Raw genomic sequence first — 1153433 nt, forward strand, 5'->3', positions numbered from 1 at the left:
GGTCATTGAGGGAGAGAGAGGAATCGATAGTGATACCAAGGACCTTGCATGAGAACTCGAGCTGTAGTGTATCGCCTGTGGGTAGTGTGAAAAGTGTGGGCAGGTGTTCGAATTTTGGGCCGAGCCAGAGTAGTTTTGTTTTAGATTCGTTTAGTTTCATCTGTACCGAGAGGGACCAGGCACGGAGTCTCATTATGCAAGCTGTAATGTTTTCGTGGAGTTTGGTGAGGTTCTGGTCAGTCTCAAGGAGGACAAGGTAAGTAAGTACCTACAAATCCAAAATGTGGATTATCTGACATCTGAAATTATCAGAAGCAAGTGTATTTCCTTAATTGATTCTGATAATTTCACATATACACAGCTGAAAGCAGTGCAATATGCAGAAAGTGAAAAACTATCAAAGTATCAACTGCAAGAAACAAGATTTTGGACCAACTATTTTGAGGCCCTCGGTATTATAAAGAATGATTCTTTATGGAAAAGTTGTGCCTTAAGTGTCCGGTGGTTGAGTCTGCAACCGCCTTCAGCTCTCACCTCCAGCACCGGACACACACACAAGCTGCACTGCCTCCAATGGTTAACTTACATTCTGGAACATTGCCTGCGTCACTGCTGTAACCTCACGCAAGCGCTTTCCTGCGTTTGTATGCGATTTGTGAGGTGGAGTGGAGAGGACAATCACGTACAGACGCAGGAAAGCACTTTCGTGAGATTACAGCAGTGAGGCGGACAATTTTCCAGAACGCGACCACCGGCCACGACCACTGGACAGTTAAGGCACAAGTTTTTCATAAATAATTATTCTTTATAATACCGAGGGCCTCAAAACAGTACCCCTGATCTAAGCTGTATCCTTTAATGTGGATTTATTCTTTCACTGTTTGGTGTAGTTCTTCCAGTTGTGACTACCTGTTGGGCTTTTTGGCATGTTGGGTCCTGTACATGTAGGTTAAAGTCTCCGCATACCCAGAATGAGGAGAATATTAGGTTAGTTTCTGCGATGAGGTTCACAATGTTTTGCCACTCTTCTTTGCCCAGGTTGGTAATGGCATATAACATCATTATGCCCATTGTGTTTGAGTTTCCTACTCGAAGAAGTAGACATTATGCTCCTGTTGGTTGGGTGATTTTCATTTGTTGGAAGCCCAAGTTGGATTTGTGTTTAACTGCTACCCCCACAATCACCACAACCACCACCTCTCTTATCTTTTCTATTTTGGAGCATGATGTGATCATCTGGTGGGCAAGCCTCACTTATGACGACCCCACTGTTTTCTAATTGCTTGGAAACATTGTGAAATCTAGTCATGGTCATCATCTGTTGTTCATTTGATCTTTGTAAAATTAGGATCGAGGTACTTTAGCAAATCTGTGTGGTGCAAGGTTGGACTTTTACTAAGTAGAGGCATTCAGTTTCCAATACTGTTCACGTACCGCTTTTCATAAGAACTAAGGACTCTGAAAAGTGTAATGTAAAGAGAAATGCCTTTCTTTGAGGTCTCTTTTAATAAATGTTTTTTTTGCTATGTCTACGTGAAACTTCCTAAACCTTGTACTTTCCAGTTCATCTTTATTGCATATGAAAATAGCAAAAACTGATATACTGTATTTCAAGACCCACAAAAGCAGCACATGTAGAGTAATGAAATACACTGTTATCAAGTTACCACTAAATAGTATTTCAAGGAGGACTTTCAGACAAGAGCTATGGGGTTCATAATAAAAAAAAAAGTCTAAAAAGTGTCCTAAATGGCTACTTGGACGATCAAAAAGCCTGATCGTCCAAGTACCCATAACCAAAGCTGGTTTTTAGACGTATCTAAAACCAGCTTAGGCCTTTCCCCTGCCTCTAGATGCACAGAGAGAAAAGAGGCATGTTTAGAGGAGGGGAAAGGGCGGGCGGTGGGCGGGAGGTAGGCCGACCTACACCTAGGCGTACAATACATATAACCAAAACAGTTGACAGGTTGCCTAGTCGGCACTTAGACCTTTTTGACTTAGACGAAGTCAAACCAGGTCTAAGTGCCGAAAAAGGGGCCACTGAGCTGATGGCCGCTGGCGCGATCAGTTCAGCAGCCTGGCAACTTACCCACAGCAACCATTGCGATAGGAGAGATGCCTCATCTCCCCTACCACAATGCGATCACCCCTCTACCCGAACTGCCGCGACCCACGGCAGGAGAGATGCCCAATCTCTCCTGCCGCGGGTTGTGGCAGTTCGAGTACAGGAGTGATCGCATCGCGGCAGGGGAGATGACCAATCTCTCCTGCCGCGATACATCATCCCCCCACGACGATATCGGGGCAAGAGGGAGCCCAAGCACTCTTGCCCCGCGGCAGCCGCAACGATATCGGGGCAAGAGGGAGCCCAAACATCTTGCCCCGGCGATCATGCCCCCCCTACTCGACATGGCCAGGAGGGAGCCCAAACCCTCCTGTCCCTGGCGAACCCCCCCTCCGACACAATAAGCCAGGAGAGAGCCCAAGCTCTCCTGGCCCCGGCGACCCCCTACCCCCCACTACCCACTACAATACGGGCAGGAGGGATCCCAGGCCCTCCTGCCCTCGACACAACCCCCCTCCCCCCAACAACCGCCCCCCCTAGAACCCCCGTTCGGACTGACCCGCGACCCCCCTGGCCGACCCCACGACCCCTCTACCTGCACCCCTTCCCCATACCTTTAAGTTGGCCAGACGGACGGGTGCCAAGCCCGCCTGTCCGACAGGCCTGCCGGGTCCAGAATGGGGCCGGATTGGCCCAAGCAGCAGAAACCCCACCCACAGGTGGGGCCTGAGGCCCCTGGGCTAATCAGAATAGGCCCGGGAGCCTTAGGCCCCGGGTTGGGCCCATGTGCCTAAGGCCCCACCCACAGGAGCGGCCTAAGGCTCCCGGGCCTATTCTGATTGGCCCAGGGGCCTCAGGCCCCACCTGTGGGCGGGATTTATGCCGCCTGGGCCAATCCAGCCCCATTTTGGAACCTGCTGGCCTGCCGGACGGGTGGGCTTGGCACCCGTCCGTTTGGCCAATGTTAAAGATACGGGGTGGGGGTGGGGGGGTCGTGGGGTCGGCCGGGGGGTTGCAGGTCAGCGGGGGGTGTCCGATCGGGGGTTCTGGGGGGGCGGTCGTTGGGGGGTGGGGAGTTGTGTCGAGGGCAGGAGGGCCTGGGATACCTCCTGCCCGTATTTTAGTGGGGGGTAGGGGGTCGCCAGGGCCAGGAGGGCTTGGGCTCCCTCCTGGCCCAATCCAGTCAGGGGGGTCACCGGGGCCAGGAGAGCTTGGGCTCCCTCCTGGCCATATCGAGTCGGGGGGGGGGGCACGATCGCCGGGGCAAGAGGGCTTGAGCTCCCTCTTGCCCCGATGTCATCGGGGGGTCGCGGTTCGACAGTGCATGAGGGCTTGGGCTCCTTCTTGCCCCGATGTTGTTGGGGGGGGGTTCGCGGTTCGACAGGGCAGGAGGGCTTGGGCACCCTCCTGCCTGGATCATTGGGGGGGGGGGAATTCTGTAACCGGTGTTGTTTTTGACAGATACCGGTTACAGAATCCAGCTTTTAGGCGAAGGACTGGCTACTCCTTTTTCTAAAAGTCCTTGTGTTGGACGTTTGGGGCTTAGGCGTTTTTTTGGTTCATTATGGGCAAAAAGTGTAGACATCGTGGGGGTGTACTTGTAGACATAGTGGTGATCTGGGTGTTTAGTAGAGGCAGGTCATAATCAAAACAAGGACATTTGTTTTGGTTATGGACACTTTCCCTGCTTCTGCTTTGAACATTTAAGGACTTAGGCCAAAAGGGGACTTAGACAGTGTTTTTGATTATGCCCCTCCACGTTTTTAGGCCAACATTGTGATTTACTGATAAACCAGTCTCTTGCAAAGCTGCAGGAAATACTGCAAAATCTTTCTCTTTCCAATGAGTTCCACAATCCCTATGGAATTGTTGAGTGAAAATGAGAGCTGATCTAACTGCAGAAGCAGAATGTGTCCTGTGCTGTTTCTCACTCCCTCTTTCTGACAGATTTATGCCTCCTGCAGCAGAAAAGGGAGCATGGCAGTCCACATTCTTTCTCTCTGCATCTCAGGCATAACTGATGCTTTGGACAGTGTTCTGCACAATTAGAAGCAGCAATCAGGTCCTATGTGACACCTGTGGAAGATGTGGTCTGCTGCTTCATCCTTCCACTATCAGTATATCACTATATTGTAATAAAGGGATCGGTGTATGTGTGGGAAAGGGAGTGGCAGACGAAGGTTTGAACCGTTTCCCTGAAAATAAGACCTTCCCTGAAAATAAGCCCTAGCATGATTTTCGGAGTAGGTCCTAATATAAGCTCTACCCCAAAAATAAGCCCTAGTTGGATCGGCCCCGAAGCCCCTCCGAATGTCCCCAACACTCCCCGATTTGCTTCCCCCCCTGCAGCATCTTTCCTCCCCGTGGGAGGGAGGGATAGAAAGATGCTATCAAGGGGATGGGTGATAGATGATAGTGGTACACAAAAAAAAAATTAAGACATCCCCTGAAAATAAGCCCTAGTGCATTTTTTGGACCCAAAATTAATATGACAGTGTCTTATTTTCAGGGACACATGGTATACTGTATAGACATCTGGGATGGGGATAGGAAGAGACTGAAAGAGAACAGGAGGTGGAATAGACTTTATAACGCTAGCCATCTCAAAGTCCTGCATTTCAATAATGGCGCTGGCTGTGATAAGAATGCCGTGGTAAAAGAGAAGAGCCCTCCCATTATAGAGATGTCTGCGGAGACCAATCCTCCCACTCACATCATCAGTCGCGTCAAAAAGAACACTCCCACTGAGGGATCTCCCAATCATTAAAAGCGTACCGCTAATTGTGCAATTACCAAAAATCGCTGTATCGGGTCTCATTTAAAAAGTTGTTCAACCCCTCGACATTCACGTACCCAAAGTAGAACTGCTAGTACTACCACACGTACCAATCATCAAATACGTGCAGCCAAAAGAACAACTGCAAAGATCACATCATCGGATCACATTCAAAAGAATGGTAACCGCTCAATATTCACATACCTATGAACAACTAGAAAAATGGCTTTATTGAGTCCCATTTAAAAAAAAAATTTCCGTCAACGTTCACATGAACATAATCGTAACAGAATAGCAGATGTTAACTCTCAAACCAATCCTCCAATCAGCATTCATACATTCATATGGAAGGGAACTGAAAGTAGTTGCTAACATAAGGGGCCCTTTACAGACAAATATGCATACCATCCAACAAAAACAACTTCATCCACAAGATGTTTCAAACAAAAAAACCTTCAAAAAATATTTCCATTCTTTGGCCCGATTCAAACCAATGGGTTCTAGGGAATGCAAACGATAGATCCAACGCTGTTCACACTGGACCAAATATTTGTCTAGATCCCCCTCTTTTCTTCTCACTGTGTCCAGTGTCCTGACAATGCTGGACCAAGGGGGCACCTGCTTTCTTGGTAAAAATTGCTGACCTGTGTTCATTAACCCTTATACTTAAAGTTCTAGTTGTGTTGCCTACATATAGTTTGTTACAATGACAGATTAGAATGTAGACTATGTTAGAAGACTTGCAGGCAGTGGAATGAGGTAACCTGTATTCCTTATTGTCAAATGTGTTAAAAAAAAAAGAGTCACATTCTAATGTGCTATCACAGGTCTTACATGAACCACATCTTCTGTGTCCTCCTAATGTCATAGGGGCTCGTATTACTGGGAGCATGGTGGGGCTTAAAAGTTCTTTTAAGTTCCTACCCCTGGAAAATGCTACTCGAAGGTTCACTCCCCTTAACGCTGGATGAATCTGCATAATTTCCCAATTTTTCCTCACTATATTAGCCACCTCTTCCCCTCCCGACATATATCACATAACCAGTGTGAGAGTGTTGTCAGATGTTCTATCCCTATCATGTGCCTGTAGTAATAGTGTATGATTTTGATATTTAGTCCGTTTTTATGCTCTTTTAAGTGTATATCTCGAGTATCTTCTGTGTTCTATGTCTGTCATAAATTGTTTAGCCTGGTGTGTAAAAGATCTATTATCCTGACATATTTGTCGAATCTTAAAAACTGGGAGGATGGTAAACTGCTTTTAAGAGCCCATGGTGGTCTTTCCACACTCCCATTTATATGAGAACATTTGCACATTTGTTCAGCCTATATATTTTAATTTGAAAAAATTTAAGGTTGAAGTTTCTGAGATGATATATATTTCCTCCACAATTTTGTAGATTGTCTTTAATATGATCTTTAACATATAAAGCCACTCCCCCTCCTTTTCTTCCTACTATGTCTTTCCGGAACAGATTATAGCCCAGTATAACTATATCCCAGTCATGGCTCTCCGTAAACCATGTCTCTGTAATCACCACTAAATCCAGCTCAGCCTCTTCTATCACAGACTCGTCTAGATCAAGAACCTTGCTTCCCATATTTTGAGCATTAGTATATACTGCTTTCCAGACATTGCCCCTTTTTCTCATTTGTGTAAAGGAATTTAATGATTCACTTACTTGAGAGCTTATACTTACCTGGGGGCTTTGATCATCCTGCCTCACTGATTCTAATTTAAAGACCTTTTCAGTAGTTTAGCCAGTCTCCTGCTGAAGATATGTTTTCCCTTTGATAGAGATATACCATCCTGCTCAGCAGCCCTTGGAAAATCATCCCATTGTCCAGGAAGCCAAAATGCTCTCAACGAGATGGCAATATTGTCACAGCCATGCATTCATCTTGAGGATGTGAGCTTTTCTGCCCTGGCCTTTAACCTTGACAGGGAGGATGGATGAGAATACAACCTGTGCAACTGACTGCTTCTTTCCCAGAGCCATGAAGTCACTTTTGATATATTCGGAGGGGTATCTCGCAGTATCATTAGTGCCAACATTGATGATCAATATTGGATAATAGTCATTAGGCTTGATGAACCTTGGCAGGTTCTCCATAACATCTTGAATTTTGGCACCAGGCAGACAGCATACCTCCCAGGACATCATGTCTGGTGTGCAAATGGACGCTTCTGTACCCCTCAGAAGGGAATCACCAACCACCACTACCTTATGCCTCCTAGTGGTCACAGATACAGCACCTTTGGAGATTTCAAGCTTTGGTCTTCCTTTCCTTGGGATGCTCTCATATCCTCCACTTCCGGGACTGCATGCTGGTTCTTCAGTTCAAGGGTAGCTAGAACACAGTATTGATCCTGCAGGGTCTCGTGACCTGAGTCCAGCTGTTCTGCATAAGCAAGGCCTCTTCTTCCCCACTGCGGGAAATCTTTGGTGCCTCATAAAGCATTTCATCAATGTAGCTCTCATTCTCATAAATATTTCTTAGCCTTGCCACCTCCTCTCCCAGTTCTTCACTTCCTTGGTTATCAGATAGAAAACAGAGGGTAGGGTTAAATGGTCATTTTTCTCAATGGAGGAGAGTAAACAGTGGGTCTGTACTGGGACCAGTGCTATTTAACTTATTTATAAATGATCTGGAAATTGGAACGATGAGTGATGTGATTAAATTTGCAGATGACTCTAAACTGTTGTTGTTAAAACGCATGTGGATTGTGAAAATTGCAGGCAGACCTTAGGAAATGAGAAGACTGGGCATCCAAATGGCAGATGAAATTTAATGTGGCGAAATGCAAAGTGATGCACATTGGAAAGAATAACCTGAATTACAGTTACCGGATGTTAGGGTTCACCTTGGGGATTAGCACCCAAGAAAAGGATCTGAGTGTCATCGTAGACAATACGATGAAATCTTCCGCCCAATGTGCAGCGGCGGTCAAAAAAGCAAATAGGATGCTAGGAATCATTTAAAAAGGGATGGTTACCAAGACTAAGAATGTTATAATGCCCCTCTATTGCTCCATGGTGCGACCTCATCTGGAGTATTGCATTCAATTCTGGTCTCCTTATCTCAAGAAAGATATAGTGGCGCTAGAAAAGGTTCAAAGAAGAGCGACCAAGATGGTAAAGGGGATGGAACTCCTCTCATATGAGGAAAGACTAAAATGGTTAGGGCTATTCAGCTTGGAAAAGAGACGGCTGAGGGGAGATAGGATTGAAGTCTACAAAATCCTGAGTGGAGTAGAACGGGAACAAGTGGATCGATTTTTCACTCTATTGAAAATTACAAAGACTAGGGGGACACTCGAAGTTACAGGGAAATACTTTTAAAACCAATTGGAGGAAAAAAAATTTCACTCAGAGAATAGTTAAGCTCGAACGCGTTGCCAGAGGATGTGTAAGAGTGGATAGCGTAGCTGATTTTAAGAAAGGTTTGGACAAATTCCTGGAGGAAAAGTCCATAGTCTGTTATTGTGAAAGATACGGGGGAAGCACTGCTTGCCCTGGATCTGTAGCATGGAATATTGCTACACCTTGGGTTTTGGCCAGGTACTAGTGACCTGGATTTGCCACTGTGAGAACAGGCTATTAGGCTTGATGGGCCATTGGCCTGACCCAGTAAGGCTGTTCTTATGTTCATGAGGAATTAAAGCTGAAGATAGCTTGCACTTGGAACCACCCCTCTGCTTCAGTAACATTTTCTGTCTACACAGAGACAGAATCTGTAATCTGGGCAACAGCCATACTGTTTTTGCAGAAGTACTCACATCTGATAAAATTAAAAAAAAAAAGATAAAGCAGAAACAAAAATCCTACCAAAGCAACATCCTCTTCCTGATTGGTTGAAGAGTTTATAAATCAAAAGACCAGCCTTGGGATGGGTGAGAACTGGGGAGGGTGGGAGGGAATTATCGTAGCAGCTAAAAGCAGACAATAATGCTGTCTGTGCATGGCCATGGAAGTGCCAACGTAAAGGAATCCAAAGAATAACTTCTTAGCATGCATTTGTTTAAAGTTACATAAACCAAATTTACTATTGGTATATCCCACGTGTACATTTTTAAACGTATAAACAAAGTAACAATAAAATCATTGTCCTGTGCAACCAGTCACTGCAAATGGTGAAATGTTAATTTGTAGTGACCTAATATATTCTTCTGTTCCTACCTACCATATTTTTCTTTCAACGTATGTGTGCATATAGAGATATATACACACACCTCCATCCACACTAAATTGGATTATCATAATATTTACAAAAACTTGTCGCTGTTTATAAGTGTTCATAGTGTTTGTTGAGTTTGCATGATCAAGATGGGAGTACTTGAGCTACTTTTGTTGTTTGATACCCCTGCCCTATTAAACCATGCTGAGTAGGCTGGCTGGCAATATTCAGCAGCATTTAATTGGATAATGCCACTGAATATCAGCTTATACCAGTGGTTCCCAAACCTGTCCTGGGGGACCCCCAGCCAGTCAGGTCTTCAAGATATCCCTAATGAATATGCATGAAAGAGATTTGCATATAATGGAAGTGACAGGTATGCAAATCTCTCTCATGCATATTCATTAGGGATATCTTGAAAACCTGACTGGCTGGGGGTCCCCCAGGACAGGTTTGGGAACCACTAGCTTCTACTGTACAGATCCAGTCAGGGCAGTGGCAGGGTGGTCTGGGACAGAATTTTGAAGGAGTTGGCACATTGTGGGCATGGGCCATAGTGTCAGTGTCCACATAGCTAAGCATCCAGATAGGACTACACAAAAGGCTATCTTATCATTCGTGGCTTAGCTATGTGGATGGTGGCGCTTGACTAACTTCTGGGTTGCTGAACCAATGTCTCAGCAACCCATCACTCAACTCAACCCTCCCCCCACCCCGGTTCTTCCCACATTTGTACCCTCAGCCACCCCTGGTAATCTCTGGTGTCTAGAGGGTCTGAGCAAGAGCAGTCTCTCTCCATTCTCACCCGGTTTGGTTTGGGGTTTCAAAAAATAGCAGCACTGACTGCTAGCAATAATCTCATGAAACTTGCACTAGGATTCAACTTTCCATATAAAGGCAATTGTTCCTAGGAAGCAAGAAGAACCCAGCTGGCAAGATTTATTGCAAGTTGTATTCTTCATCTCTCATCTGTTATTCTGAGATACCAAAGGTTAATGACGGTAATTTAAGATGTGGCAAAAAAGCAAAGTAAATAGTGCATTTTTTTAAATGAGTATCACTTATGGGCAGACTGGATGGACTGTTCAGGTCTTTATCTGCCGTCATTTACTACGTTATGTTATAATTGCAACTTGGTAATTACCCCTCTTAGTCTGTCTTGCAGTTATTTTCTATGTTTTTGTGTTGGATTTTTCATTTCGCAATACAATATCCATAATGATTTGGTAGAGAGATATTTTGCATTTGGTTAAATTTTGCAGCTTCTGTTTAGCAGGTCAGCAAATAATTTTAACAATTAGTCTAAGCAAAATAACTGTAGTCTTCAGTCCTGTTCCAGGCACCATATCAGAAGTCTTTTTATTGGTGCTTACTGTCAGATTTCTAGACTTTTTTGAATTCTGCTGTACACAATGTCACAGGTTTGTGAAAAGAACACATACAAGGGCCATTTTCGATAGTGGATCCAAGTCCAACTTTGGATGTTTCCCATAAGACATCCAAAGTTGGGGATGGAAAATGGCCATTTTTAAACCGCTGAATGAGCAATTTTTTTTGGGGGGAAAATTGTTTATTTGGACATCTTGGCCACCAGAAGATCCAATCTTAGGAGACCTAACTTTGTTCACCATTTTTGACCACAAAAACATCCAAATTGAAAATGTCCACATCCAGACATGGGAAGGGCTAGCATTGAAATGGATTGGCCACACAACATGCCAATAGAGCAGTGGGGCACCTTAGAGAATACTGCTGTGAACTTCATATAAAGGGTACCATAAATACATCTCACCGTAACCCCCTTTTAATGTACTGTATGGTGAGCCCTCCAAAACTCCCTCAAAGCCTACTATACCTACCTGTCTACCACCCAAAAGCCCTTATGGCTGCAGGTGGCACCTATATGGCAGTATAATTAGATTTTGGTGGTTTTAGTGACCTTACACTTTTCACCATAAATGTGGTTAGAGTGGCTTATGGGCCCAGGTCCTTCTCACTATGGCTCACTAGCCCACTCACCAGACTACTTAAAACACCCATGTGATGCTCTACTAGGATTTCCCATACCAGATGCTGCTGTTTTAGAGATAGGTTTCATTCAGATTTTTATGGGGTGGGAGGGAGGTCAGTAACCACTGGGGGAATGTGGGAGGGTCATTACTTAAACATTAGTTTGGGTATTTTTGTGACCCTTAGATGCTTCTAAAACGGCTGTTTTCAAAGGTGGGCTTTCTAGTTCACTGACGGTGTTTTTACCTTGTAACACTTCTCTGAGCACAATACAAGTGTGACTTAGTAAATGCTGTGAATATTTTGATATATGCCCAGAGTGCATTGATTTGATCTATTTAAAGCACTATACACGATTTGGATTTACAGTGTTTGATTTATCCCCGTTTTGTCTTGGTAAGTTTCATCTAGGACATCCTGGGAAAGTTTCAATTGTCACTGCAAGACGTCCCAAGTCTAAACCGCCCAAAGCCCACCCATAACATGCCTTCAAACACATACCCTGGAACTCTGGATGCACAGCAGGCAAAACGCCTCACTAGACGTCCAGTTTGGGTACCATTGTGGTAAGTAGACACTTCTAAATCAGGTCTAGCTCAGAACGTCTGAGTTCTGTCCAGGACATGGCCTGAGTTCCGTTCTAAGTCTAAGCCCATGCCACCAACATGCTCCCTTTACTCTTAGATGCACAGCAAGTAGAACATCTTGCAAGAAATTCAGAAAGATGGTTTTGAAAATTGGCACTTGAATGGCCTAGTGATTAGGATATCCAAGTACCAGTTTATGCCTTTTTTTGGACGTCTGCATTTTTCAACTGGGGGCACAACAATTTCATTTGCTTTTTTTAATATATATTAAAAGGACAGTTATCTATATATTTGGAATGGAAATAGTTAAGGATATAAATGGATAGAAGCTTGGAAATCTAGAAGAATTCAAAAATTTCATGGTTGCTTAATTGTCCCCTTTGGTCTAATATTATGGAACACGGTAGCAGCTTAAATTGTATAAAACTAAACTCTGAAATATTCAACAGTACAATCACTCCCTATCCACAAAAGAAAGCAATAACTGAAAGGTTTTTTAAAGTGTTTGTAATGGAGATTGTGCTGGTAATGATTTTAAATAGTTCTGAGCATTTGTGGTGGATAAAATATTAATTATTTTTTTAAATTTATATATCAGTGACAAACTTTCCTCTAACAAATTGGGGATGTGTCCTCATGGCCAATTATGTCATCTGGTTTAAAACTACTTATCTTTTCTGGCATCTATAGTTTAGACAACGCATGAAGATAAAATGTGTTTGTTGAAGTGATGAGAGGCCCACAGTCTGACATTCATTTAGAGGGATTCAATAAGGAAAGTGTCAGATATCTGCTACCATTGTACCTGGAAATGTGTGTAAATGGTGATAGCATTTTGACAACACAGAAGAGATTACTGGACAAAACTGAAAGAAGTGAAGAGAGAAATACAGCTGATAAAGGCTCTGGCAGAAGAACAAATGGCTAAAAATATTTTTTTAAAGGGTGGCAAGACTTTTTCAGGTATATTGGTGAAGAGGAAGGCTAGAAATGGAATTGTGAGAATGAACCGCTATGAGGACAGCGACGAGGAAAAAGAAGAGATGCTTAACAAATACTTCTCTCTTTGCCCATAAAAATCCTGAAGTAGGACCTCAGTTGGCTGATTTTATTTATTAAAAAATTTCTATTTGCTAAAACTGCACAAACAGAACTAAGCAGTTTATAGTCTAAAAATAAAAGTGAGGAAAAGAACTCCAGTTATTGAAAAAAAAGAGACACACTGCACGCATATAACACAGAAGAGTTGCTCATAAGTAAAAGGTGCATTTGAAAATGAAGTAGATATTACACTGTTTATGGAAGAAAGAGCATTTATGAAGAAATTGGAAAACTGAAAGTTGACAAAGCTATGGGGCTGGATGGGATCCATCTCAGAATCGTGAAAGAGCTCAAAGAGGTTCTGGCAGGTCCTCTAAAAGATTTATATGATAAATTTTTGGAGATGGGGGAGGTTCTGTGGGATTAGAGAACGGATGTGGTCCCTTCACAAAAGTGAAGACAGAGAAGAGGTGGGAAACTATGGACCGGTAATCCTTAATTCGGTGATATGAGTCTAAATTTTCCGAACCTTAAATTGGTGCCTTCATTTCTCTGTTGTGTTGTTGCCATACACTTTTGAATTAAATTTGCATAATTCAACAACATATGCTCCTCTAATGCTATATTATCATGCCAATTATTAACAAGTTTTTCAAAGCAATTGTTATAAGGATATCTAATAAGTACACATCAAATTTCTTTAATGGACTTTGGATTATTATTGATTTTTAAAAAATAATTTTATAGGAATATGGCTCTGTAATATTTAATATTATTGAGATCTTACCTCAAATAGACCAAAATCTTTGATAAATAAGGCAATAATAGAGCATATATGAATAGGTATCATGTCTTGCAAATATAAACCAAAACTTACTGTGATGAACAGCTGATACTTTGGTTAATTTGAAAGGTGTTCATAATGAATGTATAGTAGTGGTTGGTTTTAAAAGAAAACATAGACTGAGTAATGTATGAAGATCATGATATACAAGAAAGCTTAAACCATAGTTTCTCCTAGGGCTCCTTTTACAAAGGTGCGTTAGCAGTTTAACGCGCATAATATCGTGCGCTAAACCGCCGACCGCGCTAGATGCTATCGCTTCTTGATCAGATGGTAGTTTTTCGACTTGCGCGGGGGTTAGCACGTGATTAAAAGTTGTGCACGTGAAAGCCGCTTCCGCAGCTTCGTAAAAGGAGGCCCTAGTCTTTAAAAGCAGCATCCACCACTAACGGAGGAAACACAATATATTACCCTTAAAGATTTGTGGTTAGGTATTTCTAGAGTTGAAGGGCTTCTCAGGTCTACTGTGAAACAATCAGTGGATTTTTCACAGTCTGTTTCTCAAAAGTTTGATAATGTGGATATCAATTTAGGTTGTTTAGATAAACGATTAAATGTGGTGGAAGCTCAATGTAATACACTTCAAGCTGTCTCAGTATTTGCTGTTATGGATTTTATGGTGTTATATTCTAAAATGGAATTAATGGAAAATATGCATAGAGGGAGGAATCTTCGCTTGGTTAACTTCCCAGTAACTCATTTATTATCTTTGGAAATTTTGTTAAGAAAATTTTTTAAAGAAATACTGGGGCTACCCAATGCAGATAATTTTCCAATTAATAACTATTATTATGTTCCCCAAAAGAAAAAAGAACCCGCCCAGGGGATGGACCACTTGGTGATTAATGAAATTAATTTAACAGAGTTTCTGGAAGATACTCAGGATGTGATCCAGAGTAGGTCCACTCTGGTGATAACATGCATGAGTGAGATAGATAAAATGTTGATTACGAAATTGTATTTTAAAAATAGGTTAACAAAATTTTGTGGAGATTTGGTCAGAATTTTTCCAGATGTCTCCACAGCTACGCAATTGAGAAGGAAAGAATTTTTGAAATTAAAAGTTAGAGTTTTAGCTCTGGAGGCATCTTTTTACTTAAAATTTCCATATAAATGTCTTGTCAAGTTACAAGTTGTCAAGTTTTTTGTTTCGATCACATATTTAGTTGTTTAGTTCAATGTCACCAATGAGAAGTAACACCTGAGGCAGTTCTCCGAGATAGAACAACAATAATTATTAGATATATCAAGCAGAAAAGTATAGGGAGGGCCGGGGACTTGTGAAGGCTATGATGGTCCCCTTGAAAACCTCATTGTAGTGACATCACTATTGTATGGGTTTCTTGGTCTGAGCACTTCACAAACAATTTATAAAATAATCAACAATAATATAAATAAAAGTATAGTTAATGAAGAATAATTCTATTTGAACATAGCTGTGATTATAAGAATATATTGTCAAGTTACAAGACATTGAATATGTTTTTTGGGATCCCGTTCAATTACAACAATTTTTGTGTGCTAGAGAACAGAAATGAGTTAATAATAAACTGGTTATTTGTTTCACTACGGAGGAATAAGAGGATATAATAAAGATCCAATATAGAGTAAGAAATGGCTTGGATTCACGAGGATGAATCGTGAGTCGTGAATCATTTCTTTAGTTCTTTCTTCATAATTTTGTCTTATGTGAAATTGTATCACATCTCTCTTTTGTTGTGGGCTTGGAAAGGATTTTTGTATGAAGGTTTGAATATTGTAAATTTGTGGAGGATTCTTTTTTTTTCTCCTGATATCGCCTTTATTTCTTTTCTGAATATCTTGTAGATTGGAGATTTGGTTGTCTAGTTTTGCTGCTTGAGTGGCTAGGAGGCCATCATATAATTTTTTCCGTTTAACTTCTTTGATTGGAGGGTATGTGAATGGAGTGTGAGTTTTCCTATGCCTGGTTGAGGTAGTTTGGATGAAGCGGTTATTCAGATAGGTTGGGCTGTCTCCGTTTATAGTTTTAAATAGTAAACAGTAGAATTGAAATAGTATTCTTTCTGGAATTGGAAGCCAGTATGTAACCTACATAAGATTTTAGACAGTGCTGGGGAGAAGCCTGCTGTCTTGGTACATGTGGGTACTAATAACATAGGGAAATGTGGTAGGAAGGTTCTGGAAGCCAAATTTAGGATATTAGGTAGGAAGCTAGAATCAAGAACCTCCAGGATAGTATTTTCAGAAGTGCTCCCCATTCCATGTGCAGGACCCAAGGGACAGGCAGGGTTCCAGAGTCTCAATGTTTGGATGAGGCAATGGTCCAGAGAGGAGGATTTTAGATTTGTTAAGAATGGGCAACATTCTGGGGAAGGGGGAACCTATTCTGTAAAGATGGACTCCACCTTAACAAAAGTAGAACCAGACTGCTGGCGTCAACATTTGAAAAGGAGATAGAGTAGTTTTTAAACTGGAAACTGGGAGAAGGCCAATAGTCATTCAAAAGAGCATGGTTAGAAACAAGGTATCTTTAAAAGATATCACCATAATAGGGAAGACGAGGCATTCTGATAGCAAGGCCACAGTAGATCAGGTTTTCTTAAATACAGAGCAGACTGATTTTAAAGATTGCAAATTAACCACACCAACTGCTGAGCAAATTATAAATAGGAATGTCAAACATTATTTGAAATATTTGTGTGCAAATGCCAGAAACCTAAGAAACAAGATAAATATAATAGATGGAAGGAAGATAACCAATGGGACACTGTCATACCGGGGTACAAAGGTGGCAGAGTTAAAAAAAGTATGGGATGAGCACAAAGAATCTCTAATTCGAAAATCATGGGTATATATTGAAGAAATAAGTCCAGTACTGGGCATACTTGTACGGTCTGTGTCCTGTATATGGCCATTCAGTTGAGGATGGACTGGGGAGGACTTTGATGTCTGAAATGGTTTAGATGGCTTAGAATGAGCTTTGATGGAAACTCCAGTAGATGAAACCTAATCATAGTCCCGGGCAGAGCTCTGGGTTTCTGGCCCAGAAATATCTAAGAAAAAGGACAATTTAATTTAAATCATGAATTTATAGAGTGTGTACGATTGGGCAGACTGGATGGACCATTTGGGTCTTTACTGTGTTACTATGTTACAAATTATATCACAGTGATAAGATGGATTGAATTTGTAGAGGCAAAGCATTATATGTTGGGAGGGCCTTGAATTGAATAGATTAAAAATTCTATAGGAGCTGAAACATATCTTGTAAGCCCTATGGATAGAAATTCCATGTGTAAAGGGAAATAGAAAAGTGATAGGAGTTTACTACCATCCACCTGACCAGGATAAACAGACAGATGCTGAAATGTTATCAGAAATTAGGGAGGCCCTCTTTTTCTTTAAACGTTGGAAAAAGTGAAACAGGAATTTTTGATTAAGAACATAAGAACATAAGAAATGCCTCTGCTGGGTCAGACCCTAGGTCCATCGTGCCCAGCAGTCCGCTCACGCGGTGGCCCAGCAGGTCCAGGACCTGTGCAGTAATCTATCTATACCCCTCTATCCTCTTTTCCAGTAGGAATTTGTCTAATCCTTTCTTGAACCCCTGTACCGTACTCTGCCCAATCACGTCCTCTGGAAGCGCATTCCAGGTGTCCACCACACGTTGGGTAAAAAAGAACTTCCTAGTATTTGTTTTGAATCTGTCTCCTATCAACTTTTCCGAGTGCCCTCTTGTTCTTTTATTATTCGAAAGTTTGAAGAATCTGTCCCTCTCTACTCTATGCCCTTCATGATCTTATAAGTCTCTATCATATCCCCTCTAAGTCTCCTCTTCTCCAGGGAAAAGAGACCCAGCTTCTCCAATCTCTCAGCATATGACAGGTTTTCCATCCCTTTTATCAGACGCGTCGCTCTCCTCTGAACCCTCTCGACTAACGCCATATCCTTCTTAAGATACGGCGACCAATATTGGACGCAGTACTCCAAATGCGGGCGCACCATTGCCCGATACAACGGCAGGATAACCTCTTTCGTTCTGGCTGTAATACCCTTTTTGATTATACCAAGCATTCTATTCGCTCTCTTAGCGGCCGCTGCACACTGTGCCGTCGGCTTCATTGTCATGTCCACCAATACCCCCAAGTCCCTTTCCTGGGTACTCTTATTCAATAATATCCCTCCCATTGTATAGTTGTACCTCGAGTTTCTGCTCCCCACATGTAATACCTTACATTTCTCAACGTTGAACTTCATCTGCCATCTCGTCGCCCAATCTTCTAGTTTGTTCAAGTCCCTTTGCAATTCTTCACATTCCTCTGTAGTCCGAGCTCCATTAAATAGTTTAGTGTCGTCCGCAAATTTTATTATCTCGCACATCGTCCCTGTTTCTAGATCATTTATGAAGATATTAAATAGTAGCGGCCCGAGCTTCGAGCCCTGCGGGACACCACTCGTGACCCTCCTCCAGTCGGAGTAGTGGCCCTTCACTCCTACCCTTTGTTTTATACCTTCCAACCAGTTTCTGATCCATCTATGTACGTCTCCTTCCACCCCATGGTTCTTTAGTTTCCGGAGTAGGCGTTCATGGGGCACCTTGTCAAAGGCTTTTTGGAAATCTAGATATATGATGTCAATGGGGTCTCCTTTGTCCATCTGTTTGTTAATCCCTTCAAAGAAGTGCAATAAGTTTGTTTGGCACGATCGTCCCTTGCAGAAACCATGCTGGCTGGCTATCAGAAGTTCGTGCTTTTCAAAATGTTGATCAATGCTTTCTTTTATCAGTGCTTCTGCCATTTTCCCAGGAACTGAAGTCAGGCTCACTGACCTGTAGTTTCCCGGATCACCTCTTGATCCCTTTTTAAAGATGGGCGTAACGTTGGCTATCTTCCAATCCTCCGGGATCTCGCCTGTTTTCAGGGATAAGTTGCAAATTTGCTTTAGTAGTTCCGCTATCTCCTCCTTTAATTCCTTCAGAACCCTTGAATGTATGCCATCCGGACCCGGGGATTTGTCAGTTTTTAGTTTTTCTATCTGCCTGTGAACGTCCTCAATGCTCACTTCTATGAATGTTAATTTTTCTGCTTGACTTCCGTTGAAGAATTGCTCAGGTTCCGGCATGTTGGACGTGTTTTCGTTAGTAAATACAGACGAGAAGAACATATTAAGCCTTTCTGCCACTACCTTCTCCTCCTTCACCACTCCCTTCCTGTCTCCGTCGTCTAGCGGTCCCACTTCCTCTCTAGCTGGCTGCTTCCCTTTAACATATCTGAAGAACGGTTTGAAATTTTTTGCTTCCCTGGCTAGCCTTTCTTCATACTCTCTTTTAGCTTTCCGAACCTCACGGTGACATTCTTTTTGATACTTCTTGTGCTCTTTCCAGTTCCCCTCAGATTTGTCCTTTTTCCATTTCTTGAATGAATTTTTCTTATTGCCTATCGCTTCCTTCACTGTTTTGGTTATCCACGCCGGGTCTTTTGTTCGATTCTTTTTGCACCCCTTCCTGAATCTGGGGATATACAGATTTTGCACCTCGTTCACCATGGCCCTGAAGAAGGACCAGGCATGATTTACCGTTAGCCATGTTTTGGAAGTGTTCCTAAGTTTCTTCCTTACCAATTCCCTCATTGCTTCGTAGTTTCCTTTCTTGAAGTTAAAGGTTGTCGTTATGGATCTCTTGCCTTTTGATACTCCTACCTCAACCTTGAACTTGATCATATTATGATCGCTGTTTCCCAACGTCCCCACTACTTCAACGTCCTTTGCAGGTCCTCTTAACCCATTTAGGATTAGATCCAGAGTGGCATTTCCTCTCGTCGGTTCTCTAACAAGCTGCTCCATGAAGCAATCTTGTGTGGCTTCCAGGAATTTTGTCTCCCTAGCGCATTTTGAGCTTCCAAGCCTCCAGTCTATCCCGGGGTAGTTGAAGTCTCCCATAATAACCGTGTTGCCACTTTTGCATTCTCGCTTCATCTCAGCTTCCATTTCCTCATCGATATCTCCGGTTTGCCCGGGTGGGCGATAATATAGGCCCATCTTTATTTCAGGCCCTTTCCTTCCCGGTATTTTAACACATAGAGATTCCAGCTTGTTGGTCATCTCTGCTGTGTCCATTCTTGTGGATTGTATGCTTTCTTTTATGTACAGGGCTATTCCACCTCCTTTTTGTCCTGCCCTGTCCTGGCGATAGAGCTTGTATCCCGGCAGTGCTGTATCCCATTTGCTTTCCTCATTCCACCATGTTTCAGAGATTCCAATGATGTCGATGTCTTCTGCATCGACCACGGCTTCTAGTTCCCCCATTTTGTTTCTTAGGCTCCTTGCATTAGCATATATGCAATTTAGATCTTGATATTTTGTTGTCCTCCTTTCTTTTCCCTGTGCTTCGGTCCTTAATTTCTTTTCTTTTGCTGTAAACATTCTAACCTCTTCTGGGTTAGTCGATTCCTGCAATTTATCCATTGTTTCTTCCCAGCCATTTTTCCCCTCAGTATCTTCACAGGATACCGTCTTCTGAATCGTCGACCCTAGGTCAACTGTCGGCTTTCCCCTTCTTCTTAGTTTAAAGCCAGGTCTATTCCTCTCTTGACGTTGTTTGCTAGGAGTTTAGTTCCCGCTGCGCTCAGGTGGAGTCCATCTTTCCTGTAGAGCTTGCTCTTGCCCCAAAACGCCGTCCAGTTCCTCACGAAGTGGAATCCTTCTTCCTCGTACCATCTTCTCATCCACGCATTTATTGATTGTAGTTCCTCCTGCCTTTTCACATCTGCCCTCGGTACTGGTAGGATCTATGAGAACATTATCTTCTGGGCCCTCATCCTCAGCTTCCTTCCCAGAATCTTGAACTGTTCTAGTAGCGTGCTTCTTTTGTAGTCTCTCCTGCTGACATCATTCGTCCCGATGTGGATCACTACAGCGGTCTCTTCTGTCTCCGCCCCTTACAGTATCATTTCAATTTTGTCCGCGATGTCCTTGGTTCTTGCTCCTGGAAGGCAGGTCACCAGTCGGTCCTCTCTCCCTCCTGCTATGTGGCTGTCCACATGCCTAAGGATTGAGTCTCCCACTAGGATCGCTGACTTTCCCTTCTTCAGGTTTCGCTTCGGTCTCAGGTCAATGTCCTCAATGTGCTTCGCTCTTTCCACTTCTGGGCCTCGACTAGCCAAAATCTCCCCCTCTTGCAGTAGTCCTCTGTGGGTGTCATCTTTGAGGTAATCTTCTTCTTGCTCTCCCTTGCATGTTGGTATCCGTGTAGCTTCTTTCATCTGAAGTTCGTTCTCTTCCACCTTCGTCCTGTATGCCTCTTCAATGAATCTCTCGAGTTCCCTGACTTCCTCCTCAATGTGTCTCTCCGTGATGTGAAAACCTTCTAGCTCCTGTATCCTGTCCTCTAGTCGCTTGACCTCCTTCTTCAAGCTTTTCAGCTCCTGACACCGACTGCATACATATGACTGTCTCCCCGAGGGGAGATAGTCATACATATGACAGTCTGTGCAGAACACTGGAAAACTCATCTTCTAGCTTCTCTCTGCTTCCATTGTTGTTCCTAATTTAAGATACCAGTTGAGATTACTTGTGACTTGTGATTACTTGTGACTTGTGTCTGCCCTGTGTCCTTTCTCTCTCCCTATCTGCTGCTGGTGTCTTCCCTGACTCTCTCTCTGTGCTGGTGTCCTCTCTCTCTGTGTTGGTGTTCTGTGCTGGTATCTCTCTTTACCTGCTGCTGGTGTCCTCTCGTTCTCTACCAGCCGCTGGTGTCCTCTCTCCCTCTGCCTGCTTGCTGCCTCCTTGGTATACTTGTGTGAATGGCTTGGCCCTTTGTGTCTGTCTCTTTCTTACCTTCTGTGCTTTCCTTTTGTGCTTGTCGCTTCTTTACCCCTCTGACTTACTCAGTTTGTTCTTGATAGTAGTGCCTTGTCTCTCCGCAAATTGAATCTGAGACTATCTCTTTGAAAAACTCTATTGCTACAATTATTAGAGAACAATTTTTAACCTCAAGGAAGATTGAGATGATTGAAAATCATAATCGTCACCTGAATTTGAGAGTATTGAACTTTCCAAAAATTCCTACTAGGCCGCCGATTGACCTCTTTAAAAAATTTCTTATAGAAAATTTGAAGTTTCCACCAGATACCACCAATAAATAAATTGTTCTATTTGCCTGCCTCAAGGAAAAACTTTGAGACAAATGAATTACCTGCAATTGGATTACCTAGGTCTGATAGTTTACCTGTTGACACTTATTTACAAAACTTAAGGGCAGTTTTGGAAAGCTCGTATTCTGATATTAAAGGGAGAGCTACACTGATTGTTAGTTTTATATTTCAGCAAGATCTTTAATTCTATAATGAGATTATTTTTCAAAAGCTGTGTTTCACAATTTTGTGGCCAAAAAATTGGTTATATCATGATGTAACAAAATTATCCCAAGAAAGGCGCAAGGTATTTCTTGCAATGAGAGATGAGACAAAAATTGGCTGCTACCTTTATGTTAACCTACCCCTGCAAATGTATTATTAAATATATGGGTTTGAAATATATATTTTATGCGCCCGATCAGCTAAGATCCTTTTTGGACCTCAAGGGGTTTATCAGAGATGGAGTGTCCGGTTCAAATAATTATTAACTGGGGGGTTTGATGTATTAAGCCTTTTCCTAAATAGTTTGCTGTAATTTATCTCTCGGTAATTATGATTCTTCCTTTCCTTCTGTTTGTGATCTAAGAAAGAGCTATTTCCATAAGATTGTTATTACTTCTTAGTCTGTTCTTAGATTTATTTTCATGTTGGATTATGGCTCTGTATTTCCTTAAACAAGTTATTATACTTGTGAAAACGTTATAATTAATAAAAAAGAAAATTTTTAAAAAAGAAAAAAATTAGGGAGGCCAACAAACTGGGTAATGTAATAATAATGGGCGAGTTCAAATATGTCAATATTGACTAGGTAAATGTAGTATCAGGGCATGCTAGGGAGATAAAATTCCTTGATGAAATGAAGGACTGCTTTATGGAACAGCTGGTTCAAGAACTGACAAGAGGCAAAGCAATTCTAGACCTAGTTCTTAGTGGAGCACATGAATTGATGCAGGAGGTAATAGTGCTGTAACTGCTTGATAACAGTGATAATAGCATAAGTAAATTCACACAGGAAATCCAATACAATAGTATTTAATTTTTAAAAAACTGATAACCTTAGAAGAGCAACTGTAAAGGTAAAAAATGTAGATCAGGCATGGACTTTTACAAAAAAATGATGAAAATGTTATTATGTCGTATCATTCTAAGGTGAGGCTAAATCTCAAATACTATGGGGCTCATAATCGAAACTTAAACACATCTAAAAACCCGCCCAAGTCGGCACTTGGACGACCTAAAGACAGGTCGTCTAAGTGCCAATAAACTGAATTTCTGGATGTATCCAGGGACATTTTAGGCCAGAGCTGAAAGGGGCATATCTGGAGGAGTGGTTGGGGTGGGATGTGGGCCGAACTAGACTAGTCATCGTGTAGGGATAATTGAAGGTTTCATGAGACTTTCTAGGCGAAACTTATACATTGTGATTTAGATGATGTAAAAGCAGGTATAAGTGCCAAAAAGGTATCCAAAGTGACCAGATAACCACTATAGAGACAAAGTAAAGACTCACACATACTCCCCCAGTGATCACTGACCCCCTCACACTGCCACAAATATCAGAATAAAAAAGTACATACCTGTCTCTGGAACATCAGCATCTGCTATAGGAAAGCCTAGTAGAACTGCACACAGATGTCTTAAGTAGCCTGGGGGATGGGGTAGTGAACCATAGAGAGGAGGACCCAGACCCATAAGCCACTCTAACCACTACATTCATGGTGGAAAATGTGAGCCCACCAAAACCCTACTGTTCTGCCATATAGATGCCACCTGCAGGCTATTGGAATTATAGACAGATGGGCATAGTGGGTTTTGGGGGCCTCACCATATCCTATAAGGGAGTTGTGGTGAGATGTATATGTGGCACCCTTATTGTGAAATTTAAAGCAGTGCCATATAAGGTGCCCCTTCTAAGTTGCCATGTCTGAGTGGCCAGTCCATCACAATCCTGGCACCTCCCACATCCAAATGGTCTTGTGCTGGGCATTTGGGACTTAGATGAATTTTTGGTTGAAAATGTAATATAAAGATAGACATACTGGTCTGAACAATCAATGGCCTGGACGTACAGATAGACGATTTATGAAAAATAATTATTCTAGACGTATTTTTCAAGAACGGACATTTTTCCACTGCCGACTTTGGGTATCTAATGCCATACGTCTGAATTAGACCTAGACGTTTCTTTTGATTATGCCCCTCCATATGCAGATTTGGTTGCTGTTTTCAAAAATGATGTAGCAGAATTCAAAAAGGTACAGAGAAAGGCAACAAAAATGATAAAAGGGATGGAATGACTTCCCTATGAGCAAAGGCTAAAGCAGCCTGGAGAAGAGACAGCTCAGGGGAAATATGATAGAGGTTTATAAAATACTGTCTGGAGTAGAACGAATAGATGGGAATCACTTGTTTACTCTTTCCCAAAATACTAGGACTACGGTGCATGCAATAAAAGTACTAAGTAGTAGATTTAAAAGAAACCAGAAGAAATATTTTTGCACTCAATGGGTAATTAAACTCTGGAATTCATTGCCACCCAGACATGGCAACAGAGCAGTGGGGCACCTTGCAGGGCACTGCAGTGAACTTCACAAAAAGGGTGCCACAAACATCTCACCAGAACTCCCTTCTAGAATATGATGAGCCCCCCCCCCCAAAACCAATTATATCCACCTGTCTACAACCCCAATAGCTCTTATGGCTGCAGTGGCACCTATATGGCAGTAAGAGTAGGGGGTTTTTTGGGTGTGTATGTGCTCACATTTTCCACCATGAATGTAGTGGTTAGAGTGGCTTATGGGCCTGGGTCCTCCACTCTATGGTTCACTAGCCCACCCCTCTAGGCTATTTAAAACACCTGTATGTAGCTCTACTAGGCTTTCCTATACCAGGTGTCGATGTACATTTTTATTCTGATATTTGTGGCATTGTGAGGAGGTCAGTGATCACTGGGGGAGAGTGTGTGAGTCTTTACGTTGCTTCTGCAGTGCCACTTATACCTGCTTTTACTCATCTAACTCATAATGTATATGTTTTGTCCAGGAACATAAGAACATAAGCATTGCCTCTGCCGGGTCAGACCAGAGGTCCATCGTGCCCAGCAGTCCATTCCCGCAGCGGCTCCCCAGGTCCATGACCTGTAAGTTCACCACCTAAATTGTTTATACCCTAATCATTAAATAACCTTTATAGTAACCCTCTATCTATACCCTGCAATCCCTTTCTCCTTCAGGAAGTCATCCAATCCCTTTTTGAAACCCAATATTGTCCTCTCTCCTGGAAGCGCATTCCAGATGTCCACCACCCTCTGAGTGAGGAAAAACTTCCTAGCATTCGTTTTGAATCTATCTTCTTTCAGTTTTTCTGAATGCCCTCTTGCTTTTGATGTCCCTGTTAGTCTGAAGAATCTGTCCCTCTCCACTTTCTCTATGCCCTTTATGATCTTGTAAGTCTCTATCATGTCCCTTCTAAGTCTCCGCTTTTCCAGGGTAAAGAGCCCCAGCTTCTCTAGCCTTTCAGCATATGAAAGGTTTTCCATGCCCTTTATCATCTTTGTTGCTCTTCTCTGGACCCTTTCGAGTATCGCCATCCCTTCTTAAGGTACGGCGACCAGTATTGGACGCAGTACTTCAGATGCAGGCGCATCATCGCTCGATACAGCGGCAGCATAACTTCCTTCGTTCTGGTAGTGATACCTTTTTTGATAATGCCTAATATTCTGTTCGGTTTCTTTGAGGCCGCTGCACATTGTGCCGCTGGCTTCATCGTTTTATCCACCAATACCCCCAAGTCTTTTTCTAGGTTGCCTTCCCCCAGGGTTGCAGGGATAAACATTTGATTATCCCTGCAGGATAACTTAAGTTTAGGTCAGCCTACATCCTGCCCAAATACCACCCTAACCATTCCTCCAGAAACACCCCTTTTAGCTCTGGGTGCACAGCGGCATTCAGAGGCCTAAAATGTCCCTGGATACGTCCAGAAATTCGGTTTGATTATCGTCACTTGGACGACCTGTCTTTTAGGTCGTCCAAGAGCCAACTTGGGGGTGTTTTTAGATGTGTTTAAGTTTTGATTATGAGCCCCATACTGTATTATGGAAGCAGTTCTGTAACTGGGTGGCTCCCTATTTCAGCGCAATATATCAACACCTGAGTACTCGGATGTCATTATGGAATACTAGTAAATCTGATATCTGCCCACCCACAGTTATAGCAGCCATAGACCTAGTGTAGCTGTGGCAGGAACACATATAACTGGGAGCCCAGACAATGCTCCATTCATGTATATGTTCCACATGCCCTTATAGAATAGTTTTTAGGGGCTTACACTCATAAATGTGAATTTTTGGTACATATACACACACAATGGGTGGGTGACCATGGGCCCCTAGTTAAAGAATTGTCCTTATAGGGGTAATTTTATAAACATTTTCACCTATATGCATTTAGATTTTAAAATAGGCTAATTTATGCACATAAATAATGTAGGTATGATTTCTGCTGTTCAAGTGGGGGAGGGGGGATTTCATCACGCTGTATTAGGGTTTAAACACTAATTGGAGAATTCTATAAAGTTCACCTAAAGTTAGGTAATGATATTAGCACGCCAGCCGACATAAGTACCTAACTTAATTGTTCAGTAGGCTTAATCGGCACCAATAAATGACAATTAGCACTTTGTAATTGATATAAATTGCACTCAAGGGGATGTTAGTTGCCTACCACTTTGAGATAGGCATTTAGTCCAATGCACCTACCACAAAGTAAGTGTGGTTAGGGGATGGATCATGGGAGTGTTTTACATATAAGCAAAGAAAGTATAGAAATATGATGGCAGATAAAGGCCAAATGGCCCATCCACAGCATCCACAGCATCCACTATCTCCATTCTCCCTATGCCTGTCCCATGCCTTCTTGAACTCAGGCACAGTTTCTGTCTCTACTACCTCTACCGGGAGACTATTCCATGCATCTGCTACCCTTTCTGTAAAACAAATTTTTTAGCATGGTAGATTAATTTAACGGCAGTATTTTGTAGAATTTGTAGTCTGCAAATCTCTTTTTGCTTTATACCATAGTAAAGTGTGTTACAGTAATCAATGTTAGAGATGATAAGGGAGTGGATAAGAATATTTAGGGAGGAAGAGTCCAGCAATGAAGAAAGAGATCAAATACGTTTTAGTTTATAGAAACATTTGCTAACTACTGAGCTGATTTGTTGGTGATAAGAAAGGTTTTAGAATCAGGCCTAGACTGTAGAGGTTTGCCCACCAGCATTGAGCTGCATCTCCATTATTTTTCCAGCTACTGAAGTGAGGCACACCGTCTTGCTCCACTCACCTCTCTGTATTCTTTTGCCTAAAGTTTAAGTAGCAAGTACACCTGTAAATACCAGTATTTCAGTCATCCGTGTGCATGAATAGTCCAACAATAAGTCAGCTATGCGCTATTCTGTAAATATGCAAACATCTTCCATAGGGCAAACTAAGCAGGTGGGTGTTTACCTGGGTGGAGTACAGGCTGGTGTTAGCTCTTATGCCTAAACATATGCATGTATATATATTCTGGATTACACTAGTAATCTATAAAGGAAAATATTCAGCTACTTTCCATAATAGAATAGACTCCAAATAGGCATTCTTTAGGTGCCTAAATATGGACACCCCTTTACAGAACTGCCCTCGCAGTGCATTATCCCTTTGATTGTATATATTGCATCCAAGATTGTATGCTTAAATTTGTGCACACAGCTTAATTGATTAATGAGTCCTTAATTAGCAATAATTGGGTACTAAGTACCAATTGTTGAAGTTAATTGATGCCCATTAGACGTTGTGCCTGCTGCATGCTATTCTATAAAGATAGGCACCCAATTTTACTAGCGTGTATCTGAAAAGAGGGTGTGGCTATCCAAACCATTGATTACAGATTTTGGTCTAAGGGCTCCTTTTATGAAGGTGCGCTAAGCGTTTTAGTGCATGCACTGGATTAGCGCACGCTATAGCGCGCGCTAGCTGAAAATCTACTGTCTGCTCCAAAGGAGGCGGTAGCAGCTAGCGTGCGTGGCAATTTAGCGTGCACTATTCCGTGCGTTAAGGCCCCAATGCGCTTTCGTAAAAGGAGCCCTAAGTGTACCTAACTTGGGTGCTGCATTTACACCTGGTCTCTGCAGGTGTTAATTCCAATGCCTAAAAGTTAGACATAGGATCCACGCCTACGTGCTATTTTCTATAAGGCACACACCCTTTATAGAATAGCTCATAGTGCCACATTTTTTTTCAGTACCTAAGTTTTGACATTGTTTATTGAATTCCCTCTTACATGTGTAAAACTTGCATTCCCATGGAGAAAACTAAGTAAAATTATCTTTTTTACACTTCCAGGGTATAATGTAAAAAAGGGGACTTTCTATAGCTACTGTATGTATGGTAGAAAACCTTTTTTGTCTTTACCCAATTTTTTTCATGCACAGTGTGTGCAATTTCCCTCTCCCCAGCAACTCATGATACCTCCTGAAAGTGATACCCTCCAGAGTGCTTGTGTGCTAACAGAAAAGCAGTGAGGAGCAGTGTTCTGATATGAGAAAAGGAAGGGAGTATTGGACAAGGGGCTTCTGGAAATTTACCTATTTCCTCTTAGCTTTTCTTTAAACGGCAACAATGCTCTACATCAGGGGTGCCCAATAGCTCGATCAAGGCAAAGTGAGTCGATCATCCAGGACTCACTTTGCCTTGGCGATCTATCGGGCCGATCAATCTTCCTCTCCCCGACGTCAATTCTGCCGTCGGAGAGGAAGTTCGGGCCAGCCAATCGTTGCCTGGCTGGGCGGAACTTCTTCTCCGATGGCAGAATTGACGTCGGGGAGAGGAAGATTGATCGGCCCGAAGCAGAGAGAGCATGGGGCGGCGGCGGCTTTGGGGCCTGTTATCCATTGGTGGCGTTTGGGTCCTGTTCCCCGATGGCAGCGGCAGTGGCAGTGGCTTAGGGAAGGGCAGGGAGAAAGAAAGAAAGAGGGCAGGCAGGGAAACAGAAGGAAAGAAGAGAAACAGAAAAAAAGAAAGAAAGGTCAGGGAGAGAGGAAGAAAAAGTTGGGGGAGGGAATGAGGTGTGGAGGAAAGGAAGCATACAGGCTGAAAGAAAGATTGGATGCACAGTCAGAAGAAGAAAGTGCAACCAGAGACTCATGAAATCACCAGACAAGGTAGGAAAAATGATTTTATTTTAAATTTAGTGATCAAAATGTATCTGAATTTATATCTGCTGTCTATATTTTACAATATGGTCCCCTTTTACTAAACCACAATAGTGGAGCCTATGAGCCTAGGGAGCCTATGAGCGTCGAGAGCAGCGCTGGGCATTCAGCGCAGCTCCCTGCGCTAAAAACTGCTATTGTGGTTTAGTAAAAAGGGAGGGGGTGGGTATTTGTCTATTTTTGTATGGTTGTTACTGAGGTGACAGTGCATAGAGTCATCTGCTTTGACCTCTTTGAAAAAACCCCGGAATAGGAATGATAATTAACAATTCTATGCGTACAGTGTGCGTTGTGTTTTTTTAAAAATTTTAATGTTGGTAGATCATTTTGACTTGGTCATTTTAAAAGTAGCTCGTGAGTCCAAAAAGTGTGGGCACCCCTGCTCTACATCTATACTTGATATTTACCCCACACTTGGCACATTTCGCCTACCAGATTCTTTCCCTGTTTGTTTCATTGTCCACTTCTACTGAATGACTTGTCTTTTTTTTCCTATTCTAATTGGCATTCTTTTCTGTTTAATTTTCTATTTTATTTTATTGTAACCCACTTAGACCTTTTTTTAAGCATTTGCGGGATATCACTTTATTTAATAAACATGAACATATTGATTCAGCATAAGAATTGTGTTGAACTAATCTAATGTTCATGGTCTTTGGAACCTGCATATATTCTTCAGATAATGTGACTCTTCAACAAGGCAAACAAGACAAAGGGACTTTTTTGGTCTCTGAAAGTATCATACATCTTTGATTTTTTTTTTTTTGCAAGTTGTGGCAATATTTGTTGGGCTAACATAAAACTTATCTACTTTTCTTCAAGACCAAGGAAAGTAGAAGAATGTATTTCCTTGCATGAGTAAAGCAGACTTAATATTCTTTCTCCAGCTTTATCTTTCAAACAAAACAAGAGCTAAACAATTTTGATCAATCCTATAACAATTCAAGTGTACAGCGTTTGTATGTTAATTAGATATCCCTTAATTAAAACCAAAGTGAAGTGAAAAGTTCAGATTCCACTAGCTTTCAAATTACCTCATTTAGATTTTCAATGTTTCCTAATGGATATTTAAGTCAATACCCTCCTCATTCTATAAAATGAGCACCTCAGTGTACCCGTCATTTGCCCGATTAGATTACAGAATACTAGCAAGGATGTCAATGTTACATATTTGCATATAAGTGCTAGTTGGGTACAAAGTGGTATTCTATAATTTCAGCAAGCAACTTACATAGCACACAAGTTAAAGCAGGACATTCACACGAGTGGAGCATGGCCATCTCCCATATTTATGCAAACATGTTCTAGAACAGTGTCATTTATCCACCAAAATGCAGCATTTAGGGGTGTGATTTATACCTGCTATAGACGTGGCATAAGTGAGTCTGCATAAATGTTGGCATTATAAATGCCAACTTATGCTAATATTCTTTAACGAAATCTGGGCACCAGATCCCATTACAAGATTCATGCCTAGCACCCGGAAGCTTGGTAACTAACTTGTGGTGCATTTTATAGACTTCCCTCTTCTATGTCCTGCTTATTCTACTCATCCCAAGAATAAGGGGGGGAAATGACTTGACTCATTTGTCTAAAATAGCTGATATATTTCCTGGCTATAGTTAGGTATTATTTTCTCCTTACAACTGCAGCACACGAAACCAAGAATCTATGTTCTCTAAAGGCAAGCATATACTAGGATATTCAGAGTTGTTTCTGAGGGCTTCATTTCTCGAAGTCTCCATTTTATCGTAGTTCTTTTTTTTCCTGGTTCCTTTTGCCTCTAAAGTGTTACAGTTACAGAGCAAAGTTTTGAGGAAAATACATTAGTCTTCAAAGAAAATATTCCGTGAACTCTTAGGTCTGAATTGAGTCCCAAATGGATATTAAAGCTTGTTTGTTTTTTCCTTTATTTCTGTATTTTCTTGATCTTTAATATTTCTCTTCATTTCTTGTTCCTCCTCTTCTTTCCCTTTCCTTAGCCCAGACATGCTAAGGAAGCTCTAGGTTCCTCACCAGCCTGAAATCTGGAGCAATAACTCCGCCATGTACACTCTCAACATTGCTTTTTGATCACCGAGTGGCAAATGTGCTCTTTCCTCCCTGAGCTCAGGTAGTTCACTTCTGCGATTCACTCAGTTCCATGTTTGTTAGAATTGTATCTTCTATCCTAGAGCATCCTTTCAGTGCAGTTCACAATAATCCTAATGACGGCAAGATAAGTAGCAAGGAGCTGCAGTAGGAAAGGGAAAGAAGGCAACAGAAAAATAAGCCATGAGTGTGGAGAAAAAAAGGGGAATAAGTTAGGAGAGTGTGGCCGCACTTGAATACTGTGTGTAATTCAGGTCACCACAAATGAAAAAAGATATAGCATAATCAGAAAAAGTACAAAGAAGGTTGATAAAAAGGATGCGACGGCTTCCTGAAGAGGAAAGGCTAAATGGGTTAGGGCTCTTCAGCCGGGAGAAGAGATGGCTCAGGCGAGATATGATAGAGATCTATAAAATACTGAGTGGAGTGGAACGGGTAGATGTGAATCACTTGTTTACTCTTTCCAACAATACCAGTGTTAGGGAAGGGGGCAAACAGGGCAACTACCTGGGTCCCCACAGCTTCAGGGGGCCCCATAGTATGGGCAACTCTCCACATTATCTGTCCATCTTCCTCCCTTCCTCTCACCTTTGAATATTCTTTCAAAATCAAAATTTTCCTTTTATAGAGGTGCAGCAACCATTCTTACAAGCTGCCAGCAGCAGTCTCAAAGCTTTCCCTCTGCTGCAATCTGCTCAGGAAGAAACGGGAAGTTGCTTTGGAGGGGAAAGATTGCAACAGAGGGAAAGTTTCGGGGCCACTTCCAGCAGCTTGTAAGAATGGCTGTTGTGCCATTGCCCTCTGAAAAAGGGGAATTTTGAATTCTGAAAGAAGATTTAAAGATGAAAGGAAGGGAAGACCAAGAAGGAGGAGAGTTGCCAGGACCGCACTGAAGCAGTTAGTCTACGAGTGGGGGGTGAGGAGGAATGAAAGAGAAGGAGAAACACAGGATCAGAGTTAGGGGAGATACTAGAAAAAGGAATTATGAAAGGGAAGGGAGAGAGATGGTGAACAATGGAATGGAGACAGGGAAGAGAATGGCAGAGATTCTGGACCCATGGGAGATAGGCAGGCAGACCTGAGGAGGGGAGGATGCTGGATGGAACAGCAGTTGGGAAGAGCGAGAAATGTGCTGAAGCATGGGATGAGACTATGCCAAAAACTATCAAATACCGTGACCTGAGCAGACTTATTCTTGAAATAATATCATCAAATTTTGTCCTTGACTTTCTAGATCATAATCCCTCTAAGCTAAACGATAAAGTAGACCAATGGAAAGCTGCAACCAACGCCTTATGAATAATCTCGCCTCAAAAAATTGCTAATCCTTGGTTTATGGCAGAGCTAGCCCATATTAAAAAACAAGGGCACTAGAGCGTAGATGAAGAAAGGAAAAAACCCTGGCTAATTTAGATAAATGTAAGGAACAGTCAATATTTTACAAATCAAAAATTAATCTCACAAAAACTAAATACTACTCTGCTCAAATAGATAAAGCTAAAAATACTTCAGCTCTCTACTCCATATTGAAATCAATAAACTGTCTGTCTCAAAAACAAACAAATCCAAAGGCCAATTTACCTACTGCTCAAGAACTTGCATTCTACTTTGTAGAGAAAGTGGAAAACATCAGGAAAACTTTGCCTCACATCAAACCATCGATTCTGGATACGCAGCCTGAAGACTCTAATATATTTTCAGCAAGATACATGCGTTTCAGTCTTCCTAGGGCTCCTTTTACTAAGGTGCACTAGTGTTTTTAGCACGCGCTTAATTTTAGCGTGTGCAAACTACACACTAAACGAAAAATACTAATGCAAGCTCTATGGAGGCGTTAGCGTTTAGCACGAGCAACATTGTAACGCGTGCTAAGCACACGCTAAAACCGCTAGCGCACTTTAGTAAAAGGAGCCCTAGTCTTAAAGAAATTGAACGCCACATTCAAAATATTAACATTAAAGGATCTCAAGTAGAGTCAATTCCACCATTGATTCTTAAGCGCTTTTTTACAGTTTTTGGTCCTTTTATTCATTCCTTAGTTAAGGAAAGTATACAACAAGGTATTCTGCCTACACCTTGGAAAGAAGCAATTATCTGGCCAATTATTAAAAATTACAAAATTAGTCCTAGTGAAGTAATAAATTACAGACCCATTGCTACTATTCCATTTTTAGCAAAGCTAACAGAAAAGGTAATATTTATTCAGATCTCTGAATTCGTAGAAAAAAAAACATCCTTCATCCAAACCAGACAGGTTTTAGACAATATCATTCCACAGAATATTCGCTAAAAGGCATTACCATCTTCTAGATCATCATAAGTCTGTGCTTCTAATTTCCCTCGATCTTTCATTTGCATTTGATACCGTGGATCATGATTTCCTACTCGGATGCCTAGAAGCTATTGGTATCACTGATCATGTTCTTACATGGTTTTGCTCATATTTTGAGAATCGTTCTGCCACTATCTCATTTAATAACACAATTTCAAATAATATTTCTTCAAGCTATGGAATTCCTCAAGGGTCTATTCTTTCTCCACTCCTGTTTAATATTTTTCTCGCACATTTAATGACTCTTTGTCAATCTATTGGATTCAATGTGTTTGCTTACGCAGACGATATTCAACTTCTATATCCAATAGATACCGAGAATCCTTCAGAATCAATATCAGTTACCAAGAAACTTGAGCAAATACATCAATGGCTACTAATAGACTTGTTCTTAACATTTCCAAATCAAATGTAATGCTTTTTCCCTGGAAAGAAGGCCTAAAATTCAACCACCCCATTACACTTACAGGCGCTACTCTTCAGACAGTCACTACCATCAAAATTCTAGGGATCATATTCAATCAGAAACTGTTCAATCATTATCATATTAGCATGTTACGGCAAGTTCACTCAATTTCTAAATGGTTAGAACCAAAATCCTTAAACATATTAATCCATTCAGTGATCATTTCTAAAATCGATTACTGTAACGCCTTATTCAAGGGTATTACTCAAAAAAAGATCAGGCGTTTACAGCTAATTCAAAACTCCTATTAAAATTATCATGAATGCAAAAAAGTTTGACCATGTCTCGCCACTTCTTAAAAAATTGCATTGGCTCCCAGTATCGCATATAATAATTTATAAAATATGTCTGTTTTCATTTAAGGCCCAACTCCATAAGTCTCCAGCTTTTATCAACAGGATTCTAATTCCCTACGCTTCCACTAGAACTCTTCGATGTAATGGCCAACATTTGCTAACTGTTCCATCACTTAAAACCATTAATACACGAAGACAAAACATTTTTTCTGTTGTGGCCCCCAATTGTGGAATTCCTTGCCTCCTTAAGGGAGGAAAGAAACGTTGGTAGATTTAAGAGTCGGTTAAAATGTTTTCTTTTTAAAGATGCATTTGACTGCTAGACATTGTAAAAACACCAAAACTAAAGCAAAATCCATCCTTTAAAAACACAAAACAAAAAAACAAACCCTCCTCTTGTAATTTTCCTTGATTGTCTCATCTGCCTTCAATTATTGTAATTCTATCCTATTTACCCTACTAGTCCCGTCTGTTTTGAAAGTCATGTATTTGTTATATGAACCTTTTGTTCCCCTGTGTACTGTTATAAAATATTTTTAGAATTGTACATTGCTCTGAATATATGATAGGGCGATTAAACAAATTATAAAGAAACTTGAAACTTCAAATGCTGCTGGGAGCTGTCCACTCACCCTGAGTGAGCTGTGGTGCTGAAAAGGACAGTTGCCAGGCAGAGAGCTAAAAAAGGCAGGAGCTCTTTCGGGAGTGGGGCAACCATCAGAATGCTGGCCTCCAAATCCTGAAGTCAATATGCACTTTGCAAGCATATTGACTTCAGGATTTCCCCAATGAATATGCATTGAAAGCAGTGTATGCAAATAGATCTCATGCATATTCATTGGGGAAATCTTGAAAACCCGATTGGATTCCGGCCCTCGAGAACCGGAGTTGCCCACCCCTTTTCTATACCCTGTTTTAGAATTATTATTATTATTACATCTTCTATAGACCAGTGGTTCTCAACCCTGTCCTAGGGGACCCCAGCCAGTTGGGTTTTCAAGTATTCCTAATGAATATGCATGAGAGAGATTTGCATATAATGGAGGAGACAGGCATGCAAATATGTCTTATGTATATTCATTAGGGATATCTTGAAAACCCAACTGGCTGGGGGTCCCCTAGGATAGGGTTGAGAACTACTATAGGCCCAATATAATGCAGATTTACTTATAATGTAGTCAAATATTTAGGACCCCCAGTGTCTACATAACATGATGTCTACAGTGAAGAATCAAAGCATTAGTTGAGGTTTAGGCGCTCTAGTATTTAGCACACGCTAATCGTTAGCACGTGCCAAATCAATTAGCATGCACTAAATTGATTAGCATGTCTTAGGCTCAGGCATTTAGGCTTGGTTTAACTGCCCTAAAAGCCTGTGCCTAAATTATGAATCGCATATCGTCACTAAGCGCAATTCTGTAAAAGGTACATGCACCTTGCAGAATCACGCGTAGCACCACACTAGTTGGCGCCAATTTTTTTAGACTTTAGCCCTTTGCCTGTTTATTGCCCAAAGAGGAAGCTGAGGTCAGAAGCTGAGACTATATCTGCAGCCTTTTTGGTGGCAGGATTTCCACTGTGCAATGCTTTGCCTGATCAACAGTATTTATGCGATTTTAAGAATTCTTAAAAACTCATCTTTTTGTTCAAGCATTTTTCAATGTTTGAATATAAGATTGTGTGGTGAATAAAATAATGGAACAGCAGCAGTACCGTATTTTCGCGGATATAACGCGCACCATTGTAAAACGCGCACAGGGGTATAGCGCGCAGAAATCACGATGATATGTACAAAAACTTTTCTATACCGCGCTCAGGCATATAACGCGCATGCTGCCCGACTCTCCTTTCGCCCGCCCTGACTTTCCGTGCGCTGTCCCGACTCTCCGTTCACCCCCCTGACTTCCGTGCACTGTCCTCCCTTGAAGTCCTGTCCCCCCTTGAAGGTCTGTCCCCATCCTGAAAGCCTGATGCCCCCCCCGACGTCCGATACATCCCCCCCCCCGGCAGGACCACTCGCACCCTCACCCCGAAGGACCGCCGACTCCCCAACAATATCGGGCCAGGAGGGAGCCCAAACCCTCCTGGCCACGGCGACCCCCTAACCCCACCCCGCACTACATTACGGGCAGGAGGGATCCCAGGCCCTCCTGCCCTCGACGCAAACCCCCTCCCCCCAACGACCGCCCCCCCCCAAGAACCTCCGCCCGTCCCCCAGCCGACCCGCGACCCCCCTGGCCGACCCCCACGACACCCCCACCCGCCTTCCCCGTACCTTTGTGTAGTTGGGCCAGAAGGGAGCCCAAACCCTCCTGGCCACGGCGACCCCCTAACCCCACCCCGCACCACACTACGGGCAGGAGGGATCCCAGGCCCCCCTGCCCTCGACGCAAACCCCCCCCCCCCCCCAGCCGACCCGCGCCCCCCCTGGCCGACCCCCACGGCCCCCCCACCCCCCTTCCCCGTACCTTTGGAAGTTGGCCGGACAGACGGGAGCCAAACCCGCCTGTCCGGCAGGCAGCCAACGAAGGAATGAGGCCGGATTGGCCCATCCGTCCTAAAGCTCCGCCTACTGGTGGGGCTTAAGGCGCGTGGGCCAATCAGAATAGGCCCTGGAGCCTTAGGTCCCACCTGGGGGCGGGGCCTGAGACACATGGTCGGGTTTGGCCCATGTGCCTCAGGCCGCGCCCCCAGGTGGGACCTAAGGCTCCAGGGCCTATTCTGATTGGCCCACGCGCCTTAGGCCCCACCAGTAGGCGGAGCTTTAGGACGGATGGGCCAATCCGGCCTCATTCCTTCGTTGGCTGCCTGCCGGACAGGCGGGTTTGGCTCCCGTCTGTCCGGCCAACTTCCAAAGGTACGGGGAAGGGGGGTGGGGGGGTCGTGGGGGTCGGCCAGGGGGGTCGCGGGTCGGCTGGGGGGGAGGGGGGTTTGCGTCGAGGGCAGGAGGGCCTGGGATCCCTCCTGCCCGTAATGTAGTGCGGGGTGGGGTTAGGGGGTCGCCGTGGCCAGGAGGGTTTGGGCTCCCTTCTGGCCCAACTACACAAAGGTACGGGGAAGGCGGGTGGGGGTGTCGTGGGGGTCGGCCAGGGGGGTCGCGGGTCGGCTGGGGGACGGGCGGAGGTTCTTGGGGGGGGGGCGGTCGTTGGAGGGAGGGGGGTTTGCGTCGAGGGCAGGAGGGCCTGGGATCCCTCCTGCCCGTAATGTAGTGCGGGGTGGGGTTAGGGGGTCGCCGTGGCCAGGAGGGTTTGGGCTCCCTCCTGGCCCGATATTGTTGGGGAGTCGGCGGTCCTTCGGGGTGAGGGTGCGAGTGGTCCTGCCGGGGGGGGGATGTATCGGACGTCGGGGAGTCGGCCGGGCAAGAGGGCTTGGGCTCCCTCTTGCTCCGATCGTGGATGCGGGTGGGAGCGCGTGCGAGCGGTCGTTCGGGGTGGGGGTGCGAGCGGTCCTGCTGGGGGGGTGAATCGGGCGTCGGGCGGGGTGGGAACTATGTTTAAAAACTTTTGTATACCGCGCTCAGGCATATAACGCGCGAGGGGTATGCGCGGTACGTAAAATCACGTATAACGCGCGCGTTATATCCGCGAAAATACGGTAATTGGCCTGTTTTGTAATGATAACTTTGTAGATGTTTTAATTTTCTGTTTTTATTGTGTATGATTTTTGTACCCCATTGAAGTTGTAAGTGGGATATTAACTCCCCCCCCCACACACACACACTTTTACGAAGTCACGTTAGTAACATAGTAATATAGTAGATGACGGCAGATAAAGACCCGAATGGTCCATCTAGTCTGCCCAACCTGATTCAATCTAAAAAATTTTATTTTGGTGGAGGGTTGTTCTTCTTCTTAGCTATTTCTGGGCAATAATCCAAAGCTCTGCCCGATACTGTTCTTAGGTTCCAACTACTGAAGTCTCCATCAAAGCTCACTCCAGCCCATCTACACCTTCCCAGCAATTGAAGCCCTCCCCATCCCTTCCTCCACCAAACGACCACATGCAGACACAGACCGTGCAAGTCTGCCCAGTACTGGCCTTAGTTCTTCAAAATTTACTATTATTTTCTGATTCTAGATCCTCTGTGTTCATCCCACGCTTTTTTGAACTCCATCACCGTTTTTCTCTCCACCACCTCCCTTGGGAGCGCATTCCAGATATCCACCACCCTCTCCGTAAAGAAGAATTTCCTTACATTGCTCTTGAGTCTCCCACCCCTCAAATTATGTCCTCTGCTTTTTCCATTTTCCTTTCGCTGGAAAAGATTTTGTTCTACGTTAATACCTGTCAAGTATTTGAACGTCTGAATCATATCCCCCCTGTCCTTCCTTTCCTCTATGTTAATACCTTTTTTTTTTTATCACCAGCCGCCAGTGCAAGCAGCTGCTCCAACCTGCTGCTCGCGCCAGCATCGGCTCTACTTCTGATCTCATTTCCGGGTCCCACGCCTAGGATGTGGCGAGCCGAAGCTGCCGCGGGCAGCAGGTTGGTGATGCTGCCTGCACCAGGGAAATTAAGGGGGAAGGAAAGGGGCGCACGTGTGCGGTGGAGGGGGGACAGAAAAAGGGCGGGGTGCCTCTCACCTTCACTATGCCAATAGGCGTTGATATAAATAGAATTAAAAGATATAAATATTGTCGTAGAAAACCAGAAACGTTTATTTTCATGCTGCATGAACTTGATGTAAGTACTGCCATATTTCCCTCAGCTTCCAACATCCTAAGAATAATATCTTTTAAGCACAATTCACATTTTAAAGCATTTCTTTAAATCTTTACCCTTGTGACACTAACTTCTGAGAAATTTTTTCTGCTTGGGGGTGACAGGAAGGGATGAAATGCCTTTCAATAAAAATCAACTCAGACTCATATTTTCCAAAGGACATTAAATGAATGAATTCTAAATCCATAACTAGGGCTGGCTCTGCAGATAAATCATTTGCAGGTGTTTCTGAGGATAGAAAAAAAAAATCAATGATTTTTCTACATATCAATTTGAAAAAGAACAGTGAATGCTCAATTTATGACCTCTCTTTTCCATTAGTCTGTGTGAGTTGTATTAGCAATGTGTAAAATTAGTGAACACTGCAGAACTGTAATTTCGGAGGGGACTGAGGCAGCGGCAAAGATCCAGAGATCGTACAGCTGAACTGACTGGTCTTACTTTCTGGGGGAACCACTTCTTTTCATAAACTAGAGACAGAACTGATCCCTGTGGCACTCCACTGATGACTTTCCTTTCCTTCAAATTGCTTCTCAGGCAATCAGTTTCAAAGCCGGCTTGGAAGGGACCCCCCCACAAGGCTGCTCAGCTCATTTAAGAGCCTTCTTTAAGAAGTGGTGTCAAAGGCTTCACTGAAATGTAAATATTCCACAGCCAGAACACTCTGTCTGTGGAATATTTATTCGATAAATTTGACATAATCTCCCTCTGGTTAAAACCATGCTGCCATGAATTCCGTAATCTGCAGGATTTTAGATAGTCAATTGTCTTATTTAGTAGTAATAAAAAATAACAATATACAAGTGGAATATCAAACAGTTATATAACCACCTAAAGATATTCACATAATAAATTCCATTATCAGAGACTAACTAGAATAGGTTCCTAAAAAATTCAGAGAAAAGACCTCAGTGTTTCCTGAGAGTAAACTCAGGAAACTACTATGACAAGTAGTACAAAGTTGTCATAGAAAACACATTATAGAAACATAGAAGATGACGGCAGAAAAGGGCTACAGCCCATCAAGTCTGCCCACTCTGCTTACCCACCCCTGTCTATGCCCTAATGACCCAATTTCCTTATCTTGACCCTCGTAGGGATCCCACATGGGTATCCCATTTATTCTTAAAGTCTGGCACGCTGTCTGCCTCGATCACCTGCACTTGAAGCTTGTTCCAATGATCAACCACTCTCTCTGTGAAGAAATACTTTCTGGTGTCGCCCCTGAGTTTGAGCAGGTGCCCTCTTGTGGCCGAGGGTCCCTTGAGAAAGAAAATATCATCTTCCACTTCGACACGTCCCGTGAGGTACTTAAATGTTTCGATCATGTCTCCCCTCTCCCTACGTTCCTCGAGAGTGTTGAGCACCACTTCAGATCGCAGAGCATAGGGCAGGGGTGGCAAAGTCCCTCCTCGAGGACCGCAATCCAGTCAGGTTTTCAGGATTTCCCCAATGAATATGCATGAGATCTATTAGTATACAATGAAAGCAGTGAAGAGTGAAGAGATCATGTAGTGAACCTATGGAATTTGTTTCACAGGTTCATAATATGATGGAGCGTTTTGAACAAGGGTATCCCCCAAAAAATCATTAAAAAGACCTACAAAAGAGCAAAATGTTCAGATAGGAGGTGGCTAATGTTGAAGAATAAGAGGGAAAATAGTGACAGTAGGGTAACGTGCATGTTTCCGTACTCTGCTGAAGCGGGTCAATTGAGACAGGTCATACGCCAGCACTGGCACATTTTGGGACTGCATGCAGGGCTCCGAGAAACCCCCAGATTCGCCTACGATCAATAAAATTTCACTTGATTGCCCCACACTTGTGCTTTTTCTCCTTTGCTTATTTCATATACTTTGTGTGGTTTAGACTGTGTGATCAAACCACTGCAGTGATTACAATACAGTTACAAAGAGGGGAATGGTAAGATACCTCAACCTTTTGTGTATTTTCTGGATTTTGGAATGGTAATATTAAGTTAAGATAGGGAAGTTTTAAGCACCTAGTGTTAACTGCCTTGATCCAACAATAATTGTAAGGAAAAGCGGTATATCGAATAAACTGAACAAACATACATACGATAAATTACATGCATATCTCTAACTGTATAAGCATACATATACCTGGTTAAACTGGTATTCTGTAAGGGAAAGTAGGTGTCTATATAGAAACACAGAAACATAGAAGATGACGGCAGAAAAGGGCTACAGCCCATCAAGTCTGCCCACTCTGCTTACCCACCCCCTGTCTATGCCCTAATGACCCAATTTTCTTATCTTGACCCTCGTAGGGATCCCACATGGGTATCCCATTTATTCTTAAAGTCTGGCACGCTGTCTGCCTCGATCACCTGCACTGGAAGCTTGTTCCAATGATCAACCACTCTCTCTGTGAAGAAATACTTTCTGGTGTCGCCATGAAATTTTCCGCCCCTGAGTTTGAGCGGGTGCCCTCTTGTGGCCAAGGGTCCCTTGAGAAAGAAAATATCATCTTCCACTTCGACACGTCCCGTGAGGTACTTAAATGTTTCGATCATATCTCCCCTCTCCCTACTTTCCTCAAGAGTGTAGAGCTGCAATTTGTTCAGTCTCTCTTCGTACGAGAGACCCTTGAGCCCCGAGATCATCCTGGTGGCCGTCCGCTGAACCGATTCAATTCTGCGCACATCTTTACTGTAATGTGGCCTCCAGAATTGCACACAGTACTCCAGATGAGGTCTCACCATGGCCCTGTACAATGGCATTATGACTTCAGGCTTTCGGCTGACGAAACTTCTATTGATACAACCCAATATCTGCCTTGCCTTAGATGAAGCCTTCTCCACTTGATTGGTAGTTTTCATGTCTGCACTGATGATTACTCCTAAATCTCGTTCTGCTGAAGTCCTAGTTAAAGTTTCTCCGTTCAAGAAGTACGTCCTGCATGGATTTCCGCTTCCGAGGTGCATGACCTTACATTTCGTAGCATTGAAGCCTAGCTGCCAGGTTGAGGTCAGAGAAAAACTCCGTTAAAGTTCAATCAGTGGTGTCACATCAAAATAAATCTTTTCAAAAAATCTTTAGATAGAAATTCTTTAGATAATATAAGGAGCCTGCACTTATCTTGATTATATCCTCTGATACGGGAAAGATCACCATAGCCTAGTTGAATACACTCTCCCAGTGCAGTTTTCAGTTTAACATAGCATAGAAGATCATTTTATAATTCCCGACAGGTCCTATTTTGCAATCATGCTGCATCAGGGGAATTTATTTGAAAACGAGCTACTGCTTCAAAAATCTTCTTCGAGAAAATTGATTGATTGAACTTTAATGGAGTTTTTCTCTGACCGAGGATGTATTTTCTATGACAACTTTGTACTTGTCATTGTAGTTTCCTGAGTTTACTCTCAGGAAACACTGAGGTCTTTTCTCTGTATTTTTTAGGAACCTGTTCTAGTTAGTTTCTGATAACAGAATTTATTTAGTAGTAATGTCATGAAGTTATCCATCACCAAGTTTGGACCAATTGGCTTGAATTTTCCAGCTGCCTCTTTACTTGCTTTTGTGACCAGTGAACTGGAGCTACTTCTGTCTCTAAAGAATGATTGAAGAGAACTCTTGAGTTCATTCATTCAATTTTACTTTATTGGCAGAATTAGACTATAGGTATATAAAATGCTAAAGCTATGATAAATCTGACACCATGGAAAATGAAATTTTGTAGTGTATAACATTATGCACACTTAGGAAGCCTAGAAACCATTTTTCTCACATTACATAAATTAGGAGAGAGAAAATATATTACTTTTTTAAGTGGCATTTAGAGAAATGCAGATATTACTAACACCATTTTCAAGCTAATACAATTATTAAAAAAGTAAAATTTAATTGTCTTCAAATTTCCTTATGACTTGTTAATGCAGAAACTTCCTCTTTCTGCTCTTTCATTTTTCGAGCTATCGACTCTTAACTTCTTCCTCTTTCCATTCATTCTCAATTTTATAAACCATTATTTGTGAACACAATGCTGGTTTTCATGCTTAAATGGGCTCTTATAAAATTAGGCCATGCTTAAAGGGATGCAAAGTGCTATCTTTCCGGAAAGCAATAAAAACTATAGTTCTCAAACAAATGCACACCCACCCTGAGATCCTAACAACCCAGCTGTAACAATATGCAACCAAAACTGCTCTCTAAGCCACAGTGCTGACTACGGGACACAATTCTCTACGGGTACCTTCCCAACAGCTCAAGGTCCCACTAACTCCAAGAGTGAGAATATACCGCTGTTGACTTAATCCGTGTTAGAGAGTTGCGCGGGGACAGAAATCCCACCCATCCCCACCTGTCCCCATCAGGATCCTCTCCATCCCCAGCCGTCCCCGTCAGGATCCTCTCCGTCCCCACCTGTCCCCGTCAGAATCCTTTCTGTCCCCACCCGTCCCCACCAGGATCCTCTCCGTCCCCACCCGTCCCTGTCAGGATCCTCTCCATCCCCACCCGTCCCCGTCAGGATCCTCTCCGTGCCCACCCGTCCCCGTCAGGATCCTCTCTGTCCCCACCCGTCCCCACCAGGATCCTCTCTGTCCCCACCCATCCCCATCAGGATCCTCTCCGTCCCCACCCAACCCCACCAGAATCCTCTCCGTCCCCACCCATCCCTGTCAGGATCCTCTCCGTCCCCACCTGTCCCCGTCAGAATCCTTTCTGTCCCCACCCGTCCCCACCAGGATCCTCTCCGTCCCCACCCGTCCCTGTCAGGATCCTCTCCATCCCCACTCGTCCTCGTCAGGATCCTCTCCGTGCCCACCCGTCCCCGTCAGGATCCTCTCTGTCCCCACCCGTCCCCACCAGGATCCTCTCTGTCCCCACCCATCCCCATCAGGATCCTCTCCGTCCCCACCCAACCCCACCAGAATCCTCTCCGTCCCCACCCATCCCTGTCAGGATCCTCTCCGTCCCCACCCGTCCCCGCCAGAATCCTCTCCATCCCCACCCGTCCCCGCAAGGAATTACCTCCATCCCTGCCCGTCCCCATTAAAAGCAGCAGTTACTTCTGACAGGATCATCAATTCCAGTTTCTTTTGTGTTTGCGCTGCAGTTTTCCTTGTGGAATCTCTTTGGTCGAACCTTTTTTTGTTTTCTGTTCAGGTAATTAACTTATAAACCCCCTCTTTTACTAAGGCTGACGTGTCCATTATATTATATGGACAAACCCTGCTTCCAAAGCCTTCCATCCCCGTGGGAGTCCTGTGGGCCAGAGGGGGGTCCCTGTGGGAGTCCCGTGGGTTAGGGGGGAATTCCTGCGGGACCCCCACGAAACCCGCGGGATTCCCACGATCCCCGTTCCTATGCAGACCTCTAATCCGTGTCTCCAATATGGGGAGATGGTAGTCTAACCAAATACCTCCAATTCACTTTGATGGCATCTCTCTATGCCTAGATTGAGCACATGTCGAGTACAGCAAGTTGTGCCATCAATATATTTGAATAAGCTACTATTTCCCTTACCTTTATCTCTAGTAAAATGTGATTGTACCTTTATTCGTATGCCTCAGTCCTATGGCTAGGATTACCAGACACCCGGATTTCCCCAAACATGTTCTCCTTTTCGATGAGAGCAGACAGCGGGGTGCACAAGTTATAAAACAGTACCTGCTTAAGTGACATTAAGGGCTCCTTTTACTCTTGAGCAGGCGGTAGTTTTTCAGGTAGCGTACACTAATCCGGTGTGTGTGCTAAAAACGCTCGCACACATTTGTAAAAGGAGCCCCAAGTGTCACTGATTTGTAGTTATGTGCAGAACTCAGGCGCCATTCTATAAACGTTGGCCCGGATTCTCTATAGGGCGCCAATATCAGCAGCCGCCTAAAAAGTGGCGGCTGATCACCTGGCAATCTCGCGCTGGCACCCTATAGAGAATTGCGCCTCCTCAAAAGAAAGGCACCAGAAATGTAGGCCAGGGTTTTCTGGGCCTACATTTCCGTGAATTGCGGTGCCTAATGCCACGTCCGGTGTTAAGAACCATCAAGCGCCTATGTAGTCGCAAATCTGGCGCCTGTAGGCACTTTAATTTTGACTATTTTCTACCGTTTTCAACGGTGTTTCTCAATTAACTTAGGTGCCAGTAGGTCACCTACAGGGGCTTGAGTTTCGGGGCTGTTTTTAGAATATCCCTCTTTGTGCCTAGGGGACCAGCCCATGGGTGTGTCTTGCAGTTGTGCCTATAAGTTACGGAATTCTATCACTTACATGCACAGCTTCCTCTCTTAGGCACTAGCCTATGACATGGCATAAGTGCTCATGCTTAAATTTGAGCACACATGTTATCTTATGCTCTATCCTGTTATAATAATAATAATAACAGGATATACCGCAATACCGTTAAGTTCTATGCGGTTTACAATAGATTAAGCGAGGTACAAATTGATTGAATTTAAGAGGGGGGGAAGAGGAGAGTTAATAGGACCGGAAATGCGTTGTTGAGGAGAAAGAGATTAATAGGACAGAGGAATCACTATGGAGGAGGAAGAAGATGAGTGAATCAGTTGTCTAGATACTTTAGGAACAGTTGAGTTTTTAGACGTTTTCTGAATTCCTCATAAGTAGTGGGCGAAAGCAGTTGATCTAGGTCTTTACCCCACAATGCTGCTTGATGTGAAAGAAGGTGTTCATGGTGTTTTTTCAGTTTGCACCCAGCATCCAGAAAGTTCAAATTTTATATCTTCTTAGGACCACCGGATTTATTTATTTCTAAAATTTCTTAACCGCCTATAACTAAGTGGTTTACAATTTGAAACATCCACAATGGTTCAGAGGATAACAGACATAACAATACTTTCAATACACTATTGCTTGGGTATACTGTATATATTCTCCTTGATCCAATCACAGAGTCTTGTGGATCATATCATACCTTGCCATCGATCCAAACAGGCGGTTTTTAAAAAAAATATATATATATATAATATTTTTCATTCTAGTATCAGCATATGTCTCTTCAAATAATCATCCATTTTACATACCGTATTTTCTCGCATATAACGCGGGCGTTATACATGGTTTTTACGAACCGCGCATACCCTTGCGTGTTATACGCATGAGCGCATTGTACAAATTTTTTTTTACATAGTTCCCCCCCCTGATGCCCGATTCATTAACCGGAAGGAGCGCTTGCACTCCCACCCCAAAGGACCGCTCGCACCCCCACCCGAAGGACCTCTCGCACCCCCACAGCCTTCACCCCTCCCCCATGGAGAAGCTGTCTACCTTGTTTCCGGATGCCAGTCCAGCTGCTTCCTCTGCCGGCGGTCCTGCCCCTTCTCAGAGCCCTGTGCTGCGTTGCTTTCTCTTCCGGCGGTCCCGCCCTTTCTCTGACATCAGAGAAAGGGCGAGACCACCGGAAGAGGAAGCAGCGCAGCAGGGCTCAGAGAAGGGGCGGGACCGCCGGCAGAGGAAACAGCTGGGCTCGCTGGCATCCAAAAACAAGGTAGACAGCTTCTCCATGGGGGAGGGGGGAGGCTGTGGGGGTGCGAGCGGTCCTTCGGGTGGGGGTGCGAGCGGTCCTTCGGGTGGGGGTGCAAGCGTTCCTTCCGGGTGATGAATCGGGCTTCGGGGGGGGGCATCAGGCTTTCAGAATGGGGACAGGACTTAAAGGGGGACAGGCAGACCTTCAAGGGGGGACAGGACTTAAAGGGGGACAGGCAGACCTTCAAGGGGGACAGGCAGACCGAAGGGGGTGAAAAAGCTATAAAATAAACCCACTAGCGTGTCAATGTGTTGAGAAGAAGAGGTGGTCTGGGAAATTCTGCTGAGAAAACTCCGGGTCCATTTCCACCCCCCAGTTACCCTAGTCCACTCCACTCAACTGGTTCACACACTGAGTGGGTCTTTGGGTGTTGTTCCTGGGATCTCTTTCAGTGGTTTGTCAGTATCTCCTTGTGGTCCAAGGAAGGAAACTTTGTTAACCTTAGCATTGACCTTCAGAATATATTTGTAACAGCGCTGCTTGTGTGGCATTACCGTAGGCTATGTAGTGATGGAAAGAAAAAAACAGACCTTTGCACATTTTTGCAGTAGGTATATGGTATAGGTATATAGGTATAGGTATTCCTGCACAGCTAAGTCCTTGTGAAGTTACGGTACCTTGTTCTTTCTGTATTTGGCATCTAGCAAGGTCTCTGTTTGGAATGAAAGATTTATGTTATGGTAAAAGCAGATAGCGTTGCTGGTTTTAAAAAGGTTTGGACAAATTCCTGGAGGAAAAGTCCATAGTCTGTTATTAAGACATGGGGGAAGCGTCTGCTTGCCCTGGATCGGTAGCATGGAATGTTGTTATTCTTTGGGTTTTGACCAGGTATTTAGTGACCTGGATTGGCTACCATGAGAATGGGCTACTGGGCATGATGGACCATTGGACTGACCCAGTTAGGCTATTCTTATGTTCTCATCTGTAGGGGCCTTTGTTTTCACTTCTTATTTTAATGTATCTTTTTCTGGGAACTTATCAGTGTTTTTTAGAATGGGAACAAAAATGGACATAGGAGAACTCACGCACCATTCACACACCCTCCAACCAAAAACGTCAAAAGAAAAAAACTGTTCATTCTTATAAACAACCGTATAAATTTTAACCTAGAGTTAGTGAGTATGAATTCAGCAACAAGAACAGAAATCACATGTTCATTCTTATAAACTATAACATTAACCGGTAGATCAAACGAAGTATCGAGGACAAAATAATCTAAATACAGTTACCGTAGTTAAGGTAAAGTTGTACGGTAAATAAACAAAGTTTACAGGTTTATTCAGTCATCATCATCACAGTCATCTGAATCCTTGAATCCATCAAAATCTGAATTGTCATCATCATCATTAAATAAAGTGAGCACAGCCTGCAGACGATCCTTGTTTATTTCTGAAGTGATATCGTCATCGTCGTCGTCATCATCGCTGATATCCGTGTTGTTGCCTCCTTCGGCTGCACTGGTAGTAGCCGTAGTGTCATTGGTTTCATAAACAATGCCCGCTTTTCTAAATCCGTTTCGAATGGTATCTGGTGTTATTTTGTCCCATGCTGAAGCCACCCACTTGCAGACTTCTGTGAAAGTTGCCCGCTTCAGCCGCCCCGCAGGTGTGTACTCGTGCGTGCCGCTCTGCATCCACTGCTCCCACTCCTTTCTAACAAAAGTCTTGAATGGATGATTCACTGCGATGTCAAGTGGCTGCAGCTTACACGTCAGGCCTCCAGGTATCACAGCGATGTGGGCACGAGTAGAATTAATGTAGGCCTGAACATTTTTTTCTTTGTGGGCAGCCATGGCATCAAAAATTAACAAGGATTTTTTTGCAAAGAATCCACCCTGTCTTGCCCTAAAGCACTTATCTACCCACAATCTCATTACGTCGCAGTCCATCCATCCCTTCTTGTTGCAGTGCACAACCACACTGGTGGGCAGCTTTTCACGGGGCATAGTGACCCTTTTGAAAATGAGCATGGGCTTTAACTTAACCCCGCTAGCTGAGCAACCAAGAACTACTGTAAAACACATTCTTTCATGCCCAGTTGTGGTGATTTAGTACCTGGGGGGGCTACGGTTCTTGTTGCTGGAATGTCGAATGCCATTGGAATTTCATCCATGTTGATGACGTCCTTTGCAGTGATGCCAAGTTCAGATATTTCTTTGGCGACAAAGTCACGGAAATCAATCAATTTTTGCTGCCAGTCATCCGGAAGTCGCTGGCCAACAGTTGTTCTCATTCGAACTGATAGTCCATTCCTTTTCATAAAGTTTGAGATCCATGTGAAGCCAGCTTTGAAGTCGGGTATTCCTCTTCTATTTGCAAGTAGTTTTGCCTTCATCTGAATCGCAACAGTAGAGACTGATTGATTTTGCTCCCTTCTCTCCAGAATCCACTGCTTCAAGTCATCCTCCAGCTGAGGCCATTTTGGTTTGGCCCCACGACATGCCCGTTTTCGCGGATTGCATTTCTCCAGTTCCTTCTTATCTTTTCTCCATTCACGCACCGATGTTTCTCCAACATTTAACTCTCTCGCTGCGGCCCGGTTGCCTATTTCCTCAGCTTTCGCAATGACTTTAAGCTTAAAGTCCGCTGTATATGACTTTCGTCTCATTCCTTCCATTATGGCGGTAAATTTAAATTTAATTGATAAACTCTACTACCGGGTAGATAAATGCAGAATACCAATCTGAAGAGATCAAATTACTGAAATGTGGGCTCTACATGCAGCATTAATCTTTTATAGGCTTACCCAAAGGCTGAGATGCTGTTGTAAAGGCAAAATGGTATTTACTGGGCAAATTACAAGGCCAGACAGAGGGGGGGACAAAGCCACATTGTCAAAAGCACACCGTGACAAAGGCCCGCCTTGGTGACAGATCAAAAGCGCGCCCCGACAACCCGGCGCAGAAAATTGAGCGGCAAGCATGCTCAGACCATCTTCTTTGTCTGTAGATGGTTTGCGCATGCTTACAGAGCGGCAAGCAGGACAGGGCGGCGAAACGAGCAGGCGGGACCAGAGGAGACTCGGGGCAGGGCTGGAAATGAGCAGGCGGGACCAGAGGAGACTCGGGACAGGGCTGGAAACGAGCAGGCGGGACCAGAGGAGATTGGGGCAGGGCTGGAAACGAGCAGGCGGGACCAGAGGAGACTGGGGCAGGGCTGGAAATGAGCATTCGGGACCAGAGGAGACTCGGGGCAGGGCTGGAAACGAGCAGGCGGGACCAGAGGAGACTGGGGGCAGGGCTGGAAACGAGCAGGCGGGACCAGAGGAGACTGGGGGCAGGGCTGGAAACGAGCAGGCGGGACCAGAGGAGACTGGGGCAGGGCAGGAAACGAGCAGTCGGGACCAGAGGAGACTCGGGGCGGGCGAAAGGAGAGTCGGGCGGCGACGGGAGAGTCGGGGCGGCATGCGCGGTATACGGGTGTGTGCGGTATATAAAAATTTCTGTACATAATTTTGTGTTTTTCGCGCGCTATACCCATGTGTGCGTTTTACATGGTGCGCGTTATCTACGTGAAAATACGGTAATTTAACTTGCTTCAAATTCCTTCAGTTTTCACATGATAGTAATGTGTACTTATCTTCAATATAGCATCTTTAGTGTAACATATCTAGTCTAATGCCCTTCTTCACAAATCAGCCATTTAATATCTTTTTCATAAAACAATCTCCAACATAATGTTATGTTTTGTCAGTATTGGGGGGGAGGGAGTGCTGAAAAGGTTTCAGCCCAACCAACCAACTTCCTAAATTCTGCATGTTATTTTGCCGCTGTATCTAAAAAGAGTGTCATCTTATTTCATTAAGTGCCAATTTGCAGAAACAAAATTCTCTGTTTTGACTTTGTTTCAGATCATTGATTGAACCATATCCACATCATTCTCTTTTTCATTGGTCTGAGAACTTTTCAGCACCCCCTGGTAGTGTGAAGAGTTTCAGTCTCTGGTAACCAGAGCTGAGACTGTGATGTCATAATGCCTCATTCCACCAATAAGAGCCAGCCTCATCAGTGATGTCACAGTGGCTTGATTGTCCTATACTTGGCTCACTTTTATTACATATGACGGGGTGCTGAAAAGTTCTCAGCCCATCCAACCAACTTCCAAAATTCTGAGTGTTATTTTGTTTCTGTAGAGGAAAAGACTGTTATCTTATTTCATTAAGGGCCAATTTGTAGAGATGAAATTCTATGTTGTGACATTGTTTCAGATCATTGATTAAACCACATCCATGTCATTCTCTTCTTGGTTGGACTGAGAACTTTTCAGCACCCCCTGGTATGACTGCATCAGGGTAGCATATTCTGTGGAATGAAATAAAATACAGTAAAACCTTGGTTTGTTAGCATAATTTGTTCCAGAAGCATGCTTGTAATCCAAAGCACTCATATATCAAAGCAAATTTCCCCATAGGAAATAATGGAAACTCAGATGATTCATTCCACAATCCAAAAACTGTAATCCAAAATACTATAGGTACTTGTATTGCAAGACTTTGCTCATTTAGAACGGTCACTACACTCCTGCAGCGTCAGAGAGAGAAGAACCATCGGCTCAGTTGTGATGATGTGACCCGTGTATACTGTACGTACTCGTATTGCAAGACCTCGCTCGTTTAGAACAGTCACTACACTCTTGAAGTGTCAGAGAGAGAAGAACCATCGGCTCATTTGTGATGATGTGACGCGTGTATACCATATGTACTCGTATTGCAAGACTTTGCTCGTTTCGAACAGTCACTACACGCCCACAGCGTCAGAAAGAGAAGAACCATCGGCTCAGTTGTGATGATGTGACGCGTGTATACCATATGTACTCGTATTGCAAGACCTCGCTCATTTAGAACAGTCACTACACTTCTGCAGTGTCAGAGAGAGAAGAACACGGCTCAGTTGTGATGATGTGATGCGTGTATACTGTATGTACTCGTACTGCAAGACTTTTCTTGTTTGGAACCATCACTACACTCTTGCAGCGTCAGAGAGAGAAGAACCATCAGCTCAGTTGTGATGTGTGTATTGTCACAGGGAAACCCCCTGTGAAGGCAAAGGAATCCTTGCAGTGCCCCAGAACTAATGATCAAAGTAAGGAATTGCCCCAGGAGAAAACAGTAGATAAACCTAAAATTCCTCCTACGTCACTGCCAAGAAAGAAAATGCCTTTGCATAGCAGTGCACAGAAGGAGGTAGGGACTCCTCATGCCTGTTTACCTTTTTCTAAGCAGCAAGTGAAAAGCAAGATAACAGGACTACAAATCCCACATTGGACATTGTAACCTCCTCTGGGAGAGCATTCCAGGTGGCCACCACTCGTTGCATGAAGCAGAACTTCCTGATATTTGTCCTGGACTTGTCCCCTCTTAGCTTCAGTCCGTGTCCTCTTGTCCGTGTCACATTGGACATTGTAAATAATTTTTTTTTCCTGCTCTATTTTGTCGATTCCTTTCAGTATTTTGAAAGTCTCGATCATATCTCCTCGCAGTCTCGTTTTCTCAAGGGAGAACAATCCCAGTCTCTTAAGTCGTTCCTCGTATTCCATGTTCTCCATACCTTTTATTAGCTTTGTTGCTCGTCTCTGCACCCTCTCCTCAGTCTGCAAGGATTACTTTGTTCTTTGTTCTTCTAACTAAGCATGCCCATGGGAATGCCTCTTCTAAATGTTGATTTTTTTAAAAAAAGCACATGGTGTGAAACGTTTATTCACACAGAGAAGGCAGTCTGTAGACAGGAAATAGCCTGAATAAATAGCTTAAATAAAAGCATAAGTGTTGCCATAGTGTGATAGCTCATAGGTCCGTCAAGCCTGATGCTGTGTTTCCAACAGCGGCCAATCAAGGTCAGAAGTACCTGGCAAAATCACGAAAGGTTTTATGCCGCTTATCCTGGAAAAAAGCAGTGGATTTTCCCAGATCCGTTTTAATAATAGCTTTTGGACTTTTCTGTTAGGAAAGTATCCAAACCTTTTTTTAAACCTGCTAAACTAACTACTTTTGCCACATTCTCTGCCAATGAATTCCAGAGTTCAATTACGGTACACATTGAGTGAAAAATATTTTCTCAGATTTGCTTTAAATTTACTTTTTAGCAGCTTCATTGCACGCTTCCTTTCTTTGTATTTATGGAAACCGTAAACAAGCAATTCACATCTATCCATTCCACACCACTCAGTATTTCATAGACCTCTATCATATCGTCCTTCAGCCATCTCTTTCTCCTAGCTATATACTCGCATAAATGGGTTGAAAATTACTCTCTATCACAATCCAGTGATCTTATCGTTGGGTCTCAAATCTATTTCTGGAAACTGCTTGGTAAATCTGTCCAGGATGTTTATAGTTCATATCCATTAGATACATTTTCATACATTGTTCTAAGAATCAGTTTGATCTGTTTGTTTTTGACTACCTGGAAAATCAGATTTATTGGGCCCCTCAAGGCCCAGATTTGAGAACCATCAAGTTAAAAAAATGAACTAATTTGCTCTTCCCACGCACCTACATCAGTTTGAATTGGCCTCTGTCTATGTTGCACTGTGTTCATTATTAAAACTGTGGTTTCACACTCTATACCTGGAAGTCAGCAGGGCTTCTTGCTTTCTACAATTCATAAATGAGAGGTTGAAAACTGACTTCTAGGGAGCGAATCGATGTTATTTTGTTTAAAACAGCAAATTTTAATTCAAAGCCGCATGGTACAGAGTCAGCTTCGGTTGCATGGTGTCTGGCTGAGGCTGAAATTAGCAGTTTTGAAGAAAATAAAATTGATTTTCTTGCTGGAAGCCAGTTCCGACCTCTGATTTGTCAAGGGCTTGAGCAGAATGCAGCATGAAAGTGGTGGCTGGCGTTTCCTGTAACACTGTGGAATGAACTGGTACTACATTCAAGACCTGGTTTTAGAACAGTCCAAAAAGTCAACTTTTTTAGGCCTCGATGCCTGTGGGGTCCTTTTACTAAGGCGCGCTAGTGCATCTCTTAGCGCACGCTAAATGCGATTATATCTTATGGACGCATTGCTGCACGTTAGTGTGCACTAAGACATACTAGCGCGCCTTAGTAAAAGGACCCCTTAGTGCAGGGGTGTCAAAGTCCCTCCTCGAGGGCCGCAATCCCGTCGGGTTTTCAGAATTTCCCCAAATTGACATGCACTGCTTTCATTATATGCTAATCGATCTCATGCATATTCATTGGGGAAATCCTGAAAACCCGATGGGATTGCGGCCCTCAAGGAGAGACTTGGACACCCCTGCACCAAGGGGTCCTTTAACTAAGGCACGCTAGTATGTCTTAGCGCACGCTAACGTGCAGCAATGTGTCCATAAGATATAATGGACGCATTCGCATGTGTTCGCATTTAGCGTGTGCTAAGATGAACTAGCACGCCTTAGTAAAAGGACCCCTAAATTGGTTAGCAGATCCTTAAGTGCCTTTATCAAATTAGCTCCCAAATTCAGTTTCTTTAGTGATCGAATGCTTGCTTCAAACTGGTGTACCAGTATGCCTGTACTTAAAAGGGATTGATATATCTGGCTTGTATACAAGTTTGTTCTTTCCACAAGGCAATATCACTAATTAATCCAAGGTGAAGCTGTTAGTTCACCCTTTCAACCTTGTGTCCAAAGGACAGTGTAACATTTATTTTCAAACCCTCAGAGACGCCACCAGAAGATCACATCATCATGTCCTCTGGCTTTACGCACCTGATCCTCATCGGGTCAATATATAGTGTGTGTGCTTAATTTTTATCTCTTTTTTTGACTTTTTTAATTTTAATTTATTCTAAAACAATAAATAGTTTTAAAGAGTATTATTGTGTACTTAGCTTCACTGGTGGTTGTTGGTTAGCAAGGGATTAAAGAGCCAACATGTTTCACCCGTGGAGGGGGTTTCTTCAGGGCTACCATCCCTGCAATAAGAAATCCTCACTTTAATCGGAGAAACACCAAGTAATATACTTCAACATCATGCACACTATAATAAATAGCCATACATGCCTACCTTTTAAGTACCAATTGTTTTTCCACGATATGACCACCCGATTTAAGTCTTTTAACATGGCCGCGGCGTGGTACAGAACTCCCTTATATCTCCCTAACCCCGGAAGTGAGATGTAAAGGGGAGGGGCTAATCGCCCGATCCCTTTCATCACCCCTAGACCTAAGGGATACTTTTCAAGTAATAATCAATCTTTAACTCTCCCAGTAACATTTATGGGGGGGATATCTTAAAGCTCCCAGTGAGAATCACAGGAGGGATGACCATTCTAATTCAAGATTTAACCCATGGGGAACCACAGTATCTAGGCGATATATCCACCTTTGCTCCAGATAATTTACTTAAAAGGGGTCATTTTCTAACAATGTTTTTGAGTGTATATGCCACTATGTATGTGTAAAACAGGGATCTCAAAGCCCCTCCTTGAGGGCCGAAATCCAGTCAGGTTTTCAGGATTTCCCCAATGAATATGCATTGAAAGCAGTGCATGCACATAGATCTCATGCATATTCATTGGGGAAATCCTGAAAACCCGACTGGATTGCGGCCCTCAAGGAGGGACTTTGAGACCTCTGGTGTAAAATGACCCTTAAAAAATTACTAACATCAAACAACTGCCTTGGCCAAAAATAATCTATCGCGGGGGGGGGGGGGGGAAGACTTCAGGCCTACTCATAGGCACTTTATTTTCTAAAAAGTCTTGACTTTGAAACATCTGTGGTACGTAAAAAACTCCCAAATCATTCTGTGATTGTATTCTAATAAAATCATGCATTCATATGACAACTTAACTGTTTAATGGACCGTCTGTTGTATGTTGAATGTACAGCGTTGTGTACACTTTTCAGCACTAGAGAGATGATAAATAGTAGGAGTAATGACTAAACTCTGGCTATTGATATGCCAGTGTTGTGGGCTGTACCAACAATGGCCACTGTTTGCCCATTCAGGCTTGCTCAAGTAATGCAACTTTTGCTCAAAGCAACAGTCGGGTTTCATATCAGCACGGGATGGTTCCTGAGAGGGCTACTACAGTGTTTTTCTCACCGCTAAACTAATCGCTACACATGGGGTTGTAACGTCATTTTTTGTGGTCGTATAAGTGGAATTTTTTTGCCATATGAAGCTTAACTGAGGCTTTTTCTCCACTTTTTTTCGAGCGAGTGTGTATGTGTATGTGTATGAGTGCAGTGGGTATTACTTGTAGTGTCTCGGGGGGGGGGGACCCCTGTTTTGTTCCTGATAGGACATAAATTGAGAATCTTGGTGGTTATATATGTCCTTTCCCTAGAATTTTGGATGGTAAATTAGACTGAGAATATTGCTCTGTGGGGTGACCTCATCTTGAATACTGCATTCATTTCTGGTCATCGTATCTCATAAAAGATATAGTAGAATTAGAAAAGATTCAAAAAAGAGTGACCAAGATGTCTCAAGAGCTACTCAGTTTAGAAGAAAAGAATTTTTGAAATTGAGAACTAGAGTAGTGGCACTTGAGGCATCATTTTTCTTGAAGTTTCCTTGTAAATGTTTGGTTAAGATACAAGATACTGAATTTGTCTTTTGGGACCCCATTCAATTGCAACAATTTTTGGTAGCTCGTGAACAGAAGTGAGAATTCTTTTCTTTTCTTTATTGATGAGGAATTAGGGTAGGAATGTCAAAATGTCCTAAATTTAGTTGGGAATGATTTGAGTTCATTGGAACTCAACCATTTCTTTGTTTTCCTTTAAAATTTACTTGAAAATAAGCAATATGTCTCCCCTTTTTAGTGGGCTTGTAAAGGATTGTTTTTTGTATTATTTCTTGAAACAAATTTGTATGGAAACCCTTTTTTTTTCCCCTTGATATCTGTATGATATTGTAAAAGTATTAAACTCAATAAAAAAAAAGAGTGACCAAAATGATAAAGAGGCTTGAACTCCTCTCATATGAGGAAAGACTAAAGAGGTCAGGGCTCTTCAGCTTGATTGAGTTCTACAAAATTCTAAGTGGTGCAGAACTAGGGTTACCAGAAGTCCGGATTTCCCCCAGACATGTTCTTCTTTTGAGGACATGTTGGGGGAGGGTGGGGTGGGGGGGTCTGGAAAGCTTTTCAAAAGCTGGTACTTTGTCCGGGTTTTGAAAAGCTTGGAACAAATTACTGTCTGCCAGGAACGCATCCGCGCATACACGGATGCGCTCCTGCATGACGAGAGCAGGCAGCGGTGGGTGAGGCTGGGGCGGGGCTAGGACAGGATTGGAGGCGGGACTAGGGTGTAACAGGGCAGGGATAGGTAGAACTGGGCAGGCCTGGGAGTGGGTCTAGGGGATCTGGATTTTCCCAATGGAAAATCTGGTAACCCTATGTAGAACTGAACAATTGAAAGGAAAACAAGAATCCGATTGCCGGTGGGATGCAGGGCTCAGAGACCAGAGAAGTCAACTACAACATCCATCCAAAATGAATATGATAGGGAGCATGAATTGGGACACCAAGAACCTGCCACTCCACTTTATCTCCACGTGCAAAAACTTAAGATTCCCAACCAAGACATTTTTTTTCACTGAAAGGGTGGGGCTTGTCTTGAATGACCTCCCAGAGGAGCTGTAATGGAATTCTATAATGCATAGGACAAAGGGACAGAGGAGCTTTTAGGGAACATGAGAGGATCTCTAATTTAGAAAATCAATAGTATAAACAATAAAACTTAAATGGTTGCATGTGTGTTTGAGATGTCAAATGGTGCTTAGATGGTGACTCCAGCTGTGAATCGTTTTGGTTTTTTTTTTTAACTCTTTCAAAAAGTAAAGTACAGAAACTAGGGGACACTCAATGAAATTACATAGCAATACTTTAAAAAATTTTTTTTTTTTTTTTTAATTCAATTTTCTATACCGTTCTCCCACGGGAGCTCAGAACAGTTTACATGAATTTATTCAGGTCCTCAAGCATTTTTCCCTGTCTGTCCTGGTGGGCTCACAATCTATCTAATGTACCTGGGGCAATGGGGGGATTAAGTGACTTGCCCAGGGTCACAAGGGGCAGCGTGGGTTTGAACCCACAACCTCAGGGTGCTGAGGCTGTTGCTTTAACCACTATGCCAAACACTCCCCTAGGAGGAAATTGCTTTTTTTAATAGTTAAGCTCTGGGACTCATTTCTAGAGGATGTGATTGCAGTGGTTAGCATAGCCGGGTTTAAGAAAAGTTTGGACAAGTTCCTAGAGGAGGACTCCATAATCTGCTATTGAGACAGACAAGGAGGAAGCCACGGTTTGCCCTGGGTTTGGTAGCATAGAATGTTGCTACTATTTGGCCTGGAGCGGCCACTGTTGGGGACAGGATACTAGGCTAGATGGACCATTGGCCTGATATAGAATGGCTATTCCTATGTTCTTATCGTTTCCTCTGTCCTGACTGAGTTAAATTTTGGAAGTAATCAAGCTTGTGCAGTTATGCTAGCCAACACTGCTTTCCCCTTATACAAAAGCACACTTTTGCAGAAGATAAAGAGGAAATTATTTGGCAAAATGTCACTTCATCATTTGAGATAAAGTATGTTTCACAAAATGGATTTAACGTGAATGACTGTGATCACTATCAGTTAATTTTGAACTGCTTGGACATCAACGATTCAGCGCCTCGATTCATCTGGTTTTTTCTATACTAAGGGTTTTGTTAGCCAAACAGAAGCAGAGATTTTAGGTCAAGCTGGGGAAGCGCAATTCCATCTGATCTAACTCTCTTATTTTAAAATATGTCTTAAAAGACAAATTGGCGGTTGTTAAAAACTTTTCTTCAAAAATAGGCAAAAAGAATTTCAAGGTCTTAAAGTACAAATGTTTCCTGACCTGACATGAGAGACGCAGAAGCGTCGCCGTGAACTTTTGTTAATGAAACCTGGGGTTACATCTTTGGGTGACACTTTTTATTTACGGCACTCTTGTAAATGTATTGTTTTATATCGTGCTGTGAAATATGTCTTTTTTGAGCCAAGCCAGTTGATAAACTTTTTGTTGTTGTCCCGCTTGGAAAAGGTAAAACTTGAGCCCTGTTTAGATGGAATATACACCTTTGCTCAACGCTTTAACCAGCCTTAAATCTTATTGAATTTTCTTTTCTTTTGTTCTCGCTGGATCCAATTTGAGGACTTGAGCATAATTAGCCAATTTATTTATATTCCTGATAATGTTTACTATGATGGAATATGTTTATGACTAATATTGCTTTCTGTACAAATTATGCTTGGTAATTAAGTTTGAAAAACCGAATAAATATATAATAAATTTAAAAAAAGACAAATTGGCAAAAGTGAAGAGTCCACAGAACAACCAAAGATTAACAAGAGCTTCAGGACCACAGGGAAAAAAGAAAACACAGAGTCCATAGAGGGCAGGTGGCTAGCAGTAGACCGGAAGGTGTATTTTCATCTCCGGTTAGTCAATGGACTTAGGCCTTATCTGGCGGCTCCTTTGTTTAGGACGGTGTTACAGTCAATGGTATTATCTGTTTTTGACTATTGTAGCCTGGTGTTCTTGGGAGTCCCAGAGTCAGTTTTGTGTGTGCTACAGGTGGCCCAGAATTCAGTGGTACGCTCTCTGTTTAAATTGGGACGACGCGAGCAGGTGACGGAATACTTTATAAGGTTGTATTGGCTGAAAGTTACAAGCTACGGGTAAATGTCTTCATGTGCCTACAGAAGTTGGCTGCCAAACAGCTGGTCCAGAGCATCTTGCCACGTGAGTCGTCTCGATTGATCACTGTGATCTATTTGTTCCATCTGTGCGGGACTTAAGGCTTTCATCATCCAGGAATAGTGTTTTTCACTGTATTGGTCCCAGGGAATGGAACAACCTTCCAGAATATATTCATCAACAGCAAAATCTACAGAACTTTAAGAAAGTACTGAAAAGACACTTGTTCTGTAAGATGAAATATAGGGTCTGAGATTGGCCGAGGGAGGAGGAGTGGCGACTGTTGAGTGCAGAGTGCTGGTCATGGATGTATTCCATGGTCTGGTCTGTTTTCTTGGCTATAATGATATTCGTTGTCGAAGCGACTTATATGTTTTATGTCATTTTATATTTGGTATGTAAGCGTGCAACTTGTTTTATAGTGTGTTCATGTCGATGTGACTTGTACATTAAATGTGATGCCTTATTTTGTATGTAATTGTGTAACTCGCCCTGGATAAGGGCGGGGGATAAATAAACAAATAAAAATGTGTTACAAAAAATGGGCTTACTGCATTTTGACGCAAGACTTTGACACACAATCCCTCTGGATTCTATAAATGGTATGCAAATATTTGTGCACAAAATTGCATGTTATCCTGAAATGTGTGTGCAACTAACTTGGTTCACGAGCCAGTTAGCCCCAATAATCGGATGCTGACAATCGATTATTGGCGTTGATTTGCAACATTTTGGAACTGCAAGCGAATCTTGCTAAGCATTAGAGAATGACACGGTGACAAAATTCATCACCGTTCCCGTCCCCGCGGATAACTGCGGGAAACCATCTTCATGTCATTCTTTAAGGAGAGAGGGAAGAATCAGAGTATGAATGGCCACAACCACTGACCCACAAGCTTTGCTTTGAAGAATGCTGGTGTAGAAGGACCGAGGTTGAAACAGACACTACAGAATGACAGTCTCTGGTATCCAGAGCAGATATTGTGATGTCATAATGCCTCATTCCACCAGTGCCTAAGAGCCAATCACATCAGTGATGTCACAATGGCTTCATTATCCTTGGCTCACATAAGAAGCAGAGTATGAATGCCCACAACCACTGACCCTCAAGCTTTGTGTTGAAGAATGCTGGTGTAGAAGGACCGAAGTTGAAACAGACACTACAGAATGACAGTCTCTGGTATCCAGAGCAGATATTGTGATGTCATAATGCCTCATTCCAAAGTGCCTAAGAGCCAATCACATCAGTGATGTCACAATGGCTTCATTATCCTTGGCTCACATAATAATCAGAGTATGAATGGCCACAACCACTGACCCGCAAGCTTTGCTTTGAAGAATGCTGGTGTAGAAGGACTGAGGTTGAAATAGACACTAGAAAATGACATGGGATTATTTCCCACGGTTATCCGCGGGGACGGGGACGGTGATGAATTTTGTCACCGTGTCATTCTCTAATCTAAAACATACCAATGTATCGCTTGGCTCTGCTGGGATTGGCCCCGCCCTTTCCGATCTCCGCTGCCTCAGACACAACGTCCTTCCGTTAGCTTTTGCCCGCCCTTCTGCAGAGCTCTGTTTTAGTGCATTAATTCTGAAATCTGATTGGGCCACTTTGACATATGGTTTCCTGCCTCTGGATCGAAAGACAGACAGATGGATTGAATTACTGTACTTCATAAGAGCTTTCTTGGAAGTGTTGGAAGCAATTGAAGGGATAATATGCTGTTTGAGACACACAAGTAGCTGATTGTAAACACGTTTCTCAGTGAGAAGTATGAGTATGTGATAAAGCATGATATTAATTTTTGCTCATAATTTCACAATTCACAATCTCCATATTTTTTGGCTTGCACATTTTATGCCCCTTGTACAATCCCGGCGTGGCAAATGCGATGCAGCCCATAAGAACAGAATGGGTTGTATGTCGCATTTGCTATGAGGGAATCACTACAGTAGTGTTGTAAAAAGAGCCTTTGAGATTGCTTCCATCTGTCTTCATCTAACTCCGTTTTAGAAATTTCTTTGAACCCTCAATGGAAAGGTTAAAAGCAGAGTCGGTTACAGTAAGATTTAGATTTATTAATAGGATGTGCAAAATAAGGGTGTGTTGGTTTTTCGTTTCCAAAATGTTGCTTCAGGTCCTTGTGGCAGAACAAACAATTCTGACAGCCTTAAGCAAGTGCTATAATCGTATTGCATATAAATGTTGAATTATTATGCAAAAACTGTTTTGCCCAAAGGGCAGCACTCATTTGTGCTTCTGTTTCAGGAAAATAACAAATGCTACGCCTAGTCATAGAGACCTGGGGAGGGGGTGGGGGGCACCTGCTGAAACATACAGATGATGCCGTTTAAAGAGGACATAAACAGAATAGTAACTGTAGATCAAAATGCCATAGCCTTTCTAGACTCAGATAAAACATTAGGGAATGTAGAATTGTTTTTATTTTTATATAGTATATTTCTTGGGAATATGTATTTAGTAGTTTAAATGTATAATGCGTTTTCTACATGTAAAACATATGAAGCTCCATTTTAGATAGAATTTAGAAGCTGGAATTAAAATATCCAAATCAGAACCTGTACAAATCAAATCATACTTTAGAACAGTGGTCTTCAACTCCAACCCTTTGCAGGGCCACCTTTTGGATTTGGAGGTACATGGAGGGCCGCAGAAAAACTAGTCAATGTCTTATTAAAGAAATGACAATTTTGCATGAGGTAAAACTCTTTATAGTTTATAAATCTTTCTTTTTGGCTAAGTCTTAATAATAATAGTCATAAGAAACATATGATCAAGAAACTGTTTTATTTTACTTTTCTGATTATGATAAACATACTGAGGGCTTCAAAATAGTACCTGGCAGGCTGTGAGTTTGAGACCACTGAGTTAAGGGGAACAGTTAATCTGTTGACTGGGTTGGAGGGCAGAGGGGAGAACAGGACAATCAAGCCATTGTGACATCACCGATGAGACTGGCTCTTATTGGTGGAATGAGGCATTATGACATCACAATCTCAGCTCTGCTTCCCAAAGACAAACAGGATGTCATGGTTACAGTTTAGCCAGTGGTCTCCAACTCCAACCCTTTGCAGGGCCTCATTTTGGATTTGTAGGTACTTGGACGGCCTCAGAAAAAAAAAAAAAAGTTAATGTCTTATTAAATAAATTTTGCATGAGGTAAAACTCTTTATAGTTTATAAATCTTTCCTTTTGGCTAAGTCTTAATAATAATATTGTCATTTATAGCTAAAGAGACATATGATCAAGAAACGGTTTTATTTTACTTTTGTGATTATGATAAACATACCGAGGGCCTCAAAATAGGACCTGGCGGGCCGCGAGTTTTGAGACCACTGCTTTAGAACAATATCTGCCTATGTAGAACCTTGTCTACAATACATGCAGGAATGGGCCTATTTGTACCAGCTACATAAGGTAGGATCATCCGTTTTACAAAATGGAGGAAAAATGGCTGAATAGATGTCTATGGGGTGTGTCTACTGGAGCATGCTAGTAAATGGACTTTAGCATTTGTTAACATAAGAACAGTCATACTGGCTCAGACCAATAGTCCATCTAGCTCAGTATCCTGTTTCTATAGTGATCAATCCAGGTCACAAGTAACTGTCAGTAGTGGTGTAGCAAGGGTAAGAGGTTTTACCCCCCTCTTTACTGCTCCTCCCCCACCACGTAAAGCAAAGATGCAGATGAGCAGAAAACAGACATAAGTATATGTCTAGAGCAGGGGTGTCAAAGTCCCTCCTTGAGGGCCGCAATCCAGTTGGGTTTTCAGGATTTCCCCAATAAATATGCATGAGATCTATTTGCATGCACTGCTTTCATTGTATGCTAATAGATCTCATGCATATTAATTGGGGAAATCCTGAAAACCTGACTGGATTGCGGCCCTCGAGGAGGGACTTTGACACCCCTGGTCTAGAGCCATCTGTCAGGTGGAGGGCCATTTTTGAAAAGGATATCTAAGTCCGATTTGGACCTTTCCCACGAAATGTCCAAAGTTGGAAGCACAGAAACATCCATCTTCAAAAGCTGAACCACTAGATAAAAAATATTTTTTTTCTGAAAATCATCTATTTGAATGTCTAGGCTGACAGGACGTACAACATTTAGGACACCTAACTCATATTCGACCAAGAAACATCCCAGTTGAAAACATCCACATTCAGACTGTTTCGACATGGGAGTGACCATCATTGTGATGGATTGGCCACAGAGACCGTGCCAACAGAACAGTGGGATACCTTAGAGGGCACTGCTATGAATGTCACCTAAAGAGTACCAGAAGTGCATCTTACCATATACCCCTTATAATTTATGGTGAGCCCTCCAAAACTCCCCTAAAACCTACTGGTTCCAAATCTCCCCCCAAACCTACTAGATCCAATAGCCCTCATGGCTGCAGGTGGCACCTATAAGGAAGTAGAGTAGGATTTTGGTGGGTTCATACTTTCCACCATAAATGTAGTGGTTCGAGTGGCTTATGGGCCTGGGTCGTCCTCTCTATGGTTCAATCCCCCATTCATCAGGTTTCTCATACCAAGTGCTGTTATTCCAGAGACAGGTATATATTCTTTCATTCAGACTTTTGGGGGGTGGAAAGGGGTTATTGAGGAGTAGGGGAATGTATGTGGGGGTGTCCTACCTTAATGCATTCAGTGGTCATCTATCAGTTTGGGTACCTTTTTGGCACTTACCTGTAGATGCTTCTAAAACAAGTTTAGCTCTGAACGTCTAAGTTCCATCCAGGATGTCTGAGAAAAGGTTTGATTATTGCCTTAAGATGTCCCAAGTTAAATATGTCCAAAGCTCACCCAAAACACATCCATAATATGCCTCCCAAAATTCCTCCAGGAAACTGGTTTGGAATTCTCAGCATTTGGACAACCCTGCAATTAGAATGTCCAAGTGCCGACTTAGCCGTTTTTTTGGGTGTTTTAGTTTTTTGCTTATGAGTTCCTAAGGGGGTATTTCTGTAATTGTGTAAAGATGTGCGCAGAATTGAATCGGTTCAGCGGACGGCCACCAGGATGATCTCGGGGCTCAAGGGTCTCTCGTACGAAGAGAGACTGAACAAATTGCAGCTCTACACTCTTGAGGAAAGTAGGGAGAGGGGAGATATGATCGAAACATTTAAGTACCTCACGGGACGTGTCGAAGTGGAAGATGATATTTTCTTTCTCAAGGGACCCTCGGCCACAAGAGGGCACCCGCTCAAACTCAGGGGCGGAAAATTTCATGGCGACACCAGAAAGTATTTCTTCACAGAGAGAGTGGTTGATCATTGGAACAAGCTTCCAGTGCAGGTGATCGAGGCAGACAGCGTGCCAGACTTTAAGAAGAAATGGGATACCCATGTGGGATCCCTACGAGGGTCAAGATAAGGAAATTGGGTCATTAGGGCATAGACAGGGGGTGGGTAAGCAGAGTGGGCAGACTTGATGGGCTGTAGCCCTTTTCTGCCGTCATCTTCTATGTTTCTATGATGGGTCATTTGGCCTTTATCTGCCATCATGTTTCTATGATCAGAAAGTTCTATGACATCACAATGCAGGTGTAAAGAGCCTTAGCCTATAGGAAGAGGAGATGCAAATGTTAAGAGCCTTAGCCAATAGGGAGAGGAGGAGAGAGTGGCTGCTGCAGACACCAGAAAGTATTTCTTCACAGAGAGAGTGGTTGATCATTGGAACAAGCTTCCAGTGCAGGTGATCGAGGCAGACAGCGTGCCAGACTTTAAGAATAAATGGGATACCCATGTGGGATCCCTACGAGGGTCAAGATAAGAAAATTGGGTCATTAGGGCATAGACAGGGGGTGGGTAAGCAGAGTGGGCAGACTTGACGGGCTGTAGCCCTTTTCTGCCCTCATCTTCTATGTTTCTGTGTTTCTATATAGACACCTACTTTCCCTTACAGAATACCAGTTTAACCAGGTATATGTATGCTTATACAGTTAGAGATATGCATGTAATTTATCGTATGTATGTTTGTTCAGTTTATTCGATATACCGCTTTTCCTTACAATTATTGTTGGATCAAGGCAGTTAACACTAGGTGCTTAAAACTTCCCTATCTTAACTTAATATTACCATTCCAAAATCCAGAAAATACACAAAAGGTTGAGGTATCTTACCATTCCCCTCTTTGTAACTGTATTGTAATCACTGCAGTGGTTTGATCACACAGTCTAAACCACACAAAGTATATGAAATAAGCAAAGGAGAAAAAGCACAAGTGTGGGGCAATCAAGTGAAATTTTATTGATCGTGCCGTCTGCCAGTGCCTCTCAGCTCACAGAAAAGTCCTTTGCACCTGAACAGAGCAATTGGTGAAATTATAGAAGCTTTTGAAGGTCAGACGGCTGCTGTCTTTGGCCCAAGTAACAATTTCATTGACATCCAAAACCTTTGTAAGGTTCCTTACAGGGTCGGCTCAAATGTCCATCGGGCAGCATTCTCACTCCTCTGGGAACCCATTGCTGGGAAAATATGTTTGCCTTGTCATTTTCTGGCAAAGGACGTTCAGAAAAGAAATAAAAACCATACTTTTCAAGAAATTCCTGAAGCAGCAATAACATCACGACCTCTCATTAACTCTAAAACTGACATTTGATCTACCCATTACCGCACTAATAATAACAAAAGAACCTCCACTATGACCACCTATTAAATCTTTTACAAACCACCTCACCCTCAACAACCCGTTAAATGTTTATAAGATCTACAACTTACCTCTCTAGCTAATCATTGTAACTCTGCTTTTTTTAAAGTAATCTTTTGTAATCCGCCTTGAACCGCAAGGTAATGGCGGAATAGAAATCCCTAATGTAATGGAATGTAATTTTTGAAGTTTTGCACCTGTTCTGCAGTTGCAAATGGTACCAACACTCCGAGGCTTTCAACTCTTAACTCCCATCCACTGTCAAATACCTACTGTATGCCCCTTGTATCATTCCTTCTACCAGAAACTCCCCAACCCTGAGATGACCCTGTCTGTCCCAATTAGATTGTAAGCTCTCCTGAGCAGGGACTGAATGTTAAATGTACAGCACTGCATACGCCTTTCAGCAGTATAGAAATGATAAATAGTGGTAGTAATAATAGAAGTTTGAACTGTATGCAAAGGCAGATAGGGAGCCAGTGAAGTGATTTGAGGAGAGGGTTAAGTTGGACTCTAAAATCTGCTTCCAAAGCTTACATTTCTGCACCTCTCATGAACACGGTGAGGCTCAGTCAGTTTTGAAGCAGCTGTGACTAATCAGTAGGGTTAGTAGACGTCCGGATTTACCCGGACATAAGAACCTAAGAATAGCCTTACTGGGTCAGACCAATGGTCCATCAAGCTCAGTAGCCCGTTCTCACGGTGGCCAATCCAGGTCACTAGTGCCCGGCCCAAACCCAAGGAGTAGCAACATTCCATTATCTCAGAGTAAGCAAGATTCCGGAATCCCAGAAGATTCTAGAACCCCAAGGAGTAGCAACATTCCATTATCTCAGAGTAAGCAAGATTCCGGAATCCCAGAAGATTCTAGAACCCCAAGGAGTAGCAACATTCCATTATCTCAGAGTAAGCAAGATTCCGGAATCCCAGAAGATTCTAGAACCCCAAGGAGTAGCAACATTCCATTATCTCAGAGTAAGCAAGATTCCGGAATCCCAGAAGATTCTAGAACCCCAAGGAGTAGCAACATTCCATTATCTCAGAGTAAGCAAGATTCCGGAATCCCAGAAGTTTCTAGAACCCCAAGGAGTAGCAACATTCCATTATCTCAGAGTAAGCAAGATTCCGGAATCCCAGAAGATTCTAGAACCCCAAGGAGTAGCAACATTCCATTATCTCAGAGTAAGCAAGATTCCGGAATCCCAGAAGTTTCTAGAACCCCAAGGAGTAGCAACATTCCATTATCTCAGAGTAAGCAAGATTCCGGAATCCCAGAAGATTCTAGAACCCCAAGGAGTAGCAACATTCCATTATCTCAGAGTAAGCAAGATTCCGGAATCCCAGAAGATTCTAGAACCCCAAGGAGTAGCAACATTCCATTATCTCAGAGTAAGCAAGATTCCGGAATCCCAGAAGTTTCTAGAACCCCAAGGAGTAGCAACATTCCATTATCTCAGAGTAAGCAAGATTCCGGAATCCCAGAAGATTCTAGAACCCCAAGGAGTAGCAACATTCCATTATCTCAGAGTAAGCAAGATTCCGGAATCCCAGAAGTTTCTAGAACCCCAAGGAGTAGCAACATTCCATTATCTCAGAGTAAGCAAGATTCCGGAATCCCAGAAGTTTCTAGAACCCCAAGGAGTAGCAACATTCCATTATCTCAGAGTAAGCAAGATTCCGGAATCCCAGAAGATTCTAGAACCCCAAGGAGTAGCAACATTCCATTATCTCAGAGTAAGCAAGATTCCGGAATCCCAGAAGTTTCTAGAACCCCAAGGAGTAGCAACATTCCATTATCTCAGAGTAAGCAAGATTCCGGAATCCCAGAAGATTCTAGAACCCCAAGGAGTAGCAACATTCCATTATCTCAGAGTAAGCAAGATTCCGGAATCCCAGATTCTAGAACCCCAAAGAGTAGCAATGTTCCATGCTACCGATCCAGGTCAAGCAGTGGCTTCCCCAGGTCCTCTTGAGAGGGCATGTTCAGGTGCTCGAACGGCTTTTCAAAACCCGGCGTGGTGGGAGAGCAGGAGGGAGTGGGCATCGCTCCTGCCATTTGTGGGGTGCGTGTTTGTCACGGGGAGGAGTTGGTTTTTTGACAGGTCTACCTGTTTTTCTTTTTCATTTTTTTTTTTAATGGGGCAGATATTTTGCGAGTGTAATACATGCAAAATATCTGTGCCATGGAAAAAAAGAAAAAACCCCTGGCAGACCTGCCAGTAATACAGTTATCGACAGGTAAGAACATAAGAATTGCCGCTGCTAGGTCAAACCAGTGGTCCATCATGCCCAGCAGTCCGCTCATGCAGGGCCGGATTTTCCTATAGGCTAACTAGGCTTCAGCCTAGGGCCTCAAGATCCATGTCACATTTTTTATAAAGGTTAGTACCAATAACAACATGTTTCATTTAACATATTGATATATATCACAGTAATGATGTATTTTATTATCTCTCAAAACTGAGAAACTAACTATGCCAGTAAAAATACTGTCATAGAGAAATACATCCTTGGTCTTATATTCTACTGTTTATTTTTCAAATTTTACTATACTTTTTACCTATTTATTATCAGAAAATCATTGAAGCAGTGGCTCGCAATTGAAAATAATCCCCTGATGCAGCCGTAGGGCGAAACAGGGCCTGTTGGGATTTCTATGTGAATCAGTTTGAAGCGGAATTATTCACATTACCGCACTAGAACTTTTGAATGACTCCTGCGGTGGTTTTGCACTGTTGAAAAAAATAAGATAAGTGCTCACTTTTCTATGAAATCTATAAAATCTTAAAAAAATGATAATAAATAGGTAAAAAGTATAGTAAAATTTGAAAAATAAACGGTAGAATATAAGACCAAGGATGTATTTCTCTATGACAGTATTTTTACTGGCATAGTTAGTTTCTCAGTTTTGAGAAACACTGAGGTCTTTTACTGTTTACATAAAGTAAAAAGTGTACTATACTTGATTTCCGACAGTATAATTTTTTGAATATCAATTTGGTGTGGCTATATATTTGAAGATATTCAGCTTGTATTATATATAAGTATTTTATTATCTCTCATATAATTTACAAACTTAAAAATGGGAGGTGAAAGGCCTCATAAGTGTAATAGCCTAGGGCCTCTTTTCATCTAAATCCGGCCCTGCGCTCATGCAGCGGCCCTACAGCAGTCGGGTTTTAGGATTGTAAAACCCGATGCAAAATAGCCAAGCAAATGTTAGTGAATCAATCGCTTGGCTATTTTGCATGGAGTTTTTCAAATTTGCATGGCCGGAGATTTCGTTGGCTTTGGGGCAAGCCCTGGCAGTTTATTTTTCTTGTTGTAAAAGTCTTGGTGTCATAAATTTCTTTATTATTATTGACATAATGAAGAAAAGTAAAATTTCATTCATTTTTCTAATCTTGTTTCAAAAAAAAAAGAATGAAAAGAAACAGGAATTAAAAAAAAAACATTTTCCATTTCTTTTCAAGTGAATGCACATCTCTAGTAGGGAGCATTTCAAAATTGCCATCAATTTGGTACCTAGAGCAAGTGGATGTATCTGGTGCACAATCTTGACATCATTGTGACATCATTAACATGCACCTAGATGGCAGACTCGCAAAAAAAGAAAAAAAACAACAACTTATAAGCCCTTACCTAAATGGAAACACCTGTACCTCTATGGTTAGAAGCACTTCTATGTTCCAAAGGTCATCAGTTCAAATCCACCCAACCCCCCCCTCCCAATATATTAATATCTTCTTATTTTCTCTCATAAGAGAGTATGGATGGTGGACTTTGCCATTTTTATCAGCACTCTGCCCTTTTCAGGGTCCAGAAGGAAACTTATTTTTACCCTGAAATGCCTATGATCTTCTAAGCTATCATCTCACATAAATACCCATCCGCCTCCCCCTCCTTCCCTGCGCATATGCTCCCCTTCCCTCGCACCTCTTTAACGTTCCAAGCGTGAGGCTCTTCCTCTGATGTCACTTCCTGGACCCGCGCCTAGGGAACGTTAAAAAGGTACGGGGAAGGGAAGGTGCATGTACGGCAGGAGGGGGCAGGAAAGGAGAGGGTGGGGGAAGGGGAGAGGTGTCTCTCATCCTCGCTATGCCACTAATTCCAGGGCAGGCATAGAAGCCAGTGTCCTAGACAGTTCTGACTGAGACATATAAGGGTAACTACACCGAGAAATTCAAACATGCTTTTACAAAAAGGTTTAACCCTTTATTTGGTCTTGTTGCTCAGAAGCGACATGTGTCTTTTATGGCTCATATGGAGAGCTACATCTCTAAATGGCACCGTGGCTCTCGTTCAGCATCAAGTTCCGTAAAGCAGCCGTTTTCACTATCTGCCAATGAAAGGGTTAAAGATGAAATAGTTGCATGCAGTGATCAAAGCCTTTTAGTGCTTGTAATTTGGTTCGGTATTCAAGCTCCAGTTTCTATTTCTTAGTTTCTCTTCCTCCTCTGTTTTCTTTTAGAAAAATTACAGAAGCATAAAACCACCGTGGCATACTTGACAAAGACGAGAATAAATAAGGCTAGATGTTTCATTTAAAATCCCTCTACCACGATGTCCCATGAATTTGAAATAGCACAAAATTGCTAAGTGGCTTATAGTTGGAAAGCCACTCTTCATAAAAATAAAAAAGTACAAAAGAATTTATTTCAGTAGTACTTGGTCGACAAAGCCATGCTGTGCTGCTGTTCCCCCCTCCCCCCCTCCCCAACTAATGCATCTGTTCAGTTTCTGGGCAAAACCCAAGTGTATAATCCAGCATTGTTGCTGATTTGCAAGTTAAATAGTTTCGGTAGACAAAAAAAAAGAGCAAATGAAATATTCCCTAGTCAAACTCTAAAGAGGCTCAAACTGATGGCATATTTAAGCTTAGCAGGCCTCCATTGGTATTTGAGCTGAAAAAACATTTGAAATAACAAGAAAAACCGAATCGGATCCAGAGATAACGAGGCTAAGAAACACAACAGGGCATTTTTATGCTTTTCAGTGGTTTGGACTCATGTAATTTTTACTCGTTGTGGAGCAATCTGTGGATCGTAGCTACTGTATTGCAGAAGGACTTTCATCAACAGAAAAAGAAAAGTTCTCTCTTATCCACTGCTGTACTAAAGGGGTGTGGACCACCCAGGGCGCCAAGTTGGTGGGGGCACTGGCACCACTTTGCCCCGCCCTATCACAGCATGCCACCCTTGCATCATCCTTCCCCCACCCCCACCCAATATCTCCTTATTATCTTCGCTAGTGCAAGCAACTTATGCCTGTTGCTCGTGCCAGCCTGGTTCCCCTCTGAATCACTTCTGGGTCACCGGGCCAGGAAGTGACATCAGAGGGAGATCCAATGCTGGCACGAGGAGCATGTTTGCAGAAGCTGGTGAAGATTAAGATGTATGGGGGGGGGAGGGAGAGTGCAAGAGCAGAATGGGGGTGCGGACAGAGTGGGAGCAAGGAGAGGAGGGAGGGGGAAGGGCACCACTGGCCCAGGCACCTCCTACCCTTCCTACGCCACTGCTCTTGTCTAGTTGCTGTTTGAAATGGCTTTGAAGGACAATGAAGTGCTTTATACAGTTCAATTTATCTCTAGAAAGTGAAGAGAGGCTGTGGAATTTTGGGATAGGCCAAGAAGTTATAGCAGGGATGGGCAACTCCGATCCTCAAGGGCCGGAATCCAGTCGGGTTTCCAGGATTTCCTCACTGAATATGCATTGGAAGCAGTGCATGCAAATAGAACTCATTCATATTCAGTACTCTCCTAGTATGTTGCAAAGGGCACTCTGCTGCACCTAGCTGATCAAGACACTTAACCTATTATTTAAAAAGCTTAATATGCGTTGGTGGCAAGCAGTTAGCACCTCATAATTGGCTTAAATTTAAATTAATTAGATGGAAAGTACCTAAGTCAGGAGGCACTACCACTTTCAGGTAGGCGCCTAGTTCAAGGTGCCTATCCGAAAGTAGGCATGGTTGGGGATTCAAACCACCCTAAAACTACTGGGAATGACTATAGACAGATGCTGCACCATGCAACCACAAATAAAACCATACAGAAATCTTTTGCAGTTATGAGAAACCTATGACAAGTCCGAAAATTCTTCGAAAGAACACAATTCCAGCTCATAGTTCAATCCCTAATCCTAGGTCTTTTGAAATACTGCAACATCCTCTACCTCCCCTGCCCTGCAACAATGACTAAACAACTACAGACAATCCAAAATACAGCTCTAAGACTCATCTACTCATTGAGGAAACACGACCATATTATAGAAGCATACATCAACTCACACTGGCTACCGATTCGAGAAAGAATACTATTTAAATTCTATTGCATACTATTTAAATCTTTAAACGGAGAAGGTCCAACCTACCTGAACAACCACCTTATCCAAACAACCTCAACCAGAACTAGAAAAACACACACCCCATTCACACACCCTCCAATCAAAGAAATCAAACGGAAAAAACTATACGATGGCCTCCTAGCCACTCAAGCAGCAAAACTAGATAACCAAATCTCCAATCTGCTGATAACCACCCCAGATTACAAGATGTTCAGGAAAGAAATAAAAAATATACTTTTCAAGAAATCCCTGAAACAGTCTTAACATCACAATTACCTCCCTTCCTCCCACCTACTTCCTACCTCACAGATTCTACCTGTTCTACTCCTTACCTCCTCTAGAAATCACCAATGATCTTCCATTGTAACCCATCATTTATAACTCTTTTGTAATCCATCTTGAACTGCAAGGTAATGGCGGAATAGAAATCTCTAATGCAGGGGTGCCCAATAGGTCGATCGCGATTGACCGGTAGATCGCCAAGGCAAAGCGAGTCGATCGCGGAGCCCATCCCAGGCTCCGTAATAAACTCACTTTGCCTTGGCGATCTACCGGGCCGATCAGCCTTCCTCTCCCCGACGTCAATTCTGCCGTCGGAGAGGAAGTTCAGGCCAGCCAATTGCTGTCTGGCTGGGCCGGAACTTCCTCTCCGACGGCAGAATTGACATTGGGGAGAAGAATGCTGGTTGGCTTGACGCAGGGATGCAGGGAGAGCTTGGGGCGGCGGCTTTGGGGCCTGTTACCTGATGGTGGCGGCTTGGGGGCCTGTTCCCCGATGGCGGTGGCAGTGGCTTGGGGGAGGGCAGGGAGAAAGAAAGAAAGGGGGCAGGCAGGGAGACAGAAGGAAAGAAGGGAAACAGAAAAAAAGAAAGGGGGCATGAGAGAAAAAAGAAAGGGAGGCAGGGAGAAAGAAAGGCAGGGAGAGAGGAAGAAAAAGTTGGGGGAGGGAATGAGGACTGGAGGAGTGGAAGCATACAGGCAGAAAGCATACAGGCTGAAAGAAGGGAAGAAATATTGGATGCACAGTTAGAAGAAGAAAATGCAATCAGAGACTCATGAAATCACCAGACAACAAAGGTAGGAAAAATGATTTTATTTTCATTTCAGTGATCAAAATGTATCCATTTTGAGAATTTATACCTGCTGCCTATATTTTGCACTATGGCCCCCTTTTACTAAACCGCAATAGCAGTTTTTAGCGCAGGGAGTGAGAGCAGCGCTGGGCATTCAGCGCAGCTCCCTGCACTAAAAACTGCTATTGTGGTTTAATAAAAAGGGAGGGGGTATATTTGTCTATTTTTATATGGTTGTTACTGAGGTGACAGTACATAGAGTCATCTGCCTTGACCTCTTTGAAAAAGCCCTGGAATAGGAATGATAATTAACATTTTCTCAGCGTACAGTGTGCTTTGTGGGTTTTTTTTTTAATTTTATTGTTGGTAGATCATTTTGACTTGGTCATTTTAAAAGTAGCTCGCAAGCCCAAAAAGTGTGGGCACCCCTGCTCTAATGTAATGTAATGTAATGAATCATGGGTGTGTTTTTTTTCATGTAAGCGCCTGTTTTGCACTTAGGCATTGGCATTTAGGCCAAGAAAACCCTGGTGTAAATAGGGTGTACCTAAGGTTCGGATGACTACTAGTGCCTAAGACCACTTTAGGCAACACTAGGCGTGATTCCATAAATGGAACAACTGCCAATTAAGGGCCAGATTCACGAATCTGCCCGATTGAGACTGCTCCGATGGATTTTGGAAACTCCAATATGCAGATGGGGGCGATCAGAGGAACGCCCCCATCTGCCTGCACGGATCGCTGGTGTGCAATCCCCACGCATGCGCAGACCATCTGCTTTCCCTGCAGATGGTCTGCGCATGCGTTTTGTGTCCGGGTTTGTTTGTTTTTCTTTTGGCTTGTGTTTTTGAAGCGCGCTGACTCTCCTGCTGCCCAGACTCTCCTGCTCTCTGCTGCCTTCCTTGCAATGCGAGCCCACGGGTTTAAAGCAGGGCTGCACTTCAGCGTGCAGCCCCTCTTTAAACCCGCGTGTTCACACTGCAGGGAAGGCGGCAGAGCTGGAAGATCGGGACTAGACAGGCTTAAAAAAAAACCCCAAAACTGAAGATCGTGGCAGAGGAGTGCAAGGCGGCACAACTCAGAAGAGTTTATGGGCAGGCAGATCGGGGCAGCGGGAGGTAGGAGCAGGCAGGAGAAGAGCATCGGGGTGGCAGGTAGGAGAGATTAGAGAGCAGAGCGTGCAGAGAGCAGGGCTTCGGAGAGTCGGAAAGATGTTTTCAACTGGTCCCCAGCAGTCGCTTCTTGGGATGATCGGCCAGCCCAGTTGGATTGGAAAATTTGGTTGTCTACTTTGCATGCGTTTCTCCTCGTGCATGCACGGAATCGAAGCGGATCGCAGGAGAGGTTGGTGAATTGTGCCTGAGGGAAATCTGGTCGCAAAGGGGTCGCAAACTGATCGGTACACGATCGGTTTGTTTTGTGAATCTGGCCCTAAGTTCTTGTTAACAGTAATTAAGTGATTTGTTTTTACCTAATTATCTAATTAGTGTACACATGGATTGTTGATCCGCACCCAAATTTGCACACCACTATGGATGACCTATACAGAATCTGGCAGATCATTTATAAGACATGCTTGTGCACTCTCAGAGTACATGCATACATTAATCCCTATGGAGTGACTATACATTTGTACAAGGGAATTTATACATTATAGGTTAGTTCTGAAATCCTTTTTAGTTTTTTTTTCTTAAGGCACGCAGACCCCTATGTTGTCTTTAAAAAACAGGTGCCTTTTGATATTTCACATAGGCATCCTGTTATGAAATTACCCCTCAGGAGTCATTTTGCCTTGCCAATTACCATTTTTAATGCATAAACACTAAAACTTTCTATAATGGGAGTTTAATTGCACAGGTTCTATTCAGAAACACATGCAAAATCATCAGTGTTTTCTGAAGTATGTAATTAAAAGGAATACTTTAAAAAACGTAAAACTAGACAGATTTACTAAAGTGTAGAATTAAATTCTGAGATTCAACAATGTTCTTTAAGTATCTTTGAATTAATGCAACATTGTATCCAAAAAGCTACATTTTTCTCCAACTAGAAAGACTAGCGCAACGCAATTAAAACATAAAAGTCTCCATAAATTGCATCTTGTCCCCGAGGATTTGAAGACATTCGTCACTGAATACAGAAAATGTTACACTGCGGTTTCAGAGTAGGGGTTAAACCGCTCTTGAAACCCTTCTAATACAACTGTAGGAAAATATGAAAAGAATGCATCCCAATAATCTCCCTTTTCTCGTCTAACTTAGTCCATCTACCTGGCCCTTGTTCCACAGTGTGAAATAAGAGCATTTTGAAAGTAATTCTCTGTCATAGGGGATTCAAGACAAAGTTAGACAAGTTCCTGCTGAACCAGAACATACGCAGGTAGGGCTAGTCTCAGTTAGGGCGCTGGTCTTTGACCAGAGGGCCGCCGCGTGAGTGGACTGCTGGCCACGATGGACCCAGCAGCAATTCTTATGTTCTTAAAGCTATTTACCTGGATAAATAATGTTCCCCCGGGTATTGGCGGCGGTATCTGCTCTGCCGCTCATAGAATTCCTAGGTATTCATAGAATACCGCCGCTGCCAGCACTAAATCCCACGCTACACGTTAGTAAAGGAGAAGGTTAGCTAAAAACCTCCCTATTCTGCCTGGCTAAAGCTAAACGTGAGCTTATATCATATGTAATATGTCGTTTCATTTGAAATGGACATTTTGTTAACCTCTTTAACGCTCGCGGCACACCTGCTGCTCACACCAGCCTCAGCTCTTCCTCTGATGTCACTTCCTGGACCCGTGCGCAGGAAGGGACGTCAGAGGAAGAGGCAACGCTGGCCCGAGCAGCAGGTTGAGGTTGAGGCACGGAAGAAGGGAAGCGGCGTGTGCATGCGGCAGGAGGGGGCAGAGAAAGAGCGGATGGGGGGGGGCACCACTGCTTTTCACCTGCCTTGTCAGAGTCTGAATTCTTTTGGCTAAGAAGCAGCTCGCTGTCCATGCACTTGACACGCAAGCATTGATAACAGTGCACTTAAGTAAATAGAGCTCTTAGGAAAATCAAACTGACAGTCGCAAAAGGCTTACTGTAGTGCAGGTAGGTTTGTCTTTGGTTGACTTGCATGTGCTCATTTCTTTGTATTGTAACGTAGAAATGAAGTGAGCCCAGCTGGCTCATACGGGACTAGGTTTCTTGAGACTATAACATTTTATTACATGAAACGGAACAAAATGATGACATAAAATAAATGTGTGTGCAAGCACTTAGCGCTAACACCTTTGGGAGTATGCTGACACCATTTGTTTTGCTATAATGATTGATCTCCTTGTCTTATAACACAAACGTGGAAAGCTGCCAGCGCATTAGACACCACGCCATTAAGTCAAACATAAAATAAAACCGAAAAAGATTACAGGTCAGTTTTTCAATGAAACGAGAGAGGGGCTAAGAGATCTGGGTATATTTACTTAATTGCCTTTGAATGGATATTCACTTGCATTTACTCAACTAACCATGGGGGCCTTTTTACTATGCTGCTCCAGTAAATGGGCTTACCACCTTGTGCACCAAGCCATTGCTTGCCCTGGATCGGTAGCATGGAATGTTACTACTCTTTGGGATTCTAGAATCTTGTTACTCTCTAAGATTCCGGAATGTTGCTACTCTTTGGGATTCTAGAATCTTGTTACTCTCTAAGATTCCGGAATGTTGCTACTCTTTGGGATTCTAGAATCTTGTTACTCTCTAAGATTCCGGAATGTTGCTACTCTTTGGGATTCTAGAATCTTGTTACTCTCTAAGATTCCGGAATGTTGCTACTCTTTGGGATTCTAGAATCTTGTTACTCTCTAAGATTCCGGAATGTTGCTACTCTTTGGGATTCTAGAATCTTGTTACTCTCTAAGATTCCGGAATGTTGCTACTCTTTGGGATTCTAGAATCTTGTTATTCTCTAAGATTCCGGAATGTTGCTAGTCTTTGGGATTCTAGAATCTTGTTACTCTCTAAGATTCCGGAATGTTGATTTTTTGGGGATTCTGAATGGAATGTTGCTACTTCTTGGGTTTTGGCCAGGTACTAGTGACCTAAATTAGCCACCATGAAAACAGGCTACTGGGCTTGATGGACCATTGGTCTGACCCAGTGAGGCTATTCTTATGTTCTTATCTAGTGCTGCTGTCAAAGGAGCCATTAGTGTTAACCAGAACAGAAAGATGGACCCATCCCCAATGTCTACTATTTGAAGCAGGGATCTCAAAGTCCCTCCTTGAGGGCCACAATCCAGTCAGGTTTTCAGGATTTCCCCAATGCATATGCATTGAAAGCAGTGCATGCACATAGATCTCATGCATATTCATTGGGGAAATCCTGAAAACCCAACTGGATTGTGACCCTCAAGGAGGGACTTTGAGACCCCTGATTTTCTCCAGGTCCTTAAAGATAGGGTCTCTGTGTAACTGATGATAGAGCCTGCAGCACGGTATGCTTCATCTTGTCACGTTCTAAGTACCTGGCTTTATTTCTAGACCTAGCTTGTGCACGGTATTGGAACAATTAGTAAACTATAGGACCGGTGGTGGTGGGGACTGGGGAGGTTGAAAGCTGGTCCAGCCCCTATCAATCGTCAACAGCATCTGCCTGAGCCACCAATTCATTAGGGCCGATGCAATCTACTAAGTAGATGAGAAAGGCAACTCTGTGGCAGAAAGCAGCAGGTGACAAAGCTTCAAGAACAGCAAATCTCCTGGCAAATCAATACAAAGCCATTTCTCTTCTCTTCCATTGGCTTCTAGCGTGGACCTTATTAACCTTGAAGCTCAGCGGCGTGCCTTTATTTGTTTAAACATCTGCTTTGAACTAAAATGATAACAACATTCAGGCGAAGGCGAAATGCATCCTACTGTGCCAATGAAGATGCATCTTTGTTGTTGGCAGAAAGGTTTAGACCCCGTGGGACATTGCCACGAGGACCCTCGAAGTACATGTGAACCTAGCAAGAATAGGGTTGTTTTTGATATCCATCTCTCGAGCCTTTTCTTGCTACAGTTTAGCTCTTAATAACTAGCCTTCCCTTTATTTCTCCATTGTTGTGCACAGGACGTCATTATTTTATTTTATTTTTATTGTTTGTTGGGCGTATGATGCATCTGGGTTTTGGCTGCCGTCATTTATATGCAAATAAAGAAGGAAAAGAAACTGATTGTCCTGGGAGACAGGCCGATGGCCCTCAGGTTTCCAATTAGCATTCTACATGGTGAGCACAAAATATGTCAGAAACTCAGAGCCAGAAGCAGATTCCACCACTGATCTTTCTCGCTCACTCTGTCACCTTCTTAGGCAGATCAATCTCGGAAAACTAGCTTCATTTTGGAAAATGCGTTTTTGAAGCTTCAAAATCTGACCTTGCTCTCTCGTATTCTAGTCTGCTTCGAAGACTCTTTGTGACATTCATTTTAAGAGTAACAGCTTGGTTCCCCCCCCCCCCCCCCTTAAAGTTGAGTCAGAGCTGAGAATTAAAAAAGAAAAAAGTGCAAGGCATTTTTTTCCTTGGCTGAAATACATTATAAAGAATGAAAATGTAATTAAATATTCATGGTGTTATAGCAAGACATTCATAATGTAGGAGGCAATTGTAATAGCTATTTATGGACCCAAAAATGTGGTTTATGTGCAAAAAATGACTTGTAATAAAATTGTGTCCAAATAACTCAAAACAGGGACAACCCCACAAAATACAAAAAAACAAAACAATGGGTTTACACACTGAAAGAAACTGTTTAGGGAAACTATTACATTTGCAGTATTTTGTGAGGTGTGCTGTTTTTTTTTTTTTTGAGAGAAACAGAGGTTTTCTTCCAAGAGGTTCAGGAGATTTTTCCTCTATGTCCCTTTTTCCCTGGAAACTGATCCATTTCCAAGTTTATTTACAATTTGAGAGACCGGCCGTCAAAACGTATCTGGTCAGTTTACAATATTAAAGTAGCAGTTTAAAATAATTAAAATAAAATGGGGGAGGGATGTAGACAGGACAAAGGCAACAGGGAAGGGCTGGGGAGGGAAAGTCAAAAATACATTGAAGTTAAAATTAAAGGGGTGGGAAAAAGGGGAAGGGAAGGGGCGGTCGCTTCTTAAAAGTGGTTCTTAATAGGCGTTAAAGGATGGCTATGGAGGGATCTATTTATTTATTTTTAGTATTTATATACCATTTATAAATTAAGTGGTTTACATTCAGGTATGCAAGCATTTTTCCCTGTCTGTCCCGGTGGGCTCACACTCTATCTAATGTACCTAAGGCAATGGGGGATTAAGTGACTTGCCCAGAGTCACAAGGAGCAGCATGGGATTTGAACTCGCAACCTCAGGGTGCTGAGGCTGTAGCTTTAACCACTGAACCACTCTAGAAATCAAAATGTAGCAAAGTGAGCCAAGTATAGGACAATGAAGCCATTGTGACATCACTGATGAGGTTGGCTCTTATTGGTGAAATGAGGCATTGTGATGTCACAATACCAGCTCTGGTTATCAGAGGCTGAAACTTTTCACACTATTCATTCAGTTTTCTTATATTGTTCTCCCAGGGGAGCTCAGAATGGTTTACATGAATTTATTCAGGTACTCAAGCATTTGTCCCTGTCTGTCCTGGTGGGCTCACACTCTATCTAATGTACCTGGGGCAATGGGAGATTAAGTGACTTGCCCAGAGTCACAAGGAGCAGCATGGGATTTGAACTCGCAACCTCAGGGTGTTGAGGATGTAGCTCTAACCACTGTGCCACACACTCTAATTTGTGTTTTGATAGGCATCTTGGAATAGAAAGGTTTTGAGTTTGTTGAGACGAAGGTGTGACGGCAGGGCATTCCAGAGGGAGGGGGCGGCAGCGGAGAAGTTGGCGTTCCGAGTGTAAAACAGTTCTTTGATTGAACGGTTAGATGGATGATAGGATTAAAGTCCCCACTTCAACGATACCAGATATTTACTTGATGCATTGATGTACCTGTGGAACTTTGCAATTTCATTTTAATATATAAGACATTTTGGAAGGGTTTCCCATCCAGGTTCTTTCAGTGTGCAAATCCATCGTTTTGGTTTTTTTTCCTAATAAAATTGCCCATACTTATATGGAGGTAATTTATATAACGCACTATGTAGATTTAGGAGGCAACTAGATGAGTAAATGACTTTGTTCCAGTTAGTTAGTTACCCCCTCTTTTATGAACGCTTAGCGTGGGTTTCAGCGCCGGCACTGGCAGAAACTGCTCCGACATTCGTAGAATTTCTCTGAGCGTCGGAGCAGTTACCGCCGCTGCTGGCGCTAAAGGCCATGCTAAGTGTTCGTTAAAGAGGGGGTTAGAGTCAGTTTTATATCCTGTCCTCCCCAGGAGCCCAGAACAGGTTACATCGAGTTATTGACATGCATAAATAATATTTGGGCTTTGCGCTATTCTGCAAATATTCACATATGAGTGAGTGCACTCTTTAGAGATGGGCGGAGTCTGATCATTTTTGGTCATCGAAAGCTAGTGCCACGCTTGGGTAATCGCCCAGAGATGATAGATAATTGCCTGGAGTGCTCCTTTAAATATGAATGAGTCCATTTTACTCCCACTTTAATATTTATGACCTCATTGTAATACATTTGCATGGCAGAGTCAGAGTCTGCTAGGAAGCTCAGGAAAGACCATAGTGAGGTGCTTTGATAATCAGCTGGTAAAATACTGCCATGCTAACCTGGCTGGAGCTGGTTTAGCGACCATTGTTAATGAACATAAGAATTGCCGCTGCTGCTGGGTCAGACCAGTGGTCCATCGTGCCCAGCAGTCCGCTCACGCGGCGACCCCTAGGCCAAAGACCAGTGCTCTAAATGAGCCCAGCTTCACCTGCGTACTTTCCAGTTGAGCAGGAACTTGTCCAACTTTGTCTTGAATCCCTGGAGGGTGTTTTCCCCTATGATAGACTCCGGAAGAGCGTCCCAGTTTTCCACCGCTCTCTGGGTGAAGAAGAACTTCCTTACGTTTGTACGGAATCTATCCCCTTTCAACTTTAGAGAGTGCCCTCTCGTTCTCCCTACCTTGGAGAAGGTGACCAACCTGTCCTTATCTACTAAGCTAAATTGTGAGCCTTCGGGACAGCTAGGGAAATCCAAAGTGCCATTTTTATTTATTTTATTTTAATGTATTTTTAATCTATCTTCATTGTAAACCGCTTTGAACCTCACGGTGTAGCGGTATATAAGAAATAAAATAATAATAATAAAAAATAATAATAGACAGATGTAAATTCTGAACACATTTCAATCACTAAATTGAAAATATCACTTTTCCTATCTTTGTTGTCTGTTGGTTTTATTTTTCTATTCATCTTTTCTTTCTGTTTGTGCTTTATACTCTGTTTCGAGGGCCGCCTTATCCATTTGCTGGTTTTCCCTCCTTCACTCTCTGCCCTACATCCATCTTTGATCCAAACAGACTGGGGATTTTGAATTACAGTCCACTCGAGGAGGCAATACTTTCAAAATAGAAGAAAACACATCAATACTGGGCAAGTTTCTCAAATAATATCATCATGTAACATTTAAAGGCTTTTAAATATTTAAATGTGCTCATAAGCTCTTCAGCAAGGCACCACAACAGCAGTACAACGTCGCTGGAAAGGTGCTTGAATTTTAATCATAACACATTGCATGGAATAAGGATTCTTGATTCTACTGGAGTGGGAAATGTTATGGCTCTACAAAAGCAGTTTAACAGTAGACCACTTAAATTAAAAAGTCAGTTCACGGATCCAACACAGTCTGTGTTTCGCTAGCTACATCAGGAAGCCGGAAGGATAAGCTTTTTATATTGATTTTATTTGCAGTGTGCAGTGCCTGAATCCTTTGGTCTACATAATTGATGTTGAAAAAAGATGCCCATCTTTGGCATTGACTGTTAACATTCAGCTTTCTTCCATTTTTCTGCTTCCTTCTCAAATCTATGTACTTTTCTATGTCTTCCCTTCCCATCTGTTCATATGCACTGTCTCCTCCCTCTCTTTGCCCTTTCCCTCTATCGGTTTGTGTCATCTACTCCCTTTTTCCCCTATTCCCATCCTTCCATAAACATCATTTTTTCCATCTCTCTTCCCTTCCTCACCCCTCTCATCCCTGTGTACCATCTCCCTCTCTCTCTCTCCCCCCTTCCCTTTCCCACCCTTCCCACCCATGTGCACCTTATCTTCCCTTTCTCTTTCCTTCCCCCTTCATCCCTGTGTACCATCTCCTCCCTCTCTTTCCCGTTCCCATAGTCTGACATTTGTCTTCCCCCCTTTCCCCCTCCTATGGTCTGGGATCTTTCTCCTTTCCTTCCCACCATCTGGCATCTCTCTCACCTGCTTCACTTCCCTCCTCCTGTCCCTTTGTGGTCTAGCATCTCTCTGTGTTTCCCTTCCCCTGTCCCTACCTTAGTCTGGACTCTCCCCCTCCTCCTTCCTTTCCCTGGTCTGCCATTTCTCTCCTTCTCCCCTTCCCATTCCAATGGTCTGGCATCTCTCTCTTTCCCTTCCCCACTTCTGTGGTCTGGTTTCTCTCTTCCCTCCTTCCTTTTCATCCCCTTGTCTGGCATCACTCTCTCTTTCCCTCCCACCTCCTGTGGTCTGGAATCCTTATTCTTCCCCCTTCCCTTTCTTCCCCTGGAGGTCTGGCATCTTTTTTTCCCTTTCCTCCGCACCCCCATGGCCCAGCATCTCTCTATTACCCTCTCCATGCAATTCCCCTCCCTCCCCCCGGCAGAATCTGGTGCTTGCTCACTGTTCTCATTCCCAGCAGCCCTGCTCTTACTCTTCAGGCTACTGGCAGCGTGAATGAAGTAAACATGCTGCCTTCGGCGGCCCGGAAGTTTTCTTTCTGCTGCTGTTTCCTGCCTCCACATAGGTTTGATCTATCCCAGTATATCAATGCTTATGTTCTTATGCTCTAAATGGAGATTCTTACTGTCAACACTTTCACAATATGAGTAGTTTGAAAATTGCACTCAGCATGAAAACTTGATTGTAAACTAGGCACTTTTTATAGACTTTTCTAAAATGTGCTTCAGTAAATTGAAAGCCAAGATGCTGTCCCAGCAGAACTGATTAAGCTAATTTAACTTTGCCTGCACGAAGGAATGTTTCAAGATGCAGCATAAAAATAGGTCTCTTATTGGTTACTTATTGATCAGTGCTTTAGATCCTGAAAGACCTTTATATAAGCTGCTGAAATCACTTTCTGACAATATACCACACTTAAAATTCCTTTCAGTATTGTGCTTACAGACACTGTAAAGGAAGAACGGGTAGCCAGAATAATTAAAATGTGGCAAATCTGCATGGAGCTCAGGGCATTGTTCTGACATCAAACATCAGTGTCAACCATATGTGGAATTTCAACTGCCAAGTGCTTCATTTATGCGGAAATTAGCTTAAGTGTACAAAGAATGAAAAATTTATGATTATTCCACGCTTTAATACATGCAGCATTATGCATTAATTTAGAATTCTAAAACAGTTTTGACATTGACAAGGGAATCTTTAGCAGACAATGTAATATGCCAACTTTTCCTTGCTTTTCTTGGCAAATTTTTAATTGAAATCTAAATAGAAATGGGTTAGATGTATAAAGAACTCTCCCAAAGACAGAATATTGACCTATAAGTATTTATTGTGCAGCCATGCTTTTATAGAACTTCTAAACCTCATATAATCATGGTCTATTCTATCAGTAGCGAATGCCATAGTCCTGGTGCAACATCTCTAAATAGCTTTCTCCTAGTGAAAGTCAAAGCTTGTATCTGAAGCAGTAGGAAAATGTAACTTATTGGTGTAAATGCTCCCAGAAGAGTAAATCATAAGATTAAGCTGTTTATTAGATGCTAAGGAGGAAAAGATGCTTGGGAGATTTGGCAGCTTATTTGCATATTCTTCCCAGTGTCCTCCAAGGTGACTTTCAGATCCATCCTGAACCTCTTTAGCCTCTGCTGCCCCGGCTCCTTCTGGCCACCTTCCAGGTGCTGGGAAATGTTTCTATATCTCAGAATTCTCTGGAATGTGTCCCATGATATCTCCACATGCTTTGAGGAAAAAATAGCCAAGGAGGCAAAGAACTTCAAGCCGTTCTTTTGATATATTAAGGGGAAACGACCTGCGAAGGAAGCGGTGGGGCCGTTGGATGACCATGGAATAAAGGGAGTGCTAAAAGAGGACAAAGCCACCGCCGACAACCTGAACACATTTTTATGCATCTGTATTTACTAAAGAGGATATACACAACATACCGGAAGCCGCCAGGCTATACACAGGAAACGAAGACGGGAAACTGACAGGGTTGACAGTTAGTCTAGAAGAGGTATGCAGGCAGATTGATAGGCTTAAAAACAATAATCCCCTGGATTGGATGGCATCCATCCGAGGGTAATCAAGGAACTGAAAGTGGCTATAGCTGAACTGCTTCAACTAATAGCCAATCTGCCGATCAAATCAGGAAGGATTCCGGAAGATTGGAAAGTAGCGAATGTTATGCCGATCTTCAAGAAAGGTTCGAGGGGAGATCTGGGAAACTACAGACTGGTGAGTCTGACCTCGGTACCGGGCAAGATGGTAGAGGCACTGATAAAGGACCGCATCATTGATCACCTTGACTGACACAATCTGATGAGGACCAGCCAGCACGGCTTCAGCAAAGGAAGATCTTGCTTGATGAGCTTGCTGCACTTCTTTGAGGGAGTAAACAGGCAGATAGACAAGGGTGACCCGTTCAACACTGTATATCTGGATTTTCAGAAGGCGTTCGACAAGGTTCCGCATGAACGACTACTTTGAAAAATTGCAAGCCATGGAATCGAGGGTGAAATACTCACGTGGATTAAAAACTGGTTGGTGGATAGGAAACAGAGAGTGGGGGGTAAATGGACAATACTTGGACTGGAAAAGCATCACGAATGGAGTGCCACAGGGTTCGGTGCTTGGACCTGTGCTCTTCAACATATTTATAAACTACCTGGAAATTGGTACAACGAGTGAGGTGATTAAATTTGCAGATGATACGAAGTTATTCAGAGTAGTGAAGATGCAGGAGGATTGCAAAGACCTGCAATGGGACATAAACACACTCGAGAAATGGGAGCCATGACAATGGCAAATGTGGTTTATCATGGATAAGTGTAAGGTGATATATGTTGGTAAAAAAATCTTATACACAAATACAGGATGTCCAGTGCAGTACCTGGAGAGACCTCCCAGGAAAGGGACATGGGAGCATTGGTTGACAAGTCAATGAAGCCATCCGCGTAATGTGTGGTGGCGGCGAAAAGGGCAAACAAAATGCTAGGAATGATTAAGAAGGGGATCATAAACAGATCAGTTATCATGCCGTTGTTCCGGACCATGGTATGCCCTCACCTAGAATACTGCATCCAGCACTGGTCGCCGTACATGAAGAAGGACACAGTACTACCCAAAATGATCCAGAGAAGAGCAACTAAAATGGTTAAGGGGCTGGAGGAGTTGCCGTATAGTGAGAGATTATAGAAACTGGGCCTCGTCTCCCTTGAAAAGAGGAGACTGAGAGGGAACATGATTGAAACATTCAAGATAATGAAGGGAATAGACTTAGTAGACTTAGTAGATAGAGACAGGTTGTTCACCCTCTCCAAGGTAGAGACAACGAGAGGACACTCTCTAAAGTTAAAAGGGGATAGATTCCGTACAAACATAAGGAAGTTCTTTTTCACACAGAGAGTGGTAGAAAACTGGAATGCTCTTCTGGAGGCTGTTATAGGGGAAAACACCCTCCAGGGATTCAAGACAAAGTTAGACAAGTTTCTGCTGAACCAGAACGTACGCAGAGAAGGCTAGAATCAGGGCACTGGTCTTTGATCTATAGGTCACCGCGTGAGCGGACTGCTGAACACGATGGACCACTAGTCTAACCCAGCAGCGGAAATTCTTATGTTATTATGTTTGCATTTCAAAGTACTGGTTTATCGTTGACATAAGATCTGTGATAGCCTTTCCGTAAGCGTTCTGAGATCATGCACACACGCTGCTACATCATAGTGGGTTTTTTGATCTTTTGGTTTTTCATTATAATATATTTCGATGATACAGCTCATGAAGCCCACACCTGTAGATGTGGTTCTGTAGATTTTTTTTTTACACAAAATAGGTGAGGTAGGTAGGATGGGACAGGCGTAGGTGATTAAAATTTGGAGTCAGGATGTGGACCTGAAATAATATGGAAATTATAAGAGGTCCTATGATCTGATCACCCACGATTATGATATGCCTGTTTCTTACCACAAGTAAATCTATGGTTTAGAAAAAGATAGTAGCTTATTTTGTTCTATATGGGAATAGCTAACATTGAAGATAGGCATCCTTAAGCTAGCCTGTGGTAGGCCTTTTTATATATTCTTCAAGTCTCTTGGAAACATTCATATTAGACCGAATTTGCTCTATTAGACCGAATTTGCTCTATGCCATATGTTATTCTGGGTAGGATAATTATACAATAAGGAAGTCCTCTTCTTCTTGGGCTACATCATAAGCTTACAAGTTCTGTAAATTTCTTAAAATGGAGTGGCGGTTACAAAGGTTATATCAACATTATTTTTTGAGCACATTGGGAGAAGCAGCTTAATACAGCTCTTGTGAGACTGGACAACTCTCTGTTGCCCCAGGTACAAAAACAGATTGTGAGCCCACTTGAGACAGAGATGTGTACAGCGCTCTTTATAGTAGTAGTGTAACATGACAAATTACAGGGGCAGAAAATGTATATGCTGTCATAATTGGAAAGAAAGGCAGGACCAGACTCCATTCCCAGGAGTAGTTCTGAGGGTCCTGGCCTTGGACAGGAACCCCAGGAAGGATGAACTTCCATGGGTTCAGCAACAGTACCAGATACCCATCCAAGGGGAGTAGAAATTAACCTTGGTGGGCAGTCTGCTCCAGGTGCAATGTTGGTGGGTGGCACCGACCCCCCTCCGCCTCTTCCCACTCCTCCCCTTGCCACGTGCGCGACCTCCCCTTCCCCCACCGCCGCGAGCAACAACTTCAATGTGTCCCTCATGACCATGTCGGCTCTCCCGTTGATGTCACTTCCAGGTGTCGCGCACAGGAAGTGACGTCGGAGAGAGAGAGCCATTGGGATTTTTTTCTTGCGTGTGCCACATTTTGACTATCGTTTACTGAATCCAGCCCCTAATGGATTAGAATAATGGCATAGAAAGGAGCAAATGTGGGTTTGGATTACGTATTTTCAAAGTATTCTTTCTTTCATTTGCTCTTTTATTTTATTTTAAAGAATGCACTACATATACTGCTCGCAACAGTAATTTTAGGAAGGAGAAGGATAGTGCAGTACAGACATTTATTAACAGACATTCAAATGTACTATATGCTATTTAATCAATTATTTTTGCTTCTAGTAAAAACATCTTCTACTTTATGAAAACCATTATGAAAACCCTATTTGGCTGAAAAGAGTAATTGTCCGTTTTTCAAGAGCCCTATGGCATTCTCTTCAATATGATTAAATTAGAAAAAGTGTATTGCAGGTAGGTCTGGAGTCAAACGGACTACTGACACTCTTCCAATGAACAGACCTAGCAAGTTTTCAGAGCCTAAATCAGTGGTCTCCAACTCCAACCCTTTGCAGGACCACATTTTGGACTTGTAGGTACTTGGAGGGCCTCAGAAAATATAGTTAATGTCTTGTTAAAGAAATGATAATTTTGCATGAGGTAAAACTCTTTCTAGTTTATAAATCTTTCCTTTTGGCTAAGTCTTAATAATAATATTGTCATTTATAGCTAAAGAGACATATGATCAAGAAACTGTTTTATATTACTTTTGTGATTATAATAAACGTACTGAGGGCCTCAAAATAGTACCTGGCGGGCCGCATGTGGCCCCCAGGCCACGAGTTTGAGACCACTGGCCTAAATGAAGGCCAGAGAGGGGATTCCTCATTCTCTTTCTGCTCCTGCGTCCATGGAAGGGGATCCTCAGGTCAGCACTACCTTTCTCCTCCTGGAACCTTGAATCCATTAATGTTTTGTTATGAATATTGTCCTAGAAGGCTAAAATTTATGACTTTAAATGCTGGCTGTGGCGTTTTAATTGCAAGGATGTATTTCTGCTGCCTATGGTAAAATGGTCTTTCATTGCTGAGCTTAAATCCTTTGAGCCAGGGGTTAGTTTAACATGACCAGCTAGACTGCAAGGTGTTCTAATGGTACAGAGTTAACACTTCAAGGTCAATCTTCAAATACATTTGCAGACTTCCACAACATGTATATTTTTAGCTGTGGGAGAAAGAATTATTCACCTGGGTGCATCTGTGTTGAGGGCTTAAAAGAGTACACTTCTCCCTCTGTATTCTTGGTTTCAGCAATCGTGGTTTCGATTATTCATGGTTTTTAGCTTGCTGGCTCCTCCCCCGAAATCGCTGATTCCAAGCTTTTACAGAGAAAATCGCTGATTCCCGGCACTTTCTTCACCGTGTTTTGCCTCTCCTTCAGGAACAGGCCAGGTCTCCCACCATGTTAAGAACATAAGAATTTGCCTCCGCTAGGTCAGACCAGTGGTCCATCCCGCCCAGCGGTCCGCTCCCGCGACGGCCCCTCAGGCCTATCACCTGTGCACTGGTCCCTGACTATTCCTATAACCCAGCTCAACTCCTATCTGTAGCCCTCAATCCCCTTATCCTCTAGGAACCTATCCAAACCTCTTTGAAGCCCTGTAATGTGGTCTGGCCTATCACGGCCTCCGGAAGCGCGTTCCATGTGTCCACCACCCTCTGGATAAAAAAAGAACTTCCTAGCGTTTGTTCTATAACTGCCCCCTTTTAATTTCTCCGAGTGCCCTCTTGTACTTGTGTTTCCCCACATTGTGAGGAATCTGTCCCTGTCTACCTTTTCTATGCCCTTCAGGATTTTGAAAGTTTCTATCATGTCTCCTCTAAGTCTCCGCTTTTCCAGGGAGAATAGCCCCAGCTTTTTCAACCTATCAGCATATGAGAAATTTTCCATACCCTTTATCAGTTTAGTCGCCCTTCTCTGGACTCCCTCAAGTACTGCCATATCCTTCTTGAGGTACGGCGACCAGTACTGGACACAGTACTCCAGATGCGGGTGCACCATTGCACGATACAGTGGCATGATGACTTCCTTCGTCCTGGCAGTGATACCCTTCTTAATGATACCCAACATTTGGTTTGCTTTCCTTGAGGCCGTCGCGCATTGTGCTGACGCCTTCAATGTTGTGTCTACCATCACCCCCAGGTCTCTTTCAAGGTTACTTACCCCTAGCAGCGATCCCCCCATTTTGTAGCTGAACATCGGGTTCTTTTTCCCTACATGCATGACCTTGCATTTCTCTATGTTAAAGCTCATTTGCCACTTTTTGGCCCACTCTTCCAGTATCGTTAGGTCCCTTTGCATATTCATGATGGTTTTTAATAGAAAACAGTGAATAACATCTGAAAAAGTTATTTGCATTTTTTCTGTATTCGCAGGTCTGTTAATCCCCTATCACAGCGAATACGGAGGGAGAAGTGTACTTCTACTTAGGGTTTTTCCCCCTTAGGTATTTGTACTATTTTATTCTTGGTCACCAGCGCAAAACAGTGGATGGAAAGTATGTGGGCACTTACTAACTTTCAAAGGAAACTCCCAACTAATTTCGATTTTGCAAATTAACAGGCTATTGCCTGAGGAGAGTGTGACACAGTGGTTAAAGTGAAAGTCTCAGCACCCTGAGGTTGTGGGTTCAAATCCATGCTGCTCTTTGTGACCCTGGGCAAGTCACTTAATCCTCCCCCCCTCCCTCCATCATCCCAGGTACATTAGATAGTGTTCAAGTTTTATTTAAAATGTGATTGATTGCCTATCCTGGATTCTAGGCGATATGCAATAATAAAAAAAGGGAGAGTGCAAAAATTAAGACAAAGACATATATAAACAAAATATGTAGACATAACATACAATTAAACGAGAGGGAATAGGGAATGCTGCAATAAAGCCTAGGAAAGAGAACATTAATGGGGAAAACAATAGGAACGATGGGGAACAGTTTCATTACTGCTGTGTACCTTTAGGCGGGAAAACGAAAAGGAAAAAAGGGGAAAATCAGTGTTCAAAAGCGTCTTTAAAGAGAAAACATTTCAATGCCCCTTTAAATTAGTCCAACGAGTTTCCAGCTATTTTTGCTACGATATGACTGAAAAACCTGGAAACTCGCTGGACTAAGCCCTTGATGGAGGCTACGTTTGCTTTTTTACCAAACTTTTCAAATCGCCCTCATATATAATTTACTAAACACTCCAAATTCAGCAAACCCTTTGCAAAATATGCTGGGAATTGTGACTGGCCTTGGATGGCCCTTTTCGGAACTATGCAGCCTATACAGAATTAAGCTTTCTATTGCTTGCCAGTTTTGTTTACCGCTTTTCCAAATGAAAAGTGGCATTTTCAGAGGCAAACTTTGATAGCAAATAATCTAGGTAAATTCACTATGAATGTACAAATATTGACATAAAACATAACAAAGTGAAAACGAGACCATTTGTTAGGGTTCCATTTAAGTAAGGGTTACCAGATGGCTGCAGGTCATTTCAGACAGGCTGTACCAAGTTTGGCTTTACCCCATTAACCCCAAGGACTTGAAGCCATCTGGTAACTCTATATTAGATGGATACATTATTCATAGTTTGACTGTGGTTCTTCATAATTTTGCTAGCATATGGTTTTCTCTGGAATATTTTGTTTGAGTTACTTAAGAAGTTAAGAATTGCTATATTGGCTCATTATCTTGTTTCCAGCAGTGGCCAATAAAATTCAGGTCACAAGTACCTAGCAGAATCCCCAAAACACAGATAGATTCCATGCTGCTTATCCCCAGGGATAAACAAGCAATTTCACCTAGTCTACTTTAATAATGGTTTATGGACTTTTCCTCCAGGAACTTTCCAAGCCTTTTTTTTTTTTAAACACTAGATCTATTTACTGCTTTGGCCACATTCTATGACTATGAATTCCAATGCTTTGTTCTTTGTTGAGTGAAAGAGAAATCTACTGTAGCTGAATTTAATTTTTGTTAGGGTGACTATGATAAAATGAGGAAAATGGTTAAAAAGAAGCTAAAAGGGTCTTTGGCAAAGGTCAGAAGTGTAAACTAGGCATGGATGTTTAAAAATACCATCATGGAATCCCAGTTCAGATGTATTCCACATATTAAGAAAAGTAGAAAAAAGAGAAAACAAGAACAGCGTTGTTAAAAGATGAAGTAAAAAAGGCCATTATGGCCAAGAAAACATCCTTTAAAAATGGAAAAAAGGATCCCAGTGAAGAAAATAAAAAGAGACAGAAGCATGGGCAAGTTAGATGCAAAGCGTTGATAAAGAAAGCTAAACAAGAATATGAAGAACAACTTGCCAAAGAGGCAAAAACTCAGTGACAATTTTTTTTAGGTACATCAAGAACAGGAAACCTATGAGGGAATCTGTGGTACTGTTGGAGGATCAAGGAGTAAAAGGTGTGCTCAGGGAGGATAAGGCCATAGCAGAGAGACTGAATTTTTTGTTTGTCTTTATTATGAAGATGTAAGAAATCTTCCTGAACCAGATATGATGAGACGGAGGAATTAAAAGAAATCTTGGTGAACCTGGAAAACATACTAAGCCAAATTGACAAGTTAAAGAATGATAAATCACCTGGGCTGGATGGTATACATCTCAGGGTACTGAAAGAACTCAAACATGAAATTGCTGATCTGTTGCTAAAACCATCTGTGGGACCTGAAGATTGGAGGGTGGCCAAAGTTACACCATTTTTTAAAAAAAGGTTTCTAGGAGAGATCCAGGGAATTATAGACCTGTAAGCCTGACCTCAAGCGGTCCTCTTCCCATACCTGGATTACTGCAACTCCTTATACATTGGTATTTCAGAATACGATTACAAAAGATTGCAACTGCTCCATAACATAGCAGCTAGATTGATTTTCCAAAAGGGCAAATATGAGAACATCTCTTCACTCATGAAGGAGTTACACTGGCTCCCTATGAAGAGAAGAATACGATACAAGATAGCCCGCATGGTCCACAAAGCCATCTATAGGGATAACTCCGCAGGACTTAGTGCAGATATTGTGGTCATGCACTTCTTCATCAATGCAAGGACACATCAACAGTATTTCGCGCGTACTTAGGAAGAAGCTGCATGAATCAACATTTGCGTATCAGGGACCCAAGATATGGAACGGTCTCTCTCTCCACCTACGACAACCATGCCAGTATTACATCTTCAGGAAGAAGCTTAAGATCCACCTTTTCTCCTTGGACCTATAACCAAATCTCGGGAGCCTACCTCCTATCCTTCATTCAATGTTCACGCCCTCAGTTCTTGTAAAGCGCATTGAATCCTAGCTGAAATTTCCAGTACAGAAGAAAAATGGTACCCACAGGGCCTCCCAGGGTGGACAGGTTTCAGCGGATATGTCAGACTAACAATGTAATACCCATCTGGGCAGCTACAGATGGGCAGTGTTGGAGACAGAGGATCGGGTTTGATGCGACAACAGCGAATTTATACTGCACAGAAGAAAGGCCTGGTCATCTATTTCTGTATTCTGCCATGAAAACTTGATTTTCAGCAAGTTGCTAGGACTCAAACATGACTCGATAGCACCTAACAATGACCTATTTATTTATTCAATTTTCTATACCGTTCTCCATTTTCCCCTGTCTGTCCCGGTGGGCTCACAATCTATCTAATGTACCTGGGGCAATGGGGGGTGGGGGTTAAGTGACTTGCCCAGGGTCACAAGGAGTAGTGTGAGTTTGAACCCACAACCTCAGGGTGCTGAGGCTGTAGCTTTAACCACTGCACCACGCTCTCCCCACCACTCTAGATGTTATACAAGATCAACATCTAAAATATAAAATGAATAAAAATCAAACATAAGTCTTATAATACATCTAACCCATTGCATTAGACATTCTCCAATAAATTCATCATTTATAAAAGTTTCAATACACGAAGTATCTAGCAGTTGGTTCCAATTGCAATAAACATAAAGGAAAGGCCTGCTGAAAAAGATGTGCCTTTGACTTTTGATGAAATGTAGCCTTACATGGGATCATTCTTAAATCACTCGGTAAAGCGTTCCAAACTTTTGGCTCAGCATGGGCTCAAGTTTCATCAAGCTGCACTCGATGACAAGGGACATCCAACAAATTCATGCCTATTGATCTACGGGTCTGAGGAGTTCGATAAATTTTAAGTACACCACCAATGCTTAGTGGAGCTTCATGGTTAATTAGCAGTGACTCTGAGAAAATGAGATCCAACTTACCTTATCACATTTTCAGTTTTATTCTTGTAACGGTATTGGTGTATGCAAAATTAACCCTTTGGAGACACTGCCCTAAGGAAACTATGATTATACACTTTACATGCGTTCACAGTTCTAAAATTAAACCCATGCCACCGTTCTTGGGCTAAAAAATTGACATAATTTGCCTGCAGGCTTATTTTAAAACATATGTAAAAAATGTATAAAGTGGCAAAGTAAAACTTAAAAAAAAAAAAAAAAAGTTTTATTGCATAAGTCCTTTCGTGTTAGGTTAAATTTAGGTACAAGTTCTATTTATTTTAGGGCCGGAACAGCTTGCAAGCTTTTTCCAGATGAATTCTACCAGCTTCCCCTACCCCAGCAGGTTTAATCTATATTTGTTCTGTTTGTGTTTTATTGCTTTCTCTATTGGTGTTAATCATATAGGATATTTGTCTCATTCTATATTGCATTCTTTAGGTTTAAACTTGGAATTTTGCCTTGTTCCTGTATAGGATATATCAGTGGTTCCCAAACCTGTCCTGGAGGACCCCCAGGCCAGTCGGGTTTTCAGGATAACCCTAATGAATATGTATGGAGCAGATTTGTATGCCTGGCACCTCCATTATATGCAGATCACTCTCATGCATATTCATTAGGGTTATCCTGAAAACCCGACTGGCCTGGAGGTCCTCCAGGACAGGTTTGGGAACCACTGGGATATATCCTATCAAGTATTTGTAGATCTCAGCACTTGGCATTTGCAAGTTTAACACAGTATTCACAGAGAGAAGTTAGGCCAGCATCGCATTTGGGAAATTAGTACCTTTACCATACAGATATTAGGCTAAGACAGGGGTAGGCAATTCCGGTCCTCGAGAGCCGGAGCCAGGTCAGGTTTTCAGGATCTCCACAATGAATATGTATGAGATAGATTTGCATGCACTGCCTCCTTGAGATGCAAATCTACCTCATGCATATTTATTGTGGATATCCTGAAACCTGACCTGGCTCCGGCTCTCGAGGACCGGAATTGCCTACTCCTGGGCTAAGAGATGGGCACTGTGAAAGTGTATACGAGAAACTCTAGTCCACTTTAAACAGATTAGGCCACCTTATTAAGGCCAGAATATTAATATTAGACCCTAGTATGTATCAAGTTGGGATAAAAACATGTAAAATCTACCGCCTGCTCAAAAGGAGGCGGTAGCAGCTAGCGCATGGGGCAATTTAGCGTGCTCTATTTGCGCGTTCAGGCTCTAGCGTGGCTTTGTAAAATGAGCCCTATGTGTGTTAAACCTGTAACCCATTCTGAGCACCTGGGGGACAACGGGATAGGAATTGAATTAAATAAACAGGGAAACCTTGCCAGCAGGGTGAGATTTCAGTCAGGAAGTAGGAAAGCCGGGTGTTAAGGTTTAAAAGCAACCTCAACCTGGTGAGTTTTGGACTGGACCACAAAATAGCCATAGAGCAGGGGTAGGGAACTCCGGTCCTCGAGAGCCGTATTCCAGTCGGGTTTTCAGGATTTCCCCAATGAATATGCATTGAAAGCAGTGCATGCAAATAGATCTCCTGCATATTCATTGGGGAAATCCTGAAAACCCGACTGGAATACGGCTCTCGAGGACCGGAGTTCCCTTCCCCTGCCATAGAGGGTGCATGATGCACCAGTTTAGGAAGTCTATTAAGAACATAAGAATAGTCTCCATCTAGCACAGTGTCCGTCTTCATGGTACCTGGTAAAACCCCAAATAGCAGTAAAATTCTATGTTGCCAATCCAGGGCAAGTGGTGGCTTCCCCAATGTCTGTCTCAAAAGCAAACTATGGACTTTTCCTCCGGGAACTTGTCCAAACCATTTCAAGCAAATCGGCAGCAGTCCTGTTGGGGTAATTGTATTGGTAGAGTTATGCTGCCTTATGGTGCATTTCAAAAAGTATTTAAGTCGGCATTGTTTGATAAATTCATTTCCTAAATGTGGATATTACTGTTAACAAAATTTTGCATTGAACGTATTTAAGAAACTTGTTGTATTTTAATTATTTGTATTGCATTTCGCTAATTGTCCAGCCTTTTGTGTAATCCGCCTAGAAATTGTTTGATTATGGTGGTATAGAAAAATAAAGTTATACTATATTATATATTATAAAGCTAGCTATGTTAACTGCTTTTACCACATCCTCTAGCACAGTGGTTCCCAACCCTGTCCTGGAGGAACACCAGGCCAATTGGGTTTTCAGGCTAGCCCTAATGAATATGCATGAAGCAAATTTGCATGCCTATCACTTCCATCATATGCAAATCTCTCTCATGCATATTCATAGGGCTAGCCTGAAAACCCGATTGGCCTGGTGTTCCTCCAGGACAGGGTTGGGAATCACTGCTCTAGCAATGCGTTCCAGAGCTTACTATTCTCTGAATGAAACAAATATTTCCTCCTATTCATTTTAAAAGATTTCCCCCCCCCCCCTGTAACTTCATTGCGTGCCCCCTAGTCTTTGTAATTTTTGATGCAGTAAAAAAAAAAAAAAAAATCGATCCACTTGTACCCGTTCTACACCACTCAGGATTTTGTAGACTTCAATCATATCTCCCCTCAGCCGTGTCTTTTCCAAGCTGAAAAGCCCTAACCTCTTTAGTCTTTCCTCATATGGCGCAGCAAAGTGATGCCAAAGTGTAATTATATGAAATGGATATTTGACATTTTGTATCTTGCCGACAGCAATTATAATGATTCTAGGGCAGTTCCATTTTCCCATTGGCTTGGTTTCAGTCTCAAACAGTGGTGTGCATTTGAAGTGTTTCTGTCTCTTCGAGTTTGGCATTCGTTTTCACTTTAAAAAGTTTGTTTAACAAGACTGTTTTATTTTCTGGTTGATCTTCCGTGTCGTGTCTCCTGCATGTTTTAGGATCCGACATCTTATGGAAAATTAATGTGATTGTTCCATACCATTCTTCTTTTGCCAGTTCAATAAAAGTCTTCGCTCAGAACAAATTAATTAAAGCAGTGTTTTCCATAGGATTATTTTTGCTCGTTGTCCAGTTTGCAGTCGGCAGATGTGCTCAGAATTTGCATTCTTCTTGGCAGAAACCCTGGGAATTGAGTGGGCATAAATAATGAGCTAGCCTTTTACTCTTATTGCGGGTTTCATGGGACAGAATGGAGAATCACGTCTCTGGCTTTGATCATGTTACACCTGCTATATGAGCAAGTGGACGACTTCAGTCTATGCCAGCTTCTATCGACACTTCTCCCTCCGTATTCGCGGTTTCAGCATTCGCGGTTTCGATTATTCACGTTTTTTAGCTTGCTGGTTCCTCCCCCCAAATTACATCAGCTTGCATAGAGAAATCGCCGAGTCCAAGCGTTTACAGAGAAAATCGCTGATTCCCGGAACTTTCTTCACCTCCCACCATGTTATTTGTGGTTTCACCATATTCACGATGGTTATTAATAGAAAACAGCAAATAACATATAAAAAATTTGTTCACAGTTTTTCAGTATTTGCGGTTCTGTTAATCCCCTATCACAGCGAATACGGAGGGAGAAGTGTAATACCTTTCATCAGTACTAAATAAACTGTTAAATCAAAACCCTTCAGATGAGTAATCCCAAAGTGCAATTCTCTCCTTTACCTTTTCCGACCTCTCCTTCCTTTCTGTCTCGTTCTTCACCTAGGTAGATACAAAAATTCATGTTGATCCTCAAGTGACTATCAAGTCAGAAAATAGAAAAATGTGAAGTCCCATGCACTTGAGGAAAATCTGTATTGAAATCGTGGGGACATTATCTTAATGGCATTACTCAGTTTCTGGGAGCAATGCTGATTAAATATTCATTGACTTTGATTATCCTGAAATTAGGACTGAAGCGTGAACTCAAATTGAGTGGAATAATGACAGTGTAAATAATGCATACTGTCTAAATTGAAAACACCAGATTGTGGCGTGCTTCCCCCCCCCCCCCTCTTTGTCACTGTGCCATACTGATGTACACAGATCTAGCTATCATTTTTACCAGCTGGGGGAAAATTATCAACAGATGTGAAATTAAAGGGTAATTTTTCAGCTTTATTGACTTTGCTCAAACTAGTACAGATTTTTTTTTTAAGTACATACAGTGTAGAAAAGTCTGAACCATCTATGTCAAAACAAGTGGTGCAGAGTGTTAGGGGATTATCTGTTGCCTTTGAAGAAGTCAATATTTGTTAATGAAAGTCCGTCCCTGGAAATGAACATTAGGGATTTGAAGTTTGCTGAAAAGAGCTGATGGCTGTGAGTGCTATTGCCTAGGTCTCTGGAGGTAAGAAAGGGTGGAAGACATCATTTTGGGCAGAAGCTGCAAAGAGAGTCAAAACGAGTTTATCTTTTATTTTTAGCAATAATTCAATATGACTTTGAATGACTTACTCTTTCACCTGCCCCATCGTATCAGGAAAATCAGAACTTTCAGCTTTAGTACCAAATGTACCAATGCCGCTTTACAGAGCAATGGTCAGACCACACTTGGAATACTGTATCCAACACTGGTCTCCATACCTAAAGAAGGATATAACCCTGCTGGAGAGGGTCCAGAGGCGAGCCACGAAGCTAGTAAAAGGTATGGAAAATTTGAGCTACAAAGAACGCCTCGGAAAACTAGGACTGTTCACCCTCGAAAAGAGGAGACTGCGAGGGGATATGATAGAGACTTTTAAAATATTAAAAGGATTTGACAAAATAGAGCAAGAAGCATAGTTATCCACATTGTCAAATGTGACACGGACAAGAGGTCATGGACTGAAGCTGAGGGGCAGCAGGCTCAGGACAAATGTCAGGAAGTTCTGTTTCGCACAGCGAGTGATGGACGCTTGGAACGCTCTCCCGGAGGAGGTGGTGATGGAGACTACCATTCTGGGATTCAAGCGCAAGTTGGATGCACACCTTCTTGCAAATCACATTGAGGGATACGGGTAATCAAGGTCTCCATCAGGGAGCACCTGGCTTGGCCTCCGCGTGTGCGGGTCGCCGGACTAGATGGACCTAGGGTCTGATCCGGTGAAGGCGTTTCTTATGTTCTTATGTAAATGTGTTATGTGGTGAAGGGTTTAATGGTACCATAGCTTTTTTTTTTTTTTTTTTTTAATCTTTATTGAACCAATAGTCATAAACCATACGTGGACAAACTATAATGCAACAATATGTAAAAATATATACCGTATAATTAATACAAGTAACCATGGCAGAGAAATTCATTTTACTAAACTAAACTATAATTAGTCCTGGGTTTGGGGTATTTTGATTTTCCCCTTACCCTTTGATACCCACCCTAGTCCACAGTGGCCTTGGGGAAGCACCAATACAGAGATTTTAGGGCAACAATTTGCAAAGCTTTAATCTGGAATGGAGTCTAGAGACACTATTGTTACTTAACTGACTATAGGACTGGAAGGTGCCATTACTTTTTAACCGATATTAATAACAATATGCCACATAAAATAATTTTATTATGAGAAAGACATACCCATACCGCACAGGATGTAAAAAGTATAGTAGTGTAAGATATTTCCATGCGGAGTGGAAATATTCTAGAGTCAATTCTTAAAGCTAGTTATCTGGGTAATGCACTTCCTAATCAGCACTCGTAGGGTCCAAGCAGGGATTTTCAGCAGCGTTAAATGCAGAATGCCAATGAATATCTTCTCTGACTTTCTTGGCACCATGAAGTAGATTTAGTAAAAGGCTCTCAAACTTTTACACCAAAAAGCACTCACATAGATCATTATTGTATAAATGGTGCGTCAAGTTGTACATAAGAACATAAGAACTGCCATCTCCGGATCAGACCCATGGTCCATCGAGTCCAGCGATCCGCACACGCGGGGGCCCAGTCAGGTGTACACCTGATGTAGTTTTAGTCACCCATATCCCTCTATGCCTCTCATAAGGAGATGTGCATCTAATTTGCTTTTGAATCCTAGCACAGTGGATTCCTTAATAACCTCCTTTGGAAGAGCATTCCAGGTGTCCACCACTCGCTGCGTGAAGCAGAACTTCCTGACATTTGTCCTGGACTTGTTCCCCCTTAGCTCTGTTATAGAATAATGCTTAGAGACAGTTTCTGTGCCAGACTTTAGGGGTGAATATTTATATCAACTGAACCATCATGTAAATTCTAGTGTGGAATTTAGGTCCCTGGTGTCTAGTAATACTATGTGCATCTTTATTTATTTATTAAATTTTCTATACTGTTCTCCCAAGGGAGCTCAGAATGGTTTACATTAAATTATTCAGGTACTCAAGCATTTTTCCCTGTCTGTCCCAGTGGGTTCCCAATCTATCTAATGTACCTGGGGCAATGGGGGGATTAATTAACTTGCCGAGGGTCACAAGGAGCAGCGTGGGTTTGAACCCACAACCTCAGGGTGCTGAGGCTGTAGCTTTAACTACTGCACCGGTCTAGAAATCAAAGTGTAGTAATAGTGAGCCAAGTATAGGACAATCAAACCATTGTGACCTCACTGATGAGGTTGGCTCTTAGGCTTTGGTGGAATGAGGCATTGTGATGTCACAATACCAGCTCTGGTTATCAGAGGCTGAAACTTGTCACACTATTTATTTATCCAGTTTTCTATACTGTTCTCTTAGGGTTTGAGTTACTTGAGCATTTTTCTTTGTTCCGGGGCAATAATAATAATAATAATAACTTTATTTTTATATACCGCCAGCTATCTTGTGACTTCTAGGCGGTTTACAATAAAAGAAACTGTGAATACAATGAAAGAAAATGTAAATACAATAAAGAGAAACTTTACGTACAATGAATTAAAGAGTAAAGCAGTATACATCTCGTACAATGGATTAAAGAGTATAGCAGTATACATTTGATAATATTAATAATGTTAGCAACAGTTTGTGTGTTGCAAGGCCAGGAAGTGCCCAGCTATTTGCACAGAAGTAGAAATGTTCCGTAAATTGAATAGAGTGTTCATGGTTAGTGGTTAGGGGTTGGGGTTGACAGTTTGCAAGATCAGGTATGTGATGATGTTACGAGGGGGGTTGATGTTCCGGTTCGTTGCCTAGGTATTTCAAGAATAGGTAGGTTTTTAGGTGTTTCCTGAATTCTTCATAGTTGTTTGTTTGTGCAATTAGTTTTTCTAGGTCTTTACCCCATATGGCAATGGGAGGATTAAGTGACTTGCCCAGGGTCACAAGGAGCAACATCGGATTTGAACCCACTTCTTCAGGATACTGAAGCTGTAGCTCAAACCACTGCACCAATTAACAACAGTAATGGGTTATTACCACCCTATTATGTGTGCTGATTAGCTCATTAGCCAATTTAATTATGAATGCATCTCACAATGGCCTTGCATACCATTTGTAGAATATGGTGGACTCTAGATAATACAGATGACTATAGTGTCCAATAACGCCCTCGATCTGGGAAAGAGAGATAAGAGAAATACCTATTCTAAGTTGCTGAGTTAGCTATCTGGGTATACCTCGTAGCTTATAGCAGCAGCCAAATGCCCAGATAGACAGTACTGGCATCCAGGTAAGGCTCAGTTCTGCATATGTAGATACAGAAAAATCTGTGTTAGCTGCCGTTAACTAAGCGGGTTTAATATTACCACTATGAATATAAGAACATAAGAATTGCCATAGTGGGACAGACTGAAGGTCCATCAAGTCCAGTATCCTGTTTCCAACAGTGGCAACCCAGGTCCCAAGTACCAGGCAGAAATCCAAAGAGTAGCAGCATTCCAGAGCTGAGATTTTGATGTCATAATGCCTCATTCCACCAATGCCTTAGAGCCAACCTCATCAGTGATGTCACAATGGCTTGATTGTCCTATACTTGGCTCACTTAAGAGCTGCCATACTGGGACAGACCAAAGGTCCATCAAGCCCAGCATCCTGTTTCCAACAGTGGCCAACCCAGGTCCCAAGTACCTGGTAGAATCCCAAATAGTAGCAACATTCCAGAGCTGAGATTGTGATGTCATAGTGCCTCATTCCACCAATGCCTTAGAGCCAACCTCATCAGTGATGTCACAATGGCTTGATTGTCCTATACTTGGCTCACTTAAGAGCTGCCATACTGGGACAGACCGAAGGTCCATCAAGCCCAGCATCCTGTTTCCAACAGTGGCCAACCCAGGTCCCAAGTACCTGGTAGAATCCCAAATAGTAGCAACATTCCAGAGCTGAGATTGTGATGTCATAGTGCCTCATTCCACCAATGCCTTAGAGCCAACCTCATCAGTGATGTCACAATGGCTTGATTATCCTATACTTGGCTCACATAAGAACATAAGAATTGCCATACTGGGACAGACTGAAGGTCCATCAAGCCCAGCATCCTGTTTCCAACAGTGGCCAACCCAGGTCCCAAGTACCAGACAGAAACCCAAAGAGTAGCAACATTCCACCAATGCCTAAGAGCCAACCTCAGCAGTGATGTCACAATGGCTTGTTGTCCTATACTTTGCTCATATAAGAATATAAGAATTACCATACTGGGACAGACCGAAGATCCATCAAACGCAGTATCCTGTTTCCAACAGTGGCTAACTCAGGTCCCAAGGACCTAGCTAGGTCCCAAATAGTAAACCAGATTTTATGCTGTTTATCTAATCTAATCTTATCTAATCTTCCATTTGTGTGTCGCTCATACCTATACAGACTGTAGGCGACTTACAAGGAGAGGGGTCAGAAGAGGGCCAGAGGGGAGACTGGAGGAAGGGCTAAAATTGAGGGAGAGGGGAAGAGGTAAGCGCTTAGGTCGTGTCGAAGGAATACGCAATGGATTTCCCCCATTTCAATAATGGCCTATGGACTTCTCTTGTAGGAAAGTATTCAAACCTTTTTCAAATCCTGCTAAGCTAACTGATTTCTCCACATTATGTTCTCCAGTTTTTTGTTTTTTTATCTACTACATAGTTACTTCATTGCAAGCTCCCTAGTTCTAGTATTTATTTTGAAAGAGTAAACAAGGTTCTAATTCTATATGTGTACATAGCGCCTTATACTATATATGGCGCCTAAAAATTAGGTCCTGAGTTTTGTGGTGCTAAGCACTATTCTATAAAAGTTAGAATCACGCTTATTGCTGCCTAAATAAAGAGAACCCTGTTATCCCATTTTATGAGGCCCCTAGTGCTTTTTTGATTCTTACAAATCACTAGACATCTTAAATTTAGGCGTACCCTATTTATCCCAGGGTTTTCTTGGCCTAAATATGGGCACCTTAGTTATTTGCCTACCAACACCTAAGTCCAAACCAGGCACCTACATGCAAAATACGCCCATGATCTGCCCCTAACCATGCCTACTTTGTAATAGGCACCTTGAACCAAGTTAGGTGCCTAACATCTAAATAAGTGCAATTTAGGTCAATTTTCAGCACCAATCAAGTCTATTAAACAATGTAGGCACCTATCTTTAGGTGAACTAAATAGAATTTGACTGATAATTCTATATATGAAGGTATACTATTGTGTGAGAGAGCCATTAGGTAGAATCACAAACAGATGACTAAATTTTGGGGACTTAAAATAATATTTTACGTGTTACGATAATCTTAACAACTAAAAGATTATACTATTACCATCCCAACATGGATTTAGGAACTCACCTAGAACAGAGACATGTCTGGTTGACCTGGTGTCTAGAGTGAGATTAACGCTGAGCACAGAAAGACAAACCCTACTACTGCCGTTCGATGTCTCGGTGGCATTTAACACAGGTACTAAACAGATGATCTGAACTAGGAATCTCAGGGCCGGTACTACAGTGGTTCAAAGGCTTCTTAACAAATAGATTATACAGAGTAGTAAAAGATGGTGCATGCTCTGACTACTGGAGCCCCCCACCACAAGGATCCCCAATCTCACAGCTACTATATAACATCTTTATGACCACTCTAAACGCAATCAGATTGAGACTTGGAGAATGACTCTTCTCATAAGAACATAACAATAGCCTTAGTGGGTCAGACCAATTGTCCATCAAGCCCAGTAGCCCATTCTCACAGTGGCTGATCCAGGTCACTAGTACCTGGCCAAAACCCAAAGTACCTATGCATACAACATTTTTTAAATAATCCCTGCAAACACGAATCAGGAATGGTCAATATAATGCGACCTTAAATTAAACAGAAAAAAACAAACTATTATGGTTTGGCCGACACATTCACTCAATCCCACCCATAACTTTAACATCGAAAAATCTTCCATAGTTTTGGGAGTACACCTTGGAACGCACTTCCTGCGAAGATCCATATCACCAAGACATATACTAAATTCTGCAAACATCTGAAAACTTGATTCTTCAAAAACCAATATGAGGGTCTGACTATGACCCAAATCTCCCACTAAGGCCTATCCAATACTCTAACAAGTCTATCAAAATCCTGCTCTCATGAACAATGCTACATATAAACAGCTATTCATGAAAAATATTACTTGTAAATTCCTGTTTTCAGAAATACTATGTTGGGCTATAAGACTAGTAAATCATAATCGAATAGAGGAAATACAAAAGCATGTACAACATTTTCAGGACACAGATTGTAGAGGCCTACCTGATACTGGCCTTCCAGATCAGGATGGGCTACTGTCAAAGCCCATTGCAGCTCATCCTGATCTGTCTTGCCATATATGGGACAAAGATCATAGAGGTAAAACTGGCACTGGCCTTACTTCCCCTCTACTTAATATGCATAGCTAGAACATTCAGACAACAGGTTATCACTCTTACTAGGCAGACTAGATAGGCCATGTGATCTTTATCTGCCTCCACTTTTCTGTTTCTATGAAAGCTTGGGCCAAGTATGCTGGATCTCTAAGGGAGAGGAGATGGTGGATGGTATGGTTGGGCAAACTAGATAGGCCATATGGTCCTTATCTGCCTCCATTTTTCAATGTTTCTGTGATTAAATATCTGGCCAAAAGTTTGTGGGGGAAGTTTACCTATTTAACGAGGGAGAAATTTCATCCTCACAGATATGTTTGGCCATTACCCAAACTTTGAGTTAAAATAAAATACGGTATAAGAAAGAAAGGAGAACTGAAGAAATAAAAAAAAAAAATATGAAAGAGGAGGAAAAAAGAGAAGAGCCAAGAGAAGGAAAGGCTGGTAAATAAATCTAGGCCAGACCCATAAAACTGAAAAATGTTGAGGTGGTTATTTCACCTTTCAGTATCAGTTTTATCTCCAACAATATTTTTTTGCTGATCTTTCTCTCAGAGATTTATGCTTCATTCCTACATATTCATATATATTCATATATACCCTCCTGTTCAAGTTTCTTTATCTCACAGTTAGAGGCAGCCTGAATTTATTAATACACTTAGCTGGTCTTGAAATGATCTAACGTGTGGATCTCTCGCAGGTGAGCCGGTGTTGAATTCCAGAGCGTAGGGGTACATTGAGAAGTGAGGGGTATTAGAACATAAGAATTGCCACTGCTGGGTCCATCGTGGCCAGAAGTCTGCTCACGCGGCGGCCCCTAGGTCAAAGACCAGTGATCTAAATGAGTTCAGCCTCACCTGGTCTTTGACCTGGGGGCCGCCGCGTGAGTGGACTGCTGGGCACGATGGACCCAGCACGATGGTCTGACCCAGCAGTGGCAATTCTTATGTTCTAATATCCCTCACTTCTCAATGTACTCTTCGGACATCTAATCAAAACCTGCTAACAATTCCATCACTAAAACTTATCAGTACTATGCGCAATAATATTTTCTCCGTTACCGCCCCTACGCTCTGGAATTCAACACCGGCTCACCTGCGAGAGATCCACACGTTAGATCATTTCAAGACCAGCTTAAAAACAATGCTTTTTAAAGATGCCTGTGCAGTATGATTGACCTTTTAAGGCTAACTTCTACAACCAGCTCCGGCCATGTCTGAAGGGCCTGGAGCATGCCGGATGTATATGACGTCATCTGCGTGTGCTCAGAGGCCCTCTAGATGCAACCAGAACTGACCAGGACTTTCTAAAATCCAGCCAAATGCCAGGTTTTGGAAAGTCTTTCCAGGTTTTTCCAGATGTCTGGCAACCCTACACAAACCCTTCCCCACTCCTGGGAAAATCCACAACCTGCCGGCAGCCTGTGGAAAAACCTACTCCCTGCCAGCAAAACCCTGTTCTCCTGTGTAACCTCCCCTACCTCTTTCCCTGGGCCCCACCCTTGAGGTCGTCATCATTGGCCAACGGTCCCAGGTAACATAGAAAGCCTTTGCTGCTGCACAAGTAGGTGCTGGAATTCTAAATCATACTGATGTCCTCTGGTGGTAGTTTTGCACTACCACCGCTAAGGTTAATCCTTCCATGTAAAAGATGACCCCTTGCAGTCGTACTGCATAACTACTGCCAGAGGTTATTGGCTTCACTTTGGATTCAGGTGCCTACCCATGAAGTAGCAAAGGGGGAATCAGTGCCGCCTGGGACTGCTGGCCACAAATAAAGACCCCCAGGGTGAGTCCTATGGGAAGGGGCTTTTCCAGGAGGGGCTGGAGTTTATCTGTTCAGGGAGCTGAATTGTTTGGGGGGATTATCTTGCTTTTTGTGTCAGGGTGAGGGGGAACTTGATCTTTGCATTGGGAGTACAGGGGGGGGGGGTTGCTGTTTGTATTAAGAGACACATGGAAGGAATTTGGTGCTACTGGGAAGTTCTAGAGAGATTTGGGGGAGAGATAAGGAAGAGGGAACAAGTGTCAGCATAGCTCCTATGCCAGAGCACTGTGGTATTGGACTGCTGGTAGCCCAGCAGCATTCCCCCCCCCCCCCCTTCTCTTGAGGTAGCAGTAAATTTGGCTGCAGTATTGGCATCATGATAGTGTACGGTCCGGACGTAAGCAGTAGCTGTCAAATCTAGCCATACTGTCACTCACCGATGTCATGCCCAAATCCTGTCCACTCCTGTATTAGGTAGCTAATGTGGGATTTTTACGGCAGCCGGGGACAGTGGTGCAGGTAAATGAATTTTGAACGGCCCAAAAAGCTGGAGTTGTTCTCTGGAAAGAAGATTTTAAAAATAGGGCATTGTGGCCTTAATTCAAAGGGAATGCATAGAAAAATGTACAAAAGGACTCATTACGAGAAAATGAAAAAATGCTAAGAATATCATAGACCAGGGGTAAGGAACTCTGGTCCTCGAGAGCCGTATTCCAGTCGGGTTTTCAGGATTTCCCCAATGAATATGCAAGAGATCTATTTGCATGCACTGCTTTCAATGCATATTCATTGGGGAAATTCTGAAAACTCGACTGGAATACGGCTCTTGAGGACCGGAGTTCCCTACCCCTGATCTAAAGAGATTGACAGCAAAGAAAGAAAGAGATACAGCAGTGGTTCCCAAATCCTGTCCTGGGGGACCCCCAGCCAGTCAGGTTTTCAAGGTATCCCTAATGAATATGCATGAGAGAGATTTGCATACCTGTCACTTCCATTATATGCAAATCTCTCTCATGCATATTCATTAGGGATATCTTGAAAACCTGACTGGCTGGGGGGTCCCCCAGGACAGGTTTGGGAACCACTGAGATACAGGATGGAACCATTTGTGAATTCACAGTTGAATGCAGTGGGATGCAGAGTGTGGTGGACACCTGGAATGCGCTTCCAGAGGACGTTATAGGGCAGCGAACGGTACTGGGGTTTAAGAAAGGATTGGACAATTTCCTGCTGGAAAAGGGGATAGAGGGGTATAGATAAAAGATTACTGCACAGGTCCTGGACCTGATGGGCCGCCGCGTGAGCGGACTGCTGGGCGCGATGGACCTTAGGTCTGACCCAGCGGAGGCATTTCTTATGTTCTTATGTTCTTAAGTGTAGTAAAGATCCCATAGGAAACCAAGCCTCATGATTGCGTTTAACAATATCAAAGTCTACTTCCACGGTAGGGTGTTAATACACCTGTGTCAGGTCTAAACTCTCCACCTTGGATGTACAGTCCATTTACCCTGAGTTCACACTCTGTCAATGTTGACAATAATGCACATACTTTAGCTCAGGGGTCTCAAAGTCCCTCCTTGAGGGCCGCAATCCAGTTGGGTTTTCAGGATTTCCCCAATGAATATGCATGAGATCTATGTGCATGCACTGCTTTCAATGCATATTCATTGGGGAAAACCCGACTGGATTGCGGCCCTCAAGGAGGGACTTTGAGATCCCTGCTTTAGCTATTAAATACATTGCGAATGTTCAAATGATGCAGATTTATTTATGCTCATTAGAAGTCATTTATTTCAGTTTTACTTTGCAAATTTCCATGACTTGTGCATTTGTGTTTATATGCGGTACACTGGGAATAATTAGCCTTTGAATTAGAGCTACACAAGGATAAACTCAAAGATCGTTAGGTTTTATTAATTGGCTGGTAAATACTGCTTTTCAGTAGATATTTTGCATGCAACTTAGAATGCATTGATAGGTATAAAATAAAGAAAGAGGCATAGAAACATTTTAAAGACTTAGAAAGAAGCCACCATGCAGGCAAATGCAAAATGACTTCACTTTCATGTCTCAGAGGGTGGATCAGCCAAATGGATTATCTGTATGATCGGAGTTTATGCAATTCTGTTTCTGAGACCTTGGATTAGTTGGGATTGGGGGTTCAATAGATGCAGTGTTTGTCGCCCATTGGACATAAGAGATTAAGGAATTTCTTCCACTCTACTTAATGGACTTAAAATGGTATTTTGGGTAGACTCAGAGGAGGCTATGACTTGCCTTATCAAATATCAATTAGTTTAGAAGCCCTAGTAGTGACGGAAATGCAGAATTTAAGTATGCATCTCATGCGCATAAGAAACTTGAGTTTAGAAAGTAGGTAGTTGTATATATATATTGCGAATATGTACATATTGTGACAGGGACCTGGCGGAATGTTGCCCCACATCAGAATCATGCCCTTATCAGCTCCCCAGTCCTACCCCTAAGCACTGGATTAAATCTAGGACACTCCAGAAACGAAAAGGAAAATGAAAACAGACCAGAACTGAAGTATTTAACACTGTCCCTTTACCAAGCACCAGGAAAGAGCCCCAGCTGCAAAGGAATGGCCCCTTTAAGAATGGCACAGATGCAAGCAAGGGGGAGGGGCGAGGTCAGGCCCAGCCCTTCTCCCCAGGAAGCTGGCTGAGAAGCAGGGTGGAGCCAGGAACTAGCAGGGAGTGTTGGAACAGACACCGGCCCTGCTCTAATGCCTGGAACATGAACCAGGAATAGAGGTCAGAGGCCAAGAACCTGGGAAAAAGTAATTGCCAGGATGGAGTGGGAAAGTTCCTCTTGTCCCAAACTGCTGACTGAGGAGAACATGGAAATCAGTTAACCACCCTGAGGCAGGTCAGAATATCTTGAACTTTTAAAATGTTGCTTTAGAGCAGGGATCTCAAAGTCCCTCCTTAAGGGCCGCAATCCAGTCGGGTTTTCAGGATTTCCCCAATGAATATGCATTTAAAGCAGTGCATGCACACAGATCTCATGCATATTCATTGGGGAAATCCTGAAAACCCGACTGGATTGCGGCCCTCAAGGAGGGACTTTAAGACCCCTGCTTTAGAGTCTTTTTTCCCCCCTTGTGCTGCACATTGCAAGGTGGAGTGTGGTTGCAAGCAGTGCTGTATGGGTGTGGCTCCTGCAGTGTTTTCAAACCTTGATTTTTCTTTTTGCTCCTGTGAATGTTTTCTTTTGGGTTTTCATTTTGGTTCCTGGACTTTTTAAAGAACAATGGAGCTGTCACTAGCAACCAGAGCCTGGAGCGGTAGCTGTAACAATCTCAGGGCAAGCACAGTGCAGGGCACAGCACTCCCTACCCTAGCTGACTGGTGAAGTAGGCTCGGTACCAGTCCAGCTAAGGAAGAGCCTGGTTAGCGCTAAATGGAAGAAAAGTTTTCTTTGGTAGAGAAAGAGTGAACCTAGAACAAGGATGGTATCCCAGTTTTCCCCACTGGTGCCAGATAAGCCCAATGAAAGTTTTTTGGGGTGTTTTTTTTTTCCTGTTGAAGGACAATATTGATGAACTCAATACTATCTGTTTCATGTGGATTACAAAGTGTGATATTTTAATTTGAAGTGGCTAGTGCAGGGGTGGGCAACTCCGGTCCTTGAGGGCCGGAATCCAGTCGGGTTTTCAGGATTTCTCCAATGAATATGCATGAGATCTATTTGCATGCACTGCATATTCATTGGGGAAATCCTGAAAACCCGACTGGATTCCGGCCCTCGAGGACCGGAGTTGCCCACCCCTGGGCTAGTGCATGTGGCATCCTGACTTGAACATGGAAATGCACTGTGAAACCTGAATAAAAAGTCTTGGATTTTTTTTTCCAGAAGAATATTGCTTTATTGTTTTAAACGGCTGAGCATCGAGCCTCGAGAGACTACACAACAGTGAGCCTGGGAGTAACAGCCATCCTTTTCCTTCAGGAAGGGTACCTTGGGGCGGGCTCCCGTGCGACCTTCTAGGCGTCCCTGTCACTGTATAGCAAGGGATGTTGTATGGGTGGTCTGGAATAGAGTCAAAAAATACATTTGGGTTTCCCATTTCAGAAGGGGAATGCATGCATATGATCTCTAAAATCAACATCGGGATTTACTCCTAGGAGAGATGCTCATTTTAGGCAGTGATCTATGAATCCCCCAGTCATTTTAGCTCCCTCCTCTCCTCAGGAAATCAATAAAGTAGCATGAACACAGATGCCATACTTAGTTGAGAGAACCTAGATGAGTAGATTTACAAAATGACTGACATGTACTCTAACCCCCTAATTCTATGTAGTGTGCCAAAATATAGGTACCAATTACGCACCTAACTTTTGAAGTTCAATCAAAGGTAAGCATCTAAACAGAATAAACAGCAAGTAGGCAGCTGCCTAAGGGCAGTTAAGCACTTATTTGACAACTTAGCACCTAAGGGGCTCATAGTAAAAAAAAAAAATAATAATACGTCTAAGAACCCAGTTACATCGGCACTTGGACGATCAAAAAGATAATCAAACAGGGTTTTAGATGTATCTAAAACCAGCTTAGGCCTTTTCCCTGCCTCTGTGTGCCCAGAGCGAAAAGGAGCATTTTTGGAGGACTGGGTAAGGATGTGGCCAACCAAGACTTAGTCATCCGGCAGCCATAATCGAAAAGTTTGACAGGTTGCCTAGACGAAGCTTATATGTTTTGACTTTAACCCAAGTCAAAACAGGTATAAGTTCCAGATCGGGCCGCTGAGCTCAGCGGCCCAGGCAACCCACTCCCGTAATGATCGCGGCAAGAGAGATACCCAAGCTCTCCTGCCACGAACCCCTAAACCCTCCCGCAATGTTCCCTGGCAGGAGGGATGCCCAATAATTAATATCGGTCCTAATGTGACTAAGAAGATTATTCCAAATTGTAATGACAGCGTAAGCAAAAGCTGTCGTTTATATCGTACTCCTCTAATCTATGGAAAATGTAGTAAGAACGTACTGCATAATCTGCTGGAAGGATAATGCAAATGAGAAAAAAGCAAAATCGGATTATCTGTAATATACGATGAGCTATGCCAGCTGATTTAAACTTAGGGCTCCTTTTACAAAGCCGCGCTAGCGGGGTTAACACGTGCGACTTTTCAATCACGCGCTAACCCCCGCGCTGGCCAAAAACTACCGCCTGTTCAAGAGGAGGCGGTAGCGGCTAATGCGTCTGGCGGTTTAGCGCACGCTATTACGTTCGTTAAACCGCTAGTGTACCTTTGTAAAAGGAGCCCTTAATTTGCCCCTCAACTGATAACCAATGAAGATTCTTCTACGCTTTATAGACCAAAAATTAATCTAACCGCAATATTCTGGAGCAACTGCAATTTTTTGATCAGTTTTGATAATTTAGTTCAACCATAAAGAATTACAGGAACCAACAGTGCAAAATGATGTTCAAAAAGACACGACTTCACTAGCCTGTTTCCTCATAATATATAAAATCTTCCTCCAGAAATTAGAAATGTATGAGAAGAGTCTAAAAGAATAGTATTAGTTGTGCACATAAATGTCACATTTAGGCGTGATCATTTATGCGGACCATATCCCGGTTGTAAATGTATGTCTTCATTTCAGTACTTAGCTCACTGTCTTCATTATTCAAGGCTGGTGGATTTGTGCAGAAAAGGAGGATGAGGAGTCAAAGATGACCCCGAGGTTGCGAGCTGGCAAGACAGGGAGGATGAGAGCGCCATCCACTGAAATAGAGAGTGGGGGGAAAGGAGAGGTGGATTTAGGTGGAAGGATAAGTAGCTCAGTCTTGGCTATATTCAGCTTTAAGTGGCAGTGGGACATCCAGGAAGCGATGTCAGATAGGCTGAGACATGGACCTGGATACCTGTAGAGATTACTGGTGTGGAGTGGTAGATTTGGGAGCCATCAGCATAGAGATGGTACTGAAATCCATGAGAGTAGATCAGAGAATCAAGGGAATGAGTATAGAGATGTAGAAGAGAAAGGTCCTAGGACAGAGCCCTGGGGGTACCTTGACTGATAGCGGGAGAAGAGAGGAAGAGGATCCACCACTACGTACGCTAAAAGTGCGGTGTGAAAGATAAGAAGAGTAGAACCAAGAGAGAACGGAGCTCTGAAATCCAAGTGAGGACAGCGTATCAAGGAGAAGGTGGTGGTCAACAGTGTCAAAAAGCAGCGGATAGCTTGAGAATGATGAAGCTAGAATAGAGGCCTCTTATCTATTTGTTCTATATAGGTTACATGAAGTAAATATAAATTTATATGCATAGATTTGTTTGCATTTTAAATGAAAACATACCTTGCTAGACCTGCAAAATTATGTCAGCCAGGAAGTGTCTAAAGATAACGGTAGCATAAAAACAGCCTACCTTCTGTATTTCTCTGATAAGTATTCTTCCTGCAAACATATAAAACAGAATGTTGTTTAATGCAAGATGCAAAAATTGAAAAGCGTTATCAATCAGCTCGAAAAGAACACTTCATTTCCTCTATTTCATCTTTTCCACTCACTGTCCTCTATCCGGGAGACGGAGAGAAAAGGTCAAACATTTTCAAACAGTGCCTTTTAGGCTGGTCTCTTAGTATGGAATGCGTGTCGCACCATCAAACAAGCATATATTTCCACAGACATTGCAGAAGATTTGAGCTGGTGGTTGGAAATTAATTTCTGAAATCCTCTTCTACGATAGAGTAATGAGGAGAAAATGCAAATATACAACCCATTTATCTTTAAGTGAGCAGGCAGCATCAAACTTGTGAAAGTTACAGGGCCGGTTTGCAACAACAAGATTTGGAGTTTGCAACTGCGTTGGCACTGTAAATCAAACAAGATTTATCATTTATTCATTTGCATTTAAAAAAGCAACCTTACATCACAGGAAAGCTGTTGAATTCTGGTCTTCGAATGCCACAAACAGGTCTGGCTTGCAGGATTTCTGCACTGAATATTTATTAAACACACCTGAGTACTTTTGAGTCAAGAGCTAGGGCTACCTGATAATGCTCCAGGACTGACGTTTGCCATCCTTGTGAGCTGCCAGTTGTTGTTTTCACTCAGTTATAGTAAGATGACCTTAAGCACATGGGAGGAAGGGATAATTTTCCTAATGCCAAAAGAGGTACACAGTTTCATTTGCTCCAAAGAAGTATCTTCTGCTTGTAAAGGTCTTTTGACATATGCAAATGGACTTTCCACTTAGAAATGATGGTTGGGGTTATTTTACTGACTTGCAGCGTGTACCAGGTGAACGGAATATTATTTGCAAAGTAATGAGCTGCTTTATAGGCATTTGCATGTTTTGCATTTCATTATTTTATAATCTGTGATTACTTAAATATTATTACATAAGAGCAAGATAACCTGCATTCCTTTTAATCATGCTATGGGGCAAATGACATGGGTTATTGCTTTAACACAGCTTGATAACTTCCCCCTAAGGTGCCTGGAAATAGGTATCCACTTGGGCTTCAGACATAGGTAACCTGTTATAGAAGTTCTCGCAATGAGGGTAATTTTATGAAAGGGTACCTAGGCTGGCTGATCCAAAAACAAGCGACTGCTCAGGACTAGAGAGCTGCACGGGAATGGGGACGATGGGAATCCCATGGGGATCCTGCGGGTTCCCCCTTTGGGTCGCGGGGATCCCTTGGGGATGCCCCCTCGGGTCGTGGGGATCCCGCAGGGTTCGATGCAACTCAAGCCGCGAGGCTCGTCTTCTTTTCCTACCTGCCCTGCAGCAGCACATATAGCCGACCGGAAGTCTTCCCCGATGTCAGCGCTGACGTCGGAGGGAGGGCTTAAGCAAAGCTCTCCCTCCCTCCTTCGTCAGCAAAGTAGATGGTCTGCGCATGCGTCGGGATCGCTACCCAGCGATCTGTGTCTTCGGATGGGGGCGTGCCTCCGATTGCCCCCATTTGCATGAAGATGGTTGGTGAATCAGTCGCCCTGCCTCCAATCATCCATGAATCGTACACAGATTGGAAGGTTAGTGAATCTAGCTCTTAGGTGCCTAAATGTCTTTATAAAATACTTTTACAAGACCTTAAGAAATCATGCCTAGACTGAAGACATGGACATTACCAAGGCTGGTTCAATAAATTACAGTGCCCCGACTCATGCCTTACCCCTTGGTCCATGGTTCACCCTGACCCGGTCCATGTGCTGCCTCCTAGCCAGTTCCCTCCTCCCTCCTCTCTCCTCTGATGCTACTGCCCGGTCCTGGCAGGATATGGTTTCATAGGCCAGCATCAGAGGAGGGAGGAGGAGGGAAGCCACAGAGTAGTTTAACTTATGGGCCAGTGACATGATGACCCTGGGCGTTTGGCACCCAAGGCCAGGGCCACCATCAGGGCAGTACTACCAGTCCTGCATTCAGGGGCCCGGAGCTGACAGGGGACCCGGGCTCCCCCAGGGTCGCAGTGTTCCCTCTAAGGTGAGCGCATGAGCGATCGCTCACTATTTTCAGTGGCGTCGCTCATACGCTTTCCCCTGTCGCTCACTCGAGGGCGGGAGGAGGTGACAGGAAGCGGCGGCCTGTATTTTAAACTTAAAAGATGCAGCGGCGGCTCCTCTCAAGATCCCCAACTGCGTCGGACTTCCGACGCAGGTGGGGATTTGTGAGAGGAGCCGCTGCCACGTCTTCAATGTCCTACCAAGGGGGGGCGGTCCGCCCCGGCTGTGCACCCGCCCTATGGCTGCAGTCGGAGAGGAAGTTCGGGCCAGCCAATCGCTGCCTGGCTGGGCGGAACTTCCTCTCCGACGGCAGAATTGACGTCGGGGGAATGCTGGTCGGCCCGGTGGGAAGCAGAGAGAGCTTGGGGCAGCCGCGGTGGTGGCTTTGGGGCCTGTTTCCCCCGATGGTGGCAGCAGTGACTTTGTGGAGGGTAGGGAGAAAGAAAGGGGCCAGGCAGGGAGACAGAAGGGAAACAGAAAAAAAGAATGGGGCATCAAGAGAGAAAAAAGAAAGAAAGGGCAGGGAGAGAGGAAGAAAAAGTTGGGAGAGGGAATGAGGTCTGGAGGAGAGGAAGCATACAGGCTGAAAGAAGGGAAGAAAGATTGGATGCACAGTCAGAAGATGAAAGTGCAACCAGAGACTCATGAAATCACCAGACAAGGTAGGAAAAATGATTTTATTTTAAATTTAGTGATCAAAATGTGTCTGAATTTATATATGCTGTCTATATTTTGCACTATGGCCCCCTTTTACTAAATCGCAATAGTATTTTTTAGCGCAGGGAGCCTATGAGCGTCGAGAGCAGCGCTGGGCATTTAGCACAGTTCCCTGCGCTAAAAACTGCTATTGTGGTTTAATAAAAAGGATGGGGGGTATATTTGTCTAATTATGTATGGTTGTTACTGAGGTGACAATGCATAGAGTCATCTGCCTTGACCTCTTTGAAAAAAACCCAGAATAGGAATGATAATTAACATTTTCTCAGCGTATAGTGTGCTTTGTGTTTTTTAATTTTATTGTTGGTAGATCATTTTGACTTGGTCATTTTAAAGTAGCTCGCAAGCCCAAAAAGTTTGGGCACCTCTGAGCTAGAGCGTTGAAGCTGTGTATTTCTATTTTATCCCCCCTTTTACAAAACTGTGGAGCGTTTTTTAGCGCCAGCCGTGGTGGTAGCAGCTCTGATGCTCAGAATTCTATGAGCGTCAGGGCTGTTACCACCGTGGCTAAAATCCACACTACAGTTTTGCGAAAGGGGGAGGGGTTAGTTTGTGATGACATATTCCATACTAGGCGAAGGTGTTTTCTGTGTTCTGTGTGTTCGAAAGACATGGTTTTCTGTTAGGATTGACGGTGTAGGATTGATCTGTGCTGGTCTGGCTTGTTAGTTTTACAATGGGTGTATTGATGTACTGCTCACTGCAATATGTAAGATGCTGCCTTTTCCTAGGTACTCATGTGTGACGTGTGGTTTGTTACTAAAAATCATGTTTTTCTTACAGATGGGGGGGGGGTCCAAAAAATGATGGGCCCCAGGTGTTACATATGCTAGGTACGCCACTGTATGTAAAGATACCAGAAAGTTGGCGTAGCAAAAACTTTAAGTAAATTGTTATTCTTCTAAGTTTTGAGTATTTAACCCTCCCACAATCTCACGGGCACTCGTTTCAAGTTTCAAGTTTATTGAGATTTTGATTTAAACGCAATATCAAATATTTTCAATGCGTATAACAAAAATAAATTTGGGGAAATAAATAAAACCATTTGAACAATAAACATACAAACATATCCATAGATGATTAAAATTACATGAGGAGTACAAGGATAAACTACAGTTGTTAAAAATGCGCCCTCAGCGCCTGCTCATAAATTTGTGGAGTATGTAACTTGTCGCTCATGCATATTTTTTTTTTGCACACACCTCATCAATCCTTAGAGGAAACATTGGTCCTAGGCCACCATAGCACAAATTTCTGTATTATGCTTCTGCTGTGCACAACAATAAACAATAAACACTGCTGTCATACTTTTTTTTGTTCCCTGCCGATTTCCTGATAGCACCCCCCCCCCCCGGACAAAAGTGGGGGGAGGGGGGAAGGGGTGCGTGGGGGGGCCCAATAGGATTGCTCAGTAAGGGGCCCAGAAATTTCTGATGGCGGCCCTGCCCAAGGCCATAGGTTAAGCTGGTCTTGAACATTACATCTGGTATAGAAACATAGAAGATGACGGCAGAAAAGGGCTACAGCCCATCAAGTCTGCCCACTCTGCTTACCCACCCCCTGTCTATGCCCTAATGACCCAATTTCCTTATCTTGACCCTCGTAGGGATCCCACATGGGTATCCCATTTCTTCTTAAAGTCTGGCACGCTGTCTGCCTCGATCACCTGCACTGGAAGCTTGTTCCAATGATCAACCACTCTCTCTGTGAAGAAATACTTTCTGGTGTCGCCATGAAATTTTCCGCCCCTGAGTTTGAGCAGGTGCCCTTTTGTGGCCGAGGGTCCCTTGAGAAAGAAAATATCATCTTCCACTTCGACACTCTTATTTGACATGTTGAACTTCTAGTGGTAGTACCGTGACACTATTACTTGGGGGGGGGGGGGGGGTCGGAGATGCTATAATGAACCCAGGCAGAGCAGGAGCATCCAAGGCTCGCTCCTGCTCCCTGCTAGACCATCATGGGAATCCCCTTAGGGGCCAAGGGGTAAGATTAGGACGTGTGACAGATCGTCACTGCTGGAGGTTTGAGGTGGTGGGGGAGGGATCTTAACTGCCAGAAGAGTTTCAGAGAGGATGGCTACCTGTTGGGTTTTTTGTTTGTCTTTTATTTTTTTTTGGGGGGGGGGGAGTTGGGGCGAAAAGGAAACGTGAATGTAAAGAGTAGCAATTAAAAAAAAAACGCACTTGGATTGTGGACACCCCAACCTAGACATCTCAATTCCCCTATCCTTAATCCTAAAATGGACCTTCACATATATCAATAGTTATGTAATCAGAAGAAACCAACCTAAACATGGTATCCATCTTTAAAGCAGGTTGGAACAGCACTAGGGTACTATTAATTGCTAATCATTTTGAAGTGCAATATAATGGGGAACCTTTGAGTTCTGTTCTCTGTTTCATTATGTTATCATGTGCTGAACTCGAGGGTTTATGAAATCCTGTGATGCAGAATGATATATGGTATTTAATTCTTTTCAGTTCAGAAGGAAATTACAAAAGATGTGGCTTTAGATACAAAGTCTTGATATAAGAAGACTTACAACATAAGGCTTTGTCTTTAAGGCACCAAAGAGTTACAAACTGCAATTCAGATTCAAAGCATGAGTCCGAATGAACTAAATGAGAAATATTAGCTTCATATTTTAATCCTTACACCAGTTATTATTTTCCTTATATCCTTTGTTGATAGGTATTTCGATCCTTTAGACAGATATACTATACCAGGGGTATAGAGAGAGACAGAGGTATTGTGGGTTATCCTAGGAACAGGAAATGGAATTTTTACTCATATTGGTATGATATTCAGACTTTCTTTTAAAAAAGGAGGTAGTTAAAACTTGTTTTAGGCATAGAAAAGGGTTTATATAAAATTATTGGAGGGTGGCCAATACTACGCCAATTTTTAAAAAGGGTTCCAGGGGAGACCAGTAAGCCTGACTTCAGTGCTAGTCATAATGGTGGAAACTATTATAAAAAATAAAATTGTGGAACACGTAGACAAACATGATTTAATGAGACGGAGTCAGCATGGGTTCAGCCGTGGGAGATCTTACCTCACCAATTTGCTTGACTTCTTTGAAGGTGTGAATAAACATGTGGATGAAGGTGAGCTGGTTGATGTAGTGTATCTATATTTTCTGAAAACTTTTGATGAAGTTCCTCACAAGAGGCTCCTGAGAAAATTAAAGAGTCATGGGATAGGTGGCAAAGTTCAGCTCTGGATTAGGAATTGGTTATCAGATAGAAAACAGAAGGTAGGGTTTAATGGCCATTTTTCTTAATGGAGAAGAGTAAAGAGTAGAGTAACACAGGGATCTGTACCGGGACCGGTGATATTTAACTTCTTTATAAATTATATGGAAAATGGGACGACAAGTGAGGTGATTAAATTTGCAGATGACACTAAACTGTTCAAAGTTGTTAAAACGAATGTGGATTGTGAAAAATTGCAGGCGGACCGTAGGAAATTGGAAGACTGGGCGTCCAAATGGCAGATGAAATGTAATGTGGACAAATGCAAAGTATGCACATAGGGAAGAATAACCCGAATCACAGTTACCAGATGCTAGGGTCCACCTTGGGGGTTAGCGCCCAAGTAAAGGATCTGGGTGTCATTGTACACAATACAATGAAACCTTCTGTCCAATGTGCGACAGCAGCCAAAAAAAAGCAAACAGGATGCTAGGAATTATGAAAAAATGGATGGATGACAAGACTAAGAATGTTATAATGCCCCTGTATTGCTCCATGGTGTGACCTCACCTGGTGGCTTGCTTTCAATTCTGGTCTCCTTATCTGAAGAAAGATATAGAGGTACTAGAAAAGGTTCAAAGAAGAGCGACCAAGATGATAAAGGGGATGGAACTCCTCTCGTATGAGGAAAGACTAAAAAGGTTAGGTCTCTTTAGTTTGGAAAAGAGACGGCTGACAGGAGATATGATCAAAGTCTACAAAATCTTGAATTGAGTAGAACAGGTACAAGTGGACCGATTTTTCACTCTGTCAAAAATTACAAAGACATGGGGACATTTGATGAAGTTACACGGAAATACTTTTCAAACTAATAGGAGGAAATATTTTTACACTCAGAGAATAGTTAAACTCTGGAATGCATTGTCAGAGGTTGTGGTAAGAGTGGATAGTGTAGCTGGTTTTAAGAAAGGTTTGGACAATTTCCTGGAGGAAAAGTCCATGGTCTGTTACTGAGAAAGACATGGGAGAAGCCACTGCTTGCCCTTGATTGGTAGCATGGAATGTTGCTACTCAAGTTTTGGCCAGATACTAGGCCATCGTGAGAACGGGCTACTGGGCTTGATAGACCATTGTTCTGACCCAGTAAGGCTATTCTTATGTGACTGTATTTGAGATTAAAAATAGGGGTACAGAAAAAAGTTTGCTTACTTTCCACAATCTGAGCTCACGCATTCAAGAGAGGATAGCATAGCTGGAGTATAAGCAAAATTAAGATATAGGCATATTTTATTATTAAACTACTATATGAAGGTGCAAACGCAGAATTCATGAGAAGGAAATAAATTAGAGAATTTTAATTTTATAAAGGTTGAACTTGAGAGGATGAGATTCTGTTCAACTGGACATGGTAGACAGACAAGAAGAGAATTAAAATGGAGGAAAACTCAACAATGGGGACCACTAACCAGAAAAAATAAAAATAGAAGCAGTTCTGGAGACCTGGATAATTCTTTCAAAACTAACCCCCCCCCAAAAAAAAAAAACCAATAAAGGAAAGAAGAATTGATCAATGCAACTTCTTTTAAGAATTGTGATTGTCAGGATTGACACCTGACTGGTTACATAAACATCCACATTGTCACGTTCTCTATTTATTGTTTGGAAAGCAGGCATTGAAGCTTGTCATCCTTGCGTGTCTGCTTTGTCTTTGTGCCAACTTCTTTTCTGAAGAAGTAGAAAGTGGCATCAGCTCCCAACGTCTCGCAGCAGGGCATGTTTTGCATTTACTGATGCACGGGGACTGACTGACTAATAGTAACATGAAAACAGTTCTGACAGGACAAGGTCTTGAAGCTGGAAAGGGAAAAGGCAAAACAACACACGCTCAGCATAAGCTATGACTTTCTAATGCCAGGAAAGCCACTGGTTCAATATCTTTTTATGGATTTTTTTACAGTATAAATCTAAATGAAAGAAACTGCTGATATACGTTTTGGAAAAATGGCTACCTTTGGAAAGAGAAGCAAAATAAAAAAAGAGGCATCTTCAATGTTTAAATGAGCCATAAACGTTTCTAAATTGAAATATGCTTGCAGTTGTGAAAATAAGATAATTCCAGTTATGACGGAGAATCAAGTAGATAGATTTTTCTCTTGTAATTTCTAATGTTAAGGAACAACATGCAGCAAATTTGGGATATCTCCCAAGTAGTATCTGCCTTGTTCTACTACCTCCTTCAGCTACGGAAAATCAGATTTTCTCGGAGCTGGACTTCATTCAAATACTGTATGCTTTCATCTTTTCCTGTATAGACTATTGCAACATGCTCCTAAATGGACTCGCTACAAAAAAAACACCCATTGACTACAACGAGTACAAAATGCGGGCAGAATTTTTAATTAAGATACTTAGGGGTCCTTTTATTAAGGTACGCTAACCGATTTAGCGTATGCTAAATGCGCACCTTAATAAAAGGACCCCTAAGTGACTAAGACTTAGTCTTAGTAGAAGTATAGGGTTACAATATCTCCAACACAATAAATAAAAAAGACTTTTCCTCTCTCTGTTAGGTTCTAGTTCACGCTCGCTAACACCAGCTCTGGCAGGATACACATTTCAAATGACATATTGTAATTGCAAAACAGAAAATAAAATAATTTTGTCTACCTTTTGTTGGTCCCAGGCTCTGGTTGTCTTTTGATAACTCGCTTGCCAGAGTCTCCTGCCCATTTGTCATTTCCTTCTTTCTCTATGCTAACCATCCATCTTCCATCTCTGTCCTCTCCTTCCGTTTCCCTTCCCTCCCCCGAAGGTCTGGCATCTTTCCTTTTTTTGTCTCCATAATCCTTTATGGGTTATAGGCGGTACAACACACTTAGCAGGCTTTTATGGGAAAGGGTAAAACGCAGACCTCACGGACCTGACGGACCTCGCTGATCTAAAACCGCACGTCCTTAAAAATCTGAGGTCCGTGTCCGTGCCATTCGTAGTTTCTGTCTCTTACAGACCTCGATGAGATTTTAGCACTGACGGATCCTAATACCTTTCCCTCCCTATGCTGAGATGGATCCGTCAGCACTAAAATCCTATAGAGGTCTGTAAGAGACAGAAACTACGAGTGGCATGGACACGGACCTCAAATTTTTAAGGACGTGCGATTTTAGATCTGCGAGGTCCGTCAGGTCCATGAGGTCCGCGTTTTACCCCTTCCTGGCTTTTATTTCTGGTCTGCAGTTTGCTGCTTACACAATCTGAGAAGGCACACAGCATTGGGATTTCTGTAGCTATGTCTTGTCTGAGCCACTGTCCTGCTGAACATTGAAGCTGCAATTTTTGGGGGGCTGGGGAAGGAAGAAAGAGGAGGGGACACGGAATTGCTGGACCATAATGGGGAAGGTTGGGAGAGAGGAGACTGGAAGCACGAGCAGCAGTAGAGAGCGTCGGGAGCACAGCGTGGTGGCTGTGAGACTTGCCTGCCGGAAGGCATCAGCTGTAGATTCATGCGCCTCACACTTGGTGCGTGAATCTTGTGACCAGTCAGACGCAAGGCCTGCCAAGGTCCCAATCAAACCAAGGAAAAAAGTAAAAGTAAAACCCAGGAATGAAAATTTCAGGATTTTTCAGGATGTTAGTTTGAGAAATAATGCCACTGACCACCAGGAGGAGCCAGATTGGTCTGAAGAAGAAGGTAGTGAGTTTTGTCCAAACCACCACCAGGGGAGCTCTAGAGGCCCCTGGAGATCTGCTGACACACCTAGAACAGGGCACGCCCCTAGACTAGATAAGCCAGCACTGGCATTCAGACCGGCAAGCCATGGAGCTGATCGAGGCTGAACAAGCTGAACACTTGTCCCTCCTGAGTGATGAACCTATGGATTTTCAGGAAGCCTGTTCTGGCAGTGAATCTAATGACCCTGAGCTGATGCAGGTGGACTTGGCTTCCAGCCACAAACAGTGAGTGTGTTTGTTTTTGACTGTTTGTGTGCTGTGGTTTTTTTTTCCATGGAATGTGAGCTTTGAGAAAGCTAGGAGTGTAGTTTGGGGAGAGGTTTTGCTTCCACCTTGGGAGGGAATTTGAAAGCCTATCTGAAGGCCTTTTGTTTTGGCAAAACCTATTGCTCTCTCCTGTTCCTGGCAGACCTGGATTGTTGCCAGAGGCTTTCTTTTATTTTGTTTTGATTGAGACCTTGGCAGGCCTTGCGTCCGACTGGTCACATATCCCTGTTTGGCTCAGGAGGATCCTTAGGGAGGCAAGGCTTAAACTTCCTCCCTAACCGGCTTGCCGGTCTGAATGCCAGTGCTGGCTTATCTAGTCTAGGGGCGTGCCCTGTTCTAGGTGTGTCAGCAGATCTCCAGGGGCCTCTAGAGCTCCCCTGGTGGTGGTTTGGACAAAACTCACTACCTTCTTCTTCAGACCAATCTGGCTCCTCCTGGTGGTCAGTGGCATTATTTCTCAAACTAACATCCTGAAAAATCCTGAAATTTTCATTCCTGGGTTTTACTTTTACTTTTTTCCTTGGTTTGATTGGGACCTTGGCAGGCCTTGCGTCTGACTGGTCACAATCTAAAGCTGATGCCTTCTGGCTGGCATGGCTCGTGGCCGCCACAAAGTGCGACGCTGTGCTCCTGATGCTCTCTACTGCTGCTCGCGGTCGCCTGCACTCTCCCGGCTGCCGGCGCAGTTCGAGTCCTCCTAGTCCTCCTGGATGTCTTGTCCTCCCGGCGGGCCAGCTTAATTACAAATGTTTAATTGTTTGGCGGGCCAAATTGTATGACACCGCGGGCCAGAGTTTGACATGTCTGGCCTAGGCCAAAAGGGGACAGCCGTTTTTTAAAATTATGCCCATCTGTGTGTTCATTTTGCTTTTTTCATGATCACTGGGTTTTTTTTCTGCGTTCTGTTTCTTGCATGAAGCTAGAATCCACAAGTCAAACAGCTTTATTTTGGCTCCCTTTCATGAATATGCAGCCCCTTTATCTGCAATTGGAGCCACTCACCAGAAATTCCATGAGGGACTTAAGATACATTTTTTTCCCTCCTTGCTTTCCCTTATGTGCCTGGCAGGATGTAAGGTGGCTAGAGATTGGTTTACGTAGGCAGTCCTATTCTACTTTCTTTCCCTACTCCTCTGATTTCTGCTCTTACATTTTGCTTTCCTATCTGGATACATGTAGTTCCTTTTATTTTTCTCTTCATTTTAATTTGGAAACTGCTTTGACATTTTGGCATTGAAAGGTGGTATAAACATATCTCTGCCAAAATCCTCATGACCTTCTTCGCACTTTCTGAAAGGTTAAGGCTCTTCAGCTTGGAAAAGAGATGACTGAGGGGGGGCGGGGGGGATATGATTGAAGTCTACAAAATCCTGAGTAGAGTAGAACAAGTGGATCAATTTTTCACTCTGTCAAAAATTCCAAAGACTAGAGGACACTTGATGAAGTTACAGGGAAATACTTTTAAAACCAATAGGAGGAAATATTTTTTTCACTCGGAGAATAGTTAAGTTCTGGATCATGTTGCCAGAGGTTGTGCTAAGAGCAGATAGCATAGCTGGTTTTAAGAAAGGTTTGGACAATTTCCTGGAGGAAAAGTCCATTGTCTGTTATGGAGAAAGACATGGGGCATGTCACTGCTTGCCCTGGATCGGTAACATAGAATGTTGATATTCCTTGGGTTTTGGCCAGGTACTAGAGACCTGAATTGGCCACCATGAGAACGGGCTACTGGGCTTGATGGACCTATGTTCTTATGATTGGACAAAAAACAAGTGACAGTCGCCAAAATGTTTGTAGAATAAGTGGGTACCCTTTCTCACCACTGCCAAAACATTTATGCCATCAAAAACCTTGGTGTGGATCAGATACAGAATAGAAGCACAATTGAGAAGTTATTAGTAGATAATAGCTGTACAAGCATCTTCATTGAATACTTGATTCAGGAAAGAAGACCCATATACTCTGAAAGTTTGGTGCGGACAAGATATTGAATGAAAAGGTTATTAGTGGGGACACAAACATACACAAAGACAAGGTGATTGATTACATACTTTCAGAAAGTAAGCTGAACATAGTCAGATCTAGAAACACAGGCAAAATAAAAACAGAAGATGAACATAGAGGGAACTGACACTCCATAGTTTCAAGTTTTCATATTGGTGATGATTGCCATCTTGAGAAATAGGGTGCTTTTTGAGTAACAAATGCTGTAAGAAGAAGAGATCTACTTGGTCTTGAGCATATTTGGCTAATTCTTACAGTAGTTTTATATATTGTTCATTGAAAGCTTCTATACCGCTGCTAATGACTGGGGGAGTCAGTTCAGAGTGGTTTACATGAGCTTCTGTAATGGTGTTACAATACAGGGTTAGCTGGTTGATTGTCCCCATTGTACTTTCCAGTCTACCGATTCATTAATTTTGCTGATGTCAGATGTTTTAAGATGAAATTTAAATGTTACAGTATTCTAATTGATAAGATCAGCAGGGGTAATCTTAAAATGAGACTGTTGTCCTCAAGAAGAGGGTGAGTTTGAAGGTCAGCTGTAGCACCATTTGGGATTAATATTGAAAGACTTTTCTTGGTGACATAAAAACAAGAGCTGTCTGACTGTATAAGCACTTTCTATATTAAAAAAAGACTCTTAAAATAAAAACCAAATACATGTGTAGTAAAATATATTTGCATGCAAATGTAAAACTGTCCAAAGCTATGCACCATGTAGATTTCATAAACCAGCAAACTTTTGGGTGCGCCTTGAGGAAGAGGATGATTTCCTGCGCTCATATATTTTTAGCGCATATAAAAACCAAATGAGTATAGGCTGGAGATTTTATTAAATCGTGATAGAAAAAAATGTTCAAAAACTAGTCTGAATAATAAATAGTAATTAAATGTTTCCTCTGGGGACAGAAAAGATTGTCTCACGGACACTTCTGTCAATCTCCGTTTAGCAGACACAGCAAACTGTTCAATTTAAGTGCAGGAGACTTTGAAAGGTGCACTTAGGTGACCTTAGCTGTCAGCCTTAGATGTTCTGCTCAATATCTGGAGCTTTAGTGCTGACACAAAGGAAACATAGTGGAAAGAGTCAAAAATGTGCATGGAAAAGAACACACAAACCACTGGCCTCGATTAAAAAGTTAAATAAGTGCCCAAAGACCACCGGGCCACAGAGGGAGCATCACTCATAAATTAAAAGGAGAACTTTAGCTGAAAATGTCATTCCGCCCATTGCCAAAATGCATGATTAATCTGTGGTAAAATGTTCAGGACTGCATAATTGAATCAGACAATACAATGCAATAAATCGATTTATAGACCGCATAACCAAATAGTTCTATGCGGGTGACAAAAAGAATTATAAAATCACAAACAGATCTGAGAGCAGCAAATCTAGTTGCCTATAAATTTGTCAAAAAGATACGTCTTCAGTTGCCTTCTAGGAATGGGACGTCGAGCACAAATGCCTGAAATCGTCATCGTGCAGATTCACGTTCTACGCCTTTTAAAAAAAATATCACCGACCCTGCGTTCAGTGTCAACAATTTAAAATGAAATTCTCACATCGGGGGTTCTGACCTGTGGATTATTCTAATAGCTCTCCAAAAGTGTCTCATTCTCGAGGCACTAAAAAAAGATGCCGCAGACGAAAGGAAAGTGGCTCAGAAGCCATATTGAGACCGTTGTAATAGCCATTCAGTTTAAGGCATATTTTTTTTTTAAAAAGTGTTCACGAAATGAATTTAATTTAGGACTTAGCATCATCAGCCACTATGATTATTACTTTAGCCTTACCAATTGATAAAACATGGTTGCCAAAGCTTTACTTTAAAAATAGACAAAAAAGTTGCCTTGGTCACAAAATACAAATGTTTCCAGATTTGGCACGGGAGACGCAAAAGTGCCGCCATGAATTTCTTATTTTGAAACCTGGGGTTATTTCTTTGGGGGCAACTTTTTTATTTGAGACATTCGTGTAAATGTATTGTATGTTACCGTACTGTTAGGTACGTGTTTTTTTGAACCTTCTCAACTGACAAACGTTGGGGCAATGTTTCGTCTGAATGGAAGTAATCTTTGAGCCCTAGAATTTGACTATTGACGACCTCATTTCAGTGCTATAGCTTTCAGCTTCTTGTGTAATTATTAGTATTTTTCTTTATGTTTCGCCATTTTTTCTTTGATTCTTGGATCCTAAGTTGAGGACTTGAGCATAAATAGTAAATTTATCAACTTATGAGTTATATTTACATTGCATTTAATATCTATGCTATTATTGCTTTCTGTACAAGTGGAATACTTGAAATTTAAATTGAAAATCAATAAAGATTTAAGTAACAAAATGAATTTAATTTAAACCTGTACTGTAGGTGCTTCAAAATGGTTGAAAAACTTATCTGGAATTAGACAGCGGGTCCACCAATTTAGGGCTCCTTTTGCAAAGCCATGCTGGGAATTCTGTGAGTATCGGAGCATTTGTCCTGCCGGACCACAATAGAAACATCTACCGCAGCCTTGTAAAATCCAGCGTTAGACATCCAGCGGCCCATGGTCATTAAAAGAAAAAAAAAGAAAAAGAAAATAAGCCTTTTATGACTATGGTAAAAATGGCCTTAGCATGTGGAAAAGACCTGCATAAGGGCACAGTAAGGCCTTTTTTTTTTTTCTTCTGCAGCTTAGTAAAATGATGTCATAGTCAACAATGTGGGTTTCAAAAAATTAACATAAATGTGTGAAATGTGGCAGCGGGGAAAGGCTCATAAAAAGCCAACCCAAACATAAGAGGGCTTAAGTGTGTGGAAAAAGTGGCAAAGCCCACCAAAATTATGTTCTGTAAGCGTGCACGTTATTGGCATAGGACTAGATTCAGACAATACTGCCTAAATGTGGGTGCTCAAAAATTCTGCGCCGAGTGCCATTTCTAGAAACTGCGCTCTGAGTTGGGCACCATTTATACACTAGCACTTAATACCAGGATCTGGAGGATTTATACCAAATGAAACCTAGTGTAAATCTTGGCGCACACGTTGGGCGCGGGTTCTGCAAATTCTGCAATACTGTGCACATCTATAGTGAACGTCCCTGACTCATCCATTACTATTCCACGGCCCTTTTCAGTTGTGCACTAAAAGATATGGACTTGCATCGTTATAGAATAGCCCATAGCAAGGTGTGTGCGCAAAGCCCTACTTGGAACCCAATTATCGGCTTGTTAATTAAAATGCATGGTGAACAATTGTGGCTGTCATATATATGAGTTCTGACAATTAAGTTTGTGAACTCATCCTAGAAAAAGTGCTACATATCTCATTACATAGTAACATAGTAGATGACGGCAGATAAAGACCCGAATGGTCCATCCAGTCTGCCCAATCTGATTCAATTTAAATTTTTTTTTTTTTTTCTTCTTAGCTATTTCTGGGCAAGAATCCAAAGCTTTACCCGGTACTGTGCTTGGGTTCCAACTGCCAAAATCTCTGTTAAGACTTACTCCAGCCCATCTACACCCTCCCAGCCATTGAAGCCTTCCCCTGCCCATCCTCCACCAAACGGCCATACACAGACCGTGCAAGTCTGCCCAGTAACTGGCCTAGTTCAATATTTAATATTATTTTCTGATTCTAAATCTTCTGTGTTCATCCCACGCTTCTTTGAACTCAGTCACAGTTTTCCTCTCCACCACCTCTCTCGGGAGCGCATTCCAGGCATCCACTACCCTCTCCGTAAAGTAGAATTTCCTAACATTGCCCCTGAATCTACCACCCCTCAACCTCAAATTATGTCCTCTGGTTTTACCATTTTCCTTTCTCTGGAAAAGATTTTGTTCTACGTTAATACCCTTCAAGTATTTGAACGTCTGAATCATATCTCCCCTGTCTCTCCTTTCCTCTAGGGTATACATATTCAGGGCTTCCAGTCTCTCCTCATACGTCTTCTGGCACAAGCCTCCTATCATTTTCGTCGCCTTCCTCTGGACCGCCTCAAGTCTTCTTACGTCTTTCGCTGAATATCACTATGGCCTGCCCCTCACTATTGAAAATGTGATCGTGAAACAGCAGCCACTGGCAGGAGGTGGACTACTCAGCTCAGAGGGAGCAGTGCTGAGAACCAGTAAATCCAGATCCAAATTTCATTACCATTCCTTGTGACCTTGGGTAAACTTTGCCTCAGGTGCAAACTTTGACATGAGCTTCTGGGGTCAAGAAAATGCCTACTGTATGTCACCTTGAACAACTACTGAAAAAGGCATGAACTAAATGCAAATTCCCCCCTCCCCCCCCCAAACACATACACATTCCTTTATTGGGCATACACAGCAAATTTGACTTTCCCGCGAGACCAATATCAACAATCATCAAAGAGGATTCAGTCAAAATGAACTTTCTGTCCCACATCATCTCATGCACTTCATCCTACTTAAACTTCAGGAAGCTATTAAAAACTAATCTTTTCACCCGATTCATACCCTAAGACCCTATGCTCACTCTGGCCCCTTCTATCTCTCTATGTCCTTTACGCAGATTGTCTTGACCTTCTTCCCTGTACCATTTCATTGCCATAATTGTAACCATCTTTCTTTCTGTTTGTACCATTTTTTTTCTCTCTGTTGTACCATTTTTTTCTCTCTGTTGTACCATTTTTTTCTATGCCACCTAATTTTCTCTGATTGTAACATTGTACCATTTTCGCTGATTGTCCAGCCCTTCTTCGTTGTAAACCGCCTCGAACTACTATGGCTTTGGCGGTATATAAGAAATAAAATTATTATTATTATTATAAATGGCAGACTTTGGGAATAACTGAGGCAAACTAGTGATGATGATCTTTTGGATTGATGTGGAGAAGAGAAAGTTGGCTTAAGTTGTTACTAGAGATACAATTAAGAGGTCTGTTATAGGGGAAAAGAACCTCCAAGGATTCAAGACAAAGTTGGACAAGTTCCTGCTCAACTGGACCGTACGCAGGTGAGGCTGGACTCATTTAGAGCACTGGTCTTTGACCTGGGGGCCGCCGCGTGAGCAGACTGCTGGACACGATGGACCACTGGTCTGACCCAGCAGCGGCAATTCTTAGGTTCTTATGTTCACTTGCTTCCCCAACCAATCTTTTGTTCATTGTTTTACTGTGTCATGTTTGCCTATTTCTTAAGAACATATAAAACAGAAAAGAGTATGCTGCTGTCCAAAAGATCTTTGAGTTCCTAATCTAGGCTTAATAGCACAGTGTTCCTGAGATAGTTTTCCTTTAGTGTAGACACCCAAAGAAACATCAAAGACCAGCCTTGTCCTCCAACGTTGAGCTGCTTATCATCTCTGACACTACAAGCTTCTCTACTGCATCTCTTTCGAAAGAACTGTGAAATCTCTCGATTTTTTTTATTTGGTTTCCTGAAGTATGTGTATGCCAAACAACTTGACAAGGTGAAGACCTATGCAGTATATTTGCTGGCATATTTTCTTGCCCTTCCGTAACTCACATTTTGATTCTGTTCAAGTTCTCCGAGCAAGATTTCAGTTTATGAAAGTAGGTGAATAAAGCAACACAAAAAAAAACCACTTGGTAAATGGGTTGCCTGCTTTGGATTCTAGCAACTGCGTTGTACCACAAAGTTACTTATTATTGTATTTATCCAACAAGACTGAGTGCTCCCCCGTTCAAGCTGCTTTGGTCCTAATGAGTTCAACAAGGCTTTGAGAAGAATTCTGTAACACAGATACCTACTTTCCTTTCTAGAATACTAGTATAACCAGGTATATACTGTATGTGCTTAGGTGGCAGTTCTAGAAATTTGTTTATTTATTTATTTAATTAGTTTCCTACCCCGTTGTCCCTAAAGAGCTCAGAACGGGTTACAGGCAGGGCAGGATGAATTCGTCGAGGGCCCCTAGGCACACAAGTACACTGGGCCCCTTGACCCGCCCCACCCCACAATGCGCCCAGGCGGAAACAGGAAGCTGCATCAGAGGGAAGCTTTGGGCAAGCAGCACCGCTTGCACAATTATAGTTCCCGTTGCCTTTCTTACCCGCATTGCTTGCTTGTCTTACTTTCCGTCGATGGGGGGGGGGGCTGCGTTGCCAATTGGGGGGGCCCGCGTAGCCGATCGGGGGGCCCATGTTGCCAATCGATGCTGGAGGGGCCCATCGCCGTTTGGAAAAAACAATGTTGATGTCCTCCTTCATCGGGCCCCCCTGACCATTTCGGGCCCTAGGCACGTGCCTACTTGGCCTATTGGTTAATCCTGCCCTGGTTACAGGTTAAACACTTCGGTTGTTGGAAAAATAATGGAAGTGTTGCTGAAAGAAAGGATAGTGTATTTCCTTGAATCTAATGGGTTACAGGATCCGAGGCAACATGGCTTTACAAAAGGTAAATCGTGCCAAACGAACCTGATTGAATTTTTTGATTGGGTGACCAGAGAGCTGGATCGAGGACATATGCTAGATGTAATTTACTTAGATTTCAGCAAAGCCTTTGATACGGTTCCTCATAGGAGGCTGTTGAACAAACTTGAAGGGCTGAAGTTAGGACCCAAAGTGGTGAACTGGGTCAGAAACTGGCTGTCGGACAGACGCCAGAGGGTGGTGGTTAATGGAAGTCGCCTGGAGGAAGGAAAGGTGACTAGTGGAGTCCCTCAGGGTTCGGTGCTGGGGCCGATCCTGTTCAATATGTTTGTGAGTGACATCGCTGAAGGGTTAGAAGGAAAAGTGTGCCTTTTTGCAGATGATACCAAGATTTGTAACAGTAGACACCGAAGAGGGAGTGGAAAATATGTAATGCTCTACTTATCAACATTACAAAGAAAGAAAAAAGGAGATTGCAGTTAATACAGAATACGGCCATAAAATTAATTTATAACGCAAAAAAATATGACCACATTTCCCCACTAGTAAAAGACGCTCACTGGTTACCAATCGGCCATAGGATTATGTTCAAAATAATGCTTCTCATTTTCAAAACTTTAGCATTCAATGAACCACAATTTATTTCTAGATCACAAATCCCACACAATACCCAACGTCCACTTCGATCATCTGATCAAAATCTACTTTCTGTACCCTCTTTGAAAATCATAGGGACAAGGAGATCAGACATGTTCACAGTGATGGGACCACAATGGTGGAATGCCGTTCCTCAGTATATTAGAATTGAACACGACATCGTAACATTTAAAAAACTTTTAAAAACTTATTTATTTAATGACGCTTTTAATACTTGAAATTTTTATTTGCTTTAGGGATACTTCTTAAATTGTGCTTGGGTTTTATAACCCCTTACCTCTTGTTTTTACCTTTTTTACCGAACTCAATATTGTAACTTTTTAATTTCTTTCCTCCCACCTCAAGTATGTATTTTATGTAATTATATTGTTAATATGTTAGTTTCTCTGTTTTTTTACTTGGATTATGTACATCGCCTAGCAATTTTAATAGGCGATTCATCAAATGTATAAATAAGCTTGAAACTTGAACTTGAAAAAGGATCTGCAAAAGTTAGAGGAATGGTCTAATCCTGGCAACTAAAATTCAATGCAAAGAAATGCAGAGTAATGCATTTGGGGATTAATAATCGGGAGGAACCATATATGCTGGGGGTGAGAAGCTGATATGCACGGACGGGGAGAGGGACCTTGGGGTGATAGTGTCCGAAGATCTAAAGGCGAAAAAACAGTGTGACAAGGCAGTGGCTGCTGCCAGAAGGATGTTGGGCTGTATAAAGAGAGGTTTTGACAGAGATTTTGGCAGTTGGAACCCAAGCACAGTACCGGGTAGAGCTTTGTATTCTTGCCCAGAAATAGCTAGGAAGAAAAAAATAAAAAAAATTTAAATTGAATCAGGTTGGGCAGACTGGATGGACCATTTGGGTCTTTATCTGTCATCATCTAACTATGTTGCTATACATAATACCAAAAAGAAAAATTGGCCAACACTATAATTCTCCTGGGGAAGATGTCTTAAGCATGAAAAGATTTTGGGTGAAAACCTTTTACTGAAATGACAGAGCTCCGTTTCATCACCTTCCTCGGGAGTGGGGATTGCTAAGAAATATTAATCAAAAGGGCGACAGGCCACTATTAAAGCCGTCAGCACCATCCGTCGAAGCGTGTAAAAATCCAACTATCGCCTCCGAAATAGGTGCCTAACATTAGAATTTGGATTTAAGTGTTCTTCATAAAATATTGCTGAGCGTCTACTGAATCTGGCCTTTAGTGTCTCTTACATTGGAGAATTCTAGTCGCCCTATCGATAGAAGTTCAACATGGGCTCTTTGCAGTTTGTGATCATTTTAACTGGACCAGCATAGGAATTAACCAGCAATGTGGTACAGGAACTGTGGAGACCAGACAGCTTCCTTCTTGCAGCTTGAAAAAGAATCCAGCTTTCTATTGCCACAGTTTTTATCCTGTGAAGGCAGAATCTGCTATTCATCTGTATGTCGCCTTTAAAGGAGAATGGAAACAATCAGCAATCAGGAAAATCAATTGACTAGTTGGAGATAGTGATTCTGCTCACTGCTTAAATGCGTCATTGAAAACATTTGATACTCAAGAGCCCCTTCACCAACAGGTTTGATTTCATGAGAGCCTCACCCGAAGAACAATGTTTCCTGGCTATAAGTGCCTCTGTCATTTATCTAAGAGCTGCTATCAAATGTATTGGTATTGTTATTAATTATTCTGGTCTAATGTAGTCGCAAGGAGGCTGGGGTGTCTTTTACTCTGTTCCCTTTGCTAAAGTCCTATGTTTCCCCACTCAGCATATGGCAGAAAGAGAGAAGAAAATAAGTGTAGGAAGGACTAAACCATTTTCCTTGGTGCAGCCCCATAGAAGTGGCCAGTAATGGTAAAGTCCAGGGAAGTGGCTAGAGCTTTACTGGGATGATTCTCTGAGTCTAAAGAGGGGTTGGAGAGAAGAGAAGGAGCAAGAAGTGTTCATGTCTCCCTGCCAAGAGTTAGTGGTTTTGAGGGAGGCTGCAATCCACTGGCCTGTTCCCAGTAGTTACCGGCGAGGTGAACAAAGGAATATGAGAAGGAAGAATAATTTATTGAGTTCTGAGTTCTGAAGTGACCAAGGCTGAGAAGACTTGCTGTAGTAATCATGTTTTCTCTTGTTGAAGCTATTCATAGTCCGTGAGTAGCGGCATAGCAAGTGTGAGTGGGGCTCCTCCCCGGCCATCTTCTCTGCTCCTTCCTGAACCCCCTTCACTCCTCCCACACCTCTTTAATTTTCCCTGCGCGAGCAGCATTATGAACTTGCTGTCCGCGTCAGTGTCGGCTCTCCTACTGGTGATTTTGGAGAGAGCCGACGCTGGTGGGAGTGAGTGAAGGTGTGTGTGTGGCGGGGGGGGGGGAGGCGTGGGAAGGATCTCCCCCCCCCCCTTACTATACCACTGTCTGTGAGCGAGCATGGATAGAAGAAATGAGAAAACTTCAGCGGATCCAGAATACTACGGCTAGGTTGATCTTCGCAAGAAGTAAATTTGATCATGTTTCCCCGCTTTTGTGAAAACTTTACTGGCTTCCAGTAATTTCTAGGGTTCACTTTTAATGTGCCTGCCTAACTTTCAAGATCCTGTATGGCATTCTTCCCCCCCCCCCCCTTAATTCCACTATCTTGGAATTCTATGAGACCTGACACTACCAGATCCACCCAAAAACTTAAACTATCTTTCCCCTTCCTAAAAAGCGTTATCTATGCTGGAAAATCTCTTTTCTTCAAAATCACTGAGCTTCAGAATAACCTTCCTGCCCTGCTGTGGAATCTGGGCTCCTTCCAATTATTCCAAAAGCATCTGAAAACTTGGCTATTCTCAAAAATGTAACTCTTGCTACCCTCTTTATAATCACTAATTCTTATTATGTTTTTCCTTCCTTATATTAAAGTTCCTATAAACCAGGATCTCAAAGTCCCTCCTTGAGGGCCGCAATCCAGTCGGGTTTTCAGGATTTCCCCAATGAATATGCATTGAAAGCAGTGTATGTACATAGATCTCATGCATATTCATTGGGGAAATCCTGAAAACCCGACTGGATTGCGGCCCTCAAGGAGGGACTTTGAGACCCCTGCTGTAAACCGTGCCGAGCTCTATGTTTATGGAGAGGATGCGGTATATAAACTTAAGGTTTAGTTTAGAAAACTCCTCCATCTGTGCTTAAATTAGGAAACTGGTGGATTTTAGAGCAAAAAGGTTTCACTGAAGAGAGATTCATGCTTTGAAATAGCAGCTTCCAAAGGCATCTTTGATAGTCAGGAAGCCCAGTAAAGACTCATAAGAAGACCAAAGCTAACGTGATCATGTATTTTTTTCCTCAAAACAGGACATCTACTTTTTTTCAGTCCCACCCTACCCCCGTTTCAATCCCGTCCAAACTCCACCCCTGACCTGCCCAAACTCTGCCCCTGACTCCACCCCATAATAATAATACCAATTGTAATGCAATTTCTTCCATCCATTTTTCATATACACACAATATAATCATATTAATACATAATGGTAACCACTAGTGCTGCCCGATTCAGCAAAAAAAATTTTGATTTGATTCAGCCTACTGAATTGGTTTTTCGATTCGATTCGATTTTCCTGCCCAATTGGGTGGTTTTTTTTTGTTTTTTTTTTCAAACATCCTGGTGGGTTTATTTTATAGCCTCTTCACCACCTTTGCCTTCACCTAACCACACTGGTGCAGTGGTGTAAACAAAATAAACAAACAAAAAAGACTTTTCCTCTCTGTTAAATCCTAGCTCACGTTTGCGGTCTAACACCAGCTCTAGCAGGACACACGTTTCAAATCTGACATATTGTAATTACAAAATGGAAAATAAAATTAGTTTTTCTACCTTTTGTTGTCTGGTCATTATTCAAATCTTGTTGGTCCCAGGCTCTGGTTGTCTTCTGATAACTTGCTTGCCAGAGTCTTCTTCTTTCTCCGTTCTAACCATCCATCTGCCATTTCTGTCCTCCCCTTCCGTTTCCCTTCCTTCCTCCGGAGGTCTGGCATCTTTCTTTTTTTCGTCTTCATCCACAGATCCACCTTTTCTTAACTACCCTTTCATCCAGCATCTCTCCCTCCTTCCCCATCACCTCTCCCTTTCTTTTCCCAACTACCTTCCTATCCAGTATCTCTATCCCCCCTCCACACCATCCCTTGTGTCCAACTTCTCTCCCTTTCTGTTACTTCCCTCCCTAAATCCCATTGTCCATCATCTCTCTCCCTCTCCTCTATTTTTAGACCCATTATTTCTTCCCCCCCAAAGTCTGGCATATGCACATCTCTTTGAACCCCCCTTCCCTCCCTCCGTGTACTTCTACACCAGGGGCCCTCCTCCCCTGAAGGCCTGTCCCCCCCCCCTTGAAGGTCTGCCTGTCCTTCCTGAAGGCCTATGCCACCATCCCTGGCCTGGCCCCCCCTTAAAGGCACGTTCCCCCTTGAAGGTCTGCACCCCCCAAGGCCTGTCCCACCCCCTGAAGGCCTGCCCCCCCCAGGCCTGCCTGTCCCCCCTTAAAGGCCTGTTCCCCATTAAAGGCCTGTTCATCCCTTGAAGGCCTGCACCACCCCGAGGCTTGTCCCACCCCCCTGAAGGACTGCCCCCCTCAGGCCTATCTGTCCCCCCTTTGAAGGCCTGCCCCCCCTTAAAGGCCTGTTCACCCCTTGAAGGACTGCCCTCCCCCGAAAGACTGTGCACCCCCACTCGTGGGAAGGCCTCCGTGTTCCCCCTGGCCTCCCCAAACCGTTTACCTTACAACTTCAGCCAAAGATCGCGGTTACTCTGATGTCTGGTGATTTCATGAGTCTATGGTTGCACTTCCTTCTGACTGTGCATCCTTTCTTTCTGCCTTTCTTCTCTCTCCCTGCCCACCTTTCTTTCTTTCTTTCTCTCTCCCTACCCCCCTCCCTCCCTCTCCAAGCATAACACACATAACATGGCAGCTGCCATATAGGAATGCCTAGCTTGCTCTTTACCCTTTTTCTCTGGCTCTCCTGGTTGTGTGACATCACCAAAGCATCACAGAGAATTCCCATCCAGGTTGTAGGATAGACAGAGAGGGGGTGGAGCCATCAAGCTGTGGTGGGAGAGTAGCTTAAAGATCTGAAATGGACAGGGACTGGCCCTGGCCTTCTTTGGCACTGACAGTACAAGTGCTCAGAAGTGCTCCAGGAATCAGCATGGTGGACCTAGACAATTGTAGTCGGCAGAGGACAGAGGTGCAAAAATGAGCTTGTACACTGTTCACTTCCCAAGCCGCCGACACAGCAACAGGCAGGTACATGCAATGACAGCACAAGCCTCCCCCCCCCCCTGCCCCCATGTCAATTCTGACATTGGAGAGGAAATTCCTGGCCAGTCAGGCAGTGATTGGTTGGCCCAGAACTTCCTCTCAAACGTCAGAATTGACATCGGGGGAGGGGGGAGGCTTGGGAAATCGCTGCAGCACCTGATCTGTTCCTGCGTCGGTGTTGTTCCTGGGTGATCGACTCGCGTTGCCTTAATTTTGGGCATCCCTGTGCTAGGGAGAACACTGCAGTGGGTTGTTCAAAATGGGACATTTTGGCGTCCCAAAATTGTGCTTCGGGACAATGGGACAGACTTCCTTAAAACGGGACGGTCCCGTTCAAAACGGGACATATGGTCATGTTAACCAATTCCCAATGTAGGGAAGAAGAGGGTTTTCAAAGAAAGAAGAAAGGATCTAGTCCTTGTTTTTCTGTACAGCATGCATGCTGTAATACTGCATCATAACCTTTATCAGTTATTGATTTTGTTCCAGACATTTATTTTGGAATACCACACACTTATCTGAAGGGTCTCCTTCTACTTGAAAAAGTGTGTTTTAAGACCTAGTATGACTAATCCCTTCCCAGCACTAGGGAGTCCATATTAAGTTTTAGTGTTGAGTGAGGATTGGCCACCGTGAGACTGGGCTACTGGGCTTGATGGACCATTAGTTTGACCCAGTAAGGCTGTTCTTATGTAGAATTAATTGAGGCTTTCATTTGTGATGAATACTTGGATGAGAGGCTACATGAAAGAAACTACTTATCGGCATTTCTATGTATGAGCTTTTGGACCCTCCTGGGTTCCTTTTTTAAATATTTCTGTAACAGTTACAGAGCAAGAATATCTGTTTAAAATTCTATGATCTTCAAGGCCCGTAAAGGAAATGGATCAGGAGAAAAGGATTGCAAGGTTGCTAAGTTCCTCCCAAAGGAAATAACATGATGTGGCTCCCACCCCTGAGCCTTCTCTGGAGTAGCCCCGCATTCTGGAAAGAAAAGCTTTTGACATAAGACTATCTCTACTTCAAGAAGCAAATGAAAGCTTGGCTCTTCTCCTAAGGCTTTTATTGGAAGAAACAACCAACTAGTTATTCATACACACAAGAACTATTACCAGCTGCACAAATTGTAGGCAGGACGCGCTACCAGTAGGAACACGCTACAGGGCTTCAAAGAAGGTTCGGATAGGTACCTGGAGGACAAAGGGATTGAGGGGTTACAGATAGGGAGTAGAGGTAGGTTATAGGGACAGGATTAGAGGGATTAGAAGCAGTTAGAAAATTAGTCAGGGGCACTGTTCAAGCAATTAGGACTGAGGGGCCGCCGCGGGGAAAGGACCGCTGGGCGTGATGGAACCTCTGGTCTGCCTCAGCGGAGGCAACTTCTTATGTTCTTATGACTTGTTTATCCAGTAGCTGAGATCATTTTCAATGCATATTTTCTAACTCTAATATTTCCTGGTTAGTCACTCTTATTATCTAACTCCTGCTGAGTCTATCTTAACTGTCTAGGCATTCTAGCTCCGCTTACATCCCATGCTGTCTATTAAGATGTATTGCGTTGACATTGCAAGCAGTATAAGTGCTTATCTTCAAAAGAGAAAAATGTCTCAAAAGTGCCAGATAGATGTTTTTTTAATAATCATAATAACTTTATTCTTGTATACCGCATTACCATGGAAGTTCTATGCGGTTAACAGATGAAGAGACTGTACATTTACAGTGAAGGTACAATTTTTTTTTTTTTTTTGGTATAGCAACATTTACATTTTCAGCGACGCTACATAAATGGTGAAGTTATTTTTCAGCTAGGTTACAAATTGCAGAGAAGTTACATTTGCTGTAAGTTTCATATATATAGCGGAGTTCATACAGCAGTATTACATACGGCGGTGATACATACTGTGGTGTTCGATAAGGCAGAGCAGAGGCATTTAGTATGGGAGGTAACGAGGAAGGGGTGATTAGTTGGATAGGGTGATCCATTTTGTTTAACCATTTGGTGGCTGACAAGATTGGAGGAGTCGAGAGTCTGAGGTAAGTTAAGGTCTGAGGAGGAGGCAAGGAAGAGGGGGGGAGAAGTTAGAGGAATTTATCAAAAAGGTAGGTTTTGATTGACTTCCTGAACATTTGGTAGGGGGGGGGAATTGGAAATGAGTACAGTGAGGCATTTGTTCCATTTGCCCGCTTGGAATGCAAGGGATCTGTCGAGAAATTTCTTGTAGAGGCAGCCTTTCAGGGAAGGAAAGGAGAACAGGTAGGTGTTTCGTGTACGAGAGGGGCCAGCGATTTCAAGGTGCTCGGATAGATAGATTGGAGAAGAGCCTGTTAGGGTTTTGAAGCAGAGGCAAGCAAATTATTGCCCAAACATTCCAGATCATCCCTGGAACCCTTGATAAAAAAATTGGCATTACATTAACCACCCTCCAATCTTCAGGTTCTTCGGATGATTTTAATGTCAGGTTTCAGACAACAGCAGATCAGCAATTTCATGTTTAATTTATTTCAGTACTCCAAGGTGTATACAGGGGTGGGGAATGAAGGCTGCAATCCAGTTGGGTTTTCAGGATTTCCCCAATGAATATGCAGGAGGTCTATTTGCATACATTGGAGGCAGTCAGGCTCATAATAAAAAAAAAAATTAGATGTCCAAAAAGCATCCTAGATCGGCTCTTGGACATCCTAATTGCCAGGACGTCAAAGTGCCAATAATCAAAACAGTTTTTCAGTACATCTAACGAGGTGTTCTGAGCCTCTAGCCTGTGTAAGTTCAGAGAATGAGATAGGCATGGTGGAGGAATGTCTTGGGTGGGCTTTGGGCGGTCTCAAGGGTGGGTTAGACATGGATGTCTTGCAGGGTGAAGGCGTGTCATGAGTGGGCTTTGGGCGGTCTCAAGGGCGGGTTAGACATGGATGTCTTGCAGGGTGGAGGCGTGTCATGGGTGGGCTTTGGGCGGTCTCAAGGGCGGGTTAGACATGGATGTCTTGCAGGGTGAAGGCGTGTCATGAGTGGGCTTTGGGCGGTCTCAAGGGCGGGTTAGACATGGATGTCTTGCAGAGATAATCAAACATTTTGCAAGACATCCTAGATGGAACTTACACGTTTAGAACTAGACCTGTTTTAAAAGGGTCTAAGTGCCACAAAGGTGTCCAAACTGACCAGATGACCACTACATGCATGAAAGTAAGACATCCCCACACTCCCCCAGTTCTCTCTGACCCCCTTCAACCACACAAAAACAGCAGCATCTGGTATGGGGAAGACTAGTAGAGCTGTACACAGGTATCTTAAGTAGCATGTTGGGTGGGCTAATGACCCATAGAGAGGAGGACCCATAAGCCACTCTAACCGCTATATTTATGGTAGAACTTGAGAGCTCGCCCAAACCCTACTATACTGCCATACAGATGCTACCTGCAGCCATAAATGCTGTGTGGGTGGTACACATGAGGGTATAGTAGGTTTGGGGGGGCATGGGGGGGTTCACCCTAAATTATAAGGGGGTTATAGTGAGAGATACAGCTGGCACCTTTATGTGAAGTTCACAGCAGTGCCCTCTAAGGTGTCCCATTGCTCTGTTGGGATGTGTATTTATTTATTTATTCAATTTTCTATACCGTTCTCCCTGGGGAGCTCAGAACGATTTACATGCATTTATTCAGGTACTCGAGCAGTTTTCCCTCTTTGTCCCGGCAAGCTCACAATCTGTCTAATGTACCTGGGGCAATGGGGGGATTAAGTGACTTGCCCAGGGTCACAAGGAGTAGCGTGGGTTTGAACCCACAACCTCAGGGTGCTGAGGCTGTAGCTTTAACCACTGCGCCACACTCTCCCCACACTCTCTATGTTGCCAGCCCATTACTATGCTGGCCCCACCCACATGCAAATGGTCAGGATTAGGACGTTTTCAACTTGAATGTTTTTCTGATCGAAAGTGGGGTATAAAGTTAGACGTTCTAGCAGCCTAGAAGTCCTGGTGGCCAAGACATCTTAAGTAGACGATTTTCAAAAAAATTATATTTGGACGACCAGCAGTTTGCCATTCGAAAATGGCCATTTTTTATATCTCCAACTTTGAATGTTCAGCTGGAAATGTCCAAGTTGGACTTAGACGTGTTTTGTTTTTTCAAAAATGCCCCTCCACGCATGCAAATAGATCTCATGCATATTCGTTGAGGGAATCCTGAAAACCTGACTGATTCATTCCCCACCCCTGGTGTATACCATCTGGTCTAGGTGATTTATCACTTGTTGATTTGACTCAGTTCATCTTCCAGATTCACCTAGATTCTTTTACTTCCTTCCACATCATCGCCCTTGAAAACCATGTCTGGTGCAGGTAGATCTCTTCTATCTTCTTCCATAAAAACTGAAGCAAATAATTCCTTCAATCTCTTCACTATGCCCCTTTTGCACCTTGATGATCTAACAGTCCCACAGATTCCCTCACAGACTTTCTGCTTCTGATGTACAGTACTTTAAAAAGTTGGTACTGTGGCAAGTTTTTCTTCATATTCTCTTTTTGCCTTCTTTATCAATGCTTTGCATCTAACTTTACTGCTTATAGTTCTTCTTTTTTTCTTCATTTGGCTCTAATAACCTCTTTAACTTTTAACCACAATGGCTATCATTTGCTGCTCTTTCTATTTTTAAAAAAATTATTATTATTATTATAGCCACCCTTTTGAAAATTAAATGCTGCTACAGCAGATTTCCTTAGTCCTTAGAGGACTCACCATATAATATAGCAAGTTCTGATGAGATGTGTACCTGGGACTTTTTTTAATGTGACGTTCACTGCAGTACCCCCTAGAATGCCCCTCTGCTCTGCTGAGAGGACAGTGTGGCCATCTGAAGCAGCCATACAGGCTGGAAAATATTGTTTCTTTCACATCTTTGGGTGGTGGAAGGGTGTCAGTGATGACTAGGGGAGTAAGGGTGGTCATGCCTTAATCCCTCCGGTGATCATCTAGTCAGTTTGGGCACCTTTTTGACCCTTATTCATTTTTAAAATGGGTCTAGCCCCAAACATCAAAATGGTGCCCTAGACCATTTGTTAAATGTTTGATTATCGCTGCAAAAAATGTCAAGTCCTAAGTAGAGAGTTGCGCAGGGACAGAAATCCCGCCCGTCCCCGCCAGGATCTTCTCCGTTCCCACCCATCCCCACCAGGACCCTCTCCTTCCCCACTCGTCCCTGCCAGGATTCTCTCCGTCCCCACCCGTCCCCTTCAGGATCCTCTCCTTTCCCACTCGTCCCCGCCAGGATCCTCTCCGTCCCCACCCGTCCCCGCCAGGATCCTCTCTATCCCCACCCGTCCCTGTCAGGATCCTCTCCGTCCCTGCCCATCTCGCAAGGAATTACCTCCATCCTTGCCCATCCCCATAAAAAGCAGCAATTACTTCTGACAGGATCATCAATTCCACAGTTTCTTTTGTGTTTGCGCTGCTGTTTTCCTTGTGGAATCTCTTTGGTGGAACCCTTGTTTTGTTTTCTGTTCAGGTAATTAACTTATAAACCCCCTCTTTTACTAAGGCGGACATATCCATTATATTATATGGACAAACCCTGCTTCCAAAGCCTTCCATCCCCGTGGGAGTCCCGTGGGCCAGAGGGGGGGTCCCCGTGGGAGTCCCGTGGGTTAGGGGGATTCCCGCAGGACCCCCGCGGGATTCCCGTGATCCCCGTTCCCGTGCAGACTTCTAGTCCTAAGCCTGCCCAAAACACACCTTCAACACGTACCCTCGGAATTTAGATGAACAGGGGGCGAACAGCCTAGAAAAAAAAGTCTAAAATATGGATTTTGAAAATAGTGATCTGGACGTGTTTAGCAAGAAAAACGTCCAAATGCTACTTTATGGCATTTTTGGACATTTCTCTCTCTTGAAAATGAGCCCCTCAATCATTTTGAATATCAGAGGGTGTTATTTTCAATACCAGCCACTATGTTAATCTAAGTGTGTTGTATCTTTTTGTCATGTAAGATAAAACAAAGATACAGAGCCTGCTTGATTAGCATTTCTTCTTCTAATTATTAGCACGTTTCTTAATAGTCACATAAGTTGATAGCCCCCTTGGAAATTATTTTCTAGTTTGCTATTTATTCTTACACGTTTGTTTCATGTCCTGAGATAATATCAACTTTTCTGCACTTCCTTGCCGCAGTGTCATCTTAATTTTTCAAACATTCATCTCAGCCATATGTCAGACTATTACAGTGGAAATGAAACGCAGTGCTTAAAAAGCAGATTTCTGGAGGTTTTCTAGAGGGATTCACCCTTGAGCAGATTGAACTGGGGCTCTGGCTGCCAGATGGGAAGGCAATGCACTGTGAATGTGCAACCTAACTTCACACGGAGAGGGTGAACGATCCCACCAGCGCCAAATGTCTGTAAAGAGATAAAGCAGAAAAGAACAAGGCACAGATTGAGAAAAAAGGTTAGAAGCATATGGACTCATTTATTTGGCTACCTCTGAGCTTGAAAACAAATGAAAGCTGTGCAATTTACCAAAAATATCCCGCAGATATTACGTGACTTGTTTCAGGCTTAATTTAGAATCTGCCTGGTGAGAAGGAAGATGCCGTCTGTGCTGAATGCATTTGCAAAGGAAGATGAATGGAACACTTTGGCCCGTAAAAAAAGCTGTTCTAAGTTGGTCTATGACTGGAACTATATAGAACTGAGAATGGCATTTAACCCAACCTAATTGATCAGCCTAGTGCCTGATAGTGGAAACCATAAATAGCTGTATTTTTCCCCTAGAGATAATTTCCATGTGAAGCCCTGCTTTCGACCTATTGTAGGGTGGCAGCTGATAAATCATTCAAGACTGACTGGCACTTTGCAGTGATGGCGTCGATGTGCATCATCTGTCATGGATGACTTCCTACAAAATATTGTAGTGAATATGATAAGAGCCTATGGAGGTTGGTTATTTTTTTTGGAGTCGAACACATCTGCATGCAACACCTTGTAAATCCAAGGTTCCAGTTCAACCTATTATCCTTCTAATGAAGATAAAGGGATGACCAATAATGGAAATTGGTTAACATGCCTTCAAAGCATGCTGTGATGATGCAGTAGGCATTTACAAGGCAAATGTTTTCAATCTGATTCTTGTTTGGTTCAATCACCCATTCAGTTTGTTTTTGTATTCTGAATTATTGAGATCATTTAAGACCAACGAAGTCAATGGAGCAAGCAATTTTGCACACCAACCGTTGGATTTTCCAACAATTTGTGAGAAAACCTGCTGGCAGGCTTCTGCCATAGGTGCCAGCTCTGTGGGTGCTGCAGCATCCCCGATATTCTTTCCTGCACTGTCCTGCCATCAGAGCTGAAATCTTCAGGATGTAGAGCTGCAGGGGAAAGCCGAAAGAAGGGCGGTGTCTCCTCAGCTACTGTTCCCACCTTCCCCTGCAGCCCATTGGTCAGACATTCCATAGCTAGTCAATAAACTAAAAAGGAAGCAAGACCAGTGGCTTAGGAGACACCTTTGGTCAGATATTCCTTAGCCAGGATTGAAGTTTGGTGTCTCCTAAGCTATTGGGTTTTTGCCAGGTACTTGTGACCTGGATTGGCCAATGTGGAGACAGAATACTGGGCTAGATGGACTTTTGGTCTGACCATATATGGCTATTATTGTGTTCTTATGGTCCTGCCTCCTCTGCAGCTTATTGGCTGGCTAAGAAATATCTGAGTCACAGAACAGGGGTAGGGAAGCTGTCCAATAAAGAATTGCACAAAAATAGAGCTCAAAATAAATCAATATGAAAAAAAAAAAAGATCTCTACATATATATTCACATATTTCGAATATCATGAATATAAGGTGATTCACATACACTCAGAATTGTATAATCTGACCAAGAGACGAAACTCCTATAGCCAAACCCACCACCCAATCATTGTGTATGGAATAGTGACAAATAATAAAGAGTTGCTATATAGTGATTATTCAAATATTTTTTGTCATTCAATGAAGCTATAATAATAAATATAACATAGCTTTTGGGATGTAAATGGGTCCCGACATGGGCCACGTTTCGAGAATCTTTTTCAAGGAACCCCAAAAGTAAAGGCAAATGAGTTATTGAATTGCCATTCAAGTGACCATAAAGAACCAGTGTCAAAAACTTTCATTGAAGAGTAAAAACTCACAATGAAAATACCAGTCCAAATCAATTAAAGGCAACAAAGGAGAGGGTGAAAGACTTCCGTTTACGCTCTGCTCTTTCCTTGTTGTAACGGCCAAAAAACGCCGACTCAAATTTCAAAGGTATGGACATGGATGTTGACGTCATCCCGCATGCGTGAGGGAGAACGTGCAAATCAGCTGTATTCAAAGAAGCTATCAGAGGACTTGGCTATTTTTAAATTACATTTTTCAATTACAAACTCTGTTCCCTGTGGGTCTCAATAGTGAACTAGAGTTTCAGGCTTTTTTGTAACCCCCGCTTTCTAAGCCAAGTCCTCTGATAGCTTCTTTGAATACAGCTGATTTGCACGTTCTCCTTTTATTATTTGGGGGTCTTGCCAGGTTCTTGTGACCTGTTTGGCCACTGTTGGAAACAGGATACTGGACTCGATGGACCTTTAGTCTGTCCCAGTATGGCAATGCATATGTTCTTATGTGAAGCTGTCAGACTATTCTAAAAACATTTACTTGGTAGCAGAAATGAATTAAAAAAAGAAATGTTCCAGTTTAACTCCCTCTTTTACTAAGGCGCATTATGCTTTTTAGCACACGCTAAACACGCACTAAATGCTAATGCGTGCATGTTATCCTATGGACGCGTTAGCGGTTAGTGCATGCGTTGATTTAGCGCGCGCTAAAACACGTGAGCGTACCTTAGTAAAAGAGGGCCTAAGAGTTGAAATTTTTCTTCAGATCTTAGGCAGAGCTAACTCTTGACTGGCGGAATGGATTATTAGACAATTATTATTGGAAATAAAAGAACATAAAGTGACCCGAGTTTGCTAACTTTCAGACAATGGAAGACAAAAGATTAATACTGTATATGCAGTAAATTAGCCTTGGCATGAATAGGGAGCACTGGCCCTTAAGGTGCCCCAGACTGATTAAACACAGAGGGCCCAGATAACTTTGCAGATACATATGTCAAATAAATAGAACCCATTATAAAAGGTTATAGTCTTCATTGGCAATAACTAGGCTCCTTTTTATTCAAGGTGAGTACAAGGGAAAATCCTGAGTGGTAGAAGGTCGTGTAAATCGGTGGTTCCCAACCCTGTCCTGGAGGAACACCAGGCCAATCGGGTTTTCAGGCTAGCCCTAATGAATATGCATGAAGCAAATTTCCATGCCTATCACTTCCATCATATGCAAATCTCTCTCATGCATATTCATTAGGGCTAGCCGGAAAACCCGATTGGCCGGGTGTTCCTCCAGGACAGGGTTGGGAATCACTGGTGTAAATAACCATTTAAAACAAAATTGGTTCACTAACACTGATATTCCAGTTTTGCCTTTTTGAACAGCATACTGTTAGATTCTTGCTAAGTAGATATGAGTGTCTGTTACATCTGTTTTTCTTTATAGAACAGGCACCGTGTTGATGTCTATATCTAGGAGCATTGATATAGAATGGCCTTCATTGAGCCGTTTATGCATGGAAGCCTGCTCTCCTGTAAAACCCAAGTCTAAACTGAAACATGAGGTCTACATTATGTTGTATTAATGGCATATATAGACAGAATTTTCTCCTAATGCTATTTTGCTTATTGAATTTGACAAAACATAGTTGAAAAAATGGGGCAGGTGGCATGTGTGTTGCTACTCAGTCTTTTATTTAACGTAGCAAAGTGGACGGTAATTATATCAAAGAGTTGTTTCCAACTATCCAATGTCCATTAGTACATAATTACTAAGCTAATGATGAGTTGCCAAACAGCCCGCTATGACCTTCTTTGCTGTCAGAAGTGTAGCGTCTGTTATTGCATTAACTTTTCTTGGGAGGATATGTACCAGTGAAAATGGTGCTGTCAGTTATCTGTTGCTTAAAGGAATAGTGTTGTATTGGTTCTAGAAAGATTGATGTGATTTTAGTGGAGTGGAAAAAGAATAGACTGCGAAAATGACAGTCAGGTATTGGGATGATGCATGCTAAAAATAAAATTTACAATGGCACTTTTTTGTGGCACTGTTTTTTATACTGTAGAATACCAGCTTAAGTCAATTTCACGCCAGTCTTTAGGCGTGAGCAGTTACATCTGCTAAAGGCTGGTGTAAAGGCTCGCACCTAATTTCTGTCACTTAGGTGCAGAAATGGAAGTATTCTTTGTGCCTAAATCCTGGGAAATCCCATGCCCCTCCCTTGGACACACCGTTCAGGAGTTGCATGTGAGAGAAGTTAGGTGCTTACTTTACAGAACAGAAGCATAAATCAGTTACATGGAAACATGATGGCAGTAAAGGCCAAATGGCCCATCCAGTCTGCTTATCTGCAGCATCCACTATCTCCTCCTCTCCCTAAGAAATCCCACATGCCTACACCACGCGTTCTTGAATTCAGACAGTCTTTATTTCCACCATCTCTGCTAGGAGACTATTTTACGCATCTACCACCCTTTCTGTAAAAAAGTATTTCCTTAGATTACTCCTGAGCCTATCACCTCTCAACTTCATCCTATGTCTTCTCATTCCAGAGTTTCCTTTCAAATGAAACTTGACTCATGCGCATTTACGCACGTAGGTATTTTAACGTCTCTATCATATCTCCCCTCTCCCGCCTTTCCTCCAAAGTATACAGATTGAGATCTTTAAGTCCCCATACGTCTTATGATGAAGACCATGTACCATTTTAGTAGCCTTCCTCTAGTCCGACAGCATCCTGTTTATATCTTTTTGAAGGTGCGGCCTCTAGAATTGTACACAATATTCTAAATGAGGTCTCACCAAAGTCTTATACAGGGGCATCAATACCTCCTTTTTCCTACTGGCCATACCTCTCCCTATGCATCTTGGCATCCTTCTAGCTTTCACTGTTGCCTTTTCAACTTGTTTCGCCACCTTAAGATCATCACATACCCAAGTCCCACTGTTGTTGCATGCACAAAAGTTCTTCACCCCCTAAACTGTACTGTTCCCTTGGGTTTTTGCAGTCCAAATGCATGACCTTATATTTCTTAGCATCAAATCTTAGCTGCCAAATTTTAGACCATTCTTTAAGCTTCACTAACTCCTTCCTCATGTTAGTCACACAACCAGCGATATCTACTCTGTTGCAGATCATGATATCATCCTCAACGAGACAAATCTTACCTGTCAGCCCTTCGGCAATAGCGCTTAAAAAATGTTAAAACCCTGGTCGATGGAGGAAATTCCGGGCGATTTGGGCTCCTGTTTGGGACAGTTTGTCCCATGGCGCCCGAAGTGCTCTTTTGAATTTCTGACACTGGAGTGCTTGATGGGGTGGGGGTTGTGTGCGTGTGTTTGGATTCTTGGTTGGGACCATTTGTCTCCGCGCAGACACCACGCGGTAGACATTTTCATCGTGTGTTTTGGTTTGTTTCTGGTTGCATCTGTTTCCGGATTCTTGTATATTCCTTTTGTATTTTCACTTCATAATAAAATTTTGAAAAAAAAAAAAAAAAGTTAAAAAGAACAGGCCCAAGAACCAAACCTTGAGGCACTCCATTGATAACATCCCTTTCCTCAGAGTGATTTCCACATACCACTACTTTCTGTCACCTTCCACTCAACCAGTTCCTGACCTAGTCTGTCACTTTAAGGCCCATAGCAAGGGCACTCAATTTATTTATTAGACAAATGTGTATGGACACAGAAGAGAAATTTTTGTTAAGCAATTCAGTCTTATCTTGATCAACTTTTACATATTTCTCCCCTTCACCTTTGAGTCTCACAATGCCACTTTTGCACTTCTTCCTATCACTAATACAAGTATATCTATAAAATGTCTTGGCCCCCTGTTTTACTGTGTCGGCTATTTTTTTTCTTACAATTACATCTTGGCTTTCTTTAATACTTGACCAGCCTCATCTTTTCCAGATATTGCAACTCCAAGAGGGAAGGTATGGTCTAGTGGTTAGAGTTGCTGCCTTAGTACCCTGAGATTGTATGCTCAATCCCCACCTGTTCCGTGTGACCCTGGTCAAGTCACATTACATTACATTAGTGATTTCTATTCCGCCATTACATTACATTAGTGATTTCTATTCCGCGGTTCAAGGTGGATTACAAAAGATGATATCTGGCAATTTCCAAGGGAGGTAAAGATAAGGTTCTTGTGGTATTAGTTCGTTTTCAGGGATTTCTTGGAAAGTAGAGTCTTTATTTCTTTTCTGAACGTTTTGTAGTCTGGGGTCGTTATCAGCAGATTGGAGATTTGGTTGTCTAGTTTTGCTGCTTGTATGGCTAGAAGGCCATCATACAGTTTTTTCCGTTTAACTTCTTTGATTGGAGGGTGCGTGAATGAGTGTGAGTTTTCCTATGTCTAATTGAGGTAGTTTGGATAAGGCGGTTGTTCAGGTAGGTTGGGCTGTCACCATTTATAGTTTTAAATAGTAGATAGTAGAATTTGAACAGTATTCTTGCCGGAATTGGAAACCAGTGTGAGTTGAGGTATGCCTCTGTGATGTGGTTGTGTTTCCTCAATGAATAGATAAGTCTCAGTGCTGTGTTTTGGATTGTCTGTAGTTGTTTTGTCATTATTGCGGGGCAGGGGAGAGTCACTTAGCACTCCATGGCCCCAGGTACTACAGTAAAATTATGAGCCTTCCAGGACAGATAGGGAACATACGTAGGAGTACCTGATAACTAATGTATCGTAAACCGCTTTGGGTGAATCTCTTCATGAAATGGCAATACATAAATTAGTGCTTGTTAAGGCCAGTTATTAGCATTTAGCACTAATTATCCTACATGTGTAACTGACTCCTTTCTATAACTAGGTGCACATTTGTGCACTCAACTTTAGGCACCATTTATACATGGAGGGGCATTTTCGATATAGCGTCTAAGTCCGACTTTGGACATTTTCCACAAGACATCCAAAATTCGGGCAAAGAAACATCCATTTTGGAAACTGCAAGACATCCCAATTTTTTTTGAAAATCGCCTATTTAGACGTCTTGGCCATCAGGACGTTCAACCTTAGGGCACCTAACTTTTTTGGCCATTTTCGACCACAAAACTTTCCAAGACTTCTGTCGTATCTCCCATGAGCCATCTCTTTGCCTAGCCACTTTAGCCTTTCCTCATAGGGAAGTCATCCCATCCCCTTTATCATTTCTGTTACCCTTTTCTAATTCTGCTATCGCTTTTTTGAGATAGAATGATACAAAGGTGTTATAACATTCTCATTTTTGTTTTCCTTTCCTGATACCGTATTTTCATGCATATAACGCGTGCGTTATACACGATTTTTACAAACCGAGTATAACCATGCGTGTTATATTCGTGAGCGCGTTATCCCCTTTTTTTTACATAGTTCCCCCCCCCGACGTCCGATTCACCCCGCAGGACCACTCGCACCTCCACCCCGAAGGACCGCTCGCGCTCGAACACGCACCCGCACCCCGAAGGACCGCTCGCACCACCACAGCCTCCCCACCCCCCCCATCATGTAGAAGCTGCCTACCGTCGTCCTGCTGCTTCCTCTGCCGGCGGTCCTGCCCCTTCTCTTAGCCCTGCGTCTACGCTGCTTCCTCTCCCGGCGGTCCCGCCCTTTCTATGACGTCAGAGAAAGGGCGAGACCGCCGGAAGAGGAAGCAGCGTAGACGCGGGGCTAAGAGAAGGGGCAGGACTGCCGGCAGAGGAAGCAGCAGGACGACGGTAGGCAGCTCCTACATGATGGGGGGGGAGGCTGTGGGGGTGCGAGCGGTCCTTCAGGGTGGGGGTGTGGGTGCTTGTGCGAGCGCAAGCGGTCCTTCGGGGTGGGGGTGCGAGCGGTCCTGCAGGGGGGGTGAATCGGACGTCGGGGGGGGGCATCAGGCTTTCAGGGTGGGGACAGGACTTCAAGGGGGGACAAGACTTCAAGGGGGAGAGGAGAGTCGGGGTGGGCAAAAGGAGAGTCAGGCTGGCCAGAGGAGAGTCGGGACGGGCTAAAGGAGAGTTGGGCTGGCCAGAGGAGAGTCGGGGTGGGCGAAAGGAGAGTCGGGCAGCGACGGGAGAGCTGGGGCGGCATGCGCGGTATAGGGTTGTGCGCGGTATATAAAAATTTATTTACATAAATTACAGTTTCCCGCGCGCTATACCCATGTACGCGTTTTACACAGGTGCGCGGAATATGAGTGAAAATACGGTAATTCCTAATATTCTATTTGCTTTGTTAGCCGCCACTGCACACCGATGAGCAAAAATATCAGTTGAGTAGACGTAGGTAAAACCCCACTTTTTTAGGCAATCACTCTTTCATACTCATAATTTTTTTGAAGGATATGTACGTATTAATTTTAAGCTCAAAAATAAATAATATGAACATTATCAACAATAAGTAAAATCAATCCCCTGAACCCGAAACTAAGGAGTTCAAAAGAAAAGACTGTGCTCTCCTATCTGAGCCAAGGCATACAAAGAGTATCCGATGAAGCACAAAGGTTCGGATTCTATGAAGTCCGCCTACAGTTTGGCACCAATAGAGGCACTGATTCTATAAAACATAGGTACCCATTATAGAATTATGCTCGGCATCGCCTACGTGTGCTTAGGTGGTGCTCGACAACCTAACATTTAGGCATCCCCAATTATACCAGGGTTTCTTTGTTAAGCAAAATTCGGATGTCATTCTCTCCCCTTGTTTAAGACTTTTCATTGATTTTATTCATAGTTTTAAGATATAGGTTTGTGGTTTTATTTTAATGCACAGAGGCGAAAAGTTACAACTCTTTAGAGGTCATTTAAAAAGCATTTCCATGTATAATTAGCAACATTTATGCATATACAGTGGATTAAGTACATGTGTAAATAGTGATTCCAGAAAGGATGCAGAGATTTTAGGGTGGTGTGGTTTGCATAGGCTGAAAATGTAGACATGCATCCCCATGCAAACTCATTTTACTGTTAAGTTTTGCATGACCTCTGAGGTATTTGTTGATTTTTGTTTTAAGAACATAAGAAGTTGCCTCCACTGGGTCAGACCAGAGGTCCATCGTGCCCAGTGGTCCGCTCCCGCAGCGGCCCATCAAGTCCACGACCTGTGAAGTGGTTTCTGACTATTTCTGTAACCTACCTCCACTTCTATCTGTACCCCTCAATCCCCTTTTCTTTCAGGAACCTATCCAGACCCTCCTTGAACCCCTGTAGCATGCTCTGGCCTATCACAGCCTCCGGGAGCGCGTTCCAGGTGTCCCACTTACCCTCTGAGTGAAAAAGAACTTCCTAGCATTGGTTCTAAACCTGTCCTTTTTCAATTTCTCCGAGTGCCCCCTTGTACTTGTGGCTCCCAATCCTCCCCTGCATGCTCTGTTTGGGGGTTTTTTTTGTTTGTTTTCCTGCTACTCTCTGGATACGCCTGCAACTTGATGTCATTTTTGGTAATCTCACAGCATTAAACCTAAGTATGAATTTCTACAGTCTAATACACTCAGGGCTTCCTGGTGCTCTGTAAGACAAATCCCCTGACCCAAGATAATACTGAGGAATGTAGTTTCTGACATTAGATTAGCCTTTTCTGTGGAGAAAACTAGGAGTGTTTTAGGGGCCAGTGGTGGAAACCATGATGGGTGTTTGAGCATAAGCCTGTTAAGTGGTTTACTTGAGCTCAAAACACGAAGGCTGGGAAGAGCAATCAAACACTGGTTTTCCGATTTTCACATCCCTAGACACTAAGCTGTTTCCTCTTGCTCTCACCTTCGCTGTAAAGGCTAGAATGTGGCCGGTGTAGCCTCGGGGTGGGGAAAGGACAAGCCCTGCCAGTTAAGAGTTCCCCTGCCGGAGCCCAACTGCGCGACGTGACCAGCAAAAAGTCATCGGGCTGCTCTGGCCTCTAACATGCGCCACTTCTGCGTATGCGCAGCTCACGTATTCAGAAATGATTTAAATGGCGAGGAGAGCCTTCTGGCTATTTAAATCGCCTGTCTGGGGGTAACTGGGCATTTTTTTTTTTTTTTGTGGCACATAACTAGTTGGCGCCACTGAGAACGCCTAGTTAGCACTAGTTTGGAGGCGTTCTCAGAGTGGAGTTGGCACTTAGGGCTCCTTTTACAAAGGTGCGCTATGCGTTTTGGCGCGCGCTAACCACGTGCTAAACACTAACGCGTGTATGTTAGTCTATGGATGCGTTAACGGTTAGCGCGCGTGTATATTTAGCATGCGCTAAAACGCATCGCGCACCTTAGTAAAACTGCAAAAATTTGATTGCATAAAGCAGGTCTATCTTTATGTGATAAGGGCAGAATATTGCACTTGAATAGCTGTGAGTTAACTGGCTTCTTGCACCTGGAAATTTAATGCCATTTATAGATAATTTTATTAATTAATCCCTCCCCCCCACCGCCTTTATCAAGAGGTTTTTAGCACAGGCCGTCGAGGTAAGTGCTCCGAGGCTCATAGGCATCCTATGAGCGTCGGAGCATTGACCGCACCAACTCACGCTAAAAATCTCTAGCGCGGCTTGATAAAAGGGGCCCTCCGATTAGATCATTTTCTTTTTTTTTCTGGAAAGGAAAGCGACACGGGAAACCAAATAATCGCAGTTTCTTGTTCATAGAAGTGAATTATCACCTCGAGTGGTTTCTGAAACTGAAAAATCAATCACTAACCCCAGGACTGACAGACAGCCCAGCAAGGCCGCACATGATTTCAGGCTTTATAATATTGCCACAAGTTTTAGTTTGAAATGGGATATTTCATCCTCTGAGGATTCAGCAGATGTTTCACTTCACACAAAGAAACAGGGTTTTTAAAGAAAGGTGAGGAGAAAACTTAATTCCGTCTCTTGCGGAATATGATATATTTGTGGCTAAATCAATCAGTTTATACCCACTTCACCTACATTCATTTTTTCAGCAAATACTTTTATCAAGTAAGGCTCATTCAGAGGTCCCCCAGTACCTGTCCTATTCCTGATCTGACCAGGTTCTGCTTTATAATACCCCTCAATCTGATTTTAGGCTACTGTTATTTTTTGTTCAATATCTTATTCGGAAAGCAACTTGCCCTGAGCTAAAACTGAAAATGGCATGAGCCAAATCCAAATTCTCTTTTACATTAAAAATTGCAGATTTCCACATAGGTCTGTATTAAATATAATTTGAAAAATGTGTCTGACGGGATAGATAATACTGCATATTTGGGACAGTATAACATTGGCAGTGTTCAGAAATTTCCAAACAGTTTGAATTGTGCATCAACAGGAAGTTCTTTAGCAACATGCTAGGTAGCATTGAATAGCTTGAAACCTCATGAGTGTTTTCGTTATCAGCTATTTTTCTTCATGTAAGACCTCAAGGAGCAATGCTACAGCGTGAAGTTCTGTTTTAAATTTGGGTAAGATCGCTATACGAACTTATGAAATGTTGAACGTGGCTTATGGGGAGCGTGTTTGTCACGAGTTGTGGAAGGCGTTTTGAATGATATTAATGCTTCAAAAGTGGTCGTGAATCAGTGTGAATTTATTTTATTTATTTAAGATTTGATCTACCGCTCCTGCATTTTACTGATCTAAGCGGTTTACAATGTATCAAACTAAAATGAAATTAGGTACTTGAGAAAAACGACCCGATCTGTCCCGAAGGCTCACAATCTAGCTAAAGTACCTGATTAAAATAAAAATATGTAATACATTTCCAAAATAAAAAAAATCAAGGAGATAGAAAATAGAAATAATGAAAGAAGTTAATTAAAAATAAAACAAATTTAAAAGATATAAAAGTCTCTGAGGCGGCTTGGTAGTAAGTTCAATCTGCAGAACCAGGTCAACCAGCCGCCACTAAAGAAGCAGGACCAGGAACCACGCCTATGAAGACCACCATGACGCCGCAAGGCCAGGCACTGCCAACAGCAGACTCCCAAAGTGAAGTTCAGTTTCCCTTCAATGTATCCAACAACGTAGCTGCAAGAGTGCGAGTCCGCTAAGGAGAGGGGGGGGGGAGAGAGGGCAGGACACAGGAGATCCTCCGACACCGGCATCAATCCACCACTGGTGACCACGTCGGGGCTGTGCTGCATCGTGCTGATGGCTTCCCCCCTTCTGCTGCTGGACAAGAGCCCGCAAAGGGAAGTGGAAAGTGGAAGATGATTTGCAAACTGAAAGACGTAAAATCTGGTAACCCTATGAAGGATGTAATTTGATTTCCTACTTCCTTACCAGCTTACATACTAAAACTGGTGCAAATCCATGGACTGTACAGGATGCCAGAAAGGTGTGTACAGACTGACAGGCAGACAAAACCAGGTTCTTGCCAATAGGTTTATTCATACCTTGAAGTCAATATTCAACACGATTTAACTGGCCAGAAACAACTCCTGGCCAGTTAAATTGCCTGTTTGAGGCCAACCAGTCATTTTCAGTGGCACGTAACTACTTAGAGCAGGGGTGTCAAAGTCCCTCCTCGAGGGCCGCAATCCAGTCGGGTTTTCAGGATTTCCCCAATGAATATGCATGAGATCTATGTGCATGCACTGCTTTCATTGTATGCAAATAGATCTCATGCATATTCATTGGGGAAATCCTGAAAACCCGACTGGATTGCGGCCCTCGAGGACCGACTTTGACACCTGTGACTTAGAGCCTAACTGCAAACCGGAAATTTTGGGGGTGTTTCACAGTGGAGATGGCACTTGGATGGTTAAATGCCAATATTCAACATTCACCAGCCTGGTTAACCACATAAAAGCCAGTCCTATCTTTATGCGGTAACTCATAGCCAGTTAAGTAGTTAAAACTACAGCCTTAGCACCCTGAAGTTGTGGATTCAAATCCACACTGCTCCTTGTGACCCTGGGCAAGTCATTTAATCCCCCCATTGCCCCAGGTACTTTAGAGATTGTGAGCCCACCAGGACAGACAGGGAAAAATGCCTGCGTACCTGAATAAATTCATGTAAACCGTTCTGAGCTCCTCTGGGAGAACAGTCTAGGAAATTGAATAAATAAATAGTGTGGTAAGTTTCAGCCTCTGATAACCAAAGCTGGTAGTGTGACATCATAATGCCTCATTCCACCAATGCCTAAGAGCCAACTTCATCAGTGATGTCACAATGGCTTGACTGTCCTATACCTGACTCACTTTTACTACATTTCAGTTTCTAGAGTGGCGCAGTGGTTAAAGCTACAGGCTCAGCATCCTGAGGTTGTGGGTTCAAACCCACGCTGCTCCTTATGACCCTGGGCAAGTCACTTAATTCCCCCATTGCCCCAGGTACATTAGATAGATTGTGAGCCTGCCAGGATAGACATGGAAAATGCTTGAGTACCTGAATAAATTCATGTAAACCGTTCTGAGCTCCCCTGGGAGAACAGTCTAGGACAGGGGTGTCCAATGTCGGTCCTCGAGGGCCGCAATCCAGTCGGGTTTTCAGGATTTCCCCAATGAATATGCATGAGATCTATGTGCATGCACTGCTTTCAATGCATATTCATTGGGGAAATCCTGAAAACCCGACTGGATTGCGGCCCTTGAGGACCGACATTGGACACCCCTGGTCTAGGAAATTGAATAAATAATTAAATAAAATAACCGGCTATGGGTTAGTCAGCTCTGCAAAACCAGATATTCAGTGCTGAAGCTTGGTCAGGGCCCAGCATTGAAAATCTGGGAATAATGCCAGTGGCAGTCAGCAAAACACTAGTTGCCACCAAGAAAGTATCGGCTCTGTTATGAGCTGTGCCTCAAAATCAGCTGTTCGGTTCACAGGGGATTTGGGCCATATGCACATTATTTGAGCATGGAATGAAGGTCCCCATTTACTTTTCCTCTCGATGACAAGTCTTTTATTTGTGCAGTTCCTACAAAGAACCCCACTGAAAACTAACTTAGGAAGGTGTGTGAGTTACTGCGGCCTGACGGCGGCGCAAGCTTACCCGTGGGGGGGGGGGCTTCCAAACATCATCAAAATAACCTGTTTGCAGCTATGTCGAAAATAGCGTGAGAAGATAACACCGCGAAGAGGTGTGCGCACACGTACCTGTCAATTTTCCGTATATTTGCTTCTCGAAGAAGTCGGAAATTCTCTGATGCCACGGTTATAGTCCTCCGTTTCTGTCTTCTCCCTAGAGGCTATAAATTGATTAGATTTTGGGGTCAGATCACCCAGGGTCAACATCAGAGGCACTGCATCCTGTATTCATTTAAAGGCAGCTCGAGGCTCTCTTGATTTTTATTCGCGGTGATTAAAGGCAGTTCTCGGAAATTAGCAGTAGACGTTCCAAAGGTCAATTAGACTGAGACCTTGGCCACTGATATGCAAGCTCAATGAAGCCCTTATGTGCTGGATTAGCCTTGTATTGTTAAGACCCCAATTTTTTTTTGTGAATGTCGTCTTCATCAGAATTGTTGCAGTAGTGGCCAGAAAGAAGCCCTAATTGATACTCGTCATGAAACACACTTGATTACAGGTCAAAGTGATCCAGAAAGGCCAGCTGATTATACTAAAGAAAAGGGCACATGAGAAGCTAGAAGCTATAATTCAAAGCGCTTAGCCTTTAAGTTTTGTTATGAGATCTCCGATGATTAAAAGCGCATATATGCGACGGAAACAAAAATGTAAAACAATTTGACCTACGAAAGGAAGCCTTTAATGAATACGGTCTGCTGCAGTGGTACCATCTTGCAGAAAAGACAGCTCATCTCCTGTTTTTAGAAGGAATGTTAGTAGCTAAATCCGTGTTTATCTCCCCCTTTTTTACAAAACCGCGGAAGCGGTTTTTAGTGCAGGCCGGTGCGCTGAATGCTCTGCGCTGCTCTTGACGCTCATAGGAACTCTTTGTCAGGATCAGCGCAGAGCATTCAACGCGCCGGCCTGCGCTATAAAAACCGCTTTCATGGTTTTGTAAAAGGGGGAGGGGGTTAGTTTGGACTATACTATGTATCATGAGCATAAAATAGCGCTGCCCTCTTGGTATCACGTAATAATCTATAATAATAAAACGCTAAGCGCGCATGCGCACTCGCGCCGCGTGTTCCCTGATCTGTCGGGATGTGCCGGCAAGAGTGCGCATATGTGCTTATTACATCACAACAGCCTTCCTGCTCTCCACCTCGCGCCGCTGTGTGTAGCTGCTTTCAAAACTCCCTGCTGGGAGGACAGGGATGTGGGGGTGCGAGCTACTGGAGGGCCTGGTAAAGATCGGAGTCACTGCTTCCAGCTGGCTGCGCCCACAGATGATGATTGGGGGGGGAAGGGGTTGGGGTTGATGCTGCCTCCCCCAGCTCAGATGTCAGGGAACACGTTCGCGATCGCAGAGTCCTGCTGTCGTAAACTTTCCGTCCGGAACAAGTTAAGTCGGGGGGGGGGGGGGGGAAACGTGAGATTCACCTCTAATACGTCGGAGATGTGAAAGCAAATAGAATAACTCAGATCACAGAAAGCTGGAGTAGATCAGGAAGGTAGGATTCAAATTTTAACAACTTTCTTGGTTGAACAATTACAGACCAAATGTGGCGACATTTTGTCTAAATAAACTGCATCAGTGGTCAACAGACATCAAAATACAGCTTTTCTCTAAGATCATAGGTTTAAAATGCAGCTTTGATTTCCAAATAAAGTGGCATGCTCCAAGATTAACTAATTAATCCCAAATTGGTAAAGTGGGAAAATATAAACATAAAAGTGCAAAAAACCTTTTGCTGCTACTGCACAGGGAAGTGGAGTGGGGAGGGAAATGCTGCTGGTGAGGAAAGGGGGCTGGGGCTGAAAATAGGGGACATGTGAGGGAAGGAGGCTTTACTAGCACCCGTTAATCTAACGGGCTAAAAAACTAGTATAATAATAATTATAATAACTTTTTATTCTTCTATACTGCCATCACCAACAGTTGTAGGCAGTTTACCCAAAAGAGAAACTGGACAATCAGCGAGGATACAATCGCACCGTGAATACACTAATTTAGGTAATAAATTTGTCAAAGTGGTCTTAACTAGTTTTCGAAAAGAACAGTAAGACAAAGCTTCATGGATACATTCAGCTAACCTAGAGCTCCTTTTAAGAAGGTGCGCTAGTGTTTTTAGCACACGCACCGGATTAGCTGAAAAACTACCGCCTCCTCAAGAGGAGGTGGTGGCGGCTAGCGCGCGGGGCATTTTAGCGTGCACTGTTCTGCGCGTTAAGGCCCTAATGCGCCTTTGTAAAAGGAGCCTGAAGATTGCAGTTTGCCTGCTTAAAACGCCAATGTCCTATTTTAAAAAGTCTTATATCGACAAGCTTTTACCTTGGGATAGGTAAATAAGTGAAATCTTCTGGTTTCCCTCAAGGGTCTGTGTAATTCAAAGTGGGAGGAAAGATAAATTGGAGAAAATCCCGATACCAGTTTAAAACAAATGCAAGCAAATTTGGATAATGCTCTTGCTTTCATAGGTAACCAATCTAGTAGTCGATAGTACGGGCTAACGTGATCGTACTTTCTTAAACCGAAGATGAAACGGACAGCTGTGTTTTGGATTATCCTCAGTCTTCTTAAGATTTTCTTATAAGATCCCAAGTAGATGATATTACAACAATCCAAAATAGATCAAATTAATGAGTGTACCAGTAATCTAAATGATACTGGATTGAAATATTTTTAAATAGTCTACAATTTCCACAAGACAAAAAAATGCATTTTTTTACCAAGGTTAAATGACGATCTAAAGTAACTCCCAGAATTTTAGTGGAAGTTGCTATCGGGTAATCATGTCCATTGAGATGGAGTCACTTATCTGTAATTTTATCATTAGGACTGGCCAGAAAAAATTGAGGGGTCCTTTTATCAAGACGCGGTAGGGGTTTAACTTGCGGAATACCGCCTGCCGCGCTAGTCGCCAACGCCTCCATTGACCAGGCATTAGTTTTTTTGCTTGCCGCGGGGTTAGAGCGTGATGAAATGTCCAACGCGCTAACCCTGCTAGCGCGGCTTGATAAAAGGACTCCTGAGTCTTTTCAGCATTGAGTTTCAACTTGAAATTTATGGTCCATTGTTCTATCTGATTCATTATGAACGATATCTGATTTATAATTTCAACAGTGAAAGTATTAAGAGGAATCAAAATAGTGATATCGTCGGCGTAAATATGAAATTTCAAGTTTAAACTCTGCAATAGTTTCCAACATATCTCCAAAAGGTTTTCAATTTTGATTTTTTAAATGGTTTTATTTATGATAGAACAACGATAAGAAAATGTACTGTCCTCCTGGGCATTTCAGTACATGTGAAACTACAAGACCAAGTGTGTACACGAATCAGAAATTTGGGCACCCAATCTGGGGGGTGAGGGGGGTATGTTTGTTTTGAGACATATGCAACTGTATTAAAAATTTGTACCGTTGCTCTATCACATAGCATAACAATTTATTTATGCAACACATAAACCTCGCAGTTCAACACGGTTAACAAGAAAAGACAACTGGGCAAGTCCAGCGAAATACAAACCATACAAGCAACAATGAAGCAATATGTCAAGAAGTAAGAAATTTACTAAATATGTGGAGGGGCATAATCAAAAGATACGTCTAAGTCCGTTTTGGGCCTAAGTCGCTAGTTGCCCAAAGTCAGTAGTATCTAAAGTCCATTCTCGAAAAATAGGTCCAAAATATATATATATATTTTTTGAAAATCGTCTAATTATATGTCCAGCCGTTTGATCATCCAGACCGCTAAGTCGTCTATCTTTATACCCCATTCTCATCCCAAAAATCATCCAAGTCAAAACCGCCTAGAACCTTTTGGACATGGAAAGGGCCAGCAAAGTGATGGACTGGACACCCAGACATGGCAACACATTAGTAGGGCACCTTACAGGGCACTGCTGCGAACTTCACAAAAAGAGTGCCGTATAACCATCTCACCACAACTCCCTTATAGGCCATAGTGAGACCCCCCAAATGCCCCCCAAACCTACTAGACCAGGGGTCTCAAAGTCCCTCCTCGAGGGACGCAATCCAATCGGGTTTTCAGGATTTCCCCAATAAATATGCATGAGATCTATGAGCCTGCACTGCTTTCAATGCATATTCATTGGGGAAATCCTGAAAACCAGACTGGATTGTGGCCCTCAAGGAGGGACTTTGAGATCCCTGGACTAGACCCATCTGTCTACAACCCCAAGAGCCCTTATAGCTGCAGGTGGCATCTATATGGCAGTACAGCAGGGTTTGGGGGGGGGGGGTGCACATGTTTCACCATGGAATGCAGTGGTTAGAATAGCTTATAGGCCTGGGTTCTCCTCTCTGTGGGTCACTAGCCCACCCCCCAGACTTCTTAAACCACTTCTGTGCTGCTCTACTAGTCTTTCCTATGCCAGCTTCTGATGTTCTGGAGGCAGATATATAAATCTTTGATTCCGTGTTTTATGGAGGTTGTGGGGGGGGGGGGGCAGTGATCACTGGCAGAGTATGTGTGGGTCTGTACTTTGTGTCTACAGTGGTTATCTGCTCTCTGTGGAGACCTTCTGGGCACTTAGACCTGGTTTTACATGGCCTAAGTCACAACACACAATTTCTGTCTAGGCAGTCTTGTTATACTTTCGATTAAACTTACAGTACGACTAAGTCTAGGCCGGCCCATGTCTCGCCCAGATCCTGCCCTCCTAAAATGCCCCTTTTAGCTCTGGGCGTACAGCAGCATTGAAAGGGTCTAAGTCATTTTGAGATATGTACATCGCTTAGTAAATTAAATAAGTGATTCATCAAATATCAATAAAAACTTGAAACTTGATATGTCTAAAACCCAGTTCGATTACTGGCACTTGGACTACTTGTCTTACAGATTGTCCAAGTGCCGATTTAGGCCGGTGTTTAGACATATTTCCATATTCCACAAGATCCTCCCACAAATTAAAACTATCCTTCCCCTCGCTAAAAGGCATTTCCCACACAGAAAAGCTAGGGACCTCCCTCCACTTCAAAATCACTGAGCTCTGGAACAACCTTACCTCCCCTCTTCGGAACTTGAGCTCTCTCCAAATTTTCCGCAAGCATCTGAAAACCTGGCTCTTCTCAAAAAATGTAACTCTCCCTCCAAATTAGGAATCAAGGAAACTCTTTCATCTTGGCATCCCAAGTCCTCTAAATTTTCTTCACACTTCTACCTCTAACCTCTGTTTGTAGTTCCTTCCTATTTCTTCTACTGTAAACCGCGCCGAGCTCTACGTACGTGGAGATGATGCGGTATACAAACCTAAGGATTAGATTAGATTATGAGCCCCATAGGTCTTTAAACTATTTATTTAAGTTTTTATATATCACTTATAGCCTAAGTGGTTTACATTCAGGTACTCTAGCATTTTCCCCTATCTGTCTCGGTGGGCTCACACTCTATCTCAGTGTTTTTCAACCGCTGTTCCGTGGCACAGATGTTGCCTGGTGTGCCGCAGGGCCGCCATCAGGGCAGTACTACCAGTCCTGCATTCAGGGGCCCGGAGCTGACAGGGGGCCCGAGGCAGGGGCACCAGTAGCTTGCCAAGGCAAAGTGAGTCGATCACCCAGGACTCACTTTGTCTTGGCGATCTAATCTATCGAGCCGATAAGTCTTCTTCTCCCCAACATCAATTCTGTAGTTGGAGAGGAAGTTTGGGCCAGCCAATCGCTGCCTGGCTGGGCGGAACTTCCTCTCCGATTGCAGAATTGACGTCAGGGAGAGCATGCGTCGGCGTCGGCTTTGGGGCCTGTTATCCATTGGTAGGTCCTGTTCCCCGATGGCAGCGGCAGTGGCAGTGGCTTGGGGAATGGCAGGGAGAAAGAAAGAAAGGGGGCAGGCAGGGAAACAGAAGGAAAGAAGAGAAACAGAAAAAAAGAAAGAAAGGTCAGGGAGAGAGGAAGAAAAAGTTGGGGGAGGGTATGAGGTGTGGAGGAGAGAAAGCATACAGGCTGATAGAAGGGAAGAAAGATTGGATGCACAGTCAGAAGAAGAAAGTGCAACCAGAAATCACCAGACAAGGTAGGAAAAATGATTTTATTTTAAATTTAGCAAAGTGGAGGCAGTATTACCACAGTTTTCAAAGGAATTTGCCCAAATAACTTAATAGTTAACTGGGTAAATTCCCAGAGATGAAAACTTCCCTTCACTTACTATGCACAGTTCTGAATTTATATCTGCTGTCTATATTTTACAATATGGTCACCTTTTACTAAACCGCAATAGTGGTTTTTAGCGCAGGGAGCCTATGAGCGTCAAGAGCAGCGCTGGGCATTCAGCGCAGCTCCCTGCGCTAAAAACTGCTATTGTGGTTTAATAAAAAGGATGGAGGGTATATTTGTCTATTTTTGTATGCTATAAAAACCAAATACAGAGAGAGACTGAGAGCTGTTGACGAAGAGCTACGTGTGTGTCTTTCTTCGATTCCAGCCAGAATATCAGCTTTGTGTTCAGCCAAACAGGCCCAGGTTTCGCACTGAATAAAGTATTTTATAATTTTTCACTATTCTGTTTACTTAATATTTCATAATAAAGTAATTATAAAATACTTTCTTTGTGTTTATTTGATTCCTATTCAAGAGAATTACTTTATATATAGTCAATATAGGCACAGAGTTAAATTTTTTAACATTTTCTAATGGTGGTGTGCCTCGTGATTTTTTTCATGAAACAAGTGTGCCTTTGCCCCAAAAAGGTTGAAAAACACTGCTCTATCTAATGTACCTGGAGTAATGGGGATTAAGTGACTTGCCCAGGATGACAAGGAGCAGCGTGGGATTTGAGCCTACAACCTCAGGGTGCTGAGGCTGTGGCTCTAACCACTGCGCCACACGCTCCCCCACTAAAATGTCTATAAGAGCAGGACACCCTGATCATAGGAAAAAAATTCTGGCCCATGCCAGACAGGCTCTTAGTGCTGGTTCTGCCCAGGCTTCACTCCCAGGCCACCCCAAACCTAGTCAGTTCGTGCTTTGGCAGACAAAGGATCTATTCAGTGGCGCTAACCAGTTAACAGTACATGCTGCAGGATACCTGGGCATGCTCAACTCAACAGGGTTTGCTGGGCAGAAGCCTCTCCTGCCCAGTTAAGTCCTTTTGATCCCTACCTCTTTGTATGTCTTCATTTGCCGTCATTTACTATGTTACTTGTCCAGAAAGAAGGAATAAAAAGTGATTCCTGAAAGTGCTGTCACTTTTTTGTTGTTGCAGATTTTTCTATGGGGATATTTTCCTCAGAAACCTCGAGTGAAGTGTTCTGTAGGAACTGATTTATTGGAGCCGTTGGACCTGTTGCCATAGGCACTCCGAAGAAACTGTTGTACAAGATGTGATTGAGTTAGAATATAAGAAATTCTGTGACTTTTGAAGACCAAGTTTTTGCTATGAAGCTTTATAGGGAATTTTACACCGAAGCTGATCCATTGCCAAAGAAGCTTTGGTCTGTTCCATGCTACTTACTTGGTAGATCAAATCATCAATCAAAGCACTTGCTTTTCATTGCGTGCTACAGCTTGGCGTTCTCCCTTTGTTATTTTACTTTGGCATTCTTGTGTAGGAGATGTAGACTTGGGTGTTTTGAAGAATCAGCAACCAATAATTCTGCGTTTGTCAAAGGACATGAGATAACCGTCATGTGGCCTGGCATTACTGGAAGAGTACATCAGATATGCTCAAATCTCAGCAGCATTTAATGAGTGCTTTTATGCTCTATAAAGAGAGGTAGAGACAGCTTGGAACAGTTTACGTTACACACAATTCCATTTCGAATCACTGTGGAAGGAAGTAACCTTCAGCTTTGCATCGCAAGATAGCAAGAAATTGATTTTCCCGTCCACGTTGTCCGTTCCCTTAACAATGCTAGTGACACCTTGCCTTGGATAGTTTTGCGTAATTAGAACCTAATGGTTTATTATTTTAATTGTAGGATTTTGAAAGGGGGAAAATGGAACCAACAGTGCCCTACGTAATAGAGTGTGGTAAGAGAATCACAAATGCAGAGATTTCTTCCACAGGGTCCTTAGAAACAATACAGTGTATAACTTAAATTTTATAATCCAATTAATGGAGAAAAGGACCTCAATGAAAATATAAACAATCCTAGATATATACAGTGAAAAATCACCATAATAACTAAAGCATATTCGAACGCTCTAGGGATAATTTTCAATTGAATTTTCAGGGCATTTGCACATTTGAATGTTTCCTTCCTTTCTCTCCCTCCTCACCTCCAACGAGAGAAAAAATATGTGTGGCGTCTGTGGGAGAAAGGCGGGAAATATATATAATTTTTCAGTAATTTATCTGCCTGGCATATTGCTGTAGATCATTTAGAATTTTTCTGTTTTTCCATCTCTAAACTAAACTGAACTAAACCTTAGGTTTGTATACTGCACCATTTCCGCAAGTGTAGAGCTCGGCATGGTTTACAGAGCTGGGATAGAAAGGAACTCCAATGAAGGGATATGGGATAGGTGTAAAAAGGGTATAGAGGAGCTAGGGTACCGGAGAGGGGGGAAGAGTTACATTTTTGAGAAGAGCCAAGTCTCTAGATTCTATGTCCCTACCAGGGGATAAGAGGGAGCAGAAATACACCTGGTGGCGACTCCTTGATGTTTCTTAAACCTTTAGGCCCTGATTCTCATAGCGGTGACCTACCAACGCCTAACTTAATTGTTTTAATTGGTGATAAACTGTGGAGTAATTGACCACATCATTTAAAACCAATTAAAAACACATTAAAAAAATGTAAGAACAGAGGCCACCTCCCATCCATACAGGCGCCTACCAATGCCCACGTTAAAAGCAGGCATGGTTTGCAATTCTTGTCAAAAGTAGGCGCTGGAAATGTAGGCCTGCAAATCCTTGGTCTACATTTTAGAGAGTTGCGCGGGGACAGAAATCCCACCCATCCCCACCCTGATCCTCTCCGTCTCCTCCCATCCCCGCAAGGAATTACCTCCATCCCCGCCCGTCCCCATAAAAAGCAGCAATTACTTCTGTCAGGAACATCAATTCCACAGTTTCTTTTGTGTTTGCGCTGCTGTTTTCCTTGTGGAATCTCTTTGGTGGAACCCTCTTTTTGTTTTCTGTTCAGGTAATTAACTTATAAACCCCCTTCTTTTACTAAGGCTGACGTGTCCATTATATTATATGGATGAACCCTGCTTCCAAAGTCTTCCATCCCCGTGGGAGTCCTGTGGGCCAGAGGGGGGTCCCCATGGGAGTCCCGTGGGTTAGGGGGGATACCCACGATCCCCGTTCCCGTGCAGACCTCTACTACATTTCCTACATCTACTTTCAACGTGGATGCGATTCTGTAAACATCAAGTGATTGACATGCCAATGGTGCTGCTTTTCTGGGCGGCCACCGATAACCATCACATAAGAATATAAGAATACCCTTACTGGATCAGACCAGTGGTCCTTTCTTGCCCAGTACTCCATCTTCGGGGAGGCCAGTCCAAGTCACAAGTACCTGGCAAAAACCCAAATAGTAGCAGCATTCCATGCCACCGATCCATTTACAGGATCCGGGCCTTAGTGCACAAGACAAACGGCTTCATACAAGACACCACAGACTTCCTGAACAAATGAAAAAAACATCCAGCAGCTACCATCAGGTGGGGTGGTAGATGTATGGAACAGTCTCCGAGAAGAGGTGGCGGAGACTTTTACAAAAGTGCGCTACGCATTTTTAGCACATGCTAAATCTATGTGTGTGCTAAATGCTAACATGTCCATAGACTAATATGCACGCGTTAGCATTTAGCGTGTGGTTAGCACGCACTAAAACGCGTGGTGCACCTTTGTAAAAGGAGTTGTGTTTGAATTCAAAAGGGCCTGGGATAGGCTCATGGGATCTCTCGGAGAGAGAAAGAGATAATGGTTATTGCAGATGAGCAGACTAGATGGGCCATTTGGCATCACAATGCAGGTATAAAGAGCCTTAGCCAATAGGGAGAGGAGGAGATAGTGGATGCTGCAGATGGGCCATTTGCCCTTTATCTGCCATCATGTTTCTATGTATGTTTCATTTTAACTCACAACTAAATCCACTTTAAAAATGATATCTAATTAAGCTTTGGAATCTGTTGCTGAAGGACATGGTCAAGGTGACTAACGTAGTGGGTTCATGAGAGGTTCGGACAAGTTCCTGGAGGAAAAATCCTTAGAAACCCCATTGCTTATCCCTTGTGACCCAAACTGGCTACAAGGCAAGATGATGGCCACAAGACAAGATGATGGTCTTGCAGGATCTTGATCCTGACTCATTGTGGCTTTCTTAGGATTCTTAGGGCTGGGCAAGTAGGAAATAAAAACAGCAAATTATGTACTGCCTAAGATAGTCAGATAAACCTTTTTTGAGTATTGATCTCAAAGGATAATTTAGAACATTTAGAAATTAACCTATAAGTGCTACTAAAATTCAAAATTTGTCAATTCATATGTTCACTTGCTTTTCCTTAGTAGACTTTGACATAAATATATTTTCCCTTTGCCTTTAGTTAGGGTTACATAGAACATTCCCTCTAAGGTGCACAAGAGTCTGCCACTCATAGGGGGAGGGCAACACACTCAATTACACAGGGCCTGCAAATCCCTTGGAAGTCTTGCAGAACCTGCCCAGCCTGAGTAGGGAAGGGCCTAAGGCATCTGAGCCAATTAGGTCTTAGGCTCCTCCCTCTATCCCATATGAGACATGAGGAGGGGCCTAAGGTCCTGATTTGCTCAGATGTCAGGGAAGGGGACTTAGGCATCTGAGCCATCAGGACCTTAGGCTCCTCCTCGTGTATCACATGGTGTACCAGAGAGGAAAAACCCATCATTTTCAATGGGTGGGCCTTGGAACTGAACGGACCGTGCTTCCCTCCATCTCTCGACATCTACCAAAGGTACCTGAGAGGGGGAGGGTCAGGGAGTGGGGGGGGGGTGTTCTGAGGAGCATCTGGTGGCAGGAGGGAGTGGGCATCCTTCCTGCCTTATTTTTTTTCAGGAGGAAGGGGGAGGGTAGGGGATGATTCGGGGGGGGGGGGCCTCCATTGGCAGGAGGGAATGGGCCTCCCTCCTGCCAATTTTCTCTCTGGGGGGGATTCTCAGTGCCACGTTCATCGGGGAGGGCCGTCATTGGCAGTGGGGGACTTTTTTTCTTTTTTTTTTTTGGAAGGGGAGACAGATATTTTGCATGTGTAACACACGCAAAATATCTGTGCCATTGAAAAAAAAAGAAAAAAAACCCAAGCAGACCCGTCGGTAACATAGTAGTTTTTTTTCTGATCGCTAAAACCCCTGTTTTTTTTTGTTTTTTGTTTTTGCATAGCCAAGCGATGTTAGTTCATCAATTGCTTGGCTACTGTGCGTGGGGTTTTGGCTAATTTGCCTAGCCAGATTGGAAAATTGGCCATTGAGGGGAAAAACACACGGTGGGCCGTTTTCTGAATTGGGTTGGTAAAAGCGATCGTCGCTAAAGATGTGAAAACAAGTTTAGCGACGATCACTGGGTGTAGTGCATCCATCTGTAGATCACCTAGGCGCAACGATCTAGACGCCTAACTTTGGGTGTCTTTTATAGAATGTGCAATATTATTACAAGTCTGTGGGATTTGAAGGCAATATCTTGCAACGATTGATTCTGAAGAGGTGGATTTTTGCCAATGATCTGAATAGGAGCACTATTCAGAATCCAGAATCCAGATGCTGCTAAGCTCCGTATCTGAGGCTTTTTTTTCCACCCCAAGAAATAAATGATGAAAATTTATTTTTAAAACCCCCACCCAACAAATAATTTATTAAAATAAGTTGGGTATCGGAGGTAATTCGGAAGTGGGCTTAGTTTAATAGTAAATATTAGTGCATGGCTGTTAATACAAAAAAAGAGAAAAGAGTCATTTTTATGGCCGCAGTAAGATTGGCCTTATCGCGTGGGAAAGATCTGCGAGACGGTGTGCTAAGGCCACTTTTTTACTGCAGCTGGTTTCTTCTTATATACTTTACAAATCCTGCTGCAATTTCTGAGCACGCTCTGTTGAATTATATCTATAAAGGGTAGAAACTGTACTATTTACAGGCCTTGGCAACATCTTGAGAAGTTGCGGTAAAAAAAAACTGACAAACTTTAATAGAAATAGAAATACTTTTCTTCCATTAAATACAATCTCTAAACCCCAATAACATTTCAGTACTTATATGAAAATGCCAGTGGGGATTTGAGATTAAAAGCAATATTTTTATACAAGTCAATGAGGATCTCAATGGGAAAGAACATACTTCAAATACAGATTCCTTCAGACTCGGAAAGGGCAGCTTTTCTTCTTAAATCTGTGCTGCCTTGCATAGGAATATAACTGCTGGTTTTGTTAGAAAAACACCCTCTCTTTTTACGACAGCTGATATGGGACTGAAGTACATCAGCTTTCCATTTTATAAAAACTTATCAACAGTACCTTTTTATTATAATGTTAATAAAGGTCAGGCATTCAGAGATGTCAGTTAACTGTAAATGCAAGGGTAATGAGTTATTTGTCGGCAAGTTACGTAAGGGATTTTCTGCCCCACCTGCTTCATCCTCAGTAATACATTAAAGAGAAATGATTTCCAGTGCAAAGTGGCACATTTAAGTTCAAAGCAATGGTAGGATGAAAAAGTGCAAGAAGTCTGCAAAGTCACTTTGCTGACACAAGTGTGGATAGAGGATTTTTTTGCACGCACAGGTCTTTTTATGAGCCTTAAGTAGCTACAAAATTACCTTAATGGTTATGCGTGTAATAGTATGAGCACTGTGACAAGAAGGTGTGGAGTTTTGCATGAACTATGTAAGGGGTCTCAAAGTCCCTCCTTGAGGGCCGCAATCCAATCGGGTTTTCAGGATTTCTCCAATGAATATGCATGAGATCTATGTGTATGCACTGCTTTCAATGCATATTCATTGGGGAAATCCTGAAAACCCGACTGGATGGCGGCCCTCAAGGAGGGACTTTGAGATCCCTGAACTATGTGTATCTGTGCTGTGGGAGGAGTCTGGGTAGAGCTGTGGTTTACACATGTATTTCATGCTAAATTTGTCATTTCAATTGAGCTGCAATTTGTGAGCCTGTAAAATTAGGTACCTCGTAAGTGGTCATCGCACATAGGCCACCTGCCATAAAATTGCCCTTCTCTACAGATGTGCACAGAAATTTCCAAAGCTAAGCCAATTCTCCTTCCCTCCATGTCTTTCAACCCAACTCACTGTACTCATGCGTGCAAGAGAGAGTCCCTTCTCAACAGAGCTTACAATCTTTTATGGAGAAAGATTAAAACCATGTTGATATTAAAGAGAAGAATAAGGGTTTAAGATTTAAAGGCAGCCTTAAAGAGCTGGGATTTTTTCCTGGATGCAAATAAGACCAGGTAAGGGAGTAGAACATACTGACTTACAAAGTTGGTTCCAGCAAGCTCTTATGAATAGAGTTTGGCGTTGGCGGTAGAGGACAAAGGTACGGATAAGTGTGACTTACCTGATGAATGAAGTTCCCGTGGGGAGAAATAAGAGAGAAGAGATACCAAGGAGCTGCAGAACAAATAAGTCAGCAAGAGAAGTGTGAACCGTATCTGGAAATGGACAGGAAACCAAAGAAGTGACTTTAGCCACTCAAGATCCTCTTGTGTTTTATCCCACACTTTTTCAAATTCCTTCTCCATTTTTAAAATTCCGCTAACTGTTCCGGAATTCCATTCCAACCGACAACTGCTCTTTTTGTGAAAAATCATTTCCTCATGTTGTGCCTTTGAAGCTTTATATCATGACATCTAGGTCTATAATATCCTTGCTGTTAAAAAAAAAAAGGTTTTGCTTCTTAAAATCTTCCAGGTATTTGAATACCTCTATCATATCCCTCCTTCAAGGAAGAAAGCTCCTAAGTCTCAGAACGAGTTACAGGTTACTAAGTCACATTTATGTGTCTTGTACATCATTTAGATAATAAACCCTTTCTGACAGCGACCTTTCAACTTTCATGTATTCAGGGACTGGAAGCCCTTTGTATACCAATAGATGATAATAAATTGGAAAATACAATAGGTTGAGATCCAGATAATGTAGTTTTTGGTAGATTGTGCTGCATAAACATTTGCTCTTATTCACTAATAATAATGTTTCAAGTTGACAGTACCATTATAGCGAAAGCAGGCACGATGCTAGCAAAGAAACCCCAAAGTACCCCCACAGTGTATTCTCTCAAGCAACCGCCTGCTGTTATCTGTCTTATATAAATACCCCAATGCGAGCCCCAATCAGGCTTGTATTAATGTGAAAAAGCAAGCGCTCTTTTAATGAAGTGGTTGAACCATAGCCCCATTACCTTGAGAAATCCATTACAGCCAAGTCATTTGTCAAAGCCAACTATTTTGTTGTTGTAATTTCCATATTTATCAAGCCTGATTAGAATGCATTGTCTCTGACTTCCACAGGTTTTCGGCTGTAACCTTTCAAACTACAATTCACTGAAGAGAAATATGTATTTTTTTTTTTTTTCCTAGAATAGGCCTTGGTGCAATTGAATGTGTATTCACTTCTGTGAATTTTCCAACTCTATTTAGTCATTTTATCCCCCACCCCACCCCTCTTTTTTTTTAAGCCACATTAGCGTTTTTTATTTCCGGGTTTGGCGGTAAAAGCTCCAACGCTCATAGAATTCGTATGAGTGTTAGAGCTTTTATCGCCGTTGCCGGTCATAAAAAAATACTAATGTGATTTCATAAAAGAGGTGGGGGGTTAGGGATTTAACCAAGAAATGGGGATATCCACTCCATCAAAAGAAAAAGACTTTGAGAAAACATCCCCCCCCTGTCTTACACAGCCATTGGCAGCGTTTCTCATTCCCCCCCCTTCCTGGGTCTCACACAGCCGTCGGCAGCGCAGCATTCATAACTCGCTGCTCCTGCTTGCTTCGGTCCTTCGTCGCTACCGGGTCTCACCTACTTTCTGTTTCCACAAAGGCAGGACCCGGCAATGAGGAAGGCCCAAAGCAAGCAGGAGCAGCGAATTGAAGCCTGTCTCCCTGCCCTAGCTCCCTTCAATGCCGCCCTAGCCAGAAAGTGACTTCGGCCATGCTCCGGGGGGCTCTAACACTGTGCTTGCCGGCTTCGCTTCTCCTCCCTTCCCCTGTCTCTGGTTTCGGAGAAACAGGGTCGGGAATCCGGCAAGCACAGCGTAGTCAGAAGTCAGCCGGCGTCGGAGATCAGGAAATCAGCTGAGGCAGGCACTGCGTATGCGCGGGCACAGTGCCACGGATCACGGACCCACCAACTTTGAAGTGCGCATGCGCGCTAAGTGAATTATTATAGTGGATATATCTATCTATTCTATTTATTTATATACCACTTATATCCTGACCTAAGTGGTTTACATTCAGGTGCTTTTTCATATTTCCCTTTCTGTCCCAGTGGGCTCAAACTCTACCTAGTATACCTGGGACAATGGGGGGATTGGGTGGCTTGTCCAGGGTCACAGGGAATGGTGAGGGATAAACCCACGGCCTCAGAGTGCTGGGGCTGGGGCTCTAGCTCCTGGGCCACACATATATATCCCACATATATATCTTTGTCCTGGATGTAAAGTACTGGTAAATATAAGTTATATCCTGACATTGCCACCAGCCTAAGTTAGTGCTGAGAGGTGGTTTTCTCCTCTGAGAATAATTAGATCCGAGTCCAGTGGGATCTATGAACGAGGATCTAACCAAGGTGATTCTTTTCTGAGGACAAATTCTTTGTTAAAAATATTAAGGCCCCGATTCTATAAAGTCCGCCTAAGATTAGGCGTCGATATCTGTGCCTAATTTAATTGAGCAAGAAGCTTAATTAGTGCCTTTATTGGCACTCAACACCTCACAATTAGCTTTAATTGGACATAATTGGAAGTTAGGCGCCTAACTCGAAAAACTCGATTCTATAAAAAGTAGGTGCCTGGATCAAAGCGCCTACACTAAAAGTGGGTGTGATTAGGGCCGGATAATGGGCATGTTTTCAAATTAGCCACCTCTGTGAATCAAGTGCCGTTAGGCTCTGATATAGTAAAGCCTGGCGTAAGTTGGAGGTGCCTAAATGTTAGAATGCTGAGCGCTGCAATTTTTTCTATGATACAAAAAATAAACCGGAAACTGACTGGATTAAGTGCATAGCCCTCAATGGAGAATATGTTTAAATACCTATGTGATGTAAATGTGCACGAGTCGAGTCTCCTTTGAAAGGAAGCTCTGAAAGGAGAGGGCATAGGATGAAGTTAAGAAGTGAGAGGCTCCGGAGTAATCTAAGGAAATACTTTTTTTCCACAGAAAGGGTAGTAGATAGGTGGAACAATCTCTCAGAAGAGGTGGTGGAGACAGAGACTGTGTCTGATTTCAAGAAAGCATGGGATAAGCCTGTGGGATCTCTTCGAGAGAGGAAGAGATAATGGTTATTGCAGATGGGATAGACTAGATGGACCATATGGCCTTTATCTGCCATCGTGTTTCTCTGTTTCTAGAAAGAGTTTTTAAACCACGAGAAGAGCTTAAGCAGAAATATAAGTACAGTTTTATATGAATTTTAATCTGTTGAATTAAAAGAAGTGTTTGCAGTAGGATTTCTGCTGAAGAATGTTAACTAATTAGACTATACTCTCCAGCTTAGTATTTTTCCTGTGTTTGGTTTTTATATGTATAAAAAAATTAAGAAAAAAGATTTTTCTTAGAAAAAACATTGTAAAATTGGACTAAAGGCACTTATATTGAAAGTCAATGAAAAAATTCAAGAAACAAACATCCAACTGAAGGGCCAAAGCTTTGGGATAGCGTCAAATCTGAAAATCCTGGGGATTACGTTGGATCGTAATTTAACTTTTAGGAAATGTACAGATTTATTAATTAAAAAAAGCTATGCGTTATTATGGAAATTAAGAACCATCAAAAAGTTTTTTGATAGAGAATCCTTTCGATTACTGGTCCAATCTACTGTATTATCTACCTTGGACTATTGCAATATAGTTTACTTGGGGTTACCTAAAAATTTTTTATTAAGACTTCAACTGGTACAGAATGCTGCAGTTCACCTGATTTTTGATCTTAAAAAATACAACCATGTTAGTCCTTTTTATACCAAACTGCATTGGCTGCCTTTTGGGGCCAGAGTGTTTTTCAAGTTTGGCTGCTTCTGTTATAAGGCAAGCTTTTCAGATTATTGCCCTCATATCTGACTTCCTATTTGAAATTCTCTTATTCAACAAAAGATACTAGAAATTCGGGTACGTTAACTTCCCTACTCCAAAGGCCTGTCGTTATAAGACTATTTTGGACAGGACTTTGGCGTACCAGGCAGGGAAGATGAACTCCTGGTTAAGTCCGATGATCGTCGGCACAGTGCGCAGTGGCCTCTAAGAAGGCGAACAGAATGCTAGGCATTATCAAGAAAGGTATTACAACCAGAATGAAGGAAGTTATCCTGCCGTTGTATTGGGCGATGGTGTGCCCGCATCTGGAGTACTGCATCCAATATTGGTCGCTGTACCTTAAGAAGGATATGGCGATACTCGAGAGGGTTCAGAAAAGAGCGACGAGATTGATAAAAGGTATGGAAAACCTTTCATATGCTGAAAGATTGGAGAGAATGGGGCTCTTTTCCCTGGAGAAGTGAAGGCTTAGAGGGGACATGATAGAGACTTGCAAGAAAAAGTGAAGAAGGACAGATTCTTCATACTTTCGACAACTACAAGAACGAGAGGGCATTCGGAAAAATTAAGAAGGGACAGATTCGGAACCAGTTCTAGGAAGTTCTTCTTCACCCAAAGGGTGGTGGACACCTGGAATGCGCTTCCAGAGGGTGTAATAGGATAGAGTATGATATTGGGGGTTCAAGAAGGGATTAGACAATTTCCTGAAGGAAAAGGGGATAGAAGGGTATAGATAGAGGATTACTATACATGTCCTGGACCTGATGGGCGGCCGCGTGAGTGGACTGCTGGGCGAGATGGACCTCTGGTCTGACCCAGCGGAGGCACTGCTTATGTGCTTATGTACTCTTGCCTTACCTTTAGGAAAACATTAAAAACCCATTTATTTGAAAAACAAGAATGCTGTTTTTGATATTATAATGAGGTGTTTTGGTTCTTATTCTTTTTAATCATGTTTTAATCTTTTAATTTTTTGTATTATTTTATTATGTAATACTAGATTGATGTATGCGGTTTGTGTGTTTTGAAATTGTATCATGTGCTGAAATGTCTCAGCTTTTTCCTGTTGTGAACCGCCCAGAACTACTGGTAGGGTGGTATATAAGAAAATCAATTATTATTATTATTTTGGATTGCTATCAAAATCTAGTTGGTCAGTTTGCTATTGTGATATTCTAACTGTTTTTTTAGCCACAAGTTTAGGTTTGGGGTGTGTGATTAACCTGTCTAAAGTAGACACAACATATGCATCTTTCTGCATTCAGTTCCTACCTCCATACTGAATAGATCTCTATTTATGACCGTAACTTATTGTCACATGGTTTGTAATGGACTACTGCAACTACTCAATTTAGGGCTCCTTTTACTAAGCTGCGATAGCGTTTTTAGCGCACGCAGCATTTTAGCGCATGCTAAACCCGTGCTACGCAGCTAGAACTAACGCCAGCTCAGTACTGGTGTTGGCGTCTAGCGCGTGTGTCATTTTAGCGCGCGCTAAACCCGCACTACGCAGCTAGAACTAACGCCAGCTCAGTGCTGGCATTGGCATCTAGCGCACGTGTTATTTTAGCGCGCTAAACCCGAGCTAAGCAGCTAGAACTAACGCCAGCTCAGTGCTGGTGTTGGCGTCTAGCGTGTGTGTCATTTTAGCGCGCGCTAAACCCGCACTACGCAGCTAGAACTAACGCCAGCTCAGTGCTGGCATTGGCATCTAGCGCACGTGTTATTTTAGCGCGCTAAACCCGAGCTAAGCAGCTAGAACTAACGCCAGCTCAGTGCTGGTGTTGGCGTCTAGCGCGTGTGTCATTTTAGCGCGCGCTAAACCTGCGCTAAGCAGCTAGAACTGACGCCAGCTCAGTGCTGGTGTTGGTCGACCTCCGCACGCGCGTCTCGGCGCTTTTCTCACGCGCGAAGGTTCGCGCACCGCCTCGCGCTGTTTTCGGAGCAGAAGCTGCGGATTACGGCGAAAGGACTCCACCCGACGCCACCCGAGCAGGAGGGATTTGCCCTGCCCTGCAGACTTTGCGAGCCTGCTTCTCTCCAGCCCATCCGAGGGCTGCTAAAGGCCAGCGTGACCCGGCCTCTCTCCAGCCCACTGCGGGCCGACGAAAGTTTTTTCTTTCTTCTCCGCTCCAGCGCCTCCAAGGCAGAGGAAGGAGGAAGCTTCCTCCATCTTGTTCCTCCTTCCTCCACCCGACGCCACCCGAGCAGGAGGGATTTGCCCTGCCCTGCAGACTTTGCGAGCCTGCTTCTCTCCAGCCCATCCGAGGGCTGCTAAAAGGCCAGCGTGACCCGGCCTCTCTCCAGCCCACTGCGGGCCGACGAAAGTTTTTCTTTTTTCTCCGCTCCAGCGCCTCCAAGGCAGAGGAAGGAGGAAGCCTTCTCCATCTTGTTCCTCCTTCCTCCACCCTCCACCCGACGCCACTCCTGCAGGAGCGTGCGGACCTGCTTCTCACTAGGAACTTTGCCCCACAGCCCACCCAAGAGCTGCCGAAGCCCCTGCAAGACTGTACTAGCAAGCTCTGGCTCATCTCTGCCTCACCCCACCTATCAAGGTCCACTGAAGACCTCCAAACTCTCAGCTCCCCTTACCCAACCCGGATTCTGCCCGTTGCCAAAGTTTACCATTGTTTATACCCCTGTTTTCTGTACCATATTTTACTATTGTATTTGCTCCTGTTTTGATGCCAAACTTTTACCAGTTTTTTGCTCAGTTTCTGCACCATACTGTACTCTCTGCCAAAGGTTCTTTTACCAGTCTCTCACTTCAGTTGCCCCATTCCCCTAGCACATCCTGGGCTACTTATATATCTTAACTGTGCAATCCCCCTATTACCCATTTATTGCCCCAAGTCTCTCCGCTCTAGGCACCACACGGAAAGCGCTTAGCCGCCAATTGTCCTCACTAGCCCCTTTAGTCCCAAAAAAAAAAAATAATATATATATATATATTAAAAAAAAAATAAAAATAAAAAAAAGGCTCTCCTCCCCTCTCTCGGCCCCGTACTTAGTAAGCTCAATTCAAGTTCCCCTGCTCCTTCCTCAACCCCAACTCTACTCCCCCTTGCTGCAGACTCTCACACACCAACCACCCCACCATGAATCCATCCTTCTGGATCCTTCTCCTCCTACTCTGCTCACCCCTCTATCCTTCCCTCTGTCTGAAACCTCCCTCCCCCAACCTACTCGACCCCGCTAACACCAATATCATCTGCCCCGGACTCAGAATCCCCACACTGATACGCACCAGAAATTCCCCTCCCAAGAAAAACCCCCGAAAAGTCAACCAAGATTCCCTAAAGCCCCTACCCCCTGCCAAACCTCTCTACACTATCCCGGACTCTCTCACCCCAGTCCCGACACTTTATTGCAACGCCAGATCCGCGTGCAACAAGACCCAAATCTTGAAAGACCTTCTAGACGAGCTCGACCCTGGATTTCTGTGCATCACAGAAACATGGATTGCCAAAGACGACCTATTCACACAAAACGAACTCCTCCCCCACGGTTACCAAGGCCTCTTTTCCCCCAGACCCAATCGAAAAGGAGGTGGCCTGGCACTCCTCTACAAATCTTTCTTCGACGTCCAGCTCCTTGAGACGGGCACCCATCCTTCTCTAGAATATTTGCTTGCTTCAGTCAATGATGAACTCCGCACCCACCCATTGGGCATCCTATTACTATACCGGCCACCCACCCCTTGGGCAAAATCTTCGAATCTCGTCTATGAGACCATAACAAATGCCTTCCTTAAATTCCAAAGACTTCTGATTGTTGGTGATATCAATCTCCACCTCGACGACACAAATAACAATGATACATCCGAATTCAACAACTTCCTTACCTCTCTTGGCTTCCCCTCACCCACCCCATCCCAAACCCACGAAAAAGGGCATACTCTAGACTTCACCACCTTCATTGATCTTACCACCTTCAAAACCTCAACCGACGACACTCGCTGGGAACAAGTCCCTTGGTCAGACCACTTCTTAGGGACTACCTGTCTCCCCGTCTTCATGTCACATCTTGACTCCCCACCCCACTCCTCTCATTCCATAACCTACCGCAAAAAAACCTCGAGCAACCTATTCTGGTCCAAATTTCTCAACAAACTCTCCTCCAACCCTAGACCTATAGACCCCGAATCACATTGGCACAACTGGACAATCCTCTCAGAGTCCACCTACCACTCTCTTGCTCCATTAACCACCAAAACCATCTCCTATCCCCGAAAGGCCCCCTGGTACCTACCCCTTCACAGAGAATTGAAACAGAAGTGTCGCGCTTTGGAGCGCAAATGGAAAAAATCCAAATCCCCCTCTGATAGACAGACCTGGAGGGCTAATATTAAATTTTACAATTCAACATTAAAAAAAGCCAGGAAAAACTTCTTTGGAGACAAGATCTCCAGATCCAATAACCAGATCAGTGCGCTGTTCAACATCTGGCGCTCCCTAACTATAAAAAAAGACCCGTCTTTGCTTCCGCCATCTCTATCAGCCGAGGCCCTTGCAAATTTCTTTAATGAAAAGATTACCACCCTAAGATGCTCCTTCCCCCCCTCAGTCTCCTACAATTCCCTGACCTCTACTGTTCCCAACTCTACCTTACCGGTATCCATTCCTGCAGATAGATCCTGGACCACCTTCGAGCTTGTCTCTGAACCGCAAGTCTCCAAACTCTGCCTCAAACTAAAAACTTGCAAGTGCATTTTGGATCCTTTCCCCTCCTACCTATTCGAGAATATCCCTGCACAGGCCATCGCTTCCCTCACCGAACTTATAAACTCTGCCCTAACATCAGGCCTTTTCTCCCCCGACATGGGACACATTTCACTGTCCCCTCTACTGAAAAAGGCCGACCTCGATCCTTCCATTCCATCAAATTACCGTCCTATAGCAAATATCCCTCTCCTAACCAAGCTATTAGAATCCATCATATCCACCCAACTCTCATCCTACCTAGAACGATTCTCTGTCCTCCTACCCCACCAATTCGGCTTCAGACCCAACTTTAGCACCGAATCCCTCTTGGCCTCACTAATCTCTAAGGTGCAACAACTCCATTCTCGCAACAAATTTGCTGTTCTTCTTCAATTCGACCTCTCCGCAGCCTTCGATGTCGTTCACCACGACATCCTAATCTTCCAACTCTCCGAAATAGGCATAAGCTCCACAGTTCTGGATTGGTTCTCGAAATTCCTACGCTTCCGCTCCTACACCGTTAACACAAACGGTTCCTCATCCCCCGCCTGGAAGCCAAAATGTGGAGTCCCTCAAGGCTCACCCCTCTCCCCTATCCTTTTCAACATCTACATGTCCTCTCTGAAACTCCTTCATTTATCCCCACTAGAAACTCTCTACTCCTACGCCGATGACATCCTCATCCTCCTCGAAACCGACTCGAACCTCTCGAACCTCGCTGAGAACATTTCCACATGTATTACGAACCTCCAATCCTGGGCCCAATCTGTACAAATGAAACTGAATGAGTCCAAAACCAAACTACTTTGGCTCGGCCCAACCTTAGACCATTTACCCACCTCCATCCCTCTATCTTCCGGCCCCACTCTTCAGCTTGAGTTTTCAAGCAAAGTCCTTGGCATCATCTTAGATTCCTCTCTCTCCTTCAACGATCACCTCAACTCCCTAGTAAAAAAATGCTTCTTTAGCCTCCATATGTTGAGGAAAGTAAGATCCTGCTTTCATCATTCTCATTTCGCCATCCTCGTTCAATCCACCATTCTTTCTAGACTGGACTACTGCAACTCCATCTATATAAGCCTAACAAAGAAAAACCTCCATAGACTTCAGCTAATTCAAAACGCCGCGGCCAAGCTTATTTTCGCAAAAGGCAAGTTCGACCACGTTTCCCCACTCCTCTCCAAGCTTCACTGGCTCCCAGTTTACTCCAGAGTCCTTTATAAATGTGCCTGCATAGCCTTCAAGATTCTACATGGCGTCCTTCCTCCTGTTATCCCACTCTTCTGGAACTCCTCAAACCCGCTCTCGACTAGATCCTCCCAAAAACTGAAACTATCTTTCCCTTCTATAAAAGGTATATCCCGCGCAGGAAAACTTGGAACATCCCTCCCCTTTAGAACCACAGAACTCTGGAACAACCTTTCATCCCCGCTCAGAAATTCTAGCTCCTTCCAATCCTTCCGCAAACACTTGAAAACTTGGCTCTTCTCAAAAACCTAATCACCTCCCGTGCTCTAGTTTCCTGTCCCCCTCTATCTCCTAAGTCCCTCTCCTATATCCTTTCCTTGTAGTTCCTTTCCTCTCAACCTCTGTAAACCGTGCCGAGCTCTGCGCACGCGGAGATGGTGCGGTATACAAACCTAAGGTTTAGTTTAGTTTAGTTTAGTGTGTCATTTATCGCACGCTATTGCATGCGTTAATGCCCTAACGCAGTCTAGTAAAAGGAGCCCTTAATGATTCAATTTCGGTTCTGATCTTAAGACAGCTTTGATGAGATTTTCTTTTATCTAGAATATTCTCAGCTTTGCTGGAATTCAGTTCTTCTGACTCGTAGGCCTCCAGGTAACATAGCTAATGTGTTACCGTTATAGCCACCGTCACCCAGAGTATCTGCAAAAAATTAGGATTGCAAATGGAACCTAAAAGCGAAGCAAAATCCACCAATCTTTTTTTTTACTCAAAAGAAGATAATAATGCTCCTCTTTATGTTCTTCTAAGTGACAAACCAATTTGTTACCTAGTCCTATAAGCATTTGCTGGTATTAACACAGCAAATGTTTTATTTTTATTAGCACAAACTTTATCTTTTTATGAAGACACCGGGGCGCAATAAAATTAGTGTTCAGATATAATACCCTATTTGCATTTTCCTTGGTCAGCAGAAAGCTAAGTAAAATCAATTTGATATTACGTCAATGCCCACATCAGTAATTTCTCCACTCACGTAGGCTAGTCGAAAGGGCCTCTGTAATTTCAGTACTGCCAGAGCAAAGACGCTTTTGAATAGAGTCTCTTTCTAAATAAATGCGGTGGGAAAATAATCGATTGATTCATGGCTAAAACTGGCAACAGTGTTTATTATTATAATTCGGATCTTAAAATTGTGCCTTTATAATGACCTCCAATGTAGTCCTTCACTCATACGAGCCAAGATCCAGATGATTAAAATTGCTGTCGTCTTGCTTTAACAACATGAATTGCTTTAAGTTCACCTAAAATCCTTCTCATTTTAATATTTATTTATTTTCTTGTATTCATAAACCACTTATAGGCACTCCAGCATTCTTCCCTGTCTGTCCTAGTGGGCTCACATTGTATCTCCTGTACTTGGGGCCATGGAGGATTAAGTGACTTGCCCAGGGTCATAAGGATCAGCAGAGAATTTGAACCTACCACCTCAGGGTGCTGAAGCGGTAGTGCTAACCACTGTGCCACACACTCACCACATACTTCTTGCCGTCAGCATCTCCCTGAAAACCCAGGCACAGTTGTGAAAAGGTATCATTGACCTATGACAGCTGTCTGGGCTTAGGGGCCCTTTTGCCAAGCAGTGATAAGCACTAATATGCATATCGCTGCTTAAAATCTATGGCCATAGGGTATGCTCAGATGCCACATGCTAATTTTGGGCCACCTTGTGCCGGTTATTGGGGGGCATGTTTGGGGCAGAGAGTAGACGTGCTCTGCACTAATGGGTTAGCTTGTGGGCATAGGTGTGCACTGACCAATTAGCACAGGATTCACATACGAGCCCTTACCACCTATTAAACATAGGAATATTATTCATAGTAACATAGTAAATGATGTCAGATAAAGACCTGAACGGTCCATCCAGTCTGCCCATTAGTTATAGCCATTAAAAATACATGATTAGATTAACTTGACTCTTCTTTGATATTTCTGGGCCATAGACTAAAGTCCACCTGGTATTGTCCTAGGTTCCAACTGCTGAAGTTGACGTCCAAGCTCACTCCAGTCTATCCAACCATCCTGTTTGCAGGATATCCACCATAAAGACTGGGCAGTATCATCCTCATGTTCCAAGTTAGTGGAGTTCCCATTGCTGCCCTCCCCAGCCCATCCTACACCAAATCACCACATATGGGATAAAGAATGACAGGGGGAAAAATTCTGTCCCCGTCACCGCCCCGTTCCCGGACCACCATCCTCTGCTCCGCCCCGTACCCACTGTCCCTTTCACCACCCCGTCCCCGTCTCTGCCGTCCCCTTCACCACCCTGTCCCCGTCTTCAGCGTCTTCTCCTCTCCATCCCCCCACCCCCAGCACCCTTCATGTGGTCCAGCAGCTCCCTTCCGTTGGCCAGCCGTGAATTTCCCTCCCTCCCTCCTTTTCCCTTACTTTTTCTTCTTAAAACTGGCGATTTCTATAAGGCTACGAGCTGTATTACAGCCGGAACCTTGAAGTCGCATCGGGTTGCCTGCTAGAAGTCTCCTCCGATGCAACCGGAAACAGGAAGTTGCGTCAGAGGAGACTTTTACCAGCAGGCAATGCGACGCGACTTCAAGGCTCCGGCTGTAATACAGCTCGTAGCCTTACAGAAATCGCCAGTTTTAAGAAGAAAAGGTAAGGGAAAAGGAGGGAGGGAGATGCATGGACAGCCGGCGGGAGAGAGTGGGCTGCCAGTTCGAACACTCGTTCACCGCGCGTTCACTCCTTGTTCACCGCCCCTGCTACCATTCACTGCTCCACATGGCAGTGAATGGCCTTGTCCCCGAACTCGTGGTGACCATTTTTTATGGTCACCGTTTTGGCGGGTTACCCGCGGCTAAACGCGGGTAACCACCACTGTGTCACTCTCTAATATGGGACACAGACCATGCAAGTCTGTCCAGTACCGGCCTTAGCTCTTGAATTTACATCCTTCGTTTTCTAATTAGAGATCCTCTATGTTTATCCCACGCTTTTTTGAATTCCATCATCGCTTTCTTCCCCACCACTTCCCTCGGGAGGGCATTCCGGGCATCTACCATCCTCTCTGTGAAAAAGAATTTCCTAACATTGCTCCTAAGTCTTCCTCCTTGCAACCTTAAATTATGCCTTCTAGTTTTGAAATTTTGAAATTAGTGCAAGCCTGTCTTAGAGCTGTTCTAAAAAGTGGCCTCAGCATGCAGGAAACCCACATGCTAAAAATGGCAGAGCCCACTTTTTAAAAGGGAAAGGGATTGGGACTTGTGCACCCCCTTTTCTAGTTTTACAACCACACTCAAAGCAGTTTACTTACAGGTACTTCAAGCATTTTCCCTGTCTGTCCTGGTGGGCTCAGTCTATCTATTGTGCCTGGGGCAGTAGAGGAATAAGTGACTTGCCCAGGGTCACAGGGAGCAGTGCAGGACTTGAACCCAGAACCTCGGGATGTTGAGGCTGGAGCTCTAACCACTGCGCCACACTCTCCTCCGATACAATGTCAGAAGTGAGCCAAGTATAGAACAATGAAGCCATTGTGACATCATTGATGAGGTTGGCTCTTATTGGTGGAATGAGGCATTATGACATCAGGGAAAGGGATTGGGTGGGATTTGTATACTGCCTTTTTGTAGTTTTACAACCACACTCAAAGTGGTCTCTGTCTGTCCTGGTGGGCTCACAATCTATCTAATATACCTGGGGCATTAGAGGATTAAGTGACTTGCCCAGAGTCACAGGGAGCAGCATGAGGTTTGAACCCACAACCTCAGCGGTTGAGGCTGTAGATCTATCCACAGCACCATGCTCTCCTTAGCCCCTTAATCAGGAGATAGTATGAAGTATCAATTTAACAAATGGCATTTTATACCAGGATATCAGCAAGAGGTAGGGAAGAATGAGAAGCATAACTTTTTTTAAATATTTTGAGGAGTGAACTGCAAATATTAGATTACTTTTGGGAATACACAGTAGGAAGGGCCAACATAGACGCTTCATCAAAGTGTTCCATTCTGCCCTCAGACAGGTTATGCACACCTACTCCCCCTAATGCATATGCAAATTTTATTCACCTCCAGGAGCCCTCAGACGGAACAAATTTATTTCTGCTTGGGGCATATATAACTTTTTTACATTTTAGAAATGATTTTATGCTTGAGAGACAATACAGAAGTTAGTAAAAACAAACCATTTTCTTTATTCTATCATATAAATGCAACAAATCTTGTTATATTTTTAAGTGCAATCAATATTAAAATTTCCCTGCAAAAACTAATTTTAGAGGGACATTTCCACTTTTCTTGCTAGAACTTATGGCATTCATATTTTAAAAATTACTGTGGTCCACTCTAACAAATAGGTTAAGGCATGCTATATGTCAAGGATCCATATTATTCCTATGGGCCCTGCTATAGAAATCATGAGCTAATAAGACTAGCCTCACTGGGTCAGACTAGCACAGTATCCCGTCTTCACGAAGGCCAATCCAAGTCACAAGTACCGTGAGAACGGGCTATTCTTAACCATTTCTCAGACAATCCCCCAGGCAATCTCATTCATTCCTAAATCACTTGAACTTCTTAAAAATCTGATCGCACAATGCAGGTTTTCCTACATTATCAAAAAAAGATCTGGAACACGACACAGAGGAGCATTTTCAAAACAAGATCCAAGTCAGAATGCTGCTTCAAGATTAATTACCAATGTGTCCAGACTTGCTCATATTACACCTACAGTATTCTTCATGCTTTGCATTGGTTGCCAATGCAAGTTGAAAGGCACTGTGTTGAATAATGACAGCCTCCTTGCATTGGTGTCATGATTCCAGAAGTAACATGTCTCATGGTTGTTACGTTCCAATGAGCTGATGCTTTGTAGGTTAAATCATTTGCCCCCCTCCCCCTTTTATCAAGCTGCACTACAGGTTTTTACCACAGGTAAATGCTCCAATGCTCAAAGAATTCCTATGTTGCAGGAGAGGTCCAGATCAGACGGTTGTAATTGGAGGATGGGGGCTTTGAATGAGGGGTTGGGAAATGTGCTTTGGGAGGTGTTGGGAGGAGGGGGAACTGAATTGATTCCTTTGTGCTACTGCTCAGGAGCATTGGGTCCGTCCTTTGAGGCCCGATGTTCCAGGGATCACTAGAAAAACACTGCTTGTGGGGTGGCTCACAAGTAGGATTAACTTTTACCACAGGATCCAATAACTTTTTGGAACTTGAGATGTTGCAGTTTGCTGAATCCTGTGGTAAATCAAGGTGCTGTGAAAGCTGACCTTTTACTGCACCTTGAGAAGACAAGATTTTTTTGGCATCTCCATCCGATACGATCAGGGAGAACTCTCTAAATTTGAACGGTAACATTTATCCCATCTCACAGACTATAAAAATTTGGGGGGTCAACCTTAATCGCAAATTATCTTTTGATTTTCATAATCCTACTCTGATTTCCTATTTTAAGATTTGGAGCCCGGTCAACTCCTATTGCAACATTGGATGATGGCATTCAGTTACTGAGCTAGGACTTAGTTATCTACAACAGAAATCATCCCACATCATGGTTCATGTCTTGATCTGCTACTAAATTATAGTCCTGCTGTCTCTCCATACTTTGGATATTCTAGATTCTTATGGCTGCGAATTGTGTTGATATTCTTCTTCCAAATAGGTTTGCAACAGTTTGTTGTAGTACATGGATATTATTGTATGTTTCTTTTTCCTTTCTACAACTTGTCTGTATCTTGCCTCGTTAACATTTCTCTTTTTGTACTTCTTGTATATTAAAATCAATAAAATTTTTGAACTAAAAAAAAAAAATCTTATTTCCTATTATGGAAATTAAGAACAGTAAAGTCTTATTTTGATTTTGCTGTGTTTAGATTGGTGGTGCAATATCTTATCTTGAGTTCGATGGCCAATCCAGGTACTAGTAACCTGGATTGGCCACCGTGAGAACGGGCTACTGGGCTTGATGGACCATCGGTCTGACCCAGTAAGGCAATTCTAATGTTATGTTCTTATGTTATTGCAATATCCTTTATCTTTCGACCTCTAAGAAAAATATAAAAAGGATGCAGATCATTCAAAATACTGCGGTAAGGTTGATTTTTTTGGGATTGAAACGAATAGTCCATGTTTCGCAGTATTATTTTAAATTGCATTGACTGAAAGTTGAGGCTAGAGTGATTTTTAAATTAGGCTATTTATGTTTTAAGACTTTGAATGTAGTTATCTCTTTGATTCTTTCAATTTTGTTGATAGGAAGCATTTACGTATAGTGCACCTCTTTGATTTTCCATCAGTAAAGGGATAGAACAAGCTCCGATCCCATATAGGGAGGAGCGAGGCCAAATCGGCCGAAGCCGGAGCGAATAGATAGGTGGGGGGGGGGTGGGAAGGGAGGAGGATAGGAAAGCGCCAATCAGCGAGGGATGGGAGGGGGGAGGGTTAGGAGTAGAAGGGGAAGCGGAAGGGAGGTCGCCCCTTTTCCCGACGGCGGTCCAGGGAGATCGAGACATGGGGCACGTCGCCTTGCTTGGACGGCAGGGGGCCAGGCCATGATCTTCACAACAACGTACAGCTGATGAGGGGACACCTCCTTGAACGGGAAGGGTCCGGTGAGATGGGGAAGCTTGTACGGCGCCCCACATTGTGCGGGATAGAGAGCCAGATGCTGTGCGCCTGACCATCAGTTCCTTATATGTTGCCCGGTGATGTACATCGTGTGTTATGCCATTTTCTGAAGTGCGGTTACAGTGTACAGTTCATCACCGTTCATGCTTGATTATGATGTTCAGTTGATAAGTTTGATGTAATTGTGCTGTTATGGCTGCGGCCAAATAAATTCCACTTGAGTTGACAAGCGCCTGAGTGTCATCATTGTGCAACGCTAGACCATGAAGGGTATGAGCAACAGTGCTGAGTGCACGATTTGGTGTCTACAAACGTTTCCTTGGTAAAATGTTGGCATTTCAGGCAGCTTTATGGGAAAAAGAAATTGGTATTCATATATCATTTCTCAGATCTTATTCATCCTTTAGAAAAATGTTGAAAACATATCTTTTTGGTAAACATTATGATTAATTTACTATGATTTATGACATTTCAGCTTCTAGAAAACTGTTGGAAATATAATCTCCGCGGCAGCGGCAAAGAAAGCAAATAGAATATTAGGCATGATAAAAGAAAGGAATCACGAGTAAGTTATAATGCCACTTTATAAAGCAATGGTCAGACCACACTTGGAATACTGTGTCCAACATTGCTCTCCCAACCTAAAGAAGGATATAAAACTGCTGGAGAGGGTGCAGAGATGAGCAACGAAGCTAATAAAAGGTATGGAGAACATGGAATACGAGGAACGACTTAAGAGACTGGGATTGTTCTCCCTTGAGAAAAGGAGACTACGAGGGAATATGATCGATCCATAGTTGTAACCCTCTTTTTCTTGCTAAAATATTGTAATTTCTCCCCTATTTTTCCGCACAATTCTTGTATGTTTTTTGTTTAAAACTAATATTTGTTTTACTATGTAAGTATTTTTGTTTGTCATTTTTTTTTTTTTAATTTATAACAAAAATTAGTTTTTACATTATCACTATTGTCTATTTTACATGTTTTATGGTTTTGTACATCGCCTAGTAATCTATAATAGGCGATTCATTAAGAATCAATAAACTTGAACTTGAACTTTCAAAATACTGAAAGGAATCGACAAAATAGAGCAGGAAAAAACATTATTTACAATGTCCAATGTGACACAGACAAGAGGACAGGGACTAAAGCTAAGGGGGGACAAGTCCAGGACAAATATCAGGAAGTTCTGCTTCACGCAACGAGTGGTGAACACCTGGAATGATCTCCCAGAGGAGGTTACAATGTCCAATGTGACACGGACAAGAGGACAGGGACTAAAGCTAAGGGGGGACAAGTCCAGGACAAATATCAGGAAGTTCTGCTTCACGCAACGAGTGGTGAACACCTGGAATGATCTCCCAGAGGAGGTTACAATGTCCAATGTGACACGGACAAGAGGACAAGGACTAAAGCTAAGGGGGGACAAGTCCAGGACAAATATCAGGAAGTTCTGCTTCACGCAACGAGTGGTGAACACCTGGAATGATCTCCCAGAGGAGGTTACAATGTCCAATGTGACACGGACAAGAGGACAGGGACTAAAGCTAAGGGGGGACAAGTCCAGGACAAATATCAGGAAGTTCTGCTTCATGCAACGAGTGGTGAACACCTGGAATGATCTCCCAGAGGAGGTTATTGCGCAATCCACGGTTCTAGGATTTAAAAGCAAACTAGATGCACATCTCCTTATGTTCTTATGGTGCAGCCTCAGCACCCTGCGGTTGTGGGTTCAAACTCAAACTGTTCCTTGTGACTCTGGGCAAGTCACTTCATCCCCCCATTGCCCCAGGTACATTAGGTAGATTGTGAGCCCAGCAGGACTGACAGGGAAAAATGCTTGAGGACCTGAATGTAAACCGCATATAAATATTAAAATAAATAAAAACTTGTACTACAGTGGTTCTACAAGCTGGTAACTCTAGCCATAAGTGAAAACTTTTCTAAATTCTGCTTTTAGAAGAACTGAGCCATGTTATCTCTTAACAGTACAACAATCTCTTCTTACTGCACTGCAGCGTCAACATGGTGAATTTAAGTCTCGGATCGGGACTCCCAGTGGCCCTAATAGAATACGGAATTGATGCCCCCGCATTTTCAAAATAAAATCCTCTCATCTGCCTTCATTTCTACATAAACTCCTCATCCCCCAATGTTCATCTCGTACTCTGAGATCCACAAATCAAAATCTTCTCCTGATCCCCTCTATTAAAAATTTTTATTACACACGGAAAATAAATTTCTCTGTCACTGCTCCAATGCTATGGAACTCTTTACCACAACCTCTTCGTGACGAACAACAACTAGATAAATTTAAGATAGGCCTAAAGACTTTTCTATTCCGTGATGCATTTATTTCAGTTTAGTATCTATTTCTCAGTTATTTTCTATTAAGAGTAGCCCGAGACCCCGTGTCGATGGGCGTAGAATAACACGGGGCTGGCTGGCCTGCGTGTTGCCCATCGGCCGGGGCGGTAGGAGGGGCGGCGATAGTGGAGGGGCTTTAGGATTGGAGGGGGTTAGTGTAGGGGATTCAAAGGGATTGGAGGAAACGGGAGCGCGCGGTGGGGGGGGGGCGAGTGACTTGATAAAAGGGGGAGGTGTGGAGGACTCAACCGTCGTGGGTCCTCCTGAGGCGAATTTCCCTCCCACCCACCCCCATATTTTTCCGTTAGTGGCGAGTAGCTCGGGGGCGGATCTCCCGAGCTACTGGGTCATTGGGGCTCATCCGGTGATGAGCGGTGGGCCGGCGGGGTGCCGTGCCTGGTGGGTCAGGTGACCTGACAATGGGGCATGAGGGCCATGCCACCCCTCTGACCCTTGCTGTGGTGGCAGGGTCGAGGGCACTAAAGTTTATGGGTAGCTCGGGAGGAGCTCTGGGAGTTCAGGTGAACTAATGTTATAATGTTATAATGTTATTATGTATATTTGAAATTATATTATGCTAATTGTTATAATTAATAAATTGAGCTGCGGTTAATTACCAACAAGGGTTGTCTGAGTGTTATTGGAGTAATACAGGGGGTATGGGGAAAGGGGGGGGGGGAAATCAAGGAGTTGGGTTATAGGGCAACTGCGGACATGTCCAGATCCCGCTGTTATTCAACTTCAAAAATTATTTCAAAGACTTTTCCCCACCCAAATGTTTTTTTCCCATTCCCTCTTTCTCCCTTTTCTCTCAACATTGTAACTTTACCCTTCCATAAACCTCTTCCCTCACAATCAAGTTCGTCTAGTTTATGTTTTAATATACACTGTTTGTACTTCTAAATATTGAATATATGAACCCCTCTTTCTTATTTATATTTTTATTGTAATGTAAACCGGCCAGATATTTATTTGATGGTCGGTATATTAAAACCTAATAAACTTGAAACTTAATAAACTTCTTATGCTTTTTTTTTCTACCTTATAAACTGCGCAGACAACCCCAGTGAACACCGTGTTTTAAAAAAATGTGTTATGACTTCAACGAGCTGAAAGGAAGCTAGAAAAGCGAGCGAGGGATGCTTTTTATTTGTTCCTGTGATGCAGCACTACTTCCAGTGGCATTTGTGACCAGAAATAACAAAATACATTGAATTATAGTATAATCTGGTCCCTCAGGAAGCACTAGAGCTCAATAAATTTTATTTATATTTGATTTGCCAAAGTAGTTTAATGTGAGCATGCAGACATCACAGACATAAAAGGGTGATAGCTTTCTACTTAGCCATTAAACTAGTTCCGTTGAGCACAGGTAAATAAAACGGGGTTTGGGAGGCAATGAAACGAAACCCTTTTGCTGTTGGCCCATAATTCTTTCTGAAGTTGCTTCAGTAGAACCATTTTAAAAAGAGAAACGATACCAGCTATAGAGAGTATAACATTTCAAAAGTATAAGAACCTACCGAAGGAGCCCTTTTACTAAGATACGCTATGAAATGGGCTTAGCGGGCCTGATTCTGTAAACGCCGCCTAACCGCAAATAACTTGTAGGCGCTGGTCCACGCAGTTCTCAATCAACTGTTAGGACTCGCACACCTTGTTATTGTTAAGTGCTCTCAGAATTGCGTTGGAGTCCTAGTGACTTGATGAAAATCACCATGTTTTCGAGGCAGAATACAGAAGTAGATTGCCGGGCCTTTCTTATAAGCAGCATAAATTTGATGTTGTTGCCCTTGTAGCATCAAACGCAATCCTCCGCCTCCAACCCTGCCTGTCTGCTGCTGCCCAGATGGGTGGTACATCATTCGTCTGACATCTCCACTGAAACCTGCCCGCTTTGGGAGGCCCTGCTGGTGGTGAAACTACCGACGGCTCAGGTTCGATTATGGCCTGTAAAACATCAAAGCTAAGCCCACTCAAAACCCGCCCATAACATGCCTCATAACACCTCTATTGAAACTCAAAACGCACAGCGGCTTAGAAGTCCTGCTAGACATCCAGAAAGTCATTTATGAAAATCGGCACTTGGCTGTTTTGGGGCGGAAATGGGGCTATTGTATATTTGATGCACAACTTTTAGGAATGCTCCTGCCACGCCACTTTTGAGTTGAGTGTTAGGGGATTTAGGATGGACCATTTGGGTCGTTATCTGCCGTCATCTACTATGTAACTATGTTAGATGCATAGGATTATAGAATAAGGCACGGGGAGATGCATGCACAACGCCAATTAATTGCAACTCCTAAGCTAATTAATTTGCACTTGGATCTTTGATCTGGGCACACATTTCTGAGCCAAAATCTCGGTGCCGCATATACAATTCGGGACACTGTACGTGCACCTCCACCTGCTTTCTTGTAACAAATTATAACATCACGTAAGACAAAGTTGCAGCAAAGAAAGAAATAGCATAGTGGGAAAATATGAGACGTTCCCTTTCCTCTGGATCATGATCTTGATGGGGTGATTTATCTTCTTCCCTCTCCATTACTTGATGTTAATGGTAAAGACCCAAGGTGGCCACCAAGCCGTTGTCATGCTCGTGTGTTTCCGTTCTGCTACATCACGCTTTTCTTTGGTTGACAAGTTTGACCTTACCAGATGTTACTTTTGCCGTATGTTTTTCTTGTTGTATTTCTGCCTTTCTGAAGAAGGGAAAGGGAATTAAGACTGACCTGTACAGCTAAATCAAAGAGACTTAAGTGTTTGATGGGCTCACAACCTGTAGAGCAGGGGTAGGGAACTCCGATCCTCGAGAGCCGTATTCCAGTCGGGTTTTCAGGATTTCCCCAATGAATATGCATTGAAAGCAGTGCATGCAAATAGATCTCCTGCATATTCATTGGGGAAATCCTGAAACCCCGACTGGAATACGGCTCTCGAGGACCGGAGTTCCCTACCTCTGCCCTAGAGCAAATTGCTGGCTACATTTCTTCCTAAAAGTAGATGCCGCTTCCGTTTCAGCTGATCGCAGCAAGGGATTCCCCGATCAGTTGAGCCAGCAGGACTCCCCAAAACCACAGATGATCGAGGGAAAAATACCCCTGCTGCGATCAGCTGAGCCAGCAGTGGCAGAAGACCCCTCCCTCCCAACACATATACATCTATGCAGCGGGAGGGATGCCCACTCCCTTCTGCCTAACGTCCCAAGATGCTCACTCCCTCCTGCCACCAAGCCCCATCAATTCCCCAAACCCTCGACACCCCCTGACACTCCCCATACCCCCTGATACCCACAACACCCCCAGCATTCCCCCACACCCCCCCTGCCCCCCCCGAGTCCCCTGTATCTTTAGAAGATGGCCGGCAAGAGGGTTGCTCACTCCCTTCTGTTGGTAGGTTTGCGTCTTCTTCTTCCTGATGCAACCTGGGATACACCAGGGAGGAGCCTAAGGACATGATTGGTACAGATGCCTAAGGCCCCTCCCATTGGATGGCACCTTGGCCAATTAGGGCCATAGGCTTCCTTTCCAGTACATCCTGGGATGCACTGTGAGTGGCCTAAGACTCTGATTGTCCAGATACCTAAGGCTTTTTGAGGATGCTTTTAACTTAGTTGTTTGAATTTTACATAATTAGGACATTCTATTGCAGACTAAAATGTTTTTTTATTGAAAATTAAGCAGGTAACCCTTTCCCATCCCATTGTTTTTTTTACCTTTGCCCTTTTTTTTCTTTATGAATTGTATTTAATCCTATTTTCCTTTTGTGTCTTGTTTTGTCAAAGTTGTATTAATTGTCCGGTTTTCATTCAATGTGGGGTTTTTTTTTACTCTGATTTTATTATTACATGTAAATCGCATTGGATTGTGATTTTGCGATTTAATCAAACTTTGAAATAAACTTGAAACTTGCCACTCCCATGGGAGTGGGTATCCTACTTGCTGGCCATCTTCTAAAGTTACAGAAGGGTTTGGGGGATGGCAGAGTGGGATGTTGGGGTATTGGAGAGTGTTGTGAGTGTCAGGGGGTGTCGGAGGGTATTGCGGGTATCAGAGAGTGTCAAGGAGGTGTCGGAGATTCAGGGGATCCACAGGCCTGGTATCAGGAGGGAATGGGCATCCTCCTTTTGATTGGATGTGTGGGGGAGTGTCAGGATGTTAGCAGGAGGGAGTTGGCATCCGTCCTGCTGCATGGATGTGTGTGTGGGGGGTCCTCTGCTGCTGCCAGCTCAGCTGATCATGGTAATAGTATTTCCCCCTCAAACAGCTGAGCCAGCTTCAGGGAGTCCTGCCGGCTCAGCTGATCAGGGATTCCCTTGCCACGATCAGCTGATGGCAAGTGATCCCTTGGTAAAGATAGGCAGCTGTGTCGTCTATCTTTGTGTTCAGATGGGCGCAATTCTCTAACCTACGATGGTGATATAGGTGTCAGTTAGAGAATCAAGGGGAGACAGACGCGATTCTGTATAGGATGCCAGTGTGTGATTCTCAGCCACTTCTTAGGCAGCTGCTGAGGCCGGCGTCCTATACAGAATCAGCCCCATGGTGCCTAAAAGCATCGGCACCGACCCTCCCCCACACCCCTCCCCCGCTGAACACTATTCTTTTTTTTTTTTAGGCATAGTTTCTAAAGTAAACCCATAAAACTCTGTGGAGGGACGATGTTCCTAAATGGACTTTATTTGAAAGTGTCAAAGTTCCAAAGATACACTGAAATCATCCACATAAAATAATTCCATCCACATAAAAGTAAATCATCCACATAAGAGCCTTAAAGGACCTAGTCCGCTAGGGATAAAGGACCCAACACAGTCCGCGTTTCGACAAAAAGTCTTCTTCAGGGGTCACTTCTGGCTCACCACACAATTGTTTCCCACGTACTCACCTTTATAGGACCCCCAGGGACCCCTGAAGAAGACTTTTTGTCAAAATGCGGACCGTGTTGGGTCCTGTATCCCTAGTGGACTAGGTCCTTTAAGGCTCTTATGTGGATGATTTACTTATATTTTATGTGGATGATTTTATTTTATGTGGATGATTTTAGTGAACCTTTGGAACTTTGATACTTTCAAATAAAGTCCATTTGGGAACATCGTCACTCCACAGAGTTTTTTTTGGTTTTCTCTGGATTTTCTTCTTTGTGGATAGTTTGGGGTCAATTCCTTTTTGTTGTTTGATAGTTTCTAAAGTAGCATTTTTGCCCGGGAACTTTTAGGTGCATCCGTTCGCATCAACTGAAATGTGGTAAAATTCTCGTGCCTAAATTAGACACGGATCCCCCTTATTCTATAACTATGAACGTAAATTGAAGGAGCACCCCTAATCCGCCCACGACTCTCCCATTTCCGTACTTCTTTTTTGACTCGGGCATAAAATTTAGATGTGGATCCTGTGCCTAAATCGACACACATGGAACGGCATAATTTAAAAAAAAAATAAATCTAAGTCCGTTTTGGCGTTTAGAGTGCTGGTCAACTAAAGTCGGAAGCTTCCAAAATCCATTCTTGAAAAATACATCCCAATTTTTTTTTTTGCGAGAATCGTCTACTTCTATGTCCGACCGTTTGATCATCTAGACTGCCAAGTCGTCTATCCCATTGTCCCCAATGAGCTTTTACAGGTTAACACACAGGCAGCGGAATGCTTCTTTGTTTCGGGGGGTGGGGGTGGGCCAAGGAGCTCTACCTTAGCGCACGACCTCTCAGCAGCTCCTGAGTCCCCAACCCACCTTCTCCTGGCACTATAGTTTTAAATCTTTGGGCAGCTGCCACGCAGTGTCCACGAGTACGCCTGCCCCTGGAAGTAGAATGAAAAGTTCCGGGGCAGGCCTGCTTTTTGATGCTGTGTGGCGGCTGCCCGAATATTTAAAGCCATAACACCGGGAGATGGAAGGGAGCGCAGCTAACAATTGGCGACTGAAAATTTATGGGAAGGGCCCATGGCCATGGGCCCTGTGGCCTTCCCCTATTTCGATGCCTATGGGTTAACATACATAATATACAGTACAGATAACAGTTTAGAATTTGCTAGACATACTATACAATCTATACTGCCTACTTGATATATACAGAGTAATATACATTCCTTGTGTTGTAATTATGCAGTAATAGACAGAGGGTTAGGCGAAGAGGTAGGTTTTTATTGCTTTCCTAAAGTTCATGAGTCCTTTGAGGGATCTGATCTGTGGGGCTAGTTGATTCCAGTAGCTTGGAATGAAATGAAATTAGCATCGTCATCTAGCGCTTTGTAGTTGTAGGGATGTTTGGAGGCGTATCTCACCTTGGGAGCGGAGTGACCTGTTCAGTTCATGTGGAGGGAGTTAGGTTGTCATGTAGTCTGGTTGACTTCCGGGTCAGCTCACACACCTGGTAAGTTCAGCCCATGACTGGGAGTGGCATACAGGCCTCTTACCACCAACAGCTGATTATCCCCTAGGTCACAAAGCATAAAATGGAACTTGTGCTATAACGGGCAATTTAGTGGTAAAATGATTCATGTAGGGGGCATAGTTATCAATGTGGGCTACCATTAAGACGCATTATCTAGGTCTCGTTGCATAAAATGCGCCCTGTGTCAACATAGCATGAGTTAGTGGTACAATAACATCTTGACTACAGCCCATATTGATAACTACATACCTAAATTATATTAAAAAATATATCTTTGTTTGTATTGGAGGACTTTAAACTGGAAAATAATCTCTTCAGTTTTCATATTAATTCTACGTCTTTTGCATTTATATCTATAATAATAAAATGCTAAGCGCGCATGCGCACTCCTACCTGCGTGATCCATGATCCGTAGGTCCGTGGCTGGCAGGAGTGCGCATGCGTGCTTAGCTATGCCAGTGGCCGGCAGAGAATCTGTAAAGCGCGGGCCTCCCTGCTCCAGCTCCTCCAGGCAGCGGCAGGCCTCTCCACAGCAACCAGGGAGCACTGTAAGGCCCACTGCTGCTCTTCTGTCTGCTCTCCTCTTCTAAACAGCCTACTGAGGATCGCAGCTGGCTATAGCGAACCTCGCAGGCCGCTCTGACGGGATCACATCAGAGGGAACGTGCTACCAACGTGGAGAGTGGGCTGCAAAGTTCACTACAGCTGGCTGCGATCCTCACCAGGCTGCTTTTAAGAGGACGGGGGGTGGGGGGTTGGAGGGAGGGGAATAAATATTGATAGTGATATTTGGGTAACTTTATTCTTTATTTGTATTGTATATTAGGACATATTATGATATTATTATATGCAGGAATATGAAATTATTGAATGATATTTATGTTACGTGTATAGATAATAGTGTAATTTGTAGAATATCTTTTGTATGACACTGTTTTTGATTAAAAACTAATAAAGAATAAAAATAAAAAAAGAGGACGGGAAGCAGTGAAGGGGTGCTGCAGGACACGGGGGAGGTAAAAGGAAGGGAGAAGGGCTGCTGCTGGAGAGGGGGAGCAGTGAAGGGGTGCTGCTGGACAGGGGGGAGGTAAAAGGAAGGGAGAAGGGCTGCTGCTGGACAGGGGGAGCAGGCAAGGGGTGGTGGTGGACAGAAAGAAAGAAAGACAGAAAGCGGCCAAGGAGAGAAAAAGAAAGAAAGACAGACAAACACACACATCTATTCTAGCTTAAAGACTAGTTTAATAATAAATCCTTCAAGCCTGATCATACCACAGGTACATTCTGTGCTTGGTAATTTTCAAGAGCTTAGGAAGCGGCACTTTACCATCTAGCATTTCAGTACCCAAAAAAACCACCGGACCAGACTGGTGAATTAAAACACTAAATGGAGCTGATAAATGTCATTTTGCTAGCATTTTACCTCTTCTGGTACATCGCCAACGCTTGTATCCAGCCTAATGCAGAGTTCAATTGGTTTCACAATGTGAATGGAACCCCACTGATTTCCCTGTCGCCCAAGGGGGATATTTGTCACATGTGAGGGAGCAATTACACTGCTGTTAAACTCACTGTTGTAAATCTTGTTTTCAAAAAGAAAACTTAAGTTTGTAGTTAGTAGAGTTGTTTTTTTTGATGTCACCGCTTTAGTGATTTCTACTGTTCGATGTTGGTTGCGTGTCTCATGACAGGAATAACTCACGAGGTCATTAAATGATCAATTCTGTCTGTCATTTATGAAGAACTTTCATGAAAGGAGATGCTTTAATCTTAATGGCTCTTTGTCTCTTGCTTATGGAGCCCAGTTCATGAATCCTACTTTTTCTCTACAGTGAACCTGAGGTCTGGAGCAGATCAAAAGGTGGTGTTCATTACCGCACGAGTACACCCTGGGGAAACTCCAGCCTCCTTCGTGTGTCAAGGTTAGTACCATGTCATCATACCGAATGCTGTTATGAAGAGAAAAGTCTTTCCCGTTTCCATTTCTAGTATTGTAATATAGCAATCTATCGTCCAGGCTCTTGAACGGAATTAAAGCAGCATAATCGCCTTTCTCAAGCTATTATACTAAGCACAGATTCATAAACCATTTTTCCATTCAGAATGAACTGTAGGACCATGGAATGTATTTACCGTCCAGTCGACTCCACTTAAATGCATGTCGGATAAGCACACGCTCCGGTTATCCACACCCAACCACGGTCCCGTCTTTTAAAATTTTTTTTTTTTACCATTAAAGTTAATGGACTTAAACTCTGGATATTTGTACTTCTGATAAGCGGTTATGCGCACTGATGTCATAGGCCCCATCTCTATTCTTTCACGTTACCATCACTCCGGTTAAATGTAATCACGGGTCCTCTGTATTTAATGCACCGCATTGACTTTTATTTATTGATCTTTTATTATTTTTATCTATCTTTTTTTATTGTCTTTTCCCCCCCTATGTTTTTACCTTTGTATTTTGAATTTAATATAAAATGTAACCATTAATGAATTTTCCTATTGTTTCGATATAATAAGTAACAACTTAATTTTTTATTTTAAATTGTGTTTGTTTTTTGCAATATTGTCCATTTATATATTTTACCTATGTTTATAATTTTTATTATTATCTTGTACATCGCCTTGAATGTAGAGTAGGCGATTAATCCAATTATTTAATAAACTTGGAAACTTGGATAAACTTGGACTTAACTCCCACCCCTTTCCCCGGAACCTCACAGCCTCGCGAGCCGTCCTAGGCAGCAAGTAGACGGGAGACCTACGCCAGCGCACCGAGCACTCACCTGCTCCTTCCTCTCAGCACTGCTTGCTGTTGCCGCCATCACCCCAGGTGTAGCTGCTGATACTGGCTAAACGACGGCTTGACTAAAAAATGGTATTCCTATTAAACGCACACTCTGCTTAAGCGCACGTTGCGATCCGGTCCAGAGGCCTTGCACTTCAGCGGAGTCGACTGTATATATATATATATATATAGGGAATATATGAAATGTGGCTCTTTATAAGGTACAGGTCAAATTGGCAATCTGCTAGAAAAAATGAGATATCGCTATGTTTGTCTGTTTGCCACTTAATTAGCCTTTTTGATTGATTATTGTTAAACTTGCCTCATTCCCCTCCCCCCCCCTTTTACAAAACCGCAATAGCGGTTTTTAGCGCAGGCCGATGTACTGGATGCTCTGCGCTGCTCCTGATGCTCATAGAGTTCCTATGAGCGGCGCAGAGCATTCAGTGTGCCGGCCTACGCTAAAAACCGCTCTCGTTATTTTGTAAAAGTGTGTGTGGGGGGAGGGGTTGTGTACCATTTCCCATGAGCTGTTATTGCAGTAGCTCTTCAAGAAGAAATAGTCAAAAGAGAGGCAGCTATGTTCATCCTCTCAAGACTCAGAGTTTTGATAAGAAAGAAGAAACCTCAAAATGATCATTTTTAAACCATCGCTAACTTATAGGTGCATGAGTACATTCCGGAATAGGTGAAAGCAGGCCTTGTTTTTATCATTTTAACTAGCTGGTGTTTATCACCAGAACCTTTTCCCTTCTACATCTACCCATGAGAAATTACAGGAATGCAAGGACTGGATTGGAGTACACTTCTCCCCCCGTATTCGCGGGTGTTAGGGGCGGAGCGGACCCGCGAATACAGAAAAACCACAAATAACTTTTTCATAAGTTATTTGCAGTTTTCTGTTAAAAAAAACCCTCAGGAAAATGATGAAACCGCGAATAAACTTCCAACACATCTTCCTTCTGCACACCTGTTGGGAACCTCCGCAGAGCCGGGGTCAGACTTCCCCAGCGTCCAGTCTTCCCCAACGACCCACCGTGCCAAAAAGTCCAGGGCTCTGGAGCAGGACCATGCTTGTGCGCCGGGCTCGGTCTCGCCCACCCATCCTTTCAGGCGGAGGCACGTGCTCTTAGCTCAAGCTCTGGCTCAGCTCCCTCCCCCCCTCTCATTTCTGGTAAACCGAGATGGACAACGAAGTGGCAGTGCCGAGCTTCGGGTCTGCTCGCACCATGCCTGGCTTTTAGGAGAGCAGCAGCAGCTCTTCCCATGAGAACCGGGTAAGTGGAAGGCTTCCTGCCATTTCCTGTCCCCCCCCCCCCCCCGGTTCAGCTCTCAGTCCCCACGCGCTTGGTATTCCAGCCCTTTCCCTGGCGCTCTTTCTCTGCCTCGTGTTCCCCTTGCACTCATGGATAATGTAATTTGGGGGAGGAGTCAGCGTGAGAAAAATCATAAATAAGCGAAACCGCGAGTGCAGAAACTGTGAACACGGGGGAGGGGGGAGGGAGAAGTGTACTTCTCAGCCCTGTCTACTGAAGCTTCAGCCATCATCTCCTGTTCTCTGTGAGCTGCCTAGAAGGGACATTTTTATTTATTTAATTTATTTTTAAAATTTCTATACCATTTTTTCCAAAACGGTTTACAAAAAGTTACGTACATAAAATATTATGAAAATCACCTTAACTCCTGCACATGTAAAAGTCATGGCGTTCGTTTCCACATATTTAGGATTAGCCTTCATTTTCAGCAATGCTGAACTTTCGGAGCGCAATGATATTAATGGTTGATACTCGGACATCAAACCCTTATAGAATTCAGGGATCGTACCATATAAAAATTGTACAGGACCTTTTTTTTTTTTTACCACTGAATAGAATTTACTGAAAATGCCTTGTTTCCACGCCACGGAGAGTTTGTGCCTTAACCCCTTTGGCCTTTGGCCCCAGCTCTCTCTGCAAAGGATGACCCTCTGCTCTTCAATACAGCCCTTCCCGTCATTTTCCTCCTTCCGAAGCAGTCGTTTCTGCCCTTAGAAACAGGGAGGGGGGGGGGCAGGATGACATAGCAGCAGGGGCTGGTGGAATGTAAAGGAATGAGGTTAAAGGGGGGTAAATAGTGGCTCTAGGGGCAATTGTCAAAGCTAGCTCAAAATCCCCCAAGGTAACTTGTAATTCCTTGCCAGAAACAGGCTAAAACTCAAGCGGATTGGGAATTTCCCCGAAACTCCTAGTTTTCTGTTCTCTCATTGAGGTGTACACTTCCCCCTCCCCATTCGTGGTTTCTCCATTTGCGGTTTCATATAATCGTGATTTTTTTCTGGGGAGGGGGAAAATAAAAAAAGCAGTCTTAATTTTAAAATAACCCATATTTTTTTCCTCCCTGCCGCCTTTCCGGCCTTACCTGGTGGTCTAGAGGGCTTTCAGGGCAGGAGCGATCTTCCTACGCTCCTGCCCTGTGCAGATCGCCATGAGGAAATGGCTGCTGTGACTTCCCGTAGTCTCTCGAGACTATGTCGGGAACTCCCTACAGCCATTTCCTCATGGCAATCTGCAGAGGGCAGGAGCGTAGGAAGATCGCTCCTGCCCCGAAAGCCCTCTAGACCACCAGATAAGGCCGGGAAGGTGGCAGGTAGGTGGGGGTGGGTCAGAGCCTGATAATCACGGTTTTTCGCAATTCGCAGTCCGGCTCTGCCCGTATCCCCCACGAATGACGAGGGAGAAGTGTATTAAAGTACGTTTTTTAGTATGGAAAACATACATATTTATTTATTTATCTCTAAAATTTCTAAGCCACCTGTAACTAAGTGGTTAACAATTAAAACATTCACAATAGTTCATGGACAGTACATTTACAAAATGCATTCAAATGACATTGCAATTACATAGTAATTTATTGCTCTTAAAATATTGTCGAAAGCTCAATGAATTTACACGTTAACCATCCCCACTAAATAAAGGGCAACAATCAGAATTCAGAATTTTTATTAAATATGCCTTCCAGCGTAATTTCAGAGAAAAGCCTCCACAAACAGTCGTGTCTTCGACATCTTTCTAAATTGTAAACAGTCAGAAAAGGTCCTCAAGATGGCCTTAGTAACTAAAGAGATGTAAAGAAATATGCCGTATTTTTCGCACTATAAGACGCACCTGGCCATAAGACGCAGCTAGGTTTAGAGGAGGAAAACCAAGAAAAAAACATTTTGAACCAAATGGTGTACTAATATATTTAATAAAATATACCAGGCTCTGCACCCAGCCTCCCCCCCTCCACTCCCTGTCAGGCTCTGTACCCTGTCCCACCGTCCTGCCTTTTGCCCTGTCTCCCCTCTGGTGGCCTAGTGGTAGTCCGGGACAGGAGGGATCCGTCCCAGCCAACTAACAATTCCTTCCCCTCTCCCTTTTTAAATTCTAATGGTCCAGCGGTGTATCGGCAGGAGCGAGCTTTCCACGCTCCTGCCCCTACCTCGCCGGACGGCTGTCTCATCATACCTTGCAGCCAGCGGCGCACAAGGCAGGAGCAAGCTGCCGTCAGTTCTCGCGGGACTCACGAGAACTGACGGCAGCCATTCAGGGAGCGGCGCGGGGCCAGGCTGGAGCGCGAAAAGCTGTCTCCTGCCTTGTGCTCCGCTGGCCGCAAGATATGATTATGGTTCTATTTGCTCCATAAGACGCACAGACATTTCCACCCACTTTTTTTTGGGGGGGAGGGGGGAAGTATGCCTTATGGAGTGAAAAATGCAGTAATTGAAACCAATCCCTGATTTATTCATGCAAAAAGCATGTTAGAAGTTTATTACAACAGTAACATTATTAAAAACAGAAAAAGTAATACATAAGAACATAAGAAACGCCTTCACCGAATCAGACCTTTTTGGTCCATCCAGTCCGGTGACCCGCACATGCGGAGGCCAAGCCAGGTGTTCCCCGATGAAAACCTGTTTACCCATATCCATCGATGTGATTTGCAAGACAATTTAACAACAACAAAACAAACAAAAAAAAACCCAAAAGAAAAATGTGTGTGTATCTGGCTTTGAATACACACATCTTTCAATGAATTGTAACCATTTGAAAACGACCCTCCTAGCAGCATATCGGAATTTTGCTGCGTCTGCGGTTAACGGGCACGTCTGGCTCAACCAGCAACGCAAGGAATAGAGCTGAGTGCTCAGGGAGCAATGAACTGTATTATGTGTATTGAACCATTCTGCAAAATGCAGATAATGTAACAGTACCTTGTGTATATGTAATTAGTGTCAGAAGGACTGATGAGAAAGCACAGCTGAACTGAGGTATACTGCTTTTCGCAATCTATATGCACGTTTCTGGCAGCCGTAAAGAATGAAAAATAAGAATTAACCTTCAGCTTCTGTGTTGAACTTTTTTTTATTTTATTTTCTTATAGATACAGTAGAAAGATTTGGCACTGGAAAGAGTGCTAAAGACAGGCAAGAAAAATGAGAAAACTAGAATATTTCCACAGTCCACAGCAAAGTTCATGCTTTCTTTATTTCCTGCCAATTCCAAACCAGTTTAGCTGTGGAGATTCAATAATAATGGTACACAGATGTCCAATCTGCTCGGTGTTTAAAAATCCCTTGGACGCTTCTACTTGGATCAATGTGTGATGCAATTGTTCATAAACTTTGACGATATTTGGGAGGTCAGAAATTGATCTTCCAGCCCAGGGCGTCCGGGGGTCCAGACGGATTTTCAAACCCCAGCACTTTGTCTAGGTTTTGAAAAGAAATTGCGTCGGGAGGGAGCAACGAGGTAACATCACGCCAGTGGCGTACCTAGGGTATGTGGCACCCGGGGCCCATCATTTTTTGACACCCCCCCCCCATCTATATGAAAAATATGATTTTTAGTACCAATCTACATATCGCACCACAAGAGTGTACCTAGGAAAAGGCTGCATCTTAAACATTGCAGTGAGCACTAGAACACCAACACATACATTGTAAAACTAAACAAGCCAGATCCCGCACAGTCAATTGGTCCTGTAGTCAATGCCAACTGAAAACTATGTCTTTTTCAGAACACACAGAACAGAGATACACCCTCGCCCAAAATGGAATAATCACAAACTAAAAATAGAAATATGTAGACAAAAGTTAAACTGATCCGCCAAGAAACCAGACCCTGGATACAATGCAACACCACAAAAAACAGTAACACATGTCCTCTAATACAGTGCAAAATATAAAGACAGTAGATGTAAATTTGAAAAACCTGATACATAACAATCACCACTTTATAAATTAACAAATAAAAATAAAACAAATAATGAGAAATAAAAAAATACCATTTTATTGGACTAATCCCCGTAAGCTCGGTCCCCATCCCCGCAAACCATCTGATTCCATCCACACAAGCCTTGAATTGTTTATATTAAAGTATAAAAAGAAACAATATTCTGTACAATTGTCAATTTATAAATCAGCGTCTTCTCCCCACTCTCTTCCCCATTTCCCTTCAGCATCCTCAGCCCACTCTCTCTCCACTTTCCTTCAGCGCACGCACATAAAAACAAGCAAGTAATTTTATATCATTTTCATTCTATTCATTCATAGAAATTAAAGTCTAGATAATGCCAGTCACATAACAAAACATGATTTTACAAAAATAATTCCCTGCAGTCAAGCCTACAAGGATTACTAGATGTCTTTCAGCAGTTCCCCTCCCTCCCTCCCCCTTACCTTTGTGGCCAAGTCAAAATGATCTACCAACAATAAAATTTTAAAAACACAAAGCACGCTGTACGCAGAGAAAATGTTAATTATCATTTATATTCCGCGGGTTTTCAAAGAGGTCAAGGCAGATGACTTTATGCAATGTCACCTCAGTAACAACTATACAAAAATAGACAAATATTCCCCCTCCCTTTTTACTAAACTGCGATAGCGGTTTTTAGCGTAGGGAGCTGCGCTGAATGCCCCACGCTGCTCTCGACGCTCATAGGCTCCCTGCGCTAAAAAACTCTATTGCGGTTTAGTAAAAGGGGGCCATAGTGCAAAATATAGACAGCAGATATAAATTTTCAAAACGGACACATTTTGATCACTAAGTTGAAAATAAAATCATTTTTCCTACTTTTTTGTCTGGTGATTTCATGAGTCTCTGGTCCTTCTTCTGGTCCTTCTTCTTTCTCTCTCCCCCTGGCTCTCCTCTTTATTTCTGCCTTTCTTTCTCTCTCCTCCTGGCCCCCCTCTTTATTTCTGCCTTTCTTTCTCTCCCCTTGGTCCCCCTCTTTCTTTCTGCCTTTCTTTCTCTCTCCCCCTGGCCCTCCTCTTTCTTTCTGCCTTTCTTTCTCTCCCCCTTGACCCCCTCTTTATTTCTGCCTTTCTTTCTCTCCCCTTGGTCCCCCTCTTTCTTTCTGCCTTTCTTTCTCTCTCCCCCTGACCCCCCCCCTCTTTATTTTTTCCTTTCTTTCTCTCTCCCCCTAGCCCGCACAAAGCCAGCAGCCGATTTCTTCCTGCTCCTTCCCCGATGTCCTGATGTCCTGAACTTCATCGGGCAGCAGCAGCATTCACAATTCACTGCTGTTGCCCGCTTCAGGCCTTCCTCTCTGTCGGGTCCTATCTTCATGAAAACTGGAAGTAGGCAGGACCAGGCAGAGAACAAGGCCTGAAGCCGGCAACAGCAGCGAATTGTAAACGCTGCTGCTGCCCGAAGAAGGTAATGGAGCACCGAGGCAGTCCGCTTTTCCCCCTCCCAGCCGAACCCCCGCTGACCCTCCTATCCCCCCCCCCCCCTCCGTGAACCTTTCCGACCTTCCCAGCGAGAGCAGCAAACCTCCTTCGCGGCTTTCTCCTCCCTCTGCCGCGTTACTGATGACGTCATCAGTGATGCGGCAGAGGGAGGATAAAGCCGACGCTACTGGAGGGAGGTTTGCTGCTTTCGCTGGGAGGGTCGGAAAGGTTCACTTGGGGGAGGAGAGATAGGATGGTCAGCGGGGTTTCGGCTGGGAGGGGGGAGAAGCGGTCTGCCTTGGTGCTCCAAGGCCTGGCGCCATTACCTTTTTCGATAATGGCGCCGATGCTGCTTTCGCTGGGAGGGTAGGAGCGCGATAGGGACCGGGCCAGCTGTGCACCCCCCCCCCCCTAAGGCGGCACCCGGGATGGACCTCCCCCTCGCCCCCCTTGGTACGCTACTGCCCTGGGGAAACAGCCTGCAACAAGATCGCGCGATGCCAGAGATCTTTGCCTGCTTCGGCTGTTTCCTCCGCCGCGGTCCCGCCCCTCCTCTGACATCAGAGGAGGGGCAGGACCGTGGCGGAGGAAACAGTCGAAGCAGGCAAAGATCTCTGGCATCGCGATCTTGCTGCAGGCTGTTTCCAGACGCGACACCCGGCGCAGGGGGGGGGAACTGGACCGGACCGGGAGCACCCCCTCAGGGCTTGGTACCCGGGGCGGACCGCCCCTCCCGCCCCCCCCTTGGTACGCCACTGCATCACGCGTACATGCAGGAATGCTAAAAAATTTGATCATGTGACTCCTTTACTTAAGGAAGCGCATTGGCTTCCGTTTGCTCACCGTATAACTTACGAACTATGTCTACTGACTTTCAAATCCCTTCTTTATAAAGCACCTGCTTTTATTCATAGATTATTGATTCCCTATTCTTCCCTTAGATCTCTCAGATCCACTGATCAGCATCTCCTGACTGTTCCCTCCCTAAAAACTATTAATACACGGCGACAAACTATTTTTTCCATTACTGCCCCCCAAATATGGAATGTACTCCCAATTCACTTGCGAGAAGAACTGAACTTGGATAGATTTAAGAGCAATCTAAAATGCTTTCTTTTTAAAGATGCATTTGACAACTAATAAAACTATATTTGGTCCTCTAACCAGACATTAGGTTTATATCAGGTACTTTGAGTGAGCCCAGGTTTCTAAATTCTCTGATGCTTATTGCTCTTCCCTTCCCTAACGTTTTTTCCTTTATATGTCTTCTTTCCTATTTTTTAAATTGTATTTCTGCACCTACCCCTTCCTTCTGTATCAATTAATTTTGTCTTGTCAGTCATATTTATATAATTTGTTTCCCTTTGATTATTGTAATCCAATATTTTTATCTTTTGTTCATCGCTTAGAAGTCGATAAAAGCGATTAATCAAATGCATAATAAACTTGGCAACTTTTAGGTGATGTCATCGCGTTGCATCCACGCATGCGCGGATGCCTTCCTGTCCGATGAACAGGTGGCTAGGGATGGAACTGGGGCATAACAGGGCGGGGATGGGTGGAACTGGGCGGGCCTGGGGGGCGGGTCTAGGGGTCCGTATTTAACTAATGTAAAATCTGGTAACCTTACCCCAGCCAAAACCCAATATCATACCTTCAAGCATTTTTAACCCATCCTTATTCCAGTTCAAATGTGTTTTAGGGTGGCTATGTCACCACCGGGACTATGAGACCTGAAATTAGAATGTGTTGAACATGTTTAGAAGAAACGCAAACTATTCTGTAAAAATGCGCGTATCTTGCATATCCTATATTTTACTGGTTCTCATATTCAAGGTGGAACATAAGCATAACATAAAATACTAGAAGTTATGGGGCTCATAATTGAAATGGAAATATGTCTAAAAACCAGCCTAAATTGGCACTCAGACGATCAGTGAGACAAGTCGTCCAAGCGCCAATAATCAAACCAGGTTTTAGACATACAGTGGTACCTTGGATTACAAGCATAATCCGTCCCAGGAGCATGCTCGTAATCCAAAATGCTCATTTATCAAAGCGAGTTTCCCCATAGGAAATAACGGAAACTCGCTTTGATAGGTTCCCACCCCGAGGCCAGCAGCGCTGCTCTCCCCCCCCCACGAGAACCGGCATTGCTCCCCCCCCCGCGAACCGGCACCCTCCCTCCCGCGATCCGCACCCCCCCGCCGCGACCTGAGGTCCCCCCAACCCACCCGAACCCTTTTCTTACTTTGCTGTAGCCTCTGCAGCGGCACCGGCACCAGCATGTCCTGTGCGTGGTGCCGGTGCCTGAAGATCTGCTTCCAGTGCTGAGCCTTGAGAGTTCACGTTCGACGTGAGAGTTCACGTTCGATGTGAACTCTCAGGCCTTGAGCATGCGCACATGCTCAAGGCCCAGCACAGGAAGCAGATCTTCAGGCACCGGCACCACGCACAGGACATGCTGGTGCCGGTGCCGCAGCGGAGGCTACAGCAAAGTAAGAAGAGGGTTCGGGTGGGTTGGGGGGACCTCAGGTGGTGGCGGGGGGGGTGGTGCCAGATGGTGGCGTGGGGGTGCGGATCGCGGGAGGGAGGGTGCCGGTTCGCGGGGGGAGGGGGCGCTCACAAATCGAAGCGCGCTCGGTTTCCGAGGCGACGATTTTGTGAATGTTTTGCTCGTCTTGCAAAACACTCACAAACCGGTGCACTCGTAAACCGAGGTACCACTGTATTTAAAAATGACTTAGGCCTATACAGTGCTGCAGTACGCCCAGAGTTAAAAGGGACATTTTAGGAGGAGTAGTGAGAGCGGGTTTGGGAAGGATGTGGGCCATCCTAGATTTAGTCGTACTGCATGTATAACCAAAAGTTTAACACTGCCTAGACAGAACTTAGACGTTGTGACTTAGGCCATCTAAAACCAAGTCTAAGTCACAAGAAGTTATTCAAAGTGACCAGATAACTGCTGCAGGGACAAAGTACAGATCCCTACACACTCCCCCAGTGATCACTGAACCCCCCCCCCCCACTGCCATCAAAATCATAATAACAACTTTACATATCTGCCCCCAGAACATCAGCACCTGGCAGCCTGGCATAGGAAAGTCTAGTAGAGCTGCACAGAGGTGGCTTAAGTGGACTTGGGTGTGGGTTAATGAACCATGGAGAGGAGGACCCAGGCCCATAAGCCACTCTAATCACTGCATTCATAGTGAAAACTGTGCACCCCCCATAAACCCCCCCCCCAAACCCTTTTGTACTGCCATATAAGTGGCTCCTGCAGCCATAAAGGCTATTGGGGTGGTAGATAGGTGGGTCTAGTAGGTTCTAGGGGTTTTGGGACGCTCACCATGACCTATAAGGGAGCTGTAGTGAGATGTTTCTGTGGCATCCTTTTTGTGAAGTTCACAGCAGTGCCCTGTAAGGTACCCCACTACTCTGGTGCCATGTCTGGGTGTTCAGTCCATCACTTTTCTGGCCCCTCCCATGCCCAAAAGGTCTTTTTCTAGGCGTTTGTGACTTGGACAAATTTTTGGATGAAAATGGGGTAAAAAGATGGACGACTTAGCAGTCTGGATGATCAGATGGCTGGTGACCATCAGAGAGATTGGTAATGGCACTGGGATCTGCCAAGAAGGACCCCAGATGAAGCAGCCTGATAGACCAGGAGGACCATTGGCCTTGACCGAAGGTTTAGGAGCAACCGGTGGAGGGATCGACGGATATGGTGGCAACCGGTGGAGAGACCAGCAATGGTACTAGAGCTGCCTGATGATTGGTGGGCCAGTGAGGGTCAGGGAGGACCCACAGGAAGATCCAAAGGGCCAGTGAGGGCCAATAAAGAACATGTCCTGGAGGACCTTGGGATGACCAGGAGGTATCGGGAAGGCCCTGGTCATAGTTTTAGGAGTATTGGAAGAGTATGTTTAACCCTGTTATGTTTGTCTTAATAGAAAAGCTGGAGACTGGGAGTGGACATGTGATGGCCCAGTCACATGGTCATAGCTACATTAATCGATGCATAAGCTATAGGTGCCATTTATAGAACTGGGCCATCCCTGATTAGTGCTCAAGTTCTGTTAGCTTTGAATTTTCATCTCATTAGCTTATTGCATCTCTATGGAGTGTTTTCTCGCTAATCTGGCAGTAGAAGCAATACGCTCAGCCATCTGCATGTGGCTCTCCCACTTACAGTAGCTTTCTGTGTCAATCCCTCAGTCAGTAGTCACTTATCTAGGAATGAACAACAATGGTTTATTCACTGCCATCCTTAGCAAATAAAACTACACTTACTTCAAAAAATATAGCTTCTTAATGGGCTTGAAAATGTACAGTACAAAGAATTCCACAGTTCTTTCTGTCACAGTGGAAAGGCAGGTTGCATTACAATTTGTTTTTAGCATAGATATTTTAAATGCAATAATTATTCAGTAAATTTGAGAGGTTAGTCTGTAATAAAGGCGGATCGTTGGCATGCAGTGCACACATTCACTCAGTCTAGTAAATCAGGTATGGATACTGGCAGCCCGTCAATTGCTATGTTAATCAGTCAAGCTGAATTTTATGACATTTGCATAACGCTTTTGTCATCTTTTTCTTTCTTTTACTGAGATCAAGGTTTACTATTTGAAACATGATCTAGCTCTATCCATTTTCATCGATATAAAAAAGGGGAATTTCTGATGCCGCTGGATCTTGTTGATCACCAGTCGCTTTGAGGAAAGTTGAGCAATTTAGATGTTTCTGGAAAAGTATTGCCCTGGTTTGAGCCATTTTCATGGGGGCCTGCTCCGAAAATCATCTGAGTTAGAACCTGTAATGATCAGGGGATAGAAAACACAGCTCATAGTTAAGCTGTGGAAGTTCTTGCTGGAGGATGTGGTCAAGGTGACCAATGTAGTGGGATTCAGAAAAACTACTGGAGATCCGGGAGAAAAAGTTCATATAGAATTATTAGCCAGATAGACTTGAGTGAGCCGCTGTTCACCCCTGGAAATTAATTCTGGGGAATGGATGTACTTTTTGTTATCTGCTGGGTACAAGCAAACAGGGACTGGACACCACTGGAGGGAGAATGATGGGCTTGTTGGACCTTGGTCTGAATTAGCATTACTCTTGTTATGGTTTTATTCTGGCGCAGTGGTTAAAGCTACAGCCTCAGCACCCGGAGGCTATGGGTTCAAACCCACGCTGCTCCTTGTGACCCTGGGCAAGTCACTTAATCCCCCCTTGCCCCAAGTACATTAGATAGATTGGGAGCCAGGGAAAAATGCTTGAGGACCTGAATAAATTCATGTAAACCGTTCTGAGCTCCCCTGGGAGAATGGTATAGAAAATTGAGTAAATAAATAATAAACCCAATAGAAGTTGGACAGAATTATACAAAAGGGGTCTCAAGAATATCTGCTCATCTGTATGTCTGAGTACAAAATAACTCTCCAAAGCATTTGAAACTTGGCCTGTCGGAAAAATCGGTAGAAAGACACAAATCAATTTGAACTGTGGGTGCCAAAAAAATGAGTCCATCCTCCCCTCCCCCCCCCCACACCCGACTAAAGCAAATAAATTGTTATCCCAGGACAAGCAGGCAGGTATTCTCACTAGTGGGTGATGTCATCCGACAGAGCCCCGATACGGACATCTTGCAAGCATGTCTTGCTTGAAGAAACTCAGAAGTTTCGAGATGCCCGCACCGCACATGCGCCAGTGCCTTCCCGCCCGATGTACCGGGCGTGTCTCCTCAGTTCTTTTCTTTCCGCGGAGCTGAGAAGTTTCTTTTCATTCTGCGCTGACTGAATTTCAGTATTTTGCCTTCTTTACCCGCGTTTTTTGTTTCTTTGAATTTATTTCAATTTTAATTTATATTTTCTAAAAAAAAAAAAAAAGTTAAAATTATTTCTTCCGGCGGTTCCCACCTCCCCTGGGTTGGCTTCTCAGGCTGGCTACCTGAACTGAGGAGACACGCCCGGTACATCGGGCGGGAAGGCACTGGCGCATGCGCGGTGCGGGCATCTCGAAACTTCTGAGTTTCTTCAAGCAAGACATGCTTTCAAGATGTCCGTGTCGGGGCTCTGTCGGATGACATCACCCACTAGTGAGAATAGCTGCCTGCTGTCCCTGGATAACAACTGTTACGGTAAGTAACATTGCTTTCAATGCATTTGTATGGAAGTTCCAGCTTCTATAGCACAGAACCTTGTATAATGTACAATTAAACACTGAAGTTATAGAATTTTTCCTCTCAATCTGCTTCTCCCCATTTTTTCTATTTTATCTTATAAATGTAGCTCCTTCATGCGCCTCCTGAAGGCACCTCCCTATTTTCACTACCTCTCTTCTTGTATATCTCTATTTCTGCTCCTCCTCCTCCTTTCTCTTTTTTTAAATTCTTTATTTAATTTTTAATTAAGTACAAAAATTGTGCTTAACAGGAAATATTCCGATATTAATACATCCAATATTCTATTAGGATAAACAAGAAAAGGTAATAATACAAATTAATAAATCCAATTTACTATTGGGTTAAACAAGATTAATAAAAGAACATTATTTAACTTAAACATAGTCCTCAATCACAAAGAGGGGGGAAAACAGAAAAGAAACTCATATTATCATTAATAAAAGGAAATTAAAGTGAAACCGATGGCACAATGATGGACTTGAATTATTCCGGAAATCACTAGGGTGCAAACGAAACTCCTTTCCCTTCTAGAAAGAAACGTAATTGATCTGAGTCATAAAAAATGTACCTATTATTTTGAAATACAACAAAACATTTCCAGGGAAACTTTAACTGAAAGGAGGCACCTAATGAGAGAACTTTGTCCCGATATGTAAGAAATTCTTTCCTTCTTGACTGAGTCCACTTTGAAACATCCGGGTAAATATATATTCTTTCTCCCAAAAAAGAAACTTGCTTCAAACTATAATCCAGTCTCAAAATCATTTCTTTATCCTGATGGAATACTAAAGTTACTATTAATGTAGCCCGTCCAGACAATTCCAAATTTGATGATTCCAAAAGTGCTGATAAGTTTTGTTCAGTAGTTGTATCAATCTCTTTTATTGTCCTTTTTAAATAATAAATCTTTTGCAAGGGTGGTATATTCACTTCTGTAATTTTTAATGTGGAAACTAAAAAGTCCTTAAAGATCTCTCTAGGAGTTTTAAATTTAGACATAGGAAAATTTAAAATCCTTAAATTTAAATTCAGGTTTTGATTTTCCAAATTTTCAATTTTTCGAAGAAGAAATGTTTTATCCATTGCTTGCTGCTTATTTACAGATTTAATCTCGATTATAGATTTTTCAATGTCCCCCACTTGTCTCATTTGATCTTGGTAGACTATTTCTAGTTTCTTAACTTTAGTAGAAACATCAGCCATAAAAGATATGAATCCCATACATACTTTTGGAAGATTTTCAATTGCTCCCCACTGCCGGCTTGATGAGCGGCTTGAGCTGAGCTAGTCCAGGATCCCGTTCTTCTTTCCGGGTTCCACCTCCCTCAAACTCACCACCGCTCGACTGCAGTGCATCTCCTCCTCCATCTCGGTAAATAATACTGTTATCGTTCCAGTCTCCTCTGCTCACAACCTTGGAGTCGTCTTCGATTCTGACCTCTCATTTTCTACGCACATCCAACAAACTGCTAAGGCCTATCTCTACAACGTCACCAAAATGTGCCCCTGTAGTGCCGCCTCCGCCCCCTAAAATCTGTGCAAAACTGCTGCATGTCATGACTCAACTTCTACCAGCCTCGCTATGCTCATGTCACCCCTCTCCTTAAATCACTTCACTGGCTCCCTATTCACCTTTCCATACAGTTCAAGCTCCTATTGCTGCCCCTCAATATCTCTCCTCTCTTCTCTCTCCTTATCCACCTCCCGGAGAACTCCGTTCCTCTTAGCTGTACCCTTCTCCTCCACTGACAATTCCAGACTTCGTTCCTTTCATCTAGCTGCCCCCTATGCCTGGAATAAATTCCCCAAGTTTCTCTGCCAAGCCCTTTCCCTTCCCTTGTTTAAAAGCAGACCGAAAACCCACCTTTTTGATGTAGCCTTCAATCCATAACGCTACTCCCCACTGCCCACCAACCCAGCCAGCAGATTAACCGTTCCCCTTAATTGTATTCATGACATCCGGTAAGCTCTTTGAGCAGGGACTGTCTTCTTTGTGACTCTCTACAGCCCTACATGCATCTGGTAGTGTTATAGAAATAATTCCTAGTAGTAGTGTGAAGAGTTTCAGTCTTTGAGAAGCAGAGCTGAGATTGTGATGTCATAATGCCTCATTCCACCAATAAGAGCCAACCTCATCAGTGATGTCACAAAGGCTTGATTGTCCTGTACTCCCTAGCCAGCAGATTAACCATTCCCCTTAACTGTATCCATGACATCCTATCTTGTCTGTTTAGATTGTAAGCTCTTTTGAGCAGGGACTGTCTTCTTTGTGACTCTCTACAGTGCTGCGTATGTGTGGTAGCACTATAGAAATAATTCATAGTAGTAGAAAAAAGGAAACTAACTCAAAAAGAAAATAAACATCTTATTCCTTTACAACCTAATCTTCCTAAACCAATTAAAGTCCACAATGAAGAAAAGCCAATACCATATCATGGAGTCAAAGAAAAATCAAGGCCTTTGGGGGATCAGTGAGGGCCTACACAAATAGGAGAGCATGGGGGAGCTCGAGGCAAAAGCAGGAAGGAAAAACGTAAAGGGGATGGAACTTGTATGTTGCTTTTTCTGTGTGTGGTTACACATTTAGACAGGTCCTTATTTTGAACCTAAGCCAATGAAGTGTTAAATGACTTGCCCAGAGTCGCAAGGAACTGCAGCCGGGAATCAAACTCGCAACCTTAGGGTGCTGAGGTAGCTGCTCGAACCACTAGGCCACTCCTCCACAGCCAGGTAGAAAAGGGAGAAGGGTAGGGTAGGATGGGCAGTGAAATCCGAATCTGGCAGGGCCCAGGGTTACCATATGGCTCCGGAAAAAGGAGGATGGATTGAGACATCCGGGTTTTACTTCTACTCAAAGCAATGGAAGTAAAACCCGGATGTCTCAATCCATCCTCCTTTTTCCGGAGCCATATGGTAACCCTAGGCAGGGTGAGCCAGGCCAATAGTAGGATAGAAAAGAGGGACGAGTGAAGCAGCAGACATTGTGCAGTGAACGGGAGCTAACAAAGGCAGCTTTAACATTAGTAACTGGGGGAAGACCGACAGTTGCTCAAAGAGCACGGTTCTGACCAAGGTATATTTAAAAGAGATCATCAAATCAGGGAAGATAGGACATAGCCAGGTTCCAAAAGAGACCATAGTAGTAAAGGGGGGTGGGGAAGGGTATGCTTATTGCTGACAAACTTGAATGCAGAAGGAAAAACTGTGATGCTAGATAGTTGGAAGGTGCTGGTGTTTAACAAGAAAAACTTCGGAGTCGATATTCAAAGCAACGCAGAAAGATTGGAGAAACTGGGGCTCTTTTCTCTGGAGAAGCGGAGACTTAGAGGGGACATGATAGAGACCTACAAGATCATGAAGGGCATAGAGAAAGTGGAGAGGGGCAGATTCTTCAACCTTTCGAAAACTACAAGAACGAGAGGCCATTTGGAAAAATTAAGAGGGCAGATTCAGAACCAATGCTAAGAAGTTCTTCTTCTCCCAAAGGGTGGTGGACACTTGGAATGCGCTTCCAGAGAGTGTGATAGGGCAAGGTACAGTATTGGAGTTCAAAAAGGATTTGGACAATTTTCTGAAGGAAAAGTGGATAGAGGGGTATAGATAGAGGGTTACTATACAGGTCCTGGAACTGGTGGGCCTCCGCGTGAGTGGACTGCTGGGCATGATGGACCTCTGGTCTGACCCAGCAGAGGCACTTCTTATGTTCAGAGAAAAACGGCTCATATTGAGCAGATGGTGCTACTGAAAATGTTCAAATAGAGCCTAAAGCAAAAGTGACTATCTTTTGGACGGAATCAGCATTTGGCTGGTCAAGTGTCGAAATTCAGCCCTTAACCAGCCAGGATAACCGTATAAATATCAATCGTATCTTTAAGCACTTAACTGGCTATGGTTTCAATGACTCCATATCCCCAGGAAATCAATGCCAGTGCCTGGACGTGGCCCAGCACTGGATTTACGGTCATCAAAACGCTAATCGCCAAAGGCTGACTATCGGGCTCTTTATGTTAAAAACAACGATAGAAGCCAGTAGGGGAAGTTCAAGGACAAAGGGTCACCATGCATACAGTAGCTGGCGAGAGAATGAATGTGAGAAAATACCGTTAGCCTGAGATAGTAAGAATGCTAATATGCCTTGAAAACCAGGCTTATGTGTCTCTTATCTTGGTTATGGCATCTTTGTGATATTTAGAGGCAGCATCGTGGCTGGAATAAGAGGAGCTTTTCCAGTTCGCATCACCAGGAGACAAAGTGTATGTTTAGCATTGGGCAGGAGGGAGCTCTCAAGGGGGTTTGAACAGTTTTTTTTTTTCCCCCAGTTATTTTCTGAACATCTTCTCATGTGGAAAATGATGGTAACAACCACTTGAGACGAAATCGGTCGAACTGCGCACACACCGATACAAGGCATGCCCCTGAGAAACAGAAGGAGCCATAAAACCCGGCCGCTCTCTGGCGACTGGCTTTATTTCGTTTCCAATTATTCGGTCTTCTGAGAAATTAAGGTGCGCCTTTGTGCATGCTGAAATCCACTGGCTTGCGAGGCTTTCCATCCTGTTTTGTATTTCCTGTGCTTTAGAAGATAGACTGTTCTAAGGGAAATCAAATAAATGCTTGTCATTAAACAGCTGCTCTTTTTATATCACTAAAATAAAAGTGTGTGTGTAAAGCCGATGGCATTATCAACAATAGGCAGTGACACTTGTTGTTTTTTTGAGAAGAGATACCAAAGTTGACTAATGAGGCCCTGCCTTCCAGGAAAACCTTTGAAATACAGCTCTGTGTTTTGTAGTTAGAATATTATCTATTCAGTCTCCCTTAGGGAACTGAAATGCAAAATAAGTAATGGCTTTCTGCAAGATTCCAGGAACACAATTTCTTTGTTCCGAGATACCGTATATGTGGTTGGCATGCTACTTTACTTGAATAGAAGAACTTTTAAAAAGCTATTCACCGCTGTGGGGCCCAAAATGTTTTAAATAGCCAGGAGAGGCTCCTGGGCATTTGCATCACCTGTCTGGGGCTAACTGGGCATTTTCAGTGACACTTAACTGGAAAGCGCCATTGAAAATGCCTAGTTAGCAGCTAAGCTGAAATTGGCTATTTGGGGGGCGTTCGTGGCTATGAAAAACCACATAAAGATATTTTTTTTAATGCAGCCAGCTTCGCTAGTTATCGCAATTAACTATCGGCCCCTTTTATCAAGCTGCGCTAGAAGTTTTTAGAGCAGGCTGGCACGGTAAATGCTCCGACGCTCAAAAATTTGTATGAGGGTCGGAGCACTTACCTTGCTGGCATGCGCTAAAATCCTCTATCGCAGCTTGATAAAAGGGTGTGTGTGTGTGTTTTTGCCAACTCTGTAAATCTAGAAAGTTAATGCCAGAGCCCAGGATTTAATTTCTGACTATAATATCAGCAGTGGTTGGCAAAACACGGGGTTTCCGCCAGCTGAATATCGGGCTTGTAGTGAATTAAATTAAGCAACCAGATTCAGACTGCTTACAAGCTGTCTTCTGACATTTATTACTTTGTAAAAAATGTAAATTTAATAATTAGCCAATATAGCAGAAATTCAGTAGCCAGGTGGTTAATGGTGACTCTGAAAATTGACCTGTTAGTCAGTTTTTTTCACTTCATAGGGTTCCACATTAGGAGTCAATTCCCAGGAAAAGGATCTAGGTGTCATCGTTGAGGATACATTGAAACCCTTAGCTCAATGTTCGGTGACGGCTAAGAAAGCAAATAGAATGTTAGGAATTATCAGGAAAGGAATGGAAAATAAAATTAAACATGCTATAAAGTTCTTGTATTGCTTTATGGTATGGCCACACCTTGAATACTGTTTGGTCGCTGTATTTCAAGAAAAGATGAAGCAGAATTAGAAAAGGTACAGAGAAGGGCGATGAAAATGATAAAAGGGATGGGACCACTTCCCGATGAGGAAAGGCTAAAGCGGATAGGACTCCAGCTTGGAGAAGAGTTGGCTCAGGGGTGATAGGAAAGAGGTCTATAAAATACTGAGTTGGAGTGTAAAGGTTAGATATGAATCACTTGTTTACTTTCTCCAAAAAATACTAGAACTAGGAGGATGTGATGAAGCTAATAAGTAGTAGATTTAAAACAAACCAGAGAAAATATTTCTTCACACAATCTTCAATTAAGCTCTGGAATTTGTTGCCGTAGAATATAGTGAAATCAGTTAGCTTAGCAGGGTTTAAAAAAAGGTTTCATTAATTTCCTAAAAGAGAAGTCCATAGGCCATTGTTGAAAATGGCTTGGAGAAATTCACTGCTTATTCTTAGGATAAGCAGCAGAAAATCTGTTTTAGTACTTGGGACCTGGGTTGGCCACTTTTGGAAACAGGATACTGGGCATGGTGAACCTTCAGTCTGTCCCAGTACGACAATTCTTATGTTTTTACGTGAGCCAAGTATAGGACAATCAAGCCATTGTGGCATCAGTGATGAGATTGGCTCATAGGAATTGGTGGAATGAGACATTATGACATCACAATATCAGCTCTGGAATGTTGCTATTTGGAACCTGGGTTGACCACTATTGGAAGCAGGACGCTGGGCTCGATGGACCTCCAGTCTGTCCCAGTGTGGCAATTCAAAATATCAGAGCAGTTTAAATTACAAGAAAATGCAGAAAAAATGGTGTAAGATGATGTAGGGCAAAGGGAAAAGAAGAGCGTACAAGTAGTGCGCTATGAAATCAATAAGTCAACAGTAGGCGGGAGATGGAAGGAAAGATCGTGACAAACAAACTTACTGCACTTCTTTGAGGGGGTAAACAGCCAGTTGGACAAAGGGGAACCCATAGACATCATTTACCTCGACTTCCAAAAGGCCTTTGACAAGGTACCCCATGAGCGGCTACTTAGGAAGCTGTGGAACCACGGGGTGGAAGGGGATGTGCACAGATGGGTCAAACACTGGTTGGCAGGCAGAAGGCAGAGGGTTGGAGTGAAGGGTCACTACTCGGGCTGGAGGAGGGTCACGAGCGGAGTTCCGCAGGGGTCTGTACTTGGACCGCTGCTGTTCAATGTATTTATTAATGACCTGGAAACAGGAACGAAGTGTGAAGTTATAAAATATGCGGATGACACTAAACTCTGTAGCAGGGTTAGAACTGCGGAGGAATGTGAAGACCTACAAAGGGACCTGAACAAACTGGAGGAGTGGGCGAATAAATGGCAGATGAACTTCAATGTAGGGAAATGCAAGGTCATGCATATAGGGAAAAAGAACCCGATGTTCGGCTACCAAATGGGGGGATTAGTACTAGAAGGAAGTAAAATTGAAAGAGACCTGGGTGTACTGGTGGACACAACAATGAAGTCAACAGCGCAATGCGCAGCAGCCTCGAAGAAGGCAAACAGAATGTTGGGTATTATTAAGAAGGGTATTACAACCAGAATGAAGGAAGTCTTCAGGCCGCTGTATCGGCCAATGGTGCGCCCGCACCTGGAGTACAGTGTCCAGTATTGGTCACCATATCTTAAGAAGGATATTGCAATACTTGAGAGGGTCCAGAGGAGAGCGACACAAATGATTAAGGGCATGCAAAACCTTTCATACACTAAAAGATTGGAAAAACTGGGGCTCTTCTCCCTGGAAAAGCGGAGACTCAGAGGAGACATGATAGAGACCTACAAGATCATGAAGGGCATAGAGAGAGCAGAGAGGGACAGATTCTTCAAACTTTCAGAACATAAAAGAACAAGAGGGCATTCGGAAAAGTTGAAAGGGGACAGATTCAAAACGAATGCTAGGAAGTTCTTCTTTACCCAACATGTGGTGGACACCTGGAATGCGCTTCCAGAGGACGTAATAGGGCAGAGCACGGTACTGGGGTTCAAGAAAGGATTGGACAATTTCCTGCTGGAAAAAGGGATAGAGGGATATAGATAGAAGATTACTGCACAGGTCCTGGACCTGTTGGGCCACTGCGTGGGCGGACTGCTGGGCATGATGGACCTCAGGTCTGACCCAGTGGAGGCATTGCTTATGTTCTTATGGACAGTTACAAAGAAGGCTCCATCAATAGCATTCAATGGATCAATGTGCTCCAAATAGACTGTTTAATAAATATGGCAAAATTGTGTCTCATATTTCTCCACTTAGATGGGGCCCATTCTCAGCCACGGCCATCTACTTGAAACGATCCTCTTCCCTGTTTTTAGTGCACCACGCTGGTGATTGCGCTGATCCGGTAGAAATTTTAATAATAATAGTAATAGAAATCTACCTTTTTGTACATTCTTTCCCCCTCTGTTAAAGCCTCGATAGTTCATGTCCAACATCTCGAACCCAAATCCACAAAGAATCCTGTTCTCCAGCCCTGATATTTAAGAAGCAGTTATTCACGTAGCCATACTTGAGCAGGGCGCCTATCGGGGTAGGCACTTGACGACGCCTACTTAAAAAAAAAAAGGATTTGTGATTGGGGGGTCCTTTTATTAAGGCGTGCTAATCGATTTAGCACACGCTAAAGATTAGCGCACGCTAAATACTAAAACGCCCATTATATTCTATGGGTGCCTTAGCATTTAGCACACACTAAATCAGTTAGCCCGCCTTAATAAAAAGGACCCCTTGGTTTTTAAACAGTGCAGTAAATTACTGCGCCAGTTAAGCCAATTAAAACAAATTTATTGGTTTATTGAGGTCTGTTATTGAGGCATCTTGTATGCCTTTGGAATTTTATATTTTGATGTATGTGTGGGTTTTCGTCGTTGAGGCCACGTGTATGTTATATGTAATTTGTTATAGTGTGTCTCTGAAGTGTTTTGTACGATAAATGTAAATCTTTTATTTGGTTTGTTAATATGTAACTCGCCCTGGATACGGGCGGCTGAGAAATGAACAAACAAGTAAGGTAGGCAGCAGCAGGGCACCTACCACTACCTAACATACGGGGCCGTTTACAAAATATGGCCCTCAGTGTCCATATCCCAATTGCACTTTGTGTCGAATATGCTTTATGGTTTATTTTATTTAATATACCGCCTTTCCTTGTAGAATAACAGAGTGGTTTAAATTAGAGGTCTGCACGGGAACGGGGATTGCGGGAATCCCGCGGATCCCACGGGGTACCCATGGGAAACCCCCTCTAGCCAACGGGACTCCCACGGGGATGGAAGGCTTTGAAAGCAGGGTTCGTCCATATAATATAATGGACACGTCAGTCTTAGTAAAAGAGGGGGGGTGGGGTTATAAGTTAATTACCTAAACAGAAAACAAAAAAGGGTTCCACCAAAGAGATTCCACAAGGAAAATAGCAGCACAAACACGAAAGAAACTGTGGAATTGATGATCCTGTCAGAAGTAATTGCTGCTTTTTATGGGGACGGTCGGGGATGGAGATAATTCCTTGCGGGGACGGGTGGGGACGGAGAGGATCCTGGTGGGGACGGAGAAGATCCTGGTGGGGACGGGCGGGGATGGGTGGGATTTCTGTCCCCGCGCAACTCTCTAGTTTAAATGCCATGACGGGGGTTTAAAAGAAATGCTGACCATAGAATTTAAATATTCATCCATTTGTTTTACATTCTATTTACAAAGGCTTTTTTTTTTCATATTCTGAATCTATGAGCAGACTTTTTGATGCATCATGGCCCAAGTGACATCTTTTAAAAGAATGCAGACTCTTTTGTTAGTTGCAGCCCTAAATTAGCATGGTGAGGGCAGAAAGGACTTTCTAAAGGGACCATGTTTACTCCTGCAGGAATTCTTCAAAATTATGAAGTACCCTCCTGCTCAAAGGAGCCCGCTCAGTGGGTGCTTGAGCACCCCTCAATATTGTACAAACTAATTAAATGTGTCCAGGAAGAGGTAATTTCCTTTGGGTTTAACCCCACCAATAAATGGTAAAAGTTGGTGCCTTTGCTCCTACTGATGGGAATTTTGGGGAAAAAGAAATACTTTGCTATTATCCTTTAACTTGATGATGAAAAATATTCCTCCTCCTTCCAAGTCATTCATTCATTGATTCTGCTGGCCAGTGCTCGTTTTGGTGTCTCAAACGCTAGATCTGTTTCTGATCACTTCATTAACTTACTTAGGGCTCCTTTTACTGAGCCACGTTAGGGCTTTCACGCGCAAAATAGCGCACGCTGCTTTGCCGCGCGCGCTAGACCTTAACGCCAGCATTGAGCTGGCGTTAGTTCTAGAAGAGTAGCGTGCGGTAATTTCCTGCGTGCGCTTAAAACGCTAGCGTACCTTAGTAAAAGGCACCCTTAAACTATATCATGCCCCTTTTTTAAAACTTAAATAAGCTTAAACATACGGCACAGTGTGGCAACACTCGTCACTGGCTCACCCAATCGTGCATTTACTAACTAAGCCTATATTTTCTATTTTTTTTTTTTAACTTTATTTTTATTGAATTTAACATACTTTACAAGTATAACTACTTGGTTTAGAAATACAGAATCATGTTCCAAAAGAAAAACATCATTGAACATTACAATATTTAAAATAAATATATATATGAAACTTAACTCTTCCTTAGACCTCAATTAGAAGGAGGAAAAGAAAACAAAGATATTATAGGGAGTAATATTACAATAATATAACAAAAAAGTAAAGGCTTAAACGCTACAACTCAGCAATTCCTTTAAGCTACATTCCCTCCACTAGATAAACCTTTGAGATCTAAAAAGGAACGTAGATGATCTGGTGTAAAATACACATATTTCAGACCTTTAAACTTAATAACACATTTGCATGGATAAGCTAGCAAAAAAGTAGCACCTAGCTTCCTTGTCTCTTCTCTCATGCCCAAAAACATTTTCCGTCTTTCCTGGGTTATTGTAGTTACATCATGATATAACCATAAACGTTGACCACAAAAAAGTGATCCAGACTTTTTAAAGAACAACCTCATAACTCCATTAAGATCTTGTTCAAAGATAAAGTTAACAATTAAAGTTCCTCTCTCTTTAACTTCCGTAGATGATTCCTCTAATATTGCCGTAAGGTTTTGCAAGTCTTTATTACTGACCAAATTCTCACCTTTAGGTATATCTAAATTTCTTTTTGAAGTAGGTAAAAAGTATACTTTATTTAGAGGCGGAATCTGATCTTGCGGATAATTCAAACATTCTACCAAAAAATTTTTAAAAATCTCAATAGGTGATATTGCCAAAATCCTTGGGCAATTTAAAATTCTCAGGTTTGATCTTCTGTTAAAGTTCTCAATCATTTCTATTTTACGGGCAGTGGAATTTTGTTCTTTAACAATAGTGGTAATTGAATTTTTCAATGAAGCTGACTCAGTTTGTATTTTGTCCATGCACTCTTGCTTGACTTTCAGCAAACTTTCAGAAAAATTATCCATTTTCTTAACCATTACCTCAACATCTGAGGCAGTCTTCTCCACCTTCACATCCAGTCTCTTGATAGCCTCCAAAAGTATTTCCAGTGTCACTGCTGAGGTGCTTGTTGGTGCTCCTTCTCCTTCAGCAGCCCTTCCTCCCAGCGTTCCAGCTAGGGCAGTAGCTCACTAAGCCTATATTTTCAAGGTATTTTTTAAATCTTTAACTATGCTTTTATGTATTTTTTATATATAGATTTTATGTTATATTTTTTAATTTTCCTTCATGTACTCTGCCAATCTAATAAATAAATTAGGCAATTAAGCTAAAAATTTCTCTTCATGGGTTTACATTCACCCAATATCTTTTTTTCCTTCTAATTCATTTGCAGTTCATTTTGAAAGTAATTTCATTACTTTTTATTCCCCTCTAATGCTTCAAGTTTCAAGTTTAATCAAATTTGATAAATCGCTTATTACATACTAAGCGAGTAACAGTAAAATATACGTTATACAGCTTTAAAAGGGGAGAAAAACAAACTGACAAAACAGACAGACTCAGATACATAAGGGAAGGGAAAAGAGCGGGAAAAAGTTACAAAATTACTATTCTTCAGACGAGAAGAAAGGAAAAGCCAAATAGGGAAAAAACATAAGGATTGGGATAAAATTGTTAAAATGAATTTGTTTAAAGATTAAAGGAAGCTTTAAAGAGAAAAGGTTTTAAATTGGTTTTAAATATATTGAGGTCTTTAACTTCTCTTATGTATAAAGGCAGGGCGTTCCAGGTAAGAGGGGGCCATGACTGAAAATATGAAAATACTGAAAATAATTTAGCTTGTTCAATGTCGCTGTTACACCAAACCCCACCAACGCGTTTCGTATCTTCTTCAGGACGGGGAAAGTGCCATAGCTGTAACAAAGCAAAGAAGAAATATTTCTCACTCCCAGGGAATTTCAAACATCTTTAAAACCCACTATACACCCACCCCGAACACTTACCAACTACATTTCTTTCATTCATTAAATACTGAAACACCCAGCCATTCACCAAAAGATGGCCGCGGCGTTCCCTTCCTGCATGATATACCCCCCTGATGACGTCACCCTTAGGATACCCAATCAAACGCAGCATTTCTTATACGTAAAAATAAAAATAGAGGCCTAGCATTGTCAAACGCCATACAAAAATAACTAACAAGCTCTTCAACGATAAATTCCTTTTCAGACTCGTTTATTCTGCCAATATCAACCAGTCACTGGTTTCATTCAGCCCTGAAGGCTGGAGCCCAAAAGAATGCATGTGCATCCCTATTGGTTTATTATGAATATTAACTGTGGATTCTTTTCTACAAACATTCCCATGACTGGAAACAAGATTCTACGTTACTGGAAATGTTCTAAATATGGAACACCTTGAAATAAGTTTCTTTTCAGAGAAAGAAAAAAGGGTCTTTCAGCCCTACTTTTACTTCTGTTTCACAGTAGGTCAGACATTAAAACGCTGATTGAATTCCACAGCAGACAAATTGCTTTAAACGTGGTGTCTAGTAGCATGTGAAACAGAAATAGGCTGAAAAAAATGACTCGAGGTATTGGGACAGGAGTCCACAAGATAGAGTCATCATGGATTTGAGAACCGAGTTTTGAAAGTGTGCTTGCTCTGGAATGGATTAGAAAGAGTGATGGAGAGAGAAAGATAAAATAAATTAGTTTTTTTGTTATTAACTTACTACGAACTGCAGGTATTAATCCTAAAATTATGTTATCAGAGTCGAGAGAATAAATTCAGTTTTTTTTCATGGCCTATGCTGTTTCACAAGCTAATTTTCTTTTAGACATGCTCATGGAATTTAGATCCAATTCTTTCCCTCTTAATCCAATGCAGTGTTGGCGAAAAGGGAGGGGGGGGGGGGGAGTCAGAGCATCAAGAAATATAGCATTTCAAACTGATTTTCGGTAAGATAAGTGTGCACAATAACAATTTGTTGTCTCTGCCCCACCATTCTTGATAACTGAACAAAACTATAAATCAGGTCTTATATGCTTAAGATTATTTATTGAACTGAACAGAAAACCGTTTCTTTATACATCACAGGTCATGGTTCTACTTTCCTGCTAACAGTACCACGGACAGCTCATTTTTGTATTTAGTAAAATCCCCCTCCTTCACTGCTTACCAAAGGAGACAAAATAGTGGCTGAGTTGCTCTTTCTTGAAAGAGAAATTAACAAGTATTTGATAAATGTTTCCAATTACTCTTGTTTTCATACTTTATCGGTAGATTTCTGTGCTGAGCTCTTCACGTCCCCTTCCTTCAAAGTGATGTTCTTGATTTGTTTCTTGATTTGGGCATCATAAAGAGGGGCATAACAACCAGAACACGGGAAGTCATCATGCCATTGTATCGAGCGATGGTGCGTCCACATCTGGAATACTGCGTTCAGTATTGGTCGCCGCACCTCAAGAAGGACATGGCGGTACTTGAGAGAGTCCAAAGGAGAGCAACGAAAATGGTAAAAGGGCTGGAACACTGCCCATACGCTGAGAGGTTGGATAGGCTGGGGCTCTTCTCTCTGGAGAAGAGGAGGCTCAGGGGAGATATGATAGAGACCTTCAAGATCATGAGGGGCATAGAGAGGGTGGATAGGGACAGATTCTTCAGACTGAAAGGGACAGCGAATACGAGGGGGCATTCGGAGAAACTGAAGGGAGATAGGTTCAAAACAAATGCAAGGAAGTTTTTTTTCACCCAAAGGGTCGTGGACACTTGGAATGCGCTACCGGAGGAAGTGATCAGGCAGAGTACGGTACAGGGATTCAAACAGGAATTGGACGGATTCCTGAGGGATAAAGGGATCGTGGGATACTGAGGGAGGAGCTGGGATGTAACACAAGTATAGAAAGCTAACCAAGTAATGAGTATAGAAACCAAACCAGGTCGTGCATGTGCAAGACCGGAAGGTTAGGACTTCGATAGGAAGACAGGACTTAAATGAGAAACCAAGGTGGCAAGGGAGCCTCTTCTGGTGATACAGACAGGTCGTGACCAGTTTGGGCTGCCGCGGGAGCGGACTGCCGGGCAGGATGGACCTATGGTCTGACCCGGCGGAGGCACTGCTTATGTTCTTATGTTTCTGTCAAGATTTGGTGTGTGTTTACATGCTGATTACTTCACTGTACTGTAAGCATAGAAACATAGAAATATGATGGCAGATAAAGGTCAAATGGCCCCATCCAGTCTGCCCATCCACAATGTCCACTATCTCTTCTCCCTATAGGCTAAGACTTTTTTACACCTGCATTGTGAAGTCATAGAGCACTATTGTTATAAGTTAAGGGGCTCATTAAAAAAAAAAAAAAAAAAGATAGACATCCAAAAGACGGCACTTGGACGTCTTACTAGTCAAAACATCCAAGTGGGCATTCCCAAATCAGAATTTCTAGATGCCTTTCTGGTCATTTTGTCTCCAGTTCATCTAAATCTTAAAAGGGGCATGTTAGAGGCATATTTTGGGCGAGCTTAGGACTCGGATATTCTGCAGGCATAATCAAACCTTTAACAAAGCATCCAGGGCTTTTTTTTTTTTTTTTAGATGTTTGGAGCTAGACCTATTTTAAAAGCTAAAAAGGAGCCCACACTGACCAGGCCTGACCCCCCTTACTCCCCCAGTGGTCACCAACCCGCCCCCACCAACCAAAGATGTGGACACCCCCCCCCCCCCCGTACATTCTAGCCTATATTACGAGGGGGTACTGAAAAGTTCTCAACCCAACCAACCAACTTCTTAAATTCTGAATGTTATTTTGCCACTGTAGTTCAAAAGAGTGTTATCGTATTTTGTTAAGTCCAAATTTGCAGGAACAAAATTCTCTGTTTTGATAACTGTTTCAGATCATTGATTGAATCATATCCATGTTATTCTCTTCTGGGTAGAGATCAGAACTTTTCAGCACCCCCTTACACCTTCAGACAACTGAGCCCAACAGAGAAGAGCAGAGGGGTGCTCTTAAGGGACACTGCAATGAATTCCACATTTAAAAGTCACAGGTACACAAGTCACTATAACCCACCCCAAACCTACTGTACCTACGTAAAGATGACACCTGCAGGCATAAGGACTATTGTTGTGATGTACAGATGGATCTTTTGGGTGGGGTTTGAGAGCTCACCGCACAATATAAGCAGGTTTTAGTGACATGTACCTGGGTCATTGACATGCACTGCAGTACACCCTAGAGTGCCCCTCTGCTGTGCTCAGCTCTCTTGTAAACAGTTTGCAAAAAATGCTGGCTGCTAGCATGACCATTAAAATCATTATGAAGTCAAAAAAATACATTCAAGTCACTCCCCTGCTAAAGAAGGCTCACTGGCTTCCCATCCCCCACCGGATTACATATAAAATTGCTCTCTTAACTTTCAAATCTCAAAAGACCAATGAGCCTGCATTCATTAATAGACTCCTGATCCCATACGAGCCTCCTAGAGCTCTAAGATCTGCACCAACACACACTCCATGTTCCCTCATTAAAAATTATTGGCACCCGCCATGCCTTTATTTTTTCTGTCACAGCTCCTACAATCTGGAATTCCCTCCCATCACATATCAGAGCAGAACAAAATTTAGATAAATTTAAGGGCAGTCTAAAATGTTTCCTTTTCAAAGATGCCTATGAGTAATCTACCATTCTTGATATCTTACCATCTTTTATCTTACCCCCTCCCTTCCTTGATGTTTTTCCCTTTTCTGTTTTCTTTATCTTCAAAAATTTTAGTTCTCCCTCCTCTCCTCATGCTTACTATCCTACCCTATGTTGTGTTAGTTTGGTCTGTGATAGTTCTTGTTTGTTTTTTGATATTCCCCCTTTCTTTTAATTTTCATGTATTATTTTAATGTACAACACTTTGAATCTTATGTTTAGGATTTAATCAAATTTTAATAAACTATGAAAACTATGAAACTAGATGTTTTTATATTACAGAATGGCTAAAAAAGATAGATGTGCTAAGTACCAAAACGTCTAGATAAGTCATTCAAAAAAAGATAAACATCTTGCTGTTTTGAGAATGGACGTTTTCTCTACTGGATTTCTGGACATCTTTCCCAAGGTGTCCAAACTCAGATTTAGACGTCTTATTGAAAATGGCCCTCCACGGCTCTTAACACTTGTATTGTAAGGTCTGTCCATCCACAGCACCTACTATCTCTTCCTCTCCCTAAGAGATCCAACTATGTTATTTCTAAACTTCAAATGGCGGTATACCAAATTAAAAAGAAAAGACTCAGGTGATTTGAAAACAACGTATTTCTTGTTGCTCAACACAAAAGAACTACAGTATATTGAAATTGTTCTACAGAATGCTACTTTTTTGGGGGGAGGGGCTACCCATCCTTATCACTTAATAATACATCAGATGTTGTCCCTGGATTCTGCTGTTTCACTGAACACATGGCTGATAAAATGATTATGTTCACTGCTTACTCAGGTTTGTGGAATCTATGCGGCAAACATGGCAAAGGCAAACTCTGCCTGAACCCAAGCAAAACAGAGATTCTTTGGATCCCTGACTTCAAAATATCTTTGTTGTCTGGGCATTTATTTTTCCAATATGTTGGTTTCAGTCTCTCCTTTCTGCTTTCTGGTCTGTCTTCTGCTAATTTTTCTTCAAGTGGCTACTGTTCATTTGTCTTTTCTCATCTCTCCTGTGTCTCACTACACCAGCATCTGACATACTGATGATTCCTTTTTTTTTTTTTTGGGGGGGGGGGGTGTCTCTCTTTACTGCCTCTATCCACTCAGATTCATTCTTTTACTCATCCTTCTCTTCTTTTTTTTTTTTTTTAACTTTTCAGCTACCTATCAAATTTCCATCTCTTTCTCTCACTCACTGGGTCTCCCGTTCCCCATCTCATGCCGTCCCCAGCCTTTCATCCCCTTTAATCTACTCTCCATTACCATATTTCTACCCCCTGTTATCACTACTCTTCTCTCATCCATTTTCTAGCCACCCCCTCCTGGACTCTCTCACATGGTTCTACCATTCCCAGTGCCTTCCTCTCTCTACCCTTCAAGCCAGCATCTGTTCCCTCTTTCTCTTTCCTCCACCCTCATAGCCAGACACCTCCTTGTTACTGCTCCCTCCCTTGTGGTCCAACATTCTTACTTCCCTCTCCTATTGTCCAGCATTTCTCCCTCTCTCTTCCCTCCCTCTCATTGTCCAGCATCTTTTCTTCACTCCCTTCTGCCTCTGGATCCATCTATCTTTTTATCACCCCCCTCCCACCTTCTATACATTTTCCCTCCCTTTTCTTCACCCCATACCCAATATATCTCCCATTGTCCAACATCTATCTCTCTCTTATGCCCCTGGAGCAACATCTCTCTATTCCACTATCCCCAATGCAACATCTCTCCCTCACCTCCACCCTAATGTCCAACAATTCTCCCTCTCTCGTACCTCTTCCCTGTACAGCATCTCTCCTTCCCTTCCCTACCCCATGTCTAACAAAGTTCCATGTCTTTTCCCTTACCATATGCAACATCTCTTTCCTTCTCTCCGCTTCTATGTCCAATTCTCTCTCCATCTTCCTCAAGTTTCTCTCGTTTCTTTATTTTTGATATACTGTTTATCAAATAAGTATCTAAATGGTTTACAATAAAATAGAGATTAAAAGAAATAAATAAAATAAAACATATAACTTATCTAGAGTTAAAAAAATAAATAAAAAGGGAGTTTGAATGGACCAACGTGCATGAAATGAAAAGGGAAAGGTGAGGGTAAGTTAGTAAATACATCGAGATAAAAATAAAAGAGAGGAGAAAGAAGAGAGGGAAAATACATTATAATAGGGCTCGCTTCAAAAGAAATGTTGTTATTTCAAGATTCTTCAAAAAGCTACATGAGAATGTTTGAAAGAACTGAGATTAGAGATTTTCAGCTCTTCCCCCATCTACATTAACAAGCATCTCTCCCTTGAAAAGGTCACTGGCAAAAGTGGCGACTTCCACACACTGCCTGATGCTGACTACCTTGTTCCATCCAGGCAGAAACATGAAGTTGCATCAGAGGGGGGGGGGGGGGGTATTAATTTTATTTTTATTTTCTTCTGTCCGCTAGCAACAAATATATTTCAAACAGAAAAATGTCTAAGTTCCGAGTAGGGTGAATTGATCCCCACATGCTCAGAACCACATTCTTTTTCATTTTACTTTCCTTAATCTTTTGTCCCCATCCATTCTGTAATGTTTGGTTTGAATGATAGCTGCTATACAGCATACTGCACCATCTATACACTTCTGATTTATTGAATGAAAACTGACCATCTTCTGAGGCAATTGCATTGAAGTAATAAAGGTTACCGTTATTTGATATAAGTATAAATATTTTAATCCTGACCAGATCTTTTATAACCTCAGTATTAATAACTTTTCTGGACTCTAAAATATGCCATTTTCTCCCAGGTAAAACTTTAGCTTATCTCATTGGTTTCAATGGATCATTTCCCTGTTTCAAGGGAAGAGTTTTCATCATTTGATCATGAAAGATTCTTCAGTGTCCTATAAAACCTTTCAGGCAGAAGTTATAAGCCATCACATCTGAATTAGCCATCAGAATGCAGGAGCAACTGTCCAGGGATGCAAAGTTCTGAGTATGAATATTTCAGGCATCAGTTTGATTAACTATGTGCAGATTTATTTCTACACATCATTGGGCTTTTATTTTATTTTTTATTCATGTGCAAAAAATTATATCTGGCATGGCCTATAATATGAGCATGCCTTAAAAATGTAGGAGGTCTCTTTCCTACTTTCTGTAAGTTTTCACGTTTGTCACCCCCCCCCCCTGCAAAACATAAGATGCAGTACGTGCCAAAAAATATGTGACATTTCATCTGCATTTACCTGCTCATTCCAGGTCATTCAAAGTTAGTCGCCAGATGTGCAAATAAGTTATAAAATACTAGCGCTAGCCTCACACTTGGAAATATTCTATAATTTTTGATGGACAATTCAGCATACAAATAGAGATAGTCACAGGGCAGGTGCATGAGTGTGAGTTAGGGGCTAAAGTGCCTCATTTAGGCAAACGCGTTTTCAAGGAGCTGCTGAAAAGTTCTCAGCCCAGCCAAGAAGAGAATGGTGTAGACTAGAGCCATGAAACTTACAAGTTATTCCACGTTTTTTTTGTTTCAGTGAGGCAAATGCATCTAGTAAAAGGGCACAAGTATAAGGAAACCAAGCCATTGTGACATCACCGGTGAGGCTGGCTCTTAGGCATTGGTGGAATGAGGCATTATGACATCCCAAGACTAGGGGCCCCTGAAATGTTCCCAGCCCAACCTAAAAGAGAATGATGTGGAGCCATGAAAACGTACAAGCTATTCCACACTTCTCATGATGCTTTTCGCTTCATTTCATATCACTGAAATGAAAACTGTGGAATAACTTGTAAATTCCATGGCTCCACGTAATCCTCTTCTTGGTTGGGCTGGGAACTTTTCGGTGGCCCCTCGTAGGCCTGCTATTGATGTGCTTAAATGGTGTGCAAATGCTGACTTATACTAGTATTCAACAACAGAATCTGAATGCTTCTAGGTGCATTTACAGAATTAGTACTTTTAGTGCTGCATTAGACAATGACACAGGGAAATAATTTGACCCTATCCCCACCCCGTCTCCACAATCACATCCCGTACTCACCCAATCTCTGTGAGCTCCATTCTCGTCTCTGCCCCATCCCCATGAGCTCCATCTCTGTCTCCACTCCATCCCCACTAGCTCCATCCCCATCTTCGCCCCATCTCCATGAGCTCCAGCCACCAGCAGCATCATTGCAAGCAAACTCCCTTCTGCCTGAATATTACCCCTCCACCTTAACGGATCATCAAAACACCAGCAGGAGGAATACCTTACTCTCTTCTGCCTCACAACACCACCTAAAACCCTCCACACCCGAAATGGGCAGAAGAGATGCCCACTCCCTCATGCCTGAATGACACCCCCAAACCCCTCCTTTACGAATGACCATTAACCCCACAGAACCCACCTCCCTACCTTGACTGAAGTCTGGAATCTGGGGGGGGGGAAGGGAAAGGGGCTGGAGCCTGACGAGGAAGAGAAGGGGAGAAGGAAGGGGGATGGGGCAGTGCTCTTTGCCACTCTGTGGCAGAAAAAAACTGATTCCACGAGTGAAGAGCCTGACAGGGGAGGGAGGGAAGGGGGCTGGGTGTAGTGCCTGATGGGCGGGAGAAGGAAGAGGAGAGGGAAGGGGGCTGGAGCCTTACAGGGGGAGGGAAGGGGGCTGGAGCCTGACAGGAGAAGGAGAAGGAGGGGGAAGGGAAGAGAAGGGGGATGGAGCCTGAAAGGGGGGAGGGAGAGAGGGAAGGGGGCTGGAGCCTGACAGGGGGGAGGAGGGAGGGAGGGAAGCGGGCTGTGTGCAGAGCCTGACAGGGGGGAGGGAGGCAAGGGATGGGGACTGGAGCCTGACAGGAGGAGGGAAGGGAAGGGGACTGGAACCTGACAGGGAGGAGTAGGGGGAGGGAAGGGAAATGGGCTGGGTGCAGAGAAGAAAGCATGGAAAAGTAAATTCGAGAAGAAAGCAGAAAAATGGAAGAAAGCTAATGCTAAACATAGATGTATGGCAGAAAGTGAAGGAGAGGAAAAACAGCAAATGGATAAGGTGGCTCTGGATACACAGTTAAGAGCACTGACAGAAGGAAGTGCAGCCAGAGACTGGGAAAGATGGTTTGACAACTAAAATCACCAGGCAGCAAAGGTAGGAGAAATGATTTTATTTTCAATTTAGTGATTGAATTGTGTCAGATTTGAGAAATTACATCTGCTGTCTATATTTAGCACTGTTCAGGAAGAAATGCATTTGTTTCTATTTCTCTGGGGGTTGTACTACTGCATGCAGAGTCTTGCATCTTAGGGTTTTGTTTGTATGTATTAGTACTTTCAGTTTGTGGTCCTGTATTTGTTTAGGGGTTATCTGTGTTCTGCATGTGTGACCAAGGCCAGGTGTTCTGGTAGGAATGAATGTTGAGAAACATACAGTGTGCTTTGCGTAGCTTAATTTTGTGGTTAACCATTATGTATTGTTAATAATATTATATTGTGTATATATAAAAAATGAATGGAAAAAATGATATTATAATTAATACTATTAAGGGGGCTGGGGCTGGGACGGAGATTAGGCGGGGTCTGGGTTGGAGCTTGTGCCCCCCAAACAAAAAAAGCATTCTGCTGCCTATGTGAGGACAGACTTAAAGATCTCAATATGAGTATGTATACTTTGGAGGAAAGGCAGAAAAATGGAGATATAGAAATGTTTAAATACCTATGTGGCATAAATGCTTATGAAGTGAGTCTCTTTCAGTTGAAAAGAAGCTCTAGAATGTGGGCTCATAGGATGAAGGTAAAAGAAAATAAACTCAAATGTAACCTCAGAAAATACATTTTCATGGAAAGGGTGGTGAATGCATGGAATGGCGTCCTGGTAGAGGTAGTAGAGACAATAATTGTATGTAAATTCAAGAAAGCTTGGGACAAATATATTGGATCTCTAATGGAGAGGAAGGGATAGTAGATGGCATGGATAGGAAGCTGCTTTGACACGCAGCTCCTGATTGGTGAGGCCCGACTTTAGTACAGGAAGAGGCGGTCAGAGCATACAGAGAGTAATTTCCTTCACTCGCCGGTGCTCCGGCTGCCCTCTCCTGCCCGGTCATTCGTGGTCGGATAATACCGTGAATGACCGGGACCGCGAACCGCTGACCGCGAATTTGCGGAGGAGCACTGTAGTCTTTATCTGTCTTCAATTTTCTTTTTTTCTGTTGAACTCCTTGAACCAATGATAGTTTTCTTGAGATTTTATCAATTTAGTTGAAACAAAGTTTCAGTATTCTGAACATACTAATATTTTGGAAAACAATTTGGCCATATTCGGACCATGGGAGATTGCTGGCAATCTCCCGCAGGCAGCAGTGATACCAGAAATTCAATACTGGCATTGAATTTCTGGTCTATTTTTGGCCAACCTAGACATAGCCGGATAGGCCAACATTCAGGGCTCCTTTTACAAAGGTGCGTTAGGGCCTTAACGCACGAAATAGGGCATGCGCTAGCCGATATCGCCTCCTTTTAAGCAGGTGGTAATTTTTTGGCTAGCGTGTGCTATAGCGTGCTCTAAAACCACTAGCCCTCAGTGAGTAGTCAGCTAAGTCTCAACAGCCAAAATAGACCACTTTTTTAGGTGGCTTTATCTGGCTTCCAAATTTAGCCCGTGAACTGCTGAATATTGGCGGTGACTGGCTAATCTGCTGAGTCTGATATTCAGCAGGAGATGACCACTATCTCCCACTAAATATCGCCAGAGAGCCAGCTGTGCACTATTTAACTGCCTGGCTTAAATTCCCAGCAGGCTAAATAGCACTGAATATTGAGCCCAATGATCCGGATTCTCAAAACAGCACCAGAATTGGCCAGCGCCGGTCGCATGTCACTCAAATTATGGCGCCATTTTGAGAATCACGGTCTGCGTCGAAGATATGCGCTGGAAATGTAGGACAGGGTTTTCCGGGGGCCTATCTTTGATGTAGAATCACGCTTAGCACAACCGAACGAACATCAGTCCTGCCCAGAACCACACCTCTTTTGACGTTCGGCACCAGTAAGCATCTGCGCAGACATGATTCAGGTGCCTTTTTTTCTAGGTGCTTCACGGCGCCTACTTTTTTTTTCTCAGTTCCTTAATTGTTTTTTAATGACACGATCAATTGCCGCACTGTTGATGGCCAATTAAAACACTTAACTTAGGCGCAGTTTTGAGAAACCCTCATTTCATATTCTCTATCCTACCTATCCTTCAGGTAATCTCTCAAATCATATCTCTTTGATAAATTTCTCTAACCCCTTCCCTCCCGGCCAAACTACCAAACTCTAACCATCTCCCTTCCTTTTCCTGTCCCTCCTTGTAATTGAAAACTGGTTACCAATACACTTGGCAATTACTCTCTGTATCCTCGCTGTATATGTACAGTCTCTTCCCCAGTAAACCGCTTTGAACTGTTTGTGGTATAGCGGTATACAAAAATAAAGTTATTATTATTATTATTATTATTATTATTAATAAAGAATGAGATTATTCAGTAACACCATTTTTCTTTCCTGGAAATATTCATTTCAGTTCGTTCCAAACCACCTTTCAGTTGGTCAAATGACTCATTTTGAAACTGACACCAACATAAGTACTAGGAACCCAAATTTGACAGACTGACAGATTTCAGTTACTGATATATGTCACTGCATGAGTTGTTTACTGACATATAATTTTTTTAAAGCATAGAAAATCATGAATTTGACATTAAACTTACATAATCTATCTTTCAAGGAACATTGGTCTCCAGTTCTTAGGTGGCAAGAGTGATGGTGGCTGGTAGAGTCAGTTCTAGCTGTCTTCCCCATTTTGACTTGTAAACTTTCCTCTGTAAAATTGTTTTGCCATTGCAGTGTTGTAAGGAGTTTTGCGTATAATTGTTGTGTCATATAAGATCCCTCTGTTGTGAGTGAAGTGTGCCCTTTCCCTAAGTCATTCAGGTGTGACAGCTGTGTTTAGGAATCAGGGTTGCCTAACCCAGTTTCAGACAGTTGACCTAAAGGCGGGTTGGGGAGGGCAAACCAACTAAGGAATATATTAAGACTGATTAAGGAAAAAAAAAGGGAAGGATATAAGGAAAAGGGATGCAGGCTTGAGGGACAGACTGCATAGAAGCAGGGGCCAAGGACAAGTAGAAAGCCAATGATTACAAAATTCCCACTTGCGTCACCCTCGGAAAAATTAGCACCAGGGGAATAATTGCAATGAAGAAAGCAACTGAGACTGTTGATATTCACAGTGTTTTTAACCAGGAAGAAACAGCTCCTGGCTGGTTAAATTCCTTGTGCGGCGTGATCTGCTGATATTCACCTTTTCCTATCGCGTTTCCCGGCTGACGGGACATTCCAAAAATGCCGTTGCCATCGTATGTCCCATGGCATGGGGCATACAGTACACGACAGGAACACAAAATATTTGAATTTACAGACTTATGACTTATTTACATTATGTTTACAATAGCCGTAAATGAGAACGGTGAATAATACAAAACTTTGCTAAACTAATTACGATTGGAACCAGTGTAACGTAAAATTTATTACGATAGGAAAAGGTTCAGCAGAACTTAACCAATTAGGGGAAATGGTGCCTAACTGAATTAGTAAATTGGCTTCAATAATGAGCTTTAACAAGCTCCTAATTGAAAACAAAATACAATTTAATTGGGAGATACGCACCTATCTTCTTAGGCGCAATTCTACAAAAGATAGGCACCAATAGCAAAGTAGGCGTGCTTAGGGATGGAGAAAGGTTGGCTCTTAGGCACTGATGGAATGAGACATTATGACATCACAATATGAGTTGTGGAATATTCTACTTTTTGGGTTTAGAAACATAGAAACATAGAAGATGACGGCAGAAAAGGGCCACAGCCCATCAAGTCTGCCCACTCCAACAACCCTACCCCCTTGAATTTACCCCCCTAGAGATCCCACATGTGTATCCCATTTCCTTTTAAAATCCTTCACGCTGTTGGCCTGAATCACCTGAGGTGGAAGTTCATTCCAACGATCGACCACCCTTTCGGTGAAGAAGAACTTCCTGGTGTCGCCATGAAATTTCCCACCCCTGATTTTCAGCGGATGGCCTCTTGTGGCAGAGGGACCTTTAAAAAAGAAGATATCATCCTCCACCTCAATACGGCCGGTGATATATTTAAACGTCTCTATCATGTCTCCTCTCTCTCTACGTTCTTCGAGTGAATATAGCTGCAATTTATTCAGCCTTTCTTCATACGGGAGGTCTTTGAGTCCCGAGACCATTTTGGTGGCCATTCTGTCTGGTACTTGGGTTGGCCACTGTTGGAAACAGGATACTGGGCTTGATGAAAGAGGAATGGTGACTTGTATACTGCCTTTTTGTTGCTTTGGCATTTCAAAGCTGACATTCAAAACATTGGGCACTGAAGGTTTAAGTGACTTGCCCAGGGTCAAAGGGAGCAGCACTGGGATTTGATCTCGCAGCCCTTCCTATCAAGGCATCTTGTGGGTTGGTTATAGACTTTGATTTGATTTTAATACTTGATATACTGCTCAAAACCAAGGTGTTAGAGCATTGTACACTTCTACAAACATACATGCAATAGCAATCACAATAATTAAACCTTCACGTCCGTACAACCCAGCCCAAGAAATGCAGATCCCCGAGGTCTGGACCAAAACTATAGCTCCAGAATGAAATGGAAGCATGTGTCCAGCTTGTGCAAGATGGCCGATCTGGGGAAATATGGTAATCACAAAGTTTGAAGGGATGGAGCAGTATGATAGCCCTCTGCCCTAACCATCCAGTATGGCATCACTGGTCAAGGGGAAAAGAGAAGCCACCGTGAATGCAAATAAATTGCCTTCCTGCCAGCAAACACTACCAAACGCCATATAAGGGAAAGAGAAAGAAAGTGGGATTTGACGTACCACCTTTCTGCAGTTACAATCAAAATACTTGTAGTTTACCTATAGTTTCGAGTTAGATTAAAATTTGATTTTAATCGCCTATCAAGTTTCTAGGTAATATCCAACAATTAAAATGGGCACAGTTTAAATGTAGAAGTACATTGATTACAATACAAAAAACAGACTAGGCTAACGCACTGAAACAGATAGGGGAGTGGGGAGAAATACCATCATAACGGGATAGAAGAACAATTAAGGTAAGTAGAAAAGGTTAGGGACAGATATGGAGGCTCTTGCCATGATTGAATGAAGTTTGCCTATAGATCGAAGGCATCCTCAAATAAGAAACTTTTGAGTTTGCCTTTGAAGCGGTTTAGGGGTTTTTTCCTCTCTAATATGGGGCTATAAGGCATTCCAAAGTAGAGGTCTGCACAGGAACGGGGATCACGGCAATCCCGTGGGAATCCCTCTAACCAACAGGACTCCCACGGGGATGGAAGGCTTTGGAAGCAGAATTTGTCCATATAATATAATGGACACGTCAGCCTTAGTAAAAGAGGGGGTTTATAAGTTAATTACCTGAACAGAAAACAAAAAAAGGGTTCCACCAAAGAGATTCCACAAAGAAAACAGCAAAAGAAACTGTGGAATTGATGATCCTGTCAGAAGTAATTGCTGCTTTTTATGGGGACGGGCGGGGATGGAGGTAATTCCTTGCGGGGACGGGTGTGGACGGAGAGGATCCTGACAGGGACGGGCGGGGATAGGTGGGATTTCTGTCCCTGCGCAACTCTCTATTCCAAAGTTGTGGCGCTGTGACAGAGAAAATGTCATGGCGCTTTGCATTGATTATCTTGAGCGATGGGATAGGTGTTGGTCAATGGATCTCAGTGAGTGGGAAGGTGTGTATGGAGGAAGGAGCTCATCTATAAATAATGCTGCTCTGCATAGTAATGTTTTGAATGACAGCAGTATTATCCTGTGCCTGCCTAATAGGGAGCCAATGAGCATACAGATCCTGACGTTTCATTGCCCAGAATCACGAGGGGCTGCAGTGGGAACTGAATTGGATTCCCCTGCTTCTCAGACCACTGCACCAACCACGATGAGTTATAAGGCTATGGCCAAAACATTTGCTTATATTGTGCCCTGTTTTCTGGCTTTAGTTGAAATAACCAGATCCATTTCTAATTGTTCCTGCTTCAGTTTTAGGTAGGCAATTAAAATCCCAGAATCCTGCAATCATCATTTATAAATTTGATAAGGATGGGATGGAGCGGATTGTGGCACTTTTTTTTTTTTTTTAACACATCTTTATTGTGAAGCAAACAAACACACAGAGCAAAACCAGCTATACAGAGTCCAGGCACAGTGTAGGGCAACAAAGCAGTACACAAGTCAAATCCCAAACAGCGCTAATGAAGAGCAACAGAAAAATAATCAGCAGAAGGAATCGAGAAAAGTCTTCCTATACGTTGGTAGTGGTGTTTGTTTTTGGACCACCACACGATCTTGTAAATGACTCATAATTTCTCTTTCATGGGAGTAGAGCTGGAATAAGAACATAAGAAGTTGCCTCCACTGGGTCAGACCAGAGGTCCATCTCGCCCAGCGGTCCGCTCCTGCGGCGGCCCATCAGGTCTGTGACCTGTGAAGTGGTTTCTGAATATTTCCATAACCTACCTCTAGTTCTATTTTTAACCTACCACTAGTTCTATCTGTTCTACCACTAGTTCTAGTTCTACCCTCAATCCCCTTATCCTCTAGGAACCTATCCAAACCTTCCTTGAACCCCTGTAATGTACTCTGGCCTATCACATCCTCCGGAAGCGCATTCCATGTGTCCATCACCCTCTGGGTAAAAAAGAACTTCCTAGCATTTGTTCTAAATCTGTCCCCTTTCAGTTTCTCCGAGTGACCCCTAGTACTTGTGGTTCCCCACAGTCTGAAGAATCTGTCACTGTCTTCCTTCTCTATGTCCTTCAGGATTTTGAAGGTTTCTATCATGTCTCCTCTAAGTCTCCGCTTCTCCAGGGAGAACAACCCCAGCCTTTTCAACCTGTCAGCGTATGAATTATCTTCCATACCTTTTATCAGTTTAGTTGCTCTTCTCTGGACCCCCTCAAGTACTGCCATGTCCTTTTTGAGGTGCGGCGACCAGTATTGGACACAGTATTCCAGATGTGGGTGCACCATTGCACGATACAGTGGCAGGATGACTTCCTTCGTCCTGGTTGTGAGACCCTTCTTAATGATGCCACCTCTTTGATATGCTCTTGCATCTTTTCCACAGGTCCTCTTCCTTCCCCCTCTTTTATTTTCCTTGATATAAATAAATTAACGGGACCAAAGGAGTCACGTCATGCTTTACCCCAATCCCTGCTCCTGTTCTCCTAACTCCTGTTATTACTTTTTATTTAGAATGCAATTGCCTTCAATATATGCAATTCTCGATATGCTTACGAAGATGTTCAAATGTAAAATAATGTTTGTAAAATATGTGGAATTATAATGTACGAGGGCTGATTGAAAAGTAATGATACTCTTTTCTTTTTTTTCTTTTTTTTTAATTCAGAATCGAATGACTCTGCAGGATCTGAACATTTTTCTTTTTCAAAGTAGGGTCCTTCACATCCAATACAGTTTTTGCAGTGTTTCCAAAAAAAATGTAGAGTAGACTGTTTTGTGACATCACTTTTAGCGAAGTGGCTGTGACGCTTTTCACTTCGTCATCTGAAGAGAACTTCTTTCTGCGCAGTTCCGTATGCGTGCCATAACATTTCAAGATTAACGCAAAATTCTATCACACACCTCTGGTGTACTCTCCAGACACATCTTCCTCATCTGAAACGAAAAGAGGGGAGTCCAACCTTTTCTGCAGTGAAAACAAGCCCAAACTGCAGATATGTACAACGATGTAGGCAAAATTTATTGTGACAACCAAACTATATATTAAAACCTTTTTACCAAACGGGGGACGCAACACGGTCCGTGTTTCGGACAACCTTCATCAGGGGTCCATGGTAGAAAAAGGAAAAAACATATGTCACAACAAATGCTGAAAAGTATATAATAAAGCCAAACTGATATTATGTAACACCGAGAGTCACTGTGAATAGTAAAAATCGCTAGAGTTAAGGTTATTCTAAGTGGTTTACAAACAGATACTCGAGCATTCTCCCTATCTGTCCCAGTGGGCTTATGATCTGTCTAATGTACCTTGGGCAATGGAGGATTGAGTGACTTGGCCAGGGGCACAAGCAGCAGCATGGGATTTGAACCCACAACCTCAGGGTGCTGAGGCTGTAGCTCTAATCTCTAGGCCACGCCTTCCTCCTATGCAGGTCCTTCCTCTTGCTGAGACCCAGGCAGTCCAACTGCAGGTTCAGAAACGTCAATGTATGAGCTTCACAAGAACCAGCAGAGTGTTGGAAAAAAAAAGAGAGGCAGGCTCATTGCTTTTCAATCAGCCCTCGTAAACAATGAATTGGAGATAAGGCAGAGACTATGTTTGGGCCCTATCTTACAAATTAAAGGGGAGTGCAGGGCTGAAAACTGGATAGCCAGATAGCTGAAATGCAAGGTTTAGGTTAATGTTTCTTGACAAGGGCTCCCATTTGCTACTTGGAGCATCTGTTTTGTGTCAGTAGTGTGCTATTTCAACGAAGAAAAATATTATACACTTTAATAATAGAGCAGAGGAATAGCCTAGGGTTTAAATCAGCAGACTGAGAACCAAGCAAGACAGAGTTCAAATCTTTCTATCATTTCTTATAATCTTGGGCAAATCATAGTAATGTAGTAAATATTGGCAGAGAAAAAGCTGCCCATTCCATCAAGTACGCCTAAGAAGGTAACCAGAGTTCTATCTGGCACTCTGTACAGTCGCTATTGCTTCATGATTAAATACTGGCGTACTTAATCTCTCTTTCCCTGCCAACTTTGGGACATAGGCTAGAGAAGTCTGACCAATACCAGTCCTATTTTCCGACTCCTGCAGTTGCCTTTGAAGCACATTCCAGGCGTGATCGTGATCTGTCTTTGCCGTTTACAAAACCCAGACTGTAGACGTCTGCCTGGCATTGGTCTTTCTCTCAACCTTTAAAGCTCACTCGAGCCATGAGATCATTTAAGTTTTGTTTTCAATGGATTCCATCCTTTTTCTATGTGGGAATCTTTTGTGTTTATCCCACGTATTCTTGAAATCGGTTATCATTTAGTTCACAACCTCTTCCATGAGGGCATTCCAAGCATCTACTGCTCTTTCTGTGAAAAAAAACAAACACATTGCGTGGTGTTGCTCCTAAGTCTACCACCCTGCAAGTAAAACTCATGACTCTAAAAAAAAGAAGATAAGATTGGTTTGAATACCTTTTAAGTATTTAAATGTTTGTATCATATCTTCCCCTTTCCCTCCTTTCCTCTATGCATAAGAACATAAGAATAGCCATACTGGGACAGACTGAAGGTCCGTCTAGCCAAGTATTCTGTTTCTAAAGTGGCCAAACTAGGTCCTGAGTACACTTCCCCCCTCCCCATTCGCGGTTTCGGCAATCGTAATTTCACATATTCGCGATTTTTGGGGGAAGGGGAAAAAAGAAAAAAAAAAAACATCGTTAAATCTTCCCCCGGCATCTCGGCCTTACCTGGTGGTCTAGCGGGCTTTCGGGGCAGGAGCGATCTTCCTACGCTCCTGCCCCATGCAGATCGCCATTAGGAAATAGCTGTAGGGAGTTCCCGTCGTCGTCTCGAGAGACTACGAGAACTCACAGCAGCCATTTCCTAATGGCGATCTGCACGAGGCAGGAGCGTAGGAAGATCACTCCTGCCCCGAAAGCCCACTAGACCACCAGATAAGGCCGGGAAGGCGGGAGGGAGGCGGGGTGGGTCAGAGCTGGATATTCGCGGTTTTTCGCCATTCACGGTCCGGCTCTGCCCCTATCCCCCGCGAATCTGGAGGGAGAAGTGTACCTAGCAAAATCACAAGTAGTAAAACAGATTTTATGCTGCTTATCCTAGGAATAAGCAGCGGATTTCCCTAAGCGATCTCAATAATGGCCAAATGGACTTCTTTTTTAGGAAATTATCCAAACCTTTTTTAAACCCTGCTAAACTAACTGATTTCACTACATTCTACGGCAATGACTTCCAGTTTATAATTCAGTTAATCACTTTGGGCTCCTTTTACTAAGGTGGGCTATGCTTTGTAGCGCGCGCTAACCACGTGCTAAATGCTAACGCATGCATATTAGTCTATAGACGCGTTAGCGGTTAGCGCATCTTAGTAAAACAGGGGGTTAATCTAAGAAACAATGGGTCTTTTACTAAGGCACGCTAAATGCTAACGCACCCATTATATTCTATGGACGCGCGCTAAATCAGCTAGCGCGCCTTAGCAAAAGACCCTATTACCTTTAAAGCATGTCTGAAGGAGTCGTACATCAGCCGGTCAGATTATGGATGTCTCAAAAATCATAAACCAATGTACTTCTCCACAATGCATTGCAAGTTATATCATATATAAGATACCCTTGCTAGGGGTGTCAAACTCGGTTAAATACAGTGGTGCCTCACACAACGAACTTAATTGGTTCCAGGAGCAAGTTTGTTATGTGAAACGTTCGTTATGTGAAACGCGTTTTCCCATAGGAATACATGTAAAAAAAAATAATTCGTTCTGCAGCATAAAATATGCTAAGATGACATAAAAAAGATAAATTTTTTGTTATTATTTTTATTTAGATACATCTAAAAACATACATCTCCCTGTCCTTTTACTTCCACTATCTTCCTATCCCATCTCTATTCCCTTTTGTCCCTCTCCCCATGATCAATCATCTCACCACCTCTCTCTGCCCTCACCCTCAGGGTTCAAGATTGCTTCCACTCTTTTTCCTGTTGTTCTCTCTGCCTGTCACCCTATGATTTAGCATCCCTTCTGCCCTTGTCCAATATTTCCCCTTCTCTCCCTCCCTCTCATCCCCTGCTCCAACATGTGCTTTCAGCGGCCTTCTCCCCCCTTAAGCGTCTTTTCTTCTCCACTCCACCTTTCCTCCCTCCCTGCCTCCACCTTTGTGGCGCTTTTGCACCCGACCGACAACAGAACAGGCCCGGTCGGACAAATCTCCCTGTCCTGTAGCCGCGAATCTAAATTACCTTCTTACAGCAGCTGGAGTAGTGAAGCTGCTGTAAGAGGTAATTTAGATTCGCGGCTACAGGGCAGGGAGGTTTGTCGGCCGGGCCTGTTGTCGGTCGATCGGGGGACCTGACCAGCTGTGCACATTCTTCGGGGCGGACCGCCCCCTCCCCCCTCTTTCGTTCGCCATTGCCTTCTTCCTACCTGCCCTGCCGCAGCCGCACACAGCCGAACGGAAGTCTTCCTGATGTCAGCGCTGACGTCGGAGGAAGGGAGGGCTTTGCTTAAGCCCTCCCTCCGACGTCAGCGCTGACATCGGGAAGATTTCCGTTCGGCTGTGTGCTGCGACAGGGCAGGTAAGGAGAAGGAGACTACCCTCGCGGCTCGACCAACCCCGCTGCGATCCAACCCCGCAGGAACCCCGGACTTCGTTGTGTGAAACGAAGTCCGTTGTACGAATCAAGACATAAAGTTCGTTGTGCGCAGCGTTCGCTGTGCGAGGCGTTCGCTGTGCGAGGCACCACTGTATTAGTCTACTGTGGAAGAAAAAGGCACTATGGCCCGGATTCTTTAATCGGTGCTGATTTTTTTTAGGCGCCAGTAGTAGGGTTATCAGACGGTCCGGTACTCTGTCCAGGTTTTGAAAAGCTGTCTCAGACAGGAAGGAAACCTGCGCATGCGCGGCTGTCATGCAATGATGTCACATGACGGCCGCACATGCGTGGACTTCCTTCCTGCCCGACATGATCAGGAAGCAGGGGGTGGGATTGGGGGTGGGATCAGGACAGGGTGGGTGTAACTAGGTGGGCCTGGGGGGCGGGGCTAGGGGGGAGTCCAGATTTTCCAAAAGGACAACCCTAGCCAGTAGGCACCCGACCTAAGTTAAAAACACAGTTTAAACAATGTTTTTAACTGAGTTTCAAGGCGCCTACCAACACCTAAAGTATCAGTGCCAGAATCACACCTCCATAGGTGCTCTAGGCCACCTAACGCCACTGTGGAGGCATCATTTTCCTCTGTTTGATGTCTTTTTTTATTTTGTAATTTTATTGTGTATGGAAATTTGTAAGCCGCCTTGGATAAAGGCGGATTAAAAATGTTTTAAATAAATAAATAATTCACATCAAAGGTAGGCCATGGAAACGTAGCCCTGGAAAACCCTGGCCTACATTTCTGGTACCTTTTTTGTTGGAGATGCGATTCTGTACCCGGCGCCATGATATAATTGACATACGTTGGTATCCCAGTATGGCAATTCTTGTGTTCTTATGTGAGCCAAGTATAGGACAATGAGGCCATTGTGACATCACTGCTGAGGCTGCCTCTTAGGCATTGGTGGAATGAGGCATTATGACATCACAATCTCGGTTTTGGAATGTGGCTACTCTTTGGGTTTCTGCCTAGTACTTGGGACCTGGGTTGGCCACTGTTAGAAACAGGATACTAGGCTTAATGGACCTTCAGTCTGTCCCAGTATGGCGATTCTTATGTTATTATGTACTTTGAGGCACCTATTTTTAGAATTGTCCTGATAGTATTAATATTTTTAAATGAAATTTAACCTGATCTACTGTGTCTGTATCTCTCTCTACATCATATTCCATATTTTCATAAGGAGGCAAGGAGGGCAGCTTTCCAAACAGTTTACCTGAAGAACAGTTGCATTAAACCAGAAGCTGGAAATCGCCCCTCCCCCAGGTTTAGATATCTTTACCAAAAAATGGGAGGGGCTAGGATGTGCAAGAACATGAAGATTTTAGACAATGTGTAGGAATTTCATTTACAGCAGGCATAAGGTCTGTTCCATAAATCATACGCGAATACAAGGATTTCAAAAAGAAAATCCTTATGCATTGTTTTGTAGCTCCACCTTCCTCTGATTTCCAAGCCCCGCCCCTTTTCATCACAGATACCTTTAAATGCAGAGAGGAAGAGGCATCTTTCAGCTTCCAGTTTCATTCAGGTAAGTGCTCAGTTTCTGGAATAAAAACTTTTGAAAATGGTCTTTTCAGTGAGAATATGCAATATATCTGTTCAAAGTAAATTATAGAAAGGCAATATCTAGAGTTCTAACACTGACAGACTTCTGAAGGAGTTAAAACCCACATTTAAAAAAATTTAACACTGAAGGCTCCAAACAATTCAAACATAGCAATAAAGGAGATTTTCTTAAGGTTTGGTTTTCTATTTGTATTTTGTGCCTAAAGAAAAAACCCAAGGGATATGGGCCCTCTAATGAGTACTTAAGCTGAAATGGCATAAGCAATTATTAGCCTGTTTGGAAACACAAAAAGCTTGTTCAATGGAAGCGTGAAACATTATTTAATGTTTTTGCTGTTATTACTGTGGTTAGTTCTATTAACCCTTTCTGTTCTGAAGTTGTCTCACATACATAACTATCTTTATATGTCATGAATGTTTAAGCCAAAATATTATTCCTAGACTAGAGATTAAAACCGATGCTAACACCCTATGATTTTAGGATGGTGGTACAAAAATTAATCTTGTCAAAATGGGATTACAGTGCTCCCCCGCGAATTCGTGGTCGGCAGTTCAAAGTCCCGGTCATTCGCGGTATTTTCCGACCATGAACCGCCAACCAGGAGAGGCCAGCTTTGGCACGCAGCTCCTGATTGGTAAGGCCCAACTTTAGTACAGGAAGAGGCGGTCGGAGCATACAGCGAGTGATTTCCTTCACTTGCCGGCGCTCTGGCTGCTCTCTCCTGCCTCTCCCGCTGCCCTTTCCAGTCTCCCCCACGAAAAACCATATTCACGGTTTTTCAAGATTCGCGGGGGTTCCTGGAACGGAACCCCCGCAAATATCGGGGGAGCACTGTATTGTAATTCACTTTATCTTGGATTGACTCATGTAAAGAATAAGGTCTTGCAGTTGGTAATGAATTCAGATGCTAGGCTGATTACAAATACACCTAGAATGGCACACATTTCACCTGCCATGAAATGACTTCACTGGTTTCCAGTAAGACAGAGAGTACAACACAAAGTCCTTACGATAGTCCACCAGGTTTTATATAGGTTGGCCCTGGCATGTTTTGATGCATTGTGGGAGAACTATAAGTCAGGATGGACACTAAGATCGGGGGGGGAGGGGGGGATGCGATGAGACTAACAGAAATGAAGGAAATAGGAGTTCGATTTGTATTGTATTGTGTGTTTATTTATTATTTTCCTTATACAAAGCGAAGTACAAGTTAGCAAACATAATAAATGTCATTAGAAACATAAAACCATACAGAAGTACAATCTAAAAAACGCGAGAACATAAAACAGTTAGCAGCGATTAAGCAACAATATTCAAAGCACGTCCTCACATAGCCACAAACTTTATCCCTCATTTTTCATCCATATTTCATCTTGCAAAACAGAAAGCATTTCATCAGTCTTTTCAAAGTCCCCTATCACCGTATATATTGTGGAAGCCTGTTCCATTCCTCTAGACCAATGCAGAAGAACACACCCGCCCTAGTTGCTTACAATTTTAGCTCCTTCCTCGATGAGATCTTCAAATCCCAGTGGTCAAAGGAACACAACTTCGGAAGCACAACATAATACGATAGACAGCCTTTTAGGTATTTGGGGGCCAGCCCTTGCAGACTCTGATAAACTACCAATAGCAGCTTATACCTAATGTGGAAATCCATCTTAAGCCAATATAGCTTGATGTAATAGTCGGATACATGTTCACCACTTGTTAATCTAAACAATGTCCTTATGATGGAATTTTGCACTACCTGCAACGCATGAAAACAGTGGAAGGCAAGCCAAGTACAATGATATTACAATAGTTGAGGCTAGACAACTGAATGAAGGGTCATTCCATGTCAAATGGACAAGTAGCCCACGCTCGACCCCCCTTGAAATCCAACCAAATTTTACAGAGGTGTTGTCTAGCATCTCAAATGAAACTCTGCAAAATTTTTGGGATCTATCTTAATTTGGTCAGGAGCTAGGGGTGGTTGAACAAAAACAATCGTTCCGCTTCCATGCCTCGTGTGACCTAAAATGTCAACTTTGCTTAAGCACTATGGCAGAAGGAAACTACCTAGGAGTCTGAAATTTTGCAGTTTGGTACAACACCTTGGGGCAAGTTTCTGTGCCAAGTCTGAAATCTTTTGCAAATGTGCTTCCATTTCTACAGGTCAGCAAAGTAGGCAAAAAAATTCACGAACAAAAATTTTTGTCACAGTTTGGCTCCATACTGCTTCTGGTAGGTAAGTCAGCTGAGAGTACAACTTTACTAGGAGACATGTACCATGAGGTACTTCCAAGATTTGCAATATGAGCTTTTACACTCAAGTGAAGCTGAAGATATGACCATCCAAAAAATATGGCTTTATGCATTTTGCCTACTTTGCTGACCTGTAGAAATGGAAGCATGTTCGCAAAGATTTCAAACATGGCACAGAAACTTGCCCCAAGGTGTCAGACTCCTAGGTAGTTTCCTTCTGCCGCAGTGCTTAAGCAAAGTTGGCGTTTTAGGTCACACGAGGCATGGGAGTGGATTGATTGCTTTTGTTCAACCACCCCTAGCTCCTGACCAAATTGAGATAGATCCCAAAAATTTTGCAGAGTTTCATTTGAAACCCTAGACAACACCCCTGTAAAATTTAGTTGGATTTCAAGGGGGTCGAGTATGGATGGTTTTCAGTATTGGTCCACTTGACATGGAATGACCCTGAAGGACATGTTTATAATCACCCCATGAAAGGTAAGAAGACAATTTATACAGTACCGTCAACTTAAAGTATGTCTTCCTCACCACCGCAGACACATGCATGTGTCTTCAAAAGCAAAAACGTTCCGTATCGCTGGTGTACATCTGTGGAACAATCTGCCTGGACATCTGAGATTGTGCACAGATTTTAGACCCTTCCATCTCTCTATCTGATGGGACTTGGTGTCACGATATCTGGTCTGATCATTTTACTTATTATTTAAATTTAATCTGGACTCATTTAAAATCTAAAACACATCCAAGGATAAAAAGAGAACATCTCACAAGGGGTCATATCAATCCAGAGGAATATTGGTCACAATATGAACTACAAACGGAGATAGGAGAAGGGGTTGATATTTGGGATCAGTGGATGAAAAATAGCACATCCATTTTAGATAAAATTGCCCCTAAACGAAATAGTAAAAGCTGCTCAAATAAATATAACAAATGGTTTGACACCGAACTTCTAAAAATGAAACAATTAGTAAGACGATTGGAAAAAATTTGGAAAAAAACAGGAAAATTGTCAGACCGGAACAATTGGAGATCCAACATAAAAATCTACAAACAATTGATAAAAGAAAAACGTAAAGCATTTTACTCATCCAAAATCGACTCATCTAATACTAACTCAAAAGGAATCAATACAAAAGAGCTGTTCAACTTGGTTGCAAATTTATTCGACACCACACGCTACACTCAACTCATGCATAATATTAAACTACCTTCAGCAAATGATTTAGCACAACATTTCGATTCAAAATTTAAAAATCTAAGAAATAACTGTTCGACAAATGACTTATATGAACATCAAATAGCTAACATACAAGGAAATTAAATACCAACGGACATGATTTGGATTTCCTTTCAAGATTTAGAATGGATTAATTATATCAAATTATATAACAAGTATACTAAATCATACTGTGTTTTGGACTCATGTCCCCAGAAATTATGAAAGCAGCTCCATTAGACTTTAAACTATCTTTGCTGAATTATTTAACAGATAACTTAAAAAATGGAAAATTCCTCACTAAGAATGGTCATATTATAATAACTGAAATCTTTAAGACTTGGCTACCACACAAGTCTATAACCACCCAAAATAGGTAGCATAGAGAGGAACTAGGGGTCTCAAGCGCTCACAGTTAAAAGCCCGATGTGAGCGCTTGAGACCCCTATTTCCTCTCTATGCTACCTATTTTGGGTGGTTATAGACTTGTGTGGTAGCCAAGTCTTAAAGATTTCAGTGAGATCCACAAAAGTTTGGAAAGCATATTATAATAACCCCAATTCCAAAGAATCATCAGCATTAGTAACCAACTATAGACCAGTAGCATCCATTCCATTTATTGTAAAAATCATGGAAGGATTGATACATGCCCAATTGATGGAATATTCAATCTACTATGAAGGTATTGGGTGTAACATTGGACCAGAGTCTAACCATGAAAGACCAGGTGGACTCCTTAGTTAGAAAGGTTTTTTTTACTCTCTGGAAGCTACCGAGATGCATGACCTTACATTTCTTGGCATTGAAGCCCAGCTGCCAGATCAAGGACCATCTTTCTAAAGTACGCAGGTCTTGCTCCATAGCATCCTGTAGATTATAGCCGTTTACTATATTGCATAGTTTGGCGTCATCAGCGAATAAGGTTACCTTGCCTTGAAGCCCTTGAGTCAGATCCCCAATGAATATGTTGAAGAGGAGTGGGCCTAGGACTGAACCCTGTGGCACTCCGCTAGTCACCTCCGACATTTTAGAGAAGGTACCGTTAACCACCACCCTCTGAAGTCTGCCACTAAGCCAATCTTTAACCCATGCAGTTAGAGTCTCTCCTAATCCCATTGATTTCATCTTGTTCAGCAGCCTGCGGTGTGGGACGCTGTCAAACGCTTTGCTGAAGTCCAGGTACACGACGTCCAAGGACTCTCTTGAGTCCAGTCTTCTTGTTACCCAGTCAAAGAAGCTGATTAGATTGGACTGGCATGACCTACCCTTGGTGAATCCATGTTGGCTGGGATCCCGGAAATTTCCCTCGTTCAGGATCGTATCTAATTTATATTTAATTAGTGTTTCCATGAGTTTGCACACTATTGAGGTGAGGCTTACCGGTCTATAGTTCGCAGCCTCAGCCTTGCAACCCTTTTTATGTAGAGGAACGACGTTGGCTGTTTTCCAGTCCAACGGAACTATCCCCATACTTAGTGAGAGATTGAAGAGCACTGCCAATGGTTCCGCCAGAACATCTCTCAATTCTCTGAGCACTCTTGGGTGTAAATTGTCCGGTCCCATGGCCTTGTTTACCTTTAGCCTTGCCAGTTCGTTGTAGAAGTCCCCAGGTGTGAACTCAAAACTCTGAAACGGGTCATCCATGTCTAGAGCATATTTTGATGTTTCATCATTTAGAATTCTGGTACAATCCCTTATTTTGAGTCAATTTGATTATTGTAATATTGCCTATTTGGCAATTTCTCAGAAGAATATGCGGTGGTCAAGATGATTTTTGGATTGAAGAAGTTCGATCATGTAACTCCTTCCTACCGACTCCTGCATTGGCTGCCGATGGAGGCACGTGTAAAGTTTAAGTTTGGATGTTTTTGCTTTAAGGTACTATTCGGCTTACCCCCTACATATATAACTGACCTTTTCTCTTTTCAACCAACAGACATAAGAGAAGCTCACACTTGAATTTTGTTTCTCCACCGGTTAGAGGCTGTAAATTTAAAAGACATCATCAACTTCTTTTCTCACATCAGGCAGCATTATGGGGTAAAGATCTGGAACAATTGCTTACGCGTACTACTTATGGGGAATTTAGGAAATGCTTAAAAACATATCTGTTCCTGAAGTATTTAGGCAACTGACCTGTACAATTTTATTCCACAATAACTGATCTCTAGAGCTGTTAATCACTAGCTTTTAACTTTGTTAATTCTACTCAATTTGTAGCATCTTTTAATCATTGTAAACCGCATAGAACTTCACGGTCCTGTGGTATATAAACTGATATTATTATTATTTTGTCATCTGTAAGAAACTACTCAAGGCACAACTGTTTGTTGATGCCTATATGTAAAATGTAGGACTAATACCTATGCTGCTCAGGTCATGGGACCACCATATATGCACAGATAGCGAATGCTGTTCATGTTTATGGACTTTATAGATATGCAGATAACGAATGATGTCTATGTTTGTTGATTGTATGGAATTTTATAAATGTTTTTGATATTGGAAACCACCAAGATCAGTGGTTCCCAAACCTGTCCTGGGGGACCCCCAGCCAGTCGGGTTTTCAAGATATCCCTAATGAATATGCATGAGAGAGATTTGCATACCTGTCACTTCCATTATATGCAAATCTCTCTCATGCATATTCATTAGGGATATCTTGAAAACCCGACTGGCTGGGGGTCCCCCAGGACAGGATTTGGGAACCACTGACCTAGATTTTAGGCGGTATACAAATGTGTTAAATAAAGAAGTACTTTGAAAAGGATGTAGGTTGTGACACAAGCAGAAATATGTTAAACCCCCTGACCCCAAATATACAAAGTCAGATTATGCCTGTGCAGGAGGGGAAAAATTAAAAAGTGCAGTGAGAGGAAGGAGGAAGGAAAGAGCACAAGGTGGAGAGAGAAAAATCAGGGGAAGTGAAAAAATGGGGCAGAGAGAGAGCTTGGTGTAGTGCAGCGGTCTCCAACTCAAACCCTTTGCAGGGCCACATTTTGGATTTGTAGGTACTTGGAGGGCCGCAGAACAAATAGTTAATGTGGATTATCTGAAATTAGTTTATAGATCTTTCCTTAATTGCTTCTGATAATTTCAGCTATACACAGCAGAAAGCAGTGCAACATGCAGAAAGTGAAAAACTATCAAAGTATCAACTGCAAGAGACAAGATTTTGGACCAACTATTTTGAGGCCCTCGGAATTATAAAGAATGATTCTTTACGGAAAACTTGTGCCTTAAGTGTCCTCCAGCACCGGACACACGGACAAGCTGTACTGCCTCCAATGGTTGCCTTACGTTCTGGAACGTTGCCCGCCTCACTGCTGTAACCTCACGCAAGCGCTTTCCTGCGTCTGCACCCGATTGTGAGGTGGAGTGGAGAGGACAATCGCGTACAGACGCAGGAAAGCGCTTGTGTGAGGTTACAGCAGTGAGGCGGGTAATGTTCCAGGACACGACCGCCGGACACTTGAGGCACAGGTTTTCCATAAAGAGTCATTCTTAATAATACCAAGGGCCTCAAAATAGTACCTGGCGGGCCGCATGTGGCCCCCGGGCCGCGAGTTTGAGACCACTGGTGTAGTGGGACTGAGGGGAGAGAGAAGCCGCTGAGCCCTTGTCTGTTTGCCATTCCCTCTATAGTTCCCTTCCTGAGCAGTGTATAAAGTATAGAATAGATTCACCCTTTTTGTCCTGTTTGTCTGTCACAATTAGATTGTAAGCTCTCTTGAGCAGGGACTATCTCTTCCTTGTTAACGTACAAGTCAGCTCTGCGTGCGTCTGATAGCGTTATAGAAATGAGAAGTAGCAGTAATAATAATGTTCACTGCTGTCACAAGCACAGAGACTGTCACTGAAATCAAAGCTCCTAAAGCCTCTATTATGCACTGTTTCAGGAAGCAAGAGCTTTGGGAATAATCAGTTTACCGCTGTCTGCTCTTGCCTTGTTTCAGACGAGTGGAAACTTAACCTTAATGGAGATTGATCCCAGAGAGCATGCAACTGTCATTAACCAATCCATTCGGCCCCAAATACTTACCTCCCCTCACTTGTTTTCTCAGTTAAGCTTTCTCACTGTTGATAAGAGCTGCATGATACATTTGGTTATTACTTCAATCTTGTAAAAGTTTCACGAGCTCAGGTAGCAACGCAAATCAGTCTTAAGTACAGGTAATACATCAGAGGGGGGTGCTGAAAAGTTCTGAGCCCCACCAATCAGCTTCCTAAATTCTGAGCGTTATTTTGCCACTGGAGCTGAAAAGAGTGTTCTCTTTATTTCGTTAAGGGCCAGTTTGCAGAAACAAGTTCTCTGTTTTGACATTGTTTCAGATCATTGATTGAACCATATCCACGTCATTCTCTTCTCGGTCGGGCTGAGAACTTTTCAGCAACCCCTGGTAGTGTGAAGAGTTTCAGTGTCTGGTAGCCAGAGCTGAGACTGTGATGTCATAATGCCTCATTCCACCAGTGCCTAAGAGCCAATCACATCAGTGATGTCACAATGGCTTCATTATCCTTGGCTCACATAAGAATCAGAGTATGAATGGCCACAACCACTGACCCGCAAGCTTTGCTTTGAAGAATGCTGGTCTAGAAGGACCGAGGTTGAAATAGACACTAGAAAATGACATGGGATTATTTCCCGCGGTTATCCGCGGGGACGGGAACGGTGATGAATTTTGTCACCGTGTCATTCTCTAATACACAGCACTTGCAATCATAGTCTATACTTTGAATGCGAGAGATTAAGGGCTCCTTTTACTAAGCTACATTAGCGTCTTTAGCGCACGCAGCATTTTAGCGTGCGTTAAACCCACGCTAGGCAGCTAGAACTAACACCAGCTTAATGCTGGCATTAAGGTCTAGCGTGCACGGCAATTTAGTGCACGATATTCCGCGCGGCTTGGTAAAAGGAGCCCTAAGTATGCGTACAAGTATATCATATATTTCTCCCTGCCAATTTTTGGGCACAAACTGTCAAAGTTACGTCCCAACTACTGGAGTTGCCATCGAAGTCCATTCTACGGCTTTGATCTTGATCTGAAATGGCCATTCATGGGACCCAGACCATAGAGGTTTGCCTGTCATTAGTCCCACTTGCCAACCTCTGCATCTTCCATCAAAGGTTTGTTTTAACTGGATTTCATCCTTTTTCTATATAGGGATCTTCTTTATTTATCTCATGCATTGCTGAAATCTTCCACCATGTTTGTTGGGAGAGCGTTCCAATCATCCACCAATCTTTCTATGAAAAAGTGTTTCCTGATGTAGCTCCTCCCTGCAAGTTCAACTCATGACCTCTAGTTCTGCCATTTCCCTTGTCTCAAGAAAATTGGTTTACATATTGATACCTTTTAAGCATTTTAATGTCCCCATCCCTCCTTTCCTAAAGGATATATATACATGGAGGGGCATAATCAAAAAACGCCTAAGTCCCTTTTTGGCCTAAGGAGCTAGGCGCCCAAAGTTGGCAGCAGGGAAATGTCCTTCGGTCCATCAAGTCCGGCGATCCGCACACGTGGAGGCCTAGCCAGGTGTACACCTGGCATAAATTAAGTCACCCATATCCCTCTCTGCCTCTCGTAAGGAGATGTTCATCTAGAACGGTGAATTCCGCAATAACCTCCTCTTGGAGAGCATTCCAGGTGTCAACCACTCGTTGCGTGAAGCAGAACTTCCTGATATTTGTCCTGGACTTGTCCCCCCTTAGCTTCAGTCCGTGTCCTCTTGTCCATGTCACAATCTCAGCTCTGGAATGTTGCTACTCCATTGTAACATCACTGATGAGGTTGGCTCTGAGGTACTGTGGAATAAGGCATTATAAGAACATAAGAACTGCCATCTCCAGATCAGATCTTTGGTCCATCAAGTCTGGCGATCCGCACACGCGTAATTTTAGTCACCCATATCTCTCTATGCCTCTCATAAGGAGATGTGCATCTAGTTTGCTTTTAAATCCTAGTACGGTGGATTCCACAATAACCTCCTCTGGGAGAGCATTCCAGGTGTCCACCACTCGCTGCGTGAAGCAGAACTTCCTGACATTTGTCCTGGACTTGTCCCACCTTAGCTTCAGTCCATGTCCTCTTGTCCGTGTCACAATCTCAGTTCTGGAATGTTGCTACTCTTTGGGGTTCCAGAATCTTGCTATTCTTTGAGATTCTGCCTGGAATCTTGATATTGTTTGGGGTTCTAGAATCTTTTGTTACTCTTTGGGATTCTAGAATTTTGCTACTCCATTGTAACATCACTGATGAGGTTGGCTCTGAGGAACTGTGGAATGAGGCATTATAAGAACATAAGAACTGCCATCTCCGGATCAGATCTTCGGTCCATCAAGTCCGGCGATCTGCACACGTGGAGGCCCAGCCAGGTGTACACCTGGCGTAATTTTAGTCACCCATATTAGAGAATGACACGGTGAAAAAATTGGTCCCCGTCACCGCCCCGTCCCCGTCTCACCATCCCCGTCACCGCCCCGTCCCCGTCTCACCATCCCCGTCACCGCCCCGTCCCCGTCTCACCATCCTCTTCACCGCCCCGTCACCGCCACTGCCACCCCATTCACCGCCCCGTCACCGCCACTGCAATCCCATTCACTTTTCTTTATTTACGTATAAAGGAAACATTCTTTAAAACTTTAAAACTTAGTTAAATATTAGTTAATAACTATACAAAAACAAAACACGCAGAGAAAAAATTAATTAATATAAATTCTCAAAACTGACACATTTTGATCACTAAATTTAAAATAGTTATTTTTCATACAGTTTTTCAATCACTAATCTTCCACCACCCCTGGGGCTAGCAATGCAAAAACAAACACGACATGTACTTTAAATGGCTGCAAGTCTCCCCTCCCCCCAGCGATCACGGCAGGAGGGCACCCAACCCCTCCTGTAGACCCCCCCAACGGCCCTCCCGACAATCGCAGCAGAAGAGTACCCAACCCCTCCTGCCGGTCCTCCCAATGGCCTCCCCTAAGATCGCCGGCAGGAGGGTACCCAACCCCTCCTGCTGGACCCCCCCCCCCAACGAACCCTCCCACCCCGGAACCCCCTTAGTCTTACTTTCCAAGTTGGACCGGACGGCTCCTCACACGTATGGCCAGCAGGCTTGCCTCCGTCCAAATGAGGCGGGCCCGCCCCTACCCTGCCCAACCCACAGGATCCTAGGGCCTGATTGGTCTAGGCACCTAAAGCCACTCCCGCTATAGGAGGGGCCTTAGGTGCTTGGGCCAATCAGGCCCTAGGATCCTGTGGGTTAGGCAGGGGAGGGGAGGGGCGGGCCCGCCTCATTTGGACGGAGGCAGGCCTGCTGGCCAGACGAGCGAGGAGCTGTCCGGTCCAACTTGGAAAGTAAGACTAAGGGTGGTGTTTCGGGATGGCGGGGTTTGTTGGGGGAGGGACCGGCAGGAGGGGTTGGGCACCCTCCTATTGGCGATATAGGGGGCCGCAGGGGGTGCCGGCAGGAGGGGTTGGGCACCCTCCTACCAGTGAGGGCGATCGTCGGGGGGGGGGGGGGCGGGTTCTATTGGCAGGAAGGGTTGATCTGACAAATGAGGAGCATGGTGAAAACACAGGTAAATAGCGGTTCCTAGAAGGGGGGACATTGGCCTGCGGGGACAAATCTATTCACCGTTTTTGCGGTCGGTGAAAGGATTTGTCCCCGCGTCTGCGGCGATTTGCTAATGAGGTCACCATAACCCGCAGCCAAACCGCAGCCACGCAGCGGTTCGCTGCGGGGATCGCTCCCCGTGTCATTCTCTAACCCATATCTCTCTATGCCTCTCATAAGGAGATGTGCATCTAGTTTGCTTTTAAATCCTAGAACGGTGGATTCTGCAATACCCTCCTCTGGGAGAGCATTCCAGGTATCCACCACTCGTTGCGTGAAGCAGAACTTCCTGATATTTGTCCTGGACTTGTCCCCCCCTTAGCTTCAGTCCATGTCACATTGGACATTGTAAATAATTTTTTCTCCTGCTCTATTTTGTCGATTCCTTTCAGTATTTTGAAAGTCTCGATCATATCCCCTCGCAGTCTCCTTTTCTCTAGGGAGAACAATCCCAGTCTCTTAAGTCGTTCCTTGTATTCCAAGTTCTTCATAACTTTTATTAGCTTTGTTGCTCGTCTCTGCACCCTCTCCAGCAGTTTTATATCCTTCTTTAGGTTGGGAGACCAATGTTGGACACAGTATTCCAAGTGTGGTCTGACCATTGCTCTATAAAGCGGCATTATAACTTTCTCTGGTACTCGTGATTCCTTTCTTTATCATGCCTAACATTCTATTTGCTTTCTTTGCCGCTGCTGCGCATTGTGCCAACGGTTTCAGGGTCCTATTTATCAGTACACCCAGGTCCTTTTCTTGTTCGATCTTACCCAGAGTTGCACCTGACATTCTATACTCATGTTCCTTGTTCTTTCTGCCTAAATGCATCACTTTGCACTTTTCCACATTAAACTTCATCTGCCATTTCTCCGCCCATTTCTCTAACTGGCACAAGTCACTCTGGAGTTCCTCGCTATCCTTCTGCGATCTGATTGCCCGGCATAGCTTTGTGTTGTCTGCAAACTTGATGATTTCAATGGATGCTTCCTCTTCTAGGTCATTGATGAAAATATTAAATAAGATGGGCCCAAGTACTGAGCCCTGGGGCACACCGCTAGTCACTTTCTCCCAGTCTGAGAACTTCCCATTGATGCCCACTCTCTGCTTTCTGTTCTCCAGTCCCTTCTCATGTCTTTTTGCACAAGCCCCATGTCATTTTTTGTCATCTTCCTCTGAACTTTCTCATGTCTTTAGCGAGAATCAGCTTCCAGAACTGAGCACAGTACTCCAAATCAGGCTTCACTATCAACTTGTACAGGGGCATTAATCCCTGCTTTCTCCTACTTCTGCTTCTCTCTATATAACCTACCATCCTTCTGGCTACAGCCAGCCTTGTGGCATTGTTTTGTTATCTTAAGATCCTCTCACACTCTCCCTCCAAGGGATGTAGCCTTTTACACCTAGCAAAAATAGTCCTTTTAGGTTTCTACTCTCCATGCAAACCACTCTGCCTTCTTCAAACATTAAAGTTTAACTGACAGTGCTTTCAGTAGCCTATCTGTTTTACAAAACAGCAAAAACTATATATATATTTTTTATCATCATAAAGGTCAACATCCATTGTTTTCCTGGTACGGGCCATACTGTCATATAAAGAGCTACAGTGGGATTGTATTGGATTTATTAACTTGATATAGTGTTTAATACTAGCATTTTAAAGTAATACGCAATCAATTAAAATAAAACAACAAAGAAAAATAACAGTATTTAAAAAAAAAAAACTACACAGCATAAATGCACAATAATTACTAAGGGCTCCTTTTACCATGCACTAAACTGTGCAGTACGCTTCTAAAATAACGCCAGCTCAATTCCGTGCGTTAAGGCCCTAACGTACCTTTGTAAAAGGAGCCCTAAGAATACAGTAAACCCACACAGGAAAATAGAATAAAGGAAGAGTGGAGATAACTTAATATTAAATATCTAAAACCCACTCTCTTCTGGAGACTGGAAGGTAGCAGAAAAAGCACAAACCAACAGACAAAACAGGTGGAGAAAAAAGTCTCAGTTAAAGCCCCGAAGGACTAGGGAACGCGACAATTCAAGCACATATTTCAGTAAACAAATACCTCAATTGCATTCTAAATAATCATGGGCATGGGTCATTAATCAACCATTAGGTAAACCTTGTCTAACAATAACATCTTGTTTAATGACATGTCCAATAAGATGTACGTCCAATGATTACCATCCTACTATTAATAAAACAAAGAGAATCAGGCCATAGATTAAGGAAAGTTAAATTACAAACTAAATCATGAGAGTCAAGAAAGTAAGCAGCCAAATAAATTTTACAGATGATGATGACGAAAGAGCTGCATTAAAAAGCCGTGTATTCACAAGGCGACAAAGCAGTACGTGATTAATGGCTGAATGGATCTCCTTTGTTGCTGACTTCCACAAAATGGAGCTGCAAAAGAAAATGCACAAATCATGTGTATTGGCTAATTTTAAATCTCTCAGTGATAAGCAGAGGCAGGAGATCATTTGTAGAAGACCTCAGAGCTCTAAAGTGGGTACATGCTAGAAACTTTCCCCATCCCCGTGAGCTTGGTCTCTGTCCCGCCAAACCATCTGATCCTATCCACACAAGCCTCAAATAGTTTTATACTGAACTTATTTTATTAAAGTATAAAAAGAAACAAATATTCTGTGCAATTGTCATTTTATAAATCAAAGTTCTGTCTGCCGAACTAGAGAAAGAGATCTTCAGATGCAGGCCTTTATTTATAAATGTTTTTCAACACAACTAATATACTACTTTATCTAAAGCAAGAAAAGAAAATAAATAGAAACTTTTTTTTTCTACCTTTGTTGTCTGGTTTCTATTTTCTTCATTCAATTCCTGCCTTCTCTCTTCCTCTTCCATATGCTCTGTTATCTGTGCCTCTCCCTTCCATCTCTTCCTCCACCCCCTCCCCCTTGGTCTGGCACCCATCCTTTTCCCTCCTCTCCCCCCATAGTCTGGCATCTCTGTCTTCTTCCCTTCCATCTTTCCTTCCCTCCACCAGGTAGTTTTTAGCATCTCTCTCCTCCTTTCCTCCCCCCAGATCTGATATCTGTCTCCCCAGTGCAGCATATGCCTTTTTTTTTTTCTTTATCCCCTCCTTCCATCCAGTTCCCTTCAGTGTCTGTTCCACTCTCTCCTACCCACTTTCCCTTCAGCATCTTCTCCTCTCTCTCTTTTCCCCATTTCCCTTCAGCACCTTCTCCCCTCTCTCTCCTCCCCATTTCTGCCTTCTCCCCACTCTCTCTTCCCCATTTCCCTTCAGCATCTTCTCCTCACTCTCTCTTCCTCATTTCCCTTCAGCGTCTGTTCCTCTCCATCCCCTCTCTCCACCCACCTTCACCACCCTTCGTGCAGTCCAGCAGCCTCCTCCCTCCAGCTCGCCACAGTCAGGGCATCTCCCTCCCTCCTTTCCTTCCCCTTATCTTCACTGGCGATTTTTAATTTTTGCTCAACAAGCAGCTGGAGCCTTTAGTCACGTGCGGCTACCAGAAACTTCTCTGATGCAAATCATAATGACTGCTCAAATTCATCTGAATTTCTTTTTAAATTATAAATATGAGCAGAAAATAAGCAGCAAAGGGTGGGTTTTTATGCCAATGACTGGAAGAAGGAGCCTTGAAAGATTGTTTGAATTTTCTATATGGCCCGCGTATAATTGCTTTTCCCACCCCCTGTTTTCTGCTTCTCTGCTTTTTATAAAAGTGTCCTGCAATCAAAAGAATTAAGTATTTTGAATTGTTGAAATTTTGAGTAATAAGAGGGCTTTTAAAAAAAAGTTTATTTTATTTATTTATTTATTTATTCATTTATTCAATTTTGTAGCCCATCTTCCCAAAGGAGCCCAGAACGGGTTACAAAGTACATCCATAATAATCCAGACAGAACAGAGATGACATAATTTACATAAATTACAATATAGACATGACAATAAAACATATGCACTAAGTAGCATCTGGTGAGATTGGGTGACGTAGGTACGTTGACTGGGTGGCATTTCAGGGTGAATGACTTTAAGGCACTGGGTTAGTAAAGAGGAAGGTTTTCACGGCCTTCCTGAAGTTCCAGAGTCCATCTAGTGATCTGACAGATGGGGGGGATGGTGTTCCAAAGTTTGGGTATGAAAATGTGAGTAGGAGAACATTTGCGGGCTGTTTCAGTTTTGAGGGAGCGGCCGGGAGATATGGTCAGTCGTTTTTCTCCTTTGGACCTCAGCGGTCGCTTGGGAAGTAGATTTGTAGTTTAGTTTTCATGTAGTACGGAATCGTTTCATGAAAGGTTTTGAAAGCTAGGACCAGGGCCTTGAAGGTGCAGTGTTTTTGAATGGGTAGCCAGTGTTTTAACTGAGACTTGTTTTACCTGCGTATGTTCTGGTTCAGCATAAACTTGTCATCTTGAATCCCTAGAGGGTGTTTTCCACCACTCTCTGGGTGAAGAAGAACTTCCTTACGTTCGTACGGAATCTGTCCCCTTTTAACTTTAGAGAGTGCCCTCTCGTTCTCTCTACCTTGGAGAGGGTGAACAACCTGTCTTTATCTACTAAATCTATTCCCTTCATTATCTTGAAAGTTTCGATCATGTCCCTTCTCAGTCATTTTGGAGTATGGAATTTGTATTAAAAATACTTTTTGGTTAGACAAATTCAGTAACACATGGAAAAAGGGAAACTACCACAAAACCCCGTAATGCAGTCACACAGTAGCCTAGTTCTATGCACTAACCACCGAGGCCCAGATTCTATAAATGGTGCTGTCATTGGTGGCCGCCTTAAAAATGGCCACCGGTCGCAGGTCGATCACACGACGGTGCCGTTTATAGAATTGCGGCTTCAGAAAAGGTAGGCGTTGCAAATGTAGGCCAAGGTTTTCAAGGCCTACGTTTCTGGCGCCTACCTTTCACTTAAATCACACCTATGGAGTTGCTTTATGATGTCTAATGCCTCTTCCAATGTTAGTCAAGCCTACAGTGGCATTAGGCATCGTAAAGTGCCTCTGTAGGCGTGATGCAGTCACCAGTTTTTAAGGTGTCGTTAGGCACCAACATTTTTTTTGTTTTAAATCGGTTTTTAAAAAGATTTTAAATGGTGTTTTCAACTTAAGTTAGGTGACGGTACGCGTCTACAGATGACTAACTTAAAGCATCATTTATAGAATATGGGCCTTAATGCTCTTTAGAGTGGTATTTCAGAAAGGATGTAGTGAAAGGAAATGTTACAATCTAATCAGACAAACTGGACCATTGGGGTAGGGAATTACAGAGAAAGTGGCCTGGGGCAATGAGGGACAGGTGACTTGCCCCCAGAGTCACAAGAAGTAGCATGGGCCTGCACCCACAACCTGAGTGCCAAGGCTGTAGTTCCAACCACGGTGTTGCATTCTCAATCATAGTATGGTAAAAGATGATATGGCAAATATAGACCAAGATGACAGAACATAGTTAAGTAATGCAGTTTCAGCCCATCGGTTAGGTAGTAAAAATCAACATTGGATATTGGCCTGAAATTGCAAAGTAAATCAGGATTTAAAGAAATTGTTTTTTATTGGGCACACAGTAGCCTCATTTGCTGGAAGTGGAGTGGAAAGAGAAGATGTGAATCGCTTGTTCACTCTCTCCAAAATTACTAGGCTAGGGAACATAAGAACATAAGAATTGCCACTGCTGGGTCAGACCAGTAGTCCATTGTGCCAGCAGTCCGCTCACGCAGCGGCCCCTAGGTCAAAACCAGCGCCCTAACTGAGACCAGCCCTACCTGCGTACGTTCCAGTTCGCAGGAACTTGTCTAACTTTGTCTTGAATCCCTGGAGGGTGTTTTCCCCTACAACAAAGAGCGTTCCGGTTTTCTACCACTCTCTGGGTGAAGAAGAACTTCCTTATGTTTGTACGGAATCCATCCTCTTTTAACTTTAGAGAGTGCCCTCTCGTTCTTCCTACCTTGGAGAGGGTGAACAACCTGTCTTTATCTACTAAGTCTATCCCCTTCATTATCTTGAAGGTTTCAATCATGTCCCCTCTCAGTCTCCTCTTTTCAAGAGAGAAGAGGCCCAGTTTCTCTAATCTCTCACTGTACAACAACTCCTCCATCCCCTTAACCATTTTAGTCACTCTTCTCTGGTTCATAGTCTTAAGCGCGCGAGACAGACAAATGAACAAATGAACGCCGACAATTCAGCGCAGGACTTCATCACGCTGAAGAAAAACCTTCTTTTAAAGGGCTCCGACAGGGTCTTGGTAGGGAACCCCCCCACACACAATATAGTCATGTCTATATTGTAATTAATAGTGATCACTCTGGCGTTGAGGGGGTTTGGGGGGTTGTAACCCCACATTATAATGTAAACTTAACTTTTTCTCTATTTTTTAGGGAAAAAGTTACATTTTCAGTATATGGGGTTACACCCCCCCCCCAATGCCAGCACGATCCCTATTAAGTAGAGTGGAGGGGTTCCCTCCCTCCCACCCCTGTCAGAGCCCTTTAAAAGAAGGTTTTTCTTCGGCGCGATGAAGTCCTGCGCTGAATTGTCGGTGCTCGTTTGTCGGTGCACGTCTGTCTCGCGCGCTTAAGACCTGTCACCCTCTTCTCTGGACCCTTTCGAGTAGTACTGTGTCCTTCTTCAAGTACGGCGACCAGTGCTGGACGCAGTATTCCAGGTGAGGTCGTACCATGGCCCGGTACAGCGGCATGATCACCTTCTCTGATCTGTTCGTGATCCCCTTCTTAATCATTCCAAGCATTCTGTTTGTCATTTTCGCCGCCCCTGCCGCACATTGCGATGAAGCTACTAAGTAGTAGATTTAAAACAAACCGGAGAAAATATTTCTTCAAACAAATGTGCAATTAAATTCTGGAATTCGTTGTCAGAGAATGTGGTGAAATCAGTTAGCTTAGCGAGGTTTAAAAAATGTTTGGATAATTTCTTAAAAGAGAAGTCCATAGGCCATTATTGAGATGGCTTAGGGAAATCCACTGCTTATACCTAGGATATGCAGCATAAAATCTGTTTTACTATTTGGGATCTAGCGAGGTACTTGGGACCTGGGTTGGCCACTCTTGGAAACTGGGCTTGATGGACCATCGGTCTGTCCCAGTACGGCAATTCTTACGTTCTTAAAGCAGTATTAATAGCACTGTGTAGCTCATTCTGCTTTTCACTAGATGCTTTAATGGCAGATAATAGACATGGGCCAGACAATACGTGAACTAGTCAAGTACAAAATCAGTCCATCACTTCTGGGATTGAGAAACAGAATCAGAATTAGTATTTTCTGGGCAATTGTAGAGAAGAATTGAGCCTGAGTACAGCTGATCTTTTTCTTGATATAGTTAGAATCAATAGTTGATGCAAAGTGATCTGTATGGCCATGTTGAGGGCAAGGGTTAGCTTATCACCATCTTACAGTTCTCATGTAATTCACAAAAATATGATGGCCTGATCCTTGAGCTGGCAAGACTTGAAATTTTAAAACAAATTTTCCACACTTTCCAAAGCGCCTAACAACAATGATATCATCAGACATTTTCCAAATGACTGGTTGGTCTTGAAGGTTTAAGATGTGGAATTTGAAAGTAGTTTAGTTAGAAAATGAAAAATGAGACGCACAAAACTCTTTTTTTTTCCAGTTTACTTAAGGGCATATTCAACTCCTTGCTGCACAGACTTGAAATAGTACCAGGGTAGAGCTAGTAAGAGTTTTCGTGTTCTGTAGCTGCAAACCTGGCTCATATCAGGTGACCCATAGACGAGCAAAATCCAAAATAGTCACAGTATTATGGGCAGCCTGCTTTTCCTTAATAGCAGCCTATAATTGACAGGCCAATTAATCTGCTCATCTGTGAAGTGAAAATTTATAGCAATAAGTAATTCCATTTCCAGAAGTCGTCCTCTAAGGTAACATTACAGTGGCTTTGTTTGCTTCTTGCCCTGAAACCGGCTGCAATGCCTCAACAGTAGCACAGGTCAATTAGTGGACAAATTAAGCCATTATTAGCCACTAACAAGGGTGACTGGCATCATTACCTTCCCTGTTTACCAGTAAACTGTTATTTTAATACTAGGACCGATAGATAAATCATGGCATCTGTTCTACTGCTGTGCCTGCCTTTGCACTAAATGATATTAAATAGGTTTTCAGCTCTGCCAAATTTTTAACCTCAGCCTCATTCGAGATTCTGATTTGTCTCTTGTTGATTACAGAAGCTGTAAAATTTGGTTTGTATTCATTTATGAACGCAAAGAGCTGGTTCTGGGAACTGGCATTTTCCTTTTAATAATCCTACATCTCGCATGCTCTTCTAAATATTAGAGTCTTGCTGTCTAAGTGTCTTAGACATTGCCTTTGAAAGTCAGGGATTTCACATACAGATTATAGGTAGAGAATGACATGGAGGAAAAAAAATCTATCACCGTTCCCGCCCCATCCCCTCGAGCTTGGTTCCCATCCCTGCCCTGACCCTGCAAGCTCAGTCCCTGTCCCTGCGAGTTCGGTCCCCATCCCTGCCCCATCCTCACGAGCTCGGTTCCCATCCTGCAAACTGTCAGATCCCATCTGCACAAACCTCGAATAGTTATGATTTTATACTGAATTTATTTTATTAAAGTATAAACCCCTGTCTCCCCTCCCTTTCACAAATATCCCCTCCACTATTATGAAAACTGAACAAACCAAATTACTACAGAATGCTACATAGAAAATTCAAGCTAACAGTATACTTCAGTCAGACATGACAGGAATAGAAACATAGAAAATGACGGCAGAAAAGGGCCATAGCCCATCAAGTCTGCCCACTCCAATGGCCCACCCCCTCAACTTTACTCCCTAGAGATCCCACATGCGTATTTCATTTATTTTAAAATCTGGCACGCTGATGGCCCCAATCACCTGCAGTGGAAGTTCATTTCAATGATCAACCATCCTTTCGGTGAAGAAATACTTCCTGGTGTCGCCATGAAATTTCCCTTCTCTGATTTTTAGCGGATGCCCTCTTGTGGCCGAAGGTCCTTTAAGAAAGAAGATATCATCTTCCACCTCGATACGGCCGGTGATATATTTAAATGTCTCAATTATATCTCCTCTCTCTCTACGTTCCTCGAGTGAGTACAGTTGCAATTTATTCAGCCTTTCCTCATACGGGAGATCCCTAAGCCCCGAGACCATCCTGGTGGCCATTCTTTGAACTGACTCGACTCTCAGCACATCTTTTTGGTAATGTGGCCTCCAGAACTGTACACAATATTCCAGGTGAGGTCTCACCACGGATCTCACCTGGAATATTGTGTTAGGGGAGAGCAACTAGGGCAACTGCCCCCTGGTCAGAGAGAGAGCCCTAAGCCAGCTGGAAGCTAAAGAAGCACAGCCTGGACTTTGCGGTCCCCCGTTATGTCTAATACCAGCTCTTCTGATTAATCAAAGTTTGTACTTGTGTCATGGTAATATTATTAAGCTACAAAATAGGCTGAATGGCAAGCAATCAATTGAAGATCAAAAAAGTCTCTCTTGCCATATACAATCAAGAATGCAAAGAACTTCTCAATGATATTTGCACAATGGGGATATCTCAGAACGCTACTCTGATGGTTTTCTGTCAGTGTAGCAGCACTCCTCACTGAATTCACCCTGTGTATATCAAAGCTTCTTGCCACTCTTTATTATATATCGACTATTAACATATTAAAACCTGATTTAATTTAAACTTTTTTCTCTTATATCTTTGCTCTAATTTCTAATCTCAAATATTCATTATATTTTCCATTCTTCTCATATTTTCAAACTTCATGTTATTTTTTAGACTATTTCTTTTTTAGCTTTTCAGTCCTTAATATTCATAAATAAACTTAGCTTAGCTATAATGAATATTTGAGATTAGAAATTAGAGCAAAGATATAAGAGAAAAAAAAGCTACTAATACTGTACCCACCTCCCCTTCTACAATCTAAAACCACAAAACAAAAGAAGTTGTATAAAACCCTCAATAAAACCTCTGTAGAAGATCAAAAAAATCTACAAAGCAACAATCAAACTCATCCCCACTGTCTCCTCTTAACTGACAAAAGTATGTTCGAACAAAGCTGTTTCCAGCCCTTTTCTAAACTGTAGAATAGTAGAAACCTGTCTTAGCTCCAAAGGCAGAGCATATATTGAATTTGGGCCATAGTCCTGGGATAGTCCATGGACAGAGCTAAGGCAGAGACAGAAGTTAGCCAGTTGGCCGCTCTATTTAACTGGAGAAAGGAAAACAAGAAGGCAGGCCTAGCTTTATCTGGAAATGCAACCTACAATGCTGGTCCTGATATTCAGCGATTGGCCGGTATTTAATATCCGGTTCGATATTGGATACTGGTTGCCTTTTCAAACATAATGCTGACTAGCCCTGCCCAATATCGAGGGGGATAGGGGTAGGTAAGCATTTTCGAGTCTACGGAAGCCATAAGGAAAGATTCTGCGATCGTAGCTATCTTTCTGCCTGGTTCTGGGTCAAAACTTGCTGGTATTATTTGTGGCAAACATATGCGGTAAATAGCTCAAACAGATGTACTTCTGTTCTCCTGAATTAGAACTGCCAGCTTATTGCACATCATGAATGATGTTCTTTGCCAGTGCTGTTTTATTAATCTCTCTTCATTAACCATCCTAGTACGTCTCCTGATTGGAACATTACATAGGAAAAAGTAATTTCATGACCTAACAGCACACCCTGGACGGCAGCCATATGAATGCATCAGGACTCACAAAATAAAAAAAAAAAGCATGGGGAAGAAAACATTTGGGTGGATTTTGAGACGAGAGCATATTCAAAAATTGCACTCAAAATTAAAAATATTTTCCCAACCCCCTCCCCCCCCCTCTGGACGTGCAAGATCAAGGGGCAAAATCAACCATCACTCTTTGCAAAATTTTGTCAATGGCTCCGAAATCTCCAAAAACTTCTTATAATGTCCCTGCCGTATGGCCAAAATACGTTTCATTTTAAAGACGTGACACAGAGACTCCCACCAAAAGGAGTAGTTTAACCGATCCCAGTTTTTCCAATTCCTTAAAATAAGCTGTATGGCAACCCCTATCATAATAAAGAGAAGTTTGTTATTGTGAGATGATATTTGACTTTTAGCTCTCATTAAAGTGCCAAATAGCACAGTGTCACAGTGCCACTGGATTTTCCATTACTTTGTTCACCTGATCCCAAATCTAATAGATGTTGGCACTGTCATTTTGATTTTCTTATTGGTAGTAAAATAATCTGTCTTAATAGTAACCTATGTTGATATCGTCCCCCCAAAAAATCTATTTATCATGCACTAAAATTCTTTATTAAAAGAAATGTAAGTACCTAACCAGCTCCCCTCCAACCACACAACCAAACAAAAATCAGGAAAATTTGTGGTCAAAAATAAAACTAACCATTTCTTTTCATGCCTATACACATCCTTGGAAACAGGAAAGGGATCTGGGTGGTCATCATCCCAGATGACCTGTATGAAATGAGACAGGACATTTTAACAACATTTCTTGTTCCATTTCAGTTTGAAAATTGAACAAATGAAAAAATAATCTAATTTCTTTCCTTTTCATTCATTTTATTTTCAAATGTAAGACGCTGGGAATGGCAGAAGCCTCAGGTTAACTGGCACCACTGTGGAGCAGATAAGAGGGGGAGGCCTGGGTGAAGATTTTTATTTATTACTTTCAGCGACGGGGGTAGGATTACCAAACGGCTCCAGAAAAAGGAGCTATACGTCAAGCCAAAACATCAGGAAATCAGATCCACTAAAAATATATATTGTCAAATATATACCATGCAGTGGAACTAAACCAAATGCTCAGTTGAGCACTGCGATCTGTCTGTACCATCTGTGCGGGAGTTAAGCGCTTTCCTCTTCCAGAAACAGTGTCTTTCACTGCATCAGCCCCTGGGAGTGGAACAACCTTCCAGGTTACATTCGCCAGCAGCAAAATGTTCAGAATTTTAGGAAACTGCTGAAAATACATCTGTTCTGTGAAATGAAATATAGGGTCTGCGTTTGGCTGAGGGTGAAGGAGTGATGACTCTTGAGTGCTTTATTGATGTCTGTTATTGAGGCATCTTCTATGCCTTATGGAATTTTATATTTTGATGTATGTGTGGGTTTTCGTCATTGAGGCGACGTGTGTGTTATATGTAATTTGATTTAATATATAAGTATGTAATTTGTTATAGTGTGCCTCTGAAGTGTTTTGTACGATAAATGTAAATCTTATTTTGTATGTTAATATGTAACTTGCCCTGGATAAGGGCGGGTGAGAAATAAAGAAATAATACAATTGAAAGTATTTTTTTCATCCAATGACATGGAGGAAAAAAGACCTCATTGAGTGGAACAGACCCAGAAGCCTCTCCTTTGCCACCTCTTGCCCTGGCAGAAATAGGAAATTGTAACAGTGGCAGAGGAGAGGCTTCCAGGTTACCAGCAGGCAGCCTATAGCAATGGCTGCCGCTGACTTTGATCCATTGAAGATGGTTGTCGAGAGTGGAGAGAAGGAGATGCAGGGACCGTAGGACCCAGCCTTCTTCTCCAGCGTTCTCTGCTGCTGGGTGGGCAGGCAGATGGGTGGGTTGGGTTGCTAGGCCCACCCATTGCTATACCCCTGCTCCTTTTCTCTGCTCTGCCTGCCCTCCCTGCCATCCAACCAGCTGGCCTTCTCTCCCCCCTGCCATTCATCTCTCCTGCCTGTTCCTTCCTGTAATGCAACCCCTATGCCAACTGGAAACCCCCACCCCTCCGTACTGTATATTAATATCCCTAGTGGTCTAGTGGCTTCTTCGGGAGCAGGAAAGAGCCCGACTCTTTCCTGCCCCAGACGCAGCTAGAGCGCCACCAGTCCAAAGAGGATCATAATGGCTGCCGAGACTCATTAATACAGTCCCCCTTTTTATGGCTTTTATCCTTTTTGTGCAAAATACACATCATTTTTTTAGCGCATTAATTTTACTTGCACATTGGTCCATTTGATGGTTAGGATTCACCATTGTATCTTTGTTTTGTATTTTTTTTTTCATAAGTGTTTGGATTAGCAACTGCCCAAAATATAAGGTTTTGGAGGGGTAAGGTTGAAGCGAATAATGTGGCGGCCTTACAATCCGCCAGGCCCCGGGTTCGATTCCCTCATTGAAGATTCAGTAGGAAATAAAATTACTGACAAAGACAGCCCAGAATGATTGCATAAAGAATATATATTGTGCAGAAATAGGCTTAATATTACAGAAAGGCAATGTTACAGCATATATTGGGTTACAAATGTACAGAAAGAAATAGATATAAGCTTTACAAATACAGAGTGGATTCAGAGACTGCTTGGGGGGGGGGGGGTGAGAGAGAGAGAGAGGACAGTTTACCTGTGTTACAGAGTCCAGAGTAGAGAGTTGCGCGGGGACAGAAATCCCACCCATCCCCGCCCGTCCCCGCCAGGATCCTTTCCGTCCCCACCCATCCCCGCAAGGAATTACCTCCATCCCCGCCCGTCCCCATAAAAAGCAACAATTACTTCTGACAGGATCATCAATTCCAGAGTTTCTTTCGTGTTTGTGCTGCTGTTTTCCTTGTGGAATCTCTTTGGTGGAACCCTTTTTTTGTTTTCTGTTCAGGTAATTAACTTATAAACCCCCTCTTTTACTAAGGCTGACGTGTCCATTATAGTATATGGACGAACCCTGCTTCCAAAGCCTTCCATCCCTTTGGGAGTCCCGTTGGCCAGAGGGGGGTCCCCGTGGGAGTCCCGTGGGTTAGGGGTGATTCCCGCAGGACCCCCACGGGACCCGCGGGATTCCCGTGATACCCGTTCCCGTGCAGACCTCTAGTCCAGAGGAAAGAGAGAGGGGAGGAGGTGATGGTACAGGCTTCAGGTTCCAGAGAGAGAGAGAGTGGGGGTGGATGTTGCAGAGAGGAAGCTTTTATAGGTTGGAATCTTATTCTCAAAAATAGAAACTATTGTATTTCCCAGTATCTTTCTGTTTATAATTTGTAAACTATTTGAAACAATGGTTAGTTTAATTGATAAGGAAGGTGTAACACTTACACGCATGGTAGATGGGATTAGTCTTTCTGGCTTCTTTGGGCTAGATTCACTAACCTCCTTTCTGTATCCGATCTGTTCACGATTGCATGCAGACCGACAAATTCACTAAAGGCCTGCATGCAAATGGGGACGATCATTGGCATGCCTCCCCCCCCCCACCCACCGCACAGATCGCTAGAGAGCGATCCTTGAGCATGCACAGACCATCTTTCTTGCCTGTAGATGGATTGTGCATGCTCTTAGTAGGAAACTTTTTTTTTTTTTTTTTTGCAAGCCTGTGGTTTTAACCTGCTTTAAGCCTGCAGGTTAAAAACACAGGCTTGCACTGCGGGGAAGGGCAGGAGAGTCTGGGCAGCAGGAGAGATTTGAGGCTAAGAGCAGGAGATTGTGGCAGGCAGGAGATCAGGGCAGGCAGGAGACTCGGGGCAGACAGCAGAGAGCAGGGCGGCCAGAGCAGGAGAATCGGGATATTTTTAGCACAAGTGACTGGTCCTCACCAGTCGCTAGTTTTTTGATCAGCCAGCCAGTCGATAAGTTTAGTGAATCGTGTCTTTCCTGCTTTGCATGTCGATTCCCCTCGTTTGCATGCACAGATCGGGATTGGATCAGAGGAGAGGTTAGTGAATCGGGTCAGAAGGAAATCGGGTTGCAAAGGGCTCGCAAACCGATCGGTACACGATGGGTTTGCTTAGTGAATCTAGCTCTTTGTCCCTTTCAAGTCGCGTACCTTCTTGATAAACAATCTAGTCTGGCCTGATGATTAATGTATGTGAATTCTGTGCAGGAGCATTTAGCTGGGGCTAGTGTTCATCTTAAGTACCAGACCTTAGCACGTCTTTAGAATCTCAGGTCTGTTAATCACTGATACTTTAGATGTCATTTTCTGAGGCTGTCTGCACTGACATGCCCCAAGGTCAGATATAACTGATATGATCTCCCATAGGCCTTTGCTCACATTGGTAAAGCCAGCAAGTTAAGGCTGGGCTGACATTTACTTTCTATTTCCTTAGCAAAATTTTTTTTTGCATTTCAATATCTTTTTCATACATTTTTTGTGGATTTTCTTTTGATCACATGGTTTTATTTGCCTTAGCATTATAATTAATCATTTGTATTTCTTGAATACTTTCTTGCAAAATTAAATCTTGTGGTATTCGACATTTGGTTTGTCTGAACATTTTGTTAGCCACATTTGGGCTCTTTTGCAATCATTCTGGCGTTTTATTTCTCATCACAATTGGTAATTATATCACAATACATTTCATTATCATCACTATATAATTTGTCCTCTTCACCATTATTACCTGTCTTTCACATCGCAATCCTTAGGTAACGTCCTTGCACATTCTCACTATGCCCTCCCTCTTTCATATTCACTATTCACACATTAAAACATTGAAAGTATTCTTACATACACATATGTCTCCATAGGACCCCTGAAGAAGGTGACTAAAACCAAAACACGGACCGTGTCAGGTCCACACCACAATTTTTTATTGTGTGTAATATGTACTGTTTCTATTTTGATTGCATTGCCTCGTTATTACTTGTGAAGAACTGCTGCAATAAATATTTGGACTCAACAGGTCAAATATACCCAGAAACAGGTCTAACCTTTGAGGCACCAAAATGAGTTTTGGCCAACGTAATAAATGTCTTACTTAGCTTTGGACTGAACCGATGGCTGTGTCTAGCATTGAACCAGGCCTTTCTGTTGGTGCTACACTTTGCTCACTTCAAACTGAGCTGAGCTCTGCTCACACCCTTTTCTGTTTAATCAGGCTATGCTCATGCCGTGTCTTGTTCGTTCCGGGATCTGCCGTACACGTGCCAAGTTCTGATCTTGTATTCGCCTTGCTCTTGCCGAGTGCTGAACTCTGCTCTTCTTGCTCAATGGAACCTCCCCATTTCACTAATAAGCTTGTTCAGGAGCAAGCCACCTAAGCCTGCTGAATCAACCCATGCCATACTACAGAGGTATCTGGTTGTTCTGAAGGTACTAAGTAAACTCTTCTTTCCTTTCAACCACTGTTCAGTTTGTGACGATTGGAACTAAGTGGTCCCACCTTATGCTTTGTCTTTTAGGGTCTCCAGGAGGCACTTCTGCCTCTTTTAATATTTATATACAGTTTTTGACTTTTATGATTGCCCAATTTGGGTATTCACTATATTTTTTTAATCTTCTGGATTTAGCTCACATTTTTCTGATATCTGCTTTATACACAATATAGGCATCTAAATGCCAGTTTTTAGACATCTAGAACAAGAATAGCATTTCTCAAACAACACCTCAAGGTTCATTGAAACTTACAAACAAGAAAGGGTCGCCTATATTATTGCACACAACTGTACGGCTTCTCTCACTACTGGGGGGTCATTCTAGTTGTAAAGAGAAATAAGTGCCTGTGTTGATTTTATGAAAGATAGAAATACCACAAACCTTGTATGCCAATCATTAAAAATGGCATAAATATCAGATCATCAGAGATGCAAACTCAATCAGTTCTTTTATGAGTTGATAACACCGCAAATCGTCATTAGTCCAAAATGATATGCTTTCCAGAATGTTTTAATAATTCCTTTGCATATCTTTCTTTCACTAAATGCAATAACGTATCTGTTTAAACCCTGATTAATCAAGGCTCTTCAGTGTGACTTAAACAGGAGATACCGGTAAACGACAACATAGATCCGTGTTTTGCCTGCAGCTGTTTCAAGGCTCAGTTTCCCTTTGGGTGCCGTGGCATTTGGGTGATCTTGTTAGGTGCCGTCGACTTGTGTTCGAGTCCTAGCGACTTGATGAAACATCATCAAGTTTTTGTGGCAGACTACAGAAGTAGATTGCGGGGCCTTTCTTCTGCGCAGTATACAGTTGATGTTGTTGCTGTTGTCCCATCAAACGCGATCCTTCGCCTCCAACACTGCCCATCTGCTGCTGCCCAGATGGGTGGTACATTGTTAGTCTGACCCGTCTGCCTTGGGAATCCCTGCTGGTAGCGAAACTATCGATGGCATAGCTTTCAGCGCAATCCCCAGTGGCATGACAAGCCCATGTACCATGCCCGGGGTTGGATGATTTTACTATCCGTAAAGGAGATTTGAGAAGTTGAAAAAGTGCATGGTGCGGTCTTTTGAAGTCTCTATAGATTTCAAATATTTTTATTGAAATTTTTAAACAAGTGGAACATAACATATAGAACAAACATGGTAGCTGCCAGTGTTCGAGAACATAAATGGACAAATAAGGTTTTCAAATAGTAAACATGTAATAAGAATTCTGTAATTACACAGGGCAACTCCAATGGAGTCGGAAGAAAATCCTGGAGAGGGAGGAAAGACTAGTACCTTGCTCAGTCGATAAGTACAGATGGGGGACTGTTCAAGAGGGGTGTTTTGCATTGTAATGTAAGTAGCAGGGAGACTTCATGTCAGAATATAGTAAAGTGTGTGGCATAATTTCAAAGAAAATCGTGGTGGAAATATCATTGGCATTTAAGAAAAGTTCACTATGGGATCTCAAATCTTATTGACTATATTCTGTCTGTTGGAGAATTCTGCTGCTTTAACGTCATATAGGTGTATCATGAGGACTGTATTCCACCAGAATGTGACATTCAATAGGTCTGCAGATTTCCAATTATGGAGTGTCATTTGGATAGTAAGTGCTAGCAAAATGTTAAGTAAGGATTTTTGCCAGGTGGTCAAGGAGTCTTCAATGGCGAGAGCTCTAAAAATAAGAATATCGGTAGAGAGTTCTGACTTTTGAAGTCTTTATAAAAGACATAAGACATTTTTATTATTATATATATATATATATATATTTTTTTTTATTTTTTTTTAGGCCCTTTGTTATGAAATTCTCACATACTGAACAGAGCTATTCTTAAGGTTTATTTTTGAGTATCACTTTTATAATTCTTTTGTAGGTTTGAAATATGATGTCTAGGTAGGACTTCATGACCCAACCTTGCCCTCCCTCCTTTTGGATTTCGTGCTATGGGCCAGATTCTACAAAAGTTGCTGAAATGTTGGTACCAATAAAACTCAATGCTCAAAGCTATTCTATAAAAGGGGCTTTGGGATGAGCTCTCTTTATAGAATAGCATTAAGGGCCAAATTTGGCACCCAACGGTGAGTGATAGGATTTATGCCAGCTGAAAATTGGCGTACATCCTGACTTTCAAACTGGGCATGGATCACTGCCCCTCCCATGGCATTGCCCCATTTTGAGTTGCACAGGATCAAATTTAGGCCCTCTTTTACTAAGGTGCACTAACCGAAAAGCGCGGGCTAATCGAATTAGCGTGCACTAAACGCTAACGCGTCCATAGATTAACGTGCGCTAAATCAATTAGTGCACGCTAATCATTTAGCGCACCTTAGTAATGAAGGAGTCTGGGACTGGTTTTCCTAAGTGTTGAACTAAATTTTCTCTTTAATAAAATGCTGAATTATGTTTAGCTGCAGACCTAACTTATCTCCTGTTCGAGCCTGCCTGCACTGGGTGTGTTAGCTTGGGCATTCTAGCTTCTTATGGCTATTTCAGCATAAACGACATGTAACAGAAAGACTGCAGGGCTTAGATAAGTGACCTGCTAGTGACCTGCTAGTGTGAGCTTAGGACCAATGATTGTTAAGAAAAGTTACACGTGAAAAGATTTTTCTAGAATTCAGTTGTATAGTCAGAAAAATGTATAAATATTCCTGTAACTTCCGGGTTTCGGGACTTCTGAAGCCAGCTTGGGGCTCAGAGGTCCGAATATGCTGAATAAACATCTGTGCTTTCTTCAAGTCTCTAAGTGACCTTTCAGTAAAAGAGGGGGTTAGGCACCCATTGTAACAGATTAGAGGATAGCGACATTGGTGCCCAGATCATAATCCGTGCTTATTAAGTGCTTATTAGCTACAATAATTAAATGATTGGGGCCTATTAACCAATTATTTTGGGCACTGATCTGGGATCTACGTCCAGTTTTATTTTATTTTTATTTATCTTTATTTTTGTTGAAGAATATAATCAATATTTTGTGTGATAGATGTGTGATATTTACCTTAGTTTATTTTTTTTGCTTTGCCTTTCCGATTTTTAAATGGAGTTCTTTTCATTACTTTGATTGGATTATATTGTTAACCACCTAGATCCTATTTGGCAAACTGAGCGGTATATAAAGATTTGTAATAAACATGAACAAATTTGGATGGCAGTTATAGAATCTAGGGGTATGGGATTTGGGCATGCAGTGTTTCAAGTTTAATAAATATTTTGATAAAATTGCAATTTCAAAAAATGCAAAGCGATGTACAATAAAATGTGAGGAAGACAAGTCAAAACAATTAAGAACGTAGACATGGACAAACATGGCTTATTAGCTACAAAAGGAAGGCTGGGAGAACTACAATTTGTAATACAAAAGAAAACAATTAAAGGAGAAAACATAAGGACAGGGAGAAAGAGAATAATCAAAGCCTTTTGGAAGTCTTAACTGTCGAAAGCGTCTTTCTACAGAAAGCTTTTTAGTAAACCTTTGAATTTATCTAATGCTAGGAATAATTAAGAAGGGGATCATGAACAGATCGGAGAAGGTTATCATGCCTTTGTACCGAGCCATGGTACGCCCTCACCTGGAATACTGCGTCCAGCACTGGTCGCCGTACTTGAAGAAGGACACGGTACTACTTGAAAGGGTCCAGAGAAGAGCGACTAAAATGGTTAAGGGGCTGGAGGAGTTGCCGTACAGTGAGATTGGAGAAACTGGGCCTCTTCTCCCTTAAAAAGAGGAGACTGAGAGGGGACATGATCGAAACATTCAAAATAATGAAGGGAATAGACTTAGCAGATAGAGACAGGTTGTTCACCCTCTCCAAGGTAGAGAGAACGAGAGGGCACTCTCTTAAGTTGAAAGAGGATAGATTCTGTACAAACGTAAGGAAGTTCTTCTTCACCCAGAGAGTGGTAGAAAACTGGAACGCTCTTCCGGAAGCTGTAATAGGGGAAAACACCCCCCAGGGACTCAAGACAAAGTTGGACAAGTTCCTGCTAAACTGGAATGTACGCAGGTGAGGCTGGACTCATTTAGAGCACTGGGGGCCGCCGCATGAGCGGACTGCTGGGCACGATGGACCACCGATCTGACCCAGCAGTGGCAATTCTTATGTTCTTATGTTCTCAGTTGTTTTGGCAGTGAATTCCACGTTTGTGGGGCTACAACAGAAAAAATAGTATCTCTCCGGGTATTAATACATCTTAAAGATGGGATGGCCAGGTATTTGTCATCAGATCATAATGTTCTTGATGGAGTTTAAGGAATGAGCATTCTCTCTAGGAATAGGGGAAATTTACAGATTAATACTTTATAAGTTAATAAACATATTTTAAATGTAATTCTGTGGTTTATTGGTAGCCAATGAGCATGCTTTAGAAGGGGAGCACCATGATCAAACTTCCTGGACTTGGTGATGATTTTTATGCGAAATTTTGGATGATTTGTAACCGTGCATAGAAGATGTGCACACAAGTCCAAACTGATGTCAATTATCATCAATAATTGTCAATGCCCAATTATCACTGTTAATTGGCTTGTTCCCCAATTTAATTGTGCATGCTCCTCAGGATTGTGCCCAAATTTGGATGCCCATTATAGAATCTAGGAAATAGACAAAGGGCCAGATTCTCTAAAGCAAGGGTGTCAAAGTCCCTCCTCGAGGGCCGCAATCCAGTCGGGTTTTCAGGATTTCCCCAATGAATATGCATGAGATCCATTTGCATGCACCGCTTTCATTGTATGCTAATAGATCTCATGCATATTCATTGGGGAAATCCTGAAAACCCGACTGGATTGCGGCCCTCGAGGAAGGACTTTGACACCCCTGCTCTAAAGGGTGCCTAACTTCATTGGCAAAAATCCACTTAAAAGGCTCACTAATTACTAAAAAAAAATTTAATTGGACCATAAGCACCTGTCCGATTCTGTAAAAGACAGGCACCTGTCTCATGATGCTTAGCGGCACCTAGAGCCTAAGTGGGTGTTTCTAATGGGCGCAGAATGACTTAGGCGCTGCTAAGCGCAATTTTCTAAAAACTTAGGCACCTGAAACGTAGGCCTTTAAAACCCTGGTCTACATTTCAGGCGCCTAACTCCCTCTTTTACAAAGGTGTGCTATGCTTTTTAGCGCATGCTAAATATTGCACGTTAAACATGCACTAACATAGAAACATAGAAACATAGAAAAATGACGGCAGAAAAGGGCCAAAGCCCATCAAGTCTGCCCACTCCAGTGACCCTTCCCCCATGAGTTTGCTCACCAACCTCCTGCCCTTACCTCATTAGAGATCCCACATGAATATCCCATTTATTTTTGAAATCTGCCACGCTGTTGGCCTCAATCACCTGCCGTGGGAGTTCATTCCAATGATCGACCACCCTCTCAGTGAAGAAATACTTTCTGGAGTCCCCATGAAATTTCCCTCCCCTGATTTTCAGCGGATGCCCTCTGATGGACGAAGGTCCCATAAGACGAAAAATATCCTCTTCCACCTCGATACGACCCGTGATATATTTAAATGTCTCAATCATGTCTCCTCTCTCTCTTCGTTCCTCAAGTGAGTACAGCTGCAATTTATTCAGCCTTACTTCATACGGAAGATCCTTGAGCCCCAAGACCATCCTGGTGGCCATCCGCTGAACTGACTCAACTCTCAGCACATCTTTCTGGTAATGTGGTCTCCAGAATTGAACACAATATTCCAAATGAGGTCTCACCATGGACCTGTACAGTGGCATTATGACCTCTGGCATCCTGCTGATAAAACCTCTATGGATACAACCCATCATTTGCCTTGCCTTGGAGGAAGCCTTTTCCACTTGATTGGCGGTTTTCATGTCATCACTAATGATTACTCCTAAATCCCGTTCTTCCGTGGTCCTAACTAAGGTCTCACCATTTAACGTGTAAGTCCTGCACAGATTTCTTTTACCCAGGTGCATCACTTTGCATTTTTTAGCATTGAAGTTGAGCTGCCAAGTCGATGACCATTGTTCTAATAGTAGTAGGTCCTGCGTCATACTGTCAGGCATAGTGCTTTTACCTACTATGTTGCACAGTTTGGCGTCATCGGCAAACAATGATATTTTTCCTCTGAGCCCTTGGGTCATATCACTTATGAATATGTTGAATAGGATTGGACCTAAGACCGAGCCCTGTGGCACTCCACTGGTCACATCTGATGTTTTGGATGGGGTACCATTTACCATCACCCTCTGAATTCTACCGCTCAGCCAATCTTTAACCCATGCAGCTAGTGTTTCCCCTAATCCCAGCGATTTCAACTTGTTCAATAACCTGCGGTGTGGGACGCTATCAAAAGCTTTGCTGAAGTCCAAATACACTACGTCCAGGGACTCCCCGGCATCCAGTTGTCTTGTTACCCAGTCGAAGAAGCTAATCAGATTTGATTGGCAGGACCTGCCCTTGGTAAATCCATGTTGATGGGGATCACGTAGATTTTCTTCATCCAGTATTGTATCAAGTTTCTGTTTGATCAGTGTTTCCATGAGCTTGCATACTATGGATGTGAGACTTACCGGTCTGTAATTTGCCGTCTCTGTCCTGCAGCCCTTTTTGTGGAGTGGAATAACGTTAGCTGTTTTCCAGTCCAAGGGGACTCTTCCCGTGCTTAGGGAGAGATTGAAGAGCACAGACAATGGTTCCGCCAGGACTTCACTCAACTCTCTGAGCACCCTGGGGTGTAGGTTGTCTGGTCCCATGGCTTTGTTCACTTTGAGTCTTGAAAGTTCGCAGTAGACGCTACTGGGCGTAAACTTGAAGTCTTGAAACGGGTCTTTCTGGCTTTCCCTTGTCTGTAAAAGTGGACCGGATCCCGGTGCCTCACAGGTGAAAACCGAGCAGAAGTATTCATTTAGTAGCTCGGCCTTAGTGGAATCCGATTCTGCATAATTCCCGTCCGATTTCCTGAGTCGTTCTATCCCATCTTTGTTTCTTTTCCTGTCACTAATATACCTAAAGAAGGATTTATCCCCTTTCTTAATGTTCCGGCTAGATTCTCCTCTATTCGGAGCTTGGCCTCTCTGACTGCCTTCTTGACAGCTTTAGACCTGTCCTGATAGTCTTCTTTTGCCTCCTGCTTTCCTAAATGTTTGTAGGTGATAAATGCTTTTTTCTTCTCCTTAACAAGGTCCGAAATTTCAGTACTGAACCACTGGGGTCTCTTGTTTCTCCGACTTTTGCTGACCGTTTTTACATAGCGATTTGTTGCTTCATGCAGGGTGGATTTCAGAGTCGACCACATATTCTCCACGTTGTCGGTTTGTGCTTGGTTCTGCAGCTCCCGGTGGACAAAATCTCCCATGTGTTCGAAGTCTGTGCCTTTAAAGTTGAGGACTCTCGTCACTGTATTTGATCTAGAGAAACCCCATCTGAGGTTAAGCCATACCATGTTATGGTCGCTGGAGGCCAGCGTATCTCCTACCAATACTTCTGTGACGCTGTCTCCGTTGGTGAGTACCAGGTCTAGTATCGCCTGGTTTCTAGTGGGCTCCAGTACCATTTGTTTGAGTCGTGCTGCCTTTATGGAGGTTAATATTCTTCTGCTGCCAGAGGTAGTCGCAGAGAGTGTGTTCCAATCTGCATCGGGCATGTTGAAGTCTCCTAGTAGAACTGTGTCCCCGCGATTAGCGCACGCGTTGATTCAGCATGCGCAAAATCCACGCTAAAACGCTTAGAGTGCCTTTGTAAAAGAGAGCCTAAGTTTTTAAACTAAACTAAACTAAACTAAACCTTAAGTTTATATACCGCGTCATCTCCACGGAAGTGGAGCTCGACACGGTTTACAGGGATTAAAAATAAAGAGGAGGAACTACAATGGAAGGAGGGAGAGGTAAGGTGAACAAGGACGGAGGAGGTACATAGAATAATGGAGAGGGAGGGAGTGGTTACATTTTGTTGAAAAGCCAGGTTTTCAGATGTTTTCTGAAATGTTGGAGGGAGGTCGAACTCCGAAGATGGGCCGTAAAGCTGTTCCACAGCTCAGTGATCCTGAAGAGGAGGGATGTACCATGTTTTCCTGTATGGGAGATGCCAATTAGAGAAGGGAAGGATAGTTTGAATTTCTGAGTGGATCTGGTGGAGTGAGTGCTCGAGAGCCAAGATAGTGGGAAGAGGGGAGGAAGGATGCCGTGAAGAGATTTGAAGGTAAGACAAGCGCATTTGTAGCGAACCCTGAGGAAGACTGGGAGCCAGTGAAGCTTAGACAGAAGCGGGGAGACGTGGTCAAATTTGCCTTTTGCGAAGATTAATTTAGCTGCGGTGTTCTGAATCCGCTGAAGTCTGAGAAGATGTTTCTTTGTTAGGCTTAGAAAGATGGAGTTGCAGTAATCGAGTCGGGATAGAATGATGGATTGGACAAGGACGGCAAAATGTTGTTGGTGGAAGCAGGATCTAACTTTTCTTAGCATATGGAGATTGAAAAAGCATTTTTTTACTAGGGAGTTGATGTGGTCGTTAAAGGACAGTGTAGAGTCAATGATGATTCCCAGAACTTTGCTAGAGTGCTCAAGCTGCAGATTGGTGCCAGAGGAAAGTGGGATGTGGGAGGGTAGCTGATCCAGTTTCGGGCCGAGCCAAAGTAGTTTTGTTTTGGCCTCATTTAGTTTCATTTGAACAGTGAGGGCCCAGGATTGTAGACTTGTTATACAGGATGAGATGTTAACCGAGAGGTTGGTGAGGTTAGAGTCGGTCTCAATAAGGACGAGGATGTCGTCGGCGTAGGTGTAAAGTGTCTCCGAGGTGGAAAGTTGGCACCGCTGGCTGAGATTCTGTAAACGGTACCTGTGATTGACAGGCAGTCGGCGCCATTTTCTTTTTTAGGCGCCTTGCCGATTTAGGCTCTACTTTTAGAATGGGCCCCAAAATGAGACAAACAAGCCTGTTTACTATTGTATCATGATTGTCTATATAAACAGCGTATTTTTTTGTGGGAACATATAACCCAGAGCAGTTGTTCTTTCTCAAAAGGTAGTAAAATAAACTAGAGGCCGTGCGTTAGCATTGCCTGAGAATGGCAGTGTGGAAAAAGGTGCCGTCCAGGCACGATTAAAACCGAGGAATGCTGTTATTTTTAATTGTTTATTGCTCATCAGAACTTGCTGCTGACTTCCGTTGATCCAGAATACTGAGGCTAGGGTGAACTTTGCAAAAAGAAAATTTGATCATGTTTCTCCGCTTTTGCTAAAACTTCACTGTCTTCCAATTATTTCTAGAGTCTATTTCAAGTGTGCTTGCTTTACATTTACGGTCTTGTATGGCATTTTTCCTTCCTTCTATTTTCCTTCCTTCCTTCTTCTATTTTGTACCTCTGAAATACTTGTTGTATCCCTGATATTCTTCCGGATATATCTAACCTCTTTCGACCTACCAATGTAATTTGAAATTATTTTCTGTGACATCGCTGTCTGTGTACAGTCTCTTCCTCTGAAAACCACTCTGAACTTCTTGTGGTATTTGCGGTATCTAATATAATAAAACGCTAGGCCGCGCATGCACACTTCCTATGTGTGCTCCGGTTTTCCGTGAGCTGTAGTGACACATAAGAAGTGCGCATGCGCGGCTTACGCTCTGTCCTGCTCCCTGTTGAAAGACGCAGCGTCTCCCTTACACTAACTTTGCCGTCGCCGCCACTCCGCTCTCTCTCTTCCTCCCCCCCCCCCGAGGCGGATGGCCAGCGGCTTACGCTCATGCGCTGGCTTGGCGCACCAGAGGGCAAGATGAAGGGGGTGCGGAGCAGCACTGGCGGCGGCAGTGTCCGGTAGGGAACACGTCCACGAGTCCCCCCTCCCGCATCAACTGCTGCTGCTCCTGTTTGAAGCGGCCTGCTGAGGTTTGTGGCCGGCTGTAGCGAACCTCGCAGGCCGCTCTCCACATGGAGCACGTTCCTTCTGACGCGATTGCGTCAGAGGGAACATGCTACCATATGGAGAGCGGCCTGCGAGGTTCACTACAGCCGTTCATGAACCTAAGCAGGCCGCTTTGAACAGGAGCAGCAGCGGCGGAAGCAACCATGGGTGGATGGAGGGAGGGGAAGAACAGGAGGGGAAGCGAAAAAGAAGGGCTATGGAGCAGGCAGGAAAGAGGGCTGCTTTGGGGGCAGGGGTGTGCTGGGGCCAGATAGCAATCGGGGGGAGGGAGGAACAGAAGGGGGGCCACAAAGCAGGCAGGCATTGCACAACAGGGGGAAAGGGGGCTGCTTTGGGGGGAGAGTTGTGCTGGGGGAAATCGGGGGGAGGGAGAAACAGAAGGGGAGCCACGAAGCAGGCAGGCATTGCACAACAGGAGGAGAGGTGAAAGGGGGCTGCTTTGGCAAACAGGGGGGGCCAGGGAGACAGACAGAAAGAAAGACGCACAGACAGGGGACCTGGGAGAGACACAGACACAAAGAATGACAGACAGACAGCGTCCAGGGAGAGAGACAAATAAAAAAAAAAAACAACACACCATACATACAGACATCTACTCTAGCATCCGTTAATGTAACGGGCTTAAAGACTAGTGCAAAAATAAAATTATTAGTTGTTATTATTACAAGATCTGAGACTCCCAGACCCACTCAAAAACTTACATTATCCTTTCTTACGCTGAAAGGCATCATCCATACCGGAAAACTAGGGAAGCCTCTTCTTTTTAAAAATTACTGAGTTCTGGAATAATTTTCCTGTCCAGTTGCGTGATCTGGGCTCTCTCCAATCATTCCGTAAACATCTGAAAACTTGGCTTTTTTCAAAATTCTGATCTTCGTTTCCTTCTATATTATCCCTATCCCTAATGTTTGGGTTGTGTGTGTTGTTTTTTTTACTGTAAACCGTGTTGAGCTCTTTTCTTATAGAGAAGATGCGGTATATAAACTTAAAGTTTAGTTTAAAATAAGATATAAAAAGGATGGAGTCGGCCTAGAAGGCAACTTTTAAAATAGCCAGTGGTCTTAATGATCTCAATTTGCACACTTTGGAAAAAAGCTGGGAGAGGGGAGATTTGATAACAGAACCGGTGTTAGGGGGTGGCAAACAGGGTAATTGCCCTGGACCTCTATATAGGGCTACCGGATTTTTCCGATGGAAATTCCGCACCCATGGCCACGCCCCCAGATGGCATCTGCGCCCTTCCCGATGTGATTTCAAGGGGAAGCTTTTCAAAACCCAAAGTGCCGGGTTTTGAAAAGCCATCCGGACCCCCCTCCCTCCCCGACATGTCCTCGAAAATCTAGACGTCTGGTAACCCTATCCTTATACCACAGAGGGCCCCAAGTCTGCATCAAGCTTTTTCGTCTTCTAGTCGGTTCTCCACAAAGAATCAGAACAGGTTACAGGTTAACATACATAATATACAGTTGCCATAGTTACAATACAAGTTATTTCGATACAAGTTTTTATCTTAACATGACACATACTAGGGTCCCTTCCCCAGTTTCTGCCGTGGGCCCCCTAACCCCAGCCATTTTGATAGAGACATTTAAATAACTTTGTGGCACAAATGCACAGGAGGTGAACCTGTTTCAGCTGAAAAGAAGCCCTGGGCCGAGGGGGCGTAAGAGGAAGGTGAAAGGGGCAGACTCAGGAGTAACCTACAGAAATATTTCTTCCTGGAAAGACTGGTGAATTTGTGGGTTAGATGAAGCAGTATAGCAGTTTCAACTGCGAGTTAATTCTCTATTTCAAGTGTGCTTGCAGTATTTCTATGCTAATCCTGAAGAAATGCATCTTGGCGTGACGGTGCGCTTGCACGTTAATTATTCAACAGGTCACCTGCAATTGAATTAGTGTGCAGTAGTTAGGCTATTACACAGTGTATTTTTAGCATAATTGCGGCAAAATAATCCTAGGGGAGGAAAGAGAGTTTTTCTAATGAAAGGCTCAAAGCCCCTAAATGTTATGTTTTTCTGAACCTTTATTCTATTATCGTGCTGCTGACTCTGCAAGGTTGTGCCTATAAGTTGACTTCATTTTCAAAATAATAGAGAGAAATATTGCCCTGAGATGACTTGAGGCCCGATTCAGTAACCTCTTTTCCCACAGACACAGAAGAGGAGAATAGCTTTTTTCTAAATCTGACTATTTAATGAGGGATAGAAGAGGTAAGGCAAAAAAATATATACATATACAGTACTATAAAGGTGTCCATCAGTTTTTAGGTACATCAGCATGAAGCAGTGAATGCTATCGGGATCACTCTGAAAATTCAGCAAATGACCCAGTATTCAGGCCTTGCGTACATCTTAATGTTTCCCCTGGGCATGCCCTCAGCCTTTTGCAATTTCTGGTATTAGGCCTAAAGCTGGTTCCTGGGGAAGACAGCTGAGTTTCAACATTTCTTTGTAACTCTGGTCCATTCATTACTTTTTGGAGAGGCTATTGTTTCAGATGCCCATGGCCTCATTGCATGAAAGTGAATCGTAGCGTTGCCCCATCTCCCAGGGGCTGTTCCATGCACTTTTTAAAAACAACAAAAGAAATTGACCCTATTCACTCCACAAAAATCCACACACATAAAAAAAGCTAGTGGAAATCTGATGTCCAAGTTGATGGCTTTATTAAAACAAATAAATCATTCCCATAAATACATCTAGGGCCGGAACCTCTAGAAACATTTGGACCCTACACAGTCCGTGTTTCGACACAATTGCCTTCTTCAGGGGTCCCTATTGGTCCTAATGGACTTTTGGATTAAAACAAAAGGTCTCTACGCAAAACCGACATGCTCAAAATGACATAAAATTGTGCTCCAAACTCATAGGCTCAAAAGTGAAAAAGACCCCTGAAGAAGACAATTGTGTCGAAACACGGACCGTGTAGGGTCCAAATGTTTCTAGAGGTCCCGGCCCTAGATGTATTTATGGGGATGATTTATTTATTTTAATAAAGCCATCAACTTGGACATCAGCTCTCCACAAGTTCTTTGCCCTATTTTTACAGGCCTTGGTGAACAAATGTCCTGCCGGTTATTGGGGGAAGGCAAACCTGCTACAAAAGTGTTTATTTGACAAATAAAGCTGCAGATTTTCAAACCTACACATGGCTTGGGAATTGACTTGAAGAGAGATATCAAAGGTCACAGTGGTCTAGATTATTCTCAATGTAGTGGTATTGTTAACAGCTTACAAACCACTTTGTAGTATCTAGGTAGTTGCCAGAACGAAGGTTACCATATGGCTCCAGAAAAAGGAGGACGGATTGAGACATCCGGGTTTTACTTCCGTTGCTTTCAATGGAAATAAAATCTGTCCTTCTTACTTCCCGGATGTCTCGATCCTTTATCGGGAGCCATATGTAAACCCTATGCCAGATTGATCTGTAGAAGGAGATTGTAGGCAGCTGAGCGTTATCAGTTAGTGTGATATTTAAATCCACCATCCACATAAAGTTAGGACAGTGAAAAGGTTGACTTAACTTTATCTAGTCTGCTATCAAGATACAGATCTCAATATTGCTGGGGTTACTGTTGAATCTGGATATTCAAAGCCGGCATCTGGATTTAATTCAGCTGCAGGGGCAGGCATTCGAAAACAAAGCAACTGACTGCCCTGGCTGAATACTGACTTGTTAATCTTTATTCCTAAAAGTGTAAGGTGTGACCAAACCTTAGACAAAGATGATGTTATTAAGCAGAGTGTGAACGAAATTCCAACACTTACATTGCCGTATTTTTTTTTCTGTTTGTCGTAGGTATAATTGATTTCCTTGTGAGCCAGCATCCAGTAGCTAAAGTTCTGAGGGATAATATCATTTTCAAGATTGCACCCATGCTTAACCCAGATGGGGTCTACCTGGGCAATTACAGGTATGTGTGCAATAATTTTCTGTATAACAAGACCAGATATTGTAGGGTTATCAGATTTTAACCCTAACCCTTGCGTAAAATCCGGATCCATAGACCCGCCCCCAAGTTCACCCATTTTTACCCACCCCTGCCCCATTATACCCATGCCATGCCCTAGCCCCGCCTCTAGCCCCACCCCCTCAACCTACTCATTGGGAGGGAGGGCATCCGTGCATGTGCGGATGCCCCTCCCGATGCGATCTGCTTTTCAAAATCCAGACACGTGCCGGGTTTCGAAAAGCCGTCCGGATGCTCAGACATGCCCTCTAAAAAGAGGTAACCCTACCAAGAATCAATATTGGTATTAATTTTTAATGTTTAATACCCAGTCTGAACAAACAGGAGAAGGTATTTCTAACATTGTAAGCTTGAAATCTTTCGGTGGTCCTCCGAGCTTTCTTGTATTCACACTGTGACCCTTTAAATGAAAAAGGTTGGAGACCCCTGCTGTAGTTTGTCATGTATGGTGGCTTGGACTGCCTGAGATTTGCAGGCTGAAGTGGTTGTTGTTTTTTGAAGCCACAAGATTTCACATTTGTTGGACTGTATTAAGACAGCCTACTATATGAAAAGCTGCTGTCCTATCCAGTCCTTAGGCCACACCTAAGTACCCTCAAACCTTGGTCTGCAAGCATGATTTGTTCCGGAAGCATGCTCGTAATCCAAAGCACTCGTATATTAAAGCAAATTTCCCCATAGGAAATGATGGAAAACTCAGACGATTCGTTCCACAATCGAAAAACTTTAATGCAAAATACTATACGTACTTGTATTGCAAGACCTCACTCGTTTAGAATGGTCACTACACTCCTTGCAGAGCGTCTTAGAGAAGAAGAACCATCGGCTCAGTTGTGATGTGACGTGTGTATACTGTATGTACTCGTATTGCAAGACCTCGCTCGTTTCGAACTAGTCCCCACTATACTCCCGCAGCATCAGAGAGAGAAGAACCATCGCTCAGTTGTGATGATGTGACGTGTGTATACTGGTATGTACACGTTATTGCAAGACCTCGCTCGTTTCGAACAGGGGTACCCACTATACTCCCACAGCGTCAGAGAGAGAAGAACCATCGGCTCAGTTGTGATGTGACGCGTGTATACTGTATGTACTTCTATTGCAAGACAGTTGCTTGTATAAGTTAAAATTTAATAAAATGTATTGCTTGGAATACTGTGTCCAACATTGGTCCTCCCTACCTAAAGAAGGATATAAAAACTGCTGGAGAGGGTGCAGAGACGAGCAACAAAACTGGTGAAGGGTATGGAGAAACTGGAATACGAGGACAGACTTATAACACTAGGATTGTTCTCCCTTGAGAAAAGGAGACATGCGTGGGGATATGATCGAGACCTTCAAAATACTGAAAGGAATCGACAAAATAGAGCAGAGAAGATTATTTACATTGTCCAATTTGACACGGACTAGAGGACATGTAATGAAGCTAAGGGGGGACAGGTTCAGGACTAATGTCAGGAAGTTCTGTTTCACTCAGAGAGTGGTTGACACCTGGAATGCCCTCCCAGAGGAGATTATGACGGAATCGACCGTCCTAGGCTTCAAGAGCAAACTAGATGCATATCTCCTTAAGAGAGGCATATAAAGATATGGTGGACTATAAATTACGCCAGGTGTACACCTGGCGGGGCCTTCCGCGTGTGCGGATCGCGCGACTTGATGGACCGAAGGTCTGATCCGGAGATGGCAGTTCTTATGTTCTTATGTGTCTTGCAAAAACACTTTCAAACCAAGTAATTTGCAATCCAAGGTTTTACTGTAGTCTGGATTTCAGGATATCTAAAATGAGTATTGATGCAGATGGATCTGTGTGCAAAGCAGAGATTAGGAGGCAGGGTTAGAGCAGGCCAGGAACAAGGCCAGTGGAATTTGCTATTGTGGCATATAAACCTCTGTGGTTATTAGGCCAACAGTCGCTGCTGAATCTACAAACAAAAGTAAAATGTTGCCACTGCCACTCCACTGTATCCGGTGGTCATAGCTAGAGAATGACACAGGGACAAATTTCTTCCACGTCCCCGCAGGAACTCAATTTCCTCATCATGTCCCCCCCAAGTTTTTATCGCTATCCCTGTCCCTGCCCCATTCCTGTAAGCTCTGCCTTAACCGCATAAGCCTCAAACACTTATGATTTTAAAGTTGTCTGAGGCTTGTGCAGATGAGGACGGAGCTTAGGCATTGGTGGAATGAGGCATTATGACATCACAATCTGAGCTCTAGAAATGTTGCTACTTAGGATTTTAAAGTGTTTGAGGCTTGTGCAGATGAGGACAGAGCTTAGGCATTGGTGAATGAGGCATTATGACATCACAATCTGAGCTCTAGAATGTTGCTACTTAGGATATGTAAAGTGTTTGAAGCTTGTGCGGATGAGGACGGAGCTTAGGCATTGGTGGAATGAGGCATTATGACATCACAATCTGAGCTCTAGAAATGTTGCTACTTAGGATTTTAAAGTGTCTGAGGCTTGTGCGGATGAGGACAGAGCTTAGGCATTGGTGGAATGAGGACAGAGCTTAGGCATTGGTGGAATGAGGCATTATGACATCACAATCTGAGCTCTAGAATGTTGCTACTTAGGATTTTAAAGTGTCATGAGGCTTGTGCGGAATGAGGACAGAGCTTAGGCATTGGTGGAATGAGGCATTATGACATCACAATCTGAGCTCTAGAATGTTGCTACTTAGGATTTTAAAGTGTCTGAGGCTTGTGCGGATGAGGACAGAGCTTAGGCATTGGTGGAATGAGGCATTATGACATCACAATCTGAGCTCTAGAATGTTGCTACTTAGGATTTTAAAGTGTCTGAGGCTTGTGCGGATGAGGACAGAGCTTAGGCATTGGTGGAATGAGGCATTATGACATCACAATCTGAGCTCTAGAATGTTGCTACTTAGGATTTTAAAGTGTCTGAGGCTTGTGCGGATGAGGACAGAGCTTAGGCATTGGTGGAATGAGGCATTATGACATCACAATCTGAGCTCTAAGAATGTTGCTACTTAGGATTTTAAAGTGTCTGAGGCTTGTGCGGATGAGGACAGAGCTTAGGCATTGGTGGAATGAGGCATATGACATCACAATCTGAGCTCTAGAATGTTGCTACTTAGGATTTTAAAGTGTCTGAGGCTTGTGCGGATGAGGACGGAGCTTAGGCATTGGTGGAATGAGGCATTATGACATCACAATTTGAGTTCTAGAATGTTGATACTTATGATTTTAACGCGTTTGAGGCTTGTGCGGATGAGGACGGAGCTTAGGCATTGGTGGAATGAGGCATTATGACATCACAATTTGAGTTCTAGAATGTTGATACTTATGATTTTAAAGTGTTTGAGGCTTGTGCGGATGAGGACAGAGCTTGCAGGAATGGGGCAGGGACAGGAAAAGAACTCACAGGGATGGGAAAATGAGTTCCAGGGACAGGAAAAAATATGTCCCTGTGTTATTCTCTAGTCACAGACACTAAAATATCAGGGCCCGTGGTGGTTATGTAGGAAATAGGGATGTATTCTGGTCCAGCACTTTCCAAAGAGCAAGTGGCATGATTTCTTGTGGAGACCGGAAAAAGTAACTGTTACTATAAGAAAGGCAGCCAGAGATTTTATTAAAATAGAAGTGATCACATTTGTCCTTCATGGCATGTGGTAAAATAAAACAATATTAGCTGTTATCTTACTTATCCAGAAGTAAAAAAGAAAATAGATATGATAACATTGAACATATAGATTTTCTGAAGACATTCATACCATAGGCAGGAGTGGAAATACTGTATCTGGGAAGTTCAGCAGGTTAAAAAAAAAGTGTGGGCCAGTTCATGGACAGACCTGAGAGCATTCATGGAGTATTTATAGAGGCTCCATCTACTGCATATCCCTGAGTTGTGGGTTTTGTTTTTTGTTGTTGGGGGGGGAGGGGCATGTTGAATACACTTCCCCCTCTGTTTTCGCGAATTCCGTATCTATGAATTCGCTTATTTGCGGTTTTTAAACCAAAAAAAGCATTTTCATTTTTCAGGCTATTTTAAGCCCTGAAAGCCTCCCCCCCCTTTAGCCTTACCTGGTGGTCTGGCGGGTTTTCAGGGTAGGAGCGATCTTCCCACGCTCCTGCCCCATGCAGATCGCTCACAGGAAATGGCTCGAGAGACTATGGGAGCTCAAGGCAGTCATTTCCTGTGAGCGATCTGCATGGGGCAGGAGCGTGGTAAGATCGTTCCTGCCTAAAAACCCGCTAGACCACCAGGTAAGGCTTTCAGGGCTTAAAATAGCCGGGGGAAGCGGGGGTTGGGGCAGAACCAGCCCAAATATTATTCACGGTTTTTTAATATTTGTGGGCCGGCTCTGCCCCTAACCCCCACGAATACGGAGGGGGAAGTGTATTTTCATCTGAAATATCTCCTAAATATCTTGTCTGCAAAGAGTTATTAGCTGGGAAACCTCAAAGAGCCTGAATACTCAGCTCCACACTTCAAAAACAGTAGGGAAATTAATGCCCTAGATCTGGGTCATGTTCATTTATTGCGAATATGTTTGAGGCAGTATGAGGAGAGAATGATACGGTGACAAAATTCATCACCGTTCCCGTCCCCGCGGATAACCACGGGAAATAATCCCATGTCATTTTCTAGTGTCTATTTCAACCTCGGTCCTTCTACACCAGCATTCTTCAAAGCAAAGTTTGCAGGCCAGTGGTTGTGGCCATTCATACTCTGATTCTTATGTGAGCCAAGGATAATGAAGCCATTGTGACATCACTGATGTGATTGGCTCTTAGGCACTGGTGGAATGAGGCATTATGACATCACAATATCTGCTCTGGAATGTTGCTGCTCAATCTCAGCATTCTTCAAAGCAAAGCTTGTGGGTCAGTGGTTGTGGCCATTCATACTCTGATTCTTCCCTCTCTCCTTAAAGAATGACATGAAGATGGTTTCCCCGCGGTTATCCGCGGGGACGGTGATGAATTTTGTCACCGTGTCATTCTCTAATGAGGATGAAGTCCTAACTGGCACAATAATAAGAGCAGGCTCGGTGTGCTTGTGCTGTCCAGTTTCAAAGCTTGGTCAAGCCCTGAGAGTGGTTCATGTCTGAAATGATGCCAATAATGGGTTCCAAGCTGAAGCCTCTCAAATGAGACTTTATTTGTTTTCCACAAAAAGCTTAGGCCCCTTCTTATCATTCAGGAAGGCTCCAAAGACAATTCTGTTCGCCAAGCACTTTGGAAATTAACTACTACCGTGTTTCCCCCAAAATAAGACCTACTCTGAAAATAAGCCCTAGCATGGTTTTAAGGGTAGGTCTTAATATAAGCCTTACCCCAAAAAATAAGCTCAGCGAGAAGGCCTCGAAGCAGCCTGTGAGTGCTGCTGGCCTGACGTTCCTCTTCAGCAAGGTATTTATGGTCGTGGTTGGCGGGATCAGTTGGGAGGGAAGGATGGAGGGTCATCAGCGGTTCATCTGCGCAGCAGGGGCGGCGGCAGGTGTTCAAGGGTTCTGCTGCATGAGGGATGGGAGGGATGGAGAGATAGAAAGATGCTGCAGAGGGAAGGTACACAGGGATGGGAGAGAGGGGAGGAAAGATGTTGCACATGTGGGGGAAAGCAAAGAGGAAGAATTGGGGTGAAGGAAAGGAAGGGAGAGATGATCATAAGAACATAAGAATTGTCACTGCTGGGTCAGACCAGTGGTCCATTGTGCCCAGCAGTCCGCTCATGCGGTGGCCCTTAGGTCAAAGACCAGTGCCCTAACTGAGACTAGCCTCACCTGCGTACGTTCTGGTTCAGCAGGAACTTGTCTAACTTTGTCTTGAATCCCTGGAGGGTGTTTTCCCCTATGACATCCCTGGAGGGTGTTTTCCCCTATTACAAGCGTTCCAGATTTCTACCACTCTCTGGGTGAAGATGAACTTCCTTACATTTGTACGGAATCTATCCCCTTTCAATTTTAGAGAGTGCCCTCTCGTTCTCCCTACCTTGGAGACGGTGAACAATCTGACTTTATCTGCTAAGTCTATTCCCTTCAATATCTTGAATGTTTTGATCATGTCCCCTCTGTCTCCTCTTTTCAAGGGAGAAGAGGCCCAGTTTCTCCAATCTCTCACTGTACGGCAACTCTTCCAGCCCCTTAACCATTTTAGTTGCTCTTCTCTGGACCCTTTTGAGTATTACCGTGTCCTTCTTCAGGTACGGCGACCATGAAAAAATAAGCCTTACCCGAAAATAAGACCTAGTGCCTTGTTTGGGCCCCAAATGAATATAAGACACTGTCTTTTTTGGGGGGGAAACCCAGTACTATCTCCCCTGCTTTTGTTCTTTTCTCGTCTATTTGTTTGGTATTTTTCCTTTTCTTTGTTAACCGAGTCGAGCTCCAAATTGACTGATTGGCTTTAGTTTAGTTTATATTCAGGGACATTTTAGCCATGATGGCATGTTTTGCTTTCACGAGAGCACCTTGTGAGGGGGCTTTCTCCATCTGCCTATTTCGTTATTATTTTAATTTTATCAAGTACCTTTTCATGAAGAGATTGACTCAAAATGCTTTACAATTCATTGAATAATAATCAGGCCCTCTTAAATATTTTCCCTGTCTGTCCCAGCAGGCTCACAATCTATGGTGCCTGGGGCGATGGGAGTGTTTAAGTGACTGAATGACCCAAGTGCACTTAAGATCCACCAGTAGTAACAAATTACTCTTTCACATAACAGGGCAAGGCTCTAAACAAACATTTTCCACCCACACATGCTCAAACAAATGCTAAGGCCTCCTTTTATGAAACTGTGATCGCAGTTTCTAGCACAGGGAGCCGCGCTGAATGGCCCGCGCTGCTTCTGGCACTCATTGAGTGCCTATGAGCGTCAGGAGCCACGTGGGCCATTCAACGCGGCTCCCTGCGCTAGAAACTGCGATTGCAGTTGCATAAAAGAGGGGGTAAGAGGAGAAAGCCTTAGAACCCACCCCCTATCACCCCATAGATGTGGCTCAAGGTGTACAAGGGAATAACCTTATTGGCGTAAAAAAAAAACCCAAAACCCCTCCTCCGTTATTGTGTGGTGCAATATTAATAAATGGCAATGTCGAGATAGAAAAAAACCAACTTATTTTGCCAGAAAAATTGGTGCATTGACAGTGGCCAGTGTTTCACAATTCTGCTGCCTCGGGGTGTGACATAACTGATCGATCCTTTTGAGTGGAACGCTGAAAAAGCATCTCCATGCACTCGGCGATAAGAGCATTGCCCAGCATCACAAGAGCAGCCTGGGATTGAATTCGCAACCTCAGGGTGCTGAGGCAGGAGTAGAGGTCTGCATGGGAACGGGGATCGTGGGAATCCCGCGGGTCCCACAGGGGCCCCGCGGGAATCCCCCCTAACCCATGGGACTCCCACGGGGACCCCCCTCTGGTCCACGGGACTCCCACAGGGACCCCCCTCTGGTCCACGGGACTCCCACGGGGACCTCCCTCTAGCCAACGGGACTCCCACAGGGATGGAAGGCTTTGGAAGCAGGGTTTGTCCATATAATATAATGGACACGTCAGCCTTAGCAAAAGAGGGGGTTTATAAATTAATTACCTGAACAGAAAACAAAAAAAGGGTTCCACCAAAGAGATTCCACAAGGAAAACAGCAGCACAAACACGAAAGAAACTGTGGAATTGATGATCCTGTTAGAAATAATTGCTGCTTTTTATGGGGACGGGTGGGGATGGAGGTAATTCCTTGCGGGGATGGGTGGGGAAGGAGAGGATCCTGACGGGGACGGGTGGGGACGGAGAGGATCCTGGCGGGGATGGGTGGGATTTCTGTCCCCGCGCAACTCTCTAGGCAGGAGCTCTAACCATTAGGCCACCTCCTACGTGTCTGTTTGCCTAGGTTTTTCTGTGCAAATGCAAACAAACCATGCCCAGAACAAAGCAGGAGCTGCGAGGAAGTAGCAGGGTGGTGAGAAGGTGAGGCTCCACGAAACAGTGTTTTTAAATTTAAAAAAAAAATCCAGCATTATTTCCACTGTGGAAGGATCAGATCGAAGTCTCCTCTCCAAGGTTAGGGCTAGCAGATTTCCTCTTTGACAAAAAAGAGGAACCCTATAGAATCTGGCCTCTGGTCTTTATCTGCTGCAATTTAAAAGGGCTTTCCGCGGAATGCAGTTCTAATATGCACCAACACTGTGCTACAAACTATCTTTAATTTTTACTTAGACAGGGCACGTCTGGAGCTTAGGGCAGCTACATTATTGTGAGCCGATTAGTGCAGGAGAGGCGCATGGGCCCATACCACAGTGGTCTCTAATGCATGGCTCCGGACCGCAAGTGGCCGCCAAAGTCCTCCATTGCTCTTCAGATCCTGTAAATGCGTTAATTTCAATTTTGCCCGCTTGATTAAGTAACTGCAATCTCTGAAGTGTGTTACTCAGGTGTCTCATTTCTGGAATTTGATATTGTTGACAATCCGATCAGTCTCAATATTCAAGGCTATTCTTAGACTGTAATCACTAGAAATATATCATCAGTCTCTCATTTTTCATTACTAAGACCTTTTCTCATACACTTATCACGATCCTCAGAGGGTTAAGAAATCCCTTTAGTTTGAATGTTTCGCAGTTTCTAGAATCATCTAAAGATACAATAGATAAACGTGCAACTCTTCTTGTGACTTTTAAGACAGAGTTGGAAAAACAAGCTATTTTAAAATTGTATTTTGCGAAAAAAACAGGAAATGTTTTGTGGCCAACGGGTGATAATTTTCCTGACGTCGCTAGACAAACTCAGTTTAAAAGGAAGCAGTTCCTTCAGCTAAAGCCTAAGGTTTTGGCAGTTGGAGCTACTTTCTTTTTGAAATTTCCATGCAAATGCCTTATATCGTATGGAAGTGATAAATATGTGTTTTATGATCCAGTCCAGTTAGAAGACTTTGTTAAACAGAAACCTTTGTTGAAAGTTTAGTTACTATTACTGATTTTATTTTTGGAGGACGATGTATATAAATATAAATGCCATTTTGCCTGTCTTTAGATGGTAGATTGATGGATTTGATTCTTTTTTCTTTCCTTTCCTTTTTTTTAAAAAAAGGTACTGGCGACCATGATAATGTGGACTAAGACACGGTTGATAATTGCCTAAGTTTTTTATGTTCTCTATATTGAGTTTGTTGTGGTCATTCATGAATATTTGTTATTAATGTATTGTAACAAATAACCAAATAAAGAATTAAAAAAAAAAAAAAAAAAGAAATCCCTTTAGTTCATTTAAATATATCAAATGAACCCATTTGTCATAGGATCAATGGTTTGTGTGGTTTTTTTATATTTAAATTTTTTTATTGAAATCTTCTTATAATCAAGTTTCAAGTTTCATACAAATTTGATTAATCGCTTTATCTAAATTCAAAGCGATGTACATGAAGATAAAATTACAATATAAATACAGTATTATAATAGGTAAAACAAACAAGGTTAAAGACAAATTTGACATAACCGGAAACAAAAGGGAAGTATAGGGAAAAAGTTACATTTTAAGTTAAAGAAACATACGTATAGGGAAGGCACAAAAGGAGAGGGGAATGATAATAATAAGATGTAAAAGAAGGATAAAAATTGAAAGTGGGACTTAAAAGAAAGATTTTAAGAGATTCTCATGATTCTCATAATAGTTTTTCTTGTTATATTAATTACTTAGCTTAAATATCGGGAGCGCCTCTACCGACATGTACATGTTTCAAGTCGATCTTTTCATCAGGGTTGAGGCTCCCGTAGTGTTCCGTAATGCCCAACATTATGGGGTCCTTTTATCAAGCCACGCTAGCGGGGTTAGCGCGTCGGACATTTCATCACGCGCTAACCCCCGCAGCTGGCTAAAAAACTAACGCCTGCTCAGTGCAGATGTTAGCGGCTAGCATGGCAAGCGGTGTAACGTGCGGTATTACGCGTATTAAACCCCTACCGCAGCTTGATAAAAGGACCCCTAAGTGAGTTTTTAAAAATATATTCTTGAAATGTTGTAGAATCGCTATTAGTATTAATTTTTAATGTTTAATACCCAGGGTGAACAAGCAGGTCAAGGCGGTATACAAACGTAGTGGCATGTGTAAGCTTGAAATCTTTTGGTGGCCCTCAGAACTTTCTTATAATCACATGAAAAAAGTTAGAAAAATAGAAACACGACGGCATATAAAGGCCACATGGCTCATCCAGTCTGCCCTTCCGCAGTAACCATTATCTCTTCCCCTCTCTAAGATCCCATGTGCCTATCCCATGCTCTCTTGAAATCAGACTCAGTCTCCACCACCTCTATCAGGAGACTGTTCCACGCATCTACCCCCTTTTCAGTAAAAAAGTATTTCCTGAGATTACTCCGGAGCCTATCGCTTCGTAATTTCATCCTATGCCCTCTCATTCCAGAGCTTCCTTTCAAATGAAAGACTCGACTCATGCGCATTTACATCACGTAGGTATTTAAACGTCTCTATCATATCTCCCCTCTCCCGCCTTTCCTCCAAAGTATACAGATTGCGATCTTTAAGTCTGTCCCCATACGCCTTCTGACGTAGACCACGCCTACACAGGGGGTGTTGGTAAGTGTTCACAGACTAATTTTTTTAAATAATGGCTACACACTAATAACACAATTAGTGTATGGTTGTTAATTGTAAAATGGAAACTTGGCCACCTTACTGCTGTGACAAAAATGGCCTTATTGTGTGGGGAAAACCCACGCACGGGTGGGCTAAGACCACTTTCTACCATAGTACCCCATGATGAGGAAGAAATATTTCATGATAATAATAATAATTTATTTTCTTGTATACCGCCCAACCATTACATTACATTAGGGATTTCTATTCCGCCATTACCTTGCAGTTCAAGGCGGATCACAAAAGAATTATCAAGGCTGTATTACAACAAGAACTTACTAGAAAAAAAAAAGAAGGTTTGGACATTTTCAGAGAGTAAGAAATGTGTATGGTTATTTGTTTGGGTAGTTGGCTTTAGTGAGAGGTGGTGATTGAAATTTGCGGTGTTATTTCATTTTTCAGGGCTTTATTTCTTTTCTACAAGTCTTGTAGTCGAGGGATGTGAATACTGAGACATTTCAGCAAATGGTACAGTTTCATAGAACACACTATGCGTACAATCTAAAATTATATAATAAAAGTAACACAATTGTTAAAACCATTGAAGTGCAATATTAAAAATTATTAAAAAGTTAAAACATACTATGACCATAAGAATAGAAACAAAAGGCCTCATTTAAATATATCAAAATTAATATTCTTATTTGTCAAATAAATAGGTCTTTAATGATTTCCTAAATGTGAAATAAGAAATAGATTGAACAATCATCGGACTTAGCCAGGAGTTCATCTTCCCAGCTTGATACTCCAAAGTCCCTTCTTAAAAGTTCTTAAAATGACAGGCCTTTGGAGTAGGGAAGATGAACTTTCCAGAATTTCTAGTTCCTCTTGTGGAGTAAGAAAGTTTCAGACAGGGGGACAAATATGAGGGAGATAATCCAAAAAGCACCTTATAACAAATGCATTCAAACTTAAAAAGCACTCTGGCCCTAAAAGGGTTTTCAGTGTCTCAAATTTGGGTAAATTGGCTACCGATTAGAGCCAGAATCCAATTCAAACTATACTGTCTACTCTTCAAAGTACTCAACGGTACAGCACCTGCCTATCTAATCGATCGCCTAAACCGTAACCTTCCACCCAGAATAAGAAGAACACTGACACCATTCTCATACCCACCACTCAACGGTACTCATCGTAAAAAGCTTTATGATAACCTCATAGCAACACATGCAGCAAAACTCGAACCCTCCATAACCAGATTGTTAACCTCAACATCTGACTTCAAAGCATTCCGTAAAGAAATCAAAACGCTACTTTTCAAAAAGCATATTCAAAACACCTAATCCCCCTCTCCTCTTCTACGTACACCGACCAGGTTTACCCACTCCCTGGCACCATAACCCTCAACCGACCAAAAAAAAAAAAAAATTGAACCTAATTCATCCTTCCGAATCATATTACCTACCAACGCCTGGAAAAGATTTGATATGTAATGTAATGTAATGTAATTCATTTCTTATATACCGCTACATCCGTTAGGTTCTAAGCGGTTTACAGAAAATATACATTAAGATTAGAAATAAGAAAGGTACTTGGAAAATTCCCTTACTGTCCCGAAGGCTCACAATCTAACTAAAGTACCTGGAGGGTAATAGAGAAGTGAAAAGTAGAGTTAGAGGAAAAATAAAAATAAAATAAACATTTTAAAAAGACAGCATTGATCTAAATACTTTGGAAGGTAGAGGAGAGGAGAGAAAGGAATAGAAGCAGAATGGGTCAGCGTCAGTGATGAAGTGGAGCAAGTAAGTTTAGGAGGAGCGATTGACGTATCCAGAAAGGGCTTCTTCAGGGAAGAGACTTGGCCGACAGTCCCAGGATGCCTATGTCTCCTCCCCTGCGATGTTCTCCCATCCATGCATTCCCTCCCAGACACACTGCCCGTGCCCCAGCCGCTCCAAGGAGGCTGCCCCAGATGAGGTCCACGGTGAATGCAGGATTCTCTCCTCTGCGGGAAAGCCGCCCGGAGCCGACAGTCGATCTTCTTAGCGGATTGCAGGGGGGGGAAGAGTTCACACTCTTGGTAGGATCGGGTCTGAGTGCTCTCGGTGGTTGTGGCTGGTCTCATTGCTGCTTAGGTGTAAAAGCAGTTGATCTCCACTGCTGCTGATATTTAAAAGCAGGCAGATTGATCTCTCCAATGGACTGCAGGGGGAGGAGTTCACACTCCTGGCAGGATCGGGTCTGTGGGCTCTTGGTGGTCGCTGCTGCTTGTATGTAAAAGCAGTTGTTTTTCTACTGCTGCTGATATTTAAAGCAGGTAGATTGATCTCTTAAACGGGATATAGGGGGATATATGTAATGCAATATAACTGCTTCGTCCAATGTTACTAAGTCTATACTCATTCTGTTACTATGTCTTACCCTAATTGTCATGTACCATCCTGGAAATGTCCAGCTTCTTCTTATGTAATCCGCTTTGAACCGCAAGATACAAGCGGAATAGAAATCACTAATGTAATGTAATGTAATGTAAATCAAGCTCGTACTCTTTCTGGCAATAATAGGAAAGGCATGCAGAATGTGTAAAGCTTTTAGGTGTAAAGTAGGAAGAAAAAAAACTGCATTTAGACTGCTTTAAATATCAATCACGGTGTAAACATTTCAGTCAATCCCAGTTTTTCCCAGCTACTCATTCCAGCTATTAAAATCTTGCTCGCTAAAAGCCAAATATCATCTCATAATAATAAACTTCTCTTTATTATGACAGGGGTTGCCATACAGCTTATTTTAAGGAATTGGAAAAACTGGGATCGGTTAAAACTACACCTTTGGTGGGAGTCTCTGTGTCACCTCTTTAAAATGGAACATATTATGGCTATACAACACGTACATTACAAAAAGTTTCTGCAGATTTGGGAGCCATTGACAAAATTTTACAAAGAGTGATTGTTGATTTTGCTCTTTGGTCATTCATGTCCAGGGTGGGTGGGTGGGAGGGAGGGTTGGGAAATATTTTTAAAATTATTTAATTTGAGTGCAATTTTTGAATATGAAGATGGGGGGGGGGATATATCTATTTGTCATAGATTACAATTTGATTGATTTTAAGTGCTTTTATAGTGTAATATGATTGTATATTATGTTGCACTTATGTATGGCTTAAAAATGAGTAAAGATATTAAAAAAAATAAAATAAAATCTTGCTCGCTCTGTATTCCTCAGTTACACCACTTATAATTCTACAGGATGTGTGGAATAAAAATCACTAATGTAATGTAATGTGGGAACTAGAGGTCTGCACGGGAACGGGGATCACGGGAATCCCGCGGATCCCGCAGGGTTCCCGCGGGAATCCCCCCCCTAACCCACGGGACTCCCACAGGGACCCCCCTCTGGCCCATGGGATTCCCACAGGGACCCCGCTCTAGCCAACGGGACTCCACGGGGATGGAAGACTTTGGAAGCTGGGTTCATCCATATAATATAATGGACACGTCAGCCTTAGTAAAAGAGGAGGTTTATAAGTTAATTACCTGAACAGAAAACAAAAAAAGGGTTCCACCAAAGAGATTCCACAAGGAAAACAGCAGCACAAACACTATAGAAACTGTGGAATTGATGATCGTAGAAACATAGAAATAGATGGCAGATAAGGGCCATGGCCCATCTAGTCTGCCCACCCCAATGACTCTCCCCTACCTTTCTCTGTGAATAGATCCCACGTGTCTATCCCATTTGGCTTTAAAATCAGGCACGCTGCTGGCCTCAATAACCTGAAGTGGAAGACTATTCCAGCGATCAACCACCCTTTCAGTGAAAAAGAATTTCCTGGTATCCCCGTGCAGTTTCCCGCCCCTGATTTTCCACGGATGCCCCCTTGTTGCCGCGGGACCCTTGAAAAAGAAGATATCTTCTTCCACCTCGATGCGGCCCGTGAGATACTTGAATGTCTCGATCATGTCACCCCTCTCTCTGCGTTCCTCGAGTGAGTACAGCTGCAACTTATCCAGCCGTTCCTCGTACGGGAGATCCTTGAGTCCCGAGACCATCCAGGTGGCCATTCTCTGGACCGACTCTAGTCTCAGCACATCCTTACGGTAATGAGGCCTCCAGAATTGCACACAGTATTCCAGGTGGGGCCTCACCATGGATCTATACAATGGCATAACGACTTCAGGCTTACGGCTGACGAAACTCCTGCATATGCATATGATTTGCCTTGCCTTGGATGAAGCTTGCTCCACTTGATTGGCAGTCTTCATGTTCTCACTGATGATCACCCCTAAGTCTCGTTCTGCTTCCTGTCAGAAGTAATTGCTGCTTTTTATGGGGACGGGCAGGGATGGAGGTAATTCCTTGCGGGGATGGGTGGGGATGGAGAGGATCCTGATGGGGACGGGTGGGGACAGAGAGGATCCTGGCGGGGACAGGCGGGGATGGGTGGGATTTCTATCCCCGTGCAACTCTCTAGTGGGAACAAATCTTATAACGCTCTCGCAGCCTCATAAGAAAACTTAACGTACCATTCACAAGAATGATGTCAAAAAGGTCTTCTTAATCAGGGTCAGGGGAGAGCAGGGATGTACTGGTGAAAGCATTTCACGAGGGAGAGAGGAGTCGTTATCCAAGAATCATGTGAGAGATTTTGGCTTAATAAAAGGCAGCCTTGCAACCCCCCCAAAAAAACAACCAAAAAACCCACAACAAAACAGGGGCTGAAACATCAGTGGCAACCGCTCCTGCCATTCACAACCCCTTAGATTATGGTATATTTGCAAATAATGGAGTGCAAAATATATCCCAAATCACTCCATATCGCCTGTCATGGTTCAGTGCAGGCACCTGAATCCATTAGTCTGTTCTTTATAATCCCCAGTCTATTATTACTGATTCTGTGTATAATTCATAGTGACAGATTCATTAAAACTATATCCACTTGTTATGTTGATTACACTTTTTTTTTATAAATAGAAAATTTGAAACAGCTGAGGAGGTTTCTTGCCTAGGCTCACAAGAAGGTTTCTAACTAATGTGGATAATATGTTATTTAAAATTAGCTCTATGTATTTGGGTTTAGCTCACGCTTTCATTCATTTCTAGTAGGTATTTCTCTGTACACAGAGGATGGGCAACGAGGGCCGGAATCCAGTCGGGTTTTCAGGATTTCCCCAATGAATATGCATGAGATCTATTTGCGTGCACTGCCTCCCATTGTCTGTATGCATATTCATTGGGGAAATCCTGAAAACACGACTGGATTCCGGCCCTCGTTGCCCACCCCTGCTCTATGTATTAGTTTAGGTTGCAAGAAGCAGTAGCATGGTAAAGAGGGAGGAGACGGTCCTTCACCGGGCGCCATGTTGGTGGGGGCTCCTCTACTCGCCACGTGCGTGCGTGCCTCCCCCCATGCCTCTACTTGTTCACAACCACAATCAACAACTTTAACACGCTCCTCGCGCCCACGTCGTCTCTCCAGCTGACATCACTTCCAGGCGCCGCGCATAGGATGTGGTGTCAAACGGAGGGCCAAAGGGGTCACGAGAAGCACGTTGAAGTTCTTGTTGCTCGCAGCGGTGAAAAACAGGAAGGGGTATGCACACGGAGCGGGGGGGGGGAGGGAGCAGGGGAGCAGAGATGAGGATGGGGGAGGGGCACCACCGCCCCAGGTGCCTCTCATCCTCGCTATGCCACTGGCAGGAAGGCCCATGACTAGCAGCATTATGGCATGCGCTTTGCCGGTGGGAGTACGCATAGGTGCAGTTTGGGCAGAATTCACAAATACGTGTGTAAATTCTAGTGGGTCGATATTCAAACTATTTTAACTAGCCATATATTTATCATATTTCCCTGTCTGTCCCGCTGGGCTGAAACTCTATCTAGTGTACCCAGGGCAATGGGGGGATTAAGTGACTTGCTCAGGGTCACAAGGAGCAGCGAGGGATTTGAAACCCGCAACCTCAAGAGTTTTCTAAGGCTCTAGCTCTAACCACTGCGCCACTTGTATGGAGCTAACCAGTCATTTTCAGCTGCATTTAACCAGTTGGTGCCACTGAAAATGTACAGTAAGGCTCCGATTCTGCAAAGTGCGTCCCGAACGTAGGCAGCTGTAGGCGTCCTACAGCTGTCTAATCAGCCAATCAGGAGGCACGTTTTCTTAAAAAATGCTCCCCAGGCAGGTTGCCTATATTGAAGGCGCCTCCAGGAGCCTAGGGAGGCCCGCAAGCCCGCTTAAGCTTGCCTAAGACTAGGTGGTAGCCTTAGGCGAACCCAGGCGGCCCTACGCGTCTTCCTAGTAGAGCGGGAGATGCTTACAATGTAGGCCTACATGGTAAGTAGACGTGGACGTTATACTTAATCGCGGCAAGGGGTGTCCCTCCCACGATTAGTATAGTGGCCTTAGGCACCTGGACCAATACGGCCCTAGGATCCTGTGGGTTGGGCAAGGAAGGGGCGGGCCCGCTATCTGGACGGTGCGAGGACCCGTCCGGCCAACTTGCGGGTAAGCCCGAGAGGGGGAGTTCTGGGGTGGGGGATTTTGTTGGGAGGGTTCGGGGAGGGGGATTAGGGCGTTTTGATGGGGGGTCATGCCGGCGATCTTCGGGGGCGTGGCCTACTGGCAGGAAGGGTTGAGCACCTTCCTGCTGGCAATCGTGGGTTCTGTGAGCAGAAGGGTAATTTTTCAACTAGCGCACGCTAATCTTTTGCGTGCGCTAAAAACGCTAGTGCACCTTAGTAAAAGAAGCCCCTAGGCATGAGCTTTTATGCCAGGGCTGATGTAACTACAGGTAAGTAAATGCTGTGCTCACTGATACCAGGTTACACTACTACCGTTTATAATCAAATATAAACCAAGATTTTGGGGCCAAAAATGACCCCAAAATGGAGCTATCCTCTAAACCCCAATCCCTTTGAAATATGACGATCCCCACATGTCTACCTGCACCACTCCCTGTACCCTTAGGAGGTTTAATACAATCAGTATTATTCATTTAAAATAATAATGAGCTTCTCTGAATTTGCATCATTGGTAACTCATTATTTTTTTGATGCATGTTGGGCTCAATTTGCTTGTGTTAAGGCCAGTGGTTCCCAACCCTGTCCTGGAGGAACACCAGGCCAATTGGGTTTTCAGGCTAGCCCTAATGAATATGCATGAAGCAAATTTGCATGCCTATCACTTTCATCATATGCAAATCTCTCTCATGCATATTCATTAGGGCTAGCCTGAAAACCCGATTGGCCTGGTGTTCCTCCAGGACAGGGTTGGGAATCACTGTGTTAAGCTATGTTATTTAAAATTAATATACCTTAATTGGCAAATAACTTACACTATTGCCATGATACAACTTAATAACTAGAGCCCAACATTTGTATCTGAGACAATCGAGTGTAAACTGTCTTGCCCAGTGTCACAAGGAAGATCAGTGGGATTTGAGCTTCAAAATAGTTTCTCAGTCTGTTCCTCTAAGCCAGGGGGAGGCAATTCCGGTCCTCGAGAGCCGGAGCCAGGTCAGGTTTTCAGGACATCCACAATGAATATGTATGAGATGGATTTGCATGCACTGTCTCCTTGAGATGCAAATCTATCTCATACATATTGATTATGGATATCCTGAAAAACTGACCTGGCTGCGGCTCTTGAGGACCGGAATTGCCTACCCCTGATCTAGGCAATATAAGGTGTGAGGTGGGCAGGAGCTTGGGCAGAGCCAGAGATCCAGGTAGCAATGATACTTAAGACAGATAAAATTAAGACATCAAAAAGACTATGGGCTAGATTCATTAAGCTCACTGATCATGTCCCGACCAGTTTTTGAGTGTTCCCCGACCCCGACCACTAACCTTCTGGCTGATCAATCTCCCACCCGATCCGATCTGCCCATGCAAATGAGGGGAAATAGCATGCACAAGTAGGAAGGCAGCGATTCACTAAACAGAAGAAGGAACACCGATTGGGCAAGCCGATCCAAAATGAAGTGATTGCTGAAGACCAGTCGCTTACTGTCCCTGCCGACTCTCCTGCTGCCGCCCTGAAATCCCAGTTTGTCCCTGCCGACTCTCCTGCTCTCTGCCGCCCTGAAATCCCAATAAATCCCCAAGTGCGAGCCCGTGGTTTTAACCCATGGATTAAAAGCGTGTTCTGTTCCATATAATCTGGCTGCACTTAGGCCAAATTGAAATGATTCCTTATTAATGTCCACTCGTAGGGCCAGCTAAAGTGCAGCCACCGCTCCCCCTTTGACCTCGCTTGTGCTAAGAGCTAACGCATGCGCAAATCGCATCTTCAACCCACAAGGATGATCTGCGCATGCGTCTCGATCGCTGTAGGGCATGCATCCGATCACACCATCTGCATGCTGAAGCTGTTGTGAATCGGTCGCCTGGCACGACTCGGCCACGGATCGCCCAACAACGGTGAATTTAGTGAATCTAGGCCTACCTTTGCTTTACCTGGTTAGTGGATGAATATCACCTCCAGTCAGCACGGATTCCAGATATTCAGTGCCCGATGGTATCCAGATATCAGCACTAAATATATGGATCTATCTATGGCAGCCAGAGTTAAAAAAACAAACAAATGCCGACTGCTGTGGGCTCAATATGACCCCCCTCGGTTTACAACTCTACATGGTAGTAGACTGCTACATTTCTGGTTCTCCACTTTGAAGACTTTCTACATTAAAAAAGATAAAGAGCTTCGACTTTTATCCTTTACAATCTCTTGTTCTTTGGATCAGCTACTGTACTGTATGTGTAACAGAGACATCTACTGGTTAAAATGGGGAAGTGCCACTGATTGAACAGGAATTGTTCTGTTTCCACTGGAAAACTGCATAATGCGTTAGCTTTATAGTTTGTATAGTGAGCAAATTCTTAATGTTTCAAAGGTTTAAGGATCAATATAATTTGAGTGCTTTTACGGAGTTAGAAATTTAAATGTAAGCAAATACTCAACTGCATAATGTGAAATCCTGCTCTTTGCATCAAAGGTGTGGTTTTTTTTTTTTTGGGGGGGGGGGTTTACTGTCTTAGTGTTTCTTCTGTAGCTATTTGTTACTCTAATTCTTCCTATTAGTATTGTATTATGCAATTTTTGAAAGGAATTTGCCAGGTAAACAACACTTTAACCATGGAACACTCCAGTTTGGAAAACTACCTTTTCACTCTGTGAGGAAAATGGGTGAGGCCAGGACAGGCCACCCAAAACACACACAGATATTTCATTTTGCCTCCTCCTTCTTGCTTTTCCCAGGTCCTATTGCTCCTGCAAATTATGCAAATAAAAGACTCCATGATGCACTTGGCTGTCAGCAGTGGCGTAGTAAGTGTGTGTGTGTGTGTGTGAGTATGTGTGTGTGGGGGGGCGGGGGGTGCAGAGCATCCCCGGTGCCATCTTGATGGGGGCACTGACACCTCTCTGCACCCTCACGTCACACTCCCGCCCTCCCTTACCTCCATACCTCTTTAAATCTCCAGTGCGAGCAACTTTTCTGGCCTACTGCTCACGCCAGCCTGGCTCCCCCTCTGAAATCACTTCCTGGTCGCGGGGCTAGGAAGTGACATCAGAGGGAAAGCCAATGCCAGCGTGAGCAGCAAGCCGGAGAAGCAACTCACACTGGTGAAGATTCAAAGATGTATGGGGAAAAGGTAGGGTGGGGGTGCGGAGAAAAGGGCATGGGGGAGGGGGGCACCACCACCCTTGGTGCCTTCTACCCTCACTACACCACTGGCTGTCAGCAAATTTATTAAAGGAAAACTGAGCGGAAGGAGGGAATTTCCCTTTCAAAATCTGCTTGGAGACCTATAGATTTAGGGGTCTTTTTACTAAGGTGTGGTAGCCGTTTTTGCACGAGCTAAACGCTAACGTGTGTTAACACGTCCATTATATACTATGGACACGTTAACGAGCGCTAATTTTTAGCACGTGCTAAAATGGCTAGCACGCCTTAGTAAAAGGACTACTTAATTATTTTAATCAATACAAGTTGTAGACTTCAGATGACTTTATTTTCAAGTATAGAACTCAAGCTAAAATTCAGTCATCACTCCAGCCTTCTAGCATACACTAGCTTCGTGAATAGCAACAGGAACTCAAATACATATACAGGCCAATTTTCAGACCAGATGGCGAGTTTTTTTAAGTGCCAGCCACAATATTAAAAATAAACTACGGGGCTCCTAATAATAAAAATTTTAAAAAAGTTCAAAAATGGCCTAAATCAGTATTTGGACGATCAAAAAGACAGATCGTCCAAGTACCGATAATCAAAGCTGGTTTTAGATGTATCGGGCACTTTGGGTTCTGAAAAGCTTCTAACAAATCGCCGTTGCAGGCAGCAGGGGGCGGGGCTAGGGCGTGATTGGGGCGGGGCTGGGGCATAACGAGGCGGGGATGGATGGATCTAGGGGGGGGGGGGGGTCTGGATTTTACTATAGTAAAATCTGGCATCCCTACGTAAGACATTTTCTGAAGGCAGCCAGAAGGGGCAGGAGTGAGTGGGCTTTGCTTCTGTCCTCATCAACTCCTATGGGATAACTAGGGAATTCAGGTAGGCCTGGGGTTGGTCGCTCTGGACAGGGAGGATTGGGAGTTGGAGGGCTGTTCGGGGGGGGGGGGGGGGGGGGGAGGGGGGAGACGGGAAGGAAAAGGAGTTGCATTGGCGGATGGAGGGGTTAAATAGAAAAATGTTACGCAGTTCCTGGCCAATATTCCACTGGGATCCACATAACTGTCACCCAGGCCCCAGCAGAATATCAGCTCCGGCAGCCCTGGATATTCAGTGCTGCTGCCTGGACATGGCCCAGCAATGAAAATTGGGGGTCAGGCTAGCCAGCAAATGGTCAATGTAAACCCCCTCAAAAAAACACCGATTGCTGCTGGCTGAGTATCAACTGGGTAAGTATACATAAAGAATATTAGGGAGAAATACTTGACTACCTGAATGTAAACCACTTGGGCTGTAAGGGGTCCTTTTACTAAGGCGTGCTAGCTGTTTAAGTGTGCGCTAAATGCTAACGCGTTCATTATAGTCTCTGGACGCATTAGCGTTTAGTGCATGCTAAAACGGCTGGCGCACAAGGACCCCTAAGTGATCTATAAACCCTTAAATGAATAAATAATCCCGCACTGACATACCTCAAAATAGATGTGCACATTTCTGCCATGTCTGGGGCTGCTTTAAATGGGTGTGCTTAAGTGCACTTATGTGTGTAAACTGCCTGCACAAATGTCGACCACGCCTGTGACACGCCCGTGCGCTTAACCACTCTGCTGCCATTTATGTAAATAAAGATATATCCATCTACATAAATGGTAGCATTCTATAAATTTAAGCGCATAAATACAGTATAACCTCGTTATAACGGACTTCAAGGGACCTGGAAAAACGGTCCATTATATCCAGAGTTGCATTTTTTAAAAACTTTATTTAGGTCAACTTGAAACAACGTACACTTCCCCCTCCCCATTCGAGGTTCCTGCACTCGCGGTTTCATATAATCGCAATTTTTTCCTAGGGAGGGGGAAAATTTTAAAAAGTCTTAATGTAAAAAAAAATCCATCATTTTTTCCTCCCTGCCGCCTTCCCGGCCTTACCTGGTGGTCTAGGGGGCTTTCGGGGCAGGAGCGATCTTCCTACGCTCCTGCCCCGTGCAGATCGCCATGAGGAAATGGCTGCTGGGAGTTCCCGTAGTTTCTCGAGACTACATTGGGAACTCCCTACAGCCATTTCCTGATGGCGATCTGCACGGGGCAGGAGTGTAGGAAGATCGCTCCTGCCCCGAAAGCCCCCTAGACCACCAGGTAAGGCCGGGAAGGCGGCAGAGAGGTAGGGGTGGGTCAGAGCCGGAGAATCGCGGTTTTTCGGCATTCGTGGTCCAGCTCTACCCATATCCCCCGCGAATGACGAGGGAGAAGTGTACAATCAATGAACAACAGTTTCTGCACAAGCACATCAGCAACATCAAGAACAAAACTCAGCAAAACATTGGTCTGGCACAAAAGGATTGCAAAACCAGAACACTAAGGTGCGCTAGCGTTTTTAGCGCGCGCACTAAACCGTGCAGTACGCTTCTAGAATAACGCCAGCTCAATGCTGGCGTTAAGGTCTAGCGTGCGGGGAAATTTAGCGCACACTATTCTGCGCATTAAGGCCCTAACGCATCTTAGTAAAAGGAGCCCTAAAAGATGTTCTAAAGCAGGGGTGTCCATCCTGTGGCCCGAGGGCCACATGCGGCCCCGTGAAGTATTTTGTGCGGCCCCGGTCGAGGTGTTTTCCTCTGCTGTCCCCAGGTGTTTACCGTCTTGCTGGCTCCCTCCTCTGTCTTGCTGCAGCGTTTGCGTATTTGTGCAGCCCCAGAAACATTTTTTTCGGTCAATGCGGCCCAGGGAAGCTAAAAGGTTGGACACCCCTGTTCTAAAGCATTACGTCGTACTGTACTGGAAAGAAAAATAATCTCTCATTTTCTTCTGGGCTGTATTTTTATACTATATCACCAGCACGCAACGCGCCTTGTAGACGGAGCCTGCATGTCCATTATAGCTGAAGAAAACTACAGCTCAAAGTGGCTCCGGGGACCAGATTAGTTGTCCATTATTGCAGAAAGTCCGTTATATGCGAGTCCGCAATATGCGATGATTTTCTGCATGTTTATAAAGGCGCACGGCCGTGACTAGTGGACCTTGTCCGCTATAGACGAGGTTCCGTTATAAGCGAGTCTGTTCTAACGAGATTATACCGTAGTGCTTAAATTTAGGTGGCCTCTTATAGAATGAGGGGGTAAACGGTAGAAAAAGGAGATCACAGACCCTCTAGCTTCCGAGGTGAAGGACCATTTTCTGAAAAGTTGGGCACTCTTCCTGGATGTGTGGATGAATCTCCTTTCTTTTATGCTCCCGCTCAAATGAACTTCTTACCTCAAAAAAATATTTACGTTTAAGACCTGGCTCCCATTTCGGATAGACCCGGTTTCCTACAAAAAAAAATCCAATAGTGCTGAACAAAGTGTTTTTGTATTAGCTCAGTGAGACATATTTATTTATTGATGGCGTTCATTAGACATCCCTAACCGACTCATTCATCTCGATTCTGGTGTGTAACCATTTGCCCTCAAACTGTGCTCATTTCAATGCTCAGGAGGATAGGCCACTCCAGTCGCTGTGTATAGGTTTTCCTGTGGTTTCATAACCAGTGTCCCGACAGTTTAATTTCAGAGCTATAAAATGTTAGTGCTGAAGACAGAGTCTCCTTGCTAGAACTGTTCTTTTTATGCTTTATAAGACCATAAGAATTGGCACTGCTGGGTCAGACCAGTGGTCTATCGTGCCCAGCAGTCCGCTCACGCAGCGGCCCCCAGGTCAAAGGCCAGAGCTCTAAATGAGTCCAGCCTCACCTGCGTACGTTCTAGTTCCACAGGAACTTGTCTAACTTTGTCTTGAATCCCTGGAGGGTGTTTTCCCCTATAAAAGCCTCCAGAAGAGCGTTCCAGTTTTCCACCACTGTCTGGGTGAAGAAGAACTTCCTTACGTTTGTACGGAATCTATCCCCTTTTAACTTTAGAGAGTACCCTCTCGTTCTCTCTACCTTGGAGAGGGTGAACAACCTGTCTCTATCTGCTAAGTCCCTTCAGTATCTTGAATGTTTCGATCATGTCCCTTCTCGGTCTCCTCTTTTCAAGGGAGAAGAGGCCCAGTTTCTCTAAACTCTCACTGTACGGCAACTCCTCCAGCCCTTGTCTAAGTTCGTCTTGAATCCCTATAACAGCCTCCGGAAGAGCGTTCCAGTTTTCTACCACTCTCTGGGTGAAGAAGAACTTCCTTACGTTTGTACGGAATCTATCCCCTTTTAACTTTAGAGAGTACCCTCTCGTTCTCTCTACCTTGGAGAGGGTGAACAACCTGTCTCTATCTGCTAAGTCTATTCCCTTCAGTATCTTGAATGTTTCGATCATGTCCCTTCTCGGTCTCCTCTTTTCAAGGGAGAAGAGGCCCAGTTTCTCTAAACTCTCACTGTACGGCAACTCCTCCAGCCCTTGTCTAAGTTCGTCTTGAATCCCTATAACAGCCTCCGGAAGAGCGTTCCAGTTTTCTACCACTCTCTGGGTGAAGAAGAACTTCCTTACGTTTGTACGGAATCTATCCCCTTTTAACTTTAGAGAGTACCCTCTCGTTCTCTCTACCTTGGAGAGGGTGAACAACCTGTCTCTATCTGCTAAGTCTATTCCCTTCAGTATCTTGAATGTTTCGATCATGTCCCTTCTCGGTCTCCTCTTTTCAAGGGAGAAGAGGCCCAGTTTCTCTAAACTCTCACTGTACGGCAACTCCTCCAGCCCTTGTCTAAGTTCGTCTTGAATCCCTATAACAGCCTCCGGAAGAGCGTTCCAGTTTTCTACCACTCTCTGGGTGAAGAAGAACTTCCTTACGTTTGTACGGAATCTATCCCCTTTTAACTTTAGAGAGTACCCTCTCGTTCTCTCTACCTTGGAGAGGGTGAACAACCTGTCTCTATCTGCTAAGTCTATTCCCTTCAGTATCTTGAATGTTTCGATCATGTCCCTTCTCGGTCTCCTCTTTTCGAGGGAGAAGAGGCCCAGTTTCTCTCATCTCTCACTCTACGGCAACTCCTTAAACCCCTTAACTGGTTTACCTAAAAAGTTGAATGAAAGTGTTAAAAAAAGTAACCCTGAATACAGAATAACCTATAAAAGGGAATAATATTCTTTTCTGGATAAGAACCTAAGAATGTGAGAAATGTCAGTAGTCCATCAAGCTTAGCTTCCTGTTTCTTCAGTGCCAACACAACATACCCACACACCTCAGTCCTGTATCTGGACACTGCGGTGCTTATTTATGAAATATTATTCATGCTTTAGAGGCCCCTAAATTGACACTTAACGTGTTTTTCTTGTAGAACATCTAAGTGGTGATTTTACAAAGCCAAAGATTTACATGTTTAAAATGAGGACAGTGCAAACAGCAAGGGTTGCGTGTTTTGGGTGGGACTAGGGCAGGCCTAAAAATTGAACACTTTAAGGGCAAATTCTGTATGAAGCGTGCAATAGTTAGGTGCTGATATAGGCCCTGTTCAGCGCAATTCAAGTCAAATTGGGTGCTGTTTAATGAATCACGCTGAGCGGCACCTATTTGGGGGGCCCCCAAGGACTAGGCCAGCTCTAGGCGCAGCTAAAAGGTAGGCGGCCATGCGAGCGCTTAAGCCCGCTTAAGAGCAGCGATTCTCTAAGAAGGCGCCTAACACGTAGCCACGCCCACCCCTAACATGCATAGCGCCTATTATTTTGAAGGCCGCCTAAATTTTTAGAGGCGCCTTGTTTCAGAATCGCGCTTTCTTGATTGGCGCCTCCGAAATAGGTGCCTAACATTAGGTGCTGGTTACATTACATTACATTACATTACGGATTTCTATTCCGCCTATACCTTGCAGTTCAAGGCGGATTACAAAAGATTTGACTGGACATTTTCCAGTGAAGATACAATTTTTTTTTTTTTTTTTGTCAGAGGAGAGATAGCTGGATAGATTCCTAAGGGGATTTAGGGGTTGGATAGTAAAATGATAGTGCCAAACTGTGTGATATAGACAAAGAGAATGTAGTTAGAGTAGGTAAGATTACCATCTATTTGGTTACAGAATTTGGGCCTTATTCCCCATTTCAATATTTTTTAAAATTTTATAATCCACTCTGTCCAACAATTCTAGGTGAAAAAAAACATAGTGACATAGTAGTTGACGGCAGATAAAGACCCGAATGGTCCATCTAGTCTGCCCAACCCGATTCATTCTAAAAATGTGTTGGTTTTGCTCTGCAACTGAGGCCGGCACAGGTTTTTCTCAAATTTGAGTTTTTTACCCTGGCGGTTCTTGGGTGCAAGAAGAGCCTATGATTGATGTGCCTTAGCCTTTGTGGCTGAATTAGGCTTGGCGAGTGCCAGATATGCCTTGCCGGTGTTTCTGAGGCTCGTTTTCATTAAATTGTTAGTGATTTCCAGTTGCCATACTCAACACAGTGTGTGAATTTTGTCAAGATTAATGTTTATATATGGATGTGTCTATGTTTTAGACTCCTGAGGCAGGCCCTCCTAGGCCGAAACATGATCATGTAGAGTCATATTTAACAATAAAGGAAATTGAACACCGACTGGTCACCTTCATTGTTTGTTCTCTGCATATTATTGTAACCATAGGTTAAATTATGAGCTTCAAGTGGATTGGCTGAGGGTCAGGGCCGGCCTAGTAAAAATAGGAGCCTGGCTAGCATTTGAGTCCACTCATTTCACATTCCTCTTTCTTTCAATTAAACAGTCCAAAGCAACACAGATTCCAAGTTAAGAACTTTGTTTGCTAAAACTTGGAATTTCATGTAAAATTACTACGCAGACATACGCAGTGCTGTACTTCAAAACACAAAAGAGATAGTCCCTGCTCAAAAGAGCTTACAATCAATTCATGGCAGACAAACTGGACAAGAAGGTGCATCAAGGTTTCAACATTCTAAGCCAGGGCTAGGCAATTCCAGTCCTCGAGAGCTGGAGCCAGGTCAGGTTTTCAGGATATCCACAATGAATATGTATGAGATGGATTTGCATACACTGCCTCCTTGAGATGCAGATCTATCTCTAGCATATTGATTGTGGATATCCTGAAAACCAGACCTTGCTCTGGCTCTCGAGGACCGGAATTGCCTACCCCTAACCTAGTACTATCAATAACAGTGTTAACCAATTTTCTGAAACCCCCAAGAAAACACCTCTCCCCAACCCCTACTCAAGAACCAATGCTTCTGAAGTAACAATGTACGTGGAACGGATCATTCAGTACTCCTTCTGGACTCTATCACAAAAAGAAACCTCCCTGTTCAGGCTCTCTGAACCTCTGCTACTCAGAGTTCTGCTTACCTCCCTGCCACTAATCGCGCCCAGAAGCCTTCTTCCCGACGTCAATTCTGATGTTGAAGAGGACGTTCCGGGCCAGCCCGGAACGTCCTCTCTGACGTCAGAATTGACGTCAAGAAGAAGGCTTCTGGGCGCGATTAGCGACAGGGAGGTAAGCAGAGGAGCAGGGACGGTGGATCAGGGGGAAGTTTAAATCGGGCCTGGAGGTAGGCTTTTTTTTCCCGCAGTAGGGGGGGAGGAGGTAGGCAGGCAAGCTGGCTGGCTTTTGTGCGGCAGAGAAGTAGGTAGGCAGGAAGGCTGGTTGGCTGGCTTTGGGGGAGGCAGGCAGGCTGGCTGGCTGGCTCTGGGGGAGGTAGGCAGGCAGGCAAACTGGCTGACTTTGGGGGAGGGCGGCAGGCAGGCTGGCTTTGGGGGAGGTAGGCAGGCAGGCAGCCTGGCTGACTTTGGGGGAAGCAGGCAGGCTGGCTTTGGGGGAGGCAAGCAGGCAGGCTGGCTCTGGGGGAGGCAGGCTGGCTCTGGGGGAGGCAGGCAGGCAGGCAGGCTTTTAGGGAGGGGGTGGGACAAAAGCTAGAAGGCAGTGAGGGGGACATAGGAAGGAGGGATGAAGGAAGAAGAAAAAGAGGCAGAGAAGAGGGGGTTGTAAGTAGAAGAAAGACTAGAGAGATAAAGGCCTGGACCAAAGGGGAAAGACAGGAGGCAGAAGCAGAACTTTGGGAGGTGCAGACAGAGGGGGAGAGCCCCTGAGGAAGAGCAGATCATAACAGAGGCAAGATCATAACAGAGGAGGGAGAGAGAGGAAGACCTGGAACAAAGGTACAAAGGAGAACTGACACTGGATCTGGGGGCACTAAGGACATAGGAAGGAGGCGCTGGGGACACTAAGGACATAGGAAGGAGGCATTGGGGGCACTAAGGACTTAGGAAGGAAGGAGGGAGGGAATAGAAAAGGACAATTGTTGGGCCTGAATGCAGAAAGAAATGAAAGAAAGGATACACAGTCAGAAGGAAACGCAACCAGAGACTCATGAAATCACCAGACAGCAAAGGTAAGAAAAATGATTTTATTTTCAGATTAGTGATCAAAATGTGTCAATTTTGAGAATTTATATCTGCTGTCTATAGTTTGCACTATATTTGTCTATTTTTCTATAGTTACTGAGGTGATATCTTTGAAAAACCCACCAAATATAAGTGATAATTAACATTTTCTCTGCGTATAGGGTGCTTTGTGTTTTTTAAATTTTACGGTTATGAAATGATAAGATATTGTGTGTACATGAAAAATGAATGGAAGAAATTGTGGGCGGTGCTAAGGTGGGATTGGGGGCGGGGCTAGGGTGGGATTGGGGCGGGACTGAATATTAATAGATGTCCCGTTTTGATGAAAAAAATAAATGGTCACGTTAGACATACCTCCACTCTGAGTCCTCCAAAAAGAGCTGTCATCACTGCTGTTTTTGGAGGCCTTGGAGCGGAGGTATGTCAGTCTCATGGTGGGAGGGTCAGTGGTGTTCTGCTGCACAAGGGGATGGATGAGAGGGGAGGAAAAATGCTGCACATGGGGGGGGGAAGAAAAAGGAAGAATTGGGGTGGAGGAGAGGAAGGGAGAGATGATTGTTGTACATGAAAAAAATAAGACATTCCCCGAAAATAAGCCCTAATGTGTTTTTTGGTCCCCAAATTAATATAAGACACTGTCTTATTTTTGGGGAAACAAGGTAGTATCCTGGTGCAATGGCCAGGGATTGTGTGCCAAAGTCAAAGCCCCCTTCCCTGGGCTGAGTATTTTATAGGAGATCCTCCCACCTTGTCAGGCAGGCAGGGATCGCAAAGCTCCTGTTCTGGAAATTCCAGGGTTTAGTCCATGCTGGATGTTCTGCTTCTGCCATCTCTACACTCGTATGCATGTTACATTACCGGCACTAGCACACAGTTGCATAGCACTCTCTGTACCAGAAAGGGGAAAATAACAGGCAAGCATAAAACATTTATGTCTTTTTCAGCTCCAATCTATAATTTATGAGCCTATATTATGTTAGCAAGCAGGCAGTCATTCTTACACAGAACAGGGAGAATAAACCCGACACTTAGAGCTCAAAATATCTCTACTGTCTGAATAGAGCGAGCCTCGCAGCGGCCGTGTTTAAAGGGAAGAGGAGAGCTGTCTGCCGGCTTGTTGTGAGGGGATCACGGTGAAGACTGTTAACGCAGGCATGACGGCACCTCACAAAGTATGCTCAGATTAGTGCCGGTTTGTCAGTCTTACCTACGAGTAGAGAATGCAGGCTTGCAAGAGAGAAATGTCAAAGCTTGTCAGCCAAATCTTGCAAAGGAATCCCAGAGATGTAGTGACAGGGCAATATAAAAAAAAGACACCTTGCGATCCTATTGGCTTTCTAGCTAGTAACTAAGCAGCTCATCTCTGCTGCCCCATCATACCATATTTCAGCGACTTAAGAACATAAGAATAGCCTTATTGGGTCAGACCAATGGTCCATCAAGCCCAGTAGCCCGTTCTCACGGTGGCCAATCCAGGTCACTAGTACCTGGCCAAAACCCAAGGAGTAGCAACATTCCATTCAGAATCCCAAAAAATAGCAACGTTCCGGAATCCCAGAGCGTAACAAGATTCTAGAATTCCAAAGAGTAGCAACATTCCGGAATCTTAGAGAGTAACAAGATTCTAGAATCTCAAAGAGTAGCAACATTCCGGAATCTTAGAGAGTAACAAGATTCTAGAATTCCAAAGAGTAGCAACATTCCGGAATCTTAGAGAGTAACAAGATTCTAGAATCCCAAAGAGTAGCCACATTCCATGCTACCGATTCAGGGCAAGCAGTGGCTCTCCCCCCCCCCCATGTCTTTCTCAATAACAGACTATGAACTTTTCCTCCAGGAACTTGTCCAAACCTTTCTTAAAACCAGCTTTGCTATCTGCTCTTACCACAACCGCAGGCAATGTGTTCCAGAGCTTAACTATTCTCTGAGTGAAAAAAAAATTCCTTCTATCGGTTTTAAAAGAACACACAACATATTACTACAGCTATTTATCACTTATATAGCACTGAAAGGCGTACGCAGCGCTGTACATTGTGACATTTAATAGACAGTCCCTGCTCAGAAGAGCTTACAATCTAACTTGGACAGACACAGTGGCATAGCAGGGTGAGCGGTGCCTGGGGCGGTGGTACCCCTCTCCTGCCCTCTACCCCACCCCACCCTGCCATGCGCACGCCCCTTCCTTTCCCTTCCCCCGCAATTTTTATCTTCATCGCTCTCTGATGTCACTTCCTGGACACGGGTCCAGGAAGTGATGTTAGAGAGCGCCAAAGGCGACGTAAGCAGCTTTTTTGTGGCTGCTCACACCGAAAATGAACATGTACAGGGGACATGGGAAGGGGCACGTCCACACAGCAGGCGGGTGGAGAGCAGGAGGGGTGTGAGTGCCCAGAGGAAAATTGCCTCCCCCCCTCTACGCCACTGGACAGACATGACATATAGGGTTTGCGATGCAGATCCCAAGGTGAGAAGTTAAGAGTTGAACACAGTCTCGAAGAGGTGGGCTTTTAAGTGGGCCTTGAACATTGCCAGATACGGAGCTCACCGTAGGGATTCAGGCAGCTTGTTGCAAACATATGGCACAGCCAGAGAAAGGCACCTGCCTAATGTCCCATTACAAGTCTTACTTAAAATACGACTTTTCTCCCTCGGTGTCAATGTGCTATATATGTCTGAATTTTGCCACTCGTGGCATTTACTACCTCAGCTTCCATGCACTGGCTGCCCATTCAAAAACGCTGCACCTTCAAGGCCCTGCTCCTCGCTTTCAAATCCTTCCATGAAACGATTCCGTACTACATGAAAACTAAACTACAAATCTACTTCCCAAAGTGACCACTGAGGTCCCAAGGAGAAAAACGACTGACCATACCTTCTGGCCGCTCCCTCAAAACTGAAACCGCCCGCAAACGCTCCTACTCACATTTCATACCCAAACTTTGGCACACAATCCCTCCATCTATCAGATCACTAGATGGACTCTGGAACTTCAGGAAGGAACCTTCCTCTTTACTAACCCAGCGCCTTAAAGTAATTCACCCTGAAATGCCACCCAGTCAACGCACCTATGTCACTTAATTTCACCAGATGCTACTTAGTACATGTTTTATTGTTATGTCTATATTGTAATTTATATAAAATGTCATCTCTGCTCTGTCTGGATTATTATGGATGTACTTTGTAGCCCGTTCTGGGCTCTTTTGGGAGGACGGGCTAAAAATCGAATAAATAAATAAATAAATAAATGTCCCATCACCTTCCCAGTGAGAAGAATATTTTCTCGTGTTCCTTTTCCATTTTTTTCTCTCTCCGGCTCCGTTTGGGCAGTTTTCAAAACCATGCTGGCAAGTGCAAAGTCTGCCAGTTATTTTCCCTGTGGATTTTCTGCCAGTTCGAGAAGGACAAGTATAGACGAGGGAATGCTGAAAAGTTCTTAGCCCAACCAAGAAGAGAATGCCATGGATGTGGTTCGATCAATGTTCTGAAAGAATGTCAAAAACAGAGAATTTTGTTTCTGCATATTGGCACTGAACGAAATAAGACAACACGCCACAGTGGCTAAATAGCTCTCAGAATTTAGGAAGTTGGTCGGTTGGGCTGAGAACTTTTCAGCGCTCCCTCCTATGTAATAAAAGTATAGGACAATCAAGCCATTGTGACCTCACTGATGAGGTTGGCTCTTATTGGTGGAATGAGGCATTATGACATCACAATCTCTGCTCTGGTTACCAGAGACTGAAACTCTTCACACTACCAGGGGGTGCTAAAGGTTCTCAGCTCAATGAAGAAGAGAATGACGTGGATATGGTTCAATAATTGATCTGAAACAACGTCAAAACAGAGAATTTAATTTCTGCAATTAGTACATAATGAAATAAGATAACACTGGCAAAATGAATGCTCAGAATTTAGGAAGTTGGGCTGAGAACTTTGTATCGATGTGAAAATTGCCCCAAGGAAAAGGTATCCACAGAGATTTGCACCTAGTTGTGAAATTCCATAACTATATTCAATGTTAATTGTTTTTTGTTTGTTTTAGTTCAAAGATTTTATTGATTTTAAGAAGAAAAGAGAGTCCATGAGAGATTACACAGTTATGATACAGCCCAAAGCCTTGCTTTCTCATTCTTTTGGTGGCCCCATAGCTTCAGTATATATCACTTGATTAACGTCTTTCCTATATATGTCATGTCTACTCATCACTCTGAACATTTGACTATTTATGGCATCACCCTTTTCATTTGGTATCACACTGGATCCTGCTGCTTATAGTTTAATCCTGGTAGCTGTTATTATGGCTTAAGTGATTACTGATTACTGCACAGAACTATTTAAATGTTTTTTTGTTTTTTTTTAAAACAACTTTTTAACGAGACGGATTGACCCCAGCTGCACAAAGGAATTATTCACCACAGCTGCAGCTCCTCTATCATGAACTTCCCTGGTTTAATCCTGTCACAGGAGGAGCTCAAATTCCCATTCATCCGAATATAACTTCTGGCATATATTTCCAACTTTTTGTAGATGGGACCCGCTCAAGACTGTCACATGATGAAACAGTAGATCCCCAGCTCTCAGTTTTGGTTTAGTTTCTTGAACTGGAAATTACCCGATTTTTTCCGTCAAGCTCCTTCCCTTGTTTAAAAGCAGACTGAAAGCCCACCTTTTTGATATCGCTTTCAATCCTTAACCTTACTCGTCTGCCCTGCAACCCAGCCAGCAGATTAACTGTTCCCCTTAACTGTATCCATGACATCCTGTTTGTCTGTCTTGGTTGTTTAGATTGTAAGCTCTTTGGAGCAGGGACTGTCTTCTTTGTGACTCTGTACAGCACTGTGTATGTCTGGTAGTGCTATAGAAATAATTCCTAGTAGTAGCAGTGTGAAGAGTTTCAGTCTTTGGGAAGCAGAGTTGAGATTGTGATGTCATAATGCCTCATTCCACCAATAAGAGCCAACCTCATCAGTGATGTCACAATGGCTTGATTGTCCTGTACTCCCCTCTGCCCTCCAACCCAGCCAACTGATTAACCTTCCCCTTAACCATATCCATGACATCCTTTTTGTCTATCTTGGTTGTTTAGATTGTAAGCTCTTTCGAGCAGGGACTGTCTTCTTCTTTGTGACTCTGTACAGTGCTGAGTTCGTCTGGTAGCACTATATATATAATTCATAGTAGTAGTAGTAGTAGTAGTAGGAAAGGGCAGCAAAGCAGTACACAATACAATTAAAATGCAAAAGGAAATACAATATCGTTAAAAGTAAGAAAAAAAAGGAAAAGTAGTATTCCATCTAGAGCAGGGGTGCCCATACTTTTTGGGCTTGCGAGTTACTTTTAAAATGACCAAGTCAAAATGATCTACCAACAATACAATTTTAAAAAAACACAAAGCACACTGTACGCAGAGAAAATGTTAATTATTATTTATATTCTGGAGTTTTTTCAAAGAGGTCAAGGCAGATGACTTTATGCAATGTCACCTCAGTAACAACTATACAAAAATAGACAAATATACCCCCCCTCTCTTTTTACTAACCCGTGATAGCAGTTTTTAGCGCAGGGAGCTGCACTGAATGCCGCTCACAGCTCCCGACACTCATAGGCTCCCTGCGCTAAAAACAGCTATTGCGGTTTAGTAAAAGGGGGCCATAGTGCAAAATATAGACAGCAGATAAAAATTCTCAAAACGGACACTTTTTGATCACTAAATTGAAAATAAAATCATTTTCCTACCTTTTTGACTGGTGATTTCATGAGTCTCTGGTTGCACTTTCTTCTTCTGTAAAGCCAATATTTTTTCTTTCTGCCCCCTCCCCTTTTCTTTCTTTCTGTCTTTCTTTCTCTCTCCCCCTGCCCCCCTTTATTTCTGTCTTTCTTTCTCTCTCCCTTGACCCCCCAAGCCATCATGCCAATTTCTCCACTTCCCCGATTTCTCCCTGCTTCCCCGAGCCAGGCCTGGCGCATACAAGCGCCAGACCCACAAGCCTTCACCTCCGACGTCAATTCTGATATCGGAGAGGTAGTTCCAGGCCAGCCAGGCAGCGATTGACGTCAGAGGTGAAGGCTTGTGGGTCCGGCGCTTAAACGCCCTGGGCCTGGCTCCGGGAGGCAGGAAGAACATGATCGCAAAGGCAATGTGATCGACTTGCGTTGCCTTTGCGTTCTACTGGTTGATGGCGATCGACCATTTGGGCACCACTGATCTAGAGAATAAGAGAAGGCAATGAGGGTTAAGTGGAAGCAAGAAGAAAACTTATGCTACCATCTCAGACCGGTCCCGGCCTACCTCATATGGACAAACACAGAGATCTTCAACGCACGTTGGAATCTGTTGCAATTCAATTGATCCCACAGCTATGGGAGACGAGAGTTCCAGTAACGGGGTCCAAGATAAGAAACCCAGGCCTGTCTGGAACATTTCAAATGGTGTTTAGAGAAAGAAGGAAGAATAAATTGATTCAGTTATGGAGATTATGTCAACCCCAGTGTGATAAGTAGGAAACCTGGTATCTTAAAACATATTCCATTTGAATGCAATAATATCTATGTTTTCTGGTCTGATATATGGCTACAAATCTCTAATAAATTACATATTTCTGAACCACAAGACTTTAAACGTATCATTTGGAAAACTGCCTGATAAAAAAGCTATGTGATTCAATTTCTTAATTTCTGTTGCATTGAAACTGATTGTTCAACATTGGAAGGATAATTTATCCTTATCTATGGTGAAACACATCCGCATATACAGTAAGTAAATGGAAAACAGTGACGCAGTGGTTAAAGCTACAGCCTCAGCAACCTGAGGTTTTGGGTTTAAACCTCATGCTGCTCCTTGTGACCCTGGGCAAGTCACTTAATCCCCCCCCCCCCCCCCACACCAATGCCCCAGGTACATGGAATGCTGCTACTATTTGGGATTTTGCTAAGATATCATAAAATATTAGACCTAAAATTCCATCTAACCCAGATTAAATTATGTAAAAAGATCTAAGTATGGGTACCACAATACTTACATCTTTTTACACAGGTTCTTGTGATTTGGATTGACCTCCATGAACATAAGCATGATCGTTGGAGCATCATCAGAGCATTTAGGCCCTGATTCTCCAAAGTGTGTCCCGATTTTAGGCAGCTGTAGGCGTCCTACAGCTGTCTAATCAGCCAATCGGGATGCACGTTTTTAAAAAAAATGCTCCCCAGGCAGGCCACCTATATTGAAGGCGCCTCCGGGAGCCTAGGGAGGCCCGCAAGATGCCTAAGCTCGCCTAAGGGCCTTAGGCGAACCTAGGCGGCCCTACGCGTCTCCCTAGTAGAGGAAGAGATGCTTAAAATGTAGGCCAGCAAAATGCTGGTCTACATTGTAAGTAGACGTGGCCGCTATACTTATGGCAGCAAGGGATCTCCCTGCTGCAATAAGTATAGCAGCCGCCTGTCCCATCACCGACAGGAGGATGCCCAATCCTCCTGCCGGAACCCCCCTGGAACCCCCCTTCCCCCCAAACTGGTAATCGCCGGCAGGAGGATGCCCAATCCTCCTGCTGGAAAGCCCGACTAGGCACCTGAGCCAATCAGGCCTTAGGATTAGTGGGGATGGGTGAACCCACTATGCCTAAGGCCTGATTGGTCCAGGCTTCTAGAGCCTGGGCCAATCAGGCCTTAGATTTAGTGGGGATGGGCCGGGAAGGGTCGGGCCCGTCTCATTTCCACGAGGCGGGCCCGTCGGCTGGATGGTAGCAAGACCCGTCCAGCCGACCAACATGTAAAGGTTAGTTAAGGGAGGGAGGGGTCGTCGGGCTTTCCGGCAGGAGGATTGGGCAACCTCCTGCCGGCGATTACCAGTTTGGGGGGAGGGGGGTTTCAGGGGGGTTCCGGCAGGAGGATTGGGCATCGTCCTGTCGGCGATGGGACAGGCGGCTGCAACTGCGGCCGCTATACATATTGCAGCAGGGAGATCCCTTGCTGCCATAAGTATAGCGGCCGTGTCTAATTTAACCCGATTCTCTAACCGGCGTCTGTATCATGGACGCCGGTTACAGAATCGGGGTTTAGTGTAGGACCGATTCTGTATAGGACACCTCTCCTGGGCGTCCTATACAGAATCAGGGCCTTAGTGCTCTGGAACATGGTAGAAGCCTCTAGCATGGCTTAGTAAAGTGGGATACTGGGCTAGACGGTGGCCTAGTAAGGCTATTCTTATGTTCTTACATTAGATAGATTGTGAGTCCACCGGGATCAGAAAGGGAAAAATGCCTGAGTAGGTGAATACATTCAAGTAAATAGCACAGAAAATTGAATAAAGAACAATTTATTGTTATAACTGCTCATGAATATTCCGTTTATAAATACAATTGTTTACTTTATTGTCCATTACAGTTAACAGTTGTACATTTTTTTGCATGGTAAGCGTTCTTTACTGCTTGCTATATTTTTGAATTTTTTTCACGTCATATAAAATAGGTCATATATCCTTTGCACTACTTTCTTTTTGTAATATGAAAACTTTTCAATAAATTGATTTTTAAAAAGAAACACAACCTACCCCCTTTTACAAAACCACGATAGTGCTTTTGTAGGGCAGGCCGGTGTGCTGAAAGCTCTGCACTGCTCCCGACGCTCATAGCAGCGCGGAGCATTCTGTGTGGCTCCCTGCGCTACTAACCACTATCGTGGTTTAGTAAAAAGGGGGGGCGGGGTTAAAGACAGAGAAAATGGTGATTCCATATTGCAGCTGTGCATCTCGTCCCATCACATCGTAACAGATGTTGGGCATACCTGCATCAGCACTGAGTGCATGCAGGTAGCCCAGAATGCGATTTTTCGCACTTTGTTTTGATTAAGAAAGAGTGATCATGTGACAGAATGCTATATACGTTTGTATTGGTTAAAATTAGAACATCAAATCCTTTATAAATTACTGGTCAAGGTGCATCTTTGTATACACAGTAAGGCACTGAAATATTTGATGGATAGCATTATGCCATATGAACCACAGCGCATGTTGCGACAGTGAAACAGCTGCGTCTAGAGCTAGCATATTTCCGTGTGTGGGTTCTCGGGAGGGGAATAAGCTTCCGGGATATTTACGACGGCAAACATGTTTGAGTAGTTTTAAGAAAGTGTTGAAGAAATACCTCTTCTGTAAGATGAAATATGGGACTTGATTTATAGTTTTTTGATCTGAGGCGCTGGTAGCCTCTTTGTAATTTTAGGAGGCTTTACATGATCACTATTGTGTTTCATTCATGTTCGATTTGTTGTATTGTATGTGATTTTGTTTGTGTAGGTACTTTGCTGTGACCCGCCTTGGGAAAGGCGGGCTATAAATAAAGAAATACAAGATCTACCAGGATCTAAAAGAATGAAAAATCTGTTATGCTACAACTTTAGGGTGACTGCTACCCCTTGCGGTTGTGGGTTCTTGCCATTGCTTTGCGTTAGATTTTTATTATACCCTGCTATTTATTCCTTGACGTGACAATGTGGCTTATTTTCGTCGGCAGCGTGTTTTTGAGTTACGGCTAGCCACATGCTAGGAATGACATCTCTTTTTTTTTTTTTTAATTCTTTATTCATTTTCAAGATTACATTAAGTATTAAAATATATTCATTCACATAAACAATAAATACATCACTTATAAACAATCATTAACACATTTCATAAATTTTTATCCCCTCCCCTACCCCAACCCTCCTTCCCATATATTCCATTATCATATAAAACATATAACAATAAAATCCCCCCTCCCTGCTCCTTAAATTAATAAAATATAAGGGAAACAAATTTATTTTTTTTTAATTAATCTGTACAATATTTCGTTAATGGTTGCCACACATCCTGAAATTTCTTAAAATAACCCCGCTGTAATGCAATAAACCTTTCCATTTTATAGATATGGCATAAAGAGTTCCACCAGAAGGTGTAATTTAATCTCTTCCAATCCTTCCAATTAAATGTGATTTGCTGAATGGCAACCCCAGTCATTATTAGTAGTAATTTATTATTATTTGCAGAAATCTGACTTTTTTTTTCTCATTTCCATACCAAATATCACCGTATCATAGGATAATGCCACTGGGTTATCTAGTAAATTATTAATTTGGTCCCAAATGGATTTCCAAAAATTCATAATAAATGGGCAATGAAACAATAAATGATCTAAAGTTCCTGCTTCCAGATGACAATGCCAACATCTATTAGACAAAGAACTATCTAATTTTTGCAACCTAACAGGGGTCCACCACGCTCTATGCAACAGAAAAAACCAAGTTTGTCTCATAGGGAATGACATCTCCATAGCAATCTAGGCCTATTTTTCTTTAGACAAAATAATTAAATAAATGTGTTTTATTTATATTCTGGGCACAAATAATATCACTTGCAAACAGCCCATCTATTTCCTGATGACAAGTGAAAACCAAAGCTAAGTTTATTTTACTTAATTAGGTATTTGCTATTGTGTATTCTCCATAACACTGTGTAAGTAAACAATGACAGACCTTTGAATAAATTTAGTGGTTTTATTTATGTTTCTGGGCATAAAATTCTATAATTACCAGGTACTGCCAGAACGTAACTGGTATTTAATGACAATTACTCTTTGTTACCATAGAAATAAGACCAAAGCAGTTACCTATAATTTCTCATTCCCGAACCCCACACATGTTGAATTACAGTATTACCATAGTAATTGCCTATTAGTCATCAAATAAGCAGTTACCCCAAAGATCTCGGAATCTTTACAAATTTCTCATCGCCTCTCTGCAGAATGGGGCTCGTGCGATCGTCTCGAAAAGTTTTTCAACACAGCTTGCGCCAAGCAGAAAGCTTGGCGTGACCCTCCCAAAGTTTCAGCCCGCGGGTTAAATTTCTACCGAACGAGTGCTTCAATAAGATTTGACATGGTTATGGTAAGAAAAAGAAATCTCAAAGCCTGGTGATATTACCACCAGTATTTGTAGACGTCAGCTTCCTTTGAAGTTCTAATAGCCATCAGCTAAATTAGACCCAGCCATTGAATGCTAGGCCATGTCTGGGCGTGCCATTGAATATCCAGGCATGTCCATAGAAGCAGTTACCTATAATTTCTCATTTCCGAACCCCACACATGTTGAATTGCAGTATTACCATAGTAATTGCCTATTAGTCATCAAATAAGCAATTACCCAGCTGTACTCACTCGAGGAACGCAGAGAGAGGGGTGACATGATCGAGACATTCAAGTATCTCACGGGCCGCATCGAGATGGAAGAAGATATCTTCTTTTTCAAGGGTCCCGCGGCAACAAGGGGGCATCCTTGGAAAATCAGGGGCGGGAAACTGCACGGGGACACCAGGAAATTCTTTTTCACTGAAAGGGTGGTTGATCGCTGGAATAGTCTTCCACTTCAGGTTATTGAGGCCAGCAGCGTGCCTGATTTAAAGGCCAAATGGGATCAACACATGGGATCTATTCACAGAGAAAGGTAGGGGAGGGTCTTTGGGGTGGGCAGACTAGATGGGCCGTGGCCCTTATCTGCCGTCTATTTCTATGTTTCTATGTCCTGGCCAGAGTTTATATGGGTCTCGGCTGATATTCATTCAGAACCCACTTCTTACACTTAGACTGTCTTTTACTAAGCCATGATAGAGGTTTCTAGCATGGATCGGGGCACGAAATGCTCTGACGCTATTCCAGTGCATGAGCGTTGGAGCAGCATCAGAGCATTTAGCGCTCTGGACCATGGTAGAAGCCTCTATCATGGCTTAGTAAAAAAAAAAAAAAAAAAGGGGGTGGGGAGGGTTAATTGGGTCCCATTTAAACACTGTCCAGGACTCACCGAAAGGAGTCTGTCAGGTCCCCCTATCCTCCTCCCCAATTCCTTGTTTGTCACCATCATTCCATTTGCCAACACCCGTATCCTGATCTCCCCTTTTCTCCCCATTCTGATCCCCACTTCCAAGTCACCCACTTTGTTCTGTATGTCCTGGTCCCCACATTCCCCTGTTCCAATCCTTCCCCCAGCCTTCCCTGAACCCTAGACACTCCCAGGACTTACAGGTATTTCTCTGGTAGTCTAATGAGATGGAGCAGGAGTGGTCCCCTTTCTCTCCCATCCCGCCTGGCTCTGAGTTCAAAATGGCAGCACAATCGTAGGAAGGCAGCGCCACCAGTTTGAGCCTAGAACCAGATGGAGAACAAAAAAAATAAATCTCTGGTCTAAGTGGACTAAGCCCTCGATGGAGATTGCCCAGCTTTGTTGGTTGGGCTGAGAACTTTTCAGTGGCTCAATCATGTTAAAAAATGATGCTTGTCTGGGCGGCTGAATCCGTACGCACACAGACGCACATAACATTGACAGACATTGTCATCAACATACATGTCATCTATTATATGAAGACAAAACCAAGCAAGGAGAACTGCAGTAACATGTACAATGATACAGGCAAAGTTTATGAAAATAATTGCGGTTAAAAACAACACCTTAAAATTAAACCACGGGACCCAACACAGTCCGTGTTTCGGTACACGCCTTCTTCAGGGGTCCTAGGTTGGAAAGAAGTCAAATTGAACCGCAAAAAGCATGCTGGTTGCTAAGGAGACGGCGTCCTGATGAGGGCCTACGCTTTGGAGATACGGCACTGCTTGGCGAAGGGGTTTTCAGCCCAGTTTCCAACCTAGGACCCCTGAAGAAGGCGTGCACCGAAACACAGACCATGTAAGGTCCTGTGGTTTAATTTTAAGGTTATTTCATCTTACAGAAGAGGTATTTCTTCAACACTTTCTTAAAACTACTCAAACATGTTTGTTGTCGTAAATATCCCGGAGGCAATTATTTTCATAAACTTTGCCTGTATCATTGTACGTGTTACTGCAGTTCTCCTTGCTTGGTTTTGTCTTCGACCCTTTAACTGCAGATTTTGTTGGCTCTTCCTTTTTTTGTTTGTGTTGCATCTATTATATGAAGGACATTTTGTAAAATTCTGGAATTTCTTCGGGACACACCACTGTGCCGTGGCGCACAGTTTGAGAGACGCTGTTCTATTCTCTCATAGATATAGGGCTCCTATTACTAAGCTGCGGTAGCGTTTTTAGTGCGCGCTAACTCCTGGGCTACGTGGAAAAACTAACGCCAGCTCAATGGAGGCGTTGGCGTCTAGCGTGCACTAAAACCGCCAGCTTAACGTAGTAAAAGGAGCCTATAGTGGAGGCATATGTGGAGGACCGTTCTCTTCTAACGAACAGACTGCAGATAATGTACACGATGCAGGCGTTGTTTATTAGTAAATGCAGTAACATATACAACCTTATAGCCAACCAAGGGACCCGACACGGTCCGTGTTTCGGATAACACGCCTTCCTCAGGGGTCCATGGTGGTTAAGGTATAAAGCAAACTGCATAAAAGATAACAAACACACGCCAATCACGATCAAAAGGGGTCAAACAAGTCTTTTTTTTTTTTTTGCCATTGCTCAAGACTTGTTTGACCCCATTTGATCGTGACTGGCGTGTGTTTGTTATCTTTTATGCAGTTTGCTTTATACCTTAACCACCATGGACCCCTGAGGAAGGCGAATTATCCGAAACACAGACCGTGTCGGGTCCCTTGGTTGGCTATAAGGTTGTATATGTTACTGCATTTATTAATAAACAACGCCTGCATCGTGCACATTACCTGTTCGTTGTTTTCTGCTTGCTGTTTACTGCAGACCACGTTGGATTTTCTTTCTCCCTTTTGGACCGTTCTCTTCTCCCATGCCTATCTTTGCTCAAAGATGGACACTATTACTTATCATGGGAACGTCCCGGAAGACCCTTTCTTCTTGTTCTGGGTGTATCTATTCTGCCCCCCCTCTAAAGATTTTAACACTTTTTGAGCTTCACCCTACCATAAAGACTATACTCTTCAAGAAATCCCTGAAAAAGAAATAACACCGCAAGTTTCAAATACTGCCTCTCACTAAAGCCCCCTACCCAAAACAACTAGCCATACTCATTTCTTACTCTCTTTGAAAATGACCAGATATCTTTTTGGTAAGATCGTTTTGTAATACATCCTCGATAATTCTTTTGTAATCCGCCTTGAACCGCAAGGTAATGACGGAATAGAAATACCTAATGTAATGTAATGTAACTCAGCAGAACAAGCTGTCCCTGCATGTCTCTAGTCTCTTAAGGGAGGGAGGGAGCGTTATCAAGGGAAACTGGCAACTTCCGTACACTCTCTCATATCCTCCTATGTGGAAAAAGTGACGTATCTTTCAAAATGGCTTTCTGTCATTACCTCTGTATTTTGAAACAGACTGCGTAAAGGATTAGGAGGCAATACAAGTTTCCAGATTTTTCCAAAAGATGGGTCAAGGTGTAGCTGTTACCTTAGGCTTCTCTTTGAGAGCTTCTATTCCTGTTGCAATGACATGTCATTGTCGTTTTAGAGAATGGGGGGGGGGGGGGGGTCCTACCACTGTGTATTATTATGTTTTAATTTTAGCTGTGTTGTAGCTCTAGAACAGGGGTAGGCAATTCCGGTCCTTGAGAGCAGGAGCCATGTCAGGTTTTCAGGATATCCACAATGAATATGTACGAGATGGATTTGCATGCACTGCCTCCTTGAGATGCAAATCTATCTCATGCATATTTATTGTGGATATCCTGAAAACCTGACCTGATTCCGGCTCTCGAGGACCGGAATTGCCTACCCCTGTTCTAGATCAATGGTTCCCAACTCTGTCCTGGAGGACCACCAGGCCAGTCGGGTTTTTGGGATAGCCCTAATGAATATGCATGGGGCAGATTTGTATGCCTGTCACCTTTATTATATGTAAATCTCTCTTGTGCCTATTCATTAGGGCTATCCCCAAAAACCCGAATGGCCTGGTGGTTCTCCAGGACAGGGTTGGGAACCACTGCTCCAGATGCTAGTTTGCTTAATACTACTTAAAAACACACTCATGAGATGGTTAGCATTTTTTATATATTAACATAGAAACATAGAAATAGACGGCAGATAAGGGCCACGGCCCATCTAGTCTGCCCACCCCAATGACCCTCCCCTACCTTTCTCTGTGAATAGATCCCACGTGTCTATCCCATTTGGCCTTAAAATCAGGCACGCTGCTGGCCTCAATAACCTGAAGTGGAAGACTATTCCAGCGATCAACCACCCTTTCAGTGAAAAATAATTTCCTGGTGTCCCCGTGCAGTTTCCTGTCCCTGATTTTCCACGGATGCCCCCTTGTTGCCGCGGGACCTTTGAAAAAGAAGATATCTTCTTCCACCTCGATGCGGCCCGTGAGATACTTGAATGTCTCGATCATGTCACCCCTCTCTCTGGTACAAAAAATGCTGACTTGCTGAAAGGCCCCATCTCTTGTCACTGAAACTGCTGTTGATACTGAGGCAGTAACTGTTCGTTTAAAGCTGATTGTGCCTGTGAATTTTTCAGTTTCCATTAATGTCACAAGATGCATGTAGGACTACACCAAACCATCTAGCCAGTATATACGCTTTAGCAGCAAAACCACATGCCTTGGGGGTCTCAATTGAATCTGAACCTTTTAGTAGCGTTAAATATTGCTATATTTATTTTGCTTTGGGTGCAAGAGTAATCTAACAGCACACGAAGAGCTCGCAATGGTCAGTGACTGTTGTGAATATGAATAATATATAGCTAATATCGACGAAAGCACAGAGGTGATTCATGTACAAGTAAGAGGACCAGGAGTGGGCTCTGAGGAAACTAGTCAAGTTTCAGAAGAATATTTGCACTGTGTCTCTTCACCTTACAAACTCCACCATTTTCCATCATGAGGGTAATTTTATAAGGGAGTGCTTACCATAGTTTATGAATTTCTTGCCGTCTCCATATCTCCTACACAAACGGAATTTTCCCCTTCCCTAATGTATTAACCTTAAATGTCTCTCTGTCCTATTTAAAATCATAGTTCTACCCTCTAACCCCTTATATTCAACATAATTAACATAAATAATGTTACGTCTGTCTGCCCGACCTGTAAATGTTAATATTTGTTCTCCTTATTTTATAATTTTACCGTTATAACAAATTTTAATAAAACTTGGAAACTTGAAATACTTGGCTCTATTTTATCAAGACATTGGAGGAGCATTTTCAAAAAGTCTTCTAAGTCTGAATAGGGATGTTTTGCCGATAATGTCCAAAATAAAAATCCACATGGTAGCCATTTTTGAACCAGAAAAACATCTGGTTTTGAAAATGAACTATGAGAGAGATATCTCAGCCTGAACATGTTTAAAAAGAAGAGTCATTTTCAAAAGTGAAACGTCCAACTTATGGGTGCCAAGAAAGCAGTCAGAAAAAATGTCTGTCTTGGCATCATTTTGAGAGAAATGGCCACAGAAATGTCCCTGCAGAGCAGAGAGGCAGTCTACTGGGCAATGCAGTGGACTTTACACAATGGCACCTAGGAAAAAAATGGATAAACGCGATGGGACGACTTCCCTATGAGGAGAGGCTAAAGTGGCTAAGGTTCTTCAGCTTAGAGAAGAGACGGCTCTGGGGTGATATGATAGAGGTCTATTAAATACTGTACTGAGTGGAGTAGAAAGGGTAGATGTGAATCGCGTGTTTACTGTCTTCAAAAATACTAGGACTAGGGGGGCATACGACGAAGCTACTAAATAGTAGATTTAAAACAAGCTGGAGAAAATATTTCTTCACACAATGTGTCATTAAACTCTGGAATTCATTGCCAGAGAATGTGGTGAAATCCAGTTAGCTTAGCAGGGTTTAAAAAAAAGGTTTGGATAATTTCCTAAAAGAGAAGTTCACAGGTCATTATTGAGATGGCTTGGGGCAATCCATTGCTTATTCCTAGGATAAGCATCATAAAATCTGTTTTACTACTTGGGATCTAGCTAGGTACTTGGGACCTGGGTTGTCCACTGTTGGAAACGGGATACTGGGCTTGATGGACCTTCGTTCTATCCCAGTATGGCAATTTTTATGTACAATTCTCACCATATATTGTGAGCCCTCCAGGAACACAAAAAACTCTATATTTAGGTAAAGTACAGTACATATTTTGTTGGTTCTGGAACACTCACAATTTCCACCATAAATGTAATGGGTAGAGTGGAATATGGACCTGGGTCTCCTTGTGCACATTCCTCTGCACTGACCATTAGGCAAGACCCTTCTTGCTGCTCTGTTGGGTATGCTGTCAAATAGCCTGATATCCACTGTTGCTTTTCACTTCTTAGTAGAGGTGGGAGGGGTTCAGTGACCATTGGTCAGGGGTCATCTGGTCAGTCAGAACACCTTTTTGCAACTTGGACATGATTGAAACAGGTCATGACAAATTCAAAAATCTCTCACTGTGCTTCACAAATAAGCTTCTTGCAACAGCAAACGCCAGGCGGGGTGTCTGCTGAAACACAGGCTGCATGTCAAGTCTTGATCTGATTAAACTTTACATTGAAAAAAGACTTGATTTTATTAAGCTTTACATTGGCTGGAAGCAGTGGCGTACCAAAGGGGGGGGGGAGGGATCCTGCCTTAATGGAAAAAGGAAGTAGGCGGGGCCTGGCAGAGAGTAAGGCCTGACTCTGGCAAGAGAAGCGAGTTCTGAACAATGCACTGCTGATGGGGGGAGGGGGGTGACAAAGAGAGAGGGAGGGGGAGATATGTGCTGCAACCATTAGGGGAGAGGGAGAGTAGGATAAAGAAGACTAGGGAAGGGAATGGCGAGGAAAGAGAGATGCCAGACAATGGGGAAGGAAAGAAGGGAGAGGAAGGAAGGAACGGAGATGCCAGACCAGAGGGAAAGGAGAGGAGATATCAGAACATGGAGGGGGTGGGAGAGATGGAAGGGAAGGTGAGGAGAAAGATGCCAGGGCATGGGGTGAGCAGGGACTTTACCAAACCCCGCCCTTAGTTGCCCGGGAATTATGACACTTGCACAAATATTTACCAATCAGTTAATTTTTTATTAGTTTTATCAGGAACATTTTTTGTTTGTGCAATTAGGGGGCCTCCGTCAGATGTGAAATTTGCACCTCTCCTGAAGCTTACATGGCCCCCAAAGAATCAATACTGGTGCTTTCCTTTTATATCTTCACACTGAGCAGTATGACATCACACTTGTCAACCAATCAGCCAACAGAGGCTGTCTTTAGGTATGAACAAAGAAATTCCTTTACATAGGAACAAGTTTTACAAACTCAAAGCCAAGTTTTAAAAAATCATATTTTTGTTTACATTAATTTCTGAATATGCATAAAACATTATAACATACCCAAAGAACACTTTGTTATTCTCAGAAAATTGAAATCAAACAGCTTGTCTGTGTCAGACGAAAACTTGCTTTGGAAAAGCTGACAGTTTTCACTAACACACAGCCACAGCAGACACAGCAGACACAGACCCCCCTTCCTATGCTGGAGGTCAAACTAGCTGACCTTTCCTGCTCTGGGCCTCTCAAAGACTGGTATTTTCATGGTAACAGTGTCCCTGGCTTTAACGTAATCGTTTCCAGATGTTGCCTCTTAGGCTCCCTTAAAGTTTCTTGAATATTATATATGTAGAACATTTGAAATTAAATACAAATCATTCTCTCATACATCTTTCATACCACACATCACACATTCGGGGCCCCAAACATCCATAGATCCACATGACATATTTCGTTCATATTTAATACAAGAAAGCTTTTCTTCTATACCCAACATTAGAATGTGAAATCAAGCTAACCAGCTCAAGAACATCTGTTATCAATTAGGCCTATTCTCCCTGGCAGTCCACACAAAGAACACTAGAATCACAGGCCTTTTATAGGCGGGAAACTGCAGTATATTTTACCCCAAGACGAAGAGACACACAGAAAGACAAAAAACAAGATGGAGTCATTAATACAAGATGGAGTTCTTAATACCTCTATAAGTGTCATGTAGCTCTGATTTTTCCCCTATGATCTGGCTTAATAGGAAAATACATAAAAAGAATATTATTATACTTTTCCTTAATATTAATCCGTAGTGTGTTTTTCTGGCCTTGGCTACATCCATATTCAGATTTTTATGCTCCCACTTTTCCGTACGTTTCTATTGGGCGTAGCCTTAACTTTTATATGTACTTCTAACTAGTTTACCCAGAACCATAGGAAAAGCAGGCGTTTTTACTCAAAAAACATGATTTGCACACTATCCATTCCATGAATGCATTATAGCGCTCTCTACCAGCCAACGAGTGCCAACTCCACCTCAGAGGGGAGGGAAGAGAAGGAGACTAAGATGCTAGGCTATTGGGAAGGAAGGGAGGGAGGGAAAGGTTGGAAAGGAGATGCCAGAACATGGAGAGAAAGGAAGAGATGGAATGAAAAGAGTGGAGAGAGAAGCCAACAACATGTGGGAAGGGAAGCAGATGCTAGACCATGGGGTGAGTTGGGATAGGAAGGAGGGAAGGAAAGGAGAAGAGAGGGATGCCAGAGCATGGGGTAGGGAGTGGAGACAGAAAGAAAAAAATGGAAGAGACAGAGAAAAACAGTGGATGGAATGGAGAGTGAAGAGAAGACGAGGAAAGCAAAAACCAGAGAAGACAAAAGGTAGAAAAATAATTTTTTGTTGTTTTAGAATAAAAGTAGTATTGTAGCTGTATTGATAAACATGTATAAATAGAAAATGGAAATAAGGTAATATTTTTATTGGACTAATTTTAATACATTTTTTACTAACTTTTGGAGACCAAAATCCCTTTCCTCAGGCAGTGGCGTACCAAGGGAGGGAGGGGTGTCTGCCGTGGGTTCAGCTCCTAGAGGGTGCTCCTCTGATTCCTTTTTTTATGGGAGGGGGTGTGTTAAAAAATAATTGGTCCCGGGTATCACATACCCTAGGTACATAACTGGCTGAAAGACATTGTGTCAGAGCCCTACTCCTTTGCGTCTTACTTACATGTACACATATGTTTGCTTACTGAGAGTTTCTAAACTGCTGCTAATGACTGGGGAGCCAATTCAGAGTGTTTTACATGAGCTTCTATAAAGGTGTTACAATACAGAGTTACAAAGAGCTTCTGTACTGAAATACACGGAGAGCTCTGTGGTGGTGTTACAATACAGAGTTATTAATACCGGCATGATTATTACATAGAAACATAGAAACATAGAAAGATGACGGCAGATAAGGGCCATAGCCCATCAAGTCTGCCCACACTATTTACCCACCCTCTTAAATCTACTGACCCCCTAAAGAATAATTGTAATTATACTGTCACTCTACTGACCCGCTCATTCAGTCCTAGTGACCCTATCCCTTGTAATTATACTGTCACTCTACTGACCCGCTCATTCAGTCCGAGTGACCCTATCCCTTGGCATGACCTCGTAGGGATCCCACATAGGTATCCCATTTGTTCTTGAAGTCTGAGATGCTGCGTGCCTCGACCACCTGCACTGGAAGCTCGTTCCAATGCTCAATCACTCTCTCCGTGAAGAAGTATTTCCTGGTGTCTCCACGAAACTTCCCTCCCCTGAGCTTGAGCGGATGTCCTCTTGTGGTCGAGGGTCCCCTGAGAAGAAAGATATCATCTTCCACCTCTACCCGTCCCGTGATGTACTTAAATGTCTCAATCATGTCTCCCCTCTCCCTACGCTCCTCGAGAGTGTAGAGCTGCAATTTGCTCAGTCTTTCTTCGTACGGGAGACCCTTTAGCCCCGAGACCATCCTGGTGGCCATCCGCTGAACCGATTCAACTCTGAGCACATCCTTACGGTAATGTGGCCTCCAGAATTGAACACAGTATTCCAGATGCGGTCTCACCATGGCTCTGTACAGTGGCATCATGACTTCAGGTTTCCTGTTGACGAAGCTTCTCTTGATACAGCCTATCATTTGCCGTGCTTTAGATGAAGCCTTCTCCACTTGAGTGGCTGCTTTCATGTCAGCACTGATGATTACTCCTAAGTCTCGTTCTGCCGTAGTCCTTGCTAAAGTTTCTCCATTCAGGGTGTAAGTTCTGCAAGGATTTCCATTTCCGAGATGCATGACCTTACATTTCTTGGCGTTGAAGCCCAGCTGCCAGATCAAGGACCAACTTTCTAAAGTACGCAGGTCTTGCTCCATAGCATCCTGAAGATTATAGCCGTTTACTACATTGCATAGTTTGGCGTCATCAGCGAATAAGGTTACCTTGCCTTGGAGCCCTTGAGTCAGATCCCTAATGAATATGTTGAAGAGGAGTGGGCCCAGGACCGAACCCTGTGGTACTCCGCTGGTCACCTCTGACATTTTAGAAAGGGTACCGTTGACCACCACCCTCTGAAGTCTGCCACTAAGCCAATCCTTAACCCATGCAGTTAGAGTCTGTCCTAATCCCATAGAATTCATCTTGTTCAGCAGCCTGCGGTGTGGGACGCTGTCAAACGCTTTGCTGAAGTCCAGGTACACGACGTCCAAGGACTCTCCTGAGTCTAGTCTTCTTGTTACCCAGTCAAAGAAGCTTATTAGATTGGACTGGCATGACCTACCCTTGGTGAATCCATGTTGGCTGGGATCCCGGAGATTTCCCTCGTTCAGGATCGTATCTAATTTATACTTAATTAGTGTTTCCATGAGTTTGCACACTATTGAGGTGAGGCTTACCGGTCTATAGTTCGCAGCCTCAGCCTTGCAACCCTTTTTATGTAGAGGAACGACATTGGCTGTTTTCCAGTCCAACGGAACTTTCCCCGTACTTAATGAGAGATTGAAGAGCACCGCCAACGGTTCTGCCAGGACATCTCTCAATTCTCTGAGCACTCTTGGGTGTAAATTGTCCGGTCCCATGGCCTTGTTTACCTTTAGCCTTGCCAGTTCGTTGTAGACGTCCCCAGGAGTGAACTCAACGTTCTGAAACGGGTCATCTACGTCTTGTATTATCATCAACTGTGGTCCGTGTCCCGGTGCTTCGCAGGTGAAGACCGAGCAGAAATATTCATTTAGTAGTTCTGCTTTTTCTGAATCCGCCACCGCGTAGTTTCCGTCCGGTTGTCTAAGGCGTACTATACCGTCTGTGTTCCTTTTCCTATCGCTGATATACCTAAAGAAGGCTTTGTCCCCTTTTTTAATGTTTTTTGCCAGAGTTTCCTCCACTCGACGTTTGGCCTCCCTAACTGCTGTTTTGACCGCTGCCGATCTGGTTTTATATTCTACTTTAGTTTCTCTTCTCTGGGTGCGTTTGTAGGAAAGAAATGCTTTTTTCTTCTCCTTAATGAGGAGTGAGATCTCTTCAGTGAACCATTGGGGTTTGTTGTTTCTTTGCCGTTTATCTTCTGATTTTATGTAGCGATTAGTTGCTTCGTGTATGGATGATTTCAGGTACGACCACATAGTTTCCACATTGCCGGTCTCTTCTTGGTCCTGTAGCGTCTGATGAACATGATCTCCCATACGTGCGAAGTCGGCGCCCCGAAAGTTGAGCACCTTTGTTTTTGTGATTGATTTAGGGGATCCTTTCCCAATGTTGAACCATACCATGTTATGGTCGCTGGAGGCTAGCGTATCTCCCACCGAGACCTCTGAGATGCTTTCCCCGTTTGTGAGCACCAGGTCCAGGATCGTCTGGGCCCTAGTGGGCTCCGTTACCATCTGTCTGAGATGTACTCCTTTTATGGAGTTCAGAAGCCTCCTGCTGCTGCTGGTTGCTGCTGATAATGTGTTCCAGTCTGCGTCAGGCATATTGAAGTCCCCTAGCAGCACAGTGTCACCCCGTAGAGTTATATTCTCTATGTCTTCAATTAATTCTGCGTCCATCAGTGATTTCTATTCCGTCAATACCTTGCGGTTCAAGGCGGATTACATAAAAGTTTACAGGAATAGCATAAGAGATGTCATAAGAGTTGCATAAGAATTGCCAAAGAGTTGTCGCGATCTTAAGGTGGTAAGTGTTGGGTAAATAGAGGCATTTTAGCATTAGTTGGGTAGTTAGAAGCATATTAGAGTATATTAAGGGTGTAGAGTATAATCAGTCATCCTACTAATGTTACTGACACATTGACATCCAACTTATATGCACACATTATACCAAATGAATCATCCTATGTATATACACATATAAGCTAGGTTTACTATTGCAGTTAAATACACTATATTTATACACCTCCTAAGTAGGTTGGCCGTTCAACCAAATATAATCTATTTACACACATCCCTGAAAATTCTAATTTCCTCTCTCTATCAACTTCAGTTGAAGTCGTCTGAGAAAAGGATAGTCTTGAATTTTCCAGTGTCCTTTTCTAGCTTGAATTCTTTCAGAAGGGCATTCCACCATGTTGGGGCCATTGCCGAGAACATACTTGCCCTGATGTTGTTGTATTTGCATGTCAATCGCTTGAATATGGCATCTACACAAAATACTGCCTAAATGCTATTGACTAACTATGCACTTATTTCGAATACTGCATAGTTTGTAGGTGGTGTCTGGGTGGAGTGTAGGGTGGCAGAAAGTTACATGTGTAGCTTGAAGGCTACTATATATCCGGCCTATAGGTGCGTACACATAGGCTAGTTCTATTGCTAGCTTAAGTGCTTAGATATAAGTGCAAGAATACACTGGCATTCTATAAGGGAAAGTAGGTGCCTATGTAGTAGATTCTATGCCAGTCAGTTCTATGCCAGTTCTATGCCAGTCAGTTCTATGCCAGCCTGGGTGCTTATGTATAGGAGCACTGTTATAGAATTACCCTTCAAAAACAGTAGTGGTGTAGCATGCTCTCCTCTTAATTTTTATATGAGTTAACATGCTAAAAGTTCTTAATACCGATCAGTGCAAAAACTGGATTTGTCAGTCAGTACATTCTTGATAAAACACTCTCCTTCATACAGCCAGTCCAGAGTATGGTAGATAACATGTGCTCTGTTCAGTTAATGCTAGCCCATCACTCTTCTCGCTTTGCAAGAAATGGGAGCTTAAGTAGCCTTTACTTGAGATGATATAGGAAAGTAATGATAACAGAGAACATTGAAATCATAGCTCTTTTTATACGTGCCACTATTTCAACAGGAATGAAGCAGGATGTCCTTAAAGAGACAGGGCTATTTATTTTCAGTTTAAATAGCACTATTCATTATTATCGCCTCTGAGCCATTATGCAGAGGGTTTGCAGCCAAGTCATGAATCCGAGCCAAGGAATTCAAAAGTTGGGCACTCAAGCTTCAGTTGTTCCTGTCCTTTTATCGGCTTTATCTTGACTTTCCCTTGACTTTCTTTATTGCGATTCTGTGTTTTTTTTAAATATGAAAGTGTAAACCCCACCCATTGGGAACCTGCAGAGGAGCTGCATTTCTGCCGTGTGGCAAACTGGAGGCCACAACTCAAGGGAGATAATACTGTGACTAGCAGGTTTAACTCTGGAATTTGGGGTTTCAGGTTGGAACCGGGAAACACTCGCTCCACCTCGTAGTTTAATCCAGTCCAGGGTTTGTTCTGAACAAGATGTTTTATTGAAAATCTTAAGAGAGTGTTAATAAATGTCAAATAATAGCAGAGCAGAAAAAATATTAAATAATTACAGGCACTCTGGTTATGCTTGGACTCTTTCATTTTTTTTTTTAAATTTATTAAAATATTTATATTCTGCTACATCTACAGTTCTGAGCGAATTACAAGTTCTAGATAAACTTAACATAAGGCACATTAAGAAAAACTTCCTTCTCTGTCCTGGATGGGTTCACAATCTAAGCTAATGTGCCTGAAGAAATAGCAAAAATGAACAGTATTGTAAATGTGTGCCTAGCTGAGGGTGGGAGGGAGGGGTTTATACTGGTGGGAGGGGTTTATACTGGAATTTTTTGGGGAAATTTTTAGATAGTTTCTTGTGGGTATTTATTTTTTGATTAATAGGTGGGAGGGTGGGGGGAAATAATTGCTTATTACTATATGTAAGTTTATTGTGCTTTTCTGGTAATATTATATGTACATGAATTATTTGTATGCACAATTGTAGTTGGAAAATTTAATAAAGATTATTAAAAAAGAAAGAAAGAAAGAAAATAAAACAGAAATATGCAAGATTAAATAATTCCCAAAAGAAATAAAACAGACTAAAATAGAAACAGTCTAAGGTAAAATCAAGAAAAGTAATAAATAAAATCCAGCAGTCACAATGGTGGAGCCATTACGAAAACTCCAATGCAGGTTAACCAGGCACTCTGGCCTTGATGTAGGAATAGTATGGCATGCAGGGTCTCGGGATTGATCTGGACCATATTCACACAGTTCATAGCAATCCCCGCAGGGCCTTTCAGCTTAGAGGCGGGATGACTGCACCTTCTTTGGCTGCCCACGTTGAGTGACTTCCGGGGCAGCCCTCTCCATCAAAGCGCAGCATCCAAGCTCTCTCTGATGCGCCGCCTTCTTTCCGACAGGCCACCGGCAGGGAACATCGACCCACTGCTGTCGCCACCCTCCATCGCACTCCACCGCAGCATATTATCGGGCACAGGCAGATAAATGTGCGCGATCCTTCAGCGGCAACACAATGGCTGGAACAACTTCATCCCGCAGCATGCAAAGTAACATTCAAAATAAAATTAAAACACAAACAACCACAAAGCTCTTCAACCATGAAAAAAGTTTCACAATTTAGGGGACTAAAAAATGATTCCAAATTCTCCAGAATACCGTATAGAACTCAAGTCAGATGTGTTCACATAAGACATAAGAAGTTGCCTCCGCTGAGGCAGACCAGAGGTCCATCTTGCCCAGCGGTCCGCTCCCGCGGCGGCCCATCAGGCCTATTGCCTGAGCAGTGGTCCCTGCCTATTTCTATAATTTACCTCTTACTCCTATCCCTCTAACCTACCTCTACTCCTATCTGTACCCCTCAATCCCTTTGTCCTCTAGGAACCTATCCAAACCTTCTTTGAAGCCCTGTAACGTGCTCCTGCCTATCACAGCCTCCGGAAGCGCGTTCCATGTATCCACCACCCTCTGGGTGAAAAAGAACTTCCTAGCGTTTGTTCTAAACCTGACCCCTTTCACAGATGCAGGCTCTTCTTGTAAAAGATCCAAGAGATACCCTCTGTTTCTTCTCCTTTCCCAGGATCGGGGCTTCCTGCTGCTCTTTTGTATTCCAGATATGATTTTTTTCCCCCTCATTCCTTCACTCTTCTGTTAATGGTGCACAGGCTTATTTAGCCAAAGACTTGCTCCACCCCTGGATGTTGGTTTAGATAGCCTTAGACACAAGACTGAGTAGAACAATGGCTTCATCAGCCAAATAGATAACTCCTAGTTTTCTTTCCAAGATCTTCTCGTACCATTACCCACGGTACATTAGAGAAGAAAAACATATAACTTCATTTAAAAAAACGTTAAAAACTTATCTTTTTAAAGACGCGTTCAATATCTAATAATGAGACCTCCACTTGAAACTTCAAGCCTTTATTTTGTTACCTTACCTTTTGTTTTTCTCTTTTTTGTTCTCTCTTTAACTAAAAAATTGTAACTTCTCCCCGTTATCCCCACGCTTCGTGTCTGTCCTAGAGTTAAAGATGTGTATTACCCTGTTAGTTTTCACAACCTATGTTTTTATAAAGCTGTACATCGCTTAGTTAACTGAATAAGCGATTTATCAAATATTAATAAAAACCTGAAAACTTGAAACTTGAAAACTCACTGCTTTCGCAACTGCAAAGGTAAAAACAGATCACAATTTAATACTTTTGTAGAACCACTAGAGGTCTCTGCCATCTAACCAAGGAAGAACCTTGACTCTCTACAAGTTTCTCATAACCAGCAGAGGAGGGTCTTTTATGTACATTGTGGGATGAATTTTCAGTGGCTGCTTACTATCTGGAGAGTAATTAAATTTACTAGTCGCCCTTTGAGAAGCATCGATGTGTCTTTGTAAAAGAGTCTAACAAAAACTGCAGAAATCATAGCTAAAATGAATCAAAATTTTGGAATTAGCTTCATGGAAAGCCAAGAGTAAAAAGTTTAGGGTGTTATTTATTAACAGTTGGTGGATGCTGACCATTTGAATAAGGCCATCCAAATCTTTGCTCAAGTCATTTGGAGGGACATTTATAATATGATGTCTAAATGCAATTTTGACAGAACTAATATATATATGTAATGTAATGTAATTTATTTCTTATATACCGCTACATCCGTTAGGTTCTAAGCGGTTTACAGAAAATATACATTAAGATTAGAAATAAGAAAGGTACTTGAAAAATTCCCTTACTGTCCCGAAGGTTCACAATCTAACTAAAGTACCTGGAGGGTAATAGAGAAGTGAAAAGTAGAGTTAGAGGAAAAATAAAAATAAAATAAACATTTTAACAAGACAGCATTGATCTAAATACTTTGGAATGTAGAAGAGAGGAGAGAAAGGAATAGAAGCAGAAGGGGGAGCCGTTGAACAGTAGAATTCTGGAGAAATTTAAATGATAGAAATAGAACAAAACAAATACAAAAGGCAAAACAATAGATAAGATTAAAGATAAAACATAAGCTGGAAAGAAAAATAAAATAAAACTTTGTCTTCAATCCACGGTTTCAGCGTCAGTGATGAAGTGGAGCAAGTAAGTTTAGGAGGAGCGATTGACGTTTCCAGAAAGGGCTTCTTCAGGGAAGAGACTTGGCAGACAGTCCCAGGATGCCTATGTCTCCTCCCCTGCGATGTTCTCCCATCCATGCATTCCCTCCCAGACACACTGCCCGTGCCCCAGCCGCTCCAAGGAGGCTGCCCCAGATGAGGCCCATGGTGAATGCAGGATTCTCTCCTCTGCGTGAAAGCCGCCCGGAGCCAACAGTCGATCTTCTTAGCGGATTGCATGGGGGGAAGAGTTCACACTCTTGGTAGGATCGGGTCTGTGTGCTCTCGGTGGTTGTGGCTGGTCTCGTTGCTGCTTAGGTGTAAAAGCAGTTGATCTCCACTGCTGCTGATATTTAAAAGCAGGCAGATTGATCTCTCCAATGGACTGCAGGGGGAGGAGTTCACACTCCTGGCAGGATCGGGTCTGTGGGCTCTTGGTGGTTGCGGTAGGTCTCGCTGCTGCTTGTATGTAAAAGCAGTTGTTTTTCTACTGCTGCTGATATTTAAAGCAGGTAGATTGATCTCTTAAACGGGATATAGGGGGAGGAGCTCACATGCCTGGTTGGATCGGGGCAAGGGCTCCTATTATAGACAGCTGGTCTTGCTGCTACTTAGGTGTTAAAGCAGTTGATCTTCCTAGCGGACTGCAGGAGGTGTGGAGCTCACACTCCTGTCATGATCTGGTCTATGGGCTCTTGGTAGTTGCGGTTGGTCCCAATGCTGCTTAGGTGTAAAAGCAGTTGTTCTCCCACTGCTGCTGATATTTAAAATATATAAGAGTACAGTCGTATAAATCCCAAAAAGTTATCAAAAAACATACTGTATATTTAGTTTAACAGAGGGACTTCATTCATGTCACATCAAAAGACACAACGGACAAAAAATGATAACTAACAAAACGGAGAAAAACAAACCTCATACACAGTCAGCCACCTGTATCATCACTGGTTTGAAAAAATCCTCCATACATAGATATATAAATATCTTTTCATTCACTTCAAAAACTTATTTTTCAAAATTAATTTTGTCATATGCGTCAAAATATATATACAGGGAAATCCAGTCTGTTTAAAACTAGTTATAATGGCTACAGCCAGGTGTAGGTATAAATGTAAACACTTCTTAGTAACGTGAAAACAGTAAGGAGTAAAGCTTGGAAAAACTTATCTCAAGATTGTAGCAGCAAACATATTTTCATCCGAGTTACCACTTCCCGACACTTCGCCTCAAAAGGCTATTTCAGGGGGAAAAAATGAAGGTTCTGTAATCGTGTAAATTATGTTTTCTCCAAACACTTCCGCGTAACAGACTAGTAGGGCTGACTCCTTTCAAAATGGCTGCGGGTTTTAAACAGATTTCTCCTGGCCCCGCCGAGTACGATTGGGGCAAGAGGGAGCCCAAGCCCTCTTGCCCCGGCGATCCTGGAACCCTCCCCCTGCCAATAACAATCGGGCCAGGAGGGAGCCCAAGCCCTCCTGGCCACGCGACCCTCCCCTACAAGATCGGGCAGGAGGGAGCCCAACCCCTCCTGCACAGGCAAACCACCTACCCCTAACCCCCACTAAAATATGGGCAAGAGGGATCCCAGGCCCTCCTGCCCTCGACGCACCCACACTCGCCCCCTGCGAATCCTCGATTGTCCCCCCCCGGCCGACCCGTGAGACCCCCCCTGCCAACCCCTCAATTCCCCCCACCCCCAATCCCCCCCTACCTTAACATCATTGGCCGGATGGACGGGTGCCAAGCCCATCCATCTGGCAGGCCAGCCATCGCAGGAATGGCTGGCCTTAGGGCTTGATTGGCGCTGGCGGCTCAAACCCTGCCCACAGGTGTGGCCTGAGGCGCTTGGGCCAACCGGAATAGGCGTTTGGCGGCACTTGGTGGTATCACTATTGCAGCAGGGGAGATGAGGCATCTCTCCTGCCCCGATGGTTGCGGTGGGGGGTGGGTAGGTTGCCGGGCCGCTGAGCTGATCGCGCCAGCTGCCATCAGCTCAGCGACCCCTTTTTCGGCACTTATACCTGTTTTGACTTGGTCTAAGTCAAAACGTATAAGTGCCGACTAGGCAACCTGTCAAAATGTTTGCTTATACCTGCTGTACGCCTAGGTCTAGGTCGGCCCACCTCCCGCCCTTTCCCCTCCTCTAAAAACGCCTCTTTTCACTCTATGCGTTTAGAGGCTGGGGAAAGGCCTAAGCTGGTTCTAGATACGTGTAAAACCAGCTTTGATTATGGGTACTTGGACGATCAGGCTTTTTGATCGTCTAAGCCAGTGGTTCCCAACCCTGTCCTGGAGGAACACCAGGCCAATCGGGTTTTCAGGCTAGCCCTAATGAATATGCATGAAGCAAATTTGCATGCCTATCACTTCCATCATATGCAAATCTCTCTCATGCATATTCATTAGGGCTAGCCTGAAAACCCGATTGGCCTGGTGTTCCTCCAGGACAGGGTTGGGAACCACTGGTCTAAGCACCCATTTAGGCCACTTTTTAGACTTTTTTTTTTTATTATGAGCCCTATGATGTCCTGGTGTGTCCAGCATGATTTAACTGGGCAGCAGCCTCTCCTGCCCATTTAAACCACTTTGACTATTCACCTGCTAGTCTTTATCTGCCATAATTCGCAAACTTTTCATGCAGGAGCAGAGGAATCCTTTAACCAAGCTGCAATAACACATGCTTATTGCAGCAAAAAAAAAAAAAAAAGGCCTTACCGCAGAGCACACTGAAACATCCTGTGGTAATTTTGTGATCGATGTGCGCTTCCCACATGTTAAAAAATAGCTTTTCTTTTTCTGGTACTGGGGCGGGTCCAGGGGGCAGAGAGTAGGCATGTTTCGCACTAATTACTACAGTTACATTGTCATACGCTATATGATTGGCATGTGAGCCCTTACTGCCTAGAAATGCGAGGGTGGTGCTGAAAAGTTCTCAGCCCAACCAAGAAGAGAATGACGTGGATATGGTTCAGTCGATGATCTGAAACAATGTCAAAACATAGAATTTCATTTCTACAAGTTGGCCCTTAATGAAATAAGATAACACTCTTTTCCGCTACAGAACCAAAATAACACTCAGAATTTTGGAAGTTGGTTGGTTGGGCTGAGAACTTTGCAACACTCCTTCGTATGTAATAAAAGTGAGCCAAGTATAGGACAATCAAGCCACTGTGGCATCACTGATGAGGCTGGCTCTTATTGGTGGAATGAGGCAGTATGACATCACAATCTATGCTCTGGTTACTAGAGACTGAAACTCTTCACACTACCAAGGGGTGCTGAAAAGTTCTCAGCCCAAGCAAGAAGAGAATGACGTGGATATGGTTCAGTCGATGATCTGAAACAATGACAAAATAATTTGGTTGGACTGAGAACTTTTCAGCACCCCTTGTTAGGAAGTGATAGGGACTCAAATGCTAATGACTGCATTGGGATAATTAGGGTGTGGCCATTAATGGGGAAAAAAACCCCATAAATTTGGCCTTTTTATGCAAGCACTAAAAAAATGACCCTAGTGCGCGGGAATGACCCACATAAGCATGCACTACAGCCACTTTTTACCGCTGTTTGGTAAAAAGGTCCTGTATATCCTGGTGTATATAAAAGTTAGTAACAGGGATTACCAAAGGGCTGACACGCTGGCTATTACAGCAGAACAAAATGCCTGTTTTTACATTTTACACTTTCATAGCTTAATTTACTTATGGATTAGTTTGAACTTTGTTCCTCCTGCTATCTGTAGCCTTTAGCTTTGCTCCTTGAGGTAGCGTTCTGAAAAAATTACCTTTTGTATTTGCCCTTCTGGTTTGCCAAGTCATCTATCCTCGAAACCCCAAGCCTACCTTTAAAATGCATGATTGATGGGATCTATTTCACACTACCCAGGTACCTGCTCGCTGCCTCCCAACACATCAAAGCATAGGCTATTTTCCCTCCTTTGCAAAGAGCTGCTAGCATCAAATAGTTCTCAAACTTTAACAAAAAAGGTAAACAATATTCAAGCTTTATTATATAATTTACATTAAAAAAAAGTGTGTGTGTGTGTGTGTGGGGGGGGTTGCATCAAGTAAAAAGCCAACAAATGTAAACTGCCTAGAATGTAAATGTATTGGTGGGATAGAAAACAGTAATGTAATGCAATGCCTCGATCGGATTGGCACGCTTATCTAGGCACCTAAACTCCAGGCACTGTTTATAAAATCTAGGCCTAAGGGCTCACACAGTAATCCTACGTTAACCAGTTAGCACATGTAAATATAGCTGTGCTTATTTGATTAGGGCAGAAACACCCACTTATCACAAAGCAAACATTTAGGGCAGTGGTCTCAAACTCGCGGCCCGCTGGGTACTATTTTGAGGCCCTCGGTATGTTTCCATTGTTCTGGAACGTTGCCCGCTTCACTGCTGTAACCCCCACGCAAGCGCTTTCCTGCGTCTGTACGCGATTGTGAGGTGGAGTGGAGAGGACAATCGCGTACAGACGCAGGAAAGCGCTTGCGTGGGGGTTACAGCAGTGAAGCGGGCAACGTTCCAGAACGTAAGGTAACCTATTGGAGGCAGTGCAGCCTGTGTGTGTGTACGTCATCTCGTGAACTCTTGCAAAATTCGGCACCTCTCCTGGCGGTGACTGCTTCATGTAAGATGGTGCTTGTGTCCGGTGCTGGAGGAGGTGAGAGCTGAAGGCGGTTGCGGACGTAACCACCAGGCACTTAAGGCACAAGTTTTCCAGGCACAAGTCGGATATTGATTCTCCCCTCTACAAGAAAGCCTAGAGGACTACACCAAAATTTCATCTCTTGCAGTTGATACTTTAGATTAGAATATAAATCACAACTTTGCATGAGGTAAAACTCTTTATAGTTTATAAATCTTTCCTTAATTGCTTCTGATCATTTCAGTTATACACAGCTGAAAGCAGTGCAACATACAGAAAGTGAAAAACTAGCTAAACTTCACTTTTCTGCAGGTTGCACTGCTTTCAGCTGGAGGAAAAGTCCATAGGCTGTTATTGAGAAAGACAAGGGGGAAGCCATTGCTTGCCCTGGATCGGTAGCACGGAATGTTGCTACTTCTTGGGTTTTGGCCAGGTACTTGACTTGGTAGTGACTTGGTTTGGCCACCGTGACAACAGGCTACAGGGCTTGATGGACCATTGGTCTGACTTATAATGAGTTTTACCTCATGCAAAGTTGCCATTTCGGTGTGCAGCCGTCGGAGTGAGGACGCAGGAGATGTTCGCCGCGGGAGCCGGAGGCGGCCGCAAAGGTGAAGGAACAGTCGAGGGTGGGAGGAAGGGAAGCCGCGTCTCTCTCTCGGGATCGCCGTATCGAAAGGGCGACCTCCCTTCCGCTCACCCCTATCCCCTAACCCCCCCCCCCCCCGCTTCTTCCGTTGATTAGCCCTTCCTTTTCCTCCCTTCCCCCTCCCCCCTCCCATCCTTTCGCTCCGGCTTCGGCCGATTTGGCCGCGCTCCTCCCTAGACGGGATCGGAGCTTGTTCTTTCTTTAATAAGACATTAACTATTTTTTTCTGCAGCCCTCCAAGTACTTACAAATCCAAAATGTGGTTTGAGTTTGCGACCGCTGGTTTAGTGCATGGATTAGGAAGAAGCAGATGCTGTTTATGAAATGACTTTCTAGTGATATGAGAGCTTTGACTGATTTAAATGTATTTCAGAGGAGACTGAAAACATTATTGTTCAGGGCTTCAGACTACGAGATGACCTTGTTAGTGTCAGATTATGCACCTGTCTCTGTTTTTTATAATGGACCTATTTTTGGTTTTGTATCGTATCTAAAATTGTAGTGAGTGGGCAAGTAACACATTTTTTAAAATACAGATTACATGATGGTGAACAAAATTGCACAAGTTTTACCTGTCACACTTTATCACTCTCTAAGGGCCTTTTCACTAAGCTTTAGAAAGTACTAATGTGTGCTTACCATACGAAAAATAATGGTTAACAAGGAGCATGTTCAGGTATCCTGTGGTCATTTTTGCATGTGCATGTGCTTTCCACAAGACCAAAACCCCCAAACCCTTTATTTTTTAGTGCTGGGAGTGGGTTGAGAGTGGAAAGTAGGCCTGGGCTACGCTGCACTAATGGACTAGTTCATGGTTAGTGCATGAGCCCTTAAAACCTACAAAATAGGCGTAGGTGAATGCTCTCATTGTAGTGGCCATGCTCGAAATAGAAAAATGGGCCATATTACCCACACTGTAAAAGTGGCCTTAGTAGGCAAGAATCTGTGGCATAGACCACCCCGGGCGCTGTCTTTACGGAGGGTGCCAGCGCCTCTCCGACTCCCTCCTACATACCTCTTTAAATGCTCGCTGCCTTGAGCAGCGTCTTATACTTGCTGCTTGCGTCAGCTCCCTTCTGACATCACTTCCTGATTGCTGCACGAGCAGCGGGCAGAAGATACTGCTCATGCTGGCAACCATTTGAAAAGGTACGCGGGGGCACTCAAGCAGTGGGGAAGAGTAGGGGGCGCATGGCATGGCAATGCCGGGCGCCACCGCCCCGGGTAACAACCTCCCTCACTATGCTACTGGCAAGAATGACATGTAAACATGTTTACTGTAACAAAATCAAAGCTGTACAAGTTGTACAAAATACCGCAGCAAGGATGATCACAGGGGTATCTTGCTATGAGCATATATCTCCAGTGCTGAAGCAATTACATGGGTTGGCCATGGAGTACCGTATTGAGTACAAAATTTTGACCATAATAGATCATATACTCTACGGCAGGGGTGTCCAACCTGCGGCCCTGTGAAGTATTTTGTGCGGCCCCGGTCAAGGGCAATGCAGTGTTTTCCTCTGCTGCCCCCGGGTGTTTACCATTTTGTCGACTCCTTCCTGTGTCTTGCCGCAGCGTTTGAAAGTTTGTGCGGCCCCAGAAACATTTTTTTCGGCCAATGCAGCCCAGTGAAGCCAAAAGGTTGGACACCCCTGCTCTACGGGGAGGCACCAAAATATTTGGTTGAGGCACTGAAAAGAGATATGCCAAAACGCAAACTACGCTCACAAATGGCAATGAGACTGTCCCTTGAACAAACTCATGATGTGCACAATAAAAAGACCTGGATGGCAGCGATCTCGGTGGCTGGGCCGAGGCTTTGGAATGCAATGAAGGGTTCATTGGGGTTGTGTTCTGAATTTAGATCCTTAAAAAAATTGTTAAAGACCCATCTATTTGTTAGAGCTTTCTATAAGTCAAAAATGACAAAGACTAGGAGGGGACACTCGATAAAGTTACAGGGAAATACTTTTAAAACCAATAAGAGGAAATATTTTTTTCACTCAGACAATAGTTAAGCTCTGGAACGCATTGCCTGCAGTTGTGGTAAGAGCGAATAGCGCAGCTGGTTTTAAGAAAGGTTTGGACAAGTTCCTGGAAGAAAAGTCCATAGTCTGTTATTGAGAAAGACACGGGGGAATAATAATAATAATGATAACTTTATTTTTGTATACCGCAATACCACAAACAGTTCAGAGCGGTTTACAGTGTAAGAGACTGTACATATACAGCGATGGTACAATGTAAGGGAATGTACTATGCAGTTGAGAGCAAGTTACAATGCAGGGGACTGTACATAGTTTAGCATAGGTATTAATACAGCGGAAGACAAAGCAGAATTACGGTGCAGGAGTCCGTACATCTACAGCAGCGATATTTATACAGTAAAAATACTGTTTGAGAGAATTAAAGAGTAAGATAGAGGTGGTAGGGTTTGGTTATTTGGGGGGGAGGGGTTCGAGAAATTTATCATACAGGGTTTTCCCGAAGTAAGAGTAAGATGGGGCAGATGAGATGAGGGTGGTCAGGCAATCTGTCCATCTGCCAGCTTGGAATGAGAGAGTTCTGTTAAGGAATCTTTTGTAGGTGCATCCCTTTGGGGATGGGTAGGTAAACAGATAGGCATTGCGGGTGCGAGTGGTGCCTGGGAACGCAAAGTGGTGAGAGAGATATATCGGGGACAAGCCAGTTAGGGTTTTGAAGCAGAGGCAGGCAAATTTGAAGATGATTCTCGCTTCTAGTGGCAACCAGTGAAGTTTTCTGTAGTAAGGGCTGATGTGGTCTGATTTTTTGAGGCCATAGATTAGGCGGACGGCAGTGTTTTGAATGAGTCTTAGACTTTTGATGGTTTTCTTAAGCCACTGCTTGCCCTGGATCGGTAGCATGGAATGTTGCTACTCCTTAGGTTTTGGCCAGGTACTAGTGACTTGGATTGGCCACCGTGAGGACGGACTACAGGGCTTGATGGACCATTGGTCTGACCTAGTAAGGCTATTCTTATGTTCTTATAGGTAAGAATTTGAACTGGGGCACTGATACTTTATATGATTTTCAATTGAGCGTAGATGTTCGAATTTGTACATTTTGAAGTATGTCTTTTTATATTATTCATATGAACTTGTAATCCGCCTAGCTGATAGGCGGACTAGAATTTTTTTAAATAAATAACTATCTTGGACTTGGGAACTATTTCAAGACCACAATGAATAATTGCCATTACTCAAGTAAGAAATTCCCTTTCGAATAGTAAAGAGAGAGTTCTTGCTTACCAGTCACAGGCAATGTTCACTTGTGAAATATGCAAACTCTCTATATCGTAGCAGATTAATAATTTCATTTGCACATTCTTATCCTAAATCTTTTATTATGAGCATGAACGATATAAGAACATTTACCTAGTAAAGGGAAATGTCACAACATTTAAATTTAATCACTGTAATAGTACGGCATTGATTACTCTAACACTTTCTCCCGTTTTATTACACATTTAATTGCAAAGAAAAAAATGAGTGGGGGGAGGGGGTGCCACACGCAGAAAACTAAGTCGAAAGGTCCACACGGCAACTTATGGCTCTGTTCTAATATGAACCTTACTGCTGCCGTAGCTTTGCCTACTTGGAGACTCTACAGTTAACAGATTTTTATTAAAATCTTTAGGTATGGTCTTTTTCACTCAAGGTTTTTATAAAAGTCGTTCCACGCAATTAAATTTTATCTGTTTTTGAAGTGCAGCCAAGATCCCTGGGAGACGCGTCAATAGCCCTGCGTCAATAGCCCAAAAGTCACAGATAGCTTTTCGGAAAGTCACACTGAGGAAAGTTAGGGGCCTTTATTGTCCTGTGCAGCTGAGGTTACAAAGATTTGTGAGCACAATCATCTACTCACCCTCAAGAATAAGCTACCGATCCTGTCACCAGTTTGGTTGCCATTGTTTTTTTTAGCTTTGGGAAATAGGCTACACGGCAAATATATTCATTTACCTGACAGTTTTTCAGTGGAGTTAAAATAATCTGGCAATGCTTCACTGCTTTGCAAGTTCATTGCATTAATGAGTTTATTATTGCATTAGTTATTCCATGGGTTCATTCTGTTTCTTCGTAGATTTTGGCTAATACAGTGAGGTAAAAAATGTCGGCCTGATATCATGTGAGTTTCTTTTCCAAAGCCAGAATGGATTTTTCAAATTAGCTCTTCATAAGAATAAGCAGAAATCTGAAAGAATAGTTAAAAATGGCTCTGGGCCAGATATTTATGGTACTCCTGGTCTCAGGCAGGTGACTGCACCATCCAAATTTCAATATAGATCAGTGTGCACATTTTACAGCCCAAAGACTTGAAGTAATTGATGTCTTGAATCAAGGTGGGCTGCAATTTAGTCATGCTTTCAGGCTTTCCCTGATGAATATTCATGAGATATTTGCATGTGCTGCTTACCCTGTATGGACATATGTATCCATGCATATTTATTAGGGATATCCTGAAAACCTAACTGGCTTGCAGTTTGACACCCCTGACCTAGAGAAACTGTGCTGGGACTGCTGCTTTTTAATATATTTATCAATGATCTAGAGATGGGAATAACTAGTGAGATAATAAAATTTGCTGATGACACAAAGTTGTTCAAAGAGGATTGTGAAAAATTGCAAGAGGACCTTGAGAAACTGGAAGACTGGGCATCAGAATGGCAGATGACGTTTTATGTGAGCATGTGCAAAGTGATGCATGTGGGAAAGAGGAACCCAAACTATAGCTATGTGATACTGGGTTCTATGTTGGGAGTCACTGTCCAGGAAAAGGATCTAGGTGTCATTGTTGAGGATACGTTAAAACCCTCAGCTCAATTTGCGGCGGCTGCTAAGAAAGCAAATAGAATGTTAGGAGTTATCAAGAAAGGAATGGAAAACAAAGATGAAACTGTTATAATGCCCTTGTATTGCTCTGTGGTATGGCTCTATGGTACTCTGTGCAGTTCTGGCCACCATATCTCAAAAAAGATATAGCAGAATTAGAAAAGGCACAGAGAAGGGCAACAAATGGGCCGACTTCCCTATGAAGAAAGGCTAAAGTGGCTAAGGCTCTTCAGTTTGGAGAAGAGACGGCTCAGGGGTGATATGATATAGTAGAGGTCTATAAAATAATGAGTGGAGTGGAAAGTGTAGATGTGAATCGCTTGTTCACTCTTTCCAAAAATACTAGGAGTAAGAGGCATGAGATGAAACTACTAAGTAGCAAATTTAAAAATATTTCTTTACACAAATGTGTAATTAAACTCTGGAATTCATTGCCAGAGAATGTGGAGGAAACAGTTAGCTTAGCGGGGTTTAAAAAAGATTTGGATAATTTCCTAAAAGAGAAGTCCATAGGCCATTATTGAGATGGTTTGGGGAAATCTACTGCTTATTCCTAGGATAAGCAGCATAAAATCTGTTTTACTACTTGGGATCTAGCTAGGGACTTGGGATCTGGGTTGGCCACTGTTGGCTTGATGGACCTTGGGTCTGTCCCAGTAGGGCAAATTTTATGTTCTAATTGACTGACTAGCATTTAAATTGATAAATATGTTCATTCTCTTGGATGCCATTCTTAGAGCTCCTTTTACCAAGCTCTGGTAGTGATTCCCCCATGGCAAATGCACAGAAGCCCTTTCAATTCCCATGGTCTTCAGTGTATTTGCCGCAGGAGAATTGCTAGGGTGGTTTTGTAAAAGGAGCCTTTGGTGAGAAGAATTTACAACATACAGTCTGCAAGTCCTGTCGACTACATACATTCTTTTGGAAACTGATGTCCACATGGTTAGTTGGGATGTGCATTCATCTAAAACAAAATGGGAATTATCGATGACATTTTGCGTCTCATTTTCAGCCATAAAAGTCAGGAAAAAAACCATGATGTTACAGGTTTTTTTTTGCATTCATCACAAATAATCTTCACATTTTGCAGAATGCACAATATTTACAACATTGCTCCAAAACAGGGAGAAAAAAAAATAAATTCACCGAAATGACATGTGAAATTAAGCAAAATGAAAATGTTTGATCTGCATACCGTAATGATCAGCGACTGGTGCCATAACTATATGACCTTGAACGATGAACATTATTTGATGTCAAAACCTGCCAGAGAGCCCTTTACAAAGCTGCGATAAGCAGTAACACAGGCAAAAATGGCTTACCACAGGTTGTGCTGAGGTGTCCCATGGTAATTTTGGGATGTGCACGTGCTACCCCTATGCTAAAAAATTGATATATTTTTTAGCGCTGGGGGCAGTTCTGGGGCAGAGAGTAGGCGTGTTCTATGCTAATTTCTATGAGCTAACTAATTAACATGTGCTTAGCGCATGAGCTTTACCGTTTACGTTGGTGGTTCATAACCCTGTCCTGGGGGACTCACAGCCAGTCGGGTTTTCAGGTTACGCCTAATGAATATGCATGAGTGTGATTTGCATATAATAGAAGAGCCAGTCAGGTAAATTTGTCTCATGCATATTCATTAGGCATATCCTGGAAACCCGACTGGCTGTGATCCAGCCTTTCTTGCGGCAAGCAGTGTGGATTTGGTCTGTCGACTGAAGCCTGGGCTGTGATGAACCCTGAGTTCTTGTTGTAGTTTAAGTTTGGTTATCGGACATGAGGAAGAATCGGTGAACCTCGTGACATACAGCTCCTGAGGACGCCAAACGGCGAAACACAGTCCTGTGTTGGGCTGTACGTTGAGCTAAGAACATAAGAAGTTGCCTCCACTGAGTCAGACCAGAGGTCCATCTCGCCCAGCGGTCCGCTCCCGCGGTGGCCCACCAGGTCCGTGACCTTTGAAGTGGTTTTTGTCCACTTTTATAACCTACCTCTAGTTCTATCTGTACCCTTCAATCCCCCTATCCTCTAGGAACCTATCCAAACCTTCCTTGAACCCCTGTAAAGTGCTCTGGCCTATCACCTCCTCTGGAAGCGTTCCATGTGTCCACCACCCTTTGGGTAAAAAAGAACTTCTTAGCATTTGTTCTAAACCTGTCCCCTTTCAATTTCTCCGAGTGACCCCTAGTGGTTGTGGGTCCCCACAGTTTGAAGAATCTGTCCTTATTCACTTTCTCTATGCCCTTTAGGATTTTGAAGGTTTCTATCATGTCCCCTCTAAGTCTCCTCTTTTCCAGGGAGAACAGCCCCAGCATTTTTAACCTGTCAGCATATGCAAAATTTTCCATACCTCTTATCAGTTTAGTCGCTCTTCTCTGGACTCCCTCGAGTACCGCCATGTCCTTCTTGAGGTACGGCGACCAGTACTGGACACAGTACTCCAGGTGTGGGTGCACCATTGCGCGATACAGCAGCATGATGACTTCCTTCGTCCTGGTTGTGATACCCTTTTTGATGATGCCCAGCATTCTGTTTGCTTTCTTTGAGGCTGTCGCACACTGCGCCGATGGTTTCAATGTTGTGTCCACCATCACCCCCAGGTCTCTTTCAAGGTTGCTCACCCCTAGCAATATTCCCCCCATTTTGTAGCTGAACATCGGGTTCTTTTTCCCTACATGCATGACCTTGCATTTCTCTACGTTAAAACTCATTTGCCACTTATTTGCCCAGTCTTCCAGTCTCGTTAGGTCCCTTTGCAGGTCTTCACAGTCTTCCGTGCCTACAAGGTGCGTGGCGTGCCGGTGATATAGTATCAAAATGCAGCCCAGAAGTAAATGACAGATTATTTTTCTTTCCAGGACAGTGCGACATAATGCTTTAGAACATCTTTCAGTGTTCTGGTTTTGCAATCGATTCGTGCCAGACCAATGTTTTGCTGAGTTTTCTTCTTGATGTTGCTGATATGCTGGTGCAGAGACTGTTGTTCATCCATTAAACGTTGTTTCAAGCTGACCTAAATAAAGTTTTAAAAAAATGCAACTCTGCATATAACGGACTCTGCATTTTTCCAGGTCCCTTGAAGTCCGTTATAACGAGATTATATTGTATGTGAATTATGAGTGGGGGTAGTGAATAAGTAGTATGTGTGATAGTTGGAGGTTCACGGGGAAAGCATTTATAGTATTATAATGATCTTAACAAGGTATAATAATTAATAAGAAATTTGTGCAATGTGGGTTCATTGAAACACTGAAAAATTAAAAATGTTTATCGAAATAGATGTAAGTTTTCCTATTGAATAGCTTAGTCATTGAATAGTAAATATAACAGGAAGTCCTGAAGCTGTTTGTCTCATGCATATTCATTAGGGATATTCTGAAAACCTGATGGCTGTGGGTCCCCCAGGACAGGGTTAGGAACCAGTGGCTTACATAATAGTTGACGATAGGACTCATGCGCTAAAGACCACACACTAGTGGCAAAATTAAGGGAATTAATGAGGAAAAATGCCCGTAGCACACAGGAATGACTTGCTTAAGGCTGCGCTAAGACCTCTTTTTACCGCTGTGTGTTCAAAAGGCCCCTTGGTCTATGTGTTTTCTGTTCCTTTCACTTCTATTTCTTTCAAACCAGAGATCTTCTCCGAACGAACGCATTACTCTCCAACTCAAGGGCCAGATGTTTTCAGGGTTTTTGTAATCCCATTTTGTGTCGATGGGAATAAAGTTTAGTACATCTGGTCCGTGGTCGTTAGCTTTTGACAATATAAATTATTATAGCTCACTGCCTGGAGTGCTAGACATGGTCGGCATCAAAGTCGTATCTCTTTTATGATTTCTGTCGGATAATGGCACTGCAGATTGTTGCGCCTTTGCTTCTCCATCTGCTTTCCAGGTATATCTCCAAATCCAGTGACTTGTTCTGCATTATTGACTTCATGCATTTTTCCTCTGGGTGAAGTTATTTTAATGTGTTTCTTTTCCACTTTTTCTCCTGACTATGTTCAGTGGTATTCCCAGCAACAAAAGGCATTGTTTTAATGAAGACCACTCTGGGTGATCATTTAAAACAAATGAGGGGGCTAGAGGAGGCATTTTTATTCTTATGTTTTGCAATAGTCAAGATTGATTGCACAGGTGCCACACAAATCATGTTAGAATGGGAACTTATCTCTAGTATGACCTAAAAAAAAAAAAAAAAGATCGTCTTTTGTCCATGTGGATTTTGCTTTCTGTCTTTTTTTTGTGCGGGGGGGGGGGGGGAGGTTATTAACTCTTTGTCCAAAATTGCTTTTCCCCATCTGAGGAATGTTTGATGGATGACGTGTGTTCTGAACATCTACAATAGAAACATGACGGCAGATAAAGGCCAAATGGCCCATCCAGTCTGCCCATCCACAGTAACCATTATCTCTTTCTCTCTCTGAAATCCCACGTGCCTATCCCAGGCCCTCTATATGTTTGTCATGTCCTCGTTTAATTGATTTAACTCTTCTGCCCCTGGGTCGGCCTGAAAGCTCAATTCATGTCATAACTTTTCGCTATGATGCTATCCCTGTGAAATGTGATCACATCGACCCCAGTCTTATTGGATTTTCACTGACTTCTAGTTCAATCCTTGATCTGATTTCTGTCTGTTGTTTTAGATCAGTTTAATCTTCTCTCTCTGACCTGATGGCATGGCATGACATTCCTTGCCCTTTCTAATTAGCCCCACAGAACACGTGATTGCAATGTGGCTTCTTGGGAGGAGAGTTCCCCAGCACTCTGCCACGGTATAATAGAATTTATTCTTATAATGTTTGAGTTCTGTCTTACTTGTGCTTTTATTCAAACTAAGTTTACTAAGCCGCGTTAGGGCTTTAACGCACGGAATAGCGCAGGCTACATTGCTATGCGCGCTTGACCTTAACGCCAGCATTGAGCTGGCGTTCTAGCTGCGTAGCGCGGGTTTAGCACACGCTAAAATGCTGCGTGCGCTAAAAACGCTTACGCAGCTTAGTAAAGGGAGCCCTAAGGGCTCCTTTTACAAAGGTGCGTTAGGGCCTTAACACACAGAATAGCGCACGGTAAATTGCCGTGTGCGCTAGACCTTAACGCCAGCATTGAACTGGTGTTATTCTAGAAGCGTACCGCGCGGTTTAGCACGTGATAATTTTGTGCGTGCGCTAAAAACACTAGCGTACCTTAGTAAAAGGGGTCCTAAGTCTAATATTTTTTTAAACGCTTGCATGTCACAATATGTAACTGTTCCACTAGATTCATTTATTTTTTAAAAAACACTTGTAGCATGCTAATCCAGCAATACATACCTAATTAAAATAAAACTCAACAAACCATAATACAATACAGAATATGAGTAAATTACAGCCCGAGACCTGCTCCTTCAAACTACACATTGCCTAGGTTTGAAAAGGCCAATCGAAATAAAAAAAAGCTTTCAAACTTTTCCAGAATGATCTTTTTTTTTAAAAAAAAAATTTATTTATTCAACTTTTCAAATTATAAACAAGCAAATCAATACTTGAATACAGATTTGTAATAAAAAAAAAACAAAACATGAAATTATATACTCGGCACCACTTACATCAGTAGTGCATGGGAGTTCAAAGAAGCGTGGGATGAACACAGAGGATCTAGAATCAGAAAATAATATTAAAGATTGAACTAGGCCAGTTACTGGGCAGACTTGCACGGTCTGTGTCTGTGTATGGCCGTTTGGTGGAGGATGGGCAGGGGAGGGCTTCAATGGCTGGGAGGGTGTAGATGGGCTGGAGTAAGTCTTAACAGAGATTTCGGCAGTTGGAACCCAAGCACAGTACCGGGTAAAGCTAAGAAGAAAAAATTAAAAAATTTAAATTGAATCAGGTTGGGCAGACTGGATGGACCATTCGGGTCTTTATCTGCCACCATCTACTATGTTACTATGTTACTATGAAATGATTATTGATTATTTAATCCACTAAAATAAAATAAAGATCCAAGTATTAGAACTAAATCGTTAAGGAAATACATTCCATCTTAAGAACAGCTCGGGAGACAATGATAGAAAAACCCAACAGTCTGATCTTAAACTACTGGAGGGGCTATCGGACCTATCACCAGCTCACCCCCTTCTTTGACCAAAATAAATTCCAACAGTTGCTTTGGTTCAAAAAAAAAAAAATTTTTCCCTCTGAAGTGAAACACTGCACTTGCACCCAGGGCCGAAACCCTGGCTTGATAAAGTAGAAATCCCTTTCTCCTTTTCTGAGTCACTTGAGCAACGTCTGGAAAAATCTGAATTGTCGAACCACCAGGAGACTAAAACTGATTCAGAACACCGCCGTCCGCCTTATATTTGGCTTAAACAAATGAGAACATATCACCCCTTTCTACCATAAACTGCACTGGCTGCCATTTGAATCCATGCCTCTGCTACAAAACTGTATTTGGTCTATCCCCAAGCTACCTCTACCCTCACTTCAAGCTAAATCACAACAATAAGAACTCTAGCAGAATCCATCTGTTTGCCTTCCCCTCCCTAAAATTATGTCACCTCAAAAGGTTCCGCGACAAAACCTTCTCCTTCCAGGCAGCCAAACTAAACTCATGGCTTGCCCAAATTGTACTTGATGCCCTCTCCTACCTTGACTTCAGAAAAAAACTCAAAACTCACTTATTCCACGAACAGAGCCCCTAACACACCCTCTCACCTCTCCAACTCCCCTCAATCCACCTGAACCTCCACCTTCCCCTCTTATTGTACCCACCAAACCAATTAACTTCAATGACCGGTTTTTTCCTGTAAATAAATTTTTACCTTCCTATTGTACACTCTTGTATATTCCTGTCAACTCCAAAGACCTGTACACTCCCCCCCCCCAAAAAAAAAAAAAAAAAAAAGTTAATTCCAATGTTTTTCATTGTCTGTAATCTTAATTAATTGCTGTGAACCGCCTAGAACTCTCTGGGTAAGGCGGTATACAAAATAAAGTTATTATTATTATTATTAGTGACTGAATGAAGCGGAGGGACAATCAAAAGGTCTTCAGCTTGCGATCTCAGAGGGCGACAATAAAGAGGCAATCGCTGTATTTATTTATTTAATGGTCGATCCTGTTGTCCCCAAAGAGCTCAGAATGGGTTACAGGTTAAACATACATAATATACAGTTAACTGGTTACGATTTGCACTGGATTTGCCATAATTTCAGCACAAGGTTACGTTACAAGTCATTAGTCTAACTTAACACATACCACGTCCTCCGTCCCCCCAAATCTCTTTTTATAGCATTGTATTGATGGTCATTTGGAGCTTCCTATTGTAATACTCGCCTGCCAGTTCTGTTTGGGGTTATTCCATCACTGCAGTACAGTGGCAATAAGACCATACATAGCTTTTAAAATGTAACATCCATAACCATTGGAGGCAGAAGTAATATTAGTTTCTGTTCAGCAGGCGCTAGAGGTCAGATCCATGATGTTTAAAGCAGACCTTGGCTTATAGAAATGCTTATAAGGAATCTCTCAATCTCACTACTCTAAACATAAGCTAACAAACTGTGAAAGCATGTAACACGTATCCTTAGACAGCATGAACAGGGCAGACAAAGATACCGAGCTCTCCTGGCTTTATCTTACTGTGGTCTGGGAGAGAATGGATGGAAAAATCACATGGAGGACATTCTAAGCTTTTTTTCAGATGGAGAATTTTCCTTGGTCCTTCAAACATAAAAAAAAACACGCACAGTTCAATATTTATGTGGAGGAGGACTATCGGAATATTTTGAAAGGGGAGAGTGTGGCGCAGTGGTTAAAAGTTACAGTCTCAGCACCCTGAGGTTGTGGGTTCAAACCCACGCTGCTCCTTGTGACCCTGGGCAAGTCACTTAATCCCCCCATTACCCCAGGTACATCAGATAGATTGTGAGCCCGCCAGGACAGACAGGGAAAAATGCTTGAGTACCAAGCCATTGTGACATCACCAATGAGGCTGGCTCTTAGGCACTGGTGGAATGAGGCATTATGACATCACAATAGGAGGGGCCACTGAAAAGTTCTCAGCCCAAACATGCAGAGAATGGGGAGAGTGTGGCACAGTGGTTAAAGTTACAGTCTCAGCACCCTGAGGTTGTGGGTTCAAACCCATGCAGCCCCTTGTGACCCTGGGCAAGTCCTTCATTGCCCCAGGTACATTAGATAGATTGTGAGCCTGCCAGGACAGATAGGGGAAAATGCTTGAGTACCTGAATAAATTAATGTAAACCGTTCTGAGCTTCCCTGGGAGAACGGTATAGAAAATTGAATAATTAAATAAGATCTTGCTTGTGCTTTTTCTATATGCTGGAAATAATTGAAGCAGGAGAAAGGATGGGAGAAAAGTGAGAATTTTTGCTCTGCCTTTGTTTTTCTCTGTAGCTACTTAATTTGAGGATAAAATTTATAATGCAAGTAAAATTGCCTGGTATGTACATACTTACATTATATTACATTACAATAGTGACTTATATTCCGCCTGTACCTGACATTTCCAGGAAGTTACAATTTAGGGGACGCTTACACAGTAGATGCAGGGGGATTACAGCTTAGGGGAGGTTAAATAGTGGAGGCAGAGGGGAGAGGTTGGGGAAGGGAGGAGAATTGAGGAGGTTAAATAGAGGAGGCAGAGGGGAGAGGTTGGGGAAGGGAGGAGAATTGAGGAGGTTAAATAGAGGAGGCAGAGGGGAGAGGTTGGGGAAGGGAGGAGAATTGAGGAGGTTAAATAGAGGAGGCAGAGGGGAGAGGTTGGGGAAGGGAGGAGAATTGAGGAGGTTAAATAGAGGAGGCAGAGGGGAGAGGTTGGGGAAGGGAGGAGAATTGAGGAGGTTAAATAGAGGAGGCAGAGGGGAGAGGTTGGGGAAGGGAGGAGAATTGAGGAGGTTAAATAGAGGAGGCAGAGGGGAGAGGTTGGGGAAGGGAGGAGAATTGAGGAGGTTAAATAGAGGAGGCAGAGGGGAGAGGTTGGGGAAGGGAGGAGAATTGAGGAGGTTAAATAGAGGAGGCAGAGGGGAGAGGTTGGGGAAGGGAGGAGAATTGAGGAGGTTAAATAGAGGAGGCAGAGGGGAGAGGTTGGGGAAGGGAGGAGAATTGAGGAGGTTAAATAGAGGAGGCAGAGGGGAGAGGTTGGGGAAGGGAGGAGAATTGAGGAGGTTAAATAGAGGAGGCAGAGGGGAGAGGTTGGGGAAGGGAGGAGAATTGAGGAGGTTAAATAGAGGAGGCAGAGGGGAGAGGTTGGGGAAGGGAGGAGAATTGAGGAGGTTAAATAGAGGAGGCAGAGGGGAGAGGTTGGGGAAGGGAGGAGAATTGAGGAGGTTAAATAGAGGAGGCAGAGGGGAGAGGTTGGGGAAGGGAGGAGAATTGAGGAGGTTAAATAGAGGAGGCAGAGGGGAGAGGTTGGGGAAGGGAGGAGAATTGAGGAGGTTAAATAGAGGAGGCAGAGGGGAGAGGTTGGGGAAGGGAGGAGAATTGAGGAGGTTAAATAGAGGAGGCAGAGGGGAGAGGTTGGGGAAGGGAGGAGAATTGAGGAGGTTAAATAGAGGAGGCAGAGGGGAGAGGTTGGGGAAGGGAGGAGAATTGAGGAGGTTAAATAGAGGAGGCAGAGGGGAGAGGTTGGGGAAGAGAGGAGAATTGAGGAGGTTAAATAGAGGAGGCAGAGGGGAGAGGTTGGGGAAGAGAGGAGAATTGAGGAGGTTAAATAGAGGAGGCAGAGGCGAGAGGTTGGGGAAGGGAGGAGAATTGAGGAGGTTAAATAGAGGAGGCAGAGGGGAGAGGTTGGGGAAGGGAGGAGCAGTGAGGAATACTAGTAGGGAAGAAGAGTTTAGGGTTGGTTACTTGTTAGGGTCGGTTTGAAGCAAAGGCTTTAATGCATGAAATAGTGCGCATGCTAGACCTTAATGCCAGCATTGAGCTGGGGTTAGTTCTAGAAGTGTAGCGCACGGTGTAGCACGAGGTAATTTCCTGCGTGCGCTAAAAACGCTAGCGCACCTTAATAAAAGGAGCCCATAGTTTTAAGCACTTTGAAAGTAGGAATATTGAACCCAGTTAGGTTAGTATTCTATAGAGCAGTGATTCCCAACCCTGTCCTGGAGGAACACCAGGCCAATCGGGTTTTCAGGCTAGCCCTAATGAATATGCATGAGAGAGATTTGCATATGATGGAAGTGATAGGCATGCAAATTTGCTTCATGCATATTCATTAGGGCTAGCCTGAAAACCCAATTGGCCTGGTGTTCCTCCAGGACAGGGTTGGGAACCACTGCTATAGAGGAAAGTTGAGGCCGGATTCTACAAACATAAGAATAGCCTTACTGGGTCAGACCAATGGTCCATCAAGCCCAGCAACCCGTTCTCACGGTGGCCAATCCAGATACCTAGTATCTGGCCAAAATCCAAGGAGCAGCAACATTCCATGCTACTGATCCAGGGCAAGCAGTGGCTTCCCCTATGTCTTTCTCAATAACAGATTCCAGGAAGTTGTCCAAACCTTTCTTAAAACCAGCTACGTTCTCCGCTTTTACCACAGTTTCTGGAAACGCGTTCCAGAGCTTAACTATTCTCTGAGTGAAAAAATATTTCCTCCTATTGGTTTTAAAAGTATTTCCTGTAACTTCATCGAGTGTCCCCTAGTCTTTGGAATTTTTGACGGAGCGAAAAATCAATCCACTTGTACCCGTTCTACTCCACTCAGGATTTTGTAGATTTCAATCCTATCTCCCCTCAGCCGTCTCTTTTCCAAGCTGAAGAGCCCTAACCTTTGTAGTCTTTCCTCATACGAGAGGAGTTCCATCCCCTTTATCATCTTGGTCGCTTTTCTTTGAACCTTTTCTAGTGCCACTATATCTTTCTTGAGATAAGGAAACCAGAATTGAACGCAATACTCCAGGTGAGGTTGCACATTGCCTATGTTGGCGGCTGCCTAAAAAAATGCTGCTGATCACATGCCAATCATGCTATGGCACTGTTTGCAGAATCGCACCTACCATTAAACATAGGTGGTGATCATGAAGGCCAAGGTTTTGAAGACCTACATTCCCGGTGTCTATGTTTGATGCAAATTACATCTAAGGTAATTTCCGGCATATACCATGCCTACTTTGACCTTAGACACCCTTAGGCGCCTCAGTAGATGCGATTACAGCATCCGTTTTAGAGGCGCCCACGAGTGCCAAAATTTTTTTTAATTTGCTTATCTTTTCTAAATATGGCATACTTGAAATGTTGAATTTTGAATATAGTTGGTGCGGGTAGAAGAAACCTAAAAGCCAAGTAAATGTAAAATCTAAACTAACCCCTGCTTTTACTAAGGTGCGCTATGCTTTTTAGCGCATGGTAAATATTAGCGCGCACTAAACACGTGCTAAACGCTAACGCATGCATGTTATCTTAAGGATGCGTTGGCAGTTAGCACACATGTTGATTTAGCGTGCGATACACGTGCGCTAAAACACTTAGCGCAACTTTAGTAAAAGAGGGCCTAAGTTTGGGAAAATATGGACCACTGATGAGCTTTAGGGCCATGAGAGCAATCGAGCCCTGAGTGGTATCGCTGAGGTCCCGGGAAGTGGATTCAGATGAGCTCATACACTTACTAAATTAGGTATTTAAATTTTTTTAATGACATTTTAATTGGTTTTTAAACGATGCGGTCAACTACCATGCTGATTAACACCAATTAAAACAATTAAGTTAGACGACAGTAGGGCACCTACCGCCACCTCGTTTAGAGAATTTGAGCCTAGGCCCCTACTTCCCTTTGCAGAATATGCAATCAGGTGCTTATATAAATGCAATTCTTTAAATGGCGCCCAAATTTACATATGCAAAATAGCGTGTGATCCTGACACACATGTGCAAGCTAATTGGCTAATGAGACCCTCCCACAAATTAAAACTATCCTTCCCCTCGCTAAAAGGCATTTCCCACACAGGAATGCTAGGGACCTCCCTCCCCTTCAAAATCATTGAGCTCTGGAACAACCTTACCTCCCCTCTTTGGAACTTGAGCTCTCTCCAAGTTTTCCGCAAACATCTGAAAACCTGACTTTTCTCAAAAATGGAAGCCTCTCTCCAACTTTGGTATCCCAAGTCCTCAAAAACTCTTCATATCTGGTATCTCAAGTCCTCTAAATATTCTTCATACTTTGACCTCTAACCCTCTGTTGTAGTTCCTTCCTATTTCATCTACTGTAAACTGCGCCGAGCTCTACGAACGTGGAGGTGATGCGGTATACCAACCTAAGGATTAGATTAGATTAAATTAGAGACAATTAGCACTAGTGATAGAGTGCTAACAATTATTGGTACTATTTGGCAACAATTTGTTTTTGTGTGCAAAAATCTTTTGGTGAGCAATTGTGTGCCTGCAAAAATTTTGGGGTGCACAACTCAAAGAGGGGCATTGCCATTGGAGGAGCGTTCGTTCATGATGCACATAGTGTTATTGTATACTGGGGATCAGCTGTATTGTCCTCTACATGGCACGTAACTTGCAGCCACAGAACAAAAGGGGAATTGTCCCAATCAGAATGGTGTCTTTCAACTCATCTGATAAATCCAAATGCCTTTATTCATCCAAAATTCATATGACTCGGATTTTTTTTCTACCCAAATTTGGGCGCAATAGACTGACTTATGTAAATCCAGTCGTTTGGCTTTTTAGACTGTAAAGGGCAAATTCTATAAGAAGCGTGCAAAAGATAGGCGCCGATATAGGCACTGTTCAGCGCAATTGAAGTCAAATTGGGGGCTGTGGAGTGAATCACGCTGAGCGGCACCTATTTTGGAGGCGCCCAATAAATAGGCCAGCTCTAGGCACAGCTCAAAGTTAGGCGGCCATGCGAGCGCCTAAGCACGCTTAAGAGCAGCGATTCTGTAAGAAGGCGCCTAACACGTATGTCTAACATGCATAGCGCCTATTTTTTTGAAGGCCGCCTACATTTTTAGAGGCGCCTTGTTTCAGAATCGCGCTTTCTTGATAGGCGCCTATGTTTCAATTAGTGCTGATTAAAAAGTTTAATTGGGCTTCTTGTTCAATTTAGATAGGCGCCTCCAAAATAGGTGCCTAACATTATTCGCCGATGATGCCAAACTAAGCAATGTAGTGAGCAAAAGCACAACAGACAAAAATTCAATGGCATACGACATGATGCATGACCTACTTCTACTGGAGCGCTGGTCTAGGTCCTGGCAACTCAGCTTCAATGCCAAAAAATGCAAAGTCGTGCACCTGGGCAGCCAAAATCCATGCAAGACTTACACCCTTAATGGCGAGATCCTAACAAGAACTGAAGCAGAACGAGACTTAGGGGTGATCGTCAGTGAGAACATGAAGACTGCCCATCAAGTGGAGCAAGCTTCATCCAAGGCAAGGCAAATCATAGGTTGCATACGCAGGAGTTTCGTCAGCCGTAAGCCTGAAGTCATTATGCCATTGTATAGATCCATGGTGAGGCCCCACCTGGAATACTGTGTGCAATTCTGGAGGCCGCATTATCGTAAGGATGTGCTGAGACTGGAGTCGGTCCAGAGAATGGCCACCCGGATGGTCTCAGGACTCAAGGATCTCCCATAAGAGGAACGGCTAAACAAATTGCAGCTATACTCACTCGAGGAGCGCAGAGAGAGGGGTGACATGATCAAGACATTCAAGTATCTCACGGGCCGCATCGAGGTGGAAGAAGATATCTTCTTTTTCAAGGGTCCCGCAGCAACAAGGGGGCATCCGTGGAAAATCAGGGGCGGGAAACTGCACTGGGACACCAGGAAATTCTTTTTCACTGAAAGGGTGGTTGATCGCTGGAATAGTCTTCCACTTCAGGTTATTGAGGCCAGCAGTGTGCCTGATTTTAAGGCCAAATGGGATAGACACGTGGGATCTATTCACAGAGATAGGTAGGGGAGGGCCATTGGGGTGGGCAGACTAGATGGGCCGTGGCCCTTATCTGCCGTCTATTTCTATGTTTCTATGTTAACATTAGGCGCTGGCTACAGAATTTGGGCCTAAGTCACCCAGAAGGCTATGACCCTTGGTGCGGGATAGAAAATTGAAACAAACTTGGAATCTAATCCATAGTATATAAAGGAACTGTTATGGAATTACCCCTTAAAAGCCTATATTTCCTTTAAATATGAGCACAAATGCAAGGTGACAGGTCAAAAGTGCGCGATTACAAAGACGCGCGACAACCCAGCGCAGACAATTGAGCACGACGGAAGCGCGCCAAAGAAAAACAGTATTTTAAAGGGCTCCGACGGGATGTGTGTGGGGGGAACCTCCCCACTTTACTTAACAGAGATTGTGCCGGCGTTGTGGGGGGTTTGAGGGTTTGTAACCCTCCACATTATACTGAAAACTTCATTTTCCCTAAAAAAGAGTGAAAAAGTTTAAGTTTCCAGTAAATGAGGGGGGTTACAACCCCCCAAACCCCCCACAATGCCGGCTTCCACTTCAGGTGATTGAGGCCAGCAGCGTGCCTGATTTTAAGGCCAAATGGGATAGACATGTGGGATCTATTCAAAGTAGATAGGTAGGGGAGGGTCATTGGGGTGGGCAGACTAGATGGGCCATGGCCCTTATTTGCCGTCTATTTCTATGTTTCTATGTTGCCCCACCAATACCCCCCGTTGGAGCCCCTTAAAATACTGTTTTTCTTCGTAGCGCTTCCGCCTTGCGCTCAGTTGTCTGCGCTGGGTTGTCGGCGAGCCTTTGTCGTCACGCGCTTTTGTCTATGATGAACCCAAATGCAAACATACCTACACCATTTTTATAAACGAAGATCGAAGGAACTAGACGAAGGTGACCTGCAATCAGGTGGCTGGACACGTTGAAAACAAGCATGGGGATGACGCTGGAGGACCTTGCCGGCCTAGCACAAAACCAATTTCTTTATAGATCTATATTTTATCAAGTCGCCAGGACTCGAACACAAGTCGATGGCTCTTAACGATGCACCTTCTCTTTTGAAATGGGCTTATTCCAGGCATTCGCTTGCTGCATTGACACAGACAACCTGTCCACATGTTTGGAAAGTAAGAGAGAGTTATTATGCTCATGGACCTTCAGCCCAATGTGTTACTTTCCCTTTAAAAATTGCAAAAAGTGCCCACATGCTACTGTGAGCAGCAGACAGATAAATAGACACATTTATATTTGAAAAAGTAATTGGATGTACAATGATTACTTCCTCAAACGTGATGTGCTCTAGGAATTATGTGGCTTTAATCTTGCCAAACTCAAGTAAATTGTATTTTTAGCTTCTCTGAGGGATTTGATTTTCACCTAGAGCAATCTCAGTAATCATCTGCTTATTTGGCTAAATCACTTTGAAAACTGTTCTCCCCCATCTCCTTGGCATTTTTTTTTCTATCCAGTAACAATAGGGTGGTGGTGTTATTTTAGTGGTTTCACATAGAATGCCAGATGCTCTTGGCTGAACTTGGCACTAAATATTGAGTCCTTCCCAAGAACCTAGGATATTCATAGGTATTGACACAGGATGGTAGGCAGACTTCTGCAGTTTGACAGATGGTGATTTTGTCAATTCCCAATGTGTTGAGATATAGCTTGAGGCAGGCGAGTAGCTACCATTGAGCAAAATGACCAGGACCACCCAATGGTAGGGGCCACCTGAACACTCCTTTCCTCTTCTCTCTCTATTCCTGGGTAAGACATTTCTCCAGCATCTCACCTGCCTGCTGGTCCTCCAAAGGCTGCAGTAGGTCATGACAGAGGGAGTGATGAAAGCTGCCTGTCTCTGGCCAGGGGAACCTTCCCTCTGCACATACTGCCCACAGGAGTTGCATTAGAGAGGTTGAACATTCAAAGGAAAGGCTCTATTGGCCAAAGAGAGCTCTGTCTGCAATGGTCTGCTCTATGGCCTTTGGAGGACAGGTGGGTGGGTGAAGAGCTTGCGAAATTCCAGACCAAGGCATAAGAAGAAAGAAAGAACTGGACCAAAGGAGAAGGAAAGAGGAGGATCAAATACTGAATTGCAGAGGTGGAAAGAATGAGAAAGTGAGAGAGAGATACCCTGAATCAAGGAGGGAGGGAGGAGACAAGATAGAGAGAGAGAGAGATTCTGAATGTGACGATTAGTTCATCTTGTGGCTGTTGTTTCTTCCTGTACAATATCACCAAAATCTGACCTTTCCTTTCTGAGTACACTACCAAAATCCATATCCACATTCTTATCACCTCTCGCCTAGTTTACTGCAACTTGCTTCTCACAGGTCTTCCACTAAATCATCTCTCTCCCCTTCAGTCCATTCAGAATTCATGGCTTCTATTCTGTCAGTGTCGCCATGCTCACATTACCCTTCTCAGGCTACTTCATTGGCTCCCTATACATTTCCGCCTACAGTTCAAACTCCTCTTATTGACTTACTGTATCTCTCTTTTCTTATCTCTTCCTATACACCTCCTCAGGAACTCCATTCACTGGGTAAGTCTCTCTTATCTGTACCCTTCTCCTCTACTGCCAACTCCAAGACTCCGTCCCTTCTATCTTACTGCATCATATGCCTGGAACAGACTGCCTGAGTCAATACGTCAAGCTCTGTTAAAATCTAGGCTAAAACCCCACTTTTTCAAGGCCACTTTTAACTCTTAACTCTTACCAATGCCTACTTTATTATTCCCTCAATGAGAAGTTCCCTAAATCCTACTTGTCTTGTTTGTTTTGATTAGATTGTAAGCTCTATTGGGCAGGGATTGTCTCTTAATGTACAGCACTGCGTGTGTCTGACACTGCTATAGAAATAAATAGTAGTAGTAAGTGACTTACCAGCTGCTTACTGCTGAGGGATGAATATCAGACCTTTTAAGAAAGGGTTGGACAAATTCCTGGAGGAAAAGTCCATAGTCAGTTATTGAGAAAGACAAGGGGGAAGCCACTGCTTTCCCTGGATCGGTAGCATGGAATGTTGCTACACCTTGGGTTTTGGCCAGGTACTAGGGACCTGGATTGGCCAACGTGAGAAAGGGCTACTGGGCTTGATGGACCATTGGTCTGACCCAGTATGGCTAGTCTTATGTGAGCCAAGTATAGAACAATCAAGCCATTGTAACATCACTGATGAGGTTGGCTCCTAGGCACTGTGGAATGAGGCATTATGACATCACAATCTCAGCTCTGGAATGTTGCTCTCATTGGGGTTCCGGAATCTTGCTGTTCTTTGAGATGCTGGAATGTTGCTACTCCTTGGGATTCTAGAATCTTGTTACTCTCTGGAATTCTGGAATCTTGCTATTCTTTGAGATTCTGAATGGAATGTTGCTACTCTTTGGGTTTTGGCCAGGTACTAGTGACTTGGATTGGCCACCGTGAGAACGGGCTACTGGGCTTGATGGACCATTGGTCTGACCCAGTAAGGCTATTCTTAGATTCTTATGTAGACCTTTAGGCCCCTAGTCTTGGTTTTAAAATAGAGCACAAGTTTAGGAACTCAGGTTTTTTTGAATATTATGCCTCCATTTCTCTAGGCTGTCTGTGCATGCATGTGCATACGCGCACACGCGCGCACACACACACACACACACATACACACACACACACACATACACACACACACACATACACATACACACATACATACACACATACACATACATACACACACACATACACTAATGCTATTTCTCTGACTGTGTTAGTTCTATGGTTTTACAGCATGTTTTTAGACAGAATTCACTGCTATGGGTTACCGTCTCTATAAAAGCAACAGTTGAGAACAATTATCTATTATTTCCCTTTCTTTTACAAAATGTGTTAGAAGTGTGTTTTTCTCCTCGTTTCGAATCCTGGCCTATGGCTTGTGCCATTTGCAGAACTGAACTTTCAGTTCTGTATTATCTGCAGGCTTGCAAGATATTGATCCACTGTACCAACAGAGCATACAAAGCAGTATGACGATGTGCAAAGTTTTATTTGCAAAAAAATCCTGGATACTGTGATCAATGATTTTTTGTAATGTTTGACTCACAGAACCTTACCTCATCCCATAGATCTTTGATAGACGTTGCATACTCCGTTCAGAGGGCAAATGGACAGAAAGGACAGATAGAAACATAACGGCCAAATTGCCCATCCAGAGCATCCACTATCTCAGACAATGTCTTATCAGTAATGTATTTTGATTTCATGGAAATCCTTGGTTGGGATATAAATATTTATATAATGAGTCAAAATGTTGTGTGATTGTGGCACCGAGGTACCCCCAAAAAGAAGGAACATAAGAACATAAGCAATGCCTCCGCTGGGACAGACCCGAGGTCCATCGTGCCCAGCAGTCCGCGCACGCGGCGGCCCAACAGGTCCAGGACCTGTGCAGTAATCCTCTATCTATACCCCTCTATCCCCTTTTCCAGCAGGAAATTGTCCAATCCTTTCTTAAACCCCAGTACCGTGCTCTGCCCTATTACGTCCTCTGGAAGTGCATTCCAGGTGTCCACCACACGTTGGGTAAAGAAGAACTTCCTAGCATTTGTTTTGAATCTGTCCCCTTTCAACTTTTCTGAATGCCCTCTTGTTCTTTTATTTTTCGAAAGTTTGAAGAATCTGTCCCTCTCTACTCTCTCTATGCCCTTCATGATCTTGTAAGTCTCTATCATATCCCCTCTAAGTCTCCTCTTCTCCAGGGAAAAGAGACCCAGTTTCTCCAATCTTTCTCTATCTCTCTCTTTCTATTTCTGTCTCTCTCCCTTTCTTTCTATCGCTCTCTCTCTCTCTCTCTCTGTTTCTCTCTGTCTCCCTTTCTCTCTGTCCCTCTCTACTCTCTCTATGCCTTTCATGATCTTGTAAGTCTCTATCATATCCCCTCTAAGTCTCCTCTTCTCCAGGGAAAAGAGACCCAGCTTCTCCAATCTCTCAGCGTATGAGAGGTTTTCCATCCCTTTTATCAGACGTGTCACTCTTCTCTGAACCCTTTCGAGTAACGCCATATCCTTCTTAAGGTTCGGTGACCAATATTGGACGCAGTACTCCAGATGCGGACGCACCATCGCCCGATACAATGACAGGATAACTTATTTCGTTCTGGTTGTAATACCCTTCTTGATTATGCCTAGCATTCTGTTTGCCTTCTTAGCGGCCACTGCGCATTGTGCCGTCAGTTTCATTGTCATGTCCACCATTACCCCCAAGTCCCTTTCTTGGGTGCTCTCCTTTAATAAATTCCCTCCCATCATATAGTTGTACCTCGGGTTTCTGCTTCCCACATGTAATACTTTACATTTTTCAATGTTGAACTTCATCTGCCATCTCGTTGCCCATTCTCCTAGTTTGTTCAAGTCCCTCTGCAATTCTTTGCAGTCCTCTTTAGTCTGAGCTCCACTAAATAGTTTGGTGTCGTCCGCAAATTTTATTATCTCACACTTTGTCCCTGTTTCTAGATCATTTATGAATATATTAAATAGCAGCGGCCCGAGCACCGAGCCCTGTGGAACACCGCTCATGACCTTCCTCCAGTCCAAGTAGTGGCCCTTCACCCCTACCCTCTGTTTCCTACCCGCCAACCAGTTTCTGATCCATCTATGTACCTCTCCATCCACCCCATGGTTCTTCAGTTTCCGGAGTAGACGTTCATGAGGCACCTTGTCAAAGGCTTTTTGGAAATCCAGGTATATGACGTCTATGGGGTCTCCTCTGTCCATCCTTTTGTTAATTCCTTCAAAAAAGTGCAATAAGTTAGTTAGACACGATCTTCCCTTGCAGAAACCATGTTGGCTGGTTATCAGAAGTTCGTTTCTTTCCAAATGTTCATCGATGTTTTCTTTTATCAGCGCTTCCGCCGTTTTCCTCAGAACCGAGGTCAGACTCACCGGTCTGTAGTTTCCCGGGTCACCTCTTGATCCCTTTTTAAAAATGACTAATGTATCAGTATAGAACCAAGAGGTAGAAATCAAAACTGCTGAGAGAGAGACCGCTGAACAGAGAGCTAATTCCAGTGGGTGGCCCTGAAGCACTGGCAATTTAGCCGCGAAACGATCATCAGCCCTTATCACTGCTATCTGTGTTAAAGCAGTGTCTGTCTATTTGATAGTTTTTTGCTTACCTCAAGGCTTATTTAACCTTTATGCGAAAGTGTGAGGTTTTTTGGCCGATGATGTAAGGGTGGGTGAGTGCGGGCTCACACCTCCAACGCTCTGAGGCTTTTTCTTTCGTTGGTTAACTGTTGCTTTGATGCACTAACATTATTTCTGGAATGCTCTTGATTTTGTTCTGGATTATTTTCCCTCCATCCCCTGTTATTTTGATTATTGGTATAGGTTTGAACATAAACATAAAACACGATATAGATACTGTACATGTATATACATTACATATAGTTGAATTGTCCAACCTCCTTAGGAGGTGTGTAAATATTGTGTTCTTAGTTGCAATGCTAAAACGAATATTATATGTGAATATACGTAGGACGATTGATTTGGTATAAACATGTAGGATGATCAATGTGCTGGTAACATAAGTAGGATCATTAATTATGGCAGTATTAATAACTCTGTATTATAATGGAACAATCTCCCAGAAGAGGTGGTGGAGACAGAGACTGTGTCTGAATTCAAGAGGGCCTGGGATAGGCACGTGGGATCTCTCGGAGAGAGAAAGAGATAATGGTCACTGCAGATGGGCAGCTGTATGACATCACAATGCAGGTGTAAAGAGCCTTAGCTAATAGGAAGAGAAGATGCAAATGTTTAAGAGCCTTAGCTAATAGGGAGAGGAGGAGAGAGTGGATATTGCGGATGGGCCATTTGGCCTTTATTTGTTCCATGACATCACAATGCAGGTGTAAAGAGCCTTAGCCTATAGGAAGAGAAGATGCAAATGTTTAAGAGCCTTAGCCAATAGGAGAGGAGGAGATAGTGGTTGCTACAGATGGGCAGACCATTTGGCCTTTATCTGCCATCAAGTTTCTATGTAACACTGCTACAGAAGCCTCTAACACACCCATGTATTGTAACACCTTTACAGAAGCTCATGCAAACCTCTCTGAATTGATTCCCAGTCATCAGTAGCGGTTTAGAAGCTTTCAATAAACAATAAACTGTGAAATACTGTTTTGAAGGATGTCTCTAGGTAAATGATTAACATTCATCAGTCAGATGAAGTTCATTTATGAAGGTCTCCTCGGTTTTATTTATTTTTTAATATACTGCTTATATCCTAAGAGGTTTTGCATTGAATGCTGTTAGAGAAAATGTCCTATTAACCAGCTGTCCCCTTATCCAGAATTGTTTGTCATTCTTGCATCTAGCTGGAAGGGTACAATCTATTTCCCAGCAAGGGATCCAAATACTCCATTTATCTCTCTCATCAAAACCCCCCTTCAGTGGATTTAATTAAGCTTTCATTACTTGATTGAGTTATATAATTTGTGTACTTCAAGTTTTTCAGTGCCATGAAAGTTCTAAAGTTTTCAGGCTTTTTTTTTTTCCCCTCCTTGTTTTGTCATAGTGCATTGGTCATACATTGTCTGAACGATTCCCTCTAAGGTGGTAAAAACTCAGTCTGTAGCAGCATTTGGGTCTAGGAATCAATGCCCTGCATCTAGTCACACCGAACCAACTCCCTGGGGTGCTGAAATTGCCATTGAGAAATCTTCACTTATGCTTTACTGATTGCAGGCTTTTAAAAAGTGCTATACTACCATGTTACTGATTACTTTGGGAAGTCATCTATTATAGCTGCCTGCTTGCTTTACAATGTGCTCTTGGTTTTGAGAAAGTACTCTGGGAGATGCCTAACTACTTGGCAATTTAAGAGAGATTATTCAAGATGTCTAGCCAAAAGCTATCCATTTTAATTTAGGTGGAATTAGAGATCTGGCAGAGATAGGGTTAAACTTTAGCCAAACAGTAGCGATATTAAAATCATACCTGGTTAGTTAGCCACTTATGTCAGTCACAGACATTGCAATAAGGATACTCAGATATTTTAAGCTGGCTATATTCATTGGCGCCAGCGTTATCAATTATGTATAAATTCAAGACAGGTTGCCTAAAGCTAAGTGCTAAATATTTGGGTGCTAACCCCCACTTTCTCTAAATTCTGCTTAAAATTAGGTGCCTACATATGCATGCCTAGCTGATGTCGGCACCTAATTCAATTTATTAACGAGCTTAATCGGCTCTGATAATTCGTAGGTGTGAATCGCTTGTCCACTCTTTCCAAAAATACTCGGGCTAGGGAGCAGGCGATGAAGCTACTAAGTAGTAGATTTAAAACAAACCGGAGAAAACATTGCTTCCCACAACATGTAATTAAACTCTGGAATTTGTTGCTGGAGAATTTGGTGAAATCAGTTGGCTTAGCGGGGTTTAAAAAAAGGTTTGGATAATTTCCTTAGAGAGATGGCTTGGGGAACTCCACTGCTTACTCCTAGGACAGAAACATGATGGCAGATAAAGGCCAAATGGCCCATCTAATCTGCCCATCCGCAATAACCATTGTCTCTTTCTCTCTCTGAGAGATCCCACATGCCTATCCCAGGATAAGCAGCATACAATCTATTTTACTACCTGGGACCTAGGTTGCACCCGTGAGACCTCTATAAGCAAAGTCACCAGTATTTTTCCAATTTTTTGTAATCGCTTATTTATTTATGGATTGGAAAATTTTAATGCATTTAAAATATTTAGAATATCTTTCAAACACAGTGACTGCGTGGTGGGTTCTGCTGTTGGGGCTTTGGTCCTAGAAGGGAGAAAGAAAATCCAACGTAGTCTGCAGTAAACAACAGCAACCAGAAAACAACAAACAGACTGCAGACAATGTACAAGATGCAGGCGTTGTTTATTAGTAAATGCAGTAACATATACAACCTTATAGCCAATCAAGGGACCCGACACGGTCCGTGTTTCGGATGACACGCCTTCCTCAGGGGTCCATGGTGGTTAAGGTATAAAGCAAACTGCGTAAAAGATAACAAACACACGCCAATCACGATCAAATGGGGTCAAGCAAGTCTTACACAATGGTGTCGGGTCCCTTGGTTGGCTATAAGGTTGTATATGTTACTGCATTTACTAATAAACAACGCCTGCATCTTGTACATTGTCTGCAGTCTGTTTGTTGTTTTCTGGTTGCTTTGGTCCTAGGCCAGATTACACAATTTTGAGTGTATGAGAATTTGAGATGAAATGTAATTTTCAGTTAACTACATACTTATTTGGAGACCATTTGGTTTGGAATGAGCAATTTATTGATCACATTCTTACCCGTCACTTTTCTTCCTACATCTCTCTACTGTTTTCAATTTTTTTGACTGTGGCTACTGTTGGAAACAGGATACTGGGACTGATGAACCTTCAGTCTGTCCCAGTATGGCAATTCATATGTTCTTAGGTTTATAAAATAATGCCTAACTGCAAATCAGTACCAATTAACACCAGTTAAAGGCTTTTATTGATAAGTATCAATTAACCTTGATAAGTACCAATAATAGCCTTTAACTGGTGTTAATTGGTACTGATTTGCAGTTAGGCATTATTTTATAAACCTAAGAACATATGTTTCAAGTTTATTAGTGTTTTTGATTAATCACTTAATCACAATTCAAAGCGATGGACAGAAATAATCAACATTAAAATTACAATATTAAGGGGTAATACAATATTTAACATAGACTTAAAATCAAACAGGACTATTAACAAACTTCACAGACAAGAAAAAGGGGAAAAAAGGGAATTGAACTACAAAATATTATAAATAGAATAGTCAGGGAAAAAAACACAAGGTAGGGGATGTAAAATTTCATAATCAAAATCAACACAATTAATAAATCCAAGAGGGAAAACTATCACTCAAAAGCATCTTTAAAAAGAGAGGTTTTTAAATTAGTCTTAAATTTATCGAGGTTATGTTCTTCTCTCAAATAGATAGGAAGAGAGTTTCAGACTTGAGGAGCCGTGACGGAAAAAATAAATTGTCGTCTAGTATTGATGATCTTGAGAGAAGGGATTGTCAATAGAATGAAAAATTAGGGGCTGATTCTTTAATGGGTGCCTAACTTAATTGGCAAAATATTCTTAATAGCCTAAATAATTAGCAAAATTAATTGGGCGATAGGTGCCTATCCAATTCTATAAAAGATAGGCACCCATCACAAGAGGCTTAGCGGTGTATAATACCTAAGTGGGTATTTCTATGGGCAGAGTGTGACTTAGGTGCCATAAACCTTAGGGCCCAAATTCTGTAACAAGTTTCAAGTTTATTTTTGATTTGATAAATCGCTTATTTAAATTTACTAAGCGAGATACAACTTTGGTAAAAAATGTAAACATACAGTTAAACATAATAGTCACATCCTATATAATAAAACGCTAGCCGCGCATGCACACTCAGACCTGCGTGATCTGTGATCCATAGGTCTGTGGTCAGAGTGCGTATGCGGCGGCCAGATCGGGAAAGCACAGCCGGCGACTCCCCCATCCCGCCCTCACTCACCGCCAAAACCACCACCGCCAAAGCCTCCTCCTTCTCGCCAGCTCACCCGCGTTTAAATTGAGAAAGCACTGCACCGCGCTAACGCTGGCTTTGCCGTCTTCTGTCCACTGCGGCCCGCCCTCTCTGACTACTTCCTCTTTCCGCTAGGGTTGGCCGCAGTGGATAGAAGACGCCGAAGCCAGCGGTAGCGCGGTGCAGCGCTTTTCTCTCAATTTAAACGCGGCGGCTGGGAAGGGGGCGGCGAGAAATGCTGCTTCTGCACAGGGAAATGCCAGGAAATGCTGCTATATTCTAGCGCCCGTTAATGTAACGGGCTTAAACACTAGTATTAAAATAATGGGTTAGACCAACAGACCTACAGACTAATGGATACACAAGGTAAAAAAAGGGAAGAACTACAATTCAATAATTTTAGAATAAGTTTAAGTTTATTAGGATTTTATATACCGCCTATCAAGGTTTTCTAAGCGGTTTTACAATCAGGTACTCAAGAAGAGAACCATAAAAGGAAAGAAGCGTTGGGAAGGGGAAGTAAAAAGTAAGAAAGAGCTAAGATTAACTTTGAATTTAGTTTAAAGGTCATAAGCATGTTTAAAAAAAAAACCTCTTTAAATTATTTTTAAAACGACTCAAATTATTTCCCTCTCTTATATATTGTGGTAAAGTATTCCGTCGTTGTGGGGCCATTACGGAGAATATTTCATTTTGTCGAGTTCCAATTACTTTCAGGGAAGGAACTACTTTGAGCTTTTGATTAGTAGATCGAAGACGACGCGGTGTACTATGAGAGATAAGTAATTTATTAATAAATTGAGGTTCGTTAGATGAGAGGGTTTTGAATACTAAGAGCAGAATTTTGAAAGTGATACGGTGGTTAACTGGGAGCCAGTGAGATTTGATTAATAAAGGAGTGACATGATCGTATTTTTTTGCCATTATGAATCAATTTAACAGCAGTATTTTCAATTATTTGAAGACGTTTCTTTTCTTTTTGTGTAATATTTATTAATAAGGAATTACAATAGTCGAGTTTAGCGATAATTAAAGAGTGAATAAGTATATTTCATGATTTTGGCTCTAGAAATTTGGAAATCGAGCGAATCATTCATAGCCTATAAACGCGAGATTTAACAGTGTTGTTTATATGGTCATGATAAGAACATTTTTCATCGATGATGACATCACCTATTTCGGAGGCGTCCAACTAGAGAAACATAGAAACATAGAAGAAGACGGCCAATAAGGGCCATAGCCCATCAGGTCTGCCCACTCTACTGACCCACCCCCAAGTCTACTATCCTAGGGATCCCACTCCTGGTGCCAGGTTCCCTTGGCTTAACCCTCTAAGAGATCCCACATGGGCATCCCATTTGCTCTTAAATTCTTGCACGCTGTTTGCCTCGATCACCTGCACCGGAAGCTCGTTCCAAGGATCTATCTAAATTGAATAACAAGCTCAATTAAGTTTTTTAATTAGCACTAATTGAAACTTAGGCGCCTATCAAGAAAGAGCGATTCTGTAAGAAGGCGCCTCTAAAAAATTTAGGCGGCCTACAAAAAAATAGGTGCTATGCATGTTAGGCGTGGGCGTGGCTACGTGTTGGGCGCCTTGTCGCAGAATCGCTGCCCTTAAGCGTGCTTAAGCGCTCGCATGGCCGCCTAACTTGTAGTTGTGCCTAGAGCTGGCCTATTTGTTGGGCGCCTCCAAACTAGATGCCGCTCAGCGTGATTCACTAAACAGCTCCCAATTTGACTTGAATCGCGGTGAACGGTGCCTGATTCGGCGCCTCTTATAGAATTTGCCCTTAGGTGCCTGAAATGTAGGCCTTTTAAAACCCTGGCCTGCATTTCAGGCGCCTACGTTTTTACATAGGCGCCGCTAGCCGCGATGCTGTAAACGGCACCTAAGCATGATTGGCATGCAGCCAGCGCCATTTTTCTAGGCACTGTTTATAGTATCAGCCCCTTAGGGTTCATAGACAACGGCGCGAAAGACAAAGGCGCGCCCGGACAATTGAGCACAGCGCGGAGGCGTGCGCCGCTCAAAATTACTGTTTTTAGGGGCTCCGACGGGGGGTTTTGTTGGGGAACCCCCCCCACTTTACTTAATAGACATCGCGCCGGCGTTATGCGGGGTTTGGGGGGTTGTAAGCCTCCACATTTTACAGTAAACTTAACTTGTTCCCTAAAAACAGGGAAAAAGTGAAGTTTTCAGTAAAATGCAAACCCCCCATAATGCCCCCACAACGTGGCGCGATGTCTATTAAGTAAAGTGGGGGGGTTCCCCCCCACGCCCCCCCGTCGGAGGCCTAAAAACAGTCATTTTGAGCGGCGCGTGCCTCCTCGCTGCGCTCAATTGTCTGGGCGCGCCTTTGTCCCGGCGCGCTTTTGACCTGACACCGCCCCTTAGTGCCTAATTTGTTAAGCATGTGACAAGCACTATTCTATAACCCACGTAGACATTATTGCGAGCATGTCTGTAGAAACAGGGTGAATGGCACAAGCTGACCTCACACGGTCTTTTGCCAATACATAAATGTCCACGTCACATGAATATCTAACCCAACTAGCAGACCACTTCAAGAACAAGATCGCTACCATCAGAGCCTCCTTCTCCAATTCACCGACCCTCCTAGAAGAGATCATAATAAACCCCACAACTGATGAAGCCACTGCAGCCGACAGACACTGGTCCAACTTTAAAAAGGTGCAATGGTGGGACTTTAACCAACTCTACAATAAATATAGTCGAGCGTCATGCGACCTGAATAATTGCCCCTCATATTTACTAACAAATGCCTCCCTCAAATTTAGAGCTTGCCTATTGAAATGGATCCAAACAACACTCACGGAAGGCCAATTCCCACAAGACCTAGGAGAAATCATAATCACTCCAATACTGAAAGACCACAAAGGACCAATAGACACCCCTTCCAACTACCGACCCATAGCCTCTATTCCATTATATGTTAAACTAATAGAAGGTCTGGTTGCCCAATACCTCACCAACTACCTTGAAGACCACAACCTACTCCACCCAACTCAATCAGGGTTCAGATCCAACCACAGCACTGAGACACTGCTAGTCTCCCTTCTAGATACAGCCCGACAACACCTTAGCAAAGGAAGAAGGATGCTGATAATTCAACTAGACCTCTCAGCCGCATTTGACCTGGTTGACCACAGTATACTTCTTCAGATATTAGAAGCAATAGGGATCTCAGGCGGAGTATACAACTGGTTCCAAGGATTCCTCAAAACAAGAACATACAGAGTAAAAACAAAAGATCTAATATCGGAAACCTGGACCAATCCCTGCGGAGTACCTCAAGGTTCACCACTCTCACCCATGCTCTTCAATGTCTTCATTGCCTCCCTTGGTACCCTATTAGACAAACTCGAAGTAACCTCATTCAGCTATGCAGACGATATAACCATACTCCTTCCCTTTGACTCACAAGACCCCACTACAACAGATAACCTGGTAAAAACCCTAGAAATAGTGGAAAACTGGATGACAGAACACAAACTGAAGCTCAATCCAGACAAAACTAAATTTCTACTGCTTGAAAAAGACAAAACCCCTTCGATAACTGAACTAGAAATAAAAACCACCAAATATCCTATACAGACCACTCTCAAACTCCTTGGAGTAACAGTAGATAGATGCTGCACTCTTCAGGTGCAAATCAACAAAATCACACAAAAAGCATTCTTTACCATGCGCAACCTTCGCAAAATTAGAAAATTCTTCGGCAAAGAACAATACAGACTCATAGTTCAATCCCTAGTCCTAGGTCTACTGGACTATTGCAATATCCTCTACCTTCCTTGTCCCACCTACCTAATAAAGCAACTACAGACTGTCCAGAACACTGCCCTCAGACTGATCTATTCCCTTCGAAAATTTGACCACATCACCAACGCCTTCCTAGATTCACACTGGCTTCCAATACAAGCCCGCATCCAATTTAAGCTATATTGCATATTATTCAAAACATTAAACGGAACGGCACCCTCTCACTTAAACAACCGCCTAAATAGGAACCTCTATTCCAGACAAAGGAGAACCCAGTCCCCTTTCTCCTACCCCCCTTATAAAGGAACTAAGCGCAAAAAGATGTACGACAACCTACTAGCAACACATGCAGCTAAATTGGACCCCTCCATCACCAACCTACTGACAGCTTCAACTGACCTCAAAGCTTTTCGAAAAGAAATCAAAACCATACTATTCAAGAAATTTATCCTAATTTCCTAACCCCACTCTTCTCCCCTCTCTCCCCTTCTTAGGATCCTCCCTTCAAAATGTGATTTAGACCTAACGCCTTTAACTGTATTCCTCTTCCTGAAAACGTCCAGCTATCGTTTAGATGTATTAGGCCCAACGCCGTTAATTGTATTCCTATTCCTGGAAATGTCCAGTTATCTTTTTGTTGTAATCCGCTTAGAACTGCAAGGTACAGGCGGAATAGAAGTCATTAATGTAATGTAATGTAATGTAATATTGCACCATAGCTTCGACAATTGCATTTGTTGCCAGTTGTATTTAGAATACAATAGAAAGCAATTATGATTTGTCATCAATTTTTATATCTGTGTATCCCAAGAATGTTAAAAGTAATCTAACATTTACACAGCACTTCATTCATAAAAAGTAACCACTGTCTTATAGATCCTCAGCGGGCCACCAGGCACTCAAACTTCTTTCATAGTGCCGGGCTTTATGCTCCCCGTCGTCATTGGATCCGGTTTTATAAATTTTTAAATATTTTTATTAAATTTAAATAAATATGTACTGAAAGTATTTCACTGCGTCAGTGGCGTACCTAGGGGGGGGCGGGGGGGGCGGGCCGCCCCGGGTACCAGCCCTAAGGGGGTGTTCCCGGCCTTGCCGTTCAGTCCCCCGCCACCCCCGAAGGACCGCTCGCCCCCCTGGCCTCCCCGCACCACCTATGAACAGCCGCAGCAGGATCGCGAAGTCAGCGTCAGCATCCCTGCGCTGCTTCCTACGACGCGATCCCGCCCCTCCTCTGACGTCAGAGGAGGGGCGGGACCGTGGCGCAGGAAGCAGCGCAGGGATGCTGACGCTGACTTAGCGATCCTGCTGCGGCTGTTCATAGGTGGTGCGGGGAGGCCAGGGGGGCGAGCGGTCCTTCGGGGGTGGCGGGGAACTGAACGGCAAGGCCGGGAACACCCCCTTAGGGCTGGTACCCGACGCTGACTTCGCGATCCTGCTGCGGCTGTTCATAGGTGGTGCGGGGAGGCCAGGGGGGCGAGCGGTCCTTCGGGGTGGGTCGGGGCATCAGGCCTTCAGGGTGGGGCGGGCGGGCAGGCAAGCAGGCTTTCAAGGGGGAGGGGGGTGACAGGCAGGCAGGCAGGCCTTCAAGGGGGGACAGGCCTTCGGGGGGGGGGGTGCAGACATTCAAGGGGTGCAGGCCTTCAAGGGGGGCAGGCAGGCCTTCAGGGGGGTGCAGACCTTCGGGGGGGGGGTGTAGGCCTTTGGGGGGGTGCAGGCCTTCAAGGGGGTGCAGGCCTTCAAGGGGGGAAAGGCAGGCAGGCCTTCAAGGGGGGGACAGGCCTACAAGGGGGGGGGGGGGACAGGCCTACAAGGGGGGGGACAGGCCTACAAGGGGGGGGGACAGGCCTTCAGGGGGGGGGGCAGGCCTTCAAGGGGGGGTGCAGGCCTTCAAGGGGGGTGCAGGCCTTCAAGGGGGGAAAGGCAGGCAGGCCTTCAAGGGGGGGACAGGCCTACAAGGGGGGGGGACAGGCCTACAAGGGGGGGGGACAGGCCTACAAGGGGGGGGACAGGCCTTCAAGGGGGGGTGCAGGCCTTCAAGGGGGGGTGCAGGCCTTCAAGGGGGGTGCAGGCCTTCAAGGGGGGAAAGGCAGGCAGGCCTTCAAGGGGGGGACAGGCCTACAAGGGGGGGGGACAGGCCTTCAAGGGGGGGTGCAGGCCTTCAAGGGGGGGTGCAGGCCTTCAAGGGGGGTGCAGGCCTTCAAGGGGGGAAAGGCAGGCAGGCCTTCAAGGGGGGGACAGGCCTACAAGGGGGGGGGACAGGCCTACAAGGGGGGGGGGACAGGCCTACAAGGGGGGGGGACAGGCCTTCAAGGGGGGGTGCAGGCCTTCAAGGGGGGGTGCAGGCCTTCAAGGGGGGTGCAGGCCTTCAAGGGGGAGACAGGCCTTCAAGGGGGGGAAAGGCAGGCAGGCAGGCCTTAAAGGGGGGACAGGCCTACAAGGGGGTGGGACAGGCCTTCAAGGGGGGGACAGGCCTTCGGGGGGGTGCAGACCTTCAAGGGAGTGCAGGCCTTCGGGGGGGGGTGCAGTCCTTCAGGGGTGGGGTTTAGGCCTTCAGAGGGGGGCAGACCTTCGGGTGGGAGGTAAAGTCCTTCGGGGGGTGCAGGTCTTCAGGGGTGGGGTGTAGCCCTTCGGAGGGGGGACAGACCTTCGGGGAAGGGGGGTCCTGGTGTAAAAGTACACAGAGGGAGAGAGGGAAGGGGGGGTTCAAAGATACATGCATATGCCAGACTTTGGGGGTTAGAAATAATGGGTCTAAAAACAGAGGAGTGGGAGAGAGATGGTGCATAATGGGATTTAGGGAGGGAAGGAACAGAAAGGGAGAGAACTTGGAAACAGGGGATGGTGTGGAGGGGGGATAGAGATACTGGATAGAAGGATAGTTGGGAACAGAAAGGGAGAGATGGTGGATCCTGGGGTGGTGGGGAGTTGAGAAAAGGTGAATCTGTGGATGGAGACAAAAAAAAGGAAAGATGCCAGATCTCCGGGAGAGGGAAGGGAAACGGAAGGGGAGAACAGAGATGGCAGACGGATGGTTAGCACGGAGAAAGGAGACCCTGGCAAGCAAGACAACAAGAGCCTGGGACCAACAAGATTTGAATATTGATCAGAGAACAAAAGGTAGAAAAAATAATTTTATTTTCTGTTTTGTGATTACAATATGTTAGATTTGAAAAGTGTACATGAGACAGCTTGAAATGGGAACTTTTCTATTTTTGTGAATGGCAAGGCTGAGTTCAGTTAAAATATATGCTTTATAAGAAAATATAATAATGTGTTTTATAAAGTTTATAAGCATTGCTGGCATACTCGGTGAGGTGTTCCTAGTGTTGGTGGTGGTGGTAGCATGTCAGTGTGTTGAGAGGAAGAGGTAGTCTGGGAAATTCTGCTGAGCAAACTCTGGGCCCATTTCCACCCCCAGTTAGTCCACTCCACTCAACTGGTTCACACACTGAGTGGGTCTTTGGGTGTTATTTCTGGGTAGTTGTTTTAGAATCTCTTCCAATGGTTTGTCAGTATCTCCTTCTGGTCCAAGGAAGGAAACTTTGTCAACCTTAGCATTGACCTTCAGAATATGTTTGTAACAGCGCTGCTTGTGTGGCATTAGGCTATGTAGTGATCGAAAGAAAAAAACAGACCTTTGCACATTTTTGCACTATATGGTGGGTGTATGAGGAGATTCATTTCCTGCACAGTTAAGTCCATTTTTTCTACTGAATAATAGTATAGGTACAATGAAAGTAAATAGCAAAAATGTTTGAGTAGATAATTAAGGAAATCTTTTTCATATTGCTTGCTTATGGACTGGGAAAAAAGACTGTTCAAGCAAATGTCTCCAGAACTGCTTTAATGGAAAAATGTGATTTTTTTTTTTTTTAAGTACTTTGTGAAATTTATTGTTGTTGTGAAATTTATTGTTATACTTTGTTTAAACTTAAAAAGCGGTGTCATTAACAGTGAATCTAATCGAAAAATCGATTCAACAGGGTGAATCGGATCGAATGAAATATTTTTCTCTGAATCGGGCAGCACTATTGGCTACCATGAGAATGGGCTACTGGGCATGATGGACCATTGGTGTGACCCAGTTAGGCTATTCTTATGTTATGTTCTCATCTGTAGGGGCCTTTGTTTTCACTTCTTATTTTAATGTATTTTTTTCCTGGGAACTTATCAGTGTTTTTTTATAATGGGAACAAAAATGGAAGAGAATTAATGTGTGTGGAATGGGGGGGGGTAACTAATTTCTTCAGCTAAATAATTCAATCCACTTCAAACAGACATAGGAGAACTCACGCACCATTCACACACCCTCCAACCAAAAACGTCAAAAGAAAAAAAACTGTTCGACAACCTCCTAGCCATTCGAGCTGCAACACTTGACCCCCAACTCTACAACCTATTGACCTCGACCACAAACTACAAAACCTTAAAAAAAGAAATAAAAACCCTTCTATTAAAAAAACACATAAAACCAAACTAACATAATCAGAACTGTCCCAAGCATCACCTGCAACTACTCCATATGTACTTCTGATGTCATGACAATTCAGACATAATTTATGTTATGTTATGTTTGGAATAATGGTTACATAAATGAGGTTCAATAAAAGAAAATTTTCTGTGGGAGCATTTGTTGGAACTTCTGTTATCCTGATTTCTTCTATCTGTGGGCTTTCTTTAGCTAACCTACTTATCTGGGGCTTTCCACTTCTGCAGCTGCCCTTTTCACGGTCCACTTGGCGCTTGCACTCTCTGGGGAGGGGGGGTTGGGTCTGGGCTTGGTGGGGTAGGTGTGTCTGGTAGTTTTGTCTGGGTGGTGGCTGGGTGTTTCTTGGGTGCTTGTTGTGCGGATTGGTGTGTCTGGTGAGCGGTCTGGGTGTTGTTGCTTGTGGGGGTTTTTTTTCATTATAAAATATGGCTGAGGGTCTAGTCCGGCTTATTATTCTTGTGGGTTCTGGGGTGGGATTTGTTTGCTTGCCCCAAGTTTTGGCCTTTTGTTGTGTATTGCTATGCCTCTCATTGGCAATTTTCTCTTGGGAGAGGCTTGTTCATGCTTGTTGTTGCTGTTACTCTCATTCTGTGTTCTTTTTGATAATGTATAAGTTTCTGTACAGACCATGGTTGCTTGTCTGGACCTTTTGCCATTCTCAATAAAAATACTTTGGAAAAAAAAAAAAAAAAAAAAAAAAAATTTTCACTGCCTGTTTCTATTCTGACCATTTATTCCATTTCATGGTTATTGCAAAAAAAAAAAAAAAAAAAATTTTACATGAGGGGGGGGGGGGTGTCAAAAAATGATGGGCCCCGGGTGCCACATACCCTAGGTACGCCACTGCACTGCGTAAAGACGCTTCTTGTGAGGGTAGAGTCACCAACATGTTTCGCCCATGAATCTCAAAGGCTTTTTCAAGGCTACCACGCCCTACCTACTTTAACCATAGGTTGGAATGGTGGCCCGCTGAGGATTTAGAAGACAGTGGTTCCTTTTATGAATGAAATGCTGCATAAATGTCATTCTTGGGATACACAGTTATTTAATGATTCTTCATTTAAGTGTGTTTAAATAGTGCCAGAGGTTAACATCCATTTTTATATGGCACAATCCCGGAGTTTTTAAAGAGCAAGAGGTCCAGTTATCAACCGGCAAGATCATTGCGTTCCGAAAATTCTGCATTGTTGAAAACAAATGTTAATCCAAAATATGTGGAAACCAAAGCGTAGACCTTTTTCATGTGCAGGAGTACAATTGTGGAATACCCTTGTAGGGAAAATTCGGAAATGCAGTGATAGTCCATTCAGAAAATTGTTAGAAACACAACTATTTGTGGATACATTTCTCTGAACATTGATCTTACCGTTGCAAGAATTCAGTTTTTCTGTTTCTACTTGGCTTGGTTTGTTTTAAGATTTTGTGTATGTAACCATTTTGTAAACGGTTTTGATATAAAACAGTATAGAAAATTTTTAAATAAATAAATAAATCTCAACTCTTTGGGCTCCTTTTACTAAGGTGCGCTAGCGTTTTTGGCACGCGCTAACCACACGCTAAATGAAAAATACTAATGCAAACTCTATGGAGGCGTTAGTGTTTAGTGCTTGTGGTATTATAGCACGCAGTTCCTGATTGGTGTAGCCCGACTTTACTACAGGAAGAGGCAATTGGAGCAGACCGCAAATGAGCGAGTCCGCAAATTCACGGGGGAACACTGTAGTATTTGAAAATCTATAATAATGAAACGCTACTTGCGCATGCGCACTCTCACCACGTGTTCCCTGATCCCTGATCTGTCGGGATGTGGCGGCAAGAGTGCGCATGCGCTAGATGGCGCGGAGTGAGGGGCCGGGACTTAGGTGAAGGAGAGCAGGCCCGGGATTCGGCCTGCCCCAGCCAGGCAAGACCCCCCTTCCCCGCCGCACCCAGGCCCTGGCGGTCCCCGCCGGCAGAGAAGGAAAGACAGCTCGGCAGCGGGTTGGCGTGACAGCGGCAGGGGCTGCGCCCGCCTAGCACTGGAGAGCGGCCCAGACCAAGGCGGCCAATGATTGGCTGGGGCGACGGCGCTCAGAAGCCCCGGCTTGGAGTGCGAGACTGGTAGGTGGGCAGGCACTGTGGCTGTCCGGGGGTGGGAGGTGAGGCCATTAGAGCCGTCTGGGAGCGCGCAAGACTGGTAGGTGGGCGGGCGCTGTGGCTGTCTGGGGGAAGACAGACAGGGGGCCAGGGAGAGAGACAGAAAGAAAGGCAGACAGGGGGAGAGAGACAGAAAGAAAAAAAGACAGACAGGGGGAAGGGAGAGTGACAGAAAGAAAGGCAGACAGGGGGAGAGAGACAGAAAGAAAAAGAGACAGACAGGGGGAAGGGAGAGTGACAGAAAGAAAGACAGACAGGGGGAGAGAGACAGAAAGAAAAAAAGACAGACAGGGGGAAGGGACAGTGACAGAAAGAAAGACAGACAGGGGGAGAGAGACAGAAAGAAAAAAAGACAGACAGGGGGAAGGGAGAGTGACAGAAAGAAAGACAGACAGGGGGAGAGAGACAGAAAGAAAAAAAGACAGACAGGGGGAAGGGAGAGTGACAGAAAGAAAGACAGACAGGGGGAAGGGAGAGTAACAGAAAGAAAGACAGACAGGGGGGGTCAGGGAAAGAGACAGAAAGATAGATAGACAGAAAGAAAGAAAGGGGGCAGGGAGAGAGAAAGAAAGAAATGCCTAAGTCTACACATCTATTCTAGCACCCGTTAATGTAACGGGCTAAAAAACTAATGTGAAATAATTCAATAAATACTTTCAACTGGCCTTCATATAGGCATTCTCAACAGAAAGGCTAAATACGGTACGTCTTGGGAATGAAATCAGAACTGCTCCTGGACTGGGACGCAGCTCGTTCTGTGATGCTTGTACAGTTGCTGCTCTCTGTTTACCCTACAGATCAACAGATTTGGATCTCACTGCAAACAACTTGGAACAAAAGCACAAAAGTGAATCACTTGCATAGTCTTTGAAGATTGCTAATCTCTCTTTTATTTGACTTTAGCTTAATGACCTCCCAGTCCCAAATTAAAGCTGCTTAGTCTGCATTTAGCCCTGTTTGACTTTTTGACAGTAAATGCAAACCCTATATTCTCAAATCTTTTGGAGATGCTATTGGTAAAGGACAAGCAGTGCTCGGATGAGTTGGTAGAGTTTACTTAGGTGTGTTTGAAGATTAAGAAGCCTCGAGCAGATAAATGAAATGTGGTCAGTTCCCAAGTAGTTTTGAAGCTTAACATGAGTTGATTTTTATTGTTTAATTTTACAAATAGGAAAAGTCATTCCTCTGGGGGGGTTTCCCCCCTTTAATCTTTCACTGGCTGAACATTCTCTTGAAAGCATCTGGGAAATCTCATATACTTTATTGTACAGTAAGTGTTGTCTGTCAATAGAATGTGAAGTTCTTTTTAATCAATGTTGATTTCTGGTATTACCTAGGTGCTCTCTGATGGGATTTGATTTAAATCGACACTGGCAAGATCCATCTCCTTGGGCTCATCCCACGTTATATGGAGTGAAACAACTAATCGTTGAAATGCATAATAATCCGGTGAGTTGAAAACGTCAACAAGGTCAACCATCTCTGCAAATGCCTTTAACTTCTGAACCAGAGCTTTGCAGGTTACATCAAGGTGCATGTTTGTTTCACATGGCTGATTTCTTAGGAGAAAGGGAGCCAGCCTATTCTGAAGGTCATATCACTGTGCTAGCGAAGTGAAACCCGTCAGCTCAAAGGGCAAAAGGAAAGAGTGAAATCATTGGTTTAAATATGGATTCAAACAGTCACTAAAGCGATTCTGATGATGTCATGAACTGTGGGGAGATGGTACGACTAGGCTGATAATATCACGCCTCCAAAATTCCATTTCACGATGTCAATGTTTAATCCAAGATTTCAATGTTTGTTAGCAATTCTGAGAGAACCAAGCAATGGAGAGTAGATCGTTTAAAAATAACATGGGGCGGAAAATTTCATGGCGACACCAGAAAGCATTTCTTCACAGAGAGAGTGGTTGATCATTGGAACAAGCTTCCAGTGCAGGTGATCGAGGCAGACAGCGTGCCAGACTTTAAGAATAAATGGGATACCCATGTGGTATCCCTATGAGGGTCAAGATAAGGAAATTGGGTCATTAGGGCATAGACAGGGGGTAGGTAAGCAGAGTGGGCAGACTTGATGGGCTGTAGCCCTTTTCTGCCATCATCTTCTATGTTTCTATGGTGAGATGTGCCAAGGTTCCAAGTTTCTTTAATATTTGAAATACCGCAACAGAGAAACATCTATGCAGTTTACATGTAAAGCTAAAGGTTAAAATAGTATAAAAAGAAGGTAGAACTACAATATTAATAGTAAAGATAATGACGTAAAAGATTAAAAGCTGATTATATGCTCTCTGTTTTAAAATGGCCTCCGCCAGGCTCCATATTTAATTTTATGAATTGTTAACCAAACACATCTGTAAACAGGAAAGCTTTAATAACGTTTTGAAGCGTTCAAGATTAGATTCTGATCGGATATACTTTGGAAGGGCATTCCAGAGTTGTGGACCAATGACTGCACTCGAGACCAGTTGGCTATTGCATCCATCTAGGGAGCAATTTAAATGTAGATACTGTAATAAGTGATAGGAGGAAAATGCATTCATTGCTGAAGAAGACGACAAAGCACAATTCAAAGATATTTTGCACAATGAACTGCACCATTGACAGCACAAATCGCATTGTTATGTTGTACTTAGGAACTTTTCATTCTTGGCGATGTGGAGGGGCATAATCAAAACATACGTCTAAGTCTGATTTGGGCGTTTGGCCTAGACGCTCAAAGTCGGCAGGGGGGAAAATGTCTATTTTCGAAAAATACATCTAAAATTTTTTTTTTTCCGACAGTTATCTAGCTAGACATCCAGGCTATTATTTGATTAGACCAGCAGGACGTCTATGTTTATACCATATTTTTGACCAAAATTTTGTCCAAGTCCCAAATGCCCAGAACAAAACCATTTGGATGTTGATGGGGCCAGTCCTGTAAAGGACTGGCCACCCGGACATGGCAACAGAGCAGTAGAGCACCTTTGAGGGCACTGCTGTGAACTACACAAAAGGGTGCTCACCAGAACTCCCTTATACCCACTATACCCACCTGTCTACAACCCCAATAGCCCTTATGGCTGCAGGTGGCACCTATATGGCAGTAGGGTACGGTTGGGTGGGGGGGTTAATGCAACCATAACAAAAGTTGTGTTCTTCCCTTGGAAAGAAGGACTAAAGCTTGGATCACAGATAAGTCTTGATAATATCTTATAGAGGTCACAAAGATGAAAGTATTAGGGGTTATTCTGGACCAGAAACTCAACTACCAGGAACAGATTAGCACAGTAGTTAGAAGTTGTTTTCATAGATTATGTATGATAAGATCATTAGCTCCGTTCCTTGATGTGGCTTCCCTGAATATTCTACTTCATTCATTGATCATATCTAAATTAGACTATTGTAACTCATTATACAAAGGAATAACATTAAAAGAACCACATCGATTACAAATAATCCAAAATATTGCGATAAAAATAATCACTAACAGTAAGAAAATCTGATCATGTTACACCGCTCCTACAGAAAGCTGATTAGTTACCTATAACGCACAGAATCTCTTATAAAATAGCATTACTAACTTACAAAATACTAACAGTCAAAGCCCCTGTATTTCTAGAAAATTACTTGATCCCTTACACTCCCATTAGATCCTTAAGATCAGAGGGAAAAACCTTCTTTCAATCCTACCTCTAAGATTTATTAACAGACAGCGAAATACAATCTTCTTGGTAATGGCTCCGCAAATATGGAACTCGCTGACTTAACAGGTTCAAAGGAACACTAAAATGTTGGCTTTATAAAGACATAAGGACATAAGAATTGCCGCTGCTGGGACAGACCAGAGGTCCATCTCACGCTGCGGCCCTTAGGTCAAATACCAGTGCCCTAACTGAGTCTAGCTTTACCTGCATATGTTCCAGTTCAGCAGGAACTTGTCTAACTTTGTCTTGAATCCCTGGAGGGTGTTTTCCCCTACACCAGACTCTGGAAGAGAGTTCCAGTTTTCCAGCACTCTCTGGGTGAAGAAGAATTTCCTTACGTTTGTACATAATCTATCCCCTTTTAACTTTAGAGAGTGCCCTCTCGTTCTCCATACCCTGGAGAGGGTGAACAACCTGTCTTTATCTACTAAGTCTGTTCCCTTCAGTATCTTGAATGGTTCGATCGTGTCCCCTCTTCTCATCTTTTCAAGGGAGAAGAGGCCCAGTTTCTCCAATCTCTCACTCCAGCCGTGAGAGATTAGAGAAACTGGGCCTCTTCTCCCTTGAAAAGAGGAGAAGGAGAGGGGACATGATCGAACCATTCAAGAAACTGAAGGGAATAGACTTAGTAGATAAAGACAGGTTGTTCACCCTCTCCAGGGTAGGGGGAGAACGAGAGGATGCATTTGAAACTTGAAACCTTTTGAGGCGACCCCTTTCTTAAAGGAAATTTAAATGGAAATAATTACCTCCCCTTTTCTTCTAACCTTTTATGTTCTCTCTCTCTTTAATTTATTGTCGTTCCATCCACCCTCCTTCTGTATGTCTGTTACTGTCCATGTCCTAGTGTGACTTGAGTGTTATTGGTACCCCAATTTTTTTAAATTCTCCATCGCTTTGAAATATGATATTGCAATTTAATCAAATTTTAAAATAAACTTGAAAATTTTGGTGGGTGCACATGTTCCATCATAAATGAAGTGGTTAGAGTGGCTTATGGGCTTAGGTCCCCCTATCAATGGTTCACTAGCCCACCCCCAAGGCTACTTAACACACCTTTGTGCAGCTCTACTAGGCTTTCCTATACCAGGTGCTGATGTTCTGGAGACAGATATGTACTTTTTTATTCTGATCTTCGTGGGGGTGTGAGGGGGTCAGTGAACACTGGGGGAGTGTGTGGGGGGTCTTTACTTTGTCTCTGAAGTGGTTATCAGTTCACTTTGGATACCTTCTGGACACGTATACCTGTTTTTAGATCGCCTAAGTCACAACGTATAAGTTCCATCCAGGCAGCCTCTTAAAACTTTTGATTATCCCTACAATCAAAACACATTATGGTGATGCCTTTATTAGCTTTCCCAGATTTACTGAGCTATTAGGTAGATCTGCCGATCATTGTAACTCTGATCGCTTGATCCTGTCATTCCCAGCTCTGAAAGATATAAAATACAAGACGCCTCCTAGCAAATCAGTTAACTAACAAATTGCAAAAGTATGGAACTCGCTTCCCGTCAAAACACGTGCAACCACCGTATGTGCCCTGTTTCACAAAAGTCCGAAAACATGGCTTTTCAAGAAGTCCCTGTTAGGGGCCTAGGGAGACCCAAGGCCAGATGCTCTAAAATCACCGTTAAAATCCTGTGGGTCACCGTGGTGCCGGTAAATGGTCCAATTTGAAAACAGTGATCGATGTTCAAACAATTTCACATGCAAATGAGTTTTGCAGAGGTCCGTTGTAATCCCATCCAATTAGTCATTGAAGAATGTGACTGAACACGTACAGAGCCAAACTCTGTAATGAAGGTTTACTCTATAGAATGATAATGTTAGTGGTTACTTCCTGTTTTAGATGCCTTATCATACATTACATACTGCTACTACTACTATTAATCATTTCTATAGGGCTGAAAATGTGCACAGCACTGTACATTTAACAGGCAATAGACTATCCCTGCTCCGAAGAGCTTACAGTCTAATTGTAATTGTAAGTAGCGATATGCTATTTAAACCCATCTAGAACTCCAATTTGCAAGGATTTGTCAGGATATAAGGTTGCACATAATATGACATAACAAAAGATGAGCTGAAAGAGGCCATTATAGCTGGGGGGGGGGGGGAGAGGGGGAAGACATCTCCCCCCAAAAAACAGAGAAAGGATGTGAATTAAGAAAACAGGGAACAGCATAAGCACTTGCAAATTAGATGCAAAGCTTGTCGTAGAGCCAAAAAAAACTCGTAACAAAACCTTTTTCCGATACGTCCAAAGCAAGAAGCCTGTGAAGGAAACTGGAATCGTCTGTTTTGTTTGCTGCCTAAGGAAGGGGTGGAAGGGATCCTAGAAGTCGGAGGGAAAAGGCCCCGCTGGAACAGAGGTTTGCAAGAGGTGTGGCAGCCATTAAAAGAAGGGACGCATGAAAACGAAAACGTGTTGAGATCGGTGCCGCCAAGGGAAAGGAACCGCCTGTTGTTTGGAAAGAAGTTGTAACAGCCTTGGTAGCAAAAGAGTTAACTCGACTGCTCACGATAAGACTGTGTTCTGCTTTGAGAAAGAATAATAAATCTTGTTTTATCCCTCGATACAGCGTTGCTTCGTAGAATTTGTGTTGGAGGAGGGGAGGGGGAGTGAGAAACTATTCAGCACCAGAGCCAACCTACTCCTGACAATATCTGTTTATCTTCCATAATTAAAAGGATAATATTGCCTTCAAATATAAAGTTAAAATTTTAGAAAATAATGTTAGGAGATTAATTTGCCTATTATAATTTTTTTTAAAGTTCCTACTGGAGTTGCTTCATAAATATCTAATTGAAATGTTGCAATTTAGAAAGGAGATGACTCCTCCTGTAATTATGTTCCACCCTTTAAGAATCTTAAGTAAGGCAAGACTTCCCTCGATCATTCCTCTGCTAGGGACCTTCTCAACTTAATTGACTATTTAGAAAAATCTGAGTCAAAGGTGGTTTCATTAGCAACACGGATAGTTAATTTAGTTTTATAGTCAGACTGCAATCAGGTGTTGGAGAATTTCCTTCAACAGCAAGATGTGTCGTGAATGAACCATAAGATTAAACCCCCAGTGACTCGCCTGATGCCGGCGGTCAGACTGGATATTCAAAGCCAGACCGTATCAGGCGATGGCACTGAATATCCAGCTTCATTTGTTACCACGGCAACTTAACTGGTTAAGCCGATATTCAGTGCCTGCTACTTAGGCATACTTTTAAAAATGCCAAACATAGCGGGTTTTGGCGCTGAATATCCACGCCTAATTTTCACTCGGAGAATTGTTAAGCTTTGGAACACGTTGCCAGAGGTTGTGGTAAGAGGGGATAGCGTAGCTGGTTTTAAGAAAGGTTTGGACAAGTTCCTGGAGGAAAAGTCCATAGTCTGTTTTTGAGAAAGACATGGGGGAAGCCACTGCTTACCCTGGATCGGTAGCATGAAATATTGCTACTCCTTGGGTTTTAGCCAGGTACTAGGGACCTGGATTGGCCACCGTGAGGGCTTGATAGACCATTGGTCTGACCCAATAAGGCTATTCTTATGGCTTTGCTGTACAATTACAGTCTATCTAAAACATCTCATTGTTTGCAGAATATAGACCATATAAGTCTACCCAGTACTGTCCTCGTGTTCCAAATTACTAGAGTTCCTATTTAAACCCTCTCCAATCTATCCTAAACGGAACGAGACACAGACCATGCAAGTCTGTTCAGTACTGTCCTTTCACGTAGTTCATCAATTTATATCCTTCATTTTCTCTGTGTCACCATTTTCCACTCTACCACCTCCCTCAGGAGGGCATTCCAGGCATCAACCACCCTCTCTGTGATAAATATTTTCCTAAGTAATAAATAGCCTACTCTATAAAAGAGGGGTCACAACATATAAACTGGAAGAAAGAGACCTATTCTCAATTCTTGGAACCGTCTTGAACCTACGGGCTTTCAAGTTTGCACTACTTAATTAATACTAGTTAGAAACACCAATGGGTTCTGAAAATTTAATAAATAGCAGAGGGAGGCAATCAGCTCATGGGAACTTTTTGACAAAAAGTCAGAAGCTCACCAGGGCTAGTCAAGCATACAGCGCCCTAGAGTGCCTGCAAGGTTACCCACAAATATCATATAACGCCATCCTCTAGTCTAGCTCAATAAGCTTGTTTTGTATACAGTACTCCCCCGATATTCGCGGGGATTCTGTTCCAGGAACCCCCGCAAATCTTGAAAAACTGCGAATACGGTTTTTCATGGGGGAGACTGGAGAGGGCAGCGGGAGAGGCAGGAGAGAGCTGCGTGTCAAAGCAGCTTCTGATTGGATAAGGCCCAACTTGGTGCAGAAAGAGGCGGTCGGAGCAAACCGCGAGTGATTTCCTGCACTTGCCGGCGCTCTGGCTGCTCTCTCTTGCCTCTCCCGCTACCCTCTCCTTGTCGGCGGTTCGCGATTGGAAAATACTGCAAATGACCGGGACTGCAAACCGTCAAGTGCGAACGACCAGGGGAACAATGTATATATAAAAATCTAATAAATATGAATTCACAAGTGCAAAAATTGATAATAGTAATAATCGAGTGCCCAAAGTGTCAAGTGCAAAATCACAACGTTCCAGAATTTTCAAAAAGCACAGAAAAGTGCAAAAATCACTGCTTGATGAGTCTTGTGAAAGCAGGAAATCGCATATGCCCAATGAACTTAAACTACCATCTACAAGGACTTGTCTCAGAAGCCGCCAACATCCATCTAATAAGGGGGTCTGTTGTCCGGGAGTGTCAGGGTGATCAGTTGGCACTCCGGAACAACAGTCCCTCTTATTAGATGGATAAGGAGTTCAGTCACTTAATTGCTAATGCTTCATCTTATTATCATTTTAGGAAACTATTGAATACGTATTTATTTGATAAATTCCTGAAAGACTAATAATACATAATAATAATTTATTTTTATATACCTTCATACCCGTGAGTTCTAGGCGGTTCACAACAGTTACGCATAGTACAAACAATGCAAATCGTTTGAGATTCGACAAATTAAGTGCATACAATATAAAAGAAATACATACAATATAAGAAGAATACAACAATGTTAAAATGAAATAAAAAGTTAAAAGAATAAGATACATTAAAAACCCAGCTTATTAAATAATTGAGTTTTTAACTGTTCTCTAAAATCAAGATAAGAAGAAGCTTCCAGTGCAGGTGATCGAGGCAGACAGCGTGCCAGACTTTAAGAATAAATGGGATACCCATGTGGGATCCCTACGAGGGTCAAGATAAGGAAATTGGGTCATTAGGGCATAGACAGGGGGTGGGTAAGCAGAGTGGGCAGACTTGATGGGCTGTAGCCCTTTTCTGCCGTCATCTTCTATGTTTCTATGCTTCTAACACAGTTTTGGCCAGCCATAAATTCAGTTTGGCCGCCCATGAACTGCATAGAACTGAAGGGTAATGCGGTATACAAGTGCAGTGGTACCTCAGTTTGCGAGTAACCAGGTTTGCGAGTGGTTTGCAAGATGAGCAAAACACTCAGCAAACTTTTGACTCGCAAACCGAGCACTGCCCCGATCAACGAGCACTTCGGACCTCTGTCTGGGCCTGCGCGGCCAGGTGCTGTCCCGCCTGCGCGTTGCGTGTGACGCGCACAGAGTCAATCATCGGCATTGTAGCGTGTCGTGTGCGGTGTGCGGGTGGGGCGGCGCTCGGCTGTGTGGGCTCGGGTGGGGCATCCGACGTGGAGGGCTGGCCGGCGGATAGAGGAGGCATCCCTCTGAAGGCACTGCGGCGGCTGGCATCCCCCACCCCCCCGAAGCGGCACTGTGGGGTTCTCTGGCGGCTGGCATCCCCCCTACCCCCCCGAAGCGGCATTGTCAGGTTCTTCTTCCGATGATGGACGGAGGAGGCAGACAGAGGAGACGTCGCTGCAGCACCCGGCCCTGACAGGTACAGACCCCAGGTTCTGGAACCAATCGTTGCTGTTGCCACCATTGTCTATGGGGAACTTTGTTTTGATAAACGAGCATTTTGGATTACGAGCATGCTCCTGGAACGGATTATGCTCGTAATCCAAGGTACTACTGTACTTTGTTACAGCATGCTTGTCATGTTATGTAGATGTGCTAACTGGTTAGCACAAGAACACCCACTCTCCACCCCCGACACTCCCCCTCAAAAAACAAGTTCAGAATACCATTTACCACAGCAATGCAAAAACGAATGCAAGGTGCTCTGGTCTGGTGCATCTCACGTTTGGCCATTTTAGCAGTTTTAGGGGTGCATTAAAAGGGGCTTCTGCTGTGTTTAGCAAGCGGGTTGATTCGAATTTCGGATCTTTCTGCGAGGAATCGACATCAAAAGATTCCGGAAGCATAATTTTTGCAGCTGGGGCTGTCGGAGATCTCGTGTCCGGGTGCCCCCCCCCCCCCACCCAAAATAAAAGGTGTGCATTACTGCCTAATGCGGCCTAGTAAAAATACCCCTTAGTTAGTTGCATGCATGTAAGGGCCCATTTCTATAATGCAAAAGGTGAAGTGGGGGAAATATAAATAAAGTAGTGCAAAAAAACTCCACTTAAAGGTAGCTGAGAGTCTGCTCAAATGGAAGAAAAAGCTTCAGGTTTTATTGGCAGAGCTCAAGCTCAAACCACCACCTCCACATCACTGGCTAAAAAACTTCGCTGTTGAGGTTTAAAATAATTGAGGACTGAGATATTTTGCAACTGAAACCACTGTGAGTCTGTTCAAATGCCAACGTTTCACGGCACTAAGCCGTTTCTTCAGGGCTAATATGACCTTGCTTGAATCTTCACAGAGTGACAGTGTTGTGCTCACGATCTCCCTCGATGGAAGTTTTTTAGCCAATGATGTGGAGGTGGTGGTTTGAGCTTGAGCTCTGCCAATAAAACCGGAGGCTTTTTCTTCCATTTGAGCAGACTCTCAGCTACCTTTAAGTGGAGTTTGTTTGCCTTACTTTATTTATAGGGCCCATTTCTACACATTCTCCCAAATTTTTTAAATAGTTTACAGTATAGTTTATTGTTTATAGTCTGCCTTTAACAAGGCAGATTACAGTAAATCGCACATAATAAATATAAAAATATTACAGACAATTATTCATTATAAAAAGCATTATTGAAAATAGTGAATTGGAAGGGTTTGGCCGGAAAAGCTTCCATCTGCCCTTTGATGTCACATTTTGGACATTTGTCCTTTTTGAAAATGAGCCTCATAGTCCTTTGACAGGGATCCAGATGGGTCTATACAGTACATCCAGCTGAAAGAGAGAGATTGTACTATGAAATTATTTGACTCCATAGTTTAAGGATTGAGTCCATATTTTAGAAAATACATTTCTTTTTTTTTAAATATCTTTATTCATTTTGAAGCCAAAAATAAATGCAACATATTATGCAATCATATTACACTATAATAGCACTTAAATTCAATCAAAATTATATTCTTTGACAAATACCTATATCACCCCCAATTTTCATATTCAAAAATTGCACTCAGATTAAAAATTAAAAATATTTTCCAACCCCCCCCACCCTGGACGTGCATGATCAAGGGGCAAAATCAACCCTCACTCTTTCCAAAATGTTTTCAATGGCTCCCAAATATCCAGAAACTTCTTATAATGTCCCTGTTGTATAGCCATAATACGTTGCATTTTAAAGAGGTGACACAGAGACTCCCACCAAAAGGTATAGTTTAATCGATCCCAGTTATTCCAATTCCTTAAAATAAGCTGTATGGCAACCCCTGTCATAATAAAGAGAAGTCTGTTATTGTGAGATGATATTTGACTTTCAGCTGGATTTTCCATTGCTTTGTTCACCTGATCCCAAATGGATCTCCAAAATTGAAGTATCAAGGGACAATAGTATAATAGATGATCTAACGTGCCAGGTTCAAGATGGCAGTGCCAGCATCTATTAGACTTGGAACTATCTCATTTCTGTAATCTAACCGGAGTCCAAAATGCTCTATGTAACAAGAAAAATACATTTCAAGCACTATTTGTATTTCAGTAACCCATGAGAAATCCCTTAAGGATTTTGTGCTTTGGGACTAAACATTATGAATTACATCCGAAAGGGAGTCACACAGGCAGCGGGAAGTGCAGTAGATCCAAGCATATGAAAAGCAATCACCTTTCATTATAATGTTATTTTAATTAATGTATAGTCCTGTATAAATAAAACTTAACTGCAGCAACCCAAAGCATTGTAACATTGCCAATTTTCAAATCACCTCCAAATGTCTAAATACAACCTCAAACTTTTCTCTTAGCATTTTAACAGAAAAGCTTTGTCTAATTTCTGGCTGTCAGATTTAGATTTCATGGTTAAATGGCAGTGCTTCAATTTAACATTTCAGCCCCTCACTTGAGGGAAGCTGAGCTTAACTTTTGCATGACTTTTTTTGATATAGAGTCCAGTTGAAGCGTTCGGAAAGGGATGGCTTATCCCTAATGTCCACCAAGAGCTATTTTCTAAGATAGATTGGTTATTTGAATCATTAATCAGTCTCTGGATGACTGTAGGTTAATATTTTCTAACAAATGTATCCCCAGCCATTCTGAAACTTAATTCCACTTTCGAGTTAAGGACTTTTACTTACTGCCTTCCACTCCATTGGTAAAGCTTACAAGCCATGCAGAAACTAAAACGAATCTTACAGCATGTAGAAAAACTGAACTGGAAAGACATGAAGAGCATATATTAACTCTTTCAAACCAGACTGAAACAGCAGCTTTTTGCATATTGGAAGGGCAAGGTTCTCTAAGCTTTTTTTTTTTTTTTTTTTTTTTTTTATTTATTTCAAGATTTTACATTATCATTTATACAAATAATAAGAAAAGAAAAGGAATTTTACAGAAACATAAATACAAATGTTATAACCTACTAAAGGTTCTTCTATATAATTTCCTCTAGTCCACATAATTGAGAGAGAAAACAGGTAGATGAAACAGACATATTTAAATATAATCCTGATCAATAAAGATCAATCATTTTGGTGTATAAATACAAATCAAAACTCCAAATTATTAATTATGTGGTGAGAGAAGAAGGTGAACTTGTTCTCTAAGCTTTAGGGAAAATTTATTGTAGCAGATCAGGCCCTAGGGCTCATTTTACTATGCTGCGATAAGCGGTTTTAGCGCACATTGAGCTGGCTTAGCGCAGGTTTAGCACGCGCTAAAATCCTGCGTGCGCTAAAAACACTAGCGCAGCTTAGTAAAAGGAGCCCCTAGTGTGACCGTGAGAAACATATGTTGTTAGGATTTGTATTCAATTCCTTTACCTGTCCAAACTTAAGCTCAAAGCACATTGGCCCTGATTCTGTAAATGGCACCGAATTCATGCCATTTGTAATTAGGCAAAGAAAACAGCAAAGGTGACCTTAGGTGCTCAATTACTTTTTTATATTTATTAAGACTCGACACGACTGTGTTTCGCCCAAAAAGGTCTGCTTCAGGGGTCTGATTGGCAATGTGTAAAGAAATATCGCAGGATATAACCTAGAAGAGGAAAAAAGAAATCACTTCCCCCTTCTTTTGAGGCAAATCACTCTCTCAAATTCACAAAAACAAGCAGGATTGAAAATCTGAAGAGGCACCTTTTCTCTTTTTTAAACAAAACTCTTTCATATTCACAAAAACAAGCAGGATTCAAAAACCCAAGGTGGTGCCTTTTCTTTTATTGCAAGGTCTTGCAGGAAAAATCCTGCTTGATTTTGTGAATGTGAGAGAGTGATTTGCCCATGGGGGGGGGGCCATAGGGATCTGGCCAATGGGAGTCTTAGGCCACTCCCAGTGCATCCCAGAATGCACTGAGAAAGAGGCCTAAGAATACGATTGGCCCAGGTGCCTAAAGCCACTCCTAGGTGAATGCACCGGGAAGGGGAAGGCACTCCATTCGGAAAAGGTGGGCCTGCCGGCCAGAGGGAGTGAGAATCCCTCTGGCCGACCTTCCAGTAAAAGGTATGGAGAAGGGTCCTGGTGGGTTCCGGGAGGTATGGGTGTTAGTAGGGAAGTGCTGGCAGGAGGGATTGGGCATCCCTCCTGCCAGGGATCTTAGTGGGGGAGGGGTGGCGCCGGCAGGAGGGAATGGGTATATCTCCTGCTGGCTGATTTGAGGTCAGATATGTGAGTTTCTTGCCGCGGCCGCTCTCATACAATCACAGCAGGGAAATTTCCCCCTCCAATATCAGCTAAGCAGCAGGCACCAGTTATAGAATCATGGCTTCGGGGAATCGCTGCCACTCAGCTGATGGGGAGGGGCGAATCCCCCTGCCGCGATCAGTTGCTGCGGTCTAGTGGCAAAGATAAGTGGCTGAAATATAGCCATGGGTTTTCCAGGCCTACATTTCAGCCGCCTATCTTGGAGCGATTCTGTAACTGGTGCCATGGACTAGGGCGCCATCGACTAGGGCGCAGGTTACAGAATCCGTCCCTCCATGAATGCCCACCTGCCAAATATATGAACGGTGTAAGATATGATATCAATAGTCCTCTCTCTGTATCACAAACTCATGCATAATTTCAGACAGACCTCAGCGATGCCACCCCAGACAGCTCAAAATGTCATTGCTGTGTGGGATTCATCCATCATAATTGTCATCGGTCCATCCAAAATCTTTTAAACATATGTCTTCATCGCTGAGGTCTGTTTGAAATTATACATGTGTTTGTGATACAGAGAGAGGACTATTGATAGGGTTTGCTATGAGCTCTCTGAAGAATTTTTGTGAAATGGCATATAATGTGCTGGATTTCTGTGTAAGATATGGACATTAGGAAAGTTAGGAAATTCTACTTTACGGAGAGGGTGGTGGATGCCTGGAATGCGCTCCCGAGAGAGGTGGTGGAGAGTAAAACTGTGACTGAGTTCAAAGAAGCGTGGGATGAACACAGAAGATTTAGAATCAGAAAATAATATTAAAGATTGAACTAGGCCAGTTACTGGGCAGACTTGTACGGTCTGTGTCTGTGTATGGCCGTTTGGTGGAGGATGGGCAGGGGAGGGCTTCAATGGCTGGGAGGGTGTAGATGGGCTGGAGTAAGTCTTAACAGAGATTTCGGCAGTTGGAACCCAAGCACAGTACCGGGAAAAGCTTTGGATTCTCGCCCAGAAATAGCTAAGAAGAAAAAAAAAAAAAAATTTAAATTGAATCAGGTTGGGCAGACTGGATGGACCATTCGGGTCTTTATCTGCCGTCATCTACTATGTTACTATGACACTCATACACTGGTAAGCCAAAAAACCTTATCAGTTTTAACTACAATATTAAATTCATAACTTAGAAGGAGAAAAAGACTTCTGAAGCTCTATCTCATGCAAACCCTGAGGGTTTTTTTGCTTACAGGTATGTGTTGATATGGAAATAAGATGAACCTGTGCCACCTGTGTGGCAATTGGCTGTGTAAGGTATGCACATATTTACAGCATTCACAGAATATCAAAAGAAAACGCAGCCAGTAATGAAATCTCAGGCAGGGAAAACAGTATGCCATTCTTTTTATATTTTAATTTGAATGTCTGTGTTGATTTAAGTTTTTATTTATTTTCAGTATTTGGGTTTTCCACTGAAGAAGGCATTTTAGGATGCTGAAACTGGGATCCTAGTTGGGACCTTTAGGCATGGATTCTGTATTGGACGCCTGGGACAGGCATCCTATACAGAATCAGGCCTACACTCACCCAAACTAAATGCGATTCTGTAACTGACGTCCATGTTACAGATGCCGGTTACAGAACCGAGTTACTGTAGACACGGCCGCTACACTTATCACAGCAAGGGATCTTCCTGCTGCGATTAGTATAGCGGCCGTAGCTGCGTCCGTCAGTTTTCCCCCTCCCTCTGAACAAACCCCTCTGCCAAATCCCTCCTGCCGGTAGGAAGGTGTGGCCTAGTGGTTAGAGCAACAGCCTCAGCACCCAAGGTTGTGGGTTCAAATCCTGCAATGCTCCTTGTGACCTTGAGCAAGTCACTCAATCCTCACTGTAAACTGCTTAAATAACCTTGATACAGTTTATAAATAACTAAAATAAATACATGAAATTATACTGTAAATTGCAGTCCTGTATGTAATTGAATGATACAGTACCAGTGGCGTACCAAGGGGGAGGGTAGGAGGGGGGAGGTCCACTCCTGGTGCAGCCTTAGGGGAGGGTACACAGCCAGCCAGGTCCGGAAAATTCCTGGGCTGCAATAGCGATGACAATCAGCGGCATTGGCGACAGCACTCAGCGGCATCGGCACTCTCCCCCCCCGGCGACGGCACTCAGCGGCATCAGCACCCCCCTCCATGATGGCACTCAGCGGCAACAGCGACGACACTCAACGGCATTGGCGATGGCACTCAGCGGCATCGGCGCCCCCCTTCCACATCGGCACTCAGCGGCATCGGTGCCCCTCCGTGACAGCACTCAAGTTCAGCCTCCTTCTCCCAGCATCAACAGAACTTCAGATCGGCAACAGGTGCGCAATCAAAAGCTTCCCCTGACTCAGCTTCCTGTTTCCTCCCAGGCAGTTCAGTCAGGGGAAGCTTTTGACTGAGCACCTGTTGCCGATCTGAAGTTCTTTTGATGCCGGGAGAAGGAGGCCGAACTTGAGTGCTGTTGCGGGGAGGGGGGGCGCCGATGCCGCTGAGTGCCATCGCGGAGGGGGGGGGGGCCTTGCCGATCTTGTTGCCAAAATTGGAAATGTGAGGAAGGGAGAAAGATGGGCCTGTGGTGGATGGAGAGATTCAGAGAAGGGGACAGATGATGGAAGTGGGGGGAAAGGGAGGGAAGGGAGGGAAGGGGCAGATGAAGGAAGTGGGGAGAAGGGGCAGATGATGGAAGTGAGGAGAGAGAAGAGGGCAGATGATGGAAGTGGGGGAAAGAGAGAGAAGGGGCAGATGATGGAAGTGGGGGAAAGAGAGAGAAGGGGCAGATGATGGAAGTGGAGAGAAGGGGGAGAGAGAAGAGGGCAGATGATGGAAGTGGGGGGAAAGAGAGAGAAGTGGCAGATGATGGAAGTGGGGAGAAGGGGCAGATGATGGAAGTGGAGAGAAGGGGGAGAGAGAAGAGGGCAGATGATGGAAGTGGGAGGAAAGAGAGAGAAGGGGAAGATGATGGAAGTGGGGAGAAGGGAGAGCAAATGTTGAATGGAAATGGAGAAAGAGAACACATACTGGATGGAAGGAGGGATAATGAAAAAGGACATATGCTGGATGGGGGAAGAAGATAGAGTTAGTGAGATAGTGGAGGGGTGAAGGAAAGGGGTGGAATGCTGTGGGTAGACATAGTGAAAAGAGAGAAACTGAGGACTGCATAGTAAGAAAGAATTTAATTTAGACGGATGCTGAAAATAAAGAAGGAAGACCAGAGAAGGAAAGGGAAGAGAGAGAGATGCCAGAGAACGGGGAAGGAGACAGAGATATCAGATCTGAGCAGAGGAAATGAGAAGAGAGAGATGCTAAAAACCACAGGGGGGAGGGAAAGAGAGATGAAAGGAGAAAGATGCCAGACCATGAGGGAACAGAGGGAAGATGATAGATGCCAGACCAAAGGGTGGGGGGGGTGTCTAGAAGAGAGATGGCAGGGTAGACAGACAGTTTCTGGAAGGGGTAGACAGTGGATGGAACGGGCAGGTGCTGGATTGAAGAGACAGGGCAGATGCTGGAAGGAAAAGAGTGAAAAGAAGATAAAAGCAGAAACCAGAGACAACAAAAGGTAGAAAAAAAATCATTTTATTTCTATTTTGTCATTAGAATATATCAGATTTGAAATATGTATCCTGCTAGAGACATAACTGGGTACTGCAAAGCCCAGGCAGTGATTCTTTAGCTTCCAGCTGGCTTAGGGCTCTCTCGGACCAGGGGGCATTCCCCTAACACTATTCCTGTCATGTGTGACTGCAGTATTCTGTTAGCATGATATTTATGTGTAGCATTCTATAATAATTTGGTTTGTTCAGTTTTCTTGATAGTGGGATATATGTGAAGGGGAGGGGAGACAGGGGTTTTGTTGGTCCTTGCTCTGTATATTTATATTTATAAAATGACAATTGTACAGAATATTGTTTCTTTTTATACTTTAATAAAATATGTTCAATATAAAATCATAAGTGAGATTTATGCGGATGGGATCATATGGTTTGCGGGACTGAGCTTGCGGAGATGGGGCGGAAATGTGTTTTGTTAATTTCAGTCTTAGTAGTTTGCTGGTCCACAAAATAATCCTTTTATTTCTGCCGGTCCACGGGTGTAAAAAGGTTGAAAAACACTGCTCTAGAGCAGAGTCAGCAGCTGCACTGAGGTGCTGGAAGGTCCCCCGATGACTCGTCTGCTAGCTTTGCTCCGGAAGAAGTTATGTCAGAGGGGGTGGACCCGGCAGACGCAGTCATCGCGGGTCCTTGCCACAACTCCCTGCGTCTGCCGGGTAATCCCCCTCCGACGTAACTTACTTCTTCCAGAGCAAAGCCTGGAGTCATCGCGGGACCTTCCAGCACGCGGCTGCCGACTCTGCTCCAGAGCTAGTACGTCAGAGTAGGGTGGACCGGCAGCCGGCAGCTACAGTCATCGCGAGAAAGGAGCAGGACTGCTGGAATGAAAGAGTGGTGCAGGGAGAGAAAGGGAGCAGGGTGGAATGGAAGGGTGGTGCTGATGGAATTGATGTACAGGGAAAGGGGAGAGAGACATAAGGAGGAAGGATACTGGATGGAATTGGATTGGAGGGAAAGAAAGGGGGAAGATGCTGATTGAAGAGAGGTGGATGGAGAGAGAAAGGGTAGACATTGGATGGTAGTGTGGTGGGTAGAGGGGGAGCCTATGCTGGATGGAAGTGCAGATGGGAGAGAGAAGGGAGCAAATGCAGTAAGGAAATGAGAGGAGAGAAAGAGGGGAGCAGACAATGGAAGTGGACAGAGAGAGGAGAAGGTACTAGATGGAAGGGGTAGAGAAAGAGGGCACATAATGGAAGGAGGAGATAAATAAAAGGAGGGCACATGATGGGGGAAAAGAATTGAGTTAGGGAAATACTGGAGGGGGTGAGGGAAAGAGGTGGCGAGCTGTATGTAGACAGTAAAAAAGGAAATTGATGAGAGGGTAGTAAGACCATAATCTAGATAGATGCAGAAAATAAACTGAAAAGGAAAATGATGGAAGAAAAGGATTGCAGAAGAGAGGTGTTGGAGAGGGAAGGAGAGGACAGAGATGCCAGACCAATGGGGGTGAAAGGAGAGATGGAAGGGGGAGGCATACAGTTTCTGGAAGGGGCATAGAAGGAGAGAAGATGCCATATAGGGGCAGAGAGATGGCAGACAGTGGATGGAAGGAAGAGAGTAACAATAAGATGAGGAAAGCAGAAACCAGAGAAGACAAAGGTAGAAAAAGATTTTCTATTTATTTATTGCTTTAGGAGACATGTGTCATTGTTTCTGTAGTGTTGCATTGTATGCAGAGTCCAGCTTCTTGCTGTTTCGATTTAACCTTTGTCTATGTATTTCTATTTTATCCCCCCCTTTTACAAAACTGTGGAGCGTTTTTTAGCGCCAGCCGTGGTGGTAGCAGCTCTGATGCTCAGAATTCTATGAGCGTCAGAGCTGTTACCACCGTGGCTAAAATCCACACTACAGTTTTGTAAAAGGGGGAGGGGTTAGTTTGTGATGACATATTCCATACTAGGCGAAGGTATTTTCTGTGTTCTGTGTGTTCGAAAGACATGGTTTTCTGTTAGGATTGACAATATAGGATTGATCTGTACTAATCTGGCTTGTTTAGTTTTACTTTGGGTGTATTGATGTTGTACTGTTCACTGTAATATGTAAGATGCTGCCTTTTCCTAGGTACTCATGTGTGACATGTGGCTTGTTGCTAAAAATCATGTTTTTCATACAGATGGGGGGGCGGGGGGCCAAAAAATGATGGGCCCCGGGTTTCACATATGCTAGGTACGCCACTGTACAGTACACTGTTTTAACATACGTATAGTACAATGCAGCGTCCATAATAAATCCATTCTTCTTCTTAGACATAAGAACATAAGAACATAAGAAGCGCCATCTCCGGATCAGACCTTCGGTCCATCAAGTCCGGTGATCCGCACACGCGGAGGCCCTGCCAGGTATACACCTGGCTTACCCTATAGCCAACCATATCTCTATATGCCTCTCTCAAGGAGATATGCATCTAGTTTGCCCTTGAAGCCTAGGACTGTCGATTCTGCAATAATCTCCCCTGGGAGAGTATTCCAGATGTCAACCACTCTCTGTGTGAAGCAGAACTTCCTGATATTAGTCCTGAACTTGCCCCCCCTTAGCTTCATTTCATGTCCTCTTGTCCGTGTTAAATTGGACAATGTAAATAGTTTTTTCTGCTCTATTTTGTCGATTCCTTTCAGTATTTTGAAGGTCTCGATCATATCCCCACGCAGTCTCCTTTTCTCAAGGGAGAACAATCCCAGTGTTTTAAGTCGATCCTCATATTCCAGTTTCTCCATACCCTTCACTAGTTTAGTTGCTCGTCTCTGCACCCTCTCCAGCAGTTTTATATCCTTCTTTAAGTAGGGAGACCAATGTTGGACGCAGTATTCCAAGTGGGGTCTGACCATTGCCCTATAAAGCGGCATTATAACTTTCTCCGATGTGTTGATATTGTGGTGTGTGGTGTGTGGGATGGAAGGAGAGTGCTAAGGTACCGCCTGCCCAGTTTGAGATGCTGGCCACATCTCCAACAGTTACTGCAAGGCTTTGAAGTTGCTCTGTGTTAGGTTTTGCAACCGACACCTGGAAATGGCAAAACTATACCACACTTTTATAAATACGTTCCTAAATAAATGAATGTTTTAACCATGACAAAAATGTTGCATTGCCCCAGATTTGCCAGAAAATATGCCCACAACGATGCTGCTACTGGCTGCGTATTCTGGGTCATGAAATGGCCCTTTCACCCTGTCTACATTGAATTCATTTTATTGTAGATTCAGTGACTTGAAACTGGTCAAATTAAATGCATGCTCGATGTAAAACCATGTGTCGGGGCATTGCCTTTTTGAATTGAAATGTCTTTTTCGAGCTGAGATGGCTAATGCGTTACTGGCCTTAAATCTGATAACTTCAAGCTCCGCCAGATTTCAGGGTTTCTGATCAATCTTTCTTAAAACTTGTTCTGCAGAAGTGATTTGCAATATTATTCAAAGATAAGGACATTCTATCTTCAATAAACCCCTGTCTCTGAAGTACTTTGTATCCCCTGGGAATCCCTGTGATCTTTCTAGAAATCTGGAGTATTGGAACCTATTTACATGAAGAACAACTGGGCCCATGTGTATTATGGGGGGATCAGAGAATCGCGATGCCTTTGGTTATCAGCCTATGTATTTCTTGAAGAAATACCAGAAAAAAAGCACCTTTGGTGGCAGATAATTCTTGCATATCCTGCATATGTTTTCATATTAATTAATGGAGTCAAAGGAACATTATGCATTTATTTGGATTTATTAACTGCCTTTTTATAAAGAGATTTACCCAAGGGAGTTTACAATACATTGAATAGAAATCAGGTACTCTTAAGTATTTTCCCTATCTGCCCTGGCAGGATTATAATCTAACTAAGGTAAAAACAGACCTAGAAGGGTCTGAAACATCGGTGTCACTTTGGAATAAAATATTCAAGCAGCACCAATCAGACTCATTGATCCTCTTCATATTACAATCAGTTCTATGGCTTGTCAGTATTTAGTTGTTTTGAACTTAATATTCATGGCCAAGGAGACCAGACCATCCTTATGGTTGGAAGGTGCTAAATCAACCAATCTCTTGCTCAGTCCTCAAGTTTTCTAGTTCCTCATTATTCCTCCTATTAATAAGATCTATTACTTACCAAATAAAAAGATTCCTCAAAACGAATTGGGAAAAAAGAACGAAAATTGATTTTGAAAATGTCTCTGCTCTTTGAGAACAATCTTTAATCTAAACTAAACTAAACTAAACCTTAAGTTTGTATACCGCATCATCTCCATAAAGATAGAGCTCAACATGGTTTACAGGTAATTCAATAAATGAGGGAAGGACATAATAAGAAATTAGATAGCTTTACGTTTTGGAGAAAAGCCAGGTTTTCAAATGCTTTCGGAATAAATGGAATGAGCCTAGGTTCCGCAGCGGGGCAGGGAGGTTATTCCAAAGTTGAGTGAATTTGAAGAAAAGGGATTTGAAGAAAAGCTACTCCTTTGGTATTTTTCGTTTTTGAGCAAGATGTAAACATGATCTTAAAATTATATTTTAAGTATGCTCAAAAATTATTTGGGGAAAATTTTTTTTGGGGGGATCTACCCGGATGTCTCCAAGACTACTCAGGAGCGAAGAAAAGATTTTCTTTCACTACGTCAAGAAATTTGCTGAGCTTGTCTCCTATGGGGAGAGAAGCAGAAGGATAATGGGCTGTTTGACAATGGGGCTAGAGAACTAGGGATGTTATGTGAATAGAAGTGGTTGGTGGATTACACTAAAGAGGGGCTTGGGGGAAGGAATGTGTAAAAGAAGGACTGGGGAAGGTTATATGAAACAGGATTATTATTAATTTTTTTTAGTATTTATACAGCGCTTAACCAAAGCAGTTTACATTATACTCGAGTATTTCTCTCAGTGGACTCATAATCTGACTAATGTTACCATTTCTGTGCATTATGGATCCTAATCAGTTGTTCAGTTTGCTTTTTTAAATCTAGCCTTACTACTTTTGTTGAGCATTAATGCTTTTCTCCCCCACTTTGGTGAACTACAAGTGACTTACCTTTCAGCTTTGGGGAAAAAAGCGCCTACAAATGAACCTCAAAAGGGACCCTCCAAGCTTCTCCATTAGAAACCTTAGACACACATATCCGCATTATAATATAGATAGTATTACAAAGGTGTACACAGGACTTTACAGAAAAATATACAATTAATAATAATAATAAGTTTATATATCGCAAGGCTGTAAAGTTCTATGCGGTTTACAATAGTTAAAAAATAATAAAAGAAAAGAAGTTGAATAGAGCAAAAAAGTTAAAAGCCAATAATTAGAGTCACTAAAATGATCAAAATAGTGCATAATAAAATTTTTACGAATTAGCTGCCTAAATACTTTGAAAACAGATGTTTTTCGATGTCTCCTAAATTCCCCATAAGTGTCAGGAAGCAAAAGCAATTGTTCTAAATCCGTAGCGCTGCTTGATATGAAAAAAGAGTTTGATGATGTTTTTTAAGTTGACATCCTCTAACAGGCGGAAAAACAAAATTCAGATGAGTTTCTTTATGTCTGTTGGTTGCAAAAGAGAAAAGCTCAATTATATATTTGGGAGCTAAACCAAAAAAAGCCTTAAAACAGAAGCAACCAAACTTAAACTTCACCCGCGCCTCCATTGGCAGCCAATGCAGTACTCGATAGGAGAGTGTTACGTGATCGTATTTCTTCAACCTACAAATCAGCCTGACCGCCGCATTTTGTACTATTCACAATCGTTGCATATTCTTCTGGGAAATTGCCAAATAGGCAACATTGCAGTATATAAGAGACTGTACCAAAACTCTAAATCAGTGTTCTTCAACCACCAGTCCGTGGACTGGTGCCGGTCCACAGAAATTTCCTGCAGGTCCACAGGGCCAGCACGTGCATCAGGCCCAAAACAGGTTCTTCAACTGCCGGTCCACAGTGCAATCGATGGGGCGTTATCTTCGAGCCAGCTCCCTCTTCCTAACTGATTCAGTGCACAAAGCCACGGGCAGTGGCTCCTACGGGCATCCTGCGCCTGAACCAAAAGCCTTCTTTCTGATGTCGCAACGTCAGAAGGAAGGCTTCCAGATGAGGCACAGGACGTGCAAGGTGCAATTAGTACTATTATGGGGGCGGGGTCTGGGGTGGAGATTGGGTAGAGATGGGCGGAATCTGGCCTACGACTTAGCCCCGTGTTCTTCAACTGCTGGTCCACGGACTGATGCCGACCCACAGAATAATTCTTTTATTTCTGCCGGTCCATAGGTGTAAAAAGGTGGAAAAACACTGCTCTAAATGATGAAACATCAAAATACGCCCTAACAGACCGAAGCTTCCAAAGAGTAAAGAAACCCTTTCTGACCAAAGAGTCCACCTGGTTCTTCATAGTCAAGCCCTGGTCCAGTATTATTCCCAAAACCTTAATGGTAGGTTGAATAGGATAACTGAATTTATTTATACGCAATGATGTTTTAGGGCTTCTTTTACTAAGGTGCGCTAGCATTTTTAGTGCGCTAACCCTGCTATGCGGCTAAAACTAACGCCAGCTCAATGCTGGTGTTAGCGTCTAGCACGCGCGGCATTGTACTGTGCGCTGTTCTGCGCATTAAAGCCCTAATGCAGCTTAGTAAAAGGAGCCCTTAGTATCAAACGGGCGCGATGAAGCTACAAAAATCTTTGTTTTTTCTGAGTTAAGCTTCAGTCTACATTCAGTCATCCATTTCTCCATTAGACCTAATACTTCTGTTGCTTTAGGAATAACTTCAGAAAGAGAAATAGCAAATGGAATAATGATCGTAAAATAATTTGCTTAACTAAACAGCTTTATCCCCAGCTGGGACAATTGCGCACCTAATGATGACATATAAACGTTAAAGAGCAATGGGGATAATGGTGAAATGTGCGGAACGCCAGATGAATTATTCCAAATATCTGAACGATCATTATTGAAATGAACTTGATAGGAACAGGGGCTATCTACATTACATTAGAGATTTCTATTCCGCCATTACCTTGCGGTTCAAGGTATAAATGGAGGGTTACAAAGTAAGATCACATGTCATTTCTAAGAGTGAGTCAGGTAGTATCAGTGGGTTAGGGAGAAGATGGGAAGAAGGAAGGTACTCGTGGTATTAAGCCTTTTTCAGGGATTTCTTGAAGAGTATAGTTTTTATTTCCTTTCTGAACATCTTGTAATCTGGGGTTGTTATCAGTAGATTGGCGATTTGTGTTATCTAATTTTGCTGCTTGAGTGGCTAGTAGGCCATTGTATAGTTTTTTCCGTTTTACTTCTTTGATTGGGAGGTGTGTGAATGGGGTGTATGTTTTTCTATGTCTGGTTGAGGTAGTTTGGATGAGGCGGTTGTTCAGGTAGGATGGGCTGTTTCCGTTTATAGTTTTAAATAGTATACAGTAGAATTGAAATAGTATTCTTTCCTGGATTGGAAGCCATTGTGAGTTGATGTATGCCTCTGTAATGTGGCCGTGTTTCCTCAATGAGTAGATGAGTCTCAGAGCTGTATTTTGAATTGTTTGTAATTGTTTAATCATTGTTGCAGGGCAGGGGAGGTAGAGGATGTTGCAGTAGTCCAGTAGGCCTAGGATTAGGGATTGTGCTATGAGCTGGAATTGTATTCTTTCGAAGAATTTTCGGACTTGTCTAAGGTTTCTCATAACTGTGAAAGATTTCTGATTTGTTTTATTTATTTGTGGTTGCATGGTGCAACATCTGTCAATTGTCATACCTAGTAGTTTTAGGGTGGTTTGAATGGGGTAGTTGATTTCTAAATTGGTTATGGTTGGGACTTTGTTATTTTCGAGGAAGATGAATTTAGTTTTGTCTAGGTTTCAGTTTGTGGTTTTCCATCCAAGTCGTTACTGTATCTAGTGTTCGGTGTAGTGTGTCTGTCATTGAGGGCTTTGGTTGGTCAAAAGGTATGAGAATGGTGATGTTGTCTGCATAACTATAAGAGGTTAGGCCTTGTTTGTCTCTATAAACACCGAGGGAGGCAGTATATAGGTTGAAGAGAGTAGGGGAAAGTGGGGATCCTTGTGGTATGCCGCAGGGGCTGGACCAAGGTTCGGATTTTTCTTTGTCCGATTATACTTTGTATGTTCTGGATTTTAAGAAGCCTTCAAACCATGAGTATACTTTATCTGAGATACCTATTGTGTCTAAAATTTGCAGTACGATGCTATGGTCTACCAAGTCAAATGCAGCCGTCAGGTCCAGTTGTATGAGCAGCATTTTTTTCAGTGCTGAGGTGTTGTCTTGCTGTGTCGATAAGGGAGCCTAGTAATGTCTGTGCTGAAGTTAGTTCAGAAGCCAGATTGCGTGGGGTGGAGTATGTTATGGTCTTCTAGATAGTTGGTGAGGAATTTGGTTACTAGTCCTTGTGTTAGTTTGATATATAGAGGTATTGAGGCAATGGGTCTGTAGTTGGATGGTTGGTCTGTTGGTCCTTTAGGGTCTTTTTGGATTGGTGTGATGATGATTTTGCTGAGGTCAGTTGGGAAAATGCCGTCTGTGAGTGATCTGCACGGGGCAGGAGCGTGGGAAGATCGCTCCTGCCCCCAAAATCCGCTAGACCACCAGGTAAGGCTTAAGGGGAGGGCTTACAGGGTTTAAAATAGGCCGAAAAAAGAAAAAAGGAATTTTAGGTTTAAAAACGTGAATAAGTGAATCTGTAGATACGGAAACCATGAATACGGAGGGGGAAGTGTATATTAAAATACATTTTTTTAAAATGCCTGATCTGAGGAATGGGAGAGTTATGTGGCAGGCAGTGGAGCTGCATGAATAGAAGAATGGTTATATTCAGGTAGAGGAGCTAGAGGATTAGTGCGTGTTTGTGAAATGGATTACATATTTTTCTGGCTTTGGCCAGCTATGTTTTACCGTGGCTGAACTTAGACTAGAAATTCAGTGCTGGTGGCTGGGTACAGCCCCAGGATTGAATTTCTGGGTTCACCGCCGACTGCAGGAGGTAGCCAGGTGGCCTCCCACGGTCTGAATATCAGCCCCCTCTGTATAGAATTCCCCTGTTAATTGAATGGATGCTGAATGGACCCACGCTAAGTGGCAGTTAGCACATGGTATGTACCTCACGCTAACTTGCTCCTGCCCTGCCGAGTTTCCACTCCCTAACACAAAATGCATGGAATTCAAAAAAGTGTGAGATAAACATAGAGGATCTCTAATTAGAAATTGAAGGATGTAAAGTAAAGAACTAAGGCCGGTATTGGACAGACCTGCACGGTCTGTGTTCCATATATGGTGATTCTGTGTAGGGTGATCTGGAGAAGGCATCAATGTGAACTCCCCTGATATGGAACAGGAGGACGTTACTGGCCAGACTTTACGGTAGATGTCCTGCAAACAACGGGATGGTTGGATAGGCTGTAGTGAGCTTGGACGGCAGTTCAGCATTTGGAACCTAGGACAATACCAGAGTTTACAGTCTACGGCCCAGAAATATCAAAGAAGAGACAAGTTCATCCAATCATGTATTTTTTAATGGGTATAACTAATGGGCAGACTGGATTGACCGTTCAGGTCTTTATCTGCCGTCATTTACTATGTTACTTGGCAGAAACCCAAAGAGTAGCAGCATTCCAGAGCTGAGATTGTGATGTCAGAATGCCTCATTCCACCAATGCCTAAGAGCCAACCTCAGCAGTGATGTCACAATGGCTTGATTAGATGGCAACTTCAGCATTTGGAACCTAGGACAATACCAGACTTTACAGTAATATGAAGCCCAACACACACAGGAACCAAAAACTTCTCTCCAGTTCCTGTGGGTGTTGGGTTTCATATTACCAATATATTTACCATCATACCGGAAGTTCGTACATGTATGGGTTTGTTTCACCCAAAAGACTCTTAAGACTCCTGAGGCAGACCGGTTGAGGCCGAAACATGTACATGTCGAGTCATCGAGTATGAATTTATTTGATGAATAAAGGACTTTTATATGATAAATAGTGTTCACCAATCCTATTAGGACATATCCACTCTTTGCTTTGCGACTTTGAGTTTGTGGATTTGGTTCTCCTGTGTTTATCTCCATCTGAACAAACTAACAGAGTAATCACCCTAATTCATGCAAGATATCATAATAACATAGTAAATGACGGCAGATAAAGACCTGAACGGTCCATCCAGTCATATCATAGTAGAAATGCTCTATAGGTTTTTTCTTTTCTTTTTTGCATGCTATTCAAAGCATTTAAGGAAGACAAGAAGATTGTGGTTTGCAGTAGCATGTTTCAAGAGCTGTTTGGATACCCACTATTACAAATCTGAACCATGATTTGGCTTTTGAACAGATGCCTGTAGGTTTGCTTTTTAATGTTGGCACATGTGTTTAAAAGGGTGAGTAAAAGCATTATTCTAACACTGAAATCTCTCTAAATGAAAAATAGCTGGGTCATTCCATATGGTAATGTGCTAACCTTTTTGATCCTAGAACTATATTGGTAATCGTCAGTGAGGACATGAAGTCTGCCAATCAAGTGGAGCAGGCTTCGTCCAAGGCAAGACAAATCATGGGCTGCATACGAAGGGGTTTCGTCAGTCGTAAGGCGGAAGTCATTATGCCATTGTATAGATCCATGGTGAGGCCCCACCTGGAATACTGTGTGCAATTCTGGAGGCCGCATTATCGCAAGGATGTGCTGAGACTGGAGTCGGTGCAAAGAATGGCCACCCGGATGGTCTCGGGACTCAAGGATCTACCATACGAAAAACGGCTTGACAAATTACAGCTATACTCGCTCGAGGAGCGCAGAGAGAGGGGGGTTATGATCGAGACGTTCAAGTATCTTACGGGCCGCATCGAGGCGGAGGAAGATATCTTCTTTTTCAAGGGTCCCACTGACAACAAGAGGGACATCCGTTGAAAATCAGGGGCGGGAAACTACGAGGTGACACCAGGAAATTCTTTTTCACCTGAAAGAGTGGTTGATCGCTGGAATAGTCTTCCACTACAGGTGATTGAGGCCAGCAGCGTGCCTGATTTTAAGGCCAAATGGGATCGGCACATGGGATCTATTCACAGGGCAAAGGTAGGGGAGGGACATTAAGGTGGGCAGACTAGATGGGCCGTGGGCCCTTATCTGCCGTCTATTTCTATGTTTCTATGTTTCTATGGTTTGCACTTCCCACGTTGCTGCTTCTGAATCTAGTCTCAGATGGACTTGTAACACTGAGAGGAACACGGCCGCTCTGTTGCTCGATTTGCCAAACTCCAAAAGACTGGGTTTTACAGTCACAATGATCTGCAGACAGAAAGGTCAGGAGGGACCAGCAGAGCTATATGACATTGTCATATTCAATCCCTTGAATCAAAATGCAAGGACAAGCATGAGCACTTTGCAAGTCACGTGGGCAGTTGCAAATCAGCCTAATGTGGAATTATAGCCAAGAAGAGAAACATGGGCTCCTCATTTGGAATTATACCAGGTTCAGCCATAAACTGCTGCCTCCCCAGACTGCCATTATTATGGAAATTTCAAAGCACTCTTTTTCTAGCTTCATAATAAAGTTTATCCGCACTTTGCATTAACACAGTATGACCCAACGTCGCTGAAAGTATTTCACCTAGCATCTTTGGGCACTACTTTTTAAAGCTGTAATGTAAAAGTATTATGTAAGGTGCAATTAAGCTCTTTTCCCCTAAGAAAAGGCCACGCAAGGTCCATAAATGATTTTATGTCAATACAAGTCCAAAACTGTGAACCAGAGATTGTCTTCAGCCATGGGGAAATGGGTCGAGCAGATGCCCACTTATTTTTCACTATCAAAGTAGCTGCATTTGGAAGAAGGTGCCTTCACTTCAATTCCAGCTCATAGCACAATCCCTAATCCTAGGCCTACTGCAACATCCTCTACCTCCCCTGCCCTGCAACAATGATTAAACAATTACAAACAATTCAAAATACAGCTCTGAGACTCATCTACTCATTGAGGAAACCCAACCACATTACAGAGGCATACATTACGTATCAGCCTGGTTTATGGTAAATAATTTGCCTCAGGCACCTGACTCATTAGCATTCTGGCAGCATTCCTGGCTTGGAGTGTTCTTTTTGCATGAAACCCTCTTTAATGGGCCCAACCTTGGCGGCTATGGAATTCACTTATTATACATAACAAGAAGTATATCACACCTCAGTGAAAAAGTGGGAAGCTGCCTGATGATACTCTGCATTAGCAGAATGCTAACACAGAGGCTGCTGTAATATCTTGCTCGCTTAGTTATTTATTGATGAACAATAAATAGCATATTAAGGAAAAAATAAAGAATCCCCCCCTCCCGTAATAAAAACTTGGTACATCTCAACAATGGGGTAGATATTCAACGGACAATGGTCAGCATTTTGTTGACCGCTGCTGGCTTTATTCCAGGATATTCAACGTTGGGCAACATCCGGTCACTGGCATTATTTCTGGGTTTGTCGTTAATATCGCGTTAGTAGACCGCAGCATATCTTGAGTTTTGTTTTAAGCGTTGTTTATTGTCTTAAATTATGTATATATTTTGTAACTCGCGTAGAATTGAAGGATATAACGAGTAAGAAATGTTTTAAATAAATAAATTCAATATTCAAGCACACATGGATGGCTAAAACGTACCCAGTTAAGTGTGATATTCAGCATTTAACCAACTACAATGACCTACATAAAGACAGGATTGTACGCAGTCCTATTTATGCAGATATCTTAGCCGATTTAGGCCCCCTTTTATCAAACCATTAAGGGTTTTTTTTTTATTGCAGACTGCTGGGTAAAATTCCTATGAGCGTCGGAGCTTTTCCACAGTGACTCATGATTAAACTAAACCTTCTCCACAACGTGGAGCTCGGCATGGTTTACAGGGGTTGGGATAGAAAGGAACTCCAGTGGAATTATAGAAGTATAAAATGAGGTTAGAGGGTTTAGTGTGCCAGAGAGGGAAAGAAAAGTTATATTTTAGAGAAAAGCCAAGTTTTCAGATGCTTACGGAATAGTTGAAAGGAGCTCAAGTTACGAAGTGGGGAGGTAAGATTATTCCAGAGCTCGGTGATTCTGAAGGGGAGGGAAGACCCTAGTTTACCAACATGGGATATGCCTTTTAAAGAGGGGAAGGATACTTTTAGTTTTTGGGCGGATCTGGTGGAATTTGGATTTGAGGAATTCCAGGATAATGGAATAAAAGGAGGAAGGATTCCGTGTAGGATCTTGAAGGTTAGGCAGGAACATTTAAAGTGGACCCTGGAAATTACAGGAAGCCAGTGGAGCTTGGACAAGAGTGGTGAGACATGGTCAAATTTACTTTTTGAGAAGATAAGCTTAGCCGCGGTATTCTGGATTAGTTGGCGTCTATGGAAGCTTTTCTTTGTTAGGCTTAAGTAGATAGAGTTGCAATAGTCCAATCTGGAAAAGATGGTGGATTGTACGAGGACGGCAAAGTGTTTTTGATGGAAGCAGGACCTCACTTTCCTCAGCATGTGAAGGCTAAAAAAGCATTTTTTTATCAAGGAATTGAGGTGGTCATTGAAGGATAGTGAGGAATCAATGGTGATGCCCAGAACTTTGCTTGAGAACTCCATCTGTAGTAAGGAGCCTGAGGACAATGGGATGGAGGTGGGTAGTTGGTCTAATTTAGGGCCGAGCCAAAGTAGGTCTAATTTAGGGCCGAGCCTTAATGCAGCTTGATAAAAAGGGGCCTAAGGGTTGACTATCAACACTTAACTGGTTAACTGGTGACTCCCCCCTCCCAGAAAACCCACAAGGTAGCTGGTTTTAGCTTAGGCACTATGGAGGAAATTCTAAAACTGGCGCCTAAACTTAGATGCCAGTAGGCGCCCTACCTGCACCTAACCCCCTGTTTAACTAAGATGCGCTAAGCGTTTTAACGCATGTTTAGCGCGCGCTAAATCTACATGCGCACTAACGCGTCCATAGCCTAACATGCATGTGTGAGCGTTTAGCGCACGGTTAGCGTGCTGCTAATATTTAGCGCATGCTAAAAAGCTTAGCGCACCTTAGTAAAAGGAGCCCTACATTAATTGAGGAACGCTGTTAGAAATAGCAAAAAAAATGGTGAGGTTGAAGTGTCTCCCAGCGTCTAAATAAAAGGCGCCGGAATCACGTCTACATAAGTGCTTTAGGCCACCGAATTCCAAAGTAGGTGTGGCCAATGCCGGAAGTGGTGTTAGGTGGCCCAAAGTGACGACGTAGGCATGATTCATTCAAAGATCGGTGCCAGAAATGTAGGCCCAGAAAACCCGGGTCTACATTTGTGGCACCTATCTTTCCTGTAGAAGTGATGGGGTAGGGATGATCAAAGCCCCCAGGTGAGTATAATCCCTCAGGTAATCACTGAATACCTCTACATGAATGGGAAAAGGGGTCAATGTCTGGAAAGCAGGATCTACTAATGCTCGAAGTATGAGAAACAAGATTCTGGATCTAGAAGCTGTGATGGAAGAAGAGGGGTTGGATATAGTGGCGATCACGGAGACGTGGTTCATGGAGAACCATGACTGAGATGTAGTTATACCGGGCTTTGATCTGTTCAGGAAAGACAGGGTAGGAAGAAAAGGAGGGGGGAGTAGCGTTATATGTTAAATATCATATTAAAGCCACACAATTGCAGGATCCGCAGGGCAAGGAAGAGGCACTGTGGATCAATGTGGAAAGAGGGAATGATAAATATATCTACATTGGTGTGATATACTGGAAGAAGTGGACAGAGATTTAATAGTAGACTCAGAATATATCTAAAAAAAGTGGGAAGTTTTACTAATAGATGATTTTAACATGCTGGATGTTGATTGGGGTATCCCTATTGCGGGATCTTCTAGAAGTAGGGGAGAGTCTGGATTCTCTACAAGGAGAACTGTTCTAGCAGTTGATAATGGAACCCATGCAGGGTGGGGTCATACTGGACTTAGTGCTTACAAACGGGGAAAGTGTTTCTGATGTTACAGTGGGTGATCACTTGGCATCCAGTGATCACTGCATGGTAAGGCTTAATATTAAGATGGGTATAGAGGGGGCTCATTCATAAGCAAAGGTTCTAGACTTTAAAAAACTAACTTTGTTCGGATGGGGGATTACGTCAAGGAATTGTTGTCTGGATGAGAACATCTGGAAGGAGTAGAAATGCAGTGGGCAAAACTGAAAGGAATTATTGTAAGGGTGACATACCTTTTTGTGAGGCAAGTAAGTAAACGTAAAAGGAAAAGAAGGCCGCTTTGGTTCTCAAAAGTAGTAGCTGAGAACATAAGGAATAAGAGGTTGTTTAAAAGTGGTACTTGGGCGGAAATAAAGCTTGTTGGTTCAGATAAGTGGGAGGATATAAGCCAAAAATTGCTGAATCGAAAATAGGGGAGGTGGAAATCCATTCATCCTGAGTCTGAAGTAGAGGAGAACTAGTGGGGCAACGTGAGCCAGCCTGGCTGGATTGTCAAACAAAGGAACTGGAAAGAGGTGGGGCCTATAATCATAGCTGTGCATTTTGCTCAATGGGGAGGGGACTCCCTAGACGGGAAGCTCTGTTACCAGCTAACACAGAGCTCTTTTCAAAGCTGCTATGCTGTGTGCTGGCAGAGGTGGATCACTGGAGGCGCTCCTGAAGAGTTGGGCCAATAGCCCAGGCTGCTGAGCGGAGGATTCAGGCTGTTGGATAGAGAATGACACGGGGAAAAAATCTGTCCCCGTCACCGCCCCGTCCCCAGCTCACCATCCCCTTCACCGCCCCGTCACCGCCATTCCCTTCACCACCCCATCACTGTCACTGCCATCCCATTCACCGCCCCGTCACCGTTCCCCGCAGCATCCATATAAGCCTCAGTACTGCGAAACACCATGAAGACAGAAGAGAGTCCTGCCACTACTACTGCACTGAGAATCTGTTTCAGTGCCTCTGCCCTGTAGTAAAATAAAATCAAATCAATAAAATCAATCAATTGACTTGTCCTCCCTTGCAATGACGTGTCACCCATGTTTACCTATAGCTCGAATCATGTCAATTGTGCACACTAAAAATGCCCACTTGAGCACATAATCATGCAGATGCTGCAGTACAATGAGCAACAGGAGGATCTGGAATGTGAGCCAAGCAGGCAGTGATACAAAAACAGCAGACACCCGACCGATTGCAGCGTTCCGCCATCTTCCTCCCTCCACCTCACCTTAGATGTAGAGTATGCCGGCTTTCTTTTTCGCTCAGCCGCACGCGCGGCTGCTCATTTGTTCAATATTCTCCTCTGACGCAACCGGAAACAGGAAGTTGCAGGAGAGGAGAAGATTGATCAACTCGAGCAGCCGCGCATGCGCGGCTGGGTGAAAAAGAAAGCCAGCATACTCTACATCAGTGTTTTTCAACCTTTTTACACCCGTGGACCGGCAGAAATAAAAGAATTATTTTGTGGACCGGCAAACTACTAGGACTAAAATTAAAAAACCCCGTTTCTGCCCTATCTCCGCGAGCTCGGTCACCTCAGTAACTATAGAAAAATAGACAAATATAGTGCAAAATATAGACAGCAGATATAAATTCTCAAAAACTGACACATTTTGATCACTAAATTGAAAATAAAATAATTTTTCCTACCTTTGCTGTCTGGTGATTGATTTCATGAGTCTCTGGTTGCGTTTCCTTCTGTCTGTGTATCCTTTCTTTCATTTCTTTCTTTCTGCACTCAGGCCCAAGAATTGTCCCTTTCTATTCCCTCCCTCTTTCCTTCCGATGTCCTTAGTGCCCCTTCCTGTCTTTAGTGCCCCCAGTGCCTCCTTCCCATGTCTTTAGTGCCCCCAGTGCCTCCTTCCCATGTCCTTAGTGCCCCTTCCTGTCTTTAGTGCCCCCAGTGCCTCCTTCCCATGTCCTTAGTGCCCCTTCCTGTCTTTAGTGCCCCCAGTGCCTCCTTCCCATATCCTTAGTGCCCCTTCCTGTCTTTAGTGCCCCCAGTGCCTCTTTCCCATGTCCTTAGTGCCCCCAGTGCCTCCTTCCCATATCCTTAGTGCCCCTTCCTGTCTTTAGTGCCCCTAGTGCCTCCTTCCTATGTCCCTGTCACTGCCTTCCACACTTTGTCCCACCCCCAGCCCCGAAGCCTGCCTGCCTGTCTACCTCTGTCCCTCCCTCCCTAGCCAAAGCCAGCCTGCTGCCTCCCTGCCGCTCAAAAAAAAAAAAAAGCCTCCTTCCTTTTCCCCTGCTCTTACCGCCATGCTGCAGCTGCTAAAGCCGACAGGAAGTCTTTCCGACGTCAATTCTAAATCGGAGAGGACGTTCTGGGCCAGCCAGGCAGCGATTGGCTGGCCCAGAACATCCTCTCCGATGTCAGAATTGATGTCGGAAAGACTTCCTGTCGGCTTTAGTAGCTGCAGCGTGGCGGTAAAAGTAGGGGAAAAGGAAGGAGGCTTTTTTTTTTTTTTGCGTCCTGTCCATCTTGCCGGCCCTGCTCTACATGAAAGGTGAGGTGGAGGGAGGGAGATGGCGGAACGCTGCGATCGGGCGGGTGGGACCGCGCGATCCTTGAATGCCTCACTGCGGAGACAAGTCCATTCACCGCTCCATGGGGCGGTGAATGGCCTTGTTCCCGTTCCCGCAGAGACCACTATTTTTTCTTCCCCGTTTCAGCGAGTTACCCGCAGCTACTCACGGCTAGCTGCGGGTAACAACCACCGTGTCATTCTCTACTGTTGGAGTGCAGATTGGCACTAGCAGCCTAAAGGCCCCAGGATCAAGGATAAAGAAGTTGAGAGGAATGGAGGGCAAAGAAATCAACTGGAAGGCCGCATACACCCCAAATTCATTTTTACACACTTGACACAGATAGCGCATACAAACATTGACCATACCTATACAGTTGTAGACTTCCCTCTTGCTTTGTTGTTTCTTTCTCTATACCATTCCTAAAATCCGTCCTTTCCTTTCTGAGCATACTGCTAAGACTCTCATCCACGCTCTCTTAACCTCTCGACTGGATTACTACAATGGGCCTCTCGCAGGTCTTCCTCTAACTCATATTTTTCCCCTTCAATCTGTTCGAAACACTGCTGCGTGCCTCATATTCCTCCAGGGTCATTATACCCACATTACTCCTCTCCTCAGGTCACTTCACTGGCTTCCTGTCTGTCTCTGCATACAACTCAAACTCTTCTTCAAGTGTACTCACTCTGCAGCTCCTCAGTATCTCTCGTATGCTTCCCCCAGGAAATCAGTTCGTTAGACAAGTCCCTCCTATTGGTATCCTCCTCCTCTACTGCCAGCTCCTGTCTCCATCCCTTCTACCTTGCTGCGTCGCAAGCTTGGAACAACCTGCCTGGCTCGCTATGTCAAAGGCTCCATCTCTGGCAGTTTTCAAAGCCAGTGTAAAAGCCCACTTATTTGAAGTTGCCTTTAAATATTGACCCAGCCAACATCTCTACCTGTCATTCCTGAAATAGTCCCCTACCACCTTTTAGCCCTCTTTGTGTGTCTGTCATAAATAGATTGTAAGCTCTTCTGAGCAGGGACCGTCTTTTGCATGTACAATATACAGTGCTGCATGCGTCTGGTAGCGCAAAAAAAAAACAAATTGTTGTTGATAGGAAGAGCAAGGGATAGTGGATGGCAGGTTGGGCGCACTGGATAGGCCACATAGTCTTTAGCATTCAATGCAGCTCAGTTGCCTGTGGGATTATCAAGCATTATGACACTGGGTGCATATCGTAGGTCTTGGTATTTATTTATTCATTTTTCTATACTGTTCTCAGAACAGTTTACATTAATTTATTTAGATACTCAAGCATTTTTCCCTGTCTGTCCTGGTGAGCTCACAATCTGTCTAATATACCTGAGGCAATGGGGGGGGGGGGGGGGGGGGGGGATTAAGTGACTTGCCCAGGGTCATAAGGAGCAGCTTGGGTTTGAACCCACAACCTCAGGGTGCCAAGATTGTAGCTTTAACCACTGTGTCACTCTAGAAATCAAAATGTGGTATAAGTGGGCCAAGTATAGGACAATCAAGCCATTGTGACATCACTGAAGAGGTTGGCTCTTATTGGTGGAATGAGGCATTGTGATGTCACAATATCAGCTCTGGTTATGAGAGGCTGAAACTTGTCACACTATTTTCTATACCATTCTCCCAGGGGAGCTCAGAATGGTTTACATGAATTTATTCAGGTATTCAAGCATTTTTCCCTGTCTGTCCTGGTGGGCTCACAATCTATCTAATGTACCTGGGGCAATGGGAGGGATTAAGTGACTTGCCCAGGGTCACAAGGAGCAGCCTGGATTTGAACCCACAACCCTAGAGTGCTGAAGCTGTAGCTTTAACCACTGCGCCACACTCTCCCTCTCTGCACCACGTGTTAATACCACGTGTTTTGTAGCATGTTAATGTTCTATTTCACATGCAGTAATTCCACAGTCAGTGGATTATACATACTGTTTGGTGAGTTGAAATTCTGTAAGTGTTTCCAGCTAATGTCGCTTGTAACTGGAGTATTAAATGCTATCTAGACATCAAATCACATTTTCTACTAATATATCGCGCTTCCAATGCTGATGGTGAAGCATTTTGCCATGCAGGGGAAACTTCCCCCCAGCCTAAGTAGAAAGGCATACTAAGAAACAACAAAAATGGATGCTTTGTATCAATTTAAAATGCCATCCAGTAAGTAATTTGTATGATGAAAATATGTGACCTCCCTTCTCTTATTCCCCAGATAATATGCTATAAGAGGAATGCTCTAAAAACCAACGACTGATTTCATCAATGGGATTCTTAATGAAAGAGAAACGAGAGAAAAAGAAGGGGTTAACAGATAGATTCTCGCTCTTTTGTACAATGAATGACACGTTCCATTGTGCCTTCAATGATGGATGCTGAATTAAAGGTCAAGGGAAGTCCCAGCTCAGGGTTTGACCTTTAATGTACTCGCTGCTGTGCTTTGACTTTGGAATAAATTCACAAACCTATATGGAATTCACCATTGGAGATTTTCTGTCTTTCGGAAAAGGCCTGCTTTCTTTGAAACCATAAGTTGCTATGATGGAGTAAAAAACATATGGCCTAACTTATGAAACGCTTTCCTATAGATACTTGAGGAAAACCGTTTAGTACATCTGCCTTTGAGCTTTTGGGATTCTCTACGAGTCCAGTAGATGTTTCAAGTATTATCTTTATTGTTAAAGACCCATAACTACACCCCAGAGGCCAAAACACGGACCGTGTCGGTTTTATCAACTAGATCCTTCTACAATAAGGACATTACGTTTATCAGACTTTCCTATAGATACGTTTATCAGACTTTCCTATAGATACTTGAGGAAAACCATTTAGTACATCTGCTTTTGAGCTTTTGGGATTCTCTAGGAATCCAGTAGATGTTTCAAGTATTATCTTCATTTTTAAAGACCCATAACTACACCCCGGGTTATCAACTAGATCTTTCTACAATAAGGACATTACGTTTATGAGACTTTTTATTCATGTATTATATTTTGAGTCCATAGAAATAAAGATTGTTTGTCTCAAAGTTGACATGGTCCATCCCACTCCCCACTAGTTTTCCTTTTGTTGGATTCTACGTGGGGTTTCTGTTCCCTCTCTCTTGTTCTACAATTTCCATAACATGACATGATCAAATTCTTTAGGTCAGCAGTCCCCAACCTTTTTGCACCAGGTACCAGTTTCATGTAAGGCAATTTTTCCATGGGGAAGGATTTCAGTGCATAATCAATAAAGTACATAATATTTAATCTATTATCTGCTATAATAAAACCCTTAGCGCGCATGTGCACTTCAATCTCCGTGCGGCCATGATCAGTGATCCGTGGCTCCGTGCCCCTACATGGCAGCAGGAGCCTGTGCCAGTTTGCGATGCATGCGGCGGTATCCCCAGCAACGTTCTTGCCCCGAGAGGACAGATGGCAGTGTCAGATTCGGCGTTACTGCTTCTCGGCCTCCTTCTCCATCGCTGATGCCTGGCCCCACTCTGTCACTCCCATGGAGCTGTGCGGCCGCAGGGCATTTGCTAGGCCGGCCCACGGACCAGTGCTGCTGGACAGGGGGGAGCAGGGAAGGGGTGCTGCTGGACAGGGAGAAGATAAAAGGAAGGGAGAAGGGCTACTGCTGGACAGGGAGAGCAGGGAAGAGGTGATGCTGGACAGGAGGGAGAGACAGAAAGAAATAAAGACAGACAGTGGGACAGGGAGAGAGATAGAAAGAAAGAAAGACAGACAGACACACAGGGGGCCAGAGAGAGAGAGAAAGAAAGAAAGAAAGAAAGAAAGAAAGAAAGAAAGAAAGAAAGAAATGCCTAAGTCTACACATCTATTAGAACATAAGAACATAAGAACATAAGTGTTGCCTCTGCCGGGTCAGACCAGGGGTCCATCGTGCCCGGCAGTCCGCTCCCGCGGCAGCCCCCCAGGTCCACGACCTGAAAGTGTTCCCTACCTAACCTAAAATATCCATACCCTATTCGCTCAATGTACGGTAAACCTCTATCTGTACCCTGTTATCCCCTTTGCTTCCAGGAAGTCATCCAGTCCCTTTTTGAACCCCAGAATTGTACTCTGTCTTATTACCTCTCCGGGAAGCGCGTTCCAGGTGTCCACCACCCTCTGAGTGAAGAAGAACCGCCTTGCATTCGTTGTGAATCTGTCTCCTCTCAGTTTTTCTGAATGACCTCTTGTTTTAGTTGTCCCTGCTAGTCTAAAGAATCTGTCCCTCTCCACCTTCTCTATGCCTTTCATGATTTTATAAGTTTCTATCATGTCCCCTCTCAGTCTCCGCTTTTCCAGGGTAAAGAGCCCCAGCCTGTCTAACCGTTCGGCATATGAAAGGTTCTCCATACCCTTTATCATCCTCGTTGCCCTCCTCTGGACCCTTTCGAGTATTGCCATGTCTTCTTGAGGTATGGCGACCAGTATTGGACGCAGTATTCCAGATGTGGGCGCACCATTGCTCGATACAGTGGCAGGATAACTTCTTTTGTTCTGGTAGTGATACCTTTTTTGATAATGCCCAACATTCTGTTCGCTTTTTTTGAGGCCGCTGCACATTGTGCCGCCGGCTTCATTGTGTTATCTACCAATACCCCCAGATCTTTTTCTTGGCTGCCTTCCCCGAGTACCCTCTCTCCCATCGTATAGCTGTACCTGGAGTTCCCCTTCCCTATGTGCAAGACCTTACATTTCTCCACATTGAAGCTCATCTGCCATTTTTTTGCCCACTCACTCAGTTTGTTCAGGTCGTTTTGCAATTCTTTGCATTCTTCAACAGTTCTGGCCCTGCTGGAGAGTTTTGTGTCATCCCGCGAACTTGATAACTTCGCACTTTGTCCCCGTTTCTAGATCATTAATAAATATATTGAACAGCAATGGTCCCAGCACTGACCCTTGCGGAACACCACTTGTGACCCCTATCCAGTCAGAGTAGTGCCCCTTTATTCCTACCCTCTGTTTCCTGCCCGCCAGCCAATTTTTGATCCATCTGTACACGTCCCCTTCCACCCCGTGACTCCACAGTTTCTTCAGTAAGCGTTCATGGGGCACCTTGTCAAAGGCTTTTTGGAAATCTAGATATATAATGTCTACTGGGTCACCTTGGTCCAATTGCTTACTTATCCCCTCACATGAAATGCAGTAGATTTGTCTGGCATGATCGGCCTTTACAGAAACCATGCTGGCTCGATCTCATCAGATTATTTTTTCTATATGCTCATTAATACCTTCCCTGATAATTGATTCGACCATCTTCCCTGTTAATGTAATGGGCTAAAAAACTAGTATACTGTATATAATGTGAATGTAATTATTACAGTTTATAGTATGCACTTTATTTATTGTATTATCATGTTGCAATATGTACAATATATTAATACAACTCACCATAATGCAGGATTAGTGGGAGCCCTGAGCATGTTTCCCTGCAACTAGACGATCCCATATGGGGGTGATGGGAGCCACCTCTTTCCCTCCCTCCCTCCATTCTTCCATCCTCTGTCCCAAGTTCATGCTCCCCTCCCTCCATTCTGTGCCCCAAGTTCATGCCCCCTCCCTCCTTCCTTCCTTCTTTCCATCCTTTGTCCAAAGTTTGTGCTCCCTCCCTTCCTTCTGTGTCCTAACGCGCCTCCTCATGTCCTAATGCTCCCCTCTTCATCCTTCCCTCCCTCTGTTTTGTATCCCAAGTTCGTGCATCCCTCCCGTGGGTGTTTACCTTTTCTGGCCAGCTCCTTCGCCCCAGCCGTACTTCTCTTCACAAAGCTGTGGCCACGGTTCCTACATGCAACCTGTGGCTGACCCAGAGGCCTAGAGGGAAGGCTTCTGGGTCAGCTGCGTGCAGCATGTAAGAGCCGCTGCTTACAGCTTTGTGAACATAAGAATTGCCGCTGCTGGGTCAGACCAGTGGTCCATTGTGCCCAGCAGTCCACTCACGCGGCAGCCCCCAGGTCAAAGACCAGTGCTCTAAATGAGTCCAGCCTCACCTGCATACGTTCCAGTTTAGCAGGAACTTGTCCAACTTTGTCTTGAATCCCTGGAGGGTGTTTTCCCCTATATCAGTCTCCGGAAGAGCATTCAGTTTTCCACCACTCCCTGGGTGAAGAAGAACTTCCTTACGTTTGTACGGAATCTATCCCCTTTTAACTTTAGAGAGTGCCCTCTCATTCTCCCTAACTTGGAGAGGGTGAACAACCTGTCTTTATCCTACTAAGTCTATTCCCTTCGTTATCTTGAATGTTTTGATCATGTCCCCTCTCAGTCTCCTCTTTTCAAGTGAGAAGAGGCCCAGTTTCTCCAATCTCTCACTGTACGGCAACTCCTCCAGCCCCTTAACCATTTTAGTCACTCTTCTCTGAACCCTTTCGAGTAGTACCGTGTCCTTCTTCATGTACGGTGACCAGTGCTGGATACAGTACTCCAGGTGAGAGCACACCATGGCCCGGTACAGCAGCATGATAACCTTCTTCGATCTGTTCGTGATCCCCTTCTTAATCATTCCTAGCATTCTGTTCGCCCTTTTCGCCGCTGCCACACATTGCTTGGACGGCTTCATCGACTTGTCAATCAGAACTCCCAAGTCTCTTTCCTGGGAGGAGGGAGCTGGCAAGAACCAGGGGACTGCCTGTAATGTAAATAAAATAAAATTTTCTATGCGGCCCTGATTCGGCACAGCCCACGGTCCAGTACTAGTCCGTGGCACATTCATAAGTTTACGGTTTTTTAATTTTTATTTTGCACTATTTGCAATTGCTTTTAATTTACATAGTCTTTTTGTGTGTTTAATAAACCTGTGACTTTCCAGTACATCGACTCTACTTCACTGTTATTTGATTGTCGGCATTGTTTTGTTGTTCCCCTTACCACACCACCAAGATTGATTAATTGATTAAAAAAATGTATGCACCGTTGTAAGTACCTCCTCTCTCGCCAAACACTGCAGAATCTGGTTTCAAATGCAATAGCAACCTGGAAGTGACATCACAAATCGATGCCTCCTCACTCAATGCTTACTCGTGGGGTTCAACAGATGGTCCCAAAAACATTCCCTCACCAAGCTATCGTAATGTAAATGCCTTCTTTCTTCTGTCTTCCCTCTGTCTGTCTCTTCCTCTGCCTTTTAATACCTTTACAACCTGTAGTACTTTCTTACCCCTTCCCAGTCTTACAGGTCCTTCCCACCATCTCTCAACCTCTCCCCACCCTTCAGTCTCTTACTCCATCCCACCCAATAACTTAGCCTGGCTGTCCCACTCCCACTAATCCCGATGCCCCCATCCTTCTATCCATGTTACCAAGTCCAGCATCAATCTTCTAGCCCAAAGGTACCTGCTAACCAAACCCTAGAGACCCTGCTTTCACCTTACCTCCCCCCGCAACCATCCACTGCTTGCCAACAGAAGAGTTGTGTAGATAGTCTGCCACATTTGACCAGCTTCTCCTGCCACCAGCACCTGCCATTAAATCACTGGTCTGGTGAACTGTGTATGAAGGAAAAATGACAACAGCAGGAGCAGATTAGAAGTGCCAGAGAAAATTTGGGGAGCACACATAACCATGACATCCGGATGCTCAGTCCTATACTATAACATCTATTCTTCACCACATTTATTTAGCAAAATAGATTCTCCTGCTGATAGTAACACCATTCATAGCTACGTTTTTGCCTCAGCATTAAAATCGGGTGAAGGGGGCGGGGTGGAGGGGTCCCAGCAATACAACAGGCAAATTACTTAGTATAAAGCAAGCTGGCTTTCATATTCTCTTCAGAAGCTCTCCAGAAATACTTGTTAAATATTCTGGAAGAAAAAATTAATCACAGCATCTTTTGAAATCTATTTACATGCATTGATTTTGACTAGTCTGACTTGTATTGATAGAGTATGCTGCTTTCTGTTGCAAGAATGAATAAAACATTGGCAGCACACAGTTACCTCTGTCCTTGCAAGCCAGTCCCTTTGTCCTTGAGGAGGAAGTCATTAAGCTCAGCTCACTATTTAAAGATATACAGCTAGATGCACTAAACAGGATCAGTAAGACCGTGTGGGTCTGCTTCAATCCGATTTTTGTCCGATTTCTATTGATGCACTAAAAAATGATGATGCGCTCCACCTGGAATACTGCGTCCAGCACTGATCGCCAAACATGGTACTACTCGAAAAGGTCCAAAGAAGAGCGACTAAAATGGTTAAGGGGCTGGAGAAGTTGCCGTACAGTGAGAGATTGGAGAAACTGGGCCTCTTCTCCCTTGAAAAGAGGAGACTGCGAGGGGACTTGATCAAAACATTCAAGATAATGAAGGGAATAGACTTAGTAGATAAGGACAGGTTGATCACCCTCTCCAAGTTAGAGAGAATGAGAGGGCACTCTCTAAAGTTAAAAGGGGATAGATTCCGTCAAATGATCAGAGACAAGAAGACTTCATTTAAGGACTGGAAAAGGTCAAAAACTGGACAAAAACTGGAAAAAGCACAAACAACATCAAAGAAGGTGCCATAAGTTGGTAAGAGGGGCCAAAAGAGACTACAAGGAAAAAATAGCCAAGGAGGCGAAAAACTTCAAGCCGTTCTTTCGATTTATTAAGGGGAAATGACTCGCAAAGGAAGCAGTGGGGCTGTTGGATGACCATGGAATAAAGGGAGTACTAAAGGAGGACAAAGCCATCGCCGACAAACTGAACACATTTTTTACTTCTGTATTTACTGAAGAGGATATAAACAATATACCAGAAGCCGACAGGCTATACGCAGTCTATTGAAATGGATCACTGGACTGACTGCAAAATCTTTTACAGCACTACAGCAGCGTCATAGGTTATAGTGGAGTTATTCTAAGTCAACCTTCGTACGAGCTAGATAAATCAATCCAAAATTTGTGTGTGTTTCCTATGGTCTGCAGTTGCTTTCTCCAATTCTACAATGAATGAAAACTTGGTCCTGTCAGGCAGAATTGGCATCTTGTTCTAGCAGCTGTAAGAACGTTAAGTAGTTGCGGTTGCATGGGCTATCACAATATAGAAAAAGTTTATTGTCTATAAACAATATTCCTTTGCAAAGTGTAAAAAAGCTGAAACCTTGCAAAGCAATTCGATCCAACATGGCCAGTAGATGCTGGGCTTTGGTTTCCCGCTCAAACCTGTTTTGTGTACAAGAGAAATCATTTGTGTTGATAATCAGAATGATTTTTAATTTCATTTCCATTTGCACTGCATAAATGAATTGCTATATTTGACTCCTGAGGAAGACACCTTCCTGGTGTTGAAACACTGGCTGTGTTGGGTCGAATTGCTTTGTATGCGTTTCAACTTTTTTACACTTTGCAAAGGATTATTGATTGTAGACAATAAACTTAATCAGTGTAATGATATCCCGAGTGTTGTCCCTACTTTTCTTGCTGGATACTTTGCATGTAGGGAACTGTTTTCCTTTTTGTGGTGATTACAGTCAATGTTTCGCATTGTACAGAAGCTGCAAAGACCCTCAGTGGGCTCACTCCTGTTCAAACAATTTGTCAAAAGAGATTTCAATGAGGTTTCCAAGATAAATGCATAGAGTGAGCCTCTTCATGAAGCCAGTTAATAAATCCCAATAAATAAATAGAGTATGATCTGTGCTACAGATAGGCATAAAATTCTAATCTTTTAGTAATTCTGATTAGACAAAATGTCTACCTCACGCCACTGTATGCTTAGGTTGGTAAAATTTTGCATCGGTGAGTTGATTCTATCTTCTAGAACATAAGAGCATAAGAATAGCATTACTGGGTCAGACCAATAGTCCATCAAGCCCAGTAGCCCGTTCACACGGTGGCCAATCCAGGGCCCTAGTATTTGGCCAAAACCCAAGGAGTAGCAACATGCCATACAGAATCTCAACGAATAGCAAGATTCTAGAACCCCAAAGAGTAGCAACATTCCATGCTACCGATCCAGGGCAAGCAGTGGCTTCCCCCATGCTGTTCACATTGTTCCATTCTATCATGAAAGGAAGCCACCATACTAAGTAGATGAACTAATTCAGGTTTGATCTCTTTGCTCACCCCATGGTTTGTCAAGGCCTGGAGCAATCTCCTCACAACTCTGTTTGCTATCACTGTCCTCTATGTGTATCCCAAACCCACTTCAATTCTATCGCAGTGTTTGAAACCTATATTTTTAGAGAGAACAGTAGCACTGTTTTAATGAGCTGCAATGTTACCGAAGCTCCCACTATCGAAAGCCAAGCTTTGTAGTACAAAATAGAAAGGAAATTTTATTGTTATTATTTCAGAGACTCGCCTAACAACCAATCGTAGTTTTCCATTTAAAGGCCATTAAAGCTGCATTAGTGATATTATGTGTTGTATCTCATTCCAGCTAATGGATATCATTGCCTGGGTGATGCATAGCAGAAAAAGGGGAAAAATATGATAAGAACAAAATAGTAAAATCAGTGAATTATTACACTTTACCTTGTGGATATATCACACACGGAAAAGAATTAATTTTGACTAGCTAGTCATTACCAACATATATTACTCAAACTGTTATCCCTTTTGATCTGATAGCCCTCCTCTGTATCATTTGTTAAAGATGACATAAAGGCTTGTCTTGCCATAGTCCATTTGACCTTTCTTAATATTAGAAAATTAATTTTTAAGCTGAAACAAATGCATTGTCGTATATATAAAAGAAAAGATGAATACTTTGCCTTCAGGCTGTTTCGGAACATTAATCCATCACTCTGGGACACGATTGCTTCCCGACACTCAATATTTTTGTCAGGATACCTTCAACTCTCTAAAGCCATCTTATTAAATACTGTGCATAGGCTTGAAGTCCTTGACTTTATGGATCTAGACAACTGAATATACTGAGAAGAAACATTAATGCCGAAGTCAGTTTGAAATAATATAGCTCGTGTTTGAAGCACACAAAAACAGAAATATAACTAGTTTTAGATTACCATGGAGCCCTTTTACGAAACAGCGGTGAAAAATGGCCTCAACATGTCCTTATGCAGGTCATTCCTGTGTGATAAAGCCATTTTTACTGCTAGGGTAACACGGCCGAAATTCCTATTTTTGGTATTAATGGCCATATACTAATTTTGCCATTAGCATGTGGCCACTAAAATAGATTAGCGCATGAGCTCTTGCTACTACTCATTATACAGGCAGTCCTTTTAAACTGTGCAGCAGTCCTCTACTTATATTCCTGCCAGTGGAGGGGCTGTTTCAATATCACATTTTTAATAGCAAGGGGCAGGCACTTTTTGCAGGACTCCGGAGGACCTACCTGATGCTAGTGATAGAAAAATACAATATTCAACCATGAATCCCCACTAACAGCAATGTGGTAGGAGCATGATTTTATTTTCAATTTAGTGATCAAAATGTGTCCGTTTTGATCTGCTGTCTATATTTTGTACTATATTGTCTATTTTTCTATAGTTGTTACTGAGGTGACATTGCATATTTTAAAGTCATCTGCCTTGACCTCTTTGAAGAAAACCCAAATATAAATGATAATTAACATTTTCTCTGCGTACAGTGTGCTTTGTGTTTTTTTTAATTTTGTGGTTACCATATGGAAAATAGATGGAAGAAATTGCATTACAATTAGTACTATTATGGGAGTGGAGTTTGGGTGGGTATGGGGCGGAGCTTGGGCGGGGGTACTCAGTTGGTATTTATTAGGCTTAGGGGGTACTTGGCTTGAAAAGGTTGAGAAACACTGCCCTAGAAGAAAGGAGAGACAGTGGAGATATGATTCAGATGTTCAAACACTTGAAAGGTATTAATGTAGAACAAAATATTTTCCAGAGAAAGGAAAATGGTAAAACCAGAGGGCATAATCTAAGGTTGAGGGGTGGTAGACTCAAGAGTAATGTTAGGAAATTCTTCTTTTTGGAGAAGGTGGTTGATTCCTGGAATGCGCTCCCGAGGGAAGTGGTGGAGAAGAAAATGGTGACAAAGTTCAAAAAAGCATGGGAGGAACACAGAGGATCCCTAATCAGAAAGTAATGGTATATATTGAAGAACTAAAGCCAGTACAGGGCAGACTTCCATGGTCTGTGTCCCGCATATGGCCAGTCAGTTGAGGATGGGCTGGGATGGTTTAGATGGGCTGGAGTAAGCTTTGAAGAAGACTCCAGTAGATGGAGCCTACGCACAGTACTGGGTTTATGGCCCAGATATATCTAAAAATAAAAAGAACAATTTAAATCAAATCATTAAATTATAGAGAGTGTATGTTTGGGCAGACTGGATGGACCATTCGGGTCTTTATCTGCCGTCATTTACTATGTTATTATCAACAGAGCGATGTCAATGTACAAGTTAGAACAGCTGGGTTAACAGTCACTGTTTATCTCTGCTTGAGATTGGAAATTCCATCTTTGGTAACTGTGAAACTCACCAGCAATCGTAAGTCAATGCTGCCTGTTCAGGGCCCGGCATTGTGGAATGCCTTATCGTTGTTACTGCGCCAATTGACAATGCTTTGTCAATTTAGGAAGGGAGTAAAAATGGTGCTGTTTGAACGTGGCAACCATGTGGCAATATGAGTTCCTACAACTTGGCTTCAGCCTATTGGTTGTACTTACACTGATATGTTTTTTGAAGAAATACTGTGTGACTGTGTATAGATGCCTAGGTGTTTCATTATGCGTATTATATTTTTTGTGTTGTCGTCTTTGGATTTGTGTTTGTATTTTATTGATTAAGGCCTAGATTCACTAAACTAACCTTTGCTGGGCGATCCATGGGCGAGTTTTGCCAGGTGACTGATTCCCTACGAGCTCTCATGCAAATTAATGTGATCGGAGGCATGCCCCACAGCGACCCCCACGGATCGCTGCAGAGTGATCCAGACGCATGCTCAGACCATCTTCTTTGCCTGTAGATGCGATCCGCGCTTGCGCTTGCTCTCTGCACAAGCGAGGTCAAAACAAGGGGGTGGGGAGGATGGCTTTAATGGAACAGAATACGCTTTAGCCAGATTATTGCAACAGAACACGCTACAGCCAGATTATATGGAACAGAACACGCTTTTAACTCGCGAGTTAAAACTACGGGCTCACACTGCAGGGACAAATTTCAAGTCGGCAGAGCCTGCCTTCTTGTGCTTAAACTTGGAGATCAAAAAATACAAATATTAGCAAGCTACATTTGATGTAATGCGGCAGGGACAGGGCGGCAGGGAGCAGGAGAGTCGGCAAGGACAGTAGCGACAGGTCCTCAGCAGTCGCTTCTTTTCGGATCAGCCAGCCCAATTGGTGTTCGTTCTTCTGTTTAGTGAATAGCTGCCTTCCTACTGTGCATGCCATTTCCCTTCGTTTGCATATGCGGATCGGATCGGGCAGAAGGATAGTGAATCGGGTCTGGGTCGGAGAAGGCTCACAAAGCTTAGTGAATCTAGCCCTTTGCATGTTTTATTGTTCCTCACCTAGATTTGTAGATAGGCGGGTTACAAATAATTTTTAAATAAATAAATATGTGCAATATGGAATGGATCTACCTCTTGAGATCTTGTCGGTACTTGTGACCTGGATTGGCCACTTCTGGACTTCATTCATCTTTGGTGTAAGCCAGCATGGTACATTTTGGGCTAGATTCAGTAATGGCACCTAAATTAGGCAGGCTGAGGCCTTATTCTATATTTTCCACACACAACTTTTTGGCTGACATACCCATGGCCTGCCCCCCCCCCCCCCTTCTGAGTTATGTGCTAGTAGGGTTAGGCGCCATGCCTTTATAGAATAGTACATCAATTAATAGAACAAAACACCCAGGGCTCCTTTTACTAAGGTGCGCTAGTGTTTTTAGCGCACGCTAACCCCGCGCTACATGGCTAGAACTAATGCCAGCTGAATGCTGGCATTAGCATCTAGTGCACACGGCATTGTAGCAAGCACTATTCCACGCGTTAATGCTCTAACGCGGCTTAGTTAAAGGTGCCCCCAGTGTCATTAAAATTTATACAATAGTTTTTTGTTGTTGTTTTTTTTTTTTACAGATCCTCAGCAGGCTCTGGACCATTAGTTTGTCCCAGTAAGGCTATTCTTATGTTTTTATGGATCAGCTTGCTTCCTGAAGAACAAGCATGGCAAATCACAAAGAATGCCAAACCACAAAAATCATCACAGCAATTCATTATTATATACAGCACAATGAGGGTATCAGCTCATAACATAACATTTTTCCAATAAAAACACCTGGTTCAAAGCATATTAGACACAACTCATCCGCATGAAAGAAGAGGTAAGTCAGCATTGATCCGTTAAATCCAGCTGACTCATCAGTGGAGACCAAATAAAAATTTGATTCTATACTGCAATGCCATTAAGTTCTATGCGGTTTATAAAATAGAATAATAAACTGCACATATACAGTTGAATATAATACATTAATTTCCTAAGAATCTTGTAAAGAAATACGTTTTCAATTGTCTCTTAAAATGCTGATATGAGCATGAGGTCGCAATTAGAGAATTTAGATCGTTATCCCATTTGCAGCTTGAAACGACAGGAGACGTTGACAATATTTTTTATTTTCTATTGACAATCTTTGACTGAAGGAAAGGTAAATGCAGCTTGCGTGTGTCGAGAGTGCTTTGAATATACAAATGTGAATGAATCCACAAGATAATTAGGTACGAGGCCGAACAATACCTAATAAGAAATGCAATCAAATTTCAATTTCACCCGAGCCTCGACTGACAACCAATGCAGTTCATGGAAAAAAGGGGTGACATGATCAACTTTTCCAGCTTAAAGATCAGTCGAATGGCAGCATTCTGAATAATGTGCAATCTACATAGATTTTTTGAGTAACCAGCAAAGTAGACAATCCTCTATAATAAAACCCTAAGCACGCATGCGCACTTACAACGCTGTGATCCCTGACTCCGTGATGTGTGCCTCCGTGTCAGACATGCCCAGTAGAAGGAGCTAGTGGTGGTTTCCCCATCGCCCTCCCTTGGCGACGCTGGCTCCATCTGCTGCGCAAGCGGAGGCACCTTAACCACGGAGGCGGTGACCATGGCGGTGACTCCCCACCTCCTGCCTTCACTCCATCTAACACAGGTCCCCCAGGTCTGGCTGCAGCCTGCGGTCTGGCTGGCTCCCTTACTGACATTATTCTTCAGTCTGTTGCCGTAGTGGCGGCTCCTCTCACGAACTGCTGCGTCGGAAACCTCCCTGATGTCACGTCAGAGAGAAGGCTTCCGACGCAGGCGCGGATTATGAGAGGAGCCGTGGTGGTGACTTTGAACTAAAAAATAACTTTGGCAAGGGAGCTGGCCAGGAACGAGGAAGAGAAATGCTGTTACCCTGCAGCATAGGGAAGGGGGGGGGGAATGCTGCTGTTGCAGCACAGGGAAGGAGGGGAATACTGCTGCTGCACAGGGAAGGGGGGGGAAATGCTGCTGCTGCTCCACAGGGAAGGGGGGAAATGCTGCTGCACAGGGAAAGGGGAATGCTGCTGCTGCACAGGGAAGGGGGGAGAGGGAAAGAAGGCCATGGAGCAATCTTGGTTTGCTTTGGGGGGATACAGAAGGGGGCCATGGAGAGAGACAGAAAGACAGGCTGGCAGCACACGAGAACAAAAGACAGACACACAGAAAGACAGCGGGCAGGGAGAGAGACAGACAGACAGACAGTGGGAGGGAGAGAGACAGACAGAAAGAAAGACAGACAGCGGGAGGGAGAGAGATAGAAAGAAAGAAAGATAGACAGCGGGAGGGAGAGAGACAGAAAGAAAGGAAGAAAGGGGCAGGGAGAGACACAGAAAGAAAGAAAGACAGACAGACATATATTGTAGCACCCGTTAATGTAACGGGCTTAAACACTAGTATTACAATAATCCAACTGGCTCAGACTCAATGACTAAACCAATAATCTAAAAGACGTCAAAATATGCTTTAATGGTGCATAATTTCCAGAATGTGTGGAAACCCATAACAGCCCAACATGGCCATGTTTCACCAAAAGGGTATTTCTTGGGAATCCACTTTGCCTCTTCTTTGATGTAGGGAATTCTTATCAGTGTTTGACCATTTTACCCCACTTGGTGTGTGTGCTACTTTAGCCCATTCTTCAACCCATCAGATGCCGTTGCTGCTACTGCTGATGCCTACCTACAAATGTTGTAAATTTCAGATGGAAATAGTAGTCAACAGGAAGAATTTCTTCCTTTGTTGGCTTTATGGAAACTTAAGGCAAACAAAGTGATAGGACTAACAATATTCCCCATGCTATATCACCTCATTTTGTGCTATATAGCCCTATAAGGACAACCAGAAATTGTAAATACAAGTCCTTTTTGGATAGGTCTTTCATGTTTCAAGCAAGTAAACAGCAGTCTTGGTTAGGTAACTATATCAATGGAGCCAGGCTGACCTACGGCACCTTTTGGAAAGAAATTAAAATGGTATTGTTTGACAGATTTATCTCCTAAACAGATATCACACTAAATTTAATTATTTTATTCTGTCTATTTCTTGAGTAATATATGGTACTTTCTCTATTTGCATTTTGCAATTTGCTGATTGTCCAGCTCTCTTCAGTGTGAACCGCCTAGAAGTCGTCTGATTATGGCGGTATAGAAGAATAAAGTTATGTTATATGTTATGTTATAATAGTTCCTGACTAAGCCTTAGAAAATGTATCCCTTAATACACAGACTGCACTGACAGATCATCAGCAAATCAAGTCATTCAAAGGCAACAAATGGAGCAAGGCATTGTGATATCTGTATTTCTAAAATCTGACAATTGCTTAGCTGACAAGACAGTTAGATCTCTTGTTCTCTACACAAAACACAAGGGATTATACAACTGCCACATTTTTTTGCAGCTGAATTTGCATGGAAATCTCAGCAAACACATCCTGTTAACTGCTTTACAGTACCACGCTAGCCGTAAAATTCCCGACCAGCTGTGCTACGACTCTCCATTTTTTTTTTCTTTGTGCATGCTATTAAACGGCATCTTTTATCTCCTCCATTCATCCAGACCCTGTTTAAGGTGGTTGAACATTTGCTCGCCTGACGTCAATTTGGCAGAACTGTGTGCCTTGAGGATATGAGCCAGAAATAGGATATTGTTATTGGACTCTGCTCCCAGCTTTAAAAAAAAAAAAATGATGCACTAAGTCACAACAATGAATTCATTAAAGATATTGAGGGATTCTTATAACAGAGTATCAGCAGGCAACTGGGTGCCATTAAAAACATTAGATTGCTCATATAACAGCTGCTGTGTTTTACTGGGAATATGACCTACTCTGTTTTGATCATAATGTGAGCCAGAAGTCATATAATCACCATCAGAATATATCCTTGATACTTTTAAAGCTGCGGGAGTGTTCATACAATAAATGAAGGTCTGAAAAGTGACTGAATACATACCTGGAATCTGCCTTCTTTCTGCTTCATTTTAGGGGGAAATTGATTGAGAAATTAAACCTCTGACGAACTTTTCCTTACAGTTCATGTGGCATTTTATTTGGGCTCCACTGATGAGTCAGCTGGATTTAACGGATCAATGCTGACTTACCTCTTCTTTCATGCGGATGAGTTGTGTCTAATATGCTTTGAACCAGGTGTTTTTATAGGAAAAATTTTAAATTGGTAAGGCAGATTCTTGAAACAGAATTTGAACGGTATAAAGAAAGCATATAAATAGAAAAAAAGATTTGTAACCTTTAGGGGCTCATTTTCAAAACACAAAGATGTCGAAAAAACAGCATAAGCTGGCACTTGGATGTTTTTCTCACCAAAGTGTCCCAGTATTGATTTTTCTAAACTGACTTTCTGAATGTCTTGCTAGATTTCTTGAAAGCTGAGCGCCCAAAGTTGGAGGAATGCTATGGGCAGGCTTTGGGCGTGCTTAGCTCTTGGACGTCTTGCGATGATAAATGAACCTTTCCCAAGACGTCCAGGATGCAACTTAGAAGTCCAGAACTAGACCTATTTTAAGAGTTTACAAGTGCCAAAAAGTTACCCAAACGCACCAGATGACCACTGGAGAGATTAAGTAATGACCCTCCCATACTCCCCCAGTGGTCGCAGACCCCCCTCCCACCCCTAAAACATCTGAAAGAAACAGTACATACCTGTCTCTAGAACACCAGCACCTGGTATGGAAAAGCCTAATAAAGCAGCAGGCAGATATCTGGAGTAACCTGGTAGGTGGTGTAGTTGTGAACCATAGAGAGGGGGACCCAGGCCCATATCCCACCCTACCCACTATATTTATGGTGGAAAGTGTGAACCCACCAAACCCCTACTATATAGGTGACACCCATAGCCATAAGGGCTATGGGGGTGATAGGTGGGCATAGTAGATTTTGGGGGGAGTTTTGGAGGGCTCAGCATATATTATGAAGGGGTTATGGTGAGATGTACACCTGCCACTCTTTATGTGAAGTTCACAGGAATGCCCTATAAGAATATAAGAATTGCCGCTGCTGGGTCAGACCAGTGGTCCATTGTGCCCAGCAGTCTGCTCACGTGGTGGCCCTTAGGTCAATGACCAGTGCCCTAACTGAGACTAGCCTTACCTGCGTAGGTTCTGGTTCAGCAGGAACTTGTCTAACTTTGTCTTGAATCCCTGGAGGGTGTTTTCCCCTATAACAGCCTCCGGAAGAGCATTCCAGTTTTACACCACTCTCTGGGTGAAGAAGAGCTTTCGTACATTTGTACGGAATCTATCCCCTTTTAACTTTAGAGTGCCCTCTCGTTCTCTCTACCTTGGAGAGGGTGAACAACCTGTCTTTATCTGCTAAGTCTATTCCCTTCATTTTCTTGAATGTTTCGATCATGTCCCCTCTTAGTCTCCTCCATTTTAGTCGCTCCTCTCTGGACCCTTTCGAGTAGTACTAATCTAATCTAATCTAAACCTTAAGTTTATATACCGCATCATCTCCATGAGAATGGAGCTCGACACGGTTTACAAGAACTTAAAATAGTGGGTAGAGAAGAAGAAAAAGGATTACATGAACTTATGTGTAGAAGGGGGGAGAGAAAGTACTGTGTCATTCTTCATGTACGGAGACTAGTGCTGGACACAGTATTCCAGGTGAGGGCGTACCTTGGCCCGGTACAGCGGCATGATAACCTTCTCTGATCTATTCATGATCCCCTTCTTAATCATTCCCAGCATTCTGTTCCCCCTATTCTCCACCGCCGTGCATTGCGCGGATGGCTTCATTGACTTGTCAACCAGTACTCCCAAGTCTCTTTCCTGGGGGGTCTCTCCAGGTACTGCAGCAGATATCCTTTATTTGTGTATAAGATTTTTGTTACCAACATGCATCACCGTACACTTATCCACGTTAAACTTCATTTGCCATGTTGCGGCCCATTTCTCGAGCGTGTTTATTTCACGTTGCAGGTCTTCGCAATCCTCCTGCATCTTCACTACTCTGAATAACTTCGTATCGTCTACAAATGTAATCACCTCACTCGTCGTAAGGTGCCCCATTGCTCTGCAGGCATATCTGTGTGACCAGTGTAGCATAAATGGTGGCCCTATCTATGTCCTAATAGCTTGGGATTGGACGTTTAGAACTTTGACGTTTTTGCGTTCTAAGATTGAACATCCTGATGGCCAAGAGGCTATTTTTGGAAAAAAAAATAGATGGATGTGTATTGGTTTCAGAAATGGACGATACGGGAATATGAATGGGGATATGAATTTTGGACGCACATTTCAGGACATCCAAATCAGTCTTAGTCGCACTATCAAAAATGCCCCCCTTAGTCTGTAATGTTCTAAATACTTTTTCGATATGAAGCTCTGGTACAAAATGTGAGGGACCTCTCACTACTGCAAATTGATTAGGGGATAACGTTGGTGTAAATGACATTTTTGTATTCAAATCAATTGCAGATCAATTTTTAGGTACTGTTTAAGAAATGTTTCTGATGTTCAGTACATGAAGAAGGACACGGTACTACTCGAAAGGGTCCAGAGAAGAGTGAATAAGATGGTTAAGGGGCTGGAGGAGCTGCCATACTGCAAAAGATTAGAGAAACAGGGCCTCTTCTCCCTCTAACAGAGGAGATTGAGAGGGGACATGATCAAAACATTCAAGGTACTGAAGGGAATAGACTTAGTAGATAAGGACAGGTTGTTCACCCTCTCCAAGGTAGGGAGAATGAGAGGGCACTTTCTAAAATTGAAAGGGGATAGATTCCGTACGAACATAAGGAAGTTCTTCTTCACCCAGAGAGTAGTGGAAAACTTGGACGTTCTTCCAGAGTCTATCATAGGGGAAAACACCCTCCAGGGATTCAAGACGAAGTTAGACAAGTTCCTGCTGAACCAAAACGTACGCAGGTAGATCTAGTCTCAGTTAAGGCACTGGTCTTTAACCAGAGGGCCACTGCATGAGTGAACTGCTGGGCATGATGGACCATTTGTCTGACCCAGCAGCGGCAATTCCTATGTTCTTATGTTCTTATTTACTCTTGTTTTCCCTTTTGCAAAAGAGGATGGTGAAATATAGCTTCCTTCACTGCTTTGGGATGGCTGTTATTCTGGCCTAAAAGAAAAACTAGGATTGTACCGTATGGCGCCCACTGAACATTTCTTTCTTCAGGTCCTCTCCCCTTCTTACACACAGCACACACAAGGGAGCAGGTTCTTTCCAAAAGAAGGGATTTTGCGTCAAGACTCTGGCATAGGGGTCCCTCCCAGAAATCACTCAGAGGCAGATATGAGGTGCTCCAACTCTGTTGAAATATGCTTTGATAGAACACACTTGAGAAGTACATAGTTTTCACAGTCATCGTACGCTGTGAATGCTTTCGATGTCTTATTTTCCTAAGGTTGATGCTACATGTCTATTGGATGAAAATCTTTATTGATTTTTCTTTTATTGCCCTCTTATATTCAGCATGGGGTTGATTTTTCCCTGCATGGCCTATAAAAAGCTTTCAGCCAAAATGTATTTCTTACCCTGGAGCAAATTCATATAATCAGGTCCTTCGTATGAAAAAAGCACTCAAGAGGCCCCCATGCATAATGTGACACTGAAATGTCCCGTTTTTTTGAGCAACCCACTGCAGTGCTCTCCCTAGCACAGGGGTGTCCAAAACATCGAAGGCAACGTGAGTCAATCTCCCGGGAACAATGCTGATGCAGGAACAGATCAAGTGCATGTAGCGACTGCACAAGTTTCCCCCACCCCCTCTTCCCCCACGTCAATTCTGACATCAGAGAGGAAGTTCCGGGCCAGTCAGTCGTTGCCTGGCTGGCCCGGAACTTCCTCTTTGACGTCAGAATTAGTGTCGGGGGGGGGGGGAGGCTTGTGCAGTTGTTGCATGCACCTGGCCTGTTGCTGCGGCGGTGGCTTGGAGAAATCGGCAGTGGCGGCTGCTTGGGGGGGGGGGCAAGGAGAGAGAGAAAGAAAGAAAGGGGGCAGGGAGAGAGAAAGAAAGACAGGAAGCAAGAGAAAGAAAGAAAGGCTGCACAGTCAGAAGGAAGTGCAACCAGAGACTCATGAAATCACCAGACAACAAAGGTAGGAAAAATGATTTTATTTTCAATTTAGTGATCAAAATGTGTCTGTTTTGAGAATTTATATCTGCTGTCTATATTTTGTACTATATTTGTCTATTTTTCTATAGTTGTTACTGAGGTGACATTGCATATTTAATAAATAAATCTGTCTTGACCTCTTTGAAAAAAACCTGAATATAAATGATAATTAACATTTTCTGTGCGTATAGTGTGCTTTGTGTTTTTTAAATTTTATTTTATGGTTACCATTATGAATTAATATTGTGTGTACATGAAAAGTGAATGGAAGAAATTGTGGGCAGGGCTGGGGTGGGCCTAGGGCGGGATTGGGGGGCGGGACTGAAAATTAGTAGATGTCCTGTTTTGAAGAAAGAAAGCAATGGTCACCTTACCCATGCATCTTGGCAAACTAGATGAATCCCATTTAAATGAGGATTTAGGTCTGCCTCCACTTTCTGCTGCTTACTCCAGAACTCCAACATGACTGGCAGATCTCAAGCTCTCACATTATGTTTTCTCAGGGCCAGGTTTTCATTTCCATTCGAGCTTATTTTTTTTTGGATTGCAACTTTGGGGTCCTTTTACAAAGTTACATTGGGCTCCTTTTACAAAGGTGCGTTAGGGCCTTAACGCGTGGAATAGCGCATGCTAGCTGCTACCGCCTCCTTTTAAGCAGGCGGTAGTTTTTCAGCTAGCGTGCGCTAATCTTGCGTGTGCGCTAAAAACACTAGCGCACCTTCATGAAAGGAGCCCATTTTCGAGCAGTGCATGCTAAATGCCGAGTACACATTGTATTCCTGTGGGTGGCTCAATATTTAGCGTGCGCTGTTCAGCATCAAAGCTTTGCAAAATTCCACCTTTTAGTTATATATTTTTTTTTTTTTTGAGAGGGCGAGACATTTGAGGAGAAAGGTATCGGAGGCCTTATAATATAAGAAGCAGTAAGACATCATTTGGGAGGACCTAGAACCAGGGCAGCGATCATTCTAGGGTTCAGGCTCTGTAATAAAACCCCCCCCCCAAAAAAAAATAAAAAAACCAACAACCCAAAACAAACAAACCCAATGCTCCATTTTGTTTTAACTATTTGCTGCATTCTTTCATGAGCTCCTTCCAGACAGTTCATTTAATTAATGTGTAATGTGTTAGTGGTATTTATGTGAGAGAGGCTCTGAAGAGGAAGTAAATTTGGAAGAGATCACAGGAGTAGCATTAGAAATAGACAATATAGAGTACAGTGCTCCCCCGCGAATTTGTGGTCGGCAGTTCGTGGTCCTGGTCATTCGCGGTATTTTCCGACCGTGAATGACCGGGCAGGGGAGACAGGAGAGGGCAGCCTGAGCGCTGGCGAGTGAAGGAAATAACTCCCTGCGTGTCAAAGCATCTCCTGATTGGTGAGGCTCGACTTTAGTACAGGAAGAGGCGGTCGGAGCATACAGCGAGTGATTTCTTTCACTTGCCGGCGCTCCGGCTTCTACCTCTCCAGCTGCCCTCTCCTGTCTCCCCTGCCTAAAAAACGTATTTGTGGTTTTTCGAAATTCGCAGGGGTTCCTGGAACGGAACTCCCGTGAATTTGGGGGGAGTACTGTACTCTTGAAAAATGTCTTCTTTTCCTCATTTTCTAACAAATGTGGAGTCCCACGGTGTTTAATTTTGGCATCAATTATGTTTAATAATATCTTTTGGCGACCTTAATGCAAACATTGGAAATTACTTCTTTCATCTATGCAGATGCCCACTGCTTTCCTCCTTTTTCCAGATGTTCCCATTCAGACAACAATGCCATGACATAAACTCCCATTTGAACAAAGTTTTTTTTTTGTTTTTTGTTTTTAGTTTAGAATCTTCCCCTTCTAATAAGCCCCCTCTACACCTGCTTTAATATTAAACCACACCACGTGGTGATCACTGGATGCCAAATGAGCCAACTGATACCAAAAGATGCCAACTAGTTCAAAATACCGCTGTTAAGATGATTTTGGGGGCAAAACATTGGGATCACCTAACACTGCTCCTGAAATTGGAACACAGCTTCCCAATATCAGCAAGAATGCCCTACAAAATCTTAATATTAGTACATAGCATTTTTCCTTTTACTGTATTTCTATCAGACACCCTTCACTCACCCCCCCAATCAAAGGCATACAGCATAAACAAATACTTGACGGACTACTTGCCATGCAAGCAGCGAAACTAGACAGCCACATCTCCAATTTACGAATCTCAGCACCAAACTACAGAACCTTTAGGAGGGAAAAAAAACCCAGGTTATTCAAGAAATACAGTGGTACCTCGGTTTACGAGTGCACCGGTTTGCGAGTGTTTTGCAAGACGAGCAAAACATTCGCAAAATTGGTGCCTCGCAAACCGAGCTTGCCTCGAGGTATGAGCACCTCCCCCCGCGATCCAGCACCCCCCCCCCCCCGTGATCCGGCACCCCCCCACGCCGCGATCCGGCACCCCTCACCCACCCGAACACTTCGCTTACCCTTCATCTGGCACCCGGCACCGGCACCAACCAACGCACAGGACATGCCTGTGCCCGAAGATCTGCAGTCCTTTTTGCTGGGCCTTGACATCTGCGCATGCTCAAGGCCTTTGAGTTCCCGCTCTCTCCGAGTTTCCCTTACTTTCTATGGGGAAACTCGCTTTGATATACGAGCAATTTGGTTTACGAGCATGCTTCTGGAACGAATTATGCTCGGAAACCAAGGTTCCACTGTATATCAACACAAACTCATGATACAACCAATTACCTCACTCCATCACCAGACTCTAAGGGGTCCTCTTACTAAGGCACGCTAGTGCGTCTTAGCGCGAGCTAAATGCGAACGTGTGCTAATGCATCCTTTGGATGCGTTGCCACGCGTTAGCATGTAGCGAGCAATAAGACGCACTTGCGCACCTTAGTAAAAGGACCCCTAAATATTCCAACCAATAGGTCTCCTGTGATCTCATCCTTTTGTAATCTGCCTAGAACCGCAAGGTATTGGTGGAATAAAAGAAACTAATGCAATATAATTGTCATTTCTTATGCCCTGAGCCATATCTTGCAATCTACCTGTAGGGTCATGAAATGGTTAACTGTTGTTTAAAATATTGCTCTGGCCTACATAGCTGAAAACAGTGTACAATCTATTGACCTCATCTGCCTAAAATGTATGTCCCTGCCTTACCACATTGTAAGCTAAATAGATAAGAGTTTGAGCCATGATGTACCCTGCCCTTCTGTACAAGTAACATTTAGAGCTGTAAGATTTAGATAAGCAGAGAAATTAGCTAGTTTCCTATAGGACTATAAGTTGTATCCCTGAACCTATCATAAGTGCTGGCTTAGGACCAATAATAATTGTAGAAAGTTATAGAAGTAACAAATGAAAATTGTAGTTTTTGCATATATTAGTTTGCGAAAAGGGCATAAAAGTCCATGCATTTCCTGATTCTAACACTCTAGTAGGCAGGCTGTTAACTGCACTAGAGTCCGGTATGCCGTAATAAACCTCTTGTACTTTCTTCACGCCTCTGACTTTGTGTGTCCATGTGACCTTTCAGACCCAGCAGAATCCGTTGGTAATTCCATCATTTCATCAAATCCAATTTGCTGGCATTCTTCAGTGTTTGTCATGAGACCCACATCTTGGAAGAATTTCGCACATTCTCTATGACTCTAGAACTCCTATAAAAATTGAAAGTACGTTTACAAAACGACTTTGAGATGACTTGCAGTAATTAGGGACATTTATATAGGGCTCCTTTTACGAAACCGCGTAAGCGGCTTTAGTGCGCGTGACTTTTAATCACGCGGTAACCCCCGCGCTAGCCGAAAAACTACCGCCTCCTCAAGAGGAAGCGATAGCGGCCAGCGGTTTAGCGCGCGCTATTACGCGTGTTAAACCGCTCACGCGCCTTCGTAAAAGGAGCCCATAGTATGTGGGGTGACAACGGGGCATTGACTGCAACGTACCGGACTGTGGAACCAGTCTCCTATTATCTTAATTATTCTGTCTGATTTATAGCACTTTTTTATGCTTTTTAAAATTATCTTTGAAAAATATAGACTGTATAGTTGTTTTTGATACATCATATATCAGGTTTAAATAAACCTGAAACTTAACGTGAAAATATTAGGCTGTTTGGGTAGAAGGCCAATCAAATGTTACAACCTGCTGCAAATAACAAAACTTCCTTTTTAAAAGCAGTTGGTTGTTTTTTTTTAACCATCGCTAAGTGCAGTCAGTAGTTTTAGAAAGCAGAAGGTTTTGCCGCTTTTTCTCTCAAGACATGAAAAAGTAAAGTGATATAGCTGGGTTGTTTGATTTTGGCATAAAAAGGAAAACAAAAGTGACAAACTACTCCAATATACTGTAAGAGGGGCTGCAGTCTTCACTTACACCTGTCAGAGGTATTCTTGCTGTGAGCAGACATAAAATTATTCAGGCCTGTGTGCTTCTGGAAGCAAATGAAAAACATGTACCATAAATACTCGAATATAAGTCGATCTGAATATAAGTTTGAGACCCCCATTTTTTGTGGCAGAGCTGGAGCTTGATGGCCAATCGTTAGCACTTCCTTGTAGAAGTGCTCCCAGATTGGTGGATGTGCAGAGCTCTCCCAGTAGTGAGCCTTGGCGTGAGACCTCCTCTGAAGAATCTCGTTGGCTCAAACCTGCCACCACTCACTACGGCTGTGCAGAGGAGTGTGTGAGAGACTGGGCAGCATAACTGTGCAGCTCCAGAGCCAGACTATCCTGCATTGAACTGCTTCAGCCCAGCAGGTACCAACATTAAATATGCAACTTAAAAAAAATAAAAAAGAGCAGAGGGAGAGAGAATTGCTGCACTGGGTATCTTCTTTCTGCCTGAAATCTACTTCTTTGGGATAGCATTTTGTTGATATGCCAACCCCACCCGACTGGGGAGAGGGAGGGAGAGAGAAGGGGTATTGGTTTTATGCCTGTTTCTGGCAGATGTCTGACTTTGTTTTGAATTTTCTGTAAAAAATTAAAACTAAAATCAAAACTGTCAGAAGTGCTAATTTTTATGGGGGTTGGAGGGGATTCCTTGTGGGGATGAGAGGGAATGGAGGAGATTCTGGCGGGGACGGGTGGGATTTTTGTCCCTGCGCAACTCTCTAGTCCCTACCTCTTCACTCATCTGCCCTCGTTCAGTCCACAGTTCCAGAACCAGATTCAGCCCTTACTTCCATCTCAACCCCCTCCCCCTTTTCAGCCCCAGTCCCCTTCTCCCACCTGCTCCCATTTTCAGCCACCAGCTCCATACTGAGTACTTTTCAACCACCTGAGTACTTTTTTCCCCCATTTTCAGCCCCCAGTTCCACCCTCCTTCTCCCACCTTATTCTTTTCAGCCCTCAGTTCTAACCCTATCCCTTTCTCCTATTTGCCTCCCTTTTTGCCCCAGCCCCCTTCTCCCATCTGCCCTATATTAATTTGCCCTGAGTTTCTCTGGTGAAGCTGCCTCAAGCCTTTCCTCAGCCATTTCCTTTACTCCTCTGATGCAATTTCCTGTTTCCATAAGGCGGAATGTGATTGAGGGAAGGCCATAGGCAATCTGCACCCATCACCAATGCTGCTGGAGAGGCTCAGGGTAAGTTTAGAAGATCATGAGAACATAAGAATTGCCGCTGCTGGGTCAGACCAGTGGTCCATCGTGCCCAACAGTCTGCTCATGCGGCGGCCCCCAGGTCAAAGACCAGTACTCTAAATGAGTCCAGCCTCACCTGCGTACGTTCCAGTTTAGCAGGAACTTGTCCAACTTTGTCTTGAATCCCTGGAGGGTGTTTTCCCCTAAGCCTCTGGAAGAGCGTTCCAGCTTTCTATCACTCTCTGGGTGAAGAAGAATTTCCTTACGTTTGTACGGAATCTATCCCCTTTCAACTTTAGAGAGCGCCCTCTCGTTCTCCTTACCTTGGAGAGGGTGAACAATCATTGGACGGAGAAGATGGAAGAGAAAAAGATGCTGTCTCCCTTGGTGGGGGGTGGGGATGGGAGTGGGGGGGGAGGAGGCAGAGGAGGCGATGCCAGCCACATTGGGGTCCTGTGTTGTAGAAACACAGGAGCTGACAAATGAAGAGAGACAGTAGCTCAGAGGCTGGCACAACAAATTTGCAATGTTTGTGATGGCGTTGACACCTCCTCCGCCATGCTCTCTGGGCTTGCTAGGCTGCACAGACCCTGTGTTTATGTCCCCCTGCTTTTGGAAGCTTGAACTGAAGCAGTTGAGACGGAAGTGACACAAAAACGCAAAAAACAAAGCACTGGTTCCATGAAAATGTGAAAACGGAAGCTTTGTTCTTTGGAGAAATAGAGGGTTAGGTTCCTGCTTACATTTTGTCAGGCAGTTAAAAATAAATACTGTCTACTGAATACAAATTATTCATTTGCAGGAACATTAAAGCAGTAACAGCTGCAAAAAGCAACATGCACAGAAAACAGTGCAGGAAAATAAAACAGCATTACACAGCGACAGTAATCATTTATATACAGTCAAAGTCATTAACTAGAATCCTAGGTTTGATAGAGCTGCAGGAGAGGAAGAGGTTTGCATTAGAGAATGACACAGGAACAAAATTTTCCCTGTCCCATCCCCCACGAGCTTTGTCGCTGTCCCTGCCCTGTTCCTGTAAGCTCTGCCTTAACTGCACAAGCCTCGAACATTTATGATATTGAAGCGTTTGAGGCTTGCAGATGAGGACGGAGCTTAGGCATTGGTGGAATGAGGCATTATGACATCACAGTCTGAGCTCTAAAATGTTGCTACTTATGATTTTAAAGTGTTTGAGGCTGGTGCAGTGGCGTACCTAGCATATGTGACACCTGGGGCCCATCATTTTTTGACACCCCCCCCATCTGTACAAAAAACATGATTTTTAGTAACAAGCCACATGTCACATATGAGTACCTAGGAAAAGGCAGCATCTTACATATGCAGTGAGCAGTACAACATCAATACAACCATTGTAAAACTAAACAAGCCAGACTAGTACAGATCAATCCTGCAGTCAATCCTAACAAAAAAAACATGTCTTTCGAACACACAGAACACAGAAAACACCTTCCCCTAGTATGGAATATGTCATCACAAACTAACCCCTCCCTCTTTTACAAAACTGTAGTGTGGATTTTAGCCACGGTGGTAACAGCTCTGACGCACATAGAATTCTGAGCATCAGAGCTGCTAACACCACGGCTGGCGCTAAAAAACGCTCCACAGTTTTGTAAAAGGGGGGATAATTATGGAAATTCGAAAGACTATGGTTGAAATCAGGAGATAGCGAAGGGAGATCGAATTGGAGACTAAAACTAAAAGAATACAAGAAACTAATAGCAGAGAAACGCACTAAGTTCTACACCCAAAAAATAGGCTCACCAAACACCAATAGTGGAAACCTCTTTGAATTAGTTAACAATCTTTATGATACTCAGGCCTTCTCCAGTTCCACCTTAGATTCCCCACCATCTGCAAACGCCTTGGCCGAATTTTTTAAGAACAAAACAAGAACCTGACTAACAGTCTCTACAACCAACCACTGGGCCTACCCAGTTGCTCAACACAAAGATGGACCTAGGGTTGACATGTACTAGAATAACTTCACTACTCCTTCCTGGCAACAATTCTGCAAAACTTACATGAAATACGCTGATTCCTATTGCAGATTAGACTGCTGCCCACCAAACATTATGAAAGTCGCTCCAGTCACCTTCAAAGCCAAACTATACCACTGGCTTTCCTCTCTATTGCAGTCTGGTACATTTCCCGAGGATTTAGGCCAAATTTTGATCACACCAATTGTAAAAAATCCTAAAGAATCTACTAAGCAGACATCTAATTACAGACCCATCGCGAGCACTCCCTTATTCGTAAAGCTGATGGAAGGTTTGGTCAATCAGGACTTAGTAATGTATCTAGACAAATTCAGCATACTACACGACAACCAATCAGGCTTTCGATCGGGGTTCAGCACCGAAACTATCATTGCTTCGAGACGTTCAAATACCTCAAGGGCCGTATCGAGGTAGAAGAAGATATCTTCTTTTTCAAAGGTCCGACGGCGACAAGAGGACATCCATGGAAAATCAGGGGCGGGAAATTGCACGGCGACACCAGAAATACTTTTTCACCGAAAGAGTGATTGATCGCTGGAATAGACTTCCACTTCAGGTGATCGAGGCAAGCAGTGTGCCTGATTTTAAGAAGAAATGGGATTGTCATGTGGGATCTCTGCACAGAGTTAAATAGGGGAGGGTCATTAGGGTGGGCAGACTAGATGGGCCGCGGCCCTTATCTGCCGTCTTTTTCTATGTTTCTATGTTTCTACTAGATTTCCTCCATTGCCTCTTCATTCAAGGTAAAAGTGCCCTAGTTCTTCAATTAGACTTAAGCAGTGCTTTCGATCTGGTCGACCATACCATTCTGATTGAGTGCTTGATGTCAATTGGTCTTTCAGGTAATGTCTTAAAATGGCTTCAGAACTTTTTGTCTAAACGATCGTATCAAGTCTACAGTGAAAACAAACAATCCAGTAACTGGGTAAACTCTTGTGAAGTGCCGCAGGGCTCCCCCCTCTCCACAACATTGTTCAACATTTACCTCGCCCCACTGGGGAACTTACTGCAAAGTTTAAAAGTCAAATTCTACATCTACGCAGATGACATCACTATTGTCATCCCCCTTACATCCCTGTCGTCGGAAACAAAGAACCACCTATCATTCATTTTAAATCAGATCGGATCATGGATGACCGAATTCAAACTAAAACTCAACTCGGCCAAAACCAAATTTTTCTTAGCTAGCCCAAATGATAATATTAAAGACTCAACAATTTTTGTGAACAGCCAGGCCTTCCCTATAGTCAATTCCATAAAGATTCTGGGAGTGACCCTGGACAGACACCTTACCCTAAATGTTCACACGGACGTTTTGGTTAGGAAATGCTTCTCGATTTTATGGAAACTCAGAACCATCAGAAAATATTTTGACGCAGTATCATTCCACTTATTGGTTCAATCTTCCATTCTAAGCACACTTGACTACTGCAACATCATTTATTTAGGTACCTTAAAAAAAAACCTATAAAGACTCCGAATCTTCCAAAATTCAGCGGTTCAACTGATCTTTGGGCTGAGAAAATGGGAACACATCAGTCCCTATTATCAAAAACTTCACTGGCTGCCCTTGGAAGCACGAGTTTTGTTTAAATTTTTTTGCCTTTGCTACAAAGCAATTTTTGGCTTGGCCACTATGTACCTGGTTTCTCAATTTAATCTGGGCAGTTCCATCAGGTCCGCACGCAGAATTCATTTGTTCTCCTTTCCATCATTAAAGGATTGCTGCTACAAAAGATTCCTGGACAGAACTCTTGCCTCCCAGGCAGGTAAATGGAATGACTGGCTGGCTAACATCACCCTCCACTCCTCATCTTACCTCAATTTTAGAAAATCAATAAAAACGAATTTGTTTAACCGACTGTAACCTGGGTATCTATCGCGTCACTCCTCCCATCCTGTACCATACTCATCGTTGACTTTGCTTGTAACTTCTCCGACATTGTATAGTAACTACTTCAATGACTTTACACTGTAACTACTCCAGTGACTTTGCATTGTAACTACTTCGCTGATTGTCCAGTGCCTCTTGTTGTAAACCGCCTCGAACTATCATGGCTTTGGCGGTATATAAAAATAAATTATTATTATTATTATTATAATATAGAAATACATAGACAAAGGTTAAATTGAACCAGTAAGAAGCTGGACTCTGCATACAGTGCACCACAGAAACAGTGACACATGTCTCCTAAAGCAATAAATAAATAGACATTTTTTTTCTACCTTTGTCTTCTGTGGTTTCTGTTTTCCTCATCTTCTTGTAACTCTCTTCCTTCCATCCACTGTCTGCCATCTCTCTTCCCCTATAAAGCATCTTCTCTCCTTCTATGCTCCTTCCAGAAACTGTATGCCTCCCCCTTCCATCTCTCCTTTCGCTCCCATTGGTCTGGCATCTCTCTCCTCTTCTTCCCTCTCCTCTGCAATCCCTTTCCTTCATTTTCCTTTTCAATTTATTTTCTGCATCTGTCTAGATTACGTTCTTATTACCCTCTCATCAATGTCCTTTTTTACTGACTTCCTAAAGCTTGGCACCTCTTTCCCTCACCCCGCCAGTATTTCCCTAACTCAATCCTTTTCTCCCCATTATGTGCCCTCCTTTTATTTATCCCCTCCTTCCATCATGTACCCTCTTTCTCCAATCCTTCCATCTAGTACCTTCTCATCTCTGTCCACTTCCATCCAGCGTCTGCTCCTCTCTTTCTCTCCTCCCATTTCCTTCCTGCATTAGCTCCCTTATCTCTCCCATCTGAACTTCCATCCAGCATAGGCTCCCCACTTCCATCCAATGTCTGCCCTTTATCTCGCCATCCACCCCTCTTTAATCAGCATCTGCCCCCTTTCTTTTCCTCCAATATCCTTCCCCCTTATGTCTCTCCCCTTTCTCTGTACATCAATTCCATCAGCAACACCCTTCCATACCACCCTGCCCCCTTTCTTTCCCTCCACCACTCTTCCATTCCAGCAATCTTGCTCCTTTCTCTCCCTTCATGCAGCAAGGTCCCATGATGACTGTAGCTGCTGGCTGCCTGTCCACCCCACTCCGACGTACTTGCTCTGGAGCAGACTCAGCAGCCGCATGCTGGAAGGTCCCGCGATGACTCTTCTGCTGGCTCTGCTCCGGAAGAAGTAAGTTACGTCGGAGGGAGTGGACCCGGCAGATGCAGGGAGTTGTGGCAAAGTCCCGAAATGACTGCGTCTGCCGGGTCCACCCTCTCCGATGTAACTTACTTCTTCCGGAGCAGAGCCGGCAGACGAGTCATCGCGGGACCTTCCTGCACCTCAGCGCGGCTGCCGACTCTGCTGCAGAGAAAGTAAGTCAGAGGTAATGTGACCATTTATTTTTTTCATCAGAAGGGGATTGCTTCCTGGAGCAAATGGTAAAAGAGCCGACAAGAGGCGACGCCACCTTGGACTTGGTCCTAAATGGTCTCACGGGACCGATATCAGAAGTAGAAGTCATGGCTCCACTGGGAACGAGTGATCACAATGTAATCAACTTTAAACTGGACATCTGGAAAGGGAAACATGCCAAAACCTTAACCACCACCTTAAACTTTAAAAAGGGTAAATACGATTGCATGAGAGCCATGGTAACAAAACGACTCGAGAAGATGGTGGACAAACTTGAAACAGTAGATCAGGCATGGTGCCTATTGAAAAATACTATTGCAGAAGCGCAAGATCTCTACATTCCGAGGATTTCTAAAGATCGGAGAACTAAAGGCAAAGGAAAACCGGCATGGCTTACCATACAGGTGAAGGAAGCCATAAAAGAAAAGAAGGACTCTTTCAAAAAATGGAAATGCACAAAGACAACCGAAGCCTGGAACAAACATAAAGATGATCAGAAGAAATGTCACAAGGCGGTGAGGGATGCAAAACAGGACTATGAGGAAAAAATAGCCCAGGAGGCCAAAAACTTCAAGCCCTTCTTTAGATATGTGAAAGGGAAAAAACCTGCAAGAGAGGCAGTGGGACCCCTGGACGACCAGGGAAGAAAAGGGTACATCAAGGAAGATAAACAAATCGCAGACAAACTAAATTCCTTCTTTGCGTCCGTCTTTACGAAGGAGGACACCTCAACAATACCTGAAGCGGAGAAACTGTTTACAGGAGAAATAGAGGACAGCCTCACCACAGTTGAAGTGAACTTAGATCAGATATACTACCAGATCGACAAACTTAAAAGTGACAAATCCCCTGGACCGGATGAAATTCACCCGAGAGTCTTGAAGGAATTGAAGGTTGAAATCGGAGAGTTATTGCAAAAACTTGCAAACCTGTCAATCAGAACTGGTCAGATACCAGACGACTGGAAGAAAGCGAACGTCACGCCAATTTTCAAAAAAGGATCGAGAGGAGAACCGGGCAATTATAGACCTGTGAGTCTTACGTCTGTCCCAGGCAAGATGATTGAATCACTGATCAAGGATAGCATAGTTCAGCACTTGGACACACACGACTTGATGAAACCCAGTCAACATGGATTCAGGAAAGGGAAATCGTGTTTGATGAATTTACTCCAATTCTTTGAGACCGTGAACGAGCAAATTGATAGTGGAAAGCCGGTGGACATAATATACTTGGACTTCCAGAAAGCGTTCGACAAAGTTCCACACGAAAGACTTCTCAGGAAACTACAAAGCCATGGCATAGAGGGAGATATACAAAGATGGATAGGCAAATGGCTGGATAACAGGAAGCAGAGAGTGGGCATTAATGGGAAGTTCTCCGACTGGGAGATAGTGACTAGTGGTGTACCCCAGGGCTCAGTACTTGGACCGATCCTTTTTAATATTTATATCAATGACTTGGAAAACGGAACATCCAGTGAGATCATCAAGTTTGCAGATGACACAAAACTCTGCCGGGCAATCAGATCGCAGGAGGATAGTGAGGAACTCCAGAGCGATTTGTGTCGGTTAGAAAAATGGGCGGAGAAATGGCAGATGAAGTTCAACGTGGAGAAATGCAAGGTAATGCATTTAGGCAGTAAGAATAAGGAATACGAGTACAGAATGTCAGGTGCAAGTCTGGGAAAAAGTGTACAAGAAAGGGATCTGGGTGTACTGATAGATAGGACCCTGAAGCCGTCAGCACAATGCGCGGCAGCGGCAAAGAAGGCAAATAGAATGTTGGGCATGATAAAGAAAGGAATCTCGAGTAGATCGGAGAAAGTTATAATGCCGCTTTATAGGGCAATGGTCAGACCCCACTTGGAATACTGTGTCCAACATTGGTCTCCCTACCTAAAGAAGGATATAAAACTGCTGGAGAGGGTGCAGAGACGAGCAACCAAACTAGTGAAGGGTATGGAGAAACTGGTATATGAGGATCGACTTAAAACACTGGGATTGTTCTCCCTTGAGAAAAGGAGACTGCGTGGGGATATGATCGAAACCTTCAAAATACTGAAAGGAATCGACAAAATAGAGCAGAGAAGATTATTTACATTGTCCAATTTGACACGGACAAGAGGACATGAAATGAAGCTAAGGGGGGACAAGTTCAGGACTAATGTCAGAAAGTTCTGCTTCACACAGAGAGTGGTTGGCATCTGGAATACTCTCCCAGGGGAGATTATTGCAGAATCGACAGTCCTAGGCTTCAAAAGCAAACTAGATGCATATCTCCTTGAGAGAGGCATATAAAGTATGGTTGGCTATAAAATAAACCAGGTGTATACCTGGCAGGGCCTCCGCGTGTGCGGATCGCCGGACTTGATGGACCGAAGGTCTGATCCGGAGATGGCGCTTCTTATGTTCTTATGTTCTTATCTATTAATTGACTGTGTATCCTTTCTTTCATTTCTTTCTTTCTGCACTCAGGCCCAACAATTGTCCCTTTCTATTCCCTCCCTCCTTCTTCCCATGTCCTTAGTGCCCACAGTGCCTCCTTCCCATGTCCTTAGTGCCCCCAGTGCCTCCTTCCCATGTCCTTAGTGCCCCCAGTGCCTCCGTCCTGTATCCATAGTGCCCCAGTGCCTCTATCCTGTGTCCTTAGTGCCCCCAGTGCCTCCGTCCTGTGTCCTTAGTGCCCCCAGTGCCTCCGTCCCGTGTCCATAGTGCCCCCAGTGCCTCCTTCCCGTGTCCATAGTGCTCCCAGTGCCTCCTTCCTGTGTCCAAGATGCCCCCAGTGCCTCCTTCCTGTGTCCATAATGCCCCCAGTGCCCCTTTCCCATGTCCTTAGTGCCCCCAGTGCCTCCTTCTTATGTCCCCCCCCACTATCTTCCAGATTTTGTCCATCCCCAAAGCCAGCCTGCCTGCCTGCCTACCTATCTCCCTCCCTCCCTGCCGAGCTAAAGCCAGCCAGCTTACCTACCTACATCCTTCCCTCCCTGCCGCCGAAAAAAAAGCGCCTCTATCCTTCCTTTCCCCCGGTCTGCGCCGCTGCAATCTTACTTCCCCGCTACTGCTGCAATTCTGACGTCGGAGAGGACATTCCGGGCCAGCCAATCACTGCCTGGCTGGCCCGGAACGTCCTCTTCGACATCAGAATTGATGCCGGAAAGAAGACTTCTTGTCGGCGATTAGCAGCAGCAGCAGGAAGGTAAGATTGCAGTGGCGCAGACTGGGGGAAAGGAAGGGCAGGAGGACCCGGACCTGGCCGGCTGTGCACCACCCCAAGCCGTGCACCCGGGGTGGACTGCCCCCCCTTGGTATGCCACTGAGCTGGTGCAGATAAGGCTGGAGCTTAGGCATTGGTGGAATGAGGCATTATGACATCACAATCTGAGCTCTAGAATGTTGCTACTTAGGATTTTCAAGGGTTTGAGGCTTGTGCAGATGAGGTTGGCATTTGCAGGAATGGGACAGGAAAAGAACTCACCGGGATGGAAAAATTTGTTCCCGCGGGGACGGGGAAAACTTTATCCCCGTGTCATTCTCTAGTTTGCACCTCCTGCATAGTAATAGACAAAGCAGGTGGCAGATCAACCTCCCGATTAGCTTTGATAAGGGATGAGTCTCTAAATACATATGAGTAAAGTAAAAGTGACAGAAAGAACATGTTTTAAAATGCGCGTGTATATGATTAGCCAGAAATGCAGCGCGAAAGGCGATTTGTTGGTTACATATGCATCTCCACAAATGTGCAAAACCACAAATTGTGAATGTGCAAATTGGGATAATGCCCCGTATTCTATACAAGAAAGTGGATACCCACATTCCTTTATAGAATAAACTCCTACCAAGTGCCCTCTGGGTACCTGTTTATAAGTGAGACACCCAGATATAGAATCGCCCTCTTATTATTTGTCTTTTTTATCAGCTTCTTGCCCATTATCTCTTGCTTAGTATCTTAAATACCTACTGTAACACACTATATAATCCTGTGTTACACTACCTTTATTTCAAGTGGCATAAGGTGTTGCAGTGAATCTAGATAGGGCCATGCTTGCATTATACAAAACTATTTTTGCACCTGATTTTAAAGAGAACAGGAGGCAACAAGCACGCCATTTTAGAACATTTATCCTCAATAAACAGAATACAGCAGCTCTAGCTTCCTTCTTGTTGCCATTTTCATAGCAAGGGAGCTGTTATGTAGTGAATCGCTATCTTTCACGCAGCTGGTAGCTCAGATGACAGCCCTCTCTGTATGCAAATTAAATACAAACGTATCTGGGGCATTTCATTTTGGTAGTCTAATAAAAAAAAAAAAAAAATCATTCTATTTTAAACGAACCGCTTCTTCAAATGCATCCCCCATCTCTTTTACAAATCAATCTCTTCTCTGATTGGGAATTCTCTCTCACTTAAGATCTGAGTGAGTGATTTGCAACGGGATTAGTTTTATTTAAAAAGATAACACAGCGTATAATGCCTCGCAAATAATATTCCTTTTAAAAAAAAAATCAAAATCAAATACATGTTTTCTCAGATATGGTTGTGGCAAATCTTGTCACTTTGGGTCAAAACAACTCCATTATGTGGTATTATGGGCAATAATTAGCCAATGTCCTTTTGCTCAGTTTCCTGATATTACAATAAAGCAAAGGGTAAATCCGGCCTTAACTCCAGGCCCAAGGTGGCCTTTCAAAACTAATTTGGAGATGTAATTAAACAATAACTATAGAATCTGTTTCAGTGCTAAGATCCATTTTCCAAATGGGCCCTTAAATGCAAACTGGCATACTCTCTTTCAGCTCAATCCAGACTGTAGATTGCATTGTTGAATTCATTAGGTCCTCTCTTTTCATCTGAGCCTAGTAATTGTTAAAATATAGATTTTTTTTCCCCCTCCTATACTATACAGCATTTCTCTAGTACTGATAGCTACATCTGTGAAACTAAAATCTTCGAGAAGCAGATATGCGCTCTGCAACTTTCAGGTCAAATTTGTTCAGGAAGTCATTTTAAAATCATCTCCATATGCAAATAACAGTATTTACATGTGTAGATTGTCCTGCGCATGTAAATGCAGTTTCAGAAAGCCATGTGGAGGTGTTAACACAGAAATTCTCAGGGGGCATGCCGTGGATATGACTTTCAGCCGTCAAAAAAGTATGGCCATTTTAATAAGTGCTGTTTTACCGGGACCAAATATCAATACATCATATAATAGTGCAGGACACCGGTAGATATTGCAATCAATCGTTTTTATAAGTATGAGTATGCCTCAGCCCCACCACTCCACCGCTGTGCTATCTCTTGACGGCGGAGAGAATTATGTGGCACTTCATCATTGGCTGCTCATTACCCAATAATACATGCTATTGTGCATCTCAAATGTTGTTTAAAATATTTTTTTGAATGCTTACAGTTTTCAGTTTAAATATAGTAAGTGTACTTAGCTTTGTTTATATAGCTGTTGTCAACCAACGACTAGGATTTTAACCCAACATGTTTCGCACCAACAGGCACTGTGTCAAGGGTCTCCCGAGGTCGTGCGTGTCATCCGACTCAAAAAGTATCCAGAGTATGATGAAGTGCCACGTAATTCTCTCCGCCGTCAAGAGATAGCACAGCGGTGGAGTGGTGGGGCTGAGGCATACTCATACTTATAAAAACGATTGATTGCAATATCTACCGGTGTCCTGCACTATTATATGATGTGGATATGACTTTGGCAGGCCCAAAAAATGATTCCCATTTTCCACAGGAAACACACACACACACTCTCTCTCTCACTCTCACACGCATCCATTCACACACACACACACATTCAAAGCACGTGCCTAATTGCTTTGGAAATGAGCCTTTATGTCAGGGGCAGGGATCTCAAAGTCCCTCCTTGAGGGCCGCAATCCAGTCGGGTTTTCAGGATTTCCCCAATGAATATGCATTGAAAGCAGTGCATGCACAAAGATCTCATGCATATTCATTGGGGAAATCCTGAAAACCCAACTGGATTGCGGCTCTCGAGGAGGGACTTTGACACCCCTGCCCTATGTATCTAGGTTTCTGTTGTATATAGGGCCCAATATTCAGCCAGTGGTGGGCAGTGCTTTTGCTGCCTGAGCAGCATTAAGTCTGGATATTCAATGTTGAGATGTTTCTGGCAACTGGCATTGAATATCCATTTCAGTCTTAGCCGTGCCAAGTTAACCGGTTGTGCCAATATTCAACACTAACCGGTTAAGCACTTAGGGCTATATTCTAGATATGCTTAAATATCGGTGCCAAAATGAACAGCGCTTAGCGTGATTCTATAAAATGCCTCCAAAGTTAGGAAGAAACCTATGAATTAAGTAATTTCATATAAAAAAGAATTTAGATAAAATAAAATATCATAATATTAATGTGGGTGGATGGTGGAATAAAGCCAGTGATTGATATTCAGAGCACATGAAACATGGGTAAGATAATATTATTAGGATACAATGGAAAAGTGGTAATCTATAATAATAAAACGCTAAGCGCACATGCGCACTCTTAATGCCATGTTGCCTGATCTGTAGTTCCGTGGCCGACAGAGTGCGCATGCGCGCTTACCACGCGTCTCTGTGTCTCGCAGCAGGCTTGCCGGCTCTGGCCACACAAAGTTCATTTTTTTGTTCAAAGCCCCCGCCGCGGCTCCTCTATCAAACCTCACCAGAGTCGGAGAAGACTTCCGACTCTGGCGGGAATCGAGAGAGGAGACGCAGCGTCGCCTTTGAACTAAAAAATGAACTTTGTCTGGCCGGAGCCGGCAAGCCCGCTGCCAGACAGAGAGATGATCGCATCTGAATAGTAACAGAGTGTAGGCGTAGGGGGCTGCTGTGTCCGGAATACGACGTTGAAAATGGAAGATGGCGGTGGGTTGGCTCACCTCACGGCAGATGCGCAGGAACTGGCTCTAACAGGCTCACCCTCCCTCTTCCCCGCGCTCTGCTCCTCTTCCGCGGACGGCATGTGCTACAGGGATGACGCCTGCTTCGTGGGGGGCTGGGGCTGAAAGGGAAAAGATGGGAGAAGGGGGCTGGGAGGGGAATGGGTTTGGAGCTGGGGCTGAAAATAGGGGACATGTGAGGGAAGGAGGCTTTAATAGCACCCTTTAATATAATGGGCTTAAACACTAGTACTTTATAATTTTATAGAGGTTGATCCATTGAGCAATATATACCCCCTCTTCTACGAGACTGAAATGCTGAATGGCCCGCGCTGCTCCCGACGCTCATAGGAACTCAATGAGCGTCGGGAGCGGCGCGGGCCATTTAGCACGGCTCTCTGTGCTAAAAAAAACGCTAGCACGGTTTCGTAGAAGAGGGGGATAGTGTTGTATTTGTAACATTAGGCACACCCATTTAAGCTGAAGGAAACCAAACCTAAATATCTGCGCCTAAGTTGGGTGCGGATTGGGCGTATTCTATAACTGTATGTCTAACCTTCAGGAATGTTCATGACCCGCTCATACTCCTCCCATGGCCATTCCCCTTTTTGAAATTCACACACTAGAATTTACACGCACCACTTTATAAAATACAGTTAGAAAGTGGTGCACGTAAATTCTAATTAGTGTCAGTGGCAATTATTACTTGTTAATTGCCAATTATTGGTACAGATTACCTGGTTAAACAATTAAGTACATAAGAACATAAAAATAGCCATACTGCGTCCATCTAGCCTAGTTTCCTGTTTCCAGCAGTGACCAATGAAGGTCACAAGTACCTGGCAGAGTAACAACATTCCGGAATCCCAGAGAGTAACAACATTCCGGAATCCCAGAGAGTAACAACATTCCCGATTCCCAGAGAGTAACAACATTCTGGAATCCCAGAGAGTAACAACATTCCATGCTACCGATCCCAGGGCAAGCAGTGGCTTCCCCATGTCTGTCTCAATAGCAGACTATAGACTTTTCCTCCAGGAACGTGTGCAAACCTCTCTTAAATCCAGCTATGCTAACTGCTATAACCACCTCTTCTGGCAATGGGTTCCAGGGCTTAACTAAAAAATATTTTCTCCTATTTGTCTTAAAAGTATTTCCATGTAATTTCATTTGAGTGCCCCCTGATTTGTGTACTTCTTGAAAGCGTGAAATTTTTATTTATTATTTTTTTTTTAATGTATATACTGCCTAAAACTAAGTGGTTTCCATACACCCCAACCATTTCTTTTCCAAGTATGCAAATTGGCAATGTGCAGAGATTTGCACAGTCAACTTTGGTTGCACGATACAGAATCATGCCTTTAGGGCCAGATTCTTAAAAATGCACATCCTGATTGCAGGCAGCGGTAGACATCCTACTGCCATCTGGCAGCCAATCGGGATGCACGTTTTTAGAAAAAATTGAGCGAGGACGGACGCCTACGTTGTAGGTGTCTGCAGCGTGTTTACGGAGATGCATAGGGATGCTTAAGCATGCCCAAGGTGAGGCGCGAGTGTGGTTTCGCCCGGATGTGGCCTTGAGAGTGCGTAAGCGTCCTTACGCATCTCCTTAGGTGCAAAACAGACATCTTAAATGTAGGCCTGCAAAGGCATCTGTTCAGCGATGTAGATGTGATTCTCTTTAGGATGCTGAGGAGTGGTTGACACACGATCGGCGGCTGCCTTTTAGTTGTCCGCCGTGGTCGGCATTTTATAGAGAATCAGGCCCCCTAGTGGCTAAAGAAAGACCTACTATTTTGGTGGCCTATTGTAGCTGGCTTGGCACTGAATATCCACACCTATTTATTTATTTATTTAATTTGTTTCTATTCCATTTTTCCCAAAGAGCTCAGAACGGGTAGTGTAATATAGCCGCTTAGCAGCAGGCAACTGTGAATATTCAACAGAGACAGCTGGTTATTTCCTACTAAATATCTGTAGTTAGGCGCTAATATGATATTTAATCAGGGGAATAGTCTTTAAAATAAAAAGGGAAAAAAAAAACCTTTTGCAGTTTTTCTTGATAATCGACACTCTTTATATGTGTATTGTTTTTAAATTGAGGTACAAATACAATATAAATTCAGGCATTTATACATTGGGATTGTAAAATAACCACTTCATGAATATGTGTCAGGAGTTGCACAGGGACAATGCAGGAACGTGCAGTTTTATAAAACTCATTGTTGGCATTGTGAGTGCCAGCAAATGCACATTTTCTTCAGTGCCAATGAGGACAACATTGAATTCTTATGTATCCTCGATACAGGCTCCGAGATTGCTCATCACTCGACAACGAAGCAGGAGAAGATCTCCTCAACGCCAATGCATCCCAAGTGTCAGAAGCAGCTCCATAAGCCATGGGGACCAATGCTTCAATTGCCAATGTTAATGCCAATGTTATTTATGTATTTGCCAGTATCTTTCCATATATTTTACAAAAAGGCTTTGCATCTGGTCTAGAAATTCCACTTCCCACATTGAGCCCCTATGAAAAGGGATCTGGCCAATCGGAGTCCTAGGCCACTCCCAGTGCACCCCAGAATACACTTGGAGAGATGCCTAAGATTCCGGTTGGACCAGGTGCCTAAGGCCCTTCCTACTATTCAGTGGAGGTGGACCTGCCGGAAAGAGTAAACATCCTTCTGGCTGGCCAACTCAATAAGGTACTTGGGTGGGGGGAGGCTGGATAGGCTTGGGGGCGATTGGGGTACCGGGGGATGTCTCAGGGGGGTGGGGAAGGGGTTCCAGCTGGAGAGACTGGACATCCTTCCTGTCGGGGGATGTCTCGGGGGGGAGGAGGGTTATGATGTCTCAGATAGGTGGGGGAAGGGTTGCAGCAGGAGGGACTGGGCATCCCTCCTATCGGGGGATGTCTTGGTGTGGTGGTGGCAGGAGAAATTGGGCACTCCTCCTGCCATGGACATTCGGGGGTGGGGGGGCAGCTTCAGGAGTTCCCACAGTGGGGGGGGAAGGGGGAACAGGTTCCCTGCTTCTAAACTGATTGCAGAAGGGAGATTCCCTTAGTGCGATCAGCTCAGCGGCAACCCGATTCTCTAACTGGCACCTGTGACACGGAGGCCGGTTAGAGAATTGTGGTATTAGGCGGACAGATGCGATTCTATATAGGATGCCCGTGTGCGAGTTTCAAAAGCCACGTAGGAAGCTTCTGAGACTGGGCATCCTATACAGAATCAGGCCCAAAAAGTGTATCTGAATTCAAGAAAGCTTGGGACAGGTAGGTTGAGTCTCTAGAGGAGGAGATGGGATGGTTAGACAAACTAGATAGGCCATATGGGCTTTATCTGCCTTCATTTTAGTGTGTTACTATGTTTAAATTCTCTCTGAAACAAGGGCCCTTTGTGGTTTGGTTCGACCTTTGAGATTTATTTTGTTTCTACTATCAACTTTTCAGGCGTAAAAACGAGATTGCTGTAAACAGGAGTTAAATTAGGAAGACAAATAGAAACAATCAGATCTCCAAAGAGTGATTAAACATAATGATGTAGAAAATAGTTTTGATTTTAATAACTTGCCTCACCTACTTAGTTTTATTGCAGTTGCTAGGACGGAATTGATTTAGCAAAAATCTTTTATAATTGCACGGTATTGTGTAAAAAGCTAGTATGCTCAAGTAGCTTCAGGCTGGAAGAAAATTCATTTTCTAATGAACTAATTTTATTGCCCACCACATCCTGCCGCAATCCTCTATATTGCTATTCACCTCAGCTCCGCTGTCTCCCATTTCCTTCTCTCTTTTCCCTTTGCTTACGCCTTTATTTGGCTTCATTCTCTCTAAAGGTCATATTTTTGTATTTCCATGTTGCTCCTTTCTTCCTCACATCCACAAGTTCAAGGTCTTAAAAGGGATAGTTGATTGGGTCTTATATACTATAGTTCTTCAACCACACTCAAAGTGGTTTACATATAGGTACTTCGAGCATTTTCCCTGTGTGTCCTGATGTGCTCTCAATGGAGCCCATTTTCAAAGAAATAGATGTCCAAAAGACAGCACCTGGATGTCTTACTACTTAAAACGTCCAAGTGGGTATTTTCAAAACAGACTTTCTAGACGTCTTTCTGGTTGTTTTGTCTCCAGTAAGCCCAAATCTTAAGGGAGCATGTTAGAGACGTGTTTTGGTCAGGATTAGGGTGCGCTTAGAACTTGGATGCTCGTCAGGCATAATCAAACCTATAACAAAAGGTCCTGGACTTTTTTAATACGTTTGAAGCTAGACCTGTTTTAAAAGCATCTAAATGCTAAAAAAAAAAAAGTAGTACCCAAACTGACCAGTTGACCACTGGAGGGATTACGGCATGACCCCCCCCTTATTCCCAAGGTTTTCAACCCACTACACTAACAGCTCAGTGAGCACTTGTTTACCTGTAATAGGTGCGCTCTAAAGAGAATTGGTTTACTAGTCAAAGCAACTCTCCTTTTCCCTTTTGGAATGTTGCTACTCTTTGGGATTCTAGAATCTTGTTACTCTCTGGGATTCCGGAATGTTGCTACTCTTTGGGATTCTAGAATCTTGTTACTCTCTGGGATTCCGGAATGTTGCTACTCTCTAGGATTCTAGAATCTTGTTACTCTCTGGGATTCCGGAATGTTGCTACTATTTGTTTTTTTGCCAGATACTAGTGACCTGGCTTGGTCACCGTGAAGACAGGCTACTGGGCTAGATGGACCATTGGTCTGACCCAGTAAGGCTATTCTTATGCTCTCCCCTAAATCAAAGCTTTGTTATGAAACAAGGAGCAACCATAGTGCCTTGGCAAGAACTGTGAAAGACTTTAACCCTTTCCAGAAAGCTCTGGAAGAATATGTCCATTCAGTGCCCATGTGGTTTGGTAGAATGCTGTCTTCATAGAACACCTCTTACAGATCTAGTAGAGACTTTTCCATTCTAGAACAAGAAGTTATGAGTTAAGATTGAAGAGAGAGACTAAATAACATGAAGAATTCATCAGCCTAGGAGTCAGCTCTGAGTGCCATGGGTGCTTGAGCATTCCTAATATTGAACAAACTCCTTGACTGTGTCCGGAAAGAGGTAATTTTTGTTGGATTTAGCACCCCCAATAATTTCGAAACGTTGGCTCCTCTGTCCATCAGAGAAAGAATGATACGTATATGGAGATGGAGTAAAATTAGTACTGAAGTTCAGAAGATGTGGCATAATCTCAGTAGTGAAAAAGCCAGGCTAAAGCTAGAGATTAAGTAGGCTTTGCGATATCTCATTCAACATAATTTTCTTGTAAGACTGTTGATAGCCCTAAATAAGATGCTGTTAAACTTTGATGAAATACCATTTAACTAGGGCACAGTCATACTCAAAGGGCCAGATTCGATGAATGGTGCCTATGAGCGCCTGCATTATAGGCACCGTTCCACGCAGAATCAGCTGTTAGGTACTGCTTATAGAATTGCGCCTAGCAGACTTAGATACCTCTAGGTATTCAAGAGGTAGGCGCTAGTATATTGGCCTAACTCGGATGCAAGTCTACCACCCTTATTCTCCACCCCTAACCATGCCTACTTTTCTGGTAGGAGTCGTTAGGCATCAGAGGGTGTTTGGACTTAGGCATTGCTAGGCCTCACTCTGAGTTTTGCACAGAACAATTAATTGATTTTTTTTTTTTTTCAATTAATGTCAATGGTGTGGTCAATTATGCCATTTGAGCTAATTAACGCAATTTGAGTTGCGCATGGATTTTTGTTAGGCGTCGCTAGGTGTCCCTAATGCAAGGGTCTGTTCTCCCTGGAGAAGCGGAGACTTAGAGGAGACATGATAGAAACCTTCAAGATCCTGAAGGGCATAGAAAAAGTAGACAGGGACAGATTTTTCAAATTATGGGGAAGCACAAGTACAAGGGGGCACTCGGAGAAATTGAAAGGGGACAGGTTTAGAACAAACGCTAGGAAGTTCTTTTTCACCCAGAGGGTGGTGGATACATGGAACGCGCTTCCGGAGGCTGTGGTAGGCAGGAGCATGTTACAGGGCTTCAAAGAAGGTTTGGATAGGTTCCTAGAGGACAAGGGATTGAGGGGTACAGATAGGAGTAGAGGTAGGTTAGAGGGATAGGAGTAGAGGTAGGTTATAGAAATAGTCAGGGACCACTGCTCAGGCAATAGGCCTGATGGGCCGCCGCGGAAGCGGACCGCTGGGCGAGATGGACCTCTGGTCTGCCTCAGCGGAGGCAACTTCTTATGTTCTAACATAGGTGCCATTTATAGAATCTGGCCCAAAATCTTAAACAAAAATTTAAAAAAATCCCCAGTTTGTATTTGTAGAAAGCAACATCTTTTTGGGGGAAGTTAATACAAAATCAGCTAGATCAGCCTTTTCTTCTTCCAGATCGCTTGGAGCGAGGGCTGAGATCTTGACTCTATAAGGTTTCATTCACAACTACTCTATTTTTTATTTAGTTAGTTACTCCCCCCTTTTACAAAACCGTGATAGTGGTTATTAGCTCAGAGAGCCACGCAGAATGCTCCGCGCTGCTCCCGACGCTCATAGGAACTCTACGAGCGTCGAGCGCTGTGTGGAACATTCAGCATGACTCCCTGAGCTAATAACCACTATTGCAGTTTAGTAAAAGGGGTGGGGGAGGTTAATAATTTATAGCCCGCATATCCTACAATTCTAGCCAAGTACCAACATAACATAGATAATAAAGTATCAAACCAAACAAATCGCAGCAAAGCATTAAAAACAAAAAAGCATAAAACCCACTCAAAATAACATGACAAAAATACAGTAACATACCCTAACTCAGCTTAAGGAAAAAAAACCCCATTTGCACGAATGACCGTGCTTTTCACCATTTTCCGGAACTGCAGAATTCCAGACACCTGCCTTATCTCAAAGGGTAACACATTCCACAACGTCGGTCCTTGTAACCGCCGACGTAGTTCTAATAGACCTGTGCTCACACTGTGCCTAGTGCCATAATTGCAGCATCTGACCTGAGGCCAAAAGTCATACGCTAGGCCCCTTCTGGAACGCTAGATCATGGACTCTAAATCCAGTCATCGGATGTCACACTTAGCAATTACGGCGATGACCTCCCTTGTGGGAACTGGGAACACTGCATCCGCAGCAAACCAGTCAACCTAGATACAGACCACCCGGCTCAAGGATCATACTAGGCCACTGAGCCATCCAGCCAACCCAGAAATGATCTTTATTAAATAAGACCCATAGTCTTCGATCATGTGCCATGCGCTTATGATAGGTAACTTGAGACATAGAAGTGCTCCAGAGGTGTGCAGGATTTCCTTCTCTCCGCTTTGTCGTGTTCCATATTCCATCCCTTTTCTTATTTCATTCCTAAATTCTTCGCGATCACTGCTGGAAATTGCACACGATTAGAAGGAACTTTTGCCTCTATTAAGCCCAAATCTCCTTCAAGCGGCTGATGGACTGGGCCCTAACGGTAGCCGCTTTAGTTCTTTTCAGGCTCCATCCATCAGGCTGACAGTGGCTGCCGATGGGCCAGTCATATTGTCTATATTTCATACACAAACACCAGGGCTGCTGACAGCACTTTGCACACTCGGAAATTGCTTTTGCTGTGAGCTGAATTTCAACGAGAGCTTTTTTTTGCCTGGCTCCGTCTCCCTGTGTTTATGACCCTTAGGAGCAGAGGAGCTGCGGCGAATAGATAATGCTGAAAGCACTCTTGTAGCACAGAAGGTTGCACGTCTGAAGTATTTAATGTTTACAGCAAAATTGCTGTTTGCTAATTTGCATTTTTATTCATTTCCTTAAAGAACCATCGCCCTATTTTTTTTTTCTCTCTCTCTCTTTTCTACTTATCTGTTGCACAGATGTGCTGCGGTTCATGTGGGAGGGGGAGTGCGAACGGATGCAAATTAGAAATAGGCAAATTCGATGGTGGAAAAGAGTCGGAAAAAAAAAAGATCTCCTAGCCTGGACATGGTCCAGTGAACAGATAGCAGAGATAATGCTACATTGGAGGATGTGAGTTGAATATACAGTATAAGAACGAACAATACAAATATATATTTATATTTGTATTGGACTATTTGATTCCAGTATGTTCTTGGCCCCTCCTAATTTTAAATAGATAAATTTGTTACCTGGCCAAATTTGTCTGTTAGTCGATACTTTTAAAAAAAAAAATAATGTACTCTGATAACACTGAATGCTTACTGCATTAGAGTTTTTAAATACCAACCTCAGTATGCATGCAATAACTGAGAAAAAGATGTAGTTATTATGAGTCATTTGCATCCCTGGAGTCCATGCCCAGAATGTCAATAAGCTACCTCAGTTTCACTAGCTTTAAAAATGTATTAATACCTGTTTATAATAAGTAAACCACTTTGGTTGTACCACAAAAGGACAGTATGTCAAATGCATGACCCATAGTCACACTCATATGAGAAATTCCTCTTTTCCGTATTAGCAGAGATCTCCCTCTTTTTATGTGTTAAGGCAGGGGTGCCCACACTTTTTGGGCTTGCGAGCTACTTTTTAAATGACCAAGTCAAAATGATCTACCAACAATAAAATTAAAAAAAAAAACACAAAGCACACTGTACGCATAGAAAATGTTAATCATTATTCCTATTCCAGGGTTTTTCAAAGAGGTCAAAGCAGATGACTCTAAGCACTATCACCTCAGTAACAACCATACAAAAATAGACAAATACCCACCCCCTCCCTTTTTACTAAACCACGATAGCAGTTTTTAGCGCAGGGAGCTGCGCTGAATGCCCAGCGCTGCTCTCGACACTCATAGGCTCCCTGCGCTAAAAACCTCTATTGCGGTTTAGTAAAAGGGGACCTTAGTGTAAAATATAGACAGCAGATATAAATTCAGACACATTTTGATCACTAAATTTAAAATAAAATCATTTTCCCTACCTTGTCTGGTGATTTCATGAGTCTCTGGTTGCACTTTCTTCTTCTGACTGTGCATACAATCTTTCTTCCCTTCTTTTAGCCTGTACGCTTCCTCTCCTCCAGACCTCATTCCTTCCCCCAACTTTTTCTTCCTCTTCCCTGCCCTTTCTTTCTCTATGCCTCCCTTTCGTTTTTTTCTGTTTCTCTTCTTTCCTTCTGTCTCCCTGCCTGCCCTTTTTCTTTCTTTCTCCCTGCCCTCCCCCAAGCCACTGCCACTGCCATTACTATCGGGGACCAGGACCCAAACGCCACCAATAACAGGCCCCAAGCTCTCCCTGCTTCGGCCAACCAGCATTCCTCTCCCCGACGTCAATTCTGCCGTCGGGAAGAGGAAGGCTGATCAGCCCAAGATCGTGATCAACCTATTGGGGGAAATGCTGCCGGGTCCTGCCTTCGCGGAAACAGAAAGTAGGCAGGACCTGGCAGGAAGAAGAACAAATGCTTCACTAATCTGTCTCCCGCATTAGCCCGTAGCGAACACTTGCTTCAGGGCTCTCAACATGTGCGCGCCGGCTTCCCTTCTCCTCCCCCCTCCCCCGGACATAACTTCCAGTTTCGGAGGGAAGAGAAGAGAAGCCGGCACGCACACGTTAGAGCCCGGAGCATAAGTTCGCTACGGGCTGAAATCTCCAAGCCGGTTTTTTGGTTGTTTTTTTTTAATGTTCAGCAGCGGCAGATGACAGCTGGGCGGACCGCCCAGCTAAAAGGCCCTAGGGAGAACACTGGAGAGGAAGGCTGATCGGCCCGTAGATCAGGACGGCAACACGAGTCTATCACAGAGCCCGGGATGGGCTCCGCGATCGACTCGCGTTGCCTTCCTGAGCTACTGGTCGATCGCGATCGACGCATTGGGCACCCCTGTGTTAAGGCAAAAGGAAGCTGATAGTTTTGGATATGAGCACCATTTTCAACTGAAAATCAGTAGGTCAACACGGTGATTGATTAGAGAATTTGTCCCCGTCCCCGCAGGATTTTCCCTTTCCTGTCCCCGTGAGTTTTGTCGCTGTCCCTGCCCCATTCCTGTAAGCTCTGCCTTAAGCACACAAGCCTCAAACGCCAGACAGAGCTTGCAGGAATGGGGCAGGGGACAAGAAAAGAACTTGACGGGACGGGAAAATAAGTTTCAGAATACGTCTTCAGTTCAAACTGTGTCGTAGAGAAAGAGTTAAAAAAAAAAAAAAATTATGAAAGCACATCCCAAAGACAACTTTACCCCTCCCCCTCCCACACATACACACACATTTTCTGGTTGAGGATGATAGTTCTCTCGGAAGGAAGGCGCTGTGTGTGTGTCAACTTCTCTCTTAGGGCTCCTTTTACGAAGGCACGTTAGCGGGTTTAATGCGAGCAACTTTTCATCACGCGCTAACCCCTGCGCTAGCCGAAAAACTACCGCCTGCTCAAGAGGAGGCAGTAGCGGCTAGCATGGACAGCGGTGTAGCGTGCGCTATTACGCGCATTAAACCGCTAATGCGCCTTCGAAAAAGGCTCTTTCTCCTTTTATTCCAAATAGGTGAAAGATTAGTTTTAGGGCACAGCCTACAGGTCTCCATTTACTAAGGTGCACTAAGGTTTGACACTCAGGCGACATTCTAGAAACGGCGCCCTACTGGTGCCCAAGTTAATTAACAAACACCGTTTCAAATGGCAAAAAACTGCAACATTAAAGCGCCTAACACACACCAGCACCTAACACACACCGGAATTGGGCCTACCTAGGTGCTTTAGGCCACCCAACACCCTTATGGGCGTGGCTAAAGCAGGAAGTGGTGTTAGGTGGCTTAAAGCGCCTACGTACTCGTGATTCACGACAAAGATAGGCACCAGAAATGTAGGCCTAGAAAACCCTGGTCTACATTACCGGTGCCTGTCTTTTGCGGAAGCGTGATTTTCTATAGGGTGCCGTTGTGTGATTGACATGCAGTCGGCAGCTGCTTTTTAGGCAGCCGCCAATATTGACACCCTATAGAGCAGGGCTCTCAAAGTCCCTCCTTGAGGGCCGCAATCCAGTCGGGTTTTCAGGAGATCTATGTGCACGCACTGCTTTCAATGCATATTCATTGGGGAAATCCTGAAAACCCGACTGGATTGCGGCCCTCAAGGAGGGACTTTGAGATCCCTGCTATAGAGAATCCGGGCCCTAAAGAATATTAACAAAGTTAATGAGCAAAAGCTCCATGTTAACTCTTAGGTGCCATCGACTCGTGCTCAAGTCCTAGCGATGTGATGAACATCATCAAGTTTTCCTGGCAGAAAACAGAAGAAGATTGCCAGGCCTTTCTTCTGCGCAGTATAAATTTGCTGTTGTCGCATCAAACGTGATCCTCCGCCTCCAACACTGCCCATCTGCTGCTGCCCAGATGGGTGGTACATTGTTAGTCTGACATCTCCACTGAGGCCCTGCTGGGAGTGAAACTACTGACGACATGGCTTTCAGCTTCTCAGATGCGCGCAAGTAGAGTTATCAGATTTTCCTTTGGGAAAAATCAGGACCCATGGTCACACCCCCAGGACCGCCCAATTCTGCCTCTTTCCTTCCCTGTTCTGCCTGCAGCCCCGCCCACAGACAGCATCTACACATGCGTGGACACGATCCAATGACATCACAGGCATGCGTGCTACATCCGCACATGCGCAGATGCCCCTTCCCGACGCGATTATGTCATGAAACTTTTCAAAATCTAGACAAACCCACCTTTTGGATATAGCTTTCAATCCTTAACCCTACTCCTCTGCCCTCCAACCCAGCCAGCTGATTAACTGTTCCCCTTAACTGTATCCATGACATCCTGTTTGTCTGTGTTGGCTGTTTAGATTGGAAGCTCTTTCGGGCAGGGACTGTTTTCTTCTTCTTTGTGACTCTTTTTTTCAGTGCTGCATGCGTCTGGTAGCGCTATAGAAATAATTCATAGTAAGTAGTTGCATTTTGCATACTACTATTCAGGATCGCTGCTTAGTCAAGCTAATCATTCGACCGACACAGAATATCGGGTGGCAGTACAAGAAACCGTCATGGAGAATCTGAGGGAAAACGTTGAATAACGTCATCACCAGAACATGTCCTTGACTGACTACATTGAATACCATACTTTTTTTTTTTAAATCAGAATTGATGTGAGATGTTGATCTATGAAAGGTAAAATTTCAAGTTTATTTAAAAGTTTGATTTGATCGCAATATCATAATCCAATGCGATTTACAAATAAAATCAGGGTAAAAGTAAAAAACAACTAAGAATAAAAACCATACTATTAATAAAGGTAAGACACTACAGGACACAAGAGGAGGATCGGTTTAAATATAATTCATAAACAAATAAAATAAAAATAAGTGTTGAGACAATAGGATGGGAAAGAGTTACCCATTTAATTTTCATTTAAAAATTTTTTGCGCTATAGCATCTCAGTTGAAAGCGTCCTTAAAGAGCCAGCTTTTCAGAAGACCTTTGAACTTACTAAGTGATTTTTGTTCCCTCATATAAATTGGAAGCAAGTTTGAGGTGCCGTAACAGAGAAGATCGTGTCTCTTCTTGAGTAAATGAATCTTAGTGAGGGGACTAAGAGGAGAGATTTGTCCTCAGATCTTAAAGATCTTGTTGGAACGAAAGGAATTAGAAGCCTTTCCAAGAATGCAGGACCTTTATTCATTAACGTTTTGTGTGTAAGTAACACTATTTTGTATGTAATTCTATAATTTACGGGTAGCCAATGTTTTTCCTTTAATAGGGGAGTCACATGATCAAATTTTTTTCCTTTTGGTAATTATTTTTATTGCAGTATTTTGTAGGATTTGTAATCTACGTATTTCTTTTAAGGTTATTCCCTTGTACAAGGCATTACAGTAGTCTATTTTTTGATATGACTAACGAGTATGTTAAGATATTCAATGATGATTCGTTAAGGAATGAGGATAATGATCTAGTCATCCGTAGTCTATAAAAACAGCTTCTAATCAGTGAACTTATTTGCTCGTGATAATTCAATTTCTGGTCCAAAATGCCCTCTAGTATCTTAACCTTACAACTTCCTTTATTATTGTCTTGTTTATGCAGGATCCTAGTTTATGTCCCTCCCTACATGGAAAAAGCATAACCTCTGTTTAGATGTATTAAGAGCTAGTTTGTTATCGTGTAACTAATTGTAAATTTTCAATATCATAGAGATTTGGGGCCTTGTGGATGGAGACCTCACATTTACGGTAGATCCTGAGTACCACTTACCCCCTCTTCTATTGAACTGCGCTAGCAGTTTCTAGCGCGGGGAGCCGCGCTGAATGGCCCACGCTACTCCCGACGCGCTTAGAGTTCCTATGAGCGTCAGGAGCAGCGCCAGCCATTCAGCGCGGCTCTCTAAGCTAAAAACTGCTAGTGCAGTTTAATAGAAGAGGGGATTAGGTCTGAAGCCTGGCCTGGGAGCATAGCTTTACCCACTTATTGCTCGGGTGCTTAATTTTGCTGACAAGATAAAACTGATGTGGGCATATAAGACTGTTACATCTCTTGAACTGCAGGGTATCAATTTGCTGCTGGTTGGAGCTTTTTGGGCACAAGTGCCACACAGAGAAAAAAAGAACTATCCTCTTACTATTCCCAATTGTATAACTGAGCATTTATTTGAATGTAAATACTGTACTAACATATTAAAAAAGCTTAATATCCTTGATAAGGTAGAACTTATTAAGCTATCTTTTCCTCATAGGCCCTTTTGGCTTCTCTCACAAGGCGGTGAGAGAAGCCAAAAGGGCCTATGAGGAAAGATAGCCCAAGAGGCCAAAAACTTCAAAACCTTTTTTAGATATGTTAAAGGGAAAAAACCTGCAAAGGAGACAGTAGGCCCTCTCGACGACCAAGGAAGAAAAGGATACATCAAAGAAGACAAACAGATTGCAGACAGATTAAATGCCTTCTTTGCTTCTGTCTTTACCAAGGAAGACGCCACTTCAATACCCGAAACAGTGAAAGTTTTCAAGGGAGAAATAGAGGAGAGCCTCACCACAGTGAAGGTGGATCTGGACCAGATATACTATCAGATTGACAAACTAAAAAGTGACAAATCCCTTGGCCCAGATGGAATTCACCCGAGAGGATTAAAGGAACTAAAGGTGGAAATCGGAGAACTACTGCAATCCCTCGCTAACATGTCAATTAGAACCGGACGGATACCAGAAGACTGGAAGATAGCGAACGTCATCCCAATCTTCAAAAAAGGATCAAGGGGAGAACCGGGAAACTATAGGCCTGTGAGTCTCACATCGGTCCCTGGGAAAATGGTTGAGGCTTTGATTAAAGACAGCATAGTACAGCATCTAGATAACCATGATCTGCTGAAAGGTAGTCAGCATGGCTTCAGGAAAGGAAAGTCGTGCTTGACCAACTTACTTCAATTTTTTGAGGGAGTGAACAAACAAGTCGATAGCGGAGAACCGGTAGACGTAATATACTTGGACTTCCAGAAAGCGTTCGACAAAGTACCTCATGCGAGACTTCTCAAAAAACTACAAAGTCATGGAATAGAAGGGGATATACTAAGATGGATAGGAAAATGGCTGGAAAACAGAAGACAGAGAGTGGGCATAAATGGGAATTACTCAGACTGGAAGAAAGTAACTAGCGGTGTGCCTCAGGGCTCGGTTCTTGGGCCTATCTTATTTAATATCTTCCTAAATGACCTGGAAGAAGAAACAACCAGTGTTATTGTCAAGTTTGCAGATGATACAAAGCTATGCCGGACAATCAGGCCACAAAAAGACAGCGAGGAACTTCAGAGAGATTTGAAGCAACTTGAGAGATGGGCAGAAAATTGGCAGATGAGTTTTAATGTGGAAAAATGCAAAGTGATGCACCTGGGCAGAAAAAACAAGGAGCATGAGTATAATCTGTTAGGTATAACATTGGGGAAGAGCGAACAAGAAAAAGACTTAGGGGTACTGATAGACAGGACCCTAAAGCCATCGGCTCAATGCGCAGCGGCGGCAAAGAAAGCTAACAGGATGTTAGGCATGATAAAGAAGGGAATCACGAGTAGATCAAGGGAGGTCATAATGCCACTTTATAGAGCAATGGTCAGACCACACTTGGAATACTGTGTCCAACACTGGTCTCCATACCTGAAGAAGGATATAACACTGCTGGAGAAGGTGCAGAGGCGAGCGACGAAGCTAGTAGAAGGTATGGAGAACTTGAGCTATAAGGATCGCCTCAGAAAACTGGGATTATTCACCCTTGAGAAGAGAAGACTGAGAGGGGATCTGATAGAGACTTTTAAATTGCTAAAAGGAATCGACAAAATGGATCAAGCTCACTCACCAGCAGGGGGAAAGGATGGAGAGCAAGAAACAGCTTTATTCACATTGGCGAATGTGACCCAGACTCGGACCAGAGGTCATGGCCTGAAGCTGAGAGGGGACACGGCCAGGACAAATGTCAAAAAGTTCTGCTTCACACAGCGAGTGGTGAACGCCTGGAACTCTCTCCCGAAAGAGATGGTGGAGGAAACCACCATTCTAGGACTTAAGGGAAAATTGGACGCACATCTTCTTGCAGGACACATTGAGGGATACGAGTGACTAATGTATGCACCAGGGTACGCCTGGCTGGGCCTCCGCGTGTGCGGATCACCGGACTGGATGGACCCCGGGTCTGATCCGGTGCAGGCATTTCTTATGTTCTTAAGCACTTATGTGAATGGTGAAGAGACTTGCCACTGCCATTGTTGCCTTGTAATATTTTGGTTAAAATGGTAGCCCTTCCAAAAATATTATATCCTTTGCAGACTGTGCCCTTCTGGATATCAGGAACAGATACAAGACAGTTTAAGAGTGCTTTGAGGCAATTTTTATGGTGAAGGAAAACAGCTAGAATTAGTTTGACAAAGTTAGTGATGAGCAAAAACAGAGGACAATTAAACACCCCAAACATTACACTGTGTAAGGTGGTGGCTTTAATGCGGTCTATACATAACTTTTTAGCGGACAGACAAAATTTCTGCTGTTTGACTTTGGAGTCATTTAGTGGGTGACAGACATCCCAGACCTAAAATAGTTTGAGAGACACTGGTCTATGCGCTAACAAGGAAGCTGAATCTCTTCCTCTTGTCTTAAGAACATAAGAATAGCCATACTGGGTCAGACCCATGGTCCATCAAGCCCAGTAGCCCATTCTCACAGTTGCCAATCCAGGTCACTAGTACCAGCCAAAACAGAAGGAGTAGCAACATTCCATTCAGAATCCAAAAAAATAGCAACATTCCGGAATCCCAGAGCGTAACAAGATTCTAGAATCCCAAAGAGTAGCAACATTCCATTCGGAATCGTAAAAAGTTACAAAAGATTCAAGAATCTCAAAGAGTAGCAACATTCCATGCTACCAATCCAGGGCAAGCAGTGGCTTCCCCATGTCTATCTCAATAACGGACTATGGACTTTTCCTCCAGGAACTTGTCCAAACCTTTCTTAAAACCAGCTACGCTATCTGCTCTTGTGTCACTTGCTTTGGGTGGAGTCATTTCACTTATTTATTTCGCTGATGCAGAGTTCTTCCTCAGTAGATCACGGGACAAATTTTTAATATTACCATAGTCCCATGGAGCTGGAAATATTTAGACTCCAGTTTATAAAAGCAAGATCCCCAAAACCCAAAGGCAACATTGTTCTTTGTTGGTTGACAGGTTTGTGTTGGCATGTTATTACCGATGTCCTCGCATTTCCTCTAGACCTGACAATTCACTGAAACCTTGAAAACACAACTGTGTAATTCCCAGGTTGTTTTTTCTGACAGCGTTCTTCATTATGTGATGTGTTCTTTCTTTCTCTGGAGGGCTGCATCATTCATAGCTCTAATTTAGAGCTTCATACAACACTTCAATCTCAAATCAGACTTTTCCGCAAGCATTTTGACTACACATGCACTTTAATGTCACATTGCAATTCAGAGTAGGGACTTCTAGATAGATGCTGTCAGGTTATAAAAGAATATAGGTGTTTGTCTTTGTATTTACATAGAAAGATAAATATAGATCCATTTTATTCAACGAATAGTTAAGCTCGGGAACTTGATGCCAGCGGATGTGGTAATAGTGGTTAGCATAGCCAAGTTTAAAAAAGATTTGGACAAGTTCCTGGAGTAAAAAGTCTATAGTCTGCTACTGAAACAGACATGCTTACCTTGGGAGTACTGTAGTAACATGGTATGTTGCTATTATATGGGATTAGTAACAGCAGTTGGCGTAGCTGAGTTTAAAAAAGGTTTGGATAAGCTCCTGAGACAAACATGAGGAAGCCACTGCTACTATGTGGGCTTCTGCCCGATACTTATGACCTGAATTGGCTATTGTTGGAAGCAGGATACGTGGTTTAGATGGGCCATCGGGCTGACCCAGTGTGGCTATTCTTATGTTCAAAAATGACAGCTAGGCACCATTGTATAAAGCAGTGGTTCCCAACTCTGTCCTGGAGGACCACCAGGCAAATCGGGTTTTCAGGCTAGCCCTAATGGATATGCATGAGATAGATTTGAATGCATGAGATAGAAGTGAGAGGCATGCAAATCTGCTCCATGCATATTCATTAGGGCTATCCTGAAAACCCGATTGGCCTGGTAGTCCTCCAGGATAGGGTTAGGAACCACTGGTATAAAATACTGCCCAACTCCTTCAGTGCCTAACTGCGAGGGGATGTACACATGGAAGGCTCATGGGTGGACCGTGGGTGTGTCTTCCATGTAGTTTATAGAATACGATAAACTCCACGGCAACCTTCCTTGCACTTGACTCCCCCCCCCTTTCAGGTCTTAATATTAATGGTTATTGTGTGTTACATGTATTTTGTTATAACATAAGGCTATTGATGTAATCAGAAGAAGACTGACGATCCATCAAGCCCAGTGTCTTGGTTCCAACAGTGACCAATCCAGGTTACAAGGACTTGGCAAGATCTCAAACTAGTAAAACAGATTTTATGTTGCTTTCAAACACTTATTCATGCCTTTATCATATTTACACTTGATTATTGCAGCTCAATCTATGCAGGCATCACCTCTACTCAACTCAAAAGTTTATAGACTCTCCAGAACACTGCCATTTGTCTTCTCTGTCACTCCTGCCGCTTCGATCTTCTGCCCCCAAGTGTCCTACATTTGCATTGACTGCCTGTTCGCTCTCACATTCCTTTCAAAGTCCTTTGCCTTACCCATAAGACACTTCATACTGGTCGATCCCCTTATCTATCGTCCCTGGTTATCCCTTAAACCCCTACTCAAGCCCTCCGCTCACTCCGTGCAAACCGTTTGGTTCTTCCAAATCTGAAAAAGGCTCACTATGAATCCATCAAAGTTTCACTCTTGAATTTTGCTGCTCCCAAACTTTGGAATGACCTTCCCCCATAACTTTGCTGAGAACCAACGTTTTCCAAAGTCAAAGTTCCGCTGAAATTCTATTTCGTTTGGGAAGCTTTCAACTTAGAAGTCGCTTGATAAACTTCCTAGGTATTTTAAATCTGATTGGGTTCAGGAGACAACAAGTAATGTTTTTAATCTTTGTCCTGTATGAGTGTTGACCTTTCCTATCATGTTTTAATGGAGTTCCTGTCTTTTATGTATTTTTATTGTAAACCACATTGATACGGCATATCAAGTAGAAATAAACCATTTAGCATGCTTTAAATAATGCATTAACCCCCATATACATGGTGCTTAAAAATTGGTGCCCAATTTTGGAAGCACATCAGAGATGCATATGCAAATAAATTATTCATGTTATTTGTCATTCCAAACTATTTGCATGAACATCTCACTGCATAACACCGAACGTCATTTGCATGGACCTAAAAAGAGGTAGTGGCCAGGGGTATCTCTGGGGCTTTCCACAGATTTGTGCATGGATTTATAGGCTTTGCTCTAACCATGCCTAACTTAGGCACCAAGGGCTCCTTTTATGAAGCCGCGTTAGCGTTTTAACGTGCGCTAAACCACCAGCCGACTGCAGTAGTTTTCCGGCTAGCGTGGGGGTAGCGCGTGATTAAAAGTACGTGCTAAAGCCGCTAACGCGGCTTCGTAAAAGGAACCCCAAGTTTCACAAGGCTTAAAGTCCAGCACCTACTGTAAAGGTTTGGTACAGAATCAGTGCTAGGTGTGATTCTATAGAGCGTGTTGTGACCAGGCCACAAATCTGACCGAGCATATTTGTAGAGTTGATAGGAATCAGGTACTGTGGGGAAAAACCCCCCAGGGTGTTCCAAGATGTGGTGAACAAAATGTTTTTATTTACCGGTAAGTTTATCTTTCTCCTTTTGGCATTTCATGAACTTCATCAAAATATCCAACCAGCGCAATAAGAAAACAAGTATTATAAAGCCAGTTAGCTCTAATAAGGTTCACAGACTTTTGGCTCAGTCTGAATTCAAAACAGCACACACACACACACAAGAGAGTGATTTGAACAGGAAAGAAAAATGTGTTTTTTTTGTGTTTGCGGTTTTGAATTTCGGGCATCCGGACTTTTCAAAACCCGGCACTTTGGGTTTTGAATAGCAGATCGCGTCAGGAGGGGCATCCGTGCATGCATGGTAATGCTGCCCGATTCAGGAAAAAAAAAATTTCAATTCGATTTGATTCAGCCTATTGAATCGATTTTTTTGATTTGATTTTCCTGCCCAATTGGGTGGGGGTTTTTTTCCAAACATCCCAGTGGGGTTTATTTTATAGCCTCTTCGCCCCCTTAGCCCTCTCCTACCCACACTGGCGCTGTGGTGTAAACAAAATAAACAAACAAAAAAGACTTTTCCTCTCTCTGTTAGATCTTAGCTCACGTTTGCGGTCTAACACCAGCTCTTGCAGGATACACATTTCAAATCTGACATATTGTAATCACAAAACAGAAAATAAAATTATTTTTTCTACCTTTTGTTGTCTAGTCATTATTCAAATCATGTTGGTCCCAGGCTCTGGTTGTCTTCTGATAACTCGCTTGCCAGGGTCTTCTGCCCATTTGTCGTTTTCTTCTTTCTCCATGCTAAACATCCATCTTCCATCTCTGTGCTCCCCTTCAGTTTCCCTTCTGGCATCTTTCCTTTTTATCATCTCTATCCCTGCAGCTGCAGCAATCAACCCCACCATCCCCAGATCTACCATCTCTCCATTTCTCAACTACCCTTTCATCCAGCATCTCTCCCTCCTTCCCCACCACCCCAGGGTCCACCAGCTGTCCCTTTCTCTTCCCAACTACCCTCCTATCCAGTATCTCTATCCCCCCTCCACACCATCCCTTGTGTCCAACTTCTCTCCCTTTCTGTTCCTTCCCTCCCTAAATCCCATTGTCCACCATCTCTCTCCCTCTCCTCTGATTTTAGAACCATTATTTTCCCCCTCCCCCCCCAGTCTGGTATATGAATGTCTCTTTGAACCCCCCTTCACTCCCTCCCTCCCTCTGTGTCCTTCTACACCAGGGCCCCCCTCAAAGGCCTGCAGGTTCCCCCCTTCTTTGCAGCATCCTCCAGCTTCCCTGGTCTCCTGGTCTTAGTTTCAGCTATTTACCACAGCCTGCAGAGAGGATCGCTGGTGCTGTAACGATCCTTGCAGGCTGCCATCGGCCTCTGCAGCACATTCCCTCTGCCACTGTCCTGCCACTCCTCAGACGTCAGGGGCAGGATCACGGCAGAGGGAATGTGCTCCTGAGGACGATGGCAGCCTGCAAGGATCACTACAGCACCAGTGATCCTCTCTGCAGGCTGCGGTAATTTTCTGAAGGTAAGAGCGGGAGGCCAGGGGGAAAGTCGGAGGACGCTGCAAAGAGCGCCTAAGCACTGCAGCACTTCCCGATTGACCCTCCCCCCTCACCCCCTAAAGCAGGAGCAGCTACGGCAGTGGATGGCCAGCAAGAGGCAGCGCTGCCGCTCCTGCTTTAGGAGACCTGAAGGCACGGGGAGGAGGGTTTGTCACCGAATCAGCCAGATCAATTCAAATCGATTCGCCTGAAGTGAATCGGTGAATCAATTTGAATTGTAAATCAGGCAGCACTAATGCACGGATGCTCTTCCTGACCAACGAGCAGGCTGAGTGGGGCAGGTCTAGGGGCAGAGCTGGGGCATGCTGTGGGTGGAACTGGGCGGGCCTGGGGGTGGGTCTATGAGTCTGGATTTTACATATGTAAAATCTGGTAACCCTACCTGTACTGTACCATTCCCTCGGGTTTTTGCATCCCAAACGCATGCCCTTGTGTTTCTTAACATTAAATCTTAGGTGCTAAATTTCAGACTATTCCTTACTAGGTCCGTTGTCATGTTATTTACAAAGATACACTGAAATCATCCACTTAAAATAATTTCATCCACATAAAAATAAATCATCCACATAAAAGCCTTAAAGGACCTAGTCTGCTAGGGATACAGTGTCTCACTTCCGGCTCACCACACAATTGTATCCCACGTACTCACCTTTATAGGACCCCCAGGAACCCTTGAAGAAGACTTTTTGTAGAAACGCGGACCGTGTTGGGTCCTGTATCCCTAGCGGACTAGGTCCTTTAAGGCTCTTATGTAATGATTTATTTTTATGTGGATGGAATTATTTTATGGGGATGATTTCAGTGTACCTTTGGAACTAAAGTCCATTTAGGAACATCGTCACTCCACAGAGATTTTTTTTGTTTTCACTGGATTTTCTTCTTTGTGGATATTTTGGGGTCAATTCCTTTTGTTTTTTGTCATGTGATTTACACCATCGGGGATATCTACTCTATTGCAAATTTTGGTATAATCTTCCCACTTAACAGAATTACCCTAATAGATTATAAACAACATTCATGAAATAAAATACATAACACATCGAGGCAGCTTAAGGAAAGGATGAAAAACTTGAATCGAGACATCCACGTCAGTATATGTCAAGTTCCTCAAGTTAGTGCCTAACGCAGTTCTCATTCCATGGTTAAATGCAGCAGAAACAGAGTAAAAGGACAATTCAATTTACCACTCCAAGCTACCCAAAATGCACCCTAGTTATTCCGGAAGACAGCTGTCCTGCTTAAATCTGTCTCATGCAAACTTCTCAGCAGCTGGATTAACCAGATGCTCATAAGGACACAATTCCCAGTCAGTCTTCTTGCTGTAGACCAGGGGTGTCAAAGTCACTCCTCGAGGGCCGATATTCAGTCGGATTTTCAGGATTTCCCCAATGAATATGCATGAGATCTATTTGCATGCACTGCTTTCATTGTATGCGAATAGATCTCATGCATATTCATTGGGGAAATCCTGAAAACCCGACTGGATTGCGGCCTTCAAGGAGGGACTTTGACTCTCCTGCTGTAGACTAATCCTTGAACCGCATTAGTACCTGCGAAGTGGATTATTTTGCACAGTGTGGGCTTCTTTCTGATGACATGCATGAGATACTTTATCCAGGACTGGCATTAGGTAGGGGTAGGCCGTGGGGGCAAACAGGGTAGCTGCACTGGGCCCTACAGCTCCCGGGGGCCCAGTGATCCAGGCATCTTATCCCTTCTCATCACCACAGTCCTCCCTTATCTTCACCTTCCTGATTTTCTTTACAAATTAATCTCCCTTTTCTGAAGGACCCTGGTGCGGCAGCCATCCTCTAAAGCAGACACGGGCAACTCCGGTCCTCGAGGGCCAGAATCCATTCGGGTTTTCAGGATTGCCCCAATGAATATGCATGAGATCTATTTGCATGCACTGCTTTCAATGCATATTCATTGGGGAAATCCTGAAAACCCGATTGGATTCCGGCCCTCAAGGAGGGACTTTGACACCCCTGCTCTAGTATTTTGGAACAGGATCGGCTGACAAGAGCTTGTTTTAAAATACAGGGTGAAATGGACATTTTTGTACTGGCTAAATGTATCTGGAACATCCGTTTTAGAATTATAATATCTAAAATATCAACAGGCTAACGTGGGCCTTTAAATGTTTATGTGCCAACACATAAACATTTCTATCATGGAAAAGCATCATAAACATTAATGTGGTGGAACATAAATATTTATCTTACCATTTCATTTTTCCCTAAGCAAGGGTTACCAGATTTTATGCTGATAAAATCTGAATCCATGGCCCCGCCCTCAGGCCTGCCCCATTCTAGCTTGCCACGCCCCATTCCGCCCCAGCCTTACTTCCTAGCCTCGCCCCCTCAAGTGCTCGGAGCCATGTCGGGAGGGCATCTGCACATGCACGTGGGTTACATGATGATGTCCCAAGCATGCTTGCGATATCACCGCGTTGCATCTGCCCATTGTGCCCTCCCGACGGTAGCCCAAGCTAGAAGCCTTTCACAACCCGGACAAAGTGCTGGGTTTTGAAAAGCCATCTGGATGCCCAGACTAGGTAAATCTGGATGTCTGGTAACCCTACCCTCAGCTGTCCTAGAGACTGGTATTTCTTGCCAGTTTCGCTTGGGGGGAGGGACATCAAACGGTGGGAGATTAAGGAGTGACTTCCCCTAATCCTCCAGTGGGGTGCAGCTCCATAGGAGCACTATTCTGAAAGCTAGGTACCCTGGGGAGCAGGGGTACATCTTAATGTTGATCTTTGGGAATAAGCACAGAAACTCGGATATTGTGAAAACCACTAGTAGTTAACAACACACTTTCACAAAATGGAAAATAAATGGTATAACGGTGTCAGGTCAAAAGCGCGCCGGGACAAAGGCGCGCCCAGACAATTGAACGCAGCATGGAGGCGCGCGCCACAGAAAAGTACTGTTTTTACGGCTCCGACGGGGGGGGGGGCGTGGGGAGGGAACCCCCCAGTTTACTTAATAGAGATCGTGCCGCGTTGTGGGGGGGGTGTGGGGGGTTGTAACCCCCCACATTTTACTGAAAACTTCACTTTTTCCCTGTTTTTAGGGAAAAAGTTCAATTTACAGTAAAATGTGGAGGGTTACAACCCCCCAAACCCCCCACAACGCCGGCGCAATCTCTATTAAGTAAACTGGGGTGGCTCCCCAACAAAAACCCCCGTCGGAGCCCCTAAAAACTGTAATTTTCTTTGGCGCGTGCCTCCGTCTTGCGCTCAGTTGTCGGCGCGGGCCTTTGTCTTTTGCGGGGTTGTCTATGAACCGGTATAACAATAAGATTGCAGCACAAACCAACAGACCAGTCTAAATGGAGGAAAAGCCTCAGACAGGGGCCCGCCCACCTCCACAATGGTGGAATAGCGGTGTTCGAGCGATCACTTCACTGGCCAAAAACCTCCTAATGCAGATCTTAGGATCTTTGAGATGCGGTTGGCGTCCGTACTAAAGTGCGATCGGACATGCTACACCCTGAGGCAGCTCAATAGTGAAACGCTGGCCACCGTAGGCGTACCGATCCCAAAGAAAGGAAGATAAGTTGGTTTTCTTCTATTTTTCATACAACTTTTCAGAGCAATCATTAGCAGTACATTGCCTGGACCATCTGCATTAGGAGGTTTTTGGCCAGTGAAGTGATCGCTCGAACACCGCTATTCCACCATTGTGGAGGTGGGCGGGCTCCTGTCTGAGGCTTTTCCTCCATTTAGACTGGTCTGTTGGTTTGTGCTGCAATCTTATTGTTATACCATTTATTTTCCATTTTGTGAAAGTGTGTTGATCTTTGGGAATAAGAACATAAGCCTTGCCATACTGGGACAGACCAAAAGTCCATCAAGTCCAATATCCTCTTTCCAGCAGTGGCCAATCCAGATCACATTAGGATTTATAGATCGCTAATATGCTGCCGAATTTAGAAGAGCCTGGCCTTATCCTGGGATTACATAATTTCATTAGGGTTCACGACACAGATAACTTGGTTTGTGTTTGTGTAGGAGTACGATTATGGCATACGGGTTGGAGAGAAGATTGGCTATATCTGGTGTTGTAGTCTTGACATTATGGGTTCTGGTGTAGATGTCACTTTCTTAGTTTGCAGGGAGCTTGGTCATCTATCAAGATAGGAGAGGTGATTTGTGTCTTGTTTGGTTTTTGGTGGTCGTAGCCTGTTGTTTTATTTTATTTTTTGGGGGGGTGGGGATAAGGTATTTTCCAAATACCCAGATTTTTTCGTTCTGTAAGACGCACCTAACCATAAGAGTCACGAGAACTGACGGCAGCCATTCAGGGAGCGGCGTGGGACTAGGCAGGAGTGCAAAAAGATCACGCCTGCCTTGTGCGCTGCTCTGCTGCATGAGGAGGAGGCAGCTGTCCAACGAGGGAGGGGCAGGAGCGCAGAAAGCTCCTGCCGATACAGCTCTGGACCGCTGGAATTAAAAAACGGGGTGTGTGTGTGGGGGGGGGGTGGGGGTGTATTCGCTCCATAAGACGCATCTTCATTTCCACCCACTTTTTTTTTGGGGGGGGGGGAAAGTGCATCTTATGGAGCAAAAAATACAGTAGATCGGTTTTTAGTCCTCCTTTCCCTAAGAGATCCCACGTGCCTGTCCCATGCTTTCTTGAATTCAGACAGTCTTTCTCTCCACCACCTCTACTGGTAGATTATTCTACGTATCTACTACCTTTTCTGTAGAAAAGTATTTCCTTAGATTACTCCTGAGCAAGGAAAAGAAGTTGCACTTCTGTGAAGGCAGAGGAAGGAGTGAGGGTTTGCAGCAAACTGATGGCCCAGCTCACTGCTGAGCGCTCAACCTCCCCTAGAATCAGAAGCTCATAGGGAGGCAAACAACAGACTCTTTAGCTGCTTTCAGAAGCTGGGAAGAAGATTTGTTTCATGCTAATGGACACAGCAATGCGGCTGATTCCTCGGTGCTGATGTAGAGGGAAAAGTTTGATCACTGCATGCATTCAGGCTAATTGTCCAATCCCTAGTCTTAGGTCTACTGGACTATTGCAATTCCCTCTATCTACAACTTCAGACTATACAAAACACTGCCCTCAGACTGATCTACTCCCTGAGAAAATATGATCATATTACAACTGCCTTCCTAGACTCTCACTGGCTACCTATGCAAGCACGAATTCAATTCAAATTCTACTGTCTATTATTCAAAGCATTAAACGGCTCCGCCTCCCCCTATCTAAACAACCGCCTAAACCAGATCCTCACCTCAAGACAAAGAAGAACTCCGAACCCTTTTGCCTTCCCTCCACTCAAGGGCACTCAGCGCAAAAAGATGTTTGATAGCCTTCTGGCGACGCAAGCAGCAAAACTTAACCACTCCATCTCCAACCGGTTGACGGCAACGGGCGACGTCAAAACTTTTCGAAAAGAAATCAAAACCCTACTTTTCAAAAAATTGTATCCAGATATCTTAACCCAACCCTTCCCCCTCCTCCTAGATAAATTCTCCCCCAAAACCTCCACTTAAATAATCTCTTCCTCCCCAAAACACCAACCAAGTATTCAGATCCCTGTAATGTAACATAATCTTATTTGTACTCTAACTGTAATCTATTTGTTATATCACACAGTAATGTACAGTCAATTTAATATCCAATTTGAAAGTTCTTCCATAAATTAATCCAGCTACCTCTCCTCTCTTGTAACCCCCCAAAAAACCAAAACTATTGTAACTTCACTGGAAATGTCCAGTTAGCTCTTTTGTAATCCGCCTTGAACTGCAAGGTATAGGCGGAATAGAAGTCCCTAATGTAATGTAATGTAGTTTCGTTTTCTGCCGTTTTTCCAGAGCTTGAGAGGGACAGCCAGTAAAAACCCACAGCGCCCTACCACACAAAGAACTACAAGCCTCATATTTGCATCGTTTGATTTGAATACCCCTTGAAAAAGGGACGCAGACTGTTATTTTCTGCTGACATCAGAAGCCCAACCCTTAAAATGTTTCTCTTTAATAAAGTTTGGCCACTGCAATTTAAGCCCTCATTTCACCTGGCGCTCATCCCGACTGTCATTTCCCCTCCCCCGCTGAACAATCTGTCAAATTTGCACACAGGCAAGGTTGAATTAATTGATATAGAACCCAAAATGCTACAAGCTACCCAGTGGCGTACCTAGGGTATGTGGCACCCGGGGCCCATCATTTTTTGACACCCCCCCCCCCCCCCTCATGTAAAATTTTTTTTTTTTTTTTTTTTTGCAATAACCATGAAATGGAATAAATGGTCAGAATAGAAACAGGCAGTGAAAATTTTCTTTTTTTTTTTTTTTTTTTTTCCAAAGTATTTTTATTGAGAATGGCAAAAGGTCCAGACAAGCAACCATGGTCTGTACAGAAACTTATACATTATCAAAAAGAACACAGAATGAGAGTAACAGCAACAACAAGCATGAACAAGCCTCTCCCAAGAGAAAATTGCCAATGAGAGGCATAGCAATACACAACAAAAGGCCAAAACTTGGGGCAAGCAAACAAATCCCACCCCAGAACCCACAAGAATAATAAGCCGGACTAGACCCTCAGCCATATTTTATAATGAAAAAAACCCCCACAAGCAACAACACCCAGACCGCTCACCAGACACACCAATCCGCACAACAAGCACCCAAGAAACACCCAGCCACCACCCAGACAAAACTACCAGACACACCTACCCCACCAAGCCCAGACCCAACCCCCCCTCCCCAGAGAGTGCAAGCGCAAAGTGGACCGTGAAAAGGGCAGCTGCAGAAGTGGAAAGCCCCAGATAAGTAGGTTAGCTAAAGAAAGCCCACAGATAGAAGAAATCAGGATAACAGAAGTTCCAACAAATGCTCCCACAGAAAATTTTCTTTTATTGAACCTCATTTATGTAACCATTATTCCAAACATAACATAACATAAATTATGTCTGAATTGTCATGACATCAGAAGTACATATGGAGTAGTTGCAGGTGATGCTTGGGACAGTTCTGATTATGTTAGTTTGGTTTTATGTGTTTTTTTAATAGAAGGGTTTTTATTTCTTTTTTTAAGGTTTTGTAGTTTGTGGTCGAGGTCAATAGGTTGTAGAGTTGGGGGTCAAGTGTTGCAGCTCGAATGGCTAGGAGGTTGTCGAACAGTTTTTTTCTTTTGACGTTTTTGGTTGGAGGGTGTGTGAATGGTGCGTGAGTTCTCCTATGTCTGTTTGAAGTGGATTGAATTATTTAGCTGAAGAAATTAGTTACCCCCCCCCATTCCACACACATTAATTCTCTTCCATTTTTGTTCCCATTATAAAAAAACACTGATAAGTTCCCAGGAAAAAAATACATTAAAATAAGAAGTGAAAACAAAGGCCCCTACAGATGAGAACATAACATAAGAATAGCCTAACTGGGTCACACCAATGGTCCATCATGCCCAGTAGCCCATTCTCATGGTAGCCAATAGTGCTGCCCGATTCAGAGAAAAATATTTCATTCGATCCGATTCACCCTGTTGAATCGATTTTTCGATTAGATTCACTGTTAATGACACCGCTTTTTAAGTTTAAACAAAGTATAACAATAAATTTCACAACAACAATAAATTTCACAAAGTACTTAAAAAAAAAAAATCACATTTTTCCATTAAAGCAGTTCTGGAGACATTTGCTTGAACAGTCTTTTTTCCCAGTCCATAAGCAAGCAATATGAAAAAGATTTCCTTAATTATCTACTCAAACATTTTTGCTATTTACTTTCATTGTACCTATACTATTATTCAGTAGAAAAAATGGACTTAACTGTGCAGGAAATGAATCTCCTCATACACCCACCATATAGTGCAAAAATGTGCAAAGGTCTGTTTTTTTCTTTCGATCACTACATAGCCTAATGCCACACAAGCAGCGCTGTTACAAACATATTCTGAAGGTCAATGCTAAGGTTGACAAAGTTTCCTTCCTTGGACCAGAAGGAGATACTGACAAACCACTGGAAGAGATTCTAAAACAACTACCCAGAAATAACACCCAAAGACCCACTCAGTGTGTGAACCAGTTGAGTGGAGTGGACTAACTGGGGGTGGAAATGGGCCCAGAGTTTGCTCAGCAGAATTTCCCAGACTACCTCTTCCTCTCAACACACTGACATGCTACCACCACCACCAACACTAGGAACACCTCACCGAGTATGCCAGCAATGCTTATAAACTTTATAAAACACATTATTATATTTTCTTATAAAGCATATATTTTAACTGAACTCAGCCTTGCCATTCACAAAAATAGAAAAGTTCCCATTTCAAGCTGTCTCATGTACACTTTTCAAATCTAACATATTGTAATCACAAAACAGAAAATAAAATTATTTTTTCTACCTTTTGTTCTCTGATCAATATTCAAATCTTGTTGGTCCCAGGCTCTTGTTGTCTTGCTTGCCAGGGTCTCCTTTCTCCGTGTTAACCATCCGTCTGCCATCTCTGTTCTCCCCTTCCGTTTCCCTTCCCTCTCCCGGAGATCTGGCATCTTTCCTTTTTTTTGTCTCCATCCACAGATTCACCTTTTCTCAACTCCCCACCACCCCAGGATCCACCATCTCTCCCTTTCTGTTCCCAACTATCCTCCTATCCAGTATCTCTATCCCCCCTCCACACCATCCCCTGTTTCCAAGTTCTCTCCCTTTCTGTTCCTTCCCTCCCTAAATCCCATTATGCACCATCTCTCTCCCACTCCTCTGTTTTTAGACCCATTATTTCTAACCCCCAAAGTCTGGCATATGCATGTATCTTTGAACCCCCCCTTCCCTCTCTCCCTCTGTGTACTTTTACACCAGGACCCCCCTCCCCCGAAGGTCTGTCCCCCCTCCGAAGGGCTACACCCCACCCCTGAAGACCTGCACCCCCCGAAGGACTTTACCTCCCACCCGAAGGTCTGTCCCCCTCTGAAGGCCTAAACCCCACCCCTGAAGGACTGCACCCCCCCCCCGAAGGCCTGCACTCCCTTGAAGGTCTGCACCCCCCCGAAGGCCTGTCCCCCCCTTGAAGGCCTGTCCCACCCCCTTGTAGGCCTGTCCCCCCTTTAAGGCCTGCCTGCCTGCCTTTCCCCCCCTTGAAGGCCTGTCTCCCCTTTGAAGGCCTGCACCCCCCTTGAAGGCCTGCACCCCCCCTTGAAGGCCTGTCCCCCCCTTGTAGGCCTGCCCCCCCCCTTGTAGGCCTGTCCCCCCCCCCTTGTAGGCCTGTCCCCCCCTTGAAGGCCTGCCTGCCTTTCCCCCCTTGAAGGCCTGCACCCCCTTGAAGGTCTGCACCCCCCCAAAGGCCTACACCCCCCCCGAAGGTCTGCACCCCCCTGAAGGCCTGCCTGCCCCCCTTGAAGGCCTGCACCCCTTGAATGTCTGCACCCCCCCCCGAAGGCCTGTCCCCCCTTGAAGGCCTGCCTGCCTGCCTGTCACCCTCCCCCTTGAAAGCCTGCTTGCCTGCCCGCCCGACCCACCCCGAAGGACCGCTCGCCCCCCTGGCCTCCCCGCACCACCTATGAACAGCCGCAGCAGGATCGCGAAGTCAGCGTCGGGTACCAGCCCTAAGGGGGTGTTCCCGGCCTTGCCGTTCAGTCCCCCGCCACCCCCGAAGGACCGCTCGCCCCCCTGGCCTCCCCGCACCACCTATGAACAGCCGCAGCAGGATCGCGAAGTCAGCGTCGGGTACCAGCCCTAAGGGGGTGTTCCCGGCCTTGCCGTTCAGTCCCCCCGCCACCCCCCGAAGGACCGCTCGCCCCCCTGGCCTCCCCGCACCACCTATGAACAGCCGCAGCAGGATCGCGAAGTCAGCGTCAGCGATCCCTGCTGCTTCCTGCGCCACGGTCCCGCCCCTCCTCTGACGTCAGAGGAGGGGCGGGATCGCGTCGTAGGAAGCAGCGCAGGGATGCTGACGCTGACTTCGCGATCCTGCTGCGGCTGTTCATAGGTGGTGCGGGGAGGCCAGGGGGGCGAGCGGTCCTTCGGGGGTGGCGGGGGACTGAACGGCAAGGCCGGGAACACCCCCTTAGGGCTGGTACCCGGGGCGGCCCGCCCCCCCCCCCCCCCCCCCCCCCCTAGGTACGCCACTGAAGCTACCGTAATTAGGACCTGAATCAAGAAACGGGATTAAAGTGGAACGAGAAGAAAGCACTTTATGCAAAACATTTCTAACACTAAATGGTCATAAGCAGAGGCTGCGTAGGAATTAATAAGACACTTGAGTAATTTAAAGACATCTTTAAAAACCCATCCAGTCAGATAATGCTAATGTTCCTGATCTAAATTAGGTACGAATTGTTGCTTTTTAAAAAATCTATAGAAATACGACCAGAAACAACATTTTCCTGCTTGGATGCTTTCCGAGGTGCTGCAGGATTTCATGCATAAATGGCAATTTTTATAGCCAATATTTTGAAAGTAGCATCTGGCCTTTGAAGCTCAAATCGTGTGTGCAGACCATTTACTTGGGTTTTATTTCTGAAACATTTTTCGTATAGGCACAAAATAGGAAAATAAAATTAGGGTCTGTGCCACTGCCTTCTGTGGACAACTTGGACTAGAGTTTTAATATGGATTTTAATGGGCATTAGGAGCGCAATTCTAAAAGCAGGCACCTATTTTTAAACACCAAGAAAAGGCCGATATCAGACTCGTATTTATTTTTTTCAGGTGCTCAAGCATTTTTCTCTGTCTGGCCTGGCAGGGTCACAATCTATCTAGTGTACCTGGGGCAATGGGGGGATTAAGTGAGTTGCCCAAGGTCACAAGGAGCAGTGTGGATTTGAACCCACGATCTCAGGGTGCTGAGACTGTAGCTTTAACCACTGTGCCACACTCTCCCCATCCTCTGCTTGCTTGGTCTTAGAACTTTTCAGTGGCCCCTCCTATTGTGATGTCATAATGCCTCATTCCACCAATGCCTAAGAGCCAGCCTCATTGGTGATGTCACAATGGCTTGGTACTCAAGCATTTTTCCCTGTCTGTCCCGGTGGGCTCAAAATCTACCTAATGTACCTGGGGCAATGGGGGGATTAAGTGACTTGCCCAGGGTCATAAGTAGCAGCGTGGGATTTGAACTTACAACCTTAGGCTGCTCAGGCTGTTGCTCTAATCACTATGTCACTCCTTCCTCCGTTATTATGATGAATGAATTCCTACTTTCTTTTTAGAATACTAGTGTAATCATTTAAGTATGTACATATGTTGTAATGCAAACTTAACACTTAACGGCAGCCATTCATCTGTTGTAAATGTTCGTGCCTAGCTTGGGAAAGTAACCCCCTCTTTTACAAAGGCGCGCTAATTGATTTAGTGCGCGCTAAAACGCTGTAAAAGATGGGGTAAGTGTATAAATCCTAGAAGTCTGTCATTTAAATGTATAAGTGTGCTTTCCCTCCCCCACATGCATACTCCACTCGCATTACAGAAAAGCACATAGCCAGAGTACTGTAATTTGCACACATATGAGCTCACATACGTGTGTACATGACAAGAATACTGGAAATTATGTTTGTTTATTCTTTCTATACTAGGCAGTGTACAACCTGAGAACAGCGGAGAGAGAATACTATCAATTGGTAGAATAGGACAGGAAATATGTCCGTTCTGTTCCTATAAGCGGCTCAGCATTTATCGTTCAGCAGCGCGGCTTGATAAAAGTAGGCCTTTGTTGTATTATGTGCAAAAGAGTATCACTCGTAGAGCAGAGAAAGCATCCAGCATCCCACCAACCTGTCCAAGCCTTTCTCCCCTGCTTTCTCCTCCTCAGCAGCACCTAAAATCCCCCTAGCTAGAGGCTCGCGGCCCATCAGCAGGATGCATGTTGACATATAACCTGAGCAAAAAAAATGTAATTCACAGAAAAAGTCTAATTATTCGTGACATTTCATCCATCATGTTCTAAGCTTCTCCGGAGCTAGCATTTCATCTCCTTGACAGCGAACAATGCACTGAATGACGGACTGAGAAATGTGCTCTAGTAGTTCACACTTAGCGTTTGAGTACAGAATGGGCACAAAGCACGTCAAGATTATAAAGAAAAAGGGCAATAGCCATGATCGCAGTAACACATCGCGACATACGAGCATGTGGGGGAGGAGGGGGGGAGCTCCCAGACTCTTCATGATAACCAGATAGCCATCGAAGTCAGCCAGCCAATGGTAGCTTCATTGGCTCTTCATTCCTCGCAGCACGCTGCCCCGTATGCCTGTAATAAAGTACCTGAGTTTGTCTGCCACGCCCCTCCCCTTAGTCAAAAGTAGGCTGAAAACCCACCTTTTTGAGACAGCCTACTCCCCTCTGCTCACCACCCTAGTCAGCAGTTTCACCATCCCCTCTAGCTGTAACCCCTACCCTGATATCCTGTTCACATAGAAACAAGGAAACATAGAAGATGACGGCAGATAAGGGCCATAGCCCATCAGGTCTGCCCACTCTACTGACCCACCCCCAAGTCTACTATCCTAGGGATGCCACTCCTGGTGACAGGTTCCCTTTACCTGTCTTGATTGTTTAGATTGTAAGCTTGTTCGAGCCAGGGACTCATGTCTAGACTATAGGGAGCATGAGGTAACACCTTCCAGCCGTATTTACGTAGTTTTTCAATGACGACATTCTCTATGTGCGGGCGAGCGTTGTCGTGAAGAATGACTGGCCTAGCAAAGAGCAACTGAGGTCGGGTTTTGTGCATTTTTCTGCACATTTTTTTTGCAAAAAATCACGATAATACACTTCTGTGACACTTCTTCCACATGGAACTTTGTCTGTAATGATGATGCCTTCATGATCATAAGCATAAATCATCATTTGTTTGACTTTTGATTGAGCTCGTCAAATTAGTTTTGGCCATGGAGAAGATGGAGCTCTCCATTCATTGAAAAATTACACAAATACAGCTGGGAGGTGTTACCTTACACTCCCTACAGTCCAGACATGAGTCCACCAGACTTCGACCTTTTTTCAAAGTTGAAACAACCTTTGCGTGGACAAACTCTATATATGGCGCCTAAAAAATTGGCACCGACCAGAACGGCACTCAGTGAGATTTTATAAAAGGGATGCGCCATATATGGAGGTGTAACCAGTAGAAGATCAAAGGTGTTGATACCCCTGGTCGTTGGTGAGGCCCCACTCGTAGTATTGTGTTCAGTTTTGGAAACCGTATCTGGCGAAGGACACAAAAAGGCTTAAAGCGGTCCAGAGGAGGGCGACGAAAATGTTAGGAGGTTTGAGCCAGAAGACGTATGAGGAGAGACTGGAAGCCCTGAATATGTATACCCTTGAGGAAAGGAGGGACAGGGGAGATGTGATTAAAGTTGCTACTTCTAGTCATCAGGAGTAGAGTTTAGAAACATGATGGCAAATAAAGGCCAAATGGCCCATCTAGTCTGGCCGTCCGCAGTAACCATGATCTCTTTCTCTCTCTGAGAGATCCCACCTGCCCGTCCCAGGCCCTCTTGAATTCAGAGACAGTCTCTGTTTCCACCTCCCCTTCCTGGAGAGGGTTATGTAAGCTCTGTGCATTGGCCTGGTGATGGGCCCATTCTCTGTCTATTTGTTCAGTCCTGCCAGTCGCATGCTAGTGATTTAGGCACATTTCCCTGGATTCTATATATGACATCTCCTGAGATGTATGCGCAGATTCGTCAATAAACAATGTCTGGCAGCTAACAAAGTCCTAGTGAGTGGCGATCACTTTGGTACAGACTGAAGAGCTGCAGCACAGCCCATAGCGAAGGAGGCGGAGCCGTAAAAGAAATGCCTTCTGCAATCTCGCAATTAAGGAGGGACATAACCCAAGCGTTCAAGACCACTGTACCCTTCTACATGAAAGATTATCGAGGTAAGAACCTATTCTCCCCTTATTGGCGTTAACACCACTTAATATAACCCGATTAAAAAGTTGTGCATGTAACTTCTAATTAGTGTCAATTATCATCAATTATTATGTATTAATTGCTAATTATCAGCGCTGATTAGCTTGTCAAACATGCAACATGGGTTAGAGTTAGGCCTTAGACTATAAGCCCTCTGGTGCAGGGACGTGTTGTACTTACTACTACTGTGAATTATTTCTATAGCGCTACCAGACACACGTAGCGCTGCACAAAGTCACAAAGAGTAAGAAAACAGTCCCTGCTCTAAAGAGCTTACAATCTAAACAGCCAAGACAGACAAACAGGATGTCATGGATACAGTTAAGTGGAAGGGTTAATCTGCTGGCTGGGTTGGAAGGCAGAGGGGAGTACAGGACAATCAAGCCATTGTGACATCACTGATGAGGATGGCTCTTATTGGTGGACTGAAGCATTATGACATCACAATCTCAGCTCAAACTCTGCTTCCCAAAGACTGAAACTCTTCACACTACTACTACTAGGAATTATTTCTATAGCACTAACAGATGCACACAGCGCTGCACAGTCATGAAGAAGACAGTCCCTGCTCGAAAGAGCTTACAATCTAAACAGCCAAGACAGACAAACAGGATGTCATGGATAAAGTTAAGGGGAAGGTTAATCAGCTGGCTGGGTTGGAGGGCAGAGGGGAGTACAGGACAATCGAGCCATTGTGACATCACTGATGAGGTTGGCTCTTATTGGTGGAATGAGGCATTATGACATCACAAGCTCAGCTCTGCTTCCCAAAGACTGAAACTCTTCACACTACTATGAATTATTTTTATAGCGCTACCAGACACACGCAGTGCTGCACAGTCACAAAGAAGAAGAAAACAGTCCCTGCTCGAAAGAGCTTACAATCTAAACAGCCAAGACAGACAAACAGGATGTCATGGATAGAGTTCAGGGGAACGGTTAATCTGCTGGCTGGGTTGGAGGGTAGACGAGTAGGGTTAAAGATTGAAGGCTATATCGATATCTGTCCAGTGCTGTGTACATCCAGTAGCTCTATAAACCATAATATATGTATTGATTCGCATTGCATAGGCTCAATATTTCAAAGCAAGTCATTGCTAACCTTATAGTCCAAGTGACAGTAGATTTAAGCAAGGCACCAAAGTTATCACAAAGTCACACAACAAGGAAAACCTCTCAGAAAATTAAAAGGAAGCTTCACGCAGCGACAGGTTCTTAGAACATCTGTTAATGCCATAAGGCAGAGGAACATCAGCACCAGGGCAGCTCGCCTCAGTACCGTGGGAGTTTTGCATATTAAACCTGAAAACACCTGCTAAATTACTGTGGCTGGAAGGAGGTGAGAAAGGTGCATGGGAGCCTTTGAAGTTTTATGTGTCATGCCTGGATTGGCACCTGCTGACAGTAAGGGAAAAGCATATGACTGGAGGGAAGCCATGAAGCCCCCCCCCCCCCCCCCCCCCCGTTCCTGCACAGAAAGGGAGCAGAGGAGAGGTAAAGATACAAAACCAAGGCAAAAAGAGGCTCTCAGTTTCTCAGTGTAATAGTAGAACCAGAAGGAAAAAGCGATACTTATTCAAAATATATCCAAGCATTCTGATTTCAAAATAGGTTTGTCAAAAAAGAATTACTGTCTTAAGTGACATGGTACATGAAAGACAGGGAAAAACAAAAGCAAAACAACAAGTTGATCCTGACGTTTCCGCAGAAGAGAAAATCCAAGAAAACCCCAAAAAACTCTGTGGAGAGTTGATGTTCAAGATGAGGACTTTATTAGAAATTCAACTGGGATGGAGTTGATCCAGAGGAAGGCTACTAAAATGGTGCTTGGTCTTCATCATAAGGTGTATGGGGACAGACTTAAAGATCGCAATCTATATACTTTGGAGGAAAGGCGGGAGAGGGGAGATATGATAGAGACGTTTAAATACCTACGTGATGTAAATGCGCATGAGTCGATTCTCTTTCATTTGAAAGGAAACTCTGGAATGAGAGGGCATAGGATGAAGTTAAGAGGTGATGGGCTCAGGAGTATTCTAAGGAAATACCTTTTTTCAGAAAGGGTGGTAGATGCATGGAACAGTCTCCCGGAAGAGGTGGTGGAGACAGAGACTGTGTCTGAATTCAAAAGAGCCTGGGATAGGCAGGTGGGATCTCCAGAGAGAGAAAGAGATGTAGGTGAGTTAATGCAACCAATGGATGGATTGAGAGTAGATATGAATTGGTCGTATTTCAATTCTCCAGATTGGTTACTTTTTTGTGAACTATTTAGAAAGTATACAATATCAAATTGTAGGCTTGATAATTGTCCTCCAAACTTATTTAGAAATGCATCCTTCAGGTTCAAAGCTGAATTATTCAGATGGATTACGTTCTTATTTAAAGAGGGTTTATTTCCGGAAGACCTAGGTCAGGGGTGTCCAACCTTTTCACTTCCCTGGGCCGCATTGGCCGAAAAAAATATTTCTGGGGCTCAGCAAGACAGAGGAGGGAGCCGGCAAGATGGTAAACACCCAGGGGCAGCAGAGGAAAACACTGCATCACCCTCGACCGGTGCCGCACAAAATACTTTATGGGGCCGCATGCGGCCCTCAGGCCACAGGTTGGACTTCCCTGACCTAGGTCATATTGTTGTCACTCCCATTGTAAAAAAAACCCAGAAGAACCTATTACTTGTGAGACCAATTCTAGGCCTGTAGCTAGTATTCCGTTGTTTGTAAAACTTGTAGAGGGTTTGGCCAATGTGGATCTGGTAAATTATTTGGATAAATTCAATATTCTCCATGATTATCAGTCTGGTTTTCGTGCCGGTTTCAGTACCGAAACAGTTCTTGCATCCTTATTAGATTATCTTTACAGGCAATTTGGGGCTCCTTTTACGAAGGAGCGCTAGCGGTTTTAGTTTTTCGGCTAGCGCACGCTACAAACGCTAGCGCAGCTTCGTAAAACCTTAGTTTAGGTTCAAGCGTTTTGATATTACAGTTAGCTTTGAGTAGTGCGTTTGATTTGGTCGACCATGATCTGTTATTGACTTGTTTGGAGGCCATGGGAATTACTGGGAACGTATGTAAGGGTTTAAAGGATTCCTGCAAAGCAGGTCTTACCAAGTATATTCTGCTGGGACATATTCGTCTACTTGGAGTAATCCATCTGGCGTCCCTCAAAGATCCCCATTGACACCGACTCTTTTTAATATCTATTTGATTTCCTTGGCTAACTTATGGCAAAATCTAAAAGTTCAGGTTTATATCTATGCGGATGACATCACTGTATTATTGCCTACGTCTTCGTTTTCTGAACTAACTAGAAAAAAATCTCCCTACACCCCGAAAAAATAGGGTGAGGGGACAAATTTTGTCTCTTGCTGGCTAGTTTTTCTATGGAGAAGCTAAGTAGACGTTTATTCTATCTTGTTTGCATCGCTGATTGTGGACGCTGCTCTTTTTCCCCCTGGATGAGAGGTAGAGACAGCCTTAACAACTTTTGAGTGTGTATTATTTATTATTTTCACTTGGAAACACGGTTGTGTATTGCAGGGCTGCCCATGTCCGGTCCTCGAGATCTACTGGCAGGTCAGGTTTTCAGGATATCCACAATGAATATGCATGAGAGAGATTTGCCTGCATTGCCTTCTTGATATGCAAATCTCTCTCATGCATGTTCACTGTGGATATCAAGAAAACCTGGCCTGCCAGTAGATCTCAAGAAACGGACTTGGCCAGCCCTGGTGTATTGGTTTTTCATTATAAATCCATACAAAGGGTGCCTGGGGATGTTTCACAGATAACACCCCTTTGGGTGTATGCTTGGACAGCTGGAGCTTTAGGGGCTTGTCCCCATTGCAAGATGTGTGACTGAAGGCTCCCTTCCACTCTTATTATTAATTTTCGTTATTGTGGCAATGTGTGGTTCGGGCTGTCTCTCCCCCTCACCCTATTTTTTGGGGGGTGTAGGGAGATTTTTTATAGTTAGTTCCTGGTTTTTCTCCCTCATATTTGGGTTTGGTTTTCTATTCATTTTCTGAAGACATAAAAGATCAGATTGCAGAAATTCTAGCAAAGATACAGGGCTCCTTTTATCAAGCCGTGCTAGCGGGGTTAACGCACGTGACTTTCCATCACGCGTTAACCCCTGCGCTGGACAAAAACTGCCGCCTGCTCAAGGCAGTAGCGGCTAGCGCTGCTGGCGGTTTAACGCATGCTATTATACGCGTTAAACCGCTAGTGCGGCTTGATAAAAGGAGCCCACAATGTTGGATGTCTAGATTTACATTTTTTTCTTGCTAGCCCTAATGCTTCTGTTTCAGATAAACACATTTTAATTAACGATCAAACTTTTGAAATTGTTTCTTCAATTAGGATCTTAGGGGTTACATTAGACCAGGGATCTCAAAGTCCCTCCTTGAGGGCCGCAATCCAGTCGGGTTTTCAGGATTTCCCCAATGAATATGCATTGAAAGCAGTGCATGCAAATAGATCTCATGCATATTCATTGGGGAAATCCTGAAAACCCGACTGGATTGCGGCCCTCAAGGAGGGACTTTGAGATCCCTGCATTAGACCGACAACTAGCATTCGAGGATCATATAGATCAGGGGTGCCCACACTTTTTGGGCTTGCGAGCTACTTTTTAAATGACCAAGTCAAAATGATCTACCAATAATAAAATTTAAAAAACCCACAAAGCACACTGTATGCATAGAAAATGTTAATCATCATTCCTATTCCAGGGTTTTTCAAAGAGGTCAAAGCAGATGACTCTAAGCACTATCACTTCAGTAACAACCATACAAAAATAGACAAATATACCCCCCTCCCTTTTTACTAAACCACGATAGCAGTTTTTAGCGCAGGGAGCTGCGCTGAATGCCCAGCGCTGCTCTCGACACTCATAGGCTCCCTGCGCTAAAAACCTCTATTGCGGTTTAGTAAAAGGGGACCTTAGTGTAAAATATAGACAGCAGATATAAATTCAGACACATTTTGATCACTAAATTTAAAATAAAATCATTTTCCCTACCTTGTCTGGTGATTTCATGAGTCTCTGGTTGCACTTTCTTCTTCTGACTGTGCATCCAATCTTTCTCCCCTTCTTTTAGCCTGTATGCTTCCTCTCCTCCAGACCTCATTCCTTCCCCCAACTTTTCCTTCCTCTTCCCTGCCTTTCTTTCTCTCTGCCTCCCTTTCTTTTTTTTCTGTTTCTCTTCTTTCCTTCTGTCTCCCTGCCTGCCCTTTTTCTTTCTTTCTCCCTGCCCTCCCCCAAGCCACTGCCACTGCCATTACCATCGGGGACCAGGACCCAAACGCCACCAATAACAGGCCCCAAGCTCTCCCTGCTTCGGCCAACCAGCATTCCTCTCCCCGACGTCAATTCAGCCGTCGGGAAGAGGAAGGCTGATCAGCCCAAGATCGTGATCAACCTATTGGGGGAAATGCTGCCGGGTCCTGCCTTTGCGGAAACAGAAAGTAGGCAGGACCCGGCAGGAACAAGAACAAATGCTTCACTAACCTGTCTCCCGCATTAGCCCGTAGCGAACGCTTGCTTCAGGGCTCTCAACATGTGCGTGCCGGCTTCCCTTCTCCCCTCCCCCCCCCCCCCGGACATAACTTCCGGTTTCGGAGGGAAGAGAAGAGAAGCCGGCACGCACACGTTAGAGCCCGGAGCATAAGTTCGCTACGGGCTGAAATCTCCAAGCCGGTTTTTTAGGGGTTTTTTAATGTTCAGCAGTGGCAGATGACAGCTGGGCGGACCGCCCAGCTAAAAGGCCCTAGGGAGAACACTGGAGAGGAAGGCTGATCGGCCCGTAGATCAGGACGGCAACACGAGTGCGATCGACTCGAGTTGCCTTCCTGAGCTACTGGTCGATCGCGATCGACGCGTTGGGCACCCCTGATATAGATCGTATGATAAAAAAATGTTTTATGATGCTCTGGAAACTCAGAACAGCAGGCAGCCAGCATGGGCACCTCTCCTCCTCACCAGTGTGTCATGGCACACCAGAAATCTCACACACACTGATGTGCCGTAACACCCCATTTGCGATACATTGGTCTAAATCAGTGGTTCCCAACCCAGACCAGTCGGGTTTTCAGGATAGCCCTAATGAATATGCATGGAGCAGATTTGCATGCATGGCACCTCCATTATATGCAGATTTCTCTCATGCATATTCATTAGGGCTATCCACTGGTCTAGATAGTGCTTCTGAAAATCCCAGTCAGCAACACGTATCTGAATAGCAGGTGCTGTTTTACAGATGAATATTTTTAATATTTACCTGCCTATTTTGGCACGTACTTGGCCAAAAGTCAAAGGGACTTGTATGTTTAACAAGGCAGTTATATGTTTAGTGGTCACTATCTGTGAACTTTCAGAGATAATCTTTAGATGTTGTTAGGTGCCAACAACTCAAGTTTCAAGTTTAATAAATTTTGATTTTACGCAATATCCAATATTTCAATGCGTATTACATAATTGTAATATACAATAAAAGCCAGGGATGACAAATACAAATGAGACAAAATTATACAGACTAATCATTATGTTCTATTAATACAAACTGGAACAAGTAGGTAAAGGGTAGAAATACAATTTATAAAATAAAAGAAAAGAAAAAGGAACATTTAAGGTTTGTACACAAGGATAGGGTCAATTAAGAAAGAATATAAAAAAATAAATTGATAGAAAAAGCTGAAGTCCTAGCGACTTGATGAATTACAGATCTAAAAAGAATCAGTTTTGTGTTAGTCCGGTAAGGTCCTCCAGTGTCATCCCACGGTTGTTTGTTTTCAATGATAGCCTCTGAAAATTCCCTCTAAACTCTCCAGTACTGACTCGATAGAGTAAGGTGGGCCATGAATATTTTGCCTAGCTGAACATGTGGAGGGAAGTCTGTAAAGGAATACAGTACTTATTTTTAGCATCAAGAAGGAGCCTATTTGGAGCATTTTCCATAAATGAAACTAGGCACATACTTTCCTGTATCGAATCCTAGTGTAACAGGAAAATACACACCCAGTGGCGTACCTAGGGGGGGGCGGGGGGGGGCGGGCCGCCCCGGGTACCAGCCCTAAGGGGGTGTTCCCGGCCTTGCCGTTCAGTCCCCCGCCACCCCCGAAGGACCGCTCGCCCCACTGGCCTTCCTGTGAAGCAGCCCGCAGCAGGATCGCGAAGTCAGCGTCAGCATCCCTGCGCTGCTTCCTGCGCCGCGATCCCGCCCCTCCTCTGACGTCAGAGGAGGGGCGGGACCGTGGCACAGGAAGCAGCGCAGGGATCGCTGAGCTGACTTCGCGATCCTGCTGCGGCTGCTTCATAGGTGGTGCGGGGAGGCCAGGGGGGCGAGCGGTCCTTCGGGGTGGGTCGGGGCATCAGGCCTTCAGGGTGGGGCGGGCGGGCAGGCAAGCAGGCTTTCAAGGGGGAGGGGGTGACAGGCAGGCAGGCAGGCCTTCAAGGGGGGACAGGCCTTCGGGGGGGGGGGTGCAGACCTTCAAGGGGTGCAGGCCTTCAAGGGGGGCAGGCAGGCCTTCAGGGGGGTGCAGGCCTTCGGGGGGGGTGTAGGCCTTTGGGGGGGTGCAGACCTTCAAGGGGGTGCAGGCCTACAAGGGGGGGAACAGGCCTTCAAGGGGGGAAAGGCAGGCAGGCCTTCAAGGGGGGGACAGGCCTACAAGGGGGGGGGGGGACAGGCCTACAAGGGGGGGGACAGGCCTTCAAGGGGGGGTGCAGGCCTTCAAGGGGGGTGCAGGCCTTCAAGGGGGAGACAGGCCTTCAAGGGGGGGAAAGGCAGGCAGGCAGGCCTTAAAGGGGGGACAGGCCTACAAGGGGGTGGGACAGGCCTTCGGGGGGGTGCAGACCTTCAAGGGAGTGCAGGCCTTCGGGGGGGGGTGCAGTCCTTCAAGGGGGTGCAGGCCTTCAAGGGGGGGAAAGGCAGGCAGGCAGGCCTTCAAGGGGGGAACAGGCCTACAAGGGGGGGAGAAGCTACAAGGGGGTGGTACAAGCCTTCAAGTGGGGGACAGGCCTTCGGGGGGGGGGGGCAGACCTTCAAGGGGTGCAGGCCTTCAAGGGGGGCAGGCAGGCCTTCAGGGGGGTGCAGGCCTTCGGGGGGGGTGTAGGCCTTTGGGGGGGTGCAGACCTTCAAGGGGGTGCAGGCCTTCAAGGGGGGGAACAGGCCTTCAAGGGGGGAAAGGCAGGCAGGCCTTCAAGGGGGGGACAGGCCTACAAGGGGGGGGGACAGGCCTACAAGGGGGGGGACAGGCCTACAAGGGGGGGGGACAGGCCTTCAAGGGGGGGTGCAGGCCTTCAAGGGGGGTGCAGGCCTTCAAGGGGGGAGACAGGCCTTCAAGGGGGGGAAAGGCAGGCAGGCAGGCCTTAAAGGGGGGACAGGCCTACAAGGGGGGGACAGGCCTACAAGGGGGTGGGACAGGCCTACAAGGGGGTGGGACAGGCCTTCGGGGGGGTGCAGACCTTCAAGGGAGTGCAGGCCTTCGGGGGGGGGTGCAGTCCTTCAAGGGGGGTGCAGGCCTTCAAGGGGGGGAAAGGCAGGCAGGCAGGCCTTAAAGGGGGGACAGGCCTACAAGGGGGGGACAGGCCTACAAGGGGGTGGGACAGGCCTTCGGGGGGGTGCAGACCTTCAAGGGAGTGCAGGCCTTCGGGGGGGGGGCAGTCCTTCAAGGGGGGGCAGGCCTTCAAGGGGGGGAAAGGCAGGCAGGCAGGCCTTCAAGGGGGGGACAGGCCTACAAGGGGGGGAGAAGCTACAAGGGGGTGGTACAAGCCTTCAAGTGGGGGACAGGCCTTCGGGGGGGGGTGCAGACCTTCAAGGGGTGCAGGCCTTCAAGGGGGGCAGGCAGGCCTTCAGGGGGGTGCAGGCCTTCGGGGGGGGTGTAGGCCTTTGGGGGGGTGCAGACCTTCAAGGGGGTGCAGGCCTTCAAGGGGGGGAACAGGCCTTCAAGGGGGGAAAGGCAGGCAGGCCTTCAAGGGGGGGACAGGCCTACAAGGGGGGGGGAGGCCTACAAGGGGGGGGACAGGCCTACAAGGGGGGGGGACAGGCCTTCAAGGGGGGGTGCAGGCCTTCAAGGGGGGTGCAGGCCTTCAAGGGGGAGACAGGCCTTCAAGGGGGGGAAAGGCTGGCAGGCAGGCCTTAAAGGGGGGACAGGCCTACAAGGGGGGGACAGGCCTACAAGGGGGTGGGACAGGCCTACAAGGGGGTGGGACAGGCCTTCGGGGGGGTGCAGACCTTCAAGGGAGTGCAGGCCTTCGGGGGGGGGGGTGCAGTCCTTCAAGGGGGTGCAGGCCTTCAAGGGGGGGAAAGGCAGGCAGGCAGGCCTTCAAGGGGGGGACAGGCCTACAAGGGGGGGAGAAGCTACAAGGGGGTGGTACAAGCCTTCAAGTGGGGGACAGGCCTTCGGGGGGGGGGGTGCAGACCTTCAAGGGAGTGCAGGCCTTCGAGGGGGGTGGTGCAGGCCTTCAAGGGGGTGCAGGCCTTCAAGGGGGGACAGGCCTTCAAGGGGGGAAAGGCAAGCAGGCAGGCCTTCAAGGGGGGACAGGCCTACAAGGGGGGGAGGAGCTACAAGGGGGGGGACAGGCCTTCGGGGGGGTGCAGGCCTTCGGGGGGTGCAGACCTTCAAGGGGGGGACAGGCAGACAGGCCTACAAGGGGAAGGGACAGGCCTTCAAGGGGGGTGCAGGCCTTCAAGGTGGGACAGGCAGACCTTTAAGGGGGGACAGGCCTTTGGGGGGGGACCATGATTTAGAAGTACACGGAGGGAAGGGGGTGTTCAAAGAGACATGCATATGCCAAACTTTGGGGGGGGGAAGAAATAATGGGTCTGAAAATAGAGGAGAGGGAGAGAGATGATGGACCATGGGATTTAGGGAGGGAAGGAACAGAAAGGGAGAGAAATTGGACACAAGGGATGGTGTGGAGGAGGGATAGAGATACTGGATAGGAGGGTAATTAGGAAAAGAAACGGAGAGATGGTGGACTCTGGGATGGTGGGGAAGGAGGGAGAGATGCCGGATGAAAGGGTATTTAAGAAAAGGTGGATCTGTGGAGGGAGATGAAAAAAAGGAAAGATACCAGACTTCCTGGGAAGGGAAGGGAAATGGAAAGGGAGGACAGAGTTGGCAGATGGATGGTTAGCATGCAGAAAGAAGGAGACCCTGGCAAGCAAGTTATCAGAAGAAAACCAGAGCCTTGGACCAACAAGATTTGAAATATAACCAGACAACAAAAGGTAGAAAAAATTAATTTTATTTTCTGTTTTGTGATTATAACATGTCAGATTTGAAATGTGTATCCTGCCAGAGCTGGTGTTGGACTGCAAACGTGAGCTAGGATTTAACAGAAAGAGGAAAAGTCCTTTTTGTTTCTTTATTTTATTTACACCACAGCACCAGTGTGGTTAGGAGAAGCCAAAGGGGGTGAAAAAGCTATAAAACCCACCAGGAGTTTTGAAAAAAATCACCCAACTGGGCAGGAAAATCGAATTGAAAAACCAATTCAATAGGGCTGAATCGAATCAAAAATTTTTTTTCCTGTATCTGGCAGCATTAGTTTGCGCTACTGTCTTAGACTTTAGGACCTGGGATTGGGGAGAGATGGCATCCTCAGTACTTTATAATGCAAGTGAAACGAGGATTTGGTCAGACTTTTGAAGGGTCTGCAGAAAAAAAATATTGTATAGGCCGGGGACATGAGACAGCAGGAAATGGGAACTTTTCTTCCTTCTATTTTTGTGAATGGAAAGGCTGAGGTCAGTTAAAATATGTGCTTTATAAGAAAATATAATAATGTGTTTTATAAAGTTTATAGCATAGCTGGCCTACCCAGTGAGGTGTTCCTAGTGGTGATGGTGGCAGCGTGTCAATGTGTTGAGAGGAAGAGGTGGTCTGGGAAATTCTGCTGAGCAAACTCCGGGCCCATTTCCACCCCCCAGTTAGTCCACTCCACTCAACTGATTCACACACTGAGTGGGTCTTTGGGTGTTGTTTTGGGATCTCTTCCAGTGGTTTATCTCCTTCTGGTCCAAGGAAGGAAACTTTGTTATCCTTAGCATTGACCTACAGAATATGTTTGTAACAGCGCTGCTTGTGTGGCATTAGGCTATGTAGTGATCGAAAGAAAAAAACAGACCTTTGCACATTTTTGCACTATATGGTGGGTGTATGAGGAGATTCACATTTCCTGCACAGCTAAGTCCATGTGAAGTTACCTTGTGCTGTATTTGACATCTAGCAAGGTCTCTGTTTGAAAGGAAAGATCTAAACTTAAAAATGAAGTGGCCAGAAGTTATGGTAAAAGCAGATAGTGTAGCTGGTTTTAAGAAAGATTTGGACAAATTCCTGGAGGAAAAGTCCATAATCTGTTATTAAGACATGGGGGAAGTGTCTGCTTGCCCTGGATCGGTAGCATGGAATGTTGCTACTCTTTGGGTTTTGACCAGGTATTAGTGTCCTGGATTGGCTACCATGAGAATGGGCTACTGGGCATGATGGATTGGTCTGACCCAGTTAGGCTATTCTTATGTTATGTTCTCATCTGTAGGGGCCTTTGTTTTCACTTCTTATTTTAATGTATTTTTTTTCTGGGAACTTATCAGTGTTTTTTATAATGGGAACAAAAATGGAAGAGAATTAATGTGTGTGGAATGGGGGGTAACTAATTTCTTCAGCTAAATAATTCAATCCACTTCAAACAGACATAGGAGAACTTGTGCACCATTCACACACCCTCCAACCAAAAACGTCAAAAGAAAAAAACTGTTCGACAACCTCCTAGCCATTCGAGCTGCAACACTCGACCCCCAACTCTACAACCAATTGATATCAACCACAGACTGCAAAACCTTCAAAAAGAAATAAAAACCCTTCTATTCAAAAAACACATAAAACCGAACTAACACAATCAGAACTGTCCCAAGCATCACCTGCAACTACTCCATATGTACTTCTAATGTCATGACAATTTAGACATAATTTATGTTATGTTATGTTTGGAATAATGGTTACATATATGAGGTTCAATAAAAGAAAATTTTCACTGCCTGTTTCTATTCTGACCATTTATTCCATTTCATGGTTATTGCAAAAAAAAAAAAAATTTTTTACATGGGGGGGGGTGTGTCAAAAAATGATGGGCCCTGGGTGCCACATACCCTAGGTACGCCACTGTACACACCTATACTTTAGCTCAGACACACGCATAAATTCTAGAATTCTAGAATTGTCTTCATTAGGTGCCACTGACTTGCTTTCGAGTCCTAGCGACTTGATGATTTACAGATCTAAAAAGCAATTGGTTTTCTGCTAGTCTGGAAAGGTCCTCCAGCGTCATCCCCCATGGTTGTTTTGAACGGGTCCAGCCATCTGATTGCAGGTTGCCCTCTTCGCCAGGTTCCTTCGATCTTCCCAAACGTGATGCCCTTCTCCAATGATCTTTCTCTTCTGACAGTATGACCAAAATAAAACAGTCGTGCCACTGGGGCTTGCGCAATTCTGAGAAGCTTAAATCTATGACAGCGGTAGTTTCACTACCAGCCGGGTCTCCCAAGGTGGACAGGTTTCAGTGGAGATGCCATCTGAGCAGCAGCAGATGAACAGGCACTTTGCCCAGGTTTTGAAAAGCTTCTAGGAACGAGCGACGTCGAGACGGCATCTGCGCATGCACGGATGCAATGTGGCGATGTCACACTCATGCGTATGGTGTCATCGCATCACACCAGCGCATGTGCAGAAGCCATCCCAACGAGCAAACAGGTTGAGGGACGGGGCTGTAGCGGAACGGGCGTGATTAGGGCAGAACGGGGCGGACCTGGGACAGGGTCATGGGTCCATATTTTTGTTCCCGAACATCTGGGAACCCTAGGAAGAAGGTGTGAACTAGTGATCAGAGCTGTGAACCTCAAGCCAGGAAAGCTACAGAGGATCCAGTGACATGGCCAGAACTGATCTTTTGAGGCTTGAGCTTAACCTTGGGTGGGTTCAAGATGATGTAGAGGTCATAAGAACATAAGAAGTTGCCTCCGCTGAGGCAGACCAGAGGTCCATCTCGCTCAGCGGTCCGCTCCCGCGGCGGCCCATCAGGCCTATTGCCTGAGCAGTGGTCCCTGACTATTTCTATAACCTACCTCTACTCCTATCCCTATAACCTACCTCTACTTCCTATCTCTACCCCTCAATCTCTTTGTCCTCTAGGAACCTATCCAAACCTTCTTTGAAGCCCTGTAACGTGCCCCTGCCTACCACAGCCTCCGGAAGCACGTTCCATGTATCCACCACCCTCTGGGTGAAAAAGAACTTCCTAGCGTTTGTTCTAAACCTGTCCCCTTTCAATTTCTCCGAGTGCCCCCTTGTACTTGTGGTTCCCCAAGTCCTTCAATTCTCCTCTCATTGGCCTGTGCTTTTGCAACTGACTGAGTGGGCGCGAGTGTCAAGTGAAGGGACCATGGCTGGGTCTCAGGGAGAATCATGAGTTCAAGTTCTACAGTCCTGTTGATTTGATGTGAACATAGTCTTGCAATGTTGCCTCCTTCGGATTCTTTTTACTCAGCCCTGTCCCTTTCCAAATCTAATATTCAGGAAGGATATCAAAACTGGTAGCCAAATTTTACACCCTGGCAGTTGCTGTGTGCAGACTCCTTCAGAAAGACCAGGGTCAGTTCAAGGGATTGTAGTGCCTTGAGCTAGCTTACATTGCCCTCCCCCTCCCAACCTTGCATCACTTCAGTCCCTCTCCCCTTTGGATATGGCACTTTTCATCTTTTCCTACCCCCACCCTTCAGCCCATTTTGTCTTGCCCATCCTCAACCCTCTTCCTGTTGGTCCAGCATCGTTCCGTCTCTCCCTCCCTTTCGATCTGTAAACTTTGTGTGCGTTATCAGCATTAGTCTGAACACAGGCTGCTTGGTTGCTTTCCAGCAATCCTTGGGCCTTCCCTTTCCACAGGAGTGACAGAGTAAAGAACCAGAACCTGAATGAGAGTAGTCTCTGCTCAGGCTGCTGCCGGTATTTGGCACAAGGTTTACAGAACTGAGGGGGTGGATGGGTGTGGGGGGGGGGGGGTGGAGAAAGGGCAAGTGGAGAAGCTTGAGCAATGCCAGATCTGCAGGTGGGGAGGAGGAGGGAGGGAGAGAGAAAGCAGGCTAGTGGTGCAAGAGAAGGGGACAGGCAGTAGACTCAAAGGGAGAAGGGAAAAGAGAGAAGAGAAGGCTTTAAAAATTAGACCAGGTGAGGTCAAAGGCTAGGGATTTGGGCACCCTTTATCACTGGTGCCCTGAGCCAGTACCCCACTGGTCCATGGTTAAAGCCAGCCCAGAGTATGAAAGGTGCTGCAGATGAGAAAATTATTAGTGTTCTGGGCTACGAAAAAAGCTGCGAGAACTCCAAAAGCACCTTATTCTGTTAACGTCCAGAAAGGCAGCAGTTTGCAGAGTTTTACTGCTGCGGTGGGACAATAAATAACTGGGAAACAGGGAAACAGCTGCGATCACAATAACTGCAGGGACAGTTGCAAAAGCAAAATCCTTTATGAAAACAAACACTGCAGCTCTTTGGCTCTAAAAATGCATATTTTACCAAATTTGTAGCACGCAGTGCTCTCCAGACCTGATCTGGGTACTGTATGCTTTGAGAGGTAAATATCGATATGCTGTGAGACACATATATATCTAGGAAGAAAAGATCAGACTGACTATGATGGTAATAATAATGGATGTCAGTGAGAAGAGAGTAGAGCTACTGGTATTCAAAAAATGCTCAGAGAAGTGAAACCCTGAAGAGGGGTTGAAAACCACCTCTTGAGAGGAAGAGTTTACCATCCAATCATTGCATTCACATGTAGAAAATTACTCTCTGGTCACTGAAAAAATATATTTTGTAACACTTATGTGGTATTATTCCAAAAGCTATATCAGAGACTCTCTATATGGACAAAATATGATTGCACTTAGCTTGCAGAAAACTTAGAAAGGTTAACAGTCTCAGGGGTCCCAACGTGGCCCCGTTTCGAGATGTTCTGCTTCAGGAGACCCAAACGTGTTTGTTTAAAGCCCTCTGTGCAGCCTTGATAGAAACAATTTTTTGCCAAGAGAAATCTGAAAAAAATGTATATACATTGTTACAAAACTCCCTCATCGCAGCAGTATTCTCTAGCTTACTGCAAAGAGAGAAAAAACTTGACATCATTTATAGCAAAACAATGAGGAAAAGAAGAGCTCATACACACATACCGGTCTTAAGATTCAAAGTTTCCAAACGACAAGGAGCACAAACCACCTCACCCGATTTATATCAAACAGAGGGGGAGGGGAAGGTGACCTCCGTTAAAACGTGATGACGTCAGCAGAACGTCAAAACTATTTCTGCTGACGCAAGCCAGCTGATGATGCACATAAAGTATGTTGAAAAAAGAAGAAAGAAAAAGACTGATCACAGAAAAAAGAGATCACAAAAACGCAGCCCACTCAATTTCACTGTTGAGCCCGTGTGGGTGTAGAGTGTTCAATGTGTAGATCCACTGCTGTTCTTTACGCCACAATGTCCTTTGTGCATCACCCCCCCGAGATAGAGTGACAATGTCCAGAATAGAGAATTTTAAATCTGCTATACAGTGAGCATGATGAAGCCAATGTTGGACCAGCGGGGCTTCTTGTACACCTGATCTTATTCTACTAAGGTGCTCTCCAATGCGGGTCTTTATGCTCCGAATAGTGTGGCCCACATATTTCATGCCACACGGACATTGAATAATGTATACCACTTCTTTGGTGTTGCAATTAGAAGCCAAAGGGGTGGGTTTCTTCTTCACTGTTAAATTCATCTCCTGAATGGGGACACTGTGCGGGCACACTTTGCAAGTACCACACGGCGTGTGCCCACTCACATCCGGGGAGGCTACTGCAAGTGTGCTAAAAAATTGTGAATGCACCAGACGTTGTTTAAGATTCTGGTTCTTGGTGAAGGCAAAACGGGGCACAACCTGAAACTCAGGGTGGTATTGCATGATGTGCCACTTCTGTTTGATGATACGTTTAATATGGAAAGCCAAATGTGAGTAAGGTAAAACACATACCAGAGGTTGTTCTACAGCTGTGGGTTGAGACTCCAACAACAGGGAACGGTTAGCATACAGCCCCCTCTTGTATGCTTTTCGAATGACTCCAGCTGGATACCCTCGTTCTTCAAATCTTAATTTCATAACCTCCGATTGTTGAATGTAGTCTTGTGTGTTAGTGCAGAGTCTCCGGAGTCTTAAAAACTGTCCCACGGGAATATTGTCCCTCAGATGTCTGGGATGAAAGCTGTCATATTCCAGTAGATTGTTACGATCCGTGGGTTTACGGTATATGGTTGTTTGAAAATGTCCATTGGTTAGTAACACATTAATGTCTAACAATCTACTGGAATATGACAGCTTTCATCCCAGACATCTGAGGGACAATATTCCCGTGGGACAGTTTTTAAGACTCCGGAGACTCTGCACTAACACACAAGACTACATTCAACAATCGGAGGTTATGAAATTAAGATTTGAAGAACGAGGGTATCCAGCTGGAGTCATTCGAAAAGCATACAAGAGGGGGCTGTATGCTAACCGTTCCCTGTTGTTGGAGTCTCAACCCACAGCTGTAGAACAACCTCTGGTATGTGTTTTACCTTACTCACATTTGGCTTTCCATATTAAACGTATCATCAAACAGAAGTGGCACATCATGCAATACCACCCTGAGTTTCAGGTTGTGCCCCGTTTTGCCTTCACCAAGAACCAGAATCTTAAACAACGTCTGGTGCATTCACAATTTTTTAGCACACTTGCAGTAGCCTCCCCGGATGTGAGTGGGCACACGCCGTGTGGTACTTGCAAAGTGTGCCCGCACAGTGTCCCCATTCAGGAGATGAATTTAACAGTGAAGAAGAAACCCACCCCTTTGGCTTCTAATTGCAACACCAAAGAAGTGGTATACATTATTCAATGTCCGTGTGGCATGAAATATGTGGGCCACACTATTCGGAGCATAAAGACCCGCATTGGAGAGCACCTTAGTAGAATAAGATCAGGTGTACAAGAAGCCCCGCTGGTCCAACATTGGCTTCATCATGCTCACTGTATAGCAGATTTAAAATTCTCTATTCTGGACATTGTCACTCTATCTCGGGGGGGTGATGCACAAAGGACATTGTGGCGTAAAGAACAGCAGTGGATCTACACATTGAACACTCTACACCCACACGGGCTCAACAGTGAAATTGAGTGGGCTGCGTTTTTGTGATCTCTTTTTTCTGTGATCAGTCTTTTTCTTTCTTCTTTTTTCAACATACTTTATGTGCATCATCAGCTGGCTTGCGTCAGCAGAAATAGTTTTGACGTTCTGCTGACGTCATCACGTTTTAACGGAGGTCACCTTCCCCTCCCCCTCTGTTTGATATAAATCGGGTGAGGTGGTTTGTGCTCCTTGTCGTTTGGAAACTTTGAATCTTAAGACCGGTATGTGTGTATGAGCTCTTCTTTTCCTCATTGTTTTGCTATAAATGATGTCAAGTTTTTTCTCTCTTTGCAGTAAGCTAGAGAATACTGCTGCGATGAGGGAGTTTTGTAACAATGTATATACATTTTTTTCAGATTTCTCTTGGCAAAAAATTGTTTCTATCAAGGCTGCACAGAGGGCTTTAAACAAACACGTTTGGGTCTCCTGAAGCAGAACATCTCGAAACGGGGCCACGTTGGGACCCCTGAGACTGTTAACCTTTCTAAGTTTTCTGCAAGCTAAGTGCAATCATATTTTGTCCATATAGAGAGTCTCTGATATAGCTTTTGGAATAATACCACATAAGTGTTACAAAATATATTTTTTCAGTGACCAGAGAGTAATTTTCTACATGTGAATGCAATGATTGGATGGTAAACTCTTCCTCTCAAGAGGTGGTTTTCAACCCCTCTTCAGGGTTTCACTTCTCTGAGCATTTTTTGAATACCAGTAGCTCTACTCTCTTCTCACTGACATCCATTATTATTACCATCATAGTCAGTCTGATCTTTTCTTCCTATTTAGCGATTTTCTGACTACATTAATATATTTCCCTGTACTTTCCTAACATATATATCTAGGGCAGTGGTCTGAAACTCAAACCCTTTACAGGGCCACATTTTTAATTTGGAGGTACTTGGAGAGCCGCAGAAGAATTAGTTAATGTCTTATTAAAGAAATGACAATTTTGCATGAGGTAAAACTCTTTATAGTTTATAAATCTTTCCTTTTGGCTAAGTCTTAATAATAATATTGTCATTTATAGCTAAAGAGACATATGATCAAGAAACTGTTTTATTTTACTTTTGTGATTATGATAAACATACCGAGGGCCTCAAAATAATACCTGGCGGGCCGCATGTGGCCCCCGGGCCGCGAGTTTGAGACCACTGAGTTAAGGGGAACAGTTAATCTTCTGGCTGAGTTGGAGGGCAGAGGGGAGAACAGGACAATCAAGCCATTGTGACATCACTGATGAGACTGGCTCTTATTGGTGGAATGAGGCATTATGACATCACAGTCTCAGCTCTGCTTCCCAAAGACAAACAAGATGTCATGGTTACAGTTTAGCCAGTGGTCTCAAACTCCAACCCTTTGCAGGGCCACATTTTGGATTTGTAGGTACTTGGAGGACCTCAGAAAAAATAGTGAATGTCTTATTAAAGAATTTTGCATAAGGTAAAACACTTTCCTTTTGGCTAAGTCTTAATAATAATATTGTCATTTATAGCTAAAGAGACATATGATCAAGAAACTGTTTTATTTTACTTTTGTGATTATGATAAACATACCGAGGGCCTCAAAATAATACCTGGCGGGCCGCATGTGGCCCCCGGGCCGCGAGTTTGAGACCACTGATCTTGGGTTATCAGATTTTACAATTGTCAAATCGGGACCCATAGCCCTGCCCCTAGGCCCGCCCCATTCCACCCAAGCCACACCCCTCAACCTGTTCTCATGCTCAGAGCCGCATCGCTAGGGAATTTGCGCATGTGCAGATATGATATGATGATGTCGTTGCTCATGACCTCTCCGTATTGCATCCACGCACTGCGCAGATGCCTTCCTGACACGGTCCCGAGCTGGAAGCTTTTCAAAATCCAAAGCACCAGGTTTTGAAAACCCGTACGGACCCTCTAAATCCAGATGTCTGGTAACCCTATATATATCTAAAAAGTAAAACGAACCCCCATCAGGCATTTTCTTCATTTACCTTACACCCCTCTTCCTCCCCCCCCCCCCCCCCCACACTTCAGATTGCCTAGAATCATAAGTGTCTTCATGGGATAAGGGCAATTCTCAGTCACTCTTTTGCCACCAGTGTGTGGAGAGAATTCATAGAGGAGATACAGAGAAAGGGAGAGAACAAGTCCTAAAAACTTGATTCCAGAGAGAAAGAGAGGGGATTGGGACCATCAGAGGTTCCACTCAGTTTCAGGGGAGCAGAGTCCAAGGAGGATACAGAATCCATTCTAGTGAGTGCTATGCAGAAAAGAGATGCAAGAGAGCAGGATTGACAACCCATGACTAAGGAGACCAAGTGAAAATCCTTGTCCTTACTCACAGAACCTGCTGCTTCCAAACTCCAATTTACCTGGCTACCCTTATTGCTTATTGAAACTTTCTATACCACTGCTAATGACTGGGGAGTCAATTCAGAGCGGTTTACATGAGCTTCTGTAATGGTGATACAATACATGAGCTTCTGTAAAGGTGTTACAGTACATGATCTTCTGTAATAGTGATACAGTGCATGAGCTTCTGTAAAGGTGTTACAATACAAGAGCTTCTCTAATGGTGATACAATAGAGTAAATGTTTTCTGAGATGGGTTTCAATACAGACACATTTAAACCATAATCAATCATCCTAAATATACATACACATATATTACTAGTATCATGTACTATGTTCATGCTAAATCCTACTTATTTGCATACAATTCATGTATTGTGTTCTATGTTCATCTTAGATTTACAAACATCATGATCATTCTAGTAATCTGTACTTTGTTTATCATATCTTCAGCAATTCTGGGTTCACCCTATCATGTTCCTTGTGGGGTCGAGCCTGCTATCTCCTCTGTGAAGAAAATGGTCTTATCTCTGTCTACATCATAAAACTCTCTTTGTCCTTCTCTTCTTTGGGCCTGCACCTCTGAAATGTACTTCCTACGCATGTTTGTTCTGAACTGGCCTATCCTAAATATAAAAAAAAGCTGCTCAAACTTGACTGCTTCATCAGGTTTTGGTTTAGCCCTTGAATGAATGGCTTTCAGGTGACTCTATATTTCTTTTTCAATGTTACATCTTTTTTTCTTTCTTTCTCTGTTTTCTTTGGATTGTATTATTATACAGTACTTTGCCGCGGATCAGCGGTCGCGGCCTCAGTCAATTGCGGGCTTTTTTTTTTCCTTATTCCTCCTGCTCTTTTCGATCCACACACACACCATCACCTCATCCTGTTGATTTATTATTAGCGTGGCCGCTGCGTGGGAGATTGGGGAGGGGGGGAGAGAGAGGAGATCGGTGGCAGTTGCAGCGGTAGAGCGCGCACACGCGATGGAGCCTTCCGGCTGACTGCGACCAATGGCAGCAGCTGCTCAGCTGAGAACGACGCGCCGTGGTAATGAGAAGCCAAAAACAGAGCGGGGAGGTGGACCCTAGAAGAAATTGGGCATTTTTTTTGTACTGCATCCATTTTCCATACAAAACTTGTTGGCAAATCATCACTGCTTTATATTCGACCCTGAAGGCGACCGGAAGCCAATGGAGTTTTTGGAGATATGGTGAAATATGGTCATATTTAGATACAAGCTTGGCTGTAGGCCAAATTGAATGTGGATAGCAATGTATTTGGTCTTTGAATACTTTCACAGATTAAGGGAGCTCTTCATCAACAGACCGCAAGGTAAGGAAACCTTTTCACTCTTCAGCTAGACGCATTCCAAGAACACCTAATTAAGAAAACATGTTAAAAGCAGAGACCGGTGAAAAGAGTGTTTCTAGACAAATGAGCCTGAATCACATGAAACCAGACCTCCTGGTCCTCATTTTACCATGGCTTCATCCAAATCTCTGATGTTGATTTATCTTATGAATATTTTTTTGTGCTTACATATTTAGATACACCCATTATCAAACGTGCTGCTGCATTTTGTATAATCTAATCTAATCCTTAGGTTTGTATACCGCATCATCTCCACGTTCGTAGAGCTCGACGCGGTTTACAGTAGGAGAAATAGGAAGGAACTACAACAGAGGGTTAGAGGTAGAAGTGTGAAGAAAATTTAGAGGACTTGGGATGCCAAGATATAAGAGTTTCCTTGATTCCTAAGTTGGAGGGACACTTACATATTTTGAGAAAAGCCAGGTTTTCAGATGTTTGCGGAAAACTTGGAGAGAGCTCAAGTTCCGAAGAGCGGAGGTAAGGTTGTTCCAGAGCTCAGTGATTTTGAAGTGAAGGGAGGTCCCGAGCTTTCCTGTATGGGAAATGCCTTTTAGTGAGGGGAAGGATAGTTTTAATTTGTGGGAGGATCTGGTGGTATTAGGGTTTGAGGAATTCCAAGAAAGAGGGATAAAGGGAGGGAGGATACCATATAGGATTTTGAAAGTTAAACAGGCGCATTTATAGTGGACCCTGGCGATTGTCGGAAGCCAGTGGAGCTTGGCCAGGAGCGGGGAGACATGGTCAAATTTACTTTTAGCGAAGATGAGCTTGGCCGCGGCATTCTGAATCCGTTGGAGTCTGTGGAGGTTTTTCTTAGTTAGGCTTAAGTAGATAGAGTTGCAATAGTCCAATCTGGAGAGGATGATGGATTGGACAAGGAGGGTAAAATGTTTTTGATGGAAGCAGGATCTAACTTATGAATATTTTTTTTGTGCTTACATATTTAGATACACCCATTATCAAACGTGCTGCTGCATTTTGTATAACCTGCAGTGCTCTGCATCTTAAAATTTATATAAAACTCACTCTCAACCTTCATTATTTTGAAGAGTTTGGATAGCTTGCTCCTGCTCAGGGACAGTTGAGAGACCCCTCAGCCACCCACCAGGGACCTCTTTATCTATGTTATCTGTGCTAGCCTTTTAGGAGAGGAACAAAGAAATATCATTTTTGATGAAGCCACGGTAAAATGAGGACTAGGAGGTCTGGTTTCATGTGATTCAGACTCATTTGTCTAGAAACACTTTTTTCACCGGTCTCTGCTTTAAACATGTTTTCTTAATTAGGTGTTCTTGGAATGCGACTAGCTGAAGAGTGCAAAAGGTTTCCTTACCTTGCGGTCTGTTGATGAAGAGCTCCCTTAATCTGTGAAAGTATTCAAAGACCAAATACATTGCAATCCACATTCAATTTGGCCTACAGCCAAGGTGAAGGAAATCCGGGTCAGTGGTAGTTCAAGCCGCAGGACAAGCAAATTATGTGTCAAGTATGCCTCGAAAAATAATTTGCCTCTGAGTATCGATGCTATGTGCAATTTCTTGTGATGCTGTTTCTATATTTTCCCCTCTTGCTCTGAACCATACAGATCTTTCCAGAATGCATGATACATATAATCATTTCCAGTTCGCTTTGCCTGTGTGATCCAGTGCGTTGATTTATTTTTCCATTAGCACAGGTAATATCGATTCTCTCACCTAGGTAAAGCTCAGTGTGATAAAAACTGCTAAATTGTCTTCTTTTTTTGGACGTTCCAACAGCAATGAGCATGAAAATTTTGCCATCAGCAGTTTTAGTGAAATAAAATTTTTCACAAGTGAAACTATTCCTGTATGTGTCATGTGTGTTTGACTGAAAGATGATTACATAGCATTTCACTTTAATTGAGTTCTGCTTTTTTTGTCCTTATTACCCAGAAGAGGTCAAATGGTGGTCTCCAGGTAGAATGTGCATTGAAGCTTCAATGACCTTCACAGTTTTGAAGAGGAGACTCCTTTGTATGCCTTTTATTGGGTCCTGAAGAATAATGGAAAGATTAGGGATACCAGACGTCCGGATTTACCCGGACATGTTCTTTTTTTAGAGGACATATCTAGGCATCCGGACAGCTTTTCAAAACCCGGCACTTTCTCTGGGTTTTGAAAAGCTTTCAGCTGGGAGCGGCGTCAGGAGGGCATCTGCGCACGCGCGGATGCCATGCGGTGATGTCAGGTGCATGCGTGCACGCCTGTGACATCATTGCATCACACCTGAGAATGCGCAGATGCCTTCCCGCCGCCTCTCCGAACAAGTGAACAGGTCGAGGGGTGTGGCTGGGGCGTGACTCAGGTGGAACGGGGCTGAACTGGGTGGGCCTGGGGGCAGGGCCATGGCTCCGGATTTTATTTCTGTAAAATCTAGTATCCCTAGGGATCTTTGAGGTCTTAGTTTCTTGAACATAAATTCCTCATTCCCAATGTCTCTCAGGGCACACCGTCACTTCTAAAAAAAAAAAAAAAACCCAACAAACAACCAAGTGTGCACGTGCAGTAAATGACAGCAGAAAAAGACCCTCATGGTCTATCCAAGGTGACCAGAGCCCCAACCACGACTCTGTGGAGGCCCAGGTCACCCATGTTTAAATGCTGGTTGTGGTAGACAATGAGGAATAGTGGCTCGTGAAACTGTCAGTTGTTCAAAGCAGGAGGAGGGAGTACCCCTCCTCCAGGATAAGGCTGAGAACATTTCAGCAGCTTGCCTGATACATAGACAAACTGTCTGAAATAAGTTTTAAGAAGGACAAAAAGAATATGGAATATGTTATAAAATGTTAATGTATATTCAAGGATGAATGTAAACAAAAAAAATTTATGATTTCTGGAACTTTTATTCCATGTTAAAAAGAAGGTCTTTGTCTAAATTTAAGTACAGCCTCTGTTAGTTGATTGGCTGACAGCCAATGATGTCAAACTGGACTGAAGGTATATATTGGGGAACTTCGAAGTATCGGGTTGAGATCGTTATCAGAAGGCCAGCATTTTGGCAACTATAACGACCTCCCGCTAATGCAACTAGCCTTTTGAGGTCCATGATGGAAAAATAAAAGCAATAAATAATTATTTTGGTAAACCAAGCGTTATGCGTCGTTTCCAAGTTTTTGTTATTTTGCACACCTTGAGTGAAAGCTAGCAGCTTAATTGGCAACTGCAGCTTTATGAGTGTGCTGGTGTCTCATTATCCATGCTCAACAACCAACGATAAAAACAAAAAAGACTGTGGATATAGATGACCTGTAAATGATTTATTATACGCTCTTTCACAATAAAACCATAAAAATCCTATATAATAAAACCCTAGCCGTGCATGCGCACTTACCTGCGTGCTTCCGTGATCTCTGATCTGTGATCAGTAGGTCCGTGGCCAGCAGGAGTGCAGATGTGGCGGCCAGGCAACTCAGAGACACACAGCACAGCCGGCGATTCCCCCCCCTCCCGCCCTCACTCACCGCCAAAACCACCACCGCCAAAGCCGCCTCCTTCTGCCCAGCTCACCCGCATTTAAATTAAGAGAAAAGCGCTGCACCGCACTAACGCTGGCCTCGCCGTCTTCTGTCCACTGTGGTCCGCCCTCTCTGACTACTTGCTGTTTCCGCTAGGGTTGGCCGCAATGGATAGAAGATGCCGAAGCCAGCGGTAGCGCAGTGCAGCGCTTTTCTATCAGTTCCAATGTGGCGGCTGGGAAGGAGGCTGTGGAAAATGCTGCTGCTGCTGCACAGGGAAGTGTGTGTGTGTGGGGGAAAATGCTGCTGCACAGGGAATGCCGGGAAATGCTGCTGCTGCACAGGGTAGTGTGTGTAGGGGCAGGACCGCGGGAAGGGAAGGGGGGTAAGGGAAATGCTACTGCTGCACAGGGAAGTGGTGTGGGGGGAGCGAAAGCTGCTTTTGTGGCTGCTGCACAAGGAAGTGGGGGGGGGATCAAAATGCTGCTGTACAGGGAAGTAGGGTGGGGGGAAATGCTGCTGCACAGGGACATGGAGGGGGAAGGAATGCTGCTGTGGCTGCTGCACAGGGAAGTGTGGGGGAAAGAAAGACAGACAGCTAGCACCCGTTAATGCAACGGGCTAAAATACTAGTACAAATAGAATTGTCCAACCGGACCCTACATGGTCCATGTTTTAGCGAACACTATTTCGGCGAACACGCCTTCCTCAGGGGTCCAGTTGATATAAGGTACACAAATAAAGAAATGGACTAAAAACAGTGTACTTGTCTTTAAGCATAAAGGGTTAGACTATTATATTAGTATTTTTATGGTTTTATTGTGAAAGAGCGTATAATAAATCATTTCCGAAACATCTATATCCACAGTCTTTTTTGTTTTTATCGTTGGATTGATTCTACTGTGGATTATTGGGTCTTCTTTTTTTCTTTTGTTGCGATAGACAACCAAACACGATGGGGATGATAAGTTGAATACTGTTAGCAGTACACTATGTATGAGTGAAGATGCCTTCCCCTCCTTTCGAGACTGCACAGTCCCCCACTTGCAGTATGTGTCAATAAAATAATCTTAGCTTCAAAAAAAACAACACATCCGTTCAAGGAACCCCCGCGAATCTTGAAAAACTGCGAATACAGTTTTTCGTGGGGGAGACTGGAGAGGGCAGCCGGAGCACCAGCAAGTGAAGGAAATCACTCGCTGTATTCTCCGACCGCCTCTTCCTGCACTAACGTCAGGCCTTACCAATCAGGAGCTGCGTGTCAAAGCAGCTCCTGATTGGTAAGGCCTGACTTTAGTGCAGGAAGAGGCGGTTGGAGCATACAGCGAGTGATTTCCTTCACTCGTCGGCGCTCCAGCTGCTCTTTCCTGCCTCTCCAACTGTCCTCTTCTGGTCGGCGGTCACGGTCGGAAAATACCACGAATGATTGGGACTGCGAACTGCCGACTGTGAATGACTGGGGGAACACTGTAGTAACAAGAGAGAAAGTCTCCCCTGACCCAATTCGGATAAGGGGTGAGAGACAGTCCTGAAAAAACTAATAAATTTTTATGTGAAGGGGGAGTCCTCAGTCCCACAGCCCGCAAAAGGGGAAACACTGCCCCTAATGCTCAGCTGCCATTACGTGTGAAACATCCTTGCACAACCCCAATTTGTGAAATGTGTGAATGAACTAGTGCACAAACTGTTGTGCTAAAAGTGAACCAACCAAATAAATGAATAAATAATCAAATAAATTGTCAGGACTGTCTCTCTCTCTCCCCCCCCCCCCCCCCAGAATTGGTCAGGGGAGACTTTCTCTCTTGTTACAATAAAATAATCAACCCACTGGAGTTGTCTAACCTTCACCTGTCTCTCATCACATATGGGCACTGACCATACAAGTCTGTCTGGCATCGACCTCCGTTCCCCCGTGCTAGATTTGGCCACTCTTCTTTGTCTCTCACTATTCGCGGGACAGATCATTCAAGTCGGTTTGGCATCAGCCTCCGATCCCACTATTCTTGCCCAAGATAACACCTCAAGAGCCATACCAAAGTCTATATATAGATTTTAAAATATCTACCCAATACTCAAAGAGATTTAAGTAGACTGGAGAAGTTCCTACCCACTAAATCGCTTGGGGCCTCTTAACTCCTAATATGCAGTGGCATTGCCCAGTGAATATTGGTTTTGACCAGCCATGTAGGAAGTGGGCAGGTCAGGAACAGTACAGGGGACGGAGCTGGGGAGAAGCGGGCAGTTATACGGATGCTGGCAATATTCAGTGCTGACGCCCACATAAAATAAAAAGGCGCCCTGTGTCCCTCTTACCCCACTCCTTCCACTGCTCCAGTCTCGATCTCCCCCAGCAAGGCCGATACCTCCTCCCCCGGAGAAGACCTATACCTCCTTCTACCCCCCACCCCCACGGGTCCAGAACTATCCCCACCACCCCCTCTAAGAAATCTAAACTCCCCTCCCAATCCCCCAGGGTCAGAATAGGTCCTCTGCCAGACCTACTTAAATTCTCAGATGATCCAGTGGTATTATGTGGGCAGGGTCAAACCTGTTTGTTCCTGTCTGCAGTGACTGCCTCAACAAAATGGTCTCTGTGACCTCTCATGACAGCCTCACGTTACTGCCTCACATCCTGACTTAATGTGAGAAGTTCCCTTTTCACATTCTATCTATAATCTGCTGCTAAAGCAAAGAGAGATCAGGATGTGGGCGTTATGGTCTAGCACGAAGAAGGACACGGTACTAATCGATAGGGTCCAGAGAAGAGCAACTAAGATGGTTAAGAGGCTGGAGGAGTTGCCGTACAGTGAGAGATTAGAGAAACTGGGCCTCTTCTCCCTTGAAAAGAGGAGACTGAGAAGGGACATGATCGAAACATTCAAGATACTGAAGGGAATTGACTTAGAAGATAAAGACAGGTTGTTCACCCTCTCCAAGGTAGGGAGAACGAGAGGGCACTCTCTAAAGTTAAAAAGGGATTGATTCTGTACAAACGTAAGGAAGTTCTTCTTCACCCAGACAGTGGTAGAAAACTGGAACGCTCTTCCAGAGGCAGTTATAGGGGAAAACACCCTCCAGGGATTCAAGACAAAGTTAGACAAGTTCTTGCTTAACCGGAATGTACGCAGTTAGGGCGCTGGTCTTTGCCAGAGGGCTGCCGCGTGAGCGGACTGCTGGGCACGATGGACCACTGGTCTCACCCAGCAGCGGCAATTCTTATGTTCTTATCCCCAGATCCTAATGTTTCATCTAATAATCTACCTTGTAATTTTACTGGATATGTCCAGATCACCTCTTTGGAATCTGCCTAGGACTGCAAGGTGCTGGTGGAATAAAGGACACCATGATCATGTGCAGGCAGTCCCCGGGTTAAGAACGAGTTAAGTTTTTAAAGCTGTTCTTAAGTCAGATCTGTATGTAACTCAGGACTAGTAGATTTTAAGATTCTTGCTGCTTCCCTCTGCTCTGAGCTGACAAAAAGGTCAACAGTCCCTACCAGTGTTCCCTCAAGTCCAGTAACCTGTTTCCCAACGGTGGCCAACCCAGGTCACAAGTGCCTGATAAGATGCCAAGGAGTAGCAACATTCCAGAGCTCATATTGTGATGTCATAATGCCTTATTCCACCAATACCTAAGAACCAACCTCAGCAGTGATGTCACAATGGCTTGATTATTTCTATACATTCAGTCCCCGGGTTAAGAACGAGTTACGTTTTTAAAGCTGTTCTTAAGTCGGATTTGTATGTAACTCAGAACTTGTAGATTTTAAGATTCTTGCTGCTTCCCTCTGCTCTCAGCTGACAAAAGGGCCAACTGTCCCTACCAGTGTTCCCTCAAGCCCAGTATTCTGTTTCCAATGGTGGCTAACCCAGGTCACAAGTGCCTGGCAAAATGCCAAGGAGTAGCAACATTCCACAGCTCATATTGTGATGTCATAATGCCTCATTCCACCAATACGTAAGAGCCAAGCTTAGCAGTGATGTCACAATGGCTTGATTATTCCTATACAGTCAGTCCCCGGGTTAAAAACGAGTTACGTTTTTAAAGCTGTTCTTAAGTCGGATTTGTATGTAACTCAGAACTTGAAGATTTTAAGATTCTTGCTGCTTCCCTCTGCTCCCAGCTGACAAAAGGGCTGACTGTTCCTACCAGTGTTCCTTCTAAGGTACAGCAGGCACAACCACACACTGCTCTTAATGTGGCCAGGCATCATTCCTGAATCTGCTGCAGGAGAAGTGTAGGAATCTCTGCCACTGGAAATACTGCTCAGTAAAATCAAATGAAGCCGCAGCCTCGTTCTTAAGTACGAGTCGTACTTAAGTTGATCGTCTGTAACTCAGGGACTACTTGTATACGTATATCTCTTGGTGCATCTAGGCATGCCAACTTACATCTGCCATTAACGTGGCTTAATTGGGTGACCACATGAATATCAGCTTACACCAGTATCATACAATGGAATCAAGGCACCAAGATGCCATTATAGAATTGGCACTACGTAAGCCCACGACACCGGAGTCTTCGACTGAGCTGCCACTTTGTCGAATTGTCGCCTTAGGGCCCGATATCTAAAAGGACTTCACCGTTATAGTGCAAGTGGTGTTTGCATTCAGTGAATAAAAAAGTTTCCAGCCAGCACAGAGTCTTGTCCTAAGGAGTTATTTCTGTTGCAGAATCTGCCCTTTGAGTAAAGCAGTGCAGTCTGTTATTTCATGACCTTTCTGAATAGCTCTTGAATGAAGATCGAGCACGAGTGCTCTGCCGAAAAAATCCCTACAGCTTTGTATCCTGGGTCTCAATCTTTCCTTGTCACTCTTTTCCGGTGCTTATTCACACAATAACCAGAAGTCAATCACGAGCCAAGCTGTATTTTCTGTTTATTGCCGGCAGCTTAATAACAGTAATGGTGTGCAGAGAAAATGAGATGTTATGCAAAATCCTGCATTGCAGATTTTGAGGCCGATGCAAAGGACTCGGTTACGGTCTAACACTTCAATCATGACGATAAAAATCAACCGTGGTGTCTACAGAGCCTTCCCAAATGGAGCAGAGAAGAGACGGAATGGGTTTTCTGAAAGGCAGAATACTCCGTTTTCTCAACCTTTCAAATAGACAAGCGCAGGCGCCCTTTACCTTTGCCTTGCCGCTTTGTTTCCACCTTTACTGAAAGGTGACAAATTGAAAATGTGTTTTCTAAACTCAGTCTCTGTTTATGAAAAAGAAGGACAAAATGCCACACAGTCTAGGTAGTGGCATTGAATGGATAGGGCTGATAGCTTAAAACAGTGACAGAAAGGGTATTAAAACACCAAAGCGATGGAGAAACTTTAGTTCAACGTGCTTTGAGTATAAATAATAGACTACAGGTGTCCCTGGGAACAGATTTAGGCAGCAGCATTTTACTGTGAATAATAAAAGAAAGGGAAACCTAGAAAAAGGAAGAGGATATGCAAAGACAGGAAGTATGTACAGACAAGGCCGGATTAACATTATATTGGGCCCTAGGTAGGGTTAGCAGATGCCTGGATTTACCCAGACATGTCCTCATTATAGAGGACTATCCATGCATCCGGACAGGTTTTCAAAACCAGGAATATTGCCTGGGTTTCAAAAACCACTGAGCTTGGGGTTACTTCTAGAAGGCATCTGCGTGTCATCGTGGTGTCCTATCCACGCATGCATAGATGCCCTCCAGATGTGGCCCTGAAGAAACGGGGTTTGTGTGGGGCCGGGGTTGAGGGCGGAATGGAGCAGGGCTGTGGGCAGAAGAAGGCGGGGCCAGGGGTAGAGTAGTGTCTCACTTCCGGCTCACCACACAATTGTTTCCCACGTTCTCACCTTTATAGGACCCCCAGGGACCCCTGAAGAAGATTTTTTGTCGAAACGTGGACCGTGTTGGGTCCTGTATCCCTAGCGGACTAGGTCCTTTAAGGCTCTTATGTGGATGATTTACTTTTATGTGGATGGAATTATTTTATGTGGATGATTTCAGTGGACCTTTGGAACTTTGATACTTTCAAATAAAGTCCATTTAGGAACGTCACTTCATAGAGTTTTTTTTTGTTTTTTTCTGTAGAGTAGGGCGGGGCCACATGAACTCTTTTTTATGAGGACAAACTCTGGCAACCCGCCCGGGTACCCGGACAGTCCTCCAAAAAGAGGGCATGTCTGGGTTTTCCCAGACATCTGGTAACCCTACTAGTTGCACTGATTCTCTCCAAAGAGAAATTTGCAGAAATTTGCAATGCCCGCAGCCCCCATAGCTCAGCGCCTAGAGTAGCGTGTGACTAGAGTGGCATTTCTATGGCTGGAGCCCTACCACAGCCTCTGCAGTGGAAGGGGAGTGCCTGGAGAGCTATATTGGGCTAAACTCTGAAAAATATCCACACATTTAGCCAACCTTCTGGCTTTGAGACAGGCAGCGTACAACTTTTTAGAATCCTGAAAAAATCCAGGCAGTTGGTAATCCTAGCCTCCTGAGTCCTGAGCCCTTCTGAACAGCCCCACCCCTATACTTTTGGGCCCAAGGCACTTGCCTAGTTTGCCTAAGCCTTCCTCTGGCTCTGTGTACAGTAGACAGGAGTAGCACATAGCACTAGCGGAACCCATAACAAATGTCACAGCTAGTCCTAGCTAGGTTACCAGATACCTGGGAAAACCTGGACATGTCCTCTCTTTAGAGGACTGTCTGGATGCCTGGATGGACTTTCCAAAACCTGGTAGTTTGTCCGGGTTGTGGAAAGCTCTGACCCCCGCGTCTGGAGGGCCCCTGAGCATGCGCGGATGATGTCAGATGCGGCCCAGAGGTTGGAAAACAACAATGAGGCTTTGGGGGGGGGGCAGGTCTAGAGGCGGAATGGGGCGGGTTAGGGTGGAATGGGGCGGGACCATGAGTCTGGTACCCTAGCCCCAGCAGTTACTTTCTTGCCTGGACCTTGTGGCAATACCTGTTCCTGGAGGGTATAGCCCTGTCTCAAGAATTCCCATTTTCTTCAAGGATTGGCCAATAATGAAACAAATGAAATTTTTCGAGGAGTTCTTTACGGTAAAAAATGTTCATATCTCTTTTCTGCTCTTAGTCACTGAATATCCACAGTCAGTGCCAGCTAAGCCATTTGTCTAACAGCTTTTATCCAGATAAATGGCTTTGGCTATTGATCCACTAACCTATAAAATTGAAACTCGTTTTTTTTCTGTATAGTGTCCCAAAGTGAGGTGCCTGTTTACATAAAAACAAAGTCAGATAAAGACCCTATGGCCTATCCAGTCTGCTCTCCATGCCATTCACTATCCCTTCTTCTTCTCTCTATAAACATCTATACCATACATATTGTCCTTAAAGTGGGAAACTTTTGATAACAAGGTAGTGTTATTCAGAGAGGACTTATTCTGCCTCTTTACTGGAGCAGCAACACTTGAGACAGGCAGAGGAGATAATAGATGCTGCAGATGGGCAGACTGGATGGGCCATTTGGCCTTTATCTGCCGTCATGTTCCTATGTTTCTCTAACCATAAAGCTCTATGACCTCACAATGCAGGTGTAAAGAGCCTTAGCCTATAGGAAGAGGAGATGCAAATTTTAAGAGCCTTAGCCAATAGGGAGAGGAGGAGATAGTGGATGCTGTAGATGGTCAGACTGGATGGGCTCTTTGGCCTTTATCTGCCATCATGTTTCTATGTTTCTATAACCATAAAGTTCTCTGACCTCACAATGCAGGTGTAAAGAGCCTTAGCCTATAGGAAGAGAAGATGCAAATGTTAAAAGACTTAGCCAATAGGGAGAGGAGGAGATAGTAGATGCTGCGGATGGGCAGAATGGATGGACCATTTGGCCTTTATCTGTCGTCATGTTTCTACTGTATGTTCTTATGGCCCCCTTTTTATCAACTTGCAACAAAACTTTCAAGGTGTTGTTTGTCAACCCAAATACTATAAGTAATTTACATACTCTGACAAACTTTCTAAACACTGTGTTGTCTAGAGCCCGTGACATCAATCCCAGATATTCTTGAAAACGAGCCTCAGAGCCACAGGCTAGGCATCCCATGCCAAAGCCCCACAATTCTCAGCTAACAAGCTGACATGCTTCAACCATTGGTTCCTCTTATAGCCGGTAGCAGTCACGGGAAAAAAAACAACCCAGGAGAAAAAACTGTGCTGCATCCATTTGTAGAGTATTACATAACACAGAGCTCCAATACACAACAGTGTTCAAAATCGTGGCAATACAAAAAACACACACAAGTACAAAATCACATCCACATACCACAAATACACAAAAAACCACACAAAAGAGCCAAGTACTTAGCTGCACAAAGTTGGGATGTCCATTCAGAGGAGTTATTCCACTAATTGTTTTATCATCGATGTAATTCCCAGTTCAAAGTCCACAATCCGCTTGTACTTCCTCAACAGGGCTGTACTTGAAATTTTCAGTGCTCTCCCCCACTGGTCTATTCATGCGGGAGCACCACTAGCACTCGCGTCAGCATATAATCACCTCCTCTTGTTTAACACCGCAGTCCAACTTATTCTTTCAGCAGCTTCCATCAGCACTCCTGGCCAGTGGCAAGAAATACTAAACCCTTCCTCGACAAGAGCCTTGTTTCACATCATTACGCTGCCTCAGGAGAAAAGGACCAAACACAACAAAATAATAAAGAGCATTTATTCCATCACCACAGCACTGGCTCAGGAGAGGCAAGCAGATTTAACCACCCCCACCGACGTGCATAACACGTCATCCAAAGTACGTGATTGGCTCCAGGTGGAGGATCTTTCAATAGAATGCTTGCTATTCAATGGCATTATTTAGCCAACAGGGTTCAATTGATTGGAGAGTATAAATCTAAAATTGTTCTCTTTGTCTTAATTTTCTTTTGAAATCCCCCCTCTCTTACCCAAAAACAGTTGTTTCAATATCAGACATCTTAAAACCTCAAAGCTGTTAAAATAGACGTGGCGCTGTTAGCAGCGCTAATGTAGGGAAACCCGTATGATGTAATTTACCCCACTACTAATCAGCTAACCAGGGATTTCACTTCCAGCCATCCTCACAAAACCCTACGCAGGTAGGTTATTCAGCTAAAGTAATCCAATTACTGGATTCATTTCAACCTGTTGGGTACATAGTGTTCAATTCAAACATCGAACTTAACTTCTTTAAATTTAGATGCTAGTAGGCAGACTCAAGCCAAGAAAACCCTGGCCTAAATGGCAGTGTGCCTAAGCTTTCAATGTTTACTGGTACATGGGGTTGTCATACCACTGGGGCTTGCACACATCTCAGAAGCTGAAAGCTATGCCGTTGGTAGTTTCAATCCCAGCAGGGCCTCCCAAGGCAGACGGGTTTTAGTGGAGATGTCAGTCTAACGATGTACCACCTATCGGGGCAACAGCAAGCGGGAAGCGTTGGAGGTGGAGGATTGCGGCTGATGCGGCAACGGTGACAGCATTAAATTCATACTGCGCAGAAGAAAGGCCCGGCAAATCTACTTCTGTATCCTGCCCCGAAAACTTGATGATCATCATGAAGTCGCTTGGACTCGAGCACGGGTCGATGGCACCTAACATAAAGCGCGTAGGCGCCGCTAGTCGTGATTCAATGAACGGCGCCTAGCAGATGATTGACAATTCTGCCCAAGGGCTCCTAGCAGTTAGGTGCCATTTATCCAATCAGGACCATGCCCCTTGCCGTTTTTTGCATGCGCTTGGGTTTGAGACGCGCATAACCCAGCTTGGTAAAATGGAGAGTTAGATGTTTATGCAAAATAAACCTTTAAGTCCCAGTTTATGCATGTCTCAAATGTGAATAGGGCCAACGAAAAACCATTCACCCCATATATGTGGGAATAGTTTGGTATTGGCATATTATTTCAGTAGGACAGTGTGACTTGAGTGCCAGACTTCTAGGACTTGAGTACATGCCTATGGGCTCCTTTTACGAAGCCGTGTTAGCGGCTTTATCGCCTGCACATTTTTAGCGTGCGCTAACCCCCGCTAGCCAAAAAGCTACCGCCTGCTCATTAAGAGGCGGTAGTGGCTAGCTAGGCCAGCGAATTAGTGCGCGCTATTACAAGCGTTAAACTGCTAACGCAGCTTCGTAAAAGGAGCCCTGTATCTTCCTACTCTTTGGGTTTCTGCCAGGTACTTGTGACCTGGATTGGCCACTATGGAAACTGGATACTGGGCTAGACCCAATAAGGATTTTCTTAAGTTCTTGTCTCTCAGAGGTGCAAACAACTCTATATTCATATATCTGTTGCTGAATGAAATTGGGGGGTTTATTTTTGTGTAAGTTTGGTTACTCTGTAGACCAGAGTTCTTTGGGAGCCACGAGGAAGGGAGTTGGGAAGCCGTGAATTATAGCGTCTCTGTTTTCTGTGCTTTTACAGTAATATTTTCATTTGGAAAAAAATGAAGGGTTTTGGGGTCCTCTGTGTTAAAAGGAAAAGAAAATGCTTAAATGCCTCTATTTAAATGTAAATTTTGACTTTTCACGTTTGACTAACTAGAATGTCTTATTTTATGGGGGAAAATACTGAAATGGACGAGAAAACCTTTTTTGGTTTTGCTGATATGGATAATACATTCCACACAGTAACTTTGTATTTCCTTTTTTTTTTTTTTTTTTAAACTGCTTATTTCAGAGAGAGAGAGAAAAAAAAATCAACATATAATTATGAAGAAAGTGAAAAGTACCATCTGGTTATTTCTGGAGGAGTTAAGCTTCTGAATAATGTTTAGTTGAGGTAGACTGACCAGCTCATTAGGCATAGGCAGGGCCTGTCTTGATTTGGTAATTTCTAGCTTTGTATATTCTGGATTTCATAGTCCTGATTATCTAAACAAATTTTCTAGTGCCTGCGAGCAACAAACTCATTTTAGAACTAATCTGTGCATTTTACGTTTCTTGTGACGGTAAAACATTCATGGGCCGACCATGAAATAATATGAACAGCTTCCGGCATTGAATTAAAAATTTTTGATTGTCAGTGGTCATGCAGTCAGCAGCTTTTCTGATGCTTCATCTATTAAACCTCAACTAAGATTTTTGTATGTTTAGGGGGCAGTTATCAATGTGCTAACATTAAGATGTGTTATTTTATTGGTAACTAGGGGCGCCTTTTACAAAGCCGCGTTAGCGGTTTAACGCTACCGCCTCCTCTTGAGCAGTCTAATGCGGCTTCGTAAAAGGAGCCCTAGGTCTCATTGTATAAAATGAGACGTGGTAAAATAACCCATCTTAACAGTAGTAACTAGTGCTACCCGATTCGTGATTCAAATCGATTCTCCGATTCACTTTGGGTGAATCGATTCGAATCGGTTTGTTTGTTTTTAAGAAAGTCGGACTTACCGATTTGTCGGCCCCCTTGTTAGAGACCCGTTCGGGCTTCCTTCTGCCACCAGAGTCTTTGCTTCTGGTGTAACTTCCGGGTTTGCAAAACTGGAAGTTACATCGAAGCAAGTACTCCAGTGGTAGAGGGAAATCCCGAATGGGTCTCTGGTGCAGATCGGCGGCAGCAAGGCTCTCTTCTTCCTGGCCACAACTATTTCTCTTCTCCTCTCCTCCCTGGCCAGGCAAAAGCTGTAGTAGCGAATGCAATTCACTACCCTGCCGCTACTCCAGGCGTCTTCTCTCCATTCATCCGCCCAAGCGGAAACAGGACGTTTTCACTGAGGGCAGGCCGCAGTGGCGAGAAGACGCAAGGAGTGGTGACAGGAGTGGATCGCTAATGCCACCAGCAGACTTCTTCCCAGATGTATCCCTCCTGCTGGATTCTCTTTGGGAAAGGTGCGGGGTTGTGGTGAGGGGGGGCTTAGGAGTGCCAGGGGGTCTACAGGTTTGGGTAGGTCTACTGATGTAGGGGGATCTGGAGAGGGGATATCACAGGTTGGGAGGATTGGGAAGTTCCAGTGGGGTGATGGCAGGAGAGTGGCACACTGGCTAACCCTAACGAGGAAATGTCCTTGTCCCAGCTACTCCGATGGGTCTGACATTTATGTGCCTTAGAGAGATAGTGTAAAGCCTTTTTGTTTTCTGACTAAAATCTTTAATAATTGGAGGGAGGGAGGGAGGGAGAGGGGAGATGGGGAGTTGGTAGACTGGAGGAGAGATGGGGAGAAGATAGATGGGAGAAATGAACTTGGTAGAGGGGGGAGATGGACGGGGGAGATCATGGAGAGGGGAGATGGGGGAAGGATAGAAGAAATAAGGATCTAAAAACAGGGGAGGGAGAGAGATGGTGGACAATGGGATTTAGGGAGGGAAGGAACAGAAAGGAAGAGAAGTTGGACACAAAAAATGGTGGGGGGGATAGAAATACTGGATAGGAGGGTAGTTAGAAAGAGAAAGGGAGAGCTGGTGGGGAAGGAGGGAGAGATGCTAGATGACAGGGTAATTGAGAAAAGGAGAGATGGTGGATCTGGGCAAGAGACCCTGGCAAGCAAGTTATCAGAAGAAGATTGTTGCAGAGCCTGGGACCAACATGATTTGAAAAATGACCAGACAACAAAAGGTTAAAAAAAAATAATTTTATTTTCTGTTTTGTGATTATAATGTGTCAGGAGGGCTACCTTTTATTAGTAACTAGGTCTCACTGTATGGAATGGGGCCTGTGCCACAATAGCACAAGTTAATGGTAAAATAATACATCTTAATATTATCCCACTTTGATAAGTTCTCCCTGTAGGAAGAAGAGTTTCAGCCTGTGGTAACCAGAGCTGCTATTGTGATGTCAGAAAGTCTCATTCCACCAATGCCTACGAGCCAAATTCATCTGTGATGTCACAATATCCTATGATGCTTGAATATCCTAGACTGGGCCCACTTTTATTATATATAGCAGTGACTTGTTTCTGGAGGCATTTCTTTTTTCTTTGATTAAGGGGGGGAAGTTACCATTAAGATGTGGTATTTTAGTCTTAACCTCAGTTAGCAACTAGGTCTCATTGCATAAAATGAAGACTGAGTTAGGGATAAAACGTCTTAACAGTTGCTCATATTGATAACTATAGGACTCATAAGAACATAAGCAATGCCTCTGCTGGGTCAGACCTGAGGTCCATTGTGCCCAGCAGTCCGCTCACGCGGCGGCCCAACAGGTCAGGACCTGTGCAGTAATCCTCTATCTATACCCCTTTATCCCCTTTTCCAGCAGGAAATTGTCCAATCCTTTCTTGAACCCCAGTACCGTACTCTGCCCTATTACGCTCTCTGGAAGCGCATTCCAGGTGTCCACCACACGTTGGGTAAAGAAGAACTTCCTAGCATTCGTTTTGAATCTGTCCCCTTTCAACTTTTCCGAATGCCCTCTTGTTCTTTTATTTTTTGAAAGTTTGAAGAATCTGTCCCTCTCTACTCTCTCTATGCCCTTCATGATCTTGTAAGTCTCTATCATATCCCCTCTAAGTCTTCTCTTCTCCAGGGAAAAGAGCCCCAGTTTCTCCAATCTTTCTCTATCTATCTCTCTCTCTTTCTCTCTCCCTTTCTTTCTATTGCGCTCTCTCTCTCTCTCTCTATTTCTCTCAGTCTCCCTTTCTCTCTCTCTTTCTGTCCCTCTCCACTTTCTCTATGCTCTTCATGGTCTTGTATGTCTCTATCATATCCCCTCTAAGTCTCCTCTTCTCCAGGGAAAAGAGACCCAGCTTCTCCAATCTTTCTCTATCTCTCTCTTTCTATTTCTGTCTCTCTCCCTTTCTTTCTATCGCTCTCTCTCTCTGTTTCTGTCTCTCTCCCTTTCTCTCTCTCTTTCTTTCTATCTCTCTCTATATTTCTCTCTGTCTCCCTTTCTCTCTCTCTCTTTCTGTCCCTCTCCACTTTCTCTATGCTCTTCATGATCTTGTATGTCTCTATCATGTCCCCTCTAAGTCTCCTCTTCTCCAGGGAAAATAGACCCAGTTTCTCCAATCTCTCAGCATATGAAAGATTTTCCATCCCTTTTATCATTACATTACATTACATTTGTGATTTCTATTCCACCTGTGCCTTGCGGTTCTAAGCGGATTACAATTAAAAGAGATCAGGACATTACCGAGAGAATTACATTACAACGATTTAAGTAAATTATATGTTGTGGTATAGAAATACAAGTATAAGATATCTGGATTTATCGATAGAATAACTTGACAGGGTTCAAGTAGTTACAAGGTTCAGTGGGGAAAACAATATAGGCAACTGAAGAAAGGTACCTAACTTTGAAGGAATCAGTTAAGTGGATACCTAAGGGAGGTGCTTATTTAGAAGAAGGTTAAATGGATACCTAAGGGAGGTGCTTATTTAGGAGTATGGATATTTTTGGTAAATGAGGTTCAAGGGGATGACTAGTGTGTTATTTGCTGGGGAGAGTGCATGTGCGATTGGGGAGGGGAATATTAAGTAAGGACGTGTTTTTTGAAAAGACTCTCCTCTGAACCCTCTCGAGTAACGCCATATCCTTCTTAAGGTACAGCGAGCCAATATTGGACGCAGTACTCCAGATGCGGACACACCATCGCCCGATACAACGGCAGGATGACTTCTTTCATAAGAACATAAGAACATAAGCAGTGCCTCCGCCGGGTCAGACCATAGGTCCATCCTGCCCAGCAGTCCGCTCCCGCGGCGGCCCAAACAGTTCACGACCTGTCTAAATCACCAGAAGGGGCCCCCTTGCCACCTTGGTTTCCTAATTGAGTCCTATCTTCCTATCAAAGTCCTAGCCCTCCGGTCTTGCACCTGCACGACCTGGTTGGGTTTCTACATTTATTTTCTGGTTAGCTTTCTCAGTATCCCACGATCCCTTTATCCCTCAGGAATCCATCCAGTCTCTGTTTGAATCCCTGTACCGTACTCTGCCTGATCACTTCCTCCGGTAGCGCATTCCAAGTGTCCACGACCCTCTGGGTGAAAAAAAACTTCCTTGCATTCGTTTTGAACCTATCTCCCTTCAGTTTCTCCGAATGCCCCCTCGTACCTGTTGTCCCCTTCAGCCTGAAGAATCTGTCCCTATCCACCCTCTCTATGCCCCTCATGATTTTGAAGGTCTCTATCATATCACCCCTGAGCCTCCTTTTTTCCAGAGAGAAGAGCCCCAGCCTATCCAACCTCTCAGCATATGGGTAGTGTTCCAGCCCTCTTACCAGTTTCGTTGCTCTCCTTTGGACTCTCTCAAGTACCTCCATGTCTTTCTTGAGGTACGGCGACCAATATTGAACGCAGTATTCCAGATGCGGACGCACCATCGCTCGATACAGTGGCATGATGACTTCCCGCGTCCTTGTAGTTATGCCCCTCTTTATGATGCCCAGCATCCTGTTGGCTTTTTTTGAGGCCGCTGTGCACTGTGCAGATGGCTTCAGTGATGCATCCACCAGCACACCCAAGTCTCTCTCAAGATTGCTTTCTCCCAACAATGCCCCCCCCAATTTGTAGTTGAACAACGGGTTCTTTTTCCCTATATGCATGACCTTGCATTTGTCCACGTTAAAGCGCATTTGCCATTTGTTTGCCCAGTCTTCCAGCTTGCCCAGGTCCCTTTGCAGGTCCTCACACTCCTCCCTGGACCTAATTCTGCCGCACAGTTTGGTATCGTCTGCAAATTTTATAACCTCGCACTTTGCCTCCTTTTCCAGGTCATTGATAAATATGTTGAAGAGTAACGGCCCCAGCACCGATCCCTGTGGCACACCGCTCGTGACTCCCCGCCATATCCTTCTTAAGGTACAGCGAGCCAATATTGGACGCAGTACTCCAGATGCGGACACACCATCGCCCGATACAACGGCAGGATGACTTCTTTCATCCTGGTTGTAATACCCTTCTTGATTATATCTAGCATTCTATTCACTCTCTTAGCGGCCGCTGCGCACTGTGCCGTCGGCTTCATTGTCATGTCCACCATTACCCCCAAGTCCCTTTCTTGGGTACTCTCCTTCAATAACATCCCTCCCATCGTATAGCTGTACCTTGGGTTTCTGCTTCCCACTTAGGGCTTCTTTTACTAAGGTGCGCTAATGTTTTTAGCGCTCGCTGAAGATTAGCGCAAACCATGCGCAAAATGAAAAATACTGACGCAAGCTCTATGGAGGCATGAGCGGCATTGTAGCGCGTGTTACAACCGCTAGCGCACTTTAGTAAAATGAGCCCTTAGACTTATAAAGTTCCATAGGTTACTTTATGCCTCTTAGATGTGTTAGTTTACCGCTAACGTGTGCCATTTTGGCGCTCTGTTCCTCAGACAAGCTGCTTTTATCTTCTTCCGAATGGAAATGGGCAAAAGATGACAAATTTCAGAAAATACAAGAGAAACATAAAAGCGTTCCAATGACATTCTCAGGGGAAAGATAAGGATAGAGGGTAAGAAACAGGGAGTGATGGATAGGTGATGTGTTACAAAGCAGTATAATTTTATAGTTTACAGTTTACAGTTAATGATTTGATATTCTGCAAAGTCTGGCAAGCAGGTTATTGTGGTCTCCAATAAAACCACAATACATAAAATTTGAAAGAAAATCCATAAAATGATAGGAAAGATATCACAGATATACTTACAAAGAATAACAAATTAGCTAAGTGCAAGTACAGGCAGACAAACTATCCATAAGAACATCAGAATAGGCTTACTGGGTCAGACCAATGGTCCATCAAGCCCAATAGCCCGTTCTCATGGTGGCCAATCCAGGTCACTGGTTCATGGCCAAAACCCAAAGAGTAGCAAGATTCCAGAATCCCCAGAGTAGCAACATTCCATGCTACCAATCCAGGGCAAGCAGTGGCTTCCCCATGTCTTAATGGACTTTTCCTCCAGGAATTTTATCCAAAGCTTTCTTAAAACCAGCTACGCGTTCCAGAGCTGAACTATTCTCTGAGTGAAAATTTTTTCCTCCTATTGGTTTTGAAAGTATTTCCCTGTAACTTCAACGAGTGTCATTTTTTGACAGAGTGAAAAATTGATCCACTTGGGCACACTGGCATAACGCCAAACATCTTGTGAAAATAATATTTTTAAGGATGCCTTAAATTTTGTGAATGATTGTTCCCCATGGATATTGAGGGGGAGGTCATTCCAGAGCTGTGGGGCCTGGAAAAAGAAAGTTGATTGTCCTGTGGATTCATACTGAGCCATGTGATAAACCAAATCTTTCATAAGTCCTGTATTGTGAATGTCAAAATGTGTCATTAGTTTAACTTCAAATGTCCTTTTAGTATTCTGATAGTAAATATATTACAAATACGTTTTGTCAAATACAGTTATAAGCAGGGATTCATCCAGACCAAAAATACAAAGATATAGCTGACATACTGAAAATCAAAAAGATGAAAAGGAGAAAAATAAACCTCAATTGAAGGCAGTTGGGACTACACAAGTACCCAATGATTGGGTACTTGTGTAGTCCCAACTGCCCTCAATTGAGGTTTATTTTTCTCCTTTTCATCTTTTTGATTTTCAATATGTCAGCTATATCTTTGTATTTTTGGTCTGGATGAATCCCTGCTTATAACTGTATTTGACAAAACGTATTTGTAATATATTTACTATTAGTCTCACGTTTGTGCCCTAAACAAACTTTTAGTATTCTGATCATAAAGTCATTGATTCAGTGTTCTAGACTTGCAAAATGCTCTCCCATAGAGATGTCACCCTTTTTAGCTTTGCCGTATTTAATATTATGTCTGTATCAGTTGATTCCTATCTTTAGCATCTAGCCTGTCTCTCCAACATTGCATCTGTCTTCACATTTTTTTCACCGAATGATATATATTGCATTTCAAGAAGAGCATGAGTAAGAAAGAAAAGTTGAAATTTTGTTCAGCGTAGCAGAATTATTTAGAAAGTGATGCTGCCAGGGCAGGAGAACCTGGGTTTAAGGCCAGTGGAACCAAGGAGGGGCAATATCTTTTTATTTTTTGAATTAGAATTTCCAAAAATATATCCATAAACATGCAGAATATGGAAATCAAAGGAAAATTCAAAAGCATAACATTTTACGTTATTGCGTCAGTTCCATCAAACCTTCATTTTTGGGAGAAGAAGACATTTGTAAAGAACAAGAAACTCAAAGGAAAAACCAAGGATAATAAATCCTCAATTTCTAGCCATCAAGGGCCAAATACTATAAACCAGGGATCTCAAAGTCCCTCCTTGAGGGCCGCAATCCAGTTGGGTTTTCAGGATTTCCCCAATGAGTATGCATTGAAAGCAGTGCATGCACATAGATCTCATGCATATTCATTGGGGAAATCCTGAAAATCTGACTGGAATACGGCTCTCGAGGACTGGAGTTCCCTACCCCTGATGTATACCCTAGAGCAGGAGTAGGGAACTCCGGTCCTCGAGAGCCGTATTCCAGTCGGGTTTTCAGGATTTCCCTAATGAATATGCATTGAAAGCAGTGCATGCACATAGATCTCATGCATATTCATTGGGGAAATCCTGAAAACCCCACTGGATTGCAGCCCTCAAGGAGGGTCTTTGAGACCCCTGCTATAAACGGTGTCCTGATTGTAGGCGAACAACTGCTGCCAAAAGGAGGCGGTAGCGGCTAGCGCATGCGACATTTTAGCGTGTGCTATTCCGCGCGGTAAGGCCCTAGCGAGCCTTTGTAAAAGGAGCCCATTGTTTAACATTGTTTGTTTATTTATTTACTTAAAAAAATTATATACCACCTAAAGTCTAGGGCCAGGGGTAGGGAACTCCGATCCTGGAGAGCCGTATTCCAGTTGGGTTTTCAGGATTTCCCCAATGAATATGCATGAGATCTATTTGCATGCACTGCTTTCAATGCATATTCATTGGGGAAACCCTGAAAACCCGACTGGATTACGGCTCTCGAGGACCGGAGTTCCCTACCCCTGGTCTAGGCAATTTACAAAACAACATACAGAATAAATAATAACAGTACAACATATCCTCATAGACTCAATGGATTTTTCAATTATTTTGTTGGTTTGAGATATTTTTCATGGAGTGTTTTTGAGTGATTTGTATTTGCTGTTGAAATCCATTTTTATTTGCCATATAGTCAAAAAGACAGACTAGAAATGTTTGAAATTTAAATTAAAAAGGTACATGCTCTCCAGGTGTGTGTAACCTGACAAAGAAGGTGAAGATGAATGAAAAACAAAGGTAGGCGGAAAGGATAATCTGAGAAGAGAAGAAGAAGAGGAGTAGCTTAAGAAAGGAAAGAAAGAAGCTTCAAAGAGAAAAAAAAGAAAAAGAAGGCAAGAGAGAAAGATTAAAAAAAAGAAAAACCTGTCAGTGAAATAAGGATCGAAAGTTGGTAAGGAAACAAAGCAAGAGATTACGAGTAGAACGACGCAAAGGGTTCCTTTTACTAAGCCGCGTTAGGGCTTTAACGTGCGTAATAGCGCACGCCACAATGCCGCACGCGCTAGACCTTAACGCCAGCATTGCGCTGGCGTCAGTTCTAAAAGCGTAGCGCGGGGTAATTTCCTGCGAGCGCTTAAAACGCTAGCGCACCTTGGTAAAAGGAGCCCAAAAGGAATTTAAAAGGGAAACACTAAAGCAGAAAAAGAAGCGAAAAGATACCTATTCCCACAGTAGCACGGAGCAGATAAGCGTGGAAAGTTGGCTGTGCATTTGGTTGGGGTGAACTTAGGAGTTGAGACCAATTTGCTTATTATTAGCATTTCTTTCATGTGGAAAACAGGCAAAGGAGAAAGCAAGAAAAGTCCATCGCAAAGAACAGTCTGTTATTTTTTTTTTTCCTACTGAGTGATTTCCATTTTGACAAAGAAGAAAAACGAGATGCTTTTGTTGTACTAGGCCTGGAAAATTGTTAGCGCATCTTGCCAGGGTACACTGGGTCGCTCAGCTCACAGGTAATTACAGCGTTGCTATAAAAACTCTTTTGCTGTTCATAAGTACAAAGGAGACACTTTGGAGAATTAAGCAGCACGATGACTTTTATTGGATATCTGTTAAAATCTTTTGCATTCCACATCCAAATAAAAAAAAAATGATGAGTTTTTATATTAAAGAAGATGAACCTTGTAAGTTCCCCCCAAAGTCAGTTTAGAACAACCTAAAATGTTCCGGGCCTGCATTTCTCTAATATTCAGCTGAGATTCTCAGTCAAATTAAATGAGATTCCTTTGTTCTAATTCACGAAGGTTGCTCGAAATTTGCTAGCGGGGAACCGTTTCTCAAGAAAATTAGAGAGAAAGATGGCAAAGCTAAATTTTGCCCAACAGAATTCTCCATGCTGCAAACTTTTATGCCACGTCTTGATAAGATTTGGATTCATTCTTGGCCTGGGCATTAAACATTTTTCCAACAGTTACTGAGAGGATCCACTTCTAAAGCTTTTCTGCATATTAGATAATGCTTATATGCAGAAAAAAAGCTTGTTAAAATTGTTCATCTGATATTTATACACACGTAAGTTTACTCGCATTAAGTGGAAGCATTCCCATGGGTGAGCTTGGGGAGAGGTTAGTGCTTACATAAGTAATTTAAAAAATATGCCTTTATGCACATAAATTAACCCTGAAAATGTCTGAATGTGAACAAACAGTGCTTGCCCATTATTCAGTGCTATTTAGCCATCTGGGAACATCTTCTGGCCATCTAAATAGCCAATATTCAGTGAGAGATATCTGACTATCTCCCACTGAGTGTCTCACCCAGTTACCGGCTATGTTGCATATAACATAGCTGGTCAACGCCAATATTCATTGGCTGATAGCGAAGTTGAGCAGCAAGACAGACCTTCCTAAATGGCTGCTGTGACTTAGACAGTCAGCTAATAAATATCGGCTTTGGCCAACTATGTTAAATGCAGCTGAACACAGACTGGGACCTCAGTGTCAGTTGCCTAATACAGCATTGAAGTTGTGGGCTTGCCGCCGACCGCAGAAGGTAACCAGGCGGCCTCCCGCAGTCTGCAAATTCGGCCCCACATGTTTGTGCGCATAGTTTCACTAGGGTAGTTTTGAAAATGGAAATGTGCACATTCTTTCACTCTGAAAATTCTCCTAAGTACATATTGGGGGAAATATGGGCCATATTATATAAATGGCGCCTATCATGGTTTTTCCAATTCCAAATGTGGCCGCCTAGCGGCACCTAAGTTCAGGATCTGCACCTAACTTAGAATCAGGACATACCCAGGTAACTTATGGTATTCTATAAGTTACCCCGTCCGTGCTCCAAACAGACTCTGCCAATGTGAATGCCCACCAGCAGGCTGTTCAAGATATGAGCGTAGTGAATATCATGGAGCCTGATTATTATTTTGCCCATGTGTCCAATGAGTGGTGGCCACCTGGAATGCTCTCCCAGAGGAGGTTATTGCGGAACCCACCGTTCTAGGATTTTAAAGCAAACTAGATGCACATCTCCTTACGAGAGGCATAGAGGTATATGGGTGACTAAAATTACGCCAAGTGTATACCTGGCTGGGCCTCCGCATGTGCGGATCGCTGGACTTGATGGACCAAAGATCTGATCCGGAGATGGCAGTTCTTATGTTCTTATAATGCCTCATTCCACAGTTCCTCAGAGCCAACCTCTTCAGTGATGTTACAATGGAGTAGCAACATTCCAGAATCCCAGAGTAACAAAAGATTCTAGAACCCCAAACAGTATCAAAATTCCAGGCAGAATCTCAAAAAAAAAGCAAGATTCCAGAACCCCAAAGAGTAGCAACATTCCAGAGCTGAGATTATGACACGGACAAGAGGACATGGACTGAAGCTAAGGGGGACAAGTCCAGGACAAATATCAGGAAGTTCTGCTTCACGCAACGAGTGGTGGATACCTGGAATGCTCTCCCAGAGGAGGTTATTGCGGAATTTAAAAGCAAATTAGATGCACATCTCCTTACGAGAGGCATAGAGACTAAAATTACGCCAGATGTACACCTGGCTAGGCCTCCATGTGTGCGGATCGCCGGACTTGATGGACTGAAGGTCTGATCCGGAGATGGCAGTTCTTATGTTCCTATGTAGAATACCAGCACTGACATGTGTACTTGACATCTAACTTTAGACGGCATCTTACAGAACTAATTCCATAGCACGCATACTTGCATGTTTCTTTAGAATAGGGCTGCCCAAGTCCGGTCCTTGAAATCTACTGGCAGGCCAGGTTTTTAGGATATCCACAATGAATATGCATGAAAGAGATTTGCCTGCACTGCCTTCTTTGTATGCAAATTTCTCTCATGCATGTACACTGTGGATATCCTGAAAACCTGGCCTGCCAGTAGATCTTGAGGACCGGACTTGGGCAGCTGTAAAAGATAGCCTCAAAATAGGTGCCTATATAGTCATTATCCGAGCTAGTAGACTTGATATAAAATGTAACTGGCTGATTAAAGATACGGAAGGAAGCCTTGCATGCAAATGGCGGTATTTACACATGTGGTTGTCATATACAGAATGTTGCATTTTGCAAGTGAAATTGCCACAGATTCAAAGAGGGAATGTTCTAGGCATGGCGTGGGCCATCCAAAAAGTGTACATGTATTCCTAGACTTGCTTGAGAAAGAACTATTTTTTAAAAGGAATTTCCTTCTTGATTTTTGCACCGCCTTCGAGGTAATGCGTAAAAGATACCTAAAGTTAGGCACCTAGATTGGTGCATCTAGCCAATTTAGGTGATTAGATTAATTATTTACAAAGCTTAATTGGTGCTGATAACAAGCGATTAATACTTTATAATTAGCTTAAATTAAAATTCATTGAGTGGTAGGTGCCTAACTCAGTGGACACCTACCGTTTTTGGTAGGCACCTACTAGAAAGTGAGCATGGTTAGGGTCAGATTGTGGACGGATTTTGGGCGTTTTTTGCATGTAGGCACCTAAAGAGGATTTAGGCCAAGGAAACTCTGGATTTTCCCGAGTCATCTCAATAATGGCCTATGGACTTCCCTTTTAGGCATTTTTCCAAACCTTTTTTAAATCCCGCTAAGGTAACAACCTTTAGCCACTCCATCCACATTCTACCCTAACCCTCCACCGCTGAACACACCTACATGAGCTGTCTTGTAACTGCACATGCTTTTACCCATGGAGTAATTTAACAAGATGTTTTTGATGCTTGTAAAACAGGGTTTATAAGCAATTATCTCTTAGAGGGCAATTTCATATCAGGTTTCCTAGGCTGGGAGTCCAAGTAAGTGTCTATGTTTCTATGGGAGGGTCACTGGAGTGGGCAGACTTGATGGGCCGTGGCCCTTATCTGCCGTCTATTTCTATTTCTATGTGTCTGAGTGTCTTTATAAGGTAGCCACAGAAAAGCTAAAGTGTTATTATATATATATATATTTTTTTTTTATTTGAATGCGTCTTGCCCAGAGCTTTGAGACTTTGGCATATAATTAGATCTTAGCAAATACATATAAAGGTATCCTCTATAATAAAACCCTAAGCGCGCATCCGCACTTAGGACAGCGTGTTCCCTGCCACCGTGGTGTCTGGGTCCATGCCGAATTCCATTTTCGAACACCGAGGCAGGGAACACGCCAGCAACTCTCCCCTCCTGCCCTCACTCATCAACCGCTGTCACCGCTGCCGCTCCTCTTCAAAGCAGCCTGCTGAGGTTCGCCGGCCGGCTGTAGCGAACCTCGCAGGCCGCTCTCCACCTTGGTAGCACGTTCTCTCTGACGCGATTGCACAACACGGGCAGGCATGGCACAACAGGGGGCCAGGGGGAGAGGAAAGGGGGCTGCTTTGGGGGAGGGGTGTGCTGGGGGTAGAAAGCAATCATGCTTTGCTCTGGGGGGCGGGGAACAGAAGGGGGCCATAGAGAGACAGGCAGGCATGGCGCAACAGAGAAATACAGGCAGGCAGGGGGCCAGACAGACAGAAAGAAAGACAGACAGACAGAGGGCCAGGAAGAGACACAGACAGAAAGAATGACAGACAGCGTCCAAGGAGAGAGAGACAAAAAAAAAAAACCCCCAGACAGACAGACATCTACTCTAGCACCTGTTAATGTAACGGGCTTAAACACTAGTATTAAATATATGAACTAAGTAACAAGGCAAACTCTGTTGTGGATTTATATTAAAAACAGTGGTCTTTTCTGTTTCAGCTGTGACAGTCTTTTGATCTAAAAAAGCACAGTAACAACAAAATATAATATTATCTTATTTCTTCTCCCGCACAGAAAACTAGCCTGGAATTTTATATCGACATCCATGCACACTCCACCATGATGAACGGTTTTATGTACGGGAACATCTTTGAAGAGGAGGAGAGGTTTCAGAGACAGGCTATTTTCCCCAAGTTACTTTGTCAAAATGCGGATGATTTCTCTTTTGTAAGTGACTTTTCTGGCTCTTCTAAATTTCAGTTTCTCTATGGTTGACAGTTCAGCGTAATGTGTTATATGGCGCTTTTTGTCTCACCATGGTAAAGTGAGTGAAAAAGAAATCGCTATCTTCCCAAAGAATGTGACAGCATATACTTAATTACCAATTATAGCACCGCAGCCCTGTCACAAGATTACAAAATTTTTATTCACCTCCATTTATTCTTCTGTATACAAAATGCAGCTGATCCTATTCTTACCTAAATGGTTTCACGCTAACTGTTGTATGTTATATAAAGACGCCATCAATCAGAACTTTGAATACTCCACAATAACTCACCTGTCAGTGTTAGATTTCGCTTTGTTAGAAAGGGGCTTGTAATCATGAGAGACCAAGATACAGAAAGTGAGAATTGCCAAATAGTATCAGACTGTCTCTCATTGCTACCTTACCCTGCCAAACTCAGGGTGAATCCTTTACCTCACTTAGGCCTGGATACACTCAAATCCGGTGGGTCACTGTGGGGCTGACAAATTTTCCAATTTTAAAATGGCGATCGACGTTCAACCGATTTTGCCTACAAATTAGTTTTGTGGAGGTCAGCCATAATCCCACCCCATCAGTCATTGGAAAAGTGACTTTCACACATGCGCAGAGCTGGCAGGATTAACTCCGAACAGCTGAGGAGGGAAAGCTCCAAAGCAACCTCCTGCCGCTTAGCTGGTCAGGGCAGGAAGGAAGAGTAGTAGGTTTGTGTTTTTTAAATGGGCACAGACTTGCTGCCTCCCCCCCACCCGATGAAAGTGTCCCCCTCCAGAACTAAAAAAAAAATCAGCAGAAGGGATGCCCATTACCTCCTCCTATCTTGGCCACCTGGATCCCCCCACACTCTTGACTACCCAAAACCTGTACCCCCCAAAGAACCCCACAGTCCCCCAAAACCAAGGCTCCCCCTTCTGACCCCTCCTACCACCCCAAATACCCAAGTCACCTCTCGGTGCATCTTGGGATGCACTGGGAGGGGCCTAAACTCTGGCTCAGATACCTAAGGAGGGGCCTTAGGCACTTGGGCCAATCGGAGCCTTAAGCCCTCTTCCCAATGCATCCTGGGATGCACCGGGAAAGGAGCCTAAGACTCCAATTGGTCCCCAGGTTTGTAATAACTGCAACATAAATTTGTTTTTATAAACTTAGCCTGCATCTTGTACTCTTGTCTACAATTTTTCTGAGTTTGTTCCGATTGCTCTTCACTGCAGACCAGTTGGATTCTTTTTGGTTTCGTGTCTCTTTCCCACTGTCTACCATCTGTGTGTGTCTCTCTCTCTCTCTCTCTCTCTCTGCCTTGTGCCCTGTGTCAAACCTTTCTATTCCCCTCCATGCAGCATCTCTCTCTTCCTCCCCTCCAGTTCACTTCTTTCTCTCCCCATGCACCATCTCTCCCTGCCCTCCACCCTATGTCCAACATTTCTCCTTCTCTCTTCTCCATGCATGTCTCCCTCCCCTCCACCATATGCAGGATTTCTCCCTCTCATCCCTTCCAACCTCTTTGTTGCATCTCCCTTCCTCTTCTCCGGCCCATGTACCAACAATTCTTCCAGGCACTGGTATTGAATATCTGGTTATACGTAACCAGATGACTAGCACAGAGAGGGACAGATCACACTTAATGCAAATTCCCTGTATATCAGAATAACCAAATTTAATCTGAAGAGGCTGCAACTTATTCAGAACACTGCGGCCAAATTAATTTTTGGAAGATCATGCCTCTCCATTGTTGAGGTTACTTCATTGGCTTCCTATTTACATGGAATTTTTTCGCATTTATTACCTCTATCGTTTAACTCTCTTCAGTTTCACACGACCAGGAATACACATAAATTTAAATTGCTTTTCCCTTCTGTTAAAGGGATTAAAACCCTAGGTAAATTCTCACATTCGTTATCCTTTAAAAAAAAAAAAAAAAAATCTTTATTAATTTCCAAACTTTGATAGTGCAATACAAAGGATAAATCAGAAAAACTGCACAAAACACACTATTAACTATACAATTATTACTTTAAACAATCATTTTCTACACTTCTTATCTTATTTATTAAAACAATAGTACATATAATATAGTTTCAATATTATAATAAAACTAGTGTTAAAGCCCGTTACATTAACGGGTGCTAGAAAGCAGCCCCCTTTCCCTCTCCCCTGTCTTGCCTCCCTGTCTGTCTGTCTGTTTGTTTTTTGCGTGTGTCTCCTTGGCCACTGTCTGTCTCCTTGGCCGCTGTGTATGTGAATTTTTTTGATGTATGTCTCCTTGGCCATTGTCTGACTGTCATCTTGGCTGCTGTATGTCTGTATTTCTTTAGTTTGGTCTCTCTACTTGTCTGCTATCTGTACGTGAAATTTTTGGCTGTTTGTCTCCTTGGCTTCTGTCGGTATTTTTATACTGTATATTTTTTTGGCTGCTGTTTGTCTGTCTCATTGGGTGCTTTAAGTGTGACTTGGTTTTTTTCCGGATATCATAGGCACAGAGTGAGTTGCGAAAGTAAAACCGCCACTTGACACTCTTTTGAAAGCGAAAGTTCGCGTTCCGAACGTGTGCACGCGCAAAATTGTTATGGCGTCCGTGGAATGTGGCAGCTATTACCCGGATGGGAGGTGTTTAAAGAAACTTTTTGAAAACTTAATTTTTGCTCGTTTTATGCTCCTGAGGAAAGGAGAAGTAAAAGCAGGAGTTTTAGAGGTTTAAGGTGAAAATAAAGAGGTGGTGGCGTCGGGGGCTGTTGGTGGCGTCGGGGGCTGGTGTGGGCGGGTTATATCGCCCCATTTGGAAAGTATCCTTGTTGGTGTGGCAAAAGCGTTCAGTCGCAGCAGTGCAGGTTTTTTTAAAGTTTTAAGTTGCCGCCGCGGCTCCTTGCCCGATCCCCGCCTGCATCGGAGACCTTCTCCGAAGCAAGTGCGTGTCATCAGAGGAGCCGCCGCAGTGGTTTTAAACTTTAAATTAAACTTCAGTCGGTGGTTTAAGCTGAAAATAAAGAGGTGGTGGCGTTGGGGCTGGTGTGGGCGGGTTATATCGTCCCATTTGGAAAGTTGGTGTGTCTAAAGCCTTCTGTATCAGCAGTGCAGGTTTTGTAAAGTTTAAAGTTGCCGCGGCGACTCCTTGCCCGATCCCCGCCTGCATCGGAGACCTTCTATGAAGAAAGTGCGTCTCATCAGAGGAGCCGCCGCAGTGGCTTTAAACTGTAAAATAAATTTCAGCCGGTAGTGCGTTTTTTCGTAGACGGAGGTATGCGATTTTCGATGTGTGTGGCCGCCGCATCGGCACTCTTGCTGGCCAAGTAAGACTGGGGAGTCGCGCATGCGCACTCCTGCAAGGCCACGGACCTACATCTCGGATCAGGAAAAACGGAATCACGCAGTTGAGTGCGCATGCGCGGCTAGCGTTTTATTATTTCAGATAATTAACTCCTCAAAATACCTTCCCCTCCCTCCACCCACCCACCCTCCCTGGATGTGTAAGGAATCTAATGAAAAAAAGAAAGAAACATAACCTAATTATAATGCAATAAAATTAGTCAATGGATTCCATACATCATTAAAGGACTTACTAGTTCCCAAACGTTCCACCATCATCCTTTCATACTTATACGTGGTACACACAGTTACCCACCAAAAAGTAAAATTAATCCTATCATGGTTTTCCCAATTATGAGTAATCAGTTGAACCCCTATTCCTGTTACGATCATGAAAAGGCGACTTTTATACTTATCTAAAGTAGATTTAACATGAAGTAGCATTCCACAAATTATCGCCTCATATGATGAGGGGATCGCTGACTCAAGAATGAGATTAATTTGTCCACAAATTGACTTCCATAAACCAAGTATCAATGGACAAAAATATAACAGATGATCCCAAACACATTCCTTATCATAGTAACATAGTAACATAGTAGATGACGGCAGATAAAGACCCGAATGGTCCATCCAGTCTGCCCAACCTGATTCAATTTAAATTTAAATTATCCTATTCCTTGGTAAAAGTTTGGAACGATCTTCCCTCGATTATCAGAACATCATTATCTTTATCACTTTTTAGGAAAAATCTGAAAACTTATCTCTTTCAGAGATTCTTAACCGAGGACTGATCTAATTTATTGGAAATTTTTCTATTACCTTCATTATTGTTTTCTATTATATTCTTTTAAATCTTTGTTAACCGGCTCGAGTCCTTGCTGGAATGATCCAGTATATAAAATGGTAATTAGATTAGATATAGCAAAAAAAGAAAAAAGCACAAAGAACCTCTTTATGGATGATACCAAAATCTGTAACAAAGACACTCCTGATGGTGTAGAAAAAACATGAGAAAGGACTTAGTGAAGCTTGAGAAATGATCTGAAATTTGGCAGCTAAAATTTAATGCTAAGAAATACAGTCATGCATTAGAGCTGCAGAAACCCAAGGGAACGGTACTGTCTAGGACAGTGTATCACAAACTGTTTGCCTCCTGAAATTTCAGGTGTGCCACGAGATGCTGGAGAGGAGAGGCCTCAGCGCCAACTGACTGCCAAAGGACGTGCCCAGGGTAGGATTAACCAATAGGCCAAGTAGGCCCGAAATGGTCAGGGGGGCCCGATGAAGGAGGGCATCAACATTGTTTTTTTCCAAACGGCGATGGGCCCCTCCAGCATCGATCGGCAACGCAGACCCCCCCCCCCCCCAATCAGCAGTGCAAGCCCCCCCATCGACAGAAAGTAAGACAAGCAAGCAACGCGGGTCAGAAAGGCAACGGGAACTGTAATTGTGCAAGCGGTGCTGCTTGCCCAAAGCTTCCCTCTGACGCAGCTTCCTGTTTCCGCCTGGGCGGATGGTGGGGTGGGGTGGGGCCGAGCAGGGGGCCCAGTGCACTTGTGTGCCTAGGAGCTCTCGACAAATTAATCCTGCCCTGGACGTGCCTCTCGCGGCAAGAGGCATATCCCGTAGGCAATCAGCCAGTGCCAGTGCCTCTCCTCTCTCCACCCCATCGCTCTCCCCTATCCCCCTGTGCAGCAGCTTTTCATCCCTCCCCGGCGGGCCTTAAGAAGCCTATTCAGATCGTTCTCTCATTGTCAGCAGCCGTAACTCACTGCTCTGCTGGTGTCGGGCTTTCCTCTTCCTTCCGTGAAGGCAGGGCCCAGCAGAGAAGAAGGCCCGATGCCAGAAGAGCAGTGAAGTTCCCGGACCAGAACACCGACCCTGTTCACCACTGCTCTAACATCATTATAATCGGGCCAGTTCTTAGAGTCAGGACCAGGAGCCACCCACTGTCTCCTTCTCTTGCAGCTCTTCGAAGAGAGTAAAGAAATTAAAATCTTTCCAACCCACTTGGCTAAACACAATTGAGATTGTAAAGGGCAAGAGAGAAAATCAGAAAAAAGTCCATTTGCCTGATGGGAGTAATGTGAGCCAAAAATTTCTCATCAAGCTGCAATGCATAAATTGTTTTAATTCATGGTCTTCTGCATACTAAAGACTTCTGTGTGTAATTGCTTTAAAATACAAGGCCAACAAGAGACAGATAGAGCTGTACAGAGATGTGTCATTGGTTTCTGGAACCAGATGTGTTCTAATATAAATCTGTTAAGGAGTGTGAGTCTAGAATTTTAAGTAATTGTTTGTGATGGAGTTTCTCATATCACTTTATATGCTGAACAAATTAAGATTGTGCTATGCAAACAGCCCCAGTGTGTTCTGGATAATAAACATGTCTGGGTCCAACAAGATATGTTGCTATTTGTCTGCCTGTCGATGCAGGAAGGAACATGGAGTGTTTTGCTTCCTATAGACCAGGGGTGTTCTAGCCACATAGCGCAGGTTTAGCGTACGCTAAAAAGCTGCGTGCACTAAAACCGCTAACGCGGCTTCGTAAAAGGAGCCCTAAATGTATAAACGCTCTTCCGAAAATTAATTAAATAGTGAGAGAGCGCCCTCAGTGTGGGGTTGTAAGCTCGGAAGAGTTGCTCAAATGAGCAGCTCTAATGCTCGCTGTGCAGCAGAGCCGGCGACACTAAATGGGCCTGCCGCACACCATCATTGGAGCGCTCGCGGGTGCATATTTGTGCCAAATAATCAATAAGTGACAAGTGTTCACATTGACAAAATGCCAAAATCAAAATTATAAATCACATGGCATGTAATACCCCAAAATAACCAAACCCGCAGACCAAAAGAAAATAATAATAATAATAAAGATGGTCCCTCCAGATACTTAGCTGAATCAAAGTCCATTGTAATAAATCAAATGCTGGAGGTCACAAGAGTCCCCAAAATTCTAGACTCACACTCCTTAACAGATTTATATTAGAACACATCTGGTCATAAGCTGTTGTTAAATTTCATTCCTGTGTCCAAATGTGGTCCAACCCAGCAAGGTTTCAGGTCGTACGCCCCATCATCAGGAACCAGACCAGAAACGAGAAGCCACCAAGGGTCTGGGTGTAAGCGGGCCGGCAAGGCAAAAAAAGGGGGCATTCCTTGAGCATTTGTAAAAATTGTACGCATTGTTATAGAATATGCCTGAACTGTGCAAAACTTAAGTGCAGGCATTTAGGTCTGGTTTTAGCTGGCCTAAGTGGTGTGTCTACCTTATGCGACAAATGCAGTGTTAAGGCCCATATTCTATAATTGGCGCTTTAAGTTAGGCCAGTAGGCGCCCTACCAGCCCTAAGTACAAAACGTCATTTAATAACGATTACAAGTGGTTTTAAAAGAAAATATATAAGCACCTACTGGTGCTTAAAAAACCTATCTCGCGGCTGCAGAGGCACTTTTTGACGCCTAATGCCGGAAGCGTCATAAAGCGCCTCTGTAGCCGCGATTCGCATGGAAGGTAGGCACCAGAAATGTGGGCCTTGAAAACTCTGGCCTACATTTCTGGCGTCTACCTTTCACGAAGCTGCGGTTCTGTAAACAGCGCAGTTGCATGATTGACACGCGATCGTTTCTGAGGAGGAAGCGGCAGCCACCACCGCCGTTTATATTATCAGGCCCTAAGTGAATAATTCCACAGTGATCTCCATGATTTTCAGCGGCATTATGCGGTGCGTGCTGCTAAAAATCAGCGGTGATAACCAGCTAGCAGTCTCTCGCATTACTTATCTCCCACTGAATATCGGCCCATGAAGAAGCCCTAGGGTTTTCTGGATTTCTCCGGATATGTCTTCTTTTTGAGGACATGTCCAGGGGTCCAGACGGCTTTCAAAACCCGGCACTTTGTCCGGGTTTCGAAAAGCCTCCTGACAAAATTATATCAGGAAGGGACATCCGCGCATGCATGGACGCAATGCGGTGACGTCATTGCGTTGCATCCGTGCATGCAGGATGCCATCTGGGGTGGGGCTGGGGGCGGAACAGAGCATGACTGAGACGGAATTGGGCGGTCTTGCGGGGGCGTGGCCATGGGTTCGGATTTTCCTGAAAGAAAATCTGGTAACCCTAAGAAACATCACTTCCCCTATCACAATCTCTCACCCACCTTGAATCCTCCATTCTATTTGTTTGCCCTGTCGTGTTCTGAAGATGTCCCGACAACACAAATATTTGCATCTCATTCACTTGAAAAAGATACTCAGCAATAGGACCTGATTCACAAAAAAAGAGTAGTTTTTCATAAAGTGCCACTGATTGGCTGGAAAAGTAACAGCTATTTTATCTTCTATATATATAAAATCGGAGGTATGTATGTGTGTATGTGCCGCGATCACGCAAAAACGGCTTGACCGATTTGAACGAAACTTGGTATGCAGATCCCTCACTACCTGGGGTGATATGTTCTGGGGGTCTCGCGGCCCACAACTCTATGTTGCTTGCTCAAGGGTGGGTTCACCCAAGAATTTATATGTTCTTGCTCCAGGAGGTGAAACTAAAATTGTTGTTTATAATCACGTTTTGCGTTAGTTGTATTGTATTCATTTTGTCAAATATTTCACATTATAATTTGAATATTGTACTTTTTATTAAGCTGTAAAAAAATAATTTCATTCACCACTATAAAGTATCTTTATTTGAATCCATTTACAGTGTTATTGCTATAATTAAATACCCGTGCAACGCCGGGGCATCAGCTAGTGTTTTATAAAAAGCTAAGAATAGAAGCCCTATGTATAATAGGCTGCAGGGAAGGCGTCATCCAATCAGATGCTTTCATTAGCTAGGGCGAGGTTTCCCTTTATTTCTGGAACGTGGCCTGGCTTCCAAGTTACTGGTATCACAATTATCCTTAAGGATTGAAAAATATGAAATTGCACTTGCTATGGTATTTATTTTTTCTACTTAATACATCCCAGTGATATTTCATGGCCCTTATGATGTCCTTCTCCAATGATCTTTCTCTTCTGATAGTATGATCAAAATAAGACAGTCATAACTTCATCATTTGGGCTTTGAGTGACGTAGCTGGTTTGATCTCTTCCAAAATCAATTTGTTAGTTCTTCTGGCGGTCCACAGCACGTATAAAATCCTACTCCAACACCAAAACTCAAATGAGTCAATCTTCTTTCGGTCTTGTTTCTGTAGTGTCCAGCTTTTGCACATGTAAATGACCACTGAGAAAACAAATGCATGGACAAGATTGATCTTCATTTGGAGTGTTATTTCCTTGACTTTGAATACTTTGAGAACCTTCATTGAAGAGTTACCAAGTGCTATTATTGGCGATATTTAGCTTATTAATCAATTAAGTTAGGTGCCTACATCGATTAGAAATGCCGCCATAGGTGTCTAACTATAAGTGAACTATATAGAATTTGGGGGTCAATGTATAATTGCTGAAATTCTTTGTCAGAGAATGTGGTGAAAGCAGTTAGTTTGGCAGGGTTTAGAAAAGGTTTGGACAAGGGCCTAAAAGAAAAATCCATAAGCCATTATTAAGACGAATTTGGATAAATCCACTGCTCATTCCTGGGATAAGCAGCATAAAATCATTTTTACTGCTATGGGATCTTGCGATGTACTTGTGACCTAGATTGGCCACTGTTGCAAACAAGTTACCCAGCTATAGAATTCCTCCTTCGTGATCCAGGCTATTCCCTATAAAAGTTAAAATATTGTTCCAACTCTTAATCCGTTCGCCCAGTAATTTCTACATAAATAGAGACAGAAAGTTGCCATCTTTTCATCGATCCTGTTTTTTGCACCTCTGCCGCCCGCTGATGCAGAGAATCATCAATGTGACCTTCCTGTTAAGAAATGTGCATTAATTGCACAGGAAATCATGAGTCTTTGCAGCACAAAAGAAACAGCAGGGACAAGGGACGGGATGAGTCATCATGAGGGCATTATAAGGGTGATTTGTGTGGGAACAGACCTCTGTGGCGGTTAATTAATTTTCAGCAGTTTCAGGTGGCCTTGTGTACACTCTGCAGTATCATTGCCATTTGTTGAGTTCATGAGAATACTTCAACCGTAACCTTTCACGTAAAAACTGCCGGCTGCATGAAGTGCTGTCCATAATTGGCTGTCTCTGTATCTTCATGCAGCACGAGACAATCTCCCATTATGTCTTCCGTTGACAATATCGTTGAAAAGATTACTCTCCTTAAGCATCTGTCAACCTTGATTGATTTACAAGGGACAAAGCAGTGAAATGTTTGAAGTAAGGGTGCAATTTTTTGCCACCATTTAACATACATAATAGATCTTCTTTTGATGTCAAAAGCTCATATTATATTAATAATGTGAAGGGCCTTTCAATGCCAGCTACATGGATAGAGTTAATAACCTGTGTGCTGTGAAATGGGATTCACTTGGGAGAAGAAGCCATTTATTTGGATCTTGCTCGTTCAAATGAAGTTCGGCTCACAAGGATTTCCTGCTTGCTTCATCCAGTGGGTTGTAGTAATGTATGGACCAGTACAAACCTTAGCTTTCCATTCAAACTGATATTTTTTAGGGGGGGGCATGGAGGGGTAGATAAGAAGAGACAGAATGAAGCAATGAAGTGACAGATGGATAGAGGAAGAGATTGAGTACAGGGAGGAAGCTTTTAGAGATGGAGGATTGGGAATTAGTGAAAGTGACTGAAAGAAAATTGAGAGAGGGAACAGTGCTTGGAGGGAGATGTGAGATGGAAATAAGAAGTAGAGAGGTAGAAAAGGGGACATGTTAATGAATAAGAGACATGAATAATTTAGGGTAAAGGAGAGGAGTCCAGAAGGGGAAGCAAGAGACAGGAGCGAAAGATGAAGAAAAATGAAATAGGATAACCAGGATGTCGGAGACAAATGGAGGGGAGAGCACAGATTTAAAAAAGGAAGGAAGATGTAAAGTGAACAGAAGAACTAAGACAAAGAAGTCTGGAGAAGATCTCCAAGGCAGTAGCTGTCTTTGTCACACTAGATCAGGGGTAGGCAATTCCGGTCCTCGAGAGCCAGAGCCAGGTCAGGTTTTCAGGATATCCACAATGAATATGTACGAGATGGATTTGCATGCACTGCCTCCTTGAGATGCAAATCTATCTCATGCATATTTATTGTGGATATCCTGAAAACCTGACCTGGCTCCGGCTCTTGAGGACCGGAAATGCCTACCCCTGCACTAGATGATAAAGAGGCTGCCAGATTTCCAAAATGACTGGTCCATTTTGTTTCTCCCCTTTCCCATCTTTTTCTTGATTTTCTTGTAGTTCTCTTCCTTCTCCCTCTCATTTATTCTGTTTGAAATTATTTGGTTTTTTTGTATTTTTCTTTTGTTTTTATCAATTGATGTTGTATATCGCTGCTGCTTGTGACCCTGGGCAAGTCACTTAATCCTCCATAGCCTCAGGTACGTTAGATAGGTTGTGAGCCCACCGGGACAGATAGGGAAAATGCTTGAGTACCTGATTGTAAAACCAGTTAGATAACCTTGATATGCGGTATATAAACACCTAATAAACTTGAAACTTGGTTAATTCTATAAACTGGGTTCTAACATTTACACAACCATTACTCACACAATGCTAGCAAATGCACGTAAAGATGCCTGCCTACAATGCTGCCGAAGTGCTACTCGATCTGGTGCACCTGAACTCACCTTGAAAAAGGTATGAGTTAAATCCAGATAAATAACTAAATACTACTCGAAAGTGTCCAAAGAGCGACAAAAATGGTTAAGGGACTGGGGGAGTACAACGAAAGGCTAGAGAAACTGGGCCTCTTCTCCCTTGAGAAGACCGAGAGGGGACATGATCGAAACATTCAAGATATTGAAGGGAACTGATTTAGTAGAGAGAGACTGTTCACCCTCTCCAAGGTGAAGAGAACGAAAGGGCACTCTCTAAAGTTAGAAAGGAAAAGATTCCATACAAACATAAGGAAGTTCTTCTTCACCCAGAGAGTGGTAGAAATCTGGAACGCTCTTCCAGAGGCTGTTATAGGGGAATACACCCTTTAGGGATTCAAAACAAAGTTGGGTAAGTTCCTACTGGAACAGAATATACGCAAGTGAGGCTAGACACAAATAGGGCACTGATCTTTGACCTAAAGGCTGTTGCGTGAGCGGACTGCTGGGCATGATGGACCAGTGGTCTGACCCAGCAGCGGCAATTCTTCTGTATTCCGTACATGCGTGACAATCTTACATAGCGTATGTTTGCAAAAGAGCGTGCACATGGGCAGGACTCCCGTTTACAAGCATAACTTTGAGGATACTGTCGTTAGGTGTGCCCCTGACTCATTTAGGAGTCAGCACTTAAGTCAGCTCTACGCCTATCCTTGCAGAAGCATCACTTTCTATTGAAAAGTGTGGAATGTAAATAATCCATTTAAACTCTGCAACATATTGACTATGGGGATCAAATATGGACCTCTAACTTCTTTATTGAGGCTTTTGTGGACAAGAGTCCACTTCATCAGATGTGTGAGGTGTAGTGGTAGAGATGGGTCTATCCATCTCTGTATAAAGATGAGGCACTTGCTTAGATTTGCCTGATGGTGAAAAATGTCACTTTGGGTTTTCTTCAGATGGTCACAGGCTTTTCAGTAGCAGCTGGCCTTCGAAGTGTCAGCAGCATTTTAACAGTACAAAATTTCACTAACATTTCCATTTATTTGATGACTTACTTCTCAGACTAGAGTGTCCTTCTTACACCTATTCTGAGGTTGGACACCTAGGGCCTGATTCTGTATAGGACACCCAGTCGCAGCAACCGCCTAAGTGGCTTTTGAGAATCGCACACGGGCTTCCTATACAGAATCACATCTGTCCTGACGGGCAGATGCCTAACCCTTCCTAAACACTCATGTCACAGGTGCCAGTTAGAGAATCGCATTGCCGCTGAGCTAATTGCAGCAAGGGAATCTCCCTGTTGCAATCAGTTTAGTGGCCACAGCAGGGAACCCCATCCACCCGCAAAGTCTGCTGGCAGGAGGGAAGCCCACTCTCTCCTGCTGGAACCCCTGAAGTGTCCCTCTCCCCCCCCCCCCCCCGAATGTCTGCAGCAGGAAGAGTGCCCAATTCCTCCTGCTGTAACGGCGAACCCTCCCAACACTGTCCGTGGCAGGAGGGATGCCCACCCCCTCCTTCCACCACCCCCTGAAGTATCCCCCACCAGGAAGGATACCCACTCCCTCCTGCTGCTGGCCCCATCATCCCCCGAACCCCACAAACACTCCCCTACTCCACCCCAATGCTCCCCAACTCCACCCCTGAGAGTCTCGGACACCCCAATATCCCATTGACACTCCCTGATTCTATCCCAAGACCCCCAAGATCCCCCTGACACTCCACGACTCCAACCAAACAACTCTCCAACATCCCTAAGATCCCCCTGCCACCCCCTGAACCCCCCTCACGAAGGTCCATATTTGATCCCCATAGTCAATATGTTGCAGAGTTTAAATGGATTATTTACATTACCTTTATCTGATGGTCGGCAAGAAGGATGCCCACTCCATTGCAAATGGCAGGCCTTCCCCTTCAAGGTGCATTCTGGAATGTACTGGGGAAGGGCCTAAGGCCCTGATTGGCTCAGATGCCGGAGCCAACTGGAATCTTAGGCCTCCCTCCCAATGCATCAAAACATTCTAAAGCAAGTACAGCCCCATTTAAAGAAACTCGTACCTAACCATCCTTCTGTGGGCACATTCTAATGTACACCAGGCAACCCTAGTGGATCAATCATATCTGGTATTGGCACACTCACAGAAGAGGGGATTCTTAAATCCTTTGTGCAAAGGACAAAGAGTTTCCTGAATAAATTAAATAATACTGAGCAGCTACCACCCAGCACACTTCTGGTCACAATGGATGTAGAATAGCTATACTGCAACATTCCCCAAACAGATGGCATTGCTAAATGTGAAAAATTCCTAACATCATTTACCTTTTTCCTCCGGAAGCTATTACAGCATTAATCAAATTCATTCTAGCACAGAACTATTTCCGCTTTAACAATGGCATCTATCTGCAAATCATGGGTACTGCAACGGGCACAAGGATGGCACCAAAATACACAAACCTCTTCATGGCAGAATTAGAGGAGACATTTCTAAAAGCATATCAGACAAAAACCCCAGAAAATACTACCAGTATATTGATGACATTTTTATGATTTGGACTGAGGGAGAAAAAGATTCTCAAACAATTTGACAATCCTTTCAATACTTACCACCCCACAAACAAATTCAGAGTTGACTATTCCCCCGAAAAAGTCAATTTTCTAGACATCACAGTCTCTGTCAACAATGGTTACATCCAAAAATCTATACACAAGATACCTACAGACAGATGCAGATAGCTCCATAATTCTAGCTTCCACCCCTCACATAGAAAAAAAAAATACATTAGACACAGCCAAGCTCAATGATACCACTGTATTTGCTCTGACCCAACGGACAGAGATAAACACCTAGAAACCCTGACTGAATCCTTCAAGCAAAAAGGATGCATCCCTAAAATAATCTCCAAGAATATTGCCTCATCCCTTAAAACACCCAGAGAAAAGATATTCTGAAACAGAAACTGATAAGAAGCAAACTCCCTACACAAACCCACAAAGAAGAGAATGGCACACATCCTTACCTTGTGACAAGCTTCAAATTGTTTCAAGTTTCTTTATTTTTGATATACCGTCTATCAAAACACATGTCTAGACGGTGTACATTATAAAAGATTATAGGAAACAATTAAAATAGGTAAATAAAAACAATAATTTATCAAATATTAAAAGTACTGGACAAATTCAGATTAACATACATGAAACGAAAGGAAAGTAGGGGAGGAAGAGGTTGTTTAAAATACATCGAAGTAAACATAAGAACATAAGAATTGCCATCTCCGGATCAGACCCTGGGTCCATCAAGTCCGAGGCCCCACCAGGTGTACCCTGGCATAGTTTTAGTCCCCATATCACTCTATGCCACTCTTAAGGAGATGTGCATCTAGTTTACCCTTAAATCCTAGAACGGTGGATTCTGCAATTACTTCCTCTGGGAGAGCATTCCAGGTGTCCACCACTCGCTGCGTGAAACAGAACTTCCTGATATTCGTCCTGGACCTGTCCCCCCTCAGCTTCAGTCTCTGTCCTATTGTCCGTGTCACATTGGACATTGTAAATAACTGCTTTCCCTGCGCCATTTTGTCGAATCCTTTCAGTATTTTGAAAGTCTCGATCCGATCCCCTCGCAGTCTCCTCTTCTCAAGGGAGAACAACCCCAGTCTCCTAAGTCGTTCCTCGTAGCCCAGGTTCTCCATACCTTTCACTAGTTTTGTTGCTCGTCTCTGCACCCTCTCTAGCAGTTTTATAGCCTTCTTTAGGTCTGGAGACCAATACTGGACGCAGTATTCCAGGTGCGGTCTGACCATAGCTCTGTAGAGCGGTATTATAACTTTCTCTGATCTACTCATAATTCCCTTCTTTATCATGCCTAGCATTTTATTTGCTTTCTTTGCCGCCGCCGCACATTGCGCCGACGGCTTCAGGGTCCTATCTATCAGTACACCCAGGTCCTTTTCCTGTTCGGTCTTTCCCAGAGTTACACCTGACATACTATCCTTGTGATCTTTATTTTTTCTGCCTAAATGCATCACTTTGCATTTTTCCACATTAAAATTCATCTGCCATTTATCTGCCCACTTCTCCAATTGATTCAAGTCGCTCTGGAGTTCCTCGCTGTCCTTCTGCGATCTGATTGCCAGGCATAGCTTTGTGTCATCTGCAAACTTGATGATTTCACTGGATGTTCCTTCTTCCAGGTCATTTATGAAAATATTAAATAAGATGGGTCCAAGTACCGAGCCCTGGGGTACACCGCTAGTCACTTTTTCCCATTCTGAGAACTTCCCATTTATGCCCACTCTCTTTCTGTTCTCTAGCCATTTGCCTATCCATCTTAGTATATCTCCCTCTATTCCATGGCCTTGTAATTTCCTGAGAAATTATGCTTTCTGAAAGTCCAAGTATACAATATCCACCGGTTCTCCACTATCAATTTGTGGGTTAAAACCATGGGCTTGCAGGGCGGGGAAGGGCAGGAGAGTCGGGGGCAGCGAGAGGAGGAGATTCAAAGCGGCAGGAGAGATTCGGGGCGAGAGCAGGGTGGCGAGAGGAGAGTTGGGACAGGAGAGCAGGAGAATCCAGGCAGAGAGCAGGAGATGCAGTCAGAAAGCAGTGAGTAACTGGTCCCCAGCAGTCGCTTTTTTTGTTGATCGGCAGTCGGTGTTCCAGATTTGTTTAGTGAATCTCTGCCTGCCTACATTTGAATGCCGGTCCCCCCCATTTGCATGCATGGATTGGAGGATGATCGGGACAGAGGTTAGTGAATCGGGTCAAAGGAAAACCGGGTCACAAAGGGGTCGCTAAGTGGTTGGGATTCGATCGGTGGGCTTAGTGAATATAGCCCTAAGTTAGTCCAATAAAAAAAGGTATTTTTTTCCTTTAAGTTTTTGTTTTATTTCTGCATATTACTTTGAAGAGTGGACTTATACAGTCATCACACCATTTCACTAGAAATTTAGTGAAATTTAAACTATCAGGAGAATTTAAATTATCGAGACCCTTTTCAGGATTAACCTGTTGCACACCTCTAGGAAGATAATAAGAATGTTTAATACCCAACGAGTCCAATGATGTCTGAAACATATCCTTTATATACATTTTCAATAACTTCTTTTTAAAAAAATTATTTTTATTCATTATCATATTATTCACAAGTAATACAACTTGTTAAAGCAATACAGAATCATAAAAAATATTTACATTCCTATCAGACGCAAAACAAATTCTTAATGGATATAACTCCTTCCTAGACCTCAATTTAGAGGAACGATCTGAATTACAGGGAGATTAATCAAAGAAAAATTACAAAATATAAGAAAAAAGAAAAAGGCGTAATATGTCTACCCCCCGGATTTGAATTTTTAGAGCTAGACTCTCCACCTCTGATTAACCCCTTAAGGTCCAAAAAGGATCTTAGATGATCAGGTGCATAAAAAACATTTTTTAAACCCATATACTTAATTATGCACTTACAAGGATAAGCTAAAGTAAAAGTAGCCCCCAATTTCTTTGTAGGCGGTGACAGGGATGTCTCCAATTCCAATGGCTCGACTGCTCCCTCACTCAGAGGCGACGCGGAGGTCTGCCGCCACTGGGAAGTCAAAGGGTCAGAGGCGTTCCGTGGCTCAAAGAAACACTGAAGCATTTATTGCGTTGGTGAAGAGGTAAAGGCTGCGTGTTGAGATACTCTCACAGCCCCTTTCCTCTTAATATAGGGCACATTTACTCTTATGGGTCCAACGGTGACAAGAGGACATCCGCTAAAACTTAGGGGAGGAAGATTTCATGGGGACACCAGGAAATACTTCTTTATCGAGAGGGTGATTGATAGATGGAATGGTCTTCCACGTCAGGTAGTCGAGGCCAGTAGCACGCCAGACTTCAAGAGGCGATGGGACAAGCAGTTGGGGTCACTACAGAGATATAATAAAGGATAGTTTCTCGAGGGTGGGAGGGATCTTGATTGGGCAGACTTGTTGGGCCGTCGGCCCTTTTCTGCTGTCATATTCTATATTTCTATGTTTATTTTCAATAACTTAAGTGGAAGAAAGGTAATGGGTGACAGGAAAATTCAATAAATATAAGTTGCATTCTCTTGAAATATTTTCAAGATTTTCATCTTTAACTGCATCCAAAACTGCTGACAAGTCACAATTTGAGTTTTCACCTTTGCCACTTCTTTAACCACTGATGACATCTTTGAATCATGATCTTTAAATTTAGCAAGTTTCTTCAGTGAAGTTGCTAAAAGCAGTAAAATTATCTTTAAAATTCTTCCAAAGTAGCAGCATTCACTACACTAGGTGTATTTTTAGACTCCAAAAACATTACAAGTTGGGGAGACCTCCTGACAATAGGAAAATGGTAGGGGAAGATATTGGACTCACATGTGGAGGCAACGTTGTCACCTTTGATGATTGCAGGTGAAAATCCATGGGTCCCTTGACCACCGTAACCTCTGATGTCTTCCTTCTAACCCCTTTCATTTCTCTACTGGAGTGGAGCAGAATGGCTCACTCCTCACTCCTCAGTTGCTCTGAAGGGGCTCCAAAGGGCAGAACCTGCCCCTTCAGACACATCCATTCAGGTTCACGACTTGTGTTCCACAGTCTGGGCAACCTTCTGATGATCCAGTGGGGCTTCACAGCATCAGTGCCGACAACCTCTGGTTGCCCACTCTATTGCCTGCATGGTAAGTCCTGCAGGTTCCCAGCTGATTCTCTTAGTCTTCTTAGCTTCAAGTGGCTCTTGTGTGCCCCCTAACTCGGTGGGCACCCTGATCTAGGCACCTTCCAATAGGTGCCTTTTTATAGAATCAAGGCCGAGGTGCTCAAATCTCTACAATTTGAGTACATAAATATTTCACAATTTTGGATTGTCACTGATATCACTAATAATAAAACCCTAAGCGCGCACGCACACTCCTACCTGCATATTCCCCTCTGTGATCCGCAACTCCGTGGCCGGCAGAGAAATGTTAAAGTGTGCGGTGCGTGCTCATTCGGCACGTTTGACATGTGTGCGTGTGGCGGTTTCCTCTATCCTGTGGCGGTTACTGTGCGCCGGTTGCCCTTCACTGTATAAACGTGATAAAAAAAGGTAGGTGGGAGAAGGGCACGATAAATAGACAGGCAGTGGGGCAGGGACAAAGACAGCAGCGGCGGCAACGGTTCGTGCTGGTGGGCCAGAAGAGACCAGGAAGCTGGGATAAAGGGAGGGTAGGAACGGCAGTTAGGGAGCAGGTATTAGGGAGCAGGGAAGACGTTCTTCTGGACAGGGGGAAGATAAAATGAAGGTAGAAGGGCAACTGCTGGACAGGGGGAGCAGGCAAGGGTTGCTGGTGGACAGCCGAGGAAAGAGAGAGAAAGAAAGAAAGACAGACAGCGGCCAAGGAGAGAGAGAGACAGAAAGAAAGAGAGACAGACAGAAAGCGGCCAAGAAGAAAGAAAGAGAAAGACAGCGGCCAAGGAGAGAGAAAAAGAAAGAAAGACAGACAGAAAGCGGCCAAAGAGAGAGAAAGAAAGAAAGACAGACAGTGGCCAAGGAGAGAGAGAGACAGAAAGACAGACAGACAGTAGCCAAGGAGAGAGAGAGACAGAAATCAAGAAAGACAGACAGAAAGCGGCCAAGGAGAGAGAAAGAAAGAAAGACACACACACACATCTATTCTAGCACCTGTTAATGTAATGGACTTAAAGACTAGTATAAGAAGAATTACTCAATTGATACAATATAGAATATTTTACATAAGTCCGTAGTTAGACACCTAACTAAGCACGAGCACTTACACTAGCTCAATGACTGCTGCAAATGCTTGCACATAATTTCTGTCAGTTAGGCATGTAATCAACAGTATTCTCTAACCTAGCCTATGCAGGCCACTTCCACATCCACACTCCTAAAGAAATTATACCCCAAGATTATAGAATACTAAAGCGTAGTTGCACACTCAGATGTCAATTTTAGTGTCAATTAGCACCAATTAACTCATAGCCAATTATCATATAAGTTACATGTATAATGGGAAGCATTCTATCACCTGTGCAAGCAATATGATTGTAGAATAAGAGGGTGGGGGTAGACCAGGGGTAGGCAATTCCGGTCCTCGAGAGCCGGAGCCAGGTCAGGTTTTCAGGATCTCCACAATCAATATGCATGAGATAGATTTGCATCTCAAGGAGGCAGTGCATGCAAATCCATCTCATACATATTCATTGTGGAGATCCTGAAAACCTGACCTGGCTCCGGCTCTCGAGGAACGGAATTGCCTACCCCTGGTGTAGACAATAGCCAGCAGTTTCTGAACATATATACACTGCTAAAAATATTTTGCACTCTATTAAATAATCATTTCAATGATTTTTGATGAGTAGGGAGAGAGGTTAATGATTGATTTCTTTGTGTATTTATATATATATATATATTTTAAATTCCTTTTTCTTATCTACATGTCAGTGCTTTCTTGAATGTTTTGCGATTATTTTGTGTTTTCATAAAAAGTTTTTATTGCTGTTAAGAAGAAAAGAACGGGTTTTGTGTTTCCTTATGAACTGCTGTTTTGAAAAAATAAAAGCCAGCCATTTATGGTCCTGATGGGCCTTTTAAGCCCTTTCCTCTCCTTCTTGTCTTCTTTATGCCTTTATGCTGTTAGGCTGGGAGAAATAAATATTTGCCCTGCCATTTTCCTGCTGTGCATGTTCTTAATGATGGCATCCGTTCAGATCTGCCGAGCTTTGGGGGCGATAGATTCTCCCAGGGTAAGAAAGAGAAAATATCTCACTGAGGAACTGCCCTGTATTACTTCAGCTCGCCTACAGTGCGAGACATTGGAATTATGTTGCTGTTATAAACACATAAAAGGTGAAGTGGCTCTATAGCCTCAGTCTGACCACAGAATGATGGCATTGAACTTTTGTTTGTCATTACGTTCATAGCACGAGCAATCGATAACTTCATTTATGTGATAGAAACAAAACGCTCGGACTGAATTTAGATAATAATAATAATAATAATAATAACTTTATTTTTCTATACCGCCATAGTCAGGCGACTTCTAGGCGGTTTACACTGCAAGAAGGCTGGACATTCAGCGAATAACAAGAGGTCTCAATACAGTACAATAGGTCAACATATAATACAGTACAATGAGTCTATGTACAATACAGTACAATGTAATGCAACAAGTCTAGATACAATACAATATAATAGATCTAAATACAATACAATACTTAAGTCTTGATAAGTCTTGATACAATACCATACAATGAGTCTAAATATAATACAATAGTGTAGAAGGGAAAGTTACGTACAGATTGGTGTTCAGAGGGTAAAGAATATCTGAGTATTTTTTTAGAACTTCCATTTGAATTGGAGTTCTAGGAACAGCGAATATATGAGTACATGAGGAGCTTCTTGAGGGAGAGAAAGGAAGGCGTTTTCAGGGAGGGGAGTCCTAGAGAGGGAGGGGACAATTTTAGTCAGTGAATTTTGCGAATAGGGCGGTTTTGATCGATTTGCGGAATGCACTGTAAGACATGGATATGGTTGGGGGAAGACGTCGCCCTTTATTTTAAATCAGGGGTGCGCAGCCTCGATCCTCGAGGGTCGCAACCCAGTGGAGTTTTCAGGATTCCCCCCAATAAATTTATTTTATTTTTATTTATTTCAGTTTTATATCCCGTCCTACCCAGGAGTTCAGAACGAGTCACAGTAGTACATTCACAGTGTTTGAGGTACAGGGGTAGCGATACATTCTATATTGTAGGGTACAAACAACACAATCATAATATTTTAGGGTGACCCATCAAATGCGTGCAGGACATTGGCGCGCTGACAATTCCGCCCCAACATTTGCGCGCAGGACAAATTCACGCCGCCCCCCCATGCCTTCCTGTTTGCACTCTGAAGGGGGTTTGAGGGGGAACCCCCAACACACTCGCGCTCTCGTTGAGGGGGGTGTGAGGGAGGAACCCCCTCACTACATTTACAACTCACGCTCTCCTTCCGAAGCCTTCTCATTTCCGCTCTTCCGTTCTGAGGGGGGATGTCGACATGCTCTCAATTTGAATATTGCCACACCCCAAATAAACTTACAATTGTGTTCCGACAATCCCGCTCCCTTCATGCGCGCACTTGTCGGTACGTGCATTTGACAGAGTGGAATTGTCAGGGTACAGCTGTCCTGCGTGCTGTTGACGGTGCACCACATTTTAGAGGTACATGGTTAATCGTGCATATACAGTATACTGCTGGGAGGGGAGAGGACAGAGGGCATTGACAGTATAAGGGAAAAGCATCGGGTATGCATGAGATCTATTTGCATACAATGGAGACAGCACATGCAGACAGATCTCATGAGCCTTCATTGAGAAAACCAGAGACCTCAATTCGATTGTAGCCCTCGAGGACTGAGGTTGCCCCATCCTGTTTTAGATAGATCATGAAGACTGGAATTGAAACTTTCAGGGTGGGATATGCTCAGTTGCACTCTATTTTACAAAAGGCTTTGCTGAATGTGGAGCCTTTTATTTAAAAAAACAAAACAAAACCCCTACATATGAGGATGTGCAGGATGTACATGTAATCTCGCCAGCACGTGCAGTAGGGTCTAGCCATTTCACAAAGCGAACTCTTGCACACAAAGAGCGATATAAGTGTACATGCCAACATTTAGATCTGGTAGTGGTGATTTAGCTGCTTCCATGTGTAAGTGTTGGTACTCCAAATGTCACAAGGACGAACCTATCAACCACAGAAAAGGACCAGGGTGCCTCAAAGTTCAAGAGATGCAAACAACAAAAAGGTGGAACCAGTCCCTGGATTTCCAAGAGTGTGAAATAATAAAGTTTATTGAAACAAAAACATTCAAAAATATCACAATATACTACAATACATGAAAAGTAGCCACGGGCTGGTACTTCCCTATACAGTTGGCGGATAGGAAACAGAGTTTGGGTAAATGGACAATACTCAAACTGGAAAAGCGTCACGAGTGGAGTGCCGTAGGGTTCGGTGCTCTTCAACATATTTATAAACGACCTGGAAATTGGTACGACGAGTGAGGTGATTAAATTTGCAGACGATACAAAAGTTATTCAGAGTAGTGAGGACACAGAAGTATTGTGAAGGCCTACAATGAGATATAAACGCACTCGAAGAATGGGCCACAAAATGGCAAATGAGGTTCAACGTGGATAAGTGCAAGGTGATGCATGTCAGTAACAAAAATCATATGCACGAATACAGGATGTCCGGTGCAGTACTTGGAGAGAGCCCCCCAGGAAAGGGGCTTGGGAGTACTTGTAGACAAGTCCATGAAGCTATCCGCGCAATGTGCGGCAGCGTTGAAAAGGGTGAACAGAATGCTAGGAATGATTAAGAAGGGGATCACAAACAGATCTGAGAAGGTTATCATGCCTAAGGTGACCATATGTCCCGTTTTGAATGGGACTGCCCCCTTTTTAGATCCCCTGTCCCGTTGTCCCCACTTACAACATCGGGACGCCAAAATGTCCCGTTTTCAGGGACAGTGTCCCGAAGCTGTCCGTGGGGACAACGGGACAGACGATCGCTTCCCCTCCAGCGCCGAAGCCTGCCCCCCCCCGGATCGGCCCCCTCTGCTGCTGCCTACCGCTGCTTCAAACACCCCTCCCCAACGGTCCACCGCCGCTGCCGACTGCCAATCGCAGCAACTAAATCAAAGTAAGGTCCTGCCGCCGGCCCACAAACCTTCTTCCCGACGTCAATTCTGACGTCGGAGAGGAAGTTCCGGGCCAGCCAATCAGCGCGGCTCTCTGCGTTAAAAACTGCTAGCACAGTTTGAAAGAAGAGGCCCTCAATTCGTCCAGGTAAATAATATATTTTGGAGTGAGGTGGAAATGAGGCCGCTGCTGTTTTTGCAGGCCTCGGAGCAGAGGTGTCAGTCTCACGGGAGGAGGGTGGGTGGGGTTCTGCTATACAGGGGAATGGGAGGGAGGGCTAGAAAGATGCTGCACATGGAGGGGGCAGAAAGGAAAGAGGAAGAATTGGGGTAGAGGAGAGGAAGGGAGAAATGATTGTTGTCCATGAAAAACAATAAGACATCCCCGAAAAGTAAGCCCTAATGTGTTTTTGGGACCCCAAATTAATATAAGAGACTGTCTTATTTTTGTGGAAACACGGTGGTAGTAGTAGTGTAAATGTCTGTGCCCAAAGTTAAGTGCACTTCCTGGTGCTTTTCTATAAACAGTGCATAACTTTGAGCATCATTTATACAAGACCACCGAGTGCTATTTTTTTTCTACACTGATTATTTTAGGCTAAATATTTGCTATTTTAAGTCTAAAGGGTTCTTCCTTCAATGACTTTGGCAACAGTTTTATTTTATTATAGTTTATTTATTGTAAACCATTTTGAAATAAAATTTGAACCCTGTTAGGAGTATCTAAGCTTTTATACACAATAAAATGCATGTCTGCTGCATTATTTGCAATTCATACTTGTAGATCTGCTAGCTGTTTTCAGTAAAATCCCAACACATTTCTTTCTATTGAAGAACACCAGCCCTTTGCTGTAATAATTTATTTTACTACATTATACCCTAGAGGTGACTGTGCTTTTCTCAGTTGTTAGAATTTAAGATCATATCAGGATGCCGCTTAAATGATGTATGTCTTATAAATACAAAGTCTGAAAAGGACACTGCCAGGATTGGTGAAATACAGCTGTGAAAGTGACTGACTTACAAGCGTGTTACTGCTATAGCCTGTCTTGCTGAGCCAGCTCCCTTTTGTGAGACTGTTTTGAAAGACCGACGCAAAGAAGGATGGAGGCATTGTAGACTATGATCGATCTTCAGAGGATCGTGTTCGTGAGGAACTAGCTAAACTAAAGATGCCAAAGCGAGGGGGCTGGATGGTGGACATCCGAGCGCGCTGAAGGAACTTAGGGACGTTCTGCTGGCTCCGCTGGCTGACCTTTTCACTGCTTCTCTAGCGTATGGAATGGTACCGGAGGACTGGAGAAGGGCGGATGTGGTTCCTTGCCACAAAAATGGAAATAAGGAAGAAGCAGACTGGTAAGTCTGACTTCTGTAATAAGTAAATTAATGGAAACACTTTTAAAATAGAGAATAGTGAAGTTTCTGGAATCCTGTGGATTACAGGACCAAAGGCGACATGGATTCACTAGAGGTAGGTCTTCTCAGACAAATCTGATCAATTTCTTTGACTGGGTGACCAGAGAATTGGATAGAGGGAGTGCGCTAGATGTGGTGTATTTAGATTTTAGCAAAGCCTTTGACGGTGTACCACACAAGCGTCTAATACATAAACTGAGTGCTCTCAGATGGGCCCCAAAATGTCAGACTGGGTCAATAACTGGTTGAGTGGAAGGTGAGAGAGGATAGTGGTCAACGTAGATCGCTGTGAGAAAAGGGGTGTTACCAGTGGTGTGCCTCGAGGTTCGGTTCTTGGGCCTGTTTTTTTAACATTTTTGAAAGCGATATTGCAGAAGGGTTGTCTAATAAGATTTGCCTCTTTGCGAATGATACTTGAAATGGTCTGAAATTTGGAAACTAAGATTTAATGCTAAGAAATGTATGGTCTTGCATTTGGACTGCAAAAACCTGAGGGAACAGTACAGTTTAGTGGGTGAAAAACTTTTGTGAACGAAAGAGGAGTGGGACTTGGGTGCGATAGGATGCGATGACCATAAGATAGCCAAACAGGTTGAAAAGGCGATGGCTAAAGCTAGAAGGATGCTAAGGTACATAGGGAGAGGTATGGCCAGTAGGAAAAAGGAGGTATTGATGTCCCCTATATAAGACTCTGGTGAGACCTCATTTAAAATATTGTATACAATTCTGGAGACCGTACATTCAAAAAGATATAAACAGGATGGAGTTGGTCCCAAGGAAGGCTACTAAAATGGTCAATGTCTTCGTTATAAGGCGTACGGGGACAGTGTTAAAGATCTCAATATTTTATACTTTGGAGGAAAAGCATGAGAGGGGAGATATGATAGAGGCATTTAAATAAATAAATATATAAAGACTAAGCTGCCATAGCGTTTTTAGCGCACGCAGAATTTTAGCGCGTGCTAAATCCACGCTATGTGGCTAGAACTAACGCCAGCTTAATGCTGGCGTTAGCGTCCAGCGCGTGCGGCAATTCTGTGCGTCCTAAGCGTGCGCTAAAACCGCTATCGCAGCTTAGTAAAAGGAGCCTTAAGGTTCCTAGCCAGTGGCAGGACACGTCCAGACAGAGAGAACTATAGTTATTATTTTTTTAATATTTATAAATTGTGGAGAAAAAAACTCTTAATACTGGAAACTTTGACTGCAATCTCATAGGATTATAAACTGTGGAGTTTTTTTGTGCTGATGAAGAAGTAATAATGATCATCTTATAATCCTATGAGATTGCTGTCAAAGTTTCCAGTGTTGAGGCTTTTTCTCTACAATTTATAAATATTAGAAAATAAAAACTATAGTTCTCTCTGTCTGGTAACATTAGTCTTTATATTTTTATGTATAAATTGTTGCTATTTAATATTTTTGAGAGACATTTAAATACCTACATGGCATAAATGCACATAAGACCAGTCTCTTTCATTTGAAAGGAAGCTCCAGAATGAGAGGACATAGGATGATATTAAGAGGTCATGGGCTCAGGAGTAATCGAAATAATTCTTTTTTTGCAGAAAGGGTGGTAGATGTGTCGAAGTCTCCTGGTAGAGGTGATGGAGACAAAGACTGTGGCTGAACTCCAGAAAGCGTGGGACGTGCTGTCTGTCCAATGTAAATCTTGGGTCAAGGACAAAGACTTTCACGCTTAGCTCAGAAGCCAGCCAAAGTTGTTGAGGGATATCCGCTACTTTGGTACAAATGCTTTGGCTCAGTCAAACTTGAAGCCAGGAATTTTCGAAAAGTAGATAATTATCTACTGTATGGTCATCTAGTCTGCCCACCCCAATGACCCTCCCCTACGTTTCTCTGTGAATAGATCCCACGTGTCTATCCCATTTGGCCTTAAAATCAGGCACGCTGCTGGCCTCAATAACCTGAAGTGGAAGACTATTCCAGCAATCAACCACCCTTTCAGTGAAAAAGAATTTCCTGGTGTCCCTGTGCAGTCACTGTTTGATGTGTGCTCATGACTAAAAGCTATTTATCTATTTCCTATGATTAAATATTTCTTCTCTATCCTGTTCTATTGAGATGGAGGATCCTGGGCAAGGAAGGATTGGGGAGGTATTATTGTGGTTGGAATGTAGGCGATGAAATAATGGGAGAAAATTGACCTCATAAATATCTTAGATTGCCGGTATAAATTCACACATTCTTCAGTTAACCATGGACATTCATACCCCTTCTGAAATAGGGAATGAAAATCTATTATAAGCCCACCCGTCCCTCCCTAAACATACGGAAACAATGCCATGGGCCATGTGGACATTCTTCCATTTTAGGGGCTCCTTTTACGAAACCATGTTAGTGGCTTCAGCGCGCGCAACGTTTCATCATGCGCTAGCCAAAAAACTACCGCCTGCTCAAGAGTAGGCGGTAGCGGCTAGCGTGGCCGGCGGTTTTTGCACGCGCGTGTTAGACCTCACCGCGCCTTTGTAAAAGGAGCTCTAGATGTTCATATTCTGGTGAGATTGGGATGTAGATGTTCATGCAAGTTGAACATTTAAATATTGGCTTCTAGATGTCAAAAACATGAGTAGCACTTCTAAATATACACCTTAATATATTACGTACCACACTGCTCTTGTGCAACTGGAATCCGTTCTCAGTTCCCTTCCTCTGCTCAGCCACAAATTCTTTGCACCATGTGGATACATTCCACGGCACTAAAGTGACTCCTTTTTGCTCATTGTAGTCTAGTACATCCTTCAACCGAGATGCAGTGAAGGCAGGGACTGGAAGACGTTTCCTTGGCGGACTCCTGGATGATTCCTCATACTGCTACACTCTGGAGGTGTCTTTCTATAGTTATATCATGGGAGGAGCAAACTCCACTATCCCCTACACAGAAGAAGCCTGTATCCTTTTTAATTTGGAATTTCTCTAGATGGTGCAAACATACCTGGAAAAGAGCACATATCAAAGGTACTGTAAACACACTTATATAAAGTGATCTAGCATAATTAAATTGGTACGACATGTTTTCTCTGTTTTTGCTGTGTGCATGGGTGCTACTAAAAAAATGTGGTTTGTGGGAAGAATCGACCACCAAATAATATAGAACCATTTTAATACTGCAGCTTAGATTACAGCCCAGTTTATTTCGTTTTGGGAAAGAAATTATAAGTCTTGGTTCAGGGGTTGAAAAGGTATATTAATTTAGTTTTCTTTGCTGCTGGTACTTTCCCCAACTTCCAGCTTGGTTTATCAGTGTGCCTGGGTGGTAGGGGAGGCCATTTTGTCACAAGATAGCTACCCTTTGCCTTACTCTGCAAGGGTGTTTACTTGCGGATTTAGGGCTCCTTTTACTAAGGCGCGCTATCGTTTTTAGCGCACGCAGGATTGTAGCATGCGCTAAACCCACGCTACGCTTCTAGAACTAACGCCGGCTCAATGCTGGTGTTAAGGTCTAGCGCGCGCGCTATTCCGCACGTTAAGGCCCTAAAGCACCTTTGTAAAAGGAGGCCTTAATTTGGGGCTTTTCATTACTTAGAAACGTTGCTTGTATTTTGATTTATGCTGTTAATAGGGTGACGGGCCAAAAGCACAGGAGACTTTGGCACACCGACATTGCAGCGCAGACAATTTGGCGCAAGACCCAAGCGCACCACCTAAAAACTTACTTTTAAAGAGCTCCGACAAGGGGTGGGTACTTCATACTCTTCGCGCTGCCGTTGGGGGGGATGCAACCCCCCACATTATAGAGAAAATTTAACTTTTTCCTAAAAAACAGGGAAAAAGTTAAGTTTCCAGTATAATGACCGGCCGACTCCGAGTCGGTTGGGGGGTGTGCCACTGTTCCCTCTAAGCTGAGCAGGAGTCCTCCACCCACAGTCTCACCAATAGAGGGTGCTGTTTTACTGTCACATTTTTCAATTGTGAGGGACAGGCAAGTTCTGCAGGACTCCAGGGAACATACCTGTCCTTAGCGACTGAAAATATTCCACCCCCTAGTGGTAGCAATGCAGCTGGAGGACACCTGCTCAGCTTAGAGGGAACAGTGGCCACCCCCCCAACCCACCCCCCCAAAGACAGCACGAAGAGTATGAAGTAAACTAGGGGAGTTCCCCACTCACACCCTGCGTCGGAGCTCTTTAGAAGTAAGTTTTTAGGCGGTGTGCTTGGGTCTTGCACTGAATTGTCTGCGATGCAATGTCGGTACACTGAAGTCCCATGCGCCAATTACTATGAACCGTTATTAGAGTGTATGTGTAGAACATTATTTTATGCATTCATGTAGGTGCTTTTAAAATTGCCCTGGCATACACATGCATAAAAATAGGTGCTTAAACAAAAGCACAACCAATTTTGGATATTTGTTCCCTGGGGTGGAGTTTAGACAGAATCGGGACAGAATTAGGGTTGCCAGATATTCTCTTTGAAAAAAGAGAATGCCTGGCTCCACCCTGTTCTGCCGTAGCCCCTCCCCGTTCTACCATGGCTCCGCCCCATTCCTCCCCAGTCCCACCCCCACAAACCTCACAGATGTCGATGCAATGACATCGCACGCATGCGCCCGTGCGTATGACTTCATCATGGTGACGGCGGCGCATGTGTAGAGGCTTCCAGACGTGGCCTCCGAGCTGAGGATTTCCAAAACCCAGACAAACTGCCAGGTTTTGGAAATCCCTCTGGGCGCCCGGACAGTCCTCTAAAAAGAGGACATGTCTGGGTTTTCTCGGATGTACGATAACCCTAGCCAGGATTAACCCTTTGGTGGGCCTTAGGCAAACAAGTGCATTAGGCCCACCATTATAATACATAAATACTTTTTAAAAATTCTTACAAATGGGGATCTGCATGGCTCTGGCTGGTCTCCAGTACCTCTCTTGCCAACTGGAGAACCACCACTGTACAGGGGGGGGGGATGAATAGAGAGGTCTTGGAGGGTCTTCTCACTTCCACTCTATATACACATTCTTCTTTCTGCCGTTAGGTGACTTACTAGGACAGAAATGTCCCTTGAGAGTCATTAATGTACAACCCAATAATTATCACCTGTTGATTCCTCAATTATTTGATCTTATATCAAGTTTTACTTCCAAAGATGTTTCAACAATATTTCTCTTCAACCAATCTTATTTATATCAATTTAAAACATTTGTATGGACCTTCTGTTTGTAACTAGGCACCACACTGCCGGTTACTTTTTATTCTGCATCAGTCCAAATTTATTAAACAACTTTATTTTATTCTGTATTTTTTCATTATTTAAATTTTTTTTAAAAAAACGAGATATCTATCATTTTTGTATATAACTCAAGCCTAATAGTTTTCATATTCCTATTGGTGCTGTAATTAAAAGGAACCCGTCACTTATCTTAACAGTAGACAGTTCCTCCTGCACATGCAGGAACTGTCTACTGTTAAGATAAGTGACGGGTTCCTTTTAATCACAGCGCCAATAGGAATATGAAAACTATTAGGCTTGAGTTATATACAAAAATGATAGATACATCGGTTTTTTTTTTTTAATTAAATAATGAAAAAATACAGAATAAAATAAAATTGTTTAATAAATTTTGACCTTGAGAGTCATGGCATCTGAGAGGCTGCCCCTAAATATTTGGATCTTGTGCACATGCTTAGTTTGCCCTAGGTAGATTTGGAAGAAATTTGCAACTTATGCATGTTCTTTAATGAAACAAAAAAAAAAAAAAAAAATAGAGAGAGAGAAGAATGGTTGGGGTGGAATTAAACACACTCTGTATACAAACTCCCCACTAACTAATAAAGTATCACCTGGGCACCGATACAATTTTCAGCGAAAGAAAAAGCCTCAGTCTCTCTGGTGAGAAAAAACCACTCTACCATCCACACATCACTCTTCCGAAGAATGCAGAGGAGCAGTGCTTTGAATGGTTGGGATGCTATGTTGACACGTTTTGCCCTGAAGAAGTAGCATATGTTGTTACGAAACGATCTTTGGCTGGCTACGCATAGCATGGTAGTTTTTTTGGGATTATTTTGGGCACAGAGGGCGTTTCAGTGATTTACAATTTTCTTACAGCAAAGGTTTTGTGTGCCTATGGTGTGTGGATGGTAGAGTGGCTTTTCCTCAGAATAAGCACAGAATCAGTGAAAATCCGCTACTAATAATGTGCAGCACTTTCACATGGACAGTGACGAAACAGCCCACGCACAGTCACGAGGTCCTAAGCTCAAGGAAGGAAAAAGCCTCCCACCCCACAATGGGGTGGTCAGGCGAAAACCTCATTGGCATAAAAAAAACCTCCCCTGGAGTGGAGTGTCTACAAGCTCTGTGCAGTGCATGATTTAAAGTGGCAGAAAAAATGTATAGATAACTTATCGCTACGATCGGTACACCAATGGTGGCCAGCGTTTCACCATTCTGCTGCCTCAGGGTGTAACCAGCCAGATCGAAACTACAAGGTAAGAAAACTCAAATGAAGTAGTTAGTAAAATTTCGATCCCAAAATTTAAATAATAATAATAATAACAGTTTATATACCGCAATACCGTTAAGTTCTATGCGGTTTACAAAAGATTATTGGGGTACAAGTTGAGTTGACCTACAAGTTGAGTTAACTTAAGGGATGTGGGAACAATGGGGAGAAAGGGCAAGAGAGGGGAAGGAGGGAAGTGGGTCAGCTGTCTAGGTATTTCAGGAATAGGTGGGTTTTGAGGCGTTTCCTGAATATCTCATAAGTGGTGGGCAATAGGAGTTGTTCTAGGTCTTTACCCCATAGGGCAGCCTGATGTGAGAGAAGATGCTCATGGTGTTTTTTTAGTTTGCATCCTCTAACCGGGGGAGAAACGAAGTGCGAGTGGGAGCTTCTCTTGTGTTTGTTGGCTGAGACGGAGAATAGGTCAGTGATGTATTTAGGGGTTAGACCGTAGAAAACTTTAAAACAGAGGCAGGCGAACTTAAACTTTACACGAGCTTCCATCGGCAGCCAGTGTAGCTGTTTGAAGTATGGCGTCACGTGATCGAACTTCTTTAGACCGAAGATTAGTCTGACCGCAGTGTTTTGCACTAGTTGCAATCGTCGCATATTCTTTTGAGGGATTGATAAGTAGACGATGTTACAGTAGTCGAGTTGACTTAATACGAGGGATTGTACCAAGATTCTGAAGACAGAGTTATCAAAGTATGCTTTAATGGATTTAAGTTTCCAGAGGGTGAAAAAACTCTTTTTGATTATGGAGTCCACCTGATCTTTCATGGTGAGGCATTGGTCCAGAGTTACCCAGTATTTTAATGACAGACAAACCTTTAGCATGGGACTCGCGATCACGTCTCTGTGTACAGTAAGATGCCACTTTAAATATTGCACTGCACAGAGCTTGTAGACACTCCAGGGGAGGTGTTTTTTTTTAATGCCAATGAGGTTTTTGCCTGACCACCTTAAACCACCATTGTGGGGTGGGATGGTTTGTATCTGAGGCTTTTTCCTCCCTTGATCTTAGGACCTCGTGACTGAGCGTGGGCTGTTTTGTCACTGCCTTAGTTTGCACTGCCCATGTGAGAGTGGCTTTTCCTCACCAGCGAGACTGAGGCTTTTTCCGTATTGGTGCCCAGTTGATACTTTATTAGTTAATGGGGAGTTTGTATACAGAGTGTGTACACTTCTCCCTCCGTATTCGCTGCGATAGGGGATTAAGAGAACCGCATATACAGAAAAACCGCAAATAACTTTTGCCTATGTTGTTCCCTGATTTCTATTAAAAACCATCGGGAATAAGGTGAAACCGCGAATAACATGGTGGGAGGTGAAGAAAGTGCCGGGAATCGGCGATTTTCTCTGTAAACGTTTGGAATCAGTGATTTCTCTATGCAACCTGATGCAATTTTGGGGGAGGAGCCAGCAAGCTAAAAACCGTGAATAATCGAAACCGCGAATATGGAGGGAGACATGTACTTTAAAGAATACACACAGAATGGGGAATCTGTGCAAGGGTCATAAAGGGCGTAAATCGTCACCATAACCAAAACCTAACCATAAGGACAGGCGCATCCTTGGCTGCTATGCGGTGTTGGCCTAACTTGGCAGTGCTGTATGGATAATGACTGTCCTGCTGCTATCTCCTGGCAGTATGCGCCGCCTAGATGTATTCAGTTTTGCCCTCTATCCACTCGTACACATGCTAAACGTGCATATTTTTTGAGTGCTGTAGCCATCCTCACTGCAGTTCAATATCGACCCGTTTATTTTTTACAACCAGCAAAATCATGATTGTGCTTGCTTGACTACAGTTATGGGGATTATAAAGCATTGTTTTCTTTTATAAATACAGTGGTGCCTCGCATAACGGCCGCCTCGCACAGCGAACGCTGCGCACAACGAACTTCTTGTCTTGATCCGTACAACGGACTTCGTTTCACACAACAGTCGCCCGAGCTGCATCGCTTAACTGGCGCTACATATTTTAAACCTCCCCCCGCCGCCACCGCATATGTTTAAACCTCCCCCCGCCGCCACCGCATATGTTTAAACCTCCCCCCGCCGCCACCGCATATGTTTAAACCTCCCCCCGCCGCCACCGCATATGTTTAAACCTCCCCCCCGCCGCCTGGGCCTGCGCTGATCTCTGAATGGCTGCAGTCAGCTCTCGCGGGACTCACAAGAACTAACTGCAGCCATTCGGAGATCGGCATGGGCCCACACAGGCGTGCAGAGGAATTGCTCCTGATCTCTGCGCTTCTGGCCTGTACGCCACTGGCTGGGAAAGATGGGAGGAATTAAAAAAGGTACTGGGGAGTATGTGGGGGGTGATTATAATACACAGCAAGGATCAACAAAACCCCTGTCTCCCCTCCCCTTCACATATATCCCCTCTATATCATGCTAACAGCTCTAACAAGGTAAATTTATCTTTTTTTATGTCATCTTAGCATATTTTATGCTACAGAACGAATTATTTTTTTTTACATGTATTGTTATGGGAAAACGCGTTTCACATAACGAACTTTTCACATAACAAACTTGCTCCTGGAACAAATTAAGTTCGTTGTGTGAGGCACCACTGTAGATGGAAAAGGAAAAGTTTTTTTGTGCAGACATTCATGTTCTATCCTGTATCCTTTTATTTTGCATGATATGTCTTCTGCCTTCCTCGTTTCACCCCCCCCCCCCCACCCCCATCCCTCCTGGCCAGAATTGCAACACTGCTTGAAAAAGATCTTTCTGGAAGCAAAGCCAGCTGCTCCTAAGTAAACCCTGGCCATCACTGAACATACGTTCGACTTCAATATATATGTCCTGCTGGTACATCCTGCCCTTCAAAATCAGCTTTGATTTTGCATTCCTATATCCAGGCAGGATCAACCTAGCTCCCGCAGCTGAAGCCACATCTCTTCTGCTTCAAGTAACATTGTCACTGTGGATCAAAAAGCATTAAAAAAAAAAAAAAAAATTCTAGACCAGAACGATGATTGTTTTTGAGGATGTATAAATAGTCGAGCGCAATTCAGTTTTCGTAAGCTAAAATGACCTGGATAGACTGTAAACGGCAAATGCCGGGTTTGCCTGGCAAACCGAGAGAAGGCGACATGGAAGTCGCTGGAGTATACGCACGTGCGCGCGCAGGCACATACGGTGTTTACAAAGTGATTGTATTTTTCACCGCAGGGCCACTTTCAAGATGCAGGTTGTGATCGCTGTACCTGTCAGCTCCATTTCCCAATTAGGAGAGGAAACGGAGCAGCAGGCGATAGAGAAAAGCTTTTAATTTCCAAGTGGCTACACTAGAAAAGCAGAACACGATCAGCATAAGAAAAAGGGCAGTAGATTTAAATACAGATCCGTCCTCTTAACTACAGCCCTCATCCTCGTCAAAAGGGAGAGCCGCTCTTATCAGGGAGAAGAGGCTCTGTACAGCTGCGGGAAACATGGCAGTTAATTACCCGTAAGCCTTTTTTAGGCTCTTTTCAGAGGCTACCCAATAAAAGCAATTCATTTTAAGGCATAAAATTTGAGGAGGTGAGCTGATCTGGGACTCTTGATTTGCACTGTGTTATCGATGAAACTGCCTCGTTATTCTAGGGGCCTTTCTGAAAGGTCAAAGGGATCACCGTCAGAAGCCGCAGTGGGCATGGTGAAAGGCGTGACAACGTGTGATCCACAATCCACTAGTTTGCTCCAAAACCGAATCTAAATATACTGCCGCTTACGCACACAAAATAATTCGCACGGCAACTGGAAAGAGGCTGAGAAAATACAGAGAATATATTCAAAGTAGAAAAAACTCTCGCACATCATCCACTCAGAATCCAAACCTCTTTTCTTAGGGGCTCATTGATGGAAACCTGAGACTGCAAGAAAACTTTCATGCCCTTCTGGTCTCCTTCCAATACAAGCATAGCAGATACATTTTCAGTGAATCCCTGGGGATGTATGCAGTCAAAACATTTTTCAGATCACGCCAATTTTTCCTGATTTTTAGATGATTTTTGGTTTTTTTTCAATTCATTTCACAGATTTCTTCTTTAATATGCACATTGTATACTCATTCACAGCTTTATAAAAGGTGCAGATTGATTGCATATGTGGGGGCTCAAGCCCCCACAATATTGAGCAATCTCCGTCACTGTCTACAGAGAGAAGTAATTTCCACTGGGTTTAGCACCCCCAATAATTCTGAAAAAGTCGGCTCCTACGGTATGCATTAACTTGTAAGTTTGTTCTTGTTGTGAGATGCCACTGACTCGTGCTCAAATCCAAGCGACTTGATGAATTGTGGATCTTAAAAGAAACCGGTTTTGTGCTAGTTCAGAAAGGTCTTCCAGCGTCATCCCCGTGGTTGTTTTCAACGTGTCCAGTCATCTGATTGCAGGTCACCCTCTTCACCTGGTTCCCTCGATCTTCCCAAACATGATGTCCTTCTCCAGTGATCTCTCTCTTCTGATGGTGTGGCCAAAATAAGAGAGTAATAACTTCATTATCTGGGCTTCCAGTGACATAGCCGGTTTGATTTCTTCCACAATCGATTTGTTAGTTCTGGCGGTCCACGGCATACTTAAAATACTTCTCCAGCACCAAAGCTCAAATAAGTCAATCTTCTTTCTGTCGTGTCGGTTTACATGTGTACAAACACTAACAAATGCACATCCCTTGTGAACCCTGTTCCCAAAGCTAAGTTGTTGCTCCTCTGACCTGGAAATATTCACTGTCCTTGAGTGTTGCAGTAAATGAATCCCTCATCCTTGCTCTAAAACATCGCTAGTACATCTACAGCTATTTCGAAATGCAGTAGTAAGACTCATATACGGACTATGGAAATCGGAACACCAGCAGCCTTACTATATGAAACTACATTGACTGCCCATAACCACAAAGATCAACTTTAAATTAGGCCTCACGGCCTTTAAGATCCTGACAGACAACGCCCTCAACTACCTAAGAGAGTTGGCCATCCTACTTCAGAGCACCTCCAATAAATATCCCACCAGAAATCTTCCACTTAAGACTCCCAGCATGCAACAATATAAAGTCTACCAAGCAAATTACTTTATTCATCCAACATTAACTTGCAAAATGCTGGAACCAATTCCCATTTACACTTTAATCTCGTGACCACTATCTCAGGTTCAGAAAACTTAAAAAAAAATATTTCTATACCAAGACAAGGAGCTAACCCTGAAGTAACTGAAATATGAACTGTAAAAGACCATTCCTAAACTGTCTAATGCAGGGCTGCCCAAGTTCGGTCCTCAAGATCTACTGGCAGGCCAGGTTTTCAGGATATCCACAATGAATATGCATGAGAGAGAGATTTGTATACCAAGAAGGCAGCGCAGGCAAATCTCTCTCATGCATATTGATTGTGGATATCCTGAAAACCTGGCCTGACAGCAGATCTCGAGGACCGGACTTGGGCAGCCCTAGTCTAATGCAAGCCCTGGGACAAAACAAAGAATCAACAATGATCTACCTGTAATTGTAACTATGCATTTGAAACTATGAACTAACAACTCTATTGAATGTCCACATTAATCTGTCCATTGTTACTTCCTGGGTAACTGACCCAACCTCTTGTAATGTAATCCGACCTTGAACTGAGTAGATAAAGGCGGAATAGAAAACCTGATTAACATACCATCTTCCAACTGCCATGAAGACAGCAATCAGGGAAGCACCACTGGTCTTCCCTCCCTAGAGCAGCATAGAATGCAGCCCCTTTCTGCCTCCCGCCTGCTCCCTGGCCACCATTACACTCTCCAGGACTTTCTGATGGCCAGATTCTGTATAGGATGTCTAATTACCATATGTGCAATTCTTCCTGATGTATCTTTATTTTATTATATATGATTGCTTACCCAATGCATAGGCTATTATGTATCTTTGTTTTGTCTCTTACCTACATCTCTGATATACGGACAATGGACATTTGTTTCATAATTATCCTGTTGATAATCCTTATTTTTCTGTTTGTACTGTTTTGCAACTAAAACCAATAAAAAAATATTGAACTAGGAAAAAAAAAAAAAAAAGGCTTAATTGTCACAACAATTGCCTGCGCTAGTTTTCGGCCAATCCCAAAAAAATTAAACTCACTAAGAGTTTGGCGCCAAACACTTAGCACAGCTAATGACACCGGTCAAGTCAAGGCACCCTCCGAAGCCTACCTGAAAAGTAGGTTTGGTTAGGGACAGAGAACAGGCGTCACTAGGCATCCATGTTAGGCGCCAGTAAATTAGGCTAAGTAAAGCCTGGCCTAATATACCAGCATCGACCTCTAAGACACCTAGCGAGGTCTAACTAGGTCTAGGCAGGATTCTGTAAGTGACGCCTTTTATAGACTCCGGCCCCGAGTCTCCTTTACGCTTCTTCCCCCACTCTCGAAGATGGGCAGCACCTCCACTAACATCATATCACACAACAGGAAGTCTCCTACCCCTGGAATATCCCCCCTTTAATTGTGCGATACGAGAACAATGGAATGTCGAGCGGGTGTTGATAAAGAACCCATTGCTGTGCCGAGTTTTCACAGTGGGCAGATCTTAATATTCTCTGATATCTTTTTATGTTCTGAATTATAAATATAATTTCTTAGACCCCCCCCCCCCTTGTACAAAGCTACACAGTCAAGTACCACGCCACAAATGATCTGACGCCCATTCAATATCTATAGGTGTCGGAGCATTTACCACGCTGGTCTGCGCTGCCGGCTTTAATAAAAGAGGGGATTAATGATGTAAGAGTTTGTATTCCTATTCCTGCAATGGAAGAGACTGAGGTAAACATTAATGGTATCTGACATGAGTAAAAACAAGGTCCATAGAAATTTCTACAGTGCTAAGGAAAACAATAATGTTTATGTTTAGGAAAGTTAATATAGATTAATAACAGTTTTAAGTTGTAACAATGTGATTTTACTATGAAATGCAAAAAATATTGAACCAGGACTCCTTGATTTCTCTGTGTATGATAAGCACATTTCCTATTAACTTGCCACAAGAAAATGGCTCCATAGGTCCGTAGCCTTACACCCCCTTTTACAAGATAATTGCACTATTTTTGTTTGTTTTTGTTTTTGTGTATGTTTATTTTGTGCTAGAAGTGGTTAAATCTACAGCCTCAGCACCCTAAGGTTGTGGGTTCAAACCCATGCTGCTCCTTGTGACCTTGGGCAAGTCACTTAATCCCCCTCATTGCCCCAGGTACATTAGATAGATTGTGAGCCTGCCAAGACAGACAGGAAAAAATGCTTGAGTATCTGAATAAATTCATGTAAACCTTTCTGAGCTTCCCTGGGAGAACACTATAGAAAATTGAATAAATAAATAGTGTGACAAGTTTCAGCCTCCGATCACCAGAGCTGGTATTGTGACATCATAATGCCTCATTCCACCAATGCCTAAGAGCCAACCTCATCAGTGATGTCACAGTGGCTTCGTTGTCCTATACTTGACTCACTTTTACTGCATTTTGATTTCTAGAGTGGTTAAAGCTACCCCCACGCTGCTCCTTGTGACCCTGGGCAAGTCACTTAATCCCTACCCCCAACCTTGCCCCAAGTACATTAGATAGATTGTGAGGCCACCGGAACAGATAGGGAAAAATGCTTGAATACCTGAATAAAGTCATGTAAACCGGTCTGAGCTCCCCTGGGAGAACAGTCTAGAAAATTGAATGAATGAATAAAACATTGTAAGAGAAACAGGCCCAGAGCATGAAGCTCTGGGAAACAGAATTAAATATCTTTCAAGCTCACCTAAATACAGTTTTTGTGGCATGAGAAAAACGCCAGAGGCTGAATATCCCCAGATATTTTTGCTCTAGCTGTGACTCAGAAGTTATGCTGACTTGAAGCCGTAGAATTCCCTGTCAGAGTATGAGTTGCTTCACCCCAGGGTGCATTTCACTTTCTCGGAAAGCCTTCAGAACCATCTCTCTCTATTTGCTGTTATTATATCTGTGAACCAAACTATCACATATCTTTTACATGTCAGGTGTTGATGGTAGAGCATCATTTATTAATTGCAGTAGATCTTGCACCTGACAATATTAAGTCTGGTGGTAAATGGTTATGAGCAATCTGCTTGGATGGGCGAGACAGTAGTTGTAAAGTTTATCATTACTGCAAAGTCAGAAATGATTTACACAAAATTCAGTGAAGTGTATCTGCTTTCACTTGCTCTTTCAAACCTGGGGACCCAGGTTTTTTAACCTTATCAGACTTTAAAGCTTGATAGATGCCTTTTTAGACACCGCTGCACTTGTGAGGCCTGTAAGGATAACCGTAGGCCACAAGTCATTATAGCAGTGTATGACGCAAGCAGGCAAGAGTGCTCTCAATAGAGAGCTACTTGGTGAGAAAAAATGGCTCTTAAGGACCTTTCTTTCAAAGCCAGCTTGTATTTTCCTGCATCGTACAAACTCTTTCATGGAAAACAAGTGCGAAAACCTGATAGCTGCATTCTCAGAGGCCCCCAGGCCCCAGCAAGCTCCTGATGTTTGCATAATTATCTGGCAAATGTTAAATTCTTATCAGTGACATTTGGTAAATTTAAGTGCAGGAAAAGGGCAGGCTTGGACATTAGTGGCAACACAGAAAAGGACTTAAAAGGTATTAACAATTTGTCAGTAAATGTATGAAAAGAGCAAGGTTAATGCTAATACGATATTCAACTCTAGGGGATTTAGATTGAGCTGCGATTTGAAAACAGGGCTTATGGCTTTCGTTGACTTCAAGAGTTTGTAGGCATACAGTTCTACTCAAAACTTATCAGGAAAAAAGAGAGCAGAGAGAAAAATAGGTGCATGTTGACTGAAGTGTGACGTTTGTGCACTTATAGTGCAGTAAGTGAAAAGCCCATGTGGTAAATGCAGGGTATGTGGCCAGTGATTAGAGCCACAGCCTCAGCACCCTGAGGTTCCGGGTTCAAACCTCATGCTGTTCCTTGAGATCCTGGGTAGAGAATGACACGGTGACAAAATTCATCACCGTTCCCATCCCCGCGGATAACCGCGGGAAACCATCTTCATGTCATTCTTTAAAGAGAGAGGGAAGAATCAGAGTATGAATGGCCACAACCACTGACCCGCAAGCTTTGCTCTGAAGAATGCTGGTGTAGAAGGACAGAGGATGAAACAGACACTAGAAAATGACAGTCTCTGGTATCCAGAGCAGATATTGTGATGTCATAATGCCTCATTCCACCAGTGCCTAAGAGCCAATCACATCAGTGATGTCACAATGGCTTCATTATCCTTGGCTCCCATAAGAATCAGAGTATGAATGGCCACAACCACTGACCCGTAAGCTTTGCTTTGAAGAATGCCAGTGTAGAAGGACCGAGGTTGAAACAGACACTACAGAATGACAGTCTCTGGTATCCAGAGCAGATACTGTGATGTCATAATGCCTCATTCCACCAGTGCCTAAGAGCCAATCACATCAGTGATGTCACAATGGCTTCATTATCCTTGGCTCCCATAAGAATCAGAGTATGAATGGCCACAACCACTGACCCGCAAGCTTTGCTTTGAAGAATGCTGGTGTAGAAGGACTGAGGTTGAAATAGACACTAGAAAATGACATGGGATTATTTCCCGCGGTTATCCGCGGGGACGGGAACAGTGATGAATTTTGTCACCGTGTCATTCTCTAATCCTGGGCAAGCCACTTAATCCCCCATTGCCCCAGGTATATTAGATAGCATGTGAGCCCAACAGGACAGATAGAGAAAAATGCTTGAGTACCTGAATGTAAACCACTTAGACTATAAGTGATATATAAATACTAAAATAAATTTAGAACTGGATTCTACAAATGGAACTCAAAATCTGGTGTCAAAAAAAATGACACCAAACAGGCATTTTGGGATTGGCGTCCTTTAGCACATAGTGCTGGGATCAAATTTGGGTGCAAGGAGTTTCACCAACTGAAACCAGGTGTAAATCCAGGTACAGATCCACATTTTTCTAGAACGCTGCGCACATTTTAAGGGAACGCCCGTGACCTGCCAATGCTCCTCCTGTGGCTACACCCCTTCGCAGATGCATAAAGACACACTTAGGCGCTATTCCATATATGGGCATATAATATTGAGATGGATATAGAGAGGGCTCATTCAAAAGTAAAGGTTCTAGACTTTAAAAAAAATGAACTTTGTTCAAATGGGGGATTACATCAAGGAATTATCTGGATGGGAGCCTCTGGAAGGAGTAGAAATGCAGTGGGCAAAACTGAAAGGAGTTATTGTAAGGGGACAGCCCTTTATGTGATGCAAGTTATGTAAAAGTAAGAGGAAAAGAAGGCTGCTTTGGTTCTTAAAAGTAGCCGCTGACAAGGTAAGGAATAAGAGGTTACCTTTCATAAACTACAAAAGATCGCCGAAAGAGGAAGACAGGCAAAAATATCTGGAAAAGTTAAGAGAGACTGGTCGAGTAGTCAGGAAAGCAAAGATACAGATGGAAGAAAAAATAGCTGATACGTAAAATGGGGAAACAAAACATTTTTTAGATATATCAGTGATAGGAAGAAGTGCAAAAGTGGCATTATGAGACTCAAAGGTGAAGGGGAAGAATATGTAGAAGCTGATAAAGAAAAGGCTGAATTGCTTAACAAATATTTCTGTTCTGTGTTTACGGCTGAAGCGCAGAGAGCGGGACTGCAGAAGACAAACGTGAATAGGGATGGAGGAGTAATAGACCCTGATCGATTTTCAGAGGGTTGTGTTCCTGAGGAGCTAGCTAAAATAAAGGTAGATAAAGCAATGGGGCCGGATGGTGTACATCCGAGGGTGCTGAAGGAAGGAAGTTCTGGTAGCTCCACTAATTGACCTTTTCAATGCATCTATAGAGTCGGGAGTGGTACCGGAGGACTGGAGAAGGGCGGAAGTGGTCCCACTCCACAAAAGTGGAACTAAGGAAGAAGTAGGAAATTACAGGCCGGTAAGTCTGACTTCTGTGGTAAGCAAATTAGTGGAAACACTTTTAAAACAGATTATGGTCAAGTTTCTGGAATCCTATGGACAACATGGATTCACTAGAGGTAGGTCTTGTCAGACAAATCTGATCAATTTCTTTGACTGGGTGATCAGAGAATTGGATAGAGGGAGAGTACTCTCGAGATGGGTCGCAAAGTGATGTGCTGGGTCAGAAACTGGTTGAGTGGAAGAAGACAGAGGGTAGTGGTCAATAGAGATCGCTCTGAGGAAAGGGATGTTACCAGTGGTGTGCCTCAAGGTTCTGCTCTTGGGTCTGTTCTTTTTAACATTTTTATAAGCGATATTGCTGAAGAGCTATCAATTAAGATTTTCTTTTTTGCGGATGATACCAAAATCTGTAATAGAATAGATATCCTGGATGGTTTGAATAACATGAACAAAAACCTTTCAAAGCTTGAAGAATGGTCTGAAATATGGCAGCTAAAATTTAATGTTAAGAAATGCAAGATCATGCATTTGGACTGCAAAAACCCAAAGGAACGGTACAATTTAGGGGGCGAATAATTTATGTATATGACAGAAGAGCGGGGCTTAGGTGTGATGATCTTAAGGTGGCCAAACAGGTTGAAAAGGTGACGGCAAACCCTAGAAGGATGTTAGGGTGCATAGGAAGAGGTATGGCCAGTTGGAAAAAAGGAGGCATTGATGCCCTTGTATAAGACTCTGGTGAGACCTCATTTAGAATATTAGGTACAATTCTGGAGGCTGTACCTTCAATAAGACAAAAAGGATGGAGTTAGTCCAGAGGAAGGTTACTAAAATGGTGTGTGTTCTTCGGCATAAGGCGTAAGATCTCAATATGTATACTTTGGAGGAAAGGCAGGAGGGAGGAGATCTGATAGAGATGTTTAAATCACTATGTGATGTAAATGTACATGAGTTGAGTCTCATTTTAAAGGAAGCTCTGGAATGAGAGAGAGCATAGGATGAAGTTAAGAGGTGATAGGCTCAGGAGTAATCTAAGGAAATATTTTTTTACAGAAAGGGTGGTAGATGTGTGAAACAGTCTCCCGGAAGAGGTTGTGGAGACAGAGACCGCAGGGGGAGTTCCCTGCCACAATCCTCAGCTGATCACTGCAAGAAGATTTATTTGCCGCGATCAGCTGATGGCAACGCGATTCTCTAACCGGCGCCTGTGACATGGGCACCAGTGTGAGAATCGGGCCGGTTAGTCGGGATTAGGTGTCTGTTATTGAGAAAGACATGGGTGAAGCCACTGCGTGCCCTGTATCGGTAGCATGGATTATTGCTACACCTTGGGTTTTGGCCAGGTACTAGTAACCTGGATTGGCCACCATGAGAAAGGGCTACTGGGCTTGATGGACCATTGGTCTGACCCAGTAAGGCTATTCTTATGTCTGATAGGGCTGATGTGATTCTGTATAGGACGCTGGTGTGCAATTCTCAGCACTCCTTAGGCAGCTGCCGAGACTGGCATCTTATACAGAATTTCCCCCTAATTGACCACATCACAATGTCAGACAAAGTGTGATGTAATGACAGAAATGACTTGTCATAATGTATTTGTGATGCGGTGCTTTCAAGAGTTTTGAAGAAGGTCAAACAATACAGTCTGATGACTCCAAATTCTTTTTTTTTTTTTTTTTTTGTAAATCTTTATTAACATTTCAAACTTTTATAATGTGTACAATTAAAGAATCAGAAAAACTGTATGATTGTTATCATCAAATTATTACATTAAACAATTTTTTATCCCCTTCTTATCCTAGTTATAAACAATAATATTATATCTTATGCTATCAATATAATAAAAAATTAATTTTACTCTTCCAGATAAATATTCCACCTCACACCTTCCCTGGATGTGTAAAGGAATCTAACAAAAAAAAGGAGAATCATAATTTTAATTATAACTTAATAAAATGAGTCAATGGACCCCATACCTCATTAAAGGACTTGCTAGTACCTAAACGTTCTGCCATCATCTTTTCATATTTATACGTTGTACACACAGATGCCCACCAAAAATTTAAATTAATTCTATCATGATTTTTCCAATTATTTGTCATTATTTGAACCCCTATTCCTGTCAAAATCATAAAAAGGCAACTTTTATTTTTATCTAAAGTGGGTTTAACATGGAGAATCGTTCCACATATTATCGCCACATATGTCAAGGAGATAGATGCTACAAGAATAAGATTAATTTGTCCCCAAATTGACTTCCAAAAACTAAGTATCAATGGACAAAAATATATCAGATGATCCAAAGTCCCTATATCAATATGACAATGCCAACATCTATTAGATTTAGAATTATCTATTTTATTTAACCAAACTGGGGTCCAGAAAATCCTATGCAATAAAAATAACCATGTTTGTCTCATAGATGCTGACATTGTACATTTCAACCTCCAAGTCCAAATTCGTGGCCAACGAGATACAGAAATGTGGAGGGGCATAATTGAAAGGGACGTCTAAGTCCGTTTATGTCCATCTCGCAAGTCGTCCAAAGTTAAAAAGAGCCTAAGATTTTCGAAAGAGACGTCCAACTTTTTTTTACTTTTGAAAATCGTCTAATTATACGTCCTGGCGATCTGATCGTCCAAGCCGCTAAATCGTCCATCTTTTTGCCACATTTCTGTCCAACTTTTCGCCCAAGTCCAAAACACCTAGAACAAGCCCTGTTGGACGTGGAAGGGGTCTGCAAAGTGATGGACTGAACACCCAGACATGCCACCTAAATAGTGGGGTACCTTACAGGGCACTGCTGTGAACTTCACAAAAAGGTTGCCATGGCTTCTCTTTACTACAGCTCCCTTATAGGTGATGGTGAGCCCCCCAAACCACATCCAGAATCCCCTAGACCCACTTATCTATCACCCCAATAGCCCTTATGGCTGCAGGAGCCACTTATATGCCAGTCAAAATTGGTTTTGGGGGTGTATAGGGCAGTGCACATGTTTTAGTATCAATGCAGTGATTACAGGGGCTTATGGGCATGGGCCGTCTTCTCTATGGGACCCTAACCCACCCCCAAGATGACTTAAGCTGCCTCTGGGCTGGACGACTAGGCTTTCCTTTGCCAGACGGCCAGGTGATGATGGTCTGGAGGCTGAAATTTAAAGTTGTGAATATAATTTTTATGGGGGTGGGGGGTTGGTGATCACTGGGGTAGTGTGTGGGGGTCTGTGTTATGTGTTTGAAGTGCTTATCTGGTGGATTTAGGTGGATTTTTGTGACTTAGACCATGTTTTACATGGTCTAAGTCACAACGTCCAAGTTCCGTCTAGGCTCTATTGTTAAATTTTCAGTTATACATGCTGTATGACTAAGTCTAAGCCAGCCACGTCCAGCCCAACTTCTGCCCTCAACATGCATCCCAAAATTTACCCCACCCTCTACAATTGGTTTTTGTAACGATATTAAAGCAATTCTTGTTTTTTTCCCAAGCCAAACAAATTTTGACAGTATACTATTTAATTTTTTGTAAAAGGACCCTTGAAAATAAACTGGCAACATACCCATTTGGTAACAAACCACAGGCAAAATCATCATATTTACTGTTTGAATTCTCCCCCACTAAGACAAATGTAAAGGATTCCATTGCTCACACAATTCCGTAACCTTCGACAAAAAGGATTTTTCATTTACCTTCATTGTTTCTTCCAATGTACTTTTTATCCAAATACCTAAATATTTTATTCCATCTTCCTTCCAACTAAATTGAAACGAATCAAATAATCCTTTTACACAATGTACATTTAGTGGAAGAACTTCTGATTTATTCCAATTTATTTTATAACCAGAGAATTTTCCAAATCTGTCTATCAAATCCAGTAAATGTGGAATGGTCAATTCAGGATTTCTCAAATGAATCAAAATATCATCTGCATATGCAGATATTTTATATTCCCGACCTGCATAAGGAATACCCCTTATCTCCTCTGCTTGTTGAATAGCTAAAAGTAAAGGTTCCAGAACAATATCAAATAACAAAGGAGACAACGGACAACCCTGTCTAACTCCCCTTTTTAAAACAGAACCTTTCTGAAAAAGTATTATTTATATATAATCTAGCAGAAGGGGAACTATACAAGGATTGAATCATTTGTATAAATCCGGAACCAACACCAAATTAATCCATTGCCTAATGCATGAAGGTCCATTCTACTCGATCAAATGCCTTCTCTGCATCCAAGGATACAGAGAAGGCCGGATCCTTCATTTCTTTGGTTAAGTTTAACATATGAAAAGCTAATCTGGTATTATTTGAAGAATGTCTTTGAGCAACAAATCCTGTTTGGTGCATACCAATAATATAAGGGAGAGCCTTGTTCAAACGTAAAGCCAATACCTTAGCTAACAATTTTCCATCCACATTAAACAAAGAGATAGTCCTATAGTTTGAAACCAACATAGGATCTTTGTTTGGCTTTGGCAAAACTATTGTTAAAGATTCTGCCATAGTACCCGTAATACAACCTTTATTTAGTTGAGACTGATATAAATTGAATAGATGAGGTAACAAGGTAATTTGAAAGGATTTAAAAAACTCTACCGTATATCTATCACCTCCTGGAGCGGATCCAACTCTAAGGGACTTTAAAGCCTTCTGAATCTCTTTTTGTGAGATAGGTGCTTCGAGATTTCCTTTCATATGATCAGGAATTTTAGGCCCCTCAATCAACTGTAAAAACTCTAAACCATCTTTCTCTTTAGTTGAATAATGCTCAGAATAATACAAGCTTTTATAAAATTTCAAAAATTGTTTTAAGATATTTCCAGTTTGAGATTGAATTATTCCATTCTCATGTGCAATAGCCATTATATTTACTCTTCTTTTTTTTGCTTTAAGATAATTAGCTAGTAATCTTCCCGCCTTATTTGAGCTTCCATAATACAAAGGTTTATGGGATACCAACTCTTTCCTGGCCAACTGTGAATAAATCTCATTGTATCTATATTTTTCTTTTAGAAGAGTCTGAAAAGTATTTTGTTCCCATTTTGCTTTCAATTTAAACTCCAGTTCTTTAATATTCTGTTCTAAGATTAGAAAATCTTTATTTAGCTGTTTTCTAATATATGTTGAATATGAGATTATGCGTCCTCTCATGGTGGCTTTAAAGGCATCCCATAATGTTTCCTGAGAGATTTCTTCTGAAGCATTAATCTGAAAAAATTCATTTATTTTCAATTGAAAATCTTCCATAAAGTTGGAATCTGCCAGCAATGCATTATTGAACCTCCAAACAGGTCTATTATTCTCTTGTCCATCTATCTCACAATCAATCCAAATACCCCATGTGATCTGATAAAATAATTGGATCTATATTTGCCTTCTTAATCTGTTGAACTAAATTATCTGAAACATATATATAATCAATTCTAGAAAATGATTTATGAACATGGGAGTAAAATGAAAATTCCTGATCATTGAAATGAAGAATCCTCCAAATATCTTTTAAACCACAAGAATTTATCAAATTATCTAATCCTAAAGATTTTAATATTTTACTAGGCTTTATATCCAATACAGGATCTTTTACTGCATTAAAGTACCCTGCCAAAATTAAATTGGAGGCAGATGATGGTAATATTAATTGCTGAAGGTTTTTTAAAAACTCAGCCTGATTCGAATTAGGTGAATATATATTAAACGGTATCAAGGTATCTTTCCTAGAGCTCATTTTCACTTGAATCCACCTTCCCAAAGAATCCATAGATATCATGTTAAAGGTGGCCAAACATTTTTTATTTACCAAAATAGCAACTCCAGCTTTCTTCCCTACAGCAGGGACATACAGACACTGTTTACCCCAATCCCCTTTCAACTTCCTTGATTCTATTGCAGATAATTGAGTCTCTTGAATGAAATAAATATCCACCTCTTGCCTTTTAAGAAAAGATAATGTTTTTTTTCTTTTTTATGGGGTGATTGAGCCCAATAACATTTAATGAATATATTTTTTAATACATTTTTTTTTATATATCTAAAGAACCAAATAAATTGAACTGAAATATTTATTGTCCTTACACATATACTATCCCTTATACACATCCATTTTCCCCCATATAATCCTTATATACCCTCCCACACCCCTACCCCCTAAAAATACAAACGCTTTATAACGCACATCCCGATCAGTAATTGAAAAACTCTTCCTCAGCAACCTATTATCATAAACTATAAGCAAATCAAATCATATTATCTTATACAATTATATTATTATTCCAATAGTACAAAACTTGTATATTATAAGAGTTGAATCCATTAATTACAATTACTCAATAAATTAAAGTATATTTTAAGTTTCTTATTAAAAACCATTTTTCATAAATTAATTTATTTTCTAATCTTAAAACAACTCTTCATTGAGATTAAATCTTTTATCTGTTATCATTATCAATGAAATCCATCTTATGACATTAAACTAATAAAAACAATATAAATAACATTAAGAAGTTCATTAAAAAATCACCACCTTTTTTTTAAATTTGAAATTAGTACAACAAATCTATCATCTTTCCCCAATCAATCCCTCAAACATATCTTACAAGAAATCCCATTTAATTATTATGATTGCCCAATATATAATTGAATTATGAAATCCTAAAAATACAATACAGTATCTCAAAATCCTAGCATAACTTCATACATAAACACACTTTCAAATTAATAATTAGCATATAATATTAAACAAAGAAATACATATAAATAAATAATTAATATCTGCCCCTTCTGCTCTTTAAATTTATCTATATTTCATATTCATTTCATATATATTAATTACAGTTAATCCCTTAACTTGTTAATAAATTTATTCAATTAAACCTCTTAATATCCAGCCCAATCAATCAATCTCTCACAAATGCCCATATCATTTATTCACACTTATATCCATTTAAACATGTATCATTCAATCATACTTATCTAGCAATATTCACTCCTATTATAACTTGAGCATTCTTTCAAATCGCAACTTTCCTTCACAACATGCTTAACAATCCAGTCTCATCAGCCTTTCATTCATTCCAAAATATAACATCTATTGTTTTATCAATCTGAAAATAAATCCTATTTTAATTCCAATTCTCAAATAATTGTAAATGAGGAAAGCAAAATATGGAGTGTCATATGCCCAAACTTTAACTTTATGTTCATCTGTAATTAGCCCGACGCATTTCCTTACTGAATGACCATTAATTGCGCTTATTTTGATGTAAAGTATTCCGACATTAAAGTATTATAATGTGAAGAAACTTGCAATATCGTTTACATAGTCTCTCCCTTTCCTTTTGTTGAGCACAATGTTTCTCCACCTATTCTAATAATTGATCTAAATGTATTGAAACGTATCTCCTCTACGACGAGTCCGACTCAAAAAGAATCTTTCTTTAACTTTTCCTCCTCTCCGCAATGCAATCAAAACAATTCAGCTGTCTTTTTATTTATTTTGTTTAGATAAAAAGTTACTCTGTCGTATCAATATTTTCCTTCTTCTTCGCAAAGATCTTTAGTCATTCAGACTGAATTAGATTATAAATAGCCTATTGACATCAGTTTTAGAACGATATGAGTCACGAGCCTTATTGACAGTTGGAGTTAAAATTAAATAGCGTCTTTTCAAATTGAGAATATAAAAACAGAGATGTTACCCTTTTAAATATTTTTACATGGGTCTTAATAAGTTTAAAAATCACTTTTGTGATTAGATACTATTGATTTCTGAAGTTGCTCTTTTATTCTGCAATATATTGTTGTAACTTAACCAGATCTTCATACTTTATTGACTCCAAATTCTTGACTTTGGTCCCTATAATTTGTTTTGATGGTATATCTCCTGACTATTTGGTCTTGTATTTGTCCAGTATAAAGATATCTGGTATTTGAGCTCAGTTGAAGGAATCAGATATACAGTACAGCTTGTGTTGCTATGGTGAGTATCTTAGATCTCATATATAGAAAGCAATTGGCTTTTTTCCCCGAGAAACTCCATTCTCTCTCGTCACCTTCCCATCTCTTTCTCAGCATGACCACTGTTTCAAATAATAACTGTTGTTACCACTTTAAGCATTTCATGCTACACTTCACAGTGACGGTCACATACACTCTTGTTTTGCTTAGGGTCACCTCCTAATTTAGAAGTAGCTGTAATAATACTGACGTGTCTCGGCAATTGTCTGCATCAGTCTTTAAAGCACTTTCTGCAGAAAATTAGGAGAGAAGTTCATTCACAATTGCTAGGTTGGCTCTGCTGATAAAGTAAGGCCCTTGTTAGAAATAATTTGCTTTCTGGGGCTATTTTTTGCAATCATTTTCTACGTAATCCATGAAGAAATTTGTATGTTTCCAAAGTTCTGTTGTCAGGAATAAAACCCAGCTTTTGGCAGTCACTCATTTCTCTTTTGAGTTGCAATGATTATCTCATGCACAGCACTGGTCTGCTCAAATTAGGAGAAAAGAAATCATTTCTCTCACTGGTACTCAGAATTTTGAGGGGTGTTTGGAAAAACTTACTCAGTCTTTAAACTTGACCTTGTGTGAATATAAACATGAACAGATCAGAGAAGGTTATCATGCCGCTGTACCGGGCCATGGTACGCCCTCACCTGGAGTACTGCGTCCAGCACTGGTCTCCGTACATGAAGAAGGACACGGTACTACTCAAAAGGGTCCAGAGAAGAGTGACTAAGATGGTTAAGGGGCTGGAGGAGCTGCCGTACAGCGAAAGATTAGAGAAACTGGGCCTCTTCTCCCTTGAACAGAGGAGATTGAGAGGGGACATGATCGAAACATTCAAGGTACTGAAGGGAATAGACTTAGCAGATAAGGACAGGTTGTTCACCCTCTCCGTGGTAGAGAGAACGAGAGGGCCCTCTTTAAAGTTGAAAGGGGATAGATTCCGTACAAACGTAAGGAAGTTCTTCTTCACCCAGAGAGTTGTAGAAAGCTGGAACGCTCTTCCAGAGGCTGTTATAGGGGAAAACACCCTCCAGGGATTCAAGACAAAGTTAGACAAGTTTCTGCTGAACAGGAACGTGCGCTGGTGTGGCTAGTCTCAGTTAAGGTGCTAGTCTTGGACCAGAGGGCCGCCGCGTGAGTGGACTGCTGGGCACGATGGACCAGTGGTCTGACTCAGCAGTGGCAGTTCTTATGTTCTTATGAACATACTCAGGGCATATCTTACATGAAATGATTAGAACCAAATAAATATCATATTCCTGTACAGTGGACTGGATACAATATGAAATACGATTTTTTTTTTACCATAAGTCTTTTTCCCTGTACAAAACTGGACAATATGGAAACGGGCCAGAAAGCTTTAAAGTTTTTAAATAACGCTCAACAGCATGCAGACTTGCAATGTAGAGCCCGCACTAGTGAAAGCAAAGAGACCAGTGCAGAACTACAGGGACAATATTGGGACCAGTCTTTTTCAGGATCTTTATGATCATAATGCTATTGCTGAGGGTAAAATGTGGTTTTTTTAATGCACTTCGGGACTCTGCGTTAGGACCACAACAAGTTAATGGAGAGTCTGCTTTACTGTGTCCCATCTAGAACCCGAAAGGCAGATCAGGAGGTCTTATACTGTACCCCACCATTGTCAGAAATGAAACTGGTCAGGGCTAGAAACTGAGCTGTCTCTTGCGCGGCTCCTTAGCCGAGGAACACTCTTATTGATTGGTTGACTTCAATTTATTTCCCGCCCTCCCAGAAAGCTCAGGGCGGATAACAGAAGAACAAACACAGATTCGGAGAATGAGCCAACGGAAAAACTGGGAAGGTAACAGAATAATAGGGGGGACCTAGGTACAATATTAAAGCCTAACAATTTATCATCATGGAACAATGCACAGATTCCATAAGCATAGAGGGGCATAAACAAAAATGTGCCTAAGTCTGAGGTTGGACGTTTTGTGCAAGACGTCCACAAACCAACAGGAAAAATGTCCATGTTCAAAGCTGTCAAACGTCTATGTTTTATGTTTGAAAATGAGCTAGGTATAAGTTTTGGTCCTTAGGACGTCTACCTTTTTTGCCCGGTTTCAAAAATAAAAACGTCCATGCAAAAAACGTGCAAAAGCAAGCTTTGTAGACGTATCCATCAATTACCGAATCCCCATCAGCTGAACCAGTTTTGGGGATTCCTAGTGGTTCAGCTGATGGGGATTCCCCCTGCCAGGCTCAGCTGAGCCGTGGAGCCCTCCCCCCCTGACATCCCCTGATATCCTGAATCTTCCCCTAACATCACCGATATCTGCTCACATCCCCCACATTCTCCTGACATCCACGATATTCCACTGTCAAAATCGCCATTTTGAGCTCATCAGGGCCTTCAGCCCCTCTCACTGCAGGCCCCATCATGTGCAGGAGGGAGTGAGCTTCCCTCCTGCCGTTTGCTCTTCCGAAGTTAAGGGGGTTCTGGGGATGTGGGAAGGGGGCCAGGAATGTTGGGGGAATAGGGGGGGGGGCGTGGAAATGTCAGGGCATTTTAGGAGAGGTCCAGAATATCAGCAGGATATCGGGAATGTCAGTGGAAGGTCCAGGATGTCAGGGGATGTTGGGGGGAGGGGTGTAGGGATCCGCAGTTCAGCTGTTTCTGGTAGGGGGAATCCCCATTAGTTGAGCTGCCAGAAATTCCTGAAACCTGCTCAGCTGATGGGGATTCCTCTGCCGTGATCAGCTGATGGGAAGCCTAAGGATGTGTGGCGCAGAGGTTAAAGCTACAGCCTCAACACCCTGAGGTTGTGGGTTCAAACTAACGCTGTTCCTTGTGACCCTGGACAAGTCACTTAATCCCACATTGCCCCAGGTACATTTAAAATATATATATTCCGCATATTGTAACCGGGACTGTGGTCTGATCGGGACTCAACAGCACCCCTCAGTGGTTACATCAAAGAATAGCACTAGCGTGTGACCCGGACTGGAGTCACCCTGCAGGCTTGGACTGACACCATCAAAAGAAACAAAAATCACAATCCTCTCAAAAGGTTCCAAATCAGAATGCTTCAGTTTTATTCCTTCCCAAACGCAAAAATCAGGAAAAACATAAACCAAACAAACAGGTAAGTAAACCATAAACCTTCAAACAGTCCAAACTCAAAAGTGAGCAATAAACAGTTCCAAAAATAAAGCTCAGCTTCTTTCCTTATTTCACCCCTCTGAGGTTTAGTCTCACCTCAGAGCTCAATGCAACCTGCTCCCAAACAGGTTACCGTATTTTCGCGGATATAACGCGCGCGTTATACGCGTTTTTACCTACCGCGCATACCCCTCGCGCGTTATATGCCTGAGCGCGGTATACAAAAGTTTTTAAACATAGTTCCCACCCCGCCCGACGCCCGATTCACCCCCCCAGCAGGACCGCTCACACCCCCACCCCGAACGACCGCTCGCACGCGCTCCCACCCGCACCCGCATCCACGATCGGAGCAAGAGGGAGCCCAAGCCCTCTTGCCCGGCCGACTCCCCGACGTCCGATACATCCCCCCCCCCCCGCCAGGACCACTCGCACCCCCACCCCGAAGGACCGCCGACTTCCCGACAATATCGGGCCAGAAGGGAGCCCAAACCCTCCTGGCCACGGCGACCCCCTAACCTCACCCCGCACTACATTACGGGCAGGAGGGATCCCAGGCCCTCCTGCCCTCGACGCAAACCCCCCCCCCCCCCCAACGACCGCCCCCCCAAGAACCTCCGACCGCCCCCCCAGCCGACCCGCGACCCCCCTGGCCGACCCCCACGACCCCCCCACCCCCCTTCCCCGTACCTTTGGTAGTTGGCCGGACAGACGGGAGCCAAACCCGCCTGTCCGGCAGGCAGCCAACGAAGGAATGAGGCCGGATTGGCCCATCCGTCCTAAAGCTCCGCCTACTGGTGGGGCCTAAGGCGCGTGGGCCAATCAGAATAGGCCCTGGAGCCTTAGGTCCCACCTGGGGGCGCGGCCTGAGGCACATGGGCCCAACCCGACCATGTGTCTCAGGCCGCGCCCCCAGGTGGGACCTAAGGCTCCAGGGCCTATTCTGATTGGCCCACGCGCCTTAGGCCCCACCAGTAGGCGGAGCTTTAGGACGGATGGGCCAATCCGGCCTCATTCCTTCGTTGGCTGCCTGCCGGACAGGCGGGTTTGGCTCCCGTCTGTCCGGCCATCTACCAAAGGTACGGGGAAGGGGGGTGGGGGGGTCGTGGGGGTCGGCCAGGGGGGTCACGGGTCAGCTGGGGGGGCGGTCGGAGGTTCTTGGGGGGGCGGTCGTTGGGTGGGAGGGGGGTTTGCGTCGAGGGCAGGAGGGCCTGGGATCCCTCCTGCCCGTAATGTAGTGCGGGGTGGGGTTAGGGGGTTGCCGTGGCCAGGAGGGTTTGGGCTCCCTTCTGGCCCAACTACACAAAGGTACGGGGAAGGCGGGTGGGGGTGTCGTGGGGGTCGGCCAGGGGGGTCGCGGGTCGGCTGGGGGACGGGCGGAGGTTCTTGGGGGGGGGCGGTCATTGGGGGGAGGGGGTTTGCGTCGAGGGCAGGAGGGCCTGGGATCCCTCCTGCCCGTAATGTAGTGCGGGGTGGGGTTAGGGGGTCGCCGTGGCCAGGAGGGTTTGGGCTCCCTCCTGGCCCGATATTGTTGGGGAGTCGGCGGTCCTTCGGGGTGAGGGTGCGAGTGGTCCTGCCGGGGGGGGGGGGATGTATCGGATGTCGGGGGGGGCATCAGGCTTTCAGGATGGGGACAGACCTTCAAGGGGGGACAGGACTTCAAGGGAGGACAGTGCACGGAAAGTCAGGGGGGGTGAATGGAGAGTCGGGACAGCGCATGGAAAGTCAGGGCAGTGCACGGAAAGTCAGGGCGGGCGAAAGGAGCGTCGGGCATCATGCGCGGTATACCCGTGAGCGCGGTATACAAAAGTTTTTGTACATGTCATCGTGATTTCTGCGCGCTATACCCGTGTGCGCGTTTTACACGGGTGCGCATTATATCCGCGAAAATACGGTATACAGTGTAGTCCAAAATAAAGTTCAAGGCACTGGATTCACTGTCCACAGTGCTGCTACATTGAAGCCTCTGGCAGCCCTACACAAACTGCCAGGAAAAGGAGAGTGTCACAGGTTTGCTTTTAATTAGCTGTCTTGTAGCCTACAAAATTCCCACCCAGGTAACAGCACACCTCTCCCAATATCTGACACTTTCAGCTTCAAAAACAAAAGAAAAGAAAAGCAAAAATCCCAAAAGGTTCAGATTTAGCACACAGTCACATTCAAACAAAGGGAGCTGGAAACACACTCACTGTTTCAGCCAATTAGGATCTGCAGCTGCTGGAAAAACCAACCTCCATGGCTTCCTCAGTAGGATTTACTTCCTCAGGCAGGTGGTCAAGTTCCATTGGAAGATCATCATCAGAAAGAACTTCCTCCAGCCTCCTGTACCTCCATGGGTGAGGCTGTATCGTCCCTGCTTGGCCCGAGGAGACTCTCAGGGAGTAAAGGTCTGAACCTTCTCCCTAGCCTGCCTGTCTGCTTGTGCTCAGCTGCTGGTTTTTGTACTGCAGGGCACGCCCTAATCTACCTGAGTCAGCAGACCTGTCTGGGGCTCTTGGGCACCTCCTGTGGTGACCTAGATAGTGCTCTTGCAGCAGGTCCCTAGAGATTTCAGGCTCCCCCTGGTGGTTAACCTGCAAATCACCCCTAGAACAATCCTTGTACATTCCCTTCCGGGTTTTCTTTTGTGTCTTAGGAGGAACTTTAGCTGGAACCAGGTCAGGCACGATGTCTGTCTGGTTACAATATCCTATAATTCTACGCAAATTAGAAATTATTCAAGTACTCAAGCATTTTTCCCTAACTGTCCAGGGTCACAAAGAGCAGTGCGGGATTCGAACCCGCAACCTCAGGATGCCGAGGCTGTAGCTCTAACCGCTGCACCACACACTCCCACACATTAGATAGCTTGTGAGCCCATCGGGACAGACAGGGAAAAATGCTTGAGTACCTGAATAAATTCATGTAAACCATTCTGAGCTCCCCTGGGAGAACGGTATCGAAAATTGAAATAGTGTGAAAAGTTTCAGCCTCTGGTAACTAGAGCTGGTATTGTGATGTCATAATGCCTCATTCCACCAATAAGAGCCAACCTCTTCAGTGATGTCGCAATGGCTTGATTGTCCTTTACTTGACCCGCTTTTACTACATTATGATTTCCAGAGTGGTTCAGTGGTTAAAGCTACAGCCTCAGCACCCTGGGGTTGTGGGTTCAAACCCAAGCTGCTCCTTGTGACCCTGGGCAAGTCACTTAATCCCCCCATTGCCCCATGTACATTAGATAGATTGTTTGTGAGTCCGCCGGGACAGACAGGGAAAAATGCTTGAGTACCTGAATAAATTTATGTGAACATAAGTAGTGCCTCTGCTGGGTCAGACCACAGGTCCATCACGCCCAGCAGTCCGCTCCCGCGGCGGCCCAACAGGTCATGTGACCTGTCTGAATCACCCCTTGGTTTCTCATCGAAGTCCTATCTTCCCATCCAATTTTTGACCCTTTGTCCCCGCACCCCTTTCAGTACCCTACGATCCCATTGTCCCTCAGGAATCCGTCCATTCCCTGTTTGAGCTCCCCTGGGAGGACAGTATGGAAAATTAAATAAATAAATAAGTGCGCTCCTGTACACCTTTGTATGTATTGTACAAATGGCTCCACATTCAGAAGAACGCTTTGCAACATCGTGACCTGAATGACCTTTTCCAGTGGGGCTTGCATGGAGCAAGGGGCTTGCCCATTTCGTCAATACACGGGACAGTCTTACCTTAGTAGCACTGCTATTCAGAATTCAGGCAGGAATGGATGGACAGGAAAGCGGGGACTTCGCTGTCCACATTCCTCCTCTAAATGCAACTAATTTGTATACATGTCGTCAGTCCTAGCGAGCAGTCATCAATCCTCCCTTCCGCTCAATTAATCAGATGCTCAGTGGAGATGGATTCTTGCCAAGACATTAGTCACTTCTAATCTTCAGACCGATGCATACATATTCCAGTGCCTTCCATCACATCAGCATTCTACCAGAGGATGATTATTCTCTGTGAAATTACAGAACTCTCCCCGTGCCAGCCACTGTTTCGTAGTTAATGAGAAGCACCTTGAGGAGAAAGCAGGAATCTTCTCTTCAGCCCCTTCCACTGCAGGTACCAGTTCAACACTCATTCCCTGCTCTTTGCGCCCAATTCGGTTCCCACACCGCTGCTCTTTGTGATCATGGGCGAGTCCAAGGCACATAACCCTCCATTGCCTCCAGGGAAGATATTACCGTGTGTCCCTGAAAATAAGACAGTGCCTTATATTAATTTTGGGACAAAAAAAAACGCATTAGGGCTTATTTTTGGTGGAGGTCTTATTTTTTTCATGTTCTGTACAACAATCATCTCCTCCACCTCCAGTTCTTCCTCTTTCCTTTCGCTCCCATCCTGTGCAGCATCTTTCCTCCCCTGTCACCCATCCCCTTGTGCAGCAGAACCCCACTGACCCTCCCACCGTGAGACTCAGCGACGGCAGCTGTTTTTGGAGGACTCAGAGCGGAGATATGTCAGGTCTCACCAGGGTGGGGATCGCTGAATTGTCGAGCCTGATTTTTTTTTTCAGCGAATCTGGCAGCACTAGTGTCGGATGGATTTGGGGAGCGTCGGGGACCTTTAGAGGGGAGGGAGCTTCTGGGTCGATCTTAACTAGGGCTTATTTTTGGGGTAGGACTTATATATTAGGAGCATCTTCAAAAATCATGCTAGGGCTTATTTTTGGGATAGGTCTTATTTTGAGGTAAACAGGGTAGTGTACATGGCCTTGATGTTGCCTTAAGTGACTATTGAAAGAAAGATATCAGCTAAATCCAAATTCCCTTCCCTTCCCCTGATCTTACCTGCCATAAATTCACTTCTCCTCAGAGGATCTTCACCTGACTTTGGTGGGGGTAGGAAGACAGTGTATAAGAGCATAGAGCTAAATACAGTGGTATGCAGTTTCAGTCATAATAGGGGATTCAATAATGACATTGTCACCTTCCGTTCATGAACCCTACCCTTCTGGCAGTGCTGTAGTGAGGGTAGGGGGTACCCATACCCTCTTCCCTTCCCTCCACTTCTTTCCTGTCCCCATGCCACACTGATGCCCTCCCTTCCCTCATACTTCTTTACAAATCTTTGCCCGCGCGAACAGCTTCTCCAGCCTGCTACTCGCGCCAGCGTTGGCTTTCCCTCTGACATCACTTCCTGGTCCTGCAACCCGGAAGTGATTTCAGAGGGGAGCCAGGTTGGCGCGAGCAGCAGACTGGAAAAATTGTTTGCGCTGGTGAATATTTAAACAGGTGGGGGGAGGAGAGATGGCGTGAGCGTGTTGGGGAGGGAAGGTGCCCCCACCAATATGGCGCCTGGGGTTCTCTTCCCTGCATGCCTCCCCTTCTGGCCTTATGACTTTCTCTTTATTCTCCCTAATATCATCTTCCTTTCTCAGCACTTCCTCCAGTGTAGTACCGTGGGTGAGGATGGGCCTGGAGCCCAAGTAAGACCAGATCACACAGCAGGTGCAGGTAAAAGCAAATAACATTTCTTGAAGGCGTGGGGCAAGGGGTCCTGTGTAGTTTACACAAAGGAAGAAGCCAAATTCAAAGCAAAAATCCTTGTATGTGACAATGTCCTAGGCTAGGGTGTCCTAGCACACAGTACTGTCTGTTGGCACAACAGGCAACTGGTTTTCTCTGGCCTGACTCTCTAGTTACCAGGACAGCCTCTATCATGATACAAAGTCGGCGAAGTTCCAAGTTACACTTGGCCTACCCAACTGTAGATGTAGTTTACACATTGGTGAAGGCGTAGGCCATGTAGCGCTGCTGCCTCCGTAATGCTACCCCACCTTTTATACTTCCTGGCAGCTGTCCTCCTGGCTCTACTCATCCTATGTCACTTCTTCTTTGGGCAAGACTATGGGGCTTAAGGTGGTTCTAACTGTGAGGGAGTATTCCTAGGGTTACCAGATTTTCCGTCTGGAAAATCTGAACCCCCCCCCCCCCGTGCAGCCAAACCCCCGCTGACCCTTTCATCTCTCTCTCCCATCCAAACCCCGCCGACCACGAGACTGACGCACCTTCTTCCAAACGGCAGCGTTGACAGCAATCTAAACAGACTGCTTCGCGGCCTTCTCCCGCCGGGGCATTCCTCTGCTGCATCACTGATGATGCGGTACACGGAACACCCTGGCAGGAGAAGGCTGTGAAGCAGCCTTTTTAGATTACTGCCAATGTCGGTCTTGCGGTCGGCCGGGTTCGGATGGGAGGGAGAGATGGAAGGGTCAGCCGGGGTTCAGATCTGCGGCAGGGGGGGAGGGGATATGGGAGAGAGGGATAGAAAGATGCTGCACGGAAGGGATGGGAGGGAGGGAGGGAAGGATAGAAAGATGCTGCAGAGGGAAGGCACAAGGGGGATGGGTGAGAGTGGAGGAAAGATGCTGCACATCTGGGGTAGAGGGGAGGAAAGAGGAAGAATTGGGGTGGAGGAGAGGAAGAGAGAGATGATCATTGTACATGAAAAAAATAAGACCTACTCCGAAAATAAGACCTAGTGTGTTTTTTGGGCCCAAAATTAATATAAGACAGTGTCTTATTTTCGGGGAAACACGGTAATTTGAAGTTATATATTTAAATCTAAGTCCAGTTTCATTTATAGGTCACTGTTCCAGACAGCCCAAACTGATGTATAACATTGAAATCGAACTAACATTTGCTATAAAGTAAAAACCATCTGACAATTGTTAATAACCAGTATTTCTCAATTATATTCTGAGCTCATTGGATCAAGACCTCTTATCTGTTGTTCACATCTTTTTCTACACGCTTCAGTGGTAAGATTGGGCCAGGTGGACGAAATTGGTTTTCACATTTTGTATCTGTTGGAAAATGCTCTCGATATTTTGCCCCCCCAACCAATAATTTACGTTGCAGAGCTGTGTTGTTTATTTTATGACCCTGCTGAAAGTCTGATATTAGAATAAAATGGGCCTATCTTCACATACATTTGTGCTGTAGAAATATCCAGCTGTTCTTTTCAAGCACGTTGGACTCCAGTTTGAAAAAAACAATAAACATGTACAGGGTTTTGATTTTTTTTTTAGCTGGATTGGCTAGTGTTTCAGTTTTCTTGTCTTTTCTGGATAGTTCTCTGTGTGACCCTGTGTAGAAATGTACCAAATTCTCCTGCCGCCTTCTTGTCTGGGTCAGCACTAGCCGACTTGGCTCCTCATTGTCTGAAGCTAAAGCGCCCTCTGCTGGTGAAAGATGGCTTCGTCATCTACAGAAATTCAACATACAGCAGATGCTATAGTTTTGTTTGTTAAAGTTAAAAGATGACTTTTATAAGCACTACAAATACTGGTTATGGTGATCAAATGATCAGTCTCTGAATATTGCAAGTGAAAAAAACCACATTAAAATTAAAACTATAGCTTGCCATGGAGTGTACCAAGAGGAGGAATAGACTAATAATCTTTCGAGCAAGGACTGTTTTCTTCTCCTTTGTAACTCTGTGCAGCGCTGCGTGCGTCTGGTGGCGCTATAGAAATAATTAATAGTAGTAGCAGAAATAATAATTAGAGGGTCAGGCTGGGAATCATTGAGACCAGGATTTAAATCCAAATAATACACCTGGCCTTGGGTAAGATACTTAACCCATCCATTGTCTCTACCTGGAGAGTCCTCTGTTAGTCCTGAACCTGAATGTAGCGCACTTTAAACTATCACTGGAATAGACTGAGCTAAATAGATAAGGCTGGATTCTGTATATGGCACCAAATGTTAGATGCTGGGAAGGTCTGCCAAAGCCTGAATTCGATAAAGAACCCCTGACCTTTATAGAATACTAGCGTGGAGGGACATTTTCAATAGGATGTCTAAGTACGGCAATATCTTGAATACTATATGTAGTTCTGGTCGCCATATCTCAAAAAAGATATAGCGGAATTAGAAAAGGTACAGAGAAGGGCGACGAAAATGATAAAAGGGATGGAACGAATTCCTTCATATAATAGGAACCAAAAGGTCTGACATTATCTCAGTCGTAGCCCCTCAACTTTGGAATACTCTACCAGTTCTTGTCAGAGAAGAAGCTAATCTCAAACGTTTCAAAAAGCCTACTCAAGAGTCATTTATTTAAAGAAGCTTTTAACATTTGATTTAAATTTTACAGTATCCTTAAGGAATCAAGCAGCAACGAGCCCATTCCTTTTGTTTTCTTTCCTTATTTATCTTTCGTTCCTATCCAAATTGTATTTCTAACCCTATTTCCTTTTGTCTCCCGTCTGTCTGTCTCATTCAGTGGCGTACCAATGGGGGGAGCAGGGGGGGGAGGTCCACCCCGGGTGCAAGCCATGAGGGGGGTGCTTCCGGCCTTGGAGTCATGGCCCAGGAACTTCCCTTCTCATGGCCCAACCCCAAGCCTAGGCTTTCGTCTCCCTTTACCAGATTCTTGTACAAAGCAACCTGCAGAAAGGATCGCGGATACTTCTGATGTCAGAGGAGGGGCGGGACCATGGCAGAGGGACAACAACTCAGGAGGCCTATGGCAACCTGCAAGGATCGCTGAAGTACCTGCAATCCTTTCTGCAGGTTGCTTTCTGCAGGAATCGGATAAAGGGAGGCACGGGAGGCCAGAGGGGAACACACAGACCTTCCTGGGGGGGAGGGGGGATAGTCCTTCGGGGGGAAGGGGGGAGGTACAGGCCTTCAGGGGGGTGCAGGCCTTCAGAGTGGGGTGTAGGCCTTCAGGACGGGTGCAGACTTTCAGGGGGGAACAGGCCTTCAGAGATGGGGTGTAGGCCTTCAGGGGGGGACAGACCTTTGGGGGGAAGTACAGTCCTTCGTGGGGGTGCAGGCCTTCAGGGGTGGGGTGTAGGCCTTCAGGGCAGAAAAGTCCTTTATGTTTCTTTATTTTGTTTACACCACTGGTTCCCAACCTTGTCCTGGAGGACCACCAGGCCAATCAGGTTTTCAGGCTAGCCCTAATGAATATGCATGAGAAAGATTTGCGTATAATGGAAGTGAGAGGCATGCAAATCTGCTCCATGCATATTCATTAGGGCTATCCTGAAAACCTGATTGGCCTGGTGGTCCTCCAGGACAGGGTTGGGAACCACTGGTTTACACCACAGCGCCAGAGTAGTTAGGAGAAGCCAAAGGGGGTGAAAAAGCTATAAAATAAACCCACCAGGATGTTTGAAAAAAACACCCAATTGGGCAGGAAAATCAAATCGAATTGAAAAACCAATTCAATAGGCTGAATCGAATTGAAATTTTTTTTCCTCAATCTGGCAGCACTAGTTTGCGCTACTGTCTTAGACTTTAGGACCTGGGATTGGGGAGAGATGGCATCATCAGTACTTTATAATGCAAGTGAAACGAGGATTTGGTCAGACTTTTGAAGGGTCTTCAGAAGAAAAATATTGTATAGGCCGGGGACATGAGACAGCAGGAAACGGGAACTTTTCTTCCTTCTGTTTTTGTGAATGGAAAGGCTGAGGATGTCAGAGAGTTCAGTTAAAATATGTGCTTTATAAAAAAATATAATAATGTGTTTTATAAAGTTTATAAGCATTGCTGGCCTACACTGTGAGGTGTTTGTTCCTAGTGGTGGTGGTGGTGGTGGTGGCAGCATGTCAATGTGTTGAGAGGAAGAGGTGGTCTGGGAACTTCTGCTGAGCAAACTCCGGGCCCATTTCCACCCCCCAGTTAGTCCACTCCACTCAACTGGTTCACACACTGAGTGGGTCTTTGGGTGTTGTTTTGGAATCTCTTCCAGTGGTTTATCAGTATCTCCTTCTGGTCCAAGGAAGGAAACTTTGTTATCCTTAGCATTGACCTACAGAATATGTTTGTAACAGCGCTGCTTGTGTGGCATTAGGCTATGTAGTGATCGAAAGAAAAAACCAGACCTTTGCACATTTTTGCACTATATGGTGGGTGTATGAGGAGATTCACATTTCCTGCACAGCTAAGTCCATGTGAAGTTACCTTGTGCTGTATTTGACATCTAGCAAGGTCTCTGTTTGAAAGGAAAGATCTAAACTTAAAAATGAAGTGGCCAGAAGTTATGGTAAAAGCAGATAGTGTAGCTGGTTTTAAGAAAGATTTGGACAAATTCCTGGAGGAAAAGTCCATAATCTGTTATTAAGACATGGGGGAAGCGTCTGCTTGCCCTGGATCGGTAGCATGGAATGTTGCTACTCTTTGGGTTTTGACCAGGTACTAGTGACCTGGATTGGCTACCATGAGAATGGGCTATTGGGCATGATGGACCATTGGTCTGACCCAGTTAGGCTATTCTTATGTTATGTTCTCATCTATAGGGGCCTTTGTTTTCACTTCTTATTTTAATGTATTTTTTTATCTGCGAACTTATCAGTGTATTTTATAATGGGAACAAAAATGGAAGAGAATTAATGTGTGTGGAATGGGAGGGTAACTAATTTCTTCAGCTAAATAAGTTTACTTTGGTGTTCAGATGCCAGGCCATTAAAAATGGATATACTGACAGTATAGGATCCCTAGAACAGAGGTTCCCAAACTTTTTTACCTATCTTCCTCTTTCTTTCACCCCTCCCAGCATCCACTTTCCTCACATGTTCTTAAGATAAGCCATGCTATGTCAAGCCAAGTTCCTTGGGCAGTCTGCATCACAAGTAGTTGGCAAATACCAAAGAGTCTTTTCCGTTCTGTTCTCCATACTCTCTCTCTTGTTTGTTCTCCTCTGCTTGGGCTATCTGTCCCAATCCTAACTCTTTAAACTCTTACCCCACTGGTTCAAATTGCCACCTTTCCAATCTTATTCCTATTCCTCCTCTTTTTCTCATGTACTCTGTGAAAAGTCTTTTGTCTCCAACAAGTTTGCCTATATTCATCTTTCTCTCTCATGCTTATCAACTCCCAGAGCAATGAACTACTCCTGCTAAAAAGACAATGCAGACAACTAGAAAGAAAATGGAGGAAAAACAGTCAAGATTCTACAACCATGATAAAACAACTACAAACAATACAAAACACAGCCCTAAGACTGGTCTACTCTCTGAAGAAATTTGACCACGTCACAGAGGCATACCACGACTCACATTGGCTCCCAATGCAAGCGAGAATACACTTCAAATTTTCCTGCCTACTATTTAAAGCAATAAACGGAGACAGCCCAGCTTATTGGAACAATCGACTAGTTCAATCCACCTCAACCAGACATAGGAGAACCCACACACCCTCCAACCAAAAACGTCAAAAAAAAAAACTGTACAACAACCTCCTAGCCACTCGAGCTGCAACACTCGACTCCCAATTCTACAACCTGTTGACCTTGACCACAGACTACAAAACCTTCAAAAAAGAAATAAAAACCCTTCCATTTAAAAAACATGTAAAACCGAACTAACACAATCAGAAATGTCCCAAGCATCATTTGCAACTACACCATATGTACTTCTAATGTCATGACAATTCAGACATAATTTGTGTTATGTTATGTTTGGAATAATGGCTACATATATGAGGTTCAATAAAAGAAAATTTTCACTGCCTGTTTCTATGCTGACCATTTATTCCATTTCATGGTTATTACAAAAAATATTTTTTTGCATGGGGGTGTGTGTCAAAAGTGTGTGTCAAAAAATGATGGGCCCCGGGTGCCACATATCCTAGGTATGCCACTGGTCTCATTTATCCCTTTTTAATATGCCAATTATTAGTTGATGTTTCTTTGTAATTGTTTTCTTTTTGTAAGTATTAATGGTATTGTTAATGGCATTTTTATTATGCTCATGCTCTCTTTTTTTTATATATATTGTAAACTCGCTTAGAAATTAGATAAGCGATTAAATCGAATTTTAATAAAACCTTGAAACTTTGAGAGGCTAAAGCATCTAGGGCTATTCAGCTTGGAGAAGAGACGGCTAAGGGGTGATATGACAGAGGTCTATAAAACACTGAGTGGGGTGGAAAGGGTAGATGTGAATCGCTTGTTTACTCTTTCCAAAAATACTAGGACTAGGGGGCATGCGATGAAGCTTCTAAGTAGTAGATTTAAAACAAACCAGAGAAAATATTTCTTCACACAACGTGTAATTAAACTCTGGAATTCGCTGCCAGAGAATGTGGTGAAATCAGTTAGCTTAGAGGGATTTAAAACAAGTTTGGATAATTTCCTAAAAGACAAGTCCATAGGCCATTATTGAGATGGCTTGGAGGAAAATCCACTGCTTATTCCTAGGATAAGCAGTATACAATCTGTTTTACTACTTGGGAAATAGCTGGGTACTTGGGATCTGGGTTGGCCACTGCTGGAAACAGGGTACTGGGCTTGATGGGCCTTCGGTCTGTTCCAGTTTGGCAATTCTTATGTTCTTAAGTCTGAGTTTGGACGTTTTAGGAAAGACGTCTAGAAATCCAGTACAGAAAATGTCAATTTTTGAAACCGCAAGACGTCTATTTTTTTTTTTAATGACCTATCTAGATTTTTTGGCCCTTAGTGTATCTATCATTTTTGGCCATTTTTTAATACGAAAGTGTTCAAATGAAAAGTACACAAAAACAAGCCTTTGGGACATCCAAGCAGCCAGCATTCTTAACAAACTGGCCCCACAGACAACTGTGCAGAGAAAAGCAGAACAGGTCTCCAACTGAACCATCTCTCCCCCCCCCCCTCTGCAATCTGTACAAAACTCTGCTGCATGACTTATCTTCTGCCAATCTCGCTACATTCACCTTACCCCTTTCCCCAAATCACTTCACTGACTCCCTATCTACCTTCCCATACAGTTCAAACTCCTATTGCTAACCTGTAAGTGTGTTCATTATGCAGCCCCCTCAGGATCTCTCCTCTCTTTTCTCTCCTTATATAACTCCCTGAGAACTCTGATCCTCAGACATGTTTTTATCCATACCCTTCTCCTCCAAATTTTAGACTTTGTTCCTTTTCGCTTGATGCCCCGAATGCCTGGAATAAACTACCTAAGTCCATCCACCATGTCCCTTTTTGAGACGTGCCTTCCCCTCTACCGTCTGTTCACCACCCTAGCCAGCATCCTAACCATCTTCTCTAACTGAAACTCCTACCTAAACTAAACTAAACCTTAAGTTTATATACCACATCCTCTCCATAATTATAGAGCTTGGCACGGTTTACAAGAGTTTAATAAAAGAAGGAGTAGCATAGAGGGGTTGGATGTTGGCATCCTGTTTGCCTGTCTTGATTGTAAGCTCATTCGAGCAGGAACTGTCTCCCTTGTGACTCTGAACAGCGCTGCGACCATCTGGTAGCACTCTAGAAATATTTATTAGTAGCAGTAGTAGCAGCAGATCACAGGAGCACTCTAAGGGGTACTGCAGTGAACATCACATTAAATAGCCCCATGATGAACTCTCCAAAACCCACCCAAAACTTACCTGTACCTACTTGTACACCACAAGAATAGCCCTTATGCCTGCAGGTGTCATCTTTATGGAGGTAGAGCAGGTTTTGGGTGGGTTTTGAAAGGTTCACCATACAATTAATATGACATTCACTGCAGTACCCCTTATGGCACCCCTCTGATCTGTTGAGCTGTGACTGTGTGGCCATCTGAAGCTGTAACACAGGCTGGAATATACTGTTTCTTTCACATCTTTAGGTGGTGGGAGTGGGTCGGTGACCACTGGGGGAGTAAGGGTGTTCATGCCTTAATCCATCCAGTAGTCATCTGGTAAGTTTGGGCAACGTTTTGACCTTTATTCATTTGTAAAACAGGCCAATCCTCAAAGGTCTAAATGATGCCTTGGATGTTTTGTTAAAAATATATCTCTGTAGAACGTCCAAGTCGTAAGCCTGCCCTAAGCCCTCCAAAGACATGCCTCTAACATGCACCCACAAGATTTAGATGCACTGGAGACAATGACCAGAAAGACATCTAGAAATCGGTTTCGAAAATGGCCATTTGGACGTTTTGACAAGGAAGACATCCAAATGCTGGTTTATGCTATCTTTTGGACTTCTATCTTTTTTGAAAATGAGTCCCATTGTGTTCAAGTCGTGCCTAACTGGATTTATGCCTGATTCTATCAGGGATAAGTCTGGTGCCCATAGTTAAACAAGGAAAGGCATTATGTTATAACGTAGTACCTAACTTTTGGGAATGCCAGTGACTCAAACAGGCCCCTCCCATGGCCACACCCCTTTTCAGAGGAGATAACATAATAGAACATAACATAAAAGCCTTCGTCTATACCGCCTAACAGTAAAGAGCCATGCAGTTTACAAAAATAAGGGAACATTCTAGATCAGGGGTGTCAAAGTCCCTCCTCGAAGGCCGCAATCCAGTCAGGTTTTCAGGATTTCCCCAACGATGTACTACTTTCATTGAATGCTAATAGATCTCATGCATATTCATTGAGGAAATCCTGAAAACCCAAATGGATTGCGGCCCTCGAGGAGGGACTTTGACACCCCTGTTCTAGATGTATGCATTCAGTTACCCAAAATTTAGTGAACAGATAGGTTTTGAAGTGTTTCCTAAACTGTTGATACGAACCAGCGTTAGAGATCAGGGAATTTAGATCTTTATCCCAAGAAGCTGCTTGATAAGCTAAAAGACGCTGGTGGTATTTCTTGTATTTTTACATCCATTGACCGACGGGCATGAGAAAATATATCTAATCATCTTGAACGGTTTACATTAACAAAAGAAAAGGAATCTACTACCTAGATAGGAATAAGATCAAATAGTAATTTATAGCAAACGCAACCAAATTTAAACATCGACCGAACCTCCACCGGTAGCCAATGCAACTGACGCATAAAAGGAGTGATATGATCGTACTTTTTTAACCCAAAGATCAACGTGCAACTCCAATTAAGTGCTTGTTAACACTAATTAAGTGCCAAAGGAGGAAAGAGCTGTGGCTCACTGGTTGAGCTGCTGTTTCTGCACCCAGAGGTTGTGAGATCAAATCCCAGTGCTGCTCCTTGTGATCCTGGGCAAGTCATTTAATCCTCCAGTGCCCACCACTTTGAAATGCCAAAGCGACAAAACGTTAGTGTACAAGTCTCCATTCCTTTTCCCTTTCTTCAAGCCCAGTATCCTGTTTTCAACAGTGGCCAACCCAGGTCACAAGTACCTGGCAGAAACCCAAAGAGTAGCAACATTCCAGGGCTGAGATTGTGATGTCATAATGCCTCATTTCACTAATGCCTAAGAGCCAACCTCAGCAGTGATGTCACAATGGCTTGGTTGTACTATGCTTGGCTCACAAAAGAACATAAGAATTGACTTACTGGGACAGACTGAAGATGTGGCTCACTGGTAGAGCTGCTGTCTTTGCACCCAGAGGTTGTGAGATCAAATCCCAGTGCCGCTTCTTGTGACCCTGGGCAAGTCACTTAATCTTCCAGTACTCACCACTTTGAATGTCAGCTTTGAAATGCCAAAGTGACAAAAAGGCAGTATACAAGTTCCTTTTCCCTAATTGGGAAAAATGCTTGAGCACCTAAATAAATTCATGTAAACCGTTCTGAGCTCCCCTGGGAGAACAATATAGAAAACTGAATAAATAAATAGTGTGACAAGTTTCAGCCTCTGATAACCAGAGCTGGTATTGTGACATCATAATGCCTCATTCCACCAATGCCTAAGAGCCAACCTCATCAGTGATGTCATAATGGAAACGTTGCTGAAGGAAAGGATAGTGAAATTCTTTATTTTACATTGTATACTAAAATCAATAAAATATTTGAACTAAAAAGAATCTAATGGATTACAAGATCCAAGGCAACATGGGTTTAGTAAAGGCAAATCGTGCCAAACAAATCTGATTGAATTCTTTGACTGGGTGACCAGATAATTGGATCAAGGATGTGCGCTAGATGTAATTTACTTAGATTTCAGCAAAGCCTTTGACACGGTTCCTCATAGGAGGCTCTTAAACAAATTCTATGGGTTGAAGTTAGGGCCCAAGGTGGTGAACTGGATTAGAAACTGGTTGACGGACAGACGCCAGAGGGTAGTGGTTAATGGAATTCACTCAGAGGAGGGACAGGTGAGTAGTGGAGTTCCTCAAGGATCAGTGCTAGGACTGATTCTGTTCAATATGTTTGTGAGTGACATTGCTGAAGGGTTAGAAGGTAAATTAAACTTTTAGCGGATGATACCAAGATTTGTAATAGAGTAGACACCCCAGAGGGAGTGGAAAACATTAAAAAGGATCTGCTAGGCTGTATAGAAAGAGTAGTAACTAGTAGAATAAGGGACGTGTTGATGCCCCTGTATAGGTCGTTGGTGAGGCCGCACTTGGAGTATTGTGTTCAGTTTTGGAGGCCACATCTGGCGAAGGACTTGAAGAGGTCCAAAGGAAGACAATGAAAATGGTAAGAGGTTTGAACCAAAAGAAGTATGAGAAGAGACTGGAAGACCTAAATATGTATCTCTTCCTCTCTCTAAGAGATCCCAAGTGCCTATCCCAGGCTTTCTTGAAATCAGACACAGTCTCCATCTCCACCACCTCTTCTGGGAGACTGTTCCACGCAACCATACAAAAGTATTTCCTTAGATTACTCCTGAACTCCTCTTAACATCATCTTATGCCCTCTCATTCCAGAGCTTCCTTTCAAATGAAAGAAACTTGACTCATGAGCATTTATGCCATGTAGGTATTTAAATGCCTCTATGATATCTCCCCTCTCCTGCCTTTCCTCCAAAGTATATATATTGAGATCTTTAAGTCTGTCCTCATACGCCTTATGACGAAGACCACACACCATTTTAGTAGCCTTCCTCTGTACCAACTCCATCCTTTTTATATCTTTTTGAAGGTGCAGCCTCCAGAATTGTACACAATATTCTAAATGAGGTCTCACCAGAGTCTTATACAAGGGCATCAATAGCTCCTTTTTCTTACTGGCCATATCTCTATCTTTGTACCCTTGCATCCTTCTAGCTTTCACCGTCACCTTTTCAACCTGTTTCGCCACCTTAAGATCGTCACATACAATCGCGCCCAAGTCCCGCTCTTCTGTTGTGAACATAAATTCTTCACCCCATAAACTGTACCATTCCTTTGTGTTTTTTTGCAGCCCAAAAGCATGACCTTGCATTTCTTAGCATTAAATTTATCTGCCAAATTTCAGACTATTCTTCAAGCTTCACTAGGTCTTTCTTCATGTTATTCACACCATCTGAGGTGTCTACTCTATTGCAGATTTTGGTATCATCCACAAAGAGGCAAATTTTACCTGATAGCCCTTCAGCAATATCACTTGCAAAAATGTTAAAAAAAAAAAAAAGAACTGGCCCCAGAACCGAACTTTGAGACACACCGTTGTTAATATCACTTTTCTCAGAGCGATCTCCATTGACTACTATTGAGTATTACTCTTTGTCAACTTCCACTGAAACAGTTTCTGACCCAGTCCGTCACTTTATTTTATAGAATATATGTGCTAGGCCTATCCTGTCATCCTATCTATATTTTAAAAAAATATTTATTAAACATTTTTAAAGTTATAAAACCAAAAAGCAAACTCTCACATAATATGTATTATTTGTATTTTTATTGTAACTTCTTAGATCTGAAAAGGCTGAATGATATATCAAATTTTAATTAACTGTAACTGTGATCACACTTTCTTTCAGAGCTTCTTTATATGTGCTCTAGAGCTCTATTAATGTTTCACTCAGGGCTTTGTCTCCAAATGGGTTTGTTTAATGCATACTATGACAATAATGAACCCTACTCCTAAGGCTAGGGTATATGGATCATGATATCAGTCTCTCAAATTTACTGCTAATGCTGACCAGACTTCATAAGAAGTAACATGCACTGTATGCTTTTTCAGTTTAAATAATAAGTTGTACCCTCACTTTTTGCATTCTGTAATTTGCTGATGTGAACCACCTAGAAGTCATTTGACTGTGGTGGTATAGAAAAATAAAGATATTATTATTATTATCCCCCTTTTTTGACCTTCCACAAGTGTTGCCAGTTAACTCAAAAATTCCCCGTGATCCGGCATTTTATTTGTTGATTTTGAACCTCTGCGTGAACATAGATGTAATTGTGTAACGCCGATAGGGCATTCCTGTACACCAGGCCTCATTCTCAGCCATATTTTAATAAAGACAAATGTACCGAGAGCACTAGTCTTATACCCTGTGCAGTAAATCAATCCTGCTGGGGTGTAAAAAGGATTCTGTTGGCAATTCTACCTAAATTCCAGAGTAGCGCTATGTCAGAACAGCAGCACGGAAGGGATTTCATTTCCTGGCTTTGTCTCCATGTGAAAGGAGTTTTTGGTTTTAAATTCGCAAGATTAGTTTCCATAGGTGGTCCGCTTTTGTGTCATTGACCTCCTGTATACTTGAGGAATATTTCAAACCTAATTGAATAGACTTCAATTTGTGTTACCAGCCAGAGTTCAGCAGGTCAGAAATTCACTCCATTGAATGTTCCAGCAGGATTCCCTTTCAGATCATTTGTAACCAACAGGCTGTATTTTGCGGAAAACCAGAGGTAGCACGCCACGTCGGCACAAATATTATGAGTAAACTGGAGGTTTCACATTTGGAAGTTGATACAAAAAGCCTAATACCAGTTCTGCTCGTAGCATAGTAATGTAAAAATTGAAGGTACCCAAAGTGGGGTAAGTGATTTTTGAGGTTAATTACTTTTTTATTGATAGATGGGGCTACTGAAAAGTTCTCGGTTCATAGTCATTCGGGCACAGGACTTCGGTGCGCTGACATTGCAGCGCGAACAAATCGGAGCAAGACCCCAGCGCGCCGCCTAAAAAGTGACTTTTAACCCTTTCAGGACCATAAGGATCGTAGGCCAATTTTTGTGGTTTTGACGACATTTTTATGGTAAAAAGGGCTTGCAGATGCCAAAAAATTGATTTTTTTTTGTGAAATATCATTATTTTTATTTAAAAAAATCACACTTCTGGCTTATGGACAGTGTGGCAAGTGAATCTTCTCGTCAATCTGGCAACGACGCTAATGAATGAATGTCGGAACCAGTTTGTTTACATAAAGGCAGTATCCTATGGAATCCGTACATATCAAATTTAGAACTGTAGACTATCCCAATCAAAATTGATAGGATTTTAAAGTTATGGGACAAATATGTCCCTTGGTCCTGAAAGGGTTAAAGAGCTCTGATGCGGGGTGTGAGTGGGGACCCCCCCCCCCAGTTTACTTCATACTCTTCGCGCTGCCGTTGAGGGGGTGGTTTGGGGGGTTGGAACCCTTCATTATAGAGTAAACTTAACTTTTTCCTGATTTTTTAGGAAAAAGTTAAGTTTTCTCTATAATGTGGGGGGTTGCACCCCCCAAGCCCCCCCAACGGCAGCGCGAAGAGTATGAAGTAAAGTGGGAGGGTTCCCTCCCACCCCCACCCCACCCCCCCTTGTTGTAGCTCTTTAAAAGTAACTTTTTAGGCGGCACGCTGGGGTCTTGCGCCGAATTGTCTGCACTGAAATGTCGGCGCGCCGAAGTCTCGCGCGCTTTAGTCCTGTCACCAAAGTTCTCAGCTCAACCAACATCGAGGGCAATACATTTAGTCCAGCAGTTTTCCACTTTTTTAGTTCCATATTTTTACGCCAGAATGAAAAAAAAGTGGAAAATCACTGGCCTCAATGGAAACTGCCCCAACTGGATTGGTTGGGCTGAGAACTTTTCAGCTGCCCCTCGTAAATGTCTCTCAGTTTTTAAACACATAATTAGCCCATACCTGAGAGGGAAATTTTGCAGGATTATGCAAGTGATATCCCTCTTACCTTTGGGTATAAATAAGTCATATGCCTCGCTTTTGGTACCTTTTCACTCAGCTGGTCAACTCTTGTATTCCAAGGAGTGCGTTTGCATAAGGTTAAGGGGGATGGGGCATCAAACTATAAATCTCAAATTATGGGATACTTTCCAGCTTTCATACACACTTTATTAATGAATAATTGACAGCAGGGAAAGAGAATTATTGATGAACGATTAATAGTTCTCTCTCTAGGCATCCAGATTCCATTGAAAATTAATTTTCCCAGTCAAACTGTACAAATAATGGCCTAATACTGCTATAATCCAGGCAGGCATAATAGAAAAGCTGCTGTAGAAACATGATCATGGCTGTGGAGATGGTGATACCATCGATGACTGTGGGGGGCCAGAAGAAGTGGGCAGCTGTGGCTGGAGCTGGAGGTGGCTGCATAAGATAGAAGCAGATAAGGGTTGGGCCAGCAAAGGGAGCAGTAGAAGTATGATCAGAGACTGGAAGCCGGAGCATCAAGACCAGCATCATTCTGTAGGGGCTGGGAACAGCATTGCATCATCACTAGGTGACTAGGGGACACTCGATGAAGTTACAAGGAAATAGTTTAAAACCAATAGGAGGAAATTTTTTTTCACTCAGAGAATAGTCTGGAACGTGTTGCCAGAGCTTATGGTAAGAGCGGATAGCAGAGTTGGTTTTAAGAAAGGTTTGGACAAGTTCCTGGAGGAAAAGTCCATAGTCTGTTATTGAGACAGACACGGGGGAAGCCACTGCTTGCCCTGGATCGGTAGCATGGAATGTTACTACTATTTGGCGTTCCGGAATCTTTCTATTCTTTGAGACTCTGCATGGAATCTTGATGTTCTTTGGGGTTCCGGAATCTTTTGTTACTGTTTGGGATTCCAGAATCTTGCTACTCTTTAGGGATTCTGAATGGAATGTTGCTACTCTTTGGGTTTTGGCTAGGTAGTGGGGGACCTGGATTGGCCACCGTGAGAACGGGCTACTGGGCTTGATGGACCATTGGTCAGAGCCAGTAAGGCTATTCTTAGGTTCTTAAAGGGAGCGATACTAATGGGGGTCTAGTTGAGGAGAGAGGGAGACTTCTATGGACTGGCAAGGAGTTGGAGGAGAGCCTGAGGCTGGTGGGGATCGACTAGGGGTCAAGAGAAAGAGAGCCTGGTTGGGAAAGCAAGAGAGAGAACGACAGAGTGGCTGTGAAGAAACAGGGAGGGACTGTAAACCATGGTTAAGGAGAGAGAGACAGACTGATGATAAGGGTGAGCAGTAAAGGAATAAAAAGGGAAAGGAGCATGGCGCCAGCAACAGCAATTTTCAGGTTTCTTCCAAGTCTGCTCCTTCAAGCATACTAAGGACTTTAATAAAACAGGGTGTCTCATTGGTGTGCCACTAGAGAGTGCAAATATGTAGAACTAAGACCCTCTTTTACAAAGTGTGGATTTAGCATGCGCTAACCGCTAACGCGTCCTTAGGATAACATGCACGCGTTAGCATTTAGCGCGTGTAAAAGAAGGGGTAAGTGTACACTTAACAAGTGTAAGCGCCAGCAAAATACCCAAGCTTTATTCTATAAGGGCAGAAGTAGCATACCCCCAGATTCCATATATGGTGCTCAAAATTGTGCGTACACAAATTTGCATGCACAATTTAATTGAATAATGAGCCAATTAACATCAGTAATTGGACACTAACAATTACTGGTGTTAATTGGACTTATGCATGCTTCTATTAAGGTGGACGCAACTTAACATACAACTGAAAAGGGGCGTGGCCTTGGGAGAAGCATGGGCATATCAGGGATGTCCATTATTATAGAGTTTAGGAAATCGGCATCTAATTTATGTGTGCGGATTTACACATCCAAAGTTCGGCATGGATCCCTGCGCTATGCACTGCTCTGTAAATCGCGCCAAACTCAGAGCGCCATGTAAAAAATAGCCCTCAGTTTCATTTTTTGCCTACTAGAATGCGCAAATGTGATGTGATACTAATGGAATTATTCTATTCCACCATATCCTCATCGAACGAAGTTCAAAGCAGGTAACAACACAAAAAAAATATGTGAAAGACAGAATTGTTCAGATATACTTTTGAGAACACAGATGTATCAGACAGATATATTTAACCCTCTAGCATGCATTTTTGTAAAAGCCAAGTTTTCAATCTTTTACGAATCTCAAAAGGACGAGAATCCCATACCTGCCATCTGATAGCCCTGAGTAGGCCCACTCTTACTATCGGAAGCCATGCAGGGTCGCGCCTGGCTAGTACCTAGATGGGAGACCACCTGCAAAAACCAGGCGCTATAAGCGACATAATGGAGCCACAAACTGCCCCGGAGAAGGCAACGGCAAACCACTGCTGTACTCTGCTGTAAAACACCACAGTATGGATTCCTCACTGTGCATTTTGCCATGAGTCAGTGGCCACCTCAGTGGCATAATCCATCCACTGTCTGATAGCTAATATGATACTTACCCTGTTTCCCCGATGATAAGGCAGGGCCATCAAATAAGACAGCCCCTCCTTTTTAGAAAAAAATGTAAAATAAGGCACCCCCCCGCAAATAAGCCACCCACCGATACCTGCGCTTACCCGAATCGGGTGGTACGGTGGGTGACTCCGTGTGGTCCCTCCGTCTACCGTATTTGCCTCCATGGCTGCGTGCCGCGCCTCGTCATGAAGTGAAGAGGAGGAAGTGACAGGACTGCAGCGCGCGCACGTGACTCCGCGCAAGGAAACACAGGCAGCTTCCCTCATCCCTCCCTAACGGAGACTGCAGGAGTTTGTTCACGGCCCCTCAAGCATCGATCGGCAACGCGCCCCCCCCCCCCCCCGATCGGCAATGCGGGCCCCTCCCCAATGGGCAATGCCCCCCCCCCATCAACAGAAAGTAAGACAAGCAAACAACGCGGGTAAGAAAGGCGACGGCAACTGTAATTGCCCAAAGCTTCCCTCTGACGCAGCTTCCTGTTTCCGCCTGTGCGCATGGTGGGGTGGGGCGGGGCGGGGCAGGGGGCCCGGTGTACTTGGATGCCTAGGGGCCATCGACGAATTAATCCTGCCCTGCTCACCCCTCAGGACCTAGCCCCTGAAGACAGGAGAATTTGGGCCCTTTATCATCTTTAAGGGCTACTTTTATCAAGCCGTGCAAGCGGTTTAATGCGTGCAATATTGCACGCTAAATTGCCGGCCACACTAGCCGCTACCGCCTCCTCTTGAGCAGGCGGTAGTTTTTGACCAGCGCAGGGGTTGACGCATGATGAAAAGTCGCGTGCGTTAACCCCGCTAGCGTGGCTTGATAAAAGGAGCCCTACGTCATTGTAGCTGCCTTTACCTATTCTCCATCAAGGGACCGAGTCCGGAGACCACAACAGAAAAAGATGCAAAATGTGTCTCCTTGAATGGTAAAAAACATTTTTTCAGTAAATCACCTACCTTTATCTCTAAATGGACAAGAAATCTAAATGATAGTGAACCTGCAAGGGCTATTGCTAAAAAAACAAAACCAAACCTATTTAACTATTAATGTTTAAAGTTAGTCTTTGTGAGAGGTTGAGAGTCGTAGGCCAGCAGGAAAAGTTTGGCCCAGGATTTCACTCCACAGTTTCTCATTTCCAACCCTGCTGAAATCTGGCAGACCCACTCGATTTTGGTTCCAAGCAGCGCGGGTGCACTTGCCAGCGTTAGGCCTTCGTTGCTCCGAGTCATTTAAATGACACTCTGGAACTGATCTTTTTGCGTTTGCCTTGCCCGCTTGTCTCTGTGTCCACTCTGCTTCCCAATTTGTTGCATTAGCAGCCTTATCGAGTTTACAGCTCGCATCTCCAAGCCATTTATATAAATTAGAAATAGCAGGGGTCCAAGGGCTGCGCACTAATGAGTATTACAGTACTTTGCATTTGTTGACATTAAATTTCATTTGCTATGTGTCAGCCCAGTTTTACAGCAAACCTATAATTGCTGGAGGGTTTTTTTTAAAATCTCTTGCTCATCTGTCTGTGTCCGTTATGCAGTTCCTATTGTGTTTGTGATCGCCAAACTTGGGAAGTTTAGAGTTCAGCTCTTCAGTCATTTATACAGACTAAAAATAGGGACAGCGGATTCGCTGACCTCATTTAGCACGGCCCGCCATGGTGGCTTCCCGAATGACTCCTCTATTTCATTGCCTTTTTTTTGTTGTTCTATAGTGAAATCCTTTTCTTTTGTCATTTCTTATCCTGGATCCTCAGTGTTTTCTGCTGAATTGGTAATCTAATTTAATGCTTAGTTTTGTATACCGAGACTTCAATCCAGGAAAGCTCGACTCGGTTTACAATGATTAACTTAGTCCAATAAAGGCATATAGAGAATTATCAGGAAAGATTAGTTTCCAAAATGTTTAGTAAACAGAATGGTTTTCAGAGACTTACGAAAAAAGGGAAGGGAACCGGAATTTCTTAAGCGAAGTGAAAGGTCGTTCCAAAGTCAAGTAAACTTAAAAGACAGGGATTAAGAACATAAGCAGTGCCTCTCCTGAGTTAGACCAGAGGTCCATCACGCCCAGCATTCCGCTCACACGGCGGCCCATCAGGTCCAGGACCTGTATAGTAATCCTCTATCTATATCCTTCTATCCCCTTTTCCTCCAGGAAATTATCTAATCCCTTCTTGAACCCCAGAACCGTACTCTGTCCTATCACACCCTCTGGAAGTGCATTCCAGGTGTCCACCACCCTTTGGGTGAAGAAGAACTTCCTAGCATTGGTTCTGAATCTGTCCCCTCTTAATTTTTCCGAAGCCTTCTCGTTCTTGTAGTTTTTGAACGTTTGAAGAATCTGTCCCTCTCCACTTTCTCCATGCCCTTCATGATCTTGTAAGTCTCTATCATGTCACCTCTAAGTCTCTACTTCTCCAGGGAAAAGAGCCCCAGTTTCTCTAATCTTTCAGCATATGAAAGGTTTTCCATATATTTTATCAATCGTGTCGCTCTTTTCTGAATCCTCTCGAGTATCGCCATATCCTTCTTAAGGTACGGTGACCAATATTGGACACAGTACTCCAGATGCGGGCGCACCATCACCCGATACAACGGCAGGATAACTTCTTTCGTTCTGGTTGTAATATCTTTCTTGATAGTACCCAGCATTCTATTCGCCTTCTTAGAGGCTACTGCGCACTGTGCCAACGGCTTCATTGTGTTGTCCACTATTACCCCCAAGTCCTTTTCTTGGGTACTTTCACCCATTACCAGCCCTCCCATCGTATAGCTGTACTTCAGGTTTCTGTTTCCTACATTCAAGACTTTACATTTCTCTACATTAAACTTCATCTGCCATCTCGTCGCCCACTCTCCTAGTTTGTTCAGGTCCCTTTGTAAATCTTCACAGTCCTCTTTAGTCCCAACTCCACTAAATAATTTGGTGTTGTCTGTGAATTTTATTACTTTGCACTTCGCCCATGTTATAAATGCATTGAACAGCAGCGGTCTGAGTACCGACCCCTGTGGAACACCACTCGTGACCCATCTTTCAGTCCGAGTAGTGGCCCTTCACTCCTACCCTTTGTTTTCTACCCGCCAACCAATTTTTGATCCATCTATGTACGTCTCCTTCCACCCCATGGTTCTTCAGTTTCCGTAGTAGGCGTTCATGGGGTACCTTGTCAAAGGCTTTTTGGGAATCTAAGTATATGATGTCTATGGGGTCCCCTTTCTCCATCCGTTTGTTAATTCTTTCGAAGAAGTGCAATAAGTTTGTTAGGCACCAAGAGTCTTAATTCTTTTAACACCTTTACTAGATGGACAGGACAGCTTGAATTGTTGATCACCCCTTGCAAAAGAGAATCTATGAGTTCCAAGATAAAGGAACTAGAGGAGTAAAAATACCACAGAGGATTTTAAAAGTGACACAGGCACATTTAAACTGGATTCTAAAATATATAGGGAGCCAGTGGAGATTATAAAGAAGTTGGGGTCACATGATCAAACTTGCATTTCCTGAAAATCAATCTAGCAGCTGTATTCTGGACCAATTGTAGTCTAGAAAGACAGGTAATGTCTCTCCTGTGCAACTTTACAAGAGCCTGCTGAGAACTTTTTAGAACCTAGGCGCCAAGAGCTGCCATTAACAAAGACGCTTACAAGCAATGTTTTGCAAAGGGCTACAGCCTAAATGGAGGAGCTTATACGCTATTCATGGGAGATCCTTCCTAAATGCCAGCTCCTTCTAATGAGGACAGAGCCTCTTCTTAGGCTGCTGCATAAACCGGAGTCCTATACACAATTTTCCCCTATATGTGCAACAATGGCTGGGGTTTAAGAAAGGTTTGGATAATTTCCTAAAGAAGTCCATAGACCATTATTGAGATGGCTTGGGGAAATCCACTACTTATTCCTGGGATAAGCAGCATAAAATTTGTTTTACTGTTTAGGATCTAGCTAGGTACTTGGGACCTGTTGGAAACAGGATACTGGGCTTGATAGACCTTCAGTCTGTTCCAGTATGACAATTCTTCTGTTCTTATGTGAGGCAAGTATAGGACAATCAAGCCATTGTGACATCACTGCTGAGGTTGGCTCTTAGGCTATTGGTGGAATGAGGCATTATGACATCACAGTCTCAGCTCTGGAATGTTGCTACTCTCTGGGTTTCTGGCAGGTACTTGGGACCTGGGTTGGCCACTGTTGGAAACCGGATACTGGGCTTGATGGACTTTCAGTCTGATCCAGTATGGCAATTCTTCTGTTCTTAAGATACAATGCTAATTGCTTTGAACGACATTGTGGGTATATTGGCAAGCTCTGATCTCCTCTTTTAGCTCTGGGTTTTTTTCTCTCTCTTTGATTGAGATCAGAACTATCTGTTGGGCAATACAAGTGCTATGACAGAGACATGTTTAAAAGTGTGTTAATTCTCCAAATAAGATTTGTTTTGATATCGAATAGGTATCACCTTGCTTTTTTGTAATGAGAACTTTCATCTGAGAATCAAAAAAAGATGACAAGTGAGAACAAACATCACACTTTAATTCTCAAATGTGTACTGTGGTTCTGTAAACACTTATTTTTTTTCTATCCGCTAATGGCAGCATGGGAAAGAGAGCCATGGCTCCTCAGGGGAAACTAATGCTGTAAATTAAACCAGCAGTTTCTGGACTAAATCTAAACTCCCTCAACCTTTTAATGCAAGGCAAGGCACTTTGAAACCTTAAATAAGTCATGAAAACAAATGTCTTTGCCCTAAATCTAGCTTGCCCTTCTTTTTCAAGCAAGGATAAACCTAGCTATTGGTTAAGTCCTTTTTTTCTTGTCTTTTCAACTGCAGAGGCATAAAAGTCCTCGTAATTCCCTTTTCGGAAGTTCAGTGTCGTGGCCGTCGTTCTGGATCGATGTTTTGCCCCTGTGTCCAGGTTGAAGCAGATCATATTGTGATCACTGCTTCCCTTCTACTTCTGCACCTTGCTCTGGTCCTCATAATCCATTTAGTCCAGAATTACATTTCCTCTCGTATTTTCCATGACAAGTTGTTCCAGGAAGCAATCGCCTACAGCATCCAGGAACTTTGTCTCCCTACTGCAGCCGGAGGTGCCTAGGTTCCAGTCTATCCCCGGATAATTGAAGTCACCCATGATAACTGTGTTGCCTCCCTTATAGTTGTGTTTAATCTCGTCTGTCATTTCTCCATCAATTTCTTCGGCTGCCCTGGGGGTTGATAGTAGATGCCGATTTTCATTTCTGTTCCATTTGTTCCCAGAATATTGACCCATAGAGACTCTTATCTTATTTTTCATTTCCGGCATGTTCTCTCCGGTAGACTCAATTACCTCTTTGACGTATAGGTCAATACCCCACCTTTTTGACCTACTCTGTCTCTGCGGTATAGCTTGTATTCCGGTAGCACAGTGTCCCAGATGTTTTCCTCATTCCACCATGTTTTCCGTGATGCCGATCATGTCAAGGTTATCTTTTTGTGCCATAGCTTCCAATTCCTCCATTTTATTCCTTAGGCTCGTTGCGTTCATGTACATACCCTTGAGTTTGCAGCCTGTTACTTTCTTGCATTTCCTTCCCTCTTGTGTCCCTTTAGATCCATCAGGATTTCTGTCTTGCCTATGATCCGGTGAGTCTTCCCCGCTATCTTCCTGTACGGTATCCTCTGGGTATACCAGATCCCGAACCATCGACTCTTGGTCGACTGTCGGCTTTCCCCTTCTTCCTAGTTTAAAAACTTCTCAATTTCTCTCTTGATGTTGCTTGCAAGTAGCCTCGTTCCATCTCCGCTGAGGTGGAGTCCATCCTTCCTGAATAGCTTGCTCTTCCCCCCGAATTCCTCACACCAGCACCTCATCCATGTGTTGACTGCTTGCAGCTCCGTCTGCCTTTTCTCGTCGGCCCTGGGTACCGGCAGGATCTCCGAGAACGCTACCCTCAACGTTCTGGTCTTCAGCTTCTCTCCTAGCATCCGGAACAGGTCCTTCAGTCCTTCCCTGCTGTAGTTCCTGTTGTTCACATTGTTTGTCCCCACGTGGATCATCACCACCGTATTTTCCTCTTCCACGCTGTCGATGATCCTGTTGATGCGGCTCACCATATCTTCTACCTTGGCTCCCGGTAGGCAGGTCACCAGCTGATCCTGTCTTCCTCCCGCTATGTGGCTGTCGACTTGTCTGATAGTGTCCCCCATGACGATTGCTGTCCTCTCTATCTTCTGTTGCCTCTCTAGCCGCAGATCCGTGTCCCTGGTGTATGACCATCTCTCCAGCCGTAGGTCCATGCCCTCTGAGCACTTCCATCTTCCCTCATCCTGGCGTTGGCTTGCACCGGACTCGTATTCTTTGTGATTATCCTCCAGGTGGTCCTCGCTCACTGTAGGTGTATCTTGGCAGCTCCACTGTTATTGGTGATTTTCCACGGCCTCCCTGTATGCCTGTTCGATGAACTTCTCTAACTCCCTGACTTCTTCCTCAATGGTTTCTTCTGTCATGAAGTTTTCTGCTTCTCTGGCCTCCTCGTCCACTGCTTGAAGTGCTTCTAGTTCCAGTATTCTGCCCTCCAGGAGTCTGACTTGCTTCTTCAGGCCCTCCAGTTCCTTGCATCGAGTGCATACATAAGACCGCCTCCCAGAGGGGAGGTAGTCATACATATGGAAAACGGTGCAGAAAACTGGGTAGCTCAACATTCTGCTTCTGTCTGCTGCATCCATTGCTGTCTGCTTGCCGGTCTGTCATCTGAAGTGGCTTCTCCTTGTGTAGGAATCTGTGTAGCGTCCTTGGTGTTACTGTGAAGTCCTTTTCTTTATTTTAAGCCTGCTACTCCTGTTGCTTGTATGTGTCCTCTGTGTCTGCTGTGTTTGCCCTCTGCTATTACTGTTTGTTTATCTACTGCTTGTCTGTCCTGTTTTCCTTCTGCTACTTGCCTGTGTAGGTGTCCTTCCTTAGTGTTTCTTCTTTGCTCGTCTCTTCTTAAGGCCCTTCGCAAAGGCGCTCTCACTAAGGCGAGCGCCTTTAACGCTCGCCTTCGATGCGCGCCAAACAGCAGAGCTCCGTTGGCCCCTCCCCTTTTAAGGAGGAGCTCTGGTGGATGACGTCGGGTGTGGGCGGTGCTACCTCTCGCCGATGCCCTTTGCTCTCTCCTGCCTTCTCTTGCTCCTTCTTCCCCTCTCCTGTTCTCTTCTCTGCTTTTCTCTCCTTCTCCTTTCCTGCAACAAAGATCTAACTTCCAAAAGATTCTATAAAAAGAAGCGTTTTTAAAGCACGTCGAAACTGTTGGTAGGAGTTGGAAGATGTAAATACATGATTCAGATCTTTAGCCCATAAAGCCACTTGAAAAGACATTTTTAAAATTTACAACCCTTTGCATATGGAAAAGAGAATAGCGCATGAGATTTCCTGGAATGTTTGAAATTAGTGATATTAAAAGATTCCATAATCTAAGAAAATACTTTTTTACAGAAAGGGCGATGGATGCGTGGAACAGTCTCCCAGTAGAGGTGGTAGAGACAAAGATTGTATCTGAATTTAAGAAAACATGGGACAGGCAGGTGGGATCTCATAGGAAGAGGAGGAGATAATGGGTGCTGAGGACGGGGAAACCGGATGGGCCATTTGGCCTTTATCTGCCATCATGTTACTATGTTTCTATACTGAAGAAGAAGCCAAGGAGAGGCCTCGATGATGAGAGAAGCACACACAACAATGGAGTCGTGCCGAACCACTGCCAGTGTTGAATCTCTGAGCTTTTCATAGTATATTTATCAATAAAGTGGCTGTCGAACCATATACCCGTAGCTGATTATTTGACATCTTATCCTCACGACTCCATTGTTGTATGTACAATGTTTCTATAGCCATAAAGTTCTATGACATCACAATGCAGGTGGTAAGAGCTTTAGCCAATAGGGAGAGGAGGAGATAGTAGATGCTGCAGATGGGCAGACCGAACGGGCCATTTGTCCTTTATCTGCCTTCATGTTTCTGTTTCTGTTTCTAAAATAGTTCTTAGCGCATTAATGCAGCAGAGATGCCAAGTTACTCAGTTCTGGGCTGGAGGTTTGGGGACGGTCCTGGATTTCTGATCAGCCCATCCTGGTGCATTATGGGCTTGCAGAACTGATTTCAATGGGTAGCATCAGGTATCAAAAACCCCACACTGCTTTGGGATGTTTGTTCACAACCAAGACTGGCCAAAAAGTCTCCAGTCTGGAACTGGGTAACTTGGCATCTCTGAATGCAATAACCGTAGAGCAAAGTTTATTACCATTTGATGAATCGCCTATACAAACTTTCTAAGCGATGAACAGCATTATAAAAACAACAGTTTAGCGGACAAACAGCTTTTTAAACAAAAGTAAAAAAATCTGACATAATTATAACACTTAACAAATTTCATCTTACAAATGGATTAGGGACAGGCATGATGTAAGAGGGTAGGAGGGGAAAAGTTACAATTCTCTCAGGTATGAAAAAAACATAAAAAAGGAAAGAACGAGGGGAAGGGATACATATTGAATTCTAGAGTAAGTTAACGTGTCTCAGAATTTAATTGTTAAAAGCATCATTAAATAAAAAAGTTTTTAGAAGTTTTTTAAAAGAAATCAAATCTTTTTCTTTTCTAATATAGTGTGGCAATGAATTCCACAATTGTGGAGCTATAACAGAAAACATGCCATCCCTTCTTGTGCCCACAATTTTCAAGGAAGGGACGGTTAATAGGTCTAGTGATGACGACCGAAGAGAGCGGGGGGGCATAATTCTTGTCATGAATTACAGTCCTGCTTTCCGGAAGGTCAGTGGGTTATCAATTGCCCTAATGGCAGGAGGGAGGTATGCTACAGGAATATGAAGGTCAAACTGGGATGGGGTGCCACTCTGCACTTTGAGTCAATCTGTGAATCTATCAAGGAAGAGAACCAATGGAAGCAAATTGAAACTGGTCATAGTTAAACTGTTTCAATATGATGTAATTAACTTGTAATATTTAATACATTTGCAATCCCTTCCCCCCCCCTCCATAAAATAATAAAAATAAATAAATAAAACAAAGCAGGTTATTCCTCTCTGCCCAGAGTGATTTCAGTTGCACATTGAGATTGTTTAATTTTTTTTTCCGGGGAAGTTGCATTTCGATGAATCAGTAACTGCTGAAAAAAACGGTGAGACCCTTGTACTTAATATGCTAATGGGGGAAAAAAGCTGAAAGAGAAGAGCCATACCCGTTGTAGGTCAAAAGTCAGGCCATAAGCAATGTTAGAATCTGGAGAGAAAAAATAGCAGGAACAGGCCCCAGTCGCTGGCCAAAGTAGCTCTGAAAAGGTTACTGAGAAATTATAGCCTGTAAACAGCCGAGCTATTAGCTTTGAGCTGTGGAAAGTTTCTAACCTTCATGGTGAAAACCTTCAATTATTTTTGATGTGATAATGAAAATCAGCTCTCCAAAGATGGATGTGGAGCTTGGAACTGCATTGGATAAATGGCAGTAGCATTTTAATAGTTCTTACTCCAGAGACACCCCCCCCCCCCCCCCCCCCGAGGTCTAAGGTGGCTTACAAAGTATCCACCTTCGCAGGAATTCCTCAGGTACAAATAAGTGAAATATAAAAGCATATGTTTAGGGAGTTGCATTGGAAATGACCTAGTTGACCCCCCCAAATGCATTGTTCCAGAAGTGTGCTGCACAGTTATGTAATTTTACAAACTGGGGTCAAAGGGTAAAATATTTGAGACAAGGTGAATATGTGTTTTCCTATATAGGCCATGCCAATAATGGGAGTTGAGTTCCCACCATTTTCTGATGAGATATTATATCATTGGTACCATTATAGCCAGAAAATAGAACTCATATTAACTCCATAACCTGCTATCATTTAATTATATTTAAAATGTAGTTGGCCTGTGACAAAAGAGCCTTGTGAAGAATTTTAACGTTTTGCAGGATCCAGACTAATAATGACGCCTAATTGGAAACCCTAATCTGCATAATATCTATTTCTGTGAAACGAGGGAGAACTGATACTTCAAGAAAAATGAGAACATCAGACTCTGAGCTAGGTTCACTGCACCTTGCTACTAATAAGTTAGTTTGCACTCTTGTGATTAATGCACATCTATATAATAAAACCCTAGCCACTCATGCGCACTCTTAACTGCGTGCTTCCATGATCTGTAGGTCTGTGGCCGCAGGAGTGCGCATGCGCGAGCCTTCTTCCCAGCACCTACCTACACTGCCGACAAGACTGGCCGCCAGCGCTGGACTCTCCACAATATTCGGCTCCTCTCAACAGCCGCACCAGCGTCGGAGAAGGCTTCCAACGCTGGCGGGGATCGAGAGGAGCCGCGGCGACACCTCGCGGGAAGGGAAGCGCCGAAAAACCACTCCAGCCGCTACGTTCTTCGCGGTCCCGACTCCAGCAGCGTGTGCAGCACTCTACACACGCTGCTTCGGGGCCTTCTACTGCCCTGATTTGCTCTGCTGCCTCTCTGATGATGTCATCAGGGACGTGCCAGAGTAAATCAGGGCAGTAGAAGGCCCCGAAGCAGCATGTGTAGAGTGCTACACACGCTGCTGGAATTGGCAGATTTGTCAGGACCGCGGGAAGGGAAGGGGGGGGGGGTAAGGGAAATGCTACTGCTGCACTGGGAAGTGGTGTGGGGGGAGGGAATGCTGCTACTGTGGCTGCTGCACAGGGAAGTGGGGGGGATCGAAATGCTGCTGTACAGGGAAGTAGGGTGGGAGAAATGCTGCTGCACAGGGACATGGAGGGGGAGAGAATGCTGCTGTGGCTGCTGCACAGGGAAGTGGGGGGGGAAAGAAAGACAGACAGTTAGCACCCGTTAATGTAACGGGCTAAAATACTAGTTATTACTAAATTGATCTCATTGTATAAAATAGGACTTCTAGTATACAAGGGGAAAGTATGGTGCAGTGGTTAAAGCTACAGCCTCAGCACCCTAAGGTTGTGGGTTCAAACCCACATACTCCTTGTGACCCTAGGCAAGTCACTTAGGCCCAGATTCACTAAAGACAATGACTCAATCGCTGTTGGCTAATTCTCTGGCCAGTTCACTATCAATCACCAACTCAATCGTCATTTGGGGGATTCGGCGTGGGGGTGGAGCCAATGGCAGGGGACATCCCTCCTGCCAGTTTTTCAGGCCAGTGGGAGTCATGGAAGGAGGGAGTGGGCATCCCTCCTGCCATCTGTGTGTCACCGCGTGTCGGGGGGGGGGGGTGCGCATTTGTTGGGGGGGCATGATTCTCGGAGGTCATTGGAGGAGGGCCGTTGCGAGCGGTGGGAGATGTTTTTTCATTTTTTTTTATGGGGCAGATATTTTGTGTGCCATGGGAAAAAAAAAAGAAAAAAAAACCCCAGGCAGGCCTGTCAAAAAACAGGCAGACCTGTCGGTAACTCAGTTACCGATAGGTCTACAGCAGTCGGGTTTTAGGATTGTAAAACCCAGGGCAAAATAGCTAAGCAAATGTTAGTGAATCAATCGCTTGGCTATTCTGCATTGGGTTTTACAAATTTGCATGGCCGGATCGGAAAATAGGCGATCGAGGGGAAAAACACGTGGTGGGCCATTTTGTGAATCGGGTCGGTTAGCTTTGATTGTCGCTCGCTGACTGTAGTGAACCAGAGCCTTAATCCCCCCATTGCCCCAGGTACATTAGATAGACAGACGGGAAAAATGCTTGAGTACCTGAATAAATTCATGTAAACCATTCCGAGCTCCCCTGGGAGAACAGTCTAGAAAACGGAATAAATAAATAATTTATGCTTGGTATGTGGCAACACAGGAGCACCTTTTACTAAATCTAACCCATCTGTGATTAATTTAGAAGGCTAGTTAGTAAACTGCAGTAATATGTCACATTTAGAGTTCTTTTTATGAAACCGCGTTAGCGGCTTTAGCGCTCGCAACTTTTCATCACGCGCTAACCCCCCACGCTAGCCGAAAAACTACCGCCTGCTCAAGAGGAGGCGGTAGTGGCTAGCGCGGCCGGCGGGTTTAGGGCGCGCTATTACGCGCGTTAAACCGCTAGCACGCCTTCGTAAAAGGAGCTCCTAACCTCAGCTTAATTTACCGCGGGAGCCATTAACCTGTAATCTCGCACTACTGCAAGTTAGGGCTCCTTTTAGTAAGGTGCGTTAGGGCCTTAACGCGCGGAATGCCGTGCACGCTAGACCTTAACGCCGGCATCGAGCTGGCGTTATTCTAGAAGCATACCACGCGGTTTAGTGCGTAGTAATTTCGTGCATGTGTTAAAGACGCTAGCGCACCTTAGTAAAAGGAGCCCTTAGTGGTATAAGAACGATGCAACTTGCAGTGAATTATGTAATGTAATTTATTTCTTATATACCGCTACATCCGTTAAGCGGTTTACAGAAAATATACATTAAGATTAGAAATAAGAAAGGTACTTGAAAAATTCCCTTACTGTCCCGAAGGCTCACAATCTAACTAAAGTACCTGGAGGGTAATAGAGAAGTGAAAAGTAGAGTTAGAGGAAAAATAAAAATAAAATAAACATTTTAACAAGACAGCATTGATCTAAATACTTTGGAAGGTAGAAGAGAGGAGAGAAAGGAATAGAAGCAGAAGGGGGAGCCGTTGAACAGTAGAATTCTGGAGAAATTTAAATGATAGAAATAGAACAAAACAAAGACAAAAGGCAAAACAATAGATAAGATAAGCTGGAAAGAAAAATAAAATAAAACTTTGTCTTCAATCCACGGTTTCAGCGTCAGTGATGAAGTGGAGCAAGTAAGTTTAGGAGGAGCGATTGACGTTTCCAGAAAGGGCTTCTTCAGGGAAGAGACTTGGCCGACAGTCCCAGGATGCCTATGTCTCCTCCCCTGAGATGTTCTCCCATCCATGCATTCCCTCCCAGACACACTGCCCGTGCCCCAGCCGCTCCAAGGATTATGGCGTCCGTACTTCCCTTGCGCCCTATGCTGCCACGCTGCCCTCTTTAACTTTTGACCCAGCTGAGTATACAGGGCCGTGCTCCTAGATACCTGGTCCAGTGTGTAAGCTCATATATTTCCCTACCACAATTATAATCTTCAATGCAGGGTGAGCTTATGATACCAGCAAGGAAAGAGGTCAGATTGAAGGCAGTCAGGACAGGGGTTTTCTTCTGTGCCATCCCTGAAGAATGGAATACGCTTCCATCCTTTATTAAGAAGCAGAGAAAGGTGGAGAAATTCAAAAAAATTGCTCATGAAGTGTGCAGGTAGATTTTGGATTTTTCTTTTAAAATCATGCTGTGGCTGGCAGACTGATGGACAGTGTGGAAAAGAATATGTCACTGTCCAGCTTTGTGGATGTGATGGATTTTGGTTTCTGTGTTGTAATATTTTTTTATATATTATTTTAAATGTTTGTATGTAATTTTATTGTAGATGTTATTTTGGGCTCCGCCTCGATAAAGGCGGAATATATATAAACACACAAACAAACATAGGTGGCCCCCTTGTTTACGAACGCATAGCGTGGGTTTAGCGCCGGCAGCGGTAGTAATTGCTCCGAAGAAATTCTATGAGCGTCAGAGCAGTTACCCCCGCTGCCGGCGCTAAACCCGCGCTATGCCCTGTATACTTGTTTGGATACGTTAATAAATTTCAATTAAAAAAACCCAAACCGCTCTATGTGTTCGTAAAAGAGGGAGATAGCTTGCTACGGCCATGTATGTAGGTTGCACATCTTCTCAAATCTCAACTAATAGGCATATGTTGATTTCCACATGGGCACGGAACATTTTTAAACATGTAACCCTTCTCAAATCGCCTCCTTGGTGTGGAGACAGTCCTGGGGGCAAGGTTAGGATGACACATCTAAGCATCACGCATAGTTTGCCATTTTAAAACTGTGCATATTGTTTTGCACGTGAAAACTACCCGCTGGAAAAACAGATGCAAATTTCTCTGACTACGTTTTCCTTCATCAATTTATTTATTTTTTTTAAACTGTGAGGCAAAGTTCATAGATAAAAGAACCCAGTAGGGTGCAGGATGAGGTATCGTTACAGGATTTTTTTTTTTTTTTTTTTTTTTAATATGTGCACACTGAAAATATTCATACTAAAACAAGTTATGGTTTATGGTTATTTGGCATTCGATATATGGTCTTTACTGAAAATACAACAAGGCGGTGTTAGTGCCTGACATTGGCAGCCCACGCAAGCTGTATCCTGCAATGAAAACTGCACCACAGGGGGGCAGACTTCTATAAATGGCACCCAAAGTATTCTAGAGCGGCAGAGTGGCTCACCAAATCGGTTATAGAATAGAGTTCTGGATTAAGGGCTCCTTTTACGAAGGTGCGCTAGCGTTTTTTAGCGCACGCACAAGATTAGCGTGCGCTGTGGCGCGCACTAGCCGAAAAACTACCGCCTGCTTAAAAGGAGGCGGTAGCGGCTAGCGCGCGTGGCATTTTAGCGCACCTTTGTAAAAGGAGCCCTAAGTCCACAGTCATGTGCCAAATTACATAAGAGAAGAAACACATTTAAACCATTTCAAATCTAAATTAAAAACTTTTTTTGTGTAAAGACGCTGCCGAATAGCAACTGTCCTCCTAAGGACATCTTGACGTTCCTTCTCTTGGACTTTCCTCCTCTCTTGTTCTCTCCTTCAGTGTCTCTTTTCTCTATAATTTTGTGGTTCTACCCCTCTTTTCCTTTTGTTCAACTTTTGTCCGTTTGGTTAATGTTCCCCCAATTATGTTTATTTTATTAACTTGACTGTTTCTATTGATTGATGTAAAGGCCTAGAAGCCTGATTAGGTGGTATAATACATTTTTCAATAAAGTTGAAACAACCACTCAGGCCATGTCTACTACTCCTACTATTAATTATTTCTATAGGGCTACCAGGTGTACGTAGCATTGGTATCCCTGGTGGTCCACTAGTGAATCGCAGCAGGAGCGACCTTCCTTCGCTCCTGCCCATGCAGAACCGCTAGCTAATTGGCTGCCGTGAGTTCTCGCGGTGTCCAGATACTGCACAGGTAACCAATCTGATTCCTGGCCAGACAGCCAATATGATTCTCAATTCGGTAATCCTCTTATTAAGTCTATTTAAAGAAGAGTTGCCCATTCTATCTCCAGATTTAACCCATTGAGAGTCGCCGTATCTAATTCAAAGACCCAACATTGTTCCTTATAATTAAGCATCTGATCTGGATTACCACTCTCCCACCCTACTATTCGCCATTTTATATCCTCATTGAAATGCTCTTTTTCTTGCCATTGGAGGACCAGCGGCGCTTATAAATTTCCTGTATAAATTCTAGATTTATGTTCATTTAGTCTAATATTAACAGGTCTACTGTTGCGTCCCACTTACCATACGTATATTAAGTAACAAAGGCATATTATTGCATATACTACCTGTTTATTCTTACATGATAAGTAAGCAAGGTATTATTATCTAATCTAATCTAATCTTCATTTTATATACCGAATCTACTCCCTAAAGAGCTTGACTCGGTTTACAGTTCATTAAAAAATGAAACATAACAAGTAAAAACTGTGGGATAAAAACAGAAATTGGTTAGATTAGATGGATGGAAAAAGTTAGAAAAAAGTATGTTGAATTGCTTAAAATTAGTATACGACAGCTAAAATCAAATTAACTATTGTGAAAACAACCAGGTTTTTAAACGTTTTTGAAATTGAAATAATTAATCGACCACATAAGAGCTGAGTATTGATCTTTGGCATATATGCATCACAAATATTTTTGTATTGTGTTCAGTGGCATAGCCATACAGCTGATATTGGGGGAGGGGTTGGAGCCCAAGATGGGTAGATGGGCACCAAATTTTCTCCCCGCCTGAATGCAAAATATACTGAAATTATGTATGTTTATTCTGTAACCTGTTCTAAGCTCTTTGGGGACAACGGGATAGGAAACATATTAAAATGGACAGACGTGAGCATGTAACAGAATATTTTATAAGGTTGTATGAGCTGAACGTAAAGGATAAGATCCAGTACAAGTTACTGGTAAATGTCATTATGTGCTTAGAGAAGTTGGACCCTAAACACCTGGTCCAGAGCATCTTGCCGCATGAGCCGGCTCGACTGCTCCGCTCAATTGAGCATTGCGATCTGTCTGTACCATCTGTGCAGGAGTTAAGCGCTTTCCTCTTCCAGAAACAGTGTCTTTCACTGCTTCGGCCCCTGGGAGTGGAGCAACCTTCCAGGTTACATTCGCCAGCAGCAAAATGTTCAGAATTTTAGGAAACTGCTGAAAAGACATTTGTTCTGTGAAATGAAATATAGTGCTGGTCACGGATGTGGTCGATGGGCTGGTTTGTTTTATTTGGTTTATTGAGGTCTGTTATTGAGGCATCTTCTATGCCTTATGGAATTTTATATTTTGACTAGTTTTTTAGCCCGTTACATTAACGGGTGCTAGAATAGATGTGTAGATTTAGGCATTTCTTTCTTTCTTTCTGTCTCTCTCCCTGCCCCCTTTCTCTCTTTCTGTCTCGTTCCCTGGCCCCCTGTCTGTCTTTCTTTCTTTCTGTCTCTCTCCCCCTATCTGTCTTTCTTTCTATCTCTCTCCCTGGCCCCCTGTCTGTCTTTCTTTCTGTCGCTCTCCCTTCTCCCTGTCTGTCTTTCTTTCTTTCTGTCCTCTCATTCTTTCAGCTGTAAGGAATATTTCTCCCATCCTCTCCTCTTCTGAGAGGAAGACTCGCCTCCCCCTCCTTTCTGTCCTGTTACAAATCTGAACTATCAGTACTCAAGAACTTCAGAGCCCCTCAGCCTCTCTCTTCAGGGTTGATTTACTTCACAATCTCCCTGAGGACATTTGGAGCACATTGTCTGTCAACCCCTCCTCCACAAAGTTTCTTCTCTTACCCAGAAATCTGCAGCACTGTGAAATTCCATCCCTCTCTTCAGCACATCAATAGAGAAACCTCCGCTTTACATGCCGAGGGCTAACGGCCTCGCCTCCCACCCCCGGATAGCCACAGCGCCCGCCCACCTTCTGAGTGCCATCGCCCCAGCCAATCGTCAGCCGTCTTGGTCTGGACCGCTCCGCGGCACTAGGCAGGCGCAGCCCATGCCGTTGTCACGCCAACCTGCCGCCGAGTTGTCTTTCCTTCTCTGCCGGTGGGGACAGCCGGGGTCTGGGTGTGGCGGGGAAGGGGGGTCTTGCCTGGCCGGGGCCGGCCGAATCCCGGGCCTGCTCTCCTTCCCCTAAGTCCCGGCCCCTCACACCGCGCCATCTAGCGCATGCGCACTCTTGCCGCCACATCCCGACAGATCAGGGATCAGGGAACACGCGGCGAGAGTGCGCATGTGCGCGTAGCGTTTTATTATTATAGATGTATGTGTGGGTTTTCGTCGTCGATGCGACGTGTGTGTTATATGTAATTTGATTTGATATGTAAGTATGTAATTTGTTATAGTGTGTCTCTGAAGTGTTTTGTATGATAAATGTAAAACCTTTTATTTTGTATGTTAATAAGTAACTCGCCCTGGATAAGGGCGGGTGAGAAATAAACAAATAAATGATACTAGAGCTGGTGGAGATCCCCAAGCCCTGGCAAATGAAGACCTCTTCCGCCAGTCTGGCAACCAGAAGTCTCCAAGCTTTGCAGTTAATGGCAGTATCCTCAAGCAGCCAGTGCTTCATGCATATATGAGAGCCAAGCAGAAGGGGAGGGGAGGGGAGGGGGAGGTAGCAGCTCTGTAATACTGCTGCCAGCTGCAGAACTTTGAAAGTTCACTGGGCCAGAGGAGGGGGTAGGATGTGCCCAGCGGTGACGGGACTAAATCACGCGAGACAACGGTGTGCCGACAACTAAGCGCAAGGTTGACGGCGCACCGAAGAAAAGCACTATTTTAAAGGGCTCCGACGGGGGGTGTGGGGGGAACCCCCCACTTTACTTAACAGACATTGCGCTGGCGTTGGGGGGGGGTTTAGGGGGTTGTAACCCCCCACATTATACTTAAAACTGAACTTTTTCCCTAAAAAACAGGCAAAAAGTTCGGTTTCAAGTATAATGAGGGGGGTTACAACCCCCCAAACCCCCCACAACGCCAGCGCAATGTCTGTTAAGTAAAATAGGGGGGTTCCCCACCAACACCCCCCGTCGGAACCCTTTAAAATAGTGCTTTTCTTCGGCGCACCGTCAACCTTGCGCTCAGTTGTCGGCGCGCCGTTGTCTGGCGTGATTTTGTCTATGAACCGTGCCCATCAGCTGATGAGGCTCGGGGATCCCCACCAGCTACATCGAGGGAAATATTCGTTTTGAGGGGGGCCTAAGTTCAAAGTGGGAGACGCAGCCTCCCTCATGGTTATGCCACCGATCGTGTTCAGTCCAAAATGAAGTGCTTGCAGAGTTTAACTTTGGGGGGGGGGGGGTTCTGATTCAGTTTTGGTATTCTTATTTCTCGTTCTAATTTGTGATCCATTGTTCTGGATTTGGCGAAGGTCGGTCTCTGTTTTGTATGTGAAGAAGTCATTTAGCAATTTCCCAAAAGAACATGCAGCGTTTACAATTGATGCAAAATGCAGCGGTCAAACTGATCTTTGGGCTGAGGAAGTTTGACCACGTGACACCCTACTACCGGCAGCTGCACTGGCTGCCAATGGAGGTGCGCGTAAAGTTTCAATTTGCCTGCTTCTGCTTCAAAGCACTACACGGACTTGCCCCTAAATATATAACTGACCTTTTCATCTTCTCAGCCAACAGACATAAGAGAAGCTCACATTCCAACTTCGTTTCCCCCCCCAGTGAGAGGTTGTAAACTGAAAAAACACCATGAACACCTTCTCTCGCACCAAGCAGCATCATGGGGTAAAGACCTAGAACAATTGCTTTCGTCTACTACTTATGAGGAATTTAGGAAACGTCTGAAAACACACCTGTTCCTAAAATATCCAGACAACTGATCCTCTCTTCTCTCTCCCCTCTATAGCGATTAACTTGTTCTATTGATCACTCTCTCCTCAAAAATGGATTTCCTGTCCTATTAACCCTCTTTCTTCCTCCCCTCTTAAAGTCAATCAATTTGTACCTTTACTTAATCTTTGTAAACCGCATAGAACTTCACGGTATTGCGGTATATAAGCTGTTATTATTATTATTATTAAAGGTGGGCGGGGAAATTGGCAGATAGGGCCCCATTATGACTAAAATCGGCCTTGCATGCATTACGAAAGGATCCAAATTCAGCAGACTCTTTTGGAAAACTGTGAATGCCCCGACTTGGATGTTTCAGTTCCTACCTAATTATAAAAAAGCTTTAAACACTAAAGAACAAAAATGGATCTATTCTTTAAACACTCTGGCCCCAAATGGATTAAATGAAGAAATAGATTGGAAGTCTCTAATATAGAATTTAGGTCTTTTTCAATACTAAATACTATGCTTTAAAACATGAAGATTTCAATTTTGTTTAATTATTTTCAACCGTTTTTGACCTTGTTGGTCATTTCCTGTCTGTCCTTCAGGGAGAATCGCTCCTATCAGATATTTAGCTTCGGTTTGAACTTTTTTTGTTGAAACCGGAACTGACGACAGACGCCATTAAACTTTGATACTCTATGGAGAGGAGTGGTTTCTAAAACCACGATAAGTCAGTTTAGTATATTTTAAGATAAAAAAGTTAAATAACTGGGGAATGTTCCTTGTTAGGATATATATTATAGTTAAAATTGAAGTATTGTTTATTCTCATTTGGCTAAGATGAAATATTTATGTTATTGGTTTTTAGATTTATCACGAGAGCCTCAACCCTGATGAAAAGTTTATCTTGTAACGTGGACATATTGGTAGAGGTGCTTCTTAAATACTGGCTAATTATATTGAGCTATTATATATAAAAATTATTAAATAAATGAACTATAAAAAAGATATAAAAGAAAAAAATATTGTTGATCCTATGACGATCGGGTGCTGTGATTGGATTCACACGAACCAACGGGAATCTTTAGCCCTCTGAGGATCATGAAAAGTTTATATACATAAGTATTTGGATTACTAAGGATCCCTGGGTCTCCGGCTGGAAAAAGGGGCGACTTCCCTTCCGCTTCCCCTCTTCTCCTAAACCCCCCCCACCCCCCGGCCTTCCCTTGCTGATTGGTTCCTTCTCCTCCTCCTCCCCCCCCCCCTCCCTTCTTTTCGCTCCGGCTTCGGCCGATTTGGCCTCGCTCCTCCCTATATGGGATCGGAGCTTGTTCTAACTATCAGTTCCTACCTTGGCATTCTGTATAAAATGAGGTTTCACATCAGTGGAGATCTGCAATGGTGTAAACAGTGAATTCTCTTCTCACAGGAAAAGACATTTCATTTAAGGAGTACCATGAATATGAAATCGGCAAGTATGCATGAAATTAGATAGCGGCTTTCTTCAATGTGTGCGAGGGCAGAATTTGAGAAGAGCAGGCCGGACGCCTCATTGAATTCAGCAGGCACCAAACTTACAAATGAACTTTCCTCTCCAGGAGCGCCCGGTACCATGACAGCGCTTGGCATGAAACAAGATTGGAAAATGCTCTGTCAGGCTTACGTGTTCTTTCGCTGGTGTTAGAAATAGACATGAAAGCTGTTCCACTGCTGCTAAGCCTTGTGGGTGCAGTGGACGCTTGAGCACCCCTAGGACTGAGCAAACTCTTCTCACTGTGTGCAGGGAGGGGGGTAATGAGTTCAGGTTGGCAACCACAATCGTTTTGAAAAGTTGACTTCTATAAGTCCTGCAGGAAGGAATCGTTGCTTCAAAATATATTCCAGAACCTTTAGGTCAGGGGTGTCAAAGTCCCTCCTCGAGGGTCACAATATAGTCGGGTTTTCAGGATTTCCCCAATGAATATGCATGAGATCTATTTGCATGCACTGCTTTCATTGTATGCTAATAGATCTCATGCATATTCATTGGGGAAATCTTGAAAACCCGACTGGATTGCGGCCCTCGAGGAGGGACTTTGACACCCCTGCTTTAGGCAGAACATGGGCAAGTCATAGCATGCAGCTTTCCTTCAAATATGCAAGTTGTCTCAGCTTAAATCATTTTACTTAACCAGTGATTACGCTCTTTGAAAGACCAACGCCTTTACAGCGTTCCCCCGCGAATTCGCGGTTCACGAATCTCGGACTCAGTCTGTTGTGGTATTTTCCGTCCGCCTCATTCCTGGCACGAAAGTCAGGCTACACCAATCAGGAGCTGCTTTGACACGCCAGAGAGCGTGTCAAAGCAGCTCCCGATTGGTGTAGTCTGACTTTAGTACCAGGAAGAGGCGGTCCGAAAATACTAAGCATGATCCCGCCCCCGATTTTCAGCACCCGCCGGCGTCCCAGCTGCCCTTTCCTGCCTTCAATCTGCTACTAAACCGCATTTGCGTTTTTAAAAAAATTTGAGGGCATTCCTGGAACGGAACCCCCATGAATTTCGGGGGAGTACTGTATATTCCTTCTCCATGTTCAATTCATGGGAACTTACTAGGCAGAGAGCGTTTTTTTGTTTCTCACCGTCTCTTTGGAATTCTCTTCTATCCTCAGTGTGTCTTGAACTGACATATTTTAGATTTAGGACTCTGTTAAAAATACATCTTTTCGAACAGGTTTTTTCTATTCAGTAGGACAGTTAGGATTTACTAACAGTGGAGCCTGAAATTTTCTTTTTAATTTTCTTTCATTTTTATTCTTTTCCTTTTTGGAACATAGTTATTTTTACGGTATGCTTTATAAATTTTGTGAACCGCTCTGTTATTGCATAAGGAAAGGTGGTATATTAAATAAAATAAACCATAATGATTGAAGATTGAAAATTTAAAGAACAGTTTCCCTTTGCTCTCAGGAGAAAATTTTTTTTGCGGCCTTTTTTATTTTTCCTTCCTTTAAGGGGACCTAATCATCAAAATCATGACTGACCTATACATATTTTGGAAAAGGATCTGTGTAGTCAGGAAACTGTGAACGCCCTATTTCTGACCTAGGCATCCTATGCAAAATGGAGCTTCACATGCTATAAATCTTGTTATCAGTCTGCAGGCAAAAGACCAGTATTCTGTAAGCCAACCCCTGCCCCACGGGATCTACATAGTAAGGCGTGCTAGCTGTTTTAGTGCACGCTAAACACTTAACGCATCCATAATGAATGCATTAGCATTTAGCACATGAGTGGGAGGAAGTTTGGGTTGTTTTAAGAATTTGATGTAGTATAAAGTGCTGTTTGATGTTATTATGATATTTCCTTGCACTTTGTTTGTTATTATATCAAATCAATAAAAATGATAAATCGGAGCATTTAGCGCACACTAAAACGGCTAGTGCAGATAAAGACCTGACGGCAGATAAAGACCTGACCTGCCGTCATTTATTATGCTACTATGTTACCTAGTTCCTCCTTCTGAAGAGCTTCCTGGGTGGTGATTCTATCAATTGGCACCTTTGTCTAGGCGCCCCAATGCCATGCGCTTAGCATGAATTCTGTAATAGCATCTTGCTATCTAAGGGCTCCTTTTACTAAGCTGCGAAAGCGTTTTTAGCACGCGTAGAATTGCCGCGCACGCTAAACCCGCGCTAGGCGGCTAGAACTAACGCCAGCTCAATGCTAAAACCGCTATCACAGCTTAGTAAAAGGCGCCCTAAGATTCAATAATAAAATATTGGTGTAAGTTGGCTTTAACGCACTTATACCCCCTCTTTTACTAAGGTGCGGTAACCGATCAGCGTGCGTTAAACGCTGACGTGTCCATAGACAAATAAGCACGCGTTAGTGTTTAGCACGCGCTAAATCGATTAGCGCACCTTAGTAAAAGAAGGCCTGTTAGGTGGCAACAGTTACACCAAATCAGGGGCAATTTTTAATTGTGCCCTGGTCTAGGTATAATATACTATATAAGCACATAAGCAGTGCCTCGACTGGGTCAGACCAGAGGTCCATCATGTCCAGCAGTCCGCTCACGCGGTGGCCCACCAGGTCCAGGACCTGTATATTAACCCTCTATCTATACCCTTCCATCCCCTTTTCCTTCAGAAATTTGTCCAAACCCTTCTTGAACTCCAATACCGTACCTTGTCCTATCACGCCCTCAGGAAGCGCATTCCAGGTGTCTACCACCCGTTGGGTGAAGAAGAACTTCCTAGCATTGGTTCTGAATCTGTCCCCTCTTAATTTTTACGAATGGCCTCTCGTTCTTGTAGTTTTCGAACATTTGATAAATCTGTCCCTCTCCACTTTCTCCATGCCCTTCATGATCTTGTAAGTCTCTATCATGTCCCCTCTAAGTCTCCTCTTCTCCAGGGAAAAGAGCCCCAGTTTCTCTAATCTCTCAGCATATGAAAAGTTTTTCATACCTTTTACCAGTCACGTCGCTCTCCTCTGAACCTTCTCGAGTATCGCCATATCCTTCTTAAGGTACGGCGACCAATATTGGACGCAGTACTCCAGATGCGGGCGCACCATTGCCCGATACAACGGCAGGATAACTTCTTTTGTTCTGGTTGTAATAACTTTCTTGATAATACCTAGCAACCCGTTCGCCTTCTTAGAGGCCGCTGCGCACTGTGCCGACGCTCTTTGAGTTATCGCATATCTCCGAGACACACTCATGTCAGCCGGTGTTTACACCTCCTTGCAGTGAATTTATGCACACATGTTATAGAATAGCACCTTCAAAATCAATGTATGCAGGCCAGGAAGTAGAACTACTGACTTTTTCAGATGTGACACGGACAAGAGGTCATAGCCTGAAGCTGAGTGGTAGCAGGTTCAGGACAAATGTCAGGAAGTTCTGTTTCGCACAGAGAGTGGTGGACGCTTAGAATGCTCTTCCGGAGGAGGTTGTGACAGAGACTACTGTTTTGGATTTTAAGCGCAAGTTGGATGCACACCTCCGTACAAATCATATCGAGGGATACGGGAAATCCGAGTCTCCAACAGGGAGCACCTAACTGGGTCTCCGCGTGTGCGGGTCGCCGGACTAGATGGACCAAGGTCTGATCTGGTGAAGGCGTTTCTTATGTTCTTAGCCAACAAATAAATATGTTACTGAATATTTTTTTATACTTAGCACATAAGCAAAATCCAGCAAAGAGATTGTTCTTAAGAGGCCCTCTGCACTATAAAGAGTGTGTCGGATGTTTTCCACTCATAGCCACAAATGTCATCATTGGCTTCCAGTTTATATTTTGCTTTTTTTTGTTGTTCTTTTTTTCCCTGAACTTAGGGCTCCTTTTACGAAGGTGCGGTAAGCGTTTTAGCGCATGCTAGCTGAAAATCTACCGCCTGCTCAAAATGAGGCGGTAGCGGCTAGCGTGTGTGGCAATATAGCGTGCGCTATTCTGCGCGTTAAGGCCCTCCTAGCGCGGCTTTGTCAAAGGAGCCCTTAATCTTGCTATTGTCAACATCAAGTAAATCTCCAGCTGTTAGAATAAGTATCCATAAACTTTAGAACCCCAGACTCCGTCCCTTCTTTCTTGCAGCGCCGTATGCCTGGAACAGGCTGCCTGAATGAATACGTCGTGCTCCATCCCTGGCAGTGTTCAAATCCAAGCTAAAGGCCCACTTTTTTGAAACTGCCTTCGACTCTTAACTCCCCCTCACTGCGGTCAGATACCTAGACCCACTATAATCTCCCCAAGCCTGAAATGTCCTGTCTAAATTAGATTGTAAGCTCTTCTGAGCAGGGACTGTCTATTGTATGTTAAAATGTCAGATACCTAGACCCACTATATCATTTCCTCTACCATAATCTCCCCAATCCCGAAATATCCCGTCTAAATTAGATTGTAAGCTCTTCTGAGCAAGGACTGTCTATTGTATGCTAAAATGTCAGATACCTAGACCCACTATATCATTTCCTCTACCATAATCTCCCCAACCCTGAAATGTCCTGTCTAAATTAGATTGTAAGCTCTTCTGAGCAGGGACTGTCTATTGTATGTTAAAATGTCAGATACCTAGACCCATAAGAACATAAGCAGTGCCTCCGCCGGGTCAGACCATAGGTCCATCCCGCCCAGCAGTCCGCTCCCGCGGCGGCCCGAACAGGTCACGGCCTGTCTGAGTCACCAGAAGGGGCCCCCTTGCCACCTTGGTTTCCCATTGAGTCCTATCTTCCCATCGAAGTCCTAACCCTCCGGCCTTGCACATGCACGACCTGGTTGGATTTCTATACTTATTACCTGGTTAGCTTTCTATACCTGTGTTACATCCCAGAACCTCTCTCAGTATCCCACGATCCCCCTATCCCTCAGGAATCCATCCAATCCCTGTTTGAATCCTTGTACTGTACTCTGCCTGATCACTTCCTCCGGTAGTGCATTCCAAGTGTCCACGACCCTTTGGGTGAAAAAAAACTTCCTTGCATTTGTTCTGAACCTATCTCCCTTCAGTTTCTCCGAATGCCCCCTCGTGCCTGTTGACCCCTTCAGCCTGAAGAATCTGTCCCTATCCACCTTCTCTATGCCCCTCATGATCTTGAAGGTCTCTATCATATCTCCCCTGAGCCTCCTTTTTTCCAGAGAGAAGAGCCCCAGCCTATCCAACCTCTCGGCGTATGGGCAGTGTTCCAGCCCTCTTACCAGTTCCAGCCCTCTTACCAGCCCAGTATATCATTTCCTCTACCATAATCTCCCCAACCCTGAAATGTCCTGTCTAAATTAGATTGTAAGCTCTTCTGAGCAGGGACCGTCTATTGTATGTTAAAATGTCAGATACCTAGACCCGCTATATCATTTCCTCTACCATAATCTCCCCAACCCTGAAATGTCCTGTCTAAATTAGATTGTAAGCTCTTCTGAGCAGGGACTGTCTATTGTATGTTAAAATTTAAATTTCTCCAGAATTCTATTGCTTCAACGGTTCTCCCTCTTCATCTATTCTTATCTCCCCTCTTTTTTTAACCTTTCAAAGTCCTTTAGATCATTGTAATCTTATTAGAATGTTTATTTTCTTATTTTTCTCATCTATTCTCTATTTTATTTCTTCATTACTCTACTAATTGTCATTTTTCCAGGTACTTTAGTTAGATTGTGAGCCTTCGGGACATTAAGGGAATTTCTAAGTACCTATTTTACTTATAATTTTAATGCACCCTATTTTTCTGTAAACCGCTTAGAATCCTAACGGAGTTTAGCGGTATATAAGAAATAAATTACATTACATTACAAATTACATTACATTACCTTTCAGCGCTATAGAAATAATAAATAGTAGGAGTAGTGTAACAAAAGCACTTAATTTGCAATGCAGAATTCCTCTGGACCCACTGCCGACACGGCCAGCGTTTTGGTGTTTTCACCTGGGAAGTGTTCGTAAACTCCAATAGGAGGATGTAGCACAACACCATGGACCACTTCCCTGATACAGAATACAGGGGGGAGACTGCGGTTAAAGCTAAAGCCTCAGCACCCTAAGGTTGTGGGTTCAAAACCCACACTGCACTCTGTGATCCTGGGCAAGTCACCCAATCCCCCCATTGCCCCAGATACATTAGATAGATTGTGAGCCCACCGGGACAGACAGGGAAAAATGCTTGAGTGCCTGAGTAATTTCATGGAAAACCGTTCTGAGCTCCCCTGGGAGAACAGTATAGAAAAGTGAATAAATGAACTTGTCCCCAAGTGCCCTTCAGATCTCATTTAACCTTCAAAACACTAGTGATCGAGTTGTTTAAAAGATATGCACCAGGTTGTAGTCTGAAAATGACTTTGTGTTTCATCAATTAAAACCTAATCTAATCTAATCTAATCCTTAGGTTTGTATACCGCATCATCTCCACGTTCGTAGAGCTCGACGCGGTTTACAGTAGGAGAAATAGGAAGGAACTACAACAGAGGGTTAGAGGTAGAAGTGTGAAGAAAATTTAGAGGACTTGGGATGCCAAGATATAAGAGTTTCCTTGATTCCTAAATTGGAGGGAGACTTACATTTTTTCAGAAAAGCCAGGTTTCCAGATGTTTGCGGAAAACTTGGAGAGAGCTCAAGTTCCGAAGAGGGGAGGTAAGGTTGTTCCAGAGCTCAGTGATTTTGAAGTGGAGGGAGGTCCCGAGCTTTCCTGTGTGGGAAATGCCTTTTAGCGAGGGGAAGGATAGTTTTAATTTGTGGGAGGATCTGGTGGTATTGAGGAATTCCAAGAAAGAGGGATAAAGGGAGGGAGGATACCGTGTAGGATTTTGAAAGCTAAACAGGCGCATTTATAGTGGACCCTGTGGGCTTTTCCATATAAATTTGAGAGGTATTCCATATGCAACTTTGTAAGTCTCTGACCTAACATCTTTCACTAGTCCCTAGTGTTCTTAGAAATCCTGGCTGGTTGTCACTATTCAGGGTACTCATTGCTCTTTCTGCCTAATGGTACCACAGAGGTGCTGCATTGTCTGCCTTGCCATCACTCCGAGCATGGCAAAATGAATATTTATTTCCCCTGTTTATCTGGCTGCACCTATAATTATTACCTTACCTGGTGGGAGCCATAAGCTGGCATAATTATGCTTCGTCAAGGTGGTGATTAATGATGGCTTGCATCAAGAAAGTAAACCGCAGGACTTCCTTTTCCTTGGAGAGATTTATTAATTTCAAGATATGCTTTTTTCCTCAGCAGAAGTCGCAATCTTATACAAACTAACGTGACCTACACTTTCATTCCAATCCTGTCACATCCTTTGACGTTCTTTTCCCCGGACACGGTCTTCCTAGCTTGTTCGATGGGCCATCAACTCACAGTTCAACATCCCAGCCGTTTTATTGGTTCCCATTTCATGTCAAATAAATACACATCCCTAGACACTAGTTTCTACCCAGTAATTTTTGATTGGAGGGCTCTAAAGAGTTCTTTGAGATGATTGGTCGATCCACATCTATAGTATTGTTTTAGACACTGCTTGCTCCTATGTTTAAGATTATGGACTCCTTTTGCAAAGGTGCGCTAGTGTTTTTAGCGCGCGAGAGCCAAAAAACTACCGCCTGATCAAGCGGCATTTTAGCGCACGCTATTCCGCGCGTGAAGGTCCTAACGGACCTTTGTGAAAGGAGCCCCATATTTTCAAATCATCATGGTTTTAAAAATTTTGCGGACTTGGAATACTGTGTTCAGTTTTGGAGACCACACTACCGAAAAGACGTGCTGAGGATCGAGTCGGTTCAGCGAACAGCCACCAGGATGGTCTTGGGGCTCAAGGATCTCACGTATGAAGAAAGATTTAAAAAATTGCGGCTGTACTCACTTGAGGAAAGACGAGAACGGGGAGATATGATTGAAACATATAAGTACATCACGGGACGCATCGAGTCAGAAGATGATATCTTCTGGCTCATGGGACCCTCGACCACCAGAGGGCATCCGCTGAAAATCAGGGGAGGGAAGTTTCATGGCGACTCCAGGAAGTACTTCTTCACCGAAAGAGTGGTGGATCATTGGAACAGACTCCCACTCCAGGTGATAAAGGCCAGCAGCGTGACGGATTTTAAGAGAAAATGGGATACTCACGTGGGATCTTTAAGGGAGTAAATTCAGGGGAGGGGATACTTGGAATGGGCAGACTTGGTGGGCTATAACCCTTTTCTGCTGCTTTTTTCTATGTTTCTATGATGGCAGATAAAGGCCAAATGGCCACAGCATCCACTATCTCCTCCTCTCCCTATTGGCTAAGGCTCTTAACATTTGCATCTCCTCTTCCTATTGGCTAAAGCTCTTTACATCTGCATTGTGAGGTCATAGGGCTTTATGGTTATAGAAACAGACTCCCACTCCAGGTGATAAAGGCCAGCAGCGTGACGGATTTTAAGAGAAAATGGGATACTCACGTGGGATCTTTAAGGGAGTAAATTCAGGGGAGGGGATACTTGGAATGGGCAGACTTGGTGGGCTATAACCCTTTTCTGCTGCTTTTTTCTATGTTTCTATTATTCCCCTTTAGTTTGTTGAATCTATTATGCGACTGTCAACTGCAACAACGTCCTTGGCAGCGGCACCCCATAAAAGACTATCCCCTTCTTATACTAAGGTGCACTATGCTTTTTAGCGCATGGTAAATATTAGCATGCGCTTAATCACGCGCTAAATGCTAATGCATGCATGTTATCCAATGGACGTGTTAGCGGTTAGCACACGTGTTGATGTAGCACATGCTAAAGGCGCGCTAAAACGCTTAGCGCACCGGAGTAAAAGAGGGCCTGTGCCCTTAACTTCAAAGGGTCACTTTTTCATCTTAATTCAAAAGTATACACGTATGACACACTTTCCAGAGCGTTTAATCAAATCCTATATAATAAAAGGCTAACTCGCGCATGCGCAGTCCTATTTTCGTGTTCCGTGCGCTGTCTGTGGCCGAAGGAGTGCGCATGCGCGCGAATACGTCACAACCAGATCGCCTCCACAAGCCGGACCGCAGCCAGACGACGTTCTCCGTTTCTCCTGTCGCCGCCGCCGCCGATCTCCGTTTCTCCTTTGCCGCCCACCCCCTTCTCTTCCCGCGGGTCCGAATGGCGATTCAAGCAGCGTGTACATCAGTCTCCACACGCTGCTTCGGGCCCTTCTGCCCTGATTTGCTCTGCCGCGTCTCTGATGATGTCATCAGGGACGTGCCAAAGTAAATCAGGGCAGAAGGGCCCGAAGCAGCGTGTGGAGACTGATAAAAGCGCTGCTGGAATCACCACCTTTGTAGTCCGGCCCGCGGGAAGGGGAAGGGGAAGGGACAGGGGCGGGTAGAGGAAACGCTAATGCTGCTGCACAGGGAACTGGTGGGGGGGAGGGAAATGGAGGGGAAGGGAATGCTGCTTTGGACGGACAGACAGACAGAGAGAGGAAGGGAAACAAAGAAAATAAGAAATACACAGGGGCAGGTGCTCAGGGAACTGGTGTGGGGGGAGGGGGATGGAATGCTGCTTTGGACAGACAGACAGAGGGAGGAAGGGAGACAGAAAGGAAAGAAGAAAGACACAGGGGCAGGTGCTCAGGGAACTGGTGTGGGGGGAGGGAAATGGAGGGGGATGGAATGCTGCTTTGGATAAGCAGAGAGGAAGGGAAACACAAAGAAAATAAGAAAGACACAGGGGCAGGTGCACAGGGAACTGGTGTGGGGGGAGGGGGGTAGAATGCTGGACAGACAGAGAGAGGAAGGGAAACACAAAGAAAATAAGAAAGACACAGGGGCAGGTGCACAGGGAACTGGTGTGGGGGGAGGGGGATGGAATGCTGCTTTGGACAGACAGACAGGGAGGAAGGGAGACAGAAAGGAAAGAAGAAAGACACAGGGTCAGGGAGATACACAGAAAGACAGACAGGCAAAGGGGGCCAGGGACAGAGACAGACAGAAAGGACAGTGGGAGCCGCGTCAGGAGGGATGCGGCAGTGGGAACTTTTCCAATGGGTGCAACTGGGCAGCTGTCGGGAACCTCTGATCAGGGGCAGAGCAAGGTAAGAGTATCATAGGGATAAGAAGGAGGAGGGAGGATAAAAAAGGAAGGGATGCCTACTGCTGGACAGGGGGAGAAGGAAAGAGATGCTGATGGACAGGGGAGGTGAAGAAAAAAGAACGGAGGACTAATGTTGGACAGGGGGAGAAGGAAAGAGGTGCTGCTGGACAGGGGGGAGGTAAAACAAAGGGAGAAGGGCTGCTGCTGCATAAGGAGAGCAGTGAAGGGGTGGTGGTGGACACAGGGGAGGTAAAAGGAAGGGAAAATGGACAGGGGGAGCAGGCAAGGGGTGGTGATGGACAGCCAAGGAAAAAGAAAGGCAGAAAGAAAGAAGAGAGAGAGAGAGAAAAAAAGACAGACACACACACATATGTTCTAGCACCCGTTAATCTAACGGGCTTAAAGACTAGTATAATAATAATAACTTTATTTTTATACCACAATATCTCGCAGTTCAGTGCGGTTTACAAACAAGAAAAACTATGAAAACACAGCGATGATACATCGTATTATTAATAAAATCAGAGATTTCGTGAAATTGATACAAATTTACCAAACAATGATTTTCTAAAATCCTGGTAAGGAGAGGAAATCATAGTCAGACCACTTAAGCTCTTATTCCATTTACCCGCTTGAAAGGATAAAGCCCTTTCAAGGAATCTTTGATATATACATTACATTAGTGATTTCTATTCCGCCTGTGCCTTGCGGTTCTAAGCGGATTACAGTTAAAAGAGATCAGGGCATTACCGAGAGAATTACATAACAACAATCAAGTAAATTATATGCTGTGATATAGAAATACAGGTATAAGAAATCTGGATTTATCGATAGAATAACTCGACAGGGATGAAGTAGATTACAAGGTTCAGTGGGGAAAACAGTATAGGCAACTGAAGAAAGATACCTAACTTTGAAGGAATCAATTAAACGGATACCTAAGGGAAATGCTAGGAGAAGGTTAAATGGATACCTTTAGGAGATGCATATTTAGGAGTCTGGATATTTTCGGTAAGTAAGGTTCGAGGGGATGACTAGAGTGTTATTTGCTGGGGGGAGTGCATGTGCCATTGGGGAGGAGAATATTAAGTAAGGACGTGTTTTTTGAAAAGGAATGTTTTGATTTCTTTTCGAAATATTTTGATGTCTGTTGTGTTGATCATCAGTTTGGTGATGGTGGGGTCAATTTTCGCTGCCTGTGTTGCTAGAAGGCTGTCATAAAGTTTCTTACGTCGGGTGCCATTATGAGGGGGGAAGGTGAACAGGTTCTGAGTTCTTCTTGATCTGGGTAGTCGGTAGCGGTGAAGGCGGTTGTTCAGGTAATTGGGGGCCGTACCATGGGTTACTTTGAAAAGTAAGCAGTAGAGTTTGAATTGAGTTCTTGCTTTTATCGGAAGCCAGTGAGAGTCTACATAGGCGGGTGTGACGTGGTCGAATTTGCTGAGCGAGTAAATGAGTCTGATGGCTGTGTTCTGAACGGTCTGTAGTTGTTTTATCATAGTATTTGGGCAAGGTAGGTAGAGGCTGTTGCAGTAATCTAAGGAGCTGAGTATGAGGGATTGTACAATGATCTTGAAGTGTTCTTTGGAAAAGAATTTTCTTATTTTTCTTAGGTTTCGCATGGTGAAGAATGCTTTTTTTTTATGGTTTTGTGTATTTGTGATTGCATAGTGCAGCCTCTGTCTAGGTGAGTTCCCAGAATTTTGAGAGTATTCTGTATTGGATATGCAAGCTTTTAAAGATGGAAAATAAAATAAAGAGACACTGCGGGTAAAATGATTCGCTTCAGATAATTCAAAATGCTTTAGAAGAGAGCTTGGAGCAAAGCCAAGAAATGTTTTATAACATAAGCAAGCAAATATAAAGATTATTCTCGCTTCTGTCGGGAACCAATGTGACTTTTGATTGTAAGGTGTTACATGATCCGATTGTTTTCAAATTAAAAATTAAACGCACTGTTTTCTTATATGAACCAAGATAGATAATATTGCAATAATCCAATGTGCTTAGAACCAGAGATTATACTAAGAATCTAAAAGACGAAAAATCAAAATACTCCTGTCGTTTTCTTTCATTTCATGCAAGTTAACTGTACAGCCAAAAGCATTGCACCTTAACTACTCCTCCTATTTATTATTTCTATAGCGCAGAAAGGCGTACGCAGCGCTGTAGATTTTAACATACAATAGACAGTCCCTGCTCTGAAGAGCTTACAATCTAATTTAGACAGGACATTTCGGGGTTGGGGAGATTATGGTAGAGGAAATGATACAGTAGGTCTAGGTATCTGACAGCAGCGAGTGGGAGTTAGGAGTTGAAAACAGATTTTAAAAAGTAGGCTTTTAGCTTGGATTTGAATACTGCTAGGGGTGGAGCATGATGTACAGTGTTCCCCCGTGAATTCGCAGTTCGCGAATCGCAGACTCACTAATTTGCGGTATGCTCTGGCCGCCTCTTCCTGTACTAAAGTCGGGCTACACCAATCAGGCAAAAAAACGTATGTGCAGGTTTTTTTTACATTTGCAGGGGTTCCTGGAATGGAACCCCCATGAATTTGGGGGGAGAACTGTATTGATTCAGGCAGCCTATTCCAGTCATATGGTACCACATAAAGAAGGGACGGAGTCTGGAGTTGAAAGTGGAAGAGAAGGGTACAGATAAGAGGGGCTTGCCTTGATGAACGGAGATCACGGGGGAGGGGATCATAGGGGGAGAAAAGTGAGGAGAGATATTGGGGGGCTTCAGAGTGAATGCACTTGTAAGTCAGCAAAGAATGATGCTTGTCTGGATGATTGTATCCTTAGCTCACAAACGCTCATATCATTGACAGACTTTTGCGTTCCCGACATACATGTCGTCTATTCTAGTATATACTTAAGAAGGGAATTTTTAAAAATAAAATAAAATTCTGGAATCTCTTGTGGCAGTCCAGGAATATCTTCAGGGCACAATGTTTGAGAGACACTTACAGACTGGTCTATGCTGAAAGAGTTTAGCATGATGGATAGAGCAACATCTTTCTGGAAATGAAACTTTATGTAAATCACTCTGACTTGCAAGGGATTTTGTGGAGACTTTCATCATTTGTAATATGTTAGATAGTGGTGACAGTCTAATCTTTCATGAAATGACAGTAGCTGATAGTCTAAGAAGTGTTTCTTTCTAATTCTCCGTTCTTTTGTCATGGTATCCATAAATCTATTAGTTACAATAGGAAAATGAGTGGTAGGAGGTGTCAATGGGTTTGTGTTTGTTACGAATGATTGACTAGTCAAGAACACTGAAAACGTAATGAAACGAGTTTTAGTTCGGGAGAATCGATCTGTAGAGTTTGTTGGGTTTTTTTTTTGGGGGGGGGGGGGGGTTTGCCTTAAAAGAATGTAATGGAACCAAGACTGCATTCATGTTTCATTTCACTGAAGCTGGAATACTGTCCCCCCCTGGTAATATAACTTTGAGCAGGGGAGGGGGGAGATCAGATGATATAGAGCAGGAATGAAACATGTTAGATTTAAGAACTTCTGATACCCGAGAGAATATCTTGCTCAGAATTCTGACTCTTTTATCGTGGGACCCTTGCGGAGTTTACTGAAAGTACTTAGAAACATAGAAACATAGAAAGTTGACGGCAGATAAGGGCTACAGCCCATCAAGTCTGCCCACACTATTTACCCACCCTCTTAAGTCTACTGACCCCCTAAAGCAGGGGTGTCAAAGTCCCTCCTCGAGGGCCGTAATCCAGTCGGGTTATCAGGATTTCCCCAATGACTATGTATGAGATCTATGTGCAGGCACTGCTTTCAATGCATATTCATTGGGGAAATCCTGAAAACCCGACTGGAATACGGCTCTCGAGGACCGGAGTTCCCTAACCCTGATGTATACCCTAGAGCAGGAGAAGGGAACTCCGGTCCTCGAGAGCCATATTCCAGTCGGGTTTTCAGGATTTCCCCAATGAATATGCATGAGATCTATGTGCAGGCACTGCTTTCAATGCATATTCATTGGGGAAATCCTGAAAACCCGACTGGAATACGGCTCTCGAGGACCGGAGTTCCCTAACCCTGATGTATACCCTAGAGCAGGAGAAGGGAACTCCGGTCCTCGAGGGCCGTAATCCAGTCGGGTTTTCAGGATTTCCCCAATGAATATGCATGAGATCTATGTGCAGGCACTGCTTTCAATGCATATTCATTGGGGAAATCCTGAAAACCCGACTGGAATACGGCTCTCGAGGACCGGAGTTCCCTAACCCTGATGTATACCCTAGAGCAGGAGAAGGGAACTCCGGTCCTCGAGAGCCATATTCCAGTCGGGTTTTCAGGATTTCCCCAATGAATATGCATGAGATCTATGTGCAGGCACTGCTTTCAATGCATATTCATTGGGGAAATCCTGAAAACCCGACTGGATTACGGCTCTCGAGGACCGGAGTTCCCTAACCCTGATGTATACCCTAGAGCAGGAGAAGGGAACTCCGGTCCTCGAGAGCCATATTCCAGTCGGGTTTTCAGGATTTCCCCAATGAATATGCATTGAAAGCAGTGCCTGCACATAGATCTCATGCATAGTCATTGGGGAAATCCTGAAAACCCGACTGGATTCCGGCCCTCGAGGACCGACTTTGACACCTGTGCCCTAAAGTATAATTGTAATTATACTGTCACTCTACTGACCCGCTCATTCAAGTCCATACCCTAGTGACCCTATCCCTTGACTTCACCATCCTGAAAAATCTTGTTACTGGTAAAAGTGTGCTAGCCACGAAATGAATGCATATTTGCTGGTCATAGATTGAAATCGCCCAACTCTATGGCTTGATCAAAGTGTTTGTGAACTCAGGAGGTTAGATTGTTAATACAAGTCATCGTTACAACTTTTGGTGTCATGAAGCGAATGAGATCAGATTTGGAAGAGAACCAAAATAGCATTTAATAGTTTGTATTAAACAATCTTCGTTTGTCCATTAAAATATTCCGTGCACATTATTCAACTGTGTACTTTCAAGTGTACAGAGCTGACTTTTCAAGGTCAAGGGGTTCATTTTTGATTCACCAGCCATTTACATAGTAATCCAATATCATTTATTTTTCCATGCAAAAATTACTTCAGAGCTTGGCACCGAAGCAAATCTCGACTGTTAGAAAACGCAGCTAGTTTATATTGTAATGACATGCTCAGACAGGCTGAGGTCATGACCTAGTTTGTTTCTGTCTCATTGCATTGTACGCGGCTCAGCTCATGGAAGATGCCTTCTTTCTTCCTTGTTCTCTGGCCTGCCACATGCTGTTTTCTTGAGCTCAGTTGGTAAGTAAAGTAGAAAGGAAGCAATAGAGACATAAAACAGAGAAGATAATGGTAGACGAGAACCATACGGTTCACAGTCGGCTCAGTTTTATTCCTGCTGCAGATCAACAAACCCTAGGCTTCTAAAATGATCAGGGGTCTTCATCATAAGGCTAGGGTTGCCATATTTTCCTTTCAGAAAATCCGGACCCCCTAGCCCCGCCCCCAGGCCTGCCTAGTTACGCCCATCCCTTCCCTAGCCCCGCCCCCAAGCATGCCCTAGCCCCGCCCCCGTTGTCTGCTCTTGTGCCGGGTTTTGAAAAGCCGTCCGGACCCCCGAACATGTCCTTAAAAGGAGGACATGTTTGGGGAAATCCAGATGTCTGGTAACCGTACATAAGGCGTATGGGGGACAAGACTTCAAGATCTCAATATGTATACTTTGGAGGAAAGATGGGAGAGGAGAGAACATAAGAACATAAGAATTGCCGCTGCTGGGTCAGATCAGTGGTCCATCGTGCCCAGCAGTTCGCTCACGCGGCGGCCCTTAGGTAAAGGACCGGCGCCCTGACTGATAGCCTTACCTGCGTATGTTCTGGTCTAGCAGGAACTTTGTCTAACTTTGTCTTGAATCCCTGGAGGGTGTTTTCTCCATAACAGCCTCCGGAAGAGCGTTCCAGTTTTCTACCACTCTGGGTGAAGAAGAACTTCCTTACGTTGGTACGGAATCTATCCCCTTTTAACTTTAGAGAGTGCCCTCATTTTCCCTACTTTGGAGAAGGTGAACAACCTGTCTTTATCCTACTAAGTCTATTCACTTCATTATCTTGAATGTTTTGATCATGTCCCCTCTCAGTCTCCTCTTTTCAAGGGAGAAGAGGCCCAGTTTCTCTAATCGCTCGTTGTACAACAACTCCTCCAGCTCCTTAACCATTTTAGTCGCTCTTCTCTGGACCCTTTTGAGTAGTACCATGTCTTTCTTCAAGTACGGCGACCAGTGCTGGACGCAGTATTCCAGGTGGGGGTCGCACCGTGGCCCAGTACAGCAGCATGATAACCTTCTCCAATCTGTTCGTGATCCCCTTCTTAATCATTCCAAGCATTCTGTTTGCCCTTTTCGCTGCCACCACACATTGCGCGGGCAGCTTCATTGACTTGTCGACCAGAACTCCCAAGTCTCTTTCCTGGGGGGTCTCTCTGAGTACTGCACCAGACATCCTGTATTCGTGTACAAGATTTTTGTTACCGATATGCATCACCTTACACTTATCCACGTTAAACTTCATTTGTCATGTCACGGTCCATTTCTCGAGCGTCTTTATGTCCTGTTGTACGTCATCGCAATCCTCCCGCGTCTTCACTACTCTGAAAAACTTCATATCGTCTGCAAATTTAATCACCTTGCTCGTTGTTCCAATTTCCAGGTTTTTTATAAATATGTTGAAGAGCATGGGCCCAAGCATTGAACCCTGTGGCACCCTGGTGACGCTTTTCCAGTCTTAGTACTGTTCATTTACCCCCACTCTATGTTTTCTGTCCGCCAACCAGTTTTTGATCCATGTGAGCATTTCACCCTCAGTCCCATGGCTCGCAATTTTTCGAAGTAGTCATTCATGTGAGACCTTGTCAAACGCCTTCTGAAAATCCAAATATACAATGTCAACTGGGTCACCTTTGTCTATCTACCTGTTAACTCCCTCAAAGAAGTGCAGCAAGTTCATCCAGCAAGATCGTCCTTTGCTGAAGCTGTGCTGGCTGGTCATCATCAGATTGTGTCCATCAAGGTGGTCAACAATGTGGTCCTTTATCAGCGCCTCTACCATCTTTCCCGGTACCGAGGTCAGACTCACCGGCCTGGATCTCCCCTTGGATCTTCCTTGAAGATCAGTGTAACATTCGCCACTTTCCAGTCTTCTAGAATCCTTCCCGATTTGATCGACAGATTTGTTATTAGTTGAAGCAGTTCAGCTATAACTCCTTTCAGTTCCTTGATTACCCTCGGATGGATGCCATCTGGTCCAGGGGAACTAACATGTCCTCATCAGATATTTCCCATATTTCATAAAATATTTGTATTGTAAACCGCTTAGATCTGTCATATGCTGAAGCAGTATAACAAGTTCTATTCTATATATATAAAATTAGATGTATCTATGTGTGTGTGTGTGTGCATACATGTATGTATGTTCCAGCATAACTGAAATGCATGGACAGATTTCAACCAAACGTGGTATACATATCACTTACTATCTAGGGAAAAATATGTGGGGGTGGGAAGGGGGGTAACATGTAAAAATATTCAAAAACGACAGATATTAGCGACTAACCCATAGTTTTTGGGCTCACTGTACAAATTATCGAAAAAGACAGATTTTACTGTCTACCCCATAGTTTTCGGCCTCGCTGAGATGATGTTCCAGCATAACTCTGAAACGCATGGAGAGATTTCAACCAAACTTGGTGTACATCGACTGGCACGCCTACTTCGGAAGGCTTTAAACTAGGTAAGTTGGGGAGGGTTCATACATACATACCAGAGCAGCAAGGATCCGCCCTTGGGAAGCAAGTAAAACCCACACTTCTGAGCCTAAGGTAAGTGCCCATAATATACACAAAAAAACAGGAGTCACACTAGCGGGGATAGGTATCTCATCACAAATTTGGAGAGCAATGTATGTTAATGCACACAGCTTGGGCAACAAAATCCTGGAACTAGAAACAGAGATAAGGAATGCTGACCTTGACATAGTAGCGATATCCGAGACCTGGTTCACAGACTCGCATGGGTGGGATATGGTTATACCAGGCTACAATCTACTTCGTCGAGACAGAGAGGGCAAATTAGGAGGGGGGGTAGCACTATACACTAAGGATAATATCAAAACTACCAGGATCACAGAGGTTAGATACACAGGAGAATCACTTTGGGTAAACCTGAACAGAGGGAATGAAAAATGCCTTTACCTCGGTGTGATATACAGGCCTCCGAGACAACAGGAAGACAAAGACAATGAATTGATTGAGGACATAGAGAACATCACCTTGCGCGGTGACACAGTACTGTTAGGAGACTTCAATATGCCAGATGCAGACTGGAACACCCTCTCCGCGACTACGAGTGGTAGCAAAATAATATTGACCACCATAAAGGGTGCACAACTCAATCAAATGGTATTAGAGCCCACCAGGGAAAAGGCAATACTGGACCTGGTACTCACAAATGGAGACAGTGTCTCGGAGGTATCAGTGGGAGACACGCTGGCCTCTAGTGACCACAACATGGTTTGGCTCAACCTCAGGAAAGGCTTCTCTAAATCAAACTCAGCAACGAGGGTCCTCAACTTTAGGGGCGCAAACTTTGACCTTATGAGAGACTTTGTCCATCAGGAGCTGCAAAAGCATGCAGAAACTGACAATCCGGAAACTATGTGGTCATATATAAAATCCATTCTGAACGAAGCATCTAACCGCTACATAAATACAGTAAGCAAACACCGGAGAAACAAAAAACCACAATGGTTCAGCAATGAAATTTCTGGCCTCATTAAAAAGAAAAAAGAAGCATTTATCACCTACAAACATCTTGGAAAAAAGGAGGCAAAAGAAGACTATCTGGCCAGATCTAGAGCTGTCAAGAAAGCAGTCAGAGAAGCCAAACTTCAAACAGAAGAAGATCTAGCACGGAATATTAAAAAGGGGGACAAATCATTCTTCAGGTACATTAGTGACAGGAAGAGAAACAAAGATGGGATAGTACGCCTTAGGCAATCAGACGGAAACTACGCAGAATCTGATAATACCAAGGCAGAACTGCTAAATGAATACTTCTGCTCAGTATTCACCTGTGAAGCGCCAGGAGCTGGTCCACAACTACAGCAAATAGACATCCAAAATGACCTGTTTCATGATTACGAGTTTACACCCAGTAGCGTCTACCACGAACTTTCAAGACTCAAAGTAGACAAAGCCATGGGACCAGACAATCTACACCCCAGGGTACTCAGAGAGCTGAGTGAAGTTCTGGCTGAACCACTAGCCGTGCTCTTCAATCTTTCCATGCGCACGGGAAAAGTACCCCTAGACTGGAAAACAGCTAACGTAATTCCACTTCACAAAAAGGGCTGCAGAACAGAGACAGAAAATTACAGACCGGTGAGTCTTACATCCATAGTGTGCAAACTCATGGAAACACTGATCAAACAGAATCTTGACAAAATTCTAGATGAAGAAAATTTACGTGATCCACACCAACACGGATTTACCAGGGGAAGGTCCTGCCAAACTAATCTGATTGACTTCTTTGACTGGGTGACCAGTCATCTGGATGCCGGGGAGTCCCTAGACGTGATATATTTGGACTTCAGCAAAGCTTTTGATAGCGTCCCACACCGCAGGCTGTTGAACAAACTAAAATCGATGGGATTAGGAGATACATTCACTACATGGGTAAAGGATTGGCTAGATGGAAGGATTCAAAGGGTGATGGTAAATGGTACCCCCTCCAAAACGTCAGCTGTGACGAGTGGAGTACCTCAGGGCTCCGTCTTAGGGCCGATACTATTCAATTTATTCATAGGAGATTTGACCCAAGGACTTAGAGGAAAAGTATCACTGTTTGCCGACGACGCCAAACTATGCAACATAGTAGGCAAAAGCAGTGTACCTGACTTTATGACGCAGGACCTACGACAGTTGGAACAGTGGTCATCAACTTGGCAACTAAGCTTCAATGCCAAAAAATGTAAAGTAATGCACCTAGGCAATAAAAACCCACACAGAACTTACACACTAAATGGTGAAACCTTGTCCAGTACCACGATAGAACGTGATTTAGGAGTGATCATTAGCAATGATATGAAGGCTGCAAATCAGGTGGAGAAGGCTTCGTCCAAAGCAAGACAAATGATGGGCTGCATCCGTAGGGGTTTTGTCAGCAGAAAACCTGAAGTCATAATGCCACTGTACAGATCCATGGTGAGACCTCATCTCGAGTATTGTGTTCAATTCTGGAGACCACACTACCGGAAGGATGTGTTAAGGATTGAATCGGTTCAGCGAATGGCTACCAGGATGGTCTTGGGGCTCAGGGATCTCACATATGAAGAAAGACTAAAAAAACTGCGGATGTACTCGCTGGAGGAGCGAAGAGAGAGGGGGGACATGATTGAGACCTTTAAGTATATCACGGGGCGTATAGAGATGAAAGATGATATCTTCAGTCTTACAGGGCCCTCGATAACCAGAGGACATTCGCTGAAAATCAGGGGAGGGAAATTTCAGGGTGATGCTAGAAAGTACTTCTTCACCGAAAGGGTGGTCGATCATTGGAACGAGCTGCCTCAGCAGGTGATTGAGGCCAACAGCGTGTCAGATTTTAAGAGAAAATGGGATATTCACATGGGATCAATAGGGGAGTAGGAGTCAGGGAGTGGGTCATTGGTATGGGCAGACTCGATGGGCTATAGCCCTTTTCTGCCGTCAATTTCTATGTTTCTATGTTTCTATGTTTCTACATATGACTTACTCTCTGGGAGAAAATACTGTGGGGGTGGGAAGGGGGTGACGTGTAAAACTATTCAAAAACGACAGATATTAGTGACTAACCCATAGTTTTCGGGCTCACTGAGATGAATACTGGCACTCACGTTGCCGTTTAAATACAAGTTCAGCCCCATACAGAGGGCCGTTGGGATCAAGAAATAGCCAGGCAACGCCGGGCGATCTGCTAGTAAAGCTATGAATCCCAGCAGGCAAGGGAACGCTGGCTCAGTCTGTCTCCGCTGGTCTGCAGTTCTTTAAAAATGTCATGCAGCGGAATAATGTGGTCGTCAAACGATAACTTGCAGTCTCTTCCAAGTAAACATCCCCTAATCATATTCAGTGCCTTATCTCCGCCGCTCAGACTGTGGCATTGTTATTCTGTCAACAAGTCCAAACTGTTTGTCTTCTGCCTCTTCTTAAGGAAAGGCAATCTGCTTTTCCTATTTGTTACAAATCCGCAGCAAAAATGATTTCGAAATATTGATGTTGCATATTTTGAGACGCTGCCTTCCTTTCATCCCCCTGTTTCCAATTAGCTAAAATGATTCTTGAAAGTGACTGTTCCCCGTAAAGCTGCTAATTGATAGGACATTACAGTTGCTTTGCAATAACAAAACACTTTCAACCTCAGCGAGATTAGTTGCAGCGGCCTCCGATTGGGAAACCTTTAAAATTCTGATTCTAAATTACCATTCTTTTGACTGCGGTTTGTGATGCTAATTAGCTGTGTTAATTGGATGTTTTGATACTCCAGGAACAGAGTAAATCAACTTCCCCCCAAGAAAGCCAAAATTATTAATGAGTTTGGCAAAGGCAGTGTTTCATGAGGCATGCTTTTTTTATAATTCTTTTCTTCTTCTCAACTCAGTGTGAGTAATCAGCGAAGGCGTGAATGGTAAATGTTTGAATGTGACTTCCAGCAGAGAGCTGTCCTTGGATTATTGACTTATTGAATGCAAACATTGGGCAGGATTCACTAAAGTCCTATCCGTTTCCGAGTCATTGTAGCTGATCGATTCAGTAAAGCTTGTCCATGCAAATGATCCAATCGTAAACACGGCGGCAATGGGCCCCGTCGGAGCCCACGGCCGCGTGGCCGCCAGAGGACGGAGACCCCAATCCCTCTTTTCCCCACCGCCGGGCGCAGTGGGTAGGAGTAGTCAACTGGCGCTACCAGGCCGAAGACCACCCCGATCCTTGCCCACGCGCCCGCGTCGGCTCAAGCCGACTGAGAGTGCACGCAGCAACAGCACTCCTGGCCACAGAGGTTCGCGGCACAGACGGGCCAGCAACGCCTCCAGTCCGCCTGTGCAGTGGCCCGACCCCGTCCAAGCCCCCCAGCGCTCTGGGCCTCCCGAGACGCACAACCCCCACTCCCGTGGCGTGTGCGGCGGCCCTTTTGAGACGCTCTTACCTCACAGGAACCGAGGAAGAGTCTCGGCGGGCTCTGGCATGCCGCGGTTCAATAAGGAGTCGGGGTGGGTGCGACGTGACTCCGTAGGAGCCAGTGCACGCCGGGAGCAGAGTGAGCCCGTGAAGCACATGGGGAGACAACTTGTAAAGTAGGAGGCATGCTGCCATAGTCACCAGCGATCCCCCCTCCGCTCCCCATGGGTCGGGGACTGCCCCTGGCCGCGTGTGTAGCAGCCCCCACGTTCCAGCCCAGTCGCTCACAGGACACTGGAGCCGGAGGCGCCCCAAAGACGCCCTGCCAGGCTCCAGCTCCGCGGGAGAGCTCCTGTAAGTTGAGAGGCAGACAAATTGTTGCTGTAGTGGGTGAGCGGAAGGGGAAGCCGCGTCCGCCTCATGTGAAGCCGGATCGAAAGGGGCGACCTCCCCTCCGCTCACCCTAATCTATAATACCTCCCCTTTCCCCCCCCCCTGCACCTAGCCGATTGGCCCCCAAGGCTTCGGCCGATTTGTCTTCGCTCCTCCCTATGTGGTTCGGAGCTTGTTCTAATTCTTTTCTTCTTCTCAACTCAGTGTGAGTAATCAGCGAAGGCGTGAATGGTAAATGTTTGAATGTGACTTCCAGCAGAGAGCTGTCCTTGGATTATTGACTTATTGAATGCAAACATTGGGCAGGATTCACTAAAGTCCTATCCGTTTCCGAGTCATTGTAGCTGATCGATTCAGTAAAGCTTGTCCATGCAAATGATCCAATCGTAAACACGGCGCTATTAGCGCAGAAACATCGATCAACACGCGTGCACACAGTATCCTTGTGGGTTTTGAAGCTGATAACGCATGCGCTAGCCCTTTCGGACTTCACTGCGTAGAAACGGGGTGTGGTTTAATCGTGATTTAATCTAGCTGGGGGAGGGATAGCTGGTCCTTAAAAGTTCTATTTGATTTAGGATTTTTTTTTTTTTTTCTTATTTGGCATTGATATTTGAAACGTACAATGCGCAAGGAGAGCATGGGGTTAATCCGCGATTTTCTCGCCATGCGCATTACAAATCCGAGATTCACTCCCGTGCTCGCTATGCGCATTCCAAAGAAATAAAAAATATATTTCTAACGCTTTTGTCCATGAAAGTTTACATATATTTAAAAGTTTAGATATATTTTGGATTTTTGGAGGGGTAGATATATATTTTTAATGGGGTTCTTAACACGCACGCGTCATTTGCTAGGCAGAAATAGCCGGCGAGGATGTAAACGACTGGTCCTCAGCGGTCGTAACTTTTGGGAACGGAAAGGCCAGTCGGTTTGGACGAGATGGTTTCATGAATCGACGCGTTAAGAAATTGACATGCCTTTTTACTCGTTTGCAAGCGCAGATCGGCTCGGGTGCGGACGGGGTCTGGAGGAAGGTTAGTGAATCGAGCCGGAGTCGGAAAGTGAGCGCAAACCGATCGGTTTGCTTAGTGAATCGAGCCCATCAACATTTGGGCCAGAATGAGCACATCCAAATGGAGGGAAGGAGCAGGGCACTGTTTTGAGGGGGGGGGAGGGGGGTTGTCCCTTTAATTGTGTTCGGGGTGCTTGCATAATAACCCCCCCCCACGTTTAGTTTGTGAGTCTTTTCTGGTTCCAGTTCAGTTTCCGCCATGTCAGATAGTGGACAGCCTCTACCATTTTAGCTTCAACAGATGATCCGGGAGACAAATTTCTGGTTATTAAACTGCTGGCATCTTTCCGACGCTTGGAATATTGTTTAGTTGACAAAGACAAAAAACACAAACAAGCCGCTGAGCCAGAATGATAGTACGATTTTGTGATTTCGTTGCCAGGCAGGGGCATTGTAAGCCTGGTTTGGAAATAGTCATAACATCTCGATCTGGAATGGCTGAGTTGCGCCTCTTCCACCCCTCCCCTTTGCCTGTTTCTTACCCTTAAACCACAAATGCCCCATCTATGCTTGACAACTGAAACGTTAAAGAACCTCCACAACAGCGACCACTGTAATTAGGCACCAGACACTTTGTTGATAAAAACCTGGCCACAGCTCTGTTTATTGGGAAAAGGCAAGTACATAAACATAAGAATGTAAGAATAGCCTGACTTATAGGCAGCGGAATGCTTATTTGTTCAAGGTGGGGAGGCCCAAAAGCTCCGCCCCAGACACACCCAAACTCCGCCCCTGACTCCACCCCCATAATAATAATACTAATTGTAATGCAATTTCTTATATCCATTTTTCATGTACACATAATATAATCTTATTAATACATAATGGTAACCACAAAATTAAAAAAAAAACACAAAGCACACTGTATGCAGAGAAAACATTAATTATCATTTATTTTGGGGTGGGGGGGTTCAGAGAGGTCAAGGCAGATGACTTTAAAATATGCAATGTCACCTCAGTAACAACTATAGGAAAAATAGACAAATATAGTGCAAAATATAGACAGCAGATATAAATTCTCAAAACGGACACATTTTGATCACTAAATTGAAAATATAATTATTTTTCCTATCTTTGTTGTCTGGTGATTTCATGAGTCTCTGGTTGCACTTTCTTCTTCTGACTGCGCATCCAATCTTTCTTTCTTTCGCATCTAACATTTCTGTCACAATCCAGCCCCAACCCCTTTGGGTCCAGGTCTCCCTCTCTCTCCCTCCTCTGATATGGTCTTCCATCTCTGTTCTTCCTCAAGGTCTCTCCCCCTCTGTCTGCACCTCCCATAGTCCAGCATCCCTCCAGTCTTTGCCCTTTGGTCTAGGCCTTTCTCTCTCTGTATTTCTTCTGCTTACAACCCCACCCCACCCCACCCCCGTCTTTCTCTTCCTCTCTCTCCTCCATCCTCCCAGTCTTTGTCCCACTCCCTCCCCCAAAGCCAGTCTGCCTCCCTCCCTGCCGTGCTGAAGCCAGCCTGCCTGACTTCTTCCCATTGGCTGGCCCAGACCTTCTCACCAAAATCAGAATTGACATCAGGGGGGAGGGGGGAAGGCTTGTGGGCCGATGGCATGCATTCGCTGCACATGCCTGGCCCTTCACTTCCTGCAGTTATGGCAGTGAGCAGCGATGGCGGGCAGGGAGCAGCAGTGGCTGCGGGCGACAATCAGCCCGCGTACCCCCTGACCTACAAAACGGGCAATTTTGGGAGAGGCCATGGCCCCTGTGACCCCCACATTCTGACACCTATGGCCTTACTAGGTCAGACCAATGGTCCATCGAGCCCGGTAGCCCATTCTCATGGTGGCCAATCCAGGTCCCTAGTACCTGGCCAAAACCCAAGGCGGAGCAATATTCCAGGGCAAGCAGTGCCTTCCCCCGTATCTTTCACAATAACAGACTATGGACTTTTCCTCCAGGAACTTGTCCAAACCTTTCTTAAAACCAGCTCCTGAGCTACAAACATGGTGCTACTTAGCAAACAATTATAGTCCTCTTACCCTGCCCTGCCAGCTAGAGCCTGAGGTGGCATGGACCTCCATACCCCCCTCTTTCTGGTCACCTGACCGAATGAAATTTGCTCACTTCCAAAAAACCACTCATCACCTGATAAACCCTGTAGCTCAGGATTACCGCAGCTGTGACAACCGGAAGCCCAAACACTGCCCTCGACACAAAACCCTGACACAAGGAGCGGGAGGGAGGGAAAATTGCCTCCGAGGCACAGAGAAGAACCCCGTGCCTCAAATGCAAGAGTCTTTATACCCTCCCTACCCATGATACCCTCCTGTCCAATCAATTTCAAATCTACTGGTGAGAAGCCGAGTTTCGCCTCAGGCATGCCCATCGCCCCTTTCACCTGGCCTGCCCCTCCTAAACATCCTACAAGGAGCGACAAATTCAAGTCATCCAGCCCATTGATATGGTTGCCCATCGAGACCTGCTCTCGGACTCTTTAATTTGGTGTTCACTGCAGCTCTAGTTTTGTCATTTGTCTTAGTACAATTCAGATGCTTTTCATCTTGCTTTAGGACCTCAGGTCAGGCTCTATTTACCTGAATGTAACTCACCTTGAGCAACTGGAAATTTATGAGCTAAATCAACGGTCTCTTCGGAGATCTCGGAGAGAACGTGAACTCGCAGGCCTTGAGCATGCGCAGATGCTCAAGGCCCAGCAAGAAGAGGAGGCCGATCTTCGGGCACCGGCACCAACGCACAGGACATACCGGTGCCGGTGCCCAAGCCCAGATGACAGTAAGAAGCGGTGGGGGGGGTGTCGAAACGCAGCGGGGGGGGGGGAGTGCCGGATCGCGTTGTGCCGGATCGCAGGGGGGGCCTTTGGGGGAAGCAAATCCAGTTCTCGTGGGTGGGAGGATAGAGCAGCGCCGCTGGCCTCGTGTTTCCATTATTTCCTATGGGGAAACTCGGTTTGATAAACGAGCATTTTGGATTACGAGCATGCTCCTGGAACGGATTATGCTCATAATCCAATCTTATTAGAATGTTTATTTTCTTATTTTTCTCCTCTATCTCTATTTTTTCTTTCTTTATTACTCTACTAATTGTCATTTTTCCAGGTACTTTAGTTAGATTGTGAGCCTTCGGGACAGCAAGGGAATTTTTAAGTACCTATCTTACTTATAATTTTAATGCACCCTAATGTATATTTTCTATAAACCGCTTAGAACCTAACGGAATTAGCGGTATATAAGAAATAAATTACATTACATTACATTACCACTGTACTTGCAAATCCAAAATGTGGCCCTGCAAAGGGTTTGAGTTGGAGGCTACTGAGCTAAATCCTATTCTATTGTAATTTCACAAATACTTGTCATGAAAACAAATCACATAATGCACATGATTAAATCATAAAACAAAAAACCCCTGATGAAGGTTGTCCGAAACACGGACCGTGTTGGGTCCCCTGCCTGGTAAAAGGTTTTTAGTTAAGATTTATTTGTCCAAATAAAATTTGCCTGCACCGTGTACAAGTCTGCAGTTTTTTTTTGTTTGTTTTTTTTTGGTTTGTTTGCTCTGGTTTGTTTTTTCACTGCAGACGAAGTTGGACTTTTGGTTCTTTTTCATGATTAAATCATATCCATCTCTTATCAAGCTTATTGTTTCATTTCTTTATTGAATGACAATTTGTTATAACACCTTCCAAATAACCACATTCTTTCAAAGTAAGCTAAAACCCATTTGTCAGGATTGTCATATTTGTAGCTTAATTTATAAATGTGTTTCTAGTATAGACAGTCGTGCTATTTTTTGTCAAACCTTTAAATATGGTTTATCTACTTAGGGTTTTTTTTTTTAATGTTTTTTTTTAATGTTGCATATTTTATACGTTTATATTTTCTTTGTTTATTTTCTGTGTAATTACTATTTGCATTTGTACATGTGATCACTGAGGGCTTTTACTAAGCTGCGTTAGCGCTTTTAGGGCATTCAGCATTTTAGCGCGTGCTAAACCCACGCTACACGGCTAGAACTAACACCGGCTTAAGGCGTGGAAATTTAGCGCACACTATTCTGCGCATTAATGCCTTAACGCAGCTTAGTATAAGGAGCTCTGAGTCTGAGGCTCCCTTGTGAGCGGAATACATTATGATAGCATAATACTATATTGAAAATGAATCCCTTTTAATTAGGGAACAACTGAATATATCCCCTAGGTGTTTGGAGTATTGGATTAAGTGACTTGCCCAGGGTCACAAGGAGCAGTGTGGGATCTGAACCCAGAACCTCAGGGTGCTGAGGCTGTAGCTCTAAGCACTGCGCCACGCACTGTTTTTATGTGTCTATAGTGCTACATATAAACACCCTAGTGATGCTTCCCCTTTATGTAACATGTTCATTTACAAAAAAATACCTTTACTTTTGTCTGGTTTTACATAATGCCCCATATGTGTTTCTTTGGTGGTTCTGTTGTATAAAAGACTTTCACTGTTTTAAACATGCCCCCTGGATGATCTGCTGTAAACCAAATTATTATGAACTAGTTTTTTAGCCCGTTACATTAACGGGTGCTAGAATAGATGTGTAGACTTAGGCATTTCTTTCTCTCTTTCTGTATGTGTCATTCTTTCTTTCTCCCTGCCCCCCTTTCTGCCTTTTCTTTCTGTCTCTCCCCCCTGTTCAGCAGTAGCCCTTCTCCCTTCCTTTTACCTCACCTCTGTCCAGCAGCACCCCTTTCCTGCTCCCCCTGTCCAGCAGTAGCCCTTTCCTGCTCCCCCTGTCCAGCAGTAGCCCTTTTCTCTTCCGTTTACCTCCCCCTGTCCATCAGTAGCCCTTCTCCCTTCTTTTTACCTACCAATATTCCGATTTCCCCTTTTACCTTTCCTATTTCCACCTTTTCCACCCCATCCAGCATCATTAGAGTACCTGTTGCATTGTTGGAGTTCCAGTGTCTCCTCTGCCTTGGGTCTGGGCCGACTATAACTTCCCCTGCAGGTTTAAAAAGTTAAATACTTAATGAAGAATCCACTAAAGACTAAAGATATAAAGCACATTTTTCTGTTAATGAATACTCAGTCTAATGGTTAGCACAACCTGGAAAGAGCAAAACAAACAAAAACTCGGATCATGGGTACACAGGGAGCTCAGTTCAAATTACACTGCAGCTCCTCCAAACGTTTTTAAATACCGTTAGACATAAAACTAATACCCGATATGTGTTGATTAACAAGCTAGTGATCCATTCACCTTCGTTTGTGCTATAAGGAGCCACGGCAAGTTTTAACCTCATCGCATTTAAGCATACAATGTAGTAAAGCCGCAGCGGTTTCTTCTGTGTGCGGCGCGCAGGCTTTGCGTCGTGCGGCGGTGACGTCCAGACCTCGCACTGCCTCGTCTCTCCTGGGCCGCGATGGAGAGGGCAGGGGGTGTTGGTGCTTTCGCCTCAAGCCGCCGCGGCGGCCTCCTCCCAACAGCTGCCGCTCCGCACTGCCTTGGCACCGCCTTTCGCCTCGAGGCCAGATCGTAAGCCGCGCATGCGCACTTCCTAGCTGCAGCTCACGGAAAACGGACGCACGCATCGGAAGTGCGCCTGCGCGGCTTACCGTTTTATTATATTAGATGTGTATTTGTAGTAAAGGCAATGGTAAAACTTAACAAAAAAAATAAGGCCATTTTCACTTTATATTTCTTTCGACAAACTGAGGGCCCCTTTTAGGAGGGGTTGCTAAAAGGTTCTCCGCCTAACCCACCAACTTCCTACATTCTGAGCATTATTTTGCCGCTGTGGCTGAAAAGAGTGTCATCTTATTTCGTTAAGTGGCAATTTGCAGACATTAACTGAATGGGCTTCGGCATCGCTACAGTGACTCTGTAAAAGGGGCCCTGAATGACAGAAGCCCCAGAATATGCCAAATCCTCAATCGCGCCATTCGGTTTCAGCAGCAGCACTGGCTACGGGCTGAGTCACAGAAGGAAGTGTGCAGTTTTTGACAAGCAGCCAAACCAACCTATCCTAGTGCCATTTCTCCCAAATCCCAAGACTCATGATGCCAACAGCTCTACAAGAAATTGGAAACAAGCACAAGCAATAGAGCATTATTTTTTCTTGTTCATTCAGAGAGAAGTTGGCAGAGAATGAATGGCTTCATAAAGTTACTTTGGTGTTCAGAAAGTCTAAAATTTAAGGAAATGTTCCAAAGATGAAGAAAGGGCTTTAAGAGAGAGAGAGGCAGCACTGTTTATGTTTCAGTGGCAGAAAAGAGTATGTTTTAAAAATCTCTTTGGCTTTTGTGCCTCTAAGTTCATAGAAATGTACTGTGTAATAAAAGAAAAATAACAGACAGGACTCTGAAAAAGGCAGCACTGCTTCTGTCTCGACAACAGAGAAAAATGAGCTTTAAATATCTGGCATTCAGGTTCCAGAGTCATCAATACAGCATAGAATGTATAAAGCAGGGATAGGAAACTCCGGTCCTCGAGAGCCGTATTCCAGTCGGGTTTTCAGGATTTCCCCAATGAATATGCATTGAAAGCAGTGCATGCAAACAGATCTCAGGCACATTCATTGGGGAAATCCTGAAAACCCGGCTGGAATTCGGTTCTCGAGGACCGGAGTTCCCCACCCCTGGTCTAAAGGAACGAAACTCAGTGAGAACTTAGACAAGCCACATAGACAGAAGCAAACACATAGGCCCTCTTTTTCAAAGGCGCGCTAAGTGTTTTAGCGAGGATTTAGCGCGTGCTAAATCAATACGTGCGCCAACTGCTAACACATCCATAGGATAGCATGCACGCGTTAGCATTTAGTGCGTGTATAGCGCGCTAAAAAGCTTAGCGCACCTTTGTAAAAGAAGGGAATAGTCAGCAGTTACTACCATTACTATTGCTAAGAGCAGGCATAAGCAGGGCTACACAGACATATACAGTATAAAGGAAAGGGATTGGGACTTGTATACAGTGCTTCCCCGCAAATTCGCAGTCCGTGATTCGCAGTTCCGTTCATTCCCGGTATTTTCCGACCGGGCAGGAGAAGGCAGCCGGAGAGGCAGGAGAGGGCAGCTGGAGCGCCGGCGAGTGAAGGAAATCACTCGCGGTATGCTCCGACCGCCTCTTTCTGCACTAAAGTCGGGCCTCACCAATCAGGAGCTGCTTTGTCACACAGCTCCTGATTGGTAAGGCCTGACTTTAGTACAGGAAGAGGCAGTCGGAGCAGACCGCGAGTGATTTCCTTCACCTGGGGCAGTGGAGGATTAAGTGACTTGCCCAGGGTCATAAGGGGCAGCATAGGGTTTGAACCCACAACCTCAGGGTGCTGAGGCTGTGGTTCGTGAGATAAGAAGGTTCCTACTCTATAAAGCTTATAATCTAGTCTGATTGAATCACATTGCTCGGAAGGAGTAGGCATAGCAATGATAGAAAAAGCAAAGAGATCTGGGATCAGCAGTGGTACTAATGGATTGTGTCAATCTTCTGGAATCAACCTGCTAAATCAAAGAGATTTTATTTTTGGTTTTTTTTTTTTAAAGAAAAAGAATATTAACTACTGCTGCTTCCTGCCTGCACCGCAAAACGAGCTGCATCCAAAGGAGTGACACGTGGATAGGTGAAATGATTGCTCTGGATGACCAGCCTCTGTAGGTTACATAGTAACATAGTAACATAGTAACATAGTAGATGACGGCAGATAAAGACCCGAATGGTCCATCCAGTCTGCCCAATCTGATTCAATTTAAATTATTATTATTTTTTTTCTTCTTAGCTATTTCTGGGCGAGAATCCAAAGCTTTACCCGGTACTGTGCTTGGGTTCCAACTGCCGAAATCTCTGTTAAGACTTACTCCAGCCCATCTACACCCTCCCAGCCATTGAAGCCCTCCCCTGCCCATCCTCCTCCAAACGGCCATGCACAGACACAGACCGTACAAGTCTGCCCAGTAACTGGCCTAGTTCAATCTTTAATATTATTTTCTGATTCTAGATCTTCTGTGTTCATCCCACGCTTCTTTGAACTCAGTCACAGTTTTACTCTCCACCACCTCTCTCGGGAGCGCATTCCAGGCATCCACCACCCTCTCCGTAAAGTAGAATTTCCTAACATTGCCCCTGAATCTACCACCCCTCAACCTCAAATTATGTCCTCTGGTTTTACCATTTTCCTTTCTCTGGAAAAGATTTTGTTCTACGTTAATACCCTTTAAGTATTTGAACGTCTGAATCATATCTCACCTGTCTCTCCTTTCCTCTAGGGTATACATATTCAGGGCTTCCAGGTTGTGGAGAATGTGGGGTTTAAGGAATTATTTCATCTGTTAGCTCCAAATATCAAAGTGTAGCAAGAGAACATTTAGAAGACAGGGGATTCCCACTCTGTTTGTTGGGTATACACTGGTGGGCCATAGGGCACTGCGCATTGGCAGGAAACAACAGGCAGTGTGGCAACGGCAGACAGAATTCCAGAGGCTTCTGTGGCGAGTTTGCATTAGTTTTCCAAAAGATTGCGCACTCTTAATGCAATTGTCCCCTAAGTGAAAATGAAGACTATTGACACGACACTAGGGGGGGAATTCAAGAAAGGGCGCTAAGCGTGTTAGCACGCACAAACCGCTAAAAACTTCCATTATAGTCTTATGGGCATCTTTAATAGTGTGTACTAACGCAATTGTACACGATAACGCACTTAAGGGGAGAAAGTCTAAAAGAGGTGCCTAAAGATAGGCACCTAACTTCCGCCCCCTTTCAGAATCTGCTTCCTTCTTTCTCCCCCTCCTCACTTCCCATCAGCATCTGTTACCCTTCCCCCCTCTCCCTCCGCTTCCCATTAGCGCCACTCAACCTCTTCCCCTCCTCGGACCACCTTCCTCCCTTTCCCTCACCTTTTCGGCCGCTCTTCATAGTTTTCTCTTTCTGAGGTGTCCGGACGCGGCAACGTTCTCACCAAGTCCCGCACGACTGCCCTGAAGCTTCTCCTGTGACGCACTTCCTGTTTCCGCCTGGGCGGCTTGCGTCAGAGGAGAAGCTTTGGGGCAGTCACGCAGGACTTGGTGAGAACGTTGCCGCGGCGGCAAAGAGTTGAAGCACCAAAAGTTGACGAGTCAAAACCAAGACGACAGTGCTGCCATCGGTGGCCATTGGCTTTGCCAATGGCTCAAGGAGGCAGCAGCTGGTCCACAATGCCCCCTCAATATGACTTGGACACAAAATACCCCCCTTAGACTTCTCAGTGCCCACCAGTGGGTGGTAGCGCCCCCGTCAGGAACCACTCCCCCTAAAATGAGCAATGCTGCAAATGATACGGGAAACAAAATGAAAAGTTTGGGGCTACTTTTCCTCAAAATATTCTGCACTAAAAACGGTATGCCGAACCTCAGCACACATATCATGTCAGCCTCTAAATGCGAGCAGTCCGCCCCGTTCCTCTTTGTATTAAGGGATAATCTCCATCCTGTAGCTGTTTTAATTAGATTCATAACTGCCTGTAACCCGCTTTTATATTCAGCAACAGAGCAGCTCTCATTCTGTTTTCCTTTTATAAAAGACATTTTGACAACTGTAAATGCAATGCTAATTAAAAGCTAATGGATATTTATGATGATACATTCATCTAGATGCACGTTGGAGATCAAGAGGTAAATGACAAAGAAATTAAGAAGTAAATGAAGCCGCGTGGGTGTCGAGGCTTACATTTGTTCAAATTTATATGGACTTGCTCATCCGTAGTGATCCAGTAGAAGCTGTGATAACTAGTTAGGAAGCCAGATGTGATGAAAAAAAAAAGTTACAAGTGGGCAGGCCAAATCTGAATGACGAAGTTGGCGATTAGAGGGTAGGATCCATGAACCTAGGACGTTGCTCCAGAAAGTCATACATCTAGGAATAATTATGATCTTCTGGAATAGTATGAAATGACCAGAGAGACGTGTGGACGGCCTGGGAGATGGGCAGCAAGATCACAGCAGTCACACCACGGATTGAAAATTTACTGACCTGACCGCAAGTGTTGTATTATAGTCATGGATCTCTTCTGAACCTTCATCTTATTGGCATTGGAGGGCTCAGATTCATGCTCTTGTTACCTATAAAGCACGAACAGTGGTAGGCCACCCTCGACGCCGTAAACAGGTTTTGCTCACCTGGGACGTTTATTTGGGCTGTTTAACTCCATATAGGCGTAGCTTACTCCTAAATATACTCGCCTATTGGGATTCCTCATCTCTCTCTCTTGTTTGTTTGATGTACTGGTTTGGAGAATAGGGCAGAGGTGGCGTTCAGGTGCCGGGGACTATAAGAGTACTGCTCCCTGGGTTAGTTGATGGATGGGAGTGTGCTTGCTTCCTCTGCTCTGCCCGTAGGATTTTTGGATGGGGGTTGGGAGGGTTGGGGGGGGGGTGGGAGGTGGTGGGTTGAGGGGAGAGGGGGGTCTCTGGGCTCAGGAAAGGATTGTAATGATTTTAGACTCGGGGGCATTTTTTATTCTTGCCGATTTGTTGCTAAACTTGTTCACTACGCACATGCTTCTGTTTCTGGTAAAGAATCGGTACACGATCAGTTTGCTTAGTGAATTTAGGCCATAGTGAGTAGAACGCACCAACTGGTTAACACTTCCATGCCCACTCTCCACCCATGCCGTCTCCCCAGACAGAAATATTCTTTAAAAAATTCAGTTACATGTGGTTTAATGCGTGAAAACAGACAAACTCCCATAAAACTCCTTAATGGAACAGCACAGTAGCCTGGTGGAGCTCATTAACTGCTTAATGCATGTTAAGGGGAGAGTGTGGCAAAGTGGTTAGAGCTACAGCTTCGGCACCCTGAGGTTGTGGGTTCGAATCCCACATGGCTCCTTGTGACCCTGGGCAAGTCACTTAAACCCCCCATTGCCCCAGGTACATTAGAAAGATTGTGAGCTCACCGGGACAGACAGGGAGAAATGCTTGAGTACCAAGTCATTGTGATATCACCAATGAGGCTGGCTCTTAGCCATTGGTGGAATGAGACATTATGACATCACAATAGGAGGGGCCACTGAAAAGTTCTCAGCCCAAACAAGCAGAGAATGGGGAGAGTGTGGCGCAGTGGTTAAAGCTATAGCCTCCACACCCTGGGTTGTGGGTTCAAATCCATGCTGCTCCTTGTGACCCTGGGCAAGTCACTTAATCCCCCCATTGCCCCAGGTACACTAGATGGATTGTGAGCTCACCGGGACAGACAGGGAAAAATACTCGAGTACCTGAATACATTCATGGATACCATTCTGAGCTCCCTTGGGAGAACGGTATAGAAAATTGAATACATAAATAAATAAGGGAATTAGCATTCACTAACCCCCTGTTTTACTAAGGTGCGCTAAGTGGTTTAGCGCATGCTAAATATACGCGTGTGCTAACCGCTAATGCGTCCATAGACTAACATGCACACGTTAGCATTTAGTGCATGGTTAGCGCGCGCTAAAAAGCATAGCGCACCTTAGTAAAAGGAAACCTAAGTGATAAAAACCCTATACACTTTTCCCTCTGTATTCGCGGTTTCAGCATTCGCAGTTTCGATTATTCACGGTTTTTAGCTTGCTGGCTCCTCCCCCCAAATGACATCAGCTTGCATAGAGAAATCGCCGATTCCAAGCGTTTACAGAGAAAATCGCCGATTCCCGGCGCTTTCTTCACCATGTTTTGCCTCTGCTTCAGGAACAGGCCAGGTCTCCCACCATGTTGTTCGCGGTTTCACCCTATTCATGATGTTTTTTAATAGAAAACAGCAAATAACATGTAAAAAAGTTATAAACGGTTTTTCAGTATTTGTGTTTCTGTTAATCCCCTATCACAGCGAATACGGAGGGAGAAGTGTACCTATGAGCTTTTAGCATTTAGCGCTTACTAATTCCCTTAAAGCAGGGGTGTCAAAGTCCCTCCTCGAGGGCCGCAATCCAGTCAGGTTTTCAGGATTTCCCCCAATAGATCTCCCCATGAGATCTATTTGCATGCACTGCTTTCGATGCCTATTCATTGGGGAAATCCTGAAAACCCGACTGGATTGCGGCCCTCGTGAGGAGGGACTTTGACACCCCTGCCTTAAAGAGTGTTAAGGCCATAACACTGCTTGATGATTTCCCTCCTTAGATATTTATAGCAATGAAAGGTCACTTGTGGGTTTTTCGGTGTTTTTTTTGACAGGAAGAAGCTGAGTTATCCAAGTTTTATCACCTCCAACTCTTCCCTTTAAGGACAGAGGTGGTCTTCTAACAAAATGTCTCATTTCTCATCCTCTTTTCCCATGTTTGTTACGTTATTAGAGATGTCGGAGCATTTTATCATGGGAGATGTAGGGTAGAGAACATAGTTTCTGACTTGGGTAATGAGGAAATTGAAATGTCATGTTTGATGCAATGTCTTTTTCAAAAGTAAGTTTAGACACTGCAAATTATACAGTTCACGGAAAATAGTAGCCAGCTTTTCATTTTATCCCTAAAGGATTAAATACGTCAACATAAGTTTAAGCCATGTTCTCTAGAACTGAAAGGTTAATCTAATCTAATCTAATTCTTAGGTTTGTATACCGCATCTTCTCCACGTTCGTAGAGCTCGACGCGGTTTACAGTAGGAGAAATAGGAAGGAGCTACAACAGAGGGTTAGAGGTAGAAGTGCTAGCTCCTCCTCTCCCTATTGGCTAAGGCTCTTAACATTTGCATCTCCTCTTCCTATAGGCTAAGGCTCTTTCCACCTGCATTGTGATGTCATAGAGCTTTATGGTTATAGAAAAAGAGAAACATGATGGCAGATAAAGGACAAATGGCCTATCCAGTCTGCCCATCCGCAGCATCCGCTATCTAATCTAATCTAATCTAATCCTTAGGTTTGTATACCGCATCATCTCCACGTTCGTAGAGCTCAGCTCGGTTTACAGTAGGAGAAATAGGAAGGAACTACAACAGAGGGTTAGAGGTAGAAGTGTGAAGAAAATTTAGAGGAATAGAAGTTAATAAAATGTAAATGTAATGAAATAATTTTGAGTGTATGATATGTAAAATGCAGAATTATAAGAGGGGGAGAGGGGGAGGTTCGATATTCAAAGCAATTTACATTACATTACATTACATTAGGGACTTCTATTCCGCCTATACCTTGCAGTTCAAGGCGGATAACAAAAGAGCTAACTGGACATTTCCAGTGAAGTTACAACAGTTTTGTTTTTTTTTTTGTTTACAAGGGAGGAGAGGTAGCTGGATTAATTCCGGAAGAACTTGCAAATTGGATATTAAATTGACTGTACGTTACTGTGTGATATAACAAATAGATTACAGTTAGAGTACAAATAAGATTACGTTACATTTCAGGGATCTGAATACTTGGCTGGTGTTTTGGGGAGGAAGAGATTATTTAAGTGGAGGTTTTGGGGGAGAATTTATCTAGGAGGAGGGGGAAGGGTTGGGTTAAGATATCTGGATAAATTTTTTGAAAAGTAGGGTTTTGATTTCTTTTCGAAAAGTTTTGAAGTCGCCCGTTGCCGTCAACAGGTTGGAGATGGAGTGGTTAAGTTTTGCTTGCGTCGCCAGAAGGTTATTTTAACTGGTCAGATATTGCTCCTGGACAGTTAAATCACCTGTTCATGGCTAACCACTAATTTTTGGAAGCACTTAAATGCTTAGGGCTGGATTCTGTAACCAATGGCCAAGTTGGTGGTTGCCTGTCAATCATTTGAGGGCGCCAGTTACAGAATTGCGCCTATTCAGTCAAGATAGTCAATCCCTCCTGCCTCCACCCCACAACACACCCGGATACCCAATCCCTTCTGCCAGCATCCCTCAAACACCAGGGCCAACCAGAGTCTTAGGCCTCCTTCCCAGTGCATTCTGGGATGCACTGGGAGTAGCATAAGACTCTGATTGCTCAGATCCCTAAGGCAATGCAAAAAGGCGCAATGATGTCACTTATACAAAACTTGGCAAAAACCTTTATTGATAAAAAGGGAAAGTCTTATAATCTAAACATAGTGGTCCCAATGAACAGATATTCCAAATAGTTTAGACTGAATTATATAATAGTATTCCACTCTATAGCTTTGTTCAGACCCCACCATGAAACCTCTCCCAATTGGTGGTTCCTAAATTGTTCTCTGACAGACAAATGAGAATGTCAGTCTCCATCAATGGGAGACTATCATACCTGTTTAATAATGAACCATTGCATCTGATCAAAAGTATGTTGCTTGTCTATAAAAAAATCCAACCGAAGGAGCAGACATGGAAGCATTAATGTAATCTGCTGTGATGTTCAGTTAATGAATCCTGATCATTCTGCTCATGAGACCCATATTTAAATACTGGCCCAGACATATTTATTTTGTTTCTGTCCCATTCTCCCCAAAAAGCTCAGAATGGGTTACAGGTTAACATACATAATACACAGTTTACAGGTTACCTTTGCCATAGTTACATTGTAAGATTTTTCAATATAACTTTTTATCTTAACATGACACATACCTAGGATCTAGTACCAATATACATTTCTTTGTAATCCATCGAATGCTTTTTTTAGTATTTAGGTGAATCCATGTAGATCAGGGGTGTCCAACCTTTTGGCTTCCCTGGGCTGCATTGGCCCCAAAAAATTATTCTGGGGTTGCAGAAACGCGCAAACACTGCAGCAAGACAGAGGAGGGAGCCGGCAAGACGGTAAACACCCGGAGGCAGCAGAGGAAAACACTGCGTCACCGCACAAAATACTTCACGGGGGCCGCATGCGGCCCTTGGGCGGCAGGTTGGACACCCCTGAGTAGATGTATCCAAAGGCATCACACACATCTTACAATTTTGACATAGTTCTGCCAAAAAGGTAAATTTCAAAATATCAATGTCCTAGTCCCAAAAATAAAGTTTTTTGGGGGAATGATAGCCATTTTCTATTTTTTTTTAGCGTGTCGGCAATTAAGAAAGATCATTTATTATCCAGGAACCAAAAAAAAAATGTTACATAGTTTAATTAATTTGTGTGTAACATGTTCTAGAACTTATACAATAAAAGCAATAAAAGTTAATCTTTAAAACAATCTAAAAAAAACCCCCAAAGCTGGAAGAAAATCATAGTTGTCGTTAGCCATCAGAAGTCGTCACCACTTAGGCATCGCGAGGCGCTGTGCAGAATTCCACGCCTAACTTTTAGGGCTCCTTTTAAGAAGCCGCGTTTGTGGCTTCAGCGCGTGTGACTTTTAATCACGCGCTAACCCCCGCGCTAGCCAAAAAACTACCACCCGCTCAAGAGGAGGCGGTAGCGGCTAGCGCAGCCGGCAGTTTAGCGCACGCTATTACGCGCATTAAACCGCTAACGCGGCTTCGTAAAAGGAACCCTTAATTTTTTTTAAAAAATCAATTATTCATTTAACTTACATGGAATGGTCCGTTATCGCGCCATTGAAACTAATTGTTGCTAATTGAATTTATTGAAGCTAATTGAAGCTAATTGACTGAATTTAGGTTGGGCACGGATTTTAGTTAGGCATCGCTAGGCAGCCTCAATTACGGCACCCAGTAGCACCCAAGGCACCATTTATAGAATCAGGCCCTATAAGTCTATAAAGCCAACTTATTCAATAGTCGGCTTCTTGCTTTAGCTGGCAAGGACTGAAACAGTAAAAAAAAAACCCAAAACAACGTATAGTGGTCTGGAAAAGCAAATACACCAATTACGTTTAAGCTGTCACTAAAAATACTGATGAGGCATCTCATTTTTAAAGGTAAGATTCCTTACGATTTTTTTTTTAAGGAACATAAAATACCAAAATGTGTGTTCATTATAAAAACAGCTGCACTGTGTTTCTTATTTTTTGTGGCATGTTTTTTGTAATGCTAATGAAAAACATGATTATTCGTTTGAATACTTTTGGCAAATATAAACCCGGTGTCACGCTTCTCAAAAAGTCCCTCTGTGGAGGAGACAGCAAAACTCTCAAACGTGAAAAGATGAAAGCGTGCTGGCAATCCGCGGTTCACAGTGACTCTTACAAGCACATTTCCAGTTATTTATTGGAAGATTCTCCCCCTGCACAGTGTAACGGAGGACTTTACAGTACTTATGGTAAAGCGCTTTCCCCTGATTTCGCTAAGCTAGAGGCTGGCAGAGTTCTACATAGTTGGACTTCGCCATTAGTCAGAGGTGTGAGACAGATCCACAGCCCTATTAAAGAGGCAGTGAAGAGGAAATGGAAGAGATGATCAGACACAGAGAAGTGGAAATGAGGTGCTAGGCTCCTCCAGGAGGGAAGCAGGGAATGGAAAAAAAAAGAAAAGGTTTTCACCCGCTGACATCATTTGGCAATGGCTGCAGTATAGAAAAAAGGATCAACTTAAAGCAATAGGAAAATGCAACACGCACTCGAAACCTGCGAGAGGGATTAGCTGGGTGTAGAGCTATATTCAATCTTGATTTGTACAACGATGTATTCAAACAGAACCAAAACAATATTTAAAGTCAGTATGATATTCTATGGCATGTATGTACAATCTTATATTCTGCCGAATCCTCATTAATTAGATTTCTAGGTGGGTTACAGATAACGTATTGATACACAGAATTATGTATAGAATTAAATATGTTACAAAGAATAGCCTTACTGGGTCAGACCAATGATAGGTCAAGCCCAGTAGCCTTTCCTCATAGTGGCCAATCTAGGTCACTAGTACCTGGCCAAAACCCAATGAGTAGCAACATTCCATACAGAATCTCAAAGAATAGCAAGATTCCGGAATCCCAAAGAGTAATAAGATTCTAGAATCCCAAAGAGTAGCAACATTCCATTCAGAATCCCAAAGAGTTGCAAGATTCCGGAATTTCCAGAGTAGCAACATTCCATACAGAATCTCAAAGAATAGCAAGATTCCGGAATCTCAAAGAGTAACAAGATTCCGGAATCCCAAAGAGTAGCAACATTCCATTCAGAATCCTAGAGTTGCAAGATTCCGGAATTTCCAGAGTAGCAACATTCCATGCTACAGATCCATGGCTTCCCCCATGTCTTCCTCAATAACAGACTATGGACTTTTCCTCCAGGAAATTGTCCAAGCCTTTCTTAAAACCAGCTACACTATCCGCTCTTACCACATCCTCTGGCAATGCGTTCCAGAGCTTGACTATTCTCTGAATGGAAAAAAAAAAAATCCCTCCTATTGGTTTTAAAAATATTTATAAGAACATAAGAGTAGTCAAAAGCTCAACTAGTACTGATCTCACCTGCTTTGCCAGGAGAGGAAAGCAAGCAGGAGGGCTTGTCTGAGAGTTGATCCCAGGACCTCTCACACCCTAAGTAAGAATCATACCCCTAGACCAACAACGTTATCAGTGTTATGAAATTACATAAACAGCCTGACATACATAATATAAATAGCAGCTGACCATTAACATTGCTTTTGTTTCGGGTGACTTGTGTTATTAGTCTGAGTCTCTTTGGATCCCTGGTAGGGATTTCTTAAAAAGCCATATTTTTAGACTTTTCCAAAACAGTGTGTATACTGTGGTTGTGTGAATTTCGATGGGAAGTGAGTTCCACACTTTTGCTATTTGGTAGCTGAATGATTGTTGTGAGATGTCTTGTATTTTATATCTTTCAAAGTTGGAAATGAAAGGGTCAGGTTGTTCTGCAATTCAGATAGGGAAAAATACTTGAGGACCTAAATGTAAACTTCTTAAGCTATAAATGGTCTATAAATACTAAAATAAAATAAATCCGGGGAAGCTATTAGGGACCGAAGTTTCATCAAGCCCAACATCCTGTTTCCAACCGTGGCCAACCCAGGTCCCAAGTACCTGGTAGAATCCCAAATAGTAGCAACATGCCAGAGCTGAGATTGTGATGTCATCATGCCTCATCCACCAGTGATGTCAGAATGGCTTGATTGTCCGATACTTGGCTCACATAAGAACAGCTCATCCCAGGGGGGCCTCATCCCAGTTTAGATGAATTTATTCAGGTACTCAAACATTTTTCCCTGTCTGTCTATGTAATGTACCTGGGGCAATGGGGGGATTAAGTGACTTGCCCAGGGTCACAAGGAGCAGCGTGGATTTGAACCCGCAACCTCAGAGTGCTGAGGCTGTAGCTTTAACCACTGCGCCACACTCTCCCTGTTATAAGTTTTGGTTACTAGTACCTGTGTTAGTGGGCTAATCTGACATCTACCACTCTTTAGTAAAGAAATATTTCCTCTGAGGGTCGTTTCTCCTCAGGCTGTTAATAGCTCATTCAACCACTTCTAAAGTGGAAAGGCATTTCAACAATGCATGTACATCGTAGTAAATAAACGATATGGGAAGGCAAAAATTGGATAGAACTCTCGTTTTAATGGATTCAGATGCTTCTGATGTAGAGTCAGAACTTTATTTTGGTAACCCATGGAAGAGCAATGCTGTCATTGAATTCAAACAGCAAACTCTTTCTGAAAGCTTTTCTCTTTATACTTTTGAACTCCTGTGTTAGAACGAAGAGAACACAAAATGCCTTAACTCCAAAGGCCTGGATTATTTTCAAGAAGATTTACTGAAAGTAGAATACATTGAAATTGATTTTCTTCCAGTTTAAATCCTAGAAAGCTGCTGCTTTAAATCATGACCTCCAGAGCGACTATCGCCTTTTTTTTTTTTCTTAGGAAAAAAGGACCCAGAGATATAAGGCTTGTGGAGGAAGCTGAAAGCCTGAATGAATAGCATTTTCTATTTTGAAATAGGGAGGCGATGTATTATTTAGTGGAGACTCTCTTTATAGTTTCCTCGTGGCACTAGTCTATCCACCCCGTTTGTAGGATATTAGTGTTGCAAAGGACACAGGAGGATTCAAGCAAGTTTGCCCTTAAGCACAAGAATGGCAAAGTGAACGTGACAATCTAAAAGAGCAAGTGAGAGAAATGGTGGAACTTACATAGAATGGAAAACTATATGAATTAGTGAGTGCATGTTTATGCTTATTTGTATTTGTAAACCGCTCTCTGGTACAATATCATAGCAATTCACATAATATAAAACATAAGAACATAACATAAGAATAGCTTTACTGGGTTAGACCAATGGTCCATCAAGCCCAGGACCCCGATCTCACGATGGCCAATCTAGGTCACTAGTACCTGGCCAAAACCCAAGGTGTAGCAATATTCCATGGTACCGATCCAGGGCAAGCAGTGGCTGGCTTCCCCCTTGTCTTTCTCAATAACAGACTGTGGACTTTTCCTCCAGGAACTTGTCCAAACCTTTCTTAAAACCAGCTACGCTATCCGCTCTTACCACATCCTCTGGCAAAGCGTTCCAGAGCTTAACTATTCTCTGAGTGAAAAAAAATTTCCTCCAATTGGTTTTAAAAGTATTTCCCTGTAACTTTATTGAGTGTCCCCTGGTCTTTGTAATTGTTGATGGAGTGAAAAATCGATCCACTTGTACCCGTTCTACTCCACTCAGGATTTTGTAGACTTCAATCTTATCTCCCCCCTCAGCCGTCTCATTTCCAAGCTGAAGAGCCCTAACCTTTTTAGTTTTTCCTCGTACGAGAGGAGTTCCAATCTTGGTCGCTCTTCTTTGAACCTTTTTGTAGCACCACTATATCTTTCTTGAGATAAGGAGACCAGAATTGAACGCAATACTCCAAAAGAAAAGTAAAATTGTAAAAATGTTAAAAAAGCAATAAGTAAAAAATGTCAGATATAAACTAAAGGGTGCTTTTATTAAGGCGCGCTAAAGATTAGCATGTGCTAAATTCTAAGGTGCCCATAGAATATAATGGATGCCTTAGCATATAGCGTGCTCTAAATCGATTAGCACGCCTTAATGAAAGGACCCCTAAAGTAGATAACATAAAATTTTAGAAATATAAAAATACAAAGGCTGCAACTGCAAATCTCTCCCCCCAGTGTTTGTGCCAGAATAATACTAATTCTCCTTTGAGAATTAATTAAAAAAAAAAAAAAAAATTGCCAGACACGGAAGGATGGATAAACAGAATGCTCAAATGGATTAAAGAAAAGAACTGTAATAGTCTTTTGGACCCAAATGACATACTAACATAGCAGATGACGGCGGATAAAAACCTACACAGTCCATCCAGTCTACCAAAATTTTGCTGTGGATCCTAAAAGCACATGCCACCCATCAATTAATTGAGCTTAGCAATCAGTTGTTGATATTAATTGTCCTAATTTGGTTTTACATGCTTTTATAAGAACATAAGAAGTTGCCACCACTGGGTCAGACCATTGGTCCATCGCGCCCAGCGGTCCGCTCCCGCGGCGGCCCGTCAGATCCATGACCTGTAATGTGGTTCCTGTCCATTTCTGTAACCTACCTCTTCTTTTATCTGTAACCCTCCATCCCCTTATCTTTTAGGAACTTATCTAAACCTTCCTTGAAACTCTGCAATGTGCTCTGGGCTATCACAACCTCCGGAAGCGCGTTCCATGTGTCCACCACCCTCTGGGTAAAAAAGAACCTCCTCGCATTTGTTCTAAACCTGTCCCCTCTCAATTTCTCCGAGTGACTCCTTGTGTTTGTGGTTCCCCACAGTCTGAAAAATCTGTCCCTGTCCACTTTCTCTATGCCCCTCAGGATTTTGAAGGTTTCTATCATGTCTCCTCTAAGTCTCTGCTTTTCCAGGGAGAAGAGCCCCAGCATCTTCAACCTGTCAGCATACGAAAAGTTTTCCATACCTTTTATCATTTTAGTTGCTCTCCTCTGGACCCCCTCAAGTACTGCCATGTCCTTCTTGAGGTACGGCGACCAGTACTGGACACTCCACGCTATTCCATAACCCTTAAATCCCAAAGAGGGGCATAATCAAAAGAAACGTCTAAGTCCAATTTGGCAGTGGCAAAATGTCCATTCTCGAAAAGTACGTCTAAAATATATATATATATATTTTTTTTTTCCAAAAATCATCTATTTGGACATCCAGGCCAGTGATCGCCAAGACCGCCAGGACATCTATATTTATACCACATTTTTGCCCAAAAGTTTGTCTAAGTCCCAAATGCCCAGGACAAGACCATTTGGACGTGGGAGGGGCCAGAATTGTGATGGACTGGCAACCCAGACATGGCAACAGAGCAGCGGGGCATCTTACAGGGCACTGCAGTGAACTTCCCAAAAAGGGTGCCACATAAACATCTCACCAGAACTGCGCCACTCGCTCCCACTTGCTTTAAGGTACCTAGTAAGGTCTTGATGCTGTTATAATCCTCTTTGAAGTGCACCGAGTGAACCAATGGAGGAGGCGGGCATTTGTTCCTGTTATGGAGCAGCATGGCTTTGATGCTCCTGGATCAGCCGCCAATGAAGAGATGCCACTCTTTCAGGTTACAGGCAATTCTAATTGCCTCAGACAGACTGGTCACATTGTGGCAGAAGCAGAGCCCATCTTGAAAGGTAAAGAAGGTGGAAAAAGCTTGGTGATGCTTCCTTTGACCTTCCAGCAAGTTCTACTGCTTGAGCCTGGATGTCAAAAGCTCAGAACTGAACATAAGAATTGGCATACTGGGTCAGACCAAAGGTCCATCAAGCACAGTATCCTGTTTCCAACAGTGGCTAACCCAGGTCCCAAGTATCTGGCAGAAACCCAGGGTAGCAACATTTCAGAGCTGAGATTGTGATATCATAATGCCTCATTCCACCAATACCTAAGAGCCAAACTCATCAGTGATGTCACAATGGCTTGATTGTCCTATACTCAGCTCACATGATTCTGTATACTGTAATTTCATTAATTACACTGCACAACAATTTTTTGGTTAAGTCTTGATTCCTGAAAAGTTTTTGGTGATTATGACAGGTACCAACTTGGTATGCTCAAATATGGTTTTGGTTTTACTGCATCACGTAAGAACTATGAGAAATAGACATTTTTATGTTTACTGACAATAAAATATATAGTCAAGTTTACGTTTCGCACAAGCGACTAAATGAAACAGAATTAAAAGTGTTTTGCTCCCGAGTTTCTTTTATATTCAGTGTCTGGTGCATCACGTTGTAGCATCCAACAATAGTCGGCAAGCATTGACGGATTCCAATTGCCCTGGTATCGTTTCTCCATCGTAGCTATGTCTTGATGAAACCTTTCACCGTGCTCGTCACTCACAGCACCGAGATTTGCGGGGAAGAAGTCCAAGTGTGAATGGAGGAAATGAATCTTGAGTGACATATTGCACTTCATTCTCTTGTATGCTTTGAGAAGTTTGTCTACCAGCTGAATGTAGTTTGGGGCTCTGTAATTGCCCAGAAAATTGTCAACAACGTCTTTCAAGGCTTTCCAGCCAATTTTTTCCGGCCCAACTAACAGATCTTCAAATCGCTTGTCACTCATAACATGTCTGATCTGGGGGCCAACAAAAATACCCTCTTTGATCTTGGCATCAGTTATTCTTGGGAACATCTGTCTTAAATAACGAAAACCTTCCCCTTCCTTGTTCATTGCTTTCACAAAATTCTTCATGAGTCCCAGTTTAATGTGAAGAGGAGGCAAAAATATCTTTGTCGGGTCAACAAGCGATTCATGTGCTACATTTTTCTGTCCTGGAACTAACTTTTTACGGAGTGGCCAGTTCTTTCTAGAATAGTGCGACTCTCTGTCTCGGCTGTCCCATTCGCAGATGAAACAGCAGTACTTTGTATAGCCAAGCTGCAGTCCTAGTAACAGAGCAACGACTTTGAGGTCTCCACAGATATTCCAGTTATACCTGGTATACTGGACATACTTTAGTAACATTTCCATATTCTCATATGTTTCTTTCATATGTGCTGCATAGCCAACAGGTACTGAAGGATAAACGTTGCCATTGTGCAACAGAACAGCTTTCAGGCTTAACATTGACGAATCAATGAAAAGACGCCACTCTTCCGGGTTGTGATCACAACCAAAGACCGAGAACAATCCTTCAATGTCACAACAGAAACAGAGACTGTCGACTTGTGCAAAAAATTTGGTTATATCATGATGCCGGTCTCGAAACACAGAAATTTTCGTACCTGGTGATAGCAAACACCATTCCTGCAGTCTCGAACCTAGCAGCTCAGCTTTTGCTTTTGACAGACCCAAATCTCTGACCAAATCGTTCAATTCGGACCGTGTTATCAGATGTGGATCGCCTGATGAGGATGGTTCAAAATCCGGGTCAATGTCACTGTTAGAACCCTGCACTGCAGTTTCTTCATCTGGTTCGTCTAAGGTCCAATCCTCTGGTGGTTTCGGAACTGGAAGACTGTCATCATGTGGCATGGGTCTCATTGCTGAAGGCAGATTAGGATATTCAATTGACTTCTTGTTTTTGGCAGAGAAACCAGACACATTAGTCAAACAGAAATAATAGTCCGTCACATGGTCTTTCTGTTCTCGCCATATCATCGGAACAGCAAATGGCATCGTCTTTCGAGTACCTCTGAGCCAGGCTCTCAGACTAACAGCACATGTCGCACAGCAAATGTGAGGCGCCCATTGCTTGTCTTGATCACCTATTTTGCAGCCAAAATACAGATGATAGGCTTTCTTTACAAGGGCAGTCATCGAACGTCTCTGAGGCGTAAGTGTATATTCCCCACAGATATAGCAGAATGTGTCGCGGCTGTTACGACACCGACGAGACATATTGCCCGACACCAAAACGTCTATAGTATCAAGCTTACTTACTGTTATATTGCTACAGCTACTATACTACTATACTTTACTATACTGATACTATATACACACACGGACTATCTATATTAACCAAATGAGCAGGATCGGTGTATGGAAGCCACCATTATAGCATGGTGAGACAGCGCAAGCTCGTTCAGACCTGCCCAGACATGCCCAGGATGTCATCTTCCATAAAACAGCTTCCAACCTGGCTAGATTTTATGCATGGACATACCCAGGCGGCACAAACCGTTGTTGATAAGACACTTATGGGAGAAAAAATTGTTTGCATCCAAATATAAGAAAAAATCACGACAAAATTGAAGATTTCTCTGAAATGGTACGTGATGGGTAATTTTTGATGTAATATTCATGATCAGCACCCAAAATTCTATAAGAAACACCCAGCAGTGTTCAGGAAGCAAAAACTTTGGTGTGCAGTGTTATCTGCATATTGTAACTCGCTGATTGTCCAGCTCTCTTCAGTTGTAAACCGCTTAGAAGTTGCACGATTGTGACGGTATAGAAGAATAAAGTTATTATTATAAGAGTTGCCATATTGGGTCAGACTAAAGGTCCATCAAGCCCAGAATCCTGTTTCCAACAGTGGCCAACCCAGGTCCCAAATACCTAGCTAGATCTTAAGTAGTAAAACATATTTTTTTTCTGCTTATCCTAGCAATAAGGAGTGGATTTCCCTAAGCCATCTCAATAATGACCTATGGACTTCTCTCTTAGGAAATTAATGAAACCTTTTTTAAACCCTGCTAAGCTAACTGATTTCACCACATTCTCTGGCAACTAATTCCACAGTTTAATTACAAATTTTGTGAAGAAATATTTTCTTCGGTCTGTTTTATTTCTGCTACTTAGTAATATCATCGCATGCCCCCTAGTCCTAGTATTTTTGGAAAGAGTAAACAAGCAATTCACATCTACCCTTTCCACTCCACTCAGAATTTTATAGACCTCTATCATATCGCCCCTGAGCCATCTCTTCTCCAAGCTGACGAGCCTTAGCCACTTTAGCCTTTCCTCATAGGGAAGTTGTCCCATCCCTTTTATCATTTTCGTCGCCCTTCTCTGTACCTTTTCTAATTTCACGACATCTTTTTTGAGATACGGCGACCAGAATTTCTCACAGTATTCGAGGTGCGGCTGTACCAAGGCCATGATAACATTCTCTGATCAAGTTTGGATAGTATGGGTTTCTCTGATCAGTTGCATCACAGATATTGTAATCTGTACCTACCCTCACTCTCTGCCTTGCTCCTCTATTCTGAAGACAGCTGCTCTCTCTCTGGGGGAGTGGGTAAAAGGGCCCCTAAATTTACTCAGCTTGAAATCAGTCTGGAATGTTCTGCATAAAAGGTAAATTTCAAAATATCAATGTCCTGGTTACAAAAGCAAAGTTTGAGGCGAATGATCGCCATTTTCTATACTTTGGGGGCACAGCAATTAAGAAAGATCACTTATTTCCCAGGAAGAGAAAAAGAAAATAAAATTCTGTTGCATAGTGATATCAATATGTGTCTAAAATGTCTAGATTGTATTTGATTCTTCAAAACCTGACGCCTCAGCCCCACCACTCCACCGCAATATTCAGTTTAAAGAGCGGGAAGTTTGATGTGGGTGCCTCATCATTGGCTGTCGGTTCTGTAACGTTATTTAAATCGTTGTCATTTTTAATGTTTGCTTTTTATTTTTTGTTTTTTATTTTTTATTTTCGATTCTAAATAGACTTTAAGAAACTTTAAGAAATAAATATTCCAAGACTCTTCGATTTTTGAAAAAAAAAAAAAATAAATAAAAAATAAAAAGCAAACATTAAAAATGACAACGATTTAAATAACGTTACAGAACCGACAGCCAATGATGAGGCACCCACATCAAACTTCCCGCTCTTTAAACTGAATATTGCGGTGGAGTGGTGGGGCTGAGGCGTCAGGTTTTGAAGAATCAAATACAATCTAGACATTTTAGACACATATTGATTGCTATTAGTCTGGATTATATCAAATAATATTTTTGCCACACGGTTTACAAGCATAGTGATATCAGACAGTATATGGCCAAAATGTAGCTACTCTCCCCATCAGAATTGTTTAGACATATTTATGTGATTGGCATTCACTACCTATGGTATAAGTGCTTTGCATATGGGCCTGTTAATAGCAAGCAGTGCAGACTTGAGGCTATCTTTCACCTTAATGCCCAAATTGTTATCCCATCTGCTTTTAGCTGCATCTATATATTGGGAACAATCTTCATCTTTTTGAGTTGTTTTCATGTTAAACGCTTTCCTTGATCCTTGCGCTTATTAATGATAGAAGCCTTGTGCTGTCTTAAGATGTGTGTGCACGACATAAAAATCATTCTGGCTTCTTCTTTACGAGGCTTACGATGAACGGTGCCACTGAGGGCTGTGGAAACCAGAGATGTCCTTGAAACGTTAATGATGCTGAAATGAAGTTCTGAGGATAACTACAAAACCGTTTCCTTTCTGTGTTTTTTTTTCTGCCTGAGTGCTCCCTGGGCCCAAATTTACCCTAGAAGGCAGCAAAGAGTTGCTAATAAATCAAGGATTTGCTGGGTTGCTTGGTGTACAACAGTGGAATGGGATTCTCTATCCAAAAGTCCGCTGAAACTCTTAGGGAACCTTTTACTGAAGTGCAGTAACCAGTCTTTTATAGGATTCAATTTATTTATTTTTTTAAATAAGATTTACAATAATTAACCAAGAATCAACTCTTGTACAGACAAAAAAGGAAATAGTCTTTAATAATTTTAACCAAGAAAACGTAAAATTACATACAGAATAACGCCTATCCTTCTAAAGTCCACAAAAACAGGAGCAGGATCCAAGGGTAAAATAAAGCAGATTATTTCTCTATCAGAAAAAATTATTAGAGGAAAACAAGGCTAACTGAAGTACTGGAAAAAGGACCCAATTATAAATTACTAGTCTTTAAGCCCCTTACATTAACGGGTGCTAGAATAGATGTGTGTGTCTGTCTTTCTTTCTCTCTCCTTGGCCGCTGTCTGTCTTTTTTTCTTTGTCTCTCTCCCCTTGGACGCTGTCTGTCTGTCTTTTTTTCTTTGTCTCTCTCTCCTTGGACGCTGGCTGGCTGTCTTCCTTTCTGTCTGTCTCTCTGGCCCCCTGTCTGTCTGTCATTCTTTCTGTCTGTGTCCTTCTGTCTTCCCCCTTCCCCCGAGCAAAACTGTCTGCCCCCAGCACACCCCTCCCACAAAGCAGCCCCCTTTCCCTCTCCCTGACTGTCTCTCCATGGCCACCTTCTGTCTTCCCCCCCCAGAGCAAAGCTGTCTGCCCCCCAGCACACCCCTCCCTTCAAAGCAGCCCCCTTTCACCTGCAGCACCTGCACCACACCCTCCAGCCGTTCCTCTCAGCTATCTGGAGTGAGTGCTCAGAGCACAAGAGGGAGCGCGAGAGCGGAGCCTGGGCGGGGGCCACGGGGGCGTGGTGGGGCTTCTTTTCGGCGTCAGTGAGAAAGAAGAGGTTGGAGAGGGATTTTTGCCACCGCCGGCCGCCACCCGGAACACCTTCAGCTCGCCAGTCCTGCACGGGGGCAGTGCCTGACCCTCCGCCAGGGCTTTGGGGAGAGTCTTCAGTAGCTCAAAGACCTCCTCCCAGCAGCCGCCACCAGTGCCGCTCCGCACCACTCAAATTCCTCCACGTGCCACCAGCCGTCCAAGCCGGCGTATGCGCCTCGAGCCGCCAAATATGGAGGGACACAGCACGATCCCAGATAGCACAGCCTCCTAAGTGTGCATGCGTGCTTAGAGGATTATTATAGAGCAGGGCTGCCCAAGTCCGGTCCGCGAGATCTACTGGCAGGCCAGGTTTTCAGGATATCCACAATGAACATGCATGAGAGAGATTTGTCTGCACTGCCTTCTTGGTATTCAAATCTCTCTCATGCATATTCATTGTGGATATCCTGAAAACCTGGCCTGCCAGTAGATCTCGAGGACCGGACTTGGGCAGCCCTGTTATAGAGGATGATCTATTATTACTCCCCTCAAGACGTTCTAGAAGATATAAAAGTTGTCAATTGTGCGGGTTCAAAAAATACATATTTAAAAGAACCAAAATTAACTAAACATTTACGTGGATACTTAAGAAAAAAAAGTCCCACCAATCGAAGTGACTCCTGGTTTTAGGAGTAAGAATTGCTTTCTACTTTTCTGGGTTTCACGAGAAACATCAGGAAATATTTGTATGCAGATTCAATTTAAGGTTTTGACACATAAGGCTTTTTTTCTCACCAAGCTAACTATGGGGGTCTTTTACTAAGGCGGGCTAGCCGATGTAGCGCGTGCTAAATGCTAACGCGTCCTTAGTAAAAGCCCCCTATTTGCATAATATGATAATCCCACCTGCGCCCACAAGAACTTTGAGATCAATACAAGAGAATAGATTTGTTCTTCCTTTGCCAAATAGAGCTAGGTGGGAATCAACCAGAAGCAAGGCTTTCTATTTCATAGCACCGCGCTTATGGAATCATCTTCCGCGAGAATTGAGGCTGGGGGCAAATCCTAAGGCATTTATTACAATGTTGAAATCTTTTTTATTTTCAAGACGCGTTTGGAGAAAACTTGACATTGTCAGATTTAGTGCACATTAGAGAATGACACGGTGACAAAATTCATCACCGTTCCCGTCCCCGTGGATAACTGCGGGAAATAATCCCATGTCATTTTCAAGAGTCTATTTCAACCTCGGTCCTTCTACACCAGCATTCTTCAAAGCAAAGCTTGCGGGTCAGTGGTTGTGGCCATTCATACTCTGATTCTTATGTGAGCCAAGGATAATGAAGCCATTGTGACATCACTGATGTGATTGGCTCTTAGGCACTGGTGGAATGAGGCATTATGACATCACAATCTCAGCTCTGGAATGTTGCTGCTCAATCTCAGCATTCTTCAAAGCAAAGCTTGAGGGTCAGTGGTTGTGCCCAATTATACTCTGATTCTTCCCTCTCTCCTTAAAGAATGACATGAAGATGGTTTCCCGCGGTTATCCGCGGGGACGGGAACGGTGATGAATTTTGTCACCGTGTCATTCTCTAGTGCACATATATTAGTAGGAAACGGGTCTTAGTTTGGGTCACTGGGATACAGAAGTGATACAAGAATTCTTTTGTACTTAATGGTTGTAAGTTGTTGGTATGACTGAGGGACAGTGTTCCCTCTAAGCGGGCGGGTGTTGTGAGCAAACTTTTTTCACTGTGAGCTAAAAATATCGGGCGCCAGCAAGTTATGAGCCAAATAAATATGTTGCTTTCTACCACAGAACTTCCTTACGTTTGTATGGAATCTATCCCCTTTCAACTTTAGAGAGTGCCCTCTCGTTCTCCCTGCCTTAGCTACTAAGTCTATTCCCTTCAGTACCTTGAATGTTTCTATCATGTCCCCTCTCAATCTCCTCTGCTCAAGGGAGAAGAGGCCCAGTTTCTCTAATCTTTCGCTGTACGGCAACTCCTCCAGCCCCTTAACCATTTTAGTTGCTCTTCTCTGGATCCTTTCGAGTAGTACCGTGTCCTTCTTAAAGTACCAGTGCTGGACGCAGTACTCCAGGTGAGGGCGTACCATGGCCCGGTACAGCAGCATGATAACCTTCTCTGTCTCTTCAGTCCAGCATCTGCCCCTTCCATTCACTGTCTGTCTTTCCCTGCCATCTCTCCTCCTGCCCCCCCCACCCCCCAATTTGGTCTAGCATCCATCATCTTCCTTCTGTTCCCCTCATGGTCTGGCATCTCTATCCTTCCCTCCCCCCTGTGGTTTTTAGCATATCTCTCTTCTCATTTCCTCCACTCAGATCTGATCATTCTCTGCTCTCTCTTCCCTTTTCTTCTCTGGTCTTCCTTCTCTATTTTCTGCCTCCATCTAAATTAAATTCTTTCTTACTATTTAGTCCCGTTTCCCTCTTTTCACTGTGTCTACACACAGCTTGTCACCCCTTTCCCTCACCCCTCCATTATCTTACTATTTTCTTCCCCCTTTATTTATCTCCTCCTTTCATCCAGTATGTGTTCTTTCCCCACTTCCATTCAGCATCTGCTCTCCCTTCTCAACTGACATCCATCTGCCTTCTGCTCTCTCTCCCTTCTTCTCACTTACATCATCTGTCCCCTTCTCTCTCTCTCTCATCTCCTCCATTCCATCATCTGCCCCTTCTCTCTCTCTCTCTCTCTCCCCCCCCCCCAACTTCCATCATCTGCCCCCCTTCCCCTCACCTTTGTGGGTCACTTTCTTTCCCCTGAGGGTGGCTCATGTCACAGGGGAAGCTTTGGCCGAGCAGAACCGCTTGATTGACAGTGGAACTTACTTGATTGATGTCGATGCTGGGGCCCGTTGCCGTTTGAAGGAAAAAAAAAAAGGTGGAAAAAAGGAACCTGTAAAGGCGAGAGGAAGGGAAACCTCCAGGACAGCTGCTTTTTGCCCTCCTTCAGCGGCCCAAGAGTTCAGACCAGCAGCGGCAGCTCTGTATGCTTTTAACTTCGGCACAGAGCTGCCCCTAATCAATAGTTTAGCGCGGTTTCATGAGGCAGCCTCGGGGCCTTTGATAGCCGGCCCGCTTCGATGATGCGATGTGGGCCGGCCTAGCAAAGGCCCCGAGGCTGCCTTATGAAACTGCGCTAAACTATTGATTAGGGGCAGCTCTGTGCCGAAGTTAAAAGCATACACAGCTGCCGCTGCTGGTCTGGAGGTGCGGAGACAAGGCAGGAGGCAAACGCGGTGGAAGGCAGGAGTCCCGGCACAGCGACTGCAACAGGAAGTTGCAAGTCAGCTGACGCCGGCCTTTCGTTGCGGCGGGGACCGAATCCTTCGCGGACCGGCAAGATTTTGTTTGCGGACCGGCGGTTGAAGAACTGTGCTCTACACTGTGTGCGCTGTGACGAGAAACTTGTGCGCTGCGAGGTAATATTTTGTGCGCCAACGCACCCCAGCGCAGCTTAGCGGGAACACTGGGAGCGTATGTCATGTTTTCTATTCAGAGCTCCTTTCCTTTTATGTATTTATAATCGTAAACCGCTTGGACCTGTTGTAAGAACAGGCGGTATAACAAGTTTTAATAAAGCATAAAACTGCAAAAATTAAGGTACAGCAGGTACAAAGCCCACGTGTTAAATGCAGAGGAAGTTCTCTTGGGAGTGGGATGGGCATGGTAGGGGTCTTGTATTTTACTCAGTAAAGAAAAAAGTCTGATTCTTCAATGCTACTGACTAAACTTTCTTCTGGAAGAGAGTGTGGTGTAGTTTTTTTTTTAGGTGACTACATTTTAAAATGTTTTTTTTTTTAATGGCGTTTTCAACTTAAATAATAAACAATTAGATTTATTGACACACTTTTTTTTAGATCTATAGAAAGAAACTTAATTTGAAGACAGAACTTATCCCCAGACTCTATAATGAGGTTGAAGTATCATAAATATGCATAATTCTCAGTAAAGAGACCTCTTATAACCTAGATGTTATTTCAAGTCTTCATTCTGGAAGCATATGGTGTAATCATCTACTTCAAAACCTCCTTCCTACCTATTAATTTATTAATTGATTTATTCCTATATAAATTTATGGAAATATTTGTAAAATTATTGAAATATTTATAAAAATGTTTTATAATTTTAAATTACATTCTCCAGTTAGAGAGCTGGTTCTTTAATTATCTCACTAATAAACATTTTTATAAATATTTCAATAATTTTATAAATATTTCCATAAATTTATAAAGGAATAAATTAATTAATAGGTAGGAAGGAGGTTTTGAAGTAGATGATTAATTTAATTTAATTTAATTCTTATATACCGCTAATAACCGTGAGGTTTCTAAGCGGTTTACAAAAATGATGCATTAAAGATATAATAAATAAAAACTAAATAAATAAGATAGGTACTTGGAAATTCCCTAACTGTCCCAAAGGCTCACAATCTAACTAAAGTACCTGAAGAAACAGTATGAAAAATAAAATAAAAAGACAGAGGTAGAGATAGAGATAGAAATGAAATATTCCAACAAGTAATGAATAAATAATTTAAAGATAGAATTAGAATAATAATTAAAGTAAACACCATATGCTATCAGAATGAAGACTTGAAATAACATCTAGGTTATAAGAGGTCTCTTTACTGAGAATTATGCATATTTATGATACTTCAAAATCATTATAGAGTCTGGGGATAAGTTCTATCTTCAAATTAAGTTACTTTCTATAGATCTAAAAAAAGTGTGTCAATAAATCTAATTGTTTATTATTGAAAGCACCTTAGGTGCTAGAGAAAACTTGTACTAAAGAAAGCATAAGTCATCCTAAACCCCCATTTTTGTTAATTTGTATACATCAGAGTGTGGGTTGGATAGTTGATAAATTTGATCCGTGTTTGTAGTCTGAGAACCAATGTAAACTTTACAGAACTGTGGGGCCTTGACAGCGGAGAGGGAGAAGTACTGGACAGGGAGAAGGGAAGAAAAGGCTTAACCTGTATCTCTCCATGGTGCAACCTCATCTGGAGTATTGAGTTCAATTCTGGTCTCCTTATCTCAAGAAAGATATAGTGGTGCTACAAAAAGGTTCAAAGAAGAGTGACCAAGATTGGAACTCCTCTCGTACGAGGAAAGACTAAAAAGGTTAGGGCTCTTCAGCTTAGAAATGAGACGGCTGAGGGGAGATAGGAGTGAAGTCTACAAAATCCAGAGTGGAGTAGAACGGGTACAAGTGGATCGATTTTTCGCTCTGTCAAAAATTACAAAGACTAGGGGGACACTCGATGAAGTTACAGGGAAATACTTTTAAAGCCAATTGGAGGAAATTTTTTTCACTCGGAGAATAGTTAAGCTCTGGAATGCGTTGCCAGAGGATGTGGTAAGAGCGGATAGCGTAGCTGGTTTTAAGAAAGGTTTGGACAAGTTCCTGGAGGAAAAGTCCATAAGTCTGTTATTGAGAAAGACATGGGGGAAGCCACTGCTTGCCCTGGATCGGTAGCATGGAATGTTGCTACTATTTGGATTCCAGAATCTTGTTACACTCTGGGATTCCGGAATCTTGCTATTCTTTGGGATTCTGTATGGAATGTTGCTACTCTTTGGGTTTTTGCCAGGTACTGGTGACCTGCATTGGCCATTGTGAGAACGGGCTACTGGGTTTGATGAACCATTGGTCTGACCCAGTAAGGCTATTCTTATGTTCTTATGTAGACAAGGTAAGGTCCGAGACTGGGTATTTTGGCAGCCTTAATCGCCAGCACCCTGGACCAGAGCCTCATTCGGTCCAGTGGTTAAGCTGGCCCTTTACAGAACAGACTCTACTACACAGCTAATCTCAGAATTGCACGTTAAATGCATCTATCGCCACTCTACCTCTGATCCTAATTACACCCCCCGGGAATGCCTGTGTGTACACTGCATAAAAGTACACATGTTCGTGTCTGCACATACACCCACTGACTTGTATAAGAGCCATTATTTTCAAGGCCTACTTGAGGAAGATGCTTAATTAGACGACTTCCATAACAACTTCCATGCAACTGGTACAAGCTCTGTTAGGGTGAATAAAAGAAACAAAACGCATCTACACCCCTGTGTTTAGTGGACTCCACAATGCTTTTCTGCCATTACTCAAATGTCAGAGATCTCAGTATATCCTGTGTCTGGAGAAGACCGACTAAATAAAGTACATTCAGTTAGAGAATGACACGGTGACAAAATTCATCACTGTTCCCGTCTCCGCGGATAACCGTGGGAAACCATCTTCATGTCATTCTTTAAGGAGAGAGGGAAGAATCAGAGTATGAATGGCCACAACCAGTGACCCGCAAGCTTTGCTTTGAAGAATGCTGGTGTAGAAGGACTGAGGTTGAAACAGACACTACAGAATGACAGTCTCTGGTATCCAGAGCAGATATTGTGATGTCATAATGCCTCATTCCACCAGTGCCTAAGAGCCAATCACATCAGTGATGTCACAATGGCTTCATTATCCTTGGCTCACATAAGAATCAGAGTATGAATGGCCACAACCACTGACCCGCAAGCTTTGCTTTGAAGAATGCTGGTGTAGAAGGACTGAGGTTGAGATAGAAACTGAAGAATGACAGTCTCTAGTATCCAGAGCAGATATTGTGATGTCATAATGCCTCATTCCACCAGTGCCTAAGAGCCAATCACATCAGTGATGTCACAATGGCTTCATTATCCTTGGCTCCCATAAGAATCAGAGTATGAATGGCCACAACCACTGACCCACAAGCTTTGCTTTGAAGAATGCTGGTGTAGAAGGACTGAGGTTGAAACAGACACTACAGAATGACAGTCTCTGGTATCCAGAGCAGATATTGTGATGTCATAATGCCTCATTCCACCAGTGCCTAAGAGCCAATCACATCAGTGATGTCACAATGGCTTCATTATCCTTGGCTCACATAAGAATCAGAGTATGAATGGCCACAACCACTGACTCGCAAGCTTTGCTTTGAAGAATGCTGGTGTAGAAGGACTGAGGTTGAAACAGACACTACAGAATGACAGTCTCTGGTATCCAGAGCAGATATTGTGATGTCATAATGCCTCATTCCACCAGTGCCTAAGAGCCAATCACATCAGTGATGTCACAATGGCTTCATTATCCTTGGCTCACATAAGAATCAGAGTATGAATGGCCACAACCACTGACTCGCAAGCTTTGCTTTGAAGAATGCTGGTGTAGAAGGACTGAGGTTGAGATAGAAACTGAAGAATGACAGTCTCTAGTATCCAGAGCAGATATTGTGATGTCATAATGCCTCATTCCACCAGTGCCTAAGAGCCAATCACATCAGTGATGTCACAATGGCTTCATTATCCTTGGCTCCCATAAGAATCAGAGTATGAATGGCCACAACCACTGACCCACAAGCTTTGCTTTGAAGAATGCTGGTGTAGAAGGACTGAGGTTGAAATAGACACTAGAAAATGACACAGGATTATTTCCCGCGGTTATCCTCGGGGACGGGAACGGTGATGAATTTTGTCACCGTGTCATTCTCTACATTCAGTCACCCCAATCTTGCTCCAAAGGATTAGGAGAAAGATTGTTTATTGATCAGTGAGTTAGAGGTTTGGTCTTAATTAACTTTTAGTCTAATTGTGCCCATTCATTGACCTCAAACCTGTGACAGTGCACATATGTACTGTATAATCTGTCAATAATCCAGTTCACACAACTCTCTGGCTTTTAAAGCACAAACTGTCACAACTCTGGACAAGGTTCAGTCAAGAAGTCTGGAGCTTTTTTTCATCTCTTGCTGGAGATTAAGGCGTGTAACTACTTGAGGCCTTCTTTTTAGAAGCCTCTCGACTACCATCGCAAGGAGATGAAACTCGTATGAACAGAAATCTCCTTTTTACCAAATTCGATAAGGAAAATATGCTTTAAGTGTGGCACCTTTGAGCCCAAATTGATCAACTTTTTGGAAAGTTTGTTTTCTGTAGGACGTCCAAGCACAGTGCACAAATCCTAAAAGGATAAATAATGTGAGCAATTAATATTCATTAGAAAACGGAGACAGCGAGTGATGAGAATGAACATGAAAATGTTTAATTTTGATTATCTAGCATATAAATCATCAGAGCCACGAAATGCCCTTCATACAATCATTTTTTTTTCCCATCATTAAACGGTCCTATCCAGAATCCAGCCTTGCCCAGCTTCACACACACAAATATCACTGATAGTTATTGTAAGTTGCAACTTTTGAAAACGTGCACACTGTTTAATATAGACAAATAAAGAAACACAAAGGGGCTGAACCTCGTTGGACCGCCGAACGTTAGGTGGAAGTAGGAATCCTACCGCTGCCTAACTTAATTGTTTTAATTGTGATAAGCGATGTGGTAATTGACCGCATCGTTTAAAACCAATTATAAGGTGATTAAAAAAAAAATAGCTACCGCTAAGCAGCCTTCCCGACCAGCGCCTAACTCCCTGGAGGCTAGCAGCGCATAGTCATGCTGAAGCCGAGAAGGAGACATGGTAAGGGGTAGCGTCAGAGTTCGGTATCACTATGTGCCACTGGCTGCGATTCTGATGTGATCCTAGGTGCCGAAAATGTAGGCCTGTGAAACCCTGGCCTATATTTCCGGTGCCTAGGGTCTCATCAAGCCGCGATTCTGGAAGCAAACCCTGTCGGTGATTGATATACGGCAGGCGTCCCTTCCAGAATCAGCCCCCCTAAAACGCGCTTTTTCTGCTCATTTTAATTTATTAATGACATGCAACGCCATGAGATAGATTGTTGATATTCCCCATGTTGTTGCAAATGACAGCCCATCCCTAACATCTAGGGGCCAAATTCAGGATTTATGCTTACCAGGTTCTGACAGGCACGGTGGCCTGTGGAGGACTGCCATTGACGTGGTGGTGAGGACAAGGCTGGGAACAAATTTGGGAAGTTTGTAAAAATTTTTTAAAAAATACATAACTGAAGGCTTATGACATCATAGGTCAGTCGAAGTTGGCTCTGAGTTGGAAGCCCAAAGGAGCACAGTAAAGACCCACGCAGTCCATCCAGTTTGCCCATGCCATTCCCCACCATTCCAAGTCTCCACCATGATGGAGTCTTGGATATAACTACACACCATCCCAAGTATTGTTGACAGTGTCCAACTCACCAGTCAAGATGTCTTCCTCTACCACTTGAGCTGCACAGCACCCTCTCTTGCAATACGTTATAATAACACCCCCCTCCTTTTTTTTTTACTAAACCATGGTAGAGGTTTCTACCGCAACCCAGAGCGCTAAATGCTCTGACATTTCTCCGATACTCATAGAATTTCTATGAGCAACGGAGCATTGTCGGAGCTTTTAGCACTTCGGGCTGTGGTAGAAACCTTTACCACGGCTTAGTAAAAGAGGGCCAAAGTGATCTATAATGCTGGAGTTGCTGAAGCTTCATTTGCCTTTTGCCATTTGTGGGACACAAACCATAGAAGTCTGTCCGGCATCAGCCTCAGTTCCCTCAATACTGAAGTTGTTGAATCTTCTTCAGAGTTTTGCCATTTGCAGGACACAGCTTTGGTCTTAGTTTCCGCTACTCTTGGCCAACATAACACCTCAACAGCCATGCTGGGTTGAGCACAATAACGCAGTAAATGACTTCAGAAAAAGATCCTCACGGTCCATCCAGTCTGCTCAACAAGGTGACCAGAGCCTCACCCACCACTCCATGTACGCCCAGGTCACCCACGTGTAACTGCTGGTTGTGAAGTCACCACCATGCCAACTGCAGAGGCAGCCAAACATGATGGGGGTGATGCATGGTGTATTGTTGACAGTATTCAACTTACCGGACAAGATGTCTTGCTCTCCCTTCTTTGCTGCACAGTTCCCCCATATACAGTAGGTGATAATAAAATGATGGAGTTGTCGAACCTTCACCTGTCACTCGTCATATGCAGGATTCAGACTGTACAAGTCTGTCCAGTATCGGCCTCCGTTTCCCCTTGCTGGATTCGGCCACTCTTTGTCTGTCCAGCATTTGCGAGACAGACCAAGTCTGTCTGGCATTGACTTCAGCCTCCACTATTCTTGCCGAAAGTAACACTTCAACAGCCATATTGCATTAAGAACATAAGAATAGCCTTACTGGGTCAGACCTATGGTCCATCAAGCCCAGTAGCCTGTTCTCACGGTGGCCAATCCAGGTCCCTAGAACCTGGCCAAAACCCAAAGAGTAGCAACATTCCATTCAGAATCCTAAAGAGTAACAAAAGATTCCGGAACCCCAAATAGTAGCAACATTCCATGCTGCCGATCCAGGGCAAGCAGTGGCTTCCCCCATGTCTTTCTCAATAACAGACTATGGACTTTTCCTCAAGGAACTTGTCCAAAACTTTCTTAAAACCAGCTAAGCATCACTCTGCCTATCCCACACATTTTTGGCTTCACTCACAGTTTTAGACTCTACCACTTGTCTTGGAAGGGCATTCCATGCATCTACCAACCTCTGTGAAAAAGAATCTCTCACCCTCAAACCAAAAATAACGTGGGGTATATAAAGTTGCAGAATGGCAGAGATAGACTTAAAAAAAAAAACCCAAACAAAAAATCAGGAGGTCTAATTAAAGTCCAGGACAACACCATCTCCCTAGAGAAGAACATTTGCTCTAACCATCTGCTCTGGCAAGACTCAGTACTACTTTCCAGCTGTTTCCCCCACCCCCACCCCATCTTTTTGTTGCACAATTGCCACCATTATGCAGATGAATCTGTAGGCTTTGCTTCCAACTTTCTATCCCCCCCCCCCCCCGTGTTTCTGGTGGAGAACCAGTTATAGTGCTATCAGCACTCTCCATATGCCAATGGACAGTTCACTTTCACAGCAACACAACTTCGGCCAGTTTTGTACAGCTGACATATGCAGATCCATAAAGGGTTTACGATTTAACAAGCCTAGAATTTCAATTACACTGAATTACAGGAGAGAAGGGGCATCTCACCATGCTCACAAAGAGGTGGTTTCGGAAATGACACGGCAAACTCCACGTACTGTGTTGGGCAGCTGCTCTGTGAATTCGGAAAGGCTTTTAGCTTTCAAATTCTCATCAGCGCTTAATTCTTAACAAAGCCGTGTCATTAAGCCAAATTGTTTATCATTCCTTTTTGGAAGGAGTGAGGCTCTTTAACGGGGAGCAGTTTATAGAAGGAAACACTGTTTATAGACATAGGCGGCACTTTGGTATTTTTATTAAAAACCAAATTGCACCAGGTTTACTTTAAAAATGTTGCTATTTTTAACAGGAGACTTAAATGTTCTGTTTTAGCATTGGTCATACCATTGTTGTGTTATGTTAATCAGGTTTTCTATTCCGCCTTTACCTATTCAGTTCAAGGTTGGTTTACATTACAAGAGGTTTTTTTTTTATTTTTTTTTATTTATTTTAATTTTCTATACCGTTCTCCCAGGGGAGCTCAGAACGGTTTACATGAATTTATTCAGGCACTCAAGCATTTTTCCCTGTCTGTCCCGGTGGGCTCACAATCTATCTAATGTACCTGGAGCAATGGGGGGATTAAGTGACTTGCCCAGGGTCACAAGGAGCAGCGTGGGTTTGAACCTACAACCTCAGGGTGCTGAGGCTGTAGCTTTAACCACTGCGCCACACTCTCAGTTACCCAGGAAGTTTCACTGGACAGGTTGATGGCAAATGGTCGGTATATCAAATATAGAATAAATCTAGAATAAACTTGGAAACTTGGAATAGGTAGATCAGTATAGTTGTTAATACAGTTAGGTCATAGTACAAATAGTTCAAGTAGGTCATCGTTGGCTCATCGATAAGTCCCCAGAGATTGCATTAGACAGTTTAGAAATGGGCTTTTACAATTGCCATGTAACATAGTAGATGACAGCAGATAAAGACCCGAATGGTCCATCCAGTTTGTCCAACCCTACCCACTCTTTAAATTTCTGACTTAATTTACATTTTCCTTCTTCTTAGCTATTTCTGGGCCAGAACCCAAAGCTCTTCCCAGTACTGTGTTTAGGTTCCATCCACTGAAGTTTCCATCAAGCTCGCTCCAGCCCATCCAAACCATCCCAGTCGTTGAAGCCCTCCCCAGCCCATCCTCAACCAAACGGCCATATGCGGACATAGACCATGCGAGTCTGCCCAGTGCTGGCCTTAATTTTTGCTGATTCGAATAGTTACTTCAGGGTTGGCTCCCTATCTTGGTATAGAAATGCTTTTAAAAGTTTTCAGAACCTGAAATAGTGGTCACAAGATCGTAGTGTAAATGGTAGTTGGTTCAACGCACATTGGCTACCCGTTGAACATAGAATTAGCTACAAAATCTTACTCTTAACTTTTACAACTCGCTCATACAATCAACCAGAGTTCATTGGTAGACTCCTAATTCCTTATAGTCCCACAAAATCGCTTCGTTGTATGTCACAGAATCTTCTTGTCGTACCATCATTAAAATTTATCAACACGCTGAGATCCAACAATTTCGCTGTCACTGCACCTTCTCTCTGGAATCCGCTGCCTAATCATTTACGAATCGAATCGGTGCTAAAGCAATTTAAAGCAAAATTAAAAACATTCTTGGATATTAGAGTTAAATATATTGCATTCGGAAGGGAAGGGGTAAGGGGGGAATGGGGAGGGTTGATTATGGGTGGAGAGAGTAATAGAGTTAATAGAGGGATGGGAGCTCTTGTTGCTATTGATGGCATAGATAGTGTTATACTTCTATTGTTATCTCTGTTTTATATTTTGCAGTGTTCTATTTTATACCACTGTTTTATACTCAATAAAAAAATTTTTAATGGAAAAAAAAAACATTCTTGTTCCAAGATGCTTTTGGATAACAACTATCCTTTTAAAGACTAAAACAAGTTTTATAGCTTTTTACTCTTAGCTATTGTTTTTCCCTTAATTGTGCTCTTTTTCTCAAAGATTGTAGTTCTCGCCCTTCTTCCCTAATTGTGTGTAGTTACTATATATGTTTGCATGTGTTTAATAACCTAACCTGGTTCTGTTTAGTAATTTTACTTTAACTTCTTCTTAAGATACTTTTTATTTCTGGGCATGGAGGACCTCTCATATAATGACAGACTGAAACAGTTAGGGCTGTTCTCCCTGGAAAAGCGGAGACTTGGAGGAGACATGATAGAAACCTTCAAGATCATGAAGGGCATAGAAAAAATAGACAGGGACAGATTTTTCAAATTAAGGGGATCAACAAGTACAAGGGGGCACTCAGAGAAATTGGAAGGGGAGAAGTTTAGAACAAACGCTAGGAAGTTCTTTTTCACACAGAGGGTGGTGGATACATGAAACGCGCTACCAGAGGATGTGATAAACAGGAGCACGCTACAGGGGTTCAAAGAAGCTTTGGATAGGTACTTGGAAGACAAAGGGATTGAGGGGTACAGATAAAAGTAGAGGTAGATTATAGGGGTGGGATTAGAAGTAAATTAATCAGGGATCACTGTTCAGGCACTAGGCCTGATGGGCTGCCGCAGGAGTGGACCGCTGAGCAAGATGGACCTCTGGTCTGACTCAGCGGGGGCAACTTCTTATGTTCTTATGTGTTCACCGCCTAGAAATTTGATTAAGTGGTATAAAATTTTTTTAATAAACTTGAAATTTGATATTGGATGGATAAGGTCATTTGTCTGGTAGACTTTATATTGTTGCATGCTGGAAATCTTAAATGGAAAAGATTTCTGGTGGAATATCTGTTGGAGGTACCCTGGAGTACATAAGAACATAACATAAGACTAGCCTTACTGGGTCAGATCAATAGTCCATCAAACTCAGTAGCCCATTCTCACGGTGGCCAATCCAGGTCCCTAGTATCTGGCCAAAACCCATAGAGTAGCAACTTTCCATGCTACCAATCCAAAGCAAACAGCGGCTTGTTAGGTAACTGAGGACCTTACCTGTCAGGATCTTAAAGGCAGTGATGTCTAATTTAAACTTGTGTCTCCTGTGAGGTCCAATACCAGAGTTAAACATAGGCAATTGCTTCCAGTCCCAAATTCTGAAAGGTGCCACAGTGTCCCTGCTATTACCATGCCTTGATCTGGGCCGGCAGTCACAGCACCATTACACTGGAGATAGGGTTACCATGCGGCTCCAGAAAAAGGAGGACGGATTGAGACAGCCGGGTTTTACTTCCATTGAAAGCTTTCAGTGGAAATAAAACTCAGCTGTCTCTGTCCTTCTTACTTCCATTGCTTTCAGTGGAAGTAAAACCCAAATCCATCCTCCTTTTTCTGGAGCCATATGGTAACCCTAGTAAAAGGATCCCCAGTCATGCTATATAAAATAGTGTTGCCAACTCTGTGCCCGCATGGATCACACAGAGGGATAACTAAGGGAACGGTTGATTAATTGCGGATCTGTGTTTACACCGAGACTGGTGTAGAAATTAAGGATATGAAAATAGAAAGGGTAGATAGTAGAAAAAATGCTAAATAACCAACCATTGATTTAATTTGTGGATTGTCCTGTGTCTGGATCAAACTGCAGTAAAACAAGCTAAAAATAAGGAAGAAAAAAAACCCAAACCAATGCAACTACTTTTAAAACCAATAGGAAGAAATATTTTTTTCACTCAGAGAATAGTTAAGCTCTGGAACACGTTGCCAGAGGTTGTGGTAAGAGTAGTTAACGTAGCTGGTTATAAGAAAGGTTTGGACAATTTCCTGGAGGAAAAGTCTATAGTCAGCTATTGAGAAAGACATGGGGATGCCACTGCTTGCCCTGGGTGGGTAGCATGGAATGTTGCTACTCATTGGGATTCTATAATCTTGTTACTCTCTAGGATTCCGGAATGTTGCTACTCATTGGGATTCTAGAATCTTGTTACTCTCTAGCTTCCGGAATGTTGCTACTCATTGGGATTCTAGAATCTTGTTACTCTCTAGCTTCCGGAATGTTGCTACTCATTGGGATTCTAGAATCTTGTTACTCTCTAGGATTCCGGAATGTTGCTACTCTTTGGGTTTTTGCTAGGCACTAGTGACCTGAGTTGGCCACTGAAAAGGATTCAGGTCCCAATTCCTGCCCCATACTTTCTCTGTCTCTGTCATATGTAAGTCAGGTACCTGGGGACACATCTTAAAGACCAGAAATCGTCTTCCAAAACATGTCCGTCTTTTATTATGAGTTTCACATCTTTTATACGAATCAGGTTTGTCAGCATGTGATGTAAATGCAAACCATATATGGACACAGGTCACATGAAACTTTAAACACATCAGCATTTTTTCTATCTGGAGATTGAAGTCCAAAAGGTAAGAAAAAGCCTTGACCAGCAGAGCTTCTTAACTAAAGCTGTCTGTAAATACGGCTTAACAAAACAATTGAATTCACTTCACATTATCTCTGTTTAAACATTATCTGTCCTTGTACCATCTTCAAAGAAGGGAAAGATAAACAGGGCCTACCTTTGCATCTTTAAACAACATATGCCTAAGGACACTTACTAAAGTTCTGATACGTGTCCCTTCAGCCACCTTGAGGATAGTCTGCTGGGCTAGATGGACCACTGGTCTGACCCAGTAAGCCTATTCTTATGTTCTTAAGTTTATTTTACCCACTTTGCAAGCTCAGATATAAACACCTATATTTTTTAAACCAGTGTGATGTAAACTTTTTAAACTGTGACATTTATCTCGGGGCTGTGGCGCAGATGTCAATGTGATGATATGTGCATGTGTGACATCATCATGTCGACATCTGTGCATGTGCGGATGTCCTCAAGCCATGGCCCTGAACCTCCTTTTACCACCGGTGCAGGTGGGGTGGGGGCTTCAAAAAGAGAGGTAAGGAGAAGGAGCAGAGGTGCCAGCAGGCACCGGTGCCTCTCCTCCCCGCTGGCATCTCTGGGCACACTAATGTGCCACGGCACAGTTTGTGATACACTTTTTTCAACCAATTTTATGTTTGAAAAGTGTTGCAAGGATAGAAAGTGTCTAATACGTAGATTCAAATATCTAATGTACAAAAGAATGATTTTGATCTGATTAACAGCGGGATTTGGATCGTCCCTAGTGTCGCCCACATCCACCCCCCCACCCCCACCCCTTCACTCATTGCCCCACTAACTAATAAATTCAATAGACTCAATGATGGGAAATAGCCGCAGCTCTCTTTATTGGTCAACAATACCAAATAAATTAACATTGCTTATATTAATAATAATAATAACTTTATTTTTCTATACCGCCATAATCGTGTGACTTCTAGGCGGTTCACACTGAAGAGAGCTGGACAATCAGCGAGTTACAATATGCAGGTTCTTAAAATACAGTGAATAACATCCATTAACAACATCATCAAGCTCCTCCCGAGCTACCAGGTGTCCACAGCCACATATTTTCCCCGACCCCGCCACAAACAGCGAGAGTCTGAGGGGTGGCATGATATCATGCCCCTGTAACCGGGTCACCTGACCCCAAGGCTTGACTCCCAGCCAGCCCACCCCTCATCGCCAGATGAGCCTCAGCACCTAGTAGCTCGGGAGACCCGCCCTCCCCAGCTACCAAATGACCAACCAAACACGGGCAGGCGGGCGGGCGAGCTGAGTCCTCCAGAGTCCCAGCCTTATAACCTCGTCCCCCCCATGTCATCTATAACTCTCCTGTCCAATCCCCTTCCTGCCTTTCAGCACAAACATCCCCTGCTCTATCCTTCCTAACCTAATACTGCCCAGCAACTGCCCCCCCCCCCCAACTTGCCTCAACAGGCCTCCCAGCCCCGTGTTACCCTACACCCGTTGAGACAAGCTCTCGGGCTACATTATACAAACAAATCTATGTCATAAAAAGGCCTGTTGAGCTGACTTAATTATTTATTCAATTTTCTATACCGTCCTCCCAGGGGAGCTCAGAATGGTTTTACATGAATTTATTCAGGTACTCAAGCATTTCTTCCTATCTGTCTGGGCAGGCTCACAATCTATCTAGTGTACCTGGGGCAATGGGGGGATTAAGTGACTTGCCCAGGGTCACAAGGAGCAATGTGGATTTGAACCCACAACTTCAGGGTGCTGGGGCTGTAGGTTTAACCACTGCACCACTGCGCCATATTCTCCCCATTCTCTGCTTGTTTGGGCTGAGAAGTTTTCAGTGGCCCCTCCTATTGTGATGTCATAATGCCTCATTCCACCAATGCCTAAGAGCCAGCCTCATTGGTGATATCACAATGGCTTGGTACTCAAGCATTTTTCCCTGGTTATCCCGGTGGGCTCACAATCTATCTAATATTCCTGGGGCAGTGGGGGGATTAAGTGACTTGCCCGGCGTCACAGGGAGCAGCGTGGGTTTGAACCCACAACCTCAGGGTAGCTTTAACCGCTGCGCCACACTCGCCCCCACTAGTCCTTGTTTCCTCCCTCACACCGTACAAAAGAAGGTTGGAGTGCCTTGTACGACCTTGCTATTATCTTCTGTCACACCACTTCTATCATTATAAAGCTTTCCAGGAATTGTTGGGAGAGAAAAAGCATTGCTGTAAATTGTTGACATGGCCTTGAATAGGGGGAGGGGGGGGGAACTGAAACTGAACTGACATCACAAGGAAATGTGTTGCGATTAGGTGCCTGCCAGAGTACTTCGCTGTAATTCCGATAATTATGGAATGTCAAACGCTAGGACAGGCGGCAGGGCCACCTTCCACCAGCTTAGAACAAAATCCCGTAGACATTTTTCTGACAGGACAGAAAGTAATGCAACTTAGCACCTTTTGTCCCTTGAAGGAATAAAGTTGGATTTGTTCTGTGACATTCACTTAGCTGGTTGTCGTGTCAGTCCAGACCAGAGATTAAACCTGAAAGCCATTGCTAATAGTCTTTATTTTTAAATAGCTTAATATTTTTGTTACTAGCATTCAACGGTTAAAACCCCTTCACTGGTTCAATGACTGGAAAGAGACTGAGAAAGGCAACCGTACTTTTTTTCTGGTTTAGCTGTTGCCAGTTTCGAATATGAGTATATCAGATCCTTGAAGTTGTCTCTGACTTAAAAAGTAAGTTTTATATATTCTGCACAGTGACACTAGGAAGTTCTTCTTCACTGAAAGGGTGGTTGATCGCTGGAATAGTCTTCCACTTCAGGTGATTGAGGCCAGCAGTGTGCCAGATTTTAAGGCCAGATGGGATCGACATGTGGGATCTATCCGCAAAGATAGATAGGGAGGGTCACTGGAGTGGGCAGACTTGATGGGCCGTGGCCCTTATCTGTCGTCTATTTCTATGTTTCTTTAATGAATAAGTATCCAGAATTACAGCTGAATTTCAGCTTTGCTGTGTCACTTTCAGTGGCCAGGGTAATGATAATAATAATAGCACTTTATATACCACAGGACTGTGAAGTTCTATGTGGTTTACAATGATTAAAAGTTACAGATTGAGTAGTACTAACAGAGTTAAGATTTAGCGATCAGTTATTGTTGTTCAGTGTAACTCCCTAAATCAGGGGTCTGCAACCTTTAAGACATAAAGAGCCACTTGGACCCGTTTTCGAAAAGAAAAAAAAACTTGGAGCCGCAAAACCATTATAAAACAAATCTAACACTGCATATATTGTTTCTTATCTTAATGCTATATACAGGATCACTAAATTGAAAATAAAATCATTTTTCCTACCTTTGCTATTTCATGAGTCTCTGGTTGCACTTTCTTCTTCTGACTGTGCATCCAATCTTTCTTCCTTTCTTTCAGCCTCCTGTATGTTTCCTCTCCTCCAGACCTCATTCTCTCCCCCAACTTTTTCTTTCTGTCTCCCTGTTCCCCCTTCATTCTGTCTCCGTGCCCTCCCCCAAGCCACTCGGTTTGCTGCCACCGCAATCGGGGAACAGCCCCCAAGCCACCGCCGTCCCAAGCTTTCCCTGCAGAAGTGTTGCGCTGACCAGCATTCCGCTCCCTGACGTCAATTCTGACGTAGGAGAGGAAGTTCCGGGCCAACAAGGCATTTCTCCTCATTCCATCCAGCCTGAGCCCCATCTCTCCTTGATCCAGCATTTCCCTTCTGTGTCTGTCAGAATTACCATTCCACCTATTTTCCAGCATCACCCTTCTTTGTGTCCATCTCACCTATATCCCTATCTCACCACTTTTTCAGAATCTTCATTTGTCTCTGTCCTTATCTTTACGCCATGTTCACCATTTGCCCTTTCAATGTCTTTATCTCCCCCCCCCACACTTTTTCAGCATTACTTCTATGTCTCTATTTCACCTCCTCTTCATGTCCCCTCTGTATCTCTATCCTTATTCAGTAGGTCCTGCTTACCCTTTCTCTTCTTTGTGTCACTATCTCCATTTTCAGCTTTCCCCCCCTTTTCCTTTGTTACTGCACCCTGTAGCTAGAATCTTTCCACCCTCCCTCCACTCCGGCCCAGCCCAGTATGAAAGATTTCCTTTTGTTTCCCTCCCCTCTCTCTTTCTCTCTCTCTTCTCCTCCCTCACCCACGAGTCCTGCATCTGGCCCTCTCCCTTCTACCTGCGCCTGGCAACACCCCCCTGCTCCGCGGCTCTCTTCAGCAACTCGTCAGCAGCAGTGATCAAGACAAGCTGCCGACATCGAGGCCTTCCCTCTACGAGTCCCGCCTTTGTGGAAAAAGGAAGTTGAAACAAGCGGGACTCGCAGAGGGTAGGCCCCGACGTCAGAAGCTTTTGTCGATCGCTGCTGCTGAGTTGCCGAAGAGAGCCGCGGAGCAGGGGATGTGGCCGGAAGCAGGTAGAAGGGAGAGGGAGATAGGAAGGCTGTAGATCTCCGGAGCATGACACCGACCCCGGCCAGGATGATTTCTTTTTCAGGCACCTTACAAGTCCAGCGTCGCGGCGGGAAATAGCCATGCTGAGTAGTGAGCTCAGCACTACACAGATGAAAGCCTTGCTTGCTGATTGGTCCGGCGGCACGGCGGGGCGGGGCCGCTGGACCAATCAGCAAGCAAGGCTTTCATCTGTGTATGTGCTGAGCTCACTGCTCAGCATGGCTATTTCCCGCCGCGACGCTGGACTTGTAAGGTGCATGCCTGCGTGACACACTACCGGAGCCGCAGCAAAGGTGGAAAAGAGCCGCATGCGGCTCTGGAGCCGCAGGTTGCCGACCCCCGCCCTAAATACTTCAGGACCATATATGTTTTTAGGCGTTTCCTAAATTCCCCATAAGTAGTAGGCGTAAGCAATTGTTCCAGATCTTTACCCCATAATGCTGCCTGATGTGAGAAAAGAAGTTGATGATGTCTTTGAAATTTACTTCATAGAAACATAGAAATAGACGGCAGATAAGGGCCATGGCCCATCTAGTCTGCCCACCCTATTGACCCTCCCCTACCTTTACTCTGTGAATAGATCCCAAGTGTCGATCCCATTTGGCCTTAAAATCAGGCACACTGCTGGCCTCAATCACCTGAAGTGTAAGACTATTCCAGCGATCAACCACCCTCTCAGTGAAAAAGAATTTCCTGGTGTCCCCGTGCAGTTTCCCGCCCCTGATTTTCCACGGATGCCCCCTTGTTGCCGCGGGACCCTTGAAAAAGAAGATATCTTCTTCCGCCTCGATGCGGCCCGTGAGATACTTGAACGTCTCGATCATGTCTCCCCTCTCTCTGCATTCCTCGAGTGAGTATAGCTGTAATTTATCTAGCTGTTCTTCGTACGGGAGATCCTTGAGTCCTCTAACTGGTGGAAAAACAAAATTCAAGTGTGAGCTTCTCTTATGTCTGTTGGTTGGGAAAGAGAAAAGGTCAGCTATATATTTAGGGGCTACACCGAATAGTACCTTAAAGCAAAAACATCCAAACTTAAACTTCACACGTGCCTCCATCGGCAGCCAATGCAGGAGTCGATAGGAAGGAGTTACATGATCAAGCTAATGCTGAATTCTTGTCTGACAAGTCATCGCACAATATATGGCAAGAGCTAGAATTCAGAATCCCCCCCAAAGAGTGACAAACACATACAATAGCGCTAAATCCAACGTCACTCGCTATAAGATTCTCAGAACGCCACCCAAAACAACAGCTAAGGTGTGGCAGCACTCAACGATCCATTTTTAACGTTTGATTCAAACTCTATTTATTCTTTTGATCTCATTTTCATTTCAATTTCCATCAATGCTTCCTACTAGACTTATATGTGCATTAAAGTCAACTTAGGGCTCCTTTTACTAAGGTGTGCTAGCGTTTTTAGCACGCGCACTAGCCGAAAAATTACCGCCGGCTTAAAAGGAGGCGGTAGCGGCTAGCGCGCTGCATTTTAGCGCATGCTATTTCGCGCGTTAAGGCCCTGACACAGTGGTCCCCACCCCTGTCCCGGAGGAACGCCAGGCCAGTCGGCTTTTCAGCAGAGCCCTAATGAATATGCATGAGAGAGATCTGCATATAATGGAGGTGCCAGGCATGCAAATCTGCTCTATGCATATTCATTAGGGTTATCCTGAAAACCCGACTGGCCTGGCGGTCCTCCAGGACAGGGTTGGGAACCACTGCACTAATGCACCTATGTAAAAGGAGCCCTTGGCTTTTTTCATGGCTGCATGACTGCACCAGCCCCTACGACGCGTTTCGTTCCTTCTTCAGGGTTCGGGACCTGCCAGGGCTGCAACAAAACCATCGCTGTCAACCTTATAAAAGCCAGTTCATTTTTTAAGAAAAGCATCCTCTCCATACACCTTCCCAAATCATCAAACCAGTCATATTTACACCGAGTCATAGTTACATCGAATATACCTTAAATTTAAAAGAATTGCATTTGATGTTTGAACTCAATACATTCCCCTCTTTTACTAAGGTGTACTAATGGAATTAGTGTGCGCTAAATGCTAATGCTTCCATAGACTAATATGCACACATTAGCATTTAGCGCACGCTAATTCGATTAGCGAACCTTAGTAAAAGAGGGCCTATATTTCCAGTGGGTTTAAATGCAACCAGCGATTGGATGGTGCTTGCAGAATGAGAGGATCTGTTGATTTGGTTGTATGGATGTGAACGTCACTGGGGAATTCCTACTTTAGCGCTAAAAACGCCACGGCCATTATCTGAGCCTCGGCATAACTATGACTGGCTAAGCGGTGTTAGCTTGATAATTTGGTCAGATGTATGGAAAAGATACATTTCTCTAAAATTGGATTAGTATTTTTTTTTTAAGTCAGTAGTGGCAGTATGATTGTTCTCTTGTAGCTTTCAATTTTAATTTTAGAGGTGAGGTATCAGGAAGGGAGGGAGGTCTTCAGGGCTGGGGGAGGGGCATCAGGAGAGGATGTGAATGAGAGGCCATGGGGGAGGGGGAATGGGGCCAGTGGCGTACCAAGGGGGGGTGGGGGGACGATCCGCCCCGGGTGCAGCTTTAGGGGGGGTGCACAGCCGGCCAGATCCGGAAAATTCCTCACCAATCAGGAGCTGCGTGTCAAAGCAGCTCCTGATTGGCGAGGCCTGACTTTAGTGCATGAAGAGGGGGTCGGATTTCCTTCACTCGACGGTGCTCCGGCTGCCCTTTCCTGTCTCCCCCACTGAAAACCGTATTTGCGGTTTTTCAAGATTTGCGGGTGTTCCTGGAACGGAACCCCCATGAATATCGGGGGAGTACTGTATATGGAACTTATTCACGTGTGTCTTTAGCCTTTGAGGAAAGGTACATATACTCATATCTTGAATTTGAAAACAGCTCTTTCAGGTATGTTTGAAATGACAAGCCTCCTTTTTTTTTTTTTTTTCTGCAGTTAAATGCAAAAACTTTCACAGTTAAATGCAGTTAACTCCGTATGAAGGAGACAGGAGAATTGTAATGATCTGCAATATACTAACTTTAAAGTTACATAGTTTTTATGCCACGAGAGTTTCCCTTATAAGCAGTAATACAATAATTTACAGGGATCCTTAAAAGAGGGCAGATTATACATCGAATGCGGCCTCTAGAATTCTCCTTTCTGCAGGCTGTGTTTCAGTGGAAGCATGCACGGGTTTTGGTCTTAACAGAATTGTCACATAAAAGAACCGCAAGCATATGCGTTCAGCAATTTCCAGCAAAAGCTGCTTGCAAAACGTCAACAGATGCAGAAAAAAAAAATATGCAGTGCCTTGTGGATCTGAATGCTAAAGCACATGCATTCCTCCTCCTCTCCCACCTCCCAAATTACTGCAGGTGCTAATACTGAATTGGTCCCCTCTCCCCTGACTGCAAATATGCCTTTCTTACCCTTTGCCCTTCCAAAGTTAGCAGGCAAACTACCTGGGTACAAACAAACGGCCAAAAACAAAGCCTGAAGAATTAAAGCTGAGCCAAGGAAAGCACGGGTAACAAATTACAGTGTGTGGCAGAGAACAGGAGCAGAGGGAGGGAAAGATTGATTTCTCTCTGGAGTGAGACGTGTGTTAGAGGCAGACAGATGGACTTGACTGTAAATACTCCAAAGCAAGGACAGGGGCTGAGGCAGGAGACAGCCCCGTTGATTGACGTGCGACCGCGATCGAGGCGCTGCGTTTCCCGCTGAAGGTGACGAGTCTTTGCCTAGGGCGCATCGCTTGATGCCGTTGGTCCGTATCACGGATGCGCGTTTAGACAGGCTAAGTGGGACTGAGGTGTCAACGGGGTCTTCCTGCAAGGTCGCGTTCACTGGCTGCAGTCCAAGAGAAGGCCGGGGGAGGATTGGGAAGGGGCGGGGGAGGGGGATGAGCGTTTCATACCTTGTTAGAATTATTGAACAGTGTACAGCTGGTGAGTGAGGATCTGTGGTGCGAGAGGAAGTTAATTACACTGCTGTGAAATGTGACTGCGGCTGATAATAGGATCTTCCCGTCAGTAGAGCTTCTCCTCGAGAAGTTCAGAGATTTCCACAAAGCTCTCCCCCCCCCCAAAAAAAAAAAAGCTAGTGGTTAACTTTTTTTTGCTTTTTATTCTCTTTACAATAAAAGCATAATACTGCAAGTGAAATAGAAAGCTGCTGCTGGAGGGGGAAGGGGTAAAACGCAGACCTTACGGACCTCGCAGATCTAAAACCGCACGTCCTTCAAAGTCTGAAGTCCGTGCATTGACACGTCCGCCTTTTAGCTTATTCCACCGCTTTCCCTGCACACTCGGCTCAGGCCCCCGGCTCTGCCGTCTCTAATGGCTAAGGAGGGAGGAGGCGCATCGCGGCCCGATTGTCCCTTCCTCCAGATCTCTCCCTCCGCGCCGGTTCCGAGAGCCCCCACAATATGACACCGGATGGCAAATAGCTGGGTATTGGTGGGGAAGTTAAAAAATGTGTGTAAAGGTCTGCAGTGCATCTGAACTCGCGGACATCACGGATCTGAACTGCACATCCTTAAAAATCAGAGGTCTGTGCCACTTTTAGTCTCTGGCTCTTACAGACCTCTGTGACAATTTAGCTCTGATGGATCCTAATGCTTTTCCCTCCCTATGCTGAGACTAGCCGCAAAACTTTTTCCTGAGATCCATGCCACTTTTAGTCTCAGCCTAGGTTCTGGCTCTGGCAGACCTCTGTGACATTTTAGCGCTGACGGATCCTGCTGTCCACGAAGAACCTACATTACAGGTAAGTAACTACACTTTTTCCTTCCCTATGCTGAGACTAAACGTGGCACGGACCTCAGGGCAAAAGTTTTGCCGCTAGTCTCAGCATAGGGAGGGAAAAGCGTTAGGCTCTGTCAGAGCTAATTGAGCCTATAAGGGCCTGCTATCTATCCCATCCTTAAAAGTTATTAATATGAGCCGAGCCGGTATTTTTTCTGTATCCGCCCCGCAAACCTGGAACCACCTACCATCCTACATCAGAGAAGAAATGTGATTAGACAGATTCAAAAGCTCCCTGAAAAGTTCTCTTTATAATGATGCCTTCGAGACATAAATTCAGAGATAAACTACAGATCCTCGGTTTAGCACAATCACAGTTACAAACCAGCCTTCCCTAAGGTTTTCTCCATTTATGTTATTTTCTCTATAAAAACCTACTTACTGTTCCATCCCTACGAACCATAAATACCAGACATACCACACTTGTCCTCCAAACATGGAACCTAAAATCCGCTCAGATAAGAGAAGAAAAAAAAATCAAAACTAAAGTTTCCTATATAGAGATGCCTTTAACTGATTACGAGTCCCTTAAACTGAGTTAACATTCTTAATTGAAGTAGGCAGGCACTGATCTAATATAATATAACCCCTATTGTTCTATCCTTATTTGTTCTCTTTCCTATATTAAATTGTAGTTCTTCCCTGATTTCCCCTTGAATTGCATGTCTATCTATCCCTATATTATATGTTCTCCTTTTTTGAAAATTATTTATTGTACATCGCTTTGTAATCTTTGAAAAAAGCGATTTTATCAAATATGAAATAAACTTGAAACTTCTACCTTCCTTCCTTATCCCGCAGTAAGTGATCATTTTGTATCAGTCTGATTATGTGTTTTTGCCTTAACTTTTTTTTAATGCAAATCACTTAGAAAGTTTTATAACCATTTTATCAAATTTTAATATGGGGTCCATTGACATCTTTTATAGATTTAATGTAATTATACATTTGTTGTTAGAAGAATTGCACACACAGGGAGGGAGGGGGAGGGTGGGAGGAATATATAGGTTATAATCAAATATTATTATGGATGGGGCAGGGTAGTTTATAAGTTTAAAATATGTCTAAGTGGATAAATGTGTAATTTTATGTTTAAAATATGTAGTGAATTACGGAATTATGATAGATTTATAGATTCTTGAATGATAAAGAATAGTTTGGGTGGGAGGGTTATTGGTCTGTAAGAATCTTGTAATATTTTAAGTGATGTCTATAGTGTAAATGTTTTATTTATTGTTCTTCACTTATTGAAATTATTTTAAAATGAATAAAGATTATTTTTAAAAAAAATAAAATAAAATAAAACTTGGATTTGGAGTAGGGGGTAGTCATTTAAGTGTGTAAAGAGCAATATTCCAACTCTAGCTCTTCTGTAAGTACGCTTACAGGTACGCACTCCTGTTGGTGAACAATGGACGGGGCACCCAGTTACACCCACAGATCACTATAGTGTATACTGTATACACATTATTTGTCACACTAGGGGGCAGCATTTACATTGACTCAATGGCTTGCATAACTGGCCATGTCTACAATATACACTTGGATATGACCTAGGATAAGACCCTCAATTTTCCTGAATGGAAGAGGTTTCAAATAGGCACCCTTGTACAGAGTTACCCTGCAGGGGTTGTGACCAACACCTGCCCTGCGTTTACTGAACAGATCAGAGTCATACTGCAAAGACTTTCACACCATGAGCTATCTGGTACTGCAGATAACATATTGCAAGCCTAACTGAAATCGATCAATCAAAGAAATTGCCCCTCCCCCTAAGAAGTCAGTTCACACAAATACATTCCTTCTCAAACTATCCCCCTTCTGGCATCCATTTCTCCATGTCTGGCAGTCACCCAGTCCCTGACTCCCCAAACCCACCTTGATCATCCTCCCAGTTTACCCTTAATGTTCCCTCCTTAAAAATTATCGGAACACGCCGTGCTACTATTTTTTCTGTAACAGCTCCAATGACTTGGAATTCTCTTCCATTGTACTTAAGACTCGAACAAGACTTGCAGAAATTTAAAAGTAGCTTAAAGTGTCTTCTTTTTAAAGAAGCCTTTAACTAAAAAAAAAACAACAATAAAGTTCATTGCAGCAGTAACACCTTATGATTCTATCTTCCCCTAAAACTAGATCTCTAACTGCCTTTCCCTTTGATCCGTCTTCTGCCATTATTACTCTTCCCCCTACTCTCCTATTGTACTTCCCTTTTATGTTCTTTTTCTTCAAAAATTGTATTTCTACCCCTCTATCCTACTGTTTCCCGTGGTTTTAAAAGTCAATTACCCTGTAGGTCTGATTAATATATTATGTATATTGTGATTTCTTTAAAAATCATATTTTTACCTTTGTACAACGCTTTGTAATTTAGAAAAGCGTTCAATCAAATATCATGAATAAACTTGAAACTTGAATAAACTTGAAACATTCGGAACTCTGCAGTCAAATGCCCCAGCCTTCATAGACAGATTACTGATTCCATACGACCCACCAAGATCCTTAAGGTCCATATCTCAATTTAACCTCAACATTCCTTCCCTAAAAAATATCGGCACACGCCGTACCTCAATTTTTTCAGTCACAGCCCCAACAATCTGGAACACTCTTCCACTATATTTAAAAATGGAAAAAAACTTAAAAAAATTTAAAAGTAACTTAAAATGTTTCCTTTTTAACGAAGCTTTTAACTGAAAAAAAAAAAATAAAGAGGCACATTTCAGACATCAAATCATTAATACTAGTTTTTAATTTATACCCTTCCCCCTAATTCCTTTTGTGTTTACCTTAAATGTTTCTTATTTTTATTTTATCAATTGTATTTCTTACCCCCTTTACCAATCGTGTCTATTGTATGCCTGTCTATAATTACCTAATACGTCAGTCATGTCGATCTTAAAAGTTTGTATTAAATGTTTTATTTTTTATCTGTAAAGTTATTTTTATTCTGTACAACGCTTTGAAGAAACGAAAAAGCGTTTAATCAAAAATTGAATAAACTATAAACTAAACTATTACAATATTACCTTCCCCTCCCCCTCCAATACATATCCCTCCAATCCCAATACCCCCCACAGAAGAGTAGATCTCAAGAGCAGGGCAGGATTAACCAATAGGCCAAGTAGGCACGTGCCTAGGGCCCGATGAAGGAGAGCATCAACATTGTTTTTTCCAAATGGCGATGGGCCCCTCCAGCATCGATCGGCAATGTAGGCCCTCCCCCGATCAGCAACGCGGGCCCCCCCGATCAGCAATGCGCCCCCCCCCCCCCCATCGACGGAAAGTAAGGCAAGCAAGCAACGCTTGTAAGAAAGGCAATGGGAACTGTAATTGTGCAAGCGGTGCTGCTTACCCAAAGCTTCCCTCTGATGCAGCTTCCTGTTTCCGCCTGGGCGCATGGCGGGGTGGGGCGGGGCAGAGTGGCCCAGTGTACTTGTGTGCCTAGGGGCCCTCGACAAATTCATCCTGCCCTGTTCAAGAGGCTCTCTTCCTCTGAGCCAAAGCCTCACCCTCCCTAGCACCCATGCTTAGTAAAAGACCTCCATTCTGCACGCTGACGTTCCCAGGGATGGAGGTCAGAAGAGTAGATGCTGATGCAGATTCATGGACTTGAAACGCTTTTGGATGACTGAACCAGACCGGTTTCCCTCGAAATCAAACTTTTAGCTTGAAACCTGAATTCATGTAGGAAAATTTTTTTTTTTTTTTTTTTTTAACTAAGGGATCCTTTTACTAAGCCGCGTTGAGCTGGCGTTACTTCTAAAAGTGTAGCGCGCGGTAATTTCCTGCATGTGCTAAAAACACAACCGCACCTTAGTAAAAGGAGCCCTAAGCTGTATGGACTTATAAATAGGAGTACATTGGATTTTCAGGCCTTGGGATGGAAATTAAGGTCGAGATGCATTCAAATTAAATAGATTGTTTTTGAAGGTCCTGTGTTATTCTAATTATTTATAGTATAGTATAAAAGTAGCATTATCTTTACTTATTGCACCCGATCAATATCCAACATTTTTATTAGTTGTTTGAGGCGGTTGGAGATATAACACCCCTACCCTCATCCCCCATTTACAAAGCTGTGTTAGATTTCTTTTTTTTATCACCAGCCGCGGCGGTATTAGCTCTGACTCGTAGAATTCCTATATGCGTAAGAACTAATTCCGCCGTCGCTGGTGATTAAAAAAAAGCCTAATGCGTCTTCGTAAAAGGGGGCATAATTTTTTTTTTTTTTCTATTATCTGCTCTTTATTTATGGGGGGTGGGAGTTGATCAGACACAGGAGAACTCACAAACCGTTCACGCATCCCCCAATCAGAGGCATCAAAAGAAAAAACCGTACGATGGCCTTCCAGCCACACAAGCAGCAAAACTGGACTACCAACTCTCCTATTTACTGATAACGACCCCAGACTACATTAGAGAATGACACGGTGACAAAATTCATCACCGTTCCCGTCCCCGCGGATAACCGCGGGAAATAATCCCATGTCATTTTCTAGTGTCTATTTCAACCTCAGTCCTTCTACACCAGCATTCTTCAAAGCAAAGCTTGCGGGGCAGTAGTTGTGGCCATTCATACTCTGATTCTTATGTGAGCCAAGGATAATGAAGCCATTGTGACATCACTGATGTGATTGGCTCTTAGGCACTGGTGGAATGAGGCATTATGACATCACAATATCTGCTCTGGATACCAGAGACTGTCATTCTTCAGTTTCTATCTCAACCTCAGTCCTTCTACACCAGCATTCTTCAAAGCAAAGCTTGTGGGTCAGTGATTGTGGCCATTCATACTCTGATTTTTCCCTCTCTCCTTAAAGAATGACATGAAGATGGTTTCCCGCGGTTATCCGCAGGGACGGGAACGGTGATGAATTTTGACACAGTGTCATTCTCTACTACAAATCATTCAGAAGAGAAATAAAAACCATGCTATTCAAGAAATCATTGAAAACAAGCTAACACTGCTAGACTCGTCCCAATTCTCTGAAGCAACTCGCTCTACTCTTCAATTCCTCTGGAAATGGCCAGATAACTTCTTTTGTAATCCGCCTTGAACCGCAAGGTATTGGCGGAATAGAAATCACTAATGTAATGTAATGCAAAGTGTATGCATGTCTGAATAAAATTACAGCTGTTTTGGAGCCGGTGTAACTTTGGAGCTCTTTTATTAAAACACATTAGGTACGTAAGGGAGCTGTTTTCATGATGACGCCTGCGACATGGAACTCCTTACCCCACAGCCTATTAGGGAAAAATCGTCACTGAAACGCTTTAAGAAAAAGTTGAAGACTTGGGCTTTCCCGGACAGCATTCGATGAAATTTAACCGTACTTTCGGGATGCTAGTTGGATGGCACTGCCTGACTATCGCCTCATCTACGAAACGGCGCTAATGGTTTTTAGCGCAGAGAGCCGCACTGAATGGCCCACGCTGCTCAATGAGCGTCAGGAGCAGCTCGGGGCCATTCAGTGTGGCTCTCTGCGCTATAAACCGCTAGAGCGGTTTCGTGGAAGAGGGGGTATATTTGTTTGCTATTGTAATGCTTGTTTGATTTGTTTTTAATTTTACTTTCCTGTCGTATATTTTGGCGTCCCTTTCTTGTAGTTTAGAGCAGTGATTCCCAACCCTGTCCTGGAGGAACACCAGGCCAATCGGGTTTTCAGGCTAGCCCTAATGAATATGCATGAGAGAGATTTGCATATGATGGAAGTGATAGGCATGCAAATTTGCTTCATGCATATTCATTAGGGCTAGCCTGAAAACCCAATTGGCCTGGTGTTCCTCCAGGACAGGGTTGGGAACCACTGGTTTAGATTGTGAATCGCTTTGACGTGCATTTGTTGTGGTTAAAGGTGGTATAGTAAGGTTTGAAAAATAAATAAATTGCAGGCATTCAAAATCTAGGCACTGAGGCCTGGATTCTCTAACCAGCACCACTGTCGGCGGCTGCTTTAAAAGTGCATATCAATCACGCAACAGTGCCGGTTAGAGAATCGCACCTCCGGAAAAGGTAGGCGCTGGAATCGTAGGCCAACTTTGTAACAAACATTTCCTGGCTTCAGAAACGGCTGTTGTGGTAGCGTATTATGCGCACCAGAAAAGGGTTGGCAGCAATCATCTTTCAGCCATGCTCTTTGCTTGAATCCTAATATCGTCATCAGATCAACTTTATCAGAGTGCTTTTCAAGAGCGTTGTTACTATTTTTATTTTTATTTTTTATTTTAAGAGGGCAGCACAAGCACCAGAGCCACTCCCAATAAGACACAAATTAACACGTGATCTAACAAACATGTAGATGTGTGCATGTGCTCCATGCATGTGTCCATGCATTTTATAAAGAACATGTGTTACTTTACAACTCTGCTTCTACTCTGCCCAAATTACCAGAGGCTGCTGAAAAGTTCTCAGCCCAAACAAGAAGAGAATGATGCGGAGCCATGAAACATACAAGTTATTCCACACTTTTCTTGACCATTGTTGTTCAAGAAAAGTGTGGAATAACTTGTAAGTTTCAAGGCTCCACATCATTCTCTTCTTGGTTGGGCTGAGAACTTTTCAGTGGCTCCTTGTATTGTGATGTCATAATGCCTCATTCCACCAATGCCTAAGAGCCAGCCTCATCGGTGATGTCACAATGGCTTGGTTTCCCTATACTTCTGCCCATATACTAGATTCATTTGTCTCAGAAAAGTGTGGAATAACTTGTAAGTTTCAAGGCTCCACATCATTCTCTTCCTGGTTGGGCTGAGAACTTTTCAGCAGCCCTTCCTATGCCCCTCAGCACACCGATAAAATAATCACAAGAGCAGTCTTGCATTTCCTTTTGATATGCATATGCAGCTGACACATATTATAAAAGACTTATTATACATCTAGAACAGGGGTCTCAAAGTCCCTCCTTGAGGGCCGCAATCCAGTCGGGTTTTCCGGATTTCCCCAATGAATATGCATGATATCTATGTGCCTGCACTGCTTTCAATGCATATTCATTGGGGAAATCCTGAAAACCCGACTGGATTGCGGCTCTCAAGGAGGGACTTTGAGATCCCTGATCTAGAACATCCTTACATGCAGGAAAAGCTTTATCAATTTACTACCTGTATGTGTGCAACAATTGTTTGATATATTTTGAGGGGCATTTGATCCAATTCTTTCCTTCTTTTACATCAGGGATCTCAAAGTCCCTCCTCGAGGGCCGCAATCCAGTCGGGTTTTCAGGATTTCCCCAATGAATATACATTGAAAGCAGTGCGTGCACATAGATCTCATGCATATTCATTGGGGAAATCCGGAAAACCCGACTGGATTGCGGCCCTCAAGGAGGGACTTTGAGACCCCTGTTTTACATGGTAACAACCGCCAGCTCTTTTCCAAAGATTTGGTTGCTCCCTCACTTCGCAGATGTTGCATTCATTAGGTTCATTAGTTTCCTAGAAGCAGGTTAAAAAAAAAAAATTGTTTATTAAGCTTTGGCCATTCAGTGGGGCTTGAGAAAGCAGATAGTCATTGAATATATCAACTAAAGATTTTCAACAACGGATAAGCGGCTACCAACATTTCAAATCGGTTGCTGTCGCCTTCCAACCTCATCTTTTAGCTTGCGCTCATTAAAACGGCTAAGCCTCAAAGAGCTCATTATGTTTTCTCAATATTCTGTCCTGTGTCTCTGGTACAGAGACTCGCGGATGTGAATGGGAACGAAAGATTGAAAATGCCGAGCTCCCGGGGGTTTCCCGCAGTGAGAGAAGCTTCTGCGCTGCAGCCTCTCCAATAAATGACACGCTCACCTCAAACAAGAGGGTTTTTTTTTTTTCCTGAGAAAAACGACACCCTCCTCCCTCCATCCTCTCTTGGCATCGTTAACCTTTTCAAGAGTTATGTACGAACAGGCAAAACTAGGCTTTAATGATTTCTGCTTTGTTTGTTTCCTTTACCGCTTACAGCTGTCCGGGGGCTTTTCAATAGCCCACCAGCTTCATACCAATGTTTTAATTAGTCGGGGAGGAGAAAAAGGATTTGAAACAAAAACAATCAATAATGAATGATGAGATTAAAAAAGAAAAAAAAAAAAAAAAATTCAGGTACCGTAGAGGACATAACAAAGTGAAAACTTGAAGGGACTTCTATTGATTAAATTCACTTTCTGAAAATTTAACCTTTGTCCAGTGATGGATATCTGGGTCCCTGTATTTTGAAACTTTTACACTTGTTTTGTGTATGAAAATAGAACATAAAAAATATGCTTTCCTTTCTTATGGATGGAGGATGAAGCAGGCATATCAGAGACGCAACTGATTTGTTGATGACATCAGCCGATTGAAAAACACACCTTCAGTGACCACTGGAGGTGTGCAACCCAATATTTTTAATTATGAATTGTTTCCCATTTTGTGTACAGGAATTTTCACGTTGTTTGAGAGGGGTTTTCCTATTTTTTTCATTATGGGGACAACAGGATCGATATTCAAAGCAATTTAACTAGCCAGAAATGGATCTTGACTAATTAAATTGCCTCTTTGGGGCTAACTACTAATTTTCAGCTGCACTGAACCAGTGAATGCTGCTGAAAATAACCAAACTAAAAACCAGCTATTATAGGGACAGAGTTAGCACTTGGCAAGTGCCGATATTCAGGACTTAACCGGCCAGGTTAACCCCATAAATAGGACCACATAAAAGTCAGTCATATCTTTATGAGGTAACCCACAGCCAGTTAAGTACTGAATATTGCACTTAAGTGTCTATGCATTAGCCAGCTCTGGATCAGATATGGCCTTGCATCGGATTTATGGGTTTGACGCAAGTGGCGGTCAGAAAACGCTGATCACCCCTGGCTGAATATCATTAAGAGTGCTCACACTCTTTTGAAAAAGGTGCTCAGTCTTCGGAAAGAGCGGGAACACTTTTGAAAGAATGCATTCTCTTTGCAAATACCGTGCACTCCTCAGAAAAACTGTGCACTCTTATGGACAACTGCACACTCTTAACAACGTGAAAAAAACCCTGAAATTTTCTGGGTTTCTTTGCTATTTTGGTAAAAAATGTGAAATGGCAGGGGAAATGATGTTGGCATTCTCCCCTGGCATTTCAAATGATTGCACATCTCTAGTATCCAGTGGATAGGAAAACAGTGATTTCAAAAGTGATCTGACACAGTGACAGAATTCATCACCGTTCCCGTCCCAGCAGATAACCACGGGAAATCATCCTGTGCCTTTCTTTAGTATTTATCTCAACTTCGGTCCTTCTACACCAGTATTCTTCGATGCAAGGCTTGAGGCATTATGACATCACAATATCTGCTCTGGATACCAGAGACTGTCATTCTCTCTCAACCTCAGTCCTTCTACACCAGCATTCTTCAATGCAAGGCTTGAGGGTCAGTGGCTGGGCCCATTCAGACTCTGATTCTTACGTGAGCCAGGTCTAAGACAATCAAGCCATTGTGACATCGCTGATAAGGCTGGCTCTTACTGGTGGAATGAGGCATTATGACACCACAATATCTGTCATTCTTAGTGTCTGGCTCCACCTAGGCATTGGTGGAATGAGGCATTATGACCTCACAATATCTGCTCTGGACAGGGCCGCCATCAGGGCAGTACTACCAGTCCTGCATTCAGGGGCCCGGAGGTGACAGGGGGCCCGGGCTCCCCCCAGGGTCCTAGGCAGTGTTCCCTCTAAGGCAGCAGTCTCAAACACGCGGCCTGCGGTCTGGAGGCATCATTCTCTTCCTTTTGGAGCAGCAGCCGGCTCGTTCGTTCAAAGCCGCGGGTTGGCGGCTCCTTGCGCTATCCACTCCTGCATCAGAAGCCTCTCTGACGTCACAACATCAGAGAGGCTTCAGACGCAGGCGTGGATCTCGCAAGGAGCCGCCACCCGTGGCTTTGAACGAATGAGCTGGCCAGACACGCTGCTGCTCCAGTGGCGTACCAAGGGGGGGGGGCGGTCAACTGTTCTCCCTAGAATGCGGCACGCGGCTCGTCTAGAGCAGTGGTGCCCAACCTGCTTCCCTTCCCTTCTCACTGCTGCCATCAGGGATCAGGCTGGCACCGTGTTCTTTGATCTCCCTGCTTCTCTTCCCTGCAGGGCCGACCAACTCTCGCGGCCCGATGTCAATTCTCAAGAGGACGTTAATTCTGACGTCGAGAGGACGTTCTGGCTAGCCAATCGCTGCCTGGCTGCCCGGAACGTCCTTTCCGACGTTAAAATTGACGTCGGGCGGCGAAAGTTGGTCGGCCCCGTGCAGAAGAGAAGCAGGGAGATGGCTTGTTCCCGATAGAGGCAGCAGCAGCAGCCTATTCCGCTGCGGTGGTGGCATGGGGGAGGCAGGAAGGAAGAAAGAAAGAAGGTGTGTGTGTGTGGGGGGGGGGGGACAGGGAGCCAGAAAAAAAAGCAAAAAATGGGGCACGGAGGAAGGCAGGAAGAAAGAAAGAAGGGGGGGGGGGACAGGGAACCAGAAACAAAGCAAAAAAATGGGGCACAGAATCAGAGAAAGACAGACATAGAGAAAGAAAGAAAAAGTTGGGGGAGGGAATGAGGTCTGGAGGAGAGGAAGCATACAGGAGGCTGAAAGAAGGGAAGAAGTATTGGATGCACAGTCAGAAGAATAAAGTGCAACCAGAGACTGATGAAATTACCAAACAAAGGTAGGAAAATGATTTTATTTTCAATTTAGTGATCAAAATGTGTCTGAATTTATATATGCTGTCTATATTTTGCACTATGGCCCCCTTTTACTAAATCGCAATAGTGTTTTTTAGTGCAGGGAGCCTATGAGCGTCGAGAGCAGCGTTGGGCATTTAGCGCAGTTCCCTGCGCTAAAAACTGCTATTGTGGTTTAATAAAAACGATGGGGGGTATATTTGTCTATTTTTGTATGGTTGTTACTGAGGTGACAATGCATAGAGTCATCTGCCTTGACCTCTTTAAAAAACCCAGAATAGGAATGATAATTAACATTTTCTCAGCGTATAGTGTGCTTTGTGTTTTTTAATTTTATTGTTGGTAGATCATTTTGACTTGGTCATTTTAAAGTAGCTCGCAAGCCCAAAATGTTTGGGCATCTCTGAGCTAGAGCGTTGAAACTGTGTATTTCTATTTTATCCCCCCTTTTACAAAACTGTGGAGCGTTTTTTAGCGCCAGCCGTGGTGGTAGCAGCTCTGATGCTCAGAATTCTATGAGCGTCAGGGCTGTTACCACCGTGGCTAAAATCCACACTACAGTTTTGCGAAAGGGGGAGGGGTTCGTTTGTGATGACATATTCCATACTAGGCGAAGATGTTTTCTGTGTTCTGTGTGTTTGAAAGACATGGTTTTCTGTTAGGATTGACGGTGTAGGATTGATCTGTGCTGGTCTGGCTTGTTTAGTTTTACAATGGGTGTATTGATGTACTGCTCACTGCAATATGTAAGATGCTGCCTGGGTGTATTGATGTACTGCTCACTGCAATATGTAAGATGCTGCCTTTTCCTAGGTACTCATGTGTGACGTGTGGTTTGCTACTAAAAATCATGTTTTTCTTACAGATGGGGGGGTGCCAAAAAATGATGGGCCCCGGGTGTTACATATATGTAGGTACGCCACTGTATGTAAAGATACCAGAAAGCTGGTGAAGCAAAAACTTTAAGTAAATTGTTATTCTTCTAAGTTTTGAGTATTTAACCCTCCCACAATCTTACGGGCACTCGTTTCAAGTTTCAAGTTTATTGAGATTTTGATTTAAACGCAATATCAAATATTTTCAATGCGTATAACAAAAATATATTTGGGGAAATAAATAAAACCATTTGAACAATAAACATACAAACATATCCATAGATGATTAAAATTACATGAGGAGTACAAGGATAAACTACATTTGTTTAAAAATGCGTCCTCCGCGCCTGCTCATAAATTTGTGGAGTATGTAACTTGTCGCTCATGCATATTTTTTTTTTGCACACACCTCATCAATCCTTAGAGGAAACATTGGTCCTAGGCCACCATAGCACAAATTTCTGTATTATGCTTCTGCTGTGCACAACAATAAACAATAAACACTGCTGTCATACTTTTTTTTGTCCCCTGCCAATTTCCTGATAGCACCCCCCCCCCCCGGACAAAAGTGGGGGGAAGGGGTGCGTGGGGGGGCCCAATAGGATTGCTCAGTAAGGGGCCCAGAAATTTCTGATGGCGGCCAGAGACTGTCATTCTTTAGTGTCTGTCTCAACCTCAGTCCTTCTACACCAGCATTCTTCAATGCAAGGCTTGAGGGTCAGTGGCTGGGCCCATTCAGACTGATTCTTACGTGAGCCAGGTCTAAGACAATCAAGCCATTGTGACATCGCTGATGAGGCTGGCTCTTACTGGTGGAATGAGGCATTATGACATCACAATATCTGCTCTGCATACTAGAGACTGTCATTCTTTAGTGTCTATCTCAACCTCAGTCCTTCTACACCAGCATTCTTTATGGGCAGACTAGATGGGCCATTTGGCCTTTATCTGCCATCATGTTTCTATGTTTCTTCAATGCATGGCTTGAGGGTCAGTGGCTGGGCCCATTCAGACTCTGATTTTTATGTGTGAGCCAAGTCTAAGACAATCAAACCATTGTGACATCACTGATGAGGCTGGCTCTTATTGGTGGAATGAGGCATTATGACATCACAACATCTGCTCTAGATACCAGAGACTGTCATTCTTTAGTGTCTCTTTCAACCTCAGTCCTTCTACACCAGCAGTCTTTATGGGCAGACTAGATGGGCCATTTGGCCTTTATCTGCCATCTTGTTTCTTTGATGCAAGGCTTGAGAGTCATTGGCTGGGCCCATTCATACTCTGATTCTTCCCTCTCTCCTTAAACAATGACATGGGGACGGTTTCCTGCAGTTAATCGCAGGGATGGGGACTAATTGAGTAAGAGCCAACGCTGGTGCGAGCAGAAGATTGGGGTTTCTGCTCATGCCCTGAATGTTAAAGAGGTACATGGGGAAAGGAAGGGGGCGCGGGCGCTTGAGTGGCAGGAGGGGGCAGGGAAGGAGCAGAATGGGGTGGGGGGGTACAGAGCAGATGGCGGGGGAGGGGTGCCATCGACCCAGGCGTCTCTCACCCTCACTACGCCTCTGTCTGGGCCCACCCAAATCCTACCCCAAACATGCCCCCCCCCCAAAAAAAAAAACGCTGTCTTGTGATTTAGACGAGCTGCAGAGAAAACCATCCCAAAAGCTGAGTTTCAAAAATTGCAATTTGGACATTTTCCTGTGAAAAACTTCTATCACGCATTTTGTGCTACATTTTTCTCTTTTGAAAATGAGTGCCTTAGAGCAGGGGTAGGGAACTCCGGTCCTCAAGAGCCATAGTCCAGTCAGGTTTTCAGGATTTCCCCAATGAATATGCATTGAAAGCAGTGTATGTAAATAGATCTCATGCATATTCATTGGGGAAATCCTGAAAACCCGACTGGACTACGGCTCTCGAGGACCGGAGTTACCTACCCCTGCCTTAGTGTGGATGCCGAGGGCATTAGTGTACACCAGTGGTTCCCAAACCTGTCCTGGGAGACCCCCAGCCAGTCAGGTTTTCAAGATATCCCTAATGAATATGCATGAGAGAGATTTGCATATAATGGAAGTGACAGGTATGCAAATCTCTCTCATGCATATTCATTAGGGATATCTTGAAAACCTGACTGGCTGGGGGTCCCCCAGGACAGGTTTGGGAACCACTGGTGTACACATACTCAATAAAATGATATGCAGCAAAAAAAAAAAAAAATCCCAACAATTTTTAAACTACCCACAGTAGACAATGTTAGTAAAATACTTTCAACTCCAGCCAGGATGTTTATGCCATAAGAAAGACGACTCTTTTTTTTTTTTTTTAATCTTTATTCATTTTTAAAACTTTCAATAAGTGTACCGTATTTTCACGCAGATAACGCGCACCCGTGTAAAACGCGCACACGGGTATAGCACGCAGAAACCACGATTCTATGTACAAAAACTTTTGTATACCGCGCTCACGGGTATACCGCGCATGCAGCCCGACTGTCCTTTCGCCCGCCCCGACTCTCCTCTGGCCACCCCGACTCTCCTTTCGCCCTCCCCGACTCTCCGTGCGCTGTCCCGCCTCTCCGTGCGCTGTCCCGATCCCAATCCGGCCTCATTCCGTCGTTGGCTGCCTGCCGGACAGGCGGGTTTGGCTCCCGTCTGTCCGGCCAACTACCAAAGGTACGGGGAAGGGGGGTGGGGGTGTCGTGGGGGTTGTGACATTTCCGCTCCCCGAGACGGTCATGTCAGAGTGAAACCCCGGTCTCAGTCTCTTTCTCGAGACCAGACTCTCCCTGAAAAGGATCAGGAAGAAGATCCTGAAAGCCTAGCTGCCTATCCTGAGTCTTCTAGCCTAGAGCAGTACCCAGAGTATAGGTTAACTGCACGGCCCAGAAAAGCTTCCAGTCACACTAAGAGGTTTAATCAATCTCCCAGTGATATTCTGCCCTGTAGCCTGAGGGGGAGCCCAAGGACACACAAGCTAGGTACACAAACACCCAGTGTAGGGCGTGGCCCTAAGCCTGTTAAGCAGCTCTCCAGAGCATTAAAGGAGGCTGCACACGAGGACCTGGGAGAGAGAGTTCTCCGGGCCAGGAGAAGGCCAGACCTCACTCCAGAGCCAATGGAGTGTGAGGCTCCAATGCCTCAGGAACCAGCAGAGCAGCTGGATACACCAGAAAGCATGGACTTGGATGAAGGGTGTATGCTGGAGACCGTTATGGAAGAAGCCATGGATGTGGGCTTGGCAACTTTCCACTAAACACTACAGGTACAAGACTGTACAGGAATAATAGTGGAGAGGAGTTTTGGCAGAACTGTTTGGATTGTTTGTGCTGTAAAAACAATCTTAGAGCAGTGCTGCACCAGCTTGATTGGATTGCTACATTGCAGCTGTGCAGGAGCTCAAGAGAAGCCCAAAGGACTGTGAGCTAATCAGGGCTGGAAATTTAGGAGCCTGCAGTAAGGCTTCAGTTTTTGTCTTTTGTTTTGCTTAAAGTTTACTTTATATGCAAGACTGTAAATACCTGGTGAAGAAACTGGACTGTGTTGGTTAGTAAGCCCAGGACTCCAGCTCAAGGCTGGATAAGTGCTTAAGAGACTAATTGTGCAGTGTTTTTCAGAGACTGTGTGATCAGGTAGAGCAAGCTCTAAAACCTGGACTGGAAGCATACTTGATAGAAAGCTTGCTGTGCTTTCACTGGACTGGGGTGAAAGTTAAAAGTCTTTTTGTTTTCTGTTTTCTTTCTTTTTGCCCTTGTTTGGGAAGAAAGGAAACTTGGACTATAATAATAGCTGATATGATTTATGTGGCAAGTGACTAATTAAACTTTTCACATTATTTTGTTCAACTTGACTCACGGTGCTTTATTTTTAGCAAAGCCCCAGATAGTGAGACACCAGTGAGGTCTCCCCCTTTGGGAGCCACGTCAGGAGTGTGCTACCCTCTACCGGAGGTCTTCTTAACCTTACCAAGACCCCGGCGGGTGACAGGGTCGGCCAGGGGGGTCGCGGGTCGGCTGGGGGGGCGGTCGGAGGTTCTTGGGGGGGGCGGTCGTTGGAGGGAGGGGGGTTTGCGTCGAGGGCAGGAGGGCCTGGGATCCCTCCTGCCCGTAATGTAGTGTGGGGTGGGGGTAGGGGGTCGCCGTGGCCAGGAGGGTTTGGGCTCCCTCCTGGCCCGATATTGTCGGGGAGTTGGGGAGTCGGCCGGGCAAGAGGGCTTGGGCTCCCTCTTGCTCCGATCGTGGATGCGGGTGTGGGTGGGAGCGCGTGCGAGCGGTCGTTCGGGGTGGGGGTGCGAGCGGTCCTGCTGGGGGGGGTGAATCGGGCGTCGGGCGGGGTGGGAACTATGTAAAAAAAAATTTGTATAACGCGCGAGGGGTATGCGCGGTAGGTAAAAACGTGTATAACGCGCGCGTTATATGCGTGAAAATACGGTAATACAAGATACAATCCATTTTTACTGTAACATCACTTAATATACCATCAAAGTAAGAACATAAGCATTGCCTCCGCCGGGTCAGACCAGGGGTCCAGCAGTCCGCTCCCGCGGCGGCCCCCCAATTCCATGAACTGTAAGTGATCTTTTACCTAAATCGTGTATTCCTCATTCATTTAATGTCCTGTATAGTTACCCTTTATCTGTATCCTTCAATCCCCTTCACCTTCAAGAAGTCATCCAAGCCCTTTTTGAAACCCAATATTGTCCTCTGTCCTATCACCTCTCCTGGAAGCGCATTCCAGGTGCCCACCACCCTCTGAGTGAAGAAGAACTTACTAGCGTTCGTTTTGAATCTGTCTCCTTTCAATTTTTCTGAGTGCCCTCTTGTTTTTGTTGTCCCTGCTAGTCTGAAGAATCTGTCCCTCTCCATCTTCTCTATTCTTTTCATGATCTTATAAGTCTCTATCATGTCCCCTCTAAGTCTCCGCTTTTCCAGGGTAAAGAGCCCCAGCTTCTCCAGCCTTTCAACATACAAAAGGTTTTCCATGCCTTTTATCATCCTAGTCGCTCTTCTCTGGACCCTCTTGAGTATCGCCATATCCTTCTTAAGGTACGGCGACCAGTATTGGACGCAGTACTCCAGATGTGAGCGCACCATCGCTCGATACAGTGGTAGGATAGCTTCCTTCGTTCTGGTGGTGATACCCTTTTTGATAATGCCCAACATTCTGTTCGCCTTCTTTGAGGCCGCTGCACATTGCACCGCCGGCTTCATTGTTTTATCCACCAGTACCCCCAAGTCTTTTTCTGGGTTGCCTTCCCCCAGTACCCTCCCTCCCATCGTATAGCTGTACATCGGGTTACCTTTCTCTATATGCAAGACTTTACATATGCAAGACTTTACATTTCTCTACATTGAAGCTCATCTACAACTCACATCATATATCCCCATCCCTTATACCCAAAAATTATTCTTAAGCATAAGAAATCATAAAGTATCCCCTCCCCCCTTCCCACCCTGGATGTGCCTGAACAAAAGGGAAAAAATAATATTCATTCTGTACAGTATTTTGTTAAAGGCTCCCAAACATCCCTAAATTTCTTAAAATGCCCCTGCTGTATGGCTATTGGCCGTTCCATTTTAAAGATCTGGCATAACGAATTCCACCTAAAATTATAACTCAGCCGATCCCAATTTTTCCAGTTTTTAATAATTTGCTGTATGGCAACCCTGTCATGATGAGCAAAAGTTTATTATTATTATTATTAGAATAAATTTGACTCTTGGCTCTCATGGAAGTACCAACTAACACAGTGTCATATAATAATGCCACCGGATTTTCCAAGAAAGACGACTCTTTACCCCACTTCCTGCACATGTAAATCAGCCTTCTGGTCTCTCTTTTATGGAAATCCCTGCCACTATATCTCCATCTTGAAAATTTCTTATAAGTTTAAAACTGGCTTTAAGCCATATTACTTCTCTTGTTTCAAACATAGCAACATTTCTCTTGTGGCTTTATATACAGCAACAATAAACCCTGAAATTACAGAGCGACCTGGGGTGGGGGGGGGGGGGGGACACTAGGTATCATTGGATTCAAAATTAAAAGGCATCCTTTCCTTCTTTCCTTTGTCTTACCCCTCCTCACCCCAGTATTTGTTCCCTGCCTCTCCTTTCCCTCCTCCTCATCCCTTTCCCTTCTGAGAATCTATCCCAGCCTCTCCTCTTGTCTCTGGCCATTAGCCAACATCTTCCGCTCATCCCCAATATATGCTTCTGATTGAAGTGGGAACCCATCGCTACTCCTTATAGCTTTGCCTTTCCTGATATTTGGTTGGCACCAAACACATATTGAAAACTCACAGGTGGCTCATCCCTCTCATGAGATCCTGAACAAGATACGCCAGCTATAAGGGAAGGCAGAGTTCCCGGATCTCTTGTGCTGGTGAAGCATCTGGGTCCCTGTCAGCCATTGAACCCCATGCATGGTTCTTTAGCGGCGATATATCTCTTTGCCTATTCTTAAGAGTGGGGGAATTGGAGGGGGCCTGAGGCAAAATGGAGAGACCTGGATCTCTCCAGACCCAGCTGTGGCTACATCTCTGTTGGAGAATCACACAGAGTTGAAAATACACACTAAAAATATAAGAATTGCCATACTGGGACAGACCTGAGGTCCATCAAGCCCAGTATCCTGGTTCCAACAGTGGCCAACCCAGGTCCCAAGTACTTGGCAGAAACCCAAAGAGTAGCAACATTCCAGAGCTGAGATTGTGATGTCATAATGCCTCCTCCCACCAATGCCTAAGAGCCAACCTCAGCAGTGATGTCACAATGGCTTGATTGTCCTATACTTGGCTCATATAAGAACATAAGAATTGCTGTACTGGGACAGACCGAAGGGCCAACAAGCCCAGTATCCTGTTTCCAACAGTGGCCAACCCAGGTCCCAAGTACTTGGCAGAAACCCAAAGAGTAGCAACATTCCAGAGCTGAGATTGTGATGTCATAATGCCTCATCCCACCAATGCCTAAGAGCCAACCTCAGCAGTGATGTCACAATGGCTTGATTGTCCTATACTTGGCTCATATAAGAACATAAGAATTGCTGTACTGGGACAGACCGAAGGGCCAACAAGCCCAGTATCCTGTTTCCAACAGTGGCCAACCCAGGTCCCAAGTACTTGGCAGAAACCCAAAGAGTAGCAACATTCCAGAGCTGAGATTGTGATGTCATAATGCCTCATCCCACCAATGCCTAAGAGCCAACCTCAGCAGTGATGTCACAATGGCTTGATTGTCCTATACTTGGCTCATATAAGAACATAAGAATTGCTGTACTGGGACAGACCGAAGGGCCAACAAGCCCAGTATCCTGTTTCCAACAGTGGCCAACCCAGGTCCCAAGTACTTGGCAGAAACCCAAAGAGTAGCAACATTCCAGAGCTGAGATTGTGATGTCATAATGCCTCATTCCACCAATGCCTAAGAGCCAACCTCAGCAGTGATGTCACAATGGCTTGATTGTCCTGTACTTGGCTCACATAAGAACTGCCATACTGGGACAGACCGAAGGGCCAACAAGCCCAGTATCCTGTTTCCAACAGTGGCCAACCCAGGTTCCAAGCACCTACCTAGATCCCAAATAGCAAAACAGATTCTATGCTGCTTATCCTAGGAACAAGCAGTTGGTTTTCATAAGCTATCTCAATAATGTCCTATGGACTGTTGTTGCCATTTTCCATATAATTTCAAATGATTGCACATTTCTATTTGGAACTGGAACTGAATAGAATATCAAACAGCGTAGTGTTTCAACTTGAAAACTGAAACATACGGTCATGAGCCAAAAACCGATTTGCAAGTGAACAGCCTGCTTTGCTCCACCCTCACTTGCATTAAAACAGCGGTTCTCCAACCTGTCCTGGAGGGACCCCCAGCCAGTCGGGTTTTCAGGATACCTCTAATGAATATGCTTGAGAGAGATTTGCATATAATGGAAGTGACAGGTATGCAAATCTGTCTCATATATCCACTAGGGCAGTGATTCCCAACCCTGTCCTGGAGGAACACCAGGCCAATCGGGTTTTCAGGCTAGCCCTAATGAATATGCATGAGAGAGATTTGCATATGATGGAAGTGATAGACATGCAAATTTGCTTCATGCATATTCATTAGGGCTAGCCTGAAAACCCAATTGGCCTGGTGTTCCTCCAGGACAGGGTTGGGAACCACTGCACTAGGGATATCCTCAAAACCCCACTGGCTGGGGGACCCCCCCCCCAGGTCAGGTTTGAGAACCACTTCTTTAGAAGAACTAGAAGTGCGGATATTGGGCTTATCTTTGGGGGTTGATAAAGATCTGAATTGAGGAGCCATGCCTTGTAGCTCCTCTGTTTCAATTTTCCAAGAGGGCTGGCTAATGACCCTGCAGAGGAGCAAGTAAATCAAACGATTTCTGCGCTAATAAGCAGTAATTGCCCTGCCCCCCCTATTCGGAGAGTCCATGTCATCACCTGCTTTTCAGGATGACTGCTCTCTCCTCATTACCGTCCTGCCTTAACTGGCAAGGTGTCCGATTTCAAATGAGAAAGTGGTCCTGCAACTCATTAGTAATTCATCCTGCAAATGAACCGTGCAGCGCAGTGCCCTAGGCAGCCCCTTTGTGAGCAACAAGGTCAACGCTTTAGCTCAGGATGGAGGCTATTCCCATTTTCAATATCTAGACATCCTTCACTTAGCCAATGAATCTGATCCTTTATGAACCTGTGAGCAGTAAGTTCTTATTTGTAAGCCGTTCTGTTGGTGATTCGAAGAGTAATATAGTAAATACTAAATATATCAATAGATTTTATTTCACATAATAACATTTTTCCATTTCAGTAGGCACAGTGCAATGGAGACTGCAGGAGGAAAAAATACTTCAAGGAAAACAGTAATATCGGCATAGAACAGGGTTCGTGACCCTGTTGTCAGTATACATACAACAAATCTGATTTTCAGAATATCCACATGAATTTTCAAACCATGGAAGTAGTGCATACAAATCTATCTCATGCATATTCATTGTGGGTATCCCAAGGAGCAGATTGACAGGATGCATTCAAAGGACTGGGCTGTGGACCTCCAGTATGGATCCGGATTTTATACTTAAAGACAGCCCAGACTAGGGGGTAGGCAATTCCGGTCCTCGAGAGCCACAGGCAGGTCAGGTTTTCAGGATATCCACAATAAATATGCACAAGACAGATTTGCATCTCAAGGAAGCAGTGCATGCAAATCTATCTCATGCAATTCATTGTGGGTATCCCAAGGAGCAGATTGGCAGGATGCATTCAAAGGACTGGGCTGTAGACCTCCAATATGGATCTGGATTGTATACTTAAAGACAGCCCAGACCAGGGGGTTAGGCAATTCTGGTCCTCGAGAGCCACAGGCAGGTCAGGTTTTCAGGATATCCACAATAAATATGCACGAGATAGATTTGCATCTCAAGGAGGCAGTGCATGCAAATCCATCTCGTGCATATTCATTGTGGATATCCTGAAAACCTAGACTGCCTGTGGCTATCGAGGACCGGAATTGCCTACCCCTGGCCCGGACGAATAAGATCTGTAAGGTTTATTAAGAGCGTGGTATAGTGGTTAGAGCAGGGATCTCAAAGTCCCTCCTTGAGGGCTGCAATCCAGCTGGGTTTTCAGGATTTCCCCAATGAATATGCATTGAAAACAGTGCATGCACATAGATCTCATGCATATTCATTGGGGAAATCCTGAAAAACCAACCGGATTGCGGCCCTCAAGGAGGGACTTTGAGACCCCTGGGTTGAAGCAAACAAAAGCAGGAGGATCGCCTCCACAAGATGATAACAAATAAACAAACCGTGGAGATGTCCAAGATCACCAAGATGCTTTTTAGTTGAAATCTCAGCTTTTATTAATATATTGGCTCGACAGGTGTTTTGGCCTATATGGCCTGCTTCAGGAGCCTTTTTAACTAACAGATTTTCTTTATTGCGGAATATACTCTATTGCAGGGATCTCAAAGTCCCTCCTTGAGGGCCGCAATCCAGTCGGGTTTTCAGGATTTCCCCAATGAATATGCATTGAAAGCAGTGCATGCACATACATCTCATGCATATTCTTTGGGGAAATCCTGAAAACCCGACTGGATTGCGGCCCTCAAGGAGGGACTTTGAGATCCCTGCTCTATTGCAATTAAGCTCTATTGTGTCTGAGGGCTTGTCCGGTTAATACTCTTAAATTAAATTATAGAATTATTTTCATTCTTTGCTCAGTTTGGAGTTGGACTTCATCTCTTTTCCTTAATCTTTGTAGACTTCTTGGGGTGAGGGAGGTTCTTTCATTTGTTAGCCTATTGCAATTAAAGCATCAAAAAGACGCTGTCTTGCATTCACTTGTACATGCGTCAGCAAACAAACATCCGGCGGCCACTTTTAAGCCCACTCACTGAGGTGCGTCGCCAATATGCTCTCAAAGGTACGTCGCTAGTACGTCTTGCGGCAGTCACGTCGTTCAGCTGGAAACTCTCTGGTGAAAGTCGCCACCCATCTTGAAGGCGGTAAGGGCTCCTGCAGTCACACTCTAATTGGTTAGCCTGAGGTGATATAACTTGTGCAAACCAATTAGTGCTGAGTATGCCCAATCTCCGCCCCCAAACGCACCCCCAGCACTAAAAAATAAAATGTATTTTTGTAGCCCTTGAGAAGGAACCCCAAACCCGAAAACAGCCATGGGACCCTTGAGTGCACCCTTAGTAAAAAGATCCCTTAGTTTGGAATTTTGTTTTCAAATTATGCAGAAACACTTTTCAACTGCAGTGGTGCCTTTTGTTTCCAGAAATGCCAGAAAAAATAGGTAGAGAGAGCAATTAATAATGATAATAATGATAACTTTATTTTTATATACCGCCATACCACAAACAGTTCCAAGCGGTTTACAAGAGAAGAGCCTGTCTGCAGACAGCGACATTACAGAGAAGTTTCGAAATGACATTGGCTTTGGCTAAGTTTAGTCAGATTTATCTGGAAGTGTTTTGGAAGGACATCAGGTTGAAATAGGGGTCAGAGAAATTTGTCAAAGAGATAAGTTTTGATTGACTTCCTAAACGTTTGGTACGAAAGTGCGTTTGAGATGAAGTTGGTTAAACATTTGCTCCGTTTGGAATGATCGTGTTCTGTCGAGGTATCTCTTGTAGGTGCAGCCCTTCGGGGATGGAAAAGTGAACAAGTAGGCACTGCGTGTATTAGTCGTGCCTGGGAATTCGAATTGATGAGACAGATAGGCTGGGGATGAGCCTGTCATGGTTTTGAAGCAAAGGCAAGCGATTATCTCGTGCACCTCACATAAAGGAATGGATGAGTCAACTGCGCAGGCCAAGATTCCGTTATAGAATGCTAGCTTCAGTCGGCATCGGTGGGGTCTAATATTGAGCGTTATTTATCTGGATGATAAGAGCGCCTGGCCAGCTAAATAACACATAGCCAGTTATCTAACAATATTCAGGGGGGGGGGGGGGGTGGCAACAAACTTGCATAAACCGGTACAGTATGGTGCTTATTATAGAATTTGGAATTTAGGGCTCCTTTTACAAAGGTGCGCTAGAGTTTTTAGCGTATGCACAAGATTAGCGCGCGAGCTGAAAAATTACTGCTTGCTTAAAAGGAGGCGGTAGCGGCTAGCGCGCAGCATTTTGGTAAACATCTAAAACCCAATTGTACGAAGCTGGGATACACGCAACCTAAAACAGAAAATAAAGTATCACCTGGCAAGGGGGTATGTTGGGGGTCTGTTTTCAGCAGGACTATAGAAGAATGATTGCCTTACCACCCTCCTCTCTCTTGCCCCATCCTACTTATCCTTCAGAAAATCTCTCAAAGCTTACCTCTTTGATAAATTTCTCTAACCCCATCCTTCCTTCCTCACCTATATACCTCTTCTTCCCCGGATCTTACTATCCTCATCCTGCACTCCCTTGTAATTGTATATATTCCTTTCTCTCCTCTCTTCATCCTTCCAAAGTATTTTAGATCAATGTAGTCTTGTTAGAATGTTTATTTCTTATTTTTCCTCTATCTCTATTTTTCACTTCTTTGTTATTCTCCAGGTACTTTAGTTAGATTGTGAGTCTTCGGGACAGTAAGGGAATTTCTAAGTACCTATCTTACTTTTTAATTTTAATTTTAATTGTTACTGTTACTGGTTACTTTACCCTGGTTAATCTGACTCTGCATCTTCGCTGTAAATGTACAGTCTCTTCTCCTGTAAACCGCTCTGAACTGTTTTGTGTTATTGCGGTATACAAAAATAAAGTTATTATTATAGTGGGCTCTTTTATTCCCTTTTTATGGATGTATTTATTTGGTTAGGGCTCCTTTTGGTAAGGCGCGCTAACCAATTTAGCACACACTAAAGATTAGGGCGCACTAAGTGCTAAGGCATCCATTATATTCTCTGCGCGCTAAATTGGATCAAGGATGTGCGCTAGATGTAATTTGCTTGGATTTCAGCAAAGCCTTTGAGACGGTTCCTCCTAGGAGGCTCTTAAAGAAACTCCACAGGCTGAAGTTAGGGCCCAAAGTGGTCAACTGGATTAGAAACTGGTTGACGGACAGACGCCAGAGGGGAGTGGTAAATGGAATTCGCTCAGAGGAGGGTCAGGTGAGTAGTGGAGCACCTCAAGGATCGGTGCTGGGACCGATTCGGTTCAATATGTATGTGAGCGACATTGCTGAAGGGTTAGAAGGTAAGGTTAGACTTTTTTGCGGATGATACCAAGATTTGTAACAGAGTGGACACCCCGGAGAGAGTGGAAACCATGAAAAGGATCTGCAAAAGTTAGAAGAATAGTCTAACATCTGACAACTAAAATTCAATGTGAAGAAGTGTAGGGAACCGTATGTGTTGGGAGGTGATAGGCTGATAAGCACTGATGGGGCGATTGTGTCTGAGGATCTCAAGGCATCTAAACAGTGTGATAAGGTGGTGGCTGCAGCTGTATAGATAGAGGAGTAACCAGCAGAAGAAGGGAGGTGTTGATGCCCCTGTATAGGTCGTTGGTGAGGCCGCACTTGGAGTATTGTGTTCAGTTTAGGAGGCTGTGTCTGGCCAAGGATATAAAAAGACTTGAAGCGGTTCAGAGGAAGGCGACGAAAATGGTAAGGGGTTTGAACCAAAAGAGGTATGAGAAGAGACTGGAAGACCTAAATATGTATCTCTTCCTCTCTGCAAGAGATCCCAAGTGCCTATCCCAGGCTTTCTTGAAATCAGACACAGTCTCTATCTCCACCACCTCTTCTGGGAGACTTTTCCACGCATCTGTACAAAAGTATTTCCTTGGATTATTCCTGAACCTTTGACCTCTTAACTTCATCTTATGCCCTCTCATTCCTGAACCTAAATATGTATACTCTGGAAGAGAGGAGGGACAGGGGAGAAATGGTACAGACTACGGGAACTCACGGCAGCCATTTCCTATGAGTGATCTGCACGAGGCAGGAGCGTAGGAAGATCGCTTCTGCCCCAAAAACCCGCAAGACCACCAGGTAAGGCTTAAGGGATGCCGGGGGGAAACGGGGAGTGGGTCAGAGCCGGCCTGAAAATTATTCACAGTTTTATAATATTTGCGGGTCGGCTCTGCCTTTAACCCCCGTGGATACGGAAGGAGAAGTATACAAAGGCTAGAAGAGGAAGACAAGCAGGGTTACATTGTTTCCTTAAAATAAAAAAAAATAAAATGATGGGGGAGGGAAGAAACCAAAGGACATGTTTTATAACAGATCACGCTCCAGGTCTAGACCCCAAAGGCATCTTTGAAGGGAAAGGCTTTAAGGTTTGCTTTAAATTTAGTGGTTAAGCAGGGTATAAATACTGGGCAACTTTAAGTGCTCCTTTTACTAAGCTTCTCTAGCGGTTTTACTGCGCGCTTAGCGCGCACTCTTAGTAAAAGGAACCCTAAGTCTCGATTTCGCAAAATCATTCACCAAGACATTTTGAACGGCCTCAGCCTGTTCCAGTCCTTTATGTCACTGATCCACTCTTTTTTCCATTTTGGTCTTAATCTTTTTGAAATCTTTAAAAATCTAGTTCTCACGGGGAACCGACCGTTCTTCCAAGCTCAGTCAGAGTCTTCCATATACCTTCTAATGTTACAGTAGCAGGATGATAGGCAAATTTTATTTTGACAAATAAATCTTAACTAAAAACTTTTTTACTGTGACGAACTTGTAGTGCATTTCGGAGATTCACTGGTGTGCTACCAAACGCTATTTTTCCAGGCTTCTTTTTTGTGATATTTTTCTTTTTACCTTTATTACCATGGACCCCTGATGAAGGTTGTCCGAAACACGGACCGTGTTGGGTTCCCCGTCTGGTAAAAGGTTTTTAGTTAAGATTTATTTGTCAAAATAAAATTTGCCTGCACCGTGTACAAGTCTGCAGTTTTGGTTTGTTTGCTCTGGTCTGTTTTTTCACTGCAGACGAAGTTGGACCTCTGGTTCTTTTGTTGTTTTGTTACAGTAGCAGGATGCACAGAAAAAGAATGGCCTCAACGCTTCATATCATCAGCTTACTGCATTGTTATACAGTGCTAGCTCAGTTTACGAGTGCACCGGTTTGCGAGCGTTTTGCAAGACGAGCAAAACATTCGCAAAATTGATGCCTTGCAAACCGAGCTTGCCTCAATGTACGAGCACCTCCCCCCGCGATCCGGCACCCCCCACCCACCCAAACACTTTACTTACCCTCCATCTTGCACCCGGCTCCGGCACCAACGCACAGGACATGCCGGTGCTAGTGCCCAAAGATCTGCAGTCCTTTTTGCTGGGCCTTGAGCATCTGCCTTGGGCCTTGAGGCCTTCGAGTTCCTGCTCTCTCCGAATCAAAGCGAGTTTCCTTTACTTTCTATGGGGAAACTCGCTTTGATATACGAGCAATTTGGTTTACGAGCATGCTTCTGGAACAAATTATGCTCGTAAACCAAGGTTCCACTGTAATTTACTTTCTTGCTAATTTTGTGGTAGAAACTAAGGGGGAAATTCTAAATAGGACGCCAGCTTCTGCAGCTGCCTAAGAAGCGGCTGAGAATCGTACAGTGACGTCCTGTACATAATCACTTCTACTCTAAGGGACAGTCGCCTAACCCTGCCTGGTTCTCTAACCGGCACCAGTTAGAGAATTGCACCTGATCCTTACCCATCAGCTGATTGCGGCAAAGTAATTCCCAAATGAGATCTGGAACAAAAGGAAAAGGAAAGAGGGGAGAAATTGTGGACTTGGGGGGGTAAACATAGAATATGACGGCAGAAAAGGGCCGACGGCCCAACAAGTCTGCCCAATCATGATCCCTTCCACCCTCGAGAAACTATCCTCTATCATACCTCTGTAGCGACCCCACATATTTGTCCCATTGTCTCTTGAAGTCGAGCGTGCTACTGGCCTCGACTACCTGACGGGGAAGACCGTTCCATCTATCAATCACCCTCTCGGTAAAGAAGTATTTCCTGCAATGTTTTTTCTTAAATTTCCCTGTAAATGTATGCTGCATGTTCAAGACAAAGATTATGTATTTTGGGAACCTTCTCAATTAGAACTTTTTCTTAAAGGAAAGAAACAAGACTAGTTTTTAGCTTTTCTCAGTGTGGGTTTTTTTTTATAAATATAGCGTCCTAAGAGGTATATAGGTTTTTGAAGGGGGGTAAGTTTGTTTTCCTCTCTCTATACCTATTTTTGTTTACCTGTTGTTTAGTTTATTTGAATTATGAGATGTCTTCCTTCATTTGTGGGCTGGATGGATATTTGCCTTAAGGGGTAATTTGGTTTTTGGATAATATATAATTTCTTTGAAATCAATATCTTATTATGTTTAAATGGATGTAATAATGTTGAAAATACTTAATAAAATTTAAAAAAAAAAGTATTTCCTGGTGTCCCCATGAAATCTTCATCCCCTAAGTTTTAGCGGATGTCCTCTTGTCACCGTGGGACCCGTAAGAGTGAAGATTTCCTCCTCCTCCTCGATGCGGCCCGTTATGTACTTGAAAGTTTCTATCATGTCCCCCCTTTCTCTGCGCTCCTCAAGGTAGAGGGAGATGCCAAAGCACAGAGAGTTAGGGGGTCAGGGAATGCAGGACAAAGAAGCGAGAAGAGAGAAACTGGACACGAGGAGGGACACAGAAGAAGTGCTGGCCCTGGAGATAGGGTTATCATATTTTACAAAGGAAAACCCCGGACACATAACCCTGCCCCATTCCATCTCCAGACCCACCCAGCAAGCCTCCTCTCTTCTGCGACGAGCTCCGGTCACGTCTGAAGGGCCTGGAGAATGCACGGATGTATGTGACATCATCCATGCATGCTCAGAGGCCCTCCATGTGCAGCCAAAGTTCATCGGGGTTTTCCAAAACCCAGACAAATGCCAGGTTTTGAAAAGCCTGTCGGGGAGCCCAGACAGTCATAAGAACATAAGAATTGCTGCTGCTGGGTCAGACCAGTGGTCCATCGTGCCAGCAGTCCACTCACGCGGTGGTCCCCAGGTGAAAGACAGGTGCTCTAAATGAGTCCAGCCTCACCTGCGTACGTTTCAGTTTAGGAGGAACTTGTCTAACTTTGTCTTGAATCCCTGGAGGGTGTTTTCCCCTATAACAGCCTCCGGAAGAGCGTTCCAGTTTTCCACCACTCTCTGGGAGAAGAAGAACTTCCTTACGTTTGTACGGAATCTGTCCCCTTTTAACTTTAGAGAGTGCCTTCTCGATCCCTCTACCTTGGAGAGGGTGAACAACCTGTCCTTATCTACCGAGTCTATTCTGTTCAGTATGCTGCATGCTGGCTGATCCTTGAGCTTTAAAAAAAGGACATGTCCAGGTTTTCCCAGATGTCCCTACCAGGAGGCAACATAAGAACAGGGACACAGAGGGACAATACTGGACACATGGAGAGTCACAGAGGGGTATGCCAGATAGGACAGAGAAAAAAAGATACCAAATTTGGGAGGAGGATAGGGACAAGAACATAGAGGGGAAATGCTGAATATGATGGATAGGATACACAGAAAAAATTCATGCTGGCCATAAAGAGTTTTAACAAAAACAATACGTTGAAGAAAAGTATTTTTTTTCTGAGCTTATTAAATGCAAGTCTAACACAATATGTCCACTTTAGACATCACCTTATAAGATTCTGCAGATCAATGCATATAAACCATATGCACATGATATCCCACATTATGCTCCAAGGAATAGCTTCATTATATCAACTATACTCTATATAACCATGGAGTGAAACTAGGCCGCTATCAGGGTTTGAGGCTCTGGCCCAGGATACTGGCACTAAAGGGTACCAAACACCTGATGTCACCAGCCCATAGGTTAAGCTGAAGCCAGCTTAGCTTGCTTTACCGTCCTGGCAGGGAACAGGAATCATCTTTCACTTTTCTTCTTCCTTCCACTGATGCTGCGGTGCCCCTACTGCCGCGATCACTCTCTCCTCGCGACAGTTAGCCTGTGACGCTGATGCCCTTCTCGCACCCTGATGCTGTTTAGGCCCTCCCCCTTTGCGGGAGCTGGTCTCAGATAGGTGCCCAGAGCACCTTGGAACCGCCTTCCTGCCGCCACGCTCCCGGAAGACACGCTGATTTGGCGTCCAATCCCAGTGTGCCTTGCAGGAATAAATGAAATGCAATGGGGGGAAGTGGGAAGCGAGAGTATGGCAGGGGGCAAAAAAGCAAAAGTCAGTTCAAAGCATCAGCTCTGGCAGCTATATATAGCCACTGACTGGGGTAAACATTTTTAGCATATGAATTTAGCTGGATAATTCTTTAGTTCCCAGGATGGGTCTTTCTATTAATCATCCTCCCAATGAGCTGTGCTAACTGGAAATTCACCATTATTAAAGCTTATTTTAGCCCCCATTGGCTTCATTCTGTTGCGACAAGTATGGGTTTCAAATTCTGCAAAACCTAGGCTTTTCCTGAGCTTTTCTCCTTCTTTCTCCAGTCACAGGAAGAACACAGCGTCTTGTGGTTATTAATTCTCACTCTTGCTGAAACCTTTAAATCGTTGTAAAACACTGCTTCTTAAATGGAAAATTTTCAATCTATTTTCTCACAAAGCAGGCCCATTTGCAGTAAATAATCTGTAGGCCTGCACCAGAAGGAGATAAATAATTCTGAATTTGCTGCATGCTGGCTGATCCTTGAGCTTTAAATCACTGTGCTTTGTACTGAACTCAGCCAAAACGCTGGGCGTGCTGAGTCTTGAGCGCTTCTTAGAGCATTACAGATAGAGGACCAGCATTTGATATCCTTTACCCTTTTGTAGGGTCATGAAATGGTTAACTGTTGTTTAAAATATTGCTCTGGCCTACATAGCTGAAAACAGTGTACAATCTATTGACCTCATCTGCCTAAAATGTATGTCCCTGCCTTACCACATTGTAAGCTAAATAGATAAGAGTTTGAGCCATGATGTACCCTGCCCTTCTTTACATGTAACATTTAGAGCTGTAAGATTTAGATAAGCAGAGAAATGAGCTAGTTTCCTATAAGACTATAAGTTGTATCCCTGAACCTATCATAAGTGCTGGCTTAGGACCAATAATAATTGTAGAAAGTTATAGATGTAACAAATGAAAATTGTAGTTTTTGCATATATTAGTTTGCGAAAAGGGCATAAAAGTCCATGCATTTCCTGATTCTAACACTCTAGTAGGCAGGCTGTTAACTGCACTAGAGTCCGGCATGCTGTAATAAACCTCTTGTACTTTCTTCACGCCTCTGACTTTGTGTGTCCAAGTGACCTTTCACTTTGAGAAAACATCTTAGAAATCTTGTAGTTTTTTAATACCTCCCTGTCTGATCTTTAAAATATGCCAACTGGCTTATATCATGGTAACCATAATAACAGAAAAGTCTCTGTGGCCCTCCTGCTCCAGTACACCGCCAGGCATAGAGAGCACAAGAACGGCATCAATGGGAATCCCAAACCAGTGGGCACACCTATCAGAAGCATAGTTCCAAGTCCACCTGCCATGCTGGACGACAGCCCACCGCCGCCAGACAGGCATCAGCAACTGCATGTGCAGAAAAGTCCTGTACACACTTACAGTGGTTGACACTCAAATCCACCAAGGCCATTTACAATAGGAAGTTGTGCATAGCTCAAGAAAAAAAAAGGAAGATGTTTAGATGGTAATATATGTTGCTGCCACCTGGTGGCTGATTGCCATATCTCATTGTTTACCTATTTCTTAGTTGTCACCTTTAATTTGTATTTCTTTATTTATACCCTGCCTTTCCCAAGGTGGGTCACAGTAAAGTACATACACAAACAGAATCACATACAGTACAACAAATCAAACATCAATATAACATACATAATGATAATGTAAAGCCTCCTAAAATTACAAAGAGGCTACCAGCGCCTTGCATCAAAAGTGTACTTCTCACAATCCTTTATGAAGGGGATTTGTAGCCCTCTTTCAAGCTTACATTGCTATGACCAGTAATGCATTTACAGTACATTATTGTGTGTACAGCAGATTAAAGTTCTGTAAATTTATATGAATATGTATGAGATGGATTTGCACGCACTGACTTCCTGAGATGCAAATCTATCTCATGCATATTTATTGTGGATATCCTGAAAACCTAACCTGGCTCCGGCTCTCGAAGACCGGAATTGCCTACCCCTGGTCTACCCGATCATAAAACGGTAAATTGAACTGTGAGGAAGATTAAGCTTTTCCATTTACACTGGGGTTGTAGAAGCTGACTGGATGGCAAACAGAGACGCGGAATAATAGCCACTTGAAAACAATTTGTGCTTCGCACGTCTAAGGGCTGGATTGCTATTGAATGCTTTATTTTCTTCAGTGATATTATTCCCGTTGAAGAAACCATAGCAAAGCAATACACTCCAGCTGTAGAAGGGGCAATCACAATGACACTATTCTCGTTTTAATGGTAACCTAATATAATTACGGTAATCCTTTCAGAATACCAGTTTATCTTATACCAGTCAGCAGACCTCAGAACAATCGCCATTTCCCAGAACAGCTATTAAAGGTGTGCATTCATTAACATGCTCTTGATTAATTAGTGTGCCTTAAAAAAATCTAGTGAGTATTAAATGGATTTAATCTATGAATGAATGCACATTGGGTTTATTAACAAATTAAAAATGTTTTTAAAAACCTGGATTAACAATTATTAAAACAAATGTGTGAAACAAACTGAAAAATATCCCCAAATTGTGAAAACCTTTCAAAAATGGCCCCCAAACGATTTTTTTTTTTCCCTTTGCACATCCCTAACAATTAAGGGCTCCTTTTACTAAGGTGCGCTAGCGTTTTTAGCGCGCGCTAACCCTGCGCTACGTGGCTAGAACTAATGCCAGCTCAACGCTGGCGTTAGCGTCTAGCGCTTGCGGCATTGTAACATGCGCTATTCCGAGTGTTAAAGCCCTAACGCAGGCAGTTTAGTAAAAGGAGCCCTAAATTATTTCTCAGTTCTTCTTGAAATTGCATTTTTGTGCTCAGATATATTTTCACAGGTAAATCTAATGTCTTTCATATTTATATAGCAAAATCTAAACTTATCACACAGCTAAAAGTGTGTCAATAATTATTTTCTGAGTTGTATGAAACAATAAACTAAGGGGATTTTGTTTTCTATTGTGGGTAGCTTATGTACTCCCTCTAGTGGAGAACTGAGTCACTTTTTACCTCTTCCTCTTTCCTGCTGACTTCTGGAGGAAGTAGTTCTTTCACACATTTTTCAACTCTCCCACGTTGGTATTGAATGACTGGTTCAGTTAGTCCATAGGGTTTACTCCTACATGGAACACCATCCTGGCTCTTAAAGGAATGCTTGTCCCCTTTAGCTGTATCCTTCTTAATCATCAACACTCATTTGACTCCAAGCATGTAAAAAAAGAACCGGGGGTGTGGATGTGTGTTGGGGGAGGGGGGGGGGGGGGCGGGAAGCGTAAATCGGAGCAGAGCTGAGATTGGTAGGAGTGCCACTCTGGAATTTATAGAAGTGCTAAGCGATATTCATTGCTGGCACCCGCATAGCTAAGAGGTGCATTTTCGATAGGATGTCTAAGTCTAAGGTTGGTTGTTTTGGGCAAGACATCCACAAATCCAGCAGAAAAAAAAATGGCCAATTTCAAAACTGCCAGATGTTTATCTTTTTTATTTTTTGTTTAATAACCTATGTATAAGTTTTGGTCCTTAGGACATCTGTCTTTTTTGGCCATTTTCAAAAATAAAAACATCCACATTAAAAACGCACAAAAGCAAGTTTTGTAGACGCACCCAACTATCTTGTCTGATAGCAGCAGAGGAATCCCCATCAGCTGAGCTGGTTTTGGGGATTCCTGCCAGCTCAGCTGATAGGGATTCCCTCTGCCAGGATCACCTGAGTTGTGGAGCCCTACACCTTTCTTCCCCCCCGCCCGACATCCTTCGTGCATTGTGGCGTTGTCTACTCAAGAGTGCCTTACTCTAGTGTATTGTGCATAATCCGAGTGTCCCCTAAGGAAGGCATGTCCAAATATGCCAAAACTTGGCTCCTTGTTGGGACAATAATTTTCAATAAAGACTTCAGTATTGGTTGAAAAGACATCTCCGCTGGCCTTGCAGGAGAGTCATTAGGGTTCTACCATTTGCACTGTAGCATTCTATCAAATGATAACATGTTGTAATACTCGGTGAACTGTGGCTGGGTGACATCATTTGATAGAGGGTTGTAGTGTTCAGATGCTGTCTGCTAGTCTGCCCTTTTAGAATGGTAAGAGAATATTTAACAGGAATGTGGTAAGGATCAAGGCCTTAAAATCCTGGGGGGTGCCTTAATTGTTGGGTTCTTCAGGAAGGAAGTGGTGTTATACTTGATCAGAGAGAAAGAGGAAGAAACTTTGTGGGATGAGGCCAGATTGGATGGGATCTTCAAGATTAGTTCAAGGGGTTGGGTGTTGGGATTTGTGATGGTGGCAGGCTGAATTGGGAGATGGGAGAGGCAGGTTGTATGTGAGGGATTCATCAGGGAAGATAGGAGTGATAGAAACATGATGGCAGATAAAGTCCAAATGGCCCATCCAGTCTGCCCATCCGCAGTAACCATTATCTCTATCTCTCTCCGAGAGATCCCACGTGCCTATCCCAGGCCTTTTGAATTCAGAAACAGTCTCTGTCTCCACCACCTCTTCCGGGAGACTGTTCCACACATCTACCACCCTTTCTGTGGAAAAGTATTTCCTTAGATTACTCCGGAGCCCATCACCTCTTAACTTCATCCTATGCCTTCTCATTTCAGAGCTTCCTTTCAAATGAAAGAGACTCGACTCATGCTCATGCAGATTCTTTAGCCTATTGGGAACCACTAGAACAAGGGGGCACTCAGAGAAATTGAAAGGGGATAGGTTTAGAACCAATGCTAGGAAATTCTTTTTCACTCGGAGGGTGGTGGGTACCTGGAATGCGCTTCCGGAGGTTGTGATAGGACAGAGTACACTACCGGGTTTCAAAGAAGGATTGGATAAATTCCTGAAGGATACGGGGATTGAGGGATATAGATAGAGGTAGAGATAGGATATGATAGGGTATAGATAGAAGGACAAGGGGGATTAAATGATTTAGACAAGGATCACCTTACAGGTCATGGACCTGATGGGCCACCGCGGGAGCGGACTGCAGGGCGCGATGGACCTCTGGTCTGACCCAGCAGAGGCAACTTCTTATGTTCTTATGTTTACTGTGTACATGTTGCATTTGTATCCTTTTCAAAGGTGCTCCTTAATTTAAAATCTCAGATATGAAGTTGGGGAGGAACGTGGCTCGCACTTTTCTCGATTACTACAAACTGAACAACAGTTTAGTGGAGAAACCTCTGACTTCTATACCAAACATACGGTAGGTCTCGCTCCCTGCGGTGTCTCTTCCTTTCAGCCTACAATGCCGATTTGCTTACTAACGTATCACAGTGCTTGATTTTATGTTTATGTTTAATAAACAGTATATATTTGCCTTTTATGACATGTAGACAAAGGAACAGCACTTATATGACTGTTTGTTATCAGGCCGCTTCAGAGACTTTTCTATCTCTTAAATTTGTTTTATTTTATTTTCAATTTTTTTAATCTTCTTTCATTTTTCTATTTCTTTGATTTTTGATCTTGGAAATGTATTTTATGTTGTTATTACATATTTTTAGTTTATCAGGTACTTTAAGTTTATTTATCAAGTTTCAGGTTTATTTAAAAATTTGATTTGATCGCAAAATCATAATCCAATGCGATTTACAAATAACGATAAAATTAGGGTAAAAAAAAAAGAAAAACTCATTGATTAAACCAGACAATTAATACAACTTTTGACAAAACAGACAGAAGAAGCAAAAAAAAAAAAAAAAAAAAAGGATTAAATACAATTCACAAACAAGTAAAAAGGGCATATATAGGTAATGAAACAATAGGATGGGAAAAGGTTACCCGCTCAATTTTCACTTAAAAGCACTGTTAGTCCGCTGTAGAGTCTCCTAATTATATAGAATTCGAATAACTCAGTTAAAAGCATCCTTAAAAAGCCAGCTTTAACCAGATTGTGAGTCTTCGGGACAGAAAGGGTCGTTTTTCTTAAGCACCTAATTTCATTTTAGTTTGATACATTGTAAACCGCTTAGGTCAGTAAAATGCAGGAGCCGTAGATCAAATCTTAAATAAACATAAACATTATATCATAGGGAAAAGGAGACTTTGATCTAAATATACTCCTAGAATTTTAATAACTGGATTAATATTCTTACAGACCACTTTGCCATTGTCCAAAAAGCACCAAGGCGGAGCAAGGATGGAACACCGATGCTCTATCTAACTCTTCTGATAGCTTATGATAGTCAGCCACTATCCATGGGGGAGGGGGAGGGGTGATTCTATAAGGTGGCTCCATGAAGAAGGCACCACAATATGGAGCATGCGTAGCGGCAATTCTATAATGGCGCTTAGGTGTGCCTAATTCGTTATAGAAGTGTAACACACTTTGGAAAGCCAAAGGTTGGGTGGGATCACTTACACCAAGTCAATGACTAGGCGCTTCAATCGACACGCGTGTTGCTAGGTGACACATCCATGGCTACTGATGCTCCGCCCACATACACTCCCCTCTTGCAATTGCATGTTATACCTTATAGAATAAAGCCTACTGTTTATATGTACATCGCAGGTGTCAACGATGCCCACTAATAGAACTACCCCTGTTGTGTTGGTGATAAATATCGGTCAACAAAAAAGGATATCCTAATTGGAGCCGCATAGCTATCTAGTAGCAGCTGAAATGTTGCTCCGGCTCCCATCTCTTGCCTCTCCTACCGGTCATTCGTGGTCAGAAAATACCACGAATGACCAAGACCACGAACCGCTGGCTGTGAATTCGTGGGGGAGCACTGTACCGCAAATTACTGAGTCCGTGATTTGCGAACCGTGAGTTTGCGGGGGTTTACTGTATATCAGCTCTAGTCATGTCTTTTGAGATCATGTTATTCAGCCAATTTTAAGATTAAGGAGAGACAGCTTTGTGAGGAATTAGAGCAAATCTCTTTATTCATTAATACATGCTTTATTTATGTGTAGGTTAGACCATAGCAACATTGCATACGTGGAGATCTCTCTGATGAAAGGGATGTTACCAGTGGTGTGCCTTAAGGTTTGGTTCTTGGGTAGGGTAGGGTTTTTGGGTAGGGTTCCGATTTCCCCCGACATGTCCTCCTTTTGAGGACATGTCCGGGGTCCGGATGGCTTTTTAAAACCCGGCGCTTTGTCTGGGTTTTGAAAAGCTGTGTTGAGCAGAGCTGTCACACGATGACATCAAAGGCGCGCGCGCGCGTCTGCGTGATGTCATCTCTTAGCGTTCGCGTGGATGTCCTCCCTGCCTGACAAGAGCAGGCAGCGGAGGCGGGGATAGGACAGGCCTGGGGGCGGGATTAGGGCGGAGATGGGTGGAACTGGGCAGAGGGGGTCTGCATTTTCCTTAAGGAAAATCTGGCAACCCTATTCTTGGGCCTGTTCTATTTAACCTTTTTGTAAGCAATATTTTTGAAGGGCTGTCGGGTAAGATTTGCTTCTTTGCAGATGAAACCAAAATTTGCAGTAGAGTGGACACCTCTGATGGTGTAAAGAAGATGAGGAAGGGCCTATCGAAGCTTGAAGAACGGTCTAAAATTTGGCAGCTAAGATTTAATGATAAGAAATGCAAGGTCATGCATTGTTTGTTTATCACTCCCACCATTTCTTTCTGCGGTCATAGGGAGTGTCCCAGAAGTTAGAAAATTTGATCCCCCAACGTGTCATTTAGGGGTCCTCTTATTAAGGTGCGCTAAATGCTAAAGCATCGATTATATTCTATGGGTGCTAATCTTTAGTGCTCGCTAATAAAAGGACCCCTTAGATCAGTGTCCTTCAACCTTTTGATTCCTATGGACTGGAGGAAATAAAAAAATTATTTTGTAGACCGGCAGTTGAAGAACACTGGGCTAAGTCGTGGGCCAGACCCCGCCCATCTCCACCCAATCTCCGCCCCAGACCCCGCCCCCATAATAGTACTAATTGTAACACCATTTATTTTTCATATATACACACATAATATAATTGTATTAACAACACATAATGGTTAACCACAAAATTAAACTACACAAAGCACACTGTATGCTTTTCAACATTCATTCCTACAGATAACCCCATGCAAATGCAAGACCAAAAACTAAAAGTACTAATATATACAAACAAACCCTAAGATGCAAGACTCTACATGCAGTACAACCCCAGAGAAATAGAAACAAATGCATTTCTTCCTGAACAGACAGCAGATGTAAATCAATTACTAAATTAAAAATAAAATCATTCTCCCTACCGTTGTTGTCTCCCTCCCTCCATGCTCTGCCTTGCCTTCTGGCCTGCCCCCCCCCGGTGTTATCTTCGGGCCGGCTCCCTCTTTCTCAGTGCTGCAGTGTTTAGCCGTGTTTAGCAGCTCCTCGCGTGTTCCGCGCCTTATCTGGAAGCCTTATCTGTATCGGGCAATGGTGTGTCCACATCTTGAGTACTGCGTCCAGTATTGGTCACCGTACCTTAAGAAGGATATGGCATTACTCGAGAGAGTTCAGAGGAAAGCGACACGACTGATTAAGGGGATGGAAAGCCTTTCGTACGCTGAGAGATTGGAAAAACTGGGACTCTTTTCCCTGGAAAAGAGAAGATTAAGAGGGGATATGATAGAGACTTACAAGATCATGAAGGGCATAGAGAGAGTAGAGAGGGACATATTCTTCAAACTTTCAAAGAATAAAAGAACAAGAGGGTGTTTGGAAAAGTTGAAAGGGGGCAAATTCAAAACAAATGCTAGGAAGTTCTTCTTTACCCAACGTGTGGTGGACACCTGGAATACAATTCCAGAGGACGTTATAGGGCAGAGTACGGTACTGGGGTTCAAGAAAAGATTGGACAATTTCCTGCTGGAAAAGGGGATAGAGGGGTATAGATAGAAATTTACTGCACAGGTCCTGGACCTGTTGGGCCGCCGCGTGAGCGGACTGCTGGGCGCGATGGACCTCAGGTCTGACCCAGCAGAGGCATTTCTTATGTTCTTATGCCTTCCCTCTAACGTTGCGACGTCAGAGAGAAGGCTTCCGGTTCAGGGCACAACGCATGTAAGAGCCTCTGCTCACGGCTTTGTGCACTACAGCACTGAGAAAGAGGAAGCCGGCCCGAAGACAATAATAATAATAATAATAACAGTTTATTTACCACAGGACTGAAGTTCTATGCAGTTTACAATGATTAAAAATGCTACAAATTGAGTAGAACTAACAAAGTTGAAAACTAGTGACTAATAGCTCTAGAGATCAGTTATGGTGGAATAGGATTGTACAGATCAGTTACCTAAATACTTCAGGAACACATATGTTTATAGGTGTCTCCTAAATTCCCCATAAGTATTAGTAAGCCTAAGTAGTTGTTCCAGATCTTTACCCCATAATGCTGCCTGATGTGAGAAAAGAAGTTGATGATGTCTTTTAAATTTACATCCTCTAACCCAGGGGTCTCCAAAGTCCCTCCTTGAGGACCGAATCCAGTCGGGTTTTCAGGATTTCCCCAATGAATATGCATTGAAAGCAGTGCATGCACCTATATAGATCTCATGCATATTCATTGGGGAAATCCTGAAAACCTGACTGAATTTGGCCCTCAAGGAGGGACTTTGGGGACCCCTGCTCTAACCGGTGGAGAAACAAAATTCAAGTGTGAGCTTCTCTTATGTCTGTTGGTTGAGAAAGAGAAAAGGTCAGTTATATATTTAGGGGCTAAACCGAACAGAACCTTAAAGCAAAAACATCCAAACTTAAACTTTGCACGTGTCTCCATCGACAGCCAATGCAGGAGTCGGTAGGAAGGAGTTACATGATCGAACTTCTTCAACCCCAAAATCAGACTGACCGCCGCATTTTGCACCAGTTATAATCGCTGCATATTCTTCTGGGAAACTGCCAGATAGGCGATATTACAGTAATCAAGTTGGCTCAGTATAAGGGATTGTACCAGATTTCTGAATGATGACACATCAAAGTGTGATCTAATGGACCGAAGTTTCCAGAGTAAAAAACCCCTTTCTAATCAAAGAGTCCACCTGGTCTTTCAGGGTTAGGCCCTGCTCTAGTTTTACACCCAAAACCTTCATAGTAGATTCAGTAGGGTAAGTAAGTTTATTGATGTTTATTGAAGTACAATGTCTCATCGATCGCACTGTGGACCGGCGGCTGAAGAGCACTGTCTAGGTCCCGATGCATGTGCTGGCCCTGTGGACCGGCAGGAAATTTCTGCAGACGGCACCGGTCCATGGACCGGCAGTTAAAAAACACTGCCTTAGATAAGAACATAAGAGTTGCCTCCGCTGGGTCAGACCAGAGGTCCATTGCGCCCAGCAGTCCGCACACGCGGCGGCCCATCAGGTCCACGACCTGTTAAGTGGTCCCTACCTTTTCCTATAACCTATCTCTAAATCTATCTGTACCCCTCAATCCCCTTATCCTTCAGGAATTTATCTAAACCTTCCTTGAACCCCCGTAGCGTGCCCTGCCCTATCACAACCTCCGGGAGCGCGTTCCATGTGTCCATCACCCTCTGAGTAAAGAAGAACTTCCTAGCATTTGTTCTAAACCTGTCCCCTTTCAATTTCTCCGAGTGACCCCTAGTACTTGTGGTTCCCCACAGTCTGAAGAATCTGTCCCTGTCTACCTTCTCTATGCCTTTCAGGATTTTGAAGGTTTCTATCATGTCTCCTCTAAGTCTCCGCTTCTCCAGGGAGAAGAGCCCCAGTTTTTCCAACCTGTCAGCATATGAAAGGTTTTCCGTACCTTTTATCAATTTAGTTGCCCTTCTCTGGACTCCCTCAAGTACCACCATGTCCTTCCTTAGGTACGGCGATCAGTACTGGACACAGTACTCCAGATGAGGGCGCACCATTGCCCGATACAGCGGCATGATGACTTCCTTTGTCCTGGTCGTGATACCCTTTTTGATGATACCCGGCATTCTGTTTGCTTTCTTGGAGGCTTTGCCGTACATTGTGCGTAACAGCTTCCCTGAAATGAGTATAAATAATAAAAGTGTTATTTTATGTATGATCTCAAATACAGTATATTCCGTTAATAAATAGAGTCATCAGAGCCCATTGCACCCATAAATGACTCATTTCTGAAAAAGTGACATTACATCAGACTGCATTTAGCCTTCAGCTCAATATACCTTTAAAAACTAATTGCAGAACGTTCAGCTAAGGAATATATAACTGCAGCTTTCAAAAACTGCAAATTCCATTAACAGGGGAAAAAAAGTCATTACCAGTTTTAAAGGCAAATTATATGTTTTGCCTGAAAAATTAATTTTAGAGGTTTTTTTCTCCTCTATTGATAATTATAATATGTCATTTTACGCCTACACTTGTCTGTGCATTTCTCGATAGACGTAGCTGTCATTAAAGAAAACCTTTCAGATTTTAATATCTGACACATTTGCGTGGTTACAATGAAAAGGATTCATTTACAGAATTATAGAAGATTTCATTGCTTGGATAGCCCCCAGCAGAGGGTTCTGCAAAATAGCATTTTACAACAATTGCCCTGTCAAGCGCTTAGAAATCAGACTGAAAACAATCCCTTCTCTAAAAGTCAGACTTCCTACTGTACAACCCGTAGTGGATCCTGGAAAGAAAATATGTTTGCATAAGTATCCGAGTTGTATATCTCCATGTGGGTTAACATTTTATATTAATGCAGTTTGTTTAAAAAGGATATTGCAGACAGGCTGATCATTTGTGTTATGTTCAGAAATCCGTGTCGGCTTGGGAGGGGCAGGGATGCCGAGCATCTTCCCAAACAAAAAAGATCAGGTTCACAACCACATAGGGGCCAATGTAGAAATTTCCTTATATGGCAAACTGGCCCTGCCTAGTGTATCCCAGGATGCACCGCGTGGGACAGGAGCTGCCATTTTGGAGATGTCAGCCCAGAGATAGAAGCAAGGGACCATCACTCCTGCCTCCTTCAAGGTACTTGGATCTGGGTGGGAGTTGGATTGGGGGCAGTGGCGTACCAAGGGAGGGGGTGGTCCACCCCAGGTGCATGCTCCAAAGGGGTGCACAGCCAGCCACCCTCCCTATTCTGACACTGCTGCTTTCCTTAACCAGCAACAGCAGCAGCAGTAAACTTTAGCTCAGAGGCGTCCGCGGCCCAACTTGTGCTCTCTCCGGCAGATGTTTAGCTTCTGGCCGGCTCCCCTGCAACGGTGGTTTTTCTGTTTAAAGCCGCAGCCGTCAGCTGCGTCAGAAGCGTTCCTTCTGACATCACGATGTCAGAGAAGGCTTCCGACTCTGCTGCGGATCGCATGAGGTGTTGACGCCCGCAACTTTGAATTGAAAACCGTCTGCAGCAAGGAACCGTCCAGGAACACTGTTGCTGCACAGGGCTGTAAAGAGAAATGTTGCTGCTGCACATGGAAGGGAGTGGGGAGAGAAATGCTGCTGCACAGGCAAGGGGGGAGAGAGAAATGCTGCTGCAGCAGAGAGGGAAGGAGAGAGATGGAAGACAAGAGAGAGAAACCAGAGATGCCATGAGAAGGAGGGAAAGGAAAGAAGGAAGGGAGATACCAGACCACGGAGGGGGAGGGAGAGATACCAGGGCATTGGGGGAGGAAGGAGACAGATGCAAGACCAGGGGAAAGGAAGGAAGAAGGGAGGGAGAGAAAGGAAGAAGAGGAGATGCCAGATAATGGAGGGGGAGGGGGAGTTGGAAGGAGAAGAGACAGATGCCAGGTCATAGTGTGGTGTGGGAAGGAAGGAAGGAAAGGAGAAGAGAGAGAGAGATGCCAAAGCATAGGGGAGGGGGTGGAGGCAGAAAAATGGAGAGGGGTTGAAGCTGAAATGAATCATGTACAAAGAAGAGAAGGGGCACACAATATTGAAGGGACATAGAAAGAGGGAAGATGCCATATGGAAGAGAGAATGGACAGTGGATGGAAGGGGCAGAGAGAGTGTGGGCAGTAGATGGAAAGGGGTAGAGAGAGAGGGCAGAAGCTGGGTGGAAGGGACAAAGGGGGGTGCAGATGTTGCATGGAAGGAAGAGAGGACAAATGCTGTATAGAAAGAAGAGAAGATGATTAAAGCAGAAATGACAAAAGGTAGAAAGATTTTTTTGTGGCCTTACTTTCTTATTTGTCATTATTTGTTTTATTTCTATTGTTAATTTGTAAAGTGGTGATTGTTATGTATCATTTTTTCAAATTTACATCTACTGGCTTTATATTTTGCACAGTATTAGGGGACATGTGTCATTGTTTCTGTGGTGTTGTGGTGTTGCATTGTATGCAGAGTCTGGTTTCTTGGCGGTTCAGTTTAACTTTTGTCTACATATTTCTATTTTTAGTTTGTGATTGTTCTATATTGGGCGAGGGTGTATCTCTGTTCTGTGTGTATGAAAAGGACATAGTTTACAGTTGGCATTGACTGCAGGATCAATTGACTGCAGGATATGACTTGTTTAGTTTTACAATGTATGTGTTGGTGTTCTAGTGCTCACTGCAGTGTTTAAGATGCTGCCTTTTCCTAGGTACACTCTTGTGCGATATGTGGATTGTTACTAAAAATCATATTTTTCATATTGATTACGGGGGTGTGAAAAAATGATGGGCCCCGGGCGTCACATATGCTAGGTATGCCACTGATTGATGGTCAAAGTAAGGTGCCAGAACACCAGGGACTTCTTTTTTTAATTTTTATTCTGGTTGTGTGTGTGTGGGGGGGAGGGTGCAGTAGACACCAGGAGATAATATTAAATAGGGAAGAGTGAGCCAATTGGACTAGGGGGGGGGGGAGGAGGGAGGGAATCTGGCTGATGGGCTTGAGCCAGTACTGGTCCTGGTTACATCATGACGTGGGGAGGGCCAAATATCAGGGAGGCAGCCAGGAAAGTAAGATTGGGACCAGTGCAGATAGCTTGCACCTTTTTTTTTTTAAAGTCACCCTTTCTGTCAGTGCCAATTGCAACTCAGGCACTGACAGAGAGAGTGAAATTTGTCATTGAGCAATGGATTACTGCCCCAGTTATAGCGTGACAGTAATCTGTGTTGCCCACTGTTTATTGTATCATGTGGAAATTATTTTTATTTTTTGATGGAACCTCTGTAGGATAGCTTTGGTAAGGCTTGCAGTCAATGGAATAAACCTGCAAGACAATAAAGGTGCCAAGAAACTAAGGGGCTCCTAAGGCGTGCTAACCGATTTAGCACGCACTAAATGCTAACGCGTCCAGAGAATATAATATGAGAGTTTGCATGCACTGATAGTTAATGTGGGCTAATTCCTGCTGCAAATAGCTAATATGAAAAATGCTACTAAAATACTTAGGACAAAATGCTTTTTTTTTATTTTTTTAAATATGCTTTATTGAAAGTGTAAGGATGCAAAAGGTGCAATAAACACTTGAAAGCAAACAGAAACAAAAATCGAAGCCTCTCAGATGAATAATACAAATTCTTAAAATGGATGCCTCCTTCTAGACCTCTGATGCCATGTGCTGAGAGCCTATTCTGTGATGGCATCCAGATTCTGTTATAGAATACTAGCGTTAAGCAATATTGGTGCCGTCCATTGAAGTGCCCACAGGCCGTAGACCTGGCACGAGAGCAGGCACAGTAAACGTGGAAAGGGTGTGTATGTTCTTCTGACTCCCCTTTTGTCTTGCGTGTACAATGTGTAGTGCTTCTGGTAGCGCTATACAAGATAATAAATCGTAGTTGTTGTATAAGTTTCTGTATTCTGTAAGAATCTTCTCAAAAATCACCTCAAAAAAACTCCCAGTTAAATAGCCACCTAAAAGAGGTACTTATTATCGTTATATCATTTTTTTTGAGCCTCAGCCCCACCCCTCCACCGCATCAGTAAACTTTCATAGCGGTGAGCTTTATGTGGTAATATCGTCACTGGCTCAGAGTGAATTTAAATCTTTCTACTAATTCTTAGATGAATTTTACCATACATTCGATTTGAAGCACTTAATTTGTTTTAAAGTGCTCGGTGCTCAGTATTTTATCTTTTCATAATAAATAAATAGATAGGTTATGAAAAATGCGCGTCCAATTTCATTTAAATCATGGACTTATCTTAATGAAGTTCTTCTTTCAACCTTCTTTCAGCTTTATTTTAAGTGCGTTTTAGGAGGATTTGCTGCGAGAATTTTTGGTGGGGTGGCTGACGCCGGCACTAACGGGAGGACCCTTCATAAAGCAAGACGCAAAACATGTTGGGTCCGTTACTCCTAAAATGCGCATAAAATAAAGCTGAAAGAAGAACTTCATTAAGATAAGTCCATGATTTAAATGAAATTGGACGCGCATTTTTCATAACCTATCTATTTATTTATTATGAAAAAATAAAATACTGAGCACTTTAAAAGAAATTAAGTGCTTCAAATCGAATGTATGGTAAAATTAATCTAAGAATTAGTAGAAAGATTTAAATTCACTCTGAGCCAGTGACGATATTACCAGGTAAAGCTCACCGCTATGAAAGTTTATTGAAGCGGTGGAGATAATAAGATAAAGATAAGAAGTAGCTCTTTTAGGTGGCTATTTAACCGGGAGTTTTGTAGAGGTGTTTTTTTGAGAAGATTGTGAAATTATTGCCTCTAAGAAAAAATAAATATTTAAATTCCATCTTTTAGCATAGTGTATTCTATAAGAAGCATGTGTGAATGGCAACTCAGCCCTTTCCACTCCCATTTGAACAACCCCTTGTATTTACACGCCACGTCATTTCTGTGGGCCCTTATAGAAGAGCACATAGGTGTTTTTTTGCCACTTACATCTATAACTGCTGGATTTACGCAGCCCAAGCTGTAACGTAAGAACATAAGAATTGCCGCTGCTGGGTCAGACCAGTGGTCCATCATGGCCAGCAGTCCGCTCACGTGGTGGCCCTCTGGTCAAAGATCAGCAGCCTAACCGAGACCAGCCCTACCAGCGCCCGTTCTTGTTCAGCAGGAACTTGTCTAACGTTGTCTTGAATCCCTGAAGGGTGTTTTCCCCTATAACAGTCTTTGGAAGAGCGTTCCAGTTTTCCACCACTCTCTGGTAAAGAAGAACTTCCTTACATTCGTACGGAATCTATCCCCTTTAACTTTAGAGAGTGCCTTCTCGTTCTCCCTACCTTGGAGAGGGTGAACAACCTGTCTTTATCTACTTTGTCTTGAATCCCTGGAGGGTGTTTTCCCCTATGACAGCCTCCGGAAGAGCGTTCCAGTTTTCCACCACTCTCTGGGTGAACAAGAACTTCCTTACGTTTGTACGGAATCTATCCCCTTTCAACTTTAGAGAGTGCCCTCTCGTTCTCCCTACCTTGGAGAGGGTGAACAACCTGTCTTTATCTACTTTGTCTTGAAACCCTGGAGGGTGTTTTCCCCTATGACAGCCTCCGGAAGAGCGTTCCAGTTTTCCACCACTCTCTGGGTGAACAAGAACTTCCTTACGTTTGTACGGAATCTATCCCCTTTCAACTTTAGAGAGTGCCCTCTCGTTCTCCCTACCTTGGAGAGAGTGAACAACCTGTCTTTATCTACTAAGTCTATTTCCTTCAGTAGCTTGAATGTTTCGATCATGTCCCCTCTCAATCTCCTCTGTTCGAGGGAGAAGAGGCCCAGTTTCTCTAATCTTTCGCTGTACAGCACCTCCTCCAGCCCCTGTAAGCGCCTTTTTATAAAACTGCTCTTGAAAGCAAATAGGCAAGTGGTCCACAATGACCAGACCAGTAGGAAAAAGTGAGCAGACCAGAAAGAAGACTAAGGCCCTCTTTAACAAAGGTGCGCTAAGCGTTTTAGCGTGGATTTAGCACACGCTAAATCAACACGTGCGCTAATCATGCACGCATTAGGGTTTATCATGCGCTAAAAAGCTTAGCGCGCCTTGGTAAAAGAGAGGGGTAAATAGTACAAAATATGGTCATAAACCCTTCCCCTCCCACACACACACAAATTATTCAATGGCAGCACTTGTCTTAGCTAAGGTTTGCCCTTCTGGTCTGCATCAGGGACCTAAAATAACAGGCGGCGAACCGTAAAATCTTGTACCAGAGTTGGTTAAAAAGTCTCCCTCCCTCAGCCAAGTCTGTTGTACAACCAAAGAAATTTACATATATTATATGCAGGTACTTTGTCTGTCCCTGCTGGGCTCACAATGGAAGGCCCCCTTTTATCAAGCTGCATAAATGTTTTTTTATCGCAGACCGCTGCATTGATTTGCAATTCTATCTACTGTAGTTTCACCGTTGTTACAATTACCCATACATAGCTTAGAGAACTTTAAATAATTTAATTTATTGTTGGTTTTGTAATTTTATAATTTTAATTATAATGTACCGCGAAAAACATTTGCTACGTTTAGTGTGCCGGAGCTAAAAAAAAAACTTGGGGAGACACTGTTTGAGCCAAATAGGCTGGTGAGATGTGATAGAAAATTTTAAATGCAGCGAATAACATGATACCGAAAACTTGTGCAATAAGGTTTTACCCGGATGTGATAGCGACATGTTATAGATACCATATTCTCTCTAATAATGGCCTACCCCTCTATTTCAACATTGAAAAATCCTGTAAGATTCATCTTAAAAGCCAACTTTAGATTCCTCCATAAACAGCCTCTCCCCCGCTAATTCCTAGTAACCAACATTGCTGTCCTCCACCCCCCAGTAAACCCCCGCCCCCCTTATTCGCAGTGACCAGATCCCTCTTCTTACCTTGTCTCACAGTTCTTGCACTGGGTCTGTGAGTATATGCGAGTGCTCAAGGCCCTGCATCAGCCAAGCGCCATGACCGTGAAAAGCAAGAAGAGAGATCTGGTGATCCTGGAGGTAGAGTGGAGGACAGTAATGTGGGTTACTGTGGGTGAGAAATTTTGCCTCATTAATAGCTCACCCTAGACTTCAGAAAGCCCGTTAATTCAAATAATAGCCTGGGTGATTACCGTATTTGAAAGAATATGGCATCTATGCCATTTTTTTTAAATTGCATATTACATATTTTTATTGTTTTTATTTCAGTTCAAACAGGGAAACATCACCAGGTTTCAATGTTACATTCCATTCTGGAACTGCCTATGAAGGCAGCAAAGCTGAGCGAAGAAGTATGATGAACTCCAGGGATCATTCAAATTCCTCATGAGCCATGCCCTAGAAAGATGTTCTACAGAGAGGCACAGTTCTGAAGGCCTCATCATCAACCCAAGAGAACAAATAATACCGTTTCCTCCTACACATCTGGCAGGAGAAAATAATGTGATGTAGAGTGTGATCAACTGGTTGGCTTTTTATTAACCACAGATTCCTTTAGAGGTTTTGCAGTTCTGCAAAATTAACAAATGTGATAGATTACAAAGATGGTCTTCTAAGACAGTGGTTCCCAACCCTGTCCTGGAGGACCACCAGCCAGTCGTTTTTTTGGGGATAACCCTAATGAATTTGCATGAGAGAGATTTGCATATAATGGAAGTGACAAGCATGCAAATCTGCTCCATGCATATTCATTAGGGCTAGCCTGAAAACCTGACTGGCTGGTGGTCCTCCAGGACAGGGTTGGGAACCACTGCTTTAAGATATAGATGGTTATAGCAAAACAAAATGAAAGGATTTGCTGGAAATGTGGATCTGACTGTTTTACGAGATCCCGTTAGTTATATTTAAATGGTAATTAGTTTCCTTACGTAACATTACTCTCTGCTTGTCCCTTTGCGATCTCAAGCTGTCGCATTCCGACTGAAAACGAGCTTACTCTACATCAGGGGCGTCAAAGTCCCTCCTCGAGGGCCGAAATCCAGTCGAGTTTTCAGGATTTCCCCCAATCAATATGCATGAGATCTATTAGCATACAATGAAAGCAGAGCATGCAAATGGATCTCATGCATATTCATTGGGGGAATCCTGAAAACACGACTGGATTGCAGCCCTCAAGGAGGGACTTTGGCACCCCTGCTAGACAGGTTGGGCAACTCCGGTCCTCGAGGGCCGGAATCCAGTCGGTTTTTCAGGATTTCCCCAATGAATATGCATGAGATCTATTAGCATACAATGAAAGCAGTGCATGCAAATAGATCTCATGCATATTCATTGGGGAAATCCTGAAAACCTGACTGGATTGCGGCCCTCGAGGAGGGACTTTGACACCCTTGCTCTACATTCAAGCCAGATGTATGAAGCATTTTTTCTATAGTTTGAGAAAAACTATTTAGTACATCTGGCCTTTCTTCGCTTTGCTAGTTTATTCTTACAAATAGGAAAAAAAAAAAAAAAAAGCTTTGTTAAGCAATGATTGAAGTTGTGTTTGAAATTAAACTGTTCTGTAGGTAGATTTCAGAAAGAAAAATGGTCTCTGTTGTCTAGTGCCTTTACTCCCAGTTCTCAGGGGTCTTGAACAGGTCAGGTTTTCAGGATATCCCTGGTGGATGTGCATCCAGCTCCCTTCTATGCACCCTGTTTCATGCGTAATTATTAATAATTTCCAGAAAACCTGGCCTGTTGGCAGTTCTGGAGGACTGGGAGTGAAGAACAAGGACCCACTGATTGTAAATCCTTCTTCTTTACCACCGTCCTTCAGCTTGTTCTAACAGGAAATGCCTGTGATCATTATAACCAAAACCATGCTGCTAGATACACATGGCCATTCATTTGACCTGAGAGAGAATGGCCTCCTTGCACTGCAGTGCCTTGTGGACGGCCGCAAGAAGACACCTGCAATTGAACACGGTTCCCTCCTTGGAGTATTACCACAGGCATGCTTGCAACTCCTTGTCACTTTTCAGCTGCCTGCACTGCAGTTGGTCATTCACACCTGCCAATGGCTGGTAATCTTGTAACATCAACGCCAAGTGGTAGGCAGTTATATAGCACCACCTTCTGGACAGAACTTGTATTACAATAAGGCCCAATTACATTATTCCAGTGATCCACAGTGTGGTGTGGCTTGAGCTGTTGAGCTGGTCTGACACCATGACTTCCGTAATTTTTAATACACACGGCGTGTATCTAATCAGATCCCAGACCAACAAAAACTGGAAATCAGAGAACTGCATCTGTAGCAAGGTTGAAAGCGTCCGTCGTGAAAATCCGGTGACCTCACATTTCTCAGGCTTTCCACAAATCCTTTTAATTGCTACCCAAATCAAGTACTCTTTGCATCGATGCTGTTCCCTTTCTGATTCCGCTGGCATATTTGTAAAGGACCCCAAAGCAGACAGCACACATCTACCCCCTGTTATCCTTTCTGTGTCTGGACATCAGTTTTAAGGAGCGGGCAGGGAGAAAACGACAGAATCACACAGGATTATTTGTGGGCAGGCACCATGATGAAAACAAACAGAGGCGAGTTTCTGCATTTTAAGATTGAGAAGTTAAACTGTGTGCTTTTTAAAGAAATGTAAGTTCCTTCTTAGGCAATGAATAGCAATGTATCTGGCATGCTGCTGGTTTCCTGTTTGAACAAGCTAATGAATACTGGTGACAGCATGATAATTAAAATGACCTCTTTGAGGCAGGGATTAGGAGGCCCAGAAGGGAATGGCTTGTCCTTTGAATTAATCATCTGCTAATTTGTTAGTAAGGTTAGATTATTACAAAATGTTCAAAGTTAGTATATATATATATATAATTTAAAAAAAATTGTTAGTTTTCTTTGCATGTTTAGATGTTGAAACTATATTTAAGAAGTTCTCTGTTTGCCTTTTTTGTAGTAGCTTGGTCTGGGCTGTGTTAAATTTTATTATATTTTTTTTCTCTTGTTGACAACTTATTGTGGCTCTAGAACCAAAGAATAAATATGACTTAAATATTGTTGTCTCTTTGCTTTGCATTTGCTCAGTATCTGAGAACGCTTTCTTTAGTTCAGCGCTTTTCAACCCAGACCGTGGAGCACACCCAACCAGCCAGGTTTTCAGGATATCCACAATGAATATGCATGAGATATATTTGCATGCACTGCCTCTTTGGTATGGAAATCTATATCGTGCATATTCATTGTGGATATCCTAAAAACCTAATTGGCTGTGTGAGTCTCAAGGACTGGATTGAGACCCAGTTATAACAGCCGGAATTGGGGGGGGGGGCGGCTATGGCTTCCTCAAATTTGGTGGTTGGAAGTCATAAGAGTCAGTTATGGCTTTTCCGACTCCCCCACCTAGCTCCTCCCTGGCCTCCGCAATTTTACATCTTCGGGCAGCCAGCAGCAACAATGAGGTGAGCCTGCTGCCGTTGGCCTGCCCTGGAACCCTTCATTCTGCAGTATCTCATCTACACAGGAACAGGAAGTTGTTGCAGAATGAAGACTTCCGGGGCAGGCTAATGGCAGCAAGTGTACTCGTTTCTACTGCTGGCTGCCAAAAGATTTAAAATTTCAGCAGCCATGGAGGAGGTTGGTGGAGAAGTCGGGAGTTAAAAGAGAGGTCATACCGCAGGATTTTGCTGGGGGTGGGAAGGGAGTTGGAGCTGGGGGGTTGGGAAGGCAGGGCAGGACAGATGCTGCACGGGCTGGGAGGGAGGTGGGAAGGACAAATGCATGGGCTGGGCAGTTAGAAAGGGAGGGAAAGAGAGATGGTATACTTAGAGAAAGGAAGAAAGAGGGACAATTGTTGGACATGATAGTGGTGGAGAGGAGGGAGGGAGAAATATTGGATGTTGCGGTGGAGAAGGGCTATACCTCCTTCAAATAATCATAACCTCTCCAAAACATAATGAGGACTATATGAACCCTGTCCTAAAATTATTATTTCAACGGACTCATTTAGCTCAGCATTATCTGAGGAGCAGTGCGCAAATTGAAATATTGACGCCACCTCAACACCACAGGCAAGATTACTACTGTGTGGTTCAATCATACACACAAAAAACTCATATATATATTAAAATAAACCCCAAAATGCAACATGGACTCCAAAAAGGAAAAACTTCATAGAAAAAAACATGAAAGAGAAAAAACACCTAAGAGTTTCAAAAAGAGACCTTCCACTCGATCCCCGGTTAAGACCTACTGGTTTTAATGAATGTAAACGATGGATCTAGCGCTGTTCACACTGGACCAAATACTTATCCAAATCACCTCCCCTGGTCCCTAAAGACACCATGGGATAGATTCACAAAGCAAACCGATCGTGTACCGATCGGTTTGCGACCCCGGCCCGATTCACTTACCTCTCTTCCGACCATCCTCCGATCCGCGCATGCAAATGAGGGCAATGGCATGCAAAGTAGGCAGGGTCGCGATTCACTAAACAAAACCCTGCAACAGCGACTGGGCTGGCCGATCAAAAAAAGGCGACTGCCGAGGACCAGTCGCTGAAGCCCTTTGCAACTGCCCTGCCTTCTGCAGCCCTGCTCTCTGTTCTGTCAGCTCCGAAGTCCTGCCTGCCCCGATTCTCCCACCCTTCCCTGTGTGGGCACAAAACCCTTCCCTTAAGAAGAGGGAACAGTAGTGTCCTGGCGAGTCCTACACCCGTCTCTCGGTCTCTCTCTCAAGCCCCTCGTCTCGCTCCAGCACCGCCAAGATCTTAGGGCTAGATTCCCCGTGGTTTTAACCCGCGGGCTTAAGCGGGTTAAAACCACAGGCTCCAAAAGTCCTGTTTCACATTCCCTTTCCCTCTGCCCTAGAAAAAAAGAAAAAAAAAAGTTCTTAAAAAAAAAAAAAAAGGGCCGGCTCGAACGGGCATGCGCAAACCATCTACAGATGATCTGCGCATGCACGCGGATCGCACAACAGCGATCCGTGCAGCCAGATGAGGCGTTCCTCCGATCGCCCCCATCTGCATATTTTTCCGATCGGGCAGGTTAGTGAATCTTGGCCCATGTCAATTGCAAACACTTTTAAAACAATAGAAATTGTACCAAGTCTCTTGACAATGCTGGATCAGCTGATCTGTGCTCTGTAACCCTTACGTGCAGTGATCTTGTCATATTACCCACATACAATCTATTTCCACTGCATATCGGAACATAAACAGTATTCACAGACCTACAAGTGGTAAACTGGTATAACTTATATTCTCTGTCGTCGTAGGGGGTTAACATATTCTAACGTAACCTCACAGGTTTTGCAAGTTCCACATTTCCGGCGCCCTCCTGCCACAGAGGAAAATGTCACGGAAGCATTGTAGGGCTAAGTATTTCTTTCAAATTACTCCCCCGTGAAAATGCCACTCGGAGATTCTTGTTCCTGAAAGCAGGATGGAAATGCATAATCTGGTGACCCTATGTTGGTCACTGTTTTGATACTAATGCCAAAATTATTTCAGTCCCTCAAGCCAGTCTTTTAAAAAATAAATACCGATTGCCACCATCAGGTGATCTTCTATAGATGTAAAACCCTCTGAAACAGCCTCCTTAGTCTATAAAGGATCACATTTAGAAAAGTTATTAGGAGGAAGATTTGGGGGAGACAGTGGAATTGAAGTTGAAGCCTTTCAGTCAAAGATGTTGGCAAAGGAGCTCTAAAGAGGTAAAAAAAAAAAAAAAAAAGACCAACAAGTGAGAATCTTTGTTCTAAAGATGGAGAGTTAGGAATCTTATTTAAGGTGCAAAAAGTCAATGGAGATATGGTTAATGCCAGTAAGCACCAGTAGATACCTTTGTAGATGCGAATTCAGCATGGAAGCACACGTGTACTAAGCAGCCATAAGCGGCTAGCTTTCGCTCTAGGTGTGTAAACAGTACATGAAAAATAACACATGACGCAAATTTCCCAGATGACACAATAACCCTTTTGAGGTCCATTCTGACAATTAATGTTCCGTGCTAGCTCTTCCTCCATTCGGAGTTTGGCCTCTCTGACTACTCTTTTGACCGCTCTAGATCTGTCCAAATAGTCCTCTTTCGCCTCCTGTCTTCCTAAGTGTTTGTAGGCGATAAATGCTTCCTTTTTTTTCTTAACTAGGTCTGAAATTTCGTTGCTGAACCATTGGGGTCTTTTGTTTCTCCTGTGTTTACTTATTGTTCTTATGTGGCGGGTTGTTGCTTCCTGTAGGATGGACTTCAAGAGTCGACCACATATCCTCCACATTGTCAGCTTTTGCTTGTTTATGTAGCTCCTGATGGACAAAAACTCCCATGCGGTTGAAGTCTGTGCCTCTAAAGTTGAGAACCCTCGTTGCTGTGTTTGACTTAGAGAAACCTTTCTTGAGGTTGAGCCATACCATATTATGGTCGCTGGAGGCCAGTGTATCACCCACGGAGACCTCCGAGGCACTATCTCCGTTGGTGAGCACCAGGTCCAGTATCGTCTGGCCCCTGGTGGGCTCCAATACCATTTGCTTGAGACGTGCACCCTTTATGGATGTTAAAATTCTTTTGCTGCTACAATGTATGGAGAGGCAGAGTCTGTAGGGTTCATAATCGAAAGAAAACCACATCTAAAAACCCGCCAAAGTTGGCACTTGGACGACCTAAATAATAATAATAATAACTTTATTCTTATATACCGCCAAACCATAAATGGATCTAGGCATTTCACAACAAAGTAAAGCTAGACATTCAGCGAATATGTACAAATCATTAAAAAATACATTAGTTTTTTACAAGTCAGAAGAGATACATAGTTATAATTTAAAAACAATGGAAAGCTTAAGTTACGAATTTGTCAAATAGCTGTGTCTTTACTGGTTTTCTAAAAGAATAATAAGATGAGACACCCGGCAAAATCTCACCAAACCAGTCATTCATTTTGGCTGCCTGAGAAGAGAGGGTTCTCTTAAGAAATCTCTTAAAACAACAAGATTTTATGGTAGGATATGTAAAGAGGTGAACTCAAGGAGAAATGGGAAACAAGGTACCCTGGAGACATGCCAAAGATCGATTTAAAACAAATACATGCAAATTTGAATAAAACTCTGGCCTCCATCGGCAACCAATGTAGTTTTTGATAATAGGGACTGATATGCTCCCATTTTTTCAGGCCGAAAATCAACCGTACTGCAGTGCTTTGTACCACTCTTAATTTTTTAAAGATTTTCTTATAGGCACCCAAGTAAACAAGTAGATTATATTACAGTAGTCAAGAGGACTTAATATAGATGACTGAACTAACGAGCGGAATGATACTTCGTCCAAGTGCCAATAATTGAAATGGGTTTTTAGATGTATCCAGGGACTTTTTAGGCCTCTGAATCCCACTGTGCACTCAGAGCTGAAAGGAGCATTTTTGAAAGAGTTGTGAGGGTGGGATGTGGGCGGGACGTGGACTGATCTAGACTTAGTCGTACTGCAGGGTTAATCGAAAGTTTGATGAGGCTGCCTGGACGGGACTTATACGTTGTAGCATAGGTGATCTAAAAAACAGGTCTAAATGCCCAGAAGGTATTCAAAGTGATCACATTAACTACTGCAGACATAAAGTACAGACCCACACAATCCCCCAGAGATCACTGACCCTCCCACACTGCCATAAAAAAACAGAATAAAAACATACATACCTGCCTCCAGAACATCAGCACCTGGCATAGGAAAGCCTAGTAGAGCTGTGCAGAGGTGGCTTAAGTAATCTGGGGGGTGGGCTACTGAACCATATAGAGGAGGACCCAGATCCATACGCCACTCTAACCACTGCATTCATGGTGAAAAATGTGAGTTCACCAAAAAAAACAAACCCCAAACTCTACTGTACTACCATACAGGTGCCGCCTACAGCCATAAGGGCTATTGGGGTTGTAGACAGGTGGATATAGTGAGTTTTGGGTGGCTCACCATGACCTGTAAGGGAGTTGTGGTGAGATGTTTATGTGGCACCCTTTTTGTGAAGTTCACAGCAGTGCCCTGTAAGGTGCCCACTACTCTGTTGCTATGTCTGGGTGGCCTGTCCATCACAATGCTGGCCCCTCCCATATCCAAAAGGTCTTGTTCTGGGTGTTTGGGACTTGGACAACTATTTGGATGAGAATATGGTATAAAGATAGGCATACTGGCGGTCTAGACAATCAAACATCTGGATGTACGGATAGACGATTTTCATTTTAAAAAAAATATTTGGATGTCCTTTTCGAGAATGTACTATCAACAAATTTCAGTTGCCACAGTTTTGTAAGATGTCATCAAACCATACAATGCTTGTCTCAATTACTTTTCTTTAAAAGTTCAAAGAGTGCTTACGTATCTTTTGTATGGACCTTCAGATCACCTAAAGGGTATAGACCCCAGGCTAAATTAGTCTTCGTCAGTCCAACTTTATTTATTATTTAATTATTTAATTTTCAAGAGCATTTTAAGTTCATTTTGTTTTTTTATTTTTTTATTTAAAAATTTCAATCTAACATCACTTAGCTCTAGCTTCTAGTGATGTCATCAAATCTTCTCCTCTCCCGACATGCATGTTTCACATACGGAAACTTTCTTCAAGGTCAAGGGATACTGTAACAAGAAAACCCATCTAACTTAATTCTTCGACAAACATAAACTGAGCATACCCCTTTCCACAGCTTCTAACCAACCACTCCCGACGTATCTCAAATTCAAAAACCGACTAGAAACAGCAAATACAAAGACTTAAAAACTTACCAAAACATAGGAGCTGCTTCACGACATGCATGTCGGGAGAGGTGAAGATCTGATGACATCACTAGAAGCTAGAGCTAAGTGATGTTAGATTGAAATTTTTAAATAAAAAAACAAAATGAACTTAAAATGCTCTTGAAAATTAAATAATTAAATAATAAATAAAGTTGGACTGATGAAGACTAATTTAGCCTGGGGTCTATACCCTTTAGATGATCTGAAGGTCCATACATAAGATACGTAAGCACTCTTTGAACTTTAAAGGAAAAGTAATTGAGACAAGTATTGTATGGTTAGATGACTTTTCGAAAATGGACATTTTGGGGCTGCCGACTTTGGGTGACTAGCGCCCTACGTCCAAATCAGACTTAGACGTTTCTTATGATTATGCCCCTCCACGTGTGTCTATTCCAGTCTATTCCACGAATTTGGACTTGGAGGATGAGATGTACAGCTTCAGCATCTATGAGACAGACTTGGTTTTTCTTATTACACAGATCTTTTTGGACCCCTGTTAGGTTACAACGGTTAGATAGTTCTAAATCTAATAGATGCTGGCACTGTCATCTTGATGTAGGGACGTTGGATCATTTGCTTTATTATTGTCCCTTGATACTCAAATTCTGGAAATCTATTTGGGGTCAAATTATCACGGTATTGGAAGTTCCATTAACATTATCATATGATATAATTTTGTTTGGAATGATTTTATTACCCAAAAAAACAATTAATGCAAATCAGAACAAATTGCTTCTCATCATAACAGGAGTAGCCATGCAGCTGATAATGAAAAACTGGAAAAGCGATGTCTCGAGAGAGACTAAAAAAAGAAGAATGGAATTTCTAATATTGAAACCAGGTGTGACTCAGATAGGGGGTTGTTTTTTTCCTAGATACCCTTGTAAATGTGTATTCATAGTAACATAGTAACATAGTAGATGAAGGCAGATAAAGACCCGAATGGTCCATCCAGTCTGTCCAACCTGATTCAATTTAAATTTTTTTTCTTCTTAGCTATTTCTGGGCAAGAATCCAAAGCTCTGCCCGGTACTGTGCTTGGGTCATCTACACCCTCCCAGCCACTGAAGCCCTCCCCAGCCCATCCTCCACCAAATGGCCATATACAGACACAGACCGTGCAAGTCTGCCCAGTACTGGCCTTAGTTCAGTATTTAATCTTATTTTCTGATTCTAGATCCTTTGTGTTCATCCCACGCTTCTTTGAACTCAGTCACAGTTTTACTCTCCACCACCTCTCTCGGGAGCGCATTCCAGGCATCCACCACCCTCTCCGTAAAGTAGAATTTCCTAACATTGCCTTTGAATCTACCACCCCTCAACCTCAAATTATGTCCTCTGGTTTTACCATTTTCCTTTCTCTGAAAAAGATTTTTTCTACGTTAATACCCTTCAAGTATTTGAACGTCTGAATCATATCTCCCCTGTCTCTCCTTTCCTCTAGGGCAGGGGTCTGCAACCTTTAAGACATAAAGAGCCACTTGGACCCGTTTTCGAAAAGAAAAAAAAACTTGGAGCCGCAAAACCATTATAAAACAAATCTAACACTGCATATATTGTTTCTTATCTTAATGCTATATACAGGATCACTAAATTGAAAATAAAATCATTTTTCCTACCTTTGCTATTTGGTGATTTCATGAGTCTCTGGTTGCACTTTCTTCTTCTGACTGTGCATCCAATCTTTCTTCCTTTCTTTCAGCCTCCTGTATGTTTCCTCTCCTCCAGACCTCATTCTCTCCCCCAACTTTTTCTTTCTGTCTCCCTGTTCCCCCTTCTTTCTGTCTCCATGCCGTCCCCCAAGCCACTCGGTTTGCTGCCACCGCAATCGGGGAACAGCCCCCAAGCCACCGCCGTCCCAAGCTTTCCCTGCAGAAGTATTGCGCTGACCAGCATTCCGCTCCCTGACGTCAATTCTGACGTAGGAGAGGAAGTTCCGGGCCAACAAGGCATTTCTCCTCATTCCATCCAGCCTGAGCCCCATCTCTCCTTGATCCAGCATTTCCCTTCTGTGTCTGTCAGAATTACCATTCCACCTATTTTCCAGCATCACCCTTCTTTGTGTCCATCTCACCTATATCCCTATCTCACCACTTTTTCAGAATCTTCATTTGTCTCTGTCCTTGTCTTTACCCCATGTTCACCATTTGCCCTTTCAATGTCTTTATCTCCCCCCACACACTTTTTCAGCATTACTTCTATGTCTCTAATTCACCTCCTCTTCATGTCCCCTCTGTATCTCTATCCTTATTCAGTAGGTCCTGCTTACCCTTTCTCTTCTTTGTGTCACTATCTCCATTTTCAGCTTTCCCCCCCTTTTCCTTTGTTACTGCACCCTGTAGCTAGAATCTTTCCACCCTCCCTCCACTCCGGCCCAGCCCAGTTTGAAATATTTCCTTTTGTTTCCCTCCCCTCTCTCTTTCTCTCTCTCTTCTCCTCCCTCACCCACGAGTCCTGCATCTGGCCCTCTCCCTTCTACCTGCACCTGGCAACACCCCCCTGCTCCGCGGCTCTCTTCAGCAACTCGTCAGCAGCAGTGATCAAGACAAGCTGCCGACATCGAGGCCTTCCCTCTACGAGTCCCGCCTTTGTGGAAAAAGGAAGTTGAAACAAGCGGGACTCGCAGAGGGTAGGCCCCGACGTCAGAAGCTTGTGTCGATCGCTGCTGCTGAGTTGCCAAAGAGAGCCGCGGAGCAGGGGATGTGGCCGGAAGCAGGTAGAAGGGAGAGGGAGATAGGAAGGCTGTAGATCTCCGGAGCATGACACCGACCCCGGCCAGGATGATTTCTTTTTCAGGCGTGCACCTTACAAGTCCAGCGTCGCGGCGGGAAATAGCCATGCTGAGCAGTGAGCTCAGCACTACACAGATGGGGAAGCACCATGGGGAAGCTTTGCACGGACTACATGGACACGACGGCCTACACTTGACCAGAAGAGGGAAGAATGTCCTTGGACACCGTCTAGCCCGCCTACTTCACAGGGCTTTAAACTAGGTAAGTCGGGGGAGGGTACAGACACAAACAGCATACCTAACGAACTAAACTGTAAATACTGTTTTGAGGATGTGGTAAGAAGTCACCGAAAGTCTGGGTCAGGGGCGAGTACACACACCTTCGAGTCGGGGGTAGGTTCAAATCATAAGTATGGGCCACATTGTAATTCCAGGTCTAGGGGGAGTACACATTGTAATTCTGAGTCTTTGGGGAATACACATTGTAGTTCTGGGTCCAGGGGGAACATATACAATGCAAAGATTGCTGGGTCTAGGGGGAACATATATAACGCAAATTATGCTGTAGGTGTTCAAGTAGCTCAAGCAGGTATATCCCCACTGATATGTAACAAAAATACAACATGGAGGGCTATGTACGTCAACGCACACAGTTTGGGAAACAAGATCCTGGAGTTGGAAACAGAAATAAGGAATGCCGACCTGGATGTGGTGGCGATATCTGAGACCTGGCTCACAGACTCCCATGGGTGGGACATGGTCATACCGGGTTACAACTTGCTTCGCCGGGACAGAGAAGGCAGATTGGGAGGAGGTGTAGCATTATATACTAAAGATGACATTAAGGTCACAAGAATCTCAGATGTCCAATACACTGGAGAATCCCTTTGGGTTAATTTGGCCAGAGGGAAGGACAAATGCTTGTATCTTGGCGTAATTTACAGACCCCCAAGACAACAGGTTGACCTGGATATGGAAATAATCGGGGATATAGAAAATATCACCTTGCGTGGGGACACAGTATTGTTAGGTGACTTCAACATGCCTGATGTGGATTGGGATACACTAACCTCCGATTCTGGCAGCAACAGGAGGCTATTAAACTCTATGAAAGGAGCTGGTCTGAAGCAACTGGTGTTAGACCCAACAAGGGATCAGGCAATACTGGACCTATTACTTACCAACGGAGAAAGTGTCACAGAGGTCTCGGTGGGCGACACATTGGCCTCCAGTGACCACAACATGGTATGGTTCAATCTTAGGAAAGGTTTCACTAAATCTAACACGCTGACCAAGGTCCTCAAATTCAAGGACACAAACTTCCAAGACATGGGTTCCTTTGTTCACCAGGCGCTACTAAGCCAAGCAAAAACCGATAGCGTGGAAGAAATGTGGTCGACATTGAAAGCCACCATACAAGAAGCGACAAACCGCTATGTTAAATTAGTAAGTAAGCGGCGAAGAAACAACAAGCCACAATGGTTCACTGCGGAGATCTCGGACCTCATCAAGGAAAAGAAAAAAGCTTTCATCTCTTACAAACAATCGGGGAAACAAGACTCTAGGGCAGACTACCTGACCAAGTCAAAAGCAGTCAAAACAGCAGTCAGGGAGGCTAAATTTCACATGGAGGAGTCTCTGGCAAAGAACATCCAGAAGAGAGATAAATCCTTCTTCAGGTATATCAGTGATAGAAGTAAAAACTCTGGCGGGATTGTACGTCTAAGGAAACCAAACGGAGACTATGTGGAAAAGGATTCCGAAAAAGCCCAGCTATTAAATGAATACTTCAGCTCAGTCTTCACCCGTGAAGCGCCGGGGCTTGGCCCTCAACTACAGACAAGGGCAGACTCAGTTGACCCATTTAGTAACTTCGAATTCACGCCCAGCAGTGTCTACGATGAGCTGTCAAAACTCAAGGTTAACAAGGCAATGGGGCCTGACAACCTACACCCCAGGGTGCTTAGGGAGTTGAGTGATGTCTTGGCAGAGCCACTGTCGGCACTCTTCAACCTCTCCCTTAGTACGGGAAGCGTCCCGTTGGACTGGAGGACGGCTAACGTCATTCCACTCCACAAGAAAGGCTCAAAGATGGAGACAGCAAACTACAGACCAGTGAGTCTAACATCTATAGTGAGCAAACTTATGGAAACTCTGATCAAACGACAATTGGATAAGATCCTGGATGAGGAAAATCTACGGGACCCCCGTCAACATGGATTTACTAAGGGAAGATCATGTCAATCCAACCTGATCAGCTTCTTTGACTGGGTGACGGGGAAGCTGGATGTTGGGGAGTCCCTGGACATCGTGTACCTGGACTTTAGCAAAGCATTCGATAGCGTACCACACCGCAGGTTGCTGAACAAGATGAGTTCTATAGGATTAGGTGACACATTGACGAAATGGGTTAGGAACTGGCTTGGTGGTAGGCTTCAAAGGGTAGTGGTGAACGGCACCCCCTCAGAAATGATGGAGGTGATCAGTGGAGTGCCACAGGGTTCGGTCTTGGGACCGACCCTATTCAACATCTTTATAAGAGACTTGGCAGAAGGGCTTCGAGGTAAAATAGCATTATTCGCCGATGACGCCAAACTAAGTAATGTAGTGGGAAAATGCACAACGGACGAAGATTCAATGCCCGACAACATGATGCACGACCTACTCCTACTGGAGCGCTGGTCTAGGACCTGGCAACTCAGCTTCAATGCCAAAAAATGCAAAGTCATGCACCTAGGCAACCACAATCCATACAAGACTTATACTCTTAATGGTGAGATCCTAACAAGAACGGTTGCAGAACGGGACTTGGGGGTGATCGTCAGTGAGGACATGAAGGCTGCCAGCCAGGTAGAGCAGGCCTCATCCAAGGCAAGACAGATCCTAGGTTGCATTCGCAGGGGTTTCGTCAGCCGTAAGCCGGAAGTCATTATGCCATTGTATAGATCCATGGTGAGGCCCCACCTGGAATACTGTGTGCAATTCTGGAGACCACATTATCGCAAAGATGTGCTGAGATTGGAGTCAGTTCAGAGACTGGCCACCCGGATGGTCTCGGGACTCAAAGATCTCCCGTACGAAGAGAGGTTAGACAAACTGCGGCTATACTCGCTTGAGGAGCGCAGAGAGAGGGGGGACATGATCGAGACGTTCAAGTATCTCACGGGCCGCATCGTAGCGGAAGAAGATATCTTCTTTTTCAAGGGACCCACGGCAACAAGAGGGCATCCGTGGAAAATCAGAGGCGGGAAACTACGAGGTGACACCAGGAAATTCTTTTTCACTGAAAGGGTGGTTGATCGCTGGAATAGTCTTCCACTGCAGGTGATTGAGGCCAGCAGCGTGCCTGATTTTAAGGCCAAATGGGATCGACACGTGGGCTCTATTCACTAGGCAAAGGTAGGGGAGGGTCATTAGGGTGGGCAGACTAGATGGGCCGTGGCCCTTATCTGCCGTCTATTTCTATGTTTCTATGAAAGCCTTGCTTGCTGATTGGTCCGGCGGCACGGCGGGGTGGGGCCGCCGGACCAATCAGCAAGCAAGGCTTTCATCTGTGTATGTGCTGAGCTCACTGCTCAGCATGGCTATTTCCCGCCGCGACGCCGGACTTGTAAGCTGCATGCCTGCGTGACACACTACCGGAGCCGCAGCAAAGGTGGAAAAGAGCCGCATGCGGCTCTGGAGCCGCAGGTTGCTGACCCCCGCTCTAGGGTATACATATTCAGGGCTTCCAGTCACTCCTCATACGTCTTCTGGTGCAAGCCTCCTATCATTTTCGTCACCCTCCTCTGGACCGCCTCAAGTCTTCTTACGTCTTTCGCCAGATATTCAGATATCGTACTTTGAAATATGTAGTTTTTGAACCGGTTCATTTGACGGCTTTCCTTTCTATAAAGCGCCTTGAAAATGGAGAAACATCTATGTCCAAGAAACAATTTAGCTCTCTTTCAACAACAGATAATGTGATTTGGTTTGGTAGTTATATTTTATTTTAATTACTCCTATTCTTAAGTCTTGGATCCCAATTTTGAGGACTAGTGTGTGATTAAGTTGAGAAATATTTTCCTTTTCTTTATAGTTTAGTATATTCTGGATTGAAAGTAAACTTAAATATTATGTTTTCTTGATTGCTCTTTCTGTACAAGATGATATGCTTGTTAAATAATGTGAAAATTTATAAATAAAGAAAGAAAAACTGGAAAAGTTGGGATAACTTAAATGATAGTTTCTGGTGGGAATCCCTATGCCAGATTTATAAGTTTGAAAACATTAATTCCTTACAGTTAGGACATCATAGCAAATTCAAGGAAATTTGGGGCCCGTTAACAAAATATTACAAGTTATGAATATGAACTATTATCACTATTATTACTATTATTCTTTCCCTTTGATTCATGAATGATTGTCATACATATCCAGGAGGGATGGGGGTGAGTTCGGGTGAAGGGAACTAAGGTCCAGTTCTGGGCAGGCTTGCACGGCCTGTGTCCCGTATATGGACACTCAGTTGAAGACAGGCTGGGGAGGGCTTCGATGGCTGGGATGGTTAAGATGGGCTGGAGACTCCAGTAGATGGAACCTAAGCACATTACCGGGCAGGGCTTTGGGTTTTTGGCCCAGAAATATCTAAGAAAAAGGACCATTTAAATTAAATGACTAATTTATTGAGCACGTATGGTTGGGCAGGCTGGATGGACCATTTGGGCCTTTATCTGCCGTCATTTACTATGTTACTATGTATAATAACCCTCTTGAGCATCTATTAACTAAATCTGATTAAAATCCATGCTTGATATGCTTTACAATGGATCAGATATGTTTTCTTCTGCTATTCATTGTCTATCCATTTATTTCTTACTAAAAGTTATCTGCATGCACTTTTAAGCACACATATCAGGCACAGAATTTTGGACACAGAAAACTCTCTGAGAAGCAGAAATTCAGCATTTTGGGGCTGGTGGAAACATTTTGTACCCTGGGCATTAGATGCGATGTCCAACCGACATTAAAACCGGAGATGCACCAGGCTCGCAAACCGATTAAAATTGAAATGGACCTCTGACTAAGTCTGCTTGCCAGGACCCGATAAACTGTTTCTTCAGCCAAAGCAGTGCGATGGTCAGAATAATTACAGATCTGAATATTTCTTGCACCTGTATTCCATCCTGATAGGTTCCGCTGTGAGGCTTGCGGAGGAAGATACAGGTCTGTGCATAAGAGGCTGGGTTGATTTAATACTGCAGGCGTCTAGGATTCAGTTTCCTTCCTATCTATAATCAGTGTCTGCAAATAGTTTTAAAGCAATTTGCTGGGATTAACTTTATATACAATATTGGATGTTGGGTTGTTTTTTTTTAGAATTTCTTCTGGAAATCATGTGGCTGTAACAAAAAAGGATTTATTAGAATGGGAATCTTAAGTTTATGTTCATTGCTTGCTATACTGCAATTCAGACATATCAAAGCAATTCAGAGCCAAACAAGCTTAAATTAGAGGAGAGAGAGAGGAATGGATGTATAAGAAGGGAGACAAGGAGAGGAAGTGAAAACAAGTTTTCAACTCTGTCTCAATGCCATTAGCCCCCAGGAAAAAGCTTACTCCTCCTCAAACACCTGCTGGAAAAAAAATGATGCCTTGAGCACAGATTTAAACCTCAGTTGTGGGGTCTCAAGGTAGATATATTTGGGGAGAGAATTCCATAACAAGAGAGTGAAGAAAGCATAATCATGATGAGTCAATGAAGGCCTGGCATGAGCAACTGGAGGAAAACCTGGCCTGCCTTTGGACCTCAAGGACCAGAACTGGAGTAGAATTCCTAAAAGCATCAGCGCTAGGGTTGCTAGATGTCCGGGAAAACCCAGACACGGGGCATTTTAGGAGGAGTGTCGAGGGTGGGATTTGGGCGGGATGTGGACGTTGTGACTTAGACCATTAAAAACATGGTCTAAGTCACAAAAACCCATCTAAAGTCACCAGATAAGCACTGTAAACACACCCTCCAATCAAAGAAGTCAAACAGAAAAAATTGTATGACGGACTACTGGCAACACAAGCAGCAAAACTGGATAACCAAATCTCCAACCTACTGATAACCACCCCCGAATACAAGATCTTCAGAAAAGAAATAAAAACAATTCTCTTCAAGAAATCACTGAATCACTCTTAACATATCAATTACCGTCCATCCTCCTGCCCTCACCCCGCCCCACAGATACTACCAGTTCTTCTCAATTGCTTTTGAATTCACCAATAATTTACTGTATCCCACTATGTATATCTCTTTTATATCTCTTTTTGTAATCCGCCTTCTCAACTTTTCTTGAACTTACCAATGATCCAATATTGTAACCCACCTTTTATAACTCTTGTAATCCGCCTTGAACTGCAAGGTAATGGCGGAATAGAAATCTCTAATGTAATGTAATGTAATGTAATAATACAGACCTCCACACACTACCCCAGTGATCACCGATCCCCCCCCCCTCCCAAACGCCATAAAAATATTAATCACACCTTTAAAATTCAGCCTCCAGACCAACATCACCTGACAGCCTGGCATAGGAAAGCCTAGTCGTCCAGCCCAGAGGCAGCTTAAGTCGTTTTAGGGGTGGGTTAGGGACCTATAGAGAGGAGGCCTCATGCCCATAAGCCCCTGTAATTACTGCATTGATACTGAAATATGTGCACTCCCCTATACACCCCAAAACCCTTTTGTACTGACATATAAGTGGCTCCTGCAGCCATAAGGGCTATTGGGTGGTAGATAAGTGGGTCTAGGGGATTCTGGAGGTGGTTTGGGAGGCTCACCGTGACCTATATGGGAGCTGTAGTGAGATGAAGACATGGCACCCTTTTTGTGAAGTTCACAGCAGTGCCCTGTAAGGTACCCCACTATTTAGGTGCCATGTCTGGGTGTTCAGTCCATCACTTTACAGACCCCTCCCACGTCCAGCAGGGCTTGTTCCAGGCGTTTTTGACTTGGATGGAAAGTTGGATGAAAATGTGATATAAAGATGGACGATTTAGCGGCTTGGACGATCAGATCGGCAGGACGTATACTTAGACGATTTTTGAAACAAAAAAATATTTGGACGTATTTTTTGAAAATATGTCCTAAGCTATTTTTTACTTTGGACAACTTGCGACTTGGACGAAAACGGACTTAGATGTTCCTTTCTATTATGCCTCTCCACGGATATATAAATTCCAAGAAAGCAACAATCAATTATCACCACAATGCAAACATGGTAAAGTACCTCCCAACACTCCCTCCCTGCTCCCTATCCGCCTCCCACCTTCCACCCAACCTTTCCCAAATATTACTAATAAACAGGCTGTAACATATTTTATCTATTTGTGCTTGTTTTTATGGAATATGTATACATTTACGTATTGTTTTTACCTGTTCTTATTTAATTGTACACTGTCTTGAACTGTGCCTAGGTGGAATATCAATTTTTTTTTTTTTTTTTAATGAACTTGAAACTTTAATAAAATCCACAAACTCAAAGAAGCATCAACAGTCCTTCTATCTACAGGAACGATGGGCCATTTTCATTTTGCCCATTCACTCTGGCAAAAGACTTTGGAAATTGCCCTTGAAACTTGTTTGATTTCATTATCAACACCCTGGCAGAGAGGCCGGCAGTTAACTAAGAGGCGGAGTCTAAAATTAAAGGTTTATGTGCCAGCTTCAGATTCAGGCAGGTTTGGCGCTCCTTGTGGTCATGGGGACCAGGGCAATCGTTCTGTTTGCACCCCATCCCCCCCCCCCCCCCCAGTGCCAGCCCTGAAAGCCCTGAACTCTTTTTGTGTAAACCTTTCCATCCTTTGACCTAACTTTAGCTGATCTTTCAAGCCGATTCTCTGACCTTGAATGGGTGGACGGCTGCATTCAGAATCGATTCTTCTTAAAGGGCAAGAAGCTTGGAGGAAGCTATGGCATGCAACCGAGGTCTCAGAGCTCAGCAGATGAGCCAGTTGGAAAATGAAACTAGCAACCCATGAAGATGTACAGCAGTTACGTCCGATAAGAGAGTAGAGAGTTGCGCGGGGACAGAAATCCCACCCATCCCCGCCAGGTTCCTCTCCGTCCCCATCAGGATCCTCTCTGTCCCCACCCGTCCCCCCCAAGGAATTACCTCCATCCCGCCCGTCCCCATAAAAAGCAGCAATTACTTCTGACAGGATCATCAATTCCACAGTTTCTTTTGCTGTTTTCCTTGTGGAATCTCTTTAGTGGAACCCTTTTTTTGTTTTCTGATCAGGTAATTAACTTATAAACCCCCTCTTTTACTAAGGCTGACGTGTCCATTAGATTATATGGACGAACCCTGCTTCCAAAGCCTTCCATCCCCGTGGCTAGAGGGGGGTCCCCGTGGGAGTCCCGTGGGCCAGAGGGGAGTCCCCGTGGGAGTCCCATGGGGTAAGGGGGGATTCCCGCAGGAACCCCGCGGGACCCGTTCCCGTGCAGACCTCTATAAGAGATACGGTATTTGTGCTGAGATCATCTCATAGAAACATAGAAAGGTGACGGCAGAAAAGGGCTACAGCCCATCAAGTCTGCCCACTCTACTGACCCACCCCATTAAGTCTGAGTGCTGCTCAACCCACGTAGGGATCCCACGTGGATGTCCCATTTATTCTTAAAGTCGAGCACGCTTGTGGCCTTGATTACCTGCGTCGGAAGTTTGTTCCAGTGATCTACCACTCTTTCTGTGAAGAAATACTTCCTGATGTCACCACTAAATTTCCCTCCCCTGAGTTTGAGCGGGTGCCCCCTTGTGACTGAGGGTCCCTTGGGAAGGAATATATCGTTTTCTACCTCGACACGACCTGTGACGTACTTAAAAGTCTCAATCATGTCACCCCTTTCCCTGCGCTCCTCTAGAGAGTACAGCTGCAATTTGCCCAGTCTTTCCTCGTATGAGAGACCCTTGAGTCCAGAGACCTTCCTAGTGGGCATTCGCTGGACCGACTCAGCTCGAAGCACATCTTTACGGTAATGTGGCCTCCAGAATTGTACACAGTACTCTAGATGAGGTCTCACCATGGTTCTATATCTCAGTTGATTTGAATGCTCAGCGTCTACTGAAAGGCCTTGAGTAAAATCCAGCCCAGCGTTCCCTGTCCAGCCAGTTCGGCTTAAAATTCGAAACAGGTAAGAGAGAGAAAATAAGGAAGAGTGACCTTATTACTGCTGATGGTAGTGTTGCTGTCTCTGATAACCATGCTTCAGTAAAACCTGCTAAACTGTACTTCCTTATCTGAACTAATTTGCACAGGAAACGAGGCCACGGCCGTATCAAATGATGCAGAAACATCAAAATGACTACATGCTTAATAACATGAGGACTGATTACCGTAGCAATCAGATAGATTTTCTCCATGACTGCAGAAAGACTGTCTTGGCCTCCATTCCGTCTCACTGTACATAATTTCAGAGCAAAGGGAATGGTCATAATCACGCTGCTTTATAAAGTATATTATCTGCAGGTACTTCTTTTGTACTGAGGCAGCGCAAGGTTAAGTGGCTTACCCCGAGCCATAGGAAACTGTAGTGGGAATTAAACCAACTTCAACTGGGCCTCAACCCATTTCTCTAACCATTAGGCTACTTCTCCACATGCAGTAAATCAGGGGTGGGCAACACGGTCCTCAAGGGCCACAACCAGTGAGCAGACCACCCTGGGCGCCATCTTGGTAGGGACTCTGACTTACCATTTTCTGAGCTGCAAAAAATCCGGACAAATGGCCCCGCCCCGTTCTATCTCCAGCCCCGCCCCCATCCCTGCCCAGTTCTTTCTTTGGCTCTGCCACAGTCTGCCCCAGCACCTCCCAGTTCAGTCTCTAGCCCCCCTCTCCCCCCCCCACACACACACACAAACCTCCTCTCATTTTCTCCGACAAGCTCCGGCCACATCTGGCATTTTTGGTGGAATTATTTTCAAAGAGTGATGACTGTATGAACTCCTTTACAGGACTTTAAAGTACTGAAAATTAAGGAGCAAAATTTCTGGGGTCTCTTTTTCTCCAACTGATTTTTTGTTTTTGTATGTACAAATAAGTCTGACACTACTATACTATTGTAAAAGAGATTGATAATTATAGTAGAAGTTATTTGTTTAAGTAACTGATAACTGGCCATCAGTTAATGAACAAAGATAGGACTTCTATTTATATGATCTTCCTAAAAGAAAAGTCCATATTATTGAGATTGACTGGGGAAATCTACTGCTTATTCCTAGGATAATCAGCTTAAAATTTGTTTTACTACTTGGGATCTAGTTAAGGTTTTAGGACCTGGATTGGCCACTGTTGAAAACAGGATACTGGGCTTGATGGACCTTCCTTCTGTCCCAGTATGGAAATTCTTATGTTCTTATATGAGCCATGTATAGGACAATCAAGCCACTGTGACATCACTGGCTGTTAGGCACTGGTAGAATGAGACATTATGACATCACAATATAAGCTCTGGAATGTTGCTATTATTTGGATTTCTGCCTAGTAAGTCCGCTTAGGCACCACTAGACATGATTCTATAAATGACGCCTAGTGGTTGATTGACAATCATGCCAAGTAAATGCCTAAAATGTCGGCACAGCAGATAACTTTTAATGCTAATAAAAGCAAGATCATGCATTTGGGCTGCAAAAACCTGAAGGAATGGTATAGTTTAGGGGGTGAAGAACTTATGTGCATGACAAAAGAGCGGGACTTGGGTATGATTGTACGTGATGGTCTTAAGGTGGCCAAACAGGTTGAAAAGGTGATGGCAAAAACTAGAAGGACGCTAAGGGTACCTAGGAAGAGGTATGGCCAGTAGGAAAAAGGATGTATTGATGCCCCTGTATAAGACTCTGGTGAGACCTCATTTAGAATATTGTGTACAATTCTGGAGACCTTCAAAAAGATATAAAAAGGATGGTCCAGAGGAAGGCTACTAAAATGGTGTGTGGTCTTCATCATAAGGTGTATGGGGACAGACTTAAAGATCTCAATATGTATACTTTAGAGGAAAGGTGGGAGAGGGGAGATATGATAGAGACATTTAAATATCTACATGGCTTAAATACACATGAGTCTAGTCTCATTTGAAAGGAAACTCTGAAATGAGAGGGCCTAGGGTGAAGTTAAGAGGTGATAAGCTCAGGTGTAATCTAAGGAAATACTTTTTTACAGAAAGGGTGGCAGATGCGTGGAACAGTCTCCAAGAAGAGGTGGTGGAGACAGAGACTGTGTCTGAATTGAAGAAAGCATGGTATGCACGTGTGGGATCTCTTGGAGAGAGGAAGAGATAATGGTTATTGCAAATGGACAGCCTGGATGGGCCATTTGGCCTTTATCTGCCATCATGTTACAATGTCAGATACCTAGACCCACTATATCATTTCCTCTACCATAATCTCCCCAACCCTGAAATGTCCTGTCTAAATTAGATTGTAAGCTCTTCTGAGCAGGGACTGTCTATTGTATGTTAAAATGTCAGATACCTAGACCCACTATATCATTTCCTCTACCATAATCTCCCCAACCCTGAAATGTCCTGTCTAAATTAGATTGTAAGCTCTTCTGAGATGGGACCGTCTATTGTATGTTAAAATGTCAAATACCTAGACCCACTATATCATTTCCTCTACCATAATCTCCCCAACCCTGAAATGTCCTGTCTAAATTAGATTGTAAGCTCTTCTGAGAAGGGACCGTCTATTGTATGTTAAAATGTCAAATACCTAGACCCACTATATCATTTCCTCTACCATAATCTCCCCAACCCTGAAATGTCCTGTCTAAATTAGATTGTATGCTCTTCTGAGCAGGGACCGTCTATTGTATGTTAAAATGTCAGATACCTAGACCCACTATATCATTTCCTCTACCATAATCTCCCCAACCCTGAAATGTCCTGTCTAAATTCGATTGTAAGCTCTTCTGAGCAGGGACTGTCTATTGTATGTTAAAATGTCAGATACCTAGACCCACTGCATCATTTCGTCTACCATAATCTCCCCAACCCTGAAATGTCCTGTCTAAATTAGATTGTAAGCTCTTCTGAGCAGGGACCGTCTATTGTATGTTAAAATGTCAGATACCTAGACCCACTATATCATTTCCTCTACCATAATCTCCCCAACCCTGAAATGTCCTGTCTAAATTAGATTGTATGCTCTTCTGAGCAGGGACCGTCTATTGTATGTTAAAATGTCAGATACCTAGACCCACTATATCATTTCCTCTACCATAATCTCCCCAACCCTGAAATGTCCTGTCTAAATTAGATTGTAAGCTCTTCTGAGCAGGGACTGTCTATTGTATGTTAAAATGTCAGATACCTAGACCCACTATATCATTTCCTCTACCATAATCTCCCCAACCCTGAAATGTCCTGTTTAAATTCGATTGTAAGCTCTTCTGAGCAGGGACCGTCTATTGTATGTTAAAATGTCAGATACCTAGACCCATTATATCATTTCCTCTACCATAATCTCCCCAACCCTGAAATGTCCTGTCTAAATTCGATTGTAAGCTCTTCTGAGCAGGGACCGTCTATTGTATGTTAAAATGTCAGATACCTAGACCTACTATATCATTTCCTCTACCATAATCTCCCCAACCCTGAAATGTCCTGTCTAAATTCGATTGTAAGCTCTTCTGAGCAGGGACCGTCTATTGTATGTTAAAATGTCAGATACCTAGACCCACTATATCATTTCCTCTACCATAATCTCCCCAACCCTGAAATGTCCTGTCTAAATTAGAATGTAAGCTCTTCTGAGCAGGGATCGTCTATTGTATGTTAAAATGTACAGCGCTGCATACGCCTTTTTAGCGCTTTACAGTAGTAGTTGTAGTAATGTGTGAAAACAAACTCAATGGAACGCCCCAAAAATCAGGGACAAAGCCCGAAAGAGCTAAAAATGAATGGAACGTTGTGTGCACCATGAACGTCCCTAGCTCACCAATCACGGTGCGGAGCACAGGACCACAGGCCAGTTTTTCTGCTCCCTAAAAACGGCTCTGTAATGCGAGCACAGAACAAAGAATCCAATCTCCCCTCGACTTTAAATTGCTGCAAAACCAACCGAGCCGAGCCGAGCCCGGAAAGTTGATTAGGTGACAAACGCTGCAATTTAATTACAATAGAATGTAACATATGACATGACCTCCCCCCCCCTTACCGAAATCTCTATACTGTACTTGATAATCTGTGCAGTTCTGCATTAGTTCTGTGTCCTTGGGGAGGTACATCAGAATTACTAATTTACATATGGTGACAGATTCTGCACATCGGGCACCCCACAAGTCCATTTAATGCCTCGACAAACTGCTGGCTGGAGTATCCATCAGAAAGACGACTATGGATGCCGTATTAAATGTTAAAAAGAGAAAATCCAGTTGACATATTTATTAAATGCCCCTCCCCACAAAGGAAGCCGGAGTCTGAATTGCACATATAAATTATATTTCAAAGTCTTACGGTTAGACCTGTTTATTAGTAAAACGCACATTGGATTACAGGGGTCGGCATGACAACTTCATTACATATCAATTTAATTAGCCAATTCCGCATAAATTAATTTGCATTTCAATTAATGTCTTTTAGCACCAAACTGCTGCTTTAATAACGTAATTGCCTGTTAGGCTTGAGGAAAAGACTAAACAGGCGCATTGTGAAGGGGAAACAAAATCCTGTTTTCATTTTTTATTACTATAAATAACCGAAATAATTATTGCTCTTAAGGGGGCGAGTCCCTGTTGCCTTCTGGGCCTAATTAAAAAGACTTAGTATCTCATTAAGCAAAATGGTTTTGGAGTCATGGAAAAGCATTATTCTAATCGTGACTCATTAGTTTCGAGAAAAGAAAAGGGGAAAAAAACTGCAAAATAGGCACATTTTGCTCTTAGTATTACGGAGGCTTGCTACATTATTTGTGAAGATCGTCGCGAGCAAGTGCAAAATGCCTAAATAGCCAGCTGCTCCTATATATTCAACTGTAACATTTTAATGTGGCAATGTGTGTCTTTTAATGGGATTTAAAGTACATCATAAACCCGGAATGAGAGTCAACTCAGCTCTTGCATCCTGATCGGCCGCTTTCGGCTGGCGTTAGCTCACGGCTAAGGGCTCCGAAAGACGTATAAAAGAGCATTCGACAACCCCCCCCCCAACAAAGAAACGCACAAAAAAGATGCCATTAAGATTTAACAGCAATTATCTAGGGGGAGGGCAAACCCTAAGGGAGAATTAACTGAGAATTAATGTCATGCCCAGAGATAATTGATTGTGATCTGCAAACAGCAAATTTAACACGTTTTAATAGACGGCGATTTAAAAATAATTTAGAGAACGGGAAAGACAGGAAAGGACTTCAGGTTTTGTGCATGATAAGGACTCTTGCTAATATCATCTCGCTTTTTTTTTTTTTCCCCCCCCCTAGTCTTCTGTATTGTAATGAACTAAAACTTCCCACATCTCACTTTGGCCTAAATTCACTAAACTCACTGTTGTTGGGTGATCCGTGGCCGAGTCTTACCGAGCGACCGATTCACAACAGCTTCAGCATGCAAATGGTGTGATCGGACGCATGCCCTAGAGCGATCGAGATGTGTGCGCAGATCATCCTTGTGGGTTGTAGATGCGATTTGCGCATGCGCTTTCTCTTAGCACAAGCGAGGTCAAAGGGCTGCAGTTTAGCTGGCCCTACGAGTGGACATTAATAAGGAATCATTTCAATTTGGCCTAGGTGCAGCCAGATTATAAGGAACAGAACACGCTTTTAACCCACGGGTTAAAACCACGGGCTCACACTTGGGGATTTACTGGGATTTCAGGGCGGCAGAGAGCAGGGACAGTAAGCGACTGGTCCTCACCAATCACTTCATTTTGGATCGGCTTGCCCAATCGGTGTTCCTTCTTCTGTTTAGTGAATCGCTGCCTTCCTACTTATGCATGCTATTTCCCTTCATTTGCATGGGTGGATCGGATCGGGTGGGAGATTGAACGGCCAGAAGCTTAGTGAATCGGGTCGCGGTTAGGGAACGCTCACAAACTGGTCGGGACATGATCGGTGAGCTTAGTGAATCTAGCCCTTTGTCCTTTCCTAAAAGCTATTTGTTCTCCAGAAATTAGACTGGCTTTTTTTTTTCTGTTTCCTTCATCACACCCCTGCCTCTGCCACTATCACTACTACCAAAATCTCCTTCCTGTTGCCATTGCTGACCTCTCAGATGATTTGGGCTCAAAGGACAGTGGCAGTGCATGGTTTCAGGCTACATCTTCCTCTTAAACTCCCAAGGAAAGAGTATTGTACTTTGAATCACATGTACAAGTGTATGTATACTCCAGTTCGGGGCAGCCTAGCATATGGATGTGGTCTACGATTTTGCATTGGTGCTATAGGCCTCCAAGACTCTAGATGGCGGCATAAGAAGTAGATGATTACAGTGGAGGTGCAGAGGAAGAGAAAGAGAGACAGGAAAGGTGTGGCTCACTGGTAGAGCTGCTATCTCTGCCCCCAGAGGTGGAGCGATCAAATGCCAGTGCTGCTCCTTGTGGCCCTGGGCAAGTCACTTAATCTTCCAGCATCGACCACTTTGAATGTCAGCTTTGAATGCCAAAGCCACAAAACGGTAGAATACAAGTCCCTAGTCCCCATTGCCATAATTATTATCACCACAACTAAAGTTTCAGTGAAGACTCTGGTCTCCTGCACTAATTCCATGGCAAGGGCTGAATTTTGTGTCTCTTAATTGATTAAGTTACAGTGAAATACTTTTAAAACCAATAGCAGGAAATATGTTTTTCACTCATAAGAACATAAGAACCTCCGCTGCTGGGTCAGACCAGTGATTCATCATGTCCAGCAGTCCGCTCACGCGGCGGCCCCTAGGTCAAAGACCAGTGCCCTAATTGAGACTAGCCCTACCAGCGCACGTTCTGGTTCAGCAGGAACTTGTCTAACTTTGTCTTGAATCCCTGGAGAGTGTTTTCCCCTATAACAGCCTCCGGAAGAGCATTCCACTTTTCCACCACTCTCTGGGTGAAGAAGAGCTTCCTTATGTTCGTACGGAATCTATCCCCTTTCAATTCTAGAGAATGCCCTCTCGTTCTCCCTACCTTGGAGAGGGTGGACAACCTGTCCTTGCCTACTAAGTCTGAGTATTGTCCACTCAGAGAACAGTTAAGCTCTGGAATGCATTGCTAGAAGATGTGGTGAGAGTGGTTAACGTAGATGGGTTTAAAGAAAAGGTTTGGAGAAGTTCCTGGAGGAAAGGTCCATATTCTGCTAATCAGACAGACATGGGGGAAGCCACTGCTTGCCCTGGATCACTAGCAAGGAACGTCGCTGCTATTTGGGGTTTTGCCAGGTACCTGTGACCTGGATTAACCACTGTGAAGATGGGCTACTGGGTTAGATGGTCCATTTTTCTGGCCCAGTAAGACTATTCTTATGTTCTTACCGAGGTTCCTGACCGCAGCATCTATGCAAAGACTAATTGCACTCAGTTTGTAATAAATAAATTCGACTTCACCTCCAGGATTACTGTGTTTCTGATATATTACACATAATAGGACGGAGATAAATGAGTCATAGAGTAAATGGTGTGGCATGAGGGAATGAATGTATTTGCTAAATATTTCCCATAGGTAAACAGATTTAGCATATGTGGAAATCTGTTTTGTTCAAGAGATTTGTAACTTTTTATTTTTCAAATGGAATACACAGCAGTCTCTTGATCTTGCTGTTAACCTCTTGTTCACTGAAACCCACCTAACAAGGAAGAAAGGAGAGAGAAAAATGCTGTAGATCAGGGGTGCCCACACTTTTGTGACTCGCGAGCTACTTTTAAAATGACCAAGTCAAAATGATCTACCAAGAATAAAATTTTAAAAAAAACACAACGCACACTGTACGCATAGAAAATGTTAATTATCATTCCTATTCTGGAGTTTTTTTCAAAGAGGTCAAAGCAGTTGACTCTATGCACTGTCACCTCAGTAACAACCATACAAAAATAGACAAATACCCACCCCCCTCCCTTTTTACTAAACCACAATAGCATTTTTTAGTGCAGGGAGCTGCGCTGAATGCCCAGCGCTGCTCTCGACGCTCATAGGCTCCCTGCGCTAAAAAACACTATTGCGGTTTAGTAAAAGGGGGCCATAGTGCAAAATATAGACACATTTTGATCACTAAATTTAAAATAAAATCATTTTTCCTACCTTGTCAGGTGATTTCATGAGTCTCTGGTTGCACTTTCTTCTTCTGACTGTGCATTCAATCTTTCTTTCAGCCTGTATGCTTCCTCTCCTCCACACCTCATTCCCTCCCCCAACTTTTTTTTCCTCTCTCCCTGACCTTTCTTTCTTTCTCTCTTCATGCTCCCTTTCTTTTTTTCCTGTTTCTCTTCTTTCCTTCTATCTCCCTGCCTGCCCCCTTTCTTTCTTTCTCCCTGCCCTTCCCCAAGCCACTGCCACTGCCGCTGCCATCAGGGAACAGGACCCAAACGCCACTAATGGCCACAAACACGCCCCAAAGCCGACGCCGACCCATGCTCTCTTTGCTTCGGGCCAATCAATCTTCCTCTCCCCGACATCAATTCTGCCGTTGGAGAGGAAGTTCCGCCCAGCCAGGAAGCGATTGGCTGGCCCGAACTTCCTCTCCGACGGCAGAATTGACATCGGTGAGAGGAAGATTGATCGGCCCAATAGATCGCCAAGGCAAAGGGAGTCCTGGATGATTGACTCACTTTGCCTTGGCGAGCTACCGGTTGATCGCAATCGACCTATTGGGCACCCCTGCTGTAGATCAAGGCTCCTTTTACGAAGCCGCGTTAGCGGCTTTATCGCACGCACCTTTGTAGCGCCCGCTAACCCACGCGCTAGCCGAAAAACTGCCGCCTGCTCAAGAGGAGGCGGTAGCGGCTAGCGCGGCCGGCAGATCAGCGCGCGCTCTTACACGCGTTAAACCGCTAACGCGGCTTCGTAAAAGGAGCCCCAAGTTTCAAGTTCAAGTTTATTAAAAATTTGTTGTCCACGCAATGCCAAGTACTTCAATGCGCATGACAATTTTTTTAAAAAAAGGAAACAAAAAAATAAAACAATTTTATACAAATAAACGTACAGTATGTACGCACAAATAATTACCGATACAAAAGGAGAGGGGGGGATGAACTACAACCTTTAAAGAAAATAAAGAAACACTGAGGGAAAAAGCATCTGGAGGGTAACAAAGAATAATCATGGCTAAGCCTAGAGGAGAAGGTAAAGAAGATTTCGACCTATACGTACGGTCTGATTAAAATTAGGGATTAGAGCAAAAGCATTAATGATAGACGAATTATGCTATCTATGTCTCAAATGCGTCCGTATACAAGAAACTTTTTAAAGAGCTTTGGAATGCTGCGTGCTACTGCCTCTCATGCTCTGCCACCTAACCGCACCCCGTAACCTACTGTGTACTGTCCAGTCTCTAAAGAGCTCAGGGCGTCTTAAGCTGCTGGCACCTCGTTCCCTTTTCAAAACTATTGGCACAGAGGAACAGACCTCGCTCTGAAAATCTCAGGGATTAAATGTAGCCCCTAAACTCCTTGTGGAGTTCACCATGAGGGTTTGGTGGTGGTGGTGGTGGTGGTGGTGGGGGTCTTCTAGCAAAGGAATTTGAATTACAGCTATCTTCGCAGGGATGACTGCTAATTAACAGTGACGTATGACCCAACTCTTCATTGGTCTGGGCCATTTGCTACAACAGCAAAGGAATATTTCTCAGCTCTTCCTTTGCTGCTAGGAGTCTTTTATCGACAAAACACTAGCAACACTGCTAGGGCAAGAGTCTCAAAACTTTAACGCGGTCGATAAGCAGTTTTCCAGCGGTTTAGCCTGCACGCATTTTAGCGGTGGATGATCAAACCGTGTTATCTCTGTCTTTAGCGAGGTTTCCAGCAGTCTCCGACAATGGCATGCAAATGGGCTCTTTAACATTGAAATGAGCCCTCTGGTGGATTCTTAAAAATCGCCGAAGCATTTTCAAAGAGCGACGTCAGCTTATGGCGACAAAAAGCAGCGACTGGTCACGGGGGTGCCGTTATAGTGCAGGCACTTGTGTTTTGACTGTGGCTAATGAAAAAAAAAAAATGTATCTATATATTTTTAGTGGAGGGTAGTAAAACCACACTTCTTTTGAGTTTTTGGGAGAGACGGACGTTTCCTGCACGCTTGTTAAAAGCCAACATTTCTTCTTGAGCGCATGTACAATACCCGTGTCTTGTGTGTTTCTGGCTGTGGGTCTTCATTAAATTTTACATTAAAAACAAATTACAAGATTTTCCTGAATTATAGTAGATTTTTGGGAGAGAAAGGCATGTTTTATGCGCGATTGAGAAAAGTCGACGTTGCTTCTCCCCTCCTCTCCCTTCCTTTCATCCAATAGTGCAGCAGGAGAGTGGGGTTTTTTTTTTTTTTTTTTTACGGTGTTTTTCATGCCTACTTTCCGTGTAGGTGTTGGAAGGTGCCAATAGGTATCTCAGTGTATTCGAGTTAGGTGCTTACCAGCTAATTCATTTTTTTATTTGAATTGGGGAGTGTGTGGTGCAGTGGCAAGAGCTACAGCCCCAGGACTCTGGGGTTGTGGGTTCAAATCCCACACCGCTCCTTGCGATTCTGAGCAAGTCACTTAATCCTCCACTGCCCCAAGTACATTCGATAGAGTGCGAGCCCGCCGGGACAGATGGGGGGAAAAATGCTTGAGCACCCGAATCATTTGTAATCCACATTGAATTGTAGGATATGCAGAAAATAAATAATAATAATAATGGCATTTTCAATTATCAGTACCAATTTTTTTAAAAATTACCGCACCCCCTCCTTTTACCAAACCGTAGTGTAGTTTTTAACACTATGAGCGTCAGAGCGTCCTATGAGCGTCGGAGCTGTTACCACCGTGGCCGACGCTAAAAACCATGCTACGATTTAGTTAAGGGGGGAGGAGCTAAGTTAGACATCTAGATCAGTGGTTCCCAACCCTGTCCTTGAGATCCACCAGCCAGTCAGGTTTTCGGGATAGCTCTAATGAATATGCATGGAGCAGATCTGCATGCCTGCCACCTCCATTATATGCAAATCTCTCTCATGCATATTCATCAGGGTTATCCCGAAAACCTGACTGGCTGGTGGATCTCCAGGACAGGGTTGAGAACCACTGATCTAGCTCCAATAGGTGCCCCGATCTTGGCTTTTACCGGTAGGCGCCTTTTATGAAATCAGGGCCCAAAATGTCTGCATTTTGGACATATTTGCGGCAGTCATTTAAGCAGTTTAAGGACCGTGATGCTGTTGTTGAAACAGGGAATCTCACTGGACTGTCGCCAGCACTGAGCCACTTCAGTACCGACACGAAGCTGACTTTGCACATTCAGATTTGTTTTTAATGATGGCATTTTACTGTGAATACATTAAATTTGATTGATGTGCATTTCATAGATATGCTGGGGGCTGCACAATTTTTGTGTACATAAAACACTTTAAAGAGAAAAAAAAAGCCAATTTAAACATCAGACCAATGATGTCACTAATAGCTAAATTTAGTGCCGGCAATGTGACCTTTGAGTCACGTACACACTGGCGCTCTAGAGCGGTAAGCCATTTGAACCTTTTCGACTGATGGTCTCCTATTTAAATCTAAACTTTATTTTAATTCTGACTCACGTAAGCTATTGTGAATTTCTCTCTGTTTTCTGGTTGATGGAGCTATATCGGGCATGGAATTTAGATGCTAAAAGTCAACGTATGCTTGCTCTTTTCAAACACCCCTTCCCAACACCCCTTTGCTTGCAAATGAAAATACACGATCTGTCGATACAGTTTTTAGATCTGCAATAACCCTCCCCCCAAAAACATGCCTTATTGCGCCAATACAAATCCCACTGTGGACAAAACACACGGCTATGTTAATTTCTTAACAATTGCTCAGTACTGGGAAGTCTGGGGGCAAAAGGCTTCATATCTCCCCTCAGCCTGAGTGGAGTAGAATGGGTACAAGTGGATCGATTTTTCACTCCGTCCAAAATGACAAAGACTAGGGGACACTCGATGAAGTTACAGGGAAATATTTTTAAAACCAGTAGGAGGAAATATTTTTTTACTCAAAGAATAGTTAAGCTCTGGAACGCGTTGCCAGAGGATATGGTAAGAGCGGCTAATGTAGCTAGTTTTAAAAAAGGTTTAGCCAGCTACCTGGAGGATAAGTCCATAGTCCAAATTAAGACAGACATAGGGGAAGCCACTGATTGCTCTGGATCGGTAGCATGGAGGGGATAGGCAATTCCGGTCCTCAAGAGCCGGAGCCAGATCAGGTTTTCAGGATATCTACAATGAATAGGTATGAGATGGATTTACATGCACTGCCTCCTTGAGTTGCAAATCTATCTCATGCATATTTATTGTGGATATCCTGAAAACCTGACCTGGCTCCGGCTCTCGAGGACCGGAATTGCATACCCCTGGCCTAAGTGGTTTAAATTAGAGAGTTGCACGGGGACAGATATCCCACCCATCCCCGCCCGTTCCTGCCAGGATCCTCTCCGTCCCCACCCATCCCTGCAAGGAATTACCTCCATCCCCGCCCGTCCCCATAAAAAGCAGCAATTACTTCTGACAGGATCATCAATTCCACAGTTTCTTTTGTGTTTGCGCTGCTGTTTTCCTTGTGGAATCTCTTTGGTAGAACCCTTTTTTTGTTTTCTGTTCAGGTAATTAACTTATAAACCCCCTCTTTTACTAAGGCTGACATGTCCATTATATTATATGGACAATCCCTGCTTCCAAAGCCTTCCATTCCCGTGGGAGTCCCGTTGGCTAGAGGGGGGTCCCCTTGGGAGTCCCGTGGGTTAGGGGGGATTCCCGCAGGACCTCCACGGGATCCGCGGGATTCCCGCGATCCCCATTCCCGTGCAGACCTCTAGTTTACATTCAGGTACTCTAGCATTTTCCTTATCTGTCCAGGTGGGCTTACACTCTGTCTAATGTACTTATATGCTTCAAATTATGCTTTAAATTAGGCAGGCACACGAGGAGAAGAGCAGAAAACTTCCATGATCCGCAAACCAGGAGTTTTGTTCCAGATACTGGTCCGAAGCCCTGACGCAGCTTGAGGGCATAACGACAGCTAGCTTGACGTCGGCAAGGACTGGCAGGGATGCAATAACACTCTAAAACACATCCAATCACCCTACCTGCAGCTAAGTAGTTTGACTTGTTTTCTATGCTTTAAGTTTGAGCAGCATTCAGTGAGTAGGAGGGGGGATCAAGAGCCAGAGAGGAATTATTCCCTTTCCAGTGCTGTTCTATCAATTAGTAACGCACAGGGATCCGAGGCTCTCCCCTTATAATTTAAAGCATAATTTGAAGCATATAAGTAACAGCGATATTTTTGATGCAAATGAAATGTTCAATGAAATAGTGTCTATGTTAAAATTTTGAAACTATTTTGAGAGAGATATTGGACTTAGAATTTGATCATTTCCTCTCAGATTCCTGTAAGTGGACTTTTCGGATTAAGTGACTTGCCCAGGGCCACAAGGAACAGTGTGGGATTTGAACCCACAACCTCAGGCTGCTGAGGCTGTAGCTCTCACCACTGCCAGAAAAGCTCGTAGAAACAGAGTAAAAAGGAAGACAAATATGAAGTCCTATCTCATACCATCTGCTATCCCTTCCTCTCCATTATGTAACTGGCCCATGAATTCCTGAACATTAAAATCCATATAAAAATGCTGCAGTGACTCTAAGAAGTAATGCATTTCTACAGTGATAGGATACACCTGTGCCCACCCTTGGGCAGGTTGTATGGTCGTCTTTGCAGCCTTGGATGGCTGTCTGGTCACTGCCCTTCGATTTCTTCCCTATCTCTACTGAACTTAATTGGTTAATAGACAATGTTTCTTCTCCACTCACTGCAATAGAAGATTTCATCCGGTCTGGCCTGAAATAAACAGCGACCACAGTGAACACTTCAGAGCTTGTAATATCATCATGTCAGGCTGCGCGTTCACATACACATGGCACGCTTAGGTCCATTTGACAAAAATGGCCTAATCTTCCTCCGAGGATAGCTTGAACACTTTACATTTTTCACTTCACTAGCTCCATATAGAACCTCAGTGGGGGTAAAGTGCTGGGAGGAGAAATAGGGCTAATATTTCTGCTTTATCTGCGCCTTAAGGAGCATAAATCTTTTCAAAGTATGAGTAATGATGAAAGGCTGTAAGTGACTGTCCTTGCGTAGACCAACCCTACTGTTAATTTTCGCAATCAGCCCCCCTAAGAATGGATATGGAGCCATCAGCCATCTTCGCATGTAATTTATTGAGTAAAATGATTAAACTCGCAGTGAGGGGTCCTGACGCATTGTGTTTTTATCTCATTTCATCTAGGCTGTTCCCTTGAGAGATTAATTTCATTAATATTTCCCATTGCAGTCACTTTTGGCCATTCTAATGCATGTGGCTACCTGTTCCCATATCCACAGATCAGATTTAGGAAGATAGCGTTGCATTGATCTCTTCCCAGTAACAACACTCGGGCACGGTGTGGAAATTGCTAACACAATGGAACTGCAAACCTCTTTCAGCTCTTTAGCTCTGTTCATTCATCTAGGTCAGGCATGAGCAACCTCAGTTCCTGTCCGATTCTCAGGATTTTCCCCCAATGAATATGCATTGCATACAGAGCCAGCTCAACATACGGACCGGGCGAGGCCCTGACCCAGAGTGCCAAAATCCCAGTCCAAACTTCTGGAGGGATAGATGCTGGACTGGGATTTTAGCGCCCGTTCTCATCAGCCAGTGCCTCACCCGGTCCAGCAGGAGGGAGGACTCTTTTGAGAGAGGGAGAGATACTGGATCACAGATGAGGAGAGAGGTACCAAATTACAGGGCTGGGGGGGGGTGCCAGTACAAAAGTTGGCTTAGGGTGGTACAGTCTCTTGATTGTATGGAGACAGTGTATGCAAATGGATCTCATACATATTCATTGTTCTCAAATGGAGTAAGCACTACTGATAAACAGGAGGGAAGTGTCACTTTGGACCATCGTTATACGCCTTTATAAGTGGCTTTGAAATAGTTTGGTAAATCCCTGGTTCGAACATCACATCTGAAGTTGAATAGTCTCTTGAGTGGAGCTTGTTGGACCTCGTGGATTATTTCAGTCCCGGCCTTGGTTTGTTTGGTTTTTTGCGTACTTGGTTCTACCACTCAGGGTAGCTGCTTGAGGAACCACCAGAACCCTCTTCACATTGGGTACCTTTAGTTACACCGGATCTATGGTGTAGGCATAAGGCATGCCGATTCCGGGTTACACTAGTATTCTTGTATTCTGTAATGAAATCTGGATACCCAGGAACCATTATAGAATAGCTCTCACCTGTCTAAAAATGTTTACGATTTGGTTGTGGAAGGGCTCAAGATTTCTTCTGGCCTTGATGCAAGAAAATGTATTCTAACTTTTTTGTTATCCTATATATTAAAGGGGGGGGGAAATCACTGTATAATCACTTGATGTATTTTCTGTGAAGAGAAAGGTATCCTGACCTCTACTATTATTATTTCTATAGCGCTATCAAACGCACGCAGTGCTGTACATTAAACACGCAAGAGATGGTCCCTGCTTGGAAGAGCTTACAATCTAAAAATGACAGACACACTGGACAAAAATGGTGAATGCTCATGTCATGCTCATGACAAGCAAATGTGGTGCTTTAGAAATTGGCAGGGTTAGGACTGAAACGCGGCTTCGAAAAAGTGCACTCTTAGCCTGGCGTTGAATACCGCCAGAGACCGAGTCAGGCAGGTGACCAGAACCAACTAATAACAGTCCTGGTGACGGTTCCCCGAAAATAAGTCCTATCCCAAAAATAAGCCCTAGCATAATTTTTAAAGATGCTCCTAATACAAGATCGACCCCCCCCCCCCAACACTCCCCGACTCCATCCCTGACACTAGTACTACCCGATTCGCCTAAAAAATCGGGCTCGTCAATTCAGCAATCCCCACCCTGGTGAGAGCTGACATACCTCCACTCTGAGTCCTCCAAAAACAGCTGCCGTCGCTGCTGTTTTTGGAGGCATTGGAGCAGAGGTATATCAGTCTCACGGTGGGAGGGTCAGTGGGGTTCTGCTGCACAAGGGGATGGGAGGGAGGGATAGCAAGATGCTGCACATGGGGGGGGGGAGAAAGGAAAGAGGAAGAATTAGGGTGGAGGAGAGGAAGGGAGAAATGATTGCTGTACATGAAAAAAAATAAGATATCCCCGAAAATAAGCCCTAATGTGTTTTTTGGACCTATAATTAATATAAGACACTGTCTTATTTTCAAGGAAACACAGTACTATTTCAATTAATTATTTCTATAGCGCTACCAGACGCACGCATCGCTGTACAGAGTCACAAAGAAGAAAGTCCCTGCTTGAAAGAGCTTACCATCTAAACAGACAAGACAGACAAACAAATAGGATGTCATGGATACAGTTAAAGGGAACGGTTAATCAGCTGGCTTGGTTGGAGGGCAGAGGGGCGTACAGGACAATCGAGCCACTGTGACATCACTGAGGAGGTTGGCTCTTATTGGTGGAATGAGGCATTATGACATCACAAGCTCAGCTCTGCTTCCCAAAGACTGAAACTCTTCACACTGCTACTACTAGGAATTATTTTTATAGCGCTACCAGACACACGCAGCGCTGCACAGTCACAAAGAAGAAGAAAACAGTCCCTGCTCGAAAGAGCTTACAGTCTAAACAGGCAAGACAGACAAACAGGATGAAGTGCTCGTCATACTGTGAGGTGAAGCCTGCTACCTACGTTTCCTCTAATCTTTGATTATTTCAATATTTTATTTGCATCAGTGGTTTTATGATTCCCTTGTTTATGCTTTTGTTGGCTACTTACTCCCATGATTTCTGACAAACTGACAGTCTGCACCTTGCAACCATCTCATTTAGAGAATAAGGCAAAGCATTTCAGCTCTCAACAACACCAGATACAATTTCAAGTTATTATTTTCTTTTTTTTTTCTTTTTCTGCAAAGCATCCAGTCTGTTGAACTTATTCCCAGGAGCACATATCGTCCATTAGTGCAATCATTCTCTGCAGTCTATGAAATCTTTACAGCAAATGAAGTCATTTAAATGTAAAACGTTGGCAGATCAAGACGAATACCAACACAGTGCGTGAGATAATAAAAAAGGATATCAACGTACTAATATTTAGATAGGAATAAATACACAAGTAACGCAGACTTCACTTTCCTCTAGTTCAGGGGGAGGCAATTCCGGTCCTCGAGAGCCGGAGCCAGGTCAGGTTTTCAGGATCTCCACAATGACTATGCATGAGATCCATTTGCATACAATGGGAGGCAGCGCGTGCAAATAGATCTCATGCATATTCATTGGGGAAATCCTGGAAACCCGACTGGATTGCGGCCCTCGTTGCCTACCCCTGGCCTAAGCGGACTTAGGCGTCACTAAGCGCTGTAGAGGTAGGTGGCAGTGCATTAGGTCGGGTTTTTTCTTACCAGCACCTACCTCACATGCCTAGCGACACCTAGATTTACCACGCCTATTCTCCACCCCTAACCACACCTACTTTTCAGGTAGGCATCACTAGGCCCCTCAACTCAGGCATCGCTAGGGGTCCTGAGTTCCAAGTGGAACTCTTACTTAGTAATTTAATATATATATATATATTTTTTTTTTGATTGGCTGAAAACTGGCGTGGTCAACTACCATGCCAATTAAAAAGAAAAGTTGTTCATGGATTCTGAAATTTAGGCTTCCTTGATTAGGGCACCTATCGGCATCTAATGCAGGCGTCCTATGCAGAATCCGGCCCTAGTGCCCAATTTCATACCCTGCTCTGAGCGCCAAACTTAGGCCTGCTGAAACGGGGTGCGATTCTCGGCAGCCAGGTTGGGCGCAGTGACCTCTGATTGCACACGGCACTGATTATCTCAGATTACCCCAATCCGTACATTCTCCTTCTATGCCCCATGTTCCTTTTGGGTTGCGTGCTCTGGGCGCCCCGGGTTATGAACTGGCAGGCAGATGCATGTGCAAATCCAAATGATTTAATGATTGATTTATAACTTAAATTAATTGACGTCAATTGGCTCATTGCACAATTTATGTGAACATGCACTGATCCTCTGTGCCGAAATTTGGATGCCATTTGTAGAATCTAGGGGACAGCGCAACCACAGAGGCGCCATGTTATATAAAGAGGGCGAATCAGACAAGAGGCCATGGACTGAAGTTGAGAGGCGACAGGCTCAGGACAAATACCAGGAAGTTCTGTTTCATGCAGCGTGTAGTGGACACTTGGAATGCTCTCCCGGAGCAGAAACAACCATTCTGGGTTTCAAGGGCAAGTTGGATGCACACCTTCTTGCAAATCACATTGATGGATACGGATAAACAGGTCTTCATCGGGGAACACCTGGCTTGGCCTCCGCGTGTGCGGGTCACCGGACTGGATGGACCAATGGTCTGATTCGGTGAAGGCGTTTCTTATGTTCTTATGTTCCCTCTTTATTGAGATAATATTCAGCTATGCATACAGTAGATCTGAGTGGTTTAATTTAGGACAGCTTTTTTTTTTCAGGTCTAAATTAAACCTCTTAGTTATATGGCAGAAGTTCTCTGCTGTCTGAAAAACTAGGCAAAATGGCTTCCCTCTGCCCTAGCGTTATCCAGATATCTTTTTTACCCAGAGGGTGGTGGACACATGGAACGCGCTTCCGGAGGTTGTGATAGGCCAGAGCACACTACAGGGTTTCAAGGAAGTTTTAGATAGGTTCCTAAAGGATGAGGGGATTGAGGGTCACAGATAGATGTAGAGGTAGGTTACAGAAATGGTCAGGAACCACTTCACAGGTCACAGACCTGATGGGCCGCCGCGGGAGCGGACCGCTGGGCGCGATGGAACTCTGGTCTGACCCAGTGGTGGCAACTTCTTATGTTCTAGCACTGAAACATGTCTCTTCCCTCCCCCGCTGTCCCCTGCCCCCAGCATCCCCAATGCAAAATATAAGTACCATAGCTCTTAAGTATCTGCAAGCTCTGCCAGCTGAAGACCTCCTGCAAAGGCAGCCAGAACTCTCTTTTTACCATGTTTGGCAGTTGGCAGCACTGGTCCCTCTCAGCTGAGCGGGAGTACAGATGTCTGGATTTAGCTGGACACGTCCGGATGGCTTTTCAAGACCCAGCAGTGTTTTGAAAAGCATTGCACTTGGGGCCATGTCTGGAGGGCATCCCCACATGTGCAGATGTGATGCGATGATGGCTGAAATGCCAGTTTCTACATGACAAGGACGTAGCAAGACCTGGAAACCTGCAGCAAGCATGACGCCACATGCATGCCAATGTGTGATATTTAAGAAAAAATTCACGCTGAAACTTTGTAAAAGCGGGCTAATAATACACTGTTCCCCTGGTCAATCGCGGTCGGCGGTTCACGGTCCCGGTCATTCACAGTATTTTCCGACCGCGAACCGCCGACCAGGAGAGGACAGCTGGAGAGGCAGGAGAGAGCAGCCGGAGCACCAGCGAGTGAAGGGAATCACTCGCTGTATGCTCCGACCGCCTCTTCCTGCTTTGACACGCAGCTCCCAATTGGTAAGGCCCGACTTTAGTGCAGGAAGAGGCGGTCAGAGTATACAGCGAGTGATTTCCTTTACTCGCCGGCGCTCCGGCTTCTCTCTCCTGCCTCTCCCACTCCCCTCTCCAGTCTCCCCCCACAAAAAAATGTATTCGCGGTTTTTCAAGATTCGCGGGGGTTCCTGGAACGGAACCCCCTGCGAATATCGTGGGAGTACTGTATGCTGTTGATCCAAATGATTTGAGTTGCAAACTGGTTCCAAAAGACTATTTCTTTTTTTTTTTTTCTGCTGACCTTGATCACATATAAGTACATAAGCTTCTCCATACTGAGATGAACCAAACGTCCCTCAACCCCAGTATCCTTTTCCTGACAGTGGCCAATCCTGGTCAGAAGTACCTGGCAAGATTCCAAAAGAGTGAAATAAATTTAATGTTGCTTATTCCAGCATGGAATAGAATGTAGAATTTCTTTCTTATGGAACAGGATATGACATAGCGTTGCTAGGCAATATTATGGCGTGATGCTTGGAAAGATTTTGCACTGTGCTTTCTTCAGGAGAACAGTAGAAAATAAATTTCATAAAACCAAATGCTATTGGATTACCAAACTCCTTCAATGGCCTCCCTCTGTAAGTAAATTTACTTTCTCTCTCTCTCTCTCTCTCTCTCTCTTTTTATTGATTAAATAGGTGGTCCTGGGATCCCTATTTTTGGTGTAGTACTCATATTTTAACAATCAGCATTTTGTACAAATTTACATTAATATAATTTGCTATCACTTTAAAGCTGTTCACCCTATCCAGGGTAGGGAGAACAAGAGGACACTCTCTAAAGTTAAAAGGGGATAGACTCCGTACAAACGTAAGGAAGTTCTTCTTCACCCAGAGAGTGGTGGAAACTGGAACGCTCTTCTGGAGGCTGTTATAGGGGAAAACACCCTCCAGGGATTCAAGACAAATTTGGACAAGTTCATGCTGAACAAGAACGTACGCTGGTAGGGCTGGTCTCAGTTAGGGCGCTGGTCTTTGACCAGAGGGTTGCCACGTGAGCGGACTGCTGTGCACGATGGACACTGGTCTGACCCAGCAGCGGCAATTCTTATGTTCATACAAGAGTTTGCAGATAATAGTTGAATTATAGTGAAAGAATGGAGATGTATGTATGTAGATATGGATGGATGTTGGTTTTACACCCTCTGCAAAAGGGTGGGGTGGGTGGGGGGAGTGAGTTTCATTTCAAATATTTTGTCTTTTAATATCCTAAGATTTGTGTTAATCGTGTTACGAGTAATTTGTTTAATATGTTTCTCCTGCTTTATTGTATGTTACTATATAAAATTTCAATTACATTTTGGAACTGAGAAAAACTCAAAACACTGTATGTAAATACCTAAGGGATAATCTCTGTTTGATAGAGTTTACAATCTGTTCAAGAGAGACAAACAGGACAAGTAAGAGATTACAGCAGTGGTTCTTAAACCTGGGGAGCCCCAGTCAGTCGGTTTTCAAGATATCCTTAATGAATATGCATGAGCAAAATTGGCAAGCCTCCTGCCTACTTTATAATCATTTTTAAAATGGAACGTATGGTGGGACATTATAGGAAGTTTATGGATATTTGGGAGCCATTAACAAAACTCTGTAAGGAGTGATTGTTGATTTCCCTCTTTTGATAGTACACGTCCAGGGTGGGAGGGGGGAAGATTTTTTTTTTTTTTTTTAATTTTGAGTGCAAATTTTGGAGAAGTAGAAGAGGGGATGATATATGTATTTGTCATAGAATATAACTCTGAGTGAATTGAAGTGCTGTTAAAGTGTAAATGACTGTATAATATGTTGCACTTATTTTTGGCTGTAAATGAATAAAGATTTATGAACGAGAGATGGTGACCAGGATTGCACTCGGTATTCGAGGTATGGCTGTACCATAGAGCGATACAAGGGCATTATAACGTTTTCATCGTTATTTTCCATTCCTTTCCTGATAATTCCTTACATTCTATTTGTTTTCTTAGTCGAAACAGAAAAGCTTTCAATTTTTTCCTACATCTAACATAAGAACATAAGCAATGCCTCCGCTGGGACAGACCCGAGGTCCATCGTGCCCAGCAGTCCGCGCACGCAGCGGCCCAACAGGTCCAGGACCTGTGCAGTAATCCTCTATCTATACCCCTCTATCCCCTTTTCCAGTAGGTAACTGTCCAATCCTTTCTTAAACCCCATTACCGTACTCTGCCCTATTACGTCCTCTGGAAGCGCATTCCAGGTGTCCATGAGTACATGATCTTAAGCAAAATGGTAATTCATTCCATAGTTTAACTAACTGATATTGCATAGAAAGAGGAAGTTTACGACCCGTAAACGCTGCAAATTGTGAAAGATTGCAAAATTGTTATTTTGCATTCGGTTCTTGAAGCAGAGTAGAACAAGATCTGACATCTAAGCCAGTGCTTTACCTGCTAATATATTGAATATAAGACTATTACAAAAAGAATCATTGAAAAATGTGGAGGTGGAGGTTTCTAGGCTGATGATTAGAGCTGGAGCTGACTCACTTTTCTTCTGCCAGTGTTTAATTGACTGGGGTGAGTGCTCCCAAGTCTGAGGCTTTTCCTCCCCTTTGTAAAGTAAGACACATTTTGGGTATAATATAACACTGCAGGTCATTTCTGGTGAGTTGATATTAGTATATTAAATACTAGTCTTTAAGTCCGTTACATTAACGGGTGCCAGAATAGATGTGTCTGCCTGTCTTTCTTTCTGTCTCGCTCCTTGGCCGCTGTCTGTCTGTCTCTCTGGCCCCCCTATCTGTTTGTCATTCTTTCTGTCTGTGTCTCTCCCTGGCCCCTTGTCCTTATTTTGCAACTTGACCCACTAGTGTCAGTACTGCAGGACTGCCACTATGGGGCAGAGACAGCCATTTTGTGTGATACGTTATCAGGTTTGATAAATACAGCTACTGTATTTATACTATACTACTTAATGAATAAATTACTTCACATTGTGCTGAATATTGAGACTATTTGGATAACTTTTGGTCCCGCCCTCCGAACCCCTCATGGCCCTCCTCCTCCTCCTACAAGAATAACTTCAAAATTGAGAAGCCCAGCTAAAAGGTATAGGGGCTCATAATCGAAAGAGAAAAACGTTCAAAAACCAGCCTAAGTCGGCACTTGGACGAACATTTCCCAAATATGTCCAAGTGCTGATAATAAAAATTGGTTTTGGACGTATTTCTACATGACCTAGGCCTACATAGTCCTGCTGAACGACCAAAGCTAAACAGGGCGTTTCGGGAGGAGTGTTGAGGGTGGGACGTGGGCCGGCCTAGACTTAGTCGTAAAGCTGGGATCGACGGAACTTGGATGTTGTGACTTAGACCATTAAAAACATGGTCTAAGTCACAAAAACCCACCTAAACTCACCAGATAAGCATTGAAAACACATAACACAGACCCCCACACAGTACCCCAGTGATCACCGACCCCCCCCCCCTAAAATATTAATCACATCTTTAAAATTCAGCCTCCAGACCATCATCACCTGGCCACCTGGCATAGGAAAGCCTAGTCGTCCAGCACAGAGGCAGTTTAAGTCATCTTGGGGGTGGGTTAGGGACCCATAGAGAGGAGGACCCATGCCCATAAGCCCCTGTAATCACTGCATTGATATGTAAACATGTGCACTGCCTTATATACCCCCCAAACCCTTTTGTACTGGCATATAAGTGGCTCCTGCAGCCATAAGGGCTATTAGGGTGGTAGATGAGTGGGTTTGGGGGATTCTGGAGGTGGTTTGGGGGGCTCACCGCGTCCTATAAGGGAGCTGTAGTGAGGAGAAGACATGGCACCCTTTATGTGAAGTTCATAGCAGTGCCCTGTAAGGTACCCCACTATTTAGGTGCCATGTCTGGGTGTTCAGTCCATCACTTTGCAGATCCCTCCCACGTCCAACAGGGCTTGTTCTAGGCGTTTTGGACTTGGACGAAAAGTTAGACGGAAATGTGGTATAAAGATGGACGATTTAACGGCTTGGACGATCAGATCGGCAGGACGTATAATTAGACGATTTTCGAAGCTAAAAAAGTTTTGGACGCATTTCTTTGAAAATGTGTCTTAGGCTGTTTTTTTTTACTTTGGACGACTTGTGAGTTGGACGCAAACGGACTTAGACGTCCCTTTCAATTATGCCGCTCATACTGTATACTAGCAATTTCCACATGTTGAAAAAGGGATTGCTGTGTATAGCTCTATACCCCTAGTCTAGTTCATTTTATACATTGTTAATAAATATAATTTATTAAATGCCCTTTCATTTTTATTTTCTGAATTAGTAATGCAAATCATATTTGTTGTGCTAGAAAGTCAATGGCTGACTTTATTGGATATAAACAAAATTAGGTCACATCTGTGATAGACGCTTTATATAAACTGAGTCACAGCTCATTCACCCATTCTTATAGCAAAGTAACACAGATTTTTCCCCAAAGAGCTTACAGCCTAATGATTTAATTATCATTAAAATCCAATTACTGATTGGTTGCCAAATAAAAATGACTTGCCCAAGGTTGTAAAGAAATTCCATGGCAAAGCCAGGACGCAAATCTGAGACTGTCTTTAGCGCTTCCGATAATTTATTCCCATAAAAATGTTAATACAGCCGCCTGGCTTCTGTTCAACTCACTTAAGATGAAAGAACCCCTTTATAAAATCAGGCACTTAAATTGTCTCCTGTTGAGATAAAAAGGGAGTACTAGTGTGTAGACACATCATAGAAAAATACATCAAGCACAAGGAGTACAACGTAGGGACGTCGTAAATCAGGAAGCTTCACCTCATTTGAAAATGAAGGCAAAAGGACACAGACATTGCCCTTGAGATAAGACTCTGGCAGTTGGGAGTTGTGCAGCTCAGTCCTATGCAATTAAACAGTTATTAGACCAATCAGCCTGAATTTTTTTTTTTTAAATTTATTAATTTTCAAATATTAACAGTGCAATACAATGAATTTAAACATAAACACTTCACAAAACGCACTTTAAATACACAAATAATTCAAAAAACAATCATTTTCTCTCCCCTCCCCATAACTAATAAAAGTAGAAGTACATACAGTATTTAATTTCAATAATATAGATAAAGTAAGCCTGAATATTTTTAAACATCAGCAGAAGTTAAAAAAAAAAAATTAATAAAATTCAGCACTGCTTCTACGAGGGGGTCCTGAAAAGTTCTCAGCCCAACCAAGAGAATGAGGTAGATATGATTCAATCAATGATCTGAAACCATGTCAAAAAACCTATAATTTCATTTTTGCAAATTGGCACTTAACTAATCCCTATAAATGCAAAAAGTGTTGTACGATCGTGGCCACTGAGAGACACCCAGCATGCACTCAAAATAAGAGGGAGAAAAAAGCCTCAGATTAACGTAGCAGTGCATACACCCGAAGGTAAAGAAGAAACTGCTTTCGGTACTGTCACAAAACAGCTTAGGTTTAGAATAGGGCACAGTCACCCAGAAGCACGTTCAAGGACTTAGCTGGAAAAAAGGTGACTTGAGCTCCAACGCTGTCACGTCTCTTCAAACCTCCCAACAAGCGACCCTTGTTTCGCCAATCTCTTGACTCATCAGGCGATCAATAAACATATCCTTGAAGCGTGCAGCCGTAGGCTGGTTGCTGAGTGGCTTCCGGTGCACAATGCACTAAACTAAACTAAACCTTAAGTTTGTATACCGCATCATCTCCACAGAAGTAGAGCTCGGCACAGTTTACAGGAATTGATATAGAAAGGAACTCCATGGATTTCCATGGACATTGTAATTCTTCGTTCTCAACACCCTTGTTTCGCACAAACAAACTGCCCACCTAAACTCATTGATGCCATGTTTGTAACAGCTCTTATGCATATTCTGAAAAATTGGAAATCATCCTCGCTACTTGACTACACCTTTTGGTGGAACTCTCTGAGCAGGTATCACAAATTTGAATCTTATGCATATGAGAAAAACATGATTTCTCGACTCTCCACAAACATGGTGCGAAATAAATCACCTTGGTCATTCTTAGATTCATTTGTTCATTCTAACCAGTAGACACTTCTGCCTCTCTATCTCTATCTATCTATCTCTCTCTTTTTCTTTTTCTCCCTCTTTCTTATTTCACTCTCCCTACTTTTCTGCCTTTCATATATCTTCTATTAGCAGTTACGCATACCCTAGATTCTTTTTATTAATCTGGTTGTAAGTAAATGATTATAGATATGGACTTTTTCTATACCATTGTGTCTTATTCAGATTTTGTGTGTTTGAACTGCTTTCTGTAAATTTCTTATAATATTCAATAAAAACTATTGAACTAAAAAAAAAAAAAAAAAGGAAAGGAACTCCAAAGAGAAGTAGAAGAACTTGGTACAGAGAAGTTTAGAGACTTAGTATATCGAAGAGGAAAGCCATGTTATTAAATGTTTTCGGAAGAATTGGAGGGAGGTCAGACTCCGAAGCGGGATAGTAAAGCTGTTCCAGAGTTCGGTGGTCCTGAAGAAGAGGGATGTCCCTAATTTTCCTGCATGGGATATGCCCTTTAAAGAGGGGAAGGATAGTTTGAATTTTTGAGTAGATCTGGTGGTGTTGGGATTCGAGGAGTTCCAAGGGGAGGCAGGATGCCGTGTAGAGACTTGAAGGTTAGGCAGGCGCATTTGTAGTGAACCCTAAGGATTACTGGGAGCCAGTGAAGCTTAGACAGAAGCGGGGAGACCTGGTCGAATTTGCTTTTTGCGAAGATTAGTTTAGCCGCGGTGTTCTGAATCCGCTGGAGTCTATGAAGGCTTTTCTTTGTTAGGCTTAGATAGATGGCACTGCGCTTTTCAGCACCCCGTCTGACACTCCCCTCCCCCCCCCCGTCAACAGTGCCGAATAACTCAGGTACAGAGGGCATTTTCCTGTCCCTACAAGGCTTATGCAAGATTCAGCCATTGGTGGTTAAAGCTGACCCCCGCTTTTCTAATTTCGAATATCGACTAATGTAACGTAGTATATGTAGGACTATCTAAATTCAATATTAGAAGAGTTCAAACATTACAAAATACAACCGTAAAACTTGTGGGACATAAAAGTAAATTTGATCATGTGACGCCATTATTTCTTTCTTATTGGTTGCCAATATCTTATAGGATACAGTTTAAAATTCTAACGTTGACGTATAAATCACTTCATTTGCAACAGCCAAGTTCCTAAATTCATTAACCGTCCCATATACTCCATTACGGACATTAAGGTCACTACAAGAGAATAGGTTGGTTTTACCATCGGTCAAAAGGACGAAACCCCCCCTTTTACAAAACCGCGATAGTGTTTTTTAGCGCACGCCAATGCGCAGAATACTCTGCGCTGCTCCCGAACTCTAGTCGGGAGCAGCGCAGAGCTTTCAGCACGCTGGCCAGTACTAAAAACCACTATTGCGGTTTTGTAAAGGGGGGGGGAAGGAAGGAAATGGGAATTTAGCCATTCAAAATCTATCTTTTATTTGGCACCATCCTCCTCGTTTGCAAAGGTGTGCTATGCTTTTTATCGCGCGCTAAATATTACCGCGCCCTAAACATGCGCTAAACGCTTACGCGCATATGTTCCTATGGACGCGCCAGCGGTTAGCGCCTAAAACACTTAGTGCTCGCCTTTGTAAAAGAGGGCCCAAGTCTCTGGAACCAGCTTCCTAGTCAGAGCCGGTTGTAAATGAATTTTACAGTTTTTATAAACTCTTTTGAAAACATACTTATTCAATTTAGCATTTGGCCGTGATATTCCTCAGAATGATCATATTTATTGATCATTTTTATTGACCCGCTCTGGGTGGGATTCAGGAATTAATCTGCAGAAACAGCAATATAAAATGATATTTCAATTTTAGAGAGGTCTATTCTTTGTTAATGGAGTTCTTTTTCTTTTGGTATATTTTGTGGAGAAACCGCTATGGTGGTACGTCAGAGGAAGATCTGACCCTGGGGCATAGCAAGTTGAAGGTTGCTGCTCGAGCCAGGAATGTTATAGTGGTGCAGGGGAAGGGAGGTGCAGGGGAAGGGAAGCGGCATGCACGCGGCAGGAGAGGGCGGAGAAGGAGCGTGTGGAATAGAGGTCTGCACGGGAATGGGGACTCCCCTAACCCATGGGAGTTCCACCCTAACAAACGGGACTCCCATGGGGACCCCCCTCTGGCCCACGGGACTCCCACGGGGATCCTCCTCTAGCCAACGGGACTCCCACGGGGATGGAAGGCTTTGGAAACAGGGTTCGTCCATATAATATAATGGACACGTCCGTCTTAGTAAAAGAGGGGATTTATAAGTTAATTACCGGAACAGAAAACAAAGAAAGGTTCCACCAAAGAGATTCCACAAGGAAAACAGCAGCGCAAACACAAAAGAAACTGTGGAATTGATGATCCTGTCAGAAGTAATTGCTGCTTTTTATGGGGACGGGCGGGGTTGGAGGTAATTCCATGCGGGGACGGGTGGGGACGGAGAGGATCCTGGCGGGGATGGAGAGGATCCTGACGGGGACGGGTGGGGACGGAGAGGATCCTGACGGGGACGGGTTGGGACGGAGAGGATCCTGGCGGGGACGGGTGGGGACGGAGAGGATCCTGGCGGGGACGGGTGGGGACGGAGAGGATCCTGGCGGGGACGGGTGGGGACGGAGAGGATCCTGGCGGGGACGGGTGAGGACGGAGAGGATCCTGGCGGGGACAGGTGGGGACGGAGAGGATCCTGACGGGGACAGGTGGGGACGGAGAGGATCCTGGCGGGGACGGGTGGGGACGGAGAGGATCCTGGCGGGGACAGGTGGGGACGGAAAGGATCCTGGTGGGGACGGAGAGAATTCTGGCGGGGACAGGTGGAGATGGGTGGGATTTCTGTCCCCCTGCAACTCTCTAGTGTGGAAGTGTGTGTGTGTGTGGGGGGGGGGCTCTCACCTTTTTTAAGCCACTGCAGACAATATTTTCATTCTACTGGAAGCAGATTCAGATATGCGTCTTTGGGCTCCTTTTACCAAGGTGCGCTAGCGTTTTTGGCGCAAGCAGGAAATTACCACGCGCTACGCTTCAAGAACTAACGACAGCTCAATGCTGGCATTAAGGTCTAGCAAGCGCGGCAATGTAGCACGCGCTATTCCGAGCGTTAAAGCTCTAACGCGGCTTAGTCAAAGGAGCCCTTTGTGTCACTAAACTTGTGAAGTTCATAACTAAAGTTCAGCATTGGGCTAATTGATTCCGCTTGAAATAGAAGGATGCAATTATCGGAATGAGATAATAGACAGGAAAGATAATTTTTTTTTACTAATTGGCAACCTTATTTAGAACCTTCAACATCACATACTCGCAGTCGTATATTATTTAATTTGTTATGATTTTTTTAAAATTACAGCTCTAGAATGGGGGAAAAGGGGAGGGAATTGGGAATACAGTATTTCAAGTTTCTTTTTTTTATTTTTTTATATATTATTTTTTATTTTCAAATTTTACAGTGTACAACATATTAAAATATAATTGATGAATATACAATAACACTTTTATATCTAATACATTATGTTCTAAATATATTTTTTATCCCCTCTCTCTCCCCCCCACCCTTCTATTACTTCTCATTCATACAATACATATTGTATAATATATTATAACATATTATGTAGAAATTATTTTCATTACCCCCCCTCTATGTGTGTCATATTTCAAGTTTCAAGTTTCAAGTTTATTTTCTGTTTTTGATTAATCGCCTATTTTAATTTCTAAGCGATGTACAAGTTACAATAAAATACAATAAAGAAACTTAATACAATATCAATGTTTTCCAGTTCTGACTAACATGAGTAATAGGAAGGCGGGTAAAGTTACATTTTTGGGTAGGGTGAAAAGATGGGAAGAACAAAAGGAAGGGTATAAAATTTACCAAAGCACATTTCGTAAACATTAATTAATCATCTGTTATTTAGAGATTAAAAGCATCCTTAAATAAGTAGGTTTTTAAAAAGTTTTTAAACGTTGCCATATCTTGTTCTATTCTAATGTACTGGGGGAGAGTATTCCACCATTGTGGCCCCGCAACAGTGAACATGTCAGCCCTACGTGTCCCTATAATCCTTAGTGCTTTTATTGATCATGTTTATTGTATCATAAGTCTGTAAATTTTGTTTTTCGTCTTGTATTTTAAATGTTTTTTACTCTTTTGTTTGTATTTGGAAAAAAAAAAAAAAAGAAGAAATTAAGAGGTCCTTTTACAAAGCCACACTAGTGATTGCAGCAAGGTAACGGCCCTGAAGCCCAGGGCAGGATGAATTTGTCGAGGGCCCCTAGGCACACAAGTACACTGGGCCACCCTGCCCCGCCCCACCCACCCTGCGCCCAGGCGGAAACAGGAAGCTGCGTCAGAGGGAAGCTTTGGGCAAGCAGCACCGCTTGCACAATTACAGTTCCCCTTGCTTTTCTTACCCGCGTTGCTTGCTTGTCTTACTTTCCGTCGATTGGGGGGGGGCCCGCGTTGCCGATCGATGCTGGAGGGGCCCATCGCCGTTTGGAAAAAAATAAGGTTGATGCCCTCCTTCATCGGGCCCTAGGCACGTGCTGACTTGGCCTATTGGTTAATCCCGCCCTGCCGAAGCCCGTAGAGATTTAAAGGGCTTCGGGGCTGTTGCCGCACGGCTTTGTAAAACAGGCCCTTAGCACGCGCTAATCAATTTAACATTCGCTAAATTGATAAGCACGGTAAATCGGTTAGTGCGCCTTAGTAAAAGGACCCCTAAATTCATCTAAGACCAAATTGCTTTGGTTTTGTATGCAAGACCAGTCGTTTCCCGACAGTTTTATTCTCAACTAGTCTTTTAGCCCATTACATTAACGGGTGCTAGAATGTATGTCTGTCTGTCTTTCTTTCTTTCTGTCTCTCTCCCTAGCCCCCTTTCTTTGTCTGTCTTTGTGTGTGTTTCCCTGGCCCCTGTGCAGCAGCAGCAGCATTTCCCCCCACCCCCCTTCTCTTCCCACAGTCTGGCCTTTGCCCCCCCCCTTCCCTTCCCGCGGTCTTGCCTTTAGCATCTGTTCAGAGAGGAGCGTTACTGTCCCTTTAAGAAAGTTTTCACAGCTCCCACGACTGCTGCCACTGCTTCACTCTGTTTCCTTTTCCCTCAGTCCATCGGGTCCCTCCGGGGGGACGGGGACGGGCGGGGAAACCGAGGTCTGCACGCCAGCGAGCTGCTAGGAGAAACGGAACTGAATCCAGGGGTGGGGATGAGGTGGGGGGGACGGTTGCATGCGAGCTTCCACCTCCTCCTCCTCCCCCACCCCTTCCCATGTAACCGCCAGTCAATGAAGGGCTGCTGCGCCTCGGGGGCTGAGGGCGTGTGGCGGGGCCGTGGCATGAGCCGTTTTAATTGTCAGTTTGCGCGTGCGGCCATCCTCGCGCTCGGTCCACCGTGTGCGTGGGATGCCTCTGCCCTTGGGGTCGCTCGGTGGCAATGCCTTCTCCCTCCGCGCCAGTCCCTCCCCTCTGACCCCCCCTCCCCCCCGCTGCCGCAGCATTCTGTGGGAGCTCTCTTGGCGATCCTCCAGTAAGGGCTTGTGGAGGCGATAGGCTGTCTGCGGTCCCGGCTTGTGGAGTGGATCCTGGTGACGTATTAAGCGCGCATGCGCACTCTCGCCAGCACAGCGCGACAGAAAAGGGATCAGGGAACATGCAGCGCAAGTGCACATGCGCGGCTAGCATTTTATTATTTAAGATACAACAGATAGAATACAATACAGTATTTATATGATATTTTTGCTTGAAATTTTTGTGGGAAGGGTGGGTGGGGAGAGAATAAATTTTTGTATTTACGATGACAATAGAAAGAAATTCAAATGATGTGTAAAAGTTTTAAATGATGTAATATTGTGTACTTGTAAGATGAAAAATGAATAAAGAATTTGAAGAAAAAAAATAATAATAAAGATATTTGATCATATGTTAGGAAAGGGGGGGATAAGAGTTTATGATTTGTATCATTGCTGATTATTAAGTGATGTATTTATTGTTAATTTGTTTGAACATTTGTCACACTTATTCTAAGTTTGAAAATGAATAAAGAATTAAAAAAATAATAATGATAATAATAATTGGGTTTTAATCAGTCTCAATATGTCATAGTATTAGGTTTACCCTCTTTTTATTTCATCCCACCTAAATCAAAAATGACATTAGACTTTTAAAATTTTTAATATTGTAAACCGTCCAGATACACGTGATGGTCGGTATATCAAGCCATGAATAAACTTGAAACATATCTACCACAAGTGAACAACATAGTCAAGAAATGTTTCATTCAACTTAAGCAGCTAAGACCTACGTGGTCGTGGTTTGAACTGTCTCATTTTGCTATATTAACTCAATAAATCATAACATTGTATCTTGATTATTGTAATTTCTTGTATGTTGGAATTACGGCTAACTTGTGTAGAACAGATTGCAGTTAGTAATGACGATGGCTGCTCGTCTTATTTTTGGCACAAATTGATTGCCAAATGTTTATAAAAGCTGTTTATATATAACATTAAACCGTGTCCATATAAGAAAACAGCATTTAGACTTCAACCAATAATTAGTGCATACAAGTTTTTATCCAACATTTTTATAAAGTCTTCAGAATGTGCCTTCCACCAGCCAATTGATTCCTGGCTGAGACATTTTTTAGCAAGTTAGAAACATAGAAACATAGAAAAATGACAGCAGAAAAGGGCCAAAGCCCATCAAGTCTGCCCACTCCAGTGACCCTTCCCCCATGAGTTTGCTCACCAACCTCCTGCCCTTACCTCATTAGAGATCCCACATGAATATCCCATTTATTTTTGAAATCTGCCACGCTGTTGGCCTCAATCACCTGCTGTGGGAGTTCATTCCAATGATCGACCACCCTCTCAGTGAAGAAATACTTTCTGGAGTCCCCATGAAATTTCCCTCCCCTGATTTTCAGCGGATGCCCTCTGGTGGACGAAGGTCCCATAAGACGGAAGATATCCTCTTCCACCTCGATACGACCCGTGATATATTTAAATCATCATCATCAGACTTGTTTTAATAACGCGTTTTTTTGTGATTGCACATAAAGTGCAATAAATAATCATTTAAATTTTTTTTTTCAAATTCATTCAAGTTCTAGTATTCAAATCATTGTACTTAGCTTATTCTAACAAGCTTTTCTGATCCTAAAGCGTCGGATAGGGACCTGTCAGTTCCGACATGTTTCGCCAACGGCTTTATCAAGAAGAAGTCCCCTATGGCATAAAACACCATTATTGGTTAAAATCTAAATGCTGTTTTCTTATATGGACACGTCTTATTTTTTGGACATCTAGGTTTGAGCATGTGATCCCACTTCTTAGAGAGATTCATTGGCTCCTGATTCAAGAGGGAATACATTTTTTTTTTAAATTTCTTGCTTTTGTTTTCAAAGTTTTTCATGGGACCATTCCTGGTAAACTGGTCTTATAGCTATATTTCTTTCCTGGTACACTTGATCGCAGAATTTCCTGGAAATTTGATTTAATGCGTCCTTCCTTTAAAGCTGTTTTTCAAGAAAATTCTAGAGAATAATCTTTTTCTTATGAAGCTACAGTTATTTGGAATTCTATCCTGCCTAAGCTTAGAATTATTGATTCTTCTGTTCTGTTTTGAGGTATCCTTATCTTATTTTGGCAGATCGTTGTCCTAAATTAGTTCTATTTTTTATTGTGCTGCGTTGTAATTTAGCTAACGTGTCTCTGTTAAATTGTAAACCACTTTGGTTCCTAATTCTAGGGCCGAATGTGGCATATAAGTGCAGCAAATAGAATAGAATAAAATAGGAGAAACCCTTCTTTATCTAGAAAATCCAAAGGTAGAAACAAGGCATGAGTCAATATCCTATTGGAGCTACTAGAGGTCTCTACCATCTAAGCTAGGCAGAATTTTAGAGGTGCCCGATTTTCTGATTCAATTCAATTCACCGATTCAGTTCGGTGAATCAATTCGTTGTCCGAGAAAATCGGACTCACCGATTCAGCGACCCCCCACCACACTGAGACCTGACATACCTCCGAGACCTCCTGAAGCAGCAGCAGTAGCGGTGCTCTGAATGGGCTGCATTGCGGCCTTCCCCGCTGAGGTCTTCCTTCTGCTGCATCACTGATGACATCATCGGTGACATGCGGAGAGAAGCCCTGCGGAGCAGGCGGTGAAGCAATCCATTCAAAGTGCTGCTGCTCCTTTAGGAGGCCTCAAAGGTATATCAGTTTCACATTGGGAGGGTTAGTGGGGGTGCTGCTGCACAGGGAGATGGGAGAGAGGGATAGAAAGCTTCTGCACATGAGTGGGAGGGGAGGAAAGATACTGCACAGGGGGGGGAGAAAGGAGAGAGGAAGAACTGGAGCAGAGGAGAGGAAGGGAGAGATGAAACAAAGAGATAGAAAGGGGTGAGAGGGAGAAATCCTACATATGGTGGAGGGAAGAGAGGCATGCATGGAGAAGAGAGAAGAAAAAATGTTGGACATAGGGTGGAGGGAGGGAGAGATGGTGCATGGAGAGAGAGAAAGAAATGTTGACACATGATAATGGAGGGGAGGAAGGGAAAGAAGCTGCATGGAGGGAAATAGGTTTGACCCAAGGCACAAGGCAGGGGGAGAGAGAGAGAGATAGAAACAAATGTTGGATATGACAGTGGAAATTACAATATGTCAAATTTGAAATGTGGATCCTGAAATCCAGACCCTTAGACCCGCCCCCCCAGTACCTGCCCAGTTCTACCCATCCCTGCCCCATTATGCCCATGTCACGCCGTCACTTCCTAGGTGCAGGTCTGGGAAGTGATGTTAGAGGAAGAGCCAGCACTGGCACGAGCAGCAGATTGGGGTTGCTGCTCGCGCCGCAAATGTTACAGAGGTTCGAGGGAAGGGGTGGGCGAGCGCGCACGGTAGTGGGGGGAGGGGCAGGGAAAGAGCAGGGAGATGGCGAGGAGGACAGACGCCTGCGCCCCAACAAAGACGGCGCCTAGGCCAGCCCCCCCTTACTACGCCACTGCTTCTAGGCACCAATTACAGAATCGGGCGCATTTGTGGCTGTGGGGGAAAATGCTTAACGCGCAGGGGTCTCTCTCGAGCCTTCGAGACTCCTAAAGCACTTACGCAAAGGCTCTTTCTGCTGCATTGTGTCCTAGTTCAGAATTCATTTCACTTCATCTAAATTCAGTGGCGATCTGTCACTCAACGGGAGAATTACAGCCATGAGTTGGAATTACTTTCCCAGTTTTATGCTGCTGAGCCCATCACTTTAAATCATTCTTTAAAGAGTTGCTGATAGATAAGCGTGGTGAGAGGAGAGCCCAAAACAGTTCAAAATAGGAAGAAAGAAGCTACTTAGAGACACAGGGCACTGCAAAAAACCAACCAACCAACCCTCTGAAGGACAAAATGAACTAGAGAAAAGAGGTAGTGGCCCTTTAAGAAGAAGGAGGATGCAGAACAGGAAGCTACTGATCAGTGCAGTCTCAGGAAGTAATGTATCAAAGATGGAGTGGCAGTATAGTACTCCAGGTGTTGAATTGAGGTTGGAGGCGGTGTGGGGAGGCTGGGGTTGACGCATGAGGTCACTATCAATACAGGATCCTTGAGGCCTAACTTTCCCTTCAAAGAGTTTAAACTCTTGAGAATGTTATAATGTAGAGTTGCCAGATTTTCTGATCGGAAAATCCGGAACCCCCTAGACCCGCCCACCCCCCAGGCCCGCCTAGTTCCACCCATCCCCGCCCTGTAATGCCCTAATCCCACTCCCGCCCTAGCCCCGCCCCATGCTCCGCGCATGCACGGATGCCAAACGATGACGTCACGCGCGGACTTCCTTCCTGCCCGACGCGAATTGAGGAGGCTTTTCGAAACCCGGACAAGCATTTCGGGCCCCTGGCCATGTCCTCAAAAGAAGGACATATCCAGGGTAATCCAGACACCTGGTAACCCTATTATAATGCCCTTGTATCACTCCATGGTGCAACCGCACCTTGGCTATTGTGTGCAATTTTTTTCACTACATCTCGAAAAAGATATCGCGGAATTAGAAAAGACATAATTAAACCGATAAAAGGGATGGGATGACTTGAGGAAAGGTTAAAGAGGCTGAGGGGAGATATGAGAGATGTCTATAAAATGCTGAGTAATGTGAAAATGGTACATATGAATCGCTTATTTACTCTTTCCAAAAATACGAGGCCTAGGGGGCCATGCAATGAAGCTACTAAATGGTACATTTAACAGAAATTGGAGAAAACATTTCTTCACTCAGGCCCGGATTCTCTAAATGGGACACGTTTTTTTAGGTGCCGATAGGCACCAAATTCAGTCAAAACCACCACTGAAATGACGGCGACTAAAAAGTTGGTGCTGGAATTGTGTCTCCATAGGCGCTTTAGGCCGCCTAATGCCACTGTGGGTGTGGCTAACGCCAGAAGTGGCGTTAAGCGGCCTAAAGCTCCTCTGGAGGTGCAATTCACATTATAGGTAGGCGCTGGAAATGTAGGCCAGGAAAACCCTGACTGATATTTCCGGTGCCTACCTTTGCCGTAGGCACAATCGCAATTGAGATTGAGAGGGCATAGAATGAGGTTAAGAGGTGATAGGCTGAGGAGTAATCTAAGGAAACAATTCTTTACAGAAAGGGTGGCCGATGTGTGGAATAGTCTCCCGGTAGAGGTGGTGGAGACAAAGACTGTGTCTGAGTTCAAGAAAACGAGGGACAGGGCTGTGGGATCCCTTAGGAAGAGGAGGAGATAGTGGATGCTGCAGATGGGCCATTTGGCCTTTATCTGCCATCATGTTACAATGTTTCTATAACTATAAAGTTCTATGACATCACAATGCAGGTGTAAAGAGCCTTAGCCAATAGGGAGCGCAGAAGATAGTGGATGTTGCAGATGGGCCATTTGGCCTTTATCTGCCATCATGTTTCTATTGTTGCGGCAGCGTGAACAGAAATGGGTGTTCAAATTAAAATCAAGCATTCCCACAGGGCTAAATGCCAAAATTGAATGGCGTGCCTTTTTTTGAACTTTTTCTTTGTTGATATACACCCCCTTAATAATGATTGGTTAAACCTGAGATGTAGCCTTCTTTTTAAACCCTGCCCACAACGCCGAGCCGCCATTCTGTTTTAGAGAATCTATGGAGCGGTAGCTAAATTACATGTAAGTAACTATATGTTATTCCTTTTGAAAAATACTAAGACAAATGGAAGAATACTTACATGTGTATTTGTATTTCATTTTTAGAGACTTCCCCTGATGCAGCATATTTGTAGCGAAACAGGGCCTGTCGGGAGTCTTAAGAGAGAAATTTTCCACGTTTGAAAGAAGATTAACGTGGTAATCCTAAGCAAACTATCTGGATTCTTGCCTCACCTGGAGAATAGTGACCCTAAGAGATAAGTTTTTTTGTGGACTCTAAATATTAGTCTCTTTAGTTAGCAGTATGTAGTGGAGTTTTTTGACCAGGGATGTTTTCTCCTATGCTGCTTTAAGTTGAGTACGGCAGACATAGTGACCTCTCTAAGAGGAAACTGAGATCTTTTCTCCATATAACTACATATCCTTATCTCTTGTTTGTACTTCTCCATAGTAGTGGGTATTTATTGGAATATATTTTTGTGGTGTGTCTATGTTTCTATAACCATAAAGTTCTATGACATCACAATGCAGGTATTAAGAGCCTTAGCCTATAGGAAGAGGAGATGCAAATGTTAAGAGCCGTTGCCAATAGGGAGAGGAGGAGATAGTGGATGCTGCAGATGGGCCATTTGGCCTTCATCTGCTGTCATTTTTCTCTTTCTAGCTTTTACCTTAAAAAATGTACAAAAACCAAAGTGAGGCAACGTAGTCTGGTAATCTTAGTTTGATTATTGCAGCAAACCCAGTGGTCAAGAACTGCTTCCAGGTTTTGCCACACCAACAACGGAAGCTTGAATATTTACTTCTTAGTGTGGTGCTTAAAACAGAATGTGAAACCACGGTGCCCTGATTTATTTCTCGGTATATAACCTTGAGCAAATGAATTGACCTTCCAGTGCTCAGACTTAGATTGGAAGCTAATAGAGAGAGAGGCCTTGGAGCGGTGTGATTTATCTTGCAAACACCAATGGCTTCACTGCATATAAATAATATCGTATTTGTCTTCTATTTTGCTCACTTTCTTTGCTCTAATTTAGTTCTTTGACTCCTAGTTTTTTTATTTGATTATAAGGCTCTGATGCCTTAATCTGGATAATTACATTGTAATATTTTTTTTTCCATGTGCACTTACTGAGCTGTTTAACTCTTTTCAGGTGCATTGCTTTTGATACATGTGTAGATCTATTTTTTAGATAGAATGTAGACATCGGATTTGATAAGTCTAGGTTGACACATGTACTATTCCAGGACACTTCTCCCTCAATATTCACGGGGGTTAGGGGTAGAGCCGGTTCGCAAATGTTGAAAATTCGCGAATAACTTTTTGGCCGGCTCTGACCCACCCCTACCTTCCCCCCAGCATCCTGGACCTTACCTGGTGGTCTAGTGAGCTTTCGGGGCAGGAGCGATCTTCCTACGCTCCTGCCCCGTGCAGATCACTGAGCAAAATGGTTGCAGGAAGTTCTCGAAGTCTCTCCCGTGTTACCGATTTCCCCGGGGCCTGTTTGAAAACAAAAAAAGTCGGAGACGTCTGTTGTTTCTTCAGCGGGCCCCCCTGAAATGTTTGGGTCCTAGGCACGTGCCTACTGGGCCTACCCGTTAATCCGACCATGGGCCCAGATTCTCAAACTTTAATGCCGTCGCGAAACTGTTTTCCAACGGTTTAGCTTGCAGGCATTTTAACGGCGGATTATAAAAATGGCTTATCTCTGTCTTTAGCGAGGTTTCTAGCAGTCTCTGACACTGACATGCAAATGGGTTCTTCATCATTAACATGAGCACTCCAGTGGAATCTTTAAAATTGTTGAGCCAATCTCCAAGACTGGCGTTGGCTTTTGGCTACAAAAATCAGCGACTGGTCCGGGGAGGGGGAGGGGGTTTCGGTACAGTGACAGCACTGTTTAAAACCCCAGTATGGCAGTAGTGGAGACTGCTAGAAAGTCAACTGACATCCCCCCCCCCCAGCAGCAAGAGAGATGCCCACTCTCTCCCGCCACAAACAACACCCCCTGCAGCGACCAGCCCCCCCAGCAGCATGAGAGATGCCCACTCTCTCCTGCCACAAAGAACACCCCCCCTGCAACGACCAGCCTCAGGAGAGATGCCACTCTCTCCCACCACAAACAACACCCCCTGCAGCGACCAGCCCCCCCCCCCAGCAGCAGGAGAGATGCCCACTCTCTCCCACCACAAACAACACCCCCCCTGCAGTGGCCAGCCCCCCCAGCAGCAAGAGAGATGCCCATTCTCTCCTGCAACAAAGAACACCCCCCCCTTGCAACGACCCCCCCCCCCAGCCTCAGGAGAGATGTCCACTCTCTCCCACTACAAACAATACACCCCGTGCAGTGGCCAGCCCCCCCCCAGCAGCAAGTGAGATGCCACTCTCTCCCACCACAAACAACACCCCCCTGCAGCGACCAGCCCCCCCAGCAGCAGGAGAGATGCCCACTCTCTCACGCCACAAATCAGAATGCATTTTCTTAAAGAATCTAGGCCTAAGTGTACAGCCCTCAATGGAGACTGCCCCAACTTTGTTGACTGGACTGAGAACTTTTCAGCAGCCCTTCCTAAATTCCGTAAGTCAAACATGAGGAGCAGCTTTGTTTTTTTGAACCCCCCCCCTGAGGAAGCCAATTCAGTTGTGTGAAACGGAGCCTTCTGGGCTTATGAAAGATAAGTGCTCTTTTCTTCTGATTCTGCACCTCTAAATTCACATTTATTTGTAAAGTTTTCACGAGTGAATATTCACCAAAGACGTATTTTTTTCAAATTATCTAAAAAAATGGAGAGGATTTTTTTTGAGAACCTAAGATCGATTCTGGTCCCGTCCAATGCAGTTTGATCCCATATACATTATTGGCTCTTCAAACAACAGCTGAGGTCTCCCTTTTTCTCTCTTTCATAGATGTGAAAAATATCTGTGAAACCTAAGTCTGCTTCCAGTGCTAAATATATGGTTGACGTGGGCAATTTCAGTAGCACTTTAGCTTTTTTGGATCCTACTTCTTCTCATTGCATGTTTTATTATTTTTTACCTCCCACCCATCCTTCCTTTGCCCCTTCCCATTCTTCCTTTCCTCATTGCATTATCTCTTCTGTATGATGTTGTTAGAGGGACACATTTTTAACCAAGTGTGGGACAGATGGACACAGCGGACAAATTACTTAATATATAATTCCTCCTCCTCCTTTCCTCATTACTTTTCAGATAATATTCATTAGGAAACAACTTTGCACTTTCCAGTCCCTTGGTGAGTGACAGAGAGACTCATATTACTCATGAGACTTACCTTAACCTCAAAATGTTTGAGTTTGGCAATGCATACACACCTATATTGGCAATAAAGTTATTGGGATCGGAATCCCTGCCTCAAGTTAAATTAATTGTAATATACCATTGACGTGCACTTGGCCGATTTACAATGCCAAAAAATGAAAGGTTAAAATAAATTTTTTGTAGGGGGGGAAATGTGAACATTAAATAGACAAATTACAAATACGAATATGAGCTTGAGGGGAAAGGGGGGAGGGGAAAAGTTAATAATTACATCATTAAAAACAAATTAATTAAAGGAAAGGGGGGAGGATAAAACACCAGGAATGGGGATCGCTTCTTAAAAGCGGTTCGTGTTTATTTTGCTGAGATTCATCTTTTTCATGGCCACTTCCTTCTCTCTCTCTCCTACTCTGCCCTCAAGCCAGTGACAGGGGGCCCTGGAAACTCCTATTTCGCACCTCCTCCTTCCTACCCACTCTGTAATGAACAGGAAAGACAGCCCCTCACTCTTGCTTGCAATGAAGAATGCTCCACCCAGATGATGCAGTGAGCAGTTCTCTCCTCCCTGCTTTGGTCATGCACCGACTACTAGCTTAGTTTCACTTGTACACACATTGGATTCCTTGTCACTTTGCAGAAGGATTATTCTTGGCCAAACTACTTTGAACAGATCTCATCAGCAGATATCAGGTACTGACTGGTGCTCGTTATGTAGGAATGCTCAAGTATGTGCCATCTTGCTTCTTGCACACAGATCTCTTTTATTTTGACTTTTATTTTCTCTTTCTTCCCCTCAATCTTTCTTTCTTGGTGTCTGGTATCTGGGGAAGCCTAAGGTGGTAGCCATAGGAACATGTCAACAATTCAAGATGGCTGCCTGGTTAGGGCATTATCAAGCCAGCTAGTTGCCTAGCAACTGTAAACAATGTGGGCAGTGGTTCGTGCAGGTTTGATTTTATCATCTGAATGGTCTCCTGTGAGATTGCTTTTGAAGCCTTGATCTTATCACTGGCAACATTTCTCCCTCCCTCACCTCACTGATTTGTCTTTCACTTTACTGGGATCTAAACTAAACTAAACCTTAGGTTTGTATACCGCGCCATCTCCACAAGCGTAGAGCTCGGCACGGTTTACAGGGTTAGATTGAAAAGGAGCTACAATGAAGGGTTATAGGAAAGGAGCTAGGAAGATAAAGAGGGACAGGGTACCAAAGAGCGGGAGGTGTTAGATTTTTGAAAAGAGCCAAGTTTTCAGGTGTTTGCGGAAGGATTGGAGGGAACTTGAAACTCTGAGCGGGGATGTGAGGTTGTTCCAGAGTTCTGTGGTTCTAAAGGGGAGGGATGTTCCTAGTTTTCCTACGCGGGATATACCTTTTGTAGAGGGGAATGATAGTTTCAGTTTTTGGGAGGATCTAGTGGAATTAGGGTTAGAGGAGTTCCAGAAGAGTGGGATAACGGGAGGGAGGATGCCTCACTTGAGAGGGAGAATGTCCAAAGAAAAACAGGTTGCCACGTTCTCTTCCCTAGAAATGACAATGCATGCGTAGGATTGCCAAATAGTAAATTTCAAATAAATGACTTTTTTTTTTTTTCTATTGAGGAATGCAAGAAGATTAAAGATTTCACCTTTGAAAATATTATGGTGCTCTTGAAATAATTGGCACCTTCTTATTTGATTGACAGAAATAGATTAAAGAAAGAAAGCAAACTTTGAATTTAGAGAGATTTGCCAGAGGAGGGACAGCATGGGATAAAGGTGTCATTGCTTCTCATTTCTTTTCTCTGATTTGAAATGTCTGGTATTGCTCTAGGCTATTACTGTTTCTCTGTGTCTCCTGTTATCTCAACTTACTTGCAACTGTTTTGTCTAGAAGTTTGCTGCTGTCCCCCTGTTGGCTTTAGTTAACTGTTTTCCTTCCCTGTTGGGTGTTTTTTTTTTTTCTATACCACTGGATTAAACATCAGGTCCTAGCAGCTGGGTACTAGCAAACTCCTTATTATGCCCAGAGAGGGGTAATTAGAATTGTGCTTGGCGTGTGAAATGTTGGTGCTTATTCATCTGATTCCCTTTTCTTAAATTGCTTTGCTCACTCTTATTAGTGGTCCTGTCCCTGTGGGATCCCTCTATCCCTGTCCCATTCCGGCAAGCTCTCTCCTCATCTGCCTCAGCCTCGAACACTTTAAAATCCTAACTGTGTGAGGTGTGTGAATTAAGGCAGAGCTTGCAGGAACGGGACAGGGACAGAACTCGGGACGGTTCAGGGGTACTGAGATCTTGCGGGGACTGGGACAAATTTGTCCCTGTGCCATTCTCTATTTCAGACTTGAAATTTTGTCTTTCCCTTAGCACAGATATAGGGTCTGCGACTGGAGCTAGAATAGAGAGTGGAAAACACCCTCCAAGGATTCAAGACAAAGTTAGACAAGTTTCTGCTGAACAGGAACGTGCGCTGACGGGGCTAGTCTCAGTTAGACTAGACCAGAGGGCCGCTGCGTGAGCGGACCGCTGGGCAAGATGGACCACTGGTCTGACTCAGCACTGGCAGTTCTTATGTTCTTAAGTTTCCAAGTTTTATTAAAATTTGATTTTCTGGGTGATAAGAGCATATAATTTGTACCATTGATGATTATTAAGTGATATATTTATTGTTAATTTGTTTGGACATATTGTCACACTTATTGTAAGTCTGAAAATGAATAAAGAATTAAAAAAAAAATTTTTTTTTTGATTTTCCGCTTATCCAATTTCTAAACGCCCTACAGGTAAATATATAGTAAAAACTAAAATCAGGGGACATGGACAATATGACAAACTGACATACTGGTACAGAGCGGTTTACAAAGGAAGAGACTACATACAGACAGTGATATGACAAAAAGCATTTAGAAATACGTCAGCATGGGAATCGAATCAGACAAATTTATCAAAAAGGGAAGAGGGAGAGAACTACATGTCGAATAGGATAGAGAGACGGGAAAGGGTAGCACAATTGGACGGGGCCCTTCTGTAAGAAAGAGTCAAAGTACGAGTAATATTCATTATTAAGATTAGATTAAGGCCCCCCCCCTTTTACCAAACCGCGCTAGCGTTTTTTAGTGCTGGGAGCTGCGCTGAATGCCGCACGCTGCTCCCGACACTCATAGGAACTCTATGAACGTTAGAAGCAGCTAAATCTAGGGTTCGTCTTATGGTCAGGTGCATCTTATGGAGCGAAAATATATCCCTTTTCTCTAAATACTCCTTGAGTTGCAGAACTGTACTACAACTTATCAGAGGAACTCTGTGAACTTCTTGTTGTAAAAAGGCTCTTATGCCCATATTTGCTATAAGAGCGGTAGAAGTAACAACTCTGGGCTCATACAGAAGATAAGGAGTATTTCTTGGACTCTTGGATAAGTACAGCTTTTTTCACCCTAAACCAAAAAGGAGAGGGTGTGTGTATGAAAAGCAGGACCTTCAGAGAGAGCTGTGCCTTGGATTTGGAAGGAAAAAGCAAGCTTCTCAGAAGCTCTCTCTCTCTTGGGCAACTCTAGAGTGGATGAATCCTGGCACCTATCCTAATCCTCAGTAAGCCCAAACTTGGCTGGCCGTGACTGGTAGTGAACTTTGTAACCAGCAGTGACCTGTAGACTAAAGAGTCCAGTAAGGGACTAGAGTGCTCAAACATGTCCAGCTATGACCAGTAGAGATTGGAGTGACCAGAGAGTCCAGGAAGGGTCCAGAGTGCTCAAACTTGACCGACCAAGTGACCGACCAAGAGACTGCCAGAGAATTCGAGAGGAACCATACAAGATTGTCCATACAAGATTGGGCGCGACATTCACTTGGCCTACATTTTTCATGTAGGGGGAGGTAAGGACCTCCACAAATGGGGACAAATGGGGAGCTTCTTACCATCTCCTTGGTTCTGAGCACCTTAAATCAGTTTAAGGGATCATAATCATGAGTGTCCCTTTTTGTTTTAAGAACCTAAGAATAGCCTTACTGGGTCAGACCAATGGTCCATCAAGCCCAGTAGCTCGTTTTCACGGTGGCCAATCCAGGTCCCTAGTACATGGCCAAAACACAAGGAATAGCAACATTCCAGCATCTCAAAGAATAGCAAGATTCCGGAACCCCAAAGAGAACAACATTCCAGAGCTGAGATTGTGATGTCATAATGCCTCAGTCCACAGTGCCTCAGAGCCAACCTCATCAGTGATGATAGAATGGCTTGATTGTCTTATACTTGGCTCACGTAAAAACATAAGAACAGCCATACTGGGTCAGACCAATGGTCCATCAAGCCCAGTAGCCTGGTCTCATGGTGGCCAATCCAGGTCACGAGTAGCAATAATCTATGCAATCCAGGGCAAGAAGTGGCTTCCCCCATGTCTTTCTCAATAACAGACTATGGACTTTTCCTCCAGGAAATTGTCCAAACTTTTCTTAAAACCAGCTACGCTCTGGCAATGCATTCCAGAACTTAACTATTCTCTGAGTGAAAAAAAAAAAATTTCCTCCTATTGGTTTTAAAAGTATTTTCCAGTAACTCCATCGAGTGACCCCTAGTCTTTGTCATTTTTGACGGAGTGAAAAATCGATCCACTTGTACCCGTTCTACTCCACTCAGGATTTTATAGACTTCAATCATATCTCCCCCCCTCAGCCGTCTCTTTTCCAAGCTGAAGAGCCCTAACCGTTTTAGTCTTTCCTCATACGAGAGGAGTTCCATCCCCTTTGGTCGCTATGAGTATTGCCTTTTTAGGACACTTTTTGGCTGAAACATCACCCAGCAGTGTGAACGGGGATCCGCAAACTTGGATTCAGACATCATATCGAAAATGCCCCTCTACAAGTCCTTAGATAAACACCAAGACGATACACTATCAACTGGAGAGGCTGCTTTAGAAATATTGACAGCTTTTTTTCTTTTTTTTAAGCAACATATGTAGTGTGAGATTACAAAGGACCTCTGACAAAGAAATGTATTGAAATAAAAAGGCAAACCTTAATTGAACAAAAGCAATATAACTGCCTGTAATTGAATCGTCAGACACAAATGTTATTCGCCTGACATTCAGTATTTCTGTTCTGTCTTTTCTAATTATCTTTATTAAAGTCTGAAGCTAACAAAGGGAAAAAGCTTTAAAATTAGAAATGGTTTGTTACATTAGGTGACATTTACTGCTCTAATACCCTTTTTTTTTCCTTATTAGACCTTGATGTTTAATCATTGTTTTTCTTCCTTCCCCCTCCAGGGGACTACTCCCCAACCGGAAACTTCTGCAGTCTCCCTCATTAACACATGCATAATGCATTTGGAATAATGCAGAAGCAGGTTACAATCAGGTTCTGAGAACTGGGTCAATGATATAATGGACTGAGATGCATTTCCTAAAAATTAAAGAAAAAAAAAAAAAAAAAAATAATCACATTGGCTTTTGAATGTGTAAGTCGCTCCCCTGTTTATTTTCATAATGGGACTTTCAGGAACCATGTCAGGTTAGTATTGGCGTTTGCATTTCCTTACAGAGTGAAGCGGCTGACATGGGTGGACAGCTTGATTACATTTTAATCAAGATTCGGCAGTGTGGGCTTGGGGGAGGAAATTGGATTGATGAGATCCTTGAATTTGAAAACAGCCTATAATTTTTAACTTGGAGGATTTATGCTCCTGCCTCTTTCTTTTTCCTACCAGGTTTTGATCATGCCCTCTATTCTGCTCTTTGAGAGCTACTTAAATAACTTATTATCTTCTGGGGTCCAAGTAGAGCAAACAGCAGGGAACTGTATCCAAATACACATTGGGGTGGGGGTGGGGGGCAGTGGCATAGTGAGAGTCAGGGTCAGATGAAAGCGTAGGCCCAGTAGGCACGGGCCTAGGTTCTGAAATGGTCAGGGGGGCCTGCCGCCAGAACCACCCTCCCTATACTGCTGCTTTCTTTAACTAGAGAGAAGGCTTCCGATGCAGCTGCAGACTTTGAGTGGAAAAACCACTGCACGCAGCAAGGGAGCTGGACAGCAGCTAAACACTCGCCGGAGGGAGGCACAGAAGAAATGCTACTGCTGCACTGGAAGTGGGGAGGGGGGAGAAATGCTTCTGCTGCACAGGGAAGGGAGGAAGAGAAATGCTGCTGCTACTGCACGCAATTGGGGAGAGAGAGGGAAGGAGGGAGAAGGAAAAGGGAGAGGAGCAAGAGATGCCAACTCTGTGGGAGGGAGGGAAAGAAGGAAGGAAAGGAGATACCAGATCATGGAGGGGGAGGGAGAGATGCCAGGGCATGGGGGAAGGAAAGGAGTCAGATGTCAGAACAGGGGAAGGGAAGGAGGGAGGGAGGGAAAGAAAGGAAGGTGAGGAGATGCCAGATAATGGAGGAGGAGGGGGAGTTCGAAGGAGAGATGCCTGGGCATGGGGAAGGAAAGGGAAGGAGATAGAGATGCCAGACCATGGGGTGGAGTGAGAAGGAATGAAGGAGGGAAGGAAGGAAGGAAAGGAGAAGAGAGAGATGCCAGAGCATAGCATGGGGAGGGTGTGGAGACAGAAAAATGGAGAGGGAGTGAAGCTAAAATGAATCATGAACAAAGGAGAGAAGGGGCACAGGATAGACAGTTTATGGAAGGAGCATAGAAATAGGGAAGATACCATATGGAACGGGAGAGGGCAGACAGTGGATGGAATTGGCTGATACTGCATGGAAGACAGAGAGAAGACAGATGCTGACTAGAAAGAAGAGAGTGAAGACAAGATGATTAAAGCAGAAACGACAAAAGGTAGAAAAAATATTTTTTGTTGCTTTAGAATAAAATGATATTGTAGTTGTATTGATAAAACTTTTATAAACAGAAAATAAGATAATCTTTTTATTGAACTAATTTTAATACATTTTTTTACTAACTTTTAGAGACCAAACCCCCGTTTCTCAGGTCAGGACAGTATAAGTAACAGCAGTATACTATATTGACCTGAAGAAGGAGGCTATGGCCTCTGAAAGTTAATTCAAAAATGGATTAGTCCAATAAAATGGTATATTCTTATTTTCAATTTTTGTTTTGTTTCTATTTCTTAATTTGTAAAGTAGTGATTGTTTGTCTGTTTCTTCAAATTTTCATCTGCTATATTTATATTTTGCAGAGTATTAGGGGGCTGTGTGTCATTGTTTCTGTGGTGTTTCACTATATGCAGTTTGGCTTCTTGGTGGTTCAATTTAACCTTTATCTACATATTTCTATTTTTAGTTTCTGATTGCTTATTCCATACTGGGTGAAAGTGTATCTGTTTCTGTGTTTATGAAAGACATGGTTTTCTGTTAGCGTTGACTAGCCTTGTTTGGCGAAATGCATCGAGCATGGTTCTTGGGAGCACCTTGAATAAACCTGATTTGAATCTCCTTATTGTCTGACGATCTTCTTTGTTTCGTGTTGGATTCTTTGGTGGACTGCTTGCCTTGTTGTTTCGTTACAAGTTAACATACATGGGGTGGAACGTACTAGAGGAGTTACAGATTTGGTTGTTTATACATACATATGGGTTACAGTTGGTTGATGTAGAGTGAGGCAGTTGAGAGGCGTTGTAAACTTGGTTATTAATATAGACTTATATTTCGGATAGTATTACTACTTTACAATATGTTTCAACACTTTTATATACGTAGTGAAAGGGTTCAGAGTTAATGTCCTGGGTAAGTGGGTGGGAAGGGAAGGAAGAGGGATTTGTTCAGAGATGTTTGGGGGTTGCATAGAAGAAAAACTGTGCATTGGTATGCTAATCTTTGGTTGAATTTAAAAAAAAAAGAAAAGAAATACAATTGGAAATAAAGAAGTAAAGAAGAAAACAGATAAATGGGGGTGGGGCAGGGCCAGGGGGGCCCAGTGTACTTGTGTGCCTAGGGGCCCTCGAAAAATTAATCCTGCCCTGGTGAGAGTAGGAGACACCTGGGCGGTGATACCCCCTTATTTTATGCCCCCACTCCTTCCTTGCCCCTCATAACATGCGTGCCTTCCTTTTCCCCATACCTCTTTAACTTCGCAATAAGAACATAAGACTAGCCTTACTGGGTCAGACCAATGGTTCATCAAGCCCAGTAGCCCGTTCTCATGGTAACCAATCCAGGTCACTAGTACCTGGCCAAAACCCAAAGAGTAGCAACATTCCATTCAGAATCCTAAAGAGTAGCAAGATTCCGGAATCCCCAGAGTAGCAACATTCCATTCAGAATCCTAAAGAATAGAAAGATTCCGGAATCCCAAAGAGGAATAAAAGATTCCGGAACCCCAAATAGTAACAACATTCCTTGTCACTGATCTAGGGCAAGCAGTGGCTTCTCCCATGTCTTTCTCAATAACAGACTTTTCCTCCTGGAAATTGTTCAAACCTTTCTTAAAACCAGCTATGCTATCTGCTCTTACCATAACCTCTGGCAATGCATTCCAGAGCTTAACTATTCTCTGAGTGAATAACATCGATTTTAAAAGTATTTCCCTGTAACTTCGAGTGTCCCCTAGTCTTTATAGTTTTTGACGGAGTGAAAAATCAATCCACTTGTACCCGTTCTACTCCACTTGGTCCTACCTCTTATGTCACGTCCCGGTCCTATGACCAGGAGGTGACTTCAGAGGAAGAGCTGATGCCAAAACAAGCAGCTAGTTGGAGATGCTGCTCCTGACGGTGAAGAAATATAGCAACATGTTGGCAGATGGCCCATGCAGTCTGCCCATCCACAGTAACCATTATCTCTTACTCTGAGAGATCCCACGTGCCTATCCCAGGCCCTCTTGAATTCAGACACCGTCTTTGTTTCCATCACCTCTTCCGGGAGACTGTTCCACGCATCCACCACCCTTTCCATAAAAAAATTATTTCCCCAGATTACTCCAGAGCCTATCACCTCTTCACTTCATCCTATGCCCTCTCATTACAGAGTTTCCTTTCAAATGAAAGAGACTCGACTCATGCGCATTTACATGACGTATTTAAACGTCTCTATCATTTCTCCTCTCCCGCCTTTCCTCTAAAGTATACAGATTGAGATCTTATGACGAAGACCACACACCATTTTAGTAGCCTCACAAGAGTTATACAGAGGCATCAATATCTCCTTTTTCCTAATGGCCATACCTCTCCCCATGCAACCTAGCATCTTTCTAGCTATCGACGTCACCTTTTCAACCTGTTTGGCCACCATAAGATCATCACATACAATCACACCCAAGTTCCGCTCTTCTATCGTGCACATAAGCTCTTCACTCCATAATATGTACCGTTTCCTCGGGTTTTTGCAGCCCAAATGCATGACCTTGCATTTCTTAGCATTAAATTTATGCTGCCAAATTTCAGACCATTCTTCAATCTTTGCCAGTGAGTGTCATGCAATGATCTGTTGTTTCAAAATGTGCTTGACATTTGTGACTTGGGTTGGCCACTGTTGGATATCGAGAACTTGGCTTGATTGACCTCTGATCTGACTCAGTGTGACCCATCTTTGTTCCTATGTACAAAATGAGGTGAAACATTAGAAAAATGGACATCTCTTGGCTTTGTCATGCATGAATTTATAATAAAGAGGCAATACCAGTTTTCAACAACTATAGACCAAGTTTAACTGTTCTGTAGGCAGGTATTACCCATGTCATTCTGTTAGCTCAGTGACAAAGGTGTTGCATTAAAGACCAAGGACTGGAGATGCTGCTCGTGCCGGCAAAGATTTAAGTAGGAAAGTTCATTTGTGAAGTACGAAAAGTCAGAACAAATCACAGAGCGAGAGAAAGACTTGGCAGATTATAATAACTGAGTGGGAACCAGGAGGCCCCTATTCAATTCTGGCTAAATCAATTTGGGTCATTTCTTATCGACTTGCATCTAAGACTACATGCCTCTTACACATATCAAACGCATAAGTGGATTAGGAGCTATTCTATAGCACATAACAACAATATAATTCCAAGGTGAACATAAACATGGGAAGAGTATGGCAGCCCACAGTCTCACCAATAGAGGGTGCTGTTTTACTGTCACATTTTTCAATTGTGAGGGACAGGCAAGTTCTGCAGGACTCCAGGGAACATACCTGTCCTTAGCGACTGAAAATATTCCACCCCCTAGTGGTAGCAATGCAGCTGGAGGACACCTGCTCAGCTTAGAGGGAACACTGTGACTATATGGGTAATTGATAGAATATCAATTCTATCAATTACCCACATCACTTGGCGCACCTTGATGTGATAAAAGAGATGGGATGGGACGACTTCCCTATGAGGAAAGACTAAAGTGGCTAGGGCTCTTAAGCTTGGAGAAGAGATGGCATCAGGGGATGATAAGACAGAGGTCTATAAAATGAGTAGAAGTGAAACGCTTGTTCACTCTTTCAAAAAATACTAGGACTAGAGGACATGCGATGAAGTTACTAAGTAGTAGATTTAAAACAAACCAGCAAAAATATTTCTTCACACAACATGTAATTCAACTCTGGAATTTGTTCCTAGAGAATGTGGTCAAATCAGTTAGCTTAGCGGGGTTTAAAAAAAGGCTTGGATCATTTCCTAAAAGAGAAGTCCCTAGGCCACTATTGAGATGGCCTGGGGAAATATACTGCTTATTCCTAGGATAAGCAGCATAAAGTCTGTTTTACTACTTGGGATCTAGCTAGGTACTTGGGACCTGGGGTGGCCACTGTTGGAAACAGGATGCTGGGCTTGATGGACCTTTGGTCTGTTCCAGTATGGCAATTTTTGTGTTCATTAACACCTGCCATTGACATGGTGTAAGGGATTAGCCTAAGTTTTGGTGTAACAGTTTGGGTTTGCACTAATATTCTAAAATGACTTAGTCATGCCTAAGTGTTGTTATAGAACTAGCACTAGGTATACCCCGCTGTAGCAGTAAATCAAGGCACCAAGTTTTTGAATTGCCTTCATTTCCTCTTAGGACCTGTATGTCATCTGGCGCAGGGGAGTTTTGTAAATCTTGGAATTCCTCTAATCTCAATACCACCAGACCTACCCCCAAAATCGAAATTATCCTTCCCCTCACTAAAAGGCATTTCCCACCCAGGAAAACTGGGGACTTCCCTCCCCTTCAGATTCATCGAGCTCTGGAACAACCTTACCTCCCCTCTTCGGAACCTGAGTGCTCTCCAACCCTTCCGTAAACATCTGAAAACCTGGCTTTTCTCAAAAACCTAACTCTCCCTCCTCTTCTGACATCCTAGCCCTCTAACTTCCTTCCTTCCTCTGCCCTTTCCTTAGAGTTCCTTTCTCATTACAATTCCTGTAAACCGTGCCGAGCTCCACAAATATGGAGATGGCGCGGTATACAAACCCAAGATTTAGTTTAGTTTAGTTTATAAGCACCTCAACTTAGGATATGATGTGACTCATTTTCAAAAGAAAAAAAAAAACATCCAAAAAGTGGCATAAAGGGGCAAATAGACTTTTTTCTTGCCTAAACTATTTTTGAAACCTACAGGGATTCAAGAAAAGGTTAGATAAGTTCCTGCTGGACCAGAACATACGCAGGTAAAGCTAGACTCTAGTAGTGCACTGGTCTTTGACCTAAGGGCCGTCATGTGAGCGGACTGCTGGGCACGATGGACCGCTGGACCGACCCAGCAGCGGCAAATCTTATGTTCTTATTCTGTTCGTCCGCAGCTTCTTCAAATCTCAAGGAGGCAAGGTGTGGGCTTTGTCACCCACCAGGCCACGATTCAACCGTTACAGTGCCTCAGCGGGCAGCGTTGACGATCCTGGCGTCCTCCACAACAAGGAGGAAGCCCCACAGGGTGGTCAGTTTTACCTACGTGTTCAAGTATTGCTTTCACAAAAATGATTCTTTTCACAGGAAAATATCTTGTGCCTTTATTTTTCCACTACAAAAGAAAAAAAATATATATATATCCAGGCAACTATAGTCTCCCATCGTCAAAGCCTCACTCCTGACTACAGCTCACAACAAGGAAGATTTTTCAGGCAAAACAAAATCCATACATCTCAGGGTACCTTTTACTAAGGTGAAGTAGTCGATTTAGCGCGTGCTAAATGCGAACATGTCCATAGGGTATATAATGTTTAAAAGTTTACTGTTAAATACTTTATAAAATGCTATACTTTTGCATAAATACTTTTATAAATATTTTATAAAAGTTTACTGTTAAATACTTTATAAAATGCTATACTTTTGTATAAATACTTTTATAAATATTTTATAAAAGTTTACGGTTAAATATTTTCCCAAACACAGCATCAATTTTCCATTAAGCAAGATGCAAAAGTTGGAAGGTTATGAGTACACAGTCTAAATAAATGCGCCACAATGATTACTTAAGTAGGCCAGTCTCAGGCATGTAGCCAACAAAAAATCACTGTGACATTTAGAAAGATGACTATTAGCTCCCTTGGAAATAGGATCAATATTTTTCTAACCACTGTGTAATTTATTCTTATTTTATTTTGGCTCATATTTCAGGTGAGAGAGCTTTCCAGAATGCAGAAGCGGACGATTCAGCTTATTTTTATTCATATTTATTTCCATGTCTGTAGGTCATCGAAGAGTTGTTGTGTATGCTGTTCTGTTCCCAGCACTGTACTTTTATGTGATCATTGTTTTTCTCTTTTCTCTAATAATTTGGGTCAGGCGGGGCCATCCAGCATCAACTGCAAAGCCCCAGAGATGGATGCTCAGGGAAGACTGGAGTCCTTTGGGAGAAAAAGTGTGTGCAGCCTACGCCTAAAAAGCTATGAGCAGCCCACGGTGTCTTCCAGGTCCCGTTCTCCATCCCCATACACCTGGAGACGAATGTGCGAACTGTCGGAGGAGTCAAGACAGAGGTTGGCCAACTTGAACCTCGGCCCTTATGAATTCAAGAAGGAAACATGCTGGAAGCCTCCGTTTGTAGTCAGACATGTAGGTGTTCTCGACAAATGTGTTGACAATGCGGACCTTGATCAAGTCTTGTTCTTTCGCTAACAAAAAATGATTACACACATTTTCATCCTTCCTCTTTGCTTCTATGAATAGTGCGTGTCTCTCTCTCTTCAGCCTGATATTTGGTTATCAAAAGGGACAAATTAGCCGTTACTAAAGCTCTGCTGTCAGCTGTTGAAGCCATCAAAAGTCAAACCCTCTCCTGCTCCTTCTCTTCTTTTAAAACTTTTAAAGCCATTATTTATTTATTTATTAATCTTTATTAATTTTCAAAACTAATACAAAGTGCCAAAAATTATACAGACATTAATAATCAACGTAAGCACTTAAATTCCATCAATAAAAATGTAGAAAAAATATCCCTCCCCTCCCATCCCAACAATTTAATCAAGAAATAAACCAGAAAACCCGACTGGCCTTGGGGGTCCTCCAGGACAGGGTTGGGAACCACTGCTCTACTAGAGCAGTGGTTCCCAACCCTGTCCTGGAGGAACACCAGGCCAATCGGGTTTTCAGGCTAGCCCTAATGAATATGCATGAAGCAAATTTGCATGCCTATCACTTCCATCATATGCAAATCTCTCTCATGCATATTCATTAGGGCTAGCCTGAAAACCCGATTGGCCTGGTGTTCCTCCAGGACAGGGTTGGGAATCACTGCTCTAGAGAATGTCTCTCAAACTGTGTACCGCGGCACAATGGTGTTCCCTGAAGAGATTCCGGGTGTCCCACGAGAGATTCCAGAATTTTACTTTATTTTAAAAAATCTCCTTCATAAGTCTACACTAGGATAGATGACATGTATGTTGCGTACACAAGAGTCTGTTGATGTTATGGGTTCATAGACAACCCCGCGAAAGACAAAGGCGCGCGCCGACAACTGAGCGCAAGATGGAGGCACGCGCCGAAGAAAATTACAGTTTTTAGGGGCTCTGATGGGGGGTTTTGTTGGGGAGCCCCCCCCAGTTTACTTAATAGAGATTGCGCCGGCGTTGTGGGGGGTTTGGGGGGTTGTAACCCTCCACATTTTACTGTAAACTTAACTTTTTCCCTAAAAATAGGGAAAAAGTAAAGTTTTCAGTAAAATGTGGGGGGTTACAACCCCCCACACCCCCCACAACGCCCCCACAACACGGCATGATCTCTATTAAGTAAAGTGGGGGGGTTCCCCCCATACCCCCCCCCCCCCCGTTGGAGTCGTAAAAACAGTACTTTTGTGCGGCGCGCACCTCCGCACTGCGCTCAATTGTCTGGGCGCGCCTTTGTCCCGGCGCGCTTTTGACCTGACACCGATGTTATGAGCGTCTGTGTGCGTAAGGATACCAGCGCCCAGACAAGCGTCATTCTTTGACGCGATCGGTCCTTGAAAACTAGCAGAAAGCCATTTTATTTTCCATTTTTTTATGCAGTAGTTATCTTAACTTGAGCAACAAAGCAATCAAGTCACAATAGGGGCCAAATAAATCCCCCCCCCCCTTTTTTATAAAACCACGGAAGCAGTTTGTAGCCCAGGCTGGAGCACTAAATGCTCTGCCCTGCTCCCGACGCTCATAGGATCTCTATGAGCGTCGGGAGCAGCGCAGTGCATGCATCGAGTGCAAAAACCACTTCCACGGTTTTGTAAAAGGGGTGGGGATGGGGGTGACTTAAGACCCTAATGCTGTTTGATGAGTTCCACCCTTATGGGACATAATTTACAGAATACTGTGAGTTTCCTGTGCCCCTGCTGCCTTAAGAGTTTATAACTACACCAGGTCGATAGCAGGTGACACTAGTATTTTATAATGGAATCTGGGTGCCCAGTTGTCATTATAGAAAAGGCTTCCACTATGTGTCCTTGGGACACCTAAGTGGAGGCACCTGGCTATATAATTGAACTTAGCTTTTTTTTTTTTTTTTTAACATGCATTAAATGCGCAATGCATGCTAATTGCCCATGCATAAAAAGTACCTCAAACTGTAACAGATAGAGGCCCCTTACTGAAATTAAATTGCTGTAGGATAGGAGGAAAAGTCCTCTCTGGAACTAAAAAAATAACAATACTCTTTAATGCATTCATAAATGAGCTGAAGGCGAGGGTAAGCAGTGAAGTGGCAGTTGATTTGAAGGCATTTTCAAGTTTCAAGTTTATTAAAATCTTATTATACTGCCAAATCAGACTTCAAGGTGGTGTACATATCATGTTTAAAAGTACAGGGTACAACATAGGGACATCGTACAAAGACTTAACAATACAAGACTGACAGACAAACTGGTACAGAAGGGAGGCGGTAGAACTACATTATTTAAAGAGAAAGAAGAAGTGGAACGGACAATAGGAGGGGAGAAGATATCACATGAATCAATCATGTTGGATTATCAAAAGCAAAACTAATGGGGAAGAGCCACAAAGGATCTTACAAAATAATAATAATAATCAGTTTATATACCGCAAGGCCGTAAAGTTCTATGCGGTTTACAATAGTTTAAAAAAACAACAATAAAAGAAGTTGAATAGAACTAAAAAAGTTAAACGCCAATAATTAGAGACACGAAGGGCTCCTTTTACAAAGGCGCGCTAAGATATAACGCGCGCTAAACGTGTGGAATAACGTGCGCTAAAATGCCACGCGCGCTAGCTGCTACCGCCTCCTTTTGAGCAGGCGGTAGATTTTTGGCTAGCGCGCGCTATAGTGCGCGCTAATCCGGTGCGTGCGGTAAAACCCATAGCGCACCTTCGTAAAAGGAGCCCTAAAATGATCAAAATAGTGCATAATAAAATGTTTACGAATTAGCTGCCTAATACGTTGAAAACAGATATGTTTTTAGATGTCTCCTAAATTCCCCATAAGTGCCAGTAAACGGAGTAAGCAGACAATAGAGAGGCCGATGAGATGAAACAGCGGCAAATGGAACGTTACGGGCATGGGTTGAAGACTTCTCAGACAGGAGAAAGGACTTTGGTTATACAGTACCGGACATAAGAACATAAGCAGTGTCTCTGCTGGGTCAAACCAGAGGTCCATCACGCCCAGCAGTCCGCTCACATGGTGGCCCATCAGGTCCAGGACCTGTATAGTAATCCTCTATCTATACCCTTCTATCCTTTTTTCCTTCAGGAAATTATCTAATCCCTTCTTGAACCCCAAAACCACACTCTGTCCTATCACACCCTCTGGAAGCGCATTCCAGATGTCCACCACCCTTTGGGTGAAGAAGAACTTCCTAGCATTGGTTCTGAATCTGTCCCCCCTTAATTTTTCCGAATGCCGTCTCGTTCTTGTAGTTTTCGAACGTTTGAAAAATCTGTCCCTCTCCACTTTCTCCATGATCTTGTAGGTCTCTATCATGTCCCCTCTAAGTCTCCGCTTCTCCAGGGACAAGAACCCCAGTTTCTCTAATCTTTCAGCATATGAAAGGTTTTCCATACCTTTTATCAATCGCGTCACTCTTTTCTGAACCCTCTCGAGTATCGCCATATCCTTCTTAAGGTACGGTGACCAATATTGGACGCAGTACTCCAGATGCGGGCGCACCATCGCCTGATACGATGGCAGGATAACTTCTTTCATTCTTTCTTGATAATACCAAGCATTCTATTCGCCTTCTTAGAGGCCGCTGCGCACTGTGCCAACGGCTTCATTGTCCTCTCCACCATCACCCCCAAGTCCTTTTCTAGGGTACTTTCACCCATTACCAGCCCTCCCATCGTATAGCTGTACTTCGGGTTTCCATTTCCTACATGCAAGACTTTACATTTCTCTACATTAAACTTCATCTACCATCTCTTCGCCCACTCTTCTAGTTTGTTCAGGTCCCTTTGTAAATCCTCACAGTCCTCTTTGGTCCCAACTCCACTAAATAGTTTGGTGTTGTCTGCGAATTTTATTACTTCGCACTTCGTCCATGTTCTAGATCGTTTATAAATACATTGAACAGCAGCAGTCCAAGTATCGACCCCTGCGGAACACCACTCGTGACCCTCCTCCAGTCCGAGTAGTGGCCCTTCACTCCTACACTCTGCTTCCTACCCGCCAACCAATTTTTGATCCATCTATGTACTTCTCCTTCCACCCCATGGTTCTTCAGTTTCCGTAGTAGACGGTTATGGGGTACCTTGTCAAAGGCTTTTTGGAAATCTAAGTATACGATGTCTATGAGGTCCCCTTTGCCCATTTGTTTGTTAATTCCTTCAAAGAAGTGCAATAAGTTCGTTAGGCACGATCTTCCCTAGCAGAAGCCATATTGGCTTGTTTTCATCAGTTTATTCCTTTCTAGATGCTCATCAGTGCTGCTTTCGTATCAGCGCTTCCGCCATCTTCCCTGGAACCGAAGTCAGACTTACCGGTCTGTAGTTCCCCGGGTCACCTCTCGATCCTTTTTTAAAGATGTTGTCAGGAGTAACGGCATGGTGGATAGTTCTCTCCAAACATTAATTCAGTGTAGGGTGTTGGTCAAAAAGTCTAATAGAATATTGAGAATTAATTATTAAGAAATGTTTACCCAACAGAGAGCATCAACTCATTACACAAATCACGATGTGGCCACTTGGTAAATAATGCATGCAGGTCTGTCTTCATTCTGCCCTTTTCCGAGTGCTATGTTTGCAAAGACCCTCTCCGCTACTTGTGACCTTTCTACTTTTTCTTTTTATTTGTGGTTTTTCAAATTTTTTTCTATATCATCTGTTGTTTCGTGGTCTTAAAATGAAATACAATTAAAATATAGAATGAAAAAAATAATTGAAATAAATTACAGGTCAATGCTGAGCTGGTGGCAGTCGGGGCTTTTTCAAATGCCGTCTGTCTCCATCTAATTTGAGATATCTGGGCATTGCAACTGAATATCTGGATCGGAAGAGGTGCACATGATACTCCGTGCCAGATACATTACTTGCCCGGTTAGCTATGCAGACATCGTCACATGATATCACCGCTGTTTGAATAGGATTACTAGACGTCCGGATTTCCCCAGACATGTCCGGACGGTTTTTCAAAACCCAGCACTTTGTCCGAGTTTTTTAAAAGCTGTGAATAGACTTAGTAGATAAAGACAGGTTGTTCACCCTCTCCACGGTAAGGAGAATGAGAGGACACTCTCTAAAGTTAAAAGGGGATAGATTCCGTACAAACGTAAGGAAGTTCTTCTTCACCCAGAGAGTGGTGGTAAACTGGAACGCTCTTCCGGAGGCTGTCGTAAAGGAAAACACCCTCCAGGGATTCAAGACAAAGTTAGACAAGTTCCTGCTGAATCAGAACGTACGCAGGTAAAGCTAGACTCAAATAGCACCACCGCGCAAGTGGACTGCTAGGTACGATGGACCACTGGTCTGACCCAGCAGCGGCAATTCTTATGTTCTTATGGAGGAATTGCCGTACAGTGAGAGACTAGAGAAACTGGGCCTCTTCTCCCTTGAAAACAGGAGACTGAGAGGAGACATGATCGAAACATTCAAGATAATGAAGGGAATAGACTTAGTAGATAAAGACAGGTTGTTCACCCTCTCCAAAGCAGAGAGAATGAGAAGGCACTCTCTGAAGTTGAAAGGGGATAGATTCCGTACAAAGGTAAGGAAGTTCTTCTTCACCCAGAGAGTGGTAGAGAACTGGAACGCTCTTCCGGAGGCTGTTATAGGGGAAAACACCCTTCAGGGATTCAAAGAGAGGGAAACACCCTCCAGGGATTCAAAGAGAGGGAAACACCCTCCAGGGATTCAAGACGAAGTTAGACAAGTTCCTGCTGAACCAGAATGTACACAAGTAAGGCTAGACTCTAGTAGGGCACTGGGCTTTGACCTAAGGGCCGCTTGGGGAGCGGACTGTTGGCCATGATGGACCACTGGTCTGACCCAGCAGCGGCAATTCTTATGTTCTTATCTGGATAACTGTCTTTGAATATCAGTGAATGCATTTTTATCTTACCCTGAGGGACAGTTGAAGCAGTCAGTTGCACATTTCGAGGGAGACCTTAATCCACCATTCTCAGACTGTCCATCCCAGCTCTTCGTTTGCAAGGTCACAAGCTCAAGCCGGTCCCTGTCGCCAGCCTATGGCTCAGTGCGCTGCTTATATCTCGGCATTAATCATCTTTTCTCTTAAATCAGATCCATTATTCTGCCATTTTAATACCGTGCAATTGAAGTACATTGTGTAATTTATTCAATTTGAACTCTAATTAATATTGATTCAGATTGTTATGATTACTTTTATCCTGTGTCTGTATGAAAAGCCAACTAAACTAATCTGCTTAATTTCACTCCCGTGTGTTGTGCCCGGAATATTGATGCCTTTTGACTTAATAGGGACTTTTAAGCTAGGCTTAAGTTTATTATACTAAGGTTTACCTATATAATCTTATCTATTGTATCCTGTATCCCAACAGACTGTTAGTGGTCTTTATCGATACAGAAATGCAGAACATGATGCATTTAAACTCTGCAGGGTCCACTTATAATGGTAATTTTCCCTTTGAAAAACTGGTTTTAGCTTTGCTTCCCTAGTCAAGGATTCTGTTTGTCCCTTTTATTTATTTTAGGTGCATTTTGCAAAGAAAAATAAACAGACTCCCTTTCCCTTAGCAAAAGACAACCTGTATGCATTTGTTTGGTTGCACATGTGTAAACAGATATTGCACACGTGGCTAAATCTGGAGAGGAGGCTTGAAACAATGGGCAGACAAGGAAGAGGGAGGTGAGCTGCACTGCGGAAACTTCTCCTGAAGCCTGCAGCAGGGTGGTGGAAAGTACAGAATGACACAGGGGTCAAATTTTTCCCCGTCCCCGTGAGAACTCATTTTCCTGTCCCGTCCCGGTGAGTTCTTTACCTGTCCCTGCCTCATCCCTGCAAGCTCTGTCCTCAAACACTTTAAAATCCTAAGTAGCAACATTCTGGAGCTCGGATTGTGATGTCATAATGCCTCATTCCACCAATGCCTAAGCTGCATTCTCATCTGCACAAGCCTCAAACACTTTAAAATCCTAAGTAGCAACATTCTAGAGCTCGGATTGTGATGTCATAATGCCTCATTCCATCAATGCCTAAGCTCCGCCCTCATCTGCACAAGCCTCAAACACTTTAAAGCAGGGCTGCCCAAGTCCGGTCCTCAAGATCTACTGGCAGGCCAGGTTTTAAGAATATCCATAATGAATATGCATGAGAGAGATTTGCATACCGAGAAGGCAGTGCAGGCAAATCTTTCTCCTGCATATTCATTGTGGATATCCTGAAAACCTGGCCTGCCAGTAGATGTCGAGGACCGGACTTGGGCAGCCCTGCTTTAAAGTGTTCGAGGCTTGTGCAGATAAGGCAGAACTTACAAGAATGGGACACGGACAGCAACAAAACTCACGGGGAAATTGAGTTCCTGTGGGGACGGGGGAAAATGTGTCATTCTGTAGTGGAAAGCTCACGCCCTTCGACTGGAAGATGTTATGGAGGCCGTGTGGTTTGGGGAGAAGCAGCAGAGTCGTGATATAGCTGAGCGTGGTATAGCTAACTTATTTATTTAATTTAATTCTATCAACTATAACCAGCGATGGGCACATGCATATTTTGCGCGTCTTCGCTACTCTCCGCCACCCTCATTTGCATGAGCATTTTGGGGGGAGAATGGCTCGCTTTTTTAAAATTGCAATAGCAGCCCATCGTTTTTGTCCTCGTTTTTAGGAGAATCTAGCCCTAAATGATTAAAGGTATTTGTATGTCCTTTGGATTTTTTTTTTTTTTTTTTTAAATAAGCACTTATGCAGTTAGTGCTAGACTGCTTAAGTCAGGGGTGTCCAATGTCGGTCCTCGAGGGCCGCAGTCCAGTCGGGTTTTCAGGATTTCCCCAATGAATATGCATGAGATCTATTTGCATGCACTGCTTTCAATGCATATTCATTGGGGGAATCCTGAAAACCCGACTGGATTGCGGCCCTCGAGGACCGACATTGGACATCCCTGGCTTAAGTGCTTTTGAAAGTTAACCTGTCTAGCCTCTGGATTCACCATTCTGTAAATTACTCGCCGTGACCTGATCTTCTCAGTTACAGCCCCAACTATTTGGAACTCACTCCCTCTATATTTACGACTTGAACAAGATTTGAAAAAATTTAAAAATAGCTTAAAGTGTCTTCTTTTTAAAGAAGCCTTTAACTAAAAGTTTATTTTCCGGTTGATTCTGAATTTCATCATCTTTTATTAAACTCAGATTATCTACCCCCTCTCTTTAGATTTTCCTGTTCCCAAATTCTTTTCCTCACACCTTCCTTATGTTCTAACCTAATCTGATTAATACATTTTTTATTTTTTTTTAATTGTATTTTTTCTTTTTTCCTCCTTTCCTACTGTTTCAAGTGGTTTGTTACCCCGGTTTGTTTTTTAATTTTAAGTAATTATTTTTATTTACGATGTATTTGTGATTTAAGAAATCCAATTTTATTTCTCTGTAAAACGCTTTGTATCCTGAAAAGCGTTTAATCAAATAAGATAAGAAACTTGAAACTTGTGTAGATGACTTGACAAGTAAGTGGCGAGAGTATTAGCATGTCAGTAAGAGACTATTTTAACAAATTTCAGCGAATTGTGCTCAAAGTATGGATGCTTTGTCTAAGGAGCAAAGGCAGGCAGAAAGAACCCACAAACCGTTCACGCATCCCCCAATTAGAAACGTCAAACGAAAAAAAAAAAACTGCACGGTGGCCTTCTAGCCACACAAGCAGCGAAACTAGACTACCAACTCTTCGATTTACGGATAACGACCCCAGACTCCAAACCGTTCAGGAAAGAAATAAAAACCATGCTTTTCAAGAAATCCTCGAAGACAAACTAACACCGCCCGACTCCTCCCAGTTCTCTGAAGCAACTCGCTCTGCTCTTCAATTCCTCCGGAAATGGCCAGATAACTCCTTTTGTAATCCGCCTTGACCCGCAAGGTAATGGCGGAAATCACTAATGTAATGGTGACTAAAATAGGATCTTTAACAGGATGAAACATTCCTAAAACCAAAACCAAACCATATACATGACAAATTTCATGTCTTCAAAATGTGTCATTCTTTTCTAGATTGGAAAGTCAAGCTCCATGTCTGATGCACCCGTCTCCTCACGCCCTCCCAAAGAAAATACACAAGACGTCTGCTCCAGCATGTACCTTGGTAAGGCTGTCAGCTGAATAGCTTTCTCTTTCTCTGTCAATTTTTTTTTTTTGTACACCGTCAATACTTCTTCGAAGTTCACAACGGTTCACAAACAATAAAATAACTAATATAAGGTGCTTGGAGAATATCCTTAACTGTCCAGTAGGTTCACAATCTAACTAAAGCCCTTGAATAAGCAATTGCATACATATTAAGGGAAAAAAGACCAAATAAGTTTGTGCTCCACTACAAGAAGGTGCTGGAAAGTTCCTAAATTCTGAGTGTTATTTTGTCACTGTAGCTAAAAAGAGTGTTATCTTATTTTGTTAAGGGCCAATTCTCTGTTTTGACCTTGTTTCAGATCATTGATTGACCCATATCCACATCATTCTCGTCTTGGTTGAGCTGAGAACTTTCAGCACCTCCTCCTAGTGTGTGAAGACTTTCAGTCTCTGGTAACCAGAGCTGAAATTATGATGTCATAATGCCTCATTCCACCAGTAAGATACAACCTTATCAGTGATGTCACAATGGCTGGATTGTCCTATACTTGGCTCACTTTTATTACATACTTGAGGGGATGCTGAAAAATTCTCAACCCATCCAGCCAACTTCCTAAATTATGAGCATTATTTTGCCATTGTGGCTGAAAAGAGTGCCATCTTATTTCGTTAAGGGCCAATTCTGTGTTTTGACATTGTTTCAGATCATTGATTTAACTACCGTATATTCAGATCATTCTCGTCTCGGTTGGGCTGAGAACTTTTCAGCATCCCCTGGTAGTGTGAAGAGTTTCAGTCTCTGGCAACCAGAGCTGAGATTGTGATGTCATAATGCCTCATTCCACCAATAAGAGCCAACCTCATCAGTGAGGTCACAATGGCTTGATTGTCCTGTACTTTCATAGGAGGGGTGCTGAAAAGTTCTCAGCCCAACCAACCAACATCCTAAATTCTGAGCGTTATTTTGCCACTGGAGCTGAAAAGAGTGTCATCTTATTTTGTTAAGGGTCAATTCAATGTTTTTGACATTGTTTCAGATCATTGATTTAACTACAGTGTATTCACCTCTTTCTCGCCTTGGTTGGGCTGAGAACTTTTCAGCACCCCTTTCAACTTATCTTCAATGAACTATATTGGTAGAATAAAACTCAAATGAGTTACAATTCAGGTACGTTTAAGCATTTGGAAAACAAAACTCACTGGTAACATGGAATTGATACTGAGAGGAGAAGAGCTACATATTAATATCTTTTTTAAAACTGTCCTATCCAAGTGGATTTGTTACCTAACTTGTACCTGAGGCATTGAAGTATGAAATGACTTAACCACCATCACAGGGATTCTGTAAGGGAGGTGTGAGATGTGAACCCCACTTTCCCTGGTGCATTGTCTGCTACTCTAAACACTTACCATGTTCTTAATGCACAAAACATGTTAAAGTGTTTTGTGGTATGCGCTAATATTCCCTTTTCTGCGTGCTAACAGCATGTTCATGTATTTTAAAAAAAAATTTTTGGAGCGTGTCATGGCTGGGTAATGAAGGGGTGGATGTGTTATGTGTGGCGCGGTGGTTGAAGCTACAGCCTCGGCACCCTTGGGTTGTGGGTTCAAATCCCGCACTGTTCCTTGTGACCCTGGACAAGTCACTTAATCCTTCATAGCCCCAGGTACGTTAAATAGATTGTGAGCCCACCGGGACAGAGAGGGAAAATGCTTGAGTACCTGATTGTAAAAACCGCTTAGATAACCTTGATAGGCGGTATATAAAATCCTAATAAACTTGAAACATGTAGCTAGCTTGTTCTGATTAGTGTTGCTAACTGGATAACACAGGGTTAATACGGAAGCACAGCTGCTCCTAATTAGAAGGCGATAAACACACCTGCATTAAGTTTTTGCAGGTAGCAGCATCAATGAAAACGGGAAATGTTTTTAAAAAGTGCTACGTTGAATCCGGGCTTAGCCTGCGTGAAAGGCCTGTGTTGAAACATGCTAAAGCCCAGGGTTATCCGATTTTACTTTCGTAAAATGCAGGCCCATGGCCGCGCCTCCAGGCCCGCCCAGTTCTGCTTGACCCTGCCCTGTTCTGCCCAGGTTCACGTTGCGGTAGCAGTGCAAGATGGATAGGTATTTCATTTACTTTGGAGGGCGGGGGAGCAGAGATGAAATCAAATTTTTGGGCCCACCCAGTTTGGTCTTGGGTCCACCCTAGATCGGCTGTCTGGCTATGCCCCTGATCAGCAGTATTGGCAGATAGCTTCAGGTGCACATTTTGTTCCTCTATAAAGCTGTACAAAACCCCCAGGGGCCACTGTAGCTAAAAGAAAATAATAATAATAATTTATTCTTATATACCATCTAGCCATAAAAGTTTGAGGCGGTTTACAGTAAGAAGTACCGGACAATCAGTAGAAAATTAAGATTAAAATAATTATCTTCGCAAAAAGTAAATTTGACCATGTCTCTCCGCTTCTGTCCAAGCTTCACTGGCTACCGATAATCGCCAGGATCCACTTTAAATGCACCTGTCTAGCTTTCAAAATCCTACACGGCATCCTCCCTCCCTGTATCCCTCTTTCTTGGAACTCCTCAAACCCTAATACCACCAGATCCACCCACAAATTACAACTATCCTTCCCCTCATTAAAAGGCATTTACCTTGCAGGAAAACTAGGGACCTCCCTCCCCTTCAGAATCACTGAGCTCTGGAACAACCTTTCCTCCCTTCTTCGGAACCTGAGCTCTCTCCAACTTTTCCGCAAACATCTGAAAACCTGGCTATTCTCAAAAATGTGATACTTATTCCATCTCTGGCATTCTAAGCCCTCTAAAAGCCCCTCATACTTGGACCCTAACCCTTCATTGTAGTTCCTTTCTATCCCATCGCCTGTAAACCGTGCCGAGCTCTACGAATGTGGAGATGATGCGGTATACAAACCTAAGGTTTAGTTTAGTTTAAAATAAAACAATAAACCCTTAAGTTAGGAATCGATCGAACATCTGGGTTTTTACTAGTTTTCTAAAAGTAAGGTAAGAGGAAGCATGCAGAAAATTTTTACCAAACCAATCGTTCATTCTGTCAGCTTGAAAAGCGAGAGTTCTTTAAAAAAAAAAAAAAAAAATCTTTATTCATTTTTAAAACTCACAATAAGTATAACACAAAACACAATCACTTTATACTTTAACAGAAAAGCGAGAGTTCTATCCAGATATCTCTTGTACCAGTCTAAACTAAACTAAACCTTAGGTTTATATACCGCACCATCTTCATAGTTGTGGAGCTCGGCACGGTTTACAGGAATTGTAATGAGAAAGGAACTCCAAGGAAAGGGCTAGATGAAGATCAGAGGAAGGAAGGAAGTTAGAGGGCTAGGATGTCAAATGAGGAGGGAGGTGTTAGATTTTTGAGAATAACCAGGTTTTCAGATGTTTACGGAAGGGTTGGAGAGCACTCAGGTTCCGAAAAGGGGGGGTAAGGTTGTTCCAGAGCTTGGTGAGTCTGAAGGGGAGGGAAGTCCCCAGTATTCCTAGGAGGGAAATGCCTTTTAGGGAGGGGAAGGATAGTTTCGATTTTTGGGTGGGTCTGGTGGTATTAGGGTTTGAGGAGTTCCAAGAAAGCGGAATTAATGGTGGAAGGATGCCGTGGACTTTCTTGAAAGTTAGGCAGATGCATTTGAAGTGGACTCTGGAGATTATCGGAAGTCTACAGAAAACTGCGAAACCCAATAAGCAGGAGCCATACCAAATATCGATTTGAAACAGATGAAAATTTGAATCGAACTCTTGCAGATCATTGGAGACAAGATGTCAAACAGGGCTTCAGAACTACCCTTTTAAAGCATTAATACTCATCTTGAATGCATGCCCTGACTACAAAACCATTTTTCTTTTTCAGATCCTTCCCTTCTTGGCAGCTATAGAGCAAAAAGACCCAAAGTAAGTATTCCAAGATTGAGCCTGACTAAGCATCTCGAATATGTCAGAGAAACATATGGTATATGAACGTGTTTGTTAAAAGAATAGCATAATTCTGCACTAGCAACCAATCTGATTGAATATATTATGGATAAAAAGGTCAGTCTTTTAGGCGCACACAACTCGGAGAAGCTTCTGTTATACTCTACCTTTGAGGCCGATGCGGAGAGCACTGGGAGCCTAATTACTGGGTCACCACAGGATGTATGGCCGCATTGCTTGCCAAAGGATGTAGAGAGGGGTTGAGTGCAGGTGTTAACTCATGCAGAAGACTTGACCACACACACGCCATTAAAACAGATGGTAATAAACCCATTAAGAATTCTGCTGTAATGCACAGAAGTAAACAGTCAGTTTTGATGAGAGTGCAAGGTAGGGACTTTTTTCACGAGGCCTGGAGCAGTAAATTGCTAGAGGAGAGTCAGTGTTTAGCAGCATCCTTTCCTCCTTCCCCCCTCCCCTGATTTCTCTGCCTTCAGAATAGCTTTCTGCCGCACCTTGCTTTCTAGTGGCACCCCTTCCCTCCAACGACCTGACCCCCTGCTCCTGACAATAAAAAATTATCCCCCTCCCCCACCTCCCAATCCAACCCCCCTCCTCCCTCCCAACTGAGAAAGCCTTTCCCTGGTATCTAATGGTATTCCTTAGAGAATGACACAGGGCCACATTTTTCCTCATCCCCGCAGGACCTCAATTTTCCCATCCCTGTGAGTTTTGTCTCTCTCCCTGCCCCATTCCTGTAAGCTCTGCCTTAACCGCACAAGCCTCGAACACTTATGATTTTAAAGCATTTAAGGCTTGTGTGGATGAGGCCAGAGCTTAGGCATTGGTGGAATGAGGCATTATGACATCACAACCTGAGCTCTAGAATGTTGCTACTTATGATTTTAGTGTTTGAGGCTTGTGCAGATGAGGACGGAACTTACGCATTGACGGAATGAGGCATTATGACATCACAATCTGAGCTCTAGAATGTTGCTACTTATGATTTTCAAGCGTTTGAGGCTTGTGCCGATGAGGACGGAGCTTAGGCATTGGTGGAATGAGGCATTATGACATCACAATCTGAGCTCTAGAATGTTGCTACTTACAATTTTAAAGAGTTTGAGGCTTGTGCAGATGAGGATGGAGCTTGCAGGAATAGGGCAGGGACAGGAAAAGAACTTGCCAGGATGAAACGGGAAAATGAGTTCCCACAGGGATGGGGAAATATTTGACCCCGTGTCATTCTCCAATATTCCTCATCTCCCACCGGCCCCCTATATCTTGAAAGAGGCAGGAGGGATGCCCACTCACTCCTGCCTCAGTGCTGCCATCTTGCAAAATAATGGCTCCTGACCCCGTGCAGTGCCGTATTCTATTTGCGGCTCAAGGGGCGGCTTGCGGCACGTGCGCCGGCTTGGAGCGGCTTGCGGCAGCCCCCCGAAAGCAAGAGGGTGGTGACCAGGTCGGTGGCGCCCCGCAGCACGTCCCCTGCGGGGAGGCAGAGTGGAGCTCACAGGTGCGGTCGTTCCTTCTGCTCCCCTCCTTGGAGTGTGCAGTGCAGGCCCTGCACGTGGACTCGGAGGTGCAGGTGGCACTCAGGTACACCGAGAGTGGAACGGGGTTCCTGGGCAGCCGAGCGCAGTCTCCAGGTGGCTGCAGTCTCAGTACCCGCAGGTCCTCCTCCCAGCTCGCGTCCAGAGCCTTTCCGGCACCACGAATTTTCTAAGTCAAGTCCGCCCCCAGCAAGAGGTTGAGCGCCACTTCGGCCTCGAGGCCAGAAAAGTGCATGTCCAGGGCGCTGCCCCCACCCAGCAGCAAGGGGACGCAAAGGCAGACAAGGAGGAGCAGCGTCGGCCCCTCTTCCATGCTTCCAGCGCCTCAGCCGCCCTGGCCTGCGCTGGCTTCTCCTGCTCCGCTCCTCATGAAAGCTGCAGGGAACTTCTCACCACCTAAACTTTTCTCGCAGATTGCTTCCAAAATGGCTCTGCAGCCCCCCTCCCCCCCCTCGGCTGAGTCGACTGCCAGTTAACTTTTCGTGACTGGGACTCCTGGGCTCAGAAAGGGAAGAAGAGTAGCAAAAGTGGCCTTGAAGTTTTCGAGTGCCCTGGCAAAGTGCAGTCCTCAGCTTTTCACTTCCCCGTGTTTTTTTTTTTGGGTGGGGGGGTCAGGATTCCAGTTTTTCCTCATATCCCGGGCGCATACGGCAAGAAAGTAAACTTTGCAAAGGGAGCGTAGAATAGATTGGTGGCATTTGCAGTGGCAGAGCGTGCATCCGTGATGGAGCCTTCCAGCTGACATCACCGTGGCAAAGAAAAGCCAAAAACAGAGCGGGGAGGTGGGCCCTAAAAGAAATCAGGCATTTTTAGACCACATTCATTTTTAGTGGATTTTCACAATTCGTGGGGAATCCTGGAACGTAAGCCCCGCGAATTTCGGTGGAGTACTGTACCACCAATTTTTAATGTCTTCCAGTCTTACTATACACTGGTTGCTTAATGAACTCTAGAGTCAACTGGCTACAAAAAAAATAATAGTGAATTTGATTTTAAAATGCATAGTTTTAAGCACTAAAGTACTTGATTTGTGCTTTCAACAATATCCATATTCGGAAGTTATCTGTAATCCAAATCCCAATATCTTCTGCTGTAATAAACTCCTTGGGGTTCTTGGGTCTGTTCTCATAAATTATGATCTGTTAAGAAAACTTTAGACTGCTGGTTTTTTTTTATCAGATACATTTTAATTAAAATTGATTTCTAAAAAAAAAAAAAAGATATTAGCAATAGCTATTATTTGGAGTCCACAAACAGCACAGTCGGTGATTAATTAATCACTCCCCAATGCCCTGAAGTATCTCATGATCTCCCAGTGTGAACAAAGGCCAGAAGGCAATGCAGCTTTTAAAAAAAAAAAAATTTTTTTTGCCCAAAGTCCTGTGCAGTGTTTTAAAACCGAATGTTATACATGTAATTATTAGCATCATGAGGAATCAAATGAGCTGAGAATTATTAGCAGTGGTTTCCTTATGAGAATAATACTGTCGAGCTGAGGAAAAAATGTACCGCTCTTTTGAAAAGAGGCTCCTGAGACCAGTCTAATGGCTCAGTTACAGCGCGGCATGCTGACATGCAGGGACCTGGGTTGGATGGGGGTTGGGGGTGGGGAGATGCTGCAGAGACAGATCTCGCCCCCCAAATAAAAAAGTTTGTCATCATGCAATGATCTTTCCAGGAGAGAAAAAAACTGCCCCCACTGAACTTGACATGAAAAGCAAACAGTGTGATAAGTAAAAGGAAGAAATTCATAAACCTACATAAAAGGACCATCTATTGATATCAGAGAAATACATTGGATACAGGGACTGGGCTACGAAAATTATTATGGAGTCTAACTGATGAGGATAAAAAAGCCAGAAGAAAAAAAAGACAGAAACATGATGGCAGATAAAGGTCAAATGGCCCATCTAGTTTGGCCGATTGGAAAATCTGGCAACCCTATCCTTGATAGCTAACAACTTCTTGGAAAAACATACGTATCAAAGATAAGACAAAATTGTTGCAAGAAGTGTCCTTGATAGATGAGTACCTCAGAAGGGAGATATGATTGAAACGTATAAGTACATCACGGGATGCGTCGAGTCAGAAGATGATATCTTCTGGCTCATGGGACCCTCGACCACCAGAGGGCATCCACTGAAAATCAGGGGAGGGAAGTTTCATGGCGACCCCAGGAAGTACTTCTTCACCGAAAGAGTGGTGGATCATTGGAACAGACTCCCACCCCAGGTGATAAAGGCCAGCAGCGTGACGGATTTTAAGAAAAAATGGGATACTCACGTGGGATCTTTAAGGGAGTAAATTCAGGGGGGGATACTTGGAATGGGCAGACTTGGTGGGCTATAGCCCTTTTCTGCCACTTTTTCTATGTTTCTATGTTTCTATGTTAAGGGTGAGGAACCCTAAAATAATAAACCCATAAACTAAACTTACAGATGGTCCTATTTTCATATAGCAAATGAAATTACACAATGTGAGACCCACTAACGAGCCGTCTCGGGAGTAGTCTTCACACTCTGGAGCTCTCTCTCCCACAGCAGCTACGTCTAACTCAAGGCTACTTCTACTTGAAAGCCTGACTCTTCTCCGTAGCCTCTAATATATGTGGTGACTGATTATGCACTTATTCTAAAACTGGACTAGCTTGGTGCACACCCTGTAACTTAGACTGGCTCCTCATATCCTCATATTAGAAACAGAAACGTGATAACGTAACATAACAATTGGCTTATATACCTTAGGACCGTGAAGCTCTATATGGTTTACAGAAGAGAAAAAAAAATATCCAATGAATGGGAGAAATTAATTACCCAAATATATGGCAAACAGGTATGGATGATAAAGGCAGATAAAGGCCAAATGGTCCACCCACAGCATTCAATATCTCCTCCTCTCCCTATTGGTTACGGCTCTTAACATTTGCATCTCCTCTTCCTATTGGCTAAGGCTCTTTACAGCTGCATTGTGATGTCATAGAACTTTATGGTTAGAGAAACATTGTAACATGATGGCAGGTAAAGGTCAAATGACCAGGGCAGGATTAATTCGTCGAGGGCCCCTAGGCACACAAGTACACTGGGCCCCCTGCCCCGCCTCACCCCACCCCACCATGCGCTCAGGTGGAAACAGGAAGTTGCGTCAGAGGGAAGCTTTGGGCAAGCAGTACCGCTTGCACAATTACAGTTCCCGTTGCCTTTCTTACCCGCGTTGCTTGCTTGTCTTACTTTCCGTCGATAGGGGGTGGGGGCTGTGTTGCCGATCGGTGCTGGAGGGGCCTATCGCCGTTTGGAAAAAAACAATGTTGATGCCCTCCTTCATCGGGCCCCCCCTGACCATTTCGGGCCCTAGGCACCTGCCTACTTGGCCTATTGGTTAATCCTGCCCTGCAAATGACCCATCCAGGCTGCCCATCCATAGTAACCATTATCTCTTCTCTCTAAGAGATCCCACATGCCTTCTTGAATTCAGATACAGTCTCTGTCTCCACTACCTTTTCTGGGAGACTGTTCCATGCATCTACCACTCTTTTTGTAAAAAAGTATTTCCTTAGATTACTCCTGAGTCTATCACCTCTTAACTTCATCCTATGCCCTCTCATTCCAGAGCTTCCTTTCCAATGAAAGAGGCTCGACTCGTACGCATTTGAACGTCTCTATTATATCTCCCCTCTCCCGCCTTTCCTCCAAAGTAGACATTCCTCCAAAGTATACTGCTTTTACATCGTCTAACTCACAACGTATAAGTTTTGTCTAAGCAGTCCCGTCAGACGTTCAGTTATCGCTGCAGGACGACTGAGTCTAGGTCAGCCCACATCCTGCCCACATCCCACCCAGAAATGCCCCTTTCAGCTCTGGGCACACAGCGGGATTCAGAGGCCTAAAATGTTCCTGGAAACATCTAAAAAGTCGTCTTGATTATCGGCACTTGGACAACCTGCCGTTTAAATCCTTTTGAGGACATGTCCAGGGGTCCAGATGGCTTTTCAAAACATGGCACTTAGTCCGAGTTTTGAAAAGCCTCCTCAAATCGCGTCGGGCAGGGATAAAGTCCGCGCAAGTGTGGATGCTACGAGATGATGTCACGCGCACGCTTGCGTGGACTTCATCTCTGCCCGACAAGAGCAGGCAGTGGGGGGAGCGGGGCTTGGGGAGGCCTGGGGGTGGGATTAGGGCGTTACAGGGTGGGGATGGGTGGGCCTGGGGGGCGGGCCTAGGGATTGGTAAATCTGGCAACCCTATCCCTGATAACTACGCACACTGCCTGAATTTTGTGTAAATCTATACTATCTCATGCCTGCCCACGAGGTATCCTGAAAATCCAATCAGTTCTTAGCCCAAAAGGATCAGAGTTTCACCCCTAATTTCATGAACATAAACTTTCAAAGCGATCTTTATGAAAATTGGCACAACTCAATCATAAGCACATAAGCATTGCCTCTGCTGAGTCAGACCATAGGTCCATCACGCCCAGCAGTCCGCTCCCGCGGTGGCCCCCCAGGTCAATGACCTGTAGTGATCTATTTCTCTACTACTCTATTACTTTACAGCCTTCTGTACTGTACCCTCTAATTGTACCCATGGATCCCCTTTTCCTTCATGAACTCGTCCAATCCCCTTTTGAACCCCAAAGTCGTACTCTGCTCTACCACCTCCTCTGGAAGCGTATTCCAGGCGTTCACCACCCTCTGCGTGAAGAAGAACTTCCTAGAATTTGTTCTGAACCTATCTCCCTTCAATTTTTTTGAGTGCCCTCTAGTTTTTGCTGCCCCCGCCAGTCTGAAGAATCTGTCCCTCTCCACCTTCACTTCACCCTTCATGATCTTATGAGTTTCTATCATATCCAAGTTTCCAAGTTTATTAAATATTTTGATTTATCGCCTATTCAAAATTCAAGGCGATGTACAAGTAAATAAAAGTTTTTGGTAATGTACATACAATAATTAAATTAAAAAAATAATAAACTTATGTATACAGATTACAATACATTTTAGAGGGAATTTCTACAAACTATAATGAAACAAAAGGAAAATTATTTAATGGTTACAATCGCTATTAAAAACATTAAATTCAAGGGAAAAACATTAGGAAGGGGAAACGAAGACATTTGGCCTAATAATTAAACTAAGAGTATGAAGGATTTAATCGTTAAAAGCATCTATAAATAGAAAACTTTTTAGTTCAGACTTAAATTTTGACAGGTTTTTTTCTTGTCTTAGGTATAGTGTGAGGTTGTTCCAGGTTTGAGGGGCTGTTATTGAAAAGATTGTGCTACGTCTTGTGTTAATAACTTTTAGTGATGGAATTGCTAATAGGTGTTGGTCTTGCGATCTAAGAGATCTAGAGGTGGTATAAGGTATCAAAAGTCTATATATATCCCCTCTAAGTCTCCGCTTTTCCAGGGAGAAGAGCCCCAGCTTCTCCAGCCTGTCAGCATATGAGAGGTTTTCCACGCCCTTTATCATTTTTGTCGCTCTCCTCTGGACCCTCTCGAGAATCGCCATATCCTTCTTAAGGTACGGCGACCAGTACTGAACGCAGTACTCCAGATGCGGTCGCACCATCGCCCTATACAGCGGGAGGATAACTTCCTTGGTTCTGGTAGTGATACCTTTTTTGATAATGCCCAATCAATCAAATTGTTAATGTTCTTGAAACTCTATTCGCTGGTAAATTGATGCCGCGTGAATGAATGAGAAAATGCTGCATCACAGCAAGGAAGGTAACTGCAGAATGAAACGGGTTAACCCCTTATAAAGCCAAGAATTGTTCTTAGGAGGACCTCTAGTGGCACGAGGAAAATAAATCAGCGGAGCGGTGTTTCCAAAGCTTTGCCGCTTCTTGCAGAGAACACTGCCCATTGTGGTCTCTGTCTGGGAAGAGCTGCAGAGGGACGTGCGTAATGATCCCCTGATGAGAGCAGTATTGGACCTGTACGGCAAAAGAGTTCATGGAACAAGAAAATGAGCAATAAAGTGCCACATCTAGGAACAGAGACAAGGAAGCATAGGGCGTGATGGATGATAAGAACGATTAGGCCTATTCGGCGTCCAATTTAATTCCTGCTGGATTGTCGTAGGCTCACAATTGCATTTAGCATTTATTTATCGCATTTGTAAATCACGAAGACGGTTTGATCTTTTTCTCTTCCCGTTTGTTCTTCGGAGTGTAGGGATTGTCCTATCACCCTTGGAAGATTGTTCCATATGTTCCTTACCCTTTTTGTGAAGACTGTTTTCTGCTAATAGAAACTGTAACAGCATAAGCATAGTAACATAGTAGATGACGGCAGATAAAGACCCGAATGGTCCATCCAGTCTGCCCAACCTGATTCAGTTTAAATTTTTTTTTTTTTTTATTCTTAAGCTGTTTCTGGGCAAGAATCTAAAGCTCTGTCTGATACTGTTCTTAGGTTCCAACGGCTGAAGTCTCCGTCAAAGCTCACTCCAGCCCATCTACACCCTCCCAGCCATTGAAACCCTCCCCAACCCATCCTCCCCCAAACGGCCATATACAGACACAGACCGTGCAAGTCTGCCCAGTACTGGCCTTAGTTCAATATTTAATCTTATTTTCTGATTCTAGATCCTCTGTGTTCATCCCACGCTTCTTTGAACTCCGTCACCGTTTTCCTCTCCACCACCTCTCTCGGGAGCGCATTCCAGGCATCCACCACCCTCTCCGTAAAGTAGAATTTCCTAACATTGCTCTTGAATCTACTACTCCTCAACCTCATATAATGTCCTCTGGTTTTTACCATTTTCTTTTCTCTGGAAAAGATTTTGTTCTACTTTAATACCTTTCAAGTATTTGAACGTCTGAATCATATCTCCCCTGTCCCGGCAGGCCTGGAGCCTTGATAAACACAGTCGCAGAGATGCCATGGGTGAATCACTCCAAAGAGTGAGATTTACCACACCAACGAGTAAGACTGAAGGCCAAAGAGTGAGAATTTCCAGATGGTATAGCCAGGATTAAATGATAGTGACTTTTCTTTGGAGCCTCTGAAAGAGTACAGACAAAATGGGGAGCAATGTAGGCAAATATTTTGAGCTGAAAATTGTCACCCCTCCCCCCCCCCCACAGATCAAGGATGTAAATGTTTATCATGTATTAACATCTGATATCCCACTTTTTATAGAGGACTGTCCAGGGTCCTAGACAGACTTTCCAAAACCCGACAGTTTGTCCAGGTTTTGAAAAGGCCCGATGTGTTCCGGCCGCATCTGGATAGCATCTGAGCACGTGCAGATGACACCACACACATGTGTGCACAACCCAGGCCATCCAGACACAACCAGAGCTTGTCGGGGAAGAAGAGAGGAGGTTTGTGGGGGCGGGGCTAGAGACTAAACTGGGAGGGGCTGGGACAGAATGGGGTGTAGCTGAAGGCGGAACTGGACGGAATGGGGTGGAGCCAGAGATGAAGCAGGGTGGGGCCATGTGTCCAGAATTTTGTGACCTGAAAAATGGGAACTCTACCCATTGTTTGCTGGGGAATGCGCCACTGCTTTGGAATCATCAGCATCAGAAGCGGACCAGGATGGCCATAACAGGATGATCAGCCCATTGAGAGATGGCCAATCCAATGATAGGTCAATTCACTCCTAAGTGAGGGCGTTACATTTGCTCTTGGCGTACTGGGGGAAGGGGGGACAGGAAAGAGGCTATTGGCTTATACGGATGGCATGTACGTGCATCACGGACTAAATTCTATGCATTGCGCCTACACATTGGTGCTGGAAAAAGCGCTATTCTATGAACCATACTTAATATTAGGTGTGGTTTATGGAGGAGCGCTTACACCCTGGAACCATGACTAAATTTGGATGAGACACAGCAAGTAGGGAAGAACAATAGATCACATAAATTTGGAAAACCTTACGTGTGGGTTCTTTGAGGAAGCCTGGTCTGGCGAAACGCGTCAGACCCTGGAAGATTCAGATTCACTAAGATGAGTACATAGCAACCTTTTGCATTGTTTTTAATAATTAGAGTTTTCACCAATTCAAATTTTGAAGTGCTATGATTGAACATTGAAGACGCTACTTTCGGGGGATTCACCCCGTTGTGATCTTCTTTTATCATCTGAATGGTTCTGAGAACTATAGTCTACACCAATGGTTCCCAACCCTGTCCTGGAGGACCTAAAGGCCAATCGGTTTTTCAGGCTAGCCCTAATGAATATGCATGAAACAGATTTGCATGCCTGTCACTTCCATTATATGCAAATCTCTCTCATACATATTCATTAGGGCTAGCCTGAAAACCCGATTGGCCTGGAGGTCCTCCAGGACAGGGTTGGGAACCACTGGTCTACACTACATGTAGTTAGTTATATTGAAGAATAGAGCGGATGATTTCATAATCGGTAAACTTGAGCATGGCCATTTGCACCAACAAAAACGTGAGGCAAACGTCTGTGCATAGATTTAGGCAAGGATGGCCTTCTTCTATAATTCCACGCATAACTAATGTCCCTGCTCCCCTATGACCCGCCCATTTCTGCACCCCCCCCTTTTTTTTTGACTTGTATGTAAAATTTAGGTGTGGATTCAATGCCTAAATTAAATGCACGTAGCTTGTAGTTGTTTCTAATTAGTACCAATAATTGCTTGATAAAATGGCACGTTTTAGCTTGTTCAATTAAATTGTATGCATATGTTTTACGCTTTTTCTAGAACTAGGGTATGTGTTTGTACATTGGCTTAGTAAGGGGCAGGGGAGGCAGTGCGCCCCAGGCGTCATCTTGGTAAGGGCATTGGCACCCCTCCTCCTTTTCACCCCCTCCCCCGGCTGCTTCCCCGCCCCTCCCTGCCACAATGCGCATACACTCCCTTCCCTACCCCGTACTTCTTTTAAGTTCCCCGGCGCGAGCAACGTTGCCAACCTGTTGCCCGCGTCGGTGTCGGCTCTCCCTCTGACATCACTTCCAGGGCCCGTAACTAGGAAGTGATATCAGAGGGAATGCTGACGCCAACACGGGCGGCGAGTGGACGACTTTGCTCGCACCGGGGATGTTAAAAGAGGTACGGGGTAGGGAAGGGAGTGTAAGCGCATTATGGCAGGGAGGGGCGGGAAAGGAGCGGGGGATGGAGAAGAGGGTGGGGGAGGGGGCGACACCATCCCGGGCGCCTCTCACCCTCACTACGCCGCTGTGTTTGTATACGCTCATTACTCCCTTCTGTACGCTCCCTCCCACACTGCTGCACGTCACCCACTCCTCCCTAGTCACTCATCCACTATCCTCCCTCTAGCAGCAATCATTCCTCTCTCTCTCCCCCCTTCCCTGTACTTTCTCTCCACTTTCTCCTCCCCCCCCCTCCCTCCTTCCTTATGGTTACTCACACCTGGCAGTGCAGACAGAAGCCAGGAGCTTGAGGTGAGCTGAGGGAGTGGGCAGCGTGTGGCAGAGGCCGGAGGACTGCACGTGAACAGCCATCAGCGCCGCCATGTCGTTGGCTGGCAGCCCAAGGGACCCCCACGGTTTCAGCTGCCTGTGTGCTTAGTTCTGGCTTTCTTTGCCTGCCTGGGAGACACCCAGTATCCCAGGCACCCGGTTGAAAAACTCACCATTGCTTTCTGCGTGCCTGAGAACGCCAGCGAATGGAATCTCATAATATAACACTGATTTAAGGGAAACACAAAGCATGTTTCTTCCTCTAGTTAAAAGGTGTTCTCGGAGCCTATATAGTTAGTCATTCAGTAATCACATGTTTGGAAATTTTATTTTTTTGCTGCTTCAGCTCCTTGTACAGCCTGCGTAGGGGCCTGAAAACACTAAGAAAGAAATTCTGCCTATCCCTGGCTTTTTTTTTTTTTTTTTTCACAAGTATTCCTACTTCTGTTTGTTTACAGATTATAACAGAAGCTCCTACGAGTGACCTTCACGGCTCTTCTGATAGCTTTGCTGAACACCTGATCTCCAAGCCAGCTGGCAGGCAGTTTCATTCTGCTGGGCTCTTAATGACCCGTCCCGAGTCCTCATCTGTGCCGAAGCGCTCCCAAAGCCCTGTTCTAAATCGATCCTCTCTGAGGGAAAGGTAACGCTGGCTCATTTGCATTTCCCCGTAACATTTTGGATCACTTTCATCCAGGGAGGATAATTTCATGTCAGGCTGCCTAAGATAGGCGGCAGAAATGGGCAAAACATTACACTGATTGCATAAGACAGATTAGACCCACGTTTGCCTTTCTGGAAGTTCTGCACAGGAAGTACACACACACTTAACACCTGCTTATAGGCATGAAGAAATTCACCGTTTTATTTTGTGTGAATTTGGGCGTATTTTATTTATTTTTTAGGTAACTCTATGCATAAGAGTTGCTCTGTCCAAAACTTTCACTTTGCTAAGCCCCCATACTATAAGTGTATCTGCTGTACGCTGTCTTGGGCGAATGTCTTCATAAAGACAGTTAATAAATCCCAATCATAAGAACATAAGAATAGCCATACTGGGTCAGACCAATGGTCCATCAAGCCCAGTAGCCCGTTCTCAAGGTGGCCAATCCAGGTCCCTAGTACCTGGCCAAAACCCAAGGAGTAGCAACATTCCAGCATCTCAAAGAATAGCAAGATTCCGGAACCCCAATGAGAGCAACATTCCAGAGCGGAGATTGTGATGTCATAATGCCTCAGAGCCAACCTCAGCAGTGATGTCACAATGGCTTAATTGTCCTATACTTGGCTCACATAAGAACTTAAGAATAGCCATACTGGGTCAGTAGCCCATTCTCATGGTGGCCAGTCCAGGTCACTAGTACCTGGCCAAAACCCAAGGAGTAGCAACATTCCAGCATCTCAAAGAATAGCAAGATTCCGGAACCCCAATGAGAGCAACATTCCAGAGCTGAGATTGTGATGTCATAATGCCTCAGAGCCAACCTCAGCAGTGATGTCACAATGGCTTAATTGTCCTATACTTGGCTCACATAAGAACTTAAGAATAGCCATACTGAGTCAGTAGCCCATTCTCATGGTGGCCAGTCCAGGTCACTAGTACCTGGCCAAAACCCAAGGAGTAGCAACATTCCAGCATCTCAAAGAATAGCAAGATTCCGGAACCCCAATGAGAGCAACATTCCAGAGCTGAGATTGTGATGTCATAATGCCTCATTCCACAATGCCTCAGAGCCAACCTCATCAGTGATGTCACAATGTCTTAATTGTTGTATACTTGACTCATGTAAGAACATAAGAATTGCCTTACTGGGTCAGACCAATTGTCCATCAAGCCCAGTAACCCGTTCTCATGGTAGCCAATCTAGGTCCCTAATACTTGGCCAAAACCCAAGAAGTAGCAACATTCTATTCAGAATCCTAAAGAGTACCGTATTTTCACACAAATAACACGCACCCGTATAAAACGCGCACACGTGTATAGCGCGCAGAAATCACGATGATAAGCACAAAAACTTTGGTATAACGCGCTCACGATTATACCGCGCATGCTGCCCGACTCTCCGTTCACCCCCCTGACTTCCGTGCACTGCCCCGCCTCTCCGTGCGCTGTCCCGACTCTCCGTTCACCCCCCCCTGACTTCCGTGCACTGCCCCGCCTCTCCGTGCGCTGTCCCGACTCTCCGTTCACCCCCCTGACTTCCGTGCACTGCCCCGCCTCTCCGTGCGCTGTCCCGACTCTCCGTTCACCCCCCCCCTGACTTCCGTGCACTGCCCTGAATTTCCGTGCGCTGTCCCGACTCTCCGTTCACCCCCCTTGACTTCCGTGCACTGCCCCGCCTCTCCGTGCGCTGTCCCGACTCTCCGTTCACCCCCCCCTGACTTCCGTGCACTGCCCCGCCTCTCCGTGCGCTGTCCCGACTCTCCGTTCACCCCCCCCTGACTTCCGTGCACTGTCCCCCCTTGATGGTCTGTCCCCATCCTGAAAGCCTGATGCCCCCCCCCCGACGTCCGATACATCCCTCCCCCCGAAGGACCGCCGACTCCCCAACAATATCGGGCCAGGAGGGAGCCCAAATCCTCCTGGCCACGGCGACCCCCTAACCCCACCCCGCACTACATTACGGGCAGGAGGGATCCCAGGCCCTCCTGCCCTCGACGCAAACCCCCCTCCCCCCAACGACCGCCCCCCCAAGAACCTCCGACCGCCCCCCCAGCCGACCCGCGACCCCCCCTGGCGACCCCCACGACCCCCCCACCCCCCTTCCCCGTACCTTTGGTAGTTGGGCCAGAAGGGAGCCCAAACCCTCCTGGCCACGGCGACCCCCTAACCCCACCCCGCACTACATTACGGGCAGGAGGGATCCCAGGCCCTCCTGCCCTCGACGCAAACCCCCCCCCCCCCCAACGACCGCCCCCCCCAAGAACCTCCGACCGCCCCCCCAGCCGACCCGCGACCCCCCTAGCGACCCCCACGACCCCCCCACCCCCCTTCCCCGTACCTTTGGTAGTTGGCCGGACAGACGGGAGCCAAACCCGCCTGTCCGGCAGGCAGCCAACGAAGGAATGAGGCCGGATTGGCCCATCCGTCCTAAAGCTCCGCCTACTGGTGGGGCCTAAGGCGCGTGGGCCAATCAGAATAGGCCCTGGAGCCTTAGGTCCCACCTGGGGGCGCGGCCTGAGGCACATGGTCGGGTTGGGCCCATGTGCCTCAGGCCGCGCTCCCAGGTGGGACCTAAGGCTCCAGGGCCTATTCTGATTGGCCCACGCGCCTTAGGCCCCACCAGTAGGCGGAGCTTTAGGACGGATGGGCCAATCCGGCCTCATTCCTTCGTTGGCTGCCTGCCGGACAGGCGGGTTTGGCTCCCGTCTGTCCGGCCAACTTCCAAAGGTACGGGGAAGGGGGGTGGGGGGGTCGTGGGGGTCGGCCAGGGGGGTCGCGGGTCGGCTGGGGGGGCGGTCGGAGGTTCTTGGGGGGGGGACGGTCGTTGGGGGAGAGGGGGGTTTGCGTCGAGGGCAGGAGGGCCTGGGATCCCTCCTGCCCGTAATGTAGTGCGGGGTGGGGTTAGGGGGTCGCCGTGGCCAGGAGGGTTTGGGCTCCCTTCTGGCCCGATATTGTCGGGAAGTCGGCGGTCCTTCGGGGTGGGGGTGCGAGTGGTCCTGCCGGGGGGGGGGATGTATCGGACGTCGGGGAGTCGGCCGGGCAAGAGGGCTTGGGCTCCCTCTTGCTCCGATCGTGGATGCGGGTGCGGGTGGGAGCGCGTGCGAGTGGTCGTTCGGGGTGGGGGTGCGAGTGGTCCTGCTGGGGGGGTGAATCGGGCGTCGGGCGGGGTGGGAACTATGTTTGAAAACTTTCGTATACCGCGCTCACGCATATAACGCGCGAGGGGTATGCGCGGTAGGTAAAAACGCGTATAACGCGCGCGTTATATGCGTGAAAATACGGTAACAAGATTCCGGAATTCCCAGAGTAGCAACATTCCATGCTACCGATCAGTGCAGGCAGTGGCTTCCCCATGTCTTTCTCAATAACAGACTATGGACTTTTCCTCCAGGAACTTGTCCAAACCTTTCTTAAAATCATATATAAAGTATGCCTTTTATAAAAAGAGGTTTCTGTACATGGGAAAGCTGACACAAACATAGACAGCGAGTTGGCCGATGTTGCTTGTACTGGAGAAGTTAAAATAGGTACGGGGTAGGGAAAGGGTGCATGTATGTGCAGCAGGGGAGGGGGTGGGAAAGGAGCGGGAGTGGGTGGGTGGGGATGGAGAAGAGGGCAGGGGATGGGCGTCTCACACCCTCGCTAAGGCACTGTGTTTGTATGCGCTCATTACGCTCTCCTGTACGCTCTCTCACACACTGCTGTACTTGGTCCCCTGTACTTCACCCACTCCTCCCTATTCACTCGGCCACTATCCTCCCTCTAGCAGCGATCATTCCTCTCTCTCCCCGTCCCTATACTTTCTCTCCACTCCCCCCTCCCCCCCTTATGGTTACTGACACCTAGCAGAGCAGACAGAAGCCAGGAGCTTGAGGTGATGTATTAGTCTGTGACACAGAGGCTGAAGAACTGCTGGTGAACAGCCATCAGCTCCGCCATGCCGTCGGCTGGCAGCCTGATGGACCCCGCGGTTTCAGCTGCCTGTGTGCTTAGTTCTGGCTCTCTGCACATGTGGAGGATAATTTTGTAACCCGTTGCCTGGTTTAAGGCAGCAAGAATACACCTAGTTTATAATGAAAAGTGGTGTTGACGTTTCATTAGAAAACACTAGTGTAAGTGGCTGAAAACACACCTGAATAGATGTGATCCCTTATGCAGTCAAACCTTGGTTTGCGAGCATAATTCGATCCAGAAGCATGCTCGTAATCCAAAGCACTCGTATATCAAAGCAAATTTCCCCATAGGAAATAATGGAAACTCAGACGATTCGTTCCTCAACCCAAAAACTTTAATGCAAAATACTATATGTACTCGTATTGCAAGACTTTGCTCGTTTAGAACAGTCACTCCACTCCTGCAGTGTCGGAGAGAGAAGAACCATCGGCTCAGTTGCTTTGGTTTTTTTAATTATTTATGAGATTTGAAAAATATTACCAGCAATTACACTTGTTACATGAAAAGCGAAATGAAAATAATAACACAAGCAACATTAAAACTTTTTAAAAAACAAAACATCAATTTTTCTTCTTAGACCCCAATTCATAATAGTGGGGGGGGGGGGGGGGGGGGCAGAAAATTATTGGAACCTAAATACACCAAATAAATCTAATTTTAAAGAACAGCTTTAATGGCCAACTCCTCTACTTACTTTCTTCCATTATCCCCTGGAGATCTTTTTTAAGTCCAGGAATGCTCTCAACTGGTCCGGAACATAAATCTAACAAGGCAATTTCTTCCATTCATTTTTTCATATACACACAATATAATCATATTAATACATAATGGTAATCACAACATAAAAAACCCACAAAGCACACTGTAAGCAGAGAAAATGTTAATTATCATTTATATTTGGGGGGGGTTTGCAATTATGTCAAGGCAGATGACTTTAAAATATGCAATGTCACCTCAGTAACAACTATAGAAAAATAGACACGTGTAGTGCAAAATATAGACAGCACATATAAATTCTCAAAATTGACATATTTTGATCACTAAATTGAAAATAAAATCATTTTTCCTACCTTTGTTGTCTGGTGATTTCATGAGTCTCTCGTTACACTTCCTTCTGAATATGCATCCAATATTTTTTTTTTTTTTTCTGCCTCCTGCATGCTTCCTCTCCTCCAGACCTCATTCCCTTCCCCAACCAACATCTCTCTGTCCCTTCATGAGTCCAACATTTTTTCCTCTCTCCTCCACCCTTATTGGTAACATGTCCCCCTCTCTCTCTCACTGTCCATCTGTCTTCCTCTCATTCTTTCCCTTGCTGCAAAGAGAGTAGGGAAAGAGAGAGAGATCCAGGGTATATCTCTCCCACCCCCTCTACTGTCATATCCAACATTTCTCCCTCTCTCATCCCCCGGATCATGTGCAGCATTTTTCACCCCTGCCCCATGCCCATTTCTCCTTCTATCACCCCTATCCAGAACCATGCCACATCTCTCTCTCCATCACTATGTCCAACATTCCTCCCCCTTGCATTCCCATCAATTTGTCCCTCTGTTCTCTCTCCACCACCATAATCCAATATTTCTCCCTCTCATCCTACTCTTCCCCGTGCATCTCTACCTCACTCCTCTTTTTTCCTTTCCCCATGTGCACCATCTCTTTCCCTCTCACTCACACATTCATACCCAACAATTCTCCATTTCTATTCCCTCCCTCCCATGTCTTTAGTGCCTCCTTCCTCCCTCCAATCTGTGTTCCATGTTCATACCTCCTTCCTTCCTTCTGTGTCCTGAGTTCATGCCCCCTTCCCTGTCTTCCAGCCTTTGTCCCAAAATTGTGTCCCTCCCATGTCCCAATGTACTCCTTCTTCCCCCCATTCTCCATTTCTCCCAGATCATGTCCCCTCTCTCTGTTATTTGCTTGCTCCAGGGCCATACTCGCTTCCTTCAGGGCTGTCTAGCTGGGCTGCTCCTTCTGCCTTCAGCAGAGACGTGCAGACAGGGCTCTTACACGCTGCATGTGGCTGACTCACAAGCTTTCCCTCTGAAGTCAGCTCTGACTTCGGAGAGAAGGCTTCCAGGTCAGCCACGTGTAACATGAAAGAGCCGTTGACAAGTCCCTTCAACAAGTGTCGCTAAAGGCAGCAAGGAACAGCCCACCTGGAAGGAGGTAATTGGGATCCCCCGCTGACCCAGAAGACTTCCCTCTGACGTCAGTTCTGATCTCAGAGGGAAGCCTTCTGGGTCGGCTTTGGTGGAGAGGGCGGGCAGGAAGGAGGGCATGGGATCCCCGGTGGCGGCAGCGACTTCGGCAGAGAGGGGTGGGCGGGCAGGCAATAAGGAGGACATGGGATCCTCAGTGGCAGTGGCCATTAAAAAGGAAGGGGGCGGAAGACCCTTACAGTGCAGTGTACCCCCAACAAGCGGATCACATACCTCTAAGGATGCGGTAGAGGAAAGGCCCTGTCGGGGCTGGTCGCGAACAGCCTGTTTACAGCGCTGTCACTGCTGCTTTGGGTAAGGAATTGGGGGTTGGCGGGTCAGGACTGCTTTGGGGCACAGAGGGAGGGAGGAGGGGTGGGAGGGAGGAGGGGTTGGTAGTTCAGGACCACTGCTGCCGCCTCAGGTAAGTAATGGGGGTCCAGGAGGCCAGACCCACATGGAGGGAGGGAGGGCAGACCTGTGGGGGCAGTGGACCAGGTGTGTGTGAAGGGTCCATCAGGGTGAAGGGCTGGGGAGGAGCGGCCTGCCCAAAGATTCAGTGCAGTGGCCAGGGAGGAGGTAGGTGGGGAAAGGGGGTGGGGTTTGAATTGGTGCAAGCTCTGGTGTTGGTGTGCGGTTGGGTGAAGAGGGTTAAAGTAATGGGGAGGGGGATAGTTGAAGTACTGTGGGGAGGGGCAGCGGAGAGACAAGAGAGAAATTGGTCCTGGGGTGGGGTTCAAGAGAAAGGGTAAAAAAGGAAGAGAAGCTGGGTGGGGGTAGAATATAGGGACAGGAAGAATGGCCTTGGAGGCAATGGAAGGAAGGATAGATAGGAATGGAGCTGGGACTGAAAGGGTGATAAATGCAGTGGAAGATCGATGAGGGCCAAAAGGGTACAAAGGACTAAGGAAATGGTGATGGATTGTGCCGGGAGCCAATAGAAGAAAGAAAGAAAGACAGACGGGGGCAAGGAGAGAGACAGAAAGAAAAGAGACAGGGAGAGAGACAGAAAGAAAGAAAGACAGAAAGAAAGAAAGATAGACGGGGGCAAGGAGAGAGACAGAAAGAAAAGGGGCAGGGAGAGAGACAGAAAGAAAGAAAGACAGAAAGAAAGAAATTCTACACATCTATTCTAACACCCGTTAATGTAACGGGCTTAAACACTAGTCTAGTATAAACTTTTACTCTTAAATTCTATAAAAAGCGCCAACAATTATACTCACAATTTAATTGTATAACAAGCTATTATTAGTGCTAATTAAAATCAATTATGAATTATGAGTATAAATTTAGGTGCAGGATCCACGCCTAAATTTTTACATACAAGTCAAAAAAGTGGGACCGGAAATGGGCGGGTCAAGGGCAGATCAGGGGTGTTCCTTTAAGTTACACATATAATTGTAGAATAGAGACATCATGACTACATTTCCCACCACATTTTCTTTGGCGCAAATGGCCGCACCTGCATTTAGGGCTCCTTTTACTAAGCTGTGATAGCATTGAGCTGGCGTTAGTTCTAGCTGCGTAGCGCGGATTTAGCGTGCGGGGCAATTCAGTGCATGCTCAAAACGCTATCGCAGCTTAGTAAAAGGACCCTTAGTCCCAGTTCCCAGGTGTAAATGTTGTTCTGTAAATCAGGGGTAGGTCCCCAACCCCTGGTCCACAGCCAACTAGTGGGCTGCGGCCATCTGACAGCCGGGCCGCGAGAAATCCCCTTGCGCAACATCTTCCCATCCCTCCTTCCCATCCCGCACAGCAGAACCCTTCCGACCCTCCCACCGCGAGGCCGACATACCTCCGTTTCAAACAGCGGCGGCGGCAGCACTGAACAGGCTGTTTCTCGGCCTTCCCCGCCGGGGACCTTCCCTCCGCCGCCTTGTCACTGATGATATCAGTGACGCGGCAGTGTGCACACACCAAAAAAATAAGACAATAAGAAATGTATAAAACTGCCCTACGGACCCACCCCGAACCCCCCTCCCCCCCTTTACCAGTCCCTGGAAAAATTTGCTTCTATAAAAGCGGTCCTTGGTGTCAAAAAGGTTGGGGGCCACTGCTGTAAATCATGCCTAACTTTAATTGCGGCTTATAGAATTGCTTTTTTCTGCACCAAACTTTTGGGGCGCCATATGTAGAATTTAGCCTTTAGGGTTCTCTTAGGCTCCTGCAGCTGGTGTCGTGTTCTAGCAGGGTGCCAGTTTGGGCAGGAGGTAAATGCAGCCTTCTTTCATTCCTTCCCAAACCAGCCCCTTTCCATTCCTTGTTCATGGGTCAAAGCAGGCATAAATCCTGACATTGAGGTTTCGGGGCATAAACATTTATTCGCCTTCTGAAATGGGGAATAAACCTGCAACTTCTGGGCACACCGTTGTCCACTCCCTTGCTATTTCCACGCACTTGGGTTTGAGATGTACCCATCTCACCTTTGTAAGATAGGAACCTACATGTTTATGATTGTTGCAGTTTTCTGGGTCTTATCTCATCTGAATAAGTGGCACCGGCATTTCAGCCACCGTGCTATGGCTTTCTTTAGGGTCTGCAGTTTGTCTTTGGGTCCTCAAACTTGATTGGCTGTGGTCTGAGGCGATTTCAGCAGGAAATTTAGGCAGGAAAGCTCATTGGTCACAAGGACCTACTATATATATAAAGACAAAACGTCGGTTACACTTATTCAGACGCAGCAAGACCCAGACAACTGCAACGATATCCTGAATCACAGGCGTCAGAGCGGGGGGGGAGATCACAGGGGCCATGGCCTCCCCCCAAATTGGAGGTCAGAGTCAGTTACGGCTCTAGTCCCCCACCCACCTCCTCCCAGCTGCTGTCATTTTTAAATCTGCGGGCAGTCACCATGCAGCATCGCGGCAGAATGGAGATTTCCGGGGCAGGCCTGCTCGTTGACGCTTCATGGCGGCGGCTGGAAGATTTAAAAATTACAGCGACCGGGGAAGGTAGGCGGAGGAGATGGTAGCTGGAGAGAGAGGTGGTGTCACAGGATCTTTCTGGGGCTAGAGTGGCGCCTTTGCTCCCGCTCCTCCCAAATGAAGAAGTGGTCCGCTATCTATATCCTGAATATTAAGGGGATTCTGTCCCATCCATTTACAGCAACCATTCATACATAAGGAGTCTGCTTCTGTTTTCTGATTTACAATATTTTAGGGGTAACAAAACATTTTTAAAAAGGAAAACAAAAAATGACAGCATGTTTAGAGGTGCTGAAGATGTGTCTTGCCCTTACAAGTTGAAAATTCATCGTTTATAATCAGTTACTGTTTTGGATAAAATGGATCATGAATTTCACATGAGCTGGTCTTAGATTCTCGCATAATAATGGCCAGTTCAGCTTTGGATAATACAGATATCAGCGTACCAAAGATGTCCCAAGTTTTGCTTCTTGGTGTATCAAATATTTTTTAAAGAAACTATGCAAACCCAGAAAACTCAGACTTATTGAAAGACCGACATTTTTTAAAATGCAACATTAATTATCTCGATGACGTCAACGAGGAAGTGAAGAAGAGCTCTTGGCTTGACCCTCTGTCCATCGTTTATGGATGATGAGCTTGTGTATTGGAACATGTGTTTACATCCTGTGGCACTGATATGCTGAACTTCCACAGTACATCATCTTCTGCTTTTATTGATTTCTTCCCTTTGATAGTTTGTCCTTGTATATGGTTGAGGTTTTTCTCTATTCGGTGGCTCAGCATGGCATCTGTGTCTGCGGCACTGATAAATACTCCATGGGAGCCACATCGTTAATATTATGTCTGGCCTAGTGCTACTATGAAGGTTTACTGTGGTGGCTGCAGAGCTAAAAACCTTTTCCATCTATTATTATTCAAGGTCCAAATTTGTCACCCGGCTGCTCTGAAGAAGAAATGAGCTGGCATTTGAAATGTTCAGATAGTGCCGGGTGCATTTTTCAGTTGCCAGCATGGCAGAAAATCTAGGAATTATCCGGGGAAATAAATGGGAGTTCAATAAATGCAAAAGGGGTTTGAACTGGATTTCTTTATGTTTGAATTTGCTCCTAGAAGCCTGCAAAACTGGCTTCCAATTCTTCCCAGTTTTACTTGATCTGTTTCAGATTTTTCCCTGATCTATGGAGAAAAAAAATCTGAATTTTCTGCCTGGTTTCAGTTCAGCCTCAGATTGTTTGCACAAAGATAATACAGGAGAGGTTTTTTTTGTAATAGTGAATTCTTATTTTTCAGGGCCAGTCAATCAGAAATGTTGTTATATGAGATCAGAGTGATTTTCCGTGTGATAATTTTCTGAAATGTTGTTCAAAAAAAGCAGAAAAGAGTCAGGATCAATTTCACACACTGCCATTATATTGTGTGGCAAATCTGGTAATAGTAAATTTAATTTTACATGGCTTTTTATTGTTAACATATGTATGATGTTTTATTTTATGGGTGTTGCAATGTAATCTACTTAGATTTGGTAGATAATGGCTTCATTTATTAAATAATCGTAATAAAGTACTACTTTTAGAAACCAATCAGTCAGAGTGTAGTGTTTATTGCAGAGGTAAACAGCTGGTTTCCTCAGTACTCGGAGAGCCCCCCAGGAAAGAGACTTAGGAGTACTGGTCTACAAGTCAAAGAAGCCGTCCGCGCAATGTGTGGTGGCAGCGAAAAGGGCGAACAGAATGCTAGAAATGAGTAAGAAGGGGATCACAAACAGATTGGAGAAGGTTATCATGCCGCTCTACCGGGCCATGGTGCGCCCCCACCTGGAATACTGCGTCCAGCACTGGTCACCATACATGAAGAAGGACACAGTACTACTCGAAAGGGTCCAGAGAAGAGTGACTAAAATGTTTAAGGGGCTGGAGGAGTTGCCGTACAGTGAGAGATTAGAGAAACTGGGCCTCTTCTCCCTTGAAAAGAGGAGACTGAGAGGGGACATGATCAAAACATTCAAGATATTGAAGGGAATTGACTTAGTAGAGAAAGAGAGATTGTTCACCCTCTCCAAGGTGAAGAGAACGAGAAAGCACTCGCTAAAGTTAAAAGGGGATAGATTCCGTACAAACGTAAGGAACTTCTTCTTCACCCAGAGAGTGGTAGAAATCTGGAACGCTCTTCCGGAGGCTGTTATAGGGGGAAACACTCTTCAGGGATTCAAGACAAAGTTGGATAAGTTCCTGCTGAACCAGAACGTACGCAGATAAGGCTAGTCTCAGTTAGGGCTGCCGCGGGAGTGGACTTCTGGGCATGATGGACCACTGGTCTGACCCAGCAGCGGCAATTCTTATGTTCTTATGTTTCTAAGGCTCACAGCGGAAAGCTCCCATTCTTTGTTCAAAGGGTTATTATCATTCCCCCCTCCTTCTGCTAAGCTGCGGTAAAGGTTTCTACCATGACCCAAAGTGCTAAGTTCTCCAATGCTGCTCCGAAGTAGAGAATGACACGGTGACAGAATTCATCACTGTACCCATCCCTGTGGATAACCGTGAGAAACAATCCCCGTGTCATTCTTTAAGGAGAGAGGGAAGAATCAGAGTATGAATGGGCACAACCATTGACCCTCAAGCTTTGCATCAAATAATGCTAATATAGAAGGACTGAGGCTGGGATAGACACTAAAGAATGACAGTTTCTGGTATCCAGAGCAGATAATGCCTCATTCCACCAATACCTAAAAGCCAACCTCATCATTGATGTCACAATGGGTTCATTTTCCTATACTTGGCTCACGTAAGAATCAGAGTCTGAATGGGCCCAGCCACTGACCCTCAAGCCATGCATTGAAGAAACATAGAAACATGATGGCAGATAAAGGCCAAATAGCCCATCTAGTCTGCCCATAAAGAATGCTGGTGTAGAAGGACTGAGGTTAAGATAGACACTAAAGAATGACAGTCTCTAGTATGCAGAGCAGATATTGTGATGTCATAATGCCTCATTCCACCAGTAAGAGCCAGCCTCATCAGCAATGTCACAATGGCTTGATTGTCTTAGACCTGGCTCACGTAAGAATCAGAGTCTGAATGGGCCCAGCCACTGACCCTCAAGCCTTGCATTGAAGAATGCTGGTGTAGAAGGACTGAGGTTGAGACAGACACTAAAGAATGATATGAGATGGCTTCCCATGTCATTCTCTACTCTGAAGCTCATAGAATTCCTAAGAGTGTTGGAGTAGGCACTCCAGGCCGTGGTAGACACCTCTACTGTGGCTTAGTGAAAGAGGGCCTTTGTTGGTGAGAGCTGTTTTAAATATGATATGCCATTATTTAGTCTGAGCTGCCCAGTTTTCCTCTTTGTAGTATGGTTTTGATGCTTAAAAGCGTATTGTTGATCATGACACAGAACTGGCCCGTAGTTCCAACAGTTCAGAGCTGTTGCATAGATCCCAGAAATGATCTCTAGGCATGTGATAGGCTTTAAGTTTAAATTGGAAAGGAAGGAAGAGAGGACATTTCAATTTTGCAGAATTGGTTGAGAGGAAGGGCTTGTATTGACGGTAGATTAAACCAAAAAGGCTACAGGGTGGTGCTGGGTAGGCAAGTTGAGATACGCCATTTTATCCCACCATTGGTGACAGTCATGCCAGATTTCTGTACTGTGAAAACATGTTGATGTTTCATTGCAACAAAAATGGATGATGGTAATAGCTGTAGGGATTGTAACTTGCTTTTAGTAAGTATGAGAATCTGCCATCCACCTGGAACTGCAGATAGCATGGATAATAAATCTTTGAAATAAATGAACAAGTAAATAAATAAATCTTGGGCATCTGAGGATAGCCTATGCCAGAGAGCGTAGCCGAGCAAGAAGGAGGAGCACAGAGAGAGCGCTCGAGGAGCGCAGAGAGAGGGGAGACATGATCGAGACGTTCAAATATCTCACGGGCCGCATCGAGGCAGAGGAAGATGTCTTCTTTTTCAAGGGTCCCTCGGCAACAAGAGGGCATCCGTGGAAAATCAGGGGCGGGAAACTGCGAGGTGACACCAGGAAGTTCTTTTTTAATGAAAGGGTAGTTGATCGCTGGAATAGTCTTCCACTTCAGGTGATTGAGGCCAGCTGCGTGCCTGATTTTAAGGCCAAATGGGATCGATACGTAGGTAAAGGTAGGGGAGGGTCATTAGGGTGGGCAGACTGGATGGGCCGTGGCCCTTATCTGCCGTCTATTTCTATGTTTCTATGTTTCTTTAGAAACACACCAGCAGGAAATGTTCAGCATTTGAGGTAAATCAACTGAAAGCAGGTCTTCGGTGTATTTGAGCAAGACATAGACGTAGGACTGAACAGAGAGCAATTTGTGTGCAAGAAAGTAGGCTTTTATCAATTTTACTGGTCACTTTAGCGCTCACTTGCCTGTAATTCACCCTTCATCGCTTATTGCCTTGATCTGTTTTCAGGCACCCAAAGAATCCTAGAGCCAGTGCCCCCTCCCCTCCTCCGAGTGGGACATGGTTTAATCAGTTCTGAGTATGCAATCTGAATTATTTTTCTGATTTGTCTTTATATAAGTAGTTAAACTTCCCTCCACCTCAGGAAGGGCGATGGTGGGAGGGAGAGGGAAGAGGCAGAAATCATTTTGGAAGGGGGAAAAGCAGTTTTGTTCTACTAATCCTACTTGACAGAGCATCTCGGCATTGAATTATGAGACACTCGCTGATTGATGTGACTTTTTCCAGGTCACTGAGCAATAATTCCAAAGTGTTTCTATAATCTATTGGAATCAATACACCCTTTAGCGTGATGGGGCTGTAGAATGTTTTCCAGGGCTGAGGAGAATTGAAAGCACGACAGTGGATGCAGCGGTGGAAATTTGCTTTGCTCATCGGGGGCCAAAACAGCCCTTCAAGGAAACGGGTTTTCCCGTAACGTTTACAATGAAACTGTGACACCATAATGCAGAGAAAGGAAAATGGTAAAACCAGAGGACATAATTTGAGGTTGAGGGGTGGTAGATTCAGGGGCAATGTTAGGAAATTCTACTTTACGGAGAGGGTGGTGGATGCCTGGAATGCGCTCCCGAGAGAGGTGGTGGAGAGTAAAACTGTGACTAAGTTCAAAGAAGCGTGGGATGAACACAGAAGATTTAGAATCAGAAAATAATATTAAAGATTGAACTAGGCCAGTTACTGGGCAGACTTGTACGGTCTGTGTCTGTGTATGGCCGTTTGGAGGAGGATGGGCAGGGGAGGGCTTCAATGGCTGGGAGGGTGTAGATGGGCTGGAGTAAGTCTTAACAGAGATTTCGGCAGTTGGAACCCAAGCACAGTACCGGGTAAAGCTTTGGATTCTCGCCCAGAAATAGCTAAGAAGAAAAAAAAAAAAATTTTTAAATTGAATCAGGTTGGGCAGACTGGATGGACCATTCGGGTCTTTATCTGCCGTCATCTACTATGTTACTATGTTAGAAACGAAGCTTGTGGGTTCTTTTAAGAAATGAAATTTTGTGTTGCTGAAACAGGAGAATGTCAAACTCATTCCTTGAAAAGGTTTCCAGGAACAGTGTCTGCTTCTTTAAATGGCTTCGGTTTGCATTATGGATTTTGGTTTCACGAGTTCACCGTCCTTCCAAGTTAAGCGTCCCTGACTGTACAGCGTGCTGAGCTTTGGAAAAGTGACAAATTGAATCCCAGTCTGAACTGGTTCTGTTGTGAACCTTGGCGCTGATGGTTTGCTATAAGGTTATTATCATTTACCGTTTCAAACTTCACATTGCAAGAAAGAAGTTGACGCCTTGTTAATAATACTTAAAGGTTCTGATTTCTGGAGTGATTTCTCAGCTGGTGTGAGATGTGGATATTTCTAATACCACAGCACCGACTAGTGGATCATTTGAGACTGAATGCCATGCATGCCCAGTCTCAGAAATAAGCATTAAACGACGCCTGATGCTTATAAAACCATACTTAGAGTCCAAATTCATTTGATACAGTTTGTTTAGCTCATAGACCTCAGAGGTACCACCTGTATGCCACTAAACCTTTAGATCATACAGCGTTCAGGCACCCATGGTCGTCATCGGTCTCAATAAATAGAGTTTATAAATATTTTTACTTTAAATAGTTAGAGCAAAGGAAAGATACTCATCTTAGTCTACGCGGGTGGGGGTTGGCACTCCGACATAGATCTATGTTTCGCCCCAAAGGGCTTTATCAAGGAAATCCCCCTTAAATCCAGCGGCTCATGCTCCCCGCGTTCAAAAAATTCCACCGGGGAGCATGAGCCGCTGGATGTAAGGGGGATTTCCTTGAGGCCAGCAGCGTGCCTGATTTTAAGGCCAAATGGGATAGACATGTGGGATCTATTCACAGAGATAGGTAGGGAGGGTCATTAGGGTGGGCAGACTAGATGGGCCCTGGCCCTTTTCTGCCATCTATTTCTATGTTTCTATGTTTATGTCGGAGTATCTTTACTTTGCTCTAACTATTTAAAGTAAAAATATTTATAAACTCTGTTTATTGAGACCGATGACGACCATGGGTGCCTGAACGCTGTATGATCTAAAGCAGTGGTCTCAAACCCTTTGCAGGGCCGCATTTTGGATTTGTAGGTATTTGGAGGACCGCAGAAAAAGTAGTTAATGTCTTATTAAAGAAATGACAATTTTGCATGAGGTAAAACTCCTTATAGTTTATAAATCTTCCCTCCCTCCCCTGAAGGCCTGCATGTTCCCCACTTCTTTGCAGTGTCTTCCAGCTTCCCCCCTGGCCTCCCAGTCTTAGTTTCAGCTAATTAACGCAGCCTACAGAGAGGATCGCCGGTGCTGTAATGTTCCTTGCAGGCTGCCATCGGCCTCCGCAACACGTTCCCTCTGCCGCAGTACTGCCCCTCCTCTGATGTCAGGGGCAGGATTGCGACAGTGGGAACACACTGCCGAGGACACGGCAGCCTGCAAGGATTGCTGCAGCACTGGCAATCCTCTCTGCAGGCCGCGGTAATTATCTGAAGGTAAGAGTGGGAGGCCAGAGGACACTGCAAAGAGCGAGCAGCACTAGTAGAGGCTGCGGGCCGCAAAATAGTACCTGGTGGGCCGCATGTGGCCCCCGGGCCGCGAGTTTGAGACCACTGATCTAAAGGTTTAGTGGCATACAGGTGGTACCACTGAGGTCTATGAGCTAAACAAGCTGTATCAAATGAATTTGGACTCTATATATGTTCTATTACATTTATGTCAAGTAGAGTCTGGTAAATATTATTGAGCTAGTTGGTTTTATTATAAAATCATACTTGCGCAGGCACTAGGATGATGTATGGAATGACTGGCTCTTTCAGTTAGGCATGCTGTATTTGTTATGAGGGGAGTATAGACATCAGTTTCTTGGGTGTATTTTACAGTGGAGCTTTCCAAATGATAATGTCTCTATCTAGATATCTGTTATCATTTGGATTACTTCAGTGGTTGAATAAAATAAGGAAATCAAGAGGTCAAGTCAGCTTTACATTTTGATTTGCACTGGACTAAAACCTATAAATTCCATATTTATTTTAGGCATTTATATACTGCCTATCAATGTTATCTAATGGCCTCTTTTACAAAGCTGCGCCAGCGGCCCCGAAGCCCATAGAGATTTAAAGGGCTTCGGGGCTGTTGCCGCGCGGCTTTGTGAAAGAGGCCGAAAGTGGTTTACCATCAGGTACTCAAATATTTTCTCTATCCGTCTCTATCTAACGTACCTGGGGCCATGGAGGATTGAGTGACTTGCCCAGGGTCACAAGGAGCAGGGTGGGATTTGAACCCACCACCTCAGGGTGCTGAGGCTGGAGCTCTAACCCGCATTCCACTCTTTCCTTCATGTAACCGATTTAAGTAAAAGTTCTTTCTGAATATATATATGTCTGTGTTTATTTATTGGAATTTATTAACCACCTTTATGAAGAGATTCACCTAAGGGGGTGATCAGGGGTTCTTAATCCAGTCCTCAGGGCACGCCCAGCCGGTTAGGTTTATAGGATATCCGCAATGAATATGCATGAGATACATTTCAATGCACTAGCGCCATTTAATGCAGTTCTATCCCATGCATATTCATTGTGGGTATCCTGAAAACCTGACTGGATAGGTTTGTCCGGAGGTCTAGGTTGAGAAACCCTTTTCAGCCAGTGCAGGGACCTTTCTTCATTTCTATGAGTACAAACATAAGAACAGCCTTACTGGGTCAGACCAATGGTCCATCAAGCCCAGTAGCCCGTTCTCACGGTGGCCAATCCAGGTCCCTAGTACCTGGCCAAAACCCAAGGAGTAGCAACATTCCAGCATCTCAAAGAAGAACAAGATTCTGGAACCTCAAAGGGAGCAACATTCCAGAGCTGAGATTGTGATGTCATAATGCCTCATTCCACAGTGCCTCAACCAACCTCATCAGTGATGTCACAATGGCTTGATTGTCCTATACTTGGCACACGTAAGAGCATAAAAGTAGCCATACTGGGTCAGACCAATGGTCCATCAAGCCCAGTAGCCCGTTCTCACGGTGGCCAATCCAGGTCCCTAGTACCTGGCCAAAACCCAAGGAGTAGCAACATTCCGGCATCTCAAAGAAGAACAAGATTCTGGAACCTCAAAGGGAGCAACATTCCAGAGCTGAGATTGTGATGTCATAATGCCTCATTCCACAGTGCCTCAGAGCCAACCTCATCAGTGATGTCACAATGGCTTGATTGTCCTATACTTGGCACACGTAAGAGCATAAAAGTAGCCATACTGGGTCAGACCAATGGTCCATCAAGCCCAGTAGCCATTTCTCATGGTGGGCAATCTAGGTCCCTAGTACCTGGCCAAAACCCAAGGAACGGAACCCAGCTACACTATATTCCGGGAAAAAACTGAAAACCCACCTCTTCGATGTCTAATCTCTTATCCCTGTTTCTCTTCCGTTTCCTACTCTCTCCTCCTTGCCTTTCCTCTCCCTTATCCCCCCCCCTCTCTTTCCTTCCTTTTGTAAGTCGCCTTGAGCCTGAATAGGTATGCGTGACGCACAAACAGAAGATTAGATTAGATTAGAATAGCAATATGGCTCTCTTCCTTTAAAGCCTTGAAGTCAGCGACCATCTTACAAACAGTCCTCTTCCTCTACCATAGAGCCTATTGGACACCACTCAAACTCTACAAGCTAGATTCCTTGGTCTCCAATAGATGCTGGTCTTGTCTGCAGAACATTGGTACATATGATCATAGTAACATAGTAGATGACGGCAGATAAAGACCCAAATGGTCCATCCAGTCTGCCCAACCTTCTTCTTAGCTATTTCTGGGCAAGAATCCAAAGCTCTACCCGGTAGTGTGCTTGGGTTCCTACTGCCGTTAAAACCTACTCCAGCCCATCTACACCCTCCCAGCCATTGAACCCCTCCCTAGCCCATCATCCACCAAATGGCCATATACAGACACAGACCATGCAAGTCTGCCCAGTACTGGCCTTAGTTCAATTTTTAATATTATTTTCTGATTCTAGATCCTGTGTTCATCCAACGCTTCTTTGAACTCAGTCACCGTTTTACTCTTCACCACCTCTCTCGGAAGTGCATTCCAGGCATCCACCACCCTCTCCGTAAAGTAGAATTTCCTAACATTGCCTTTGAATCTACCACCCCTCAACCTCAAATTATGTCCTCTGGTTTTAACCATTTTCCTTTCTCTGGAAAAGATTATGTTCTACGTTAATACCATATGTTATTCCGATGTCCCCAGTTACAGATCTACTGGACTAATGTTTGGTCCACAATATGTAAGATTGAGGGTTAAAGATAGATGTAGAGGTAGGTTGCAGAAATGGTCAGGAACCACTTCACAGGTCACAGACCTAATGGGCCGCCACGGGAGCGTACCGCTAGGCGTGATGGACCTCTGGTCTGACCCAGTGGTGGCAACTTCTTATGTTCTTACCTATCTTACCCAATTCTTTTACATGGTGCAGGTGTCCTTAAGTCACCGTTGGACAAATATGAAGCCAGATTGTTAAAATGTCTTTTGCTGTTGGCAATCAAGTCAATTCTGTCATGTTGGAAGGATTTTTCCTCTCTTAATACAGTGTGCTTATGCTCTAAGTAAGAAAAAGTAGCTGCTGAAAAGTCTAACTCCTTGTCAACTTTTACTAAGGTGTGGTCTCCTGTATTAGATTACTGCAATTCTTAAAACTTAATATGTTTATCTGGTTTTCTTTACGTTTCCATTCAGCACAAAAATTATGTTAATGCTCATTGTTCATGATGTTTCGAGGTCAATTTTCTTGCGATGTATCTACCTGCTCATGACAATCTTTGTTTTTCTCTGCTCTCTGCAAGTCATGCTTACTGCTTATTGTTTTTGTATTTTGATGTTTTGAATAAGTTCAATAAAAAAGATTGAACTTAAAAAAAAGAATAGCAATATTCCATGCTACCAATCCAGTGCAAAGTAGCAGTGAATCTGTTGGGCAAACTTTCCCCCTTTAAAAATCTGCCAGCCACAGAGTGTCATAGAGAGCTTGTTCCAGACACAATCTGCTACGGCAGAGAACATTGGGAAAGAGTAAGCCAAAATTCCCGGAGAAGGTCCTTGTGAGCACTTCAGCCAGCTAGCCGAACCCCTGCCTCAACACTGCCGTTTCCACAAAGACGGCAGGGGGCAACTGTGCAAAGTGTTTTTACACATATGTGCTCATTACTCAAAGGAGTGTCTTTTGCAAATAGCCCATCTCTATATAATTCATTAAAGTTGTGTTTGTGACTCCGTCAGTCCCTTTTTCCAGAGAATTTATGAGGCTTCTGGTCATTGATTAATGGTGCATAGACTCACCTAATGATTTACTGCCCAGAATTGGGAGTGCGAACTGGAATACAAATGGGCAAAAAAAAAAAAAAAAAGAAAATCATATCCATGGAAGGGACAAGCATGCACTGAAGTGAAATAAAGCATACAAAAATGCACACAGAGTTCATTAAAGCAGGACAGGGCATGTATATGCAAAACATGCATGCAGTGCCCATCATGTAACATAGTAACATAGTAGATGATGGCAGATAAAGACCTGAATGGTCTATCCAGTCTACCCAACCTGATTCAATTTAAATTTTTTTCCTTCTTCTTCTTCTTAATTATTTCTGGGCAAGAATCCAAAGCTCTACCCGGTACTGTTGTTAGGTTCCAACTACTGAAGTCTCCGTCAAAGTTCACTCCAGTCCATCTACACCCTCCCAGCCATTGAAGCCCTCCCCAGCCCATCCTCCCCCAAACGGCCATATACAGACACAGACCGTGCAAGTCTGCCCAGTACTGGCCTTAGCTCTTCAATATTTAAGTTTCAAGTTTAATTAAATTTTGATATACCAACCATCGACATGCACCTGGCCGGTTTACAAAGCTAAAAATAATGTTAAAATAAATTTTAGAAGGGGGATAGGAGAAAAAAAAAAATGTGAACATTAAATAGACAAAATACCAATATGAACATGAGCCGAGGGTAAAGAGGGAGGAAAGTTAATAACTACATCATTAAAATAAATTAATTAGGGGAATAAAACACCAGGAAAAGGGATCGCTTCTTAATATACTGCTGTACTGTTGGAAAAGCAGATATTTAGATGCTATGATTTAAATAATATATATTCCAATCAATTAATGGTATAGAACATATGATTGTAAGATCTTTGTGTCCAGTTTTTACGTTCTACACCATTGATTGATTATTATTGGAATATATATTATAATTATTTAAAACATTTTGATATGTATTTTTTTTGATATGTGAATCTGTTGATGGTTATATATGTTATATCATTTTAAGATGTTTTTGTTTATATATATTTATTTAAACTCCTGAGGCAGGCCCCTTTGGGCCGAAACACGATCGTGTCGAGTCTTAATCGATAATTAAAGGCATTTGAACACCAGAGTCTCCTTTGCTGTTTGTTCTCTACTTTCAAAGTGATGGGCTTTGGGCCTTTGGGGCCCCCCTACTGCCCCGATGTTCAGCATATTTAATGCCAGTCCTCTTTACAAGTATTTTCTTTCTGGGCCATTTTGTATGACAACCATAAACTTTTCTCTTGGTTTAAGGTTTCGACCTGATCCAAATACACCAACGAAGTGGGAAGAACTCCACGAACGAGTGGAAAGGTTATTGAGAACCCACGGTTCCAGACAAAGAATACGTTTTGTAAGTTTGTTTGTTTTTTTCAGAGATTTACCGATTTTCAAATAACATAACAACAGACATCTCTCTCTGAGGGGTCCTTTTACTAAGTTACGGTAAACACTGATGCATGCTTACCGCAGGTTAAAAATCACTACTGTGGGGCACGCTCAGATGTCTTGTGGTAGTTTTGGCATCAGCGCAGGCTTTCTACACACACTATGAGGTGGAGAGTAGGTAAGCCCTGTATTAATCGCTTAGGGCCGGATTCTCTAAATGGCGCTGCGGTTCTAATCGAATGTCAATCACATGATGGCGCTGTTTAGAGAATCACAGCCACATTGAAAGTAGGCACTGGAATTGTAGGCCAGGGTTTTGCAGCCCTACATTCCAGCGCCTACTTTTCATGAGAATCGCGTCATAGAGGCGCCTACCGGCGCCTAGGTCAACTTCTGGTGTAAACCATGCCTATTTTAGACTTGGGTATCGGTAGGAGCCTCTATGGACAGAAATTTGCTGCCATTGTTTGTAGGCACCCCTCCAGTGTTTCCCTAACTCAATCCTTTTCTCCCCATCATGTGCCCTCTTTCTCCAACCCTTCCATCTAGTACCTTCTCCTCTCTGTCCACTTCCATCCAGCGTCTGTTCCCCTCTTTCTATCCTCCCATTTCCTTCCTGCATTTGCTCCCTTATCTCTCCAATCTGCACTTCCATCCAGCATAGGCTCCCCACTACCATCCAATGTCTGCCCTTTCTCTCGCCATCCACCCCTCTTCAATCAGCATCTGCCCCCTTTCTTTCCCTCCAATATCCTTCCCCCTTATGTCTCTCCCCATTCTCAGCACCACCCTTCCATAACACCCTGCCCCATTTCTTTCCCTCCACCACTCTTCCATTCCAGCAAAACTTCTCCTTTCTCTTCCTTCATGCAGCAAGGTCCTACGATGACTGTAGCTGCCGGATGCCAGTCCACCCCACTCCGACGTACTTGCTCTGGAGCGGACTCAGCAGCCGCATGCTGGAAGGTCCCGCGATGACTCGTCTGCTGGCTCTGCTCTGGCAGAAGCAGGGAGTTGTGGCAAAGTCTTGCAATGACTGCATCTGCTGGTTCCACCCCCTCCGACGGAACTTATTTCTTTCGGAGCAGAGCCGGCAGGCTAGTCATTGCGGAACCAACCTGCAGCTCAGCGCGGCTGCCGACTCTGCTGCAGAGAAAGTAAGTCAGAGGTAACGTGACCATTTACTTTTTTCATCAAAAGGGGACATCTATTAATTGACTGTGTATCCTTTCTTTCATTTCTTTCTTTCTGCACTGAAGCCCAACAATTGTCCCTTTCTATTCCCTCCCTCCTTCCTTCCCATGTCCTTAGTGCCCCCAGTGCCTCCTTCCCGTGTCCATGGTGCCCCCAGTGCGTCCTTCCCGTGTCCATGGTGCCCCCAGTGCCTCCTTCCTGTGTCCTTGGTGTCCCTAGTGCCTCCTTTCCATGCCCATGGTGCCCCAGTGCCTCCTTCCCATGCCCATGGTGCACCCAGTGCCTCCTTCCTGTGTCCTTGGTGCCCCCAGTGCCTCCTTCCCATGTCCATGGTGCCCCCAGTGCCTCCTTCCTGTGTCCTTGGTGCCCCCAGTGCCTCCTTCCCGTGTCTATGGTGCCCCAGTGCCTCCTTCCCGTGCCTATGGTGCCCCCAGTGCCTCCTTCCTGTGTCCTTGGTGCCCCCAGTGCCTCCTTCCCGTGTCCATGGTGCCCCAATGCCTCCTTCCGTGTCCATGGTGCCCCCAGTGCCTCCTTCCCGTGTCCATAGTGCCCCCAGTGCCTCCTTCCTGTGTTCTTGGTGCCCCCATTGCCTCTTTACCGTGTCCATGGTGCCCCAAGTGCCTCCTTCCTGTGTCCATGGTGCCCCAGTGCCTCCTTCCTGTGTCCATGGTGCCCCCAGTGTCTCCTTCCCATGTCCTTAGTGCCCCCCAATGCCTCCTTCCTGTGTCCATGGTGCCCCCAGTGCCTCCTTCCCATGTCCATGGTGCCCCAGTGCCTCCTTCCCGTGTCCTTAGTGCCCCCAATGCCTCCTTCCTGTGTCCATGGTGCCCCCAGTGCCTCCTTCCCGTGTCCATGGTGCCCCCAGTGCCTCCTTCCCGTGTCCATGGTGCCCCCAGTGCCTCCTTCCTGTGTCCTTGGTGTCCCTAGTGCCTCCTTCCAATGTCCATGGTGCCCCAGTGCCTCCTTCCCGTGCCCATGGTGCCCTCAGTGCCTCCTTCCTGTGTCCATGGTACCCCCAGTGCCTCCTTCCCGTGTCCTTAGTGCCCCCTTCCTGTGTCCATGGTGCCCCCAGTGCCTCCTTCCTGTGTCCATGGTGCCCCTAGTGCCTCCTTCCCATGTCGTTAGTGTCCCCAGTGCCTCCTTATGTCCCCCCCCCACTGCCTTCCAGATTTTGTCCACCCCCAAAGCCAGCCTGCGTATCTGCCTACCTATCTCCCTCCCTCCCTGCTGCGCCAAAGCCATCCAGCTTGCCTGCCTACATCCTGCCCTCCCTGCCATGGAAAAAAGAAAAAAAAAGCACCTCTCCCCTTCCTTTTCCTCGGTCTGCGCCTGCAATCTTACCTCCCCCCGCCGACAAGAAGTCTTTCCGATGTCGGAAAGTCTTCTTGTCGGCAGGGGGAGGTAAGATTGCAGCGGCGCGGGCCAGGGGGTAGGAAGAGCAGGAGGATCCGGACCTGGCCGGCTGTGCACCCCCCCCAAGCCGTGCACCCGGGGCAGACCTCCCCCCCGCCCCCTCCCCCTTGGTACGTCACTGCTAACAGGCTCAATTCCTGAGCATCTAATGGAATCTTTTAGTCCTGGTATTTTGTCATTTTGATGTTTCTTCGTTGGTAAGCTCTAATGTGTTTAGGCTTATTTTTTTATTTTTTTAATGTAAAGCCGCTTTGATACTTGAAAAAGCGGGATAACAAATTTTTAATAAACTCGGATTTGAATACTGCCAGGGATGGAGCTTGGTGTACTGGCTCGGTTTTCTTTTTCATAGTTTACCCGGCATCTCTTCTTTATTTGAAACAACTCTCCTGCCTTTTCCTAGCTCTCTTCATCGGGTCAACACTGTGTACATTAAGGCTGCTTGCCTTTTCATTAGCCACCTAATTAGCCAAGACAGCTTTATTATGTGCTTGGAAAAATGTGTTGCATAGCACATTGTCCCAGTCAAACATGCACATAAAAATTTTCCAAGTTTCAGGCTAAAACTTTCTTTTAGTGAGTGCTTTGTTACAGAGGCCCTCAAGTGTATTTCTGTGGTCTGTCTCATCCATCATAATGTGAACCTTGTCACCGCTTCACTATCCTTCCCTCCCATTCTCCCAGGAGCGGTTTCTTTCGTTCTTTCTTTCTTTTTCAGAATTGTATACAGTCCTCTTCCTTTACTTAAAGAGTTTCACACTGGTCATGTAAATTAGTCATACTGCACCCCAAAATCCAACAGCTTCAAAGGATTCAGTCTCCTACTGTCTGTTTTAAGAAGGAATGCTTAGGTCCACTTTTTGCGACGTTTTATTGCAGTTGGTGTATCTTGACGTCGCTAACATTTTGCTGCTACTCTACATTTTTTGTGACTTTTTTTTGTTATCCTTTTTTACCATGGACCCCTGACGAAGGTTTGTCCGAAACACGAACCGTGTCGGGTCCCTTGATTGGTAAAAGGGTTTGCATATAATTATTTTGTCACAATAAATTTTGCCTACGTCTTGTACAAATCTGCAGTTTTGTTTTGTTTGCTCTAGGCCCACTAGAGGCACAAAACAGTCTATTGGATCCACTGAGTGAAACACGACGGGTTCTTGTCAACATATCAGTCAGGGAAATGTCATTACATCTCCTACACATGAGCTATCTGAGCTGAAATTCAGTAGGGAGTCGGGAAATAGTCTGTAATATTGTAGGGTAGAGTTATAGCAAAGAGAAAAAAAAAGTCTGTACCATGGTTCACTGATGTAATTAACCCAGGAAAAATCATTTACGGAACCATTTCTGGTAAAATCATTTACCCAGGAACCATGTACGGATCACTGGAAAAATCATTGGTGAAAAGCAAGAACCATTTACGGATAAACATGCAAGATTATGCATTTAGGTTGCAAAATCTTAGGGGAGAGGTATAGTATAGGGAGCGAAGTCCCTCTGTACATAACAAAAGAATGGGACATGGGGGTGATTACTCGAAGTTGGCCAAACAAGTGGAAAAGCAGTGGCATAGTAAGGAGTGGGGGCGGAGGGCGGACTGCCCCGGGCGCCATCTTCACAGGGGTACTGGTGCTATTACCTCTCCTCTGCGCCCTCTCCCGCGCACCTCTTGAAATGTTTTACGGCACGAGCGGCATTTTTCACCTGCTTTGGCTCCCTTTTGACATCACTTCCTGGTCAAGTATGACTTAAGTGTGCAGGAACCTCTCCGGACCACTTAAGTCATTTAGAAAAATGACCCCATTGTATTCTGCAGAGGCATCTTACGTATCTCAGGGAAGCTGCTAATGCTGCAGGCTCCCCTCTTGAACATTGGTATTGGATGGGAAAACGGATTAATGGGAAATTCTCCATTTTTTTTTAGGATGAGAATATCTCCTGGAAAGAAGACGTGGGGGAGAAAAATTTGGCACCGCATGAAAACTCTGTAGGTGACAGTGAACTGCATTACAGGTAATCTAATAAAGAGAGGTCTCCTGCGAACGATGAGTCCAAAAAGCATTGAAAATCCAATCTCATATTAGTCTTCCATATCCTGCTATTCCTAGCACACAGCATGGGGGAAGGGTAAAACGAGGATCTAAAACCGCACGTCCTTAAAAATCTGAGCTCCGTGTCCATGCCACTTGTAGTTTCTGTCTCTGACAGACCTCTATGACATTTTAGCGCTGACGGATCCGTCTCAGCATGCGCTAAAATCTCATAGAGGTCTGTCAGAACCAGAGACTAGTGCTGGAGCGGCAGAGCAGAAGCCTTCTTCTGTATAGGCTTTCGGAAAGACAAAGAGAGCGGGCACATAGGTTTGGGACGTGCGTTATGGAAAAGAAGTCTCCAACCATTGCTGGGTGCTGCCGGGGTTCAGTCTGAGGATCGTAGGCCTGAGGCAGAGCCTTGGCTGCTTTCCTTCCTCTGAATCGCTCGATGTACCCCTCTGCTCTGCCTTTCTTGGAGAAGGGGTAAAACGCGGGCCTCAAGACCTCAATGAGATTTTAGTGCTGACGGATCCTAATACTTTTCCCTCCCTATGCTGAGACGGATCTGTCAGCGCTAAAATCTCATAGAGGTCTGTCAGAGCCAGAGACTAGTGCTGGAGCGGCAGAGCAGAAGCCTTCTTCTGTATAGGTTTTTGGAAAGACAAAGAGAGCGGGGACATAGGTTTGGGACGTGCGTTATGGAAAAGAAGTCTCCAAACGTTGCCGGGTGCTGCCGGGGTTCAGTCTGAGGGTCGTAGGCATGAGGTAGATCCTCGGCTGCTTTCCTTCCTCTGAATCGCTCGATGTACCCCTCTGCTCTGCCTTTCTTGGAGAAGGGGTAAAACGCGGGCCTCAAGATCTCGATGAGATTTTAGCGCTGATGGATCCTAATAATTTGCCCTCCCTATGCTGAGACGGATCCATCAGCGCTAAAATGTCATCGAGGTCTGTCAAGAGACAGAAACTACAAGTGGCACGGACACGGACCTCAGATTTTTAAAGACGTGCGGTTTTAGATCCACGAGGTCCGTGAGGTCCGCGTTTTACCCCTTCCTCCACAGCATGCCATTTAAAACCCTCTGTAGGTAATAAGGTGTACAGACAGCTTGCACTAGGAACTATGCTTTCTCCTTCCTTGGAAACATGTCAGTCTCCTGCTGAGCCTTTCAGTGCGTCATTGATCCCTTAGCTGTTCTCTGATAGCTGCAGGGGAATCAGAGGTTAAGCAGGGAACACAGGGAAAAATCATAATACTTCCATGTTTTTCCCTGTCAGTCCTGGTGGGCTCACAATCTATCTAATGTACCTGGGGCAATAGGGGAGATTAAGGGATCCTTTTACAAAGCCGTGCTAGCCGCTACCACCTCCCTCTTGAGCAGGAGGTAGTTTTTCGGCCAGCGCGGGGGTTAGCGCGTGATGAATTTCCTAGGTTCAAGCTACATGGAGTACACTTGGGAAAAGGAGGCCTGAAGATTGCAAACCAAAATCGGCATGCTCGTCCGATCTCCTCCCTGCTCTCTCTCTCCATCTCTTTTGCTGAGGGAGGGGAGGGTGAAGAGGAAACAGAACGACAGTAGGGAGGGCTCTTGAGCGGGCAGACTTGTTGGGCCGTCAACCCTTTTCTGCCGTCATATTCTATGTTTCTATGTTTACTCACACTGTGGATAGTTTTCCCCATAAAGGACACACCCCACCTGCCCAAATCCTAGCCAACTTTAAAAAAAAAAAAAATCACAGACCTAAGAGCAACTCTACCCACACCCACAACAAATACACTTCACTATCTCGAACCCCATGACCAAGACTCCAGAGCAGACATGATCTGGGACCACTTCGAGTTCCCAAGCTGGAATCAGTTTCTAAATTTATTCAATAAATACACCAAATCAAACTGTCTTCTTGACGCATGTCCCCCCCAAAATCATGACAGTTGCCCCACCAGACTTCAAGAAAGAACTATTTACATGGCTAACAATTGCCCTTACAAACGGAACATTAAACAAGGAAATGGGACACATACTGATCACTCCTATCCCCAAAGACCAGAAAATCTCCACAGCACTGACATCCAGTTACAGACCCATAGCAAGCATTCCCATTTACACAAAGTTACAGGAAGGATTGGTCAACCTACAACTAGTAAACTACCTAGACAAATTTAACATCCTTAGTGAACACCAATCAGGATTCAGGAAAGGATACAACACAGAAACTGTCATAGCCTCCATTCTAAACCACCTTTATGATCTTTTTAGCAAAGGCAAAAGTGCACTGATCCTACAACTAGACCTCAGCAGTGCGTTCGACCTGGTAGACCATGAAATTATGCTACTGTACCTTGATGCAATGGAAATCTCGGGAAAGGTAAAGAAATGGTTCCAAGAATTCCTAACAAACAGATCCTACTGAGTAACCAGCCAACCATGGGTTGGACATTACTCCAACCCATGGAATAACCCATTGGGCATGCCCCAAGGCCCCCCTCTATCGCCCACACTGCTCAACATCTAAATCGCATCCTTGGGTCAACTTCTACAAAAACTAAACTTAAAGCACTACATATACGCAGATGACATATCCATTTTAATCCCCTTAAATGACATCACAAATGAAATTATAGACAACCTCTCAAACACAATGACAGAAATCGAAAAATGGACCACCAACTTCAAACTGAAACTAAACACAGAGAAAACAAAAGTCTTTTGGGCAAGCCTCAATGACAAAATTACGAGAACATCGTTAAAAATAAACAACCACGAATATCCAATACCATAAAAATACTGGTGAAAAAATGTTTTCACACACTGTGGAAGCTAAGAACTATTAAAAAATACTTCGACACAACATCCTTCAGGTTGCTGGTGCAATTGCTGATCCTATTCCTCCTTGACTACTCTAACATCGTCTACCTGGGCATACCACAAAAAAAAGTAAAAAAAATCAAGATTAATACAAAACACCGCTGTTCGCTTAATCTTCGGACTTAGAAAAAAAGACCACATTAGCCCCTACTATAAAAAACTGCACTGGCTACCAATGGAAGCACGAATACTATTCAAATTTGCATGTATCTGCTTCAAACAAGTCTGGGGCCTAGCACCTTCCTACCTGCAAACATACTTCATTCTGCACAACCCCACACGAACAACCAGAAACAAAAACATCTTCGCATACCCAAAAATCACAGGCTGCAGATACAAATCCTTCCTGGATAGAACCTTCATATTCCAAGCGAATAGACAGCAAGTCTGGCTGAGAAACTACATAAATGAACCCAAACTGACGTACAACGCATTCCGAAAATCAATTAAAACCGCCCTATTCGACAAATTCATTGACTAAACTGACGACCCTCTCTCACTACGATATTCCCCGTTGTAAACACGAATTCAATCTCAGGTAACTCCAATTTTCATGTATTCCTTACCCCTGGAACCCCAGTTAGCATATAACTTTGCTATCTTGCTTCCTGTTATTCGCTGACTGTCCAGCCTTCTTTCAATGTGAACCGCCTAGAAGTCGCTTGACTATGGCGGTATAGAAAAATAAAGTTATTGTTATTATTCTCTGTAGATAAATTCCTGTTTACAGAAACCCTCTGATAATTATGCCCTTAAAGAGTAATTTTGAAGGCTGCTTCTGTTTTGAAAATTCCCTCTCTTTCACTCAGGCAAAACTGTACACTTTCTTTTTGCTATATTAGTAAGTTAGCAGATGAAATACTTACCGATGTTCGTTGAGTCTGATTTATAATGGACTCGTTTTTAGTTTTCTATTGCTGAAATCATTGTATCTTTATCTAAGTTCCCATTGCACTATTTTTTTAATTTGAAGGGCAGCAAGTGAACCTGTGAATTCTCTATCTGCAGATTTTGAAATCTCATAGAGATCATCTATATATTTGTTCACCGACGATATCCGACTCTACCGCCCCCCTGGGTCTAAATAAAAAAAAAACCCAGTGCTGTTTATCTGAAATAAAGGATTGGATGACCGTAAGCCCGCTGCAGCTAAACGCATCAAAAACAGAACGCCTCTGGGCGCACAAAGAAAACCACACCTACCCTTTATGGGGGGGAAATAGCACCCTCGCAGCCGAAGATAGCGTCCGCAGCCTAGGGGTACTGCTTGACTCAAGTCTATCACTCACAGACCACGTCGGCCCTCCTTTTCCTACCTACGCCAGCTATGAAATATCCGTGCATACTTAGGGCCAGAGTTTTCCCAGCTGCTGTACGCTTTCACGCTGTCCCGCGTGGACTACTGGAATGCATTATTAGTAGGTTGATCTGCCAAAAACCTATCCCGCCTCCAATGTGTGCAGAACGCTGCAGTCTGCCTATTAAAAAACTCGATTAAACTGGTTGTAGGAAACAGATTTTTAAGGGTCTATATTCATCAATAATACACAAATATAGCTCTTAGACCTGTATCACTCTTCTAAACTCAGTGCATCATATCCACACAGTTCTATGTGAAATTCTCTCATTCGTTTGTCTTGCTCCACTTTCTTTCATTTAAACAACCAAAGCCATCAGAAGCGGCACTTTATGTGTCTCAGACCCAGACTGTTAAGGAATATAGTTAGCCGCTAACACTTCCTCATAGGCTAAGGTAGTTTTTTTTTTTTTTAAGCAAAGCTTATATCTTCTTACCAATAGTACACTTCCCCCTCCGAATCCGCGGTTTCAGCATCCGCGTATTCGGTTCTTCGCGGTTTTAAACCCATTTTAATTGTTCGGGCTATTTTAAGCCCTGTAAGCCCCCCCCCCTTAAGCCTTACCTGGTGGTCTAGCGGGTTTTCGGGGCAGGAGCGATCTTCCCACGCTCCTGCCCTGTTCAGATCGCTCACAGGAAATGGCTCGAGAGACTACGGGAGCTCAAGGCAGCCATTTCCTGTGACCGATCAGCACGGGGCAGGAGCGTGGGAAGATCGCTCCTACCCCGAAAACCCGCTATACCACCAGGTAAGGCTTAAGGGGGGGGGGGGGGCTTACAGGGCTTAGAATAGCCGGGGGAAAGCGGGTGTTAGGGGCAGAACCAGCCCAAATATTATTTATGGTTTTTTAATATTCACGGGCTTGCTCTGCCCCTAACCCTCGTGTATACGGAGGGAGAAGTGTAGTATAGTTAATCTTTTAAATCCTTAAATAAATTGAATTAGCAGTACAAACGTGAGGAAGTTCTTCTTCACCCAGAGAGTGGTAGACAACTGGAATGCTCTTCCGGAGTCTGTTATTGGGGAAAACACCATCCAGGGATTCAAGACAAAGTTGGACAAGTTCCTGCTAAACTGGACCGTACGCAGGTGAGGCTGGACTCATTTAGAGCACTGGTCTTTGACCTGGGGGCCTCTGCGCGAGCGGACTTCTGGGCACAATGGACCACTGGTCTGACCTAGCAGCGGCAATTCTTATATTCTTTTGTTATCTTATCGATCTGGTGAAACATACTGTCTGATTTTACACCTGATTGGTTGTGACTATCCTTTAGAACAGTTCATAAAAATATTGGGAGTGACTTTAGATCGATACCTTACCTTAGAGCAGTGATTCCCAACCCTGTCCTGGAGGAACACCAGGCCAATCGGGTTTTCAGGCTAGCCCTAATGAATATGCATGAGAGAGATTTGCATATGATGGAAGTGATAGGCATGCAAATTTGCTTCATGCATATTCATTAGGGCTAGCCTGAAAACCCGATTGGCCTGGTGTTCCCCCAGGACAGGGTTGGGAACCACTGCCTTAGAACAACAGATTTGTTACTCAGGAAATGTTTCTCAGTTCTTTGGAAACTCCGAACCATTAAGAAATATTTCGATTCAGCTTCCTTTCGTTTGTTAGTTCGGTCATCGATACCGAGTATCCTTGATTATTGTAATATAATCTACCTGGGCGCCTATGAGAAAATCTTCAAAAAACTAAGAGTTGTTCAAAACACTGACGTCCGACTGATTTTCGGTCTGAAAAAATGGGAGCATGTTACTCCTTATTACCAAAAATTACACTGGCTACTGATTGAGGCTAGAGTTTTATTCAAATTCGCATGCATTTGCTGCAAATCAATCTTCGGTATGTCCCCAGGTTACCTTGTCCCCCATTTCTCTTTAAATCACTCCAATAAGCCCACATGTAGAGTCCAGTTATTCACATATCCTACTGCCAAATCGTGTCGTTTGAAGAGATTTCTCGATAGAACCCTCTTTCCAGGCAGCCAAAATGAACGCCTGGTTTGGCAAAATCATGCCAGGAGCCTCATCCTATTATTATATATATATTTTTTTTTAGAAAACTATTAAAGACACAATTATTTGACAAATTTGTAACCCAAGCTTCCTAATTGCTTTTTAAATATAACATGTATTGTGTACATTCTAGAAATTCGCTGGATGTTCAGCCTTATCTGCTGTGAACCGCCTAGAACTATTTGTGGTCTAGTGGTATATAAGAATAAATTATTATTATTATTATTATTAAGATCCACTGCCGACAGGCATGTTTCATTTGCATGTAATGCAAACTGCTTCAGGGCATGGTATTTATTAGTATTCTAGATTTAACATGGCGGGCCTTAGCGTTGACCGCAAAATCTCTCTGGCCCGCCATGTTAAATCGTAACTAAGCGAGAGTTTTGTTGGAAGACCAAGTTGCAACCCTGCTTCTCCCTCTTTGCTAAATTTTGAGCCCTCAATGTTTTAGAAGAGGTCATTTATGCCCATATGTGGCCACATACACACAAAAGTGACTTTATAATATTACCTCCAATATGTATATTCAGCACTGCCGTTTATACTGTATATATAGTGGCCAGGGCAGGATTAACTCTTTGTTGGGCCCTGGGCAAACAGGTATGTTGTAATTTAAATATATTTACATTGTAATTTAAATATATTTTAAAGCTCCCACAAATGGATCCTTGCATGATTCTGACTAGAGGAAAACTAGCAGAGGAAGAAACAGCAGATAAGAGGCCTTGCTCGCTGGCTCCCCCTGCTGATTAGAAGGAGTGAGGAAGAATAGACAGACCTCTGTGGTGAACAATGGCTCTGCACCCTCCCGATTCTCTTCTCTGTAGCAGCAGCTAACATACCAGGGCAAAACTCTGCCTTGACTTACACATTTGAGAGGGCCCCTCCTAAATATTGGGGCCCTAGGCCCAGGCCTAGTTTGCCTATGCTTTAATCCTGCCCTGATAGTGGCACTGAATATCCGTATTCATTTAAACACCAGCACCCACCGTTCAATTAATAGGATTGTTGTGCCGTCTCAGTAACAGGTCCACAATCGTATTTTTTTTAAATTGAAAAGAGGCCCTGTGTGACTTCTGTGCTTTGTTTACCAGGTCACCATCCCATCGTCTTTCTCCTTCTGTGCACTTGGATAACGGTGAATATTGGTCCAATCGGACTGCTTTGTACAAAGGGAAGAGCCATAGAGCTGTCTTTGAAGAAAGCTTGGAGAAAATTTATAGAAACATGTACAAAACTGCAGTGTCTGACCGCACTGTAAGAAGAAGATCCCATCGCTGACACCTGGAACGCACATATCCATATTCTAACCATGAAAAATCCGTGTGTGTGTGTACACGTGCATTCATATGTATACAGTACATGTAAACATTTACTGGGGAGCTGTGTATAGGTCACCCTAAGTTAGGTGCTAGGATAAAGTGTGCTAAGTGCAAATTTTATAAAGACAATTTCCTGCCGAACAGCCTTTATAGAATTAATCTAGCACCTTTTGCATGTAACTTTCGGCATTTATGCCTGCCAAAGGCCGGTGTAAATGCTCGTGCCCAACTAATGGAAGTAGCTGCCCTAAAGCAGATATTCTATAACACCGCGCCCCTGACCCACCCATGCCTCCCATGGCCCTGCCCCCTTTGAAGTTATGTTCTATGAAATTTCAGTGGTTCTTAAACCTATCCCGGGTGGGATTGCCAGACGTCTGGGTTTTGAAAAGCCTCCTCAAATCGCATCGGGAAAGGAGGAAATCTGCTCATGCACGGCCCTCCTCCCCATCTGACAAGAGCAGGCAGCAGGGGGCAGGACTTGGGGTGGAATTAGGGTGTTACCTGAGGGCAGGTCTAGGGGGTCTGGATTTTCCGATCAGAAAATCTGGCAATCCTAGTCCCGGGGGACCCCCCAGCCATTCGGGTTTTCAAGGTATCCCTACAGAATATGCATGAGGCAGATTTGCATGCCTGTCATATTCGTTAGGATATCTTGAAAACCCGACTGGCTGGGGGTTTAAGAACCACTGCAATAGGGCAGAGGACAAATCATTCATAACTCCCAATGGCTACAAATTAAGCGCTCGTTAATGCTAATAATTGATTATCGCCCATTTAGATCCGCATGCAAGCATGTATCCTTAACTTTGGGCAATCTATACAGAATCACCCTCACCCCCACCCTTTAATGGTAGAATACTGTAAGATTACTTTTAATTGGAATTATAAAACCATTTTTTAAAACAGGCTGTTAGAGGTGTGACAGAAATGATTTTGTAAGACCACCTTATTGATGCTTCATGAGACGGGTTATGAGGTCTGACAAACTGGCTGAGCTAGACCTGATTTCCACTAAGGATATACATTTGTTTGAAATCACACGGGGAAATTTTTTTTCAAGCTGCTTTTAACCCAAAGGGACAGGGGGGACAACCCTCCCCCCCCAGAAAATTTATTTTTTATGTGTCATCAGTCATGCACACACTACTACACAATAATACACACTATGAACAGATGCATTATTGAGCAAGTGAGCTTCCTAATTGAGTAATATGGTGCAACATTTAAGTAATAGTGCACCCTATTCCACAATAGTATACACATAAGAATAGCCTTACTGAGCCAAACCAATGGTCCATCAGGCCCTGTAGCCTGTTCTCACGGTGGCAAATTCAGGTCATTAGTACCTGGCAAAAACCCAAAGAGTAGCAACATTTCGGAATCCCAGAGAGTAACAAGATTCTAGAACCCCAAAGAGTAGCAACATTCCGGAATCCCAGAGAGTAACAAGATTATGGAATCCCAGAGAGTAACAACATTCCGGAATCCTACAGAGTAACAAGATTCCGGAATCCCAGAGAGTAACAAGATTCTGGAATCCCAGAGAGTAACAACACTCTGGAATCCTACAGAGTAACAAGATTCCGGAATCCCAGAGAGTAACAACATTCTGGAACCCCAAAGAGTAGCAACATTCCAGAATCCCAGAGAGTAACAACATTCCGGAATCCCAGAGAGTAACAAGATTCCGGAATCCCATAGAGTAACAACATTCTAGAACACCAAAGAATAGCAACATTCCAGAATCCCAGAGAGTAACAAGATTCTAGAACCCCAAAGAGTAGCAACATTCCAGAATCCCAGAGTAACAAGATTCCGGAATCCCAGAGAGTAACAAGATTCCGGAATCCCAGAGAGTAGCAACATTCCAGAATCCCAAAGAGTAGCAACATTCCATGCTACTGATCCAGGGCAAGCAGTGGCTTCCCCCATGTCTTTCTTAGTAACAGATAATGGACTATAGAACATAGGACATGGACTATAGAACATTATTGGAAGATATTATTTTCTAATTATAGGATGTTTCCACATTGAGTAGCAAATTCTATCTCAATCAGAGCAAGCAGCTCTCCTATTAGCGGGTCCCAGAAATAGTATTTTAACATTTGAAAACTAAGTTTTGCTACAACAGAAAGCCAGGTGCTCAAAATGCAGCTTCCAAGGAGACGCCGATTACACCGACATTATTTCCCTGCAATGTGAAATGTGGCCTTATTTCATCTCAGCAGACAGAAGCATCAGCAGGGCTGTTTGTATTATTTGCACTTGTTCAGCCTGAAGCAAACACAGCACTTGGCGCTGTCCTACGAGTTCTGTTTCATCCATCTGTGCAAAGCTTTTCTCTCATATTAATTCCATCCCATCTTTCCCTGGATCTGGGAAGCTGTTACCTGGATTCTCCCTGTTTCGGAGACAATTTGCAGCGTTCAAGCACCTGCCCTCAACGGTGAAGGGACAAAAGTGCGCCGGACAAAAGCACGTCATTTCGGCCCAGAAAATAAATTACATTACATTACAATTGGGCGCAAGACTCCAGCATGCCGCTGTAAAAGTTAATTTTAAAGAGCTCTGATGGGGGGTGTGGGGGGCTGTTCGTGCTGCCATTGGGGTGCAACCCCCCACATTATACAGAAAACTTAACTTTTTCCTAAAAAATCAGGAAAAATGTTTCCTCTATAATGGGGGTTCCAGCCACCTCCCCCCCATGGCAGCGCGAACACTATTAAGTAAACTGGGGGGGTTCCCCCCTCACACACCCCTGTCGGAGCTCTTTAAAATTAACTTTTCCGGCGGTGCACTGGAGTCTTGCGCTCAATTGTCTGGGCTCAAATGTCGGCGCACGCGAATGACTGCGAACCGCCCTCAACAGCTGGACAGCGCTTAAGTCCTTCCAAGGAGGGTAATGCTTCTGCAGCATCGAGCGTCCTGATTAGGGTTACCAGACCGTCCAGATGTCACCGATCATGTCCTCCTTTTCGAGGACATGTCCGGGGGGGGGGGTCCGGACGGCTTTCTAACCTGGAAGGAGTTTGTCAAGGGGTTTCGGCTCGGGGCTGTGTCTGGGAGGGCCTCCGAGCGTGAATGGATGCGACGTGATGATGTTACACGCATGCACACCATCTTGTGACATCATTGCATCACATCCAAGCATGCTCGGAGGACCTCCCAGACACAGCCATGAGCTTAAGAGGAGGTGTGTTGCTGGGGGCGGGGCCACATATCCAGGTTTTTACTTTGTGAAATCCAGTGACTAGGGTTACCTGATTTTACGTCAATAAAATCTGGACCTCTAGACCCGCTCCCAGGCCTTCCCAGTTCCACCCATCCCTGCATAGTTACACCCCCGGCTCCGCCCTAGCCCCGCCCCAAGCCCCACCCCCGCTTCCTGTTTGTCAGGCGGGAAGGCATCCGCACGTGCGCAGATGCCCCCTCCTGACGTGATTCCTTTTCAAAAGAGGACATGTCCGGGGAAATCCAGAAGTCTGGTAACCCTACCAGTAACCCTAGTAATAAGACTTGATATACCATCTTTCTGTGGTGCAATCAAAGCGGTTTACATGTATTACATGCAGGCATGATTCTCTGTCTCTACTGGGCTCAAAATCTATGTGTACCAGAGGCAATGGAGGGTAAGATGACTTGAACCCGGTTGCCCAGATTCTCCACCCACTGCATTAACCACTAGGCATTAATCCCGATAAGGTTTGGAAAATACACAGGGCGGGCTTAGTCATCAGGCGAACTAGGCAGTGACCTAGAACAGTAGCTTTTGCAGGGCAGCAAGAAGCAGCTACAATCAAGGCAAAGCGATAGGTCTCGACAGTCATAGAAGTGAAAAGAACTATCAGCACCTACTTTAACCTCTAGAGAGGACGACAATTTTCAAATGGTTCATTTATTTGGTTAAATGCCCTTATCATAAGTACCAAACAAGTATGAGGTTCATTTTCTGCAGGATTCTTCTGGGAAGATGGGATGTTGGGATACTCTGGATTGTTGAGTTTAATTATCCAAATCTCAGGAGGGGGAGAGAAGCTAAGGACTTGGCAAGGGCACTTAATATCCTTGTATCAGATCTGAAAGTAACGGGACTTCCTTCTTGATAGCGCTTTGACCCTATTTACATGGGTTTAGAGTCAAATAACTTGTTTCGCGAAGGGTCTCAAAATTGACGTGCGATGAGCTGCTGGCGACAGCGATCGGCACAGGGGCAGAATACGCCTTTGAAAGAGGCTTAAATGTGCGCATGGGCCGGGAAAAGCAACGGCGCCATCATCTTCAGGTTTCACCACATATCTTCTCATTAGGACAACATGGAAAGCGCGAGGATTAGAATCACCGCCCATAATGCCGTCATTGTAGCACAAAACACACACGGCTCACCAACGGTTATAATTCGTGCACCACTGAATTTTGTTTATGGCAACAGCTGTCACGACAGATATATGAGCAACTTGATCCTGGGTTAAATCCCACTCTAGTTCAAATATATACAGTGGTACCTTGGAATCCAAACTTAACCTTTTCCTATCGTGTGTTCCGGATGACGGGACATTCCAAAAATGACATAGACAGTGGATAAACCGTCTGTATGGACTAATAAAGAGCCAGGAACACAAAATATTTGAATTTACAGACTTATGACTTATTTACGTGTATGTTTACAGTAGCCGTAAATGATAACGGTGAATAATACAAAACTTTGCTAAAATAATTACGATTGGAACCAGCGAAACGTAAAATTTATTACGATAGGAAAAGGTTAATCCGTTCCAGAACCCCGTTCGATTTCCAAAATGTTCGAGTTCCAAGACAATTTTTCCCATTGAAAAGAACGGAAACTGGATTAATCCGTTCCTTGGGCCCACAAACTCTGCAAGATTGGGCCTCCCCGGCAGAAACAGCAGCAGAGGCAGCAAGATTGGGATCCCCAGCGGCAAGACAGCACGATCGGCAACGGCAGCTGCAAGTGGTGTTCAGCCCAAAGCTTCCCTCCCAAGTGGAAACAGGAAGCTGCGTCAGAGGGGAAGCTTTGGGCTGAGCACTGCTTGCAGTTCGGATTCCGGGGCAAAAATGAAGAAAAAAAAAAAAAAGTTTGGATTGCAAATCGTTCGGGTTCTGGGGCGTTCGGATTCCGAGGTACCACTGTATTTTCAAAAAGTTCATAAGCCAGTGAAATTTGAATTTCCGATATATCCTGCACTGCATTCCACATACTTTTCCCAAAAGTTCTGAACGCCCGGGCAATAAAATAGGATGTGATTTAGGCCCTCGTTTACAAAGGCATGCTAAGCGTTTTAGCGCAGATATAGCGCGTACTACATCAACAAGTGCGCTAACCGCTAACGCGTCCATAGGATAACATGCGCATGTTAGCATTTAATGCGTGTCTAGCGTGAGCTAATATTTAGCACGCTAAAAAGCTTAGCGCACCTTTGTTAAAATAGGGGGGTTAATGTGCCCTTATGTTCCACAAGAGCAACGCGTACTTCTTGAACGGAGAAACTTTAACTAGGACTTCAGCAGAACGAGATTTAGGAGTAATCATCAGTGCAGACATGAAAACTACCAATCAAGTGGAGAAGGCTTCATCTAAGGCAAGGCAGATATTGGGTTGTATCAATAGAAGTTTCGTCAGCCGAAAGCCTGAAGTCATAATGCCATTGTACAGGGCCATGGTGAGACCTCATCTGGAGTACTGTGTGCAATTCTGGAGGCCACATTACAGTAAAGATGTACGCAGAATTGAATCGGTTCAGCAGACGGCCACCAGGATGATCTCGGGGCTCAAGGGTCTCTCGTACGAAGAGACACTGAACAAATTGCAGCTCTACACTCTCGAGGAACGTAGGGAGAGGGGAGACATGATCGAAACATTTAAGTACCTCACGGGACATGTCAAAGTGGAAGATGATATTTTCTTTCTCAAGGGACCCTCGGCCACAAGAGGGCACCCGCTCAAACTCAGGGGCGGAAAATTTCATGGCGACACCAGAAAGTATTTCTTCACAGAGAGAGTGGTTGATCATTGGAACAAGCTTCCAGTGCAGGTGATCGAGGCAGACAGCGTGCCAGACTTTAAGAATAAATGGGATACCCATGTGGGATCCCTACGAGGGTCAAGATAAGGAAATTGGGTCATTAGGGCATAGACAGGGGGTGGGTAAGCAGAGTGGGCAGACTTGATGGGCTGTAGCCCTTTTCTGCCCTCATCTTCTATGTTTCTATGTGTCTGCCACTGGAAGCAAAGGTAAAGAATGTGTTTCCCTGCAGTGGAAATTTTGTTTGAAAGAACGAAATAGACCAGTTGCTTGAATTTCGTGCGCAATTGTAGCTGTGCTGAGTTGGTTCACTGAACGTCATAATTTGACAGAAGGTTCTTTTCAATGCCTGGCTTGTTTTCACCACAGTTCTCGAATGTTTATGTTTTAGCCTCGACACCATTTTTAAAGGCTTTATTTGTCTCGTTTACTTTTTACCGGGGCGGGGGGGGGGGGGAAGATTGGAAGTTGGGCGATGCCTAATTCTTAAATATGAAGCCCATCTGTGAAGCATATTGTATATTCACACTGAAAGAGAGAGTCAATTTTTAATTAAAATTCTCTGTAGCATTTGTGTTTCACGTTGTCCTGTTTTTTTTTTTTTTTTATGAAACACTTCAGACTTCTTCCTAAAACACATATGTCTTCTGCATTTCAAGATGTTCCTTGTTGCTCATGCAGAACCGGCTTCTGAGTGCTGTCACTACGGGGCCATATGTTCTAGTTTCAGTTCGATTCCCTGTCTGCCATTTGTGTAGGCAGCATCTTGGCTCTAACCCTGCACTATTTTTCTAATCTCTCCCAAAGCTTCTCAGGAGATTGAATGCAGCAAAAAGTGGAAAATAACATATGTGTTTTAACTTCCCTCAGAGTTGCTGAATTGTTATTTTTTTTTTTTAAAAAAAATTCTTAACCTCTCCTGCAGCTTTTTGTCCCTTTTTGGTCCGACTGAGTTCCCTTGTGACAGTTGCCTAGTTTTTCCCACCCCTGTTCTTCCTCCGGTCATTCAGGATGGAAGAAGTGCCAAAAGAAAGGACAGACATAGTATCTGAGTGCAAGCTAAAGCAATCCAGATCCGGATCCGTGGTGACCAGCATAGAGAAGTCACGCAGAGGGACAACTGGCAATGTAGCAACCTGTTTCTCCACAGGAGACGCGCTCATCTATCTCATCGAAAGAGCTGGGTCTGTGGAATATGCTCTCCACAAGAGCCGAATCAGTTCTGGAGAAAAGGCACACCCTAGGTCAGTGGCTGGGTTTCGCTGAGCTGCTGGCACCCTGCTAATTTTCTTTCTTTTAGTCCCTCCAGACCGGCACAGAACAGATGGGTTTACGTTCCTCTGCCAGCAGGGGGAGAATGAGGCATTGACTTTTGGATACAGTACAAGTGGACTGTGCAGTCCCTTCTACAATCAATCTTTGCCAATTCAATTAGAAAGAGCAGAGTTTTCAAGAGCCGGCATGTGGCTGGCAGCTCTTTCTTGTTAGGGTAGGGTTACCAGATTTTCCGTTTGGGAATCCCCGCTCCATCCCCCCAGTCCCGCCCCTGCTGCCTGCTCTCGGGCAGGATGTCCACGCAGGTGCAAATGTGATGTGATGACATCATGCACACATGTGTGGGATGTCATCGCGTGGCATCCATGCGTGCGCGGATGCTCTCCTGCCCAACGCGATGTGGAGGAAAACTTTTCAAAATCCGGATAAAGTGCCGGGTTTTGAAAAGCAGTACAGACCGCCGGACATGTCTTCAAAAGGAGTTCACATCCGGGGGAATATGGACATTTGATAACCCTATCACATCTCTCTCCCCATCCCAGACAACATTTAACTGGTCTGTGGGTAATAAATTTCAATAGGGAATTAAAGTCCCCTTTTACAAAGCTGCGGTAGCGAGTCCCGGCACGGCAAATGCGCCACAGCCTGTAGGAATTGAATAGGCGGCTTCGCATTTGCCCCACTGGGATTTGCTTCTGCGGCTTTGCAAAAAGGGCCCTAAACTTTGGAATTCATTGCCAGAGAATGTGGCAAAAGCATTTAACTGAGAAGGGTTTTAAAAAAGTACGTTTTAGAGTTAAGAACATAAGAAGTTGCCTCCGCTGAGGCAGACCAGAGGTCCATCTCGCCCAGCGGTCCACTCCCGGGGCGGCCCATCAGGCCTATTGCCTGAGTAGTGGTCCCTGACTATTTCTATAACCTACCTCTACTCCTATCTGTACCCCTCAATCCCTTTGTCTTCCAAGTACCTATCCAAACCTTCTTTGAAGCCCTGTAACGTGCTTCTGCCTATCACAGCCTCTGGAAGTGCGTTCCATGTATCCACCACCCTCTGGGTGAAAAAAAACTTCCTAGCGTTTGTTCTAAACCTGTCCTCTTTCAATTTCTCCGAGTGCCCCCTTGTACTTGTGGTTCCCCATAATTTGAAAAATCTGTCCCTGTCTACTTTTTCTATGCCCTTCAGGATCTTGAAGGTTTCTATCATGTCTCCTCTAAGTCTCCGCTTCTCCAGGGAGAACAGCCCCAACTTTTTTAGTCTGTCAGTATATGAGAGATTTTCCATACCCTTTATCAGCTTAGTTGCTCTTCTCTGGACTCCCTCAAGTACTGCCATGTCCTTCTTGAGGTACGGCGACCAGTACTGGACACAGTATTCCAGATGCAGGCGCACCATTGCATGATACAGTGGCAGGATGACTTCCTTCGTCCTGGTCGTGATACCCTTTTTAATGATACCCAACATTTTGTTTGCTTTCCTTGAGGCTGTGGCGCACTGTGCCGACGCCTTCAATGTTGTGTCTACCATCACTCCCAGGTCTCTTTCAAGGTTACTTACCCCTAGCAGTGATCCCCCCATTTTGTAAGTGAACATCGGGTTCTTTTTCCCTACATGCATGACCTTGCATTTCCCTAGGTTGAAGCTCATTTGCCATTTTTTGGCCCACTCTTCCAGTGTCGTCAGATCCTTTTGGAGATCTTCGCAGTCTGCTGTGGTTTTAACCCTGCTGTATAGTTTGGTGTCATCTGCAAATTTAATGACCTCACATTTTGTTCCCGCCTCCAGGTCGTTAATGAATATATTGAACAGGAGCGGTCCCAGTTGTTGTTGTTTTTTGTGAGTATGTATCATTTAACATGGTATCATACATAGAAACATAGAATATGACGGCAGAAAAGGGCCGACGGCCCAACAAGTCTGCCCACTCGAGAACCCTCCCTCCCAACTAGTCTGCCTACTCAAGAACCCTTCTTCCCTGGAGTATCTATCGTTTGAGCATAGCTCTGTAGTACTCCCACCTGTTTGTCCCATTGATTCTTGAAGTCGAGCACGCTACTGGCCTCGACCACCTGGCGGGGAAGATCATTCCATCGATCAATCACCCATTCGGTAAAGAAGTATTTCCTGGTGTCAACATAAAATCTTCCTCCCTTAAGTTTTAGTGGATGCCCTCTTGTCGCCGTGGGACCCTTTAGAAAAAAGATTTCCTCCTCCACTTTGATGTGACCCATGATGTATTTCAATGTTTCTATCATGTCCCCCCTTTCTCTGCGCTCCTCGAGAGAATTTAAGCACAGTCTGATATTCTGTATAATTCGATATTTGTATTGTTTATTCTATATAATGAAAACTTAAAAAAGGTATGGGTAAATTCCTAAAAGACCCAAACTAGACTATTCTATAACTTCCATGCAATTTCGCAAGCTAGGCATGAGTGAAATGGCCATGTTAGTCCACTTTCCAAGGTAATATAAAGACTGACACTGCCATTGCCCACTGACCGTATTTCGGTAATTTTGCCTTTGTCAAGAGTCTAATCTCTCAGCACAATATATGTGTATTGGTTCTGGACTTGTGACTCACGTTCATCTGTCTTGGAGACACTGAAGGGAGAAAATCTGGCGGATTTTCACTCCTCAGTGTCTTCAAGATCGACGAAACACTGTCAGTGTCGAGTCTATGCTGCTGACTAAATAAAGTTTGCTTTGGATCGTCCACTGCTGTATGTTTTTTGACATCTTTTCCTCATGACTCTTGTATCTGGATTGCTCTCAAGTTTTTTTTAATTAAAAATTTCAAGTTTAAAAAAAAAATGTTTTAATTAAAATTTGATATTCCGCTTATCGGACTTCTAAGCGTCGTAAAGGCCTTTCTGGCTATTCTCTTTAGTGCGATCACTATTGTACAATACCAGGGATGCAAACTGAGCACCAGGAATTACACCTGGTTTCAGCAAGCATGAGTCTCAGCACCTAAATATGGCTGCCAAAATCGGTACTCAGTGTTGTTCTCTTATGGGCGTTAATCTTTGAAAGCCCATTATAGATTGGCATTCAGCATGATTTTTGAGCACAGTTTGCTGAATCCCCTTAGTGTAAAATTAGGTTCCCAAGGTTATAGAATTAGGGAGATATTGTCACTAGAAGTCTTTACTAAGCTTTTTTCAGCAAGCAGAGCTTGAGGGTCTGTTTGTATTTTTTTTATTATTTCATGTTGTTTGTGGCTTTATTGTGGCTGTATATGGAGAATACAAGTCAAGCATTTAACTGTGGTATTCAAATATGTACGTGACCTGTTGCCTAAGGTGATTGCTTCTCTTCTGTAGATAAACTGTATATATATATATATATATTGTGACCGGGCCTGTCCCTGAGTAGGTGGGAAACCGGGCTCAGACCACAGGTAGATTTATTAGTGCGTCTTTTATATGGCTGGATGAACAAAAACCCGGAGGACGGATTTCTTAGGAACTGGAACCAGGTTTATTAAAGTTTTCAAAAAAACACATGTTGGAACATATAGCACGTTCTTCACACTTTCCTCCACCAAGCATAACAGGGGCTTCAGTCCTTGTGCCCTGCCTGGAGCTTCCCGGTCCATAAAATAAAGCAGGTTAACATCCCAAACTTCCCAACAGAAGCAAAGCAAAGGTTTGGCTTTCAAATTCTACCACCCCAAAAAAAAATGTGTCCAAGGTTACTGACCTTAGCCCAGCCCAACCGGGCTAACTCTCAGGACCTTCTTACCCCTCCAAGTCCTCTAGAGGTAAGGTAACTACAGTTCTCTCAATTGCTTCTCAATTGGCCAGAATTGCCCTGACCTTGCTGCAAACACGGCTAATGTCCAGGGCTTCAATTAGCCTGGACTGGATTATTGATGAAAGGGGTAAGACCACTCATATCTCATAATCCCCTAAGTCCATGTCTTCCCCGGGCTCACTCTCCCCAGGAATGCTGTTCATTTCCCAGTCCATAGATCCATAACCCTGGCTGGTTCTCCATCCTGTGTCCTCGGGCTGCTTCTTCCAACCCCCGTCTTGCCTGGATGTTAGCTCCTGGCCAACCGGTCCTTTCCACAGCCCCTCTCTGGGTGCCCCCTCCCGGGGCTTGTACAGCCTGGCAAGGTCGCGACCAGGGCCTTCAATCTCCCACCTGCTGGGCTGTCTCCTCGATAGCAAACGGGGCTGGGGAACAGGAACTCCTGGGAAGCTGCACTCCCCGCTGGTGGCTGGCTGATTGTGATTAGCCCCACCTGAGCTTCCCAACTGATTTCCCCTTGTTGGTATTTGAGGCTTTCTGACTTGCATACCTCGAGTGTTAACCCCACCCCCTCCTGGGTTGGGTTTAGGTTTCAGAGAAGAAGGAAATGAGTAATAGGGGGGAAGAACTCGGTTCAAGTACCCTCCCCTTCTGGCTCTTAGGCTGGGATATGACCGGGTTTTTCGCTTCCCTTCCTGGCTGTGCCGGCTCCATGCCAGGTTTTCTCGGGCCCAGGGCAGGGTGCATGCTGGGTTTCGTAGTTCTTTTGGCTGGGACAGGGGCTTCCCTGTCACAATATATATATATATATACCCTCTCGTTCTTTGAGATCACAGGATAGAGATTTCTTTTTTCTTTTAAATAAATTTTTATTGAGTTTCTAAAGCAAACAAAAATGCAATACAATATCTATACAAATAATAGTAATTATATATGCACTTATAATCAATCAGAATCCATACAACATTAAAAAAAAAACCCACCTAGCCACCATTTTCATAAGAGAATAGAACCATACAAAAGAAATACCCCCTCCCGCCCTCCCTCCCTCTGGGTGTGTGTGTATTATACCAACAGACAGAGATTTCTTATTTGTTCCCACACTTCTGTCACTAAATTTGTAAATCGATCACATATGTTCCAAGTAGCTGGACCTTTACTGTGGAACTCGGTTCCAGATTTCATCTGTTTGATTTCTGATTTCCTGACATTTCGAAAAAAGTCTGAAAGCCTACTTCTTTCGACTTGCCTTTTCAAATTAGGCCATTTTGTAATTGCTTGGTTTTAATTATTTTAAGGCTGTTTACTGCATGCTGTTATTTTGTAATGATCTGCCATGTTCCGTTTGTTGACGTATGTCATGTTTTCTTTAGAGGGCAAGATGTCAGTCTTTCATGTTAGGATTGGTGCAGCGATGTCGTCTGTGGCAGGTGCCAAGGTTTGGAGTGCGTTGCCTGGAATTTTGCGATACTGTGCTGGGAGGATGAATTTTAAGAAAATGTTAACAACTCAATTGTTTATTAGTGCATTCCTGTGTTAGTTTTTTTTTTCCTTTTTGTATGAGAGCTGTTTGCAATCATGCCCGTATGCGGTGTTTAACTTGTTATGATTGAAATCTTTATAAACCGTATAGTTAATATACGGTATATAAATTTTTAAATAAATAAATTATGAGTATGTACATATTGTTGTTATCTGCATAGATGTCTGATATGCAGGTTATCAGTGTAATACAGTGGTACCTCAGAATACGAACTTAATCCGTTCCAGAACCCCGTTCGAGTTCCAAAACGTTCAAGTTCCAAGACAATTTTTCCCATTGAAAATAATAGAAACTGGATTAATCCGTTCCTGGGTCCCACAAACTCAGCAAGATCGGGCCCCCCCTGGCAGAAACAGCAAGATCGGGCCCCCACCGGCATAGACAGCAAGACTGGGCTCCCCCACCGGCATAGACAGCAAGATCAGGCCCCCCTGGCATAGACAGCAAGATTAGGCACCCAACCGGCATAGACAACAAGATCGGGCCCCCACCGGCATAGACAGCAAGATCGGGCCCCCGCCAGCAAGATAGGCAACGGTAACTGCAAGCGGTGCTCAGCCCAAAGCTTCCCTCTGACACGAACCGCCCAGGCGGAAACAGGAAGTTGCGTCAGAGGGGAAGCTTTGGGCTGGGCAACACTTGCAGTTCCCGTACGTTCGGATTCCAAAGCAGCGTTCGGATTCCGAGGCAAAATTTAATTTAAAAAAATAGTTTGGATTCCAAATTGTTTGAGTTCTGGGGCGTTCGGATTCAAGGTACCACTGTAATTAAATAAGTGTATTCTTACTATATAACCTGTTCTGGGATTTTTAGGAGGACGGGCTACATATCTAATAAAATAAACCAATGAATACGTGTATGGGATATGCATTATTAATTTCCATTTGTGAGGTCCTCAGTAGCCAGTATCAAGTACAAAGTCATCACTCCCTGCCCAAAAATAATGCCCGTCCTGGAAACAATAATGCATTATCTCGACAGCTCTCGTCAAGAAAATAAATAGTAATCGTGCACCGACAGACAGGGCCCTAGCAGCAAAGATTAATAAGGAAACATGATGTGGTTTCCTTAATCATTTTTTTTGCCTGCCAGTGGCCCTGCGTATTAATTATGATTTGGAAAACTCGCTCTGCCCAGCGGTGGATGCTGATTAAGAGACCGAGATTCATCACAGCACGGGCGCAAAGGATATATGTTTCCGCAATGCAAACAAGTCATTGCTTTGGAAAGAAGAGGCTGACAGATAAAGCTTTAGTCAACCAGAGGATTTCTTTCGTTATTTTCTCTTTGTGCAGTGATATTTTACCATTTTATGGCTTATTTTAATTTGCTGCCAAAGTGTGGGCAAATTCCATGCCATTACTCTTCAAATTCTAAACCGCTTGGCATTTTTCCCATTTCATCAGCTGAAAGGTACGAAAGCCTGCCCAATTTATCATCCAATACTCGTCTAAGAATGCAGAAAAATAACCCCGACTGTTTTTTAAACAGACCTTTTTTTTTTTTTTTAGGGCGTCTGCAGTAGACTGCACTGTATCAGCATTTGTTTTCCCTCTTTTATTCACTTATAAAACAAAGTTCCCCGTCTCCTTCATTTATCATAGAATCTTTGCCAGCTATATTCAGTGTAATACGTCTCCATCTGGTGGAACAGAAGGTCCCTCCACTTCATCATAGGCAAGTTTCTGCAGGAATCGGATACTTCCTCCCATGCCGTGCACGAGATGAATGTCATTCGAAAAGCTGCAATCACCCCCTATAAAGACATTTGTTTTGTGCCCACTTTCTGAGTCAGAACTCTGATACTCATCGCCCAAGCAGCCTGTAAGAATGCAAACCTCTCTTTCTCATTTTTATTCACCTTTTGTCCTTGTTTTATCTGAACTCCTGGTTACTTTCTTCTTTTTATATACAGTACTCCCCCGAAATTCGCGGGGGTTCCGTTCCAGGAACACCCGTGAATTTTGGAAAACCGCAAATACGGTTTTTCAGCTGATCGAAGGCAGGAGAGGGAAGCTGGGGTGCTTAAATTGTGCTTACGTTGAACTGGATTATTTTTAGGACTTATTTGTATATTTTGAGATAAATTCTCCCAGTAATGTGGGCTTGAGTTTGAAAATTAAAAAAAAAAATAAAAAAAATGTGCTTACAAAGCCGGGCACATTTTCCGACCGCCTCTTCCTGGTACTAAAGCCATGGTTACACCAATCAGGAGCTGCTTTGATATGCCAGACAGCGTGTCAAAACAGCTCCTGATTGATGTAACCATGACTTTAGTACCAGGAAGAGGCGGTCAGAAAATACCACGAATTACTGAGTCCGTGATTTGCGAACCGCGGATTCGGGGGGGAGGGGGAGTTACTTTAAACATAAATGTACCAGAAGGAAAGAAACAAGGCTGATGGGAGTCGGGCTTTGGTTATGCTCTTCACATAGTTCGGCCTTTTTTTTTGTTTTGTTTTGTTAATTACTTTTCCAATTTAACATATCACCAATCCAAGGAGATAAACAGAAATCTAGAAATAATAACAACCCTAAGTATAGTTAACAAAAAGAGAAAAACTAGAAAAAAAAAATATTAAATTGTCCACGAGTGAAGAAATGGATCCAACATATACACAATAAAAAATAGGAAATATTTTAAACCTTAGGAATATCCAGATCAAAACTCTCCCAAGCCACCCCATACAGTGTCAATAAGGACCCTATACAATTACATTAACATCCTTTTTAGCCTTAAGAAAATCATCCAACTGTTTAGGATCAAAAATTTGAAAATGATTACCCTCAAAAGTCACCAAACAGATACAAGGAAAATACAAAATTAATTCAGCCCCTGGGGCCAAAACCCTAGGGCGAAGGACCAAAAAGGTCTTCTGCCTCATTTGTGTACCTCTAGCAAGATCAGGAAATACTAGTTCAGGCTTCTTTTAAAACTTAAGGGGGACATTGTCAACTTGGACTTCCATTAAGACCTATTATATACTGTTAAACATGGTTATTAGTAATTAGCTGGCCGCCGACTGGTTAAATTGTTTGGTTGGGGCTAGTCACTGTATAGGTCACTTAGCAAGACCTAACTTTGGAATCTGCAAGCAATGTTTTGTTTTGTTTTTTAATCGGCTTAAATGACATGGTAATTGACCGCCCCAGTTTTCAACCAATCAAAAAATTTTAAATCATCAATTAAGAGTTCAGCGTGGAACTCTTAGGATGATATAAGTCCAATCGTTTCTTCTAGTATGTCTACTAATATCTCCTATTCAAAGGCTAACTTTAGATCAAGAAGATCTTTACTCAGTCGCATCGAGAATAAAGACTACTGATCTCAAGTGTCCACTGTCAATTACCAGAACTAATCTTGGTTTATTGACCTTTCATGTGAACTATCATTGATCTGAGTCTATCCCTTTTATTCAAACATTTTTCATTTTTATTTTATTTTATTGCTGTTTAAACCACTATTTTATTACTATTGTTTCTTAGCTCGGGTGTTGTATGTCGCCCGGCTGGCTTTTGACGGAAGATCTCCGTTTCGCTCTCTTTCAATGCTAAGAGCTTCTTCAGAACTGAACGTTGTATTATACCAATTTTTCTAAAGACAAAGGAACAAAATATTCTTTAAGCTACTACTACGTTATATTCCTTATTTTATATTTTATAAAAACCTCTCGTTCTAATCGTCTAAGAAGCCTTCGGGAAACCACTCTAATTTTTAACAGCGTTCGATGTCATTTCTGGTATCCCTTTGCAAACAGAACAACGATAGATAGACCGTTTACAAAGGATTAAATATATCAGTAAACTGGCAGGTTTTCTTTTAAGACAATAAAAAATATAATTATATAACAAAAACAGTAAGGACTATATATGTATAAATGAAAAAAAAAAACAACAACAAAAAAACAGATTAAGAAAGCATAAAAATGTATATCTGATAATCACCCTTGAGTAGGAATTCCTTTTACTCCGGTTAATAAGGTTTCCGGCGCGGAAAGCTCTTTAATATCAGTAAGCATTTCCACTGGAGAAGGACTGTAGAAATAATACAGGTAAAAGCCAAATAATCAGGTATTTAAATCCGTTTAATATCAAACGCAACGAAGGATCGGTATATATAAAGCATAAATATAAATAACAAGGTAAAATAAAGAAAGAACGATATGTAATTTTAAAACTTAGTAAAATAAAAATGTAAATAAATGTATCACTTCCGGGGAAGAGACACCGGAAATGATATCGAACGCTGTTAAAAACTAGAGCGAACAACGCGTCGAGGATTTACGGTAAATTTAAAACAAATTACAACTTGCTGAAAACCAACTGGAGTTATATCAAACAGTAAGTAAGTTAACTATTTATAAATCTTGAAGTATGATTAAACATATATATATCTTGTGGTATAGATCCAACAATTTCTGTGAAATTTTAAGAAAAACAGCATTTAAAATAAAAATAGAGGGCGGTTTCCAGAAGGCTTCTTAGACGATTAGAACAAGAGTTTTTTTTTTTTTTTGTTCAATAAGTTTTATTAAAATTTTGATGTAAAATATAAAATAAGGATTATAACATAGTAGTATCTTAAAGAATATTTTGTTCCTTTGTCTTTAGAAAAAATTGGTATAATACAATGCTCAGTTCTGAAGAAGCTCTTAGCATTGAATGAGAGCGAAATGGAGATCTTCTGTCAAAAGCCAGCCGGGCGACGTACAACACCCGAGCTAAGAAACAATAGTAATAAAATAGTGGTTTAAACAGCAATAAAATAAAATAAAAATGAAAAATGTTTGAATAAAAGGGATAGACTCAGATCAATGATAGTTCACATGAAAGGTCAATAAACCAAGATTAGTTCTGGTAATTGACAGTGGACACTTGAAATCAGTAGTCTTTCTTCTCGATGCGACTGAGTAAAGATCTTCTTGATCTAAAGTTAGTCTTTGAATAGGAGACTCTTAGGATGATGCCTGTTGACATCTATCTGAAAAGTAGGCATGGTTGATGTAGGCGTTGCTAGGCATCCCAGTTAGGTTCTGGTACATTAGGCCAAGTTAAACCTGGCTTGATCTACTAGCGCCTTTTGACCTACCCTAGGCTTGGAGGTTCATTAGATATATTTTTCTTTTGATCGTAGTCATGTTGGAGCCTGAGAAGGAAATTCAATAAATGGCATCTAAAAAGATAGGCTCCATATGCACCTATCTGTTGCCAATCACACTTAGGGGCCTATTACAAAATCATGCCTAACTTAAAACTTCGGCGCCTGCAATGTAGGCCAGGATTTTAAAGGCCTAGATTATAGGTGCCTAAATCCTTTAGAGAATCACAACTAGCTGCGCCTAAGTCCTTCTCTATCCCTAAACATGTCTACTTTGAAGATAAGTGCCATTGGGCGCCATGCGATAGGTATCTATCTTTTGTAGAATCATGTCTAAGAAAGGCTCATAATTGAAGCCAATTTACTAATTACCTCCCCTTTACAAAACCGTAGTGAGGTTTTTAGTGTCGGCCAAGGCGGTAACAGCTCCGATGCTCATAGGAATTCTATGAGCGTCAGAGATGTTACTGCCAGGGCCAGCGCTAAAAACCGCACTACGGTTTTGTAAAGGCGGGAGGGGGTAAATTAGATACCTGTTTATTTAGGCACTTCTTGTAGAATTTATCCCCAATTGTCCAAATTTTGCCATGTTCTACTACCACCTACACTTTTAAAAATAAAGCCAAGCTTCTGCTTTGTCTATACCTCATAGGAACCCAAATTTTCGGCCTGAACCACTTATCACAAATCAATATGTCAATCAATATGCCTACCAACACTATCCCAACTTTTTGGGGCCATCGCCCCTTAAATCACAAAACAATTGTCCCTCGTTATTCCTCCTTATTAAAAATCCCAACGTCTACTTCCCTTCACAATACTATGGAAAAAACTACTAATAGCTTGAGACTTGGACTCGTCAATGCCAGATCAATCAAAAACAAATATCACCTTCTAAAAGATGATATTGTCCATAATAACCTACACATTCTCTTTATCACAGAAACCTGGCTCGCTGAAGGTGATGAAGCATATCTATCTTACTGCTGTCCCCCCAATTATGATTACCTTTTTAACCATAGTCATAACCGCAAAGGCGGAGTTTTAGCAGTCATTTACCAAAACAATCTTTTAAACCTTTCTGATTACTCCTCAAAGGACGCTATAAATTGAATATCTTCATCTTAAATGTAACTTAAACAATAAACTCAACTTTTTACTACTCTACGTCCCCCCCCCCTAGGACAAAACAAACTCTCGCTCCTTCAGGATATCCTATTTGATTTTTGTTCTTCAACAACCATCCCCCTCATCTTGGGCGATTTCAATATTCATTTTGATGACCTTTCCAACTCATATACCAAAGACTTACTAAACACTCTAAAACCTCTTAACATACATCCAAAAATAGCAGAACCAACCCATACTGCAAACCACACTTTAGATATGATTTTTGCTCCACTATCTCACCACCTTACTCTTTCTGATCTGTCTGTTGTACCCGTCCCCTGGTCAGATCACTATTTCAAATCTTTCTCTCTTGATCTATTCAAACTAAGATTACCACAATCAGCATCCAAAACTAAAACTATTTCTGTCCGAGAATATTCCAAATTAGATAATACAGACATAACTTCCTTTCTTGATCTATCTATTTTAACACCCTTCTCCAATCCCATTGAAGACCAACTATCTGCTTGGAATTCATCCTTGTTATCTCTTTTAGACAATAAAACACCAATAATAACTAAAACCATATCTGTCCGCAAATTATCAAATCCCTGGTTCATGGTAGAACTTCGCCTGATTAAACAACAATTGCGCTCTCTAGAACGAAAATGGCGACATAATAAAACCCAATCTAATCTTCAAACATATAGGGATAATGTTTCGTTATACAAAATAAAAATCAATCAGGCAAAAAAAACATACTATTCTAATAAAATTGATAAAGCTAAAAATTCCTCTACATTGTACAATATTTTAAAATCAATAGACCCAAAAAACAAAATAAATAATACTATTCAAAAATCCACATTAAAAGCACAAGACTTAGCTGATGCATTTACTCAAAAGATCAACAAAATTTGTAATTCTTTTACCTCAAATACAACAAATAACCCAACAAGCATTAATCAAACAAAATTCATACCAATAGCAAGATGTTCCAATTTTAAAATTCCTTCAATTATTGATATAGAATCTCTTTTTCAACAAGTTAACCTAAAAAGTTCTTGCTCTGATATCATTCCACCTTTTTACCTAAAAAAACACTATTCTCACTTTGGACCTTTTATTCATTCACTTATTCAGAAGAGTCTACTCACCGCTACCGTCCCATCCCTATGGAAAACTGCAACCATTACTCCTATTCTTAAAAACCATAAAATTAGTATAAACGAACTCTCAAATTACCGTCCGATAGCTAACTTACCATTTTTAGCAAAATTAACAGAAAAATTGATATTTAACCAACTCTCCGACTTTATAGAAAATACTAACGCATTACATCCTAACCAAACAGGCTTTCGAAAATTTCACAATACGGAATACTCTTTAATAGGACTAACATCGAATATACAATATTTTTTAGACCATCACAAATCTGTTATCCTTTTTTCATTAGACATTTCTGCTGCTTTCGATACTATAGACCACGACCTACTTCTACATAGGTTAGAATCAATAGGCATAAACGCGAAAGTTCTTTCTTGGTTCACCTCTTATCTCGCTAATCGCACCTCTTTTGTTAGGTTTAATAATGAACTGTCCACAGCTTACTCCTCTTCTTTCGGAATCCCTCAAGGATCTATTTTGTCCCCTCTCCTGTTCAATATCTTTCTCTCTCCATTATTAAGCATCTGCCAGTCCATAGGCTTCACTCCTTCCTCTTATGCCGATGACATTCAACTCATTCACCCCTTGGACCCAGAAAATAATAATGATATTACATCCATCAATCATAAACTGGAAACAATACAAAACTGGCTCAATGCAAACAAATTGGCACTAAACATAAATAAGACTAAATCAATGTTATTTACCTGGAAAAAAAGATATAACCCTGACAAACTCATTCATTCTCAACAATACTCCACTTAACCTAGTCTCCTCTGTGAAAATCCTTGGAGTAATAATTGATGATAAATTGCTTTATCACGAACACATTTCCCTTACTGTCAAAAATTGTTTTTTTAAATTACGCCTGATCCGATCAATCGCCAAATTTCTGAGTTCAAATTCGATCAAGATATTAATTCACTCTTTAATTATAGCAAAACTTGACTACTGCAATGCACTTCTTCTTAACATTACTCAGAAAGAAAAAAAGAGACTTCAGTTAATACAAAACACGGCAATTAAATTAATATACAATGCTAGGAAATATAACCATGTCTCACCATTGCTGATAGACGCCCATTGGCTTCCAATCGGTCATAGGATCACTTTTAAAATAATGATCCTTATCTTTGAAACTCTAGCATTCAATGAACCTCAATTTATATCTAGACTATTAATACCACACAGTACTCAACGCCCACTTCGTTCATCTGGCCAAAATCTCCTCTCAGTTCCTTCTCTGAAAATAATAGGAACAAGAAGATCTGACATGTTCTCTGTGACGGGACCTCAATGGTGGAAAGCTCTGCCACAATATATTAGAAACGAAAAAGATGTCACAATATTCAAAAAATCTTTAAAATCCTATCTGTTTAAAGATGCTTTTAATATCTAAATTTTTTAAAATTTTTTAGTGAGGTTTCAAATAGTGCTATGATTTAACTACCCCTCACCCTCTTGCTTTTTCCTTTTTTTCTACCAAAAATTGAAAATTGTAACTTTTATACTTTCCTTCCCGACTCATGTTTGTATTTTATGAAAGTATACTGTTAAAATGTTAGTTTCTCTTTATTATTCTCTATTTTGATTTTGTACATCGCTTAGTAATTTTAATAAGCGATTCATCAAATATATTAATAAACTTGAAACTTGAATGTGGATTAGGTTATTTCTATCAGATCAGTTTATTAGCTTCATAAAATCTAGTACGAGCACCATCTTCATCCAAAGTATCCCCAGAGAAAAATATTAATGGCGAGAAGGATAATAGCATTGATATTACAAATTCTCCTCCATTTTGGTTTTTCTTCAATGCTGGTAAGCTTTATTTCCAAAATCTCTCTTTCTTCCTTGGTTAATTTTGGTGCAGGGGTCCTGGATATTCCACAAAACCAGTAGTACAAGTTCTTCCACCAAGGAAACTCAGGAACTGGAGGAAAACAAAGACAGAGAAATATATATATATATCACTAATGCCAAAAGTAGGTCAAACAAAGTAGATATTTTCAGTCATTTGTATTCATATGAGCAAACAGTTAGGGCTCTTCAGCTTGGAAAAGAGAAGGCTGAAGGGAGATATGATTGAAGCCTACAAAATCCTGAGTGGAGTAGAACGGGTACAAGTGGATCGATTTTTTACTCCATCAAAAATGACAAAGACTAGGGGACACTCGATGAAGTTACAGGGAAATACTTTTAAAACTAATAGGAGGAATTCTTTTTTTCACTCAGAGAATAGTTAAGCTCTGGAACGCGTTGCCATTGGATGTGGTAAGAGCGGATAGCGTAGCTGGTTTTAAGAAAGGTTTGGACAAGTTCCTGGAGGAAAAGTCCATAGTCTGTTATTGAGGAAGACATGGGGGTAGCCACTGCTTGCCCTTTATCGGTAGCATGGAATATTGCTACTCCTTGGGTTTTGGCCAGGTACTAGTGACCTGGATTGGCCACCATTAGAATGGGCTACTGGGCTTTATTGACCATCGGCCTGATCCAGGAAGGCTATTCTTATGTTCTTATCTCCTGCTTTTTCTCTAGTTTCCTCTATAACCTTTCAGTTCATATTCTAATCCCATTAACTTGCAGATATATGATGGCTGCTTTCCTGGACTGCTTCCCTTTATTTGGCACAACATTTTTAAAAAAGTAAAATGATCCTTGTTGGTTATCTCAGCTCTGACAATTAATGTAAGGGAACTGGTCAGATACAGAGGGCAAAGGCACGCAGCTCCTGATTGGTAAGGCCCGACTTTAGTACAGGAAGAGGCGGTCAGAGCATACAGCGAGTGATTTCCTTCACTCGCCGGCACTCCGTTTGTCCTCTCCTGCCTCCCCTTTGCAGTCGGAAAATACCATGAATGACCGGGACAGCGAACTGTGACCGCAAATTCGCGGGGGAGCACTATACATGAATTTATATAGGTACTCAAGCATTTTTCCCTATCTGTCCCGGTGGGTTCACAATCAATTTAATGTACCTGGGGCATGGAGGGGGGTGGGGATTAAGTGACTTGCCCAGGGTCACCGGGAGCAGCGTGGGCTTGAACCCACAACCTCAGGGTGCTGAGGCTGTAGCTTTAACCACTGCACCAAACACTGCATACATATATCTTTTAATTTTTTTAAATATAAATATACAGATTAATGAGTTATGCATTTCCAATAAATACATAACTCACTTTCAATATCTGTATAGTTTCGATTTGTTAATCTTGTTCAGATGCAAAAATTTATATATATATATTCAATGAACCCTCCTTTAAGGAACAAATTGGGCATGTACTAAAGGCATGTTTTCATTACGTTGCTGAAAGTGAAGCTAAAGTTAGAGGGCTATGAATTTAGTGTTGTGAGACAGTTGCTAGTTTTGTCCAGACTGGACTTTTGGAATTCATTACATCTGGGGCTGCCAGCGACACTGTGTAAGACACTGCAAAGCATACAAAATTCTGCAGCTGGATTGGAATTTGCTGCTACGATATATGCACGAAAGTCACTCTTTATTGCAAAAATTACATTGGTTACCTGTGAAGCATCATACCACATTTGAAGTGCAGTACTGGATTTGATTTATCAGATTTTGAGTCAGGGAGGCTCCCAATATCTACAAAAAGGCAATATAGTTGTACACCCTTGTCCAGTCTTTGCACTTGGCTTCTGAAAGAAGGCTTGTTGTGCCATAATAACATAAGAATTGTCTCTGATGGGTCAGATCAGTGGTCCATCATGCCCAGCAGTCCGCTCATATGGCGGCCCTCTAGTCAAAGACCAGCACCCTAACTGAGACTAGCCCTACCACATACATCCTTGTTCACCAGGAACTTGTCTAACTTTGTCTTGAATCCTTGGAGGGTGTTTTCCCCTATGACAGCCTCCGAAAGAGCGTTCCAGTTTTCCACCACTTTCTGGGTGAAGAAGAACTTCCTTACGTTTGTATGGAATCTATCCCCTTTCAACTTTAGAGAGTGCCCTCTCGTTCTCCCTACCTTGGAGAGGGTGAACAACTTGTCCTTATCTACTAAGTCTATCCCCTTCAGTATCTTGAATGTTTCAATCATGTCCCCTCTCAATCTCCTCTGTTTGAGGGAGAAGAGGCTCAGTTTCTCTAATCTTTTGCTGTACTACTTTTTGCTGGGCTGAAACAGTGGCTGGTGCTTTATCTATGGCCGGCTTAAAATTATGGAACACACTACCAGGCCATCTTCGATCCAGCAACTCCTTACTGTAGTTTAGAAAAGTGCTGAAAATTCACCTGTTTCAGCATGGTTGTTTATCAGCTTCTGCTGACAGTGTAATATGTTAGATAGATAGATATAATCTCACAAACAATCTATCTATCTATCTTTATTATATGAGCCGCCTAGAATTAGGTGAGGAAAAACAATTTTAAAATAAATAAATAACTGTTAGATTGATCCTAAATGTGACTTTTCAAGCATTTTAAATCAACGTAAACTTTGAATGGAACATCAAATCAGGACTGATTCGGGTTAATCCTGATTTTGTGAAGCAGAGGATAAGGAAAGGGAAATCAATGGTTCAAACCGCTCTAAAATTTCCCAGCAGACACATTTTCCAAGTACACCTGAAGGAGGAGACTGGAAGCCCTGAATATGTATACCCTAGAGGAAAGGAGAGACAGGGGAGATACGATTCAGACGTTCAAATACTTAAAGGGTATTAACGTAGAACAAAATCTTTTCCAGAGAAAGGAAAATGGTAAAACCAGAGGACATAATTTGAGGTTGAGGGGTGGTAGATTCAGGGGTAATGTTAGGAAATTCTACTTTACGGAGAGGGTGGTGGATGCCTGGAAGGTGCTCCCGAGAGAGGTGGTGGAGAGTAAAACTGTGACTGTATTCAAAGAAGCGTGGGATGAACACAAAGGATTTAGAATCAGAAAATAAGATTAAATATTGAACTAAGGCCAGTACTGGGCAGACTTGCACGGTTTGTGTCTGTATATGGCTGTTTGGTGGAGGATGGGCTGGGGAGGGCTTCAATGGCTGGGAGGGTGTAGATAGGCTGGGGAGTGAGTTTTGACAGGTATTTCGGCAGTTGGAACCCAAGCACAGTACCGGGTAAAGCTTTGGATTCTTGCCCAGAAATAGCTAAGAAGAAAAAATTAAAAAAAAAAATTAAATTAAATCAGGTTGGGCAGACTGGATGGATCATTTGGGTCTTTATCTGCCGTCATCTACTATGTTACTATGACCCATCGCATGCCGTATTTTTAAAGCGACAGTGCTGACATACTTGTCTGGAGATCTGAACCAGGCTCTTGGCGTGGACTTTCCTCTTCTTTTGACTGGTCCCAAGGGTCAACTAGATCAGCTCTTTCAGCCGTGCTGTGCCGACTCCACCACGTCAAACGAACGAGCTGGAGAAAAAAAGAAATAAGATTTGGGAACAGGTATTCTTTTACCATTTTTGGATATGCTGTTAAATTAGACATTGCAGTCATTCTTTGTGGTTTGCATTTGTGATGGAAGTACCTCGTAGTATTGTTCAGAAAAGAAAGGATCTTGAGAGATACTTTCATATGTCCTTGTAATACGCCAATCTGACACTATAAAGATCAACTTACATTCACAGAGGAAGTAAAAAGCACAGCTATATATACTCTCCTCTCCACCTCACCATCGTCAAAAAACACCATGGCACCACCATATATGAATTTCTTCAAAAAGGCAGTAAACAAATCCGAATGCCCCAGAACTCGACCTTGGAATCCAAACTTAAAATTAAATTTTGCCCCAGAATCTGAACGCTGCTTTGGAATCCAAACGTACAGGAACTGCAAGTGTTGCTCAGCCCAAAAGCTTCCCCTCTGACGCAGCTTCCTGGTTCCACTTGGGAGGGAAGCTTTGGGCTGAGCAATGCTTGCAATTGCTGTTGCCGATCTTCCTGTCTCTGCCTGGTGAGCCCGATCTTGCTGTCTATGCCGTTTGGGGTGCCCGATCTTGCTGAGTTTGTGGGACCAAGGAACAGATTAATCCAGTTTCTATTATTTTCAATGGGAAAAATTGTCTTTGAACTCAAACGTTTTGGAACTCAGATGGGGTTCTGGCACGGATTAAGTTCGGATTCCGAGGTACTACAATAAATAAAATACAAATATAATAAATAAATGTGACGTGTCTAAAACCATAGGTAGCAGTATGTATGATATTGCAAGTGGCGTAGTGTGGACGGGGTGGGGGCAGTCCACCCTGGGCGCCATCTTGGTGGGGGACCTGGCACCCCCTCCTCTCCGCCCCCCCTCCCCACTACCGCAAACGCACGCCCCTTCCCGTTCCCCGTATCTCTTTAATGTTTCCGGCGGGAGCGGCAACCCTAGCCTGCTGCTTGCGCCTGCGTGGGATCTTTCTCCGATGTCAGTTCCTGGAGCCGCGCCTAGGAAGTGGCGTCGGAGGAAGAGCCAACGCTGGTGTGAGCGGCAGACTGGGTCTGCTGCTCGCGCCAGGAAGGTTAAAGAGGCACGGGGAAGGAGCAGACGGGGGTGACGGCAGGGCCAGAGAAGAGGGTGGGGGAGGGGTGCCACCAGTCCAGGCACCACTCACCCTCGGTACACCACTGACTGGAGCAGGAGCAGAAAACAGAGCAGATGGGGATCTCCTCTAAGGGGTGGCTAGATTTCCTTTGTATCAAGCTCTGCAGTTGATGGTGGAATCCTTGAGTCACCCACAGCTAAAAACGCATGCTTGTTAGTAGTAGTTCACAACTCCTATGATACTACCCTTCTCGTCTATGAATTCTGAATTTCCAAAGCACCCAAAAATGTCAACGGCAATCAGGTGTATTGTGTGGTTCAAATATAATAATATATATAATATAAGCCCTGGTCATGACACACAAGAGATTCTACCAAAAAATCCCAGCCTACATAGAATCCAAGCTACGCCTATACACCCCTAACCGCCCCCTCCGCTCCAAAGCAGAACAAAGACCCAGCATTCCCGCAGGGAGATCCATTTCCTACCTCAGCTATGGAATTGACTGTCACCCACACTGATCAGGTCGCTAGACTCACTAATGACCTTCCGCCAATCGGGACATTAAAAACTGCCTCCTCAGTATACTTATCCTAATATTCTTCGCTATGACCAGTCTGGTCTCTAGAATAAGCTCTGTTATTGTCTACTGTAACCTATTTGTTGTCATGACTAGTCTGTTTTCAAGTTCAAATATTTTTATTAGAATTTTATCGAAGAAAAGGGAACAATAACATAGATATGAGAGGGCCTGAACAGGACCATCCAATAGTACAAAGCAGAAAAGCAATCAGAAATTACAACAATGAATCAGGTAAATTGTACATGGTAGTCCCATACAGGATTTCAGGGTAACCTGGAGAGGGAGGAAAGGAGAGAAGAAGAGATCATTTGTCCGAGATAGAGCCATTACTAAAGCAAGAGTAGGGTGGGCGTCTCAAGCCGAAAAGTGCACAATTTCCACAGTTTCTTCATAGAAAAATATGCAACGATTGGTCAGTGGGAGTTCATTTTGAGATAAATATCTCATAGGGTCTCCGGGTCTCTGAGCATATATTTAAACAACTTAATACACATGATTACCATTGATATTTTGGGGTGATTTAGAAATTCAGAATTCTTAGAAGAGAAGGGTAGTATCATAGGAGTTGTTTATTGCATTTTCCTTTCCAACAAAAATAAGTATATACCCCTTTTTCTTGTGACTTGGTTGGCATTAGTAGTTCAGCAGTGTTGCTGTGCCTGCCAAACTTGGTAAAAGGGAGTTTGGCCACCTGCGTGTCAAAGCAGCTCCTGATTGGTGAGGCCCGACTTTAGTGCAGGAAGAGGCGGTCGGAGCATACCGCGAGTAATTTCCTTCACTCACTGATGCTCCGGCTGCCCTCTCCTGTCTCCCCCCGCTAAAAAAACGTATTTGCGGTTTTTCAACATTTGTGGGGGTTCCTGGAACGGAACCCCCGCGAATATCAGGGGAGTACTGTAATAATAAATATAGAAAATGAACCAGAAGATAGATGAGAATACAGTTTTGCTTTCAAAATTTGGGCATAAAAAGATTGAAACAGTGGCTATAGAATGGTTGCTTACGTTTTCGTCAGGGATTGATGGGGTACAGAGGCTGACCACAATGCAGACAAGCGCTGTCAGTCCAAACAGAATCAGAGCAAAGTAGAGGTAATGGACATCCTTCAACACAGATGGTCTGGTATCCTCCTCGCCGCAATAAGGCGCCCGATAAACGAAATCCATGACCATGCGGATGAAGCCTACCACAAGCCCCACTATTAGACCCCAAAAAGCGCCCTGTAAGGGGGAAAAAACAAATGAGAGAAGCCGATTGAAGAATCAAACTGTAAGAGAGAAGATGTAGTTTGAACTTTATTTAGTTTTTAATGCCAACAAAAAGTGCAATACAATTAATATACAAATAATGATAATCAACCAAGCACTTATAATCAATCAGTATCTATACAAAAGATGAAAATTCCCTCCCCCATCCATCATTACCATCAGGAATAATAGATACCCCCCTCCCGCTTCCCCCCCCCTTGGATGTGTGGGTGCAATACAATGGAAAATAAAGATACAGGACAACTATAACAAATCTACAAAAGACTTCAATGGATCCCAAACCAATTTGAATATCTTATTATGCCCCAGCAAGACAGCATTCATTTTCTCATACTTATAAGTTAAACATAAGCTCGCCCACCAAAAAGGAAAACTAAGGCGATCCCAATTCTTCCAGTTGCGATTAATCATTTGCATGGCTATTCCGGTCATAATTAGGAAAAGCCGGCATTTATAGCGGTCCAGGGGGGGCTTAATATGCAATAACATTCCGCATATAACTACCTCATACGTCAATGGAATAGATGCCTCCAGTATGGTATTAATTTGTCCCCATGTTGACTTCCAAAAGTTGAGCATCAAAGGACAATAGAACAGCAGATGATCCAGTGTCCCTATGTCTAGATGACAGGGCCAGCATCTATTAGATTTAGAACTATCTAATTTCTGCAAATGAACAGGGGTCCAGAAACTTCAACCCATTTCAATAAAAATAGTATTTTTGGACTGGATCCCTCGTCCCAGAATTCACATAACCCAGAAATTTCTTTTTTTTTTTTTAACCCGAGTCCATAGTAGTCTGACATGAACATTTTCTGTCTTTTTCCCCTATTTTTAGTAAACTAAACTAAACCTTAGGTTTGTATAGCGCATCATCTCCGCAAGCGCAGAGCTCGGCACGGTTTACAGAGGTTGAGAGGAAAGGAACTACAAAGATGGATATAGGAGAGGGAATAAGAAGATAGGGAGGGAAACAGGGTACTAGAGAACGGGGGTGATTAGATTTTTTGAAAAGAGCCAAGTTTTCAGGTGTTTACGGAAGGATTGGAAGGAGCTAACATTTCTGAGCGGAGATGAGAGGTTGTTCCAGAGTTCTGTGGTTCTAAAAGGGAGGGATGTTCCAAGGCATGCTTTTTCATTTTTTCATTTTGTATATTTTGCTAAGAGGTTGAAAGCATCAGATATAAATCTCTGTGATCTGCATTGGGGATTCAACCTAGACCAGGAAAGTTGCTTTTGGAAATAGGAGCATACAAAGATACAGACAAGATTTTTCCCTTCCTGAATATATGGAATGAGAGAGAGAGAGACATACCGGTATATCTAATTGACTGTCACAGCTCATCACTATTCATAACTTGACCGCAAAAGTTCCGCTACACTGAGCGTTTTATTGTTACTCTGATGCCTAAGCAGAAAATAAAATTACCTCCCCCCCCCAAAAAAAAGGGAAAAATCCTGAACGTTTTCTGTGCAGCTGATGGGGGACTGGGAGGTGGGGCAGGGCCAGCATCTATTAGATTTAGAACTATCTAATTTCTGCAAATGAACAGGGGTCCAGAAACTTCTATGTAACAAAAAAACAAAACAAAACTATGTTTGTCTCATAGAAATGCAGAAATATGCTGCTTTATCTCAATGCTCCAAATGTCGCTAAGACTATTTTTTGGCTTTTTATTCAGTAATTCAGATACAGTATTAATTTATACCAACGGGCGACCTGATGTCCTAGCAAATCTGTCTGGAGAAGATGCAGTTTGAAAAGTTACATTCAGGACAAATTTCAGAAGAAGTGCACAATTTAATTAGTAAATCGATGCTCTGAACATTTCCCAACTTTTTCCAGGAGAGGCTCCCTCCCAGCTAAATCATGCTGACATTCAGCAATGCTTTATATCGGCTCTGACTGCCTTGGCTAGAGTTACGGTATGTCCAGGTGAGATTGTGCTCTTGGACTACAAAATTGGGTAATTTTGGCTCTCTTTGCAATAGGTTCCTTCAGAGCACAAGCGAGAGAATGACATAGAAACGTTTTTTTTCTGGAAACGTCAATCGCTCCTCCTAAACTTACTTGCTCCACTTCATCACTGACGCTGAAACCGTGGATTGAAGACAAAGTTTTATTTTATTTTTCTTTCCAACTTATGATTTATCTTTAATCTTATCTATTGTTTTGCCTTTTGTCTTTGTTTTATTCTATTTCTATCATTTAAATTTCTCCAGAATTCTACTGTTCAACGGCTCCCCCTTCTGCTTCTATTCCTTTCTCTCCTCTCTTCTACCTTCCAAAGTATTTAGATCAATGCTGTCTTGTTAAAATGTTTATTTTATTTTTATTTTTCCTCTAACTCTACTTTTCACTTCTCTATTACCCTCCAGGTACTTTAGTTAGATTGTGAGCCTTCGGGACAGTAAGGGAATTTTTCAAGTACCTTTCTTATTTCTAATCTTAATGTATATTTTCTGTAAACCGCTTAGAACCTAACGGATGTAGCGGTATATAAGAAATAAATTACAAATAGAGACAAATTTTTTCCCGTCCCTGCCCCATTCCTTCAAGCTCCGTCTTCGTCTGCACAAGCCTCTGACACTTTCAAATCCTAAGTAGCAACATTCTAAAGCTGAGATTGTGATGTCATAATGCCTCATTCCACCAATGCCTAAGCTCCGTCCTCATCTGCACAAGCCTCAAACACTTTGAAATCATAAGTAGCATCATTCTAGAGCTCAGATTGTGATGTCATAATGCCTCATTCCACCAATGTCTAAGCTCCGTCTTCATCTGCACAAGCCTCAAACCCTTTCAAATCCTAAGTAGCAACATTCTAGAGCTGAGATTGTGATGTCATAATGCCTCATTCCACCAATGTCCTCATCCGCACAAGCCTCAAATGCTTTAAAATCATGAGTTTGAGGCTTGTACGGTTAAGGCAGAACTTAAAGGAATAGGGCAGAGACAGGGACAAAACTTGTGGGTACGGGACAAGAAAATTGAGTTCCTACAGGGGACGGAGAAAAATCTGTGCCCCATGTCATTCACTATTCCTTACGGATTATGGGACTGTTTCTATTGTTTGCTTGCTTTCTAAGCACGCTGGGCTAGTAGCCCCCCCCCTCCTAAGAACATAAGAACATAAGAAATGCCTCCGCTGGGTCAGACCTGAGGTCCATCGCGCCCAGCAGTCCGCTCACGCGGCGGCCCATCAGGTCCAGGACCTGTGCAGTAATCTTCTATCTATACCCCTCTATCCCCATTTCCAGTAGGAATTTGTCCAATCCTTTCTTAAACCCCAGTACCGTGCTCTGCCCTATTACGTCCTCTGGAAGCGCATTCCAGGTGTCCACCACACATTGGGTAAAGAAGAACTTCCTAGCATTTGTTTTGAATCTGTCCCCTTTCAACTTTTCTGAATGCCTTCTTGTTCTTTTATTTATCGAAAGTTTGAAGAATCTGTCCCTCTCTACTCTCTCTATTCCCTTCATGATCTTGTAAGTCTCTATCATATCCCCTCTAAGTCTCCTCTTCTCCAGGGAAAAGAGACCCAGTTTCTCCAATCTTTCTCTATCTCTCTCTTTCTATTTCTGTCTCTCTCCCTTTCTTTCTATCGCTCTCTCTCTCTCTCTCTGTTTCTCTCTGTCTCCCTTTCTCTCTGTCCCTCTCTACTCTCTCTATGCCTTCATGATCTTGTAAGTCTCTATCATATCCCCTCTAAGTCTCCTCTTCTCCAGGGAAAAGAGACCCAGTTTCTCCAATCTTTCTCTATCTCTCTCTTTCTATTTCTGTCTCTCTCCCTTTCTTTCTATCGCTCTCTCTCTCTCTCTATTTCTGTCTCTCTCCCTTTCTCTCTCTCTTTCTTTCTATCTCTCTCTATATTTCTCTCTGTCTCCCTTTCTCTCTCTCTTTCTGTCCCTCTCCACTTTCTCTATGCTCTTCATGGTCTTGTATGTCTCTATCATATCCCCTCTAAGTCTCCTCTTCTCCAGGGAAAAGAGACCCAGCTTCTCCAATCTTTCTCTATCTCTCTCTTTCTATTTCTGTCTCTCTCCCTTTCTTTCTATCGCTCTCTCTCTCTCTCTCTGTTTCTCTCTGTCTCCCTTTCTCTCTGTCCCTCTCTACTCTCTCTATGCCTTCATGATCTTGTAAGTCTCTATCATATCCCCTCTAAGTCTCCTCTTCTCCAGGGAAAAGAGACCCAGTTTCTCCAATCTTTCTCTATCTCTCTCTTTCTATTTCTGTCTCTCTCCCTTTCTTTCTATCGCTCTCTCTCTCTCTCTCTGTTTCTCTCTGTCTCCCTTTCTCTCTGTCCCTCTCTACTCTCTCTATGCCTTCATGATCTTGTAAGTCTCTATCATATCCCCTCTAAGTCTCCTCTTCTCCAGGGAAAAGAGACCCAGTTTCTCCAATCTTTCTCTATCTCTCTCTTTCTATTTCTGTCTCTCTCCCTTTCTTTCTATCGCTCGCTCTCTCTCTCTGTTTCTCTCTGTCTCCCTTTCTCTCTGTCCCTCTCTACTCTCTCTATGCCCTTCATGATCTTGTAAGTCTCTATCATATCCCCTCTAAGTCTCCTCTTCTCCAGGGAAAAGAGACCCAGTTTCTCCAATCTTTCTCTATCTCTCTCTTTCTATTTCTGTCTCTCTCCCTTTCTTTCTATCGCTCTCTCTCTCTGTCTCCCTTTCTCTCTGTCCCTCTCTACTCTCTCTATGCCCTTCATGATCTTGTAAGTCTCTATCATATCCCCTCTAAGTCTCCTCTTCTCCAGGGAAAAGAGACCCAGTTTCTCCAATCTCTCAGCGTATGAAAGGCTTTCCATCCCCTTAATCAGTCTTGTCGCTCTCCTCTGAACTCTCTCGAGTAACACCATATCCTTCTTAAGGTATGGTGACCAATACTGGACGCAGTACTCAAGATGCGGACGCACCATTGCCCGGTACAGCGGCAGGATAACTTCTTTCGTTCTTGTTGTAATACCCTTCTTGATTATCCCCAGCATTTTATTCGCTCTCTTGGGGGCCGCTGCGCACTGTGCCGTCGGCTTCATTGTCATGTCCACCATTACCCCCAAGTCCCTTTCTTGGGTACTCTCATTCAATAACATCCCTCCCATCGTATAGCTGTGCCTCGGGTTTCTGATTCCCACATGCAATACTTTACATTTCTCAACATTGAACTTCATCTGCCATCTCTCTGCCCATTCTCCCAATTTGTCCAAGTCCCTTTGCAATTTTTCACAGTCTTCCTTTGTCCGAGCTCCACTAAATAGTTTGGTGTCGTCCGCAAATTTTATTATCTCACTCTTTGTTCCTGTTTCTAGATCATTTATGAATATATTAAATAGCAGTGGCCCGAGCACTGAGCCCTGCGGGACACCACTCGTGACTTTCCTCCAGTCTGAGTAGTGTCCCTTCACCCCTACCCTCTGTTTCCTACCCGCTAACCAGTTTCTGATCCATCTATGCACGGCTCCGTCCACCCCATGGTTCTTCAGTTTCCGGAGTAGACGTTCATGAGGCACCTTGTCAAAGGCTTTCTGGAAATCTAGGTATATGATGTCTATGGGGTCTCCTTTGTCCATCTGTTTGTTAATTCCCTCGAAGAAGTGCAATAAGTTGGTCAGACACGATCTCCCCTGCAGAAACCATGTTGGCTGGTTATCAGAAGTTCGTGTTTTTTCAAAATGTTCATCAATTTTTTCTTTTATTAGTGCTTCCGCCATTTTCCCCGGAACAGAGGTCAGACTCACCGGTCTGTAGTTTCCCGGGTCTCCTCTTGATCCCTTTTTAAAGATGGGCGTAACGTTGGCTATCTTCCAATCCTCCGGAATCACACCTGTTTTCAGAGACAGGTTGCAAATTTGCTGTAGTAGTTCCGCTATTTCCTCTTTTAGTTCCTTCAGCACCCTTGGATGGATTCCATCCGGACCCGGGGATTTGTCAGTTTTTAGTTTTTCTATCTGTCTGCGCACATCATCAAGGCTCACTTCTATGGAAGTTAACTTTTGTGCTTGATTTCCATTGAAGAATTTCTCAGGTTCCGGTATGTTGGTTGTGTCTTCGTTTGTGAATACAGATGAAAAGAACATGTTAAGTCTTTCTGCGACCTCTTTCTCTTCCTTCACCGCTCCCTTCCTGTCTCCGTCATCCAGTGGTCCCACCTCCTCCCTAGCCGGCTGTTTCCCTTTAACATATCTAAAGAACGGTTTGAAATTTCGTGCTTCCCTGGCTAGTCTCTCTTCATACTCTCTTTTGGCTTTTCGTACCACACGGTGACATTCTTTTTGATACTTCCTGTGCTCTCTCCAGTTTACCTCAGTTTTGTCCCTTTTCCATTTTCTGAATGAATTTTTCTTATTGCTTATCACTTCCTTCACTATTTTAGTTATCCACGCCGGGTCTTTTATTCGACTCTTGTTGCACCCTTTTCTGAATTTGGGGATATATAGATTTTGCGCCTCGCTCACCGTGTCCTTGAAAAAGGACCAGGCATGTTCTACCGTCTGCCATTTTTGGGAAGTGTTCCTAAGTTTCTTCTTTACCATTCCCCTCATTGCTTCGTAGTTACCCTTCCTGAAGTTAAAAGTTGTCGCTATGGTTCTCTTTCCTTTCAGTATTCCTACTTCCATCTTGAACTTGATCATATTATGATCGCTGTTTCCCAACGGTCCCACTACTTCCACTTCCTTTGCAGGTCCCCTTAGCCCATTTAGGATTAGATCCAGAGTGGCATTTTCTCTTGTCGGTTCTCTAACAAGCTGTTCCATGAAGCAATCTTGTACAGCCTTCAGAAATTCTGTCTCCCTAGCGCATCTTGAGCTTCCGAGACTCCAGTCTATCCCAGGGTAGTTGAAGTCTCCCATAATAACCGTGTTACCGCCTTTGCATTCTCGCTTCATCTCGGCTTCCATTTCTTCATCGATGTCTCCGGTTTGTCCGGGTGGACGATAGTATAGGCCTATCTTTATTTCAGGCCCTTTCCTTCCTGGTATTTTAACCCATAGTGATTCTAGCTTGTTGGTCGTCTCCGCTGTGTCCATTCTTGTTGATTGTATGCTTTCTTTTATGTATAGTGCTATTCCACCTCCTTTCTGTCCTGACCTATCCTGGCGATAGAGCTTGTACCCCGGCAGTGCTGTATCCCATTTGCTTTCCTCATTCCACCATGTTTCAGAGATTCCAATGATGTCTATGTCTTCTGCAATGATCATGGCTTCTAATTCCCCCATTTTGTTTCTTAGGCTCCTTGCATTAGTATATATGCAATTTAGCTCCTGGAATTTTGCTGCCTTTAATTCCTTTCCCTGCGCTTCGGTCTTTAGATACTTCTCTTGGGCTACAATCTTTCTAACCTTCTCTTCTTGGTTAGTCGACTCCTGTAATTTGTCCATTGTTTCTTCCCAGCCTTTTTTCCCCTCAGTATCTTCACGGGATACCTTTTTCCGAAACATCGACGCTTGGTCGACTGTCGGCTTTCCCCTTCTTCTTAGTTTAAAGCCTGTTCTATTCCTCTCTTGACATTGTTTGCTAGAAGTCTAGTTCCCGCTGTGCTCAGGTGCAATCCATCTCTCCTGTAGAGCTTGTTCTTGCCCCAGAACGTCGTCCAGTTCCTCACGAAGTGGAATCCTTCTTCCTCACACCATCTCCTCATCCACGCATTTATTGATTGTAGTTCATCCTGCCTTTTCACATCTGCCCTCGGTACCGGTAGGATCTCTGAGAATGCTATCTTCTGGGTCCTCATCTTCAGCTTCCTTCCCAGAATCTTGAACTGTTCTATCAGCGAACTTCTTTTGTAGTCTCTCCTGCTGACATCATTCGTCCCAATGTGGATCATTACTGCGGTCTCTTCCGTCTCCGCACCTTCCAGGATCTTTCCAATTTTGTCCACGATGTCCTTGGTTCTCGCTCCTGGGAGGCAGGTCACCAGTCGGTCCTCCCTCCCTCCTGCTATGTGGCTGTCCACATGCCTCAGGATCGAATCCCCCACTAGGATCGCTGATTTTCCCTTCTTCAATGTTCGCTTCGGTCTCAGGTCAATGTCCTCGGTGTGCTTCGCTCTCTCTTCTTCTGGGCATCGACTGGTCAATTTTTCTTTGTGGGTGTCTTCTTTGAGGTCTTCTGCTTCTTGTTCTCCCTTCGATGTAGGTGTAGCTTCTTCTATCATCTGAAGCTCGTTCTCTTCCACCCTCCTCTTGTATGCTTCTTCAATGAATTTCTCAAGTTCCCTGACTTCCTCCTCGATGTGTCTCTCGCTGTTTTATCTTCTCTGTGGAAAACCACTGTAAAACCTTCAAATTGTCTCCCCTTTGGTATTTGACTCCATGGCACCCAAGATGCCTCCTTTAGTATTGATATTCCCGTTCTAAACTACAGCATCACCTCCAACAACTGCTGAATTTTCTCTCCCAGTTCTCTAACTCCCACATCTGGTAGAAAGTCGATTCTGATAGCAGGAGTTACAATTCTTTTCTATCAACTGAACTGTACGTCATCCTCTCTTAGCTTTCAGTTCTACGTTAAAGAAGGTTTTCTCAATAACTGAGAGTACATTCTGGTGAGGGCAGTTTAGAGAATAAAATTTAGGATTGCAATTCTTGTGTTTAAAACAATGCATCAAATTTTACCACCAGTGATAACCAATGATGTAGCGAGAGTGAGTGGCACCCCTCCCCCCGCCCTCTTCCCTGTACCTTTTTAACCTCCATGTGGGCAACCACCAACTCAATGCCCACATCGGCTGTGGCGTTCTCGCCGACGTCAGTTCCTAGACGCGGGTCCCGGAAGCGATGTCGGAGAGAGTGCCGAAGCCGATGCGAGCAGCAAGTGGGTAGCTGCTCGCCCCGAAGTTTGAAAGGTATGGGGAAAGAGAAAGGGCGTGCGTGCATCAGGGGGAGGAGTGGAGGGGGGTCTGAGTGGAGAAGGAGTGCCGGCACCCTCTCTCCCTTTTATACTATGCTACTGGTGATAACCAATTTCATATACAGTAGACCCGCGCAAATTCACGGTTCGTGAATCGCGGACTCGGTCATTTGCGGTATTTTCTGACTGCCTCTTCCGGTCAGAAAATACAAGGAATGACAGTCCGCAAATCAGCCTTCTACACAGCCTATTCCTCCTCCTCTCCCCCCCTCCCATCAGCCAATCAGCCTTCTGCACAGCCGATTTCTCCTCCTCTCCTCCCCCCTCCTGTCAGCCAATCAGCCTTCTGCACAGCCGATTCCTCCTCCTCTCCTCCCCCCTCCTTTCAGCCAATCAGCCTTCTGCACAACCGATTCCTCCTCCTCTCCTCCTCCGGTCAGCCAATCAGCCTTCTGCACAGCCGATTCCTCCTCCTCTCCTCCCCCCCTCCTGTCAGCCAATCAGCCTTCTGCACAGCCGATTCCTCCTCCTCTCCTCCCCCCCTCCTGTCAGCCAATCAGCCTTCTGCACAGCTGATTCCTCCTCCTCTCCTCCTCTGGTCAGCCAATCAGCCTACTGCACAGCCGATTCCTTCTCCTCTCCTCCTCTGGTCAGCCAATCAGCCTTCTGCACAGCCGATTCCTCCTCCTCTCCTCTTCCGGTCAGCCATTCAGCCTTCTGCACAGCCGATTCTTCCTCCCCCCCCCCCCCCTGTCAGCCAATCGGCCTTCTGCACAGCCGATTCCTCCTCCTCTCCTCCTCCAGTTAGCTAATTAGCCTTCTGCCCAGCCGATTCCTCCTCCGGTCAGCCAATCAGCCTTCTGCACAGCCGATTCCTCCTCCTCCCCCCCCCTCCCGTCAGCCAATCGGCCTTCTGCACAGCCGATTCCTCCTCCTCTCCTCATCCGGTCAGCCAATCAGCCTTCTGCACAGCTGATTCCTCCTCCTCTCCCTCCCCCTCCCTTTCAGCCTTCTGCATACCCAAACCACTTGCCAGCCTAAATATTGTTTTTTTAGCACCCGCCACCGCTGCCCCTACAGCCCTCTCCCGCCTCCAATCCACTCCTAAACCGCATTTGCAGTTTTTCAAAATTTGCGGTTGTTCCTGGAACGGACCTCCCGCAAATTTTTTTTTTGGGGGGGAAGTACTGTACTTCCTCATCTGCTGTGATCACATTCTAGACAGCTGTTAGGAATTCCTTCTTTACATCAAATACATAAAGCATCTACATTATTCAAGATCAGTTATTAAGCTTTTGAAAGTGTGTGAAGACATAGGGGGAGATTCTATAATGTTGGGTGCCTATCTTAATTAGTAAATTGGCTTCAATAATGAGCTTTAACAAGCTCAAAATTGGGGAAAAAAATTAATTGGGAGATAGGCACCTATCTTCTTAGCAGTGATTCTACAAAAGAAAGACGCCTATCGACGCCTAACACCGAAGTAAGCGTGTTTAGGGGTGGAGAAAGACTTAGGTGCAACTAGGCGTGATTCTCTAAAGGACTTGGGTGCCTAAAATGTAGGCCTTTAAAACCCTGGCCTAAATTACAGGCACTTAAATTTAAGTTGGTGCAATTCAGTAATGGACGCCTAAGTGTGATTGACATGCAGTACCATTTTTAGGCGCCAATTACAGAATCTGGCCCATATTACTTTCGGGAAGTAAATAGGTAGCTTGACAGTGAATTACGGAATTACAGAAATTGTTCGTCTATGTTTATCGAAATTTGTCTTAAGATGTGTTTGGCTGTTTTGTAATTATATATTGCTGATTTGAATTAAATTATGGATGTTTTCATGTGACCCACTCAGATAATAGGATATTTGGGATATAAATGTTTTATATACATTAAATAAAATAAATCCCCCCCCCCCCCCCTTTGCTTTGAGTTCTACATTAAAGAAGGTTGCTTAAGAATTGAGAGTCCGTTCTGGCGATGTTATAGGTTTAGGCTGCCTGATGATCCTCAGGGAGAGATCAAAATACAGACACACGTGATTACTTACAGACTCGTTGATCCTCTTGCAGAAGATTGCCAAAATAAAAAGTGCCGTAACTGGTGGAGAAAGGTAACTGGTTACTGACTGCATGTAGTCAAACAATTGGCCGCTGTTAGCAGCCTGAATTATAGGAATCCAGAGAATACTGATCGCCACCAAGACGGCAACGAAAATTCTGAAAGAGAGCACATTGTGAAGGAAGATTACTACGCTTCAACATTGTTTTATTTATGTCATTTTATATCCTATAATTTTATATGCTATCTCCACCCCCACCCGCGCTTCTTCCGTGCCAACCCCCAATACCCTCCGCACCCTCACGCCTCACCCTCGCGCCCTCCCTCCCCGCCCTCTTACCTCTTTGAATCTTCGCTAGCGCGAGCAGCTTCTCCGGGTCTGCCGTTCGCGCTATCGTCGGCTTTCCCTCTGACGTCACTTCCTGGCCCCGCGACCCGGAAGTGATTTCAGAAGGGGGGCCAGCGCGGGCAGAGCAAGCGAGAGAAGTTGCTCACGTTGGTGAAAATTTTAAAGAGGTACGGGGGCGGGAAAGGGAGGACATGAGCATGGCATGGGGGGGACGGGACAGAGAAGTTCTGGCACCACCCACCAAGATGGCACCAGGGGTGTCTGTCCACCCCCCGCCTTCCTTACTAAGCCACTATATTCCATACTCCCCAATAACCACAGAATAGGTTAAAGGTTAACATACATAATATATAGATAACACGGGTTACAGTTTGCCATACTTATAATATAGTGTGTTCATCCTAAGTTGACATACTGTCAACATACATTTAGTATACATTTCTTTCTTTTACCATAAAGCAGTGTCCCGCAAACTTTCTCGAGCCGCGGCACACTAAAGGTACTGGCCATGGCTTGAGGCGCCTGGAAGTGCGCGGATATCGCCGTGATGATGTCACGCGCATGTGTGTTGTCATCATGTCGATGTCCGCGTGTGTGTATGAAGGCCCTCCAGGCGGGCCCTGAGATGCCGGGGTGGGTGTGTGTGTGTGCCAGAAGGGAGGAGGGCCAGAGAGAATGAGAGGCACGTCCTGTAGGCGGTCAGCTGGCGCCGGCGCCTCTCCTCCTCCCAGTGTACCGCGGCACACCTGAAATCTCAGGAGGCGCGCTAGTGCGCCTTGGCACACAGTTTGAGATCCACCGCCATAAGGCATGAGGTGAGGGGATGAGGTGAAGAGGTACGTTTTTATTGCTTTCTGCTCTCCTAAAGTTCAGAAGCCCTTTCGAAGGATCTGATCTGTCGGGGCAGTTGATTGCAGTCGCTCGGTATGAAACGGGAGTAGGGTCGTCGTCTGGCGTTCCGGCGATGGAGGGCAGGACTGGGGGTTATTTGGAGATGTGTTTCCTCCTGGGAGCAGAGCGGCCTGTTCGGGACGTATGGAGGAGGAGGAGGAGCTTAGCTGACATGGAACCGGGCGCCACGTGGCACAAGAACTGAAGCCAACTGAAGCATACGTGATTAGAAGGCATGCTCAGGGGCGGAGTTTGACAGAGGACAGAATTATGATTCACGTGTATATTTTCTCAAATCTATGACTATGCACACATTGTGCATGCAAACATTTACACGGGCTCTCGAGCAGGCGTAATGACTAGGTTTGCCACTCGTCCGGATTTCCCCTGTTTTGAAAAGCTTCCTGACATAATCGTGTCACACCATGCCACCCTCGCAACATCCCTCCCCCCCATCCCATACCTCCGTATTATCTTCGCTAGGGCGAGCAAATTATGCCTGTTGCTTGCGCCAGCCTGGTTCCCCTCTGAATCACTTCCGGGTCACGGGGGCCAGGAGGTGACGACAGAGGGCAATCCAACGCTGGTGCGAGGAGCATGCTTGCAGAAGCCACTTGTGCTGGTGAAAATTAAGAGTTACGGGGGAGGAAGAGCACAAGTGTGGAATGGGGGCGTAAAGGAGCATGGAGGGGAGGGACATGATCGAGTCAGGGATGTAGACCAAACATGTGTGCAATAGTGTGGAATTTGGGGGGATCCACGCCTAATTTAGGCATGATGATTTACACCAGGTTTCAGTCCTGTGTGGCTTTATAAAGTTAGCTCAAGATAATATATAGAAATAAAAGAAAAAGAAAACTAAAAGAATAAAGGTAATCAGTTGAGTAGCAAGCGAGGCTGGCGCCCAGAATGGTGGCGCCCAGCATCGATGTGCTATGTGCCCCATCCCCCACTCTTCCCCACTGCTTGGATGTCCTCCAACTCCATCCTGCTGCTTGAGAGCTCCCCCCCCCCCCCACATACCTCTTGAAATGTTTGCTGGTGCGAACAGCATCATCCACCCACCGTTTGCACTGACTTCCTGCTGATGTCACATCCTGGTCCCGTGACCAGGAAGTGATGTCATATGGGAGCCAACCGTTGGCATGAGCAGCAAGTTGAAGACGCTGCATGATCTGGTGAATATTTAAAGAGGTCTGGGGGTGTTGGAGAGCAGGATAGGCATTGGCGCCCCTCCAGAAGATGACGCATGGGGTGGTCTTCCCCCTTCCTAAGCCACTGAAGGTAATACGTTTTTTATTGGACTAAGCGCATTGGTTGATTAGTTTTCCAAGGAGAAGGGTAGAGGACTAACACTGCTCCCACACCATTTCGCTTAAAACTAGTTCAAAAGAGCCCTCTTCCTGCTCCATTAGCTGAGGCGCTCTGTTATAAAAGCACCTTCTCCAGACTTTTAAATTAAAATCCTTGTAGAAGTGGACCTTTCGCTTTGAGCATCAGCTGAAAAAGGCGACAGCAATGTCTCCCACCACTGACCCTTTCCAGGAAATGGACAGGGAAGCAGCTCTTGAGAAGAGGTAGGCTTTCCAGAATTAAGAACCTATGAATAGCCTTACTGGGTCAGACCAATGATCCATCAAGCCCAGTAGCTTGTTCTCACGGTGGCCAATCCAGGTCACTAGTACCTGGCCAAAACCCAAGGAGTGGCAACATTCCAGAATCCCAGACAGTAACAAGATTCTGGAATCCCCAGAGTAGCAACATTCCATGCTACCAATCCAGGGCAAGCAGTGACTTCCCCCGTGTCTTTCTCAATAACAGACTATGGACTTTTCCTCCAGGAACTTGTCCAAACCTTTCTTAAAACCAGCTACGCTATCCGCTCTGACCACAACCTCCGGCGATGCGTTCCAGAGCTTAACTATTCTCTGAGTGCTGAGCAAATTCAGAGCTTAGTCCACACAAAAGCCCCCTGTTAAGCAATTAGCCCAGATTCTAACTTATTTTAGTAAAAGGGCCCCCTATATTAAGGCATCCAAATACAAGTGTGTGTATTTTTATTCACTTGAACGCTTTTTTGGGGGCGTTGTTTTCCTCATGAAATGTTATCTCCTTAAGAACGCATTTAGGACAAAAACGTGTTTGGAACTTTCAATTTAAAGGGTTGAGAGGGCATAAAATTAAGAGGTGATCGCATCAGGAGTAATCCAAGGAAATACAGTAGTACCTTGGATTACGAGTATAATCCGTTCCAGGAGCATGCTCGTAATCCAAAATGCTCGTTTATCAAAGCGAGTTTCCCCATAGGAAATAATGGAAACTCGCTTTGATGCGTTCCCCCCCCCCCCGGGAACCGGCATTGCTCCCTTTGAAGGCCCCCCCTGCGATCAGGCACCTCCCCTTGTGATCCGGCACCTCCCCTGCCTTGAACCGCCCCCCCCCCCCGCCACGATCCGCTCCCCCCGCCATGATTGGGCACCCCCCGACACGATCCGACCTCCCCCCCGACACAATTGGGCACCCCCCCGCCGCTTCTTATCCTCATCTGGGCACTCTAGAAGATCGGACTCCTCGTCTGCTGGGCCTTGAGCATGCTCAGATGCTCAAGGCCCAGCAGACGAGGGCCGATCTTCAAGAGTGCCCAGATGAGGGTAAGAAGCGGCGGGGGGCTGCCCAATCGTGTCGGGGGGGGGGGGGTCGGATCGTGGCAGGGGGGTGCCGGATTGCGGGGGGGGGGTGCTCGTAAATCGAGCCATGCTCGGTTTCTGAGGCACCGATTTTGCAAATGTTTTGCTCGTCTTGCAAAACACTCGCAAACCGAGGTACCACTGTACTTCCCCACAGAAAGGGTGGTAGACGGGTGGAATTATCCCCCAGTAGAGGTGGTGGAGAAGTGACTCGGTCCCACAGCAAAGCAAGTTGTTAAAAGTGAGAGGACCTGCCCACGACCATGAGTTCCACCTCCGTTGCATTCTTGCGCATCTTCAACCAGATGTCCAGAGTGAAAAGGCTGCTGCTGCTATTGAAGATTGAGGTCAGGGAACTCATGAGGGCAGCCATGATCACAGCTATCATTAAGCCTTTTAAACCTACAAAGCAGGGGAGAATACGACAGGACACAAGGAGATCACTAACTGTGAATGGCACTTAAAAGAAAAATAAGTCATTCTTTAAAGCGTGATTAAGAGCCGGTGAGACTGCGGACTTTACCCAGCTATCATCCAGCATTTATGATTCTTAATCGGAACAACAGCCGGAAGGCTGCAACCTTGCATCGGGATTTACCCGGCCGACCGGAAGGCTTTTCAAAACCCGGCACTTTGCCAAGGTTTTGAAAAGATTCCAGCTCGGGACCGCGTCAGGAGGACATCTGCACACGCGCGGATCCAACGTGGTGGCAGCATGCTCCTGCACGCCTGCGTGTGGTGTCACGTCGTCGCACCTGTGCCTGCGCAACGCTCCCCAACGTGGCTCCAAGGCTGGGGCGGAATGGGGTGTGAGTTGGGCGGGAATGGAGCGTGACTTGGACTGGATGGGGGCGGGGCTGGGTAGAACTGGGCAGGGCCATGGGTCCGGATTTTACAGTAGTAAAATCTGGAAACCCTAACCTTGTAACCATACCTTTTTAAAAGACACCAACACTGATAGCCAGCGTAGATTTTAAAGGGGGGAGGGGGCGTGGATGTGAGCTGTTTCTCCGAGCATCGGAGGGAATAACTAATAGACTCATTTTAATACTAACGAGCTGCTTTGCATTAGAGAATGACACGGTGACAAAATTCATCACCGTCCCCGTCCCCACGGATAACCGCGGGAAACCATCTTCATGTCATTCTTTAAGGAGAGAGGGAAGAATCAGAGTATGAATGGCCACAACCACTGACCCGCAAGCTTTGCTTTGAAGAATGCTGGTGTAGAAGGACCGAGGTTGAAATAGACACTACAGAATGACAGTCTCTGGTATCCAGAGCAGATATTGTGATGTCATAATGCCTCATTCCACCAGTGCCTAAGAGCCAATCACATCAGTGATGTCACAATGGCTTCATTATCCTTGGCTCACATAAGAATCAGAGTATGAATGGCCACAACCACTGACCCGCAAGCTTTGCTTTGAAGAATGCTGGTGTAGAAGGACTGAGGTTGAAACAGACACTACAGAATGACAGTCTCTGGTATTCAGAGCAGATATTGTGATGTCATAATGCCTCATTCAACCAGTGCCTAAGAGCCAATCACATCAGTGATGTCACAATGGCTTCATTATCCTTGGCTCACATAAGAATCAGAGCATGAATGGCCACAACCACTGACCCTCAAGCTTTGCTTTGAAGAATGCTGGTGTAGAAGGATTGAAGTTGAGATAGACACTACAGAATGACATGGGATTATTTCCCGCGGTTATCCGCGGGGACGGGAACGGTAATGAATCTTATCACCGTGTCATTCTCTACTTTGCATAGGACTTTCAGTGGCTGCGTCCATGCACAGTAAAACCAGGGCTAATGCCAAAAGCCTTTGTGCTTTAGACGCACAATAATGTTTCAGTTAGACTGGCTGAAACCAGTTTACATGAGACGTTGCAAGCCCAGTCGCTGTGTACAGCAGGGCCTTAGAACATTCAGACCCATGAGATTCCAATTCCCCCTTTGAGCTCAGTGTGATAAATCGGTGACGGGATAAAAGCGCGCGAGACTTCAGCGCGCCGACATTGCAGCGTAGACAATTCGGCACAAGATCCCAGTGCGCCGCTGAAAAAGTTACTTTTAAAGAGCTCTGACGCGGGGTGTGAGCGGGGAACCCCCCCCTTTATTTCATATTCTTTTCACTGCCATTGAGGGGGGGTGCAACCCCCCACATTATAGAGAAAACTTAACTTTTTCCCCCAAAATCGGGAAAACGTTAAGTTTACTCTATAATGGAGGGTTCCAACCCCCACAATTCCCCCCCCAAACGGCAGCGCAAAGAGTATGAAGTAAATTGGGGGAGTCCCCACTCACACCCCGTGTCGGAGCTCTATAAAAGTAACTTTTTAGGCGGTGAGCTGGGGTCTTGCACCAAATTTTCTGCGCTGCAATGTCGGCGTGCTGAAGTATCGCGCGCGAATGACTATGAACCGATAAATCAGTGGTAGAAAAGGAAACGTGTTTAGAAGGTCAGATATTAAGGGGCCCTTTTACTAAAGTATGTTAACTGCAAAAGTTAAGGGGTGGTAAGGATAAGCTGTGTGATAAATGTGTGTGAGTGTGTGGGGGTGCCTTGCATTTATTGCATGGGCGGTGCTTTGGTTTGACAGACCTACTGCTAAAGGTGGTCAGCTCCGTTTTGATACCCAGAGCCTGTCAGAGCAAGAGAAGAGGGACTGTTCCTATCCCGTCCCATTACACTACCAGGGGACTCAGGATCTAGGTAGGTACTTGGGACCTGGGTCGGCCACTGTTGGAAACAGGATGCTGGACTTGATGGACCTTCGATATGTCCAAGTATGACAAGTCTTACGTGGGTGAGACCCAGAGGGGAGATCTGGAATCTGCTTCCGCAAAACCCCAAACACATGACCCCGTCCTGTTCTACCTTCAGCCCCACCCCATTCTATCCCAGCTCCACCCTGTCCAGCCTCCAGCCCCGCCCCCACACAGCCTCCTCTCTTTCTCGATGCGCTCCAGCCATGTCTGGAGGGCATGGAGCATGCGCAGATGTGCGTTGACATCATCTGCGCATGCTCAGAGGCTCTCCAGATGTTGCCGGAGCTCGTCGGGACTTTCCAAACCCCAGATAAATCTTTCATATCATTGAAATGAAAAGTGTCAAGGAAAGTGCGGAATAACTTGTACAAAAAGTTTCATGGCTCCACATCATTCTCTTCTTGGTTGGGCTGAGAACATTTCAGTGGTCCCTCATATTGTGATGTCATAATGCCTCATTCCACCAATGCCTAAGAGCCAGCCTCATCGATGATGTCACCATGGCTTGTTTTCCTTACACTTGTGCCCATTTACTAGATGCATTTCCCTCATTGAAACGAAAAGTATCAAGAAAAGTGTGGAATAACTTGTAAGTTTCATGGCTCCACATCGTTCTCTTCTCAAACTTTTCAGCGGCTCCTCATATGTCCCCTTTACAAAATAGTTCTGAGATCCTTTCTTCAATACTACACAGAGGCTCTTTCCCAAATTTACATCTGCATGTGTGTTCGTGCCCTATAATGATTTACATTCATTTGAAATCACCTGGGAAATGCATACATGATTTATCAAAAAATGTGCTACTGAAGAACAGTATAGACTGCAATACTGTAAGCTTGAATTTTAATGACATTGCTACCTGAAATTTAAAAAACCCACAAAACAAAAGCTAAATAAAATGAAAGATCCTGTAAATAAGGGTATGTAAAATCTGGACCTCTAGCCCCGCCCCCAGGCCCGCCCAGATCCATCCATCACCGCCCCATTACGCCCATGCCACACCCCAGCCTCCCCCCTAGCCACGCCCCCTCCTCCTGCTCGTCTCCAGACACAGTTTGCTTTTTAAAACCCGTACAACGTGGCGGGTTTTGAAAATCCGTCCGGACGCCCAGACTAGAGGTCTGCATGGGAACGGGGATTGCGGGAATCCCACGGGTCCCGCGGGAATCCCTGCTAACCCACGGAGACCCCCCTCTGACCCACAGGACTCCCACAGGGACCCCCCTCTAGCCAACGGGACTCCCACGGGGATGGAAGGCTTTGGAAGCAGGGTTCATCCATATAATATAATGGACACGTCAGCCTTGGTAAAAGAGGGGGTTTCTAAGTTAATTACCTGAACAGAAAACAAAAAAAGGGTTCCACCAAAGAGATTCCACAAGGAAAACAGCAGCACAAACACAAAAGAAACTGGAATTGATGATCCTGTCAGAAGTAATTGCTGCTTTTTATGTGGACGAGATGGATGGAGGTAATTCCTTGTGGGAACAGGTGGGGACGGAGAGGATCCTGACAGGGACGGGTGGGGATGGAGAGGATCCTGACGGGGACGGGTGGGGATGGAGAGGATCCTGGCGGGGATGGAGAAGATCCTGGCGGGGACGGGTGGGGATGGAGAGGATCTTGATGGGTATGGGTGAGGATGGAGAGGATCCTGACGGGGATGGCTGGGGACGGAGAGGATCCTGGCGGGGATGGGTGGGGACGGAGAGGATCCTGGCGGGGACGGGTGGGGACGGAGAGGATCCTGACGAGGATGGGTGGGGACGGAGAGGATCCTGGCTGGGATGGGTGGGGTCGGAGAGGATCCTGGCGGGGACGGGTGGGGGCGGAGAGGATCCTGACGGGGATGGAGAGGATCCTGGCAAGGATGGGTGGGGTCGGAGAGGATCCTGGCGGGGATGGGTGGGGACGGAGAGGATCCTGACGGGGATGGGTGGGGACAGAGAGGATCCTGGCGGGGATGGGTGGGGATGGAGAGGATCCTGGCGGGGATGGGTGGGGACGGAGAGGATCCTGACGGGGATGGGTGGGGACAGAGAGGATCCTGGCGGGGATGGGTGGGGATGGAGAGGATCCTGGCGGGGATGGGTGGGGTCGGAGAGGATCCTGGCGGGGACGGGTGGGATTTCTGTCCCCGCGCAACTCTCTAGCCCGGACAGGTCCTCTAAAAAGAGGGCCATGTCTGGGTAAATCCAGACGTCTGGCAACCCTACTGTAACTGACATTGTAAGCTCAACCAAACAAAATATTTTGGCTTCCTCCCCCTACCCTTTCATTGCTTAATTTATGTGCACGCGCACATCACGGCATCACCCCAAGGCCACCCATACAGCATCCCGTTGTCTAAATTAAGGAAAATGTGGATTGCCGCATGCATTCCGTGGTTCTCCCACAGCCCTGACAGTTCAGGAAAAGCAGCCACCTGGGCCTTACTGCTTAAGGCAAGAGGTCGTAACCTTTTCTGGATCCCACACCCCTTTAACTTATCAATGCAACGCTCGCATGTCCACGAGTCACCACTGACAGCTGCAGTGCAAATCGCTTGTGTCTCTAAAATTACAGTAGTATACTGTTATACTGCCAAAGAAATCACCTTAAAACTACAATACCACATAAATTCAGCATAATGTTGTTGAATATAATGACTATTTATACTGTAAAAATGTATCTGTGTGAATTCTAAGTTTTTTACCCAGCTAACTACCATGTTTCCCCGAAAATAAGTGTCTTATATTAATTTTAGGTCCAAAAAATGCATTAGGGCTTATTTTGGGGGAACGTCGTTTTTTGTTTTTTTTTTAATGTATGACAATCATCTCTCCCTTCCATTCCCCCATCTCATTTCTTCCTCTTTCCTTTCTCCCCACCCCCGTATGCAACATCTTTCCTCCCCCTTTCACCCATCCCCTTGTGCTGCATCTTTCTATTCGTCCCTCCCATCCCCCTGTGCAGCAGAATCTCGCCAACCCTCCCACCGTGAGACCGACATATCTCCGCTCCAAGGCCTCTAAAAACAGCAGCGGCGACAGCGCTTTGAACCGGTTGCTTCGCGGTCTTACCCGCCGGGGCCGGGCTTTCCCTCTGCAGCATCTTTCTATCTCTCCCTCTCATCCCCCTGTGCAGCAGAACTCCACTGACCCTCCCGCTGTGACGTGGCAGAGGGAAAGCCCCAGCGGGGAAGACCGCGAAGCAGCCCGTTCATAGCGCTGCTGCCGCCGCTGCTTTAGAAGGCCTCGGAGTGGAGGAATGTTAGGTGTCCCCGGGATGGGGGTCGCTGAATTGATGAGTCCGATTTTTTTGGGCGAATCGGGCAGCACTAGTGTCAGGGATGGTGTCAGGGGCTTCGGGGGTCGATCTTAACTAGGGTTTATTTTGGGATAGGGCTTATATTAGGAGCTTCTTTAAAAATCATACTAGGCGTTATTTTCAGGATAGGTCTTATTTTCGGTGTCAGGTCAAAAGCGCGCTGGGACAAAGGCACACGCAGACAATTGAGTGCAGCGTGGAGGTGCGCACCGCACAAAATTACTGTTTTTAGGGCTCCGACGGGGAGGCGTGGGGGGGAACCCCCGCACTTTACTTAATAGAGATCGCGCCGCATTGTGGGGGCGTTGTGGGGGGCTTGGAGGGTTGTAACCCCCCACATTTTACTGAAAACTTCACTTTTTCCCTGTTTTTAGGGAAAAAGTTAAGTTTACAGTAAAATGTGGAGGATTATAACCCCCCAAAACCCCCACAACGCCGGCGCGATCTCTATTAAGTAAACTGGGAGGGCTCCCCAACAAAACCCCCCTTCGGAGCCCCTAAAAACTGTAATTTTCTTCGGCGCGCACCTCCGTCTTACGCTCAGTTGTCGGCGCGCGCCTTCATCTTTCGCGGGGTTGTCTATGAACCCTTATTTTCAGGGAAACAGGGTATTAAGTTACCTGGGCAAATTCCTTTGAAAACTGTCCTAATAACATCCTTCACTCTGTCTAGAAAGGTTTCATAAACTGCCTTAAATCTCAAGGCCCTTTTTTGCACCCCATTTGACCGCTTCCTGCACCCCTTGTGGGTGTGGGGTACCACTAATTAGGAATCCTTGCCGTCAACAAATTCAAGAGGAGTATCCATTTTAGTAGCTGGTATAAAGTAAAATTCAGATTTAGATATCATCATGTGATATCTCAAGGAATATAATTTGATGATGTCATCTAAGTACTGAAACACCCAATTTTTTGAAATAATATAAAGTCCTGCACACCCACACTTCTTCCATCTTAAACACAGTAGGCAAAGGGCTCTCACCTACGGGCATGAGCTCAATTACCAGTTTAGGGTAGGCGATGTTTGTACAACCCACTTTAATGCCACAGACCCTCTCACAGATCACAGGATCCACACAAGCCACTTCATCTACAGGAAAACACAATGCAAAGACAACGGATCAGCTCTTGATGAATGCCAGAGGGGCTAGTCCAAAAGCATACACGCCCCCAGCAGGTCAAAGTGCACTTGTTGATAGACTTTTTTTTTTAATTGTCACATTCTCTTGGTTGTATTGAACTTAAGAGGGGCCGCTGAAAAGTTCTCCGCCCAACCAACAAAGGGGCCAGTCTCCGTCGAGGGCTACGCACGTAATCCGGCGATTTTCCAATTTTACATTCTGTCAGAAATATATAGAAGAAAAAACGTGGAAAATCGCCGGACTACATGCGTAGCCCTCGATGGAGACTGGCCCCTTTGTTGGTTGGGCGGAGAACTTTTCAGCGGTCCCTCGTAATGGACTAGGTTGCACAATATTCAGTTTCACCTTACTCTGTCAGAGTTCGATGGTTATTCAACCAAGCACATCCCCCACTAGGACAACCAGAAACTGCAATCTTTTTGCCTATCCAAGGATCACTGATTGCAAATAGAGGTCCTTCCTGGACAAAACTTTGAAGTTTCAAGCTAGCAAACAGCAGATCTGGCTAGGCAAGTACATCAACGGAGCCAGGTTGACCTAAGGCGCATTTCGGAAAGAAATTAATACAGCACTGTTCGATAGATTTATCTCCTAATCAGTTACCATTTCTTAAAACGATTAACACTATGCTGATAACTTGAGAAATATGTGTATTTTTACTAATTGTATTCTGTAATTTGCTGACTGTTCAGTGACATCTTCCCTATTTGTATTTTGTAATTCGCTGATTGTCCAGCTCTCTTCACTGTAAACCGCCTAGAAGTCGTAAGATTGTGGCGGTATAGAAAAAATAAAGTTATTATTATTATTATTATTATATAGCCTCTTAGGCCTTGATTCTATAAATGATAACTACCGGTAGACACTTAGGGCTCCTTTTATCAAGGCGCGCTACGGGGGTTAGCGCGTCGGACATTTCATCACGGGCTAACCCCCGCGGCAGCTTAAAATCGTAACACCTCGTCAATGGAGGCGTTAGGTACTAGCGCGGCAGGCGGTTTAACGCGCGGTATTCCACGCGTTAAACCGCTACTGCGCCTTTGTAAAAGGACCCCTTAGTTCAGGGCATCTACCGATGGAGGTGCCTAACTTAATTTTTTTTAACTGGTTCATTTGGTGCTGTTAATTGAACAGTACCATTTAAAAAAAAAAAAACAATTATAAAAATTAATTTTCCTTTGGCACCATGTGGGCGTCTACACCGAGTCGCTTACCTCCGCCTACTTGCCCCTACCTAATAGTATCGCGGTTAGGGGGTGAAGTTTAGGCATGGATTGCCTTAGGGGCCGGTAAATTAGGCCAAGATAATCCCTGGCGTAATATACTGGCGCTTAAGTCAAGTTAGATTCCGCTATATGCGATTCTACAAATTGCGTCAAGCAGTTGATTGACAACCACACACAGCGGTGCCTAGCTGCCAGGTGCCATTTATAGAATCAGACCCTTAACATGACCTGGTTATGTTGTCCAGATAAATTAGACTTGCGAATTGTCCAGCCCGTCTTAAATGGATAAAGCACCCTAGAGGCACTATGGAGGTAATTCTCTAAGGAAGTGCATAGATTAATATGGAAAGTACGTGCAGAAATCTAGGGCTCCTTTTACTAAGCCGCGTTGGGGCCTTACCGTGCGGAATAGCGCGCGCTAGACCTTAACGCCAGTATTGAGCTGGCGTTATTCTAGAAGTGTAGCGCGCGGTTTAGCGCGTGGTAATTTTGTGCATGCGCTAAAAAACGCTAGCGCACCTTAGTTAAAGGAGCCCCTAGTATTCTAGTTAATTATGCATGATGGACCACTGGTCTGACCCAGCCACGGCAATTTTTATGTTCTCATGCTATGACAGCTGAGCTGAGGTCCACAAAATCCCCAGTAATGGAGAGAGGAAACGTGCAGCTGTCTCGGTGGAAGACACAGCGCCTGAGTTTCTATCAAGGAGAATTGAGTGCAAAAGTTCTCCACCCATTAGCTAAACTCACTGTTCTGCCTCATATCATAAGAAACAGTAGATAAATGTAAACCTTTTACTAAGGTGCGCTAGCGTGTATAGCCCACGCAGGATATTGCCACGCACTACGTGGCTAGAACTAACGTCAGCTCAGTAAAAGGAGCCCTTGGTGTTCTGAAGTCTTCAATCAGAGAGAGAGAGTCTGTGTGTGTGAGAGAGAGAGGGAGGGGCAGGGAGGAGGGAAAAGATCCAAAAACCTCTGTGTATCCTTGTCAAACTCTAATCTTTCCTGGTAAGAGCTACTCATGCTCAGCTTAAAACCAGTTCTCACCCTGGTCTAGAAGCGGCCTCAGAATACCTATCCACCCTAAGGAAGCACCTCAACCCTAAACCTTCCCTCCCAGGGGAAGGGGAAGTGAGAGGAAAGGAACTTGGACCTATATAAGTATGCTTTCTTCTACCTGAAATATTTATTTTCCACGCAGACAAGCATGTTAGCTTGGATAACCAGTGGAAACTGGTTATGTAAACTACTGAGCCTATTCAATTCAGAAACTGCATAGAGTACCATCATTATCCGCTGGAGACAGAAAAATACTAAACATCTCTGGCTGCATAATGCTCTTAAATCACAGGCACTGTTGTATTTCTCTTTCTCCTTCCATTTGCTGGTGGACATAACACTCACATTTCTTTGACTGGTCTGGTAAGGACACTGCGAAAACGACATACATTAATGGCTTTTAAAATTGCCGTCTTAAGAAGGAACAGTTCCAAGTAGAAAGAGAACCTACCTGTAAAAAGTGCTCGGCTGATCATACCAGGCAGGACAACAAAAAACACAGGCAGTATTTTCAAATAACCTCCTAACACAGAGCCCCCTTTGGCATGGGACAAGTTCTTGGCTGCAAGAGACCTCTGAACTATCACCTGCAATACATCGGCACAAGGTGAAAAAAATAAAATTATAAGATCAGACGTGTTGGCCTGACTCTTCCTAGAATAAATGCCAAGGTTATTTCAGAAAGTACAGTTTCATCTAGAGAGAGACAGAGTTTTATACCGATATGACTGAGTTTGAGATTGACCTGGAACAGTGACCTGAGGACACAGATGAAGCGTATGAGACAATGAAAAAAAGTTTGTTTTCCCAATATTGAAATGGGAACCTAGAATTATGGACTGTATAGGAGAATGGATGGAGAAGTTTGGTAATAAAGCAAGTTAAAAGCGTAGTCTCCATCGAGGGCTATGCACTTAGCCCGGCAGGTCTCCAGTTTTATTTCATATCGTAGGAAAAATAACAGGAAAAACTGGAAACTTGCCGGCCTAAGGGCTCCATTCACCAAGGTGTGCTAGCGCTTTTAGCGCAAGCAGGAAATTGCCACGCCCTACGCTTCTAGAACTAACGCCAGCTCAATGCTAAGGTCTAGCGCGCGCGGCCATGGAGCGCGTGCTATTCCGTGCGTTGAAGCCCTAACGCACCTTCGTAAAAGGAGCCCTTAGTGTGTAGCCCTCGATGGAGATCACGTTGTTCAACCTGCTTTCGTGCCAAACTTTTCAGACCACCCTCGTATGCCAGAATTTTCAAAGAGTTGGACATAAACCTCCGCAAAGCAAGCTTTATGGCCTTAGCGAGATAAAAGCAACACGTTGCGCCCATAAAGAACTACGATCAAGCTTTATCTTCCAAATGCGCCAATGGACGAAATGAGCCACTCGCTCACCTGATCGGTGCACCAAACCCACGTAGCAAGCACAGTGAGACCAAATATAAGCCCGGGCCACGGAAGATCACCAGTGATAGGATCTCGGAGCATGTGGAAAGCGTCAGCACGGGGTAAATGGCAGGTCGTGTTTGGCACTGTGACATTAGGGATTGCTTTCATGTACTTCTCTTCAAGTCCTGGATACCAGCCGATTTTATCGAAGCCTGTAAGGAAAGGCCTGAACATCTGTATTCACAACCTGCTTTGGCTTTCACCACTTATGCTACTCGATGGAGAACAGAAACAGAGAAACATAGACCATTTGGCATGTCTAGTCTGCCTAACCACGCCCTCTTTCTTGGTCCCTTCCATTCCCCTTCTTTCTTTTTGGTTTATTTCTTCCAATATTAATGTACTTTATTGTACACCACGTAAATGTTCCTCGATAGGCGGTATAACAATGTGAAACTTGATTGACTATCCCCTCCTCTCCCTTAGAGATCCAACATACTTGTCCCAAGCTTTCTTGGATTCAGATACACTTTTTGCCTCATCACCTTCACTGAGAGGCAGACCAAGCATTCACCACCCTTTCCGTGAAAAAGTGAAGAAACTAACTGCCAGATTCTATAGGTTGGCCAAATTAGTTAAATTAGTTAATCAGGTGCTAACAATCACTAATCTGGTGTTAATTAGCAGGCATTAGGAGCTATACATGTCCTATCAGTGGCGTTCAACCGCCTGCCGCGCTAGTCGCTAACGCCTCCATTGATGAGGCGTTAGTTTTTTGGCTTGCCGCAGGGGTTAGCGCGTGATGAAAAGTCCGACGCGCTAACTGGATAGGTTCCTAGAGGATAGGGGGATTGAGGGGTACAGATAGAACTAGAGGTAGGTTATAAAAGTGGACAAAAACCACTTCACAGGTCACGGACCTGGTGGGCCGCCGCGGGAGCGGACCGCTGGGCGAGATGGACCTCTGGTCTGACTCAGTGGAGGCAACTTCTTATGTTCTTAACTCCCGTGGCGCACCTTGATAAAAGGAGCCCTAAGTGTAAATGCACGTCATTGAGCCATTTGAATGCTTTATAAATAGTACAATTCAAAAATTGCTCACATGTAACTATTCATTTTCGTGAACGAGTTTTCAGTTGTACTATTTATTTCTTTAAAAATGGGTTACTCGTTTCATCCTACTATTATGAGCGAGAAAACATATCGTTCATATCGTTCCCTCTAAGCTGAGCAGGAGTCCTCCACCCACAGTCTCACCAATAGAGGGTGCTGTTTTACTGTCACATTTTTCAATTGTGAGGGACAGGCAAGTTCTGCAGGACTCCAGGGAGCATACCTGTCCTTAGCGACTGAAAATATTCCACCCCCTAGTGGTAGCAATGCAGCTGGAGGACACCTGCTCAGCTTAGAGGGAACACCCTTTCTACCTGACATAGCCATCCATAAATCAAATGCTGCAAAATCAAAGAGTTAGTTAGGCAAAACGTCTCTGGAATAAAAGAGTTTTCACCACCTTTCTAAACTGAGGAAGACTGTTAACATTTTGTACATCAACTGGAAGAGCAAGCGTCGGCTGACGAGAACTTATTAGCCTCACATTTTTCACAGTTCATTGTGTGCCCAGAATGTAAAATCCTAGCTGGTTGATGTATATACAGGGCAGGATTAACCAATAGGCCAAGTAGGCACGTGCCTAGGGCCCAAAATGGTCAGGGAGCCCCGATGAAGGAAGGCATCAACATTGTTTTTTTCCAAACGGCGATGGGCCCCTCCAGCATCGATCGTCAACCTCCCCTCCATCGACGGAAAGTAAGACAAGCAAGCAACGCGGGTAAGAAAGGCAACGGGAACTGTAATTGTGCAAGCGGTGCTGCTTGCCCAAAGCTTCCCTCTGACGCAGCTTCCTGTTTCCGCCTGGACGCATGGTGGGGTGGGGCGGGGCAGGGGGGCCCAGTGTACTTGTGTGCCTAGGGGCCCTCGACGAATTAATCCTGCCCTGCTAATCAATTTAGCACACGTTAAATGCACATGTTAATCTATGAACGCATTAGCTTTTAGTGCACCTTCGTAACAGAGGGGGTTAGACTCCTGAGGCAATCCTTTGTGGCTGAAACATGATTCGTGTTGAGCCACTTTTTTTTATTGCATCAATAAAGGCACAACTGTTTTGAACACTCTCCATCTTCTTCACTGTTGCATCTTTGATTTGCCGTCCTACAGAAAGCCTTCTTTTTTTTTTTTGCTGCATAACTCTTTGAGCTAGATTCACTAACCCTCCGATCCGTGTCCGATCCGTGTGCGACTGGAGGCTGACCGATTCCCCGACCATCTGCATGCAAATGGGGGCGATCGGAGGCACGCCCCCCCCCAATCAACTGCATGGATCGCTAGATCCCTGACAGTAGTGATAGGAGAATCAACCTCCTGTCACTGCTGTCAGGGCTTCTGCCGGCTTTTAAATTTAAAAAAAAAAAAAATCGGGCAGATATTTTGCATGTTTTACACACGCAAAATAGCCCGATTTAAAAAAAAATTAAGCCCCCTCCCTCTCCCGACAAGTGCCCCTTCCCTTCTCCCTCCCCAAACCAAAAAATCGACCCGACATGAGGGTCCCACTCCCGTCCGGCACATGACTCAGCCTCCCCAGCCCAACCCATCCCCGACTGGCACACCGCTCCACCCCATACCGGCACACCACACCAGCCTGACCGGACCTGCCCACCCCTGGTCATGCCTAGCCCGACCCAGCATGACCCAACACCTCCCCTGTACCTAACAGTTGGGAGCAGGAGGGGTGCTCAGTCCCTCCTGCTCCTTAGGCCTCCAGCGACGTCTTCCGGAGCAGGAGGAACTGCAAAGTCCTCCTGCTCCTTCACCTCCTCCTGCTTCCCTGATGACGCACCACGAATGTGGGCCTTAGGCCCCGCCCTGTGCATCATGTGATGCACAGGGAGGAGCCTAAGGCCTGATTGGCTGAGGCGCCTCAGGCTCCTCCCTTGGAACCAATCAGTTACCGACAGGTCTGCAGCAGTCGGGCTTGCCAATAGTAAAACCCGATTCAAAATAGCCAAGCAATTGTTAGTGAATCAGTCGCTTGGCTATTTTGCATGAGGTTTTACTAATTTGCATGGGAGGATCAGGATCAGATCACTACAGGTGTTAGTGAATAGTACAGGAGGGAAATCTGGTCACCAAGGGGTGGCAAACCCATTGGTACACTATTGGTTTGCTTTGTGAATCTAGCCCTTTGTTCAATGCACCTACCAAGTTGTACATGTAACTTCTAATTGGTGCCAATTACCTTCAATTAACAGGTGTTAATTGGCAATTATCAGCAATGATTAAGCCAATTAATCAATTAAGTTGTATGCAAATCAGCTACATATGCTAATGTGTGTATACAATCTTAGACATCATATACAGAATTTGAGGGTACGTGCTTCTACATTAACTGGGAGTAGGTACCAACGCCCTCCTCTCCACACCCCCACTGTTTCCGTGCCCCCCAGTTCCTTCTAACTCAGACTCCACACTTGCGCTCTCCCTTCCCTCCGTACCTCTAAATCTTCACCATCGCAAACGGCCTCGTCAGCATTCTCTTTGCGCCAGCGTTGGATTGCCCTCCGACATCACTTCCTGGCCTCGTGACCTGGAAGTGATTCAGAGGGGAACCAAGCTGGCATGAGCAACAGGCAGGAGATGTTGCTTGTGCTATCAAAGGTCTACAGAGGTACGGGGTGGTGGGAGGGATGGCGCGAGTGTGGTATGGTGTGGCGGGACGGGGCGGAGATAGCCTGGGATAGTCCGCCCCTCCCATCCTCCAATGGTAGGTACTATACGTTCAAGTGAATGTCAACATATGACCTGCGATAGAAAATACTGGGAATACCCCTAAATCTCTAGCGACCATGGAGTAAAGTCCTGTGAAAAGCTATGCTAAAGTGCAAATCTTACAATGGTTTAATGAATGGGCCCCTAATTATTTGAGCGAGACATCATTTTAACACAAATCTCTTGTTTTCTTACTTATGAACATCAGAGTAAAGGCTCCAACCAACATGATCGCAGTCTGCAGCGTATCCGTGTAGATCACCGCCGTGAGTCCCCCTGCAGGCAGAACGCAAACAAATTCACAAGAGGTTTTACTCACACCTTTCTGTCATCTGCAATACCTTCTCTACATCTCTGGCCACGTCTCTGGTCCTGAGGAGCATCACTGTATAAGGAGCCACCAACCTCCTCTTTTACTAAGGAGCACTTACCGATTAGCGCACGCTAAATGCTAACGCATCCATAGAATAACATGTAGGTGTTAGCGTTTAGCACGTGATAAATTGATTAGCACGCGCTAAACCCTAACGCATCCATAGACTAACATGTAGGTGTTAGCGTTTAGCACGTGATAAATTGATTAGCACGCGCAAAACCCTAACGCATCCATAGACTAACATGTAGGTGTTAGCGTTTAGCACGTGATAAATCAATTAAAATGCGCTAAACCCTAACGCATCCATAGACTAACATGTAGGTGTTAGCGTTTAGCACGTGATAAATCGATTAGCACGCGCTAAACCCTAACGCATCCATAGACTAACATGTAGGTGTTAGCGTTTAGCACGTGATAAATCGATTAGCACGCGCAAAACCCTAACGCATCCATAGACTAACATGTAGGTGTTAGCGTTTAGCACGTGATAAATCGATTAAAACGCGCTAAACCCTAACGCATCCATAGACTAACATGTAGGTGTTAGCGTTTAGCACGTGATAAATCGATTAGCACGCGCTAAACCCTAACGCATCCATAGACTAACATGTAGGTGTTAGCGTTTAGCACGTGATAAATCGATTAGCACGCGCAAAACCCTAACGCATCCATAGACTAACATGTAGGTGTTAGCGTTTAGCACGTGATAAATCGATTAAAACGCGCTAAACCCTAACGCATCCATAGACTAACATGTAGGTGTTAGCGTTTAGCACGTGATAAATCGATTAAAACGCGCTAAACCCTAACGCATCCATAGACTAACATGTAGGTGTTAGCGTTTAGCACGTGATAAATCGATTAGTACACGCTAATCGGTTAACGCACCTTAGTAAAAGGGAGCCCAAGTGTTGGATGCTAAGAACCTATTCAAATAGCGGCATCTTAGCCATTTCCATGCATGCATGTGTGCAAATGAGCTCTTTCCCCAGGGTGCCATTTGATAAGTACAAGTGTAGAATTGATGGCGTATGCTTTGCTGGTTAAGTGCACACATGGGTGAAATTTAGACACAGTGCACAAGTCCTGGCACACAATTCACACACGTTCTTTAGAAATCTAAAAGCAGGGATTTGTGCTAAGTCTAGGCCAGTGGTCGGCAAACCACGGCTCAGGAGCCACATGCGGCTCTTTAGCCACTTGAGCGCGGCTCTGCCAGTAGCCAAAATTTTCCGACACAGCAGCTGTTCTCACAAGCTGCCGGCGGCTGCCCTGAAGTTTTCCCTCTGCCGCAACTTCCCGTTTCTGACACCTTTTTCTCTGCTTTTTTTTTTTTTTTTTTTTTAATGTTTGGTAACGTAGGATGTGCCATTGACGTTTCCTAGGTCAGGGCAAATGGGAACCTATCCCTAATGAAAAGCAGGATTCCCACTAGGACACCAGATCCCACTCCAAACTAAAGGTGGTTCTGACCGTATCACGGTCTGGGCATTTTACTGAACTATCCTTCCCTTTTACGAAGCCGTGGTAGCGGTTTTTACAGCGGCCCTGAGCGCTAAAGGCTCAGACGCTCATAGAATCCCTATGAAAGTCACAGCAGTGCCGGAGCTGCCGCAGCTTAGTGAAAAAAGGGCCCATGTCTTTCATCGTTTTGTGATTATTCCCAGATCCTGTCGATTTTTGGAAATCATGAGTTGAAAAATACGGCCATTGAAATCAGCAGAATTACCAGCTATGGTGTAGATCCCGGTTACCAGCAATAGTATAACTGTGGCTAGATAAATGTCCCAACCCAAAGAGATTTGGATAAACAGCGCTCCTGAATAGATATCTGTCTGGAACAGAGAAAAACCATGTTAATGTCCATATTTAACTCATACAAAGAAACCTTGAATACGATGAGGTGCAGACCAGGAAGAAAGAAATTAGAGAAAACGTCAGCAGAGAAATCAATATTTTATTTTTATGTAGTTACTGGCATTTGAAATACTGCTGATGAAACGTATACAATCCAATCAAATAATTGCATAAGCTTAAAAATTTAGTGATCCAGTGGCATCGTAAGGGGGGGGCGGGGCAGTCCACCTCGGGTGCCGTCTTGGTGGGGGTGCCGGCACCTGTCCTCCTCTCTACCCCTGCCCTCCGCTCCTTCCCCAACCCCCACCGTTGATTTCCCAATGACGCCCCACTCCTTCTAACCCCTCCCTAGACCCTCCTAACCTTTGAATGTTGGCCGGCTGGGTCTTCCCACCATCCGTCCGGCAGGCCCGCCTCTGTCGAACTTTGTGGGATGCACCGGGGAAGGGGCCTAAGGCCTGATCGGCCCCCAACCTAAGATAAATGCGCAAGTAACCCATGCAGTTCTGAGGAGCACTCTCTGGGATTCTGAAATCGTGCTATTCTTTGGGTTTTTGCCAAGTACTATTGACCTGGATTGGCCACCATGAAAATGTACTACTGGGCTTGATGGACCGTTGATTTGACCAAGTACGGCTATTTTTATGTTCCTAATCAGCCCTCATATAATATGTAAACCATTTTGATTGGAACCACAGAAAAATAGTATATCCCAATCCCCTTTTCCCCACATGCATTGACCCTTCACACATTCATAGCTGGCACATTTGTAGCTGGCAAATAGTCCTCTGTTCAATTTAGGCATCATGGCAAGGTATTTTCAGCTCCTGCTTCACATCTCACTATTGAATTACATATGCTAAACTCTGTTTTCAATTTCATACAAGCAGTTGAATCTTATTTGTAATTCCAGCCATTTATTACGGAGCAGCAGTTGAACAAACATGGGATTTACCATAATATGAAATGGAACTAAGAACCCATGGCTTGATACATTTATTCTCTGTCTTTCAAAGAGAATTTCAGTCAAACTCTGTGTAAAAAGACCATTTTTCTTTTGGGGTCTCAGAGACTAATAGAAGCTGTAAGCTCAATTCAATGTCCTTTACCTAAGAATAGTGATTTCACCGCTAGAGAAACAACGTCCCCCATGACACCCAGTCTCAAGGGAGCTAATCAAAACAGAGAAGATATCTTGAGGAAATGTGAAGTGAAGAACATCCAATCTCAGAGCTGCAAATTGCTCAAAATACAGCTCTCTTGGCTCATTTGTTGGCTTTTATAAGTGCAGGCAGAGTTAATAAAATCAACCACTAGATGGGAGTATAACAAATATCAAAATATAGACAGAACAAGACATGAGATGTGTCTTTCAAAGCGAAAGTCGGGGATGGGTTACCAGTCCTTTTCGTGGTCATGTCCGGGGACCCGGATGGTTTTTCGAAACCCGGCACTTTGGTTGGGTTTTGAAAAGAAATCGCGTTGGGAGGGGGCATCCGCACATGCGTGGATGCAACATGGTGATATCACACGCACGTGATATCATTATGTCACGTCTGCCCATGCTTGGATACCGACTGGGGGCAGGGCTGGGGGCGGAACGGAATGTAACACAGGCAGAATTGGGCGGGTCTAGGGGCATGGCCATAGGCCCGGATTTTCCTTCGGGAAAATCGGTGAAGGGACTAAATCGCGTGAGACAACGGCGCGCCGAAGAAAAACACTATTTTAAAGGGCTCCGACGGGGGTGGGGGGGTGTGGGGGTGTGTGAGGGGGAACCCCCACTTTACTTAACAGACATCGCGCTGGCGTTGTGGGGGGTTTGGGGGGTAACCCCCCTCATTATACTTAAAACTGAACTTTTTCCCTAAAAAACAGGCAAAAAGTTCAGTTTCAAGTATAATGAGGGGGGTTACAACCCCCCAAACCCCCCACAACGCCAGCGCGATGTCTGTTAAGTAAAGTAGGGGGGTTTCCCCACCCACACCCCCCGACGGACCCCTTTAAAATAGCGCTTTTCTTCGGCGCGCCGTCAACCTTGCGCTCAGTTGTCTGTGCGCCGTTGTCTCACGCGATTTTGTCTATGAACCGGAAAATCTGGTAACCTCAGGGATTGGGACTTGTATACAGCCTTTTTGTAGTTACACTCAACGTGGTTTACATATATACAGATAATCATTTTGTACCTGGGGCAAATGGAGGATTAAATGATTTGCCTGGGGTCACGGGGAGCAGCCCTGGGCGCAAAGGCAGCGGCTCTACCACTAGGTCACTCCTCACCTCCTCAAAGGGGGATGGGACTTGATATATTTTAATCTGTGGGGTTTACACAAAGCAATTAACTTCTCTTGGATCACAGAATACCTACTGATATTTTGATGAATATATAGAGAATTAGGGACATGACAGACATGTAGATTCGAATCCTCTGGCCTCCAAATCGCTTTTCCAGGTATTCAGGCAAAGTGACAACTCCTGCTGCGATATACACGGGTACAAAAATCCAGCCTAGAGCAATCAGCACCCATGAAGCCTGCCGGGAAAGAAAAAGAAAAAAGAGCCCACAAAGTTACAGAAATACTCCGGCTGGCCCAGTGATTTGGTGGCACTGCTATGTGGAAGGACTCTCGTAAGTCTGAATCGAGCTTCTGCTCCGGGATTAGATGGGGATGGGGACGATGTGGAGAAAAGATTCTTAATCTCCAGCAGGGAGGACATTGCGTCATGATTCAAGGGTGATATTTAGTGGCTGGATTCAAGGGACCACAATTGTATTTTTTTTTTGGGGGGGGGGGGGGGAAAGATAGAATATATACTTCTCCCTCAGTATTCGCGGGGGATAGGGGCAGAGCCGGACTGCAAATAGCTTCTCGTCCAGCTCTGCCCCACCCCTGTCTCCCTCCCACCTTCCCTCCGGCATCCTGACCTTACCTGGTGGTCTAGCGGGCTTTCGGGTCAGGAGTGATCTTCCTACGCTCCTGCCCCGTGCAGATCACCAATAGGAAATGACTGCCATGAGTTCCCATAATCTCTGGAGACTACGATGGGAGCTCACGGCAGCCATTTCCTATTGGCGATCTACACGGGGCAGGAGCGTAGAAAGAGCGTTCCTGCCCCGAAAGCCCGCTAGACCACCAGATAAGGCCAGGATGCCGGGAGGAAGGCTGGAGAGAGGCGGGAATGTACTAAAAACGCTTTGTATCCTGAAAAGCGTTTAATCAAATAACATAATAAACTTGAAACTTGAAACTTGAAACTAAACTATTGCAAATTGCAAATATGTGAAATCGCGAGTGTCAAAACCACGAATGGGGAGGGAGAAGTGTGTGCTAATACAAGCCAATGCAAAATAGCCCGTGCTAAACCCAAAGCCATGTTAGAATAAGGAAGTGAGCACTCCAACAGGAAGATTCTCAAAACTTAACGTGCCTTTAATGCGGTCGCTAAACCTGCTCCAGCCAGTTTAGCAGGGCAGTATTTTACCGGCCAATTGCCGTAGTCTTTTCCAAGCTTCCTAGCTGTCTCCGACTCTGCCATGCAAATGTAGTAGAATGAGGTCATTAATATTAAAATGAGCGCTCTGGGCAACTCTTTAACATCCTTGGGTGATTCCCTAACCTCGTTGTACCACAATTGTGGGAAAAATTTTCCGGCAGGGTTTGAGGTGTTGTACCTTACTTTTTGATCAGTGCCTGAGCTCTGATTGGCTCCGGCATTGACAGGAAAATAAGATTTCACAGCTCAGACTCCCCGCCCCCCACCTGCAGATTTAAAAAAAAAAAAAAGAGAGACCTCCGAATCAAAGATTTGCAGGAAAGATGCGGTTTTACCACTGTTAGCCCACAGGAAAGGGTCAACGTGTCATTCTCTAATCACCAGCAACTCATCCTATGTTAATTTAGCGACCCTCCATGAACCTTATTTGCAAGCGCCGGTTTTAGAGAATGACTCGTATTTTTCAAATCGTTACATTTACGATCACAATAGTGGCCCGTCGGATTTTAGCGCAAGTGTTAGAGAATCCTCCCAGAAGTGATCCACTTTATCAGGGGGGTCTGATATTGTAACAGGAGATTCCCTTGAGAATGTCATGTTCGCAAATAAATTGTTTGTTTTTTAACAGTCTGTTATTTGTGGGAAAGTCCCATTCCCATGTAAAGACAAGTTAAACCCAGATTCTAACAGCCCACTATTAATTAATTCTCTCCCTCACATAAAATATTTTCATTCGTGTTTTCCAGCATCTTCACAAGACTATCTGGCTATAGAAAACTGTCTGATATTTTATTTACAAGGAAGACTTTCACTTGGATAAAAGCTGTCTCGAACGTACACGTTTACTTCATTTGTAAGATTCATTATAAGGCCAGATTATAACTTTGCTCTCATGCCCACATATCTTTGCAGTGAGAGTTTTCCACTCTGGTATGTAAGCACTTGTGGCTTGAAGAAGGGAGTCTTTATTCTACCTTCCTACCTGTGGGATTGTCTTATTACTGCCAGCTGACCTCAGACCAGTTAATAGGTAAATAAGGAAGTCAGAGCTGCTAGACAAGAGTTAAGAATAAAGCACTTGATCAGAGAGAAGATTCAGGCGATTCACAGAAATAAAGCTATAATGGAGGAGAGTAAGGGAGATGAAAATCAGCACATACAATAACCGAGTCAGCGCTCACACGACTAAAGGACCAGGTCTATAACAAATGGAATGAGACAGTTCATGAATAAAGAGATATATGCACACATAGGGTTACCAGATTTTACATCAGTAAAAGTCAGATCCCCTAGGCCCGCCCCCCAGTTCCACCAATTATGTCCCAGCTCTGCCCCCAGTCCCAATCCGCTATCTGTTCATCGGACAGGACGGCATCCGCGCATTCACAGATGCCCCCTCCTGATGCGATTTCTTTTCAAAACCTGAACAAAGTCCCGGGTTTTGAAAATCCGTGCAGACCCCCGGACATATCTGGTAACCCTAGGCATGATCGAAATCTGAAACTGATGAGTCTCAGACCGTTTTCAATTCCTTATGTTCTGAGCAGGTTTCTGAGATCCTTCTCCCCTCTTAGTCACATTTGTTGCTTAATTCAATTAGAAAGACGCTATTTTGGTGCTTTGTAGTAGCTCCAGCATAAACCCGGAAAACACTGCAGTAACCAGGGGATTAAAAACAGAAGCATGAAACTGATGGTGAGTGCATCTTCTCTGGGAAAAGTGGGCAGCAGGGTAGGAAGCAGACAGGTTGAAAGCGGAAGCTGTTGGGTGTGGAGAGAGGGAATTTTTTTCTGAGCTGCATAGATATTTTCCAGTCAGTTCGTACCCCGGGGTACAAATTGATTGATTGCACTGAAAGCCCTGCATTAATGAGTGATTTGAGTGCCTCTAAGTATAGATATTTTTCAGGTTATTCGAGACAGTTTTCCAAGGCAAAAAAATCTGTGGAATTTTCTCTGGAAAATTCAGGCCAGTAAAAACCTGCAGACTTTCCATCTCCTTTGCAAGTGCAAAGTCCACAGGGGAAAGTATGTTTGAAGATCTGAAAAGCCAATGCTTAAATGAATTTTTTTGCTTCACTCCCTGAAAACATTCATGTTCCTTTACCCCTTAAGTGAAGAACAAGGAATTCACCCAGATAACCGATTCTTTACCCGGGCAACTTCCTTTAAAATTCCTTCCTCGTAATATCTCCTGGAAGGTTTTCTTGAATCAGTAAACCTTGGTTTGCTCAGCACCAGCATTTAGAAAGCAATCGGACGCATTATTTTGGAAACAAGGGCCAGAAAAGTGGCACCCGCAGACTCTGACTATTTGGTCATTCATTTGAGAAAGTGCCAAGTATTACTGATTAACACTTGCTTGGCAAAGTGCTTGGCCTCAGTTTAAAATCACAGCTAACACGTGGTTAATGATTCTTACATTCCACTCAAAGCCGCCAACGGCCAGGCCTCCTGCTGCGCCGGACCCTGCCATTCCAATAAACAGGCCACTGCCGACATTGCTGGACATCAGAGATGCTCCGATCTATAACACAGGAAGACAATGTGAATCTTCTTCGGATGGCCAATTCTGGGTTCTGGGAATAACAGCTGAGCAGCGAGCGATGTTCTGCTTGAAAACAAAACTTGAGCAATTTATTATAGGAAAATAAATTTTATACCCCCTTATACAAAACTGCGATAGCAGTTTTTAGCGCACGGAGCCGCGCTGAATGACACTCGCTGCTCCTGACGCTCACAGGAACTCAGTGAGCCTCAGGAGCAGTGCGGGCTATTCAGCGCGGCTCCCCGCTATCGCAGTTTCGTAAAAGGAAGCCTTAATGAACAAGCTATTGCTTGTGAAATGTGTTTGGTGACTGACAATGTTGGTAAGTGGTTGGTAGTGGGGCCAATTAATTCTCTCTGTACCATTAATACCGATATTAGTTTCAAGCATAAATAAGAGGAAGGAGCCAAGGAATTGTATTAAACGGTTCCTGGCCGTTTAAGTTGCCTGTCAGGGGGTTAACCAGGTATTTTCAGCAGTACTTAACCAGATAGTGTCGCGGAAAATGCTAGGTTAACATCCAAACCCCAAACGGTCTACTTTGGGGAGTGGAGTCGGTACTAAACTAGTTAACCCCCCCTTTTTTACAAAATCACGAAAGCGGTTTTCAGCACAGGCTGGCGGGCTGAATGTTCTGCGCTGCTCCCGATACTCATAGAGTTCCTATGAACGTCAGGCGCAACGCAGAGCATTCAGCGCACCGGCCTGTGCTAAAAACCGCTTTTGCGATTTTGTAAAATTGTGTGTGTGGGGGAAGTGTGCTATTAAACACTTAATCAGGTCAAGTTAATCGCATAAATAGGACTGCGTAAAAGGTAGTCCTGTGTGGTTGTTTCGAATATCATACAACCAGCTATATTTACGCTAGCTCCATCTACCCGTAAATTCAAAGCATGAGCCCAGATATGGCCTGACATTGAATTTTGGGGTATAATGCTGGCAGCAGTCAGTAAAAGACAGGGTCTAGATTTATAAATGATGTCTAGATCAGCATGCCTAGCCAATCTAGGCTACTAAATGAATTTTCTTAATTGACTTAATCGTCAATAGTCCAATAAAATAGTTGGGGGTTTTTTGTCCTTTGTCCTTTGTGTTTTTGTTTTATTTCTACATATTACCTTGAAGAATGGACCACACATTTCACTCATTTTACAATTAAATGTATGTGATGTTATAATCACAGTCAGATGTTTCAATAGGTTTCCTCTTCAATTCACACCAATACAGAGGTTCAACATTTAAATATTTGTATTTATTTGATGCAACTAGAAAAAAAAAAAACAACAACATTTGAAGGTAAAAGAAAACTTAATAAGTATGTCCAACAATTGTTATTATCAGATGTTGTTTAAACAAGGTAAATTACATTTAAATATAAATGAATAGCAAAGCTAATTTACCATTCACATGTGATCAAGTTTACATTGATGGCACAGTTATAGTTAGTGATAATATTCAAACCTCAAACAATCATCATGCCTTTCAACTTAATACCAACTTTGTTCCAGAATAGCCAGAACAACAGGTAAATATTTGACTAGATGACTCTTTTAAAACCAGAAAGTGTTTCTCAGTCCCAAAGTTCAATAAAATACAAAAAACGTATATATGTGTGCACACAAATAAAGTACTTTAAAATCAACCCTGTTTTCACCAGCATTGCTGCTTTCTTGTGCTGAGTACCTCTGAATTGTTATCCCATCATCTGTCTGGAGCCAGCAGTTCTTCTGAAGATCTGGATGTTTGCTACTATCCTATCTGTGAACAAATGAAAGGAAACAAACCCTAACCTCCCTGGATGAAAGCAGGCTAAAGTCAGTGTCCTCTTAGGCTAAGGCTACTTATTTATAACTACATGTGCAAAAGAACAGATAATTATTTTATCCCCTAAGCTGACCATCCCAGGATCCCCCCTCCAAAAAAAAAGAAGTTTCTGATATGAAATCAGCACTCAGAGTTTCAACACACACACACACACACACACACAATATATGAGCATCCTCAGCTTTATCTGCATATTCAAGTATTTTTGATTGAGAAATAATGAAACTCCTCAGTAATTATCTCACGGTGCCACACATCCCGCAGGAATATCTGGAATATTAACTGGAAACAACTCTGCACCATAGAACCTCTCAGAATTCCAAAACAAAAGATCACTCAAAGTTTTAAAGCTTCAGTTCACAGAACAACATTTAGCTCTTAAAAAATAGTTTTTCTCCAAACTTCACCCAATGGTGTATACCGGTTAAGATCTCAGCAGATTAGTAATCACAAAAGACTGCAGGAATACACTCCAGCAGAAAAACAGCTCAAAACAGCTCAATGCTAAATGAAATACAAAACATTTGCCTTAAACACCAATAATATTAGGCAATCTGAGTTGAATCAGTGGTCTGACATAGTGAAGACATTAAAACTTAATACTTCTTTCTAGCAACAAGAATCACTTTAAAAGTTCTTATTAATTTTCCTTTGAAATATAACTCCAAATTTATCTCCCCCCCCCCCTCCCCTTCTACTAAGCCAAGGTAGAAGTTTTTACTTTGGCCCGGAGCACTAAATGCTCTGACACTCAGAAAATTCTATGAGCATCAGAGCAGCATCAGAGCATTTAGAGCCCCAGGCCATGGTAGAAACCTCTTAAAGGGATCAATGTATATTTATAGCTGCATGCCTTCCACCCAGGAAGGAACCCTCCTAGAACAGACCTCCCCCCCCCTCCCCAACGAGACCTTCACTCCCTGAAATCATCCCCTGGACCTCCTACCCCACCCTTGAAGACCAATAATGTAGCCCTGAAGAGGGGGGGGGGGCGCTCTGGCCTCTCACTTTGGGCTCAGAATCCCCCAAATTACAGCACCCATTGAATGGCTGTTAGGGATGCTGAAATCCCACCAGCTGAAGAGCTCTGCTGCCTGAGCCCCTTTTCCCATGCTGCCTCAGCAGTAAAGAAGTTGCTGTGCTTTCAGCTTCTGACATCAGCACTCATGGAAAGGGAGAGTTGGTGTTAGTGGCTGGAAATATGCAGCTAAATTTCATGAAGGGAGGGGGGATTCAGGCAGCAGACCTCTGGCTAGTGGAGCTTGAGCACCCTCAGCAGCAACAGCATGGTTTTTAATTTGGTATGATGGGGTGGGGGGTGGGGAAGAGAGAAAACACATGGCCTCCCAATATAGGGTTACCAGATGTCTGGATTTCCCCGGGGGGGGAGGGGCCTGGGGGCAGGTCTAGGGGGTCTGGGTTTTCCAAATGGAAATTGCCTTATTAACTTTCAAACCTCAAAAGACTAATGCCCCCGCTTTCATAGATAGACTTCTTATACTATACGAACCCCACCGGAGCTTTAAGGTCCGCCTCGCAACATACTCTCAATGTCCCCTCACTAAAAATAATCGGCACCGGACGTGATCTTTTCGGTCACTGCTCCCTCAATCCGGATCTCTCTCCCACTATACAGTATATTAGAGCAGAACAAAACTTGGATAAATTCAAGAGTAGTTTAAAATGATTTCTTTTTAAAGATGCCTACGATTGAGTTATCCTTTCTTTTATTCCTGAAACCAACCCCTACCTTTTCATCTCCCATTGATTTTATCCTTTTGCGCTTTCTTTACTTATAAATTGTAGTTCTCCCTTTTTTCCAATGCTCTTTCCCAATCAAGTTGGTCTGTTGCATAAAAATTTTGTCTATTATCTGTTGTTTGTTCCCCCATCTATATTTATAGCACTTTTATTGTACAACGCTTCGAATGTAATAAGCGTTTAATTAAAATTTTAATAAACTATGAAACTACGGAGTCCTTTTACAAGGCGCGCTAGGGCCTTAACGCGTGGAATAGTGTATGCTAAATTGCCCCTCGCGCTAGCCGCTACCGCCTCCTTTTGAGCAGGCGGTAGATTTTCAGCTAGCACGCGCTAATCCAGTGTATGCGTTAAAAACACTAGCGCACATAGAAACATAGAAATAGATGGCAGATAAGGGCCACGGCCCATCTAGTCTGCCCACCCCAATGACCCTCCCCTACCTTTCTCTGTGAATAGATCCCACGTGTTGATCCCATTTGGCCTTTAAATCAGGCACGCTGCTGGCCTCAATAACCTGAAGTGGAAGACTATTCCAGCGATCAACCACCCTTTCAGTGAAAAAGAATTTTCTGGTGTCCCTGTGCAGTTTCCCACCCATGATTTTCCACGGATGCCCCCTTGTTTCCACAGGACCCTTGAAAAAGAAGATATCTTCTTCCACCTCGATGTGGCCCGTGAGATACTTGAACGTCACCTTCGTAAAAGGAGCCCTAGGGTAACCCTACCCTAGTACACTGCCGGCTATGCTAGTGTTAAAGACCATGGCCAGAATCGGTCAAGCCACTGGGCTAAGAACAATCCCCAGGTCACTCCTACTACCCTGATGGGCTCCAGGTTCAAAATGAAGCCAGTTCACCCCTAGTGGTACTCGTGCAGTATTATTACGAGGGATCAAAATGCCAGATAGGCATCCTTTTTGAGCTTTTGTGCTCATAATAATAATAAATAAAGCAAAGGGAACGTTATTGGTTGGAGACTTACCGGTAACCATGTCATTGATCTTCCGGCAAGGAAATACCCTCCTATAGTCGCACGACTTGCCCGGTGCGAGGCCTGCAATGCAGAGCATGTTATTCACATTATTAGGAACTGGTCTATGTAATGGCAAACGGCATAACTGAAAGACATCAGACTGCAGTTACAAACTCACATTGCGGATCGGGCGAAACCAATTCATATTCAAGTTTATTTTAAACGTTTATAGGGGTTCCTTTTACTAAGGTGCATTAACGGATGAATTAGTGTATGCGAAGTGCTATGCCGTCCATAGTTATACAGTGGACTGCGCAGCATTTCATGCACGCCAATCGTTAGTGCAGCGTAGTCAAAGGACCCAATAGAGTGGTGAGAATTGGACACAGTACAAAAATTTACATACCGTATAAGTAAAATGATTCAGAGCAGCAATTTTGACTTCTAGGACTCAACTGATGATTATGAGGATATCTTCCATTGGAAAAAGATGATAGCGACTGCTTTCAGTATGTTTTTAAACATAAATATTCAGAACACACAGGAACATAAGAACATAAGAATTGCCGCTGCTGGGTCAGACCAGTGGTCCATCGTGCCAGCAGTCCACTCCCGCGGCGGCCCTTAGGTCAAAGACCAGTGCCCTGAATCTAGCCTTACCTGCGTACGTTCTGGTTCAGCAGGAACTTGTCTAACTTTGTCTTGAATCCCTGGAGGGTGTTTTCCCCTATAACAGATTCTGGAAGAGCGTTCCGGTTTTCTACCACTCTCTGGGTGAAGAAGAACTTCCTTACGTTTGTACGGAATCTATCCCCTTTCAACTTTAGAGAGATGGGCTCTACCTATACTCTACTGCCAGGATCCTTTCTGTCTGAGTTCCTCCCCCCAGGCACTCACATATCCTGCTAGATAAGTTACATTACATTACATTAATGATTTCTATTCCACCGTTACCTTACGGTTCAAGGCGTATTACACAAGAATTGTCATGATGTTACGAAATACATTCGGTGGATTACATGAGAATTGTCATGATATTAGGAAATGCCTAAGGAGTGGTTTGAACATTTTTGATTTGCTAAGTAGAAGATAGTATTGTGGGTCTGATTCTGTTATAGAGGTTTAATGTATTTTTTGAAGAGTAGGGTTTTTTGTTTCTTTTATGAAGGTTTTGTAGTCTGTGGTCGAGGATAGCAGATTGGTGAGTTGTCTGTCCAGCTTTGCTGCTCTAGTGGCCAGAAGGTTGTCGTACATTTTTCTTCGTTTGACTTTTTTGGTTGGCGGGTGTGTGAATAGTGTGTGGGTTCTCCTGTGTCTGGTTGAGGTGGATTGAGTTAGTCGGTTGTTCCAGTAGGATGGGCTGTCTCCGTTTATAGCTTTAAATAGTAGGCAAAGGAATTTGAAGTGTACTCTTGCTTGTATTGGGAGCCAGTGTGAGTCGTGGTATGCCTCTGTGATGTGGTCATATTTTTTTAGTGAGTAGATGAGTCTTAGGGCTTTTATTTGCATTCCTGGGGCTTCTAGTTTGATTCAGTTACTCTAACTTGGAATAAGCGTTAAGTCTGCATGGTCTCCATTTAGCCAGAGATGGGTGTACTATCTTGCTAAGTAATATATTACTGGTAAAATATTATTTTTACAAGTAATACATTAATTTTCACAGTAACTTACCTAGGCTAGTAACAATAACATATTCCTGTTTCATAATGAAACTAATGATTGTTTTATATTACTTTTGAAAAGTAACTTACTCAACACTGGCTATACGTTACTTTTGAAAGTAATATATTACTGATACTATTACTTTTCTAACCCTTTCCTTTTCTTTGACAATTGGCATTCTTTCCGTTCAGATTTAGATTTAGGGGCTGATTCTACAAAGAGGCATCCCAATTGTAAGTGGTGGTAGACGTCTTACTGCCGTCGCACAGCCAATCGGGAAAGATGTTAAAAAAAAAAATGCAGGTGCTGAAGGATGCCTACATTGCAGGCATATGTCGTGGACCTATGGAGATGTATAGAGACACTTACAGACACCCAAGGTGTGGCATGGGCTTGGTCTCCACCAGAAGTGGCCTTGGGAGTCCCTAAGCATCTCCGTAGGCGTGAAAGAGACGCCTTAAATGTAGGCCTAGTGAAAGTAGACGTGATTCTCTACAGGATGCCAAGATCAGCATCCTTAAGAGAATCAGGCTGTTCTTGTTTATTGTTCACTATTTTATCTCCTCAGGAAAGACTATTAAATTATAATAAAGAATACGATGTAAGAGTAACTCAACAATATATTACTTGCTCAACATTGCATTTAGCTTATGTAGTTCCCACTATTTCTGGAGAGAAATTATGTGTTTTATTATTCTCCTATGAAAATAAATCAGAAAAAAATGTCCCCTGCAGTGGTTTTAAAGACTCAATATCTTTGTGGCCTTGGTACCTAATGATATTTGTCAATTCTAAAGCAAATTTGGCAGACTTTACCTACTGCACAAACATTTGAAAATGAGTTTCTAGAGAGTTCCAGCCTGTAGGGAGAGGATGATAGCATGCAGCAACCGAAGCAATCAGAAAAAAACCCCAAAAAGCAGATATTTCAACCCAAACCAAAAACCTATACAAATGAAAAACTCTTTAGAACAGTGGTCTGAAACTCAAACCCTTTGCAGGGCCACATTTTGGGTTTTCTAGGTACTTGGAGGGCCTCAGAAAAAATAGTTAATATCTTATTAAAGAAATGACAATTTTGCATGAGGTAAAACTCTTTATAGTTTATAAATCTTTTCTTTTGGCTAAGTCTTAATAATAATATTGTCATTTATAGCTAAAGAGACACATGATCAAGAAACGGTTTTATTTTACTTTTGTGATTAAGATAAACATACCGAGGACCTCAAAATAGTACCTGGCGGGGGTTCATAGACAACGGTGCGCTGACAATTGAGCGCAGCGCGCGCCGCCGTGCTGCTCTAAATTACAGTTTTTAGGGGCTCCGACGCGGGGTTTTGTTGGGGAACCCCCCCCCCCAGTTGACTTAATAGATATCGCACCGGCTAGGAAGTTCTTCTTTACCCAACGTGTGGTGGACACCTGGAATGCGCTTCCAGAGGGCGTAATAGGGCAGAGTACGGTACTGGGGTTCAAGAAAGGATTGGACAATTTCCTGCTGGAAAAGGGGATAGAGGGGTATAGATAGAGGATTACTGCACAGGTCCTGGACCTGTTGGGCCGCCGTGTGAGTGGACTGCTGGGCACGATGGACCTCGGGTCTGACCCAGCGGAGGCATTGCTTATGTTCTTATGTTCTCTGCTGAAATCCCCCTCCATGTCTTCCCAGGTGAAAACAAAGCCATTTCAGGCAGTAATGCCTACAAAACTGATATTTCTTTTTATCATGCTAATGTATATATTTTTCTTAAATCATGCTAATGAGTCTCAATGCACATTAAGAACATAAGAATTGCCATAATGGGACAGACCGAAGGTCCATCAAGCCCAGTATCCTGTTTCCAATAGTGGTCAACCCAGATCCATGTACCTAGCTAGATCCCAAGTAGTGAAATAGATTTTATGCTGCTTACCCGAGAAATAAGCAGTGGATTTCCCCAAGCCATCTCAATAATGGCTTATGGACTTCTCTTTTAGGAAATTATCCAAACTTTTTTTTTTTTAAACCCCGCTAAGGTAACGCATTTCACCACATTCTCCAGCAACAAATTCCAGAGTTTAGTTACATGTTGTGTGAAGAGATATTTTCTCAGGTCTGTTTTAAATCTACTACTTCGTAGCTTCATAAATAAAGCAAAGCTGATTATTCTGAGGAGCCCATTTCCTAAATATAGTGCTGATATTCAGAGCGATTTAAGCGAGCTACAGAGGCTATAGCCTGCTTAAATCATCTGCCGTTGCCCAACTGTGACACTAATGGCCCAGAAGCCCATAGATGTAAAGGGCTTCGGGGCTGTTGCCGCACGGCTTTGTAAAAGAGGCTGTAAGTGGGAAGGACAGGGAGAGAAAGAAATTTTTGAATCTCAAGGAAGCATGCAGTAAAAACTGGGCATTAAAAAGCCCCCGACTTACCCATATCCCAACAGCAAGAACAAAGACAAAATAAACCACCACCACCACAATGTCAGGCGTTCCGAACTTCTCATGGCTTGGAACATCTGTACTTGGAGACTGAGTTGGGATTTCAACGGCATTGTTCATGGCTACAGGGTGAACAGGGTATGAGCCGCATCCTGGGCGGAATGGACTTTGATGCACTCTTTCTTTATGCCTCGTTCTTAATAGTTCACCTATTGAAGCAGATAAAAGTTGACAAGAAAGCCAGTCAGCTATTCGTATTAATTGGATTAACTGCTGTAGGCAGGAAAATACTAGCATTATGGAGGAGGTCACTCCATAAGGAGCTATTTACATGGCAAGAATATATGTAAATTCCATAAGAACCATAAGAATAGTCAGACCAATGGTCCGTCTAGCCCAATATCCTGTTTCTACAGTGGTGAATCTAGGTCTCAAGAATCTGGCAGAAACTCAAAAAATAGCAACATTCTAGAACCCCAAAGAGTAGCTGGGTTCCGGATCCCAAAGAGCAGCAGCATTCCATTCTACCAATCCCGAGACAAGCAGTAGCTTTCCCATGTCTGTCTCAAAAGCAGACTATGGACATGTCCTCCAGGAGCTTGTCTAAATTTATTTTTAACCCCGATATGCTAACCACTGTAACCATATCCTTTGGCAATGAATTCTTTGAGTGAAAAAAAAAATATTTCCTTTTTTTGTGTGTGTGTGTGTTTTAGCATGTAACTTCATTGGAGCATTGAGATTAAGCATCAAATTTCTGCTTCTCAATGGCCACGAATTTGGTCTTGGAGAATTAGATGTACAGTGTCAGCATCTATGAGACAGACTTGGTTCTTTTTGTTGCATAGAGCTCTTTTGACCCCAGTACGTTTACAAAAGTTTGATAGCTCTAGATCTAATAAATGTTGGCACTGTAATCTAGAAGCAGGGACTTTGGATCATCTAATTTTTTATTGTCCTTGTATTAACGCCTTCTGGAAGTCAATTTGGTCTCAAATTAATTATTTTCTAGAAAATCCAGTTGCTATGTCATATGATACAATTTTGTTTGGAACAATGATGAGAGCAAAGAGTCAAATTTCAGCAAATAATAATAAATTACTAATGATTATGACAGGAGTTGCCATTCAGAATATAACTAGAAATTGGAAAGATTATACAAGACTTAACTATACTTTTTGGTGGAATTCTATATGTTATATTTATAAAACGGAACAAATTCTTGCTATGCAAAAAGGAAATTATAACAAGTTTAAAAAAATTTGGGGGCCATTGATTGAATATTCGAATGATTAGACACTTTTTTTTAATAGAAGAATAATATGATATGGGATTGGGAGGGTATAATGTGTAAGATTCAAATAAAATGTTGATATGTGTGGAAGGGAAGGGGGGAGGGGGGATAATATAAGATTTAATATTATATGAAGTATACAAGTGAATTGTATGAATATTGAATGATTATTGTATACTTGTTATGAGATATGAAAATGAATAAAGAATTGGAAAAAAAAAAAAAGCATGTAACTTCATTGAGTGTCCCCTAGTCTTTGTAAATTCCTTGAAAGAGTTATTATACCTGATTCACTTTCACCTGTCCTAAACCACTTAGGATTTTCTAGACCTTAATCATATCTTTTCTCAGCCATCTCTTTTCCAAGCCTTTCTTCATATGAGAGAAGTTCCATCCCCTTAATCAAATTTTGGTCACTGCTTTGAACCTGCTGTGTGAATGTATAGGCTTCACCCCTGTGCCTGGAATAAATGACTCGATTTTGTCCACCAACACCCTTCCCTTGTTTAAAAGCAGACTGAAAACCCACCTTTTTGATATAGCTTTCAGTCCTTAACCTTACTCGTCTGCCCTGCAATCCAACCTGCTGATTAACCGTTCCCCATAACTGTATCCATGACATCCTGTTTGTCTGTCTTGGTTGATTAGATTGTAAGCTCTTTGGAGCAGGGACTGTCTTCTTTGTGACTCTGTACAGCACTGTGTATGTCTGGTAGTGCTATAGAAATAATTCCTAGTAGTAGCAGTGTGAAGAGTTTCAGTCTTTGGGAAGCAGAGCTGAGCTTGTGATGTCATAATGCCTCATTCCACCAATAAGAGCCAACCTCCTCAGTGATGTCACAATGGCTTCATTGTCCTGTACTCCCCTCTGCCCTCCAACCCAGCCAGCAGATTAACCTTCCCCTTAACTGGATCCATGACATCCTGTTTGTCTATCTTGGTTGTTTCGATTGTAAGCTCTTTGGAGCAGGGACTGTCTTCTTTATGACTTTGTACAGCGCTGCGAATGTCTGATAGTGTTCTAAGTAATGTCATTATTTTGCAGGTGAACACTTGCATCGGGGTAGCCTGGGAAGATCGTGGCTAGTACACAGCAAAGAAATTTCTCTTTCTTAAATATCTAACCAAAATGACCCAGCTCTCACCTCTACTAAAACATCACCCATTGGTTCAGTTTCCGATTTCAGGGCAATTTTCATTTCAGTCCAACTTATACAAATCTGAACAGTTTACTCTGAAAACATCTTTGCCCGTTTCTCTTTGCATCAGTCCTTCTCTATACAGAACATCTCCTACAGCTGAAATACCCGTCAGGCCTTTTTTGAGGGAGTGTATTTAATTTTGTTTTCATTTATGAATTCCTCTTTATTTTCCTGCCTCTCTTATAGCACATTCATGCAAGTGCAGTCCTGAGTTTGTGCTTGCTCTCTTTAATCATGAAGCAGCAGAGTGTGTAGTGGTTAAAGCTACAGCCTCAGCACCCTGAGGTTGTGGGTTCAAATCCCTTGCTGCTCCTTGTGACCCTGGGCAAGTCACTTAACCCCCATTGCCCCAGTACATTAGATAGATTGTGAGCTCACCAGGGAAAATGATTGAGTACCTGTATGTGAACTGCTTTGAATGTGGGTGTAAAACTAGAAAAAGTCCCAATCCCTTTCCCTGATTGGCAGAAATCCAAAGAGCTGAGATTGTGATGTCATAATGCCTCATTCCACCAATGCCTAAAAGCCAACTTCATCAATGATGTCACAATGGCTTTGTTGTTCTATACTTGGCTCACTTCCGACATTGCATTCGAGGAGAGTGTGGCACAGTGGTTAGAGCTAAAATCTCAGCACCTGAAGTGGTGGGTTCAAACCCTGCACTGCTCCCTATGACCCTGGGCACTGCCCCAGGTACAATAGATAGACTGTGAGCCCACTCGGACAGACAGGGAAAATACTTGAAGTACCTGTATGTAAACTGCTTTGAGTGTGGTTGTTTAATTACAAAAAAGCAGTATATAGCGTATTTTTTGGTCTATAAGACGCACCCGTTCATAAGATGCACCCCCCCCCCCCCCGTAGAGGAGGAAAAACCAAGGAAAAAAAATGTCCTCCTCTACAGGGGGGTGCGTCTGGTGATCTGGTGCATTTTGTGCTAAGCAGCCTGAAGCAGCTCGGCCACAGCCACCCACCCGCAGCCTAAAGCCGCCAGTCCACAGCCAGAATCTGCCCGCACCCAAAGCCGCCCTGGTACCTTTTTAAAGTTGCGGTGCTCTCCTGGGGCTGTCTTTGGAAGCACAGCAGAGCGGCGCAGCACAGGAGCGCGACCTTTGCGCTTCCTGTCTGGTCCCGCGCCACTCAGTGATTGGCTGATGTCAGTTCTCAATGCGCAGATATTGACACGACGACATCACGCAAGTGTGTGATGCTATCACATCGATGTGCGCGCATGTCCTCCAGCCGCGGCCCGGAGCCTCCAACTACTGTCGGTGGGGGAGGGGGGCTGGAGAAGGAGAGGAGAGGCACCGCAAAGAGCAAAGGCGCCGGTGCCGGCCGACTGCCTACACGACAGTGGCCTAGGAAAGGGTGGGGGCGGGGGGACAGTCTGCCCCAGGTGCCATGTTGGTGGGGGCGCCCCTCCTCCTCTCTGCCCCCGTCTCTTCCCATTCCTCCCCTCACCCTGAGCAACAATTTCCCGGTGCTCCCCGTGACCGCGTCGTCTCTCCCGCTGATGCCATTTCCGGATAGTGCGCATGGTCTTCCACGCCGAGTGGTCGAGGCCAGTAACGTGCTCGACTTCAAGAGATGTTGGGACAAACAAGTGGAGTTGCTGCAGAGTCACGCTTAAAAGACGGACTCATGGGAGAGGCAAATTTGCTGAGGGAGGGTTCTTGAGTGGGCAGACTGGTTGGGCCGCCGGCCCTTTTCTGCCGTTATACTCTGTGTTTCTGCACGATCATGTCTCTCCCCTTCTAATCGATGCTCATCGGCTGCCTATCGGACATAGACTTAGTTATAAAATTCTACTATTAACATTTACTACTCGTTCATACAGCCAACCAGAGTTTATCGATCGACTGCTTACTCCTTATCACCCCGCTAAATCTCTTCGCTCCATATCACAAAACCTCTTAGTTGTACCGTCTTTGAAATTAATTAATACGTTGAGATCTAATAATTTCGCTGTTACTGCACCCACCCTATGGAATTCATTGCCCAGTCACTTAGGTGTGGAAACCTCGATAAAGCAGTTTAAAGCCAAACTCAAAACATTTTTATTTGAGGATTATTTTGGATAAAACTGTCCTTTTTAGGACTAAACTAACTACACTCCCTTTTCCTACCTATTGTTTTATCCCTAAGTGTGCTTTATCTTAAATTATTGTAGTTCAGACCTACTTTCCCAATTGTGTTCAGTTAGTACATGTGTTTATGTTAAAGTCTACTAACTTGTGTAATCTTTTAACAATAATTGGTTTTGTTTCTTTTAAAGGTTTCTCTTTTATTATTGCTTTACACTGCTTAGAAATTTGAATAAGCGGTATAAAATTTTTTTTTAATAAACTTGAAACTTGACATCAGAGGGAGAGCCGATGGGGTCGCGAGGAGCACGTGGAAGTTCTTGTTGCTCACAGCGGTGAATAACTGGAGGTACGGGGGCAGGGAAGGGGGCATGCGCATGGCAGGGGGGATTGGAGGAGTGGGGGGGGGCGGAGACGAGGGTGGGTTTGGGATGCCACCGCCCCGGGCGCCTTTACCCTCACCACGCCACTGACAGGACGTGCCTCTCGCAGCGAAAGGCATGTCCTATAGGCAGTCAGCCGGTGCCTCTCTTCCTCACTGGCGTCTCGCAGCACACCTGGAATCTGCCGTGGCGCACGGTTTGCGATACACTGAAATATGTTTCTGTTTATACTTATTAGAAATCTTTATACAGTGCTCCCCCGAGATTTGCGGGGATTCCAGGAACCCCCGCGAATCTCGAAAAACCGCAAATACAGTTTTTCATGGAGGAGCCTGAAGAGGGCAGCAGGAGAGCAGCCGGAGCACCACGAGTGCAGGAAATCACTCACGGTATGCTCCAACCGCCTCTTCCTGCACGAAGTCGGGCCTTATCCAATCAGGAGCTGTGTGTCAAAGCAGCTCCTGATTGGATAAGGCCCGACTTCGTGCAGGAAAAGACGGTCAGAGCGAACCGCGAGTGATTTCCTGCACTTGCGGCGCTCCGGCTGCTCTCTCCTGCCTCTCCTGCTGCCCTCTCCTTGTTGGTGGTTCGCGGTCCGAAAGTACTGCGAATGACCGGGATCGCGAACCACCGACCGCGAACAACCGGGGGAACACTGTATACCGCATAACAGCCTAAAAGGGATCCAAGAAGGTTACAATGTATAATTCACATTCATTAAGAAAAGAACTCAATTTAAAAATAGGAAAGGAAAAAATAAGAGCAAAAGATAATTAAACAAAAAAAAGACTATAACAATCTCAATAAACCATAACTAATACATACAATTAAAAATTCCCATAACAGAAATTGATCATTACATAAATACAGATTACTGTCCCAGTTTGAGAAAAATGTGCTTTTAAATTTATATACGATTCTCCTTTTCTCAAGTCTCTGCCACAGAAGTTCTGTCGGTGTGGGTGGCTTACATTTCTTTTTTTTTTTCCCAGAATATTTTATTATTTTTTTTTTTTTTAATTCTTTATTCATTTTAAAATCTTACAGCAAGTGTACAGGAATATGTCAACTACAATATAACACTTGAAATTCTTTCTCATATAATCCTAAAAACATAAAAATTATGCTTCATCCCACCCACCCTCTTTCAAATATTGTAATCAATCATATCATAAATATAATATAAACATATAATTTAGTGAAATTTTCAGAAAAAAAACCCCATCCCCCTATGTGTACATATATTCATCTAAGGAAAATGATGTTTACTCATTACAATATCTTTCCAACGGCCCCCAGATCTTTATAAAATTATTAAAATTCCCTTTCTGCATAGCAATTGCTCTTTCCATCTTAAAAATATGACATAGCGAATTCCACCAAAATGTATAATTGAGATTAGTATAATTTCTCCAGTTATTGGTGATATGCTGAATAGCAACCCCAGTCAAGATTAATAATAGTTTATTGAATCTAAACAAATCGTTACCATTTGAACCATAAAATGATTATAAAAATACTAATACATTTTAACGAATCGACTAATTAAGAAAATATCAGGGTTGTTGGAACATAATGAAAACATAAAATTTACAAACCTTCATGTTCAATAAGCAATTCCAAATCATTTTAAATCTCTTCATTTCGCCACACTTAGGGCTCCTTTTACAAAGGTGCGTTAGAGCCTTAACGCACGGAATAGCACGCGCTACAATGCCGCGCATGCTAGCCGCCATCGCCTCCTCTTGAGCAGGCGGTAGTTTTTCGGGTAGTGCGCGCTAGAGCGTGCGCTAATCCAGTGCATGTGCTAACCGCTAATGTGTCCATAGGATACCATGCACACGTTAGCGTTTAGCGTGTGCTTAGCATGCGCTAAAAAGCCTAGCACACCTTAGTAAATTTACTATATAAACAAACCGTGTTCCACCATATGTTATAATCCAGTTTTGAGAAGTCTTTCCAATTAAATGAAATTGTTACATTTCTAAACATTAATGAAATAAAACCGGCCTATTTTACTCATTCCATAAATTGTTAATAAAACCTGTCCACCTTCTTTGCCTTCAGAGCTTGCGGTGCCCTCGCGCCTTTCTGCTTTCCTTCTGTCCGTACGCTACACGGCTCCTCCTTGTTCTGCTTCCACCTGGATCTGGCCTTTCTAAGCAAGCGCACTGGCCAAGTGATGCAAGAAATGTCCAGTCATTCAAAGTGTGCATTGTTTTCTCAAAGAATTGAATCTGTGTTGCAATGGCTGTTGCGAACTGCTATAGCAACTCCTTCGCTGGAGAAGGAACAAACAAACTCTGCAACTTCCGTCCCGTCCACATCGACTTTACAAGCAGCCTTTGTTCTGGGATATCTTTGCCCTATTATTCAGCTGGCAAACTTCTTCGGAATAAGTGTCTTCTGTCAGTTTCCCCTGTAGGTGTATTATTACAGGGAAGGGGTAAAACGCGGACCTGACGGACCTCCTGGATCTAAAACCGCACGTCCTTAAAAATCTGAGGTCCGTGCCACTGGGAGTTAGTTTCTGGCTCTGACAGACCTCGATGACAATTTAGCGCTGACGGATCCGTCTCAGCATAGGGACGGAAAAGTATTAGGATCCGTCAGCGCTAAACTGTCACCGAGGTCTGTCAGAGCCAGAGACTAGTGCTGGAGCGGCTCTAAAACGAATCATTTAAACCGGTTTCTTGCAGCCTCAGTAAATTAAAAAAATCTGAGGTCCGAGGCCTCAATGACATTTTAGCGCTGACGGATCCTAATACTTTCCCCTCCCTATGCTGAGACGGATCCGTCAGCGCTAAACTGTCATCGAGGTCTGTCAGAGCCAGTGGAATGGACTCCAAGTGGAATGGACCTCAGATTTTTAAAGATGTGCAGTTTTAGATCCGCGAGGTCCGTCAGGTCCGCGTTTTACCCCTTTCCATTATTCCCTATCAAGAATCTAAGGGATCCTTTCACTAAGGTGCGTTAAGCATTTTAGCGTGCGCTCCATATGCGCATACACTAATGACGTGCTAAACGCTAATGTGTGCATGTTAGTCTATGGAGGAGTTAGCATTTAGCACATGCGTAGATTTACCGCACGCTAAAACACGTGCTAAAATGCTTAGCGCGCCTTAATAAAACAGGGAGTAAGTATGCTTATAACAGTCCCTCTCAGCTGGAAGGTTTTTTTTTTAAAAAAAAGAATAAATAGTTAATTCATTTGTGATTATTGTTCTTAGATGAATTATAGGGAGGGGAATTAATATTTATTATTTATTTAATTTTTTTTTTTTTTTTACTATGGGGCTCATAATCGAAACAGAAATACGTCTAAAAAGATGGCTAAATTGGCACTTTGATGACCTAAAACGAATTAGTAACAATTAGCACTAATGAATTCCACGTAAGGGCTATTATTGGTATTTAAAGTCAGTGGTACCTATTTTGTTAAATGCCTAAGTAGCATTACACTTCCCTCTCCGTATTCGCGGGGGATTCGGGGCGGAGCCGGCCCGCGACTATGGAAAGAAACGTGAATAATATTCAGGCCGGTTCTGCCCCTAACCCCTGATTCCCCCCGGCTATTCTAAGCCCTGTAAGCCCCCCCTTAAGCTTTACCTGGTGGTCTCGCGGATTTTCAGGCAGGAGCAATCTTCCCATGCTCCTGCCCCGTGCAGATCGCTCACATGAAATGGCTGCCTTGAGCTCCCGTAGTCTCTCGAGCCATTTCCTGTGAGCGATCTGCACGGAGCAGGAGTGTGGGAAGATCACTTCTGCCTGAAAACCCGCTAGACCACCAGGTAAGGCTTAAGGGGGGAGGGGCTTACAGGGCTAAAAAAAAGCCTGAAAAATTGAAATTTATTTTTTGGTCAAAAATCGCGAATAACCAAATCTGTAGATATGGAATTTGGAGGGGGAAGTGTATTCTATAACTTGCAGGCTCAAATTTGCACACTAGTCAGAAAATTGGGTGTACAACTTTATACAATCCGGGACCAGATGCATTAGTTTTATTGCTTTGAAAATTTGAGCTCCTTGATGTCCGTTTATAGTTTTCCAAATAAGTTTCACAAGAACATAAGCATTGCGGGACTGGGACAGCAGTGACCAATTCAGGACACAAGTACCTGGCAAGATCCCAAAAGAGTAAAACAGTTTTTATGCTGATTATCCTAGAAATAAGCAGTGCATTTTCCCAAGTCCATCTTAAAAATAGATTATGGACTTTTAGAAAATTATCCAACCCCTTTTTAAACCCTGCTAAGCTAACTGCTTTCATCATATTCTTTGGCAATGAAATCCAGAGTTTAATTACACCTTGAGTGAAGAAATATTTTTTATGATTGGTTTTCCATTTACTACTTAGTAGCTTCATTGTGTGCCTTCTAGCCCACTAAATATTGACCTGAATATATACAGTAGGCCTCTATTTCAAAAGCATCTGCAGAGGTAAATAGCACCATTTACACATGTAGACCGCATACAATTGGGAATACTTATTTTAGAAAGCTGCTATTTGCATGTGGAGATTCTCACCACACAGAGATTTCAAGGAGTCTGGTTGGGGTGGGGGGGTGGGAGCTGTGGCCTAAGCAGGGCTGGGATGGGGCATGTTATCCATATCCTTGGTGGGTTTTACGTCAGCTCAGAGCCACACACAGATTTTTTTAAAAAGGCTTGTATTAGCCATGGCTTTAAATGGGCAATCAAGAGAGTCCTCACTAGAAAATGGGGACAGATTTTTATCCCACCCGGCGAGTTCTTTTCCTGTCCCTGCCCCATTCCTGCAAGCTCTGTCCTCATTCGCACAAGTCTCAAATGCTTTAAAATTATAAGACCTATATTCGTATGGCACTATCTGCAATAACTCTCTCAAGTCCCTTCGAATATATGTCACAATCACAGCTATGGGACCTGTATATATCACAAGTTTCTCTTAGCAAATAAAGGATGCCTCAGCCCCACCACTCCACCGCTATGTTAATTTCTTATTAGCGGGAAGAATTATGTGGCACTTCATCATTGGCTGTACCTTTATACTTTTATCATTTTCATGTTATATATTATTTTTTTCTTAATAAATAAGTGCTCTACAAAATTTTTTGTGTACTTAGCTCTTCTTTCAGCCAACGCCTGGGAGTCTGACCCGACATGACATGTTTCGCACCCAAAGTGCTGTATCAAGGGTCTCCCGAGAGCGTGCGTGGATACAGCACTTTGGGTGCGAAACATGTCATGTCGGGTCAGACTCCCAGGCATTGGCTGAAAGAAGAGCTAAGTACACAAAAAATTTTGTAGAGCACTTATTTATTAAGAAAAAAAATAATATATAACATGAAAATGATAAAAGTATAAAGGTACAGCCAATGATGAAGTGCCACATAATTCTTCCCGCTAATAAGAAATTAACATAGCGGTGGAGTGGTGGGGCTGAGGCATCCTTTATTTGCTAAGAGAAACTTGTGATATATACAGGTCCCATAGCTGTGATTGTGATTAAAATTATAAGTAGCAACATTCTAGAGCTCAGATTGTGATGTCATAATGCCTCATTCCACCAATGCCTAAGCTCCGTCATCATCTGCACAAGCCTCAAACATTTTAAAATCCTAAGTAGCAACATTCTAGAGCTCAGATTGTGATGTCATAATGCCTCATTCCACCAATGCCTAAGCTCCGTCCTCATCTGCACAAGCCTCAAACACTTTAAAATCATATTAAGTAGCAACATTCTAGAGCTCAGATTGTGATGTCATAATGCCTCATTCCACCACTGCCTAAGCTCCGTCATCATCTGCACAAGCCTCAAACATTTTAAAATCCTAAGTAGCAACATTCTAGAGCTCAGATTGTGATGTCATAATGCCTCATTCCACCAATGCCTAAGCTCCGTCCTCAACTGCACAAGCCTCAAACACTTTAAAATCCTAAGTAGCAACATTCTAGAGCTCAGATTGTGATGTCATAATGCCTCATTCCACCAATGCCTAAGCTCCGTCCTCATCTGCACAAGCCTCAAACACTTTAAAATCATATTAAGTAGCAACATTCTAGAGCTCAGATTGTGATGTCATAATGCCTCATTCCACCACTGCCTAAGCTCTCTCCGCATCTGCACAAGCCGCAAACACTTTAAAATCAAAAGTGTTTGTGGTTTGTGCGGTTTAGGCAGAGCTTTCAGGAATGAGACAGGGACAGCGACAAAACTCACAGGGACAGGATGGGGAAATTGAGTTCCTGTGGGGATGGGGACAAATTTGTCCCCGTGTCATTCTCTAGACCTCACCCTTCATCCACCATTTTTTGTTTCTGCCTCCATAGTAAAGCAAATTAAAATTGCATTCCAATCTGGACATCCAAATTCAGATTTCTGTGTTGTATGTAAAATGGGCCTTAATGATAAATATGTTTATTATTTGATGCTTGTAATTTGCCAAATTAATTTTTTTTGTAAATAAATGATAATAATATTGTTGTTTTCATTTTTTAAAAAAACTTACTAGACCACCAATTTGACAAGTATGTCAAGCCAGAAAGAGAAACAAGCCTGAAGACCATAGAGGTACTTAGAAATGTATTATCTGAAAAAAAAGATTGCTTTAGAAATTAGGCACTTTGAAGTTTATTATATGCCGTTGTAGATTGGTGGTTTACAATCATACAGGTCCCTCCAGGAAAGCAAAATGAGATCGAGTGAAACAGATCACTGACTCATTTCTCCCAGCAGATGGCAGCAGAGTTTCATTGAATTCTCTTAGCTCCTGTACTGGACTGACTGTCCAACTCTTTCAACACAGCCCTTGATGCTTTCTTGCTGGCAATTCTAAAGTCTCTCATTAGCAAAGTGTTTGGGATCCTGGAAAGTACTGAGAAACAATGAAAAGTTGAAGAGGTTTAAAAGAAAGGATATATTACATCATTTAAACATAATCAAAAATGAAGATAAGAGAAAAATGTCAGAGCAAAAAGTCCATAATGTGGCAAGAGAAATATAAAACAAGAAAAACTGTCATATAAATCAACAATGGTCCCTCTAAGGATCGAGTTCATATGAGCAAAACCTTTTTTTTTGTTGTTGTTGATGTGAGCAAACATTTTCCATTGCATTACCCTGATAGTATTATACATACTGTACATTGCAAAATAAGAATTACAAATGCAATTTCTATATTTGTTCAAACACTGTTATCATAGCCTGCCAAGTATTAAGTTTTTCTCAAAATGTTTACATGCACTATAAATTTCATGTTGGTCCCAATAAAGGGAGTGAATGGACAACAGAGAATGCAAACTTGTGTGTAACTAAAATGTTTCTAATTTGGAATCCTTTTCAAAAAAATAAAAGAATTACAAATGGAAATTTTAAAATGGAAAATACCATATTTTATTTAAAGGAGCAACGAGTGAGGTGATTAAATTTGCAGATGACACTAAACTGTTCAAAGTTCTTAAAACGCATGCGGATTGTGAAAATTGCAGGCAGACCTTAGGAAATGAGAAGACTGGGCATCCAAATGGCAGATGAAATTTAATGTGGATAAATGCAAAATGATGCACATTGGGAACAATAGCCTGAATCACAGTTACCGGATGTTAGGGTCCACCTTGGGGGTTAGTGCCCAAGAAAAGGATTTGGGTGTCATCGTAGACAATACGATGAAATCTTCCGCCCAATGTGCGGCGGTGGCCAAAGAAACAAACAGGATGCTAGGAATTATTTTAAAAGGGATGGTTAACAAGACTAAGAATGTTATAATGCCCCTCTATTGCTCCATGGTGCGACCTCATCTGGAGTACTGCATTTAATTCTGGTCTCCTTATCTCAAGAAAGTGGCGCTAGAAAAGGTTCAAAGAAGAGCGACCAAGATGGTAAAGGGGTTTGGGACTCCTCTTGTATGAGGAAAAACTAAAATGGTTAGGGCTCTTCAGCTTAGAAATGAGATGGCTGAGGGGAGATAGGAGTGAAGTCTACAAAATCCTGAGTGGAGTAGAACGGGTACAAGTGGATCGATTTTTCACTCCATCAACAATTACAAAGACCAGGGGACACTCAATAAAGTTACAGGGAAATACTTTTAAAACCAATAGGAGGAAACATTTTTCACTCAGAGAATAGTTAAGCTCTGGAACGCATTGCCAGAGGTTGTGGTAAGAGCAGATAGCGTAGCTGGTTTTAAGAAAGGTTTGCACAAGTTCCTGGAGGAAAAGTCCATAGTCTGTTATTGAGAAAGACATGGGGAAGCCACTGGTTGGAAGGTAGCCAGATCTAAATCTTCCAACTTAATTAAACTGGTTTTCAGATGGCAGGTCATACATAAGTGTGGAGCGGAGGATGGGTGTCAGTGGCCCTAGCAAGACGGCGACCAGGGTGGGCCACCCCCCCCCCCCCTTACTATGCTACTGCTGGCTGCTATAGTAGTTGGGTTAGTTACTGACTGGTCTCCACAATATTTGCTTTGGTGGAGCAGGTTGGAGACTACAAAAATGGTGTTGGTACCTAAGGTTAATTTCATTTTGAGTATGGTTCCATTACCTTTTCCAGATTCTATTTATAAAGGTTTAGAGTCTAAGCTTTTGCGTATTTTTATGGATGAGTAAGCCTAAGGTTACCAGATGTCCAGGAAAATCCGGACATGTCCTCTTTTGGACTTTCCAAAACCCGGCATTTCTCTGGGTTTGGGAAAGTCCCAACGAGCTCCATCTGCTTCTGGAGGGCTTCTGAGCATGCGTGGATCACATCACACACCTCCGTGCATGTTCCAGGCCCTCCAGACGTGGCTGGAGCTCATCCGGAAGAAGAGAAGAGGCCTTGTGAGGGCGGGGCTTGGGGGCAGGACAGGAGGCGGAATTGGGCATGGCTGGAGGCAGAACTGGGCGTGGCTGGAGGCAGAACAGGATGGGGTCATGCATCCGGGGATTCCCAGAGAAAAATATGGTAACCCTAAGTAAGCCTCCTCGAATTGCCCTGAAGAAACCAAAGCAGATGAAGGAGGAAGGAGACGTTAACGTTCCAGATTTCAAATAATATCATTGTGCTTTTCTAGTAGCTGCAAGGGTGGCTTGGTTTTTGCCAGAGGGGGCCGAACAAAGGTTTTGGTGGTTGAAGTAGGAGCAGGCTATAGTGACTCCATTCCCTTTAGGTAGCTTGCTGTTGATGCAATTGTGGTTCCTTTTTCTCTGATATTACGCGGCATCTTCAAAAAGTTTCCGCACTTTAATTTTTTTTAAACACTATTAAATATTTCCAAAGCAAACGGAATCGCTTGGCCACATAACCACCCTGCTTTATGATCCATTTTTCCCAGCGTCCTACTAACTTCGCAATGCCATCAGAAAAGAATGTTTTTGCTTGAGTAAGAAAACATGAAAGTGCGGAAACTTTTTTGTTGTTGTTCAAAATTTTTTTTATTAAATTTTGTAATTTTAACATAAAGAACCACGAGGTGATACAGAACATTCTAAGCAAAGAAATAAAATCTAAGCAAAAGAAGTCTAGCTCTCCAATAACCCCATTGACAATAAATCACAATGAAATAAAAGAGCATAAGGGGAAAAAATAATAAGGGGGTGAAAACAGAGAAATAAAAATCTCATAGATGGTCAAGTAATGTAGCTGTGATTCTGCTGGGCCACGAAAAGACCAGGGTGAAGACTTTATGGATATCAGCGTAGACATTCGGGAGAAGAAATATGAAAGTGCGGAATCTTTTTAAAGGACCCTCGTATGTGTGGTGCTGCAAATGTTTACGCTCCTGGCTGAAACTCGGGGTTTGGTTTGGCCTCTTCCCACGCCTCGTGGGCACCCCCTTCCCCTCCCCCGTACCTCTGGCTCTTCACCGCCATGAGCAACAACTTCACGACCATTCTCGAGAGACTACGGGAACTCCCAGCAGCCATTTCCTCATGGCGATCTGCACGGGGCAGGAGCGTAGGAAGATCGCTCCTGCCCCGAAAGCCCGCTAGACCACCAGGTAAGGCCGGGAAGGCAGCAGGGAGGTAAAAAATATGGGTTTTTAAATTTTCCCCCTCCCCAGAAAAAATCGCGATTATGTGAAATCGCGAGTGCAGAAACCGCGATTGGGGATATGGCCAGTAGGAAAAAGGAGGTATTGATGCCCTTGTATAAGACTCTGGTGAGACCTCATTTAGAATATTGTGTACAATTCTGGAGTCCAAACCTTCAAAAAGATATCAAAAGGATGGAGTCAGTCCAGAGGAAGGCTACTAAAATAGTATGTGGTCTTCATCATAAGGCGTATGGGGACAGACTTAAAGATCTCAATCTGTATACTTTGGAGGAAAGGCGGGAGAGGGGAGATATGATAGAGACGTTTAAATACCTACGTGGTGCAAATTGTCTCTTTCATTTGAAAGGAAGCTCTGGAATGAGAGGGCATAGGATGAAGTTAAGGGCTGATAGGCTCCGGAGTAATCTAAGGAAATACTTTTTTTACAGAAAGGGTGGTAGATGCTTGGAACAGTCTGCCGGAAGAGGTGGTGGAGATGAAGATTGTATCTGAATTCAAGAAAGTGTGAGAGAAGCACGTGGGTCTCTTAAAGAGAGGAGGAGATAGTGGATGCTGTGGATGGGCAGACTGGATGGGCCCTTTGGCCTTTATCTGCCATTAGGTTTTTTTTGTTTCTAATTATTTTGGAAGTCAGTATGGCAAAGAGTAACAGCTGTTTTTAAGTTCCATGTACCACCTACATATAGGCTGATAGTTTTGAGATCTGTGGCTTTGTCCACCGTTTTGAATAAAGCTGAGGCAAGGAAGATTGTTCGATGTATTAATAGGGTTTATTGATTCACCGCCTTTTTACGAAGAGATTCACCCAAAGCAGTTTATAATACACTAGTCTTATAGCCCGTTACATTAACGGGTGCTAGAATATATGTGTGTGTCTGTCTTTATTTTTTTTCTCTCTCTTTAGCCGCTTTCTGTATTTCTGTCTGTCATTTTTTTTCCTTGGCTGTCCACCACCACCCCTTGCCTGCTCCCCCTGTCCATTCTCCCTTCCTTTTACCTCCCCTGTGTCCTCCACCACCCCATCACTGCTCACCTTATCCAGCAGAAGCCCTTCTCCCTTTGTTTTACCTCCCCCTGTCCATCATCACCTCCTTCCTGCTCCCCCTGTCCAGCAGTAGGCCTGCCTTCATTTTTCTGCCCCCCCCTGTTCATCAGCACCTCTTCCCCTGTTTATCAACCCCTTTTTCCTGCTCCCCCTGCCCAGCAGTAGGCCTGTCTTTATTTTTCTGCCCCTCCCTCCCTGTTCATCAGCACCTCTTCCCCTGTCCATCAACCCCTTTTCTGCCCTCCATTTCCGTGTGTTGCAGCATTTGGGTGCGCCTGAGCCTAAAGTGATTGGGCATGAGACCCCATCCCCTGCCCAGCATCTCTGCTTCCTCTCCTCTCCCCCCACCCAGGTGACCAGGAATCTTTGAACTCTGTGCCTTCTCGCTCATCCATACCTTTGAAAGTCTCCATTTTTGTTTTATTTTGATTTGATTGGAGACATCCGACTGGGGCTGCCGCGGCCGACATCCGACTCAGGCCACAGTGGTCGACTTCCGCCTCGGGGGGGGGGGGAGGAAGAGAAAGAGTGGAGAGGCGGCGACAGCAAAGACATCCGACTGGGGCCGCCGCGGCCGACATCCGACTCGGGCCGCAGCGGTCGACTTCCGCCTCGGGGGGGGGGGGGGGGGAAGAAGAGAGAGAGTGGAGAGGCGGCGATGGCAAAGACATCCGACTCGGGCCGCCGCGGTCGACATCCGCTTCAGGGGGAGGGGTGGAGGAATAGAGAGAGCGGAGAGGCGGCAAAGGCAACATGGAGGACAGAGCAGGACAGAGCGTATGCCGCGCATGCGCACTTCCTATGTGTCGCTACAGCTCACAGAAAACCGGCACACACATAGGAAGTGCGCATGTGCGGCCTAGCGTTTTATTATATTAGATTGGATAGCCATTAGGTACTCTAAAGTATTTTCCCTATCTGTCCTGGCCGGTTCACAATTGAACAGTGGTACCTGGGGCAAAGGAGCTGGTCAGGATCAAACTCACAAGCTCAGGCTGCGGAGGCAGACACCCCCTCCACTGTAGCAAGCCAGCACATTTTCTCTGGTTGGAAAAATAGTTCTGCCTTATCTGAAATGTGCCTGGTGGAATGCTGTATGTCTGGTACGGAAGGATGAGGACGTTCCAGCTAGGAAAAAAGTGTCAGTTGTTATATTTTCAGAAAATATGGGCTTGTTAGGTTCTTATTTTCAGACTGCTTTATAATTATTTGGAGCTTTAGCTTTGCCGGTGTCTGTTCAGTATATATTGTATTTATTGTTCTGAAATGTCGATAAAATCTTTGAACTGGAAATGACAGACAGTTCCCTGTATTTAGCCATAGCTGTAGCTGGTGGTACAAGAAGGTCATTAATCAAACTCACAGCAGCCTGCTTTAAAGTCCGGGACTGCAAATCTTCAGGCCAATTCCTTCTGAAGGCAAAAGCGCTGCATTGGGTCGGTGTTTATTTTCTCTTCAAGTCAGTATGGCCTGGTTTTAATTGTGAGATTTGCCATCATAAGGGCCTGTTTATGCAGCCGTCGTTAAAAAAAAAAAAAAAAAAAAGTTGCATGCATCTTTCGGGTTCAGCGCTCTCCAAAAGAGAGTTTATATTTAGTCTTACAATGTAGGATCTATGCCTTTGCTAGCTGAAGAAGGGTCGTTTGCAATCACCCAGCACCGCCACTGCTTTAGCTCAAAGTGTGGTAGAGCTAGCTAGGTGTTGCTCGTGAGCAGAATGAGAGGGAGTCCAACGCAGAAGGTAGAACGTGACAGCAAAAAAAAATAAATAAATAAAAAGCACCGAGGGCCTCTGAGATAGAGAGAGCAGAACTTTATTATGAGGCCCGACACTGGCTGCGTTTCAGCATAAATGCCTGTGTCAGCAGGACATGTAGTGCAGTCCACTAAGAATTGTGTCAAAGAGCAACTTCTCAAGCGTTTCTTGGTGGTAAATTCATTGAAACATAGAAGATGACGGCAGATAAGGGCCATAGCCCATCAGGTCTGCCCACTCTACTGACCCACCCCCAAGTCTACTATCCTAGGGATCCCACTCCTGGTGACAGGTTCCCTTGGCTTAACCCTCTAAGGGATCCCACATGGGCATCCCATTTGCTCTTAAATTCTTGCACGCTGTTTGCCTCGATCACCTGCACCGGGAGCTCGTTCCAAGGATCAACCGCTCTCTCGGTGAAGAAATATTTCCTGGTGTCGCCATGAAATTTCCCGCCCCTGAGTTTGAGCGGATGCCCTTTTGTGGCTGAGGGTCCTTTGAGAAAGAGAATCTCTTCTTCCATCTCGATACGGCCGGTAATATACTTAAACGTCTCGATCATGTCTCCTCTCTCCCTACGTTCCTCGAGTGAGTACAGCCGCAAATTTTTCTGCCTTTCCTCGTACGATAGATCCTTGAGCCCCGAGACCATCCTGGTGGTCATCCGTTGCACCGACTCTACTCTCAGCACATCTTTTCGGTAGTGTGGCCTCCAGAATTGCACACAGTATTCCAAATGAGGTCTCACCATGGTTCTGTATAATGGCATTATGACTTCAGGCTTACGGCTGACGAAACTCCTGCGGATGCAACCTAACATCTGTCTTGCCTTAGATGAAGCCTTCTCCACATGATCAGCAGTTTTCATGTCTGCGCTGATGATCCCTCCCAAGTCTCGTTCTGTTGAAGTTCTAGTTCTAGCCATTTGGCGCCAAAACAACTTTACCACCACTGTTCCCTCTAGTCTAAGTGACTATTACTATTTATTAGTTCTATAACAGTCCAGTTATAGATTTTTATTTACTTGCCAGGCATTAGATCCCTTTCCCTGTGTTCTCTTTCCCTCTTTGTGCTTTTTCTCTAAATAACGTAGTTCTACCATTTCCTTCATGTTCCTGTTTGTCTGTTAATCAGTTAATGCGCCTTAGTAAAAGAGGGCCCTAATGTTTTGCATTTATAATTATATGATTTTTTTTTTAACCCTTGCATGTACACCGCCTTGAAGTTTGATTTGGCGGTGTAACAAATTTTAATACAGCTTGAAACTTGAAACTTCTATAGTGCTACCCGACGCATGCAGCGTTGTACATTAAACATGCAAGAGATGGTCCCTGCTCAAAAGAGCTTACAACCTAATTATGAGACAAAAAGGATGAATCTAGTTTCAAAGTTTATTTAAAATTTGACATATCGGCTGTACATAGATTCACGGCGGGTTACATTTAAAATTAGCATGTAGCCTGACAGAAGCCAAAACATTTATTAACAATACCCACAACGAATTAACTTACTGGGAACAAGAGGGTAGACGGGGAGAACTGCAATATTGAATAGAACAGAGACAATTAAGGCAAGAACAAAAGGTAGGATATTATCGGCCTCTTTTACAAAGCCGCGCTGCGCTAACGGCCCCGAAGCCCATAGAGATTTAAAGGGTTTGGGGGCTGTTGCCGCATGGCAGCCGCTAGCGTGGCTTTGTAAAAGAGGCCGTTTTTTTTTTTAAAAAAAGGAAAAAAATGGTCCTAAAATGGACATTTAAATGTTGTAAGCATCTATAATAATGAAGCGCTAAGCGCGCATGCGCACTCTCACCGCGTGTTCCCTGAGATCTGATCTGTCAGGATGTGCCGGCAAGAGTGTGCATGCGCGCTTACTATGTATCCGAAGGTGCGCTAGAGACGCGACAGACGCATTCGGCAGCAGGACATTTAGAGGCAGCCACAGAGGGGGAATATAAAAGTGTACCATAGTTGTCAGAGGGCGCGGGGCAGCGGTCCGGGAGTGAAAGTAAAGGAGAAGCGAGAGTTGGTGTCACTCGGAGACGGCCGCCGCAGCCCCTGTCACCGCCTAGGCCTCCCGGCTACTCACACGCACCCTCCCAAGGGCTGGGGCACAATGAGCGCCTCCTGCCCCCCCCCCCTCCCCGGGACAAAACGAGAAATGGAGCAGGCCCGGCCTTCTCGACAGACCCGAGGAGCCCAGCTCTTGCGCTGACCCCGCTGCCCGGGACCCGAGTCCTTTGCTGCCCCCCCTTCCCTTCCCTTCCCGCGGTCCCGACTACGAACCTGGCGATTCCAGCAGCGTGTGCAGCAGTCTTCACACGCTGCTTCGGGCCCTTCTATTGCCCTGATTTGCTCTGCCGCATCTCTGATGATGTCATATCAGCGACCGAGAGTTTCCCTCTATTTTCTTCCACTGGAGGCTCAGCTGGGAGGCCTCCTGGGATGTCTATACACTGCTTGCTTTTTTGTTTCATCTCTGCTGCTCTCATGGCTATGGCTGACTTAACTTATGTCACTCTAAATGTGGATGGTCTTTACTCTCCCATTAAACGTAAGAAGGTGCTATCCTTTCTGAGGAGGGAGAGGGTATCGGTAGCTTTCCTACAGGAGACGCACCTCACCTCTAGCGAACATTCAAAATTGGTGAGAGATTGGGTGGGTGAGGCTGTCTACTCTTCCTATAATTCTAGGCAGAGGGGCGTCGCTATCCTCATCAATAAGACAGTGGTAGCGGTTCAACACAAGACTATTGTGGACCCTCAGGGACGTTTCGTCCTCTGGGCTGGCACCCTTCAGGATAGACCCGTGGTACTGTACAATATCTATGGTCCAACTGTATATGCTCACTCGTTCTTTTCCGCTGTGTTGGCACATCTGCTGGCCTTGCCCAATTATGAACCCATTCTGGCAGGGGATTTTAACATTACTAGTGACCCTACGCTAAACTGTAAAACTCCCAGGGTGGTGTGGAGAGACAACGAACGGATTGGGGTGAACTTCTTGATGAGCGAGCTGGGTCTGATTGATGTATGGCGGGCTCACCACCCAGGGGAAGCAGACTTTACATTCTATTCCGGGGTGCACCATACTCATTCTAGATTGGACTACATTCTGTTGCCCTCACAGTCCATTGGCCGGGTGGTGCGTACAAATATCCTTGATGTTCCCTTCAGTGATCACGCCACCATATCCCTCACTATGCACTGGCAGGGGCCCGTTCATGATCGCATATGGTGTCTTAATCCCACTCTTTACTTGGATAAAACTTTTCATGAATATCTTACGGCTGAATGGGATTTTTACTACCAAACCAATGCGGGAGGGGAGGTCTCGGATATCATTTTTTGGGAAGCTGCTAAAGCTTTTTTACGGGGACGGATCATTGCCTACACGGTACAGCAGCGGCGACAACGTGATGCGGCCTTGGTGTCTCTCATTCGACAATTACGGTTATGTAGGACCGCCCTCCATGCCCAGCCATCGGCTGTGCATCATGCGGCATACTTAAGCCTGCGTAAACAACTTGATGCCATTTTCACCGAGAAAGCTAGTCTCACATTGACATCGGTTTTATCAGTGGGGTAATAAGGCGGGTAAATTATTGGCTAATTTGGTGCAGCCGTTTCGGAAGGCCACTTGCATTTCTCGCATACGGGCGAGTAATCATGCTGTTCACACGGAGGAGACAGAAATACAGGACTAATTTGTTCGCTTCTATCGGGACCTATATGGGATGGGTCCTTACGATCTGGCAGCCCGTGATTCCTTTTTTAAAGATCTTACTTTACCCCAGGTGTTGGATCAACAGCTACGCATGTTAAATGCACCCATCTCGTGTGCCGAGATCAACAGCGCCATGGGGAAGTTGAAGCTGGCGAAGGCCCCCGGACCGGACGGGATGGGGCCTGAGTTTTATAAAATTCTGAAACATCGGATCGGACCCGCACTGGCGGCCCTGTATGCAGACATGCAGAGTACGGGCCGCATTTTCCCTGCACAGAGTCATGCTCAGGTGGTGGTCCTACTGAAGCCGGGGAAGGACCCGGAGTTGGTGGGATCCTATCGTCCTATCTCTTTACTGAACCAAGATATGAAGCTTCTTACAGCGATTCTGGCGGGCACAGGTGATTCCCTCCCTGATACATGCTGACCAGGTTGGTTTCGTATCGGGTCGTTTTGCATCCTCCAATATCTTACGGGCGTTGGTGGCCCTTAGGGAGTGTAGGGGTCGAGCTGGTGACGATCTTCTGGCTAATTTGGATGCGGAAAAGGCCTTTTTTGGGTGGTCCAACAATTTGGTATTTCGGGGCCCTTCCATCAGTGGATAACTTATCTCTACACCGCCCAGCTCCTTATTAATAAGCGTCGAACGGCCTCGTTTTCACTTTGTAGGGGTACGCGACAGGGTTGCCCCTTATCCCCGCTTTTATTCATTTTATCCTTGGAGCCTCTAGCTCAAAAAATTCGGACATGCCCTGATATCTCGGGCATTCGGGTGGGTAATGAGACCTGCAAAATTACTCTCTTTGCAGATGATATGTTGCTGTTTGTGAGTAAGGCTAGGGAATCGATCCCCCGCTTGACTACCCTCATTGGGAGGTTTGGTGAGTTCTCGGGGCTCTGTATCAACTTCAGTAAACCAGAGGCCCTACCTGTTTCTTCCCCGTGCGCCTCGCGCTCTGATCCGGGCTTTCCCCATTCCTGTGGGCTAGTGGGGAACTCAAGTATTTGGGCATTTTCCTTAGTGCAGATTGGCATACAGTTTACCGTCATAACATCTCTGACCGGCTAAAAGCCTTTCAGGACTACTGTGCCCGCTGGGGAGATCTGCCTCTATCTCTGTCCGGTAGAATTGCTCTTGTGAAGATGGTTCTGCTCCGTAAGCTCCTCTATCCTCTCCAGATGATCCCTCTTTGGCTTAAGTCAGCGGATGAACGTTCATATCGGTCTCTTATTGGATCATTCATTTGGCATAATAGGAGAGCACGTATCAGCTGGCGGATGCTTACCCAGAGCCGTGATAGGGGGGGGGTTGGTTTTGCCGGACCTTCGTTTGTACAATGTAGCCGCCCTGCTGCGCTGGGTTCACGAGCTCTTCACTGCAGAATCTCGCTTTGCTCCGGGAGGCTTGTTTGATTCTTGGACGGCCCCTTATCGCGCATTAGCATGCTTGACTTGTCCCCTGTGGCGTCGTCCCCGCATAGGTCTCGCCTCGGTTTGGTTATCTCCTTTACGCAGGGCGCTGCAGTGGTGGCGACATCAGATTGGTGGGGGTCGGGATAACTGGGCGTTTCAGCTGATTAGCCACAGCCCTGACTTCCCCCCAGGGGTGGGACCGTCGGGGGGAGTTGAGGTGCGATTTGGTTCCTGTCGTTGTATGGGTCACGTGTCTTCGGTGGACTCTGACCCTTTTGGTTTTTCCCTCCTTTGACACCCTTCGCCTGGGTCTTGTCCCACATGCCCTTTTTTGCCTACCTTTCGCCGTCGCCCGGGGGGTGGTTCTTTCTTACGGGTGGATCAACTCTTTATCCTTCTGGTACTGGACTGCGAGGGAGGAGCGGGTGGACATCCTGCTGCCTCGGCTGGCTTCTAAGTGGTCTGGGGAGCTGGGGGAGGTTGTTACCCCAGGGGAGCTTCGAGCATGTTTCTCCAATGTCACTGATGGGGTACGCAATGCACAGTTGCAGGAACTCCAGTTTAAATTGCTTCATCGTACCTATTTCACCAGGCTTAGGGGGATGCAGGCTGGTTTATGGGATACGGCGAATTGCACGAAATGTGAGCGTGCCTCAGGGACTTTAGCACACATGCTTATCGAATGCCCCATCGAAATAGGCGATTCATCAAATGTGAAATAAAACTTGAAACTTTATCAGAATGGGGTTTTGGATTTTCTTGTCCAGGTTCTGGCGGTGCCAGTCCAGTGGTCTTATCGTATTTTAATTTTGGGACATGAGGTGGAATTCTTGGATTTAATGCTGCCCAGTGGCGCTTCGTTTATGTTGCCCTTCTGGTAGCTAAACGGGGTATACTCCGCAAGTGGATAGATGCAGAACCCCTGGAGTTAGTGGGATGGAAGCGGGCACTTCGGGAAGTGGCCCATTGGGAGTTGCGGGGTCTAGACGGTCAACGGGAGGGGCCTACTCGGCTGTATAGGTCGCTTTGGGAACAGGTCACTGACGCGCCTGCTGATCCTCTGTGAGGTTGCTTTGGTACCCCTTTTCTCTTCTCTCTTTTTACCTCTTTTCTCTCTTCTTTCTTTCTTGTGTCGCTGAGGGGGGGGGGATTTTCTGTATTGTTTGGTTGTGATTTTTTTTTTGTTTTTTTTCTTTAGGGAAAAATTGGGAGTAAACTGCTAGACTGTGTGGTCTTTGCAGGTCTTTCCTGGACAGCTCCGAGAGTCCCAGGCCCTGCTGGGTGCTGGCTAGTTCATTGTGTGGGGAGAGGGGGAGCTTGTCTCTCTTCTGCTTGACTAATATTATTGTTATTGGTACCACTACCCTTTTCCCAACCTGTGAGTTGGACTTTGTGCTGCATTTTGATCTGTTTCTTGGCTATTGCCTGGTTGTATTGGCTTTTTCTGTTTGTTTCCTCCTTAATAAAAACGTTTTAAGCCAAAATAAAGTGTTTGAGGCTTGTGCAGATGAGGACGGAGCTTAGGCATTGGTGGGATGAGGCATTATGACATCACACTCTGAGCTCTAGAATGTTGCTGCTTAGGATTTTAAAGGGTTTGAGGCTTATGCAGACGAGGACGGAGCTTGCAGGAATGGGGCATGGGCAGGACAGGGATCGAGAGATCCCTTAGGGATGTGGAAAATTTGTTCCCATGTCACTTTCTATAAGTTAATTTGCATTCAGAGCATGCCCCCACAGTCCAGCATCCCTTCCCCCCGCCCCCTCCCATCTACTTTAAAATTTGTTTCTTTCCTCCACAGGTCACTGACCAGAAGCAAATGACACTGCCAGAGAAAATCACCCTGCATGTTTTTAATGGTATGCCACATGTACAGAATTTTTGTAAGGCATAAAGTCATTTTAATTTATTTACTTTTTAGCCCGTCCTGCAAAGGATCTCAGAATGGGTTGCAAATCAGGAACTTACGCACTTCCACCATCAGAACCTGGGACGGTGGAGGATTCAATGACTTGCGCAGGGTCACAAGGAGCATCGCAGGGATTGAACCCACAAGCTCAGGGTGCCGAGGCAGAGGCTCGAACCGCTATCACTTACGTTTTGTGAGAACTCTGTTACAAAAGAAAAAGGACAGGAATGAATGGTTTCTATTATTTTGCAGGGTTTGTACAGTCCTGTCTGTGTGGCACTCCTGAGCTATAAGCTGCAGTCTCTACCACTTCCTCAACACACAAACACACAGTAAAAGCATTGAAAGGAATGCAGGGATGAAGCTGAAGCTGAGAGAACAATTAATGCATTTCACACCCTGCTAAACCCGTCATTAAAATGTCAGTTCTGAAGCCAGCACAGGGCAGAGAAAGGTTTATCAGCTGTAAATGAAAGTTCAGATTTTTTTTTTTAATCAGGGCTATTTGGAAGCTGACCTCCCTGTTCCCATCATCGCCTACTTTGGATTACAAAACAAACAATGTGTTTTATTCTTTTGCAAAGCAACTAATGTTCTAGGAAGAAATATATACAGCACTCTGCTTATGTGCTCTTTGCTAAGGAGAGCGAAACACGCTTTTGGCGGCTCTTGAATTAAAAATTAAGTTGAAAGCGCTGAGGTTAAAAGACCTTCAGCTCAGTTGAAATTTGGCTCCTTGACTATGGGCTCCTTTTACGAAGGCGCGTAATAGTGCGCGCTAAAATGCCCCGCGCACTAGCTGTTTCCGCCTCCTCTTGAGCAGGCGGTAGTTTTTCGGCTAGCGTACGGTAAAAACGCTCGCGCACCTTCGTAAAAAGGAGTCCTATGCGGCTCTCCAGGAGCAGGTGAAGGTGGTTCATTTCAATTTTGGACCTCATGAAGTTGAACATAGAGTGGGATCCAGGTTATGGACAGCATGGGGGTCAGTGTGATTTTTTGGTTTTTTTTTTTTAAGTTCTTTATTGATTTTCCAAACTTCAATAGTGCAATTCATAAAAATGTAACATATAATAATACAATAAAAGCACATTCAACTTACAAGTACAGTGGTACCTCGGTTTGCGAGTAACCCGGTTTGCGAGTGGTTTGCAAGACGAGCAAAACACTCAGCAAACTTCTGACTCGCAAACCGAGCACTGCCCCGATCAACGAGCACTTCCAGGGGTTTCCTCTTCCGTCTTCCGGCCAGCCTTCTACATCGGGTGCCTTCCGCAGGTTGGAGGACCTCTGTCTGGGCCTGCGCGGCCGGGTGCTGTCCCTCCTGTGCGTTGCGTGTGACGCGCACAGCGTCAATCATTGGCGTTGTGCGCGGCGTGTGGTTGGGGCGGCGCTCGGCTGCGTGGGCTCAGGTGGGGGCTCTCCAGCATGCGAGGGGCATCCGATGTGGAGGGCTGGCCAGCGGATGGAGGAGGCATCCCTCTGAAGACACTGCGAGGTTCTCCGGCTGCTTGGATTCCCCCCCCCCCCCCCCCACCTGAAGCGGCACTGTGGGGTTCTTCTTCAGATGACCCACGTAGGAGGCAGACGGAGGAGATGGCGCTTCAGCACTCGACAGGTACAGACCCCGGGTTCTAGAACGAATCGTTGCTGTTGCCACTATTTTCTATGGGGAACTTTGATAAACGAGCATTTTGGATTACGAGCATGCTCCTGGAACGGATTATGCTCGTAATCCAAGGTACCACTGTATCCATAACCAACCATTTTCCCCACCCAATGATTCTTCAATAAAACACAAAAACATAGATTATCGCAAAAACCTTACCCTATTCTAATTAATAATATCCTCCCATCCTCTCATCCACCCCAAGTGTAAATACTCAAAGAACAAAATTAAGACAGAAATAATCCCCCCCCCCCACCTCCCCTTCCCTGGATGTGTATGAAAACAAACAAAAACTGACTTCTAATCAAAGACCTACTAAAGTGAAGAAATGTAAGATGTGAATGGGCCCCAAACCAATTTAAATAAATTACTGTGCCCCAAACTATTGGCATTCATTGTTTCATATCTACAGCTGGAGCACAGATTTGCCCACCAGAAAGGAAAATTTAGACGATCGTAATTCTTCCAATTTCGGGTTATCATCTGCGTGGCTATCCCAGTCATGAAAAGGAAAAGACGGCATTTATATCTATCAATAGGGGGGCTTGACATGTAATAATGTTCCACCTATGATCGCCTCATACATCTGTGTGAGGTTTTGAGCTTATATCCCTAAGGCATTCTGGGATATGTAGTCTTCCTTATTCTATTGGACAGCAGGATAAGTACCAAATATGGATCAGCAAGAATGTTCAAAATCAAGGACTGAGAGTGAAGACTAAAGACCCAGCTGCTATGAATGAAGTCCACAGGGACTGTCATAGCATTAAAAGCTCTCTTTTATACTGCAGTACCGTTAAGTTCGATGCGTAGGGTTACCAGATATTCCCGAAGGAAAATTAGGAGCCGTGACCACGCCCCCAGGCCTGGCCAGTTCCGCCCCGTTCTGCCTGCATCACGCCCCGTTCTGCTCCCCAGCCCCACCCCTAGATGGCATTTGCGCATGCACAGATGCAACGTGATGAAGTCACTTGCGCGCGCATGGGTGTGATGTCACCATGTTGCATGGGCGGATGCTCCCTCCCGACATGACATTTCACAGGAAGCTTTACAAAACCCGGAAAAAGTGCCGGGTCTTGAAAAGCCGTCTGGATCCTTGGACATGTTCTCGAAGAGGAAAACACGTCCGGGGAAATCCAGACTCTATGCAGTTTACAAAAGGAAAAAATAGGTACATTAGATGGAATACGTCAGTTATCCAAAGGATCTAATGAACAGATATGTTTTTAGATGTCGCCTAAATTGTTGATAAGTGTTAGAGGTCATAATTAAACAATTTAAATCCTTGTCCCAGGTTGTCACTTGATAATAATAATAATATTTTTTATTCTTATATACCGCCTTACCCAGCGAGTTCTAGGTGGTTTACATCAGTTAGATTAGGATCTGCATAGACAAACAGATTTAAATCTATTTATCAGGATTACAGCTTTAGTCGAACTAGGCAGAGGATGTGGAAAGTAGGGAAAAGGGATGGCGTCGTGAAGGAGGAGAAGTGGGGATGGGCGAGGTGTTATTGTTGGAGGGGGGGGGGACAATTAGGGTCTTGTTTGCTGAATAGGTAGGTTTTAAGTAGTTTTCTGAAGCCGAGGTAGGTGGGGGCCTCGAGTATCATTAGGATACAAGACGTTGATGATATCTTTTAAATTAAAAGCCTTTGATGGATGGAAAAGTGAATAAAGCATGTGAGTATCTAAAATGTTTTGACCTTGCAAATGTAAATGAATCCACGAGTTAATTAGGTATAATGCCTGCTAGCGCCTTAAAACAAAAATAACCCAACCCAAATCTGCAATAGAGTAGACACGTATGATGGTGTGAATAACATGAAGAAAGATCTGGTGAAGCTTGAACCATGGTCTGAAATTTGGCAGCAAAAATTTAATGCCAAGAAATGCAAGGCCATGCATTTGGGCTGCAAAATCCAGAGGGAATGGTACAGATTAGGAAGTGAAGAACATATGTGCACGACAGAAGAGCGGGACTTGGGTGTGATTGTATGTGATGATCTTAAAGTGGCCAAACAGCTTGAAAAGGCAAAAGGTAGAAGGAGGCTAGGTTGCATAGGGAGAGGTATGGCCAGTAGGAAAAAGGAAGTATTGATGCCTCTGTATAAGGCTCTGGTGAGACCTCATTTAGAATATTGTGTACAATTCTGGAAGTCGCACCTTCAAAAAGATATAAAAAGGATGGAGTCGGTCCAGAGGAAGGCTACTAAAATGGTGTGTGGCCTTCATCATAAGGCGCATGGGGGACAGACTTAAAGATCTCAATGTGTATTCTTTGGAGGAAAGGCGGGAGAGGGGAGATATGATAGAGACGTTTAAATACCTACATGGTGTAAATGCGCATGAGTCGAGTCTCTTTAATTTGAAAGGAAACTCTGCATGAAAGGATGAAGTGAAGAGGTGAAAGGCTCCGGAGTAATCTAAGGAAATACTTCTTTACAAAAAGGGTGGTAGATGCATGGAACAGTCTCCCAGAAGAGATGGTGGAGACAGAGACTGTATCTGAATTCTAAAGGGCCTGGGATAGGCATATGGTATCTCTCAGAGAGAGAAAGAGAATATGGTTACTGTGGATGGGCAGACTGGATGGGCCATTTGGCCTTTATCTGCCATCATGTTTCTATGTTTCTAACTTAAACTTCACATAGACCTCAACCGTCAGTCAGTGCAGTTGCCGATAGAAAGGTGTAACATGATCAAACTTATTCATAAAACAGATGTGAAATAAGTTAAGGCCGGAAACTCAAAATTGCGCCGATAACATCAAAGAAATAAATTTGAAGATAATTTTCAGAGCCAAAACAATCCATTCAAGTGGCCCTTGATATTTTCAAAAAGCAAACGTAGTCAGCCCCTAAGTCAAGGGTTCTTCATCTTACCAGTGGTGTCCACATGTCCAAGGGGTGTGGGAAGAGGTCAAGCAGGGTGCAGAGAAGGGGCTTGATATCTGTGACTATTTACTAGAACTTTCTAGACAAAGTGAAGGAAGTTATTAGGATAGTGTAACTGTGTAATTTGATTTAGCAGTTAGCACTTTGATAGAATAGTGATAGCAATATATAGAGCTGTCAGTAGTCATAAGAACATAAAAAAAGCCTTATTGGGTCAGACCAATGGTCCATCAAGCCCAGTAGCCTGTTCTCACAGTGGCCAATCCAGGTCCCTAATACCTGGCCAAAACCCAAAGAGTAGCAACATTCCAGCATCTCGAAGAATAGCAAGATTCCAGAACCCCAATGAGAGCAACATTCCAGAGATCAGATTGTGATGTCATAATGCCTCATACTGGGTCAGAATAATGGTCCATCAAGCCCAGTAGCCCGTTCTCATGGTGGCCAATCCAGGTCACTAGTCCCTGGCCAAAATCCAAGGAATAGCATCATTCTATGCTACCGATCCAGGGCAAGCAGTGGCTTCCCCCATGTCTTTCTCAATATCTGACTATGGACTTTTCCTCCAGGAACTTGTCTAAACCTTTCTTAAAACCAGCTACACATGGTTTAGAAAAGGGTGTGAGGGTTTCATTGATCAGTTAAAGGAGTGTGGAAATCAAAAAAGGTTAAGAAACCGTGGCATAAGTTATTTCGAAAATCAACCTGAAGGTGTTTCCTTTACTGAACTCCAGAAAGGGCCTCGTGCTTCTCCCTCTCTTAGCGGACCACGGTTATCATGAGAAAATTCATATGAAATAACTGCGCCTTTTTTAATAACAAAACAATTTCAACAATTCTCAATCTGCAGTTCCTAAAAGCTTATTTATACCCACTGTACCTGAATGTAACCCACGTAGAAGACGTGTGAGGCCTACAGGAAAAGACAAGTCATCCAAGAAAATTAAATTTACCAATGCCAGGAGTCTGTACAATGGATAGAAACAAAGATTTGACCTTATAAGGTCTTCTAAAAGCTATTACTTGCTTTGACTGAACTTTTGCCTCCCTGTCTCTAACAATGCGCCTGAGTTTCAGATCCCTTCACCGTGTTTCCTGCTCATAATTGCGAGGCATACTTCACTGTGTTATGTAATCCTGAAAGCTAAAGAAAAGTCATCAAGTAAGCTGAAAGCAAGACAGAAAATGTTGCCTATTTCCCTCCAAAACTGGCCTTGAAAAATTCCGTTTTTGGACACACATAGAAACAGATGGCAGATAAGGGCCACGGCACATCAAGTCTGCCCCTCCAATAACCCTCCCCTACCTTTCTCTGTGAAGAGATCCCACGTGACGATCCCATTTTGTCTTAAAATCAGGCACGCTGCTGGCCTCGATTACCTGTGGTGGAAGATTATTCCAGCGATCAACCACCCTTTCAGTGAAGAAGTATTTCCTGGTGTCACCGTGCAGTTTCCCGCCCTTGATTTTCCACGGATGCCCTCTAGTTGCCGTGGGGCCTTTGAAAAAGAAGATATCCTCTTCCACCTTGATACGGCCCGTGAGATATTTGAACGTCTCGATCATGTCTCCCCTCTCTCTGCGTTCCTCGAGCGAGTATAGCTGCAATTTTTCCAGCCATTCCTCATACGGGAGATCCTTGAGTCCCGAGACCATCCGGGAGACCATTCGCTGGACTGACTCAAGTCTCACATCTTTGCGGTAATGCGGCCTCCAGAATTGTACGCAGTATTCCAGATGGGGGTCTCACCATGGATCTATACAATGTCATAATGACTTCGGGCTTACGGCTGACGAAACTCCTACGTATACAACCTATGATTTGTCTAGCCTTAGATGAAGTTTTTGTCCACTTGCTTGGCAAGTTAAGTCTGAGTTGTTACTGCCTTCTGATCAGAGGTCGACGCTGTCATTTTTTGAAATTGTGCCCACAGTAATTTCTTATAACGAGGAACAGATGGAATCGTGAATATTGGAGGCTAAGGGCTCCTTTACGAAGGTGCGTTAGGAGGACTTTAATGCGCGGAATAGCGCACGCTAAAATGCCGCGTGCGCTAGCCGCTATCGCCTCCTCTTGAGCAGGTGGCAGTTTTTCGGCTAGCGCGTGCTATAGCGTGTGCTAATCCGGCGCGTGCGCTAAAAACGCTAGCGCACCTTCGTGAAAGGAGCCCCAAGTCTGTGAGGAAACGGGGAAATATCGTCATCCACCACATATCCTTGTTAATGTTCGATCCCCATGTTTAGGGTTTACCAAACATCCGGATTTTCCCGGGACGGCTTTTCACCGGGTTTTGAAAAGCCTCCTCAAATTGCGTCGGGCGGCGAGGAAATCTGTGCATGGGCGGACTTCCTCCCTGTTCAACCAGAGTTGGCGGCGGGGGCGGGGCTAGGGTGTGACTGGGGGGCAGGATTAGGGAGTTACATGACAGAACTGGGCGGGCCTGGGGGGCGGGCCTAGGGAGTCCGGATTTTCCGATCGGAAAATCTGAAACCCTACCCATGTTATACTTCCAATCCAATCCTTGGTTTTATATACCGGGTCTTTCCCCAAAGGGGACTCGATCCGGTTCACAAAGTTAACCCAAAAGGGTTGGAGAGTACAATAATTAAACAGGAAGTACAATTACTACAATCCATTATTCATCAGTTAAGAATTTCTTAAACAAATACGCATTCAAAGTCTAATTTCTGAAGGGAGGTCATTCCAGGTTTTTACCAAGCCAAATGCCAAAGAGTGGGAGAGTCTACCTAAAGTTCGAATACCCCTAATAGAGGGGAAAACTCATTTAAGTTCATGTATTCCATTCTCGACTTCGGAAAATCACTGAAGACCCGTCTCTGTAACAAATTCTAATTCCCGATTCTTGCCCAATCCCCCTCAGCTATCCTCATCCCGATCCCCAATTCTCTTGATTCTAGATTAACTCATCCTTCTTCCCATTTGTAAAGGTATTCCACCCAAATTGTTTTCCCCTGCACCCCAAACTCTGACTAGATACTTCCTTTTGATTCAAACCATCTTGGTTCTCTTCCATTTGCAATTTGTACCCCAGAAAGTACTTTTTCTGTTCCCCTTACATCTCATACACTCATTGTATGTATCTCGTTGTAAAAATCTCTTACTATCATTGTATGTAACTTGTTGTAAACCGCTTTGAATTTATTGTATAGCGGTATATAAGAAATAAAATAATTATTATTAGTAGTAGTAGGAGAGAAGGGATGTTGCGAATTGAAGGATAGTGTAAGTAATGGGGGAAAAAATCCCATATAGACTTTTCAATACCACACTAGCACACTTAAACTGAGCCCTCCAATACACCGGAAGCCAGTGTAATGCCCTCAGTAATGGAGCGACCTGATCATATCTTCTCTTACCAAAAATTAATTTGGCAGCCGTGTTCTGAATAAGCTGCAATCTTTTTAAATTGCCCTCCTTCTCCCCTCCATCCTAACCACTAGGGCAGTGATATTTACTGCCAATTCTTAAGGGCCATCAAAGAATCAGGTTCTCAGGACATTTCTAACAAAGTTATAAGATTTGCACGTCTGCTACCTCTGTCATAGAGAAATCGCTCTTGCGCATGTTCATTAGGGATCTTCTGAAAACCTGACCCACTGATATTGAATTCACTTGCACTAGGACATTTGTACATAGTGGTTGCAGTAGCAAGTTCAAAACAGGGAGGCTAAGGGTTCAAAACCAGGTTTTCATAGTGGCATAGTAAGGGGGAGCGGTCCGCCCCGGGTGCCATGTTGGCACCCTCCTCTCCGCCCCTCCTCTTCCCACTCCTCCCCTCGCCACGCGCGGTCCCACTTCTCCCCTCACGATGTGGTCACGGGGAGCACGTCAAAGCTGTCGCTCGGGGTGGTGAACAACTCGAGGGACGGGGGAAGGTAAGGGGGTGCTCCTTCACTTCCCCCAAACATCATTTCCGGGTGCCGCGCATAGGAAGTGACGTCAACAGGCGAGATGACGGGGGGTCATTCGGAGCACAATACATAAGAACATAAGATGGCTTGCGGAAATCCACTGCTTATTCCTAGGATAAGCAACATAAACTCTGTTTTACTACTTGGGATCTAGCTAGGTACTTGGGACCTTTGTTGGCCACTGTTGGAAACAAGATACTGTGCTTAATGGACCTTCGGTCTGTCCCAGTATGGCAGTTCTTATGTTCTTGTGTCCATGTAGAGAATAGTTAAGCTCTGGAACACATTGCCATAGGATGTAGATGGGTTTTAAAAAAGGTATGGACAAGTTCCTGGAGGAAAAGTGCATAGTTTGCTATTGAGACAGACTTGGGGGAAGCCACTGATGACTCTGGGATTGGTAGCATGGAATGTTGCTGCTATTTGGGTTTTTGCCAGCTACTTGTGACCTGGATTGGCTTCCATTAAGATGGGATATTGGGGCTAGATGTAGCATTGGTCTGACCCAGTAAGGCTATTCTTATGTTCTTATGTGACCTGATTTAGGAGTCACTCTGTGAATGTGTACAGAGTATAAAGTAATTATTTTTACAAATGACTTTTAATGTTAGCTGGTTTTAAGAAAGGTTTGGACAAATTCCTGGAGGAAAAGTCCATAGTCTGTTATTGAGAAAGACACGGGGGAACCCACTGCTTGCCCTGGATCGGTAGCATGGAATATTGCTACACCTTGGGTTTTGGCCAGATACTGGTGATCTGGATTGGCCACCGTGGGAACGGGCTACTGGGCTGAACCATTGGTCTGACTCTGTGAAGCTATTCTTATGTTCTTACTTATATCCAATTACCAATAGGGTCATTATTGATGCACTGCGTTATGAGTTTCATTGATCCGTCAGGAAAAGACAGCGCCAAGTAAATTCATGGTGAATTACAGTAAAAAGAAAGCAAAGACATCTTCATTATTTAAGCAGTTACATTAGGTGTGTCCTCAATTATTCCTTATTTTCCATAACTGTTATGTGTCAGAGACACATTTTTCTAAGCAATGTGAATTTCTTCTGCAAGCATCGTGAATGCCAAACCACAGAGTACTTTGCTAGAATGCTGCTTCCAAGGCTTTTGGCTCATGTTAAAACAGGAATTCCATCTACCCTTCTTGGTACAGAAAAATATCACTGTCCGTGGCACAAATTGTAAAAAAAAAAAAAAAAGAAATTCATTGTTTTCATTTTATTTTCCATTTTTCTGTGACTAAAAAAAAACAACAACAAACCTACAGTAAAATCTATAAAAAAAACACACATTTAAAATAATCAACAACCACTTAAGATCCAAACCTATCTCCTTTCACCCCCAAAACTGCTTGGTGCAGTATTTTCCAGAAATGTTTCACAAGGGGTAAAAGAACAGCTGAAAATATGAGGAATTGCTTTTCATTACTGTCCCTATTAATAAAATTTACTGTTTGAAGGCAGATTTTTTTTTTTTCTTTCCCAGTTTGAAAATCGGTTGCCAGATTGAACCGAATGATTATAACAACCAGCCAACTAATTTACAGTATAAGCATATTGCCTTAGGGAAGTTTGCTTTTCCTATAATCATCATTTGCTATTGATTTAAATGAGCTGTTCCATAGTCGCTGCCTGGAACACTTTCTCTGATTTGTCCCGCCCCCTCCAACTCGGGGTCAAATCAGAAAGAATGCTCTGGAACAGGATGCAGACATCCTAGGAGCATCGGTACACTGCTTTGGCTCTATAGAAGATAGATTGGGGAATTGAGATGCTGAACAGGTAGGTTGGTGGAGGGAGGGAAGGAAGGGAGAGAGAAGAAGCAATTCTGGGGCCCAGAGGTGGAAGGGTGGGAGAGAGAGGTGCCGTCTCCGTTGAAGCTGATATCTGAAGTGAGATCACTAAAGCAACCTACGGTAGCAGCGTTTAGTCCCTTTGGGTCTCAGATAAGTTGGAACGTCTCTACGGTTTCAACATTTCATTAGATCACATTTAATTCAGTGATTTTTTTCACGTTAAGTAAATATTTGTACCAGTTCATTGGATAGTTTGGGGATATATAACTACTCCCCCAGTCATTCGCGGTCGGCGATTCGCGGTCCCAGTCATTCACGGTATTTTTTGACCGTGAATGATCAGGACCGCGAGAGGCTGCGACCGCGAATGACCGGGCAGGAGAGAGCAGCCAGAGCGTCGGTGAATGAAGGAAATCACTCGCGGTATACTCCGACTGTCTCTTCCTGCACTAAAGTCGAGCCTCACCAATCAGGAGCTGCTTTGACACTTTGTCTCTTTCAGAGACAAACTTTTTTTTCCACCCATATTAATATTTAAAATCATCTCAAATACATAAGACATAAGGCTCCTTTTACTACGCTGCGGTAGCGGTTATAGCGCGCTTAGCATGTGCTGAATTGCCTTGCGCGCTAGACGCTAAAAACAGCATTGAGCGGGCATTAGTTCTAGCCACGTGGCGTGGGTTTAGCGCCCACATTAATTCAGGGTGCGCTAAAAACGCTATCGCAGCTTAGGGCTCCTTTTATCAAGGTGCGCATCGGACATTTCATCACGCGCTAACCCCCGCTGCAAGCCAAAATACTAACGCCTCGACAATGGAGGTGTTAGCGGCTAGCACGGCAGGTGGTTTAGCACGCGGTATTTCACGCGTTAAACCCCTACCGCACCTTGATAAAAGGAGCCCTTAATGATGTACCGGGCAGAACTTATTTAGACTCACTGCCTGGAGGAAAAGTCCATAGTCTGTTACTGAGAAAAACATGGGGGAAGCCACTGCTTGCCCTGGATCGGTAGCATGGAATGTTGCACTCTTTGAGATTCTAGAATCTTGTCTCTCTCTGGGATTCCGGAATCTTGCTATTCTTTGAGATTCTGTATGGAATATAGCTACTCCTTGGGTTTTTGGCCAGGTACTAGGGACCTGGATTGGCCACCATGAGAACGGGCTACTGGGCATTGGTCTGACCCAGTAAGGCTAGTCTTATGTTCTTATACCATTCACATAAATTATAGTAGTTTTGTGGGGGGGGGGGGGGAGAAAGATCTCTAAAGCACGCTTCTCGAGCGCGTGTATTAAAGGCGTATCTTATCCGCACGTGTTGAAAACCAACACTCACACCTAGTGCTGCCATGCCCATGATTGACCCAGCGAAGATGTGGTACACGTGCACGTTTACACCTCTTTCCGGGGTCTATTCTGTGCAGGTGCTGATCGCTATCACCAGCGACTCACCTCATGTAAATTCGGCCACTCTCCGTGAACCTCATTTGCATGCGCGGTGTTTCAAGAATCACTCCTCTTTTTGGAATTGTTCCATTTATGGCTGCGACAGTGGTCAGTCAAGAATTTTCCGGCGATATTAGCAAATCTTCCTCTTAGATGCTCGGTTATAGACCAGCAGCTAAGGGTGGGATTCATCAAAGGGCGCTACCACATCGTGTGCGCTAATTGCGTTAGCGTGTACTGCTATTACTAATCACTTTCTGTAGTGCTACTAGACGTACACAGCGCTGTACACATTATATGCAGGTACCTTCTCTGCCCCTAGAGGGCTCACAATCTGTTTTTGTGCCTAGGGCAGCGGAATGTTAAGGGATTTGTTCAGGGTCACAAGGAGCCGCAATGGGAATTGAATCCAGTTCCCTAGGATCAAAGTCCGTTGCACTAACCCAGGGGTCTCAAAGTCCCTCCTTGAGGGCCGCAATCCAGTCGGGTTTTCAGGATTTCCCCAATGAATATGCATTGAAAGCAGTGCAGGCACATAGATCTCATGCATATTCATTGGGGAAATCCTGAAAACCCGACTGGAATACGGCTCTCGAGGACCGGAGTTCCCTACCCCTGATGTATACCCTAGAGCAGGAGTAGGGAACTCCAGTCCTCGAGAGCCGTATTCCAGTCGGGTTTTCAGGATTTCCCCAATGAATATGCAATGAAAGCAGTGCATGCACATAGATCTCATGCATAGTCATTGGGGAAATCCCGAAAACCCGACTGGATTGCGGCCCTCGAGGAGGGACTTTGACACCCCTGCACTAACCATTAGGTTACTCCTCCATCTTTAGCGTTTAGTGATGCATGTCGGTAACAAAAATCTTATACACGAACACAGGATGTCTGGTGCGGTACTTGGAGAGGTCCCCCAGGAAAGAGACTTGGGAGTACTGGTTGACAAGTCAATGAAGCCGTCTGTGCAATGCGCAGCGGCATGGAAAAGGGCGAACAGAATGCTAGGAATGATAAAGAAGGGGATCCCGAACAGACCGGAGAGGGTTATCATGCAGCTGTACCGGGCTATGGTGAGCCCTCACCTAGAGTACTGTGTCCAGCACTGGTCGCCGTACATGAAGAAGGACACGGTACTACTCGAAAGGGTCCAGAGAAGAGCGACTAAAATGGTTAAGGGGCTGGAGGAGTTGCCGAACAGTGAGAGATTAGATAAACTGGGCCTCTTCTCCCTTGAAAAGAGGAGACTGAGAGGGGACATGATTGAAACCTTCAAGATACTGAAGGGGATAGACTTAGTAGATAAGGACAGGTTGTTCACCCTCTCCAAGGTAGGAAGAACGAGAGGGCGCTCTCTAAAGTTAAAAGGGGATAGATTCCATATAAACGTAAGGAAGTTCTTCTTCACCCAGAGAGTGGTGGAAATCTAGAACGCTATTCCAGAGGCTGTTACAGGGGAAAACAACCTCTAGGGATTCAAGACAAAGTTAGACAAGTTCCCGCTGAACCGGAATGTACGCAGATAGGGCTAGTCTCAGGGCGCTGGTCTTTGACCTAGGGGCCGCCGCGTGAGTGGACTGCTGGGCACGACGGACCACTGGTCTTACCCAACAGCGGCGATTCATATGTTCTTACCAATCATTAGCGAGCGCTAACATAATTAGTACACGCTAATATGGTAAGTAGCACACTTTGATAAATTCCCCCCCTAGTGCAATTATGGCCATAGCTGCAAACAGATGCCAATTAACACTACTTAAGAGTCACTGTTTACAGTTAAAGGCAATCAGTGCTCACTAAAACAATTTAGTTAAGCACTACTCTTTAGCCTGACGTCCACATTATATGGGGTCATGATCTAAGATTTGGACTTGGAGCAATGGAGGGTTGTCCAAGGTCATGGGGAGCTGCAGTGGCCATTGAACTCGGTACACCAGGATTGAAGCCGGCTGAATTACCCATTAAAATACTGCTCTGCTCCGACAATAGAGAAGACAGTCTCTTAGAATGCAGACTACCACACTCTGTGTTTTACGCCTCTATTAAGAGATGGTCTCCCCTGTTTTTGTCCTGGTGGAAGCAGATGTAATCTATTAGGATGGCTCTGGTTCCTAGATTAATATATATCTTTCAGATGTTAAGAAGAAGATGCAAGAGTAGATAGCATGCACTTCAAGTGATTCAAAATGCAGCAGCAAAGGTTTTGTTGGGGGTTAAAAGGATTACTTCAATGTGCCCATAGTTGAAAAACCTGCTTTGGCTGTCCACTGAATGGAGAATACAGTACAAAGTATTAACGATGGTACATCAGATCTTATATGGACAAACATCATCGTATTTACGACAAATAATGTCTTTAGTTACCAAACAGGAAAAGGAAGATCTGCGGACGCGGTGCTGTTAGTTGTTGAGACCGCCTGAAATGTTGTGCCGGGGCGTTCTGCGTTTTCAGTGGCTGCAGCAGGGCTACGGAACAAGTTGCCGGGCGTGCCACGTTTACGTACGAGCACCGAATGATTTCAAAAATTGCAGGCATTTTGTGACATATGAATTTTTAAATTGCTGATTTATACAAGGGATCTTCAAAAAAAGATTCGGCACTTAAAATTTTTTTTAAACACTGCTAAATAACTCGAATGCAAATTCCATCACTTTTCCACATAATTACCCTGTTTTGCGATGCATTTTTTTTTCCCAGCGTCCTACAAACACGCCCTCTTACCACTTCTCCTACCCCAACCATTTTCTTCAAAAATATGAACGTGCGGAAACCTTTTGAGGAACCCTCATAGGATTGTTTTATTGGTAATGTTTTGTATGTGTATGAATTATTATGTTTTCTGGTTGGAACTCGCCTAGGAATTAGGCGGGAGATACCGGTAAGTTTTTAAATAAATAAAACAATTCTGATGGGTGACATTCACGTCAATCCCTATTAATTGAACCAAATATGCATTAATGAGTGTACATCCCTGGGGTTTTTAAACGTCCATCCTTAAGCGTTCTAGAGCCAAATCACAGTTCAGGGTGAGAAATCCCAGAATTCTTGACGTTACGAAATTAAGGAAAAATGTGTTTTCTTTTTTTTCTTATTGTGCATGTAATGGAGTCACCTTGTTGAAAATAAAAGAAGCTAACAAAGTCTCAGCCTGCACACTTGTAAAGGAGAGTTAACATTGATCTAAGACAATGGTCTCAAACTCGTGGCCCACCAGGTACTATTTTGAGGCCCTCGGTATTATAAAGAATGATTCTTTATGGAAAACCTGTGCCTTAAGTGTCCGGCGGTCGCGTCCGCAACCGTCTTCAGCTCTCACCTCCTCCAGCACCGGACACAACCGCCATCTTACATCAAGCAGTCACCGCCAGGAGAGGTGCCATGCTACATGGAAATGGGTAGGAGAGAGGGGAACATGCTGGAAGGAAGTGGAGAGAGGGAGGGAGGAGAAGACACTGCATGTTAGTGGGTAGGAGGGGAACACACTGCATGGAAATGGGTAGGAGAGAAAGGGGAACACGCTGGAAGGAAGTGGAGAGAGGGGGAGGGAGGAAAGGGAGGAGCAGATGCTGCATGGAAATGGGTAGGGGAGAGAAAGGGGAACACGCTGGAAGGAAATAGAGAAAGAGGGGGAGGGGAGGAAGGAGCAGATGCTGCATGTTAATGGGTAGGAGAGAGAGAGGGGAGAAGACTCTGAAGGAGATGGGTGCCAGACCAATGGGGTGGGGAATGGAGGGAGAGATAAAGGGAGAGGCACAGTAACAGAGCAGATGTAGACAGTGGATGGAAGGAATACAATGACGAGAAGACGCAGGAAAGCGCTTGCGTGAGGTTACAGCAGTGAGGCGGGCAGCGTTCCAGAACGTAAGGCAACCATTGGAGGCAGTTGCGGCTTGTGCGTGTGTCCGGTGCTCGAGGAGGCGAGAGCTGAAGGCGGTCGTGGACGCAACCGCCGGACACTTAAGGCACAAGTTTAATTGCTTCTGATAATTTCAGATAATCCACATTTTGGATGTGTAGATACTTTACCTCATGCAAAGTTGTCATTTCTTTAATAAGACATTAACTATTTTTTCTGTGGCCCTCCAAGTACCTACAAAGCCAAAATATAGCTCTGCAAAGGTTTGAGACCACTGATCTAAGAGAATCGAGTGGGTGGTGGAGGGGAGCTGTCAATCAAATAATGAAGTCATTCAATATACCACATATTAACCAGTGGGGGAATCTAGCATGTGTATGCCCAAAATTATTTATACATCTGGAGCTTTTTTCATACATGGTGGTTAGTCAGCCACCGGTTTTTTTTCCCCCCACGGTCCTCATTAATCATACTCTCTAACTAATGTGAGCGAAGGTTTCCATTCTCAGCATAATCCATAGATGCTGTATATAGGTAAGAACTGTGTAGTTTGTGGTTTCATGATTAATTCGGAAACAAGCTCACTGTTTGTTTTCTCCTCGAGGCAGTCCTACACTAGACGAGACCACTTGAAACCTACTGGGCTCCTATCAAAGCAGTGCTTTTAGCAGCTGACTACATGAAGTGTTGCTTCTCCACAGTTAGGCGGATGCAAGGGTTGAGTTTTTTCTTCTTGGGCTATGCCTACATACAGGTCTCCCTCCCTATTCGCGGGTTCGGCGCTCGCGACTTCAATTATTTGAGGTTTTTCATCTTGCTGGTTTTGCCCCCGAGTGACACCATCCTGGGATGCCGAGAGAAAAGTTCAGCGTTTTTTTTTTTTTCAGCGTGGTCAGGTAAACAGCAGCGGCGCAAATAGAAAGGGAAGGTTTATTATTCACGAATTCACGGTATTTGTGAGGGCTATACCCTAAAACCCAGCGAATATGAAAGCAAAAAGTTATTTGTGATTCTTTTTTTTGGGGGGGGGTATTCGTGGGCTGGCTTTGCCCATAACTCCCACAAATATGGAGGGAGAAGTGTATAGCATAAAGTTAGGACCAAGTCAAACTTTAACAGCTGAAGCTGAAGTTCATTGTACGCTTGATTCTATCAACGATGTCTATCGTTATGAAGGAGTCTGGGACTGGTTTTCCTAAGTGTTGAACCAAGTTTTCTCTTTAATAAAATGCTGAATTATGTTTAGCTGCAGACCTAACTTATCTCATGTTCGAGCCTGCCTGCCCTGGGTGTGTTAGCTTGGGCATTCTAGCTTCTTATGGCTATCTCAGCATAAACGACATGTAACAGAAAGACTGCAGGGCTTAGATAAGTGACCTGCTAGTCACCTGCTAGTGTGAGCTTAGGACCAATGATTGTTAAGAAAAGTTACACGTGAAAAGTTTTTTCTAGAATTCAGTTGTATAGCCAGAAGAATGTATAAATATCTCTGAAACTTCCTGGTTTTGGGACTTCTGAAGCCAGCTTGGGGCTCAGGGGTCCCCCATATGCTGAATAAAACATCTGCGCTTTCTTCAAGTCTCTAAGTTTTCTGGCTGCCCAAAGTGACCTTTCAGTTAGACGCTTAATTCATCATACCTACTTAATCTAAACACTTAACAATTATTTAATAAGCTTAATCGGTGCTGATAATTGCCAATCATTACCTTATAATTAGCTCAGATTGAAATTAATTGGGTGGTAGGTGCCTACAGCTTTTGGGTACATGCCTAGCCCAAGGTGCCTACCATAAAGTGGGTGAGGCTAAGGGCAGATCTTGGGTGTGTTTTGAGTGTAGGTGGACTTAAGCGTCACTATTTAGGTCATGAAAACCCAGGCATTAATAGGGGGCCGCCCAAGTCCATTTTATGTGCCGCTAGGAGCGATTCTTCTAATGTAGGGTTGCCAGATGTCTGGATTTGCTCGGGCATGTTCTCCTTTCGAGGACATGTCCGGGGGTCTGGATGACTTTTCAAAACCCATCACTTGGTCCTGGTTTCGAAAAGCTTCCTGACAAAACTGTGTCGGGAAGGGGCGTCCACGCATGCGCGGACTCAAAGTGGCGATGTCCCGCGAACACACACACGTGATGTCATTGCATCACGGTCCGCGCATGCGTGGATGCTGGCTGGGGGTGTGGCTGGGGGGGCTAAAGGGGCGGTCCCGGGGGCATGGTCATGGGCCCGGATTTTCCTTCGGGAAAATCTGGTAACCCTATATAAATGGCGCCCGACTGAAGATTGACATGATGTCACCGCGTTGCATCCACGCATTCACGGATGCTGTCCCGACATTGGAAGCTTTTTAAAACCGGGACATGCCTTCTGGTAACCTTAGATTCAATAAATGTCACCTAAAGTTAGGTTCAGGCCTACAGGGTGCTAAGCTTTGTGCGGAACTGTTATTCCTGGCTAGGGTTACAAGACGTCCCGATCGGAAGGGGTCATGCAGGGCCGGATTTTCCTATAGGCTAACTAGGCTTCAGCCTAGGGCCTCAAGATCCGTGTCACATTTTTTATAAAGGTTAGTACCAATAACAACATGTTTCATTTAACCTATTGATATATATCACAGTAATGATGTATTTTATCTCTCATGTAATTTACAAACTTAAAAATGGGAGGTGAAAGGGCCTCATAAGTGGAATAGCCTAGGGCCTCTTTTCATCTCAATCCGGCCCTGGGTCATCCGCACATGGGCAGACGCAACTCGGTGATGTTATTGTGTCGCATCTATGCATGCGCGGATACCATCTGGGGGCAGGGCTGGGGGGGCAGAATGGGGTGTAATGCCCTCGGAACAGAGCGGAATTGGGCGGGCCTGTGGGCATGGCCATGGGTCCGGATTTTCCTTTGAGAAAATCTGTTAACCCTTCTCCAGGCGGAATTCTGTGCTATGGCGCAATGCAGAATTTGTGTAAAATTCCCCAGGGACGCAGAATTACCTGAGGTCTGCTCAGATTTTGGCGTCAGATCGGCGCTCCATCGCTGCGGCTCTAATCGCTACCGGCAACATCTTTGGGCAGCCTGTGTGGGCACTGCTGGCTTCCCTCTGCCATGGGTCCATTAAGCCCAGTGTCCTGTTTCCAATAGTGGTCAACCCAGGTCCCAAATAGTAAAAGAGATTTTATGCTGCTTTTCCTAGGAATAAGCAGTGGATTTCCCTAAGCCATCTCAATAATGGCCTATGGGCGTCTCTCTTAGGAAATTAGCCAAGCATTTTTTAAACCCTGCTAAGCTAACTGATTTCATCACATTCTCTGACAACAAATTCCAGAGTTTAATTACACGTTGTGTGAAGAAACATTTTCTTCAGTTTGTTTCAAATCTACTACTTAGCAGCTTCATCGCATGTCCCTTAGTCCTAATATTTTTGGACAGAGTAAACAAGCGATTCACATCTACCCTTTCCACTCCACTCAGTATTTTATAGACCTCTATCATATCACCATTATGTTTGGGAAGAACAAAGGAACCAGGCGAAGAGGGTGACCTGCAATCAGATGGCTGGACATGTTGAAAACAACCATGGGATGACGCTGGAGGACCTGACTAGCATAAAACCGATCTCTTTTTAGATCTATAATTTATCAAGTGGCTAGGACTCGTGCACAAGTTGATGACACTTAACTATCTTATCATCCCTCAGCTATCTCTTCTCCAAGATGAAGAGCCCTAGCCAATTTAGCCTTTCCTCATGGGGAAATCATCCCATCCTTTTTATCATTTTCATTGCCCTTCTCTGAACCTTTTCGAATTCCGCTATATATTTTTTGAGATACAGCAACCAGAATTGCACACAGTCGTCGAGGTGGACACTATCTATCTCCTGTTATACCACTAAAGAGTAACTGGAAACATAGCTTATGAGCTCTATACGATTGATGCATACGAGGGAAAAGTCCTATCAGAACGAGATTTATTAGCTGCAGAACGGGTAAGAAACAAAAAATTCCATTCAAGCGAAGTTTGCTTTCACACCAGTAGAGGGAGCTGGTGAACTTTCTCAGTTTACAGACTTCTTTCATGGCTCTAATGATTTTTTGTTGTTGTTTTCAATTAAACATTGCATTTGGGAATTAGGGAAGACATGTATAAATTTCAAATAAAATAACTAAAAACAAGAAGAAGAAAAATTCCTTTTCCAGGACGACATAACTGCAAGAGCCACTTTGTCCGGATTTTGAAAAGCTTCAGATAACGTTGGGAAGGCGCATCCATGCATGTGTGAATGCCCTCCCAACCGGCAAGAACAGGCTGAAGGGGCGGGGCTGGGGGCAAGGTTGGGTGTGGCATGGACATAATGGGGTGGAACTGGGTGGGCCTGGGGGGGTCTATGGGTCCAGATTTATGCAAGTAAAATTTGGTAATCCTAGATATACCACCTCTCTCTGGTACAACCACAGCGATTAACAAAAGTGAAAATCGCTGGACTAAGGGCTCCTTTTATGAAGGCGCTTTAGCGGTTTAATGCGCGTAATAGTGCACGCTAAACTGCTGGCCGCGCTAGCCACTACCGCCTCCTCTTGAGCAGGCGGTAGTTTTCCGGCTAGCGCGGTGGTTAGTGTGTGATTAAAAGTTGCGTGCGATAAAGCCGCTAATATGGTTTCGTAAAAGGAGCACTGAGTGTATAGCCCTCAACGTAGACTGCCCCAACTTTGTTGGTTGGGCTGAGAATTTTCAGAAGCCCCTTGTATTATAAAGTGAGATGGCAGAAGATATTCAGAAGACCTAAACTGGAAGGTAAGTCTGATCTGCAGTTTCTAATCTACCTATAACCTCATCTACCTTACCAGTTTGGGAATGCAGGGTTTGTAAGAGGGATTGCGAAAGAAAATATAAGGAAAGATCTAAAGGCGAAAAAACAGTGTGACAAGGCAGTGGCTGCTGCCAGAAGGATACTGGGCTGTATAAAGAGAGGCGTAGTCAGTAGAAGGAAGAAGGTGTTGATGCCCCTGTACAGGTCATTGGTAAGGCCCCACTTGGAGTATTGTGTTCAGTTTTGGAGACCGTATCTGGCGAAAGACGTAAGAAGACTTGAGGCGGGCCAGAGGAGGGCGATGAAAATGATAGGAGGCTTGCGCCAGAAGACGTATGAGGAGAGACTGGAAGCCCTGAATATGTATACCCTAGAGGAAAGGAGAGACAGGGGAGATATGATTCAGACGTTCAAATACTTAAAGGGTATTAACGTAGAACAAAATCTTTTCCAGAGAAAGGAAAAATGGTAAAACCAGAGGACATAATTTGAGGTTGAGGGGTGGTAGATTCAAAGGCAATGTTAGGAAATTCTACTTTACGGAGAGGGTGGTGGATGCCTGGAATGTGCTCCCGAGAGAGGTGGTGGAGAGTAAAACTGTGACTGAGTTCAAAGAAGCGTGGGATGAACACAGAGGATCTAAAATCAGAAAATAAGATTAAATATTGAACTAAGGCCAGTACTGGCAGACTTGCACGGTCTGTGTCTGTATATGGCCGTTTGGTGGAGGATGGGCTGGGGAGGGCTTCAATGGCTGGGAGGGTGTAGATGGGCTGGAGTAAGTCTTAACAGAGATTTCGGCAGTTGGAACCCAAACACTGTACCGGGTAAAGCTTTGGATTCTTGCCCAGAAATAGCTAAGAAGAAAAAATTTAAAAATTTAAATTGAATCAGATTGGGCAGACTGGATGGACCATTTGGGTCTTTATCTGCCGTCATCTACTATGCTACTATGAAAGTCTAGGACAAGCTTGGTGGCTTTAAAGGGCTTCTTTTAACTGGATAAATAGCTAGGTTAGGACTGTTTACTTTCTGGTAACCTGGGAATAGGGAAGACATCATAAATCGGAAAGTGCTGTAAAACTGTTTCCTGATTCTACTGCTCAGAAAATGTCGGATGTTTGGTGTCTGCCCACAGCTTAAGTTTTCTGTTTAATTGAAATGTTCTTGCTTTGGAAGCTTTGGGCTCTCACTCTAGGCCACCTGACCTCTAGAAGATGGAAAGATCATTTGAAAACTAAGAACCCCCAACTTTGAAGAGAGAAAAATGGAGGAAATAGGGCTACAAAGGACCTCAGAGGGTCATTGAGTCCACCCCCTGCTTCCTGGCAGGATCACTTTTACCTATATCATTCTAGAAAATATGTGTGTGATGATGGAAATGTCATAAACTCCCTGAGTAATTTGCTGCAGGGCTTAATGACTGTTCCAGTGAGAAACTTTTTCCTCTCTAAGTTGAACCTCCCAAGTGGCAATTGAAGTTTATTGCCAATAATGGGGAAGAGTCACCCTTGTCCACTCCTCGGGTTACTTCGTTAGCTCCCTGTCCATTTCCACATACAGTTCAAACTCCTCTGCAACTTCTCAGTGTCTCTCCTCTCTTATCTCTCCCTACACTCCTCCCAGGGAACTCCATTCATTTGGGCAAGTCTCTCTTATCTGTACCCTTCTCCTCTGCTGCTAACTCCAGACTCCTCTGTCCCTTCTATCTTGCTGCACTGTAAACAGTGTTCCCTGGTCATTCGCGGTCGGCGGTTCGCGGTCCCGGTCATTTGCGGTATTTTCCAACCACAAACCGCCGACAAGGAGAGGGCAGCGAGAGAGGCAGGAGAGAGTGCCGGAGCGCCGCGAGTGCAGGAAATCACTCGTGGTACGCTCCGACCGCCTCTTCCTGCACTAAGTCGGGCTTTGACATGCAGCTCCTGATTGGATAAGGCCCGATCTAGTGCAGGAAGAGGCGGTCGGAGCGTAACGCGAGTGATTTCCTGCCCTCGCGGCGCTCCAGCTGCTCTCCAGGCTCCCCCATGAAAAACCGTAGTCGCGGTTTTTCAAGATTCGTGGGGTTTCCTGGAACGGAACCCCCACGAATTTCGGGGGAGCATTGTACTTGGAATAGACTTCTTGAGTCCGCATGTCAAGCTCCGTCTCTGGTTGAATTCCAATTTAGGCTAAGGCTGCTTTTAACTCCTACTTACTATTAACTTGTAAAGTACCCATGTCTGTTTTAATTATTCCACTGTATGCAGTTCCCTAACCCCTAATAGTCCTGTTGTCTGTTTTGATTAGATTATAAGCTCCGTTGAGCAGGGATTGTCTCTTACATGTTTCATGTACAGTGCTGTGTACATCTGGTATCATTAGAGCAATGGTTACCACTAGTAGTAGGAACAATTGATTTTAAGTTCCTTTGAGCAGGGATTGTCTCTTACATGTTTCATGTACAGTGCTGTGTACATCTGGCATCATTAGAGAAATGGTTACCACTAGTAGTAGGAACAATTGATTTTAAGCTCCGTTGAGCAGGGATTGTCTCTTACATGTTTCATGTACAGTGCTGTGTACATCTGGCATCATTAGAAAAATGGTTACCACTTGTAGTAGGAACAATTGATTTTAAGCTCCGTTGAGCAGGGATTGTCTCTTACATGTTTCATGTACAGTGCTGTGTACATCTGGCATCATTAGAGAAATGGTTACCACTAGTAGTAGGAACAATTGATTTTAAGCTCCGTTGAGCAGGGATTGTCTCTTACATGTTTCATATACAGTGCTGTGTACATCTGGCATCATTAGAGAAATGGTTACCACTAGTAGTAGGAACAATTGATTTTAAGCTCCGTTGAGCAGGGATTGTCTCTTACATGTTTCATGTACAGTGCTGTGTACATCTGGCATCATTAGAGAAATGGTTACCACTAGTAGTAGGAACAATTGATTTTAAGCTCCGTTGAGCAGGGATTGTCTCTTACATGTTTCATGTACAGTGCTGTGTACATCTGGCATCATTAGAAAAATGGTTACCACTTGTAGTAGGAACAATTGATTTTAAGCTCCGTTAAGCAGGGATTGTCTCTTACATGTTCCATGTACAGTGCTGTGTACATCTGGCATCATTAGAGAAATGGTTACCACTAGTAGTAGGAACAATTGATTTTAAGCTCTGTTGAGCAGGGATTGTCTCTTACATGTTTCATGTACAGCGCTGTGTACAACTGGCATCATTAGAGAAATGGTTACCACTAGTAGTAGGAACAATTGATTTTGGGCTACCTGTAAGCTCATGTACCCAGTGACGTAGAGAGGGTGAGTGGTGCCCAGGGCGGTTGCGCCCATCCCCTGCATTGGTCTCCGCCCCCCCCACTCCTTCCCCGATCCTGACACGCACGCCCCATTCCCTTCCCCATACCTCTAGTTGAAGCTGTTGCTCGCGACCATCAACAACCTGCTCCCCGTGACCCCGCCGGCTCTCCCTCTGACATCACTTCCTATGCGCGGCATCCGGAAGTGACATCAGCGGGAGAGCCAAGAACACGTTGTTGACTACTGTGAACAACTTCTTCAACTAGAGGGATGGGGGAATGGGGGGACGCATGCGTGGAGGGGAGGAATGGGAAGAAGCGGAGGAGGTGGAGAGGAGGATGGGTGTTGGTGCCCCACCAACAAGGTGCCCGGGGAGGACCCCCCCCCCTTACTAAACTACTGCATCTACCTTATGTGTTTGAAAGACATCATAGAGGAGTAACTTAGTGATTAGACTCTGAGCATTGGGGATAGACCACAGGTGTCAAAATCCCTCCTCGAGGGCCAGTCGGGTTTTCAGAATTTCCCCAATGAATATGCATGAGATCTATTTGCATGCACTGCTTTCATTTTATGCTAATAGATCTCATGCATATTCATTGGGGAAATCCTAAACACCCGACTGGATTGCGGCCCTCGAGGAGGGACTTTGACACCCCTGGGATAGATTCAAAAATAATCTAAGAAAGTACTTTTGGAACAACCTCCTGGTGGAGGTGGTGGAGTCAAGGATTATATCTGAATTCAAGAAAGCTTGAGAAAAGCATTTGGGACCTCTTAGGCCAGAGATCTCCAACATGCGGCCCCAAAAGTAGGGCTCCATTGTAGCCCTCCAGTAGTTGACTGAAATGCTCTTCAAATCCTATAAATGCATTAATTTCAAACTTACCGACTTGATAGAGTAATAATAATAATAACAATTTATATACTGCAAAGCTGTAAAGTTCTATGCGGTTTATAATAGTTAAAAAGAATACATTAAAGTAAAAGAAACTAATATGTTAGCTAATGACCTAAAAAATCTGAGTAATGCATAATAAAATTCTTACAAATCAGCTACCTAAATATTTCGAGAACAGACATGTTTTTAGATGTTTTCTAAATTCCCCTTAAATATCAGTAAGCAGAAGCAGTTGTTCTAAATCCTTCCCCCAAGCAATCTCTTAAGTGTGTTACTCGGGTGTCTCATTTTGCTACTGTGGACAATCCAAAATACAGTGGCTCGGTAGCATGGAATATTGCTACTCCTTGTGGTTCCGGAATCTTTTGTTACTCTTTGAGATTCTAGAATCTTTTGCAACTCTTTAGGATTCCGAATGGAATGTTGCTATTCTTTGGGTTTTGGCCACCATGAGAATGGGGTACTGGGCTTGATGGACCATTGGTCTGACCCAGTAAGGCTATTCTTAGGTTCTTATGATGCTCTTAGTATTCATTTTTAATGTTTAACACCCAGTCTGAACAAGTAGGTCAAGGCGGTTTACAAAATTAGTAGCATGTGTAAGTAAGCTTGAAATCTTTTGGTGATCCTCAGATCTTTCTCATAGTCACACTGCAGCCCTACACATGAAAAGATTGGAGACCACTGGCTTGGAGGAAGCGACAGTGGATGGGCAGACAGGATGGGCCATATGACCTTTTTCTGCCATCATTTTCGACGTTTATCTTTGGTACTTATTGACAGATTTCCTGTGGTTTATCATCACCATCCATTGACAACTCCATAGTCTCTGTCATGAAGTTTCTTGGGGTTGACCCCTCTTCAGTGGGAACGATTCCCGTGACATTTCAAAGTCTCACAATTCTCCAGCAGCTTCTGAATCCTCCTCCTCAAATCCTCAGGAGGATTTCTGATATCCCATGGCGCACATATATATATATTTTTTAATCTCTGAATCTTTCATGGTTTGTATTCTGTATCATTCTTACGTGTCCCTCTTCCCCCTTCTCTGCCACCACTACCCCCTCAACCAGGTAACATGCTAAAGAAAACTAAATTATAAGGAATATCTACACGTGTACTAAAATTCATGCTGATAAAACAATTGTTTCGAGTACTTTGCACCTTTTGTGCACTCTTCATAACAATGTCAGCATTCATCTCAGCCTTTGGAGCTTTGGGGATCCAGTAATGAAATATTGCTTCAGCTCCGGGACCTCTGATCCACTGCAGGTGGGAGAGAATGTCTCAAGGCTTTAGAAGAATTATGGTTTCGCTGCCCTCTTAGGTGGTGGTCTTCAGTTCCCCTCCTAATGACCTCAACGTGGCAAGACTTTCAAGTAGGCTAAGGCAATTACCTCGTAATATCTGTACATTTTTAGAAGTAGGGTTTTTAGACTTTTCTTCCCCAGATCATACTTATTGTCTGTTAAGAAAGGTCGAGGACTGGGGGATTAAGGGGTCTTCTACACTCATCTTTCATTACATCACTGTGGGAAAGGCTTTCCTTGTTAGGCGTGTTAACCCTTTTGGAATTGGACCATTGGGACATGCTGCCTCCTCAAGTAATTTTCCATGGCTTGAAATTTAAGAGAAACTAGTTTAACAGAACAAAAATATTCCTTCCCCAAGTGTCACTGGGAGATCATGACAATACCTAATTTATTTATTTCTAAACTCCGCTCACCAGCAAGTCATCCAGCAGATTAAGCAAGGAGCATACATAAGCACCACCGTTAACTCAACTGAAGCCCTTCTCCCCTTCATCCTTTCCCCAGTTCGTCTAAGGAACAGGAAGAATTTATGAAAGAGCGAGCCTTTCTAGATATTACTCTACGAGACAATCAGCGTCAGAAGGCAAATTCTGCGCTGCCGAAGAAGGGTGTCAGGTCAAAAGCGCGCCGGGACAAAGGCGCACGCAGACAAATGAGCGCAGCGCGGAGGTGTGGGCTGCAGAAAATTACTGTTTTTATGGCTCCAACGGGGGGGGGGGGCGGGCATGGGGGGGAACCCCCCCCACTTTACTTAATAGAGATTGTGCTGCATTGTGGGGGTGTTGTGGGGGGTGTGGGGGGTTGTAACCCCCCACATTTTACTGAAAACTTCATTTTTCCCTGTTTTTAGGGAAAAAGTTAAGTTTACAGTAAAATGTGGAGGGTTACAACCCCCCAAACCCCCCACAACGCCGGCGCGATCTCTATTAAGTAAACTGGGGGGGGGGCTACCCAACAAAACCCCCCGTCGGAGCCCCTAAAAACTGTCATTTTCTTCGGCGCGCGCCTTTGTCTTTCGTGGGGTTGTCTATGAACCCTGAAGAAGATCTGCTTTAGGCATTGTAGAAGTGCCATATTCCCTTTCACTTTATGTGTTTGCTAAATCCTGCCCAGCCCCTTCTTGTTGACGCCCTATCTTTTATTCATCACACAAAGACCTCAGTGTTTAACTCGGTCATTTATAAGTGGTACAAGCCACTGGATGCTGGAAATTCCCATTGTGCCAATTTGCTGAAGAGATGTTTTCGCCTTCCCTTCGTACCATGCGCAATTATGCACCCGTGTGAGAATTTCCAGACCTTCCAACGCCATCAAGTCTTCTGTGAGATGGGCTCACTCTAGGTTTACTCGTTTTCCTCATTGACATGATACGAATGGCATCAATGGAATGACTCTAATTAACCTCTGAATTAGCACATTCAGTATGTATGACATGCCATCTGAAAACCAGTTAAATTAAGTTGGAAGATTTGGATCTGGCTGCCTTCCAACCAGGAAAGACTCATAACTGGTCCAGCAGGAAAGATTCTTCTTATGAACTTATGCCGAGAACACCATAAGCTGCTTCACCTGAACACAAAAAAGTAACGTGAAACAATTTTGACTGTAGCCAGCACGAGCCACCACTCTTGACTGGAATAAGATGTTCACTGGTAAAAGCCTCTCTGTGCTAATGTAAGGGGAGCATAAGATACAAGGGATTAAGGGAATGCTGACCTGATAGCTCACTGTTCAGTGAGGGAGTATTTTAATATCCTTTTACAATTTATAATTAATTCTGAGTTAAAGCATCCACACTGACTATTGTTCATCAAAATATCAACTCTGTCACTTGAATTTAGGGTGGTATCTATCACTATCTATTTATTTGACTAGGGGACACTTGATGAAGTTACAGGGAAATATTTTTTAAACCAATAGGAGCAAATATTTTTTCACTCAGAGAATAGTTCAGCTCTGGAACGCGTTGCCAGAGGTTGTGGAAGAGTGGATAGCGTAGCTGCTTTTAAGAAAGGTTTGGACAAGTTCTTGGAGGAAAAGTCCATAGTCTGTTATTGAGAAAGACATGGGGGAAGCCACTGCTTGCCCTGGATGGGTAGCATGGAATATTGCTACTCCTTGGGTTTTGGCCAGGCACTAGTGATCTGAATTGGCTACCATGAGAATGGGCTACTGGGCTTGATGGGCCATTGGTCTGACCCGGTAAGGCTATTCTTATGTTAATTAATAAATATTTCTAATCATCGTACCACAATTGCCAATAGTGCAATGAAAACCTCCCCCCACATTTATAAAAGCATCTGCAAATGACTACAGTTTGTCCAAGTCTTTTCACTGCAGTGAATGAATTTGGTGGTGACTGCTTGGCTTGGTCGCTCCTGCTTTAAGGACCTGGTTTGGATGGTGTCAGGTCAAAAGCGCGCCGGGACAAAGGCGCACGCAGACAATTGAGCGCAGCGCGGAGGCGCGTGCCGAAAAAAATTACAGTTTTTACGGCTCCGACGGGGGGGTGGGGCGTGGGGGGGAACCCCCCACTTTACTTAATAGAGATGGCGCCGCGTTGTGGGGGGGTTGTAACCCCCACATTTTACTGAAAACTTCACTTTTTCCCTGTTTTTAGGGAAAAAGTTAAGTTTACAGTAAAATGTGGAGGGTTACAACCCCCCAAACCCCCCACAATGCCGGCGCGATCTCTATTAAGTAAACTGGGGGGGGCTCCCCAACAAAAACCCCGTCGGAGCCCCTAAAAACTGTAATTTTCTTCAGCGTGCGCCTCCGTCTTGCGCTCAGTTGTCGGCGCGCGCCTTTGTCTTTCGCCGAGTTGTCTATGGACCGGTTTGGATACCCTTTCCTGTCTCGCTGCTACAAATAAGTGTTAAGGAGTCAATGAAAGCTGCCTCTCACCACAGCTCCGGATGACGCTATTGGAGCAAAACACTGTCTTGTGTCGGGCGTGACTGATATTATCTTTGAAAGGAGTTGTCAGACCACGGGCGGTTGAAACTTTGGAATTTGGTGAAAGTGTTTCAGTAGAATAAGAAGGGAAAAGTGATTTTGAGTTTGATTTGATTGAAGACTGAAATTCAAACGGGACATCCTGAAACGACTTGGACAAACTTTAGCCATTTGCAGACGCTTTTATAAAGGGGGGTGGGGGGTTCTCATTGCACTATTGGTAATTGTGGTATGATGATTGGAAATATTTATTAATGCTATAAATTATAAGAATATTTAATAAAAATTTATAGAAAGTGTATGGAAGTATACATTTTAGCTTCTTTGTTTGTATTGTAGTATAGAATTTACTGAGGCTATTAAAAGTATACACTTCTCCCTCCGTAAACACGGGGATTAGGGGCAGAGCCGGCCCGCGAATATTGAAAAAGCGCAAATAACTTTTAGGGTCGACTTTGACCCACCCCGCCTCCCTCCTGCCTTCCGGATCTTCTCAGACCTTCCCTGACAGTCTAGCGGTGACGTGGGGCAGAAGCGATCTTCCTACGCTCCTGCCCCGTGCAGAGCCGTCATCAAAAATAGCCGCCGTGAGTTCCCGTTGTAGACTCGTGACGGTTGCTATTCTAGAAGCTGCGTGGACAATTCTGTCATGCACAAATTCGGGGTGAGGGCGTGGTTGCGGCAGAGGCACGGGAGCGTCAGGGGCGTGCCTATGAGTTAGGCTTGGAGGTTATAGAACATTAGGGGTTATGCGCCTAACTGCCAACAGCTTAGCGCGAGCACTGACGCCAGCCTTTGACGTGGCGTAAGTACCCTTGCCTAAAGTTTGGCGCAAAACTGCAAACTTGCGTTAGAATTCTATAGTGGCAGTTCTGCGCAGAAGTGTCATGTATAGAATTTCTACTCAGCGCACAAATCCCAGTGTCATTTAAATCCCAATCCTATAAACAGCGTCTAACTTCTAGGCGTCATTTGGTGCAGTTGTCAATCAACCACTAGGCACTCTTTATAAACTCGTGCCTAAGCCTTGAATCCTTAGATGCAGTGCTATTTAGGCCAGGGTTTTCTTGGCAAAATGAGGGTACCTAAGGTTGGTACCTACCAGCACATAAGTCTGCCCTTAACTACATCTACTTGTTGGTAGGCACTGGTAGGCACGTCGGTGTAGATGCCTTCCTCAAGGTGGTAGGCGCTTACCGGCAAATTCATTTTTAAAAATCATTTTAAAATTGGTTTTAAATGGTGCTTTCAATTTTCAGCACTGAGTAGACCAATTAAAAAATTAAGTTAGGCCTGGATCGGCTAGGTGCGCCAGTCTAAGTGCTTAAATGTAGGAGCCTTACTGCATTTACCCATTTCCTCCAGGAATTTGTCCAAACCTTTTTTAAAACATGGCTATATGACCTGATTTAATTACAAGCAGTTCCCGAGTTACAGACACCCAACTCAAGTACGACTCGTACTTAAGAACGCGGTGGTGGCTTCATTTGATTTCACTGAGCAGGATTTCCAGTGGCAGAGACTCTTACACTTCTCCTGCGGCAGGTTCAGGAATGACGCATGGCCACATTAAGAACAGTGTGTGGTTTTGCATGCTGTACCTTAGAGGGCCATCTTCCTATATTATTAGTGTAATGCCATTTATCTATGCCTAACAAAAAAAAGTCTTCGCAGACTCCAGCTCATCCAGAACACTGCAGCCAAACTGATTTTTGCTAAACGCAAATTTGATCACGTCTCCCCACTACTCACCAATCTTCACTGGCTCCCAGTACTTTCCAGAATTCATTTCAAATGCTCCTGCCTGGCGTTCAAGATCATTCATGGCATCCTTCCGCCCCTAATCCCTCTATCCTTCCTCGCCCTGACGCCTGCTACCACCAGATCAGCCCACAGACATAAACTATCCTTCCCCTCTCTACACGGCATCCTCCACGCAGGAAAACTGGGAAGATCCCTCCTCTCCAAAATCACGGGCCTTTGGAACGATCTCACTATCCCTCTGCGGAACCTGGGCTCCCTCCAACTATTCCGAAAGCAACTGAAAACCTGGCTTTTCTCTAACATATAACTTCTTTTCTCCCGTTACATCCCCTCTTTATATATGCCCTTGTAAATCTTTCTCCTCTCTCTTCCTATATTTTTAAGCTTTGTAAACCGTGTCGAGCTCCACTCCCTTGGAGATGATGCGGTATACAAACTTAAGGTTTAGTTTAGTTTAGTTTACTAAGAGGAAAACCTCTCTTTTTGAAAAATGGAAGCCAAAACGTGGTGAAATAGAACAATAATGCTGGATATGTCGTCAATGTTATTCTTTACTCATTCTCAGTTAAGTTCAACACAGAGAGTACTTCATGGGAATTCAGATTTCCAGCCCTATCACATTCTACATTTCCTACTTTGAACCTGAGGGAACTCAGATGGATGTTTGAACTCCAGACTATGGCCCCGAATGGTCTCAATGAAACCTCAGACTGGATGGCCCAAGTTGGCAGCTAATTTGATAGCTAATTTGATCCCTGGCTCCGTCAGTAGTTTGCTTAGTTTGGTAGGTACCGTAGTACGGTGACGCCATGACGTCACTTTGAGGGAGGGTGTATTTTAATGCTGGCCCAAAACACCGCGTCCATTTTTTAGACCACAGGCGGCTGATAATAGGAGAAGCTGATTTGCAATGTTCAGGTAAAATACTAGTAAAGGATTGATATTTTTATGGTATAAACAGGACTTTGTCATTAATTTTTATTTCTTGTTTGTTGTTTTTTGTTTTTATAGTTCCCCCGTCCTTGGAAAAGCTAGGCGAAACGCGTCGGGAAGGGGAATGAACGTCTAACAAAAGCTAAGTTATATTACTTATATATTTCTTAAAGAAATAGTAACAGAAAATAAATAATTAAAAAATACATAACAAGAAGTAGATAAGTACAGATGAGGTACTAGGAATGGTGAAGAATCCCTCCACCTGTATCTGCATGATAGGGGTGGAAATCTGAATTCCCATGAAGTACTCTCTGTGTTGAACTTAAGTGAGAATGAGTAAAGAATAAAGAATAACATTGACGACATATCCAGCATTATTGTTCTATTTCACTACGTTTTGGTACCTTAGAGGGAACACTTGTAGGGACAGTTGGATCTTTTGTTAGGTGGGAGCAGAGGCAAGCAGCAAGAATCTTAAAATCTACATGTTCCGAGTTATATACAAATCCGACTTAAGAACAAAATCATTCTTAACCCGGGGACTTAACCTGCCTGTATAGGAATAATCAAGCCATTGTGCCATCACTGCTGAGGTTGGCTCTTAGGTATTGGTGGAATGAGGCATTATGACATCACAATATGAGCTCTGGAATGTTGCTACTCCTTGGCATCTTGCCCGGCACTTGTGACCTGGGTTAGTCACCGTTGGAAACAGGATACTGGGCTTGAGGGAACACTGGTAGGGACATTTGGCCCTTTTGTCAGCTGGAAGCAGCAAGAATCTTAAAATCTACATGTTCTGAGTTACATACAAATCCGACTTAAGAACAGCTTTAAAAACATAACTCGTTCTTAACCCGGGGACTGAATGTATAGGAATAATCAAGCCATTGTGACATCACTGCTGAGCTTGGCTCTTACGCACTGGTGGAATGAGGCATTATGACATCACAATATGAGCTCTGGAATGTTGCCAGGCACTTGTGACCTGGGTTGGCCACCCGCTGGAAACAGGATACTGGGCTTGAGGGAACACTGGTAGGGACAGTTGACCTTTTTGTCAGCTGGGAGCAGAGGGAAGCAGCAAGAATCTTAAAATCTACATGTTCCGAGTTACATACAAATCCGACTTAAGAACAGCTTTAAAAACATAACTCGTTCTTAACCCGGGGACTGAATGTATAGGAATAATCAAGCCATTGTGACATCACTGCTGAGCTTGGCTCTTACGCACTTGTGGAATGAGGCATTATGACATCACAATATGAGCTCTGGAATGTTGCTACTCCTTGGGATCTTATCAGGCACTTGTGACCTGGGTTGGCCACCCGCTGGAAACAGGATACTGGGCTTGAGGGAACACTGGTAGGGACAGTTGACCTTTTTGTCAGCTGGGAGCAGAGGGAAGCAGCAAGAATCTTAAAATCTACATGTTCCGAGTTACATACAAATCCGACTTAAGAACAGCTTTAAAAACCTAACTCATTCTTAACCTGGGGACTGCCTGTCCTCCCTCTGGCAATGAGTTCCAGAGCTTAGACTCTTCCCTGAGTTTAAGATGTTTTTTTCCTGCGCTTGTTTGACAAGGGGTATGGGCTTTGGTCTACTGTCAGCGACTCTAGGTTGGGTTCTGGTGTGCAGCTGTAATCCCTGTTTTCGTTCTTCTTGCACTCTCTCCCCCAGTGGTCAATTTTAATGATTTGTAACTAGTTGTTCCCTGCTCTGTAATGTTCTTATTTTTCTTACCTCATCTGCTTTCCATTCTCGCTAGTATACTTTAATCTACTTCATGTTAACCATTCTGATGTTCCTCAAAGGGCAATATAGAAACTCTCTTAATAAACAAACGCCTTCCAAAACAGCTGATACTCAAAGCTACAGCCATCAATTGCAAGCTGGGGCTTTAGCTTTGGAGTGAGAGTGCAAAAATACACTTTTTTATAAAAGCACATAGAGTCAGTGGCATAGCCAAATGTGCCAATGTGGGTGGGCCTGAACAAAACATGGGTGGGCACACAGTAATTCCCCCTCCCCCCCCAAGTGACTCCAAATTCAATGAATACCTGAGCTGGCTGGGATTCCCAAGCTCGACCAACTGAAGAGATCCTGCACCCGTGGGCCTGAATGCTTCCATACTTGCTGCAGTCAATGGTACTCTCTATGAACTGCCACCAAGTCAGTCTTCCTGCGCCTACGCAAAAAACAAGCATGCGCACAGAGGGGGGAGATCCAGAGCAGCAGTGACCCACAAGTTTGCTGTCAACCAGCACGTATGGGAGCGTTCTCCACCACCAGGGCAGGATCTTTTTAGCTACCAGTCTTAATAAGGGTATCACACTTCTGAGTGGGCCTGAGTCCAAAATGGGCACACTCGTGACTCCATCACTGACATAGACACATGCCTGTCCTCATAAAATTCCAACACACATCCTGAAAAATCAGAAGTAGGTTCACCAGTCTCTTTACTGCTTGATAGCAGGTTCAATGTACACTTCCCCCTCCGCATTCGCAAATTCCGTATCTACAGATTCGCTTATTCGTGGTTTTCAATGAAAATACCACTTTTATTTTTGGGGCTATTTTAAGCCCTGTAAGCCCCCCCTTAAGCCTTACCTGGTGGTCTAGCGGGTTTTCGGGGCAGGAGCGATCTTCCCACGCTCCTGCCCCATGCAGATCGCTCACAGGAAATGGCTCAAGAGACGACGGGAGCTCAAGGCAGCCATTTCCTGTGAGCGATCTGCATGGGGCAGGAGCGTGGGAAGATCGCTCCTGCCCCGAAAACCCGTTAGACCACCAGGTAAAGCTTAAGGGGGGGCTTACAGGGCTAAAAATAGCCAGGGGAATCAGGGGTTAGGGGCAGAACCGGCCCGAATATTATTCACCTTTTTTTCCATAGTCACGGGCCGGCTCCACTCCGAATCCCCCGCGAATACGGAGGGGGAAGTGTATACATGTATTTTACAATTTTTCAGAGTTTCTTAATTGTTTTTCTTTACTAGGTAGATTGTAAGCTGTTTGGAGAAGTGACCGTGTCTTATGTGTATTTGTACAGTTTTGCTTACATCTACTAGCCTTATGGAAATGATATGTTCAAGTTTATTAAAATTTGATTAATCGCTTTACATAAAATTCTAAGCCATGTACAATCAAAATGAGAGGAATACAAGTAATCGTCAAAAACATGAAAACTGCCTACATCTCTCCCAGTATGGCTTCAGACCTGAACACAGCACAGAAACACTCCCGCTCACGCTAACCACCAGAGTCAAGCAGTTGTTCAGCAAGGGATGCCATGATATATCTGCTGCATTTGACTCTGGAGACCACCAGCTCCTACTAAACAAACTCAGTGAATTAAGTCTGCATGGAACAGTCCTCAACTGGTTCAACTAGTTCCTGTCCTCAGCTGGTTCAACTAGTTCCTGTACAGAACGATGGCACCTACTCCCAATGCTGGAAAGTGGACTGTGGAATACCCCAGGGAACCTCCCTCCCCCCTCTCTCCAGTGCTCTTCAACATTTTTATGAGCACCTAGGTAATCTCACCTTCACCGATGGGGAATATCTATTATCCTATGCAGAAGATATATTTCTCTTAATCCCACTTTATACCGATGCTGGGATCCCGCCAAAAAAGTATCCAAAGGTATTGAAAAAATATACTCTTGGACAACCTCCAACAAACTAAAACTAAACACAACCAAGACCAAGCTTCTCTGGTTCCATACCACCACACAATCAACGCCCACCACTCTTACTCTACCCTCCCTACAATGCTAAATGTTGAAAAGACCTCCATGATGCTAGGAATCCTACTAGACTCCATGCTATCATATACACCCCAAATATCCAACCTCTGGGGGAAAAAAAACAAACTTCTACTGCTTGAAGCAGATGAGACTGTGATGATTGTAAGGTGGCCAAATAAGTTGAAAAGGTGATGGGGAAAGCTAGAAGGATGCTAAGGTACATAGGAAGAGGTATGGCCAGTAGGATAAAGGAGGTATTGATGCCCCTGTATAAGACTCTGGTGAGACCTCATTTAGAATATTGTATACAATTCTGGAGGCTGCACCTTCAAAAAAATATTAAAAGGATGGAGTCGATCCCAGAGGAAGGCTACTAAAATGGTGTGTGGTCTTCGTGATAAGGCGTATGGGGACAGACTTAAAGATCTCAATCTGTATAGTTTGGAGGAGAGGCAGGAGCAGGGAGAATTCTAGGAAAAAATGTTATTCGCCAAGTGGTGGAAGTACCCACTGAAAACCATTTACTCAAAAGTGGAGAAAAAGCCTCAACCATCTATAATATGCAGACAACAACCCAATGAGTTTTTAAGACATTCTAATTCTGTATCATGGGCAAAAAAAAACTCCACTATTCTCAAAATGTCATTTTCAAAAACAGGGAAACATCCCATCACTGTACACAGGGAAAAGGAAACAGAACAAGAGACCAAAAATCGTACTTATCTTCACAGATGTAATATAAATGTGCATGAGTCGAGTCTCTTTAATTTGAAAAGAAACTCTGCAATGAGAGGGCAAAGGATGAAGTTAAGAGGTGATAGGCTCAGGAGTAATCTGAGGAAATACTTTTTTTACAGAAAGGGTGGTAGATGGACGGAACAGTCTCCGGGAAGAGGTGGTGGAGACAGAGACTGTTTCTGATTTCAAGAAAGCCTGGGATAGACACGTGGGATCTCTTAGAGAACGTAAGAGATAATCTAGTCCATTTGGCCTTTATCTGCCACCATGTTTCTATGTTTCTATACTTCTACAACAACCACTGATCCAAATGTTAATCCCAAGCCAAATTGACTACTGCAACTCACCCAAATGCACAAACTCCAACTGATCCAGAACACTGCAGTCAGGCTGATTTTCGCCTTTAAAAATATGACCCTGTCTCTGCTTACTACCACACATGCCACTGGCTGCCTATAAAGGCCCACATCATGTTCAAACTCTCATGCACAATACACCACACACAAGACACCAATGCTCTGGAGCACACAACCCACCTGTTCTCCTCTTCCTCCTTCGCCTTAGCCAGGATAAGTTACACCAACCAGTTGATCATTCCTTCTTCCAAAGGAGTGAAATTCAAGCAAATTTTCAACACCCTTTTCACTTATAATGTCCCAAGAACCTGGAACGCTCTCCTATCCTCCATAGGAGCCAAACTATCTCATTTTCAGGAAAAAGCTGAAAACCTACTTATTTGACAAACTCCCAGCAACTTAGAGTCTTCACACTTCCTCCTTGACAATGCAGCTCCTACACACAGTATCTTAGTTGCTTTCGTTCCTATTTCAATGTAACCTTCCCCAGTAATATATTGTATCTCTCTCTATACTAGTGAATATAACTTCCCTTGTTGCTACAGTAACAATGTAATCTTTCTAGTAATACATTGTATCTCCCTTCTATATACTGTATAATTTCCCCCATGTTGCTACATGGGCCTTTCAAACTGTAAATCACCTTGAACCTGAACTGGAAAAGTGCGATTAAGAAGACCTGATTAGATTAGATTAGATTATTGGACATCAGTTTTTCAAAGGCATTCTTTTCAGACATTCACATTCCAATAATATGCTTCTGTGTGTGTATTTGTGTGTCTGTTACCAGAAGTGACTGTTCTTTGCAAACCCCACTGCCGGAGAATTTGATAGTTTTCATGATTAAATGGCAGCCTGGTTTTTCTCCTACAAGGAGCTCAGCTCTGTTCCCACAAAGAGTTCCAATCCCCAGGGGCCTTACCAACCAGGAACTGCTTTTCTCAGATCTAACTCGTGCTCAGAGAGTGCCCAAGGGGATGAAACCCTGCATGAGGTGATAGGCTCAGGAATAACCTAAGGAAATGCTTTTTTTCAGAAAGGATGCTAGATACATGGAACAGTCTCCCAGAAGAGGTGGTAGAGACAGAGACTGTGTCTGAATTCAAAAGAGCCTGGGATAGGCAAGTGGGATCTCTCGAGAGAGAAAGAGATAATGCTTACTGTGGATGGGCAGCTCTATGACATCACAATGCAGGTGTAAAGAGCCTTAGCCTATAGGAAGAGGAGATGCAAATGTTTAAGAGCCTTAGCCAACAGGAGAGGAGGAGACAATGGATGCTGCAGATGGGCCATTTGGCCTTTATCTTCCATCATGTTTCTATAGCTTTACCTGGGCTTACCCTTAATTCCAGAGCCCCAAATCTCAGTGAACTACCCTGCCCTAGCTTCTTAAGATGCCATCAGAGCTTTAACCTTTTGTAGGCCAGTTAATCTTGGGCTCTCTCTGCTTCATGACAATATCTATCTGTAAAGAATGTGTTCAATTCAGTTGAAGACTACAGATAATTGATGACGCTTCCTCTTGACTTTGATATTTGTACTTCGATGAGCACCTGCTCTACATAACATAACATAACATAACAAATCACTTCTATACCACATAACCAGTAAATTCAATGCTGTTAACAAATATTTTTTTAAAAAACCAATACAGATTAGAAAACTTTCATTAGTTAGCAAACAGATATGTGTTCAGTTTCTTTCGGAAATGATAAGACTCAGAGCTCAATAACGACCTTTGATAGATGGAAAATTAAAGAGACCACGTGAACTACGTGGATACTTAGATTGAGCAAAAGAATATAATTTGGATAAATAAACTGGTGCATGCCAAAGAGTAAAGATCTGACATGTGAGATCCAAGAATAAAGATAATATCAAAAAAGAGAGAAAAAACTCCCTCACAAATATGTAATGTCACCCAAACAGAGAGAAAGTCAATGGATCAATAATGTAATCACAAGGAATAAAAGACCCTTGGTTTTGAGAACCTAATTCATTATTTATTTTTTTACATTATTTAAATCTTTTTTAATTAGTTAACAATTAAATTCATTAAGTGCAAAAATATCACGTGAAAACATCACTAAAATTTTAAAACATACATTCACATATTCGTGATGTTCCAAAAGGCACTTAACATTATGTTGGAATAGGGCAAAAAAAAAACAAAGAAGTCCTTGTAAGGATCATCTGTGTAGTCCTTCAATCAGTCTGTTGATCCGATCCTTATGGACCAATTCAGTACTTTGACTGATTGGGCCAATCTCTTTTAGTCCAATCTTTAAAGTCTAATCCTTAGTTCAATCTTCTAAAGTGTCTTTCTGGTCCAATCTTTGAAGTCAGTTCTATTAAAATACAGTCCTACTTTAAAGATTAGATTAAGGACTTGACTTTAAAGATTGGACTAAAAGAGATTAGACCAATTACATTACATTACATTAGAGATTTCTATTCCGCCATTACCTTGTGGTTCAAGGTGGATTACAAAAGATTTATGAATGGGGGTTACAATGGAAGAACATTTGTCATTTCTAGAGTTGTGAAGAGTAGATCTTTTGTCATTGCTAGAGTTGTACAGAGTAAGGTCATTTGTCAGTGGTAAAAAGTGATGAAGAGTAGGTAGATATTTATGAATGGAGGGTAACAAAGGAAGATCATTTGTCATTTCTCAGGTTGTACAGAGAAGATCAGGTAGTTTCAGTGTGGCAGGAGGATGGAGGGAGGAATGACAGAGTATGTGAAGTTAGGACTGTTTCAGAAATTTTTTGAAGAGTATAGTTTTTAACCAATCAATCAATCAAAGTACTGAGTTGGCCCATAAGGATTGGATCAACAGACTGAAGGACTATACAGCTGATCCTTATAAGGGGGTTTTGATATGGTTATATCCATATATGCCTTGTTTTGAGTGTGAAGGTCATTTGGATTGTATCCTCTTTCTGTGTAGGGATCTTCTGTGTTTATCCCATGACATTTTCAAGTCTTTCACTGCTATACCCTGTTTCCCCGAAAATAAGACCTATCCTGAAATTAAGCCCTAGCATGATTTTTAAAGATGCTCCTAATATAAGCCCTACCCCCAAAATAAGCCCGAGTTAAGACTGACCCTACCAACACTCCCCAACTCCATCCCTGACACTAGTACTGCTCGATCGCCCCCAAAATTGGACTCGTAAATTCAGTGATCCCCACCATGGTGAGACCTGACATACCTCCGCTCTGAGTCCTCCAAAAACAGCTACCGTCACTGCTGTTTTGGGAGGCCTCTGAGTGGAGGTATGTCATTCTCATGGTGGGAGGGCCAGTGGGGTTCTGCTGCACAGGGGGATGGGAGGGAGGGATAGAAAGATGTTGCACAGGGGGGGGGGGAAGAAAGGAAAAAGGCAGAATTAGGGTGGAGGAGAGGAAGGGAGAGATGATTGTTGTACATGAAAAAATGACATCCCCCCGAAAATAAGCCCTAATGTGTTTTTTGGTTCCAAAATTAATATAAGAAACTGTCTTATTTTCGGAGAAACATGGTAGTAACATAGTGATATCTACCTCTGTCCTGCCCAGCCGACATTTTTGCCACCCAAGCTTGTAGCGCCGGAAACCTGGAACGTAGCAGAAATGGGGTTCTCTTGTTTCATGTCTTTCATGAATCTTTTTCCACGTGTGAAAACAGCCAAAGACAATGTGCTATTAAAGCAAACTGGGTTTCGTAATGGAACCTGGGGGGGGGGGGGGGAGGGGAAGGAGCCTGGCCGCATGGAAGGATAAACATTTATTTCTCCAACAACGGGGTCATTTATCATCGGAATGGGGCTCCTTAAAACTGAAACCAAAAGAAAAACATTCCGAATGTTTTCACTGGGGCAAGAACCGTTCTGCGGCCCCCACTGACAGAGACCATATGCAGCCTGCTTAGTATTCGGTAGCTCTGGCTCTAGATAAAATGTGAAAGAAGTGTCCCGGAAAGGTAACATTATCCCTCACCTTAATGAAAAGCAAACTTGTGCCAGCTCTGCTGTAAATAGGACCTGCGTTTAAGTTTATACTCCTGCACTTCAGGTTGACACAAGTTTAGAATTGAGTGGCAGCATAAAAGAGCAGATTTTTTATACATATATATATATGTTCTCTTTTATCTCAAAGGCCCATTTCTCTCTTCCTCTTCTTTCTTCCTTGTTTCCTTTTTTTTTTTTTTTTTCTACCCTTCCTGCCTGCACTCCTTCCCTCATTCCTGGCCTCACATGGTAGAAGACATGAATAAGGCTTTATGTGCCAGGGTAGAGCAGAGGGAAAGTGCAGGGCAGGCATACCAGGGCCTGAAAAATGGTGTCAGGTCAAAAGCGCGCCAGGACAAAGGTGCGCGCAGACAATTGAGCAGAAAATTACTGTTTTTAGGGCTCTGAAGGGGGGGCGTGGGGGAACCCCCCCCCCACTTTACTTAATAGAGATCGCGCCGCGTTGTGGGGGTGTTGGGGGGGTTTTGGGGGGTTGTAACCCCCACATTTTACTGAAAACTTCACTTTTTCCCTGTTTTTAGGGAAAAAGTTAAGTTTACAGTAAAATGTGGGGGGTTACAATCCCCCAAACCCCCCACAACGCCGGCGCGATCTCTATTAAGTAAACTGGGGGGGGGGCTCTCCAACAAAAGCCCCCGTCGGAGCCCCTAAAAACAGTAATTTTCTTCGGCACGCACCTCCATCTTGCGCTCAGTTGTTGGCGCGCGCCTTTGTCTTTCGCGGTGTTGTCTATGAACCCCGAAAAATGGGTGGGAGGTCGCGACAGCAGCAGCAGTGGCAGCAACTCTAAGCCTGTCCTGGCCCAGGACCGCTATTTCCCACTTGTGACAATCACAGGTCACAATCCAAGAACATCAATTTGATTCTTTCATACAACATGCTAGGCAGAGATAGCTTCAATGGACCAGTTGTTCATTGCAAGGCTCACGGTCCCGTAGCAGCTCCCAATCAACCAAGTATGGCCCACAGGTTCTTCCCCTATAGCTGGGGTTACCAGACGTACGGATTTCCCTGGACATGTTCTCCTTTACGTAAACATGTCCGTGGGTCTGGACGGCTTTTCAAAACCTGGCAGTTTGTCCGGGTTATGAAAAGCTTCCTGTAAAAATTGCGCCAGAAGGGGACATCTGCGCATGCATGGACACAACGCGGTGAAGTCACGTGTGCGCGCATGATGTCATGTCTGCGCATGCGTGGATGCCGTCTGGGGGGGGGTGGAACGGGGCGGGCTTGTGGGCGTGGCCATAGATCCGGATTTTCCTTCGGGGAAAATCAGGTAACCCTACCTATAGCGGTGTATCGCAAACTGTGTGCTGCACGGGATTTCAGGTGGGCCGCCAGACGCCGGGGAGCAGGAGAGGCACCAGCGCCTACAGGGCGTACATCTTGTGACAAGAGGCACATCCTGCGGGCAATCATCCGCCGCCAGCGCCTCTCCTCCTCCCCTGGCATCTCTCCTCCTCTCTGCGTCTCTTCTTTTTCTGGAGGGCCTCCGCCCGTGTGCAGACGCCAATGGGATGACATCACGCGTGCAGGTGACGTCATCACACCGACGTCCACACACGTCCGGGCGCCCTCAAGCCACGGCCGACAGTTTAAAATGCCACGGCTTGCAACGTTTGCGAGACCCTGCCCTGTAGACACTCTCCCACATATTGTAACCTCGTAATTGAGAGGAGATTTTCTCCATTACAGATCAAAGCAATAGAACAGGTTTCAAAACCAACTTAAAAGTTGTTACTTAGTTGAGAGAAGGGGTCTCAGTGATCCTGCAACGTTCAACGCTTGAACGCCAAAAAGGTAATGAACATTTGCCAAAAAAAACCCGGAGGAAGCCACCAATGAGTGGCGAAACGGGCCCCGTTGGGTCATTACTACGGGCTATTACTGCATAGGCGATTGAAGACATCGCTCTGGATATCAGCCGCATAGAGGCACTTTTTCTATAAAGTCAAAGATAAGTGCTTCATTTATCTATTCCTTGCTCGCTGATTTAAATTTCAATTTAGAAGCTTTAAATTATGAGTGAGAGTAAAGGGTCGATGAAAGAAAATCCTACCTGCATTACCTATTTGGCGTTCAAGCGTTGAACGTTGCAGGATCACTGATACCCCTTCTCTCAACTAAATAACAACTTCTAAGTTGGTTTTGAAACCTGTTCTTTTGCTTTGAATGTTCATTCATTGAGGTTTCTTCAAGCCTGGTTTAGATACAGTGCTCCATTACAGATCCACAAATTTGGAATCGACTTCCATCTTTCTTATGAGAAGAAAGACAGTTAGATCAATTAATGATGCTTTTTACAATTAAATTCAGAATTGGTTGTAATTATTCATTAACAGGGATATCTAGATAGACTCTTTAAAATACCAGAAACTAGCCTTATAAGGCTAAAACAACAACAACAACGAAAACCTTCCCCTCCCTTAAGGCTCCTTTTACTAAGGGCTCCTTATACTAAGGTGCGCTAGCGTTTTTAGCGAACGCAGGAAATTACCCCGCGCTACGCTTCTAGAACTAACGCCAGCTCAATGCTGGGCGTTAAGGTTTAGCACGTGCGGCAATGTAGCGCGTGCTATTCTGCGCGTTAAAGCCCTAGCGTACCTTCGTAAAAAAAAGCCCTAAACTGCAATAGCGGTTTTAGCGCGCACTTAGTGTGCGCTAAATTGCCGCACGCGCTAGACGCTAATGCCAGCATTGAGCTGGCATTAGTTCTAGCCGTGTAGCGTGGGTTTAGCGCGCGGGGAAATTCCGCGCACGCTAAAAACGCTATCGCAGCTTAAAAGGCGTCCTTAGTGTGTTTAACTTGAATGTTTCTTTGCTTTTAAAGTTGTCGTTCTCCCCCTTCTGTCCTTCTGCTTCTTGTAAGTCAGTATTAACATTAGTATTGTTTTTATGCCTTCTTTGTAAATATTATTTTTAATGTAAATCGCATGGAGGGGCATAATCGAAAGGGACGTCTAAGTCCGTTTACGTCCATCTCGTAAGTCGTCCAAAGTAAAAAAAAAAAACCAGCTTAAGATCCATTTTCGAAAGATACGTCCACATTTTTTTTCATTTCAAAAATCGTCTAACTATACGTCCTGCTGATCTTATCATCCAAGTCGCTAAATCGTCCATCTTTATACCACATTTTCGTGCAACTTTCCGTCCAAGTCCAAAATGCCTAGAACAAGCCCTGTGGGATGTGGGAGGGGTCTGCAAAGTGATGGACTGGACACCCAGACATGCCACCTAAATAGTGGGGTACCTTACAGGGCACTGCTGTGGACTTCACAAAAAGAGTGCCATGTCTTCTCCCTACAGCTCCCTTATAGGTTATGGTGAGTCCTCCAAACCACCTTCAGAATCCCCCTAGACCCACTTATCTACCACCCCAATAGCCCTTATAGCTGCAGGAGCCACTTATATGCCAGTAAAAAAGAGGTTTGGGGGTGTATAAGGCAGTGCACATGTTTAAGTATCAATGCAGTGATTACAGGGGATTATGGGCATGGGTCCTCCTCTCTATGGGTCCCTAACCCACCCCCAAGACGACTTAAGCTGCCTTTGGGCTGGACGACTAGGCTTTCCTATGCCAGGCAGCCAGGTGATGATGGTCTGGAGGCTGAATTTTAAAGTTATGATTAAAATTTTTATGGGGGAGGGGTGGTTCGTGATCACTGGAGTAATGTGTGGGGGTCTGTTTTATGTGTTTGCAGTGTTTATCTGCTGACTTTAGGTGGGTTTTTGTGACTTAGACCATGTTTTACAAGGTCTAAGTCACAACGTCCAAGTTCCGTCTAGGCTCTGTTGTAAAACTTTTGGTTATAAACGCTGCACGACTAAATCTAAGCCGGCCCACGTCCCGCTGAACTCCCGCCCTTGACACGCCTCCCAAAACGCCCCATTTAGCTCTGGTCGTTCAGCGGCACTATGAAGGCCTAGGTCGTTTAGAAATACGTCCAAAACCCGGTTTTATCATCGTCACTTGGACGTTTTTGAAAAATGTTCGTCCAAGTGCCGACTTAGCCCGGTTTTTGGACGTTTTTCTCTTTCGATTATGAGCCCCTTAGTGTTTAATCAAATTTTTAATAAAACTTGGATGACTGCAAATAAATACCTGTACGTTCCATCCTGTGTGCCTAACATGATAAATTGATAAGGTATGATTTGATACTACATATGAATGCTTGATTTGTCGTTGCCATTTTCAGGGCACAGACCGTCGATGTCTGCCTGGAATTGGCTTTGCTTCTCAATTACTGGTGTTGCCGTCTAATCAATGCTAAGCTTGTTTGGCTCCATGCCTTCCATATGGGATTCCTTTATGTTTATCCCATGCATTTTTGAATTTAGTTATCGTTTTCATCTGTACCATCTCCCGTAAGAGAGAGTTCCAGGCATCTAGCACCCTCTCCATGAAAAAAGTACTTCCTGATGTTATTCCTGAGTTGGTCCCCCTGCAATTAAAATTTGAGTTCGACCACCTTCCCTCTTCTAGAAAAAATTTATTTTGTATATTAATACCTCTCAAATATCTGAATGTCTGTATCATGTCACCCTTGTTTCTCCTTTCCTTCAGGGCATACATCTTCAGGTCATCAAGTCTCTCCTTATACATCTTGTGGCACAAACCCCATACCAGTTTTGTCACTTTTCTCTGAATCACTTCAAGTTTTTTTTACATTTTTTTTTCCCAGTCATCTTTATTGAGAAGTCAAGGGAGAACAGGAACAACAATACACTAGAATAATGTGACCTAAAAAAAGGATGCACAATCACCGACAGCATAAAACATAATACAAACATACAGATATGACTTCCAAAACTGATGTCTGTGTGCCCATTTCTGTACAAATTCTGCCAGACAGATGTTCTTGTCCCTGGAGTTTTGGTGTTCATAATTTAGACTTTTCAGTTTGGAAAATGGCTCTTTATTTTGGTTGTTCTCATGTACGTTTCAAGCAGGGAACCCTAAAAACCAGGGGCGGCTCAAGGCAATCTGCTGCCTGAGGCAAGGGATGAGCTGGCGCCCCTCTTTCCTGGGCATCCAAAATAGGGGTGGGGCAAGGGCTGCCCCATCTATTAGGCAAGAGTGGCCAGCTGCCTATAGCAGCAACTTCTTAGAGGGTAGCAGCTTCAGTAACACAGTAAATGACAGCACACCGTTCCTTTTAGGCCCAGGTCACCCATGTCGAAAGCAAAAACAATAGATCCTGCCAGACAAACTCCGAGAATCACGTTTCTTGCTAATCATGCTTTAACCTGCTTTTCAGTAAAAACATAAAGGAGACAGATGAGGAGCAAAATAATAATAATTTTCTTTTTATATACCGCCTGACCAAAAATGGTTCTAGGCGGTTTACAACAAATAAGTACAATTCATACAGTGGAGAGTAGAATTTGAAAGGAAAAAACAATTCAAAACAAAATACAATAAATAAGAATTGGTCCTACAGTAGAAAATATGATTTAAAAGAAAAATGCAATTGAAAAGAATGGTTTAAGCGAATTACAACAAATAAGAACCGGCCATACAGTAAAAATACAACTTAAAAGAAAATACATTGCAAGACGGAAGCATAGAATTATTAAACGAAACAACCAGTTAGGATACAAATTTTTCAAACAGTTGGGTCTTCAATAGTTTTCTAAAATCAAGATAAGAAGAGGATCCCAGCATAATTTTACCAAACCAATCATTCAATTTGGCAGCTTGAAAAGAGAGCGTTCTCTCCAGAAATCTTTTGCAACAACATAATTTAGCGGAAGGAAAGGTAAACAGACAAACTCTGCGTGTGAGAAAGAAAGCAAAAGAAAAGCTCGTTCTGTGGGAGCCGATATTCTACCTCCCCACCATGTGCAGATCAGAACTGGAACATTTCCCCATGGAAGTCACCATACAAAAAAAAAAAAATCCCGCTTTTCATGTTTTCTGAGCACATTGTGAAATCCAAAACCTGAAAAGGGGCTCCCTGTTTTGTACAAAGACACCTGCAATTAATATTGCCCAAAGCTAACATATTTCAGTTAATACATTCCAAATAAAACACTTTATTCTACCTTTGTTTTCTGGATGGTTTCGTGTTCTATTATGCTGGTTCCAGTTACTTGTCTGCTTTCCTGTCTTTCTTCTGTTTCCAGTGGCTGTTGTCTCTTTTTCGGTTCTCCTCTCTCCTCTTGCCTTGTTCCCTCAACATACAGTATCTGTCTCTGACATACTGATTTTTCCTTCTTTTTTTTTGCTGCTGTCCACTCAAATTTTACCTTACTCCTTTCTACTTTTCACTTACCTATCAACTTTATCTCCTTCTCTCAACCCCTAGCTCTCCCATTTACCATCTTGCTCCTTCCCCAGCTTCCTATTCCCATCTCTCTCTCTCCGTTTTCCCCCTCCACCAAGTTAATGTCTCTCTCCCCATGCCCCCCATCCATCTCTCTGCCTCCCCATTCCCCCCACCAAATCCATCTCTCTCTCCATTTCCTCCCTCCACCAACTTCATCTCTCTCTCCCCATTTTTCCCCTCCATGAAATCCATTTTTCTCTCTTCCCATTTTTCCCCTCCACCATCTCTCTTTTCCCCCCTTTAACATCCTCTACTATCTCTCCCTGACCCCTTTTCACCCCTTTTGCCATCTCTCCATCTTTCCCCAAGTTACCGCTCCCTATCCCCCTTCTAGCCCCTCTGACCTCCCAATCCATCTCCCAAATCTGGCAACTCTCCCTCCCTTACCCCATCCCTGAGTCTATCTTCCTTTCCTCACTTGAGTCCAACATCTCTACCTTCTCCCACTCCCTCTCCCGAGTCCAAGATTCTATCCTCGGGCAGCACTGTTGAGAGAGCAGCATCTTGCTGCCAGCCTTCTCTGCTACTCCCCTTCCTGGCATCTAAAGCTTTCACCCTTCTTCCTACAATTGGCATTTTCTCATTCTAACTCCTCCCCCTGCCATCGCCGTCGCTGCTGCCGCATCTACCTTTAGTTTTCTGTAAAAGTCGCTGGACAGTGGTAGCAATTCCCTGGTCCACTGGTCTTCTCTCCATTGCGACCCACCCCAGCAGAAACAGGAAGTTGTCAGAGAGGGCAGGCCGCAGTGGAGAGAAGGGTGAAAGCTTTAGATGCCGGGAAGGGAAGCGGCAGAGAGGGCTGGCAGCATGCCACTCCTTCAAGAGTGCCGCCTGAGGCCCCCGCCTCAGTTGGCCTCATTATAGGGCTGCCCCTGCTAAGAACATAAGAGTCACCATACTGGAACAGACCAAAAGGTCCATCAAACCCAGTATTCTGTTTCCAAAAGTGGCCAACCCAGGTCCCAAGTACTTGGCAGAAACCCAAAGAATAGCAACATTCCAGAGCTCATATTGTGATGCCAGTGTGTGCACCTAAATCCCAGTTCCAGTTTAAAAGGAATCCATATAGTCCTATGTTGACTGTCACTATTGAGTATAAATCACAGCGAATCTATAGAAGGAAGGGGGAAAAGCCTATCTGCTGATGATTTGACTATAGGTGGTCGAAAGGGGTCATGGTCTCACCAATATTTTGTCAAACACAGTATCAGTATCCAGGGTTTGGGGGCAGGGTCACAGATTGGTTTGTTTGGCCCCTCTCTAACCAAATAATGGTATCCTGTTGCTTCTGGATTTGACCTCAATTGGGGACCTGACCCATAGGTTGGGAACCTCTGTTCTACATGCTCAAGTCATTAATAAAATTACCCCAAGAATGAGGTGAATGTTGCATTAGTTATTTTTTTTGTATTTTTTTACTTGATGTATGAATTGTAGCATGCTTTTCTTTTCTTTTTTTTTACTTTATTTCGTTTTTAATGCCAACAAAAAGTACAAAACAATTTAAATACAAATAATGATAATCAACCAAGCACTTATAATCAATCAGTATCTGTACAAAAAATAAAAATTCCCTCCCCCATCCATGCTTTTATATTGATTGTTTGTAATTTTTGTGTTACCGGTATGTATATTTATTAGTATGAGTTTTCATTTGCTCCACACTTAGTCGATAGGTGGGTTATAAGTGAAATAAATAATAATTTTTAAAAAATCAACAACTGCATTCTACCTACATAGCTACAAAGTACGGGGACTTTACCTGTCGACGTGGCATCAGTTTTTAAAGAGAAAGCACACTCGCATTCAAAATTGCCCAAGAAAAAATGTCTCTGTAGATACTCACTTACTTTATCCATGGATGCTTTTTCTGATCAGAACAGACCTGTTTTTGAAAATGTAAAAGAATTTGCATTGTTTCAATCATCACCCCGAGCCCGCCCCTGGGAACGCTTCTGCTCTATATGGGCAAAAGTTCAAATAGTCCACTTCAGTGGATAAAGCACAGTGTTACCTGCAGGAATGGCTCTAAACATGGCCCTCTCCAGCTCCCTGACCGCCGTAACTGAGACGCCGTTCCAGAGTTTACTTTGCCAGGGTAAAGTAAGCAAAGCCAAGTTAAGCATGATATATGAAAGGAAACACACTGCGAATTCCCCGTGCCGGAGACGCCATAAATCTGTGCCATTCTGCTTTGCTTGCGTGTGAAGCACGGCTAAAGGTGCTCTCTAGACATATGCTTCATGTTTTCACCACGTTGACGGCTTCAGCTGTTTCTTTTCTGGCTGCTGCAGCATTGGCACAGTCTTCCATGCTAAAACGATAGGCTCCTCTTCCGGCACACAGGCCTCTGGAATGTTCTCTGTGTGTCCGTCTCTCTCAGACTTCCCTTCTCTTTGTTCTGTGTACGTTATGTCATGGCTGAAGCCCGACACCCTCTTTATCACAATGCTGGAAAAGTTTAAAAAGCATGCTTACGCTTTATTGCAGGTGATAAGAGGGCAGAATTCTTTTTTCTTTTTTTTATTCTGTTCAAGCTTTATCAAACTTCTTGAAGAGTGTGGATGGACAGCATCGTCCATTAAGACCACAGATTTTCAACTGGATTGAAGCTAGGCCGGGGGCTTGAGGACATTTGCCTATGTGTTTCTTAGCCACTCCACTGTAGTGCTGCTGACCCCTTTTAAATGTGAGTCAGCTATATTTTGTAGATGTATGATGATATAAAAACATGATAGCAGATAAAGGCCAAATGACCCATCCTGTCTGCCCATCTGCAGAATCCACTATCTCTCCCTCTCCCTATTGGCTAAGGCTCTTAACATTTGCATCTCCTCTTCCTATAGGTTAAGGCTCTAACACTTGCATTGTGAGGTCATAGAGCTCTATGGTTGTAGAAACCTAATGGCAGATAAAGGTCAAATGGCCCATCTAGTCTGCCCATCCACAATCTCCTTCTCTCCCTATAGTCTAGGGCAGTGGTCTCAAACTCAAACCCTTTGTGGGGCCACATTTTGGATTTGTAGGTACTTGTAGGGCCGCAGAAAAAATAGTTAATGTCTTATTAAAGAAATGACAATTTTGCATGAGGTAAAACTCTTTATAGTTTATAAAACTTTCCTTTAACAGTTAAAAGGAAAGATATATAAAGTATAAAGAGTTTTACCTTATGCAAAATTGTCATTTCTTTAATAAGACATTAACTATTTTTTCTGTGGCCCTCCAAGTACTCTATTTTTTCTGCAGCACTCACATTTAAAGTTTAATATCTTTTCTTTCTCAAAACTGACACATTTCAATCACTATATTAAGAACATAAGAACATAAGCTTCGCCTCTGCTGAGTCAGACCAGGGGTCCATCGTGCCCAAAAGCCCGCTCCCGCGGCGGCCCCTCCAGGTCAAAGACCTGTTAGTGATCTTTTACATACAACATTTTGCCTTGTATAATATCCCTCTAACCATACCCCTCAATTCCCCTTTCATTCAGGAATTCGTCCAATCCCTTTTTGAAAATAAAATCATTTTCCCTACCTTTGTTGGCTGGTGACTTTATTTTTCTGTGCTTTTAACTATGTTTCCAGGGCCTTCTTGTCCTTTGACTGTTTTTCTCTCCGTCTTCACTTTCTGCCTTTGGCATTAACTTAATATTCAATTTTTCTGCTTTCTTTTCAAAATCTACGTTTCCATGTCTTACCTTCCCTTCCTATCTCTCTCTTCTTCCGCCCTATTTCCATGGTCTGACATCTCCTTCCTTCCTTTCTCCCCTCCCTCCTTCCTTCCTTCCTTTCCCCTGGTCTGGCATCTGTCTCCTCCCCCCACCATGCCCTGGCATCTCTCCCTCCCCCTCCTTGGTCTGGTATCTCCTTTCCTTCCCTCCCTCAAATGAACTTGGCATCTCTTGTTCTCTTCCTTGTCTTCCTTCTCCTTCCTTCCCTCTCTTTCCCCAATTGGGTGCAGCAGCAACAGAAGCAGCATTTCCCTTCCCCCTTTCCTGTGCAGCAGAAGCATTTCTCTTCCCATTTCCCTCCCCCTCCCTTTCCCTATGCAGCAGTAGCAGCAGCAGCATTTCCCTTCCCCCTTTCCTGTGCAGCAGAGGCATTTCTCTTCCCCCTTTCCTCCCTCTCCCTTTCCCTGTGCACCAGCAGCAGCATTTCCCTAGGGTCCCCCTTTCCTATGCAGCAGAAGCATTTCTCTTTCCCCTCCCCTTCCATTCCCTTCCTTGTGGAGCAGCAGCTTGTCTGGCTGGCTCCCTTGCTCAGTCGATCGTTCCATTCAAAGCTGCGGGTGGCGGCTCCTCACGAGATCCGCGCCTGCGTCAGAAGCCTCTCTGATGTTGTGACGTCAAAGAGGCTTCCAATGCAGGAGTGGATAGCGTGGGGAGCCGCCACCCGTGGCTTTCAATGGAACGATCGACTGAGCAAGGGAGCCGGCCAGACACGCTGCTGCTCCACAAGGAAGGGAAGGGGGAAGAGAAATGCTGGTGTGGATGGCGCGAGGAGCCGCCACCTGCTGCAGCTATGACCGGAACAATCAACTGCAGCAAGGGAGCAGTCGATCATCGTGTCCAGACTGCGGGCCGCAAAATAGCACCTGGAGGGCCGCATGCGGCCCGTGGGCCACGAGTTTAAGACCGCTGGTCTAGGGCTCTTAACACTTGCATTAAGAGGTCATAGAGCTGTATGGGTTTGTATCCTCAGGGTGCTGAGGCTGTGGCTCTAACCATTGCCACACACACTCCCATGTATTAAGTTGGCTCAATACATGCATAACGATATCTGTATAACTTATATGAATATCTGCATGCGTTTAGCGTCCCACTGAATACTAATCCCTCTACTTTTCTTAAGTTATTTAACAAAAAAAGATAGAAATGCGTGATGACGTGCAAGGGCTGCTGAGGAATACCAGATTTTATTTTTAAAACGTGGCACCATTTTGCGATTTATCCCTTTTCGTCATTTTCAGTTACAAAACCAGTCTTTGTTTGCCAACAGATTTGTTATGGTAGCGCCCTATTTACGTTCCCTTCAGCCTAGGGCTGTACAAGTAAGAAACATCCTGGGTATTGTCTTTCCTACCACGTAGCTTACTATGACAAAGATTTCCGTCCATTATTAATTAGATCCACATCTTATGAACATTTTAGAAAACTGTTGAAAATTTTTATTTTTTCTAAATTTCTGATCAATTAGTAATCTGTATATTAAATTATTCCTGTATTATTTTTTTTTTTTCATAGCATAATCTTTTGTTAACCGCATTGAACTTATGGCTATGTGGTCTCGAAATCTGCTATTATGTTATGTTATGTTGTTTTGAAAACTCACTTTGATGACCGGGAGAAATATTTTTCCAAGTGGAGTGGAAACGTTGCGGAATTCAGTTTGAGAGTTAGCACCTGGAACCGCTGGCTCTTTCCCCCCTGCATTCCTCAAATATAATATCTATTTTCTGTGTAACCTCCCCTCGCCTTGGTATGGCTGTACGTTCTCTTGCACCGGGGTGGTCATGGGGACCCTTGCCTCTTGCACTTAAGAACATAGGCAGGAGCGCATTTTTAATGAGGCATCGCCGTCCTTCTCACTTTATTGCCAGCAAGGGTTCATCTGCCACACAGTCCGGCTCATTGTTTTTGTAACCTTATTAAGCCAGAACATGTTGAATAAAGGGCACGTCAGACTGTGCATTCTTTGATCATCCGTTTACTGATGTCATTTCTATGTTGATTCTTTGGTGAAAAGGATGAGCTTGATGGAAAGTTCACTAAGTGATAAGGTGTGTGGTTACAGCTGTACTGGGGTGTTGTCAAATAGCTTACCCTAATAAGCCCGTGATAGACCGTTCCTTTCATGCACTTTGAACACACCTTTAAGTATATTCTATCATGACAACAACGAAGAACAACATTGACGTGCAAAGAGATATTGAAATCTATTAAGGAAAACAAGATTGCGAGACATTCTCCTATTTAGGACCTGGTCTTACTAAAGTGTGATAAGCAATTAGCGCATGGCAGCTGTTATAACACTTATCTACAGAATAAAGAGAAGGTCTAAACAAAACTCCTACTCACAATATACAATAAACCCATATAGATCATGGGCAGTAATACCAACTAAACACAGCGTTTCGTTTCATATGCTCAGCACATGATCTATATGAGCTGTTATAACACTGGTATGACAGTGTGCTAATTTACATGCTATCTTTATAGACTATTATGCAGTGGGAAATTGTGCATGAACATGTAAGAGACGCTATCTTCTCTGTTAATGGGCCAAAATATTGGCATTCGATACCATTGGCGCTTAAATCAATTACTTCTGTAGATACGTTTAAGGGAAATCTCAAAACTTATCTCTTTCCAGATGCATATTCTCAGGTTTAAAGGGCAGCGCTATTAATGTCCTGGAAAACAGAAGAATATCCCTCCGTGTTATTTTTCATTTTTTTCTGTACTGTATTTTCTCCCTTAAACCCTAATTTTATGAATTTTGTATGGGTTCTGTACATTATGTTGTTTGATTATATTATGAACATATGTACGACTATCCTGTACATCCTCTATAATAAACCCTAAGCGCACATGCGCACTTACAATGGCGTGATCCCTCCCTCCGTGATTTGTGCCTCCGTGGCCGTGTTCGATTTGCGGCACATGCGGCGCTTAACACGGCGGTTTGTTTCCTGCAGTGTAGCGGCGGTGATAGGTGACGGCATGAGCAACGGCATGAGGGTGTCCTTCGGCCTGGACGAGACGGACAGGGTGCGGGTGCTGCGAGGCGTCCGGCTGTCAGAAGAAGTGTTTAGTCGAATGAATAAGTCCTCTCATGCTGGTATGAATTACAGGATGTAAATACAGGGAAGTGAAGGAGCAAGAAAATGCTGCTGCTGCTGCTGCACAGGGAAGTGGAGGGGGAGGGGTGGGAGATAGACAGACAGATGGGGCCAGAGAGAGAGAGAGAGAGACAGACAGAAAGAAAGAAAAACAGACAGACAGACAAAGGGGGCCAGGGAGAGAGACAGACAGAAAGAAAGACGGATATAAATAAAGACAGACAGACAAAGGGGGCCATGGAGAGACAGAAAGAAAAAAAGAAAGGGGGCAGGAAAAGAGACAGACAGAAAGAAAGATAGACAGCAGGAGGGAGAGAGACAGAAAGAAAGAATGATAGACAGATAGTGGCCAAGGAGAGAGACAGAAAAAAACACAGACAGACAGACACATCTATTCTAGCACCGTTAATGCAATGGGCTTAAAGACTAGTTGTATTATATTCTACTACATTTTAGACTGTCAGCTGCCTTGACAGTTTTCCCTAGAGCGGGATAGAAAATTTTAAATAAACTTGGAAGTAGGCAAGTTAAGGCAGCCAAGAGCTTACGCTTACACATTACAGCAGGGGTGTCAAACTCAATCACATGAGGGGCCAAAATCTGAAAAGAAGGCTAAGTCGCGGGCTGAATTTTTAATTAAGATAATTAGGGGTCCTTTAATTAAGGGACGCTAACCGATTTAGCACACGCTAAATGCGCACCTTAATAAAAGGGCCCCTAAGTGACTAAGGCTTAGTCTCAGTAGAAGTGTAGGGTTACAACGTCTCCAACCCCACACTGGTTCTGTGGTGTAAACAAAATAAATATTGTAATCACAAAACAAAATTATTTTTTCTACCTTTTGTTGTTTCATGCAGCATCTCTCCCTCCTTTCCCACCACCCCAGGGACCTCCGTCTCTCCGTTTCTCTTCTCAACTACCCTCCTATCCAGAATCTCTATCCCCCCCCCCTCCGCACCATCCCTTGTGTCCAACTTCTCTCTCTTTCTGTTCCTTCCCTCCCTCTATTCCATTGCCCACCATCTCTATCCCTCTCCTCTGTTTTATTTCTTATCCACCATACCCCTCCCCACCCTCCACTCAATCCAGCATATGCACATCTGGAACCCTCCTCTCCTTCCGGGCACTTCTACACCAGGGCCCGCCCACATCCCGAAGGCTTGCATGCTTTCCCCTCTTCTTCTTCCCAGTCTCATCTTCAGATTTGGCCCGACGTTTCTACCCTCCCTCCATTCCAGCGTCCTGGTCTCCTCTGTCCCGCCGGCACAAACCACTGCTGCTCTTCACTCGCGTCTGCCTTCGCCTGGCCTCCTCTTCAAAGCTGCCTGCTGAGGATCGCCGGCTGGCTGTAGCGAACCTCTCAGGCCACTGTTGACCTCGGTAGCACGTTCCCTCTGCCGCAGTCCCACCCCTCTTTTGACGTACAAGATCACGTCAGAGGGAACGTGCTACCGAGGTGGAAAGCAGCCTGCGAGGTTCATTACACCCAGCAGGCGATCCTCAGCAGGCTGCTTTGAAGAGGAGACCAGGCGAAGACAGATGCAAGTGAAGAGGAGCAGCTGCGTCAGCGGTTTGTGCCAGCAGGCCAGATTTAGTATAAAATTTAAAATGTCCAGCGAACCAATTCCAATTTTTAACACACCGTGGCCCAGATTTGGCCCGCGGGTCAGAGTTTGACATGTCAGTATTACAGTTAGAATGCAAACACTTACCAATACAAAAATATTTACACCACACCAATCCATTTTTTTAATGGGCACAGATGCTCTGTGTGTGTTACACATGCACAATATCTGCCCCATTAAAAAAAAGAAAAAAGCCCCCTCCCCACCAATGAAAGACCTCCCTGACAAACCAGCACAGGGGACTGACCCCTCCCCCCACATCTCACAGCGAAAAATCGGATGGAAGAGAGGGGGATTATGACGAACCTCCACACAAATCATTTGCATGCAAATTTTTTTAGTGCATCAATAGCTCTTTTAGAATTGTTTGGGGGTATGACTGTGGGGTGTTTGCTGTATGATTGTTGAGACTTGGAACCGGGTGTTTGGGGTTTGTGTGTGTATGCTTGGGGGTTTTTGCTACTTAAAAATGTCAATTGTGTTGGGCATCCAGCCACAGGGTTTCTGTACTATGAATCACCTGCTGTTATGGTTTTCACTTGTTTTCTCTGGCTGTTGTATTTTTCTACGCTTTTCTTACTCCTGGTTGTATGTTCCCTTTGCAATTGCTAATAAAGATAATTAAAAAAAAAAAAAAAGAATTGGCCAAAAATCGGATTGGAGCAGAGCCACGTGGTCTTACCGAGCCTGTTTACTGCATCTAGCTCTCTGTTTTGAAAAAGAGTGCATCCTTGAGCCAGTAAAGTTTTCCCAGTAGGCCATCTCCATTGAGATAGGTCAGTGCAGATTGTGGCAAAGACGAAAACGCGCTGAAGAGGGAAGAAAAGCTGGATTCCTACCCCGGAGCGAAGAAAGAAGATTTATTTGCCTACCAAGAGGTGTATTTGTAGGGGGAGGGGGAGGTAATATTGTTTTCAAAGCTGGCACTGCACCATAGATATCTGAGGCTGTGTTCAGTGATTGCTACACACCAAGGATTCTTCAGATAAATCAGACGAACTTGTGGAGTGAGCGTGAAAGAAATATTACAGGGAATGCCAAAATGCTGCTGTGTCTGGATGAGATTCTGGTGACAGCATCAGACTGGAACTTCACTTGGAAACTCTGTGTGTGGTTCTTTAGAAAGTAAGGGGGTGAAAGCAAACCCCCTTCCCAGAACACTGATGCCTCTCTATTCCAAAGATCACAGGGAAGGGTAAAAGTTCCAGACACACTGAATTAAGGGTTGAGGGATGCATGGTAACAGGTAGTTAACTTTTAGCTTTTCCTTTAAGTTCCCACAGTTTGAAGACGGCCCCTTTCACTCTGAAACCGTGCAATCGTCAGACTAGTGAGTTCCAAAGTCACAGCTGTGTGAACGGTATGATTCTTGGGTAAGGACATGGGGCTAGATTCACTAACCAGCCCGAATCGGTACAATCCTTTTCTGATTCAGGCAGGTCCGACAAATTTACTAACCTAAAATATGCAGATGGGGGCGATCGGAGGAAGGCCCCCATCTGCCTGCACGGATCCTGGGCACAACTTTTTTTTTAACTTTAAACTTTTGCGAGCCCATGGGTTTAACCCGCTTCGGGTTGAAACCATGGGTTTGCACAGGCAGTCGGGGCAGGCATGTTCAGGGTCCGACTCTTCTGCTCCTATGCAGTGGCGGTGGCAGCCTCTTCCCTCCTTCCCTTCAGTGCGAGCCCGTGGGTTTAAAGCTGGCGCTGCACTGCGACGTGCAGCCCTGCTTTAAAACCCACGGGCTTGCACTTCGGGGAAGGGCGGCAGAGAGCAGGAGAGTCGGGGCGAGCAGGCAGGAGAGATCGGGGCAGGCAGGCAGGGGGTTCGGGTTCGGGGCAGGCAGGCAGGCTTGTTCGGGGCTGCAGCAGATGGGGCTGACAGGTTAGAAATGAGGGCGGCAGATGGCAGGGCAGTCGCAAAGGGCTTCAGCCCAGCCGGATCAAAAAAAAGTTTAGTGAATCGCGTCCCTGCCTACATTGCATGCAGTTCTCCTCATTTGCATGCGCGCACCGGAAGTGGATCGCTACACAGGTTAGTGAATACTGCAGGAGGGAAATCTGGTCGCTAAGGGCTCGCAAACCGATCGGTACACGATCGGTTTGCTTAGTGAATCTAGCCCATGGTCTCGTGATAGCAAACGAATCTCCTTATTAAGGGGTTCTGTTACTAAGGCGCGCCAGTTGTTTTAGCGCACGCTAAACGCTAACGTGTCCATGGACTATAATGGACGTATTAGCGTGTAGTGTGTGTTAATATTTTTACGCACGCTAAAATGGCTTACACGCCTTAGTAAAAGGACCCCTAAATGCCAAGCCCAGCTTAGCAAATAGGCCCCAAATTGCATTAAACAGCACAGTGCTAGCCTACATTAACCTCATAAGAACATAAGAACATAAGAAATGCCTCCGCTGGGTCAGACCTAAGGTCCATCGCGCCCAGCAGTCCGCTCATGCGGCGGCCCAAAAGGTCCGGGACCTGTGCAGTAATCCTTTATCTATACCCCTCTATCCCCTTTTCCAGCAGGAAATTGTCCAATCCTTTCTTAAACCCCAGTACCGTTCGCTGCCCTATAACGTCCTCTGGAAGCGCATTCCAGGTGCCCAATACACATTGGGTAAAGAAGAACTTCCTAGCATTTGTTTTGAATCTGTCCCCTTTCAACTTTTCCGAATGCCCTCTTGTTTTTTTATGTTCTGAAAGTTTGAAGAATCTGTCCCTCTCTACTCTTTCTATGCCCTTCATGATCTTGTAAGTCTCTATCATATCCCCTCTAAGTCTTCTCTTCTCCAGGGAAAAGAGACCCAGTTTCTCCAATCTCTCAGCGTATGAAAGGTTTTCCATCCCCTTAATCAGTCGTGTCGCTCTCCTCTGAACTCTCTCGAGTAACACCATATCCTTCTTAAGGTATGGTGACCAATACTGGACGCAGTACTCAAGATGTGGACGCACCATTGCCCGGTACAGCGGCAGGATAACTTCTTTCGTTCTTGTTGTAATACCCTTCTTGATTATCCCCAGCATTTTATTTGCTCTCTTGGCGGCCGCTGCGCACTGTGCCGTCAGCTTCATTGTCATGTCCACCATTACCCCCAAGTCCCTTTCTTGGGTACTCTCATTCAATAACATCCCTCCCATCGTATAGCTGTGCCTCGGGTTTCTGATTCCCACATGCAATACTTTACATTTCTCAACATTGAACTTCATCTGCCATCTCTCTGCCCATTCTCCCAATTTGTCCAAGTCCCTTTGCAATTTTTCACAGTCTTCCTTTGTCCGAGCTCCACTAAATAGTTTGGTGTCGTCCGCAAATTTTATTATCTCACTCTTTGTTCCTGTTTCTAGATCATTTATGAATATATTAAATAGCAGGACACCACTCGTGACTTTCCTCCAGTCTGAGTAGTGTCCCTTCACCCCTACCCTCTGTTTCCTATCCGCTAACCAGTTTCTGATCCATCTATGCACGGCTCCGTCCACCCCTCGTGTGATAAAAGCGGATAGCGTAGTTGGTTTTAAGAAAGGTTTGGACAAGTTCCTGGAGGAAAAGTCCATAGTCTGTTATTGAGAAAGACATGGGGAAGCCACTGCTTGCCCTGGATCGGTAGCATGGAATGTTGCCACTCTTTGGGATTCTAGAATCTTGTTACGCTCTGAGATTCCAGAATGTTGCTATTCTTAGAGATGCTGGAATGTTGCTACTCCTTGGGTTTTGGCCAGGTACTAGTGACCTGGATTGGCCACCGTGAGAACGGGCTACTGGGCTTGATGGACCATTGGTCTGACCCAGTAAGGCTGTTCTTATGTTCTCATTTAATGATCATTTGTGAGGAAAATGTCAAAGCAAATGACTTATTTTTTAAAAAAATAAACCATAAAAAGTGTCATATGTTATACTCGTGATTTGTCCTTTGATTCCTTGAGATTATCCTTCCTTTAAACTGTCTACATTAGTCATGATATCTGTTGGAAGAGGATTATCATGTCTACCTTCAAATTCATGCCCTTCTGCCGTCAAATCTTTGCAAATCAGGAACGTGACGCTTTTAAAAATGGAAATTAAATTCCAATCAGGTGGCGTGCAGGCCTGCACTTCCCTAATCCGTATGGAGCGCAGGAGAGTGAAAGCTGGGCACAGGGAATATGACTTATACGGAATGCCTCACAATTTGTTTCAAATGATTCCTTGGACAAATAGTTGGATTGCTTTTCGCCTTCTACTTTCCAGGTTTCCGTGGGACTCCTTTCCTGGCTTTCTTTGCTGAACACAAACAAATGTCTGAAAGCCAAGGAACGCTCCCACCACTTAGACGCAGTGACTCAAGAATTTTGACTTACGCAGTGCACCATGAGGTGGCAGAGAAATGGCAAGCGGGGACCTATTAGCCCACCCAGTCTGCCTGGTTGTCTCTGTCAAGACTGCTTGAGACATCTCCCACCTGTCAACTACTCAGCTGTGACTGCCTGCGTTATAATCCCTCATTATTCAAGTCAATTTTTTACTTTGATTTGATTTCCTTTAGAAAAGAACATGATAACTATCCTGATAACTAGTAGAAAAGTCCAACACAGAATGATGGGATACACTGATACTGCTCCAAGCTGCCCTTCCCATGTCCATGACTTGACTCCCACCTCCCTCCACCCAACTTGGGATGCACTTTGAGTGTTGGATTAGCCAAACAGTACTAACTCCCAAATCTGAACCACCTATGAAAAAGGCAGCAATACGGAGAGGGTAGTTGATGCCTGGAATGTGCCCCTGGGGGAGGGTGGTGAAGAGGAAAAGTGTGACAGAGTTCAAACAAGCAAGGGATGAACACAGAGGATCTCTAATCACAAAATAATAGACATTCGAAGGCTGGGATGGTTTAGATGGGCTGGAGTGAGGTTTGACGGAGACTCTAGTAGATAAAACCTAAACACCCTACCAGGCAGAGTTCTAAGTTTCTGGTCCAAAAATATCTAAGAAAAAGGATCATTACATTATAGATTTATAGAGCATGTACGGTTGGGCAGACTGGATGGACCATTCGGGTCTTATCTGCCGTCATTTACATTATGGTTCAAGGTGAATTACATAAGACGTTATCTGGACATTTCCAGAAGAGTTACATAGTTGAGTGGGCTACTTCGGGGGATTGAAATGCTTCCTGCAGAGTTAGTTTGTCTTGATGGATTTCTTGAATAGCAGGATTTTTATTTCTTTTCTGAAAGTTTTGTAGTCTGGTGTCGTGATCAATAGATTGGATAGTTGGTGGTCAAGTTTCACTGCCTGCGTGGCCAGTAGGCCATTGTACAACTATGTTACTATGCTATACTGGGCTTTAGAATAGCATTATTCTTCCCAGCAAAGAAATGGAATGACCTAATGGTTTAAAACAAAGAGATACCTCCTTCCCTCTCTTCCTCTCTCCTTTCATGCACACAATCTCTCTTTTCTTCTTTCCTCCTCTCTTTACTTAGGCTCCACCTCTCTCTTCTACTATCCCCCTTACCTTATGCTCTTCCCATATATACCTTTTCCTTCTCAAAAGTGAATCCAATAAAAACATAAAAATTGCTGCTGCTGGTCCATCCTGCCCAGCAGTCTGCTCACGCGGTGGCCCCCAGGTCAAAGACCAGTGCCCTAACTGAGACCAACCCTACCTGTGTGCATTACGGTTTAGCAGGAACTTGTCTAACTTTGTCTTGAATCCCTGGAGGGTGTTTTCCCCTATAACAGCCTCCGGAAGAGCGTTCCAGTTTTCTACCACTTTCTGGGTGAAGAAGAACTTCCTTACGTTTGTACAGAATCAATCCCTTTTTAACTTTAGAGAGTGCCCTCTCGTTCTCCCTACCTTGGAGAGGGTGAACAACCTGTCTTTATCTACTAAGTCTATTCCCTTCAGTATCTTGAATGTTTCTATCATATCCCCTCTCAGTCTCCTCTTTTCAAGGGAGAAGAGGCACAGTTTCTCCAATCTTTCGCTGTTCGGCAACTCCTTCAGCCCCTTTACCATCTTAGTTGCTCTTCTCTGGACCCTTTTGAGTAGTACCGTGTCCTTCTTCATGAACGGCGACCAGTTCTGGACGCAGTATTCCAGCTGAGGGCATACCATGGCCTGGTACAGCGGCATGATAACCCTCTCCGATCTGTTCATTATCCCCTTCTTAATCATTCCTAGCATTCTGTTTGCCCTTTTTGCCACCGCCACACATTGCGCGGACGGCGTCATTGACTTGTCAATGAGTACTCCCAAGTCTCTTTCCTGGGGGGGTCTCTCCAAGTACCGCCCCGGACATCATGTATTCGTGTATAAGATTTTTGTTACCGACATGCATCACCTTACACTTATCCACGTTGAACCTCATTTGCCATGTCGCAGCCCATTTCTCGAGCGTGTTTATGTCACATTGCAGGTCTTCGCAATCCTCCTGCATCTTCATTACTCTGAATAACTTTGTATCATCTGCAAATTTAATCATCTCACTCATCGTACCAATGTCCAGATCGTCGAAGAACACGGGTCCAAGCACCGAAACTTGCGGCACTCTACTCGTGACGCTTTTCCAGTCCGAGTATTGTCCATTTACCCCACACTCTGTTATCTATCCGCCAGCCAGTTTTTAATCCAAGTGAGTATTTCAACTTCAATTCCATGGCTCGCAATTTTTTGAAGTAGTCGTTCATGCAGAACCTTGTCGAACGCCTTCTGAAAATCCATATATACAATGTTGACTGGGTCACCCTTGTCTATCTGGCTGTTTACTCCCTCGAAGAAGTGCAGCAAGTTCGTCAAGCAAGATCTTCCTTTGCTGAAGCTGTGCTGGCTGGTCCTCATCAGATCATGTTCTTCAAGGTGCTCAATGATGTGATCCTGTATCAGCGCCTCTACCATCTTTCCCAGTACCGAGGCCATGGTATGCCCTAACCTGGAGTGCTGCGTCCAGCACTGGTCGCCATACATGAAAAAGGACACAGTACTACTTGAAAGGGTCCAGAGAAGAGTGACCAAAATGGTTAAGGGGTCAGAGGAGTTGCCGTACAGTGAGAGGTTAGAGAAACTGGGCCTCTTCTCCCTTGAAAAGAGGATACTGAAAGGGGACATGATAGAAACATTCAAGATACTGAAGGGAATAGACTTAGTAGATAAAGACATGTTTACCCTCTCCAAGGTGGAGAGAACGAGAGGGCACTCTGTAAAGTTAAAAGGGGATAGATTCCGTACAAACTTAAGAAAGTTCTTCTTCACCCAGAGAGTGGTAGAAAACTGGAACGCTCTTCCGGAGGCTGTTATAGGGGATTCAAGACAAAGTTGGACAAGTTCATACTAAACTGGTGAGACTGGACTCATTTGGACCACTGGTCAGACCCAGCAGCGGCAATTCTTATGTTCTTATGTTCTCCAAGGTAGAGAGAACAAGAGGGCACTCTCTGAAATAGAAAGGGGATCAATTCTGTACAAACGTAAGGAAGTTTTTCTTCACCCAGAGAGTGGTGGAAAACTGGAACGCTCTTCCGGAGGCTGTTATAGAGGGAAACACCCTTCAGGGATTCAAGACAAAGTTAGACAAGTTCCTGCTGAAGCAAAACGTACGCAGGTAAGGCTAGACTCAGTTGGGGCATTGGTCTTTGACCTAAGGACCACCTTGGGAGCGGACTGCTGGGCACGATGGACCACTGGTCTTACCCAGCAGCGGCGATTCTTATGTTCTTACACTTGAAACTTGACTGTCTCCCTTTTCATAGTCTTTAGTTATTTCAAGTTTCCAACGAGAACACAGATAATAAAAAGCTCCAAAGTTTCATTCCACAGGTCACACTGTAAAATGTTCCAATCTAAACTTAGTTCTTTTTTTCCTCTTAACAGTTTATATTGAACATAGTTGAGCTTATTCATTTCCTGGCTCAAGGCATTATGTTGGCAAATTTTTTCATAGCTGTCCAATAATCAAACTATTCTGTATTTTTTTTAGATTTCTCTAAAAGGTTCTATTTTTTCTCCACTTCTTGTTGGAATCAGTCAATACCTTTCAGAGGGGGGATTCCGGCAGGAGGGACTGGTCATCCCTCCTACCGCCAATCTTTGGTGGGGGTAGGTAATCCGGCAGGAAGGAATGGGCATCCCTCCTGCCACCGATGTTTGGCAGGTGTGGGAGGGGGTCTGGCAGCAGGGACTGGGCATCCCTCCTGCTGCTGATCTTTGGTGGGGTCCGATAGGAAGGATTGGGCATCCCCCTTCCCAGGAGATGTGTTGTTGGGATGGCGGCAGGAGGAATTGAGCACTTCCCCTGCCATGGACATTCGGGGGTGGGGGGATGGCTTTGGGGATCCCAGCAGGATGGACTGGGCATCCCTCCTGCTGGTCGTCTTCAAACGGTGCTGGGGGGCGAAGGGTTTCCTGCCGTGGTTGCTAAACTGATTGTGGCAGGGAGATTCCCTTGTTGCAATCAGTTCAGTGGCGTCTGCTTGAAATGTAGGACAGCATTTTGCTGGCCTACATTTCAGGCAGCTACCACAGGCCTAGGGAGGCGCCTAGGCAAAACCATGCCCAAGCCTATCCTTAGGCAGCCCTACGTGTCTCCCTAGGCTCGTGGAGGTGCTTACATTTTAGGCGGCCTGCCTAGGGATATTTTTTTTTTTTAAGTGCATCCCGATTGGCTGATAGACAGTGGTAGGCCGCCTCAAATCGGGACACCGTTTATAGAATTTGCCCCTTTGAAAACAACCATGGGGATAGCACTGTACCTTGGGGATGACCTTACTAAACTAGCACAAACCCAATTACTTTTTAGATCTATAATTTATCAAGTCACTAGGACTCTGGTCTGACTCAATGACACCTAAAGAAGAAGATTGCGTAGGAATGTACATTCATTTGAAAAGACATGGGAACTGTCAACGGTTTCCACACAATTTTTATGATTATTTTGGAAGCTCTACTCATGTTTTGGACATCTGTAAACCGGTATTTAGACATCCATATTGCACGAACAGCCAAATACGTTTTATGAAACCAGGGGAAGTGGTATGGGCATATTTTGGGCTGGACTATGAAGAGGCCAAAAATGGATGTCCAGATCTGATTTCAGAACAGGAAGAGTTGTCCTTGAAAAGTGTGGAATAACTTGTATGTTTCATGGCTCCACATCATTCTCTTCATAGACAGAGAACTTTTCAACAACCCCTCGTAGACAGTCCTTACTTCTACCATGAATATTTGGCTGCTTGAGATTGACAGAGTGTGATTGTGGCTGATTTTGATTTTGTCTTCAGAATTTGGAGATTTTGCGTTTACTCATTCAACTTATAGGAAACAGAGCATATTGTATAGGCAAAGAGACCTCTAGATCAGTGGTTCCCAACCTTGTCCTGGAGAACCACCAGGCCAATCGTGTTTTCAGGATAGCCCTAATAAATATGCATGGAGCAGATTTGCTTGCCTGTCACTTCCATTATATGCAAATCTCTCTCATGCATATTCATTAGGACTAGCCTGAAAACCCAATTGGCCTGGTAGTCCTCCAGGACAGGGTTGGGAACCACTGTTCTAGATCACTGTTGCTCAACTTCTACAAGCCAAGTACACCCTAAGTCTAACAAATAACAACTGAATACCCCCCGACCACCAACCACCCAGGCTCCGCCCCAGACCCACCCAAGCTCCACCCCAGACCTCACCCCCATAATAATAGTATTAATTGTAATGCAATTTCTGCTGTTCAATTAGTTCAATTGGTGCTGTTGGTCCTTATATCTAAAAATTCAAGTGAACCAAAGCAGCAGTTACAATCCTTTGTTCCATTTCTTGAATTTCTGTATCATCTTCCTAGTTGTAGTTCCAAAATTGGAGACTGTGATCTTTCCTAATGTAATGCAATGCCATTTGTAGCTGCTTCAGGACAAACGCAATATAAATGGTTAGTCTTTTCTATTTCTGTTTCAACCATTATTGTATAATGGTTCTCTAGAGAACTTCATTGAGACGCTGTTTATTTTAATGGGAAAAATATTTATAATGATTTAATACCTGCACCACTTGGTATGTCCCAGAAGTATAAGCTTTTGTGTCTTGACCTTCAGTGGAAACTCTCCGGAGAATGTCGTGAACGTGCTCTAGATGGGATTCAGAGAGAGTCACGAAGTGTGCAGTGTGTGGAGAACTGAGATACAGAGAAAGAACTTCAGTAGCAAGCTTATGGTGCATCTGCTCTCCTGGGAGGATTATACATGAAACCTCATGTGTGAGTAATTTCCTGTCAGGGAGATACATTTAACAGAGAGTAAAAGGGGATTCTCTTACAAAAACATACTAAGGGATATTTGAATCCTGTTGTAAATTTGTCTAAGAGATGGAAGAAAGAGGCGAGAAGGGATTTAAATAATAATATTTCTAAAGACTCCCCGTAGTGGAGAAGGAGGAGAGAGAGTTCACATTTTTCAAAGAAGGCTAGGAATAGACCGCACGCCCTTACACAGCTTGAGCCATTTTAAGAGAAGAAATCCGGAGCTGCGTTTAGCATTTCATAAGATCACTGAATTGTCAGCCTTGAAGTGTTCAGTCCTTAGAATATTGTGTACAATTCTGGAGACCGCACCTTCAAAAAGATATAAAAAGGATGGAGTTGATCCAGAGAAAGGCTACTGAAATGGTGCGCGGTCTTCATCATAAGGTGTATGGGGACAGACTTAAAGATCTCATTCTGTATACTATACTTTGGAGGAAAGGTGGGAGATATGATAGAGACGTTTAAATACCTAAGTGGTGTAAATGCGCATGAGTCGAGCCTCTTTCATTTGGAATGAGAGGGCATAGGATGAAGTTAAGAGGTGACGGGCTCCGGCGTAATCTAAGGAAATACGTTTTTACAGAAAGGGTGGTAGATGTGTGGAACAGTACCCCAGAAGAGGTGGTGGTGACAGAGTCTGTGTCTGAATTCAAAAAAGTGTGGGATAGGCAGGTGGGATTTCTCAGAGAGAAGAGGAGATGCTGGGTGCTGCAGATGGGCAGACTGGACGGACCATTTGGCCTTTGTCTGCCATCAGGTTTCTTTGTTTCTATTTGTATGAATCTATGCATTCAAATGTGCCTGTCATACAACATAGAAATACTGCAGCTCTGCTTGTAATTATGTTTTGAAACCATAATTTTAAAACTCTTCACGACATTCCAGGTCTTGAGTGACATAGACCGTGATCACCCTTCAATTTTAAAATCAAATGATTAATAGCAAGCTAAAAGAACCCTTAAAATATTCAGGCCATTCCCCCAATCACAAATGTCAATAGCAGCTTGATTTGGAAGTGGTTGATCGAATGGCCATGCCTGGCTTTTTCTTGCTTTCCCACCAGGTTTGGATGTGCCAAAATTACCATTTTCATTTCACCAATAGTATCAAAAACATTGAGCAAATCTCAGATGGTCAGTGAAATGGCCAATCTTGCCTTGTCCATGTTTAAAAGTTTTGCCAACGCATATATCTGTAATCACCAACCCCCCTCTTCTACCAAACTGCGATAGCAGTTTCAAGCGCGGGGGAGCCAAGCTGAATGGCCTGCATTGCTCCCAATGCTCATAGAGTTCCTATGAGCGTCGGGAGCAGCGCGGGCCATTCAGTGGTGCGCTCTGCGCTAGAAACTGCTGTCGCAGTTTCGTCGAAGAGGGGGGCAAGTTTAGAAGAGCAGCGAACAAGTCTGGTATTTTCCTCTCGTGCGAATGTTTCTCTGCCTTTCATTGACCAATGGTCTTCGAATATTGCTCAAGTCTATTTATGTCTCAAACTGGACAGGCGTCTCTGGCACAAGTCATGACCTTGCCCACAGCTACCTTTTTTTTTTTTTTTTTTTGCAAATGTGACACCATTTAGTGAAAAATGCAAAGAACAAAGAGTAAATTAACCTATGCACCTATGATAATGAATCTATTTTAATGCATTCATGCGATTTCTCCGTGTTTAAGATGCCAAATTCCCTATACGAGGACTGGCTTTCTGACCGGAATTTAGAACATACCTTGTCTACATTGAAGACGAGTATGACCTCATAGATCAATAAACAGTTGTTAATTCAGAGCACAAGCAGCAGGCATAGCACAATGTCTACCTGGACCTAACAACACCAGATCCATGTTCACACTAGGCTTAGCACTAAAGATAGGCATAGACTACATTGCTTTGTGTCACCATATATTTATTCATGGCATTTATATACCACCTGTCAAAGTTATCTAAGTGGTTTACAATCCGGTACTCGGGCATTTTCCCTAAGTGTCCCAGTGGGCTCACAATCCAAATAACATTCCTGGGGCAATGGAGAATTGAGTGACTTGCCCACAAGGAGCAGCGCAGGATTTGAGCTCAAAATAGAGCAGGAAAAAAAAATTATTTACAATGTCCAATGTGACGCGGACAAGAGGACACGGACTGAAGCTAAGGGGGGGAACAAGTCCAGGACAAATGTCAGGAAGTTCTGCTTCACGCAGCGAGTGGTGGACACCTGGAATGCTCTCCCAGAGGAGGTTATTGCGGAATCCACCGTTCTAGGATTTAAAAGCAAACTAGACGCACATCTCCTTACGAGAGGCATAGAGGGATATGGGTGACTAAAATGACGCCAGGTGTACACCTGGCTGGGTCTCCGCTTGTGCGGATCGCCAGACTTGATGGACCAAAGGTCTGATCCGGAGATGGCAGTTCTTATGTTCTTATAATGCCTCATTCCACAGTTCCTCAGAGCCAAGCTCTTCAGTGATGTTACAATGGAGTAGCAACATTCCAGAATCCCCAGAGTAACAAAAGATTCTAGAACCCCAAACAGTATCAAAATTCCAGGCAGAATCTCAAAATATAGCAAGATTCCAGAACCCCAAAGAGTAGCAACATTCCAGAGCTGAGATTGTGACACAGACAAGAGGACATGGACTGAAGCTAAGGGGGACAAATCCAGGACAAATATCAGGAAGTTCTGCTTCACGCAACGAGTGGTGGATACCTGGAATGCTCTCCCAGAGGAGGGTATTGCGGAATCCACCGTTCTAGGATTTAAAAGCAAACTAGACGCACATCTCCTTACGAGAGGCATAGAGAGATATGGGTGACTAAAATGACGCCAGGTGTACACCTGGCTGGGTCTCCGCTTGTGGCGGATCGCCAGACTTGATGGACCGAAGGTCTGATCCGGAGTTGGCAATTCTTATGTTCTTATGTTCAGGGTGCCAAGGCTCTTCCTCTAACCACTACACCACTCCTTCCTACAAGTACATCAATGTTTTGCTTTGTTGTTTATTTGGGGGTTTTGGGGGTTTTTTTTTTTTGTATTGTCTCCAGAGCACGCTTCTCAACTGGACTGACAAGATGACCTTGTTGATCTTTGTATGTTTGCTTCACATCTGAGCACTGTAGCGATGCCCAGGTAGAGGGGTGAAAAAAAATATCAAAGGATAGGGGACAGGATAACCACATGACTCCAGTTGGGCAAACCATCAAGTGTCACCAATACATAAGATGAAGGTGCTCATTTCCAGATGTTTAGGAATGGTCAGTTCATGGAAGTGAGGGGTGATGGATGCAAATAGAAATACATATAGGGTGAGTACTATCGCATTGTAAATCTGCATGTGGAATGTAGCATAGGCCATACCTCACTATCTTTGCATCCACCATAACCTGGGAGCCAGACCCGACATGTTTTGCGCTATGGCGCTGTATCAAGGGTCTCCCGGGTCAGCTGCTGTCATCCGACTCCACAAATAAGTTTAAAGGAGAAAGGCCCTTGATACAGCGCCATAGCGCGAAACATGTCGGGTCTGGCTCCCAGGTTATGGCGGATGCAAAGATAAGTGCATTTAAGCATTATTAAAACACAAAAAGTGGTGCAGATAAAGGTCAAATGATATATTAAGCTATCATAGCCAGTGGTTTAGCAATTGGTGAATGCAGAACAGCCAATGATGAAGGTCACCACATAAATTCTTCCCGCAGTTGAAAAACGGAACAGCGGTGGAGTGGTAAATTTTGTGAGAAAATTTACTATACGGTCCTATATTGATATAAAACTATTGAAAAACCCAAATAGTAACAGCATTCCATGCTACCAATCCAGGGCAAGCAGTGGCTTCCCCCATGTCTTTCTCAACAACAAACTATAGACTTTTCCTCCAGGAACTTGTTTAAACCTTTTTTTTTAAGCCAGTTGCATTAGAATTTGGGGGAGGGAGTTTTAGGCTAAATTAATTCATTAATATGCTATTATCATTCTAACTCGTTATTAGGACACAGGCCCTACTGAAAATTCTGTGTAAAATAAAACAAATTAATGCAGTTCCTTTTAATGGTTGTTATTTAAACTCAGCAGAGCGTTAATTATATATTTCATATACAATTTCAACACCCTGAATCCTTCAATTCTTCTAATCCTATTTGGATTACAGATTTTTTTTTAACTCACCAAGCACATCAGCAATTTAATTCAAGCACTCAGAATATGCTGCTAAACATTGTACTCTCATGTGGCTACTTGTGGCTGTCTGAAACATTAAAAGATTTTTTTCAGATCAGGTCTCTGTTTTGTCTGCTAATAGACATGTTTGTAAGTAGATGTGGTGATCGCTGGGTACCTTCATTGGTGTTCGGAATGAATGCAGAGGGCCAACCTGTCAGCAGATGGCGATGTGTGATATATAGACATCATATGTTATTTATCTTGGAATATGGGCAGAAACATTTTCTCAGAGTCATCAGATCCTGGAAGTATCGGACTACTCATGCCGAATGCATGGGAAGACCTCACAGTGGAAGAGATGGCGTTAGAAACAGTGACTGAGTTTAAGTGGGCATAGAATTAGAAGAAGTGAAAGAAAAGCCAGAGATGAAGTGCAGTCTTTAACTCTGGAAACTTATGAAAACTGGGCATATTCTATGTTAAACTGACATGACAGTGCAAGTGATGGTGTGCTAGACAAGGAGGGGTAGGGTTACCAGACGTCTGGATTTCCCGACTTCTCTTCCTTTTGATGGCATGTCCGGCTGTCCGGGCGGCTTTTCAAAAGCCAGCACTTTGTCCAGGTTTTGAAAAGCTTCCAACAAATTCTATGTTTCTATGAGGGCCTGGGATAGGCATGTGGGATCTCTCGGAGAGAGAAAGAGATAATGGTTACTGTGGATGGGCAGACTGGATGGGCCATTTGGCCTTTATCTGCCGTCATGTTTCTAAATCCCTGTCGGATGCCCTCCTGCCCGACGAGAAGAGGCAGTGAGGGGTGGGGCTGGGGCGGGGCTAGGGCGGGAATGGGGGTTGGCCTGGGCATAATGGGGCGGGGATGGGTGGATCTGGGCGGGCCTGGGGGGCAGGTCTAGGGGGGGGTGTCCAGATTTTCCATTTGGAAAATCTGGTAATCCTAGTGAGGGGGTAATAGTCAGCCCTCAATGGTCAGATGCTGAATGCTGTTAGCAAAATATATTCAGTGTTAGGCTAGTTTAAGCAGGGCAGCCTACTGGAGCTTATGTTGGTCTTAGTCAATATTCAGCTGCAGCCCACATAAGAGTTTCGTGAGCCCTGGCTGAATATTGACCGGGACTCGCATAACTATATATGAGAGTAAATCAAAAATTAAAGACAATTGTTAAATTATGCGATAACCGAAGCAAGAGCTAGCGAAATGCAACATATGTACTCGTACATTGCCTGTTTTAAAATACATCCATGCATAGTGCAGCGCTCGGCCTTTGGTCGTGTGGCAGCCACGAGGTCAGAAACATGGACGCTCCATTGCAAGATTGCACCATCGAAGAGCAACGTGCAGTAGTGCGCTTTCTTTGAGCAGAGGGAGTGAAACCTGCGGAAATTCACCGTTGGATATTGATTCAGTATGGACATAGCACCTTGAATCAACGAAAGGTTTCTGAAAGGATTTAAAAGATTTAAAGCGGGAAGAACAGGTGTAACCGACTAAGGTCTTCTGGTCGTCTATCAACATGGCGCACACAAGAGCACATCGACATGAAACTTTAAAGCACATTTCCCATATCATGACTGAAATTGAACAATGGACTATCAATTTTAAATTGAAACTAAACACAGAAAAGACAAAAATTTTCTTGGCAAGCCCAAAGGTCAAAATGACCATAACATCAATACACCTAAATGGTCACGATCACCCAATATCAAAAACTATAAAAATATTAGGAGTCACCTTAGACACGATCGAACACACGAACTCGGTGACAAAAAAAGTGCTTCTCCACACTTTGGAAGTTAAAAACCATCAAAAAATATTTCAACTCTCTATCTTTCAGACTACTGGTACAGTCATTGATTCTATCCACCCTAGACTACTGCAACATCATTTATGTGGGTATACCTAAAAAAAAAACGTGAGAAAATTAAGAATAGTGCAAAACACGGCCGTCCGCTTAATATTCGGACTAAAGAAAAGTGATCACATTAGTCCTTACTACAAACTGCTACACTGGTTGCCAATAGAGAGACAAATTTTATTCAAGTTCTCTTGCTTCTGCTATAAACTGGTGTGGGGAATGGCTCCCACCTATCTCTTACCTCACTTCGAACTATACATCCCCACAAGGACAACCAGAAATCGCAACCTCTTTGCCTATCCGAAGATCACTGATTGCAAATACAGGTCCTTTCTGGACACAACTTTTAAGTTTCAAGCTGGTAGACAGCAAACTTGGCTAGGCAATTTCATCGATAGCACCAGGTCGACCTATGGCGCTTTTCGGAAAGAAATTAAGACCGCTCTGTTCAATAGATTTATTTCCTAGTCAGACAATTCCCCCCCCCCTTTTAAAAACTATTACTCAACATGTTGATACTGCATATTCTCACTAATTGTATTCTGTATTCACTGACTGTTCGGTGACTTCTTCACCATTTGTATTCTGAATTTCTCTGGCTATCCAGCCCCCTTCACTGTAACATGTTAATATTATATTTCTTACTAATTTGTACTCTGTAATCACTGACTGCTCAGTGACATCTTCCCTATTTGTACGCTGTAATTCGCTGATTGCACAGCTCTCTTCACTGTGAACCTGACTGATCTGCACAAGCAACAGTGTGTGAGGTTGTGACCCAGATCCTGAGACGGTATAAAGAAGTTCCAAGTATTCTGGAGAGAATTCTCACTGGTGACGAGACATGGGTGCATCACTGCAACCCAGAGAGCAAAAGACAAAGCACGATGACGTGAAGGAGCAGCCGAAAAACTTCTTCTCTGAAGGAATGCAATAGCCAGTTGAACGATACAACAAATGCATGGTCTTGCTTGAGGACTTTGTGGAAAAGTGATAGGTTCAATTGCTCACAGTTACTTCTATTAAAGCCACTAAATGTATTATGCTTTGATTTATCCTTGTATAATACAGTATGGGGCGGCCCTATAATGAGGCCAATTGAGATGGTTGCCTCTTGAAAGAGCGGTATCTTGTTTTCTCTGATGCTCTGCTTCCCTGCATCTACCGTATTTTCACATAGATAACGTGCACCCATGTAAAACATGCACACGGGTATAGCGCGCGAAAAACACAAATTTATGTACAGAATTTTTTATATACTGCGCACACCTGTATACCGCGCATGCTGCCCGACTCTCCTTTCGCCCGCCCCGACTCTCCTCTGGAGACCCCGACTCTCTTTTCGCCCGCCCCGACTCTCCTTTCCCCCTTGAAGTCCTGTCCCTACCCTGAAAGCCTGATGCCCCCCCGACATCCGATTCCCCCCCCCCCCCGCAGGACCGCTCGCACCCCCACAGCCTCCCCCCCTCCCCCATGGAGAAGCTGTCTACCTTGTTTCCGGATGCCAGCGAGCCCAGCTGTTTCCCCTGCCGGCGGTCCCGCCCCTTCTCTGAGCCCTGCTGCGCTGCTTCCTCTTCCGGCGGTCCCGCCCTTTCTCTGACGTGAGAGAAAGGGCGGGACCGCCTGAAGAGGAAGCAGCGCAGCACAGGGCTCTGAGAAGGGGCAGGACCGCCGGCAGAGGAAGCAGCTGGGCTGGCATCCAGAAACAAGGTAGACAGCTTCTCCATGGGGGAGGGGGGGAGGCTGTGGGGGTGCGAGCGGTCCTTCGGGTGGGGGTGCGAGCGGTCCTTCGGGGTGGGAGTGCGAGCGCTCCTTCCGGGTGATGAATCGGGCGTCGGGGGGGGAAACTATGTAAAAAAATTTTGTACAACACGCTCACGTGTATAACGCGCAAGGGTATGCGCGGTATGTAAAAACCACGTATAACGCACGCGTTATATGCGAGAAAATACGGTAATGCTTTCATCCTTCTACCCCAATCAGCATTTTTCCTATCCTCTCCCTCCCCCCGTATCTACCTTTAATTTGCTGTACACGTTGCCGGGCAGTGGTAGCAATTCACAGAGCTACCCTGTCGCTGGTCCTGGCATCTCTCCACCGCGCCTGCCCCAGCAGAAACAGGGAATTGTCAGCGAGGGCAGTCCGCAGTGGAGAGAAGATGCCGGAACTGACAAATTGATGAGAAGCAAATACCCAAACTCTTTTAAGATGGGGCTAGTTATATCACCAGCTAACTGCTTTGGGGTGGGGGAAAAGGTCACGCTAGGAAGGGGGTACCCTAATGGGGTGTTTTGAGGGTAAAGTATTAAATTGTTCATGAAGTTGTGATTACATTAATTAAAGTAGCAAAGCTGCACACATGTAGCAATTATTCTGTGAGAAGGAGACTTTGGTATGAGTAATGAAGAAACTATTGGTGTGAATGCCAATGTTAATTTGACTGGAGTGAATGAGAGCAATTCTCAGATATTTCCCTGGATAAAAGGCTTTGAAAATGGCCTCCACGTGCCCCCTTCAGAATCTGTTTACAGAAAAAGCTTTTAAAGCGTCTCTGAGTCCATTCGGTGATTGATTTCTAGATTGTGTCCCAGGCCTCCAACTCAGACAAAAACACCAAATTAAAAAAATATGAATCAAAGCACCCAAAACAAGTTTCAGTCCTGAAAAAAAAAAAAAAATTATCTTGTCACGGGGGTTCGAAACCCAATATATCATCCTGTATCTGCTGCTCAGGATTAAATGAAAGAGACCAAAGGCTGGGAGGCATTTACCCAGGAAAACTGCTTTCTAAATGCCTTTCTCTTTGGGTTGTTTTTTTTGTAAGGGTGAAGTTATCTCCTCTCTTTTTTTCCAGCCCATTTGAATCTAGAGATGGGATCCTGTGACCCTGAGACCCTGAAACTTTTCACAGTAAATCCCCTCACCACAACATGTTAAGCGAAAAAATGATTTGAGTCCACCTTCGACACCATGGGCTCCTTTTACTAAGCTGCGTTAGGGCTTGGAATAGCGCACGCTAAAATGCGCTAACGCCAACATTGATCTGGCATTAGTTCTAGCCGCGTAATGCACGCTACTCTGCTGCTTAGTAAAAGGAGCCCTATGTGCTCCAGAATCTGGAATAATCTAGACATAGACATAGAATGTGACAGCAGAAAAGAGCTGTAGCCCATCAAGTCTGCCCACGCCAACGACCCACCCCGCTAGAGATCCCACATACATATCCCATTTCTTTTTAAAATCGAGCACGCTGCTGGCGTTAATCACCTGCAATGGAAGTTCATTCCAATGATCGACTACCCTTTCGGTGAAGAAATACTTCCTATATTTGCATCAAGTTCCCTCCTATTACAGCTTCAGAAGAATGTTATAGACTTATCTTTTCTCCCCCCTCCCCCCCCCCAACACACATAATGTCTGATCTCTACCCTACCCCTGTCTAGAATCTGTTTATCTAATGTTCTAATTAATCCCAATCTTATTTTAAGCCACAATGATTCCTTGTAGAAAATTGCAGGATCTAAGAAATGATATGGTATGGCAAAGCCCTATATGGTCCATCCAGTCTGCCCAATAAGGAGGTTTGTGTTGCACGTACCTGTTGCTCTGTGCGGGTTACACCCCTCCGTGCCTTGTTTAAACTGTGAATGTCGTTTATGTCTTTCTGTGATTCCCCCTTCTTTCAATATAGGCATCTTCTGTGTTCTTTTTTTTAATTTTTTTTATTTATAACCTTTTCAATTTTAAAATCAAGCATACATAACTTGAAAAAGATCAGAAACAATCATAAAAAGAAGAATCATACAATTATACAATCAAATGTATTGAAAACATTAACTAATATTTAGTCCACAATTAGGATCTTCTGTGTTCTGATTCACAATTAGCCGAGGATCTTATCTTAAAGATGTTTTTGATATGTAATCCTCTAAGCCAGACTAATAAAAATGAAGGAAGTGCCTCCCTCCCTCCCCCTAATGTACTGATCATTTGTGTACTCCTTACCTATCACACAATGGACGGTATTTCTCCCTCCTTTCTTGCTTGTTTCCGTACGTCCTGTACAGATCGCCACTGGTTGAACATCAGGCTTCTGATTTTTTTCCAGTGTCTTTGCAAACTTAATATACAGTAACACCATCTTGGCAGCTTTTCTTCATAAGGGCAATTAACAAATCCCAATGGATACATATTTCTATTTCTTAGATTTTTGATCTTGGAAATGTATTACGTATTTCTATTTTAATCAAGTACTTTAGCTAGATTGTGAGCCTTTGGGACCGATAGGGTTGTTTTTCTCAAGTATCTAATTTCATTTTAGTTTGATACATCGTAAACCGCTTAGGTCAGTAAAATGCAGGAGTGGTAGATCAAATCTTAAAGAAACATATGAATGGGTGCTCAGCCCAACCAAGAAGAGAATGATGTTGATATGGGTCAATCAATGATCTGAAACAATGTCAAAACATAGAATTTTTTTATGCAAATTGGCACTTAACAAAATAAGATACTCCTTTGAGCTACAGTGGCAAAATAACGCTCAGAATTTAGGATGTTGGTTGGTTGGGCTGAGAACTTTTCAGCACCCCCTTATATGTAATAAAAGTGAGCCAAGTATAGGACAATCAAGCCATTGTGACATCACTGCTGAGGTTGGCTCTTATTGGTGGAATGAGGCATTATGACATCACAGTCTCAGCTCTGGTTACCAGAGACTGAAACTCTTCACACTACCAGGGGGTGCTGAAAGGTTCTCAGCCCAATGAAGAAGAGAATGATGTGGATATGGGTCAATCGATGATCTGAAACAATGTCAAAACAGAGAATTTCATTCTGCAAATTGGCCCTTAATAAAATAAGATAACAGTCTTTTCAGCTACAGTGGCAAAATAACGTTCAAAATTTAGGCCTCTCATAGATAGATAATTCGGTAAAACCTTGGTTTGTGAGCATAATTTTTTCCTAAAACATGCTTGCAATCCAAAACACGTATATCAAAGCAAATTTCTCCATAAGAAATAATGGAAACAACCCAAAAACTTTAATACAAAATACTATATGTACTTGTATTGCAAGACCTCGATCATTTAGAACAGTCGCTGCACTCCCGCAGCGTCAGAGAGAGAAGAACCATCGGCTCAGTTGTGATGTGTGGTATACTGTGTGTACTCGTATTGCAAGACATTGCTTGTATATCAGGTTAAAATTTAAGCGTGTCGTTTCCCCTCATTTGCATGCGTGGATTGGCGGATGATCGACCACAAGGTTAGTGAATCGGGTCGGAGGGAAACCGGGTCGCAAACCGATCGGTACACAATTGGTTTGCTTAGTGAATCTAGCCCAAAGTGTGGTAAAGAGTAAAACTTACCCCCCCAATTAGTCTGGTACCCATCTTATTCCATCCCAGCGACTTCTCCCCACTCTCTCTTCCCCATGCCATTGTATCCTGCTGTTGCCCAATTGGTCTTCTACGCTGTCTTGCTTGGGCTGCTTTGGGTCTTTGAGATTTTGATTTACTTTAATGCTATTCTTTTTTTTTTTTGAATTGTTATATCTTTCCTATTTACTAATTGTTTTCTCAGGTACTGTAGCTAGATTGTGAGCCTTTGGGACAATTAGGGAAGTTCTAAGTACCTAATTTTTTTATTTTTTTAAAATTTTTTTACTGTAACCCGTTCTGAGCTCCTGGGGAGGACGGGCTATAAAAATGAATAAATAAAACCTGACGGCATCTTGACGAAGTCCCTCCTTAATGCTCTGTTTACTCTGTGCTAACTGTGAAAATATCACCAAATCCTTTAACGTGGCCCTCTGCTAGCAGTTAACGCTGCGCTGACCATGTGTAAACTGCTAAACACTTTATACTATTTAAAAAAAACCACCTCCTTTGTGTTAATACTAACCACATGTAACCATCAAAACTGTATATGACAGTAAAGTTTGCCTGCCTAGCCCAGACCCAGAAAATAAAGAGCACAATTGACCCAAAACTCTAATCATTTCTTTTGACTTTCTTGCAACCCTTCACGTTACTATATAATTAGATGGGGGGAGGGGAGGGAGTCCTGAAAACCAAAGCTAATGTATCACAAAATATATTTAGTGAAGCAGGATAACATAAGGGTACAATCAAGCTGTACTGATTGCAGATGATGTCATGAATTTTGCAACGAGAATGTTTTCGTATTGTTTATAAAACTGACTTTCCTTACGTTGTGCCAAAATAAATATGAACCTTGACTTCAGAGCCAGACCACATTCTTAAGGACACAGCGAGAGGATTGTTTTGCGCTTAAGAACATTCTCAGTTTAGGGGCGATTTGCTTAACACGTTTTAATATTTCATTCTTTTAATTTGCTTCTCTTTCACGCTTACATTTAGCAAAATATACACATAAATGATCACTTACCTGAAACCTGCAAAAGAAAAGCACAATTTCCAAAAAGAACTAGAATTTTTGGGGGGAGAAAAGCGCTGGAGGACCCAATGTGGCCCTCGTGGCAAAAAGTTGGGAGGCCCCTGGTCTATATAATTCTCAATGTTAAGGGGTTGCAACCAGAGGTCATCGTCTCTTGATTTTCCATCTTTTCAAAGCTATTCGATGTAAGAGAATGTTGGAATCCTCATTTTCGCATTAAGCAGTCCAGAACTGGAATGACCTTCCCTTACTGAAGGAAAAAAAAAACCCACATTCTTATTCTGCATTTCATAAATACCTTATTTACTTTCATATTTGCAGATATAACTTATTGTATACCGCTCTGGACCCGCTTCGGGGAGAAAGCAGTTGTAAGTCCAAGATTAGGTTGTCTACAGGTGCTGGTTTCCTACAGAAATGTTCATAGCGACAGGTTAAGAACATAAGAACATAAGAATTTGCCTCCGCTGGGTCAGACCAGAGGTCCATCCTGCCCAGCGGTCCACTCCCGCGGCTGACCTCCAGGCCCATCACCTGTGCAATGGTCCCTGACTCTTCCTATAACCTACCTCAACTCCTATCTGTACCCCTCAATCCCCTTATCCTCTAGGAACCTATCCAAACCTGCTTTGAAGCCCTGTAACGTGCTCTGGCCTATCACGGCCTCTGGAAGTGCGTTCCATGTGTCCACCACCCTCTGGGTGAAAAAGAACTTCCTAGCGTTTGTTCTAAACCTGCCCCCTTTTAAGGTTGGTGGTAATTCTTTAGTTATGCACATATAGGAGCCTAGAGGAGACATGAGAGGAACTATTTTGTAATGGAATGGTACCTATTGTCCTTTACAGATGATTGGGGATTTGGGGACTTGTGACCATGCTGGAGCACTCACACCTTATGCAATGGGGAGTTGGAGGGCAGAGACTTAATATAAATAAGCCAATTTTCTCTGATGGAAACTCTATTAAGAGTGATTACTCTTCTGTTATTTCTCAAGGTCCAATGGATTTTCAGAGATCTCCCTGAAATGCTGCACACAGAACCTCTGCTTGTCAACCGCACGGCTTCCATAGAGCACTACCAAATGGCCAACTTCCAAAGACTGGTTCATGCCCAACCAATAGAGTAAGGAGGAGGCTCAGCACTCATCCTTAGCAGAGGTTTCCCTTTGACACTTGCCAGGACTCTACTTGATTGGAGTCTGGAGACCTATAACACCTGCTCATTGCACCATACATGCAGGTATTGGGGTTGAAACGCCTGGAAGACATTAATCATTAGGGCCATATAGCAGTCAAAAGAAAGCTTTGTGGTCTCAGGAAATGAACCAGTGACCTGAACTTGACCCATTTAACGGTTTAAGGCTCTGACAACTTGCAGACTTCGGTTGGCAGATTAAATACAGCAATCATGAAATCCAGGTGACTAATTCTACCAGCCAGTCCAGTCACTCAAACAACTGTCTTCCATTCCACTTTGTCTACTCTGTGTCACACAGATCCACTCATGACAGAGGACTAAGGAGCTCTAAGATGCCACCTTCTGAACAATCCCTTCTAATTCTAGCTGCATATCTGAAGTCAAGGACGCAGCAGCTGCATCTTTTCCACTGGATTCAGTATAATCTCTTTACCTTTCCACCTCAACACCTGTCTTGAGGTCTGTTGGTTCCTTGAAATCAAATTCTGCAGGACAGACAACACATGGTAACATCATTTTGGTGAAAACACTATAAAAAAAACACCCCTCACAAATGAGAAAGGTTGGGATAAGAAGATCAAACAGTTCCAACTCTTCTATCAAGTACATATACGTGTGAAGGGGCATTTTTGAAAGGGCATCCAAGTCTGACTTTTGACATGTTGGGAAAGACGCCCAAAACTCCAGTAGATAAAATGTCCATTTTCAAAACAAGACGTTTTGGCCCTTAGTGCATCTATCTTCTTTTGGCTCTGAAACAAGCTATTGGGATGTCCACGCAGCCAGCGTTCTTAGCAACTGGCTACAGACAACCAAGCACAGCACAGCAGAGAGACGCTCTAGGGCCTACTAAAGCAAATGGCACATTAAAAAGTTCCAGGTGCACATGTCACTAACACTTCTTCTAAAAAAACTGCACTAGCAGTTTCTAACATGGGGAGCCGCGCTGCTCCCGACACTCATAGAATTCCTATGAGCGTTGGGAGCAGCACAGGTCATTCAGTGCAGCTCTCTGCGCTAGAAACTGCAGTTTCGTAGAAGAGGGGGTATAACTGGTTTATATTGTATAGTGAGCCAGGGAAGAGCGACTAAGATGGTTAAGGGGCTGGAGGAATTAAGGAGCTGGAGGAGTTGCCGTACAGCGACAGATTAGAGAAACTGGGCCTCTTCTCCCTCGAACAGAGGAGATTGAGAGGGGACATGATCGAAACATTCAAGATACTGACGGGGATAGACATAGTAGATAAGGACAGGTTGTTCACCCTCTCCAAGGTAGAGAGAACGAGAGGGCACTCTCTAAAATTGAAAGGGGATAGATTCCGTACAAACGTAAGGAAGTTCTTCTTCACCCAGAGAGTGGTGGAAACCTGGAACGCTCTTCCGGAGTCTGTCAAAGGGGAAAACACTCTCCAGGGATTCAAATAGGTGAAAACACCCTCCAGGGATTCAAGACAAAGTTAGACAAGTTCCTACTGAACAAGGATGTACACTGGTAGGGCTAGTCTCAGTTAGGGCACTGGTCTTTGACCAAAAGGGCCGCTGCATGAGCGGACTGCTGGGCATGATGGACCACTAGTCTGACCCAGCAGAGGCATCTCTTATGTTCTCCAAAACCCACCCAAAACTTACTGTACCCACCTCTACACCCTAACAATAGCCCTTATGCCTGCAGGTGTCATCTCAGTAGGTTTTAGGTGGGTTTTGGAGGGTTCATCATACAATATAAACAGATTATAGTGACATGTGTATCTGGGACTTTTTATGGCCATCTGAAGCCATCAAACAGGCTGGAATGTACTGGTTTTTTCACATCTTTGGGTGGTAGAAGGGTCGGTGACTACTCGAAGAGTAAGAGGGGGGAGGATCATGCCTCACTCCCTCCAGTGGTCAACTGGTCAGTTTGGGCACCTTTTTGACCCTTATTCATTTTTAAAACAGGTCTAGCTCAAAACGTCTAAATGGCGCCCTGGACGTTATGTTAAAATTTAGATTATCCCTGAAGAATGTCCAAGCCTTAAGCCCACCCAAAACATCCCTCTAACACCCCCCCCCCCTTAAGATTTAGACACACTGGAGACCAAACAAACAGAAAGACGTTTGGAAAGTCAGTTTCAAAAATAGCCACTTGGTCATTTTGACTAGTAAGATGTCCAAGTGCCAGTTTATGCTGTCTTTTGGACGTCTATCTTTCAAAAAAAAAAAAAAAAAGAGCCCCAAGGCATACAGTTTGGGTATTAACGTAGAACAAAATCTTTTCCAGAGAAAGGAAAATGGTAAAACCAGAGGACATAATTTGAGGTTGAGGGGTGGTAGATTCAGGGGCAATGTTAGGAAATTCTACTTTACGGAGAGGGTGGTGGATGCCTGGAATGCGCTCCCGAGAGAGGTGGTGGAGAATAAAACTGTGACAAAGAAGCATGGGATGAACACAGAGGATCTAGAATCAGAAAATAATATTAAATATTGAACTAAGGCCAGTACTGAGCAGACTTGCACGGTCTGGGTCTGTATATGGCCATTTGGTGGAGGATGGGCAGGGGAGGGCTTCAATGGCTGGGAGGGTGTAGATGGGCTGGAGTGGGTTTTGAAGGAGATTTCGGCAGTTGGAACCCAAGCACAGTACCGGGTAGAGCTTTGGATTCTTGCCCAGAAATAGCTAAGAAGAAAAATTTTAAAAATTTAAATTGAATCAGTTTGGGCAGACTGGATGGATCATTTGGGTCTTTATCTGCCGTCATCTACTATGTTACTATGTTACCAATGCAGCCTATTGAAACATAGGGGGTCCCTTCACTAAAGTGCACTAATGGATTTAGCATGCATTAACAATTAGCATGCTGAATCTGTTAATGACTCTTTGTAAATGGGATTCATTTTTTAAAAAGATAGACATGCAAAAGACAGCATAAAGTGGCTCTTGGACATCATACTACTCAAAATGTCCACATGGGCTTTCTTGAAATAGACTTTCTAGTCATCATATTGGTTGTTTTGTCTCCAGTGCATCCAAATCTTAAGGGGATGTGTTAGAGGCAGGTTTTGGGCGGGGCTTTGGATGTGGTCACTCAGCAGGCATAATCAAACCTGGGCTTTTATTTAGACGTTTGGAGCTAGACCTGTTTTAAAAGCCTCTAAATGCTAGAAAGGCACCCAAACTGACCAGATGATCACTGGAGGGATTAAGGCATGACCCCACCTTACTCCCCCAGTGGTCACCGACCCCCCTCACACTACCCATAGATGTTTTTTTAAAATTAAAAAAAACCCTTACGGTCTAGTCCAGGGGGTAGGCAATACCGGTCCTCGAGAACCGGAGCCAGGTCAGGTTTTCAGGATATCCACAATGAATATGTATGAGATGGATTTGCATGCGCTGCCTCCGTGAGATGCAAATCTATCTCATGCATATTTATTGTGGATATCTTTAAAACCTGACCTGGCTCTGACTCTCGAGGACCGGAATTGCCTATCCCTGGTCTAGCTTATATTACGAGGGGGTGCTGAAAAGTTCTCAGCCCAAGCAGCTTCAGATGTTAACACAGGTCCAAACACAAAAGGAAAAAAACTGCGGATATGCTATTGCACTAGCGTCTCACGGACAAGGTTTTATTTATATCTCTGACATCACTGAATGAGTACTGACCTGGACCCCTGAAGAGGACCCTTTGCCGCAACACAGACTGTGTAGGGTCCGTATTACATCACACACCAGTCATTCATAAAGTGGAGATCATTTTATTTTCACAGTTTTTTATTATTTTTATTTTATTTTACTTGTCTCACTAAACGTCTTGTCAAGATCATTACGTTCCACAGTTTTTTCTTTTGTGTTTGGACTTCCGTTCTTTATACCTGGGCCCTTTCTTTGTTTGTTCAGATGTTAACACTGATATATGAGCCCAGAGAGCAGAGGGGCACTCTAAGGGTTACTGCAGTGAATGTCACATTAAAAGTTCCAGCTACACATGTTGCTTATATTGTATGTTGAGCCCTCAGAAACCTACTGTACTGTACTGCAGACATCAGAACTATTGTGGTGTACAGGTGGCTAGAGTAAGTTTTGGGTGAGCTTTGGTGGGCTCACCATATATACAGTGACATCTGTTCCTGGGACTTTTAATGTGAAATTCACTACAGTGCTTAGAAGAGCCTCTCTGCTTTGCTCAGCTGTCTGAACAGTTTGCTAAGAATGCAGGTTGCCTGGATGAAAACTTGATTTTGTGCGTTTTTCATGTGGACATATTTATATTCAAAAATCAAGAAGGGTATTACAGCCAGAACGAAAGAAGTTATCCTGCCGCTGTACCGGGCGATGGTGCGTCCGCATCTTGAGTACTGCGTCCAATATTGGTCTCCGTACCTTAAGAAAGATATGCCGTTGCTCGAAAGAGTTCAGAGGAGAGCGACACGTCTGATAAAAGGTTTGGAAAACCTTTCATACGCTGAGAGATTGGAAAAACTAGGACTCTTTTCCCTGGAGAAGAGGAGACTTAGAGGGGATATGATAGAGACTTACAAGATCATAAAGGGCATAGAGAGAGTAGAGAGGGACAAATTCTTCAAACTTTCGAAAAATAAGAGAACAAGAGGGCATTCGGAAAAGTTGAAAGGGGACAGATTCAAAACAAATGCTAGGAAGTTCTTCTTTACCCAACGTGTGGTGGACACCTGGAATGCGCTTCCAGAGGGCGTAATAGGGCAGAGTACGGTACTGGGGCTCAAGAAAGGATTGGACAATTTCCTGCTGGAAAAGGGGATAGAGGGGTATAGATAGAGGATTACTGCACAGGTCCTGGACCTGTTGGGCCGCCGCGTGAGCGGACTGCTGGGCACGATGGACCTCAGGTCTGACCCAGTGGAGGCATTGTTTATGTTCTTATGGCCCCAAAAGATAGATGAACTAAGGACCAAAACATCTACATAGGTCATTTTCAGAAAAAAAAAAAGATAGTTGTCTTGCTGTTTTGAGAATGGACATTTTCTCTTCTGGATTTCTGGACATCTTTCCTAAAATGTCCTAATTCAGACTTAGATGTCCTATCAAAAATGCCCCTCAAGATATTGATATTATCATTCCATCTATTCTTTTAAATTCTAAGGGAAAAGTCCTTAAAGAAGATCATACAACATTTTTCAAATTAGTTAAGCAATACTGTTTCTATTGTCAGTCCAAAAAAAAAAAAAAATCCCCTTACATTATTGGAATTGTCGTTAGATACCCCTAGAACAACATGTCTCAATGATTTCCATTAATCAAAGTGTAATCCAAACATTTTTTTAAAAATCCTTTAAACAATTCAGTTCACAAGGTTCAAGAAGAGAAAAACAGAACAGTTCCAAACTGAATTTTGCCAGGCCCAAGCATAGAGTGGTAGGGAGCAAAGAAACAAGTCCAAAATCACAAAATATTCAGCAGCTTTCAGTCACTAGGCTTCATGCTCAGGACAGGTTTCTGAGATCCCTTTCCTCCCCTTTTTAACACCTTATGCTTTGACCAGTAGGATCTTTTTGTTATTTTGGAGCTGTTTCAGTGGGTCTCACTTACCATCTTTATTATGTATATCAACCAATGAACAAGCTCACAGTGCTCGAAGGGTTACAAATTTGGTTGACCTAGGACAAGGATCAACATCCCTGGCATCACTGGTGAATGTCTATGGAGATGATGAGGTAATTAGTAAAAGACAAGAACACTTTAGGATCTTCCTACAGGCAAAAAAAAAAAAGCTCTAGAACGAGAGGGCACTCGCTAAAGTTAGAAGGGAAAAGATTCTGTACAAACGTAAGGAAGTTCTTCTTCACCCAGAGAGTGGTGGAGGTCTGCAACGCTCTCCTGGAGGCTGTTATAGGGGAAAGCACCCTTCAGAGATTCAAGACAAGGTTGGATAAGTTCCTACTGGAACAGAACATATGCAAGTAAGGCTAGACTCAGTCAGGGCACTGGTCTTTGACTTAAGGGTTGCCGCGTGAGCGGACTGCTGGGCACGATGGACTTCATCAAGATTATTGAGGTCGAATGACCAGTACTTATTGGTCATTCCCTCTCTCAAAATTATTAACACAAGGCGGCAATCTATCTTTTCCATCACAGCTCCCCAAACATGGAATTCACTTCCAATTTATTTAAGAGAGGAAAAGAATTTGGAAAAATTTAAGAGCAAACTTAAGAGTTTTCTTTTTAAAGATGCATTCAATGATTAAATGAATTGCTTTTTTACCTTTATATTTTCTGAGACTTTTTTTCCTATTGTTCTTAACCCTAATTGTTTTTCTTTATATTAATCAGATTGTATTTCTTTCCTTGTGTTTTATTATGTTTGTATAAGTTGTTTTTTTTATTATGTTTTAGTAGATTTAGTCTCTTTGTTAGTTATGTTTGTTTCCCCTAAGTCTGTAATTTTTATCGATTTGTACATCGCTTAGAATTTGGAATAAGCGATTAATCAAATTTTATAATAAACTTGAAACTTGAAACTGGTCTGACCCAGCAGCGGCAAATCTTATGTTCTTATGTACAACTTTCGTGAGCAATAGTGTTTCAAACAACCAACGTGATCTATGGACAAATCAATCACTTACTAATATTCAAACTTAGCAATTAAATATATTTGTGAACACATTTAAATTACTAAATCAAATGAAGGAAACACCTCAGACACCCAAGCAGTGTCATAACAGTCATCAATCAGAACTGACCAAACTGCTCTATATCGGGTTGGATCATTATTGATCATAAAAACACCACTTGAATTAAAACATATAGGCACTCAAAAAAAATAATAATAATAATGAACGGGATGAAACAACATCTAAATAAGATCCCAGCAATAGTTTTGTTTTGTTTTTTTTAAATTCTTTATTAATTTTAAAAACCAACACAAAGGGCTTCTTTTACTACACCGTGTTAGGGCTTTAACATGTAGAATAGCGCGTGCTAAATTGTCGCCCACGCTAGACCTTAACGCCAGCCCTTCCCTCTTCTCTCCTATGTCTCATACCCTTTGTAATTAAGTCTTTGTATCGATCTTACTCCCCCATTTTTATTTTTTTTGCTTTTAATATATATATAACTTTTTAAAAAATATATAATTTGTATTTCTTACTATTGTAAACCGATCAGATACTTGTGATGGTCGGTATATCAAAATATTAATAAACTTGAAACTTGAGCTGGCGTTAGTTCTAGCTGCGTAGCGCGGGTTTAGCACGCTAAAATGCTATGTGCGCTAAAAACTGGAACCCAAAGTGCAACAGAATATACAAACAATTGGTACAGTAGATAGTACGTATATCTATCAAATAATAATATAAGTACATATCACCCCCCCCTCCCTGGATGTGTGTGAAACTCATTCAGAAATTAAATACTTATACTAGTAATCCGTTTTACAAAATTTCGCTAATGGACCCCGAGTCTCTTTAAAGATTTTATACTGTCCCAATTGTTCCAAGTTCATTCGCTCAAATCTATAAAATCGGCACAGGGTTTCCTACCCAAAGTTATGATTTAGTCTGTCCCAGTTTTTCCAGTTTTTGGTAATTAGCTTCATAGCAACTCCTGTCATAATAAGAAGTAATTTATTCTTGCTTGCATTAATTGGACTCTTAGCAGTTAATAAAGTCCCAAATAACACTATGGGCTCCTTTTACAAAGGTGTACTGGCGGTTTTAGCGCACGTTAAAAATGCCGCACGCTAGCCGCTACCGCCTCCTTTTAAGCAGGCGCTAGTTTTTCGGCACTACTCTTGTGCGTGCGCTAAAAACGCTAGCACACCTGTGTAAAAGGAGCCCGCTCAAACTCAAGGGTGGGAGACTTCATGGTGACATCAGAAAATACTTCTTCACCGAAAGGGTGGTTGATCGCTGGAATGGTCTTCCACGTCAGTTAGTTGAGGCCAGTACCGTGCTCGACTTCAAGGGACGATAGGATAAACATGGAAATGCTTAGGGGGAGGGTTCTTTGAGTGGGCAGACGTGTTGGGCCGACGGCCCTTTTCTGCCGTCATACTCTATGTTTCTAAGTTATGTCATCGGACAAGGAAATCGTTTTTTGATCCCAGCAATAGTTTCTTTTTATCACAGAGAGCTGATCTGCATCAAAAGCGAATCTCAGAGAAGTGCGTGGTTTATACGTTCAGTATTGTAATAGATTTTAGATTTAAATTGTTCACTGTGCAATGAATGTTTCCTTAGCCAAATACTCTCACAGCATTCAGAAATTAGGCAATAAAGGATGACATGGGGGCAAAGTTTGTCCCCGTCTCCACCTGCTCCCACAGACTCTGTCCTCATTTGCCCAAGCCTCAAACACTGATGATTTTATATTTAAATCTTTTTATTAAAGTATAAAAAGGGACAAAAGTATGTACAACTCTTTATAAATCACAAATAGAGCTTTCCATTTCAATCTGGTTTTGATACAACTTTCCCAAAGATACCGTTGCCTATGTTTTCACATCATCTGGGAAGGTAATTGGATTGCATTCAGAAATGGGTGTAGAAGAGGACCTAAACTGTGTAGTGGATGAACAGGAAAATACATGTCTGTTAAAATGTTGGAAATGTTCCTGGATGCCAGCAATGATGGATGAATCTGTTGCAGTAACAGTAAGACGCTTGAGCAGCTGGGCACATGATGGAAGGATGTTGCAGATGGTAAGAGTCTGATCAACAGATAAGACTCTTGTTGCCACATCAAAGGCAGGCAAGATAAAAACTATGCCATTTAACAGTAGTTCATTTAAATCCAAAAGCAGCTTCTGCAGGGTTTTTTTTTAAATCACTGAATTCAGTTGCCAATTGTCTAAGATGTGTTAAGTTTTTACATAATAATACTAGTCTCAAGCTTTTAGAGACATGGGGACAAAGTTTGTCCCTGTCCCCACAAACTCTGTCCCATTCCAGCTCTGTCGCTGCCCCATGGTTAACTGTGGGTACCCGTTCCCATGTCATTCTCTACTAGACAACTCACTTGCACCTGCCATTGACCTGGGGTAGGCATGCGTGTATTTTCTTGGCGTACCTGTGCGACAGCTGCACTAGAATTCTATAACAACATTAAGATACCCTGATGCTGTTATAGTACTGGTGCTCCCTGTGCTACACTTGGGCACAAAAAAGGAGGCATCAAATTAAAGAAATGCCCCCTACGTAGTTGCTCCATGCTTAGAGTCAACCTGTTTATTTCCTCTCTGTCATGGATGAGAGTCTATCATAGATATTTGTAAGTGATGTCTTAGGAAAGACCCTCCTGGAAGGAAGTTTGTCTTCAATGTCCTGTCCGTACCTCCCTAGTTGCATTGGGTGTATTGATCGGAAGCTAGGAGGTTAGTTCATCTGATTCATGTTGGTCTGATTTCTACTCTAGTACAATGGCTCTTTGCCATACTGCTTCTCCTTCACTCTTTGGCTCATTTCCACTAGAGAATGACACGGTGACAAAGTTCATCACCATTCCCGTCCCCACGGATAACCGCGGGAAACCATCTTGATGTCATTATTCAAGGAGAGAGGGAAGAATCGAGAGTATGAATGGGCCCAACCAACAGACCCTTAAGCCTTGCATTGAAGAATGTTGGTGTAGAAGGACTGAGGTTGAGATAGACATGTAAGAATGACACAGGATTGTTTTCCGCGGGGACCGGAACGGTGATGAATTTTGTCACCGTGTCATTCTCTAATTTCCACTTCTGCCTAATGGAATTGAGTACATGGTCAGACATATTCAAGCTATAACACTAGGGGTCTCCAAATCTACAGAGTCTCTTAAACTATAATACATGGATCATTCTTGTGCATGTGTGTTATTCTAAACAAGGGCTACACGGTACATGAATGGTTCAATGTACAGATGTCTTCTCCGGCTGGACATGGGCATACAGGAGCCATTAGACAACAAACAAAATCCTAAAGCATCAGACATGAATGAATGGAAAAGCAATGGTCCCCAAATTATTTATACAACATTGCCCACTCTGTATGCATGTAGTTCTGCAATGCTTATGCATTGACAAGTATTGGGCAGATGCACATACTTTAGCATTTAAAAAAAAAAAAAAAGGTATTCTAACTGGAAAGGTTTGAACAAATTCCTGGAGGAAAAGTCCATAGTCTGTTATTAAGACATAGGGGGAAGCCTCTGCTCTGGATCGGTAGCATGGAATGTTGCTACTCCTTGGATTTTGGCCAGTGACTAGTGACTTGGATTGGCCACCATGAGAATGGGCTACTGGGCTAAATGGACCATTGGTCTGACCCAGTAAGGCTATTCTTATGTTCTTATATGAGCGAAGTATAGGACAATCAAGCCATTGTAACATCACTGATGAGGTTGGCTCTGAGGCATTATGACATCACAATCTCAGCTCTGGAATATTGTTCTCTTTGGGGTTCCGGAATCTTGTTCTTCTTTGAGATGCTGGAATGTTGCTACTCATTGGGTTTTGGCCGGGTACTAGTGACCTGGATTGGCCACCGTGAGAACGGGCTACTGGGCTTGATGAACCATGGGTCTGACCCAGTAAGGCTATTCTTATGTTCTTATATGAGCGAAGTATAGGACAATCAAGCCATTGTAACATCACTGATGAGGTTGGCTCTGAGGCATTATGACATCACAATCTCAGCTCTGGAATATTGTTCTCTTTGGGGTTCCGGAATCTTGTTCTTCTTTGAGATGCTGGAATGTTGCTACTCTTTGGGTTTTGGCCGGGTACTAGTGACCTGGATTGGCCACCGTGAGAACGGGCTACTGGTCTTGATGAACCATGAGTCTGACCCAGTAAGGCTATTCTTAGGTTCTTACCTGCTGAAAAAGAGGCAGCAAGATTGATTTTTACGGAAAAGAGGTTTGATCACGTTTCTTCTCTGTTGATTGTTCTCCACTGGCTTCTGGTTCAAGTGTGAATAACTTTTAAATTGGCTTCCTTTGTGTTTAAGATTTTAAATACTTTAGCCCTGATTGATTTATCACAAGTGGGTTTTCCTTCAATTAGGGAGGTTTCTAGGTTTTAAAAGTACTCGATATAAGAGAATGCTGGAATCCTCATTTTCTTCTTAAACAGTCCAGAACTGGAATGACCTTTCCTTACCAATGAAAAAAATGACATATTCTCTAAACCGCGCCTAAAGTTAGGCATAGTTTGTAAAAAACATGTAGTGGCTAGTCCCAGAACTAAAATTTAGATGCAGCCATATATACCAACTAAACCTGGTGGGAATGTCTGGGCCTAAATTCTGTGTGGATCAGGCGTATTCTATAAAGGTGCGCATAAGTTTTATGAATGCCCATGACCCGCTCATACCCTCCCATGGCATGCCCTCTTTGAGATCCACACATACAAATTTATAAAATATGCTTAGAAAGTTGGAAATGTAAATTCTAATTAGCGCCAATAATTGCTTGTCAGTGGCCAATTGCAAAGGTCAACAACAAAATATATATATATATCTTGGTGCCTTGGGTGTTTGACCTGTTCCTGGGGTTATTTGTGGCACTGATTCAGAAAATTGAATTGGATAACCTGCATCAGCTCTAGTTTCTTAGATATGGTATCCTTGATTTTTATGCCTTTGGGATAGTAGAGCAATGATCAGACCGCACTTAGAATACTGTGTCCAGCACTGGTCTCCTTACCTCAAGAAGGACATAACTCTGATGGAGAGAGTGCAGAGGCGAGCCACGAAACTAGTCATAGGAATGGAGAATTTGAGCTACGAAGAACGCCTCAGGAAACTGGGACTGTTTACACTCGAGAAGAGAAGACTGAGAGGGGATTTGATTGAGACTTTTAAAATATTAAAAGGATTTGATAAAATAGACCAAGTAGCAGCATTACTAACACTTTCAGATGTGACACGGACAAGAGGTCACAGCCTGAAACTTAGTGGCAGCAGGTTCAGGGATAAATGTCAGGAAATTTTGTTTCACACAACGAGTGGTGGGTGCTTGGAATTCTCTTCCGGAGGATGTTGTAGCGGAGACTACTGTTCTGGGTTTCAATCGCAAGTTGGATGCACACCTTCTTGCAAATCATATTGAGGGATACGGTAATTTCGGGTCTCCAAAAAGGAGTACCTAAATGGGCCTCCGCGTGTGCGGATCGCCGGACTTGATGGACCTCGGTCTGATCCGGTGAAGGCATTTCTTATGTTCTTATGAACATTGGGCAAAATAAGATTGGCCTCCGAGGGAATATATGGTGGTTGGAGGACAAAGTGTAATCAATGAATCTTTGGTAGCACCAGATAGAATCATACTGTCACCACTTCATATAAAGCTAGGCCTGATGTAAATTTGTAAAGGCTTTGAATAAAGAAGGTTCATGCATTGACTACATAGCGCATATGTTACCTGGACTTACCATGGAAAAACTGAAGGCAGGAAATTTTGATGGTCCACAAATCAATGAATGAAATCGAATCATGTGCCTGGTCTTCCTTTGTTCTTGTTGAGAAAAACTTTCTTGGCAAAAAGAAGGCAGACAACTCCACACAATTAGTAGAGGATACGCTCTTTCATGTCAACAGGCTTGGCTGTAACATGAGTGTTAAAGTCCATTATCTGCACAGTCGTTTGGATCGCTTTCCAGAGAACCTCGGTGACTTAAGCGAAGAGCAAGGTGAAAGATTTCAGCAAGACATAAAAACAATGGAAGCCAGATACCAAGGAAGATGGGATGCACACATGATGGCAGACTATTGTTGGAATCTTATGCGGGATTATCCTGGCAGATCCCACTCTTGGAAGTCTTAGAAAAGGAGCTTCTTGTGTGTCAAATGACTGGAAAGTTTGGATCGTAAACTTGTACTTTGGTATGAAATAAGTAGATTTTCACATTGTGCACTTTTCTTATAATTTTTAATACGTTTCCTTCATGCTTAAAAGATATAAGATGTTATTGGACCGGACTCTTGCATTTCAAGCAGGGAAACTGCAAATTTGGTTAGGTGAATCTACTCCCTCGGAAAATATGACCACATCACCAACGCCTACCTAGACTCACATTGGCTACCGATTAAAGCCAGAATTCAATTCAAACTGTACTGTCTAATCTTCAAAGTTTTCAACGGTACTGCACCTGCCTATCTAAACGATCGCCTAAACCGTAACCTTCCACCCAGAATAAGAAGAACACTGACACCATTCTCATATCCACCACTCAATGGCACTCATCGTAAAAAGCTTTATGATAACCTCATAGCAACGCATGCAGCAAAACTCGAACCCTCCATCACTAGATTGTTAACCTCAACATCTGACTTCAAAGCATTCCGTAAAGAAATCAAAACGCTGCTCTTCAAAAAGTATTTACAATCTACCTAATCTCCCTCTCCTCTTCCACCAACCAGGTTTGCTCACTCCCTGGCACCATACCATCAATCGACAAAAAATACATATAAAAAAATAATAAATAAATAAAAAAAAAAAAATACCTGGAACCTAATTCACCCTACCGAAACCGATTACCTACCAAAGTATGGAAACAGAATATTTGATATGTATAGTAATGTAACCTGATTTATCTTCCATTGTTATTATGTCTACACCCTCACTCTGTCATTAAGTCTATACCCTCAATCTGTATTCTCCAATGTCATGTACCCTCCTGGAAATGTCCAGCTCTCTTCTTATGTAATCCGCTTTGAACCGCAAGGCACAAGCGGAATAAAAATCACTAATGTAATGTAATGTAATGAATGTATCCATCAAGCCTCATCATACTGTTTCTTTCAGAAATTAGTGAAGACTAATCTTTTCAATAAATTTATTACCTAATCCTGAAGGTCCTGAAATATTAATTATGTATTTCACTACAGAACTATGTACTAGGAACTAGTAAAGATTAATCTGTTTGATAAATTTATTATCTATATCAGAAGGTCCTGATACAGTAGTATGCATTTCTATTGTGTTTTAAATGATTGTTTTAAACTATCATAATGTAAACTCCCCTTCAAGGAAGTAATCACGTATCTTATGTATAATTGTACTCTTCATTGAATGTTCAGTACTCTTTTATGTAAACCACCTAGAACTGCTGGTGACGGTGGTATAAAAGAATACATTTTTATTATTATTAATTTAAACACTAGATTAAAATATCCTGATTTTTTAACGGGTGAGCAGAGTGAAGAGTGGTATATGGCACATGTTCTTTATCTCAAAAACTAGACCTGATAGGAGAAAACTGGTGCCATTTTTGGAATCAGCAGGTCAAATATACCCAGAAATGGGTCTAACATTTGAGGTACCAAAATGAGTGTTGGCCAGTGTTATCGGCACCTATTGGCTTATTACACAATTGTTGCATGCACAATTGGCTACGTAGCCAAATTTGTGCATGCGACTTTAGTAGCCATACAATATTCCCCCGCGAATTTGCGATTCGCAGACTCAGTTATTCGCGGTATTTTCTGACTGCCTCTTCCGGTCAGAAAATACAGGGAATGAGTCCGCGAATCAGCCTTCTGCACAGCCGATTCCTCTTCCTCTCTCCCCCCCCCCCCCCCCACCCGGGAGCATACCGGGTATGATTTACTGCATCCGCCGGCGCTCCAGCTGCCCTCTTTTTACAGACTCAAAACTGCATTTGCGGTTTTTCACAATTCCCGGGTGTTCCTGGAATGGAACCCCCGCAAATTTCAGGGGTGTACTGTATATAGAATGCAGGGGACAGTGTGCAAATTGCATCAGAAATGTTGTTTTGTGCTGCTTCTATATCCTGATTGTTGGAATTTCCCACCTTACAGGACATGGAAGTAAGTCCTTGTTTCTTCTATATATAATTCCCCTTTAAGAAAGTCGTCGTTACTTTAAAAACCATAATATATTATGCGACCTCATGAATTGCCACAAGAGACTTGTGGTTTATCACTCAGTTGCCCAATTGATATCATACATTAAACTGCTTCTGACTTCTCAGACTCTCCAGCACAGAATTAGATTTCCTTTCTTTGCCCCTTTCTCACATTAGTGTTTCAAGTAGGTGAATGAAAAAGACAAAGAATTTAGCCAAAGTAGGGAAAAAAAAAAAAGAAATCCAAGGGACTATTTATATTTCAGTCCCTCTGTTGCCTGAGATATAAATCTTTCTGTTGCAAGTACTTAAAAGTCAGCAGGATACCCCCAGTCACAATTTCTCTCATGGGCTTTCAAAATATTCTTGTTTTCATTATGGCACCTTTGAAATGTGAAAGTTTATAGTAGAAATGTAGCGTACGAGAAGCCAAGTCTTTTGCAAACGAGCATTAAAGTGATTTGCTGTTTCAGCAATGAGTTTATTCTATTAAAATATTTAGGATTTACTTAATACTTAAAGACCATTAGGGGTTTTGACAAAAATAGATGGACTAGCTTAGTAGGTTAAGATGTGTTTCTTGACAGTTTATTTCATCCTCCGGTTTAGAGTGTATCAACCCCTTGCCACTCTTCTGTTTCCCCACTGACACGTTAAAAATGTATTTAAGCTACAGGCAGCTTGTTTGAAGTTGTATCAGTCATGAAGGAAACCAGAATCTGTTTAGGCGGGAATGCTTTTTAAAGAAGAGAGGGCCCGTGAGGCCTTAAGAGCTCATGCACTGCAATAGATTAAAAACATAAGGGAAGCAATGTTGAGCCAGAGCGAGGTCCAGTAAGCCTAGGGTTACCAGATTTTCCATCTGGAAAATCTGGGCCCCCTAGATCTGCCCCCCCCCCCCCAGGCCCGCCCAGGAGGCACCTATATGGCAGTACAGTAGGGTTTGGGGATTTTATGGTGGGCTCACATTTTCCACCATGAATGTAGTGGTTAGAGTGGTTATGAGCCTGGGTCTTCCTATCTATGGTTCACTAGCCCACTCCCAGGCTACTTAAAACACCTGCAAGCAGCTGTACTAGGCTTTCCTTTGCTAGGTGCTGATGCTCTGGAGACAGGTATGTACGTTTTTATTCTGATAATTGTGGCAAGGTGAGGGGTTCAGTGATCACTGAGGGAGTGGTGTGTGGGTCTTTACGCTGCCTCTGCAGTGGTTTTCTGGTCCCTTTGGATACTTTTTGGCACTTACACCTGCTTTTACATCATCTAATTCACAACGTATAAATTTCGTCCAGGAAGTCTCGTGAAACATTCGATTATCCCTGCAGGATGATTAAGTGTAGATTGGCCCATATCCCGTCCAAATACTGCCCTAACCACTCCTCCAGAAACACCCCTCTTAGCTCTGGGCGCACAGCGGCTTTCAGAGGCCTAAAAAGTCCCTGGATACGTCCAAAAAGTCAGTATGATTATTGGCTCTTGGACAACCTGTCTTTTAGGTTGTTCAAGTGCCAACTTGGACGGCTTTTTAGACACATTTGATTATGAGCCCATATATATATATAATATTATTGCTTCATCGAGAATGAAAGTTTGGTTTGTCTATTCATGTTATGTTGTTCTAGGAATTGATGAGTAATGTAATGGATTCATCAGGCAGCTAAGAACCAGCATCTCCTTACTGCGCTCAGCGTTCCATACGAACCTCCACTGTCTTGGTTTTGCCCTAGGGCACCAGCAGCCTCACCCCCCCCCCCCCCACTTAAAACTTGCCATGGAAACCACCCTGCTTGTGGCAGCCCCCATAATTCTCAACTTGGTGCATAGGCACAGCGAGAGAGACAGAAAGAGAACCTGATACAGGGCTTTGGCTACTGGAAATTCATCTTTATGTAGAATTTACCTCTAGTATGTTTGATGATATGTTTTTTCAATAAAGAAAAAAAAAAAGGTTAACTTTGTTCCCTTCGAAATAGCCAGTCATATTTCTAAATAGGTTCAAGTTGTAGCACCTTTCAATGATATTGTTACATGCGGGGTTTGAAGACCACCTAGGTCCTTTGAGGCGGCAAATTCAAAGAACCCAGTCTTCCTCATTATCACTACAGTGAATTGAAAATGACACGCTGTTAGGGTTAATCAATAAGAACAGAAGGCCTGTGGACTTGAAAACGTTTCCAGCATAATGTGTAAAATTATGGGGCTCCAGTCAGCTGGGTGCACTTACTGTACGCGACTCAAAGTTTATTAAACTGCATTCCTCAGGGCAGGCACAAAGAAACTTGCTGACATTTGATTCAAACACATGAATGGGAATAATCCAAATAACCTGCACACAGCCAACCATCCCTCTTAGATCACTTGCCAGAGCACGGGGAGCTGGGATTAAATTCTGGAAAACTCATTTCCAGACAGGCGCTGGGCCGTATTTTGGTAACTATGAGTGTGACAGCTCTCTTTAAAAGGAAGAGATACTTTAGAAATGAAACTCATTTCTGTAATGAAGAACCCACGCTGGGCTTGCCGAGGATTCTTGGCCGTTCGATACTGTGACGCTGGAAATTCGCTTTCATCTCGGTGGGTTGTTTATGTGGCTGGAAGAGATGAACCTGTGGACCAGTGTAGTGGGTCGAACCATGCGACGCTTATCTCTTCCATCTGCATTTCCAGCTCTGCCAAAGAAAGAAAAATAGAATTGTTTTTGCTGTGTAATTCTTCCTGGAAAATGAGCAAGTTAACTGTACCATGGATTCCTTGATTTTGACTAATCTAAAAAGAGAAACCCATTTCTGGTTTGCTTACTTAATGGTTAGCTTTCTTGGCCAAGGGTTTCGCCGCATGAGTTGCAACTGGTCTCAAGTACAGCATGGCGTCAAAAAAATATTGGAGGAGGATTGTTGGGCAGATGAACCTTTTTTTTATGATTTGATATTTTCTAGTGTTTAGATACATTTTTCTGTAACGATAATTCCTATTTGAGAGAGTCTCTTTGGCCATCTATCCATACTCATAGGTTTATTCACATAAGAGCAACCAAAATGACCCCCCCCCCAAAAAAAAACAAAAAAAAACAAAAACAAAGTACAGGAGCCAACAGGAATCAGTGCATAGGGCTCTATGGGCTACATTCACAAAGCCCACCGATCGTGTTTGCGATCGTGTACCGACACGATTTTCCTCCGACCCAATTCACTAGCCTCTGTGCCGATCATCCTCTGATCCGATCTGCGGATGTAAATGAGGGGGAACGCCATGCAAAGTAGGAAGGACGCGATTCACAAAACAATTTCAGGAACACCAACTGGGCTGCCCGATCAAAAAACAAGCGACTGCTGAGGACCAGTCGCTTGTGCAAAAACCCTACTCTCTGCCCCGATTCTCCTGTTCTCTTCCACAATTCTGCTTCTCCTGCCCCAATTCTGCTTCTCCTGCTCTCTGCCCCGACTCCGTGGTTTTAACCCGCAGTGCAGCCCCGCTTTCGACCCGTGGGTTAAAACCACGGCTTGCAAAAGTTTTCCAGCTCTTCCTTTACGGTGAGCACATGCAGACCATCTACAGCAGCGGTCTCAAACTCGCGGCCCGGGGGCCAAATGAGGCCCGCCAGGTACTATTTTGCGGCCCGCAGCCTCTACTAGTGCTGCTCGCTCTTTGCAGTGTCCTCTGACTTCCCCCTGGCCTCCCACTCTTACCTTCAGATAATTACCGCGGCCTGCAGAGAGGATTGCCGGTGCTGCAGCGATCCTTGCAGGCTGCCGTGGTCCTCAGCAGCATGTTCCCTCTGCCGCAATCCTGCCCCTGACGTCAGAGGAGGGGCGGGACTGCGGCAGAGGGAACGTGTTGCGGAGGCCGATGGCAGCCTGCAAGGAACATTACAGCACCGGCAATCCTCTCTGCAGGCTGTGTTAATTAGCTGAAACTAAGACCGGGAGGCCAGGGGAGAAGCTGGAGGACGCTGCAAAGAAGTGGGGAACATGCAGGCCTTCAGAGGAGGGGGGGAAGATTTATAAACTATAAGGAGTTTTACCTCATGCAAAATTGTCATTTCTTTAATAAGACATTAACTATTTTTTCTGCGGCCCTCCAAATACCTACAAATCCAAAATGCGGCCCTGCAAAGGGTTTGAGTTTGAGATCACTGATCTACAGGCAAAGAAGATGGTCTGCACATGCTCAAGGATCGCTCTCCAGTGATCCGTGCGGTCGGTGGGAGGCATGCTTTTGATCGCCCCATTTGCAAGAGGCCGCGTTGAGAATTTGTCGGCCTGCCACGGATCGGACACAGATCGGGCACGATCGGACAGGTTAGTGAATCTAGCCCTATGTGCTGTATGGAGGTCAAGCTCTGCTGCTAGGGAAAAAAATGTACAAGGGAAGCAGCCTCCGAGCTGAAGTGGGAACCCGGGTCCCACAGTACCTGAGGAGTCAGTCTGCCATGGCAAAGATTGGCGGACTGCACTATGAGCAGTGTAAACCCAGTGGTATCTGAGAAGGTGGCTTTCGTGGCGCCAGGGGCAGCGAAAACTGATGGATCGTATGTGGAGCGAATCTGGTGCACCAACCCCCCCTCCTCTCACTAGAACTCTGAATCACAATCTCTCCTACTCCTCACTTAAACCATTCAAAGTCCTCTCCTGCCTTCTCGCTTAAAGCAGGCCTCCTCAACTGTCGCTCCCTTAAGAACAAATTTCATCTTGTTGCAGACTTAATTAGGTCCTACAGCCTTGACCTTCTATTTCTGACAGAAACCTGTCTCACTGGCACAGATACAGCTTATCTCCACCAAGCTACTTCTGTCATTTCCCTCATGTGTAAGTTTGCAATATCTACGTTTTTGTTGTATTTAATAATTTGGACCCCATTTTTAATTGCAAATCGCTTTGAATTTTTGATATTGCGATACATCAAAATTTTAATAAAACTTGAAACTTGAACAGATCTACCCAGCACAGGGGAGGTTTATTCTTTTCACTTTCTGTTGGAAGAAATTGCTCTAAGGTTTAGGTATATACCCATTGTGTCCACTGTTTTAGGACTCCTGATGAAGGCATTGTATTTGCCGAAACATGGACCGTATTGGGTCCTGATCTCACTTTTGTGAGATTGTACCATCAGTGATACAGTATGTACCTATATAAATTCTGAGGCTGTTTTGACGTGTTTTTATATGACTATTTGAATTGAGAAATTAATAAATAAACCATATCTCCTGAGCATCCGGAAACTTGGGCTCTACCTTGTGCTTTCGTTTCTCGACTTTGTTGGTGGATAAGCTAAGTATACAACTTATTTGAACATTTTTAAATATAATAATCTCAAGGAAATTCGAAAAAGAGCAAGGTGGATAAAAAAGTTTATTTAAATAATTGCAAAAAAGAATGTGAGCCAATGAGGAATGAAAACACCAGTGTTCCCACCGATATAGAATACTACTAAGGGTGGAGGAGGTATACCTGAGGACACATTTTGTTATATTTGAAATATATCAGAGCATGTTTAACAATTTGTAATTCTACTGAGGGGAACGCTAGATATTTTGGAGGTTGGGCAAAGTATTGGAGAGTTGTGTTATATGATTCCCAACCATAAATGAAACAGATTTAAATAGTGCCATCTTTAGTGTGAGTGCACTGTTCATAAAAACATTGAAGACAGTCCCTGCTCAAAAGAGCTTACAATCTAGGCAAGACAGACAAACTGGACAGGGTACATCAATACACAGTGCTCAGGTGGGGGTATTACAGAGGGAATGATAAGACAGATACCAGTGATATTTATGACACCTAAAACAAGACAAATGTATTGCAAGCCTAAATTTAGACAAATTTTTAGCCAAAAGCATAAAATTCAGCATGTGGTTGAAAATATGCCTACATTTAGGAATGCAAAACTTAGCTTAAATAACAATTGTACCCCTAGTTTACAAGGTTAAACATCTGCCGGGTACAGTACATCTGGTTACGACAAAGTGTTGAAACATATGGGTAATCTTGAAAAACTAGTTAAAGTCCATCTAAAGTACCACAAAAATCTCGTTGATAGGAAGACGGCTGAGATGAAAGATGCATCTGAGATTTGTGTGAACTTCTGTCATGTCTGTGGCGCAGTGTTTTCATTCAAGCGCCCTTGTTCAGCCAGTATTCGCAATCCTGGGGGATGGGGGGGATAGAGGAGAAAGAAATCATGGTCATTGTTACATGCAACATCTGGTGGCTGGACTTGGAGCTCAGAATTCTAGCAGGAAGTCTGACTCGTCGCTTCAGGGTGGTTATTGCTATAGCCATAGTTGGAATTCTTTAAGGAACTATTAAGATAAGGAATCCTTGTGTAGGATTTTTTTTAAAAAATTAGGTATTTATATACCACCTATCAAGGTTGTCTAAGCGGTTTACGTTCTCATACTCAGATATTTTCCCTATCTGTCCCGGGGCATACTTGGGGCAATAGAAGAGTGAGTCAAAGAAGCCTCATGGAACTTGGATCTTAGCTCCAACTCTAACAGAACTGAAAGAAAGAGAAAATAAAGAGGAAATATGGAGTCTCTACAACAAATATACAGTATCTATGTCTCTATAATCCTGCAAGTGGCATCTGTCTTTCTGGGGGTCAGTGATGTGCTAGACAGGAGGAGCAGGGAAGGGGTGCTGCTGGACATGGGGGAGGTACAAGGAAGGGGAAAGGGCTGCTGCTGGACAGGGGGAGCAGGGAAGAGGTGCTGCTGGACAGTGGGGAGTTAAAAGGAAGGGAAAAGGGCTGCTTCTGGACAGGGGGAGCAGGGAAGGGGTGCTACTGGACAAGGAGGAGGTACAAGGAAGGGAAAAGGGCTGCTGATGGACAGGGGGAGCAGGGAAGAGGTGCTGCTGGACAGTGGGGAGGTAAAAGGAAGGGAAAAGGGCTGCTGCTGGACAGGGGGAGCAGGGAAGGGGTGCTGCTAGACAGTGGGGAAGTAAAAGGAAGGGAAAAGGGCTGCTGCTTTACAGGGGGAGCAGGGAAGGGGTGCTGCTGGACATGGGGGAGGTACAAGGAAGGACAAAGGGCTACTGCTGGACAGGGGGAGCAGGCAGGGGGTGGTGTAGGACAGTCGAGGAGAGAGACAGAAAGAAAGAAAAAAAGACAGACAGATACATCTATTCTAGCACCCATTAATGAAACGGGTTTAAAGACTAGTATATACATAATACTGCTTTGAATGTGTAATCACAAATCCCATACTTCCCTTCATAGTAAGAGCCAAAAAGTCCTCAAAAAAAGGGACGGGTAAGTCAGCAGATAGAAATATCTTTGGTGAGCTAAACCCCCTTGAAATCTAGGCCCTATATTTTTAGAGGGCAGTTAGAGGTTGTGGAATATGGGTAAGCATTCCATTCCCAAAAGCTCCGTGCTTCACTTGTCTACCCAGAGAGCATTTCAATTTTTCGGCTACCACAAACCATTCTAGTGTAAATTCAAACTTTTAGAAATGAAGCAAAGTAACACCTACATAGACACTCACAGACGGACACATAAACACAGACACCAATGTAATAGAAGAGTCCTCTCACTCTTCCTGAACCCATGCCTTTTCCTGCTTTCCATGTCTACTGTTATGAGTTGTCGTGCTGGTTTTATAAGAATTGGTGGATATGTATAAATCTGTTTTACGTGGATTTCTCTTTACCATCCAAGCCATTAATTTTTAATAGTGGAGACATTTATTAATTTAAAAAAAACCCCTAAACCAAACAAACTCACAGAAGAGAACTCTTCTCCCTTGAAAGGAGACTGAGAGGGGACATGATCGAAACATTCAAGGTACTGAAGGGGATAGACTTAGTAGATAAGGACAGGTTGTTCACCCTCTCCAAGGTAGGGAGAACGAGAGGTCACTCTCTAAAGTTAAAAGGGGATAGATTCCGTACAAACGTAAGGAAGTTCTTCACCCAGAGAGTGGTGGAAAACTGGAACGCTCTTCCAGAGTCTGTTATAGGGGGAAACACCTTCCAGGGATTCAAGACAAATTTGGACAAGTTCCTGCTAAACTGGAACGTACGCACTTGAGGCTGGACTCAGTTAGGGCACTGGTCTTTGATCTGGGGGCTGCCGCGTGAGCGGACTGTTGGGCACAATGGACCACTGGTCTGACCCAGCAGTGGCAATTCTTATGTTCTAATGAGGGTTATATGCAAAATACAGAGACCATGGTGCAAGCAATCAAGCCATATATGAGGGGGAGCTGAAAAGTTCTCAGCCTAATGAAGAAGAGAATGATGTGGTTTCAGCTACAGTGGCAAAATAACGCTCAGAATTTAGGATGTTGGTTGGTTGGGCTGAGAACTTTTCAACACTCCCTCCTATGTAATAAAAATGAGCCTAGTGTAGGACAATCAAGCCATTGTGACATCACTGATGAGGTTGGCTCTTATTGGTGAAATGATGCATTATGACATCACAATCTCAACTCTAGTTACCAGATAATGAAACTCTTCATACTAGAATAAATGTCTAACTAAGTATATTTCAAACGTGTTCTCCTATGAAGCCTTTAGAAAGTCAATTAAAACTTATCTTTTCAATAAATTTCTCTGACTCTATATCTACTCTGATGTATCTTCAAATATTTCCAAACAAATTTGTTTAATCCTATTAAGGTGATATTATTTTTAAAGTTTTTGTAATATCGCTGTCTGTATACAGTCTCTTCCTTTGTAAACCGCTTTGAACTATTTGTGGTATTGCGGTATATAAAAATAAAGTTATTATTATTGGAGGGGGTGCTGAAAAGTTCTCATCCCACCCAAGAAGAGAATGACGTGGATATGGTTCAATCAATGATCTGAAACAAGGTCAAAACATAGAATTTTGTTTCTGCAAATTGGCCCTTAACGAAATAAGATAACACTGTTTTCAGCCACAGTGGCAAAATAACGCTCAGAATTTAAAGAAGTCGGTTGGTTGAGCTGAGAACTTTTCAGCACCTCCTCGTACTGTTACTTATAAGAGTTAAAAGGGTAAAACAATAACCGTGTTATGAAAAATACAGCTATATTGTAGAAAAGTTCAATGACTTATAAGTGATTTAGCTACTCTTTGCATGCTTTTGAAAAATGCATCCTGTTTTATGCGGAGAGATTAAACACAAGACGCAAGACAACAAACATAGGCTGATTGAAATTAAAATCAAGTTTCACATGATTAACATGGCCAGTTGTAGACTTCTAAGGGAACAAATTGAATGAATCCCTGTTAGTCGTGCCCTGAAAACGATTAATACATTTACATTCTAGTGTCAGAAGTGATTTATAAGATGAAATGGTGCCAAAGCAACAGTTATATTTGTACCGATGGCATTCTTCTGGCTGGATGGAAGTGGTATGGCTAGCATTTTCGTCTTGTCTGTGCGTTCCACCCCTGCAGACACATCCTTCTTTGCCTTGTCCCCACCAAGGCCAAAAGCCTGCGTTTCCAAATTCATTATTCATCAGCATAGTTTTTATTGGCCTAAATTTAACTGCATAATCATTTTAGACGCTATCAAAACAAGAAGGATCCTAAAAGTGAACGAATGTTTAGATCTGCATTCCACTGGTTCAGATATCAAAAGTAGCTATGAAATGAACTGTGGCTAATCCTACATGAGCTCATTTGTAAGGTGCTCATGGATTCCTGATTAAAGCAGCATTATTCCCGCATGGATTTTTGTTCAGTTCTTGGTGTGTTTCCTTTCCTTTCTTGGTCATATGTATATGTGAAAGGACTCTACAATGTAGCTTCCTGATCTGTGAAAGAATGAGCAAACATTTTGGGTTCTTACTGCAGAGCATAAGAACATAAGAACAGCCTTACTGGGTCAGACCAATGGTCCATCAAGCCCAGTAGCGCGTTCTCACGGTGGCCAATCCAGGTCCCTAGTACCTGGCCAAAACCCAAAGAGTGGCAAGATTCTGGAACCCCAATGAGAGCAACATTCCAGATTTGAGATTGTGATGTCATAATGCCTCAGTCCACAGTGCCTCAGAGCCAACTTCATCAGTGATGTCACATTGGTTTAATTGTTCTATACTTGGCTCATGTAAGAACATAAGAATAGCCTTACTGGATCAGACCATGAAGCCCAATAGCCCGTTCTCACGGTGGCCAATCCAGGTCACTAATACCTGGGCAAAACCCAAAGAGTAGCAACATTCCATTCTACTGATCCATGGCAAACAGTGGCTTCCCCCATGTCTTTCTCAATAACAGACTGGACTTTTCCTCCAGGAACTTGTCCAAACCTTTCTTAAAACCAGCTACGCTATCCGCTTTTACCACAACCTCTAGCAATGCGTTCCAGAGCTTAACTATTTTCTCCCCAAATTTGTTTTGTTTATTGAAAATAAATCACATCTCAATCAGATAGTTTACATATTCAGAACCAGAACAATAATGGGAGTCCAGAAGAGAGCTGTAAATCTGAAGCAGTCAGTTCCCTATTCTGGGAACCATATACCGGTAAGCCTTGCTTCCCTGCTTCAAGGACTAGGAAGGAGAAGGAGGAAGCACTGGGGCTGCCAGACTGATCCACACCTGTCCCTTAAGAGAAGAGGACGGGGAGATAATTGGCCAGATCTGATCTTTCCTCAGGGGAAATAGAGTGAAACTGCTGCTAGCCTACAGTCCCGATGGGGAGAAGATTGAAGCTGGAGAGTGGCAGATCTGGTGAGTGTTGGAGGCCTGCTGATGATAGGAGGTAGGAATTAAATCCTAAATCAAATCTTGACCTGCTTAGTCGAAGCATTGGTAACAAGGAGCCATAAGTCAAAGAAAGAAGAGAAAGGAATATTTGGAGCCTTGAAACACTGTACTGACTAAAAACAGAGAAACTGAGAAAACTTCTTAAAACCATTTCTGTACCAAGACAGGGAGCCAACTCTGAAGTAACTGAACTATTAATCGCAAAAGACCATCTCTAAACTGCCTAATGCAACTCCTGGGACAAAACAAAGAGCCAACGATGACATACTTGTAACTAAGTATTTGAAACTATGACCTCACCGTGTTAATAGTTTTAGTGATCCATCTGCACTAGCACCTCTATTGAATGTCTGTGTCCAGCTGTCCATTAGAACTTCCTATGTAATGACCCAACCTCTTGTAATGTGATCCGACCTTGAACTGGATGGGTAAGGGCAGAATAGAAAACCTGATAAACATAACATAACAAGATGGCAAATAAAGGCCAGCTGGCCCACCAAGAGATCTCACATGCTGGTTCCATGCAGTCTTTGTCTCCTCCACCTCTACTGGGAAACTATTCCATGCATCTACCACCCTTTCTGTTAAAAAAACAAATAAGTCCTTAGATTACTCCTGAGCCCATCGCCTCTTAACCTCATTCTATGTCCTCTCACTCTGGAGTTTCCTCGTCTCATGTGTATTTATACCACCTAAGTATTTAAACTTCTCTATCATATCTCCCCTCTCCTGCCTTTCCTCCAAAATGTACATATTGAGATCTTTAAGTCTGTCTCCGTGCCTTATGAAGTAGACCATCCAACATTTTAGTAGCCTTCCTCTGGAACAACTCCATCCTGTTTATAACTTTTTTGATGGCATGGTCTCCAGAAATGTACGCAATATTCTAAATTGGTCTCACCAGAGCCTTATACAGAGACATCAGGACCTCCTTTCACCTACTGGCAATTCCTCTCCCTATGCACCCAAGCATCTTTCCAGTTTTCGCTGTTGCCTTTTCAATCAGTTTGGCTGCCATAAGATCATCACATACTATCACACTGAAGTTCTGCTCCTCCTTCGTGCACAAAAGTTCTTCACCCTCTAAATTGTACTGTACACTCTTGATTCTACAGCCCAAATGCATGACCTTGCATTTCATAGCATTAAATCTTAGCTGCCAAATTTCAGACCATTCTTCAAGCTTCAGTAGGTCCTTCTTCATATTTTCCACACCATCTGGGGTGTCTACTCTTTTGCAGATTTTGGTATATCTTACCAGGCAGCCCTTCAGCAATATCGCTTACAAAAATGTTAAAAAGAACAGGCCCAAGAACCAGAAATGAATCATATTGTGGAAGTGGGGAGGAAGGAGTCAGCAGATCTGTAAAAACACTTGAATGGCATTTAATATAAAAATGTTTTAAAAATCGCATCCCCGTTTCTTCTGTTGGGTGCATTGAATAAACTATTTGTTTTTATTGAGGCTAGCAAATGTTTCTGGGATGTAGGCTGTAAGTCTAACGTATGCCTTGAAACTTCTTAGAACCACACTGGCAGGTGTGCCAAGCAAAGCTTTGCAAGGTGTCTCACCTCTGCCAAAAAGAGACATCTGTCAAAAGCGCTGCTTCCTGTGTGGGAAGTAAAAAAGGATCATTCTGCTCTTTTATTACCACAAAAAGCTTCACCCGAGCCAAGGACCCTTTCAAATATACTTTACAATATTCTTGGGAACTTTTTCTTACTGAAAGTTAAAAAGAAAACCCTTTAAATAAAAAACAGACACTGATGTTTTAAAAAAAACATCACGTGACATATCTTGTGATTGGCTGATAGACCAGCTCTTGGATTAAAAGTGTTTCCTTCTTTCGTTCAAAATTTCTGTCACTCAAAAGAGAAAAAAATATTTCCTCATGTGTTCCAAACTATTGGTTTCAAGAATCAAAATTTACAGTCGAGTTCTTCCTAGCTGCATTCTCCAAAGGCCATGTGTGTTATAATATACAGTATATGCGCTGAATTCCAGACTAGAGAATGACACGGTGACAAAATTCACCACCGTTCCCGTCTCCGCGGATAACTACGGGAAATCATCTTCATGTCATTCTTTAAGGAGAGAGGGAAGAATCAGAGTATGAATGGCCACAACTACTGACCCGCAAGCTTTGCTTTGAAGAATGCTGATGTAGAAGGACTGAGGTTGAAACAGACACTACAGAATGACAGTCTCTGGTATCCAGAGCAGATATTGTGATGTCATAATGCCTCATTCCACCAGTGCCTAAGAGCCAGTCACATCAGTGATGTCACAATGGCTTCATTATCCTTGGCTCACATAAGAATCAGAGTATGAATGGCCACAACCACTGACCCTCAAGCTTTGCTTTGAAGAATGCTGGTGTAGAAGGACTGAGGTTGAAACAGACACTACAGAATGACAGTCTCTGGTATCCAGAGCAGATACTGTGATGTCATAATGCCTCATTCCACCAGTGTCTAAGAACCAATCACATCACTGATGTCACAATGGCTTCATTATCCTTGGCTCCCATAAGAATCAGAGTACGAATGGCCACAACCACAGACCCGCAAGCTTTGCTTTGAAGAATGCTGGTGTAGAAGGACCGAGGTTGAAATAGACACTAGAAAATGACATGGGATTATTTCCCACGATTATCCGCGGGGACGGGAACGGTGATGAATTTTGTCACCGTGTCTTTGTCTAGTCTGGAATTCAGCACATATACTGTATATTATAACATACATGGCCTTTGGAGAATGCAGCTAGGAAGAACTCGACTGTAAATTTTGATTCTTGAAACCAATAGTTTGGAACATACGAGGAAATATTTTTTTCTCTTTTGAGTGACAGAAATTTTGAACGAAAGAAGGAAACACTTTTAATCCAAGAGCTGGTCTATCAGATATGTCACGTGTTATTTTTTTTTTTTTTTAACATCAGAGTCTGTTTTTTATTTAAAGGGTTTTCTTTTTAACTTTCAAAATCAAAAGATTGTATTACAGTAAGAAAAAGTTCCCAAGAATATTGGAAAGTATATTTGAAAGGGTCCTTGGCTCAGGTGAAGCTTTTTATGGTAATCTACAGTACTTTATGGCTCCATTTACTAAGGGCTCCTTTTACAAAGCCGCACTAGCGGGGTTAGTGCGCGCGACTTTTTATCACATGCTAACCCCCGCGCTGGCCAAAAACTACCGCCTGCTCAAGAGGAGGCGGTAGTGGATAGCGCGCTCTTCCACGCGTTAAGGCCCTAGCGCCTTTGTAAAAGGAGCCCTAAATTTCTTAGCTCTTAATACTAACATATTCTTCACGTTGATTTATGTATCGTAGCTCGTCGTTTGTAAACCGCATTGAACTTTACGGTACTGGCGGTCTAGAAATAAATTCTTATGTTATGTTTCTACTGCAGCCCGGAGCGTTAAATGCTCTGACGCTGCTTCGATGCTCATAGGAATTCTATGAGCGTCAGAGCATTTAGCGCTCCAGGCTACAGTAGAAACCTCTACTGCTAGGGTTACCATATAACTCCATTGCTGTCAATGGAAGTAAAACCCGGATGTCTCAATCCGTCCTCCTTTTTCTGGAGCCATATGATAACCAGTGGTACAGTGAGAGTGAGAAGTGTCCCCCTACACCCTCTTCTCCACCCCTGATCCTTCCCTACCCCTACCCCCCTCACCCAGCCATGCGCAGGTGCACCTCTTCCCTTCCCCCATACCTCTTTCATTTCCCAGGTGCGAGCAGCCTCTGATCTCCGTCGCCACTTCCTAAGCGCTGGACCCAGAAGTGACATCAGAGGGAGAGCTGACGCACGTGTGAACAGCAGGTTGGAGTTGCTGCTTGTGCCAGTGAAGAGACAGAGGTACAGTGGAGGGGGGAAGTGAAGTCCCATCTGTGGCAGGGGGAGGAGGGGTGAAGAGGAGGAGGGGTGCCTTGCCCCCCTTACCACATCACTCATGATATCTACCGCAGCGTAGCAAAACCCAGCGGTAATTTAAAAATATATATGGGATCATTTTTTAAAAAGTGTTATAAGGTTTGCACTTTCCAAACGTTTAATGCAAAACTTAGGCTGGGTTTTACTAAACAGAATTCTATTATACTTTTAAAATTTTTACCCTCCATTTGTACTTACCTTTCATGTGTTCTTTACTATGTTTATTGTAATTCTCCTCACTTCCCCTATGTATATGTCCGCAATGTTCGTGTGTTTATTGTAGTTAATAACTAAGACCCTGTTTTTAATTGTAAATCGCTTTGAATTTATGATATTGCGATACATCAAAATTTTAATGAAACTTGAAAACTTGATTACCTCGCCAGCCCATGCTATAAACGTCTAACGCCGTTAAGTAAAAGGAGCCTAACTGTAAATGCAGCAGGTACGCCCTGCATCCCCTTTCATTTACTAGGCAGGTCAGGCAGAGAATGTAGCACCAGGACTGTGTTATATGCAGTGACAATGCAGGACCACCCGCGCTATCAGGCACTGCATGTAACGTGATCCAAGTCCACTGAAGAAATAAGTAAAGTAGGCCTCATTCTGGCCCTTAAGTCACATCGCTCTATGTTCCAAGCCTCATTCTGGTGCTCCAATTGCTTTTCGCAAAGCATTCCAAGCCTCATTCTGGTGCTCCTATTGCTTGTCTCAAATCGTTCCAAGCCTCATTCTGGAGTCACCAGAGATTTTGATTATGCTCCCGCAGGAATTCCATGGAACTTCTTCCATACCTTCAGGCATCCTGCAGGATTTCTGCTGGAGTCCTGCACTAGAGAATGACAATGGGACACATTGTTCCCTGTCCCCGCGGGAACTCATTTTCCTGTCCCTTCCCTATTCCTGCAAGCCCTGTCCTCTTCTGCACAAGCCTCAAACACTTTAAAATCATAAGTGTCCGAGGCATGCTCGGTTAAGGCAGAGCTTACAGGAATGGGGCAGGGGCAGGGACAAAACTCGTGGGGACGGGAAAAATTTTGTACCCATGTCATTCTCTATCCTGCACTCCCATGCAATTCTCTGTTTGTGAGATGAGACATGAACATGCTTGTGCGGCACAAAGGAAAGAATTGTAGAGGCTTTGTACATAGTATGTGTCACTGTTTCCTCTGAAAGTGACTTTCAAAGCCTAAGTAAATCATTGGTTCAGAACAAAGTATTTGGAGTTGACTGAGTTATTGACTTACTGATTTTAAAAGTCTGAAACTGCTTAGTCAGCCTTACGGATTATTCTAGTCCCAACCTTGATCTCAACAACAAATAAATCTGGCCATGTGCTGGGTTCCCACCATTCAGGGCAGCTCTAGGTGACCACTTAGACAATTACACAAACTGTGAGGGAGCTCTTAGAGGTTTACATCTGTACGAGCAGAAGTGCTCCTGATGGACCATCATGCTCCAGCTCTGTCTCCTTGATTGGGAGATGTGCAGAGCTCTCCCATGCGAGTGACAATCAGCGACTGGTGCGCTACGGGATGAAGGAAGGTGCATGGCCGCGTGCAGCTGCGCAGCTTAGAGGGAACATTGACCCCCCTTGAATGTGCTATGCAAGATATGCATGTATTTTCAATCTAGCACTTAAGTGCACTTATTTGTACTCTAACTGTAATCTATTTGTTATATCACACAGTAAAGTACAGTCAATTTAATATTCAATTTGCAAGTTCTTCCGGAATTAATCCAGGTACCTCTCCTCCCTTGTAACAAAAAAAAACAACAACAAAAACCACCCCCAAAACTGTTGTAACTTCACTGGAAATGTCCAGTTAGCTCTTTTGTAATCCGCCTTGAACTGCAAGGTATAGGCGGAATAGAAGTCCCTAATGTAATGTAATGTATTTTGGCTTTTATCTGCATGTCTGCACACGGTACCATTATTCTAATGACTTATGCAGTTATGTTTAATACTTTACATACACTTTACAGAATTATCCTCCATGCGCTGGGGTATTTAGATGAATTTTTACCCTGGCACTATAATTATAAGGATCTATATATCAGCAGATAATGCACTTCTATGCTAACTGGTAAACACAAATGTTCTTTTGAAAATTCCCCCTGCAGTTTACTTTACCAGTTTGATAAAACTATTGAAAACACACCTTTCTGGCTTCCATCACCTCTGATGTGGCCCTAATAGTGAATGAAATGAGGCCACATTGGACAATTTGTTTGTTATACAGTACCTTCAAGGGTTGTTCAATTAAAGTTTTGTTTTGGACATCTAAATACTTCAGATTGCTCATTTCTTCTGCTGTTTTGGCGTCTACAAACCACTTGTCTTGTTCTTTCCTTGATATATTCTGGACAGGATGGGTCACATCTGGTTTCACCTCTCCCCCCTTTCTTTATACAAGTGTTATAGGAAGCAAGAGCGGCTAGAGGTTGTGGTAAGAGCGGATTGCATAGCTGGTTTTAAGAAAGGTTTGGACAAGTTCCTGGAGGAAAAGTCCATAGTCTGTTATTGAGAAAGACATGGGGGAAACCACTGCTTGCTCTGTATCAGTAGCATGAAATATTGCTACACCTTGGGTTCTGGCCAGATACTAGTGATCTGGGTTGATCACCATGAGAACGGGCTACTGGGCTTGATGGACCATTGGTCTGACCCAGTAAGGCTATTCTTATGTTCTTATGTAACTTGAAAGCTGCAAATACAATGCTGCAGTTTTATTCTCAAAGGGGAACTCCTGTGGGATTTCATGTTTAAAATTCAGGTCAGCTCATTGTACCTGTATGCTTTGAAGCAGGAAAGGGAATGAGGGGACTTGTATGCTGCCTTTTTGTTGATTTGGCATTTCAAAGCAGTGGGCATTGGAGGATTAAGTGACTTGCTCAAGGTCACCAGGAGCAGCACCAGGATTTGCTCTCACAACCTCTGGGTGCAGGAGGCAGCAGCTGAACCAGTGAGCCACATTGAAAACTGCATGCATTACTATCCTCAGGCTACTTTCAAACAGCCCAATTAACCTTGACTCCCTTTCTCCGCAGTGAAAGTATGTTTGCAGTGAACACGGCGTGAGGTTTTACCTGTACTGTGGGCTGGAGGGGACAGGCAAGTCTCACACTGGTTTGTTATGCAGATAAACACCTGTTCGCTTCTTAATTTGAGCCTGGCAGTCCAGCTTTTGTAAGAAAGGCAGGTGTGCAAATTCATAGATTACATGTCAAGAGATGTCCTACCCATGGTGCTTCCTTCAAGCTTATCAGTGAGCAGAACCAGGCATTATTTTCTCAAAGTCATGCAGCCACTGTGAGCACTGGATTATTGATAATTAATGTTTAAATTTCATGTTGTGCAGGGCATCTAAATGGGAACAATTTATGTGACAGCTGATTGACCATCGACAATGCTGAAGGAATTCTGCTTGGATGGTAATGGCTGACTGAACGCATACTTGGCATACAGCTGCTTTAGAACGGCAACCCTCAAACATCAGGGCAACCAAAACCTTAAAGAGTCATCTTGAAATATGAACTACAACCATACACTAGACAAACATCTAAATTGGTTCTAGATATGGTATATTCAAAGATAACTGAAGATCAAATGTTAACAACAAATACTGAATTTTACCTCCTCTATCTGGTAGGGCAGTCAAAAAGTGTCTTGGAGACATTTTGGCACCTGCATTGATCCAGGGGAAAATGAATCAATAGAAGGACATTTTTTTTCACCCAGAGAATAGCTAAGCACTGGAATGCATTGCCAGAGGTTGTGGTAAGAGCGGATAGCGTAGCTGATTTTAAGAAAGGTTTGAAAGTTCCTGGAGGAAAAGTCCATAGTCTGTTATTGATAAAGACATGGGGGAAGCCACTTCTTGCCCTGGATCGGTAGCATGGAATGTTGCTACTATTTGGGGTTCTAGAATCTTTTGTTACTCTTTAGGATTCTAAATGGAATGTTGCTACTCCTTGGGGTTCTGGAATCTTTTGTTACTCTTTAGGATTCTGAATGGAATGTTGCTACTCCTTGGTTTTGACCAGGTGCTAGGGACCTGGATTGGCCACCATAAGAAAGGGCTACTGGGCTTGATGAACCATTGGTCTGACCCAGTAAGGCTGTTCTTATTAACATTTTGGTAGGACCTTCTTTGGGGTCACCTAATAATTCAAATTCAGTGCCTGTGCTATCTATAGTGCAGATGTGACCGCTGGGGTCTTGAAAAATTACACAAGCATAATTCTTATGGAGGTCTATGACGGTTTCTTATCTTATCTAGGTCTATCCCACTTCATTGATACTACTAGTTTCTCAATTATATCACTAAGGGGGGGGGGGGGGAGTTGTTTGTTAAAGTATATGGATTTCTGAAAAGTCCGTGGACACATTTGCTGTGGTTCTCAAAGGGAAAAAAAAAACCCTTTGTAGATCACCTCTAGACAAACAATTCTCACAGCAATCTGCAGAAATATTTTCCTTAATTAATAAATACAAACATAGGAGCCAACTTTTCAGAATGATTGGGGGTTCTAAACCCATCATAAATTATACCTCCTCAGACAGACTGAACCATTTGCTCAATAGTGGGGGGGGGGGGGGGGGGGTGCTCAAGCATCTACAGCTATAGGAGCCAACTTTTCAAAATGATTGAGGGTCGAGACATGAGCCATAACATGGGAGAATTTCTATTGTGGAGCACAATTCTTATCTCAATGACTGAGTGCCATCATCCAATATTGCAAAAGGTGTTGACCGGACTCCAGATCTTAACATAGGAACACATGGATCTGTGTTTTTGTGCTATAACACTTTTGTATTTCGCTGTGAGGCATACCATGTTCCACCATGTGGTATAATTCGTCTGGGATAGATCCAACAGTGTAGCATGTTTTTGAGGGCCAGAAAAAGCAGGGTGTTAAGCAATCACGCATTATGAGCAGGCAACAGTTGGCGGAGACCATGGTGTCCCAATTAGTCCTGTTGTCTCTCTGTACTTTGGACATTCTAGTTGCTATGGCTGCGTGTTGTGTCAACATTCTTCTTCTATATAGGCTTGGATGTAATGTAATGTAATGTAATGTAATTTATTTCTTATATACCGCTACATCCGTTAGGTTCTAAGCGGTTTACAGAAAATATACATTAAGATTAGAAATAAGAAAGGTACTTGAAAAATTCCCTTACTGTCCCGAAGGCTCACAATCTAACTAAAGTACCTGGAGGGTAATAGAGAAGTGAAAAGTAGAGTTAGAGGAAAAATAAAAATAAAATAAACATTTTAACAAGACAGCATTGATCTAAATACTTTGGAAGGTAGAAGAGAGGAGAGAAAGGAATAGAAGCAGAAGGATCAGCTTGTTGTATTACGTGGATATTATTGTATGAATCCTTTTTTGTTTTTTTTATGTGCAACCCATCTGTATCTTGCCTCGTTAACATTTCTCTTTTTGTACTTATTGTATATTAAAATCAATAAAATCGTCGAACTAAATTAAAAAAAAAAAAAATGATCGAGGGTGTTAAACCCAACGGAAATTACCCCATCGTTGGACACAGTCATAGAGTTCACTCAAGCACCCATAGAGCTGGCTCTTATAAATACAAAGAAACCAAGATCAACCCCCCCCACCCCCCTCCAATCCCACTGTCTTTTCCTGTGGGTAAACATCACATTGTACATTCCCAAACATACTTCCACCCGTACTCGTGGTGGACAGGCTTCGAATGGCCCTTTTATCCAGGTAACGGGGAGGAGTGGCCTAGTGGTTGGAGCTGCTTCCTCAACACCCTGAGGTTGTGAGTTTGATCCCAGCCATACTCCTTGTGACTCTGAGCAAGTCACTTAATGCACCATTGCCAAAGGTACCACAGTTAGAATAGGACAAATACTTAAGAGTAGCTGATTACTATTCAATGTAAACCGCTTGGGGTGATTTTCTTCATGAATTGTCAATAAATAAAGAGCCATTTAGTTGCAAATAACTAGAGATAGCTTGTCACTTATAATGACATGGGACATGTTAAATTTGTATCTATTCCATAAATCTTGAAATCCTTCTTGCAAACAAGCTCTAAGTGAAGGGACTGTTGGGGAGAGAGAGGAAGGGGAGGATTTCTTCCACCCCCCCCCCCCACCACACACACACACAATCAACATGAAGGGTCCAACATGCTCTCCCAACATCTAACATATCCAAGAGTCACCTTCAATAACCTGTTGGCTCAACAGCTTCACTCCTTTCTTTATGCCGTCCCCTAGAATCACTCTTCTCCCGTCTTCTTGTCATTCCCAAAGTTACCATTAAGGACCAGTATATCTGATGACACCCTCCTCTCCCTTCTACCATATTCCAGAGCTATCCTTACGGATCTACCTGCCAAGTAGCCCCCTCCCTCCACTGTCTCCCGGGAATCACCCTCAAGTCACTGCATATGCTATGGCAGGAAGGCTCAGAAGAACCAAAGAGCAACAGGGGCAAGAGAGAGCATGGCTTCCTCTGACCCCATTACTATATTCCTACGACCTCATTCTCAGCCTCTTCACTTTCATGCCAGTTTGACCCACATAAATACCTTAAATATGCATGGGGCAAAGGAAAGACAGAAAGCTTACTGTCTCATGTTCCTATCAAATTTTGAGTGCTTCTAAAGCGAGGAACCGCCTGGAGGTAGGCATTTTAATGTGCACATAAATATTTTACCGAGTCATGTGCTAAAGCTTTCTTAGTGGGGAGTTTTATTATTTGGGCCCCTTAATCACAATTTTATAATGTTATCTAACTAATCAGGATTAATTGGAACCAGTCAGAACTGTCTCGTGTTCTCAGATCTTATTCACGAGGGTCTAGATTCCTCCAGCTCTGACTCTTTTTACCCAGTCATGCATTCCACGGAGCAGAAAGACAGCGTGCACATTTTAATAATCAAAATGCGGTATCTCACGTGTTTAAGAGCCCGATAAAGAAAGAGAATCGTGTGCAAAGAAAAGACCAGAGGTAAAACTGCAGGAAAAGGGAAGTATTAGCTGAAGCTAAAGCCTTTGGATTACAGGGTAAGGCCCTGACAGGATTCAGAGAGGATTTATATGGAATCCTGCTATCTTTCTGGGACTCTGCCAGGCACTTGTGACCTGACTTGGCCACTGTTGGGAGCAGGATGGACCTTTGGTCTTATATGGTCTGGCAATACTTACGTTCTTATATATGTAGGGGATATCATAAATGATATGCAAACTGGACATTTCAGGATTACGACAGGAAAATACCAACTTTTAGACTCCTACTAAGATCTCTACTGGTTAGTAATGTCTGTGACTTCTGGCATTACAATACAGTGTTCCCCCGGTCATTCGCGGTTCGCTGTTCGCGGTCCCGGTCATTCGCGGATTTTCCGACCGAGCATGACCAGGCAGGAGAGGGCAGCCGGAGCTCCTGCGAGTGAAGGAAATCACTCGCGGCATGCTCCAACTGCCTCTTCCTGCACTAAAGTCGGGCCTCACCAATCAGGAGCTGCGTGTCAAAGGTTTTATCCTAATTTAGCACATACTAGGGGTCTGATACCAATATACATGATATACAGTTTACAGGTTAAGTTTGCCATAGTTAACAGTGCAAGATTTTTCAATACAAGTTTTTATCCTAACGTGACACATACCTGAATCTAGTACCAATATACGGTTATTTGTAATCTATCGGTCATGGGCGGGGGAGTTAAGTGAAGCGGTATGTTTTTATTGCGTTCCTAAAGTTGAGGAGTCCTTCAAGGGATCTGATCTGCGGGGCCAGTCGATTCCAGTGACTCGGTATGAAGTGGGAGTAGGAACATCATTTGGCGGTTTGCAGTTGAAGGGCATTTTGAGGCGTATTTCATCCTGGGAACAGAGGAACCTGTTCGGCATGTACTTTAATATATTATACAAAAAATAAAACAGAGAGCTACAACCAATAAACAACAGGATTCAAAAGTAAATCTCAAAGATAAGAAAAAGAAATCCCTAAAGGGTATATACCACAGAAAAATACTATAATATCAGAGCAATGTACTCAAATTGCAAAATTAGAAATATTGTACATATTTATTCATTTAAAATTTGCAAAAATATCACCAAATTTTCATAGAATAGCATCCACAGAACACCATACAAACACTACAGACAAACCAGACAAGATATAACAACATATAACATATAACAGGCACTATCAAACCAGGCTGGAAAAGGCCACACAAAAAAAATCATACAATGATATATAAATAGAGCTGTGTTCAAAAGTTCATAAATCACTTAGCTTGAGAGTTCGAAGTCTTCCTGGAACAGTGTCCCCGAGGAATGAAGCAAGCAAGATGATTGTGGGCCATCCAGAAAGGAAAAAAAAATCAAAAAAACCAACATCCCAGGCAGATTAGAGTTCAAATCCAACCTCCATAACACAAAGTGCAGGTGCAAGTGCAAACGTGCTGTCAGTAAACAGTATAATGAGTTAGATAATCAAAAAAGTCTCAAACCAAGAGGACAGAGAGCATTTTCAAAGCCTTCACAAGCAGAGGTGAAATGCCATATTTTAATATATTATATACATATTAAAGTATATTACTATCAGTGTAAGAATTAGCCCCCAAAATGTAAGGTTTCGGAGGGGTAATGTTGAAGCAAATAAGCCCCAATGATATATTGTGGCGGCCTTATAATCCGACAGGCCCCAGGTTTGACACCCTCGTAGAAGATTTAGTAGGAAGCAAAATCAAATGACAAGCACAGGCAGAAGTGATTACATAAAGAATATATATTATGCAGAAATAGGCTTCAGAAAGATACATCAAGAATATTCTGGGTTACAAATGCACAGAAAGAAATCGAAATAAGCTTTACAAATACAGAGTGGATTCAGAGACTGCTCCTGTGCATGACAGAGAAAAGACAGCTCCCTGAATAGATGCTGTGAGGGCAAAGAAAGAGAGAGGTAGGGGGGGAAATGATGGTCCAGGTTTCAGAGAGAGAGAGAGATCTAGAGAAAATTCATCTCATATTTATAAGTTTGAGGGCTGTTTTAAAAATAGAATCTATTGAAGTTAAGTAAACTGTTTGAAACAATGGTGAATAAGGTGAGTGGGGTGAGAGAGACTGGAGAAGAAAAGAGGGAGCAACTGTCCCTCACAGACTGGAGTTGAATGTAATTTCCAGTATCACTCTGCCAATGGTTTCTGATTAACCCTAACTATCTGTGTTAGACCATGCAGCTGGGCTTACTGTATATCTTAAGCGCAGACATTAACACCTCTTTGCACCTCCTACTGTAGCTCTGGTATCTGGGTCCTCCTTACAAACTGAGTTCTCTGCTTAGATATTGGGAGTCCTTTTTGATTCCTCTATCTCCTTTAAGGACCAAATACATTCCTTGGTCAAGAAATGCTTCTTTTGTTTGTGAATGCTGAGGAAGGTTAGACATCTTTTTCATCACCGTCATTTTTCTATCTTAGTTCAATCAATTATATTATCTCGTCTTGATTACTGTAATGCTATCTACCTCGGCATTACAAAAATTTGTCTTCATAGATTACAATTAATTCAGAATACTGGCGTGAAGCTGATCTTTGGAAAATGTAAATATCACCATGTGACCCCTCTGCTTCAGAGTCTTCATTGGCTCCCGGTTTATTTTCAAATTCAATTTAAATGAAGCTTGTATTTCTTTTAAAATTCTACATGGTATCTTTAATCCTCTTATTCCTTTATTTTGGAACGTTTACCGACTCTCCTTTGCAAGAGGAATCCAATAATTTAAACTCTCCCTTCCTTCTAAAAAAGAAACTAAAGGAGTCAAGATCTTCAGTCAATCTTTGGTCTTTAAACTCTCCCAACTCTGGAATGATCTCCCCTTTTTTTGAGAAGTTCTAGTTCGTTTCAATTTTTCCGTAAATTTTTAAAAACTACTCTATTTGCCAAACATTTTGAAAATTGATTCTTTTGAAATTTTGCTATTATCTTCTAATTATCATTTGTAAATCATTCCCTGTTTATTTAATTCCTGTAAACCGAGTCAAGCCTTCTCAGAATGATGACTCGGTATATGTTCAATATGTTTGTGAGTGATATTGCTGAAGGGTTAGAAGTAAAGTGTGCCTTTTTGCAGATGATACCAAGATTTGTAACAGAGTAGACACCGAAGAGGGAGTGGAAAATATGAAAAAGGATCTGCAAAAGTTATAGGAATAGTCTAATACCTGGCAACTAAAATTCAATGCAAAGAAATGCAGAATAATGCATAATCGGAAGGAACCGTATATGCTGGGAGGAGAGAAGCTGATATGCACGGACGGGAAGAGGGACCTTGGGGTGATAGTGTCCGAAGATCTAAAGGCGAAAAAACAGTGTGACTAGGCAGTGGCTGCTGCCAGAAGGATGCTGGGCTGTATAAAGAGAGGCGTAGTCAGTAGAAGGAAGAAGGTGTTGATGCCCCTGTACAGGTCATTGGTAAGGCCCCACTTGGAGTATTGTGTTCAGTTTTGGAGACCGTATCTGGCGAAGGACGTAAGAAGACTTGAGGCGGTCCAGAGGAGGGCGACGAAAATGATAGGATGCTTGCGCCAGAAGACGTATGAGGAGAGACTGCAAACCCTGAATATGTATACCCTAGAGGAAAGGAGAGACAGGGGAGATACGATTCAGACGTTCAAATACTTGAAGGGTATTAACGTAGAACAAAATCTTTTCCAGATAAAGGAAAATGGTAAAACCAGAGGACATAATTTGAGGTTGAGGGGTGGTAGATTCAGGGGCAATGTTAGGAAATTCTACTTTACGGAGAGGGTGGTGGATGCCTGGAATGCGCTTCCGAGAGAGGTGGTGGAGAGTAAAACTGTGACTGAGTTCAAAGAAGCGTGGGATGAACACAGAGGATCTAGAATCAGAAAATAATATTAAATATTGAACTAAGGCCAGTACTGGGCAGACTTGCACGATCTGTGTCTGTGTATGGCCGTTTGGTGGAGGATGGGCTGGGGAGGGCTTCAATGGCTGGGAGGGTGTAGATGGGCTGGAGTAAGTCTTAACGGAGATTTCGGCAGTTGGAACCCAAGCACAGTACCAGGTAGAGCTTTGGATTCTTGCCCAGAAATAGCTAAGAAGAAAAAAAATTAAAAAAAATTTAATTTGAATCAGGTTGGGCAGATTGGATGGACCATTCGGGTCTTTATCTGCCATCATCTACTATGTTACTATGTTTATGTTACAAAGTTAAGCTTTAGTTTAGTTTTAGGTTAGGGTTGTATCTATGGGCTCCTTTTACTAAGCCGTGCGCTAGACCTTAACGTCAGCATTGAGCTGGCGTTAGTTCCAGAAGCATAACCCACGGTAATTTCCTGCGTGCGCTAAAAACGCTAGTGCACCTTAGTAAAAGGAGCCCTAAGTCTTTTCTTACTTTATTCTGAGGCTTCCAGCCCATCTGCACTGACATGCCCTAAGGTCAGATATGAATGATATGATCTCCCATAGGCCTTTGCTGACATTGGTTAGGCCAGCAGAAAACGCTGACAGCTACCCTTTTCGTCATGAATAAAGAATGAGTGTGACTGTGGGGCAGATTGGATGGACCACGTTCAAAGTTTGAAGCATATTTTCTTGCTATGAGCTTGTCAACAAGCCAAGGAGTCATATCCAGAGAGTTTGCCTCTTCGTAAATGTTTAACTTCTCACCACATCAAGCCAGGATCATTCAGGATCTTGCAGAAGTACAGATAATGCTGTGGATAATAAGAAGAGAGATGCATTTTTCGCCACACATTTGTGCCATTAGTATGCAAAACTGATGTAACGCAACCTAACCTATGAATGAACGCAGGTTGCTGATTTTTCAAAGAACGCAGGTTGCTGATTTTTCAAAGAACGCAGGTTGCTGATTTTTCAATCCTCCCCCCGTTCTGATCTACTCCCCTCCCCCATCTCCCTCTCCTCCCCCCTACTTCTCTCCTTGCTGTTCGCAACTCTATGATCAATTCGATATGTAACCACTTGGAGAATTTACAGAGAACTACTCTAGCCTTGCTGTTTGCAACTCTATGATCAATTTGATATGTAACCACTTGTAATCTCTGTCTAACTAATGTGAACCGCCTAGAACTCTTCGGGGTATGGTGGTATACAAAAATAAAGTTATTATTATTATTATAACTCTAAGACAAGTATCTAGAAGATCGTTCTGCTGATGCAATTGGTTACCTGGGCCCTGACGAAAGTAATGAAACATGAATTCATGGAGGGAGAGATGCCACTGAAAGAAGATGATTCTCAGATAAGTTATATCTTTTGTGAGTATTGAAACGAGTTGCGGAGATTTGAAATGAAAATGATGAATACTGAGTAATTTATACCATAAAACAAAAAAATATAAAAGAAAAGAAAACGATAAAGAAAAAAAAGATATATCGGGATCTATGAAGAGCTGGGTTGTAAGATTCAAGGGTTTTGGTTCTGACAGCAATCCCGGATAAACCACAATGATATGTGTTTTGAAGCTTGATGTGAGTTTCAATTGCTTAGTGGATTGGTATTTGATCGAGCCAAGTTCATTATTATAATAATTTAAAATACTATAGCAAGTGTTGAAAATTTGCTAGAACATTGAAGATGTCAACCAAACTGAAGAAGAAAACACATGAAAACAGGAAAAATTTGGAAAATACATTTAAAAAGCAACATATTTTGGGGTTCTTTTTTGCCTGAGCTCATCCCTAATGTTAAAAATGGAAACCTGCAAGCCCATTTCCGAAAAACAAGCAATGTCAAGCTCACACTCCTCAATCAAAGACCCGAAGTTCTTAGTTAGCCCCATAAATGCCTCTGCAGCTAATCTGCTAAACCATTTGAGTGGTCTACTGTGAGGTCAAGCATTACATCCTGAAGCTATTAATCAGCCGTGCCCCCCCCCCCCCCCAGCTGCTTCCAGGGTCTTCGGCATTCTCCTTCTCTCAAAGCATTGGTGGTGAAGGACATGAAAGAAAATATTAGTATGGATAAAAGGACCTGCAAGTTAAAGTTATGCCACTATAAGAGCTCTCTGTTATATGGTTGCATTCACTTTTAAGCAGGTACTCTCGATTCTGCTTGCTACATCATTTAAAGAGGGCTTAGCTTTTGATCTTATTTTTAATAATGAATTGTAATAACTCTTTTTTTTTATTCATGCAACACAGTATAATAGTCTGAAAGGAGATCAAATATCCATCATGTTTACCTTTTTTTCAGCAGCTTCTCTGTCAGCATCACAATGGCCATCCTGGGGATGGTAAAAAGAGGGGGGGGGGGGGGGTTTCCCCCTGGAACTAATTTTGTCTCCCAAAGGAAGCATTGACTTCCTCTAAGTCCAGGTGACATCTTCCTAGATCATCAGTTTAGTTGCTCTTCTCTGGACTCCCTCAAGCATTGCCATGTCCTTTTTGAGGTACGGTGACCAGTACTGTACACAGTATTCCCGCATCTGGAATACTGTGTACAGTACTGGTCACCGTACCTCAAAAAGGACATGGCAATGCTTGAGGGAGTCCAGAGAAGAGCAACTAAACTGATTAAGGGTATGGAAAACCTTACATACACTGACAGACTGAAGAAGCTGGGGCTGTTCTCCCTGGAAAAGCGGAGACTCAGAGGAGATATGATAGAGACCTTCAAGATCCTGAGGGGCATCGAAAAGGTTGACAAGGACAGATTTTTCAATTTGAAAGAAACCACAAGAACAAGGGGTCACTCGATGAAATTGAAGGGGGACAGGTTTAAAACAAACGCAAGGAAGTACTTTTTCACACAGAGGGTGGTGGACACATGGAACACCCTTCCGGAGGCCGTGATAAGAAATAGCACAGTACAGGGTTTCAAGGATGACCTGGATAGGTTCCTGGAAGACAAAGGGATTGAGGGGTACAGATAAGAGCAGTGGAAGGTTTAGAGATAACTGTAGAGGTAGGCAATAAAATTAGTCAGGGACCGCTGACCAGGCAATATGCCTGATGGGCAGCCGCGTGAGCGGACCGCTGGGCTGGATGGACCTCTGGTCTGCCCCGGCGGAGGCGACTACTTATGTACTTATGTACTTATGTACTTATCACCCAATATACCAATCTGTTGTTATTACCTCTAATCTGCTTGTCTTGAGAAACTCATCAAACCTCCAAACACATCCAGAGTTAGTCTGAATGGTGAAGGGGGGGGGGGATGTGTTGAACAAAAAGCTTGATTAGCTGATTTTATGATGTGCCAATAGGACAATGAAGCCTTTACAGATTTAAAAAAAATGCATGGAAAGACACAGATATCACAGATATAATCTACTTGGGATCTCATTAAAAAATTTTTAATAGATGAAGAATACAAAACACAGAAGACCATTTGATTTTTGGTCTAAAAAAATATGACCATGTTAGTCCTTGAAGCAAAAGTTCTGTTGTACTTTTTTTTAAAGAACTATATAGTTTGGCTCCAGTTTATCTTTCATCTCATTTTGAATTTGAATAACAAGAATACACAAAATCTTATTGCTTCATTTTAAGAGATTTTTTAGAAAAAACATTTGCATTTGAATACCTGGTGGAGTACTCTTATTCCTCAAGCTCAGTCTTATTAGTATATAGTAACATAGTAGATGATGGCAGATAAATAACCGGATGGTCCATCCAGTCTGCCCAACCTGATTCAATTTAAATTTTAAAATTTTTTTTCTTCTTACCTATTTCTGGGCAAGAATCCAAAGCTCTGCCTGGTAATATGCTTGAGTTCCAACTGCTGAAGTCTTCATCAAAGCTCACTCCAGCCTATCTACACCCTCCCAGCTATTGAAGCCCTCCCCAGCCCGTCCTCAACCAAACGGCCCTATACAGACACAGACCATGCAAATCTGCCCAGTACTGGCCTTAGTTCAATATTTACTATTATTTTCTGATTCTAGATCCTCTGTGTTCATCTCACGCTTCTTTGAACTCAGTCACCGTTTTCCTCTCTACCACCTCCCTTGGGAGCGCATTCCAGGCATCCACCACCCTCTCCGTAAAGTAGAATTTCCTAACATTGCTCTTGAATCTACCACCCCTCAACCTCAAATTATGTCCTCTGGTTTTACCATTTTCCTTTCTCTGGAAAAGATTTTGGTCTACGTTAATACCCTTCAAGTATTTGAACGTCTGAATCATATCTCCCCTGTCCCTCCTTTCCTCAAGGGTATACCTATTCAGGGCTTCCAGTCTCTCCTCATACGCAGGGCCAGATTTTCCTATAGGCTAACTAGGCTTCAGCCTAGGGCCTCAAGATCAAGAGGGGCCTACATTCAAATTGTTAACAAAATTAAAATTACATTATTCTAAAAACAGTGAACACTAAAACACTGAACCGAAAATAAGGAGAAATTCTACGCTTCGGGATCAGAACCGGTTCCGGCCACAACGGGGCGCCAACTCGGCTTCTCCCTTTCTTTTTCTCGCCCTGGGAGGAGAATCGGGGAGGGAAAGACGTCAGTCCGGAAACAGCTGGGCAAAGCCCAGCCCCGCAGGGAGAGAGGCATAACGTGGATCTGTCAGGACAGGGCGGCCCAGACTGGCATCGGGGGGGTGAAAAGGGGGGCGTGCATGGCAGGAGGGGAGGGGCACCACCGCTCCGGGTGCCGCTCATCTTTAATCTAATCTAATCTAATCTAATCTAATCCTTAGGTTTGTATACCGCATCATCTCCACGTTCGTAGAGCTCGACGCGGTTTACAGTAGGAGAAATAGGAAGGAACTACAACAGAGAGTTAGAAGTAGAAGTGTGAAGAAAATTTAGATGATTTGGGATGCCAAGATATAAGAGTTTCCTTGATTCTTAAGTTGGAGAGAGGCTTACATTTTTTGAGAAAAGCCAGGTTTTCAGATGTTTGCGGAAAACTTGGAGAGAGCTCAGGTTCCGAAGAGGGGAGGTAAGGTTGTTCCAGAGCTCAGTGATTTTGAAGTGGAGGGAGGTCCCAAGCTTTCCTGTGTGGGAAATGCCTTTTAGCGAGGGGAAGGATAGTTTTAATTTGTGGGAGGATCTGGTGGTATTAGGGTTTGAGGAATTCCAAGAAAGAGGGATAAAGGGAGGGAGGATACCATATAGGATCTTGAAAGTTAAACAGGCGCATTTATAGTGGACCCTGGCGATTGTTGGAAGCCAGTGGAGCTTGGCCAGGAGCGGGGAGACATGGTCAAATTTACTTTTAGCGAAGATGAGCTTGGCCGCGGCATTCTGAATCCACTGTAGAGTATTATGCCATGTAAAGAGTTAAAGTTGCTATCTTGTCTTCATGTTTATGTGTGCGTGCGTGCAAAACTGCACCGTGAGATAAACACAGGCTTTTTTTTTTTTTTAATTGTCTTTACTGGGTTATTTATACTAGGCAGCATCAGTTTTGCTCTTCAAAAAAACCCTACTGCTTGGCTGCAGATGAAACATTTTGCTATACGTGCAAAACAAGCGTGGAGCGGCAAAGACATAAACTGTTTACTTCTGCTTCATCGCAAAAGACATCGAAAGGGCTGAGCGGCCAGGGCTTAAAATCCTTCCACAATAGGACGACCACTACGGAACCCAACAAGAGCCTGAAGGGAAATGGAAGGGAGGCTGCCACTCGATGGCACCGTGCCAGGATGATATTAGAAAAATATTTCTTTGAGCATTCAAATAATTTTTGCCCGTGACACATTGCACATAATTATTTAGTTGAGCTGATAAGGCAGAGACATTCACCCCATATTTCTTTCTCTGTGCTGATGGCTTGAGAACACTTTAAGCCTGGCATTAAATCATTCCGTCTTTTAGTTTGACTTCACGCGTTCACAGTGCATTTCCCTGAGTCTACTAGTTAGACGCTGTCCCAATGAGGGATCACATTTGTTTGCATCCTTGCTCTTCCTGCTTAATCTGTCGCACAGAAGAACTCCATGACTGCTAGACCCCTCCTCACTTGGATTCGGATTTTAACTTTATTACTCGCTTTTTTTCCAAATCTGAGCTCAAGGCAATTCACATATTTAGGGACGCGAGTTATTTCCCTGCCTAAGGTCCTCTTTTATCAAGCTAAGGGTAGTGAGTGCTGCACGGCAAATGCGCCGAAGCCCATTCAGCCGTGCAGCACTCACTACCCTTAGCTTGATAAAAGAGGACCTTAGGGGCCAGATTCAACAAACAATGCCCACATCAGTGGTCGGTTACAAAAGTGGCACCGATCGTGTACCCGTCACGCAACAGTGCCGCTTGGAGAATCACGGCTACTTGAAAGGTAGGCGCTGGAAATGTAGACCAGGGTTTTAAAGGCCTACAGTTCCGGCATAGGCGTCGGAACGGGGGAGGCCACAGGGGCCATGGCTTCCCCCAAATTCTCGGTCGCTGTGGTTTTAGCCCTCTTGCCCACCCTTCACCCTTACATCATCGGGCAGCCACCGTGCGGCTGCCGCGCAGCATCAAACAACAGGCCTGCCCTGGAACCTGCTCAAGGACACTGCGCGGCAGCTGCTGATAATGCAAAACTAAAGCACCAGGAGGAGGTGGGTGGAGGACTTAGGAGCTGTTTAGAGGTCATGCACCAGGGCGGAGCTCCTGGGCACCCCAAACAAAGCGTTCCGCTGCCTATGGTTTCCGGTGCCTGCCTTTCACAAGAATCACATCTACAGAGGCGCCTAAAAGCACCTAAGGCCACTTCTCAGGTTAACCATGCAGTGGCCCGCAAGACACCTCCTTAGTCAGGACAAAACGATTAAATACCAGCAGTTTAGAGATTTTGCTCCTTAGTGTATTTCAAGCATGTTATTAGTTGACAGACTGGGCCTAGCTATAGCGCGGTGTTAGAGACCCTGCTTGCTATTATGAAGACAAGATACCATGCTCGAACAAGGCACCAGCAATCTGGGAGAACCGCTTTTGAAAGCAAGGTCTACAGTGCTGCGTACATCTGGTAGCGCTATGGAAATAATTCATAGTAGTAGTAGTAGTGTGAAGAGTTTCAGTCTTTGGGAAGCAGAGCTGAGATTGTGATGTCATAATGCCTCATTTCACCAATAAGAGCCAACCTCCTCAGTGATGTCACAATGGCTTGATTGTCCTAGACTTGGCTCACATATAAGAATCAGCGTCTGAATGGGTCCAGCCACTGACCCTCAAGCCTTGCATTGAAGAATGCTGGTGTAGAAGGACTGAGGTTGAGACAGATACTAAAAAAATGACAGATATTGTGATGTCATAATGCCTCATTCCACCAATAAGAGCCAGCCTTATCAGTGATGTCACAATGGCTTGATTGTCGTAGACTTGGCTCTCATAAGAATCAGAGTATGAATGGGCCCAGCCACTGACCCTCAAGCCTTGCATTGAAGAATGCTGGTGTAGAAGGACTGAGGTTGAGACAGATACTAAAAAAATGACAGATATTGTGATGTCATAATGCCTCATTCCACCAATAAGAGCCAGCCTTATCAGTGATGTCACAATGGCTTGATTGTCGTAGACTTGGCTCTCATAAGAATCAGAGTATGAATGGGCCCAGCCACTGACCCTCAAGCCTTGCATTGAAGAATGCTGGTGTAGAAGGACTGAGGTTGAGACAGATACTAAAAAAATGACAGATATTGTGATGTCATAATGCCTCATTCCACCAATAAGAGCCAGCCTTATCAGTGATGTCACAATGGCTTGATTGTCGTAGACTTGGCTCTCATAAGAATCAGAGTATGAATGGGCCCAGCCACTGACCCTCAAGCCTTGCAGTGAAGAATGCTGGTGTAGAAGGACTAAGGTTGAGACAGATACTAAAGAATGACAGATATTGTGATGTCATAATGCCTCATTCCACCAATAAGAGCCAGCCTTATCAGTGATGTCACAATGGCTTGATTGTCGTAGACTTGGCTCTCATAAGAATCAGAGTATGAATGGGCCAGGCACTGACCCTTAAGCCTTGCATTGAAGAATGCTGGTGTTGAATGACGGTCTCTGGTATCCAGAGCACATACTGTGATGTCATAAAGCCTCATTCCACCAATAAGAGCCAGCCTTATCAGTGATGTCACAATGGCTTGATTGTCGTAGACTTGGCTCTCATAAGAATCAGAGTATGAATGGGCCCAGCCACTGACCCTCAAGCCTTGCATTGAAGAATGCTGGTGTAGAAGGACTGAGGCTGAGAGAGTCACTAAAGAATGACATGAGGATGGGTTCCGGGCAGTGATCTGTGGGGACAGGAACAAATTCTGTCCACATGTCACTGGGGCAGTTGCGGCAAAGGTAACTACCCTCCTCTTTCACTAAAGCACGCTAGCCGATTTAGCGCGCACTAAATCGGCTCGCAAGTCTTAGTAAAAGGACCCCTATATAAATAGGACCCCATAAAAGTCAGTCCTATCTGTATGTGGTTTTTCCATAGCTGCCACTTGAGTGCTGAATATCGCAGACATGGCCTGGCATTACATTTATGGGTATAATGACAGTGACGAGAGCAAAACACTGAGCACTGTCATCTGAACATCGACCCCCCCCCCCCCCCCATGTCTCTATAACGTAGTACAGAATAGGCACTGCCTTGCCCTCTCAACCTAGGTGATTTGCTATAAAATTATTCCCAAAGTGCAATTGGAGAGCTCTTGCAAAAGTATTAAGTAATATAAGCTCACATGGACCTCAACAGCTGGAATTAACTAGCAACTTTAGTATAAATCCAGCATGACAGTTATATCCTATCTGTGCCATTTGGAGTGATATTTACAAGGAAACATACATTGCCGATCTCTCGTGCTGCTTCACTCTCAATCAGCTTTGACGGCTTACACAAAATAAGACATCATAGAAAGGTCACATTTTTCATCTTTTCAAGGCAACTCCAATAAGCTTGTCATTAACGTGAAAGCCCTCTCCTCGATTTAAGAATTTGGCATGATGTTTCGGACTGATGTAATAATGTTCTATAGCAACTTATCACATTATGTAGGAAACAGAGAAGGAAATTGTTAAGTAGATCTAATTTTAAAAAGAAACAAGGGTCCCGGCGCATTAAATCAGTTACATATGGTCTCTGGCGTTCAGTCTTGGACCACAGGAAAGGTTCAAACCCCAAAATGAAATGGTTTCTCTTTGCAAAATTTTCCAAGCAGGGCCATAACTACAGGTTTACATCTTTCCATTTATGCTGCATGAAGCATATCTTCAGAAAATGGAACTGGGTAAAAAAATCAGAGGACAAATTCCTTAATGAGTACTGAGAAGTGACTGAAGCCACTTTCAAGCCACAAATGGACTGTACTTTAAACATGCTGATTACCTTACCCACAGAACTGACCGAATTATAGACTTCTGATTTTAAAGGAACATGGTGGGATGTTTTCAGTATTCCGTAGGGCTTTTAAAAACATGGGACTCCACTTTAAGCCTAAGGCAGGGGTGTCCAATGTCGGTCCTCGAGGGCCGCAGTCCAGTCGGATTTTCAGGATTTCCCCAATGAATATACATGAGGTCTATTTGCATGCACTGCTTTCATTGTATGCTAATAGATCTCATGCATATTCATTGGGAAAATCCTGAAAACCCGACTGGACTGCGGCCCTCGAGGACCGACATTGGACACCCCTGGCCTAAGGAATCCGACCTGGGACATTTGAAAAGAGCTCTTGCCCTACATTCAGGTATGTGTTTCGATTCTAAAATGGATTTGGATTTGAAGGTCCTGTTTCCCTGAGCAGTCTGTTGGTATTCTCGTAGGCTAACCAGTGTCCACATGGCTCCTGTGTCTTCCAAGAAAGGCACCTGATTTTGGATTCAAACCGTCAGCCGTAGTATCCCCAGTTCTGCTTATAGAGAAGTGCACCTCGGAAACAAAATCCTACCGATGGATTTTGAATGCAAGCAAATTGTTCTAGCAGTTCCACCTGGCTGCGCCTTATCCTTGGAACAAGCTGCCCGAATCCCTACACGGGCTCCGTCTCTGGCAGTGTGCGAGGCCCAGTTAAAGGCCCACCCCTTCGTGAGTGCTTTCAACTCCTAACTCCTCTCACCTTGAGTTCTGCATCCCCAACCCTATATGCCATGTCTGCCTGTCCAAGAGAAGGGACCGTCTATTACATGTCAAAATGTATAGTGTTGCCTACACCTTTCAGCACGATAGAAGTGATAAATAGTAGTAGAAACAGTCCAGTATGTGAAGGGAAAGCAAAAATCCCATATTAACATCCTGGAAAGTCTTGAGCTAATCTGGGCTTCTGACTTCTTGAAGCAGAAGTGGGAAAAAAAAATAACATCACAAACTTCTTTGAAAACCATGTTACGCTTTCTCTGTTTTTGCAAACCCAATCTTCTCCCTCCTTTACCAATCTTCTCCAAAACTGCAGAAAGAAATTAGAGGAAAGGGCTCTATATGCCAAACCCTCAGCAGAGCAATCACATTCAAAACGTGACTACCCACGAGAATCACTTGAATTACTTATAGGGGTCTGGACACACTTTTGTGTGTGTCCCATCCCCTTAATCCAGCAATTCTCTCTCAACTTCTCCCAACTCCTCTGCCAACCAGGCTATAACCCACTGAAGAAAAAAGGTGTCTAAAATGTGCTGCCAATTGCTCTGCCAGTTCTAGCCCTCCCGACTCCTCCAGAACCGCCCAAAGGTATAAACTAGCCTTCCCCTCTCTACGCGGCATTCACTATGCAGGCAAACTAGGAAAATCCCTTCTCTTCAAAATCACAGGACTTTGGAACGACCTCACCATCCCGCTGCGGAACCTGGGCTCCCTCCAATTATTCCGCAAACAAGTGAAAACTTGGCTTTTCACCAAATTGTAATTCTGTCCTTCCCTCTTTTTCCTCCCTTCTACATATAAGTTCATGTAAACCTTCTCCTTCTCTACCTATTATTTAAGTTCTTGTAAACCGTGTCGAGCTTCATATTCGTGGAGATGATGCGGTATATAAACTTAAGGTTTAGATTAGATTAGAAACAAACAAAGGCCAGTCTGCCCATCCTCTTCCTCTCTCTAAGAAATCCCACGTGACTATCCTGCACTTTCTTTAATTCAGACAGAGGAATAGGGAACAGAGGGAGAAGTTGAGAGAGAGATATAGGATTTGGCTACTTTTACAAATGGACAACAGGGCAGCTGAGCCCCTTTTATGCACGAGCCTAGGGCAGTTGCCCCTTTTGTCCAATGTTAAAAGCCCTGTTACTGACCTTTCATTGTACGGAGAATGAAAGAAAATCACAGACTGAGTTACCTACTTCTAAATTTCTTTTTATCGCTCCATGATGCAACCTCACCTTGAGTATTGCATTCAGTTCTGGTCACAGTATCTCAAAAACAAATACACTTCTCCCTCCGTATTCGCGGTTTCGATTATTCACGGTTTTTAGCTTGCTGGCTCCTCCCACAAAATTACGTCAGCTTGCATAGAGAAATTGCTGATTCCAAGCGTTTACAGAGAAAATCGCCGATTCCCAGCACTTTCTTCACCGTGTTTGGCCTCTCCTTCAGGAACAGGCCAGGTCGTCCACCATGTTATTCGCGGTTTCACCATATTCACAGTGGTTTTTAATAGAAAACAGCGAATAACATATGAAAAAGTTATTCACGGTTTTTCTATATTTGCAGTTTTCTTAATCCCCTATCACAGCGAATACGGAGGGAGAAGTGTATAGTTGAATTAGAGAAGGTTCAAAGAAAAGCGACCAATATGATGACAGGGATGGAACTCCTTGTATGAGGAAAGACTAATGAGGTTAGGGCTCTCAGCTTGGAAAAGAGACGGCTGAGGGGAGATAGGATTGAAGTCTACAAAACCCTGAGTGGTATAGAACGGGTACAAGTGAATCAATTTTTTACTTCATTAAAAATTGCAAAGACTAAGGGACACCTGATGAAGTTACAGGGAAAATATACTTTAAAAACCAATAGGAGGAAATATTTTTTCACTCAAGGAATTGTTAAGCTCTGGAACGCATTGCCAGAGGATGTGGTAACGGTGGTTAACGTAGATGGGTTTAAAAAACGTTTGTACAAATTCTTGGGGGAAAAGTTTACAGTCTGCTATTGAGACAGACACGGGGAAGCCAGTGCTTGCCCTGGGATGGGTAGCATAGAAAGTTGCTACTATTTGGGGTTTTGCCAGGTATTTGTGACCTGGATTGGCTACTCTAGAAACAGGATACTGGGCTAGATGACCATTGATCTGACCCAGTATGGCTATTCTTATAGTCTTATATTCCATTTCCTCTGTTTCTGGAAATTACAAGGGATTACAGCAATTATTATTATTATTGCTATTTTTCAATATATTACATCATTCCCCTTAATTTTCTGTTTCTGGCAAGGCTGACTCCTTTTCAGCTTCATGGATAAGCTCATTGCACAGCTTCGTATTTGCCTGCAGTTTCAGTCCCACTCCCAGGGAAACCAAGACTCCCTCCCCATTCCTCAACCTATCTCCCTACCTACCTACCTCTGGTTATAGCTATTTCTCCATCCTTCCATCCCACAGCCCTTTGAGAACTATACGCTGTTTCTTTAAGGTGGTTCCAGGTAAATCCTGAAAGTTTTCTCTTAAGGTGCTTCCCCTTCATGAGGGAATTCCTGCCTTTAATAGTACAATACTCCCTTCTGGCTCTTTCCTCCTTCCTATATCGCTGCTCTATGGATAACTTCCAAGTCCATTCCTGATACGCCCTGATCCCTAATTTCTATATACTAAGTCGCACCTGATTCGAGACAGGAGTAATTTTGTGTACAGTATACGTGTACCAAATGAAATTGTTTAGCAAAAAGGTCTCCTTTGAACATCAAGGCTCTATACCAGAGGTAGGGAACTCCGGTCCTTGAGAGCCGTATTCCAGTCGGGTTTTCAGGATTTCCGCAATGAATATGCATTGAAAGCAGTGCATGCAAATAGATCTCATGCACATTCATTGGGGAAATCCTGACAACCCGACTGGAATACGGCTCTCAAGGACCGGAGTTCCCTACCTCTGGTATAGAGGACTCTAAAGATATATACAAGATCTGCCCAACTAGTTTACATGGGCATCTCCAGGATGTTCTGCCCCCATATGCATAGGGTTACCAGATTTTACATTAGTAAAATCCAGAGCCCTAGACCTGCCCCATTATACCCTAGCTGTCATGAATTCCTGCTATAGTCTAGTGCAGTGGTTCCCAAACCTGTCCTGGGGGACCCCCAGCCAGTCAGGTTTTCAAGATATCCCTAATGAATATGCATGAGAGAGATTTGCATATAATGGAAGTGAAAGGTATGCAAATCTCTCTCATGCGTATTCATTAGGGATATCTTGAAAACCTGACTGGCTGGGGGTCCCCCAGGACAGGTTTGGGAACCACTGGTCTAGTGAGACCACGAGAACTCACGACAGCCATTTATGTTCGTGGCTCTGCATGGGGCAGGAGTGTAGGAGCTTCACCGTTAGACCATGGGGGGGGGAAGGGAGCTATTCCGCGCGTTAAAGCCCTAACACAGCTAAGTAAAAGGAACCTCACGTTTTTAAAGAATTAACTAAAGAAATAATTATTTATGAATTAAGTATGAAATATTCTTAAAACATTTATGAATTATACTAAGTATGAAATGGTGAAGTACTAAACACTTTCCATAGACAAATGTAGCATGAAGCACAGTGCACTTTATACTAAAAGGAATAGAAAATAAGGGTTAAAAATAAAGCCAATGAGGAGATTACCACATTAAGCTTCCGCTAAAAAACGTTTTGATGCGGTGGAGTGGAGGGGACTGAGGCTCTTAAATTCTTTGAAAAGAAAATATCCGTTTGGAGTATTGAAATAGTTAAACTGATTTATAGACTTTGAGCAGAAGATTATATTAAAATCAAAACTGATTTTAATATAATCTTCTGCTCAAAGTCTATAAATCAGTTTAAATATTTCAGTACTTGTTGGTAAAGCAGCAGCTTGTGGGGTATTTAGTCAAAGGAAATGTTTTTTATTTCAGAAGGCGTGGCTGGTTGGGCATTTTGGTTATTGAAAGAATCTCCAAGTTTCTGACATTGGAGGAACCAGTTGCATCGTTTACTTTTGTTGGAGATATGGGAGGTTAGGCGATCGTCTGGAAAAACTCGTCTTTTTATGGAAGTTTGGGATCCATATATTCAAAACCTTTCACCTAAAGCAAGAAGTTTAATTCTCAATGATTTACGTTGAAGCTAAGGTGGTTTAAATTACATTCCAGTTCTTTATTTTTGTCAAATTTCATCCGGGGAGGGGGAATTGATTACAGGATGGGAGGGACAGAATTTTTTATAATATGTGGATAAGAATTTTATTTGTAAAGAATATCTTTTTGTATAAATTATATATATTTTTACTCTATTCCTTTAATAAAATGTTTAAACATAAATAAGGGGGGTAGGGAGGGGGCAGTAAGGGGGAGGGGGGATGGGAAAGGGGACTTTGACACGCAGCTCCTAATTGGTAAGGCCCGGCTTAGTGCAGGAAGAGGCGGTCGGAGCATATAGCGAGTGATTTCCTGCACTCGCTGGCGCTCCCGCTGCTCTCTCCAGTCTCCCCCATGAAAACCCGTATTCGCGGTTTTTCAAGATTCACGGGGGTTCCTAGAACGGAACCCCCGCCAATATTGGGGGAGTACTATATAACAAATTTTTAATATACTTGGAAACTTGGATTTGGGATTCCACCAGGTACTTCTGATTAGAGAATGACACGGGGACAAATTTGTCCCCTGTCCCTGCTGGAACTCATTTTCCTGTCCCTGCCCCATTCCTGCAAGCTCCATCTTCATCTTTAAAATCTTTAAAGTGTATAAAATCTTAAGTGTACGAGGCTTGTGCAGTTAAGGCAGAAGTGGGGCAGGGACAGCGACAAAACTCGCCGGGGGACGGGTTTGGTAAAATTGAGTTCCTGCAGGGACGGGGACAAATTTGTCCCCGTGTCCTTCTGCATTTCTGATCTGGAACGACCACTGTGGAAAGAGGATACTGAGTTGGATGGACCATTGGTCGGACACATTTTTGCCGTTATGCTCTTATGTGAAAGATCGCCCTAATGTTGCCTGGTCACCCACTGATGGCTTCTGGATATTTTGCGTCAGTGTCCATTGTAGATACGGTCTGGCACTAAATATCCCAGTCTAATTTAGATGGTGGCATTTAAAGAAACAGTGACTATCAGCAGCTGAATATTATCCTGCCCCCACCCCACCAGTTTTAACTAGGAAGCATTCAATAAACTTCACAGCAAAGGCCCAGAATCCACAGGCCCCCCCAAACAGTTCACAAACGCTAGCGTGTCAAAATAATGTTGTCGGATGTTCTGATCACAGATCTGTCGCTGACTTTCAGCCAGGTTGCATTCACTTTCATGAGCACAAAAGAAGGTAAATTCTTGTACAACATCGAAACACAACAGTGAATTTTATCAATGCATGAAAGCAGGCAATGCCTTTTTTTTTTTTTTTAAATCAAGCTCCTACAGGGATCCTTCTTGTCTCTACTCACATATTATTTAAGCAGCCAGCATGTATCCGTCTCAAGCTGCGACACAGCTCTGATTCAAAGGCTTCTTTCCACTTTCATCTGGGAAGCTAAGCCTCTGTGTTCACAATGGCCATTCATTATATAGAAAATCCCCACCATGCTTTAAAGGCCTCTACCAAGTACTAACTTAGATATTTCACTTAGGTAACATTTGGCTTTTGGACTCTTAAGGCTAGAGACAAATGCTGCTGCTTCAGAAATGAATGCCTTGTGTCCCAGTGGTCTAAAAGCACTTATTATTTTTTTTTTTAGTTAATCTAAGAGGGAAATATTATGCAAGCAATAAGTAACAGCAGTCAAAGAGAGCCTTTTGTGTATTTCCAGGTATATTATATCCACCTAGTGTCTCAAATTACATAAGGCCGTACTTCAAAAGTATCTCACTTTGCAATAATAAATAATCAAACCAAAATATATATGCAGGCAAGTGAATACTTGGGGGAAAAAAAGATTGTTTCCATGTGCCACAATACAGCACAGTATGGTTACCATATGGCTCCAGAAAAAGGAGGACGGATTGAGACATCCGAGTTTTACTTCCATTGTTTTCAAAGGAAGTAAAACCCGGATGTCTTAATCCATCCTCCTTTTTCTAGAGCCAAATGATAACCCTACAGCACAGTCATGTGCCCTGGCGAAGGCAATTCCGGTCCTCGAGAGCCGGAGCCAGATCAGGTTTTCAGGATATCCACAATAAATGTGCATGAGATAGATTTGCATCTCAAGGAGGCAGTGCATGCAAATCCATCTCATACATATTCATGGTGGAGATCCTGAAAACCTGACCTGGCTCTGACTCTCGAGGACTGGAATTGCCTATCCCTGGACTACGACATGGTGGCTTAGAGCAGTGGTTCCCAACCCTATCCTGGAGGACCACCAGGCCAGTTGGGTTTTCAGGATAGCCCTAATGAATATGCATGGAGCAGATTTGCATACCTGGCACCTCCATTTTATGCAGATCTCTCTTATGCATATTCATTAGGGCTATCCTGAAAACCCGACTGGCCTGGAGGTCCTCCAGGACAGGGTTGGGAACCACTGGCTTAGAGGGCTACAGATACCGTCTTCTTTCTAGGACCTAAAGGACAAGGGAAATAGTTTTCTCACATCTGCCTAGTCTTCATTATTCACACCCACCAGTCCTCTGGCATTCTATCTCTCTGCTCACAGCAGTCTGGATAAAATTGGATAAGTTCATCTGCTAGTTCAGTGATTCCCAACCCTGTCCTGGAGGAACACCAGACCAATCGGGTTTTCAGGCTAGCCCTAATGAATATGCATGAGAGAGATTTGCATATGATGGAAGTGATAGGCATGCAAATTTGCTTCATGCATATTCATTAGGGCTAGCCTGAAAACCCAATTGGCCTGGTGTTCCTCCAGGACAGGGTTGGGAACCACTGTGCTAGTTGACATACACACACAAAAAAAAGAGAGACAAAAAGAAAACATGGAAAATTGCAAAAATAGATGTGGGATACTTTGGAGTTTTCTCTTTCACTTTTCTATCCTGAGCTTCTAGATCTGTAGTCTTTTCAAAAGAGGCCTGGGGCAAGTGATACTCTCTGCAATTCTAGTTACCACATTACAAAAAAGATAAAGCAGAATTAGAAAAGGTACAGAGAAGGGTGATGAAAATGATAAAAGAGTTGGGATGACTTCCCTGTGAGGAAGGAAAGGCTAAAACGACTAGGGCTCTTCATCTTGGAGAAGAGTCAACTCAGGGGTGATATGATAGAGGTTATAAAATACTGAGTGGTATGGAATCACTTGTTTACTATTTCAAAAAATACTAAGACTAGGGAGCATGTGATGAAGCTATTAATTAGTAAATTTAAAACAAACTGGAGAAAATATGTCTTCACTCAATGTGTAATTAAACTCTGGAATTTGTTGCTGGAGAATGTGGTGAAAGCAGTTAGCTTAGCAGGGTTTAAAAAAAAGAGGATAATTTCCTAAAACAAAAGTCAGTAAGCCATTATTGAGAAGGCTTGGGAAAATCCATTGCATGTTCCTAGGATAAGCAGCATAAAATCTATTTTACTCTTTGGGATCTTGCCAGGTACCTGTGACCTGGGGTTGGCCACTGTTGGAAACTGGATACTGGGCTTGATGGACCTTCAGTCTGTCTCAGTATGTGGTCTTATGTACCCTTCTGAACACCAGGGAACTTAAGGGCAATTCTACAACTTGGTACCTCCAGTTTTGCATGCAATTCCACGTGCCAAGTGCCAGTTCTATAATGGCTTCTGAGTGGTAACATGTTCTTATAGAATACAAGCGTAAATCTAAATTGACGTGGGCACACCTCAGTGCAATTTATCCAGTTATGAGTATACATACTGTAACAAATTCACTTTAAAAATAACATATCCAATTATTTTCATAAACATTGTGCTCAGAAATAAATCAGTGCCCCCCAAACAATATTCATATTGTCTATCGCACACGCACTGTAGTTTTTGCAACCAATATTATGGTCCATATCACAGCAACTGTTATTAAAAGGGCGTGCTGAAAAGTTTTCAGCCCAACCAACTTCCAAAATTCTGAGCGTTATTTCGTCACTGTAGCTGGAAAGAGTGTTATTTTATTTTGCAAAATGCCAATTTGCTGAATCATGACGCTATGCTTTGGCATTGTTTCAGAGCCCTGATTGGACCATGTCAACGAAAAGGGTGGAATTTTCAAGTGTAGAAACATAGAAACATAGAACAGACGGCAGATAAGGGCCACAGCCCATCTAGCCTGCCCACCCCAATAACCCTCCCCTACCTTTCTCTGTGAAGAGATCCCACGTGACGATCCCATTTTGTCTTAAAATCAGGCACGCTGCTGGCCTCGATTACCTGTGGTGGAAGATTATTCCAGCGATCAGCCACCCTTTCGGTGAAGAAGTATTTCCTGGTGTCACCGTGTAGTTTCCCGCCCCTGATTTTCCATGGATGCCCCCTTGATGCCGTGGGGCCTTTGAAAAAGAAGATATCCTCTTCCACCTCGATAAGGCCCGTGAGATATTTGAACGTCTCGATCATGTCTCCCCTCTCTCTACGTTCCTCGAGTGAATATAGCTGAAATTTATCCAGCTGTTCCTCATAAGGGAGATCCTTGAGTCCCGAGACCATCCGGGTGGCCTTTCGCTGGACCGACTCAAGTCTCAGCACATCTTTGCGGTAATGCGGCCTCCGGAATTGTACGCAGTATTCCAGATGGGGTCTCACCATGGATCTATACAATGGCATAATGACTTCGGGCTTACGGCTGACGAAACTCCTAAATATACAACCTATGATTTGTCTAGCCTTAGATGAAGCTTTCTCCACTTGCTTGGCAGTCTTCATGTCCTAAAGAACATAAGAACATAAGCAGTGCCTCCGCCGGGTCAGACCATAGGTCCATCCTGCCCGGCAGTCCGCTCCCGCGGCGGCCCAAACAGGTCACGACGTGTCTGAATCACCAGAAGGGGCTCCCTTGCCATCTTGGTTTCTCATTGAAGTCCTATTTTCCCATCGAAGTCCTAACCCTCCGGTCTTGCACATGCACGACCTGGTTGGGTTTCTATACTTATTACCTGGTTAGCTTTCTATACTTGTGTTACATCCCAGCTCCTCCCTCAGTATCCCACGATCCCTTTATCCCTCAGGAATCAGTCCAATCCCTGTTTGAATCCCTGTACCGTACTCTGCCTGATCACTTCCTCCGGTAGCGCATTCCAAGTGTCCACGACCCTTTGGGTGAAAAAAAACTTCCTTGCATTTGTTTTGAACCTATCTCCCTTCAGTTTCTCCGAATGCCCCCTCGTACTTGTTGTCCCCTTCAGTCTGAAGAATCTGTCCCTATCCACCCTCTCTATGCCCCTCATGATCTTGAAGGTCTCTATCATATCTCCCCTGAGCCTCCTTTTTTCCAGAGATGATCACCCCTGTCAGGAAGTTCCTATTTCTGCAGAAGAAAACTCTAAAGGAAATCCATAATTGTATGATGCAAACACTGAGTGGCAAATGCTCATCGTACTCCACAGTGAAGAAGTGGTGGGCAAACTCTTTGCATGGAGATTTTGAGACCAAAGATGCAGCAAGGTCTGGGAGGCCTCTTATGGTGTCAACTCCTGAAATTGTGGACCATATCCATGACCTGATTTTAGCAGATTGGCAAATATTGGCTAAAACAATTGCTGAGACACTACAGGTATTGAGGGAACTTTGTGGCTGCAGTGCTTATCTGGTCTCTTTGGATACCTTTTTGGCACTTAGACCCGGTTTTACCTGGCCTAAGTCACAACATACAAGTTTCATCGAGGCAACCTCGTTAAACTTTCAGTTATACTTGCAGTACGACTAAGTTTAGATCAACCCATGTCCCGCCCAAATCCCGCCCTCACCACTCCTTCTAAACAGACCCTTTTAGCTCTGATCGTACAGCAACACTGAAAAGGCCTAAGTCGTTTTTAGATACGTCTAAAACCCGATTTGATTACCGGCACTTGGACAACTTGTCTTACTGATCGTCCAGGTGCCGATTTAGGCCGGTTTTTAGCCGTATTTCCGTTTCGATTATGAGCCCCCTTATAATGTATTTCATAGATTCCTTTATTAATTGTTCATGTTTTTCCTGATAAGCCTGCTTTATACGTTGCTGTATTCTCTAGTCTTTTGTTACCCGCTTTGAACCACTGTTGGTGGGAGTTGGTAGCTTAAGTTCTGTTCGCATCTCGGGATCGTGCCCAAATTTTGGAAAGTAAATTTGAGTGATCTTTATACAATGTGGGGGTAACGCAAAAAGAAAAACAGCAAATGATGTCAAATAACATGTATAAGGGGCCGCTGAAAAGTTTTTAGTCCAACCGACACATTTGGGGTGGTCTCCATTGAGGGATATAAACTTAGTCCGCCGATTTTCTACTTTTTTCGTTCTGTCGGAAAAATATGGAACCAGAAAATTGCTGGACTAAGCCCCTGATGGAGACTGCCCCAGCTTTGCTGTTTGGGCTGAGAACATTTCAGCGGCCCCTTGTAGTGAAGAACACCAATAGTCTATTATTGAGAAAGACATGGGGGAAGCCACTGCTTGCCATGGATCGGTAGCATGGAATGTTGCTACTCTTTGAGATTCTAGAATCTTGTTACTCTCTAGGATTTCGGAATGTTGCTACTCTTTGGGATTCTAGAATCTTGTTACTCTCTAGGATTTCGGAATGTTGCTACTCTTTGGGATTCTAGAATCTTGTTACTCTCTAGGATTTCGGAATGTTGCTACTCTTTGGGATTCTAGAATCTTGTTACTCTCTAGGATTTCGGAATGTTGCTACTCTTTGGGATTCTAGAATCTTGTTACTCTCTAGGATTTTGGAATGTTGCTATTCTTTGGATTCTAGAATCTTGTTACTCTCTAGGATTTCGGAATGTTGCTACTCTTTGGGATTCTAGAATCTTGTTACTCTCTAGGATTTCGGAATGTTGCTACTCTTTGGGATTCTAGAATCTTGTTACTCTCTAGGATTTTGGAATGTTGCTATTCTTTGGATTCTAGAATCTTGTTACTCTCTAGGATTTCGGAATGTTGCTACTCTTTGGAATTCTAGAATCTTGTTACTCTCTGGGATTCCAGAATGTTGCTACTCTTTGGGATTCTAGAATCTTGTTACTCTCTAGGATTTCGGAATGTTGCTACTCTTTGGGATTCTAGAATCTTGTTACTCTCTAGAATTTCAGAATGTTGCTACTCTTTGGGATTCTAGAATCTTGTTACTCTCTGGGATTTCAGAATGTTGCTACTCTTTGGGATTCTAGAATCTTGTTACTCTCTAGGATTTCGGAATGTTGCTACTCTTTGGAATTCTAGAATCTTGTTACTCTCTGGGATTTCGGAATGTTGCTACTCTTTGGGATTTTAGAATCTTGTTACTCTCTAGGATTTCGGAATGTTGCTACTCTTTGGGATTCTAGAATCTTGTTACTCTCTGGGATTCCAGAATGTTGCTACTCTTTGGGATTCTAGAATCTTGTTACTCTCTGGGATTCCGGAATCTTGCTATTCTTTGAGATTCTGTATGGAGTGTTGCTACTCTTTGGCTTTTGGCCAGGTACTAGGGACCTGGATTGGCCACCGTGAGGATGGGTTACTTGGCAAGATGGACCATTGATCTGGCCCAGTAAGGCTATTCTTATGTTCTTAATTTTCTCATTACAGTACATAGAATTGCATTTTTAGTGAACCTGGGGGTCACACTGGTTTATTCAATTAGCAAATACTATTGATAAAAGCAAGAGCTATTATTATATAGCCTTGGCCTGATCTCTAAATTATTGTTGACATCTTTGCAGGGGTGTCCAACCTTTTGGCTTCCCTGGGCCGCATTGGCCAAAATTAATGTTTCTGGGGCCACACAAACGTGCAAACGCTGCAGCAAGACAGAGGAGGGAGCGGGCAACACCCGGGGGCAGGAGAGGAAAACACTGCATCGCCCTCGACCAGGGCCGCACAAAATACTTCACGGGACTGCATGCGACCCTCAGGTCACAGATCAGACACCCCTGTTCTAGTGGCTTTATCTTTTATCAGTTCCCTCCAACTAAATGTCATGCAACCAGGCTTTTATGCAGAATGGTTCAATGTGTGATGGATTTAGAGGAGCCCTGGTTCTAAAGATGAGAAGGGAATTCTAAAAGATAAAATTTGGCTCTCTTTCAAGCACCAGAAATAAATTGTTCAGACTCGATGGAGCTTGTGGCTCTTATCTATCATTGTATTCTGCATTTCTATATGATAAGGATAGATTTGGATACATCTAAACTATTTATGGTCCAAGCCTACCCCTGGTTTAGTCTAACAATAATAAAGACAAGTATCTTTATCCAATCAATACAGAACAGCAAGTTTTCTATTTCCTCCTACATCTTCCTGTTTCCACTTTGCCTCACTATCCTTCCTCCCCCCTACCACCCATCCTTAATTAAACTTTTAACACATTAAGGAGAATACTGCAAAGTTATGTTGTTAAGGGTTCTAGAAATAGTTCCCAAGTGTCCAAAAATAAAAAAACACACTTTATAGCCATCTCATCCACCTGTAATACAGTCGTTCGCTCTATTTGCAGGAAATCATTCATGTAATTTCTCCACAGAGTAAGCTTTGGAAACGCTGACAGAATCCCAGTTACTATGACACTTTTTTTTTTTTTTAATTTTAGCAACAAGACAAGCTTTACGAACAAATAATTCTTGGGCAAAAATCCCCATTTCTAATTCCTCAGTTAAATTCAAGTAAATATGGTTCCAGTGTCTGAGGAATGGTTTGTCCTAGCATGTTTAACCTTTCAAATTCCTTTAGATCATTGTAATCTTATTGTAATGTAATGTAATGTAATTTATTCCTTATATACCGCTAAATTCCGTTAGGATTCTAAGCGGTTTACAGAAAGTAGACAATAGGGTGCATTAAAATTATAAGTAATATAGGTACTTAGAAATTCCCTTACTGTCCCGAAGGCTCACAATCTAACTAAAGTACCTGGAAAAATGACAATTAGTAGAGTAATGAAGAAATAAAATAGAGATAGATGAGAAAAATAAGAAAATAAACATTCTAATAAGACAACAATGATCTAAAGGACTTTGTAAGGTTGAAAAAAGAGGGGAGATAAGAACAGATGCAGAGGGAGAACCGTTGAAACTATAGAATTCTGGGGAAATTTAAATAATAAAATAAGAAACAAAAACAAGTGGCAAAACAATGAATGAGATTAAAAAAAAAATATCATAAACTCAAAAAGAAAGTGAAAAATAAAAACAAAACAGTCAAGACTGAAGTCCAGCTTGAAATGACTTCACTGCTTTGGCTGCCAAACTTCTCCAGGTGTCATCCGATCCTTTTCTTATTTTTCTCCTCTATCTCTATTTTCTTTCTTTATTACTCTTCTAATTGTCATTTTTCCTGGTACTTTAGTTAGATTGTGAGCCTTCGGGACAGTAAGGGAATTTCTAAGTACCTATCTTACTTATAATTTTAATGCACCAATATATTCATTGTAACCCGTTCTGGGCTCTTTTGGGAGGACGGGCTAAAAAATCGAATAAATGAATAAATAAATGTGATCAAGGTGTGTCCACATTGCTATCTAACATCATTTTATCTTTGGACGCTACCGCATACAGTGTAAAAAGGCCCCTTCTGAGTGACCACATTTGATACTTAATTGGCTCATTGATATATAATTGCTGTACAAACTTACAGCTCGCCCAGCTGCACACCTTCCATCAGTGAATCCCATCCTGGTTTTAATGGGAGAGCTTTGTTTCAAATCTGTTCAGCTGAGTGGAAAAAACCCAAAACAAAACTTAATTGCTGAGGAGATCACTATGCGTAGGATGGGCCATGCATATGTAGTAGGCTGTCAAAATGTTATGTCTTTGCAGTTCTAGGTAGAACATTCTGGCCCCTGCTCCAGAAATTAAGGATTCCTTTTACTAAGTGCGTTAGGGCATTAACGAGCGGAATAGCGCACGCTACAATGCCGTACATGCTAGACGCTAACGCCAGCATTGAGCTGGCATTAGTTCTAGCCACGTAGCGGGGGTTAGTGCACGCTAATTTGCTGCGTGCACTAAAAACGCTAGCACACCTTAGTAAAAGGAGCCCTAAATGTCAATCAAATGAGGTTTATAAGTGTTAACTTAAAAAATTCTGATCCATAAGAACAGCCATACTGGGTCAGACCAATGGTCCATCTAGCCCAGTCTCCTGTTTCCAGCAGTGGCCAATACAGGTCACAGTACCTGACAGAAACCCAAATAATAGCAATATTCTGTGCTACCAATCCAGAGCAAGCAATGGCTTCCCTCAGTCTATGGGCTTTTCCTCCAGGAACTTGTCCAAACCTTTCTTACACCCAGCTAACCACGTCTTCTGGCAACAAGTTCCAGAGCTTAACAAATTTTTGAGTAAAAAAATATTTCCTCCTATTTTGTTTAAAAGTATTCTCGTGTAATTTCATTGAGTGTCCCATGCAATGATTGGGTGGTGAGGTGGTTGGGGGCTTCCACCCCCCCTTGAGCCCCTCCAGGTCTCTCAGCATAATCCTACCATTTAAAAATTTTCTGAACAGCTGGACGGCAGGAGGCTGCTTTAGGGCTTCCCCTGCTGCCCATCTTTTCGGGGCTTCCCCCGCCAGCTCAGAGCATGTATCAGTCTCTTTCTACAATGACTGATCAGATGGGATCACAGTGGACCTTCACGAAACTCATGTGCACGCAAAATTGTTTCAGCATCGATCGCCATTTTCAAATCGGACCATTTGCCAGTACCATCGCGACCCACAGGATTTTAACAGCAAATTTAGAGCATCCGGCCCTAAGAGAGGATTCGGAGTGGTGGTTATGCCGGGGTAGCCAGTCTATAAATCAGATGTTCCCCATGGCCTGAAATAAGAGACTGTCCACAGCTTTCCCTCTGAGCACAGAGTGCCCTAAGGCTGAAGGTTTGATCACTGGCAGATGGGATCCAAAACCTTAGTCAGCCAAGAGCAAAGAGTAGAACTGATATCATCTGTAGACCCTGGAAGTGCTAACTTGCTATTTCTTCACACACCCAGGGGTTTATCCTAAACCTGTTCTCAATGGCAAACCTACACTCCCAGGATGGGAACATATTGCCCGTACCACTGGGATAAAATCACGGTAACTCAATCACCATCTCATAGGAACATAACTGAAAGGCTCTGTAATCTAACATCTAAGCTGAAAGGAGAAAGGGAGAGACCTGGAAATAAATATCAAAGAATTACAGGTAAATTCTACCACCTATTGCAAGTCTACGAAAGACACTGGAGTTAGATGCAAATGATGTTCCTTCAGCCTGATTGGTTGTTGACGACGCCATCACGCACCTCTTTTTAAGCCTTACCAGAGGCCGAGTCGCCGTCTTTCTGAAGAGAATCATTGAAGCGGTAGCTCGGGTTTTTTTCAATGTAGGTGTAGCTAAAATGTTTTGCCTGATATATGAAATGTTTTAAAGGGTGATAAATTGATTCTTACCTTTTGCTTTTTAGAATTTCCCCCCTGGTGCAGCAATAACGCGAAACAGGGCCTTGTCGGGAAATCTATTTTTCACCCGTGCTTTACAGCAGCAGCACTGGGAGTACAGCTCTATACTGCTGAGATTTATGCCAACACCAGAGAAAAGAACGCTCTAAACAAGATAAGTGCTGGTTTCCTCTTTCTATATCTAACACTATATGAATAAGTTTTGAGAAACTATTATAGTAACTTGATATAAAAAAACGGAGTTTTTCAACACCGAGGATGTATTTTTCTATGGCAGCCAGGGCCGGATTTTTGAAAAATGAAAAGAGGCCTAGGCTATTCCACTTATGAGGCCCTTTCACCTCCCATTTTTAAGTTTGTAAATAACATGAGAGATAATAAAATACATCATTACTGTGATATATATCAATATGTTAAATGAAACATGTTGTTATTGGTACTAACCTTTATAAAAAATGTGACATGGATAATAAATAAAAAAAAGTTGAGAACACCTATTTGGACATTTATTCTCAGCACCATATATAGTACTTGTAACAATAACTAATCAAACATAACACACAACATTGCCCCTTCCTATGTCCATAGTGCCCCCAGTGCGTCCTTCCTCACCTCACCCCTCCTCCGATGCCCGCCTGCCTCCCATCCCCCTTCCATTGAACACCCCCCATGCCATACTGCCTGCCTGCCTTCCATTAAACCCCCCCAACCCCCCCTCTCTGATGCCAGCCTGCCTGCCTCCCATCCCCCTTCCACTGAAACCTCCCACCCCACCCCACCCCCACCCCCGATGCCAATCTGGGCTGCTCTGTCCTGACGGATCCAAATTTTGCCTCTCTCCCCGCGGGGCTGGGCTTTGCCCAGCTGTTTCTGGACTGACGTCTTTCCCTCCCCGATCCTCCTCCCAGGGCGAGAAAAAGAAAGGGAGAAGCCGAGTCGGCACCCCGTTGCGGCTGGAGCCGGTTCCGATCCCGAAGCGTAGAATTTCTCCTTATTTTCAGTTCAGTGTTTTAGTGTTCACTGTTTTTAGAATAGTGTAATTTTAATTTTGCTAACAATTTGAATGTAGGCCCCTCTTGATCTTGAGGCCCTAGGCTGAAGCCTAGTTAGCCTATAGGAAAATCCTGCCCTGAAGGCAGCTGTGTAGTTGTCATAGAGTTTTCCAGGTGATAATAATCCCTGCAAAATACTGAGGTCTTTTCTCCAAAAATACTATGAGACTTTATCTGATTAATCACTGGGTTGGTTTTTCTTGGAATATTTTTATTGTATAGTTCCTTCAAGGAAACCATTTTGAAGTGTTATAATCAATGTTGCCATTAATTTACTTTTAATATCATGGACAAATATTGTCTTGCTTTTAATTTCTCTTGTCATGTACATTCTTGTTAAATACTGGAACCCCTTAATAAAAGGAATTATTATTAGGGTTACCAGATGTCAGGATATTCCAATTGGAAAATCTGGCAACCCTAAGATGATGCTTGCTGCTGGTGAAGATTTGAAAAGGTATGTGGGGGGGGGGGGGGGGGGGGGGGGCACATGGTGGGGAAGAGTGTGAGGGTGCACGGCACAGCGAACCTGGGTGCCACTGCCCCAGGCGCCTCCTTCCCTCGCTATACCACCGTGTACGCTAATTAAATGTGCTGTTCATAACCTGCCAGGTTTCTGCGTCATAACCCAGCATGCATTAAATTTGTTCTGTCCTGTCAGCACACCAACAGTTACCCTCATGCTCTAACACTGAATATTAATCGACAGGCTCCTAAATGCTTCATCTGCCCAGCCTATAATACAAGCAATTGCAAACCGAATTCATTCCCTAAGCAAGGCAGAGACATGGGTGTACATTTTTCCTGCCACTTGATCCATAGGTATCTCTGAGCACTTTGTAAAACAAAACGGTTTACAGTACGTCCATCATCCTCTTTCCCATTAACCTCCACATTTACATTGCTTTTGGCAGACTCTCTAATGCCATAATTCTCCCCCCCCCCTGACCTCTTCAACCTGTTGCTGATTGATCCCTGTAATTCAATCCATTCTCGACGAGGCCCTTCAGCTCCAATAATAACAAGGGCTTTGCTGATTGCTGGGCTCAGTCGCAGCTGTTGGAGCCAAAGAGACTTTTTTTTTTTTTTTTAAATCTATCATATAAAATATGAGAGCGATACCTTCCTTTTGTGAAAGGGAAATTTAAATCTAGGTTCAGCTGTGTGTGCGTATTCCCCCTCATTCTCTAAACCTAGCACATAAGCGCAAGCGAGGTTTGTGCATTACAGTTCTTGGAATACTAGCGCTCGCATGTGTGAATGTTACATCACCACGTGTAATATACAAGATCAAGTTCAGGCCTCAAGGGCCGCAAGCAAGATAGATTTTCAGGATATACCTAATGAATATGCATGGGAAAGATTTGCATACCCTGGAGGAATAGGGCATGCAAATCTTTCTCATGCACATTCATTATGGCAGATATTCATCCAGTACAACGAGATTGACCCTCGGAAATCCACGGAGAAGAAAATCCAAAAGAAACCAAGAAAACACTGTGGAGCGACGATGTTCCTGAAATGGACTTTATTGAAGATATGAAAGTTACCTTATTATTTATAGCACCCCTGAGGAAGACCACCTTGTCGAAACATGGACCGTGTTGGGTGGCTACGCTTTCAGCAGACTAGGTCCTTAAGGTTTTTCTATGGATTATTCTGTTTTTATGTGAATTGTTACGTGGACTTTTGGAACTTTCATATCTTCAATAAAGTCCATTTCAGGAACATCGTCACTCCCCAGTGTTTTTTTGGTTTCTTTTAGATCAGGGATGTCAGAGTCCCTCCTTGAGGGCTGCAATCCAGTCGGATTTTCAAGATTTCCCCAGTGAATATGCATGAGATCTATTTGCGTGCACTGCTCTCAATACATATTCATTGGGGAAATCCTGAAAACCCGACTGGATTGCGGCCCTCGAGGAGGGACTTTGACACCTGTGTTTTAGATATTCAGCCAGTGGCAGTCAGTGGTTTTTAAATGCTAACTATCGCTGGCTAAATTAGAAGCTGCTATTCAGTTCTGGGCCAAGTCTGGTCACCGGCACTAAGTATCTAGGGTGAAATGGTACTGTGATGGCCACCAGAGCTTCTGTAAGTCCTGTCTGAAGATTGGCTAGAAGCCCCATAAATTGTTTCTGTCTTTTCAGCCCCTTCCCCAATCCCCCAACGCAGCTCCCCTCCTTTCTGTCCCCTTCTTCACAGGCCGTGAGTTAAACCCCCCTCCCCGCCCCCTTGGAATGGCTCCCCATCCCCCGAGCCTCCCTCCGTACAAATAGGCCATCCCAGGCCTACCTGATATCCCTGGTGATATAAATGGGGGAGGTGGGGGCAGGAGTGAACCTTGCTTTCTCCTGCCGTGTACTGCTGCCTTCAGAAAATGGCTGCCGTGACCAGTGCTGCCCATTGTACCATCCATGTGCTGCCCACTTTAAACCTGCTAAAAACCCACGCAAAATCCCCTTCATCGATTCCGATGAAACTTCATTCCATCGACAAAAAGCACAAGGGGCCTAAAAACCTGTGGAGCATCCACTGGCCACAGCCCCCTCCGCCCCTCAAACCCTCCACCCTGAGATGCCTCCAGACCAGGAAGCACATGCAACCAAATGCGCACCCACACATTCCATGACAAACGTCCCCATCAACTCTGCTGCCGCCCAATGATCCAAGTGATGGGATTTTGATATTCAGCATGCCTAGTTTAGTGCCACTGAATATTGGGGATACCTAAGCTAGATTCTGAGCCTGCCGGAAGAGATAGGGAAAATACTTAAGAGTACCTGATTACTATTCAATGCATGGTAAACCGCCTACTCTATTGCAGATTTTGGTAACATCCACAAAGAGGCAAATCTTACCTGACAGCCCTTCAAAAATATTGTTTACAGAAATATTAAAGAGAAAAGGCCCCCAAGAACCAAACTTTGAAGCACACTACTGGTAACATCCCTTTCATAAGAACATAAGAATAGCCTTACTGGGTCAGACCAATGGTCCATCAAGCCCAGTAGCCCATCTTCACGGTGGCCAATCCAAGTCACTAGTACCTGGCAAAAACCCAACTAGTAGCATCATTCCGGAACCCCAAAGAGTATCAAGATTCCATGCAGAATCTCAGAGATTCCGGAATCCCAAAGAGCAACAAGATTCTAGAACTTCAAAGAGTAACAACATTCCATGCTACCGATCCAGGGCAAGCAGTGGCTTCCCCCATGTCTGTCTCAATAACAAACTATGGACTTTTCTTACAGGAAATATGTCCAAATAGTTGTCTAAACCAGCTACGTTAACCGCTCTTAACACAAACTCTGGCAGTGCGTTCCAGGGCTTAACTATTCCCTGATTTCAAAAAATATTTCCTCCGATTGTTTTTAAAAGTATTTCCTCAGAGCAATCTCTCTTGACCACTGCCCTCTGTCGCCTTCCACTCAACCGGTTCCTGACCCAGACCGTCACTTTGGGGCTCATACCGAGGGCACACAGTTTACTTATTAGACATCTGCATGGAACACTGTCAGGCTTTGCTAAATTCTAAATACACCACATCTAGTGCTCTCCCTCTATCAAATTCTCTGGTCACCTAGTTAAAGAAATTAAAGAGACTTGTTTGACAAGACCTGCCTCTAGTGAATCCATGTTGCCTCAGGTCTCGTAATCCACTGGATTCTAGATACTTCACTATCTTCGGTTTTAAAACAGATCAGAGAAGGTTATCGTGCCGCTGTACCGGGCCATGGTGCGCCCTCACCTGGAGTACTGCGTACAGCACTGGTCGCCGTACATGAAGAAAGACATGGTACTACTCGAAAGGGTCCAGAGAAGAGCAACTAAGATGGTTAAAGGGTTGGAGGAGCTGCCGTACAGTGAAAGAGTAGAGAAACTGGGCCTCTTCTCCCTCGAACAGAGGAGATTGAGAGGGGACATGATCGAAACATTCAAGGTACTGAAGGGGATAGACTTAGTAGACAAGGACAGGTTGTTCACCCTCTCCAAGGTAGGGAGAACGAGAGGGCACTCTCTAAAATTGAAAGGGGATAGATTCCGTACGAACATAAGGAAGTTCTTCTTCATCCAGAGAGTAGTGGAAAACTGGAACGCTCTCCCAGAGTCTGTCATAGGGGAAAACACCCTCCAGGGATTCAAGGCAAAGCTAGATAAGTTCCTGCTGAACACGGACGTACGCAGGTAGGGATAGTCTCAGTTGGGCGCTGGTCTTTGACCGGAGGGCCACCGCGTGAGCGGACTGCTGGGCACGATGGACCACTGGTCTGACCCAGCAGCGGCAATACTTATGCTCTTAAGTCAGACTTACAGGCTTACAGTTTCCTATTTCTTCCTTTCTTCCACTTTTGGGGAGAGGGCCCATGTCCACCCTTCTCCAGGCCTCTGGTACCAGTCCCAACTCTAGAGACGCACTGAAAACGTTATCCAGTGGAACTGCCGGAACTTCGTTACGTTCCTTCAGCACCCTCGGATGTACAGGCAAGTTAATAAACTCTTTTAAGCGTGTCTTATGTCTTATTTAACGAATGTTGGTCAAGTGATGAAGAAAGTGAACGATTTCCTCTATGTCTACTTGCATGCTCCTGCCTTCTGATATATATAATTATGTTGCACGCCAATTTGTTCACTCCTACTTCATGCTCATGATGTAACTTCAGCCTCTCTTGTGGTAAACTGTCTTGAACTGAAAGGTAAGACGGGATATAAATAAAGCTATTATTATTATTATTATTATTACTTAGTGTATCTGAATGTATACTGCTTCCATATAAGTCCAAAGGTTACTGAAGTGGTATATAATTAAGCACGGTGGCACTTATTTTATAAAAGATGTCTAAAGTAAAGCACCTAGACCAGGGGTGCCCACACTTTTTGGGCTTGCGAGCTACTTTTAAAATGACCAAGTCAAAATGATCTACCAACAATAAAATTTTAAAAAACACAACGCACACTGTACGCATAGAATTGTTAATTATCATTCCTATTCCGGGGTTTTTTCAAAGAGGTCAAAGCAGATGACTCTATGCACTGTAATAACCATACAAAAATAGACAAATACCCACCCCCTCCCTTTTTACTAAACCACAATAGCAGTTTTTAGCGCAGGGAGCTGCGCTGAATGCCCAGCGCTGCTCTCGACGCTCATAGGCTCCCTGCGCTAAAAACCTCTATTGCGGTTTAGTAAAAGGGGACCATAGTGTAAAATATAGATAGCAGATATGAATTCAGATACATTTTGATCACTAAATTTAAAATAAAATCATTTTTCCTACCTTGTCTGGTGATTTCATGAGTCTCTGGTTGCACTTTCTTCTTCTGACTGTGCATCCAATCTTTCTTCCCTTCTTTTAGCCTGTATGCTTCCTCTCCTCCTGACCTCATTCTCCCCCCAACGTTTTCTTCTTCTCTCCCTGCCCTCTCTTTCTTTCTCTCTTCATGCCCCCTTTCTTTTTTTCTGTTTCTCTTCTTTCCTTCTGTCTCCCTGCCTGCCCTCTTTCTCCCTCCCTGCCTCCCCCAAGCCACTGCCGCTGCCATCGGATAACAGGCCCCCAAAGCCGCCCGCCGCCGGCCAAGCTCTCCCTGCTTCGGGCCCACCAGCATTCCTCTCCCCGACGTCAATTTTGCCGTCGGAGAGGAAGTTCCGCTGGCCAGAACTTCCTCTCCAACAGTAGAATTGACGTTGGGGAGAGGAAGGCTGATCGGCCCAAGATCGACCTATTGGGAGAAATGCTGCCGGGTCCTGCCTTTGAGGAAACAGAAAGTAGGCAGGACCTGGCAGCAAGAAGAGCAAATCGCAAGCTTCACTGACCTGTCTCCTGCTTTAGCCCGCGAATGGGGCTCTAACATGTGCGTGCCGGCTTCCCTTCTCTCCCCCCTCACCCCCGGACATAACTTCCGGTTTCAGAGGGAAGAGAAGGGAAGCCAGTACAAGCACACGTTAGCCCCCGGAGCATAAATTCTCCAAGCCGTTTTGTTTTGGTTTTTTTTAATGTTGAGCAGTGGAGGCAGAAGCAGAATTCAGGAGCAGGCCAGTCAGGAGGGGAAAAAAGAGAAGGGAACCCGCTCTGCGATCGACTGGGGTCGCCTGAGCGAGCGACCTGTCGATCGTGATCGACGTGTTGGGCACCCCTGACCTAGACCAAGGGTAGGCAATTCCGGTCCTCGAGAGCCGGAGCCAGGTCAGGTTTTCAGGATATCCACAATGAATATGTACGAGATGGATTTGCATGCACTGCCTCCTTGAGATGCAAATCTATCTCATGCATATTCATTGTGGAGATCCTGAAAACCTGACCTGGCTCCGGCTCTCGAGGACCGGAATTGCCTACCCTTGGTCTAGGTCAGGGGTGCCCAACACGTCGATCACGATCGACAGGTCGCTCGCTCAGGCGACCGGAATTGCCTACCCCTGACCTAGACTGAACTGCCTAGCTGATCTAGAAGGTGCCTAACTTATTTAATAAGCTTAATTGATGCTGATAATTGGCAATTAGCACCTTACAATTAGTTTAAATTACAATTAATTGATGATATTCTCCTACAATTAATTGATGATATTCTCCTAACTGGGTAGGCGCCAACCATTTTCAAATACGATGCCTAACAGAAAGTGGGTGTGATTAAGAGCGGATCATGGGTGCATCTTGCATGGGTCTTACATGTAGACGCCTAAAACAGACTTAGGGATCAGTATTTAGGCCCAGAAAACCCTGGTATAAATAGGGGGCGCCTTAGGTGCAGCCAGGTGTGATTCTATAAATGGTCCCTAACTGAAGATTGTCAGGCACTATTGCATTGCGGTTCTCGGTGCCAATGTCTTAGGCACCATTTATAGAATCGGTGCCAGCAAGTCTTCCTCTGCCTCTGGAAAACTCATAATAAAAAAAAAGAAAGAGAGAGGGTGCCCTCTCGAGGGAAGTGATGGAGAGGAAAACTGTGATGGGATTCAAAAAAGCGTGGGATAAACATAGAGGATCTCTAATTAGAAAATGAAGGATGTAAATTAAGAACATAAGAACTGCCGCTGCTGGGTCAAACCAGTGGTCCATCGTGCCCAGCAGTCTCGGCGTACTCGGCGGCCCCCAGGTCAAAGACCAGTGCTCTACTTGAGCCCAGCCTCATCGGCGTACTTTCCAGTTGAGCAGGAACTTGTCCAACTTTGTCTTGAATCCCTGAAGGGTGTTTTCCCCTATGACAGACTCCGGAAGAATGTTCCAGTTTTCTACCACTCTCTGGGTAAAGAAGAACTTCCTTACGTTTGTACGGAATCTATCCCCTTTCAATTTCAGAGAGTGCCCTCTTGTTCTCCCTACCTTGGAGAGGGTGAACAATCTGTCTTTATTTACTAAGTCTATTCCCTTCAGTATCTTGAATGTTTCAATCATGTCTCCTCTCAATCTCCTCTTTTCAAGGGAGAAGAGGCCCAGTTTCTCTAATTAAAGAACTAAGGCTGTGTCTGTGTCCCATATGTGGTAATTTGATGTAGGATGGGCTGGGGAGGGCATCAATGGGAACTCCACCGGCCTGGAGTGTAGGGACCTTGCTGGCCAGACTTTACGGTAGATGTTCTGCAAATAGGATGGTTGGATAGGCTGGGGTGAGCTTGGACGGCACTTCAGCAGTTGGAACCTAGGACAATACCAGATTTACAGTTTACGGCCCAAAAATATCAAAGAAGAGGCAAGTTCAAGTTTCAAGTTTATTAAAAATTTGTTATCCCGCCTTTTTAAATTCCAAAGCGACTTTACAATAAATAAAAAACAGAAAGCAGGGTAGTACAGACACATTAAAAATTAGTAACTAAATTTTTTGTCCAATAAAGACTAAACTAAACTAAACTAAACCTTGGGTTTATATACCGCACCATCTCCACGAATGCGGAGCTCGGCACGGTTTACAGGAAGAAAGATGAGAGAGGAACTACAGTGGAGAGATTAAAGAGTTAGGTGTAAAGGGGGAAGGTGAGAGGCCTAAGAGGGGGGAAGTGTTACAGTTTTGAGAATAGCCAGGTTTTTAGGTGTTTGCGGAAGAGTTGGAGGGAGCTTGAGGTTCGGAGAGGGGAGGTGAGGTTATTCCAGATCTCAGTGATTCTAAAGGGGAGGGATGACCCAAGTTTGCCTACATGGGAAATACCTTTTATGGAAGGGAAGGATAGTTTAAAAATTTGGGAGGATCTGGAGGAAGTAGGGGTTGGGGAGTTCCAGGATAGAGGGATAACGGCAGGAAGGATGCCATGTAGGATCTTGTAGGCCAGACATGCACATTTGAAGTGGATCCTGGGGATTACTGGGAGCCAATGGAGCTTAGACAGGAGTGGTGAGACGTGATCAAATTTTGCATTTACAGAGTCTCACAAATCAAACTCACACGACAGGGAAAAGGGAAGAATTACAATGAACATAAAGATAAGAACGGTTAGGGAAAAAGTGAAAGGAAAGGGGTAAAAATTTAACCTGATTTGATATCCTTGCCACAGAAACTGGGCTAAAAATCCATTTAAATGTCCTTAAAAGGGCAGTCAAACTGCAAAAGCATTGTTGGTGTGGAGGAGTGTGTGGTGCAGTGGTTGGATCTACAGCCTCAGCACCCTGGGGTTGTGGGTTCAAACCCCGTGCTGCTCCTTGTGACCCTGGGCAAGTCACTTAATCCTCCAGAGCCCCAGGTACGTTAGATAGATTGTGAGCCCACCGGGACAGACAGGGAAAATGCTTGAGTACCTGATTGTGAAAACCGCTTAGATAACCTTGATAGGCGGTATATAAAATCCTAATAAACTTGAACTTGAACTTGAAACTTGAAACTTGTTAAAAAGCATTGTTTTTAAGCTGGTTTTGAACTTACCTAATGTACAGATCTCTCTTAAGTATACCGGTGCTTAATTCCAGAGGGTGGGAGCTGTAACAGAGAAAATATTATTGCGCTTAGTAATGATAACTTTTAGCGATGGGATTGTTAGCAGATTTTGATTTGATGACCGGAGAGTTCGTTGTGAAGTTAGGGGTACTAGTGGTCTGCTGATGAATTCCGGCTGTTCTGTTTGTCTAGTTTTGAAGGTTAGCAGCTTTATTTTATAGGTGATGTGATGAGGAATAGGCGGCCAATGAGCTTTGACCATCGAATTATTTTGCGTTGAAGATCATTTTGACAGCGGTATTCTGAATAATCTGGAGAAGTCAAATTTCCTTTTTTGTGATGTCCTCTTATGCAAAAATTTGGTCCCCATTGCTTAAATATTGTAAATCAGACTCTTGACTACTGCACTCATTAGTATAATTTGTATCTTGCCTCACCCTTAGTCTTTTCATTTCAGGCACCTCTCCGGTTTTACCATGTTTCATTTAATATTGTCTATGTCAATTTCTTTATTTTATGCTTGGATTATTTAAACTGATTACTCTGGTACATTGTTAGAACTTGCACCTATTATGTCTTATTTCCTTTTCCTGAACTAATGTCTTCTCAACTTCTATTTTATTTCTGATGCATTCAATCATTTCTGACTATTATTTCACTGTGGATGCACTTCACATTTGTTAATGACATTGTTATAATGTGCTCCTTGTTGGAGCACGCATATTGTTGGCTTTGTATTTCATCTTTTATAAAATCAATAAAACTTTTTGAACTAAAAAAAAAATAAAAAAAATAGGGCATTGCCATAATCTAGGCGATTCCGAAAGAATGAGTAATTATGTATTTTTAAAGTGTATAACTAATGGGGAGACTGGATGGACCGTTCAGGTCTTTATCTGCCGTCATTTACTATGTTAGTATGTTAGAAAGAAAAGAAATTGATAAGAGAAGAAGTAGGTTTTCCTGGGTCTCAGCCTGAAAGGAGGGACAGGGGAGATATGATTCAGACGTTCAAATTAGAGAATGACACAGTGACGGTTTACCCGCGGCCACCGCATTTAAGCCGCGGGTCACCGCCGAAAATGGGGAAGAAAACTAGCAGTCGCTGCGGTGACGGGGACAAGGCCATTCACCGACCGAGGAAACGGTGAACAGGTTTGTCCCCGCGGGCCAATGTACCCCCTTCTAGGAACCGCTATTTACCTGTGTTTCACCGTGCTCCTCATTTGTCAGATCAACCCTTCCTGCCAATCGCAGCAGAAGGGTACCCAACCCCTCCTGCTGGTCCTCCCAATGGCCTCCCCTAAGATCGCCGGCAGGAGGGTACCCAACCCCTCCTGCTGGACCCCCCCCCCAACGAACCCTCCCACCCCGGAACCCCCTTAGTCTTACTTTCCAAGTTGGACCGGACAGCTCCTCGCTCGTCTGGCCAGCAGGCCTGCCTCCGTCCAAATGAGGCGGGCCCGCCCCTCCCCTCCCCTGCCTAACCCACAGGATCCTAGGGCCTGATTGGCCCAAGCACCTAAGGCCCCTCCTATAGCGGGAGTGGCTTTAGGTGCCTAGACCAATCAGGCCCTAGGATCCTGTGGGTTGGGCAGGGTAGGGGCGGGCCCGCCTCATTTGGACGGAGGCAAGCCTGCTGGCCATACGTGTGAGGAGCCGTCCGGTCCAACTTGGAAAGTAAGACTAAGGGGGTTCCGGGGTGGGAGGGTTCGTTGGGGGGGGGTCCAGCAGGAGGGGTTGGGTACCCTCCTGCCGGCGATCTTAGGGGAGGCCATTGGGAGGACCGGCAGGAGGGGTTGGGTACCCTTCTGCTGCGATTGTCGGGAGGGCCGTTGGGGGGGTCTACAGGAGGGGTTGGGTGCCCTCCTGCCGTGATCGCTGGGGGGAGGGGAGACTTGCAGCCGTAGCCGCGGTCACTATGCTAATCACGGCAGGGAGATCTTTGCCGCGATTAGGTACAGCGGCCGCGTCTAATTACCATATAGGCTAACATTGTAAGCATTTAAAGTACATGTCGTGTTTGTTTTTGCATTGCTAGCCCCAGGGGTGGTGGAAGATTAGTGATTGAAAAACTGTATGAAAAATAACTATTTTAAATTTAGTGATCAAAATGTGTCAGTTTTGAGAATTTATATTAATTAATTTTTTCTCTGCGTGTTTTGTTTTTGTATAGTTATTAACTAATATTTAACTAAGTTTTAAAGTTTTAAAGAATGTTTCCTTTATACGTAAATAAAGAAAAGTGAATGGGATTGCAGTGGCGGTGACGGGGCGGTGAATGGGGTGGCAGTGGCGGTGACGGGGCGGTGAAGAGGATGGTGAGACGGGGACGGGGCGGTGACGGGGATGGTGAGACGGGGACGGGGCGGTGACGGGGATGGTGAGACGGGGACGGGGCGGTGACGGGGATGGTGAGACGGGGACGGGGCGGTGACGGGGACCAATTTTTTCACCGTGTCATTCTCTAGTTCAAATACTTGAAGAGTATTAACATAAAACAAAATCTTTTCCAGAGAAAGGAAAATGGTCAAACCAGAGGGCATAATTTGAGGTTGAGGGGTGGTAGATTCAACAGCAATGTTAGGAAATTCTACTTTACGGAGAGGGTGGTGGATGCCTGGAATGCGCTCCCAAGGGAGGTGGTAGAGAGGAAAACGGTGACTGAGTTCAAAGAAGCGTGGGATGAACACAGAGGATCTAGAATCAGAAAATAATAGTAAATATTGAACTAAGGCCCGTACTGGGCACACTTCATTATTTGTGTCTGTATATGGCCATTTGGGGGAGGATGGCTGGGGAGGGCTTCAATTGCTGGGAGGGTGTAGATGGGCTGGAGTGAGCTTTGACGGAGGCTTCAGCCGTTGGAACCTAAGAACAGTATCGGACAGAGCTTTAGATTCTTGCGCAGAAATAGCTAAGAAGAAAAAATTTAAAAAATGTAAATTGAATCAGGAAGGGCAGACTGGATGGACCATTTGGGTCTTTATCTGCCGTCATCTACTATGTTACTATGTTTATGTTACAATGATGTGTATGTGGCTATTTTATAACATAATTCATATAATCAATCAACTCTAAAATCATTGATCTGTCAAACTTTAAGGGGACAGATTCCTTATAAACATAAGGAAGTTCTTCTTCACATAGAGAGTGGTGGAGAGCTGGAATGCTCTTCTGGAGTATGTTGTAGGGGAAAACACCCTCCAGGGTTTCAAGACTAAGCTGGACAAGTTCCTGCTAAACTGGGATGTACACAGGTGAGGTTGGACTCATTTTAGAGCCCGGGTCTTTAACCCGGGGGCCGCCGCATGAGCGGACCGCTGGGCACGATGGATCACTGGTCTGGCCCAGCAGCGGCAGTTCTTATGTTCTTATCTCAGCGATGTCACCCATAAGCTATTCAGATTTTCATCATCACATCTTATCTTCATACAATTTCTTTTAAATGACAATGTCTCATAAATTTAAATAGACACCTTCATCCCAGAGAAGGAAATCAATAACTACGGTACTTAGTTTACTTAGCTTTTGTCGGGTAGGGGACATTTCCCTGAAGAAACTTAGTTTGATGGATGAATGATTGTAGAGCTGATTGATTATATGTGTTTTGTTAATAGGATCAACTCTTGAGAATTATATTATGAGGCTGCCGTTCCGATTTCATTTTATAACATAGACATTTCTATGCTGCTACAATGACTCCCATGTCCCTTGCTTTTCCCATTCATAATTTAGAGATATCAGTTTGCAATCTGGATGTGCAAGATGGATGTCACCAGCACATGGACATCCATTTCTCAAGTATTTTATAAGGCTGTAGGTTAGCAGATCCAATTAAAAATATTAGCACCATTCTGACCTGGATGACCTTCTTCTGAATGGTGAGAAGACAGCAAGGCAGACGGCCCACTAGGGAATCCATCGTGGAGCACAAAACAATAGGTAGACCAAATGAGGATGGATATCTTCTTGTTTGAAAAGTATACACTGGACACCAGCTTTAGTTACGTTGGGTGGCAAAAAGCAGTTTTTAACTTCAGTTAGTTATATGCCCCTGAAGAAGCCGCACAGGCGAAACGTGTTGGGTGCTGCTCCTGGCAGTATTTTCAAGAAACGTATTCGTCCTCATTTGATCTTATTCTGAGGTGGGCATCTTTTGTAAAATGCCATTCAATATCTATTTTGCAAGCTTTCACGTGAATTTTGTTTGGTTGGGAGCTGAGGATTTCATAATGGAAGTGCTAATTGTTTCATTTGAAGAATGACTGCGTGTATTGTGCACAGTTAAGTTCGATGATGCTGAAGTCCTGGAAAGATCAGAGGTCAGATATTTGGGAGTGGTTCTTGATGACAGCACAGGTAAAAGAAGTTGAGTGATCAACATTTTACAAGATAGGCGGCTGCATTAATTTAAAACTTTTATTTTTCTTTTATGACTTTTGAAGTCATCCAGGGACATCAAATATATCCACTGGGTACTCAAAGTGTTGTCAAAAACCAATTCATTTTTAGTTATTTTAATTTCATATTATTCTCTTTTTTCTATCATTGTAGTTCCAATTCCTTCTCCCCTTTTGTTTCTGTTCGTTCTTGTCCTTAAATTGTCTTTGCCCTCGGTGTGTTTTTGATACTATTGCATTTTAATTGTTATGGCATTTTTGTACACCGCCTAGAAGGTTTGAGTGGGCGGTATAATAAATTTTAAATAAACTTGAAACTTGAAAAGCTGCAGGAAATGTTGGCAGTTTTAAATGCTGGAATAAGGTTGTAGCAAGGTGAAGAAAGCCGTATTGATGAATGTACCCTGATGCAGCGGTAAAAGCAAGCATTACCGTGAAACGCTGGTCGCGTTGGTGGCAGTGTAGCAGCTAACACCGAGGTCCTTTTACTAAGGCGTGCTACCCGATTTAGCACATGCTAAGAAATAGTGCGCTAAATCGGTTAGCACGCCTTAGTAAAAGAGAAGAGTGAGCTGAGAGAATTTGAAAAAAACTATAAGACTGTTGCCATGGATTTGGAAGAAGAAGTCGTGTTTAAGATAAGTGGAAAGTTTTTTTCCATTTTTTGCCGTTTCTCGTAGTGAGATTAGTGCTACTGAATACGCTATAGGCTGTTGAAGATCTGAACAGTACGATTTTGAAAAGGC

The 1153433-nt window shown here is 43.8% G+C and overlaps 3 protein-coding genes and 1 non-coding gene across 6 annotated transcripts; 3 read left to right on the plus strand and 1 right to left on the minus strand.

Moving 5' to 3' along the window:
* The first annotated feature begins 108533 nt into the window (after window positions 1-108533).
* On the plus strand, window positions 108534-762571 carry LOC117346120 (cytosolic carboxypeptidase 6-like). Its single transcript, XM_033915525.1, has 8 exons — window positions 108534-108717; window positions 196836-196925; window positions 285538-285652; window positions 388151-388262; window positions 544288-544440; window positions 571302-571464; window positions 749308-749407; window positions 762125-762571. The coding sequence occupies exons 3-8, from the start codon at window positions 285615-285617 to the stop codon at window positions 762243-762245; spliced, it is 687 nt and encodes a 228-aa protein (XP_033771416.1). The 5' UTR covers window positions 108534-108717; window positions 196836-196925; window positions 285538-285614; the 3' UTR covers window positions 762246-762571.
* Window positions 396779-396915, plus strand: LOC117346975. The gene has a single exon (XR_004536700.1). It is a non-coding gene; the product is annotated as a U11 spliceosomal RNA (small nuclear RNA).
* A 60489-nt stretch (window positions 762572-823060) lies between the features above and the next one.
* Window positions 823061-894473, plus strand: SPATA6 (spermatogenesis associated 6). 2 transcript variants are annotated; one of them, XM_033916868.1, is made up of 8 exons: window positions 823061-823175; window positions 835093-835362; window positions 844409-844499; window positions 848379-848419; window positions 859854-860038; window positions 881218-881317; window positions 885884-885972; window positions 893337-894473. In XM_033916868.1, the coding sequence occupies exons 2-8, from the start codon at window positions 835129-835131 to the stop codon at window positions 893521-893523; spliced, it is 927 nt and encodes a 308-aa protein (XP_033772759.1). In that variant the 5' UTR covers window positions 823061-823175; window positions 835093-835128; the 3' UTR covers window positions 893524-894473. The 2 variants fall into 2 exon arrangements, with proteins under 2 accessions (XP_033772759.1, XP_033772760.1); XM_033916869.1 differs by lacking the exon at window positions 835093-835362 and having other exon boundaries at window positions 823077-823175.
* A 16539-nt stretch (window positions 894474-911012) lies between these two features.
* Window positions 911013-975498, minus strand: SLC5A9 (solute carrier family 5 member 9). 2 transcript variants are annotated; one of them, XM_033917023.1, is made up of 15 exons: window positions 975399-975498; window positions 968375-968592; window positions 964310-964381; window positions 959615-959719; window positions 956067-956231; window positions 953571-953676; window positions 951661-951741; window positions 947641-947846; window positions 946708-946843; window positions 943809-943916; window positions 936992-937142; window positions 932803-932971; window positions 921639-921854; window positions 918814-918937; window positions 911014-915490 (listed from the first exon to the last, which is right to left on the minus strand). In XM_033917023.1, the coding sequence occupies exons 2-15, from the start codon at window positions 968501-968503 to the stop codon at window positions 915282-915284; spliced, it is 1977 nt and encodes a 658-aa protein (XP_033772914.1). In that variant the 5' UTR covers window positions 968504-968592; window positions 975399-975498; the 3' UTR covers window positions 911014-915281. The 2 variants fall into 2 exon arrangements, with proteins under 2 accessions (XP_033772915.1, XP_033772914.1); XM_033917024.1 differs by lacking the exons at window positions 946708-946843; window positions 947641-947846 and having other exon boundaries at window positions 911013-915490.
* Between the last annotated feature and the right edge of the window lie 177935 nt (window positions 975499-1153433).

Source organism: Geotrypetes seraphini, chromosome 12, assembly GCF_902459505.1.
Source record: "Geotrypetes seraphini chromosome 12, aGeoSer1.1, whole genome shotgun sequence".
NCBI lineage: Eukaryota > Metazoa > Chordata > Amphibia > Gymnophiona > Dermophiidae > Geotrypetes > Geotrypetes seraphini.

What these genes read in the sequence shown, in the direction of transcription:
- LOC117346120 (XM_033915525.1), top strand. Translation starts at nt 285,615, where the DNA reads ATGCTTAACCCAGATGGGGTCTACCTGGGCAATTACAG. An exon ending in CCCCTACACAGAAGAAGCCT is followed by an intron (nt 571,465 to 749,307) that starts GTATCCTTTTTA and finishes TTAAAATCTCAG; the next exon opens with ATATGAAGTTGGGGAGGAAC. An exon ending in ACTTCTATACCAAACATACG is followed by an intron (nt 749,408 to 762,124) that starts GTAGGTCTCGCT and finishes TTTTTATTTCAG; the next exon opens with TTCAAACAGGGAAACATCAC.
- SPATA6 (XM_033916868.1), top strand. Translation starts at nt 835,129, where the DNA reads ATGGATGCTCAGGGAAGACTGGAGTCCTTTGGGAGAAAAAGTGTGTGC. An exon ending in ATAGAGCAAAAAGACCCAAA is followed by an intron (nt 848,420 to 859,853) that starts GTAAGTATTCCA and finishes GTTTGTTTACAG; the next exon opens with ATTATAACAGAAGCTCCTAC. An exon ending in CCAGACAAAGAATACGTTTT is followed by an intron (nt 881,318 to 885,883) that starts GTAAGTTTGTTT and finishes ATTTTTTTTTAG; the next exon opens with GATGAGAATATCTCCTGGAA.
- SLC5A9 (XM_033917023.1), bottom strand. Translation starts at nt 968,503, where the DNA reads ATGAACAATGCCGTTGAAATCCCAACTCAGTCTCCAAGTACAGATGTT. An exon ending in GGGTTTGGTGCACCGATCAG is followed by an intron (nt 946,844 to 947,640) that starts GTGAGCGAGTGG and finishes GATGTATTGCAG; the next exon opens with GTGATAGTTCAGAGGTCTCT. An exon ending in GCAAGAGGATCAACGAGTCT is followed by an intron (nt 921,855 to 932,802) that starts GTAAGTAATCAC and finishes TCCCCCTTACAG; the next exon opens with GGCGCTTTTTGGGGTCTAAT.